General features: G+C 40.4%; 10 protein-coding genes and 4 long non-coding RNA genes across 43 annotated transcripts; 7 read left to right on the forward strand and 7 right to left on the reverse strand.

Annotated features, from left to right (window-relative positions):
- Window positions 1–39,248: 39,248 nt before the first annotated feature.
- Window positions 39,249–69,995, forward strand: FAM189A2 (family with sequence similarity 189 member A2). Its single transcript, XM_041121083.1, is given in 13 exon segments — window positions 39,249–39,626; window positions 39,730–39,900; window positions 42,479–42,535; window positions 52,568–52,678; window positions 53,749–53,874; window positions 54,636–54,743; window positions 54,863–54,975; window positions 60,830–60,959; window positions 61,588–61,660; window positions 66,146–66,292; window positions 68,116–68,414; window positions 69,534–69,655; window positions 69,657–69,995. Coding segments are annotated over 13 exon segments (1,917 nt in total). The 3' UTR covers window positions 69,739–69,995.
- Window positions 69,996–79,363: 9,368 nt separating this feature from the next.
- Window positions 79,364–179,260, reverse strand: APBA1 (amyloid beta precursor protein binding family A member 1). Of its 4 annotated transcripts, none has more exons than XM_030004045.2 (13): window positions 179,109–179,259; window positions 120,352–121,556; window positions 109,489–109,590; window positions 105,403–105,442; window positions 100,978–101,123; window positions 95,842–95,874; window positions 94,648–94,734; window positions 93,871–94,056; window positions 90,160–90,339; window positions 89,129–89,341; window positions 85,156–85,275; window positions 84,350–84,490; window positions 79,364–82,953 (listed from the first exon to the last, which is right to left on the reverse strand). In XM_030004045.2, the coding sequence occupies exons 2-13, from the start codon at window positions 121,501–121,503 to the stop codon at window positions 82,882–82,884; spliced, it is 2,472 nt and encodes an 823-aa protein (XP_029859905.1). In that variant the 5' UTR covers window positions 121,504–121,556; window positions 179,109–179,259; the 3' UTR covers window positions 79,364–82,881. The 4 variants fall into 4 exon arrangements, with proteins under 4 accessions (XP_029859905.1, XP_029859906.1, XP_029859909.1 ...); XM_030004046.2 differs by having other exon boundaries at window positions 179,135–179,248; XM_030004049.2 differs by lacking the exon at window positions 179,109–179,259 and adding an exon at window positions 178,357–178,381.
- A 25,657-nt stretch (window positions 179,261–204,917) lies between these two features.
- On the reverse strand, window positions 204,918–249,901 carry PTAR1 (protein prenyltransferase alpha subunit repeat containing 1). Of its 3 annotated transcripts, none has more exons than XM_030004795.1 (7): window positions 249,746–249,901; window positions 242,514–242,683; window positions 229,994–230,060; window positions 220,159–220,263; window positions 216,155–216,368; window positions 210,585–210,901; window positions 204,918–209,998 (listed from the first exon to the last, which is right to left on the reverse strand). In XM_030004795.1, exons 1-7 carry the CDS (start codon window positions 249,829–249,831, stop codon window positions 209,653–209,655), a joined length of 1,305 nt encoding a protein of 434 aa, XP_029860655.1. In that variant the 5' UTR covers window positions 249,832–249,901; the 3' UTR covers window positions 204,918–209,652. The 3 variants fall into 3 exon arrangements, with proteins under 3 accessions (XP_029860655.1, XP_029860654.1, XP_040976824.1); XM_030004794.1 differs by having other exon boundaries at window positions 204,918–210,001; XM_041120890.1 differs by lacking the exons at window positions 204,918–209,998; window positions 210,585–210,901 and adding an exon at window positions 212,413–212,731.
- A 153-nt stretch (window positions 249,902–250,054) lies between these two features.
- LOC115337301 lies at window positions 250,055–264,601 on the forward strand. Its single transcript, XR_005931617.1, has 3 exons — window positions 250,055–250,715; window positions 250,807–253,112; window positions 253,892–264,601. It is a non-coding gene; the product is annotated as an uncharacterized LOC115337301 (long non-coding RNA).
- Window positions 264,602–308,544: 43,943 nt separating this feature from the next.
- On the forward strand, window positions 308,545–372,586 carry MAMDC2 (MAM domain containing 2). Of its 2 annotated transcripts, XM_030005668.1 has the most exons (14): window positions 308,545–308,669; window positions 308,809–308,922; window positions 340,499–340,764; window positions 341,465–341,549; window positions 342,512–342,649; window positions 345,021–345,277; window positions 348,337–348,430; window positions 351,088–351,234; window positions 352,086–352,351; window positions 363,207–363,300; window positions 364,979–365,131; window positions 369,929–370,185; window positions 371,259–371,343; window positions 371,630–372,586. In XM_030005668.1, exons 1-14 carry the CDS (start codon window positions 308,639–308,641, stop codon window positions 371,689–371,691), a joined length of 2,049 nt encoding a protein of 682 aa, XP_029861528.1. In that variant the 5' UTR covers window positions 308,545–308,638; the 3' UTR covers window positions 371,692–372,586. The 2 variants fall into 2 exon arrangements, with proteins under 2 accessions (XP_029861528.1, XP_029861529.1); XM_030005669.2 differs by lacking the exons at window positions 371,259–371,343; window positions 371,630–372,586 and having other exon boundaries at window positions 308,579–308,669; window positions 364,979–365,127; window positions 369,929–370,153.
- Window positions 372,587–376,981: 4,395 nt separating this feature from the next.
- SMC5 (structural maintenance of chromosomes 5) lies at window positions 376,982–430,511 on the forward strand. 5 transcript variants are annotated; one of them, XM_030004459.2, is made up of 24 exons: window positions 376,982–377,163; window positions 378,826–378,967; window positions 380,127–380,179; window positions 382,508–382,670; window positions 388,778–388,912; window positions 390,020–390,160; window positions 394,539–394,700; window positions 399,219–399,290; window positions 400,215–400,470; window positions 401,652–401,806; window positions 403,518–403,631; window positions 404,732–404,826; window positions 405,030–405,162; window positions 407,176–407,349; window positions 407,486–407,655; window positions 412,006–412,129; window positions 415,142–415,264; window positions 421,078–421,203; window positions 421,884–421,979; window positions 422,377–422,481; window positions 422,694–422,813; window positions 426,880–427,059; window positions 427,152–427,247; window positions 430,108–430,511. In XM_030004459.2, exons 1-24 carry the CDS (start codon window positions 377,024–377,026, stop codon window positions 430,246–430,248), a joined length of 3,216 nt encoding a protein of 1,071 aa, XP_029860319.1. In that variant the 5' UTR covers window positions 376,982–377,023; the 3' UTR covers window positions 430,249–430,511. The 5 variants fall into 5 exon arrangements, with proteins under 5 accessions (XP_029860319.1, XP_029860320.1, XP_040976773.1 ...); XM_030004461.2 differs by having other exon boundaries at window positions 376,988–377,092; XM_030004460.2 differs by lacking the exon at window positions 403,518–403,631.
- Window positions 430,512–442,921: 12,410 nt separating this feature from the next.
- Window positions 442,922–458,680, reverse strand: KLF9 (Kruppel like factor 9). 2 transcript variants are annotated; one of them, XM_030004285.2, is made up of 3 exons: window positions 458,594–458,680; window positions 457,656–458,042; window positions 442,922–444,142 (listed from the first exon to the last, which is right to left on the reverse strand). In XM_030004285.2, exons 2-3 carry the CDS (start codon window positions 458,029–458,031, stop codon window positions 443,910–443,912), a joined length of 609 nt encoding a protein of 202 aa, XP_029860145.1. In that variant the 5' UTR covers window positions 458,032–458,042; window positions 458,594–458,680; the 3' UTR covers window positions 442,922–443,909. The 2 variants fall into 2 exon arrangements, with proteins under 2 accessions (XP_029860145.1, XP_029860144.1); XM_030004284.2 differs by lacking the exon at window positions 458,594–458,680 and having other exon boundaries at window positions 457,656–458,438.
- A 20,221-nt stretch (window positions 458,681–478,901) lies between these two features.
- On the forward strand, window positions 478,902–489,660 carry LOC115336967. The gene is made up of 3 exons (XR_003921999.1): window positions 478,902–478,943; window positions 487,456–487,514; window positions 488,459–489,660. It is a non-coding gene; the product is annotated as an uncharacterized LOC115336967 (long non-coding RNA).
- An 11,535-nt stretch (window positions 489,661–501,195) lies between these two features.
- On the reverse strand, window positions 501,196–969,583 carry TRPM3 (transient receptor potential cation channel subfamily M member 3). 13 transcript variants are annotated; one of them, XM_030003866.1, is made up of 27 exons: window positions 969,465–969,583; window positions 649,945–650,024; window positions 649,065–649,269; window positions 640,824–641,037; window positions 637,714–637,838; window positions 628,802–628,973; window positions 606,863–607,037; window positions 592,279–592,402; window positions 573,608–573,680; window positions 565,288–565,388; window positions 563,345–563,479; window positions 560,115–560,165; window positions 553,871–553,906; window positions 553,586–553,726; window positions 552,167–552,196; window positions 550,744–551,033; window positions 549,669–549,897; window positions 546,952–547,119; window positions 545,873–545,998; window positions 539,411–539,551; window positions 534,262–534,390; window positions 531,901–532,152; window positions 528,082–528,292; window positions 519,053–519,203; window positions 518,304–518,503; window positions 516,967–517,099; window positions 501,196–508,337 (listed from the first exon to the last, which is right to left on the reverse strand). In XM_030003866.1, the coding sequence occupies exons 1-27, from the start codon at window positions 969,486–969,488 to the stop codon at window positions 506,888–506,890; spliced, it is 5,166 nt and encodes a 1,721-aa protein (XP_029859726.1). In that variant the 5' UTR covers window positions 969,489–969,583; the 3' UTR covers window positions 501,196–506,887. The 13 variants fall into 13 exon arrangements, with proteins under 13 accessions (XP_029859726.1, XP_029859721.1, XP_029859724.1 ...); XM_030003861.1 differs by lacking the exon at window positions 969,465–969,583 and adding an exon at window positions 786,016–786,951; XM_030003864.1 differs by lacking the exon at window positions 969,465–969,583 and adding an exon at window positions 786,016–786,950 and having other exon boundaries at window positions 528,118–528,292.
- LOC115336597 lies at window positions 910,634–929,880 on the forward strand. The gene is made up of 3 exons (XR_003921837.2): window positions 910,634–910,644; window positions 913,055–913,061; window positions 929,643–929,880. It is a non-coding gene; the product is annotated as an uncharacterized LOC115336597 (long non-coding RNA).
- On the reverse strand, window positions 919,721–926,502 carry LOC121232667. Its single transcript, XR_005931554.1, has 3 exons — window positions 926,359–926,502; window positions 922,433–922,438; window positions 919,721–919,732 (listed from the first exon to the last, which is right to left on the reverse strand). It is a non-coding gene; the product is annotated as an uncharacterized LOC121232667 (long non-coding RNA).
- A 42,344-nt stretch (window positions 969,584–1,011,927) lies between the features above and the next one.
- Window positions 1,011,928–1,065,260, reverse strand: CEMIP2 (cell migration inducing hyaluronidase 2). Of its 5 annotated transcripts, none has more exons than XM_030004487.2 (24): window positions 1,065,175–1,065,260; window positions 1,051,711–1,052,047; window positions 1,045,832–1,045,972; window positions 1,044,766–1,045,327; window positions 1,041,345–1,041,514; window positions 1,039,871–1,040,059; window positions 1,036,772–1,036,941; window positions 1,034,012–1,034,221; window positions 1,033,421–1,033,626; window positions 1,032,777–1,032,846; window positions 1,029,912–1,030,040; window positions 1,028,154–1,028,242; window positions 1,026,121–1,026,252; window positions 1,025,582–1,025,617; window positions 1,024,717–1,024,872; window positions 1,022,438–1,022,615; window positions 1,021,742–1,021,957; window positions 1,020,823–1,021,031; window positions 1,020,118–1,020,303; window positions 1,017,842–1,018,061; window positions 1,017,136–1,017,234; window positions 1,015,807–1,015,955; window positions 1,014,949–1,015,055; window positions 1,011,928–1,014,189 (listed from the first exon to the last, which is right to left on the reverse strand). In XM_030004487.2, exons 2-24 carry the CDS (start codon window positions 1,052,033–1,052,035, stop codon window positions 1,013,993–1,013,995), a joined length of 4,146 nt encoding a protein of 1,381 aa, XP_029860347.1. In that variant the 5' UTR covers window positions 1,052,036–1,052,047; window positions 1,065,175–1,065,260; the 3' UTR covers window positions 1,011,928–1,013,992. The 5 variants fall into 5 exon arrangements, with proteins under 5 accessions (XP_029860347.1, XP_029860348.1, XP_029860346.1 ...); XM_030004488.2 differs by lacking the exon at window positions 1,065,175–1,065,260 and adding an exon at window positions 1,064,968–1,065,058; XM_030004486.2 differs by lacking the exon at window positions 1,065,175–1,065,260 and adding an exon at window positions 1,064,115–1,064,182.
- Window positions 1,065,261–1,083,781: 18,521 nt separating this feature from the next.
- ABHD17B (abhydrolase domain containing 17B, depalmitoylase) lies at window positions 1,083,782–1,108,203 on the reverse strand. Of its 3 annotated transcripts, none has more exons than XM_030004773.2 (4): window positions 1,107,878–1,108,203; window positions 1,101,003–1,101,477; window positions 1,090,825–1,091,004; window positions 1,083,782–1,089,908 (listed from the first exon to the last, which is right to left on the reverse strand). In XM_030004773.2, the coding sequence occupies exons 2-4, from the start codon at window positions 1,101,467–1,101,469 to the stop codon at window positions 1,089,689–1,089,691; spliced, it is 867 nt and encodes a 288-aa protein (XP_029860633.1). In that variant the 5' UTR covers window positions 1,101,470–1,101,477; window positions 1,107,878–1,108,203; the 3' UTR covers window positions 1,083,782–1,089,688. The 3 variants fall into 3 exon arrangements, with proteins under 3 accessions (XP_029860633.1, XP_029860634.1, XP_040976826.1); XM_030004774.2 differs by lacking the exon at window positions 1,107,878–1,108,203 and adding an exon at window positions 1,107,245–1,107,435; XM_041120892.1 differs by lacking the exon at window positions 1,107,878–1,108,203 and adding an exon at window positions 1,106,683–1,107,176.
- A 199-nt stretch (window positions 1,108,204–1,108,402) lies between these two features.
- CZH9orf85 (chromosome Z C9orf85 homolog) lies at window positions 1,108,403–1,122,267 on the forward strand. Its single transcript, XM_030004845.2, has 4 exons — window positions 1,108,403–1,108,567; window positions 1,117,274–1,117,380; window positions 1,120,319–1,120,432; window positions 1,121,192–1,122,267. The coding sequence occupies exons 1-4, from the start codon at window positions 1,108,466–1,108,468 to the stop codon at window positions 1,121,367–1,121,369; spliced, it is 501 nt and encodes a 166-aa protein (XP_029860705.1). The 5' UTR covers window positions 1,108,403–1,108,465; the 3' UTR covers window positions 1,121,370–1,122,267.
- Window positions 1,122,268–1,151,097: the final 28,830 nt, after the last annotated feature.

A 1,151,097-nucleotide genomic window follows, 5' to 3' on the forward strand; every position in this document is an offset into this window, starting at 1 on the left:
TTTAAACTTTGCTCCTTCAGCAGCATTTGTTGCTTTCTCTAACATTTGCCAGTCACCCCCAGAGAGGAATGTACACAAGCAATTGTGCTTCTGGTATTTGACATGAGTGACAGCCTTTACCTTTACAGTCAGATATTAATGCTTAAATGCCCCAACTTGAGTACTCCTATTGCCTGCAGAAGGTGTGGAATTAGATTTTCCTTTATATAAAAGAACAATCAACTTCTTTTGCATGTCAAGAAGTTCCCAGAATGGACAGATGTGCTGCAAAAGATTTTCCTACAGAAACCTGTGCAGGGTATTTCCAGTAATGTAACCAGAGAACAACAGCCTTGTGAAGCTGCCAGGAAAATCGCTTACAAAAAAGCAAAATGTTTATCCTTGGCCTTTGAACCAATGCTAAATGAAAACAGCAAATGACTGAGGTTAGCCATGGAAGGATCTTCCACTTGTCAGTTAAAACTTTACTCAGGATAGCATGACAAGTTATGTTGCGTAATGCTGCAGGAGAACTAATTAATTAATGACAAAGTTGCCTGCCTTCATGGGAAGATTGCCAGCCTGGAGGCTTCATCCCTCTGTTCTGGCCTATCATTGTTCCTTGTATCAGATCAAGTCTCAAATAAGGACAAATAAGTTCATGGCTTGTTGTTGAACTGCTTTGTTGTATTTCTTTCTGCCTCAATGTCTACCATGCTGTACTTGAGGATTCAGTTTGTAGCTCTTCTGGTCGCAAATGAAACATGTAAATATAAAAGTCACATGTGTATGATGTTGTGTGATTCTGAAGCAATTATGAAACCATGGATCAGAGAAAAGTGTAAACTAACCATATTCTAAAAATGGGGCAGTGACTCTGGAAAAAAACAATCTATTTTATTATTACCCTGTTCTGGATTTTTAAGGGCAAAAATGTATGACCTTTTCAGACCTATGGATCTGTTTTTATTATTATGTGTATGTTCTTTCTTGTTTCTGGTTGTTGTTTTTTTTTCCAAATTAAAACACCTTTTACTTAAAAATCCTATTCAGGCCAGGCTCTGACTCAACGTCATATTGATTCTCGCTTCTTTATCAGAATGAGTAACAACTTTGACATATATCCAGTTTGGTCTCTCCTATTCCTTTCTAGAAATTGAGAAACTGATCACACCATGCCGTTTCTTGAGCTAGGGTGTACAGAAGCTCTGAAGCTGCTGTAGTGCTCTGCCCATTCAATCTCTTCCAGCATTAAAAAAATTGGAAGTCCTTGGAAACCTTAGGTACAAAAATTGAAAGGATTTGTTATGGGGTGTCCTGGTTTCAGACAGGTGGAGACAGCAGCACCCTTCCAAAAGGTCACAGAGATCTCATTACTGCAAGGCGTAGGTGGTTTGGCCTGATGGCACTGTAACTGAATTTTTTTACACCTTCTTCTTTTGCAGATATGTCTGTGTAAAACACACAAAGTAGGTGACAAGAAAACACAGATAATCTAATTTAATGCAATTCTGAACTGGAAAAATTAAGTTCCCTGTTCAAAATCCTGCCCAGACTTCCTTTGCTAATCTCATTTTGGATGTAACTTAACTTAAATCAGTACCGTTTCCTCAACTATGAATTTTTCTGCACTCTGCTGGGGTATAGCATGGTCTGATATTTGCATTGTAAATTGTAGGATTGTTTGGGATTTTTTTTTCTGTGCAGTAAAATGTCTTACAGGACCTGATTCCAATTTCTTACCAGTGTGAATGTCAGCTGGTTACAATGCAATCAGTGAGTTATGTGCATGCGTCGCACAGGAATGGTGGCATGATTCATATTCCCTACTGCTACAGTATTTTCCTTCTTCACAGCAGATAGCACATTTGGTGCCATGCAAACTGTTGTAAAAAGGGAAAAAATGCAGTGTTTGAGCTCTGAGTGAGTAACAGCAACAGAGGACAACAAGGTTATTCACAAACTAGTGGTTCTCCTTTAATAAAAGAACAACTCAAATATTAGAGTTCACCAGCTTCTTTAGGGGGTCATATTTTACAAATTTAGAGATGCTAATCACTTCAAGTGGGAATGAAATGTAGTTTTGGCCATGGTGAAACAGCAGCTGTTTATGAACTCATAGCAAATATTACCAAGTAGTAGTGGACAGAAAAAAATTAACGATGCCAAAGGGTATTGAAAAAGATTAGATATATAAAGCACAATTGCCCATGAGGAATTTGGCACAGGGTCAGCACCACTGCATCCAGAAAAATGCAAAGGGACTTGTTAACAGGATCTCACTCTTCTCTTGAAAGACCAGCAGCACCCCCTGATACTATGCTACAGCACAGGCTAGGAACAGATTCACAGTGAAGGAAATCACCACCTCTTTCTGCAATAGCAGTTTCCTTTGAAGCCTCCTATCTGAATGCCAGTTCTTCTTGGCTGGGGAGATTTGTCAAGATTACAGACGGAGGTATTCTGCCTGCAGGCACTTTTGAGAGGGCGAGCACAAAAGAGTGAGTAGCAGGGAGAAAAGGAATAGCATAGTCACGTTTCTGTGTTTCTCTCTAAGTAAACTTTTATGCTTTCATGTTATCGGGTGCCTACAGCAGGATTTTTTTTAAGCTAGGACTGCCATGTTTGGCATCTGGGGAACCTCAGCTCTAACCCTGTTTAGCAGATTCTCTTAAAATGCTCTTCTGCTCCAGGGAGTACTGCACAGAGCGGGTATTAATCTTGTTTCACAGACTGAATCCTCTAAAACTCACATGTGCTCAGCACCACTGCAAATTTTCAAGAGTGGATACAGTCTCAGTTTGGAAAAACATAGCTTAAATCAGTAATTCAACAAATATAACAACACCTGCTTGCTTATTATTTTTCCTCAGCTATGTATCTCAAAGTGCTTTACAAGGCAGATGATAGCATTATTGTGCTTTTACAGATGGGAAAACTAATAATTTGCACATGTTTAATTAATGGGCCAGTGACTGGATCAGAACTGGAATCCAGGTCTCCCGAGTCCCACCCAGGGTGCCGCCAGTTGATAACTCTGCCAAGACAATGCAGCAAGTGTTGAACTGGTGAATATGAAATGCATGTTCTGTGAGGCTCTGTTTATTTGCCACACTCACACAGATGTTATTCTTTCAAAACGTTATTAGAAATTGTCTCATCTTACTAATATGGCCCAAGAAAACATGAAATTTTGGTTCTTTTTATCTTTTTTCTTTCAGCTTCTCCTTCTCTCCTCATGCAGAATAGACTTGCCACCCTTTTCCAGTGGTGCTGCAAGCTACCATTTGTGTTGACAGGAAAGTACATAAACAGAACTTTGACATAAACTCGGTCTGTGAGAAATAAAAATGTCAGCACAGCATTTTTCAGACTGTGACCTATAACATCAGAAAGATGTAATCTCAGGTTTTCTGGTATGTTTCGTTATTGTAGGAACTTCTAAACTGTGACTTTACTAATCCAATTTTGCAGAAACATAGAAGGCCCCACTGAGTTTGCTAAGGTTTTCCAAAATCTTGATATGGACTGCAGATTTAAAGGGAAGCACTGCTACTGTTTCATGGAGAGTTAAAATAGACTAATGTTCCTTCCTTTCCATTGCATCATACTTCCTCTTTAAAGGGTCACTTGTAAAAAATAAATATATTTGTAGTAAGAAGTGTGCAGGCACTTGAAAAAATCTAAATGCCACATAAATACAGAAAAATGAAAATTCCTTTACAAAATGTAAAGGAATCTAGCTATCAATGTCTGCGAATCAAACAACATGTAGCTGTTACCAACTGAAAATGAAAGTCCACTCTGACAGAAAGTAGAAGTTAATTGTTATAACATCCATGGAACACATGTATTCTGAAAGAAGAACCCCTAGAGATATCGAATACTGAGCTTGTATTTTTTGTGGCATAAAGCCAGCATTCAGTCCTTTACAAATTTTATGAGATTTTTTTACCTTTTCTGCTAGGATCAAAGGGTTATTCTTTCATTCATAAAGGAGCTTGAAATGTGTACTGCTGCTTTGTGGGTTTTACCCATCAGTTTCAAGAATGAATGTTGTTCCCCCTACCAACGAGAAACACTCACTCTTGTTTAGATTATGTGCACAATATGTTGTCATAGAATTGAGCCTTATATAGGTGAGGTAAGTGAATGACTGGATATATGAAGAGACACAATAGAGGTAAGAAAATAGTTCCTGACTACTGCAGGAGTGAACCAGAAGGATTAATACAATTCACCAGCTGCACTTCCGAAATAAACTTAGCTGCCATACTGTAGGTCGAAAAACTGTAGAAGCCAGCTTTCCATATGACTGTGGCTTTTATTTTCCTGGAAATTAAAGGTCTTCTAAAAATCCATTGTTAGCCAAAATGGCACACATTCTTACAAGAAAATACAGCCTAAATAGTAATGGCACATAGGAAATGAGGGCCACTCACAGCTAAATAGGTATCTGATATTCTTTGTTGTGTCCCCATATACACCCATGTTCTTAAGCCTCTTCAGATATTGTGTATATACATACACAAGCACACGTATGTAAAAGCAGAGACACAGCCTATCTGGCCACCTACTGCATTAAGCAGAACACAATTCAGATAAAGAGGACCAGAACTAAAGAACTAAAGCTCTCATTCTAGTTAATTCCATTGATTTCCACAGCCATTAAATGAGACTTTTCTGTGATTTGGATTTTTAGAATAGAAAAATCATCTAAGAAGCATAAAATCAGCTCTTCCATTTTGTCATAATTTTGAAATGAGAGGGTTTAGTTTTGTTCAAAACCATAGAAACTCAGTTGAGTTTGGCCTATATACATTCTGGAACAGGAAGGAGGCAGGATCACTGGGCACCTCTACATGCACACATTAGAATTTGTAGCATGCTTTGCCTTGCTCTAAATCATAGCGAAAACAATACTCGTTCCTTTGAGAGAGGCCCATTTACCTTCAACAGGTGATTCACACATAGCCTTCATTCCAATCAAAAAGAGGAAGAAAAAGTTTTCCGCACTATGAAGAACATCTCCACATCTGGTGTCAGAAATATTAATGGGACAAAGTAGACTTGAAAGTAAGTGGACCAAGAAGAACTGAAACAACATTCTTCTGGAATGGTCAACTACACGCACCTGTCCTGTCACACTACCTTTCTTATTTTAAACATATAGCTTTTAAGCACTTCTCTTAGCATTTTAGCTAATGTTTCTTTATGTGTGCCATTTCGTGTAGTAGAAACAATAGAAGTACTTACTATATTTTGTGAGGGTCATTCAAATAGTTTTAATGATGTCCAATAACCTACACATCTGGACATTCTTCAGCATTCTTAAAAATCCCCTATTGTTAAGCTCACAAAGATATATCTTTATGGCTTCAAATACCTTATTTTAAGTAAACATCTAAGTCTTAAAATTCAGAACTGATTTTAGCAAATCAGTAAGTACATCCTGACAGCTTTGTGAGTTTATTTAGCTGCCTGAAGTGTAATGTACCTTGTAGTTTACTGACTTATGAATTAATAATTAAAAAGTAATGTTATGGCAGTCCAAAACACATTTCATAGCAGAACTCTTATAATTAATTTTTAGATGTCAGAAAGTAGTTATTAACTAGATTTGTCACTTCCAATGCAATACTGTTCCTTTCTGACATGCTGTTCAATCAGGTATCAGGAGAGTAAGTGTTACTTTTGCCTTAGCGATAAGTAATTTCCAATACTTACTAGTATCCAGCTCTCTAACAAATATGTTTTAATCTGTGTTTAGTATTCATACATAAACAGTGGTACTTTCGTCTGTATATAGTAGATCTCTTTCAAAATGGCTCTCAAGGCTGAAATTTTCAGTTAGCACAAGGGCAATTTTATATTCCTCTCCTATAACCAAGAAATAGAGGTACCCACTGCTGTAAGTCTCATATGAAAGTCCTTCCTTCGATCTCCATTTGTTTTGAAGCGTTCATACCAAAAGCAGTGGATGAAACTGAACTGTGTGGTGGGAATTAAAAGCAGCAGAATGTCTGTAGCCCCCAGAATTATTCTTCTTAAGAGCTCAGTTTGCAAGTGGACGAACGTGAGGTCTGCACACTTTGCCCACACACACAGGAGCACAATGTAACCTACCAGAGTAGCGAAGCAAGGATGTTTTTGTTTCTGCATAATGGGATTTTCTAGTTACATAAACACTGATAAATGCCACTATTTTCCTTGTGGGTACGATAAACAGTACAAAGCAAAGAAAAACAACATGGAGATAAATCCTTTGGCCCTGTATCACTGTAAGTGTCACTGGCACTGTGAATGCCTTAGAATGACTCTGAGCTGCTCTAATTAGAACTCCTGTCTCATAAAACCAGATTCAGCACCCAAGAAAACAGATGCCTGTATATGGATTTATTATAATTTCTTTCAAACATGCCACATAGAATTTAATGCAATTTTTGGTCTTTTGCCTTGAAGACTGCACCTATTAAAGATTTTAGTTTGTTTAAAGCACTGACTCTTGGTAACCTGTCAGACGGTGCAGGAGTCTGAACAATGGACACCTGCTGTGATCTAGCTCAGGAAAATACATAAGAGAATTCACATGTTGCTCAGGGCTGGAGTCCTTGGGAGAGGAGGACATCCATCAAACTCAGAACAAAGGAAAACACTGTATGTTGGTTTGGGGCACTTACCACTCAGGCATCTCCCCAGCATTCACACACAGACAGAATCCTACTGACAGGGACTCGCAGGGACTCAGGAAACCCATGGAGGTTCCTGGCCAAGAAGCAACTGCAGAGCCCAGGCCCCCAGTAGGGCTGCTGATCCCAGGGTGAAGGTGTACCCATAGACTGAGTACGGGTCAACACAAACCCCTGGCCCCTTGCTCCTCCTGGGGTGACTGTCTGAGGTGCCCACAGCCCAGCTGCTCAGGACCTCACCAGCAGCCCAGGACAATCCCCATTTCTTCCTGATTCTTGTCTTGTCTTGGTTGCCACCTGTCTTGGACCTGGGACGCCTGTGTAAAAGGACGGCAGCCCAGCCAGCCCAGTGTTGGGCCTTGTCACCATGGATTTTTGGCTGGCAATAAGTGGGACAGAGGAGGGTGCAGAGGTGGGAAATCTTTGCCCTGTGGTGGACAGAGCAGCACTCCCATGGGCTGCCCTGAGCATTTGGCTCCTGCTGGGAGGGCTCAGCTGGCTCAGAGCCCCCAGTCGCTGGCCAGTCCCAGCTGCTCCACAGGTGCAGCACTGACCTCCCCCCCTCCCCAGTCGGCTACCCTCTTCTCCCATTTTCAGCTGTTTCTCTAATGAAGCAGTTGTCTTGCTATGCTTGATGCTGCTGAGGCCAGCAAGGCAGCTGGGGACAGCTGGGCTCCTGTGGTATATGCTTTAGGGCATCTGGGAAAGGTTGGATGGCTTTTTTGGTGTTGTTGCATTTACCTGTTGTCTGATTTCTATATGTCTCATGCAGCTGGAACAGAAAATTGTTGAGAAAGTGGCAAGAGACAAAAAAGCACTGATGAGCCTCCCTGTCCCTGCCCAACCCCCCAGGGCTTACCCCTTGCACCTGCTGCTGCAGGATCCCATTTCTGCCTCCGAGAGCCATCAGTCTCTGCCCCAGAGACGCTGCAGCAGGGCTGGTCTCCAGCTCTCCACAGCCCCACAGGGCAAAAGTTTATAAAGGCGAGATATGATAAGCCATACTGGGATATCGAACGGGTAGAGGAAAGCTATATTGACCTTACGGCAATCTGGTCTAGTGTGAGAGGTGGAAAGATGAGGTCAAGATTACACTGGTTACTCAGAAGTTGCCTGCGGATAGCAGTAGACAGGTTAAGAGACAAGCAAGGTAAAATCTCCAGCTGAGGAAGAAAACTTACCCAAAGCAATGTAACCTAGAATACCAGAAATAGTCAACTGCAAGCACAAAATAAGTACTTAGAAAGTAAATTACAACCCTGTATCATTGCCAAAGCTCTGCAGGGATGGCAACAACTGTATCAAACTGACAAAATAGGCCCAGTCAAGTTTACCACTGCTATGTATGGAATTTTTTGAGATAAATACATGGTGTGATCCAGACCTCAATCCCCCACCCTCTGAACAACCTGTGATACCCGAGCCCCCATCCCCTGAGCACCCCGTGATACACTCCTTGACTCAGAGGGTGACAAGGTTCAGGGATTAGCACCAAATAAATACAACAGAAGAGCCTGATGCACTGCCAGGACGGCAGCTACCCCTGCTACCATTACTGCCTGTGGTTTCACTTCTCAGGAATTAACCGATTTACGGACTCGATTTCCCATGAAATCTGGAGAAACCTATGTCCATGAGAAAAGTCTATTGAACAGTGCAGCAGGACGGGCTCGCACCTCACCCACTAGTGACAGAGGAGGTAAAGATGGATGGCTTTGGGAGAAGGCTAGCAAATTAGAGAAGGCAACGCTAAAGCGTGCCATCTTAGAAGTGCGAAGAAGAGGAATACGGGTCAGCGGTGGGCAAACGGCCCCCGGCAGCCCCAGACCCCAGGCCCCGAACGGCAGCCCCAAACCTCCGTCCCCGCCGGCCGCGGCCGCGGTGCGTGCCGACCGCCGGCGCCGGCCGCGCTGCCCTGGCAGGACGGTCCGAAAGCGCCACCTAAAGCCCGAGCAGCACCCACCCGGGAGAGGTCTGACACCAGCCCCAGCCCGCCGCCCCCGCAGGAAAGCCGTGGGCCAGCCAGGAGGAGCAAACAGCTTCTGACCGCCGTCAGCCGGGCGGCGAGACAGAAAGGCTGAGGTAAAGTTTCAAAGCGGCCGCAGGGTCTTTCCGCAGCTACCCTTAAACAATTAGCAGGAGAAAACGTGCCAGTGCCAAAAAATAGGCGGGAGCCCCAACCAGCAGCTGCCTCAGCCCTGCTCCCCCAGGTCCCCACCTGGATGTCAGGGACCAGGACTGGCCAGGCCCCGCCGCAGGGCTGGTGGCCATCCCAGCAGCCCACTGCTGTCCAGGCCCGGAAATGTTGGTCAGTGACAAGGTCTCCGCTGCCTTCCTAATAGGTGCTGGATCTCAAACCTCTACAATTCTTAAGGACACCTATGGAGGGAGAGCCCCCCTTAAACAAGCCGAAGACTCGGTAGCAGGCGCAAACGGCAAAACAGTCACGTAGCCTCCAGTTAAGACTAAATTATTTCTGCCAAATGACAGGACAGTGAAACCTCAGGTCCTGTTAGGTACCATGATCATCCTCGGGACGGACATCCTCAGAGGTCAGACACAGATAGACAGCTAGGGAAAATCAGAAACTGGGTCACCACCTGAGCATCTTAATAGGAACCAAAAGGAAGCTCACACCTGTTCGCTCCAACTTGTCCCACCTCTGTTTGAAAGTATGTATCCCACAATACAGGTTACCAGTAGTACTTGTCTTGTGTCTGAACTGATCCAACAACTAGAACGATGGGGAATAACAGAAAAGAGATATTCACCATACGATAGGCTGGTGCAACCAGTCAAGAAACCTGATGGTGGTGGCAATTGCCTACTGATTGCTGAGCAAGATCTTAACCATTAACAATTAGTACAACAGGGCACGGATGTAATTATCAAACACCTCTCAACTCTAGAGACGGAAGTCCCAGACAAAAAAAGGACAGGGTTCTAGTCAAGAAGTAGTGTTTCTGAGAACTAGGCATGTAGGAGAAAGAAGAATGTAATTCCTCAACCAGTTTTGAATGAGATTCAGGACCTGGCTCCACCTAACAGTAAAACAGAATTAGGAGCAGCTGTAGGTACTCTGGGTTTCTGGTGCTTTCATATTGCAGGATTTAGTATATTAGCCAGATCCTCACGTGTCTTTTAAAGGAAAATACCTTTTGACAGTGGCTTCCAAAACATCAGGAAGGCCTAAACATGTAAAAAGATGATCAGTCTCTAGGACCTATACACCCTTCCCCCCACCCCATTCTACTTGGGTGTTCAGAGCAAAGCTGTGCTGTGTTTCTCTAAGTGTTTGTTTAATTGTTTATTTATTTCTCAACACCAGAAGCTGTAATTAAAAGTTTCTTAATTGGCCATAAATTAAATTAAGTAAAAATCCTTGACTCAGAACTGCAGCACCAATCATTTCACAAAAATTACTACAGTCCAAAAAGCCTGTGAGGAGTGGTTAGGAAGGTGGCCGCAAAAATGGTTAGGACTTAAGGCATGTTCAAATCTGTTTTAACACACAGGCAAACAGGCATGGCCTATAACACACATGCTAGCTATACAAATAGTAAGTATACTCATGCCAATTTTGCCAAACTGTGGTTTGATGCATACCCCATGGCCAACAATATCCTAACCTGAGAAAAGGGAAAGTATTGCACAAACTTGGCAAATAGATTACACAAGCCCTTTGTGGAGAACTATCAAGGGATGGCAGCATATCCTGATGGGTAATTAGTGGCTTGGAATGTATACATCCAGCCCCAGGTGCCACAGCACCACCCCCAGTAATAGGATTAAATTAGCAGTTTGCTACACTTCCATTGTCTCAAGAAATACAACCTGATAATGGATTCCATTTAAAAAATAAAGAAATACATGAGTAGTATTTATCAAGATGTGTATGATAGACTCTCCACCTACCATATCAAGCACAGAATAAACGTTTGTAGAAAGACAGAATGACCTGTTAATTGAATAAAAAAATCACAATTGAAATCTCCCAAGTGGGGAGAATTCTTGTGGACAATTTCATGGCATTTGAACGATCACCAAACACCCTTAACTGAGCATTTGAATTGTCAATAAGCTACCCAACCCCATGACAACAATGCCAATCTACCTGGAGGTCAGGAGGTGAAATAGTAGATATCCACCCTGCACTAGGAACCCACTGGGTTACCTTATTGTGCAACCAGGGAGAGGGAGCATGGGAAGCTTTGAATAAATGTAAAGGGAAAGGATTAGTAAGAGCTGAGGTTTGGATAGACTCCAAGACTGAGATTTGTTTTCTGTCATTACAGGAGTCAATATGAAATGGCAGACACAGAAAAAAATCAAAACGGGAAGGGGAATGCCAATATTCCAGACTAGCAGACACCCTCACAACATACCCACCACCTCCTCCTCCTCCTCCTCCTCCTCAATTTGTTTTGAGTTTTCTAGAACTTCTTCATTTATTAATAGGGAAAGTCACATCTACACCTTAACCTGGTGTTCCACCTATTACTCAGACCCAAGACCAACAGGCGATTGGACCCCAACCTTATGCCCTGAATATACCCAACAGTAATATCAAGAGGTGACTTCTATACTCATAACCCAAATTCATCTGTGTCCTGGGTTCAGCTGGGATAGAGTTAATTTTTACAGGAACCTGGGAGGTGGGGGGGCATAGCCGGGGCAGCTGACCTGAACTAGCCAAGGAGCTATTCCATACCATGTGACATCGTGCCCAGTATATAAATGGGGAGCGGGCCGGGGGGAGGGGGCTCTCAGCCTTCGGTGGGGGAAGTGGCGGAGCGTCGGGTCCCGGGTGGTGAGCAGTTGCACTGTGCATCACTCCTTTTGTATACTCATTCATCAGTACCGTTGTTGTTGTTGTAACTTTTTTTTGTGTTGTCCCGGTAAACTGCCCTTATCTCAACCCTCGAGGTTCCAGGTTTTTCTTCCTTTTCTCTCCTCCGTCTCCTCCCTATCCCACCGGAGGGGGGTGGGAGGAGTGAGCGAGCAGCTGCGTGGTCCTTTGTTACCGGCTGGGCTGAAACCACGACAATCTGATAGAAAAATCAAGACAGTATCAGACATTCCTATGGTGTGTTCTGGTGCATCTGCATTAATAGAAGTGATTGGCCTGGAGCCTCTCCATGGGGAAAACAATAACACGGTAACCACGTACCTCAGGAAACATTGTCTTCTACTACCAAATCGCTGCCTGACTTGGAACCAGTTAGTGGCTAATTGTAGAAGATGAGAAATGTTACAGAATTTTTAACAAATCCATCCAAATCGTTTTCATCTGGGACATACATTCATAATATAAAGGAGGGACTACAAATAGCTTTCACTCTACTTTTACATGGTATAACTGGAAGCCCAGTTGTGGAACAGGCCACCTTACCCTATGCTATCTGGAATCTTCTGAGTGGTTTCTCTGAGGATCTTGATAAAATTGCCATTCTGATGTTAAGTCAAGGCCAGAGATTATGGTACAAAAATGGAAGACACTTGTACTTCTGGATTTCTGCAAATCCCACAGCTAGTAAAACCCCTCCTTCAGGAATGGGAAAACCATCCCCCAAATCTTTTGTACTCTTTCCCCAATTTAGAGTGATATGTAACCACTGTATGGGAAACAAACATGACTAAAGTATACCCATGGTGTAAATTCAATTTTAATGGCTTGGGAAAATTCAGTCTCATTGCTACCTTGAGGGCAGGTCAGGGAACTGCTGGAACTCTTTAGGGATCAGTATGAACAGTGGGAGCAACTCTGAATGCTACAGACTTTGAAGTTGTCTGGAATAAGTCAACCAGGCTATGACAATTCAGCAGCCAAGCCATATAAAGACAAGTGACCACTGAAGTTGCTTATCATGAAAACCATGTTGAAGGTCCCAAAGTAACTATCCAGCCTTAGCAGCAAATTAAAAATATCCCAGCAGCTGTAACAAACAGCACTGCCTCTGCCGCTGCATGCACTGTAATGCAATTTTTTTTTCTGTTTCACAATATGAGTGATCAGTATTATTGGTTAAAACTGGAAGCTCTGCAGTTCCATCAAACTCATATTCTGAATGGTGTCCTGAATGTGAACCCCTGTTTACAAAAATTATTTTTATATTACTTCTTGCCGTTGTGGGGACATCTGCACATGCTCTGTACCCCAAGATGCACCAGTATATCCTCTTTATGAGTGTGTATTGGTCCCCTGAGTCTTGAGAAACTGCTTTTGGTCTCCTCAGAATTTAGCTCATTGGCCAATCAAAGGACGTTTGTCCTGGATCATTGACAGTGCCAACAGTGGAGACAAAATTAATGGATAGGCCCCCAATGAAACATGTAGATTCCTGGCAGTTACACCCAGATGTTGCAGGCAAGTATATATGGAATACTGTTGTTGCTGGATGTATGTATGTAGCTGCCACCACAGGACCAAAATAGGGCTAGCCCAAAGTAACATCCCTGAAACGCTTCAAGTAGCACCAGGTCTCCAAGATCAGCTGTTTCTCTAGATCTGTTCCTGTTGGAGCACATTACTAGCTATTGTAGACATCAGAAAGGACCTTCATTTTCAGCTGATGTTACTGTGAATCAAGAAACCAAGGGCAAGATATCTCTTTCCACAATCCTCTAAATTAAATTTGCAACCAAGTCAACTAATTGCTTTTTAGAATTTTCTTTTGAAATCATCAGTTTCAAATCATCAGATCATAATCTCTCAATTGTCTTTGCAGAGAACAAGTTACTTTACTGCAATACATTTAACTTTACCTTGAAGTTTTATAAACAACCACAGTGTTTTCCAGGCAATTTCTAGACCAGCATCTATATAATCTAAGATGAGCTATATCTTGATCTCCTCAATTACTGCAACATATACTTCCTAAAAGAAAGTAAAATAATGTTTTTCATGTCTTGAGATGCAGCCTAAACATTATAGAATTATGTTTTACAGCAGCTATAATTCATCAGAGTACACGCCTGAAACTACTGCAAAACTCTTGGATGGGATAAAGTGCCATAGGTTTGTCTATTAGGAAATGAACCGATCTTTTACCAAAAGTAACAACCACATAGGGCAGAATTTAGCTCCAACTGACCAAGACTTTTCCTACCTTTTTATTGAACAGTTTTGTGGAACATGGGAATACTTTACACACTAAGGTTTCTAAAAAATAAATCAACACTACCTGATGTGATGTCTCTTAACTTGGCATGTGAACCTTCTAAGACAGCCTAAACATACCACTTGCATGATGAGTCCCTGAGCTCCAGCTGGTAATCAGAAGTTAAGTGTTTGCAGGTGGCTGTGGGGTTTTACCAGCTTTTTTAGTGTTCTAATGATGAGATGAGTGTTATACCAAACATGTCAAACTGAAATATGGCAATTTAGGTTTTGGGCTTTCCTGTAATAGTGTCATATCAGATGAACTACTAAATTTTCTTTTTAATATTAAAAATCTACACCCCTCTTTTTAAGTGATACACAAGAAGCTCAAGAAAATTTTAAAATTAAGTTTTGGGTTTGTCTGCAAAATAATATATCCAGTTACAAAAATAGAATCCAATTTAAAAAAAGCTTTCCGCTGTCTTGAAAAGTGGAGCTCTGCTTTTCCTTACGTGTTTTTATATCTTTGAGAGAGCAGAGGCCTCTGAAGTCCACTGCTATAGTGAGTTTAGATTATTTATCATTTGTTAATCTGTCTTGATACCCCAGGTAAATGAGTTGTGTGATAAGGAGCCCTAGAAAGACTTGGAATCTTAACCTGGCTGCTGCTAATGCCACAGTTTAAGGACACATCTTCCCTATGCTGCTCTCCCCACTGCCACCTCTGCTTTCTACTAGGTGCTTATTGCATATGATGTGAGAAAGCACGTGTGTGGGTCTGTAGAACAAAGCAGCATCTTGAATTTAAACTTCAGTATCCCTTTCATCCAGTGACAGCCAATGTAAGAGGAGGAGGAGGATCACACCCTGCCAGCATTCCTCCAAAATTATCTCAATCTCTAGTGGAGACGACACAGCTGGAGAACCATCTTTCAGATCAGAACAAGACTTTTCATAAAAAGAATGATTATTTTCTGAAGGCACAAAAAATCAAACCACAAACAAAATGGTGCTGAAACATGCCTGAAGTAAAGATGTGTGATTATAGACTTACAGCAAAAAAATCCTAACTTGATTGAGGAAAAATCCCTGCATCCACACAGTTTACATTTTTGCTTCTTCATGAGAATTATCTCAGGAGTCAACACAATCTTCTACAGGCAGTAGTTGCAGGTAAGCAATGCCAGAGTGCACAAATATGCAAATGTTATGTCACATAGAAAAGAGGACCATTTAAGAAAGTTAATGATCCAGCAATGCAATAACCTGATTAGTAGCAAGGTGGAGATAGATTGAAGCAGTATGGCAAAACAAAATCAAGTTCTCTGAAGTCATCGGTTTCATATCTTGAAGAATTTACTATGTTCCAGTTCATTGCCTGATCTTTCTCATCCCTTTAATTTTGTTAAACTTCTGATATTTTAGAGCAACTGGTGAGCTAAAAATGTCTATGAAAATGAGAAATCAATATACATACTCTAAAAGGGCTTTGATTTTCTAATTTAGTCTTTGGCTACAGGAAAGGATGGTAAGTATGAACAGCAATTAAATAGCTCTTGAAAGAATCTTGTACTCTGATGCCCATAATAGCATTTACCTGTCATGGTTTAACCCTAGTCAGCAACTAAGCACCACACAGCCACTTGCCCACTCCTCCACCCTCCCAGTGGGATGGGGGAGAGAATTGTAAAAAAAAGTAAAACCTGTGGGTGAGATAAGAATGGTTTAATAACTAGAGTAAAATAAAAGATAATAATAACAATAATAAAAAATATAATAATAATAACAACAACAATAGTAATGAAAGGAATATTAAAAAAAAAAAAAGAAAATAAAAGAGAAAAAAGAGAGAGGAACCCCCCCAAAAGACAAGTGACACAAAATTGCTCACCATCCGCTGACAGATGCCCAAGCAGTGATCCGCCCCTCCCAGCAAACTCTCCCCAGCTTATATACTGAGCATGACATTCTATGGTATGGAATATCCCTTTGCCTAGTTCGGGTTAGATCTCCTGGCCATGCCCCCTCTCAGCTTCTTGTGCACCTGCTCGCTGGCAGAGCATGGGAAACAGAAAAATCCTTAATTTAGGATGAGTGATACTTAGCAACAACTAAAACATCAGTGTGTTATAAGCATTATTCTCACATTAAATCCAAAACACACTGTACCAGCTACTAAGAAGAAAACTAACTCTATCCCAGCTGAAACCAGGACAATATCCACCCCTTATTCTATACCATTTATGTCATGCCCAGATCCCACACTTTCCGATATATTTTCAATTAATCACCACCACTTTTGCTATCTTTTGATACATATACACAGAGACATCATTCCTGCAGTCTATGGGCCATCTCTATAAAATGTTTGTTGAGTTCATTCAGCCCATGACTTTGGGCTCCATTTGTCATACCAGTCTGTCTGGGCAGGAGGGATGGTGCGAAGCCTGCTCAGTTGGCAGAGCAGGATCGGGCTTTGGTGGGGAGCAGCGGGCGGGTGAGATTGGACGCAGCAGGAGGATGGTGTGTAGTGTTGGCTTGCTGCATGCTGAAGTCAGTCCTGGTTCCATCACTACTGTGCTTCACTCGGTTTTATCAAAGTTCATTCTTCATTAATCTAAGTGACTCTTACTGTAATAACATCTATATAGCATATAACAATAATAATGATGACTTATAGTGGCAGGGTTATATAGCAATTAACATCATACAATTTAATCTATTGGCTACTCTCACGCAAAATAAACCCCCCTTGAGGCACACATTGGACTTCCCATCCTTCTGCATCACCCAACAAGCGCACCCATGTCCTAGAGCGAAAGCAATCCCACAAATGGATTTGCCTTTGCCCGAGACAGGACTAACCCATACTGTTTTCCCTAGCATGTTTTTTATGTGCACTATAGGAACTTTATCCCCTTCTGTAGTACGTGGAAGTTTTGATTGGGCAGGGCCAGCTCAAATGACAGATCTTTTAGTGTTGAGTAACCAGGTGGCTTTTTCTAAATGTGTATCCCGATGTTTGAAGGTCCCACCGCCCATTGCTCTCAGTGCAGTTTTTAGCAGTCCATTTTATTGTTTGATTTTCCCGGAGGCTGGTGCATCATCGGGGATGTGATATACCCACTCAATGCCATGCTCTTTGGCCCAGGTGTCTTTGAGGTTGTTTTTGGAAATGAGACCCGTTGATGTACTTAAGCCACCTTAAAAAGGCCACAAAGGTCTTGTGAAACAAGATACCCTTTGTATACAGAAGGCATGCCTTGCTAACGACTCTGCCCCTGAAGAAGAACTAAAAGACTGCTAAGAAGGGAGGATCCTACCCCAGGAGATGCTGAAAGTTGAATAATTGCAAATAAGCATGAAGTCAGCAAAGATCTTCGGTAACTGGGGGAAAGGTAAAGGCGGCAGGGGGAGATCATGACCACGGACTCAGTTCAAGACCAAAAAGACTTAACACACACACACACACACCCCCCCCCCCCGCCCCTCTCCCTGAGCATGGGCTGTAGAATAAAAGAACACTGTACCTTTAATTCCAAGCGGGGAAAACTTTAGCCCAATAGAAACTGTGATAGATAAGCAACTACCAATAATAGCTTTGGGGAAGAACTTTGGAAACTAAATATGTAAAACTAAACTGTATAAATTGCTTGCCTGTTTAGGTATGAGGTGTGCTAGCTTTGTGGATTACCACCTAGGCCCCATCTTTGCGCAAACATGAACTGGAATAAAACACCTCTGCTCTGTGTATATTGGTGTTTTGCACACCGGGTGAGCAACCCCACTTTTGTGACAACACCGTTGTCTGACTCAATTCTTTCTGGGGTACCATGTTGCTGTAAGACTTGTTTTTGAAGGCCCAGGATAGTGTTCCAGGCAGTGGTGAGGGCATGGGTGTCACAACGAAGGCTGGACAGACCAGGGAGTCCATTTAATTTGAAATTCCTTCGGGCTAAATTAAGGTGAAATGACACCAAATGATCAGTTAAAGATTTTATTCATGACAGAAGCAAACTGAACTGGGGAGGCATGATAATAGGTGTTGGGGGTTTCTCACAACAGGAATTGGCATAAGACTACTTCTGTAAACCATGTAACCCAGGGTAACTATACACATCAATTCAGGGAATAAGGAGATCCCTCCCATTGAGTCACAAGGTTCAGAGCAGACCCCCTTGCTTTCTAGACTCCTCCTCAGAGAAGGGCCCAGGGGCGGCTGGATCTACTTCTAGTCCCAGACTTGGTCAGCAGTTTTATGTCTTAAAGGGATGAGGTATAGGGATTGTGGAAAAGGAAAAGGAAAGAAAGAAGAAGACAGAGAGAGAAAAAGGAAAAGGGAAAGTTTTCACCAGTCCCGGATTCAGTGTTAGTTCAGTCAGCCAAGGGGTCCAGTCCGGTGGGCTTGCGCACCTGGGGCTTCACTTTGTGTCCTTTTTATCATCTTTGCACCTCCTTTGGGCAGGCACTCGAACTTATTAGGCTAATGAGCAGCTTGTGAGCCTTTGGGCTTGGGGGTCTTTTGCAGAGTAACTTCTCCTTGCCTGCAGATGTGGCCACTGTTTGATCTTTGTACCAGAACAGCTTATCAGAGCAGGGATCTGCGCACCCTCCAGCACACCCTCCCCCTCCTGTTGTTGATGTCTGAGCTGATGGGCTTTTCACTTTGGTTCCTTGCTGTGCAGGGTTTGTCTTTAAGCAGAACTTGCCCCTCCATAATGTTTGAGACATTAACGCTTTCAGTCTCTCACAATGGGAGATGTGTCCAGCTGTGGACACATATTTAGCTAACATCGGTTGCAAGAGCATTCCAGACGCCCTTAGAAGACCTTGAACAGAATAAACAAGAAGACAAAAAAAGAAAGATGCCAATTAGAAGAACACAGGTGCGCATTCCACGATAAAGGGAACTTGGCACAAAGAACCTCAATTCGGCAGTTTATCTTGACCAATTAGACTGAGACAGTTTCACATGTTTTAGTTGGTATAACCAATTATGTCCTATGTTTATGCGTGTGTACAGAGTTAGTATAACCAATTATATCTTATGTTTATGCGCGTGTACAGTGTTGATATAACCAATCATATTTTATGCTTGTGCACATGTACAGTGACTTTGCAGTATATGTGACTATAAGTATGTGTGTGTTTTAGCAATAAAGGGTCATCTGTTGTCTGCTCTCAAGATTACAGGTGTCTGTCTACTTCAATCTCCTCATCCTGCCATCTGATGGTTGCTTCCACCATTGTAAGCACATGGCGCTTGCTTTGGCAGGTTTGTGGGAGTGTGATATAGTCAATCTGCCAGGCTTCCCCATATTTATATTTCAGCCATCGCCCTCCATACCACAGGGGCTTTAACCACTTTGCTTGCTTAATTGCAGCACATTTCACATTCATGGATAACTTGTGCGATAGTGTCTATGGTGAAGTCCACTCTTCCTTGACCATGAGCCCACCTATGTGTTGCATCTCTTCCTTGATGGCCTGAGGTGTCACGGGCCCACCGAACTATAAATAATTCACCTTTATGTTGCCAGTCCAGATCCACCTGAGCCACTTCAATCTTGGCAGCCTGATACACCTGCTGGTTGTTTTGATGTTCTTCAGTGGCCTGACTCTTGGGTACGTGAGCATCTACGTGATATACTTTTACCACTAGCTTCTCTAGCTGGGCAGCAATATCTTGCCACAATGGGGCAGCCCAGATGGGTTTGCCTCTGCGCTGCCAGTTGCTCTGCTTCCATTGCTGTAACCACCCCCACAGGGCATTTGCCACCATCCATGAGTCAGTACAGAGACAGAGCACTGGCCACTTTTTGCTTTCAGCAATATCTAAAGCCAGCTGGAATGCTTTCACCTCTGCAAACTGACGTGATTCACCTTCTCCTTCAGCAGTTTCTGTCACTTGTTGTGTAGGACTCCATACAGCAGCCTTCCACCTCCAGTGCTTTCCCACAATGCAACAGGACCCATCAGTGAGCAGGGCATATTGCCTCTCATTTTCTGGCAGTTTATTATACAGTGGGGCCTCTTCAGCACACGTCACCTCCTCCTCTGGCAATATTCCAAAATCTTCACTTTCTGGCCAGTCTGTGATCGCTTCCAAAATTCCTGGTTGACTGGGGTTTCCTACGCAAGCTCATTGTGTGATCAGTGCAACCCACTTACTCCACATGGCATCAGTTGCATGATGTGTAGAGGAGACCCTCCCTTTGAACATCCAGCCCAGCACCACCAGTCGGGGTGCTAAGAGGAGCTGTGCTTCAGTACTGACCACATCTGAGGCAGCTCGAACTCCTTCATATGCTGCCAATATCTCTTTTTCAGTTGGATTATAATGAGCCTCGGATCCTCTGTACCCCTGACTCCAAAACCCCAGGGGTTGGCCTTGGGTCTCCCCAAGTGCTTTCTGCCAGAGGTTCCAGGTAGGGCCATTCTCCCCGGCTGTGGTATAGAGCACATTTTTAAAATTTTGTCCTGCTCGGACTGACCCAAGGGCTACTGCATGAACAATCTCCCGCTTAATTTGTTCAAAGGCTTGTCGTTGCTCAGGGCCCCATTTAAAATCATTCTTCTTCCAGGTCACTTGGTAAAGAGGGCTTACAATTTGACTGTAATTTGGAATATGCATCCTCCAAAAACCCACAACACCTAAGAAAACTTGTGTTTTCCTTTCGCTAATTGGTGGAGACATAGCTGTTCTTTTGTTGATCACATCCTTTGGGATCTGATAACGCCCGTCTTGCCATTTTATTCCTAAAAAATGGATCTCCTGTGCAGGTCCCTTGATCTTACTTTCTTTTATGGCAAAACCAGCTTTCAGATGGATTTGGATTGTTTTCTTCCCTTTCTCCAAGACAACTTCTGCTGTGTTGCCCCATATGATGAGGTCATCAAGGTATTACAGGTGTTCTGGAGCTTCACCCTGTTTCAGTGCAGACTGGATCAGTCCATGGCAAATGGTGGGGCTGTGTTTTCACCCCTGGGGCAGTCGATTCTAGGTGTACTGGACACCCCTCCAAGTGAAAGCAAACTGTGGCCGGCACTCCGCTGCCAAAGGAATGGAGAAAAACATGTTAACGATATCAACTGTGGCATACCACTTAGCTGCCTTTGACTCCCATTCGTACCAAAGTTCTAGCATGTCTGGCATGGCAGCACTCAGCAGCGTCATTCAGGCCACGATAGTCTACTGTTAGTCTCCACTCTCCATTAGATTTTCGCACTGGCCATGTGGGGCTGTTAAAAGGTGAGCGAGTTCTGCTGATCGCTCCTTGGCTATCCAGTTGACAAATCAACTTATGGGTGGGAATCAGGGAGTCTCAGCTGGTGCAATATCGCTGCTGGTGCACTGTTGTGGTAGGATTGGCACTTGTTGTTCTTTGACCCTCAGCAACCCCACAACAGAAGGGTCCTCAGAGAGGTCAGGCAGGATAGACAGCTGCTTGGTTTCCTCTGTCTCCAAGGCAGCTATACCAAAAGCCCACTGATACCCCTTTTTGTCCTTAAAATACCCTCTCCTGAGATAGCCTATGCCAAGGATGCACAGGGCCTCTGGGCCAGTCACAATGGGGTGTTTCTGCCACTCATTCCCAGTCAGACTCACTTCAGCCTCCAATACAGTTAGCTCTTGGGATCCCCCTGTCAACCCAGAAATACAGATGGGTTCTGCCCCTTTACAGCTCGATGGCATTAGGGTACACTGTGCACCCGTGTCCGCTGGAGCCTTATGCTCCTGTGGGTCTGATGTGCTGGGCCATCAGATCCACACAGTCCAGTAAACCCCGTTGTCCCTCTCCTCCACCTGGCTGGAGGCAGGGCCCCTCTAGTCTTTGTCATAGGAGTCTTCACTCACTTTTTATAAAAATTGATTAGAATTCCTTCTTATAGGATCAGGAGTAAGATCAGCCTTTCTGCTCTGTCTGGCACACCACTCACACTGCCCTCCGGAGACTGGAGCAGCAATTTTCCTGGAAGAACCTTCATTTGTGATTGTTTTTTCTTTGCAATTCATGTAACTGTGCATCTAGGGTTGAATTAGGTTTTCCATCTCACTTCCTCATGTCCTCTCCATGGCCATGCAGGTAAGACAGGTAAGAAGGTGTGTACCTTCTATCTCCTCTGTCTTGAGCAGAGGGACACCCACTCCTAATAGCTGAGGTATTGGTCTGTACAGGTGGAAGGCAGAACTTACCCTCAAATCTCTGGAACTCTTGGGACAGTTTCTTGGCTATTATGTCTGGCAGTTTCTCGACAGCCAAGACGAGGGAGGAAGAGAGATTTTCTTTGTATTGCCAGAGTCAGCCTGCCATTTCATCCACCATTGGTCCCCCTTCGTCTTTCTAGGTCAGTACAGCCGATAGGTTGGCATACAACAATGGTGTGCTCCCTACAAACCTCTGCCACATGAGTCGTGTGCATTGGACTTCATCTGGATCATTAAATTACTTCAAGCATGGCTAATTCCCTTAGCTACTGGATACCTCTCTCCATGGTCATCCACTTGCCTGGGTGATGTAACATCTTCCTTGAAGGGTACCTTTTCTTCACACTTGACAGGATTCTCCCCCAGAGGCTGAGGGCTTGTGTCTTTTTTGCAATTGCCTTGTCAACGCCCCCTTCCCTAGACATCGATCCCAGCTGCTTGGCTTCCCTACCCTCTAATTCCAAGCTACTGGCCCCATTATCCCAGCATTGGAGCAGCCAGTTAACAACGTGCTCACCTGGATGATGGCTGAAATCTTTTCACATATCTTGCAGCTCACTCAGGGATAGGTATCAGGTGATTATCTCTGGTTCTGCCTCTTCCTCCTGTTCTCGTGATGACCCTCGTTCACCTTCATCCTTCACTAAGCAAGCTGGGTTTTTTTGCATATTTCTTCTTCTGTATAGGGGTTACTGATAGTGGCACAGGTTGTTTCTCATTCAGCTGCAGTGCCTGTTGTGGGGGTTGGAGTAGCAATGCCTGTAATTTTGTTGTCAGATCCAGAGACCTTCTCTTCCCCTTGAGGGTACTCAATAGTGTTGAACAGGGCTCAATAGACAGGGGCCAGGCCACAGCACACTGCAGTGATTTGTGTCTCTCTGGAATTGTTGGGGTGACAGCATACTTTTCCAAATGTTCTACTAGTTTTTCAGGATTCCACACTTGTTCAAGGGTGAAGTTCCAAAACACCGCCCTAGGTGTTTGCCCACTTCCATACACCTTGCCACTCATAACTCTCCAGCTTAGGGGCAGATATCTAGGTGATACACTTAGGTTTTTAACCCTGAACGAGACCTGAACCACGTTCAGGAACATGCTAGTTGCTAGCAATAGGACCATGTTAGTTTCAACATTCCAAGGATATTCAAAGTTTTCAAAATTCTCAAACGTTATTGTCATTAGCCCGGAGGAGAAGGGAGAGAAGATGAAGGGAAGTGTCTTCCCCATAGCTTGGCTTTCCGAGAAAAGGTAAAGGGTGTAATTACTAACAGTTTCCGACAGATGGCTCCCGAAGTACGGAGATAACGGCGATGCTGCCTACAAACACCAGATCAGTCCCACGACCGGTAACTTTATCGTACCGCAAACCAGTGTTACATAGTACAGCAAAGCGAAGACCTTAATCCACCTCACTTTATGGGTGATAGGCAGCAGCACAGGGACTATATACGGCAAGCAAGGTGATACATCACTCTGAGAACGAGTGCCACAACTCTAAGAGCCAATAAATCAGCATTGTGACCAGCATAATGAATGCTTGTAATGAATTCGTTTTAACACGCTCTGGTCGGACCTGTCGTTATCTCAACCCTCGGAGCCCGACGTTGGGTGCCAAAGAGGACTGTCGTGGTTTAACCCCAGCCGGCAGCTAGGCACCACGCAGCCGCTTGCTCACTCCTCGCTCTCCCTCCCAGTGGGATGGGGAGGAGAATTGAAGAAAATAATTAAAACTTGTGGGTTGAGGTAAGAACGGTTTAATAATTAAAGTAAAATAAAATATATTAATAACAACAATAAAAATAAAATATAATAGTAACAACAACAACAGAAATATAATAATAATAGTAATAATAATTGTAATAAAAGGAATTTTTAAAAGAGAGAGAGAGACATAAAATGCAAGAAAAGACAAGTGATGCACAATGCAATTGCTTGCCACCTGCTGACAGATGCCCGAACAGCGATCCACCCCTCCCGGCCAACTCTCCCCAGTTTATATACTGAACATAACGTTCTATGGTATGGAATATCCCTTTGCCTAGTTCGGGTTAGATCTCCTGGCCATGCTCCCTCTCAGCTTCTTGTGCACCTGCTCACTGGCAGAGCATGGGAAACAGAAAAATCCTTAACTTAGGATGAGCGCCACTTAGCAACCACTAAAACATCAGTGTGTTACAAGCATTATTCTCACACTACATCCAAAACACACTGTACCAGCTACTTAGAAGAAAAACAACCCCAGCTGAAACCAGGACAATACCCACAATAGTTGTAAAGATGCTACTGCTTTTCCCGAGATGAGCACAATTGGGTTGATAGACCAAGAAGATCTTACTGGAAAGCTTCTGCACTAATCTCCATTCCCATAAATTAAACAAGGCTGAAATCTCTGGTAAAATTCCAGCCTGTGTATGTGTCCTGGAAAACTAATAAAGCAAATTTAATGCTGCTTAAGGACATGCAATTCCATTGTTTCTTTATGGCAACAGTGAACGTATGCATGTCAAACAGCACAAGAAAAATAAGATGGGGAGCTGCCCTAGGCTCATAGGGAAGAAACTTTGACTCCATTGAAGATAAATCACAAATGATAACTGTTAGCTAGTACAAAACCCAATAAAACAGGACAATAAAAGAGATCCATTTTTGTCCTCAGCCTTTTATGGAAAGCCACATGTAGGGGTCATTCCAAGACCAAAGTCTACTCTGTGTATGCTAGCAGAAATTTCCCTGGGGACTCAAAGATAGTCAGAGGAGGATATATTGGCATCATCGCATAAATTCTCCATACCCTTTAGGATACCAATGAAACAGAGCAGCATACCAAGGCCATGGCCTCTGCTCACCATGAACACAAGATGGTGGTCGTTACTTTGTGGGGACTTTTGCTTTTGAAAACACCATGTCCCAGTTTTGCAGTGGGAAATCTAGAAGGAAATCTGCCGCCCTGATGAACCATGAACTGAGAACTGAAGAGACAGGATGAAGCTAAGCAGGTCGCACAAAATCTCTTAGGGCACTAATCAAATAAGCTCCCTTAACAGTGTTGAAGTTACAGATGGATGTTATGCCTTCTTGTTTGCATCCTTTTTCCTTCTTTCTTTATCCTGCTTAAAAAGAGTAGTATTAAAAATAGGATGCAGTATCATTGTGGCACTGTAGAATCATTGTGGCAGGACCTGGACATTTGGATAAAGTTGCTACAAATTTCTCCTGGGTGATACTTTTGCAAAGCCATTGCGGCTCAAAAATAATGCTGGGGACCCTTCATGACCCCAGAATTGTGGATGAGCTTTTCTACTCCCTTTTGGCCCGTTTTGTTACCTGATTATGAGATTATGCTCACCCAGGCGCAGCCGATGAATCCACTGATGAATTCTTGCATCCTGTTTTATAAACGCAGCAGAAGCAGGAAGCGATGGAGTATGCCTGGTGTCTGTGTATTTGTTGGGGATATTTTGGCAACTGATACAGAAATGGCCCTATCAACTCGCTGCATAGCGTATATTATGCCTGCAATGTAGGGTATCTGTGTAGATGAGCAGCCGGCAGCTGTGATTAGCAGATCCCAGTGATAGTAACTTCAGTAAACCTGGAATACTGTGTACTGCAGAAACCAAAATTAGTTGAGATACACAGTTTGGAAAGAACAGTAGGAGTCTGAAGATGGACGTGAGATGGACATGAACTTGTGCTATTGATGGTAATTTCTTATGAATTATAGGAATTTGTTTTGATGATAAAACAGAGATAAGATAAGAAATGTTCAATTTGTGCACAGAAATTGTAACTATCCCATCTAAGGAAGAGACATTTATTTGCATTTATGGTCTATTATTATGTTTATTCTGGTTCATGAAAGGTTGATTTTGACATGCAGAATCTAACGGAGGAAGGACTACCAAAAAAATCAGATTTCATGAGAAACCATCAGTTAGGGGAATCAGAATTGATCCAGTAGCCCAAGAGAGGTGAGGCTGCAGCAGTTCCATGTCCCCAAGCCCAGCTGCTAGCGAGGCTGAGCATGTGTTCCCAGCAGACATGTGCACACAGAGCATGTGTATACAGCACACATATATGCATATTTACACATGGCCAGCTGCACTGATAACACAGACAAACACACAGAGCATTCACGTAAACACTAACAGTGCCAACAGCCTCATCCTGCTCCTCAGAACAAGAACAGTAATATGTTATTCATAATAGGGACAGTGGCAATGAGAGATGTTTAGTTGTTCCACGTGAGGAACTAGAAGAAATGGCCAAAAATACATAGTGAAAATTGTTACAGGGTGTCCCAACTTGGCCAAGTGTGACACATTTACGTAACGTGGAGGCCATGGTGGCCTGTAGAAGCAGATCATAGCCCTGCAGGCTGTGTCAGCATACGCTGCACGCAGAGCCATCCTGGCCCCAGCTCCCCAAAGCCTGCCATGGGAATCGAGCAAGGATATGGGGCTTTGTCAGTCATGTGTGGCTAACATTCATTACGTACCCAGGGGAAGAATGAGCCACTCAGCTGTGACCATCTCCAGGCTCTCAGGAGTGGACCCAGACTGGGTTTCCCTTGTATGGAGCGCAATGACTGGAGCGCCCATGACCTGTTTTCTCTTCAGGAGTGGTTTTTTGAGTCACCATCATCACTGTTGAGCTCTGTTAATGATTTGTGGATGTAATTTACTTTCTAAGTTTTACTATTTAGCTTGCGCTTCCAGTTGACTGTTTCTGGTTTTATAGGTTATACTGCTTTGGGTAAGGCTTCTTTTCTCACCTCCTAGCAAAGAGATTTTACCTTGTTCATCTCTTAACCTGTCTATCAAGTAACCAATGTAATCCTGACTTGCCCTTCCCTTTCTTCAATTTATTCTGATTTTTGCACCTTTTGAACCTGACCAAATTGCTATAGGGACAATTCAGTGTTCCTCTACATATTCAGTAACCCTAGCGTAGGTTATCATATCCCTCCTTTGGAAACTTTTGCCCTAAATCTTTCCATATACTACATACTCTGCATGTTTACCTCATGGCAATGATTCCAGTAATACTGGTGTTATTGCTTGCTAGTATTATTTCACCTCATGAACCATGCTAAACACTCTTGCTGGTGAGCTACAATGGTCTGCCAGAGGGATCCTACTGACTAATTTCATGTCATGGTTCTTTATAATTCTCCCATCAAGCATACATATTACAACACAATTCTGCTTAGGTAAATCAGGTATTTATTAAGTATCTAATTAGTAAATGAATGATAATAATAGTAATAATTATAATATAAAATGCTACTAGTAATATTAATAGTACTGATAGTACTAATAAAATAATATTAGTAAACTTAACAATCTTACACTATCTCATGTTATTTTACAGCCTTAACAAGTCACTCGCCACTCTCCAAGTATTCTCTATTCATCCCCAACACAATGTGGGCGGTCCTCTCCCACAGGGGAACCTGCATATAGGTCATCCAGCTGTGTGGGATATGAGTTCTCCGAATGCTTACTGATATGTTTGGGGTTCGTTTTTTTTTTTTTTTAAGGCTAGATGTGAGTGGCTCTGACCATACTATCTACCAGCTTCCTTTCTGTTCATGTCAACAGTACATGCATTTTTATGCTGACTTTTTCTTCTTCATCTGGCCTCCCCAAGAGTCCTTCCCCTTTTTTCAGGAGCACCAGGTCTCCTGTATCAATCTGCACCAGGCAGCTGGGGAACTGAGACTCCTCTGTCCCTGCTGAGCAGATGGCCACAGACTACAGGACAGCAGATGGCCACACCAAAGCCTGGAGCATCCAGGCTCTGTCTAGATAGAAAAACGGGAGTACAGAAGTTGAGCTGACTTGTGGATGTTCAAAAAAACTAGGAAAAATAACCCAGGCAGCTGGTTTCAAGTATCTCTTCTGAGTGGCTTGAAAATGCCGATATGCTGTATATAATGCAACTTTGTTTCTGCTTCTAGAGGAATACTGATTGAGGTTATGGTCTCTTTTAAGATGTCCTCAGTTTATTCCTGAGTTGAAGATAGACAGGACTTTGAAGAAAGTATTGAAATTTTCTACTACATGTGTACAAATATGTCACTGGAGAGATTGGTCTTGCTTTAGAAATATTTATTTTGTATGATTTTAATTGATATTGAAGGGAATTTAATTGTTGTCAATGGATTGTGTACAGTATTATTATTTAATCTTTTTTAAAAGTTCTCTTCTATCCAATTTTTCAGGCTAATCTTTCTCCTTTTTATGTCTCTGTGAAAAAGATTTCACAGATTGTCCAATTTCCCAAAGTTTCAAAGAGCCAAAACTGAGGTGACGTGATATAATAAAACCATCTCAAGTCTGTGTCACAAATACCTTTGACTTTACATGCATTGTTAGTTTTAGGTGCTATATCAAAAGCATGTGAATGACACCTTGTCATTGTAACCTTTTTTCCTGTGTACTCTGGCTACCAGTCATTTATAAGGGTCACTGCCATTTTCTGGATTGTATTGTAAACTCATTGGGACAGAATCCTATCTTTGCATTTCTGAAGTGCAAGATTTACTTAGGATGCTGACTAGATAAATAGTTAATACCATCCATCAAGTTTGACATCCAGTCAACCTCACGTCAGCAGGACAGCTCGAACTTCCTCACACAGGGGAAAAAATATTTTGATGCCAGGAAGCAAGATGGTTCCCTCTCTGTCCTTGGGCAAATAAGGGCAAGTTCTGTAATTCCTCTGATCAGTGTCAACACTTGTCGCCAAGTCCTCGATGGCTGTAAAGGAGTTTTAGATCTTATCCTCAGAGATTCCATAAATGTCTGTTTGGTTTGCTTCTTTGTTGACAGGGACTTTGCTAAATTTGTCATAGGTGTGCTGATTTGAGAGTCTCTAGTCTGGGTGGCTAATAAATAAGGTTTTATTTTGAAAGCATTACATTGCTTAGCTGTAACTGACTGCTGAGTTGCTTTGCTTCCTTCCCAAACCACTCAAAAAAAAGAGGGGTGGGAAGAGAGAAAGAGTTTCATGGGTTTTTTTGTAGAGGCATGAATTCCAGAAGGGTTTTCTGTGTCAAAATATGAGAAAAGTAAAATACACAAGGTGCCCTGTGACAATGGCTTCAAGAGATGTTTAAGACAGACAGCAAAGGCCAAGGTCCTGACAAAATCTGCAGAAAACTCTTAGCAACTAAAATCCTGTCTTGCAACCACGCGTGTTGCAAATGTCATTACTAGCATGCAGCTGACGCAGCATGAAAAGCAACTGCTAAGGTGTTCAAAAGGATGTTTTAGCGTTTAAAGACAAAGTCATACTCCTGATTTTGCTACTTGTTGGTTTTGAGTTTTCATATTTCCACAGTTCTGAAACTTTGGGTCTCTTGTCCTGAATGTGGTCCTGCAAAATAGGTAGTGCTCTGTCTTCATAGTTTTTTTTCTGAAACAGGATTCAGCTTTCCTGGTCTAATAATATAATACCTTTATGTTTACTGTCACTACTTGGCAATGCAATCCTCAGCAGAGACCCAGCGAAGCCACAATGATGAAAACAGGATCTAACACTAGTGATTTGAAAAGTTGCTAATTTGTTCCCCCATTAAAGTTTATGTAAAATATTTAAATATTTCAAACAGATTTGGAAGATCTTCAGAGCAGATTCTTGAAGGGTAGGCATGCAGAACTGTTTAAAATCTAACATAAGATCTTTATTTGTGGCTATTAACTTTCTTTTTGATACTTCAGTATGTCTATACAGGATAGCATCTCAGCTTTTGGTAATTGTTAAAGGGATTGCTTTTTAAGACTACCAGTCATATAAAATAATTGGTTATCTCTAAAATCACAGTTTCAGTGAACTGTGTTCTAATGTGGCACGCTCATGGATAGCTGGGTCCACGATAGGTTGTAAAAAAAAAGCTTACTGTTCTTTTTCTCCTTGTCTATTCAGACACTTAAAAGTATAAAATTGCATTAACTAAAAAGTATTTTGTAACTTTGTTTGACTGTGGTTATTTTTGAAAAATAAATGGGTTCTTAAAGCCAGCGCATTGAGTAAACAAAGAAGGAACAACTGTGGGGCACATTATGATTTTGTAAAGGTCAATATTATCTGTATATGAATAAAGTAGACAAATTCCTGCTCAGAGGCAGTGTTTAGAGAAAAAAACAAAAATAATCATAGAAAATTCTCTTACAGCTCTAAGATTTTTTTCCACAATAGCTTTTTATTTAATGAAATTCATAATTTTTAGATAGTATGAAGATGAAATCTTCACTGAATTTGAACATGTGTGTTTCCATATGTTTAAGGAGAAATAAACACCACTGTCATGGACTCTCACTGTTGAAAGTAGAAAAGCTGATTCAAAGTTTTATGCTAGACATACTTTCATATCCTAGGGTTAATGACACAAATAGCAGCAGCTGACAAGTGAGTCTATTGACTACGAATGCATAGAATTACTAACAGTGATTGCATTAGAAATACTACTTCCCTCTTAGAGTAAATCATCAATCTTTTAAAAACCTAAACCAGGATAAACCAGAGTAATGAATAACATTAAAGAGACAAGTTATGTCATGAACCAACAGAAATCTGTAGAGAGTGATAAAGTGTTAGAGAAGAACAGGTCAGTATAAATCTTAAATGACTTTGCCTTATGATAAAAGTGGGAATGAAAAAAGGATACTGCTTTCACCAACTAGAAATGCAGGACAAACAGGGGATCAGGCCCAGTCAGCATGGGTTCATGAAAGGCAGGTCCTTCTTGACCAACCTGATCTCCTTCTATGACTAGGTGACCTGCCTGGTGGATGAGGGGAAGGCTGCGGATGTTGTCTACTTGGACTTCAGCAAGGCCTTTGACACTGTCTCTCATGGCATACACCTTGAGAAGCCGGAGTCTCATGGCTTAGACAAGTGTACTCTTCGATGGGTGAAAAAACTGGCTGGATGGGCGAGCCCAGAGGATTGCGGTGAATGGAGTGAAATCCAGTTGGCAGCCAGTCACAAGTGGTGTTCCCCAGGGCTCACTATTGGGGCCAATTCTGTTTAATATCTTTATCAATGATCTGGACAAGGGGATTGAGTGCACCCTCATTAAGTTTGTGGATGACACCAAATTGGGAGGGAGTGTTGATCTGCTTGAGGGTAGGAAGGCTTTACAGAGGGATCTGGACAGGCTGGATTGATAGGCTGAGGCCAACTGTATCAGGTTCAACAAGGCCAAGTGTCCTTCACTTTGGTCACAACAACCCCATGCAGCGCTACAGGCTTGGGGAAGAGTGGCTGGAAAGCTGCCCAGCAGAAAAAGACCTGGTGGTATTGGTCGACAGACGGTTGAATAGGAGCCAGCAGTGTGCCCAGGTGACCAGGAAGGCCAATAGCACCCTGGCCTGTATCAGAAATAGTGTGGCCAGCAGGAGCATGGAGGTGATTGTTCTCCTGTACTCAGCACTGGTGAGGCCGCACCTTGAGTGCTGTGTTCAGTTTTGGGCCCCTCACTACAGGAAAGACATTGAGGTGCTGGAGCGTGTCCAGAGAAGGGCAACGAAGCTGATGAAGAGTCTAGAGCACAAGTCTGATGAGGAGCAGCTGAGGGAACTGGGGTTCTTTAGCCTGGAGAAAAGGAGGCTGAGGGGAGACCTTATTGCTCTCTACAACTACCTGAAGGGGGGTTGTAGTGAGGTGGGTGTTGGTCTCTTCTGTCAGGCGGCTGGAGATAGGACAAGACGAAATGGCCTCAAGTTGTGCCAGGGGAGGTTTAGGTTGGATATTAGGAAAAATGTCTTTACTGAAAGGGTTGTCAGATATTGGAACAGGCTGCCCAGGGACGTGGTTGAGTCACCATCCCTGGAGGTATTCAAAAAGGGTGTAGACAAGGCACTTCAGAACATGGTTTAGTGGGCATGGTTGATGGTTGGACTAGATGATCTTGAAGATCTTTTCCAACCTAAATGATTCTATGATTCTAAATCCCACCGGTTCACTTGGAGCAACTGTATGAGCAGCAACATCTTTTTTCCCATCAGGACAAATCAGTTTATTTCTTACAACTCTATTTTTTCTTAGGCGTATATATTTTCAAGCTAAGTATGAAATTTTCCCACCTCGCGTATGTTTTGTTTCCATTTATTTGCAACTGTCACAGCTGTTTATACATGAGTATGTACGTAATGAGTTGGATGTTAAATCTAATGCTCAAATATCTTGGATAATTTGGGGGGTGGGATGTACTTATATTTACACAGGAGATAATCATATGCAAAGTATTTTACAAACATTTCTGCTGGTTTCTAAGCAGATATATGACAGCATCTCCTTATTGACTTCAAGGAACCTAACGCTCTGTATGAGAGAGAAAAGTAACTACAATCACCATTGCACAGACTGGGAAGCTACCTAAGAAGGGTGCAGTTGCTTACACAAAAACCAGAAGGGAACTTGGAAGCTGATGAATCCCACCATTTTGTTGTTTCCTGTGATGCTGCTGTTGAGCAATACAATTCTCAGAATTGTATATCTGACAAGTTACAAGGAGTAAAAATATAACCTCTACAAGAAAGTGGACGAGTAGGCAGGCCTTTTAAATTTTCTTCAGAAATAGTAGGCCCCAAAAGTAGCTTTGTTAGAGGTGTCCTGGTAGAAAAGTTTCTTGCTTTAAACTAAATAAAAGAAACAATGTTAGCACATAAGGTCTAATATCTTTGGCCTTTCAGATATTTGTTCCTAGTTATAAGAAGTGCTACTGATATTTAATCACTAATGATAAGAGTTTAGGAGGTGCTAGAGCAGATCAGATCTGATGCCATGGAGTCTGCTTTTTATCAGCAAAGACTGTCAAATGCTTGTATGGGTGTATAAAAAACTTCATGGTGCATGGGTAAGGGATAGTTTGCTATCTTCCTCCTAATTGCTCCTAAATGTGCATAACTGGAAACAGGTTTAGACACTAAAGAATGAAATTTTCTCTCTTCCAAACTATTTAGCACAAATACTGATTAAAAGCTCACCTGCTTATATGGCTTGAAGGCTAAAATAGTAGACATGTTTAAATGGAAGGTAAGAATTTCAGTTTGGGAAACATGTAGGAAGTTCCTCCAGTGCTCTCCTACACGGTGAGAGCCTCACCAGGGAGGCAGAGATGGACAACCAATTGAAACCCCAGGTGCCAAGAATGCTGAGATTTCAGTCAATAAGCATCTTGAGGTAAAGTAAAGGTATAGAGAAGCCAAAGGGAAGGAAAACGGAATCTTTAACAGTTACAAAGTAGGCGAAGGAAATGCTTTTCCACACACTCAATCAGTTTCCATTGTCAGCCAGGTGGTATTTTAGCTTGTGTCAACACTAGGAATGATTCTACGTAGGTCCCATGTTGTGATTAGTTACATAGCTATACTCTCACTTCTTTGGCTGGTATTTTTTCCAGCATACACGTGAACGAGGTAACAAAATGGTAAACAGAAGCTGTTTAACTTCATGTATTTTTTTTTCCTATAAGTTGTTCAAAGCTAGAAGCAATAAGCCAGGGTATTCTAGATCTGGGTTATAAAGGTAGTCTCCATGCCAAGGGATGCACCTTCAGTTCAGTGCTCATGAGATCGTAGGACAGTTCAGGCTGGCAGGGACTCCAGGAGGTCTCCAGTTCAACCTCCTGCCCAGAACAGGGCCACCTCTGGGCTCAGACCAGGTTGCTCAGGGCTTTATCCAATCAGGGCTTGAAAATGTCCAAGGATGGAGGGGACACAGACTTTCTGGGCCCTAGTTCCACAGCTGGACTACCCCCACAGGGAAAGAGCTTCTCCTTATACCCTGTCTGCATCTCTCTGGTTTTAACTTATGCCTGTTGCCTCTCATGCTCCCACCACACACCACCATGAGGACCCTGGCTCTATCTTCTCAGTCCATTCCCTGTGCTTGCTGAGGGACTGCACATATAGGTCTCGGTAAACCTGTCTCTTCTCCACACAAGCCCCTCCTTGCAGATCCTGTGCTCCAGCCCACAACTATCATGATTCCTCTCTACTGAACTCACTCCAGTTTATCAGCATCTTTCCTGGACTGGGGGAGTGGTGGGGGTCAAACTAGATGCAGAATCTAGATGTTGTCTAACAAGTGCTAAGAAGAAGTGACAACAATGCTCTGCTCACACCACCCCAGGCACTGCTGGCCCTTGTTGCCACCCAGGCACACCGCTGGCCCCGGCTCAGCTTGCTGTCCACCAGCTCCAGAGCCATCCCTCAGAGCTGGTCCCCAGCCCCACCAGCCTCAGCCTCTTTCACTGCAGGGCTCTGCCTTTCCAGTGCAGGACTCCATATTTGCCCTTGCTGAATTTCTTCAGGTCCCTGTTGGTCCATTCTTCCCACCTGTTCAGGTACCTCTGAATGGCAGCCCTGCCTTCCACCATATCAACTGGTTGCTCCCAATTTGTTGTCATCTCCAAAATTGATGAAAGTGCCTTCCATCCACTCTTCTGAGATGTCGAACAGGACAGATCCCATGATAGACCACTGCAGAACCACTCTTGGTACAGACCTCCAGGTAGGGTATGGTCCACTGACCATGACCTTCTGAGCCAGACCATTTTTTCCACTGGTTTTCTACCCATGGAGCTGTCCTCCCATTCAGACTGTGAAGTCCTAACCTTGATACAAGAATACTGTGGGAGACAGTGTTAAAAGGCCTGTTGAAGTAGAGGTAAATGACATCCACTGCACTTCCCTCATCTACAAATCCTGTCATTTTACCATAGAAAATGATCAGGTTGGTCAGGCATGATTTATCTTTAATAAATCCATGCTGACTGTTTCCAGTCACTGCCTTCTCCATGTGCCCAGACAAAGAACGTGCCTGGCCCCATGATACTCTCAGGGACTGAAGTGATGCTATCTGGCCTGTAGTTCCTCAGGTTAGTTTTTACCCATTTCTGAAGATGGGTGTGACATTTGCCTTCCTCCAGTCATTGGGGGCCTATCCCAGTATCCACAGTCTCTCAGAGCTGAGGGATACTGGCTTTGTAAGGACACCAGCCATCTCCCTCAGCACCTCCAGGTGCAGCCTATCAGATCTCAGGGACTTGTGTGGATCAAGTATTTGAAATCAGTCCCTGCCTCGGTCTTCATCCTGTACTGGTAGCTCATGTCTCCTTGAGCCTCACCAACAGGTGCAGAGGCCTGACAGACCTTGCTGGCGATGACAAAGGCGGCAGTGAGTACCATTGCCTTATCTGTGTCCCCTGCCTCTATATCACCTGCCCCATTCAGAAACAGGCTCAAGTTGTCCTTCATCAGCTTTTTACAGCTAGAAGTAGTAGAAACTGTTCTTCTTTCCTGTAACATCTTCTGCAAACCTGAACTCCAGCTGAGCACTAGCCTCTTTGACACTACCCCTGCATGCCCAGGCAGTGTTTCTCAACACCTTCCATGTGGTCTGTCTCTGAATCCCTGTCTTGTAGGCAGTTCTTTTTGCCTGGGCATCTGCCTTCTTGTATGCCCCCTTGGTTTATTGAGTATTGGGATGGGCCATCTGTACTGCATGGAGGATGCCCTCCTTTAAAATCTGACCAGCTTTCCTGGGCTCCTTTGCCCTTCAGAGCTCACTCCCATGAAATCTCATTTGCCAGTTCCCTGAATAAGCCAAAGCCTGCTCTCCTAAAGCCCAGAGTCTGTGCTCTGCCACTTTCCTGCCACCCTCCCTTGTCTCAGGAACTTGGCCTATACTACATCAGAATCAGCCACTGATTACCCCAGCCCCCATCAGTTCTTCCTTGTCAGTGAACATCAGATCCAGCTGAGCATCACCTGCTGTGAATCAGCCCCAATTGGCCCATCCAGTACCTGTATAACAAGAAATTACCCTTGACATCTTCCAGAATATCTCCTGGATGGCTTGCATCCAGCCATGTTGCTCTTCCAGAAGATGTCTTGGATATCCCTCTCCTGAGTGAGAGTTTCTATGGCACTAAGACATCTCCTAATTTTTCAAAGATTTCATCCTTTTCCTCACCGTGATGAGTACTAACACATCCCCACCACAGTATCACAATTAGTGGTCTCTCCTCTGACCCTCATCTGCAAATTCTCACCTGTCCTGTAGAGGAATCTCATACAGCTGAGCCGTTCCTTCAGACGGAGGGCAGGCCCTGTTCTTGCCTCCTCTGCCTGTCTCTCCTGAAGGGCTTGTATCCATCTGTAACAGCACTTAGTCAGGCAAGCTGTCCCACCACAGCTCAGCAATAAACCCAGATATTCTTGGTTTGGTACAAATGCAGCTGCCATGCAAAAATGCCTCCATTTCAGTTCAATCCTCCTCTTCTATGGATATCATCTATCTGGACTTCTGTAAGGCCTTTGACATGATCCCCCACAACATCCTTCTCTTTGAATTGGAGAGATGGATTTGATGGATAGACTGTTTGGTGGATAAGGAATTGGCTGGATGGTCACATCCAGAGGGTTAGTGGTCAACAGCTCAATGTCCAGATGGAGATCAGTGATGAGTGGTGTCCCTTGGGGGTCCATATTGGGACCAGGAATGTTTAATATCTTCATCAATGACATAGTGGGATCAAGTGCACCCTCAGCAAGTTTGCAAATGACACCAAGCTGAGCGGTGCGGTTGACATGCCTGAGGGACAGGATGCCATCCAGAGGGACCTGGACAAGCTCGAGAAGTGGGCCCATGTGAACCTCATGAGGCCAAGTGCAAGGTCCTGCATCTGAGTCAGGGCAACCCCTGGTATCAATACAGGCTGCAGGATGAAGGAATTGAGAGCAGCCCTGTGGAGAAGGACTTGTGGGTACTGATGGATGAAAAGCTGGACATGAGCTGGCAAGGTGCACTCGCAGCCCAGAAAGCCAACCGCATCCTGGGCTGCTTCAAAAGAAGCGTGGCCAGCAGGTTGAGGGAGGTGATTCTGCCCCTCTACTCTGCTCTCATCGAGACCCCACCTGGAGTACTGTGTCCAGCTCTGGACTCCTCAGCACAAGAAAGACGTAGACCTGTTGGAGCAGGTCCAGAGGAGGGCCACAAAAATGATCAGAGGGCTGGAACACCTCTCCTACGACGAAAGGCTGAGAGAGTTGGCGTTGCTCAGCCTGGAGAAGAGAAGCCTCTGGGAAGACCTTATTGTGGCCTTTCAATACTTAAAGGGGCTTATAAGAAAGACGGGGACAGACTTTTTAGTAGGGCCTGTTACAATAGGACAAGGGGTCATGGTTTTAAACTAAAAGAGGGTAGATTTAGACTAGATATAAAGAAGAAATTTTTTACGATGATGGTGGTGGAACACTGGAACAGGTTGCCCAGAGAGGTGGTAGATGCCCCATCCCTGGAAGTGTTCAAGGCCAGGTTGGACAGGGCTCTGAGCAACCTGATCCGGTTGAAGATGTCCCTGCTCATTGCAGGGGGTTTGGACTAGATGACCTTTAAAGGTCCCAGTCATGATTCTATGACTCTTTGGAGTGTCAGGTACTTGGAGTGACATGGAGCATGTGATGAAAAAGGATCTAGATATTTTTTCTGTTTCCCAGATTAAGACAAGACAGTAAAAGGCTACAGAGAAAGCAATGTGCAGATGCAAAACACAGAGGACATTGAGCTTATGAGTTAGTACATTGTAGTTTGCATTTTTGAGACATGAAGTAACAACTTGTTGCTTTAGACTGAACATAACTTTTTGTTCTGATGTGCTTTTTTTCAGCTCATATTTTTGAAAGTTAAAAAGAAGAGTATGTTCAAAGAAATTGGAAATAAATGTCAAGATTTACAAGATCCCATTCACTAGATGAAGTGCAGATACCCTGTTTTTACTTGTTACAAGTAAGCTGGTAGGGCTGAAATCTGCCCTTTGGCGGAGAACCTTTTACCTTTGGCTGCGTTTTTGTGGATTTGGCAAGATCAGAGCATCTACTCTGAAGCCCTGAAATGTATGGACATAGTGTTTTCCAGTGGCTTGGTATTAGTAAGCTTTCAGCATATTTACAGTATCTGCAGTTCTATTTTCATTTAACAGAATAAAAGGCAAAATCATAGAAAGTGTCATGTAAGTTAGTATGTGTACGGTAGTCTTCAGTCTCACACATATGGTTAAAGTTACTTGTTTACTAATTAACGGCTGAGTTAATTATGTATGCCTGGGAAGGGCATACAGTGATGTACGAGGGCAGTAGCACTTGGGCAGCCCTCTTATGCAGTCTCAGCTGTTAAAATCTATTGCTCCAAACCCTGCTCCATAAACCCTGGCATAAAGATTGATTTGTGAGGGCTTGATTGCAAGATGGTGGTCCAGGGTGGCAGGTGATTTTTTTTCTTGGTAAGGCGTGCTTTAAATCCTGAATCTTCAGGTAGAAAATCAACAGAGATGCACAAGGGATATAACTCCAAAAGCACCATCTCTGATGATGAATCTTTTCCTTTCTTTGTATAAGACCTGATGTGCTATTGTAACACAGTTTCAAAATCCTTTCCCGAGTGCTGGCTCTACACCTTTCCCTGCAGAGGAGCGAGTGTTGTCATCTGTGCCAAAGACACCTTTAACACAGCTTACCTTCCTATAGTACTAAAAGCTCTATTTTTCATATCTGAGATTCTCTATTTTTTGAAGTCACATCCAGACAAGCCCAACAGGTGTAAAATTGCTTTGGCTGAGCTGGAAGGAGCAGCACGCATGGCTGAAGTAAGCTCCCGGGCCTCCTTCCTTGGAGCACGTCAAGTGGAAGAGAAGGACAGACCATGGTCACGGCGAGCTTTTCCCAGGGAAAATGTCAGGGAGGAAAAATGGTAACAAACGGAACTCCGCCAGGTAAAGAGATTTCTCTGCCCTTCTCTTTGCTCGGACAACACGGGATCGTGCGTGCGTGCTGGCACAGACGCACATCCACGCACAGGCATCGTCCTGTCTGCCCAACCACTTCCTCTTGTCAGGAAGGGAGCCAACCACGTGAAATGAAACCCAGTGTCTTCCCCCACCTTCCCCCCACGAAGAGTTATTTTAGAACTTCAAGCTTACTGCTCGGTAACGACGGTGGCCAAAGGAAAAGGGGCAAAGGAGTTGGGGTGGGGAGACGTTAGCACGGGCAGCGGAAAAACCCGCCGGGACTAGTACAAAACGGTCCCGTGTAGCAGCAGCAGGGACACCCACGCCGGAACGGAACGGAACGGGCCGGGGCGGGGCGGGGCGGGGCGGGGCGGGGCGGGGCCGGAGGGGTGGCTCTGCGGCCGGGGACTCCCTCTGCGGGGCGGGAGTCGGCGCTCAGGCCAGGTCAGGCACCTTGCGGCGGGCTCGATGCTGGCGGCGGAGGTAGCTCCGGCATCGCCTGGCAGGGTCGCGGGCGGGCAGGCCAGCATGTCTGCCGGACAAGAGGCGCGGCGGGGCGGCTGGCCGGCCGCTTGCCCCGAGGTGGAGCGGGAGGCTACGGCCAGGGACGGCGCGACGGCGGAGAGGGAAGGCGAGGCGAGGGCAGCGCCTCGGCGTTTCGGCGCCCGGGAGAGCTGGCACAGGGGCGGCGACGGGCCGTTCCCGCCGGCGCCCCGCCCGCCGAGAGCCGCCGCCCCTGCCGCCGCCGCCGCCGCCCCTGCCGCCGCCGCCACCGCCGCCGCCGCCCCCCCTTCCCCCTCCCACGTTCCCGCCGGCGGGTCACCCGGGCCCCCGCTGCCCCTCCATGTATCTCGCCCGGCTACCCCGGCCGGCGTCGGCGGGCTCGCCGCTGCCGCCCCTCCGCCTTCTCCCCTCTCCCCGCGACTGGCCGCAACGCCCCTGCCTGTGCCCCGACGTGGTGAACCTGGGCGCCGATCTGGTGCTGGTCCGGCGGCTGGTCTTGCTGGGGCTGTTGCAGGTCGTCCTGGGCGGCTGCCTGGTGGTGCTGAACTTCGGGGCGCTGTGGCTGACCAGCGCCTCGCAGGTGAAGAACGCCTGTTCCATCTGGGTCGGCTTCTGGGTAAGTCACTGCCGGCGACCCGCAACCCGGGCGCCGGCCGACCCCCGCCGCCCGTCCGGGCCGGCACGGAGCCTGTGCTGCGAAAGCCGCCGGCCGGGCGCGTTGGGCGCGGGGTACGCGGGACCTCCGAGGCAGAGCTGCGGTCTGCCGCCGGCAAACGTTTGCTGCCGCTTCTGTGGAAGCAGAGAGCGAGCTTTCTCTTGCTTGGGAATAATAAGCAGTTGCGCATTTGCTAACAGCTTTAGCCGGGTGACAGCATGGACCCCAACAGGGTAACAAACCTAGAGACAGCTAGATCGGGGGGTTGTTTCCTGGTGTGCGTTTTAGCCTGAAAAAAAAGGACTCAATTATCGTACGCAGTCAGGAACGGGATTTTCTACAAGTCGTGGTGCGCGTGGATGCTGTGCGTTGCTTTTGTGCGTTGCATGCCGTTACTCTAGTGAGAGAGAGAGAGAGAGAAAACGGCAACGTTCCTGGGGAAAAAAGTGGATGGGCTTATGACGGTTTTCTCAAGCGCAGCGAGAGAAGTTGTTCATCTCCTGTTGGGCCCTGCTTTAAACGGCACCTTTATAAATGCAGAATATGTGATAGTTTGTATTGCAGAAGCTAGGCAGCAGTAAGCAGAAGTTAATACGAGTAGGAGATAGTCGGATAGATTGTGCCCAGCTTGTGGGCCCTCGAGCAATGAGCGAGTCATGTTCTGTGGCTGGCATGCTCTCTCCCTGCCGCTGATGTGAACAGCGTCAGCCTATCCCAAATGTTTCACTGGAAACATTTAAATTATGTTTCCAGTGTTGTTCACAACCTGTGGAAATGTGCTCTGTGATCTGTGGTTTGGGGATCAAGTAGTTCCTATTCATGTATATAATGCAGTGCTCATCCCTGAACGTATAGCCAGCCTTGGGGGGGGGGGGGGGGGGGGGGAGGGGAACCCAGACCGTTCAAATGTGTATGTTTGGTATCTTGTGATCTTTCATCTTTTTTTTTTTTTTTTTTTTAATTACCCTAGATTAAAACAAGTTTAAATGTATGTAAGCTACAGACTTGCTTTGAACCCTACACACAGAACCATGCTTCTGCTTTTAAAATGTTCTAAAATTGCACATGTAAAATTGAAGTATTCCATCTCTTTAATAATGAAGAAGGTCGTTTATGGTTTTAATGCTACCTCTGAAATAATAATATATTCAGTTGGAGAAGTTACCAAAAATGCTTTTCAGGTACAACTGCATGAGTGAAAATTTTAGCCCCGAAGCAACCTGGAAAGGTAGAGGCAATTAAAAGCTGGAATTGCGGATGTGTCTGGTTTTTTTTCATTTCTAGGTGCAACATGCTAATTATGATGCACTGCTTAAGTGCAGATCAGGAAGACTCTGAGAAAGACTATTTTCATATATCTTAAAGCTCTAACAAACATAATGAAATAAGTCTTGTTGTCCTTAAGGCAAAACAGCGATACACCTAAGTATTGGTGTGCTTTGTTATAAAATTGTATGACTATTTTGCACTCAGAGAATTCAAAAAATAATTTGTTATGAAACTGCAGAGTTACGTATGTGGTTTTGCAACACCAGTGATGATATCAGTAGGTGTTTTGGCCAAGTCATATATGCACATTACGCTAGATCAGATTGGTCATGTCAGGTGAATGAAGTTACAAAAGGGATTTATTAAAAATGCTAGTGGGCAACTTCCTGTTTTCTAGTCTTCTTGTTTCTTTTTAGGGTAGGAGTTTGGTCTGAACTGGCTGAGTCACAAAGTCCCACAAATTAAAAGTATACCTGTTTATTTGCGGGACCTGCTAAAAAAACGATTCACCATTTTTGTAGGGTTCCCATCCTTACTGTGAGAGAGTATTTGGGTATGCTATTTGCTTCAGTTCTACAGCAATACTTTCTCCTTCCTGAATTGTTTTGCCCTCTAAGGTCAAGACTCATAGGGTTCAGTTCTGTGATTCAGCAAGTTTGGTCGAATGAGTACTTTTACTTTTTCTTCTTTCCTCGTGCTGATGCTGGCATTCAGGCGACTTAAATAGCAAGTTAGCTCAGGAAGGTAGTTTTGGTGCTCTTCAGTGTTTCTGGTAGGGTTCATGCTCTGGGAGTTAGTTCCCCGAAACGGTCAGAAGAGGGCCAGAGTCAGCACACGGGAAGAAGCAGGCACTTAATGAAGTGATGGGGCGGTGAAGAAACGTGGAGAAGAAATAGCCAGGTTTTAGATTTGCTTAGCCATGTTGCTAGAAAACTAGTACTCAGTTGGCTGAAAATAATTTTTTAGGCAGTTGTTGTGGTCGGAGTTGCTGGCATAACTTCTTGTCCCCATACACTTCTTCTGGGAGGAAAAAATAAGAAAACAGCAGATTAAAATTTGGTTGTGTTATTTCACAGGATGCTCTTAGGAGTGAATAACAACATCAGCACAGGCTCTTAGTCTCCACTTTAAAGTGCATCTTCCTATCTTCCCAGCATTGTTGTAGTGTTGCAAAGTACCTTTCACCAGAGCAGTGCTAAAAACCATGTAAATGGCATTTTGTGAACAGTTATTCACTTCTTGGTGATGCTATGGTTTTTTGATGTTTTAGGTAATCGTGTCTGGAATCCTAGGCTTACTGACATGGAAGAAGCCCATAGTGCTTTTGGTAAGTATGAATTAAAACTTGTTGTAAGGAAATTTTATAGAAAACGATCCTGATTTAATAGTCATTGGTAAAAAACAAACAAACAAACAAAAAAAAACCCCAAAACCCCACCCACAAAAACCAAACACTTTTCTTCTTGAAAAGATAGAATATATTGTTGAATCTTCTTTTTTAAACTGTAGAATCATAATTATTGAAAGAGGACTCAAAGCCTGTGAAAGGCTGTATTCTTTCCTGCGTGGATAGAGTCCTTATTAAGGGCAAGAGTGGACCATGTCTGGAGGAACAGTTGATGTTGTTTACAGAACACTTTCTGTGTTTGTGTAGGTATAAGAAAGTGCTGGTTTAGTATAAATAATTTAGCTCTCTGAGGCACTGCTGCTTAAGCTTAAACAGAGGAGTTGGTTTTAAAGCTTAGCTGGGTTGTCCTGTTTTAGTGTCTGATGGCAGGTTTGAGAGCTAACCTAAGTATTGCTGTCTTACCCTAAGTATTCAGTGCCACTGTTTCAAATACAGTTGACAGTACATTGCTCTGAGAGAAGTAAATTGATGTGTGGGGTGTGTAAGCTGTTTCTGTTTGTAAGTGAAATCTGAAGCTGTGTGGCTCGCAATGTCTCAGAGTTTGGATTTGCAAAAAGGTTTTGAAGTGGGTTTTTGTTTGGGTTGTTTGGGGTTTTTTTTGTTGGGTTTTTTTGCCTTACTGTCACTTCTGAAGACCTTTTCTGGGCCAAAGCAGTTGTTTTATTTTCATGCAGCACTTCTTTGGGATCCACATGGTCATCAGTGAGGAGTGATCAGATGTATGAGCTGGGGATGAATTGCTGTTTCTCAGTCATGCATTGGTTAGCACACGCAGAGCAAAGCAAGTTTTTTACCAGTTCTGTGGGTAGAAAGAGGAGCTTGGTGTCTAAGGCTCCCGATCTGGAATGACCCTATTTTCATGAAAATAAATGTAAATGCCATCTGTCTCAAAATGCCTGAGACTTGCGCAGTCCTCCCTGTTTCAATATTGCCTGTGTTCTGTGCTGTTTCTATAGCATGTTGTTGCTGTTGTTTCCTTTTGCCTGTTGTTGCTCTTTCACTCTTTCATATTGCCCTTTGCATAAACTTTATGGGCCCTTCCTAGTTTTATTTAAATAATAAAGCACCAAACTCTTCCTGATCTTCCTTCATTTATATCAAATTGTCTTTAGGACAGTCAAGTGCTGGAGCAGATTGCCCAGGGATGTTGTGCAGTGGAGGGGGAAGTTTTTGAGATAAGACCAATTAAAGCCCTGAGCAGCCTGCTATGATCTCATAGCTGACCCTGCTTTGAGCAGGAGGATACACTAGAGTCTTCCTGAGCTCTCTTGCAGCCACAGTTATTCTATGACTATGTGATTCTATGAACCTGTATTTTTTTTTCTTATTTGCATGTGTATTTTATAGAGATCTGATTTTTGAAAGCCAGATTAGATCAGACTTGACGTAGGGAAACATTTCTTTACTGAGAGGGTGGTCAAACACTGGAACAGACTTCCTAGAGAGGTGGTCGGTGCCCATGGCTGTCAGTGTTTAAGAGGCATTTGGACAATGCTTTTAATAATATACTTTAGCTTTTGGTCAGCCCTGAAGTGTTCAGGCAGTTGGACTAGATGGTCGTTGTAGGTCCCTTCCAACTGAAATATTCTATTCTGTTCTCTGTGCAAAAAAGGAAATTAGCATTAAACATTTTGTGAGGCTAAGGATATAGTGCATTGAACTAGCTATGGTCTGTCAAGGACAGATTGTTAGTTTCTGTGAGCATATTAATTTTGGACTATATTTCTAATATATTTACCCTCTAATAATATTTTCTCTTGGGAGTTATGAGGACTTGTATGAGTTGTAAAAGCAAGTTTCCTAAATACCTAAGCAATGAGACTCCTTAGACAGCCATGGCTTAAGAGTTATGACATTCCCAACTGAAACTATAAAATGCATGCGGAGCTAAAACATATCCCTTTTCCAGCTGTGACTGCCCTCCCCTTTTTACTCCTTATGCAAGACCCTTTGCACTTATTTCTTGTAAATACGTTTCTAATGGATTCCTCTCTACCGACTTTTGGACTGAATTCCTTTTCCCCTTGCCTGGCCAGAGCCACCTCCCTGCTGTGGAGGAAGCAGAGATGCACAGCTGTCTCCCTGACAGCCCTTAACTCAAGCAGGTGCTAGGTCTAGAAATGCCTTTATGCAGCAAGTGAGCTTTGTGGAAGGGATTGATTACACATGAAGGTGGCTTTCTAAGATTGCTATTGAACCCAGATAGTTAGCATGTCAGGTACCTGTGCTAGAGCCATGCCAGAAATCTGAGGAGTGATATCAATTACCATGTTTTATGTTGCAGCAACTTAGGTCAGCATTTAGTTACCTTTATGCAGAGACTTTGGACTGTGCTCAACAGTTAAAGTTTGTGGGATTAAGTGGTCGTTATTCTTTTTCATATATAGTTATGTCTCAATCTAGAAGTGCTGTCTTGTTCATAAGGAAGGGCCTCTTCTCATCTTTCTTTTTATGCAGAGCTCTTTTCAGTCACTCAGTTCAGTTTCATAATTTCTTCACATTGTGCAAATACCCCCAGAATTCTTTATATGCATCTAACCCCCCCAAATTGCTTTGTTTTCAGGCCAAGTTGGATAATTCTGTCTAGATTTTAATTTATCATGGTGTGTACTAAAAGCTCTCAGATGTAGTACCCTGTAGTTAAGGGTAGATGGTTGAGCTCCATCATTTAGCCCTCTCTCCTTCCCAGAGCTGGGTCTTGAACAGAATTACAGTGATGGGTGAGTGCCACAAAATTTGTCCATTTGTCCATGAGCAGGTGCTGGTCCTCAGAGGCGTTTGTGGTAGGGTTTATGCTTAAGGACATGGTAATGCTGTTTCTTGTGGGTTCCTGTATTATCTTATTCTTATTTTTGATTGTCAGTTTGTGGTACTTAAGGAATTTTATAATGCAATTCACATTTATTTTTGCCCCCTTTAAAACTACTAGTTCTTTCTAAAAGAAACCTGTTTGCTACTCTGATTCAGGATTTCAGGGTTCAGGATTTTCTCTCTGAAACTTGCCGCAGTATGCCTGTTTGCCTGCAGCTCCTTTGCGTGGCAGCATTCTAGCCCTTACAGTAAAAGGGTGGTATCTGGAGCCATAAAACTTTTCTTTCCATCTTCCCCCTTTAGGTGATGATTTCTCACTGCCTGGGTTCGTTTCTTCGAGAACGACCAGCCTGCCCTATGGCTGCCACTTCAATCCGAGGCCTGGGTCATGAGGAAAAACAACCCAACTGGTTTTTTTTCCCCCTGTGACAGCAAGGCTCTGGTGCTGCTGGCACTTGGAGAAAGCGCAGCGCTGCGATGTCGTGAGAAAAGAGCTGGGGACGGGCTGCAGTGCTGAAGGCAGAGAGGGCTGCTCATGTTTTTCCCCCAGAGGGGAGAAAGGAAGGGAAACCCATTAGTTACAGCTGTAGGGGACCTTTACTTGCACCACCTGTGAGAGGAAACCAGTCTTGAAGAGGGGTGGCTGTGAAAATTTTATTTGCTAACAGGTCTTGAGAGCCACATTTGTTGGTTTTTGCCACCCTGGCTGTTTTACAGCATGGGAAGATACTAGGTAAATAACAGGTCCCAGAGACAGGGTCTTGCAAGGCAAAATCAAATTATATCTTTTGAAGGACATTCTTGCAGGGGAGGCTTGGCCTTCATCAGTACAGCTGCTGAGAAGCCTTGGCTCAGGAATCAGGCTTTGAGATGTCTGAGACTTGTTCTGTTCAACAGGGTATCAGTTGTCAGTCAGCTTTGGAAGTCAGCTTGTAACACTTATGCTCAGAAGCTGATTTTTTTTCCAGAGGAGAAGCTCCTGTGCATGCCTCTCCGAATGTATTTAATGGGGAAAGGGAAACTCGCCCCTCCTGGCCCATATTGTTTGGGTATTGAGTCTCAACCATTCTGGGCTCAGTATTACTCTCTACTTGTATAGAAGCTGCTCCTAAACTCCTTCCTTTCATAGGGCTTTAAATCTTATTTTTAACTAAAGGAACCTAACTTTTTCAGAAGGTATATCAATTCTGCATTGTTCATTTGATTGCATGTGCACTGAATGCAATTCCCATCTTTGATAGGCCATGCTTGCTATATTAGCCTCTGTACTTACTGGTATACCAGTTTGGACTACCCTACACACTGTGAGTTTATGTTGTATTCGCAGGTGTTGCCTGGAGCCATACGTGCTTTGCTGAATGCAGAAGCATGCTGCCAGTGAAGCATCCTTTCCTTCCCAGTCATGCACAAGTTAGTTGCAATCCTGTAGAGTGTGCTTTTTAGGAGGCTTTCTGGTTGTGGGTTGGTTTTTTTTTTTTCCACCAATTGTAACAAAGACTTCAAGTTAAGCATATGTCTGGTGGCTGCTTAGTGCTTGGGTTCTGCTGCTAAAGAGAAGATTTAGCTGTGATCGCACGAAGTGTGACAGGAGTGCAAGCGTGCAGGAAGACCCCAGGCTGTTATGCTGGGTAAGAGTGTAACCGCGGCAAGTGCAAGTGCTGGGGAGCGGTTTGGTACATGCAGATGCATGGGATCAAGAAAATAACAGAGCAGATGCTGGCTGGGTGAATGCGATTCTGGCTTTATGGTTCCACTGTTAGCTAGCGTGCCAGCTTTTGTCTTCATACACGTCGTCAGTTTTCATGTAAAGGTTTGTGGGGTTTGACTCAGAAAAGTCCGAGTCACATGTTTAGCATGAGTCGATTCAGTCTGGATATTTCTCATGTTTTACAGTGTGGTGACATAAGGATTTGAAACTTTTGTTAGAAACATCTTTTTTTTTAATTCAGAAGTGTTAATATTTTGGGGTTTATGACAAAGATTTACAGATCTTCATTGGAAAACAGAAAAGGTTATGGAATTCAAGTATTTATTTAAAACCTTGAAAATTTTTGTAGAATAAATATGTAGTAAACCTTTTATTTATTGAAAAATTTTATCAGAGGAAAATATGTCCCAGCAGCTTTAAAATAAAGATTTTTAGGGCTAGCTACTGCCTTCTTGATATCTGCACCTCGACTAATTTGTATAGATTTAACCAAAATATAAAGTTTAGACCAAAATACTTAGTTCTGGTGCTAGTGAGGTGACATTCTTAAATTTTAGCCCTGCTAGTAGCAATATAAAGCACTGTGAAGAGAAGCTGCATATCATGACCCTACCCCCCCCCCCCACCCCAAAATCTCTTCCTATCCATGTGCTTCAAATTAAGCAAAGTAATTTGACTTTGATGAGAATTACTGTAGTACTGCCTGTTTGTCTGGATTTTAGAGGTAAAATAGCTGGATGTTAACATCTTGGCTCACATGGAGGTCTCCACCATTAAGTTAATAAATGGCATTTGTACAAAGGTTTTACAGTCAGTCTAAACAAATAAAAAGAAATATGCTTTTATTTGTAGGACTCTCAAAAGCCTTTAGAAAGGCTTTTAGCCTTTATTATCAGGTCAAAGTCAGGTCTCTTCTGATTTTTTTTTAATAACCTATTTTTATGCTGAAAAAGCTTTTCTCTCATTCATATGGGGTGTTTTAATGCTGCATTTGAAGCATGTGACTTTTTTATTTAATTAGTCTGTATTTTACTTCTCTGTGGCTTTTTTTGTTGACAGGTGTGTTGCAGGTCTCTATATGGTACAATAAATAGCTCTCACAACTGATAGAAAATTAGTAAGGTCCCATAATTATTTCTTAATTATTGCTATTGCTGCTGTGTATATGGAAAATTAATACATTGACTTGCCTTTTCCTAGAAGAATATTCATAAAGTATGTATGTAGGATGTAAACAGATGTAAGAGTTGATGATTGTGGTGCAAATGTTTTTCTTTCATTATTTTTTAAGTGCCTGCTTGGACATCAGTCCTGTGTGTGCATATTGAAGTGAAAGCAATTCCTCTCCGGCATTAGATGTTAGCTTCAATGGCAACAGCAGCAGGACAACAAGCAGTCTACCCATGCAGAATGAATGATAGGGTCAGAACCTTATCATGCAAGTTTATGCTGCTGTGGAGTCCTCAAAGTGCATGATGATTTTTTATCTGGAAGAGATCATCCATGCAAGACATTAGCAAATACTGTGTCTAACATTAGAATACACTTTGCTTTCCTATAGTTTAATTCATGTAAATGTTCAAGACTTTCTGCATCTGTTCACAGTCCATGTGTAGCTAATGCTTGGAAGATGAGGGCTGTGAGCCAAACTGAAGCCATAATTTGAGTTGTTTTCATTTTTGTCCCTGCAGTTGAGACTAGTTACCTCTGGTTTGGCTTTTAAAATAGCACGTATGCCTTTGCCTGTTTATTCTAAGTTGAGGAGTACTTTTCTCCTGGTTTACCTGTGGGTGGGATCTTCTTTCACTGGCATAAACTAGAACACCTGTTTTTACTTGTAGGTGAGTAGTGATGTAGAAGGTGTTTAAATTTGCATCTGCAGGAGAATATAGCTTATAAAATAAGCTGACAGAGTACATGTTAGATAGGTGGACTGTGAGGTGGATCGAAAACTGGCTGAACAACCAGGTCCAGAGGGTTGTGATCAGCGGCACAAAGCCCAGCCAGAGGCCAGCCAGCAGTGTTGTGGCCTGGGTGTGGATACTGGGGCCAATACTGCTTAATATCCTAATGAATGATCTGTACAACAGGACCGAGTGCACTCTCGACAAGTTCGCAGGTGATATAAAACTGGGAGGAATGGCCAATACACCAAATGTTGCTATTCGGAGGGACCTGGACAGGCTGGAGAAATGGCTGAGAGAAATGTCATGAAGTTCAACAAGGGGAAATGCAAAGTCCTGCCCGTGCAGGGAAATGACCCCAGGCATGAGTACACATTGGGAACAACTAGCTGGAAAGCAGCTCTGCAGAGAACCTGGGGATCCTGGTGAAGAGCAAGCTGATCATGAGACAGCAAAGTGCTCGTGTGGCAAAGAAGGCTGATGGTGTCCCTGGCTGCATTAGGCAGAGACTTGCGAGCAGGTGGAGGGAGGTGATCCTTCCCTTCTCCTTGCACTGGTGAGGCCAGACCTGGAGTGCTGGGTCCGGTTCTGGGCTCCCCAGTGCAAGAGAAATCTGGACACACTGGAGCAAGTCCAGTGAAGGGCCACAAAGATGATGAAAAGACTGGAACATCTCTCCTCTGTGGAGAGATTGAGAAAGCTGGGACTGTTCAGCCTGGAGAAGAGAAGACTCGGGGGGACCTTCTCCACCTCCATAAATAGCTGATGGGAGGCAATGAAGAAGAGGGAGCTAGACCTTTCTCAGTAGTGCCTGCTGACAGGACAAGAGGTTATGGGCACAACTGAAAAAATAGGAAATTCCATCTGAACACAAAAGACAACTTTTTTACTGTAAGGATGGTCAAAAACTGGTGTAGGTTACCCAGAGGAGTAGTGATCAAAACCAACTGGACATGGTCTTCAGCAGCCTGCTGTAGATGACCCTGCTTGAGCAGGGTATTGGACTAGGTGGTCTCAAGAGGTTCCTTCCAACCTCAGTGATGCTGTGAAAATGCTGAGCAGTGATGGAGCAGAAAGACAAAGCATTTTTTTCTCTCAACACTAAAGTACAATATATTCTCTTGTACACTATGGCATATGTAGTAGCAAATGTTGCGGTTATGTTTCAGATCATAGTAGTGTTTTAGATTGTATGTAGAAGAATTATTTTTATCTTTCACCTCTTCAGTGGGATTGGCTGAATGTTAGGTTATGCAGTCAAAAATAGACTATACGTATAATAAAAAACAAATCAAGATTACATTTTGTATGGTAGAATTTATTAGAACATAAATGTAGAAACTATCATCCTTATTTTGCATGTTTATAATAATTTTCCTTTTCTTCCTTTTTCTTCTTTGATTTCAACAGGTTTCTTTAGAAAAAATCTGTGTGATTTTTATTCAAGATTTTGTAGACCATTACATTAGGAGTCTGGATTTTATATATAACTGTTTATATAGCTGTATTAGCTGTTTACTGGATTGTTTCTATTGCAGGTTCTGTACCAAAAAAGAAAACTTATATGTGAATTTGTCGTCTGTCCGTGTCCCGTCCCCCCCCTTTTTTTTTTTAACTCTTTCTTGACTTATTACTTTGGCCAAGTAACTTCTTTGTTCAGGACCTCCATTTTTTCATCATTTGAAAAAGGACAAATGTACTTCTTGTTTTCCTCAATATCGTTTGTTGAGATTCGTACTATAAAGGTGTTTTATGTTGAAACAGCTTCTATTTCACTTACAAAACCGACTAATTTCTAGTTGACAGTGCCCTGTGTTGAACACAGATGAAAGCTTTCTTTGTACGAAATAACTGTGTCTACCAATTTTCTTTTTCTCAAAGTAGTTTTAATCAAAAGAGTATCTGACATAATCTAGATAAAAGCATAAGAAATGGTATTGGTTCATTTGAGTGCTGAGCAAGGAGTTAGTTTTAAAAAAATGGTTAAATTCTGTGTTTGTACAGAAAACCAACTGCACTCAAAGTGCTTAGTAACATTAAAGACCTCTTATCTGTGGTTTTATGATATTTATAAAGCTAGGAGAAAATACTGTTCCTCTTAATATTGATTGTTCTCAGTACATCGAACACAAAATAGTCCCAATCCTCTTCAGAGAAGTACTAATAGCTACTTTAATTAGTAGGTTTTTAAAACCTACCTTCTGTGATAATGTTACGGTCAAGCTTCTGTAAAGCCTACTGGTAATGAGATGTTGTAATTTAAGGAATGAGCTTGCCCAGTAGTACTCTTTGGCTCTTGTCCATTCAGGGGTGATTATTTTTTCCCTGAACCTCAGTAAACAGGATCATAATTTGTGCAACAGCTCTGGTTTAATTTTGGTCCAGCTTCCTAGTAGGTAGGTAGGTAACCATAGTATGTCAGCTAAATTGATTTGGAAAGCGATTGCTGTCTTTGTGCATGTTTAGGAAGTTCTTGATGCTGGATCTGCTGCAAAGCTATCTGGAAGATAACTGATCCTGTGTCCCTGATGATTTCCTTCTCTTCCTCAGGTTTTTGTTATCTCCTGCATTTTTAATTTAGGCCATTTTGATACAAAAGAATATGAGTGAGCAGATTGTTCTTAACAAGGACTCTTTTGGACATTAAAGACCTGATACTTGGTTTGTAGGATTGAGCACTTAAAATTTAAACATGTCAGGAGAGGAATCTGTTATTTGTCTCTGAAGTAGTAGTCTTACCCATAGTACTCTCTCCTGAAGTACAGAAAAATTTTGCATGTATGAATTGGGACAGGAAAAGTTCTTACACGTGTTTAAAATTCATATCCCAAGTCTCATGTAAGCACAGATTGCAGATTGTAAGGGCATATGTGAAAGTAGGACTTCATTTTATCCACTGCTTCTGCTTGTCGTTTTTGAAGTACTCTATTACTCCTGCTATTGCTGGTCTTACAGATGGTTTATAAAACTGAAGATATTGTCCAGTTTGTGAATGGAGGTGTTCTGTTTTTAGTAGCCAGGAGGAAATAAAATCATATAACCAAAGTCCCTTAAGTGTCTCTGTCCTCACTGTACTGGGACAAATATTTTTCATAAATAGCTTTGGAAATTCTATGCAGAATGAATGTAGTCTTAAGATGTTTCCTCTTCAGGTTTCTTACTGATCTAAATGTGTTGAGAGGTAAACTCTGTGGAAGGATATGACGTACAGTAGAAGTCGGACGCTTGCAAATCATACTTTGAGCTCCAGAAAAACCTTTAGCTGCCTGTACTTTTCAATAGTTGCATATATTTTATTACTGCACAACTAGTGCAGAATAAAGAGAGAGAGAAGATAAAGGTGTTTGGAGGAACCATCTACTGGGTTAAGATAAGACCCAGGGGCACTGAAGTCACAGGGAGTTTTAAAAATAAGGGGAGTGTCATTCCCAGCTTCAGTTTGGGAGTGGGATTTGCACTGCTATACGTTACTTGAGTCAGGTTCATGATCCTGTTCTCACTGCTGTTAACTTTGTTTTACTGTTCCAGGCGAACCTATTTAGTCTGCTGTCTGTCATCTCTGTTCTGCTGAACCTGACTGGATTTGTATTGAGCTGTCAAAGCATTCTGTTTGTGTCCAGTGTACCCGAATGCAATTTGGTGAGCAGACGTACTGATTTACATGTATTTCTTCATGGCGTGCCACGTAAGCTTGCTGGGCTGGGATCACAGAATGTGCTAATGTAGAGATGCAAGTAATGCACTAAACCTAAACTTGGTTCATTTGAGTTGGAGTCTTCATAAGGTGCTCAGTTCCTAAAGCTGAAGACCCCAAATGGATATGTTTTGAAAGGTGTTACTCTTCATTAGAAGAGCCTACTTAGTCCAGAAGTGGTTTTGGTTTACTACATTGAGAGCTGGCCTCTGTCTTCAGGGTCTGAAGACACAGTTGATTTGGTACAAGGCTTTCTAGACAATTTTGTGGGGCCATGTAGGAGGGAATCCCAAATATATCTTTAGAAAATCCCTCTTGCCAGCATTATACACTGATTTTAACATCATAGTCATTTAAGAACTAGCATAAAGGATTTTTATAGTAATGTGACAAAGATAAACTGTTGAAAAGGACCTCTGTGGGTACTCATGAGCTACCTACAAAAAGTTCAGTCAGTATAATCTGTGGGTGGGATTATTTTTCCTGGTTTGCCTCACTTGGTGAGGACAATTTGTGTTGATACCTCACATGAAGAACTGTGAGGAAAAAATTAAGGTAAATCAAGTCATACTAGCTTTTCATAACACTTCTACTTGAGGAAGAAGCAATCTGCACAAGAAAGGACAGAATGCAAAAGCTTTTTCTCAAATGCTGTCATAAGAAGTAGAAGAATATCTATTTATGAACTAGAAACTGTGGAATAATTGAAATTGAAGCATACAGGGTCACTTGGTGATAAAGATGATTGTGCGTAAAAGGCTTGAAGGAGTTTAAGGATTAATGTCTTGAGCTTATCAGTAATGCTTCCTTTCAAATAGGAAGTATGCATAATGTAGCTTTATAATGTATGAATCATTGGCATAGCAAACTGTACAAATTTCATTTTATGAGCCTGTATTTCCAGTCTGCTTTGTGGTCAGAGGTATAGTTTAACATATAGGCTCTATATTATGCATGTAAAAATGTTGCATAAAACAGCTAATAAATTAAAAAGTGGAGTTTTGTGCTTTTAAAGGTGGATATAGGTGAAAAGAGGGTTTGTTACTGCTGTGAAGATTTCAATGTCACTGAATGTATAGAAGAGAAGGTGCTGAAGCTATACCATGTGAGGCCGTGCAGTGCTGCTCACTTTTTTCTCAAGGTATGCTGTGCATGCTGCTTAACATGACTGCTTTGATAATGTCCACGCTTGTGCGACAGTGCAGTGCTGAGGTGACTGCTGTGTTTACTGTGAAAAATTCTGTTATTTTTCTGGTCTTCCACACTGGTCAGAAGCTCTTTATGGTTCTGTAACAGGTTTTTTTTATTACCTCTGGGTTTTGACCAGTGCATTGCTGATTCAATATGCAGTTCTTGTCCTTCCGGTGTTTTATGCAACCAAAACTACTGCTGAATTCCGACAAGATTGCATGGTGTAATATTGTGTAAATTTTAGCTAACGATCTGATGCCTTCATTGGTCTTTTGATCTTCTCAGCCTTTCTTGGCTTACAAACTGCTAAAATACAACCTCTAAACAGCATCATCTTCAAATATAAAAGTGCTTTAACATTCCTTTAATGGTGATTATCTTACATCTGGTTTTCCCACAGAAAAGTTAAGAGGAAGGTTATAATTCTTGGATGAATAGTTGATAGTGAAATGGACTATAAATCACATCTGAGCAGTATTAAATCCTTCTGGCTCTCTCTGTCAGGACACACAATAGGGCAAAATAATTACTCCAGTCTTGGAGATTACCTGTCCTGAAGACTTCATCACATATGTTTCTAAGAAGTAATTGTCATGGTCATCCTTGTGTTTTCTGTGTTTGTTTTTGTTTTAGTTTTTTATTATTATTATTCTGACATTTACAAATACCTTTATTTAATTTTTTTATTTCCATAATTTTCATGTTTTTCAGAAAGTTCTCTTTGGTCTTTGTGCCTTGAATGCTGTCACCACCACAGTATGCTTGATAGCAGCTGCCCTGTGTTACTTACTCATTTCTGCAACAGGAAGATCCTGCCCTGTAAGTGAGTGCAAGGCATTGCCTGCTATAAACAGTGGTACTAACAGTATTACTAAATTACACAGTTCAGCAATTTTTTATGTCTCAGAAGGTTTTTAACAGAAGTTTCATTTGATTAGGATGGATCTCAGGTTGAAGACCAAGGTCACGTTTTGCATCCTGATGCTCCGCCTGTGACACCTCCACTCTATTTTGCAACTTTTTATCCTTGTACTCCACGAATGACTTGCAGGTAAACCTCTACACTCTATTGCTTTCTTTTAGTGACTTTGGAAACAGTGCATAATCTCAATTTTTTTTTTTTAAGACCATTTTCTCTGTTATTAACTGAAAAAGATTGGTGACTTTAGGGGAAAAAAAAAAAGGAAAAAACCTGTTGAGTTAGGAGGCAGAGTAAATACAGTGTGGTTGAGGTGTATAATTTTGTGGTTTTCACTTTAGATTCTGCAGGAACTGTTTCTGGGTAAGAGAAATACCGCAACTTGACGTGGCTGAAAACTTGTACCATGCTGTCAGGAGCAGGTCAGGGCAGTGACAGAAAGCCAGGCGCAACCTCTTGGCAAGGCTTGTGTGAGAGACCCCCGAACGGTGGCCTGGCCCCCACCGCAGACCTTCCTGCTGGAGTGATCCCCTTCTCCCTCTTTGGCAATTAGTGCTGACTGAAGGGTATGTTTTGATTGTACTGCCAGGCCAGGTGATCACTACCCTTATCTCAGTGCTCGGGTGTGAGTGGTCAGGCAGGGTTTGCACCTGGTGTTATTGCTGGGCTTCTCTGCAGTGGCAGCTGCAGGATGGGGGAGTTGTGAGAGTGAAAGTGGGAGGATGAGCTCACATATCAGAAAGTAAAAGGAGGACAGTCACAAGTCACTGTAATCTCTTCCCCTTCCCCCCCTTTATTTTTAATTTATTTCTACAAGGATGAGGGAAGAAGGATCTGGAGGTGGATAAAATAATAGCTGTATGAATTTTCTTGTGAGTAAGAGGAAACGTCCAGAAAATCTTTGTGTTGCAGAAAGCTGCCTTCTTTGGTACAATTAGTATTTATGAAACATTAAAATGTAAATTTGGGGCAGGGAGTTATGTTGTTTTGAAGAATAGGGGAAAAAAATATCTGGCTTGTCCATTAAACATCAATTCTGTTATTTTGCTGTACTGGGATTTACTAGTATCTATATTTCTTGCAATTCAGTGGTGACTTGTGGGTTTTGTTATCCTTCATTCTACAGGTGGTTATACACACTTCACAGTAACTTGCAGGTTAGCTTTGTTTATTAGTGTCCTGGTTTCAGCTGGGATAGAGTTAACTGTCTTCCTAGTAGCTGGTACGGTGCTATGTTTTGAGTTCAGTATGAGAAGAATGTTGATAACACACTGATGTTTTCAGTTGTTGCTAGTAGTGTTTAGACTAATGTCAAGGATTTTTCAGCTTCTCATGCCCAGCCAGCGAGAAAGCTGGAGGGGCACAAGAAGTCGGCACAGGACACAGCCAGGGCACCTGACCCAAACTCGCCAACGGGGTATTCCATACCATGGGACGTCACATCCAGTATAGGAACTGGGGAGTGGGGGCAGGGAATCGCCGCTTGGGGACTGACTGGGTGTCGGTCGGCGGATGGTGAGCAATTGCACTGCACATCGTTTGTACGTTCCAATCCTTTCATTATTGCTGTTGTCATTTTATTAGTGTTATCATTATCATTATTAGTTTCTTCTTTTCTTGTTCTATTAAACTGTTCTTATGTCAACCCACGAGTTTTACTTCTTTTTTGCCGATTTTCTCCCCCATTCCACTGGGTGGGGGGGCGTGAGTGAGCGCCTGCGTGGTGCTTAGTTGCTGGCTGGGGTTTCCTATGCGAGCCCGTTGTGTGATCAGTGCAATCCACTTACTCCACGTGGCATCAGTCGCATGATGTGTAGAGGAGACCCTCCCTTTGAACATCCAGCCCAGCACTGGCAGTCGGGGTGCTAAGAGGAGCATGTAAACATTAACGACAATAGTTTATGACTCAGGAGGGGCTGCATTATTCTGCTGTGAACATATAACATTTAAACATAAAATATCATGATGCTTAGGCAGACTGTATCACTCTACTCTTGTTTATAACTCCTGCTTTTTGCAGTGTGCAGGACTGTTTAGTTTATTTCACTGTTTCATCAGGAATAGCATGCATGACTTTCAAGACTCTGTGGTCCTTGCAGAGGTAATTACAGATCCTGGGATTACCTAGAAAATGGTAACATGGCACAGGAATAGATTTTAGAATGAAAAAGTGATCTAAAACATCCAAGGACTGGGGCTGAATTCCAAACATTACTAAAATCCTCCTATGTGACTCTTGGCTCAAGCTAGTTATGAGAACAGAATGGTGTGCATAATGATCTCTTTGGAAGATGAGGTATTTATTGAACTACGCTTGTCACAGTTCCCCTGATTTAAAATGGGGCTGTCGTTCTTTGTCTGATGTGCTGTTCTAGATGGCTATCCCCAGAAGCAGTATTTCTCTTTGTCTATTTTCAGCACAGGGGGCTGTTCACGTAGGGGCCGCTGAACAATATTTAAGGCTTCTGCAGTCTAATACTAGGTAGCTACCTTGCCTGTGATTGCGTTAAAACTTGTTGATAACAACATTTAAGTGATGGTGACATCCTTTTGAAGTCAGACTACTTGTTTCAAGGTGGTCGGGGTAGTTATGCAGCAGTGCAGAAGTTAAAGCAACAAAGACTTGATTTCCATTCTTGGCAGATGAGGAAATATGACTCACCCCAGGCTGGATCCAGCGTGTCCAGCAGAGATGGGACCTGGCCTTTTCTCAGTCAGGCTCCTCACACTTCTCCCTCCCCTCCCTGCCTGGTCTGTACACTGAACGCCATGCTGTGTCCGTGACTTTGCCTTCTGTGCTGAGCTCCCACAGACCCAGCATCCAAAACCTTTGTGCGAAAGGTGGGGGTGACAGGAACTGCATCCAAGGCAGTGAGCCACCATCTGCAAGGTGCACCTGGGGCGACTCCAAAACAGATACATCCCTTTGAGAAAGGAAACGCTGTGGTGATCAAAACATGTGCCAAGGACATGTTTAGAATGGGTAGCCGTTCTCCTTCACATTTTAAATTGCAGAGCCAGAGGCACTGCTAGCAAAGCCAATTAATTGCTTTGTTCATTTGTTCATGGGAAACCTTTTATATTTGTCTTATTTAGTGGTAGACAAAACAAACTAGCACTACAAATATCTGGTCAACTCCTAACTCTGATCTTGGTATTTCAAAGATAAGGGAATAGCAGTTGAGTTATTTTTCAGGATTGGCACAACATTAACAATAACAGCTGAGTTCCCATGTGAAGAATAAAATATGTGAATTTAAGGGAGTAGGCGATCTATGTGGAGCAGCAAACCAATTGCCTGGGGTCTAGAAATCTACCCCAGTCCAGTTTAAAGTACCATCTGGGGACTAGAGGCATTTGCCGAAGTGCGAATCTGCTTATCCAAGTCATGTATTCTCAAATTCAGTATGTGTCTCAAACTGGACCCATATGCTGCTGACATTTGTTTCTTAACCACTGAACGTGTTCCTGCTATTGAACACTGAAGTTTCTGGGAGGCCAAAGCCCTGATGCTGTTATTCAGCTGAGGTATGAGTGCAGAAGGTGGGTGAGAGGTGGCCAAGGATGCACCTTCCCCCTTCAGTGTCGGGCTTACCAGCAGCGGTACAAAGCCTCCCCATGGTCTGGAGCGGTCTCTCGGCAGTGGGGTTCCCTGAAAAAGCTTTGAATCCTACTCCCTACCTTCCTGTATCATTGCTTCAAGAAGCTGCTGGCTTTTTGACTAACACAAGAATTTGCCTTGCTTACATAAAAAGCGAGAGTGGAAATTAAGAAATAAAGAACAGATTGACAAATGTGCACATCCTGGAAATGACTTTTATATTAAGGGACTTAAGGGAATGCTATTCTAGCTGCATGTTCTGTAGTAAGTTTTAACATGATATAATTCTTGGATGCAACATTAATTTTCAAGGTGTGACTGAGCTGGGTAGGCCAGATCAGGCATGTTTAAAACCAAAACTAAGGTTCAAGAATGTCGTGGTTTAACTCCAGCCAGCAACTAAGCACCACGCAGCTGCTTACTCACTTCCCTGCCCCCATCCGCCCCAGTGGGATGGGGGAGAGAATCAGGAAAAGAAGTAAAACTCGTCGGTTGAGATAAGAACGGTTTAATAGAACAAGAAAAGAAGAAAATAATAATGATAACAATAATAAAATGACAATAGTAATAATAAAAGGATTGGAATATACAAGTGATGCACAATGCAATTGCTCACCACCCACTGACCGATGCCCAGTTAGTTCCTGAGCGGCGATCCCCCCACCCACACTCCCCCCAGTTTATATACTAGACATGACATCACATGGTATGGAATACCCCTTTGGCCAGTTTGGGTCAGTTGCCCTGGCTGTGTCCCTTCCCAACTTCTTGTGTCCCTCCAGCTTTCTCGCTGGCTGGGCATGAGAAGCTGAAAAATCCTTGACATTAGTCTAAACACTACTTAGCAACAACTGAAAACATCAGTGTGTTATCAACATTATTCTCACACCTAACTCAAAAACATAGCACTATACCAGCTACTAGGAAGACAATTAACTCTATCCCAGCTGAAACCAGGACAAAGAAGTATATAATTTTGTGACCTACATTGAATGTCAGCTCAGCATGAATGTACTGGAAAAATGTGAAGAAGTAATGTCAACGGAGCATCAGTCTCCATCGTACTCCAAAATTATTCTGAAGCTTTTAGGGGCAGATGAAATAGGCTGAAATTAAAAACTATTTTAACATGTTGTATTTCCCCCATTTTTAAGATGAAAAAGCAATGACCAGTTATCAAAATCTTTTCTTTCTTTTCCTCAAATTTCTCCATGCATTACCTCCATTACCTTGACAGGAGCCTTTCACAAAAGTGCTCCCCAGTTCTCTTTTTGGAAGTTTTATTCTTTTCCTCTCTAAGCAGCCTTCCATAGGCATTTCCATTCACTCTGCCCTTTCCTTTCAGCTTGCAAGAAAATAATTGTCACAGTCATCTTTGTTCCCTCCAGCCAGTGTGCAGAGAAGCCCTAAACTCTGGGAGGAAGGACTTGCTCTTCTGTAACATTTCTTTGTAGATAAATTGCATCCACTAGTGATATCTCTAAGCCTGACGTGGGTCCAGGGAGCAAAACACATGGATTCCTGTGTATTGCTTGAGGTTCCTGCTCAGTACCAAATCAGCAATTTAAAATGTAATAAAAAGCAGAGAAAAATTGAGACACTTTGGGTCACAGACTTCTCTGAAGATTCTGTGGGGAAGGTCCCCTTGGCAGCGCTGCTGTCGACTAGTGCGCTTTGTTCCAGTGTTAATGGGGTAATGTAAACTTATGTTATAAAAATCAGCATTTGCCAAAAAGAGTTTCTCCAGGCACTGTTCTGATTTCTTCCTTCCTTCTACCTCCTAAGAGGAAGATGATACAGCAAAAGGTCTTTGGGATTTCTGCTGTCTTTAAGGTTTCAAAGACCTCTTTGAAAACTGAGAAGTAAGATTAACCACGAGGTATGTTTGTGAACTTATCAACTAAAATGTTCATAGTCAAGCATCATCACAAAAATCGCCTTCAGTTTGAGTCTGCCTTTTTCTGTGCAGCTGTATGTGAACATAAAACATGAGATCAGAAGTATCTTGAATTTCAGTTATAATTAAGAATTTAGTAGTTCACAAAAATTAGAGCTAGGCTGTCGCATTTTGAGTGACCACCTGTATTTGAATCTCTTGAAACAAAACTGAGTCTCTGTGAAGTAAAACTGAAATGGGTTCCTAGGCACAGTACGGCCCAAAGATGTTTGAAGCTCTGGTGAACACATTGGAGAGGCACCTCCTAAGGAGCAATTTGCTGCCGTCTTCTGGGATAATCTCTTGCAGCTCTTGGCGAGTTCATTAGCTGTGGTTGAGATCCAAAAATCTGAGCGGGCACGGGAAAGCCAGTGGAGTTTGGTAGAGGTGATGTTTTTCTGCATATGGAAAGCTGTACCGACAGAGTCGCTCAGTGTTGTTTGTTGCAGGATGCTTGCCTCTAATGTGATTCTGTTGCCCCATATTTACAGGTTGCAAATCAGGGGCACCAAGGAGTTCTGCCGTCAGGACTCACCTCCTCCTTATGAAGCTGTGCAGAGACAACACAGCTCTGAGCAGGTATGGCCCACAGGAGTTTAAAGTGTAACTTGTTTTTCCACTATAAAGTAAGGTTGCATTGAGGCATAGTAAATGTAAGTCAGGTATCTTTTCATTTCAGAATAGCAGGAGAATATGTTTGGTTACAAATGTGTCTTGCTGTAAACTTCACTGAAGATTTTAGCTAATCACTTACCTTTAGAGTTGAAAAGTTTTCCCCAGTTGGAAAACCCTGTCTAGGCATGGGAGAAGAAGAAAAATACACTGTGGAGCACCCCTGTTGAGGTTATTCCAGAGGACCCCTGTGCTGCTTCCTTGCTTTACCTCCCTTCCACACCTGTACTCCTCCTCCGTGGGACTAGGTCAGGGTTTTGCCATGCTCACTGATCCCTTTTCACTGGTGTTTTCAGAAGACAGGTGCTTTTTCCCAGAAAATATTCAGCAGGATAAAACTGGCTGACCTGGATGAAGAACATTAATTTTAGACATTCACTAGTCTTGGTTTTGCAGTGGAATTAAACACATATCACATATTCACTGTGCAGTTAAGCAAAAGTGTTCACTTTCCAAGGTGGATGTTGCAGTTCTTAGAAAATACCAGAAAAAAGATGGTGGCTTGTGATTTTTCAACTTTTCTATTTTATTCCAGGAAGGTGCGCTACGAGTAAGTGTCATGGAAGTTGTTGACTCGGGGGAAGTGAGTCACAGGCAAGCCTCTCAAGGTAAGAAGTACATTTTAAAATTTGTTCTAGAACCATTCTACCCAAACCAGATGACTTAATGTAGCAGTAGCATTATTATTTCTTTGAAAGACAGCCACCCTATTGCAAGCCAGACATACAGAATTGTGATTGTTTTGGGCAGTAGGAAAAGGGATTAATAATTAAAATATATAAAAAGTTGTTTGCTTTTAAGATACAAAAAGAAAGACATATTTCCTTCTAAGTAATTTACAAGTTAGTTGTTGACTCTGTGTCCATACATTTTAAGAAATGATGTCCAGCTCCAGTGCTTCCATTTGTTTTGTGTATGTGATGGTGCTTGTTGACATTTTATTGCTGATGAAGATAGGAAAGGGATAAAATAATACTGTACTGTGTTGAGCTAAATGTGGGAATTACTTTATTATTCAGCCTGCACTGGAAAAATTACTAAATAGTTTCTGCATACTGGTACAGGACATAACTAGACTACGTGTACCTTACACTCTGGCAGGCTACCTGAAACCTCTGAAAACAAGCACTTGGATGCTTCTGATATCTCATCAGTTGTGACAACCAGAAAGAAATTCAGAAGAGGTGCAGCAAAAAGTTTAGTTCTCAAGGACTTCTGTGGTGGGTTGACCTGGCTGGATGCCAGGTGCCCACCAAAGCCGTTCTATCACTACCCCCTGCCTCAGCTGGACAGGAGAGAGAAAATATAACAAAGGGCTTGTGGGTCTAGATAAGGACAGAAGAGATCACTCACCAATTACCATCACAGGCAAAACAGACTCACCTTGGGGAAAATTAACTTAATTTATTACCAGTCAAGCAGAGTAGGGTAATGAGAAATAAAACCAAATCTCAAAACACCTTCCCTCCACCCCTCCCTTCTTCCTGGGCACAGCTTCACTCCTGGATTCTCTACCTACCCCTGCCGGAGGCAGGGGTTGGGATCAGTTCATCACACGTTGTCTCTGCCGCTTCATCCTTCTGAGGGGCAGGACTCCTCACACTCTTCCCCTGCTCCAGCGTGGGGTCCCTCCCACAGGAGACAGTCCTCCACGAACTTCTCCAACGTGGGTCCTTCCCACGGGCTGCAGTTCTTCACAAACTGCTCCAGCATGGGTCCCTTCCATGGGGTGCAGTCCTTCAGGAACAGACTGCTCCAGCGTGGGTCCTCCACAGGGTCACAACCTTCTCCAGCGTGGGCTCCTCTCTCCACAGATCCACAGGTCCTGCCAGGAGCCTGCTCCAGTGCAGGCTTCCCACAGGGTCACAGCCCCCTTCGGGCATCCACCTGCTCCAGCATGGGGTCTTCCACGGGCTGCAGGTGGATATCTGCTCCACTGTGGACCTCTGTGGGCTGCAAGGGGACAGCCTGCCTCACCATGGTCTTCCCCACAGGCTGCAGGGGAATCTCTGCTCCCACGCCTGGAGCACCTCCTCCCCCTCCTTCTTCACTGACCTTGGTGTCTGCAGGGCTGTTTCTCTTGCATGTTCTCACTCCTCTCTCTGGCTGCAGTTTCTGTGTGCCCTGCAAGTTTTTCCCTTCTTAAATTTGTTATCACAGAGGTGCTACCACTATCGCTGTTGGGCTTGGGCTTGGCCTTGGCCAGCGGCGGGTCCATCTTAGAGCTGGCTGGTATTGGCTCTGTCAGACATGGGGGAAGCTTCCAGCAGCTTCTCACAGAAGCCACCCCTGTAACCCACCCTCCCCCCCAAAACCTTGCCACACAAACCCAGAAGAACTTCTTATTGATAAAACTGCTGTTGCTTTCTCTGAGCACTTTGAGCACAAATGAAAATAGGATATCAAACATAAGTCTGCATGATGACTACTTAAAGTTATGAGAATGGAAAACAGGAAAAGAATACTGTAGAAAATGCAACTGTTGTGAAGGAGTGTCAGGAAAGTGTTTGGTTTTTTTTTTTTAAAAAAGCTATGATGAAGCATTGTTTGAGGTACTGTTTGTATTTAAAAACTTCCTTTGCAAGCAGGCAGAGCCAAGCACATGGGATAAATTGTACCCTCCTCCCCATCTTTTTAACTGGTTTGTCCATCTTTTTTTTTCCTCTGTTTTTAGGGTTTGGGGGTTTTTTTTGTTTGTTTGTTTGTTTTTTTAAATAAAAAGGCCTGTAAAGAGACATTTAAATCTCAGCCTGGCTGTTAAACTCCGATAAAGAAGAAAGTGAGCATCTTAATAAAGAAAATTAATGCTGCTTCTTCTAGAAGCTAAGGCTTCCTAGGGGCAATGAATTTAAGAAAAGGAAATATGCTGAACAGTATCTCTTCCTTTGTTTTTTGGGGGGAGGTGTACTGGGTCTAGCAGGGATGGAGTTAATTTTCTTCATAGCAGCCCATATGGTGCTGTTTTGGATTTGTGACCAAAACAGTGTTCGTAACACACCAATGTTTTAGCTCTTGCTAAGCAGTGCTTGTGCAGCATTGAGGCTTGCTCCATCTCTTACTCTGCCCACTTCCACAGCATGTAGGCTGGGCATGGGCAAGAGGCTGGGAGGGGACGCAGCTGGGACAGCTGACCCGAACTGGACAAAGAGATATCCCATGCCATATAACATCATGCTCAACAATAAAGACTTGGGGGGAGTTTCCCAGGGTTGCATTGCTGGGCATCAGTCAGCTGGTGGTGAGCAACTGTTTTTGCATCACTTGTTTTTCTTTGGTTTGTTTTGTTGTTCTCCCTCGCCCCCTGCCTTTAAACACTCCCCATCCCCCTGGAGGGGAGTGAGTGAATGAGCAGCTGTGTGGGGCTGAGCTGCCTACTGGGCTTAAACCACAGCAGGAGGGTAATACAGAATGAAGGGATATGTTGGAATTGTGGCAGAGTAACTCCATGGGCTGTCTCAGCTGATGTAAAATAACAGTCTATAAAGAAAAGCTGAACTTTCAGTTTATGCTGGTAGTCTGTCGTGCCAGGGCATTTGTGTGTGATGCTGTGATTCCCTTGGCATCATTGGGACTGATCAATCAAGTGCGGCTCCTGACAGAAGTTAAAACTATGCACTACTCTGCCAGCAGAACCTGGGGGGGTCCTGGCTGCCAGCTGCAGGACGAACTGTAAGCTTCTCTGTGTCAGCTAAAATGGTTTTACTGACTTCGAAAGCACTCCTGTCAAGCAAAATGGGACTTTCCCTGCTGTTTGTGGTAGGAAGACATACAACCTTCTACTGATGGCTGGGGATGCTTGGCAGCTGGTCTATATCATCACGTAGTAGATATATGACTTTCCAGTACACACCAGCTTAAGCCAGTTATCCCTCTGACATCTGTAACATTAATATTATGAAGAATTATCAAAGATCATGAAATTGGTTCATTCATCTGTTTAGTAATTAAAAAAAAAACCAACTTCTCCAACTTACCAGCAGCACTGTACCTCAAGGACTGACTGCTAGCACAACTCCACTGGTATTAAAAAGTTTATATTGGTGATAGATTCTCTAATCCTCCCTCATTCTTGGTCCGCCATGGTTTGTTGCTGGGTCCTACCTCCTGACTTCCCAGGCTGGTATCTGCTTTATATAGGTTGTGTCACTGTTTCTTCCCTTTAGAGATTCCAGGTTGCATTTGTGTAGGAGATAAGGTGCTATGCTCAACAAGTACATACCATCCAAGCCTTAATTTTCTTGAATGCTCCAGTCACTGACACATTTCTGTTAGAGTGGCAGCACAAACATTTGCCATGTTCTGAATAAAAGACTGTTTACATTCATTTGCTTTTTTGCTCTTGCATGAGCAAGAACATTATTTTCTGTAATATGCCAGGTGCCATCAGATAGAGATACAGAACCAGGCTTGGTGAGAAACATGTAGAGTCATCCTGTTCTGTCCACTAAGAGGCAATTGTGGGAATCACAGAATATAGTTTCACCCTAAGGAAAAGGAGGAATGTTGATTAATTGGAAAGAATCAACATATCACAAGAATTCAGGAAAATCTTTATTTTTAATAAAGAACCTCACGAAAGAAGATTTTTAATTCCCTTATAGGAACTGGTGACTGATTTACAAGCTACCTGATTGCAAACAGTGACTGACCTCCATGACCATATGCTGTCATATCTTGGTACACCTGCTTATATGCAGGAGGATTTCAGGATCTGTGAAATTTAGTTTTCTCTCCAAGAAGGCCGTAGTACCTTTCCCTCTGATCAGGTAGTTTAAGGTGAGGTTTATACTAGGCAAATCTGGGGGGTTTTTTGGGTTGTTTTTTTGGTTTTTGTTTTTTGGTTTTTTTTGCTGTTCCAGTTGCATAAGGCTGAACAGGTTTCTGCAAATGTTTAAGCAGGCTTTAGACCAGTATTACTGGTGAGTGTGGGTATATGCACACATACATGCACCTCTAGGCTTTTGTGTCCAATCATTACAGATTTGTGGGGGCAGCACAAAAAAAAAAAAAAAGGTAAAAATCTCTAACAATGGCTTGTACAGATCTGCTTTATTCTGACTACTTCTTCACCTTTACTATTCCTGATTACTCAGGTGAAGAAATTCCTGAGTCTTCCAGCAGAGTGAGCCTTTCGCCTTCAAATGCAAGCCTGGTGCCTGCAGGAGTGAGCAGGAGAGCCTTCAATCAGTTGTGGAAATGGTCCGAAAGTGACTCAGAGCTATGCTACTGGTTTCTTCAAGGTGACTTGATTTTCTCTATCAGTGCTTATGTAATGAGTCCTTTAAAGAACATTTGTCAGAAGGTTAGTACCTCGAACCTAGTACCTGCAGAAATCAGCTACTGTCTACCAAAAGAGTACCTACCTACATTACAGCAGTTTTCTGCTTTGCCAAATCTTCTCCACCCAACACCTTAGTCTTGCTGCTCTTTAGGCTTTCACATTTAAGAACAGGGTCTGTAGCAGTCATTGCTAGTTTGGGGAGGAGGGGATGGATGGTGGAAGATGAGGAGGAGGGAGCACATATGATTTCTCAGTGTATTTGTACAATGGCATCTAAAAGCTTGCAAGGGCAGTTGTCAATGTGAGCAATTTAAAGCAAAGTTAGCTTGGGTATTTGGTATTAGCGTATAAATTTGCACCCCTTTTCTCACTTCTCTTAGCATCAAAAAACCCCCAAACTCAACACCATAAACCCACAGTGGACAGCTAATGAAGTCTGTCACAGCTGCTTTGGTGTCAGTGATCCAGTTCAGTTGCTGTGGGAAAAATGCTAGTGTGACTGCAGAGTCCTTGATTCTGGTGACTGTCTTAATCTACTAGTCAAGAGTCTTGCAGTTTTTATTAGAGGATATTGGAGTCCCCATAGTAGCTGCTGATACATATTAGCACTCACAAAATGTAAGCAGGGAGGGGGCATGTTAGTAACAACCATTTCTTTTGAATATTGGGAGTGTGCCTATCTAGATTACACTTAGTATTTTGTGGAATGATTTTATGTCTCTGCTATGTCATGCGTTTTGTTTTTCCTCCTATCAACTTCCACCACAGCACCCAAGAGAATCTGCTGCTGAAGCAATAGTTGCATGACACAGAGCCTGTTCATAGCTATGAAAGCAGAGCGGAGCATTTCTGCTGTAGAGAGACTCCATCAGTCCGAAGCATCTGGGTGCTTTAGGCTCGGTGTAACTGAGGTTAGGTCTGTTCAGCACTGGACCTGAGAGTTAAATACACGAGTGCTGCAGGAGGGGAACTCAGCTACAATAGAACAACTGAAGTTTCTTCAAGTTAGTTAGTGTTCTTCTTACTGGGAAGTTTTGCATCTCCTCCTGGTATTGTGTTTGGCGTAAAGCCAACATTAAAGTTCTTCTGGAACAACCTGTAGGTGCTTTTATTTATTTTTTTTTAACAGGGCCAAAAATTTGTTATTGTTATTTAGACCAAAGGCATTGGAATTGATTCCCTCTTGCCCCTTGCTTATTCCTTGCAAGGTAATTTTGAATGTTGAGGTTTTGGTTGTTTGTTTTTTTTTTCCCTTGTATTTCCACTTTGTAGTATCACTAGCTTCCAGCTTGACAAGCAATTATTTTCAGATATTTTGTAACTAGCCCTTTTGACTGGTAATAACTGAAAGTTACAAAGAGTGTAGGAGAGCTCATAGAAGCCTTCAAGCTTTGCTTAACCTTCTTTATATAACTGTATGTTAACATTAACACTCAATGCTCATTTCAGGTCTGTTCAGAAAAGAAGAAAAAGAGAAAGGAACCGATGTACACAAAATGGCAAACAGCTTTCCCAGAAATGTCCCTCCACACCCTTTGACATGTGATATGCACTAAAACATAGTCATGTATGACTCTATTTTATAGGCATTTTCTCTAGTGTAAATCCAACACAGAGTGAGCCTTGTGTGCCACCCTGACCATGCCAGACTGTTAAGTTTTACGTGGTTAAACTCTGCACTGCATCATCACTGAGTCAGGATTGAAATCTCAGGGGATACTTGTTGTACAACAGTACTGTGAACCAAGTGGATTGTTTGCTTTGTTTGATCTTTTTCTTCAGGGGCAGTGCTCAGCTGTGAAGCTGCAACGCAGGCTAAATTAAAGCTAGAACTCTGCACTGTCATCTTGCAGAAGAGTTTGAGACCAAGAGCTTTGGCTGTGACAGGCTTTGAAATCCAGTGTTTGACAGACAACAAGATTTACACATACATTAAACAGCTTGTGGCACAGAACCTAAAGCAGTCATCCGGCAGCATGAGCCTTGACATACGTGAATTGGTGGAAAATACCAAGTCTCTTTTAAAATCAGATGAGAAACATATGGCAGAAGCTATCACCAGTGCCACCTTCTTTGAGCAGGTAGTTTTATTACTTGTCTTTGTCAGGTGATGTGGAAACCCACTGGCCTTGGTTTGGGAGTATAGGTTTACATTTGCCACTCTGCTTTGTGTGTCGAAGTTTCTGAACCCATCTGGCTTCCTTTGGTACTTTAGTTTTATTTAGGGAGTGTGCAAGAGGCTGTGCAGCTATAATGTCTCTTTCTCTATCAGCCACACAGCCAGGAAGGTTTTCAGAAGACTGAATATGTGTGTATTTAAAAGCTGAAGGAGATGGTCTTCTGTGGTAGAATCACAAACTGTAAATAACATGACAGTGTTTATACTGATCATGGCAGGGGAGAGGGATGAGATGTTATAAAGTATTTAGTATTATAAACTGGAAGGAATGGAGGCTGACAAGGACATTTTTATGCAAACCCACTAGAAGCAACTTTTTTTGATTGGCTCCCAGGATAAAAATAAGGCCTAGTACTAAAGGAAAAAAAGCAGAAAGTAGAAAATATGTGCTTATATTAATGGAATGAATATTCAGAAGTTTCAGACATTACAGACTTCATCAAACAAATGTTTTGGTGGCTTACAGACCATTTGGATAGATGAGTTGATTCATGCACGGTACAAGTAATTTGCTGTGACAACTGGTTTTGGTTTGAGTTCTCATGCAAAACACATCAAAGATTGTAATTTAGGCTCTGCAGATAAAGTGAGATTTCCCACTGCAGCCTACAGGCAACAAAAGCCTCAACAAATTTGACAGAAACAGCTGGAAAAAAATTCTGTGTGAGAATCTAATTTATGACACTGGCCTGAAGGTTATTACAGTCCAGTGGCTTCTGCAGGAAGCAACATTTAAACTCTTATTAAGCAATACCTGACATGCCATGGTTTGGGGTGAGCTAATTTTTGTGCAGCTTTTTTTTTCTAAAAAAAAGACAACACTCACTCAATTTCCCAAATGGGTTTGCTTTTCCCATGCCTCCTTGATAAATAGCAATTTTAGTCTCAGCTTTTTTTATTATTCTTTAAAAATAACAGACAACACTACAACTAGCTTCTTCCTAATTGCGTAAGAAACTATTATAATGGAACAAAAGCATGAAAACAAATCTGATTTACATTTTTGTTTTTCCTTTTAAAGGTGATGGCATCTGCTGGGCAAGCCATGTCATTGTGTACCCGTGTGTTACCTTTCAGACAGCATCCTGGATTGCTGTATCTGGAGAGCTGTGGTGACCTGAATACTTTCACCACAGATGAAGATTAGCTAGCAGAGGAGGATCCAGACAGGAGAGCATGAACGGCTTCGAAGTCTTGCTGGCGTTGTCAGGGAAACTGTATTTTGAGCTGGTTTCTGTCTTTATGTCTTTGAGCTGGTTTCTGCTTATTCCTCAGTAGAGTACTTCTGTCATACATACATGCTGGACAGGAAAATAATCTCTGACAAGTGGGTGGAAGAGTGTGTTGACAATCCATTTTTTTTATACCTTCATGCTCAGACTCCTAAGGGGAAGCTGGTTCCACAAAGTCTATTAATGAGATTGCAAGCTGGCCTTTATTTGGCTTTCAGGTGCAACTAGGGTACTGTCCTCTTGCATCTCTGTAGTTTATCACCACTTGGAATGGATTTGCCTTTTTTACTCAGCTTACAAGAAAGATGGCAGAATAGCTCCATGCCTTGGTTTACTGGGGTGAGGCAAGGCACATCTGCACTTTATATTGCATTGGAGAACAGGGCCAGTGTCAATGCCTGTGTTCATCTGGTCTACGTTACTGTAGGTCCACTGATCTTTTATTATTTGTTTTTCTGGCATATAGCAGTCTGCTTCCTAGTAGATGTGCTTGCAATGTACCAGTTGCCATCTGTGCTGGAATCACCTGTGCAGCCTTCTCAAATCCTCTGCAGACACGCAGGTGACTACCCAGCATTGTTTTGGCAGTCTTAACCATTAGACCACAGTGACCCAGGAGCTGACACCCTCTGGCTAACAAACAAATGTATACACCAGTTGGCTCAAGCTGTTGACTGCAGATAGTTTGCTAAGCTGTGTTCTAGATGTATGCTGCTAACGCGGAATACCCTAAGTATTTCCAGAAGCTGGGATCATGTACACAAGTTTTATTTGCAAGGCTAGTTGTATCCTTCCGTGTCTCATCAGGATGGCTAAATATTCCTACTGCTATTTTAACAATAACGTTTCATTTAAAAATTACTAAATGGCTTTCCCGCTGAAAACCAAAAAGCTTCAAATGAGTTTAATTAAGCTTCTTCAGAAGTTGAAACTGTGCAGTATGGCTTGACTGACTAAAGATGATAACTTTAATAAAAGAAAATGCTTATCTCTGTACTGGAATGGATGTTTTATTTTTCCTGTCTAGTAGAGGAAATACATAGGGGTATTGAGTTTGCTGGAGCATTGGCATATTGGTACATTTTGCTCTCAGAAGTAAGAGAATAGCAAGTAAAAATTGAGGGGTTTTGTCTTGGAGAAGAAAACACCACAAGAACACACTGCTTCATTATGCTGGCTTTTATCTCAGCTATGTTACATATTTTGCAATTCTATCACGTTTAAAACTCCAAGTCTTCTTCTTACATGCATCATCGTAAGTGGGAGTTCTTTCAGATCTTCTGAGTTAGCTTCCTTTTCCCAGTTAACCATTGCCCTTCCAGAACTGTGGAAGAGGAAAATTATGCATATCCCATCATTGCAAACTGTACTTCCAGTAGCTCTTGACAGCTCTTACCTTGCTGTCACACTCTCTATATAAACTCCCTGCAACCCTACTAGAAGAAAAGCCTGCAAAGGTCCCTGGGCTCCAAGTCAGGATGCAACGTAAGCTTATGCTTTGGGAGACTTGATCACAATTCAGTTAATTGCTCATTATCCCAGTGGAACAGGACTAGCTGAGCTAAACTTATCAGCCATTGGACAGTGCTTCAGATAACAGGAGAGAAAAAAATCTGATCTCAGTAAATTATCTGCTTACCATAGCACTTAATTTCTAAGTGACCAGGTAATTACTCCAGGACGAGTGCCACAATTATTTATAAAACCTATGAATCAAGTTATTACCCAGCTAAGCTGTTTCCGTAGCGACCAGCACAAAACCAGATACGTTTTTTAGCAGGTCATGCTTTAACAGACACTAAGAGAAACAATGTGGCAACAGCCACTGTTCCACCAGAGGAAAAGATACAAAAAAATACATATTCAGTCATCAATTTTTCTGTATAATACTCACCTTTATGTTACCACAGGCTTCTCTGGGGACAAGGAACAGTTAGGGCAAGTGGCTGAGGCTATCTGGAATCTCTTAGTCAAGAATGGGCTAGACATTCCATCTTCTAAATGTCAAGGTCCAGGACAAGAAGTCAAATTCCTGAGGGCATGGTGGATAGCTGGAGCAGTTGTGGTACCTGACGATACTCTATCAGCTATTGAAAAGGGACAGACTCCAGGCAATAAAACCAAATTACAACAGCTGTTAGGTACTTTGGGCTACTGGAGAAAACATATGCCAGGGTTTTCAGTGATTGCCCACCCTCTCTATGACTTGCTCCAAAATAATAGGAAATGGGATTGGACTTTGCAACATATGGAAGCCCTTAACACTCTGAAAGATGAGCTTAAGGCTTATCAGAGACTAGCTCCATTGCACCCACAAGATCCATTAAGGGTGGAATGGGGATTTGCTGAACATGCCTCATACTGTGGTGTGTTTCAAAAGGGGCCACAGGGACCAGCTAGACCATTATTATTCTCTTCCACTGCATTCAAAGAGACTGAGCGACGATATTCAGGTTGGGAGAAGGGGATTCTTTCCCTCACTAGAGCAGTTAGAGGCTGAAAAGCTGTGTACCTCACAGGACGTTATAGTACAGGGTTCTTTCCCTCTCTTAAATTCAGTCCTCAGTGGGTCACCTTCTCCAGAGGAAGTAGACCAAAAGGCCACAGTTAGGAAGTGGTATGCATATCCAGAAGGGATAAGCCACTTGCTCCCACTAAAGGAGGGTTTGACTAAGGTTTTCGAACTACAGCAACCTGTAAACCCTGATCCAACCTTGCTGGGTCAACCGTATAAACCTTCTCCAATTGAGGAGGCACCCGAATTTGTGGCAGGCTCAGATGTGCAGGGAGTGTGGTTCACTGATGCACCTGCCCATTGAGTGGAATAAAAATGGCAATATAAAGTAGTAGAGTAGCATTGGAAATTGGTACTGGGAAGAAAGTCGAGGAAGAGGGCGGAGGTAGTGCACAAGTAGGAGAACTACGGGCTTTATTACTGGCCGTAGAGAATGGTGCTACCATTGTCTATACTGACTCTTACGCAACCTTTAAGGGTGCTACAGAGTGGGTATGTCAGTGGGAATCTAGTAAGTGGGAAGTAGGTCATGCAAAAGTGTGGAGGATAGAGGACTGGCAAAGTCTCCTGGCAATAGGGAGATCCTGGCCTTTAAGGGTGGGATGGGTGAAGGGAGATGCTTGGGATGGAACCCCAGCTGTAAAATGAAATCAGCAGGTGGACCACCTGGCCCAAATCAGGACAGTCACCAGTGAGCAGGAAGATTGGGATAGACTAGCACAATGGTTGCATATCAAATGAGGCCACTCAGGGAAAGCAGATCTCTATTATGAATGCCGATCTTGGGGTTGGCCAGTGTCAATGAAAACCTGTGAAGCAATTCTTATAGCTTACCCACAATGCTGAATAAGGCTTAAGCCTAATCACCCAAACCAAGCTCTGGCCCAGCATATCAGACAAGGCAAGGCTCTTTGCAGCACGTGGCAGGTTGATTACATTGGTCCTCTGAGACCATCTCATGGGAGTGGAAAGACTCACCACATCAGTGCCCGGTGGATAATCCTGGACTTCTAACCCTGTGACCCGGTTTTAAGATAGAGGCCTAGTTTGTGCTTTCTTTTAGGGCAATGCAGAAACAAGCCATTCCAGTGCTTCTACTGGCAGTGATGATGGTGGTAGGCATGGATGGTGAAGATCTGGATGATAATGTCGTGGCAAAAATGGCGGACATCAGTATCATGAGCCCTTGAGCTCACATGGGAGCAATGCAATGATTATAGCTGGAGTTTCAGATTATATGGGGGAGGAGGTTATACTCATGTTGTTTGTAGCTGGTCACCAGATGTGACTATACCCTCCAACTAGCTCATGAGATCACAGAGTGGAGTTGGAACAGTACTACAGCATGCCCTGAAATTCCATAGGGGTGACTATGTATGATACGCAAGAAAATACCAACAGAGCACTCTAGAACTGAGTTTACAGCTATCAACCTTAGCCAACACTACATCTAACAATTTGGGGACTCTCAAACAATTGGTTATAACATATTGGTAAAATGACTATCAAAAGTGGGCTGTATTGGATTAGATGCCAAAGAAAGAGAAGGGTATATGTAAAGTTTTGAACATATCAATGGACAACTGCTGTGTTCACTCCAAATGTGTCAATGTGGCTTCAAGACTAAATCAATGAGACAATATGGCAAGAGACTCGGAGGCAATTGCTTCTGCACCAGGGACCAACTGGTTGGGAAAACTTTTGATACGTTTGGATTTTGTTTCACGGGGTAGGCGACCAACCTTCTCTAATAATGTTTGTGGTTATGATTACTGTAAACTATACTGCAATAAGTTCTATCAAATGCTTGGTAGCGAAGCCTGTATTAATGATTAAGTATACGCCCTTAAAACCTGTCCATACACTGGATATTCCACTTTTTAATTCTAGACCAGAAGGGAATGATGGCCAACAATGAGCGTCAAATTCATCAGACTGCACCCCCTTTTAACTTTGGAGGCAAGAGGTGACTGTACCACCACTCCAACGAAACCAGTCGAATCATGACTGTGGTCACAGGGTGGATTGTCTGGCAGTACACTCCCCCCCGCCCCGCCATCCTGCCAGCAGGAAACAAAACTTCTCCAGGCAGGGAGAAGGGGAAGGAAAAAAAAACAAACAAAAACTGAACCCTGGAGGCCGCAGGTTGAAAATTGAACTGGCCAATTGAGAAGCACCAGGTACACTGAGGTGACCTTCCTGGACAATAGGGATTAAATGACCACCTGTCAGATTTGACAGGGGTATAAATAGGGTCCTGCCGGAGGACATGTTGGAATGACTGCAGTCGGGGACTCCCCCTCGGGTTGGGGCACCACCCGAGGTAACTCCTTGAGGGAGAGAGCCCTCGGCTTTTAGGTGAGTGATATGCACCTTTTGAGCCATCACTTTAAATCTTGGGGATTCTTAAGTTGGCTGTGTAGTATTAATTCTCTTTATATCATTGTGCCTGTGGTTTTATAAAATGTTATGGGACTTCTAACTAACTTTTACTGAAGACTAAATCTGAGTTTTAACACCTGTTGGATTTGGTTATGCGTGCATCCGTAACAAGATCTGTTCCCTGTCCCAGAGGAGTGTTTCAGAGAGCCGACAGCCAGGTCTATGCCAAGGGTGCGCTAGCGGTAACCAGTCTCACTTCATATGGAGAACGCACAAGCCAAGGCACTTTGTGTCGGGGTACAAGCCTATCTGTTCTCTGTGTACCTCATGTAACATGCTGTTGTGGTTTAAACCCAGCCAGCAACTAAGCACCACACAGCCGCTCGCTGGCTTCCCCCCACCCAGTGGGATGAGGGAGAGAATCGGAAAAAAAAAGGTAAAACTGGTGGGTTGAGATAAGGACAGTTTAATAGAGCAGAAAGGAAGAAACCAATAATGATAACAATAATAAAATGACAATACTAATAAAAGGATTGGCATATACAAAACTAGTGACGCACAATGCAATTGCTCACCATCCACCAACCGATGCCCAGTTAGTTCCCGAGCAGCGACCTGCCCCCCCGCCCCCAACTCCCCCCCAGTTTATATACTGGGCATGATGTCACATGCTATGGAATATTCCTTTGGCCAGTTTGGGTCAGCTGTCCTGGCTGTGTCCCCTCCCAACTTCTTGTGCCCCTCCAGCCTTCTTGCTGGCTGGGCACGAGAAGCTGAAAAATCCTTGACTGACTTAGTATAAATACTGCTTAGCAGCAACTGAAAACATCGGTGTGTTATCAACATTATTCTCATACTGAACCCAAAACATAACACTATACTAGCCACTAGGAAGAAAAATTAACTCTGTCCCAGCTGAAACCAGGACACATGCCTGCAAAGCCTGTAGCTGAATCAGTGCGTAAAAAATAATGGAATTCCCATATTTCTTGGAGACATATTTCTTGCTGTATTCTGCACCAGGGACTTGACAACCTTACTGGCTATGGACTGGACAGGCAGGTCCTTGCTAACTGCAAGGATTATATATCATTCAGGACTCTGTTTTGTCCACTAGCACCCAGCCTTTTCAGCCACTACAACCTAATACTGAACTTTCACTGCCATGAATTTACAGCCGGCCCCACACATCTCTCTGACTGGGGTACACTGATCCAGAAAAGATGAAATACTTTCTAGATAGGAAGCAAATTTGTTGCAAAATAATGCTCTCACACAATAGTCTTCCAAGATACAACTTAAGTTTTTCTATGGGCATTAGAACAGTAACATTGCAAGTTTCAAAAAAAATGAGTTACCCATATATCCAAACAGTGTAGCAAGTTTTAATTTAATTATCTTCAGGCACTGAGAGACACAGTACCATAGCCAGTTTTTCTTAGTCATAACTAGACTCTCAGCAAGAGATAATGTAAAGGACACACCACACAATGCTATTTCAATAAGTTTAAAGCATGCAAAGATTTCAAGAGCTACAAGGTGTGTAGTGGAACTGTTAATCACCACAGTTCCAGTGACAATGCAGCTGGTAGCAACAGAAGAATCATCTTCATTTACTAAAGTGTGTTTTTATCTGTCAAGAAAAAGATTATGCAAATCTCTTTCATCAGAACCACTCTCCCACCAGCAGCTTTTTTTTTTTTTTTTAAACTACCAGCTTTATAAGCTATCATACATTAAAAAGATAAACTTCTTATACCCTTTCCTATTTGCAAATGCAGTCTCATTTCCTGTCCAGGCATCCTTCAGAACTAATGAAAAAGTACCCCTTCATCAACAGTACTCTCTCAACCACAGATGCCTTCACCACTTCTGCAACTCTCACCCAATGGAAAAGCCACCAGTTAGAGCAAAGGGAATTTATTAGAGGGTGAGACCCTGCCCTCTTAGTCCCAGACCTTCTCATTCTAGAACCTGGGGCGGGGGGGGGCAGACAACACACAGCTTGGTGCACTCTGTCATACTGTTTCTCTTCCCTCTGCTGCCAGGGTACATCTCCTGAACTTTCATGGTCTTGCCTGAAGGTGCCTTTCTGGAGAAGGAGCAGGGTACACATCTCCTTACTCAGTGGGGAAATTCACAGAATCCATGGAAGAGGCTTCTGTGTCTGTGTATGGGGTGGAACAGGGAGGAAAGGCAGAGTGCACGCAGGCTGCGATGGGGTAAAGACAGTAGGAAGAAGCATCAGTGGTTAAGAAGTGGTTAGTGGATGCTTATCATAAGGATAAGCATGAAAGATGGACTTAAAGTGGAAAAAACTGTACCTCCTTTCAGCTTACTTCTCTGAAAGTCATTCTTACGTCTTTCCCATGTTCCCCCTACCCCTGTACACATGTGCATGCAGACTATGAGCAATGATGCAGTGGTGGGGGGAGAGGGCACAAACCTGTCAGCCAATTGCTTAGGATTCAGAGAGACATTTTTCTGCCATCTTAATTTGCTCATTGGTAAAATCATCCAGTGGGGAAAAATTCAGCACAAAATTGCTGCTGTGAAAGCATGAGAATTAGCATAAATTATAGCTATGTTGCCTGGCTGAGCTAGAATACAAACATTTAAAATAGACACTAGGTTTCAAGGGAGGAGAGACTTCTAGGAAAGCAGTCATGCCAGGTGGTCAGTGGCAGAGAAAATGAGGGTATCCAAAAACATTGTACTGGAAAAGGAAAAGAAAGTCCCTTCTAGAGCATTTTACAGAAATGGAAGTAGTTAGGATTGACATTTAAAGCAACAGTTAACCTCTTTAAGAATGGAGAACAGCTCCCTTCCCATACATGTTGCAGTTACTTATTTTGCACTAGGTCTGAGAAGCATCTCAGTTAACATGCTGTTAAAATTCTTTGGTTTCTCAAGAATTGCTGCTGTCCTCCCTCAAAAAAGTCAGCACACGGATTCATGGATAATGTCCTTCTATACATAATTCTGTTTGCTAAACATATATATACACCTTATTCCTGTACACCAAGTGCATCAATAGCTAATGATTTCCCTAATGAGCTATGACTATTATATACAACTTGCAACCTACAGTCACACTTCATTGTGGAGGCCAATGAAACCACTGTTCAGTGATTTGAGATATTACAAAATTTTCTTGGAAGAAAACAGCTCCATCACTTCTACTGTCAAACAAAAAGGATGTTTACATGAGAACTTACTGCTGCACTTGTAGACAAAAGCAAGGACACACAAGTGGTGTCGCCACCAATACCAAGTGGCGACTGTCTGCAGGCTCCTCTCTTTATCATCCACCAGCTGAATTTATGTTGTGGCTGAGGGATATCCCTGAAGGCCACACTGTACGTGCAGCTCAGAGCAGCACAGCACGGGCCTGGGCCTAGTCAAAAGTTAACTGACATGTGGATTGCCAACCCCTCCAGGTACAATGTTCTTCAGATCAGGATTGCTACTGTATGCTCCTGCACTGAATATTTATTTAAATCACAGGCACTGTCAGTCCCCAAGGAGTATCAGCACCATCTCCCCAGCCTGCGAGGCACTACGGGGTGCTGGAACCAGGGTGGGGTCTGCTCGTCCTTCCAGTGTGGGTGCCAACCATTAAAACACTGGAGGTGAGGGCAAGAAAAATGTCCCCTGTGAAGATGGCAAATCTGTGAGATTTGTATGTGTACTGCCACAGGAAAAGTCAGACTTAGGTTTATCCACTGAAATGCAGAAAAAGTTTGTGATATAGAAATCGGAATGTAAAGCTTCAACGAGAACGGTAATAAACTGGAGGATGGAAGGTGGCACGCAGGGAAACACAGAAAGCAAGCTCAGCCTGTCTGCTGCACTATTTACCAGAGACTTCACAATTTCTCCAATCTGTTATTTAAGCAAATAAGGTGAAATACTTAATTCTCACATGTTGGCATATTTGTACTTCATGTTAGGAATAGCTACCCAGTGGCTGAAGGCCCGCATTTAGTTTTGTTCTGAATCAGCTGTGACATTTGTTTTCATTTCTGTAGTTTCAAAGTACTCTTGACAACCTATGAAGCTCAGAAAATCCTATGAAACCTCACCTGAAGAAGTGCTCCTTTGTTGGCTTTTGCTGGTTGATTTTCAAACACCATCATGTTTTTCATAATTCACCTCTCATTATACAAATATTTTTTAACCTTAGCACAGGCAGTTCCAGGATTTATTCTAAGGACAGACATATTGCAATCCTACTTTTTATTTATTCAAATGGTATTAGGTCTTTAAGAATAAACCGTGCTGATGACCTTTGAAGAAAAACAGTGGTTTCAGAAATGATAGTAAGTGTAAAGAACTTTTAGCAAGGCCTTATTTATAAAAAAGCATATTTAAAGTTTTTCAGACAATGGAATAATACTTCTGTCACATAAAAGGCATCTTGAAATAACATATTTTTTGAAGATGCAAACATGGTGACATTTCACATCGTAAAAACTGAGATGCAACCTTAGATAAGGAATCAGCTTCGTTTAGGAGCACTAGTGTCATTTATTACCTGAAAATAACGCTGTTTTAAAAACAAAGTTAATAGCATTGGTTCACATCTGCAGAAACACATATAGTATTACTCCAGACTGTGTGGCAAAAGAGAAGTTCAGACACCTTCCAAGCATTCATGCATTCAGTATTGGCAAGCCAGCCCCTAGATCAGTATGAGCAAACTCTCAGTCTTGTATGAGGTATTTTTGTTTTGTATTTTATTGTTGCAAATCTTACAGACATTAGCGCTCTGTTAAATAAAGGAATGTAGCACAGTAAATACATCACAACAGAACAGCTGGCCAGAAACCCCCCACCCTGCCCCACCCAAACCAAAAAGCCCACTCCTCTCCCCCCCGGCCCCCCACCCAAATCAAACCACTGCAGCTTCATTACAGAGGTTAGAGACCTGTGGCAAAAAACATCAGAGGAATTACATTCAGTAGATGTGCAGTATCAACATTCCAGGCTCACATATATTTATATATATATTTATATTTATATATAGAGATCATTAAATGTTTACAAAGAACAATATTGTTACAAATACAATACTATACTTTTCCCAACGCTTTACAATTATTTCTATTCACCCTCTTTACAGAACAATAGTACAACTTCATAGTCTAGGTACTGCGCTAAATATGTACAAGAGATCTCATCCACATTGCTGTCTTCAGAAACACATTTCATTTAGAAAACAAGGAAAGCAAGCAAACCTGGAAATCCCAACTGAGTCTCAAATTCAAAAAAGATTCAAAACAAACGTGTGAAACTTGCCAATAAAAAGAATATAAGGGATGTTTCATCCTTAATGTAAACACTGAAGAGTTAATTAGACTGTATGAAGCAGCAAGGATGAAAAAGAATTCAGGCTTGTCACTGAAGAAGGAATGTAAACCAGCAGTTTGTTCCTTTGAATCTGTTAAAAAATCACATATCTAATCTAACTAACTGCTGCAACAGTCTAGAGAACTGCCAGCTTGCCCTTTCAAGCTCCTTTTTCTTGAAACTCCCTTTACAAAGTAAAATGGTATTGTTTACAAGACTGTTATCGGAAGTGTGCACATTCTATGGACCTCCCAGTTTGGAAATCTTACGCACACACTGTAATTGGAAAAACTGAGATTTTCTGCTAGACTCTGATCCTATGAGCATTCACTTGCTTAATGGTAAGCACATATTTACCATAAACTGTTCAAGCACTCAAGTGCCATAACTTCACAGAATCTTGGCTGCAAGATTTTCAAAGAAACAGTTGTTTCATCTCTAAATACATTTGCATGTTCAGGTCATCATCATTTCCCAGTGAAGTGAGTTAAAGACCCCACCACATGAGCCGGCCAGAACCACAGAAACAAGTGAAGCTGAAGATGTAAACATAGCAGGAACCAGAAGCATGATAACTGTGTCTTCAAGAGTTCACCAAGTTTCCTCAGGCAACTTATGGAAAGGCTGCACTGTATATAATCTTCTAAATTGTACATGGTTATATAGCATATTTACATATATTACTATATATATGGAAAGTTCTGGAAAAAAGTTCAAATTATCATAAACCAGATGTCTACAGTTAAACAATATACCCACAAGTCATTCACTATCTAGTTGCATCAGTCAGGTAGCAGAGGTAAGTACTAACCTGGAATACTAAAACCGCTCTCTTGTGCAATCTGCTATTGTGGAGATTTGGATTAAATTATATAACAACAAGTAAAATCAAGTCATCATACATTAATCTCAACACTAAAACATATTCACTTACTACAATAGTTTATGCACCACTTCATTATCTCCCTTATGTATTTACTGCCCACTGAAATACAAAGTTTATTCTCTACCTCTGATCAGCCCATGGATATCCATGATTTCTGAAAGCCAAAAATGGACCTCTGGTAAGAGAGCTGAATGGCTCTCAGCAGTGTTTGCACCAAGTGTGCATATGCATGTACACACACACACATCCACTTCCATGAATCTCCGTAGTAATGTCTAGGTATCATTATGGGACTGCAAACAACACTTACATTGCACAGTCCACCCCACAATAATTGAGAAACAAGTGACTATGACCAACAGCACATTTGCAAAGCAGAAGTAGTGAGTGGCTGTGTGTGGCCTGCTCTTGTTTTGATCTCACTGAGCCTTTCTATCACAGTAAAACACAGCAAAAACTGTTTCTTTAAAAGAAACCAATGTATTAGCCTGCACTAAATGCATGGTTCAATTTCAGCATAAACACCAGTATACAGTCCTGATAAAAAGTAACTACAGAGAATGGAGAATTTTCCTCTCACTAGGAAGAAAAACCACTGCTTCTCCCGCCCACCCCACCCCTTAAAAAAACCCCAACCAACCCAGCCCCTTTTTCCCCTTCTGTGTCTAGCATGCAAGTTAGAGGCCAATCAAATCCTAGATTTCATACATCCCTACAGTTTATCATCTTCATACAAGTGCATATAGTACACGCGTATCTCCTTTAAGTGCCATAGATATGGAAAAAAATCACAAGTTAAATTACATAACAAAATAAATAAGTTTATTCCCACCTCATCCCTCCCACTGTTATCTATATCATGAACTAAAGAGAAAATCAATAAAATTAGACAGGTCTTTGGACAAAAATATATGTTAAAACTGGCTCAGAGAACAAAATTACTTAGAATAGTCTGCAGATCTCTTATATTCAAACTTCATAAATAGCAAGCACAATTTTAAAAATGTCTATATACATCAGCACACATGGCTGTGTGCACCAAATTCAGAATAAAGAGCCTAGAAAAAGTGTAGCTATTCAGGAAAGCCCCTCGCTATTTCTCTTGTAGATATTTAAAGATCTTCCCCCCCTCCTTTAACCTCTAAAACAGGAAAGGGACTATAAAAGACATGTTGCATTTAAAAACAAAGTAGAAGAAAACAAAGAATTAGAAACCTGGGGCAGAGAGGGGGAGGCAGCTGTAAAAAATGCCTCCCGAATTACTTAGTGTAAGTAATGCAAGTGTAACATGTTTCAGCAACTCACAGAGTACCTTTTGGGGTCCTACTACCATGAAGAACTGATGACAGAGGGGAATTAAAAGGTGTGTATTTGGACAGACCATTTTACAACAGCAGCATTTACTGAGTTTTCATAAGCAGGTAATTCTTCCTGAGGGCAAAACTATCCTTTTGGTATTCTACTTTCCCTACAGACATAAACTTTTAATACTGAGCTCAGTGCCTGTGGGAAAATAGGGCAAGAAAAGCAAAGTCACATGCAGGATATCCAAGAGAACACTTTGCACCCTATAGTTTTATCTGTTTGGTAAAGACATCTTTCATTCAGCAACATTTAATTTACTCAGTTTGTCAAATTACAGCTACAAAAATAAAACTGGTTATGCAGCATGAAGCAGAGTCAATCTTCTCTGTCAGTCCTGCTGTGAATAAAGCTGCTGTTATTTTCCTGTTTTGCATGTGGAAGTGCATGACGTTTCACTTGTAAAAAGATGCAACTGAAATAGTCCCATAGATGTATTTTGCCCCTTCCCAAAATACAGGAAAATGGTAGGGAGAAGAGGAAAAAGGGAGGGAGGAGAGAAAGACAACATGTTTGTGTCTGTGAAGGAGAGAGAGAGAGAAAGAAATGTCTCTTCAGACACAGAAATGCAGCACTAGAGAGACAAGCACTGGTGAGGAAAAACATCCTCCATGCACATTGTGACGGTGAGGTGTCGGCTTTAGATGTAAACTGGTTGCTCTTGCGCAGTCAACAGCCTGTACATGGCAGCTGGCATAGTCTTCATATGAATCTAGAGGAAATATGGCAAGTTAATCAATGCTCCTAACATGCATACTACAACAAAGCATTGGCGAAGGAACTAGCTAAGGTCATATAGGACAGAAGGGAAAGGTAAAACCTGAGAGTTTTCATACCCTTATTAAAGTATTGCAGGTGGTGACTTTATGAAACAGTATGTTTAGTATCAATGAACCATCTAAAGTTGTGGACACTTCATATTTTCAGATTAGGGTTCTTCTAAAACATAGGAGAACTACGGGTAAATAATACAAGAAACGGTGTGCTGGCTTGCTCTCACTTCCACTTTTTAGAGTTGACTAGCAACAGGCTAATAGAAGCAGAATCACAGAATTATGGAACAGTTTGAGTTGGAAGGGACCTTTGAAGACCATCTAGTCCAAACCACCCTGCCAGAGGCAGGGACATCTTTCACTAGATCAGGTTGCTCAAAGTCCTGTCCAACCTGACTTCAAACACTTCCAGGGATGGAGCAACCACAACTTCTCTGGGCAACCTGTTCCAGTGTCTCACCACCCTCATCATAAAAAATTAGTTCCTTATGTCCAATCTAAATCTTCCCTCTCAGTTTAAAACCACTGTCCATTGTCCTGTCACTACAGGCCCTGGTAAAAAGTCTCTCTCCATCTTTCTTATAAGACCCCCTTATATATTGAAAGGCTGCAATAAGGTGTCCCTGGAACCTTCTCTTCTCCAGGCTGAACAACCCCAACTCTCTCAGTCTGTCCTCGTAGGAGAGGTGCTCCAGCCCTCTCTGATCATTTTCATGGCCCTCCTCTGGACTTGCTCCAACAGGTCCATGTCATTCTTGTGCTGAGGACCCAGAACTGGACACAGTACTCCAGGTGGGGTCTCACCAGAGCAGAGTAGAGGGGCAGAATCACCTCCCTCTACCTGCTGGCCGTGCTTCTTTTGATGCTGCCCAGGATGCGGTTGGCTTTCTGGGCTGTGAGTGCACATTGCTGGGTCATGACCAATTTTTCATCCACCAGTACCCCCAAGTCCTTCTCTGCAGGGCTGCTCTCAATCCCTTCAACCCCCAGTCTGTACTGATGTCGGAGATTGCCCTGACCCAGGTGCGGGACCTTGCACTCAGCCTTGTTCAACTTTATGAGGTTCACATGGGGCTACTCCTCAAGCCTGTCAAAGTCCCTCTAATGGCATCCCTTTCCTCAAGCTGATCAACTGTACCACTCAGCTTGGTGTCATCTGCAAACTTGCTGAAGGTGCACTCAATCCTACTGTCTATGTCATTGATGAAGATATTAAAAAGTATTGGTCCCAGTATGGTCCCTTGAGGGACACCACTTGTTACTGGTTTCCACGAGTTGTTACAGGTAACAGCGATGAACTATGTTATATTGCCTAGACACATTGTCTGCTCTTACCTCACCAACAGCATTTGAGAGAATGTGAACAATTTTCTCATGGGGAGTTGCTACAACACTCTGTCCATTGATTTCAATGATCCGATGGCCGACACGCACACCTCCTCGCTCTGCTATACCTCCTCTCATAAGGCTACAGATCTGGAAGGGAAAGGACAAATTTATCAGGGTCTGGATAAGGAACAGAGACTTTAGATTACCCATTTTTGCCTGTAACCTGTAAATCAGCATTTAAACACAGAGGCTTGCAACAAATTCTAAAATGTAATCAATCACCAATTCAAAGCAGAATTTGTTAGTGACAAATAACTACTGGATATTCTCTTCCAAGAGCAGAACAAACTGTCAGAAAGGGCTGTTTGTGTTGTACTTCACATGTGCTGTGGTTTGGACATTTAAGAGTGTATGAAGGACCACAGTTTAACAATGTTCAGGATGCAGATGCCTTACAACAAAAGAGGATCAAGGACAGTCTTTTACTTTTGAGATCATGCAATGGTTTGTTTAGAGACATGAATGATGCAGATTGAAAGCAGCCTTTGCTATAGATTTTTGTTTTTCTAACCTAACACAGCTTTTCTGTTCCTCTGGCTGACTCTGAAGTTGTGAAGTAAGTAGAGTCAAAGACAAAAAATAACTCTGATTAACTCAGCTTTCATATCTTAGACTTAACACATGTGCAAAATCCTGCTTGCTGTAAGGGAAAAAATGGCAGCTTCCCTCTTCCCACAATGAAACTTACCCACAAATGGATAAGAAGTTTCATGTATGCTAAAGCTTAACCAGAGAGTGTGGACGTTACTTACAATCCCATTCTGCACACTGAAGCCCAACTGATATCTGAGGTCCGGTCTCCTGATCAAGACTGTGGTTACTGGAGGACACCTAACTATGTTCAGTTTAACCCGGGCCTGGTTTTTCAAACCCTGTGAAAAGAAATCACCATGAAAAATGTTGCCAAAGACAGAGTGAAACATTTAATATAAGCACTGGCGGCGGGGGGGGAGCATTAAAATATTGACATGGGAACAGCTCTGAATAAACAGCTCTTTGTATGCATTGTAAGAGAATGTGATCACTGAATGCCAGACACAAGCATCAGAATATGCAGTGAAATGAGTGATAAAATACCAAAATATCAAATTTTTCTTGCCAAGAAGCTGACACAGTTGTTTTAAGAAACCTAGCTTCCTCTCAGCTATTTCTTCATTTGATAACACAAACCATGTATAAAAAGAATATTGAACAGGTCTATGCAGGTCAACAAAAAAGCCAATGACTGTGGATGGGAAATAAAATTTTAAATAAGTAGGTAAGATAGTTACAAATAAGTGGCTTCCCTAATGGGATATATTAAATTCTGCCAAGCAAACGGCAGGTCCTGCTCATACCATGCTTCTATAAGCAGTGCTCCTAATTCCCCTTCCTCCTCTCTTCTAAAAGAGTTATATCACATTCATCATTAACTCCTTGTTACCAGAAGAAAATTGAAGGAGGAAAATTTATTTTTACTGTCAGGGTGGTAAAACACTGGAACAGATTACCCAGAGAGGTTGTGCAGTGTGGATCCAACCTTGGAGTTATTTAAACCCTCGTGGTTACTGCCCTAAACAACCTGCTGTACTTTAAACCAAAGTGTTGGTGTGGACCAGCTTCTGCAGTGACTGCCAGCCTCTGAGACTCTGTGATTGTATGGCTCGACGAAAACTCAAATGTAAAAACGCAGATGACTGCAATCTGACCCCTTGTACAACTTCAAGTATTCAGCGCTCTTAGAGATTGTTAAGGTACTTTTCTGAAATGCTTCATTCACACAAAGGATTAGCCATAAATAAATACATAAATAAAATCCACATCAAGAAAGAAATGCTTTATAAAGAATACAGCAACTTTGACCTTACTTAATACAACACCTACCAATTCCAGTACCTACTTCAGAATTCTTTTTATATGTACAGTTGAAATCTGGATCCCACTGCAACTAACAGGTGTCTGACACTGACTTCAAAAGGTTAATTGTGAAAAATAATTCCTACTATAGCTAAGGTAATACACTGAAGTCTTTGTATCCAGTTTACTGCTGCTGATTCTGTTCAGCTAAACTCCAGCTTCAGCAGTGACTTGAATAACTAGACTGGCATCCTGCCAGGGTGAACTGCCTTAGAGTCTGTTTTCTTGTCAGTGCCTTAAACTGGATGCAATCATCACATGGGAAACAGCTGCCATCACTTCCACACAGTGCTGAGCTCAGCTTGGCTCATTATTCAAAGTGGGTCCAAGAGAAGGGGCACGTGAACACAAAATGACAAAGCACGTGGCTGTGGGAACTGCCTCTACTCCACTCTCAGCAGAAAGGTTTGAACTCTCTCTCTTGCATGACTATGGACTCCTGCACTCTGGAGGAGTTAGCAGCACACCATACATGCTCAAGGGCCATTCATCTTCTATACAAAGGTCTTCACAAAACACACATTGTAGAAGAGAGGGACTAATCAACCTGTACTAAGCTGTGGGTACGATACTTACTCAAAAGTCTGAGGAGCTTTTGCCTCAGCATTCTAAATCCAGCAGGGCAGGAGTCGTGCAGAGTACTGGAGATGCACAGTTCTATGAGGAATTTAGGTGTTTACCTTCAGTCATCTGAGTTCACTTGGGTTAAGTGCCCTCAACAGAGTTGATATCATTGTGCTTTTACTTCCCTGATGAATGTGCAAGTTATTTATATGTATTCCTTGAAAAAAAAAGTAATGTGTACACCAACAAATAATCTTCTAATTTGACAGAAAGCACATATATTTCAAAAGTGGCTAATTTCCAGTATTGTGCAGACTGGTAATATATGCTGATTGGCAACAAAACAATTGCATCATTTGACCAACTTATTTGCTTATCTAGTCCCTGAGTCTGCTTCTGATAGTAGCCAGCACCAGGTGCTTCTGAAAAATATACAAGTAGCATAATACAATTAGGGAATAACCACCACATATGGAAAGCTTCTGAACTTTGTCAGTTTCCGATTGGGTTATGGTCAATTAGTAGCAGAGATTACATCCATAATACTGAAATTATCTTATCTGAAGTGCTTGCAAGATATTCTTCTTATCTATACAATATTCTCATCTTTTCATATGAGTCTTTACAGCATGCTAAAGAAATCTGAAATCCTGAGATATTTGCCACATCTAAATGTATGCTTAGATCATGCAGTGGTATATATATGTGTTATCAGAAGCACTATATGAACAGCTCCAGATGTGTGGTTATGAAGACCTGCAAACATACAGACTATCTTCTCTTTAGAAAGACAAAATAAATGGCTAGCAGTTCCTATGGCAACAGCTGTATCAGTGAGGAAGAGAAAGGTCTGCAGAAGCTGGAAACAGCAAAGCTGGTTGTTTCTGTTTTGAGAAAGTACAGATAAGCACAACGGAACTCTACCTGAAAAGGCTCTGAATCACAGAACTGTAACACATCAGATTTAGAAATAAAACTGATGTGCGATAGGAAACAAGTGTAGCTAACACGAAAAGCCTAAACTTGCAGGGAGTTTTGTTCCACTGAAGCTGGCACAAAGATACTTAATATGATTTTTTTTTCCTTCCCCTTCCTTCACAAATCTAAGACTGTTTTTGCCATGTTTTTAGTATGCTACACTTCCAGGCTATCATTTCTACTCACTGAATCTGAAATGGCTGGTTCAGTGACGTATGCATCTATTACTCATCAGAATTCAGCATTAACATTTTTGGAAACCAGAATGGGAAGTCTTTATAGCAAACATCTTAGTTCAAGTATTAAGAAACTAATCCATGGACAAAAAATAAAAATTTACTTTGTAAATTTTTTAAATTTTCTATATTTACTTTGTGAATGCAAAATTTACTTTGCAATTTAAAAAAGTACAACATGCAAAAAACCATATTACATATACAACTTGTTACCAGAAAGTTGCCTAAACAAATAAGTAAGTTTAACAGGCATATTCCTAGAAATCAGAGAAGAATTTCTGTATAGTACACCACCAGCATTACACTACGTGTCTACATGTTATGATCTACAGGAGCTCCGTGGGGCTATTTCAATAAATAACGAAGTCCATATAGCTTCACCTCAAACATTCCCTAGTGATGCATCTTTCCAGCTCTTGAAACTTTCATGTTTAAATACCTACTTCCTTGTATGCTACAGCTACCCCAGTCACTGTTCAGTTCCAGTTGACCTGCATGCTTTTTGCAGTCACATACTTTTCTGACAACCAGAAGAAAGCTCTTCTAATTATAATATCCCATCTAGCCAAGTGAAGAGAAGCATCATACTTTCAAATAACTCGGGCAAAGTTTCTACAGAGGATTTTAATTCAAAGTTTAAATGTTTTAAAAATAGTTATAAACAACAACAACAAAAGCATCAGCTCTATTTCAGCCAGATACTAGGAGGCATTTAAACAGCTAATATGGCCTAGGACAATATGAGGTACCTGTGCCTCCATTTGTCACATAAAATTTTAAGTGTATATCTGGTAATATCTTCCTTCTGAACAAAATATTCTCTTGTGGAGTGAAGTTCTGCAGAGAGTCCTTGTCGATACAGGTAAATGGCACAGCTCGCTTTCTGGGAGTCAGAAAATTGGTGTAGCATAATTCCCACTGTAGTTTAAAGATGATGAATTGGAAAGTGCTATACAAACATTTGGTAAGAATTTACTTAAGAGTTCTACTTTCTGCTCACCTACTATGTAACATTTTTAAAATGTGTAACTTCCAGAAACATCCTCCGTACCTTTATAATGCTCTGACATGTTGAGAGTGGTAAACCAACCAAACTGGTCCCATTGATTGACATGATCTGGTCCCCTATGTTCAGTTTCCCAGACTTCTCTGCTGGTCCTCCATGCATCATGTTGGCTATGATAACTGTAGGCAAAATGGATCCCCAGCCAGACTCCACAATTACTACACCTAGGATTTCTCCCTTTTGCTTTTCAATGTAAACCTGTATCATAAGAAAAAGTTTCAAAAAAAAAAGCTTCTTCACACATATGGAACTAACACCACCACCCTCCCCCTGCCCCCTGCCAAAACATTCATATAACCAACAAACATATACGCCTCCTTATTTGCAACCTGCCTTCCTAATTCAAAGGCAAACCAAAGTAGAGTACACATTTTACTATGTTTCATTTGTATTCAAACATGAAATAATCAGCACTACATAATATAGATTTTGCTTAGTGTGAAATACTTCTCACAACGTATTTCTGCACATCAGCAGAGGAAACTGGAGTGGAAGAAACCCTGGTGCCATGGGCTTTGGCGGACAAAGGTAAACAGGAAGAGATTGCAAGAGTTTATGACTGAGGACTGGAAAACCACTATCTGTGTGTTCCAGTGGTGCACTGATTCATCTTATTAACCAAGCTGCAAATCCTTTCAGCAAATATAATTCTTTAAAGTCTGGAATCAGCCACTTTCACAAACACCTGTGCCTTTATAAATTTTATAGTGTTTACTGTAATCTGTTAAATTGTACTAATCTGTTAATCTGTTTTAAATTCATTTTCAAACATGTCTGAAAATTGTTTGGTGAAAAGAACACAAACAGATGGTAAATCACTTCACTGCTGATAAATTTGGGGTTCACTGTTTGCCTTTGAAACAGAACAGATGACAGGGTGTCCTACTTGGGAGAACATTCTAGACTCACTGAGGTCATTTATAGGAAGTATTAATGGTTTTCTGATTTCTGCTAGCATGGGCCTGCAACTGGTACAGAGCAGCTTAACGCTGTTATGGAAAAAAAATGAGACATACATCTTTGCAGTTTTCAGATTTGGAGAAGTGAATCAGATCATCATTGTACATGTCCTGGGTATTGAGCAAGTCACTATATTCCTTCTGGCTAAGGTCTTCTGGGTTGATTCCATTTGCCCTCAGAAATTCTTGGTAGGCCACACTAAATGCTTGACCTATGGACTGTGCAATCAGCTGTGCCTGTAGCAGTTCCCAGAGAAGACAAAAGAAAAAAGTGAAACATCCTGATGGTCTTGCCCACTGACACTTTCTCTGTTACAATCACACTGCAAAATGGATCATCAAGTTGATGAACCTACAAGTTACTGCAATCCAGTTTAAAAAATACTTGTGCATTGAAAATTAATTTAAAAGACCCACAAAATGTCAACACATTCACCTGTGCCATGAATCCACCTTGGTAAGCAATTATAAATGAGAAATACAAATAAAGCCATCCTTTCACAGGTAAGAACTGCTAATATAAATGTAAAGGTATACCCGCTGCAGTGACTGTAGCTCGCACCTACAACTGTTCCCACACGTGCAGCTCCTAGATGGCTCTCCCTCCTAGCAGAGGCAATGCCATTCTCTGACAAGCCAGCAGTGAAAATGAAAATGTCTACTAGAAAACACACAACCACATTTAAGAGACTACTTCCTCCTTTTCTCACCCTCCCTTAAAACCATCATGTCTATATTGGCTGCTCCTACCTCAGCCTCAGATGAAACAGGAAAAGGGTAGCAACTGGTGACCGGATCCAGGCCTTGAAGTGACTGGAAATGGTCACACCCATCTCCTTTTCCACCCTGCTACGTCCATCAACCTTTCTCCCCTACATTTCTTGTTTTGCTCCCTCCAACTTCCATGACTCTGCCAGTTCCCTGCCCCTTTCCTTCTCAGCCTGTCCTTTGTGTGTACCCTTTTGCACCTGCAGCTTCCCATAGCCTTCTCTACACCTAAAGCCACCAAATGTGCCACTCAATACCCTGCATTGCTCCCACCATAAGATGTTCTGCATCTGCAGCAATGGGGCAGAAACTGGGCGCAAGGCAGACACGGGGAAAGCTCTGCATCATGCAAGGTGGGGGATGCAGCTGGAAACAGACCAGAGGAATGCCTCCCTTTAAGGCAGTGATCATAGTTACTATAAGACAGGTCACGGACAGGAGAGGAAAGCAGCACAGCATGGTGCAGAGTAGTGCTGTACATAATTGCAGTGACACATGCAGTAAGCACTGTGTAGTGCACAGGAGTTGGCCATGATGTGTGCTGAAACAGTCCCTTGGAGCACAGTGCTGGCTGTGGAGAAGGGAGAGAAGAGGAGAGCTCCACAGCTGACAAGGTAGGCCTGGGGGAGTGCTGGAGGTGAATTAATACTGCTGAGGTGTATTTTTATACAGCCTACCAGCTGTACTTAAAGTCCAGTTTGGTCCCTAACAAAGGAAAGGTTCCCAACCCTGAAATAACAAGTTGATTGTACCTTAAAACAACTCAAGGTAGCACTAAAGCTCCTGACGAGAATAGCATGATTGCTGGTGCTGAAAAGGCCAATACCTCAACTGGCAGTATTTTACCAATGCTTGGATCAACCTGGTTTTGACAGCAAGAACAGGACAGCAAGAAAATGGGAAAACTGCACCTCCATACCTCAGTAACCTAAGTGAGGAGATAAATGCAGACTTTACATTCATACACATGTATCTTCTCTCCAGGTAGAGATCAACTCCCATTTAGACATACAGCATTTGGACACATCACTAGGGTTCAGCTCATTTGAAGATCCAGCTCTACAGTTGAAAATCTGGTGCTGTGCTCCTTAGGTAATGACTTTTCCAAGCAGAGACACATTCTGGCCAACCCCTGCTTGAGGGCTTACAGCTTCTGTGTCAGTTACTGAGTAAATTCTTCTAAATACCCAGCAGTCCCAGAAGAAGAAAAGGTGACAATGATACAGACATGAGTTTTATGATACAAACAGGCTGTACTACTCCACTGGATGTACAAGATCTTTGAAGCTGCCATCTCCTTGCTGCCAACAGGTGCTACACTGTTTGCATTCTCTTTCTTAGTCATTTGGGTATTTGAGATAAATTTTACAAGCTTTTTGTGAACTAACAACTATGACAAAGGAGAGCTGATATATAATCTCCTGCAATTTCTCAGCGTATTTTCACATCACTGAGCAATGCTTTTATTGGATCTACAAGCATGTACCTTCCAGGCCAATATCTAGTGACACAGGGAGGATCACATCTGCCACAAAGATGGCCTGATCCAAACAAACCACAGAAAGTAACGTCAGTGATCCCCAAAAGGAAGCATAGATTCCAGCTAGCCAAAGTATTAATAGCAGCCTGGGAAACAATCCAGGAAGTCTGGATCATAGTCAGACCACCACATGCTGAAGGAAAATAAGACCCAGCCTCTGGCATCTGACAGTTTGGTTTTTGCTTTTTCAACTGGCTAGTAAGAGAGCTAGCAGAGTCCAAACTTGTGACTAGAAATACAGAAGCAGCGGCATCAAAGTGGGCAGCGTATGAAGTGATATTAAGCCAAAAAACCATTTGCTACTCTTTTTATTTTCACACCAGTTTCTTTAAAGGGTTTGCAAAACTGGCTTACATGGGTTTTGGGGGAAAAAATATCCACAATTTTTTATGCTCTCTGTCAAAATTTTGGTAGTGGATTGCTTCTATCAGTGCTCTTGTCCTTACTTTTTAACCTCAGCAGTGGGTCATATATGTACATTCACCTGCAGCCAGATAATTTAACCAGACATGGGTTTAGAACAGATTCATCGTTACATAAAATCAGCTGCTTATTCAAGAAAACCTTCCCATCTCAAAGTCCTTCCTGATACACTGTGGAGTGGAAGACATATGAGTATTTTATAAGAAACTGATATTTTCACCTTACTTGTCTTAAGTGATACTCTGCTATTCAGAGGGCTTAGAACTGAGATTTTTTATTTTCCCAAATTATTAGGGCTAACTTGATTATGATCCTGACAACTACATATCTAGCCACTTCAGTCTGGTATGTTTGATTTTACCTTTCGGTTTACTGAGCTTTAAAAAGTGCATAAAATCAGTAAATTACGCACATTGATTGTGAACACAGGATATCAAGTCCTATATAAGGTAACTTAGTAACCTGTGCCATAGACTAAAATTTACTCAGCTGTGTCTCTATTCAACATACTTTGGGATTGCCAGAACTACCAACTTTCTTTGCTGGCTTTTTGACATGATGTCAGCAACTATTCCCCAACACAAGTCTCCTCCCCCCCCTTCTCCTCCTTAACCCCCCCCCCCCCCCCCCCCAAAAAAAAACCCCAACCACCTTTCTAGTATGTATCAATGATTGATCCTTGATGCAAGACTTGGGATTAGAATTTCCCCAGGAAAATAAGCATCTCTGATAGACTTTCACATTCACATGCAGAATCTGAACTGGTATTTGTAAGCCGTGGCAACTGGACTCTCTTCTCATTCTTACTGGAAGGCATTGAAGGAGCTTAAAAATGGGAAGAATTTCTATAAACACCAGTTTTGTGAGTAAAATGTCAGGTCCAAACATGCAAAAACAGAAGGCAAGTTCCTCTGCTTAGATGAAATATTTGGTTGCAGTTAAAGAACAAACAGGACCACTTGCAATGGACTTTAAGCCTACTAAAATGTGTTTACATTTCCACCCCTAGAAAATTACAAGACAGAATAATTCCTTACATCCTCAGACTCAAAGACATGGCAAATCATTTTGTACTGTCTCTTTCCATCTTGGGAAGGGTGAGATGCTTCTACATTATCCTGGGAGTTAGACCGTGGCATTCGTCTACGAGCCATCAAAACAACTATATTTCCTATATCTGCAATGTAAGAAATGGTCCGCAGGGGATGATCCATCATGGTTTCCTGGGGAATACAAAAAACAACATGAGCAGCTGTTTCAATGAAGTTCTTATTGCACACCTAGTATTATGAAAACAAACAAATGGCAATATAAGACTTCTGTTACATAAAGTCTGTAACACCTGTCATGCATGAGGGGAGATGCCAATAGAAAACAAGAGCTCCACTTTCCAAAAGTAAAGCAAAGAGCAAGTTTTACAAATTAAAACTGTGTTTTCAGTGGAAAAGCACATAAAGACCTCAGTATCAGAACCTGAATATGCTGGGCATGTATGTGTGAAGGACTATGAACTTCAAATTACCACAACCAAACATTTTGGGCTACTCTGGGCACAATCAATACTTGATGCATCATGGCTCATAAGAAATGAGCTGACTGCTATCAGTTTACCTGCAAATTCTAATCATTTCTAGTCAGACACACCAGAGTAATTGCATGAATGACACGGTTCTTGAGCATGGATTTCTTACAAGGAAATCCTGGAGGGAAATAAAAGAGCCAGCACTTTTTGAAGGACAAATTTTTGCAGGTAGGTGAAAGTGTATTTCAGTAGCCTACTACCACAATACTGACAAAGGCATCTTTGTCTATACCTGTGTGTCTGCATTCAGTACTTTTATTCTCTGTGTAGAAATGAAGAGGTCCACTTCAGTCATGGGTTGAGATTCACCTTCTGGAGCCTGCAAATAAATGGCTTAGAGTCAAACAAACAAATTAGGTAACATACTTACTAATAATGTTAGCTCACAAACAGGGGCGCACTAAGACACAGTCACCAGAACAGCAATGCAAGATAGAGTATTAGACTGCAGAAGGTAAAGATAAACACAAAGATATGGAAACTATATACATATATGTGAAAGTGAATTGGATATTCTCTGAAAAATTGTTAACCCAATAAAAGCTTCCCTGATATTCTTCCCGATTTAGTAAAATTATACCTGACTGCAACATGAACTATGTAAAGATTTCATGAAAATCAAAATGATTCTCCCATTTTCTCCACACTATGAATCCCACTTTAAAGAAAGTTTTTCACATAAGCCAAAGAAAGGCCTAACAGCATTTCTTGCCTGAGGAATTTCTATATGGCCTAACAGTGACTGCCAAGACCAATGGAAAAACCTGTACCACAGGTGGGTACAGCTTAAGCTATTCACAATGCAGTTCTGGTAAGAACATCTTCACAGTCAGACAACATACTATTCAAGCACTAACCCACTTTGGAAGTCCTATTTTGTTAACAGAAAGCTTGTAATTTTTTAAAAAATTAGATTTGTTAAAAAACACTTTAAAAGTCCATAAACAAAACTTATTATTAAGATGAGTCAATCTCAGCATATTACTGTATGTATATACATAAACTTATTTGTTTTTTGCATCCAGCAATTTGACACATATATGACTCAAACAAAGCACTTATATAGAAAGATAAAATAAAAAAATAAAAAAGACTTAATTTTAATCTATCATTTTACAGAGTTAAAACCTTTGCCACGTCAGTCCTGTTTCTTTAGTATGCATTTTGGGCACTGCCTGTAACCATTTGATAAATCCAATCTTTACTCTATTTCTAACATGAAATGGCTAATGATAAGCAACAAAAAATGGCCAATCCGGCAACGAATTTCTGAGAAATGTCAACTTGTATGGTGGCTGAGAAATAAATCTAAAAAAACCTTGCTGGATGCAGAAAATAAAAACACAAAATAAAAAGAAAGGCAAAAAACCCTCCCAGAAAACAAAAGAACAGGCATAACATCAAGCTGATGGAGTTTGTACTGCACCTTCTTCCTGCTTTTGGCTAATTTCTGGGCCATCTGCTTAGCATGGAACAAACAGAGACAGGAGAATAGTTAGAGAAGAACTTACAGAGACTCCAAGTCAAGCAGGAATCTGCATGCTAATGCCAGAGCTCACAGACTACTAGCTATTCTAAATTAGTCCCTGCTTAGATTAATTTCCTTCTTTTCTGTTTGGCTTAAAAAAAATGTTAAAATTTCATGTTTAGCACAATCACTTTAAAAAATGAAAAGAAACCGCAACAAAAGAGCCTGGAAGAACACCAAAGGATTTTTTTTTTCCATTCAAAACGTTACTTGCAACAAACAAGAGGGGGTTTTTGTGGGTTGATTTCTTGGGGTTTTCTTTTAAGGAAGAAAAACAGAGCATCCCCTCATTTACAGCAGTGTAAACCATGATGTTACTTCTTTTGAAGCAACACCAGTGTAAAAGGTGAGAGACTGCTTAAACAGTGTTCAAAAAATGACCTCCCCAAAACTATGGTACTTTTTCCTGGAAAAACAAAATGACAAACGATAACTTTCACCTACATTTTCTCCTCCTTCTGTGCAAACATACCCATACCAATGTTAGCATTGCATATCTGGACAACAGGTTTTCCTGTGACACCTGCACAAAGATATGTCTATACTACCACATTTTTTCAAGAAGGCAGTGGAGCATGTACTTCAGTTCCCCAAACACCTGAAAATAGGTCTCTTGTCACCAAGTAGTTAAATTGATTACATCTAGGCATATATCAACCCATTGCAACAAACTGATTCCTTATGTCCTACTACTGTGGCAACACTAACAACACAAATAAACACCATTCTTACAGTCTTGCAATCATTAATTCAAACCAAGGTGAACTGAACTTACAGACCTGCTTACTGAAGAAATGCAATACTCACCAGGCTGGCAGATATCCTTTTACTTCCAATAGTAACAGCCTCTTAGCTAACTACTTTTATGAAGAACAAACAGGAGGCTTGAATCACAAGACATATCAAATGTTTTATACTGATGCTCACAACCTAAATCTGTCAGGTTTCGTCTAAGCAAATCTAAAAGCAGCTACTGAAACTTTAGACCGTACTGCTTATTTAAAAATATAAACATTCTCACACTAACTTTTAGTCACCTTTTTCAAACTGAGCAATATTTGATAGCCTGATGATTGCAAACTATTGCAAAAGCAATTAAAACTGCCTCATGCTGCAGACTTTTCGTTACATTACTATTAATTTACATTGGTACTGAGAAATCTTGAATAACAGCTGCCTGCTATACACTGGGCAAGGGGGAGGCACTCATGAGATAAAGCATTTAAATTGCTTTCCAAAATCAAGCTCCCCTTCAGACAAATTCCCCCCCTCCCCAAACTTTACAGAATGATCAACCTCACAAAAGAAGAAAAGCACAGGCCAAAAAGAAGAAAAAGGGGGGAAAAACTCCCTTGAGCTAGAGGTTTACGATGCAGGATCAAAGATTAATCAAAATGCACTATCGTTCAATTTATTGAAAATTATGCTCTTGCAATGGAAGCATCTGGTCTTAATAGTATTTTAATTTTTTGATGAATGACTTTCAAATATTTCATAAAATTAAGGTAATGATATGGAACAACCAATTTTAATAAGTGATTTAACACTGCACAGAAATGTCATAGGAGAAAAAAAAACAAATTAGGATAATTCTATGCAAGACATTTTATCAGACAAATCCTCTTTATCACCACGTTATTTTGGTAATTTAGATGAAAAGATTCTTTCTATATTCTTAGAAAAAACAGAAACTACCTTATCTAAACAAAATATTATTTTTTAAAACATATACAGAGTCCAGGCTTTTCATTGAAGGTAAATGAAGTGTAACTATATATCTAGTAGCAATTTCCAAAATTACAAATTGTTAAAAACCAGCAAGCTTCCACTTTTGCTACAGAGATGCCTTAAATATACTCAACCTATTTAACCTCTACAAAAAATGTACTGCAACTCTGTGAACACCCAGATAACACTGAGTAAACAAAATGTGCAGAATATTAAACTATTTCCACATAAGGTTTCTATCTTAATTACATTCAGTAATTAAATCAGTTGTTATCTAAAAAAGTTCAAACCTGCCACACAGCTCAAATCTGCTGATGAAAAATAAAAATGGAAGTTAATTGTTAGTTCACATGTGAAACGTAACAGCACAGATCAGCTGTGAATTGTAATCATGAACATCAACTTTTTTACTGTTACAAGTATTATGGATCAATTCCAAGTAAAATGTGAAAAGATAGTTCTTTCTGTGTTATCTGAAGAAATGAGACTACAGTCTGAAAATGGTGAAACACATTTTCTATTACTAAAAGTACCTCCTAGTGAAAATATGAGAGAACTATGTTTGATGAATGCCTTCAAAGCAATGTATCTGTTTTAGCTTGGTTGGACTTCACAGAGATGAGAGCCCAAGCAAGAAATCCCCCAACTCTTGTACTTTTAACTGAAGAGATACTTGTTTAAAGAAGCAGCATGCAGAATTGTTTTCAAAATCTATTCATATTCTAAATTAATGAATATGTGGTCTGAAGGCTTTGCTAAAAGGAAGCATTATAGGGACTATTAAATTAGAAAGGAACACATTCATATGGGAGGTATGTGTACACAGTGGGGCTTAAACAAAACTCTTCCCCCCTTTTTAATGCTCTTCAAGTCTGCAAATTTTTAAAAACTTATTCTTGATTCATAACCTTTGTTTTAACTACAGAGAAATGTTTCATGTGCAACACATAACACAGTCTGTAAACAAACATGAGTAGGGCACAAGTATCATAGTCATTGTGCCAGCAATATTTTACACATTTGGGCTACTTATCTTATGCAGTGATGAATCTGGCAGCAGGAAGTCTATCTGTCATGATGAATTTCTCACTAAAAAATTTAGCTTTAATGGCAATCAGCAACAAACCCAGGCAAACCCAAGACTAATAAACCAAAGACCCTAAGGTGCAGGGAGGTATACTTACATTGCCTGAGATTCACCTAGAAGCAGAAAAGCAGTTAACTGTCAAAGCGTACAATGGTATTGTGTGCCATGCAGTAAGCCAACAATTTTCTGAAATACACTTATAGTTTCAGAAAATTATGCACACACCAGCTAGGGTTTTACCAGATCAACAATGTAACTACTTGGGCCTCCATCCTGAGACAAATTTACTACAGCCAGGACTATGCATGCCTGCTGATTTATACAGATACATAAACTATGGGGTTTATGAGTGAAATGAGCTAAAGAGATTTCTTCTGTTTTGAGGCACAGCAGGGCTGAGGCATAACAGAACCCTCAGAAAGACCTTTATTTTGTTACCTAATTTCTACAAAATACATTTAGTATCAGAGAAAGATTCTACACTCTTATACCTCACAGGCCTGCTTTGAATCAATTCTGTTCCAGTTTTCTGTAGCATGTCCCTTCAGTCTTTGTCTATTGTGTACTCCCACGCAAGCTTTACCTCCTAGTTACAAGCTTCCTGCCCAGCCCCAGGTTCAAGTTCAACTCCTGATACCAGTTTCCTATGACAGCTGATGTTAATCTTTCCTATCAACCTCCACTGATGGATCCCTCCTAGATCCACCCTCACTGAAGGCCTTATTTCTCTCCTTTCTCTATCTTACCTTTAGTTTCCTGTGCATTCAAATCAGACTACTTTTCTAACATGTGGTCAAGCATCAGGAAAGAACACACAGGGACTACTGAACAGAGAGGCACAGCCTTACTTGCACCCAGAGCACAAAAGAAGTAGACTGTAAAGGGAAAGTCCCCACTGTAGCTTTGGGAAGAACCCACCATGACCTGCCACGGTTGAGAACACTGAGTGAAAAATCTTTTTTAAAAGTGTCACTGAATTCAGAGTCTCCACTGAACACAGATAAATCATTCTTTTTCAATAGGTTCAGTAGTTGTTTAAGTTTGTGGAAACCTTTACAGAGATGGAAGAAGATGACTTATCTGTAACAGGAAGGCTACATCCCTGCCTCCTCTAAAATACTAGTGTGTTAGTGATTTTCGGAGACAAGGTTTTAAGAACTTAAGTATTTGAACATCAGCAAAATTACAATTTCTGGAAGTGTCTCAGTGGTTCTAGTTGGAGCTTCCCTGTGAAAGTTCATACACAGACCAAACTGACCACCTGGCACGCAAAACATTGGAAGGAATAATAATAGTAGGAAGCATCAGCCGACCTTAACAGACAGTGCTATAGGCCTTGCTAATAACATGCTGTCTCTCTTTCTCTCTCTTTTATACAATTGCACACAAAGTCTGAGTTGGAAGCCAAAATAAACTATACAAAAGAAGAACACACAAATATTAAACTAAGGAAAACTTTCAGATGAGATTGTGTTGGTTAGCTGAATTAGCAGAAGACGAAGCTGTGTGCCTTCCACCCAGTCATGTATGGGTAGCAGGAATATTGCAGCATCCTCTACAACCGTGCAATACTTCATCCGCACACCTTAATTTCAGTTGACAATGTCATCGTTGTAACTTACAATACAGCAGCATGTCCATTACTTGTCGTGGCCCGTACAGAAATTGGTAGGCATTTCTGTTTTCCAAACAAACAAAGTAAACATACTAGATTCTAGGACAAATTATTTTTTTCCATACATCTCTGTACTGTCACAGGCTTTTCTTTTTCTTTTTAAATCAGCTTATAGCTGTTATGTGGTGGAGAAAGTATTATCCACAGCAGGGTCAAAAATAACTGCAGACGTTACCACAGTACCAGTTCTACCAAGTGCCAAGCCAGAGGCAGCTGCAGTACTTACTAGTTATACCCTAAACCTGTTTTCCCTCAACACCCAGGTAATACACAACTTAGATCACCACTCACTTCAGATTCTGGCTTAGAGTACATGGCACAAGTATTACTATAGGGAATTAAAATGATCTGGTAAATTTTCCTTATCAGTCACGTTCCAAAAGCAGCATTAAACATGTGATTTATTTTGCAGAAAGAAAGAAGAGGCACTTAACCTTTCTGAAACCACAGATAACTCCACATGAAAAAACTTCTGCATACGTAAGAAGTTTATATCTGCAACCTTAAGGCACCCGTATGAGAAGCAGATGGAATTATTCCTCACCTTGATCCTGCTGACAGCTTCCTGAGCCTGCATCATTCTCACATTCTTGGAGGGAGTTTTGTCAGAAAGGAGTTGAGTCGAGCCAAGGTAATTGGCAGCAAAAATTATTCCATCGATTAAGTCTTCAGGATCACAAGGTCCAGGAACTGTAACACAGGAAAGCAATCACTGGAGAAAATAATGCTGAACCACAGAAAACCAGCAACAGTCTGACAACTTGAGCCTGCACCTGATGGCTGCAAATCCTCCTCTAAAATACTTCAGTTTAGCATGATGATATAGCAAACAGTACATTCAAAGGTACAAAACACCAAGCAAATGCTCTCAACATCTGTGGTGGGTTGACCCTGGCTGGACATCAGGTCCCCACCAAAGCTGCTGTATCACTCCCCTGCCTCAACTAGACAGGGGAGAGAAAATATAATGAAAGGCTTGTGGGTCAAGATAAGGACAGAGAGAGATATCACTCAACTAATTACCGTCATGGGCAAAACAGACTTGACTTGGGTAAATTTCTTTAATTTATTACCAATCAAATCAGAGTAGGGTAATAAGAAATAAAACCAAATCTTAAAAACACTTTCCCCCCACCCCTCCCTTCTTCCTGGGCTTAACTTCACTCCTGATTTTCTTTACCTCCCCCCACCAGCAAAGCAGGGGGACGGGGAATGGGGGTTGCGGTCAGTTCACCACATGTTGTCTCTGCTGCTCCTTCCTCCTCAGGGGGAGGACTCATCACTCTGCCCCTGCTCCAGTGTGTGGTCCCTCCCACGGGAGACAGTCCTCCATGAACTTCTTCAGTGTGGGTCCTTCCCACGGGCTGCAGTTTTTCATGAACTGCTCCAGCGTGGGTCCCTTCTGTGGGGTGCAGTCCTTCAGGCACACACTGCTCCAGCGTGTGTCCTTTCCACGTGCCCTTTGCATGGGGTGCAGTCCTCCAGGCACAGACAGCTCCAGTGTGGGTCCCCCACGGGGTCACAAGTCCTGACACGGGGTCACAACCTGCTCCAGTGTGGGCTCCTCTCTCCACGGTTCCACAGGTCCTGCCAGGAGCCTGCTCCAGTGCAGGCTGCCCATGGGGTCACAGCCTACTTCAGGCATCCACCTGCTCCAGCGTGGGGTCCTCCATGGGCTGCAGGTGGATATCTCCTCCACCGCGGACCTCCATGGGCTGCAGGGGGACAGCCTGCCTCACCATGGTCTTCCCCACGGGCTGCAGGGGAATCTCTGCTCTGGCGCCTGGAGCACCTCCTCCCCTCCTTCTTCACTGACCTTGGTGTCTGCAGAGTTGTTTCACTTGCATATTCTCACTCCACTCCTCTGGCTGCAGTTATGCAGCAGTTGTTTTTTCCCCTTCTTAAATTTGTTATCCCAGAGGTGCTACCACCGTCGCTGATGGGCTCGGCCTTGGCCACCGGCGAGTCTGTCTTGGAGCCGGCTGGCATTGGCTCTGTCGGACATGGGGGAAGCTTCTGGTATCTTCTCACAGAAGCCACCCCTGTAACCCCTCCCGCTACCAAAACCTTGCCACACAAACCCAATATAACATCTCTCCAGCAAAAGCTGTAATTGTTAATCTAGCTTGTCTCTCACAATAACTCATTCTTTTGTGAGCAGGGATCACCCTGGAGCAAAATAATCTCTGTGAGTGTTCACTGTTGTAAAGGGACAGACACAGTTACGCAGCTCGCCCCTCACCCACCAAAACCAGCCTTGCAATTCTAAGACCAACAGTCACAAACAGAAAGAGGAAGGGTGCAATTTAATAACAGCCGTCAGCCACTTGCTCACTTGTGTGTTAGCTGCAGTTAGTACAACAGGCAGAGGAACCTCCCTGGGAATGCTTTACAGGTACAACACGTCTCCCCTTACTAAGACGACTGATTGCCCAATTAAGCAAAGTACTTTTATGCCATAGACCTTTAAAAATCACTCTTAGTCTCAACAAGGATATTGAGGTAAAGGACAGAGTTAAATAAAAATGTTGTTAAAATACATAGAGCACAGGCTCTACTGATGGCAAAACAACTCTCTTAGTGCCATACATTCTTAATGATCTGATGCCCATCAAATTCTGGGGAAAGTTAGAAGGTGGTGAAGTGGTCGGTGCCTAACAATGCCAATCCTTACAAAGCAGCATTTATGATCTGTAGGTGTTTTGGTGTTTGGTGATTCCATCTAAAAATTGTGTATGTAAAAATGTTCTATTTTAACACCTTGCTACATGTTAAAATTGTCATGATCCAAAAGGGAGGCTGGTTAACCTAAGAAGCTTCTTGTTTTCTTACAAGTAGGGAAAAACAATTGATGTTCAAGACAAGTGAAAATGCAAATCATCTTGAAGAATGGTAATGGTAAAAATGTCCACATTTTATGACCAAAATAATAAACTGGTTTTAGGTTTGCCTTTTTTTCCTCTAATAATAAAGCAAAACCCCTACAATATCAGAATGGAGGTTTTATTATTTCAAGGGGTATCTTGAGATATAAGGTGATGTGGCCTAAAGTTTAACATTACTCAGAATACCAATTTTGTTCTAATTATAACAGAAGAGATTAACAACCCCTCAGAATGAGCATGAGTAACTTTGGCCCCAGAGAAATGCAAGTCATTATTAAGATTAAAACAACAAAAGACAGAGTTGGAGACAAATATCACACTGAAACTACACACACAGACAGAAGTAGATGTATAAATCTTACGAGCAAGCTTGTCTCCTTTATGGTTTCTTTAAACATGAAAATTTATGACTAGTAATTTTAAGATGCTCATCTCCAGTGTGCAGAACTTGTTCAGATACTATGTATCTGGAAAACTCTCAAAATTAACAAGTCACTTTCAAGTACATGACTCAAAGAGATGGAATTTTTTCCTTAGGGAAATTTATGCATCTGGAAGTACTACATATTTGCACACTCCTCCAGTCCTGAAACCATGCAGCATTTGAAGTGTTGCTATTTGTTACTCTACATGTCAAGGCCTTTTCACCACTTCCACCTCTTGACTATAAAGGGTGCAACCCCCTTTATAGTACAATTTCTGGTCAGAACACACAAAACATAAATATAGACTGACAAAGGTGTAGTTAAGACTCCCAGAGGGAAGCATATTAAAACCAAAAAAGTATGTGCTCTATTTTCATCAGAGCTGAACACACAGACAGCATTGCTTTTTATAAGACCCCCTCCATTTATTACCACTGACAATGAAATTCTTATCTGAGTGAAAGTGTACCATAGGTGCTAGCAAGTTTTCCTTGAACTGCTAGTGCATAAAATGGAAAATTTGTATTTTTAAGGAATTTTGCACTGGACCAAGATCTAAGAAAATTTTAGTTTACAATTATTTTTTTTTAAGGAAGGGAGGATTATTTAAGATAGTCCTTGATAGACAGGGCTACCACTAGGAGATGAATTTCAATTCTAAGAGAGACCCTTCATTGCTGCAAAATTCCAAAGCTCAGCTGGTTTCAAGACAATATATGAAATTTACATTAGTTGACATTCGGGCCACAGACTCCAAAATATGCAGCTCATATACTGAAGACTAAATCAATGATCAATTTGTAGTCTAAAGAGAATGACTACATAATTGTTTAAACACAGCACACTGTAAAGCAATCCAAGGAGTTCCAAGACAGTCCAAATGATGTATCACATCAACTGTATTTCTGCCATTTCAACAAGCATATGGTACAACTGTTGTCAGGGAAAAAAAGCAAATGAAACTTCAAATTTTCTGCTTCTGTCATGCTCTCGTAACAAAATAACTGTGTTTTACAGCATGCAGTCTTCCTGTATACACAGGATGCAGACTCATACAAAAAGTAACAGCAGTTCATGTAGCAGGTAACTTGCTTTTTCACATTGTTCTGAATAAATTCAGCACTGGCACAAGTGCAACCTTAACTCTATGACAGGAAGCACTATTTAATTAGAGGACAAGTAGCTGTAAAGCAGTGCAGATTTCCTCTGGCAGGCCTGCCAATTAATCCAATTAATTCAATTCTGCTAATTAATCCACCTGAGATTGGCTTGAGCCTGCCAATTGAAATCAGTGCTGGAGAGACCACTACAGTCTTCTTTCCTAGCCTATTTTCCTTGTTCACACACATTCACATGTGTAGTGTAAATATAATTAAAAAATTAGTAGTGTTTTAAGTGATACTGATAAAAAAACCAGCAGAACTGACACAGAAACTTTGAATGAGACACTAAAAAAATAAAAGTTCCATGTTTCTGAACTTCCGAAAGAGCATAGTAGGACTTAGCTCAGGTTCCAGTTTGGACACAATTTAATCTAAATCAGTATACCTAACCCTAGCAGCTTTTCCATTCAGCAAATAAAAATAAAACTTTTCTACATTATAAATACTGGCAATTTTGGATACGAAAAAACATTTAGAAATTGTAGAACTATCTTACCTTCAACATAGGTTGGAAATGAAGCCAAGCTTTTTCTGGACTGTAATTAAGACAAAAAGGATTTCAAACAAAACAGAGCATGCACAAATATGCATTAAAAATTTCTCCATGCCAAAAAAATAAAAAAGTAAATAATAGTCATTAGCAAAAGAAGATCATCACTTATTAAGATTTATTATTATATTTAGTATTTTCAAACTCTAAGCACCTACTAGAGTTAAATTCAATGTATTCCATTTGTGTGTTTATCTATCAGGCAATGTGCTAGGTCCAGTTTTCCGTTACCTGTTGGTGTTCAATAGCATATTAACTGTCTACCAATAGGTGTTCTACTTCTACTAATCAAGAAGTATGCAGGAAAATACATCATATCTCAAAGACACTGGATCTTCCAACTACAAAAAAAAAACCATGCAGGAGTATATAAAATTACGCTATACTATTATTATTCATGACAGAAACCATCAGCCCAGTCAGTTATTCATTAACAAAATTCTGTTATTTATTAACCAAATTCTGTTATTCATTAGTACTCTTCTTAGATGTATCCCTTATATTAATACAGCCTACAAAATGCTTTCTAAATTTTAACAGGTTAGGTAGCAACCTGTATTCTGTGGGGTAACTGAATTCACTAACACCTTAGCACCAACTACGTTTACACTGTATCAAGTACAAAACCACATCTGGTAGATTCAATTACGTAAAAGGTGAATAAATAAAAAAAATCCTGGCTTGCATATGTAAATACAATCTAAAGTAAGACCTAACTTCCAACTGCAATTTTATGTGAAGACACTGTGGCTAACACTTCAAACACCTGAAAGCTACAACTTTCAGCAAGTAAGACTCATCATTTTGTTATAATCAAGAACGTAAATGACATAGGAGAATTTACCAAAGAAAATTCTGTGTGGCAATATATAGATGGTAATAGGTATATTGAAATATCTCCTGCTGTCATATGTGTTGCAGATAAGAATTTTGGATAGTCCAAGGATTAAAAAATTTTAATGAATCTACAACTGATTGTATTAGCAGTAACTCCTCCAATGACTGCTTAATATAGTTTATTAAAAGAAAATCTATATATGATCAGAATAATGCATAATTTCTTAGACAATATTTCCAGAAAATATACATTGAAATATATTCCAAATTATTTTCCTTTATGACGGTCAACTTATTAGTTTCTGTGTATGAGTGGGAAAAATGAGATAAACTAGTGTCCTGGTTTCAGCTGGGACAGAGTTAACTGTCTTCCTAGTAGCTGGTACGGTGCTATGTTTTGAGTTCAGTATGGAAGAATGTTGATAACACACTGATGTTTTCAGTTGTTGCTAAGTAGTGTTTAGACTAAAGTCAAGGATATTTCAGCTTCTCAAGCCCAGCTAGCGAGAAAGCTGGAGGGGCACAAGAAGTTGGCACAGGACACAGCCAGGGCACCTGACCCAAACTGGCCAAAGGGGTATTCCATACCATGGGACGTCCCATCTAGTATAGGAACTGGGAAGTGGGGGCGGGGAATCGCCGCTCGGGGACTAGCTGGGTGTCGGTCGGGGGGTGGTGAGCAATTGCACTGCGCATCATTTGTACATTCCAATCCTTTCATTATTGCTGTTGTCATTTTATTAGTGTTATCATTATCATTATTAGTTTCTTCTTTTCTGTTCTATTAAACTGTTCTTATGTCAACCCACGAGTTTTACTTCTTTTTTGCTGATTTTCTCCCCCATTCCACTGGGTGGGGGGAGTGAGTGAGTGGCTGCGTGGTGCTTAGTTGCTGGCTGGGGTTAAACCACGACAACTAGGAAGGTCACAGTTATGTGACAGGTCAAGTGACTAACCCCAAGGAGTCTTTTCCATTGTAACAAATAGAAAATGGATGTAACAAGTAATATTCTTTAACCAATGATGCTCATCTTGCTGCAAAATAAAACTCATGAAACAAAAACAAAAGGTGCGTGACACAAACAGCAGAGCCTGCACAGCCTTTGAGTACTTGCTGTTCCCTATGAAAATTACTAAGCTGTACTGCAAAATCAAGAAAGCTCTCCATCAGAGATTGTACTAGCATACATAAAGCGTCAATAAAAAATGATCTCCCACTGCCAAAGCATTTGAACTGCTGTGAGGACACTGACATGCCTTTTCAGATCTGTGGCTCTTTCACCTCTTCAGCTGAATGTTTTTACTGGACCCCCTACCCATACAGACTTCAACAATTGTTTGTAATTGCTGCTGGTGTAGGGCTAAGAGGGAGATTCAACCACTGGACTCTAACAGGCCTAAACAACAAATTCCCTACACACCAGAGACAGGTCAGGCATATATATGCTCTGTCCAAAGTACTTTTTTTTTTTTTTTTAAAAAGACTGAACAAAGTCTGTAATTACAGATTTGGCAACTATTCAGCAATCTGACTAGCCGATGCAACTTCTTTTCAGGACAGAGTGGTGTAAACTGTCATATATGCTTTTATTGCAAAAATTCACACACAAAATTAAGGTTTTTTGTTCATTACTCAGGTTGAAAGACATTCTGCTGAGACCACAGGAATAGTAAAATAACAGGTAAAGTTACCAATAGGAGGAAACCTACACCTTTTCATTTTACTTATCCATGAATAATGAAATATCAAGGTCATTAATGTTTCATTACTCTTGTTAATCTTGTTGCCATCCAGTATTACAAAAATCTGTATTTTAAAAAAGGTTTTACTAAGACCTAAAAGTAATTCCAAAAAATTATGAGGCTGCTTTATCACTCTTGTTCTTGCACTGGAAGCACTAAATCAAGCATTATTGCTCATCTGAGGGAAACAAACAGCCTGACACATCCTACTGTGAAACCTGGTTTACCACCTCTGACACTATGTGTAAGCACATCCTAAAAACTGAAATAAGCAGCATCTTGTTTGGTTTCTTCCTTTGGGTAAGTTTATCAACATCTAAAACCTGCTAAAAGCTAGGATATATATGAACTGACAAAATCTGTACTGAAGAAAGCTAAAGGCTTTAACAAGCTAACAAAATAGCAGATGACAATTTAATGGCACAATCTATTGTTGATAGCTCTAGCACATGAGAAATTATGAGTTTCTTAAGTCTTTTTAAACCTTCCATTATTTTCTAAATGCAAATACAGACTGGCACAATACATAAAAGTTACAAGCTCTTTTATCCCTTGATAATAACAAAAGAAAAAAGAAAGAATGGATTACTAATTAGTATTTAATTTTAATCGGTATTTCCAGTTATAGTAGATCAGTGTTTTTCATTGTGGAAGATAACTCGTGCATTGCTATCAGTAACAATATGGTATCTTGTTAGACTACAGTTTCTAGATTTTTTTTAAGTTTAAAAAACAAAAAGCAAATAAACCAAATACTTGCAGATTTTTCTGTTTAGAGAGACAGCCATTTTATACTAATCCAAATATTTTTTATGCCAAATGATTTTCTTTTCACACTGCAAGAAGTTCTACTCACACTTCTCATTTTGTGTTGGTGGAACTACTGCAGTGTAAAAAGGTGCCAGCTGAGAAAAAAAAATGTGGGAAAAAAAAAAGTAAGTATTTAGCTTTATTTTGAGGAGCCTGGGGTCAGGAACTAAATTCTGACTGTGAATCACTGGCAGGTCAGTTTCTACAATGACAAAATATTAAGCAGCATAAATTACTACCTAATTAATTTCATTTTAGCAAGCTTTTTCATCTGGCTGAGAAACATCCTTTTCTTTGCAGGAAGACATTCTGCATGTAAAAAAGAAAAGGGCTTCTTCCTTTTGCTTCTAATACAGAAGTGATGTTGGCTGTTTGGTAATTCAATACCTCCCAGCCTGTTAAATAAATTTAGTGACAGCTGAACACAGAGTCAGAAATGCCATGATAAACAGTCTTAAGTATATTAGAAATTCAGTCAGACAGACAGGCAAGCATAAGGGAAAGGAGCTACAAACCAGCTTTTCAAGCGTGTTGCAATTTTGGAAGAAGAGAAGGGATTGCACAGGTACAAGAAGGCAAGGAAAATAAGAAGGCATAAGCAGCATGAACAAGACTGTGGCTTTTAAAAAGATTTCACTCTACCTCTTTATTAGTGGTGGCCTCTGCTGTACTGCAGACATCCTGGTGATGTTGCCTACTTGACGATTCAGCACCCCGAGGTGAAGAGGAATCTGGAGATGGAGACTAGACATGGCAAGAAAATTAAATAATAATCTGAGTGACCAATGTAGAAATTCTTCTTTTATATTTTCCTCTAATTTGGCAGTAGAAATAAACGATGAGAGGGGGAAAAAAAAAGGAAAAGCCAAGACGAACACATTTAAAATGTTGTAACTCTTGCTTTTTATCATAATAATCACATATCAATATCTCAGTGGACTTATTCTGAACAGCTAAATCTTTTAAAAAGCACTTGTGTTTATTTGTCAGAAATGTATGAAATTAAGCAGTTGGAAAAATAAAAAGCTGTACTCAGTGGCAAGCAATACTCAGCCAAAAAGTGTCAATAAAACTGTATTTTTGCAAGGTGAATGGAGGATTGTCTGATATTGGTATTGGGCCAACTACTTACACTTACTGTCAGCATTCAACTAAGCTGCAGTTACAGGAATTTCAGTTGCACAAGTACATGCCTATTGCATGCAGGCAAATGACTGTGAGCTTACTGAAGGCTGCAGGCAATGCAGACCGATGTCCTAAGCTCTGACATTCTAAGAAAGAAAAGATAAATCCACTGAGAAGTAAGCTGCAATGGGAGACAGGGGAATTGATCATGACCAGAACACAGGGATTCAGCTAAAGATTACTTCATTGTCAAATTGGGGAGAGTGAAGAAAAGACTGCCATTTCCCCATAAGCACACGTGCTCTCAGGTATAATTAACATGAAGTGCTAAACTAATCTAATCTGAGCAGAGGTAGGCTGCAGTGGTTGTCCATAAATGTTATTCCATCATCTTAGAAAACAACTTTTATAAATTGTACAGAGTAATACTAATGTATTCAAGGACTTACAAATATACTGAAGGACTATTCAATATCAGTGGAATCAAGGACTATGATTCCTCATCCTAGATACAGCACAAACTTGGAAAATATTTCACAGTTTATGCTATTATCTCAGTACTATAAATGCTCACTAGATCAAATTTCCTTATTCTTCTCCCCTCACCATAAAGAACTGAGTGAAGAAACTGTCTTTCCAATCATGTCCTAGTCATTCATGATCATCAAGAATTTAATAGCAGAAAAACAAAGGGAACCGCATAGAAAAGCAGTATGATGGAAAATCTAGATCTATATGATCTGTCAGCAAGTATCTTGGTAAAGGGAAAGAATGCATTGAGAAAGGATATCCTCATCATAGGCAATTTGTAATGAATGCTGATGACACTAAAAAGCTGTAGCTAAGTATCTAAAGTCCAGAGCAGGGGGGACTGGTATGGGGGTATAACACAAGAATACAGAGTGTGGAATTAATGAAGGTGACTAAAATGACAGACAGTACAAAGCTTCAACTCAGCAGGCATTTTTAAAGGCGGATCTTAAGGAGATACCTGCAAAACATGTCAGTGCGCATACCAAAATGTGATTCTTCAAAGGAAGGTTTAGCATTTAGCTATGCAAGCTGGGTGTTTAGCCCAGCAGCCCTGGCATTCTACACTCTCCGTTGACATAAGGAGTTCGGCCCTAGCTTTGCCAGCTCAACAGTTCATCACTGATAGCGAAACAGTCAAATACTATTCTTCTGGTTTTATAAATAATTACTTGACATGGTTTTTCTCTAAGCCAATGAGTCACACCAGAGAAGGGCTACACTTCCAGTGCTCTGAGCTGGCAGCAGCTGGAATCTAGGAATGCCCTCCTGCTATGCCTCCACTCCAGCTGAAACACTGAATTCTATGAAATAGTGTACAGAAAAATCTAAGTTTTGCAAGCTTAGCTTCACAGATATGGAACAAAACAAGAAAATAAAACTCCCTTCTCCTCTTTCTCTTTACCCTCATTCCTTTAAAAGGTCTATCTTGGATAATTACTAAATATTAGGATTATAGTTAACTAATAAAGGCTTCCGAAGAGTTAAGAAGCAACTCCTTATACAGATATCTCCTGGCAGTCATTGCATCTCCCTATATGTTGAATTACAGCTGAAGGTCAAAAGGAGATGCAGCTGTGAAATGGTCCCTAGCATGCTAGCATGTGCTTGCACCGACAGATTGAAGGATCACTCATTGCACTGCCAGTCTTCATGCAGGGGCTGTACGAGACATACAGGCTCCCCTGACTTGCTGTGCAACTACCAGAGTTACAGTGTCACCGTGATTCACTGCACAAATGGCAACTCCTCTTTACTTAAGGAAGCATCCTTACAGTGCTCACGTTCCCAATAGTTACATAGTATTTCTGTATTGGTATTAAATATAAAAGGCGCACAATACTATCAACCTAATAATGACAACGGGATATTGTAGGATTGAGCTTTAAATAGTAAACAAAGAAACAAAGTAAAGCATATCATATTTTAGCATCAAATGGTTCCACAAAAAAAAAAAAAAAAAGTTCTTTAAAATGCCCGAAAGCTCTCATATTCACACACTAAAGCTATAACAATAAATGATTCCATTTAAACCAGTTGGTCGCTGACATGAAATTTTGCACTATTTAAAATGTATTAAGTTACTCCAGTAGCTCTACAAATACCTTTACTCAGCTATTTTAATCTACAAAGCATCAGAATTAAGCAACCATCAAAATGATCACACGGCTTTCCATGTGCTCTCTTTGAATGTCTGCTCAAATTTTTCTGGGAAAAAAACCCCAACCCCAAAACTACCAAACATTCTACAAAGTTTGCTATATGACCTGACATGACAGCTGTCCCCAAAAACATTTGTATAAAAAAGTTCAGTCTTTGAAGAATAAACACTCACTTCTCTTCTACCTCAAAATGCATTTTTAGAGGTACCATACACAATGCACAAGGAAAGAATGCAGTCACAGCAATAACAAGAAATATTTTGATACATCATAGTGGACAGACAACTTGCATAGCTGCTCAAAACATTACAACTGAAGTCTAAAATAAATGCTTAGTGACTGCTTCGTTGCCTCTTAACAAAACAAGTTTTAGAAGCCTAACAAAAACGCTATCAGAACAAACATAGTAATTTCACGTGAAACATGCTGTTAATATGTAGAGAGGTCCATCAATGGAATTACAAAGTGTTTTCTTAAGTGCAGCAATAAAAAAGTACTAGTTACGCCATTTCTCCTCTTGAATATCTACTTACATTTTTCTTACGATACTCAACCTGGTACATCCAAAAATTCTCCATCTCAATTTTGGTGTTGTTTGACTCTCAGTAACATGCAACCCACTCCACCTGAGAAACCTTCCTTGCTACTGTGCAGAGGGATTTAGTAACAGAACTTGTAACAGGAGAGGATTGTGTTGCATCTAACCTATCCAGGTCAACCCAGCTGGCTAATGAGTAGCTCATGAAGACAAACATAACTGTCACTGAAACATCTTCAAATACAATCACCTGCTCTTGCTTTATAAAAGCGGTGTTGTTTTACCTGCTTTTAGCAGCAGCTTATCTGAAAAGAGTATAACCTAGTGGGCCACATCATCACATACAAGGCTAGGACAGAGGGGATGAAATCAATAAATACTTCAGCAATGCAAGATTCACTTAAACAAAAGGCAATTAATTACTTATATGACACTAATGTCCACCTACAGGCTTCTTGGCAGAGGAATGGCAAATATAGTCTTCTTGTACATCAGTGCGGAGGAGACAACTGGATAAAGCAAGGCTTTTCAATTCATTCGATTTTAGTGATAAAAAGTCTTCTGAGAGGTACCCATACACATTAGGTAAAGGTCAAAGCACTATGAAATATTCAGGTCCAACATGCAAGTATAGTCACAAGCACCACCCAGTACAGCACAACTATGGCAGTAAGTCTCTTAGGTTTTAGCATAACTATATTGTGGCAGAGTATCTACTGTGATTTGAACAGTTCAAATTCTATTCACTAAAACGTGGACTGAGACCATCAGCATATGTTCATAGCTTTTAGATGGCATAAAGTACCCATAAAGAACAGAGCTGAAAGCTAAATTTCCTTACAATATAACTAATCATCATTATTAGTCATTGTTGTTTAAATTTGCCTTAACTATAGTGTTAAAGATGGACAGTTTGAAAAAATAAAACAACTCAGAACTATTGTACACATATGAGCATACTGTGGCACAATCTATGCAATTTAATTTATAAATGTGACATAAGGAGGAAACTTAAGTTTGTACTGTAGTTGGGGTGTGATTGTAACTGTGGTGTAACTGCCTCTGCACATACTCAGTTTGCTGGGTGGTCCAGGACCTGCCCCCTGCCAACTGGTGCACAGACGATAAAACCAGTTGCCTTGAGACGAGGTAACTGACTGAACTGTTCACTTCAAAACAACACATTTGACTAATCGCTGTAGAACCTCTCCATACAGGAATTTCAGGCAGCCTCAGAGATTCCCCCAGCAGGCTCCTCCTGTGCATATGACAAGTGAGAGGCACAGTTCATCACTTCAGGGTGCTAACTACCATCCTGTGTAGGGTCTCTGGCTGACCCAACAGCTCCCCCGCGCAGTATCTGCTGCAAAAATGACCAAACAGTACATGGATAAGATACTTGCCAGTAGTCAACAGAAACTATTCCTGCAGATGCAGATAAGGTCATGGTCGACAGCCTTATGTACACAGTTAACGTAGGAAGTGTTTTGTGTGTAGCTTAAGGTAAACCATAGGAATGGATCGCACATGCAAGAGTGGTCATGTAGGATCACCGACCAGCTGTATGTAAGACCTGAGAATGCAATTGGGGGAGTCTTAGTTTGGTGAATCTTCCCTGATCTAGCTGATGATGCCCTGCAAGGACAGAGCCTCCGGCCACTTGCCACCATCTAGACAATGATTCACAATCCCACTTGAGAGATCTGACTGTCCACGCGTGTTACACTATGCAAAAGCTCTGAATAAACTAGCTTTTTTAAAACAAACACACTGTCCATGAGTGTCTGCACAACACTGACTTGTAATTCTTTAGTAAAATTCATTGAAGTTATAAAAATAGAGATTTTGACTGAAGCAGTAACTGTGTACCTCTGTCAAAGTCTTCGAAGAAAGACCCACACCTGTTACTGTTATATTACTACATCTCAAATACAAATTAAAAATATACCTAAGAATACATAGAGGTCTAGATCATACACAAAAGTCCAAGTGAGCAAACAATAAATGTAACTGAGCCTGTTAGGGCAAGATGGCGCTTTATTTTGCCCATTTCAAAGAGTCTGTTGGCCACATGAGTCAGTAACGGTAACCACGTAGTACCACAGTCACTCTTTGTGAGCTGGTAACTTCTCTTTGAATAAAATCTTAGGTTGTACGGACTCTGACTCCATCAGATCACACACACACGCTATGCGGGTAGGGTCTGTCCGGCAGCACACGTGCTAGATGGAAGGCTGCCAGCACAGCCAGGCTCCTGGAAACTGGTTCAGTGTTGGCTCTTTCTCAAGTATGGACTTCCTTAGCTGTACTTTCACTTGAACTTGTAGTTCGAATGCAGCTTCATGAGTCAGTCTGAAAAAACTAGTGTGGATCTGTGTTTTCAAAAGACTTTAACTGTAACAAGTGCTGTTCTAGTTTTCAACAGCACAGAGAAATTACTTAAAATGGCTTTCATCTTTCAATAATTAAAAAACATAATAAACCAAAACAAAATAATTCAAGGGGTTATGTATCCAGTGCTCACTGTAATTTAAAAGCCCATAACTCATTCGGAGAGTATTTGTCTTCAAGCAGACTAATTGATAAATTTAAGCTTTCTTCTGTGTGATTGATGAATCACCATCTAGATATTAAAATGCTTTTTGTTTGTTTGTTTTTAAATGATTTTTGGTTTGGGGCTTTTGGGGCATTTTTTTTCCGTATAATTTTAAGACTGTGGTCTCGCATGGATGATGGAAAGATGACCTGTATTCTGTGTGCTCAACCAACAGTTTTAAAAGGTCTGCTCAGAAAAAGAAAACAATATCCTCTCAATATAAACTCATCTTTATTTCATTTCTTTTCTTTCTCTTTTCCCCCCCCTTAGTTCATCTATGACTGAAACCTGCTTAATTATTGAAAACAGACTTCTCTATTGCCTTGTTAATATCACATTACTCCAGCTGTGGAAAAAGTGAAGCAAATTCATCTCCATGAAAACACTTCACTTCTGGAGTTACCAGAATTGAGAAAATCCTGCAACTGAGAACTCAAAGGATGAAATAAAATATACGTAACTAAAAAGAACAAAGAAGCAAAACAATGCAGCTCAGTTCTGTTCTACCTGAAAGGATTGTCTTCAGCTCTGAATTTCTACTTCACAAATCCAAACCACCCGTGTACCTGGTTTTACTTTATATTAGGGTTTATTCTAACATGGCACCACCTCAAGTGTCTGTAGAGGAACCGAGACTGTGAACACCGATGAGAGGACTTTGCAAAACCGAGTCTTGGCATGCAGCAACAAACCATGCCCTGCAGGTCAACAAAACTTGGCTTTCAGATCTATAACCCCACAGATAACTGAATGGATCTCAGAAAAAGATCAAGGTATTTACTTCTGAAATGGAGAATTTCTCCCTCCAAACCACTGTTTTCTCCTGATTATGGCTGAAGTGAAGTAGGCAGTCTGCTTCTCTTCTCTGGACATGAGAGGACAGAAATGGTCTTTAAATTGCAGCCAAAAAAAAAAAAAAATCTGCTCAAGCTTTTGTGCCTTTTAGTGCTTTTCTCAGCAGATCTCTGTACTTCCACAACTAAGCAAGCCACTATTCTCAAAGCTCAATGACATTTTAGAGGTACTGTTTTAGAACTTCCATACAGTTTATACATCAGAATATTTAATTATATTCTGAGATATCTACTACACAAAACTATTCCATTTTCCACTTGAACATGTGTTCATCCTTAAGTCCAGATCCATCCACTGCATATGTCTTCTATTTAGACCTTTAAACACCACTATTTCTGTGCTTAGCTAGGCACATTCACAGCAGGTTTCTGGTGGAGAATCTGACAGAGAAGAATGATGGGCAAGAGCTACTTAAATGGGATACGGGCCCTCCCTTCCAGTGAAATAACTGTGTGCATCTAGAAGAACACCTTTTTCTAAAGGGTATCCCCCACCACCACTAAGACAACTGCGTACCATAAGGTCCATGCTGGTCTCCAGCTATGAACATTATTTAGTATGATGTGAACAGATTCTCTCCCAATTCACACTCAGAAAACACAACCTAACTGCAGTTCCACAGTCTCTTCCATCATAGGTCAGTTTCCTGATGTCACATTTCTTGCAGTTGTGCAGCTCTAGCTGCTATTATATTTGAAAAAGATATCCTCATGAGGCCATATCCAAGTGATGGTTTGCTTTGATTTAAAAAGTTTTCTGATAAACAGATTTTGGAAATATATGTCAATTGTTCATACCTCATATGTGTGGCAAACTTAAAAAAAAATCTTACTGGATTTATTCAAAGGACTCTGAGAGAATTTTTCAGCTTTTATCAAATACAGAAGTACAACTACCTTCCCCACAAACTAGATGTCCAGATCATCTCTTATTCAAGTGAAAGCATGCATCACTAAACCAGGGTGCACAAGGCACATGATAGCAAATACTCTCCATTGTTAAATATTAAGCAGGTACTTCGGTATGCTATTTATTTATTCACAGAAGTCTGCTACCTGCCTCCTACATCACAGAACTACCAGAGTTTACTACAGTAGAATTGTCCATGGGCTGTGAGCAATTTTCTTTTTTCATCACCTACCAAACATTTCTTTTGAAGAGAAATAGATAGGAATGACTGAAACTCCTGGTAGATTAAACTGCGAATAAACCCGGAAACAGGGCATCCTAAAAACAGATACAGTGATCTGTAGCTTTCTTACCATCACGGTCATTGCATGTCCTTCCTAACAGTCCCGAACTATACCCAGCTGCAGGCTGCCTGAACGCTTCTGGATTGTTAGCTTCTCAAAATAGTCTCTGGACACTTCCAACTGGTATTCTACTCAACATTCTGCTGCGAATGTATCATCCAAATACTCAGCACTGAGGAGTAACAGTTGCTTTCTTGTGAAAAAAGGCAAAAGACGTTGTTGTATTTAATGAGTCTCAACTGCAAATCATTCTTCTGACTCCCTGGCTTCATTGGTGTCTCATGGAGAGCTCCTACCTAAATAAAAAGTGACTGCTATTTGGATCTAAAGAGGTCTTACTAGTTTCAATTATCATATGATTAACAACACAAAATGATTACAAATATTTTCAACTAAGTTCTATCTCTAAAAGCAAAGTTTTGTCAAAAAACAACGTGAGGACAATTTTCAAAGTAGATCTGCAAAATAACTGAAGGTAATAAAAGTATCCAATCTGCATCACTTATCTGCAACTCCTTGATACTTCTGGGGGAAGAAAAGGTGTCTGCCTGAAGGTAAAACACTCTCTTTATGTAATTCCTTCTTATTTCAAGGCCAAAGTTACAAGTCAAACTGAATAACATCTCTGGCATATACGAGTTACACTGAAAAGCTCCTGTCTGAGAACTTTTTTATTTCTCAAGAGAGACAGAAGAAAAATCTACATTTAGATTAATGGGCTTCAGCTATATTTTTATTACAATTGATCACTCATGGTCACTTAGTCAACACAACCTAATTTTGCCCAATTTAAGCAGACTGTTCATGGGTTGGCATCTGAATTAAAGAATCCAATAAACCAAATACATATCTCATCTTCAGTGAAAAACAAAATTCCTACCCAGTCACAAGTCCCTTTTTTCTATTCCCCTCTATCTGCTACAGATCTTCTAAACTATTTGCTTAATTTACTTCCTCTTTCCAAGAACACAGACTGTCTGTACATCACCACCATCATTTATCTTTGCACTGAGCTATACTAACTGTCATTATACATCACTGTTTTGATTACAGCCAGCACTGAAAATCTCAGTCAGGTTCTTATCTGACAGGCTATGGAAAATCTTGAATGAGAAATTAACTTTTGGTAGAAAACAGCAACACCTATGTACTTCAATACCTAATGTAAATACAGCCCAATGGAAACACCTGTTTTCTTTACTATATGAACATACCAGGCTGAGTCCTACCAGCATACCTTAGAAAAGTTAAATCCTGCAACGTGCAGCAAGATTTTGGAGAGCAGCTAGAGAACCTTCATGAAGGACTTAGTGGTCTCAGGATCCCCAGCCTAATGTCACTGAGACCATCATGTTACTACGTGTTACAATCAGACAATCAGGAGCAACAGGAAGTTCTCTGATCCTCCCAGACAATGCCAGTACACAGACACTATGGTGAACAAAATGTAGAGCAAAAGAGTAATGTGGTCTATTTGAAAAAGGGGAGAGAAATAATTACAGGTTTTGGAAATTTTTAAAGAAGTTAAGTTAAAAATAATTGTTTTCCTATGTAGATGGGCAGATTGCTTTAGCCCTCCACGTGACTGCTAATCAACTCTGTAATTTTTGCAATATAGATTTAAAAAAAAAAGTTTCAATGAAACTATGAAGAAACAAAAAACCCACCCAAACATACTCATCACTGTGTGTTTCCAACAGTTTTCAAGGGAAAATAAAATCTGGAAGCTACATGTCTCAATCAGCTTGCATGTTTTTTCAGCAACTCAAACACCATGCTCCAAAAATCTCTTCCCATTTGTAGAATACTAGCTTTCCTCGTTCTGAAGGCAGATAAAAAAACCAGAAGCCTGTCATAGATCTACACGGCATATGATCTTTTTTCACCATGTGAGTTCCCTTTGCAGAGTTTGAGGTGTTTTGGCTAGTTCTGATGCATTCCTAGAACATTACAGTAATTCAGCTTGAAACACCAGACAACACATAAAATGTTCTATTTTTTGTGTTCTTCAAAAAAAAAAAAGGTTACAAAAAAGATTCCACAGCAATAAAGAGGATGGAGCAGATGTTTGCAGTGCAGTTATCCTTGAAGTAATAGCATGGGTCCATATGATAAACTATTTTTGGCCAGTAAATTTAGCCTACCAGTTCTTTTTGTATCAGGCATAAATTTAATGCAGTTAACAGTTGTTTATGAGTTTATTTTATTAGAAATGCAGAAACCCCATAAAGCTTCACGTAAAGATTATCATACAAGCAGCTGGAACCACAAACTGGGAACTGATTCTGACCCAAGCTAAGCCTCATGCCAAAAGTACAGAATTTCAGAAATGCTGATGCTGTAAATCTGAATGATCGCCTTCAATACTTAGGTTGCTAGAGAGTGAATACACTTTACAGTCATAATGTAATATACTGAGGTTCGTAACACTTTTCTAGAGCCTGCAAGTGGACAAAAAACCTGCAACTTTTCTGGAATATGAATGTGATCTATGATACCATCATAAAGAAAATTAACAGATTTCTGATGGAACTGTTAGGATTGTTATGTGACAGAAAATGAAACTTAGAAACGCAGAATTAACAGAAACACACAAAAATAGATAATAGAAGACAAAGTGTTTGGTAGCTATTCTAAAATACCCCATGGCAGTAAAAAATATAACAGCACTTGTTTCAGAAAAAACAAGTGAAGAGCTTTATGTGACAAATTCTTGTACAGTATAACTGGGGTCAGCAGTGCTTCATAAAGAAAAATTTGGCCCACTGATAATGCACATGCTTACCTCTTACATGCTCTCTGGAGTACAAATTTAAAACACACACAGCACTACTTTACTGAAGGATGAGTCACAGAACAAGAACACAATGCACCCGCCTTCACTGCCACGTATGTCACAAAGGAACGAAACACATAACCTGAGAGCTGAAAGCTTTGTATACTCACATCTCCATCTAGTGGCCTCTGGTCGTCAGAGTCCCTGGTTGGACTGATGTCCTGCCTCATGACCCAGATAGGCTCCTTAGGTTCATCAGGGGTATAAGGAGAACGGATGGTCCTTGTCTTCACTTCCTCAATAGCCTCTTTAATATCCTTGATGGCCAGTGAAATTGCATCTCTCTTTTCCTTGCTGTACCTCTGTACAGATTCTCCTGAGCTGGATGTAACTCGAGAACCAGCTGGGAGCTGGCCATTACTTTCATGCCCACCACCGGCAAGAGCATGACCATGCTCCAAACTCTGCTCTGCCTCTGGCATGTCTTCAGCTGCCTTGTCTAAGCTCTGGGAGCTCATGCTCTGCTTCACCTCTGCTACAATCTGATCAATGTCCTCCTCTTGTTCGTAACTATCCATTCTTGGGTAGGGTGCAAACTCTGCCTCCTTCTCAGGGCTGTCAGACTCTCCATCAGACCGTTCATCATAATGGTGAAGGCGGGCACCAAGTGCCTCCTTGCGGTAATTGTCATCTTCCTCCCTTTCCCGCTCATACTGTTGGATCCCCTCCCTAACATCGAGGTCTGGTGTATCTCCTATCTCCTCATACACATGTTCCTGCAGTCCGTAGTCGGCATAAGGCTCAGCATACTGTTCATCTTCTCCTCGGTGGAAGAGCCGATGTGTGTAGACATAACCTGAGTAGGCTGCATTCATGGCTTCCTCGTGTTCAATGGAATGGAAATGTAAGTGATTGGGCAATGTTCGATTATGAATGGCCTCGCCATGCTCAGCCTCAGCATTCTCCGTGTACTCCTCAGACTCAGGCCTGTACTGCACCGCATATGCGCTCTCATCCTCATGTTCCTGAACTCTCTCTGTGTCATAACTGTCCTCCACTGTGGCTATCACATCCCCTTCTGCAGTATCCGTGTGATTGTGGAAACCACTCTCAGTGCTGGCTGACCGAGCTAACATGCCTTCCTCCTCCTGCCCAGACAGGCCCCCTTGGCTGCTGTTTGTATGCCTTGAGTAGCGAGTTGCATACCTCTGTTCCTCTTCCACCTCTGAGTGCTCCAGGTCAGCCTCCACTGACTCGTTCACTGCTCCTTTTGCTGGCTCTTCACTTACCTCCCCCTCAGGCGGTCCAACCAAATGGTTCATGGCAAGTTCTGGTGGGTAGGTCACTTATTCTATTGACATTTTGTCTATCACAGCTGGAAAGAAATAAAAAACACCTCTGACGTTACTCTTAAAAAAAAGTGGAGTCAATAAACAGAAGCAACAAAAGGCACCCTTCCCCAGCAGACAAACATTTGACTTCATCAGCTCTGAAGTTGGATGATAGCCAGCACAACAGTATGACCTCCCATGCAAATGATCTCCAACAGCAACAATCAACAATGATCCCTTTGCAGATTGCACTTCTCACTTCTATGGACAAATTCTTTGTGGAAGAATCATTTCCAAGCAACTCCTTGGAGATGCTTCTATGGACTGGTGTGGCATTTCAATGATGTTGGCAGGTGCATGTTAGAACAGGTAACTTTTGCCAGAGGCTCAACCATGGTAGAGATATGACAGAAATATTCCACCTTTGCTCCACCGCTCTCCCTACAGCTCACTAACTTGGTGCAAAGGAAGGATGCTGTAATGTAAAATGACAGATTCAGTCCCATCACAGGAGCCTGCAATTGCTCAGATACATGACAGCTATGCATACCACACTTCTTCAGTATGGTACTTCAAGCTGAGCTAGTCACCCTATGCCCTTAAAAAAAATCATTAGAAATAGAAATGCACTCTCAGGGTATCTGAAGCACCTGTTCCTTTTCCCCAGAGAAGCACATGACAGCTAGATACAACATAGTTACCTTCATGGTAAGGTAATACGTATCTATAATCACTTAAGATGGCTTCTGCACCAAACATCTTTCCTAAAACATGAAGATATTACTAATATTCATAACCATGACCACACTGAGACTAGTGATGCATCTTAGCCTTGCTGACTTTGAGTAAAAATCTCAAAAGATGATATAATTACTAGAGAGGTCTGCCAATAATAATAAATATGCAGGCCACAGAGACAGGTAAACTCCGTAAGAATACAGATTAGCTTCTACAAGTTTCATAGAGCAAACAGGCCTATCTAGCTCAGAAGGTTTCATTTTTTATGTAGCAGCTTCAGCTATTTTGAACCTTGTCGTATGTTTTAAAAATGTAGTGTCATAAAAAGGACACTTTATGTCCTTTTAGGTCCCTAAGTCAAACCATATATACATAAGTAAAATACAGCTCTAGCCTGTGACTTATTGGTAAGTACTATAAGAAAAGGTCCCTGCTGGAAGACTTCTAACTTGAAGGATCTATAAAAGCATGTGTCAATTACCAATTAAAAAAACTAACATGAATGTAAAATAGAACTTGAGCCAAATTGACTGAACTGAGGCAAGGAGGCTCAGGTGACACTTCGCTGACTAAATGAGCTCTGTGCAAAAGTGTAGTGGGAATAACTTTCTGTGGTGAGAAAGCAACAGTAATTTCAGTTGCCCTCTATGAGAAAAGCTGACAGTGAGGCAAGGCTAGGTGAGAGATACTTGTGCTATACTTCCATGGCAAATCTAGTGGGTGCAGCTTCCAGCTCACCAAACACTCCTTGTCTTTGTCACATGTAATGTTTTAGCCTTTAAAACTTAGGAGTCCTTAAAAAAAAAAGGAAACAAAATACATCTTGGCCCTTGTTCCAGACAGGTCTATTCATTTTCAGGAAAAGTTCATACATAGCTTTTACAAATCTAGCATGCTGTGTTTAAGCTCTAAGACTTGCCTTTCCCACCCTCATCACAAGGGAGAAAAATGTATATCATACAGTATATAAAAAATGCAGTTGTAAAATAATAGCTAATAAATCACACTAACTGAACAGATAAAGAAGTTCTACACAAACTACTCCTTTTTCAAAATAACTATGAAAAAAATCAGTTTGTTTTTCCAGCTAAAGAAGGTATGTTAGTAAGAAGCCTTCAGTGACAAGGTAAGGTCTTTTCCAGCTAAGACTTCCAAGACATCAGGAAAGAATGGTCAGAATACAGGTGTGTATGCAGGTGTGTGCCAGAACTAACAAACCAAACACTCTCCTCCCTGCAGCATGTGACGTATTATTGAAGTAAACAAGAACAACGATATTGGAGAGCTTTCCATTTTAAGCCCACAAAAAGAAGGGTGAAGATGCCAAGGCATAACAGCCCTTTGAAAAGTCCTTCCCAAGCAGGATTTCCTGCTTCCATTGAAATCAGTTATAAAATTTCCATTGCTTTACACATAGGCCGAATTAGGCTAAAAGAGAGGACTGTTTAAAAATTCTACCTTAAATCTGTTGCACTCAAAGTAGCCCCTGACTCACACCTAAGTGTCACTCGTCACCCACAGAAAAAGGGCAGTACAAGTTGAAAGAAATAGTTACACATAAACACAGGATGATGACCAGCTTTCTGAAATCTTTATCACATGTATCCTGCCACATCTTTAACTGAATTATGTTAAGTTAGAAAAGAAGGCAAAATTCAGCTGCATGAAGACTACCTTTACCTCAAGTCAAATAAGGTATCAAATGCCACTGTATTTACAACAAAAATTCTGATAATATCTGAATATATGTGATCGTCTTTTAGAAGTCTTAATACAGGCTCACAACATAATGCATACTACGGACAGACAGCATTGCTGACATGTCTAGCTGTGAGAAACAAATTACAGAGATTATAAACCATACAAAATATTGCTAAAAACCAGCTGAGACCCCCAACATTTTCCTTTTGCAAACTGAAAGTTTCCAAAGTTCCACTTGTAAAATTGCCCTTATTTGAAGAATGACCTCAGGTTAATTTCAAATATTGATATCCTGAAATTTTCAAGGTTGTGTGTTTTGAGGGGATGAGGAGGAAACTTTAAGCTTTACTTAAAGCTTTTTACTGAAAAAGTCCTCTTCTGTTTGCTTTTCCTCCAATAATTTCAATTTAATTTTACTTTTTAATTTTGCAAACAATAAAGTATTATTTTCAAATTTTAAAAAAAGGAGAAATTTTAATTGTTAGAAAAGAAGATAAGTTTACTTCATATAATTGTAGATCTGAATAAATACCCTTAGGTCACCTCAGCCTCAATGACCTTCAATGAAAAGTAAGCTTCTAAGTCAAGTACATTTATTTGACTGTTTAACAATCAGTCTTTAGGACAGTAATTTAAAGAACCACCTATTAAGGTTGGGGGCTAGAAGCACTAAATCCCTTTTCATACATGGTAGCTGGAAGACTACTAAAACCCACATTTTTTTATTCTTAGTAGCAATTCCCTCAAGCAAATATAAGGTCCACCTGATTTTTCTCACCAGGCCTTCAAGAAGCACTTTATTTCCAGCAAGCAAACAAAAATCAATAACCTACATAAAATGCCATAGACAGAAGAGAATATAAGCAAGAGAGGTCATCTGACCTTGGAAATAAAGGCACAGCACCCATCTGAAAGATATTATACTCTCACATTAATTACCCAGAACAGCAGCTGTGCTCCAGTAATCAAATATATGTGGGAAAGTGCTCTGTAAGCACTCTTAGCTTTGCACTCAGGACTTGATGGATGAATCTGTCTCCAAAACAGAGAAATCAGAGGTTGATTACTACTGCAACCAGGTCTTTGCTGAAGGTTAAACTACATTCCTGCCTGTAAAAAAATTAAACATCTCCACATATTTCTCAAGCAACATAAAGAAAAAGCTGGAAGTCTAAGGATTTTTCTCTGCTACTTTATATTAAAAAAAGAAGTATTAAAAACATCACCACAAGGCATACTATCATCTCAGAGCAAGACCACAACATCCACGCCCAGTGTTACTCAGGAAAAGACATGCAATAAGAAAAGGTGAAAACGTGAGTGTTCCGATTCCAATTTGGTTTGTTATTTGTTTCCCAAGTCCAGATGTATAATTGTTTGGTCTCTTGTGCATGCAGGCAGAAATGAAGCTCTTCATTTATTATTCCAAATATGCCTTTTAGAGTTTACTTTCTAAGAGCACTGTGAATTGTATTTCCACTGTCTAATCCTGACTTTTTGGAATAAAAGATCACACTCTCAATAAGCCTGTGTGCTATAGTTACTGTCTCAAAACAAAGCTGTGTGCCATGTGGAACCAAGACTACACCTACACACACACACACACACACATCCATACTGGTTTTTGTCACATATAGGATAACCGGATAACTCAGTTAGGAAGGGACCACAGGAGGTCACCACTCCAAGCCCTCCTCAGTACCTTATCCGGTTGGGACTTGATACCCTCCAAGGCTGCAGATGGCACAAGCTCTCTGGGCCCTGGCTCCACTGCTGGGCTGTCCTTGTAGGGAAAACATTTCTTCCTTATAGTCCGTCTGAATTTCCCCTGTTTCAGCATGTGCCAGCTGTCTCTAACCCACCCTCCCACTGTACACTACTGTGAAGAGCCCGGCTGCATCTCCTCCATCCCCTGGTCTGTTGTTGTATGACCATGAAGCCATCCCTCCTCACAGCTAAACAAGCCCCAGTCCTGCAGCCTCTCCTTGCAGGACAAGGGCTCCAGCCCCACTGTCTCGGTGGCTTCCCCTCACCTCCCACCAATTTATCAGTGTCATTCTTGTATCAGGCATCCAAAGGGGAGGCAGTACCCAGGTGGGTCAGGTCTGGCAGGTGCTGAGCAGAGAGGACAGTCCCTGCCTTCCCCTGGCTTTCAGGGCCGTGTCCTGCTCACACTGCCCCAGGTGCCACTGTCCCTTTTTTTGCTGCCTGGGACAGTGCCCCAGAGCTGCTCCTTAGCCCCATCAGCCCCAGCCTGTATCATTGCAAGGGGTATTTACATACGCATATTTTTTGAATTAACCTTTTCATTTATAAGAAGCATAACAGGTTTCTCGTTATTTTGCAGAACTTTTGCAAGAGGAAAGTTAGTATGCCACTTGAACGTGTAAGCAAAAACAGTTTTGTCTTCCCTAAAAAACTTTGGACATATTTACCCATGTCTCCCATAAAAAATAACTATTCTCTGAACATATTTACCCATAACTCCCAGTCACACTAGAAGCAGAGAGACCTCTGACTGAATTTGCAAAGGCATCCCAGCCCAAGCGCAAGTTGTCTTGGCACATTCGCTGAGAAATTTCACAAAGCACCTATGTTTTTCCAGACTCCAGCAATACACCAATGTTTCACTTGTACAGATACAGTTATCTCAACAAGACATATGAATACAAGCTACCTTCAAAAAACCAACAGTCTTTTAGCAAACATATGTCATTGAGGCACATCTTCAAAATCTTCTCTTTTTTTTTTAAGAGGCCCTATGGTATAAAATGGCTGAGAATTTAACAGCATATGCAATGCCCCCTTAGAGAGAATTCCCCACCTCTCCTGTGTTAGACAACTCTCTCTTTTCTGAACTGCAACCTGCTTGGGAAACCTGATTGCTTCTCCTGCCACGTGCTAGGTGAGCTCATCCAAAACAGCTTTAAACAAAAAAAGCTGAGAAAGGTATGTTTCTTGCAAGTCAGTGAAAGCAGCACCTGGAAAGTGACATTAACACCCCACCACATGCACAGACATACACACATTGGTTCATACTGATGAGGCTGAACAACTATGAACGCTCATAATATTGTAATCATAAAGCAGAAAAGCTGCATGCACAATATTGGTCTGCACACAAAATTTTCTACAAGTGCTTGTGGAATCTTGTATCATTGTAATATTTTAAACAAGTTAAACACATTAGTTTCAACACATAATTTGCCTTTAGTACTTTCTGCAAAGTCTTTTACTCCAATTTTGTTCATAATAACCCTGGAAGCTTCCATTTCTGAGTCCCAGGTCTGCTGCTGAACACAGCAGGAGCAAAGTTTAAAACACAAAAAAAAAGCCTTTGTTTTCTAGTAAGGTGTGTAAATTTCAAAAGGGGGTAGCTTCTGCCTGTATCAGTCTTTTCTGACCACAACTAGTCTAAAAGACTACACTGATTCCTAACAAAAAGTAAGGAAATACTGTTACTAAAATAAAAGAGAGCTGTACACCATGCTTACAACATCAGCTTGGCCATGGCACCCAAAAGAAGTCCTGAGCCTAACAAGAGAACTACAACTAGCCAAAGATTGAGCACTGTGGCACAAGATTCAGTGGCTTACCATTCAGGTTTCCCCACAACTGAAAGCACACAAGAAGTCAAATTTTGGGCACAACAGATGAAGAAAACACAAAACCATAAATTTATGACCAAAGACCCACTGAGCTACTAGAACAGGACCATCATGGGATTTAAGTCTGCAGCAGAAAAATAAACAAAACCTACAAATTCTTGGGAAGACATAATTACATCTATTGTTTAGATATGAGTAGTTATAAAGTTCCTCATATATAACACAATTAAACATTATGTTATTAACATCAGCAAACAATAATGGAACAGAGTACACAAGCCACACTGGAACGGAATTGAACTGGATTAAGCTGTAGTGTGCACCTGAGTAACTCAAAGACAAATCATACATCAGATTTCAGTTTCCCACTGTTTCTAAATCTTCTTTGGCTCTCACCAGGGTATAAAATTCTGTGGTGGAAAGGGTGAACATGTGTCAGCAGCAGACTTCCTAAAACACATCATCTCAGACTAACCCTGTGATTACAGGGAATTAATATGAATGTCTGCTTCCAATTCAAAAATTGTTTACATCATCTCCTAAATATCTCTTTAAATTGAATTGCCATCATAACTAAAGAAACCTGAACAAGTCACACAACTCTCTTGTGGAGTCTGGAAATGTCATTACTCCCCTGATAACAGAGTATTAGGACCATACCATGGTTTTGCTCAACAGCATTTTTAACTCTCCATTTTTTAATTCTATGTACCTACTTTTGTTTTTCAACTTGTTTTGACAACACAACCTCACCCTTGCTGCAAGTCTTCAAAAGCACATTCCCATTTCATCTACTGCAGCACATAAACTGGTGAAACTACAGATGACCAGTTTAAAAAAATGACAATTTATCTGATAAATGTCTTTACAACTTTTCATAAGATTTGAAAGGTACTTTAGGAATAAAAAGATAACTTATTGTATTCACAAATTTAACAGCTTATTGAAAACAGAAATTATTTACTGCCTATGCAAATCACCTCCACCTGTTTTTAATACAGGTTTAAAACAGGTAAGAAGCAGCATTTTGCAAGACTTCAATTAATGAGAATTTTTTTTTAAAAAGTAATAATTAGCTGTAGGTATCCTAATCATTAAACTGAACATCTGGAAAAAAAAAAAATTCAGTTTCCAGTTCCATTGAACCTGAGCACACTGAAGAGCTGATGACCAGTATGCAGCCAATGATGAAGCCAACCTAACAGACACAGGATAAAAAAAACCCCATCTCCTTCATTTCCTGCTCATGGGCCTCCTTCCTCCAGGCCCATGCCTGCCCCCATGATAAGAAAGGGGACCTGAGAGAACCCTGCATCTGACATAAAAGAACCCCAAACTTTTGTTAACAGTAAGCAGATCTAACAGTACCAGAGTTAATGAGCTCTCAAAAACCATTTTACTTTTCTCTCCTTCCAATTCCCATCTTATTCAAAACTAAAATTTAAACTTGAGCGAGAAACACCATTCAGTAATCTTCAATGCAGGCAGGCCAGATCTCATAATGCTTTAGGGCACTGGAGAGAGAGTGCTTCGATCAGAAAAGGAACAGAGCCTTCCCATCACCTTTTAACACTGAAGTCCTGCCTACCCAAGAAACAGAGGCAAGGGACTCTGGCAATATCTGAAGCCATCCATCTGCTGCCAGAGGAAGGTTAGCTGATATTATGGCCCAAACAGAAGAGATGAACCAAAAGCAGTAGAGAAAAATCTTGGCAAGGATCCACAGATGACCTCTACAGTAAAGTACAACAACTAGACACATTAGATCAAAGATGCTTAAAAAAAATAAATCACAAATCCCAGATTGTAATTGGTTGAGGGAATAAATATGACTGCTCCCACCAACCAGAGTGATTAAACTTCATATGTAAAAGTCCTATAACAGCTAAAATAAGGAAATTTGGGGTTCTCTTTCACTCTGCTGTGATTCTCCAACAGGTTACTGCTAGTTTTATTCCTGGGTGTACTATGGATTGCATCTTTAATTAGTGGTCAGATAATCTAAAATTTTGACCACTGGAATTGTTACTCTGGTATTTAATTAATTGTTACTAATAAAACCCATTTCCAAAGAAGAAAGAGAAATTTAAATAGTATATAAGCAATGTCAAAGCACAACAACATTTAAGGTCAGTATTACAATGTGAGACTAGCATCAATCTCTGTTATAGGTACAATTATAAAAAATGTATCTTTACTAAATCTGAACATATGGTTGTTTGTAATTTACTATTTTTTCTCTGTGTAAAAGGGCAGAACTGTCTCAGAGAGCACAGTGGGAAATGCTGACTCTCCAGTGATGAATTCTGAATGTAGTTGATGTTATCTTCACACTAGCGACCTTTTTATAGCAATGAAAACTATGTTTTTCTCTCTATTTAAACAAAGAGGGATTAGACCTATGCTACAAAAAAACCCCAACAAATCAAACCAAATTGACCGAGAAAGCCCAATACCCTTTCCATCTCCTTTCAGATGCCATTAATAGTGTAATACAGAGCAACTGTAGACAGAGCTAAAAGATATGACCGAGTAAGCTGCAGGGCATGGCTATCTTCAGGGCGAGTAAGAATGCCTCAAGCTTCACTCACAGAGAGAGTAAGAACTAGTATGTCAAAAAAGCCCTTGGGTTTTCCTCTTCTGCCTACACACAAAGATTTCACCCAACCTTTATTGTTGAGACAATCTTACTTAGCTGTATTCTTGGTCAGTGTGGCACAGTCTTGATGCAACACATCTTTGATATAAGCGAGACACAAGACCTATCAGCCAAGAATCAAGACTGAGAACACTCCGCATCTGTTGAAACTTTTGAGTCACTTAGTCCTCCTGATTTAATAACTTGAAACGATACCATGAAGGGAAAATCAAGCTTATCAATTTTGTTATAGAAAGCAAACTCTTCAAGTAGGTTAAACTCTAGATTTTTGAATTCTTTAATGCAATCAAGCCACAGGTTGTGTCACGCATACAGAAACATTTGGATAGTGTTGAGACCACTTCAAGAAAAGAAGGGTCTGCTACAATGTGAGAGAAGGCTCTTCAGCAAATATGCAGCTTTCAGGAAAACCAAGTTAAATGACAGTAAAGTTCAGCTAGTTAGTCTGTTTGTCTAATTAGCTTCCTTCAGCCGAGAGCAACAAGTTGCAGAATACTGTTTCCAGGAGAAATTGTTTCAAAGAAAAAAGGCTCAAGTAGCAGTATAGTACAAATATGAAGGGAAAAAGAGCCTCTAGGACACCTAAGCAATAACTTTTTTGCTTTCTAAATGCATCTGTAACAAATCTTGTAGTTAGCAAGAAAACTGAGCAACACATCTTGATCCAAAAATCTGTTTCCTATCTTCCCAAACCCAAATCCAAAAGTACATGATCAACTCACTGAAACAGTACAGAAATAGTACTGAAACGCCAGTAACTTCCTAGATTTTGTCATATGATCAGTAAAATGATTTGTTCTGAGGTGCTCGTTATTACCTGACAGCTTCAAGCTAAGGATACTCCCTCATGAAAAGCAATCATGGCTCAGACAGCACAGAAGTAAGAGACCTGATCCTCCTTTAATTTGTTTTATTTCAGAAGTTTCAGAGGAGCTATACCCAAGTCAAGCTGGAAAGGTGGGGTAGATGGCATACAGAACTTGCTTACCTTTCATAGTATAACATGTACTTAAAAATATACTACTGCCTGGCAACTGTAACACCTAGCTACTGAAAACACTAGATTTTACAATCCCTCCCCACCCCTGCTGCCTTCATCCTAGAAAAATAAAAGCCTCAAAACCGACAGCTCTTACTTCAATTGTTATTTCAATTAGACTTACACTTTACTACACATTTTTTGACAATTACTTTTTCTAGAAAGGCTTGAAAAAGGCAATATGTAAGATGTGGAGATGTTATTCAGACCAGGAAAGAATGAGGAAGATGGAAAGATGGAGTAACTAAAATTCCAAAGTATTTGATTATGGTGGGCATATCAGCTCTTTTCCATCCACTTCTCACCATTCAAAACAACTGCATTAACACTTTATAGATGCCATATCATAAGCTCCTTTTCAAGGACCTGATGTATGCCTGGATTACATTATTGAAAAGGTTTTAAGTATTAGTTAGTTTGTCTCTTCTTTCTGAGTGATGGCAAGACATCACAGCCCACATCTGCTAACATTCACAGAAATTAGGTAAGCAAGAGTATGTAAGTGCTGCAGGCTATCAAAACCTCGTGAAGAAACAGTGAAATCCCACTAACAAGAGATTTCATTTACAGGTATAGTCACAGCTGAAAACTTACAGTTACAAAAACAAAAACAAAAAAAGGAAAATTTTACTGGTTTCAAGCTGCAATATTCCTGGAATTAAATGCTACTTCAACAGATTTGAGCTTGTATCTGTATAACTTTAATTCTCAGGGGGAAAAAAAAAATCACAAGAAAAAAACACCTATGGAACAGAACAACAGACGCAAAGGAGGAGGGAGGAAGTAGGAATGCACAGACGTAGGTTACAGGAGGTTAAAATTAACTTTTTTCTCCCCCCTACGTGGACAGCTTTCTCTTCTACTGTAGTTTCTGTTGCCATTTTAGCCCACATAGTAAGCCCAATCTCATCTCCAACCACCAAGTTCTAATAACACCTGCAGATCCTTTTACTTCTTCTATTTCAAGGACAAGCTGCTGATTCAGTCCACATTAAAAAAAAAAACCAAAGCTGCACACATCAACTCATGAGTTTCCAAAGGCTTGAAGGAAAACTGATCTGCCACTTGCATTTTCTCACAGATCTGCAACAGTGTTACAGTGCTATGCTGTAAAGACAGCTCCACGCTCCCTCTCCAAAACCACATGGAAGGATGTCTTACATTTACTTCCCAAGCATTGACCTGAGTGATTACAGAAAAAATTGTCAAGCACATCTTCCACTGTTATGACCTTTCTGAAATGCTGTGGCCACTTGTCAGCACAGAGTAGATGCACCATTAGGCCCTACACACCAGATTTTCAGCTGCAAGAGGCCTTTGTGGCTAGATCAGCACCTACCTGCATTTGACTGGCCTCACCAGACCTGTCTGCCTGTTCCAGGCTCCCCAACAGCAAAGTTTTTTCTAGCCTGAAACATCAAGAATTTCTGCACCTTCAGTGACTTAGGGAGCAAGATACACCCTGTGCTTCTCCCCAGAGCTGATGAGGAAAGGGTTAGTTATTCAAACAGGGTCAACATCAACATCACTTTCTTTTCTCTGCACTGAGGAAGGTCTTGACTGAGACCTACTTTTCAGCACAAGCACATTTCTGTTAGTGGAACTGGCTGCTCAAAGGTGACTACACATGAAATCTGTTCCCCAGACATAATTAAACCCTAATGAAGGCTGGCATTTCTCCACATCTGCAGCTCAGAACAGAACTTGAAGAGTATTAGTAATTGCACTGTCCACAGCTCAGCGTCCTCAGATCTGTCTCTCAAACAGCAGCTTGCTCAGAAAGTACTCTGAGCAAGGGAGATGGGAGTGATGCCTGGCTACAGCCACAGGGGTCGCATCATGCTAAGAAAAAAATATATAAATCGGTTGGTGGTAATCAAGTTAACCAGATCACACACTGTTGGCAGATCACGAAAATCAAAACCAGATGCATTCTGTCAAAACCACAAAGCCTTCCATACACTTGCCAGTCTCTATCCACCAATAAAACAAACTTACCAGAACACAATTACACAGGATAGAGTTCAGAAGAAAACAAAGAAAATTGAGGGTAGTCACCCAAACACACTTTTCACGTCCCTATACAACCTTTACAGCTAGAACCTCCAAGCAAACCAGTCCAAGTCAAGTAATACATACATACAATGGGAAAAAAGGATATAGTGTAACAGCATTTAAAGATGCAGTCATAAGTGAAACAGAACATAAATAAAAGTTCTTTTAAACACATGTAGGGTGGCAGTTGTTTTCTTTTTTAAATTATTTGTTCCCCATGCCCCCACAGTGCTTTTGTCTCCCTTCCAAACAGAACTGACCTTAAAAAAACTTCAGATGGCTCACATTTCTGTAAAAGTAGGTTACTCCATCTTCTCTTTTTATATAGCAATACTAAGATTTTAGTAGAAGAGTATATTCCATTTAAAATATTTTATTATGCATTCTTAACCTTATCAAATCTTTTTATATTATTAACACATCCAATTAGTGGAATTATAGCAGAGAAAAGCAGCAACTAAAAAGGGCAGCTGTAAGGTAGAATACATTTCACATGAATAAAATTACAGGAAGAACAGTACTATCCTGATATGTTTCAATACTTGAAGTAATTGAAATATTTAGGTATTCATCTATTAACATTTTTCTCTTTTTGCTTGAAGACAGTCTGAGAGTCAATGGCTCCTTTCACTTCTCCTCAGAAGTTATTATTAAGGCAATGTATTTCAAAGACAGTCATGACCCTTTTTCTCCAAGAAATGGAAGCCCTAATTATTTTTCTTTATTATTTTTCACAAAGAGAAAATAAGATGCCTCTTAAGTGTTCCATAAAACCTAGACAAGAAGGATTCTATAATGCCAGGGAATGGTATATTTAAAGTTATTCTGCTTTATCTTTTTATTCCTTTTCAAGGAAGGATCACCCCTCCTACAATAGAATGTCTTTCTTTTCTGACATCCAAGCTTAAGTGTGGTATTTAAGGCTCAATTCTCTAGTGGTATTTAACTCAAATTAAAAGTCATGCTGGTCTGGTCTCTGCTATCCATCAAGCAAAGGAATGGTTTGGACCCTCTTCAAATACCTGACCTTTGTATAAGTGACCTTATAAGCATGCACATACAAATTTCCCATTTCTTTGCTATACTACAGCACATTTTGGTTTTAATTTCTTAAATTCAGGACAAAAAGTACTGAGGATGTGATCTCTCTCATGGCAACATGCTTTAAAATGAAGGTAGGAAGCCACTGAATTAACTTTAAATATGGAAGTGGATTTAAAAAGTGATGAAAATAATAAAGAATTATATATTTCTCACGGCTCTGCAGGTTGCTACAGGATTATGTTAAGATTACCACTTTATTACAGAATTCAACACTGTGTTTCAAATCAGTCAGGCAGATGGCTACTGTTGGTATGAATTTACATGGACTTCTCTGGACAAGTAAAGCTTTTAGCTCTATAAAAGTTGTGAAAACCCACAGTGATCAGTAAATCTGACCTCTTAAAAAGCACAAACCATTATGACCCCCTAAGCTTTTGCTTGCTTGAACTGCAGCATAAGCCATTTAGAAAGACCTGCAATTTTCCAAGTTTGTCAACCCACAACATCCATTCCATTATCTTACATAGGACTGATGTTAAACTGGCACGCTACAAGTACCCAGTCATTCTCTTTACCTTTTAAGATATTAGCACAACATAAACTTCCTTACAGTCTAGTGGGACTCTGGCATTGTTATAACAGCTATTGAAAACTAAAGAGTCCAAAAGGCTCTTCTGCCACACCCTTCTAAAGATGTTAAATCAGTTACCTGAATAGAACAATTTTTATGTACAAAAGCAACTGGTCAACAGTTGGAATTTAGAATGATCAAGTTTCAAGACTTTTGAAATGGCCAGTTTCTGCAGACAGTTACTCGTGCAGATCCTGAGCTCAAATTCACAACATCCAAGCTCTGGAACTAAAAGTGAGTCACTACAAACTGAAGTAATGTTTAAAAAATTTGATTAAAGCAAGCACACCATTAAAAAAATCAGTCAGTCCTGGGAAAACACTGTATGCTCTTTCAGACCTACGACTGGGGTTTTAGCTTTTCTGAAAGTCTCTGAACTTCTGACTCTTATCAATTATAGGGGAAAAAACTTTGGAAAAAAGGGAAGGGAGAAGAAAAGAAGGAGAAGGGAGGAGCACAAAACCCAATATCTGCAGCTTGCAAGAGTAAATAGATTGCCATCTACACTTGTCAGAGCCAGTTTCTCAGAGTGAGTCATCTACATTTGTGTTTTAGTTTGAATCCAAAGTACACTTTTGGAGGGCAACTTCTGATGGTCCCCACACACTGCACTTCAGGGCACACTGCAGAGCAGACTTGGAGATCACATAATGGATTTCTTTCAAACAATCAGTTGGCAGAAGAGGTCCAGGAGTGCACCTAATTTGTTCAATCTACTGGTGAGCATTCAGGCACAGGGCCAGTCCAGAGCTAACATGATAGTGAAACTCCTCAAATGTGCGTAAGGCTGTACATTAGGTCCTTGGTACCAAACATTTTGTCCTACAGATTCGCTCAGGCTGCAGCTAAGTCAGGGGCAGCTCCAGAGCAGTTCCACAGAAACATTTGTTTGATAATATCATTAATAATTTCTAACTTATGTTCACTCTTTTAATCACATGTGAATATTTTCTCTCTGATGCTTTTACACTAGTGGGACAGGGAAGATAAAGAAAAGGAAAGACAAAACCATTATGGACACAGATGAAATATTTGAGAAACCAGTATATTCTGGTACCAGCTTGCACACTCAGATGGTTCTTACAAACTCACAGAGTCAGAAGAATGTTGATTAGAAGTGACCACTGGAGATCATCCAGACCAACCAGCTCCTCAAAGTGGAACTAATGCCAATACCAGACCATGTTGGTCATGGCTTTGCCTGGCCAAACCTCAAAACCCTCTGCAGATGGGCTACTCCACCATCTCTCTGGGCAACCTGTTCCGGTTTTGCACTAGCCTTACAAGGAAGAATTTTTCCATTATGTTCAAGCTAGATATACATTACTATGATAACTTGGTGCAGCTGAAAGATCAGAATTGACCTTACCAACAAAATGCTCATTTGTTCATGTAATAAGAGCAAACGAGCTTGGGAAAAAACATCCAGAGGACCAGGAGACAGAAGAACTTAAGGCAAGAAGGGAGGGTGGAGAGGCAGCAGAAAAGAAGGGGAATACGAGACACAGTGTATATTAACAAGGCAAGACTTGCTTCACAATAGTGCCTTCTGCAATTATCTCTCATTCAAATAGTTGCAAGTAATCTAGCTGAAGATCTGGCATTCAGTTTTAAAACCTTGCCAGTGGTGTATTTTTTGATTGTTTAATTTAAATTCTTCTTTACTCTTCACATTAGTGTTTGGACTCCTTAGTCTTACAAAAATAAGACATAAGAGTCAATGACACTTGCTTATTATTAAACCCATGGCCATGTTTTGCTTTCACTTTCTTTGCAAGTGTCCTGGTATTTTTGCCTTTAAAAATATTTTTTTCAAATGCGTTAAGAATCATAACAAAACTACATAGGGTATAAAGAAAAATAAGAAGTCTTGGGGGGAAAAAAAGAGGGAAAATTGGCATCTAACCTCTTTAAAGGGTATTTAGAAACTCCATTTTTTACTCCTAAATATATTGCGAATTTCATATTATGGGACCATTAGACATTCGCTACGACTAATCTGTTGGCACTGAAAAATTTCCAAGAATCACATTAACATAATTCAGTTAAAAACAGACTTCTGAATGACTGTTATTTTAGACTGGAATTGTTAAGGGAAACTACACCTCCAGCATCTTTGCACCCATGCAATGTTTCCTAACCAAAAGAATGTAACTTCCATGTAACCACACTTGAAGATGATATTAACAGATTCTTCTTTTACTACCAGGGTGTGGTGGGTTGACCCTGGCTGGATGCCAGGTGCCCACCAAAGCCGCTTTATCACTCCCCCACCTCAGGTGGACAGGGGAGAGAAAATGTAACAAAAAGCTCTTGGGTCAAGATAAGGACAAGGAGATCACTCACCAACTACCATCAAGGGCAAAAAAGGCTCAGCTTGGGGAAAATTAATTTAATTTATTGCCAACCAAATCAGAGTAGGGTAATGAGAAATAAAACCAAATCTTAAAAACACCTTCCTCCCACCCCTCCCTTCTTCCTAGGCTCAACTTCACTCCCAAATTCTCTACCTCCTCCTCCCCGTGCAGCGCAGGGGGACGGGGAATGGGGGTTGCTGTCAGTTCATCACAGGTTGTCTCTGCCGCTCCTTCCTCCTCACACTCTTCCCTTGCTCCAGCGTGGGGTCGCTCCCACGGGAGACAGTCCTCCACAAACTTCTCCAACGTGTGTCTTTCCCACGGGCTACAGCTCTTCACGAACTGCTCCAGTGTGGGTCCCTTCCATGGGGTGCAGTGCTTCAGGCACAGACGGCTCCAGCGTGGGTCCCCCATGGGGTCACAAGTCCTGCCAGAAAACCTGCTCCAGCATGGGCTCCTCTCTCCACAGGTCCTCAGGTCCTGCCAGGAGCCTGCTCCAGTGCAGGCTGCCCATGGGGTCACAGCCTACTTCAGGCATTCACCTGCTCCAGCGTGGGGTCCTCCATGGGCTGCAGGTGGATATCTCCTCCACCGCGGACCTTCATGGGCTGCAGGAGGACAGCCTGCCTCACCATGGTCTTCACCACAGGCTGCAGGGGAATCTCTGCTCCGGCGCCTGGAGCACCTCCTCCCCTCCTTCCTCACTGACCTTGGTGTCTGCAGAGCTTTCTCTCACATATTCCCACTCTTCTCTGGCTGCTATTGTGCAGCAGTTGTTTTCTCCCTTTCTTAAATATGTTATCCCAGAGGCGCTACCACCGTCGCTAACGGGCTCGGCCTTGGCCAGCAGCGAGTCTGTCTTGGAGCCAGCTGGCATTGGCTCTGTCGGACATGGGGGAAGCTTCTGGTATCTTCTCACAAAAGCCAGCCCTGCAGCCTCCTGCTACTAAAAACTTGCCATGCAAACACACAGGGTACAAAAGTACAGTGCACCACTTGTACCAATATAACACTTTAGTTATGGTCAAGAAGGCACTTTTCACTACTTGAAGAACAAAACAGCTTTCTGAGTTAATACTCTTACGCTGTCATTTCTGAAAGGTAAGCATTAGTCTGAATGCATGCACACGGGTATTTTCTTAGGACCAAGTGTACCAGTAAACCATCTTGCCTGACCTTCTACATATTACAGCCCCCAAAAAATTCATCCTGTAATTCTAGAGCAACTCTGTCTACGTGTTGGTTTGTTTACAGGCTCCTAAGTGTACTCATACTAATCCCTAAGATGACTAATTCTGCTGGCAAGATGAGGCTGCAGCACAGTCTAATGACTCTTCCACTTGTACCAGCACAAAATTATGGCCTTCAGAGCAGCCTTGGGCAATTCTCAAAAAAACACCTACAAGCCTTAATAAGGCATTGTAATTTGCCAAAAGGGTCTGATCTAACAAATCTCAACACTGCACTTCTGTAAGTAAATTTACCTCTGAACCACTGAAAGAAACCTGCTTCAAGGAACCATAAAACTAAGGAAATGCAGTAATGTCCAACAGACAAAATTCACCTCTGAACCAACTGTACCAATTGCTCTGCGCGCGCGCGCGCACACACACACACACCCCCACACACACCCCTTCTCAAAACTCATTCTTCTTTTACCTGCCAGAGTTATTCTGGCTTAACAATCACTGATGGACACAAATGGATTTTGAAAAACATTTCATGTTCAAAAATGTTTTCCTGTCAGTTTCAACTTTTGCATCTCTTACTCTTACTGTGGGTACTTCTTGCATGAAGATGAGTCAGAAATTCCACTTCAGGTCCTACCAAAATAATCTAACAGGATATCAAAAAACAGCCTGCACCTTTGCAAAAGAAAAACATCCACCACTAGATGAATGCTTAAAAGTGAAATACTTTGCCACACAAGTTATGCCAAGTAGCTTTGCAAAAAGACCAAACATTTAAGAAAAAAACCCACAAACAAACAGAAGAGGTACAAGCAGAAAAGACTTGTCCATGAAGCAGATTAGGGCTAATGACAGTGTTTTGTTTCAATATTACTTAAGATTTGACAAAGATGCATGTCTTTTTTAATAGCACTTAACTTTTTTAAAGCAGTGTTCAAATGCTTTTTCTCTTCTGTGTGTGGTTTTGAAGTGAGAAATGCACACAGATAGCTGCTTTAAACTAAGCAGATCTCACTTTTTGTCAATCAAGATTACAGTAGTGTGTCATCTGGCAATATGAACAAGGTAACACTGTCCACAGGCCAAGCCCCCAGGTTATATGATCCTTGTGACAACATGGGGGTTTAGACTACATTATCTTTAAAGGCCCCTTCCAACCCCAAATTCTATGATTCTATAAAAAATAAGCTAAAACTATGCTCAATGATGAAGATGTAGCTTCTATATCTCTATCCCAGACAAAAGCCCTCTTTTCAAGCCTGCAGATTAGCTTTTCCATCCACTGGAAACATATTTTTTATAGCTAGCTGCATCACAAGAGAGATTGTTAAATGTGTAAACCTCTTTCAGGAATAAATAGAGCAATGTATGAATCTGTATTCAGACTAGGAACAGCCAACACAAGATTTGCCTATAATCTCTGCTAATAAGTAGGAATGACCCTTGCAAATACAGACATACCCGATGTAATTTGTTTGCAGAATTATATTTATCAAAATAAAAACTAAATTTCAAAACTTATGTGACCTATTCCCTTTTGAGTCATATTTTCAGAATTGTCTCCAGTAACAAAGAAAATAAGATGTTTCATATAAAATTAAATTTTTCACTCTTTGGCTTACTAACATTCAGCTGTTGTAAAGCTCAGTATGAAATTTGGTTCAAATATCCATATACCAACCACTTCACATACTGTAAGAGCTTATTAGCCTCAAAGTGGAGATAAGCAGTGGGTCCAATCTACAGTAATCAAAGCATACACGTGCAAACCTCAGATCAGGCTGGAAGGTAAATGTACAAACCAAAAGACAAGGGCATAACAGGTGTTTGGAAGGCACTGGTCAAACCATTTGACATCAGAAGCTTACTTTAATCCAATGAGATCGACATTCCAACACATACAGGAAAAGTTGCAGGACACTATGGATCAGAGAGTGGGAATGGAGTCAGGACATGACATCATTTGATCTTCGAAAGCAGTTCCACTGATGTGGAACAGACCGTTCAGATTTTCCTGCAAACTTTCCAACTAGGGATTTTACGGAGCAAAGATGCAACAGAGGGACAAACTCCATCATCACAAAACCTTTAACATTCACACAGAGAGGAATCTCACGATACCCTGCCATGCTGCTCTCTGGGCATGTCTTTGCAAACCCAGCATATTTAACTGTAAGCTATGCACAGCCACAAACATGAGAAATACTACAGAAATAAACACACCCCCACCAAGCTCTAAGGCAGAGGCAAGCATTCAAAACCTTCCTCTTAAAAGCAGATTACAAAAAACCAAAGGGTAAAAATAGCTTTTCCTCGCATACCTCAAACTGGACTGGAGAGTCTGGCAATAGGTTTTTGCACCCCCGGGTATGATGCCAGAGTATATAATACAAATACCAAGTATTTAAATTAGACAGTCTGGAAGCAAGCAGCAAACATTCTGCATCAGTTACACTGGTGTGCAAAGTCATTGAAAACACAAATTAGCACATATTAGGCTGGTTATTTTCTCAAGGGGACAGTGTGTAACCATAAATGGAAACACTGAAAGCTAGAAAAGTCAGCAATAGAAAACTGTGCAGATAAACTGTGACCTCAAATCTTTTATCAAGTATAGAAATGGACCTAAATAACAGCAGCAAAGCAAGATTCCCAACTCTGCATACGATTCCAAGCACATCAGAATGAACATGAGCATTGTGTTGCACTGCAAAGCAAGATACATCTTATGCAAATACCTGCTGTAGCAAAGTTGAGAGAATATACAAAATAGATAAACCTAGCCTAACAGACAAAAATCACTGTAGTGATAGAAAAACTGCTACATTATAAAAAAGAACACAGAAAGTCCCTTTCCTTCCTAAAGGTTCCAAAAAAACCTAATTAATTCTTTCTACTATGACATTTAATTCCACCTGGTTTTGGAACAACAATAACAATCATAATTCAGGTAACCAAGCATGTTGAGAAGTTGAAATACAGATTTATTTTTCAGCTTATAGGAGTGTCAGCATGCAAACAATCATTTTAAAGGGCTCATCCAGGAAATCTGAATATTACAAAAAATGAAAAAAAAAAAAAATCAGCAAACCCACCAGTCAAACTCAAGGCACAACAAAGCAGAGTCAACTACAGAGTCAACAAGCTCAAGATGATAACCCATACCTACTGCAAAGAACTAAACCACTGGAAAACATTAAAGGAAAATAAGCAAGAGGGTGTTGGTTGGGACCACACAGGGAACAACTGCATTAGCGTGACTACAAAACACAGCAGCCGAAGGCTGCTGAGCAGTGACAATACGATGCCTGCCTTGGCTCTCAGCCATGGCAAATGCAGCTAAAACCCATCCCCACACATTCTCTGTAGGTGTCAGAAGGGTCAGCTTTGCCAGTCTCAGGCTCTGTAGCATCACCACCCAGGTTTTCCTCACCTCAGACCCATTCCTGCATTTTCTAAAATGCAGCTGTGGCTCTAACCCTTTGCTGCCTGTTTTGCCCAGAGGAATCTGAACTCGTCAAAATAACAGTATTAAAGAGATGTGGAAACAAAGTATTTCTATACCTCCTCCCCCCCCCCCCCCCCCCCCCCCCCCCTAATTCTTTTGGTCATATGCCTGGTAATTCTTCCTATACGTGTACACATATGGGGAAAGATGGCTCCCTTCTGCGACAGCTTAGCCAGGCAGTGGGGACAGAAGAAATCCATGTCCGGACTGACACCTGCAGCACCAGCTGGCATAGGGGCATTGCCAACCACAAACCTAAGCACTCTGATGATGGCATCGAAGGACCATCTGCAAGCACATTAGCTTCCCCAGATTTCCTACCAAGGTGGGGGTTTTGTTGTATTTTTTTCAATAAATCACGCTTTCTACCCTTGCTGTCCCAAGGCCTGCATCTCTCCCGCCACCGCGCAAAAAGCCCCCGCCCGGCATCGCAGGCAGCTGCACTGCTCTCTCCTGGCAAACCCCAAAACCACCCACCCTGCGTCCCCTAAGCGAACCCGAGGCTACCCACAAGTCTTCATCTACGCACTGCCATAACTGCTTCTAGGCTCTAAGCTTCCCAGTACAAACACTTGCCACAATCTGAGTCATAACTTAAGAAGAAGAAACCACCTCACTTTCCCCCCGCTGAGGTAACTACTGCAGTTGCTCTGCACCAGCTGCAGCGCCCAGGCCCTGGCTGGCAGCGGGGCCTGCAGGGGCGGCCCCTGTGAGGGGAGGCCGGGGCTGCCCCGCGCCGGACACAGCCGGTTCCAGCCGGCTCCAACCAGCCCACGCACGGCAGGCTGAGAGGAGGCGGCGCCTCCGGGAAAGCGGGGGTAGGAAAGGGCAAAAAATGCCGGCCGGGCAGAGAGGAGCCAGGAAAAATGCGTGAGAGACAGCCCTGCAGGCGCCAGGGTCGGTGGAGAAGGAGGGGAGGGGGTGCTCCAGGCGCCAGAGCAGAGATTCCCCTGCGGCCCGTGGGGAGGAGCCCACGCAGGAGCGGAGTTGCTGGCAGGAGCTGCGGCCTGTGGGAGACCAACGTTGGAGCAGTCCGTTCCTGAAGGACTATGCTCCGTGGGAAGGACCCACGCTGGAGCAGTTCATGAAGGACTGCAGCCCGTGGGAGGGACCCCACACTGGAGCAGGGGAACAGCGTGAGGGGGAAGGAGCGCAGGAGAGGAGCCGCTGTGGACTGACCACGACCCCCATTCCGCATGCCCCTGCGCCACTCAGGGGGGGCAGCAGAAGAGTCAGAAATGAAGGAATGAAGCTGAGCCTGGGAAGAAGCGACAGGGGAGGGCAGGGAAAGTGTTTTTAGTTTTTGCCTTTGTTTCTCACCATGCAACTCTATTTCAACTGGCAATAAATTAATTTTCCCCAAGTCAAGTCTGTTTTGCCCATGACAGCAACTGGCAACTGATCTCTTTATCTCAACTTACAAGCTTCTCCATCTTATTTTCTCCCCACTGTCCTGTTGAGGAGGGGGAGTGAGAGTGAGGTTGGGTCGGGGGGGGTTGGTAGCCAGCCAAGGTCAACCCACCACATGCGCACTGAAAGAAAAAAATTAAGAAAAAAGTATTAACATGTATTCAACCCTCTTTAATTCAGTACAGATATGGGGAGAACCAACTTCACATGAGTAGGTAACCAGGCTCTTCTCTGCAGTGTTCTCAAGCCTTCACAACTCTTTGTTCAATGCAGAAGAAAACATATATCTAGATTAGAGACTGCTAACAGGTAAATGACTTAAAATTATGGGAAGGTGTTATGGTAGGGAAAATGTTAAAAAGATCTTTTTTCCCCTTAGATGTTCTTTCAGTACAACTAAACACAGGTGGTATTTGTAAAAATGATACAAAAATTTCAACAGAATTGAGATTTGAGAGGTGTGTTGTTGATTTTTTTCAATCCTCCAACTAGCTTGGCACTGAAGAGCCCATTTTACAGAATCCACTGTAAGGATAAATTTTTAAAAACCCTCTGAAATCACCTCACCTATCTTATTATACAACAGACACATCAGTGATTTACATCTTCAAAATCCTTATCTATACTCTGTTTTTCTGAGGGCTAAGTCTTGTCTTATAAATGGAATACGGTTTGCTTATACTTATGTATACTTTCAGCTCTGAAGACAGTTTCTGTCACAAGACTCAAAGTGTGACACCTTTCTACCCAATGGAGGACTATGAAAAGGTAAAGCTGTTGTGCCTTCTTACTATAATATATTCAAAAGCAGCAGAGATGAGCAGCCACGAACTCCTGTGGTTCTTGCAAGTTTCATGACCATTCTGTCTTCCAGGCCATTTTATCATAGGTGGGAGTACTTCCATGCAGAATTCCTTTGCGTTTTTTTTAATAGAAAGTTTCTCTAGATTTTTTAATCCAGCAAAACACAAATACCATGATCTTTAGTACTCTCAAAATCTTTTGGGGCTGCTCTGTTGTACTAGTGACCTTCAGCTGCCCCAGATGGCAACATATGGTATTACCTTAATACAATGACAAAAAGAAGTCAAAAGGTCAGAAAGAACTTTCAGAATTCAAAATTAAATAATTTTAAGCCCAGATTTATCCTTTCCTTTTATGAAAATTGCAATGCTTTACATCAGTTAAGTAAACTGCTAAACTGCAGGCATCATATACTGTGCTAAAAACAGACATCATCAGCAATTTAGACACTTACCAATTCCTTACTGATAGGATTTTTTAAAAATAGACTGCATTACTGAGAATACCAAAGATGTTATTTTTGTCCCAGGAAGTTAATACTGATAAAACTAACAGCTTACACTCAAGCTAAAGTTAACGTGCTGACTACTGAGTAAAAGTTTCTTGACATCCTCTGGAGCTAGGCATAGAATTCCACAGAAGTCCAAAATCCTAACTTTAGTTCAGCTTTTCTTGTAAGGAACATCAGATTATACAAAGTGCCAAGCTGATGTCCAAATCTGATGAACTATTCAAACAGCATCTCAATTAAACTAAATAATGTATTATATCTGACTTTTGTTGTAACAATAATTCCTTTTACAGACCAATTTGCAGTTTGTAAATGCCAACATGTTTATTAAGAATTATTTTCATGTAAGTTGTTACATTTTTAGTGTCTTTTCATTAACAGTGTAAAGAATCACTGGTGCAACTTGCAAATCATTGATATATTCATGCAACTGGACCAAACTAACAATCTGCTTGACTAAAACCCACATACTTGTCCTTATTCCAGTATGTGGTATCTGGTGCACTGAAGTTAAGTCAGTATACTAAATTTTCAGAAATAAATGTTACCCAGTATGCAAGTGGAAATCAGCTTCTCCTTCAAATCCATTCCTAAACAGTTCTATGTTTCTGCATTTCTTTAAACAACAAGAGGTAATTATTCTGTGACTACATATTATTTCAGCAAGAGGAAAAACAAACAACAAAACCAACCAACCAGCCAACCAACCAAGGCACTTCCAGAAAGCTTCAGTTAGTAAAATATGGTTTCTAGGACATCTCAGAGTAACATGCTAGTAACTCTTGCACCAAATAGATTGACAGACCCCTGCATGTTATTCAGTCTGCAAATACCTCATTGCAGAAAAGTGTCTCAGGTCTCTGCAATTCAAGCAGGTAGACAAAAAAAGAAACCGCAGCAACCACCCAAATAATCTGCAGAGCACAGACTGAGGACATTAAGGTAACAGAATTTCCTCTGCACTCATGCTCTGAAATACGGCTGGAGACCACAGACATATTCAGAAGCACCCATGTGAATGCTACTGCCTAAGGCTCATTTTCAAAAGAGATTTAGGAAGCTTAAATACTGCATGACTTTAAGAGAGTACAGGCTTCCAAACAAACCTGTAGCATTCTGTTCCATAATATTAAAAGACTATTAGCTTCAAAGAGTTTAATTACCTTTCTACTGTTGCCTTTGTGGACCCTCCTGCCCTATGCTACCTAGTCACCTGGTACTAATGACATTGCCAGATATGGCTATAACAGATCAGAAATATTTAGTTTCTAGGAGACTGCTGAAGTAGTCAGAAGACACAGGTGGCTCCCTCTTCAATCCCCTAGTCAGGTGTAAAGACCCAAGTAGGGGCAGGTGCATAATTGGAAATGAACACATGGCTGCACAAACAGCATCAACAGAATCATTTTAATTTTCTGGACTGAGAGAGCCTGTTTGGCAAATGAAGGATGGCCCAGAACTGCAAAGGTAGAGGACCTGTTCAGAATACTAGCTCAGCAACAGCAAAAAGGCATTATACTAGTTTTTGAGGGAACTAACGGGAAAAGCCCTTACAGATTAAGACAACAGTAATTTTGTCTTAGAACTAGACTCTAGGAAGCAGTTGGAAATTGCAATAGGATTGTGGAAGAAACAAAGACAGAATGTCAAAAGACAGTTCCCTAAACACCAATGATGTCCACACAAATGCCAAAAATACCAAACCATCTGAGAAGTTCTGCAGTATGTCCTACCTGGCACCATTAAACTCTGTAGGACAACTAAAACCAAGTGGAATAGTAACACAGAAGGTGACAGCTTGTTCATGAAGGACAACCATGGCAAGCAGAGAAGAGTAACAAGGTTCTCTATTGTACTTCAGGAATAGTGCATTTATTCTGAAATTCAAGAAAAGATAAGAGTGGACTGAAGTTAAGATGAAAGGCAGGGTAGAAAACAACAAAAGCAACATTATAGGTGAAACAGATTCTCAAATTTTGAAGCAAATACAGACATTTTTTCTTAGCTAGATATCTCAACTACCCAAGACAGCCTATGATGGTAAAATACAAGAATTTATTAACTCAGGCAGTGGGTGAGAACGCGATGCAACACAGTTACTAGAAGTATGCAAGGATCTTTGATGCTTAAGAAAGTTGAGAAGGTTACCAGGAAAGGGCATTTTATTCTGACTAAATATGGAGGAATTAGTGTTGAAAATTGAGATGTGATAGATAATTGTGTCGCAATCACAAAACAATGAAGCTTAGCATTGTAAGAACAGCAGGATTCTGAGTGTGACAGGATGAGGACAATAGACCTGGGAGAGGCACCAGAGAAGAACAAATAATTACAAGATGCTTAGAATACAAAGCCTCTGAGAAAAGGACTGAAGGAAACGAGTTTGTTTAGTCCCCTGGGAAAAAAAAAAAACAGCCAGCCTAAAAAGGCAACTAAAAATACTGAGATCAGATTTTAGGGAAGAAAAAAAACTACAACAAAAACAACCCCCAAAGCAAAAAAAGCAAACAAACAAAACAAACATACAATTGTAACTTTAAAGGATAATGAAGTTTTAAAACTGATTACTTTTGGAGGCTGTGGAAACTCTTGTCTCCTTATCTGGAGACCTAAGAAGAGATTAGAAAAATATCCAATCAAGGATGATTTAAGTGATTCATCCTACCTATATACAGAGAAATGAATTAAGATTCATGTCTGGAAAACCTCCTGGCCCTATACTTCCACTTACTGATATGCAGATTTCACAGCAGTAAGCTTTTCGTGCTTATTAAAACATTTATAGGCTTCTTTAAGGCGAGAAAATCAAGAGATTCAGCTCTGTGTCTTTCACCAAGGTACTCATTTATTTCCAAGTAAATTAAACAGAAAGGCTTCAGTAAGAAATGGATAGTGTGTAAAGGAAATTTTGAGTAAGAAGTCGAACTGGAGCACAAGGCCTCACAATAGCTAAGGCCCTAGTAAGGAACCATGACAGCCTACAGCAGAAATGTGAAAACCAAGTTACCCTGCTGCTCTGGCACGTGCTCCAGCACATACAGTAAGAACCTGATCATGATGAATTTGATCTAGGTAGAGATCTAGGGCTAAAACAGAATAGTAAGACCTAGTAATTGAAAAATGTTAACCAAATCCAAACACTCTAAGTTGGTAATAACAGGTGAATTCTGGGCTGCCAAGCCACTCACACTGAGGCAATCCTGTCGACGACACTACATAAGGCTTACATTGCCTGTATAACTATGAAATATGAAATCTGAGTATGGATGTAGCAAAATTGGGACCAATGTCAAAAAAGTAAAGTAACAAGAGGGCAGTTTACTTGGGAACAGCTTTGGCAGAGACATGGAGGTGCAAGGCTAATGAAGAACTGGGCCCAGACTTGGAAAAAAAAGGAGAATAAAATACCAAATAGAGAATAAAATGCCAAACTGAATTGAGGAAAAGGAAGGTAGGTCTTCCAATGGTAGGTGTGTGGACATCTACAGATAGTAGTAATGCTGACATGTGGATTCAAGTCCATGAGGAGGCTGGAGGAAATGCCCTTGGATGACATGCTGGACTCTCCTTCAGGTTTATCTTCTTAAGATTTGGGGGCAGGTGGGGGGTGGAAGCAGGAAATAGATTTACACCCCAGTAGTTAGAAAACTGTAATTTAGTGGTAATCACATACGTGATTCCTTAGACTCTGCATTCTGTATCATTATGAAATTGTAAATTGGTATATTTGATTGCATAGAGTATAGATTATTTTGCATAGACTATTGCTGCTCTACGTATTTCCTCTTAGAGTGTTCATTAATCAATAAACATCTTAACAGCTCATGTCAGCTAAGGAGTGCTCAAGTCTCCATTCTAACAGGGCGAGTGTCAAGCCGTAGCAGTAACAGAAATGTATCTACATAGCAATTATTTCTGACTTTCTTACAGGATGTATAAGTGAGATTATGTGATAAAATCTCCCCCACGAAGCAGCACAGAGAGACAACGGCAGGGGTGAAGCTCAAATAATACCCTGCCCCAGCTACCCCCAGGAGGCATCAGCCCATCAGAGGCCCATCTCCACAAGCCCAGAGGAGCACATGGGCACACAATTGCAGACAGGAACCCAAACTACAGACTCCTAAGGAAGGATCATCCTGTCTGGGCCCCCGCCAAACCTGACCCAGGACAGCCTCAGCCCCCATGTCCAGCTGTGAAACCCACCAAGATCATCATCAACCCATCAGGAGCAGCCCTCTGGATCACCTTTTGGACTAAGTGGGGCTGCCATCCGGGGCTGCGAGACACATTATGGGATGCAGGGGAAGAGCATTTGGGGATTGCACAGGACTCATTACCGGAAGTTTGGGGGAGGAACCAAAGACAGGAAAAGGGATGGATTTAGGTGATTTGATGAGGAATGAGTGTGGGAAGATAGAGGAGTAAGGGGATAAAAAGGGCTGGTTGCATGTGAACAGTGGCCTGCCAGGTATGCTTGTCTGGCCATGCCCTGTGCCTGACCAGCACAGTCTGCCCTATTTACTTGTCAAATGCCTTTCTAACTCGTTCCTGTGTGAGGGACTGTCTACTTGATGTTCATGTGTGTATGGGGGTCTGGGTGCAGCAACTAGAGCCAGACCACCAGCTGGAGGGCCCGTGTGTCCATGGCGCCAGCACTGCAGCGTGTGGAAGTGAGTGTGTGATTGCGAGCAAAGATGAAGCCAGACAAGCTGCTGAGCAGGAGAAGGGGCCTGGGAGCTGGGGGCAGAGGGGCCTCTAACAGCCAGCCCTGGGTGGGAGAGATCCTGTGCATCTCCAAGGGCAAGAGCACAGTGGGATGAGCTATGGGACCAGGGGAGTCTTAGTCAACTCTCTGTGTGTTTGTGTGTACAGGCGTGCAAGTGACATAGTCAGTACCAGCAACTGGAAGCAGGGCTGCGGCCTCCGGGGCTCGTACACCCTGATGCCAGCAACTGGGACCTAGGGGCAGCTACAGGGCAGACTGAGTGACTCCAGCTGCTGACAGGATCCACATTTTCCACATGTATATATATGGGTCTCACTAGGGGACCCAGTCCTTCCCTGCAAGAGAGAGGAGCAGGATGAGGCCCCTGGTGCTGTCTGTGCTTGTGTGAGTGCTCTGTGTGTCCATCTGATCAGGCTGTGTGTATATGTATACGTGTGGTGTTCATGTGCGCTGTGTGCATGTGTCCACCGGGAACACAGGCTCAGCCTTGCTACTGGATGGATGTGGGGCCACGGAGCAGCAGCAGCCTCACCTCCCTCAGGCTGCCAGAACCAGCATGAACAATTTTCCTCTAAGAGTGTAGTATTAAAGCAGATACAGACAAGACTGTACCCGCTCTATAAACCCGATATGCCAGCAATGCACTGTACTCCTACCAAGCTAAATCAAAATCAGTTTGACTTGTATTATTATAGGTTAAAAAATTATTAAATAAAAACAGTATTAACAAATGGAGTATTTCTACCAATCACCACTAGAAAAGTGTTTTTGAAGAAACATTGTAAGAGTCCAATTTTCTCCATTAAGAGTAACAAAGAAATAGGTAGCTGCAATGCTTAAGGAATTTCTATGATAAACTTTGTGCCACTGCTCCAAGTTTGTAATATTTTAATTATTTTTGTACTGAGACAGAAAGGGATGCTCCAAGAACATACTGATTTCTATCTAATCCCTTCCTGACAGTGGGCAAGTCACATAAAATCTCCCCTTTAGTTTCCCTATCTATAACAAGCAAATAGCATGACACAAAAATTTATCATGCTACTAGACTGCAGTGAAAATTAACCAGTGCTTATTTGTAGTGAATTCTGAAAGTGGAAAGGACAATTTGCATCAGCAAGGAGTCCTCAAATGACACAGCACTGGCAACATGAAATACAGTCAGGAAGAGGAAGAGAAACAATTCTTTTGAAATACAATTTCTATAAGCATAGGGAACAGTTACACCCTATTTCCTTCATCTATTTTATTTTTGTAGCAGGGACAAAAATAAAGCTTAAAACAAGGCCAGTCTACTTAAACACTCAGTTTATAAATACAGAAACGATGTCATCCTGAAACAAATCTCCTGCAGATAATCATCTGGGAGAATTTATGAGAAATGTGTACTTGGTACATAAGCGCATGCAACAACAGTAATTAAATCAAACATATCTCAAGCACATTAATTATATGTGATGTGAATTTTTCACTGCAAGTTAAATCAGGCATACTGCAGCTGACTGAGATTTAAATATCTATAAATAGGGACTGTGAATTTAACTAAAATTTATCACCAAATTCTCTGTGCACCCTGACAGAAATGCAGGAGGTTAGGAATAGGATTATTTCACTTTATTTCAATCAAACTGGATAGCACTTCAAATCAGATATGCTTATAAGACCGTGAAGAGGTGTCACAAATGGAGGGAGCCGAGTTACTCTTCATGATGCAAGATCATAAGGTCCTCTAAGTACTAAATAGCTGGTGGCAAGGTGAAGTGGTACAGCTTTTTGTTTTAAATTGATGCTAAATTTGTCACAAAAGTATAGACCTTCTGAGTTTATACGGTTTAGAACTGCTTGGGCAGTCAGTCCTATTTGCTGTAGCTTCGCTGAAGTGAATGGGCACCAGGAAGAGGTCAGATTCCTTGTAAACATGTCTACGTACTACGGGAAGCACTTCTAACGGCAGAGAGCAATTCAGCAGTTTCACAGCACGGCAGTTCCACTCCCACTGCAGGGCAGATCCAGATTATCCTCAGAAGGCTCACAGGCCAAGACACAGACTGATCCCCTTAATCCACGTATGCTGCCTATCTAATCTTGAAACTACTTTGCAAGGAAAACTGCCAGTGGCTTCAATGAGAGCTCTAGGAGTGGCCGGAGGCTTTGTCACCTGCTATAAAATATTTAAAATCCCAGTTCTTTTTCCTTTAAAAAAATTGCTTGAAAAAATGACATGAAAATGGCAAATCCTGCTTCTGGTAGAATTCAATAATGGCATTTTATTAATCCCACTCAACTCAGCAGAGTGGTGTGACAAAAAGAAAAGGCTAAAAAACCTTCCAAACATAAGTTTTGCATTAACAATATCACCTTACAACCCATCGAAAAAGACTACAGAGTTTTCAAGACATAGGATTTAAAAACCTATAATCTCACAGCCACCGGCCTCAAAATAATGGCCCAATTCAACTTTGTTGAATTTTATCAGGGATTAACGTCACCTGCTTTAAGCAATTTATTTTCTAATTCCATGGACAGTGCAGGAGGCAAGCTTAAGGGACTTTGTTCCTGGAAAAAAGGATCAGATCTTTCCTTCCAAATGGTAATCACAGATAACAGTCCCAGCTTCCAGCTAACTATGTAATCCCAAGTCACTGGACTTTGGTGGAACCATAGTGGGCAGCATACCACTTGGCTTCCTGAAACACAGACTATTTCACAAGGCAAACTTGTGCACTGTCCCCAGTGATGGCATACGACTATTCAAGGTACAAACAACAGGTTGTCATCCACATGTTTGCTTTCTCAGCAGACAGCCGCAGAGCTGAATGTGCATGGAGATATGGAAAACAACTTATATTTTAACTATCTAGGATCAAAAGTTGCAAGCGCACTAGCAGGCTGAATGAGTCCAGTGTAGAGACAACCATGCTGTATGGAAAAGCTCACCAGGTCAAGGCTATCCATGTTTCTCAAATGCAGCTGAGTGACAAAATAACCTCCATCTGCAAACTCCACCCCCAATGACATCAGTCATGCAAGTGGACCTCACAGCCCATGCTACAAACAAGCAAATCTCCATGTATGCACGGAAGGGTCTGTTCTTGTAGTCCTCCCTTTGATTCAAGAGTCCAACAAGGCATGAACCTTACGATGCAGAGTGTCTAGCTCTACACAAGGCAAATACAAACACATTGGCAAAAACAAATACTAATTTTTTTTCAGATTATTTTAAGTATGCCCCCACAACATACTTTTCAGATGTGTCCTGGGATGACTGAAAAGGTACTTTAATACCAGGAGTTTAGTCTGAAATACTTTTAATGTGAAGCAGCTTAAATACAGCATTGTGAAAAAAGCTGTCAAAGTTTCTTGCTTTCTTCTCCTAGGCTCTAATTTCAGCAATACATTGTGGACTGTTCTTCTGAATGCAAGTGTTATTCTGCCATTCTGTTCTATATTTTATGTACAAGTTCAGCATTGAACAAAAACCCCCAAAGTTCAAAGTTTAAATTTCAGATAAAGGTTACTAGACACAAAGAGGAGTATAGAATTTGCAAAAAAATTAATGAAATGTGAAAACCTGTAAGGACCTGTAAGGCCAGGATAATCAAGGTACAGATACAATTCAGAGGAATGAAATACCTAATTGCATTGATTTCATAATTTAGACTGCTTGTTTTTTGCATATTTTAACATGCTTCTAACGCCCTCTAGACTAATGCATCTTAAGATTTACTGCTTGAGAACTAGGCATCATTTTTAAATGCTGTAAACATACCTTCATGGGCCAAGAGGGCAGTAAATACATTCCCTCACGTATTAGCCAAAGGGAAATAGGTACATATATTCAATACAGAGGGCTCTCTCGGTCTGTGTAGTGCAGGACTGCTTCTGTTTGTAGTTCCCAGGATTCCAGATCAGAATTCAAGCAGCAAACCAAACAAACTCACAACCAAACCAAAAGACCTCATTCAGACCTCAGCTGGAATCTCAGAGTCAGAAACAACAAACAGGCACAGAGGCAATGCACAAGGATATGATTAGGAGAAGCTTTCTAGTTCCTTACAAGAAGAGTCTAGAAGAGCCAAACTTGATCTTAACAAAATAAAACTCTGAGAAGTTGGAAATAAAAAACCCCAACCTTTTTAAACTGAAGGATAATGTTGGCAAAAGGACAAATAGGCATAAATAAAATCTAGACAGGAAATAACAAGTTGGTTCTGCAGCACCTTTCAAATGGGAGCTCTAGTGGAAGCAACAAAAAACCTTGAACCCTAACTGTTCTTAAAACACCCAAATTTTATGTAAGATATGACCTGAGACATCAGAAACTGGTGAAAACACACGAAATTGTTGTAGCGTGGTAATTCTATGTAAGTTTCCCTCTCCTCTTGTTTTGGAAAGATAACTCTGTACTTCTGAATGAGGAAGTTCTTGAAATGCTGTGAGGTTGAGAAACCATCACAACACGCTCTCTCTGGTTTTACACTTTTTCCCAAGCATTCATGGCTAGAAACAGGACACTTGGATAATGGACTTTACTAACACAGTAGAACTATTCTTGTGGGCTTTTTTTTAATTAATGCAGTTTTGTGAGATTTTTGCAAAAATGCTGCAGTAATGCAGTGTAGCTGTATATAGCTTACACTTAACTGACCATCGTTTAACTGATCAACATTTTCACAGCATGCAACTAATAAAAGGCATATCACAAACTGGATTTTCAGCAGTTGCATCACACAACAGCTATGGCACTGTTGCAGGCAAAACAAGCTTACTCAGGGAATTTTACTTCATTTCACCTATTGCCAATTAACACAAACTTCTGATTACTGATTTGGGTGTTGAGAAAAAAACATAATTAAACACTTAGGGAAACACTCTTCCTCTCCCTTCTCCAGGCTCAACTTCAGTCCAACACCTCTTCCTACCCCTTCCCGGTCTCAACTTCTCTTGTTTTCATGTTACACTTAGTCCCTCCCAATTCCTACGGTCAAGCAAGAGGAAATGCATGAGGTTGGAGCCAGTGCTGTGTGGTTTCTTTCTGCTGCTCCTTGCTTCCTACTTGTCTTCCTCCACTGCTGCCTGCTTCTAACTCACTTTCTCCACACCAGCTTGAGTTCCTCCATGGGCTGCAGTCTGTCAGGGATGTCCCTGCCATGACGTGGGTCCTCCAAGACCTGTGATCTCTTGGGGCAACGTGCCCCAGCCTGGGTTACTTGGGAGCTGCAGACCCTTGGGAGTGACGTTGGTCCAGCGCGGGTCATCTCCTTCCAACAGTGCACCTCCAGCCACATATCTCCTCCGTTTCTCCTCCATTCCAGCAGCCACTCTCTTTAAGTAAGCCTAAGCACCAATGCCATGTGCTCCACTGACTGGCTGAGGTTTTGGCGCACAGCAGGTTGTTTTCATGAGTTTTAGACCTGTCTGGAAGTGGCTGTGACTGGCTGCATTGGGTTTACGTGGCAAGGTTTTGGTAGCAGGGGGGCTGCAGGGCTGGCCTCTGTGAGAAGAGGCCAGGGGCTGCCCTATGTCGTGTAACAGAGCAATTCATGAAGGACTGTATCACATGGGAGGGACCCTACACTGGACCAGGGGAACACTGTGAGGAGGAAGTAGCAGCAGAGAGGAGATGTTATGGACTGACCACAAATGCCACCATTCCCCATCCTCCTGCACTGTACAGGGTAGGGAAAAGGTAGAGGAGTCACGAATAAAGGAATGAAGCTGAGCCTAGCAAGAAGAGGGTAGGGGGAAAGCAGTTTAGTTTTGTCTTTGTTTCTCACCATCCCACTCCATTTTAAATTGGTAATAAATTAAATTCATTTTCCCCAAGTCAAGTCTGTTTTGCCCGTGACAGTAATTTGTAAGTGATTTTCCTATTCTTTACCTCAACCCACAAGCTTTTTCATCTTATTTTCCTCCCCTATCCTGTTGAGGAGGGGGAATGCAAGAGCAACTGGATGGGCAGTTGGCAGCCAGCTGAGGTCAAACGCACCACACTGGCACAGAGTAGTTCATGGTCTCTGCAGAGCTGCTCTCTGCCTCCTTTTGTCCAATCTTGTATCATTGCCAGGGGCTCTGCCACCCCTGGAGCAGGGCTCAGTCTTTGTCCTTTTAAAATTTCATCAGGTCCCTGTTGTTCAGTTCCTCTGAACAGCAGCCCTGCCCTCCAACATATCGACTGGTCCCCCCAGTATGGTGTCGTTTGCTAAAATTTCTAAGAGTGCCTTTTGTCCTCTCCTCTGGGTCACCAAGAGAGATGTTGAATGGAGCAGGTCCCAGGACACACCTCTCTGATACCCTTCTTGATATTGGCCTCTAGACAGCACATGACCCATTAACCATAACCTCTGAGCCCAGCCATCCAAACAGTTTTTTTCCCATCTGGTTGCCCTCCCTCCCAGACTGTAATGGCCCAGTTGGATACAAGAATATTGTAGGAGACAGGGTCAAAACCTTGCTATAGTCAAGGTAAGTAACATCCACTGCTCTCTCATTGTCTGCAAACCTGGTCATTTTATCACAGAAAACAATCAGTTGGGTCAGGCATGAGCTACCCTTTGTGAATCCATGCTGACTGCTCCTGACGACTGCCTCCTCCCTCACATGCCCAGAAATGTGTTCCAACAGGACTCGCTCCAACATTTTCCAGGGACAGAAGTGAGTCTAGTCAGACTGTAGTTTCCATGACTGATGTTTTCTTCTGAAGATGGGTGCAACATTTGCCTTCCTCAACTTGAGAGGAACTTTCCCAATCCACGTGACCTTTCAAAGACAACAGAACAGCTGTGCAAATCCTTCCTGATTAAAACTTGTTTTCTGGAACACAGATAGTATAAATGACTTCTGTGTAGTCACTAACCACCCAAAACTAAAAAAAGATGGAAAACATTGTATTTGAACCAGAATAATTCCTGATTGCTCATTTTTAGCACTCATTTACTTTATTTTGGATGACATATTGTTTTGCTTTTGTATGGTAAAAGAAACTTAATTTCAATTTGAAACACTTTCATAAATTTAACCATACCATTCCCTCTTAAAGCTCTATAAACTTTATACCACACCACACAGCAAGATGTGCCAAGGTACAATCTGGATTGAAATTCAACATGCAGAAATGCTGAGATAAACTAATTACATTACCCATTCATTTATACTGATGCCTTCTGTAATACTACAGAGAGAGGCATAGCACAAGAATCTGAGCAGAATGGATTTGTGGATTATATTTGCAAAACAGTACCCAACATATTGCAGTTCACTCTCCCTTCCTGCATAAGCAATTTCCATTTGTGTTCTCTCAGGCATACTGTTCTATTTGTGACATGAACTGAATTATATTGCTATTCTCAATTACTTTGAGATATGACAGTATTTTGCACCAAACCCATCTCCTTCAAATTTCTTCATTTCCTCTAGGAATTATCTTGGACATTTTCCCTAATGTAGAATCACTCAGGAAGCAAAAAGAGAGAGCAGAGCTGGGTTTAGAGAAAACACCCTGGAAAATTGAGCAACAGCAACATCATCCTGCAGAACTGATTACTCTAGGCTTCAGTTGTGGCTTTGACATTATTAATTTGCAAACATCTACTCTCCTTTCAAATTGCAACACAGAACTTGCATTCAAAGGAAACAGGGAGGAAACAAGCCATAACCACAGCTCACAAAGTAAATGCGTCCTAACCCAATCCATGCTCCACCATAAATTAAAGCTTCTTGTCAGACTACCAACCACACAGTACCATGTCAGGTGAAAATACTTCGCATGTACAGATGAGTGTAGAGGCTTCAGATTCTGATAGAGAGATGCTCAGCTGATCTGGGCCTTCTGGGCTTTCACATCTACTTAAAAAGCAAGAAAGCCTGACTCCTTTCACTCCACTTACAGATTACCCATATAAAGAGGATGCTCAGATGTGTTACAACTTCTAACTAACATGGGAGACAGCTAGCATTCAATATAGAATACAAATTAACAGGTTTAAAACACTAGTAAACAAGCAGCCATTACATTGGGTTTACAGACCTCACTTAAAATCATGAACTGTAAACAGACCCCCTTTTCAGATGCCTCCTGGGTCTATGTCGTAAGATTTCAGCTCAGCATCTAAATTATAAATTGGAAATCACTGGTTACAGTTTTGACAAAGCCATTGGTATTCTTTCAAACACATACATGGTTCTCTTATCTCGTCTGCTACAGATTACATATGAAATCTAAGCAGTACAAAGGAAAAAATAACAGACGGAGTCAAGAGCTATAAAGGTAGTCATAAAATGATACATGACTATTGTGATGTTCCTCCCATGAACGCTTGGGATTACTGCTTCATAAATTAAAACAGTTCTGTTGCTCAGACGACTCAAAAGAAGCTCAGATCCTTATTCTTTGTCTTCTAATCTACCTTCTATTATTATTATAACAAAGTTAATTCTAACACCTGAAGAAATCCTGATCAGACAAGAAATAGAACAATCTACAATGAGTCCAGAGCTACACAAGCAATGGTTGTCCAATACACATAACTGCCTAGTCAACTGGCAACTGCCAAATTTATATATAAATGAGTTCAGCTTGTCGTCTTCTCAGAGGAGAAAGTCAATACATTTTCCCATTATCTGACCATCAGTTTAATTAAAAATGAATGGCTTTATTTATTTTTTACATCTCTACTCTTCTTCCAAATTTGGCTGGAACTAACCAGCAAGGGTACTGCTGTGAGAAAAAAGGAAAATGGAGGCTTGTGCAAATTTCTCTACTTCTTTATAATACCAAGTTGGGGGGAAAAAAAAAAAAAGAGGGGGCATGTTTAAACCTCGTCCAGTGGATTGATTTTACCCATGTCTACAAAAACAATCAAACCACACAGTTATGTGACAGCATACCAAACTCTGCAATCACTGAGTCGTATCTTGAGATGCCGCCTGACACAATCATATCAATGTCCCTGTCCCTGAAGTTCAGCATCAGTGACACTGATGAAATTTCTTATATGTGTATTTACCCAATCTCAAAGGCCTTCAAGCATCCATGGTTACTTGGTCAGATTTGAGTGTTTCAATATTTTTCCTGTTGGTAAAGTTTTCCGAAGATCTCATCTGGGAACTCTTCACCATTTCGTTGGAAGCTGATCAGTTATACCCAGTCCTGCCAAACCAAGCACAGATTGCCCACCACCTCTTTACCGCAGCTATTTTCAGCGCTATGAGAGAGTATGGACCCTCTCCTCTTTGGCCTAAACAATCCCCACTTGACAGTGGGGATTCACTCTGCATGGTCTTGCCAGTCCACCTATAGACTTCCAGTACTCTCTCCAGCTCTTTCCAACACAGCGTGCCAAACAGGATACACCATCTGGGCCCTCACCAAGCATCCTTCTTGCCTCTCCTAAGGCTATATTCCTGATCTCTCAGTAGAGCAACTCCCTTTCAGTAACGTCACTGACAATCCATCTTATGCTGTCATTAGCTGTAACCCCTACAGAGGTTTCTGCAGACCTGCTACTTAGCCAGCTGCTCCCTCACCGCAGTACCATGCACCTTGCTCTGGTCTCTGCTGAAGAGCATCTCCCTCTCCCTTCCCTCTCTGAAGACTCATCGTGATTCTTTTTCTGTCCTCCCAACACCCTGCTGGGTCCCCCGAGATTGCCACCTCTCTACTCTAGTTTTCACACCTCTAAAGAAAAGGTTGAGTACTACTGACAAAATTCTGCAAAATCCACCTTGATGCAGGTTTCCATTTCAACAACGAGTTACTAGATTCCTCTCTGGGTCTTGCATAATACGTCTTATGGCCAAGATCAAAATGAATCTCAGAGGAGGCACCAAGTGGAATTCACCCAGCCTCTTCCCACTGCCACTGAAACAAATAAATAAATCTAGACCAGAAGCATATCAGGAAACCTTCTGCAAAGAGAAGAAAAATACTAAATATAAAATTTAAAAAAAAACAACACCCAAAAATTGTTGACTTGACTTGTAGGACAAGGATACCTTTGTACCTCACACTTACCAGAGGAAAAAAAAATTAAAACATTGCCAAAATAATCAATCATCAAAACAGTTGTAGTCTTTGAACAATTCTCCCTCAGGAATTGGAATTAAAAATGTAGAAGGCAACAGATTAATAAAATCAATATTTAAAATTCTTTTAAAAAGAGTAACTTACTATGGTTAGATTCTTTCTTGCATCTTTAACCTGGTTTTCAAAGTAAATCTCTTGATTCAGCATCGACAAAGAACACATACATCTCCTTAAGCTACTTAACCTTGTTCCACAGTTCACAACCTCTGAAAGCACCATGTCATACCAATGTAAGGCCCATGTAGTATTGCACAATGCTAAATGTGATAGAATGTGATGCATCCTGTTTTAAAACTCCTACAGACTGAATTGCTTTTTCACTGTAACAATACACAGAGATCCCATTATTTTAGTACATAGGCACTTCACAGAACAAACACTGATTTATAACTAGCAGCAGGCTAAAAATCCCTTCTTCTGCCACTAACCAACAAGTTTTCACCCATGAAAGATGTGAGAAAACAGGAACAAAATGCCTCTGTTCAGGTTCAGCCAGTAAATCCCGCCATAGCACACATAGCTGATTCTGCATTCCAGCAGTAAAAATGCCACTACTTAGAGAGGCACTCGTGTGTGATACCACCAAAGGACATTCCTGACTTCTGAGATGTAATGAAGTACCACCTCCTCCACGAACAATTCTGAACAGCATCCTCTGAAAGAGGCATCAAAGAAACCAGCAAGTCATTCTTCAAATCAAACAGAAATTGCAACACTAACACCAACAGAAGGTGGTATACTTTTGAAGGCAGATCATTATCTGTTCCTACAAAGATGGAGTGGGACTATTGTTTGGCACTCTTGTGTCTCCTGCTTAAGTGGAATTAATAGCACTTAACTTCTGAATGAAAATTTATTGTCTGGGAAAGAATAATGGGAAATTGAGTAGAACATCAAAGCACAGGCTAGAAAATTAAAGAAATTCAAATCTTCTGAGATCCAAACAAGCTGAGTATTCAACCTGAAGTTTAGCATTAAACTCCTACCCCCGCCCAAAGAGACACACCCAGTAATCATCATACTGGTGAGAATAAAAAATGTCCACTGTATTTTCATCTGTCAATTCAGATAATAATATCCAAGATAGAAAACAAAATACAAAAAAGAAGTCTAAATGCCACCCTTATCACTAAGCTATGCTAATACATTAATATTGATGCCTTAAATTCTGTTTCATGGCAGTGAAAAGGTTACACACAAAATCAGCCTACTGTCTAGCAAACCTACTTCTACCTAATGAGTTTTCCTCTTCATAACCCACTGTTTTTCACTGGACAGCAGTAGTGGCACAATTACTACTGATGGCAGGGATTCAAAATTATTTCGAATGTTTACTGAAAAATGTCAAAAGAAGATACTTTAAAAATGCAGAAGTCTGGTTATCACAAAGTTCTATATTTCTTCTAAAGTAACAGAAAATACTTTCCTGAAGAGCTCATTCATTTGTAAAAAATTGTTTGTGCAAATAAAAATATTACTATTAATTGCATGATCTTTTTATGAAGGATCACTGCAACTGCAAAATGACAAGTGCTGAAACTAAGAAAAGCCATATAAGGTTTCTAATAATCTACTTCAGTAATTGTTTATTCAATTAATCATAACTCAAGTGGCTATGAGAAAGAAAAAGGGAAGTAAAAAAGGAAAAAGAGGTAGTCGTGGTCTGGTACATAGTGTATTCAGAATTACAAAAGAAATGTTCTTTTTTAAAAGCAAAACATTTAAAATCTGTTTTTAGATACATGAATCCAAATTCTACACTTCATATAGCATCAACTCTTCAAAGACCCATACAGAACCCAAACAAACTAACACCAAGTGTTCACCAAAGCCACAACCAAGAAAGAAATTCTTACAAAATAAAACACAGATGAATGTAATTTTATCTACATGTGAGCAGTTTTGTAGAGAGGCTATCACATATATGAAGTACACATAATGTTTTCATACAAGTTGATATTACTCAAACAAAAATGCATAGGCAAAAATAAAAGCTTCATTAAAGAATTAATATATTATGTTGCAGATTTTCAATTACCGTTTACCAAAAAGAAAACAAAGAACCACACAAGCTTCTAAGATTTACAGCGTATGCATAATATCACACTGAAAAAAAAAAAACCCTATGATTAAACAGCCTGGAAGGTAGGCTCTTTTATTAGGCTGATAATCCACAAACAGTACTTTAAAGTGATTAAACAGTTCTTTATTTCTCATCCTTAACTTTTTAGCCACTGGCCAATTTTAAATTTATTTTCTAAGAGTCTTAAAGATAATGGACTTCCTTTAAGCTTCATGTGCAATCCCAGTTCATCCTCCCAGCAGGGAAAGGTGAGCAGAAGTCCGGTCAGTGGCTGGCAGACCGACCTGTGTGCATGACCGGGCCAGCAGTTCAGCAGGTCTTCAGCTTGACGGTATCCTCACCCTCTTCTGCTTCTTGACCAACTTCCTGGCTTTCCTGGGAGATGTGTAGTAAGGATATAGGGAGTAGGACAAGAACGCGACAGAGCAGTAAAAGAAAGGCAGACTTATGAAGTCCTTACCAGTCTTATGAAAATCAGGTTTCATGGGTCCTTGCGCTTGTGTAATTCCTTACAGGTTTTCTTCTCTGAAGTACCGAGGGAATCGCAGTCCTGTGGCTGTCTTTAGCACATCACACAGATCCCCAATGCTCTTCATTTAACCAGTCCTGGCTTCGGACCAGACCCTCCTCCCAGATCCTCTCATGGAAGCTCTTCCCCACAGCAGCACTTTCACGTCCATGCTTAAAACCTTGCACCCACCTGTCACTTATAGGGTGGCCCTGATGCCAGCCAGAAGACCTGCCCATCCGTTCCCCAGATTCTCCATGATGCTACACAATAAACCTACAGATTACAAAACACCCCAAAATCCCATGGGAAACGCCACGAGGAAGCCATATTCAAGAGCCACACAAGTGTTCTGTGTGGGACATGCACAGGACATAGAAAGGCCATTTGGTCTCTGGCAGGAGCAGGGGGAAGGGATTGTGCCCATTCCCTGAGAAAAGCTGTGCTAGCTCTTGTGAAAACTCTTGTGACAGGTTTCCTAAACTCGCTTGCAATCATCTCCAAACATAAACTAACTGTATTGTGAAGGCGAGTAGTCCAGACAGCCTGCTGCTTTGAATTCTACAAGAAACTGAAAAGGCTTTAAATTTTCAAACACCTGGAGCTGACACAGTTTTACACCAGTGTAGCAGGGATCAGAAGGTGTCCCACCTTCGCGTGGCAGGTGCTGACACCAGGGCAGTGGAGGAGGTATGCAATGCAGTTACAAGTCATACAAGGGAAGATACTCTGTCTCTCTGTTGTAACCTTATCCACTGTGGGTCTAAGATAAGAGTTTCTATAAAAACATCCAAACATCATACTACTCAAAAGTTTAGCCCCTTCCCAATGTACAGAATCCACCTACTCAGCAATCATTTCTTTGACAAATGGTGCTCCTGCTTGGCTTTACTCCAGGACTGATGACTTCTAAATTTTGCAACCTGCCTATTGAACTTCGCTGGGCTCTGACAAGACCATCAAATAAGGACAATGAGAAAAAAAAAAGCGTTAAACAGATTTTGTTTCCGAACAGTACAAAAAAAAAAAAAAAAGAAATGTGGAAATTTATGTAGCAAAATTGCTTCTAAATAGAATATAAGCATATCCTCCAGAGATGTTCACAACGCCTCAGTGCCACCTCAGCTCAGTTCCCAAGTAAGCCTTTGACAGTAACAATCTCATGGATTTAATACTAAGGATAGACCTCCAGTTTATTCTAAATAAATGTAACTCAACAAAATTGTATACAGCTTTGTGTCACTGCCAGGATTATAGCAGAGCTGCACAGATTTAAATCAGATGCCTCTGTACTGTTTTTTCTTCATTAAAAATATTGTTTCTTCTAAATTCCTGGAGCAAGTGAAAATCATTGGGACTTAGCTAGTTATGCTAGAAGCAGATCAGTGAGACCTGCTAAGTCAAAGGATCTTTGAGACTAATATTTTCTATTTCTTACTCCTGTACTTTTTCAAATTCCCAAGGATTTGCAATCCTGGGATCCCCAGGAAGAAAATCCCACTTAGGGAAGATATAGTTAAACTCAGAAATAATGCTGTTGATAATACCCTTCACTTTCACTAATTTCCACCTCAGAGATTTTGGATGTCACAGCTCAAAAGCATAGCCTCAGCTGCTGTCCAGGGCTTCCACAATGCCATGCTCTGCTAGCCTATTCATTGCTCAGAAAATGCCAGCGTGCTCATCTCTGTGCGGTACTTCTAGGAGCTATTCTAGAGCAAGCAGTTAGTGAAAACGTAAACAGAAGCACACAACATAATAACTACTATTAAAATAATCTAAGTGCTACTTTAAACAAAAAAGGTCATCTCCCACATGTAGAGAGGATTATCAGTTAATTACTTCTACCCTTACTCCCCTTACTACATCGAAGCAGAAATGTCACCTTAATTTTTTTTGGTTGCTCTACATAGAAAGAAACAAGTAGAAGGGCACTTGGAAATACTTTTCATTTCCAGGTATTTGTAGCACTTTTCACACGATACACATACAAGTTAAACCTTTGCACAAGCTTCAGCAAATTTAGCCAAAAGTCATGGAAGACTGTGAATTGCCTTAATAACAAGCCCCAGGAATCAGCCAGTAGTCTTTTAGTGACACGTTTTGTATTTATTGAAAAGATAATGTTATTCTAAACCTTAGTAGGTCCCTGGAAGTCACAAACTCTGCACCTGAGCTGCTCTACCATCCCACCACTCTCTCAATGACTTCTGATCTGGCTTACATACACAACAACAATAACAACATCACCAATTTATTACCAAACTTAGAAACAAAAAACCAAAACCAAATGTTGGCAGTTCCCCGACAGACTTTCTGGTGCGCCTTCAAACTCCTCAAAGCTACACTGTGTCTTCAAACTCCTCAAACTACTAACACAACACAGGAAAAGTGCAGCACAACTGACAGGCAGACCACCAGCACAGCAAGTAACTTCTCTGTTTCACTAACAGGCTTCCACATCAGAAACCATCGCTGCAGCGGTCTTCTGGGTCACCTCACTGGAGCGAGCCACCCACATGCAGCACATGGCTATGGGGACCACACTACCTTCTCCACCCTACTTCACCTTTGTTCCAGTTCTAAAGAGCTGTAAAGGTCTGGCAAATCAATGGATTTCAGAAAGCTTTCAAAAGCAGGAAAAAGATAAAATATATCAGTATCTGCTCTATACCTCTTATAGAAGCTGCTTTACTGGAGATTGTACAGTTTTTCAGCTCTGACTCAAAACTTAGCCTCTTCCTCAGCAAAAAAGTTGAGGGAGGAAGGGAAGGAGAAACAGTATGTAGAACCTGCTAGACCATTAAATACTTGCAAGCAAAACACATCCAAGGAATCAGCTAATTCAATGACTTGCTGTACAATAGTATTCTCAATTCTGAGTAGCACTGAAGCCACACCACCAGTCCTATACAATTGCAACTATACCATTTGCAATCCAAACCTCACCACTCAATGGAGTCAGGCTTGATGCCTAATTATTGTCTCTTGGTCCTGTGAGAGTACAGGTTGTGATTGCTCAACAGGCAGCACTGCCTGCTTTGCATGCTGAAGGTATTACAGTGATGGGTAAAATGTGTAAATGTGGGTATATGATAAAGAACATCATGATATTCAGGATGATTACAGAGACAGCAACAGTCTACAGAAATAATGTTAATCAGTCTTCAATTACTAACAAGCATTTGCCACAATGCCAGATTTTAAGAGCACGGGAAACAAGATTTGGAGAGAAACGACAATGAGAATCCTCAGGGCTACAGTGGTACTGCTTGAACCTCCTGCGCAGAAGCAAGGAGAGATATTCTCAAATAGCTCAAAGCATCTTACAATCGTAGCATCTACTTCATCCTTCCAGCAAAAAAAGTTTGTGTACAAACACCCTGCACCTTCTTTTGATAGCCAGCTGTGGCAGCCAAAGACACCTCAGCTAGAAATGATACTCTCCCTGGAAGGAAAATCTTACAATCAGGACCTAAAAAACTCTTTGTTGATCTATGTTAACTCCCAAACCCTATAAATCATTTCCAAAGATATTCCCTAGCAGTGTTTCAGTTAACCTAGCATTATCACAGTTTCTCCTAACACTTAGAATTATTTTTTCCAACATCTTTAACTCCCAAGCATTGTTCTGTTTTACCACTTTCAAAAAAATTAACTAACTCCCTTCCCACACTGGACATTATTTCATTGAGGGTGCTTTTACAGCCATTTTTCTCTTAATCTCTTTTTACCCAGCACCTGTACTGCGCTCCCTCTGCCACTGACTGTGCATCTATCTGATCCTTACAATTTAAGTTGATTTTTCTACAGATTTTACTTTCCCTGTATTTTTTAAGGAGGAAAGGCAAGTAGCGCAAGTTGTGGTAATGTCTGGAATTACATAAAAAATGGACCCATTGGTACAGGGCACACTTGTCAGAAGCATTCCACTCAATTGCAAAGGAATAAAAAAATTACTACAAAGCATGACCATATGCAATTATGCTATGATCACCTGTGAGACAGGTGAAACTGACTCACCAATAACTTGTGATCTTCTTTTGCAAGGATCAAACACACTGATGTTAATTTCTAACCTTTACTATATTTTAACAAAACTTGAAATATCAACCTAAAGCAGTTGACCACCTAAAGAGTCATGGAATGCTGCTTCAAGGGCAAAAGTAAAATGGAAAATGATTTACCACGTCACCATATGGTTGTTCTCCTGGAAAAAAACAATATCAGAAAACTACATCTGGCAACCAACAAACAAACAAAAGAAGAAAAGAAAATCTGCTTATATCAGTTTCAAGGATGAAGTCATCCCGGATTGTGGAAAGCAAAGCCGTGTCAAAATCCCTCAGAAAGAGGTTATACAAGTTGAGGATTGCTCCCTACAGTATAGAATCATAGAATCATTTAGGTTGGAAAAGACCTTTAAGATCATTGAGTCCAATTGTCAACCCAACACCACCATGACCGCTAAACCATGTCCTGAAGTGCCACATCTATGCACTTTTTGAACACCTCCAGGGATGGTCACTCCACCACTTCCCTGGGCAGCCTGTTCCAATGCCTGACAACCCTTTCAGTAAAGAAATTTTTTCTAATACCCAATCTAAACCTCTCCTGGTGCAACTTGAGGCCATTTCCTCTTGTCCTATCACTAGTTACTCGATAGAAGAGACCAGTATCCACCTCACTACAACCTCCTTTCAGGTAGTTGTAGAGAGTGATAAGGTCTCCCAAAGACCTTGTTGAAGCCCTTGCACCACTGAGTATTCACCTCTCCAAAAGTGTATCTTCCCTCAGTCCCTGTGAGACTACTTCACAGTCTAGTAGACCTTAGAGTTGAGATGTTTTTCCCAACACTTGGTTCTCCTTTCTGTATCTCACCCCATCATTCACAGTTAAGTCCTCCTTACCGTACACAGCTTTGCTTCCTGCTGCTTCTGCCAGGGCTTTTCAGTTAGGAGGTACGATTATTCCCCTTTATTAACAAAAGGGAGATAACGTTTCAGTCCTCTCCAATTATTAAGAATCACTCCTACCCTTTGAACATCCTTGTGTTATTTATTCCAAGACAAGCAACACACATTGTAAGAGACACACAACTAAGGCAGAGATCAAAAGTTTGTAAGTTCTTTCAAAGCAAAGAGCTTTAATGGCAAGTTAAGCTCCAACACTGGAAACTTGCTATTAAGATTCTAACATTACCCTTAACTCAGTCCCTGTATTCCTTGCTGTCTCTCTTCAATAGGTCAAAAATTGGCAGAGTGAAATCTTTTTCTCACGAGAGACATTAAAAACTACTAACTTTGGACTTCTGTCATGTCTCAATTCAAAGAGTTGAACAAAACAAAAATTTTTGTTTGTTTGGTTTATTATTTTGTTTTATTGCTGTAGAAACAAAATGTAATTTTCACAGGGTAGACTAATAAACCAATTCCTGCTCAAAATTACTGTAATTCTTTTCTTGACAGCATAAGGTTTACCAAGTAAAATGGAGAAAGTTTGCTTCTGCTATCCAGGAATACATTAGTCCCTAATTAATCAATAAAACCACACAAACCCTCATATAAAGCAGTGTATGATCACAGCAGCAACAACGGCTAACTTCCTTTGCTAACCGAACACTACAGAAGTGCCATGTACTTAATATGCAGATGACAACAAGAGAAACTGTCCATGCCTGTCACAAGGTCTTCTATCTTTGTAATTCACTGAGTATCTTTATTAGTGTGGTAGAAAAAAAATCAGAAGCAGTCTTATTCTTATATTCAGCATTAATAAAAACACAAATGTAAAATTGACAAAAATTTATTTCTTTGACTGTAAATTCACTCGGCCACAGAAAATGGAAAGACTTTCCCCGACTCTGGATTATCAGAGCTATGCAGAACGGTAACAACTCACTGCCAAGTCTTTAGCATGAAGAGACAAAGATTTATTTAGATGCTGTGGGCTGCTGGCTCCAAACTGTGGACTGTGAAGCTGTTTCTATCACAATGGTGAAGCATCTGCCAATTTTTAAGCTCTAAGGTTTTCCCATTAACTCAGTCCATGATTGCCCTATAATTCCCAAGAGATAAGTTATTTTTTTCTGAAACATATGTTTCTAGATTAAATGCACACCCAGACACAAACTCACTCAACTCTCTCCCCATGTGTCTTCCACAGGTTGATCAGAGCCCTTGCAAAGGCATTTTTTCTAACCTCGATCCCTTGTAGATAGAAATCCACTATTACATCATTGCGTTTTCTTGGGGATTATGTCACATGTCCTGGGAATTCATGAATGGGGCCACATTTAGAAGCAGAAGAATTAGCCTCCTCAGGACAAAGAAGAACAAGTGGAAAACATGATGATGTAACTTACAAGCCAGATAGAGATGGGAGGAAAGAGAAAAAAGAAGAGGATTAAATCCTCACCACATACAATCCAAAGGCATTTAAAATACAAAGTACCCACAGCAAAACTAGAACAGATACTCACCAGATGCAAAATAAAATGTGTACATGAGATTACCTTCCAGACCTTGTCACAACCGCTGTGCACACACAGATGGAGCCAACGGATGACAATGCTATGCCTTACAAGAAGGAATTCAATTTTCACATGCTACGCTTAGGGACAGGAAAAAGAAAATTATAACTAGCACACAGGAAGGTTTCCTCTGAGGTACCTGGGGCTGAGACTGAAGAATCTGAGATCATAAAGATAATTCTGGAAATAGAAATAAAAGCACTGCTAAGATCCTGAGTCCCCAGACAAAAACTGGCAACAATACCACCACCATCTCATAAAACACAAATTGACATTGGTATATTTTCACTCCATGTTTGCTTCTGACACTCAAATACCTCCTCACAGGTGAAAGTGTCAAAAATCTCATCAGTTCTCTGTGTCAGTACTTGGTAAGCTACAAACATTAGCAAGAACAGATCTGGGAGCAACTAAAAGAGAATTCAGAAACCACTGCCTGTGGGGAAAGAGTATCACAGCTGATGAGCAACAGAACAAAAGACTAAACTTCTAAGGCTTTGGTCTCTCCTCAGCAGCAAATGGCTTCCAGATTTGCACCCCTGAAGCTTAACATGTTGATCCATACATTTTCTCTTTAGACAGGACTGCAGCCAGAAGATTTGCTCTTTGGATAATAAAAACAGGCTTGAGATCTTCAGGAGGATTCCTTCCTCTTTGTAAAAAAATTTTGAATTTCATGAACATTCTTCTTAAACAGCTGTGGTCGTGGGATCTTAGGGTGTCTTCAAAAGATTCAGTTAATAAAGAAGCGCATGAGAATAAACAGCCTTCAGAAATTGTAACAGTCTGAATATATAATATTCAGGTACAACAGCAGGTGCTTTTTGTACTGTGTGCTAAGTCCTTGTTATGTATTTGGCATTGGCTTGGTTACAGCAAGTATGAGATAACTCACTAACATGCTGTGTCATCAAAACGTACCAGATGGATGTTCCAATTACACAAAGTCTCTTCCCTTCCTCACTCCTCTCCTCCAAACAGGATGTAACTTTTAAAGAGCAATGACAGGCGCCAACATGGAAAGTCCTCTGTGTAAGCACTGCTCCAATTACTGTAGTCAAAACTAATGGTAAAATTTGGTCTTGATCTTGAAACCATTCACAAAGCTGTACTGCCACAGTGCCTGCAAGGCTTCAGGAAGGGCTAGTTTGACCAGGGTGAACACAGAATGATATACAACTGAAAAGTCTCAGGCAAGTTTGATTTTTTCCTAAATAACCCACTCCTGCCACCGACCTCAGACAAGCTCCCCTGTCCCTGCCTTAACAGGTGACCGATACTTTTTTGCATTTTTAAAGTCCCAGTTTGTCTTCTTAGGGGAAAAAAAAAAATAATTAACTAGACTCCTCCCTTTCCCATATTCACCCCCTTACGCACACATGTCACCTGCAGACTGCTGCCACTGGACAGACCGACCACAAGAGTGGTGCAAGGCCTCTTCCTCATCAGCTGGCACCAGGGCAAAATGGGTGGGTTTCCAGTGAAGCCACGGCGACAGACCGCTGCCTCACATTGAACAATTCTCCTCTGCAAGCAGAGTCTTCCTTCCTAAAACCCAACGGCATTTCAGCCGGGTCTCCCATGCTGTTCAAACTAAGTATGAATAATTATAGGTGACTTCACAGCATGCCACTTCATACTTGAAAGATTTGATGACTTTGTATTTGCAAATGTGTCCTCTCTCCCTAGCATGAACCCCCACAGGTGCCAGGTGAAGACCAACAAAATCCACCCAAAGCCTTCATTGGATTCTCCTCAAAGGTATTAAAGCAGTGAGTTTTATCTGGATTATCAGGTATGCCCACTATTCAGCACCTCACTACATCTGAAAAGCCAAGACAAAAAAGATGCCACAAGGTTTGAACGCTACTATGCCATAATAACTGTGTGAGATATTGCAAAAGGCCAGGAAGCCGCAGGATTCCTGTCATACACTGGAGAGAGGGAAAGTCTTCAACAGGCAGAGTAAATAAAGTGACAGTAGATGTGCACCTAGTTGGAAGAGGTTAGTCTTCAAGGGGTGTGCATCTGATTTTTTAACACACTAAGCATTAATAACCATGACACAGAATATAATAAAAATGGAAGAATAACAGCTTTTTTGTGTACTGTCATTAAGACTTTCCAGTTCATATGATTACTAAACCTTCAGACTGAGTTAAAAAGTGTTTTAACTGACTGAAAAAATATCTTCCTCTTCCTCACATCACAAGAAGCCCTGAATTATTCAACCCCGCCCTCTGATTTCCTTCCCTGTAATTTCACCCTCTGGTTCCACGTGTAAGACACCTACAGAAGTACAGTACATATTCCTCAGTGTTTCCAATGTCCAATGGCCCTAAAGTCACTGTTGTACACACTCTGCCATTTGAAAACACAAGGCTTTTGTACAGGCAGCTGAAAAAGTCTTCCTTTCCCAAACAAACAAAGTACTGTTTCTTAATAAAAAAGGAACTCTTAACCTTATTGTTGTTTGTGCTGTTCTGTTATCCAGAGTGTATCTAGTGTATGTATATAAGCCTGCACCGCCGCGCCTGTGGATACCACTGCTTACACGACCATAACACAGAGTTTAACACTGCATATCAAAATTGAACTGTGAACTGCCCAGGTTTCAACACAGTTGTATACCGGAAAAAAAAAAAAAAAATATCTTTGGACCTCTACCTAAGAAGTCATTATCTTCATGGATAAATATGCCGAAGAAAAAGCACCTTCACTAAAATATGAATTTGCATACCAGAAATGTGACATATAGAAATTGCCTTTGCTCTATACAAAAAAGGCTGTTCATTGCAGTTTTAATTCCTAGAGACTCACCAAAAGGCAACCATTTTTGGAATAAGAACTTATTACTTTTTTGAAAAGTGACTATATGAATATTAAGTGTATAAAAGCTAGGATTGTGCTTTTAATATTTACTTTCCATGCAACTGTATTTCCACACTGCCATTCAGTTCAAAATGCTTCTATCGGCTATCAGGGGGTAATTTATTCTGAGGGAGTCTGACAGAGAACCAGATCTCCTGTAGGAAATATTTTGTTATTCCTGGTCAACAACAGCTAACTGGATCCCAGTGATACAGGCACCCTCCTAACCAGTGCGGCAGAAGACATCAGGTGATGCTCCATGTCACCTGTGATAACCAACGTAATGCGAAGAGTTACCTGATACACTACTGAGACTACTTTTTATCTAAAATAAGCAGTGATACATGCAGCTTATAGACATCCTAATCAATCTATTCTTCTCTTCTCCTTCCAGCTTACTTATTTGGCTTTCCTTGAGACAAAAATTTTGTTCAAGAAGCTGAGCAATCTTGGCTCCAAAACCAGAAATAATCAATTCAGTAGCTAACTAGAAATACCAGTTCTTTTTAACAAAGTAGTTAGATTTGAATCCAGAACATATTTCAATGTATTGTATATTGAAGCATTAAATTTGTGTAACTCCTAAAATATAGATGTGTTAATTACCTTTAAATTTGCATTCAAAAGCAGCTTGACCTAAGCTGAAACAAAGACATTCAGACTTTACAGTTTTCTTACGTAAAGAAATAAAAAGATATGTGAGAGTGTGTTAAGTCCCTAACTCGACTTTAACTGCAACTAAAACCGCTGATTCCAAAACCGGTGTGGCCCAAAGGGTACCGCACTCAAAATACAACCCATTAAAACTGCTGGATTTGGACAAGACTTTAAGCTAGGGCTAAGCAATCAGTCTAATAATCATAAGGCTGTAGTTCAAAGTCTGAAGCCTGGATGTTGAAGCTAATGCAGAGCCAATGTTATGAAGTATGGCGCTGTCCCCTTGGTCCAATGCCCAACTCCTTGCCAAGAAGGCATCGAGCTCAAACGTCTTTCCCACGCTCCTCGCATCCCTAGCATGGTCTTGCACGAAGAAGCTTTCAAGGACTTTGGGATTTTCTCATTGTTATGAAATAAAATTAAGCATGCCAAAATCTGAATGATGTCATGGCAATCTCATAAGTGGATTGCATTAATCATCTATCAGCAAAGGAAGATAATTCTTGCGTGAGAGCAGAACCCTGAGTTCATCCCTATTTATCACTCTGAGACAAAAGGTACAATAGCTGTGGATATCAGAAATACACGTAAAGTTCATGGAAAGGGTATGTAAAATATCCACTGAAACTGCAATGGAGTTACAAAGCTACAGACTGGTTTTACACTGACTCTTTTATTTAATACAAGTTTCTGTCAGCTCACCACAAAGTTACTGGGGCAGATTTTCTTCATTAGGTAAAAGGTAACTGCACAGCATATAGTTAGTAGGAATGCTGCTTAATAAATCTTTCATTTTAAAAAAAAACAGAACTCTAATTTTTAAACTGTTGCAACATAATTTAACACAAAAAATGTTTTTGAAACTTTTGGATATTACTTTTCTCCATTTCGATCGTCTTAAAAATCCAATTTTAAAAAAAAAAGAAAAAAATTATCAGGTCACTGGATAAGCTAATACAGCAAACCCCCCCATATTTCAGCCCTTTCCTGGGTGGAATGACTGTAGTAAGACAGACTTAAAAACCAACACCCATCAGGAGGTAATCACCGTTTCCCTCACACAGTAGACGCTCCTCACACCAACACTCCCGCTGCCCCAACGGCAGCGGCAGAGTGAGCAGCTCTCTCCATGGCGGTTCGGCCGGCGGAGGAGGAGGGCAGGTCGGAGGAAGGCTTGCCTCCAGCAGCCGTGCCCCATCCCGCCGGGGTGGTAAGCAAAACCTTCTGCACGCTCCTGTGTTTGAAACCCACGAGAGGTGCATCGCTTCGGCTTCAGAGCTTCACGCTTTCGTTAAGCCAAGAGGTACAAACATGGCATGTGCAGCTCTCGCCTTAGTCACCCAATCTGAGCAGAGCTAAGATCAGATGGTATTTAGGGATCTTCTCCAACTCAAGTTACTCTGTGATCATAAAAAAGCTCGTGTGAGAAAGCTGTTAAGAAAAGATAAGAAAAAAGTCCTCAGCTCCCCAAACACATCACACAGAATGTACCCATTTCCTCTTCCAACAGCGGAGGCAGTACCCACCCTCCCAAAATTCACCCAAGACATCCAACATAGAGAAAGCTACTGGGTTTGCCTGTTCTTTGCACTTGAGAGTGTCAGTTAAAGCATTCTGCTGACCTTAGCCTGGGGAAGACCTAGAGCAAGAGCTTTTACCCTTACCCACCTCCTCACCCTGCTCTGGCAGGAGCCTTTTTAGATATTACTCTCAGTTGTTCTTTTAAATATGTTTTTCTAATTTAAATTTATTTAGTCTAAAGAAGAGTTATATTTAAGATTTCCAAAGCACCAAGATTTCAAACACGATCAAAGTCCCACCAGAATAGACACTATATAAATACATGGTAACAGTAACACTGTTGGCAAGAATTGCAACTCATATATCAGAATAAATAACTAAATAAATAAACAAACAAACCCATGAATAAAACCTAAGTATATGTTAGGAATCAGACCAATATAGGGCACCAAACCTGTGTCTCCTAGTTATCGAACCTATACCTCAACCACACATATACAGAAAGGCAGTCCTTCCCCTGATACACGTCCCCAGCATGGAGAAAATAAAGCAACAGTGAGTTAATGTAGGATAGTTTCTCAGTCGATCTTGGTAGCAGATGACCAAGTTTTGTAGACTCCATAGCTCTGCTGTCCTGGTGTTTTCTTGATGTTCTCATCTTTTAGAGTTGAAAGCTTGAATATCAAATTCAGCAGGGATCCTCTTGATGCACAAAAAGGGTGCCAAGGAGGTTCAGAAGAGTTTAATTAGTTGAAAAAAGAAACTACCACTAAAAGGATTCAGCCCAAATTCCAAAGATGTGCTGCTCATCTGTAACACTCACCCACAGACTTCTAATGAAGTCTCTCGCTCCTTACGCTCACATTTTCCTGAGACGGGTGACAAGGCAGTCGTCTTCTTACGGAGAGTAATTTTTATGGAAGTGCTCGTTAAAAAGAAAGAAGGAAGTAATGCTTAATCACTGGCTTATGAGCAAGATTTGACAGACCAAACAGATAATCCAAGAACATCTTGGACAGCATGGCGGGAGGGTACATGTCTAAGAAAAAAAAAAATTTAAACACTCTAAATTTTTTAAACATTCTGAAATAATTGGTTAAACATCGCAGAACGTCTCCTCCTCCTTTCACTAGGCAATGGGAAAAACAGAGGCTCCTAGTGTGGTCTACCTCACCTAGACTACTTATTGTTTTAAATACTTCTAATCCATTTCCTTCACTACTTTCCTTGATGATGCACAAAACCCCACTGCTTATTGACAAACAGTTGATTATACAGGCTTATTGGATGATGGAAACTTCTGCCAGTAAGTATTTGCAATTAGACAGAACACAGCACGGCAAACACCTTGTAGAACATGATCCTGTAAGGACAACACAACAGACCAGGTGAGATGCCACTTTCCCAGCAGCATCTCCCTATTGGCTCCTTGGAAACAGATTTGCACTCCCATTCCCACTCCTCCTCCTATGTCAAGATGGACCCTCTCCAGCAGAAAGGGTCTAGTGGAAAAACACCATCCTACGGTCCTAGAGTATCCTCAGCTAAGTCCTCTGCCATCCACAGTTGCCATGTACCCATTATGCTGCTCCTGTACTTACTTCTTCAGAATTAGGACAGGTATTATCATAATTATTTGCCTGCATATGTGAAAGCAGCAAATAAAGATGTTTCCCTAGGCCCCTTCGGTAAAGCAACATACATGCAGCTTTTTTAGAAGAGCACAGCCTCATGGAGGGGAAACAGAAAAATACTATCACACTGCTCTCAGCAGCTGGCTTATCAAATCAATCAATACTATGAAGCAAAAACAATCAATCTGTTTTTCAGAAACCTTTCACCCCTATCCAACATGTATTACATGCAGTCTATTAGAAATAAATGAGCAGAGGGTTGTTTGCTAGATGTCTCATTAAGCAGGAATCTTCACCTTCTGTGAAACGAGAAAAACACATTTAAAAATGCATTACTGGAACATAAAGGCTTCACTTAAACCTACAGTAATAGGATCTTGTTCAAAGTTAAGCTTCAATTAATCAAGCTGCACTGCCTATGGACAACATGTATTAAACTATCTGAAGCACCTCTAATTTTTTTTTTTTAATTTTTTTTTTTTTTTGAGCATAAGGGGAAAGGTCTGATTCTTCTAATTCATAATCTCATATAAATCCGGAAAAGCTACAAACAATAGCAGACAATTCATGGGCTGAGGGAAAAAATGCTGAATCTGGTCTGAAGTATCTAGGCCATGAGATGCAAGTTAAAAGTTTTAGCTCTCTGTTTGATTTTTTTCCTTTGTTTTGTCTATTTGATGGCTCTGAAGTTTATTTCATAATTTTTTTTTTAATGTGATCATTAGTTTTGGATACTAACCCTGACATACTAACACCACAGAACCAATGTACTGTGTATTTTCCCAGCCACCTTTTCTGGATTTACTATTTGTTTTTCCTGATTTTGTTTGCCATAAACACTACTGCACACTAACACAACCTAAAGCCGAAAAACAACACCACCACAAATGACTACCCACGCTGGCCTGTTAAAAACACAAAATAAGCAGCTGAACAGGAGATTCAATTTCTTTGCACCCGCATGTCTTTCATGTCAGCTCTAAAGCTGGCTACGTTACCTACGTTTCAAAGATCCACATAATCCTCATATTTCAGGCTTTTTAAGTTTAAGAACGTAAGCATTGCATATGACTGTGGCTTAAAATGGTATCAAAGAAGTCGGAAGCCAGTTCCTGGTCCACTTAAAAACTATTCAAATCTCATATGCAAAGAATTCAGGTTTCTGGTTAGCGTTGCTTATTAGACAGACGGCACAAACTTTAGCCTCAAAATTAGTAGTCCCTGATTTCAAAGCATTATGGAGCTTTTTCATCCACATAGAGCAAACAAGATGTTCGGGCTTATCTCCCAAAATCCACACTCACTTTCCCTGCCCCGCAAGAATATGGGCACGATGGTCTACACCGAGATTTTCACCTCTGGCATCCACCATGGCACCACATTCAGCATCACAAATTTTCTTCCAACGCATTACTTCCTATGGTTTAAACACATGAAGACAGTTTTAACAAATAAAAAATTTGGAACGCATTTCCACTCTTCCCAACATGTAAGGAACTGAAGACTTATAAACAAACGATTGAGAATTAAATTATTAACTTAAGAAATTGTGAAAAGGATTTTATATTAAGGAAACGAAAAAGCTTTGGTGTCTCTCCCTCCTCTCCAACACACCAAACCTATCTTTTCTATCTACCTAGATGTACCAAATCACCTTCCCACCATTCTTACATTTTATAACCAAAGGGCTAATCTGTGAATACCTTTATTTTAATAGCCTTCCAAAAGGCTGGCCTTGCATCTGTTAGAATACAGCATACTAGCCAGAAAACTTTCTATTTTAAGCGAGGACAACGCATTAATGTAAGATAAAAGTATCGCTTCAAGCTACAGCTGGAAACGTCCAAGAAAACTTAGACCAACAAATTGTATGATTCATACTACACAGCCAACCTTGAACTGCCATTACTTTGTAGAAATCAGTTTGGCCTAAAAGCTCATAGATCTCTCAATCTCAGGTCACATCTTCCAAGGAAGGTAAGCTGTCTTTCACCCAGGTTTACATTTCACTCACTAGACATCCGCAACATCCGTCCCAAGGTGCATTAGAACGCTAAATTTTCTGCTTTTGCAGAGCTGCCTGTGGTCTTCCATGATTATTTGCTGGACACTTAATTTTTCAGTATAAATACACATGAATGCACAGAATTCAATGGTAACTGTTCTCCTTCACTCCCAAACAGTGTTTCTGGGCACTCTACACCCCACCCCACCCAAATAGAGCAAAAGGTAAACATGTACCTCACTTTTGGCTGTCTGCGTACCACTAAAACATAGCACCTAGAGAATAAGCACATTCTATGTCACCGTCAGTGTTTGGGAAAATCAGGTATCACGTGCTTGTTCCAGCCACGGGCTGCAAAGGCAGGTGCAGCCAGTCCAGATTTTAACAGCAATGCAGAGGAACCTGGAGTACTGTGACCGGAATATTTTCCAGGGCAAGTTGTTTGGGACCCCACGGGCCACAGTCACAGAGCAGATGCAAAACTGTAGCCACCTGGGTGTACTCTCATCAGCTGGTGTAAGATGACGCATGCCAAAAGACAAGAAAAATGCTACATGCCCGATCTGCCCTACACCCACATTAGCTCACTCTTAATATATGCAGAGTCAGGCAAACATCTCTGCCTTCTAGCTCCTCAGCAGCTATGAAAACAGCCAGATCTGCAACGCGCTCTCTAAAGCGAACTGCAATTCCACAGCCCAAAAAAGCTATGACAGGGGAAAGCAAAAGATGTGGTAGTTTTCCAGCCTAGGCCCACGTTCCCGTCTCTCTTAAAAGACGGATTTATTGATGATGGCAATAAAACAAGTCTTGGTAAATTGCTCCTGGTAACACTGATCTTTCCAGAAAGCAGATGCAGCACATACGGCTGCGCTGACCGCAACTGCGATTTAGGCAATTGTTGTATCAAACTGCTTTTCCAGGAAGAGAAGGTGAAGACGCCTTCCCTTTCCTGAAACCAGTACCTGATAGTAGCAGATGTCACCACCACCACCCCCCCCCCCCCAGTCCAGGGACGGAGAGCAGAACAGGCAACTCGCTGCACCCCACGGAGAGGATGGGAAGATCCAGGCCCCGCTGGGTTCCCTCCGGCAAACCGGGACGCGGCCAGAGAGCCCGGCAGCACCTCCTGCAGGAGAGGGCTTTGCTCCCCGTCCTGCTGCGACAGCGACCACTCGATCGGCGACTGCGGAATCTCCACATCCCCCCCATCTCTCCTTTCTCTTTTCAGCACAGAAAAGGTGCGGGGTGGGAAAAAAAAAAAAAAAAAAAAAATCAAAACCAGCAAACCAGTGCATTAGGGTATGCACAGCTCCACGCAGCGTTACACCCCACCGACATCAAATAAAATAATTAAACAGACAAAATAAGCTGAAAGCACGTCATCGCCCGCCGGAGCCTGGAACCGAGGCGTTCCTGGAGGTGCCGACGCCGCTCCCCGCTCCCCGCGGCAGGTGCGGAGCCGCGCCGCTGGCCCGGGGACGGGCGCCGCCGCCCGCCGCCCCCCGCCCGCCGCAGCCCGCCGCTGCCGGGAGGCGCCGCGAGGGCGGGAGCGGGCCGCCCGCCTCCCCCCGGGCCGGGGACCCACCCCGCGCCGCCCGCGGGCCCGCCGGCCTCCCCGCCACCCACACCGCGGGGGGGGGGGGATGTCGGGGATCGGGGAACGGACCCGGACGGACGCCCCCAACTCCCGCTCCCGGCCGCGGCCCCTCCGCACCTGGTGCGGGTCCGCGCCGCCGCCTCCTCCTCAGCAGGCAGGGCGGCTCCGGCGCGGGTGGCAGCGCAGCGCAGGGCGGAAAGCCCGGCAGCCAGCCGTTCCTCCCGCTGCCACCATCTTCCTCCTCCTCCTCCTCCTGCCGCCGCCGCCGCCGCCGCCAGCGCCGCCCGGCCCGGCCCCTCCTGCCGCGCCGCCCTCCCCGCGTCAGCGCGCGCCCGCCCGCCCCGCGCCGCTGCCTCCGCCGCCCCCCCGCCCTCCCCTCACCCCTGGCCGCGGGGAGCCGGGGCCGGGAGCGGCGGGCGGGGGGTAACGGGGCCGAGGCGGCCGGAGCCCCGAGCTGCCGCCGCGGTGCTGCGGGGCGGCTCGCCCCCGCCCCGCAGGGTGCCCGGCGGCGGGGAGCGCCGCTTTTCGGGCGGGGCGGAGGCGGCCCCTGACGAGGCGCTCGGCGCAGCTGCCAGGAGGACCCTGGTGCCGCACGCCTAACCGCAGCGTGCGAGCAGCCGGCGTGGAGGCTTATTTCCCCGCGGTAAAGTTCTTAGCGGTGCCTCTTTCCGGAAAGAGGGGCTCCTGGCTCCCGCCCTCGTTCGCACATGCGAACAAAGCGTTGGTCCTGGCGTTGCATCCGTAGCCCGGGCTACGACAGCTATTGCATCCCGTAACCGCTCCTCCGAGCCGCGGCCCCCCGTACTTCGCTGCCTCGGGCATTCCACACGCACGAACAAAATCCTAGATTCCTCGAGACAGTGTCTTGCACTTTATGGTACTTGAATCAATACGGCTGGACAGTCATAACCAAAATAATCTATCGGAAGAAATACACTTTTTTTTTTTTTTCCACAGCCAGATTGATTATCTAATCAGTTTTCCATTTAAAAAGGGGTAGGAGACTTTAAGATGCCTAGAAACAAATGCAAAATTGTAGTATTTGCAACCTAAATTGGTACATTTCGACAGTATTGCGAATTTGTCTCCTCAGAGAGTGTGAAAAACATCTGTGAAGTGTTTAAGCATACCCCACTGCAAACTGTCGTAAATAATCTGCACATATAAAGGCTTGTAATTAATTACTATCATAACATGGTGTTAGTTTGGAACATAATTCTGTTCTTCCCCTCCCAAAAACGTACCTGAAAGAGACTTTCTCCTTCTTGGTAATAGCTTAGCACCCGTTCCCCTATTATGATATGGTTCAGACACTCTGTAAGCACAGCTGTACTTTTATATCCTAGCAAAAATGCTGCAGTACTCTGCAGATGAAGACTCTGAAAATGAGAGTATGAAAAAAATATCGTTGAAAAAGAAGGAAGACATTAAGAAAATAGGAGTTACTTTTGTTGCTTAGACAACTGCTACCAAAATCCTTTCCTCTATTTTTAATACATTGCAACATGTCTGGGGTTTTTTTTTTTTTCCTCCTTTGCTAATAGTTTTTACTCATTGATGTTTCTCTTTCCTACCCTGGAGACATCTTCCAACCAGATAACTTTTGTAGCAAAAATAACAAAACCTGGAGGAGATCTCGGTTCCCTTCTTTTCTATGGCCTGGATACAGGGCTCTAGTATGGCCCCAGGCTACCACAATTCAGGGTGTACAGAATGCATGTGAGAGACTTCCAAAGCTATTGATTCTTGCATAGTTACATTAGGTAAAACACTTTACTTCTGACTAAATTCCTTTGTCCTGTCCTCCTTCTCAAAATAATGAAGCAGTTAGGCCTGACCATGATCTAAATTTGCCCTGCTTTAAGAGGGAGATTTGACCAGATGACCTCTAGAGGTCCCTCCCGACCTACCTTATTCTGTTACATTCTTAAAATTTCGAAAGACTAATAATAGCAGTCTTCATGACTGCTAAACTATATCCAAGAAAAGTTCCACATCCTAAATGCATTTTTCTTCCAGAGCTCCACTTTACCCCATTTGTTTCACAGCTCATCGTGACAGGTCTTCTAGGGCAAAGCTAGTTGTGTGTGAACCTGAAGAGATGCTACCACTAACGCAACAGTGTTAGTATGCTGCATTAGCACTGACCTTCAGGCTCTTACATGTTTTCAATCTGATCATCATTATTTAGTCAATTTTTTTGTCTTTCAAGTTTTGCAATTAAAATGCTGGAAATTGTGGCCTGTTTGTTTTCAAGGGAAAGCTTTCATTTATGTGACACAGTTTTGTTCTAGCTCCTTCTGAAAATGTAGAAACAATTTTGAGTTTTGTAAAACCACACTTATATGAAATTAACCCCCTGGACAAATGTAAACTGCCCTTTTAAAACTGACCAGTTCACATTTAAATACAGTAAATAAAACCTGACTGAAAAACTAGTGTCAAAAGCACCCAGACAAATCTGTAACATCTATAAAATGAAGTAATGCTGTGGATGAACCTATGCAATCTGCTGGACGTTAAATGATAGCCTTGAGAGGGTGACGGTTTTCCAAGTCATTGTGGCAATCTGTAACAAATGCAAATCAGCTAGCTTCTGGCATATTCAGACACTCTTGTGCTATGTAAATGGTGCTATTTACACTGAACCAATTTTTCACTGTATATAGACCACCACTGCCCCACCCCATATTTCAATTTAAAGACAAACATTTGCATCGTCCCATGTGTCAATGGCTTTTAGGGCTCAGAACCCCCCCAGTGACCAAGACATTCTTACTGTAGGGGAAAATGGGTGTAAACGGGCCTTTATTCCCAGAAGTCCTGCACCATCTGAGACCAGCTTCGCTGCCTCACAGATGGCTTGTGATTACACTTGCCGCTCAGCCCTGCTGTGAAGGTAGAAAGGCAGACAGAAATTGTCAGATTTTAGAGCCCTTGCTCCCCTTGGTTCCTGCGTACACACAGAGCTCCTCTGGGCTTCGTGGACAGAGTCATACGGGGTTTCTAATCTGCTGAAATCTGATCTGAATCTGCTCCACAACACCACAGTCTGCCTTTGTTCTTCTAATATTTTAGGGTCATTTGGCACAAGCTGCTGTGTGAGTATCAGCAAAGCATCTGTCTCACAGGGAAGAGCCTGGCCCAGGTTCCATATGGACATCTTGTTAGTTGGGCCTGGATACTTCAAAGGGGAAGAAGTTATGCTGAAGGTTTCTCTTTTCAGGGAAAAAAACCCTACGGTCTGTAAAGTACATTTATAGGATTCAGCATGTCCACATTCCACCTCTATTTATATACCCATTAGCCTAGATAAAAGCCTTGCCAGTAGCAGCTCAGACATTTTTTACTACATTAGTCTACTAATCTAGCCAGTTTGTATGTGTTTTCAGGAATTGGACATTGCAATGATATTAGGTTTGTGACTTGTTACCTTCAGCCTTGGGCCAAAGGCAAAACAGCTCTTGCAGGCTGAAAAGACCAGTGCAAGCTTGACATAGTTTTGAGGTCAGATAGCTCAAGATCCATGAGGGACAGAAATGAATGCTTTTTACTGTCTGAAAGCTTGGGATTACAGCTTTCATCTGTCAAAAAGCATTAATCTCTAACTCCAGTGGTGTGTGAATTACCTGTTGCTAGAAGAGTGTGGGCTGTCTCAGAGGAGCTTGTTGGTACTGAAGTAGGTGGCTTTCAGAAATGGAAATGTTTTCAAATTCTGATACTGCACCAATGAACTGAAGGAAGGCGGTCTAATGAATAATATCTCCTAGACTCAACCAGCTTACATTCTTGATTAGCTTGGTCTGGCGTAGCTAAGTCAGGAGTACGGTGTCAGATCTATCCTTTTCAAACCTAGAAGTCACTAGCATTGTCAACTATTCCCACTTCCCATGTAACATTATCTCTAAAATTTCACCGTGTGCATCTGGATCCCATCTGTAGCTCATTAGCAGCACAAAAACCACTTCAGTTCCACAGGCATTTTCCTTCATAAAGTGATTTCCCATGTCAGGGAATGAAACCTTAACATATCTTCAAGCACTCCTGCACACTAGACAAGTGCACAAGGAGGATGGGTGCCTTGCATTTGCTTTATCACTTGAATGGGTGTAGTCTTTAAGGTAGTATAGGAAGATCTCAAAGGCTTTATTCTGTAAATGCTTCTTCTCCCTTTTCTTTGATTATGTCTTACGACATGCCAGCAAGATGGCCTCTAATTGACAGGGATTCAACACCCTTTGATGTCTCCTAGTGCTGTTTCAAGCACTCATTGCTCCCAAAAAGTTCAGTGTAGATTTCTGCAGATCTTATTTTCTGATGACTCCCATCATCCCATTGGCCAAGCTTTGGAGCAGACATCTCTTATATTAGAATAGAAAGCTTCACTTCTTTTGGGTTGCAATTATTGTAGACTGCCCACCCATAGCTTATAAAAACAGGTTGTCCCTTTTCTCATGTTAAAACTATCTGAGGGGACAGTGTATTACTAGTTATGCTTTGAAGCATTTACTTTGCCTGAGGTCCCTGTGAGGGACTGAAAGAGTTCATGTCTCACACATTGTGGCTGGGCGAGCCCTGTGTAACAATGGGGGGATCCGCAGGTGAGAAGCTGGTCAGCAGCAACGGGACGGGATGGGAGGGCATGCAGAGGATGCGCAGTTCCGTGTGCGGGCACGCTGAGCGGGACAGCTCGCCATGCATGGCTGGAGGTCAAAGAACAGTTATACCTGCAGGGAGGAAGAAGTTAGTCCCAAATGACCCCAAGCCCCCTGTAATCCCTACACCTCATCCCTTCAAGACATCAACCGCTGACCAAGTCTGGGACTAGGAGTGGATCCAGCCCCCCCCGGGCTCCTCTCTGAGAAGGAGTGTAGTGAGCGAGGGGGGTCCACTCTGAACCTCCTGACTTAGCGGGAGGGATCTCCTTACTGTCTTCACTGAACTGATGCCCAAACAAGCAAGGCTTGTAGTATATGTTTGGTGACATATGGTTAGCACGTGTTATATGGTTTACTGATGTAGTTCCATGCCAATTCTTGTTGTGAGCAAATAAAAGTTGAGTTTTGTGAGTTAAAGGATCCCTGGTGTCGCTTCACCTTAATCCTGACCCGGGAATTGGCGAACCTGAGTCGTTGTCTTGAGAAATTGGGACGTGACGTTTTAATTGGTGTCATGGACAAGATTCCCTGAGTCAAGGAGGACCCGGTAGGAATACCAACAATCCACCCGATTTACGGGCAGAGAGAGTTGGGAAGTGACTTCTCCGCTATTGGCTGGGAGAAGTCCAAGCAGTGGCAAGCCATGGCTGCTCAGGAAATGCTGGACCTTGACTGCTTTACCCCTTCTGAAAAACTGGAAGAATATAAAGCAAGTCGTACCCTACAGGGGATGATATGGGCTCACAGTATTTGGCATGATCCTAAATCAGTGGCAGAAAGGATTATGGTATTAGCAAAAGAGCAAAAACAGAGACCGGGGAAAGGAAAGGCAATGGTATGTGACGTGTTGGGAGCTGCTCTAATGGCAGCTCAAAAACATAGGAGCATAAGCAAATCTGCTGAGGAAGAAAGCATAAAATCTCTCCAAGACTTAGTGAGGCAGCTGCAAAATCAGTTGGTGGAAGAAAGGGCTGGAACGGAAAGAGCAGAGGCCCTGTTAGGTATGGAACACAAGGCGAATCACCAACTTTGTACCGACCTGTGTGACTTACTAGACAGGGAGAAAATACTGTGTGAGGCGCTTAAGGACTGGAGCCGAGCTAGTGACTCCGATTCTGAAAGCAAGTCTGGTTTTCTGTCCCTAGCAAAGAGAGACAAACGAGAGTCCCAAAACCCCAAATCACTTTACCCTTTAAAAGGTTTGGAAGATTATAGGAAAATCTTATCTCTTAAGGAAGGTAAAGTGGTATTGCACCCTTTGATAAAATCTGAGATAACAGACGCTGGGGGGGAAGATGAAGAGACTGTGGTAAAACAGATACTGTACTCAGCCTTGGACTTGTCTAAGTTTCAGGAAAAGTTTAGTTGCTTGGCAAAGGAGACTGAGACTGAATAAATGTGGAGGGTGTTGCTGACAGGGAACAACGGAATCATGCTGTCAGAGGATGAAGCCCAAGTATATTGGGGGCTGGGGGTTTTTCTCACAGTAGATGACCCTAGAGAACTCTGGTCACTGACTGAAAGGATGGCTTATTGGGCAGGAGGTTTAGACCCTCTAGAAAGAGGAGATCCAATCAGTATTGATACCCCCAATACTGATCACTTAACTGAAAGCATCCAAAAAACCACCTGTATCCAACTTACGCATCATAGATGGTTAATCCGGAGGGAATCATCCCTGATGCTGTTGGTAGCCGATCCCAACTGAATGACCCCGCTTGTAAGGGGCTTGCCAGTCTCCCTAAAATTATATGCGATTCAGTTGCAAGACTGATTAAGGGATGCCCTGACTCCGCAAGCAGGAAATCCTGCCGGGCTGAGAACAGGCAGAGCCCTAACCTGGGGGAGGTCGCCCAGGAATTAATTAATGATGGAAGGAGAATGGGAGTAATTGGAGGAACTGGTGAACAACAGGCAGTGGTACAGAGAATAGAACCAAGAGAACAACCACCCCGCCTGAGAAATCAGGGAGTCAGGAGGAATTTATTATGGGCCGAAGGAATTGAGAGGGGAATTCCCCGAGATTTAATGGAGGGGATGCCCACCATGGCACTGGAGAAGCTTGTCCGCACATGGAAGGGAAAGCGGGGAATACCCTCAAAAGAAGGACCACCTACTCGAGATATTACTAGGGCAGAACCTAAAGCAAGCCTGCAGAAAAACACTCCCTCAGACCCAGAGGGAGATGTAATTGACCTGAAGTTGGGAAACGAGATGCGCTGTCCCCAGTAAGTGAGCTGGGGGATGGTGGGTGGGTCTATATAAGGAGGCTCACAGAAAACAACCAAGGGGATTTAATGGTTACTTTCCCTCTTGGTCCCCTTAAAACGCCCGTCACCTTCTTAGTAGGTACCGGGGCTCAAATGTCAGCACTTCGACAAGACGTTGCCGACCACAAAGGCATAGTTGCTGACAACGAACAGCTATGGGTAACTGATGTATTTGGAACCTCTCAGCCCCAGGCAACTGCTCGAGTTAAGTGCTGGTTGCCAGGAGATGAGACTGTGACAGAAACTATAATGATTTTGGGACCACTACCAACGAACATTTTGGGACTAGATTTGCTGCAAGGATGAGCCTGGATAGACTCGAGAGGAAGAGAGTGGGTGTTTGGTCTCCCCACCGTGTCTGTACAACTATTACAGCCTGCACCTGAACTACCCATTTCTAATATTGTTAATGATGTCAAACCTCACCTGCTCCCCTCAGGGGTGAGAGAAGGGATCACTTCAGTCACAGCTGAATTACGGGAGCAAGGGATAGTTGTCCCCACACACTCACCTTGTAATTCCCCAGTGTGGCCAGTCCACAAACCCAACGGAAAGTGGCGATTGACCATTGACTATTGGCGTCTGAATGCCAACACAGGCCCCTTGACAGCTGCGGTGCCTAACATAGCTGAGCTAATTGCGACCACACAAGAACAAGCCCACCAAATTTTAGCAGCTATCGATGTAAAAGATATGTTCTCTACGGTCCCTTTGCAGGAAGCAGACAGAGACTGCTTTGCTTTTACATGGGAAGGCATGCAATTCACTTTTACGTCTCCCCCAGGGATACCGGCACTCACCAACAATGGCTCATTATGCATTGGCTCAAGAGCTCACCAAACTCACTCCTGCAGAAGGGGTTAAGGTATACCAGTGTATTGATGATGTATTGATTGGTGGCCCTGATATCAAAGCAGTGGGACAGACCCAAGCAGAGATAATTACTCACCTAGAAGAATTAGGATTCCAAATTCCAGATGGAAAGATACAACTCCCATCTTGCAAAGCAAAGTTCCTGGGTATCTGGTGGAGGGGAGGAACAGTGTGCATTCCCCCTGAAACCTTAACTACCCTCAAACAGGTTAAAATGACTGGAAATAAGAGGGAACTACAACATGCCCTAGGTTTGCTAGTATTCTGGAGGAAACATATTCCCAATTTCTCTATCATAGCCCGGCCCCTCTATCACTTAACACGCAACAGAGCTGCTTGGGACTGGACCCCGGTTCACGAGGAAGCTCTGAAGCTGTTAATCTTTGAGGCTGGGGTATATCAGGCCTTAGGGCCAATACACCCGACAGATCCACTCCACATCGAGTGGGGTTTTGCAATTCACGGACTGTCCATACACATGTGGCAATGCAGACCAGAGGGTCCAACCCGACCTATCGGGTTTTACTCGTGCAGTTTCAAAGATGCAGAAAAATGGTATTCAGTTTGGGGAAAAAGGCCTCTTTTTTAGCTAGGCCTCTTCCTAGCTTTGCAGGAAGCTGAAATAATCATACAATGGAGAGGGACCCATGTTAGTCCTAACTATATTAATTGTTATTTGTGTTATCTGTTTTATTGTTATTTGTAATTTTTGTCTGTTATTATAGGGAAAGATGCTTTGGGGAGCCTTCTCCCTCATCCTTTCCACTGGAGGACAGGGAAGAGATTCTCCAGATTTAGCTTGGAATTTGATTCAAGGTTTTATGCACCTCTGGAATGACACCAGTCAAGGTGTTTGTATAGCATTACCGAAATCTGTGGACAAAGGAATTCAATTTGGCCTCATTAATCTAAACATCACCAGTCTCGTGAAAAGGAGTCTTGTCTCTGGCAATACTTTATGTAAACCAAATTGCTCCTGAAACAGTGCTTCCAGGGGATCTTTCATGGCTCTAAAAACTCCCTCTGACAATTCAAAGATTTATCTTCTTCCCCGAGGAGGAAACCTTGAATCTCGTGACTTACGGAAAAGCGAATGTTGGGAATGGCAAAATGGGTGAAACCCAAGTAGTGCTTGTAATTTTACTGGGGAAAAATGCTGTCGGGAATCTTGAGGCATATGGAATTTTTTAAGGGACACAGGCATAAATGAAGAATGGTCCCCCCAAGAAATATATGTTCAAAGGCGATAGCACCTAGCCATACCAAGTGTACTTGGGTCCCCTGATGGCCATCACCAACACAAATAAGAACCCCATTTGAACTTGATTACCACATAGAATCTAAACTTTCATGGTGTATTGAAATTCCCCCCAAAACCAACCTGGATCAGTGGGTCTGAGAATGGCAGTGGGACAAAGAAGATTTTGAAAGGATACCCAAAAAAGATACATCTCCTCTTTTTAAGTGTACAACCCAATTAAATTGTACCAGTGGTGCAGGTAATCCATTGGAAACTTGGTTTGTCCAGGAAGTAAGAACCCTCATGAGAGGTATGTGTGCCTGTTGGGGATATTCCACATCTGGTTTAGCCACCAGTCTGTATAACCCTAAAGATAAGGATGCATGTTAAAATCCCCAATACCCGGCCCCTTATGGCACCCTCTGGAGTTGTTCAGATGGCAAAATGTATTACCATCTAAATATCCAATGACATGCAGGTCTGAAATGTGGCACTGGTATTCCAACAATGTGTCCACACCAGGTGTTTAGTTACTTGACATCCCTACGGAGTCGAAAGTGCTGGGATGCTGATGGCCCCAAGGCGCAGTCTGAGTGCATGGTGCAAAGAGTCCAAGTACCCAATTATTATAGCTGGGGCATGACAACATCTCTGGTGATGGAAAATATATTTACCCCATATGTGAGCCTCAAAAGACACCAATTTGTCAGGGAAATGAATTTACAGATTCAACAGGTTTCAAAAATGAATTTACAAAACAGATTAGCATTGGATATGTTGTTGTTAAAAGAACATGGGGTATGTGGGATGTTGAATCTAACTGACGGGGAATGTTGTATCACCATCCATAATGCCTCCACTTCAGTTGAAGAAGCCTGAGCCAAGATGAGAGAAGTTACAGACAAGAGTGGAGAACTTTTCCAAGCGATGCAACCAAGAGACCGGTGTAATGGAGGATCGTTGCTGACCTCTTTCCTAATGTCCTTGGGACTCACAGAGGGGGAAAATGGCTTGTTAACATTGGACTCATGTTGTTATGTGGATTTTTGTTCTTAATGCTTGGTCTTGCAATTGTGCGATGTATGATTACCCGCTTGCTTTCCTCTATTTCTTCTCTTCCTCTCCTGTCAGATATGTGAAGATTACTACTGTAGAAGAAGAAGATCTCTACAATAACTCAGTCCAGTCAAATGTTTGATCAGGGGGTGGTGTGAGAGACTGAAAGAGTTAGTGTCTCAAATGTTGTGGTGGGGCAAGTTCTGCCTAATGACGAGGAACCACAGGTGAGAAGCCGGTCAGCAGCAATGTGACGGGATGGGAGGGCATGTGGAGGTTGTGCAGTTCCATGTGCGGACGCGCTGAGCAGGGCAGCTCGCCATGCATGGCCAAAGATGAAACAATGATCATGCCTGCAGGGAGGGAAAAGTTACTCCCCAAATGACCCCCAAGCCCACCGACCCATTTCCTGGAGGTTCTGAAAGCGCAAACTGTGCATGACACCTAATGAGCTTAATGAGTTCGAGTACCCGGCCAAAGGAGGGGCAAGGAGATGATAAAAGGACACAAACTGAAGCCCCAGGTGCACGCGCTCTCTGGAATTGGACCCCTCAGCTGGTGGGACCAAGGCTGGACCCAGGGCCGGTGAAATCTTTCTCTTTTCTCTCTCTGTCTCTCTCTCTGTCCCTCTTTTTTCCCCCATAATCCCCACACCTCATCCCTTTAAGACATAAAACAGCTGACCAAGCCTGGGAGTAAGAGTGGATCCAGCTGCCCCTGGGCTCCTCTCTGAGAAGGAGTCTAGAAAGCAAGGGGGTCCATTCTGAACCTCATGACTCAGCGGGAGGGATCTCCTTATTGTCTTCACTGAACTGATCCAAAAATAAGCAAGGCTTGTAGTACATGCTTGGTGACATTCAGTTAGCACGTGTTATAGGGTTTACTGATGTAGTTCCATGCCAATTCTTGTTGTGAGCGAATAAAAGTTGAGTTTTGTGAGTTAAAGGATCCCTGGTGTCGTTTCACCTTAATCCTGACCTGGGAATTGGTGGCTTGAGTCGTCATCCTGAGAAATTGGGACGTGACAGGGCCATATACTAAATATTTAATTCATTTAAATTATAAAGAATGCAGCCTCATCTATGAAGAGGCCTTAAATAGACAGCTGGCAAGGAGAAAGCTCTTCAGGGTATAATACAGTAAAACTGCTGTGCCCTCCAGAATACTCAGCAATAGACTTAATCACAAAATAAATGAAATCCCAAAGATACGCACAAATTCTGAAAGCTTGAGGTATAATAAAAGGGAACAAATAATCAGTCATGAATCAGCCATATGGATAATATCATGGTAAGTGGTAGTATTTGAGGAATTTAGCAACAACACATTGAAGTAGGCAATTTTGAAAGTTTGGAAATATGCTAAAGAAGTATATTCTACCTGAAGGTCACTCTCAATTTACTGTCCCGTTTTTTACGCACTGTAGATAATTTTGCTTCACTCTTCCCCTTCACTAGTGAACCAGTCACTTTTCGTGACATTTTTTTGAGACATAAGCAAGAGATAAGCAATAAGGCTGATAGTGGTTCTTTATATACGACTGTTGAATAAACCAAGACTGTATATTTTTCTGAAAAGCTGTAACAGTTTAAAGACAACTTGAGAAAACCTCCTTTGTATTATGGATTATAATATACATTCAGACTATGACATGAACACCCTAGGACTTTTAACAACCACAGCGATGGAAAATAAAATGTATTTTCCAGGTACAAGTCAGAAGGAGTGTTTGTGTACTAAGTATAAAGCACCTTACTTTACTTTAAAATTAGATTGAAGAATTTATCTATGTAAAATACCTGGCTTCATACTGCTTTGGCTTTTTCTTCTCAGAGCAGCCTTGAACAGAATGTGATATTTACTGAAGCCAATGAATTCAGAATGAGTATCTTGCACTCGTACACCCAACTGGGATTTTTCATGTTTTTCGTACAGGTGTACAGGGGACTCTCTAGCAAAACTTACACATCAGGAACTTCTCAGGAGGAATAAAAAGGATAAATGAAATATGCCAGCTGCACTTGTAGTTTTACCCTGATAGGCCTTTAGTAGGTTACAGGAGCCAGCACATGCAAACAGTGGGAAAAGGAGCACAGGGAGCCTGGAGGAGACTGAGTTGATTTACCTTACTTTGCACTCCTCCTCAGCTACCTCCATACATGGGATTTTGAGGGGCTGACCTGTTGGCAGCATCCAGATTGTTTGTAGCTGCTGGAACCAAGAGTGGAAGTTTGGGACTCCTGGTGACAACCACAGGCATTACCATTGTCTCTGTGTGGCTGTGGGGTACAAAGGCATTTTTCAGGCAAGAGATAAGAAATAAGGTCTTGTTGAAAATGACTTCCCTTTGCCCTCACCAAAACCTCCTGTAACACAAGCATTTTCTTTCTGAATATCTTTTGTGTTAACCTTATTAGCAAGGCCATTTCAGTGTCACTTTTATTTCTTTGACTTCCCATTTCCCAGGCCTTTCTTTTCAGACCTGAATTACTTCCCTCAGAATCTCTGCCAGCTCACTGCCAAAGTGCACCATATGGCTCCACTGCTGGTTTTATACATTAATTTACCTGCTTGTGAGATCTACACAGCGGATGGGACAATTCAACGCTACCTTGCTGCTCCCTATCTAAGACCTAGCAGCAGATGGAGATAGGACATTGTCAGTCCACCCAAATGAGCTTTGCTAACAGCAACTCTGCAGAGTCCCAACCTGCAGTTCAGATTAATCTATACAGGGGAGAAAAGTTAAAAGAGACATTCTGGACTGTGTGTCTTCTAGCAGTGCTGATAGCTTCACCTCCATTTTGTCTTTCCACTACAGCGCAGTTTCTGCGGTGTCTGAGGGAGAGGGACGTGAGCGAGTTTAAAGCCTAATTTGGAGAAGGCAGCAGTGGCATGTGGTTTGTGAGGTTGAAAGAAGCATAGGACTTGGCAGGGTCAGTGCCCGTTCCATCTGTTGGTGAGGTAGGCGAAGCCCCTTGCCAAAGACACTTGCAGGGAGCACGGACAGTAGGAATGCTTGCTCTACAGAATGTGGAAAAAACCTGAACCACTCTATCATTAATCAGGTGACTGTATTATTTTTTTTTTCTTGATGGAGATTTTTTTCACTTCAGCACCAAGCCAAATGGTGCCCTCACTGGTGGGCTGGCTCTTGGAGTCAAGTACTTCGAGCACTGCACGCGATGCCATAGAAGCCAGTTATGGCATCAGCCCAGCTGTCTGGCAAAACCAGGCGAGAGTTAGGCTCAGCTCCAATTTTTTAATCCATAGCCTCCTGCCTGCAATTTCAGTTTTTAAATTAATGACTTGACACCGGTATCCTTCATGATAGCTTTGCTTTTGAATTTCAGCAAGTGGGAAGAACCTCAGCTGAGGCACTTCCACTGGTAGCCCCAAGGAGTCCAAGAGAGAGCGAAAGGAGATACTCCCAGTGAAGAATCCCCAGAGGATCACAAACTCCCTCCTGCTAGTGATCTAAGGCATCCAGCAGATCACTTGCATGTGGGGGCTTTCAGAATGCACCACTAGTCTTATTTTTTCAAGGTGAAGCTCGTGACAGACATCAGGCATGATCTTTTACCGTTTCTTCTTTGAAGTGCATGAATGTCACAGTGGTAGCTATCCCATGCAAAAAGTATATCACACCGTAGCACACCTGCTGTTTGAGCACTTTGCAGCTATTTACATCTTAGGCCTCCCCACACTGCCTGGCAGGACTGGAAGTGCTCCTTTAAACACTGTTTGAAAGAGGAGTGCCAGTGAAACTGACTTTTTTCTTCTTCTTTTTTTCATTTTAAAGTGGCCACTAACCGTCTGTGATCCCTTTTCAAGTGTCAGTCTCGTGATAACTTGTGATACCCTTACCTTGCTGATCAGCGAAATGTAATGTAAGTCTGAAGGAGTCAGTGTCTTCTCCAAAGCTCAGTGAATACATAAAAACAAAACCAAAAACCCAAGCCAGCCTAACTTAATCCAAATCAGTGAGGAAATCATCCAGGTGGGGGCCTGCATTCAGACCACAGGAGCAAATATAAGAATAAAAAAGTCAACAGTTTTTACTGAAATATGAAGCAATTGAAATATACGAGTTAGCAGACCCAACACAAGAGAAGCTGTCATAGAAGAAGTCAGGGATATTTGTGGGGTTTAATGATGAGTAGAGTTGGATAATAAAGCCTTGTGGAAAATTGAAATAGTCTTCATGTTCTCTGAGAGACAGAATGAACAGACTAAATGAAAACCAATGGTCTGTCTAGACTTGTGTTTATGCTAATATTTGCATTCATTCAAATTATAAAAGCTATTAATGTATCTGAAGTCTGTTATAACACGTTTTTTAAGGTGATGGTGAAGTATAGAGATAAATCAATTTCTAAATGTTAAGTGTGTTACCCTGTATGCTGAAAATGGACCATCCTCCTTGTCAAACTAAATTAGCCCAGGATGAGGCCTGCTTGTTTAGATCAAGTTCAGATATGTCTATTATGTTCAATATAGAAAGGTGCTTTTATACCCTCCATTTGGAAAACCTTCACTTAATGGGGGAATATGCATAAACGCTAGTCACCAAACGGTAGATGGCAGCGACAAATGAGATGTAAAGTCCAATAGATTTGAAGGATGATGTATTTCATGCACAGTTTCTCTCCACTGACATTTTTCCCTCTTGCAAAGCAAGATTGCTGGGTCAGGTTTAAGGATGACTGTCATTTGGAGAGGTAAAAAGAGTGGGTGGTACAAGTGACTTAAAGGTGTCAGTGGATGGCTAGCTGAGAAATGTTCTGGCATTAGCATATGAACCAAGTTAATTTAAGGTGAAAGGCAGCCTTATGGCTTTTGCTAAAGAAATGGGATCTTTGATTACTTTGGTGAGGAAATTCCATCTGTGCTCGAAATATGTACATAGGTATACAGATGTATGTTCACATATCAACATTTTTTCACAAGGAAGATGGGAGGAAGAGAAGATCCTAGATCTACATTTTTGTGCCTCTTAGGAGAGTCACAGAAGACAGACGTGCTTTCAAACCAGTACAGACAAATTTAAAGTATTGACACCACAGTTCCTTTAGAAAAATTTTAGTCTTGCTGTAAAGGTGTAGCCAACTATTACGGTTATGTGTACTCTCTTCATTTTCCTTAGCTTAATTTTAGCTGAAGGTAGTCTGCTATTTCAGACCTCTCTTGTGATTTTTTTTGTTGTCATGTTTCACAATGTGTCACCATAATTTGAATAGTGAAGAAGGAAAGAAGCACTGTTTTTTAGATTGACGTCTATTAAAATGAAGCTTGTTTTTATTGATTTTTAGTATTATTTCTTTATATTGATCTACATTGAAAATAATAGGCTTCATAGATAATTAACACATAGCAAGCCTCTGGTATTTATAAACTGTTTGCATCTTAACTGTTACAATATAACTAATGACATGAAAAGGGAAATGGTGTTTGAAATCAGAACTTCTGGTGTCAAGAGACCTTCCTGAGTAAAGGCTGCTGTGAAAACAGTATGTGCAGAAATGAATTTCGCTAGCAGTTTCTGAAGCAAATTGGTAGGTAGGAGCTGAAACAGTTAACCTATTAAAAGTTTTTTCTATATGCAATATGATCACACAAAAAGTATCAATACTAAGACTGAATACTGTGGTTCATATGTAGTATTTCACAAAAATGCCATGGATTCTTTGCCGCAGTTACAACATTGGAGTCTTAGTAAAAATTATGCCTACTACTCACTAATCTAAGCACTTTCCATCTACTGTTTTTGTGGAATTTAGAAACTGAAATCACAAAAACTATATAGACATGTATATATGTTCTTATATTATTGGAAAACATAGGAATACAAAGATCACTCAAACTGGAATAAAAAATTTCCACACAGACTGAATTTATCTCCTTTGAGTGCATGACCAATGACCTGTGGAAGCTAAGAGCCAGACCAGAGAGCTGCGTCCCAGATGACTCCTCCACAGAATGCTTGTGCAACAGTGCGTTAGCCAATTTGCATTTTGTTAAATATATGCACACTGAGTATTCCTTGGGTTTTGCGTCCCTAGTAGGACCTGCGGTGTGCTGAGCAATGCAGAACACTGCCACTGAAAAGGAATTTTGTGCTGAATGTTAGCAGGGCTATGTAAAATGTGATGTATATCATTAAGTGCTCTGTATAAAAAGGCCTCATGTTTTTCAAGGCAGGATCAAAATTAATCGTTATTTTTCTCAGCTTCAGACTTTAGCTTCACTGTGTTAATAACCTATGTATACAGCATGAGCAGTATTGCTTTATTTCCTAGGAAAACTGAGAAAACTACAAAATAATGGAATTAAAGCACTAATAGCTAGGTTCTTTGTCCTGAAACAAAATATCAAATCCTATACATCAAATATCAATATCAAAATCCCATTCATTCCAATGTGAAATAAACAGACTGTAGACTCCCTGAGGATAGAGATGCCAGCCATGGCAATGTTGACTGTCAAAACACTATTAAGTGCTGGCACTCTGACAATCAACACCTGTAGGACCGAATAGCTTTGTTTCCTTTCTTTCCATTACCTTTGGTCATTAATAATCTGCTTTAGTATAACTAACAAGCTCTTTCACAACATGTGACATGACTTAAACTCTTCAGAATGAAAGTCACAGCAGCCAGGTGCTAAACACAAAAGCCCAGATGAAGTCCTGTCCTCCTACAGATTCATCAAAACGCAAACAACAACAATAACAAATCACTCCTGTTTTATGCCACAGCATACTGCTTAGCACATTTAACTACCACATACCACATTCAAACACAGTTACCTTCTTTGTCCAAGTGGGGACATGCTCCTTATTCCTCCTATTGAACCTTTGGCTCTACAGAAGAAACAGGCAAAAACCATATTCACTGGTCCAGAAAATAACAAAGGGAGAGAAAAAGAAGTATGACAGTATCTTGCAAATTAGTTACCATACAGGAAGGTGTAAGGAAGGCTCAACTTCACTGACCTAGCCAGACTCCCAGAAACACTCAGCGTAAAGTAGCTTTTATCCTTCACAAAAGGGACAGATCAGGCTTGAGATCTTCTGACAAGCAGGTCCCTTGGCCCATTCCCTGCAGTGGTAAAGCAGGTTTCTCATGCTGTGTGATTACTCTCCTTTGGGATAGTGAGTCCATCTTACATTCAGTGTGACATAAAGACGTAAATAATTCAGTAGGCTTCTCCTCATCCCCTCCTTTGCCCTCCAGGTTTAAGGAAAAATATGCTTTGTGTTTCTGCTTGCCTTATGGAAACCTCTGCTTAGAGACGGATGGAAATGCGTACCTTCCCTTCTCTCTCCTCAATGTCCAGTGTCATCAACACGTTGTTCACTGCTACTTTCTACTAGCTCCCCCAGGTAATCTGACAGTTTCACCCATGTGCTGGTAAATTCGCAGTGATTAGTACTGTTAGCAGTGAGAGCAAAGAACTGACATTTCCCCAGTTCATTTTCCAGTTCCTCAATATGACACCGTGCAGCCAGCTCTGCCCTGCTGTGTACCAATAAGCATTTTAAGTCTGCATTCCTGTTTTTCACAGGTGGTGGCATTCACTTCATTAATGCAAGCTTGTTCTCTTTCTCACACAAGATTTGGGCTGTTATAATTGAAGACCTACTGCTGACTGAGAAAACCCCAAGTCTTGTAAGACAGAAAGGGAATTGGTCTATTTATATCTCATGTTGTTGCCTTTCCACCTCCATTCTAGTTCCCTAAGAAACTACTTCGCACTTCGCCACCCACTCTTCTCTCCGATTCCTCAATTAGAGCAGTAGTTGCAGTTTTCCTTGTAAGATGGTGCAACCACAGATGCAGCAGCTGGAAGCATATTTTAATTTCTGCATGAATTCAAGTCAAGCACTGCTAAACTGAATAGGCTGTGTTTGCTGGGACTGTAAGAACCAATAAATCTATTCCTTTTTGAAAGCTTTTACATTTCCAGTGGAACTGAAAAGGCTTCAGAAAGTAAAGAATAAAGCTGTCATGGGATAGGATAAACTACACTGAAGCAAGGTTTTCAACTTCCCTGAAAAGAGGTAAACTTTTTTGTGCAAGGGTGTGTAGAAGGAGGGAGCCTCTGCACCGTTAAGGGTATCTGGGCAAGGACCTTTTCAATACTGAAGGGGATAATAAGTAAAGGGGGAAGCCATAAACAAGAACACACAGAGGCACAAACCCAACAGATGAACAAAGGCAAGAAACAGACCTCATCAGTCACACTGACTGCTGGGTTATTAAGAAACCACAGGCAAATTGGAAAGTTGCAACTGACAAGGATACAAACCTGAGGGTCCGGCATGCCCAAGGGGTTCGGTGGAGTTGTGCAGACTGAAGAAGGAAGGTGCAGGAGTGGGGACAGGGAGGAACAAAGCAGGGGTAGGCAGCAAGGGGTAAAAAAGGGGCCAGTCACCTGCAAAATGGGGCCAGACAGTACATTGTAAAGACAGCAGTTATGCAGAGAGAGGAAGGTTCCTATTTCCCTTTTCCTCAGAAAAAGCCATATTGCCCTTCAGTAGTGAAGCCACCCCAACAAGGAAAGAAATTAACGTCAACAGATTATCTGTGGCTACTGAATTTTCATGGCTCCACTGATTGTTTGCAGCTCTGATAAATCTCCCTGGCTAAAAACACAGTCATCTGCCATACAGCTAAACATGCATACACAGATACGCTAACCTGAAGTGACACTATACAACTGGGATGCCTTGAAGTTTTACTTTGCTTTTATGCCTGTACATGTTTAATTAAAGATATATGCTTTTAGCTGTAGGCTGGATAATGATAATAAATGGCTGGACTGATCTTTCTCTTCCTGCCTTCTATTTGACTCCACTTCGTAGTCACCGTTTGCCATGGAAACCACTAAGTGCACCTTCAATGAGGTCACTTTTTCCAATCATATGGAGATGCCAGGCAGATTAATAATTCTGTTTAAACAAGCAGGCTTATATGGAGAAAGAAAGCAAGACCTTTGAAATCCCACGGGTTCTGCAGCTAAAAACCTTTGTTATCCCACCTTGCCTTTTGAGCTGTAAGCCACCAGAAAATGTTACTTTGGCAAAAGAAATACTGATACTACAGGGTATGTCAGAGTTCAGAATATATGCAAGAAAAAGAAAAAAATCTGTCCCATAGTAAAATAGAAAACTTCCCTTGCAAGTGCTCCACTTCAAATATTGAAACACACTTGCCCTCAAAAGCCTGTCTTCTTCCCCTACACACTGCCTTCCTAGCTTGTCAACATGTCTGCACACCAGTTACATCTCATGTAGATAATGGCAAGACTGAATGAAAAAACGGCTTCTGTTGTGCTTTTTTTCACGCTGTGCTCCACCAGCTTACCCCTCTCTACTGAGATATTTCTTGACATAACATTTCCACTTCCTTTCTTTTTTTACTTCTTTACCAGATACTGCAGAAAGTTCTTAAAGGTGTTCCGTTACAAAGGAAGAGGTAAATCCATGGCTTGCTTTTCAAAGGTGTAGCAACCCCAAACAGACTGCAGCGCAACAGCCAGATGCTCCATACCTCTAAAAAACCAGACAATGCTACCACTGCCTTCTGGCATCCAGCAAAGGACTTCTAGAAGTCTTCATGTTCTTTTTAGTAGCTGGAGAACATTTATATTTATTGGAAATGGAAAACAGTGGAAGATTTGAAGCCCTATACCAGGTAACAAATCAATATTACAAAGTGCAAGCAGAAAAGAATGACCATGCAGACACATCATATTTTTCATTTCTTTTCATATGTGTTGTTAGCTCATTACTTTGCATGTGTATCTGATGAACACGATACCAGGATGACATGACAATCCAAGAAACATTTAAGTAAACTTGAGAATTATTGGACCTACAATTCCAGTCATGCCCTGTAAAAGATCTAAAATACACAACTAACTTTATTTGTAGAATTTTTATATATGCTGCTATACTGAAATATCCTAATGTAGCCATTGCTTAGATAAACAAGCCCAACCACACATTCTGTTAATAATTTAATATTCTTTTATATTAATATTTAATAATTTAATAAATTATTAATTTTTATTTAAATTGTATGAACCTCAGAATTATTTGGGTAACAGCCTGGAATGAAAGCTCTTGAGAGAGCTATTGACTGCCCTGACACACAAGGACTTGAAGCAAATTTCCTGCAACATTAACTCAAGTCTATGAAAGATACCTTAACATATAAGTCAGTTTTGATAAACGATGAACAATTTTTGATAAAAGAAACCACAAAACCATACATGAAGTAGAGTGCTATTTAAGGAGCTTAACTGCAGATCTAAAACCTCAACATTGTGGATCCAGGTGTTAATGCATACATATCTGCATAATTAGAAAGTTTACAAAAACAATACATCTTTTCATCCAGTTCAGATTAGGGGTCACCTGAGGATTCTTCTTCAGGTAGTCTCATAAAATTTATACAGCAAAATTTATGTTCTAAAGGCAATCAAGTGGGATCAAAGTACCATGCTTCTGTATCACATCTATCTTTAATATGAATCAAGCAAAGTATATTTTTTGAACGTAAGAGGGCAGTTACCTGCTTTTAAGATCCGTAAAATGTTTTCCCTTCAATTACAACAGCACAGAAATTGTATGAACCCTGGAAAGACTGGCATAAGCTATTCCAGTTGATTCCTGATTTTAAAAAAGGCAAGCATGCCACGGAACATCATGCTGAGACTTAAAGAAGTTACAGAAACATAAGCATCATTCAGCTGTCCAAGTTCTGCAACTCTAGACAGTACAGCAAGCTGTCCGTTGCCAGAATGAAATTTCTTATATGGAAGAGCTGCTGTTCATCTCCATCCTTTCATAAAATAAGCTTGAACAAAAGATGTAGGAATGCATTTGAAAAAGTCTTAACTGTTGATGTTTAAATAGACCAAAAATAATTTTGCTGCCATGACCTAAATTCACAAGAGAAGACACAGTTCCTGTTAAAAGAAGCTTATAATGGAAAAGAAATTAGCAATAATTAGGAAGAGTATCTGTTGGTAAACAATGAAACTGAAGTCCAGGGTAAATATGTTGTCACAGAAAACAAGAGTTTTTTAGGAGATGAAAAGTTTATTTAAAAACTGCCAACATTTAACAAAAACAATTTTACACTATTTTCCGTTTTCTACAGAAATACAATAACTTACAGCTGTGCTTAGTCCATTCTGTCACTAATACATATAAAAACAAGTCCGCTGATAAATAAGTGAAAAACAAAAATCCATTTACCAACCACCACCACTAAAATTGTACCTGTAAATTTTGGAAGACATCTGCATAGAATAGTTAGGACTGTAGGGGTGCCTTTTTTTTTTTTTTTTTTGTACTACTAGGATAGGTAAAAATTTAATTAACATGCAATACAAAATATTTAAGATAAACAAGGTAAAATTCAGTGTGTACAACTGGAAAGCAGTGCTAGGATGCCCTCCTATGTTTCTAACTAGACATCAGAAAACGGAACTTTTTATATGGCAGAATTTCAACTTCCCTTCACAGCAAAACTAGATTTATAACCATGAAAATCTATACTTGGCTAGGTTACACTGAAGATGGATTAAAGGTGTGGAGAAAATTACCTAGTACTAGATAACAACACATAAGTGTAGAACATCTCAAATCAAAATTAAGTAGATGCATTTTAAAAAGGAAATTAGCTGTTACCTAGTTATAAGCATTTGTGAGATGACAGGGTGACAAACGTGCAGTTTACTCTTGCACCATAAATGTATATAGCACGCCTGGAGAACTGCAACACTTAAGCCATTCACTATGTATTAAGACTTTCTCCCCTCAGTATTGCATCAATTATAACATGGCACTTAAAAGCTTGCCATCTGTCTCTAAATACCTTGCATAAAACTCAGGCATTGACCTATATGCTATTGATATGCAATACTTCCGAAACTAATATATTGTATGAAACTTTTTTTGACTAGAAAAGGGGATAAAACGTGGGGGGTGGGGATGTGGGGGTGGGGAAAGAAGGGAGAGGAAGAGGGGAAGGGGAAAGAGGGGGGGGAAGAGAGGAAAAAAGGAAGCTTTATTAGCTATTGATACCTCATAGTACCCACGTTTCTCTCTAGCTGCCCTTTTAAACCTATAATATTCTACAAACTTAACAGTTTCTCCTCAGTCACAGTGCTAATGAATAGACACTACCCTAACTCCTTTTTTCCTTGAAGCCATAAATATGACCATTTGCAAAAGACAAAGAAGTCACAATGCATCACACTAAATATGTCAAAGCTACCATGTAGTGGCTGATACCCTCTCCGCAGCATGGCCTGATCCTATGTCAGTGAAGTCAGTGGGAATTTTGTCACTCATTTCAACAGAGGTAAAAATCAAGCACTCGGATCGGAAACAAACTAACAACTAGATCTTGCAAATTATTTCTGTACAAGGACCCTGGAGGGTTTATTACTTGCTCATACTAAGCTTTCTGATTTAATGAACCCCCAAATGAAGTAAACCAAGATTGTACATATCTACTCAGGGCTTCCTTACATATTCTTTCTGCCTTCTGTCCTAGCAGCTAGTAAGAGAAAATGAAAAAAAAAACCAAACCTAAAAACCTGCATGAGCAGAACATGTCCTTGCTTTTTTAAGTTTTGCATTTAAGATGAACAATATTTTCAGTAATGTTGTGTGATTGCAGGTCCTCATTTTAGAACAGTTGGAATGAATCACATTGTCTAGGAGGAGAGAAAAAAGGTGCTAGCATTTTCCAATAAAACTGAGCCCTTTAAGGAGAGCTCTCAAATCCAATAATTCGAAATCAGAAGGCATTCAAAATGATGAGTAACTTTGAAAATATTTTTTAAATGTGATTCATTTTTATAAAAAGAACGTGAGAAAAATATTGAAAATAAAGTACCAAAAAGACTACTTGGTTTTTGTATTCAAATATCAATTTCAGTTGCTAGTTTCTGTCCAATGTACTTTCCCCAGTCTCCTGTGATGCTGAAGCACTTCATACAAAATATGCCTGTGCGTTCCTTCCTGGAAGACCCCTGAAAGGTATACCCCAGGTAGGACACTGGCTGAGCACTTCCTGGTTCTCCCAGCTTGCAAGACCTTACAAACTCTTTCACCGTCTCAAACACTCCCTACAAGCACCTGGAATAAACACCACCGCTAATAATTTGGTTTGTGTATGCACACATTTGCCCAAGTATCATGAAAGTAGGGCAGACTAAAGCAGAGAGGGGAAGCAAGAGATCTCACTGCTTTCAGCAAAAACCCTGACATTGGCAATGATCCTGCCAGATTCAGACTTAGGACAGGTCATCTTCCATGGAAGAGTTCTGTTCGCAGATCACCACTGGTATATAAAAATAGATGTATGTGGGAGATTTTTGCCTTTTTCACAGGACATTGCATACCTATAGTTCTGCCATCCATCCATCCATCCACCCATGTATACATGCACACTTATTATGGGAGCATAAATACAGATAATTTATTCACAGATAAGCTACTAATGAAAAAAAAAAGAAAACAATCCCCTTCTGAAAAGAATTCATCCTATGACAAAGTAAGACCAGTGAAAAACAAACTTAATGCTTTACACTGACTATCCTGTAGAACACTGGTCACTTATCAGATTGCTTTCCAGTGTCTTAATGTCCTATCATCATTTTATTATTTCTGCTACAAAATTTACCATTTATCTAATGTATCTGCATTGGAAATCTACATAAAATTTACAATGGTCACAACTGTGTATCTGAGAATTTTTCATAGAAAAAATATTGCAAAATATTATGTTTAAAACCGACTGTATTTCCCCCTAATAAGAAAGCTGTGAGAATTAAATATTTTTTCATGTATCATGGTAAAATAAACATTTTGCCCTACATAGAATAGTGCGTTAATCGACATGACTGTGTTACGAAATCAGTGTTTAATGGCTAACTTGAATACTGTAGTGGTGTCACTACATTGGATCTTAATGCTACTTAGAACCATTTAAGACAGATATTTCTATTACATGAAATTAAAGATGACATTTCCAAGCACGCTTTTCAAGATAACTACCCAGTTTTAAATGTAGCCACTTCAAAAAAGAAAAACTGGAACAAAAGGGAATGAACACAGTAGGTATAAATATATTTTGTCTTGTAAAAACAAGTTCTGGTACCTTGTATCATTTACGTGATTTTTCACTAACAGGCAATACTCTGTTAAAAAAACTCATTCATCTATTCATTCTATGCAGCCATCCAGGAAATCTTACCGTATTAGTAACATACCAATTTCATAACTTTATTTACAATGAACATACAGGAATACCTTATCCAAGAAAAGCTCTTTGTTTTACCATAATTATATTCTGTTCAGAAAGTGTCCTGTGAAGAAAATATGCACTTCACTGTGGGTTCTCCCCACCTCCATCTATACAGTAGGATTAACAGCAGGTTCCAGATGGTGCAGATAAAGATGCTTAATAAACTAGACTTCAGTTAAGAGTTCTGGACTTCAGAATAGTTGTATTGTACACAACCGCCTGCCAGCTATCAACGACTAAAAGCTTTTGCAATTCTAGTACTCAGACTCCTAACAAAAGTCTTTTAAAAAAATAAATCTAACATACACAGTGCATCAACACAGATACTGTAAAAAGCTTCCCCATCATTACAACTGTCCTGGTTTCAGCTGGAATGGAGTTAGTTCTCTTTCTAGTAGCTGGTATAGTGTTATGTTTTGGATTTAGTATGAGAATAATGTTGGTAACACACTTATGTTTTCAGTTGTTGCTAAGCAGTGTTTAGACTAAGTCAAGGATATTTCAGCTTCTCATGCCCAGCCAGCAAGAAGGCTGGAGGGGCACAAGAAGTCAGGAGGGGAAACAGCCAGGGCAGCTGACCCAAACTGGCCAAAGGGGTATTCCATACCATGGGATGTCATGCCCAGTATATAAACTGGGGGGAGTTGGCCAGTGGGCGCAGATCGCTGCTCGGGAACTAACTGGGCATTGGTCAGCAGGTGGTGAGCAATTGCATTATGCATCACTTGTTTTGTATATTCCAATCCTTTTATTAATATTGTCATTTTATTATTGTTATAATTATTAGTTTCTTCCTTTCTGTTCTATTAAACCATTCTTATCTCAACCCACGAGTTTTACTTTTTTTTCCGATTCTCTCCCCCATCCCACTGGGTGGCGGGGAACGAGTGAGCGGCTGTGTGGTGCTTAGTTAGCAGCTGGGGTTAAACCACAACAACATATGTCTTTGTGAGATACTACTGAATATCCTACTGAATAGGAACTATATTACCTATTAACTATAGGTACTATGGAACCCACAGAAGAAACCCAGAAACTGTCAGGAGCTTCCTGCAAGACTGCAACAGCAATTTAAGATACAGAATAACGATATGATGCAGATGACATGGTAAGGTCTAGTGTGAATCATTAGGAACAGCATTAGCTTGTGGGTAGATACAAAATGCTATGCTAGACAAAAAAAAATTAAAAGCCAGTTATTACATGTTTAGTATTTATGGGTTTTTCTTAAAATCAATAATTATAAACTGTAAAAATGTACCCTAATTCACTACAATAGACTATGCCCTGAGAAGTAACATTACACACTAAGTAAAAGCCACTAGAAAGTGTCAGGTCTATAATTCAAAAGCATAAACTGTCTACAAGGAATTTCTTGGAAGCACATATTTCCTCCATTTTTCAGCAATACATTGCTTCTTCAGAGGAAAAGACTAATGAAAGTTTATGCTAATTCTAGTTTTCCCAACTTTAACTACAAGATGGTTTTTTTTTCCTTTTCTCCTTTAAACTCTCCTGGGGAAACTAGATGGCTTCATAGATAAAGCTCTTGCATTTCACCTCTGAAAGAGGATGTAGGCCTAGCATGAGGTTCTGAAAAAATTGAGCCTGACGAACTCCACTTCAGGACATCAATCACAGCACTTTTTGGGAGGTAGTCAGAGTTACCTAAACATGAAAAGAGGCCACCTCACCAATGCTTTGCTACATTCTTCTTTGCTGGTTGGAAGAACAGAGAAGAGGTTGGGAAGGAAACACACCTCAGCACATAGGGAAAAAAAAAGAAGGAAAATTATCTTAGACAGGGACACTGAACTTCCTTTGAAACTAACTTGAATGTTAAGTGCATTTGAGAATAGGTGAATTACCCTCTTTCCTTTATATCTGACATTAATAAAACAGTAAGATCTAATTGTAAAGACCTCTCATCACCAAATGAGTACAGGACAAACATGCATTTAAAAGTCACATCTACACTTCACTGCTTTTTCCAAAATTGCTCTAGAAGATACAGCTCAGGAGTTGAGGGATTTTTTTCCCCATGCTGTAAGTGCAACATTTCACTTCTATTAAATTAAAAAAACTAAGGAACATTCTTTCCTCACAGAAGGCAAAACAAAACTAAGCAACCAACCTTGTCCAAAAATTCAATCATCAAGTCTCTGAAGACTCACCACTTAAATTATTCTCTGGTAGTCACATTTTGTGCATTCTATTATATGTTATTCTGAAAAAGTATGCTTGTTAAGTCCAGCTATGCAGACAAGCCTTTCCAAACCCCTTTGTTTCTGGTCATCAATATTATACAGTACTGTTTTAAAAATTCATTAATTATCTACTTCAGAAAAAACTCACTCTTGTTCATAAAGACTAGCTACACATTCTAATTAAGCAGCACTAACACAAAACTGGAAATGCCAGAAATTTTGATTGTAAGACTGAACCTAAGCTTTCTCACTATATTACCACTCTGCTTGTCTTAAAACAAGTTCTATATAAGGTAATTAATCAAACAGTATAAACTGACAATTTACTTTTCTCCCTATTTAAATGACACAAGGATTTGATTGTGTAAAGAATATGTAAGAAGTCAATAAAACACTTAATAAGCAGGCATGAGTAGATTAACGAATATTAATCAGAGCAGCTATAGCAATGCATTCCAATAACAACTTTATACAAGTTTTTTGTATATTGTAGCTGTCATTAATGCTGCATGTGTTGCTCCAGTGACTGTAACACACGATAAACCAAATGCCAATGAAATAACAGTTAATGTATTTAGCAGCAGAGAATTCAACCCCTTAAAAATGTGATTCCTTCTATTCTAATTTCTGTAGTTTCAAATTACTTTTGTTCCTCAAAACCCTTTGTTTCTAGCACAAAGAAATTTCTGCAAAGACTAATCCAGTGAACAAAAAGAATTTGTATAAATTCAGATGACACATACTATAGCAGAAGATAAAATCAGTAAAGATGCTGAACTTTATATGAAGACATTTACAAAGTTTGATCTTATATTTGAAGGAACTTCAGAGTGAGAGCCTTGTCTTCTGCAGCTTCTGTTGGACATTTTCTCTGCAAGAATGTTCACTGACCACATTATAATCCTCTGACACACGAAACAACTGAAATACACAACCTAAAGTAGCTGTACTTGGTAACCTTAATGCATGTTAAGTACCAATGGCCTGAAGCCACTTTACTTTTCTTCAAGCGGTGCCCACATGGGCCTCTGCAGTGATACTGAATGGTTAGACAGGTATGTTTCAAAGATCACAGTGCCAAAACATGACACAGTTGTAAGCTTAATGCAATTTGCTGGAAGCATCCCTTCAATTATTTCATGTAAGAGGCTTCAGGACACTGACAGCTTGAAGTAATTTAGTTATGTATTTTCTTCTTTCATGTAATTTATATTGTTACCATGAAAAAATTAAAGCTCCATTTAGACAGCTTATTGTTTGCATTTCTTTCAAAGCGGAAGATAAGACTTGTTTCAATTTCACTTTTATTGTGTAGGCTTTAAAAACCCACACTTAAGAGTCATACTACAGCCATCAGTGTTTTGTAAAAGTAATACAAATATCAGCATCATCTTTAATCAGAGCTCTCAGAACATTTTCCAAGTATGAAAATACAATGCAACTCTGTTCAGCTACATAGGACCAAATCTTGTCTTCCTACAAGCATGCATAACTCGTGCTGACATGAATAGGAACTGTACACCTGTATATGAGGGCAGCTGTTTGATCTTAAGTGCTCACGATGGAAAGATTGTCAAATTCAATAGCACAGTACTTCCACGATATAGCTCTAAGAAAGCCAACTAAGACTTCAGATTATAGTCTGGAAGAAATACATAACGGGTTTCAAGACAGGTTCTAATATAATTTTTTTCCTCTAAAAACCTCAGTCATTCTAGTGCAAGAAGAGAGCACGTCTTCCCTTCCACAGTTCAAGAAATACTTCTTATCATGCTCCCACTTGCAAGTCTGCTCCTGACGCTAATATTTTTCTCATGAACAGGTAATTTTTGCCAAGGTAAACAGAACACATAACTACATTACTAAGTAATCCAGGACCAAGAACATAATCCTTAATACATTGCCAGCTGACTTCATACTTTCCAGGTTCATACTACTCATTAGTGGGATACTGTTAATCAAGCTGACCCAGGCTTCTACACATGCTTTAATGTATCTTTCATAATCAAAAAGCATCAAGTCCTCTGGGATGGGTAAAAGTTCTTGCTTGAGTTAAGAACTTAAGTTCAGACTTTGGTTTGTACCTGAACCTACCCATTTGTCAGTGGTCAATAGAGACAGAATCTTATGACAAAATTATCCTCTCAAGCCATTCCCACACCTCCTTCACACATTGATTACGTTCTTCTGCAACTAAAACCATCAACCAAGAAAACATCCCTGAGTACCTCAAAACAAACAGGCATTTAAGTCGTCCCTAGCTATACAGAGGCAGGTATGGATGCCCACTGAGACAAAGGTTTGCCATGGAGATGCTAAAGCCTAAGTCAGTCTTATCTAGATACTGTAAACAGAAGAGTGTACATTTATAAATGACTCTGTTAGCTACTCTGTGCCTGAAATGAGTTCCGAACATACTCTCTAAGACTAGAGGTGGTCTATTTTCATTTTGAAATGCAAGACTAACCCCCATCCATCAAATTATTTAGAACTGTTGGAATTCTGCATGTTTCGAGTGCCTTTTTTCCTTCCAAATTATACCTTTGAGCAGGCTACCTGGTTTTTTTCTCCCTCATTGTTGCGCTCTCTGCCCAACAGAAACAGCAGCTTGAATCTTATCACAGTCAGGAGGCACTTTGGGCAGGAGAAACATAAAGCAATTTTGGCAAAGACTCTAGCTTGAAAATCTAATCCCCTCAGTGAATAGTCTGTTTGGAACAGAGGCGATGTTGCCATTGTACAAACTTCTACACTTGTACAATGTTTCTCCCCTGGCTCTTTGGACCAGCACAATTCCATTAGTGTAAAAAATCCCTTATATAGACAAGTTCTAAGGAAATGACAAAATAAACCATTCATGTTTAATTTCACTGGAGTAGAAATGTGTTTCAAATTCCCTTAAAATTTACAGTTAATGTAAACAGAGATGTATGGTTGGAGAAGTGCTTTTAAGGAAGAGTCAAAAAAACCCTCAAAGACTGAAGCTCTGCAAAAGAACAAAAGTGAAGAGATAGCTCCCTCCTGCTGTCTTTTTTTTGAATTGTATAGTCTCAGTGACCAGTCAGAAGAGTTTTTACTCCCATTATCTAGTGGACTTGTATGGTCTTGGTTAAGTACAAGTTACCAATGTGTGGTTTAGCAGGCTGAGATTCTGCAGTATACATAATACATTCAGAAATGTGTATCAAGTGCCATTAATTCTGGATTGTTGAGATAAAATAAATAAATACCAAGTAGGAAATGAAGGTAAAGCAGTCTGTTCTAAGAAAAGTATTTCCAAACATAGCATTGAATGTAAGTGTAAGCGTGAACGTGTGTTTGAACTATTTTGTGTCACATTTTCCTCTATCTGCTTTTCAGGATTTCAACTTCACAGACATTCCTATCAAATTCATGTGACAACTAATAAGCAAGCAAAAATCGAGTTACAATAGTAGAATAGTTATAATAGTAAAAGGTGTTGGAAAACAGTGTTGGAGCCTTGAGAAAGAAACACTGTAGTCTGGTGTTCTACCAAAGGTTGCTAATACAAAAGTAATAGCACTCACCAAATACAGTCTGAATCCAATAATGTATCAGCAAGATGCCACTATAGTAAAGAGGAGCAACCTGGAAACAGGTTTAGTTGATACTGACAGATCCTCCTATTCTTTTTCCAGACATGCTGTCTCAAAAGCATTTGAGACTTTTTTCCTTTTTTTTGTTGTTGCTTTTTTTTTTAAAGCCAAATGATTCAGAGTCCACCTTAATGCAGAAGTTAGAAAATAAGAAAATGGCACGGTAGGAAGCTGACAAAGTGATTTCTTAAAAAGATTAAAGAACAAACTGCATTTGCTTAATACAAAGGTACACCAGTTCTTTAATAAATAAAGTGAGAGACTTCTAATCTGAATATGAACTTTAGGACTGACCATTAAAAGAGTGAGAAACACATGGTTAGCTAACACTTGCAACCAAGACATGCATTTGTGTCTAAAAAGAGAATATTGCACTAAAAGAACCCTGAAGGCTTTAAACTCTTCCTTCACTGACCTAAAAAAGTAACTAACCATTTCCTATAAGCAGTAGCAAACCTGGCTTGGTCCGCATCCCTACAAGTTGATAATACTTTATCAATGAACTGGTATTCCACTTCTGGACCAAAAGAGTCCTGCATAGGAGCACGCTTCAGGCGTTTTGTTTCTTGGGTATAACCTTGTTTGCTGCTGGATTCATTCAAACCATCAACATCCATAGCTTGTGCCATGGGACTTGTTGCAGGACTGTGGTGGGAATTATTCAGAGTTTCATCACTGCTGTCCACAGAAGATACCACTGCACTCAGAAGAGGAATTTTGTTGCTTAGGTGGTGCTGAAGGTAGAACACACACCTTCTTCAGAGGAAAAGGAAGGAAGAAAAAAAAGAAAAGAAAAAAAAAAGTCATGCACTGAAAATAATCTGCTGTTGCTGCTGAACTGCTTCAGTTCATTTGCCATCCCACCAGATTCCCCCAGAAACAGACAGAAAATCTGCTGTCACTGCTCACACTCTACAAAAAAGGGCTCAGTGTTACTTTGGCAAATCTGCAGGCACATACACCCAGCTGGTATGTATGTACATACGTACGTATACACCAGAGGTTTTCTGCAGCTCACCCATCTTCTGCCTATCTTTTGCTCATCTTTTGCCCTTTAAACATTTTAAGTGTGAAGAGGCCGATTAACACTATCTTGTGTTTCTTGCACAAACTATAGGGACAAGTAGAGCTTACATCAACAAGATACTTAAGCCAAATCAAATATTCCTTTCAATAGCTCTGATTATGGTCTTGAATGTTTTCCAAAGGCTTACGACATGGTAGCTTAGAAATTTTTTATTGAGTGGTAACTCTTAAGATCAGAACAATTTCTCTGGAAACGTCAGGGAGAGAACAATCCACAAATAAGAAGGATGTTTTTTTGACCAAGTTCTCTTACCTATGACACCACAAGGTTTCATGCCCTGGGTAACTGTCAATCAGTTCAGTGCAGAGCTCCAATTCTTCCTCTAAATGGCGGGGGAGATCCACGCTCTGCTCCTCTGCACAGGCAGCTTCTGCCCCTGCACTCTCCTCCTCCTTTTGAAGGCTAGGGTTTTGCTCATTTATGATTTGATTTTGTACCAGTACATTACTGTCAGTCACAGTTCTGCCTATCAAGGACTTGAGTAAGAACTGGCGGTAATGAAATCCGCTATGGTCTGAGACATGCATGGATACCCAGTATTTAGTGGATGAAAGCTCATCGAGGAGAACCTGAAACAAAAAGCAGAAACAGTTATCAACCTGTATAAAGGAGGAATTTACCACCACTGTTTCTGTATTAAGGTAATCCTTTCCTCTGGGGATTTCAGCCACTGTGGTAATGGTTTAAGAACACACACCAAAAAATGAAATAATCACTGAGCCTTTTCCACTGTGTGCAGGCATCCCTGCACAAAAGAAATTATACTTCTTCCAAACTCTGAAAAGGTAGGTCTCTCAGAAACCTTCCCACAGGGTGAGGCGAAAAAAGCCCAAACCACTTATGATGAGAAATAAGCAGTGGTTTAAGAATCTCAAAATGGAGGCAGAAGTAGAGGGTACACCAAACTACATGGATATTCGTTAGATGTATTTTAATTTTTGCTTAGTGCATTATGGATGTCAGAGGGTGGGTGAGTTGCTTAAAAAAAAAAGAAAAAAGAGGATTTAAAGTAATTTACACTTTCATTTTCCAGGAAAGAGTGTCAACCACTAACATTATGTTCCAAGTCCTAGAGCCTGTGGAATACAAAACTATTTGTCCGTAGTTCAGTTGCTTGACTTGGTAATAGGTGAACTCCCAGAAAGGCTTTCACAATAACTGCGGTAAATACTTAACATTGATAACTGCAGCTGTATTTCTAACACTGCTGGCACTTACAAATTTTCTCTGAATTCTGAATGTTTTTAAACCTTCAAAATTTATTTCTGGGAAGATGGGTGAGTTTGGCTATTGGGCAAAGCTTCTTTTACTTTACTTTCTCTGTTAGAACTAATGGTTGTATTTTTTTAAAGGCTTTAAACCTCTTTCCTCACATTGCTCCTCCTCTGGAGTTTTAACTCTCCAAAGAGATCAAAACTACCTTTTTCGTTTACTTCTAAAGACTTTGAATATAACCTTACTGATATATTCTTCCTTTTAATCTCTTTTTCTAAGCTGCCTATGTTACTTAACAGGACCAGCTGATGCAAAGCAACTTCCATAAGCACAAGCCTTTCTTTCTTGCCCTGCAGCATAAGAGGCACAGCCTCCCACAAACAAAACTATGGAAATGTGCTAGTTATACACCTTTTTTGTGGTGTGTCTGTTCTAATAGATATTAGAGCAAATACAAACAACGTAAGCATTTGATGTAGATACCCAAGATACTCAACATGCTTTTTTAGATCTTGACAAGAGATACCAGCATCATCTTCCTTTTACATATCAGCAAACTGAAGGGCACTATTAAATAACAGCCCCCCGCCTCCCTGGATTCTTAAGGGGGCTAAAACTCCCCACCTCCAGTTCTGCACTTTAAACCACAAGATCAGCTTCTCTCTCCTCAGCACAATTGAGCTTACTATTTTAAATTTCTGAACATTAAAATTTAAAAGCCTACTAAAAAACAACACAAGGCTCAAGGGTGACATCATAAATATCAGACCAGTGTTTATTCAGCTGGAACTGATACTACACACATTATGTCCAACTTAGATCTCAGAATAATCCAATTAATTTACCTGACATGTTTATAAGCTACAATGTTACTGGGGAATGTTGTAATTATGCATTTTAACTCCCTGCAAAAAGCAAACAGAACGATTCCCAGCAACACTCCTTACCTGAACTAGAAAACCTCTTTCAGAAAAGCAAGACAGAAGATTGCCATTAAACCTCTTGAGATCTACAAAAAACAAAGCATCTCCCCTAGGAACCCCAGAGTAACTGTGGAAGATGCTTCAAACAACTGGAGGTAAAACAAAAGGCCAGGTAACATCTGAATGCCAACAGAGGTTCTTTCTTACCACGCCAGTTTTCTCCATTTCCACACTGAACAGCACAAGCCCTTTGCCATTCTTCTGTGAAGCAAAGACAAAATGATATGAAAACGCCTTCCTCCCCACTCTTGACAACCTCTCACAAAGGGTCCTCTTCTACCTTCAGTGGTGAGCTGAGTACCACGGAACCGGCATCCTGCTCCAGAATAGGACGTATGCGCTCGGTGACCTTTGCCTCGACTTCTGGGTCTGCACTCCCTCTTACTATCCTCCCTGACCCTGTGCTGGCTTTTTTAAAGTGCCTACCCACCATAAACTGCAGCCCAAAACTTCCTCCCTGGTCAGAGACACTGGGGAAATGAAAAGGAACTGTATCTGGGGAAAAAACTTCTAAGGATAACCAGATTAAATATGGCAATGTCCACTCACACAAAAGACAGGTACCTTTGGAGATCCAGTCATCTAAGAAAAAGCTAAGGCCTTACTGGGGATGTCTACAGGAAGAATTACTTTGTGTCTTATGAACATACTTCTGTCTTCTGGGCATCAAACAAGAGAGGTGTTGCCTCATGACAACCACCCCACCACTTGTTTCTTTGCTTGGTTTTTTATTGCAGGGCCTGATCAGTCACTCTCCATCCTGTAATTATGAAGTTGAGTATTCCTATCTAAAGCAAACAAAAAAGTTTGTCCATCCTTGCTGAACTACATCCTATTTTTGTACCAGCATGATTTCTCTGAAGCATCATGATGGGTATGAATTTTAACAGACTATACTGATACTACCCTCTTACTCTGGTTCTCTAACTAATTATGCACCCACTTATTAGTAGGTGTCTGGAGCCCATGTTTCTCCCCCATTATCTAATTGTACTGTCACATGAGAAAGCTGAAGTCAAGCTTTCTTGTCTTTTTCTGAGGCAAGTACTCCAATACCAGAAAGATTAGATTGGTTTGGAACAATCTCTTCTTTACAAATCCTTAGTTGACATTAATGAACACTATTCAAACACTATGTAAACTTGCTAATGTGGTTCAAATTCTGCAGGAAAAACAAATTGAAATTTCTATATTCAAACAAGATAACGTCTTTCACTGTCTCTTGTAAGAAAGAAGAAACATCTATATTCTGTGAGAAGATCTTCCTACACGGCCAAAACTTTTTCCTCTAGTATTTTGTATCTTTTTCCAAGATTTTGAACTGAGATTCAGTCTGCAGAAGCATTAGGATTACCAAAACAAAGGAAAAAACCCCAAACGCTACCAAACTATACCCTCAAATCCTCCAAAGCAGGCCAGTTTCATAAATGATAAACCTGTTTTGAGAAGTCTTATTTCAATGATAATACAACATACACATCATGTTTCTGGCCTCTCTTTCCTTGTACACCGTAATAAAAACTGCCTCAAACTACAAGCAAAGTTTGTACTATTGCAGAAATGTGGCCCTAAATGATACAGGGTACTCTAATTTGAGGCACCCTTGCAAGAACTAAATGGCTGGAAAATCACAGTGACTGCTTTATCTGCTAATTTTTGCAGCAAAGTTCCAGTCTTACATCTCAGTGAAATTGACCATTCTTTTCAGATAATCAAACACACAAATTGCTGAAGGTACAAAATGAGACATCCAGCAAGAAAACAACCTGTATATTTTTGTGAAAATCTCTAATGTCTGCTTTTTCCCTGTCCTTCTTTGTATTTGCTTTTTTCCTCATATGACACCTTGTGAATGATCACTTTCTAATTCTGCCTTTAAAGTCACCTAGACTCAGATTTTATGATTCCTGATATCTTTCATGTTCCACATGTTTTCCTAATTTTCCTGTATCCCAAACTGCTAGGCCATTTGAAGAGATGCATTGGTGGTGTCACGAAAAAAGCCTGGAGTCAACATGGAGATTTCCCAATGGATTAAACACACTGCTCAAGGAACAGCAGCACCAGTGAAATTTTGCCAGAGGTAACGAAAGACAGTTGGACGAAACAAGAGAAAACTATCACTTCCCTAGTAATCAGCCTAAAAAGAAGACCTGTAGGGGAACTGGCAAATGGACTTGGGAGTGAATGAACAAATTTAAAACACTTCCTTCACAGGCATGCTTGTGACTTGTCACACAAAGCATTGACAACTGCCAATGAACAAACCCATCAGAACAATTCCAGCTCTGAGAAGATATTTCTATCACAGTGCGATTCTTTGTTTCTTTAAATTAGTAAGGAATAGCAAGTGCAAACAGCACTCAGGGTGTTATCCTGATCTTCAAACTACTGTTAACTAAAGCATTAAAATAACTTGAGTTTTAATTAACAGTGCTAACTTTTTCCCCCTTTTTAATATAGCTATTAATGACTTACGTGAAAGTCCCTGTTTCCTATTAATATAGACCTCTGACACTAACTTCTAAACTCCCATCTATCCCAATCCTGTAATTCTTCTGAGTTTTCCATAACTATCTTTTCATACAAACTTGCTAGGCAGATGAGTCTGTCTCCCTCATTGAGTGTGGAGCATACTTGCTATTTATTACCAATCTGATACAGCTATTTTTAGAGTTTCTCAGGTGACAACAGGAAACATCAGTAAACAACATCCATTGCTAGCAGTAGCTGGCCCATAAGACATACAAATAATAGCTATGCTGACTCAACAACCTCCACTAAATTCCTCCCTCACTCCCCTATGTATTTACAGGATGGCAAAATGCAGCAGCTGCCATTAAAAGTGTGGGTGATGTGTCACTGTATCAGCCTAATATTCACAAGGAATTCACCTAATAGCTTAGAAACCACAGTATTAAAAACCTGCCTATATAATTTTAGACCATGTCACAATAATGAATTCAACTTGCTGCAGGTCTTGATGTTTTAGATACTACCATGTCATCTGAAATATTCGCCACTGCGTAAGATGTCCCTGTTGGAGCTGAAATAGCTTGATCAACCCACAGTTTAAATGCTGTCAAAAGATACTGTTGGAGCTGAAGAAACTAGTTACAAGCACTACTATGTTTTCTCTGAAATTCCTGCTGTCTTATATTCTGAAACCACAGATAAGCTGAATAAGGGTATCAAAACAAGACATCACATTACATTATCAAAATAGTATCTGTCATGTATTATCTTTTTCTCTATGAGGAATTTCCAGATTAGTGCTAGAAGAATTATATTCAGTTGCCCCTTCTTTATTTCAGCTCACACAGTCCCATCTATCCTCCTGCCACAATTTCATTAATACTAAGTACCAACAGACACACAGAACTTTGCATATGGGCAAGAAAATATCTGTTCTTTCTGCTGAGCAGAACCTGCCTACACTGGCAAGAAAAATGCATAACATACCCACTGCAATATTTTGCCTGTTTTTTTAAAGCATTCTTAGCTACCTGTGCTAACTTAATATGACACTTTCCATCCATGTCATAGGCTCTGCTTGGCAAACCAGTATTTTTTATTTTTTTTTAGACAAGGAAATTTAAGACTTTATTCACTATTGTGTTATACCTTGACAGTCAGCTTTCCCAAATGCTGTAAAACCCAGATGCGATGGGACCAGGCATTGTAGTTGCTTGGATATCTCCCAGCAGCTTCAGAGCAGACATTCATTTCCTCCTGCACTAGTCGGTGAATTCTCTCCACAGGTGCTGCTCCCAAGTTTCCTTTAGTCACAAGACTGGGCAAGGAGTTTTCCTGAATTAGTTGTTGCAGCACCCATCGTCTGGTTAAACGATGTACAGTGTTAATGTTGAGAGCGCAATTTTAAGAGAAAAAAAATGTTTCTTCATTTATATAGATCAATGAAACCTTTCTGTTACTTCAATTATCTGAACTACACTGTAACTAGATGATGAGTAAGTAGTAAACATAACCATTTGAACTCTTCCCATACTGAAAGCTACGACTTTATGATCACACTCCAAAATAATTTAAGTCTATTGTATTTGTTCGTTCACACAGTGTAAGTGGTCATGGCTACTTACAGCATACTAAAAGAAAACAGAAGGAAACAGCAAATTCATGAAAAAAAATGCAAGAACTGTCTGCATGAGATTTCTAATGAGCTCCTCTTTCAGACTTGTATAGCACTAAAATAAAGCATCCAAAATGAGACAGAAAAAAGTGATTCAGTAAAAAAAATTTAACTGTGCTTTGTGAGTATTTTTTACATTTGTCAGTACTGCACACAGCAAGCCAAACTAAGTTTCTGTACATCACCAGCAGAAATAAAGTGCAAAAGACTTACGGTTTCAAGGGCTATACATATAACCAAAACAAATGTTTTTACTGCGAGTTATATGTATTTGATGTGAAGTGACTGAGATAAGCACAGATTCCTACATGGCTCTTTAATTTTACCTTGGACTGACTTTTAGTAGTATTTTAGTAGTATTTTTAGATGAGTATTTTGAGAGGTGTCCTCAATGCTGCAGAAAATGTGCATCTGCAGACCCTACACAAAAGGGTCCTACAAAAAGGGATCACAGATGTGTAGACTTCCATGCAGCTGCATGTGTCAAGAGAACTGCAATGGGCCCATGTGGAATGCTCTGGAAAGCTGGACATCCTCCAGTCTGCAACACAGAAGTTCTTCTCTTTTGTACTGGCTCACATTAGCTCCAAAACCAATTAATCGCTACTTTTCAGGTGTCACTCATGGTTAAGAGAAATCAATAAAAATAAAATAATAATAAAAAAATCTTTAAAAAGAGAAATCTATTTTGCAATTCATATATAAAATTGCATATATACATATAAAAATAAAAAATAGATAAGCCAACCACTGTTAAAAAAAAATCTGGTAATCCATCTGCTTTTTCTCTCACTTGAAAACATTTAGAATATTCTTTTTCACTGCTATTTTTTATTTACACTGTGTCTTTTTCTCTTAGTTATTTTAAAAATAGATTTAAACTATTGGAAGACAATATGAAAGATCATTTATAAGAATGCAATTTTTAACCTGACTGCATTTCTCAGCAGAAATCATAAGCAGTGAATTGAAGCCAGCATTCATACACTGCCTTCCTATGTAACATTTGTTTTAACTAAAGATGTACAGCCAAACAAACCATGCTCTTTGACTGTTGTGTAACTTTATTTTATGAAAGGTAGTAATTTTGAAGACTTAATTTTTGCTTTTTAAAAATGTCTTTGATCCAAACATCACCATCTAGTACTTCTTCACTTCAATCAGCAGATTTGCAATAAACTGGAAATTCTAAAAATGTCTAGGCATGAAAGCTAAATGAGTAGAGAGTCATTCCTTTAACAAAAGATAAGTATTATTTCATTAACTTCTGAGTAAAACCATAAAAAGACAAATTATTTTGATCCTAAAATTATTTCAGTTTCTTAAAATGAGGATTTTTTATAAAATAATTAATTCAGATAAATTTTATATACAGGAGCTTATGAAAAAATACAGATTTTATAGTTTCTGTGGCTACAACAAAAGAAAAAAAATTATAAAATGAAATCTGAGCTACCTTCTAGACTTTTTGCATGGGAGGAAAGAAAGACAAGCACAGTCTCAGAAGATTTAAAATGTATTTTTGGCACCTGTTGAATATCATGGTATTATTTCAGAGGCTTTTAAGAGAACATTTTCTCCAATAAATTTGGAGAAAAGAAATTCAATTTCTTCTGTCACTGTATGTATGTTTCTATGAAACCCCCAAAACATATAGCAAAAGGCCATATGGCAAAGTGTATGACAGGTATTTTGATATCTTTAGTGAGTCTATCTGCCATGTGTAAGAAAAAAAATATTTGGATATTGTTCTACTGAATTTTATAATTGTAAATAATTATATTCTATTTTTTTGCACTTCTCTCTGAAATTTGGTATCATGGGGGAACAGAAAACACAAGATTAATCACTATGCTGACGCAGAAAGAAAATTTTTGCAGATCTTCTTTTCTAACATGTATCAATCACGGTCAGCACATCCAAATCCAAGCTAAACATTTGTACAATCATTCTCAAATACACTTTTCTGTTTTAGGCAAATACAAGAAAGAACAACAAATTATAACACTATTAAAATACTCCTAATTTAAGATTGCATAGACATTATAGAGAGAATTTTTTATTATTTCTAAGATGTAAATAAATATTAAGAACCTACCATCCTGACTAAGTTAATAAAAATGTATTGCTCATCATAATCATATGGATGGCACCAAGTTCAGCTCTAGTTACATGCAAAAAATCATAGTTTTCCAGTGTTAGCTACCATGTAGGAAAGGCTAAACCATGACAAACTGCAATATTTTTTCCCATTATTTCTACATACTCTTTTGCTTCAAACAAAACAATCAAGCAGCATGAGTGAGTAGCATGGAGATGATGAAAAGCAGTTGAAGAACAACAAAATTAAAAACCAACTTTGCAGAAATTCATCAGTGTTGTTGCTATATCAATGCTAGTAAGAAAGAAATTAACAGAAATTAATTAGCTGCTTATAAGTTAAGAAATGCCTAGGATTATTCCATGTATTACATTCTAGGTTAACTTTGAGAATTTTAAGGTCGTGCACTCACAAAGAAGAGTTTATCAACAACTCCTTCTTCCAAAAATTCATGTATTATCAGTACAACTGAAGCTTTACTTATGTTTTTGATAGTATGAGTCCCCTAATGGGGTATCAGCTTTACAGTTGTCCTAATGCTGGACACGTGAAAATGCAAGCATTGTGAACTGATTTCTAATGTGTTACATTCAAATCTCTTTAAGGCTGTCTATAAAAGGATGAGTTACCTGTGAAAAATACATAATGAAGAAAATCACACACATACCAAGTTTTGGTTTTTTTTTAACCAAAGTTAAGCAATGAATTTATACTTCACTTGGCTGTGCTACAGGCATTTTATGTACACTCAGTCGTGACTGAGATGGTTAGCTTTGTGCATTTGAGTAATTCTGGAGTTATCTTTTCCAAAAATGTGCTCTGTTATTTTAATATTTAGTAGTGGTGACTTAATGACATTGCTTAAGTTAAAAATTATACAAATAAATTCACAAAACCAAAAAGACCAATATTGGAATGGAAAAGAACCCAACTTTGGTTATAAAGATTAGCTTTTACAGATTCTTGCCTTTCTTAAATGCCTGTAGACAAGCAATATCATAGTAAGTTGGAGGAGGGAAAAAGGGAGAAACCCACAATGCTCAAATACTTACTATTGATGGAATCTGAATTCTCAGGCTGAGAATTTTAGGTGCTGCAAGACATGATAAACCTTTAGGAAAATTTATCCCACCTCCAAATTTTATTTAAAAATATGCAGAAAAAAAGGTGCATATGATTTTAGTTCTAAGTATAAAATATAGGCAGGTATCTTCAAAAGCCAAAGCACAGTATTTTACAATGATTGGCTCAAAGAATCTGCTGTATTTCTAGATGTCCTCCTTCATCTATGGCTCTCCTTAACCCAAGCACAGGAAAAAAAAACCCTAGGAAAAAAGTTTAAGTTTGGGGAGGCAACAGAAGGCAAGGGAAACAAACCTATGAATCCATGTTTCTGGACTCTTTGGAAACTTGGTTAATGCGAGTTTTCCAAGATGCAAATCTTTAAGTGGATTTAAAGTGCCAGACAGTATTAATTCTTTCCTACAAAAGATAAAATACAGTTGTATGAATAAAAGAAGTAACCCGAAAACAGAACACAAATCCCAATAACAAATAGCATGGCATTTTCTTTGTATCATAGTAGAACTTCACTGTCAGAGTACAAAAGTTTAAAAAGCCTTTCGTGGATTAACCCATTCTACTCTGCTATATGTATGTGCACCCTATTCAACCAGGCCCAATAAAATAAATGCAGATCAAAGAACTCTATCTTAATCTGAACACATACAACCCATCGGTTCCCAAACCTACCCAAAAATCACTGAGTCAACTATATTTGAGTGTGGCTCTCCATCACATTTTCTGTTACTAATCAGAAAGCCAAGGAGTTTTGGCTGTACGTAATGCCTGTTGAGAATAAAGTTGCTTTTATCTGCACACTCTTAAAAGCATCTTAATTAACACAAGCAGCATTTTTTTGTTGTTTTTTTTCTTTGATAGAAGGGCTGCCAATGGGCTTACACATATGACTAAACATTCCTTCTTGAAATTAAGCCCTTAGATAATTCCATACATCTGAAAATACAGTTACTCTCCCACACAGCCTTCCCCCCCCCTTTACTTTTAGTTTTTAAATATGGCTCAAGATACAGTATCAAGGATCCCTAAATTTAGAAGGAAGTGGGAAATACTCTGTGTGTGTAGAATGTTTCTCAAACAAGGTCTGAAATCGCTGAATTTACTTATGTGTAAAACAGCTTTTGGTTCAAAAAAATAAAAGAATTTGCCCTAACAAAATTTAATGTTCATCCACCATAACCCTTCCCAGAGTACCACCAACACAGACAGAGCAAAGTAAAAGTCCATATTTATCTTTTTTGCCTTTTTTGCAGAGAATTCCCTGCCCCACACCCTATTCTTCTTTCTAGCTTTATAACTCCCTGTCTGTCCTGAACGCGTTTGTAGACATCGCCCCATCACCAGTTACTCCCAGGACATTAGTCTCCACATCTTATTCTCCAATCTAGTAGACAGTGGCTTTGAAGTAAAGATACAGTAAGTTCCAAAGGTACCATTTGCAGACAGGAAACATGCATTTTCCAGAACCTCCAGAAGTCACATTTAAAAACTGAGAGTGCAAGAAGTAGATAGAGCCAATTTTGGCATGGGTTTGGTGTTTTGGTGTGGAGTTTTTGTTTTGAGTTGTGGGGATTCATTCAGTCAGCGGCAAGGCCAGCAGCAGCAACGGTAAGCCGGCGGCTAAGCGCTGGATGGAGGCGGACGGGGAGGCTCCCGAGGCCCGGGAGCGCCGGGAAGAGCGGAGGGACCCGGCCGGAGCCGGCGGCTCTCGCGACAGAGGCGGACGTGGCGTGGGCCTTGCGAGGGGCAACCGCAGGAGATTTGAACGGCCCTGAGGAGCGCCGGCCACCAGGAGCGCGGCGAACGGGGCGGGCAAACAGGGCGCGGCGCGGTAGTTTGCGCGGCAGTTCGCACAGGCAGGGCGCAGCCCCCGCCTCTTCCCAGCTGGAGAAGGCTACTCAAGTGGTGGGTGCCGGCCCAGAGGGAGACCCAGGTATGGTTGCCATTCGGGTGAAAGCCATTGTTAGGAAAAATATGGCGACGCAGACAGAGGTCCCATGTAAACATGCAGCTGTCCAGGTCTCTGGCGGCAGGGACTGCCTGAGTCTATCAGAAATGATGGAGGTCAGCAGGGACACCTCTTGTGTGAGGTGTGACCAGGTGAGTGATCTGCTCAGCCTGGTGGTAGAGCTGAAGGAGGAAGTGGAAAGGTTGAGGAGTATCAGGGAGTGTGAGAGGGAGATAGATTGGTGGGCCCACACCCTACCATCCCTGAGGCAGAGGCAGCGGATGGAGGCTCCGCAAGAAGCGGAGGTTCCCCTGCCCTCCTGCCACCAGGCAGGAGGGGACCTACGAGATGGAGGGGAATGGATACAGGTCCCTGCTCGGGGAGGCAGGCGAAACCCCTCCAAGTCTCCCTCACCTTCCCAGTTGCCCCTACTCAACAGGTATGGGGCTCTGGAACTTGAGGACCAGGCCAGTGAAGGTCAGGGTGTAGATGAAGCCCTATCTAGGGAGGTGCCTAGGCCCAGTCAGGCAGCCCCATGCATTCTCACATCCTCTGGAAAAAGAAAAAGGAGGGTAATTGTCGTAGGCGACTCCCTTCTGAGGGGGACAGAGGGACCAATATGCAGACCTGACCCATCCCACAGGGAAGTCTGCTGCCTCCCTGGGGCCCGGGTAAAAGACATTACCAGGAAACTCCCTGGTCTGGTTTGGACCTCTGATTATTACCTATTGCTGGTTGTGAAGGTTGGCAGTGATGAGATTGCAGAGAGGAATCCAAAGGCAATCAAAAGGGACTTCAGGGCACTGGGACGATTAGTAGAGAGATCGGGAGCACAGGTAGTGTTTTCCTCAATCCCTTCAGTGGCAGGGAAATACACTGAAAAGAACAGGAAAACACACCTGGTTAATACGTGGCTCAGAGGCTAGTGCCACAGGTGGAATTTTGGGTTTTTTGATCATGGGGAGGTTTACACAGCACCGGGCTTGCTAGCGACAGACGGTGTCCAGCTATCTCAAAGGGGTAAGAGAATCCTCACTCATGAGATGGCAGGGCTCATAGAAAGGGCTTTAAACTAGGTTTGAAGGGGGTAAGGGATAAAACTAGGTGCACCAGAGATGAGCCTGGGGGCAGCATGCCAATGTTAGGGGTGGATTCGATAACCCAGCTCAAATGCATCTATGCCAACGCATGCAGCATGGGCAATAAACAGGAGGAGCTGGAAGCCATTGTGCAGCAGGATAGATATGACTTAGTCGCCATCACGGAAACATGGTGGGACGACTCCCATGACTGGAGTGCTGCAATGGATGGCTACAAGCTCTTCAGAAGGGATAGGCAAAGTAGAAGAGGTGGTGGGGTGGCTCTCTATGTTAGGGAATGTTTTGACTGTACAGAGCTACACGATTCTGATGACAAGGTGGAGTGCTTATGGGTGAGGATGAGAGGGAAAGCCAATAAGACAGATATTGTGCTGGGAGTCTGTTATAGACCGCCCGACCAGGTTGAAGAGACAGATGAATCGTTCTACAAGCGGCTGGCAGTAGTCTCAGAATTGTGTGCCCTTGTCCTTGTGGGGGACTTTAACTTTCCAGACATCTGCTGGAAATACAACACAGCAGTGAGTAAACAGTCTAGGAGGTTCCTGGAGTGTGTGGAAAATAACTTCCTGACACAGCTGGTGGGTGAGCCAACCAGGGTAGGAGCCTTGCTAGATCTGTTGTTTACAAACAGGGAACGATTGGTGGGAGGTGTGATGGTTGGAGGCCGTCTTGGGCTTAGCGACCATGAAATGATAGAATTTTCAATTCTTGGTGAGGCAAAGAAGGTGGTCAGCAAAACCACCAGTATGGACTTCCGGAGGGCAAACTTTGGCCTCTTCAAAACACTGGTTGAGAGAGTCCCTTGGGAGACGGTCCTGAAGGGCAAAGGGGTCCAGGAGGGATGGACGTTCTTTAAGAAGGAAATCTTAATGGCTCAGGACCAGGCCATTCCCATGTGCCGCAAGTCGAACCGCCAAGGAAAACGACCAGCCTGGCTGAATGGGGAGCTTTTGCTAGGAGTCAAGAAAAAACAGGAGAGTTTATCATCTCTGGAGGAAAGGGCGGGCAAATTGGGAGGAGTACAGGGATCTTGTTAGATCATACAGAGAGCAAATTAGAAAGGCAAAAGCTCAGCTAGAACTAAATCTGGCCACTATTGTAAGGGACAACAAAAAATGTTTTTACAAATATGTTAACAGTAAAAAGAATCCCAAGGAGAATATCTTTCCTTTAATGGATACAGAAGGGAACGTAGCAACCAGTGATGAGGAAAAGGCCGAGGTACTTAATGCCTTCTTTGCCTCAGTCTTTAATAGTGAGTCCAGTCATCCTCAGGGTACTCCACCCCTTGAGCTGGAAGGTAAGGATGAAGAGCACAACATACCCGCTTAATCCAGGAGGAAGTTAGGGACCTACTATGCCATCTGGACACTCAAGAAATCTATGGGACCTGATGGGATCCATCCAAGAGTACTGAGGGAACTGGCAGAGGTCCTTGCCAAGACACTTTCTATCGTCTATCAGCAATCCTGGTCAACAGGGGAGGTCCCAGAGGACTGGAGGCTTGCCAGTGTGACTCCCATTTATAAGATGGGTCGGAGGGAGGATCCGGGGAACTACAGGCCTGTCAGCCTGACCTCAGTACCAGGGAAGATTATGGAACAGTTTGTCTTGAGAGCACTCACATGGCAAGTCCAAGATAAGAAGGGAATCAGGCCCAGTCAGCATGGGTTTACGAAAGGCAGGTCCTGCTTGACCAACCTGATCTCCTTCTATGACCATGTGACCCGCCTAGTGGATGAAGGAAAGGCTGTGGATGTTATTTTCCTTGACTTCAGCAAGGCCTTTGACACTGTCTCTCATGGCATACTCCTTGAGAAACTGGCGTCTCGTGGCCTGGATAAGTGCACCTTCACTGGGTGAAAAACTGGCTGGATGGACGAGCCCAGAGGGTAGTGGTGAATGGGGTGAAATCCAGTTGGCGGTGGGTCACAAGTGGTGTTCCCCAGGGCTCGGTGTTGGGCCCTGTTCTGTTTAATATCTTTATCAATGATTTGGATGAGGGGATCGAGTGCACCCTCAGCAAGTTCGCAGACGACACCAAGTTGGGGGGCAGGGTCGATCTGCTTGAGGGTAGGGAGACTCTACAAAGGGATCTGGACAGGCTGGATTGATGGGCTGAGGCCAATTGTATGAAGTTCAACAAGGCCAAGTGCCGGGTCCTGCACTTCGGTCACGGCAACCCCATGCAGCGCTACAGGCTTGGGGAAGAGCGGCTGGAAAGCTGCCCAGCAGAAAAAGACCTGCGGGGTGCTGGTTGACAGCCGGCTGAATAGGAGCCAGCAGTGTGCCCAGGTGGCCAAGAAGGCCAACGGCATCCTGGCCTGTATCAGAAATAGTGTGGCCAGCAGGAGCAGGGAAGTGATTGTTCCCCTGTACTTGGCAATGACGAGGCCACACCTCGAGTACTGTGTTCAGTTTTGGGCCCCTCACTACAAGAAAGACATTGAGGTGCTGGAGCGTGTTCAGAGAAGGGCAACGAAGCTGGTGAGGGGCCTGGAGCACAAGTCTGATGAGGAGCGGCTGAGGGAACTGGGGCTGTTCAGTCTAGAAAAGAGGAGGCTGAGGGGAGACCTTATCACTCTCTACAACTACCTGAAGGGGGGTTGTAGTGAGGTGGGTGCTGGTCTCTTCTGTCAGGTGGCTGGAGATAGGACAAGAGGAAATGGCCTCAAGTTGAGGCAAGGGAGATTTAGGTTAGATATTAGGAAAAATTTCTTTACTGAGAGGGTTGTCAAACATTGGAATGGGCTGCCCAGGGAAGTGGTTGAGTCACCATCCCTGGAGCTATTCAAAAAGCGAGTGGACAGGGTACTTCAGGACATGGTTTAGTGGGCATGGTTAATGGTTGGACTCGATGATCTTGAAGGTCTTTTCCAACCTAAATGATTCTATGATTTTTTTGTTTGGTTGGTTTTTGGGGGGTTGTGGGTTGGGTTTTTTTCATAATTTATGGTTCATCATAATGATATGCATGGCACCAGGTTCAACAAGAGGAGGACTAGTAGGTGAAGAGCAGATGATCAATTTTCTGACAAAAAAAAAGGGGGGGGGGGGGGGGCAGGGGGAAGGGGACAGGAAGGAAATACACTCTGAAAAAAGCTGCTATCCAGTAAGAAGGTGAAAATTCTCTGCAGTCTAACACAGAACACGTAATGTGGCTTTAAAGTTATGGCCCAACTCTCACAAAAAAATTGACATATTCCTTTAGTGTGAGCACTTACCGTCATTTTCTGTCTGTTTTGGAAGTTTTCAGTAGAAAACTGACTCCACCTGGTATATTGGCTTTGTGTTGCTTTAACTGAACTGTATACCCACAGTCAGAAGCTAATGGTGGCAACACTAACAGTGAGCAACATATTATTTCAAATTCAAGAAAAATGGTGAGATGTATACATCTAGGCACTAGCCTAGACCCTTCTTTTGCTACTGAACCAACAGTCGAATAAATCCTTAAGGAAATTTTGCTCCTGATACCATTTGCAGAGATCAGAAACTTAGCTACTAGGACATTTGCTTTTATCTGAATCAAGTTCCAGCATGTTTCAGATTGGATGCTTTTAGCAGGTGCTCAACAGGAAATCCAGGTATACCATCCAGGAGTGGCAGACTGAGCAGACTGTTTGGTGCCAGTGCATTGACTTTTGCAAAGCAGGCAAGAGAAAGATTCAGGGAATGTCAACACTAGAACAGGTGGAATAATTGCCCTATTACTGCAATGCAAAAGGTGACATTTTGGTAAAAATCACTTACCACATGGACAATGAAAAAGCAGCCTAGATCAGTCTAACACTCAGAACAAATACACGTACATATGTAACAAAGATTTAGACTACCAGGCCACCTACCTCCCAAAACCTAAACTCTTGGTGAAGAAATTGCTTTCTATATTCAAGCATTAACTGTAAAGTAAATTTACTCTTTTGCAAAGTTGAGAAACATTACAGACAAGATTCACTGCTGTGGTAGAAAAGCACTTTTTAGCTTCATAGATTTTTCAGATGACAGACCCTCCCATTCACAACTAAGGGACTTCAATCACAAGTATGACTAAAGTATCATATACTCCCAAATAAACCTCTTTCAAGCTCTTTCAGCAAACATCCAACTTGGATATATAATTTCTAGCTCACTTTTTTGTCATGTGGACCATAGATAACATTTTAGCCTTCAAAACTCTAGCTCCCATAAAAGATAGTATGAAGTGATTTTGACGTGCCTTATGTTTTTGCTGACACCTTTGAAGTCATTGATATCTGACAGGAAAACATTTGACTTTTCAGAGCGTCTTGTTATCTAATGTCTTTTCACTTTTGATCAATTGTACCTGCCAGCAAGTATATCAGCAAGAACAAAAACACCTATGACAATTCCTTTACAATCACTTACATAAAGATTTTGGTCATTTTAACTTGGAAGTTTTTTCAACTACTAAGAACACAGGATAACTGAAATTATGATTAACAACTGGGGATGTCCTGTTGTCCATTCAGTATAACAGGGATTTCCATCTGAGTTCTAAGAAGCGACATGTCTCCTATTCTTTAGCATGGCCTTCCTACACAACACAGTTCTCATGGTTTAGGTTATAGTCCCTGCCCTTCCGTAGCTTCCCAGTCACTTCTAATTAAAATAAATAAATAAAAGACAAACCTATGCAGGCATATTACAATTGTTTAGAATAGCTACAAAGTCAGGATAGATTACCTATCTCTTCTTAGCGGTTAACACATTTGAAGTTTTATGTTCTCCTGTGTTTCATTAACCAGATACAACCTTCTATGATTGTCAGCTGAGCTGAAATACTCATTAGCCTTCCACACCGCCACTCCAGTCTTCTTGCTCTGTCAAGTCCTGTCTCCTTTCCAAGGAAGAGATTTCCTTTTCCTACTCTCGAACAACTCTCTGTATCTCCAAATTCACTGCTATTGAGTCAACCACTATCTCTGAAGCTCTCAAGAGAGAATTCAACATAGGAAAAAGGGATTATCCCAGCCTAAAATGAAAGGGTCATTAAATTCTAAAGGAAACACTCTATGTGCAGGGCTGCTATTCAGCAAATAACTATTACACTTCTTATTTTCCAGGCTACTTAGAGCCTGTGATGCTCTTCCCCCTTAAAATAAAGCAGTGAATTTGTGTGTGGAGAAACTAAGATGAATCTGGCACAACAAACATCCTCTGAGCAAGATGATAACAATCATCCCACGGCAGATCCATCAAGTTCTGCAAGCCAAGTGCAAGTCCCACACAATTAGTTCCTAGCTTATACTAGCTCAGAAAAGGATTTACATTCATCATCTGTACAGAACAGTCTGTCCTCTACTCTGTGACTGTATATGCCATATGTCTGGCTAGCTTGACCTGTCATTTACTGAAGTAGGAATTTCACAGAATAAAAAAGAAACTGAAATGTTGGGCCAGTTAAGTTCCTACCCTTCAAAAGAGCAAACTCCCAGCAGCAGCCTAAAACAACCTAGGGTCAGATTCACCAATGCAGTCCCTTGGCTAGAGCAGGCTCAGCGGTAAACTCCACAGCTACTGACTGGCTGGTATAACGGCTTCTCTCTGAATGCTAAATGAAGCTTCAAAGACAGACTGCCAATCAGGTCACTGGCCAAGAATTTGGGGAGCAACGCCATCTTATGTAGTAATTTGTATACTTTGGTAAACCATATATGTCATAAAAGTGAAAACAATCCTCATCCATATTCCTGAACATTTTTAATTCCATTTACAACTTTGAACTACTCCTCTCATGTACGTAAGACCAAACTCTTTCAGCCGTCAGGCAGAAAAAAAGCTAGACTAATAAGAATGGATACATTTGCATTAAAAATATTCCACAAAACCTAAAACAAAAACCTGAAATCAGTTTTAAGTACCACAAGACTACATTACTGTAGTAGCTCTAGTACTTATACATGCTTCTAATTCCATTTTATCACTTGAAAGCTACTCAAGCCTTACATTTTCATGACAGTAAGCCCTTTGCTATCACTTTCATCCACCTTTCTTAGACCTGAGATGCTAGAAAGATACAGATCACAGCAGAATCCTTCAGAACTACACCAGCAGTGAAAGAAGAAAAAAAAAAAAAAAAAAAAAAAAGCTGAATTTGGCATATCTAGGGCTGACAGCTACCCGCAGCCATCATCTTTCCAGGAGATTTTGTTAATTTTTCCTACTGCAGTAATGCATCTTAACTGCAAAAGTCCTATTTTTAATGACAGCCCTCCTAGACCCTAACATGTAATTTTCTGTCAGCCCTCCAGCCCTTCTAAATCTATTCCTTTAAAACTGTCTCCAGTCTTACCTAGGCAGCAGAAAGAGAGTATTCCCCCACCTCTGAGATTTACACAAAAATTATCAGATTACAGGGTTCTAAAGAACTGTTGCTTGTGGGCTCCATTAAGAGCAAGGAGGTAAATTCCTGCTCCTCCTCCATCATGCCTCCTGGTCAGGTGCTGCAGCATGACCAATGGTGAAGACAGATAATCCCAACAGGTACAAGAAAGGAGCAGGGTCGGGGAGAATGCATCCGGAATAAAGGACGGCCACTTTCCTCCCCTTCTCTTGCAATGTATCTATTCAGCTTTGATGAGCTGCACCAGTAATGGCAGCAAATCGAACTGTTATCTCAAAAGGACTCACATATAATATTCAAAGAGGGGTAAAATGGAAAACAGTGAAGACAGCAGGCATCAGTTGGGTACTATGTGATTCAGCAAAAAGGATATGCCCATCTAAAGGTTACAAACGGCCTTCCTTAACTGACAGAAGGGAAAAGGAGTGACAGTTCAATGGGACTTCTATCCCCTCAAAATGCGAGCCAAACATGTGCCTTCACATGCAGCAGTGTAATCTTCAGCCTGCACTACCAATATAAAAAAAAAAAAAAAAAAAAAAAAAAAAAAGGCAGTCTGAAACTATCTGCAAGGCATACAGGATAGAAGAGATTTTTAACATTCCTTCAGCTGAAAAGCTGTTGCTGTGTCACTAATTACCACTTAAAACAAAGCTTACAGCTGACTCAAACATAAGGCTCAGGTCTTTCTGATGTCATTTGCTGAGTGCAACGTACCTCACGTTCCAAGCAGTGGTGAAGTCGGGGTTCAGCAGCAACAGGGTACATGTGATATCTATCAGCTCTAAAATGATTGAACAAGAGAAACAAAAATTAGTAATGATTCACACACAGCAGCGTTCTCTCTGCACTCCCTGTCCTTCCTCAAAGTCTCTCCTCCACAGGCTGCTGTACCTATGGGTGCCCCCACCTCTGTAAAACACTGCTCTGTCTCATTCCAGAAGAAATGCTAGCTTAATTTAAGAGGGAGCAAAATCTGCCATATCCTCCCTTTTCACTATTTAAAATAATGGACTTCTGTCTTGCTAACAACCTACATCTGAGAAGTTTGCAGCTGGAAGTTTCTGACCTCTATCTGTACTGCTATAAACAAACATACAGTATGCCCTCAGCGAGGGACAGCCATTACATAGAATCTGTGAGTATTTAGTGATTTAAATTTCAGACACACTATATATAGCATAAACAGAGAATTCTTCAAAGAAAATCCAACAATTTTTAAATAAGATAGTACCATTAAAAATATACCCTACTATTTCAGTAAAAGTCTGAGCTGCAGGTGGCTGCCATATACCATACCATTACAAAAAATACACATACTATAAAAAACCTGTAGCTAGGAATATGAAACACCATGACGATCAATCAGGATCACAAAATAACTGCTAACTGCACAGAAAACACTTTAAATATATTCTGAAGTGACAGCCTTCCTTCAGACTGAGGTTTTAAGACTAATTCACTAAAAAAAGAACAAACAGAACATTTGTTTGTATCCCTGCATTTAAGCACTGGACAGACTGTAGATTTATGTATTACACTTATTTTTAACAATGTTGTAAAATCAAGACTGAGGTATACAGTTGCTGAGAATGGAAGAGTAATTTCATTGTAACCTATCCCTTTGCAGTCCACTGCACCTTTTGAGCAGTTTTGAGTCCCACCAGGGTAACAGCAGGGATTCAAGAGGCATCTCCACTTAAGCTTGAGATACTAGGGACTATCACTATGTTGGCTCCCTTAAACTCTGCTCTCAGGAGACACAGCGTCAGATCAGTTAACCTGTGCCACAAACACAATTCTTAAATTTACATAGTAATTTTGCAATTGAGTAAGAAGAAGAAATTTGCTTCAAAACTGAAGTTGACTATCCAGGCTTTTACTGCCAAGAAAGTTGGGCTACATTCTCTCCTAATCACCCTGCATTTAACATACTAAACAGATTGTACTCCAGGTGATTTCCAGCAAATAAGAGGCACTTTATTACTTTTTAAGGAAAAAAAGGAAAAGGAAAAGGAAAAAGAGGGTATTCTCATGGAACTACATCTCTGGTCAGTGCAGTTAGTATGACTGTAAAATGAAATTTTAAAAAGTCACTGATGAAATGCAACAATAATGGAGCGTATTAATTCAAAATGCAAAGGAACATGGCTTCGTGTATCTTTGAACCAAGACTTTGAGAGAAGTTAATATTTAAGTGGGTCAAAAAAGTGGAGTACTTTTGTATATTACTGTATGACTGCTCGTTCACTTATGTCCAACAAAGTAATCTGGTGCTTCCCATGATGTTCCCGCTTATGGGAACATGTTATTCCATCATGTCATGCGGGGGGGAGGGAGGTGGGGCAGAGTTCTTCAGTGCACTAAGTTGTTACGGTGATATTTTTAAAATTATCTCAAGGCACTAACTTAACTTTCCATTTTCATGAGTTTTAGTTGAGATTTTTTTTCTCCTTTAATGAAAGATTTCCTTTTAAACCCCTCTTTATTGCCAGGGAATGAATATTTCTCATATGTGCAAAGCTTTCTAATTTGCTGCCTAAGCTTACAAAGCTTTTTCTTTGACTTATCCAATCCCTGAACCAGCAAAGTACCTCAACACCTATTTAATTTTAGACAGATGAATTGCCCAATTGAAATATCCAGGATTACTCACATATGTAAAATTAAACACCTACTAAGTGTTTTGCTGGCTAATGTTTCAATTTACATTCAAAAACTTCATTGGCAACATTTAACAAAATACCAGTTTTATAAGGATCTATAGTTAAAATTGTGAGCTGTCATTGTTTTGTTTAATTTTCCATTCTACCTTCTCAAAATATCAGTAGTTATTCTGTATTTTTAAAATCTCTCAATTTTACATATCACAAATATAAGTAATTAAGTGCTCTGATTATTCTGCTACTACTACCTTGTGTCATAAACAATACACAAAAATTGCCTTTCAAAATGCAATAGGCCATGAGCTAATAATAACTCCTCCAAGGTAACATATATCTTTTTTACATCAAATTCACAGTACCTACTACATGGCAACTGAGAGTTTCTTCAAAGAAAAAAAAAATAATATCAGGAATTGCAAGTTTTGTTGCTAACACAAAGCAAGGCTAAATACCTTTATTCGTTTAATTGCATTTTTACCCCATCCAGCCAACTTTCTCTCCAACTGGTGATTATTTACAAAAACAAACAAACAACAACCCCCTCTACCCCCAAACCCACAAAATCCAAAACACAAGAAACTTTAATACTAGTTTCTCCCCTAGACAAGCGAGTCACATATATTTTAAACTTGCTTTAAGTTATATTTAATCTGGACTGCCAGCAAATTGCTGGCTTAGTATAATTTTTGAAACATACTATGCAGAGTTCAGCACACCAAATCTAGGTTGATTGACACTTCCCATGGTGAACTTTATTTTCAGCTGCTTATCACTTTGCCAAGAGGTCAGTAGGCTGCATCTGAAGGCTCCAATGCTCAACCATGGTAAGTATCGATGCAACAGGACTGTGCAATAGAACAGATGTCTGCAGGACTTTTTCATTTGCTACAGGTGGGAAACTTGTTTGCTATAGGAGGGAAAGGTAAATGGAACTGTGCAGTGCAGAATAAAAGTAGAGACGCAGCAAAATGCGGCAACAAAAAACAGGATTAGAGGCAGTTCTGAACCAAGTCATAAAAAATTCTGAATTTGTGAGTGCTGGATTTTCTAAATAGAATAATGGTTTTAGTAATTATTAGGTACTACCACTGTATATGATATGGTTGACAAGACATGTTAAGCAAAAGCTTATTCCAGCCTAGTTCAGTCTTTTGAATACGTTTTAGAAACTGTTTTCATAGTCTACATGACTCCACTTAGAACAATATAGTTTGTTTATCCTACTAAGTCATGATTTCCAGTTAACATGACTATTTTAGTAACGCCAAAGGTCTGGAATAGCACCAAATCAAGCCCAATTTGAAGAGAAGGTTGTCTAACATTTTGTCTGTTTTCCCATTACAGAGGTTCACTGTATCCTGAACATTATCAAAGAAGCAGACAAAAGGAAAATCTCAGAGCAATACCCAGTTCTTTCATGTTGATGTTCTTTGATGCTTTGTGCAATACGTAACAGATGAAGATTTCATGAAGTGTGGATTCTGAGCCAGAGATGTCAAATGACACAATTTTAGTAACCTCTGAGCCACTTTTCAATAGAAAGTCTTACGACAGATCTGGCACACAATGACAGTAGTTGCCCGCTAGCTCCCTCTGTGTCAGTAACAAAAATCAATGTCTTTTATTTACAATTTAAAAGTACCTTCTGCTGGATACATTTTAAGCAAACTATAGCATCATAGGTGCTCACAACATACATGTCCTTTTGTACTTGAAAGTCTCCCCAGCTGCAAAAGGACAAATATGACAATGTTTTTAGTTCATTTTCTTTTTAAATATGGCTGTATCCAGATTTTTATTTTTATAAGTGTATTGCACTAAGATGTGCTTTTCAGAAGAGTGTTGTAAAAGTAGAAACACAGATTTATGGGAAATCAGGATATTCTGGGACTATGCACAACAATACTTTGCATAAAAAGAGAAGTTTGTAACAATTTCAGAAAACCATCTTGTGACAATACAAATAATATGCATTCATAAATTAAAAAAATACTGGAGAAAGGACAAAAACATATTGTAAAATTAGAATTTCTAAACTGGAACAATAGCAATAAGAGAAGTAGTCATGATTCTCGATTCCAAGTATCCAAAAGACACCATAACTGAATTAAACATCTGTCACAGTAAGCTATCAATGACTGAGTATAAAGCACTTCCTTCTTCCAGGATCCTGCTAGAAAAGTATCAGACACCACATCTAAAAACAGACACTTGAATCAGCATGCTGGTTTTCTTCTCTGTTCTATTTAAAATGGCTTACAGTAATTCAAACAACACAAAAGAGGTAACAAGACTACATTTGAAACTACTGTTTATTTTAAGGATCAATAGAATATGCAATTGAGTTTTTGTTGCAGTAATAAACAAATCTATACCTTCACTATACTCAGAAGAAAACAATTACCTTGCCAAAATCCAAGCATGCACTTTTGCCTACAAAAAGGAATTTGGAGGAAAAGCCTTGAAGATATTTCAAACATATAGAAAATGTAACATCTCTTGATAGATTATGCTTACTTATGCCACGTTAGACACAATTCTGTGAGTCCACCTGGGAAAGACTTCTGCCTTCATTCCCTCCACCACTGCAGTTTAGTTTCTGCTAAAATTTCGGGATGCCCCCGAAGATGGCCATGACTCCGTGGGAAAGCCCACACTGGAGCACTCTGTGCCTGAAGGACTGCAGCCCATGGAAGGGACCCTGTCCTGGTTTCAGCTGGGATAGAGTTAGCTGTCTTCCTAGTAGCTGGTACAGTGCTATGTTTTTGAGTTTCGTATGAGAAGATTGTTGATAACATTGATATTTTCAGTTGTTGCTAAGTAAAGTGAAGGATTTTTCAGCTTCTCATGCCCAGCCAGCAAGAAGGGGACACAGCCAGGGCAGCTGACCCAAAGTGGCCAAAGGGGTATTCCATACCATGTCACATCACATCTAGTATAGAAACTGGGGGGAGTGGGGCTGGGGGGGATCACCGCTTGGAGACTGACTGGGTGTCTGTCGGCGGGTGGTAAGCAATTGCATTGTGCATCACTTGCATATTCCAATCCTTTTATTACTACTATTGTCATTTTATTAGTGTTACTATTATCATTATTAGTTTCTTCTTTTCTGTTCTATTAAATTGTTCTTATCTCAACCCAAGTTTTACCTTTTTTTCCGACTCCCTCCCCTATCCCACTGGGTGGGGGGAAGTGAGTGAACAGCTGTGTCGTGCTTAGTTGCTGGCTGGGGCTAAACCACGACAGTCCGTTTGGCGCCCAACGTGGGGCATGAAGGGTTGAGACAATGACAAGCCTAACCAGAGCTTGTTAAAATGAATTTGTTACAAGCATTTATTACATTGGTCTAATAGTCACTGGTCACTGTGTTGATTTATGAGTTCTTAGAGTTGTGGCACTTGTTTTTAGAGTTCTGTTATGTATCACCTCACTTGCTGTGTGGAGTCCCTGTGCTGCTGCTTATCATCTGTGGGAGGTGGATTAAGGTTTTCGCTTTGATGTATTGTGTAATACTGGCTTATGGTATGATAAAATTACCGGTTGCGGAACTAATCCGGTGTTTGCATTCAGCATTGTCGTCACTTCTATACTTCGGGAGCCATCTGTGGGAAGCTATTAATAATTACACCATTCACCCTTCTTCCTCAGAGAGCCAATCTATGGGTGAGACACATTTCTTCCCCAGTCTCGTTACAATGGCGTTCGAGAATTTTGGAAAATTTGAATACCCTTGGGACATGGAGACCAGTATGGTCCTATTGCTAGGAACTAGCATATTCCTGAATGTGGTTCAGGCCTTGTTTAAGGTTAAACAACTATTGAAGAAGATCACCCAGAGGTCTGCCCTGAGGCTGCATAATTACAAGTGGCAGGGTGTAGGGGGTAGTATGGGCAAATGCCTAGGGTGGTGTTCCAAAACACCTCTGGTATTTTGGAACTTCACCCTTGAACAAGTGCAGAATCCTGAAAAACTAGCAGAACATTTGGAAAAAGTATGCTGTCATCACCCTGACAATTCCAGGGAGACACAACTCACTGCAATGTGCTGCGTCCTGGCCCATGCCCGTTGAACCCTGTTTAATACCACTCAGTATCCTCAAGGGGAAGAGAAGGACCTTGGATCTAACAACAAGGTGACAGGCACTGCGGCCACTCCAACCCCTGCATCAGTATCAGTTGCCCCCCGTACAGAAGAAGAAATATACAAAAAAACCCAGTTCACTTAGCGAAGGATGAAGGTGAACCAGGGTCATCACAGGAACAGGAGGAAGAGGCAGAACCAGAGGTAATCACCCGATCCCTATCCTTGAGTGAGCTGTGGGATACACGAAAAGATTTTGGCTGTTGTATAGGTGAGCACATTATCACCTGGGTGCTCCGATGCTGGGGTAGTGGGGCTAGTAGCCTGGAATTAGAAGGTAGGGAAGCCAAGCAGCTGGGATTGCTTGCCAGGGAAGGTGGCATTGACAAGGCAATTGGAAAAGGGCACCAGCCCTCAGCCTCTGGAGGCGACTCCTCTCAAGTGTGAGGGAATGGTACCCTTTTCAGGATGATATTGTATGAAGCAAATGGACCACCACGGAGAGAGGTATCCAATACCTGAGGGAATTAGCCGTGCTAGAGACGATTTATTGTGACTCAGATAACACACAATCACCTAAAGATGCAGACAAAGTCCAATGCACATGACCCATGTGGCGGAAGTTTGTACGGAGCGCACCATCGTCCTATGCCAACACACTGGCAGTAATGACCTGAAAGACAAAGAGGCACCGATGGTGGATGAAATCACTCAGCAACTCTGGCAATGCGAAGAAAATCTTAACTCCTCCGTACAAGTCTGCATTGTGGCTGTGGAGAAGCTGTCCCAGGATGTCCAGCAAATCAAAGAGGATATGTCCCACTCCTCATCTGTAAGGACCAATGCCTCAGCTATTAGGAGTGTGCGTTCCTCTGCCAGAGAGAATATAGAAGGAACACACCACGAGGTGCCCTGTGATTCTACCTATCTGACCACAGAGAGGACATGAGGAAATTGGATGGAAAACCTACCTCGATCCTAGATGCTCGGGTAGGTGAGTTGCGAGGAAAAAGCACCACAACACGGAATTTTCCCAAGAAAAATGCCGCTCCAGTTTCCAAAGAGAGTAGAAGGGCTGATCTTATTTCTGATCCTCTTGAAGGGGCTTTTGAGTCAACTTCACAAGAAGTTGGTAACGGACACTCTGACCAGATTTAGAGGGGCCCTGCCTCCAGCCAGGTGGAGGAGAGGGATAACCAGGTCTATTGGACTGTGTGGATTCGATGGCCTGGCACGTTAGACCCACAGAAGTACAAGGCTTTAGTAGACACCAGTGCACAGTGGTACTCTAATGCCATCAAGCTATAAAGTGGCAGAACCCATCTCTATTCCTGGGGTGACAGGGGGATCACAAGAGCTAACTACTGGAAGCTGAAGTAAGCCTAATTGGGAGTGAATGGCAGAAACACCGTATTGTGACTGGGCCAGAGGCCCCGTGCATCCTTGGCATAGACTATCTGAGGAGAGGGTATTTTAAGGATCCAAAGGGGTATTGATGGGCTTTTGGTATAGCTGCCTTGGAGATGGAGGGAATTAAGCAGCTGTCTACCTTGCCTGGTGTCTCTCAAGACCTTTTGATTGTGGGGTTGCTGAGGGTTGAAGAACAAGTGCCAACTGCTACCACAACAGTGCACCAGCGGCAATATCACATGAACTAAGACTCCCTGGTTCCTACCCACAAGTTGATTCGTCGACTGGAGAGCCAAGGGGTGATCAGCAACACTCGCTCACCCTTTAATAGTCCCATATGGCCAGTGCAAAAGTCTAATGGCGAGTGGAGACTAACAGTTGACTATCGTAGCCTGAATGAAGTTACGCTGCTGCTGAGTGCTGCCATGCCAGACGTGCTAGACCTCCAATATGAACTAGAATCAAAGGCAGCCAAGCGGTACACCACAACTGACATTGCTAATGCGTTTTTCTCAATCCTTCTGGCAGCAGAGTGCTGGCCACAATTTGCTTTCACTGGAGAGGCATCCAGTACACTTGGAATCAACTGCCCCAGGGGTGGAAACACAGCCCCACCATTTGCCATGGACTGATTCAGACTGCACTGGAAAAGGGTGAAGCTCCAGAACACCTGCAATGCATTGATGGCATCATCATATGGGGCAACACAGCAGAAGACTTCGAGAAAGGGAAGAAAATAAACCAAATCCTTCTGAAAGCTGGTTTTGCCACAAAACAAAGTAAGGTCAAGGGACCTGCACAGGAGACCCAGTTTTTAGGAATAAAATGGCAAGACAGGTGTCATCAGATCCCAATGGATGTGATCAACAAAAGAACAGCTATGTCCCCACCCACTAATAAAAAGGAAACACAGGCTTTCTTAGGTGTTGTGGGCTTTTGGAGGATGCATATTCCAAATTACAGTCAAATTGTAAGCCCTTTCTATCAAGTAACCTAGAAGACGAACGATTTAAATGGGGCCCTGAGCAACGACAAGCCTTTGAACAAATTAAGCAGGAGATTGTTCATGCAGTAGCCCTTGGGCCAGTCCGGGCAGGACAAAATGTTAAAAATGTGCTCTATACCACAGCCAGGGAGAATGGCCCTACCTGGAACCTCTGGCAGAAAGCACCTGGGGAGACCCAAGGCCAACCCCTGGGGTTTTGGAGTCAGGGGTACAGAGGATCCGAGGCTCATTATAATCCAACTGAAAAAGAGATATTGGCAGCATATGAAGGAGTTCGAGCTGCCTCAGATGTGGTTGGTAGTGAAGCACAGCTCCTCTTAGCACCCCGACTGCCAGTGCTGGGCTGGATGTTCAAAGGGAGGGTCTCCTCTACACATCACGCAACTGATGCCACATGGAGTAAGTGGGTCGTGCTGATCACACAATGAGCTCACATAGGAAACCCCAGTCGCCCAGGAATTTTGCAAGTGATCACAGACTGGCCAGAAGGCAAAAATTTTGGAATATCGCCAGAGGAGGAGGTGACGTATGCTGAAGAGGCCCCACTGTATAATAAACTGCCAGAAAATGAGAGGCAATATGCCCTGCTCACTGATGGGTCCTGTCACATTGTGGGAAAGCACTGGAGGTGGAAGGCTGCTGTATAGAGTCCTACACGACAAGTCGCAGAAACTGCTGAAGGAGGTGAATCGAGTCAGTTTGCAGAGGTGAAAGCCATCCGGTTAGCGTTAGACATCACTGAAAGAGAAAAGTGGCCAGTGCTCTGTCTCTATACTGACTCATGGATGGTGGCAAATGCCCTGTGGGGGTGGTTACAGCAATGGAAGCAGAGCAACTGGCAGTGCAGAGGCAAACCCATCTGGGCTGCTGCACGGTGGCAAGATATTGCTGCCCAGCTAAAGAAGCTAGTGGTAACAGTATGTCACGTAGATGCCCACGTACCCAAGAGTTGGGCCACTGAAGAACACCAAAAGAACTAACAGGTGGATCAGGCTTCCAAGATTGAAGTGGCTCAGGTGGACCTGGACTGGCAACATAAGAGCAAGCTATTTATGGCTCGATGGGCCCACAACACCTCAGGCCACCAGGGAAGAGATGCAACATATAGATGGGGTGGACTTGCCCATGGATACTATTGCACAAGTTATCTATGAATGTGAAACGTGCTGCAATTAAGCAAGCCAAGCGGCTGAAGCCCCCATGGTATGGAGGGTGATGGCTGAAATATAAATACGGGGAAGCCTGGAAGATTGACTATATCACACACCCACAAACTCAACAAGACAAGCGCCATGTGCTTAGAATGGTGGAAGCAACCACCAGGTGGCTGGAAACATACCCTGTGCCCCAAGCCACCACCCAGAACACTATCCCAGGCCTTGAAAAGCAAGCCTTGTGACGACACGGCACCCCAGAAAGAATTGGGTCAGACAATAGGACTCATTTCCAAAACAACCTTATACACACCTGGGCCAAAGAGCATGGCATTGAGTGGGTATATCACATCCCCTATCATGCACCAGCCTCCTGGAAAACTGAACAATACAATGGACTGTTAAAGACTACATTGAGAGCAATGGGGGCTGGGTCCTTCAAACATTGGGATACACATTTAGCGAAAGCCACTTGGTTAGTCAACACCAGAGGATCTGCCAATCAGGATGGCCCTGCCCAGTCAGAACTTTTACGTACTGTAGAAGGGGACAAAGCCCCTGTAGTGCACATTAAAAATACGTTAGGGAAGACAGTCTGGTTTAGTCCTGCCTCAGGCAGAGGTAACCCCATTCGTGGAATTGCTTTTGCTCAAGGACCTGGGTGCATTTGGTGGGTGATGCGAAAAGATGGGGAAGTCTGACGTGTGCCTCAAGGTTCTATTAAATTGTTCTTATCTCAACCCACGAGTTTTACCTTTTTTTCCGATTCCCTCCCCCATCCCACTGGGTAGGGGGGACGTGAGTGAGCGGCTGTGTGGTGCTCAGGTGCTGGCTGGGGTTAAACCATGACAGACCCACACTGGAGCAGTCTGTGAAGGACTGCAGCCCGTGGGAAGGACTCGCACTGGAGAAGTTCGTGGAGAACTGTCTCCATGGGAGGGACCCCACACTGGAGCAGGGGAAGAGTGAGGAGTTCTCCCCCTGAGGAGGAAGGAGCGGCAGAGACAACATGTGATGAACTGACCCCAACCCGTGTTCCCTGTCCCACTGCGCTGCTGGAGAGAGGAGGTAGAGAAAAACCGGGAGTGGAGTTGAGCTGGGAAGGAAGGAGGGGTGGGGAGAAGGTGTTTTTAAGATTTGGTTTTATTTCTTATTATCCTGTTTTGATTTGATTGGTAGTAAATTAAATTGATTTTGTTTTTTCCTCAAGTTGAGTCTGGGTTTTTTTGCCCATGACCATAATGAGTGAGTGATCCTTCCCTGTCCTTGTCTTGGCCCATAAGCTTTTCTTTATATCCTCTCCTCCTTATCCCACCAGGGAGCAGGAGGTAGGAGGGAGGAGTGAGTGAGCAGCTTCTGGTGCTTTGTTGCCTGCTGGGCTTAAACCATGACAACAACCCAATGAATAGTGGCTGTTGGGTGCATTCCAGGAGGGGAAGACAGTCCGAGACAGTCATTTTAAAGCACAATGGACACAGCCAGTGTTTTATGGATTAGGCTAGTTTCATGCAAACAGAAAAAAATTAAAATATGGTAACAGGCCCGAACTGAAACCCAGGTGCATGTGAGACACCAAAGGTCTAAACTCTGTGAATAGTCACGAGTTTTCCTTCAACAGAAAAGATATCCCTCTTTCTGGGACACAAAAATGTGGAAAATGCCGCAGCAGGTAGAAGATACTAGAAAGAAGCCTCAAAAAAAAAAAAAAAAAAAATAAACACCAGAAATAAGACACTGAGATAAGTCTACAGTAAGAATATTTTTTATGCTGACTGCTATTTAGAAGAGACCTGAAACCATGAACAAAAAAATTAGTTTCTTAAACTACAGTTATCCTTTTTCATTATTGCTCTGAACAGAATAGGACACTTTGTAAGCAGTCAAATATCTCCCATGTCACATCTGTTTGTAATTCCTTAACAATTCAAAATAGACAACATAGACTAAAATATGTACCCTCAGTAAGTTTGCAGACAACACCAAGTTGGCCAGGAATGTTGATCTGCTTGAGGGAAGGCAGGCTCTACAGAGGGATCTGGACAGGCTGGATCGATGGGCCGAGGCCAATTGTATCAGGTTCAACAAGGCCAAGTGCTGGGTCCTGCACTTGGGTCACAGCAACCCCATGCAGCGCTACAGGCTTGGGGAAGAGTGGCTGGAAAGCTGCCCAGCAGAAAAAGACCTGCGGGGGTTGGTCAACGCCTGGCTGAATAGGAGCCAGCAGTGTGCCCAGGTGGCCAAGACGGCCAACAGCATCCTGGCCTGTATCAGAAATAGCATGGCCAGCAGGAGCAGGGAAGTGATTGTTCCCCTGTACTCAGCACTGGTGAGGCCGCACCTCGAGTACTGTGTTCAGTTTTGGGCCCCTCACTACAGGAAAGACATTGAGGTGCTGGAGCGTGTCCAGAGAAGGGCAACCAAGTTGGTGAGGGGCCTGGAGCATAAATCTTATGAGGAGCGGCTGAGGGAACTGGGGTTCTTTAGTCTGCAGAAAAGGAGGCTGAGGGGAGACCTTATCGCTCTCTGCAACTGCCTGAAAGGGGGTTGTAGCGAGGTGGGTGTCGGTCTCTTCTCCCAAGTAACAAGCGATAGGATGAGAAGAAGCAGCCTCAAGTTGTGTGTGCCAGGGGAGGTTTAGATTGGATATTAGGAAAAATTTCTTCACCAAAAAGGTTGTCAAGCATTGGAACAGGCTGCCCAGGAAAGTGGTTGAGTGATCATCTCTGGAGATATTTTAAAAGACATGTAGATGTGATGCTAGGGATATGGTTTAGTGGTGGACTTGGCAGTGTTGAGTTTACAGTTGGACTCGATGATCTTAAAGGTTTTTTCCAACCTAAATGATTCTATGGTTCTATGATAAATACAAAATGTGCATCAAGAATCACAAAAGATACTATTCTCCAAATGGGTAACTTACCATCTTTGTTCAGCCATTGTCTTCTTTGTCTGTAGAGGACAAGTTTATTGTGGACATATGGCAAAAGAAACTTGACACACCAGCTTTCCACACCAAGCTTGTTTTCTACGAGGACGATAGGGCTCCGGTTATACCTGGCTTCAGGGCAGGGTATTAATCCAATTTCATCTCTTAAAAAAACAGAAAGAAATAATTAAACTTCTTTCCAGTAGATGCTAATTATTCTTCTCAATAGAGTAGACTGGCAATGCTTCCCACCCAGTTAGTCCATCACCTTTTTCCACGTTTTTACCAAAATCTGTACTCATTATCCTCAACTCACCTTCTTGATTCTTGCCGGACTGCAGGTAGGGTAAAATACATTTTCAGAAAGCCATCCTCTGCAAAACTTACGCAGTATATTAACTTGGCAAATGAATGATTCAAACATGTTTTAAGGCATGAATAAAGATTTAAGTTGAGCAAAAACAGTAAATGTATTTTACCTCTGCACAATTTATTTAGACATAATATAAAAGCCGGTTGTGGTTTTGAGTTAAGAGCCGCTACAAAATTTTGTATTAGCTTCCCAGTGCTGTAGTGACAGAAAACCAGAAATATTTTAAGACTTGCTGAAGACTATGGAAGTAATAGCCATGATTAGATGAGCCAGAATGAGTTCAAAAGGAAGATTCCTTTTGGTGATTCTGGCTCTTCTCAATCTTAACATAAAAGGAAAAGTTTTATTAGATTTTCCGAAAGATCCTAAATAAGGAAGGCCCCTTTATTTGTATTTTTAGATTATCACCTAAGCATTTTAACTCAGCTGCATTAACACAAGTACCCCTGGCTTTGTGCTGGAGATGCGATGGAGCTGTAACTGGTACTGCAAGTGAAACAAAACATGTTAACCAGCAGAGGCACCTGACTGACCCAAATGTACCCAAGTGCGCCCTGCAGCAGCATGACCAGGTGCTTTGAAACCAAAGATCAGGCAAAAGAAAGTCACATAGACAGCAACGTGTGTACCTCCACATGTACGTTTCCACATGTCCCATTTTCCCTTCTCCTATGCAAGGCAGTCTGCTGAACAGGGGGAAGATTTGAGACACAGATGCCAGTCTGATTAAACAGCAACTTTGTGTGAGAGGCTTTAATCAAGGCTTTAAAAAAAAAAAAAGCAGTGATGGCCACAAAGATTCATACCAGCAACCAAAGCAGAAGAGACTCAGCTGTTTAGCTTGAAAGGGCCATACCATATTTTACTTTTTCCTCAGCTTTCTCTAGTGTGTAGGGATGTTGGAAGTGCAGCTTTAACAGATTCTTAAAAACAAACACAGGTTGTCAAGCATTCACACTCATTTGGACAGAAAGCAACATTATTTTATATTTCCATTATGCATGATTTCTCCACCAACTCCTGTTTAGTGGAAAATTTTGTTGCTGAGGAGGGACATCCTTAGATCTTAGTCAGGAAAAAAAAAAATTGCTTGTGATCTCAGATAGAAAGCAAATTCTCCACCTTAAATTTTCTCAATACAAGGTCTACAGACACACTCCAAGTGTCAGCCCCACAACCCCAATTCAATTATCTTAACCTAATTTTCTTACTGGACAACCTAAGTGTACCGATTTAGTTCCATGTCCTCACTGGATTAATACGAAAGTAATCAAGAGTGACGCCAGGTCCTTGTTTAAGAATATATTTGCTTGTTCAGAAAGCAGATTTAATCTTCCATACATCACAAGCCACAAAGAGCACACGTAACTCGAGGTAAGATATTTACAAATCACTTGGCTCTGTCTCCAAACACACACCCAGGTCCCTTACAGATCCCTGGTCATCTGAGAGAGGAAAACGCCTACCCCATGAACTGCAAGCAATGGGTATCAAAGCAAGATCCTCATCTCTGCTGCTCCACTCAACACAAGTTAAGCTCTTCAAGAAGCTAGTCAGATTAGACCTAAAATGACATTCCAGTCTGCTTCTTTCAACATGGTACCTTATAGCCTGAAGTTTGTACTTACTGCTGGCTCCTTTCTTTTATGAATGTTAAACTCGGTCCTTGGCCAAACTTTGCCTGGCCTTGCATATAGGGACATACAGGTTCCCACTTGCAATGAAGATGCAGTCACCCACAGCTTTGCTAATTAACTCAGTGAATTACCACAAGAATTTACCAGCTGTTGCTTACAAATAGTATACCAAGGGTAAACAGCAAGGAGAGAAAGAAAAAAAAAACAAACCAAACCATCCATCCACACCTTCACTTCTTACCAAATACAAAAGTTGAGGTAAGGTGAGGTAAGTTTCACAACACTGCTTTAAATGTACCAAAATGACACACAGGTAGGTTTTTTTGCACGGAGCTGACAAGTCAGAACACAAAATTGGCAGAGGACTAGACCACTGCATAATGAAATTCACCACGATACAGTGCAACACAAAAAATGGTTTATCTGTTAACTACTCAGTTTTTACTAAGATGCAAACCAGGACTTGTCATTTGGTAGAAGTGTTGTCTCCAACACCTTGGTATTGTTTTTGATTATCCGTGTGGTTCAGAAATCACATGTGGCATTCAGCTCCTGAAAAGGAACAGAATTCACAATGCAAAATACCAGGAGGGCAGATTTATCTAAGATGGGGTGCCTACCTCACAGCCAAAACAATTCATTCAAACCACCATCTATTTCTGCTCCTGAAGGTCCCTCGATCTGCAGAAGGACTAAGTAACAGGGTAGGTGTGTCAGCCGAAGAGACACTGCCTCTGCTCTATCATGTACCCAAAGAAAGCTTCTGCAGCAAGACTCGTAAGCAGGTGCCACTGAATTAGTGCTTGTAAAATGAAGTGACTGAAGTACCCTTCATCTTGTGCAAACCGCCCCTGGCCACATGACAGAAGATGTGCCTGTTCATGACAGGATTGCCCAAACTCATTGCAGGATGGAGGATGCTTCCATTTAGGTCAAGTGACAGGTGCAAGTTGCTCACAATCCTGAAGGAGACGCCAATTGAGGGCTGCTGTTTGTCGATATTTTGTACAACCAGAAGCACCATCTACTATGAAAGTAAGATTTAATTTCTCTCCTTATCCCAGTTTTCTGATATTGTCTCTTGAACTTTAGGAGTTACTTGGTGCTTTTACTTTTATTTTCCTCAAAGCAAGCACCACCAAGTTCCAAAAACTGCATGAATTATCTCTGTATTTACAGGATACCACGCTAGTTCACATTCCTAAAATACACCGTGGAAGCAGCCAGAACTTAGTGGAAGATTTTTAGCTGGGTTGTCATGAAGTCTGCAGCTGTTACAGAGCTTCTTCAGCCCATGATGAGGCTGAAGAAGATGTGCAAGATGAGACCTGGGAGACTGCGGAGCTGCACAATCCAGACCTGGTCCACAGTGCAAACCTCAGCTGTGGCAGAACAGTATTGAGAAGCTGCTGCAGGACCTGCTTCAAGAGTCCCAGTCTGTTGACTCAGCCATTCAATGGCCCTCCCCAAATAAGCCCTAGCCAACCTACTTTAAACTTTTAAAACCATAATGATACAAAAAAGTTCCTTCTTTCACATAATCACAATACCACAGTACTGCTAGGGAAGGAGGCATTTCTTGTGATGCTACCGTGATGGGTCTTCAGCTTTGGGTAGCCCATGTGAAGATTCCTTCTCCCATTTTTTTCTGGAAGATCATCTTTAAAATAACCCAATCTCTCCCCACAGAATTAGACAGAGGATATTAAACAATGGCTGGGAGATCTGAACGAGGCACAATCAGTGGATACAATGCAACTATGATTCTCCTGACAATAAAGACTGGACCTATGTAGCTGAGTAAAGCTTTTAATACTGGAAGACAATCCAAAGCATGGACACTTGAAAAGTGTATATTTTTACATTAAAATAAGTCTCATGAAATGGCTACATGGCTAACAAATTTACAACATTTGAAAGGTAAGGAAGAGGGTGCCTAAAACCAAGAGTTGAAACTTTTTTTTCCTTATCGTGCAGTGTGTCATATACACACGATTCTCTTTTAGAATTTCAGATAATAAATGAATTTGCACATTATGATTACCCATTATCTTAGTGGTACAACTAAAATCTTTCATAAATGAAAGACCAGTAATATATTACTGAAATCCAAAGTACTTCTAGCCAATATTTGCTTCTAAAGAAGCTATAAATATGACACTTTCACTGTTTGCTCTCACATTAATCTCCACTTGATTGGAAACTGCTGCAGTAACAAAGTTCTGCACTGATGACCCCTCTCACTAACTATTACAAACAAATTATTTTTACTTACTAATGGTATATTTGGAAGTACCAATGCTGCACAAAGGTATTAAACAATCTAACAAAAAGAGTATTGGCAAGAAAAATTTCATACTCAGCTACAGTAAAGACTTAAGGAAATATGTTTCTTTCTAAATCCCCTGCAGAGAAATTTGCCATCGCACCAGGAAAAACTTTGATTCAGAGTTTCATATCTAACAAAATGAACTGTGGTGGTTTTCCTACATTAAGACTGTGATGAATTGAGACAAAAAATTATCTGAGCTACAGTGACATAAATGGTTCTTGGCAAACCATAAATGGTATCCTCAGATTTTGTACACAAATGCTAGGCTACCATCTGAGAGTTCATCCTTCCAATTACACCCATCAAATTCATGTACTTTTCTGACAAGTGAGTCTATTTCTGTTTGACTTCACATGCAAAATAACAGCAAAGTTCAGAAAGAAACTATACATTGATCTGCTCACTGTTGGTGATCCGTTCAGTTCCAGGGGGATAGCTCAAGTATATGACTTTATCATGACCTATGCTTATAAGACCGGGTAAAAATATTTTCCAGTAAATTTCATAGCCTTACAAAATTGAAAGCAAGCATGCTGACACAGTTATCTGGCTGAAGAAAGTGTAGCTATCAGGCAGACAAGGCAACAAGAATTTTGTGTTGTATAATTAGTTAAAAGTAAGTTCGTCTTAAAAGGATGAAGTCTTGCTGCAAATTTAATTTAAAGCAAAGAATGAGAAACAACAATCCAACATTCTACTTAGTCTAAAACTGTATTTTTACATGCTTTTTAGTGTTGACCAGAGACAACAACCCCTTTAAAACCTACGAAACTGTGAACCTACCAAAACAAAACACCCATTCTGACAGACGCAAAGGGGGAAAGTGAACAGTGAAAAACAAGGAACAACATATGCTGGAAGAGAGATGAGTAGGGGATAAAAGTATGAGATGTGAAAAGGAACATCACGCACGTGGCAGATCCCTTATTTTCAGTGGAGCCACGCAGATGCCATGTAAAAGAATTCAAACCTGGATCTGTGACACGAACAGGCTGCTCAATTCAAGAGGACAACATCTGTCAGGGACTGCAGCTGCTTATGACTGTCTTGACCACCAGCAGGAAGACAAGATGTCTCCGAGTTACATGAAAATGTCTGGCCAGCATGGCTGCAACCTGGTGCTCTAGAGGCAGAGAGGCATCGTAGCAAAGGGCCTACAGTCTACACTGGCCATGCACAGTCCCATTTCAAGTACTGCAGGTCAGAAATCTAGCAGACCGAATTGATGTTTTTTCTACTTTAGGGGGTAAACTAGCAGTAGCTTGTGCTTTCTCACTCAAAGCATGACATAGCGCATCAGTCTCAAAGCACACAACTCTTGTAGCCTACTTTCACCTCTGAGATTGCATCTATGATATAAAATGGCAACAGCAGCATATTCTTCAAAAACACAAGCTCATAGTTTGCTACCAATAAACAATTCCGGCGAAGGAGTAGGAACTAAGAAGAATCAGAACATTCATTCACAAATACTGGCTGTTTACAGCACATTATGCCTCACAACCTAAAAATGAAGCTTCGTGGCAAAATGCAGTTCTTTTTTAGACAGCATCCATATGCTGTATTTTAAAACCTGGCCACCCACCCAAGTTGCTTACTACATCTATAGAAACATGTGGGTATTCATTCTAACCGTCTCTTTTAAGCAAAGGGATACATTAAGTGCCTGTAAAATTTTCCTACGTAGTTGTTTAGCATACCATTTTCTGGAACAGATTAATAGGCCACCACCTCAGAGACTGCAGCGTTTCCGACCGACACAAATACACCGTTCTTATGTTATGAAGTTGTTATCCATTATGTGCTACCTCATTTGCCATAACCAACATGGAGTTTACATAAACAGATAGAAAGACGCTTCCTTAAACAGTCTGTGCCTTAAAACAACAAAGGACGGGGAAGGAAATAGAAATACAGGAGGTACCTAAACCAGCGTCTCAGAGCTGGCGAGCAGTGGAACTGAAAATAAAACACAGGCCACCTGACCCCCAGATTGTTAGATAAACCTGATTCTCGCACGACAGCAATAACTGCAGCTCATATTTGCAGAGTCGCTCCGTTTGTCTCCTTCAAAACAACACACAATGAGAAGCGCGGGCCTCTCTACGAACAGGTACGGACATGAAGGCGGCGTTCATCGAACCGCGCTGTTCATGCGAGGGTGCAATTCCGTGGGCTTCAGCCCCGAGCTCTGCTTCCACCAGCGCTGCAGCTCTGCCTCGGACACGGGCAGACCCGGCTGCCTTCAGCGGGGCTCGGCACGCCTGACCCACCCCGGCAAAGGTCAGTCCCACCTCGACTACGCTACCAGTTCAACGTTGTCAAACCTCAATTTCAAGTAGAGCTCGCTCAAGAACTTGTCTTAAAAAAAAAAAGATATTCATCGCTTCCAGGTTTCAGAGTCCTCGCCGATTCCCATAACCGAGTGCTTTTTACTGAGGGGGCTGGTTTTGCCCCCGGGCTGACGAAGCAGCCGCGGGCCCCCCGGGCCCCCCGGGCAGCAGGACACCCCTCGCCCCACGGGCGTCCCGGCGCAGGTACGCGGCGTTATCCAGAAGAAGCCGAGGCAGCCGGAGAGCACGGAAGACACGCGGCACCAGCGACCTGCCCCGGCGAAGCGGAGGTGCCAGGGCAGCCGGCAGGCTGGCGCGCCCCGCAGCCCCCGCGCCGGCTGGGGGGAGCCGGCGGGTCCCCGCGACCCCTCACGGCGTGACCTTGGGCCCGGCACCCGGCCCCGACGGGCACCGCCGCGCCCCCGCCCGCCCGGAGCCGAGGGAGCCGGGCCGCCGCCGCCGGCGCCGGCCGAGGAGCACGCACGGGGCTGAGGGCGGGCAGCGCTCCCGGCCCGGCCCCGGCCGCCACCGCCGTCCCCCGCCCCACTCACATGTGAGGGTTCCGCTGGAAGGCGTTGCGAATGTCCTTCACCACCCGCTGCACCAGCACCGCCACCTCCTCCGGCGACTCGGCCATCGCCCACCTCCGCAGCCGGACCCGCCGCGCCGGGCCGGGCCGCGCCGCGCCGGGCCGGGCGGGCAAAGCGCTTCCGGGTCAGCGGCCCGCGGGGAGCCGCGGGAAACGGGCGGGCGGCGGGGCGGGCGCGGGGCGGTCTCTGCCCTGGCGGTTTGTCGGTCCGTTATTTCAGTTTAGCGTTCGGCCCGGGCCGTCAGCCGCGTAGCCTTGAACGGTAGGCGTGCGCGTGTAGCTTCCCCTGACTCCTGAGGAGGGTCGGGTGCGGTTACCTGCAGGCCGAACGGGAAGGGCCGATTGTAATTCTGAACCGTCAGTGCTGTACTTGGCTGTCATCCGGAAATTTATTCCGAAACAAGCTGCTCTACAAAGCTTTAACTGTGCGTAATTTAGCTGCCTCTCATTTGGAAGCCTACAATGTCATCATCATCATCCGCTCCGTTGTTACCCTCACCACCACCGAGAAGGGCTGGTAGACCCGCTGTATGTTCTCCTTCAGAAAAAAAAAAAAAAAAAAAAAAAAAAAAAAAAAAAAAGGAGAAAGGGTCTGGAGAGAAGAGCGGCTCGGTCGGGGATACGTGTAAAAGAACGAATAGAAGGGTGGGTGTCCCTTAGAGAAACACTGAACGTGTTCTCACATGCTGAAGTTGCCAGTTTTTTGCTGAATTTGTAAGTAAACTAACCTTAAAGCAGAGATGTGTTTCATGTTGGTGCTTGCCTTTTTGGTAGTTAAATTTCATCGGATTTCTTTGGATGGATACGACAAATAAAAAAACACGGAGGTGATGCCTGTAAAGAATCCCAAGTGAAACAAGACATTAATGGAAGCTCAGTGGTAAAAGCTGAAGAGGATGTGTTGGAAACCTCTTCAGCCTGGCTGCCGAAAGGTAACTTCTTGCTTTTTTATGGTTTTTTTTCCCAATATATTCCCTGAAATAATATTTTTAGGTGTTTATGACTGTCTCTTTAGCCTTGCAGCTATTATTTTTCTACATGGATGCTTTATTTCTGTTTTCACTTACTCCGAATGCAAGTTTAGATTCATACTCCTCTGATTGGAGGTTATGTAGAGCACGTACCCTGGAACTAGAATCCAAGATTTCCTGCATTCCCAGTTCCTGTGACTTTCTTTTTTTCACCGTTATATTACCTTCTGGACGGTGGACTGGCTGCTTTGTTATAAGACTAATTTAGGTAGATAGCCTACGTGAGGATCTCTTGGTGCTGTCAGGTGGCAAGCCACCATAACTGCAGAATTCTGGACTGAATGCCTTTGCAAGCAAAAGATAGGCAGCATGCATTGCGTTAACAGCTCCACTTGGCTCTAGCACAGTGTACTTGCAAAAACTTTTTTAGGATTCTGAGAAAGTAATTTATAACAATAACTGTGTAGATGTTGAATTCATGTAGGTTTTTTTTTCTTTTCAGTAGTTCTTTTTACTCCAGTGCATGCCCAGAAAAAAGAGGATGTAATAGCATGCAGTAGGTCTAAAATACCATCTTGAAAGTACTGAAGAATTGGTCTACTCTGTTACATTTGTTGAGAAAATGAATGATGCTTTAATTCTGGTTTGGGCTTCAACTCAGTAAATTTTTTTATATAAATAAGGAGAAGACGAGAGCCCGTAAAGTCATATGCCTCTTGAAATGTGATTGTTACATTAGAAGATGGTAGTCTTTCACAAATCTGGGCCTCCACAGATTTATTTGAAGGTTCAGTGTGTTAAACTCCAAATTAGAAAACGAATTAGATACAGGAGGTTTTATGGGGCCTTCTTAATAACCCATATATTAAGTGGAAAAAATTAGGCTAAATAATGCTGGTTTCAGGTAACTGAGTTATATGTCTGTGCTTTCCCAGGTTTTCGTTCACCATATAGACTGTACGGACACTGTTTTATGATGTATGGTGTCTGAAATTATTGAAGGAAGCTGATGCATTCTGGATGTCAAATAAGTAAAAATACAGATATGAGGAAAGGTAGTACAACTCCAGGTAGGCACTGGGAGATATTTTTGGCTGACAAAGCCAAATTGTTTTTTCAAAATAGCTTTGATTGTTATGTTCAGCATAGCCTAGAATTTTTAATTTATGCCCGTTTGCCCTGCCCGAAAGGAATAAGCCAGCTTTATGTAGTTGACAGCTTAGCTTTTCAGGCTCACTGCCTTCTCGCTTTGTCCCTTGCCATTTGTTCATGTACAGGTTTGTTTCAAATTTGTTGAAAGCAGCAAATTTATCTTCAGTCAGGTGACACAGTGAATGAAATATTTCCAGCTATATATGAGGTTTGAATTCCGTAAAGAGGTTTTGGTCAATTAGACCTAAAAGAAACACCTTTAAAATGTTGTTAATCATGCCAAAATTACTCAATGGATTAAAAGTCTTAATTTTTGGTTTGGGGTTTTTTGGGGTTGTTTTAGTTTTAGTATTGGGTACAAGTGAAAATCAGTCATAACAATGCAAAGTTCTGTTCTGAAAGTACTGAAAATTGTTACCAAACTACTAATGTGCTTACAAGTTGCAAAAGTAGTTATTTAGAATAGTGAAATTAACTGACGATATGCCTGCCTTTTGAAGAGGACTGAATATTAAATTGTTATTCTCATTTAAATAGCATAATAAAATTTATTTAAATTGCATACCTTAGGTACTTACACACGTTGTCAAAGCTTGTAAGGCAGGTATTGGTATTAATATTGTACATGCTAGTGTACAGTAGCTTTTGGGAGTGATTATTGAGTTGTCAGCCAAGCATACTTGCTGTAATTTTGGGGTAGTTATAATAAGTTATTTCAGAAAATATTCTTTTGTTAAATTTCACACAGGGCATAAGAATAAACTGCAGAAAATACACCATAATTAAATAATCTAAGAATTATATATATCTGTTACCCACAGAAAAGAAATTTCCCTAGGTGGTCCATTCCTATTACTTTTGAGAATGCTTTCTCATTTTCTAAGGAAGGACGGAGGTCAATCTCAAGAGTATTTCCTTACCTGTAAGAGCATTGGGTTTATATATAATAGCATTAATTTTCATTTAGTATAAGGATGGCAGAGAATGGAATTCTGTGACCACTCGATTTCCTTTTGGTGTATATTTACATATTTTAACTCATGCTTCTTCACAGCAGTCTTGCGATACAAACAAGTAAGTGAATCAATCATGGCAGCTTGATTCCTGACTGATTTAAATCAAAAACCCTTATATCCTTCATGTGGAAACCAAAAGGATAAGGAACAAATTCCTTACTGATGTCATGTGTGTGTAATGGATGGCTAGGTAAGGATTGCAAAAGCAAAGTAAAAAAATTAACTCTTTACTGTGATCTAGTATGTAATTGAATGGATTTTCTTATTCATGAAATATTTTTCTCCCACTTCAACTTCATAATAGATATTGTAGAATATGCCACGTGGAATCTGGAAGATGGACTCTGGTACTTAAGGAAGAAGAAATGCACTATGTCTACATTGAAGACATAATGGAGAAAATATTTGAGCATTGTTTGGAGGCATAAAATGAGGTCATGGTGGAGCAGAATGCTTCAGGAATACAAAATAATTTATGCTACTTCATCCATTCCGCCATCTAACACCTCCAGATTTCTGCTTACCGTAATTACTAACGATAGTGCTTGGTTCTGTAGGAGGATATAGTTGTTTAACACTTACTCTCAGTGCAGGGAGAGGAGGAAGGAGGTGATAATCTGTATTAATGGAAACACTACAAATTGGAAAACCAGATGTTTTAATAAGCTTGCTAATATATTCTTAATTTTATATTTGTGTATAATATTTATATGTACACAGGCTATGTTACCATTCAATTTTGAGGACTATGTTTTTGAAAGTTCAAAACTATTTTATGATTAAAGTGATATGCACATTCTTTGTGTGATAAGTTATTTCTCTTATGTGTTGTAAATCAAAGGTATAATCTTGTGTATGTATTTTAAAAAATGCAACTAATGAAAAGATTTTTGCTGAGGTCCATTTATCTTAATATTTTAAAATTATGCTTTCAATTTCAAGTCGTCTTCATTTTCTTTTTTGTTCTAGGTTTCTGCAATGTACTCCGCTAATGTAACTCTACTATTATTATAAACTTCGGTACAAACACTATTACATGCAACAGGTTTGTTATTTGTTACCAGCTGAAGTAGATACCAATAGATCGGCAAATGCCCATGCCTTATAGGTCTGGTGTTGTGATAACTGTGCTGACCGGCTTGGAAGTGAGTATGTGTTTTGCTGAATTAAGTGCAGTCCACGGTAGCTCTGAAAGTATGTCTGTTGATGAGTTTTCAGACTGTTTCAGAAAATCTGCATAGATTTACATACATTTACAAATCATAAAAGTAAATTTAAAACCTTGTTAGGTAGTAGAAAAACTAAGTAAATTTTCATTTAGTAAAGGCTTAACCTTTTATCTTGGTCTAGTATAAAAAAATTTCTAAGATACTGTTTCTGTCTTTTACATTGAAAAAGGTGAACACGAAGGATGGGTTAGCCCTTCATATATTAGCATATATTAATATATAGCATATTAGCATATTTGTACAGTATTTAAGTATAAAGCTAGAAAAATAATACAAGGAATCCTGTAATTGCTTGTACAGAGACTGCATGTCTGCATCTTTTTTGCTGTATTGAGAATGGCAAAAGTTAGTATTGTCACTAAGGTTGCAGATTCTTCAGTTAGTTATACTCAGTTTAAGTTTCATTTTAATAAAAGGAGAACATAAACAATTTGGGGGAAAAAAGAAGTTAACAAAAGTTTGAAATGTATTGGTATGTAATCCCTTCTTTTCTCTATAAATGTTAACTGTTTTTTTACTAAAAGCTCAAGAATTAAGGAATATCAACATCCATTTGGGACTTGACTGTAATTGCAAAGAAGCGTGATTGGGCAGCTGAATTCAGCCATCCATAAAGGCTGATGGATGTGCTGAAACCACATGACAGCTTAAAACTGTCCCCTTGGCAGTTGTAAGTGGACCAAACTGTATATTAACATAGCTAAAACATGTCCATCTGTTTTTAAAACAGTATTCACTTCTGAAAAGTGAGCATTCAATAATAAATGGTAGCATTCTGCTCTAGAGATCTTATAATGGAGTGTTATTATAGCTTTAGCCCAGCAGTTTTAAGGGGAAGGTAAGTTTTTGCTACTTTTAATGCCAATTACGCCTGTGGGGCGGGGGGGGGGGGGGGGGGTAGCATGCTGAGAAGTGTATTCCAGGCGGGAGGCTCCCTGGGTCCCACCAGGGAGAGTCCCTCACTGTGCTTTACTTGTCAGATCCGGGGACTTAAGTTGACTTACTCAAATGTAACTGGTCTTGTACAAAAACTTGCTTTCTCTATAGGATGAAGTGAAGTACAGCTGTTTGCAGCTTTAGACCAGTGATTTTTTGTTGTTGTTTGGGGGTTGTTTGGGGTTGTTGGTTTGTTGTTGCTGTTTTTTCTTCCCCAAAGTCTGTGCTAGTCTCCCTCTTACTCTGCTGGATTTTCTTGACCCTCTTTTTCTTTAGCTCATTGCTTTGAAATGACTGCCAGACCTAAATCCACATATGGGCCTTCTTCTTAGCTCCAATTTTGCAACAGCCCTCCACACCACATTTAAATTTAGCTTCATGCCCTGTGCTCCCAAAGGTACTCCCACTGTAATAGCAGAATGGCAACACCTTCTGAATTCCTTTGCTGTTACCCCTCGCTTATGTTACAGCTGGAATTGAAAATAGCTAGTTCACAGGCTTCTTGTAGCACAGTCCATAACTCGGTTCTAATCTGAGTTTTCTCTGGGCCAATGTGACTACCCCTCATCATATAAACCCAAACAGTAGTTCTAGTCTTAGCCTTTAATTGCTGCCACTGATCTCAAGATGTGAGGCAAACTGACAGCAGCATTTGTAACATCCTGGTGACTCATGCTGGTTGCAAGTGTCAGTTTATCTCATCGCCTTTTTACCATTCCTTGTCTTCTTGTGATGATCATGTCTTAGCTGAACCACAAATTGTCATAACCCAGTGAATGATGGTAACAGCAACAATTAGTTTAACTGGTCTTCTCCTGAATTTGTGTGTTAACTATTTGTAGTCTGAATCCTTGCCTTACCCACAAAGCCTAATGCTAGCCTATCCCAGTGCCACTGAATGTGTTCTGTTAGTCCAAACTGGTACTGGCTGTCCACCTACCTACTTTCTCAATTTCTTCCTCACCCTACGCTGTTTTTTCCAGTCTCAGTCCTGCTTAATCGTAAACGGGTGGGAGGAAGTAAGCATTCAGAGAACTGGATAGATAAGGAGTCTCACTCTTATATTTCAAAGGAAACACCTTTTTTCTTCCATCTCCCAAGTAAGCATTCAGATACTTTGCCCTGCTTAATCTACCCCTTAAATATTATCTCTTAAATCTTTCTTGGCTCCTACTAGTACTTGTGGTTTCTTACAGTTCTTGTGTTGAGATAATTCTATATTCAAAACTTTATAGATAATAGGAATCATATTTAGCATCCACTGAAATTGTATGTCCATGGAGGTAAACAATGCTCCTTAGTTAGAGTGTAAGCAGTCTCATCTCACTTATTCTCATGTAGCACAGTTCAAAATGAAAATCCAAGGTTAAGTGTGTGCTACAAGTATGTAAGGTGTCATTCTGTCTTTGCTAGGGGACTAGCAGTGCTTGTAATGGTAGGCTCCAATAAAATGAAAGGATCTGAAATTTGCTGGCAAAGCTTCTGTAAATGTGTGCAAAAATGAACTGCCACTTCCAATATAAATCTTATAGTTTATTTTGCATGCATGTAAAACAAGGTAAGTGAATTTGAGGAGTTACATATGTAAAATGTACACTCTCTTGGTAGCTCTGCATATTTTGAAACTTTTCAACCTGTAGTTCCTCAAGCAATGAGCAAAATACTAAGAAAACAGACTTGTTTCCAATTCATTCACACCATATATAAAGTAATTTTAAAGTACTTGTTTAGCTGTTAGAATGGAGAATTACTAGCGCATAAATTTTTTTGTGCAAGTATAACAACCTTATTAGCTCATCACTCATTAAACAGATAAGAAATCAAGCCTGGTAGTCAAATTAAATAAAGAGTTCTAATTAAAAAATAATGTTGCTTGGGTTTTGGTTGGGGTTTTTTTCAGGTAGAAAGCATCTTGCTTCAAAACAAGTCTGTACTTCTTTTGCGTAGTGTTTAAAATAGTACTGTACTCTGAGTCCAAACTTTCAAGAAGTCACAGATACATATGATTCGTTTCTTTAATACACAGTTGAAATGTTGCCAGAAGCAAATACAAGTAAAAAACCCTGGCTAACTAAGGACACCTGTCATTTTTCATGTATACAAAAATTATACATTCACAGGACAGTGCAGGCTAGTGTATTATCCTTAAACATTATGGAGAAGTATTAAGTATACAGCATAGCTTTCATCTTTCTGTTTCTTAGCATTGTCTGGCATTGCATTCTGGCCTTGTATGCTTGTTTGAACAAGTGTTTCATGTCATAGGCAGTTACCCTGGCAGGGAAAAATATCTGTACTCTGACTGTATGTAAAATTCAGTTGTTACTGCTTTTTAATGACAATTTGGCCGAAGAGTATGTAGACAACTATTTTTATTAACTTACAATGTCAGGTTTCTCTACATGACCAGGAACCTTACTTGTTAAAACATTTCTGAAATACTAGGTACTACAAGTGAGAACTTCTTTGCCTTTCTGAACATAGTGCGCTGCTTTATTTTCTTCTAATGGTTTTCTATTCCTACCCTTATTTTAATGTCTCAATACTCTTAGAGTTACCTAGGGAGCCCTGCTGCTAAGAAGGTGGCAAGCTGTGTTTCTGGATTGAAATATCTCCTGTGGATGAGTTCTGCTCAATTAATAATGACAGAGACCAGAACAGTTTTCCAGAAGCCCTTGGTGATGCCCAAGGCCTGCAGATGTTGAAAGCAATGTTAAGCCTATTTTTTCTGGCTTTAGTAAAATGAAAATTCTGCGAGAATATTCTTAGTCATTGCATTCCAAATATAAAGAATAGAGATGTGGAAAGGCTGAGCAGTAACATGAAACTTAATGCAAACTCATGCTTTAGAGATCAAGATTGTGATTAATGACTAGACTTGTATATTAGGACACTTGGAATATACCTGTCAGTTTCTCTTCTCTTTTTCTTTTTTTTTTTTCTCCTGTTGTGCTTAAAAAAGAAAGAACACATGCTACAGCCCTGCCCCTGAAACATGACAAGGTGGTTGCATTGCTGTGTTGACCAAGGTCATGCTGCTGATTAAGCTGGGATTCTGCAGGTGATTAATGTCTCTGGAGTGTGTGCTGGGAAGCTGTGGTGCTATTTTTATCTTAGAAATACTGTTGATGAACCAGTACCCTCCTCTAGCAGTTAAAGTATAGCCATGATGAGATCAACTCTTCTCTGAAATTGTTTACCAATTTTACCTCTTCCATGGAGCTGGAGTTGTTAATATGAGTAGTGAGCACAAAGCTGAGTTACTTCAGTCTCCCCAAAGATGAGACAATCAGGTTTTTGCCTACATAGCTAAAAATCAGGACATAGGAGTAACTCTGCTGGTTCAGACCAAGAGACTGTCTGGCTCCACGAGTCTGTCACTGATCAGAGGCCACAGATGGATACCTAGGGAGGACTAAAAGGAGCTTGTGCCTGTGATACTCTCCTCTGTCTTCTTCCCCTGTTAGAGTACTCTCTTAGCCTCTGACTATTCCTCAGCTCCAGGGAAGTCAAAAGACTGTAGTCTGTTTTGTTAGTAACCCTCAGAAGATCTCATTAAGAAACCCTAGAGTCTTCCCTTGAACTCGTACAAATTCTTTGTCATCTCTAGCTGGATGTGGTGTAGTCTCTCATTTTTCTTTTCCAGGAGGTTTAGTAGTTCAGTATTGGATAGGAGGAACAACTAAGGCTATACCATTGAGCTGTGTCAGTTACTGGATTCTGCCAGTCTTCAGCTGCACATATTTTCTGAAATGTGCAGTTTTGCATCGTCCTCCAATCCTGGCTTTTCCTCCCCTTTTGCTACATCAGTGTGTATACCTATGCGTATAAATTTTGATGGGCAAACAAACAGTCCTTCTTTGCCCAAGGGATTAGGAAAGTTGTCTTGCATCCTTCACACTGTGAAAAGCTCTTGCAGTGTTTTGGGTTTTTTGTCAAAGCTGTTTAAAAAGAAAAAAAGGAATGGATCATTAATTAGCAGTTTGATAGTTTTACCTGTTTACCTGTCTAGGGGAGGAAGGAGTGACATCTAATTAATGTTATTGATATTTGCTAGATCAGTTGCAATGTCATAAAATGCACAGAATTAAAGATGAGGCTCCTCATGCAGCTGAGTTCCTCACTCCTACCTTTGTTAAATACACTTTTTTGAAAATACAAATAGCTGTGCTCTTATTTTCAAAAGAATGTTGTATAAGAGAATTTCGGGTTCACCTGCATACAGAGGAGATATGTGAATTAGATAAAATGTGAAGAATAAGTTGTTGTCTCTCACTGTGATTTTTGATGCTAGTGTTCAGGAGTTTCTGAATTACGTATGTCATTACACTAAAAGTAGCTGACTCATTGTGACATATCAGTCAGCAGTAGTTATGTAAGTTTGGAGAAGAGAGCATTTAAGATGAATATTTTAGAGCATGTGTGTTTTTAATACAAGTGACTGATGTGACTCCCCAAGGTTAAGTATCACAGATGATCTGGGCTACTGCTCTGCTATCAATAGAAAAGCTCTGCTCTTAACAGGTAGAAATCAGGTGACTGAAAAAAGTGAGTGGGGATTTTTATCTGGTCTTATTAGCGAGAGCTGACACAAGGCTTCTTTTCATGGCTCTTTTTTAACACTCCGTACTCAGAATAATAAAGACTTTTGGGACTCAGCCCTCTGCTTTTGCATTCTCTTTGTAGGTTTGGGCATATATTCAAGTGACAATGATACACACAGCCTCTGCTCACACATATGTGTTCTAGACCTTGACTACCTTGGTGACCTCCCCAGACTCTCCAGTATGTCAATATCTTTCTTGTTCTGGGGAGTGCAAAACTGGACACAGTGTACTCCAAATGTGGTCTTTAAAGTGTAGAATATTTCATTTGATTTGGCTTCTTGAACTGTTCTCATAAAATGTCCCAAATAATTCCAATCTTTAAGTCGAATTTGACCTCCACTGCAGTTACCAAACAGATTGAGAGTGTGTATGTGTACCATCTATCCTAATTAAAAGATCTTTTTTTTTAATATCAAGGCTTCAACTTGTGAATCTACAGCTCTCAGAAGTCAGATAATGCTGCAGCATGGAGGAAAACTATGTTGTATATAAAATAAATACTTGGGGATCAGGCTTATTCCAGGATTTTTTTTTAATCCTCCCTCATTCGCCCCTCCTGGGCTATGGTTACCCTCCAAACTTTTCAAAATATACTGACTTGATGGAAGTGAACAATTTTATTTAAAGGTGATGCATCCAAGCCTCAATTAGTTCAATCATGCTAGATAATGTAAAACCACCTGTAAGCAGAGGGCTACTGAGAATAACAGCTGTCACCTCTGAAGCCTTCAGATCCTGCAATACTCAGTCCTGGTACTTGTAACTTAAAATGCCACACTGCATTGTGCAGATAGTAACATGGATTGCTAGAAACAAGGAGATGATATCACGACTGAAGTTTACTTTGAATCAGGGACTTGTTTGTTCCTCCATACTGTAAGTGGTGAAATTGCATTTTTAATGAAGTTGATGGCAAAATACTTACAGACGCGTGGTGTGATGAATGGATGAAGTCTCACCTTTCTTTTAAAGGCTGGGAAGCAAATAGAGGGATTCTTGTCTGCCTGTTTGGTATCTGCAGTTGCTGTTTCAGTTTGCATCTTTTTCAGTTATGCTTTTGTAGTGCTGTTGATGACTCAAATTCCAAATACCTCTTATTAAGATAAAGTAGCTTTGAGGTGGTGAATAGGAGAGGGTAGTTGTTAATCTGGAGAATGTTTAAAGGATATTGCTAGGGAAGAACTCAGCTAGGTGCACGTTAATGTAGGTAAAGAGGAGTTACAATAGTTCTGGCAATAGGCTATAGCTGCGTATGTCTCAGTTTTGTTGCTGTTTAGTTCAGTGTTAGTTTAGTGATTAGGAAACAGATTTGACCTTACTTTAATGCACAAAATTCTGTTTGTCAGTAGGTGTTTTGTTTACTCTGAAAGGGAGACATAAATCTTATTTGTCATCTCTCAAGTGCAATGAAATGCAACTGCAAACATCATCTGAACTAAAGGTGGTAGCAGACAGATAGTAGGGCAATAGTGTTATAAATAAGATTAGTTTTTAACCTTGGTCCTCAATCTGTGGAATGGCTCGTTCTGGCTTTCCAAAAATGCAAGTTGTATTTTTTTTTTCCTTTCTCCTTGCCTTGCCTTGGCAGCAAGAGGCTGATCCCAAAGACTAGGATATAAATGAGATAGATAGATTCCTTTGGATTAAAGGAATTTATGCTGGCCTTATTTGATACAAGGAAATACAGGGGGGTAAGTAATTGGGCCTTCTCCTTTCCTATAGCTCAGAAATTTAAGTGCACATATCTGTGAGACCTGCTTGTAACTTTGATTAATGAAACATGCATCTTCATGGCCTTTAGGTTTGGTTTGTTCGGCAAACATAACATTTAAATGTGCACTTTCCATTGAGGTGGTTAGATGCAAATTCACTTCCATTAAACTAAGTGGCTTTTCCTCTTTATATAAAAGTCTAAAGATAGATTCAGTCTGTGAATAATCATGTGATGTGTACAGAAAACAAATAAGGTTTTTCAAATATAGCAGACATGGATGTACATTTTCTGGGTCAGATCTGCTGGCACGTAGGAATGCCATTAAGGCAAAATGAGGAATAAGTCTACATTGCTCTATGCTGGCTAAGCAGACCTCTCTATTCATATGACGTAGTATGGAGAGAAATAAAATGCTTTTATGCTAAACCATTAGTTGAACAAACGTATTTGTATAGGACTCCTCCAAGAAACTGTGGTTGGCTGTGCTGCAGTTTCCAAGACAACAACCCCCTGAGAGTATCTCCTGGGTTTTTTTTGTTCTGAGTTACTCTGTGATCTCCTAAACTGAGTGAATTAAGGGTCAAAAGCTGGTACAGTTCTATGAGACACATTTTTAATAATGAAACCAAACTACTTCAGCAGACCAAGTCTAAAGTAAAACATGTTTTGATTCTATATCAACAGTGCATTTTGCAGTTCTTGCTAAGCATCTTTAAATAAACTAGCTATCATTTTTATTGTTGCCTACAAAGGTATATTATGTGATGATGTTTTTATTTTTAGAAACATTCTTATAGCTGAAGTATGTTAACACAAGAAATGTCAGGCTTGGACAATTTCTGAAGCGTTTTCTACAAAAAAAAACCAAAACTGAAAAGCACTCTTTAGAATAGAATCAAGGAGAACAGGTTACAGTTTTACATCAGCTGTGTGGGGCATTTTAGAACCCTTTCTCCAACTTCTCTTCAGAAACCCAACTCCATTTACACTCACATGGATGCAAACTTGAATTCAGCTACATGTGAGAACAGGGCCTGACCTGTCTCTTATTTTGTAGTAGTATGACTTAGTATGTTTGAGTTTGTTTATGTTTATCTAAATGTTACAGCTGTGACATAGAACAGTAATATAGTAAATATGAAGAATATTGGTAAATCTGCAGTAGGTGCAAGAGCTTTCCAAAGTGTCAGTTTCTGTGTTGCACTGAACCTGTGTAACATGAACATAAAGCACAGCCACTGCTACTTGTTGTGAAAAGGTTTCACACTTCAAAAAAATGCTGTAAATGACTGCTTAAAATACTGGACAATATGAGCTTAAAACCACTCTCTACTGATCTAGCAGCACTGTCATTCTTTACTGAGGACAAGTGTTTAAACCATAACATCATGGAATTATGTTATTCTTATTTAAGATTATAAATTTGAAACATTTACTATCACTTGATTAAATTAATACAGTGGTGTTCTTCACGGCAGAACTTCTTATCAAACACCTTACTGCTCCTGAGTGCTAGGAAAATATGTTTGAATATATGAGTGGTGGTAAAATGCAATGGAGGAGTTCTTTCGTTTTGTTTCATCATTAACTGAGGTGGTAGCACAGTTGTTTTGACTTCACTTCTCGGGTAGGGCTGACAAAGTCCCATTTCATATTGAATCATCTGACTCGTGGAAAGCACATTTAATACTCATTGCAGAAGGCAGAGATTAAAAGTTTCTCAAGCCTAGGGCAAACAGAGGTAGCACATAAATTTCTGATGTTTGGCATTTCCTGCATTCCTTCTTTGTTAAATCCCGGTAATATGCTGCCATTTCTAAATGTGAAAAAGAAGAAACCATGTGCTATGTTCCGCTGGAACAGCAGCTCTTACTGGAATTGTAGAAAACTGATTTATATTAGCCCCTAACCTCATTTTTCAAACCTTTTTGGACTTGGACTTAACAGTACTATGCGGTTGTGGTTTTTGGAGTAACTCATCAGTGCTTATTTTCAGAAGCAGTCACTCAAGGCTTTGATCTTGCAGTGAAAGTACTAAATGCTATTTTAGTTCAGTCTGAAAAAAAAAGTGAAGAATGAAAAGGCTTTTATGGTAAAAAGCCCTTGCACTTCACCTATTTTATTTTAATATCCTGAGTTTGGCTGTGGCTGCTGGAAGATGATTTGATGTAAAGACAAGAACAATTACAAGATAATCACTTTTTAACATACAGAAGCCTGCCCTCAGACACTAGGGGGTGCAACAAAACCTTATTGCTGATGCCTTTAGAGATTTGACCTACCTTGGCTTGAAGCTGTAGTTGTAGATAGATGGATTTCCTCTATGTGCTGTGGGAAGAAAATGCTGTGGCTAGAATACACTCCTTTTAATGAGAATGCTCTCTAGAATACTACCCGTTGATTTACAATACGAGATGATGTTTCAATCCTAGTCTTAAAAACAGAGAGACAGAAAAATAAGCAGTATTTTGCATATTGCCCAGTGCCTCTCCTATATTGAAATAATTTATTGCCTATTTTTCTGCACTGAATAGCTTCGATTGTAGGCTTATTTACTGATGGATGAAGCGGTGATGAAGATGGTATTTGAAATACTGCTTTCCCTATATGTTTAGGAACTGTATGTTTGTTAGGGAATACTCATCAGTGCCTGAAACACAGGAGAGTTTTCAGTTAACAGTGATGAATGCCATACAGAGTAGGCCTGAGTCTGCCACTGTTCCCAGGTGCTCTTCACTTAAAGTAACAACTGAATTTGGTGTGTAATATTGAGCTGGGTCTTTGGGAAGGAGAAGCACTGTGGGTAAAAAGCCATGCGTAGTTGTGGAGGAGTGGCCCAGAACAGTGCACTCACAGCAGCCACACTAGTGTGAGAAGGTGAGAAGGGTGCAATGAATGACAAAGGGGTGGGCTATAGCATGCATTTTAGGGGCTGTTGTGGTACCGCTGCACATTCTAGAACCTTCCGCTGGAAAATTTAGTTCACACCATTGCAGAAAGTAGCATAGTCACCATCGTACTATGGCTAAAATGAACTCCCCATGCTTTCTTGACTACAGAAACTTTTATTTTTGAGCTCATGGCCTGACAGTTAGCTGCTTGCTGCTATTCACAGAATCACAGACTGGTTGAGGTTGGAAGGGACCTCTGGAGGTCAGCTGGTCCAACCCCCTGCTCAACCAGGGCCACCTACAGCCAGTTGCCCAGGACCATGTCCAGACAGCTTTTGAGTATCTCCAAGGAGGGAGACTCCACAACCTCCCTGGGCAACCTGTGCCAGTGCTCAGACACCCTCACAGTGAAAAGTGTTTCCTTGTGCTCAGAGGGAACCTCCTGTGTCTCAGTTTGTGCCCACTGCCTCTCGCCCTGTCAGCACGCACCACTGAAAAGAGCCTGGCTCTGCCCTCTTTGCACACTCCCTTCAGGTATTTATATAAATTGATGAGATCCCTCCCCAAGCCTGCTCTTCTCCAGACTTAATAGTCCCAGCTCTCTCGGCCTTTCCTCGCAGGAGAGATGTTCAAGTCCCTTCGTCATCTCTGTGGCCCATTCCTGGACTCTCTCCAGTGCGTCCATGTCTCACTTGCACTGGGGAGCCTAGAACTGGACCCAGCACTCCAGGTGTGGCCTCACCAGTGCTGAGGTGGAGGGAAGGCTCGCTGCTGGCAGCACTCCTCCTAATGCAGCCCAGGATGCTGTTGGTTTTTTTCTTGCCACAAGGGCGCGTTGCTGGCTGTAGTCAATTCAGTATCCATTGGGACCGCCCCCCCCCCCCCCGCCCCCCTCCCCGGTCCATTTCCGTGAAACTGCTTTCTAGCTGGGCAGTCTCCAGCATGTACTGGTGCATGGGGTTGTGCCTCCCCAGGTGCAGGACTGTGCACTTCTTGTTGAACTTCATGAGGTTCTTGTCAGCCCATTTCTCCAGCATTCTTTGTAAAGAAGCGTAGATGCTGTTTTTCAGGAAAGGTGATAAAATGACGAAGAATGGTTCTAGAGGTAAATAATACAGCATTTGCCATGAAAACTCCACCACATTTTGGATTGCTTCACCAGAATATAAGTGTGTGAGTTTTCTTCTGCTTTCTTGCAGACTTGGATCATCATATATCAAGCTTATCTTTCTCAGCCCTTTATCATTATGGAATATAAAGAAGTTATATTGAAGAGTTCCAGAAGTCCATGCTTAATGAAAGAAAACTTCCGATGTGGTATTTCTGACAGCATAATGAGCATTTATCTCTGTGTGCATTATAGAACTCTGAACTGGACCTCTGAAATTATGGTTTGTATCATGATGAACTGAAACAGCCCCTTCAATCCAAAGTTTGAAGGACTTCATGTTCAGAATTTTCCCCTTATCAATCCAGACCTTTAACCCCTGACTTAAAGCCATGCTGATGAAGGGGACCTGATGTGGATGAGAATGGTATATGGCCTGAAAATATGCATAGCCTTATATGATACAAATATGGTTAAAATTTAATCTGTGTGTTTTAAGGTAAAAGTTTTCTATATATATCAACTGGGAAGAGGGATTGTTGTAAAGCAAAGAAATATTTAAGTAATAAGTAGGCTAACACATGCTGAAGACAGTACTTCTTAATTTGTTTTGCTGATTTTTGTACCATTTTTAGCTGTGGCAGAAGGAGCAATATCTTGTGACAGATATACATTAAGTGTTCAGCAACAACCTTCCCTGAATGCAGGAAATAACATGCACCTGTCCTGTCCCAATTTCTCGGGACAATGACTCAGGTTTGCTGATTCCCAGGTCAGCATTAAGGTGAAACAACACCAGGGATCCTTTAACCCAGAAAACTCAACTTTTATTTGCTCACAACAAGAATTGGCATGCTCACCACAAAAATTGGCATGAAACTATGTCAGTAAACTGTGTAATATGTGCTAGCCCTACATCACCGAACATATACTACAGGTCTGGCTTATTTGGGGATCAGTTCAGTGAAGACAATAAGGAGATCCCTCCTGCTGAGTCATGAGGTTCAGAGCAGACCCCCTTGCTTTCTAGACTCCTTCTCAAAGAGGAGCCCAGGGGCAGCTGGATCCACTCTTACTCCCAGACTTGGTCAGCGGTTTTATGTCTAAAGGGATGAGGTGTGGGGATTACAGGAAAAAAAGAGAAAGAGAGAGAGAGTAAAGAGAAAGATTTCACCGGTCCTGGGTCCAGCGTTGGTTCAGTCAGCCAAGGGTCCGGTTCTGGTGGGCTTGCACATGTGGGGCTTCAGTTTGTGTCCTTTTATCATCCTTGCCCCTCCTTTGGGCGGGCATTAGGCTAATTAGGTGTCATGAGTTGTTTATGAGCCTTTGGGCTTGGGGGTCGTTTGGAGAGTAACTTCCCCTTTCCTTCACCATGACTTGCCCTGTTGAGCACACCAGAACAGGGAGCTGTGCACCCTCCGGCACAACCTCCCTGTCCTGCTGCTGATGGGTGCTGATCTGTGCTGATCGACTTTTCACCTGTGGCTCCTTACTATGCAGAGTTAGTCCTTAAACAGAACTTGCCCCACCACAATTTTTGAGACATTAACTCTTTCAGTGTCTCACACCACCCCATGGCTGAAACATTGTCTATATGATATTCTCTGTAGTCTTATCCCAGGCTGGTGATTTAGATGCAAAGAAAAGAGAGGCAGAGAAAAAGGAGATAACATATAAAATTTCACTTAACAGACAGAAGAGGGGGAGAAGAGAGAAGAGAGAGAAGGGATGGCAGGGGTAATCATACAGTGAACAATTTCACAGCCAAGCATTAAGAACAAAAAATCCACATAACATGTCCAATGCTAACAAGTCATTTTCCCCATGCCATGAGTCCCAAGGACATTAGGGGAGAGGTCAGCAATGATCCTCCATTAAGTCAATCTCTTGGTTGCATCGCTTAGGAAAGTTCTCCAGTCTTGCCTGTAACTTCTCTCATCTTCTTTCATGCTTCTTCTGATAGCGTATTTCCATACATTCTGTATGGTATGTCTAAATATTTTGATGATTTTAATATTTTGTACCAGCCTTGGAAACTGGTTTACTGCTAGGTGACTGTAAAAGTGAGATTTGGTAAATAATTATTAGAAATCTTATACTAACACTATGGTTGAAATGATAGACAAAAGTATAGCCAAGCAATGAACTAGTAGAGGTAGTTACTCGTAAGTTTTGCAGTTCTTTGCTCTTATGACTAGATGTTCCTGTACACTAGATGAGAACAATGTTGAAACTGACCACGTGATTGAAACTGCCTTAAGCTTCAAGATCAAAGAACAAGGACAAGAACAAAGACTTCAAGGACAGCCAACAGAATCTCAAATGCGTTGGTGGCCATAAAAGCAGCCCTTTGACTCAAATGAATTCTTCATTGTGCATGATCAGATGTAAGCAGTACTATGATAATCAGTTATAATCATTTTTATGTATATGTATACTAATCTGATTAATATGTAATTAGTTATTCTATATAACCTGTTTGTGCTAAAGCTGTGGTATGCATGCTAGGTAGAGTTATCACCTGTGCATCCAGTGCTGCAATAAAGAATGCCTGCTTTCTAAAACTCCAAAACGAGTCTTAGAGAGTTTCTTTGACTAGCTTTTCAGTATCACTTCTAAGGAGGTAGTTGCATTGTATATGGTGAGACAGCATTCTCTGTTGGTGAGATTTAACATCCGATATATCCCATGTTCTTTTAACACCACCACCACAAGATTCAAGGTTTCCTCCTCAGGGAAGATAAATCTTTGAATTGTCAGAGAGAGTTTTTTGTGGTTTGGGTTTTTTTTTGTTGGGGTTTGGTTTGGGGTTTTGTTGTTGTTGTTGTTGTTGTTGTTTTTTCCACAAGGTTGGTGATATATAGATTAGTGAGGCCTAATTTAATTCCTTTGTACAAACCCCTTGACTGGTGTCATTCTAGAGGTGCATAAAACCTTGAATCAAATTCTAAGCTAAATCTGGAGAATCTTTCCCCTGTCCTCCAGTGGAAAGGATGAGGAAGAAGGCTCCCCAAAGCATCTTTCTCTATAATAACAGACAAAAATTACAAATAACAATAAACTGATAACACAAATAACAGTTAATATATCAGGACTAACATGCATCCCTTGCCATCTTTCTCCTTGGTTCTACAAAGTGCAAATGTAAAGCATACATAGATTAAAACGAGGGTATTATCCATCACATGTGGATTTTGTGGTCATTTCCATGTGCATCGGTTGCTATTCACACATACAGATACTTCCCCTACAGTGGGTAAATCTACCAGAACAGGTTGTCCAGGATAGTGGAGTGGGTATATTGGATCTTTCTTATCTTATGTATGGACAGTCCGTGAATTGCAAAACCCCACTCGATGTGGAGTGGATCTGTCGGGTGTATTGGCCCTAAGGCCTGACAGCTTCAGAGCTTCCTCGTGAACCGGGGTCCAGTCCCAAGCAGCTCTGTTGCGTGTTAAGTCATAGAGGGGCCGGGCTATGATAGAGAAATTGGGAATATGTTTCCTCCAGAATACTAGCAAACCTAGGGCATGTTGTAGTTCCCTCTTATTTCCAGTCATTTTAACCTGTTTGAGGGTAGTTAAGGTTTCAGGGGGAATGCACACTGTTCCTCCCCTCCACCAGATACCCAGGAACTTTGCTTTGCAAGATGGGAGTTGTATCTTTTCATCTGGAATTTGGAATCCTAATTCTTCTAGGTGAGTAATTATCTCTGCTTGGGTCTGTCCCACTACTTTGATATCAGGGCCACCAATCAATACATCATCAATACACTGGTATACCTTAACCCCTTCTGCAGGAGTGAGTTTGGTGAGCTCTTGAGCCAATGCATAATGAGCCATTGTTGGTGAGTGCCGGTATCCCTGGGGGAGACGTAAAAGTGAATTGCATGCCTTCCCATGTAAAAGCAAAGCAGTCTCTGTCTGCTTCCTGCAAAGGGACCGTAGAGAACATATCTTTTACATCGATAGCTGCTAAAATTTGGTGGGCTTGTTCTTGTGTGGTCGCAATTAGCTCAGCTATGTTAGGCACCGCAGCTGTCAAGGGGCCTGTGTTGGCATTCAGACGCCAATAGTCAATGGTCAATCGCCACTTTCCGTTGGGTTTGTGGACTGGCCACACTGGGGAATTACAAGGTGAGTGTGTGGGGACAACTATCCCTTGCTCCCATAATTCAGCTGTGACTGAAGTGATCCCTTCTCTCACCCCTGAGGGGAGCAGGTGAGGTTTGACATCATTAACAATATTAGAAATGGGTAGTTCAGGTGCAGGCTGTAATAGTTGTACAGACACGGTGGGGAGACCAAACACCCACTCTCTTCCTCTCGAGTCTATCCAGGCTCATCCTTGCAGCAAATCTAGTCCCAATATCATTATAGTTTCTGCTGCAGTCTCATCTCCTGGCAACCAGCACTTAACTTGAGTAGCTGGTCCTTCTTTTGGGGGTATTTTCCCCTTTCCCTGCCACACATGGACAAGCTTCTCCAGTGCCATGGCAGGTATCCCCTCCATTAAATCTCAGGGAATTCCCCTCTCAATTCCTTTGGTGCATAATAAATTCCTCCTGACTCCCATTCTCCTTCCATAATTAATTAATTCCTGGGCGACCTCCCCCAGGTTAGGTTCTGCCCGTTCTCAGCCTGGCAGGATTTCCTGCTTGCGGAGTCAGGGTGTCCCCTAACCAGTCTTACAAGTGAATTGAATCAGCTACCAACAGCATCGGGGATGACTCCCTCCGGATTAATCATCTATGATGCATAAGTTGTATACAGGCATTTTTTTTGGATGCTTTCAGTTAAGTGGTCAATATTGGGGGTATCAATACTGATTGGATCTCCTCTTTCTAGAGGGTCTAAACCTCCCGCTCAATAAGCTGCCCTTTGGGTCAGTGACCAAGGTTGTCTTTCTTTGCTAGGGATGGAAAACCAGACTCACTTTCGGAATCGGAGTCGCTACCTCCACTCCAGTCCTTAAGTGCTTCACACAGTATTTTCTCCCTATCTTGTAAGTCAAACAGGTCAGTTTGAAGTTGGTGATTTACCTTGCGTTCCACATCTAACAGGGTCTCTGCTCTTATCCTTCTAGCCCTTTCTTCCACCAACTGATTTTGTAGCTCCCTCACCAAGTCTTGGAGAGATTTCATGCTTTCAGCAGATTTACTTACACTCCTATACCATTGGGCTGCCATTAGAATGGCTCCCAACACTCCACATGCTATTGCAGATTTGCTTACACTCCTGTATTGTTGGATTGCCATTAGAGTGGCTCCCAACACTCTCCATACTATTGCCTTTCCTTTTCCCAGTCTCTGTTCTTGCTCTTTTGCCAACACTGTAATGCTTTCTGCCACTGATTTAGGGTCATGCCAATTATTGTGAGCCCATGTCATCCCTGGTGGGGTGGGACACGACTTATATTCTTCCAGTTTTTCAGAAAGGGGAAGCAGTCAAGCTCCGGCATTTCCTGGGCAGCCATGGCTTGCCACTGCTTGGACCTCTCCCAGCCAATGGCTGAGAAGTCACTTCCCAACTCTCTCCTCCCGTAAATTGAGTGGATTGTCAGTATTCCCATCTGATCCTCCTTGACTCAGGGAATCCTGTTCGTAATCCCAGCTAAAATGTCACGTCCCAATTTCTCAGGACGATGACTCAGGTTCACCAATTCCCGGGTCAGGATTAAGGTGAAACGACACCAGGGATCCTTTAACTCACAAAACTCAACTTTTACTTGCTCACAACAAGAATTGGCATAGAACTACATCAGTAAACCATATAACACATGCTAACCATATGTCACCAAACATATACTACAACCTTTGCTTATTTGGGGATCAGTTCAGGGAAGACAATAAGGAGATCCCTCCCACTGAGTCGTGAGGTTCAGAGTGGTCCCCCTTGCTTTCTAGACTCCTTCTCAAAGAGGAGCCCAGGGGTGGCTGGATCTGCTCTTACTCCCAGACTTGGTCAGCGGTTGATGTCTAAAGGGATAAGATCTGGGGGTTATGGAAAAGGAAAGAGAAAGTGAGAACAAGACAGAGACAAAAAGGAAGAGAAAAGAGAAAGATTTCACCGGCCCTGGGTCCAGCGTTGGTCCCACCAGCCGAGGGGTCCCGTTCCGGAGAGCACGCACACTTGGGGCTTCAGTTTGTGTCTTTTTATCATCTCCTTGCCCCTCCTTCGGTGGCCACTAGAACTCATTAGGCTAATTAGGTAGCCTTTGGGAAATAGGTCCGTGGGCCTGGGGGTCGTTTGGGGAGTAGCTTCCCCTTCCCTGCAGACATGGTCTTTTGCCATGCACGGTGACACCCTGTTGAGCACGCCAGAACAGGGAGCTGTGCACCCTCCAGCACACCCTCCCCCTCCTGTTGGCGATCTGTGCTGATGGGCTTCTTTTCACCTGGGATTCCTTGCTAGGCAAGGCTTGTTGTTATGCGGAGTTCGTCGCTTAGCAGAACCTGCCCCACCACAATGTTTGAGGCATTAACTCTTTCAGTCCCTCACAATTACTAACTTTGACAGCTTTAGATAATTCTGCAGCTTTCTCTCTTGATTGTCATGACTGTAAAAATGGCAGAAATGGAGAGCCCCATGATCCTTGAGGGGCATTTGATCAACTGAACTTAAGGTATATTGCATTTTATATGATGTCTCCTCTAGAGTCTGTGAGACAACTGCATTCAGTTTTGAGCCCCTAACATAACAAAGAAAGATGTTGATTGTAATGAACGGGTTAACTTTGTTCATGAAATCGCATGTGGAGGTAGGGATATTCTTCGCTTACCTAAGACCATGAGTACCGATGATTAGCATATGTAGAGAGACGTTTACAGAGCATGAATGGGACTTGAGTCACCTAAAGAACAGCTGAGGAAGACTTCTGCCTTCATCCCAACAACCACCAGAAGGCAAATTACGACCACTTAACACCTGATGGCACAAGATACCAGCCAGCCAGATACCAGCCAGCCGTCATGTATCAGGGACTAAAAAGACTGTATAAATAAAGAGGCTCTTCCCCTGTTTGGGTGCGAGCTTGTGGTGGAGCACTGTCTCCCCGGCCGCCCAGCGCTGTTTTGCTCTTTTATCGCTTGCTAATAGATTTGATCTTTTATTTAATACAAATTGGCTCCTCCAATTTGTCACGAGCGTCTATAACATTGATGAACCTGAATACAGCAAGGGCCACCAAGATGGTCAGGGACTGGAGCACAGACTCTGGGAGGAGGGGATAAGGGAGATGGGTTTGTTCAGCTTGGAGAAGAGATGGCTTTTGGGGACAGAATGGCAGCCTTCCAATGCTGAGAAGGAGGTTACTGAGAAGACAAAGCCACGCTCTTTGCTGAGATGCACAGCAGGAGACAGTGATCATAAATTAAAACAGGGAAGTTTCTAACAGGATATAAGGAAAAAAAGTCACCATGAGGGATAATAAAGTAGTAGAACATGTTTCCCAGAGCAGTTGTGCTATCTTCCTCTCAGGAGGTTTTAAAAACCTAACTAAACAAAGTCTAGAGCATTCTGATCTGAATTCAGTATTGACCCTGCTTTTGAGCTGCAGGCTGGACTTCTGACATCCCTTCCAACCTGAGTGATTGTATGTTCTCCATGATGAGAGATTGATAAAGAGAACAAACTGCCTATTGCTTAATGATCTAGCTCGTCTTGATCATCTCTCTGTAACTTTACATACCAAGGACTGGTGTGTCAAGGATTAAGCCTGTCAGAGACTGGTACTTGTCAAGGACTGATATGTCAAACAAAGGTAGTGGTGAGCAAGAAGGAGCCATGAGCAATCACAAAACTTAATTAAATGTTTGAAGAATTTACGATCTTGTTAAGAAGGCACAAGCAGAGGCCTTGCTTGAATAGATAGCACAAGCAGAGGCCTTGCTTGAATAGATAGGGCCTGAAAAGATAAGAACTCCTGCCTTTGTTCTCGTCTTTGTAGATAATTTAGCTTAAACTAGCCATATGGTTTTACATCACTAATGAAAACTTAGATAATAAGAGCACTAACGAGCATTTTTTTAGGGACTAACGTGCATTCTTTAGGATAAGATGTATCAAAACATGTAAAGGACCATACTGCGCAGAATCACCTGAGGAGGGTCAAGTAGCGGACAAGTGAGGAAGACTATGGAAGACCACCAGAGGACTCCTGAAGACCACCAGAGACCTGCGTAAAGGACATTTGCATATGCTAATAGTTTCCCGGAAAACTAATGAATATGTATAACATTTCTCAGAAATCTAGTGAATATGTATGTAGAACATGTACTTAACCTGCACAATTAGGCCCGATGGTGTGCAGGATAGGTGGAGCGATCCCCTGTGCACCCAGCGCTGCCAATAAAGAATACCTACTTAATAGTTAATCAAACTATTGAGTTAGATTCTTTGAAACAAGACGAAAAATTTATACAGACAGAAATATTTCACTTTCTCATACTCTTCTCCCTGTGGGCAAAAACTGGAGTGGTCAAAGAAGGTGTTATGAAAGTTTTAAAAGACTTTAAAAGTTTGTTGCATAAGTCTATGTACTGGATTCCTCTGCATCTAATAAACTTCAAGTTTGACATTAAAGCTGCATGTGATTTATAAAGGAGGTGTCAGAAGGTTTAAGATTTGTCAGAAATTGTCTTGGATGCATGCTATAAATGGCATAGCCTTACTTTTTTACTTTTGCTAGTATTCTGTGTTTGCTTCCACTACAACTGTAGTAGAATTTAATTTTCAGCCCTTTTTGTAAATCTCCTTTCAGAATTTCAAGGGTAGTAGCTGAACTGAGGAGTTGAATCAATTCATATCACAGTTAAACACCAAATCAGTTCAAGATTCCTTTGACAATTATATTTAGACAACTGACATAAATTTGAGAGATGTATAGCTGGTGAGAGTATTGATGGCTATGTCTTAAAACTATTATGACATATTGATAGAGTGTTTTCAAATGCCATACAAGTAATTTCACTGAAGTCAACAAAGATACAAAGATTTATCTTAGCTAAGGATGTGCAGACATAAATAAAATTTGTTCTCATTTGGCTGCTGTAAAAATTTCATGTTCTTGTTAATTAGAAGGTAGTCAGTCTTGAATGTCCTGATCATTAGAACACTTTAGAAAAATGTAGAAAATGTTACAAAACCCATGAATGGTCACTATGTTTACCTAAATGGATACCCTTGAGTCTGGATTATGCATGGCCCCATCCATCTGTAAAAGCCAGCGAGAACGTGTCTTATTAGGTTTCTTCAGCTGCAGGCAGCCACAATTCCTGGCTTATTAGGAAAGAATTTTCAAAATGCATTTTTTTGAAACAATTTAGTCATCTTGCTTTTGCTTCTTTTAATCTCTCAGGGATTCGTTTGGTTTTTTTTATTATTTGGGTTGGTTTTTTTTATTTAGTGCTGTAATCACTATAACATCATAGAACCAGATTTGTAACCAAAGCCAGATAAGTTTCCTTTTTTTTCCTCCACTGTCTCATCTCAGAACCAAATGGAGATGCCTAACTATTGAGTCAAGGTGATAAACCATAAAATCTATCTTGTCTTGCACTCAGCAGATGATAGAATCTTTTCAGGACTTTTTAGGAAGGTATTTTCTCAGTGGTTTTAGTATTTTTAATATACAGATGGCTTAAGCTCAATTCTATAGAATTAAAATAACTATAGCTGCCATCCCAAACAGTGGCCACTCTGAGTTACAAATTGTACATTTTCTTTGGGGATTTTCATATAAACACTTTATTGTGCTGTTTGTTAGTTGGTTTCTTTCCCTACAATTGAAACCTGAAAGAAGAGAAATGATTCTGCCATTAATAACTGGAATAAGGTAGAACCTGAATTTTTTATATATCTGGAGATTTAAAAGCAGTTTGAATGTCCTCTTGTTCTTTTTCCATTGCAGTATTTTGTGTATGAAGCCACTGTGCAGCAATGCACTCGTGAAACCTAGAGAACTCTAAACGTGGTTATGTCAAATTACTGGAGCTCTTCCAAACATGGAAACTTAATTGGCTTAAGTTTCCACCAAAAAAGGGTAACATTTTACGTGGAATATTTTTAATCATTCCTGCTGCTGCGTATTGTCTGTCCAGTTACCATCAAAAATACCCTATGTATGAAATATTTCCTTCCATTGCTTATGAACCTAGCAAAAAAAACAGAGTAACATTTCATTTTCAACATCTTTTTAGTATTAATATGTTTGGGATTTCTTACAGTTAAATTAAACACAGTGTTAGTCATATCTGGTAAATTTGTGCATGCCATATGTCCTCCCCATGGTATTTACTGTGTTTTAGAACTAGCCTTGTTATTAAAAAAATTTGTTACTGGAAGAAAAAATAAAACAACAATGGAACAACGGAACACTTTTTACTTCATCCTTACTTATTTTCATATTTCTTTTGCAGTTTCTGGGGATAACCAAAACCGATAGTGTTTGAACTATCCATTATTTTTCATAGATCAATGAGAGGTTGTGATAAGATGTGTAAACAGCTTCTGTTGACAACTTCTTGGAGACTAAACAAAGCATTTACAAAAAACTTGCAAAAATTGCTCCACAACAGCTTGATGTAGAAGAAAAGTCTTGGTAAGTTAGCTTGGAGAGATACTGAACTGTTGTATACCTCCAGGTGCTTCTCAAGAAGAAATGACCATCTCAGGAAACCAAAGAGTCTTAACTGTCATGTATTTGCTACGGGCACACCTGGAAAATAAAGTCTTACCTACAGGATACTGTTATGTATTCCTTTTATCTTTTTATTTGGAGATGGATCTAGAAAGGGGAGAAAACAGGACGAAAAAAAATTCTGTGGGTCTTGGAAGCAAAGCTACATCTGGACTCAGATTTTAGGTTTCTCAGAGGCTGTTTTGGGGCCCTATGTAATAAGCCTTTCTTATTTTCATAGATGGTTCTTGTTGGGTTACAATTGCGTTAGATTCATGTCCTGACAAAGACTGTATCTGCAAGGCTTTATCCTCTTTTTCAGATAATTTTGTTAGGTTTTAAGCTGGTTAAAGTCTACTTTGCCAACAGTACAGAAAAAGAGAAAGTGTGTAAAGGTGAGTCTGCATAGTGCCTATCATGTATGTCAAGTACAAGGGACGGGAAAATCATTTGCATTTCTCATTTTCCTATCCCTCCTTTTCTTCCTTCACAAACACAGATGCGATGTCCTAATCCTGTTGGAGCATCCTAGTAACAGAACTACCATTCATAATTCATAGTGACAAATGAAACACACCAGGAGAGATAGCTGATGTTTCTGTTCTCGTAAAATATTCTCTCACAAAAAGATGAATGCCCACTTGAGAGACAGATCTTACATGCTGTTTGCTCAGTAGTGACGTAGAGCATCAGGAAGAAAGATCGTAACTAATCAGGTACACCTGCCTAACTCTTCTGTAGGCATTTGATTTCAATGGGAGTTAGGTACAAAAGGCCAAGGTATGTGAAGGTTTTTAGTACTGGCCTTGTTCTTCTTCCTTTAAAATCAATGGATCTCAAATAAAGGCTTCAACGGGATCAGTTGTAGGTCATGACAAGTGCTTCTGAAACTCTTAACTTAAATGTTAATTTCAGCAATTCATAGCTGAAGAGTGTCATAGCTGCAGAAAATAGTATATTTAAGAGAATGATTGCTCTTTTAATGATAGTCTTGGTTTAGCTGTGGTGATCTGAGGACAGACAGGAGACAAAGTATATATAGAAATCATGTGTCTAATTAGACCAGGTAATATAACAGAAAAAAATACACAAACTTTTAAGCATGTGAGCACTTTCTTGAGATAATTTTAATAATAGAAGATTTAGAAGGCTAGATGTTAACTGTTAGAGGATTACATAATATATTTAGGGGACAAAAGAAAGTTTTCAGACACATGAAGTCTAACAAGGAAGTAGCAAATTCCTGGCTAGAATAATTTAGAACAGCACTTGGGATGTGTTTTCATCATCTGTTTAAGCCTACTGATGACTGTGCTACTTCTGGGGCAGGTATTCCTTGTTTATGGGACTGTGGGTTTAGATAGTCTTTGTTTTGTCATGAAGATGGTGAAATTAAGTTACTAATTGCATTAATCAACTAGATAGATTTCAGTGAAAAAGGTTAAATCAAAAGAAAATTTCTGGAACATGGAGTGCAATGAGGGAGAGAACTGAAGACTGTTATCCCTCTTGGAGCAAGAGAAATTTATAATTAGCATCTGTGAAACAGGGAAGTCAGCAGAGGTTTGGGAAAGACTGTAAAAGATCGTAAAATAAACGTGTCTTAACTGAATGGTGTGTTTGGTTTCAGCAGAATTGTGAAATTTGTTTAACAGGTTCATCTTTTTTGTATGTTTTCCTTAAAAATGAGGTTGAGAGGTAAAAATAGAGTGCTACTTTTGAGAGAATATTGCATAGGATTAGGATATAATCATCTAAGTCTTCCTCTAGACTGCCAGTGAAGAGTCAGTTGCTAAAGGTACTGTAGTTGCAGATTTCCTACCATTGTTACTTCATAGGTTTAATTTCTCTTTCATGTATTTAGAGCTTAATCACATCAGAATATTCTTGCCAGAATTTCAATTTATTGATCTTTCAGTTACTGTTTTATTAAAGACAGACAATGAAATAATTGGTGGTACAAGCTGACATGATAAATGAGCATGTAATAAGTATAAAAATTAAGCAATGTTAAGGCTGATGAATTATAGTAACTATTATTTAAAGAGATTCGTTGTCATTGAATCTCCTGAAATATTTCACATTTTAATCTAGTGCAAACAGTAAATTATTTAGTTTCTTAACTCTGTTCTGGTCAACTATGCTGCTATAAGGGTCATTTACTATTGTCATGAGAAAAAAATTATTGATTGTAATCACAAACACTAAATGTTACTTGTGATCACTCTTGATTCAGTGAATTGGGTGTTTTCATTATACCAAGCACCTGGATAATCCATGTCTCACAGTTTCTTTAGTGTTTGATGACTACCTGCAGCAGCCTAGCCTAAAAGGGGCAGAGCTGAAGGTGGGCTGAAGAGCAGGGCTCAAGGGATTGTAGTGAATGGGGCTGCATCTGACTGGGGACCAGTCACCAGTGGTGTTCCTCAGGGTTCAGTTCTAGGGCCAGTTCTGTTCAATATATTTATCAACGATCTGGATGCAGGAGTTGAATGCACCATTAGCAAGCTTGCTGGTGATACCAAACTGGGAGGTGCTGTTGACTCTCTTGAGGGACAAGAGGCCTTGCAGAGGGATCTGGATGGATTGGAGCACTGGGCAATGATTAATGGGATGAAATTTAACAAGTCTAAATGCCAGATTCTGCACCTAGGATGGAGTAATGCCGGGCACAAGTATAAACTGGGAGAGGAGTGGCTGGAGAGCAGCCCTGCAGAAAGGGATCTGGGGCTGCTGGTGGACAGCAGGCTCGATGTGAGTCAGCAGTGTGCCCTGGCAGCCAGGAGGGCAAACCGCATCCCGGGGTGCATCAAACACAGCATGACCAGCTGGTCAAAGGAGGTGATTATCCCGCTGTATTTAGCGATGGTGCGGCCTCACCTTGAATGCTGTGTGTAGCTCTGGGCACCACAATTTAAGAAGGATGTGAAGGTCCTTGAGTGTGTCCAGAGGAGGGCAACAAAACCGGTGAAAGGGCTGGAAGGCATGTCCCATGAGGAGTGGCTGAGGACTCTGTGCTTGTCTAGTTTGGAGAAAAGGAGGCTGCAGGGTGATCTCATTGCTCTCTGCAGCTTCCTGAGGAAGGGACATGGAGAGGGAGGTGCTGATCTCCTCTCCTTGGGATCCAGTGACAGGACATGTGGGACTGGTTCAAAGCTGCGCCAGGGGAAGTTTAGACTGGACATTAGAAAGCATTTCTTTACCAAAAGGGTGGTCAGACACTGGAACAGGCTTCCTAGAGAGGTGGTCGAAGCCCCAAGCCTCTCAGTGTTTAAGAGGCATTTGGACAATGCCCTTAATAACATGCTTTAAATTTTGGTCAGCCCTGAAGCGGTCAGGCAGTTGGACTAGATGATTATTGTAGGTCCCTTCCAATGAAATATTCTATTCTGTTCTGTTCTTCTCTGTTCTATTCTTTTCTATTCTAAGACCATTCAGCTGTCACTCAGTTTACTAGTCACAAAATTATAAAAATTCTTAAGGTAATCAAGGCAAGTAATTTAGTGAATGCATTGTATTTCATAGTGCACTTCAGGACCTTGCTATCTGTCCAGGAAATCTGTGAGAGGGTCTTTAGCCCTGCAGCTACCTGAAATAAGGCCTATAGTATCTAAGGGTCTAATGAACTTAAGCAGACAAATGGAAAACGTTATCCTGCCCACGTTGGGTAATCTTGAAAGGTTTCTTTTGCTGGTTAGTGCAAAACTCAGCCGCCAGGCTACGTCATGTTTTGGGTTCCTACTGCTTAGCTGGGATTTTTGCTCCTCTCTCACCTACTCAGGACATTGTACATCCTAGCCTGTAGCCTGGGATCTCTCACTTCACCCTTTAAATGTTGCATTTCCTTCCTCAATGCATCTGTGATATCAGGCTTTTGTTGTTGCCCTTGCTTGTCTCTGAACACAAGGAGCTGCAAATGTCTGTGTCTGTTTCAGATGTGACATTTTAGGACTGAAGTGTGATGTTTTTCATGGACACAGTCTCTTCTGCCACCTCAACAACGTTTGAAACTGCTGTGCATAAGCTCACAGCAATTAAAAACAGTCCCAAGGAAAAAAACAATTGTACCAGTAAATTCCAAGGAATGGAACTTTGCCAGGACTGCAGGAAAATAATATCAGAATAATTTAAACTGTCTGTTCTAATCAGTATTCAAGTTAAATTGATCTTGTATTTGCTGGCGAAAGGCTTCTATTCTCGTTGCAGCTTCAGAGCTTTGGCTGTATTCATTGGCTAACTGGTGGAATAGAGTTAGCCCATAATGGTAGTATACTAACTCTCCACAACAAATACTAACAGAGTTTTAAGAAGAGTATGTAACTTTCAGTCCACCTGCCTTTAAAACTACATCTTGGTATATCTTTTTTCCAAGAAACAGCCTTGGGAGAATATGAATTTCCCTAACTTTAGGTTTAAATTGAACTTAATCCCGTTGCTACTTGACAATCACATTAAAGCAGCAGTCCAGCCTTCTATTAGTTAAGTTTTGCAACTTTTCCTTTTGTGAGTGATCTAATAGGAGCATCCTCCCTGCACCTACAAGGAAGTGATTTAAGAGATAGACCCAGGCTCTGCATGGTGGGAGGATAAGAGGCAGTGGGCACAAGTTGAAACAAAAAGGGCTGAGGCTGGATATAAGGAGAAACTTTTTCCCTCTGAGGATAGCTCAGCAGTGGAGCCAGGACACAGAGAGGCTGTGCCATCTCCATCATTGAAGGCTTTTGACCCCCAACAGGATAAAGCCCTGAGCAACCTGATCTGAGCAAGAAGAGGCGTTGCTTTTGGCAGGAGGTTGGACTAGAGACCTCCTGCGGCTCCTTCCAAACTAAATTTCCTATGATCTTGTGACTGCCATGAAATCCTGTGGTAGCAGAGCACCATTCCTGAGACACCTTAGGCTTCATTCAGTAGCAAAATCTTGGAGTGTTTGCATCAGGCCCTACCTGAACCTGTAGCTGTCTTTGTCCCTACTCCTAGGTAAGAAAATTTTACATTTTAGTCGGGAAGAGGGACAGAATAGGGTGGCAAAGAGGACAGAGCACTTACTAGTCTTCCCATCACTTCTCTTCAATTTCGTTGTGATTAGGGAATTCTAGCTGCAACATTTTCTCTTAAAACTTTGGGGTAGTTAACTCACTTGTGGCTACGTTGCCAGGAAGCCTTAAGCCAGTCTTTCTCCTCCTTCTTTCCTACGAAGAGCTGGCAAATAGATTTACTCAGTCCTGTGAATTCAGGGCTGGCTGAGAAGGAATCTTCTGGTCTACAGCATTTTGTCTTGGGGCTTTTTGTGTCTTTTTTTCCCTGTCCTGTAACGGGGATGAAGGCCCAACTTGATCTTTTAACTTTTCTGAAGCCAAAATGGGGCTTTGAAGATTTCTATGAGCTGTTCCCCCACTAGCTGGGTAGAAGAAGATAATGTAAATGTGGACTGGTGCTGGGGAATTGAGAATCAGAGGCCTTTTTGTCCTTTCCTCTTTTCCTAGGAAAAATTGTGGTCTTTGGCTCTTGCTCTCTGAACATTACCAAGTCTGATGTTATTTGCAATATCCACTACGTTTCACAGTTAATGCTTTGCTGCAGTTCCAGTTCCAGACAGCAATATGTGGCATTATAATTTATATTAAAGCTAGGAGAATGCTAACTGAAAGGCTGAAAAAGCACAAGTAGCTTGACTCTTTTGTCTGAACTGGAGTATTACAATCACATAACCATACTGGAAATATAATGCTGCATTTGAAATCCATTTAGGAGTGAAATGAGAGGGAAGGACACAGGATAACCTACTATCTGCCAGTGACACCCAATTCCTGCATCATGGTTCCTTGAAGATAAGTCCTGATGGATATTCTCATCTGCAAGAAAACTGCCAGGTCTTCTTGCTTTGAGAAGTTGTCTCCTAAAAAAGGGAAATCACGCTTCCATATTTTGCTTCTGTAGGTTAACTGTTATAGAAACACCTTTATGTAAACTCTTTTTATCCAGCAGATTTTAGAGTGTTTTTGTCTCAGGGCAAACTTTTTTTTTTTTTTCTGTAGTAGCGCGTCATTTCTCCAAGCCTCATCCAAGGGCATTAGAAGGTTGCCACATATTCTTAGCACTATATCCTTTGGGATCTGATGTTTTTGTGAATTATTTCAGTTCTCAAGAGCACATCTTTCTAGGCATTAATCATGTACAGGCCAGTCCTGTCCTCTGTAATTTGACCAACAAGGCACAAAATTATGATGATGATGATGATCTTAAAGTTCCTTTCCCACCTAAATGATTCTATGATTCTAAAATGGAAAGGCAACTGACAGCTGAAGTCACTTCCTGGAATCATACCTGTTGGGATATGCTTATGTTTAGCAACATAGTGGTGAAGAATGGAGAATGCAAAGCTGGTAACAGGATACTTACGAATGTGAGAGAGAACCATGTATGGATTGTTCAGGTTCAGATCCATGTCTTCTATTCTACTCTACCTGTCCAGAAGTCAAAGTCTGCCACTGGCATTGAAAATCTGTGCAAAAGTAGGAGAATTAGAATTAGTAGAATTCTGCGTCAGCCAGCAGATGCCATAAGAATTTGATGGATAAAACCAGGGACACAGCAGGCCGTTCTTAGATTGTGCCTCTTGCTTCACTGGAGGAGCATGAAAGCATGACCATATATTCATAAGGAATAGACAGTATTATTTTTTGCAGTTGTTCGTAGCAGCACAACTCAAATTTAGGGTTTCTTTGGTGTGTTGTGGTACATCCTGTTCTGTTCTATGTTGGGCATGTACAAACCCAAGCATCTGGTGATAGCCATGTTAAGCCTCACACAGTCTAAAAAAGAAAAAGCTATCTTTCAGGTTGTGATATGTATCTAGGTGGTTTGCTGTACCAAATAAATCAACATTTGCAGGGGTTGTCTCTGATATGCATTGGCACTGGTAAGGTCCTCACAGACCTTGAGGCATTTCATAGTAGATACACAAATAGGTACATAAATTGTTTCTTTCTCCAATACATTGCTTACCAATATACCTCAGAAAAGTGTGGTGTTGTTGACTTTGGCTTTTTCCATGAGACAATAATGATTGTGACTTGATTTTTCATTTTGTTGGTAGAGAAATTTCAAAAGAAAAATTAATTTCAACTATTATTTGGACACTTAATCTCTTTTTTTTTTCCACCTAGAACTTCAGTTTACCATTCTCACTATTTTAAATTTTCAGTACTTCTGCTGACCCCACTCACTCTTTTTACTTTTCTCCTTTTTCCCTATGAGAAAAAACTCGCAGAGTTTTAGGAGAAAGCTTACAGTTGTCAGTAAATTTTCAGTGGCTTCAGAATGAAATCAAACAATTTTTGTGTTTCAGCTCAGAAAAAGTCCAAAGAGAATAGCTATTCAAATTGGAGGAGTGTGAAAGGAGAATTTTTAAACAGGACCAAGAAAGTGCAAAAAGGAAGTGTATTGCTAAAATTATAAGCTTTCTTTTAACTAAAATTTAGCTCTGTCTCTTCCTATATACAAGTGATGACAATACTTTTAAGAAATTACTGTTTTATCCAAGCTATTTGCATATGGAGGACAAGTTCTACATTTGGATAAAGAAGCAGGGCCCATTCTCATTTTAGACCTATACGTTATATATTTTGCTATGACCTTTTTTAAAGTTAGAAGAGTGGAAAAAATGTTACTAGTAAATAGTTATCCTAGCTGTAGTTTTCACTAAAAATAAACACTGAAAATAAGACAGGTTCTTTATTTAAACTGTAGAAACAAGTACTCATAATCTGTTTTAACATTTATTTTGCTCTTTTATGCTAATGAACATGAGGATTTGGAAGAATTCCTATTAAACTGGGAAATAATAATAGCAGTTTAACCACTCAAAACATAGCTAAGAGGACACAAAACATGTTTCAAACTAGAACTGTTATTGTATCTCCTACTCTGTTCCTTACTCGTTGCAGCTAACAGAGAAGGACTTTTATCCCTGGACATCCCTGTGTCCTGGTTATGCTGACAGCCCATGCAGAACAGCTCTTCCAGAAGAGATGTAGGCAGAGAGAAGGTCTCAAAGCCACCTCTGTTTCCATTATCCCCACTCTGTTCTGTTCCACTGGACTCATCCTGTTTCATGTTTCATCAACAATTGAAATTAAAATATTTGTGGCAATGGCACACAAAACAGAGAACCCACACAGGTGTATGAGGTAGGTAGGCAGCAAAACACATTTTTTTCTTTGTAAACTGAGTTTGTCCAATCTGGGCATCTTGGGGATAGCAAATCCCAATCCTGTTAGTTACCTTTTACTCTAGAAAGAATTGTGCTTTGAAAACAAAACCTTTTCACTCAAAGGGATATGCTAGACTTCTTAAGCCACATTTTCGTTACACAGTGCAAAAGGTGCAGACCAAAACAAATCAATAGTGAAAGATTTACCCCCTTCTTTGTGTTTCCCCATTTCTTTTCCCCATAATTCAAGACGATTTGAAGGAAAGTGGTTGTTACTTCAGTAACCTATTTTTAAACAACTGAAGAATAGTTTTTAATTTGCTGGGGAAACTGTAACAAAGGAGAAAGCATTAAAAATGTTTCTTCATCTTGAAGTGTGGTATGTCTGTAAAAGCCTCTTCATTGTTCTCGTTTACTGGGTCATGCCTGACTTTTTCAAGGTCTTGCAGATACATCAGCTGGAGCTGCAAGTACAATTATAAACAAATAAACACTTACTAAATGTACGATTTATCTGCTAATAGGACTCATCTGAAGTTCCAGACCGCAGGAATGTGAACCGACACTTTTTATATGGGTCACCATAACCTCACAGCAGGCATCTTTGATACTACTAGCATCTGTGTTAATAATTACTTTGACATCTGGCAATAGTGACAAATAAAACATTCAAAATACTGATATCTGATAGTCTTAACAGCTGCATCAATTAGAGTGATAGGGCTGGAATATCTCTCCTGGTGATTATTGTGACTGCTGAGTCAGCAAGGCCCTGATGTTTCTCTTGGGGTGCTGACTGAGGAGACACACCTTTTCCTACTGCTCCATGCACAAAGAGCTCCATGGGCCCTTGTATGGGAGCCGGCTTGACTGCAGCGCACAGCATAAGCAGCATACTGCAGTTATACTGGGATTGTACCCTTCACGGCGTGTAAAATAGAGCAGAACTATTGAGTCTGCATCTGAGTAGGAAAGAAGAAGTGTTGAAGCCTGGCTACCTTTGTTTTGCCAGAGCAATTGTTTATGTGGGTGAGGTGTTCTTACAGCAAAGGATCATTCAGCATGGACCTGTTCTTTTGGTGTACATTGACAATTCAGGTTTTGTTCAGGAAATTCAGCAGAAGGGACTCCTCTGTCTGTTGGGCCATGGGCCTGCAGCACGTCCCCCTGCCCAGCTGAGGCTGGAGCCCTGGCAGCTCCACAATCCCAGGCACTCGATGGGCACATGGGGCTGTTTCCTAGAAAAGACTGTGTGGCTCCACCAAAGTGGTATTTTATGAAGCTGCATCTTCTGGGATGCTTCACTGGTTTGGACTGTAGGAGCCTGAATCCCCATTTGCTGCATAGAGAAACCTTCATGTATGAAAAAGCTAGGGTTTGCTCCCTCTTTCTTCTTTGGTTCATCTATGTGCTTCTTTTGTCTGATGTTTAAATGTTATCTTCAGATGTTTCAAAAGATTTTCACACAGATTGCCCTAATATTTTCAGAGGGTTTCTCATGACTTAGTAATAACTTTCTAATGACACATTTTGCCCACATTGTGGCCTACTATATGTAGGAAGAATTATTTCCAAGAAATCCTGTCTGCTAAACCTTCTCCTATTTCTTTTGCAAGAATTTCTTTTCTGTCTGGGACACAGGAATCTAAAATGTCTCATGCACTGGCCCAAGAGGCAGAGTAAACCATGAGAAGTGGCTGTTCTTTGTAGGAAATAAATCCATAATTGATCCTTATTATAGTATCCAACTGTGGAAGCCACCCAAGAAGAAAGACACATGGCTCTTAGCCCTGGAGATAACTGCCTGGTGGCCACGAACTCTAGGTTTTGAGTGGAGACTTGAGCATCAAGAAGAAAAAATACTATTGGGGGCCTAGTTACAGAGTGGACTGGTATGGGAGAAAAAAGAGCACCTGGATGAACTTCTTTGACATCATTTCCTCTACCATTGGAGAGTGTATGGGAGCAAATATTCTGACAGTTTATCATAATGCCTGCTTTGCTGCAAGGACCTTATCCTGTGGTTCATTGTTCAGGATGTACATGTGCTAGTTTGCTGTGAGTGCAAGGGAAACTTGGGCAGAGCTGGCAGGGTATTTCAATCCCAAGATCTTTACAAACAGGCAGAACAAATACACACTGCACCATCTGTGGCTTCTCTCACCACATGCAATCCCAGGAGGTCAGTGCATGCCTTTATGCCCTGTGCTAGGACAGGAGAAACACATCATTAGCGTGATGTTTCAGCAATACTGCAGTGGCAGGGTGTGCGCTATGCCTTTTGGTTTTCTGCATAGCTTGCCACCAAAAAATAGCAACTATGATCGGGATCACAAGGACAGTGCGGAGCAGGCTTAGGTTGACGGCCACGGGGTGTGGGCACAGCCATGCTGTTCCATAAGCTGCTGGCCCCGTGCAGGCTGGATAAAAGCCATTCCTCACCAGGCTGACCTCCAGGCTGTGGGTCTCTCCCTGAAGCAGGTGCCAGGGACTGCAGATGCAATCACTGCTGTGGCAGACGTCTTACTAAGTTTAGACGCAGGTCTTGTGTAGCTCTGCCTTGGTCTGACCCTAAGTAGGTGGATAGAGTAACATCCTTGATCAGTCTCTGGGCTGCCGGAGAGAACAACATCCCTATTTTTATACCATAATTATAGGAGACAGTCAGGTCTGTAGTTGAATCCTCCTTCTATTTGTTCTCTTCACTTTTTAGTTGGAGTAGAAAAATAAGCCTTTTGCTGTTATCTCCCAGGATATACTCTGTCACAGAAGGGTTCACCAGTTTCTCTTAATACTGCAACAGCTGTTTCAGTTACTGCCTGGACCCCTTTGCTCCTTTTCTTGTGCAGCTGTATTTAAATTACAGAGGAATAGATAATCCATATCCTCTGATACAAGGTTAATACTCCGCATCCGAAATATGATCAAAGACAGAGAACATGGGTTACCTGTGTTCTTAGTGGACAAAAAAAAAGGTTACTTAGTTAAAAAGGAGAAGTCTCTGGAACAGTGTGAGCTCTCCACCTATCTCCACTTGCCCTGTTGGTATGGCAGACAAAGCTGATGGTGCCCATCACCTACGCAATACAAGTAGACCAAGAGTTTGAATGGTTAACTGAAGAAATATTATGAGCTTTCTTAACTTGTTTGTTGATATTGCTGTTAAGGAAAAAGAAAATCACAAATCTGGATGCCCTTTCAGTTAATATTAACCATCTGTCTGATTTGGTCTACTTCTTTTCTGGCAGGACTTTTACTTTTGTGGTTCTTTTTCTTTTCTTTCTGATTATGAAGCAATCCCCAGTGGCATGTTAGAAATCACCACTATAAATGCTGACAATTGTTCTGGGGTTAGCTTCAAAGGCTTGTAAAACCCACAACGTTAAATCTACGTCTGAAGCTGGCGTAGTCGCTGACTCCAAATGACTAGTTTGTGTGCAAGTTGCCCTCAGCTGTGAACACCCTGCAAATTCTTTTAACACAGGAATGCTTGTCAAATGCAAATCAAAATTCAGCCTTTGGGACACCACTTCTGGGGGCAGGGAGTTTGCCAAGAACCCAGTTGAATACTGTGGGGTGGTTGGAGATCCACAGTTGCAGCTGGTGACGGTGGAGGAGGGCAGAGGCTCTTAGTACAATAAATGGTTGCCCTGAGGATAAGCAGTGGCAGAAATGGTAAATGGCTGTCACAGCTGTACACAAACTGATTGGAAGGCAAATTAAAAAACGTGTGAGGCTGTTTTGCGGATGGATTAGTGCTCCTGCCTAGAAGATCTGGCTTCTTTTGTATGTTATTCTGCCTGGCTTGATTTCATGGGGGTTTGCTATCTTTTATGTCTGATTGGATGAGACTAGAATTTGATCCACTGCCTCTTGTGTGCATCCTTCAGTCACAAAGAAAACTTAAACTGTGTGTATAGGAACAAGAACTGGATTTAAGTTTGCATCCCAGTGAAGGAGCAGCTGTTTTGCCTACAGCTGAAGTGATACTCAGAATGTGAATGTGAATCTATATACTGTTGAAAGAGAAAGGAGAATTTTTAATCTGGTGCTACAGGGGTTGTCAAGGTATACTAGAAAATTTGAATCTCAAACCTGTTTAGGAAAAAAATGCACACTGATGTAAAGAAAATAACCTATTCACACAATAATTCATTTAAGAAACACTGGATTGTTTCTGTTCTGAATCTAGAACTCTTCAACCTCTGCTGTCATGTTGAGAGTGAGCTGAGGTAAGATGTCTTTCATAAGCATTATGGATTCATTCCCTATTTGTCCTTTGCATCTTTCCTGGAGACAATTCCCAACCATGCTGCTCAGAGCATGCTTTTTAAGCACAGGTTATCTATGTTAGGACCTCTGTTTTTTGCTGCCTTTTCAGTATCACCTCCACCGGATGCCAGAGAAAAAAATTAATAAGCATCTTTATTACTGTGTTTGGATGTTCTAGTGGCTGACTGAAGCTTTTTGGTATTATTGAGACTACCTTTCTATTTCTAGTGACAAATAGCAGTGAACAAAGTAGAATAAAATATAATGTTCTCTCTGTTTCCCACATAGTCTTCAAGGATACACATCTTTTCAGTTTGCAGCATCTCTGGGTGACTGAAGTCCTTTGCCTGTTTCCTTTAGTATCAAGAGAAAGTCTGTTTCTTCCTTCAGTGGGAGCATAGCTGAGTCATTAAGTGCAGTTTTTTGAAACCAAAGTCTGATTATGTTTTGTTTTGTCTTTTTACTTTTTCCTGCTTATGTCTATTATAGAAATTAACTAGGTATTAACAGTGTATTATTCTCTGGCCTTTTACTATGTTAATTTTCTATTTACAACATTCAGTGTGTTGTTTTAGCACACTGGAACCATCAGTGGAAAGATTTAGTTATTAATATTCAGAGAATATTACAAACAAAACCAGGAAAATACATCACTATGAGACAGACTGAAGTAGGCTGACTACTTAATTCTGCCTGTGCCAACATTTTCAAAAGTATGTTTGTCGCAACACTGGTGTTTTTCTCATCTAGTTTCATCAAGAGGTTTTGAATCTTCATTGAACTGTACACAGAGAAACATGAATGGCTAATTCTGTTTTTAAAAGCAGGAGATGATTGCGTAAAATGTTATTATTGAACACAATGCGTGAACATAGCAAAGACAAACATGAGTAGTGCTTGACATGGTGTAATAGGGTTTGTGTTATTTATGCATGTCAAACTTTAGTTTTCAATTCTAACAAATTCATGTAGTTCTAGTTCTGCTTTAAATTAGCAAAAATCAAAGTTTTCCGTTTTACTCTCATTTGGTAGTAACACTGCAATTAAGGAATAAGACACCAGCCACAAACAAAGAAGCAGTTCCTGCCTTAATGAGTTTGTGGTTTGAATTCAACAGGCCTGATGGTCACCAGCTGGTTTACACCATTGTACTTGTATTTTCTTCTTAAATTGGACTTCTTTGTGAATGTAGTTCCACTGGCTTGGGGAGGCTTTCTCCTAGTTTTCACAAGTATCCTGGAGATCAGAATTAGGATCTATATGTGATTTATATTTACACAAATTTGTGAAGACTTGTTTACTATATGGCTGTCTTTAAAACCAGATGCTTTCACTTCTGCCCACAGAATTCTCCACTTCTGGTGGTTGTTTGGGAATTCCTCTATTTAAAGAAAACTAGCACAGGTAATTCTTGAGCACAAATTATTGTTCTTGAGCACAATGAAGAATTTTGTTATGTTTTGTACATAATGACTTTCATACAAAAATTATATTATTTTCTGATTGGTACCACGTTTCCCCAACATGTCTGCAGAAAGGAACAGCTGCTGCTTTCACACTCATGTTTTATGAGAAGCTGTCTGCAGTAATAATGAAAAGCTCCTGGCAGGACTGAATCTGAGGACTCCAAGCAGGAAGACTTTGTTGATTGTGGCATACCTTTTTGGCGTAGATTTGCATGTCTTTTCCATCGACTTTCTGGCTTCTTCAAAATGACATAGCTTGTCTCAATAGAAATACACTCACTTTGCATATGCACTGTAGCTTTTAATAACCATTTTACTTTATTGCTGCCACATCCATGCTAAGTACTAAACTGGCCATGATCTTTTCAGCTCAGCTCAGACTTGTCAGCATCTTTGCATGGCATTATACCTTTAAATACGGTTCACTTTTATTTTAACTCACTCCTTACTTTGGTATAATGGACATTTTATCTCTGATTCTACAGATTCTGCACTCATTATGACTCAAAGTCTGCAAGTGTTTATAGAGCCTACTACTATTGTGAATAACCACCACGGTGGATCCTTTAATATGTTTACACGTAACCTAGTAGAAAATCACAATGCATAGTCAGCTCATGACTAGAAAATGTCTCATTTGAGGGAAGGAAAATGCAGTGTCTTCAGAGCTTGATACAAAAACAGGCCCTGTGTCACGTTTTCTATCCCTGTATTATGTGGTGATTGCTAATTTCTTATGAGTCAGCTTCTGCGGTCCTTGCTCAGGTCCTGATTTTTGTCTTTCTATTTCACTTGGGTGACTGTTCAGCTGGCTGGTGTAAGCAAGAATAAATAAAGTCCTGGTGTGTATATTAAAGCAAAATGGCCAGTGGTTTGCCCCAAATCCACAGTGTTGTCTGCACATAAATTAGTATCCATGAAGAATTAGGCCCTCCTAAATTTGTAATGATCTTTGTTTTCATCAGTGCGAATGAAAATAGTTGCCTGTAAAGGTAAACTTAACTAAAAAAGTATTTATTTGAACCTAGTAAAGAATTCATTTAATTGTTTGAAAAGTAACTGTGAAATACAAAGAGGTTATTGATATAACCCTTTAAATGGATATGTAAAGTAGAAATAAGAGTATCACAAGTGTCACATCACTTTCTCTAGCAGTGGGTAACTTTACTGTCCTAGAGACGATAATGCAGAGATAACTGGATACAGAGGCACCAAGCCCCCTAAACAGTTTGAAAATAAATTACCTTTAGTTGCATACCAAAGTAACAAAGTGTTAAGTGTTTTCGGTTTCACAGATATGCCTGCAATAATAATCCGAATGCTATGCTTGCCTCTGAAACTACTTTGAGATAAGTGATATGTTTTCCAGATCACAAGAATTTAGTAACTCTATTAAAGGTACTCTATGTTTAAGGAATCTCCTATAAAAAATAGCCACAGTCTGCTCCTCTGATAGTGAGTTCAGTGCACTACTGAGCAGATGAAAATACTGTTTGCTGTGTGAGTTTTTACTAAAACTTTGCAGTGTTAACAAGGTTCAGGGGATTTTATTTTTTAACCACCACATTTGTGATCTGGAGACTGTTCAGATCTTAAAATCCCAGATGCAACTTATCAGTTCATGATAAACAAAGCCAAAGCCAATAGCAGTAGGAATCCCTGAAACGTGAAAGTGCCAAGTTTAGCCCTTGCACTAATGGCTATTCTAATGCCATAGCCCAAAGATGATCCAGAGAAAAGGAAAAAGTGCTGTAGCTGTGGTGGTCTATGGACACAGGCAGGACAATTAAAATTTAATCTTTTCAGCTATAACAGTTGGTCTAGTAAGAAGGAAAAATCTCTACTTGCCCATCTTGTTCTCACAGAACTGCTTATTATATAGACTTAAAAGTGTATCAGATGTTCATACCTAATGATTCTTCTGCACGGGATTTGCCCTCAGCTGTACATGTTAAAAATAGAGCAGGCAAATTAATTCTTTAGAAGCTAGCTTCCTTCCCAGCTTCTGTATTTGGGAGGTTTACTGAAGAGGAATTAACAAAATGTATTTTGTTTCATGGTGTATTTTGTGGTGTTTAACCTCATGAAGTTCAACAAGGAGAAGTACAAAATTCTGCACCTGGGGACACACAACGCCATGCACCCGTACATGCTGGGGGCTGTCCAGCTAGAAAGCAGCTTCACAGAAAAGGTCCTGGGCAACTGGCTGTAGGTGGCCCTGACTGAGCAGGGGGGTTGGACCAGCTGACCTCCAGAGGTCCCTTCCAACCTCAACCAGTCTGTGATTCTGTGGTTCTGTGTATACCTCCTTCTTAGGGTCTTCAGTGAAAGAGAGCTCTAATCACTCAGATTTTGTTTTATAAACTGATTTTTACATTATGGAGATGTCTGTAACTGCCATTTAGAAATCTGAAGTGGTATCATACTATATTATGAAATATATAAGACAAGTCTTCAAGTGATATGAAATCTAAAATTAGCAGAGTAGCAGAAAAGGGAACAATACAGCACAATAGCAAATATACTGAATTGGCCGGTGAGGTTGCTTGCAAAAGCTTGCGTGGATTAAGTGGCTGTAAACATGAAGTTATTGCATTACAGAAATAACCAAAGTCTGTTGATTTTTAAAACTTGGCATTGTTAAATAGCCTCTGTGGCTGTCTAAGATAGTTGAACTTCTGTTGGTTGTATGTAGGAAACATGCTGATCAGGATTATTCTCCATCTGCTTTTGTTCACAGTGGCTACTGTTGTGGCGCAAGTTTCTCTTGCAAGCTGCATCTTTTCCATCAGGGCAGAGCTATCTTAATTTTCATATTTGTTCAAAAGCCAGTCTGTTTCTTTGCAAACATTACAATATGCCGATTAATATAACAAGGGAAAATGAGGCTGCTACATATGATTCTACTTCATGAAAAATAGCTGCAGTACATGCTTGGATTTCTTTGCTCCTGCAGCCAGTCTCATCTTCCTCTTCTGTCCCCCATGCTGTCCTCTACCAGCAGACCTCCCTGCCCATCCTATTACTTCATATTCCTCGTTTTTTCTAACAGTTTTCCTTCAGTCTAGCTGTTCCTTGCAATCTTATGACATCATTGACCCATATATAAAATAAAACCACATAAGTGTTCAAAATGCCTCGTAAATATGCCTGGTGAACACAGATGTGTGCTGTTTCCTCCACCTCCCAAGAGCAGCGCAGCATATTCCTTTACCCACAGTGACTAGCTCTGCTCCACATGGGAGACAGTCTCACTCTCTGTGTCATGATCGTGTGTCATGCCTCTATGTCACCATCCCTTTGGGGCATCTCAGCTCACCATAGTGGGAATGGTTCTCGAGGCGCTGCAATGCTGCCTGGGCTCACGGCTGTCTCATGAGCAAGGGTGGAGTTTTCTTTCTGCCTACTTTTTCCAACTGTCACCAAAACAAAAGTCAGGCATGATGTATTCTTTTAAGATAACTTAAAACTGAAATGTAGTGATCTCCCCAAAAGGGGTTATTAGACAAGCTAGACAGAGCCCAGCTCTCAGTTTTCATACCACTAGGTCTGGACAAAGAAGTAAGTACCCCAGTGCTTGGAAAAAATGGAGCACTGATGAGCAGTAGATGGTTCAGAGTCAGTCTGGAGAAGTTGATGAAATTGTTGCTATGTCATGGGACAGCTGTCAAATCTGGGTGGGAACCCTGCTCTGGAGATCTGCAGAAGACCAACTCTCATTGACCCACCTGTAACTGAGTATCTCATCACTTACTCTCGTTTGTTCCCTAGCTGGCTACAGAAATTGGTAGATCATAACCATAAATCTGTCTGTGAGCTTTGGCCTTGGGGGTGATACTGGGGAAACAACACAAAGAGGCTGTTAAGGTACTACTGTGCCTGCCAGATGAGGCACACAGTTTAGTGAGTCTTACAGCATGTCTCAGAAGAAGATCAAGTAACAATCAATGTCTAGAAACTGATAGAAATGGGGGATCTGTCAGCTTGCTAGTTATTGAACTCATCTTGTCATGATGCTAGAACTAAAAATGGAATACTCCTAACCAGATGAGAACACAACTCAAAGAGAAATGCCCGTATTTTGTAAGCCAGTCATAGGACTCCATCCACAACAGCACATTGTTGTGGCAACCTCATACCCAGTGTCATTAATTATTAGTCATTTTCCCCCTTGGGCCTTGCCATCTACTGTAATGCCCACTCACTGCTTTTGTCTTTACATGGTTGCAAGGAAGTCACAGATCTGTCATTTTGTTGGCAGCTGAAACCTGTTTGTTTACCATGAAGTGCAATGTTTGGTGCAAAGACCACTGCTTGCACATCTGATCATTTTGGCCTGGTGTGAGATGCCCAGTGTGCATACACAAATTGTTTGCAGACATTGATCAAACCAGCTGACAGTGCAAACCACAACCACAAGAAGGGATGTAATTTTGGCTTTTCTTTTTTTGTCTAAGTGAAAAACTTTAGAAGAAATAGCCTCATCTGTTTGCTAGCTTTAAAAACAGGAAGAAGAACCTCTGAAATTTCTGGATTTACTCTTTTTTTTTGGCTTTCCTTTTTTGTTTAGAGATGATCAGTGTGACTCAGTCATTCTTCTGCCAAGCAGGGACAATTCATAATGTCCAACAGTTGCCCCTAATAATTCCTGGGGAACAAATATTTTAACCTGAGGAATACATTTTTCGTCTTTGCAGATTTTCAAATTGGTAAGGCTTTTGGGTGGAAAATGAATCAAGAATGACAAAGTGGTGCTGTCTGTTTCATGTAACTTGGCTTTTAAAGACCAGAATATACAGCGGTTTTTCTGTACCTCTGAGGTTTAAGGCATTTATGTCCATTATTTGGATCCTATACTCCCTTAACTTGGGCTACATAACATTTCAGGCTGGGAAGCCTCACTCTCCTCACACCAACTGCAGGGTAAATCAGGAAGAACTAGACTGAAGTGTAAAATTGGGATACAAAACCCCTTAAATGTTTAAACAACATTAAAAATATAAACATCTGTGTCCATTAGTATGCCTTCTTCTTGCTGAGGAATGAAATGGATGATTCCAAAAAATAAACAACCACCTCTTTCATCCCTCTCCTTTCTTCTTCCAACAATTTCCTTTCTCATACCATTGCAATAACTGCCACCTTAAAGACTTTCTACACTGCTTGAGTGCCACAAAATTCACAGATCAAAACTAATCAGTGTAACAGGAAAACAAAAGGCCAGTTATGCCTGTGAAACAAGGCGAATGTCAGGATCAAGTGCAGGAACACCGTGGAGCTGCCATTCAAGTTTTTCATCAGGTAAGTAACAAGTTATGACCTGTAATCAAAGTGAGTGATACATTACAGAAATCTTTCTTTGTTGTATGCAATCTGTTGAAATGCTGGCATTTAACGTGAACAGGCTAGGGGGGAACCCTGTGGCAATACCTGCCTGTACAGCTTTACAAATATATTTATCTTGTGGTCTGTATATTTACGGTATGTGTCAAACTGAAAAACGGGGAGCAGCTGGAGCTGCCTCATTTGGAAGGCTTCTAAAAGTGAAGCTCTACTTTTTGTTGTAATCGGCAATCTCCAGCATGAGCGAGTATCCCGATTTCCTTTGCAGTCAGGTAGAGTATTCTTCACTTTGATATGAATTTGTAAAACTTCAGTCATAGCCCCTTCAGGCAAAAGTGCCATACATATGTCAGCTTTCTTGGTTTTGGGGTGGTGGTGGTTTTTTTTTTTTTTTTTAATCTCATATGCTTACTATTTGATGTTGCAACTGGAACTGCTGTTGCTGTGAACATGTCTTTCCTTTTTATATATATATCCTTGCTCTATTCAGCATGTTTCAAAAGAAGAGATGGTGCCAATGCTGGCAAAGAGAAAGCTCTGACAAAGGCAGGAGAAGATACCCAGCTAAGAGATGGATTACTACATGACTTCAAGCCATACAAAATCCTAGCCCAGCAGCCTGGTGAGTGCAGTAACTTCCAGCTGTAGGACTCCAAAGCCCAAGGATACAATACTGACACGGTGTCTGCCAATTCTTTGCTCATTCAGGAGACAGAAAAGCTCCTGACACAGCTGAACTAGTCCTGGAGGCCTCCCTGAAAGAGAGCAACCCTCCTCTGCAGAGTTTCTGCACTGTTTTGGGCAGTTATTTTGCCCCTGCCAGGGAGGTTTATTACCCTAGTGCCAGTCTTAGGAAGCCATCCCTGGAAAGCTACTTTACAGCAATATAGGGCACATACAGATCCACTTCATGCAGTCCTACAAAATAGGGGCTAATAGTTTTAAACAGAACTGAACTAATCTTCCTTTTCTTCTGTCTCACTTCCTTTTTTTCCGTTTTCCATCTCTGCACATCTCCTCATATTTGGCTTTCTCTTCTGTTTTCTTCCGAGTTCTGCAAAAGTACTGTCATCTGAGGGAGAAACTGACCGCAGGGCATTTATTTGTACACAAATAATATTTTGCCATGGCAACCCTAATTTTTTTCATTATGCAGTCCTCTGGACAGTGAAGTTGCTTTTGAACAGCTGGGCATTCCCCTGCTTCTTCTGCAGCTGGTATCTCAAAGAAATCTTAAAAACAGATTGTTACAGGCACAGAACCAATAAGGAAAAGGGACATCATCCATAGAAAAGGTTTTCTGCAATTGTTGATGGCTTTTTTGTTTGTTCATGCCTACAAGTAAGAGTTATTTATAAATGAGCAGTGATGTTATTTTGCTGTTAATAGGCCTAATTATGTTTGCTTTTACACCTATAGTGTAGCATCTGGTACAAATTAGCAGAGAATACCGTCCACAGTGTTTTGTTCTTTCTGGATTGTTACAAATTTTTTTACAAAATTTTCTCTTGCCTGATTTATTCTGTAACAACCAAATATGATAATGGCATTTGAATATTGTTTAAGCAAAATAATACTTTTCTAAAAATGTATAAATGCTAAAATGTATAGCAGAATACAGGTAGCCTATACCGGAAAGAACAGTTTGTTTTTGTCAATTACACATTGCTCCAAGCATGATATGGTGGCACTCAGCTAACTAATCTAGACCCTACCTTTACAACCCAGCTTTCCTTGCAGGAGAGAAGACCAGTTCTTGATTCCAGATGTGCACTGAGCTACAGCCCTGTCCTGAGCCCAGCTGCCATCCCAGGTCTCTGGGCTGAGCAGGGTGTTGCTGGCCTTTCAGCTCCGAGGTCTTTGATTTCCCAGCCCTAAACTCAACGCTAACCCTCCCTTTCTGCAGAGTAGATGATAAACCTCCCCAGTTCAAAATGTATGATGACCTACCACTCAACCCTGAGCCCACCTCCATCTACCTCTCTGTGTAGAGCAGGATTTCAATGTTACTCCAACCCTGAGGATCCTTGCTTCCCGAACTCTAACCCTCATGCTATGCTTCACCAGTGTGGATATCAAACCCACCCAGTTGGAAATGGGTCATGAAACCGTCATTACCCTGAGCCAGACTTTGCTGGAATTTTGTCTTCATAGGAAAAATTGCCATTTACTAGTTAGAGTTACACTTTCAATCATTATATAAATGCCTGCTCCAGCACATCTTGTTTCAGTGTACTTTAAATCCCACTTTAAATGAAAAATGTACTTGTGTTGAAATTAATATTTAGACTATATTTTTGCAAGTAATTTGCAAGTAAATCCTATTCTAAATTTGTATACATTTAAACCCATATCTTCATGTACAGCAGCAGGGGTTGTTTTTTTTGTCTAGATATGACTAACATTCAGTAATTAAAGTACAGCTTTAATTGAAGTGTTTATTATTGTTCTCACCTGAGTAGCTGAAATACTCAGTATAATACCTGAACCTTAAAGTAATTCTGTGGTCTTGTCCAGGAACCAAAACCTCTTTGAATACTGAGCCCAAAAGACAAAAATATCAAATATTAATATTTCCTTCTTCTTCTCTCCAAGTTCATTTCATAACTACTTATCTTTCGCAGAGCACCTCGGGAGTTCCACCACAGAAGGCCTCTACTTTGCCTTGTGAAGCCAGGTCTTCTCTTGTGATGGCTTCTGTCTCTTGCTGGCAAAGCACAGGTGATGTAGCTTGGTTTTATGCGAGGAAACTCCTTTACATGTTGTCACTCAGAGTCAGCTTTACTGAGCTGTGACTTCATGCCCAGCTTCACCTTTTCTGAGATCGGCCGCCTGGTCTTTTCCCTACTATGAGCAATGTGCATATTGCAGAATTGTTAAAAAAATTTTTTTTAAAGATTGCTCAGTTCAGCCACTAACTAAACTTTTATCTGGAAGTACAGCAGTACTGATTTTACATACATACATACAGCAGATGCTGACTCCACATGTAAAACAGAGTAAACCCCTCCCGTCTGTTGTCATGGGTCTGTATGAGCACCATCAGTACTGGCTGATCTCACCAAGCTCAGCCGCAGCATGGTTCCCTTTCCTGAGTCCCAGCAGATGAATTGGCACTGGACCGACTGCAATTTCCATTAATAAATTCAGGTGCCTCTTAAGATCAGTCACCAACCCTCAGCAAACCAGAAATACCAGAGAGCTCCATGGTCTCCATATGAGGTTTTCAGGGTATCAATCACCAGAAGCAACTTCAGCGCATGGAAGAGTAAATATACTAAATCAAGTCACAGTATGCAGGGACAACATGCCAAACACATGTACTCTGTTAGTACTAAACCATACCAGGCTGTTCAGAGCAGAGCCTTCCAAAACGTTATACAGAACCAGTTCAACAGAACGTGAAAATATTTCCTCTCTAAGCCATCCTAAAAAGCACACAGATGTACCTGCTATGTTGACGTGCACATGTGGCTCATGCCAGAGATGGCAGCAGTAGGACCTTTCCCCACTGCTTAGGCTGGCAGTTGCAGTTTGCTACTAACAGTGCAATGTGATAGCAATCAGAAAAATCAAATAAAACTGTCAGGACCTTTTCCTGCTCATCCCATGGATGCATTTCTTCTCCCCTCCCTGAAATGGCACGTAAGCCATATGGGAGCAGAAATGGCCAGCACAGTCATGGGCTTCTAGTACTTTCTACCCAGCTTCTCTCTGGTTTTCTCTTACGAATCAAATCCCTCAGAAAACTTTGAAAAAAGACAGGAGTATGTATACTCCTTTTATTTACTCTCACTGTTACATGCCACCTCTTGGTTAGCAACACAAAAGGGGAGTCCTTATTCACTTTACTGCATTTTGTAGTGTAGTAGCTTCATAGAGAAGAAGAAAGAACTTTAAGCATTTTCTGCTTGATTTATGACAGAGTTTAGCCCATAGGGTCTAACCAGGACTAAGTCCCTGGGAACAACATTGTGTGTTGCATTGTGTGCAAGGGCTGCAATAAAGCCAGATACCAAAACTGAACCGAATATGACTACATTGCTCTGTTAAGGTCACTCTGTGATGTAATGTACTCATGTCCTCAGAAAGACAGTTCTGGACTCTTATGTGGACTTGTACATTGCTCTGTGAGAAGCCCAGTGAAAGCCAATGAAAGTATTCCTACAGCATGACATACTTCCAGAGAATGGAGAAGATGGCAGCTGCAGAAACTGTGTCATAAGCAAGAGCAGAATCAGTTGGTATTGTGAAGCACTGGAGACGATGGGCAAAGGACATAAGGACTATGGATATGCCAATGCAAAGTTAATCTGATTAGATGACCTCAGCTCAAATTATTGGTATTTTTCATATTGAAGATAAATATAAAATAAAACAGATGCCAGGATTTCTGCCTAATTAGCCTTGTAAAGTGCCACACATGATTATAGTACTATTAAAGCATGTAAGGCATAAAATAATAACATTAACACATGTATATGAGGAGACTGAAATATGAACTGTGCTACAAGACCTCATTTCCTTGTCCAGCCCTGATGTCCTTTTCCAGCTGAGAAGAGTACTGGTGTCCAATGTCTGAGAACAAGTGGAAAGTTTGGATGTGCCTGGGCATGCAATGAGATCTTTTTATAAAGTGTATTTTCCAGGATTTCAAAACAAACACTGGAGAGGAGAGTATCTGTAGCTAGGAGTGCAGAGAATTTGGAAAAGCTCAGACTTTAATCATTGCTCTTCTGCTTCTCTGGTGTTGCAGTTAATCTGCAAATATGAAAGGAGTCAAATTAATGTAAGGCAAATTGTGGGCTGTGGATCAACTTTGTCCTTAAAGCAAGTTCACTTAATAATAGGATTTAACAAGAGATGTAATTGGCCTTCTGCCTTATCCTGGACCTCTGCATTCCCTGTCTTAAAAGGCAACAAGCACAAATGTGACTTACTCATTTCCTGGCTGGTTAGGAACGAACTGGGGAAGTGCCTACAGAATTAAACTCCGCCATCTGTAGAAGGCTTTTGTACTCCTCAAAAACTCATATATAATGTTTAATGACATTTGTTTTCCCTTGTGAGGTAGCCTGGTTAACATATGTGTGATTACATTACTCCCTGACGTGAAGAGGACAGCGTAATTAATTTAGCAGCAGGAAAGGACAGGGTGAGATTTCAGGACATGTGAGTTAATAAGGTGCAAACCTTATTCTACAAATTCATTATTAAGGAAAATGTTCTGTTCTCTTCTACCTCTTCTACACATTTCTTGGAAGACAGTCTCCTGGGCCACTCTGAGGTTTTACATCAGTTTCAGGAATTTTTATGTCATTTTAATATTTACTGTCTCAAGACCCTTGCCTGGATTTTGACTCAGTTTGTCTGTCACAACTTGGCTTTCCTAGGCTTGCAGAAATTCCCTATCATCCTCCTCCAATTCCTCTAAATTAATCTGCAAATCTAAATTACACTTCAAAAAGCATCTGCCCTAACTATTGCTCTCATTATTTTAAATGTTTTCTCAAATGTCTCCACAAACTCTGCATCTATTGCATTTCCCTTTACCTTCCAAATATTAACCACTATTTACATTTCTGCTCACCTTTTCCCTTTGCCCTTCAGAACATCTGACACACACCTCTGCCATTACACACCTCTCTTTTTATTTCCCTGGCTCCTGACAGATTACAGCAACCTGGAATTGCCAGTTTAACAATGCGTTTAACACACAGAGCTGTAAACTTTGGTGGCTGAGGAGCCGCTGCATGTGCAGCTAAGCCATCCCTGCTAAGACCTGCAACATGTTGAAGACCAGTAAGGAAAACAACTGAGGACATTAGCCACTTCAGCTGTTCTTAGCGAGTGCTTATATTGGTGAGTCACCAGTATTAGCTGGCTATTTGGGCCATCAGCTCTTCAAAAGTGGTGTATACTGTATAATGCACTATATTCGATTCTGTATGTATATATTGTGTAAAAATGGGTATTTTTCAAAGCTGCTGGAGACATTTAGCTAATCAGCTGCCTTGGCATTGAAATTAATTAATGTCAGGTGCGCATATCTTGCTTCAGAAAGTTTGACTGAAAGACCTGCCAAGAGTTTGTCGCTCTTTGAAACAGGAATAAATCCATTTATTCTAAAAGATTGAGTAGAGATATTAGTCAGCCAGCTGTCAAAAATACTTCACAGCAGATATGTTCTGAAATGAGATCATTCAAGTCTCTGAGGATTTTAGCTGTGAGAGTTTGGACTGGAAGAGAAACCTAAATCATAAGTGTGTATGGCTTTGACTAGATAAATCCTAGGTAAAGTCTTCTTACTGAGGAGGCACCAGAATGCTCTTAAAATGAAAGTCCGTATTTTAAATGTTATTGTATGCCACAAGTCAGATCTGGCAAGTATGCTGTGTCTGCAGCCTGGACAGACAGATAACGCAGAATTTCAGAATTTGCAATGTAACAAATGAAGTGATCCTGATTTCATTGTTATTTCTTCTTGTTTGTGTTACCATAGCAATTAGGAACCAAAGTACCTCTATTAAACTAGGCCCTGTACAAAACCAGAAATAAAAGTAATCCTTGCCTCTCCCAAAAGTTTTCTGCCTATGAAAAGGGACAGTGGATAAAAAGAGCCAGCCAGACAGTAAATATAATGAAACAATCCTGCATAACTTAAGTTGGACACAGCACACCAGTTTCCATGTTGTTGTCTTTTACAGATCTCACAGGAAAAAAAACCCCAAACAACAAAACATGAAGAAACTACCTTTAAGGAGGAACCTGAAGCAGAATGAGGAAGACACTATGTGGATGATTATGGAGAGCTTCTTATATGTGAGAGGATCAAAGTGAGTAGAAGCTGATGTCGATGCTGAGGAAGAACCAGACAGGGAAACGGAGGTCGTGAAAGGCTTCGAAAGTGAAAGCAAGCAGCTTGTGTTTAATAGGATGGGAGAGGAGAGGTAACGGAGGGATGGGAAAAGAGGCGTGTGATGGTCAAAGCTAGGGAATGGATCTTCTCTGTAGCACTGGGAGTGGTTGTGGCTGAGCGAGATAGTCTTAACTGACCAATTAGAGGAAACTTGCAGCAACAGTATTGGAACAAAGGAAGAGAAATTAAAATAGTTTTAGGAGAAGGCAAGGTATTTCCTTTTGATTCTCTTACTTCAAGTCTGGAGTTTCTGTGTACATCACTCAAAGAGTTATTTTGAGTCTGTCACTGCATTATAATGAAACATAACGGCATGCAGTGTGTGAGGTTTTGTTTGTTTCTTCTTCAGCAATAGGAGTCTGCTTTGGTCATCTCAAGAGAAATATGATTGTTACACAACTGGCAGCCATAACAGAGAGTAAAAATCTGAGGAGACTAAAGCAACATGGTACTTCCATCAAAAAGAGAAAAAAACTTTAGCTGACAGTTTATTTTTTGGATTTGTCATATTTCTGAGCAAGCAACCATTTTACTGTAGTCCAACAGACTTGATTCTGAAGAAGATTCTGATGAGAAACTGCCTATTTTTGCTAGCCAGCTGGTAAAGGTTGTAGTGAGCTCCTTTTTTTTCTTTTTTTTTTTTTTAAATCTATAACCTCCTTGACTTTGACTTTGTGTATTTGTGTGGGCTTTGTTCACACTGCAACAGAGATGGGAAGGCGGGGCAGACAAAGGCACAGCTGCAAAAGTTGGGCAAAGATGTTACACAGGCACCATTTCAACTTTTGGGGAGGTAACTGCAAAAGCTGGCAGCTTCAGGCCTATCTCGATCTGGACTTCTTTTTCAGAAAAAGAATCTAATTCACAGAAGGCTGAAGACATGGCACCATAAGGAGTTTTTGCATCCTACCAGGATCTTTTGTCTAGAATATCAGGAATAAATTAAACTAAGGAGTAGAGATGGAACCAGGTAGAAGCCATAGGAAAGAGGGCATTCCCTGAAAACACGGACAAGTGTGCTTAATTGTACATGCATGAGAAACAGAACCCTGCAAGAAAAGGAAAGCTGACCTTATTTCTGAAGAAGCTGGTTCTGAAGCACTTAAAGTCTCTAACAAGCTGTGTTATTCTGCACTCCATAAAAAAAAAGAATTATGGGAATGCCATGTTTTTAAACAGAGAATGCAAAAGAAGATAAAAGACCCATAGAGTTTATGACTAGCTTATAGCTGAAGGGCCAGTTTTGCATTTTGGGTTTACTTAAATCCCTAAGAGGAGTCCAGCTCGTGACTGGAGTGTGATACAAAACACTCTGCAAGAAACTACCCAAGGAGTCTGTGATGTATAAAAACAAACCTGAAAATATAAAACTTGTAGTAAAAGCAGGGCATAAAGTGAGTTAAAAATTAGCCAAGTCTTGGATCTCACCAGGGCAGGACATTCCTTGGAGGAGAAGATGGAATGGGACACCCTGGCAGTAGAGGAAGATTTTGTCAAGGACATAATACAGCTTTCGACAGAGTTCAGAGCAGAGCTGAGGGAGCCCTCTCTTCTGGGATGTTTATACTCTTCAACTTTCCCTGGTGCAGAAACTCAAAGAGGGGCTGGCAGGCTCCCTGTTCTGGAGACCACAGGTGAAACTGAAAAAAAACCCCACCAAAATGAGGGTACCTGTGCTGGTCAAGACCACTAGTTTCACTAAAGACCTATATAAATTGAATGAGTTTCTAATAGGAGGAAGTTTTTTCACTACCTGAGAAGAAATGATCTGGAGGGAGTTTTTGCCACCTATTTTCTTTGCCTGATGTATCCAGAGAGGCCTGGCATGTGTCCTTAGGAAAAGCAGAGAATGTATTTGTGGACATTCAGAAACTGTTTCTGGACACACCATTTCCACAGGCTGCATGTGGGAAGTGATTCACTGGAAAAAATAGTAACTTCCTGATTTTATTATGGGTGCTAAGGTTTGCATACGTGCTGTTTTCATCCACCTGGGATGCTGGTAGAGGAGTACGATCGAAGGTTTAGAAAGCATTTGACACTGTCTTGCATGACATCCTTGTCTCTAAATTGGAGAGACACAGATTTGACGGATGGACCAATCGGTGGATAAGGAATTGGCTGGATGGTTGCACTCAAATTGTTGCAGTCAACGGCTTGTTGTCCAAGTGGAAAGTCGTGACAATTGGCGTTGCTCAGGGGTCAGTATTGGGACTGGCGCCGTTTTAACATCTTTGTCGGCAACATGGGCAGCGGGATTGAGTGCACCCTCAGCAAGTTTGCTGACGACACCAAGCTGTGTGGTGCGGTCGACACGCTGGAGGGAAGGGATGCCATCCAGAGGCACCTTGACAGGCTTGAGAGGTGGGCCTGTGTGAACCTCATGAAGTTCAACAAGGCCAAGTGCAAGGTCCTGCACACAGGTCAGGGCAATCCCAAGCATAAATACAGGCTGGGAGGAGAATGGGTTGAAAGCAGCCCTGAGGAGAAGGACTTCGGGGTGTTGGTTGACAAGAAGCTCACATGATGCAGCAATGTGCGCCTGCAGCCCAGAAAGCCAACTACATCCTGGGCTGCATCAAAAGAAGGGAGACCAGCAGGTTGAGGGAGGTGATTCTCCCCCTCTACTCTACTCTCATCAAGATCCCACCTGGAGTACTGCATTCAGCTCTGGGGCCCCCAAAATAAGAAGGTCATGGACCTGTTGGAACGAGTCCAGAGGAGGGCCATGAAGATGATCAGGGGTTTGGAGCACCTCTCCTATGAGGACAGGCTGAGAGAGTTGGTGTTGTTAAGCCTGGAGAAGAGAAGGCTCCAGGGAAACCTTATAGCAGGCAGCAGTCTTCCAGTAGGCCCTTCCTAAAGGGGGCCTACAAGAAAGCTGGAGGGGGACTTTTTACAAGGGCACGTAGTGATAGGACAAGGGGTGATGGCTTTAAACTGAAAGAGAGTAGGTTTAGATTAGATGCAAGGAAAAGTTCTTTACTGTGAGGGTGGTGAGGCACTGGCACAGGTTGCCCAGAGAGGCTGTGGATGCCCATCCCTGGAAGTGTTCAAGGCCAGGTTGGATGGGGCTTTGAGCAACCTGGTCTAGTGGAAGGTGTCCCTGCCTGTGCAGGGGCGTTGGAACTAGATGATCTTTAAGGTCCCTTCCAACCCAAACCATTCTATGATTCTGTAATTCTATGATTTTTGGCTCTGAGGCAAAAGCTAAACAAACAGCTGTAAATACTGTACTACAGAAGTGTTGTGAACACAACAAGTACAGGTGAATGACAGAGCAGGGTTCAGGGCACTGCCAGTATACTAGCTCCTACAGGAAAGGAAAGGGAATAAGGAGTTTTCGGAAAGTGAACTATGCAGCAAATTTTGTGTAATCTAACTATCTGAGCAAGAAACCTGGGAATGTCACTGTGCAAACACATGAATGAGGGATCCAAATATTAGTATGTTTTGGGGGAAACTGAAAGAATTGCAAATTAAAAATTAAATTGCCAATGGGTATCTCCAAGGTAGATGCCACTCTAGTCCTCCTACAATGGAGTGGCTGAAATTAAGGACCTGTCATTTATGCACAGGGAATAAAAGAAAAATATTGAATAACTTTATGCAGGTTACAGGACCTTCTATAAACCATTCACTGTTTTGTTCCCCAAAGCTAGCAAGCATGTCCTCCCCATAAGAATACAGAGTCTATTCTTCTAGGTACAAAACTAACACCTTCCAAATCAAACACATTTGGGAGTCATTATTGAAGATGCAGATCATGTACCTGGCTAATCGGATATTATAAACCTCCTCTCCCCCAAACACAATAAAGTCTGTCAGCCAAAAATCTTCACGGGCAAAATGTGAAATGGGTGAGGGCTGGAGCGATCACACAAGATATTGCCAGGGCTGTTAGCACAGTTGACTAGATGCAGTGCCTATGTCGATTTAAGGGGAAAACTTCTAGATGCTACATGGGATTCAGGAATGGTAATATGTAAAGTATCTTAAGAGGTTACATCACAGTTATTCAGGAATTTAAAAACTCAGTGACTGTAAGAGATCTTTTCCTGGCTTCAAGTGACTTTGCTTAGAAACCTGTTAAGGCTTTTGATGTATGCCAAAATTCGCTAACATTACGAAAAATAAAGGCCAAATAACTGAAACAGCCTGTGTGGGCTGCTGTGCAAACAACACATTTGCTTACAAAGGCTGAAGAAAAACCCTACGTAGCTGTTCCGCACTATTCTTAGTACTTTCCTGACATAGCCTTACCAAATGATGTATTATTGAAGCCAGTGATCGTACTTAGAATACCCATTTCCATGAGAAGCAAATCTTAATACAGACTCTGAGAAAATTAGGAAATATGACTACATGTTATAACTAAGAAGAGTTTAGTTGGCATGAATTAAAACATTTTTTTGTTGAAATCCAGGTCTCTATGGATTGATGCTCATTCCTGTTTCCCTGGAGCCTGTGGATTGGTAGAAAGTGGTATTGGAGTAGTCCACCAAAAAGGTTCTGACATCCTACATCCTCTTGTAATTTTGAAGGATGTCTTCAGGAAGTCAATTGTTCAAATTTCTCACTGTACCTGATTAGTTTATGTGATGATTCAAAAGCATGGCTGAAGTGAATTTACCTTGGGATAGACTGAGGAATCCTCTGGACAGCTAGGTTTTCCCAGACATTTCAATGGGAAACTGTGTTGCACAACAACTGCTGAAGCAAGCAAGACAAGATGAATGGAAAATCATTGAATAGGGAGGGTAGGGGGCTTTAGACTATGTTACATGGGCTTAGCCAGACCCAGAAGAGGGAACAAAGGGCACGCGTGTCAAGTTTCCAGATAATACCAGATGTGTGGACCAGTAGGTATGCTGTGGCAGGATTACCATTGAGGGCAACATGGACAGGGGCCAACATGGAACTCAGGATATTCAACAAGGGCAGATGTTGAGCCTAGCAGCTGGAAGGCAGGGCCCTGCAGAAGTGCAGGCTGGGGCTGGGGGTGCTGGGGTGCAGCTCTGGGGGACAGCCCTGGGCACTGGTGGGCAGTGAACTGAACCGGAGCCATCTGTGTGCCAACCATATGTCTGGGCAGCAATGAGGGCCAGCGGTGCCTGGGGTGGTGTGAGCAGGACAGGGCCCCAAGAGCCAGGGGAGGGCAGGGACTGTCCCCTGTCTGGGTGCTGCCTCCAGTTTGGGTCCCAAGTACAGGAATGACACTGACAAACTGGTGGGAGGTGAGGGGAGGCCATGGAGATGGTGGGGCTGGAGCTCTTGTCCTGCAAGGAGAGGCTGCAGGACCGGGGCTGGTTCAGCCGGGAAGAGGGGTGACTGGGGACATCCAACAGTGGCCGTGGTATGGACAGGAGGGGATGAAGGAGACGCAGCCGGGCTCTTCACAGGCATGCACAGCGGGAGGGTGAGAGGCAGCAGCACAGCTGAAACAGCAGAAATTCAGAGTGTCTCTAAGGAGGAAATGTTTTCCCCACAAGGACAGCCCAGCAGTGGAGCCGGGGCCCAGACAGCTTGTGCCATCTCCAGCCTTGGAAGTTACCAAGTCCCAACCGGATAAGGCCCTGAGCAGCCCAGTCTGAGCCCAGAGCTGGCTGTGTTTTGGGTGGGTCTTGGAGTGGAGACCTCCTGTGGTCCCCTCCCGAGTTATCTCGTAATCCTATGAACTACAGCCCTGGAGCACTCCAGCAGCTCCTGCACCTTTCTTACCTAAAAGAGTGACGGTACCCTGCCATGGCCCTCCGCTATGGCAGGTTTTGTGGCAGAGAAGGACGGCAGGGCAGGCCGCGTCGGGCCGGGAGCCGCTTCGTCTTCTGCAGATGTGTGTGAGTGGGCATCTTACCAATGTCTACGAATACCTGACGGGGGAGCACGTCAGAGGGAGCCTGGCTCTTCTAGCGGTACCCAGCGACGGGAGCGAGGCGCTGGGCACGAGCTGAAGCGCAGGAAAAGCCACTTAAACTTTAGAAAGCACGTTTCTACCGTGAGGGGGGGTGCGGCACTTCAGTGGGCTGCCCGCAGGGGCGGCGGCACCCCCACCCCCGAGGACGCTCCAGCCCCGGCCGTCCCGTCCGGGGCCGACCCCGCTCCGACTCGGGGCGTGGGACGGGCCGCCCACCGGGGGTGCCCGCGGGCCCTCCCCGCCCCTCCCCTGCCCTCCCGCGGCCGCGGCTCGCCTCCCTGCGCCCCGCCGGGGTGCCGAGGGGCCGCGCTCAGCCCCGCCGCCCCCGCCGCCGCCGCCCCGGGCTCGGCGCGGCCGCGCCCCCGCGCTCCTGGCCGCCGCGCCCGCCCGCCCCGCCGCCGCCAGCCCCGGCTCCCCCGGCGCGGAAGATGCTGCGGCTCTGCCTCCTCGCCGCGCACGGTAAGCGGCGGCGGCGGCGGCGGGGGACGCGCCGCGACGCCCCCCGCCCGCCCGGGGCGCGGGGTGGGCGCTGCTGCGGGGTCGGCCGCGGCCCCCGGGCCGGCGGGGCCGTGACCGGGGGCTGGCTTTCTCCTTGCAGCTCTGCGGCTCGCCGGGGCGGCCTTGCTCTCCCCCGGGTCGTGCGCCTTTGAGGACAGCGCCTGCGGCTACGAGTGGGACTACGCGCATCTGCCCTGGGCACTGCACGGGGAAGGTAAGAGCGCTGCCGTCCCCCGGGCGAGCTGCCGCCCCCCCCCGCCCCCCCGGGCGCTGCCGCTGCCCCCCGGGGCGCTGCCGCTGCCGCTGCCCGCCGGGCGCTGCCGCAGCCCGCGGCCGCGGTGGCGGCGTGCCGGGGTGTCGCGCCGCTCCGCTCTCCCGGGGAGACAGCCGCCGTCGGATCCCTCCCGTGCGCAGTTTCGGCCTCCGGGTGTCAGTCCCCTGACAGCCGATCGGTCTGCAGGGGCTGCGGGGAGGCGTCCGTTCCCCCTCCGCAGCCCCCAGGCAGGGGTCTCGCCGCAGGTTTCTGCAGGATGCCTCGGAAACCGCCTTCCTATTTCTTTCACTTTTTGCTGGGAAAAGGTGACTTTTATCAAACCTCCTGTAGGTAACTTGTCCTCTTTCTAGAAGAAACACACCTGTCAAATTCCTGTTAAGCTGCACTGTTGTTTTTTCTAAATATATTTTGGGCAGTACTCTAGGGGTGCATGCATTTGCAGGGCAGGAGACGATCTTTGTGAAGAGTATCCTTACAACATGTTCAGTGAAGACTTTTCTCCAGTTTGTGGTATCTATAGTTCAACAGGAAAAAAATAGGCTCTTAGTTTTTCATAAGTTGTATTAGACTTTACTGAGACTGACTGCCGTTGGAAGAGGGAACAAAATTCATTCACTGTACAGAGTTTCCATGCAACTGTAACTCTTACTTGGTAAGTTTTTAGTGTAGGCTCCCGTTTTTGACAGAATCAATATGAACAAAACAAAGACTAAACAAAAATAAATACAATATGGTTATAACTGGGTAATAAAATAATTTAGTTTTGGTTATGTTTGGCCACAACTTCATTCATAAAGTGAAAGTTGTGCTCACACAGTAAAAGGGACTATGAGTTTTCAAAGTTTTTAAGCTCTAAAAGAGGTGCCCAGTATAATGAAGAGGTGAGTACAGACAGAAATAGACACTCCTCACTACCCCTCATCAGTGCTCCATTCAAAGGTGGCTAGTCCAGTTTTCATTCATTGATAATGAAGCGCTTTTTTTTTTTCCTGATTGATACCCAGTTCTCACATATGCAAAGTAAGTCACCTGAATTGTTCATTTTTAGATTAATCATTAGGGTTTGAGAATGTATAAAGAATGCTAACTTAGAAAAGGCTGTGAGCATGTCATGATTAAAATAATTGCTTTTTCTCTTCTTCTTTTTTTACATTTAAAGATACATAGATTTTCCCGCATTTTTTGAAGATACTGGTGGAAATTTAGTAACCATCTCTGCTCTCCCAGCTATGCCTCTTAACATCATGCCCTCTTAAGCCACCTGTCTTGGAAGCAGCACTTCCTCCTTGTGATTAACGGGGAGCCACATGGTAGTGATATTGATTCAGGTCCAAGGGACTGTGAGAAGCTGGGAGTAATACCTGCAGAAATGGATGTGCATCACATTGTGTACATCCATGCTACGCTGCTTGAAGAAACTGGGAAATTTGATCAGAGATTTGGATCAGCAGCAGCCTACTTTTTTTTTTTGACCCACAGAACACTATTTTTGTTATAGTTTGATTTTTCTATGTGACTATAAGCATACCAGTGGCTACACAGCTTCTGTCATTGTAGATCTTGTTTTTCGGAGGTATATAACTAAACTTATACTCTGGGAGAATATGTGGTATACCAGCTCTCTTAATAGGCATAGTTCTGTCAGCATTTCCATTGTAAACCTTTTTTCTGCAGTCTGTAATTTAATCACTGTAAGTCTTTCCGTGCAAACATTTGGCACACAAGGTATTAGCCTCCTCAGAAATACATTCACAGAATCATAACTAAATCTATTTGAAAATAGTTCATCCAAATCTGTGTAGCAGGTGTGCAAAACCGGTCTTCCTTAGATGCTCTTTTAGTCTTTTGTCTAGTAAAACCATGTTCCTTTTCGCAGCGCTGGACCCTGGTATTTGCAGGTCAGTGTATGTACATGTGGTGATTTACTGGGACAGTGGAGGAAGTGAAGGATGGGAGTGGTGGCTTAGCTTTGAATTGTTCCACTTCTTGCATTGCTTCAAAATTGGTTTATTATTTTAAAATATGATTTGTAATATGGAGTTATATATAGCAAATCTCTTACAGGGATTATCTGACTTGCAGTGCAAGTTCTTTCATCTTATAAATCTCTCAGTAGTGTGGTGTTGTGCCAGACTGTCAAGGTGATTTAAATATAACTAAAATCCTGCCCAGAAATTTCCACTCCATACTTGAAAGTTTTTTGCCTGGTTGCTAAGGAAGCCAAAATCTTCTGAAGGGCCAGGCACAGAAAGGAAGTGTGAGGCTAAATTTTGCTTTTGTTTACAGCTATGCATTCCCACTTAAACCAATAGGTTTCTAAGGTCCAACTGCTTTTTTAAATGTCTCTGGCTTCTCTTGAGTATTCTGGTAGTTCTGGAATAAGAGGGTTTTTTTGTGTTCAAAATGTCAATAAAACTATTGTCAAGTGCAAAAGGAAGATCAAACCAGAATAGTCAATGCTGAAACAGATAGCTGTTTAACTCTTCACTGCTTTACTCAAGACTGGCAAATCAGGCCCTAATGAAGCAGGTGTTTGTAGGATATCAGCTACACAAGAAATAAATCATCGTTTTACGGTAATATCTGTGCAGTGGACCTGTGCTCCCATAAACTTCTGCTTCACTGAAACCCTTTGTAAGCCTCAAGCTCTCTCACATGGCTCTGAATTCAGGAATAGGACCTTCAAGTATAAACGTCAAGGTGCTCTTTTTAACTGTCAGCTTTTTGAGTCAGTCATCTGCTAACTCAGTCTTTGCATTTTAGAATTGCGATGATTTTTAGCAGACAAACACCGTGCAAAGAAAAATGTAAAATACAGAAACAGCTGAGGATGTAAATTTCTTGCAAGCTTACCTGTGGCTGAGAAGCACACCCAGCTGAGGTCATGGCCCAGGCTGGGTAAATACAGCATCATGCTTGAAGCAGCATGTTTCCTAATGTGCCAGTTCTGTTTTCAGTGTAAGCTGGGAAATCCCATGCAAATGTGATGTGCTTTATGAAGTGAGTGTTTGTAGGATACCAGCTACACAGGAAACACACCAATGTTGTTGCTCAGGAAAAGGCATCATCACGTAATCTTGGTTCTGAAATCGGATGAGCAACAGATGAATTTGTGTGTGATCAATGGACCAGTGATAAGATCTTCAAGCTTTAAGTGATTTGCTAGGGCACATAAACCAATTTGTCAATGGTCCATTTTAACTCAGAGGTGTAGGCATGCTCCCATAAATATTTTTGCATTCATGATGCCTCTGAACAGATAACTTATTTTAAAAAAATCCAGGTACAGAATATAAGACAAAGATCAAACTCCTTGGACCCAACTAATGGATGAGAAATTCGGAAAACAGATCTATATTCATCACTACTGTGGTATTTAGAGATAGTTGAGGAGCTTGAATACCATGTTGCTTACCACTAACACCAACAGGTACATTTAGCATGAGTTTATGCCCAGCTAAGTTGGGGCAGAAAGCTTCGCAGGTCTATAGTGGCCAGTTTCCACAAGAATTTACTTCTGTGTCAGCAGTGTATCTGTTGCAAGGGAAGGACCTGGTTAATTCTAATACATACTGTCAAACTTTGTGTGATAGGATTTCATCACATAATCTTGAGATTTTGTTTAACCAAATTGTGCATTTATTTCAGAGGACACATGCTTTGTAGGTGTAAAATAAAACAAAGGAAGATGCTGTATGTAATAGGCAGTAATCCTGAGTAGCATATCAAATAAAGCCATGTAGACCCACTTGAAATGGCAGTAGGAAACACAGCCTTACGTCAGTTGCAGCCATTCTGCAGGGTTGGATTTTGGCATTTTTAGCTTTCCTCCCAGCCCTGTCCAGCACACAGGCAGCCATAACGTGACTGTAAGAACATCCTGCTCATAGCATTATTATAGATACATTTCATTAGACACAATAACTATGGCACGTCTTTTCTGTGACTCTGGACAATTATCTGTACAGCATTTTGTGTGCCTGTGTCTGTGGGTATGTTTTGTTCTCAATCTCCCTTCATTTTTAACAAAGACCAGTTTAATAGAGCTACAAATAATGTGTATTTGGGCCGTCAGCTGAAATTTGCACTAATGGAGTTTGCTGTGCTGTATCTGCTTGCCTGGATTTAAGCATTAGATAAGAGATTTGTCTTACTATCCCTGCAAGCTACAGGGAAGAGAGGTCATTTATATTAGCAATGTGCTCCAAAAACCAACTGATCATTGTTAAATGTGCCCATGCACTGCCAGTTGCAGTGGACTGGAAGCTATTTTAGTAGTAGTGGCAAATGGGTTTTGTACACTTGTCTCCTTATCACCTTTGCTCTTCTGTGGAGTGTTGTCAAGCAACTTTCCATGTTGATCTTCTATAATGAGCTATGTGGCACTGAACTGCTAAAGCTGTAAGTGGTAGTTGATACAGCCATGTGCATCTGGCTCTCATATGATCACTGGCACCTTTAAATGGATATTTTCCTGTGTGTTGCTTTCCTTCTAAAATTCTGCAAGTGTGTATTACTTCAAAGCTCATGTCTACTGGGATATGTTTTAATAGTATGCATTTCAGAGTTCTTTAATAATGTTTTCTCTTTCTGCAGTATTCTGAGGGAGATTCATCCTTAAAAAGAAATAGATTTCATTCAGAAGAGTGATGTAATAAATTACAATATATCTAAAAATAGTCTTCTCCTTAAAACATGCCTACTTTTTGCTGCATTAGTCCCAGACACTGTTTCTGTGATACACTCAAGGTCAGGTAACAGGTTATGGTAAGGAGGTAAGCAAGCAATATCACTAACAACAGCGTCAGGAAACTGAAGTCAGTCTTTGGGGACATACGTATCATATAGCTACACTTTAAATGGTTTTAAGATGGAAGATAATTTCAAGAGACAGGACAGCCATCCCAGGCCATCAGATAAGTCAGGCATGAGAGCAACAGTGTAAGGAATCTCAAATCTAAACATGGCCTGCATACCATTTAAATAGATTGTATTTACAGCTGTGCCATATGACTTAAAACTGACCTCTTTTGACCTAAGCTCTCTCATCTTGAATGCCACATCATTTGGTTGTAATATGCAGAGTATGAAACAGGTAATCACTGGCGATCCTAAATTTTGTTGCACAGCAAGCGCAGTTCATATCTGACGTGTGCTGTGTTGTGCTCAGTTACAAACCTACTGGCAGATAGATCGGCACATCTGTAGTCTCAGGTTTTTTTCCATCTAACTGCAGTACTTCCTGTACATAGGAAAGTAAGCAATTTGAAAATGTAAAAAAGGTTTAACATTGCTGGCTGTGTACAACCCTAAGATGAGACAAGTGGTCTCACATGTTTGTGATAACTGTGTAATTGGGAGCAAAATAGAGGGTAATTCACAGAGACTTGCACTGGCTTGCACCTACCTGCAGCAGAACCAGGCCGGCGTACCACAATGTTCGCTTGCTGGCAAGGTTTTCAGCTGACAAATCCACCCTGCCATGACAGAGTATTGGTTTGGGTCTCCCAAACCTGTAGTCTGGACATCTCTGCACTGAATGCCAGTTGACGGAATGGAGAAGCCATTAAAACTGGCACATGGACTATTTTGCCTTGACCTGATCATTAAAATGTTTGTCTTCCTGGCCAAAATAATTGCATTTGGAGTGACTGCTGTCCTTCCTAATCACTCCCAGGGGGGAAAAAAAAAGGCTGACTCTCACATACTTCTGGTACACTTAGACTTTTGTGCTCTTCTTATTTCTCCTTCACCTCTGGTACCATTTCTCCTGTACACTCCACTTTGGCTACTGAGCCACTACTCTAGTGTTAGCAGCTCATTTATTCTTGCTATTTTCTTGTTCAGTCTGTCACCAGCAACTTAATAGTACCATGTGTGAGTAGCATTCAGCCTTGCTCCAGCCTCTCCCTTGTCTTGCTGATACGAGTAGGAAATCTGACATTTTTGCTTGCTCAGGTATAACTTCTGTCCTAGGCTTCTAGGCAATAGCATTTTTATTGAACTATGCCCAAATTACAGTTATTAGCATACTTTTTGCTCATCTGCAGAGGCAGGTCTTGTGCAAAGATGGCCAAGAGCACTTTATGTTCATGGAGGGCCTCAGCAGCAGCTGCCTGTGCGTGACACTTTTGATAAGTCTTGGCTTTCCATTTGCAGCAGGAGAACAAACGAATCCTAAATTGTTATCGGTGAGTCACTGCGTGAGAGATGAGTTTCAAAGCATTCCTCTCCTCCACAGGACAGTAACATTCTCAGAAGTGTATTTTCACATACAGCTGTTAGTGATTCAGTGCTTAGAGAGTCAACAAGCTATTTTAGTGTATTTTACACTGAGCCATGGAGGCTGGCCACAAGAGAGGGACGACGGCTGTTATGAAAATCATTTTTACCGAATATACCTGCAACTCCTGACAATAGACTGGACTTTGTTTTGCATGAAAGCAACTGAAAATAGATAATTTGCCACTAGAATTTGAAAGAAAATGTAAAAGCTAGGAGGGCAAAAGGGTGTTTGAGAGTGGTGATGGAGGCCAAATAACCTCAGTCAAACAAGTAACTTGCATGTAACCCAGAAAAAAGCTGATTCCCTCCAGGTAACAAGGTTTGTTACTCATTAGTAGGGTGAAGCAACTTGTATGATTCTCTACCACTGATACAGCACTGTAAACCACACTTAGTAAAAATTATATTGCAGCTTCACATTTCAAAATGCTGCATGTTTACATGAAAAGCTATCTGGGCATCTGTGTAGCAGCGACTCAATATGAGCCTTCAGCTTAATTGGGAAATAACCTGGGCTAGCTTTAATTTACGATGCAACTGCGCATGTTGGTTGCACAGCCTACCCAGAGAGACTATGGTCACACCACTGCAGCTTGCACATGTACGCAAGGTGACTATATTCCCAGAGTCTGCTGGAAAGGCTGCAGGGATCTGGGCATGTCTCAGTCAAAAGCTGGAGGGTGAGGTATGGCTTCCTGCCTGAAATCACAGCTGCTGTGGCTGGCTGTGGTGGAGATGGGTAGGGCCCAGGATTAGTAAATCAGTCTAGCTTTGTACTGTTATCTTCTCCATTAATAGGAGGTTAGATAATACGTTTTCAGCTTCTTTTATAAACAGGACGAATACTGACCTTGCAAATATTGTCAAAGTTTGCTAAAATACAAGTACAAACATGCAAAATCACTTGCTGAAAACAGCTAGAAATATTTTCAGTTTTCTGAAAAAATGAAAGACTTAAATGAATCGAATTAAAGTTTCTTTTTAGGAATTTCAGGGTGCATGCATGGTGTGAGTTTTTGTATAAGTAAAACTGCTGACAGGCAGTACTTTGTGGTCATTATGCTTATTACACTACAAGTACAAGCATCTTGAAAATGAAGGGGAGAGCCAATCATTTGCCAGTTCATTTTTTTGGAGGGAAAGAATGGTGTTTTCAGCACTGTCAATTTTCAGTATAAATTTCGGTGGAGATCTAACATGGGTCAAGACCTGTAGTGAGGAAAAATAAGCTTGTGCTTGTGCTGAATGGTGACCATGGACACTTCAGAAGCATTTCTACTAATAAAAAAGACTTGTTCACCTTGCATATTGTACAGACTGTTCAGAGTTGTAATAGAATCAGCCTGAAAATGCCCTAATAGTCTTATTATAAAGGATGCTATGAAGTGGAAATCTTTGAGAGCTTATTGAAAAAATAAGCCAAAACCAGTTACAATTAGTTGTCTTGTGTTCCCCCCCCCTTTTTTTTGTAGTTCTCCCATTATATTACCTTCTGAGATTTTTCATACCCAGCCAACATGTGCAAGAGCAGTACAGGCAACACTGCAATTAGTTGACTGATTAAACTTATCAAACGGGGTTAAACCTCCTAGTGTTACATCTGAAGAAAATATGCTTTAAAAAAAGGAGAGATTTTCCTTTAATCTTGCAGTTTTTACTGTCTTAATATTACTTTGTAGCAGTAATGTTATAGAAGGCCAGATAAAAAGCCAGCATAGGCATCCATGTAACTTCATACAATGCTTTTATTGCTTAGAAGCCTTTATATAATTTGAACATATTTTATTACCCCCATTTGAAAGAGTGAGCATCTTTTGGCCCGTCCTTCCCTGTGGTTCTAGGCAGCCAGAAATTCAAGTCTGATTATTATAGTCCTTCATACGATAATCAAGCCAAAGATTCCTACAATTTTACAGAACAGTATAGTGCCCGTCACTTTATAAATGCTCTTTGATTAACAGACTGTTTCTTACACACTATGTGGCTGTTCCTCCAACGCATTTTCTTTTGACAAACGTGGCTCGAGATCAGTATATTAGACAACTCTAGTAGTCTGAGTAATTGTGTTGGTGTACTTTGAAGGTTGTTTTAAAGAGATGTATTCTCTGATAAAGTATCAGCTACATGTTACTAACACTTTGCTCTGTTCTGAAAACCTTGCAAGTCCTAGTATGAAAATATCTATGATTCATGGTAATTAGATTTCCATTTGAAATATCAGCCAAAGTCTTTTAGGAAATAGAGTCTTCAGTTTTCAAGTAGCGAACCATTAAAATACTTAAAGAGGCTCTGTTGTGACTTAAAGAGTTTCTTCAGATTTGCTGGGCCACAAACTGTATTTCTTATTAAAAATGCAGGAAGAGCTACAGAAATGGAAGGGCAGATTATAGCTGTTCTATACAAAACCATAGTGAGATGCAAAGTTATCAAAGGAAGTAATTCTCCATTTTTCAGATTCTCTTTTTTTTGGTGTTACATCATAACAATCAATTAATTACTACTGTAAGACTGGTGCCTTGTCTAGCACTTTGAATAAAGGTCGAAGTAGGCTTCTGTGTGACAGTGGTGTCTAGGGAAATGCTATTGCATTCAGCTTTGGAGCAGACCCATTTGTGGCAAAAAGTCATACCTGGAGGGTAAGGAAGTCAGACAGTCCTACCTGCTCTCTGAATAAGTAGAAGATTTCCCTTTTTTCTGATAATAACATTAAAGATCATGTTTTCATGCACTGTATCTAAGAGCAAAGTTTAGATTAACTATGTAAACACTTTCCTTCAGTAAAGCTCTAAGTGCTCCACAAAGCACTTTTTACTTGCAGTAAAAATCCTCAGCTGATGTATAGATGGGTAAACTAAATTGTCCAATGTCACTCCGTGATTCATTTGTAGATCTTGCAATGAAAATATATCTCCTTTCATAGACCTGTTTTACGTTTGCTGAACCATGTTTCTGCCAGCCTGGAACACCGTTTTTTGCTTTTCAGTAACTATCATGAACATGACTTGTGAAGCTGCGTGAAGAGGGCTGGTGTCAGCAGGTGGGATAAGTACTGTGTCTGGAACTGTGAAATACAGAAAGGATGCAAACATCATTTGATTGGCTGTCTCTTCATTCCAGGGTTAGATAATGAGGTTGGTGCCTGGGTATGAGAATTCAGGCTAGCCTCATATACTATTAGGTAGCTGTAAGGCAAAGTCAGTTCTGAGTTAAAGAGTGTTGGGTGTTAAGGACTTCATCTAGAAAATCTGAATGGAGGGAAATACAATAGGAAAATCTGTTCTATTTTCCTTTAAAGAAAGGGGCATGTCCCCTCTCATAAAGGAGGTCAGAACTAATGAGCTTAACCAATGTGTTCTGTATTTAAAAATCTTTCTGAGGCAACAGTTAGTATTTATTATTATTATTATTATTATCATTATTATTGGTTTTATTACTATTGATATTTGCAAGACTATATTCTTTGAGGTGTAGTTGCTCTGGGAGGCAAGGCAACTCATGTTGCTCATGGGGAAGGCAACATGAGTTGCAGCCAAGGTGTGGGTGATACAGGAATAGAGCTGTCCTGTGGCATGGCTGCTTTCTGACTGCATGTGTGCTGCAGGTGGACAGTAGAAATGCCCAAAGGCGTACTTAAAAACTGTTTTGAAAGGGCAAGAAATTGATTTGTCTCTTGCCTCTTTAGTGCTTAAAGGCAACTTAGCTGAGATCAGTTTAGAAATACGAAGTCTAGGCTTCTCTTGCTGGAGAACTAACTGGAAACTTAGCTGCTGAGGCTGTAGCATTATAAGCAATAAGAAGCTGAAGAACAAGGAAAGAGGACTTCCAGTCTTAATTTGAAACATTTTCAATACTTTTAGCACCTATTTACATTTCACATACCTGGAAGTTCTGTTTGGGTTTTTTTGTTTGTTTGACTTTCTATACCTGTAAGATCCTTATAGAAAAGCTCATGAAGTATGGGCTGGATGAGCAGAGGTGAGGTGAGGATTGAAAACTGGCTGAATGGTTGGGCCCAGACCTGAGGGTGGTGATCGCTGTAGCAAAGTCTGGTTGGAGGCCAGTCACTAGTGGTGTACCCTAGGGGTCAATACTGGGTCTGATCCTGTTCAACATCCTTATTAATGACCTGGATGATGGGGTGGAGGATAGCCTCAGCAAGTTTAATGATGATACAAAACTGAGAGGGGTGACTGATGCATGGGAGGGTCATGCTGGTCTCCAGAGATATGTCAGCAGGCTGGAGAAATGAGCTGACAGGAACCTCATGAAGTTCAACAAGGGGAAGTGCAAAGTCCTGCACCTGGGGAAGAACAACCCTGTGCCAGAACGTACGCTGGGAGCTGCCTATTTAGAAAGCAGCTTGGCAGAAAAGGACCTGGGTATCCTGATGGATACCACGTTGAACATGAGCCAGCAATGTGCCCTTGTGGCGAAGGTGGCTAATGGTGTCCTGGGCTGCATTAGGAGGAGTGTTGCCAGCGGAGTCTCCATCCTTGGAGCTATTCAAAAGCCATCTGGACATGGTCCTGGGCAGCTGGCTCTAGGTGGCTCTGCTTGAGCAAAAGGGTTGGACCAGAAGACCTCCAGAGGTCCCTTCCAACCTCAATCATCCTGTTATTCTGTGGTATCTTCATGTTTTTGACTGAAAGCTAAGAAAAGCCCTACTGCAGTGGTCTTTCAGAGAGATCTCCACCCACAATGAAGAATGTGAGAATTTCTGATACTTTTTAAGGTAAGAATCAGAGTAGTCAGATGTATGTATACATGTCTGAGTCCATTTATGTGTATGTATAGATGAAATCTCTGCACCCTCATTCAAGAGAAGAAATGGGAGTTTGTTGTAGGTCCCCTATTAGATAAAGGATCTCTTAATTATTGTTAACAGCATATGGCGAACTTGTTCCTTACTGGTATTTTGGGGGCTTGATTATCATGTAGCTAAGGTTTTCTAATGCTTATGGCTGCAAGACTTCATGGGAAACAGATGAGCTAAGGCATAGCACACTGATGCATTTTGCAAAAGGGTCTGTTCCTCATAATTTCCTACTTTTTTAGTAGTTTCCATTTGAAGACTTACTGTCTTTGGTGTGTGCTGTGTTACACATGGTTGTTATCCTGAAGAAACTTTAGCAAGATAGTTCTGCTCCAGCTAATCACTCTTGGCAGATCATTCTGCAAATGAATGTCGTTGACTGAAAGTACCATCTCACAGCTGTTTAGCCAAAGTGAGTTGAGTTCATTTAAGGCCATACAACAGAGTTGACAGTAATTGGCATCATTGTTTAGTGGAGTCAGCAGGGAGGTGGACAAATGAATGGATATGGACTCTGAGTTGCACTCAGCTCATCAGAATAGGTTCAGGCAATTGATGAAACAGACCTAGATGTCTGTGCTGTCTGCCTTGCATCTGTTTGGGAGATAGAGGCCTTAATTCCCCCAAGCCATGTATCCCCAAGCTGACTTACAGTTCATTATCAGTATTTATTACTTTTGTCTGCTTTTAGGAAATCCCTTCTTCTCTCCTTCCCCCATATGCCGGGTGCCTAGTGTACAGAGAAGTGTATTTCCTGCCTTAAACATGTACACACTTGTGGCAAGCAGTCACAAAAACTTACAAGCTTTAAGCAGGGGCTGGAACCAGAAGACCAGAGACTTGGAGACACATTTCCATGTGTCACGCCGTGCTTCACAATCTTGCTGAGACCTTTTTTATCCTAGGAAAATCATGAGTACCCAAGCATCAGGTGATAGCCAATTTTGTCCTGTATGATTATGGCAGAACAACAGTGAGAATCTGTAGCAGAGCTGGGATAATGCTGTTGGGTTTATATCTTGCCTCTACTCTACAGTGAGTAATTTTCTGTTATAGAGCCCTACAGTTTGGTGCCATCCTTAAAAGCTCAGTAGAAAATTTACTCAATACAGGCAGCAAGAAAATGAGGAGCTTTTAGTATGGCTCAGGCTTTGAGCCATAGCTTAAGCAGCAGTATACTCCCATAGCTGTGAACAAATTCAGAGCCTTCCCAGTAATGAGAAGATCAATGTTTCCTAAGTGTAAACTCATTTGTGATTGTTTAAATTCCAAGTTCTCATAAAGGGAAGTAAAGGCTGCCTAGAGTGCTACAGTACATACACATACACAAATGAAAACTGCTAATACAAGCATCCTGATACCTGGATTTTAAAAGTATGTCCAATATAGCAACAATAAATATGTTTAAGAAAACCAGATTTACTTGATTTTTTTCCCTTAGAGATGTGCCTTGGAGACATGATAACATCCAGGGCACAAACAATGATAAAATCTGTCAGTATGCAGAATAAAGTCTGCTTACAAGTCTCTTGTCAGTACCCTGGTATGCTTAGCATCTGCATCTGCAGTTGCATATTCAGCTTCACAGTACTCACTGTCAGCAAACCAGTTATTAACATCTTCATATATATCCTTGAAAACTTACATGTAGCTGTATGAATTCTTCATTTTAAGCTGTTGCTTATAGCATTTCAAGTAGGGTGATCTGTAATATTTTAAATATGCGTACATATAGCTAGGCAATGCTAATCTACGCTGTTGCTTTGTACAAGATTAGTTGAAGTTTAGTAACAAACAGGAGGAGTTCAAACACATGAATCTTTACTAGTTCCTATACAGTCATTGCTTTGCATTTTAATTCTTAGAAGGCCTTTTGCAGAGGGATTTCTTTGTGGCCAAGAATATTCTTGTGTGCTTAAGTGGAAACATGAGAGGATTTATACCAATACCAGATTGTTCTCTAAATATAGCCACTTCCAGTGCTTATTTTAAACTAAGTGTCAAACTGGAGAGTTATTAGGGCAGTAACTGTAGTTTGTTTGAAAAAGAAGAGAGAACTTTGCACAGTTAAGTTGTCATATATGGAAATAAGATGAGTGGTATGTGTAGTTTAGACCACAACATACAGGTAAAAAGCAAAGAGCTGTAAGCAGTGTTTGTTTTTATATGAAAAAGTACTCATGAATTTGGAGTAGACTTCACAGCTGGTGGGTGTTGAAGCCAAAAATAGAGTTACGTGATCAATCACCCCTTACTAGCAGAGGACTCCAATAATTTTTTCCTGTGCTGGGTCAGCTAGATCTTTTTGTGTTAGTTAGCCTTTCCAGAGTTGCTTAGCTTTTGTGCTGTTTCTTTTTGATAGACCATTTTGTGTTTTCTGTTAGTTATGCATCTAGAAGGGAATTTCACTGCTATACCTTTAATCAACCTGCAAGTTAGTCCACTGTTCTTAAGAGAAATAAATAACTTAGCTGCTTACTGCAAGATTGCATGTGGCACCCACTTGTCGGCTTAGGTATCTCTGTTTGCTACTCGAGAGAGAGAAAGTGAGAGAGAAGGAGAAGCTCCAATTGAAGCCCGGAGCAGTAGAAGTTTCAATATTGGTCCATGGTTTGAAAATATTCAAATGATTCTGTGAAAAGAGAAAAAAATACTTAATCTTTGAAACTTGCTGGAAGATGGAATTGTTGCCTGCTGGACACCTGTACTAGCTAAACCTCCCTCTTGAGGCCTTTTCTAATTTGGTGATTGTACCATCCTGGTGTGTATGATCTGTATTGTACTGCAGGAAACTCCCTGAGAGGGAAGGGTGACAGTCTGAAGGGTCCTTATAATAATGCATTGCTCTAGCCTGATAGAAGAAGGCAGCCTGTAAGGTCATTTGGAGAGAGATGTTTGCAGGCTGTACCTGCACAGTGGGTCTGTACATTTTACTGGTGACTCTGCTGACATGTTGCCGAGGAGGATGCATGATGTGCAGGGAAAGTCTGCTGCAGGGTTTCTGTTAGTGCTCCTGTAGGCACTGTTAGCCACAGAACTACCTGAAGGCTACAAGAAATACAGCCCTACAAGGACATGGATGAGAGTCTAGAGTGACAGAGATTGTCTCAATTCATGAAGTCACTAGATGGTTAGACCACAGTAAATCTGTTGAGAGAGAGATGTTGAAGGAGTCCAGGTCAAATAGGAATTGATATGCACCATGGAATTTTTATCCTTAACCTGGAGTCGTGGCTCTGCTTTTCAACCTCTTTAGCTCTTCCAACATTTCATGGAGGTGAATTGTCAAACAACAAACCTTAAAATTTTCCCAGAAAGCTGACGGAATTATAAAAATTAGGAAATACTGAGCCCTCTATCCCAACTGCTTCTGCTGCCCATCATCTGTAGCTGATAATAACAGCTTCATGTCAGCAACATGTCTGCAAGCACCCATAACCAAAGAGCAATAAGCTGCGAGGAAGGATGGACCTGCTCTGTGACAACTTCAGTAAGCATCAGAAACGAGCATTAGATGGGTTGTTCAGCTTCAGACTGTTATTCTGGAGGTGAGGACATTAACTTATTCCGTAGTCAGATTTAAATCAAACTGATTACAAAGGTATTAGTCCAAATAATTGACTTTGCTGTTATCTTCACTGATGACATATTTTTAGTTTCAACTAACATTAATTAAATTAATTGATTTTGAAATACCAACTGTAATGAAGTACTCTGTACTAATTGCTTTATCCTCCTATCCCACCAACTTATTCCACAATTGCATTCATATTTAATATCATAGAATGGTAGAATGCTTTGGGTTGGAAAGAATCTTCAAAGATCATCTAGTTCCACCCCACCTGCCATGGGCAGGTACATCTTTCACTAGATTAGGTTGCTCAAAGCCCCATCCAACCTGACCTTGAACATTTCCAGGGATGGGGCATCCACAGCCTCTCTAGGCAACCTGTTCCAGTGTCTCACCACCCTCATTGTAAATAGTTTCTTCCTATGTCCAACCTAAATCTACCCTCTTTCAGTTTAAAACCACTGCTCCTTGTCCTGTCACTGGAGGCCCTGGTAAAAAGTCTCTCTCCATCTTTCTTGTAAGACCCCCTTATATATTGAAAGGCTGCAATAAGGTGTCCCTGGAACCTTCTCTTCTCCAGGCTGAACAACCCCAACTCTCTCATTCTGTCCTCATAGGAGAGGTGCTCCAGCCCTCTCTGATCATTTTCATGGCCCTCCTCTGGACTTGCTCCAACAGGTCCATCTCTTTCTTGTGCTGGGGACCCAGAACTGGACGCAGTACTCTAGGTGGGGTCTCACCAGAGAGGAGTAGAGGGGCAGAGTCAGCTCCCTCGACCTGCTGGCCGTGCTTCTTTTGATGCAGCCCAGGATACAGTTGGCTTTCTGGGCTGCGAGCGCACATTGCCGGCTCAGGTCCATCTTTTCATCCACCAGTACCCCCAAGTCCTTCTCTGCAGGGCTGCTCTCAATCCATTCATCCCCCGGTCTGTACTGATACCGGGGGTTGCCCTGACTCCAGTGCAGGACCTTGCACTTGGCCTTGTTGGACTTCATGAGGTTTGCACAGGCCCACCTCTCAAGCCTGTCAAGGTCCCTCTGGATGGCATCCCTTCCCTCAAGTGAATCAATGGCACCACTTACCCTGGTGTCATCCGCAAACTTGCTGAAGGTGCACTCAATCCCACTGTCTATGTCACTGACAAAGATATTAAATAGTACTGATCCCGGTACGGACCCTTGAGGGATACCACTTATTACTGGTTTCCATTTGGACATTGAGCTGTTGACTGTAACTCTTTGGATGTGGGCATCCGGCCAATTCCTTATCCATTGAGTCATCCATCTATCAAATCCATATCCCTCATATCAAAGATTGTTATCAATATCTGAGAATTTTCTGAGGTTAACAAATAGCTGGTAGTTTTGAATATCATAATTAATATTTGACTCATCTTGACCAGGCTCTGAATTTTATTGAACCTCATTTTTATATTCAGCTATGCTACCATGTTTCTTTCATAGCTGGCATAGAAATATACTACAACAGGTCTGTCTGGTGAGTACAGTTTGGTTGCAGTGGAATTTGCTTTCTGTTTGTTTACATACTTCATTATTAGGATTATGTCTGTTTGCATGATCTGTTGCCCAGGTTTCCATATGTGGTAATTCTATGGCAACACTTGTACTAAGACACAATATGACCATATACAAACTAAAAGCAAAGTTTCAGGTCTCCTGGGGCAGAAAGTATACTTTTCCTTTTCAATTAATGTTTATTAAAAGGCCCCCCAGAGGCTGAATTCTAGCACCTAACTCTGAGCTGTTGTGGAAGGGCATTCAAAAAGATGAGGTGTGATTTTATTTGACAATTCAAGCCATGGTGCTACAATGGGAATCTCCTTCATCATTGCTTCTGCAGAATAAATAATAATGTTAACCAGACACTGTCAAAGTGTGCCCAGTTTGGTTTATCTCACATTTGTTTTGATATAACCAGGAACTCCCACAAGAAGAGTAAGCATCTTGAAAAAGTGGCCCACAGTTGCTTTTCAATAAGAAAGACTTACTAAACTATTTCATTGTCCCATAAAATGTCTATGTACACGTCTTCCCTGAAAAGAAGGGATATAAACTGCAGAGGGAAAATGTGCCCAGAAGGAAATTTTGATGTTAGGGATTTTGGATGTCCTGGAGATTGAGCAAATGAGTAAAGCAGGTAATGAGCCTGACAAAAGACAGCGCATTTATGCAGTGTGTGGGTCACACCAGCAATAGCAAGCCTGTGCACGGTGTTCTGTAGGTGAGTGCTTGATGGGGAGTGTCTTCATCAGTTTTAACCACGAAAATTAGTCAGCAGGGAATGCACATGTCTGCCTCAGATCCTGCACCGGAGGACTCCTTTCCTGTCCCAGTGAGGTTGCCAGCTGCTTCTTGTGACACATTTCCTCCATGCCAAAGAACAAATGTTAGGTGCAGCAGGTTTTGGTAGTTGCAAGCCTTCTGCCTGTCACTGACCTGCCCATCTGCAGGCCTCTACCATATAGTTATTTCTCATCATCTGGCAGGCAGCCACAGCTTTTGCTTAGTATAAGAGATAATTTAGCTTGTGCTTGTAATTTCTATCCAATGGTCCGTTGGCAGTCCCTCAGGCCATGATTAAACAAACTTTTAGTTGATATCATTTTCTTTCCACTTTCATATCTGATGCAGAATTTAAGCCCTCATATACTACTGAATTACTTACGGAGGGAGATGCAAAGAAGTAACTCAGGTTTGTTCTCTCATGAAATAGCTGAGCAGAGGTTGAGCTACCCAGTTAGATCTGTTTTCAGTAAGGCTCTGTGGGTTTAATCTTCTGACTGGGCTGCACATGGCACAGAGATGTAGAGGAGGAAAGCAGGTTTAAAATTCGTTGTATGCTTCCACTGCTGGAATCAGTCTATATTCTCCTGAAACAGCTTGGTTCATGGGTCTGAGAACAGCTGGGAAACAGAGCCATTTTCCTCCCCAGAGGGTTGCAAGGACAACCACGGGCAGTTCTTGAGGCCAGTTTCCTGACCATTAATACTCCTATACTTTGCCTCAAGAGTCGGAAGCATAACAAAGAAACAATTCCTTTATTTGCAAAATGTAAAAGAAATTGCAGGCTTTGATTTCTTTTTTAAAGCAGATTTTTAAAAAGCCAGCATGGATAAAAAAACCCTGTGGAAAAGAAAATAAAATAGAGCACTTTTTTAAAAGCAAGGAAATAACCACATATATGAATATCCCTGTTTGGTTGCTTTCTTTGTGTTGCATGCTGTATCCCTTGCTCTCTAAAGCATTGTGTGCTTTTTTGCTTCTTAAAAATATACAGAAAATTTATTTACGTATTTGCATGATGTATTCTATTGATCCCTGCCTTCATTAGAATTTTTCTTTTTTAAATGAAAAAATAAAATCTATATGGCCAAGTTCTGGTTTGCAGTGATCTTGTGAAATTGCATTTTCCTAAATTTTGAATGTGAAGATTTTTGGCCTTAGATGGTTGTTGTATACCAGGTCGGCTTGGATCAGCTTCTTAGTAGCGTTAGAGACCAGACTTTTGAAGACTGGTGTGCGAGACCTTATGTTTTCCTCCCTCAGAGCACTGTAGTTATAGGAATACTGGCTCAAAACTTTGGGTTAATTCGGTATCATGCATTGAAAAGTTGTCTCTTTTTTTTCCAAGTTCCCAACAGTCATAAATATTTCCCTTGTTTTCCAAGATAAAACTTGGCAAGAAGCTACTCTTGTGGCCTAGTTTACTCTCAGCTTTTGAGGTGTGGAGGAGGAGCAGCAGCTCTGGGAGTTTCACCCTCTCTGTGCTGTGGAAATGGGTCTTTCTCCTGCTCCACAGTAAAGGGAGGGGCTGGGGACCATGTCAGAAATTTGCACTGATAACATGTTTCATGGCAAATATCTCTTGTGTGTGAGTTGTGGAGCAGCTGTCAATGCTATTTGAGTTTATAGCTCGGAGCAGAGGCTGGAAAAGACAATCCTACACCTTCACTTTTAAAAGATGGGCAGCATATGTGTGAAATTTGAACCCAAAATAAAGGTTGTGGAGGTAGTCTAATCACTTGTTAACATTTAATATGGAGTTAATTGCCTCTGTAATCCCAAAGATGCCCACTGATACTTCTTGGGCGAGTACAACTGCAAATTTCTTCCGTAAACAGCAAGCTTTCTCTGCAGGCAGCACAAGTTTCTGACTCTGCAGGGTAACAGGCAAAACTGGTGGGATCAGCTGCCGGGACAATTTGAGACTTGAAAAATCCATCTCTTGACACCAGAAACGAAGCGGTGAGTCACTGCCAGTGGCCAGCCAGGCACGCCAGGACTCCAGCCGGCGCTGCCGAGCGGGGAGGGCGGCGTGTGGGAGCGCTCCCGTGCGCTCGGCGCGAGCTCCTGGCTCCGATTTCCCCCCAAAGGCTGCATGTTTGCAGAAAATACTTTTCCGTTAGAGAATTCACTGTTCCTGGGGAAACTGTAAACACAGAGAAAATGTGTTGGGACCAGTGCTCAACGTGTTCGTTGACACTGTATGAACTTTGGTAACACCTTTGAGCGTTCCAGCATTTGCCGTGTCTCAAATAACTTCTGAACTGTACTTCGTGGCAAATAATACGGCACTAAAAGGCTTTCTCAGAAAAACTGGACAAGGATTGTTTTTAGAAAGACCACACAAAGCTTGGCAGATAGAGCAAAGTTATTTCTGCAGGGTTTATTTTCTGCATAGTTTCTTTTTATTTAGAATAAGTATGAGGCACATGCTGCTCAGTTGGGCTCATCTGTTGACACAGTTGATAACCACAACCAGCTCAGGCAGTCCTCTGCACTGAAAAATGGCAGTAGGGACTGGGAGGGCACAGGGGGGAGGATCTCAATGTGCTTGTTTACACTTAATTCTTCCGTGAGCGTCCATCTATAACCACTGTTGGGTACTAACAGTCAGCTGGGAGGACGCGGGGTTGGATCTGCTGGGGCCTTTGGGGGTCCTTTGATTACGTTCCGAGCAATAAATCAGGGCACATGCTTGCAAGGGAACCGTTCCCTGTGGGTTGTGTTAAGTGCCCGGTGAGATTTGGCAGCCCAAGTGCACTAAGGTAAGTTAATCTAAATGGTGTTTTACGGATTTACCTAAACTTCATTAACTTCCATGTGACCACCCTATGATATTTAGGATGTAAAGTAGGTAGAATGAGGCCTAACAGCCTTAATAATCCTTTAGGGAGGAAAAAAAGTAAATCTAATGAGTGCCCAAAAACTCTATTACTTTGGAAAGTTTTGACAAGCTTTTACTTACTTTGGCAGTAAAATGGGAGTCAGTGAGGATATCCTGAAGGAAACAGTGTCATGAACTGGCAGGGTCAGATTGACAGGTTTTTTCCAATGACCAGTTTATATCTCAAGCGCTGTTTCTGTCTTGATAAATGTGTCTTACAGCTCAACCAGGGCATGCTAAATGCCCTTGCAAGCAAGTGCCTGGGGATAATACGGGATATTCACTGGAATGATGTTGCAGTAAGTGCTAAAATTTGCCAGAACTTTCACTAGCTTTTGACTTCCAAAGTTATCTAGAAAAAAATTGAGACATTTGGGGCCTGTGTTAAGAATAAAGTCTGAACATCTGCAATGACAAGTGTCCCTGGGCAGCTGGGGAGCATGTGAAGGGGCAGCCTGAAGGAATTCGTTTGTTGACCATTGCCTAGCGAGGGGAAGCAGAGAGGCCACCACGGCGTGACAGACACATGAAGAGTGGATGGGGCCAGACAGATGGCAGAGCCCTGTGCATATTCTGGGTGACATCCAATGGCCTGAATGAATTCAGCTGTATGATGTGGTTCACTGACTTGGACTCAGTCCCGAAGAAGAATTTGACTGGCTGTTTTAATTAAAACACAAAGCCTGGGGAAGCTAAAATGTATCAAAACTCTGTTGATTACAGACAGCAATTAGGTACCTTATAGAAAGCAAAATACTGGTCCCTAAATCGCCTAAATGCCTAAACATTCATAACATTCATTGGCATCCATTTCTTCCTGTTTCCTTAGACTGGAGTTTGCACAAGGAGGTGTCTTTTTCTTTTGATAACAAGTGATCCTTACAAACGTAATTCTGGGTAGTCCAAATGTCTTGCTTGGAGCTGAAGCTCTGCAGCTGAATCTCCTTCCAGTGGTACTAGAGACTGCAACTACTGAGGCAGAGGGGAGGGAGCCACCGGGCATCAGCCCCTCCCCACAGAGGCCCACAGCATCCTGTAAAATACTTTGGGATCTTCTGAATTTTGAGACCAGTGGTAAATTTATCAACGTGCAATTTTCTATAATCCCTGTAAAAACTGGAAAGTCATTCTGGGGTTAATAAGTACATGCAAGTTTCTGGGAAAAAAACAGAACAAGCTTTCATTCCTGCCTTTTGATTTGTAGCATTTTGTATTTTTAAAATTATCCACTCAACAAAAAGAGATAGAGAGTAACAATTGAAGAAGAAAAAACAAAGCTCAGAGTAGTCTTGATAGGTTGAATTCCAGGCTTCCTGGGCTGTGAAATTAATCTCTTGTTTAATTTTGCCAGTTTAACAGTTTCTGTTTAAGGGTACTCAGCCAGAAGTCGATCACTGAACGTCTGTCAAAAGGAGCTCCCTTGCAGGAGTAGCGTTATGACCAGAGCCCCTGTGCTCAACTTCTGATGGATGCACTCTATCATATGTATAATTTGAAGTGTACTCTCTGCATAAAGGGAAGAGACAGGAAGCTGAATGCATTATACTTGAATGAAAAATCGTTTGGCAAATATCTCTGAACATAGGGCATTCAATACCTAATGAATGTGACAGTACAACAGGTTATACTTAAAGCTCAGGTGGCAAGTGTAGATTTCAGGATTAAATGTACAACTACTTTCCATTGCCCTAAAATGTGTGTGAGATGTTCTCGATATTACAGTTATCTAACTTGGGGCTATTTTGATAAACCCTTGAAAAACCGCATTCTCCAATTTTGTGGATTTTGGCTCAGTCTGTGTGTACACACTCATACACATCCTCAGTTGCTACCAGCCGCCTGCCAGGCAGGAATGATGTACAGGACTGCAAGCCTAGAAGCATCCCTAGTAAATTGAAGCTGCCAGTGTTGACCTTTGAAGTGGCTAACTGCCGGATGCAGTTTTGCAGAGCTCCAGGAAACATTAGCCATGGTCCTGGTGGTTGTGGTGTTCAACATCAATAGATGTGTTCCTTGGCTGCAGGTTTTGTGGTTGCAGATGCTGAATCTTCACCATTGCATGTTCCTGGTCCAGGATGAAGCTTGCTGGGGCAGAAGATGAGTCACTGCGGCTGCTTTCTTCCTTAGAGTGGATTACTTGAGAGCAGAGCGGCCATTGAGTAAACACAGCAGCAGCTAACGAGCTGCCACAGCAGCAGCGGGTAGTAAACTAGTTACTAGACAGTGACCTCCAGCAGCTTGTGGAAACTGATGGTGTGACTAGGCTGACTCCCTCAGGTGACCTTCTACCACGTTACTGCTAGCACCCATCAGGATCTGACTAGCTCACCTGTAAGCACTTTCTGTAGCCAGCTATTTCAGGACATAGATATAAATATGTACTTTGTCTGTTAGCAGCTCCGTTCGTATCTTGTGACGTGAGATCACTGACCAGCCCACCATGAGTCTGCCAGTCATCCTAGCAATCGTGGTATAAAAAAAGAGGATAAAACCACCAAGCTTACGGAAAGCAGTAAACTGAACTCACAGGAGTTCAATTTCTGAAGCCAGTGAAACCAAATAAATATTTCAAGTATTTTGTCAGTCTGTGTACCTGGACCTAGGGCCCTGGTGAGTATCAGAGTAAGTGTCGTTTATGTAGGCTAAGCACATTTATAACTTTCCTTAGAGGGACAAGGCTTGTGGGCAAAGGTTACATATTATTAGTTGATCTGATGTAGCTGGGAGAGACAGACAAGCGTTTAGGCAGATGTGCTGGTTTTCAGGGTAATGCAGTAGGCTAAGTGATTTGGCAGATGCAGAGAGAGCAGATCCATGCAGTAGAAAAGTTTTGCATTTATAATCTTTCACTGCGTGCATCCCTGTGGTTTGCAGATGCACTCCAGAAGGCTACCGGTTGAGATTTTTTTCTTTCCCCAAGGGCAGTGTTGCAGCCTGGCCCAGGACCCCCCTGCACACCATGACCCTGCTCCCTCGTGCACCTAAGCCAAGTCTTGCTGGGCAGACTTTTGTTCCTGCTTGCGCCGGCTCTGAGGCTCACTTGTCCTCTCCCTCCTGGGGCCACTGCTTGCTGTGAGCAGAGTCTTCCCACTTCCCTGGCTGAGTGCAGGTTTGCTTCAGAATTTTGGTTAGATGGTGAGCAACATGGGCTTTTAGTTTAACCCCTTTGGAGCATACCAAGGAAGTTTCTCAACCAAGAAGTCTTTGCTTTTGAAGCACAAAAGCGTGATCTTCCAGATTAATGGAAATCCTGACATGAGGCAACCAAATCAGAGGTTGCTCGGGTTGCAGTATCTCTTTCTTCTCAAACTCTTACTCCCCATGGTTGCGCTTGTCACTCTGATCCGAGGAGAAGCATGGCCCAGAAACCCCCCCCCTCTTAAAACATGAGAAGAGGTCCCCTGTCTTACGGTCTGGCTCACCAACTTCCATGTGTTGGTTTCCCTGTGGGGTGTGGGCCAACTGTTTGGATGGGGTTGCAAATCTGATGGATTTTTCTTCAAAAAAGTGCCAAAGCTGTGTAGACTGCGGATGGGTAGGTTTGCCTTGGGCCAGCTGAGACGTGCTCAGGACAAATACAAAGCAGGGCTCATAGTATGTTACAGGCATACTCCACCACATCACATCATGTTCATCTGCACAAGTAAATGGAAGGAGCAGTGAACAAAGTAGAGAACATAATGCAAGGGAATAGTCTGAGAGTGAAATTTCGTATTCTTTTGCTGAAGGAGGACAGCCCACTGTTGCACTCTGCCAGGACAAGCAGCTGTGCTGGAAGAGCTACCACAGTGCTTTTGCCTGTGTGCTTGATTCTGGTGGAAACATGATTTAGAAAAGGGATAAAGCTAGTGATGAAAGAGATGAGCACTGTGAACAAATGGATGCCTGATGATTTCTACTTTATCTGTTTTTTATCTTTAATATTCCCTGTGCATTGGGGACAATGGAAACTGATTTAGGGTGCCAAAGAATAAAGAAAAGGCTTTTCTGAATTATTTCCGATTCAGAAATTCACAACAGAGAATCTTGTGTCTTCAAATCTTACCTATGCCCTGCTCAAGTATAGCAGCTAATAGAAATCACAGAGATGGCTTTTTGAAAGAGCTATTGCAAGGAAAACCAGAGATAACAGAGAAGAACCTGGCAGCCTTTGTGTCAGCAGATAAAAAGTTGTCAAAATTATGTAATGAACAGTGTGAAAAGGAGAGCTGAGTAGTCTGAACAACATCTCACTGGGACTGATGGGTTGGTTGGAACAAGCAGAAAGAAAACTTGCAAAGTGTACAAAAATCTGTGAGGTCATTGTGAAAGAAAACAAACCCACATGCTTGTGTTTGGAACAAACAGAAGATCTGGGGTAATTGGTGCCTGATGTAAGGATCTTGGGACTTCAAGAGGGAGAGGAAGGAGAGGACCTGGTTGTTGCCAAAAAGCTCTTACAAGTTCAAGCGTCCCCAGTGCGGTGGAGCAACTCCTCTAAATCAGAAACAGAAAACAGCAGCGCAAGCTGGACCTTTGCAAGACTTCCACAGGCACGCAGACGGCTCGAGGCTGGAAGGCTTTGCCAGCGTGCTAGTAGCTGTGACCAGATGCCGCAGTCACAGGGTGTTTTGGGGCTAATTGTATGACTTTTATGGCTTTTGACAAGCTTGCTAGCAGCTGTATTTCTGAACTTTCTCGGGGAGCAAAGGACGGGGCACGAGGTGGAGCTGGTAGTTAATCCAAGCCCTCCGCTGGGAAAGGAGCCTTTGAAGATCCATCCCCTATGTTGGGAAACGTGAGCCCTCTGGCCCGGTCTGGTGGCCGCGGCAAACAAAGGGTCAAATGATAAATCTCAGTCCCTGGAGGGAGACTCTGTTTGTGAAGTAAGGTGAGCGTAAGAGAGAAAGCTGCTGGGGGAGCTCCTGTTGCCAGGGCTGTCCATCCAGCAGAGGGAAGGTGCCTGACTGCCTGGGTGAACTGCCTGTGTGTTCATCGCCTGAGGCTGTCCTTTTCTACAAAATGCTTTTGTTTTCAATAAATATTACTCAGCTTTGGGAAAGTTGCCTGGAAACGCCATTGTTCCCCCTGAAGAAGCTGAGTAGCCCAGGGGCAGATTTAGTGGGGTCCTCAGGTGCCCTCCATGCCTGGGCTGTGGGGGGGCTTTGGGCGGCTGGCAGCGGCCAGGCAGGACCACAGGCTTTTGCTGCAGAAGGGTGACAGCTTTAGGCTTGAGGTGCCCCTGTAGATATGCAAAAGGAGGACGAACCTTGACAGTAGCAGTGCATATCAGTCACTGCAGACAAGCACAGAGCACCTCCTGCTTCTCCATCCCTCTGCTATTTTCACAGAGCTGCTTTTAAGAAACCACAGAGGAGACAAGGAGGTTTGAAGACCAAAAAGTTTTTTTCCTATGATGACAATGCTAATTGGTCCTAGTGTGTACTGTGCAGTTCTTCTGGTGTGAATCTAACGGCTTACCAGAAATAGTCATCTGCAGCTTGATGGGAATGAAAACACCAGTTATGGCCTGTGGGCTCAAGTAGCTTTAATCATGGCACCACCCTGGATGTTTTCGGACCGAGCCTTTACCGTCAGTAACGTGGGCCAGGCTTTGTCGCTCAGCCCCGTGCGTGTTGTGCATGCATCTGTCCGTCCGGGGGAGAACCTGCTGCCCCAAGTCTCCCGGGGGCCAAGGGGAAGCGTTTAAACACCCGCTCTCACAAGGGTGGACCACTGTTGCTGCACTTCCCTGTCTGCCAGATCAGGCTGGTGAGGGGGGCATGGGGCAGACCCCGCAGGGGCCTGGGTGATGGACAGACCTCCTCCTCAAGGCCAGCAGTGGTGGCGAGAGGCGATGCTTTCTCCAGCTGCCTGGGATGTACTGCTGCTACTGAGAGACCTTGCTCGCACAAGAGGTCTCGGTGGCTCTTGATGGCTCTCGGTGCGCGTCAGGTTTGGTGACGTTGTGGCCAAGGCTGCCCAGAGGGGACCTGCCCTGTGGCAGGCAGGCGAGGGCAGCAAGGGGAAGGCTGCAGCCAGCTGGGAGCTGCACCACAGTATCTGGCACAGGGAGCTGGGGGGCTCAGGCTCGGTGCCCACTGCCATGATGCTGCCCAGCTTTTACGGCTACATGGAGCAAAACTTGCTGCAAAGACCTCCGGCTCCGATAACAGCACTCTGCTTGTAGGTCAAAAGATTACTTTAAGTATTCCAAACTGCATTTGTTTGACTTCTCATTAAAAATCGCCACTATAGTTGCAGTTCAAGCTGATTTTCTAATCCCAGCACAATATTGCAGGCCCAGCTGAAATATTTGTGCAGGCTTTTGTGTGTTTGATCGGTTTGGGGCTATCTTTTACTTTCTTCATGGAATTGTAGGGCAAAACTTTTCCCTCCAGTTCAAAAGTCACTTGCTTGTGCAATTTTTTTGCTCCCCCAAGACACTGCCTAAAAAAATTTGGAAAAAACCCACCTCACCCTCCAACTCTTCCTCATCCCTCCAAAAAGCCTTACCAAAATGCATGGTGACTGCTCCTGATTAGAAGAAGAATTTTCTTCAGAAAACCTCAACTTTTCATAGGTAGGACAAATTTAACGTTGATCCACACAGTTCTGATTTTCAAGACAAATTGTTAGCAGAAAATGTCCACTTTAGTTGAAAAGTTTGCTTTCTACTGAAAAGAAATTGAATGAAAAGTGGAGTGGTGAGTCTGAAGCTTTCCTATCCCATGCCACAAGCCTTCTCCTAGGTTCACCCAAAATCTCATATGAGGTAGCTGGTAGAGTTTCTGTGTTCTTAACGCAAACTCTGAACCTTCATCTAAACCTTGTCTGTACACAGGGATAGCCTCCATGTGCAAACTTCATTTGCAAAATGATGTCTCACTGGCTGTATCATTAATGTTTTTAACTAACTTTTCCTGGAGATGTAAGAAGGCTTAATATGTCCTAAAAAATGAACTGCTTGGCTGCCGCCTTTTTTTTGGCAGTACAATATTTCAAAAAAAACCCCCTAAAGCCATGGCCCGAAATGCAGACACTGAGATTCCAGACAAGGCATCAGTAGATCAATTTTTGTCCTAAGAAACCCTGGTAATATTCTTTCCTGTTTCTATATGGGAAGTACAGAGAAAATACAAATATAACTGGCAACTTTAAGACATTTCTCACAAATTTTCCATATAATTGAATGCCTAATCAAATGTAAATTCCCAAACTTTTTCTGCTTCATATTTCTTTAATACTGTTTCTCTTGGAGCTTACTGCTTATATGAAGTTTTTTTTGTAAAGCTGCACTGTTGCTGAACTAAGTGAACAGCTGTGTCTGATATAAACCCTACAAAGGGTCTAACATGTCTGTGGTTATCCTTTCAAATTTTTACAGAGGAAATATATCATTGAAAAGCTAACTGGTGATTTTAGTTATCCCAGTTGCTTTTTCTTCATTTTGTCAATGGAATTTGGTTTAATTTATTAGCTAGTGTCTGGCATTTTATCTTGTGTTATGTACAGAGAAAGCAATCAGTGTAGCTTCTGCACTCTTTTGGGGAAAAAGTAGTATTGCTGATCTCAACCCCCCTTCCCCTAAGCCATTGATACAATTACTGCTGACTGATGTATTCATGCCTATGTGGTAAGTGAATAAAAAAAATTAAATATAGATTTGGAAAATTTGGGTGAATGACTCATAGAGTCAATGTATCACCAACTGTAATTGAGAGAGGCTCTGTATGGAACTGCTTATTAGAGCAGCAAAATGAGAGACATGCACACAGATGGATTTTAAAGGTCTTGTTTTGTGAGTTTTACCGCCACAATGCATAGTTGCATTGAGGAGGGATAGGTTTGAAACACTGGGTCCTAATCCCCCCTGGGCTCAATATTTTACTTGGAAATGGAGGAATGTAAAACGAACACATGCTTGGTCCTGTACAGTTTGATTCAGCTGTCAAGATGACAGTGAAGTTACACAGTAGGTAAAAAGTCATTATAGGAACGTGGTTAAAAAGTTTATTACTTTCCAGCCTGAGTAGTAAGTCAGTGGTGAGGGAAAATACATCCGACAGTCCCCTTTCTCCCATCTCTTCTTCTGGCTGTAGGTGTTTGCCTTCACCAGGGAACTGCTACCTGTTAGTAATCAAAACTAGTTAGTGGTCCCTGGCTTTTGTTGTCTGTGAAGAAGCTTATATGGTGCCTTCTCCACAATGGCAAAAAAACATGCCATTCCCTAAAAGTGGAAAGCGAGTGCAGCATTCCTGTATTTGCACAGCCCCTTACACTGTTTGAGGCTGCATCTACCCCCTGAGCAAGTAATTGACAGAAATTGTATGCTTGTGTTTCTGTGTCATCAGGCTTTTCCTAGCATTTTGTGACTACCTCTCTTTTGCTTTCCTCTGATTCTGAGGAGTAGCCCTCTCTTGATAACTTCTGAGTGACTGCTATAAATTAAGTGCTATTGGCATTTGGAGGAGGAGGAGGATTTTGAGGAAAAAAAATGGTGTGGCACGCTGCGAAATGAAGCTTATGTTGTATTTTTAATGAGAGATTTCAGGCTACAGCACTGTGCATTCATCAAATTCTCCATAGACTGCTGAATATCCTTCTGTTTACTCCCACAAACAAGTGTGGAAAGTTGTCTGCTTCTTTACTCCAAGGAACCCTCTCTTCGCATTGATTTGCTCTCACAATTGCTCTGTGTCAGTCCTTGAGGTCTGCATTGTGAGACCTTCCTTTCTGCAGCAATAGCACATGTCGTTGCTATTACTGAAATACAGTTTAGTATAAAGGCCATTTAGTCAATGCCAGCATTCATTTGAAAGAAGTTTAACATTAGCATTTTCTGTGCTTGATACTGCAAAGTGCCAGGCGCCCTGATCCTGATTAGCAAAGCATTTAAACTTACACATAAAGCTCTCTGTCAGTGCTCCCATTGATTTTAGTGGAGCCAATCACACATTTAAATTTCCAGAACATGCTAAAATGACTAGCGGGTTTGGGGTGAGAACACTCTGTTTCTGGAGACTCAACAAATAGGTCAAATTATAAAAAAAGCAACCCCAAAAAAACCCAATTAAAAAGAGAGTTCATGGTCTTTGCTGTTACATCAGTGGGGAATCAGACCAAATGAGAGCAAGTGTACAGCAAACAGAGAACGCAGAGTCAAGTTTGTAGTAACATAATCATCCGAACTGGGACATCTAAGAGGTTTTCTTTTAAATCACTATTTTTGTAGAAGAACCTTAGTCTACTTGTAATTAAGTCTTAAAGCCAGGCGGTCATTTAAGCCTCATAGCTGGTAATTTGAGGTCTTCATGTGAATGTGTTTTCCTATGTTGACACTAATTTATTTCTGAAAAAAAAGAAACAAACCCAAAAAAACCCCCGAATATTATAAGAAGGCTCAGTTTCCTGTGAGGTTTCTCATGAAGGGCAGAGAGAAATAGGGCTGAAGTCTACACTGAAATTGCCAGGCATGGATTCTGAATTGTAGGTTTCTTTGTAAGCAAAATGATCCAAATTCAGACTAGCCTAAACCCACAGATTATTCACCTGAACTGGATATTGCCACTCACATCAATTAAAAACAAATGTGAGAAGCATTCAACTTGTGATAGAGCCTTGGTGATTTCCCTCTACCCTCCAAGCATGTGAAAAAACATGCATAACTTGGACTAGAACATGCCAGCAAAAAAAAGGCTGTGCCTGCTAACTCTTGTGAACTAACTTGATAACCTGTTTGCAAATGGATGTTTTATGCGCTCACATTTTACAAAGTGGCAGATTAAGTATTTGGCAGGCGCATTAGGTGCCTATTTTAAAATATTTATTCCTGTGTTTATTTTTCTTTCATATGCTGCTGCAGTAACAAGTTACTTGTACTTAACCAGTGATTTTTTATATTCCTCCGAGAGACTAAAACCAGACACAGTAGATATAAAGCGAAATTACGGTAAGAGGCAAAGAAAATTCCATTCCCTAAAAAGGGAAAGAAAATGCAGCTTTTCTGTCTTTACACAGCCCCTTACACTGCTTAGGGCTGCATCTACCCCCTTAGCAAGCAGCAACCATTTATCTTACATCTGTTAAACAAAAATGTACAGTACAAATGGCTTGCTGTGCACAGTGTCTTCAGGTGGGAGAGGGACCAGATGCAGTGGGATGCTGTAACATGCGCTGTCCAAGGAATCAGGTGTTGTCAGAGCTGCTGCCTGCTCCTGGCATCTTGCCGGAGGGGGGTATGGGAGAGGACTTGGGGAACCTCATAGACGAGATCTGTACCGGCTCTTTGCTTTGGGGAGCCAGTGACTGTCCATGCAGGCGATTTTGTTCACATTGGAGAGAATACTTGTGAAAGGGCAATAGGAGAGCTCCTAGGAAGCAGCCCCAGGGTGGCTTGGTAGAGTTGGAGGGTTCAGGCAGGATTTGGGAGGGGAGAGTGTATCAAGTTAAGCAAGTGCTTACATATGTGTAGAAACTTGAGAACAGGCCCTGCGGTCAAGTGAAACGAGGTTAAAGAAGAAAAAATATATGCTCTGGGGGGACTAAAGAGGATAGGTGTGATGTGCTGCTGGGTGAAGGACTGACTTGGCACAGTCCCTGATAGCTCTTCCAACTCTTGCTTGCAGCCTAGCTGCTGAGAATTAGTATCAGGAATGGGTTTTGTCTGATGTATATTGCCACTAGGTTAGGAAGATCATTTTCCAGATCATCTATGGAATGATATTTCAGACATGGATGCCCCAGCTTGTTTTGTTGTTCAGTTGTTTTGTTTTGGTTTGTTTTTTAAATTTTCTTTGTCTGTCTGTTTCACTTGTTTCTGTCATTGCATTCCAGGTTTCTGTGACTCCCGTATCTCCTGATCTTAGTTTTGATGTGTTAGTAAAGTCTCTAGGACCAGGCTTCTGTTTTGCTGTGATTTATTTATTGATGCCTCCTTTTTCTCCATATTGTTTCTTTGGCTTTTATTTTTTGCCTCCTTGTGCATTTTTAGCTTGTCATCACATCCTTTCTTTTGTTTTTATAGAGAAGGTTATGTTTTAGGCCCTGTTCCTAAAATATCCGTCCAGAGAGTAATTTTGAAATAATCCCATTGAGAGTGCCGGTGTGTTTAAATGTAGCTTTACATTTAGCACTTTTTTGAATCAGCAGATTTGTACATGTTAGTTTTACTACTTAGGAGTGTCTTTCTAGTCGTCATCTTTGAAACCAGAAATGCTTCAGAAGTTTTTGGGTGTGATGTGTTTTTTATGTATTGTTTTAAAATCTAAAGTGTAGAAATGACGTTAGAAAGTTCTGGTCTGTAAAACAACTAAATAGTCCTGCAGCATATTCCTGCCTGTGTAAATTATCTTGTCAATCAAATCGTCTGTCCACACCTATCAGTTCTGGAGGGCAAAACTTACTTAATAATCTGCTTTATACTGATATAACGTCTTTCTCTGAAGATTTAAAATAATTTTAAAATTGTCATTAAAAATGCCGCAAGACACGTGAAACGATGTTTGTGTGGGTATGGTGGGATATCAAGAGGTTAAATGACTTGCTTAACGAATGAGTGGCGGTCTGAATCTCCTGACCTAGCCCCAGAACAACTAGTCCTTTATAAATAAGTACTTTTATCCAGGAATGCAAAAGCAAAGCCTCTGACATTTATTATTCCGATGCGTGTCTGTTCCCAGGACATTACATTTCTGTGGATACATCTTATGAGGGTGAGAAAGCAGTGCTGTCGAGCCCTGAGCTGTACTCTGAGGAGTGGAGCTGTGTCAGACTGATTTATCAGATAGCAACGACTTCAGAGACTTCACCTGATCCCGCCAGGCTCAACCTGTACCTGAGGCAGGAGGGAGAGAGCTTTGATCGTTTGCTGTGGTCAGCCGAGGAGCCTTCAGACAGCTGGCTCATAGCTAGCTTAGATTTGACGAACAGCACAAAGAAATACAAGGTAAGCCCGCTTTTGGAAGATGCCACAGGCTTTCTGGTGCACGTGGACTGCTTTTCGGGCCCTATTCTTGCCTTTCGGCTCTAGGGCTGGCAGGGTGTGAGTCAGTCGACCCCTCTGTCCCTAAAATCAGTGAGCCGAGCTGTCCTGAGCCAGGCGGTCGGTGCTCTTCCCAGCGAACGTGAGGCACGGCCCACGGGAAGGGGCGGCCGGCTGAGCTGTGCGGTGAGGGTACCGCTCCTCACGGCAGCCCCGCGGGGCTGCTGGCATCCCGTAGCAGATACGGGACCTCCCAGATCCCGGGTCTGCAGCTGCCCTCCTTCCCCCCGTCCTCTGCGTCCTTCTGGGAGGAGTCGGAAGCTGGGTGCTTCTACCAAACCCCGCCACATCGCGTCCTTCATGATAACGTCCTGTGTAGCCACAGCTGAGGAATCTGGAGACCTGTACTCTTACGTGAAGTGTGGGATTTTTTGGCCTTGCCTCGTTGTCCTTCAGTGTGCCTCCTGTGCTCGAGGAAGGGCGCTGACTCCATCTTTAATGCATTCTGCCAAGCTCTTCCAGCAAAAGCACCTCTCCTGACTGTAAGGGTGATGAGCTCCCCACATGTATTTAATTTTTTCTCCTGTTTATCCTGTTTGAATGTCCAGGGTGATAACGGAAATACTGAAACCCTGAAATTCACAGTTTGGTTTATTTTCTGCAGATTGTACTGGAAGGTGAAATGAGACAAGATAAATCTGCCAGTGTAGCAGTTTTTGAAATTAAAATAACTCCTGGATATTGTATTGGTAAGTACTGTCTGCTCAGCTCTCATATTCTCTGCAGAGAAAAAAATGCCTTGTTGGCAGTTTTAAAACTGAATTAAAGGTCTGGGTTTAGAAGAACGACAATGGCTTTTTCCTCATTGAGAAGTAGGCTGCCATATTCGATACAGATATTTTTTAAGCTAAGGTTGCACACACTAATATGTGTTTTTATTCACCCATCTCTGTGATATAGGTAGCCATTTCACATACAATAATTCATTCTAAAGCTATTTATTGTTCAAGCAGGAACAAGTGTTATATTTTCACAAAACTAGATGGCTGCAAATATTAAAAGTAACAGCTGTGACATTATTTCTGCTGTCTGCCTGCTCATGTTTCCTTACAGTGACATCTTCCAGGCTCCAGAGTCAAAACTCTGTTGATATTTACACTTACAGCTATTTGCTCATGACATTTGCCAAAAACAGCTAATGAAGTTCAAAAATTTCAGTGGCTGGGAGGCTGGGAGACCTTTGCATTTCTAGGGAGTTCTGGCGGAGTCCAACCGAATTGTCACAATACTTTGACTCTGTGAAGGAAACACAGCAGTCTCATTACCACTATGAAACACTACTCCTGCTTCACTTCTAGCCATCCCTGATGTATAAGTGGAAGTTCTGCTCTGACTATTGAATACTACAAAGTAGTATATTTTACATTAATTTTATTTGACTCTAAATTACAGCAGCCCTATATTGCCAAATAATGAAAAGATAGAGTGGACCGAACAGGATGGAAAGGAAAATTTTATCAGAAATTGATCAAAAATTGTGGCTAAGTTTGCTTCCATTTATTATAAGCTGTTAATTGTTGCGTCCAGTTTTATAAATACAGGTGTTATCTGCACTGCCATATGTAAAACGATGCCAGTGTTTAGCAATAGCTTCTCTTCCAGTTTCTGTAATGAAATGTGTGCACTCAGCTGGTGATGTCTGCAATTGCAGAATGTGACTTTGAAGAAAATCATCTTTGTGGCTTTGTGAACCGCTGGAACCCCAATGTCAACTGGTTTGTTGGTGGAGGGAACATTCGCAATTCTCAGTCTATCCTGCCCAAAGACCACACACTTAACAGTGAACTGGGTAAGCAACAAATGTAGAACAGAACTATAGTGGAAAATTTGAGTCTGTGATCCACGTGTGACTCTTATACTGCAAATTATGATGTGAGTTGTTTCTTTTCTCCTGGCACTGGGTGGGGTAAGAATTACTTATGTGAAAAAAGGGATTAGAAAAAGATGGGGGGAATTTTCAGAAGTTCACACGAAGTTTCCTGTAAGCTTTATAATAAAGTTGTTATGCTAGGCTTCAAAATTACTCAAAATAAGGATAAAATTTTGGACAGAGAGGGGGAAAATTGATCTTTCTGTGGATTCTAAAAGTATGGGCCACAGTAAGCTTTAAAATCTTGTACTGCTGCTCTGTACATATGGCAGGGGTTTTCTTTCCAGTGGCTATTAGGAAAGTTGAGTAGGAAAGCTAAGGGATTGAAACATGTTTGGAGAATCTCAGGTTAAATTGCACATTGAGTAGGAAAGCTAAGGGATTGAAACATGTTTGGAGAATCTCAGGTTAAATTGCACAGTTTCGGAGTTTTGTTTGTTTCAGCCAAATGTGGTGCTGTTAATACAGTCCGTTGGAGGCAGAATGCTATAAAGACTTAAGAGGATTTTCAGCACCTTCCGTGTGTGAAATACTTGTCCTGGCTACCTTGTTGAGAGGAGAACGTTTTACATAGTCATAGAGAAGGGTTGGGGGATAGCTTAGCCTTTGATGGTAGTGTTGCATGAAGTACCACAGCAGGTGATGGTCAGGAGATCTGGCTGCTGCAGCACACTGTGCGTCTCAGACAATGTGACGCTTGTGATGGTGCAGGGAATTGTGTCATGAAAAGCAGAGTTGATCCTCTTTCCTTAACTCACACTGCTGTGTCTTTTTATTTATTTCACAATTGTGTGAGTTGAGTACAGAGTGTCAGTCCAGCCCTGCATCACCCCACGGCACCTAAATGCTGGTGAAATTTTGATGGAAGTTTAATTCACCACAACTTCAACAGCAGACAGTGGCTCTACCTATTAAATAAAGTACTGTATGTGATAGGAAACATCGCCATCTGGGAGGGTTCTGTTTTCTTGTAGCCACAGTGTTTCTTTTTCACACCAAACCCTCACTGTTGACCATTGACTGAGAAGACCCCAAGAAGCCAAAAGTCACAGAAGAGCCTTCTTTGTGCAAGAAGTGTGCTACGAAGGTGCATCAGCTAAGGAGATCATAATTAAGCAATGAAGTGTGGTAGAACTGCAAAGCAAAAATGAAGCCCAGAACTTCTCAGGCAAGTACCGCTGAAGAGTCACCAGTCCCCCGGCAGTGGGCAGGCTGGAGGAGACTACAGCCAAGCAAGCCCTTTCCCCTCCTTCCACTGGAGTGAAGCAAGAAGTGACATCTCCATGTTTGAGAACTCTATTGGCTAATTAACGTAGTGGTGTAGATAGATACAAACCTAATGGCACAGTTTGCAGTGTCTATGCTGAAGTAGTCTGTCAGTTTGACACTTCATTCTCCTCTAAGTTTTCTGCTTGTGAAGAACCATTTTTCCGTTCATCAACTGATACTGTTTGATGCTGTGTTTCTGGGAGTGTAGAAGAAGAAAAACTACGCATGCACAGCATATCCATGCAGGTGGATGTGTCCCATTTAAATCGAGATAGCTCTCCCAAAATCAAAGTCTGAGAAGCTGTACCCTTTGAAAATCCTGCAGGTCATACTGGCTGTTGAGGGGGAGGGAGTCTACTCATCTGTAATGCATTTTCCTGTTTATTAACATCTCCCAAAAGTCTTTTTTAAGGATTTTACAAAAAAACAGTCTATTCAGTAAAGATAAAACATTTAGAAACCAAATCCTAGATAGACCAAGCAGAATTATACAAGCAATGAAATGTGCAGAATAAAGGTTATTTGCCAATTCATTTGATATATTAAATGAACTGCTGAGTGTTCGTGTGAGGAAAATGTGAGGAAACACACGGCTTATTTAGTCTTGTTCATTTATTTGGGTTGCCTCAGTAAAAGTTGCACTTGGAAAAAGACTAAATACTATACTGAGCTGTTGGGAGGCAGGGTATTCACTCAGTTGTAACACATTTTTCCATTTATGAATGGCTCTCAAAATTCAGAGTGTTTTTACTTTCTTGAATATAAAGGTCTTGAGTAAAGACTTAAGAAAGAGCTGAGACTGACTGTTTTGCCAGTGGTATCTTAGCCAAACAACTTGGGTTGTACATAGGAGGAAAGGAGAAAAAAAAAATCTCTTAGAATTATTAAAATTTCCTAGGAATCAACCATTGTTGTCCAGGTTGTAGAGATACATGTCTAGTCCCTGCCCATCTCCTGATACTTCTTGTAAGTGGTGTTCATTAAAGAGTGTCCTTATACCAAGTTTCTTTTATACTTTTAGGTCACTACATGTATGTGGACTCTGTTTACGTCAAACATTTTCAGGAAGTGGCCCAGCTAATCTCACCGAAGACCACAGCCCCAATGTCTGGCTGCTTATCTTTTTATTATCAACTTAAGCAGGAGAGTAGCATTGTTTTTACCGTTTACTTGAGAGACACGAGTGGCTTTTATGAAGAGATCTGGAAAACAGACAGTGCACTGAGCGCGGACTGGGCGCTAGCAGAAGTTGACTTCAATGCGCCATACCCCATGGAGGTAAAGCAATCGTTCCTGTACAGTCCAGCTACGACTTCAGGTTGCATCAGACAGCACTGCTGACTCAGGCTAAGTCAGGAACATGGCAGTGGCTGTCCAGTATCTGAAAGATGGTTATAAAGATGCTGGTGGTCTGTTGTTTCCTTTGTCCACTGTATAAGCATCAAGGAGGTACCGCCTTCCATACTGGTGCTTGATTTCAGCAAAGATCAAGTCAGGTGGTGAAGTGCTTGATCAGAATACCTTGGGAGGTTGTAGAGTCCTACAGATGCGAGGTCTTTCAGTTCCTACTAAATAATGTCGATGCTCTCTCAGTCCCATATTTCTGTGACTCGATGATCCATTTTTGAGGATGCTGAGTACCATAAAATAATGCATGCCTCCCACTACAGCATAAAAATTAAAAAAATATTCGAGGTCTATTCTCTACCTTGTACAACGCTGCAATTCAGTCTTTCTGTGCTTTCACAAGATAAGAGTCCAAACTTGGGTCCTAGTAGCACAGTAGTCCTTAGGTGTGAAAATCAGCTCCTATGGTTACTATAATTGATTTCAAAAGTATCAGAAAGAAATTGAATGCTTTATTCCTTAGTGTTTACTGAAAAAAATGCCAAATCTTAGAATATACATTTTATATATATATGTATGTATTAAAAAAGATATATACACACACATACATATGTATAAAATTGTGTGTGTGTGTATGTATATATACATACACGCATATATACATTGTATCTTTATATATATGTAAAATCTATATTCTTATATATAATACATATATAAATATCAGAAGATTGAAATAAACAGTGTTTATAGATTGTATATACACATATATACTTACATGTATACAAATATATGATACATATTTTATACATATATATGTGATTTTTTATATATATATATACACACACACACACACTTTATACCTATATATATATACTTCTAATACTAGGATTACAAATAAATCGGCTTTCATTCTACTTGCTTTAACTCCACATAAGTTATTTTTTTTAATTCACTGTAAGCCTGCAGATTTTCAGGATTTATTAGGGGTAAAGCTAATTTTCATCAGATGTTACATAGTCCTTTTATACTCTGTAAAGTCATTGACCAAGTCATCCACTTGAATTGTCAGACTTCAAATGGTATGGGAAAGGAGATTAGGTCTGATAAGGTCTCATAATACTAAATGATAAGTGAATTACTTATTTAATAAAGTAACATGCAAGGGAAAAAACAGTCCTAGCACTATAGATGGAAATTAATTAATGAGCTTGGCATTACTGTGGTTAGTTTTGTGAAAATATCCTCTCAGTTCTTAGTGGCATTCATAAAACCATCCGGAATGTTGGAAACTATACTGGAATAAATAGCAAAACAGAGGATGTTGTACCACTGGATGAATGCACAGGGTAACCCTGTGTTCAGCAGAGTATGCAGCTCCAACCCTTTCAGTTAAAAAAGAATATCCTAGAACTACAAGAGGGAGATGGGGATAATCAAAAGTATGGAGAAGTTATGTTAATGAAATAACACTTTTCAGCCTGTAGAAAAAGTGACTGAAGTAGAATATGGTAGAGGTCCATAAAAATCGTGAATGACACAGAAAGGATTAACCGTTCCCTTTTTCTCATAGTTTATGTTGCTGTTCCAAATTCTTAATTACCAGGTATCTGTTTTAAAATAAAACAAAGGGACAATTTTTTCCTACATCACATAACTGTAGAACTCGCTTCCACAGCATACTATGGATACCATTATTTTCATCAGTTAAAAAACCTATTAGACAAATTAATGGGAAAGAAAGAATCCATCAGGAATGCAATGTGAGGGAGCAAGAACTGATAACTTGTCATTGTCTTCAGTTCTTTCTGCAGATACCATTATTCTCATCAGTTAAAAAACCTATTAGACAAATTAATGGGAAAGAAAGAATCCATCAGGAATGCAATGTGAGGGAGCAAGAACTGATAACTTGTCATTGTCTTCAGTTCTTTCTGCAGGTGGCCTCTGTTGGAAAGAGGACACTGGGCTAGATGGGCCTTTATTCTATTCCAGGAATTTTTATGTAATCCAACAGAGTCACTATTTTAGAGATCACTTTATAGAAATAAGATTAAACCTTGCATATAATTTCTTCTGTTGCTTCAAGAAGGTCTTCCTCTTTGTTTCATCTGGCTAAAGGAGATCGCTTGGGATTCTTTCACAGCAATCCTAGTTTGGCTCCCATCCCTAGGCGAGACATCACAGGCATTGCTTTCACTGAACAGGATCTTGCTCTGGAAGCATCTGTCCTTATATCCTTGTTTTGTCCCTGGGGTTGCCTTGTGATTCAGACCTTTTCTCAAAGTTTTCCTGTAACTCAGAGCTTTGTTACTTAAGAGAAATTTTAAGACACTTCCTCAAGAGTTATAGACTGTCCTCCACTTACTTGAGGAAGTGATGTCCACTGGGAATGGCTAAGTACAAACATTGTTTGATTTTTGTGGTAAATAAAACATAGCAATAGCTTTTTGGTTCTTATCTTAACTAATTTTTTTAAAGGATATCTTCCCTGCCAGCTGATGCCAAAGCACAGGTTTCAGTGTCTGAGGTTGTTTAGAGAAAACAGTAAAAATTAATATTGTAACAGCAGAGTAATCCATACAGTTTGGTTTTAGCTCTTGATCCAGCTAGATTCTAGATACAGTAATAATTAGGCAGCTTTGGAGTTCTAGTCAATACAGACTGATGACCCTGAATACTGGCTTTGTATGGTATCATGACAGTAGCCTTACTGCATCTTTAAAACTGATGCTTCATAAAGCAGCAGAAGAGCTATGTACCCCTTGATTTTCCCTTGACCTTGAGTGGACAAAGATCTGGTGCCAGGGTCAGGCTCTGATGTATATCCCCAATAAGTGATATAATTTAATTTGTCCTAACACCTGCAGTGCTATCTGAGATGCCCTGGAGTCTGTCTGGGACATCTGATCAGAATTCTGTAATATGAAGATGTGTACCAAAATTATTGTTGTGTATATGGTAGATGAATAACAAACAATTATAATTTCCAGGTAATATTTGAAGTTGCTTTCAATAGTGCCAAGGGAGGTTATGTTGCCCTTGATGACATTTCTTTCTCTCCGGTTTACTGCAGCAATCAGACAGGTATGAGTTCTTATTGCTATTTACCTTCCTTGTTTTCCCTCTTTGCTTTGCCCCTCTGAACCATCTGTCAGTACTTGCAATATTTGGTAGTGATGTGCAGATGCTACCTTCTCATTGGACCAGCACAATTGGGCTCCTCTTCCTCCTGGCAACAAAACAGCAGATAAACACTAATGCCATTTGTTTGATCCAGAAACCAGTCCTTAATGCTTTCTCTCCAAAGACCTTGCCCCAGGGATCTGCAATGGGAGCACTGGACTGAATGCTTTATTTACATCACCCCAGCTTTTGAACAAGTTACCACTTGCAGGCCTGTCATGGAAAGAGAGGGGGATTTCCCTGGGTGTAATGGTATGAGGAAGAAAATGTCCTGGGCTTTTCATTATTGCTAATGTAGGGAATATCTTCTTCCATGCCACATGCCCTGAGGTGTTCTTCAGAGCCAAAACAGGAGCCTTACCTTCCTGTCTTCACTCTTCCAGGAGGTATTATTCATCTCAGAGTGGCGTGTCTGTCAGGATTTTATTAGGTTTTCACAGCAGCAGAAGTCAGCTGAATCCATGTGACCTCTGCTGTAGAGGCACTTGGGACAAAGGACTTTATCATTTGTGAATGCAGCCTCTTAAATAGCTGTGTACTGGTTGCTTGGGTTTTACTGTAACACTAAGCAATAGGCAAAAGTAGATTAGTGGTTTCCCACTGAGTCCATCCATTCTTTTAGTCTCAAGTTTGAATTTTTGGCTAATGTTCTGAAGTGATCAAGGAGAAAGAGAGTTTTTGCCCCTTTGTATCTGCTTGGAGTCTCTGCTAGCTTTACCTGCACTGCTCAAGTATCAATACGAGGTAGATTGCAGATATGTTACTAATCCATGACTCTTGGCTCAGTAAATCTAGTAGTTTCATTAACTCCTCAATGCCTGTTTCTGGTTTTGCTTTGTTTTGCAACAAAAGTCCTGAGTTATGTTTGCAGTACGCCATGGAATGGAGCTGTGTGCTCATCTGTGTTCTCCATTTTAATTTTCAGATGGCTTATATGTGTTGAGGTATGGGATAAATTTTATAGTATTTTCTGCCCTAACCCTGATTTAGTCTTGCTATCATGGCCGATGTTCAGATCTACTTTGACTGGTAAATTTGATAGGTTCAGTTAGAGCTTTGCCTATTAACTGTGATTTTGAAGTTTCAGGGTGTTTTTTCTGTTTGAGAAATGAATGTCAATCATTTGCTTTATATTTTGTTGAACTACAACAAAGCTGTTTAATCATTCAGACTTAAGTCCTTTTTCCATCTTCAGTTGTTTTGTGTAGAGATGTTAAAAGGCAAGAGATCTTCATTCTTGTAGTCAGCCACAGCAGTGTATATAACAGCATTAAGTTTTTTCCTTATTTTTCTGGAAGTTTGTGTCAACAAAGGTCTCAATGTTAGCCAAACTGAGGGAAAAGGTACCAGAGTATTAAACTTTCTCACCAAAGGGTGAATCTTTAATGCTGCATGGACCTGGTATTGCTCCAACTGTGTTTGCTTTAGCTAGGAAAGCAGTGAAGGGAGGCCAGGGCTGCCTCCTTTTTCTCTGTAGGCAGAGAAAGAGACACGGGCAGTGCTTAGATCTGGCTTATTTGAGGCTGAAAAGCCCACAGGCATCTCTCCAATGCCAAGATTTTCCTTCTCCTGAAGCTGATCACCTGCGTCCCTGCACTTGCCAGGAAGCCCCTCTTAGCCTCCGTGCAGAAGGGTTGTGCATGCTGCCGTAGAGTGATGCTCACAGGGTCCTGACTCCTGACGTAGCCAAAAATTGCATGATGGCTTTGGGTTGTGCCCCTCCTTCCCCCAGCACCTGGTATGAGTGACTGATGAGGCTTTTGAAGAAGTAGAAATTTTTTACTTAAAAGCACCCATTCACCAGCAGGATTTTTTCAGACTAAGGCAAATCCTGACCCATGAATTCCACATCACAGGTCAAGAGGGAGCCATCAGCAGGGCTGGGGAGCTTAGCTTAGCTTTTAATCAACTTCACTATAAACAATTCAGCTTTCTTTGCTGCAGTGCTAAAATGAGTGAGGCATAGCTCCAGAGGTCAGCAGCCATGAGATGGTACATGAACCAAAAGCTATTTGACTTACACACTTATGGCATGCATATGCACACACGTTATACATGACTACAAAAGGGTTTTTTGAAAAATGTTCTTTAAAAGAATATTAAATGTTGCTGTTAGAAGGTTATCCCCTTGGAAACTGAAATGAAAATATCACACCCATGTGCACATACATGCACACTCATGCTCATTTTGTCCAAATATCTTTTGAATGAAGGAGGAGGGTGAAAACAAATCATGTGAATGTCTTTGTGCATTATGTCCTGAAGGAGGAATCTTCTCTTAATATCTGTAGCTTATTTATATTTTATAGGCACTGTGAAGGAGGTTTCCTCCCAGCTCTAGCAAAAATGTAAGAAAATAACACCCACTTGTGACAGAAAATTGATAGTTTGATATCATTGTGACTTTGCAGAATGTATGTGTAATATCTTTGCACACGCTTATCTTCTGTACTGCAAAGAAAGATGAAATAGAGTATTTTTTGGCATCCTTGTGCTTCAAATACCTATGCTTATTATACTGTGCTCTTCCTAACAGAACATATTCATCTGTCTTTTAGGACCGCCTTTCAATCCTGCTGAGGCAGGTTGCAATTTTGAGGAAGATCTGTGTAATTTTTACCAGGATCACAAAGATGGCCCAGGATGGAGCCGAGTGAAAGTGAAGCGTAACGTGTATAGAGCAGGAGATCACACTACGGGATTTGGTAAATCAAAATTCCTTTTCACTAGAAGAGTCAAACTGGATATAAAGGTTAACCTGTTGTATCCTTGTTCACTCTGTTAAATAATGTCATCAGCACACTGTTTAGATTGCCTCACTGCAACTCCCTGCCATTAAAAATCAGTGTACACTGTTCTGTCCTATCTGGGACTCTGGCTGTGCCTCCCCACATGTAAAGGGGGAAAGTCACCTATTGAATAGTCACTCAAGGCTGTAAATCAGAGTATCTTCACTATACTGATCTGTAGTCACTGAAGGGAAGATTCCACAAAAATATGCAAGCAAATACAATAGTAGCTTAACACATTGCTTTTAACATAGAGGAATGGTGGGCTCTTAGCTCTTCCAGGATTACGATAGTTGGTATTTTTAAGGGAAAAATGTGAAATGTTGTGTAGTGAAAGGCCTGATAATAAATTCTGAAACTCACACATCTCTGTGTAGAGTATTCATGGTTCTTAATCATAGGTGCAAAAGTCTCACCTCTTTACACTTGGTGCAGGCAATAATAGGCCTTGTGCCCCATCCTTCATTCTTTAGTCTTGGAGTGGTACCAGGTTTCCAGTGAGGCCAGCAGGCCAGAGAATTTTTGATTGTAAATTTGAAAAGTGCTTATTTCTGGTAACTTAGCCATGTGCCAGTTTAGCTTGAAGTAGCTGGGAAGCTTTTAGAAAAATTCTTGTTTCCTTTCAAACAAAGTGTGATAATCTGTTTCCTGCCAGTAGCAACTGTTTTTATAACTAAAGCCTGATGCAATAATGGAAGCTGCTTTAATAGCAAATCAGCTGTGCTAACTGTGTATTAGAAGTACTCAATAATTGCACTGTCTTGCAGGTTATTACTTGTTGGCGAACACAAAGTTTACATCACAGCCTGGGTACCTTGGACGTCTGTATGGCCCGACCCTGCCAGGAAACTTGCAGTTTTGTCTGCGTTTTTATTATGCCTTATATGGGTTTTTCAAAATGAGTGGCACTCTTGCTGTTTATATCTTTGAGGAGAATCATGTTGTTCAAGAGAAAATCTGGTCTGTCTTGGACTCTCCAAAGGGAGTTTGGACTCAAGCTGAAATCTCCTTCAAAAAGCCTATGCCTTGTAAGGTAAGAGCCAGCTCTTCAAATCTGCTGAATTCTGAATGGAGATTTTCCTTGCCTTTTCCTCTCCAAAGTTCTTTGTTATCTGTAATCCTAAGTGAGTTATACCTGCAAAGTGAAACAGAGTTCCCCAGGCAGTACAGTGGGGAGTGGAGTATTTCTTCAGAGCCTGGCTCCCATGGGAGCCCCGATAAAGGGGCTTCATACCAGAAATGGGGCAGTGTTGCTCTGGTGTCCTCAACTGTAGTCACACTATTTGTGGAGATTTCACCTGAGGAGCTCTAATGAGAGCTGGTTGTGTTTTGGTTTCTCAGCAGGCTCCACAGTCAGTCTTGTTTGTTTGTTTGTTTCCTATGTGATTCTCATCACTGTACTCAGTTACAGATTTTAATTAATCTAAAAAGTCAGTACTGGTAAGTTCTGGTCAAAATGGGGAGCTGATCCTATTTTCCTAAACTCAACCACTGGCTTAAAATACGAAACCAGAAGGCAGTGTAATTTAGAGGAATGGACTTGAACTATTTGCAATGTCTGTTTGGACAGGTCACTTCATTATCTCAGCAAGTTAATAAGAATAACAAATATTTCACATCACCTCTTGAGTAAGTCCTCAAGCTGCTGTTATTCCTCAGCTCCACTCTTTTTACAAAGACTGACTTTTACACAAATTTGTGTAGGTGCTACTTCTGCAGTTATCCTGATTGCTGTAATGGGTTTTCACTAACTGTGGGTCATCTAAGGAGGACCAGATGGATCGTTACCTGATGACACTGAGATAAATCCAGCTTTTTTTCAGTGCAGTAGTACTGTGAACATATGAACGAAAGCTTGTCTTGTAACTCAAGTATTTCTAAATTACAGACAAACATCTTAAGCATTTTCCCCACTATAAAGTAATTTTTCAAGTGGCAGTAGTTATTGAGCTTAACTTTTCTGGAAAAAAAAAAAAAAAAAGTGGTTTTCTTTGAAGTAAATACACTGTAAAAGAAAAAGTTGACCAGAAAAAAAGGTGCCTAAATGTGTTAAAAGGGAAATTTACGCTGAGAATTTCAGTCCTTATTGTTGGCTAGTGTTTTCTCTCAGAGATCTGATACCTTAAAAAATTAATGTGATTTTTATGTATGTTTTTTAATGCATTAAACATAATAGAATTTCTAATTCCCTTTCAACTGATATAGAAAAAATAATTTTATTACTGCCCAGCAAGTGCATGATAGAAAAGTCTCTCATATTATCATCCCAAAATACTTCCAGAAAAGTATTTTTCTCTTTTTTTTAAATCATGAAAAGGTATTGGTTAAAAAGGCAAGCTTATAACATACTTTTGCCATCTCCTGTTTACGTATTTCTTCATTAATTCCAAAAAGGTTCAATAGATTGTGTAACGTAATACACTGTATGAGTAGTGATGACAGCTGAGCATGACTGTTAAAAATGGTTTACAGCCTTGTAGGTGGCAAATTTTTTAGCATCTGACATTTACATGGAAAATCTTTTCCAATATGAATTTATGAGGAACTATTTTTATGTTTTCCTAGAAATTAGTCTATCTAAAACACTTGTGAAGAAGCTTGCCTGGGATGGAAATCTTTTCATGAATTGCAGCTTTCATGTCTGTAGTTACCAGTCTGTCTGTAGGCAGTAACAGATGGGGAAAGCAGCACAGAGGAAAATAAAGAAGTCAAGGGAATATCCTCACTGCTTCTGAGCCCGAAGGTCTGCAGCAGGGAAGAAACCCTGTGCTCTGCAGCAGGAGGGTTTGTTGGCCTCTGGCAATTCTCAAAAACCTTCAGTGGGTCCTTCAGGTCTTGTGATGGGAAAGCCTACTTTCCCATGGAAACAAGTTGCAAAATGATTCTGTTGAGGAGGCATTTCTCAAATATCACAAAAAGTGAGATTTATTGAGCTTTAGAGAACTTGGCATCTGTTCAGCATATCATAATTCAAACACCCCTTAGCCAAATAACTATGTATTTGGCAGTGAGGTGGGGTGTGAAGTTCTACCTTAGCCTTGTTTTAAACCTATTGTCTCACACTGTCTTTTTTCCTGGATTGGAAAATTAAATTGGGTTTAGAGTAGGGATTAAGTTGCAGTTTTGCATATGTAGTAGATGCCATTAGTACATAATAAATCATGTGCAAGCTATAATGTGCTGAACTTTGTATAACGTTTTTATGTTTTTCACGATGGCTGTGTATATACACCATCAGTTTATAAAGTTTTGCTTAGACAAATAGTAGATGGAAGACAATGGGTGAAGTCCTGAAGCATGTTATTATGGAAAAGTATATCAAGATATGTTTACAGTTGACAAGGTAGCATACGAAAGACAAATGATGCCAAAGTTTAAGAGTGTGTCTGCTTGCCATAAGGCAAGGGTGAAAAACTGGTGTAGTTACCAGATGTCTGCTTGTAATATTCACAGGCAGGCTTGAATGAAGTTGAACAGTGAACCCAATTCTGGCTTTTCCTTGCAATCTCATGCCCAACTCTTTAGCCTTAATAATTTAAAAGGTCCTTTCGTGCTTTATTTTATTTGTTTCTCCTTTTCCAAGCCAACAGAAGGAAATAAAGGAGCATTGTGTATAAAGCATTGTATAAACACTTGGGTTAGTTATCTGTAAAGATGTGTCTGCCTAGGACCTAGTGGAATAGCTGACAAGGAACACTCATTTCAGCAGCTGTCTTCATTGTAGGCCAGAGATAGAAGTGCATCAGAGCATGTTTCGCCTGACAGCAAGGAGTGGTGGGAACCAGCAAGTCAGGGATTACACTTCAGTCTCTGGAGGGAGAGGCAGTATAAAGAAACATGAGAGAAACAACCTCGCTGAAGCTTGACCTTTCTTGTCCTGTCTCCTCCAAGCTGTCCTTGTGTCTTTTGCCTCCTCACTGATGCATCTTTGTCTTATCTATCCTGCCCTGTAGGCAGCAATTCCGCACCCCCCCCCCCCTCCCCTGTCATCCCCCCCGCCCCATTCCCTATCTTACTCCTCAGCTGTGGACAGTCCAATTTTTTTCCTTCTAATCCTGTCCATGTCCCAGACTGTTTGCCCTGCTTGTCTGAGTTCTTACAAATTTTAGGTTTTCAAAAACTAATAACTTGACAGAAAGCACAGTTCTGGCACAAAGACCAAACCCTGACACTTTTCATGTTCCTACTCCAAAGCCTAGGAGTGCCCAAGCTTTTCAAAGAATTTTTTAAATAGGGGCAAAATAAAACCTTTTTTCCTAGCCTTGTTCTCGGAAATGATGGAACTGTTTTGGCTTAAATCTTCCAAAACAAGCCCGAAGCAAGGACCCAGCATGGAAAGTCTGAGCTGAAATCATTGTGTCTTGGCAGTGTTACAAGCAAGTGAAAAACAGTTTTTTAATGGAGTGAGGTGGTCTCAAAATAAGGTAGGGCTACCACCTTTCCTCTAATACAGATGTGGTGGCTGATGTGCCCATTGTATTGTCTTCTGAGATGCACTATGTCTAGACTTGGATGATAAGAAGCTGTAGGCATGCACAGTAGTTTGGTTGATCAACTTCTTGGTGACTCAGTGTACTTGTAGATAGGGTCAGCGCCTGTGGAAACAGTAAACAGTCTCCTGCCAGTTCCTTAATGGCTAGTGAAGTCAGTAAGGCAGGTGTAATGCTGCTTTGGCCAGGGAGTCCTGAAGGTCATAATGATTTTGCAGCCAGAAAACAATTGTTCTAAAATACCTGATTACCTATGTCCTTCATCTTTCTTCTACTATGAATCCTACTCCCAAGGCTTTGAAAACAATACAAAATCTGTCTGATGTGTTTTAATTTTGGTAACATATTTGTTTGCATCAGGACAATAAAAAGGCTCAGATTTTCATCTCTTGGTTTGTGTAATGGTTTTTGCAAGTTCTTTTTGAATTAGCTAACTGCAGTCTGGCATGGATCGTTGGCTTGAGTTCTATGAGCAGGAAACATGAAGCTGGCCAACAGGCTTTAATATGACACTTTGAAAATACCATGTTGAAAAGGTTAGGTGGGTATGATCCAGCTAAGCAAGTCATAAATGTTTATACATATATATATATATGTATATTTGTGTACATACTGCAAATACATATGCTATATAATGCTAGCAAGAAGGCAGGAAATTTAAAATCCTGATTTCTCAATTTGTACTTGAGGCACTCTCTCTTTTAGATAGTGTAAGTACCTATGATCCTATACACATACAGTATTGTTTTTATACTCTGTAGTGCCTGGGGAATAAATGTGGGAAGGTAGAAATAAAAAAAACACCTCCTAACATTTTTAAAAATAAATGAAACCCTTCATGCTTTGTTGTATAAGCCTCTTAAAGGGCAGCATAAAAATCTGAGTCTGAAATATGTGGATTCTTTTGATCTGATTGAAAGTACTGAAACTGATCTTGCAGGCCAATACATGGCAGAAAAATGTCAGAGCTAACTGAAAGAAAAATTCACATATGGCATATGTAACCTGGAGATGCTCACATGCACCGTGGAGCAAGTATCTGCACTTTGATACTCTGTGTGTGTTTGTGTGTATATGCTGCCATGGAAAGATATTTCTTCTATGCAACTTCACAGCAAAGTTCAAATGCCTAGATTAAAATGAAGGTTTGAGTGCAGTTGGGTCTACTTACAGCCATTCTGTTCATTTCTGCTAGATTTGCTTCACCATTCTGAAGCTCAGGTTTTCAAAAGCAAACATCTGATGTTTTTTATCCATTCATGCAAGTTTTTGCAATGTTACCTAGCACTGTAGTGCTTGAATACCTCCCCAGGGTTCAAAAACAAATCCTCGGAAAGGTAGCTGACATCATAACAGCCCACCCTACTTCCATCAGAGTCGTTGTGGCAGCATTTCTTGGGTTTTAATTCTTTCAATGTACTTTTCTTCCTCTCTGATTTTTTTTTTCCTCACTCTCCTTGAGTTCCTCTGTTTGTTTTCACCCATCCTCTGTAACTAATTTTAGTTGCAGTTGTGAGAAAGCAGAATCAAATGAGTGAGTGTTGCACTTCAATATTTACATGTTTTAAAACAAACAAAAGGGAGGACTTTCTTGGGAATGACTAAACACTGAAATCCTTTGCTGCAGGATGCTGTGGAAGCTAATAGTATACATACACATAAAAAGGGATTAGGCAAATTCATGGAAAACAGACCTCACAGTGACCATAAACACAGTGGTACAGGTGTGACCTCCAGTTCAGCAAGTTCTTCAACTCTCTGGGGGCTGAACATAATATAATGGCACAAATAGCTTTATGGTTGATTTGTTTCTTGTACTGCTGTCCCTAAACATCCATTATTACCCCTCTGCCTTCCTAGGGCTTGGGAGGAGTGTCTTTGGACCTTTGTTCTCACATCATCACTGTGATGATGCTCAATATTAAATTATTCTAGCATTTGTCTTTGCTGCTGAGAAATTTGTCTCCTGCTTGTCCACTGAAGTCGTAGGTAAATGACTAAAGCAATCTTGGATATATGATGAAGTCCTAGATCCCTGCGACCAAGTATAAAGGGGACAGTTCTCCACTCAGATACCAAGTGGAGGAGAGGAGACGTCCTAGTCCTCATCCCCTCCTCCTCCTCTGAGAAACCCTCACTTGTGTCAAATAAAGGAGCTTTTTGGTACTGTTCTGACATGACCTTGATCAGTCTTCCCACGATAAGGTATGCAACCTAAAGAGGTTGGAATGGGCTGCAGTTTTATAGTATGGCCCTTCTGTCCTTCCGTCTCTCAGCTCTAAAACAAGAAACTTCTTAAAGAACAGCCACTGGAAATGCCAATTTACAATAAGAAGGTTAGGGTCTGAAAATAGTAGGATTAGTGCTTGCAAAATGTGAACGCCACTGTATTGTGGTGGTTGATATACTGTTATGGAAACAACATACTGGAAACTAAAAATTGTTCAGGTTAGAAAGTGTGACTTAAGTGGCCTGCATCTTCACAGTAGCTAAGCAAGGAGATAACTTGCATGAAATATTACATACCTCATTTTGGTATCAGTGATATTTAACTGACACTTCCTTTTTTTGCTTAGTTTTTGTTCTGGGTACTTAATATTGTGATATTACAATGCCACATCATCTGACAAGTCTCCTAAGTCTAAAGGCAAGAACCTTTCCCTCTTATAAAAAGAGCCAAGGAAACTGTTTCACTGAAAAGAAGATCGAGCCATAATAGCAGATTTCTGGAAATCTAGGAGGGCCCTGGGGGACAGCTGAGGATATCGGTGTCCTGTATACATTTCTGTACAGGCAGTATTCTCTACTAGACCGTGCAATCTAGTGAGTACAGATGTAGCATTAACAGCCTGTGGCCCTAGGTTGTTCTGTTAGCTTTATGTTTCTCTTTCATTGTTTGTTTCTGCAACCCATTTACCCTTGGACAGGAAAGATTTTAAAAAATACTTGTTCAAATGTCACAAGCTTATTACCAATGTTATCCAATTATCTATGTAGAAGATTTCATAATCCGTTATTTTTCCTGCAGAAGCTCGTTGTATTTACATGGCAAGAAATTGAACTTGCCTGGCGAGTGCCATTTTAAATTAATTTATTTTAAATGACAGAAGCTTGCAGGCATTCTAATTTTGGCTTAATAGCTTACTTGCATTCTTGATAAATGAGTTTCTGACTGTTTAAGCCAAAGAAAACCAAGCCATTTAAAATCTACTTTAATTAAGCTAGATAAAAGTAATTTGGTCTACACTGATAACATTTGTATTGAATAGCCCTGGGACAGAGTGGTTCTCCCATTCCCTGTGCTGGTGATGAGTCACTGGCTTACCCGCTTATATGGCTGTGTACTAGTGTAACTGACTGAAAAGTCAGGCTCCCGGCTTTGTGAAAACATCTTGACTGCTTCTTTGTGTCATGTCACACTTTTGTTTCTGGTGCTGGAATTACCTTTGGATTTCATAATACTGAGTTTTGTGTCACTGTATGGAAGCTACAGCAGTTGCTTCTCACAAAAAACCCACCTCAAACTCCAGTATAACTGCCTTTCTCCTTTAAGACATTGAACCAAAATATGCGTGTGTAAGCAACAGACTGAGTTTTGTGTCTACACCAATATATAGTATGTAGTTTAAACCTAGGAATATTCACTAGGATGGAATTGGGTGAATTACTTTGCTGCAGAGGCATAGCTTGCTTTTAAGTCACCAGATCTGGCTGCTGTCACAGTTTTTCTTTTGTTTAGTTGGTCTGGCTCTCTAATTGAGCAAGAGCTATACTTTCTGGGATAAACAAGTAGAAAAGAAAATACACAGAATCCACAGGGATCTGGGGGCATCTTCTCTCCTTGTCTCCTGTTCTCAGTCCAGCTCCTACCAAACCTCCTTTTACAAGTTTCCCTATTAGTTCTTCCTTACACTGGAGGTACCCTACTGCATGTCCTACTCTTTTTTCTCCTCCAAAAGCAGGTAAACTTCATATGCATACATTTTAACTCATTTGTAGAGATGCAGAGCGCTAAGGATGAGAAGTCCCTTCTACCTCACTCAGTGTCTGCAGCACAGCCCAACAGTGTGTCCTGGGAGAAGTCAAACCCTGCTTGCTCTACCAGCTGTTCTCCTTTGGTGTTGCTCATTATTGATATCATCCAGGATACTTGCTAAGAACTGATTATTGATACTTTGAGGCTGCAGGAACATTGATTAAGCACTGGAAAAGAAACAAACCAGCTTCCAGAAATCAGGGCAATGGTTTGGAAGGAAACTAATGCCCTGGCTGTGTTCTGTTATTGGAACAAAAAGAGACGTGAGAGGAAAATATGTTTTATTTTGCAGTAACACAGGCAACAACTGCCTGCATTTGATAATGGTTTTAATTTAGCCTCCAAGATAGCATGCAAGTCCAGGAAGATTTGTTACCTAGTTGTCCTGGGTTCAGCTGGGATAGAGTTAATTTTTACAGGAACCTGGGAGGTGGGGGGGCATAGCCGGGGCAGCTGACCTGAACTAGCCAAGGAGCTATTCCATACCATGTGACATCATGCCCAGTATATAAATGGGGAGTGGGCCGGGCGGGAGGGCTCTCCTGCTCTCTCTCGACTTTCGGTGGGGGAAGTGGCGGAGCGTCGGGTCCCGGGTGGTGAGCAGTTGCACTGTGCATCACTCTTTTCTGTATACTCTTTCATTAGTACCGTCGTTGTTGTTGTAACTTTTTTTGTGTTGTCCCAGTAAACTGCCCTTATCCCAACCCTCGAGGTTCCAGTTTTTTTCTTTTCTCTCCTCCGTCTCCCCCCTATCCCACCGGAGGGGGCGGGAGGAGTGAGCGAGCGGCTGCGTGGTCCTTTGTTACCGGCTGGGCTGAAACCACGACACTAGTTTAAAACAATTAGTATGTTCTTCATGTTTTATGAAGAAAGTGTGAGCTGAGCAGAAAGATCGCCCTATTCTCTTCTCCAAGGCATGAGATAACTTCATAAAAATTTCTTTTGGAAGAATTGACCTAGGAAATACTTTAATTCAAAACAAGAACAAATGTAAAGCATCATGAGATTAGTCCTGTCGAGACTGTAGAAAGGATTCAGAGAGATGACATAGGGTGAAGATGAGTAGCTGAGTAAATCCAAATTGATACAATTTTGGTAGGTAAAGTTCAAATAGTCAAAGATCTCCCTTTATGACAAAAAAGGGACATTTAGGACAAAAAGAAGAGTGAATAAATTTGACCTGTGAATAAAAATATCTTCTACCCTGTTGCTTAAAACTAAATCAAGAATATAGCAACAAAATAAGCCAAGGGGACAATGAACTATTTCAGTACATTTGCTATAGCTAATACTGGAAACTCCAAATTCCCAAGCATGAGCTCCCCCACGCCCGTGCAATTATAAAGGCTGCTCATGGCAGCATGTCACTCAATGCCACAAAAAGCAAGTGGAGAATTAGTAATGCTAAAGCTACAGATGACAAAGCTGAACAAGTTTGCAAGTGTCACCAAAAGAGATCAATCCTTTGATTGTACAAAGGCGACTGGTTCAATGGTCTTTGAGAGACCAAGAGTTATTGTTGCGATGCTTTTGAAATAGAGGGCTTTCTGCAGGATCCAATGGGTAATTACATACCTTGTATGGAACAAATTATTGCAATTTAAGAATAAAGAACTTGATCCTGCTCCCAGTGATGTCAATAGGAAAACATCACTTACAACATGATTCCACAGTGTGGAAATGTTGTTTCACAGAACGAGGACTGACCTCACCCTTTCATGTGTGGTTTTCTGAAGATTCTTGGGTTTCGGACTATAATATGTCTTTAGTTTATTACAAATGTTCACCAGAATGCATTTATTAAAAGTCTGGTGAATGACGTCCACCCAACGTCAGTATTTATTGTATGCTTTATTCCAAGAGATGCTACCATTTTTTAATAGATTGCGCCTGTTTCTTGAGAATGAACTTACAAAGTAGGAAACAATTTTTGTCATGTTAAGCCTTAAGGCTAAGAGAGCAGCTCTACAGAAAAAAAAAAAAAAAAAAAAAAAAGGCGAGTTTTTGGCCATGATACACTGAGCAGTTGTGCACGCTGCGCAGGGGCACTCCTCAAGTCCATACCTGTAACAGTTTACAAGACAGATAATCACTATTACCAGGATTGGTAGCACTGAATGGAAAATGGTTTTGAAAATTGCTCCATCTTGAGCAGCATAACCCATACATTCCTCAAAGGTTTAAGTGTAGTTACATCTCAGGCTGTTTTATAAGCAGATGGGTAAAAAACTACTACAGAGCAAAGCAATCTAGCAAAATCCAGTATAATGACCATATTGAAGATGTTACCGAGCCTGTTAAAAGAGGACATATTAATAATGCATGCACGACTTTTAACAACCTTTTTGTATCCACATGAAACTGTCAGTCAGCATTTAACCTCAAATATGTAACTGAGGTGTTTACAGTTGTTCCAGAATATTAAACTGTTAGAAGTGGCACTCATCGTCTCTGGTCACTAGCTCAGACCTCATCACAAAGGAATTGTTTTGAAAAGCTCCTCCCAAATTTTGGTCATAACCCCAATGGTCAGACAGATAGTTTGCAGTAGTTAGGCAAAGAAGACTGCCAGCAGTATTTTCACAAAATAAACCTTACTGTGTCTTCTGTAATTCGAACATACCTCTGTCAGCCTTGGGAGAAAGGCAGCTGGGATTCTTACAGTTTCTTTACATTTTATTTTGTCATCTCATGAGTGACTTGTGTTTTCCATGGCAGAATTAATGTGTAGTCAAATAAAACATCTTGGAAGCTATTCTTATCTTCACAAACCGAGATGAACACTGTGAATGATGCTTAGCATTTCTAGCCTCCTGCTCTATGATATCATGGCCTTGTGTAATTTCTGAATAATTCCATTTTATGCAGTAGTTTCATCTCATCTCTATTGTTCTTCATTTTTTTTGCCACAGCCATTTCTCTTGGCCTTCACTCTGCATTACTCGTTCAAATTTATTTTTCCATGGATAAAACCTCCTGGTTGTAAGGATAAGATAGCTGAGGACATTTGAGCTGTTCATGTTGGTTTTGGGGGGGGGAAACCACAACCTCAGTGAGTCATGTTTTCTCATACACTAAAAAATACACACTCTCCTAATAAAATGGAAACTACATACTGAGATACATCATTTGCCTATAAAAGTGAGAAAACACTTGCTATTGAATGAAAACATACATCTAAACCCCACTGGATTTGAAATTTCAGTCACTGGCAGTGTTAGTATGTGCCAAAACAAAGTGGATTCATCACTTCTGTTCTATAGATGTCAAAATTATTAGCGCATGTGGAAAAATCTAAATTTCCATACACTTCACAGTGCTGGCTTTTGTTAGATACTTGAAACTTCCTTCATGTATTGCAGGTTGTCTTTGTCAGCTGGTGTAAAAGCTTCTGGGACTGTGGACTTGTAGCACTGGATGATGTATCATTCAGCCTGGGAAGCTGCCAGGCTGCTGGTAAGACCATGTATATTTGTCGTCCAACAGCTGCTACCCTTTTTAGTAAGAGTTCATCACATACCTTCATTTTCCAAGCCCATCCTACAGCTGCCTTCATCCCACCATGGTTTCTTTTCTTTTCTCTTTCCAATAAATATTGCATAAATTCTATCTTTGCAGTAGCATACATACAGCAAGGGCCAGTTTTTGTTCACAGCAGAACCAGCTAACTCCTAATTAACTCCACTGACTCCAGTGCAGTTGTATATAGATGAGCATTCCTTTTGAGGAACTACAATTTAAAAAAAACAAAACAGTCCAGCTGAGGGGAAAGTAGTTTTCAAATGGCTTTTAGGAAACCAGGAATGGACCCAAAAGCAATATTTTCAAAACACAGCATTATTCTTTTAAGTCCAGAAGTACAGTTGTGCAAGGCAACGACACAGTCCCTTATCAGAGTTGCAGTTCTGTGATGAAGACTAATGAGTCTAACTCTCCCTCCTGTAGTGAGAGGAACTGAATGTTTTTGACTGAGACTTTACCCTCTGACATGCACAGGCTAACCTCTCTGAACTCACCCAAACTCCCTCTTCTGGGGCTTTTTGAGGTTTGACAGTGCAATGATTGTATCCTAATTTAGAAACCATTCTTATGAGATGGGCACAATCTATAAACCCATTCTTCTTTGGAATAAAGCCATGCCTTTGAAATGGTGATGAGGCTGATCTACCGTACCATTTATATTTCCATGTAATAATAACTATTTAATGACCTCTTTTGATTGGATTTCATGCATTCAGGCAGCTAACCATTACAGAACAGAAAGAAGTCACATGTATAAAACAAGATGCCATTTTTCTAAAGTATTTCCAACAATTGTCTGTTTTGCCTTTCTGTAGTTCCTAAGTAATTTGAAAAGGAACCAAAGGTGCAGAACTGACACTTTGGTATATAGTCATACTGGGACTTGTCACTGATGGCAGCAAAAAAATGCTCGAAAAATGCCCCAGAGTATGTGAGGCAACAAGGCTTCCTCCTTTTCAAAAGGTGAAAGCAGCTCAGAGTGTCTGCTTCTGAACTACAGATTCAGATTATAGCAGAAGAGCTGACAGAAGCTTCCTGGCAAGCAGCTGAATTGTCAACTTTCTGTCTTCTGCATCATCTAATAGAATTGAAATAATGAAAATACTCTAGTGATTGCAGCTCTGTGGTCTGTTGTATGCAGTATTAGAATCTGGTGCCAAGGCAACATAGGAGAGCTAAATGTGGCGTTTGATTTCAGATTACAGAAATGCCAATCTTTGACAATACTCATTTAATATGCATGTTGTACATGCTGGAGCTCATTAAACTGCTTGAGGTGCCACAGTAGTGAAGAAAATTACACTGGCAGAGCCCATTGTGGACAGAGTAAGAGCTATGATGAGATAATAAACTGCACGAGATGCTTTAAAGAATATTAGTATATGTTAGTGAGCCAGACTAGGGCACAGATTTCCCCAAAGCTGTGAAGAAAATGAAATTAAATTTTGTACATCAGTTTGAAGCTAGCTTTTATAAGCTTATGACTACTGTAAGTATTGCTAGATAGCTATGTGGTTTCAGCAGGTGAGTGAATGCAATACATACCTTGTGTAATCTCTCCCTGTACCTGTCTAATATATTTGCAGTTTTAAACAGTGTCCTCTCCTTACAGATCTATTGCTGCCCAATCCTGGAGAGTGTACTTTTGAAAAAGATGAGTGTGTGTTTACCCAGAAGAAGAGAGGTCGTGGGAGTTGGCACAGAAGGAGGGGTCCAACTCCCACTTCTTACACCGGACCGAAAGGAGACCACACTACTGGGGTAGGTGAGTTAAGCTCCACATTGAACTTTCAGAACAGAGATCGATAGTTAATAAAAAATACTTTGAAATGATAACCTAGAACACAGACCAAGTTTTTACTTTTCTGTTCAGAACAGTTATTAATCAAACGAAGTAAACATGTTTCTTAGGGACCCACAGATGGTTTTGAGAATGTGATGTTTAATCTGAATTACCTGCAGACCAAGTGCGTAATTCGGTCTTTGTGTCCTAAAGTAGACCTTTCCTTTGGGAGAAAAAAGGACAGGATGACTGTGGTGGGTAAACTCTGGCTGTACGGCAGGTGCTCACCAAAGCCATTCTATCACTCCCCCTCCCCTCAGCTGGACAGGGGAGAGAAAATATAACAAAGAGCTTGTGGGTCGAGATAAGGACAGGAGAGATCACTCACCAATTACCACCATGGGCAAAACAGACTCAACTTGGGGAAAATTAACTCACTTTATTACAAATCAACCAGAGCAGGGTAATGAGAAATAAAACCAAATCTCAGAACACCTTCCCTCCACCCCTCCCTTCTTCCCGGGCACAGCTTCACTCCTGGATTCTCTACCAACCCCCCCAGCGGCACAGGGGGACGGTGAATGGGGTTTACGGTCAGTTCATCACACGTTATTTTCTGCCGCTTCATCCTCCTCAGGGGCAGGACTCATCACACTCTTCCTCTGCTCCAGCATGGGGTCCCGCCCACGGGAGACAGTCCTCCACAAACTTCTCCAACGTGGGTCCTTCCCACGGGCTGCAGTTCTTCATGAACTGCTCCAGCATGGGTCCTTTCCACGGTGTGCAGTCCTTCAGGAGCACACTGCTCCAGCGTGGGTCCCCCACGGGGTCACAAGTCCTGCCAGAAAACCTGCTCCGTGGGCTCCTCTCTCCACAGATCCGCAGGTCCTGCCAGGAGCCTGCTCCAGCGCGGGCTTCCCACGGGGTCACAGCCTCCTTCGGGAACCCATCTGCTCCGGCGTGGGGTCCTCCACGGGCTGCAGGTGGATATCTGCTCCACCGTGGACCTCCATGGACTGCAGGGGAACAGCCTGCCTCACCATGGTCTTCACCACGGGCTGCAGGGGAATCTCTGCTCCGGCGCCTGGAGCACCTCCTCCCCCTCCTTCTTCACTGACCTGGGGGTCTGCAGGGCTGTTTCTCTTACATGTTCTCACTCCTCTCTCCAGCTGCAGTTTCTGTGCCGCCACTTTTTTTTCCCTTCTTAAATATGTTATCCCAGAGGCACTACCACTATTGCTGATGGGCTCAGCCTTGGCTGGCGGCGGGTCCATCTTGGAGCCGGCTGGCCTTGGCTCTGTCAGACATGGGGAAGTTTCTGGTGTCTTCTCACAGAAGACACCCCTGTAACCCCCGCCGCTACCAAAATCTTGCCACACAAACCCAATACAGTGACTCTCCAGACCTCGTGGAAAAGCCTTCTTCCAAACCCCTAGGTTATGGGAATATTCTGTGAAACTAAAAGGTGAACAAGTGGTTGGGATCTCTTCTTGCATGAACACCTTCCTGTTCAAACTTAGAAGAAAACATGGATAATAAAAGAGGTCCAACAGACCTTTTATCTTGAAAATCTCCTCCATAACCTCATTGGTGTAATATAAAGTATTTAGGCAAGTGGGGCCCCCATTAGCATGAGCGAACGCAGAGAAAACTGCATCAGAATAGCCCCCACACCAGGGGCAGTACCTGTTGACTTTTGGAAATGACAAAGTGCATCACTGCGTTGGGTGCTCGTGTTCCTGCAGAAGACCTCAGTAACAACTCCACTGAGTTAGCATAATGGATGAAACTGCCCTAAGGCTTGTGAACTTTAAATGCTTACATAGGTCTAAGAAGGTTTTTGGGGCCTTTGGATTTGCCCTCCTTCACAGTGGTTAGCATTCATTCAACAAGTTATAAAGTCAGTGGCAGACAAGCTGGCTTATTCACAGTAGCCATCTATCCAGTCTGTTAAAAATTTTAACTGGATTACAAAAGCAGTTGGCCTCCTCAAAAGGCTCACCAAAAGCTATTATTATTCTGTCAGCTGTGATTGAGTGTAAACCACATTAAGCATCATCAAGCATAGTTATTTCAGCTGTGCATATGAAGTCTTGCTCTATGCAAACTTGAATTCAAGTGACTCTGGAAAACCCTTTTGTTTCTAGTTAACAAAATAACAAATGCTTCTAGTTAATAAAATAACAAATGTTTTGTCTTGTTTCTGATCTCTTTATCTAAAAAGATGGCTTTGTGCATGTTCAGCAAAATTTCCCTTCCCTATCTCTTAGTAAAATTTCTGTAATAGCTGCATCTTCAGCAAGGTATGGAAATTGACTAGAGACACGAAAATTCGTGGTGTGGGGGACTGTATGGCCAATATCCTACATGTGGAATTGAGAATGCAGATGGGAGTGTTTCTCTTTGGCTTGAAATTTCAGATCACCAAGAAATTATGTTCTTCCATTGTTAATTCTAAACAGTACTGATTCTGGGTAGAAACATGAATAGCCTTCAGAGATAAGTAAGTTTTAAAGCTTGAAACTTCTCTTATGTGTTATGAAATAAAACCTAGAAACATTACTTACAAATCTGACCATATTCTGACCAGATCTATTGGCTAAGTTATCTAACTGGAAAATGTAGGCTATCTACAAATCAAGAACATTTTCCCAATAATGATACATTTGTACTGTGGAATGACTTTCAAAGGGGAATATTGAAATTTTTGTCCCTTTTCAATTTAAAAATTAGATGACATTAGAGTGAATTAGATGACGTACTGTCTGTAAGTCTTTGTTACCCATGCTCTCCAGTTCTTCTGCATCAGCTAGACATGTGACCACCAGCTTTAAAATAAGTGAGAATTTTTCCTAACAGTTTTTAAAGTTCATTTGAGAATTTTTATTTTGAAATGCGGGTGAGACTCTTGGAGGAGCATCTGTACACCATCTCTGTATTGGCTGGCGGACCGTTCTTTTTCTACAAAATATAATCCAAAAGGACTACATCACATTAAAGTTGCTGGTTGTTTTGGTAGGTAACCAAACTCAATTCCATAAAAGGATTTAACATTCAGGTTGTTTTGATACCCCCCCCCCCCCCCCCCCCCCCCCTGGTTATTCCCTAGATAATATATTTTATTCTTCCTCTTTCAAATACTTTATATGTCCCAGCTCTTGTGTTTCCAAGGACAATAACCATCTCCTTATAGTAGAAGCAACACTTAAGAGTTTCTTACTCAAGAACAGGAATGGGCTGTTAGCACAATTTTCTTGATCTCTAAGGCAGAAACTGTCTTTAGACCTGTTTTCAGTTTATGTAGATCACTAAGATCTGAGGCTTCTGATTCTGAGATCTGAGGCTGATGGCTCAACTTTAGAACTGGTGAAGCAAGAGAATCTTTTAAGCCTGGCCTCTGACAACAGGGTTTATTCCTTATTTCACATATCTCTTTGCAGCAAGATGTGCTGAGAAATGCATAGATTTGAATTCACAAAACCAAGAGCTGATCTAGTCTTTCCAACAAGTTTATAATATGATTCAGGCCTTAGAACTAAAGGCAGGTTATTTTATTAAACTGTAGTATGAGCTGTAGGCTTTGATTTTTAACTCAAGGAACATTTAAGCATTGTGAACATCAAAATTCCCGCAATGGCTTGCACTAAGTTTCGTATAAGTAGCCCTGGGAATTCTCCAACACACTGTATGAAATTATCTTTTCTTTACAGACCTACAGCTGTACATAATTTTCCTTTTCACCTTTTCTCTCTACTGCTGCTCACCACCAAACTACAACCCAGGTCAGAAGGGATGTCTTCAGCACGGGTTTGTGTCGATAATAGGATTCTGGCTTTCATGAGGGACACCCTGAGCATCCACTGGCTGCTCTTTCCACTCTCAGCTTTTCTCCTGCCTCACTGATCATTAGGAATCCCCTCTCCCCCGAGGGCAATCTCAGTGCCAGGACTTGTGGTGGCAGAAGGGCAACTTGTTTTCTCCAACACCACAAAAAGGGAGCAGTGGGACTGCATGAAGAGCTGCTGCAAAATCTGAGTTTGCTGCCTGCTGGCAGAGTGTACATCTCAAGACACAGAACAGCTGCCACATGCAGCAGCAGATGGGATGAGGTGGGGATGCTCCTCAGTCTTCTGACACACCTCAGTTTCCTCCAACTGGAAATAACGGAATGATGGATTGGGGGTGGGGGGATGTGTAATTTGCCTGCCACCAATTAATGACTAATTTTTCCACAGATTAGAGTTCATGACAATCTTTCATTCATTCATGGATTCTAGAGAGTCTAGTTTTCCTCACTTGTGTCTTCACGTCTTGATCACAGAAAGAAAAATATTGTTGATGTCATATGTGATTTAAAAGAGGTATTTAAATTCATTTGCTTTGTTAATAGCGTCAGCTCCAAACATTGCATAAACTGTACCCTCAGATGTACGTGCAGCTGTCTCTGAATTCCAATTAATCGACCACTGTCAGAGTGCATTCCAGATTTAAGAACAGCTATGATTTTGTATTCCTTTCTGTTGCTATGTATTTCATCAGATATAAACAAGTTTTTAAGTGTTCTTATATTAGCATTCACAAATATTACCATTATTATACTACAAAATTATTACAATATCACAAATATTACAGTTCACAAATACGAGAGTCTACAGCATAAATATCTGTATCAAAATAGTTTCAATCATAGTTTTTTATATAATGAGCATGTTGACCATAATGAACATGCTGAGAGAATGTATTCTACTTTGTTAATATTTGCTTGTATATCTTTTTAAGGATACTACATGTATATAGAGGCATCCAACATGGTCTACGGACAGAGAGCATACCTAGTTTCAAGACCACTAAGAGGAACTGGAAAACAGTGCTTGACATTTTTCTATCACATGTATGGAGCTGGGACTGGATTATTAAGTGTTTATCTCAAAAAGGAAGGTGATGATGAAGAGATTCCTTTGTGGAGGAGGACAGGGGAACAAAGCATCTCATGGTTAAGGGGACTGATAGAATATGAAAGCGATAGAAACTACCAGGTAAGAAAAAACAAACAAAATCAGTCAAAATGGAATATTGAACTGAACTACGTGCTAGAATCCACGTTTTGGGTTGTATAAAAAAAAAAAAATTAAAATGTTAAAAGGTAGAGAGCATTTAATGGACACCTGAACAAGCTGAAGTAACATGTAATTTCTTACAAATGAAGGTAGGGAGGGAATTATTAAAGACATTAATAGGTTGCAAGTATGAAAATAGTTCATTACTTCAAAATTTTTAAAAAAGTATTTAAATGCTGTTTTCCCATCATTTCTTGTCAGTAGTGGTAATTTTTATTTAGATCACTTGTGCAATTTCTTTTCTTTCAGCTGTCTAAAGCCCTGTCTAGATTTGATGTAACCACTAAGCTGTGATAAAACAGCTGCTTCTTGCAGGATAGTCTTTCTGAGGTGGCACCAAAGGCAAGGAATGATGCAAAGCCAGAACTCTGCCTTTGGTTTCAACAGTGCCATCATTTCAGTATTGCCAGAGATAAAGCCTGCTTCAGTTTCTCTGTCAAAGAGGAAGCTGAAATTGCTATTGACTGAAACAGCACTGGGCACAAAACTGCACACATCACTAACGAAAGCTGTTGTGTGGGTTTTTTAAATAACTTTGCCTTAAGAGCCTGAAAATTAATTGGGGGGGGGGGGGGGGGTGGGAGGGAAACCTTTTACTGAAAAGCAAGTTTAGCTTCATCAGTAAGACCATAACATAATATTGTAATGCCTTTTTTCCCCCTCAAGTCTTGCTTGCATTTGGGCAACACACCACGACACGTTTGGGCTGAAAAACAAGATGGAAATGTCACATCACTAGAGAAAATTTATCAGTGGTCTATAACACACAGCAATTTCTTAACAAATTGTGAGAACAGATTTGCTTCCTTTGGCATAGCACATACCCAAATTCTCTGACCAGGGCAATCAGTCCACTGATGGAGCATAGAAGTTTCTTTCCAAGAAGCAGGCTTTCAGGACACACTAGATCCTTGAATAGACTGCATGGGTATTACATTTTTTTAGTCCTTCCTCCTGTGGGATTCATGAAAAGCTGTGTTTTACCTTTACAGATTATTTTTGAGGCAATCCGTGGTGTGTCAATGAGAAGTGACACTGCTATTGATGATATTCTGTTCCAGGCAGGACCCTGTTTAGGTAAGTTTAAGCCTAGCAATTCACAGTGCTTTTAGTAATGACGTAGGTGATAACTTCTTCCCTTGAATCCCCACTGAATGGATCTGAATTTAGTATCATGCTGCTTGGTTAGTGCAGAATTTTTGTGTTCTAATAAGATGCGAGACCATGCTCAGAATCTGGACTAGTAAAGATGCTGTGGTGGTCCCATTTAAATCCAGCATGGTAATTACATTCTGTCTTCTGCATTCTTTTGTATGATAAAAATACAAATAATTACAGTATTTCCCCCTTCTTTGTATTCTAGAAGTGGAAGAAATTCAATTCTCATCAGGCTATCCTGACAGCTTAAACGAAATTGAGTATTAAATACAGTCTGCTGAAAGGAATGAAGTGCGTAGAAGATTTGTGTGAGAAACTGCACAAACTGCCTATTTTAAAATATTTTTTAAGTAAATACTGGACTGGTTTGAATATGCACCGATATATAGGAAGAACTCAGAGCACTCATGTTCCTTGCCTTTGCAATGAAATTATCGACTCAGGGCTTCTTAGACTTTTTTTTCTCTTTTGCATGATATATCAGTTATTATATAAAGGCTTCCCATTTTGCACAGATCAGTCATTTTAATGCTTTCTTTTTTTTTTTTTTTTTTAACCTTTCTGGTATATAGTTAAAAAGAGGAAAGTAAGGGTGCACAATTAAAATCCAATATTGTGTTATCTTAAATCTGCATTCAGTGAATGTTTTGTGTTGGGTACAGAATGGATTTTTGTTAAGGAAATTATAAATATTTTGAAATAATAAAGAAAATAGTATTAGCTACTAGTAATAGCCTACAGGTTAAGTGCAATTATTCTTGACAAATCTCTCTGGGAAACTCTTAACACTCTGCTGGCAATTTTTTGTGGTTTTGTATTCATTTACTATAACAAATATATTTGTCATCCTTGCCAATAACAAACTCACTTTTAGAGTTCCAGTATAATTCAGTGTAAGCTGCTGACATTTTGGACTGTATTAAATGAAATGCTTCAAAGCCGTATGTTTTCTGGCTTACAAGTCTTGGGGATTTTTTTTAATCAATTTGTACACTCACAAGGAATGTACTTACACTTTACCCAACTACAGATGCCTTGCACCTATATTAATAGGAAACTGAATTCACACAACTTGTTAATTTTTAAGATTTTATGTGTTTGTGTGTAAGGTTTTGTTTTGAAATGATGGTAACTTCCTAATAAAATGTAACTTTGAAAATCATCTTATTGTTCTGCTCTAGACTTTATAGTTACTGGTGTAATGAGAAACAACTGAACCTAATATAGTACCCTGAATTCAGTATTTTGTATATGAAGAGAATGAAATCTGTGGGTCACATCACCTAAGATAGCTGACAAAAAGCAATCATCTGATCTGCTGCAAGAAGTTCCTGTATTGAGCCATAGAAATTATTCTTAACAGCCACCACATTCAAGATGTTGCTGCAAGATGTGAGCCCTGAAAAGGGGGAATAGCCTCTTCTCCTTTCAGAACAAGTACACATTTTTCCTAATGGCCTATAAGGATCAACAGCACCTGGGACAATCTAGCCGCTTGCATCTTTAGTAAGTTTTCATTTTGATGACACAAACAATTGAAGAGCTTGTTCAGTTAAATACATTCAGTACTAACGTGTTTGTTTGACCACACAGATGGAAGCAGTTTATTATTTCCTAGAGACTGAGGAAGTGCAAAAAGGAATTGACATCTTAACTGTCTATCCTAGCTACCTACAGTCCCCATTGGCAGCTGGTTCTGAACATATCACTCTTGCTGTTATTCTGAAAACGAAAGCAACCAGAAACAATGGACTGTTGCCTAAGAGTCACAATCTGTAAAGCGTATGCTTTGGTATCACCATTCAGATCAAATTATTAATAAGAACATAAGCAAAGTACTCTATTTCGCTCTCCATTGAGCATTCTCTAGGGACCTCACCAGTGCAATGATTTCGTCAGTTCACTGAGGGTGGTATTTATCCATAGGGCATGTAGCACTGTCCTGACTGCAAAAAAAGCCCTAGTTCTTCCTTCAGTAGGGAACAACAGCACCTTTACACCCATTTATTCCTGCAGGAATTAAAGAACAGAAGGAGAATTTCAAAGGAGGCTTTAAATTACTTTAGTGCCTGCTGAATATCGGTTTATAGAATAGGAAATTCACAGACTATTGAAAGAATGGCTGCAAAACATCTGAAAACTAGGGAAGGTGCATTAAGATTTCTCCACTGGCAAACTTCAGTTTTATGGTGAGATAAAAAACATTCCATCAGCTCTGTCCAGATAGGAAACTCCCTGTGCAACTAATTTCTGCCTTGGATCCATTTTTATTTACTATTTTTTCCTTTCTTACTGCTGCAGTAGCTGTACAGGGACCACAGCAGGGCAAAGCACAGTTCTGAGGCATGCTGTACTAGGCCTGTTTACTGTCTGAAAATTTCTTCAAAAGCTACTGGAGAACCTACAAGCAATTGCTTTGATCCCAGTTGTGGCACAGTCCATAAAATGGAAATTAAAAAGAAACCTTCAAAAGCAGCTATAACACCCCAAACACTAACAGGCTTGTATTTGATTGCTCTAAATATAGCTTTGTGCTGGAGTGGGACTGAACTTGTCCTGACATCAGAAGAAAAGCCCTTTTACTGCCCTCTTGTTTAATACTCTTTATTCTTTAAATATTTTCCATTAGTTGACATTTTGTCATTATGCTTATTAATTTCCGAAAAGAGGGCCAAATTCAGATCTCAGTTACACCAATGGAAAATCAGAATAACAACATAAAATATCATTGTTATTCTAGCTTTATGCTAATGGAAATGAAACTGTATTCTGGCTGACTGTTGTGTCACACCAAAATAAACCTAACAGAAATCCAACTTTACAGTCATGAAGCTTCACTAAGACAGCACAAGATGAGCACTAAAAGACCTGGCATTTTAACCACCTCGATCTGAACAGAGCTCACAAGTGTGACTGCTCACACTCAAGAGACCCACCGTTCTGAAAGGACCGCTGTATAAGGTAAAAGGCTGAAGAGAGCACACTTTTCCTGCAACACGACAGAGTCAAAAGGTTCTAACCCTCACATTTTGTCAAAGAGAAAACATCAGTCTCGTCCTACCTCAAACAAAACACTAGGTGTCAAATGTGAAATTTAATTTATTTTAACATTTACTTTGGAAAAACATTTCAGTTTGTGATTTCAACTTTCTCAGTTGCTCAAGTATGAATGAATAAACTTTCAATACTCCTTTACATAAGTTTGATCTGTATTAACCTTGCTGTTTTCTTCCCATCCCTCCTGTTGTTCTCCTGTCCACCTCCTGCACCTTTCTGTGCATATGGTTTTTCTGAATATCAGCATTTTGGTCTCTTTGCCAACTACATACCCTGCTATGTTCCTTTGCTCACTGCTATAGTACTATGTTACATCTTGCTGCTCTTATGTTCTGTATTAGCTTTTACAACCTCCCGCTCTTCTTTCAAGAACTTCTCCTGGTCCAAGCCCGGCCTACTTTGCAGCCTTCGCCATCTCCTTTTTTCCAGCTCTTATCAGCATCCATACTCACCAGATCCTGGAAAATGCTCCCTGACAAATTCTGGGAAAAATGGATCTCTTCAGCAGTCTGTAGTGGGAATATGTTGAAGTGGTTTCTTCATCTACCGCCTCCTTCTCTTTTAGTTGGTTACTTAATGAGTCTAACTCTACCCTTTTGGTCTGCAAGCTTGAGACATAACTGATTTCAGAGACTACAATTTTTATTGATTAAATAAAACATTACCAACTGATAAATCAAGTTAATATTCTAATTAACTAATAGACACACCAGTGTTACTAATTTACAATGATACAATTTCGCACTCTATTACGCAGCCATTACAAAGCTATTCTCACAAATCATATGAATGACATACTTTCAATTTCATTATCCTTTCCCTCCATACCACATAGTACTAGGGTTCATTTCTATGCTGCTTTATCATTCTGCACCAGATCTGGACCTGGACCTGGTGGAGAGTTCAGTGGGTTATCCAAAGCGGCTGTCTGATGTCCTGGTGGGCTTGGACATGCAGGTCACCTTCATTACTATCTGTGGGCATCTGCACTCAATACTGTTAAGAGCATAAGTCCCTTTCATTCTTTAATGGATCTTAATCTTTCTTTCCCCATTTTTTCCCTGTATCTGGAACAACCTTTTCACTGCCCTTGTACCTCTCTTTATCTACCTAAATTACCCTCAAAGAAGCAACCTGCCTTAAATTATTTTTTTCTTGTTGATCCCAATTCTACTACATCCCCACCCAAAGATACTGTTGTCTTTACCATGGCAGTCTCGGTCTTTGCAGGGTATTACAGATACAGCTGCTTAGGTACAAGTGGCCTTGCAAGCCTCCACATGCCAAGTATCTGGTTCATACTGGAAAAACTTGTAAACTTTCTAGGACAAATCACTCTAGTTACATGTCAGTTCCTTTACCTAGTTCCACTTAACCACAAGCAGTTTATGTCTGTCTTTCAGCAGTCTTAATCAGCCCCCTGGTCCCTCGTAAAAGCTTTGGCTAGTTATGAGGCCTTGTGCTCCAGCAGGAACTCTTGGTCTGAGAGAAAAGATAAAGCATGTGGGAAAAGTAAGGCACCTGCAACACCACTGGTGATGGCCCGGCAGTCAAGGTGCCAAAATCTCACATACACGCATTCCTCTAGGATCATTTCCGAAGGACACCTATCCTTCCTACAGACGTCCTGATCTCTGAAGTAACACATGTAAAAACCGTTTTTTTCTGTTGTTTTGCCAAAAATTAAGAAAAAGTAAACCCAGACAGCTGCTGGAATATGAAAGCAGAGCTCGCTCGCCCGGAACCCAAGCCCGTCCCCAGTACGGAAGGGGGACACCTCCGAAGCACTGGCCGCCCAACTGCTCGGCTGTGCTGCCACCTCGTGGGAAAGCCGCCACCACCACTCACCCGCGCCGCGTTACGCTGCCCCGCCGCCGGGGAAAGGCCGGTGGTTGGCGGTGACAGCCGAAGGGGCCGGGGCCCGCAGCCCCGAGGCCTGCCCAACCCCTTCCCACCCCGCTCCGGGCAGCGGCCTCCGGGAAGCACGCTAAAGACGATCCCCGGTGCCGGTCGCCCCTCTTCCGAGGGGTGAGCACGGGTGGGAGGCCGCCTGCGGGGGCGCGGCGCAGGCATCGGCACCTTCCCTCCACGCAGCGCCCGGCCCTTCACGGCCCGCGCCGCCCCACCGCGGGGCACGCCGGCCGGGAGTCGCCGCCCTCCCGCCGCAGCACCGACGGGGAGCTGCGGGCCCGCGAGGCGGGAAGGGATCTCTCCCCCCGGCCGGGAGGGGCCAAAGCTGCGCCTCAGGCCGCGCGGCTGCCTCAGCACTGGGGAGCACGGCCAGGGCCCGCCGCCTCCCGCCTCCTTGTCTGGAACCGAAAGCAACGCCACAAGCTTCCTTCCCGGACCCCCTCAGCACCCCGCTCTCCTCCGACCAATGGGCACCAGCACGACAGGCTGCAAGCCAATACAAAGCTTCATCGCGGTTTAGTCCCGCCCCACCTGCCAATGAACGCGCTCCTCACCTGCCCGCCGTTTCCCTCCCGCCAATGAGAGCGAGGCGCGGGCACGTCCGCGCTGCCGGGGGTTGAGGGGGGGGAAGATGGCGGCGGCGGGGAAATGGAGCCTGGGCGCCTGTCAGCTCGGCGGCGGCAGCGGCAGCCAGCGGGCGGTGAGGAGCTCTGCAGCGCGCCCCCAATTCATCGAGGGCTCCATCGTCAGGGTCTTAATGGAGAACTTTCTGTGAGTGAGCGGTGGGCGCTTTCTCCTCCCAGGTAGCGGCGGCCGAGCGGCGGCCATTGGCCGTGGACTCTCTGCCGCCTCAGAGGTCGGTGGCTCGCTTGGGCGGCTTCGGCTTCCTTCCCCCCCTCAGTCCCGTTTTAAAGTGGGTGCGGGGCTCGGGAGCTGGCGGTTAAGACAGGAAGGCCAGACCTGGGGCAGCGGGCTGGTGAGGCAGGGACGCGCTCGCCGCTGTCGTTCTCCGCCGTGGTGCACGGAGCGAGGAGTCACGCTCGGTTAACAGGGGGCCTTATTAAAGCCTTGGATACCGAGGCGAGTCGGGGCTGGAAGACGGAGTGCGTGAAACATTTTTTCCTTGGAAGGTGATGCCTTGCTCAGAGCGGGGAGGACCTACTTTGTGGATTACGAATCCTGTAGGTTCCTAGTGCAGTGTCGCTTCCGTGGGGCTCCGTTCCCCAGCGGTGGTCGTGTCGGCCCTTCATCCCCTAAGGTGGTGGTTCCTGTTGTCCATGTCAGCTTCTGCATGCATTTTTTTCTCCCAGTTAGGTGATTGTCAAGCAGTGGAGGAGGGGAGAGTGCGGGAGATGTTCATAGGGCAGCAAGAACTGGCCTTGGTGTTATCTTTTGTATGTGCTTTCTCCAGCCTCTCTGTATTGGGAATACTGTTCTGTCTGCAGTTGCTAGTAGAAGTTTTCAAGCCATTTTCTTGTGGCTGGTATGCTGATAGCTCCATGTCAGCCTTGAAAACAGTTCTGAGTAGCGTAGTTCACGGGTCACACTACAGATCTAAATGAAGCTTCAAACATAGTAGTTTAAGCCTCAGCATTAAGGGTTCAAATACCTTCTCTTCCAGAAGTACATGGATTATGTTATTACGTTACCATTAACTGCTTTCTGTTTCTTCCGTGGTGTTAGTGTCTCAGTTCCCCTCTGTGTGTTTGCTACAGTGCAGGAACAGAACATCAAATGGTGAAGTTCGTTACAAATTTGGGATCTTACTGATCACACCAACATTAGTTGTTTGTCTTGAATTTGCATGCTGGGGCTTGGTCTCTTTCTGTAGTTGCTATTGCACTAGGCATGCTGGATGCACATGATGAAAGATGTCTCATACAATTTAAAAAAAAGATCAGTGATAACAGGCTAACGTTTTAGGGTGTTGTAACTCAAGAAAGCTACTGCAGTGATGTACCGATACGGAGTTCCACAGAATTCTTGCAGAGCTTAAGACCCAAGTACATTGTACAGGTTAGATGAGTGCAATCTCCTTCTGTGACTGCGATGCAGCTGGAATTAAATGTAACAGGCTTGACTGAATTCAGTCAATTTTCTTTCTAATTTTTTTTTAAAAGATATAAAATAATACTATTTCCTAGTAAGGTCAATAAAAATTGTCATTATGTGGTTGGATTTCATTCTTTATAACCATTTGTTATGAAGAAAGTTGTTCTAAGTACTCTGGCTGGTAGGAATGTATTCCACAGTGTTCTACTGTAGTGTTAGTTTTCACTCTGATATTTTCTTACAAAACGGTATTGGAGGATTGAGTCTAGATTTGATAAAATTATCTGTCTCATTTAATATAATGAAGTGTTTTTAAGCAAGTAAATTTTTTTTAAGGTGACAGACTGTTTGTAAGGTTCAAAAAATTACTGTGATTTTCAGAACATATGACACATGTGAAGTACGTCCAGGACCCAACCTGAACATGATTGTAGGTGCTAATGGAACAGGAAAGTCAAGCATCGTTTGTGCCATCTGCCTGGGACTGGCTGGAAAACCTTCTTTCATAGGGCGAGCTGATAAGGTAACTATGAACTTTTGTATTTTTCATGTTTAATCTGAATTTCATTAAAAGCCCTGTTCAGCAGAGGAGGGGGAAAAAGACTGTCTTCCTTGATTTGCTTTATTTTTATAAAAAGCTGTCCAAATTGTAAAATAGCCTGGTCCAGAGACAAAGGCTTTTACCAAAGGGGTTTTGTCTTACTTAACTACTTGTCTTGGCTGAATTATGAAATGGAAGCACCTGAATTGTACTGGAACCTGAGCAGACTAGAGGTTATATTTGAAGATGTCTAAGCCTCCACAGTGGGGAAGGGAAATGCCACCTCATGCATAAATAACATTTGATTGGAAATACCAACTAAAGGAGAAATAAATAAAAAAAAAAAAGTCTAACTTAAATTTCCACGTATCCAGAACCTGTAGAAATAACATATAACCTTAGTGTGTCTGAGAATTTATCTAAAAGCATGGAGCCACTGATCTTTGATTTAAATGGAAGTTGGATTGTTTTGGGTTGTTCTACTATTTTTTTCATTTTTTTGATCCCAAGAGATCATGTGTTGACATTACAATAGGAAGTTTGTCAAATTTTTAAGTTTTGCCCTTGCTTTCTTGGATATTCTGGTTGGATGGGATATATTTCAGTAAACCTTTGGAGCACTGAATCTGGATACCTAAATGTTTGTACATATTCTCTGGTTGCAGCTCAGTCTTGAGCAAATATAAGTATGGAAATTGACTGCATGGCAGCACTGTGTGTTGGTATTTTTATTGGTTTTTCATGTTTATGTATTTTTATACTATTAGAATTTGCAGTTCTATTAGTACAGATATTTGGCAATGTCTTTGATTTGTATTGCCTTTGTTCCCTGAATTCATGAGAAATTCTTGTCTCTGTGGATCTGTTGGTTATAATTTGTTCAGTTTTGAAGGTTGAAATTGACCAGAAATTGTTAACTTGTGGAGGAAGTTCTAATGCTGCTAGTTGATGAGGAAGATAATAGTGTCTTCCTTTATTTTTAGTTAATACTTATCCAAAATAAATTTTAGTTTTTAATTGTGAGTTTTCAATAAAATATCCCATTACAGTAACTCTATTATACAAATAGATATTTTTGTAAGAGATTACATTTTAATACACTGTTATTCTGCAGTAATAACTTCTGTAATTAATTTTGTAGGTTGGTCTTTTCGTAAAGCAGGGGTGCTTGAAAGGTGTAGTAGAAGTTGAACTGTAAGTAATAAAATGTATTTCCTCATGCATTTTTAATTAGATTATTTCCCCACACAGTCATTCATAAAGTTGTGAAAAAAAATCTGGTGTGCAGAGGTCTGTCTTTAGGCTGGTGATTTAGTTTTTTCTTTTTTTTTACCCAGACTTCAAAATTTTAAGGTTAAATAATTACCATGCAAGAAATAAGCAGTGATGGCTGGTCTTTGTTTCACTTTCTGAAGCATTTTACCTTGTTTCGATGTACAGAGAATATATAGATAAAGATTGATGTATATGGTGTGTTTAGCACTTGATTACATTTAAGTTTTAGATGATTCTGATATAGTCAGTACAGCCATCATGATGTAGTGGTTGGAAATTATTTCTAAAGATAATAAAAAAAAAAAGTCTTAAATTTTAAAACCAAATGTTCTGCCTTCACTTTCTTATATTGATACTGCTGGTATGAGGGGGTCCTGTACATTCTTACTGAAAACATCACATACTGAAACAAAAGAAGAAAAAAAAAAAAAGTATATTTGACTAATGCCAGCTAATGCAGTCTTCTAGGTAAGCTTTTGCAAAACAGAGCAACTGAAAGTCATTTGGACTTGCTCTGTAAAATTCCATCAGTAACTTGTGGTTACAGGGCAATATTACATGCTTCCTATAAGTTTGGGGGGGGGGTTTGCCAACTAAAGAGAGACTGTCCTAGTAGAGTTCCTAAATGCGTGGGTTTTGTGGAGATCTTAACATGAAGCTGCAATAGCATAGGCGGTTTTGATAAGCCTTGACCTGATCGTTGTCCTGACCTAAATATAACATAGAACTAATCAACTGATTCAGAGCCTGAGTTAATTTGTATAACAGTTGGCCACCCTGACCAGGTTGTATAAAAAGATTGTGTTAAGGAAAAAAGATATACTGGAACAGGTCTTTGAAAAAATCTTATCCACTTTTTGTTCTTATGGGAGTGATCAAGTAAGACATTCTTTGGAGAGTGGCCAAGCAATGGGTCAGGAGGTAGGATGTCTTTCAGGTAGATGGTGTGATTGTTTCAACATAGATACATCCCGATGCTACTTGAAAGTCTGAAGAGAGACTTGCAGTATGTGAAGACTTAGCATTTTTACTGTAGTGGTTGCAATGTAATTCAGTCCTTTGTCTAATTGGTAGAAGATATTTAAATGCAACGTCTAGGGTGAGAGACCAATGATGCAGAAGATTGCTTTTTGACAGAAATTTTAAAATTTGAGTTCTATAAGCATGCACTCTCTTGATTGAATTTGGCTGTTGGATTGTAACTAAAATCAAGAGTTATAGTACTAAGAAGTCCTTAATTTGATAAAAGAAAGGAGCATGGCTTTGTAGGTCTTTTGAAGGAATTCTGGTATATTAAAATAAGGTAGTGGATACCTGTGGGGAAATAATCATACAGTCTTCAAGAAGTAGGCTCGTATCCCTGTGGCATTTATTGCAAACACTGGAAGCTATTGAATTACTCACTTCTACTTTGACCTCTATTCTTAAGTCTCCTAAGGTACATGGACTCCAAACTGTTATGAGCCCTTATCCTCCATGTTTAACAATATGCTGACTGAACAGACACTAGGCAATTTCTAAATCAAAATGGTGACCAAAATTTCAAGAGTTTATGACTATCTCATTGCTCATTTGTTATTGATGCATCTTAACCACACTAAATTTTTGAAGGTAAGTATTGAGCTAGAGAACTAAGTGGCCAACTGATGCATCTTTGCTGTTCTTTAAAAGCAGAAATTGAAAACAAATTAATATTTTTTATACTGTGCGATACTATTTTTAATCCCAAATGGAATGTATATATGTATATACACTATAGATGTAGTTCTGTACACTAATATTTTTTACTTTAAAGGCGTAGTGTTACTGTGCACCTCCTGCATACAGATTTTAAAACTTACTATAAATGTCATATAAAAAAGTACACTTTTATGTAAACTATTCTCATCTGTAACAACTTTTAAATGGTTCATATATAGAGCCATAGAATGGTTTGAGTTGGAAGGGACCTTAAAGATCATCTGGTTCCAGCCCCCACATTCAGCATGAGTATGTCATTTATATAAATAACTTTCTCTGAGTTAAGATTTGCAGATATCCTTGATGTTTTCTATGTGAGATTAATTCATCACTGAAGTACTGGACATTTTCTGAAGCATGAAATGTGAATGTGCTGCTACCGTGCAGTTAATTTAATATAAATATTTAGATATCTAAAAGTTTTAATACTGTAACTCTTAACATACTTTGGCACTTGGTAACCTTTGTATATTCTCAAAAGTGTAGACACATCTTTTTATTAATCAGGGCTAAGACACCTGACAACATCATTATCACACGTGAGATTCAAGTGGTGAACAACACATCAACATGGTTTATCAACAGAAAGCCAACAACCCTGAAAACAGTAGAAGAGCAGATTGCAGCCTTAAACATCCAGGTGGACAATTTGTGCCAGTTTCTTCCTCAGGTATGAAGGAATTTTGAAAGACAGTGGCTACAAATGGAGTGCTGTGTTTTGAGAGGGTTTTGTTGCTGCTTAGCTTTTGTAGCACTTCAGTGATTTAACAGGACAGCACAAAGAATGACAGGGATGAGGTAGCCATACTGGTGTGATGCTGAAAGAAAGGAGGCACTGTGTGACAGTTTTGTACGTGCTGTCAGCTGACGCTGAAAGGAAAGCTGCTGATGTTCCCCATGTTGGTGTTTGAGTAGCAGCACTAGCAGTGGTATCTCTCTGTCTTGTCTGTGCTGCTGTAGGGATGTTCTTAAACAAAAAATCTGCAGGGAAATTTTTATAAGATCTTGAGATCTTATAGAAGGGGAAGAGTTGTCTGGATTTCTTTATCCAAAAAGCAGTCCTACTAAATGACTCTACAGTTGCAGCAGAGATTGCTAGTCGAGCCTTTTCGGTAATGTCTGTGGCTCAACAGATTCTTGAGTGTAGTGTAGGAACTTAAGATCAAATTACATAAGAGTAAAATCATCCTGATGGAAAATACATCCTAAAGAGGAGAGAAGATTAACAAATACTACAAGCAGTTTCCATATCTGAATCCATGCTCAGCTATGTCGGGATTTCTGTGCAGATAACTAAGTTGCCTCACAATTGCACCTTAAAAAAAAGTTATGGTTGGTTCCTTACTAAGACCTTCCCAGTTCACGTGGATCACAAGGGGTGGCAGTAAAAGGAAACGTTATCTGAGCCTAGCCAACCATGGGTTTATTGTTCTATTCAAGGAGAAGTGCATTCAAGAAGACATGCTGAAAAACACTAGAATTTAGAAAGCTAATACTGAGGAAACAAATATTCCTGGATGTTTTTTTTTTTTCATTTACGTAATCACAATATTTGTTTAAAGTAGAACTTTCTGCATACTCTGCCAACATAACTTTTGTATTTAAAACAGCTTTTTTTTCTTTAGTACATAAATGTCAGTTCAGTGAATATTACTGTGTTGAAAGTTTTCATTTATTTGCTCTCTGCCACTGTAGCAATGGCAAGCATACCTTTCACTCCAGTCTTGGTTTTCACAGAATCATAGAATGGTTTGGGTTGGAAGGGACCTTAAAGATCATCTAGTTCCAACGCCCCTGCACAGGCAGGGACACCTTCCACTAGACCAGGTTGCTCAAAGCCCCATCCAACCTGGCCTTGAACACTTCCAGGGATGGGCATCCACAGCCTCTCTGGGCAACCTGTGCCAGTGCCTCACCACCCTCACAGTAAAGAACTTTTCCTTGCATCTAATCTAAACCTACTCTCTTTCAGTTTAAAGCCATCACCCCTTGTCCTATCACTACGTGCCCTTGTAAAAAGTCCCTCTCCAGCTTTCTTGTAGGCCCCCTTTAGGAAGGGCCTACTGGAAGACTGCTGCCTGCTATAAGGTTTCCCTGGAGCCTTCTCTTCTCCAGGCTTAACAACACCAACTCTCTCAGCCTGTCCTCATAGGAAAGGTGCTCCAAACCCCTGATCATCTTCATGGCCCTCCTCTGGACTCGTTCCAACAGGTCCATGACCTTCTTATTTTGGGGGCCCCAGAGCTGAATGCAGTACTCCAGGTGGGATCTTGATGAGAGTAGAGTAGAGGGGGAGAATCACCTCCCTCGACCTGCTGGTCACACTTCTTTTGATGCAGCCCAGGATGCAGTTGGCTTTCTGGGCTGCAGGCGCACATTGCTGCGTCATGTTGAACTTCTCGTCAACCAACGTCCCCAAGTCCTTCTCCTCAGGGCTGCTTTCAACCCATTCTCTGCCCAGCCTGTATTTATGCTTGGGATTGCCCTGACCCATGTGCAGGACCTTGCACTTGGCCTTGTTGAACTTCATGAGGTTCTTACGGGCCCACCTCTCAAGCCTGTCAGGGTCACTCTGTATGGCATCAGTTCCCTCCAGCATGTCGGCCGCACCACACAGCTTGGTGTCGTCAGCAAACTTGCTGAGGGTGCACTCAATCCCGCTGCCCATGTTGCCGACAAAGATGTTAAACAGTGCCAGTCCCAATACTGACCCCTGGGCAATGCCAGTCGTCACTACTCTCCACTTGGACGCCAAGCCGTTGACCGCAACTCTTTGAGTGCGATCATCCAGCCAATTCCTTATCCACCGATTGGTCCATCTGTCAAATCTGTGTCTCTCTAATTTAGAGTTAAGGATGTCATGTGGGACAGTGTCACATGCTTTGCACAAGTCCAGGTAGATGTCGTCAGTTGCTCTTTCCTTACCCACCAGTGCTGTAACCCCATGATAAAAGGACACCAGATTTGCCAGGCACGATTTGCCCTTAATGAAGCCATGGTGGCTGTCGCCAATCACCTCCTTATTTCCCATGTGACTTGGCATAGTTTTCAGGAGGATCTGCTCCATGATCTTGCTGGGCACAGAGGTGAGACTGCCTGGCCTGTAGTTCCCCAGGTCTTCCTTTTTTCCCTTTTTAAAATGGGGATTATTTTTCCCCTTTTCCAGTCAGTGGGAACTTCCCCCAACTGCCATGACTTCTCAAATATAATGGATAGTGGCTTAGCCACTTCATCCACCAGGATCCGTGGATGCATCTCATCAGGTCCCATGGACTTGTGCACTTTCAGGTTCCTCAGATGGTTTCAAACCCGATCTTCTCTTACAGTGGGCTGTTCTTCATTCTCCCAGTCCCTGCCTTTGCCTTCTGTGACTTGGACGGTGTGGCTGGAGCACTTGCCGGTGAAGACTGAGGCAAAAAAGTCAAAGAGTACCTCAGCCTTCTCCATTTCCTGGGTAACCAGGTCTCCCGTTTCCTTCCGGAGAGGGCCCACGTTTTCGCTAGTCTTCCTTTTATCACTTTTTATCATGCTTTTATCTACCTATAGAAGCTTTTCTTGTTGCCCTTAACATCCCTGGCCAGCTGTAATTCTGTCAGGGCTTTAGCTTTCCGAACCTGATCCCTGGCTGCTCAGACAATTTGTCTGTATTCCTCCCAGGCTACCTGTCCTTGCTTCCACCCTCTGTAGGCTTCCTTTTTGTGTTTGAGTTTGTCCAGGAGCTCCTTGTTCATCCATGCAGGCCTCCTGGTGCTTTTTGTGTGACTTCCTCTTCGTTGAGATGCATCACTCCTGAGCTTGCAGGAAGTGATCCTTGAATATTAACCACGTTTCTTGGGCCCCTCTTCCCTCCAGGGCTTTATCCCATGGTACTCTACCAGGCAGGTCCCTGAAGAGGCAAAAGTCTGGTCTCCTGAAGTCCAGAGTAGTAAGTTTGCTGCGTGCCCTCCTCGCTGCCCTAAGGATCTTGTACTCTCCCATTTCATGGTCACCGCAGCCAAGGCTGCCCTTCAGCTTCACATTTCCCTACCAGCCCCTCCTTGTTGGTGAGAACAAGGTCCAGTATAGCACCTCTCCTCATTGGCTCCTCCATCAATTGGACAATGAAGTTATCACCAACACATTCCAGGAACCTCCTGGATTGCTTATGTCCTGCTGTGTTGTCCCTCCAATGGATATTGGGGTGGTTGAGGTCTCCCATGAGGACCAGACCTTGTGAACGTGAGGCTGCTCCTGTGTGTCTATAGACAGCTTCATCTGCTTGGTCTTCCTGGTCGGGTGGCCTGTAGCAGACCCCCACCATGATGTCACCTGTCCCTGCCCTCCCTTTAGTCCTGACCCATAAGCTCTCTTTGGCTCCTTGTCCATCCCCAGGCAGAACTCCATGCACTCCAGCTGGTCATTGACAGAGAGTAACACCCCCTCCTTGTCTCCCCTGCCTGTCCTTCCTAAAGAGCCTGTATCCTTCCATTCCAACACTCCAGTCATAGGAGCCATCCCACCACGTCTCCATGATACCAGTAAGATTGTAGTCCTGCATGTGTGTGCATGCCTCTAACTCCTCTTGTTTATTCCCCATGCTATGTGCGTTTGCATAGAGGCATTTAAGTTGGGCCCCTGATGAAGCTGACTTACTGGCTGGAGTAGCTGGAATTTCTTTGTGCTGCTCCTCAGGTGCTCTCCTGCTGACCTGTGATCCCTCTCCAGGCTCTGGGCATCTACTGCTGGCACTGGTGTCAAACTGGTAGAAGTGGGATGGATGGAGTTCCCCTCCCCTGGCAACTTTAGTTTAAAGCCCTCCACCAGCTTGGCAAACCTATGGCTGAAAATGCTCTTCTCCTTCTCTGACAGATGGAGCCCCTCAGCCCCCAGTAGACCAGGTTTCTCAAAGCGAGTCTTATGGTCTAAGTAGCTGAACCCCTGGCTGTGGCACCAGTCCCATAAGCATTTGTTGATTCACTAGATTTGACTGGCCCTTTCAAACCCCTGCCCTTTGACTGGGAGGATAGAGGAAAAAGCTACCTGCGCTCCAGAGTCCCTTACGGCTGCTCCCAGGGCTCTCTAATCCTTGATACTCCTCAGATGGCTCCTAGCTGTATCACTGGTGCCCACGTGAAACAACAGCAGTGGATAATAGTCGGTGTACTGTAGGAGGCTTTGTAGTCTCTTGGTGACATCCCTGATAGGAGCCCCTGGTAAGCAGCACACCCCTCTAGAGAGTGTGTTGGGTTGACAGATGGGTGCCTCCGTACCTCTCAGAAGAGCGTCGCCTGCTACTATCACGCGCCACCGTTTCTTAGTTGTGCTGGTTGTTACACAGGGAGCAGATCGGGCTGCCTTACTCGGCTCCAACGTCTCTCCTGATGTGATGGGTCTTTCCTCTTCAGTCTGCAGAGCGATGAAGTGGTTCTGCAAGGGCACCTCAGGCTTTGGTAGAAGTCCCTTCCTCCTGCTGGTCTTTGCTGTTGCAAGCTTCCCATCCTGTGCATTATTGGCCCACCTCCCTTCTGCGTGTGTGCTGGTGGGGGAGTTTTTGGCTGTTTAGCCATGGGCTGTGGGTCCCCTGCAGACTGTGCTTGGAACCAGCTATCTAAGCCCTTCTGAGCCTTCTCACTGCCTACTGCAGCTCAGCCACCTGCTGCAGGAGGTCCTCCATGTGGGCACACCTTTTGCAGGCAAGTCTGCTGCCTGTCCCTGCCCCAGGAGAAAGGTCTAGGCACTTCCTGCAGTCTGAGGTCTGCACTGCAGCCTCTCCCTCCAGCAGCTCCATCTGGGTTGAGGCATCAGCCACCACTGGGGTAGATGGTGCAGACCCCCCAGCCAGAGCCGCAGCCTTTGCTCTCGGGTGAGTGCCCACCATTCCGCCTTGAGGGTCAGGTAGGATGGGTGCCTGTGGCCTACGCAGGTGGTCACAGGACGGTGCCTGGCTGCTGGGTTATGTGGACTTTAAGCCTCTCCACTCCTCTGGTGGAATGCCCTCCTTTGACGAGGCACCCTCCCGCGCCAGGTGCTGTGCCAGGCCCTGTTCGCCCACTCTGGTGGCAGGCTGCCCTTGGTGGGAGTTGGGGTTGATGGCCGTTAGTCCTGGCCCCCCCCCACGCCTCATCAGCAGCTCTCCCTCCTGAGAGCTGGTGGGTCTCCTCGCTCTCTGGGGGTTTCCCCTGCTCAGGACACCCCCTGTACGCCATGATCCCGTGCTCCGCTGCAGAACGTGCCTGCACTGGAGCTGATCGCCTTGGTGAGTTTTGAGCTCTTCCGCTGCCTTGGACAGCAGCAATCCTTCCTGATACCCTTGGCTGCCAGCCTTAATATTAATCTTCTACATTGCTTAATTTTGTAGTTTATCATAGTATTTATACTGGGAAGGTGTAGCCTCAGCAGCCTGAGAACCAATGTTAAGAATACAGTGGAATAAAAGCTTTAATTGTACTAAACTGTCTTGTTCAGAAGAATGATAGCCAATTCAAAAATAATGAACCAATCCATGTCCTCAACAGCTACCCTCAAAAGCTGCCAAGCAGCCAAGAACAGCTAAGGTTTAAGCTTGAATCATTCCAGAACAGCTCCAAGAAAACCATGTATCAAATCTTACAAATGTTTAGGAGGGTTTGGTTGCTATGAGATGATCATCCTATGCTTAACTTAACTATGCCAGAGCTATCTGGCATAGAACTGTAAGTCAGGTGATAGTCATGAGAAGTTGCAGTATTTAAATCCAGTATTACTGTATTGCACTGTTCTAACTAATACTGTATTTCTGTAACTTTTTTTATTTTGTAGGACAGAGTTGGAGAATTTGCAAAACTGAGTAAGATTGAGTTGCTTGAAGCCACTGAAAAATCTGTCGGTCCTCCAGAAATGTACCAATTTCACTGTGAACTGAAAAACTTTAGGGAAAAGGAAAGAGAACTGGAGGTAAACAAGCACATTAGAGAGAGAGAGCAGTGACTATAGGGAAATTCGCATAATAAAATTTAATGTGAGATCTTAGAGAATTAGGTGGTGATATTTATTTGCAAAGTCTGCAGTAAGTTGATTTTACCCTTCTCTCAGAATATATTCACTCTGACACCCACATGCTCATAAGCATGAAGACACATGAGCAAGCGGTCTGGACGCAGAGGACAAGGGATGCCTGTTGCCAAGTACTTGTCACTTCTTTGGGATTCTTGACTGGTGACAACTTTTCTGGACAGATCTTTTAGAAGTCATCAGCTGTTATAGAGTGGTCTTTTGCTTTAATCTTCCTGACTTCAACTTCCTTAAATTATGGACAAATTGTTGCCTGCTACCTGTTTTTCCTGGTTTGGAATATTAACAAAGAGGAAAAGGGATAGTGTATGCAATAAGCTGCAACCTTGTTGCCATTGTGGTTTTGGGGCAGGGTCTTTCCCTTACAGTTAGTTGTACTGTGATCTTACCAGAGCGCAGGCTTAGTAATCTTTGCAGAAATAATGTGTCCCTTGCTGGGAATAGTGTCTTGGGAACAGTGTTATGGGAACAGTGTCTGTCATTAGCCAAACAGGCCATTCTTTTACTCCTTTGTTCTGCTGTTTCTTCTTGTGCTTGTGCGCACGCATGCATTTCCACTCACACATACTACATTCAAATACCAACCTTAATGTTTCTGTTAGAGATCTCTACAAGATACTTCACAAGCATTTTTGCTCCTTGTATTTATCAAACCCAGTTATAGTGGTTTAGAAATGTCTAGATTAATAGAGGCTTGAGGTGTAGGCAATAACTTCCTGAGAAAATGTATTTTAAAAAATTAAAGTATTTTCTTCAGATTAAGATTTCCATTTAAATTAGATTTGTTTTCACAGAAACTATGTGATAAACGTACTTGAAAAAGCTGTACAACTATTCGTATTTGGGTTGTTCCCCTCTAATTACTACTGTACTAAAATGTCCTCCCTAGTGTTAAATTTCTGCTTAATGTACAGTTGAGGTGTGGACTATTTCTGAAAAGTGTTTTCACAAAGTAGATACTGTAAAACATGAAAATTTATATTCTTACAGAACTTGTTCAGAGACAAAACTAACTCTTTGGAGAAAATGAGACAGAGGGTTGAACGATACAAGCAAGATGTTGAGAGGTACCATGAGCGCAAGCGCCATCTAGACTTAATTGAGATGCTTGAGAGGAAAAGGCCCTGGGTGGTAAGTTTTTATTTTCTTTTCAGTTTTTTTCTTACCCAACCCATTTTTCCTAACACTGAAATATTAGAAATGCCAAAAGTTTCTTTAAAAGAAGTTTGACCAGAGTAACTTGAACCTCATTACAGTTGCTTAGTACAAACAGGCCAGGTCTTGAAATACTGTTCTTGGCCTAGCTTTGATCAGAGGTTTGCTTGCCTATGTAGCTCAGCTGAAGAAGTTGCTGAAGAAGTAACTTAGATACTGCCCATTTAGGAAGGCCAGCAATATGGGCCAAGAGCAGTACTCCTTTTATTCCTTGCTGACACAACTGGCTTAATTCAAGTGCCTAGCCAGTTCCAATTGCTTCTTCCAGCTGTAACTTTTTTCTTCTACAGAACAAGTTTGTTGTTGGTTTTTGTTTTTTTTTTTTTACAGGTTGCCTTCCCCCTTTGCTAATTTTATTTATTAATTGAGGTTTGGTGTGCATGACGTAAATCATGGTGAATATAGGTTGCCAATCTCAAAATTGTTGGCCTTTGGAGAGATGGCAGTTTTAAACAAATTTAGAAGAGTCTAGAGTCAAGGACAGGTCATTTATACAAAGCAAAACAGGACTTTCTGAACAGCACTTTGATGATTGTAGTTTAGTTTAATGTTGAATGGTCAATCAGATTAAATTAGTCTAAACAGTTTAAGCTGACGTGGATTTTACTATATTGAAGCAATACATTGTTTGCCTTGTTTGCAAGCACTACAGAATTCATGAAATACAGATACAGAACTTATGAAAACTTACATGTAATATTTGTGGAGGATGCAGAAAACTTTTGCAAGGTATTTTGTTGCAATTTTGCAGATAACAAAGCCTCATGCGGGTATACAAAGAACTTTATGCCCTTGTATCCTGAAGAGCAACTGGATTCAGGGCATGTACCTTCACTGCCTTCACACCTCTGTGCTAGCAGCACAGAGGGGTATAGGAGCAGTAATTGAAATAGATGGATGGTGGTAGGTGCGAAGGAGGTGGGCTGTATGCTCTGTGCCATTAGGATTGGACTTCTGCACTTGCTGAATGATGCAGGTTTTTCCTACTATATGTGCATTAGCCTGGTTTAATTAACAAGAAGAGAGAGTTACTTTATTAGGAGAGGTGTAGGTCTTGCGTAGTTAATGTAGACTGATACTGATTGTTCTCTACTATAAACTGTTTGCAGATACAGAACTCTGAAGGCTGGTCAGAAACTTGTGGGAGGGAAACTAAGTTAGGAATCTTACCTGCTGTCAGTTAAATTGCCTTCCATAAGTTTGAAAACGTTGCTGTTAGTTACACATTTCTTAAGCAAATTTAGACAGAGTTCTTCACACCATACTCTTTCACTGCTGTCTTCTAGGCAGTTTGCATTGCAGAGTGTATTAAATACTTTTGGTGGGTGCACTCAGTTGTGAGAAATTTAACTTTTTGGCTACTGAATCCATAGAAAAAACAGTGTGTTTTGACACCTGTGTGAAGTTCTGATTTGTAGTACAGAATCAGTAGTGTGTACCAGATTGTTTACCAGAAGTCAGTTGCCTGTGGATCATCTACAGTTGAAGTCAAGGGTCATCAACATAATTTTTTTACTAGGTAGAAGATATTTGATTTACAGGCTGCAACAAAATTTCACATTCCATTGTGATCTTCAGTGTGTAAGATCATTGCTATTTTGTGGTTTGTCAAATCCTTCGGATAGATCTTTTGGTATTCTCCTATATCGCAAATATCAAGCTCTCTCTAAAAGAAGAAACACCTTCTCTTACAAGGGCATATTTCTTTGTCGTCTGTTCTAGCACTGTTTAATCCTAAGAATAAACATTTTTGATGTCTTAAAATTGGGTTCACCAAAGTTGAGAGTAGTACTGGAGTTTACTCTTCCTTCTGTGCATCTTCCCCCTCCACAAGCTTCCCCAAAAGGTAGGTTTCTACTTGTAGACCAAACATACCTATCTCTTTAGAATTGCCTCTGTAACAAAACAGAATAGCTAGGTCAGCCTTCACATCAGCGAGGAGGCAGATGTATAAACACTGCAGTATGTTATGAAATGGAGAAGACAGGCAGCCTGAAAACAAGTCAACTGAAATGTGACACTAGATTATCTCTCGATCCTAGTGGCAAACAGGAAGTCTACTGCTGAACTTGTTTTACTATTTGACCACTGTAGAACTGCGTTTTTATTCTGAAGACTCCACTGCTTTTCACCTGAGGAACACTTCTCTAGTCAAGTGTTTTTTCTAGTCAGTGCCAGCTGCTTCTGTATGTGGAGAATTATACACCACTTTTATATATGTCTGTGTCTAATAAGCTTTTCAGCATCTGTTTTGAATTCCATAAAATGGATCCTAGGACTACAACGTTAAAGGTTTGGACTCAAGGATTTAAGGGACATTTTATGTTCTTGTGTGTACTTTAATGGGACTTCCATCAAATGATTGTGTCATTACAATCAGTGAGCAGAATTAAGGAGCTACAGTTTTTTTGACATAGATAGCCCTTCTTTTGTAGGGTCTTAAAGAAAAGGGGTTTATTACCCCTCCAAGCTTAAGCTTAAGGTAGTATGGTATACACTAAGGTATACTGTTTTAAGGTAGTATAGCAGCAGGAGATGCAGTTCCTCCTGCTGCAAATGTCCTGAAAACACATACTTCTGAAAATGTGTTTAGACCAAGCCGTGTCCATTCTTCTTTTCCTCCTCTTCCATTCACAACTGAGAAAAGATTTGTTATATAGTTCAGGCACAAATATCTCTTGGGAGGGCTGAAGTCCTTTGGAAGCTAAGTGCATAATTACAAGCATCAAGGTTATTTGCTTAAAGGTTACCAAAGTGTCTTGAAGTGTTAAAGGGATTTGCTGTGTAAAAACTGTTTCATGAGAATTTCTGGGGAAACTTGCCTGTACTTTGTGTCTGAAGAAATGAGGTGTAATTGTGTGTGCATTTGCTTCAACCTTGAAATATAATACCTTATTTAGAGCAGAGCTAAATTTTAAGCTTATTCTATCAGCTAAGTGGAAGTATAATTGCTTTGCTTCTGTAACTTTGTAATGGTGGCTACTGATTGTACTCCACATCATAGAATTACAGCAACTTTCTTAAATACTTTTTAGCTTTATGAAAAAGGTACTATGAAGAAAGAATTTGGATTTAATAGCCTAAGTTGATTTATTTGTGATTAATCATGTGTGGTTTACAAGCAGGGTAATTAACTAAGTAGGAAAAAGTGGTAGCAGATAAAGCAAAGTTAGCTTTTACAGATAGAGGTTGCAGGCTATCTTTATTTATTATTTTTTTAATGCTCCAAAGCTTGGAATAATCCAGGCATATGCTCTAAACCATGGGCTTTCTTTAATGCCTGCCAAATTCAACAGCTTTCTCTTCCTCTGCACCCCCACGTACATGTATCTATTTGTCCTCCTGGTCCTATCTTTTTTTCTCATGAACCCTTAACAATCGTAGAATGTCGTGTTCTTTTTTCTTTTTTTTCCATTTGTTTGGTTCAGGGGTTTTTTTTGTTTGGTTGGTTGGTTGGGGTTTTTTTTATTTGTTTGGGTTTTTTTTATTTGTTTGGGGTTTTTTTTTTTTTTTGTTTGGGGTTTTTTTTGGTTGGGTGTTTTTTGGTTGGGGGTTGGGGGGTGTGTGTCTTGTTTGTTTGTTTTTTCTCCAGAGAGCATAACACACAAAAGTTCACTAATAATCAGTCCTTCAGCCTACATTCTCCCCCACATTCCCACCTTCTTAAAGTGGAGGTTCTTGGTCACCACACTGCTTACCATCTCTTTCTTCTCAGGGATGCATCTCCAGTTCAGCTCCTTAGATAGTGGGTATTCATGGTGTATGTTGGGGTTTTTGTTTGCTTTCCAAAGTTCTGTTCCGCTCTGTCTCTCTCCTTGGTTTAATTCAGGGTTATGTCTGTTACTGGCTCTGATGATCTGTCCAGCTACTTCCTTTTCTTTCTCCTGAAGTTTTCTGTGGTGATTTGCTCCTTAGCTTGGGGTCTTCTGCCTAAGTAGTGCTCAAACTATGGACAGAAGGGGCTAAAGAATTACTTTTTCCGCACTGATCCCAGATGGATTTAGAGGCAAGGTAATTGCAGACAAATTGGTCATTTCTTCTGCTACTTGAATTGCATATTATTTAAGAACCATTAAATGTGTATTCTTGTTCACTGGGGACTGAATGATCCCTACATCTCCTAGTCACAGTGACTATTAACAGGAGGATTACTTAAGTAGTTGCTCTACTACTAGCTTCTGAATGATATTTTTCTCCTAAGACTGATGTACAATTAAATAAAATGTTAGAGCAGTATAAAATACTGGAATAGAAGATGAAAATCTTTCATTATTTTACTTTCAATTCCTCCAAGGAATATGAAAATGTTCGTCAGCAGCATGAGGAAGTGAAACAAAGCCGAGACCAAGCCAAGGAAGAACTGAAGAATCTGAAAGAAATGCAGTTCCCAGTGAAAAAAAAAATCCAAGAAACTGAAGATTATTTTAAGAATCTGGATATGAAAATCAGAGATAAGGTAGGTGTTTTAACTTCTCAGCTAACGTATGTAATATTTCAGGTGGTCTGTGTTCAGTTTTGTAAAGTGTAAAGCAATAATCTCTTCTAGTGTGCCATAATGATGGGTTTCAGAACAAGTTTTTCTGAAGTACTCGTGCCCTTGGTTCTCACTGCCTTCTCCATGTCTCTGTTCCATTAAAAGCAGTAAAACTCAAGGAATACGTTTCTTAGTAAACCTTCAGTAGCAACTCCAAAAGTCCACTGTCTTGGTATTATAAGAGCACACAAATTTTATATTCTCATCACAGAACCTTCAAAATCTTCAGGAATATAATGTTACAGTTAAATCCTTACGTTGAATTAGTTGCCTGTTTTCATCTGTTCTGTAGTTTGGGTTTGTGGATGCTCTGTTTATCTTCTTAAAATGTAGCCAGTTTGGGTGGTTAAGTTAAGTTAAATTACAACTTTTCTAGCCTGAAAGCATTCCTCTAATATTTAACCTAATTCCATAAGTAGGGTATAATTTTTTTATTAGATGGTAACCCTCCATCAGCTGTGAATACTTTTATGCATATGAGAATTTAATGGTAAACCTACCTATGCCTTACAGCTTACTAACTGTTTTTTTAATAGCTGCTCACTCTCTGGGGATATGGGAAATTACTATTTCTGTATGACAAATAGGAAAGTACTGTAATTCTCTGCAGGATTTTAACTATCATGGACTATTCAGGCTGTGTAAGTCATTGTATGCATAGGCTGCACAAATTTTTAATGGATAACCAAAGTTAAATGATAACATGAGAATGTTTGCTGCAGTGAGTTCTCTTTGAAGATGACTGATCAGATCAAAGGACTTGCTGTGGAGACACGTGTGACATCTGTAGAGGACTGCTGTCATGAAGTCTTGTCATGTCATGAAGCATCTTGTAGAATCAGGGTCTGAAACTTCAGTGGCATTTAGTGTGCTGTGAGCTAATACACTGTCCGTGTGCTTTCTTTAAACAAACAAAGACACCCCCCCCCCAAAAAAAAAAAAAACAAAACCAAAAACATAAACAAACCAGAAAGACCAGACAAACAAAAACCACAGACTGTTGTTCACACCACTTCTGTTTTTGTTGTGATATAAACTGTACCAGACAATACTACACCCAAGTACATTATTATTATTATTATTATTATTGAGAAAGACCTTTACTAATGTATCCTTTTAATTTTGTGCTCCACAGTACTGCAAGAGTTTATTATGCTGTGATTAAAAATACCTAAATGTTTAAAAATGTTGCAGTTCTATTGAAGTGGGCTTTTTTGGGTGTGGTTGGGTTTTTTTGTTGTTTAAGAGTAAGTGTACTTCCTTAGAGGAAAGTTAACAGCTGGAAGTTTGAAATTAATTTTCATAATGCAGTAAGTACCTTCATGCTTGTGAACTGCTAAGCTTCGTTTTCACTGCTTGGTATTATCTTGCTAGGTTTTACTCACATCTTTCATTTTTATTAATGTTATCCTAATATATTTTTTCAAACAGGAAAAAATTCTACTGAACCATTGCTACCACAAATCTTAGAAGTATTATGCTATATTCTGTAAAGGTTATCTTCTTTATATGAGTTATACTCTGTTTGTATGAGAAACCTAGGACAAAACAATGAGCATTTTAGTTTCAACTTGCAGGTTAACATGCTCAACATAGGCTATTTGCCACAGAACTGTGAAAGAAAAATTGGAGGAATGTACTAGCTGATCGACTCATAATCTCAAATCAACATGTTCTTCTGCTCAATCTAAACTTGTGGAGTAAGGCTTTCACACATTAAACGTTCACAAGGTTAGCTGTATGCTGAAGTGGTGTTTAATTTGGGCCCAGAGAGTGAATTATGTGCATTTTGTTCTACAATATTCCAGAAGCCAAAAAGATGGGAAGAAGGAAGGATGGTACATTTGAAATAAATAATTTATGTAAGACTTACTGAGAGATTCTAATTCTGCTTTCCAGTGATTATTTACCACTATTTTGATTGTAATGTGTAGCTGGTACTATGTTTTATATAATATTATAAGACATTTTCAAACCTGAGTTTTGGTTCTGATGCTAAATGATATGTCCAAGTCTAATCTGAATGATTAATATTCCGTCTTGAAGAAGCCCAGCCCCCATAGAGTCCAAAATCATGGAAAAAGGCTTAAGGGAATATGTTATATAGCTGGTTACGGCATGAATAATTTGTATGACATCAGACAAGTTAACAAGATGTTAGAAATGTATTGCTACTTTTTGAACTTTTGACAGTAGCTCTTTTTTGGGTACTGAAATCCATTTCCCTCCCACATACCTTCTTAGTTGGGCTGTGAAAATGAAGTTCTTTTGAGGGAGAATCAGTGCTGCTTGCACTGTCAGGAGGTAGTTTTGACCTAAGGCAAAACCTCAAGGCTTTTAAGTACCATACCTTAAAATTGCTTAAATTGCTCCTTCTTCATTAGTTCTTCACTTTTTTGTAGATACTGCTTGAATTTATTGTAACTTAGAATTTTATCTTCATAGATGCAAGCATTTGGTGAGCACTTCACACCATTATGCTGTAAGCCAGCAGGAGTTGATTAATTATAAAAACAGTATAACTCTATTTTTGGCCCAAAAGTTGTTTTTTTCAAGTCAAATTTCAATTTGGTAGTAAGGGAAGGCATTTTAAGTCCTCCCTATTTTGGACACAAAGACCTGTAGGGAACATAATTGTCTTCAGGCCCTTTGGTCCAGGCTTATATCCATTATCAAATAACTGTAATCCTGACTGCTTCTTGAGATCATGCTCTTGGCTTGAGGATATGTATGTGAGAACAGAGATAAACCACCTCTTCATTATGTCTTTGCATTTTGTTGGTAAAAAGCCAGGAATGGTGTTACAGATTTTGCCTGGAAGGAGCTGGACTGGAAGTAAAGGCAGAGCTAAATCTGGGAAGAAATTAATGTATGGAGACACTGCATAACTATTTCTCTTGTCTCTCTCTGTGTTTAAACCCTTTTAAGGATTTGGTTAGACTAAGAAATCCTAGTAAAGTTTTGTGCTTTGGGTGTGTAGGATGTGTAGATTCTGAAGAAAAGAAATTGGCCCATTTTGTAGGAAGAGGTTGATGAAATTGTGTGAGAGAAGCCTAGAATAGTTTCCGCTTTAGGCTCTTTAAAGGCATTTGAACAGTGGACTGTACAATGCAATTTTTTTAGCAATATTTGACAATATAAAGCAGTGTGTTGTAGTTGTACCTTGAAAACCATAAAGACAATTACAGTTGTTAATCTGTTCTGTATGGTAGGTATATATAAGTATAACAACTGAAAATGTAATGATAATTGAATTCCAGTTCCTTACTAGTGTCCTGATTTTGAGAGCCTTCAGAATGGTTTTGTGAATATTTACCATTAGCTTCCTGGGAGAGAGCTTCCGCTTCAGAGTGCCTGCCTGAGGTCTTTGGAGAGAGCATCACAGAATCACTACTGCATAGCAGTCAACTGTGAGACCAAGATGTATTGTTCCAAGTTGCCTTCATGCAAACAGCTGTAGAGTCAGGGTCTTAAGTTTTTGTACATCTGTCAGGTTGTGGGAGGGAAAAGATCCTGCGTAGTTTTATTTTCTCCATTCTTGATGCCTCTTAGTGTTTTCAGTGTAACTCAGTTCGTAGGAAGACATTTCTTCTAGCGAGAGTGCTGTGTTTGTTTCCATGTCTGCACTGTCCTTCCATCCTTCTGCAGTCTTCCAGTATTCTGCTTGCACTGTTTTCAGCCTTGAGGGTTCAGGAAAGGAGGAAGTAATTTTGTAGAGAAAGCATAGTATACTTCCACTGTGTTCAGGACTCACCTGTGCAAGTGCCTGGGCAACCTGACTTAGTGAGACCTGCTTTGAGCAAGGTATTGGACTGGGTGATGCCCAGAAGTCCCTTCTGACCTATATTATTCTATAACTCTATAGAAGCTGAGAAGGATAGAGAAAGAGTAGACATGGGTGCCTGCACATGAGCCGAAGAGTTGTCAAGCTCAGCTGTCTATAGCTTTAGCACAATGCACTTCAGAGGTAGGATGATTTTGACAAATCCTGTTTTGGCTGTCCTGTGCCTAGGAACTTATGCCTTTCTTGCTTTAAGTATAAGCTTTCCTTGGCAAAGTCAGTTTGGAAAAAGAGGTGAGAACATTTTATAAGTGCAAGGATCTGAATGTAACATTTTTATTGAAATCGGGGATGGAGTTATTCTAATTTTAGATTAGGTTAGGAGACTTCCTCTGTCTGTCGTGCCTGGATTTGCAGATCTATAGCTGAATGGTTGTGAACAGTTCATATGCCATCATTCAGTTCTTCACAAATTGCTGAAAATAAACATGTTACAGATACAAGTAAGAATAATAAGAAGCTGGTGAGTATGACTGTGTCAGTAATGTGGAATAAATGCTTAAGTTATGCATATTCAGAATGGTCTTTAAAATATGACTGCTTGTTACAAATATAAGTGAATTTATTACTATCTAATTGAAATATTTCATTGTATGCAGGCAGCTGAAATTAAAGACATTTCTCAGAAATGTAAACAGAAACAAGATGCTTTGGAGATGAAAGATAAACAAGTAAGAGTCTTGATATTTGTGACTTTTTTGGTGTTTCTTTGCTAATGTATTAATTCAGTACTAGCTATAGTATATGCTGCATTCAGGCAGAATGCTGCTACTTAAATTCTGCAGTAAAACACAGATATGGGGGATTTTTTTGTCTGCTTGTCATTTAGCAGAGAGGGAAATTTCTCTGAAGAGGCTGCAAGTGCCTACACACCTCACTCGTTGCAATACACAATGAATCTTTAAAATGCCTGTTAGTCAAACAGGTATTACTAAGGGACAAGTGTATGCTACATAAAATCAGTTACCTTGATGCAACAAACTTAGGAATAGACAATGTGTATATATACTATATATTACAGGCTTTCCTTGAAAAGGTACAGCCTCTGTATTACACTAATGGACTCAGCATTAAACATGCCCTCACATACTCTTGAGAGAGACTCTAGGGTTATTGCTTCTGTTAAGTGTATATGTCCAGCATTTTTAAAAAAGAAAATGCAGAGGTATGTTGTAAAACAGTTACAGAACTTCACCTAGGCACTCAGTAAAGAAGTGTATAAATTAAATATATAAGGGTGCAGAGTCAATGTTGCACATTGTGTTTGTGCTATAGGTTTTATGCAATCTTAGACTAACTTTTAAATGTGTTAAGGAAGCTCTTAAGCTTTAAGCTTCTGCTTTTGTAAAAATAAAGGAACTTCAAAATTTTATTTAAAGGCTTGATTGTATTTTTGCTTCAATGTTCCTAAATCTTAACAAAATCTTGCCAGTTCTTCAACTGTCATAGGGATATTGGAACTCTAACAGACTCTTACGGTTTTAGTCCATTGTTACATCAGCATTTAATAGCAGTTGCACAGATATCCTGGTTATTTGTCGCAGGTTTTTTTATACTAAACTCCTTTAATGTTGGAAATAACTCAAAATTCTTAGATTGAGGAAATTCATCAAGCTTTGAGAATGAAAAAAGATGAAGAAATGGACAGACAGGTGAAAATACACAACACTCAGAAGATGATAGAGGAGTGGAAGAATGAGCTCAGTACAATGGCAGCCTCTGCAGATCTTCAGCCACAAACTGATGCTGTTAATAATGAGCTGAAAAAATTACAAGAAGAAAGGGCAAATACTGATAGTGATATCAGTGATCTAACAGCAGAGAAAATGAACCAAAAGAGGGAAGAGAAAAGTAAGTTACTTTGTTGTTTTTTTTCTTTTGTTATGACTGTTTGTACAGAATCTGCTTGTTGTCCTGCTGTAGTGAAATAATTTGAGCTGTTTACCTCAAGCGTCACAGTAGTGAAATAATTTGAGACCTCAAATGTTTACCTCACATGTATCTTACATGTGTAGCAGTCCTTTTGTCTGTTATCAGTTTTATTAAAAGTAACAGAAACTGCTTTCAAAATAGAAAGAACAAGAAGATTCGAAAGTGGCAATTGACCTTAAAACTAGCCTTCCAAAAAATTAGTTTCCTCAGATCTCTGGGTAAGGAGACTGCTTTGCCAGTTTCATTTTTTTCTGTTATTAAATGAAGGTGTATACTGTTAGCAGGATACCAAAAAAAACCAAACCTGAAGCAAAAGCAGTTTGCTTTGAAGATGCAGTGTTTAAAATTATCTCTTTGGCAGTATATTAGCTACTGATGCTGCTTTTGTCTTTTCTAGATGAACTTGAGCTAACCTTAGTTATAGTAAATTTCTTTATACTAGCCTAGGATTTACAATTACTTCTTTCTAAGAAACAAAATTAAAAAATTAGCTTGATGGGTAAGGTTGTATATATTTCTTGATGAGTGTAGTACATTTGCATGTACCTATCTGTCTGGCACTTAACTTGTCATAAAATCCGAGAAGAAACTGAGGTATAGAGAGACCAAGTGACCTAGGGAAGGAGACACTATATTTACCTTGAGAAACACAGAAAGTATTCAAACTCTGTTTCTCCTGAATAGCAAATGCTTTTGCACACAATCTGTTGTCACACATTGTGTTATCTGCAAGCGTGAAATAACACTCAGACTTCATGTTGCTAGTCCCACTACCTCTTCCCTCTTGGGATGTTTTTTGTTTTAAATACAAAGGTAGTAGAAGTAGTGAAGAGAGGTATTTTAGGACTAAATTCCTGTGTTTTTACTGCACTACCACATTTTGTTATCCTTTGGGTAAGTCTTCATTTTATTTCAGATTTTAAGTTTTAATAGTTCTTAAGATTTCTTTTGAATAAGCAGTATCTTGATCGTGGGAAGAGAAACCCTTAATTCTTACAATCTAACAACCTTATTGCTGGAGTAGCATAGTCAATAAATAGTGGAAAATACTGGTGTGTACTTGCTATGGACTCTATTTACAAAACTGTCTTAAATTACAGGAATAACTGATCGCCTTGGACAACTTAATAATATAATGAATATGAAGGAAGAGAATCTTAAAGGGAAATTCCGAGACACACACTCTGCTCTTATGTGGCTAAGAAACAACAAAGACAAGTTTAAAAAAAAAGTTTGTGAACCCATGATGCTTGAAGTAAGAAAATTTACTTGCAAGTCACTCTAACCAGTTAATGTTTAGTTTATTTTTGCCTTGCAAGACTTAGGGAATGACTTTAAGACTTTCAAGACACATCTTGAAATGAGCTGCCAATTACACACAGGATACATTAGCATGGTGAACTATTTGTAATTTTAATTCTGTAGGCAATGTAGTAATAATCAACATTGAGTAAAATGGGGTGGTTCCTTCACCTTCCCTCCTCAAGGAGCAGTCCTTTATTAAGGTGCCCATTGCAGATTTCCTCTAAAGTACATCCAATTATTTAGACTTAAGTACTTCTTATTTGCTGCTTAAAAAAGCAGTGGTAGTTACAATTGAATACCTCCCCTTATAGCACAACCTGCTCAGCAACTGTTACATGTCACTGTGATCCGCAGATGTTTTTGTGGTTTGCTTTGCACAGCCAGCTACAGACATAGAAACACCTAATCTATCCCTAGTTTTGTTTTGTGTTTTGGTTTGACGGACACTGTACTAGCTAGGAATAGCAGGGCTAAATTTTCAAAGAGACTATTGGTTTTCTAGTGCATTCCTCCACCAGTATCCCAGCCTCTTGCAATATGTGCTCCGTGTAATGTGAAGAGGATGAAAAACTCCAGTGCACTCCTCTTTCTTTTCAGAATTGCAAGCTTATTTTAATAGTGTATTGCTACAATTTAAATTAGTTGAATGTTGAATATTTGTATACCAATTCTTACTTTTTGTGCTAGAACTGTTCAAAATTCCTTTTGTTTAATATAAATACCAAGTATATCTTGTTATTACCAGAACTTCCAATTCTTTCCAGAAGACCACATCAAGCCCATTTTACAAATGCCTTGATGGGATGCCTTTGCTTTTACTTTAAGGCCTCATTAACCTCTGTAACATCCACTAATGTCTGAATTTGTTTTCTTTGATATAATGTAAGTTAGTCTCATGTACTTATAAATTCTAGCTCTCAAATTGCTGGTAAGTGTACCCAGCCTTTGGCTAACTTGAGGTTATTAAATTGTGTAGGTATGTGTAGTTTTGCCTTTGTATGTCACATATGGTGACATAATGTCTCATTACTAGTGAAAGTTACTGAAGAATTCTGACATTAACATTTCATTCACATATGAAAAGCTTCATCCATCTTAAACATGGAATTTTTTTTAATTTTTTTTTTTAAGAATTCAAAGAGAATTCAATGAATCTGTGAATCTCTGTCTTTCTAGGGCTTCACAATTCTGTATTTGTATTCAGTGATACTCACTGTGTCCAAATCAAAGGGAACTGCATATGAATAATTTGTGGAGTGTGCCATTTTCTGGTTTTGATTCCTTAGGTCAATTGTTTATAAACAGTGAGATACCTTTAGTAGTACTGGAGCAGAACCATTAGACGTGAGATGGTGGTGGTTGCAATTGTAAGGTTAGGGTGGAGCAGAAGAGTAGGAGGTCGTATGGTAGAGACAGTGATAGCTCCAGGAATGCTGTGAAAGGATATGGATGGCTAAAAACTAAACACAATGACATGTGAGTTACTGTACGTTTCATGCCAAGATAATTGGTTGCAAAAAGGCAGGGAATATGGCTTTAAAGACATTTAAACATTGTTTTCATTAAATGGAGGATATCATCTGAATGCTTAAAATGTTTTTTTGGGGGGTGTGTTAAGCCCACTCGTATTAAGTCACTTTCTCACTACCTTTCTTTATCAGATCAATATGAAAGACAATAGACATGCTAAATATGTTGAAAATCACATTTCATCCAATGACATGAGGGCTTTTGTTTTTGAGAGTCAAGAAGATATGGAAAAGTTTCTTGTGGAGGCAAGTAGGCACCAATTTTAAAAATTGATTAAATACTGATGTAGGAGCCCTAAACTTTGGAGTCTACCAAGTAAGTCTGTATTTATTAAGTTCAGATTGGCAAGATCAGCACAATAGCTAATACAAAGTATTCAAAGGTTTTCTTCGGAGTAAGATTTTTTTAACGCCTAGACCAACTGAAGGGATGCAGGAATATTAAGAAAATATTTCTTTTTAGGAATAACTTTTGTCTTCATTGACAATCACTGAGAAGAAAATACTGTGTACAAGAACATGGCAAGAGCAGGAAGCTGCAAATTTAGTACTGAGCTTTTCCAATGCCTCCTGACTGAAGAGGCGAGAGGGCATCTTTTGTGAGAACACAGTAGTCCGAGCAGCAAATCAAGCTTATATTTTCTTAATACTGCTGTTCCCTGGAGGGATAAGGAGATTGTTCCCTTTGAGAGTTAGACAGATGTTGCAGGAGGAAAAAGCCACAAGGTGGCTTTTTCCATTAACTGTCATAATGCTTCCCAACTACTGTCCACAGAATAGTGTGATTAACGACAAACTCTCCTGCAGTTTTTGAATTGTATCTGCCCTTCACAGAAGCTAGTAAGTTTTATATAAGTGAACAGTAGTGGTGATATCTGAGGTTCTGGGAGCTTATCTTGCCTCTGTGGTTGTGGAACCCAGTGCAAGGCTGCTTTAACCAGCTAAACTGATCTTTAATTTGTATCCTCAATCTTTTCTGCCCTGTTAGGATCAGGCTTTTCAGAGTCTCTGTAGCCAGTCGTCTGCCATTATCTGTGCAAAATAGCCATACAGCCTGAAAGAGCGGGCTTTCTTGTTACATCCAGCTCCGCTATTTAGATGAGCACCTGGCTCTGGATTTCTTGCTTTGCTTTTATTTTCTCTAATGCATGGTGTTTTCATGGAGAGACATTACCTGAGCTTGGCTTTTAGAAAACTCAGTCATGCCTGAGCCAGAGTGGATTTTTGTGGGTTTCTCCAGAGGCTGTCAGTTTAAAATAATTCTAATTCTGTGAACGAAGAATAAATACTTGATTTTCATCCAGTGAATTTTTCTGCTCTTTTTTTACCAAATAATCTATATTTAGATGCGTGATAATCAGAAACTAAGAGTGAATGCTGTATGTGCACCTGCTGAATCATGTGCTGAAAGCCTCCCTTCAAGACCTATTGAAGAATTGCAGTATGTATCAGATTATATCAGTGGGGAATGGTTTTAAATACAATGTTTTGGTGTTGTTGCTATATATTAGAATTTTCTATGCAAATAAAATTTTCATCAGGTTTGTTCTGGGTTAGCAGGGTTTCTTTCTGACTGTTCAGTAACTTCAGCTTGCTTACCTGCCAAACTTTATTTCTGATGCATGGTTTTTTTCTCCTCTTCAGCCGATACGGATTTTTCTCATATTTACGAGAGTTATTTGATGCTCCTCATCCTGTGATGAGTTATCTTTGCTCCCAGTACCATGTTCATGATGTACCTGTGGGAACAGAGAAGACCAGAAACATGATTGAAAGGGTGAGATGTCCTAAATTGCACAAACACACCTGAGTTTTATTTCAGAAATTCTTTGGCAAGTTCATATGGAGAAAGCAAAAAATTGCTTTAGCCTTTTATTTGGCCTTTAGAAGTGAGAATCGTTCATTATACACAAACATATTACAAAACATTTTAACAAATCCAGTCAGTCTAGTGCAGTACTTCACAGAAAGTTAAATGTATCTTTCACCTGCATACTGTTCCAAGTCAGTTATATGAAGTTGTTTTATTATAATAACTTCTACTTTAAACACCCGAGATATTCTGGGCAAAATTTTAATCAAACAGTTAATAGTACATGACAATGCTGACCTGTCACGTTTAAAGCAACAATTAGAAGCTGCTTTTTTTTTTTAAATACGTTAAGATGTTCAGTTTCTGGCAAGTACAGCTGTATAGCTTCAGTCAGAATTGATGTGATAAATAGTATATAAACCTTTTGGATTCTTAGAAATAGGCTAAGAGCTTCCACTAGCAGTAACCTTCCTACCTTAATCTTTCATGTGTTTTTGCAAGCCTATCATTGCTGGATTATAATGGGTAACACACATGACAATTTTCAACTTAAATCCTTTTTCACTTTTCTGTCTATGCTGGACAGCTGTTGTCTATCTTGTACAGAGAGCGAACTCTTCTTTGAATTTGGAAGAGTACTTCGGGCGCTCTGAGAACTGTAAGAATTGCTTTTTGAGAAACTTGGGGAACAGGCTCTGTGAATTGAGAACAATTCCTGTTTTATTGGGATAGCTGTTGCTCCTTCCTATTTTCTATGTTTCTGAGGCTCTTAAGAATGAGGAAGAGGAAAGTAAAAGTGGAGGGAGTCCTAGATGAAAAGCTCTTCTCTTAATGTTTTTTCTAAGAATTTTTGTCTTTAAACTGCAATTCCTCCACCACTTTGTTATTGCCTGATGAAGCAGATTACCTATATAATAGGTCTTTGAGTTACATTTTTGTAAACCAGTCAGAATTACTCCTTAGGTACTCCCTCCTTTCCAGAGCTCTGTGGGCAGCAAGTGAAAAATCACTGGTCTAGGGGCAAAGATGAGCCACTATTCTGAATGTGTTGCACATGGCACTTTCTCAGTTCAGTTGTGTAAAGTTTTTTTCTTTGTTTTATTATTTTTCATTGAGAAATGCATTGTTTGCAACATTTTGTTTCACACATGCCAGAGAAATCTTTACTTTTAAAGGAGACCTGTTTCATAGAGCTGAGTATGTGGAAGGAGGACTAGGATGGAAATGTCATCAGCCACAGTCTGAGCTGTAAAGCGAAGTAAACATGGTTTTCAGTGTCCAGGAATGAAATCAACAATATTGCTGGTGCTGTGTATGTAAACTGAAAAAATCTTTAGTCAAATTTACGTTGTTCTGTGGAGGTTTTTTGCTGTTCCTCATTTACTGAACATTTTATATCCTTTTGAAGTACTATTCTACCTTGCTTTATGGTAAATCTTTGGTTATTTATAATATCCTTTTTGACATAAGTCGTTTAAAAATAGTAACTCTAGTATTTTTATGCCTCTTCTTTTTTTCCTACAGATACATTTGGTTCACTGAAGTTCATGCATTACAGCTCACCTTATGGTTTCATCTGTTAATTTCTTAAGCACTTTTGGTTCTTTGGTACACAGGCTGCATTTGCATGTTATGCATCTACAGCAAGTATAATCCTTGTTCATGATGCAGTACAAACGTTAACAGGCTTTTCCAGCATCTATCTGTAATATCAGAGTAATCAGAACTTGTTTAACTGGTGATGGTAACATACTCTGTTTGACAGTATTTTAACAGTTCTTTGCTGACCAGTCTGAATTATAAGTATAATGATGCATTAAACTTAGCATCATGTTTTTGCAAAGGCTTGTTAACAAGTCAGAGTCTTGTATAAGCTGAAGTTCTTTACTGTGGATTTTAGTTAGTTTATTCCTTGTTCTGAAAAACTTTGCCTTAAGTAATGCTTTTGTCAGATTAATATTTTTGTGTGGTTTTTAGGTCATACAAGAAACCAAACTTAGGCAAATATACACAGCAGAAGAAAAATACATTGTTAAAGTATCTGCTTATACAAACCTAACCTTCTCTACTAACACATCCCTGAGGGAAGCCCAGTTCCTCACTAGTTCAGTGGACACAGATGAAAGAAGGCAGTTGGAAAACGAGCAACGGGTAGGAATTTATTTCTGTGCTGCATATGATGTGAACTACTACCCATTTTATCGTGCAATAAGCATAGCCTACTTGCATGCATTAGTATAGTATGTTTGTAATAATAATGCTAGTGGTGTGTTTTCTTTTATTTCAGGACATTAATAACACACTAAAGTCACTGGATATGCATTTGACTACATTGTTTGAGAGACAGAAACATCTGGAACACAGAGACAATGAGCTCAGGCAACAGAAGAAGGCGCTTTTAGAGAGAGGGAACAGGAGGAGACAGTTGGAATCAAAAATTGGTGTGAAGTATGATAGGTAGGAAACAAGCCATATTATCTATAAAACTTGAACAATTTTAGTAACAAAGGTATTTCAGCTTCCTCTTACTGCAGTGTGCTTTTACACTTACAAAGCAACCAGTAGTTGAGCATAAGACACAGGTGATAATCAAGACAAAGAAGGTGTTTAGAAATGGAGATTAAGACAGTAATTGAGAAATGATGTAACAATATAAAAAATTCATAGAATTCCAGTGAGAGGTCATTACCATCGTCTTCTGTCTTGGTAGCTCTTATCTAGTTAATAACATAATGGACATAAGTGGTACTAAGTAAGCATGTCAGGGATTGAGTTGGACCCTGACTGTCCACAGTATTTGTCTTAATGTATTTTCTGGTTTTGTGGGCCTCTACAATTAGTTCTTCTGTTACTGCTTTGTCATAACAGAGAACCTGGGCATGTGTTGTAGTTTAACCCCAGCCAGCAACTAAGCACCATGCAGCTGCTCAGTCACTTCTGCATTACTTATGGTACATTAAGCTGAAAAGAGTGTTGAGAGGGGAAAAAAAAAAAAAGAAAAAATAGGGCTGCAAGGATGTTGGAGGGGCCAGAATCAACTGCTGTATAGTCTCAAGTGTCCAGGTTGCTTGAAAAGAAGCAGCTTTAAACAGTGTGGATGTGAGCTTAGCCCCAAAGCCAAGTATTGCTCTCAGGTTTCTCATTAGGGATACATGTATTGTCATAGTGTTTTACTAGAATACAGAATAGTTTGAAGGCAGGAGGTGGACCCTTTACCTAAACAAATACTGATTAAATCCTTCCCTTTGAAAAAATAATTACACTCTCTTAATTTTGAATAGGGGAAACAATCCTAACACAACTACAGACAAGGCTGTTATCCACATTATACAAAAAAATTAGTATCTTTCTGTAGAGATAGAAATTATATAAATAATCCTTGCAGTGACTATAACTATTTTCAAATATTCATGTTTCTAATTGATATGACTATCTGAATAAAGCTAGATATAATTTTGAAAGTAATACACAGTGACAGAATCACTTAGGCTGGAAGGGACTTCATGTAGTCTGTAGTCCAGCCATGTTCTCCGAGCAAGGTCAACACTGAATTCAGACCAGGTTTTCAGGGCTGTATCCCACTGCATCTTGAAAGTCTCCATGGAGATTGCACAACTTGTTTGGACATCCTGTTCCATGGTTGGACTGGGGAAAAGGTTTCTACTGACATCTAGTCTGGATTTTTCTTGTTTCAACTTATGTCCTCTGTCTGTCATCCTTCTACTATGCACCTCTTATAAGAGCCTGGTTTCATCCTGTAGGTGGCTTCCTTGTGGGAAGAATAGTGGGGGCTTGCTATTAGGTGTCCTGAAGCTGTCTCTTGTCTAGGGTGAGCAAGCTGAGCACCCTCATCCTGTCCTTGCAGGGCCTGTGCTGTAGCCCCTGACCATCTTGTTTGCTTTCCAAGTTTGTTCCAGTTTGTTGATGTTTGGTGCAGGAGACACAACTGGGTGCAGTGCTGAACAAAGAGGAAGAATCACTGTTTACCTGTAAGCCTGTGCTTCCATTCATACAGCCAAGGATGCTGGGGGACCTTGTTGCTGCCGGGGCGCGCTGATGGCTTATGCTCAGCTCATTGTCCACCAATACCTCAGGTCATTCGCCGCAGAGCTTCTCGGCAGGCAGTACCCTTCTCCCAAGCCTGTATCACTGCCAGGTCCACTTTCTTCCCAAGGGCAGAACTGAGCATATGTTACTGCTGAATCTCATGAGTCTTCTGTGGACCCCTTCCTCCAGCCTCAGCAGACCCCTCAGAACAGCAGGCCTGTTGCACCCTCCAGTTTAGTGTTGTCTGAAAACTTGAGAGTGCCCTCTGTCTGCTCCTCTGTGTCACTGGCGGGGTTGTTAAACAGGACAGGTCCCAGAACTTAATCCTGTGGGACCCCACTTGATACTGGCCTCCAGGCAGAATACAACAGACTAACCATGACCCTCTGAGCCTGACCATCCAACCACATGTTTTTTACCTGTGTAGTCTTCCATCCATCCAGACTGTAGTCTTCCAACTTGAGTACAACAATATTGTGGGAGACAGCACTGAGAAAGGTAGGGGAATGGGTGTGGATCCAGCAGCCTGAGAGGAAGGTGGGGCTGATGCAACTTAATGCTCCCAAGTGCAACCAGTAGTGAGGCTGAGCCTGTCTACCCAGTAGATGTGCTCTGTGTGAACATGTCTAAACAGCACGTATGTACATATTCACACACAGCACAGATGGACACACAGGGCAACTGGACAAACACAGCACCAGTGCCCTCATCATGTTTCTACTCTTCCTAGGGGATGGGGCTCCCTTAGTGAAACCTATGCATATATAGGGGCAGTGTGGATCCCATCAATAGCTGGGTCCAGACACTGAGTCTACACAGTAGCTGCTGCTGGACCTCAGCCTCCCCATTCGCTGGTACTTGGCTATGCAAACCGCCGAGGCTGCAGCCCTGCTCCTGTTGCCTGTACAGGCTGCCTCACTCACGCATGTGCTTGCACATGCAGAACTGGCTGGGAGTCCCTGGCTTCCCAGTAGTTAACTCTCTGGTCTTGCCTTCAGAGACACACAGGCATACAAATGTGCAGAGGTAGCCATGACTCCCCTAGACCCCCCTAGTAGCAGTACCCCTGTCATCTTACCCTTAAATACATACACATGCCAGCAGGTCTTACCCCTAGAGACAGCAGATCTCATGGTTTCTGGCAGCCAGGCTGGACTACCCTGGTCCCTCCAATAGCCATCTCTTCCTGTGGTCTCACCATTAGTGACACACATACCCCCTTGGCTCGCAGGCCACTTTACCTACTTGCCAGCTAGTCTGGCTTGGTCTTGGCTAGGGATCAAACACGTACCTGCACTTGTACCAGATGCTGGCACCATGGACACTTGGCCTCTGACCTGTGGTGCCACTCCAGTGGCTGTCACTTAAGTCTACTCACTCTGGTCTCCAGTTGCTGGCGCCACAGACTGGCAGGCCCTGACCTCTGACTTGTGATCTGACTGTAGCTGCTTGCACTCAGACTCCCATACACACACATGAATGCTGAATAGAGTCCCTCACCTAGGAAAAAAGTGAAAAATGGAATTAAGTAAGAAGAGAGTGTGCCAACTGGGCATGGCTGGACAACCGTATTGACCAGCCAGCTGTTTACATGTAATTGTCCCTTTTATCCCCATATCCCTCAATTTTCCCACACTTGTTCCTCTCCAAGTCATCTAGATCCCTCCCTTTCCCTGCATTTGTTTTCTCTCCTGAATATCCAATAGTAAGTCCTGCGCAGTCACAAAATGCTTTTCTGCTGCATCCCGTAATGTCTCCTATACCCCCAGGGAACAGCACTCCTCAGTCCAGAGGGAGCTGTGGTGGTGACTTACCTTGTTGGGTTTCACACCTGGACACTGATGCTGAGGCTGTCCTGGGACAGGGTGTCCCTTCCTCTGCGTGCTTAATTTGAGTTCCCGCCTGCTAGTGTGCCCCTGTGCCCCTCTGGGCTTGTGGAGATGGGCATTTCATGGGCTGATGGCTCCTGTGATGGGCCTGGGGGTGGCTGGGGTAGGGTATTATTTGGGCTTCCCCCACTTGCTATTGTCTCCCATTTTTGGGTGTGCAGGTGAGCTTGAGGTAAATGGCAACTACTTGATCTCCTGTCATCCAGTTGTTTTATGATTAGGTTCATCAGGGATGATGTACCCTTGGTAAATGTTTGCTAATTCTTCCTTATCACCTTTTCCCTTATGCCCCTAGAATTATTTTCTGAGGGGACTTGCTCCACAATTTTCCCAGGTATCAAAGTAAGAATTGTTGGTTTCTAGTCTCCTGGATCATCCTCTTGGCCTGTTAGGCTGTTTTTGAAGATCTCCAAATGCTTTGCAGCTCACTAAACATGATGATTATTTCATATGAAGGTTGAGGACACAAGTTGTTTTACTAGTACACATAAAAAGAGTTAAGCAAACCTGCTGAACTCTCTTATATTGTATTGTTGCATGGAACTAGCAGCAGAAGAAAAATGTCAATTCTTACACTGATTTTTTTTTTTTTTTTTTTTTTTTTTTTAAATCTGAAATGTACAGCAGTAAAGGAGTATGGTTGCTGAGTGGTGCTCTTAGTAGCCAAAATGAAAGTTTCTTTAATTATGAATTCTTTATCTTTTGAATTTCTTAGGTTTAAAGTGCATAGATTTGGAATGCCTCTAATGTTCGGAATGTTTAAGTATACAAATTCCTATTCTTGCTAACTGTTGGTTCATCACCAAGATTAAGAATTTTTGTACAATTTATTTCTAATCAAAATTAATCAAATACTGATTCCCCCCCATAGTTTAAGACAGCTGGAAGAAGATGCTATCAGCCTAGAGGATGAATATCAACAGGCAAATGTAAAGATCAAAGAAATAAATACCCAAAAAGCAAGGCTTGTTACTGAACTAATGCATCACATAAAGGTATGTATTTTTAACTTGTGTGGTTCCACTATTGTGAAAAGTCCAATTCTTGCAACTTAAGTAGGAGGTATGCAATATTTGGATGTGTTACTGTAAATGTTTACGAGCTAACTTGCTTCAGGGTAAACATCTTTTGAAGCTTTTATGAACTTGAACTTGTTCATCTGTCGTCGATTTGATTTGTAGATCATTTGCTTGTATTGATTTAGACTCTCAGTGACTGAAGTCTTACAACCCATGGTCTCATTCAGTAAATACAGGAATGAACTAGGAATGAACTCTGTAACCATTTCAGCCTGTACATTTTCAGAATAGCACATAATTCTGTGAACTGTTCCTTCCAGCCTAGTTCATATTCACCCTTTTTTGTTGTTGTTTTATTGGGGAAAAAAAAAAAAAAGTAGTCGTTAGTCATGTGAAAAATTGGCCTGAAACTGTAAGGATCCGTGTTTGTGGAAGAGGGCTAGGATAGGAGAGGTACTCAACTCTCAGGCTCCAGTGTCATGAGGTTTTCTTTAACTCAAAAAAGAAGAAAACAGTCTGGACTTAATTGTTGCTTTAGGTTAGCCTGTAAGCCCTAATAATGGGAGCTGCCACAAGGTGAATTTTCTTAGGGTTTTTTTTTTAATAACTAAGACACAAGAAACAGTTACTTTTAGTTCCAAGGGAATCTGCTTGTGCTTTTGCACTCATCAAGAAATGGTGTCGTTCTTGCAACCACTTTGAGCATGTATGTTGTTCCTTTGCCATGCCTTACTAACATTGAAATGTGTTCTTGCTTACCCCTGGGAAGAGTTGGGTACTACCTTTGAAGTGAGGCTGATTTCAGTACATTTCAGTTGCTGGTATTTATATAATAAGTAAAGAAAAAAACACTCCAAATGGGTGGGCTGTTTCTGTTTGTTGTTGATAGGCATGGACTGCAACAGTTGGAGTGTTTCAGACATCACCTTTTGGTCAATTAGCCAAAGCAATTTTGAAAATGCCAAAGAATGGCAGAAGACACCTGCAATCTTAAAAGGGTTGCTTAGGCTGTAGATTACTTTACAGAACTTGTGCAGGTAATAACAGTACTGAAAAGTAACTCTTCTCAAAACTTGTGCAAATGCTCTGTATTTAAAACAGGAATTTCTAGAATATGCTTTTGATTTTTGTATTTGATGCCCATTTCCCACTATGTAAATTGTCCAAGTGTGTTGCTGTTGCAAAGTGCAGCCGAAGTTGTTTACTGACTGCTGTATGACCTGCCTGAAGGAGTGTCTTAATCTCTTTTTCACCCAGCATGGGAAAACAGATTTGACACATACTGTCTGTTTCTCAGTATACCAGGGGTGTAGGGGAGGATGGATAGTATTTGCTTTAAATAGTTATTGATTACAAAAGGGATTTATTTCAGTTATGTATCTGCTTAATTTTCACACTTTGTGTGCTGTAGGAAATATATGCTGGTATATACTGAAGAAAGGAAGACAGTCAGATACAAGAAGGATGTTTCATTATATGTTTTATCAAAATTGTTGAAATCCATACATTTCTGGTCATCCCGAAACAAAACTTCATGCATGCTCCAAGTTCATGGCAGTCTATGTACTTTCTTCAATAGGTTTTGTGCTTATACTAGCTGTAGGCTATTAAAGTGATAAAAACTTAAGTAGTCATATGTTTCAGACATACTCACTTCTGCCACAAAAAGAAATTTAAAACATGTATAGAATTTGTATGTGTTTGCTTGGTGGCAATATGATCTACTTTTTTAAGAGTTCTGGGGCTTGTGTAGAACAATCAACTAGAGTGACAGGCTGCATGTATATTTACACAAATACACAAGGCAGAGCGTATCTGGCACATACCTAGTATACATCAATACTTTACAACCACTTGACAGAACCAGCTTTGTTCCACTGTTTCAGATTCTGGCACTGCTTTTGCACGTAGTTCTCTTTGTGCTGTTGTCTTTGAATAATCTTAACTCTTTCCATTTTTCATCTCCTTTCGTTATGACTTTTTTTTTTTTCAGTTTACTTCTCTAATAATTGTTTTAAAACTGTTTAAGTGGGTTGGAAACAAATAAACTTATTTGTATGTCCAAGTTGACACTGTAGAAACTTCAAGTTGAAATGACAATAGTAAAGATCTCAGACCTTGGCTCACTGTTACGATCTCAAAACTTCATCCTGTAGGTCCCCTAGGTCTACAGTTGGAACCTTGTCCTCCCTTTCATTAAGAGAGAGGATTCATTTGTATTTATATGACCATCACAAAAAAAAAAAAAGAAAAGGTAAACTGGTGTTCTGAGTGCCCCATAATTCAAGGTCTGAAGCTACACTTTGCATAGTCAAGAATATATTGCTGATTTTGAAGCCTCAAGACCATTCCTGAGGCTGACTCATTTAAAGAAACAACCACTTTAATGTCAAAGTTGTCAAACCAGGTTCTGGGGATCACTAAAGCCTGTTAAGAAACTTCCAAGATAGAGCCTCCTTCTGTTGTCATATGCTGTTCCAGTTAAGACACAAGACACCAGAGTCACTGTACATCCTGTCAGTCATCTTGCATTGTCAGTGAGAGAGGCATGTATCTTATGTGTTTATTTTTTGACCTTTTTCCATCTCTGTGTGTGACTTAAGAAGTCCACCAAAATCTACCTGTTTCATTCTGTTTCCAAGAAAGAATTCGGATGGCTTTGTCTTTTCTCACATTTCACACACGAGTATATGCTGTAGGGAAAGAGAATGTGCTTTTTTGGTGTAAAATGGTTTGGTTGCAAGTGATACGTATATGCTTGCAGATTAAAAAAGTACATGGGGACTATACATCTTGAAGAGTTTGGGTCACCAGTAAGTCACCTTTCTTTTTCATTTAGTTTGACAGACAGCAGTGTTGAAGAGCTGAACACAGTGTGAGATTGTGTGCTATGACTAAAAAATGGATAGTTTCTAAAGCCTGATAGTCATTATATCAGTTTTGAGTCTCTTGTGGAAAAAAATAACATTTTTCTGTTTTCCTATGTAGAATTGCATATCGCTGAACATCCTCAAAGCAGATTTGGTTCTTCAGAGCACTACAGTGGCTGCTGAGAAGAACAGACTAGAATCAGAGTGTAATGAAGGAAGTGTGCAGCTGAGAGCTGCAGAGGTAACCATTGCTATGAATACTGGGATATCTACTATGAAAACATCTTCTGTAGAAGCCTTTGTGTTGTAGAAAAGGATTCTTCTGTGTCTTGTTTAGAAATGGACGTTGGTACTACTAAATATTTAGCCTTGATTTCTGTAGTTTGACTTCAGCCTCTTCATTTAAAGCTGAATAGGAGCTTTGCCTTCCTCAATTAAGACAGCTAAGCTTCTGTGAAAATGTGCTGAACAGTCATCATGTTCTGGATCTTTTTATTATAATGCACAGTGTGTGTAAAAAGGCTAGCTGTTATTTGGAAGTATTGTTTTTCTTCTGAGTTTGTCACAGACAAATAGCCCCAACCCACATGGGAGATGCAAGCTCAAGATGAACCAGAAAGTACTGTGTCAGAGTAGAGCAGAGCTGTTTTACCTTTCTTTCATAGCTTATTTCCTCCTACTGTAATTAAATGCCTTTTGGGGGGGACAGAAAGGAGAATAAATGGTCCTTGTATTGATCATATTAGGAAGCTATGCTGTGTTCAGGTTAAAAGGCAGTCTTAGAGGGATTAGTTCCAAAGACAAGTACTCTTTTCAAAGAGCAGAGGATGCTGTGACCTCTCATGGACTGGCGCATAGAACTCAATTTTTGTATTTGTGTAGTAGTACAGTCTTTCGATGTACTAGGGAAAAAACTGTCAAAGTAGAGGATGGGAAGTTTTTTCCTTATCTTGCAAGAGTTAGGTTAACTATAACCTACTGCTAATTCAATCTGATCCACAAAAAAAAAAAAAAAAAAATGCTGTTAAATTGGAAAGCAGTTCAAAAGGTAGGTGATAGTTATTTTGGATGGATATGCGCTTCCAAAAAGAATGGGCTTGGCATGTACTCAGAAAACCACTTGAGGTTATAGGTGTCATCACTTGCAGAAAATTAGGAAGAGGAAAACCTCCTAAGAGGAGCAAAAAGTAACTTGAAGACAGAGGCAAGTCCAGCATGGTACTTGTGAGAGAACTGATGAAATAGTGATTTTCCATGATGCAGCTGTTATTCAGACTTTATCAAAATCCAGTGCAAATCGCTTCATTGCTGGAGCTCAGTAAGGAGTAAGAATGTATTACAAAGCTGTGAACCTCATGTGAATAGTATGTATCATCACTGGGAAATTTATTTAATGTTTTTAGTTCTCTCTGTCCCCATCTTCGTCATCATTTATAGAGTAGCTTGGGCTGGTGCATAGGTAGATGTCTGATCAGATCAGTAGAGAGGACTTGTAAGGTAAATGTTCTGATAATTCTTGGTTAAACAAAAATTGCTTCCTTCCGTAGTGAAGATGTGTTTGTGTCAGCTAAGGTCCTATTAGTCATTACTGAGGTACATTCAACCACATAAGTAGAGCGAATCATATCAGAGCTTATATTTTGGCTGGTTGGTTCTAGAAACATTAAAACATAAAAAAACTCAGTAATCCCAGTGGTTAGAATTTTGAGAAGTTTAACTGCTCCAGAGGAAAACTATTCTGAGTATTCAAGTGCATCTTAAGTTTTCACGTACATGGAAGTCCAAAGCTACACTTCCCCATATACTACTGCATGTTGAATCTTTGAATTAAGTCTTTAGCCTGTTTTTTTTAGAAGTCCTCTTTCCTGTATTGCCCTGTGAATGATGTATGTTGTACACTCAGTGTTACTTCTTATTTTCAGCCTTAAGAGATGCACTTTCATGGGGAAGACTCAGTATTTCTCAGCTTCATCTCTAAGTGTAATTTGAAATAGTATCTTTAAATTGGCCCTTCCCTCTAACTTCTTAGTGGCTTTGGCTGTGATAAATTTTTTTCTACAGCAGTACTGTGTTAAGGTAGTCTTGCTCCAAAGCTGCCTGTGAGGATGCCATTGCAACACTTCGAGGAAGTCTTGCAAACAGTTGCTGCATGTTTTTATAAAATAAATAAACCTGCAAAAAGGAGGAAGCCAAACAGGAATAGAAATAAGTATGTTGTACAAAAGCTGTGTCATGAACTAAATTGGAGCCTAAATGTTACAATTATGGGACCATTAATTCTCTATTTAATCATCAGACATTTTTGTGGGTCATGTGCTAGTTGTGATGCATTCGTTAAAATTGGAATGGTGGGTATCAGCCAAAGAAGCTGCAAAACTTTGTTAATACTTAGTGCTTACTCATGGTGTTTATTTGTCAAGCAAGCTTGAGTTTTTATAATACCTGAGTAAGTGCCTGATTAAGATTTGAAGCAAACACAAACCCCACTTAGTACATCTAAGAGAAGATCATATATGTTCATTTTGTGAGGTCTTGGCACTGGGATACTGTGGAGACAGCAGCATGTTTGTTGCTTTATGGTGTGGGGTTTTTTTAACCACTTAGGTGGAAAGGCCAAAAAAGTACATGTTTTCGAACAAGTCAAGCTAACAACAACAGATTTCTGGGATTTGTGTTTTGTCATTGCAGTTCAAGTGGGAACCTTAGTGTTATTTTGACAACTCCTTGTATTTTATTTAATGAGCATAAGAAGCAAATGTATTTGTGACCCATACTGAACATTAGGGAGGATTGTTAGCCCCATCTGCTCATTAGATAATTGGCACAGTTGCCTGCATGTTTATGATGGTTGTTTCAAAGAGTCTTGCCTAATTGTCTTGCTTTGATAGCTTGTTAATTTTCAGGTTCATTTGGTGTAAATTTGTTTAAATAATTGATATTAATACTCAGTATGTACACCATAGCATTTGCTCCTTAAGCTAAGTTTTAAGAAAATGCAGATTGTTTTTTTATGTATAAATTTCCAGACTTCAAATAATTAAATGCTGTCACCAAGCATGCATGCAAACACTAATTCATGAGAAAACATTGGCTACTGGTAACTGTATTTTCTTTAACCAGCTTCTTATTCTGCACAAAACCAGTTGCAATACTGATGAGCACAACAGAATACAAACTGCTTGTGCATATAGAATATAAATGGTTTCTGCTGTTTGGTAGATGCCTTTCAGGAAGCTGTAATTGCAGCCCCGCACTAGTATGGAGCTTTCCCAGATAAAGCTCTTTCCAAGTTGGTTCTTATGCTGTTGGCTGAAATGAATTTAAAGCTCTGTCTAGGCTATGATTTTTCATGGTAGCATCTGTGTTCAAAACAGTAATTTCCTTCTCCTTAGAGTTACTTTTTTGTCTAGATGGTTTTATTGAGGCATCTTCAGGAAATCAACAGGAACCTTAACATTGCCATGCACTTTTGAATATATAGGAGGGAGAAGGAGTCAAAACTTGTGTATTATCATATATTTATATTTATCTAACTTTTATTTAGCATGTGGCCATGACAATCAACTGGTAAAGCTGAATGAAAATTGAGACTTAACCTTGTTGTTGAACTGTCAGTGTATTTATTCTAGTATGTGCTTCATAACCACATCAAAAGTCTATTGCTTCCCAGTCTTCCTGCTGAATGCTGAGGTTTTCCTCTTCCCAAACATGTATTTTCCTTTTCACACCCTGAAGAATTTTACTTGCCTTAGGCTTGGGTCAGGCATATTCAACGTTGAATCTATTTCAGATTTTCAGTGCCTAGAGATCAGCTTAAAATCCTACTTCATGCAGCTCTGCAGGTTTTCAGGTGGGAGCTTTATGTACCATTGAGAGCTGAGATTCCCCACTTCAGATGATTCAGAATTGACTTTGGCTCTGGAAATGTTCAGACACATAAGTATAAAATTCATGTTTCTTGTGTAAAAAAGTACAGGTGTGTTGCCTTTTGCTGGATCTTTTGCCCTCATTATCACGAGGTCAAACATATTTCAGGTGAAGCCAGCTGGCTTTTAACTTTCTCGGATCCAAAATACAGTCCAGTTTTAATTTAGAACTTTCTAAAATGTTCCTAAAAAATTGTTTATTGACTGTATTACAGGGCATATGCAGATACGTAATGCAACATAAGCATTGTGGTGTACAGTTTTATTTGTGCTAATTCAGAATGACATAAGATCTTGGCTGTAACCAAAAGGAGGGCCATCCTCCACTTACTGCTGTTTTATCTGTATAGCTGTAATGCCAGTCCTTCTTGCCCCCATGTGACATTTCCCTCCTTCTCTACAATAGACTTTATGAAGTGGAGGGGGGGTGGAAATAAAATAAAGTCTAAAAAAGTCCTTTTTTTTTTTCCCCCTTCTGAAAACATCGACACTGTAGAAAAATATCTTTACAGTGTGTTTGTGAAGATTGGGAAATGCTTACCTCTAATGCAAAATCTATTTCCTAGTACTTGGTGGAGGGAAGGAAAAACAGGATTTTTGAGTTTATATATGCTGCAGAGAGTGGCAGCCCTAATCCTTGAGTGAGTGTGAGAACTCCACTGATGATCACTCATGACTGTATCTGTTAATACTGCTTCTGTGGTATTTAGTAAATAAAGATTAATTAAATTGCCAGAAAGTAACGCGAGTTGCTATCAGTGTCTGTGTCCTGTATTTTAAAAATGTAGAACAAACATTTATCTAACTGTATAATCTCCAAATGAACACTTCAAAATTTTTGTGCCACTGGAGGGCTCCCATATTTAACTGAAATACACAACAACAAAAATTGAGAAGATAAAGCTCTCCCAAATGTAGCAACATAATTAAACTTCCCAAACAGTCAGAAGAAAGTTCTGAAGCAAAATACTGTGCGTATGGATTTTGAGTTAGAATTTTGTGCCTCTAAAAGAAATGAAAACAGTGTATTCCCATGGCGTAACTGTCTGTTAGAACGATATATTGCATGTGTAATCACTGAGCAGATGTGTAGTAAAATAACTTGGATTAAAAGCTCCAGTATCTTGGTATGTACTCCTTTTCACTTCTAAGTGGTTGGCAGTTCCCAGCTATCTGCAGTTGGGTGCTTACCTGAGCCGGGAGACAGCAGCAAGCAGTTACTCCCAAGCACTGCGAGCTCAGCATTTGGAAGCAGCAGGCCTGTGGTAGGGACCATGGATATAGAGATAGGTGAGTGAGATTTCTGGGGGCAGAGGGGAGGAGATACTTAAGGCTTCCCAAGTTTTTTGCCTGAACAATGCTTATTTGAGATAATCTTTAGCTTAGTGCTTCATGAAGGTATCATGTTTTGTGTATTGTATTTTAACTACTGTTGTGGTAACATTGTATTGTGAAAGTCACAGGGCTGGGCTGGCCACTTACCTGTAGTAACTTCCAAAGAGTTTAGCCTTGAGACCACTGTTCAAAACCAGAAATGGTACCTGCTTTTCACTTATTTTTCAGCACTAGTTTAAAACTCATGTGTGTTTCCATTTTGTATTTTGCTGGCTATATTACAGAGGTAGGATATGAAACAGCAAAAGAAGTACTTTTGATAGTGTAATTATGTTTACTCTGTAAAATTTCAGCTAAAATACCATTTGGTGTACATCATGTCCACCATGTTCTCCTAAGCAGATAAATACAGTTAAATGGGAGCTAATAAAAAAGAAGGCTCACAGTAGTTGTGTTTTGGCTTATAGGGGATTTCCTGTAAAATAGTCTATTTTGAGGCATATATTGAATCTACGTGCACAGTCCTCTAGTTGAGAGAAAATAAATTTAGCTATATTACAAAAACAGGCTTTTGATCAGTTTACTTTGGCATCTGTTGACTCTGAGCAGAGAGGCAGAATGAGTTCTGTGTGTTGAAACAAAGATTTTTCGATCTTTAAGCAGTCTGATTTCACCTACATTCCCTGATTTGGATGTTGTTTGTTGCCAGTGTGCTAGTGTCACCTCTGGAAATTTATAATAAAGTTTAAAAAAAAAAAGTTTATTTTAATATCTTTAATAACTTTTCTCACAGCAACGATTTTGTGAACTGGATGAGAGGAAGCGACTTCTTACAGAGAACTGCAAGGAATTGCTGAAAAAAGCTCAACAGGTCTGCAAACTCAGTCCGGATCAACGTCTTCCAAAAGAATTTCAAACTGTATGTACAAAACCAAATCTCCACATATCTCTTAAATTTTGGATGATGTACACCATTCTAACTTCTCCAGCAAAGAATATTACATATTTTTTATTAGAAGGCTACCAGTAAAGGATCATGTGTACTTCTGTTACTGTTGACTCATATATTGTCACTTACCCTTTTAAAGCACCTTTAAATAGTGCTGGGATATCCTATATCACTTTGTTTTATGCCCAGAGGAGTGAAAATTTGATCTGAAATTTCAATTAAAATCCATAGTCTTTTGTTCATAGAAATAATTAGAGGCCATATTTTTCTAGCATCTTGCTCTGATGGAGCAATGCAAAAGAACTGAAATCTGGGCCAGCCTACTTACCTGGAGGTCTTCCCAGCCTCTAGAAGTATTTGCATGGCTTAACTAGCATAGCCCCTGGCTTATACCAAGTCTGTGAGCATCCGTACCTGCACAAGGTAGGCAACTAAGGAGCAATTAATTGTGAATCTTTGTTATGTAGTAGCACTTCCAGCCTTTTTTGTCCAGAATATTTTGTGAGGGAATCTTCCTGTGTTAAAATTTTGAATGTGTGACATCCTGATTAAAAGTAGTAGAATATTTTATGGCTTATTCAATTTCTTTTTAGCGAACTTGAGTCCTTCATTAGCATTGCTGTGTAACACGTGCATCCTTTCTCTTGTAGGCTTTTCAGGCTCTTCCTACCACGTTGGAGGAAATTGATGCTTTTCTGAATGAAGAGAAAACCAGGGCCTCCTGTTTCACAGGCCTGAATGCTTCGGTATGTTCACTGCTTTCCCTCCGCCCTCCGTTCCTCCCCCTCCACCCGTATTGTACTCGCTTCCCACTCTGTGCTAGATCTCTTGGTATAATAAGCTAGACAGCAGGAACAATGTGCTGTAAATGCCAGATTCTGCATCAGTTAGAATTTTAAGTAGGTTCTTCTGAAAGAACAGTGTGTTCTGTGCCTTTAAAAAAAAAAAAAAGTTGCAGTATCCTGAAATAAGCAATGCTATCCAGTTCTTTGCTTTACAGCTAGGAAGGTGTCTTGTGCAGTGTCCAGTGCAATAATCTATATAATTGTGTTTGAACAGAATCAGTGCAGTGTGGTATTTTTACAGTCAAGGTCAGAATTGGCAAACATTTTGTTGACTGCTTGGTTTTTTTTATTCTGGCAGGTTGTTGAAGAATACAATAAGCAGATAGAAGAAATACAGCAGTTGACGGAATATCTAGAGGAAAAGAAAAAGGAATTGGATAACTATAAGCAAAACATTTCACAGGTAATAGCTGAAATTATCACTTCTGTATCATATCAGGATGTCTTTATTAGAATAGAATGTATATACAGAAATAAAGAGTAACATTCCAAGTTGTCTTGAGTATAAACTGAGCTGTTAGCTTCTGTAATTATGATATTTTTTAATTTAAAAGCTATCTCTAAAGGAAAATTCAGTTATTAAAAATGGTTTTACATGGATATGTCTACTTCTAGGTCAAAGAAAGGTGGCTAAACCCCTTGAAAAAGCTGATTGAGCAAATTAATAGGAAGTTCAGTAATTTCTTTAGTTCTATGCAGTGTGTTGGTGAAGTTGATCTTCATGTGGAAAATGAGGTATGATTTATTTTTCATATGGAAGAATAACATTTTCGTGCATCATCTTTTGCTTGTATATTGCTAGAGAAAAAACTACAAGTTGCCATTTGGATTGTAGGAAAGATGTTCTTTTAAAAAAAAACCCAAACTTTTACTGATGAACACACTTTTTTTGTGCTAGAACTGACTTATCAGTCTGATTAAAGGAAAATGAGTCTTTGTCCAGATGCATAGGACTTCAACTCACTGACTTTTGGAAGCTTTTTCCAACTTACAGGGCTCAGTTAGAAGCGTTGTATTTACTTTAGCTGTAACTCAGATTTATTAAGTTAGTTATTTAATTCTCCATTTTTAGCTAATTTGTGCTATTCTATTATCATTTAGATGATAAATCTAAATCTACTATTATTGTGTTGCATTGAGTTGGTTCTACATGTAGTTGCTACTCAAGTCTGCTGGCATTTTGTCTGTTTTGGAAGTAGCAATCATTTGGCCCAGCCTGTTACGCCCTCAGTAACATTTATAGGCAGGTTTTACCTCTGATGAAGAGTTTAAAGCATCAGTAGTACCTTGGGGAGAAATACTCGTTGCAATGGGCTGAAGAGAAATTAGGTATTTTGTTTTAAATTGATCTCTGTAATGATGATTTTAAGACTCTCATGTGTAATGCATAGACTCCATAATAGTGGAAGTTGACACTTTAAACATTTTTTTGCTGTTGTAAATTACTCAAGCAGTTTTTCTTAAAGTATTTGAAGCGGTAGTTATTATCAGGGGCAGAATAGTGACTGACAAGGCTTTTTACATGAACTGCATTAAAATGTTTACATAGAAACTAGTATTATAAAACAGTAGGACATTAAAACATGGACTTTTCAGTTCTTTTGATAGCTCCCTGCAGAATCAGATCTATATTACACAAGTACTATCTTTTAGATAAAAGTAAGATGGGAGAGAGTACACAGAAAAACAGTAAAGCAATTTAAAAGCAAAGGGAGTCTGAACTGTCTTTCTGAATATGTTTTTTGGAAGGTCTTGCTTTTCTCTTGCAAAGATGTCACAAATAGTTTAAGAGATTAGCTAGTGGTACTGGGCCAATGACTAAAACTTTCTCGTCAAGCGATCAATGCCTGTAATAGAGAGGTGAATGATCTGTTCTAGAGCTTGGATTTCTTACCCTTCTTCTCTGCAGGAGACTATTTTGCCCTGACCTGCAACTATCAAAAGAGAGACACTTGAGGCAGAATTATCTTTGTTAGAAATATTCCTGTGACAGTGAAGTTCAAGCCTCTGTTAGCCTGCCCTGCAGGAACCTTGAGATCTGATGATGTCCTTGGTGATAGTACCTACTGTGTGAAACACTTCACTAGTTTCTTCCTTGACATCCTAGCAGAAACCTTGGTGAATGTTCTAACTTTCCTTGGTAGCACTTGGTAACCAGAATTCCGAGTGCTAGTAGTGATAACCCTCACCTTCCTTGATTCCCCACAGGGAGTTTTGAGCATCATTCTTGACAGGTCCTGGAATATCTGTCAGTTACATGAACTGGCATTCCCAGTAGCCTGGCAAAAAAGGCCTGACTTTCTGATGTCGTTGCGGCTGTGCTGGAGGGTGGGTCTTTTTTACTGGAGGTTTTGCCAGCCTGTAGCTTGTACACTTCTCCAAGCCTAGTTTTAGTCTGTGCCAGTGCATCTGAAAGTACAGTGGGCTTAGAGGCCTTAGGTCCTGTCTATTTCTCCTTACATGAAGTCTTTGTGTTCTTGATGTCCCACAGCTCTATCCCTTTCCAAAGAGTATAGTAAAAGCTCTGCAAGTATCTGTTAGAGAAGAAACAGGAACTAAATTGTGAACTTAAGGATATTTTTTCACTCCGCTATGCTAAGTGTTCCTGGTCATAACCAACCAGACTAGTGGGTCTGTTGAGATTGATCCTGACAATCAAGTACCAAATCCTACTAAAATGGAGAAAGTTCATCTAAGCTATGGTGCTGTTATCTTCACTGATTAGGATAATGTCTTATTAGCTCCCCTTAGCAAAATACCACTTCCAGAAAGGTCAGTGCAGCAACATTCATTTGTTTTGAAAGCATGCCCCATGATTTTCCTTCTTAGGTTCCTGATTGAGGCATGGCTATCAAACTACAATCTGCAAATCCAAGAAGCTAATTATTCTTCTGATAAGCTGCATTTAATGCCAAAGAAGAAATTTCTTCCATAGTGGGGGAGAATGAAATGGTAACCAAAATCAGCTTGCAAATAGTTTTAGTTGGATTAAGCATTGCTTTGTTCTGGTGTGTCTGTCATGGTCATATAACACTCCTTCTCAACGCAGGTCTTCAGTGTATCTTTGAAAGTGCCAACCTGTTGCCAGCAGGGAAAACATCGAGGGTGAGAATGGTGACCTGTCATCAAAAGTGGAAAAAGTTGGCACTTAGCAAATGTGAGTTTATAACTACGTCAGGTCACCTTCATTCTCTCCTAAAGTGTGTATGCATTTGCCTCAGCCTCAAGGATTCACAGTTCATGTTTCTATAATACTGGTACACCAGAAGCACCAGAGGTTTGTAGTACATGAAAGTAAATACCAGTGTAAGACCTTACACTTTCCAGTCCTGAGGATGTTTGTCTGCCTGCAGGTGTAGTAAAACACCAGGAACACGAAAGGATGGCTTGTTCTCCTGATTTAGCACATTAGCTGATTTGAGAGGATTTGATAGATCCTCTCCAATGTTAGATGCTATTTGGTATGTACATTACTCTTCCCAAAGCAAGACCTGAAGGTAGCAAAGAAGCTGACACTTATTCTACAGACTTGAAGTTCCTTAAGGCAGTTTTAAGACTTTAAGATGGTATGGCTTATTTACTTCATGGTAGCTTTTAGACCTTGTTCTTCATAAAAGCCAGCCCTCCAATGGGACTCTGCTCTGCCAGGTCACCCAGGTTCATATGCTTTTTGATGACTGTGGTATGTGGCAATCTGAACCAAACTGGCATGTGCCAGCTTCTATGGGATGGGCTTCTCATTGTCTCTTTGCCACAACTATCCTTTCTAAATCTAGAAGTATTCTGTGAGTAACCATCAGGAATCACCTCCACTCCTTTCTTTTACCCTAAGCATTACAATTGTGTTATCAGAAGAACATGAGTTGATGACCTCCAAGTACAGGATTTATGCTTCCACAGTGAATATGGATAGACCTCTTGGAACTCAGATTCCTTAAACTTTTGAGTCTTCTCATTAACTTGTTAGGCACATATGAAGATTGTGTTTTATGTAGACCGAACGGTAAGCAATCAGCATGGGCTTTCTGCACTGGGGATTGCATTCCCATCCCTGCACTGAGTTTACCTGAACTTCAGAAATACTAGCAAGTACTCCAAAGATTTCTTTTTTTCCGCGAATCATGAATGTATTTCTTTGCATGGGCCTTCTTTTGAACCACATCTGTTGTTCCCACACCTATACATCATTGACTCAGACTGCTGACAAGTGTCAGTTTTCTGTTAAAGAAAAGGCCAGGGTTGGAATCGTCATGTGTGGTTTTCCTGACTATGAAAGGCAAATTGTTGTCGTGGATTTTGTAGGGGTTTTGTATCTCAATCTGTTAGTGGAGGAAAAGTGAAGGATTTTATTAGACTGCTTGTGCTTTAAAGAGGTTCAGATGGGGTCTTAACCTACACACACGCACACCCTATCACACCACTGTTCAAGTTGATGGCATCCTGTACCATAATGCACTTTTTCCGATGAATGGAATTCATAGGGACACTGCTTCCTCCGTTTCCTAGCCAAGAACTTTTTTTCTTGTCAGTGTTCTTGATATGTATGAAGTCTTTCTTACCAGGGATTCAGAAATTAACAAGTCATTGTCATGGGGGGGGGAGTGGTATTGAAAATTCTCCCATCTAACAAGAATAGATCAGAGAGGAAAATATATGAAACTGAATTAATATCTTAAGTTGAACCTGAGTAGTTTGTAGACCCCTGTAGCACACTTGACATAATTTTCCTTTAATTTGCATGTCATTATCAAATAAGCTGTAGTACAGAGAAACTGAATTTAACAGGTACTGGCTTTTATAGGAGGAGTACGATAAGTACGGGATTCGCATTAGAGTCAAATTCCACCGCAGCACTGAACTTCGTGAATTGACTCCATATCATCAGAGTGGAGGTGAGAAAAGTGTTTCCACTATGTTGTACCTGATGGCTCTACAGGAACTCAACAGATGTCCTTTCAGGGTTGTAGATGAAATAAATCAGGTGAGGATCAATAGTGCAGTATATAACCTCTTACTATACAGATGCTTATGACATAGTGGAGAGAACATACTTTTTTTTCTTTTTTCTTTTAGGGAATGGATCCAATGAATGAGAGAAGAGTTTTTGAAATGGTTGTGAAAACTGCTTGTAAAGAAAGCACATCTCAGTACTTCTTTATTACACCAAAGGTATGTGGCATAAAATGAAAGTTTAATGTGTAGGAGAGTTGAGTTTTGTGTGATAATAATCCTGTATACACTGTACAACTTATCTCTGGTTTACCTAAGAACTTAAATAATTATACTTAATATTACTGTGAGAGGATTTGTCCATTTTAAGGACATTCCTGGCAGGAATTTAAACAACTTACACCAAGGCTCATCTTTTCCTAAACATACTCTGGAATTGTGGCCTCTGTGGAAGTATCACAAGTTAACTACCAGTGGATAGGGCTACCATGTAACAAACCTGTTAAATGCAACGCCTCTAGCTCACACAGAATTGGGATTGTAGCAGAGACCAACTTCCAAACAAGTCGGATAATGATACTGGAACAGGCTAGTGCTGCTGATGTCAAAAGAACTAGAGGAGTCCCATATTAATGGGGGAAAACTATTCAAGTAGTAATCTGAGACTTATAAGCTCAGGAAAGGTCAGTGCTACGCTCCATGGAGAATGTCTTGAAGAGGGCTTTTCAGTGAAGAATGACCAGTGCTTAATTGTGCTTTTCTGTTAAAATAAAAAAAATTATAACTGACTTACTAGGTGACACAGTGATGTGATGCTGTGGCTTGAAAGGACTAGTAAGTAGGGTGGCTGTTCACCTGCGCCTTTAACAGAGACTAATGTTATGTTCAACTTGATCCAAGACAGGTTGAACCAGGAAAGGTTACTTGTAGACCGAGAAGGCAAGCATTCAGTAACGGGCTGTATGCTTTTTATTAAGATACCAGTTCTCCTGCATCCTATACTTCACTGTATTTTAGAAAGTCTGGCTGGTGGGTGCTTCTCTTTTCTGCAAATAGCAGTTGAAGGACCTGAGAAAAGCCACCTACAGCGTTTACCTGACTGAAAATAGGAGGACAGTGATGCGTGTTGTTCCTTCTGATCTTGCAGTCTACTTACCTCCACACAGTTTGGTCACTTCCTGTCCACATTACTCTGTTTTTGTTCTGTGTGTTATCTGTCCCCTTTTGTCTTCTTGCAATTTCTCTCATTGGATCTGCTTTTCTGTGCTCTCTCCTACTTCAAGAAACAGGAGAGTGGTTTGGATGTTGAAAGGATAGAGATAGCTCTACTAACTATACTACTTCCCACATATGAGGAACTGTAGAAGATGATAGTCTAGGGTTCAGAGTCTGTTTTAGAAGTTGAGCTCATTGTCAAATACTAAGAATAGAGAAGGCAGAAAACTGAGCGTGCAGAGCTAACCAGAAAAATCAGAGTAAAAATGAGACAGCAGAAGTAAGACATTTCAGAGGCTTAAAAAAAACCCCCTCCATTTAACATTATGGTAAGAGGAAGATGAAGGAATGTGTTGCACCACTTTCAGCAGTGAGCGATGGCGTTACGAAGAGGTGGCTGAAGGTATTTCTTTCTTCTTCCCTCTCTCTCCCCTGCTCCCTGCTCAACTGCAAGTAGGTGGTCACCACAGTTGACATGGTGAAGTTGTAATGGCCTACCACAAAGAACATTATTGAGGTAGCACTTCATGTAAAGGTTTTAGCCAATGAGATAGTTTGAGTGGGCTGCATCAGAGGGTAATTAAAAGGCAGTACAGAGCAGGCTGAGGAGAGAGCCAGACTCTGCTGTGCCATCAGCTCACCTGCAGTTCCTGAGCCTAGGGTGTATGTCATCACTTACTAGAAAGCAACTATGTAATCACATACTAGACAGTATGACAAAGTGTCATACTAAGCTAAGTTCTGTGTATGTATCCAGTGGATACAGGAAAAACTGTTACCATGGGTTTTTTTCAGTATGTTGACACTTTTCCCAGCTGTATTTTTAAGCAAGCTACAGAGGGGAAGGGATATAGATTAATATGCAGTAGAGTTGATTAGGAAAATTGTATTCTGAATAGTTGTGATTCACTGTCAGAATGAGTAGATGAGTCTTGGGTTTGAAAAATCAGTATTTTCAATATTAATCTATGCTGAAACAGATTATATTTATTAAACATGCAAATAATCACCATGTTGGGAGTGAATGCTTCTTTGCTGTAAAGCAAGATTAGAATTCAAAACAATCTTAGATTAGGTAACTTTATTTGAAAACAGGATGCATTTCAGCACAGAACAAGCATAGGACTTGGTATTTAAGTGTGAAAAATCAACAGCAGCATCTGGTCAAAGGCATAAATGCCTAAATGACTGGGGAGAGAGAACTTACTGTGGTTGACAAGTTGAACGTCAGTTGCAAGTAAATTGCTAAAAGTCATCTTGAGCACTGCAGATAACCCTACAGCTTCCATGACATGTATCAGTCTGCTGGGCTTGCGCCTGACAAGATTTGGACTATGGTAAGTGTCCAGTTTTGGCTGTTACACTTTGGAAAAGTAGTACAGTGGCTGGAGTTACTCCAGAAGACAGCAGTGCAACTTTTAAGAAGTTTTGACAGTTTTGAGTTTCCGCTAATGGAAATTGCTTAGTTCAGAGGAGCACGAGGCTGAAGAGAGATGTAATAATTGTGCCCAAGTTAACTCCACCTCCTGCCCTGCCCTGGCAAAAAAAGAAAAACAGCCAATACTTTCTGCCCATTGTGGATATGGCAAAAGAGTAATGACCTCATTTGCAGCAAGAAGGTACAGATTAGATATGAACATTTTCTTGTAGAAGGAATAGTGAAGGATGGAAATTGCCTGAAGAATGAGGAGTCTCTTTGGGGAATTTCTAGGAATAAATATGCATCATCTGTCAGAAAGGTTATAATCCTGCTATATTGACCTTTTGAGATCTAAGGCTTTATGCAGACCTCCTTCACCTTTTTTAGATAATGGGGAACATGTCTTCTAGCTATTTTGACTTTGGTTTTTGTGTTTTTCACCAGCTCCTGCAGAATCTCACTTACAATGACAAGATGACGGTGTTGTTTGTCTACAATGGACCTTTTATGTTAGAGGCAAACAAATGGAACTTAAAGTCTTTCTGTAGGCGGCGGCGGCGACTTGGAAGGATGGATGAACAGTGATACATACATATATTTATATATATAAAAAATATATAATGTTTTTCTAGAACTTTTTGGAACATCTGGCTTTCAAGACTTCAGAAATTGTGAAAGATGAGAACCTGCAAAAAATTGATGGTTAAGAACTTTGATTCTTAAAAAGTATAAAAGTGTAACAGATTTGAAGCACATTATTTTGTTTCAGATGTTTCAAAGTGGCCTCTTTCACCAAAGAGCCTACTTTTTCTCAGTAGTAGTTCTAAATAAAATGGAATTTTCTTGTATTTTGCTGTTTTGTCAGTAATGTAGCATCAGAAGTACAGTTAATGCTTCTAGGTTATATTGGACTAATTCTGTGTTGGGGGGGGGGTTGGTTGGTTGGTTTGTGTTTGTTTTTCCAAAAATTGGAATTTGCTTTTGGTAAATAGTGTTCCCCTAACACAGTTACGCATGTTCTCCAAACTTTTCCTATTGAAATGGAAACTTTTAGAATGAATGAAGAAGGTGATGGGTAGGAAGGGAATGGTTTGTAAGTAGCTGTGCTTGGGTTTTTTGGGGTTTTTTGTGAAAATATACCTGAAGTTAATATAAAGAATATGTTATTGTTAGAGTAATATACTTTATTATTGTTATTTATTATTTTTGAGCTAATGTTCCATTCTGTATTCCTGGAAGGATAAGGTCTTTATTTTTCTAGCAAGTCTCTCTCAGCAAGGAGACTGACAAAGAGCCAGGTTTTTTTGAAACAGTGAGCTGGTTAGCTTGCAGAAGTAAAACTAAGCAATATATAACTTTCTGTTGTTTTTTTTTTCAAGTGAAACTTGATATGTTTTTTGGTGATAAACAGTCCTGCTGATTTCACATGTAAGTTAAAATCAGGAGGCTTTTGTGAGAGACTGAAAGAGTTAATGTCTCAAACATTGTGGTGGGGCAAGTTCTGCTTAATGAAGAACTCTGCACAGCAAGGAACCACAGGTGAAAAGAAGCCCGTCAGCACAGATCAGCACTGGACATCAGCAGCAGGAGGGGGAGGTCCTGCCGGAGGGTGCACAGCTCCCTGTTCTGACCTGCTGTTCTGATACGCTGGGCAGGGCAGCTCAGGTCTGCAGGGAAGGGGAAGTTACCCCCCCAATCGACCCCCAAGCCCAAAGGCTCACAAACCATGCATGACACCTAATTAGCCTAATGAGTTCTAGTGCCCACCAAAGGAGGGGCAAGGAGATGATAAAAAGACACAAACTGAAGACCCAAGTGCGCATGCTCTCCGGAATGGGACCCCTCGGCTGGTGGGACCAACGCTGGACCCAGGGCCGGTGAAATCTTTCTCTTTTCTCTTCCTTTTTGTCTCTGTCTTGTTCACCCTTTCTCTTTCCTTTTCCATAACCCCCAGACCTCATCCCTTTAAGACATAAAACAGCTGACCAAGCGTGGGAGTAGGAGTGGATCCAGCCGCCCCTGGGCTCCTCTCTGAGAAGGAGTCTAGAAAGCAAGGGGGTCCGCTCTGAACCTCATGACTCAGCGGGACGGATCTGCTTATTGTCTTCCCTGAACTGATGTGTATGGTTACTGGAGGTTACTGAGGCAGTTCCATGCCAATTCCTGTTGTGAGAAACCGGCACACCTACTGTTAAGGCCTCGCAAGTTCAGGTTGCTTCTGCCACGAATAAAACATTTAACTCATTGTTTGGTGTCGTTTCACCTTAATTTAGCCCGAGGGAATTCCAAATTTAACACGACTCCCTGGTCCGTCCAGCCCGGTCATGACAGCTTTTTACAAGGGTTCAGCTGCACTGGAATGATTGTCTATGCAATGGATTTTCACAGATAGCCATAAAATTGATTGGTGGGATTTTGGCCATAGCTGTTAAGCATTTGAAAGTAGTTGTTCTCAACAGAATGCTGAATACCTAAAATAAAGCGCCAGTTATTTAGTTAACTATAAAAAAAAATGAATACTGAATTTTGAAGAGTATGATTTGTAAAGAAATGGAAACTGATTGGTATGTAAAATGTATGTAAAAGTGATTGAGTCCCAGGACACCATCTGAAAATACGTAGTATCCTTGTTTTCACAGGAGGAGTAGCCTTCAATAGAATTTTACAGAAAATTTTGTGTCCAATTGATTTTGAGTGGGAGTTTTTCTTAGCAGCATCCTGTCAATGAACTTAGCCAATAGAATTGATAATGTCAGGCTTTTTATGTTAGAATGTTAGAAATAAAATAACCCACTGCAGAATTAAGCTAGGATCTGAAAGGTTTCGGGTATTAGAAGTTAAGTACTGTAATTCTTGTTTTGAATAGATGAACCTTTAAGGAAATAGAGAACTACACATTCTTATATTGCAGGCCGCTGTTGATCAATGGAGGTCTGTCTGACTGTGAAATGAGTTCCTGGAATAAGTTCTGTGAGGATTAGCATCCATACGCAAATATTTGGAAGAAGAACTAAAAGAGTGGAAACTTGGGCTGTAGTCCCAGGACTGAGTGGGCCAGGAGAGTATCCTCCACTATTTGAGGCTTGAGGCTTATCTGTCCACGCTATTGCAAGATCTGGGTTTTAAATGTGTTCTTTGATCTTCAAAATACTTGGATTCTTTATGCTTAATGTTTTTTTTAATTGAATGGAAACACATTCTGTTTAGTCTCTGAGGATCACTATATGAAAAGTGCAGTTTGTGTTCAGTGTGTAAATAAGTGAAACTACTTACATGAACATGTGTCAGGACTGAGTTTTTCTATGGCTAGACAACACTGACTATCTATTCTTAATGCTGTCATCTTAGAACATCATGGGATTTCTTCCTAGAGTTCAATTCCTTTCTCATGTTTCAGGCTGAGGTATGAAATGTAAGTCTGACTTATTGCAAGAGGATGGCACTTCAGATCCCATCTCAAAAATTATGTCTTCTGGATACGTGCCTGCCACAGTGCACAAGTGAAGAGAATGATGGCCTTGTGGGTGTTTGCTTTTTCCTTGGAGGTCTGTCAACTATTGACCAGAGGTCCTGATTTCGACCTCTCTGCCTACAATCTTAATATGACACTGTCATTCATATTAACTTACCCCAGACAGTGTAATGAGCTGCAAAACCATACCACTGTCATGTTTCTGATCTACAGAGCCTCACTATCCAGCAGCTCTGCTAGGTAAAGCCTTCAAAAAAGGAACCGTAAAACAAACTTGGTATATAAAAGCAGCCATTGCAATTTGCAGATGGGCTATGCAACATGACTGTGTGCCTCCCACACACGTTCCCATTAGTAACCTGCTAATTTGTGTGACAGGTGCATCCTGTCCACATACAGAGACCTTCTGGCTTAAAAGGAGGTCTTTTGAACTGGATAGTGTATTCAGTCATGAAAATCCACATGGAGTTGCTCAGTGTAGCTACAGTGTTATTTAGCATTCCTTACCCGCATATAGGCCCCTTCCGTGCTGCCAGCTTTCTTGCTGTTCCTCATGCTTTGCTACTTCTATTCACCTCCTCGGGGATTCTGGCTATAAAAACCCTTGGAATGAATTTCACTGTAACTTTGAGCAGGGGGGGATAAGGGGGAGTTTAGGTTAAATATACATGTAGTATCCAACTTTTCCTGCTGACTAGGCAGGACCTCTCAAAAATGTAGAAGTGGAAAGACCCTAAATAGTCCTGACAGCTGAAGTATAAATTGAGCTTTCTCCAAAAATAGGTACTTTTCCCTGTTGTTTAGACCAGCTGAAGACTATGGCAAAGATCCTCTTCCACTACCATCTGCAGTTCTGACAAACATCTGTGTCTGCTCATGTATCGAGACAGAGAGAAGCAGCATGGAAATTGTGACTTGCTGTGAGAAATAAAAAGACCTTGAGAAACCAAATACTGACAAGCACCTATAAATCGCCTTTAACTGTATTTTGTGACTGTAAATCGCGCTGGTGCATGTACATTATTGTTAAATAGGAATGATTGCTTAGCGGGATGAAGCGGCAAATTAGAATGAGGAGGGACCCTTGCACAGCCACAGTGCTTTCAACATGCTTACATGAAGCTTGGACTTCTATTAGAAATAAAATAAATGAGGCCTGTTAAGGCTGTTGCTGACTGGGAACATCTATTCTCCAGGCTTTGGAGTTAGTAAGAGTTAATGAAACACACAGAACTGGTCTGGGCTGCAGGATGCTTGCTGAAAAGTGTGGTAGGTGCTCTTTAGAGGCCAGGATAGGCACCTGCTCCAGGCCTGATGGCAAATTTTACTTAAACGCTACTGGAGGCTCTTGTGTATGGTTCATGCCAAGATGCCCTCTCTTGTTACTAAGCTCTCTGGCTGATGCTTCCTTTCTAGAAGCTTCTGGATGATATTCAAACACTGTTTCCTATGGATTGTGGAAACTGACTTGGGTTTCTTCCATGAGTCTGCAGTTACCTGCTTGTTCCCTTGCACTGCAAGGCTGCTTAATTTTCTGAACATCTCTTACTAATAGGCCTTAATTTTCATCCTCCTCGCCCAATTCCCATGCCATTCCATGGTGTCGTCTTGAAAGCAAAGTGTTAGAGCAGATATGTAAGATGTGAAATCTGTCATTCTATTTTACAAACACTTGAATAACATTAACATGTTGTCTGATACTGTCTATGCTGTCCATGCTTAGGCTTTGGATAGTGGGGTTTACCTGGGGGAGGGAAGGATGTGAGAAGGAGGTCCATAATTCAAGATGCTCAGTGTTCACCTAAGTTAGCGTTCAGCCAAGCTGAACAGGCTGTCCCCAGGGGTTGCCTAAGGGATGGTCCCACACAGTGCGTAATTCCTTCTCTTGTCACTGCACCCCACAACCTTCAGCACCACCTGTGCTGGGAAAGGAGCACCACACTGAGAAGGGCTATGTTGGCTCAGCAATACCTAGTAACTCTGCATCAAAATGTATTGTCATTTTATGGAAGGTGTTTTGATGCTGCATGCATCATTTCACTGTCCTCACTCTTGTCTTTATTTGGCCTGCTTCTTGAACGGTACGCTGTAGTTTCTTCTGATTTGATTGGCACAATATCTGATGGGAGGTGTCTGGCAGGAGAGCTACATCACGGGAAACGAGGGGGAACCTTGGCACTCTAGCTTCACTGTAAATAACTCTGAGCCAGAATTACTCTCTTCAGTTCTGACTCACTGAAACACAATGTCCAAAATAAATTTTCCTAGAACTTTTTGTTACAGAAGCACTTTTTTTTCCCCAGCACCTTGCTAATTAAGAATAAAACCAGGATTCAGTACATCATAATTTGGAGAGGAAGGAGATGGGAAAGGGAATTAAATCCACCTCCGCTCCAAGAAAAATCCTCCCCCTGTCCCAGCCTGAACGTCTGAAAATCACAGGAATGTTTCTCTGCTGTTGGACTCACAGACTAGGCTTGCCAAAAGCCACGCTTCTATAAGGCTCAATGATCCAGCTGTCCTTTGCATATTAGGACAGCCTGGATGAAAGGCAGTGTTTTGTATGCAGGGGGTGATTTAGTAGTTACTATTCTTCATTTTACTTCAGTGCTAACTTTAGCCATTGACAAGGCTGAACTGTTAAGCAGGGAGAGGAGAGGTGAGTGCAGGAACCAGATGTGTTTAGCCGTTGAAAGCTTTTCAGGCACCACTGTGGCAGTGTTGAAAGCCAGCAGGGAAAGCACAGAAAAATAGCGGCAAGTAGCAACAGCAGAGGCAGAAGGTGAAAGAGGTGATAACCAGCACTGTAGCAGCCTACCTGCTGACATCCTTTCCTGTGGCTCAGCTCTTTCCCAGTGGTGCAGTCCCCTGCCAGTCGTTCCATCTCTGTGCTTTCCACCAAATTCCACCAGCTTTTCTCTGCTATTCTTCTGCTCCCTAGTCACTCTCAAAGTAATTCCCCAGTCTTCCTCCAGTTGAACTATTACCCCCACTAAGCCAATGTTTTTTTGACAGTTGTACTGGTTTTGGCTGGGATAGAGTTAGTTTTCTTCATAGTAGTTTCTATGGGGCTATGTTTTGGGGTTGTGGCCAGAACACCATTGGTAACATACGAGATGCTTTAGCTATCGCTGAGCAGTGCCTGCACAGCATCAAGTCCTTTCCTGTTTCTCACACTGCCCACCAGCACAAGAAGTTTACCCGCTGGGAGGGGACACAGCTGACCCCAACTGACCAAAGGGGTATTCCATGTCATATGACATCATGCTCAGCAGTAAAAGGTGGGGGAGGAAGGAGGAAGGGGGGTACATTTGGAGTTATGTCTTCCCAAGTAACTGCTATGTGTGGTGGAGCCCTGCTTTTCTGGAGAAATGGCTGAACACCTGCTTGCTGGTGGGAAGTAGTGAACGAATTCCTTGTTTTGCCTTGCTTGTGCACATGGCTTTTGCTTTAGCTATTAAACTGTCTTTATCTCAACCCAGGAGTTTTCCCACTTTTACCCTTCTGATTCTCTGACCCATCCCACTGGAGGAGAGTGAGTGAGTGGCTGTCTGGGGCTGAGCTGCTGCCTGGGGTTAACCCACAACAGTGTATGTTAGTCTCAAAACATGACATTATGCATGCCATTAGCTAGAGTTTAGTATTGCTAATTATTTGTATCAACTATTGCACCTGGAGCTACATGAAATCTTGGCAAATAGGCCCAGTGTGTATTCATAGAAAAGCAAGGCATCTGCTCACAGACTGAAAACCTCTTTGGGAAGCATGGAGATGAGAACATGGCAAGTAAGCTGGAAAGGGATGACAAAATTCATGGGGATAGGGAGCCATGCACCATAGTGGGCAAAGCTCTTTTTGTTAGAAGCAAGGAGGAGGGAACAGATGATAACTGAGAAGATGGTGGCAGAAGGTATCAAGGAGCCTTGGAAAAGAACAGAGAGCAGAAGATGGCACAGGTAACATGCAATATGGATGGCTCAAAGTGAATACATGCTTTAAGGTAATTGGGATCATGTAATTTCAAGGGCAAAAGACTCCGATTCCCCCTTCTCCAGTTTGTAACCAAAGCTGTCAACATTACACAGCTTGATTTTGACTGCAATCCACGAACACTGGTTTACCTCAGTTTGGGTCATGTAATAGCTTTTTCATGGACAACAAAGGTTTTTTTGGTTGGTTGGGGTTTTTTTTTTTTGTTGGTTTCCCAAAGAATTACAAACACAGATTAAATCCAAAGCAGATGAATGGCACAAGGAGTGCAAAGGGACTTGCTCTCAGACACCACCAACAGTATCAGCACCACTCTGCGCTGCTGCAACGATACTGAAAGATCTGTTCATGTGAAAAGCCACTGATGTTGGAGTTTTCCATGGGTCCAGTGGCTGAGGAACCTGGATCCACTTTTTGTCTGCTTCTGAGCCCAATTTTGCTGTTCATGAAGGATTTTTTTGGTCAGAACTTTTGTAGTATTTAAAATACTCTTTGCTGTATAAAATATACTGGTTTGATGCCAGTATAATTAAAGTGGTACAGCCTTCAGCGTGTATGCAGTTCCTCAAGCACCAGTATGTCAGAAATCAGTATGCTCATGAAAAATTATTGGAGTGAGTTATATTGGGAGAATCTCCTTTATTTCAGTTTGAAGGAGTTTACAGTAAGGTTGTCTCCCTTGAAATGTTTCAGTTAAAAAATTACATCCCCCCAAAAAAGGGTTCATTGGACATAAGAGCTGAATGTAGCTCAGCCTCTAGGTAAGGGCTGGATTGTCTTTCTGTAATCCAGTAAAACAAAGGCAGTGATTTACCACCAGCATTGCACAGACTAATAACACAATTGTGGTTTTCCCTGGCCTTGTGTTTTTTGACAAAGCAGTTATGGATGGCTTTTCATAGGCTCTCAAAAGGCTTTTCTACTTGGAAACATTATTCAAGGCCACTGAAGCAATGGTTAACAGCAGAAGAGCCCAAACCACTATACGAGGTCTCTCCAGGGAGCTCTGATGTAACCTACACCTACATCTCCTGAAACGTCTGCTGCTGTCTTTCTGGCCTCTGCCTATTAGCCAGAAGAGGAAGAAAAGACCATTTGGAGAGCCCAAGACTTTCTTGTACACCTTTTTAGCACAATGTCAGGAGGGATCTGATATTGTCTGTGCTTTTTCGTTTCTTTCTCCATGCGTTCTGAATTCCCATAGGGCTTCCTTGGATCTTGGGTTGGTAAGCTGTCCTTATCTACTCAGTGATCCTTTCTCCTAGTCCTGTGGTTTACAAGCTCCACTTCTTTGTACCTTGTGTTCAGCTGTGCAGACATCCAGGTGTTGCTTTGATCAGCATTACATGGCCTAAGAGGCAACAGACAATACCGAAACCGAGACTGATGGCTTTTGCCATGAAAAGCAATAGGATGTCTATCAGTTTTCAACTGTGGGCCACAAGCCAGTAAAAAACAGTAACAGTTGTAGCAACTTCAAAAATACAAGCTGAAAGCAATAGGGACTCTGCTGTCTCTCATCCCAAAAGGCACACATGAACTCCATACAGAGATACATGAACTGGAAAAATACAGTGTGTAATAACAGAGAGACAAGCGTCTATTAAGGATTAGAACTGATGTCAGTCAAGACCTCCCCTTTTTAAAATGGGAAGATTTCCATAATACCCGTGGAAGTGTTTGAGGAGATATTTTAGGGGACAGGGAGCTTCTCAGTTGAGGAGAGCATGGCACTGAAAGCATGGTAGCTGCAAAATTCTTGCCATTGGGAAAGCTTCCCCCCTGCTTTAAGGCAGTCCCTTAAAGAGGACTTGGGTAAGTACATTGTTCGAAAATTGTGACTTTGTGTTAAGTTATTGTTGATGTAATTTGTCAGATGTGGCTGGGAGGTGTGAAGTGCTCAACCTGGAAAAGATTTTGTTTCCAAAGCAAAAGCCATTGAGAATGTAGCGGTTGTTATGGCGCTCTGATGCAAAAGGGAAACCTCACTCACTCCTTAGCCCTGAAGCGAGTGCTGAACAAGATTGTTCTAGACTCCCATGGAGGTGAAAGTCATTCTAGTCACCCTAGCAGGCTGGTTCAGAAAGCCACCTTTGCATGCAGCTTTCTGAACCATGCTGCAGGCATTTAACTGGACTTTTATGTCATTTTATGGCATGTTTCCTTTCTTCTGTCCTCAGCAGAGAGAAGAAATGAAAATTCACCTTGTAGAAATTGTGCTCTCTGAATCAGTTGGTCTGTTTTCAGGGCCACACCGCCCCATGTCACTGTTGAAGGCTGCCAGCATCCACTGAGATGCACCCAGTCTTCACATGTCATACCTATTCCAGCCAAAATTTACATCACTCTTGGCAAGACTATTCTGCAGAGTGTATTAGATCTCAATGGCTGGAAACATCCTCCTAAGGCTAAGGCTTTCTCTACACTAGGAAGATTTTGATAGCTGTTCCAATTAGAGCACTAAAGACAAATATTAAAGGGTTTAAGGTGAAGAATGATAAATTTATGGAAAGTCCTTTATGATGGGATCGCAGGGGAATGAGGCCAATGCCACAGCCCTGTGTCCCTTATTCCTAAAATCAATGACAAGCTAAAAAAAGAAAACCCTATGCTGAGTTTGTTGTATCTGTCCTTTGGCCATCCGACCAGAGGGCAGAAAACTCCAACTCAGCGTCAAATCTGGATGCTGCTTACAAGTTTTGTTCTTGATGCAGATGGCACACTTCTACCCCTCCATCTCTGCCTGCATTGCTAGAGGGTTACACATTCCTTTCGGTCCGGGGTCTTATCTTGCAGTCACACCCTAGCACCGTTCCCATGTACCAGGTTAAGTCAGCTTGTGTAAGTAGTTGCTTTCAGCAACCGTAATGTCAGGGATGGTAAATGTCAGTGAGCTTTTTGGCATGGGTTTCCTTGCCTTTCCCTCCTTCAGAGGCTGAGCGGACGTTTTTTTTCTCCTTACGCCAGCAATCCCTCCAAATCCATGGAAATCTCAAGGCAGCAGTGTGGCTGTGCAGGGTGAAGCATCACTAGCTTGAGGGACAGCATCAGTCTGAGCTCAAAAGCCACCGAGCAATGGGAAAGAGACTTCCTTGGAGCTGGAGCGTGCTGGTGAGGGGACACATTTACCCCACTGCAAGCTGTGTCTCTGTCTCCCTGCAGTAGTAGCAGAAGGAATACTTGTGAAAACACCTGGGAAAAGTAGAGAAACAAGACCCAGGCTAAATAATAACTAGCAACACCAAGACCTTTGAAGCTGGTTCATACACCACTCAACTCATGGATTTCATCGTGTGCAGCAGTATTTTCTTCATAATCATTCAGACTGGTTTACATGACCACTGCTTGACTCCCACCATTCAAAACAACTTTTTTTTTTTTTATTCCTTTTTTCTTTATTTGGACAATATATATACATATGTACAAAAACATCTACGCCTACTTTTTTTTTTTCCTTTTCTTTTTTTTACAATTTCATGTGATTTAAAAAACAGGACAGCAAAATAATTTATAAAGGATACGAATACTGTACAAAAATAAAACTGATTGAACTGTTGGAAGTTGGTACTTTACAGTGTTACAGATCACACTACTCTGTAAAACAGCATTTTGAAGTATGTGTCCAGTCTGGTGTATGCTGGGCTTAGTCCATCTGCAAACTGAAAAGGATCTGTAATACAGGTCATGAAAAACTGTTCAAAACCAAAATATGTTATATAGCTATACCTTTAAAGCCATGACTTCTCTATAGTAAAGGACTTTCTTAACCAAGGAGAGGAGCTGTCCTAACTGCAGCACTATTAAGTATTTCCAAAATAGTACAAGTACATACGGTATTAGAGAACCTGATATTCCTTTTCTTTTCCAACACTTGCATCACTCTTCAAAACTTACCTTCAAGATGCAAAGAACTAACCTGCAGTTTGTTTTATGCGTTAGAGCCATTGTTTGCTTTTACCAAAAGAAAAAAACCCCAAACCCCAAATGAACAAAACAATAAAACAAAATCTCCAAACCTGATTATTCCCAATGTATTCTGTTAGTGATCGCATTAATCCCATCTGTCCAGTGCTGAAATACAGCATATGTTACAGCAAATGGGTTACCATTTAGGAAGGGTTTTTTTTCAGAAACAGGATCTTGTCACATGCAATGATCACATGTGCCTGTACATCCCATTGTCCCATGGACCAAAGGACCCCCTGCCTATTCGTTCTTTCAGCCTTTGCAGGAATGACGACGTTTCTTTAAATGTGCATTCTACCCCAAATACACAAGATGGAAACCATAAATCTGGCCATTGACTTCCATGTATAGGTTAATCCTGGTAGCTAAGTGACCAAAACATCTATGTACTGATTTAGGAGCTGCTTATCAGCTGTGGCTTCCCATTGTGTTTGATAGGATGTGAGGGTGTCTTGTATTTCACAGGATCAGGCCCTAATTCTCCAAGTGCTGTGTTTGTCCTACAAAATGGCAACAATCCAGACTGCAGGACAGACTCAAAATTTTGCGTGATCTTCAAAGAGAAGAATGAAGATGAACGTGCATGTGCCTTTGAATTTCACCAGGCTACACGTGGCCCTGACCCTACTCAACAAGGCAGCATTAACAGTACTGGTAAGGAGAACACTTCCTGTATTTCTAGATCAAAAGAAACACCGAGGCTACCTATTTTTATTAGGAAGAACGTATGTCTCTACGACTCAATTTGGACACCAGAAATTAAAAGTTTGGTTTCTAAATAAATGTTTCAAAAAGCTGAAACAGAGGTAGAAAGTGTGTTTGGTTTCCTGATGTCTTCACTGAAGAAAACACATCCCTTTTTACTCCACAGACTGCTCAATATCCCCAATGCCTTAAAAGCAGTTCTCTTCACATAGACAGAATTTATCATGAACTACACAAGTAAAAACACTATATGCAAACTGATTTCTAATGCTGAAAGACTAATACAACTGTAGAAGAAAACACTCTAACTCTCTAATTTTTTTATTTTCATTTCTAGGAAGCAAGCTTTTTATCAGGTAAAACAGTAAGATATTGTAATTGCAGGTGTACTAACAAGATTTTTTATGTACAGAATTTTACAAGATGACCTAAATTCATCTGCAGTGGAAACACTTTGGGTTTCAGTGTGATTACTCGCGAGATGAATTTGGTCCTAAATCTCTATAGTAGGGCTGCACCTCCCATTCCTCTTCTGGAGGAAGGGGTGAAAAACAAATAGGAGAAGAATGTTTCTGGAAAAAATAACATGTAAACAGAATTCTCCCCGCTTTATGCAGCTGGGGAGGGGGAAAAAAAAAAAATCACCGATAACCTCTTACAGTTCATGCTTTTAACATAAAAAAAAAAAGAAATAGTCAGCTAATGACCACGACTTAAAGTTTTCCTTCAGTGATTGTTTTGCTCCTCTTAAAGAGCATAAAATATTTTAAAAATAAAAGTAATATTGCCTTTATCAGTGTTCGATGTGCCATGCATGATAGGGGTACAACACAAAGTACTAAGAGAAGCTTATGTCATAAGGACTATTGCGACACACCCTCCGTGCTGTATTTCCAATTAGCTCATGGTTTTCCCCCATACTCTACAGAAACAGCGATCAAGAGATACAGGAGCCCTTCCAAAGTGCTCCTTACAGTAACTTCAGCTGTTTCCATTAGCAGAGTGCTCTTAAGCAAAGGTCTACTCTCTCTGTAAGCACACACAACTCCCATAGGATGCCGCAGGAGTTAGGCAAGGGTATGAAAACAATAAATCTTTAAGGCAAGTGTAGGAAGAGAAAAAGCCTTTAAAAAAGCAGCAGTTTATAAAGATGGTAGCTGCTGTTATGCATCCATTCAAACAAAACACAGCAGAATAAAGCACTGTTAGTGGCATTTCTATAGTACAGTACTGTATTTATTGACAGATTAAAAGTATAGGATCAACTGAGAGACTTATGCTTCTGCTCCCACGCCCCCACCACATTATCTAGGCTGATTTGTATTTTTCCAGGTAAGTGAATAACAGAGCTAAATACACATATGGTCAGCAAATGACTGAGCTGTTGTGGGGTTTTTTTGCTTTAAGTATCTTCTTGAATTATAGATGTTTTTACTGGAAAAGTGCAGCTTATATTCAAAAGTATAGTTAATACAAAGAAAAGATAAAAAGACCCTTTTACTTAATGGGCCTTCTTGAGTATAAATTCACCTTATCTCAGTATATCAATCAGACGCTATTAGTAACATACGTAATGTTTCTCTTAACAGTCTTTTTAAATGCAGGATAGTTCCGAGACAGAAGTAAACCCACTTCTACAATGTGCTATGGAGTTTCTATCTGAGAGTTATTTATGCGACTTGGAAAGCGGTTTTACTTGACAAACTCTAAATACAAGCAGCATTACACTGTTCAACGAAACATGTTCATGACACGGCAATCACAAAGACCTTGGGGTCACGCTACTGTGGTGGCATAGGCCAGACCATGGCAGTCAGACATATGTACACCAGCATCAATGCTTTACATCAGAGGAGGTGACCACCTCCTCTGCTGGCCATCCCTTCCCTCCTCTCACCCCGCAGTCCACTTGCTCCAGACCGCTCTTCCCAGCGCAGGGTGGGGAGGTGGAGTACGGGGAGAGGGGCATGGAGTACTTTTTATTTTAATTTTTTTTTTTTTTTTTAATGTTGGCTATGTGTGCTTTCGGATGGTGAGGACAACCGGCACCACTGCCTGCGTCCTCGCCGCAGCTCGCCTCCCCCCCGCTCCCCTCCCCGGGCCAGCCCTGCCTTCACAAGGAGCTGCTGGAGCTGCACTTTTTGGATCGCTTGATCATGCTGGGGTGAAACTCGGTGTGGCGGCGGGCGTGCTTCGTCAGGTGGTCGCTCCGCATGAACCGCTTCTCGCAGAGGGGGCACCGAAACTGCTTCTCGCCGGTGTGGGTTCGGTAGTGCCGGGTGAGCTCGTCGGAGCGGGAGAACTTTTTAAGGCAGTCGGGCCATGTGCAGGGGAATGGTCGCTCGCCTGCGGGGAGGAAATGAAGAGAAGAGATTTAGGGGGGCAGGGGCGATGCAGGCCGGCACGTACCACCTTTGCCGAGGAGCCAGGGAACATGCTCCTGAGGGGAAAAAGCTGCTTTTGTTTCCTGCCGTGGTGCCAGCATCTGCGGAGTTGTTGATGACTCGCTTCATCAGGTTTCAGTCTCACCTCCAGCAGAAGCCAAAACCCCCTCCAACCACATGAAACTCGCACTCTGGTGCAGAACCTTGCATGACCCCGAAGACTGTCAAAACAACAGATGAGCTCTGCCTGTGCCTGTACATTTTTCATGTCGGGCTCACTACGGCGGTTTGGGAATGGAGTGCCAGTATTATTCCTCTGACACTTCCATTCTGCTGAATAAAATAATTTGTAACCGTTATAAAAGAAGCCAAAAAAAATCTCTCACCTAGGACAAGTCATTCCAGCCGGGGGAGAACTGAGTGGGGAGGGACTGGGGAGAGCGGTGCAGCCTTGGGGCTGCAAACACGTAGAGTAAAACCGCTGTGGCTGCAGGGAGAAGTCCCATGCCCCGCTCTCCTCTCTTCCCCTAGAAATCCAAGCCGCTCCACAGAGTATAGCTCTCCCCTCAGCTGCTTAGATGGCTGGTTTGAAGACAGGAAAACTACTTCATTATTCACAGCTCTATCAGTATAAATGTTTGCTACGATAGTGAAGAACCAAACCAGACATCTTCACCTAAACCACACTGCACCTTTGCTTTTAAAAACAAGGGTGTAAGGATTGAACAGCACTTACTGTAATCTTCCTGGCACCCCGCATCCCTGCAGCTCACCTCTGCGGGTTGCACAGGCTTTGCCTACAGGCACAGACCCAACACCTCCTGACCGGCAAGGCTGACCCTAGTCCACGGCACAGATGAAAATCAAAGGCATTTAAGTCCACGCAAAAGCTCTGAGTCACAGAAATCATGCACCGCTGCAGTTTGATGTCTCAATTCCCTTTCTTAAGTCTCCTGCAGGGAATATAAACGACAGCTATGTGACAGCTATTTATAGTCAACCATGAAACATAAAAACTATTCCAGGAGTTTTTCAGCTTGAAAGAGTTGGAAAGAAACTCAAGAACTCCAGTATTTCTTGGTACTGTGAAGATCAAGGCACAACAGGTGAGCTCGCTTTACATTTACGGACTGTAAAAAGAGGAGTCATTTACAAGAAAGTGTGCCCTGGAGTCCTCTCCAGACACAACAGCAGTAACAAAAGGCTAAATAAAGCCTTGAATAAACAGCCCAGACACCAGGAGGACAACCAGCAGTGGAAAGCGCGGCAGAGCTGTAGAGAGGAGAAAGGGCACTGGGTGGTGTGACTGGTGGCATCCAAAGATGTCATCCAAAAGACCAAGGAGGTTGAGGACAAACCAGGTACATCGAGATGTAGCTACACCACGGGCCCTGAAAGCCCTAGTGAGCCTCTTTTAAATAAGGCAGCCATTTTCGCAGTTTAGGCTGCTAACGATACGGTGCTCCCGGACAGGCGGCTGCTCCATCCCAGACTCATCAGCGCGCAGCAGAACTGCAGCCGGACTGCGCAGGTTACAGCAGCCTCTCGGGCAGCCACAGCACGGCTGCTTCCCCTGCACTTTCCCTCCTCACCTCGCAGCGATGCTGGTCCTCGGTGAGGGGAGAAGGATGCAGAGGGAGCCAGTCCAGCCTGGTGCCCGAGCTCGGTGGAGGCACAGCTGCCAGCCATCCTGACCCGGGTCTATTTTTTTTTATAAACAGGTTTCTTGGCTCCCTGCTGTATGCTTTTAGACATGGTTGGAAGTCCTCCGGAACAACCTCCGCCTGCTTAAAAGAAATTAATTAAAACAGTACGTAGGCTTACACGGGCATGAAGGCCACAACCGCAGCTACACAGCTGATCAGCACCATAAGCTGCGCAGAGCACTTGCATCAGTGCCCACCATCCTCCCCTGGCTTTGCCCTGCCCGGCGCCCACCCTCGGCATCTGAAGCAAGCATTTCACTTGCGCTGCTCTTTTGCTATCCATCTCACGGTTTCTGTCACAGCTCCCAGAAGCAGGCAGCAGTGGGATGTGCAGAACAGCCTTCTAGCTCACCCCCGGGAACGTGGGAGAAGTGCTATACATCTTGCATGCGTGGAGGCACCTACTATATGGCTCTATGTCAGGCACTTACACCCCGGAGCAGTGGGAACAGCTCAGGCATCCCGCCCCACCCCCAGAAGCCATATTTCCAAACCTCTACCTCAGGACAGCTCTTCAGCCCGCGTAAGTGCCTAACTGTACTACAGGGAGACCAGGTGCCTAGGCTGGAAAACAAGGATCACAGTCTTTGGGGTGCAGCACCTACATCCTAGGCGCAGTAGGATCCAGCCTGGCTGCCTAAAAGCAGCATCTTGAATCTGGCCCCAAGCAGCCCTCAAGAAACTGGGCTCCCCCCTGCCCCTGCTTCCCAGAATTGCGGACGGGAAGACAAAATAGAGTCTGGTTACTGGAATTCCCTCAGAAATGCGATGGGAGTCATGCGACCTCCACCATCGCTACCCCGCGCTCCCATTTCACGTGCCAGGGGAAAGTGCTTTTAGGTTATGCAGCGTAACCACAGAGCTTTGGGGAAAGGCAGGGTTCGGTCAGGACCCCTTGTGTACGTTCGGCACTGCGCTCCCCAGGGAACCAGCCCGGAGCTTGGCGCAGGGAGCATGCCGGAGGCCACGGGGAGCCTGGCATGGCAGAGGCATGCCCTGCTACTGGTGGGAAGAGCCGCCGTGTACCAGGATGGCAAATGCAGCAGAGACCGCTGCTGGAGATGAGCGGCTGCGCTCCCCCAGACGCACAAGAGCTACCAGCGGCACCTGCCGCCCACCGCCAAGCCCCCAGGTACAGTAGCAGAGAACAGCTTCACCGCCTCAGCAATACAAGCCCACGGAGGCTGTCACAGCCACTTTGGAAGCACGTATATGAAAGTAGGCCAGGCATAATCCCCAGCACCAGGGCACATGAAACTCCAGACTTCTCAGAGCAGAGAGACAAGGGAGGGGGGGAAGCTTTTCCAGGCCCTCAGGGGTTGTCTCCGAGCCCGAAGATCTGCTGCTCCCCTCGGTCACGAAGCTGTAACGGATGATGCCAGCCCAGAGGGACGGTGCTTCCGCAATAGACTTAGTAGGTGCAGAGGAGGGGTGCAGTGTGCATCCAGGAGGCTTCTAAGGCAAGGTACAGATGCTGGATGACATGTGGTGATTGTCCACTCAGCAAAGCTGGTCACTGGATTTGCTGGTTGCATTTGCCACACTATTTTTTAAAGCAGCAGAGGTATTTGTGGAAGAGTCCACTGAGCAAATAGGTCTGGCAACTCTATGCAGCCGGGCTGCAATGGCCCACTGAGCTGCAATCCAAGCTAGTGCTGCCTCCATCTGGAGAGAGTGGATTTCTGTATCACGTCTCACTCAAGAAACACTTTTTCCATATGATTTTTCCCCTTTAGTTTTGGGAGTAGTAATGTTAAAGCTTAAAACAAGCAGAATGAACCATCAAAACAGGGTACTATTATAGACTGTTTCCTTTGGTGTCAGTATGCTACTTACGTTTTAAGACATGCCTTAGATGGGATTTCCATCAAGAGATGAAGGAATGGCCAATGGTGTATCACAATACCTTAAAAATATGTGTGATAGGATCTGAACACAAGAGATACAAGATGTAAATAATTGTCTTTAAAAAGATATACATATATCCAGGGCAGCATACAGAAGTAACAAGTGAAACAGAAACTGATTTACAGGTTATAGGACTAGGTGCATCTGCAGAATTCCCATTCTTTGTCCTGTGTGCCACCAGGAATGTAGTGGGAGATACAGTTTGTGCTGAGCACAAGCTAATAGTGGCTCTTCACAGGTCTTCTCTGGAGTCTAAAGAACTCCTGCAGCCCTGGCTTGCTGTAAATCCCATATGGATATAAAGGCCATTGCGGATCCTTTCAATCTTTGCTCTCTTGCTTCACCTGACCTTTTCTCCCTGTTCCTTCTCCTCACCCTCTACCACAAATGGTTAGTTTCTTCTTTCTCTGTGAGTTTAAACTCAGTATCCAAGCTGCTTTGTGTGACCTGAGGCAGGTCCACTTTATTTTACTCCATTTCCATTTTATTCTGAATAGACAGTAAATTACTTAGCTTTTTTGCCCTATCCTGGGACATTCTGGATTTTCCCACATTGTAGTCTTGTGCAGCAAGGGTTTCTGAAAAAGAATATAGACTGGGCATTAGCAGACTCGTTAATGGTACAGGTAGCACTAGTATCCCAATTCATCATCTCTCTCCTCACTACAAATTGCTGCTTTAGATGCGGATGACCAAAGTTAGGAGCTGCAGTTCGTGGTGGCTTTAATAAAGATGAATTTGTTTGGATAAACAAGGGATAGAGAAGTTCTGAGTCACTTTTTGTTCTGGGCGGGGGAAGACTGTGTTTGAAAAAGCTGAAGACAAAGTTTATGATCACACACTTGGGCAATTTCTTGGTGTGTAACAGGACATGCACTAGGCCTGGAGCACACTGAACTTCTGTGGTGGAATGAACTTTCAGGTTAATTACTAAAATTCCTTGAGCACTGGCCTTACAGAAGATATTCAGAGGTTGCTGTTGGTGTGGACGAAAGTCTGGCCAAGATGAACGGTTTGCTAGGCTCACACTGTCTTCACAGAAGTGAGGTTGGATACAGCCATGAGTCCAGAGTCTGGCATCAGTACCAGCTAACACACAACAGTCTGCCATCAAATGATGCTAATGACGCTGCTTCACACATTAACTAGAAAGCCAAATGGACTATAGCTACAGCTGCGTGAATTGATACCTCTTAGACACCGTTGGCTGACCTATGTTATTAAAGATGAGACCACCAAGTGCATGGTAGGACTGTGCTGCCTAGTATTCATAGCAGCAACTATTTTGAGTATCAAAACTGAAAAACGGTTCAGCGTTTGTCTTCTGGGATGTGGTGTCTGCACGTAGCTCCCACACTCTGCCCAGCTAGCCAGTAACTCCTGCTCCAGGGACATCCACCCTGCCTGCGGCACCTACCCCGCAGCCCAGCCCGGCTGGACTGCAGCAAGGCTGACCCCTCCTGCCAGAAACCTGAAGCAGCTGACGGGAAAGAGGGAGAAGGGAAAGCACACAAATATGGAAAGCCTGAAGAGCAAAACCCCTTGCCACCAGGCGAGAGCAAAACTACTTAGTAAAACAGGATGGGCATAACCAGCTCTGCATAGTTCAGATGAGAGAATCTAATCCCCACCTTCATCTTCCAAGATCCTCCTGTACCTCTGTGGCTGCTGGAGCTTGAAATTTCCAGAGAAATCTTCGTACTCTAGGAATAACTGGTCCTGAACCACAATCCTGGACTTAGAGATGACACTGATAAGCATTTCTTTTTTTTTTTTTTCTGTGATCCCACTCAGCCACCACTCTTGAGTGTCTCATGAAGTACGACAGGTTCTACATGTGGATGTCAAGAACATAGTCCAGCTTATTGCAAGAGGCAAAAAAAAAAAAAAAAAAGCAGGCTATCTTCCTTGCTGCAGAATAGCTGCTATCTCAGAGGTCTCTCACTTTCCCGCCCCAGTGCGGTCCTTGCCCCACACACCCTGAATGAGCAATTTCCTGTGGGACACTGGATTTTGTCTTAGTGTCCACACGCAAGATACTCTGGTGAAGATGGATCTTACAGACATCTCTGCATCCACTTCAGGGCAGAGAGACCGGAGGCCTTTCAAACAGCCTTTTTCCTCTTCTGAGATATTCCAAAACCAGATCATTAAAACACGTGGCAACCACAAGGTACAGATGCCACTGAGAAACAGCACAGAGCGAGATCAGCGGTGAGGATGCTAGGTACCACGTGCCTAAACCAAGGGTTTCTGCAACACCTAAACTGTGGCCATCCGGTCTGGCAACAGATCAAACAGACACTGCCTACGGGATAGGCAACGGATGGATGGGTTGCAGCAAGGGGTTTATTCTGCCAGCACTGAGGACTAAAAACCAGAGGATGATTCAGGTGTTAAAATGCTGCTTTCAGCAAGTATTTAGACTGCTCTGACATCCTCAAAACCACCACTCAACAGCTGCTTGCACATGCAGGTGTTTCAGTCTCTTTCAAAAGACCAGATGCAAAACCACCTGCGAAAACCCACCACTGCTGAGCTGCTGGGAGCCTAAATCCCAGTGAGACCCAGTCTTGCTGTTACCCCCTGGCAACACAGCATCAGATGCAAGGGATATCCTTACAGCTTCTGTGCCAGATCACAGCATCACAACCCTCCCTGCCTGCCTTACAAATGGCTTTCTTTGGGGGACTGTGCCTCCTTTATATATATATATATATATATATATATACACACACATATATACCAGACAGGGAAGCTACCTGGGAGAGACCCCTCCAAACCTCACCAGAGAGTTAAATCTACACTTTCATAGCTGACAGGAGTGCCCTCAGCAGTACACTCTTGAGTACGTGGGACAAGTTCCTACCTCTTCTCCTTTCCTATCTTATCTCAATTTGAACTTCCTCCTTTTTGCAGTAATACTTAAATATTAACCAAGCAATGGAGAGAGACTGACTCCTAGCCTGAGGCTTAGGGCACTTACCTGGATGGAAGAGCACTGGGTTTAAACTCCTGCCCTGTCTGAATGACTAAATGCTCGCTAAGGGGAAACAGCTTTGACAGGGGAAGGACGAATGCAATTTTATGTGCATTCAGAAAGATAATACAACTTTTGTTATTTTACTACGAATTTATTACACAGCATTTCAGCAGACTCTTCCCTCAAGTTTAAGGTATTTATAGAGTGCTCTCAGGCTATTCACAGTCATTGTTACTTGAATATAGATGGTGAACTATGCTACCAAAAGTAAAGAGTATCTGAAGTGTGCTTTGCCATCACTACCTCAGACTCTGGCCGTTCCATCTTAACTTGGCCCCTCCCTGCTCTTCCAGCTGCAGGTCTGGGAGCTGTGCAAAGCCACAAGTGGCAGCCAGCTGCCCCACAGCACAGCAGCTGACGAAGGGGAACGATCATTCCTGCAGGGATCCTAACAGCTGGGGCTGCAAGACACAAAAGCTAGCAAGAGCAGGTGACACCCACCACACAGTCTTCAGTGCCACAGCACAACAGTGTGCAGGAACTTGGTAAAGCTGCATTTTCAATACATCCATCTGGAAGCAGGAGTCACATTCTTATGGGTGATGCCTGCTTACTGCTTCTGTCCTACATGTGCACTTCTTTACGTTGACTCAATTAACATACAAACCTTTCTGGAGTGCTTTCCCACTGTGACACATACACCTGCTTAAAGTTTTTATTTTTTAGGAGAAAAAAAAAAAGACAACAAGGAGTCAGGCAAAATTGAACTTAATCTGGAGGATTTTTGCCTACCTTACTCAGCTGGCAAGGCTTCCAGTCAGTATGATCGTGCTTCTCCCAGACCTGGAAACATGCTCATTAGAACTCCAGCAATTTGCACATTTGCATTAACCCTTGAGAATAGGTGTTCAGATGGAGGTCTGAATTTAGGAAAAAATGTCCTGCTGGCTCCATTTTCTGCTCTTCAGTCTTACTCTAAAGGATCTGGCAAAATAACATCGCATAAGCTGGATAAGAGGGGCTTAAAATGCTAAATTTCAGATTATACTCCCACAAAATACCCAAAAAAGCTCCCGGTGACCAGAGGCTTGTCAACATATCAACATCTGTACAGTCTGTTGAGCTAGTGATAATCTAGAACACAAAAAACAAAGCAGCACAGTCAAAACAAAACTGATGCAGGGGCTGGATCAACGCTGTGGTATCTAGATTGCAGCATTAGGCAGCTGCAGCACTTATCTTTCCTTTCTACGAGAAATGCTCCTCAGCTTCACTGTGCAGACCGCCAACCTACAGGTCCACGCCTCTGCCTACAGCCCTGCTACCAAACACCGGTGAGAGCCAAATGCCAGGAGAGCTCAAGGCTGCAGCAGCTGCCCGATGTAACAAAACTCCTGGTATTGTTTGGATCCGGTCTACACAAGGATGCAGTTGGCTGAAAAGCCTAGCTGAAGACGGAGAACTTCTCACCCATTTGGTTTTTGTGTGTCTGTATTAGGTTTGTGTGGCAAGGTTTTGGTAGTGGGTGGGCTACAGGGGTGGGTGGCTTCTGTGAGAAGGTGCCAGAGGCTTCCCCCATGTCTGACAGAGCCAAGGCCAGCTGGCTCCAAGACGGACCCACTGCTGGCCAAGGCCGAGCCCATCAGTGACAGTGGTAGTGCCTCTGGGAGAACAGATTTAAGAAGGAAAAAAAGTTGTGGCGGCACAGAAACTGCAGCCACAGAGAGGAATGATAACATGTTAAGAGAAACAACCCTGCAGACACCAAGGTCAGTGAAGAAGGAGGGGGAGGAGATGCTCCAGGCGCCGGAGCCGAGATTCCCCTGCAGCCTGTGGGGAAGACCATGGTGAGGCAGGCTGTCCCCCTGCAGCCCATAGAGGTCCACGGTGGAGCAGATATCCACCTGCAGCCCAGGGAGGACCCCACGCCGGAGCAGGGGAAGAGTGTGATGAGTCCTGCCCCTGAAGAGGATGAAGCAGCAGAGACAACATGTGATGAACCGACCACAACCCCCATTCCCTGTCCCCCTGTGCCACTGTGGGGGGTAGGTAGAGAATTCAGGAGTGAAGCTGTACCTGGGAAGAAGGGAGGGGTGGAGGGAAGGTGTTCTGAGATTTGGTTTTATTTCTCATTACCCTGCTCTGGCTGATTGGCAATAAATCAATTTTCCCTAAGTCGAGTCTGTTTTGCCCATGAGAGTAACTGGTTTAGTGATCTCTCCCTCGTCCTTATCTCGATCCATGAGCCTTTTGTTCTATCTTCTCTCCCCTGTCCAACTGAGGAGGGGAGTGATAGAGCAGCTTTGGTGGGCACCTGGCATCCAGCCAGGGTCAACCCATCACAGTGTCTAACCTCCTAATTCAGGGTACCTGATGCAGACATGGACTTCCCATTGATCCGCAGCACCACGTGTTGAGAAGCATCTGGGATTTGCCTCCCCAGGCAAGTAAACTCCTACAGGTCCTGTAGGAGGAGCCATCTCACAAACTAGCTTTACGGTACCTTCTCTGTCCCTCTTTCCTGACCGGGAGGATCTGCTCTCAGCAGCCACATGCCCTTTAATTGGCTTATATTCACACCATCATAGCAAGTGCACATTTCTTAAAGTTTGTTTCTCCCACCAGTTTCTCTCCTTCTCCCTGTCGGTATCTTGCCCTTTGATCCACGCTCCCGGCCCAGGCCTTCTGACTGAGATTGCTTGTTTACTCTCATATGCCTTTACTTTCCCTGGAAACCCCGCAGCCTGCACATCCCTCTCTGTTAAGCTGCTCCCCCCACCCCCCGGCATCTTTGAGGCTAGTAATAACCCTGCGCATTACCAGCCATAATCAAATCTCTAAAACTACCTATTTAGAGAAGTCTGTGCATTTTCAAAGTAACTCCCTGCATAGCTGCTGTTGCTTGTCACTTGCTTGGTCAGCTGAGTCCCTTGCCTTCTCCTGACCACTGCACTGCTTCCAGGGCTCCGGTCTCGTGTGTGCCTTGCCAATGTGTCTGGGCCGCCTTCTACGCTCTGTAGGGAAAGTGTTCAAGACTTGGTCATGCCATCTCAATGCTCAAGACTCCCAAGCAGACACACCACTCATAATCTCTCCTGCCACCGCCAAACTTCACCAGCACTTGTGTGTCCTATACTCCCACAATACCATCCCACAAGGGATGGCGAAACCTAAGTTGTGGTCATGTTGTACAGCTATCCCTCCGCCTGCCTTCCTGACAAACAGCTTTTGGCTTGTGAGCCTTCGGGGATAAAGCCGTCTTTTCTCTCCCACACCAAGTGCCACGCACCTCAGAGATGCTACTGGAAACAGCTCACGCAGAACAACCTTACCTGTAACGCTCTTCCTGCTCAAGACACCAGAACTTAAATAATAAATGCCAAGTTACTTTTGGATGGTAGCGAAGGGACAGGGGAGGCAATAGCTCAGTTTCAGTGATATGCTTCTCCTTGTATCCCTGGGCCTTTGCAAGTTAATATGTTTTCAATGTAGGTACACATACATGACAGAATGAAGAAGGGCCTGATCGTATCGCAGAAACACCAGGGGCCTGGCGAGGAATGAAAGGACTATCCCCCCAGGAAGGGGCAGAGTTCAGACTTCCTTGGCTTCCTCCTACAAATCCTGATATACTAAGTCAGGCTGAGTTCAGTGGGATTGGCAGCACAAGCAAGGGGGCTGTTTGCACAAGTAGGATGCGCAATGACACTCGCTGACCTTTTTCTGTTAAGATCATCGCAGAAGACAATTTCTGATGGATGGCTATTTTGGGTCTTCTGGAAACTGAACTAGAGCCATCATCAAAGGCCCAAACTTCAAGCAAACAGCTATACAGATATTTTTAGTCTCTGAAATACGGAATGCCTTTGAACTAACAAGTTTAAAGAATCATTAATAAGATACAGACCTCTAACCTCTGAGCATCAAGGTTCTGGTCTTCTACTCTTCTACCTTTAGTTGGTATTTCATTTCTGGCTTTGCATTAGCTTACCAAAGACGATCTGGTGAGTTTTTAGGTTCCCACCATTACACATCACACAGAGCAGTATCCAGAGCTTTCCAACTTGCTTGGTTAGTATCTGTGAGTAAAGAGAGCTGTGGCTACAAGCAAGCTCATGGGTGTGAGTGGAAATCCATTTTCCAAGATAGAGAGACTGGGATTTTATATTAAAAATTTAAGACCAGGAAGCTTCTACTGGTGGCTGCGTGCCTACTTCCACTAAAGGCTACCCAGCAGTAAGAAACCCAGTTGGTGGCCCGATGAAAAATGGCAGGTAGATGAAAGCAATTCAAGGGGCTCAGATACATGACAGAGAAATTACCTGGGAAAAAAAGAAAGGAAAGGAAATGGTACTAAGGAGGGAACATTAACGCTCTGCAATACGCAGTTATGAATAACTCCAGAGGTCCCACTGAATCCCACTGTTGCTAAGGAATTGTTCTGCCATCTATAAAAATAATTAACATCGGCAGTATCGTTTAGCATTTCACTTACCTACAATTAACTGTTCACATTAGGAAGCTCTGAAAGTTCATTACTGCTAGATGTCTGCAGTGGTTTTAATCACACAGAACTACCGTGACGGTACATCAGCACGTCTGAGTCAAACTTCTCATACTTGGAGCTAAGGCCACCCACTTGTGAGCAGCACATGCTAAACCTCACGCCACTTCAGGAGGTACTTATTATAACACTACTGCTTACAGCAAGCCGTGTGGGTTGTACAGTACATTAATTTACATGTCATCACCCAGAACGCTACCCCAGCCGATGTCTATTTTCGTTCCCATATCGGGGTGGATCTCTGAGCATGGGGTATTAAGTGGAAACGATGCTAATGCATTTTCTTTGTCACTTATCAGCCAACATTTTGCCAGGCATCAGTTACATTTAGCCTCCAAAAGAGCATCAGAGCTGCAGTCTTTGAGCCGGTAACACAACAATCCCTGGCACCGGTCCTGAGGTCAGTACAGGGTCACCACTGACCATCCTCTTTCCCGGCTCACAGAGACAGTCTTAACTGTCCAACGACAGAGCTCACAGCTGAGCCACATCCAGTAATCCTCCTCCTCCTCCTCCCCCTGACCTCTCGAGCTAAACGCCCAGCAGATCTGCCAGCAGGGCACAGGTAGGCAACCAGCGCCGGGTCTCCTCCCCTGCAGAGCATGTACACCTAGGCACACAAGCAAGCCAGAGCAACGGAAGCTTAGCTGGAGCTCAGGTGTGGCCGTGCCCTACCCGGGCTGCCTTAAACACTACAGCAATGCCTCGTGGTACGTTCCTCGGGTGATAAACTTGTTTTGTACTTCACCACTTACCGTCACTGCCAACAGACAAAATCCAGAAAAGAACTGCCATCAACAGATGCGAAGCACTTGAAATTAAGTGTTGGCAGCGTTCGTCTCCTTTGACCTGCTCCTTCCCGTGCTAGCGCACAACCCTTTAATTTAGAGCAATTTTTAAGCAGCCCCGCGTACTGCGCCATGACCCCAACTGCGACTCAGACACGCGCAGGCTTTTTTATTCAGCCGCTTGCACTAGGGGGCTTAAAAACACACCGACAAACAGAAAAGTCTGCCGTCGCTGTCCCCTTAGCGCTTACGCAGAGCCGGAGGAAATGCCAATTGCGGCAGCAGATATTTTTCATCCGTAGGTTTCCATGTTGCCCCACCCTCCGAAGCGCCCGGGCGAGGGCCGGGGCCGGGGCGCGGGCAGCCTGATGAATGAAGCCCCCGTGGGCCACGCCGAAGCTGGGTCGCGATAACCGATACGGCCAGGGACAGCTGGGCAGCGCAGGGGCCCGTCACCTGCGGAGGGCGCCCGCATCTCCCCCGGCCGGAGGAGCCGCGCCGGGGGCAGCGCCGGCACGGCTTGGAGCGTCAGCCGGCTCCCCGGCGGCGGTCTGCTCCACCGGCAGCCCCCGCCTGGGGCCGACGCCGGTTTTTTTTTTTTTTGCGGGGCATCGCAAGTTTGCCCCTCCGGCCCCGCGGGTCCCTCGGCTGCCGCGGGGCTGGGGCGGGGGGGCGTGCCAGCAAAACCCGGAGGTGCGGCTCGCCGCGCTGCGAGGCGGGCGCCTCCGCCCACCCCCGGCTCCGCCGCGCCCCGCCACCCCGGCCCCGGGCCGCCCGGCGCCCCCGCCACGCAGCAGAGCTCGGAGAAGGCTCCGCGAACGCCGGCGGCGCGGCGCGGGGAGCGGAACGCGGGTTCCGAGGGCAGGAGCAGCGGCGGGCGGGCGGGCTGCGTCCTGGCCCCGGCTCCGTCGGGGAATACGTGCCACGTCCTGCCCCGGTGCAAGGCGCTCGCCCGCCTACACCACGGGGCGGAAGACGCGATTCCCGGCGGTTTACCGCACCGACGCCCCGAGGGGGGCTCGGCGTCCCCCGGCCGGCCACGCCGAAGTTCACTCCGCTCCCCGGCGGCCGGCAGCTGCCGCCCGCCCCGCGCTGCCGGCGGGGGACGGGCGGGCTCCCGGCCGGGCGGGCGGCAGGCCGGGAGCGGCGGGAGGCGCTGCCGCAGCCCCGCCCGGGGCAGCTGCCCACTCCCGCCGGACCCGGGCCGCCAGTCCGGCACCGCGGCGGGGAGGGAAGGGAGAGGAAGAAAAGGGGGGAGGGAGGGAGGGAAAAAAACCCAAAAAACAAAAAAAAAACCCCAAAAACAAAAAAAGCGGGGAGGGGGGCGGGGGGGAGTGTTTAAGGAGAAAGCGAAAAAAAAAAAAAAAGAAAAAAAAAGAAAAAACCAACCCCAAAGCGGAAAGGCAGGGTGGCGGAGGCGCGCGGCGCCGCCGGGCGCGCCGCCGGCCGGGTTCACCCGAGGACAAGCGCTCGCTCCCTCCCGCCTCCCCCCGCCTCGCCTCCCGCCGCCTCCCGCCGCCGCTGACCTGTGTGCACACGGTAGTGCGCCTTGAGGTGGGATGACTTGCCGTAGACCTTGCCGCAGCCGCTGTAGGGGCACTTGTGCCGCTTCTCGGCCGCCAGCTTCCCCTTGGGGGCGGCCCCGGCGGCGCGCAGGCGGGGGGGCGGCCCCGGCGGCGGGCTGCGGGGCGGGCTGGAGCCCGGCTCGGTGGCCGCGTCGCTGTCGGAGGCCGCGTCCTCGTCGGGGCTCTCCACGCTGTCGCTGCAGACGGAGGGGGCGGGCAGCGGCCGGTACTTGTTCAGCTCCAGCAGGCTCTTGGCGATGGCCAGCAGAGCGCAGTAGTCCTTCCAGGCGTCGCGGGGGTCGCGCAGCTCCCGGGCCGCCTCCCCTTCGCCCGGCATCTTCAGCCGCGCTGCCTCGGGCACGGCGGAGCGGTTAGAGATGGAGACCAGGCACTGCGCCGCCACGAAGTCCACGTAGGCGACGGCCGACATGGTGCGGCCGCGCCCCGACGGCGGGGGCTCCGGGCACCCTCAGTGCGCGCCCGCCGGGCCGGCCGCGCCGCCGCCAGCCATGGCCCGCCCGTGGCGCGGGATCTCTGCGGCGCGGGGAAGAGCGGCGGCGGGGAGGAGAAGGGGGCGGGGGGGGGTGGTGGGGGGGGAGATAAATAGCGGGGCGCCGGGCAGGTCCCTCACCGCCGCCCCCCGGGGGCGGCGCGCAGCCGGCGGGGGGGAGCGCCGCCCGCCGCCCGCGCGGCCGGCCCGGGTCCGGCGCGGGGGCCGGGGGAGAGGAGACCGCCCGCCGCGCCGCTGCCGCCGCCGCCGCCGCCGCGCCCCCCGCGCCGCGCGCCGCCCGCGTGCTCCTGCCCTGGGGACGGCCGCGCCGAGTCCCATCACGTCAGTTTCGGACCCCCCTCCCGCCCCCCCGATTGGTCAACGGGCAGGGCCGGCCGGCTCTGTTTACCTTCTCCCCCCGCCACTCACAGCGCTGCTTTTCTAGGGGGGGTGTGTCCTCCGGGCGGCCGCCTCGCCAATCTCCGCGCTCCCTCCCCAGGCCGCGTGCTACTCCGGGCGCCCCGCCGCGCCCGCTTAAAAGGGCGCCGCCGGAGCGGGGCGGGGGCGGGCCGCCGCGCCTCCCCGCCCCGCCCCCGGGGGCGCGCCGCGCCGCCGGCCGCCTCCGCTCCTCGGCGGCCGCCGCCGCCGCGGGCCGGCGGGGCGGGGCCGGGCCGGGGCGGCGGGGCCGGGCCGGGGCGGCGGGGCTGCGCGGCGCCGAGCGGGTTAAGTGCCTCCCTGGAAGCCCTACGGTCCCAGCAACGGGCCGGCCAATGGAAAGTGAGCCGGCTGATGTCACTGGCGAGGCCCCCGCCAATCAGCGCGAGGTTCCGACGGGTGCGCAACACTTGCAAACGCGGCGGGCGCCCGCGACCCGCCCGGGCCCGCCCACCGCCCCGCGGGGAGCGGCGGGGCAGCGCGCGCCCCTGCCCCTGCCGGAGCCGGTGCCGGAGCCGGTGTGCCGGTGCCGGTGCCGGAGCCGGAGCCCGGCGGGTGGGGCGGCGCGGGAAGGCCCCTCCCGAGCGGGGTGTCGGTGGCCGAGGGAGGCGCGAACCGGAACCGGCTCCCCCCTCCGCCCCCCATGCCCGCGGCGCCCCCGCCCCGCGGGACGACGCTGCCCGCCCGGCCTCGGAACGGGGCTCCCCGGGCCCTGCGGGCAGACGGCGGGAGGACCGGCCCTGTGCGGGAAGGGGGAGCCCGGCCGCCCCGCGAAGCGCCCCCCCCCCCCCCCCCCCCCGCGGAGAAACCGGGTGCCGTTATACATTTCATCGTCGGAACGTCATCGCCGAGCCACGCAGTTCCCTCACGTTCAGTGAAAACGGGTGGGGGGGTGTGCAGAGGGAGACCCTCCAGCCCCCCCCCCCGCGGCCCCGCCGACGGGGCCGCCGTCCGGTGGGCAGCCGTGACCGGAGAGCCCGCCTGCCCCTGGGGCACCCGCCACCGGAGGAGCGTTGCGTTTCCTCAGAGAGAGGTCGTGCCGCTGCGCTGCCGGCGCGGGCCGGTTAGCGAGCAGAGAGGTATGGCGGGTTCGAGACGTTTCCCCACCGCCCAGCTCAAACGAACCCAGAAAACCCGCCATCTCGACCCAAATAATGTATCTCCTGCCGCCCCCCCCCCCCCCCCTTCTTGCCCCAGCGAAGGTACAGAGGTGTTGCGAAGGTTAGCTGACCTGCACGCTGTGGGAGGAGAGCAAAAACTTATTTTATTTTCTGGATGAAGCACCATTTAACAAAAGGGAAAGACGTTGCCGTCACCCATAAACCGGCAGCACTGAGACGCGCGGTATGTTAGTTTGCACGTTTTGCTGTTTTGCAAGCGTCAGGAGAGAGCGTGACGGGGAAGGACTCGGCCGCTGGAATAACGTACGTAGGCCTCTACCCAGCATTAGCCGAAGTAGAACTGGGGTGCCTCGGACACCGTCGTACAGCTGGGGAAGCACATTCCTGTGGGATGGAGGAGTTTCACTCTCCCTTCGTGAGCCGCAGCCCGACAACGCCGAGTCGCGGCAGCCCAGCATCCCTAACTGAACCTCGCTGTCCTCAGCGGCAGCCCATCCTTCCTTGCAAAACCAGACAGCGCCCAAACGGTAAAGAGCTTTATGGATTGCTATCAGTCTCTTTAACTGCATGTGGAAATGATGGGGAAGCGGCTGCAGAAATGAGGCCGTGTTGCTCTCTTCCTGCAGGAAATAAAGATGAGTAGCTGTCAGCCATTTTGTACGCTAGCACACTAAATCTCTAGGTATGACCTCGGGCAATGATAATCCTTCGCCATGGATAATTGGTATAAGGCTGAAACAATACTGCATATCATAGCTGGGGAAAACAACCCCACTCAACAACCCAAACGAACAAGTGGCTACGTCTGTAACTGGATCATCTGTAGGGTGATGAAGATCAAACAGAAAACACAAATAGAGCACAAATACCTAGCGAGGCAGCCATCAAGGGATGAAAGTAACTTTCTCCCTGTTCTCTGAGCATTTTTTCCCAGCTGACCATTGGGCTCCGGTGTTTACAAGCCATCAGGCAGAAAAGGAGGCCGTAATCTCCAGATCTGATGGGAAGGAGGAACAGAACGGGTTGTCGTTCCTGTACTGCTAACACTGTTGATAAATACAGCTTTTTCTCTTTAGTACCAGTGGCTGCAACTTTCTCATCCCTTCAGAGGGGCAATAGCATTTTCCATGGAAAGCTGCCACCCTGGTTCATTAATCTGGGTATGCGGGATGTAGCTTCGAGTTGCCCGTTGGTCAGCTTTTTGCACAGCACTTTCAGAACTTCTTTGGCTGGCACCATCCAAAGTTCCCGCTAGGAGATGTCATCATCCACCTTTCAGTGGCACAGAAGTTGCTTCTCAGAAGATGACTTGACTAATTCAAGGCTAATCATCACGTTAACAAATCCTCCATTACATACCTCTTAACATTAATTTGTACCGTTCAGAGAGGGAGGTGTTAACAACCAAGAAAAAAAAAATCCCAAACTTTTTTTTGTTTGCTAGTTTTTTTGATTTGAGATAACTCTTGGCAGATAGTTTAAAGGCTAGAAAATAATCTGTGGCCATCTCCATAATGAGGAAGCATACCGAGCTTTCAAAAGAATTCCTGTATGCCTCCAAGAATACATTGCCTATTAAAGACAAAATAACACCTTTCATTTTGATGTATGTAGCGGTCCAAAGCTCCAAGACTCCAAACTAATTAGGTCCAAACGACACTTATGAAGTGATGCCAGTGGAATTTTATACTTGGAGACAGTGTCAAAATGACCGCGGCTAGTTTCTGAACAACAGTACAAACATGTGCTGGGGAACAGGATTGTGTTTGCAAACTCCTTTGTCTCCAGATGATCCAGATGATAGGGGCCGTAACTTGGATTTGACTGTGATCATGATAACATTTCGATTTGGTTGCAGAGCAACCATTTAATCCATAGCTCAATTTTTAATTCACAGCAAAGCTAATTTTTTACAATACCTAGGCTAATCAAGGATGATTATCGTAGCTTGTAGAGATAATAGCTTAAAACCACTACAGCACTTTGATATAGTCCTGAGACCTTGGGCGCCTTCGTCACCAAATGGCACTCGCTTGCCAAAGCCTGCAGTCCAAATTCAACCCGCTGTTTACAGCTCCAAAGCAGCTCTTGGTGGGCAGATGTTTGCCCCCCCCTCCATAGTCCCCGGGTACAGGAACATAGCACATCTGGCCGCCCCTTCCCAGGGGCAGCTACTCCACCGGTGTTGGGGTGGAGGTACGTCAGTGGGTGTTTTTGAGGCATCTGCTTGTTCTCTGAGCCAGAGGAAAGATGCACAGACAGGAGCATTTACGGGGGGCGTAAGCAAGGAAGACAGTGACCTCCAGGCAAGTGAGAAAGGCACGGTGGGGGCTTAGGTCACAGCTGGGGGCTCACGCTTGAGGGGAGGGCAGGGAGACGTCGCCAGGGGAAGTAGCAAAGAGGGAAATGAGAGTGAGATTCAAGCGCTGCAGAGAAGGAGAGGGAGGACAAGTCTGTGTTTCTGTGCGTGTGAAGGAGAAGGCCATCCTTCCCGCGGCGCTTACGCTTTCCTTACCAGAGTGACGCGCACAGGTTCTCTGAGAGAAGGGAGGCTGTGGAGGAAGAATAGCTATTTACTATCTTTGAGGCTTTCAAAAATGTCTTCTGTTTTCAAAAGCATAAGTTTTCCATAGTAAAAACCAGGCCAGCTCTCCTGTTCTCCACACCTTGCAAATCTCCTGCACTCTAACCCTGTGCCTAAAACACTGGACCCTTTTTCTGGAGGATGAAAATGGCATGCAAGCGCCTGACAGGCGTGCTTGGAGAGACCCGCAGTCTGTGGGAGCCCTCAAGTTTTTGTGCTCCAAAAACCTCTCTGTGTAAATGACCTTTAGTGCCACTGTGACTGAAAAGACTTTCTTTTGAGGAGCAAGTGGGCGCATAAGTGCCAGCAGGAGTCGGTCGTTCTGCTTCAAACCTTGTTCAGTTGCCTTCCGTGGGCTCTTCTACAGAGTGCAGAAGTTTCTTTTCTGACGGTGTCTTCCTGCCAAGACAAAATAAAGAAATCCATCCTGCTTCTCTATTAATATTTGCTAGTATTTTGAAGGCCAGAGGCTCCAAGCGTTACTCCAGTTTATGCTTTGACTTTTTTCATTCTCCGGGGCCCTTGAAACTACGTGTGGCATAAGCTCCATATGATTTGACAAGATGCTGAGTACTGATCGATGGTTAGAAATGGCTGAAATTAAATGCCAAGATAAATGGCCTGTTTGCTGACCTGTGTTCTTAAAGCCTGTGACCATGCTGAAGATCCATTACGTGATTGATATTCTGGGAGCATTACAGAATGGTAATTCAGCAGTCACATAATTATGAACACTTTGTAAAGTATTTACACGTACGTGGTATCTTTTATACCTATGTGTTGCCCAGATTGTCCGCATATATCATCAGGGAAATACGGCAACCTCTTCCATCAGACAACAGCAACTATCCATTGCGAAGCCTGGTGCAGTAGGAAGGAAGTGTTTTAACCTTTTGAAGAAATCCGTCTCAGTCACTGAACACACAGAGCGGACAAACAGTTGCTTTATAAAGCCATCTGAAGTAACAGTAATTTGGCTTTTGTAGATCAGAAAGGGAAAACGGGAGTCAGCACAGCTGGTTGCCATATAGAGCCTTGCAAGATGCAGCAAGTATGCTGAAACTAGTTTTTACACTAGCAAACTGGCCTTCCATTTTAAAAGCAGCTAAGCAGTAGAAGGCTACCGACAGAAGACACTTCTGGCTTCAAAATCCAGGAGTATGAGGATTAGTGGTCTCAAATTCAACTTTCTTTACAAACAAGCGCTGTGGATACAGAACTGTATTGGGGAAGGCGTTCCCTTCCTGTTTTTTACTCAGTGTGGCAAACCATTTGCTACTTGGAGATCTAGTGCTTCTCCGTTCGTATCCTTTAGCTTCTTGTGGTCTAATTCTGTCCATATTCTGCACAGCGGGATTGATCGCGGGTCTTGGTCTTGAGCTCTTTCTAGCATCTCCTGAATTGCAGCTCACGTCCTTAACTGTGACAAATTCTGCTGATCCTGAACCTCAGAAAGAAGGACAACTCCTCCCTCCTGGGGTTTACCTCCACAGGTGGTAACTACCCAGAGGATGTCTATGCCTCAATGAAATTACAGCCCACGTGGGCACCAGGGCTCTGGATTTAAACTCGGTTTGGGTACTGGTAGCGGTGTAGCCATGGCAGCATTGAACTCAGCGTGGGCTAGCTGCTCGAGTATGCACCCAGGATCCCAGATGGATTTTACAGCCTGCATCAGACACCATCCTTCAGTGCGCGTATGGGTGTGTGACTCTCAAGTTCAAAAGTAGAAAGCTAGACTAAAGTTAATTTGGGAACGTCTACCTTCTCCTGCGGCGAAGACACCCAAGTGAAAACGAACTGGCAGCAGAGCCAGCACCTTAACACATATGGGGAATGTGGACTGGGGATCAGCTTCAGTTTATGGCTAGGTTTAAAGGACGGGATTCCACTTGACTCAATGGTTCACACTCTTTTCATAAACTGATCCAGAAAAACATTCCAGTGCCTGCATTCTCAGGACTTGTACCGCTATACCAGGTGAAAATCGGTTTTGTCATTTCCATCAGGGAGCGCAGGGTCATCAGGTGAGTTTGTTGAGCGCCTTGGTGTGCAAGGCCTTTGCAACTTCCTAATTAACACTGACGCGACAGCAAGAGCCAGTTCGTGGCAGGTCTGCCGTTCCACCGTGGAAGGCTGTCGCGGGGAAGGGGTGCCGTGATACAGGCAGGAAAAAAAAAAAAGAAGGAGAGGGATGGAAACGCAACGAGCTGAAGCGCAGTCCATGTGCTTTCAAGGAAGGCGTGAAGGTCTTCGAGGATGGAGATGGTGGGATGGAGATGGTCGGTCACAGACCTCAGCTCGACCCCTCCGACCGGAGCCGGAGACCCGGGACCTCGCCGAGGAGCCTACGGCTCGGCGAGGTCCCGGGTCTCCGGCTCCGGTCGGAGGGGTCGCCGGGCAGCGCTGCCCGCACCCCCCTTCTCCCCGAGCTGCCCGCAGCCCCGCTCCGCACTGCGGGCTGCAGGCGTACGTGCGGCGCTGGCAAGCGGTGGGTCCCACCTTTTGCTCGACATCGCCGCTTTAAGGCTCCGGTGCAGGCAGGGGAAAGCAGGCAGCCGGGTTCATCTGAGGACACAGCCCCAGTTCTCAGAAATCCCCGCGCTGCGGGAACATCGAGCTCCCGTTACCGCAGTTGAACAAACTGCCCTAGATCGGGGGTGCCGGGACCGCCCCCCCCCCCCCGGCCCCGCCCGCGACCGGCCCACGTGAGCCGCGTGGAAACAACCACCCCCCCACGCACCCCGCCGCCCCCCCCCCCGCCCCCGGCCTCCGCACCCGCTGCCGCGGTGACAACGCGCACCCGGGGCTTTGCGGCTGTTTTCTTCTCCGTGCATTTTATTTTATTGGGTTTTTGTTTGTTTGTTTGTTTGTGGGGGGTGGTTTGGTGTTGGTTTTTTTTTTCATTATGAGTATTCTTCTTTTTTTTTTTTTTTTTTTTTTTTTGCACCGCGGGGAGGCCCCTGCAAGCCCGCGGCGTCATCCTTCTCAACGCTCTCCGCGGCCACTGCCACCTATATATATATATATATAAAAATAAATTATATTATTTTATACATATATACAATTTAGATGTATGTATATGAAATAAAAAATAGTATATATGTAATATATAACATATAACACATGACGCATAATATATAATATTTATCTAAATATATACACATATCTTTCTATATTTTTATGTATTATATACATTAAGTATATACCTATTGTAGATACATTATTACATATATACACGTATGTCTATTACGTACACACATATAATAAATACAATACATATATATTTAAGTAAAAATATACAAGATATATGTTTAATTATTATTTTGTTTGTTTGTTTTGGGGGGGGGTGCTGGTGGCAGAAGCGTAGCATCAGACCGCAGGCGGGGAGCGGGGAGCCGGGGGCGCCGGGTTCGGCAGCCTGCGGGAGCACAATTTAGGGGTGGGGGGTGCGTAAAGGTTTTTGGGGGGGGAAAGGGGGGGGGGCGGGGAGCGGGTATTACAACCACCGGGCCGGGCTGCTGCGGTTTATTAATAGAGGCGTGGCCGCCCCTATGCGTGCGCGGCGGAGAGTCCCCAGCCACAGCATCATTCCCCAACCCCGGCCCCAACTCCAGCCACAGCCCATCCCCATCCCCATCCCCATCCCCATCCCCATCCCCATCCTCCTCCTCCTCCTCCTCCTCCTCCTCTTCCTCCCCGGGAAGGGGACGGACCACCCCGCCGCTGGCCCCGCCCCGCTTCACCTCGGATGCCCTCCGCCGCCGCGCCCGCCCGCCCGCCCGCCGCCTCCATCTTACGCCCGCCTGCCCGCCCCCTCCGTGCTGCAGCCAAGGCGGCCGCCTCCGCTAACATGTCCGCCTCCTCTCGGCCTGCCGGCCCGCCGGCCCCGGGGCCGGCGGTGCCCTGCCCACCCGCTAGCACCCCCCCCCCCCCTTTATCCCGCTTCCTAAAACCGGGAAGCTCCCGACCTCCGTACCTCTATGGGTTTGTGGCTTCCTTTGCTGGGCGCGGTGGATTTATTTTGGGAAAAGGCGGCATTTCTCTGCAGGGGCACCGGAATGGGTTTGGAGTTTCCGTTGCTCGAGCCGCCCGAACCCATCACTGAAGGGCCTTCAAACTGAGATGATGTCACGTCGACCCCTCACCAGAACTGAGACGATGTCTTAATAACCCATGGCCAAAACTGAGTTAATCACATTAACCCATCAGAAAAATTGAGGCCGTACCACATCAACCCACCACCAAAAGTGAGACGATACCAAGAGGTGAGGAGTCACCTTGCTGCTGCAGTAATGCAACAGCTGTCCTCTACCACCGCGTCAAGACCCCTCGCATTTCGCCACGGCTCCTGGACCCAGTGCATGCACGGTTCCTGAAAGCGTTCATTTTCTGCAAAGCTAATATAGCAGGTTATTCTCCTTTATCTTAATCATTCAAGATTTTCTGCATGACAACAGTTCCTGACAAGAAGGTTTTAGGGAGGGCTAGAAGCAGGAGAACAACTTGGGGAATGCTTGTGTTGTATATCCTGAAGGTCAAAGTTATTTTTCATATGTTTTCCAATACAGTATTTGGTTTCCAGTGACGTGCAGAAATTTATCTCCTTTCCCTCCTCTTTACTGGTGTTTTTCATCAGAAACGAGGTGTTGGAGGGGGACGGAGTGCCTGTTGTCTGACTTTACATTAGACTTTCCTAGCGTTCTAGCTGAAATTGAAGATGTCTCTGTTTTTCTCCCCAGACGATTCTCCTCAGGAAACAAGGATCTTTTGCAATCTCCCACCACTGTGTTGCTACTCCTGCAAATCCTCTAGCGGTGGGAGTCCTGAAGCATTAGCACAGGCTGGCTTTGTAGCTTTCTGAACTATAGTACTGGGAAGCCATGCTGGATGCTGTAACTCCAAGAGTACTGGCAACTAAATTTACAATGATGTTGTAATAGCCACTGCTGGTGGCATTACACAGTTCAGTTGTGAGAGTTTTCCTTGGGAAGTTTACTTCTTCATCAGCAAAAATTCTTTGCAGACAAAATAAGTATCTGGAAAGCAGCTTTGCAGTAAGAGGCTGGGGTTCCTGGTGGACACCAAGTCGAACACAAGCCAGCAGCGTGCCCTTGCAGCAAAGGTGGAGCATGGGCAGTGCTGGAGCAAGGTTGCATGGCATAGCCTGAGTTAGCCAGCTCTTCTCTCCTACTGAGTATGGAACCTCAAGTGCCCAACCCAGAGCTCTGACCCCCACACCTCCATGAAGAGCACACAGATGTTGTTGCATACATAGCATGAGACGTCTCACCGTTCCCTCAGTAATGGGCAAAGCAGATTCCTGTCAACGCAAAGGTTCAGGAATGAGAAAGCTGTCATGGCAGTTATATCACTATCTGCACCAGAGATATCTTTTTCTTTTTTTTTACCGCCCTTAGAGGTCCCAAATAATTTCCACCTAATCTTCCCAAATACTGGTGCCTGTAATAGTGGAGGATCTCTGCTGACACAAATGTAATGCAGGCTCCATGTTCAATTGTGTATTTTTTGTGTGTGGCTTTACCATGGTGGATCATCATGCATGTTGGCATTGCAGACTTGCATAATTCAGTATGTAGAGAAAAAACTGTAAAGAGAATGGGAAAAAGATTAACCAAGATGTCAGTTAGCTGAATTTAATTCTATGTCCAAGGACTTGGACAACCAGATGATCTAAAAGGTGCTTGATTTCTGAAGCGAGAAACTGGGGAAGGATGTGATTCTCTTATGAATGTGTGTTCCTTCTTTTTAATGCAGCTATTTATATATCTGTGCAGCTATTTATACATATTTCACTTGTTTGAAACCTAGTGACAACAGTAATTAGTACTCATAGCATTTAGGTGAGTGCTACTTTTTTTGTGTTATAAATATCAACACTGAATCAGACAAATGACACGTCTTGCTGCAGGTTCAGAGCTCAGTGAGGTCAGAGTGTTGGACTTCAAGATTAGCAACGCACTATTAGGCATTTCAGGTAAGTTTTGTCACTCAGACGAGTAGCCAGGCCAATGTTGGGTGGGTCTAGCTGACTCTAAACCAATTTGTGTACCTCTTCTTCAAGATACACAAAGAACAAATCTTAGAAAGGCTGTACCGGTGAAAACACCAAGTTCCTGGTGGCCTTAGACTATACAAATGATGGTGCTGACATTCGAAACCAAATAGTTTAACTTTGTGTAACAGCTGCAGAGGTTTAATTTTCAAGTGAAGCAACTTAACGAGACAGCTGCAAGAGAACTTTGCAGGATGAACCAGACAGTACTTCTAGCATCGCGGCTAGCTTTGTCTTCTAAACCAACTTTCTCTGTGAAAAGTTATTATTGTCTCACTAACACTGTTCAAGGAGCAACTATTGCTGCTGCAAATACAAAGCTAGTAAGAAATATCCTTTCTTATTCTTTGAAGGAGTTGCGGAGAGACAGAACAAGTCTATTATTTAGGCTTTCTTGATTTTGTCTACTGCATGAAGGTCCCTTCACCCGACTTGTCAGAATCTGGAAAACTCTGCTTTTTATGTTCCAGCTTTACTCTGGCTGAGAACCTCCCCTCACAAATGTACGTGAATCAGAAGTCCAGTTATATTTAGTATGTTCCTGGACAAGTCACACCAGCCAGAAGCAGTAACACAAACTGAAAATATCAACTGTTTTCTAATGACCTGTAATGCAAACATACATTTTGCCTGTCTAGTTTGGATTCCAGCATCCTAAAGCCCAAAGACATTTAAGTACGCTTCCACTGTTTGTAAGAATTATAATAAAATTAGCACTTGGCTGCTTCCAGCATTGCACATGAAATTCTTTATAAACATTAATCTAAATGACCTAGCTTGCTAATTAAGTAGTCATCTGCATACAGCAAGTGGTACTTCGTGGTACACAATGGTTGTTTAGCTCCACCCAGTAGTTACACGTACAAGGAACTTATTGCCCATGACGCTGAATCTGCCAAAAGCTTTGTTCAGACCCACAACTTGTCCTGCTTAGAATTCAATATAAGATCAAATACTGAAGGTCAACTTCAGTAAACATTTACCCATAGAAATAACATTAATAGACTATGCTGTTCCTCTTAGTAACCATCAAGCCATATTTTGTGTGAGACTCTGAACGGAAATTCAATTTACCTGTTGATGTTTACACCAGCAGCTGTTTTGAGAATTTCAGCATTCATTTCATCAAGCAAGTAAATATTTACTACTCTATTTCTCCTAAAGCAGCATTGGCTATTACATGATAACAAAAGAAGTCTTGGTATTTCTGCAGAAATAAGTACATCTTGATTTTTCCTCCCAGGAGTCACCCAACTATGAAAGGCAGGAAAAATGATTAAATGTGCATTTATGTAGACTTACATGTACATACAACTTTGGGAAGCCTACTCTCTGTGCATGTGAAGAATCACAGCTGTTGATTTCACTGCCTATGTTGCTCTACTGCAGCCACTATTTCCAAAGTGAGAAAAAAAAAAGGAGCAGGAACTCATAATTCCCATCTTTTTTACTGTACCTGTAAAAAAGACCAACACAAAGACTTTTCTTCCTTTTTTATGTATAAGCGTTTGCTGACTTTCAATCTGCTGTACCAGTGAAGATCCACAGAGAACAATATGCTCAGCAGGTGCCAATAAGGACACAATATGAGAGCTAATTTTATCTGTTTCTCAGGTTGCTGAAGGTACTTGTTGGAATTTCCCTAATTATCTTCTTCCCCTCTCAGCTTATAAAATAAATGCACTTGATGGAATAGGTATTGAGATTAGCGAGAATACAGAAAGAGTTCATTCTTTCCAGCAGATGTAAATTGCATTTTATCTTCACTAGTTGTTACAGATCCTGAGAGTTGCCATTGAGAAGATTGTGGTTAGAAGATTGTGTAGTATCTTTACTTCATATTACTTACTCTGTTGAGATACAAACCTTGGGCTTTTTGGGATTGCAATCCACTGTTCTCATAAAGATGATTTTAAAAAACACAAACTTTCAGTTATCATTATAACCTTTGTTCTCAGTTAGATAGTTTCAAAGTGTTTGCCACATTTATTATTTCATATTATTTCATTGTGGAGTAATCTGTCTTCCAAGAATGTAAAAGGTGTGGAAACAGTCTGACAAAGTATCATACCAGTTCAAGCCAATATTTCTCTTTGCATGAGTGGTGAATACTACCACAACTGCAAACACTACCTGCCTTATCTGGATTATGGTAGTGGAGATCTAAATTACACATACAGTGCCCTGCAGCTTCTTTCGGCATGCAGGAATGCACAGCCTCAGAGCAGTGGTTAATGTCCTCCCTTTGCGAACATCTCACTCAAGAATTCTCTTAAAAGCTGGCATATACATCCCTGAGCAGCTTTTCTGTAGTCACAATGTCTGTTGATAACTCGATATCTTTCCATGGATTTGAGTTGTTTGTCCTACTAAGTTCTGTGTGTGGCTGGTGTTTTCACTGCTGCCCAGAATGATTTGTAGCTTTGTAAAAACACAGGACAATACTTAGAATAGACTTAAGATGCCGAGTATCTCACGTTATCAGCCTTTTTTTCAGTATTGCATAACGGAAATGCAGTACAATTTATTTTTAGGTGATACAAACAAAAACCATCACTCTCGGGTTTGTTGTTGTTGTTGTTTTTCACAAACAGTGTATAGTGAAAAAATCTCCTATGACAAATGTAAAACAGGGCCTACTTCTCCAAATTAATCCCCTGAGGTATTCAGTTAGTCACTAGGGCATTCTGATTGGAATCAATAAGAAGATGAAGTCTTACACTTTTTGGAAGACGTTAGATAGGCACATAACAACCATAAATTAATGTACTTTTGAAACAAGATTTTGCTTCAGTGACTGGTGCTAACTGACCTATCAAAATAAGCAATTAATGGAACCTTAAAAACTAATACAGCTATTTAGTATCAGTTCTCTTTTTTCTTTTTGGAAAGGTACAGTGTCTTGGAGCGTCAGCAGACAGTGAACTTCTTCAATTTCTAACAAGTTACTTTTTTTCTGGTGATCTAGAGATGGTCTTTGAAAGTGAAGTAACCCTCCAGATGGACTCTGTTACATCCACGATACTGTTCCTGGTAAGTGGATTATTTATGGAATTATTAAAAGAGTCAGTCTTCTGCTGTTTCAAGCAGACATTTTTATTTTCTAACAAAACTCAGTAAAAGAAAGAACTATGAGAAAGCAGGAGGAATCTGCCTAGTGGCTAATAGGGTTTGAGTATGCACTGCCAACTTATTTTATATAGGTGGTGCCAAAAAATTTGTCAGTATGTGTTGTATCCCTGACCCAAAGCTATTCGCAATTTGCATTTGGAAAATAAAGATCTTTACAGTCCAGCATCCCCTGGGTCTCTGACAGGCAACCCAGGTAAACAGATACTTAAGACTGTGTAACTTCATCTTGGAGTGCCAAGAGAGTTAGCAGGTGATCATGATATTCATTCTGTATTGTGCCCGCCCAAGGAATCTCCAAATATTTGAAGAGCAAGGCATGGGAATCATCATTTCATCCTTTGCTGAAAGGAACTACTTCCTCACAGGAATGAAGAAAAGTCAATTCTCAAACAGCACAAAAATGTAGGGCAAGAACTGAGGAATGCTTTTCATGAAGCTGTAGAAATGTCCAGAGTGTAATTATTTATGCTGGAATTTGAACAGGAGATTTCAACTTCCAATCTTTCTTTCTGAAAAGTACAATGGCAACTTTTTAGCTACCTCATACGGACATGAGTTTCTCTGCAATGACAGCTGAACAGCATTTCTTAACTCCACAATTTCTAATTCCCACCAGTTTCATTCTGACCAATGTGGAACAGCGCTACCTTTTGACTTACTTATTTTTCTGAAGCATCTCCTTATTCTCTGGAACTCTTTTGTCTGTCTGCTGGTCAGACCCATCGTGACTCAGATGATGAGATCTGGTCAAACAGGTATTGCTAGGGAATGCTTTTTATTAAAAACATGTACGTGTTTTTAAAGTTGAAGTTGTTTTAACACTCCTCTTTTCTGACATCTGCGTAGGGCCTGTTGTGCAGCACTGCTGGTCTGCCTTTGGTAGGGGAGAGAGCTACTTTTTAACTCCCAAATTTCTGATGCTCCCCCCGCCATGTTTTCCATGCCTACAGCCTGGTGTGTGTACATCCATCCCACTTCATTCTACCACTCCTTTTTTAAGATAGCAGCCTAATAATGAAGCTTTTGATGAGACTGTGAAACCAGTCCCGAGGACGAGTCTTCATGGCTGCTGAAGAAGACGGGGGTGTTTGATATGCACGAAGCTTTGTGCCGACAGCAAGGTCTATAAACTGGCATTTGTTACTGTGAAACAAGTAAGTGTTACAACTGTTCGAAAGCGTTGCTCTTCTCTAGCAAAGTATTTATATTTGAAAAAGAAAATAAAAACTAATTAGCACTTTATCTTTGTTTCATCCACACTTCATGTGTGGATGTTGGCTGATGAACAGAAACCCTGTTCTCTATTGCTGCTTACTCAACAGGACTGGAAATGATAAACAATAGGATTTATTATATTATAAATAAGTGAGATAAAGTGGTTGTGACCTGAGACCTAAGCCACCAAATATTTTGGCTATTTGTGTATGGTTACTATGTTTGTAAAATACATAAACTTTTCACATAACTGTATGTCTGTAGAGTTTGTTTTTAATATGTGGCAGAGAGCCTAAAAATCTCACATACTCTTAACCCGTTTTGCTTTCAGTTGTGCAGGAAGTGCTGTGTTTGGCATATATGTTGCAGAAACCTAAGAGGAAAAAAAAAAAGCTTAATTACAAGGTACTCCTCTCACTACCATCTCCCAACCGAAATGACTGATCTCATGTTTTATTGGTAACAGCCTGGGTATCTGCAGGCAGTGTAGCTAGCAAGCTTCCTGTATGTCCAAACAGACCGAATCTAGTGTGCCTCATCAGAAGATTTAGAGCTGTTTCCTATATTCAAATAATTCTATTTCACTTCTCAATTAAATGATTTAATTTTTTTTCTTCTATATGACTAAATATCTTATTCCTTCAGTAAATCTTAATTTTGATGGATTTTGAACTTGTGCCTGACTTATGTCCATATGCACAACGCAGCTGTGGCATCTTATGGAGGAAAACCTTTTGACATGATGGCTGGGAAATATTGCAAGGTTATGGAATCTAGCCAGTTAGACAAATCCCAAGCAATTGGGCTTGTGTGTAAACTACAAAAGGAACTTGATTTGTGTGAATATTCCAGATGACTGTCTTCACAATACCTACTAAAAAAAAAGTAAAAAAAAAAAAAAAAGAAGAGTATACATACTATTTCTCTGCGTGCTTTATAATATACAGGAAGAAGACTGGTAATTGTCATTTTCTTTCTGTTGGGGCAGATGCAGCCCCAGTCTGTAGCAGGAAAGGTGAGGAAGTGGGAATGCCATGCATTTACATGGTTGGGACTGTATGTGATGAGGTGGTGCTAACAGGAGGGTTAAAAACAGCTTAGTATTTCTGACCTGCATGTGTACACAGATATACACATACAAGCACACATGTGTGTGTATGTGTGCATGCCTCCATACTCCACTATTCGTAAAGCTTTGACTGCAAACTGTTCTGGCACAGTCACTGCAAAACAGCAAGGGGAGTTTGTAGCTGCTGTGGCAGCATTCATGTGCTTACTTTTACTCCCGTGGCAGGCACATGCTAAGAATGAATCTCCCTAAACAAAGGAGAAGAAATCAAAGCTAACTCCTACCATGTTTTTAGCATGTGGCTGAACAAATTCCTACAGCTTTTAAGGATCGAGGCAATTGCTGAGCAAGAGTAGTGTCTAGGCCAGGGTATCTCCCTGTGCACAAAAATAAATAAACATAGACGAGAAGGCAAACTGAAATATGTCTCTGAGCATGCGTTGTACTCTACATCATATTCTTTTAGTGTAATTGGTCTTTTTATAATTTCTTACTAGGATATAAGAAGTGCAAGTTGCAGTGAATTTAATTTTATGTGGGTAGCTAAACTGTGGTCTATCATTCTCTCTTAATCTGAGCTGACACTAAGATGGACACTTTATTTCCCTGTGCCCTCATATTTAGACCTTTTACTCTATGGTGCTGGGAGAGAGAAGCCTGTTGACCCTTGTTCTGATTTAATACAAAAACGTGGATCACTTGGGGCTGTTCAGTCATTCACAGAGAAATCAAGACAGACTTTCTTCTACCACTCAGTGCCACCAAGGGCTGTGGATTTGCTGAGAGGTAGCAGGTTCACCCTGTAATAAGTCATTGCCCCTGACAATATCAGAGTGGATTAGTATTTGGATATGCTTACTGACCCCATTGTGGGAAGCTTGTCAGATATGTCCTTCCTGTCTGCAGTATGAACATTAAAGTAAAAAAAGATCATAATAACTTAACATCAATTGCTCAAGACTTATTCTTCAGCATTCGTATTCCAAGAGGAAGAGCCATAGTTGTTCTGAGAAAGCATTAGTTCATAATAGGGAAAAAAAAAAATAGTGGGTGACAAGGCAGATTTACTGATAGAGAAGGCTAAAGGATCTCAGCAAACTGCTTATTAATACCTTATTAGCTCAGCATGGATATCATGAGAGAAAGAATCAGCCAAGCTATGGTTTTAAGGGGACTTTAAACCTAACTCGACCCCCTTATTAGCACCAAGTAGTACAGAGCACGTTCTTGCGCTACCAAACAGTACCTGTGCATCTATACAGTCCTCCCCACCATTTAGACTGTGACTGATTTCCATCTTTAAAGGCTGTACCATTGCACAGCCTCCCCCTTCACCATTGTGGCTGCCCCTAGTCCCATTGGAAATGCAGATTGATAAAGGATATTCTTGTTTTGGAGTACCTGTTATAACCACATATATCTATGCTGGGGAGAACACCAGCTATATACTCTTTCCTTTGTTCTGCTCTTGGCACCAGGGGGTGTTCTGTAGCACTGTGACATGATAGATGTATGTGCTTCTTTTACTTTGTCTCTATAGTAACAGACTGCCAAGAGAAGAGATCTCGTGTCTGCGAGCTCAGTCATGTCATAGGGAAAATGGAGGATTACACCCCACCATCAGGAAAGGAAACTCTTCAAGAATAAACTGTTTAAACAAAGCGTTATGGATGGAAGACTGGAAATGACACAGATAAGTTAAGATGCTTGAGAAGAAGGTATTCTTCCTGTTCTCTTTTGCTGGATGAAAGGCAAGTTGAAATGTTTGGCCTCACCTCTTAGAGGAAAGGAATGGGCATTCTCCAATCTCAACATTTGCTTTTATTGCTAATGCTTTGACACAAGTCCTAATGTTGCTTTGTGGGCAACCACCACATTTTTCTCCTTTCTTGCCCCTTTTCTCCAGCCCTGGTCCATTCAACACATGATAGTGCAAGCATACTTCTGAACAATTCAGTTCGCTCTTGAGTTTCTCCACCAATCTGCTGTTTCAAGCCATAACAAGTTCAAACACCCTTGCCCACTTTCAGCATTCTCTGTGATTCAGCCTCTTACATTCCCTTTCATTTACTATGCTGTGCTATCATCGCCTTTCCCCTTTGTAATAGCATTGTTTAGCTACACATATATATTAGCACCTTGCAGTTTCTAGCCTGGCAAATTCTTTCAGCTGCATTTCAGGGTGAGTGCTAATTACGCAACAGCTTTGCCTGTGCCTTCAAAGATCAGCATTAGGATTTAAGGAAACAACAGTACAGCATGTAGCATATCAAATGTTTTGGGAACCATTGGAATTAAAAGCCAGAATTAGAAGATGAAACTGATGAAATGCAGAGTCTCACAAAATCCTCCCTGAGAGGTATAGGCTGCTTCCTGTTAAGTTTTAAATAGTGATACTTCTGGTTGAAAAAAGAATGTGGATAAAGAGACCTTGTTGATCTTCCATAGGCCATAAATTTGTTTTCTGTTTGCAGCACTGCAAAAGCTATTCTAGTCACCATGCATGTTCAAGGAAAATATGTGTCTGTGTGTGTGTGTTGTGTGCGCACACATATGTGATGTAGAAGGTTTGCTGTAGTATGGTAGGTATCAATCTCTAAATTTATCTTATGTGAAAGCAACAACTGAAAGCATTTTAAAAGTAGGTGCTTGTCTTTCGTGTTCACTGCATTTTTTTGCCAATACATAAATGTTTAGAAAACCCTCTTTGCATTTCACCACTGCCTGTAGAATTGGGGCAGCATATTAACTACGAAAAATAAAAGATACAGAAAAAAGCCTTGTGAAATCATTCCTTTGAAGCTGAAATAAAAACATAGTTACACCCAGAGATTAATTACAAATAATTGGATACTAATGCATTGGCAATATGCATAGAGACTTTAATCCATTCAGTTAAGGAGGGAAGCATGGATGAGTTGAGGAGGAATATTTTTCCATCTTAAAATGATCAAAGTCTTTTTGTATATTTGCAGAAATTGGTGGAGACAGATGACAGTCAGTGAGGGGGAAAAAGGGTGACAGTTTAAAATAAATGATGATGTCAGATGAAACATGGAACAAACATACAAAAAAATGGAAGGAACGTGTACTGGAGGTTATACAAAAATTCTGCACAGTTTTGTAGAAAGTAGTAAACTCTCAGTTTCCTTGCAATCTCCTATCTGACTCTGTGGGAATCCAGTTGTTTTCAGCTTCCAGCACTGCAGTTATAAAAACAGCACAATGTAAAAATAATGCACGTACAATAAAATGGTAACAATGGCCAAGGCCTGTTCACTCAACGAGAAAGCCAACATTTGAGCTATGCAGTTGGACTTTGTGTATTTTCTTTTGGCTGTAAATTTCATGATTCATTTCAAAGTTTCTCTCCACCCTTTCTGAAGCTTATGCACCAACGAGCCAGAAGTTGAGTCCTGGAGGAGAGGAATGAAGAAATAACGTGTTTGGGCCAGAGATGTATTTTTGTTAGAGAAGGAAATACTAGGAATGAGTAATGTTTGCTTTTTTTTTAACCTGCCAATGACTCTGGTAAGTCTAAGGTAAAGCTGGAGATAACTTTGTCTGCCAGCATGCTCCATTTACTAGCCAACAAGGAAGCTGCTTACATGCAGGCACTGTAAGATTGAAAACACAGTAAGTACCACAAACTTTTCAACACACACCTTGGAAAGTGTCCCTGTGCCCTGCAGCTGCCAGCCTGCAGCGTGGTACCGCACATTGCCTGAGCCTGCTTCTGTACAGGGATCCCCATGACACAGTGGCCTGGGCGGCGTCTCTGCAGACTCCCGATTCCTGCCTGCCTTCCCCTATCAGGCACCTTTAGCCTCCAATTATTATCTCCATTATTATAGACAAGCAGCATTCCTGCTTCATGGCCTTTCCTCCCTCTCAGCCTTCACTCTGGTGACCTTTGCTTTCATTTTGTTGACATTCCCTTACACTAGGAACCAACCGTCAGAAGAGAATAGTTGGGGTTTGTTAGTGTTGAGTTTTTTTTTTTTTGTAAGAACTCATACTTTTTTCGTACCCAGGCTTCATTACAGGTTATAATGCAAGAATAAGCCTCAGTGCTCTTATATATGTGGAAGGCTTGTGGCTTTTGCAGTTCTCTGCATTTCTTCAGAAACAGGAAAAAAAGCCAGATTAGATGAAGAGAATATAGTACAAGTCTCACTTTTCTATATTTAAAGCATAACAAGATCCAGTGACTGCTGAAGTAATGAATCACTGTAATTTACATATACAGGTCGGCAGAGGACATCCACACATAGCTGAAAACATCCCTTCAATCAATACCCTCCTTTACTACTCCCATGGCAGCCGCCTCTTGGCAAATCCAGCCCAAAATGTATACTTTCCCATTATTGATCCTTTTAAATAGCTAACGGGTTGCGAGATCAGCAGGCCACGCTTTGCATCGTGGGGAGGAGGCCTGACAACACACATGGGCCCTTGCCCCATGAAAGACATAGCAGGGCTTGGCTGGCTCCAGCGAAACCCGCAGCTCTGTGCAGGGGGGGTTGGGGGGTGCGAAGACAGTGATGGATCCAGGCTGCGGTCCCTGAGTTCAGCTGCTGGTGACACCCAAAACCACTTTCTCCAGTCCCTGGCCTGGAGGGAACGGGGAAGCGGGAAGGGCAGTATCGTTTCCTTCGAAATAACTTTTGCTATAATTAAACTCGGCTGGGGGGGTGGGGGTGGAGAAGGAAAGGACACCCCCCCACCCCCCCGTTTTAAAGTGAGGGGGGGGGGGAAGTCTCGGTGTTCACACCGTAGGTGGGGAAGAGGGAGGCTCGGCGGAGCTGGGGGACGCCTGTGCGCGGGACGCGGGACGCGGGAGCGGCCCCACGCCGGGCGCGCTGCGGGCAGCTCGGACGCTGCCGCCCTCCCCGCTCCCTGCCGCCGCTGCTACGATCACGTTGCTGAGGGTGTTTTACAGCCTCCCTGACTGCCGTGCCGAGTACAGTATGTTCCCCAGCCCGCCCCTGAACTGGGACTGAACTTCCCCAGCCCGGCTTGCTCCGGGGAGCGCGCAGATACAGCCCGGGGGGCGGGGAGAGAGACGGAGCGTAAGAAAAGCGGGAGGGGTGGAGGAAAGGAAGCTCCCAAAGGGTTCGCTTCATCGTAAGTGCTTAGGGTGGGGCGGGTTGGGTTGGGGTTGTTGGTTGGGTTTTGGGGGTTGAAAAAAAAGGGGGGGGCAAACAAAAAACTGCAAGGCGGTCAGCATCCCTAAACAAACATACTTTGAGAAAGATGGAGAAAAAGACACTGCAAACCTGCTTTACAGAAATAGATTTATGGCACTGTTGTTTCTTTGCCTGCCATTGTTAAACAAGTACTGTTCCTTTACTTTCCCCCCCACCCTGAACGTTACGCTTCAGTTCCTTTCCCAAAGGAAACTAAAAGTGCCGCTGACCCCACCTGAGAAAGAAAAGGCCAAAGGTTTGACGAACACCTCACCCCACCAGCTTTTTTTTTTTTTTTTTTTTTTAAGAGTATGTCTTCGAAGCTGGTGGCTCTCAGAAGTTTTGTGCCACTGTGCTGCAGTTCTCAGGCAAGGCATTGTGGGGCTGTCAGGACCAAAACACCCTGTGAAAGGCGTTGAGGAACAGATCAAGCAGTTTCAGCCTGCAGCAGGTAAACACGTCAGCAGGCTTGGGAACACAGGTGCCTTGGCATCACTGGCACATTCTTTGGCACTGCATTACTATGGGTTCTCTCTGTAAAAGCTTCGTTAAAAGAAGCGTCTGGATTAGCAGCACACTTAGGTGTTTTCCTTGTTCAGTGCAATCAGTTCTGTGCCAATCTTGGATCAAAATGGATCAGGAATCTGCAGATTTTGGTAGCTCTTTTGTATAATTTCCTATATTTCACGCAAACCTCACACGTTCACAGCTTTTGAAAGACTTCCTGCCTCTCTAATTTTGTTTCATTATGGAGATGATAGGGTTAACCCACTCCCTCAATGTCTTTGTATTCTTCACAGTAGCTAATCTCACCACCCAGTCCAGTTTAATTGACTTCTAATTTATTTCTCAGTGCTGACTGGATGCCATCTGCATGTATTTTTTAGGTAGCAAACTAGGATTTATATCACTATGATGTGTTATATCCTTGGTGTGTTCAGTCCATTAAGCACCTCATCAAATCCTTCAAGAATATGTTTTGCAGCCTGTTCAATAGCTAAATGTTGCACCCTCTTGTAGTCTGTGGTTCAACTCCAGTGAGCAAGAACCTTTTCTCCCTTGTTTTACTACTGTATTGTCCCGAATATAAGATAAGACTCTTGCTTCTCAAATGTGAAAATGTGCAGAAAACCTCCACCACTCTCACTCTGGAGTTCATTCCCTTCCATGAGGAAGGTTATACCATGCCCCCTTTAAAAACTGTGCAGGTTGCCTCCTGGCAGATGCATGCAGACAGTGCAAGAGCACTTTCCATGAGGAAGGTTATACCATGCCCCCTTTAAAAACTGTGCAGGTTGCCTCCTGGCAGATGCATGCAGACAGTGCAAGAGCAACCTCTCAGGTAGCACTTGCTCCAGGCCTTGGTCCAGAAGGGGGTGGACATGCAGCACCCTTTTGGTCTGATTTGTGCCCTTTGCCATCTGGTCCCCAGCAGTGCACTGGGAGCTGAAGTACCCCATGGATTGGGAGGAGGTTAGGCAGAGAGGAGGGACACCGGGGTGGGTTAAGACGCTGGGGGCTGTGTAGCCTTGTTACAGGCCACAGGGCTATGCATGGGTGGGGGTGCATGCTGGCCCTGCCTCACGTGTTCCTCGCCTGCTAGAGAAGGGGACTTCCAGTCCAGTCCCTTGTTGGGACACATCTGTTTTCCTTGTTCTCTTTCCACCACAAGATACCCCTTGTCCTTGTCCCATGTCCCATTGGTACTCTTCTCCCTCTGTTTTTTGTCCTTTATCTCGTAGCTGCCCAGCCTTTTGGCAGCTAGCACTGCACTGGCCCCTGCTTCTTAGCAGTTGATATGCCTGTTTCACAGCCTTGTGTGCTTTATCTTATCCACCGCCATTGAGAGCTACTTTCGTCCTCTTTCCACATGCTTTGCAAGGCTGCTGTGCCATAGCTATGTAAGACCCATCCAAAAGCAATCCAAAGTCGCTTCCTTTCTATGAAAAAGGAGTAAGCTACTTTTTGTAGGCTGTGGGCCAGGATTACGGACAGTTACCATACACTGAGCAGCAGAGCATGGTAATTTCATGGGGAGGCGGATAGGTCAAGTCTGCAGGTACTCCAGAAGTACAGTGCTCCAGGAAGTCGTTTGGGCTTTTTGTGCCAGTGGTCACTTGAACCTGAACTGCGTCCTGGACATTCCAAAAAAACAACAGCCTTGTTCTCCCTCCTCTGAATGTGCACCAACTCCTGCTCTAGCATCTGTGCAGCTGATTTGGACCAGGGAGTTGGCCTTTCTGAAAACTGGTCTTCTCTGGGTTGTTATTCTGCTGGATTGGGTCAGTAATCTGACTGAGCCCACAGACCACAGGGTGTGGGGTAGAGAGGAGCTAGAGGTATGGTGAACAGAGGTGGGACAGCCTTTTTTCCTATCTTATGCATGCATTCCTACTTGGAATGACTCTGTGGGCTGGATAAGGCTCTTTGATGAGACACAATGGCCTGCAGGCCATAAATTTGGGTTTCTAGTACTAAGCAGTGTTGAATCTAAGCCCTGGACAAAAAGGCATGGTTTAAGACACACCTGTCTTTTCAGTGTTTGCTAATTAATCTTACTTGCCTGGCTCCTAACACAGCTTCCTGGCTTTTATGAAAGCTTCCTCGTTCTCCATGCATTGCAGAGCAGGGCAGTGTGTGGTAACAGAGCTGCAGACTTGGCACAAAGACTTAAGAGTTTAGGGGGTTTTGCAGCTTTTTACACCACTATGTGAAACAAGCTGGGATTTCCATTCTAAAATTACGTGATGTGTGTCCGTCTAGATCATGACTGTAGTAATGTTGTGTTTGGAGCCACCGCTCTCCAGAAATTCAGCTTTTACTCTGACACAGAATTCTCTTTTTGTATCATTAGGAATGACATGTTTTTACTTCATGACTTGCCCTCTAGCTACATATATGTAACTCTATTTTGGGATTTATTTACATTTTTATTTATTTTGTGTGCTTCTTTGTTGTTTTTGAAAATAGGGTTATGCCCTTGCAAAACAGTTGTTTTATTAGGTTCATGGTATTCCTGCCATTTGCAATAAGCTTTTTTTTTTTTTTTTCATCAGAGAGATTGCTTTCACATCTGTGCGAGGAGATGGCACATTTCTTTACTCCTCTGCTCTGCCTTCATGTTCTTCTGTGCACATATAACTGTACAGGCTCAGTTTTACCAACACACTAATGCTTTCCCCTTAGAATCTCAATTTCCACAAACCCTGCAAAGATCTAATGTTCTTCAGAGAATCATTTGTCACAATAATTTTGCTTTGGCCTGACCACTGGCTACACCACAAACTAATTTAATCCCTAATTACTCCAACTGATACCTGTTCAAATTCAGAGGACTTAGTCTTATTTGTTAGGGTGATGTGGCACCTGGATCTTACAAAGAAAATGTTCCTTCTCCAAGTGAATTTTTTTCCATGGGCAGCAGAAGTCTCAAATTTTTTAGAATAATCCTTTCTAGCAGTTTGCCATTTTCTTTGTGCACCTATGGGAGTAGATTGTAGGTCTCCAATAGCTCTGGGCTTGCTGCATGCAGCAGTGTGGAAGATCTCATTCTGAATGATTTTCTTTCAGTACCACTTTATTGGGCAATAATGGGAAATGGTGTAACTATTTCCAGCAATTTTGTAAAGTTCCCTTCCACGCTGGAAGTTGCACACAACTTTATTTTCTCCATTTTCAGTTGTCTTTGGGACTGTGCATTACTAAGTTGGCACAAAAAGAGAATAGCCCCAGTGTCTACCATGGACTAAGGTTACTGTACGAGGCAGAGGGAGTTATCAGCTCAGTTGATAATGATGGCTTACAACAAGCTGTTTTTCCAGTGGCAGGGCCTCCAGCTGGGTGGGCTGAGCACCTCTTCAGTGGTTGCATTGCTCTCTGCCCTGTTGGAGGTAGAGCTCACAGGGTAGGCAATGACTTGCGAGTTAGTCATCTCATGATGACAACTGATGCTCTCCAGATCAGTGAGGGAGGGAGAGGGCGATGCTGCCTTCCATGTATTACAGCATTAATAAAAAATAACCAGACAGGAGTGAGATTTGCAGAAAAGGGTAGATGATCAATGCCTGATCTTGCCTCCTGTTTCTATCTGCAGGTCCACAGATGTAAAATAATGAAAAGGTCATAATTCTTTTCTGTTTCAGAAGTGAGGCTTTCATCTGAGTCTGGGGAGGAAGCAGCTGTATATTGTCAGCAGTCCCCAGACAGAGGCATTGTGGTCAGGGTGAACTCAGATGCTGGAAATGCTAGAGGAGTGCACAGTGCGGTCTCCTTTGATGCAACCTGAAGATGAGAGCGCTGTGTCCTTCCTCCCCCAGCATAGGTCTGGTCTGTGATCTCCTGCCTCCTTCCTGGTGGGGGTCCAGCACTTTCATCAATAATAGTGTTCTCCACCCCTTCTCCTGGCTTTTCCCTCCTTTGAAACCTTGTCTGCTGTAGGGACAAGTGAGGCATTGATAGCTATCTACAGCTCTTTCCCCTCCACCTTGAGTTTTGTGTGGAAGAACCAAAGAAACAAGTTCCCCGAAGACATGACAGTAAGAAATTTTATTTCTGTAACAGGGAATGTATGCATTGGAACCACAAAAAGTGTAGTAAGATGTTAAATATATATGCATATACACATACATATATGTGCACACACATATTCTATATATAGGTGTAGAAGAGCTGCATCTCTCTCTCTATGTGTTTTTTGAGAGGCTATAGTTGATGACTTTATGAAAGCTTCTGATGTAATTAGCCTGTCAGAATGGTTCACTAATCCTCATTACTGTTGCTTATTCAGAACTGTTCCAGCTTTTGCATCCATTCCCTACAGTCATCCCTAGGCCTTAGCTTTAGCATAAGATCTTTAGCCTTAATGACAGCATATAGGTCTGGCTGAAGTCTTCTCCTTTTTTTCCAGAAGACAGACAAACTTCTTTTGTGATCCGTCATTTGAATAAGTAGCACACTTGCATCAGGAGGCTGAGCAGCATTACAGCATTTCACTCCGAGCAAGCATGATGCACAAATGTACCCATGGCCAAGTTACAGTTGGAGAACAGAAACAAAAGTAGGGTTCAAGTTCTGATCCCCAAATACATTTGGAACTGGGTTTAGTGCCTCTGTTAGAAGCTAAAGGTTAGACCTTCCAGAGGGAACCTGGATTCTACTGCACTCCAAGCTTGTGGACTGGTTTTCTAAGATTTGAGATCGAAGGTTGTACTTGTGTTATTTGAACCTTTAAGCTCAAAATGCTGAAAGAATACCCACTTTTGTGGGATGTTGCTAGCTACTAACAGAAAATGCATGTCTGGTTTGGGATCCAGTTCAGAAATCTGTGAGGCTGGCTTTGAGTTTGGCAGTTTGATGAAATTTGATTTCTTCCTCTCTCTGGTTCAACAGCTTTCATTTACTTGGATGGAAGTGGTAGGAGCTCATTGAAAAGGGTAAATAAATTAAACAAAACATCTTTCTAGTCTGGAGTGGGAAGGCAACCAGATCCCATCTTAGGATGTATTACAACGGTGTGTTGTGGATGGGTTTTGCAGACCTGTGACTATATGTGGGAATGGCTATGGAAGTTTCTGGTAAGATGGGGAAGTCACTAGAGGCTGAGGACAGTCACCTCCTGACAGATCTGGTTGCCAAGAAAGAGTACTTTGATTTTTGCTTGTTTAAAAGGAGACGAGTTGGAGGTGGGCCTACTTTTGGGTAGCTTTTTCACATGCAGAAGATATGACTCATATTGGGAATGTAATCTGTGATTTGAGAATACATGAGTATTTTAGGGATACTTGTGTACTCAGTGATGAAGGTAGCAGAGTATGTATCAGAGCAAAGGCTGTTTTTCTGAACTTTTGTGTTGAATTTCTTGACTCATACATTTATTGATTTTCAAACTGTTATGTATGTTTACAGTGACAAATCAGTACTACTAAGCATCAGAGCTTGTAACCCCTGTTTTAGAATGGTTGTATTTGTATTTAAAAGTTACATTAGCATAGAATTTTGTGATGAAACATCTAAGTAGGCTTCTCTTGCTATCACTGATGGCCTGAAAAGTTCAAACTGTACTCTAAAACCCCCTATTAAGTAACATTTTCTTGGCAGATTTTCTGATACAAGTGTTTTCATCTGAATACATTTATCATTGTTTTTTTTGAACTCCTGGATATGACTATAGGGGCACTTCTAATCTCTGCCAGATTTGTTGAATATATAACGTATATTCTGTGAAATGTATGTGAAACCAGACTTAACAAGTCTGGCAAGGCAGAATTTTCTTGCAAGGAGTTCTTCATCCTGAGAAGAGGCTGCAGCAGAACCAGTAGGAGCTGCTAGTGGTGGTGGTGCAGCAGGTGTTGGAAATCAGGGAACTCGCTCAAATGTCTGAATGTGAATGTAGATGCCTGGTTTTGAAATCTCTGGCCATGAGTTAGTCAGCTTATGAATTTTTACAAGCACTGCCGTGTATCTGTAGCATTGTGTGAACTTTGAACTAGAGATGTTTGACTATGGGTGATTACAATCTGACTTATTTAGCAAAGTCATATATGTAAAAAATCATGTTCCAATCACCTGGAACTATATTTTTTTTTTAACAAAATCTCTTTTGGCTATAGATCACACAGGAGAAGTTTTAATATGTTTTAGAATTAGTTTGGCCAAGCCAGATGTTAAAGTAGTAATAGTTTACAAGTCTGGCTACTAGATTTGTATCATTCCCTTACAGTGAGACTAGGTGGAAGGTACCACCACGTTTTTTGAGGACATTTTTATGGCAGCCTCACAAAAGCTGTGAATGGAAGGCAGAAGACTAACTGGCCATTTTTTTTCTCTCTCCTGCTATGTAGTGCAGTCCAATAACTTTATAATCATTTGCAGTTGCAGATAAGAGGATGCTTGTCCCTCAAAATGAAACAAATTCTGTGTTTTTTTCCAACAACAAAGAAGAGTCATTAAGACCTCTGTAATAGTCATGCCCTACAATAGACAAAGCTCTTTTATGAACCAGATATACTCAGTAAACAGAGCAAGTGACAAAGTACGCTTGAAAAAGAACAGGATGCTTAATGGATTTATGCCTAACTTTGATACATTTGGGTATTCTTTTTTGTGTTGCTGCCAAAGCCGCTGTTTTAAACTCCCAGCTTTCTCCAGTACCGCTTGAACTGGATCGTTTGTACTAAACTCCTCTGAGAGCTGACAAACAGGGACAAGAGGAATCCCTGTCAATTTCAGATACCACACGAAGACAAAAATAAGATACCAGGTCATTTGCCCCAATTGTGGGTAATAAACACTGCATGGGCTTGCGCTGCCTGCAGAGTCCTCTTGGGGGAGAGACGCAGCTGCATCCCAGGCTCTTGCTGCTCACAGCCACCTCTCTGGGTGAAGCAGTGATGCTGTAGCTACTCTGTGCTTGTGTCAGCACAGAGGCGAGGAGCCCAAGGTAAGGAGAAGGACCTCACTGTGGCGGCTGCTGTGTGGGTACCGGCTAAGAAATGACTTGGATTTTACAAGCCTATGTTATAAGGGAGCGTAGGAAACAGGCAGACAAGAAGGAAGCAACTTGACAGCACCAGACCACCCCATCAGCAACCTGACCAGATGAGTTTTCTGCAGGCATTGAGCCTTGCACAGGACTTTAAAGGACTTCTGGTAGAGTAATGAGAACCCTTGGGAGTCATTCCCAGGCATGAAAAGCAGCATATGAGGGAGGCTGACTGGAGAAATAGCGAACAAATGCATTCCCTAGAGGAGAGGATGGCAGTCATGTCTGTGCAGTTATATCCACAACGTATGTTCCTCTCTTCTGATTGTTGGTCACGGCTGGGAGTCTGCATCAGCAGTGAGGCAAAGGTGACTCAGTCCAATGGGTTGTTGTCCACTGTGGCCATTTGGATTTTGGAGTTTGCTAGGTTATGCCTTGGTTAGAAGGTCTGGAGTTAAACTTTCTCCCTATCCACTGTGGTGCTTCCTACAGAAGTTTATAATTTTGTACAGCAGTAACCAGAGAAGAATGCAGCCCCCAGTTCTGCTGATGGATAAGACCAGATGCTTTCAGGATGGGCTATAATTTTAAAACCAGGTCATAAATGAAAGAGGTCACAATCAACTTGAAAGTCAGATTTTTATTTCTGACATAGTTTTCCATATTGCTGCAGATAAAAGACAAGGTTCTTTCAGCTGCAACAGCAGCTGCATTGCTTTGTTAACTTTTCTGTGTTAGGTGTAGCATCTAGATTAATTTCCCTTTGACTTTTCCCTCGGAGTAGTGTGTTGGCTTTTATGCGGGTCTTTCACAGCAGTGCAGCAGTGAGAGACACTCAGGAGCTACTGAAAGTCTTCGAAATTAATTCCTGTTGTTCAAAAACTAGACTTTGAGTTGTTGATCTCCTTTTAGAGTCTGTATATCACGCAAATTAAAACACTGGCCTAATTCTGGTCTCTTTTTATCTGAGGGTAAGCCAGGATTAGTACAGCTGAAGAGAAGTGAAACGTAACTGATGCAAACTTAAAGGTAAGAAAGAGACCTTTTAGGTATATTCCCTTTCATGTTTTTGGCAACATGGAGAGCCTTCACTTTCTAGCAACTGAAGCAAATTGCTTGAGACTTGGAAACAGAACTACTGCTCAGAGAACCATCTTGCAGCTGCCCGGACTTCCTTGATGTCCTCGAGGCAGGATGTAGGGACAAGGGTGAACGGTGTGGAGTGGAGGAGAGAGGTGGGGCTGGGAGCTGGGCAAGGGCAGCCATGGGGGGACTGGTGGTGGTGAGCTGGTGGCCTGTCTGTGGCTGCTTGTGAAAGGAGAAGGCCTGGCACCCCCTCCTTGAGGTGACACCAGTCACTCCTTTAATTCAAGCACAAAGCTGCAAAGCTGCAAGCTCCATCTCTGCTATGGTCCAGTATGATTACACAAGAGGAATATCTGGCAGGGGTGAGTGGGTGGCTTGTTTTCTTCCTTTAAGAAAAATGCAAATAATATAGGTGTCCCAAACTATTCGTATTAATCTTCCGAAGTTGCACATTCACAAGTTGAGAAAGGCTACACCCGGAGGTGCCCATATCACCTCAGTTAGACCCCTGAGGTCTGTGTGTTCAGCAGTCTTTAATTATATTTTTATATACCATCCACAGGATTTTGCCTTAGTCTGTGCACAGGGTGGTATTGCTTTGGGGGTGAGTAAGAGGTGTTGCAGCAAAGGAGGCTTTTGTCTGCAGGAGTCAAATTTCATTTCTTTCCAAAGTCAGAAAAAAGTTGCGTAGTATCTAACAAGCCCTCATGTGGGGAAAAATGCATTTGGGTTTTGGTGTGGATTTTTTAGAAAATTTTCTTTTCAAATGGGTATTAGTTTTTTTTTTTTTTTTTTTTTTTTTTTAAGAATAATTTAGTTATCAGGGAACAGAAATATAATTTTGGCTTCCTGGATGCCTGAGTTTAATTTTGACACTTTCCCCACAGGCACAAACTGATGATGACAAGGCCCTTCCAGCCCTGGTGCCATTAGGCAGGGGACTGTGAAGCCTCCCTTCCCCTGCCTGGCTCATGAGGAGGTGAAGAAGGCTGGAGGGGGCGGATCTCAGCCATGGCAGCTGAGCAGACAGATGTCAGCATGCTCAGACAGGGAGGAAAATTGTCTGGTTTTGGGTGGGCTGTTGAAGAAGGACTGGTTTTGCTTCTGTAGTTCTTCTATGTCCTAAAAAATATTTGATTTTTCTAAAAGGACATTTTCTGTCACAAAATACCTCCCTGTGGAAAACTTCCAGTCAGTGGTCATGAATGAGACAGGGGATTCCAGGAAAAGGAAAGAAAATCTGATGGAGAAGTCTTTCTCTGAAGGACTGGGATCTGTCCCTGTTTCTGCCGCAAAGCTCTGATGGTTTTGGTTAAGTCATTTCAATTAAAATTTTCAGTCACCAAATCTCCCTCTTTTTCCAGACACCTGACCTGAGGCCATTTGCAAAGGCAATATATGTTTACAGCTGTAGAAAAAGCCACCAAGAATACCTGAAATGGGTAACATTCAGTGTAAAATATGCTAGAAGTTTGGATGGCAAGTTTTTCAAATTGGGCTTCCACAATTACACACCCTTTTGTAAACTGAGATTATCATCACTTAATCATGTCAAAGTTGTTGTGGAAATAAATTAATTCATAAATATGCAAAACCACTTGATATTTTAACAATGACTATCACAGAAAAAGTTATAACGAAATTACAAGTTGATCTTCAAGAGCAGTCTGAGAAAGATGTGTCGGGACTGATAAGAAAACAGCATAGCTGCTTATTAATTTAAACCAATCCTATAGGTGGGTGGGGGGGAGAGGGAATAGTATTTGAATATGTAAATACATCTATTTTGTGCAGAAAGGGAATGCATAGATAACCTTTTGATTGTTAACTTTTTAGGGCTTTGCAACTTTAGTAATGCTTTTTAATGTAGAATACAGAGAAACTGAAGGTTGTAACTAGAGTTCCCTATACCTTCAAAATACAATGAAAGAAAGTCTAGTGTTCATTATACTGCTCACAGTTTTGAAAGACCTGAAGGCTGTGTAGGAACCATTGAACTGCTTGTATTAAAACAGGCTTATTGTGGTGATCCCATAGTGAGCTAGACAGATAGCTGAAGAATGTCAATAAATATCTGTTTACAGTTTGAGTAACTTACTGTGGCTGAGTCTGTGACCCTTTTGAATAACCTCAATAACTCAATTACAAAAAGACTATTTGGCTGAAGGAGGAAAGCTCAGCTTTTAGAGTATTTTCATGTTAAACTACCCATGAAGAATTAGGTGCTAAACAGCTTCAAATATCTGATCCTGAGTCACAGTCTAATTAAATAGAAGTAGAAATATTAACTTCTGATTTCCTAGACCTGAGTGGGGAGAAGACTGGCTTTTTCCTGCCACCTAAAAGCCTGTGTGTTTTGTTAGAAGTGGATTCTCCCTGAAGCCTTAATTGAAGCAGCAGTTTCAAGTGCTAGTTGCAGATTCTTTTACAAAACATGCTTCAAATTCATACGTGCAAGAATTAATTTCCCAGAAAAGGATTTGGATATACTCAAGTTTGTCAGAGAATCTAAAATGTCCTGTTCTTTTATTATCTGGTCAGAGAGAACGAGCTGCTTGCAAATAGTCAAAAACTAAGTAAGGATTTTGCAGATATTTGACAGATCATTCAAACAGAGAGTGATTCTGAAAAAAATAATACTAGTCCATGTACAGTTTGCTAACAGAGGTGAACTTCATAAAAATAAATTACTGTGTTAATAAAAAATATTGGCCAAAAATTACCTCAAAAGTTATAATCATGCAAAGCTTACCTGAGAATTTTTTGTTTACTTGTAGGACATTGCTCTTCCTGTGTTTTAGTTATTTGCCCATTTTCCATTGCTTTTTTAGAAAAATAAAGTCAAAGTTTTCAAGCTGTAGGATCAATTTTATCACACTATTTAAATTTTGGGTTTTTTTGGGAGGGGAGGGTGTGTACAAATGCAGGTAAGAAGCCCACGGAAATGCATGAACATGTCAATAGTTTTAGGGGAGAGGGAGGAGGTCCGGGTTGAGTGCACTGTAGAATGTTTTTCTAACATGAAAATGGAAAGTTGCAGAGAAGAATGGTGAGATCTGAGAGTGGTATGACCCTTTCAGCTGGTGTTCATAATCCACCATCTGTACAGAAAAAGGTACAAAGCTCAAAAAACTCACATGGCCATACCCATACCAGATACTGGTGCAGATGACAACAGTTATAACATTGTTAATGGCCTATGAAACACTCAACACAACTGTGCTCCTTCTGTGCACCAAAATCGAAGTAAATCTGTGCCAAGAAAGGCAATCGACAATCTGCTTACTGAGGCCCTGTGGTGGACCACAAGTGGTGGTTCATGTTAGTGGCTCTGGAACAAATGAATGTATCTTAATCAACAGCATGGTAAGAAACGAACTGCAAAGATTGCCTGTGACCCAAAGACAGGTAACTGAAGCAATGGGACTCTAATCACAGCTAAAAGCTCTAATCTCAGGGTATACCTACAAGTTTAGGGTGCTTATTAAAACATCCTCCTTAGCAAGTGCTTAGCCCTTCTGTGACAGATCTGCATTTCTGCCTCTGGGCCTTGGGTTTGGAAGCTGCTCTTTTTTTCTCAGAGGCACTTCCCCATGGAAAGAGAATGGTGGTTTATGTTATGCCCTCATTTAGGATGGCAGTGATCATACAGCTTATAGCAAATGGCCTGTGAACTCCTCAGAGACTCACCTGTTGAAGCCCCCCAGCTTGCTTAATTGCACCTGGTATGAGCAAAAGGCAGGGTGCAGATCCCTCAGGGACAAGGCACAATACTCAGCAAGTGAAAGCTTTGGCTTTAGGTAAAGCGTAGCGTTACAACAGTGGGAGCCCCGGGACACCGACACTGATCAAATGGGGACCCGACGCAGCGGAGACCTGCTCGGGAGTGAAGCTCAAGGGAAAGCACCGCAGGCGTGGATAATAAGACTTGCACTGCTTAACATATCGTGCATATACACTGTCCTGTTAACGTTCGTTAGCAAACTTGCTGATGTAATGGAGGTGCTGTTGTCCAAATTCTGGGATCTGCAGCTGGCCTTCACGTTGGTGCCCCTGCGGGGTATGTGCAGGTGAGGGGGAAGTGAACTGCCCCAGCTTACTGTAACAAGGAGATAAGACGTGCTTGGGACTCGACATACTCGGATGGGAGAGGTGAACTGTCCTGGGTTACTGTAACAAAAGTCTTCTTGTGCCCTACAGCACCTTAGTGTCTCTGTGCCATGCACTGCTCCCTGCATAGCCAGTGAGCCATTACTCTGGGATGACTGAACCTTTCCTTGCTGGGAGCGGGGTGGCTGGAACATGTCTTAAGTGGATAGTTATGGCTCTTAGCATTGCTATAATGAGCTGAAATTATTCTAGTGTTGTACGGTGCTTAGCTACAGCTGCAATTTCACCTAAAGGCTGCCTAATCAGACACCCTCCACCCCCTCATCTCCTGTGTCATCTTAAGCTGCCAGGAGAAAAGGTGGCAGCTGGCTAGCAGAGTTCACCCTGCACATCCATGTTGGCCTCATGAGTTGCTGTTTGGCTTATTGTACCATCTGTGTATGTGTGGCAGCAGTGGGCTGGCAGGTGTCAACAGGTAAATGTTCTAGTTCTTTTATTTCCAAGATTTGGCTGGGGAAATTACTTGAAAATGCTGACTGAAAGGGAGAGTGAAAGGGACTTTTACCCTTAACTTTTCATTGATTACAGCTCTGACTAATCATCAGCTATGAATCGCTATCATTCGTGGGCACAGGTGGGCCTTAGGAGACTGATGTTAGCTTTGGAAATGTGGCTATCAATAATAATGGCAGTAACAGAAATATATGCCTGTACTGTGCAGCTGTAACTGGAATAAAAGATAATTATAAATCCTTTTCTTTCAGCCCCATTACTGGGACTGTAGTGCTGGCAGCTGGGGCAATGTTTTGCCCTGATACTCTAACAATAGCTTTTACACGGAAGTTCAGGGCTGTTAAGTTGGCCTGCCTTATTGAAAGGAGTTAAAACCTTGTATGTAGCTACTGTCTGAATTCTGATGAATCATTGCAGCCCACACGGTTTATGAACCACCAGCATATATGAGAAGTGGGCTGAAATGAGTTTTTTGTAGAAGGCCATAAGAAAAGTAAGGTTGATACATCCTGTTAAGAAAAACTTGAGGCAGCTCTTACTCATGTGAGTTTAGATGCTCCTTTATTTGGAACAGAGAGCCAACATCACTGATCACACTGTGCACTGCTGGTCAGGTTGGTTTAATTTGTTGTGCTGAGTTTTGCTGCTAGTTACTTAAGTGCCCAATTTGAGTAACTTGGTTACTTCAATGGAGCAGACAGTTGACCAGTTTGAGCTTAACCAAGGTGAGACTTTGGTCTTCAAAGTATCTGTTTCTCCTTCCATTTCCATTTTTGATACTCTGTTCAGAAAGCGCAAATACTGTTGTTTCTTTTGCTATGTAAAGGCAATTGTATGTAAAGGCAATTGTTTGTGACAAGTTTATTTATGAAAGTTTTATTTAGGTAGTGATTGATTTTGATTAGATTGATTTTGATCTCTGTGTACCTGTCAGGTGGCCACTTTCAGTGAAATTTATTTGTTATTTGTATATCCATAGTGCTAAGTGACTCCTGGCGTGAATGCACATGTTCTGCTCCCATTTCCATTCAGCTGTGGCTGTTCTATTCACCACAGTGGGAACATGAACTTGTTCACGGCAGCACAACAGGTGTTGCTTGCTTAATGTTCCTGAACATTCATTTACTGCTATTTTTTAATATTTTGATTGCAAAAGGAGAAAGACATGAAAGAGTATTGAGTAGAAGAGCTTTGACAGTTGGTTCTCTGCTTTGACTAATTTATATTTGAGGAAGCCTCTAAATGTGAAGCAGAGGAGCTGATATCTTTTAGGCTATCCAACTCCCTGCTGTAAAATGGAGTGAGCTAGACTTAGGTCTGCCTATAAAGGTTTCAGAAGAATAGACTGGCAGCTAGGAATTGCCAGGATTTCTTTGCAGTCCTGGGTAGTCGTCTTTTTTTCTGGATGCAGAAGCAGATGTATTGCAGGTGGTCCTGTGCTGCTCAGAGCCATGAAAGAAACAAAATTGGGAGTCTTGTGATAGCTCAGCTGCTTGGGTGGATACAGTAGTCAAGTTTTCCTGTGGTTCAGCTTTTGCACTGCATTAAACAGATATGAATAGAAAGATAGTAGCAGAAGACCCCTCCCAAATTCCAGATTAATAGACTGGTTGAAGGTGTGGTATTGCCACAGTAGGGGATTAAAATCCTTAATACTAATCTTCACGATTTTCAGTCCTTTCTCCTGTGCAATGCTTCTGTTGCCAGACATGGAACTGAAGGATAGTGAGATTTAGCACTGGATTTTCAAAACAATGTACTATCATCACCATTTGAAACATCTATGCACAAAAGTTAGATTGATAAATCTGCCTAGCTGTTGCCTAATGCAGTAGGTGCCTAAAGTTCATAAATGCCTGTGTTTTCCCAAAGTCTCTTGGGGGAGACGTACTCAGTACCTTCTACGCACGATTTTCCCAAACAGCCAGGAGCTTGGCTGATATATGAAGTCCGTTAAGGAATCATTAAACAGGTTTTTCCCCCTCTGCCTTTTTCTTTTGCTTTCCAAGCCCAAGAGGCTTAAAATAGGCCAACTCAGAACATGTGTAATAAAACAGGGAGCAGGAGAAACAGCTGGTTATGTCATTGGTGTCCCCTTCTATTATACAGCATATGAAAAGCACTCTGAACTTTGAAAGATTTCCCACATTTTACAATCTCTTCTCTGTCTCAGACTCTTCAAACTGCACCAGGGGAATGCCTTAGCATAGCTTTGCTCTGGACTTTGGAGCGCTCTGGCTCAATGAACAGCTTCAGACAGTCTCCTGACTGAGACTGGTTTGCCCAAGAATACTCACAGATGGAAAAGTGATTAGTTGCTCTCTGGGGAGGTGGGAGAGAGGGATTTGACCTAGACAAATTTGACTTAGAGGAGGTGTTGTGGTTTAACCCCAGCCAGGAACTAAACACCACGCAGCCGCTCACTCACTCACCCCCCACCCAGTGGGATGGGGGAGAAAATCGGGAAAAGAAGCAAAACCCGTGGGTTGAGATAAGAACAGTTTAATAGAACAGAAAAGAAGAAACTAATAATGATAATGATAACACTAATAAAATGACAACAGCAATAATGAAAGGATTGGAATGTACAAATGATGCGCAGTGCAATTGCTCACCACCCGCCGACTGGCACCCAGCTAGTCCCCGAGCGGCGATTCCCTGCCCCCACTTCCCAGTTCCTATACTGGATGGGACGTCCCATGGTATGGAATACACCGTTGGGCACTTTGGGTCAGGTGCCCTGGCTGTGTCCTGTGCCAACTTCTTGTGCCCCTCCAGCTTTCTCGCTGGCTGGGCATGAGAAGCTGAAAAATCCTTGACTTTAGTCTAAACACTACTGAGCAACAACTGAAAACATCAGTGTTATCAACATTCTTCACATACTGACCTCAAAACATAGCACCGTACCAGCTACTAGGAAGACAGTTAACTCTGTCCCAGCTGAAACCAGAACAGGAGGGATTGTACCCATTTTTTCTATGTCCTGGATGAATATTGTAAAAAGAAGGGTTCTTGGTCCTGAAGGGTGAATATAGTATAAACACACTTTCTCCTATGGGAGCAGAAGGACAGGCAGAGAAATGCCTGTTGGGAGATTTAAGTCCTGATTAAGGGTCTGCTTTCTCAGGAGTTTTGGTATTTTCTCCCTGCAGAACCTCATGACGTCTTTGTAGTCCTCCTGAGTTGCTCAGAGAACAGCTCCCACTGAATTCCAGTGACCGCAAGTGCTCAGCCCTATAGCCCACAAAAGAGTGGTGCCAAAAAGTTAGAGAATGAGAAGGACACAATTATCATATCACCTTGTTGTTCTTCAAAAATGTTGTTTTCTATTTAACAAGCCCCAGGGACAGTGTGTGACTGTGCGCCACAGTGCAAGATAGACGTCAGTTGCCTAGTGCATGGTCAGTAAACATCTTCTGTGGCTCCCTGTCTCAACAAATGTCCCAAAGTCCCTTGATGGAAAAAGACTTTTCATACAGACAACCTTTTGCTTTTCAGGCTTTCTGTGCCCAGGCCCAGTTTAAAGCCAGGGCAGGCCTTTGCTGGTGAGGGTTTTGTGGCTCGACTGGTGTACAATTGTGTGAAATTTTTACATCTCACACTCCAGAGCAACAAATCAAGGTTGTAGGACCTACTCTTAGTCTAGTGCTTCCAAACTTTCAATGCTCAACTGCAGCCTGCAAGCAGGAAGATTCACCAGCAAGTTGGAAACCTGTGTATCTGCTATGCAGATTTCTGTTATGGGAGATAATTTAATAAAGGACAGGAGTGAGAAACCTCCTGTTTCTACTTTTGATAGGTGGTCCAAAAATGACCTACCATATACCAGTGCTGCCGGTGTAAATAAGTCCTCATCAGTTCTTTGTGTGTACCATGTGTGGACTCGATGATCCTTATGGCTCCCTTCCAACTCGAGATATTCTATGATTCTATGAAATCTCCATGGGTTTTAGCTGCTAAAATAAAGAAATTTCTGCTCATTTATGTTAGTGTATGCATGTAAAATTCAAATATGAGTATTATTATTATGATTTTAGCATGGACAATACTTTCATTTGTTTCCCTGGTTACACTTACCTCCAACCAGGAATCAGCCCAGAAAATTTCAGCCTTAAAGACTGCAATGTTCAGCAAAATTCTGAACAATTAAAACATGTTCAAGATTTCCTGATGTTTTCCTATGTAGAAAATAATATTACCATTCCCATATATAATTAAGTTTCAAATTAAAGGTGGTTTCCACATAAGTAGTTATGCTATTTATGCAATACCTTTCATCCTGGAGTTAGAAAAATTGTGATGATCATGGGTAATGCAAATAGATCAGGCACTCCACTTTTTCCGCCAAAGCCTCTTGCTTTACGTAGTGGTAGGTCTATCCACCTGAGAGTCTAAAGTCTATCTAGACTCCCAAGAATTTACTTCAGAGGGCTTCCCACCTCAGCCTGCTGGTATTCATGATCCTTAATTGCTAGTATATCTCAACCAAGATTCACTGTGGTTCAGTCATCAATCTTAGGGCTGCAGTGTCACCTCTGTTATAGCAGGGGGCCTGCCTGGTGCTCCTGTATCACCTGTTCTTTCAATAAGGGATGCTCCAAACAGCTGTCCCGGGGCAGGCTGGGTAGCTCTGGCTTTTTTTGTCCTTAAGGACCCCAGTTCCCTCATTTCGGGCCGGTGACGTGTGTCTGTGTGGCCGTCTCTCGGAGATGAAACAGTGACATCCAGCGGCCACTTTGACAAGAATGACATCATGTCATAAAACCGGCGTAATGATGTGCAAGGGAGAGAGCAAACGGTCCGGCGGGTGCAGGGCGCGGGCGGCGGCAGCTCAGGCTGGAGGCAGAGCTCCCCACGCCACGCAAGTGCACCCCGAGCATCGCCCGCCTGCGGGGGCTGAGCCTCACCCTCGCCGGGGGGAGGACAGGTGCCCAGGGGGAAAGGTTTGAAATCCTGGGTTTCCCTGCTGTGCAGAACACGTGTTTTCCAGTATCCGTCCTCCATTCAGCTTTCGAATGCCTCTGGCTTTCAGCATAAAGAACTTCAGGTATAGGTAGGGCTAAGTGACACCTCCCTTTCAAATCAGGAGGTCACCTAAATTCACAGATGGCAGTACTTAATGTCCGATGTTACCAAAAATGTAACTGGGATCCTAGGATCTGCTCAGTATGGTAGAGAGGTTCTGATTGCTTTGTACTAACCTGGCAGGTCAGCCAGCTCTGCCCTTAATGTCACATTGTGAGGCACAGAGATTGACTCTGAATGTATCTGGAAAGGAGGGGAGTCCCATAGACACAGGGGTGCGGGAACCAGAACTTGTACAGCACCACATAAGCCCAGCCTTCTCTGGGTTAAGTGTGTTGCTAGTTTCTGTACCTATCTATTTCAGCATCCAGTGCAAAGAGCAAGTGGTTTCCCTCAATTATCTTAGATTGTAACCTCTATTAAGACATTTTGATTGTAGGGTTAATTCCACCAGAATAGAAAAGAGCAGTTATTAAATGTCTCCCTTTTAGTGGAGGCAAGGTAAAGTTCTTGGTCCTTTCTTACACATGAAAGCATTATCAGAACAGTTTTAACAAATAATGCATACTGTGCATTATTTTGTATTGTATTGTAGTATACCTTTTGGAAAATGCTTATTTAAAAGAGAAATTCCAGTGCTAAGTTTCAACAGAACAGCAACTTATGTTAGTAGTCTTCTGTTAATATGTTTTTAATGTTTTAATGTATAATTATTTTGTGCAACTTCTTCTGAACTTAAAAACTTCATACCTAACTTCCTGGTGCACCCAGGACTAAGTTCTCAGCAAAACTGAACCTATAGTGTCTGCCTCACATTAAGCCTTGTTTGGATCCATAAATTAGCTCCTTATTTGCTTTGCCTTATCTGCAGGACATGAATGTGTGCACTTTCTTGGAGGCAAGGGGAAGAAATTATGGGTTTAAAGACAGCAGCTTCATGTGCTTGTCTTGCAGAGGGGAGATTCGGGGATCAGCTTTGTGCTCCAGTGATTACTTGAGATGAATACTCCAACATGCCGCTAAAATCTCTTGTGTATGTTGCTTAAGTATATAAGGATCTGCACTTTATTTTACTTATTTATATATTATTTTACTACAGGATTTGTAAGCCTAAAGCACTCAGGATTTTTTGCAGTCCTATCCTTGATCTGTATCTTGGACTGCAATGTATTGTTTGGACTTACCTAGGGTAGACCTATATGTTATAGCACATGTACTGACATAGTTCCACCACATCTCAGGAGGGAATGAACACAAGAGAATGCGGATATAGATAATTCTGTCCCCAACGTTACTGTCAAGCCTGTCTTGACTAAACTGGTGATAAACTGTCCACGTCCTTCCTTCCTCCCTCTATCGGCTGTGCCATTTTCTCCTGCCAACTCAATGGTGAAGTTAATAGACCTAGTGGACCTGTCCATCCCCCAAGAGGATGGCTTCACTCATCCCTGATGCCGGTGCGGGCAAATTGATGCGTGCCTTACACAGATCTAGAGTAAGGACAGCCCAACTTACCCTAGGGCTAGAGCCCCACTCTGAAACTGCAGAGGTGCTGCAAATTACCGTTTCCTCCATCATCTCAAACAAAATGGAGACGGTTGAAGTTTTTTATCATCATCAATGGTCAGTGAGTAGGATCAGCTACTGTTAAGGAGAACTTGTTTCTCCATAAATGTCCATAGTGCCTTATTGCCTGAAAATACCCAGACATTTTAGAAGAGATTGTGTTTGAACTAAGGTAGGCTTAGTTTACTTTCTAGACTTATTGAGAAAGCAAATAAGTATACAAAAGTTTCAGGTAAACTTTTAAAGGGCTGTGGTGGTAATGTAGGCCCTAGCTATGCCTCTGCACAGTGAGGAAAGGGAATGTCCCTGCATTGCTGTGTACTTCCCACAGTGGCTGCTGCTCCTCTCTGACATAGCTGAACTGGGGTGGAGGTGAAGGCAATCTGCTCAGATTTTACGGATGTTTCCAGAAGATTGATGTTTTGCTAAAGATGCAATTTTAGTTTAAAGATTTTCCTTAGTGCATAGTGACATGCTAGATTGGGAGTTGAATTTTGTGTCATCTTTCAAATAAAGGAAAAAACAAGATCATGTGTTAACATTTTCAATAATGTCCTGAGAGCCTTGATATATTATTTTTCCAAGCTTGTTAAAAAATTCTCATCTTGCTCACTGTGAACAAAAAACACTGGAATATTTTGTGAGGACAATTCTATCACCTCCACAGGCTGATTCAGTGGTGTGCATGTGACTTTAACATTCGGCTACACATTTATGTGAGGAAAGGTGTAGCAAAAAATTTAAGTTTTAGAAGGTGGTAGGAGCATTTCAGTCTCTCCGACTGTCTGTACAGCTGTCGAACTTCTTGTTTTGAAATCTAGACTAACAAAGGCAGTTCCTCTCATAGCTGTTCTTTTTCCACCCATAGTTCTCTACAACAGTAGCCTGTATCATCTGCAGTGGGATGACTGTAACTGTTCATGGGCTACTATTGTCATATCACATAAACACACTACAGTAACCTTCTCTCAGATAATGTTTGTCATTATTGCCCCCCAACAGTATAATCCAAATATACAATATTTATGCCTGCAATCAGTTATTTGAAAATTTCAAAACAATGAAATCCTGGGGTTTTATAAGTTTTATGTTGTTCCACAAATATAAACAGGGTGAAATTCGAGCTTGATAGGCAAAGACGGTGAGTATTGCCGTAACTGTAAGTTCTTGCTGTATTCAGCCATGGGATAATGAATCAGGGTTGGCTGCCATGGTCAACGTTAAATGAAGTTCTTTGCCATTATGCATTAATGAGATTAAAAGAGACTAAAAGAGACTAGACCACTGCCCTAAAGGCTACAAGATTGCAGCTCATGGGAATGAAAATCAAGGCTGGTGATGTTGCTTTTTTCCAGCACTTACTAACTGGCTGAGTTTAGGTGAAGTTTGTTACTGTGAAAAATCCCAGGGAGACCAGAAATACAGTGTTACCTGGAAAGAAGCATAATGACAACTGTCTGACACAGATTTTTTTTTTTTAATTCTTTTTTTAAAGCTTCAAAGCTCCCATAGTCTTCACTGAATGGCAGTCCCTAAGAACGGATTAGATAAAATCTGATTAAGGAATTTAACATTTTCTTCTCAGAAATCTGAAATAAAAAACACCTCTCTGAATCATTCCTCTCCTGAAGTGTGACTGATCTGTGCAGAACTGTTCTGAGTATCTGATATCTTTCTTATTCAATTGGATATTTTTTTTTCCTGTGTTTCTTTTGCATTTAGCTAAAAGATGTTATTATCTCAGCGAAGGCTGATTTGTGGAGGCAGCAGCTCCTGACCTTGGCTTATTTTGTGTCAGTGCCTTTTTTTCAGCATTTTTGTGAGGAAGTATCAGAGCTGGTTGTAGCTGCATGAATAGAGAGACAATGACTTCTTTCTTGAGGAAGGTGAGATACCAGTTCAGAGGAGGTCATAGGTACTAGAGGATTACTCGGTGCCCTTTGTTTTTAATGAACCTTCTTTAGCTACAGGAGTCAGCAATGCCACCGATCTGGGGACACTGCCATACAAAGGAGCATGCTTCTTCCAGTCTATGTGGAAGCAATTTAGAGAAGATCTGCAATCAATGCTTATGTTTCCCCCCTTGCTGAAATGGTAGCTACAAATAAAAGAAACTACTCCCTCCTTTTAAATTAACACACCAACAAGTATGTCTCTTGTGGTTCAAACTGGGATCTGATATTGGCAAGAATAAGGGACACCTGAATCACAGCTGATCTCGGAGGTGGTAATAATTTACAATATTCAAAATGTCTGTGCACAATAGTGTAAACCCTTTGGTTTTCTTTAAAGCTGTAAAGTTAGAACTAGAGCAGTGAGAGACCTTAGAGAAAAGCAGCTGCCATTGCATCATTGCTTTATTGCTTTGAAAGCAAATGACCGTAAATAAATGCTCCGGTAAGAACAGATGTTTTGAACTACATCTCTTTTTTTTATTGCAAAACAATTGTTACAGAAATTTCAGAAAGTTCTACTGTAGTAATTGCCAACTTCTGCTTTTTATTATGTATCTAAACACAGTCTAAAAGTGCATTGTGAATCCAGTAGACCTTTAGAAAGGACCGTTTTCCCTAGTGATATACATTTAGACAAATCATACTTGAAAAGCTTCATATTAGTAGGAATTTGTTTAAAATGACATTTTAATCATTTTTCTCCCTTTATAAATGATTGTTATACACTTACAAATGATAGCCCAAATAATAAACGACTAAATAGCTATTAGTATAGTATATTGCAAACACTGTTCCAGACAGCAGTAGCAGCATATAGACTCTCCTCATGTACAACAACTGCAGTGGTGGAAGAAGGATATAACTTTAATACAATTTACTCTTGTGCAGGCATAAAATTGTATTTCACAGCCAATTCCGACTTCTGTCCCTTCCCCCTCCCTACCAAATACTAAAATAAACAAGAGTTATCACTTCTCTGCAGCAGAAACAGCAGCAATTTCATAATCAAACATTTTTTCCTAATAGCTTTTTGAAATAAGTACTGTGTGGCTCTACAAGAGATCTGAAAGCATACAGCAAAAATTAAAAGGTCAGAGACTGTTTCACAACCAGTCTGGCTCAATGGCTCAGTCATTAGACTTCCCACTTGATGATGATTTAGGATAATGTGTGCCATGACTCAAAGTAATACAGAGTTAGAAATGCAGAATAAATCCATCCTCTGACAAAAGTCAGAGTACTCGACAAAAATCAGTGGATTTTCTGCAGATTTGCACCAGCATCAGTAAGACCATAATCGTAGTCAGTCTCAGAGAAGAGAAGCCTGTGTGACCTGTAGTGTTCACCCTGTGACTGGCTATGAAGCAGGATAACTCTCACTGGGGGGCAGAAACTCACTCCTTCCACATTCAACACTACTGCTTTTATGCCAATGTGTGGCAAGGCCAGTGAATGCCATCTAGAGGAATGAGGAGTTTCATTAGGTAAGCAGACACCCCCAACGCTTCACTTCTGCCCAGTTTGGACTGTGCTGTTACTTGAGGTGGATGAAGGAAAATTGATGCTAGGAAGCTTACTCATTTCTTTTGAAGAAGATGATGTATACCTGCTATCTTTTAACAGAACTGAAAATGTGGCCTCTGTTGAAACAATTGTGCATATTTGTGCAAAAATGCAAATATACTATTATTTTTAAGTAGGGGAGAGACATCACAACTACTTAAGTATTCCTAGGGAAATGCAGGAATGACCAGCTCACATTTTCCCTTCTGGTGATTATCAGATCCTCTTATGTATATAACCTGAGCAACATAACAAGACATTTATGCTTGTTTTGAAAATTTGCACCATGAGTTTACAGAGAATTTTGTTTCACTGGCTCACTCTAAGCTAATACCTTTGATAACTTCTGCTCTCAGGACAGATGCTCGTTTGCTCCGACTGCAGTCATTGGACTAAGGCTGTGTGCTGCTACCAGCACTTTTTTTAGCAGTTTTTTGTGTAGCTGCATTTTCCATGCACTGACAGTTTCTAAGAAACAAATCATTATCTTCTCATACAAAAAATATACCTAACTAAGATATTTATCCCCTGACAAAAGGCTATCCATTCCACAAAAGGTACAAATTAGTTTTTTTACCAAAAAATCTATAAATGGAAAATGAAAAAAAAGCAATCTATATCTGGAACCCAGAGGGATTTCCTTATGTGGATGAATGGATGTTTTGGTTTTTCATTGTATTTTCAAATTATCCCCTCACTGCCATTTGTTAACTGGCACTTGTGCTAAGAACAATAATGTAGCACCTTATCTCTTCCAAAAAAAGAGAGAGCCAAATGTCTGAGCACTGCTGTAGGTTCGCATTTTGTGTTGAATATTTCAATTTCATAAAATACAATTGTCATTTAAAAATAATAAAAAAATCACTTACTTTGCTAAAGATCAAACATAATGGAAATAATGTAAACATCCAAAAGCTTGAATTCATTCCTAACTGGATTCATCTTTACAGGCAGGCAATAGCAAAATGTTAAGTTTCATAGTAGTCCAAAGAAACTCATGGAACAATGCATGCATTTTCACTGACACAAAAAAAGACTGGACTGTAAGGAAGAGAAGCTACTTCAGTCATATCACACTGTTATTGTGAAAGAATAATGTGCTATAATCCAATACCTAGGACAAGTGTATACCCCAACTGTAGAATAGCGTCACTTAAACTGGAAACAACAGAACGGATTACTATAGGAAAATATTTATAAAATACTGTACACCGCTTCCTCAGTCGGCCAGCATATGTAAACAAACAGCTAAGTTCAGTTGAGTTTCAAAATATTATTAAAGTTCATTTATCTTATAATCTTTTGCATAACATGCCAGTTCATCTTTCACACTATCACAACTCACCTGTCACAGCCCACAGTGGCTCATTAGAGGTTTATACATCAGCTCATACAGACATTTATGTGGAGCTATACAGAGAAATGTGTGAAACATACCAAACTTACACACTGTGACCAGAAATGCATATTCCATATGTAAGCTAATAATCGGATAGTGGAACTTAATGCTTGATGCAACATGTGCTATTTTATTGAATGTTACAGATTTACAAACAAGACCTTATAATGTGATATTAAAACTGTCCTGTAACGTTCACTAATATTACCACATGTCACAACTATACTGGTTTATATATGGGAGATATGTATATATGTGTGTATATATATCTATTTCATAAGCTATCCTTTGATACAGAATATGTCATATGGCACATGCTATAGCTACATGATGATGGATGATAAAACTTCTACTCTCACTAAATGGTCATAATATCAGGAGTGGGAAATCTGGTCCCATTGCAAGGAATGGGTGTTTTACCATCAAATTCAAAAAGGAGCAGTTTGATGCAATGTGTAAAAAACAAGTGAAGATAAAATAATCTAACATCCATCATAATATATTCTATAGACACCACATTGTAGAATAAATGGGAAACATTCAGGAAAAGTAGTGTTCTGACATCTTGCAATCACACTTTTAACATCTGAATTTACATTTTATATATAATGGCAAATTTTAAGAGGTAAATAAAGTGTCCTGTTTCATTTTACCTGGAATGTGTGCTCCAGATCAATAAAGTGCTGTATTCTAAACATTTATACAGCTTCTGGGTTTGGCAAATTCCTTTACCCTGACAAACTAAGCAATGAAATCTACCCCAGAGGACAGCCCTATGCCTTAATTCACTAAGCGCTGTTGAGGAATTTCTAATGAATCTGAAGTTCCTCTAGAGTAGGCCAGTAATATGGTGAAGGTGGAAGAGTCCACGAACAGTTTTAGCAGACATTCTTAAAAGTAGCAAAGAAAACAAAGTGAGAATATCCCCCTCTACTCACCAAGGATAGATAGATTTGGAGAAGCCTTAGGAAAAGGCTGCTAACAAAAGTTGGCACATTTGAAGCAGATTGTTAAACACCAGTTCCTTCGCCCCTGGGCGTTTTGCTATTGTTCAACAATCAGCCTGTCACAAGCATGCTTCATAATGCACAGAAAGGTTTTTGACCTTTCTCGGTGTTGCCATGTGACCGTAACGCTGCACATGGACTGCAAGGCAATTGCATAAACACGGTGTCTTGGTGGAATTTAGCTCATTGAAAGCCTGATCAAATAGAAGAAAGCAAGGAACACGTTGGTCCAGGAAGTATGAAACACATTGTGCTTAAAGTCCCCATGCTGCATTTCTTTATTTCCTGAAATTTCCCACGTAGTGACTCAGTACCTAAATGTTTTCACCTTCTTTGCCTCTTTTCTTGAGGCTGATGATAATTTTTATGTCTGGGTTTGTTGCCTTTCAGACTTAGCTCTTGTACAGTGCTCAGAGTCTCCCAGGGTGAGATCCCAGTGAGAAAACGTCAGCCTGCATTTTCAAAGCTGCCTTAGAGATTTGGAAGATAATTCCCATTTAAATAATGGGAAGTAAGTACCCCACTCGCATGTGTTCATTTTTGATAACAAAAAGGAGCTGGTTCTACACAGGTGTTGGTCATTGTAGAGATGTTTTAATTTTTAATAGCACTAGCTTCAAATCTTTACAAGCTTTAAAGTTGTGCCTTCATAAAGGATGTGAAATTTTGATCCAGTTGCAGTTTACACTTCTCCACCCTTTTCCTATCTTCTGCATACCCTTCTACCTGTGACCACTGTGATATCTTCTCATGAGAAGTTTGAAACCCTGGTTGACATTGTGGACCCTTGGAACATGGGTGGGGTCAGTGGAGTTATGACTGTCTTCAATCAAAGCCTGTAACTGCACTACCGTTCAGATATACTTTCTCCTACTAAAATGCACATTGTGAGATATGCTGCTGAACGGTGAAAGCCTAGTCGCAACCGATGGCTTTTGCTGTTTACAGAAACCTGCAGTTTCACTTTGGTTAACTTACCTTGAAAGCACATGTACTTTTTAGTGTTTTCCAGTCCTCTGCCAAGAACACTTTCCCTTAAGCAACTTCAGTCTAAGTGCATTAATCTGGATTCAGACTGCTTGATAAATCTTGTATATTTTGAAATGTTCAAATATGGCCAAGTCCTCATGAAAAAAAAAAAAAACCAAAACGGTGTATATTTTTAGGTGAGGGAATGATGTGAAAAATCGGCAGCTGAAATGGAACAGCAAGAAGACCCTGGTAGCAGCCTGGTAGATAAATCTCCCCAATTTGTATACATAATGAAATGGAGCAGTGAGAACCTTACAATATTACTGTGCTCTCCTCTCATTACCCTGTTCTTACTGTTCCATCACATCCTTTGATTTAGTGAGACAACATATTGATGACAAATGTGGTAAAAAAATAAATATATACTATTCCGCTTAATTACATTCATCCTGAGCTTGCTCAGCTGTGCTAGAATCTAGAATGCCTGTTTTATACAGGAAATCACCTGATATTTTAACATAAATTCTTCCTCCATTTACTGTTTTGCAGTACAAAAGGCATTTCATTTCCCTTTCTGCTCTTGAAAATATAAACTTTTTGTGGCACTAGAAGCTGATACAAAAAAAGACAAGTGAACGTTACAGTTGTTATCTTGTTCATCTTTCTTCATTACCACAAGTGTGGGATGCAAGGGATTTGGGAGACTTTAGGTTTGTTTGCTGCCAATTCCTACAGAAATAACAAATGCTTTTCATCAGTTATCACAACAGTGAAACAGATGAAAAAGAAGTCGTGATTGAAGTTTAGAACATCTAATTTGTACGTCTCTTTTTGCCAGTTAATTCCTGCATCCTAAAAACTTGAATAATGATCAAAGATCTTAGGATGCCTTCTAATAAAAGGCAGATTTCTGAACCTACTCATTTTTTTCTTGTGACTTCATAAAGGGGGCTTGTTATTCCTGTTGTTTACTGAAGTCTTTGTAAAGCTTTCATCCCTCCCTTTTTCCTTAAGTGCAAATGTCAACTGGGTCAAGATGCAGTAACTCAGTGGGCCATGCTGAGACTGACAATGTTCTCCCTTGACCGGTGGCTAATGCCAACTGGAGTTGACAAGGGGTGATGTGAGTTTTTTTTTTAAATTCTGCTAAGAAAAATGGACTGGAGAGCAGATGACCCTTAGACTGCTGGTGAGCTTTGTCTAGGCCTAGCTGTGCTTGCTTTCAAAGCTGCGGAAGGCTCCCGTTCTTGACAGTCTCCTCATGGACAGGTTGTCCCCTCTGCTCTCTGGCCTTGAAGACTTACTCCTCTGGAAGGGGTTTCGCAGGCCTGTTGTGTTTCGCTGTCTGTCAAGTTTGTCACTGATAGAGTAGCTCTTCCGTGTGTGCTGCGCATACAACATGTTGGACTCCTCCGCAGAGTAGCTGTTGGCCCGCTCTATTTTTGGAATTGGGATGCTGTTGGCCAGAGTTCTTGTAGCATTGCCGTCTTGAGGAGGTAACAGGATCCCCTTCTTGTCTTTGGACTCAATATCCTCATGATCAGAGCTTGGGTGGCTTAGTTCAGCTTCTCTCTCTGGGTGGCAGCATCCCAAGTCCTCCACTTTTCCCCCAAGACTTCCAGGGAAACTGGCCCTCTCTGCGATGGCCTGGGGAGCGCTCACACACCTCGTGTCTATGCAGTCCGTAATACTTGTGTACTCTGCTGTTTTGACTGGGACACCAAGACTGCTGAAGTAACTTCGAGAGGGAGAGAACATAAAACTGTGAGATTTCACAATTGGCGTTTCCTCCAGAATAAATGGCGTTGTAGCCAGATAACGACTGCTTTTAGATCGCTCTAAAGTGTGATACAAGGGAGGGTCTGAATCCCAGGGGATTTGGCAATCTGTGATTTGTGAATAGTCTGAAGAAAATGCTCTTGTTTCTATTCCAGAGGTTTCCTCGTAATCAAGACTCCTGCCAGAAATTTTTTCACCAGGTGTACTGCTAACGTATGCACTGTTAGCTAAAATGGAAGAGGCTATGTGAGCCTGCAGAGCTGCATCTCCGGTACCAAGAATATTTATGGAGCTGTCGAGAGGCTCTGTGTCAGAATGCATCTCATCCATGGCAGAAACGTAGATGTCTATACAAGATGAAGGCCTTCTGGAGTCTGGGGCAATCGACAACGTGCTGGTAGGGGCTAAGGGAACCTTTCCTTCTTTTGCTATCGAGTGGGAACTAATAGCCCGATGCAGGCTTGGAGATCTTTCCTTAAAAATACTTTCAAACTTTTCCAACCCACACTTGTCCTTCATATTTGTTGCATAGAAAGAGTGGCTTCGCATGCGGGGTGTGATTGTAGGAGATGTTGGGGACATGGACTCCTCTCCTGTGGGATCTATGCTCTCTTGAAGCTTGTAAGTATTTCCTTCCTGACTATTGAAGCTACTCTGCCTCACAATGTAGGCTGCATCAGTACAGTCAGATGAAGTCCTGGATCGTATCTTGGTTGTCTCACCTCTCTCTATCCCGGTCAGTTTTTCTAAGGCGGTCACCATTCGTCCCATCATATCTTCCAGCTGAGCAAGCCTGATGTCAACGGTCTGCAAAGAGGCCTTCATGCAGTGCTCTCGCTCATTTACCTCTTCCAGTCTCATGGCCATGTTCTCTACCCTTAAAAAGGGAAGAATTAAACAGGTTAATTTCTACAAAGCAGTGGTGTTCAGCTAATAGGTCACCAAAACAAATGGGAACAAAAAGGCCTTAAAATTCAAAGCCAGTCTATACCACCTCATCTGCTTCAAAACCCTGCTAAAAGAGGTTTAGCAAACAAATACTACTCGCTTATGAAACTGCTCCAGTGGGTTAAACCAGGGGTGTCTGCTGCATAACATAGAGGGGGGTTTGGGTGTGCAAATGGTACTATGATTTGCTGCCTTTCTGCTGACAAAACTTCTAATTAGATTGTTATGAATGAATAACGCTTAGAGCAGACATCACATGACATTGTCCCCAGTTGTGCCACAGGCAGGACCACCACAGTTAACTGCAGAACTAAATGAAGTAATGAAAATGGTCAATATGCCATAGAAGGTGGGTAACATCCCATTTTTTTTTCTGGTGTTCGCCCCAGATTTACACCAGCTAGTGCTATGTGGACCTAAGGAGATAGTCTCTTTGTCCTCTGATTAATTTTTAGCTCACATATACAGAAAAAAAAATGTATCAGCTATTGTATTGATGTAGGTAATATCAAGTAAAGTATGCATAAAAACTGCAGGGAGGAGAACACTGATCAAACCAAATAACAGCCTACGATAGGGTACACACACTAAGATTGCTCCATTACTGTGACTGTGCTTTGGGTAGTCTGTGTAATAGTTTAGGGATTGAAATGATGGATTTTAAAGTTATTTATTAGCTACCTATCATAATATATAAATAAAAAGTTATATTAAGGTATTAATAGGTAACAATTGAAGGTGTGATCCTAATTTAAACTTCAGTATTTCTGTTCTACACTGTTGATCTGTCTCATTTTAAAATGTTTTTGACTTTAAGGTGAGTTGTGTACTAATTTATGCCTGTGGCTTTCAACCATTTCAGTTTTCTGGCTTCTACAACATCTCTACTGAAGGATTTACATGGAGTCCTCTAATTTTACACAATGAAATTGCCTTTAGCAGATATGAAATTTCTTATCATAATTTTTTTCTCTGGTTGTAGTCCCAAGGGTAGAGCAGGGACCTCCATTATCTGCCAAAGAAGTATTAAAAGCAACACATTTATATAGCTACATTTGTCTGATTTTTAAGGTTATAGTTCTGGTTTTCCCCATTCCTGTAGACACTGAAAAATGAACAGAGAAGTGACAAACACCAAATGGCAGGATTTCCACACTTTTCTCTTCACAAGTCTCTTGCTCTCTGCCTGTTAGTGCAATTCATACTCAGAAGCTAATAGGTGCCCTGTCAATCATAGCCAGGATTTCTGATGAGATAAATATCATCATCTAATACTGCTAATTGAATTTCCAACAGGACGAGTGAACTGGAACTGGCAACACCATAAACACTCCTACTTGCTGTCCTAGTTTCAGCTGGGATAGAGTTAACTGTCTTCCTAGTAGCTGGTACAGTGCTATGTTTTTGAGTTTCGTATGAGAAGATTGTTGATAACATTGATATTTTCAGTTGTTGCTCAGTAGTGTTTAGACTAAAGTCAAGGATTTTTCAGCTTCTCATGCCCAGCCAGCGAGAAAGCTGGAGGGGCACAAGAAGTTGGCACAGGACACAGCCAGGGCACCTGACCCAAAGTGCCCAACGGTGTATTCCATACCATGGGACGTCACATCCAGTATAGGAACTGGGAAGTGGGGGCGGAGAATTGCCGCTCGGGGGACTAGCTGGGTGCCGGTCGGTGGGTGGTGAGCAATTGCACTGCGCATCATTTGTACATTCCAATCCTTTCATTATTGCTGTTGTCATTTTATTAGTGTTATCATTATCATTATTAGTTTCTTCTTTTCTGTTCTATTAAACTGTTCTTATCTCAACCCGTGGGTTTTACTTCTTTTCCCAATTTTCTCCCCCATCCCCCTGGGGGGGGCGGGGAGTGAGTGAGCGGCTGCGTGGTGCTTAGTTGCTGGCTGGGGTTAAACCATGACACTTGCCCAGAAGGAAACCAGATTTTAGCAGTGAATGAGTATTGGGCAGCATTAATGCCTTGTTAATTAATGCACAGAACGTTAGCTGGTGAAACACTGAGGTCTGACTAGCTTGTGGTGATGAGCAACAGCAACCTGCCCGTACAAGAGAGGAGAGGGAGAAGTGTGACACCACTACCTACAGCAAGTCTCACATTCTTGTGAAATATGGGCTTTTTCTGTTGAAGATCATGAGTTTTTAGAGCACAAACACAGCAAATCAAATGTGAAGCAGTAACTGTATTGCTGTGATCAGATTTCAATAGATGAATGAACAAATAATCACTGCTAAGAAATGAACCAGCAGTTTCAAAGAATCTCATTCTACTCATCTTATTATCATTTAGGCACCAGTTTTACCAACTTCTCCAACAAAACAGATTAATATTATTGCAAGCACAGGATATAATTCCATAGTGAGTGAGAAGTTTATATGGGAAGCAGTTAAATTTTCCCTCATGTTATTAGTTATCTGAACTGCTATTTTATAAAAATAATTATACTTCTGAAATTTTTATCAGCTAATAATTGAGTGCCTCGTCACACATTCATATTCTGTAACAGCTGCTCCAAGATCATGAACAGATATAACATCATAATTTTAGGGCTGTCAGACATATGGAACAATTTGAGAAATCTCCTGGATTTTACTTGAGGATGCTTAGATTACAACCAACAAAAAAAATTCACCCCAGCAACAGTTACCCAAGAACTGGAATGAATTTAGAACATTCTGTGAAGCTAACTGGATAGTCTTGGATATTTTTTTTCTTTTTTTTTCTTGCTTTGAGAGATGTACACAAGTGAAATAATTTTTAATACAAACATAGCCAGTTGAATTATTGCACTTCGTTACATATTTGTATCTGGAATGTTAGCAGAACTGTCCATAGTGCATATCAGTTTTGCATCCTGCATTCATGTGAGGGCTAAGCAATGCACAACTAATGCATCCCAGAGGAACCTAGAGTCATACCTTCATGTATTTGTCCTGCCTTCCCTGAACATGATCTATTAGCTACTGCCAGAGGCACAGAATCTAACACTGGTGGTATTGCTGGCCAAGATAAAGAGACAATTTTGAGTTACATGGTTTGTTGGTTGCCATGGAAGTAATCACAGATGTGATTGCATTGATAGTAGTAGGAAATTTATATAGAAACTCAACAAGATAAGGATAGTGCAGTCTGGCTTCAGAAACCAGGGGTAACCACAGATGCGCATAGTTAACTGAGAAGTACATACATGTATTTACACTGGATGGGCCCTGGCTATATAATTTTATTCACAAAAAGAAAGCTTGAGTGATGATGATCTCCAAACCCAAAGCTATTAGCTGAATAGTCACCTTTTTTAATATATATTGCATATGGCCACTCCCAGATTTTTTAACAAATATTATTATTTTAATTAGTGATATTCTCTTATATTAATTTGATGTTCAGTTCTGCAATCATTCATCACACAGAACGGCACCATGCTCTGTGAGTAATCCTACTATAAACATGATAAAATCATATCAGCCAAACACTGTGGACAGAAGAAGATATGTTCTGGAGAAATACAGTCAAAATCTAGTCCTTAAAATGTTTTAAAAAGTGAAATTTTCTATTTTCCCATATTGTTGGATGATCTTGCACTCAGTGAATAGACAGCTAGACCTGTATTTCCTTCAGGAACAGTTTTGAATGTAAACACTATTTCAAGGTAAGAATGCCCAAGTTTTGCTTTGGATTTTTTTTCTATCTGCATTGGAGATACCTTTTGGCAAATATCGCAATATCCATGCACGATGCCTCCATTGCACCTGTGCTTTTCCTTACAGCAAGATTTATCCAGTGTATGAGAAGGTGCCAAGCCATCCTAGCAGATGGGAATGAGAACAGAAAAGGAGGCGGCTACGTGTAAAATGTGCATCAAGTGTGTTCAGCTGAATCTCAAAAATTTCTAACAGTGAAACAAACATTGACTATCTGAGGACAATATTCAGTAACCAGGAAAAAAATAAAAGGGCAGAACTGGGAACCTGGCAAAGATTTTATATTACCTGTGATAAGCCTTTTTAATTATGATTTGGGAGATGATGGCTTTTGCTGGCATTCATTTTGATTATATTTATTTTTAACCTTTGCATATCAGTTCATCAATAATTTAACTGAAGTAATGATTTAACGGGAGTAAGGCACTCTTTTCAGAAGTAGGCCTCTTAATTGAATGCTAGAATTAGGTTCACAACTCCTTTTGTGGACTTATGTCCTTTTTAAACGCATCATACTTCAAAATCCTTTTCAACTGCCAGAAAGACTATAGACACTGAAAGTCACTTAACAGGGGCATCGACCCTGCTTGTTATAGGCAACTGTGGAATGGTTTTATTTAAATAAAATGTAGCAGTTCCCAGGCCTGTAACAGGCTACTGGTACTTTGCCTGACATCTTTTGGTAAAGCATTGCTATGCAAGCGGCCAGCCAATTTTCCCAGGTGTGGTGGTTTCTGCAAGCTAAGGACGTTGGCTTGTCCTGGCTGTGTTCCCATCTGGAGCCTAAGACCACTTAACTCCTTGTGACCACAGATTTGCCACTGGATTCACAGACCTTTCCTAATGTCACTCTGCACGTGTGGCCGGATCTGGTAGGCTCAGTAGTGGCCCTTTTACTAACCTAAACCTATTTCTGTGCACTTCAGCCTGCCATCTGTGAAATCAAGATAATAACTATGTCTTCATTCACATGGATGCTGTTAGTGCAATTGCACTGCAGACTATAAAGCATTAAGGTGCTGTAGTAATGGACACCATATAGTACCAAGGATGACATAATAAGATCTACTCCAACCAGCTTATCTGCTCTTTAAATACTGCTAGGATGTGACCCTGCTCCCTTTGGAATCAATAAGAGGTTTTGCATGGGGTTTGAAAGAGTCGAGACCTGTCCAGGTGGAAAAAATACCTACTGAAGAGATTGCTTTAGTGGCTTCATGCCAGATCAAGAAAAGTAGTGCAGTCTTTTTTGATCATATTACGCATGTCTCTGTACTGGTCAAAATGTGCCGCTGAAAGTTTCATAGTGATTGGAAAGGAAGGCTCTCCAGGAAAAGTTGTGATTCAATGAAGTGAATTTGTCCAACTTTGCTTTCCTTACGGGTCTCCAGGAGATTCACCAAGATTTGCCTAGTAAATGCAGTTAAGGGAAACACCTTATAGCTTTGTACTGCTTTGTATTTTTCCGCTTAGTCAATCACTTCCTCTGATGTGTATCACTAACCTGCTGCTACTTCCATGTGCCTGTGTGAGATCGTAGCTAGTGAGCTGCTCCTCCAAGGTACTTAGTACCTGGGGTGAGGGAAGGACAAACATCAAGTGTCGTTTCATGCTTTTAATTTCTGAATGTGATAGGATCAGGTAAAGGAGCGATTTTGTGTGGTGACACCAGATCTGGACACCTCTGTGGTGTTCTTTGTTACAAGTGAGGTGATTGCTGAACCAAGACAGGCCCCACAGGATGTCAGGGTGGACTATTCCAAGGTGATAGTATAAACTGCGGCTTGTTGTAGGTGAGTCAGACAAGACGCTGTGGTCCTGACCCAGCACAGCCACTGACCGCTTAGCTGAAATCAGTCATTTATACCCAGGTCAATGCAGCAAGAAACAGGATTTCTTGTTCTTTTGTTTTCCTGAGCTCCTTTATCCACTTCTGGGACCCACCTAGGCTGAACCTCAAAGCAAGACTCTGTTCCCATCTCCGGTTTTCCTTCCAGTGCTAGCCCCCCACTCCCTCCTTCCAGGTGTACTGTGCTTTTCACCTATGGTGTGCAGCTGTTCTTCCTCCAAGCAGGACCTGGGGCACTCTGATAAATGCAGCTGCAAGTAGGAGCTGCTCAAGCAAGAGGTGAGCGTATCACAGATGCATGGAGGAGAGGGAAGGCAGTGAGCAGGCTTGTCCCAGCCCTTCCTTCTTGAGCCTTACAGCATTCTCAGCCTCCTGCAAATGGAATGTCTTCAGGGGGAACTTCACTGATATTTTCAGGGCTTTCTAGTTCAATTTTACACCATGTAAAGCTGAGTTAATTGGCTTAAGCTGATATCTCATGGCTATAATGTAGGTATTGTGCTTGGTCTACTACTACATGCTAACATGCTTGGTCTACTACTACACTGGAAGAGAAACTTCATAGTCCTGCATATTCTCTGTTTTCTTTGCTTTACATCTTGTTAATCATACAAAGACATCTGTATATAGAAACCATAAAGTGCAAATCTGGATTTTAAATATTTGAATGTTCCACAGGTTAGAAAAAAGAATTTTGCTGTTTAAGAACACTTCAAGGGATACTTCCCTGTCCATAACTGCAGGCAAAATGACAGACTTGGGCATCCAGTTTGTAAAACGTGTTATTTAAGATACCTATATAGCCCTGATTCCTCAAACATCTTTAAAGTATTTCTCAGATCTTTGAAGTATTTGCACTTGCCTTCTGTGGTAGAGCATTGCAGTTGGTTTGGCAAGGAGAGAAGAGCTATTACGAAATGAGAACTGCATTCACCTGTGACTTCCTTGCTACAAGTCCTAGTAGTGTGCTTGGGTCCAGCAGTGGCCTCTGTACCCCATAGGGTTGTACCTGGGTGTCCCTTACACAGCTGGTTTCCACATTACACTATTGGCTACAGTAAACGGATTTTTAAGAACTATTTCTCTGTGGGGCTCAGGTACTTGTCTTCATTTAGGATTCATAATCGTGAACTCTTCTGGAATGAGATGTTTAAGGCATTCATTTAAAATAGAGATAAGGGCTCTTTTCCTATAAAACAGGGCCAGCAAGGTGTGCAAAGGCAGACTGTTATAGATTCATTTTCAAGGACTTAGAGCATGAGTCTAATGTAGGGGAGGTGTCAGCTGGATTACTTCTTATTTACAGAGGCTTCAAACATACCTCTTCTTTCCTTGGCTACCAAAAGGAAAGCTATGTCCGAACAGAGATTTGAACCTGCATCTATGATTTTCGGGTTAGTTCTCTGACCACTGGACTATGAGAACACAAGAAAAAACAGTACTCAGCTGGACCACAGATCGAATTAGCCCACTAACTTAATTTGAAGCATATGTAATTCTTCCCCCCTTATATTCTCCAGTCTCTAAACATTTTCTGCTCGGGAAATTCATGGGCTCAATATGATCTCTATGTATTTAGCAGTCCTTTCCATAAGCTTGTCTAGTCTCTCTTTGAAACCATGTAGACTTTTAGCTGACATCATCAGCTTGTTTCATACCTCATCAGCTTTCAAGAATTTGCTCTGTTCCACTACTTACTGCATGAAAAATTCACCTATTTTTGTTTGTTTTGAACCTGGGCTCCTGCTAGATTAATCTGTTGCTCCCCTATATCTTGTTATGGGAGAAACAGCAAACAACTGATTTCTACTCACCCTTTTCTTGCACTCATAATTATACAGACCTCTACCATTTAATTCCCCATTTGTCTCTTCCAGACCAAGTAGAGCTAGATTACTCGGCCATTGTTTACGAGGAAGCCATTCCATGCCTTACCACGCCTCCCCTCTAATATCCTTTTCTAAAATACATGTTTTAGGAGTGCTGTTTTCAGTAATGCACATGAGTAAAGGGTATCATATCTGCTAATCCTGCTCTGGGATAGATTTGTTTCAAAGCCAAATTAAAAGTGTGTTTCCTTGCCTACAGAAAACATATTTTAGTCATAGCTGCATGAGGGGCAGTGCTAGAAGATTATGTATAAGGAGAAGAGTGTTGTAACTGTGTAATTGATTACAATGACAACTCACCTGACCTCTGTTACTCAAATTAAAGTGGAGTATTCAGGGAATGGAGTATTCAGTGATTCATAAGTTTTATGAATATCTGACAGGATATTGCCCTAAAATATTTATTGGTAACAGTGCTAAGAATCAAACAACAAACTCTGTCCTCAAAATTTAACTCTGTTGCTCAGCTGCTGTGTGTTGAAAGCATATAAGCACCACAGCAGATGAACAGATTTATGAATTTTTAGAACTGATGAATTTGAAGAGTGGCAACTTCCACTAAATTAATGTATTGCCTTTGTCCTCTGTGCATTTCATTGCTGTAGGTGAAATGACTAGTTCCTTTTAAATTAATGGCAAGATCCCTGCTGCTGTCAATGAAACTAGCTTACCTAGCAAGGCCATCCTGCAACAGGGCTTGCTCTTTATCTGAATGTCTAGAAGGTCAGGGCTAAAGCCATAATTTTCATTGAGGAGCTCTCATTTACTCTCCCATTGTGTTCTGACCACTTGTGCCCTAAAGTTCTGCTTTAAGAACCGAAAGGCAAGAATAATTTGTGTTTCTCACTACGTCAGTTGTGTTCTAATACAACTGGTTAAAAGATTCACATTTTCAAAACTTTGAGGAACATTTGCTATAGCAAAAAAGAAAAACAGAGAAAAGAAATTCACCACCTTTTATCACTCTACTTTTTAGTTAAGAATTATTAAAAAAATACCTCAAATGTTTCCCTTTTCAAGAAAAAGAAAGGAAGAGTGAGAACGGCAACAGAAACACATTTCCAGATCAACTTATGAGAGAACAAACAAAAAAAGTGCACCTTTCTGAAGTGACACGGATTCTTTCATCATTGGAGGAATTGAATCTGTCATCCTTTTCTCTAAAATATTCTTCTATGCACTGCTCTTCAAAATCATGGACTTTTTTCAATTCATCCTCAGTTATAAAAAGTTCTGTGGAAACAATGGAAAAATGTGAATTTGGCAAAGATTAACATGTGAAATTAATTACATTCTTCTTATTGTGGAATTCATGGGCTAAACTTTCAAAAGCAGGCTTCGAATTTACCTGGCACTTTGGTATGAAAGCAGATAGATGCAGCTAATTACCAAATTAGTGGCTTCAATTATATATGATTCTGGAGACAGAAACACTTAAGCGGGCAAATGCTGAGCAAACATGAATGTGTTTTGATTGCATGAGATCTAAACACAGCTGTTGGACAGGTCCTGGAGAGATGGTGGGAGCCAAAGCCCACCTGTGACCTAATACAAATACACTCAAATTAGCAGACTGCTAGGAAAAGAGTCTGAGAGTACAGAGGGTCTATCTGACATGGCAAGAGCTGATATCTGCAGGCAGCAGCAAAGGCTGTGGCAGACAGTGTGATGTGAGTGGGGGGTGAGCAGTCAGGTTGCACTTCCATCTCAGTGCCACCACATGGCTCCAGCTCCCTCCTCACAGAGAAGTGGGCTGTGGCATGGGCTAATGTTGGGGAGAGATGCACATCCTTTAGCTCCCCGCCTCTGGCATATACACTGGGGGAGGTGGAGATCTCCTACTTTGAAGAACTAGATAGAGAAGAGGAGAGAAAATGTTATCAAAATAATCTGGCAGGTTTTCCATCATGCTTATGGGAGTTTGTATTAAAAGCGTCTGGAGAAACTACTCCTCCAGTTTGAGTCAGTGTCAAGGAGAGAACATGTATCTACAAAATAATTACTTCTCACCATCTTTCAGCTTATCTAGGCAAAAAGTGTGTTGGGGGCAAGTGTATGCTGTTTGCTCAAAAAGTAGGAATGCTCATGTATTTTCAGAAATAAAACCGAGATCTGGAAGTGCGATGGACTGTAAGAAGAATTTCAGCAATAACGGACCTCTAGCAACAGCAAAACAAACCCCCTTGCTTTAAAGGAACAAAGGGGGGAACAACCCCCCAAAATCCCAGAAAAACATAGCCCCATTAATGCTCTGAGGAAAACTAAGGGTTGGGCAGTGCAGGTGAAACTAAATGATTCAGGTAAGATTTTTGCAGTTAAAAGTAGGTCTCTCTTGGAAATGTTACCAAGGTGCTGGACTTAGTCTTCATTCATGTCAAACACTAGATATTACCAAGGGCATTGGAAAGTCCCACTCTGTAAATTGTCTAAGGCTTACTTAATCCATAGTCTCTCTCATCTGGGTCGCTTTCATGCTTCCGCCATCTGCAGCAGAGGTGTTGGAATATCATAGTCATATGGCTGAAAATGATCAGAGGCGGTGGGAGAACAGGTCTTTCATGAAACGTCATGATCAGCTGATATCTTTGAAACTTCCATACTTGGTTGGATATGGATTTGACTTCAAAAAATGTATTGCTAGAAGGCAAGAAAAGGAAAATAACATCAGATTGAAATGGTTTTGGGTACTTTGCTGAAGATGATATGACAACACCTTAATTAGACACATTTCACTAAAAGTGGCAAATGTTTCCTTGTCACAAAAAAGAGGAAGAAGAACAAAAGAAATTAATAAGTTCGTGCTTCAGCAAAGCACAGTTGCAGTCAGCCATTTCAAAGTATCTTACTACTGTGTACATCTGCTCTGATTCTTACAACAACCCAACAAGACAGGAAAGTATTTTTATTCTTGTTTTCCATATCAGGAGTGAATGATGCCATAACTGAACTTTATATATTTTTGGCTTCTTTTCCCTGATTCCCATCGGGTGTCTGTCCTTGGAAATGAGACAATGTGAAGAACTTGGCATTTCCTTCATTCCCTGGAGACAAGCTAATGCCTCTTTTGCTCTCACCCTCACATCCTCTGAAAATGGGGCTCAGCCAAAGTCTTCAGCTTAGCAGCCTTCTTAGGCTGTGTATAACGTCCATCCCCACCAAGTCAATAATTTGCAATGTGTCACTCACTTGAAAACAGCAATGAGGAGGTTCACCAAAAGGATGTTTGCAACCAAGAGGTAACAGGCCATGATGGCAGGAACAATCCATGCTCCTGTCTTGCAGGGAGGTAGCTGGATTATTTTGCCATCTTCTCTGGTTTCATTTTGACCACAAGGAGCTGGGAACAAAAATGCAAACAAGGCAAAATGGGAATGAATCTTATTTTTTCATTGCTTTTTACATAAATATTTAAATATTTATAAAGGCCTGCCTGCCAAAACAATATCTTCCAAATAACAGTGGCATTGATGCTCCCCCCAAGAAATCTGCACTTGCTATCACAGATTTTACAAGCTGCAGTTCTTGTTATTGTGTGGTATTTGCCATGAATATCAAGATATTCCCCTCAGAAATTGCAGGAGACATGCCTGTTGTGAGTAAGCTGCCTGGTTGCATACAGCTAAAATATCATGCTATTCTGGTAGTAATTAGTGGCTGTGCAAATAAAACGATCGAAATGTTTAATCCTGGAAAAAAGCTTATGTATTATTTTTTTTTTAATGGTGAAAGCTTGGTCTGTTTTGATTGATGGAGAGGGATGTGATAAATAGCATAAGGAAAAAGAAGTAAATGAAAGTAAATTAAAGAGTAGACATTTATTGCTGTGCATTGCACTGCCCCAAGCCCCTCTACGACATACTCATAATGACCCTCTGCTATTAAGGACTTTTGACTGCATGCCTAGGAACAGTTGGGGAGATTATCAAGTCTTTACTGTACCAGGTAAAGAGACATGTAGGCAGCAGAGTTGCCACCTGCTTCTTCCCCAAATGCTTTGGAACAAAAACGTTCTCAGTATTAATGTTGTAGAACTGAAGCAAGGGGAGAGAAAACACTGTGAAATAGTTTTCCTTGCTTATTTTTTTACATGCCTTCATGTGCTGTGGTGGGTGATCTACATTTGCAAGCGTGGGTCAGTTTTTGTCTTTCTAGCCTCAATCCTAGTGGTCTTAAGTACCTCTGTAATGAGCTCTTCAGGAAAATAACTGAAGCAGCAGCTTACATATACAAACCATCTTAGTAAATTTTGTGCAGCACTACAGCTAGCTTCCCCTCGTCCCCAACAAAGAGAAGTTTGAGGAATTTTCAAAGTGCTCAGCACTGGCTCATTCCTGCTTGTATCAGTGAGTTTCCCACTGACTTCACAGAAAACAAAGTTTGCCAATGCTGTATGTTTTGTAAAATTTCACCCTGTGTCAACAAATCCATGATTTCCAATAAAAACTATTCTTCTCAAAAAGGCCCTTCTGAATTTGGTTCACAGAGCATGGGATTCAACTGTGGTTGTCTCTACTGGTAATTATATGGTATTATGTGTGATTTGGGTACTTGATTTTGGCCACTACATATAACTGTTAGGCTATTACATATAGAAATATCATAGCCATATGGGGCAGAAGTATACATGATATATCAACTTCAAAAAAGAACTCTCCCAAAATATTCAACTCACAGAAAAAGAAATGGCAAAGCCAAATACAAGCAATACTACTTTTACAAGCAGCTCTGTTGTGTCTGGACTCATGGTGTCACTAGTCCTTCCTACTTACAAAAATACATTTTATTAGTGGAACAGGCTGAGCGTATGCTATTCTTTATTTCTCAGAAAGCATCACCTTGCAGATCGTTTTAAGTTACTGTGGATTTCATGCTTCCCGCACTGCTCCAAGCAGTGATTTCATTTATACATTCAAAATGCCATCTGTGAGCTGCTGTGAGTACAGGGCTATGTGCACTCAACCTTCACCCAGCAGCAACTGGGACATTCAATACCTCTTGGTACCAGCACTCAATGTGAGACTTACATTTCTGTTTGTGTGGAAACACTAACTTGCTCACATGCTGATTCAGAGCTACAAAGTCCAACACAGCACAGTACTGAAACCCATCATGATTTCACCAGTAACAAAACAATCATGCTATCAGTTGATGAAAACTGTTGTCCTTTTGTGTGCTGAAGAACAGAAGAAATAATGTCTTTTGTAGCAATGAGAGAAATTGGTGAAAAGCATATTTTAAACCTCAGATCAATGAGATAAAAAACTCAGCTCAAAGTCTGGTTACAGTTTTATTATCGCATTTTCTCTGTTAAAAAAAAGATAATTTAATCTAAAAAAAGATCAGCTTTGGCAACTACCAAGACCAAAAATTATTTATCCAGCTTTATTTGCCTACAATAGAGTATTTAGAATACCATTAATGCACCCCTGTCGGTTTATGCCACACAGTGATGGCCAACTTAGACTTCCTAAAAAGACAAGTTTCCATAGGTCTATTCTATACGTGCATACATGTTCAGCTTGTCCTGAAGGTTTGCAAATGATTTTCTCTTTGCACATTCTGTTGCGCGAACAGTTTTTAAATAACAAGGGAATACTAAACTCATTCCTTACTTTACAGAGAACTAAGCCACCACTTAATCTTCCCATCTTCATCTGCATGAGAAAATGTATGATGTGTGTCCAAAATGCAGAAGCCTGTGTTCCACTGCACATCACTGAACATCTCCTTCATCTTTAAACTGTAACATTAATTTTAAGGGATTTTTTTTCCACTACTAAATAAACTGTTTGTTTAAAATAGTTACTCCCAGGAAACCAGAAACAGAAATTTCTCTATGTGAAAAAAGACAGAGGACTCTGGCAGGAGACTAAAACTAGCAATGGTATTATTTTTAGATAATGAAGTACTTGTTTACATTTAAGAAATCAGAATTCTGTTTGTAGGGTTTGAGAAGACTTTGTTATGGTAACCCGGGACAGTTCACCTCTCCCATCCGAGTATGTCGAGTCCCAAGCACGTCTTATCTCCTTGTTACAGTAAGCTGGGGCAGTTCACTTCCCCCTCACCTGCACATACCCCGCAGGGGCACCAACGTGAAGGCCAGCTGCAGATCCCAGAATTTGGACAACAGGACCTCCATTACATCAGCAAGTTTGCTAATGAACGTAACAGGACAGTGCATATGCACGATATGTTAAGCAGTGCAAGTCTTATTATCCACGCCTGCGGTGCTTTCCCTTGAGCTTCACTCCCGAGCAGGTCTCCGCTGCGTCGGGTCCCCATTTGATCAGTGTCGGTGTCCCGGGGCTCCCACTGTTGTAACGCTACGCTTTACCTAAAGCCAAAGCTTTCACTTGCTGAGTATTGTGCCTTGTCCCTGAGGGATCCGCACCTGCCTTTCATGTGTAACACGGTTTGACCATTTTAATTATGTTTGGAGAAATGCAGTAATTTTTGTAGTATGTGCAGTAACACACCGCGATAACAAAGTTTTTCAAAGCACAATTTTAACATGTATGAAAACATACTCATCTTTTTACATTACAGACTTGCTTTAACAAAGAACACAGAGAGTACTCAATTCTAGTGAAATGTTTTGCTGAAGCAAATTCTGTTAGTATAACTATATGCCTATTTCAGGTAACTGAAAAACCCAATCAGTCTGATACCTACAGGCCATTGGATAAAGGTCAGACATTATGTCCTGAACTCAGGCTTTAGAAAATAATAAATGGCTGGAGTTTTAATTTCAATTACATGCATTAACTTCACTCAGCTTTCAAATACTGCATTCTGACATCTGTGGATGTACATATTTTTTGCATATCTTTTTTCCTTTTTCACAATCTCCTCCTATGCTTATTTTTCCTTCCTGGCTCCCTTTTACAGTTTCCTGTATGCGCCTTTCCTGCTACATACCTAACCCTTCCTCTTTCCTGGCCAGTGAATAGCTGCAAAGCAAACAGCAGTAACCCATGCTTCTCTGTGTTCCAGGCCTAAAGCAGCAGCAGAACTCGGGAAGAATTTGTTTCCCTGCTGTAATTACTGTCATGACATGGGCACTGCTCATTTTTACTGTGTATTGGGTGGAGAGCTTGGGAAACAATGTTTGCAAATTTATGTGTCATGACTTTTCCCCCAGCTGCATCCTTCCAAAGTAGTTGTGGGAAACAGTGGAGAGAGGAAAGTGCATAGCTGAACAACTTTGTTACAAAATAGCTTTTGCCTTTGATGAAAACTTCTTATATAAAAATGGATACCACTTTCACAATACAAGTTGATTTGTTTGAAATCATAAGAAACTGTGGAATGGGTTCATATGATCACAATTCTAAAGAATAAGGAAACCAATAAGTGCATATTAATGAACAAACCAACCCATCTTTTTTTTAAATTCAAGTCTGGACATTTTAAATGCACTTTCATCACCCTGTTTATGAGCATATAGGTACCTTACAATTTTGATCTGCACTGAACCCAAAGGATGTGAAAGCTTTTTATAATTTTTTAATGAAATGTCTAAGCAACGTTACCAGCTTGCCAACCTGGTAAATATTGAAAAAAGGCTAAGTGAGCTGCCTTGGGCTGTCCACTTCTTCACTGACAGAGAAAATACTGAACTCTGGGAACTCTGAATCTCACACCACTGCTCTGTTCATCAGCAGAAACATCCAGGGAGCTGAACAGTGTTTCAGTACTTCAAAAAAGTTGCTTTAACTACAGCATCGTGACCTTACATGTTGCTTCTTGCCCTCAGCCACATAAATAATGACTTTGAAGTGTCTCTCCAATCTGCTGGTATTTTAATCATAATTCATAGTAAATCCCTGTATTTTTCTTGTTCTCCCTAGTTCTTTCTCTCTCCTCGCCCTGTCTCTGCCCCCATTAAAAGTATCCAACCAAACAGAACCCAAACTATAACCTCAGAGGAGTGCTAGGAAGGGGAACACTACTGCAACTCAGGCCAGAGAGACTTTCAAAATGGTGTTTAGGCTGTGCACAAATTTTATCCCCTGCCTTTGTCTAACAATGCTAAAAATATTGTCTGTGCTGCAGATCTGCAATATAGATTAAAAAAAAAAAAGGGCAAAAGAAAACACAGGTATGATTTATTCTGTTTTGTGCAAAGCTGCTCTGTTTGTTCAAATTCCGGAATGATCCATGCAAATGACAGCCCTTACAGGAAGCTCCTACAGAGACATGAAAAGCATGAAACCTTTAAGATTGTATAGAATTTAGTATAAAATTTTCATTTATACTAAGAAACTTTCAAGAACTTTAAAAAATAATCTAGCAGACTAAGAAATTTAAAGAATTTTTAAAAAGTCTTTTGTAGTAATTATATTTTCCTCTTAAGTTCATTGGATAGTTAAAACCTGTGTATAATCGTGTCTCATCTTCTGAAACCACTGCATTCTGGTTACTTGGCATTCCTCCAGTACGAGTGAAAGAGAAGGAGGCCCCATCTTTTTCTCTTAAACTATGTAGGTTTTTCCAATAAGGGAGTAGGCACACGGAACAAACACAACCCAGACTGATCTTCAGATTCCAAATGGCACTTGAAATACTGTCAGCTGGAAAGAAAATCCAGATGCAAATCTGACATGTGAGACACCAGGCAAATCTGAAAAACAGCCCAAACCAAAAAAACCCAAACCCGTGTTGGCTAACAGCACTCTCTGTTGCCTTGCTTTCTGAATATAGGAAAATGTGAGGTCTGCTGCTAATTTTTTACAGGTGATTGCCATTTCTCAAGTTGCCATTTATGTCATCTATCTACATTTTTTACCAAGCAAACTCACTCCCCGAATAATCCTTTCCTCTTCAGTATTTCTTATATACTTCTGTATCCATAGTATTCTGGAAGGACAGATAGCTTTGCATGTGACAACTGCGCTGTGAATTTTTTGGCTAAAATTGCCAGCAATAGTGCCAAAGTAAGTGAGGTGAACTGAGGGAGAGATTTTACAGCATTTGTAGGTTTCCTTCCGGACAGGCATTCACTAAAGCAGCTAAGTGGCTGGCTGCTGCCCCATGGATCCCATCGAGCAGCACAAGGCTCAGGTGGATTAGGAAAAGCAGCCTAAAAGTGAGACAGTTGCATACACCATCACTGCTTCCCTGACCCGGATCTCCCTTCCTCCCCCAGCTAACATGGCTGTGATGAACTGTCAGCCTGAGAGGAACTACTTTGAGACTGGTTTTGCTCTTTTTGTTGAATTTACCTGAAAATTTGAACACAGTTCTAAAAGATTTACTCTGCTTCCCCGCCCCCGCCCCCCCGCTTTACAATTGGTTGATAGTCAGTTATTTGTAGGATTGTAGTATTTATGTTCATCACTGATAATAAATGACACCACTGAATACTGTATTCATACTCCCAGAAGTGAGGATATAATTCTGTCCCCACTTTTGAGTTGAAGATGAGATCACATGCCAACAGGACACTAATGCACACTCCAGTTAACATATGTATTTTAAAAATGAAATGAATACAGAAATTATGGGTAAAAAATGTAAATGTATATGATATGCATTATTTTAGAGTGAGGCATTTAGCTAGTGTTTAAACAGTGCAGTGTGTTGAGATAAAAATCAGAGTAGATCCACTGGATGGACAGGCTGCCAGCTGATGAGATGGATCCAGACATTGTATCTGGTCAGCCTTAATGACATGCTTCACAAATCGACAGAAAATTGAAAAAAAAAAAAGAAAAGTAGGTTAGAAATTTTAGAGTAGCATACTATTTTGTACTTTTCTCAGACACTAGGTAAATCTCTAGGAGTGTGGATCAGATGTATATGTGCTTCCAAGATCAGCACTTTTGCTGAATCCTAAACTTGCAAATAACAGCAATATTAAACACCAAAAATAAAGAAAACCACAAAGAAACCCTTTTCATGTTCTAAAATAATACTAATAAAAAAATCTGCTCCAAGCAATAAAGTTCAACTGCAGTTTAGATGTAGCATAACAATTTTAGAACATGTTTATCTTATTTGAGAAAGTACAAAGACTGTAGTACTCTAACATGAATACAGCGGCTGATTTAGCTTAGAACAACTTGGAAAATATATATAACAACAAATTTCCAAATAGTGAAAAAATGTAAGTATATTAGTAAAACCTTTTGGGTGCCAATCAGGTAATTTTGATTGTATAACAACATCACTAAACATTTGCTCGTGCTCCCAGTCTATTCCAGAGGTAACATTTTTGAGACAACCAAGCTTCAGACAGGCGTGATGTATTGCACATATTTTGTGCTGAAAGAGTGGCAGATTCTAATTCCCTGCATCATCTGTCTCTCAGGAAGGAGGAACTAGGTGCTGCTTTTCATTTTGGCATCACCACTTTTGCTGCAACTCCTAGTTTCCTTGACCTAGACAGAACAACAACATGTCTACACTTACAGCTGGAGTTGAAACCATCAGGAATTTTGCTTTTCCTAAGCCTCAGAAGTAATTATGCTGCATCTTTTTGCAAGGTTTAAATGTTGTACATCTGAATAACACACAAGACTATGATCAAATCCTTATGCAAGGGTATGGAGCCTGCCACCCTCTTTTCACACTTAAAAACCATGCTTCATTCAAAGACATTTTAGTTTCTCAGGTTTCAGGGTTCTAAACTATAATCAGCACTTCATTTAAAAAAATACCAGGAACTTTTTGTTCAGCCAGTAGCCATGTTTGTTGCAGTATGGTAGTTACTTAGTACAATATCAATAAATGGCCACTGGTAGAGGGACAGACAGAATTCTGCTTGTGGAAGGAAGTCATAGTTTAATGGGATAAACCTTTATCCCTCTCTTATGCTTTTGGAGTAAGATGAAGTTTTATACCCCCAGCTATTATGCCTTTGGAATGAAATGAATTTTTAAAAAGAAAAGAAAAGGAAAAAGGATAAAAATGAGGGAATCAGGTAAAAAGCTAAACTCAGTGAGAAGCTTTGTGATTTTAGGTATTTCCTTATTTCCTTACATGCCATCCTGCCTCTGAAAACCAAGTGGAGAAGTAAACATAAAAAAGAGGTTTCATCTGCATCCACAGTAATGATTCTGTGCTAACCAGGAAGAAGAAATGAACATGGAACTGCTGAAATATCTGCCATGTGATACATATACTTCTGTCCATCTGAAACTCTGTTAAGTTGGGTGCATTTTTGGTGATATAGATACATTTATTCCTTAACCAGCTCAGGAAAAATCAACACCTTTTTTTCCATTCAAACTTGGTCAATACTGAAAAAGCAGAAGATAAATTATGAAAACACTGCCCTTTCCTAAGGTGGTACATAGGATAAAAAGGAATATCCTAAACAGAGCTTTAATGGAGGCCATCTGCCACTGGAAAAGATACTCACTTCTAAATGCTGCCAAGGCTTACACATATTTAAGTAGGAATGATGAAAATCAGTTGCATGTCAGTATTTGCTAAAGATACATTGTTTGTGATTCTTAGCTTGTTCATCTACCGCATCATTTCACATGATCACCCCTCTCCTTTGGCATAATACAACAGGTAGCACCAGGAGGTTTAATTTAAATAGAAGACTGGCATTTTCCTGATCACCAGCCAAATGAATCCTGAGGAGATAGTATATGAAATACTGGCTTTCATTCTGTTTGCACTGATGAGAGCACAGTCTTGCCTTACAATAAATAAATAAAGCAAAATTCTAATAATGGATCTACTGTCTCCAAAGAATTGCATCACATGGTTTAGCATAAAGGTGGTGGCAGTCAGTAGGTAACAGAGAAAAGAAAACACATTGGATTAGATCCTCATGAAGTGCAGGAGCTGAAGGTCTAACCCAGTATAATTGGACCTGATGCTCAGTATGAAGTTAGGTAAAAAGTATTTAGGTCTAAAATCAAACCAATGGATGAGAAAAAAAGAAGTGACTTTTCATGTCCCAGTTGTATCAGCAAACTCATGGTGGATACCTGGGAGGGTATCCTTGTCACCCAACTGGTAAAAGGGAACCATTTAAAATGTTCTTTATATGCAAGGTAATTTAACATTACAGATTTCTGGTTAAATAATTGTGAAGTGATGCCAGAAGCATGTTCTGAAACTGACACCCCAATATTAGCTGAAAAAATATTTTTGTGACGATTCTCTGTGATGAAGAAGTTCCTCTATCCTGAGCCATTTATTGAGCATACACACATGATCTAATAGGACATCATCTGATCAAAGTTGGATACCTGACTTTGTAGTATGAGAATCATAAACTTGCTTACGGTCTATCTGGTCTGCAAACACTTCCCCATAGATCATCCAATAAGGCATGTAAAAAATGTTTTTCGCCAGCTTCCACGAAGGCTCCTCATTGGGAAAGAGAATAGCCTGTCTTGCGACACCAAAGCTCATCAGAACCACCAACATGATGATGACAAAGTACATCATGTCTATCATCTGAATGTAATGACAGGAAAAGAGAAAGAGAGAGAAGGGACAAGAATTAGAGGAGTGTATTTGTCCATATTCCTACTATTATATGCTGCAAAAAAAGTTTGCAAAGCTTAGAAACAGAATTTTCAAAATCAAATTTTGAAAAGCCATTCTCAGTTTTATGCATAACAAATTTCATTTTCAAAGAAGTGAAGCAGTATTAATGTGTCCTTGGTTTTACCTAGTGTTGCTTTTAAGAACAATTTAAATGTTATGAATAGGCTTGAAAATACAAGATACCATCTGGTCACACCAGTTGCCTGAACAAGAATATAGGTTCACTGGAACGAGCAGCCTGGTCTGGGCAAGGGTCACGAGATGATGTATTGTTTATAGGCAGCTAGTGGCAACTGTACCAAAAAAAAAAGGCCTGACATGGATTATTTCATTCACTGGTAGTCATTGTCTTGGAGCAAAGGAAGGAGGCTGCATCTAACATAAGGAGTAACGTGTGGCAGAACAGCCTGTTACTGCAACATAAGGGACACCATGGTGGTAACCAGTGAGAAAGGAAAGCTGTGATACTGGCTGGACTAGAAATCAGCTTGGTGGGGGAGTATGACAAAGGACATATTTAAAAAAAAATAATGAACGTAACACAGGCACTCAGCTCGATTATTCTCCATTGTTGAAGGCCTAATTAGCATATGCACAAGTTTAATTAGTGCTTGCAAACAGTGCCTACCCATTTAAAATGTTCCTGGAAAAAGTGGGACAGCAATCCTAAGAGGTGCTGCAGAGAGGCTGAAGATTAGAAGAGGAGCTGTTCTAGAAAAGACCCTCCAGAGAGCAGAGCAATGGGCATCAAGCAGGTAGAGCAGATACACTTTATAACCCAAAATGAATGTGAAAAAACATGGGAGTCCTGTAAAGTCCCTGGTAAGATCCCTTTAAAACCTTTAGTTACAGGTTTACTTATAGGTCTTTAGTTATAAGGCTTGTTACAACAGAGCTGTTTTTCACAGCTTTGGATGTAACTTTTGTCTCTGGCCAAAACTCGACCCAAAACTCCTCTAAACCTGTGAGTTTTAATCCCTTCAGTCTCTGCATTTTCTGGCTCACCTGCATTCTGCCTTCCCTGCAAGGCAGGCATGCAACCAACCTGCACCTCACCTGGTTGCCTTATCACTCCATGGGGCACCTGCTGCAGCTCAAGAGCGGGGTTGCTCATGAGAAGAGCTGGTGGAAGAGGGGACTTATTTGCAGCAGATGGATCTGGCACTGCTGTGGGGGTTCTTCAGTTTTAAAGCACAAGGAGAGAGACCAGAGGTCAAAGTAACACTGGGGAAATATCTGACAGAGAAAAGAGAGGGATACAGAGGAACAAACAGAAAAGGATATTCTCATAATTACTGAGATAGGGGCTGTAGGTCGAAGACACCTGTAGGGCAGGGCTCTAGTAGGAGAGACTCAAGAAGCTGCAAAGAGGGAACTGGGGACAAGTGAAAAAAACCTAGGGGAAAAGAAAATCTCTTTATCTTGAGGTCGATAAAAAATGCGGGAAAGGAAAAAAAAAACACCTGGAGACATGAGAGAGGAAAATAAATGCCGAAAGAATTAAAAAACAGATAAGTAAATCACCAACATTCCTATGTTATTCCAAGCATTAATCTCTCAAGAAAACCTGATTGAAGAGGAATTCTAGATCATTGTACCTCAGACAGCATCCTGAAATGGAAAAGCTGCGTAATTACATTTAGTTCTTACTGCTTTTAGGGAAGGAATTTGGAGATGAAACCTGGTTCCTCCTTTCTTTTCTGATGAAACTTTGTTTCAGGTAGAAATATAGAACATGGTATCATGTAATATAACACCTGTTTTAAAATGTCATGCAAGCAAATAATGAATATTTGGTGGCAATTTAAGACAATTTCTTAAATGCTTCCAGTGTTTTTGATCAGGAATCACACAGGTTTGACGTCATGTTGCAAGAAATAAAATTTTCAGTTCTATTCTCTATTCAAGCTGCATATTAGCTTTTCCCTCCTTCACTTGGGTATCTTTCTAAAACCTCAGTAGCTTGTCTGAAATCCAGTGAAATACATGGGTGAGTTTCCACTGACTCTAATGGGCATTGTATCAGGGCCTTTGGCCTGTAGAATCAAATTACAATTGCTATTTTAATATGGCAATGGCCTTTTCAATCATTCTGAAAAACTCGTTAGTCACCTATTCAAAAAAGTGATAAAATGAGGAACTGTTGGTATAAACCTGCAGTTTTATAAACAAGCTGGCTCCATTTCCCCCTTTTTATTCGCAGAGAAGCTAAGAAAATGTAGACATTCCCACACAGTAAGGGAACTGATATACCTCTGACTCTCTTGACATGCCACAGTGATTTCATTTCATTCCCGAATAAAAGGGGAGTAAGTCTATCACTGTGCAGAGATCAGAAAAGCACATTATAATAAGCATATCCTGTTATTGAAATTAGTAGATAATAATAAACTTGGCCATTCAGCTTCCTTCTCCTATCTTCACCTTCGTTTTAGCCTATTGCTTTTAAACTACTCAAGCCCATTCCTGCCCCTTTCTTAATTTCACTTGCATATTTGTTCACCATGCCCAGAGGTAAAACATATTACAACTATTTTGTTGGATACAATGTAGAAGCAGGTGAAGAGAAAGTTCCTTAACATTGGAAAGGTGGAAAGAGTAATCTTTCTCCTCCTGAGTCTAAAACTTACTCACAATAGAAGCTCAGGATAAAAACTCAGGTATTAAATCTGGTCTGTTGAGGAACTCAATAGCTGTGATGGGCTTACTCTGGAGAAATATGTATAACAAGCTCGCTGTTTTCCATAGTACTGAACGGTACTTGCAAGACCATGAAATGAAAAAGACAGAGCCCAAGGAGGTAGATGGACATGTGATTTAAACTAAAATACACAAGGGAGCCCATTGCAGCCTGGAGCAAGCAGGTGCAACTCCTAGGGATGACTGTGCATGATATAGATGGTCTGGCCATGCATGCTTCCTGTATGCATTTACTAGTACATAAACTATTCATACTCCTGCCATGTTGTGTACATGTGATGTGGCCAGGGGACAGAGGCTGCAGTTATGCAAATGGATTTCTCATCTCACAAGGACACACCCAAACAGGAAAGATGGAAGAACATATCGATATGGAGCAAACTATAAAAGGTCACAGTCTTAATCATAACCATTATAGTTTTGAACATACCATGCCTATTACAACATACTTTCTTTGAGAGTCTCAAGGTACCAAACACATTTTTTTTACCATAACAAACTACCCTCCTTTACAACTAGTTGAGACATTTTCTGCAAATGGGGCAAAGATGTGTGGGATGAATGGCTTTGCTGCTGAAGAGAGATCTCAGAGAAAGACAAGCAATACATCATCTAACAGAACAGGGAGAGTCTAATCCTCAATTTTTGGGGTCTATGCTGAGGTTTTGATTCAATAAGGCACTGATTTCTAGCTTACATGAAAATGCTAATGTGTAAAAAAAATACAGATAAACCTGCAGTGATATCATTGGCTGAAGACATTGAGTGAAGAACATGCTGGTAAAACATAGAACAAGTACATCAACTTCTCTTACCATTTTCCCAATCATCATAACGTAAGGTCCCAAATACTTGTTTACTCCAAAGATGTCTAATAACCGTATATACCAGTAAATGATGTTAACACAGTATATCACTCGGCCATCGCTCCGGAGTGGCAGATCTTGCAGACGGAGCACCATCCCGACGGAGAACAGGAGGATAGCTATGAGATCAGTAACGTTCCAGTACTCCTGGAGCCAAACTTTTACTTTCTGTAACAGTTTCCCAGGCTCTGACATCAATATCTGAAGGACAGAGGACATGGAGAGGAAAGGAGCTGAGCTGTCTTAATGTAAGCTTGAAGAAATCTATAGTAAACAGATATACACCACACAGGCTGAAAGCAAAGCTGAAAGACTCCTATCATATAAATATCTCATGTACTCCTTGATTTTTTTGTGAAATCTTCTATTTCAGCCATTCTTAGCCTGTATCTATGTGTAAGATACTTTAAAGAAAAAGGACGAAAACCCCTCTTGCTCTAAAATCCCTATGAAATCAGAAGAAATATATGTTTACCTTTCTGTTTTCAAATTTATTGACTTAGAGTCTTGGAATAGAAGGAGAAATATAAAAGGATATTTCATCAGAAAATTCACATTTAAAGAAGCTGTAAATTTAAAGAAAATTATTCTAAAATGTGTATCAAACTGTCAATAAATGATTAATAAGCATAAAGATCTGGATTTAGCATTTAATCCACAGAGATACTAGCTACTACTTGGACCTGTTGTGGAAATTAAGTTCTACAGCTGAGGATATAATTCACAAAAATAATTAATCTTACCTTATGAATTTATCATCATTCTATTTGCAAGATAATTTGGGAGACTTGATTGTTTTCCTGAATTACTGTTGAAACTATTCCTCAAGTGATTTCTATGAATAATTCCTAGCTTTTAGTGAGTTAACAAGCTGTTTGTTTTAATTTTCTATATTTAGCCTCCGAACATTTGAGCAGACTCATACAGTTCCTTAAAAAGATGAACGCCATTCTTATAATTTCCTTATAATTCATTTTCAGAATGAATTTTAGGCTCATCTTCTGTGAACAATCTCCAACATCTGCTTAGAAACCCATTACGACAAATGTTCTTGATAAACTGTTGTGGAAAGGACAACTTGGGGTGAATGATTAGACAAAAATGGTGCACACGATTCCTGCCAACAGCTTCCCACCTACTGAGCCAGCGGTGCTTTGTCTCCATCAGTGTTGCAGAGTCCTCATGTGGCTACTGCCACTGTTCTTCTTTTTCTTTTGGTTATTGAACTACACTCATTATAGGCCACACAAGTAGTATCTTTTCCTCTGTTCTTTTTATTTATAATGTAGAGTTTACCATACAGTGTTTGAAATCTGCCTTTGAAGTCTAAGTGGCTGTTGCAAGACCATTTTTAGTCTAGTCCTCAAAAGCATGTGCTGCAGAAAATATAAATGTAGATGGTAACAAATTCAGCCCAGGGGTACAAATGTGCTGTTTCAGCTGAGGTCAATGGGACTCGCACCCACTCACATCAGGGCTGAATTTGGCCTCTGGTGTCATTGTGGAATAAATGTGCATTTGGCCAAGTGAAAAGGGCACAGCAGTAGCTGCAAGTGGGAGAGACCATGACAGGCAGGGGATGGCAGACCACTCTGCTTATAGACCGTGTGCCGCCTTAAATGCTCTGTCTTTGCTCTACGTGTCTGCTCTAGCATCTTTAGGGAGATGCATGCTATTGCTTGACATAATTAGCAAAAATTTTCAAGATTAAAAGGGGGAAATCCTGTTAGAATTGTGCTGCAGTATTCAACGTGGATCTAAATTTTCCCCCAGTTATGGCTGGTTTTATTTAAAGCCTTTGCATGAGATACTTGGACAGACAGAACAGCTGTAAATTTTGAATGAACTCTATTTGGGGTAGGGTGGGGATTCAAACATAGGCTTCTCGGTTGTCATGCTATCACCATGTCTCCGTGTCCATTCTGTTATAGTGTACGTCCTTTTCCTCTCCCTGAAAAATACTTCAGTTTCTGTGCCACATTTCAAGGAATATAGCCAAAATTTAAGATATGTCAGAAGACCGCCCCGTACTTGTGAATGCTATTAAACGTGCATCATAGAAGTCTGAACAAAGAAATTCCGTGGGAGAAAGAGAGAAAGAGATTTGTGACTTCAAAATGGAGGAAGAAAGATTTTTTTCATGCTGTGTTTCTAACAATCCATCTGCTTTTCTGCAAAGAACAAGCAATTTTATGATAAGCCCATTCATAAAAAATTGTCCTAAGACAAATAATAAAAACAGGTATTAAAATGAAAAAAACCACACTTATTTCTTTTTTATTCTGTCTTTCTTGGTTGGGGTGATTTTACCTCTCTCATCTTCTCTATTCCCAGAGTGAAAATGTATGAGATGACAATCCATTCCTGTGTAGATGGCCAGCGATCCATCTTCACTAACACTATATAATTGAAGAGCATCAAGTAGCCTATATATGCCAGCTGTAAAGAAACAAAATGAATATCAATAGTCACTATATTTATAGGACTGAGCCAGTTTCTTGGGTATGATTTGATATTCCTAATTTCACTGTAACCAGAATTAAACAGACAAAAGAACAAACAGACAGTGTTCTGGGTTGTCTGAAAAAGCTCATATTAAATCACATACAGTGTGGAATCTGCAAAATAAATGCACAGCCATCCTTTCCTCCAGCTATGTCTGCCTCCCCAACAAAATTGTGTTAATGCAGTCCCCCTGGATCATCCCACAGTGACAGGAGCTCTGATACCACTATGCCAATAACCAAACTAAGTTACCTGTGTGAAGATTTCTCCCTTATCTGCTTCTAACACCCTTTACTCCTCTAACATCCCTCCTCTGTGCTTTTTCTCCCTGTTCACCTAGCCTAGGCTGACTCTGGCATTCCAAATACTTTTTGCCCAATCCTTGCCTGGAGCCCAGAAGGTCCGAGGTGTTGCTAGAGGTCTTCCTACCAAGCGTAGTACTGACCTAACCTATCCTATGATTCCTCCCCAAAACACTGCTACTCCTACTCACATTGCGGCAGCAAGCAGCCAGGCATAGCCATGCATTCATTTGCCTTCTATTTTTTGCAAGTTTTTATGTATAACTGGTTGGCTTTTCCTTCTCTAATACATCTACCTTCTGGTCTAATTTTTGATACAGTGGAAAGTGTGGATTACATTTTTAGTTTCTTTTTCCTTTCTTTCTACATGCTGAATGTAATGAAATGGTCAGTCAAAAAAAGACATGACAGGCAATTGCATCATCAAGTTCATAAAACAGAGAATCCCGAGTGTCACACTGGAGCATGGGCTGTAGCAAGGGTGAATGGCTGTGGCTGGGGTCTGTGGTGTCCAGAATCCAGCTCCCTGTCTACTTTGCCTTTCAAGCAGCAGCCCTACAAGAAAATGCATGTTAAGCCAAATTTAAATCAGAGAAAAGATGATTCAGTTCTGTGCATGAACATTTTAGTCATTGTGGCAGAAAGCTTATTCCATACATCTGTATTTCAATACAGTTTTTCTGTCTCAACTCCATGTTACTCACAACTATTGTGTACTTGGTGTCAGACTTACGATGAAACAACCACAGAGGGGCTTGAGACTTTTGGGTAGGATTATTTCAGTGTTCAGCATCTCACAGAACAGGATTTATAGTCCTGTTGTATTTGTAAGAGAACATCACTTCTGCTCTGTGTAAAAGCCACAGGGTTTCTGGCTTTTCTTCCAATTGCTGGTTTGAAGGACACTCGAGAGAACTCTTTACATTGGCCATAACTATCAGTATGGAGAAGACAGCCAGTTGAACCACTGCTTCTTGTCTACATAAAACAGAGGAGGAAACGATCTCATTTATGCATGATGATGGATTGCAATGCTTAGGTCTAGAGACTAGTCTTCCCTTAATGCTTCTAAAGGAAACAGAGAGCAATATTGACTTAGGTCAGCATCTAGGATGTCAGCTGAGTCAGCAGAAACTCTGTCTGGGCAGGCAGAACTGGATGCACACCTCCCTAGCTGAAATAACACCTTCTACTATAGTGCAAAAAGACAGGTGATACTGTCACCTAACACATCTCCTCTTAGATCTTATTGATTATTAATTATCAGCAAATCTTATTAATTTAATCTGACTCAGCAGCCTTTGATGAGCATTTGCAGTTAGTATGGCAAAAGAATAGGGACATTAAGGTTACAAAGGTGACAGAAAGTGCAAGACCCTCAATGTAACTAGGGGTTTTTGCTTCTTCCTGGTTTTCTTTTGAAGTGTTGGGTTTTTTGGGTTTAGGTTTGTTTTGGATTTTTTTTGGCAATTTAAATTTACTGAAAATTGCTGAAAAGTTTTGCTTGGCAAAAAAAAAAAAAGAAAAAAAAGAAAAAAAGCCTCTTTCTTTAAGAATAAAATGATGCTGAAACTGCAACACTTTAACACAAGAAACAAGCCCTTCAGGTAGTGAGTGACACCCTCCTTCTCCCTCCCCAGACCTATAATTTGTTCCTGCCTTCCAGGAGGATGTCCTGATCCCATACTATGTTCAAACCTCAGTACAGCTGCCCATGCTGGTACTCAAGGTTCTTTGAAAATGCTACTACACAAGTAGCTGAACCCTCTTTTTCTCTCTTTGACATGGCTTGACAAAGAGCCGGGGCTGCCATTTTCACCCTTGAGGGCAGTACCTGGAGAAATGAAGGAGAGGAATACCTGCTAAGAAGTTTCTAGGGTGCGTTTCTCCCTGCCCTCCTATGGATGCTGTCCCATTCTGTAGAAAATAATCAAATGCTTATTACGGTATGGGACAAACCTGGAAATTGTACCAGCAGGAGAGTGCTTCAAGAGGGAGACTACCCTCCCCTTTCCTCACTCATTGCAATAATTAAATGATCATAAAGTGAAGTGGTCCCAAAATGCAAAACTTAGGGCAAAGCTATTTTGATGTTTAGAAGAAGATGACTCCTACTCAGGGTTCAATTCCCTCTGCAGCTGTTCCTTCTCAGAACAGGTAGAAATGTGGCCTCTTATATCCCGCTAGCATCTCAGCTTAAAGCTAGTAGTTAAAAGGGAGGGCCATCTTCTCCTCAAGCAATCTGTGAGATGAAAGCTTTGAGTCATGGTTTTCAATGCAACAGCCACAAAACAGAACAGGGTAGTTGACATTTGAAACTACTGCATGTCCAGAGAGAAAGGCTAAATTTTTTTTGGTTGAGAAAAAGCTGTTTATTTTGGCTTGTCTGCTGAGCCAAAATGTTACTTACTCTAACATCCCCATATTCAACCCACTCTTGTGTATTTTAAGAATGAAGGTGGATACAGCTATAGAGTAATAGCAGGTAGGTAGATACAGAATAATCAAAATTATTTTAAATGGCATACAATAGCCATAAGTATAGTAACTTTTCTTGCATTTTTGGAGTGTGGAATGTAAAATTTGGAGGATTTCTTTTGAAATCTATGATTAGTATTTCTGCCTATGTGCTTGTAAAAAGTGTGATAGGTTATTCAATTTTAACCCTCATCTGCAAGTTGTTTTGCTTTTAGTTTCCAGGAGTTTCTCAATATACCCAACTGGTCAAGCACTGCAGCCAGAAACCACCTTAATTTGCTCTTCAAGTTGAGTGTAGCCAAGATCCAGCTTTAATAAATGACCTTGATTGAGACCTGCCTCAGGACATAAAACTGTAGGAACAGGTCTAAATGGAAATGCAATATTGATCTTTTTCTCTCATTTCAGAATTGAACTAACAGGGAGAGCCAGGATGCTTCTTTCTGTTTACAGTGTAAAGACTTTTCTGGTTGTGCATAATACATACTGCAATTGATAATGAGACTAGGCTGCTGATGAGCAGCCTGATTAATGTTCAATCGCCACACAGTTCAGCAAGTAGTTACTTCAAGTTGCCAAGCTGGAGCTATTTGCCTGCATAAGCTGTCCACCACAGTCTAGTCTCTGCTCATGTGAGTTGCTCCTGGTGTCTGTAGACTTATTACCTGGATCTCAGCAAGGCATTTTTCTTATAAGAAGTCATCTACAGAAGGATGTGTTCTTTGTGATTTGCTGTGCATTCAGCAGAATGATGGAAAATATAACTGGGAGGGAACACCTGAAATAATCTGGCCAATTCCATGGGGCTGAGGCAAGATTAATTACAGTGTATCATAGTGGACATCTGTTTTGATAAGATAAGACTAATAATGGAAAATCTACCATCTCCTTACAGAGTTTATGACAGTACTTTTGAGAGCAGTTAGAAACTGTTTCCTAACATCTCACCTGGAACTGCATTGCTGCAATTTAAACCATTACTTCCTGTCCTATTCAGCAAGGATTTGGAGATCATTCCATTTTGTTCCTCTCTGCAGCTACTTACACCTATTTGAAGACTATTACATTCCTTCTGCAGACTTCTTTCTTCCAGAGAAAACAACCTCACTTCCTTAAACCCTTCCTGTTAAGTTATGTTTTACAGACCTCTTGAGACATTTTTCTTGTTCTTTTTTGTGTCCTTCAGGCGAGTCCATACTTGTCACATGATGCAGAAGCTGAACTGGGATAGAATATTCCAGCCAAGGAGACTGAAAGGATTACTTTCTGTGTTCGTTTTACTTTTTGATCTCATCCTTCTACGTTCTAGTGCAATTTGCAAATTTAATAACTAATCTCTCCTCCATCATCCCAGTTTTGAATGAAAATATCAGATAACACCTGATGTAGGAGAAACCCGAATGGAATCCTTTCTAATCTCTGCCACCAGCTTGATAGTGAATAATTAATATCTACTCTTGAGGACTAATTGCCAAAAAGCTTTGTATCCACATAGTAACTTTAATATAGCAGTTATTAATTTATCTGTGAGAATACCCTGTAAAGTTTTTGACACTGTCTTACTTAAGCAAAAATGTATGACGTAATGTTTTTTTCTGCTCCATCTGCAAGGTCTGTTTCTTTATAACACAAGAATATTATACTGATTTGGCATAATTCATCCCTGAAAAATGTTATCTTGTGGGTACTTACACAAACACTTTCTCTGAGAGACACTCTGCAGACTAGTCAGAACAAAGAAAAAATGTTCCAAGAAAAGATGTGCTCTATCTGCTTCTTTTTTTCATCAATTATTATACTATTCGATATCCTAATTCAGCCCAGCGTCCCATTGGGCTTACTATTGGGAGCTCTCCTATTGGGAATTCTCCTACAGTGAATTCCTTGGGAGCACTGACTGCAGCAAACTGCTGCTTATTGTTGTATTTGAAGAAAAACATACACAGTCATTCAAATTTTAACCATTAACTTCCTGAATCAAATAGTAGTCTTTAAAAGTCTTAGACTGGTTTGCAAGTGCTAGCTGACCTCCACAAAAGATTTTTATTAAACTATTTACAGGTAAGCCCTCCAATGCACACAGATGCAGACTTTCAATGAAACACACAAGATGACCTTAATCCAATCTCAATATTTGTCCAAACAGTAGTAATATAACAGGAAAGGTTTCTTACTGTGTAAAACCAAAATTTAACGATGGGAGCATTGTAGAACTCATAAATTTTTCTTCCAACAGGGATCAGTCTGTGCCTGCTCTGAACTTCCTCTTCCTCTTTCTTTCTTGAGGACTCTCCATTACCTCGTCCCAGCATTGCCTACAAGAAAGGACATTTTTGTGTTTCTTTCTTTGTGAAAGACAAATTAAGCTATTTTTTGAAATTTCAAAAGGAAACTATTCAAAACTCTGATTTCCTGATTTTTTAGACAAAGCCAGGTGACCATAGCTAGGTGTAAAATGTTTTGTTCTCAGATTACCTTTTTTTGCACGGAAGCTGCTGTTTAATTCTTTGTAAACCAAAAAAGCAATGCTTTGGCAGCAACTGTCAGCACCAGTGTGAAATCCTTGACTAGTGAATGAAAAATGAGATGTGGAGAACATTTCTCCTTTTTGCTGTATGGACAGCAAAATTTTTACCTGACAACAGCCTTTTGTGGTGTACTTCTATACAATAAACAGATGCAGACAGAAAACAGTTAAGTTTTGGTTTTAAACAAAGAGAAGTTCTTAAGGCAGAGACTGAGAGAGAACAACAAGGGGAAAGATGAGTTGGCAGTTGCTGGACTGGAAGCAAAGAAGCCAGTGACTCTTTTTATGTTGATCACCGGATCTGTCACAGGCGATGATCCCACAGTGAACTTCACATGGATGTAGAGGACTGACTAGTAGAGTTCACTGCAGCATTAAGGCCTTGGATTGAAAGATCCTTCTACATGACTGTAGCTTCTTCCATAATGAAGTTCCAGACTGCTCATGCACTACCTCTGTTAGGCATGGTCTCACTGTTACCATTGGAATTCAGACTCACTGAAGGGCGACACTGAGCTCCAGGAACACATACTTAAGAAGTTCTCAGCTATCAGTGCAAACCTAACAGGCAAAAGATAGTATTATTTTGTTTACTCTTAACTTCATGGTCAGTGGCAGAGAGGTGGAAGGAGTGACTAAACTATATATTCACTGAAGTTAATGCTTAAAAGAAGGTGTTCCTTTGTATTTAGAGTACAGTGCGATCTGTTAAATGTTCTTTCTGAAACAATTCTTTTGTGAATAGGAGACTAAGAATGGGTTTTAGGTCACTGTGCCCTGAGCAAGTTCTTGCTATTTAGTTTGTGGCAGCACCTATAGATTGTAGCACTCCTGCACATGAAAGCAATTGCAAGAATTGAGATACAACTGTCCTAGCTAAGTATGCAGGGATTGCACGATGATGCCTGTATTTAAATGCTTCTATGTTTTTCTGCAAGTAGGTCAAAGCGTTTTCGTACTTTTATGTTAACTGAAGCAAACTTTCACCAACCCTGAAGGTAACGTTGTTCTCATCTGCAACTTAAAAACATGGAAAACTAAGTCCCTAAATAGAACAATTAGATGCCAGACATACTGTCTTTCAATAAAGAGGTCCTTCATTTATCTACCTATGTGCTCTCTGATTCAACAGGTTGTTCAGCAAATACTTAACAAATCAGCTTCAGGTGAGCTATTTGATCTGGTTCTAGTGCCCTGCAGGAACAGGAGATGCACTTCTCATATATTTAAAAGTGAAAATCACAGTCGTTCCTTTTCTTCTTTTTTCTAGGCCTCATGCGGAGCTATTCATATAGGTCTTTGGTCCTGTAAAATAGTAATTTGTAATGATAAACTGATGACCAAATTTTTTTTTTCTTTCAGTCAGTATAGATATTTGTAACATTATTAGGACCGTGTATGGTCCTAGATGGCTCCTGTGTAATATTTCTCTTTCATTTCTTTTATGCAGCTAGTTTTTTCCTCCGGTATTATTACTTTCCACAGGTCCCTTATATTCTTGAATTTGACTATGCACAGATGTTGCCCTGCATGTTTTTAATAAAATAGAACAAAGATTTGGGACACAAGTATACTGCACTGAAATTAACCTGCTGAAATCCTCTTAAAACTGTAGGCTGCTTTGATGAAGTTACCTATTTCCTTTACCTTTTTATGCCTGCAGATTTCTAAGTTCACTGCCATAAATGTAGATGAAACGATGCATATTAAAAAATTAAATATACCTCCTGTTGATTCTCACAGACCACATAAAACCCCTTAAAATTCCATTAAAAAATTCATAAAAAAGGAAAAAGATGAAGCGGCTGTTAAGCAGAGAGAAGGGCTCTTATTAGATAAGCAGGTAGTCTGCAAGAACAGGAGATTTACTGAATATAGCTATAGTAGCAGCAATTACACAACCTCCACAGAATCCCAGGTATCATTACCTGAAGTCTACAAAAACCAAAGCGATTCCCTGATCTATATCAGGGGTTGTTTATTTGGGAAAGAAAGTGGAATATGATCTGAATGCTTTGGGAAAATTATAGCCAAGAAGGTACTAATTTCTTTGCTTCTCTCTACCTCCTGACACTGTTTTAGAGAAAGCTGCCATCTGGTGCTACAGAGTTTTCTGTAGCTTTTCCCAAGACTTTGTCTCTGCTGTCCTCTGGTGCTCAAGAACTGTGCAGCAGAGCAAAAATGAATGCTGGCAGCTTTAACAAATGAGCAGTGCCGTGCTTTAGTGAAAGGGATTATTTTACAGAGTTTAAAACCTTCACAATTTTATAAATTTGCTAATTCTGAGACACCCCTAGCTCTCACTGGAATCAGTGAGTTGTGGATGTTTTTAGGATAATGCTCTTTCAGTACCTGGATTTATGCTTTAGGTCATGGATGCTGACTTCCTGTTTGCTGTTGGCTTCTTGTTGATAATGATGCTGTAATTTTATCCTGTTATAATTATTTTTGAATTAATTGTATCATATAATACTAACCTCTCCCCTCCCCCATGCTACAGATGGGGAATTGCTCCGAGATGGCTGGGGATTAGATTTGACCTGATGTCCCTGACTGTTAATTATATCACAGTATTAACAAATTGAAAAGCCTCCCTATTAGAAACATACAGAAATAACCTAAGTGACTGTGTTGACAGAATAGCTGCAATGCTGAATGTGAACAAATGTGTTTTCACTTGGAGGGGGAAGCAATAGTGTGGGAATAACTCAAGACGCTGCTCTGCGTGGGCGGCATCTCTTTCTCTAATACACAATTTTGTCCATGATTCACCATGAGTCATGCAAGGTAAGCCCGACAGCAGCTCAACTACATTGTGAAGTACAGTACAACTGCATCATTTTAGCCTGAGGGGATTGATGTGCGCATAGTTTTTACATGGGAGGTTCTAATCAGGATTCTGTTGTTGTTTTTTTTTTTTTTTGGCCAGATTTTGTCTTATGTAATTGAGGACCATCCACTGATAGGGAACCAGGACAGTTTTGGGTTGTGCATTTTTGCATTAATATATGCTAATGATCCTGTAATATATTTATCTGTTTTATAATTAAATAACAGGAAATTCAATCCTGCTAGAATGACCACAGGCGCTTCAAATTTTATCCTTAGTGACATCTACATGCTACATATAGACTTACCCCCTATTCACACAGAACTGCTGTGGAAATGGTACATAGCTGGGTGGATGTACTATACCTCTCTCTGCATACCCCATTGCATCCTACACTATGTATAGAAATGCTACCTCCATGGTAGTTCTAGGGTTACCGTTCTCTGCATTGAAATACTGGTAGGAAAAAATGTTTAACGCCTTTGAGTTACAGGTGTGTAAAAATGGGTTTTGCATGTGCTCAGTGGTTCTTTAAGGTGAATACAGAGGAGCAGGCCTAAAGTACTGGGAGCTCAGCCATCCTGGCTGCTGAGTATAGCGAAGGACATGGAGAGTGCCAGGGCAGGTGTGTAGTGGCAGTAAGGGGGGTTTCCAAAACCCTTGGAGAAACAGAGGGAAAACCCTCCCCATGAAGAGGGCCAGCACTTCTGCCTTATGACCTCCCACAGTGTCTCCCACTGCTGTTTTCCAGATGAGCTGAAGAGGTGCCTTGCTGCTGGCATGTGAAATGCTGCGAGAACCGTCCCCTAGCAGGGTGGGTGAGATGGGCCAGGGGCATGAGGACACTAGTCTTCAACCTTTGCCATCTTAAGAACAGTATTTTTAGCGGTATACTATTTGGTTAGTTCTTGCCATGGAGAAAAGGCTATATGTACATATTACACATGAGATAATGTGAGCCCAGAGGCCAACACAGCTAGCTTTGCTGCTGATGAAAAGTCCTAACTCAGATTCTCAGTGATGCCCATGGAAGTCCAAACTTCCTGTTTGATGTGGAAAATTAGAACAAAATGAGCAAATCAACTGAAACATCTTCTCAAGGACTTAGAAGACCATTTACTGGGGAACTCTAATACCCAAACAATAAGGCAGTGGATAGGGATTAGGATGCTTCTATTTATGGCTTCCAGAATCAGTGTTATTTTGGGAGAAGGGTAGACTGCAGGGGTTTCTGACTGACCTAAAAGTCAGCAACTAATTAAGGCCCCGATCAGGACATTGTACAAATAAAAAAAATGTCCCTGGCCTTTAGACTTTAGTGCCCTTCTACTCCTCCTACTCCTCTATGCCTAATATTTAGGATTAATGACTGGCAGCTTCATGCATAAACTATGATAAATTCCTTGGTGCTGAGGGAGCAGTGATGAGAGCAGTATTCAGGCGTGTTTTTGTGAGTAGCTGCTACAAGGAAAGTCTGTTGCTTAGCATCTAGGTGTTAAAGAAATGTGTGCCCAGCACTCGCATATATCTGTTATGAAGTTAAAAGCAGGTGTGAGTAACAAGTAGTTTACAGTGAATAAACACTATATCTTTATAGCATATCTGAATGTTCAGCTACCCATCAGATCCTTTGAGAGGAACATAAACCAAATACATACTCGCATGCAGATGCACCCATGTGGAGACTTACTTCACTGCTGCTGTAGTCTGTGATCATATTATAATATGTGTAAAATAACACACAAAAAAATCACTGTGGCCCTGTACCTTATCTACTCTGCCCAAGGGCAGTCCAGAGGAAGAAACTGGCTCTTCTGGCCTATCATTAGTCACTTGGACTTAGCTGTGCAGGACACACAAGACTTCATAAGAAATCAATGAACAGACCTTGACTAGATGTGAGCTCTTTATCTTAGCAGTACTTTTATAAAAATGCATATGGGCATAATATTATAGCAATACAAAGACTTGAGAAGTATTCACTGGGAATGATTAGAAATAGAGTTAGGCAGATTGTTTGGATGATACATTGTTTGCCAGACATTGACTTTTGAGGTGACCAAATTTATTTTTACTTTGTCAATTTTGTTTGTTTAAGCTGTAAGCTGAACAAAGCTCAGAAACACAAACAATGGAAAAATTTTGAAAATATTTTAAACAATCATGTGCCAATTAAGTAAATGAATTAGAGAAAACTGTAGTAATCTATTCATTTGGCCTGAAAGGAAAAAATGTGGAGAAAAATATGCAGGTCATTCTGAATACAATAGTCGCAAGCTATGGTTAGGGTGAGTGACTGATCTATTGAGCCAGAGTTCAGCAATTGATTAAACATTTGTGATATCACATCACAATCGATTATTAATCTCAGTGAACTATGAATAATGTATCCTTAATATAAGTGTGACTAAAGGGAAACTTAACAAAGGCACTTCCCGAACAGTCTTGCAGGCATCCTCTCATCAGTGGAGAAGAGGCCTGGCCTAACTTATGCCACACCATTTGACTAAGGCTGGAAAGCATAAAACTTCAATCTAAAGTAATTTCCTATATTTAAAACACGTCAGGCAGGAGCACTCTCCCTGACATGGTGCCTGAAGGTGACTAAATATAACTGGCTGTGGCATCTAACCACAGAAATATAAGCAAAGGTGTCTTTGCTAGCAAATGATCTCTCCTCACCACTGAAGGGCACCTGAGTGAAGAAGCTGTGTTAGAAGTCCTAAAGCACAGTATACATTATATGCAGAAATATTAAGTCAGCAGTGGTGTACCAAAGTTATTGTTTCTAAACTTGCTGGACTTCACAGAAACAGTTCTTATTTGACAGAAAAGGCTGTAAGTGTCTGAAACTTCACTAGAATGATGCATCAAATTTGAAGGAGTTAAGGGCAGAGTCAATGACAGGTAAGAGCAATAGGACTGTCAGCACATGGAAGGGAGAAGGGAGGGAACATCTAAGACTCATCTGGAAAAGCAGATCCAGTTCACACATCACTTCCTTGTAGCAGGATTCAGAAGGTAAAAAGGAAACACAGTATTGTAGACAAGAAACCAGGAGCTGGGATAACTGCAGAGAGATGGAAATGACTTCCTCCCCAAATTTCTCCCCATTGCCCAGAAAAAGGCAGCTTGCAAAGTGCGTATTTGATTTGAATAGGCACTTCATAAGTGGATCAGAAGCCAGGGATAGTAAATTGCAATTCATAGCTAATGAGCAGAGAATGGCCCATTGCTGCTATTCTGGCTTCTGGTCCTTCCCAACGGCCAGGTTCTTGCCTGCAAACGGGTCCTGTAGGTGGGTCTTGTGGGCTGCTCCTTCGGCTTGCCTGCATATTGGGTCCTGTAAGCAGGTCCTTCTGCCTGCCTGCAGACGGGGTCCTGTGGGCAGCTCCTGCTGTTTGCCTGTGGGAAACAGTCTGGGTTTTTTTTTTTTTTTTTAAAATTTACCAGGAAAATCCCTTTTACTTCTATGCCTCTATCCTGACCTTGACCAACTGGGGTTGAGCTTTAAGCCTTTCAAAGACACCACAAACAAATCCAAACCAAAGCAAGCCAAATTAAGCTAAGGCAGGTCTGATAGCTCATATGATAATTTCCCAAACTAAAAAATGTCAGACAAGTCTGAGAACAAGAGACTGGAATTAAGTGACTTGTATAGTTTTCAGAGCTTTAGCTATTTGATTCTTTTTGTGGTGCAAATTATTTCTCTAAGGCTATGTTACTAATACAGACAAGTCCTTCTTTACACAATTCTGCTGAGCTGCAGAAGCTCTTAGCAAGGGCTGAGCTGTCTAGCTGCTTGCTAATGTCTTCAGTGGATTAAAAACTGCATGTGTGTATGTGTGAGAGGCAATGACCACAAATTCATAAATAATTTCGAAAAACATTTTTCATCATTTTTCTTGCCTGTTTGGACACTTACTTGCCCTTTAAATAGGTTAACCAAAAGAAAAAAAAATCTCTAGCTTCTATGAATCTTTGGGCATTTCCACTCAAAGGAAGACTTAGCGAGCTTCTTTTCTACCAGAGAGAGAGAGGCCCCCTCATCTATCACAGCTGAGTGCATTCAATTCTGAAATCTCATTAATTTATTTCAGACATCGTGGCATCAAATTGAATCAAAATATGAGGATATTACATCACAATGTGATGCTTCGGCATCACCAAGCACTGCTGCAACATCAAGACACAATGATGCCAACTTGTCTGGTCTGAGTCTCACTGAGGAGAGGGGAGTGTAAAGAGTGGTATCCTATCATCTGCTAAATTTAGCCATTAGACAGCCTGCAATGCCCACAGAGGTGGGAATAACAAATTGACAGCACTGAGGCTGGTGATTTATTGTCGGCACTTACAGTGAGTTCCATGTCTTCCTCTTCTTTTTCTTTCACTGGCTTCTCTGGTTCCTCTGGCTCCTTCTCTTGAAGATGGATCTCATTGGCCTGAGACATGTAAGGCATATCATCCTTGTTCTTGAACTCCAAGCTGAGGATTGAAGGAGGAAGTAGAATTCCTAGAATTACCTAAAGCAATAATAATGATAACAGTAATCATCACAGTAAACAGATTACAGTCATGATGGTTACTTATCATCAAATGGAACAACTCCCTCAGGACATTTAGGAAAAGAAAGATATGCATGCATGTGAGTTTCTATCACAATAGAGTATTTGTCACTTGGGGTAATGTTATCAGAGTTCTGTAGTGAAACAAAGCATGTAAATTCTACTAGCATTGCTGTGAGTGCCATGGCTAATTGCCTCTCTTGAATATTTCATCTGCTTGCTCACCAGATGGGTATTATTACCTACCAAAATATATTTACAAACTATTACATAAGGTCAATGGTAGGTGGGACCATGGGGGTGTTCAGACTTGCAAATTTCTGCATTTTACATAATAGACAATATCAGTGTAAGTGACAGAGAAGCAGTATTAATTTCTACAGACAGGGTTAATAGGTCTCACGCTCTCTGTGTCCATACTTAATGCACCCAGGTAGTCAAGGCATGAGTGTGTGGATCTGAGGAGATAAGGTAAAGACAGCAATAGCAAATGCTGATGTGCTCAGTTATGTGGTCCCCTTAGATTTTGGTTCAGTAACCTGGCAGCTGTGTAATGTTCACATTAATGCCAACTCTTTCTTTTCTGCCTTCCCTCTCTTCTGATGTGGGAGAGCAGAAACCATTAAAATTACCTTCTGTGGATATATGCAATGAATTATGCTTGGGGTTAAGTCAGTAGTATAACTGAAGAGATATCATAATAATACAAAAAGAAGTGGCCTGTCTGTATTCACAAGAACAGTAGCTTTTCCTAGTTTTGCTGTAATCTCATGGAAGATGATTTTATTATAAATCTCTCCCCAAATGACAATGAAACCAGATAGTTAGCTTGTTGGCAGGTCAGGGAGGGTGACTGCTTCTGCTCATATTGACAGCAGCATGTGTGCTGTTGAAACCATCTGAAGTACCGCAATCAGGAGCAGTTAGCATATATGAACACTGTGCCCAGCCTGAGAAGAGCTGAGCATCAGGCTGCCTGCACTGCTCCTGCACTCAGCTTGTTGCAAAAGGATGTGTCCAGGGAGAGGGGGTTACGGGCAGACCTGGCTTCCCAGAGAGGCTATTTTTAAGGACAGGCAGGATTAACAATTTCCTCTCCCCCTCGCATTGGTGCTATGCATCCCCGTCAAGACTCTAAAGAATTACATTCAGCCTTCTTGCCATTTGCCAGTTTCAATGGGACAAAATTGTTCATGGGAAATAATCCATGACTCATGCTTGCAAATTTATTTCTTTGCCATGCTGCCTCTTGCTCATGTAGCTTGTAGCCTGCTTTAGCTTTAAACAGGCCCTGCTAATGAGCTTCAGTGAAATAAAACACAAATGAGAAACTGAGTAAAGGATGCTTGTGAAGCCCTGATGTTACAAGAAGCTGAAGGGAAACAGAGTCTGTTACCTTCAGTTATTCGTTGTGAAAGAAAGGTCTATTTTATGGCTTAAGAGATACATGCCGCAAAGAAGAAAGCATGCAGTCGGAAATGAGTTGCTGCACTGATCCCAGTCTACTCAGGTTGACTATCTGCAAAGCCAAGCAGTGAACAAGGCAGGAGTCCCTCTGAAGGGCAATGGGCCTGTGAGTTGAGTCAGAAAAATAGGTAGTAAAGATGTCTCCAAATGCGAGAATGCTTTCTACCTGTAAGCTGAACAATATTTACACACAGCTCCTGCAGGAGGATGATGACAATGCTATCAGCCACTTATTCTCATTCATCACTGTCACTGGATGAGACCCAGTACGATACTGATACACATACTCATAAGCGTTCTCGCTCTTAGTGAACGTCTTTTCACACAGCAAAACAACTGAGCAGTTATGACTTTTCACGCACATGATTAATGCAGGAGAGAGAATCCCTTCACTGAAAATATTTCTCAGTCATCTGGAAAAGGCAGTTCCTGGTTATGTACTGACTGGTGAAGGTGAAAGATGCAAGCCCACGGACACACATTCACCTCCCAGAATTCACCTTGCTCTGTTAGCAGTTTCGCTAATTGTGGAAAATGGAATTGTCCTCTAGATCCTCTAAGGTGGTCCCCTCAGGTCAGTCATAAGGAATATTGGCAGGGGATTGCAAGAAAATTGGTACTGCTTGCTGTGACCAGTTCTGGGGAAGTTTGTCGGATCAGCACCTTTCACTAGCGGTTAATTCACTTACACATCCTTTTTCTTTATTTATCTTTAAAAACCTTGGCTAACTCCTCAAGTATCCAGGCAGGGTGACATACTAATCTCCTGGCTCAAATCTTATTCTGATAAGTCTCACTGATGCCAGAGGGGGCTTTGAGAAAGGTGGTGAAAAAACTAAGTAACGTCCTTTGAACTTGGGTTTGTGATAAGCTCCCTGCTGAAAAACTGAACACAGGAAGAATATACCCTGCTTAATGTCACTACAAATAAGCACCTGAAATATGGTTAATTGAGCTGGTTGTTACTGATTTATTGTAAGCCCCGTCACCATCTATTAGAACTTCTCTGACTGTTAATTTTATTTTAAAACAGTGCTGACCTTTAGGCCAGAATTTTTGCGCATCCGCAGACGACCCATCCACATGTCTGTGAGCAGCATTTGGCTGCAAGTGTGAGCAATGAAGTCTCTGTGCTTGGCTGCCACTGCAAGCTGCAGGCATGTGGCGTTGCTCCAGTTCTTCAGCTCGTAGGTCAGCAGTTTCATTGCCAGTTGCTCGTCCTGCTTGTATGACTGGTCCAACAGTTCCACCGCCAACTGTCCGAAGTCCCTGCAACAGAGGGATATTCGTTCATTCCCACTAGCCCAAGCAGCCTGCTGCAGAAAACACCCCTCTGCAACTGACATTCTCTGCAAGGGGGTGCATCACCTTCCATCATGCAAATCGTGATGTTGACTGTACACATGGAAACCCACATTTTCAAATGTGAGTGGCTAATGGTAGGCATATAAATAAGTGCCCTGACTTAGCAGTGATGAGCACCCACACCTACCAGCTGTCTGCTCCCACCTGCCTGCCCACCCCCCTGACATTTTCTAGCTGAAATCCTCTGGTTATCTGCAGCTTAGAGGATTGCTTCTGTGCTGTTTGCCCATGGCTTTGTGGTCAAGTCTCCTGGAAAAATGAATGTCCAATACCCTTTTTAAAATTCTGTGTCTCAGACTTTTAACATCAAGAAAGATTATTATGGAATTTAGTGTCTTGGCTTGCTCACCTAAGCATAAGTTCTTGCTAATTAATACTACAGCCTGAATATTATGTTTGTAAGGATTTCAACAATTGTTCTGCTTGGGATGAACAGAATGTCTTGAAAAAGCACAGAGAAAGGTTGCAGCCTGACTCTTGAGGCCTCAGGGGGAACACGTAGACAATATAGATATTCCATTGCCTTCTTGACACCTTCTCATTTCAGAAGTTATACTGCTAGCAACTCTGCTTCTCTGGCAGAAAGATTGTTTAAAAGTTATTTAGACTTTAAAGGGACTGCATTTTCCCAATAAGTTAGAAATGAAAGTGAGGTACAGACAAGTAAATTTCAGGGAGGTTCAGCAGCCTCTCTACATTTTTTTTTTTTTTTTTTTTAACCCAGGAAAGTGTACATGAAAGAAAATTCACCTGGAATTATGGTTCAGCTCTTGGGATATGTCATCCACCATGTCATTTTCTGATGCTTCGTGGGCCATGGCTTTGCAGAGTTTACAGGCCACCAGTGCTTTAGCCATAGCCTCTTCCCCATGCTGCCAAAAGAAGAGGGCCATCTTCTGACGCTTCATCAGCACAGCCCACACCATCAGCTCATGGAACGGGAAAGGGAAATGATTGATCTCAGGGTCATCCAAATCAATATCAACTTCCTCTTCTCTTTTTTTTGTTGTTTTCCTCCCTCGCCGCAAAGGGACATCATCCTATGAGAATTGTAGAGAAATTTTTTTCACCAGTGCAGGAATTGAATCAATTCACACAATGCATTGGAGTCAGTACCTGAGATATCAAACACATTCCCTGCAGGTCAGCCCCTTCATCTTTTTTGGACAAAATATTTAACATAGGAAAGTGATGAAAAAGGTATTGGTCCATGCACTGTAATTAAGAAGTCAGTAACCCCATACCTAAACACAGGGAAAAAGAACTTTGGACTATCATTCTGGACTATCATTCTGAACTGTTCTTTCTCCCTAAGAACACAGAGCACAATCACACAATATCCAGAATCATTTTGAAAAAGCCACCATTAATATAAAGCTAAGAGTTCACTCCAAATATAACATCTGTTGTAATGCATCTGCCTCATTCCACCTCCAGAAAGTACATATCCAGGGGCTGTTCTGGTCAGCTGAAGATTCCCTGTCTGCGTATTCTTGTGTTTTCTCCCTTCATCTTCTCACAAGAGTAGCAATATCCTTTCTTCACTCCCATTCTGCCTTAGTATCCCTTGTTTATCACTTCTTTCTCCATCTCTTTGTTGTTTCTATCACCTTTAGTTTCCTTCCCATTTTAGCCTACTGCTTTTATCACATGAGCTGACCTATTCTGTGCTGCATCTGTGGACAGCAAAATGAAAGTTGTTGTATAAAATAAACAAACAAGAAAATATACTATCTCCTTGAAGCATTGGGGTAGCCAAAAGTGTTAACAAAACTGATAGAAATTTGGCCTTTGTAAAGATTTCTGCATCATTCTCTGCAACTGCTTAATTTCTCTGACACATTTTAAAGTTATATAGTTATCTGACTGAAATTCTATTTGGTCTGACAGACTGAAACATTTTGTTCAATCTTCATGAAAAGAAAAATGATGCACAGAGAGGGCAGACCCTTCTTTTCTTTCTGCTGGAGTTTTATTAAGAAATGTTTCTTAATTTGGCCTTTGTGTAAACCAGTCATCTGGATGAAAAATACAATTTGTGTTGCACATTTCTCACAGAAAACTTGAAAACAACTATTGGTCCCTTCATTACAGTGATTTAAACATTATCTTGATAGAGCTTATATTTGTCAAAAAAAGGAAAAGACATTAAGATTTATCACAGGTCGCCTACCTCCATTCCCAACAGTTTCAGGGCTTTTGGCTGTACAAAAAAGTTAGAAAAATGTTATTTCTCCCAGAATGGTGATGAATAATCACAACTATATTTCTACACATACATACATGTGTAAGTATGTAACATGTGATGTATAACATATAATGTAGTGTATCTAACATAGAGTATATAATATAATATAGGTAATATAGATGTAATGCAATGTAATGTAATATAATATACATATATACATCAATCAAATAATTACACATTTATATTTAATTCAACCTTGAGTTTGACCCTATTTCACCAAAACATACAACAGAAGGCATATATTTGGATTCAGGTACAAATTGCAGCTGGTTTGGGGCTGTGTTAGTGGAAAAGACATAGGAATTACTGCTAAGGCATGAATGGATTTCTCTGGAGTACATCAGTGTTTTGGGCATTCCCCTGGCACACTTTTATTGACTGCTGTGGACCCGCTCTGTATGTTGGTTCAGCATCTGCGAAATAGCTACTCAAACGCTTTTCTTGATTGAGTGACTAAGAGAAGAAAGTGTCTTCCCAGCAGCTACAATTACTACCTTTCCTCTCAAAAGTGAAGAAAGGAAGTGTAGAGAAACAAACAAACCCATTTCAGGTGTTTGGCTGTAATCATTTCACAGAGCTGTTGCTCTTTATAGCCACTTAGAACAATATTCAATGGTGTGTATGGCTAAAATCTGAACTGAGACAGGAAATGAAAATGTGAGGTAAAAATAGGCAAAGAATGAACTACAAATCTTACTGGGAGCCATTGAGCTGATTTTTCTTCACACTGGATTGGGTTGGTGGCATTATGGATGTCAATAAATATCTTTTGTTTTGGGAAGGTAGTAAGCTTACTTTGGATTAATAGAATTGTAATCTATCAAACATGAAAACGACAACAATACTGAACGGTGGTTTTGCCATGAGCCCACTGACTCTGCTGGAGCCACACCCAGCCAATAAAGCCAATTTTGAGTTAAGGGTTTCTTTGCCCTGATACCTTCAGGCCACAATCAAGAAGATGAACCATGAGATAGGAAATGCATCTATCAAAACAAATTTTTTCAAGTCTAACTGAGGTGCCTTATGGTATTATTGGTACAGGTCAAGAGACTTGTCTAATTACAGATTTTAGAGCCAGAGGAGACTGTTTTATGTCCTGGTCTCACCAGGGCAGCAGAACCCAATAATTTTTTCATTAAATTGATAAAAATTGTAGCTTGTATCAGTGGCTGGCTTGTGGTGTGTTATGGTGAAATAGCTGCTGGGTACAGAATGGAAATGAATCTGTAGACTGAATAGCGTGTGCATGTGGATCCCCCCCAGTGTGGAACCATCTAAGAAGCTATGGCAAGCCCTGCCAGTGGGTGCAGTCATTCAGATGGCAAATAACTTGCTCCTTACCCTCTTGGGCCCAAATAAATTGTGGTACAGTGTTCTGAACCGCTTTCGGGTGTAATTGCAGCGATATGCTCCTCCCATCAGGTACTCTATGACCAATCCAATATCAATCAGACTTATCCGATAATCAGGAGGTAAGTTTCCCTGCAAAGAAAATAAGGAGGATGGTGGGGGAGGAAGAAATGCTTATTACTGGCATTGTTAAATACACTTTATAATGATGTTAGAATAAAACAAATTAAATAGTTAAAAACAGGAATGTATTATTATGCTGGTTAATTAATTCACCTTAAAATAGATCCAACCGAAACCTGGATATTCTCGCTTGGAAAGAAGACATAAGTTAAATAAGAAGGTGAAGAACTTGTTGGAAGTAACAGAAGATAACGTCAGTACACAGTACTCATATTCTTCAGCTGAGGAAACAAGGAACACGACTGCAGAACAAAAAGCACGAGGATCAGCACACTTGAAAGGTCAGGCACAGTTGCTGGACTCTAGTCCTGCAAGATAGCACCTTTTCTGCACTATCTGTCCCCCACAACTCTCGTCCTGGCATCTCACGTCTCTGCTGGCATCTCTTTGGACTACCTCATCTGCACTGCCAAGGCATGGTGAAGTGACATCATGCAATATCATTTGTTCACATGGAACCAGCTCCTGCATGTGATTTTCCCATCCTGCAGTGTTTCCTTCCCATGTTCCAGGAAAGGAAGGGCAGGGGGGAAAAGAGCTGTGTTGTCTACTCTAGAGCACTTAGGCAGTGCATGTGTTATTGTTATTGCTGGTTACTAGAGGCAAGGAGAGTCTGGTAGCATTTGTTCTTGGGGTTATGTACAAATAAACACATATCTTTGCTGAAATTCCACACCTAGTATGAGGAAAGCATCTGCATGTATGAAATTTTTAATAAACAAAATAACTGTGGCTAATTCTTTGGAGTTTTGTTCAAGAAGAAAAACTAGAGGCCTAGCAATTTTCCTAGATGGTCCCTCCTTGAAATCCCAACATATTTTACTGAAAGCCCCTCTAAGCACAGTAATCTTGCTACCTCATTGCCACCAGTGCCAGGGAGATCGTCTCCCAAGAGGTGAACTGTGCTTTTGGCAAGGGTCATTAGCAGTATCCTGGAAAAGACATCTACATTCTTGCTCTTCTGTTTCTTTTCCTTTCTTATCCTCTGTTAAATATAATGTATATACACAATGTCTTCAGCATGCACCTTTTATTTTGAAGGGAAAAAGAATGATAAATACATCCACATCTTACTGCCCTCGCTTTGTGAACTCCCTTGCACATATCTTTGTCGTCTTCACTGTCAAGCCTGAAAACGGCAACACTAAGGGTATAAGTTCTCCAATACTTATGGCTTGCAAAGCTATGAAGACAGATCTCAGTAACAGATTGTCTCTTACTGCGTATGAATCTGAGTCTGCCTTTGAGTTAACTGGGCATTTCTATTGTTCAGTAGCAGTAAGCCTGATGTGATACCTAGCAGGCTGGAAGAACTTCAGGGTGAGCTGGTCTCATGGATGTGCCGGTGAAATGTTCTTGGGGGTCTCTGGCGATGGAAGAACAAAACCCCAGCCTGGGCACATCTGCTCTTCTGTTCTTGTATTCCCCCTGGGGACTCCACAAGGAAAACTGATTCCTTTACAGGAGGAAAGGGCTAATGGGAAGGGAATGCCCCCAAATGAAAGTTTGCCTCCTTCTCTAAATCACTGCCTCCGAATTGTTCGGATAACAGTTTATGGTTCAGTGAGCAGTTCCCTACCAGAAAAGAAGGCATGACTCAGCAAATTGTGAAGAGGTCACCCAGATCTAGGGATCTCATTAAGAACCCTGCAGATTTACAGAACCATCTCTGTCCTGTATGTCATTGTGCAAGAGGTGGGACTACAAACTAAAGGTGGAAAGAGAGGTAAATAACCCTTCTGTGAACTGCAAGAAAAAGAGAAACTTACTCTAGTAAAAAATTAACTTGTATAGTCAACATTGCAGAAGGACCAGGAAATTGTAATTGTTAGCTTCAAATTTTTTCAGTGCACTGTAATAAAATAATCACATTTTCTATAATGATGTACAGCACAGATTACAGTCAGCCTGCAGCTCTTTTTATGTGGTCATCAAAAGAAGGTTAGTAATTCACATGGAGCAATTTTATGACTGCCATGTCTGGCTGGAAATAACTGCATGTCTGCAGATACCTGTCTGGCTTCTCTGCAGATATGCTTATTAGATTCAGAGCAGAGAAACACTAATGGAGAACAGAAGGCAACTGGTTCTGCAGAAGAGATGAAATGGATGCAAAGATCCTCCTTCCTCTTCTACTTCAGCCAGAAAATTTCCCTCCCTGCTCACCACAGTATAAACAGTGTGCTGAAAGGCTGAGGAAGGAGAGAGGGAGGTAGTGCTGTGGTGTACCATGCCTAGGAATGGGCTGGGATTCAAAGGGACAGAAGATGAAGAAAATTTAGTGGCAAAAGGTGAGCTGCCAATTGTCTTTCAGTAAAGTTCCTTAGCATATACTTTTGCACCCTTCCTGCTCTTAGCCAATCTGATGGGCGGGGGAATCACTATCGTTTGCAGGAATGCATATTAGCTTAGTTTATTTGAACCCAGTCATTTTTATTCTGAACTGTTTAAAGAAAAATAACGTAAATCTAAAAATTAAATCCTGCTAAGTTTTGTTTGTTTGTTTGCTTTTTCCCCCAAATGTTCTTCTCTCTCCAGAATGCTTAAGGCAATGACAGTTTTACTAGGACAAGGATGAAGGCACTGGCAGAAGTGGGAGTTGTAGCTCCAAGACAGAGTTGTATTTCTTCAACAGACTCCTGCTGTCTTAATGTAAGACACTAACACTGAATGCTTTGATATTATTAAGTGGCAAAAAATAATTGAGCAATTAAGAAAGCAGAACAGGCATCAGGGTGCTGCATGTGTCAGAAAGAGTGAGTTTCTTGATATAGTTCTGATTTCTAAAATCTCATGAAGGGATTTAGATAAAAAATTTCCAATAGAGTAGCTTTAATAAAAGATGCATCTAAACCTCCCAGATAATACTAAAACACTTTACTAAAGAAAAATCACAAATTCACAGCAGAAATACACATTTTATAGACATAAACATATGTATGGCTCCATGCTTAACACACAATTACTTTTCCAAAGTGATCAGCCCTAGTAAAGCCAAGTAGACCATCTTTGTGAGAGGAGCTACACACCTGCCAAAGCACTCGCTATATCAGCAGACACCTTGAACTACCCTGGCAGTGGTGAGTCTGCTTGTAAATGAAGCACAGTGGTGCAAGTGGGCTAGAACCACTCCAAGAACAGCAAAAATTTGGGTGGGCTAATTGTAGTACAACCAAGATGGTCAGGAATGACAGAGGAGAAGGTTTGACTTTCAGGTATGATAGGTAGCCCAGTTAATAATCAAATAACCTTCTAATGTTGGGACAAGTCTTCAGTACCAAGCCTCTGATTTTGCATGCTGAGGAAAAAATAATAGTTTCAAAATTCTGTATATTGCTTATTAGTTCTCTGGAAACGTAAACATACATTGGCAGTCCAAAATAAAGACCTTTGAAAACTTGTATCAGCCCAGAGTGGGATTAAGATATATTGATTATATACAATTTTTGGATTAAAGAAAAAATTAATCTGTTGATTTCCACTGATCTTCATTAGCTAGTTGAGCCAAGGAAGGACTTTTTTAAAAAACAACCTGTAGAGGGCAACCTCCACTTACAAACGGGATGTCAAGCTCGGCCACTGTTTCTTCCTGCTTAGACTGGATGCATCGGTTTGTACGGTTTAAGGAAGCAAGTCGACCCTGCATGTCAAATTCTGTGCCCTTGTCAGGAGATGTCAAAAAGGCCATCATGCAAATGATGAAGGCAGATTTGTCCCCGTATGTAGTTATGGAATGGAGAGGATCGAAAAGAGAGATGAGCATGGTTGTCTCTAAAGCAGAGAGTCATTAAGTGCTTTGTCTTGTTAATATATACAGAATTTAAGTGCACTCTGATTACTGTAAATTCTTTAAGACTGTGTCTCCAGGCCTTTACAATATTCTGCCCAGGCTAACAGTCTTCAGAGTGATATTTGGAAATTCAAAGAGAAAATAAATTGTTGTCTTCTATGTTTGTGTATGCGTGTGTGTGCACACATGTGTGTCCATAAGCTGCCACAAACAGGATGTGGTAATGGGACTTCTGTTGTTAAAATTCTTTCCTTTGTTAAGCAGGCAGGGTGGTCTTTCAAACAAAAAATGCCTCCCAGTGATTTATACAGCTATGTAATACAGTAGTAGTAAATTAAATAATGCTTCTACGATTTGTAAGCATCCATTTTCTATTTGAGAATTCACAATGATGCAGATGAAAATAACTTTTTATAGCATACACCCTTGTAAATAGCACAGGTTTTAAAACTGGGAGGTATGCATAAAAAGCACAGAGTATGCATATCCCTTAACTGTTGTCTTCAGGTGACATACTATGTTTTTTGTATTTATATTTTGTGATACTGTAATTAAATTTCAGAGGTTAGGTATCTGGCCTCAAAATACATATAAACTCAAAAACCTAGCATCAGCAGTGTGGTCTGGTTTTCATGCACAGTGGGCCACTTAACTGTCAAACAGTGTTGTCCATGAAGAAGTTATTTCCAAGGAGGTGTTTCCGTTTAAACTGTTGTCAGATCTGCTGACTGATTTACAGCTTGGTTGACTGGTAGGGGATCTGCTCATATTGCAGGGCTATGGTGAGCTGTCATTGTTCTCAGAGTGAAGCACGGTTGTTCCTCACCACTGACAAAATGAGAAATACAGCCCCAGAGGTGCAGTTTTCTGATTAAGGTGCTAGAGGACTGCACCAGGCTGTTTGTTTTTAAAGCCCTTAACTATATTCTAATAGGAGTACACATTGACTTCATGTAGTGGGAATTACTAGAGACTTTAGATATGGACAGAGGAAAGAAAGATGAATTTATGGAAAAATGACCACCTCATAACATTTAACAAATAATGTAATTAAATATAGTGTAAGTTGCTTACGCCAATGTCTATCAATATACACCTATGAGTACTGATCATCTTTGCCTATTTTGATGCCTTTTTGTCAAGAGCTCCTTTAAAAATACATCTTTTGTTAGGGACTCAGGAAAAGATATTTATATTATTTAGTCATTCAACATACAAACTGCTATGCCTTTGAAGGAGGGCTTGGAAAGGTGATACTGGGGAAGAGAAGGAGTTTGAAAAGGAATATATTTTAAAGTAAGAAGACAGATGATGCTTGTTTCAAACCCTTATAGGCACATAAATACATGCATATTTAGTAAAAAACATATTCTGGTAACTTGGGCTTCAAGAGAAGTAGCCAGTCTAAATGCATTCTAGCTTTACTCTGCTCCATCCAAGGGGATTTGTGCATAAGAACAGTTTCAGTTTCTTCTGTATGCATGTCACACTTTGCAATGGTCACTTAATGTACTATATATAATTGAACAATGATGATGCCACATAACACACTAACCAAAGAAAAGCACCAGCACCTCCCTAAACATAACTATTGGTTATTCTGTAGCATTATTTAACAGAAAGATGATATATCAAGCATTGCCACTGCTCTCCCCTAGTTGCCTTTAGTTCTGCTCAGCTGTCAGTGACAGAAGAAACCACCAAAAGCTGTGCTCATACAAAAAAATCTCCATTTCTTTTTCAGTTTTCTATCTACTTCCATGTACAGAAATCTCCTTTCTCAAGTATGCTACCCTTGAGGTCTGACTTACATAATGTGCAAGGTTGCAATCTGCACATGCTTTCGGAGAATATTCAAGCTGATGAGGTCAGTTGCAGACTCAATCTCCTTACTTGATCCATATATTTAGAGGATAAAGGATTTTCATTCATTGCTGCTGCTGTTAACACTTCTAATCCTGAACACATTCCTAAAGGCATTTGTTATCTCCTTCCTGTCACTATACCTTTCTGTGTTTCTGTCTTGCCCTCCTAATGGCTCTTTATACTCGAAATTAACTTCATAAGGGGGCAGGGGAAAGTTGCACTACTTCTTTTTGTATATTTCTGCTGAGGAAGATGGCGACAATATACCACACAACACAGAACGAGGAACTGTTTCACCAAATGAGGATCCAGCACAAGGATAAGGGCTATTTTACAGGCTCAGAAGTAAACTAACAACATGGAAATTAGCTTTGACAGTAGTTGCAGGTATGGAAAAATACAGATAACAGCATAAATCCACATGGTATGTAAGAGCCTACAATATGCTAGCAGAAGCACTATTACCCAGGCATCTAAAACCACAGAGAAAGCAAGCCAAATAACTTGCTACTTGTGCTTTGTATGCAAAAAGTTCATATTCGGTACATACAAACAGGACATTCTGTAATGGCAGGGGAAGGAGAAGGCTTTGACTGAAAGCTCATGCAAAACAGAGATTGTATCTAGGTCCAAAAAGCAATCATAGCATTATCTCCAACCTACCGTCTATTGGACTCTTACCTTTTTGACATCCCTGACTAGATGATACAGAGTGTTGGATGGTCCATGTCTCTGCAAAGGACAAATAAAGAAGAATAAAATAGTTTTGCATTGTTCAAAGACCTGCAAGATGTAAATGCTGAAATTGCTTTCTCACGTTAGTAGTTTAAAAATCAGGCAACTGACAGCACTTCAATTGTATAGCGTTATCAAAAAAAAAAAAAAAAAATCAATTACGAGAGCATTATTTCACCTGGCTTCTCTTTTGTACAAAACCCTTCAGTAGGAAAACCACAGGAACTGCCTACTGGGTGAAAACTAAGGTCCTATATACCAGATTAGGCTCCTGGCTTAGGCAAAGCAGGAGCCCAGCAGAATACGCACAGCCTCTGGGAGAGAGTGGAAGATAAAAGAGCTGCTTAAGTGTCACCCTTCCTGAACTCAGGATCTCCACTTCCTCTGCTGGTGGCTCAGAGAGGCCCTGAGCCTGACATTGCATCTAGGCTGAGTCACCTGAAAGCCACTAACAGCACGCAGTCTGTGATTTTGTCCAATCTTCTTTTGACTCCACCTGACAAGCTGTCCTGGTTTCAGCTGGGATAGAGTTAACTGTCTTCCTAGTAGCTGGTACAGTGCTATGTTTTGAGTTCAGTATGTGAAGAATGTTGATAACACACTGATGTTTTCAGTTGTTGCTAGTAGTGTTTAGACTAATGTCAAGGATTTTTCAGCTTCTCAAGCCCAGCCAGCGAGAAAGCTGGAGGGGCACAAGAAGTTGGCACAGGACACAGCCAGGGCAGCTGACCCAAACTCGCCAAAGGGGTATTCCATACCATGGGACGTCCCATCCAGTATAGGAACTGGGGAGTGGGGGCGGGGAGGATCGCCACTCAGGGACTAGCTGGGTGTCGGTCGGCGGGTGGTGAGCAATTGCACTGCGCATCATTTGTGCATTCCAATCCTTTTATTACTGCTGTTGTCATTTTATTAGTGTAATCAATATTATTATTAGTTTCTTCTTTTCTGTTCTATTAAATGCTCTTATCTCAACCCATGAGTTTTACTTCTTTTCCCGATTTTCTCCCCCATCCCACTGGGTGGGGGGGAGTGAGTGAGTGGCTGCGTGGTGCTTAGTTGCTGGCTGGGGTTAAACCATGACACACACAAAACATTCTGCAGCAGACTCCCACAAGTTCAATTATATGTTATGTGGAGAAGTACTTTCTTTTCTGTTGTGTTTTTGACTGTTGCTGATATTTTAAGAGACTTTTATGGGAGGTCTCCTTGGCTGTAACTGACAATAGATGAGACCACTGCATATGTGCAGAGTCAGTGTCTCCATATATACGTTGCTCTGCACTTGCTAACACTTAATTTTATGTAACCCCATCACTGAGCGTGATGAGACTTTCCTGTGATTCTTCATATGGTGCTTCATATTTGCCTACCCTGAGTGATTCTAAATCACCTGCAAACATTGTCCCTTCTGTAGTTACTATTTTTCAGGTCACCTCTAAACAGGCTGAACAGCAGTGGTCCCAGGACAGGGTCTTGGATGACCCTGGCCATAATGTCCTTTTGTGGTGAGAACAGACCATGTATTCCTACTCTCTGTTTTCTATCTTTCAAGTAGTTTTTAAACCACAAGTGCCCTTTATCTTCTATGTCATGACAGCTAAATTTCTTTAATAACCTTTGAGGTTTTCAAATATTGTCAAACAGGTTTTGCAAAAACAGGCAGACCAAGTGCAACATCCTTATTCTCCTGCCTGTTGAATTCAGAAACGGTAATAGATTTCTAAGGCTTAACATTTTCCTACAGAAGCTGCATAAACTCTTTCTTGACATAAAATTGATCCCCTTGTGTATTAATCCTATTCTTTATTGTACTTTTACAAATTTGCCATGGCAGAAGTCAGATTCACTGGTTTGTAGCTTCCTAGCTCACTCTCAGGGCTTATGTTGAAATTTGGTATTTTTTAACTGGCCTTGTATTTTTGTTGGTGCTAAGGCTATCATGGATACATTAGGTCATATATCATAATTGATAGTTTAGGCATTTCATAGTCTGGGTCTTTTGGAACTCTTGTATGAATAATTTACGGTGATTTTTATAGCATACAATAAATTTGTTCAAAAAGGCCTTCTTTTAGCTGTAGAACTGAAGACTTTCCCCCAACTTACTCCCTGTAAAAACTGGCTTTGGTACAAGAACTGCAATGCTTATCAAGAAAGCCTGTTCTTAATACATAGGTGCTAGTTGATAGGCAAAGTTTAAGCCGATCAAAGATCAGATGGGAATCTGTCTCAAGGGTGGCATGGATAGCTGTTTTGCACAAATTTAATTAATTCTTTTCATATTTGATATTTTTAAAGACTGAATTCTGGTCACCATCAGTGTGAAACATCTCTGGATAACAGCCCAGTGTGGCAGCTTATGATGGCAGGGCTTTGAAAAGTATTGGCAAAAAAAATCTTTTTTGAAAAAGGCTATGCACTATGTCACAACCTCTCTCCAACAGACAGAACTAGACAATGCTTTAAGATTTTTTCCATACCACTTAAGCAATTTGAACTTACTGGTTTCTCTCAGTAGGCAATAATGATGTGAATGTTTTGCAGTTGAGAACTTGGAAGCAATTTGAACCTGTGCAGTTTTGTGTTCATTTTAAAAGCAAAGATAGAGAATTTGCAAACAGGCTTTTAAAAGTCAAAACTATCATTTTTGGAACATTTGGTGAGAACATGGGGAAAGCGCTTCACTGTAATAGGCCTCCTGAAATCATCAGATTTCACCTTTAAATTCAGAATATTATCCCAAGAAGTTTGCTTCTATTTGTTTTCTAGTGGCTGAGCTTGATTAATAGTTGCAAGATTTTTCTGAAACTGTAAGGGCTTATACTGTCAGAAGTCATGTATCACGATCCTACAGGTCCTAACTTGCCAGATACTGTCTTCCAGACAGTGCCATCTGTCCAAATCTCAGGTCTATCATATTGGAATTACAATGACCAGAAATCAGCTGGCACTGTGTGGGGTTTAATCCATGTTTTACAAAATCTGTACAGCAGATTAGGTGGGCAAGACAGACTGTGTTCCATTACATAAGAGACAAAGCTAAGAGACAATGTGGGCTTCCAAATCTCCACAGCAGGTTTTGGCTGCCTTGTGCATCATCATGTCATTGTAATACGAGTGGAAGCTAGAACAATGAATATAGAGATAGAAAATTTGCCTTAGGTTGGCCCTACCGTATTGTACAATTCCTCTAGCCGGGAGATGGTGAGAAAACGATGCATGCTTACTCCATTTTCTATGAGTAATTTCACAAAATCCACTCTGTCCAACACCAGTGCATCCAGCATTGCTTGCTCAAGGGAGCCCACCTGCAAAACAAGTGATTAATTCAGGTCGTTCCTAGGCATCACAGGCTGTATCTGACTGGTCCGGACACCCTGGCACAAGCAGGTGAATCCTGACAAAATTCTGAGGGTTGCTCTTCTAAGCTTAGAATGGGATAATCACAGTTTTAGTCTATATCAGTTTCTCTGATTCAGGGCAGCATTTCAAAAATGAGTGTCAGAATGTTAACATACTCTAGGAAATCCAGATTAGGACCAAGGAACTGGAACCCAGGTAACTGGTGACCACACCTCCACACCATTCACCATTTCATTATTATCTTTATGTCTTGTTTTCCTGACAAACATTTTATTTATATGGGGTATATTTGTTATGTGTACACACACTCACTTTAACTCTGTATTTACTAGCTTTTTCCTCTGTTCATGGTGTGGAAACTAAGGGAAACTTTGACACCCAGGAAGCAGAAATAGCTTCACAATTAGCATTTTTTTCAAGGGCCAAATGCAAGAACTCTTCTTACACAAAATCTCTCCTTTTCTATCTCTTGCAGGCTGGGGAGAGTTAGAAGGATGAGAAATAATCTCATACTTCCAGCTTTTAGCTTGCAAAATGATTGCAGCTTGCAGCATTTATGCAAATTTTTGCTATAATGTGGTGATGGAGCAATAACTGTAAGGACAGCTTTGTGCCATTAAAAACCCTCCTATGTTTTGATGCATACTTATGCCCAGTATTGAAGACAAGATAAAGTATAGTCCTGTTCACTTCATAACTGAGAATTCAAGGATTTGTGAAACTAGCTTTACGGGGCAGCAAGCTCCAGAAACTACATTTAAAGCAAGCATATTTAAACAGAAGCTTTTCCTTTTGTTGTAATTTTTCCATGGGGAGTTGTAAATGCTCATGTAATGATAGCACATGAAATTATCATGACAGTGACAAATCAAGTGTCACAGTAATGAAAACTGTGATCCAATTAAACCTTCCAAATGAAGATATGGTGGGCTTTAAGGAGCTACAGGGACAGAGACCTTCTGTTTTTTTTCTGGGTGCCTTCCACCACTGTAAAAACTGCACCACAAGCTGGGAGCTGACTACTGCTCCTCTGCCTCACACAGCATTCAATAACTTCTCTATTTACAGCCCTCCCACCCCTGCAGGGAAGTTCTGCCCACGGTGCCCCACAGGGGAAGGGTGTTGGCCAGGGAGCCTGTCCCCACAGCTGGCAGCTGGAGCATAGGATGGGGCAGATGTGAAGCAGGCAGGTTGATGCAGAGCAGCACTGGGCAAGAAATTAACACCAGCCTAGGTCTGGAGCCACAGGACTTCTGTAGTAACATTGCTGATTGGCTCTTGTGGTCCACTTGATGACCTCCAACATTTGTGTAGCATGTTTTTGACGTCTGATCATCATCAAATTCAGTATTGTACATAAAAGCATATTTCTTGAAGAGCAAAAAGAAGTTTTGCCTTTCCTTTAATTTGTAGCCTAACATTGTAACATGGCTGTTAATAGCTACTTGTTTTTCTCAGCTTGCAGAATCATTGCTTGATAGCACAGAAGCGCTACTTCCCGTTTCTTTACAGGTGTGGTCTCTCAGTGTTAAAGCATCGCTAGATGTCACCATTTCCTTGAGCAAGCGAACATACTAACACCTCTGTAACCGTGCCTGCCTGCGGTAGCTGTGAATGGGAACTTTGCGTTTGGCTGGGAGCATGACTCAGTATATTTTAAATGCTGTTAAAACCACCACCGCGAACAGAACGGAGTTAATGTTGTGTAGGGTTTAAAGTGTTTTCAGTAGAAGATGCTGTATATATACTGTACCGGCCACTGTTGCCCGTAAATAAAGATCTGACTGCGGGCGATGTCTACTCTGTTCCAGGCTAATGCTAGGCTCAGCTGGTCGGGAGCAGATGCGTTAGCTCCTGTGTATACAGACAGGGGTGCAGGGACGAGAGGAGGAGGAAAAAGAAACAAGACATACTTTAGACTCAGTCAACAGACCACCATGGTAATTCCTCTTTGTCAAAAGTCTCACAGATGTCCACATGTCATTTCTGCCACTGATCTCATAATAAAACAAAACCAAACCTTCCATTGCCTCTGTAATAAAATACCGGTTCTCAAATCTGAATCCATCATTCTCAGATTGTCTTGTAAACACTTATCATTTCTTCACATCCACCTTGAAAAATACAGTAGGTACACATGGTATTGGCAGATTGGGGTGAACTGGTTTCCCTCCTCTTGTACAGGAAGCAGGAGCAGAAGCCAGGAGGGATACTGATCCAGCTGCAGGAATACACACACACGTATGCACACGAGCGTACACATACACACACGTACATCTAGCAATTACAAACAGGCTCAACTCACACAGACCCCACCGATTTCAATAGTCATGCATTTTATGCACATCTTCTATGCATTCCCACCTGATAAGGTGGGGATCCTGTACAAGAAAAGGAATTTCTCCTCTACCTATTTGTACTGAGGGGTCTTGGTGGGATGAATTTCCCTTCACACATGCAATATTCATGTAACAAAGCATGCTATAAAGCTGGTGTCAAGGTATAATATATTCAAATTGAATAAGAAACTATGCAGATGGTAAGATAGGTCTGCAGTTGTTTGTTTTTTGGAAAGGGGGCTATGTTTTTGCTTGTAGTTTTAATGGATGCAGAGGGACACTCCTGCCCTGCTGTGCCTTTTTAATATTTCACTAAGGATTTAATGGTTATTAGCTGATTTGTAATAATAAAACGGTATTTGTTCTTCAGTGTCACAGGGAGAATTGGCCCAAAAGAACTGATCAACCAAATAAATAAAGAGCCCTTCAACTTTCAACTACATAGCTGCTTGCAGTAATTAGGTGATTGTATGAAGGCTCATTTTTTAAAGGCCTTATACCTCCACTGTTTTCTGGTCTTTATTAATTCTTATACTGATATCATGGAGTGAGGACAAACAAGAGATTTTCATTACTTCAATGCATTTCTGTCTCCATTTCAGTACTATTCAAAATCACGCACCGTTCCAGTTGAAAGTGGACTCTGAAATTGGAGGCACAGAAAACATGAAGTGTAACAAACTGGCTGCTGCAATTCTCTGTGAAGGATCGGTTCAGCAGACCTTTGGGAAGCTTAGCCTACAGTTTAATTTTATAACTCTCAACTTTGCAGTCAGTTCACTGCCATGAAACTTTGCCAAATACTTGGCAATATCTACAACAATTATTTGGGAGATGGTGGACTGTAGATCATGCAGATTACTTTCATTTTATTGCAGAAATGAGCTCTGATAAAAAAGCTAGGTGATGCAGGAGCAGCATGATAGAAAGAAATGAAGAAAAGAAGAAAAAACAATGAAAACAGTAAAAGACCTTTCTGTGACTAAGGAGTACCAGGAACACCCCTTTGCGTAAGACACTGCTTCTCATTGCTATATACTACAACATGGACAACAGCTCTCACAAGACACCTCATGGGGGATGCCAATGACATCTGAACTTTTCTGACTTTCTTACACGACCAACATGCAACATTCAAGAACAGAAAATATTTACCTTTGGGAAGGGCAAAAATGCAGTTACAGTTTTATTTATAAAAACAGAACAAAAAATACCCGTGGTGGATATGATAGTGTAAATTAAGTACAGAGAGCAAATAATGTTCTCCCCCTTTCTGAAGCAAACAACAGATTCTCTCAAAATGTCATTGGATCTCCTCCTTCCCATCCATGTGCCTGCAGGAGAAGCGAGATCTTCGGCAGGTACTTGGGCAAGCCGCCTGGTGAGTGGAGGAGGAGGAGGTACATGGTTGAACTCCCAAACCCAGGGGCAGTGATGGCAATCCTGCAGCCTGGCACCATTTTGCACATGTGATGGGGGAGATCCACCACCCGATTTTCCTAAACTGACTGCAGCCTACAGTCTGGGTAGCCAGGGGTGCAGCTGGGATAGAAACCATTTTGCATCAAGACTGGATCAGATGGACTAGGGGAAGGAAGTGGGTTACTTAGACTGCCTCCCACTTCAGCCAAAACTCAAGCCAAATCATAGAGGCTCCAGGTTAACACCTTCTGACCCCTAGCAAGCAGTCTTCTCCAGTTTCTGTCAAGTGATCTAGCATTCCTGGGCCTTTTCATGTTTTGGAATGATCTGGCTGCTGGATGAACACAGGACCTTCTGGCGCATCTGATCATGTGAAAGAGCAACTGGCATGGGGCATGAGGTGGTGGCTGCATTTCCAGAAAAGCCCCCAAGCCCAGCAGTTCATCAGAATTGTCTTCTTTGCTCATGCTTATTGAGCATGCTCCAAATACTGAGCAAAGGGGAAAGCAAGCCATGGTCCAACCTCTGTCCTTCCCACCTCCCGCCATGGTGTTTAAGGCTGTCAGCAGTGGACAAGTTTTCCTGTGGGTCCATGTGCAGTCCTGGAGATGATACTCTTCTCAGTGCTTGTTACCGTAATGGTTCATTTCACTGTCTTGCAGAGCACTGCAGACAAGTGGCAGTTGAAGGAAATGTATGGTTTCTCAAGGGGTTTTTGTACTTCAGGTCCAAATGGGTGCAGCAGCTAGGGTGTAGACTGAGCACTACAAGTCTGCATGCTGAGACTCTGATGCACATGGCGGGATGGCTGCTCCCAGAGTGAGGTTTGTTGCTGGAAAGCCCTTGCACCCTTCTCCTCTTTCCTGTCTTCCCTATGTGGTTTTCAGGTGAATGTGGATTATGCTGGTGTTACACAAGAGGAGAAGGAAAAGAAAAGCTATAAAAGTTTGTACAGAGCAACATATGGACTGAGGATGCCGTTTAATCAGTTTTATTCCAGGATGGACTGAAGGCTTTTGACTCAAATGAAAAAGAAAGTATTCAGGCTATTTCAGGAGGTATTCTGTCCAGTTTTAAGAAGCAAAAATAATTCCACTAATATAAGAAAAACTCCCTAAAACAAATGTGAGGTGTGCTTTCTTAAGATACCATCTCCTTTCAACCATTTCCTTGATTGCATTTGGTACCACAGAGCATGGATTTGAGTCAGTAAGAAGAATCCAAAAAGTGATCTTTCTGAGGACTCATCTGACTTGTGAGCGTCACTGCAATGTACCCAAATCAAAGCCAAAGGATATTTGGGAAATCAAAAAACAAGGTAGAGTTAATAACCTACAGCTCTGATCAACTCAATACAGGGATCACACTGGAACCACTTCTTAGGCCCTTAACACTGTAAGTGGTGAGAAATTAGCATATCCTCTCCCTATATTTCTTTTTCACCCTGTCTCATGGACAGATTCGCTGCTTAGTTGTGTTGTATTATTTTAATTAATGTAGCATATTTACTGCTTTAGATAGTGTTTTAGGCAATATGACTAATGTCTATGTGATATTTACTTAGTATCCTGGTGTCTGGCTGAGTATGAGATATGTTCCTCAAAAGAATGTTTTAAGACAATATGACTAACGTCTGCAGTGGGACTATTCCTTTCTTTCATCTACTTCTAGAAGAAAAGTTGCATTTGGGATGCAATGCATTGATTTGGCAGTATTTTATTTCAGTATAGGTATTGCTGGGTATAGAAGACAATGCAAGGATGGTATGAAATTGAATGAACAAGAAGGAGATCTGGGACAGCTGTTAGTTCCTGCAGATGTTAACTTTATGCTCTTAGGCAGCCATCCAGGAGTGTTTGGATATCTTGCATAGATTCTTCTGGTAAAAAGTCAGATGGTCTATCCAATATCTTGGACCAAAAATGCAATACTCCTTGATGATAAAGCCTGGAACCATAAACTTGACTCTGTATCCTACGTGAGCCATGGTACACATCAGACAATGAGTGCTGTGCCCTTGCAGGATCCCAGATTACTGAAGAGATAGACTATGGGCTATTATATACTGGCTAAAGTTTACTGTGATCAATGTAAACCTCTAAAGGATTCTCTGGGATAGTCTATGATACTTAGTGCTCAGGCATCTGGAAAGCTGAAATGACACAAACCTGATCTATCTAGACAGAAATTGTTTTGGAGACTCATTTCCACAGCTCTTCTAAGCATGTCAGCATCCTATCTGAATCATCATTTAAACAAAAGAATTAGATTAGGGAAAATAGCAATCCAAAATAACTTCCTGCTCTGCATCTCAGCAGGTCCTATGTTGTCTTCTGTTTCAGCAGCTCTTTGGTGAAAAGGCTGTGTTTCCACTGCATTTGCTACAAGCATCTTCCTGGCATTTAGCAAATCACCTGACAATAACAAAGCTGATAGCAACAACTATAAGGGCAGTAACCAGATATACGGCCTAACTCTGAAATCCTTCTGTGTCAGTGATTTCATGGTTGGCAGACCATCACACTGGCTTCCAGGACCATCTGACACTACATGATGTCTGTTCAGTGAGCATGAATCATGACTTATTCACAGGCTGGAAAGTATGCAGAGACATCAGATCTGCATTAGCCTAACAAGGTTTATCTCAGAGGGTTACATGGCAGTAATATTACAATGTGCATATATCACACAGCACCTCTTTCCCAATGCTAACAATTGCACTGCGAAGGCTTCTGGAGCACCAGCTAAAACATGGCTGGTGGTGCTAGTATGCTCCAGACATTGCAACTGTTTTGTGAACTAGGATCTTTGACGCCACTTCAAAACAATTATATTTTAGAAAATCTCCATATGCTGTCTTTAACTTCCCTGTCATATGCCTTCTGCTCAATTAGCAGCTGCAAAAGGACAAAATCCATTACTGTTTGAGTTCCAACTGTTCAAGTTAAGAGAGCAGAAACAGTTAAACTGTATCAATAAATTTACTTGCTACAAATTCATGCAATTGGAAACTTACTTCTCACATTCGCATGTCTCTCAAAATTAAAAAAAAAAAGGAATTCACAAGCCATATGCTGTTGTGACATCCTTGCAGTGTAAATTGATAACCAGTTTGGATGCCATTCCCTAGTTTATTGGAGACCACTTCCAAGAAAGATAGGTCTGCTGACAAGATTAAACAAGTGACTCATGAAAACAAACAAGGAAATAATCTCTGATATTCAGTGCAGGGTTTGGGGCTTGTGGAATATCCCATCCAGGAGAGTTCCTGCATTGGCAGTGTGCCTGATGTATGTTTAAAAAGAGACTAGCTCATCGCAGATTTTACACAGCAAGCAGGAAATGATACTTCGTGTTTCTCAATCCTTGCCCTCCTCCTACTCCCTGAACAAATCACTCACACCAGGGTGGGATTGGTAATTGGCTGGTATGTGTCTTGAATACTGGAGAGCAAGACCTACAAAATCCTTGTCAGTAAGACTGAGAAAAAGTAACCAATAATCACTCACCAGTTTCATACTTTTCTCTGCTCCCTTTTCACACAGTGCTGAAGAGGTGAAAGAGATTAATTCCTGAATCTAAACTTAAGAATTTCAAGATAATTCAGACAGTCTTCAAATCTGCTTACTAGTAAATCAATAGGCAAGTGGTTCAGCATTGCTACCTTAGATTTCTTGATTTGATGAAAAACCCAAGTATCCATCAGTCTGATGGGGTGTATTTACAGAAAGGCAGTATTTCTTTCAGGGTGGGCCAGAACCTTTGTACAAAGACATGGTATGAATAAGGACAACTGACTTGCCTGAGACAAGAGATCTCATCTTTGCACACATTGATTAAAAAGTTATGTGGACTTTCATTCCCTGTGATCAGAGAGCTCAGATGAACAAGAGGCATCTGATAAATCTAATCTTCATTGAGCACCTTCACAATCAGAAACTGCTGAGGAGCAGGGAGGATGAGGTGTTAAGTTTTAGTTCCTTTGGCTCTTGAGCAAGACACAAGTGCTGCTGCCATCAGCAGATTACCAAATCAAGATTGTCAGGCAAGCATGAAACGAGATGTCAGAATCACTGACACAGATCCAGGCATCTTCTGAGCTAAGAGAAGTTCACTACAATGTCTTGCACTACTATTATGAAGAGGGAAGGTAATTTTATTTTACGAAGGAGATGACAGGACCAATTAGGCACTTGCAAAATGGATATTCCAGATCAGAGAAGACTATTTATATACCCAGACTGCAAACATTGTACAGTTGCTCATGTAAATACTGCAAAAGAACTTTTCAAACAGAAAACAATCCCTCCAAGGCCTATGATTTATTTTCTTCAGCTTCCAAGAGGCAGCTTTCAAGGTGGTAAAAGACTCCAGGGATCTATGTTAGGATTCAGACCTTGCAAAAATATACCTAGAAGAAGTTGAATCACAACTTTAAGGCAATATGTATCTTACTAATAGAAACCAAGAGCAGTAGTTTCAGTGATTGTCTTAAGAACAAATGTGAAGAGAATACACTTTACACTGAGGATAATGAAGGATCCAGTTATATTTAAGATAAAAATGAAATCTGCAATTAAAATATATCCTAAGGATAGAAAAGAGGAATTTGGTGATGGATGCAATTCTTGTTCCTTGCTTTGAATTAATTTCCTTTTCCTTTCTTCACCTTGATTTATATTGCTTCTCTGTGAAGATGTCCAAAATGCCTTGACATAATTATGCAGATGGCTAAACTTGTTACCTCAGGGTAGCAGCAAAATAGTCATGTTACCTGCAGGACAAACAACTGGTATCTTGATCGAACTGAGCAAAAGAAGTGGAGAAAGCAATACTACAGAAGCCTACAGAAACAAAAGCTACTGGAGCAAAATAATTCCGGCTTATTCCTTGGCTGGTAGCTATCAGCTTGCAATCATAGTTTTGAACTGGCTAGTGCTTGTTTACTCCTCCTGTTCAGACTTTTGTTTTAAATGTTTGATGTAACATTTTTGAAATGGGATTAATAATTGTGTAAAAGGTAAAATACTATTTTGCACTTTTGGTTAGGTGAAAGTTTCTCAGGCCGCTCTCTGTCTTCTTCATCCAGCTTTTTGAGCCTGCACAGGAAGAAACTGAGAAGAAAACTGAGCCCTGGAACAAGCAAGAATAATTCCCATTACCTTTTGAATACCCAGTAAATCTATTAATTTTTTTTGTTATGACTCAAATTCATGCCACATGGCATTAGGTACCCTCTTATTCAGATGTAGGGGTGACAATAGCATGATGACAACTGCTGAAGAGCCTCATGAAGCATAACTTTCCCCAGTCACCTTTGGAAGTCCATTCCCTAATGTTTCTCTGATTGCTGTTTAAAATAGTTTTGTATGTCTTATTCTCTGTTTTTAAAATCAGTATGGCCTGTACTAAATAGCACAAAACAGTCCAGACAGCAACAAGATGACCATCGTGATTGATATATGCAATTTGTGAAAATTCCATTTGAGGAAATACCATATAAATGGAGTGCTAGAACCTCCCAGCCCTTGCTTAGGTGAGTAATCCTTCACTGTGTAAGTACAAGTGCTTCAGAGCCTTTAAAGTCTCACCTGTTTCTGTATTTGCAAGCAGATATTAAATTACCTGATAATATCATATTTTGAAGGGAGACAAGATAAATGGTGTGTCTGCAAGATCAGGGTTTATAATGAACAGTAGCAACAGCAGATTTATTGTAAGACAATCTTTTAAGAGTGTAAGTGTAACATGTAATGGCTTAGAAAGATTTAGTGACCTGTGAAATTTAAGATTAAAACCCCTACCACCCCAATAGTTGAGTTCTTAGCTCTGTCAGTAGAGGCTGGAAGGAATCCCACGCAGTTACCAGACTTTCCTAGAATGACTACAGATAACATTTTACTTTGACAATAGTGCCAGTTTTATCTAAAGGGAGATAACCTCCTTCTGGATGTTCTACTAGCCACAAAGGCAATCTAAGTCTGAGAAGATATTTGGCTGTCTTCTTGTGAGTACTAATCTTCTCAAGTAACCAGTGGGGGGGCTCACCACTGATGTTTCTTGTGGTGCATTAGCGATTGTGGGTGGAGAATAAAAATTCAGAAAGGAAAAACAGTAGCTATTTAAACATTAAAGAAAGAGCTGGATTTGTATAAAGCAGTTAGAGCAAAAAGTATACTTCAATTTCATGGAATAAATTTACCATCTTGATATGGTAGATATTGTCAATAAATGCAGGTTTCAGCACAGCAGAGACACAGAGTTAATCTATTTGGATTGATACAGACTCACTGTGGAGTGAAACTCCATTACCTTTTAGTAATGCTGTCAGGATAGCTAAATCAATATCTTGGTGTCCTTCTGATCCCATGCGAAATACTGTGATCTGAAATGTTAAAAGACAATACCATTATTTAAAGCAGGATAAATTTTCTAAAGAGAAACTACATCAGGGCAGCATAATTTGGATCTCAAAACATCCTGATGGCTGCAAGATGATCTTACTTTATACATTTTATTTTAAGCTTATTAGATAGGATTAACACAAAGTATTTTTTGTGAGATAAAATTTGCTAAAGATAGAAATTGTTTTAATGAGCATATGGAAGTAAAGTCTTCAGTGATACTTACGGGGTGAGATTAGAGATGAAGGAATGTTCTTGTATTAGAGTAACATTAGATTTAGTGTTCCCAATACATTACTAGGAGGAATTAGGTGTGTTATACGCCATGAACCTAATTTATGGCATATGGCACTGAATAAATATTTTCAACCGAAATTAGCAACCTATTCAAACTCATGATTTTATATAGCAGAAAGTTAGATAAATAATCTAAGAATTAGGCTTCTAACAGGTCCAGAAACTTCTTTAGCTATGTGTTGTCAGTGACCTATCACTATAAGATATAAGCTTTGAGGCAGTGAGGTGAGATACAGAATTCATAACGAATAAGAATTAATTTAGTGGGGCTGTTCTTTCAAGCCAGTTTCACTCTTGGTTAAGACTGCACTGAAACGTATAGAAGTGTAAATCCCCTCGCTCTTTTTGTTGCCATGGAAATAGCTGCTCTTCGGCCTCTGCTTCTTGTGAAGCAACTGAGACTGCAGCTTTTTATTAGTGCCTTTCCTTTACTAATGAAACCTATGTCATCATTTTGATATGAATACCTGTTGTCTGTTTTTCTTTTTCCTTTTGCCAGTACAGCCTACCTTTTCTTTCTTTTTTTTTAATTAAGTGGTATCTTTAATTAGGAATTGTGTAAACATATTTTGCACTCATATTCAGCAGCATATGTTGTCCCCACATTCCTAGATTCGTACTCATACAACACCACTGAACTGCAACAGCATCTGGGATAGAGATCAGCAAACATCAGGGCAAAAGAACAGTGTACTGTGATGGGGAAGGGAGATATATAAAGTAGTCAAGACTAAGACAACACTTTGATGACAAGCTTCAGTTTGCCAGCTGAAATAGCCCTGCAGAGTGTAACCCAAGAAATCCAGTGTAGCCCTCCTGTAGCACCTATTCTACTTTCACTTGACCCTAGAGGTCTACGGGGTTTAAAGGGAGGTAAGAGACTTTGGTATCACTAACAGTAGTACAGCATGCTAGAGACTGAAAAGGCAGACTGGATGAAGTGATAGGAAACTGGCTTAGCTCAATTAGTCAATTGATTTAGATAATGCTTAAAACAACTAATGTGAGAAAGCATTTGTTAGGTGTCCTCCCCAGTTAAAGTAGACTGTTTTCAAATTAGACTTAGTTTGACCCTTCAAAGTGTTCCTCAGACAAAGCATAAATGCTGCAGAAGATATTTTAACAATCTATTTTCTCTCCCCCTGGCATCTACAGAAGTTTCTGGCAAACCAATTGATGTCTATCCCTATACCGCAAGTTTTAGAATAGAATAGAATAGAATAGACTAGAATAGAATAGAATAAAATAGAATAAAATAGAACAGAACAGAATACTTCCAGTTGTAAGGGACCTACAACGATCACCTATTCCAACTGCCTGACCACTTCAGGGCTGACCAAAAGTTAAAACATATTATTAAGGTCATTGTCAAATGCCTCTAAAACACTGACAAGCATGGGGCATCAATGACCTCTCTAGGAAGCCTGCCCCAGGGTTTGAACACCCTCTCGGTAAAGATGTTTTTCCTAATGTTTTTCTTATCTCTTCAATGACTGGCAAGGAAGCTTTCCCTGCAGTGCAGGCAATCTGCTCCTCTGACCTGTAGTGCACAGGTAATGTGGGTAGAAATACATATATTTCTATGTACATCTCACCTCAAAACAATAAAAATGTGAGCTGATGAGATCAGCCCCTCTACTGTACATGCTCATGATGTGCTTCCCGTGCCACAGATGACAAACTGTGCCACAGAGGTTAGCAGACAAGCAGGCAGATGAGAAGGCAGAAGGAAGAGAAAGCCTTCCTCCCTTACCCAGTGGGAAAGAGGGACATCTCCCTTCTCATGGGCAGCTCTGCAGGTGCTGACAATAAGTGGGTGAATACAGTATTGCCACGTAACTGTCTGATCATAACATCCTCACAACACTTTGCAATTTCCTATGCAATTTCTGCAGCAACAGGCATCTCCGTAGCACTGAAGGGAAGCGTGACAGCCTGGCAAGCAGATGTCTTCTTTGCATCACTGGGCTTGGTGACACCACCACCCAGCAAAATGCCTTTCTTCTTTAATGCCAAAGGTGAAGCAGTCTGCACATTGGGGACTGAAAATACTGAACAACGGTTCAGCAGAAGAACGAAGTACATCTCAAACTAAACACATGCCCAGTGAACTCCCAGCTTAATTAAAAGGCATCATATAAATTGCAAGCACTGAACAGCTTGTCACCACAGGAAAACTAAGGGAAGCACTTTGCATGTGTTGGGCCACAGATAACCCTAAATTTCCAACCTCTCTTTCATCCCTCTTCCCTGCATGCCTCAGAAAAATAAACCCACTTCAGCAGAACAAATTGCTGCTGTATTCAAAATAAAATACAACTATGTAATTTAGTTACATTAGAATTAAAAAAAGCTGTATTTCCACAGTAACTGTTACTTTATTATTATTTTTAAGAGGTCTAGAGTAATTCAAGTAGTAAACTAAAGAAAAAGAAGATAAATATTTAGGAAAGAAGATGGAAATGGAAAGAGTGCTCAGACTCATACCACAATTATTATCATTTTGGGCGTCATGCCTGAGACTGAACTAGAATTTTAGACAGAACCAAGGCAAAATATCATAATACTTCATTTCAAACTGCTGCAAGTTTAGTAGCTCAAAGACTTAGCTGATACTGTGGCCTTGTGCCTGTTCTGAATGCACATCATCTTTCAGGATGGTAAACAGATATGTTCAGCCTCTCCTTATGGTTTAGATTAACTGTAACTATCCATAGCTGCTTTCTCTCTGTGACAGATGCACTCCTCCTGTTTGAGCTAACTGAACTTTGGTCCAGGCAGATGTTCAGCAAGTAGGCCCAACTGAAGTTAATCCTATTGTGTGAGGCTATCACTGAGAACTTGGCACCAAACCACCAAAACCCAGTTTGGCTGGAGACTGGGCTGATAAGTGGCCAAAACTGCATTAACACAGCAGAAAATATGACTTTACACTATAAATATCTGCAGCCATCAGGGTCCGTTGAGCTCTCCCTCCACAGCAGCTGGCTGCGTGGCAGTGATCTCCCCTTGAGTAGGGACGCCTCTCAAGATTACCCCTCGAGACTGAGAGATCCCTTACCTGACACCAGGCATCGATGGGTTGGTAAGTGACATTTCTAGCATGCATGTAACGTTTAAGATATGTGTAGTAAGCTTATGCAATAATCTTTCTATCCCATACTAACTTGAAGTGTAGTAAATAGTAGAGTATTGACCGCCAATCCATCTGTCCTTACTAAATATTTTACATACCTAAATTTACTGCTTAGAACTCAATAAACTAACTACTAGATCAGATCTGTCTGAGTGATCTCTGACTCTCCTCCTGCGACACTCTCCTGTCACAGGTCCTGAAGATGATTTTGGATAACTTGCAGCACCTTACTACTCTTACTCATGCAGGTTTTTTAGAGAAACTTTTCACAGCTAGTGATCCTTTGAACTGTTGCCTCCCAACCTGGTGAAATAGCTTTTATCAATCTGGACCTCATAAGGCAGGTCTTTGCCCTGTCATGGTTTGCCATGGTTTTGGAAAGATTGTTTCTTTTTCCACTATTGCCCTAAACCTTGACCAATGTTTTTGTTCATTCACAAAGAGGAGGTTTTATAACAGGACTGCAGTGTAATTAGGTGAGAAGCCAACTTTGTCACATTGTTGATAAAATCTTTATCTCTGTTGCTAAAATCTTAGTCCTGATCTGTAGGATTCTTCAGGTATAACTTGTTCACCTTGTACCTTTGCCAGATGTGTTGGTTGATTTCACGATTGGGTGTCAGAGGTATTTGAGTATAATGACATTTTCTTTTAAATGGCTAAAGAAAAATATTTCAGCACACATGGCTCTGCAGAATGAATTTTGGAAGATGAGGCTTAAAGCTGCAGCATGTTGGCTGCTGAACCATTTGTATCATCATCACTTCTACTTTACCTGGCAAAGCCAGATTGTTATCAAACCACATAGCTGCAGCTTTTGTGCTCCTTCAGTAACCATTTATGATCCAGGGACAAGGCAGCGGGACTGGAGGAATACTGCTCCTATGTTTTGAGTCCCAGACTAGCAGCCTGTGAGAACCTGAGCACCTTGAGCAGACCTGTATTGCTTATCCAATACAGCTTTATGTTAGGCTGCTGATGTGCTTGAATGATTCTTTAATGAAGAGGGCTGCACATTCACCCTGCCTTTTTTCACAACTTCTGCTGGAAATGCATCCCCAAATGCTGCCCCTTTGTGTTTTTCTGTCACATTTAAATGTGGATAAAAAAAGAAAATAAACAAGCTTTGTAAAACACTGAGAGAGGCAGAAAAACATACAATTTGGTGTTGGATGAGATCCTAGTGCCTTGTGCTAAAGACTCCCTTGATCTTTCCAGAAAGAAAGCATGAATTTTGTTTCTGCATTTTATGAGTACAGTTATGAGGAGACAGCAATTGTTCCTAAACCGTGGATTTACTTCTTTACTTATGCAGTCTTTGTAGTTTTTCCAGCATCCTTTAATTTTTTTAGTCAGAGGCATGAGGAAATAGGGACACATCCTAAAGTATTTATGCAGACTTTACACTTCTAAATGTTCAATATCTCTAGGTCTCAAAAACCCTATCTGTCTGTCCTGCTGGAGACCTGTTCTTCTGGTGATTTCTTTCCCCCAATTAACAGGTGAGAATTTTATGTTTGCAATATACTTATATAGTTTCAAGAATCATTAATGTATCTGACATCTTGCTAGTTGCCATTTACAGGTACTCTGGTGGGTAAATCACTGCAGAGAACTGAGAAACAATGCATCAGTGCTGTTAAAATAGGACATTGACTAGAACCCTTTTAAAATAGGCTACAGATGCTAGTGCACTGATGTATATAGAACTGCTGTGCTAAAGGAAAATATCTGGGTCAGTAAACTCTATTCCCAGCTACCTCTTGCTGGAGGAATGTCTGCCACTGAGATACAAAAATAACAGTAAATTAAAGACTTAGAAACCCACTTAATAACTCATTACTAAGAAAAAAAGAGTCTTTCTTTAAATGAAGAGACAGTGCCTAAAAGCCATTCACCTTTTACAAGACCTACTGTAGTCATGTTTAACCCCATTGTTGAGTCTGAGCCTCCGTACAACTTCAATGAAAAAATAAAAGGAAAAAAACCTACCTAGTAAGGTATGCATATGACATCCAGGATATGTAATTATAAAAAAATAAACCCCAAGAAGTTGGGGTTAAAAAGTAATACATGCTTAAGACTTGCTTACCCTGTCAAAAGAAAACAAGGGGAAAGAGTTGCAGTGTTAGCCAGACTACCACTAGCCATTCTTTTGTGTTGCTGTGAAAAAGGGAAGATTAGTTTAAACTGAGAAATTTTCTTTATGCTGATCTGATTCAAACTGTATCTATAGAATGGTTTACTATTTTTCTGAGCATAATGAAATTCTATTAGAGAGAAAAACTACCATTTGCCCTACTCAGCTATTTCTTTTGAGCCAAAAACTGATCTACGTTCGAAGAAGAAAAAAATCAAAAAATCAAGTACTCTTTTTTTTCTCCCAGGGATTTGGGCCACATTATTACTTCTTTGTAGCTGGAAGTTTCAATTGTTGATGTGAAACTCAATTATTTTAAAAGAACAGTTTTTTCTGTTCCTCTGCCACCACCTTGGGTATTTTTACGTTGGTCTTTTTTCAATTTCCTCCTTTCTTTCCTCAGTGTTCACACTATTTATTGGCTTGAAATGACTTTTTCAGGTAATTGCCTGAGGCACCTCAGTAAAAAACTGTGACTTCCAACAGCAAGCTTTTTTTAAATATACTTTTCTTCTCTTCTTTACAAATATAACTGCATTACACTGCACTGGAGTGCGAGCTAAATCTTCAGATGAAAACACACCTGAAACAGACAAGCAAAAATGCCTCTGAGTCACCAGTAAATGTTGCACCAACTGCACAAACTGCAAAACTGGTGTTAACAGGCATCCAGATTCTTGCTAAATGTAACTCTAATGTCTGGATTTCTTTTGATATGCCCATAGTGCTCTACTTGCAAAATACAGTAGATAGCAACTACTTCCAATTCTGGGGGCAGCTGGGCAAGGACCACCAGCTCTGTTGGGCTCCTGTCAGGAGGAGGTGATTGGGACCCACCAGTCAAACCCTTGTGTCACAAAACTACCTCTCATTTGCCTCAACAAAACCTGCCTGAGTGAAATGCAGGAGGTTTGCCCTTAAAAGCAGGAAAAGACACTCCCGCCCTGGCCCCCCCAGACTGGAAGGGTCTTCCCTCTACATCATGGCAGATTTTACTGAAATAACCTAATGTGAACAGGATTAACTTCCAGGAAAAAAACCTAGCTGTGTCCTAATGCTTCCTAGGAAAATATGCTAGGAAATCACTGAGCCAAAACAGACCTTCTCTGCAAGCACAATGATTGCAGCACACTGTTACACTTGCCATCAATAATTACAGTCCAGCAGGGTAGAAACCTAGTTTTCAGGCAGGGCAAGTAGAAAGCAAATAAAAACCCAAAGAGATGGAGAAAAGAAAAAAAAGCAGCAGGATAGAAAGCAAGGCGGTGGGGAGCAGGGGGAAGAGATTATCTGACTGTAAGACGCTATCAAAAGCACTCATTTTAAAACAGCTCTGCTTTCTGTTTAGCACCAGCTCCATTCTTGTTTGACAGATTACTTTTTGTTTCCCTTTCTTTTTCCTCTACATAGTTTCTGGCTCAGCAGGGTCTGTTTAACCTAATATGATGCATTCTGTTGTTTTCCTGCCTTCACACTGATACTGCATTGCAATTCTATAGGCAAAGTCAGGTTATACTGTCTTACCTGAGAGCAGTGAATACCAAACAGACTTTCAGAAATTATTCACACACTGAGAGACACAGATATTACACGGCCACTTAGGATTTCCCAAGTTCTCTATGCATGTAAATGCTGGGTTACCTTAGAAATACAAATCACAGCTGTCCATATGCAGATGTGTACATGCAGTCTCCTTAATGGCAGCTGCCGAATCAGAGGACCAGCTAAGAAGAGGATATGTCAAATAGATGCTGAGGAGAAAAGATGTGGTCAAACAGAAAGCAAATGAAGTCATAGGTAAGACAACTCCTGAAGTGACAGGAGCACTGAGATACTTAGGAGGACAAGGGCAGGTTGTAAGGAGTTGTAATGGGTTCTAATCATAAAATTTCGGTATTCTTACAACTTGTTCCCTTGCCCAGTTCCTCAATAACTGTTCCTATTTCTGCCCCTTACTAATCTGGGTGAAGCAGACCTATTGTGTGTGGAGAAGGTAGGACTTGTGCAGAAGACAGACAGAAGCAGTTCTAGTCCCCTGATGAGGAGGTCACGTAGACCTGCAGGAAGTTCCTTGACATAAAAATTTGTTTGTTTTGCTTTATAAAGTCCTCTCTAAGCCAGCACAGCTGTGTCACAGTTTACCATATTCAGGCATAGCTGGATATATAAATGATAAATCTTCATCAGTATGAGCTACTATTGTAGCTGTGAACAGCCTTGTACCCTACATGGATGAAGTTGTTTCTACTGCTAGAATGAGAAGCAAGAGCAATAGGTAGGGCCAGCAGCCACAGCCATCATTAACTGCAAATTTGCCAGGTCATAGGATGGGTATTAATGTAAAAAACCTGCTCTGAAATAGTTTAAAACAGTGAAATTAATCAGGGGACATAATAATTCTTCCCAACTACCAGCATATTCAGTTCCTCTTTTAATGCTTTTTCTAACCAAAAAGTGAGTCCTTCCCTCCCACCACACAACTTTTTTTCTAGGACTTATTCTGAAAACTCCACAGAGATGGAAGAGCTTCTTCTGTTTAAGGTCAGTATAAGGGCCCAGGATTGAATTTGAATAGCTATGCAGCACCAGGCTGTACTTAATATTTCTAAATTATTCTATTACACGTGAACATTTCTTTTTTTACAGTAAGGTTAACCTCAACCACTTCAGACTATGAAGAGTGAGCTGAAATATATTCAGATTTTTTAGCTTGTATTTGTTTGGAGAGAGAGGAAACACCACCAAATCAGCAGGGAGAATGCAGTGCACACCTGCACAGAAAGGCGTTTTACCCTCTGTCATGAAGGAGATGAGAGATGAAGAAGAAGAATAATTCTCTGCACCTCAGATTGACAGTGCCTGCTGACTAGACCATGGATAGCTGAAGACAGAGGAAAAAACCAAGGTACCAGTGATGAGAGCAGAGAAAGCAGCCAGGAGTGCTCCCTTTACATACTGTATTCATAGCATCTTAAGAATGCTGCCAATTATTCATGCTTTTAGAGATGGAGTTGTTTCTCACCATCATTTCACTATGATGTCAGGAGAAAATATACGATGATTTAAAATTCATTCAAAATAATTTTTTTTCCTGCTATCTCCAGAAAATATTTTAATGTCTTTAAATCTCACCTCTGACAGACACACTAACTGTTTGTATGCATCTCAGTTACATATGTCAGAAAAAACATCTCCCTTTTCTACAAGAAAGCAGATGCAATTGTGAATACAACCTGAAGCTCTCCTAATTGAGAGCACATGTTGGTCCAGCAAAATAGGCAATTCCTTCCAGAGTACATGTTGATATTTATAATTTAGCTAGGCCTACCTGCATATTTCAGAGGAAAATTACCCTGAAAAGAAAAATGAGAGTTTGATAAAACAAAACATTAAAGGAGGTCAGTTATGCAAAGCCTCAAAATGGTTCTGATAAGAGGGAAAGCATTTCCTTTTTTCTTGCAATGAATAATCCTGATTAACTCAGGGGAAAAGCTGCTTGATGTACAGGCATAACAAAGATCAAAGTGAGCAGGTGAGTCAATGGATAATACTGCAGAAGAAAGGGGATGGCCAAATAAGAGGAAATTTGGGAATAGAAAGATTACACAGAATTATGTTTAGGGAAAACCTAAATTAGGTGGTCTGCTATTCTGAGGAGTAAGAAAGAGAATTCCAAATGAGGAAATAAGAGGGAGCAGATATGAAGGGAGAAGTCTGAATGTTGGTTGTAAAGTTTTTAAATTTTACATCTCCTTTTGTACTGTGGCAGCACCGCAACACTTCACATTTTTCTTTAATTCAATAATTTGCCATAGACTCATTGTCTGGTAAGAATCAGGGAACAAACAAAAAAATCAGTGCTTATAAGAAAGGCAGGAATTCTGCAATTGAGGAGCCATCTAGGTGCACAGAAAATAATTTGACAGAAATTACTGTAAATGTTTGGCTTCTGCTGTAATTGGTAGCTTTTGTTCCAGACTGAGGCAGCTGTGTCAATCCCTTAATGACTGAAAAGGCTACAGAAATCTCACAGCTCTGTCCCATGTAAAAAACCTTATATTTTATAATGTGCACATAATTTTTAAGCCTTACAGCACTGTCAACATTTTGGAATGGAATATGCATATTTTCCCATGGAATAAACAACCAAAAAGAAGTTTTGGCAGTAATAACGTTGAAAATAATCCTTTTCCCTTATAGAACAGGTTTCATGCTGTTGCTGCCATTTATGACTCTATTCAGGCAGTGAAATACCAGTCCCGATTTTAAAGTTGACGAAACATGAGTAAATATAAATTGTAAGTCACAAAGCATATAAGCAAGGGAATAGAATTTAGATGATGTCCTCCAAATCACTGAGCTGTGCACATCAACAGACTGTGATGATAAACATAAATGTGTTTCTATGAAGACTTGGAACTGGTTAAGAACAGCCACAAAGAGAGAAATGGTTTTGGGTGATGAGATAGGCATTTTCATTCAAACATTGCTGTAATCCGAGCTCTTCCATCAGTCTGATTCAGGAAAGAAATGTGGAGTAAATGTGATGTAGTTCACTTCCTCCATCTCTTCTACTGTAGAGGGGGTTCTTGGAAGTATTGACAAGACACTACCTGTATAGATTTTCTTCTGAAAACATAAGGTGACTTAAATAGGTAGAAAGGGACATGAGTAGTACAGTGAATGAAATAATGAAGTTTTATCACCTGGAAGGCTCTGACATCTGAATCCCAAGTAATAGGAGTTAAGACCAATTGAAACTTAATATACAGGAGTTTATTAACCCCACTGGTCCCAAAGCAGCTATTATCCACAAATATTGATCCACTGATGATATAAGAATCGTGTATGGGTTCCAGCACATACTGAGGAGAAGCCTGAATAAAATGCTTTTAAAGGAGATTTTAGGTGCCATGTAACCCCATCAGATGGGTATTTCTTCCAGAAAGCTCTCTTCTTATGACAGATGAGCAGGCACCTATACCATGGACTAGAGGGGTTAGAGTCAACTTCTATGTGTGTGTCTGACCTTCTGAGTAAGACCTGTGTGCATAACATTTGAGCTTTGTTTTATATTTAGAGTCTCAGTTATTTCTGGTCTTTATGTGAGTGGGTGTCCCCACACAAGCCCTGTTAGCTCATTCTGGGAAGCTAAGAACTGTCAGCAAATCACAGTCTTAGACAGTTTTACTCTTGAATAAATAGGCTCCTTTTGGCACCCAACCTTGGATCTGCAATGTCTCTGCTCTCCTGCTAAACTAACAGTCCTGGGTAGGACAATTTCTGTAAAAAAACAGCCAAGCAAGCTAATGTCATTCTGGGCTTCTAGTGAGATAATTTAACCTGTAACCCATTTCTTGCTCATGAATACTAAGCAATGTAAACCTGAATTTTTTTCAAGACAAAGTTTAATAGCAAAGCCAAGAGTGATGTAAAAACCTCATCACTGAGATGGATAGACCTAATATTCTGTTACTTTAAGAGAAGAACAATTCAGTTTGGTCATTCCCACTGCTGTATATACTGAAAAATTATGCCTTGCAAGTCATTGTCCTAAACAATGTTGTCTGCAGGACTTACATGCACACGTATGTCTTCTAATCCGAACTGAAAATGCTGACCTTAAAAGGAAGTATGGTGACTTGGTTGGGTGGCAACAGTATTGAAGTCGGAGACTCTTGCTCCATCTTGAACTTCAATTTCTAGTTTGGCTTTGCAACATATTTTCAAATAGTCTGACAGTACATGGATGCCAGGTTGCTTTGCTATAGACGATGCAGGCATATGCCTATTCTGTATTGAGGTTGACAACATCATGATAACAGACAGAAACCAAACAGCAAAAACAGCCACAAACCATTAGTGTCCTGGCTGGTTTGCCGTGAGACTGAGTAGGTAATACTTGGAAAAGGCAGCTCACTTAGCGTAAGGTATTCCTATAAGACTGTAAATTTGCAGTTACTGGTGTATCTACACAGAACCTGCATCTCATACAGTGAGCTCCTTGTCTATGACTAAGACATTATAGCAGTAATTAATAGGTCTCAATGCCCCATCTGAAGCCACAGAAAGAGTAATTATATTTTCTAAGAAAGGCAAAAGAAATTACAACTCCCAAGACACAAAAGAGCCAGGGACTAAGAAAGGGTTCTGAACAGTATTGTGGAGTTTATAAATGGCATTGCACCCTTCCAATTCCCTGGATTGCAAAAATTGGTCTATATTATCTAATGTGGAAGTTGCTGTATCACACAGGACTGTTTTGCCTTCACTTTCATTACTGGGACAATTGCAGAGCTGTATAATGATTCAGTGTGCATTTCCCAGAATTACTTGTTAATAGTGTAAATGGGGTAATGGATATTTTCACAAGTTTATATTTTTAGAGGGAAAAGAAACATTCTAAATTTAATATCTGTAGCTGCAATTTTAATCACAGAATATGTAGGAAGAGAAGAGATTTGCAGCAAATTGCATTAGTATCTACTAGGTGACTCCATTTGCGATAATTGTGCGGCAGTATGAACCAAATAAAACAGAAAATGTCTACTTACTGAATGTAAGCAACAAAAGGAATATTGGATGGACCAAATAACTGCCTAAATTGCACACTTTTGCTTCAATGGTAGGGCTGACATTCTTGTGCTTTCTGTTAGCAGAAGCCCTACCTCATCTGAGCAGTTGAAAAGCAGCTGGTAGGATCAAAAGCTTTTCAGGGCTTCAGTGTAATACAACAGCTGCCTTTGTCTTTTATTTTCTTTCTTTTTTTTTTTCTTTTTTTTTTTTTTTCCTTTATGTATATAGCTGCTTTGCTTGTGGAACTTGTTCTCTGAATTACTGAAATGAAAACCCCAGTTTTAGGATTAGATCTCATTCTCTGTGGAGTCAATGGCAAAGCCCAGCTAACTTCATCTGACTTCTTAGCAGCAGAAAAAAACAAATATGGTTTTATCTCTTCAGCAAAGGAAATCAAATGAAGTTTGCAGAATTTAAAACTACCCTGTAATCATCATCGTAATGCTTACTTACAAAGGTAGGGCCTACGTTCTAGACTAATCCTATTGATTTGCATTGACTGGGTAGGAGATTTAACATTCATGAAAAAATTAGGAGAGTTGCTACAGTCACTGCTCAAGAGGACTGGCACCTTCATTTGGACGCAGAGGACTAATTAGCATCTGTACACTTTATGCTGGAAATCTCACAGAGTGTTTCCAAGGGATAGACGAGTTGTTTCAGCAGCCAGCAGGCCAGTAGTTACACGATGCTTTCCTGCACCAGATCTCTACTGCCAAATTACAGGCTGTTCACAGCAACTATACTTCTGCAGGAACTACAGTTGAATTTTACTGCTTGAGAAGTCACCAAGCCCTCTTCTGCCTCCTCTATAAAAAAGATTCCATCAGCATTAAGGAATCTTACCTGAAATAATTTATTTGTTTTTGAAGCCAAATTTCTTTTAAAAAATGGATCTGAATGAACTTTACAATCTTTGGGAAGGGCCAAACAAATGAAGTGACAATATGCTGGTAAATTCTTAAAAGTCCATCTGATTTAGCTAATATTTAATTCAGAACATATCTATGTGTATGCTAATAAACTGTTGCAGATGGTGTTTAATTAGCATACAAATTCACTGATCCTGCACATCCAGCTGAAAAGCACTATGGTTTTTGCAGCCAGTATATGATCAAGACAAGCTCTTACCCGTATAAACTCTTCCAGAAACATGGACAGGTTTGCTCCAGCCCTTTCAGTCAGACAAAATTGAAACCATCGAGGAGGAATAAGTCTTACTCATAGTCCAAATAGAAAAGAAACTGCTAAATCACTCAACAGCTTCCCAGTACTTTGGATAAGTAACCAATAAGCTGAGTCAAAGCCCTGCATTAGTAAGATAATATTGATGTATGAATATTAGCCTTGCAACACAGCCTGCTCATGCACTGTGCTTTTCTAGACAATTGGGATCTGTCTGTTTGAAAGAAAAACACACAACGTAGAACACTATGCCCAAGCAGCCATTATGTTTGTCACAGTGACCATATAGGAATAACAAAGAAAAGGAGAGGCAAGTAAAAAATATCCATTACTCACTGACATGAGATAGAGATGGGATTTTATTGTTTCTCTTTTAGCAAGAAACTGATTAAATTGTATTTGTTGCCTCCATGTGGAAATGAGTTCCAGGAATTCATGGATGCACACAAACCTGTGCCCACCATCCATATGCTCTTCGTTCTGCAAACCCTTCTTGTAATGCAGCAGTAGGCAATGGCACTATCGGTTTGCTTATTGTAGTAACTGAACCTTCAAATATTCAAGGAAACAAATCTAGCAGAAAATGGTTATGGTAGTAATAAGAAAACAAACTTAACCAGCAGGCAGTACACAGTCTTTATTGTGGGTGTTAATGTGCCATTTTTTGATTACTAAGGTACTCAGACTGGACCTATCCTGATTCATGGCAAATGCCTTTTCTATTAAATGGATATAAGATTAGGCCTATTCACTCTCAAAGCACAATTTTGCAAGCATTAGTTTTATGACAAATGTATCTCACTGCAACAAGGTGTGGTTGTTTTCAGGGACATGGAACTTTCTGGCTTGCCAAAGTGGCCTTTCCCAGTGCCTGCCCAATGAAGCTCCACAGATGGATCCACACAGCTTGCTGGAAAAGGCATTCTGGCTTCTGAGAAATTCACATTCTGATTTGTGAACAAAGCACTCCTGCAACATGCCAGTCTAAGCTGTGAAACGATTAAGTACTCCTAAAAGAATGGAGCAGCCTGTATTTGTCAGAAAACTCAAACACCAGAATTACTGTCTTTAAGGGAAAATAATAAGGTTAATTTATTTACTGAGACAGAAATAAATACTCCTTCACACAGCTGGAAACAGACTTCTGAACCCAACACAACGTGTTTTCAGCGACTATCTGAAGTGAATTCTCCTAGCCTGCTATCTGAGGGATTCCCTTCCTTGCTGCCACTTGACTCTGGGGCCAAGCTGGGGCTCCAGTGGGAAATATCCCTGCCAGAATGAGTCCTCAGGCAGTGCCCTCACCTGCTCTTTTTATTCTGATATCAGCCAGGTAACCACAATAGAATGGAAGATCAAAAAACATCCTTGAAGACTGCCTCATTCTACTTACCTTTTTTTTCTTTTTTTCTTTTTTTCTTTTTCCATTTATGGAATTCCATCTTATTGTAGCTTTGGACTAATTGATATGGAATGCAAATGTCCTAAGCAAAAAATTCTTTCTTTTCTTAAATTCCCCCTCAATTTCTTCTTTTTTTTACTGGCAGGCAAGGTATAATCAAATGGGCTGTTTTAGCTTCTCAAGAGCTGCATGCAGGAGATGAGAACATGTACAAAAAATGTTCATGGTGCTTTTTGAAAAAAAGTGTGGACTGGACTTTACAATACTGCCTCCTGCCCACTTAGCTTTGGTGGGCCTTCATGGTCCTATTTTAGGAACTTCTTAGCATAAACTTTTTTAAAGAATTCTAGGTAAATGTGACAGTAGAGACTCACCATGAATTATATACAAAACACTCTCCTACCATTGTAATCTACAGTTATATATACAGACCTATATAGTCTACTTCATTTTAAATAGATTTTTATACATAGACCTCATTAAGCACCTTAGTCCAAATACATTTCTGAATATAAAGACTGATGCTTGCAGTATCAACACAGCTAAGCTTATGATTTAATAAAAACCACTCATTAAATTGAGAAGTGGAATTTGCTCTGTCTTGCAAACCTAACAGACTTAGATCTTTCCTCTGCTATGGTCTCACCTTATCATCCAGCTTGTATACTCAGATTTTATTCAACAAACGAACTTACACTTTATCAAATAAATGGAACATTGTACATCATAATAATGATGGTCCCTGGGCATACAATTCACAGACCATTCTTTAAGAGTGAAGTCCCAAATGTCAGAACTTGAAAAATCTGGTGTTCTGTGAGGGGAATAATCTTTGTTTAGATTATGCTTTTTCCCTGGCCACCACACTTATGTCAAATTTATAAAAGAAATGCCAGTCTTTTTACACATTCTAAGTAGGTAGACTAGGAAAAATTATTTAAAAGATAGCTTTTTATTCCTTTCAAGAGATTAACTTGCATTTTATTTTCTCTCTCTACATCTGTGATTCATCTGCATTTATGTACTTTACTAGAAGAGCATCTTCCTGCCTGTTTGCACTTAATTGTTTAGCAGCAGACTGTAATATGACAAGCCTCTCTTACACTGTCTACTTTGTTCCCTATGAATTCAGCAGCCACTAAGTCAGACAGTCAGGCACACTGAGCACGAACTTAGGGAAAACAGGCATGATAAATTTGGCTGCTGCTGATTTCTCTGAGACAATCTTTTGCATTTTCCTTCTATTTGTTTCTTTAGGGAGAGGAGAGATCAGACTAATGATGAAGTCAGTTCATCAGCTGTTTTGTCTTATACACAACTAGATCAGAAGGTCAAGCCTGAGGAAGGACAAGAGGTGGGACAGATATAGAAATATGGAACATCTGGCTTTGTAGAACCAGTGAAGTCACCACTCACTCCTGGGAATGCTTCACACCTCCAAGGTCATCCATCTCCTCTAGTAATGCTATCTTCATCATTATGAGTATCACCTTTCTTTTACATTCATGTACAAGGTTATGAGTCTTAAAGGACACCATTAGCCTAGCAACCACACCTCAGACATAAAATCTTTCTAGTATACCACTGTTAAAATTAACACTCTCAGTACAACTGAGGTACCAAAGAGAAATACTTGTTTTAATGTTTTCTCTTTATATATGGTTGGGTTAGTGGTACAAATTCAAATTCAGAACACCTAATTTTGGCAAACTATCTTCTGGCTAATAGCTCTTCACAAGATGTGCAGGTAAAGAATGTCAGTGGTGACAGAGGTTACATGTTTCCAAAGAAACTTGTAACAAATGCACAGTCTTGCTTGGAATAAAAATCTTGATGTGAATACTGCAGACAAAAACTTCACAGTTAACTTTGCAGTAGCAGAGTTTCTTCCAGTTCTGGATTTAGATGTCTGCAACAATCCAAAATTGCATTTTTCCAGTCTTGATAATTCAACATCTGTCTCTACTTTCTATTCTTTGTTCCTTCCTACCTTTCTGCCTTCCTGCCTCCCCCTTGCTCCCTCCCTTTTGGTCTCTCTCTCTTTCCCCTCTCTTCCTCATTCCTTTCTTCCATCTTCTATCATTAAGTATGTTTTTTATGTTTGCATGCAGAACACTGGTTCACAAGTAGGTCCTATACGTACATATTATTACTATTACTATTACTTTATTATTACATTAACAGAAATGGGCATAAAAGAATTAATGCTGTTTCCCTAAGGAGGTTCTCTCTGCTAATCATTGATAAGAAAAGTTACAGCAAAGTCAACATTAAGGTAGACTGAGGCACATATGTACTACACATGTAAAGCAAACTCAAGTGCTGTGGAGGTCATGGTACATCATGACAATCATAAATGGATATGAAAAGTATTTCTGTAGCATGGTATATTTCTCTGACAGTCTTTAACGCAAAGGAGATTTTGGAGGAAAAAAAAAAGAAAAAGAAAGAAAAAAGAACCATCTATCTTGATGTAGTTCACCTAGGGAAGGCATGACTAGTCTATACCTTACGGGCTGCACCGACCGCTTGTGAATAGCTAAGGGTGTCTAAAGTCTGTTAAACAGTTTGAATTCTGATTGTGGGAGGAAGAAGGCAGCAGGGACTGCTGTATGTCTAGTTCCATCAACAACCTACATTGCAATGGCATAGTGGATTGCTGCCATGTCTTCCCTGAAAAGTTGTCCTTGGGATCCTCTCCTCTCTGCCATTGACCAAGGTACATCCCAGGTGATTGTGGTACATGTAAATGATTAGTTATGCATGAGGAAGGCTGACCACTTTTTGATGGATGCATGAACTGCTGGTTACTGAAGAGAACACTGCACTTTTGACAAGTTAAACCATACAAAGAAATATCTTCTATTTTGCACAGCTCTGTCTAGAAGGGCAGCCTTTTTTTTAACACTTCCTAACCATTTTTCCCCATTCCCCTCCAGTGGTACTAATTACCGTATGCCATATTTTCAACTAAAATTAAAAGGCACTGCAGAGGACGAAGTCACATAAAACTCAAACAGTTTCAGAAAATGAAAATTCTGTAAAACAACTGAGTCAATCTTTCCTCTTGAGTGTTACCCTACACAAAGTGTTGCAGACTGCTATCAGCCTGGAATTCCAGGAAGCTGCGTGATGAACCGAAAACAAAGCTTAGAAGAAAGATTAAGTTACAAAATGGAAGCATGTCTATTCCGTCAGTTTTTAAGAAAAAAAAAATCCCTGGAATTGAATCCCAAGTTTTTTACAATGTGATTTTGCTTCAAAAATGCTTCTGCAAAAGCAGCCCCATGGAGCTCCAAGAAATTGTTGAACTATCTTGTGTTCTTCAATCAAGTATAAGTATCTATTAAAGGGACAGCATTGCCACTGCAGAATAGAAGCCTTGGGGACAAGCTGTTTTCTTTTCCTGTCACACATCTTCACAATAAAATAATAGTCCTAGTGATCCTTGTGCAACTCTACAGCATCTTTAAAATTCGATCCAAGTGACAGATAAACAATTACACTTCGTTCTGAGGTCTTCTGTAGTTGAATGAAGTGGAATTTTAATCATGATATGCCTGAGGATGACTGAAAAGTAGTAATATCCATACTCTACTAGCTGGATTTTGTCCTGTCAAAGGAAATGTAGAGGAATTTACAAAGGGAACAGATCTGTTGGATTAATCACTTTAAATGAGAAAATATAGATTAAAGCAAACAAAAGTCAGCATGATACAATATCTTTTTAGAGTCTGGTTCACAGTGATCAGATTTGTGAAATCATTCAACAGGGACCTGAAAGACTTGATCAGAACAACGCATTGAGCTCTTTCTTTGCCTCTAACGAAAGTGTGAACATACCAGCTCCTTCTTCTTCATGCACTCCATGAGGATAATGAAGAGGTGCTGTGCCTGGGTTCGGGTGTATGTGAAAGTCTTCTGTATGGTAACCAGCAACTGGTCCCTCAAAGACTCATTGATAAGTCTGAAATTCAAAAAGAAACAATAAAGTAGAAAAACAGACTTGAGGGAACATTACAACTTCAGCCAAGGGTCAAACAAATGAGCTAGACAACAAATCACCGCAGGTTGTTTTGGACAGGTTTGAAGGACATGAATTGCTGAAACCATCACAGACAAATTGGAAAACACTGTTCTAGAAAAACTCATTGATCATGTTGGGGTCCCTCATCTCCAAAGTTTTTATTTCAGTTCCCAAATACGGCATGACAGAAGGTCATTCAAACCATCAGCTCTGTGGGATTTCCTATCAAAAACAAGAACCGCATTGGCAGTCTGGATTTGAGGGAGACCCACACTTCTAGGTGAAATGAAGGCCTCTTCTTATCAGTAGAGTTAGCAGAATTCAACTCATGGTTCATTTTATGAAACTGGGAGCATTTGTGTTGTCAGTTTTTTTGATTTTAGCTAGAATATCCCAACAGTTTCAACTCACTTTATTGATGCTGCACAGGACCAGGCAAAAAAACAAATGAAAAAAATTCTCTAAGTCCACCTGAAGAAACCATTTTGTTCATACTGATCTTCCAGGAGTTTAAATAGTAACCATTTTTATATTCCTCCTCTGTGTTAATGTTAGTACTTGCAAAAAGTGCCCCAACAGCAGAAATAAATAGTAATATTAGATGGAATATTAGTACCTGAACCTTACCCCTTGATATCAAAAAGCCTATTCCTCAGGACTGTTCTGGATGAAATATTGCTGTTCTTAATGTCTTACAAAACAGTGGGCTTTAATTTAGAACATGTATCTTTTGATGTATGAAAGCTTCTACACTATAGCAGTTTTCTCACTTAAAAATTGTAACTGAGTGTTTTAAATTAGCTGAGTCAGAATGTTTTACAGGATAAGTCATTGTTTATCATCTGGGGAATGAAAATCAGAGAATCTTCATGACTCATATTTTATGACAGAAGATAAACAAGATTTAGCCCTGCAGCAACTGCAAAGAATTATCAGAAGCAGCACAGTATCTAAGTCATTGTTAGCTTATGGCAGCTGCTTTGGGAGAACAATGACCAAACCCCTGTTTATTTCACACTATTGTTAAAAGTTGCCTGTACTTCTCTGCAGTAAGGAAGCCCAAATGAGACTGCAGGATATTCATTACGCAACTGAATTTCAAATACAATGTAACTATCTAGTCTTTATACCTACAGCAAACGTGTCTTTAGAAGAGACAATGAATGGGAATGGGAAAGAAGTATAGAGGTGCATAGGAGAATACAGAAGGCCTGACATATGGAGTGCATATGTTCTCTACTCTCTAAATTTGACTTTGATTGTAAATATCCCTGTTGTGTAGGACTTCCACTTCACAAAGAATCTTGTAAGGCATATGTCAACGTGTTTGGATTAAAAGGAATTTACAGGGGGTTTTAGACCACACTGTGGATCTCTGTTCTTTCTATGCCTGGCTCCTCCTGTTGTCTTCTACTTTATTACAGACTCCTCTTGAATGGAGAGTCTACCTCTGCACTTCCTCTTTTCATCGAGGAGCAGTATGGCCCCAGATGTGCTTTTTCCTGGGATACTGGAGAGGTGATAACACTGCACTTACTGCTCACTCACTGTGTAAGCATTCCTTCCCTGCATTGTGACCTGCTTCCCTCACAAAAAGGCAACATACGATGAGCCCACCTGTTGGTGGGCAGCAATGAGAGCTGACAGCAGAGGATTATGAGAAAAATAACCTGATCTCCTGTATAGAAGCAAGGATGGTGCAAGCACATGGGAACGTGAAACAAAATGTCAGAGCACAGGTAGAAATGTAGATTCACTCCATGGTAAAGAGAATCAACTTGGAAAGGCTGACACCCTGAAGAGCACCAACATACTTTGAGTTGCAGATTAGTAGGTCATATATGATAGAAATTCTGGAGCCCGATTTTAGGGTCTTTAAAAAAACATCAGTTGGAAATTTGATTTAATCAAGAAGGCTGTTCTTAACAAAATGGTGTTATCAACGTAAATATAAGTGGTTCAGAACTATGCAATTTTCCATCCTTCAAACTAAGAATGAAAAAAGGGGTTAATCACTAATAATAAGTTTCCTAAAAACATCAGCTGGAGAATCTAAGATTTAAATAAAGCTCTAATTTCCTTTGGAAATGATACATGAAAGTGAAGTGCATGAAAAAGTATGAAAAGTATACAAAGTTTATGAAAAAATACATGGAATTGGAAGAATCTGAAATTACAGAACTTCAGAAAACATTTCCAAAGATCCTGGGATGAAAACCATCCTGTTTTCTCATCATAATTTAATTTTCCTTAAAAAAACTGTAGTATCCAAACCTGAAATTTCTTTTCAGAAATTGGCTCTCTCTCAGGCTAACACACACAGAAAACATGAGAAATTTGCTTTTGTAAGCAATGAGTGAAAGCAGAATTAAGTCCCGAGGCTTTGTAAGCAGCCATCACTTTCCTTTCCTGAATTAAAGCTATGAGAAACCATATCATATCATAAGTTCAAACAGCATGTAAAGCACACTCCATGTGAAAGATACGGAGGTTTTTATTTTTTTAAAAGTATCAAGAAGTGGTTCCCTAACTACAGGGGTACACATCTGTTGAAGCACCACTGCTCAGAAACTTCCTGTTGTCATCATTTGATTTATGCAGTTTTCTAGTCTAAGTACTTTTTTTTCCCCATCTCATTGGTCTGCAATTCTACAGCAAGCCTGTTCAATGTCTTTGTGAGATGAAAAACTTGAAGTGATTGTAATCGGAAATAAAACAGTAATAGCAAGCTCCCTCATAATGTAATGATAGCCGAGTTAAGCTTTGTGTGAACTGAAATCAGTCATATCAAGACATACCAGATTTACTCTTTAGGAATCTATAAATGTTAGAAGGTATCAGATCAAAGTTCCCAATTGTGTAACCCAGCTGGGACAAATACAGACTGTGCCAGGCAATTAAAGGCTAAATCTATGATGCATACACCAAATCCAATGCGTGTAAAACAAGTAACTTCACAGACTATTGTGAGCAAAATAACTGGGACTTGCAGGTGGAATGATGATTTATCCACTATGCAAATGCATTTGTTACACATACAAACTTTAGCACACATTTTTTGAAATCACAGATTCCTAATTTTAGATTTTGGGGAAAAGAGATGGCTCCTTGAGTCTTGTGATTAGAGTTGTAACCTAGAACACAGGAGATTCTCGGCCACTAACTTGGGAACAGTATATTCAGCAGCCTCTGTCATGAATCATGAACCTCATATGAATGAACCTCCATAGGTGTAAAACCGCCCACTTTACCAGACTGAAACTTTGTGATTATGACTTTCTGCAAAGTCAGCATACTCCCACCCTATGAAAACTGAATAGTGCCAGATGAAGGTAGTATTTTTATCATCTTTCTGCTAGGCTTCAGTTCAGAAAATATTTTGCAACATACCAATAAAGTCCTGTTTGGGGCATTTTGATGGCATGATTCCCTGACTTCCACTTAATTTGCCATGGAAGCAATACAGCAGGTAACTCACTCCTGCCTAAACGAAATGTCCTACAAAATGACAATTTAACAAAATGACAATTCCTCACATAGTTCAAATCTGTTCTTTCATTCCCTAAATACTTAAGATAAGCTCATTTTCCTACTAGTCCAGGTATCCAACTTTTTTTTCCTCCAGAGGAGCTAGATTGCTGGTGGAATTTAGATACCTACTGTCCAAAATCTGGCATCTAAAGTAGAACTATATACATCTACATTTAGTTTCAGAAAACAAATCTACTCATAATTGTTGCTAAGAGTAATCTTTTTTTTTTTTAAGAAGATGACAACATTAGTTTTGATGCATTAGATTATCAGAACTGACCTGTATGGCCTTACCATGGGAAAAAGGGAGAAAGATGTCTTGTATCCATCAGGAGAGGCCACTTAAAAACACTGAATTGACAAAGTAAATAAAGTGACATTCTATTTCTGTCCAAGATATGCTGGAAGATTAAACAGCAAAGCAGAACTCCCTTCATTGCTTTGGCCAATGCAGAAGAGAAAGATTACAGTGGTTTGGCATCCTTGCTCCTCAGAAAGAAATTTTTTTTGAAGTCATGCCTAATATTTGAGGAGATAATAGACATTCCACTTAATAACTTTACAGTCTTTCAAACTCATGGCCTATGATTTTGTAGTGAACATTGGAGAGTATTTGAAAGATCTGGCCCATAGCCAGTTCCCTAAATTATTTCATTTTTTTTTCTCCAGAGATTTTTAGTACTGGTGTTGTACGAAGTACTAGAGATTTACAAATATTTATGCTCTAACCCAATTTAAAAATGCAGATTCAATATAGATTTTTTTAAACATAAAAATGCTTTGAAATTCTCTAAATGAAACACTCCAATGAACTGCACATAATCTGTTTCTAACTTTTAATTTGTGAATTCTTTTTTTTTTTAATTATTCTTTTTATTCAGGATGAAGAAAATATAACCATAAAATATCAGTGTGATGTGAAAACTATTCCTTGCCCTCCTTTATGGGAAGCTTAGGGGATTTTATGTTTTAATTATGATTTGCACTTGAGACAATCACACCATATGTAAGAAACATGACCACAGGCTCTGCTGGTATTTTCTTCTGTTGGAATTACAAATAAGACACAGTTGTGCAACTCGGTGGGACTGACTGAATTTCTCGTACTTTTAAAATCCACACATTTTGCATAGAACTGCTATGAGAAAAGACAGAAAATAAATGTAATTATTCCTTTGTTCTATTCAAACAGGGGTGATTTCTGGGTGCTTTTATGAGAAAACAGCTTTACTTGCAGCTCTTCACTGGTGGTTGTTCTTCTACACCATTTTTCCCTGACTGTTTATTAAATGGTTGTCCCATCACCAAAAGAGATATGATTGTATTTCAACAAAGAAATGACCTTCTATCCAGCTTTTGATTTCCAAAGTACGTTGTTACAAGAGAAAAGTAATGATGTCAAAATATGCAATCTGAAAACAATCTTACAAAATAATTCAGATGTGATAGTACCCATGATCAAAAGACCCACAACATACCTACATTATGATCCCTTTTGCTCGAAGTAAAAAATACCTATACTTTCCCTATTAGAAAAAAAGCAATTTAAGTAGTATACTTCAGTTACGAAGCCTAAAATCTATGCCACAGTGGATGCAGAGACAGATCAATCCAAAGGCAATGATTCTCATATGAGGATGGTCATTTAAAGCACAAAGAATGTTTTATGTTTCCTTGTGAACGCTAGGCAAGAAGTAAATTTTTATGGCATTGAATTGAATTCCTTAAGGGTCTCATGTTTGCAGGAGTAGAACTGATGGAGTAGTTAATATGCTATAAAAAACTCAGCTTGGAGACTGCATTCAAATATTGCAAGTAATTTCCCATTCTGTAAGGAAATATTTGTCTAAAAAGTGACATAGTTTTAACCTAGTGTTTAATTTTTCTCATTTTAAATTCAGCATTTAATTAAAAAAAATCTCTGAGGATTAAAAACTACTGAATGATCCTATAAATAGTTGCACTTTACAGTTGTTTTACTTCCAGTTGGTGCTTTTATGCAAGACAATGAAATGAGAAGGCATCCTTGATTATACAGTCAAAAATACTTTGGCTTTATGTGGAGGGGAGTTATTAACAACTAGGATATTCACTTAGGGCTTAGTAGGGACTAGATTCAGGTGTTTATGGTGGATCTCATATTCTTACACCTTAATGCTGTTCAACACATTTTCAACTTTTGAAGTAAATGAGCAATTAAGTGTTTCAGAGCCTGGAGAACCTGACCTTTAAATTAGGGCCAACAGTGATGAGCAGCCAAATAATTCTTCCAGTTTACCACATGGGGAAGGTTATATTTAAACCACCTTCTCATTTAGGTTATCCTGTGTACATAGCCTGTTTGTCATTAAGACATAAAAGGTACCAGGAACTTACTCAGCTTACTACTGAGAATTTTATTTGCTTGTAGAGAAAGGTAGGCACCCTGTACATTCTTAACACTCTTCAAAATTTTTCAGACCAAAGTAATATGTAGTCCCTGATATTAAAGTTATGGCAAACTTAAAAAAAAAACTACCTGCATTAATCCTGCATATCTGATAGTCGTAATGCTGAAACCTCAGCTCAGTGGGAAGCTGCACATCTGCCTTGCCTTCCCCCTGGAACTTCAATGAGACAGATGAGATACTGAGGCCTCAAAAATGATTTACCTCCAATGACATCTTTACTTCAAGGTATGCTTCACCATTCCTTCTGACCTTCCCTATCCAACCTGGCCTTGAATACTTCCAGGGATGGGGCATCCACAACCTCTCCGGGCAGCCTGTCCCCGTGCCTCACCACCCTCATAGTGAATAACTTCTTCCTTACACCTAATATAAACCTACCCTCTTTCAGTTTAAAGCCATTACTCCTTGTCCTATCACTATGTGCCCTTGTAAGAAGTCCCTCTCCAGCTTTCTTGTAGGCCTCCTTTAGGTACTGGAAAGCTGCTATAAGGTCTCCTTGGTGTCTTCTCTTCTGCAGGCTGAATAACCCCAACTCTCTCAGCCTGTCCTCATAGGAGAGGTGCTCCAGTCCTCTGATCATCTTCATGACCCTCCTCTGGACTCGCTCGAACAGGTCCATGTCCTTCTTATGTTGGGGGCCCCAGAACTGAATGCAGTACTCCAGTGGGGTCTCAGAAGAGCAGAGTAGAGGGGCAGAATCACCTCTGTTGACATGCTGGCCATGCTTCTTTTGATGCAGCCCAGGGTACGGTTGGCCTTCTGGGCTGCAAGCGCACATTGCTAGATCATGTTGAGCTTCTCAACAACCAGAACCCCCAAGTCCTTCTCCTCAGGGCTGCTCTCAATCCATTCTCTGCCCAGTCTTTGTTTGTGCTTGGGATTGTGCTGACCCATGTGCAGGACCTTGTACTTGGCCTTGTTGAAATTCATGAGGTTCTCGTGGGCAAACCGCTCAAGCCTCAGGGTCCCTCTGGATGGCATCCCTTCTCTCCAGTGTGACAACCGCACCACACAGCTGGGTGTCGTTGGCAAACTTGCTGAGGGTATGCTCAATCCCACTGTCCGTGTCGCCGACAAAGATGTTAAACAGTGCTGGTCCCAATACTGGCCCCTGAGGAATGACACTTGTCACTGGTTTCCACTTGAACATTGAGCTGTTGAGCACAACTCTTTGAGTGTGGACCATCCAGCCAATTCCTTATCCACTGAGTGGTCCATCCATCAAATCCATGTCTCTCCAGTTTAGAGACAAGGATGTCGTGTGGGACAGTGTCAAATGCTTTGCACAAGTCCAGGTATGGACTTTCCTTTAATGAGGAAAGCCTATAATCAGGCCTTAAAATAAGGAAGATTCAAGCTTCTTGTCTCTTGTCTTTTCAAGGATGCACATACATTGACATTGCAAAGGGGTACTGCACCTTGACTAATATAAAAAATCATTCCTTTTTCTACTATGTGAAATCAATTAGGAAGAATAAATAATGAGGAGGGAAGGCAGGCACATCACAATTCTGTGAAACCCAATACAAAAGGACCTGTTGGGAAGATACGCAATTGTCCAACATTCTTAAGGATGTCTCTGAGAGGATGGATTGGCACCACACTGACCGAAACACAAGCAGAGAGCTATATTTTGTCCTCTTTCACCTCCAAATATAGTTCTTTTCCCCCTGGAAACAAACTTCCAAATAAACTTAAAAAATCACATCAGTGCTTAGTACACACATCCACACATTCTTCTATGTAGAAAATGAATCTATATCGGTCTGCAATGAGTGAGAATTTAAGACACCGAAAAAACAGCTTGATAATACCAACATGCAAGTGCTGAGTCTGTTGCTGCCATGAATGATGTGGTTTTTGAGTTATTTAGATCAGATATCCAGTGCATAGCAGTTGGAAGATATGCTGTGTCTTGGCGAAGACCCTGATTCACAGCCAGCAGCCAGAATTAAAATAGGTTTTTAACTTTATAGTCTGATTGCACAGTGGACTGCAGAATTAAATTCTGCATGCAATTTGGATGTGGTACATTGATTTAAAACCTAATAGACACAGTTTTGTATAACCTACTTAGATTCCATCCAAAAGAAAAAGCTAGTAGTTGAACTGTTAATGTGCTAATTGTTCAGTATTTTCCTCATATTGCTAAGTACTATTCAAAAGTAGTTTACAGAGGGTGAAAAGTACCCAATTTGTATCTGAAGTCTAATGTATTTGGCTAAAATATTTTTATGAATATAAATAATATTTTTGTTTCACTTCTGGTATTCTTAAAAATATCATTGCATTTTAGACTGATGTTTTCTGAAGCAGGGTGAACAAGCAGAAATTCCCACTAGCTAGCTTTACAAATTTCACAGTTTGTGCTTTCTATTTAGTGCAAGGTGAACAGGGAAAAAAAAAAAAAAACAGAAAAAAAATTATGCTATTTGATAATATTGCAGGCACCACCTGGAATGGCACCACCACAGAAAGAAGACCCATAGTAAGGGAGAGTAATAGATTTCACAAAGCCAGGCTTGAGAGTTGCAGGCAAGAAATGACTTGCTTCTGCCTCTAGTGATTCTATCACTTGCCTTTCTTACACGCAGGAGTTTGTGATGATGAAATAGAATCATGGAATCATAGAATGGTTTGGGTTGGAAAAGAGCTTTAAAGATCATCTAGTCCAACCCCTTGCCGTGGGCAGGGACATCTTTCACAAGGTCAGGTTGCTCAAAATCCCATCTAACTTGGCATTGAACACTTCCAGGGATGGGGCATCCACAGCTTCTCTGGACAACTTGTTCCAGTGTCTTACCACCCTTATCATGAAGAATTTCTTCCTTATGCCCAACTAAAGCTATCCTCTTTCAATTTAAAACCATTGCCCCTTGTCCTGTCACTACAGGCCCTTGTAAAAAGTCTCTCTTTATCTTTCTTATAAGACCCCTTTATATATTGAAATAAATTGCATTGATTCTCTTCTGCTGTATTCTTTTTCATTATGTCATCAGGACACAGACAAAATAGATGGAAACTGTATAGGTACATAGCAAACAAAGGGATAAACCATCTTTGAGTATGGTGATGTTAAATGTGTTAACAGTGAGATCACCAAAACCAGCGAAACAACTTCTCAAAGATTCAGATGAAACCTGGCACATTCAGATCTATCCTAGATGCAGCACTGGACTGTGTATGAACCTGAATATAAACTGGATTTAAGTATTTGTGGAAAACTATCTTACCCCCAGTAGGAGTTTTAGGTTGAGCAAGCTCATGATTACATTTATTTTTAAAAAATATAACAGTGCTTGTTCTAGAGCTCAGTGTTGATAGATTTATGTTTTATTATTTGCATAACTCTGTTGTAGGTGTGAATATGTATCTTCACATACTCTAACACACACAAAAAAGTCCCTTCCCAGTGAATCCTGATCGGAAGATTACTGCAGCTACTTAGACAAAAAGCTTGAAATAGCTCTTAGTGATAAGACTCTGAGGGGGTTTTGGTTCCACTTTTATGTTTTGTTCTCAAATTATTAAATCCTCCCTTATTTGTTATTTCTTACTCTGAGCAGCAGACTATGGGTTCTGCTTGGGAGCTTCTGGGGACAAGGTCCACGATCACTGAGAACACCTGGAAACCTTCTGAGGGTGCCTGAGGATGAGGTAAGGGCAGCCAGGTTATGGGCCTGAGAAAGCTCCAGCATTTTCTAATGAGCATGATGAACAGCCCTTGACCCAGGGTGCCTGTAACCTTATTTGCAACCGACCCCTTATTAGGGAGGGTCAAGCACCCATTAGCGGGTGCATGAGAGAGGCCTATACAAGAACCAGGCCAAAAGTACAGCCAACAGATGCAGCAGCTTGTGCAAGAGGGTGTAAAGAAGGTGGCCTCAGCTGAATTTTTTCCAGTGTAAAAAGTCTTGGGTATGGTGGTGACATGCCATAGGGTAATTTTTGTGGCAGGTGCTGGAGTAGCTGCTCCTGCTAGAGCAGAAGCTTGGATGCAGATGGAACTCTGGGTGGTGGATGCAGTTCTCCAAGTCCCAAGCCAAAGGGTTTATCTTTGATGCCAAGAGAGATGGCCTTCTTTCCTGTAGGTCTGCTGTCTTAGAGGAGCTATGCCACCAAACATAGGAGTTATGGAAGGAAGTGAGCGGGTTACACAGCATCAGAGAAGATGGAAAGGAGATAGACAGGATCTTCTCCGAGATGCAACAGCTTGAAGAACCCCAACTGCAACAGAGGTGCAGGCAGTGTACACACCTAGTATTTAGGTAAGTGTAACCTCTGGACAAGGCAAAGGACGAAAGCTGGTGACTGCTGACACCAAGAGTAAGGCTCCTGCCCCACCTAACAGCTTACAACTACAAAATAGGTTTACTGCTCTCAAAGTTGAAGAGGAGCCACATGTGCCTTCAAGGAAAGGATCTACATCACCTGACCCTAAGCCATGCAAGACCACCAGGAAGAAGCAGTGAGTGATTATAATGGGCAACCCCTTGCTGCAAGGGGCAGAAACATTCATCTCTTGACCTGACCTATCAACTAGAGAGGTTTGCTGCCTGCTGGGGCCCAGAACCAGGATGTTGTGGAGGGACTGCCAAAGCTTGTCTGACCATCTGACTACTACTGCCTGCTGTTCTTTCACATGGTTACCAATGATACTGTGAAGGGAAACCTGGAGAGTATCAAAAGTGACTACAGAGCTCTGGGAGCAGAAGTCATGGGCATGGGAGCCCAGGTGGTGTTTTTACCTCAATCTTGCTAGTCAGAGGAAATGGTGTGGGGAGAAGGACACTGATAATACAGGTCAGTAGCTGGCTGAAGAGCTGGTGTTGGTGACAGCGTTCTATGGATATGGGACCATGTTTGCAGATCACTGTCTGCTTGTGAGAGATGGGATCAACCTCGCTAAGCAGGGCAAAGTTACCTTTGCTGAAATGGCTGACCTGGTAAGAAAGCCTTTAAAATAGGAATGCTGGGGGAGCGAGAGTCACCAGCAGCCCTGTGAGAGCGTGATACACAGGGCTGATGAGCAAAGAGCCGGGAGTGACATGATGGGAAGGGATCACAAAATCAACAAAAAGGAGTTTAAGCGGGTTCACCTTCACCATTTTTATGTAAGCAAGAAAGTGCTTACAGGGCACCGTTATGGAGAAATCCCCAAAGCCCTTTCTGGGAAATCAGTATGGTGGGGTGCCTCTCTAAAGTGCCTGTACACTAATGTGCACAGTATGGGAAATGAACATAATGAGTTAGATCTGTGTGCAGTTGTAGGGCTACAATCTTGTTGGGATCACAGAAACATGGTGGGTGGCTCCCATGACTGGAGGTGTTGCAATAGTGGGATACAAGCTCTTAGGAAAGACAGGCTGGGAAGATGAGGAGTTGGAGTTGCCCTTTGTGTGAGAACAGCTGGAGTGCATGGAGCTCTGCCTGGGGATGGATGATGAGCCAACTGAGAGTTTATGAGTTAGGCTTAAAGAAAAGACAGGTAAGGGTGACATTGTACTAGGTGTCTGCTGTAGGCTGCATGACCAGGAAGAACAAGTGGATGAGGCCCTCTACAGACAGCTAGGAGCAGCCTCATGTTCGCAGGCCCTCATCCTTATGGAGAATCAACACCACTGATGTATATCTGCTGGAGGGACAACACAGCAGGGTATAAGCAATCCTGGAGGTTCCTGGAGTGCATTGACAAGAACTTCCTGACCCAAGTGACAGAGCAGCCAATGAGAGGTGCTCTGCTGGACCTCATATGCACCAACAAAGAGGGACTCAATGGGGATGTGAAGGTCAAAGGCAGCCTCAGCTGCAGTGACCATGAGATGGTGGATTTCAAGATTCTGAGAGGAGGGGGAAGGCAAAAAGCAAGATCACAGCCCTGAACTCCAGGAGAGCAGACTTTAGCTTCTTTGGGGATTTGCTTGGTGCTTGGATGAGGCCTACAGGGTAAGACCCAGAGGGAAGAGGGACCCAAGAAAGCTGGTTAATATTCAAGTATCACCTCCTACAGGCTCAATGAATGGGGCAGAGGACCTGGTGACATAGGACATGGAAAAGGCTAAAGAACTGAGTGCCTTCTTCAATTCCAGGCCCCAGAGACCAGGGGGGAAATTCTGGAGGAAGGAAGTCATACCCTTGGTGGAAGAGGATCAGGTCAAGGAATACTGAAACAAACCAGACATACATAAGTCCACAGGCCCTGATGGGATGGACTCACAAATGCTGAGGGAGCTGGGTGATATCATTGGCAGGCCACCCCATAATCTTTAAACAATCATGACAACTGGAAGAACTGCATGAGGACAAGAGAAAAACAGTGGTCACAGGATCTTCAAGAAGAGCAAGAAGGAGGACCCAAGGAACTGCAGACTGGTCAGCCTCCCCTTGATCCCTGGGGAGGTGATGGAGCAGCTAATCCAGGAAACCATATCCAGGCACATGAAGATGATCAGGAGTCATCATCGTGGATTCACCAAGGAAAAGTCGTCCTTGATAATCTGATCACTGTCTGTGATGAAATAACAAGTTTGGTAGATGAGGAGCAAGCAGTGGATATTTTCTAGGTAGACTTCAGTGAGGCCTTTGACACTGTCTCCCATAAGATCCTCACAGAAGGTGTTGAAGTATGGGCTGGAGGAGCAGACAGTGAGGTGAATTGAAAACTGGATGAATGGCTGGACCCAGAGGGTTGTGATTAGTGGTATGAAGTCTAGTTGGAGGCCAGCAACTAGCGGTGTATTCCAGGGACCAATCCTGGATCCAATCCTGCTCAACATCCTTATTAATGATCTGGAAGATGGGGCTGAGTGTACCCTCTGCAAGATTGCTGATGATATAAAACTGGGAGGAGTGGCTGATATGCCAGAGGGTTGTGCTGCCCTCTGGCAGATGGACCTTGGCAGATGGACCTTGACAGGCTGGAGAAATGGGCTGACAGGAACTTTGTGAAGTTCAACAAGGGAAAATGCAAAGTCCTGCACCTGGGGAGGAACAACCCCATGTATCAGTACATGCTAAGGGCATCCCAGCAGGAAAGATGCTTGGCAGAAAAGGACCTGGGGGTCCTGGTGGACACCAAGTTGAACATGAGCCAGCAATGTGCCACTGCAACAACAAAGACTAATGCTATCCTGGGCTGCATTAGGAAAAGCGCTGCCAGCAGGTTGAGGCAGGTGATCCTTCTCTCCTCTGCATTGGGGAGGTCACACCTGGAGTCCTGTGTCCAGTTTTGGGTTCCCCAGTACAAAAGAGACATGGACATACTGAAGAGCATTCAGCGATGGGCCACTAAGATGTTGAAGGGACTGGATCACCTCATGTATGAGGAAAGGCTGAGGGAGCTGGGACTGTTCAGCCTGGAGCAGAGAAGGCTCAGAGAGGTTCTCATCAATATATATAAATATCTGAAGGAAAGGTGTAAAGAAGATGGGGCCAGACTCTCTTCAGTGGTGTCCAATGGCAGGGCAAGTGGCAGTGGGCACAAGCTGAAACACAGGAGGTTCCCTCTGAACATCAGGAAATACTTTTTTACTGTGTAGGTAACTGAGCACTGGCAGAGTTTGCCCAGAGAGCTTGTAGAGTTTCCATTCTTGGAGATATTCAAAAGCCATCTGGACATGATCCTGGGCAACTGGCTGTAGGTGGCCCTGCTTGAGCAGGGGTGTTGGACCAGATGATTTCTAGAAGTCCCTTCCAACCTCAACTGTTCTGTGATTCTATGGTTGTTTACATATTTTTTGGGGGTAAAGAAGAACAAAGAACATTGAAGATTTGGGCATTCAGTAATAATAAGTGCTTTGGAACTTGCAAAGCATGCTTACAGCCTGAATCAACAAAAAACACACTTGAATGTTCTATAATAAAAGTTAAATACTATCCTTGTCTCACCTCGAGTCTGCAGAGAAAGGTGGGACAGTGCAAACAGATCAGTGCACCAGCAGTCATGTGTTAATATAGGTGTGCAGAATCATGCCCAATAGGCAAGGTGAATACAAACTAGCTTATATGAACATATAGGGCTAAATGAAACCTGAAGACAGCAGTACGCTATATTATAATGACATAGCATACCTAAGCCAGTGAAAATAATTCCCCATGCCCTTTGACTGAATCCCTTGACCTGCAACTGCAAGATACCATACATTGTACTTGTCAAGGTATTAACATGTCATGGCAAGTAACCATATGATACAGTTTCTACACCACTGTTCTATTCTGTAGACTTTCCTTAGTGTTGCTTTAATTCTCCCCTCTTTTGTGTTCTGGATGTCTTCAATATTTCACCTGTATCGATGATGGAAGCAGCCACGTGAGGAAGGTATTGCTTTTGCAGTGTATTGCTAATAATTTCCTAGTCTCTCTCTTACCACCAAATTGAACCTGTAGATGGAGAAAGAACACACACTAGGAAATGACTTACCCTCCTTCTTCAGAGTATTTGTGACCAAAGGCAAGGATGTCAGATGCCCGGCCACTGCCATCGCATATCACAACAGGAACAGGAGGAGTGTCTCGCAGGTACTCCAGAACGATGGAGATAACATTGGGACCTCCTTCCACAATGAGGGCCACCACTGGAACCCCTTGACCAATTCCTGGAGTAAAAGGAAGAAACAAACAAAAAAACCCAAACAAAAAAGAAAAGGAACAAAAAATTGCAAAGCCAGCAAAGGAAACAAAACATAACAGAAGACAGAAAAAAAAAAAATCAGACTGAAATTACTGCATTGTGACTGTACAGTGTTATGTTAGAGAAGATGGCATTTGGAAAATCATAGATTTTAAGGACAGAAGGGACACGTGTAGTCATCTTGTTGGTTCCACTGCATAAACCAGGATTTTCTAGAATTGTCTTCTGTTTTAAATACAATAATTATGGTTGAAACAGACCATGAATTTTTTAAAAGATAAAATCTTGGTTTGAAAGCATGGAGAAGCTACCACAATTCTTCCTAACATGTTCAGAGACATGACTTTGTAGCTTGCTTGTAATCTAGATTTTGCATGGTGTCAGTTTTCAGTCATTGGGTCTTCCAGTAGCTTTGCTTGCTGTTTTAAAATCCCCCCTTTGATATTTTTGTTGCTGTATTAGATGCATTTTAAGGTTGCCTCTGGATAGCCCTTTAACCTTCTCTTTGATAAACCAAACATATTCTCTTACGAGTCAATGCAATACTTGTTTTCCAATTCTAGTCAGTCTCACAGTTTTTCCCTGAATTATCTCCAAATTTTGCAGCATATTCCTTGATTTGCAGACCTCACACTGGGGACATTGCTCCAGAGCAAGCTGAACTAGTGCTGAACCAGAGGAGGGACATCTTCATTTTCAATACTTGTGGTATAAGTAGATGGGAGCCCTCTGCAAAAGTTTTAGCACAGACTTTGCCAGTAAAGTCTTATGGATTTAGAGAAAGGCAACCTGACACCAGGCTGGTGTTAACATGACTGAAAAAGCTTTTATGGTTGTTACTTCTTGACCAGTTGAGACTTGGACATTCAAAAGGACTCAGGCAGTAGAACTAGTTGAATATTTTCTATTAGCATTATTTTGTCAAAAGAAAAAAACCTTCCTTTTAAACTAGCTTTTCCTAAGAAAAACTATATGCATTCTGTACAAAATTTTGATGTTTCACTGAAAAATAAGAAGAGTGCCCCAAAGTGTTAATATCTAGGTTGGGAAAAGTTGCATGAGGCCAGGCAACAACAAGTTTTGACATGACTGCCTCAGGTTTCTATTCAGAGGGTGTTCAGTCCACAGAACCAAAGGTAAGCCTGTGAGACTGGAACATTAGATCTGGTTAGACCCTCTAGAAACATTCACAAATCAAATTAATTTTGATAGTCACAAAAATTTTTAAGGATTTGAATTACTGTCAAAAAATGAAGTGAACTGTTCTTTAAAAAAGAAAAAAACCCAGCTCTTATATACAACAGCAAAATACTGTAAGCACCTCCTGAACCACTTCACAAGCAAACATTGTATTTCCTGGAGAGACTTTCAGCATGCTTTGTTATGGCTGTATCTATTGTCAGTTTGTGGCTCTTTTAATACATAACTTAAGTAAAGTGCATGGTATTTATTTATGTTAAGAAAACTATAAGCTGAGTTATAAAATTCAGGCTAATGAAAGAGAGTAAGAAGGGTAGAATATGACAAGGTGATGAACAAGATGATTTTCACAGAGCTCACTCAATAAATTTTTTATTAATATTAAGGACTTTGCAGAATTGCTGCTCTACCTAATCATTAAGTTCTTTTGGTGGTTAAGTTCTTTTTCAAAGGCCTTAGTGGAAAAGCAGTTTTGGGGAACGGAGTTAAATGAGAAAGGAAAATTAAGAACTTTGCTTAGGAAGAGTGCATTATAAGTCTGATGGGTTAACCTGTCCCACATGTACTTCCATTAATTTTAAGGGATTTAAGGTAAAGATGAATTTTGTTTGGCAAATTTGCGTTGTTTACCTACATTCATTTTAATCATGCTTAAAATTGCATCCCTTAAAAGTCCATTCTAGATATTAGCAATAAAATCCCATTTTTTCTGAGAATCTTATAAATAATACGATTTTATTCCTATATCAATACATGTAATATGATACAACTGGTTGCAGTTGAGCATGCAGCAGAGAACCTCACGTCACAAGTCTGCCCAGGTTTTCCTTTGTGACTAGGTGACAAAAGAAATGTTGTTTATAGTTATGTCTAGTACAAGAATATTTTTTTTTTTGGTAAGACAATTGCTATCAGAAGATGAATAAAAATGAAATTCTTGGTGCAGAATATTTTTCTTTACGATACTTCCCAACATAATCACATGGTGGCTGAGACTCTCATCAGTTAAAATTTTAATGCAGAATTGGAAGGAGATATTTTATCACTTAGTTTCTATGATCTGGCTAATGTAATGTTATCAAGTTTTTTGAACCTTCTATCAGTACTTGCTTCTTGTGTAGCTTTTCTTTATACTACACTGTATAGCCAATACTTCTAGCATTTTTAGTTCTGCTGTGGTAGTTGAATAAAGATTTCCCTTCACCGTTTTTGTTTCAGTCCTCCTTGCTCAAAAGACTGATCACAGAGCAGATCTAACATGAACTCTGACTAGGAAGCCCACAGCTGGCCGAAATCTTATATCAGCATTCCTCTTTGGCAGTGTAGTATTTTCCTCGGGAAACTGACTGGTAGGGCCCATTTTAGTTCATTATGGACAACCCCCCCCCCCCCAGTGGTGTGTTTAAAAGCCTGATGGTCGATGGTGGTCTTTTGTAAAGTATTTGCTATAATGCCATATATGAAATTGTTAGCAAAGGTGAATATAAGTGCACAGATTTGAAAGTTTATAATTAACTAATGGGTAGAGTTGTATGCGGAACTGTAGTACTAATGGAGTTTCTTGAAGAACTTACCCTGATCCTATCATTATTATTAATGACTGCAAAACAAGAAGTAGAGCTGGTACTGACATCTGCTAATAAAATAATATTAAGAAGCGTTCTGAGTAATGAGTCAAATTGGTCTGGATGACATTAAGGATTGAGTAATAGAAACAGAGAAAGTTCACACTGCAAGATGCAAAATCATTTACTTGGTGATTAATAAATTCTGCTGTAAACTGGGAACTTATTAGGAGGAAATACTAGAAAAAAGAAAAGTGTGATCCAGCTGATCACAGGACAACTGGGTCTTTGGTGTAGAAAGGCTATGAAGAAGGCAGGTATGACCCTGGAATACACACAGCAAAGCATTTTCAGTAGGAAATATGGGCACATCTGTGCCATTGTGCAAGCCACTCATGAAATTCCATTGCTACTGTCTGCAGCTATGCTCACCCATGTTCAAAAAGAACAAACTGGAACAAATGGAGGAAAAAGCCAAAAGGAGTATATGGGGAATCAAGACCCCATCTTATGAGACAAGCTTTGATGAGTTTGGCTTATCTTTCTTAGCAAATGGAAGGGTGAAAGACAATATGTCTGAATATCCCCATGACATGCAGCACATTGGCCGTCAATAGCTTTAGATGGAGTTCAGAAGATTTCTGGCTATCAGAGGAGTGAAGTCTTCACAGCCTTCTAGTAAGACTAAAAGGGAAAAACTTTCTGAGTTTGGAGTGATGCTCAAAAATCATTATAGATGCAGCCACTTTATGTATGTCAAACTGTTCCTAAAGCAGGTTCCTTCAGTCTACTGGAAGTTTTTTCAGTCTCGGTGTATTCTGCTGGATATTGATGAGCTATGTAATTCCAATAATACAAATAATGATGGTTAGTCTATACAGCTGAACTATTTTTGCCTTTTTGGGCCAATGAATTGGCCATTTGAAAGCACTTCTAAAATGCCTCTTGCATTCTTTTCTTTTACTTTTTTTTTTTTTTTAATTTTTTTAAACTGCTATAGTCACACCAGTTGCATGGCATATAACAGTTCTCTGCAAGTGTTCCTGTTGCGTTTCACTGTTGTTAATCAGATGGCATTTTTTCTCTTCCCTGATCCTGTGGAAACACATCCAGCATGAAAACAATCCTCTAATTTGAGGCTAGTAAAACAAAACAACTTCTCTCCAAATCCACTCTTCAATGAAACTGTGTAGCCTTGAGTTTTAAAAAAAAAGCTCATGTGAACCTTAATTTATCATATATGATTAAGTTCCAGATTGAAATGCAACTCTTTCCATTATTCTGGTAGATTTTCTTGTGAAGCAGAAAAGATTTAAAACACAAACTTGATTTCTACATCTCATTTTCCTTTCGGAAATCCTCCCTGAGTTTCAGCAAATAGAATTTTTTTCTTTGTAATTTTCATTGTTCTCCATAAATAATTTTGGTTTGGAAAAATATATTGTTTCTTTAGTTTGGAGGGAAAATTAGAAAGTAGACTTCTAGAATTAGATATAATATTTTAAAATCAGTTAATAATACTTCTTCTTCAGGGTATAACCACTTCTGGCTTTAAGGACAGCTCTCTAGACTACCGTTATCCGAATCCCAATGTTATGAGCTTTTCCAGATTTGTGATTATTAATTTATGAGCAGTGATGGTATCCACAGTGTGTGAAAGGAAGCCCATAGTCATGGGGAAAAAAAAGTCATGTCTGCTTGAGTATGTTAAAATTTGAAAAAGAAGGTAAGTGGGAATTACCACATTCTCAGTTTTCTGTGATGTTCCCAATCACATTTAAATTATTTGTGACATTATATTTATTTCAGAATAAAAGCTTAGCTACTTATACCAAAGAAGTCTACATCTCAATAACTTTCAGGCAAAACACAGAGCAGATTTGAATTAAACTTTTACATGGTTTGATACAAAAAATCCTGGATGCATATTTGTCAGTAAATATTAGGAATTTGGAAATGAATGCAGAGGGTCTGTAGAAAAATTTCAGCAGATAGGAAGACACTGACTGACTATTCCTGATGAGATATTAACACTGCATTTGCTAACAATTTTCCATCTGTGAAACTGAGAACTGACCATGCCTCATTTTACTGTAACACCAGACCAATTTGAAAAATATTGGCATGTGATGCCAGTAAGACAGAACCTCTGACTTTGGGAAAAAGGTAGCTGATGGACTTCTCTTTACCCGGTAATCAAAATATTTTTCATTCTAGATCTCTGCATCTCCTTAGAAATGCAAGAGTCAGGAATTCTCTGCAAAAGCATTATTTCAGCTTGTGCATGCACATTATACAATAGTTTGCAAAGAAGGGGCTGGAAGTGCCTGATATACCCACAGGGAGCCTCTTGTTTCAGCCACTTCATTCAGAAGAATGTCAGGCTGGGAGGTGAGATGCTAAATCTGAAGGTAATACATTCCTTATAAGGCCAAGGTCATCACGTTTCTTGCTTGAGATTGTCAGAAAGGAGGCAATACAGAAATAAAACCATGCTGATGAAAAACTGGACTACGGTACCGGGGTTGCTCTCTCCTAGCACACATCCAGAAGCCGGGAACTTTGTGCCATGCATTAAAAGGGACAGTCCAATAAATAAACAAGGCAGAAGTTTTCCCTTCATGTTGTTTGTGGAATTTACCACAAAATTGCCCTAGTCTTGGCCAAACTAAGCAGAGCACTCATCTTGCAGGGCTATCTCCAACAACACTGCTGTTTTCACTAAGTACTCTAAAAGTATACAACCTTAGAAACTGTGCATTTCACATTTTATTAACTGGGAAGAGAGTAGCAGTAATACACTCCACTGAAATGTTGTCCATTCTGAAATTGCAGATAACCCTTCTCAGAACAGGACAATGCATTATTATTATTATTACTATCAGGAAAGTACTCAATCACTGGTGGTTTTTTTCAAACACAGAAAAAGACCAATTCATTCTCAAAGATCTAGCTACCTTTTCAGTTTCTTAGAAGGCAGAAAATGACATGTTACTCAGGTTTTTTTATATTCTTTGTAGAGAAAGACTCATCCCAAAATCTGAAAAATTATGGTGTTTTCCATCCATCTGATAGTTACATGGAGATTTTATTTTTAAATTTACTCTGTTTATTGTTTTTTCAGCATTTCTAGGATAAGGTTTGGTTTCAGCAGATCTCTTCCGTTTTCCTTTTGGAAGATGGAGAAACCTTATCTAGCAGTATATCTGTGGATTTGAGAATAGCTGGGAATGCTGACTATTGTGTTATCACTGTGAGGTTTGTCACTTGGTTAACTACACCTATGTTTCAAGATGGTAAAGGTCTGATCCCAAAATCAAAGGTCTTCATACTTAAGAATAGTCTCAGAATTTTTATTCTGTGTTACTGAAAATAGTTCATAAGCCAGAGATACTTTTTTTCTCAGATTTTCAAAGGAATTATTCAGCTTGTATTCAAGAGCAGGTATGTGTGAAACATCTCATATTAACTTGCATATTACTATTTCTCATTGAATGAGGTCTCCATCTCACATAGTGAAGTCAGCATTCCCACTATAAATGCGAAAAGACATGTAGTCTCTCCTGACTTAATTAATAGAATACAGACAAAACAGTGGTTTTATTTTCATTTTAAATATTGATTCATCCAAAAAGAAGAAGAAATAGTACCAAAGACCTCGGAGTTAAAATCAGTTCTCTGAGGCTCATCACTATCTTAATTTCTGAAACAATAACTTGTGTTTGGAGCATTTCAATAAGCATAGATTTTTGCAGGGTAGACTAGATTGCTCAGTGTTTCACAGTGTCAGCTATTGTGGATATTGTTGGTGCAATATTGTAAATTAGACTGCAATATTGTACAAAAGATTTATACAGTCAACCTAAAGCTTCATTACTGTGTTATTGCCTTTGTGGCCAGCAACAGAGCCTGTGAGAGACTTTCCGGCAATTGTGATTCCAGGAAGGTATGTACATACCAGAACATTTGTCCTGATGTGCACCAGTGGCAACTTGTAGGCTTTAATGTTATTATACAGAAAAGTAATCCCATTTTCCCCTTGACACAGCAGTACTGCATCAATACTTAAGTTAAAACAATAAAGTAGAAATGAATGAATTTGGAAATGGAAGCAATGAAAAACTGCATAAGGTCTGTGCTGAGTGAAAAGGGATTTTAAAAAATCTACCATGCTTTGTAGAAGCCCTACTTTGTTTTCCCAGTTCTTGGAAAAACATGAATATTTTATACTATGAGTATATTTATAAATAATCTATAACTGTCTTATAAATAATTACTAATTCTTTTTATGAAGAGCTAAACATGAGTTACGCTTTTTTTAATAGACCAAGTAAATAAAATGCCTTATTTACTATAAAATGTGTTTACTACTCATGTTTTTAAGTGTGCTTATAAAAGTAACCAGGACATATCAGTATGTTGCGTACTATTTCTAAGTTGACTCCTGAGATCAGTGCAAATAAAGCTGAGAGGCTCTTGTTCACTATCCCTGACAGAAATGTCTCTTAATTTCTGCATCTTAACACTGGGTGGTGGTAGGTGCATCTGAGCTGATTTCCTGCTGATGACCTTTGCTCCTTCATCAGGTCAGACATGTTGTTGTGGGTTTCCCTATATTAATTTTCCTTTTCTACCTGGAAATTTTTGCTCAGTAATTTGGTAATTATTTGGATTTGTTTGGGATGTTGGAGCCCATGGCTGTCCCACTAGAGGAGTTAGTACACAACAGTTGGCACAGAAGTGGCATACAGCTGGAAATCTATGTCGTGTCTCCCACACAAGGTGCAGCTGTAGAGCAAGTTCTCCAGAAGCTGGATGCAGTGGAAGAACTTAAGACTTACAGTGCACATAAGACAGAGTCACTGTGGACATAGCCAGTGAGTCCAAACTGTCCAAAGGGTGAGGAGGGTAAGCTGCTACAAACCTACACACAGTGCATGTGCAGTCAGCCTGACATCTCAAAGTCTTTTCTTAACGAGGCACACACTGTTCATGTGTGCAGTGTGGAAACAAGTGGGTATATTTGCATGATCAAGGGGCCTCTATAGTTTTGCACATCACCACCCTGCAGGTCTACAGGTTACTAAACTTTCCTGGACCTAGATGCAATGTGGATGGTGGGATACTTAAATTAGCAGGTTTCTCCACTGGTCATCACATCACTGGTTGTCACGTGCTTATCTGATATAATGGGATAATGGACTCTTAGCAGTAGAAAGTTGGTATAACAAGCTTTATATTTGTTTCAGGCCTCTAACTTGTGTATGTCCTGCAAAAGGTCTACCATTTTTGGGCAACAGCTACCTTTCTACCTGCAAAATTCTTTTAGGACAATGGCTTTTGTAAGGGGTAATCTCAGTGCTCTCTTAGTGGCTGACAAATACAGTCATAAAATAGATGTCTAAAAATATAAATTAACAGGTATATACAAGTTAGTGTGCCTGCAAGTGTTTGCAGCTGCACAGTGCACTCAAAGGCATGTATATAGACCATTTTGCACAGGTTCTTCAGCACAAATGCCCCATAGGTTTCCTGAAAGTGAAGCCTTTATATCCCTTCATGTGCAGAAGTAAAATTAATTTGCATGCAAAGCCAGATAATTTTAAACTTTTCCTGTCACATACAATTTACATAAAGAGGACCTCTGTTTCTTCCAGATTTTCCTGCCTTCCTAATCTGCTTTATGGAGAAAATTTTAGGGGTGGGTGTTGGTTTTTTTTTTTTTTTTCCATGTTGTTCCAGCTAATAGAAAACGCTCCTTTATTATAAGGAATGAATCACCAGTTTTTTCCAAAGATATTAAGAAAAAAATATCTCTGACCTTTTGTCTTTTAACTAAGTGCCTATTAATCTGGACCACAGCTTCCTTTGCACATACGACTTCAGGAACTTTGTGCTATCCGTACCTGTAGTGTTAGAAACTACCAGAGCTCCAGTGTTGTTTCACAAGCCCTGTGCTGGTCCCTCTCTCTTCCCTGACAGATTGCTGCTCTTGTAGCCAGCAAGTACTTGTGTTGCTCTGAGGTATGACCCAATCACACCCCTGGTTGCAGCCTAATCTATCATTTAAGGGCCCAGACTGTGGTGGATAGCTGGCTGAAGTGTTAGTTGACTGTAACGATAAATGTAAAGGCAAATGGCCAGCATGGTAAACCAAGTAAGAATAAGTTTTCTTTTAGCATACTGAACGTAATCATCCCTCCCCTTACAGACATGATATCCCTCATACACATTCAAACAGAACTATATGATATGATGATCAAAACAGGAAACTTTGTAAATATGAATTTTTAAAATGGCAAGAAAATTCATAAATACAAGTTTTTAGCACCTTGGTCTTGAAGTAAAACTTGGGTTCAGAGGTTTATTTAATCTTAACACAAAGGCACTCAACACATTTACTATAACTCTATTACCAACAGGTGTCTTCATACCCACTTTCATATGGTAAATTCTAACCAGTATATCTTGGTTTGGTTTTCTTTGATTGTTACAAATATTTTGGATATGAAACAATTGAAACAAAACTATGCTGCATTTGAATGAATGATGAATATTTACTAAATCAAAATGAAAAATGAATAAAAATGTCATGAAATTACAAATTTATACATGTAATTCTACTAACCAGGAATAGAAACACCAGAACTACCCTGCACATGTGGGCCTCTAATCCAAAAGCAAGTGCCCATGTATCAAATCCTTAACTGCATCAAACAGATGATGTGGTTACCAGGTAAAGGCTATTTATTCAACAGATGAGGTTACAGTTCAGGACTTTCTAATCCAAGGATTGTTTATCTGTGGCATTTAGTGGAAAATCCCATTTAACTGTCAATGGAAGACTGATAAAGTGTTGTGAAGCTCAACAAAAATGTTCATGTCCTTACAAGCTCTGACAGTTTTGAACTACATTTTGATCAAATCTGATCTTAGTTTTAACCTAAATAGGTGAGATGAACTATGATTTTTGAGCAGAAATCAACTAATAAGCATTAATCATTCATATTTGAAACAGGGCAAAATAGCATTTCTTTCTGAGTTTTTTGCAGAGTTTGAGGCTTATGGTGTCTTGAAACTCAAGTTGGAACTTGGGGATTCTGGGAACTTAAAGAAAACCAAAGAAAGTCCTTAGCTCAAGAAGTCTGTTTTAAAAGTCCAACTTCCAGGCCGTTGCTATATTTCATGAGGCTAACAGAGTATGCAGTAACATGTTGCATCAGCAAAGGCTGAAAGAAACACACCACATAAAACCTGTGGCTTTCAGAAGCATTTTGGTCCAAGTGTTTGCCTGGCACTTGGATATCCCAGTGAGAAGTACTTAGACAGAATGGATAAACAATTAAATATGCTCTGGAATTTTAATAAGTGAAAGTCCACCCACCATGAGCTTAAAAGTTTGAGGAAAGTAATTTTAAGTTTCTGAACTAATATTTGCCTTACAGTAATACAGAGTCAACAGATACTGATCTTTGGTTAATAGAGTGTGTCTAACCACAGGGTAAGTGCTACTTAAATAGATTTAAAATGGTATTGGATTTACAACAGTCTTTAAAAAGTTTGCCCACACAAATGTGTCTGCTTCACCTCTGGACATCTATGTAGTACTGCCTATGGTCCCAAGTCCCAACCAGCTCAGAAAGGCTAAGTCATAACAGAGAACATCTTGAAATAATCCAGATCCTTCCTATTAGGTTACACTGAAATAACATTACAGCTTGGTTTTTTTCAGGCTATTGTTTTCAGCCTTCAGGCCCTTTTAGAAACACTCCTGATGTGTATGAGACAATTTTGGCTAAAATATCAATATCAGTATCAAATAGATAAGATCACCTGCACACGCAATAGATTTGCTTCCCCCAGCTCTGCAAATCACAGCCACAGTATGCTTACCATCAGAACAATTCCATTATTAACTACTAAGTGAACATGACTGGAAAAAAGGGAATGTAGCTTGCCTTCACAGGATGATGGAGAGGGATGCTGGCTCTTATTACCCAGAGAGACAGGAACATCTCCCAGATGCCACCACTGGTTCAAACTTAATTCACATAGCTGCACTTCTTACAGTCAGCTCTCCCTTTTCCTCACCCCTTATCTCCAGCACCTTCCCCAGAGCAGAACCAGTTACTACTTATTCCAGATATAGCAAAGATGAGACAGATATTGTAATCCTTGAAAGGACTGTTCAGTAATATGACCAAATAAACTTACACATTAAAAAAAAAAAAAAAAAAAAAAAAAAAAGGAGCCCAAACTCATTCTATCCTCTTCTGAACAACTCTAACAGTTTTCTATTTTCATAAATTAAGTGGAACTTCCACTTGTTTGGAGGCTTATTACATGCCCTATGTCTAGAGAAATCAAAGTGACTTGGTAAGCCAATAAAACAAATTCTAAGAATATTTGCTGTCTTTCTCAAATTCACAGAACTAATGGATTATGTGTAAGAGAATGATACAGAGCCACTACTAATAAAGGAAAGCTTACAACCACTGGACTTGTTTTTGCTTTTCAATTTATTTTTTGACTTTTCTTCTGCCATAGGCTCATTGAATCTCATTTGCTATAATTCTTTTTTCTTCTTCATGCTTCCCAACCACATTTTAAAATTACTACTATAAATTTTATTTCGTTCAGCTTTATTGCTTCTTTTGTAGTTTGCATTCATTCTCTTTGTTCCCCTTGTTGTGGTCACTTCCATTCTGCATTCTCATCTTTCTAGTTTCCTTTTTGGTATCCCAATAACACTTTCACTTCCTCTCTGTCTCCTTGTGTCTAATCCATAAGCCTCTTTTATCTCCTCTATTTTTAATTCTCCTCTTTACTAAGAGTATGATTGCATTTCATTTGTCTCAGCCTCTTCTCCTTTCTCTTCTGCCTCATCTCAGTACTTTCATTCTCATTTTTATTTGTTCAGTGCTCCTTCCTTACCTGTCTAAATCTAGCTAGTGATGTATCTGCCATCCTAACAGATGTGGCATTGACAGACAATTCTGTGGACCTGACACATGGACCATATCTTCATTTAATATTGGACTGATCCTAAAAACTTCTCCAAAGGACATCAAGGATGGTAACAAGAAAAAAATGATGAAAAATTTGTGATACCTTCTTTTGCTTTTCATACCTGTCTTTGCAAAAGGACAAAGTTTAGAGAGTCCTCAGAACAGGCAAGACAGGGGAAGAGTCTATGTAAGACTAAAGCCTGGGATTTGTGAGCCTTACAAACCAGTAACAACCCACTTGGTTACTTTTTACAGGATGGCAATACATTGGTCAAGGCTGGCACTTCAAGTTCAAAGACATGCACACAAGAACCTTCATGGATTTCAGTCAAAACTTACCCTATCTGTCCTAGAAGTCAACTGTTTATTAGGCCAGTACTACAGGACCTAACTGGTTTCGCTCTTCTTGGAGCTCATCAGCTGTAGGTAACGGCCTAAAAGACTCAGAAGCAACTACAATTTCAGTAATTTTCATGTTCTGTCTAAATTTCCTTGGTACTTTCCCTGGTTCCCTTTGGATATGAGTGGTACCACATATTGTAGCCAGCAGTTTAGAAAGTTATCACAGTAACATAACCAACTTTTACACTGCCTCAAATTACATATTGAGGAGCTTTTCCTTGTCATATGTTGCATATTTGTCAACATATTGGACACTATATTATCTCAGAAAATCATACCTCCTTTCTCACCTGTTCTAGAAAACAACAACAGGTGAGATACAGAACAGCAGAAATTTTGCTAAAAAGGATTGACCCTAAAATGATCTCTGTTTCTTAGTTTTATGGCTTTGCTCTGATTTTTATAGTAAATTCAATAAACCTAAAATGTCCAAACATTATAGAGCTGAAATGACCTGTGTTTTTTTTCTTGTATATCAATCACATTAAAACACATATGTTTTCAATAAACTTATCTGTTGAAAGTCAAGTCCATGAGAGGAATTTATGGATCCGCTTGCATTCAATTGTGTATTTATCTGTGCTTCAAGAACAATTTTTAACCTGTATGTGCTTTCTCAGCCCTTTCTGAGATGATATTTTTGTCTCCAGTGTCTGATCCACCAATATCATGATGCTTTTGATGAAAAAGGCCCAAGTTTTGATCTCTTACAAAATCTGAAATGAGTCAAGCTTCAAACTGTTCTGAGTTTTACTTAGATTTCACAGGAGTCAAACCTGCAGCAGGCTTCCTCTCCTAGAAGGAAGTCTACATACATCTTCCCAGCTACGTAGTTATGAAAATGCATCTAGGGCTGCACAGAATATGAAGGAAAAATCTGAAACAAATGAGAATTCCAATGCATTTGATGATGGTGCAATGGTCAGAGAAGATGCCAGTGATGACAGTTGAACGTCCCTTTGCCTTCCCAGCCCCCTTCATATATTCTCAGGCATAGGATGACAAAGGGAAGTCCACGGGTCACATGAACAGATATTGTCGACATATTACCCTGTCCAAATTGCTTTCTCTACCCAATCAAATCACCCGACTTTATCTATCAATTCCTTACTCAAAGGTAACTTTTTCTCATAGGCCTACCAAAACTCAACTATATTCACCAACTCTATAAAGAAGAAAGATTAAATACAAGGACACAGGTACCAATGCCTGTGGTCTGTTTGTTTTCAAACAGCATACCATAGAGGTAGAGCAAACCTTCAGCACCAAACAGCATTTTAAAAATAAGAACAAGGGCAGATTGATAATGAATAGTAATATTCCATATGAAGCCCTATGTGGTCTAGGAGACAATTCTTCCAGTAACGTACTAATCAGAAGAAGAGTAAGAGTATCACAAGGTGGACCTACACAACCTAAGGATTTGGTGTGGTAATCTTTCTAAGATATACCAACATGCGTCAGTTTGTGGAACTGACTGAGCAGTGCAGAGTGGTTCTTCGGCAAAATACACAGAGGTTTGTTGGGTTTTTTTTCTCCTTTTTTGAGGGAAATAAAACCCAAAAGAATGAGATCTCTAGAGTTTCTAGGAAAGAGGACAAGGCGCCAGACCTCAATAAAACTGCAGTACAGAATATGTATTTATTTCTATTGTTTTCACATGGTGCGGAGAAGATGAAGCACAATGTAGATAACACTTAAGGTGTTAGTGTTGCAGCAGAGAGTGGGAGATGAAAAGTAGTGTTGAGGCTCACTATATACATCTGTTGTGGCAACTTTAACATAGATGGTCATTTAGCTTTAATATAAATGTACACCTTGTTCTTCAAAGCCTTGTGACACAGTCTGCCTGTTCCAGTAGGGTGGCCAGCTGCATGCAGGTGAATCCCTTCTGATCTGTAGCCCACATTTGGCTTTGAAGAAGAAATCATTTTGTCCATTTTCTGGATCTGTAAGCTTCAAAAAGGCTAAAAGAGTGTGTTTTTTAAAGAAGTTTATAAAAGATACAAAATAAACCAAACTACTCAAAACATTCAGATTTTTTGAAGGTGTCTACTTGCAATTAAACATGCATTGCCTGTATGTCATCTGGCTTAACATTCTGGTTTCAAGCATGTCTTTGGTTACATATCCTCATTTTTATCTTATTTTTGGGTCTTCTGGAAAAAGAATAGTTAAAAATCTCAAAAAGGGCTTTGTTTTTTTTGCATAACTATTCCTGAAGAAGAAGCTGGTAGCTAGTTTTATGAAGAATAAAGAGATTTCATAGTGAAAAATGTCTTCCCCCCATCAGCAAAGGCTGGACTCCTGCTGTCTAGGTGACATTATATATCCTTGTTATCTTCATTCCTCATGACAGTGAAGTCCTTTTGCCTCATCACTACTCTTTCCTTCTGAGGTTATGTCTCATCCTATAAAATGGCAGAAATCTAAGTAGTCCAAGCTGACAAGTAAATGAGCTTTTTTAAATCATTAGAGCAAACATCGGATGTTTTTACATTTTAATCCATCTGTTAACCCCAATTTGAATACCACTGCCTCGCTGGTTGGACTTCACCTATTTCCAAAGCAAATTTTGAGGATGTAAAATTTCTGTCAGATAGTTGCAGAGAACAGAAAATTCTGGCAGTATTCTGACCAAGACTTAAATCTTTTGGTAGGTGAAGCTTTCAATATAAGAAAGATGTCTGGATTTAAAAGAAAAATGCCATTAACACATGATGAATATGTTTTCAAGGCCATTTGTGAGATTTGCAGATATCACACAAAAGCTTATTCTGCCCTTCTAACTGCTACTGAAAGCACATTACTCCTTTCTAACACATGCCAAACACAAATTATATTACTGATATATATGTGCTGATGCATGCAAGACAAAGAAAATGATTGCATGTCTCCCAAAATAGCTATGCACACAGAAGAACATGCTGTAAGTGCATGCTATGCTACGCTATGCATCGCGTTATGTCGTGTGTGTCGCGTCCAGATTCTGATGCTGCTGACAGATAATTATACGTATTCTTCTGAAGAAAAACTTACAACATTGCTAATTAATTCACAACCTTTTAAATTCAAATTAAAAACTTTTATACAGGCTACATGCGATCATCTTATGTATGTAAATAATTTTTACCCTTGTCTTTCTCCACTGCTCCAGTAAGATCATTCATATGAAAGAACATAGGCATTTGTGATGGAAGTGCTTGGCAATGATGCTGTAAGCTCTTTAAGGATTTGAGAATATTTAAGTCAGTAGTAACAATTCAGTTAATAGCAACAACTATATGCCATGAACTGAAGGCCTTGATGCAAACAGGAGGAATGAACTGCATATTGTAAAAATGCAAACATGAGTGCTCAGCCAAAAGGGGGAAACTTTAGGTAGGATTTTTGAAGATTCTGTAAGTACTGGTAAAGGGTATTTTTATATAATATGAAGTAATTCTAGACCACACTTGTTAATGAGAAAGCATTGTTCCGGCTAATCACAAAATGGGTGAAACCCACAGCATGTCAATCTATTGAAGTGACTGCCTGAAACTGATTAACAGTCCTCAGATTAGACCTATCAGCTGAGTTACTACATTGGCAATTATTCTAATCTAACCGTCTGTGGAGCGGCAGGAATGAATATTTTACGACTTGTAACTTCCAACGCACGTTTTGTAGACAGATTTCTTTTGTGTTTCTGGTTGGAGGCAAGACTGTTGTATCTATTGTGTTACTCAGCAATGTTCTGCAGAAGTGGTAATGATGTACATCTTAGCAAATGACCAGGCCATTCCAGCACACTTCACAGAAATGCTTTGTTAGCATCTAGGAATGTCATAATTGGAGAATTTGCAATAGGTCATCTATAGTAATTAGATGCTTCATTTCTTTCCTTTCTCTGTTTATAGATTACGTAATCTGTTTGATGATAGATTAAGTTCTCTTTCTCTACCGGCCACTAATATTTTCCCAGGATGGGAAAAAAAAAGACTAGCTGCACTTTCATGTCTTGCGGGATCATAAAATTTCTAATTCAATGCCAATACCAGTTTTCTGGTGAAAATTGTTCTACCTCTTTTATTTTAAACAGTTTCTTATTAAACATTTCTTTGCATTATTGTGACTCATTGGAAAGAAGGTGTAAGTATACAATATTTGGGAAAAAGCAGCTGCAAAGGGGACAAAAAATCTACAATGTGAAGAAGACTTCCCAGGCATCAGGGGGAGGAGGAAATGTATTGTGTATGGGATTCTAGAAAAGAAAAGAAATTCTCAACATTTTAGAGGATATGTTGATCCCTATTCCTTCTGAATAAAATTGTGTGTAGAAATATAAGTCTTTAGAATGACTTTAATCAAGGAATACTGTAGATGAGAGGAGCTTGAGGGATGCACAAGAATTTTAGAAAAAGAATGATTAAATGCTAGGTCTACAATATCATGGCAGACTATCACTTGAAGTTGCATGCCTAATGACTTTTAGTTATCCTTATAAAGATAGTCAATTAGGCCACATTTTTTTTAAACAAAGTTATTTCAGGGCTCAAAGACAATAAGAAATTGTGTGATTTTTTTGAAAATGAAGTCCAAACATGAAAAATCCCACATAAATTGCAATTTTTCTGTGTTCATTCTTGGAAAAGGATTCCAACAAGGTAAATTACTTGACTGTTCAGAGTAAAACTTGTAGCTTTTGTTCTAATCAGGTAACTAGATCCTTATGTCATGGACCTGTTGATGTCAATCTGAATGTGATCCAACAGCATGCTCTCAGTGCACATAAGGCAAACCATGTCCTTGCACAAATAGCAGCTCCAGATCAGACACTGATGGTGGGAAAAGTTTCCAAACATTTTGCTGGAGCCCATAGAGATGGTTGAATATCCATTATTGGAGGTTTTCAGACCTGTCTAAACAAAAGCTATGGACAAGCTTAGCTAGCATTGACAATAGTCCACTTCGAGAGGAGACTCAGACTGGGAGCCTTCAGCAGTCTGTTCCAGCCCATATGAGACCTATCATTCTACAAATAGCTGTGAACCCTCTTGCGTTCAAGGCAGTGAGACAGAGTTTAGTATTATGAGCCCTTCCAGAAGCAGTGAATCAGAAATCAGTAAACTGGCAGCAGTGAATTATGTCAGCCTGACATGCTGTAGATCCCTGCATGACAAGAAACAGTATAAGTGCAGCATCATAGCTGGAAGCACAGCTGCAGTCCACTTACTGTATCTCTGAAAAATTGCACCTTTTGAGCTGGGACATTTTATTGCATTTAAAATCTCAGTACATTTGTCATGAAAACTTTCTGCTCATTAATGCAATATTTCTGGAATAGGATGAACTAAAATTGATTTAACTCCACATTTCAGTGTAAAAATTTTTACATGAGCTGTCAAATTATCCATGCAATGCTGTACAAATAAATCATACGGCAGAGATGGTCACAAAGATATTTTTCCTTCCTTCCAGAGCACATCTTAAGGTGATCTCCCTGCCTTTAAATTCCTGCAAAAGGTCTAGGACTCAAATGTTTGTGTGAATTGGAAACCAGAAACATTTCCAATCAGATCACTTTCAATATTTCCTTTTGATCTTGAAACAGCTTTAGAAAAGTTCACCTTACTGTCAATATTTCTTACCACAAAATGATACACTTTGTAACTTTACGAGTTTCAGACAACTTGTAGCTTACTGCAAGAGATGGTTGCTGGGCTGTGTTAAAATAGTCTTCATTTGTGAAAATAAGAAAGACCAGTCCTGAGCATTCAAGCATCAAATTGACCTCAAGCTAAATGCACAACTGAGTGACTCTGTCCTGAACCTGCAGCCTCAGACTGACCCACAAACACAGCTGTACCTCTGCTTGCCTGGAAAGCATTTTTTAATTCCTGAATATTTGCTGTGGACAAAATAAGACCTATGGAAGTGGTAAAAGCCAAAGAGGTAAAGTGGAAACAGCATATTCAATGAAATCTTTTCTCTAGTGTTCACAGGGGCTTAAGGCAAGCTTTTTATTATTATTATTTAATAAAACATTCATTCAGGAAATTAGATACTGTTGAATGACTGAGAGTGATGCTGTATTAGGAACAAAAACAGCCGAGTCTTTCAGAATTATCTGGTGTACTTAACAACCTGATTTAATCTTAAATTTTATAAAAGAGACTGCCACTGTCCTGATCTACTTGAAAGGAATACCATTTTCTGTGTCTTTAATAGGTGAGCGCAAGCTTGAAGTTTTCCTTTGTGAATCGTGTGTGATCCCAAACATCCAGGAGATCTATCACTGCACTGGAGAAAGATACAGTTTAAGCAAAGCAAAGTAAATAAGAAGAAATGACAAGCCAAGCATGTAAATGCCAGGTAGGCTTAAAAATAAGAATAAATCTGCTTTCAGCACTATTGTCCAGGGACAGGCTGTGAAATACGAAGTTACCAACTGTTTATTAGTTCCTAAATCTGTTCTGTTTTCTAGCCCTCTGCTCTTTTGTTTGGTGATTAACTCGAAATTGTACCTTTTCCTGACGCTACAGCAAACAAAAGTCTGGTGCTGTCTGTTTTTCCCCCCTCCACATGCTTACTACTGGAAAATGGTAAGTAAGGACACATATGCATGGCTGCACACACGCCTGTTTGGATGAAGATCCCTTTGCAGCAGTGTCCCTGCATGTACAGGGCCAAGGAACTCCAGTGTTATGCTAGGAATGAGGGTAAGGAAAGGCATCGGAAAGTGGCCATCTGTTTGGCTGACCCAACAAGGCAGGTGGTCCTTCTCTCATCCATATGGTCACCTTTCTATTAACTAGAGGCTGGGTAGGACTCAGTCACCTTCTTTTAAACAAAGGAAAACAAAATGTGGCAGTAACATTTGGGATGTCACTGGACCAAGATGTACAAATCTTACCAGCAACATCCTCCTTAACAGTTCTCTCACATTTCAGTTTTGAAGAAATGTTGTGAGACCCAAGTGCTTTTGTGTTTATAAGAGAGAGAGAGATTCGTGAGGGAGAGGTTAAATGATAGAGGTACTCTGTCACAGAGAAAAGGGAAAAGGAAGATACGTGCTCCTGGGCGGCAGGGCAGGGGCTGCAGAGAGAAACCAAAGAAGAGAAATCCTTCATTTTTTGTAGGTGTTTGAAGAGGTCAGGCAAGCATGTGACTTGAACTACCACAGTTTGGAGGTTCATCCATCAATCACTTTTCAACAGATAAACCTCTTGCCCAAACCTGAATTAAGTTAAATCTCTCTAAAGAGATTAAGTTTTTAACACAAAGACTTCCCCAACACAATGTTGTGCTGTAAACTGCAAAAGCTCACATTTTTCTTATAAAAGTCCTCAAAATAATTATTATTTATGGCACAGTTTTCTACAATTTGCTTACATCATATGTCATTTTCAAATGTGGATTTTTGTTGCTGGTCAACTGTTGTGGTTTAACACCAGGCAGCAACTAAGCACCACGCAGCCGCTCACTCACTTCCCCTGCCCCCCCCCCTCAGTGGGATGGGGGAGAGAATCAGGGGAGAGAATCAGGAAAAGAAGTAAAACTCATGGGTTAAGATAAGAACGGTTTAATAGAACAGAAAAGAAGAAACTAATAATGATAATGATAACATTAATAAAATGACAATAGTAATAATAAAAGGATTGGAATATACAAGTGATGCACAATGCAATTGCTCACCACCCGCTGATCGATGGCCAGTTAGTCTCCAAGCGGCGATCCCCCGACCCCCACTCCCCTCAGTTTATATACTAGATGTAACATCACATGGTACGGAATACCCCTTTGGCCAGTTTGGGTGAGCTGTCCTGGCTGTGTCCCCTCCCAGCTTTTTGTGCCCCTCCAGCCTTCTCGCTGGCTGGGCATGAGAAGCTGAAAAATCCTTGACTTTAGACTAAACACTACTTAGCAACAACTGAAAACATCAGTGTGTTATCAACATTCTTCTCATACCAAACTCAAAAACATAGCACTATACCAGCTATTAGGAAGACAACTAACTATCCCAGCTGAAACCAGCACATCAACCTAGGATTATATCGTACTATCTCCATCTGCTAAGGAAACACATAGGCATGCACACACTGCTTAGGATGCACACACATTTGTGCATACCTACACACTGGTCTCTGAGAAAAAGCAATATATACTCTGATATCGTAAAAACAATAAGCCTGTAGTACATGTAGTTCAAACATTGGTGTTGAAAAGTGTAAGTAGCACACCGCTTTAATTTCAGCTCATCATACACATCATACAGAAAGCTTTATCAAGCACGACCAACATGCTAGTTTATGTTCACCCTATCGGGCCTGCCTGTAATTCATTATCATCTGATGTCTGAGAGCTTAAATGTGTTTCCTAGTCTCATTCCAGTTTCAAGTGTCTATATCACAAAAACTGTCACTGTTCCTGGCCTCAAAATTGCATGTTTATAGACAGTTGTCAGCAGAAAGGCTGGGCATATGAGCACTTTTGAAAAATGAGTTCAGTTTTTATTCCTAAAGGTAGCTTATGCAGGTACAACACTGAGGTTTGTTTGTGAGACTAAAAGAATTCCTGCCTGGCTAATGTCCAAAGGAAGATTTCTTCCCTATATATGGGCTAGGTTCAATTTCTAGAGCTGATCCTTTTTTCTTTTGATAGCACCAAGTTTCTAAAAAATAAATGATTGTAAACAGAAGAAAAAAAAATCCAAAATATCTAGAAAGAAATTAACAGCCCATCTAAATTAAGCATCTGTACACTACAGAAACAGTAATACTGAGATATCATCTTTTATTTTATCCAGGCTTACTTAGGTGACTATTTGCTTTTCATTTTACATAGGAAAGTGGTACATGATTATAAAAGAAAAAAAAATTATAACTGTGAGAGAAAAACTGGGGCTTCAGTCTGATCATGATGTGGAATGTATCATCATGATTGTAAAAGATGAGGTGAAAGGACCATCTAACCTCATATTCTGCCTCTGTCTGTGGCTAATGACAGCTGCCTAGAAAAAACTAATAAACATAGTGCAAATATGTAGTAACACTTCTATGGGATACTCTCTCTGCCTCTAAATATCAATGGCTCTGGGACTGTTTGAGTTGTTCAGTCATCTTTCCTGCAACCATGCAGGATTTTATATACCTCTATACACCTCAGTCATCTCTCTTCCAACCTGCAAAGTCTTTATCATAAAAAGCTCTCCCTTACTTTTTGTCACCCTTTCCTCTACCTTTACTAATTCCACTGTATTCTTTACAAAACAAAGGGGACCAGAACTGTATACAGTTTTAAGGAGATGGGGGTACCAAAGACTTGAACCTGTAGAGCCTTGACAAATATTGTTTGAACCTTATCAGAAACAAATTCAGCTATTTGTCCCGTACCCTTACCCAAAATCAAATTTTATTATCTTTGTTCACCATTATTTGCTTTTATTAGCTAATGCTCACCATTTTAGACAGTAGAACTACTCCCCAAAATATACAGATCTTATTGCCTGTTTAAACTCATAGTGTCTTTGATATATTGCAATTATAAGAAAAACCAAGCAAAATGTTACTCACTTGTATTTATCTTCTGAAGTGAAATGTGCTTTTCCAGCTGTCTACGAAGTTTCACCTCTGCTCCATATTTACCAGTAGTGCCATTGTCAGCCAAAATAAAATGAGAATGCATACTGTTGAGCACTGTCAACTTACTCATGGGATTGGACATCGTCTGGTATGGTCGGACCACCTGCATTTTAGAGACAGAGGAAAAAAAAGTACTAAACAGAAAAGACCCTTTGAATCAGTTATAAGATACCAGCTGACAAGATGATACAAAAGAAAAAAAATCAAAACTGTTTGAAGTATTGCACTCAAGCACTGCTGTGTTCTATGTGTAAATTAGAAAATAATCTTAGCATTTAAACCACCTCTTGTGGCCACCTTTTGTAAACACCGACCTTTTAGACTCAGACACTGCTTAAAGGGTTTTCCATGGTAATCTGTTTCAGTAGCACCAATGGCCACTGTTTCAGTGTTAAGTCCATCTAACGGTCAGTCCTCCAAAGGTCTGTGTGACTACACACACACACACACACACACACACGATATTACACCACATTTACAGTTTCCTTGGAAAAAACTGTTGGCCCATTCTTAGCATAGTACAAAGGTAGTTGCTTGTGTTCACAACAGCTTTAGAAAGTTTCCATTCAATGGGGAGTTTGCTACACTTCAGTTGATTTGTTTTTGTCAGGAGAAACTCTTCTGCAGAGTAAATTGTTGCAGAGTTATCCCACTCATAGCCTCCAGACAGACCAAATAATAGCACTGGGCCACATTTGGCTGTCAGCTACTTCGGTGGGTCTCCAGTGACATATCTAAGACTGCACTGATGTGGCAAAATAATTTGTTCTGTGTCAAGGGATCCTGGCTGATCATTCGAAGACAATTCCTAGAAATATTGTTCACTGTATTGTTTACATATGTCTTGTCTTTTTGGAAAGACAAAACTCCTGAAAATTTGTAAAATGAAGTCCTAGCTGAAGAAATGCTGAAGTGACTTCTTACAAAACTCAGTTGGGCTATAGTTCATCTGTAAGGAATTTTCTTCACAACTCTGGCACTGTTCATTTTGGAAATCTAACAAGATCTTCTGCTTTTTAATGCACAAAAGTGTACACTCAAGTTTTGGCAAAAATACTTGCAGACAGAAATATATTAACTTATTAATTTCTTCCAGGGCTTCTCTCCCCTTTTTTTTATTCTAAAGAGCTCTGTAACCGAGATGTAATTCTTTATAAATAATATGTGTTAGTAATACTTTGGACAGAGATATCTCTCTCTATTATTTTCACTTGTGAATGCTTGCAGCACTTTGCTGAACCCTTGGATGGCAAGGGGAAACCTACAGACTTCTTTTGCTATTATAAACTGTCACACAGAGGGTACTCTGTAAGCTGTTCATCCTGCAAAAGGGAGGAACTAGGTCTGAGAAGACCAAGAGGGCAGCTGGCCAGCAGCAAGGCAGTGCACTCCACTGTGAGAACAGGTGATAGCTTTGGCTCAAGTTTCTCTTGTACTGTTTCTTTTGGTGCCCCATTCATAAAACATTTATTCTACCGGCACATACATCTTAACAAATAGCAATATACTGCTGGAACATGTTCATTAAGTAGCTTCTACAGACACAGAAGCCATGCGTCCCATGCCACAGTCAGAAAGAAAAAGAAGGTTCTTCCTCACATGCCTAAGAATCAAATAAAATCAAACTAAAACAGTTACAGGTATTTTAAACTGGTACCTGCCCCACCTCTTAATACATAGCAGGCACAGGCCAGCCAGATCTGATAGAAGAGTAATGACTTGAGTTGCCCTTTCATTGTATGACTACGAGCTGCTGCGCATGCAATTCTACTGACAGCTTGTGCTTTGTCCCCGAGAGCCACAGCTCAAAACTGTGTAATGGTGACAGCTTGATCTGCAGTTCTAATAAGCTGCAGCACCAAAGCCTCCACACATTGACTTAGTAATGCTGCTGCAGGGCAGATTAGAAGGCTACCCTTTCATTCTGTGTCTGCTGTTTAGCTACAAGGTGAATCTTATGTTTAATAAATTTTATAGATGTGAAAATGAGAATACAATTATTTTCAATTGAGCTGTTCACAGCATGCACAGTTCAACAGCTGAAATACTTTTTAAAAATAATAAATTGCACAAACCACACAGTCAGACTCTTTTCCTGATTAAAGGATAAGCAAAATCTTCAGGAAGGCAGGAAAATCCTAGGCTTTGAGGCTATTTCCTTGAGGTGAATTTATTTTACACAACGCTCAGCAGATTTTCAATTTCTCACTCTTACACTTCCCATTCCTCTGTTCTTTTCAATCCCTTACATTTTACAGGCAAGTTAAAAGGTTGGGGAAACTTTGACTGCAATGTTTTCTCATCCTCCTTCTGCATTGAGAAGAGGGAATAATGTCGCCTCGCATCTTCCTCTGCAGAGTTGAAAGGAAGCACTTATGCTCAAGACAACCCCTCTAAATATAGGTTGATGAATGTGACAGCAGCCATGCTGTGAAGCAGTACTAAGGCTGCACGGGCTGAGGGCATTCTGTCAATAGGCGAGGTGTTGGGCTAACCAGAGCAGTTAGTTGCCTTTGCATCCTGAGGTGGCAGCAAGCTTGAATTAAAAGCACTGTTACACTCTGTTTACACTCCCTGTGGGCACAGGACACTCAGCATAGGGACAGCACTAGAAAAATCGCTCAGGGTAACTCACCATGGACAATGAGCATGCATGTGCCATGTGATCCAACGCATGGACCTGAGCAGTCTAGGTGAAGGCTAGGTGAAAGGTGAAAGAACTTACAATAAACCTAGTGTGTTCAGAGTAGCGCAGGAGAAAGAGAGAGATGCGTGCTTTGCTTCTCAAAAAGCAGTAGCTGTTGTTCAAATTAAGCCTTCTCTGCAGCCTCACTGTTCTGGGGTACACCAGGGAATAGAGTAGTTGCTGGTTTAATTTAAAGGATCCTGGAAGCATCATGGTCCAAATTCTCCATATATGCTACAAATATGCCAGTCCCCAGCTTTGCCCCAGGCATGCTTCCCACCTTGTAGGTAGCAATAAGAGAGCTGAATCTCTTTTCCTTATGCCTTTCCTTAGAGTAATAATTATTTCCTGATGCAGCCTGCAAGGCAGGTCTGATACTTTGACATTGGATAAAAGTTACAGTGAAACAAACTTGTGAACTAACTATTTATGGTTATTTGTAATCTCCCCCCCCCCAGCAATTCAATTTATTCTCAAAGAATAACATACTTCTGGAAGGACAACTGCAAAGTATCTACTAAACCCAAGTCAAAATTGGTAACAACAAATCCAACGACAATAAAGTAATATACACTTACTAATTAGTTGCCTGAGATTTGTAACTTTTATCTTTTTTCTGAAACCTGCAGAAAATAATTAAATCAAAACATAATCTTTCTGACGCTGTCAAAACAAAGAAGTATGAGAGACAGAAGGAAGTAGTCTCATGCTATAAGCTAACATTTTTCAGATTACTATGAAAGAATGAAAAGGAAACATGTAGCCCGTCTTGACAGTCTGATGGACCTGTTGTCTGGTATACACACACAGAGCAGGTAATATGAATGCTGGTCTTTCTGACAATACTCACCAGAACATGTTTTAAAGACCGTGGTTTAAAGTGCTGAGTTCTGGCCACATACCTATCAAGCTTGACTGCTATATGATTTTTTTTCCATATACATGAATGGTAAGGAGACACTAATTCTAAGGCAATGCTAATTCTTGAATGCACACTTTCTCTGGTTTGGATAATCTTTGGCAATCTCAGGGAGGTAGGTGGTATTCTGAAAATGAAGGGGACTCTGTACTGACAGAGCGAAGTCCTTTATAACAAAGCATTTACTGATGGGATCAGGGAGAAGAGAGTGGGCAGGACTTGGTGTGTTGATGAAAATAAGCCTTTCTCAGTTAGTTCAGCTGTAATATATAGCAAACAATTCCAGTTCTTTAAGCTTTAAGCTTTCCTCATTGGTTATGTTTTCTGCACCTCCTGTTTGCTCTTCCTTGACTTGTCTTACAACTAGACATTGCCCTCATGTGTGTCCAGTGCCATAAAAATGAATGATTCCCAAGGTCGTATATCAGTCCTGGTACTAAATTTCAGAATAATACTCATCCTTCTGAAATAGCATTGAGTTACGATGTAATTGAATTGTTAAATATTAATGACTACCTGGTGACCCATTAAAACATGGAAGGTCCCCAACTTTCCTGAAGAAGTTGTCTTGTCTGTTATCGTCCAGGGATTTTGAGAAGTTCATGCTAGCACCTGCTCCACGACAGGCTGACTTCTAACCTCTCTGTTGTGACCCTGCCCTCCAAAGTGCATACAACCTTCCAGCTTTTAAATTTCCTCCCTATTCCACCATCCAAATCAATACTGAAAAAAGCTGAAGATATAACTGAGCAGGTAGAGCAAGACTGAAGATTTCTGCTGTGAGTACCGTTTGAGCATCCCAGAGAAAACTTTGTTGATGACATGTTGTTACCTTCAGTTATAGTTATAAAATTCAGCAACTGCACTAATATAAAAATTGGTTACTCTGAAACTGCAGTCTTTAACAGATCAGAAGCATTATCTAGAAACAGACTGAGAAAGCCAGGCATTATTTTTTAACAAAAGAAGTATCTAAGGATGTTTGTATTCAACTTATGTTTAGTACCATATAAATTTAGCTTTTATATAAAATGGGAAAATATTTGCTCCTTATTTTTATGATTTCAGCTGCATAGGAGAGTAGGTTTCAACTAGCAGTATATTCATTGCTTCAGTTTTATAAAATTTATTTTTTCTGAATATTCTGAGCAGTACAAAAGAACAGGTATCTGTTATTAGTGAAGTCCATAAAGAACATCTACAACTGCAATGATTGTGCTTTCAACATTTGAGTTCTAGGAAGTAAAAAATGTAATTTATTCTGGAACACAGAGTACATGAAAGGGGTATATATATATATATATAAACAAAAAAAAATATATAACATATATGATATATAAAAATATTATATTATATATTATAGTATATATAATGTTATCTACATTTGTATAATAAATATATTTTTATTATATAGATATAAATTTGCTGTGAGAAAGTAGTTTTCTTTCTGATAATATTTTTTGCTTTTATGTAGCACTTTTATCTGTTTATGCACAAGTCTACAAAGTTGGCTTATGTTTTGGGTTGTGCATTCTGCTGCATTAAATGATAAAAGCCGACCACCATTGCTTCTTTTTTACTGACTAAAGCCTTGTTAAAAAGAATGAGTATTTTACTTTTTCGAAAATTTCTGCTGAGCTTCAATTTTGCCATACTCTAGTTGTTGAGCGTAACTGAAAGATCAAAGAAGTAACGCAGGGAGAGAAACAGACTATAATCCATGGCTGTAACAGTACTCTAAGGGAGACAAATAACACCCAAGAAATTTGGAGAGAATTTAGGAATTTCTCCTTAAGTCAACCTGCTGGATCCACATATGGAAGGATTTTTTATAGCAGGCATGGAAGAGTGGGTGTCATGGGTTTTGTAGTGATTCAGCACAGCAGCACAGAAGCTCTATTTTAGTTTCAATCAGTTCAGTAAAAAAGTGTTTTGTTTTTTTTTTTCCCCTTATAACTTTCATTAGTAAAAAGAATTCTATTTAGGTTATTTGGTTATATACTACAGCATCTTGACTGATCAATGACGTATCACAGTATGCTGGAAATGTCCTTTTCACTGGGTCACCCAGTAAAAGCATATTTTGATTTAAGTCTCAAATACTAGCTTCTTTGGACTAAAAATGAAACTTATTTGAATGATTTCATTGAGCAAAAGGCAAGTACTAAAATCAGTATTCTCTTTGTAATCCAGGCACTATTCCTACTGAGGTGACTAAGAATTACACTCAATTGAGGACTGAACAGTCTCCAAATGGAAAGACGTGCATGCTCCAAAGACTCAGAAAGTGCACTCTTAAAAAGAAGAATGGCTCTGTATGTAGGAGAAACTTGTTTATAATCCAAGTTTTTTACAAGACTGAGTAAGCCACCTTACTTTCTCAGTCTTCTGTCAGAAAATTGGACATAAGGCAACTAACTACCCTTCCCTTGTACACTTTGTTTTTAAATTAGAATCTAAGTGTGTTAAGAGAGGCACTATTTTCTGCTATATTGCTTTTACAGTACTGCAGTGAGACAAGTCTCTTAGGGATCTTTAACCATCACAGTATAACCAATAGCAAACAACAGCAATAATTTTCTTAACTTGGCCAGTTCTCTTTATGTCTCTGAGGAAAGCCCTTTGGATTCCCAAGAGCTGAGTGATTTGGATGGACTGGTAAATGTAATAAGACACCTCGGCTATGACTTCAAGATCCATACAGGCCAGGCAAGGGCTGGAGCATTGGAAGATGCACAGCTCTGCTGAGCACGCCTGACTTGCCACAAGGCACAGGGAGGCAACATGCACTGGGGCATGTGCAATAACTCCCCTCTTCTCCTCCCCCTCCCCAAATGCCATGACTAAGACAATTTTCTGTATCCATTTGGTGCTGGAAGGGTATGTTTTGACAAATCCTTGGTTCTGATCATAATTTAACTAGACATAGTGCATATAGGCATAAAGCCACATTGATGCTGGAGTTCAACAGGCCTTTTACTATTGGTTGACTTCCCCCCCCGCCACATAATCCTTTGTGGCCTTTGTTTCTTGCTTAATGATGATGCATTTTACATGCTTATGGTACTATTTATATTTCCCCTTCTTGGTTCATTTCACAGCATTCACCTCTAATGAGCCAGTCAATACAAAGCTTTGATTTTCAAAAAGCTTCCTCACCAAATGATTCTAAAGAAACTGCACACATTGGGTAAGAGGGAAAGTCCTTTGAGGGATTAGTAACTGGGGAAAGCTGAGGGGAAGGGATTGAAAACAGTAAGAAGGAAAAGTTAATTTTTGCAAAGAGTGAGTGTTACTAAGTTGATTTAGTGATATAAGTGGCCTGCTACAGTTGTAAGGGATTTGGGGTTAATGAGAGTGTGAAAAGCTTACAGATATTTCAGTGGACTATGAAGAGTTAAAGAAAGTCTTCATAAAGCAGCCTCACTAGGCAATAAAATGGAATATGAAATTCAGTATCGGTGAGCATAAAGCAATATCATTACATGTGCATTAGAGATGGATAAAATCTAAGTGCTTCAGCATTGCATCATGCCATTGATCAATCATTTTATGAAAATATTAGGGACCAGGATGTTCGGAGGAAAAGTTTCAATTTTGTCTGTTACAGATACATTTTGGAACTATTTTGTCCTTAGTGATGACCCTGTAATTGTAATCTTACTGATATAACTGTGGCTGCATTAAAGGAAGACTTTACCCAAATTTGTTGTCTTTACTGTTTTTTAAACTTTTGTCACTTTCTGTCTTATGATCAGACTAAGTATTAACCTTTTTTGATATCCCAGCAAGCTTTTTTTTTTAAATTAATGTACAACTTCTTGGTTTCCTGTTAAATTTGAAGCATATTTAGAGGAAAAAGTCTCTTAAAGAAATAAGAAATCAGGGAGGGCTTTTCCAGTTAGCTGGAGCAGCTCAGAAACCAACTTTTTTCTTTAGCTCTTTCTGTGGAAGAAGGCTCCAGAGCCTCTTTAACAGGTGGTGACTAGCTGAGAACAGAGGTAGGTAAGTTTCCAACAGGTGGAAATAACTAATTCAGGAATAACAACGGCTCAAAATTCATGACTAATTTGATGTCCTTTCTTGCCTGCTTTCTTCTTAGAATGCTTCCAGAACTCCATGCACAGTCCATAAAGACTGCATATTTGAAATTGAAGTGTACATTACACTTCTTTAACAAGACGCACCTTGTCTTTGTGATTAGCTGTTTCTGCTAGTCACCTTATACAGTGCATCTCAGAAGAGTTCATTAGTGGCTCAGAATTACTGCTGCAGAGTCCCATCCTGCTTGTTTGTATGTATTGGTAACCCTATTATACAAGTGGTGGTGGTATTAGAGTACAAAACCCCATGCTAGTACAATTCCCCCTAATGGCTATACGTTAATAGTGAATTGCAATGAATTTCAGTTGGATCAATTTCTACATACTCATTGTAATTCCTTCTGACCTAACTGATAATTGAATCTTCTTCCCCTCCCCATCTTGCTAATGGACAAACATACAGAGAAGAACAGTTTAGAGTAATGTAGACAAGAAAAATGTTCATTAGGCAGAATGAAGACTCTATCTCTTCTCTACTCAAAGCTAGCTGATTCTCAGGCAGATTGCTTGGGTATGGACCAGAGGTGAGGTAAAAAAAGGGCTCACAAAAAACTTCAGGTAACACATAACCAGTGTAAGTAAACTATTCATGTATTTAAAATTGGGGGTTTAATCTTTCTGAGTGACAGTATAGGTTTAAAAGAGAAGAGTGATATTAAAGAGTACAAGAGACACCTACTCTGCCCTTCAGAAGGTGACTGAAGCAATGATTGTTTGAGGTCTGATCTCATGTCCAATACACTTATAAGACTCTTCACAGTTGCAGTAATAAAAATGTATAGGACGGAATGTATTATAAGGGGGACAGTCTGCAATTCTGAATTTAACCAATGCATCATAGTATTGTTTCAAAATAAACCAGACTTCAAGCTTTGCAATCAGTGTTTTCTTAGGCACTTTTCAGGGTTCATAGTGTTCTAAGGATGAAACTTTAAGATATTTTCAAGAATAGCATTTAATGAAATTTCTTTATCATTTATTTTTAAGGAATGTACAGTGCAGGAATTTATGTATTGATTTTTTGCTGCACACATTAGTTCTATGAGGAATTGTTAAGTGAGGGATGGAGAGGAAAGGAAAAATAATTGGAATATTTATATATATTGGAGTTGATCTATGTCCATATAGGGCTTACATCTTTGCCAATCAGGTCCTCTTGATTTTCCACAATCCCCCAGGGAGCTATACCGATGGTGCAGATCTTCCCTCGAGATTTTGAGGCGTGATCTTTCAGTGCATCTCCAACATGCCGAATGACTCCTGGGAAAGAAACAGCATAAAATAGAAATTCATAATTATGTCCTTTTTATTCATTATGGTATGGAGTTAGTATAGAATTCTTTTTTAGGGAACACCTATGTATATACCTACAATTAAGTACAGCTATGAATATATTCCTATTGATTATTATTACAGTAATACTGTAAGTCCATTTTACAAAATTTAAAAAATATTAAGTAGCAAGAAAAAAAACTATACAGCTCTAGAAATAAGAATAGAAATGTTGACAGCTGACTGTAACTTGTTTATCTGCACTTGTATTCACAAACATATATGCATGCAAGCATTTGTATCCTTCCCAAGCATAGAAAGAAGCACAGGAATTACTGCCCCACCAAGCCACCCAAAAAGTGTAGCTTGCACACAAATGTTCCCTTCTGTCTGAATAAAGGACAGCAATGTGAAAACATCATTACACTACTCTGTGGTGAGCTATTCTACCATTCTTTCTGAACAAATTCAGTCACCTGAGATAGCTTCCAGCAGAATATTAGAAAACCCACTGGGGATCAGTGAGAAAACAGAAATTAGTAGAGAGAGAATGACTGCTCCCCAGCTCTCTTCCACGTGCTTTCTGGTAACGCTCCTTGTATGCTTTAGGCCAGCTTTGTCCGTGTTTCTGTGGATCCCTGTGCACAGGACAAGTGCCATTCCTCCTTCCTTTTCATAAAATAGTTTCTTTACCTGTGTGTCAATAACTTTTTATGATGTGGCTGCACTGAAGCAGACCTGTGGATTTGCTGCGGTTGTTATCCGTTACTCAGTTTCTGTGTTTGCTTCTTGTTCAGAATCCACAATTTCAAGATGACTGGATTGGAATTGCAACAGTCACACAATAGATGTGATTTTAGCCATAGTTTTTCTGCACTGTAAACGAACCATGTAAGAAAACCCCCCACAACCTAACAAATCCTCTGAGTCTTGGAGTCTAATTTCCTTCCTATGGTGGAAAATGAAAAAAACCCCTGTACCTGCAATCAGCTATGAATTAAGCTGTGATCCAGCAACCCAAAGGATTCAAAGCAGTAAATCCATCCAGACTGCAAAAAATTCTGCTATGTAGAATAATCAACTTTCAGCATGAAATGAATATTCAGAACAACTTGTTTAAGTCATTTAACAGTCATGGTTATAGCCAGGTAGGCATCATCCTTGTCACATCACTGATTCTCAGTCCAACAGCGGTATTTCAGGATTTTTCAATTATACTTTTCCTTAAGAGAAGTCTGATTTAAAAATTCATCATCAACAGAACAGACTGTACTCAGAAATTCTCAATTTGTACAATTTCACATAGAGATAAGACACTTAATTTTCATCTACACAGTTTGAAAACCTAGCCCTGGAGCAATCAACTGCTTTGCTCCAGAAATCAAAACAGCAATGAGAGTTAAGTGATAATGCAGAACTGCTTCTGGATTATGTTTTTAAAATAATACACACCAACTTGAACTTCATTGTTTTGTCTAGGTAATTTTTCAATACAGGAAAAAAAATCCTTTTCAACAGTAATTATGTTGACTTTCCTGGTTCATTTGTATTGTTTTGGCATTTGTAACTATGATGATTTGAAAAATGGTATGAAGCAGCCATGCACTTACCAAATGCAAATATTATAGTCAGTCCTTCTTTACAAAATTTCTGTAGTTTGATTCCTACAGTTCCTGTGGTAATCCACTGCAACAAGTGTACAATATCTACAGTTTTCTAACGTGCTTTTAACTTAAAATTTATATCTGCCATCGTCACTACAAAAGTATCTGGCAAATAATGTAACTATTATCATCACAGTATACAGGTCAACATTTAACCTGATTTTTTTTCCTTGATCTGCAGAGATGTGGGGGATATTACATACATGTGAGTCTGTCTATTTATCTAACACTCCAGAAGCTATGCTTCTTTGCTATTTATATTGCTGCTGTGATAAAATTGAATATTGTTTTAAATTTGATGTGCTCTGGAAACTAAAAAGTCTAAGACTCCTATTAAGCATTCATATTCAAATATGTAGGAGTTGATCCACAATGCACTAAAATTAATGCATGATAGAGTGATTACAAAGTTCTCCATAGACAGTAAGAGGGCACACTCTGTGGGATTACTAGAGTAATAAATTATAGCTTTGTTACTGCAGCAAATGACAGTGATGTAAGAATTTACAAGTACACGTCCTAGGTCAAAACTTTTTGCATTTCTCTCTAGCAGAACTCTTTGACTTTCCCCTGACTGTCTCCTCCTTTCTGCCTCCTTCAGGAAGGGTAACTGGGAAGCCACTGCCCAACATTTTTTATCTGGAGAACTATGTTTTGCAGCTTATTCCCAAAACCTACATGCCATCTCCCAGCAGAGCTGGGCCAGCTGTTATCTTGGGTCATTAGGAAACCCATATGGTGTGTTCCAGATGCTCTGAACTTCAAATAGAAATGGCAATGTTATTGCTCTTGCTGCAGGGGTAATAGAAAAAAATTAGGCCAAGCTGTCTACAAGAAAGAAAAAAGTGACACTTATTCACGATAAAGTTTACGACCATGTCCACAAAACAGAAACTTTTTTCCTTTCATACTTCAGATCATCTTATAAGATAAAATAAAGGTCTTTTCTGGTTGAAAATGTCTTCCATTTTATGTAATAAGAGTTTGACTTCTTCGGTTTCTGGTTAGTAGTCCCTCCCTGTAGCTTAGTGTTGATCTTATAAAGTCTTCACTGGCAATATACTAATATAATTGCCTCACAGGAGGCTTTATTTTCAGCTCCCCAGTGTGCTTTTCATGCTTTAGCAAACCTTTTATTCCCTGGTAGCTGCCAGGCTGGTATGAACTTGGCATTTTCTTGTTTGCACATAGTACAGCCAACACTAATAAAATAAAACATGGAATGGCTTCTTAATCTCATCAGTCCTAACTTTTTTTCTGTGATGAAATCTCCTAGATGCCACTGTGCTTTCATTTCAATTGCTGTTACCTGTGTTTACTCCTCCAGTGAATATCCACGCTCCAGTTGTCATAGCAGCCTTAATGAGGCCTTTTCCAAAGACTTGCTTGAGTTTTGGCTGAAGTTCAAAATTCTGAAGGCCCCCGTGCACAGAGATGAGAAGTTTAGGGAGCTCAAGCTGCCACTCTTTGGTCATCAGATGCAGAAGAAGGTCAGGCTTTGTGTCAAAAGACACACGTACATACTGCAGAAATAAGAGCAGTAGTAAAGAAAAAAAGATTGGTTATACTCACTGGTTCCTAATACATACGATCTATGCCCAATAGATCACTGAAAAAAGGCAACCTTTATGACAAAAGCACTAACTAATTGCTAACTTGATGATTTTTCGAAAGTTAGAAAACTAGGAAACTAGGAATAATGGAACACTTGCAATTCACAGGCTGGGCAATTTTCCTTTATTTAGGACATTAAGTCATTAATTGTTTCAATATGCTTAGCAAGGCTTGAAAGATAAATGTCTTTAATCTATGGCTGCAAAAACTGGAGAAAAATTTAAGTGGTCTGCCAAAGATGACCTAGGTAGTCAGAGTCACAACTGTGCGCTCACTTGTATCTTATTTTCAAGTTAATAAAATCAAACTCTCAAAAGGTAGGACTAACAGAAACAAGCTCGGTTGTGCAAGCACACGTAAGTTTAAACTGAGCAAGGCTACTAAGCAGGTACTTTTCAGATGAACGAATGCTAACTTATGACTTACAGACTGATTTGTATAGATCCATGAATTTGCCTAACAGGGCACAAGACCCTATATAAGTGCTTTGAAACTCATTTACACACTTCAGCTCTTGGCTCTTCTGTGCTACGTCTGCAGCATTTTGCCCCAAGGGAGGTCATGCCCATCTGCGTGTGCTCAAAGATAACAACTGTCTTCAAAATTTCTACAGCACTACCATGTCATACACATACCTGTCCCTTCCTGACAAGCCTGGCTCTCTAGGCTGTTTCTCCCGCTCTTTCTGTTGCTGATGTATGAAGGGTTTCACAAAGCCCGTGACAGGGCACATGATACTTTTTTGAATTCTAGTTGCATAGCAGAAATGGGCTGTAAGAGGATAAAATTCTTTCTATAGCTGGTAAGATCTGGAAGGATCTTCTTAACTGAATAAAACAGGTTATAGAAAGCCACTTATCTATCAAACTTCTGATTGAACCAACGCATATAGTTACTTCAGCAGACTTTCCTTTGACAGGTTGTCAGCACAGCCATCAGGTATATAACACAGGCTCCCTTGCTTTCAGTCAGAGGAATGCCTAGTTCTAACTTATTTATTGTAACATACCAGGTAGTATAATATCCACATATACTATGTAATCATTTTGTCCCTTTTTAACATGTCTAATCAGTATTTCTTGCCAAAATGTTGATCTTTTTTAGTAAATCATATGACAGTAAAGTGGACTTCTTTCTAGTTGAGCAAGAAATAAGGACTTTTTCCAGAAGAAATTGCTAATAGACAGGTTTCTTTGCAAGAATGGGTTGTTGCACAGTGAACAACCATTCTTAACATTTCTGGAAGCAGAAGCCCATTTGGGCAAATAGTCACAGGAAAGCAAGGGGGCACAGCCAAACTGAAAGTTGAGCAAGTACGTTGGAATGCACATTCACTCCAGTGCATCAGTGATGTTCTCTGCAGCAGCCAGGCAAATTCATAACAGCTAATGGACAAAGAACATACAATATTCATGTCTGACAAGAGCATAATGTACCCTTGAGCTTATACATACATGAACTGCATTCTCAGTAGCTACCCATTCAATATTCTGTATCACTGCTGAGAAAATCTTGTATGGCACCTGATCCCACTGACCAGATGGTGAAGCTAATAATTTTGATTAGAATTCGAGGGCTGTCAAAGTTTTAAGACATCAGAGGGGTTGTAAGGAGATTGATCCTTATTCCCTTTGCTCTCCCCTCAGAGAGAGCTGAGGTTGCAAAGGGCAATGCCTTGTTAACACCGCAGGCATTAATAGATAGACAACATCCTTCAAGGGGCCTACATGAAACCTCTGCTGGTCAAACTATGGAGATTATGTTTTGGGATCACTGGTACCTTACTCTGGTTTTTGGTGAAGAAGGACTGGGAGTTTTAAGAAGATAATTAATTCATATTAGTAATGGCCATACAAACTTGTTGAAAACAGAGGCCACTGCATCATCCAGGATGATATTAAGATGAAGGCAGAAATGGCATCAGATATGTATTATCTAATTCAGCCAGTGACCATTTTTTTTATTCTTTAGCATTGTTTTATACCCCGGAATGTGTGACTTCACTACCTTCTTAAGCCTATGTATTAACTGGCAAAAATCTCTTTCATTTTCTTATCCACTAAGACCTCTGAATTTCAATAAATATAAATCTAAATAGTGAATCACAAAGGAGAAATATTTTCTTACATTTATTTGAAAAGTAGACAACTTTTATTACAAACAACTGCTTGTTCTTTATACTGCAGGCAAATCCCCTCTATATTTATGATAAGAATTCATTTTGCTTTATAAAGAGGAAATGTAAGCAAAAATAAATCTGAAAGTTTTTTTCACATAAATTAAACTGTAAATCATCATGGATAAGCTTTACTTCTTTAAAAGTTTTTTGAGAAGGGCAATGGCAACAAACATGATTTTTCTTCTGTGCATAGACCTTAATTTTTATGACTGTCTGATTCATTTTTGCTCTTACAGAGGCCATTTTCAGTTTGATATGCTTGGGATTACTCTTTTGCCATTACTTAACATGTTAACTAGTAAGTACAAGAGAATTCTTTTGTCATCACTTTCAAAGTATGCATTAAATTATGAATAAACACTTATAAGGCCATTTTTGTCCATATTAAAAATTCATTTCTTTCAATCTTGTAGCAGAATATTCAGCCCTTTCAGTTTTTGTTTAGAATCTTAATGAGTATTTCTGCTATTCCTGAATTCTTTCGCTATAGCCTCCAGAGGCAGATTTAAAATTTAAATGTAAATCTAAGCTAAACCACTGCTCTGTTACCCTGAAATTCTATGTCTGGTGTATCTGTCAGCTGTAGAAATGATCAGTTCTAATGGCAAATTATTTAATCCCTTCTTTATGGAGTGGTGTATGGATAGGATGCAAGACTTCAGTTGTTATCTGTCAGCAGAGCAGGGCAAGATAGGAAGCAAAAGTACAGTTTTGAACCAAAAAACCTACGGACTGACCTGACTGACATCAGCATAACACTGTGAAATGGTAAATCATCAGGTTCAAGCTGTCATGCCCACCTGATCCCTAAACTAGCACAGAAGTAGTCAGCAAGGGTGCCATTTGACACCAATAGTTGTTTCACCTTTTTATCATGTGGTTTCCTGAAAAATAACTGTGCCCATCATCAGTCAAACAACCAGATGCTTGCAAGTTGGACTCCAATCTCCTAGGGCAAAAGTCAAAGTTCCTAAGTGGTAAAATTACTACTCTGTTACTCAAGCAAAGCTGTCTCATTAAAGTATGTGGTGAATGACTGCAGATGAGAGTCTCAGTGAATAAAATAGAAAGATTCAGAATTTTGTTGTATGTCTTCAAATAAAATCTCTTCAGAGAACATTTTGTGATCTTCAGTCTAAAGTTGCTCCTTTATTTCTCTTTGATGCATGCAGGTACTGGGTGGCTATTTCACCTACCTTAAATAATATTCCGTCACTGCAGACACTTCTTCAAGCTAAAGACTGGTTCCCTCAAAGTGTGATTTTCACATACAAAATAGGCCTGATATAATTCTCACTAAATTCAACAGAAAAACTGTCACTTAGACTGAAACTGGACTGGTTCCTTATAAGTTATTATTCTTCTTAACATCTTAACGCATCATCCCAGTTCTGTTAAACAGTGGAAGGACACTCATTGATTTTAATGGGCTTTGAATAGATGTTGTTCTGTGTTATTTCCCCTTCTTCTCCATGTAGGACACCATCTTTTAAATTCTGTAAATGTTCTTTAAGTATTAATTTACTATAAAAAAAACAATGTTTGCTGCCTTTTTCATGGTTTATGCAAATTACAGGATTAAGTCTCTTTTCCCTCAAAAGCACTGATGGCTTTTAAGATCCTTTTTACATAGTTTTGATAAAACTCAATATATTTTAAAAGCAGAAAGATACCTTTTTATATGGCTGATTTACAAATATCCTCAATAAAGTATGATTTGAGGATCTGAATTTTAGAAAGTCTAAGAAACTGGTTGTGTACATTGGAATTCTACTGATGTTCTTTCGTGTTTCCACGCACCATAAGAAACGGTAAGCTTAAAACACTGAAGTAAACTTTATTTCATCTACAGCTGCAAACATGTTAGCTTTTTATTGTGCATATTAAATGTATCATTGGATGCATTCAATTAGGAGGAATGTATTTAATTCACTAAAGCTTTTCAAACAGCCATCTTCCACCTAAGCTTGAAAAACCATGATCAAAGCCATTTCAGTTCTGTGAAGAACTGTCTTTTAAAAAAGGTTGATATGGAATCCAGGCACACCAATTAATGAAAGAATGTTAAGGGCTTTTTTTAGTGTGCGGAAAGGCAGATAGTAAATTAAAAATATTGGTTTAGTTTGGTCATGAGTTCAGTGCAAAATGCATCACAGCAAGAGTGGCTTAATTGGTCCACTAATGACAAGAATCTATTTTGAAATTGTTCAGAATATTGCTCATAATTGGAATGGAATCCCTCACATTAGTTTCATAATTGCTCTTATAGTTAGGGTAATAAATTGCCAGTATATAGTTACATGAACTCATCCATGTTATTTCTTAAACTACTAAGAGCCAACTGATATAAACAGATCACATTTTATTAATTTTCCTACCTTTTTTAATCCACTGATTTATTGCAAAAGCTCTTAATAAAGTTTACGTATTTCTTTTTACAGTTGTCAAAATTGAAAAGCTGCCATAAAAACAATGTAAATGTGAACAGCAAAACTGTTAAATGTGTTTCTTAAACATTAATGAGATGAGCCGCTTGTAAAGAAAACATGATAGATAGAGATCTGAAAACCACAGTGGTGCAGGATCATCTGTGGTTACATGAAGACTGAAAAAAAGGCCTCTTTAGTAACTGATCTTGTTAACCTATCTGTTCTAATCTTGGCTATATGTTTCTATACAATCTGCTGCACCTTCAGCTATTCATATTATTGATTTAAGTAGTTTAGTGTAGACCCACTGAAGATACTTTAACAACTCAATGGTATTAGCAAATTCATGCTGTTAGAGAATTTTTATTCTATGTAGCTATGGAAATGAAATTAATGGCACAGTCAGTTCTATTGGCAATGCGTAAACCTACATAATCTTTTCTGTTTTTTTCCAAATCCACATGTTCTATTATAATTTCAGTGTAATTTTCATTTCCACAGCTAAAGATGCCACTGTTAATTGTCTGGTGGCAACTGATATAATATTATATCACTGCATTTGTAACTTGCAAATATACATGCAAAGTATACGTACATTTACTAGCAAATTTGTATATATATTATTAAAATCTAATTATGTTACTTCCAATGGAGGAAATAATTATCTGTCAGTCTTATATGCACTAATCTGTTCCATTAATTAACTACCAGTTTCCCCAATTATAAATCTAAGGTTATGGTTTCCATTAATAAACCCCATCTCATTCCTTGTAGCCTGATTCAGAAAAATTTACCCATTTTGCTGTTAGCACAGACCCAGATAATACTACTCCATTCTGTGTTTCCCCTGCTTAATAATATTCATGAGTGGGCATCCATTTCAATTTTATAAAGTAAGGAACAGGTGGTGAATTTTATGCCCAATTTTTCCACTGAGGCTTTCCTTGATGTTGGTCAGCTTGTTATATCTTGCTGCTTTATAGGGTTATTCTATTAGCCAATAGGCATGATATTAACCTACCATGACTGTCAGCAAAAATCAGCTTGTATGCTATAGTGATATTTCACATCCAGTAGCTATAAAATAACTAAGCAGCATATTTTTAGAAAAGAACAAACAACAAACAAACCATAAAAAAACATTTGGGGCTGGAAATATGACCATGAGGACACCTTCATACTGTTTTCAGTGAAAAACACACCATAGTATAACAAAGCTCTTAATTTTGTTTCCATTTAAAAAAATGCACAATTACTGGTTATGCAAACTTCCTTATTTGTGTTTTGGTCATATGAAAGATGTTTTTCTCATTGGTGGTAACAAAGCAGGACACCCATTAAAGAGATACTTAGTGAATTGTTTAATTTGAAGCACTTTTCCCACTAGTGGGATGATTGAATTTCTGGAGCTTTTATAGACTTATTTAATTCATGAAGAATTTGGTTGTTCCCATGTTTTGGGTGGGGTTTAATGACTACAAATAGATGGCAGATACAACTACCTTCCCGATTCTAGTACTGTCAAAACAAATCCAGAACTTTTCCAGCAATAAATGTTTTGTCTGTATTCATCCCTAATTTTTCACTTGTTATTTAGTTCTCTCAGATTTTTAACCCCTTTTTGTCTTCTTTTTTCTAAACCCTTCATGATTTCATTCCTGACTGCACTCTGTGACAGGATTTTTCTTTCCTTCATCTTGACTTCTAATTTTATCTCCACAGTTCCACTTCAAGTGCATTTCTTTGAGCACACAGCATATACCTTGGAGCATCTCCTGTTCTCTTATGGCACTGTGCCAACACACTAGAACACCAACAAATACCAGAACTCCTTTAAAGAAATTGGTATCAACAGCTTCCTTAAACCCTTCATCATTTCTTGGGCTGCCCAAGATTACCTCTTGTCTGGGCAGGGCCATTTATTGCTTTATAGGGATCTCCAAGAACATCAGTCAAAAAGCTGTAGTGATTACCCTTTCTCATAAAGACAGATTTAATGCAAAATATCCATATACGGTTAATAGCATGATGGTTACTATATCTCTTGAATCTTTCTCAATTTTGCTGAAAAGCATTCTGATTTGTTCCCACTCCTTGTGAAAATACCAACAGCATGGTTTGGTTCATTTCAGTGCTGAGGGAGGTGTCAATTTATTCACACCAAACAAATGTTATTTACTGAATCAGAGTCTCTCTCCAGCAATGGTCTTGCAGATTTTTAGGTGATTGGTTATCAACTGAACACAAGGCATCTGTGATACTCTCGGAGAAATGACCTAATTTTCTATCGGTTTCTTGGTGCAACAGCGTCTTCTGGGTTTTGCCAAAAGAAGACATCCATCTGGGTGAACGGAACCATCCTCTCAAGTAATCATACCATCTCCAGCACCTATGTATCCATCTGAGGAAAATATCTGGCTCTTGCTAGCATAGTACCTGAGCTCTTCATTGTCTCTAATCCATCTAGTATCATGACAGATCTGAGAAACCTGTTGGGAAGAATTCAGGCAAAGAAGATGGTACTGGGTTGCTGGGCAGGTTATTCTGCAGAGCACCCAGGAGTCCTCATTCTGCCCTCACTGCTGCCCAAAGCAGTGTCTTGGCTGCAATGTGCTAGGTACATACTCATCTTTCATTCCCAAAGTCCCAGGTTCTGCAGTTTAGATAGAGCCAGAGAGATTCTTCCTTTCATGTAATGCCACATAGAAGAAATATATGCATGGGTTAGTGTGCGTGCTGGAAACATCTCTCCAACTTAGTGGAGCAATGCCTTTGGATTAATATACTTTGGTATTGCTCCATAGCATTGTATTATGGTTAAGTGACTTGCTCAAGGAAATCTGTAGCAGAATAGGGATTTCCCAGTTCCTAGCTTAGACACCCACTCACTGGGCCTCTTGTTTCATTGAATGATGAACCAATAAGTCTAACTGGTCTATCCTCCGATATATGTCTGGAGGAATATTAAAAGAAAGTTGGTATATTTCAAATTTGTCAGCCCTGCACCCACACTCAGCAATTGGACACCATAGTTGAATTCTAAAGTTATTCAGAAAAAGAGGGACAGCTAGCCACTGGAAGAAAATTGAGATAGCAGCACTTTAGCATGTCTTCAGTCTTCATAAAGGTAGCCCCTCTTACACTGCACTCCAGCTTTTACAGTTAATTATGTTCACCAATTCTTTGGGACATGATACATAAAAACATATGTTACGGTCTTACACTAAATAATACTTTAAAATGAAGTTAAGAAAGAATGTTGTTCATTCTTTGTGAATGCCTTTTTTGAGCTAGCAGCATTATTTATCTAAGAGAAAAACATGGTTACCATAGCTTTATTGGAGTGGCCTCCTCCTTGGAACTCAATGGTTCCAAAAGCATCCGTCGGGCTGAGCTGCGTGTGCTTGCTGATGGACCACTTCTCCGACTGGATGTCATTGCGAGTGAGCCTGCTTTCATTTTTCTCATTCTGAATAACGGAGATGCTTGGAGTCAGTCCAACATGTTGTCCTATTAGACGTCCACAGCAACACCTATGACATTAAACAAATGGAAAACTTGAGTCATGTGCATACATAAACCAAACAGAGGAACAATCCTAAATGGCCTACAAATCTTCCAAAAAAAACCCTTTTCAACTCTGCTGACCAGTTTCCTGCTATCTGAAGCCTCTACTTGTGGAAGCAACACAGTACAGATATTACCTTTTCTTTCTATGATCTTGTTTACTTTGGACTCTCCTGTATTTTAAGAAAATCATGCTTTGTTCTAAATATGTACAAAATGAACTTAAAGAACATTTTCTACTGTCTTCAGTTGACATCAGGCTAAATAATCAGCTTTTGCATGGACTAGCACATATTTTAAATTGGTAGTTCACTGCAATTATTTTCTTTTGACAGTATTGTATATCATGCATCCAGTTTAGGTAAATATTCAAGGCACTGAATATTGAACTAAAGAGATAACGAACTTAAACATCGATGCTGATCCACTTTTGATTTATCTTTTTTTTTTGATGAAGTAAGTTTTTAATTGTAAACAAATAGTGCCTATAGGAATCCACCACTCCAGATATAATTCAACCACCTTCTGATCAAATAAGTCTTTACAAACTATTTATATCCATATACATATGTATGCACACATATATATAGACATTTTCTTGTAATTGACTTTCATTTTTCATACAAGTAGTATGCAATTACCTATGGGGGTCTTTGGTGCTGGGTATGATATGAACACATTCTCTCTTGTAAAATGCTCTTTCTATCCATGATTTCTGTGCCTAAAAAAGAGAAAGGAAATGCCATGAGCTCTGTTTGCTTATTAAACACAACTTACAGTACAACTGAAGAGAAACTTCAAACACAAAAGAAAACTTCACTGACTTTGCAGATACGCAGTGCACATTTTGCAAAGAGCAAACATTTTGCATTAGAACTATGGTTTCCTTCTACAGCTAAGCACCCAACACAAGCTCTTAAGATTACTTTCATATTCACTAGCCAGATGACTTTGATGCTGTCACCTGTATTCTCATAGCAGGAATCACCGGAGAAGAATTAATTCAAACTCTAAAGCTTTCTGCATAGAGAGAAAAAACACACCCATTCATTAAAAACACTTTAAAAAAATCTATTTCCATTTTAGTGATACAACTAAGTCAGCTCTAATTAAAGAAAAATAATCTCAGAAACTAGAAAAAATTCTCACCATAAAACTTATAACACCGTGATTCCAATGCAATTTTTAATATAAGTACTGAGAGTGCTGTTTAACATGGAGCCAGAAAATACAGTTTCATATGTGGGCATCTTACCGGAAAAAAAAAAAAAAAGGAAGATCTGTTTCTGAAACGAGACACAAAAAACTCTGATACATTAAGAGTCAGATCACTTGCTGATGTAACCTCTAAAACTGACTGAGTTCAATGAAGCTATGCCTGTTCATAACATTCAAGATCTTCCCCCACGTATTCACAGGAAAACAAGTAACTTCCATCAGCGTAGTCTTAATTTTCAGATACACAAGAGATCTTTTTTAAAAGAAAGATAGATGGGTAGCAAAGGAAAAAAACAACAAACGAGACTTTCAGAGCTCTGAAATTCTTTTAATTATCTACACAGTCCTTACTCCATATAATATGAATTCCAGGAACCTCACTAAAAGACTCCCCCAGAAAGAATTCAATTTTTTCATTTAATAAGACGAGTTGAAACTTTCCTTTAAAAATTCATTTCAAACAGAAAGATTTTATAAAATGTATTTAAATATTAAAATTACCTATGTAATTGCACAGCATAGACAGAACAATAAACTATGAACTATGACAAAGTTACCTGAGAGTTAAATAATGCAAAATGAGCTTTAGATAACTGAAAGGAAATCTGAGCATCTTACATCTATAAAAAGAGAAAATACGAAATTGCCTTTATAACATTACCTAACTGACTAAAGTTACCTCTTACTATGTGAGGTTAGATAGTAACCTATCTAAGTATTAACTTTACTAACTAATGTTACCTTACTAACTATCTAATGTTAGCTTTTCGTCAACTCAGTCTGCATCCTGTTTTTCATGTTTAATCCCAGAAAGCTGTGTTTCTGGGACTTTTGAAAATCATTGTGAACTGTGGAAATTTCTTGGAGTCAATGAATGTTACTAGCATAAAATACCATAATAAGAATTTCTAGCTACATTCATTACTTATCAGTCTCAGTACATAAAAAGTTATTATTTTGCCTTTTTCACAGAAGATAATAACTTATTGGATCTAGTGGTCACTCATGTTACAATATTTTATCTTTGCTCTACTTGCATTGTCATTTGAAAAATCTGCTAGACTTCATATTTTGTAGAAGTGGCAGACACCCTAACATGACTTTTACAGTCAGGAAAAAGAAAAGTCTATTAAAAGCATTATTACTTTTACTTACTGTAGTAAGTACTTACTGTACTGTACTTACTGTAGCAAACAGTTGATATATTACAGAATGTGGGTCAAGGTTTGTTTCATGTTTAAGCAAAGGACAGTTAAATACAAATTCTGAAAAATCTAAAAAAAAAGTTTTACTTTACATAGGATGGACTACCTTGAAGTTCTAATATATTATCAATTCTAAATGCTTACAAGCCTATGATACAGGCAATAATAATAATAATAATAATAATAATAATAATAATAATAACCATCATCATCACAACATTGTATATTATACAGTCAAATCAGCTTAGAAGTCTAGTGCATCATTGAATAATTTCTCAATTTAGTAGTCTTTTCAGGCAAAGAAAGGCTTTTTATAAACTAACTTTCTAGAACTGTCAAGGCATCCAGAGTGAACTTTACAAACTTCATTCAATCCTTTTACTGCAGTACTTTTGAAGCTATAGTAGGTAGGAAAATTAGGGTTTTTCTTTTTGTTGAGTTTTGTAGAGAAAGAAAGGAAGTTACCATTATTATTCATGTATTGCAATGCTAACATTTGAAATTACATTACGGACCTCACATGCTTGAAATTTCTCCCCTTCAACCTCCAATAGTGCACAAGCTTTCCATATTGCCTTAAGAAGACGCACACTGATACGAAGCTGCAGATTTATAAATCCCCTTTGTTGTATATACTTATAGTAAATTTTTGACAAAAAAGGAGCACTTATAGAATAATGCCAGTTTTATCTTCATGCTTGCTTGCTTTACCACTAAATACATGCCTGCAATACCCTTTATCTTCTCTAGAAAGCATGAAAAGATTTTATAAGCCAACTTTTCTTCCTGGCATCCAAAACCAGCTCCTATTCCAGAGCTTACATAGCATATGATTATCATTCATGTTGCCAAGACTCCCTAAAAATATCCATTACATTTCATAAATTTTGCATACTCTTCTGCAAACAATTTACCTTGGTGAATTCACTTACTACATAGACCTAATGTGTATTTTCTGAAGATGGCCACTAATTCAATTTCTCTAAACCTCAAGATCCAATAGAAAAAGGTGCCAGAACAAGTACTTCACTGAAAAATTTTTCCTTAGGTATACAAACAGGCTTTCAAAAACCAAGAAACTGACATTTAAAATTTGTTTTCCTACTCTTTTTCATACTGTCTTTGCAAGTAGAAAAGAAACCCAGCTGTGTTAAATATAAAAATTTGCATTTGAATTTTCATCATACTTCTTCAAATGTAATATTGCAAAAATAATAGTCTGATTTAAAAAGTTCTTTATTCACATCAGGAAAAAAGACTTCCCAGCTTTTAGATCTCAAACAATATACTATCCTACCCAGCAGAGTCATAATGTCACAATACACTATTTACTCATTTCATAATTCCTTGTCCTTCCAAAGTAAAAACATCTGTTTTCACTGCCCTGTGCCAGTTATCCTTCTGTGACAGAGATGATACAGGGTTCAGAGTTATAATAAATTATGTTACTTGCCATAGAGTCTTCATAACAAAATTAGAATAACTTGAGGAAATCAACACATTCATAACAAAACAGTCTGCATTAAACTCTTCTTTATAATGTGAATTAATAAAGTAGTAAAAAGTTTAGAAAAGTATAGCAAAGTATTTTCAGGAATAATAGAGCAAGAAGCTTATCTTCTCTTTCTCTTATTTCATAAATACTCCTTCAGTATTAATTCATAAGACAATGTGAAGTCCACAGTGAATTCCTAAAGTACATGCCATACTTATACTTGGATTTAATTTACTCATAGCTTAGATTTCCAGGTTAAGTCTCTCTCTTTATCAGGCTAGCTGCAAAATCCCACCAAGAACATTTTTTCTCCTTCTTCTTTACCTGAGCATCAAACTTGGCGTTTTAGTCTGTCCCGGAGCAAACTCTGCTGTCCATGTTTCCCTGCTGCTGGTCATCACTAATAACACGTTTGCGACCGCCCCCCGAACAAGGCACTCGGTCCATCCGCAGCGCAGAGATGTGAGAGTCAGCGAAGCCCTTGCACCCATTAGCTGCTTGGAATATGCTGCTGTGGGATTAGCCTCATTAAGGGTTCGGTGGACACTCACCCGCAGCCCCACAACACCGCTTGGTTTGAACATCTAATCTGACGCCAAAAGAAAAACAAATCCCCTGAGAGCGTGGATTTAACTGGCACAAGCCTTGACGAGCTTTTTTTTCCTCCCTCTTCTTTCCTCGTTAGAGAGAGAGCTTGTGAAAGTGTGATAGGGTGCTCTGAGTTCTTAAGTTCAACCCCGGAAAACAAATCCTTCAAAAGAAACAGTGTACTAAACTGGAATGAACCTGAGCACACAAGAGAGATTGTTAGTCTCCGAAGAATGAAACCAGTGTGTTTATTGGTTAACTGTGAGAAATCTATACACAGTTGAAATATATTGCAATTAATCAACAATGGCACTTTTCCAGAGAAGCTGGGGTTTTTCACTCTTTCTCACCACAGTTGCTGTACTGTAGTGAATGTAACTTTTCAGAAAGTCATAAACATAAACCTTTGTCTTTCACAGACAAGAAGCTGCATTGTTTTCAGCTTAATTAAAAGTTAGTAACATAAAACACAACTTGAATGTTTACAAATTTGGGGACTACTTCTTTACTGTACCCTCTTGATATCAACACTGAGGAACAACCTTTTGATGTGAACAACACAAGATTTTTTTAGTACATAGCAATTATATGTGTTCAATTACTTACTTCAAGCGTTTACCAAGTATAAAATACTTTTACTCTTCCTCCCCCCTGCCAAGTTTGGATGAATTTCTCTCTACTCCTACATATGCATGCATACCCTCCTTTACTTTTCAATAAGCCTGCATCTAATGCATGGAAAACATTCTGTCCACCCTTGGCACTGATGAATACACAAGCACTAAACTATTCTGCATGTAGATTAGCTTTGATGGGCCCAGGATGGGCAAGGCTGAGCATATGCATCAAGTTCTAAACTTCTTATACACATGTTGAGAAGCATCTGCTAGACTGGCTAATCCATGAGATATTTTTTTCTCTCTTAGTTCCCTGAGTTCTTTGTGTAAAATACATACATGTGTTTTGTATGTAAAGTATATATGAAGTATGTACATATGCACACTCTGTATGCATATATATACACACTCTGTTCCAGCAAAGCTACGACCTGTGAGATTTCTCTACCACACAGTTCAGAGCAACAGAGGCTATGTGCACATCTTGAGATCTCTTTAGCACAGGAACAGACCAAAGGTGGTCTGTGGTGAACAGCAAAGGTAGAGAAAGTTGCAGGGTCAAGAGAGCAGCTGGTAAACAGCTCAATGAGGTAAAGTATATGACTGGGGAGTCGGCAGGAAAAGTCTGCTGGCATTTTAACACAAGGGAATTTGGTTTGGTTGAGAGGGTGGAGAAAGAGCGAGGGGAGGAAAGGAAAGATTTCACATGATTGAGATAATTGAGTAAAAATCCAAATCTGACTTTGAAGTGAAACTTCAGTACTTGGCCTTGACAAGATTCTGGAGATTGCTCCTGCATTCAGGTTTCAGCTTGCAAAGTAACCTGGGGCAGAAGCCACACCTTTCATCTTAAGAAATCAACACAAGCAACAACAGTTATACTCATTCACATATGTTACCTGGTGGTAGAGTGAAGGATGTTTTATAGATAGAGACTTAGGTAGAGTTGGCATATACCACTGATGCTACAGGAATTTATAACTGTCTTTTCCATAGTTCATTTAAAGATGCGTTAATGTTATACGTCTCTGGCAATGAAATTACCAGTACCATAGACACTTCTGTATTTTGAGGAGTAATAAGAAACAGCAAATAAGCAGAGAGCTGTTTTTTTTCAACATTGTGCAACTGCAAAATAGCGCTTTCAGAGGTGAATGCTGCACATTTAATGTTACAAACATACACATTATTTAAATTTTCAACCCAGCTCACTGTTAATGAAACAAACTCTCAAACAGCAGTTAGCAGTACTGACTCCTAAAAGAGGACAGCAAATATAAGAAATTAATCAAGAACAGAATTTTTTCAGGAAGATAAAATCTGTAAAACTTTAACATGTTATATAGCTGGGATGCTTAACTGCTGACCTCTGAATAAACATTATTTTAAAAAGAGCACCAAGAGTGACAACTGTAGAAACCTGCAATTTCAGTGGCAGAGCAGGACTGAGGCAGTTCTAACCCTCTGCTTCCCAACTTTATTTATCTCCAACAAGTAACCAGGTTATAAGACAGGTTTCATTGGGCAAGAGAGGTGTTGTTAAAAAGCCTTTCTTACCTTGCAGTGGGGCAGAGAAGCTGGACAGGCAATGGAGTATTACTGAAGCAAATTACAGCTAGGATTTGCAGGAGCATCTGGTGACTGAACTGCATCAGTGCTATTGCAAGCTGATGCGATTAGTGTGCCTTAATCAAATGGGCACTTTTGCAAATCCCACTGTCTCTGAGTAAAGACCCTGTATCCGCAAACTTCTATAGCTAGATTAGTACAAAGGATGGCAATGCTTCAATATAACCTTAATTACTAGGTGTGCTCAAGCCAAATTTCTACCCTTCCTTTCACCATTGCCCAGTTATAAGCATTATAAGCACTTTTATGTCTTGCTTGAAGCATTAGGAATTGACCTCTCTGGACATTAAGGTAGGGATCATTAGACTATCCCAAAATGTTTCATTTTCTAACAGACGTTTATTACCAGTAGCATCTTAGAGACTGGCCATCAGGCCTTTACCCATTAGACCTGTACTTCTGTACATTTTGTTCTTTTCTAACTGATTTCCCAACCACTTTATCATCAGAGTTGTCCCAAGAACAATGTTGAATTGTCTTGAAAATCAAGCTGTATTCACTACAGAGTAGGAGGGCATAGAATGCAGTCATTTATTACTACAGTATGTTTCAGAATTTATCTGTTAGCATTGTTTACTAGATGTAAATTTTATACTGTACATAGAAGAAATAGAGTAATTTAAAAAAAATCAGGAACTTTTCACTCAATACTTTATGATTTTAAGCATTATATCTGACATTTTTCTTACTGCAAGGTAATGGAAATGAAAATTTTATGTCTCTGTTAACGCTGCTATGCAAATTTGTATTTATGCTTTATATATTTTCAGAACATTATATAGACCAAGCACATGTGACCAGTCATTATTATCCATGCTATTGATAAATTAACTGGAAAGATTAACAGACATTTCAAAAAGAACCAGGGAGAACAATTAGATCCAAGAATTGGTGTAGACATCCAGGCTCCTACAGACCCCCTCAAGATCAGTAGAAGTGAAGGGGAAAATTTTAAAGAAAAACTTATTAAACTGAAGGATATATTGTAAAGAACAATTTCAAAAAGTTCCCCTATTTCCTTCTTATGGGTACTGGCATATAAAGGAAAGAATTAAGCCTATTGACTTCATTCATGATGTTTCTTTAGAGAAATATTTATGATTTCACCAAATCTGCTGTGAGGTTAAAGTTGTTTGAATAAGTAAATAAACCTTTTTGAGCAAGAAAGCCCTACTTGACCAGATGATGGGTTCATCTAGCCCACTACCCTGTCTCTCTACAAGTGCCATAAATAGGTGCTAGAGAAAAGGGAAAACATGTCAAATGTATGTAACGCTTTTTCCTAATAGTTTCCCAGCTAGCAACTATTTTCTGCTCACGGACTTTCTGCATTGCTGTGATTTCTACATGTTCTGTAACCCTCCATGGGCTTTCCTCCACAAACTTGCCTGACGATTTCATGCAAACTTTCAGCATCCTTATCATCCTTCTCCCTGCTGGAGGGGGAATCAGTTCCTTCTGTTTCTTTTGAATGTGACTTCTCATACTTTCCCATGATATTTATTACTGAGAAGCAGTGAACAGTCAGTTCCTGTCCATCCTCTTCATACTAGTCATGGTTTTCAAGATACATTCTTAATATTTTTTTTTCCCAGATTAACCATTTACCAAGTATTTCCACACACAGAAACCATTTGTTACCTTTTATCATCCTTGCTGCCCTTCTCCAAACATTTCCAGTTAATTTTATCCTTCCTTCTGGGAAGAACCAGAACTGTGCGCCCAAGGTGAACTACAGATTGTTATTGTGACAAGCAGACGTTCACTGTTTTGGTATCTATTCCTTTCCTAATAATTCCTATAAAAAATCGATTTGGTTTTCTTGACCACCACAGCTGACCACTGTGGTAATGATTTCACAGAGGTATCTAGCATAACCCCAATATTTCACTCCAGCGTAGTAAAGAATTTATAATACTAATTGTAAAGAACTGCCATAAAAATCAAGCTGTTTTAATCAAAATCTGACAGAACAGCAGTACGCCTATATGAAGTTCTAATTTATGTCAAATGTAGCTTAGCCAATCATAATGAAACATGGTATTACAGAAGTCTATAGGTGCACATACATAACTAGAAAGTAGAATATACAGGAAATATTTTTCTGCCATTCAGCGCGGGCAGACTATTTATCTTTTAAACCAGTCAACTTGGTTTTGGCTTCTAAAAAAGTGTAAAATTATTCCTGACTCCTCAAATTAAGGAAAGAAAATAACCTTCACAATAAGACAGATCTCATTGCTCTCTAATAAAAAATTGTGAGGTTAAAATGCACATGTAGGAGTTTTGCACTGAATCTAGTTTTGGTCTGAACTACTTGATTTCTAAAGTGCTCACTCTACCCCACGAATGTATAACATTGTCTGATCTCTCATTAGAATGAGGTGGTTTTACTAGCCACTGTGTAGGTGCTGAGTTGATGAAGCAATGAAAATTAAAGTGTACATAATTGTATGAAAGGGCCTGAAGGAATGGGGATTGCAGATGTTCCCCAAGCCTAAACATTCAAATGGACCAATTATACGCCACTGTTCACATTTCATGTCATTTTCCAGCCCTGCAGTTATTCACAAGTCCCTCTTGAGCCCCCTGCGTAATGCAGCCCCACAGGCATCCTTTGCTAGAATGCCTTGGTTGAGGTCCTGGTTTTACCACCCTCTAGCCTTCCTCCAGACACTGTTTTGGAGAAATGGAACAAGAGAAGAGCCAGTTATAAGAGATGAGACAACACTGCTGATCAGCTCTTTTGTCTCCCTCTTCTGCTGAGCCAAACTCATCATTTTCTCAGACGCAAAAGAAGGGAAGCCTCCCATAGCTGAAGAAAGGAAAAATTCAGTCTGCCCACTGAAACACCCAGAAGGCAAAACACCAGAGGATGTTTCTTTTGGGCAGGGCAACATCCTTTTCCCTCTCTACACTCATCTGTGCTTCTTCACCGACTTGTCCCTTCTCTTCTCATGGAGACTCCTTGCATCTAAGTACCTCCTATGTGTCATCCCGTTTGAAACCACCTTCATTCACCAAACCAAGTGCAAGCACGATGCTGCCTCCTCCACATTGTCCTGTTGATAACTCCCCTCTTCTGTTTTGCTTGGCACAGCAAGAGGGAGTACCAGTTGGGCTCCTGGCAGAAGGAACAGCCACCCCAGCTCCCTGCACAAACACTGTCACCAAACAGACACAGGACAAAAGTCCAGGGGGAAGCATCTCTCACCCTGGCAGCACAGTCTGGTGTAGCTGTGATGCTTAGGTTTTCTGTGTCATAAGGGGAAATTCTTAATTCTGTTTTTTGTTGGCATTTTGGAACTATGTGATTTTGAATATATGAGCGCTTATTATTCAGACCTGATAAGGTCAGTTGTTTGATATGGAATAAACTAACAGCACTGCTGATAATCATAGTGCCCAAGTTGCATACATTGGCATGAAACATGTTATGATTTCTGATTATGTCACATCATTAAGCAGATAGGGTCAAGTGGAATTTGCATTATTAACTTAGAAAAAATTAAACCAGTTTCAAATCAGGTAGGAAGATTTAAGAAGGCAGTCTAAAACTTATTATCTCTTTGGACTAATAATTTTAAGTTGACTTCAGCTGCAACCAATAGAGACCTGGAAACGTATTCTTTCTGTCAAGTCTTCATGGCTGTAGTTTTTTACAGGCTCAGAGAAAATTCTAAATGTGCCTATTCTTTGTATGTAGCCCAATCTGATATACCAACATCTCATATGAAGGAGGGATAAAATATTATGGAAATATTTCAGGTTGATACTTACGTTTTTTAATTCTCCAGTGGAAATTTATTTATATGGCCTGCATTTTAAAGACAAAACAAAGCCAGGCCCATAAGTTTGCTATGAGATGTGCTGGACTAATGTGACATTTTTTGAGATATTTAAGCTGGTTAGACATAAACTGGGACTGCCTGTCCAAGTTTCTCATTTCTGTCTTAAAGTACAACTGTGTAGAGTACTAGATCTTCACTGCAGAAGTAGCAGGACAGAGATTTCTGCAAGGAAAGAAACTGCAAAAGATACATTTCAGAATACGTAAGGGCAGACCAAAATATTTAACACATTAAGAAGTAACTAGAAACTGGTGAGATACAAAATTACATTGGAATTCCAAGCATAAATTGAAAGAAACTTGCCTATAGTAGATGATTCCCCCAAATAGGCATATCTTTTCTCCCCCTTTTTTTCACTAATAATGCAAGTTTCATGCCTATTTTTCCAAATGTCTCTGTTAACAGCCTCATAAAGAGACCATTTTGTGAAGATTTTCTTAATTCATTATATAAAATTGCAAACTGCTGCCAAATCAAGTGATCACTATTGGGATGGAAGGGGACAGAAGAATGTGGGAGCAGTCATTATAGATGACTAGTTCACAAGACAGGGCATTGTAACAGTCCAAAGTTAGCACAGAGGACTTGCATCAATCTCTTTCACTAAGAAAGAAAAACTGGCCAAAATTTTCAAGAGTCACAACATTTATTAATATAGCTTCTTTTTATGGGAAATCTGGCATGATGAACCTGTCAACATGAAAGCAATTTTGTAGTTCCTTCACCTTTTATGTCCAGTTCTGGTTAAAAAAAAGAGAAAGTCTTTAGGTATATGAACAGACACCAGAGACAGGCGTGGGAAAGAGACAGAAAACACACTGCTTGAATCACATTAAGACTCCAAAGCTCTAGTGCACAGCAGACATCCCCAGAGGGCTGAAATGACTACAACACTCAGCACAGACTTTCTGAGAAACCATTATCATGGGACAGCAATCGTCAACAAACCGTGGTTTACTCTAATTCACTGAACTCTGGCACTAGCTTAATCCCGCTCTAGTCTGGAGAACAATATGGCAGAACCTATGGAATTTATGTTTACAGCACAGTTGCAAGGCATGTCCTCCACTGTGATGAGGTATTGCCAACAGAGGTTATTAACTTTTTAAAAGATTTTCCTGGATATCACACAAAGTCCTGTACAGAAAACAGATGATCACTGCACCCACCATACACGGAAATCCACAATTAGCACTGGTATTGGAAACCATTTAGAGCACTAACCACACCAAAACATGGGACTAAGACATGGGTTCCAGGCTGTAAACACACCATGCCAGATGGAGAACTTCGTCCCCAGATTTTGGTAAAATGTCAGCCATGATGTCTGAGCTATTCTTGTAACTACCTTTGTGTCAGATTCATCAGTGTGTGCAGACTGTGCTGGAAGGTAGGAGCGGTACCCTTGCAGACCACTTTTGTCAACTTTATTGAACAAAATATGGGTACTGAAGTGCACAGATCCTATATGTATGTAGCTATTTCATTTTCTGTCCGACAACCTGCATTTCTTACTTTTCCTTTACCAGTACTTTACGAACCAGATTTTACTGATTTCTGCCCTAGGAAACATCAAATAACAGAGAGATACATTTTAGGCATGTGTCAAGCCTCATGTATCATTTAGAGTCTGATAGCCAAATTGTGGCATTGTGCTTTCAGCATTAGCTTCTTTATATACAACTTGTGAAGAGATGGTGGACATATTCGGAATGAAGTTACAACAATATTGGTCTCTCTAATCTGCCATTCCAATGGCATTATAAAGAACAGTTCCAATATTTTTTTTTTGTTTTAGATGTCTGTTTTTATTACGTGATCTGTTGTGTGCTTTGATTTCAGTGATAATGTTGATCTGAAACCAAATGTACTACTTTAGGTAACTCTTATATAAAGTGAAGAGTTTAATAGATGATGCCAGTGACATACAACTTGAAACCAAACCGAATAAAATGCTAGCAAGCCTTGACACTGATGTCAAATAGAGCTAAGGAAAATACTTCTCAGCAGATTAGGTCAAAATGGATATTTTGACGTTGACTCACAGTTGCCTTTCACCAAACATGAAAGTGGATGGAGGAAGTAAAGACAGGGTTTTAGGCTTAAGAACTTACATCCGAGTCACAGCTATTACTCTGGCATTTGCACTAAGTGGGAATGGGAAAGCATTCAGACATATAATGCATTACAAAAGGTAAATGCTTTCTTTTCACTTTTGTTGCATGTACCTGCCCATGTCTGGTCAGAACAAAGCGAGAAGACGCACTTCCAGGAAGAAGCTGGAAGCACCACTGAGGTGGGCAGGGGAAGAAAGAGCAGCCCTCCAGCCTCCACAGTGACTCCTGCAGCCAGGAGCGTGGCAGCTCTTTCCTCCAAAACCCCAATTTGGAAGGTCTGGATCCTTCCATAACACTGCACAAACAGCTATTCCTCTCCTCCCAGTGCAGACCATTCTTCTCTGCCTTGTCTCTCACAATGCAATGGAAAATATCAGAGAAAGTCCTATGCTTCTTGATAGATCTTCTCCCATGCAACCCTTAGTGGCTTTTGTTGTTAGGGAGGGCAGGAGGCAGAAAAATCTTTTATTCATTAAAAACATCTTGTGGCCAGTTGCTTATCAAACACATAGCAAATCTGAAGTGTGGCTCATAAACCTGTTTCTGAGAATGGAAACTTGCTCCCTGCAGTAACAGTTAAATTTCTTTTAGAAACACTTCTACAAAGTTTGGCATTACAGTATTTTATTTCCTGGGGATTTTGGCATTATAATATTTTGGCATTAGTATAATCTAGGTTTAGCTGTATAGTTAGCTTTTTTTTTTTTCTGTTAAGTACCCAGAGATTGTTGACATTTGATTTTCCTGAAAAACAATATCCAAGTTTCAATTGTCCACCTAATGCAATGTTTCAGTTCAGGAATAAATGAATGAGAAAAACACAACTGAAGTATAACTTGATTAAATTCCTGAATTAATCAGGATTGTAGTAATACCTTATAGATAATTTTTCCTTATAAAAAGATGGTTTTATTGTAATGCCTACAACACATTTGCATAACTGTGAGTGAAGAAGTTGAAAACATCAGGGAATATGAGCATTTATGAAGCCATTGGAGTGAATGATCAATTTGAAACACTGTCAGATAAACCCTGATTCCAATATTGTGAACAGCACAAGAAACTGTTTTTATGCACTTTGCTTATGCTTTGAACATACAGCGCTGTCATGGAGGAAGCGTGTTAATTGTGTAATGATGCAAGCAGCATATTTAAAATGTCATAGTTCAGCAAATCTGAAATAGTTAGACAGTCCCTTGTAGAACTATAAAGATTTCGTACCTCTGTTCTTAGGTATATTTCTGCACCAAATGTTTATAGCACTATGTAATTCAATATTTAAAAAAAAAATGTTCAGATCACATATTATTTTGTGGCCTATATTGCTGCATCAATGCAAAAATCAGTCATGCAAAAACTAGCAGCGTATTTATAGTTTTCTGATCTTATTAAGCCCACAAGAATTCCATGTCATGCAAATATCTGTCAGGGTCAAGAGACAAGGCATTATTTTTTTTACACCAAGGAATTTTCATTACCTTTCTAGTATTTTTGACTCAGTTAGAATCATAACTACACTTGAAAACTTGAAGACCTTTGTCACACTGCAATATTTTTCATCCAGGTTGTATTCTCCAGTGTTGATCACTGCTCCTTTACTCCCGTTGGCAATAAAACATTATTTTTTTCCTTCATTCTGTCAACAGTCTATACTGATCCAACTTCAATTAAAATAAAGATCACTGTGACTAGTGCTAACTCTTCCTCCCTTTGAGATGAAAGCCATCAGACTATTTAATAGAAGACCCCTATAACATTCTGAAAAATTTCACACGGATGAAATGAAAAACTGCATAATTCTATCACTTAAATTTTGAGCCCAATAGTAGATAAGTGCATGATGCAAGATATTTTTGTCATATAGTTCCAGCTGTTCTGTGACCCCAGTATGACTGTAAAAGCACACACATTTTTCCAAGATGCGTGTACTAAAAGTATTAGCAGGCTTTTTTTTCTTTTCGCACACATGAATCCATTATTCTTGTTTTCTCCCTGATGTTTTGTCCTAACCATGTGGCTTAAACAGAAGTAAACACATAGTAATCACCAAATATGATGTTATAAAGTTTCATGACTTTTCTTCAGGGTCAAAGTAGAAGGAAAAGAATAGCTTTGAGACAGAATTTCTTATTAAATCACAGACCAAGAAAAGAAGAAAATCACAGGAAATATAAATTAAGTAGGTGCTTCTAGTGTTTCTTGTTCTGAACAGGGGGTCTTACTTTAAAAGGACTGTTGAAAAAAAAATCAGCTAGTACCTTAGTCTCAGGAAGTTTGAAACTTGGTTCAATCTGCTGAATTCCTCAAGCAAAGACATGATACAAAAACTCAAGCAGGATTTTAATTTTAAATTCTTATGTAATATATAACTTTAAGGGTGATCTATACCAGAATTTAATCATATTAAGCATGATGTGTATCAACACACAATTATGACCTACATTATATATAATAGCAAATATTTCACTGGATTTTCCATCCTATTTTAATTTATGGATTTAGCTTTGCTTGATATTTGAAAGTTTTACTGAAAGGCCTTCTTTCAGCTTATTCTGGCTTTGACTTAACAAGACTATTAAGCCAGTCCTACAGTTTCGTTTCTAATCCTTGAATTAATACTAGGATTACAATGTTATAGTTAAATTGGGTGGGCCTCATTAAATCTCAAATCCTGCAAATTCTTCTATGTGGGCAACTCACAGTGTCATGACTTTGGAAAATTTGAAGGACTGGAGCCTAGCAATGAGGAAAACAAGCCCCATGCTTTCATATTTCTACCATACTTCCTTGTGCTTTTAGCCACAACAGTTAGCTGATTCTGTGTACTAGTTTCATGTACCAGCTGCCAGAACTGGTCTCACCAAGAAAATGATACTTCCATTGCACGGTTCCTTACATGCAATTTTCTTGCAACTGTATATATACATGTGTGTGTATATATATATATGTCTATCTCCTGAAGCATAAAACACAATTGGGGTGGGGGAATCTCCCTTACACCAATCCAGAAATAAACAGCAAGCATGAATACACTAGGTGAAGCCTTGGAAAGAGACTGACTCATGGGCAAAATGTTGTAAACCTTCATCACCCAATAATCTCACCCTCTGGGATTGGGCCCCATATCTCTTTCTCCCCCCAGATTTGAAATGAATAGTTGCGATAAGGGCTGTTGGTGGATGATAGCCCCCTGCAGAGAATTAAGCTTACAACTTTTGCACTGTTACAGGAAACAGCCTGGCAAGCCACGGTGAAGGCATTTGAACACGAAGACAGCAAGAACAGAGCTGTCTCTACTTTTGGTAGATCTTATCCTCTGTTTTTTCCTCCAGTACCTAGTAAAATATTTTCATGTGAATAAACACATTTTGTGGAACAACTTTCTATGAAGTATTGAAATTTTTTACATAGGCTAGTCAATCCCTCTTCCTTCTCCCTCATAAAGACTAAATGACTTCCTTAAACCAATCTTGACCTCAGTTTCAAGCTATAGGCTCAAGGAAATAAGCGTTGCTATGACTTGTGCTATCAGCTGCTCAATCCGGGTCGTCACACATGGCTGTTTTTACTTGGAAAGGTATAGGAGAGAAAGTGGAGTTGTGATGTAAGACAGCTTAGACCATATAGTGTAAAACATTAACACCACTTGTATGGGAAATAAAATTTCCACCCTGTCACCCCACAAAGACTAAGGTGGAGTTCAGTGTTGCTGAGGGGTCAGACAAGACTGGCCAAACTAGGCAGCCTGTTCATCCACTGATCACAAAATTGGAACTGCAGTCCCTACACACAAGGTGATTGATGTGAATATTTCCAATAGGCACTTAAATTGTTTTTTGGGGTTTTGTTTTGTTAAGATGTTTTTCACTTTTGCCTGCTATGAGACTTGCACTAAGATCTGCAGTGACAGAAATCAGAACACAATCATGCCTGAAGACCCTTATTCCTTGTGCTGAAACTACTTTGGAAAGCAAGATGGTAGGGCCCTTTCATTACATTAATACAAATCAAATATTGTCTGTTAAAAGACAATACAGTGCTAATATTAATCATATTGAAATCTACAGTTGTTGTTCAGTTCTACATACACACAAATGTACATATGACTGAGGATAAAAATCACTGCTGCTCTCCACCGCTATATGTTGAGTGCAGCTTGCAATGTTCCAGAGGATTCTGGAAGCAATTAAACACACAAATTGCAGCTAATTAGAGCTTCTGAGTTTAGTGAATACTCATAGTACAGAGATGGAAAAAAACTAGTTGAGGAGCTTAGTCTTACTATTTGCAAAGTTGTATGATGGGGGTCATTCACAGAGAGGGCATGTAAGCAGCTTTATATTACTTTCTTGTTTTGACTTGTCTTTGAAATAAGGATTTTAATGTAATTTTTTTTAGAATATGAAGTTTTGAATATGCTGGATATTAAAATCTAGTGACAGGGGAAAAAAAAAACCCAAACACCTTTTACTTAAAAAAGGCTTGTGCAATTTTTCTTTTTTTGTTGGGTTTAAATCCCCTGGAATTTGATTACACAGCACATTCCAGCTATTTGCCCCAGCAGGCCCCTCTATCAGGACTTGCTGATTACTACTTATGCATTGTTTCAATGTGAGCCCTTGAAGGATTTCATTTAATACAGATTAGTACCTTTATTAAACTGTGGTTAATTGAAGCCTCTGAGCTCTGCTAAATATTGTTCAGTGAAGTGGATTAGTTGTTTTAATTTGTTGCTCTCTTACACAAAAAAACCCCCACTGAATGAAATAATTACCTTTTCCATTGGGCTACTGATAGTGACAATTGCTATAGAGCTTTTAGTTTTCATGTTTTAAACTGGCAGTTTTCTAACTTACAGAGTTGCTTATGGTTCAGCAAACATAGAAACTAAGTTGACCACACTAGCACTCCCTTGGATTGATTTAATTTTTAAAAAGAATAAATTAAGGCCACCACCAAGAATGTCTTACCAAATGTATGACTAAAATCTGGCACTGTTTTCTGTGAAAGAAAAAACAGAAAAAAATATGTGCTGGAACATCTTTAATTCTTATTTTAAATTTAATTGTTTTCCTAAGGGTTTCTGTAAATAGTTTTTTATCTGACTACTTTATTCTCAGTTGAACAGCAATATTAAGAAAGATTACAAAAATTTAAGGAATAATCTTGTACCCACCGCAGTCGGTGACTCATTGAGTGTCACTGACTCATTGAAGACTAATTTATTAAAGGATTATTTAGAAAATCTTAGATTCTAAATGAAGATGTCTGCCCCATTATTTTTCACTGTTGACTTCTTAGGGAATGATAATTTAGGTCTCAATTAAAAATAATAGGTCATGTGAATTTTAATATAATATAAATATATATATAATATAATACTGTGTGTTTTAGTCTGTGACCGATTTACACTGGAAATGCTTTGTTTAAAGATAAAAACTAATCCTTAGTAGGACTTGGAAAAGAGGATTAAGGAAAGAAAATAACTCACCAAAAGCAACGGTATCTAAAACACCTGGAAAAACACCTCTGCTTCTATGAGCGAGATGTGGTAAAAAAATGACTCCTGTTTTTGCCCAGCTGAAGAATTTCGCATAAACTAAAAGGCACAGTGAGGAAAGGCTCAGGTCAGAGTCACAGAGGGATACCTCTGATTGCTTTTTTAAAGCAGAGCTCTAGCTAGCTTTGCAAACTCATAAGAGTGGAATAAAGTTGCGGTGGTGGCTGCATACAACAGATATATAGTCTATACAACCATAGTGGCTGCAGCACAGTGGGATTCTGGTTAAGGTGAAAGCTGTTCATTACCAGCTTGGAGAGAAAATGAATAAGTACACTTAATTTATTACTATTGCTGCTGTTGTACTGTTATGTTTCCCATAGCCAAAATAATTCAAAATAAGTAACCTTGTTATGGCAAGGTAGGTTTACCAGCATAGAGGTTCATTATTTACTCTAAGAAGAGTTTAGTCTATATTCCATAAATGAGACACTTCACACCAAGTATAACTAAAAATAATAATAAAAAAGTTGTACTAGGAATTAATGACATTTTGCACTTTTTTTAGCCAGACAGTAGAGCAGGAAATAAACATTGTAGTAGAGATGAGTTAAGCAAATTTCAGAGGGGAACTTAGGAGTATCCAAATTTTAGTTTCATCTTTTGAAATAACATGAGGTGAGGACTGCATTTGGCCAAACTTTACTTTTAGTTTCTGACATGCAAAGCCACTGAAAACATATAGCATTAATGAAATGCAGAGATTAATTTGGCCCTGAACTTGTGTGATTTTATCTCAATGCTGGAAATGCTATTATGTATCAGGCTTCGGTTATTGAATTTAGTGCTCTCTAATGGGGCTTCCTTGGGTCTCTCCAGATAATACTCGTATGTAGTAAAGTGGAGTTAACAGCCCTAATATGTCTGCTACTTCATCTCCAGAAGAGGATCTGCTACAGCACATATTACAACTAAAAATGAGTGTAGTGGCTCATCTTATGCAACCTGCTGAAGACCACAGATTTACAGCATGAATGAAGCTCAAATCAGCCACATATGCTTGAAAAGAAGCAAGCACAAGCTCTGCTTATGACAAATGCTCATCTCTGGGTTATCCTCTTGTGAAGTCACTTCATCAAGACTCTGGAATTTTATGTGTGTCTTTTCACTAAATTGCATTTTTTAAGAGTCTGAAAGCTGCTGGACAGTTTGCTTATCCACATGAAGAGTATGTAAAATAGCAGCTATGATGCTTTGGAAGAATAGTTCAGAGTTTTCTTCATTTTAGCCTTTCTTTTCTACACAGATAGCTGGATTCTATGATATAAACTTGGATTTCTTAAGTTTATATCATACAAACTAAAAAGTTAAGATCTCCACAGCCATAGGACTTCAGTAAGTTTAAAACCGGGAAGCTACAGGCTCAGAGCAGAGCTGCTTTTTGCTCTAAAAGTCTAGCAATACTAACAGGATCACCTGGCTTGTTACATTACATTCTTATGCAGACAGCTAGCTAGATAAAAGATATGAAAACTACTTTTTACAGGGGAAAAAAATTGCAAAAGTTAAATAACCACGACACAGAATAAAAAAGGAAGGGATGTCACAGGATTTGAAAACTATCACAATATATCTGAAGTTTCTGAATATTTAATTCAAGGTGTTATTACTCTATTTCCCCTACAGCTTCCTCATTAGTGTCAGACTTCAACTGTAAAAGCCATTCAAATGTTGTGGGAATGTATAGAGAAACACAGAGGAAAAGAGGATATTTTACAAGGAGATACACGCAACAGACTTGTTATTCTGTAACGTAACATTTGCAATAAGAACAATTTGTTCTCAGTTTATCTTTTTGATGATGTCTTGAAGTTTTTACCACAAAGCACATATTGTAATATTAACATATTAGCTAACAGAGCTGAAGACACCAAAACAAGGGAAGGATCCAGTACTGGCATTTTTGGAGATCACCATCAAGCAGACTTTCCCTGTGACAGCAGCTTGAGAAAAGGTTAGTTCTGTTAGTACAGAATAGGTGCTACTTATGAGAGTTCTGGGCTAAACTGAATGGTGGCCCTATACACATATGTATGACTTAGAAAATGCCATTTCCAATACCTGAAAAAGAGACAGATCAGTAAATGTGCCAGAGGGATCTTCCATGGGAAAATCTTTTGGCTCAAAGCACAAAAGCAGAGCATCCCCCAGAATATCTTTCTGCTAAGGTGGGATGGACCTCATCTCTGGAAAGCAAAGCAAACAAATCCTGTTATTTTCTTTTAAACCTTTCCTCAGGAAATCCTGGGTCACCAGTTCCCATACACTCCATAGCTGCTGTTTCAGTGGGAATAATTCTGTGCTGCAGAGGACAGTGAACGTCACAACCCTGAAACTTACTTCCACCCTCTCTTTGGCAGCTGCCTTTGGAATTGATTCTCTTTCCTAAATGCCTCATTTCTTTCTCAGCTGCAACCAGAAAGTTACCTAATGCTGGCTACCTTTTGCCACTGTTATGAGCTTTCCAAACTGAGTCAGCGAAGATCTGGAAGCTCATTTATGTTTTTGTTAAGCATTTTCCCTGTGTCAGTATAGGAAAAAAATAAGATCAGCTATGAGTTTTTTAATAACAAACCATGTGTCCCATGGTATGCTTTAAAGCAAGCTTTATGCAGATTTATGTCTTATTATTACCCATAAATTCAACTTATCTCTCACCGCAACAATGGAGAAAGAACAATTCCCCCAGTAGTGTGATAGAGTTTTGTTTAATCTGAACCTTTTCAAAGGCAAGAAATGATTAAATGCCTATGCCCTCAGTCCATAATTATAAATCAACGCTGCTATCATTCATTTAAGATTTACCACTTCTAAGTTTTATCTGTAGTTACACTTTCCTTAAATTCAGTAACTTGCAGATTTTTAAATACTTAGGCTTTGTAACTTAACCCTTCTCTGTGTAGATACAAACCTACTAATGTTCAGTACAAGTCTCAGATACCAGGATGCCTGAGTCTTAAAATTAAGCATAGTCTACCTGATTCTCCTTAATGGAAATGAATGCAAAAAGCAAACCATGAAAGTACCAAGTATGACAGATTTGGAGAAGAATCTCCCTACCATACTTGTTTACCTTTGTCATTACTGAACGGGATTTTATTAGTAATTAGACACTTAGGGATTTATTCCCTCAGAAAAAAACCCACACATTATTTAAAAAAAAAAGAAAAAGAAAATATACACCCCACCCCCCATTTTAAAAACTGAAGAATCTTGATTCTGATGTAAAATTAAAAATTTTGACGAGCTGGGCTTGTTAATACAAAGTACATTGTTTCACGCTGAAATATTCTGTCAATATTCAGAAGGCACATTTTGCATACCTCTGTAAGGGCTGTTGATGTTTAAAAGAATTAGTTGATTCTGTTAGCAGGGAGAATATCTTGTTATTGACTTCAACAGGCTGAGAATCTGTGGTTATATTTTATATGGGGTGTTTGCAGCATAGAGAGGAGGAAGATCAAGGCTGTGATTACTATCTGCAGGTGTTGATACACAACTCTGCATTACAGAGTTTAGCTGCTGTCAGAAATTAAAGGTAGCTATCCATTCCCTAGCTATCTCAAGAATTTGCAGCCAATTTCGTAACTTTTTATTATTGTCCTTGGAGGAGCTCAACTGCTGTTACCAGTAAGTCAACATAAAAGTTCATTAATTTTATCTCTAAAAGGACTTAAGACTTAGACCAACATGACCTTCACTGAAGTCTCCACAACTTTTTCAAGACTATAACCCACAGCTTGAGAAGTACTATTTTAAGTAAATATCTATGGTCCTGTGGTTCTGAAGGACTGTAAAAGGCAACAGTACAGGTATGAGCGGCATGGAAGGTGATGAGATGAGTATATTTAGTATAAAGTCTTCAAGGCATGTAGCATCTCCAAACATAGAAAAATCTATCACTGACCTCATTCCCACCAACAAATGTTTAGTTAAAAGCCTGAGAAGGGCTTTCCTAGTAGGAAATCATTGCCAGAGCATTACCTATATGGCAGCACACGGTATGCTTGTGAACATCATGAAATATTTTGGATTTTGCATATTTATCGCATACATATTTAACCATAGATGATCCAACTTTGTATTCCCAAAACACTAATTGTCACAGATTTTAATGCACAAGGAAGGCAGGAGTCTACCATTTCTTCATTTCAGACATATTTCAGTTTCTTTAAGCTTGAAACTAAATATGAAATTTATATTTAGTAATTAGTCGTGACAGCTTCAGGCAATAGCCCCAACTATGTTAAACAGCTAATATTTTTCTGTTGTACTAGTTATCCATTTCACTGCATTTTAAAAACGTTTCATATAATGATTTGAATCTAAGCACAATATGAAAAGTTTAAAAAACGTTAGACATAAATTCACTGATAATTAGAAAACATGGAGAGGAAACTGCTAACTCCAGTTTCCAAAACAAGCACAGCTTTGTAATTAGCATCCATCAAAAGACTGAAAAGCTATCCTCAGTCTTCAATCACAGGTTTTCTTTTGTGAGTTAATGTATAAATGACTGGCATCTGGATCTAAACATAGTGAGTCAAATTCAGTTTCAATCTCTGTTGACTGAAGTGAGACGCGTGTGCTTACATCAAAGGTGAATTTGATCCAAAATGCACAAGAGACAACTGTTTGCCTAGACAGGCTTAATATCTTGCAAAATTAATTTTCTTTGTAACCAAATCTACAATGTTCTTCCTGCTGTATTAAATCTTCCAGGCCCTAGTTACAACATGAATGATTTATGCAGTCTTTATGTAATGCCTTTCAGGTAATTTGCTTGGCGGGAAAAAAAAAAAGAAAGAAAAGAAGAAAGAAAAAAAAGGCTGTATGCTTTTATTCTAACTGCAGTCAAAAATTAATGAAAACTCAAGGTTATTTTTAAACCTTTATTGCTTATTTAATGATGGCGTAAATGCCTTTTCCCCTTGGGACTCTACGTGTGTCAAGGCTGGTCCTGTGTTCCGTAATTGCTGGAATCTCACTTCCAGGGTGTGCAGTAAACACATTAGCACACTTTCAACACATTGCCACAAAGATCCAAAGGGAATAGGGGAAAACCCTGCAAGAGGGCAACTTGAACACCATGTGTCTGTAACCATTTCTGGAACTGAAATCAACTTTGTTGGTTTGGGATGATGAAAAATAAACATGAATCCTCTGCTGAACATGGTACAATATTTCAAGCAGCAAAATATTTGGGATGCTTTATCTCTGAAGTTTTAGTTCAGCTTTTTGTAAGTATATGTTTCTGCTACAATCAACAAATTCCAAATCCACTACTGAGTTTTCTGGAAATCACATCAGTATTCTTAAAATTAGCTTTGTTTCCCTTAACATTTTTAAAAGCAGCATATAAAAAGCAGCCAGCAACAACAAATAAAAAAAGTAAAAAAAAAAAAGTTGTCCAAAGACTTCCTTCTGTGCTGGTCCTTTAGAAAGCCAGACTTCACATAGAAAATTTGTGGAGAATCAGTATGTTGTAGTAGAGATTCTGCAGTTGATACAGGTAATTCAGCACACTGCTAGGGCTAAGGGAGAAGAAGGAAGAGTTATTTTCAAGTTGCGCAGCGTGGTTTCTGTCCTTTTTCCCACTTCTCGATTCCACACAACATGTAAGTGCATGGCAGACCGTTGTGCCCTGTTGTGCCATGCCCAACAGGGACCTGCTGGTCACAGGACCCAAGCTGAGGGTAGAGTACCTCACATATTGGAAAAGGAAGGTATCTGATGTCTTTGTGCAAATGGACTAATATAATCTGACCTCATACAGTCTACATTTGTTTAGCAAATTTGGTGAAACGATTATGCTTTGTCCATCCCTGATATTTCTGCTCAGCTATGCAAATTTAGATAAATGGGTTCAGTTGACTTATACTGTGCATTAAGATTAATATAATAGCACATAAGACTTTAATAGATACCAAGTCCTTTTTGCTTCCCCCTATTTCCCTCCACCAGTCTCCTCCATCCTATAGTAATTTACCAAATAAGCCCCAGGACACATCAATTTCTTTTACTACAAATGAACTGTACTGCAAATCATTTTCTGAAAACACTGACACTAATGCAATTGCAGTGACATGATCTGCTACTTCAGGATCTCATCTGAAATCATAACAAATGCATCTCTTACACGAAAAGTCTGGTTTAGTGATGTTTTTACAGAGTTATGTATAGAATAATTTCAGTAATGTATTGCAATTAACTTGTCTCCATTTTATCACCAGTGCCTCATGGACTCACTATAGGTTGTATAACACAGTCCTGCTATTTATCTTAACAGTCTTACTTACACACTGAAAAAAAATTGTGTGACTTTTAAGACTGCTCTGCTGATAGTTGAAATTTTCACCACAAAACTTAAAAACTTATTATAGGTGGGAGCACTGGCCTTTTGAGAAAAAGAAGGAAGTTAGAATTTAAGCTGAGAAATAATAATAGCAATTTTGTTTAAAATTCACTGGCAGCAGGATGCTTTATCTAATGTATATAGTCCCAACTTCAGGCCTGTGAAATAAATTGTCATGAGTGCAAAACTCATGTTTGCTGCTTTTCTAGCTTCAGTGGAGATCTGAGTTACAGTTTACCACTGACAAAATGACTAATACTATTGCCCAACAGGTGAACAGGAACCTCCACCTTGAACTACATCAGAAACAAGGACTAGGTAAGTTAGGCAAATAGTGGAGATTATGTTGTAAACACTTTTATCTTTTACACTCATGTTCCTCTCCCTATATCACAAGTTTATTTAAAATAAACTCTGCCATAAATGAAGCAAATTATAGTGAGACATTGTGATTGTGTTAAAGAAAAATTAAGAGGAAATAGGAAACAAATCAGCCAGCAATTGAAAAACTCTAATGAAGATAATAGATTTTCTTTTTAAAAGCTGCAAAATATAATAATTAATGGAGACTATGGAGTACACTTCTAGAAAGCCTAATTGGAGTATGATAGATAGATATTGATCAAACAGATGTATAACTAGCTTGGAAGTACAGAATTGGTCAGCCTTGCAAAGATAGTTTTGCTACTGTGCATGCAGATATAGGATGCCAGCAGCTTTTTTTTTAATCAATACTATGATAGCTAAAAAGGAACATGCAGAATTTCTGAATGTAGGGCTATTTTAAATGCTTAAGTGTCTTAGTGAACCAGGGATCTCTTTTTGCTAAATGATTGCCTTCAAAACAGCTAATAAGAGGAAAAGATCTTAAGCAGCAAAATGTAAACAGTCACTCCAGAAGGCTAATTTTAGACATCTAAGTAACAATCATTAAGCCAAACTGAAATCAAGACCTCTAGAAGTCAGTGATATTATTTTTGCTGCTGATCTCTTTTTCACCAACTGCAATTTTGCCTTTAACTTGGTTACAGTAAGCAGCATGTCAAAATTACTTGGTTTTGTATGTCTCAAATACATGTACACCCCTTAACCTTCTTACTCTCAACAACTTCACAGGTGTTTTCCTTGTGGAACACAGATATTAAAAAGCTTCACATAATATTATAGGGCTTTCTACAAAGCCACTCTAAAGGGAGAAGTGATGCCAACAATTGTGCAATCATGGGTTGCAAAATGTGAATGCCTCAATTGGTCTATTGGACCAGAAAGATGAGCCCATTTTTAGTAATGTCACTTCTAATACATTATGGCAGTAAAGAACAACTGAACAGCTTATTTCCCACAGATATTTTCAAAGCCTCAGAGACTGTCATTTGAACCATTCTTTAATTATCTCTGGCGCAGACTTCAGAAAGCTCTGTGCAGCTGCAAGTGAGAACATTAAGTGAATTTTGCTATAGTTCACTAGCAGTAATTATGAAGCTCATAAAATGTAAGAGTCAACTTTATGCAGCATGTCATATCGACGTAAACACTAAATAATACTGGAGATTAGTTGGAGGGTCACTGCTTTTGTTATGCTAGAGATCCTGCACTGGAAAATGCGAATGCTCTCCATTCCCACTGAAATACATGGGTGTTGTAGCCACTCCATGTCCTATGGAACTAGGATTTCAGCTCTGACTTCTCCCCATGTGACACAGCTAAGTCATCACACAAACACTGGGTTGGAGTCTCCCTGTTGAGACAAGCTTTCATCTCCAGTGAAAATGCAGAGGATATGTGGGGGGACTGCTATTCCATATGCCAGACATACAGATTGCTTTCTTGTCTCGTCTTTGGCAGAACACATGGGCTTGTAGTTTCTCCTTTAAGAGTAAAAAAAATTTCTGTTTCGTCAAAGACAGTTCTCACAGCCTGTTTCTTCGGCCTCGATTCGGCAGAGCATTTGTATACATACTGAAATTCGATAGTCATATTTTCTTAAATCTAAGCTTCAACAATACCATGAATTTTACCTAAATACTTTTCCAAATAGAGATGCCTTCCTGAATTAAGGCCTCAGTCTGCCAGAGTCATTAAACAATACTATAAATACAGTCTTGGATTTCATAAATCCTTTCAGCTTTTAAAATGCACTAATTAGTTTTAACAAGAGACAAATACATCATTTGAAAGGAGGGAAACAAGTACTTTTCCTAGACAGCAGGATAATTTAATGCCATAGGAAAACTATTATTTATACTGAACAATTAAACTGTAATAAAAAGTGAAAAGTAAGACACATAGGGAAACAAATAGGCATCCTTACTTGGAGTGATCTTTAGCTCTTCCAAAACAGATCTGTCAAAGCATTGCTACAAAATCTAAATCTGACCCTACACCAACTTGCCCAGCAACAAGCTTGAAAAATACCAATGCTTTGGTGATTCCCCACTGACCACATGGTTCTGCAGTTTAGAGAAACTGGAGTGGAATACTGCTTGATATACTTTATTATAAAGTAGCCTTCTCAAGTTAGCCTTCTCTTTAATGTATTTTTTATTAACATTTTTTCCCTCATCCTGGTTTTCATTCATTCCCCTCCCTGTAATAATAGATTGTGCTTCATCTTTACCTGGATAATTTTCAGTGTCTCTCTTGCTTTCCCTCTACTTGCTTTTATTAGGTTGCACTACCTACCTCCTCTTCTCGCTCTTCTCATTCTGCATCTGTTCCGCTCTTTTCTAACTTGCTCTGTCAACCTGTAAATTGGCACTCTAATCAGTTGATCGAGTTGAACACCAAATGGTCCAGCTTCTGTCCTCAAATGTATGACTAGCTCCCACGGGTATACCTGTGGGTGCTTTGTTTGAGTGGGTAATATGTATGCTTTGAAGGCTGAATTTAGTTCACTTGCATAATGCTGGATCACTCTAAGTCTTATTTGACTACTGAGCTTAGATCCTATTATTGTTCATTGTTAAAGATTGTAATTATGTTGACCAAAACAGAAGATTTTTTCTGAAGGGGATTAATCTAGCCGAACCGCTCCAACTCTACCTGAAACACCATCCCTGGTAAAAGCTGGAAGAATAACTGCATCACAGTAATTTTCCCATGGAAATACGCTGTTCAGTTTCTATCTCCACAATGGAACAGTCAAATACTGCAGATGGAAAGAGCTACCTTGCCAGCAAAAGCAGAGCAAACCTACGGTTTGTCAGACTGTAAGCCTGGCAGCAGTTAAAGACAAACTGTGATGGATAAGAAGTATTACACGATTGCATCAAATAAATCTGACTACCAAAATAGTTTTCAGCTCTTCCCCTTCCTAAATAAGCAGGGAGCCTGAAACAGCATCTCAGGGAAAATAATCAGAGCATCCAGCTTTATTAAAATGCTGACAAATTATGCTGAATAGCAAAGGATGAATGTAAATATCCAGTGCAAATATCTAATTTGCAATTCTGAACATTTTGGTTAGACACTGTAATGGAACAGACAGCACATTATGTCTGATTTATTTTAAATTTTATAGAACAGAAAAAGGAAAGAGACAGGACAAATGTTATGTAAAACTAATGGAAAAAATTAGCTGAATAGTACTAAACACAAATTTTCTTCAAGGGTGCTTTTAAAGATGTCCTTTCTCTGCTTAAAGATAAGAAAGAAAATAGTTTTCAGAATAACTGAAATTTTAGTAATAATGAGCACAGACATATTTTTCAGAAAATGATTTATCCAATTTGAAATGTCCTCACCTAGAAGGATTGTCCTTTCATGCAGGAGAACGAGATTGACCTAATGAGTCTTAAAAATTGTTCATGAATCTTGGCTTCCGACTGAAACACTGAGCACAAGCTCTTATGCACCAAGTTACTCCAGCCATGAATTTTAAACTTACTGGACGTACAACTCCTTCACCAACAGAATGTAAAAGAGAAACAACCAGAGCACAAGATGCATTCAGTCCTTTAGCTTTTTGCTGAGAAAAACAGACCCTTGGTTTGCTATCTATTTTCATGTGTGCAAAGTTAAAACCTGTAATGTGGCCAAAGGAGGCCAAGAAAGGCAGTTGGAAGACTGTTGGTTAAAGAAGCCCTAATAATGCAGCAAACTTATTCACCTTCTTTTACATGTTATAGGAGAAACACTGCACTTCCAAATGCTTCAAATAGTTGATTCTGTTCGCTGCCTAATCCAAAAATCCTCATTCATGTTTAACTACACAGTCACACAGTCACTGGTAAGAGTCTTGCCTGTGTCAGAACTCAAGGTTAAAGATACCAAGGTCTATATTTATCACCTTAGGAAATATCTACTGTTAAAAACTAGTAGTTACTAACATCACGCCATAACCGGTCTGCTTTAAGGAAGGTATGTTCTCCTCCACAAAAACCATACCACAAGGAGGGAGGTATGTTTGTAGGTAGGTACCTCGGTTTGCAGAGTAACACTCCATTACTGTCGTACATGAACACTGTTCTTTTTGCTGGTTTGGCTGTCCTGTCATTACATATCATCAGCGTTGGTCTGATGTTATTATGGAATTCCAACCCAGGCCTGCATAGCTGCGCTTGTATGTATGCTTGCTTTCCATGGTGTATGTTAGAAGCTGTTGATAGCTGAGGCAGCATCTCTGGCAGATGATATTCTTTATAGCCCTTCACATGTGACAGAATCACAGCATATTTAAATACCTCTGGCCTAATGATTTCAATGTGGAAGAGCAAAGAGGTTCTTATGAAAGTTGAGAATCCTGAAAGTTGAGAATCCTGAAAGGAAGCTTGGAAGACAAAAAATCCTTGTGCTTTAGGGACGATGTAGAGCTGGCTTGCTGCTCAAGTCATAGTCTTATTCAGCACTCATGGTGTACCACCATCCTCTGTGCCAGTCATTAGCTAAAGCTTTGGTTTCTGGCCTATTAGATATTCAGTGAAGCCTCCTAACTCACTGTCCTGGTTTTAGCTGGGATAGAGTTCATTTTCTTCTTAGTAGCTGATACAGTGCTGTGTTTGGGATTTAGTGTGAGAATAACGTTGCTAAGACACTGATGTTTTAGTTGTTGCTAAGTAGTGCTTGTCCTAAGTTCAGGATTTCTCAGTTTCCCATGCTCTGCCAGCGAGCAGGTGCACAAGAAGCTGGGAGGGAGCACAGCCAGGAGACCTGACCTGAACTAGCCAAAGGGATATTCTGTACCAGAGAATGTCATGCTCAATATATAAACTGGGAGGAGTTGGCTGGGAGGGGCGGATCACTGCTCTGGCATCTGTCAGTGGGTGGTGAGCAATTGCATTGTGCATCACTTGTCTTCTCTTGGGTCTAATTGATCTCTTTTTTGTTATATTCCTTTTCATTACAATTATTATTATTGTTATTATATTTGTATTATTATTATTGTTATTATTGTTGTTATTATAGTTTTGTTTAATTTAGTTATTAAAGTGTTCTTATCTCAACCCATGAGTATTACTTTCTTCCCTGATTCTCCTCCGCATCCCACTGTGGCGGGGCGGGGGGAGTGAGCGAGCGGCTGCATGATGCTTAGCTGCTGGCTGGGGTTAAACCACAACAATGGTGCAGATGCATTCAGAATCTTTATGCCTACCTAACATGACTGAGGAGGCAGACCTCATTTAGGCACAGGGCAGCGCTATATTTGTGACAGTTTCTATTGCACTGCAGGAGAGGAGTACTGCATTAATGAAGATGATCAATTACAAAAAAATCTTCAAATTCAAAAGGTAACTGTCACTTGTTTGTTAAGCAGATTTTCCATGGACAAGTAGTCCTTGATCTCTTAAGGGATATGCACAAAGATAGCTATTGGGTTTGATGCAACCCAGCAAATACACTATGTCAAATACATGTCATGAAGTGTATATACTGCATAAAAAGCAGATACACTTGTAAAGGCATCTTACTTTCAAAAGTATCTTGTAGAAGTCTTTACTTGAAGAAATAAGACTGTAATAAGATAGGGTAACTTAAAGTAGTTTGAAGACGTTTAGTAAACACAAATTGTGGCATCACCATCTGTACTATGTTGTGTTGAATTATTAGCATACTCTGATTATTAAACTACATCCATCACTCAAAATTTAGAATATCCTCCTCAGTTCCAGTCTATTTATAGTCTTAATACAATTAGGCTGCTAGCCTGCCATGCTTGAGGCAAGGTGGCTCCCTTTGGCAAAATTAATCATGAAAACAACCCCCAGATAGCTCCACTCCCACTGCTGCTCTTAGCTGGGAAACTAAACTGCCCTCCTCCTTGCATCTCATCTCATCTCATCTCATCTCATCTCATCTCATCTGAGCTGAGCTCAGCTCAGCTCATCTCAGCTCAGCATCAGCTCCCCCCCCCGCCCCGCTTGGGCTGGCACCTCAAAGCAACTGGTCTCTAGATAGTCATATGTTGAAGTTACTGCCTAGCTGTGGTGATACTGCTCAATTCAGGGTTAAACATGATGCACTGTCCTTTAAGAAGGACCATAACTCGATAGCTTCACTATGCAAGCCTGATTACTTTGTATAAACGATGCAGGCTTTGCTAACGACTATGCCCTTGAAGAGGGAACTAAGGAAACATCCTGCCCCAGAAGGCCCCGAAGGCCAGACGATTGCCAAAGCAGCATGAACAGGGGGAAAGGTAAAGGTGGCAGGGTGAGATCGCGACCTCCAACTCAATTCGAGGCTGGAAGAACTTGCCCCTCACCACCACCTGCAAGGAGGATGTGTGCTAATTTACATAGCAAGCCAGGCTAATTTAAATATAACTGGCCAATAGTAGATGAGAGGGTGACTACTAACCAAAGAATGTAAATTTAGGTGTCTTTTTACTAACCATGTAACAGAATAAATATGTTGTAGTTCTTTGGTGTGGGGTACTGGCTTTGTGGCATCACCACCTGGCACCTGTCTCTGCACAGACATGAAATAAATAAATATTTCGGCTCTGTGTGTATGATTGGCTCACTGCACAGCGGGTACTGAACCCCGTTTGTGGGACAACAGCTATGGCTGCTTACCTGCTTCCCGCAGGCAGGGACCATCTTGCCCTCAGTTCCAGACTTGGTCAATACTGGTCTGCCAGAACTGCAGTTCTAGAATTTTCACCAGGAGTTTCACCTGCAGCCAGGAGTCTCACCAGGAAAGGGTTTGGCCCACTCTTTAGACTGACTAAAGGATGTGTCTTCATTATCAGTTTATGCTTTGTAGTGTGTTCCTTATCCAAAGAATATAAAAGACACTGCATGCTCCTTTAACTGCAAAAGTAATTTCTTAGTTACTAGGAACCACCGAAGACACTTTTGTTCATCCTTAGCAAAGGCAAAAATCTGTGTTTCCAGCAGTCTGGACTACTGAAAGGGCTAGAGGTTTGAGTCTTCTGGAAGTTCAGCAGCTTGCTGCCACAGACTCTGTAATTCGTAACTCACTGTTAGCTTGAAACATAGGATTTAATGGCCGCAACAACAAAGACAAATACTAAATGGGGTTGTTTCCATCATTTCAATAAGTCCCACCCCACATGTATCTCTGTGGTTAACAGTAGTTTAGATATCTTTTCTTTACCATTACCTACTTTTTATCCTGAGGTAAATACATGTACAGCAAGAACTACAATATAAATGTCACTTTTTACAAAGAATAAGTATCAATTACTGTAAACTCTTTCTCCAACTTCAACTAATTCCTAGATGGTATCAAAATATATCTGGAGGACATATTTGACATAAGATGATGATAGTGGTTTAGTGGACCATCTTCAAACAAAAACTTTGCCTCTGGATTTATTTTGGCAAAGAGAAAGAAGACCCAGAACTGATGCTATTGAAAAAACACTCAAGATTTTTTTACAGGTTATATTAAAAAAACCACCACAAACAAAAAAACCAGTAGCTTTCTGGAAGAATTTCCTTGGCTGTTCAGTGACAATTTCACCATCTGTTTCCAGACCTTTTTATTCACAGGAAGTTTACTTTCTGGTAGTAGTGTATCATTGACACTTCTGCAAATCATTCATGATTTGACAGCTAACAAACATTGTCAGGTCTGCAAGCACTTTCACCCTTACAAATAACCTCTCTTACTTCATCACCAGCAAAGTGCCCTCCTGTCACACCATCATAAGTTGAAGAAAGTGGAAACTGAATGGCTTCTATCAGACAAAAGAGTGTAAAAGTAGAAGGAGCAACTGGAAACCAAGGAAAGATTTCCCCCACCCAGTCTTTAAGTTTGTGGTATCATTTTGGTACAGAAACTGGAATCTCCATCAAGACTAATCATTTTCTGAAAAAAAAAACCAAAAAACAAACAAAAAAACCCCAACCAAACAAATGATAAGAGCCATTATTTAAACTGCAGATGGGGAAAATATTATCAAGTTTTAAGCCGCAGTTGTTTTTATTAGATTTTCACAATCTGAAGTCATACTGTGTAGCACAAATGCATTCCCCATCTTTGCTCTATAAATCCTTTCTTATGGAAAAAATCACAAAATTGTTCCCTTGAAATATCTTTCGTTTCTTGAATTTGCTAAGTGAACAAAGTCTATCATTAGTTGCTATTGAAACACTGGCACTCTTATATTGAGTAAATCTGTAATTTCCTGCTTTAGTGTTGAAAATTATGAGTAATTGCTGCTTCAATAATTAGCAGCATTCTGAAGACCATGGCCACAGCACTGGAAAAAATTAAGATTCTGTCCATCTCATATATAAAATAGTACTGCCTTTGTTGCCTAATCAATATACTACTTTTTTTTTTTAAAAAAAAAAAGAACTGAAAACTGTATATGAGGATTTCATATATACCTGACTCTTACTCCTTCTCTCCTTCCCTGCCAGTGTGCTTAGTGAGCTGAGAATGCTTCACCTTCCCTTGTACTTTCAATTTGCAGATTCCATTTATATACACATCAGTAGATAACAGCAAAACATACATGCATCATAAATAACAGTTTAAGAAAGCATCTAATAAACCCTAGTGGCATGAAACTATTCAGTGCCTTCCTCACTTGGTCTCTACAATGATAAGAGCCAAACGAACATAACAGTTTGCAAATAGTATTTGGAATTTGGAGCAATAAAAATAAGGTGGTTAATAATAATACCTTGTATCATCTACAGTAATTTTCCTTTAGTTCTGAAACTGACACCCAAATATGAGAAATTGTGGAAGGAAAAAACTCGTAAGAGCTGTTTTATTTTGCTTTACCTGTGTACCTCATACTATCAATTTTCTCAGATTTAAAAAACTGCAAACTTAATTCTTTTCAAATCATACTTTAAAACAAGTAACACTCTAGTCATCATCATCACCTATAATATAGTCGTGAAAGCAGAAGATGGTCTATGACATTGGTTCAGTGATATTTGGTCCTACAGGTACTATTTTCCACCTGAAAGTAATGAATAATTTAAGAATCAACAAAGTAGAAGAGTAGAAAAAAAGGAGAAGAAACTTTTCTAGCTCTTTTTAGACTGTATCAAAATTAAAGCAGCCTTGTCAAGGAGGGAACATACAAGAAGCAGTACCTTCTGAAAAGCACATCTATGCCACTTGCCACTCACATAATAGTGCGGGGAACCAGTTTTGTTGACTGATTTCTTATGCTACACTGAGCAAACCAGCTTGTCTCCCTGCTTCCATTTGTTTCTCAGTAAGCTGGGGATACTATTACTTGAAAGCCTCATAGACAGGAAGCATAGTGTCTAAAGTGTATGAATTTAGTTATGCAATATTAATTGAATTATTAATAATTTATATTGCATTAAGTCATAGGACCACCATCTGAACTCAGAATCCAGTTGTTGCTGGCACTTCACATAGAAATACAGGAACTTAAAGCTCAGACTAGTCGAGACAGTGAGTAAGTGGAAACACAAGCAAAGGTGCAGTAGTGGGAAGACAAGGTTGCACTGGCAGCAGCAAAATTAATATTAGAACTCAGTTTCCACCTATTTCCACTGATGCTCTATTATAAAAATGTTATCTTGTAATCTGACTTCTTTGCTAACAGCCATAGCCTGATTTGAGCCACAAATCTGTCTCCCAAAGCCTCTCTCAGATATATCTCAGCTCTTTCAATTTCTTTTGATTGCACCTTGCTTTCTTCTTGCCAGTCTCTGTATGTCTGACAATTGTTGGTTGTTACAGACATTCACCCCCGTAAACACTCAGTCTCATCCATCCATGCAGTTTATTTCTAACGGGCCCTCATTTATCCCATGGTTTGGCCTTGGATTCCTAATTAGCTCAGCTCTTTTATACTATAAGAGATCTTAAGATGTCCAGAGGTCCCTTCCAACCTTTCCTATTCTGTGATTCCATAAAAAGCAAATGTTTTTCCTTAATTTCTGTTCACTGGTGTTTACTCTGCAAAGTGTCTCTCTTCCACCAGCCTGGCTCAGTTGCACAGGGTGTGTGGAACATTCAAGCTTTGGGGTGACTGTCACAGATTTGCATAGATATAACTGCTGATGTGATAAGGGTGTGATACAGTTTGCAGAGTGATAAGAGCTCTTCTATGCCATCAGAGGGAATGGTTACTCCAGTAAACAGAGCTTCTCATCTGTCGATGTGAAGAAAACTGTGTAGCACAGTAAGAACAGTTATAATTTAAAGAAGACTTCAGGACATGTAGTTATTTTTTTTTCTTTTCCTTTATCTTTCTTTTCTTTGAGCCCATGATTATTCTGGGGGACGTGCTGAGTATCCACAATGCACCTCACTGTATCCTTTTGCAGAGATCACTGATTGTATGCCACCACCTCTCTGGATAAAGCAAGAAATCATCCTGACATGATGCAGAAAACTCTGCAAGACCAAATGTCTTGGAATAAAGAGCAGCCTGTAGGCTTTGGCACTCATTACAGCCTCAGAAATATATCCATGGTGGATCTTTGCAAGGAAGAAACGTTCGCTGGTGGATTGTGGTGGAAGGAGCAATATAGGGCCAACGCTTTGACTGAGGTATGGGCAGTGGTTGTCAGGAGTGTAAGGGTACTCCACATGAATCATTTTAGGGGTATGGTGTTACCACAGCCAAATGCCTGACAGCAGGCAGAAGTACAAAGCAAGATTCAAGTTTGCAAACTCAGATATTAATAGTCACATAATCACTAAAACCAAAGTAAAGCGTGAGCTGCAAAACTGAGCCTGACAAAACACTCAAGCCCTAAGCTATGCTAACCTTTGTGCTGGTTTAACTTCAGCACTCATATTAGCAGATAGCTAGCTTGGATGCATCAGCATGAGTTGAATCAGCCTTTTTATTACAGCATGCAAATATGTAGAGTCAAGACATCTGAACTACAGGTCAGCAATTTTCATAAGCTTTCTCTTCCAATGCTTACTGGGAATAAAGGCCAGCTTTAAGCCTGGGGCATTAAAACAGAGAAATGTATATTATTACATAAGAAACCTCAAAACTGCCCATTTACTGTACTTTAATACCTTCTTTCAGTTTGCCCTTATAAAGCTGCTCCTTACTAGATGACTCCTTAGAGAGAATTTAAAAAAAAAAAAAAAAGTTTTTGCTGGAGATCCTTTAAAGGAAGCAAAATGTAAGTGTCAAGCTACATGTGAAAAGCTCTATGCCATTACTCCCTTGCATTCCCTATATAGAAACTCCTGACATTTCAAGTCTCTCTGTTAGTACTGGAGTTCTTGTTTCTAGGTCACTGAACCTGGACAATGTGGAGGACTTGGATATAGTCTGCAGTGTAGCAGAGATCTGCACTTGAAACAATTATCTGAGTTTTCTTTGTTGCTTAAATGAGATTCTACTCATCACCAGACTTTTTAAAATCTCAGCACATTATTATGGTAGAGAATGACTGACAAGTTTGGTTGTGGGGATTACAGCCTTTATATTTACGTGACAAATCAGCACCATCTAAAAAAAGGGGGGGGGAGGGGAGTGGAGAAGGGTATCCCAGAGCCTAAATGAGAGGTGGGTTCTGATCACTACTCTGCTCAGTGATAGTCTTTCCCTTTACTCTCAAATTACAGGATGTCATCTTACTTTCAGTTATTTAAAATAATGAGTCCTGAACTTTCACAAGACAGCCATGACTGGAACTGTTTGTATCCACTTTTCCAAAGTATAAGACAATTTAGAGACTACATCAGGCAAAAATAAAACCCCATCAAACATTCTGCAGAAAGCGTAAAGGAGTTCAGCTGTAGATTTTATGTTGCTAATAGTTATAACTTTTATCTCACTGCCAGAAAGATGTATGAGGAATTTGTAATACTCAGTTTTAAAGAATGCAAGTCATTAATAATTATATATTTTTTAGCAAAGAGGAAACAATTCTGCTAAAGCAGAATTTAAATTCTGAATTTCTGTTTATTTAACCAAGCACTTTCTACACCACTAAACAGCTGCATTACCTGCAGAGCGGTGGAGATCCACTATGCTAAGTACCACACATTTTCATGTAAGTTTACCCTGATGAATTTAAATATGGGTCAATTCGGAGTCATAGCATCCCTATTCTTCCTTTGTCTGAGTATTAAAAAAGCAGTATCTTCCAGGGCAGACAAGAGGCGAAATGCAATTTCTCCTTTACAATAGCTGTTTTCTACTTCCTCATTGAGACTGCAAAACATAGCCTTTTTCTGGAGATGAAAAGCAAAATACAAACATTAAATAACATGATTTCAGTACATTACCAATGGATGAATAACAATATTGGATCTCTGAGTTCATAAGCAAGAATATTAAGAGTATGACAGCTGGAAAAATAACTTTCCTCCCATACTGTTAGCATTTTCAACCGAGACAGCCTTTGTGGCCTCATGATGCCAATGGAAGAGTACCTTCATCAATTCATTTGAAATCCTACCAATGCCACATTTTATTTTAGCTTTCACTAAAAACCAGCAAGCCTCCAGCCTCTTTTAGTGTGGAAAATGGCTATAAAACACCATCTGATTATTAAATTTAAAAATAAATTGTTGATTTTTCTAGAAATCTGCATTATTCAAGGCTAGCTTTACAAACAAACCCCCAATCAAACATTCTCTTCTTCTCAAAAGTCACTAATCAAACACAAAAGACAGCAGAAGTTTCCTTATTTTGAGACATACACTGTGACAACATTAGCATTTAGACTGGTAGTGAGTTTCTGAAGTGAATCTCTATATTACTTCCCTCACTAGTTTGGCTCGTGAACAAGTTTCAGTGGGTATGAATTAGATTCCTTTTAGAAGAAACTAAATGGGAAGATCTTTTCTCTGTGGTTTCTGAATGCGTGCCAGCCTGAAGTGGGGACACAGGGCTGGTGAGTGGACTGTACCAGCATGAAGTCCCCCAGGACATAATACACAGTGGGTGTGCCAACAGACGGTCTTTAAACCGTCCACTGCCACAACAAACAGGTAGCAGTGCTTTGTGTATGTGTAACAAACCATACTGCACTGGTTATTTCATATTTCATATGATTATCTATACCATCTCAAGGCCCTTGTAAGGCCCGGGTCTCAGGAATGTACAAATATGGCAATTCTCCTGCTTTACGTGCCTAGTCTACCTTCTCTTGCCATCCCCACAACTCATCTATTGCCATCCTATTGTTTTTATTGATTTTTCTTTTCCTAATATTTTCGTGATGGCAATATCAGTCCCTTTGGCCTCCTAAAAGATACAGCTTGATGCAGTCTGTGGCCCCAAGGAAACAACAAAGTTCATAAACAGGTGTCAAAAGAAGGTCTCAGGCTTCTCTGATAGCAGGTAAGCTGGTGGCAATACCATGCAAGAAGAGGATAAATGATCAGGTAACCTAGTGGCAATACCAGGCAAGAAGAGGATAAATGACCAACAAAATTCAAGAAAAGGAAGATCACTGAACTGATGATCTGGGACAGTAGCCACACTCTGGAGATATGCCCCTGCTGTAGCTATCTTGAACAGACCTTTTGGTATAAGCACACCACAGATCCTGCTACCTGCCCAGGTGCCCATAGCTGCAGACTCAGGTTCATTACATGGGACAGTCTGGAGGAGGCTCGTCATGTGGGGTTTGCATTCCTTGACCCTTCATCATCTCTCTGTAGTGTGTCAGCCAGGAACACCTCTGTGGTGTGCTCCTGGCCACAGCTAATGCCAACAACCTCCTGTGCCAGTGATCACAGTTCCAGAATAAGTGTTTTATACACATTTTTGGAAGGGGGATAGTTGGTAGGAGAGCCTGTGGGTTTTCTGGTGGCACTTCAGCACCAGGGCTACACCACGGTTTGGGTATTCACTCACAAACCAAAGGCGCAGTGGGATCATGTAGTATTGCCATAACATAGGTGGGTAGCCACATTCTCCAGATGATCCTGCACAGAGAGGAGGTGTCAGCATCCTCTTTTAAAGCCAGCAAACACAGAAAGAACAACACAGTTGTTAAAGAACAACACAGGCATCATGAGTCCTTCCAGCACAGGCAGTAGAGATGTCCCTAGATTTTCCTTGGTGCTCTCCCAAGGCCTGCATAACAATAGCCATGTTCTTACCTTCAGACCACCCTGAACTTGCTAGCCATTGACTTGCACGGTCCAAGAGTGCCAAGGTTTCCCCACCAGTGTGATGGCAACCTTCTTGAACACAGACGGATATAGACAACCTCCCAAAATTTCATCAAGAGTAGCAAAGTCAAGGCACTGGCTCTTGGGAAAAGGTTTCAGCTACGCTGCTCTACATCTGAAAGCTTTGAACCCACTGTTGATTGTTCGATGTCCCAGGGCCAAAGCAGTACCTGCATGTCTAAAGCGTGGCTGAAGTGTCCAAAGTACACGTCACATTCATGCAGGATCTCAGCACCAATTGCAATAGTGTACCACATTACTTTCTAATGTAGATATAGCTCTAGTAGAGACATATTTCAGGAATATCTCCCTGCTCAGTAGTCCCATGATGATGCAACATTTTCTTTAGTTATTTTAAATTGCCTATTCAAACAGACAACAAACAGAAGCCAAATACAAAAATAATTTAAAAACTTTTGCCTTTTCCTACTCAGTGTCCCAGATTTAATTCTGTGTACAGTATTTTAATCAAAATGTGTAGAACAGTATGTATGCACATCTGTTTATGTTGTTTTCTTGACCATCTTAAAAAGTTTAAGTCAATTCTAGTTTTATTACTCTCTTAAATTAAATTATTTGTTGAACAGCTGATGATACAGCAACATTCAGTAAATTAATAAAATTTCATAATTAACAATGTATTTATTGTCACTCTATCACAGCTATTTTTATTCAGTTGGGATAGGTAGATCTCACTTGGCAACACATTTCGGATTTGAGATGCACAGCATATAAATTTTATTTTAGTTCCAGTAAAATTTCTTTACCTGGATCAAACACCTCCCCTTCACAACAGACATCTCAAGTTACCTATATTGCTACTGAAGACTAAATTATTTTCTGGAGGACAAGTACACAAGGTTCCTAGAGACATACAGCTGTGTGTGTCCATAAGAAATCACATGTTTTTAGAAGAAAATCAATCCAAATCCTTCTCTAAACACCCAAATAAACACAAGCATCTCAAACATGAAATGTATTTCAGAACATAATCAAGTATTTTGCTTCTGTTTATAATGGCCAGATGAAAATATTTGAGCCATCTTGTAAGCAAAATCATTAATTAACAAATATATTTCAAATCTCAGCTGTTTGATTTCCACAGCTAACAGTGCCAATAGTAATTTTTATGTTACATATTTTGATGCAAATACTTAGCAGCACTGTTCTTTCCTGAGCAAAATACCCATTCTTACAGACATCAGAAATGGCTGATTAAAAGAAGAAGAAAACAAAATGGAACTGATACAAGAAGTTCACAGGTCATAGCAAACTAAAATTTAAAACTTGAAAAGAAACTAAAACCCAAAATTGGAAAATACCTATGAAATTGAAATGAACAACCCTTGTTTCCCTTTATTTTGAAGTTATCCATACTCATGTCAGGACACAGAGGTCCCTTACTGACCATGTAGCACAACATGGATTTTAAAGTCACAAGCACAATGTGCCTGAAAAGTAAAGCCACATAAGGATGGCAACTGAAAAAAACACAGAAAGAACAACTCTGTATATGTCTTGCTTCTAGAAAGCAGTCACATCATTTACCAGTTATGAGCAAGCACTTTTCTCATTAAGAAAATGTCATAAAAAATTCTTCACCAGCTGAATGCTCAGAAAATGGACTTGGTAAGTTTACTAAGCAAAGTGTATGTATCTGCATACAAAGTAAGCAAGGATCAAACATTAGTAGTTAGCTAGAAAAGTTTCTAAATGTATTGTACCAAACCTGGTCATGACATCTTCATACAAATAAACATTTTGACCCATCAAGTATTACCACTCTCACCTAAGCCCTTTTCAACTGCTGTTAAAATTATGGTTCTTGAGTAGTAGGAGGGCATTTTGTAAACTTGGCCACCCTAATATTAGGGTCTGAAGCTAAAAAGGACTGTCTCTTCTCTGATGGAACCATTTTTTTCTTTATTAATTGGATGGTAATTTAATTAGATTAAATTGATTGTTTAATCAATTCCAGCTGAATGGGATATGTAGCACATCAAGTTTGGATTTTTGGACTGTTCCTTTTCCTTAGTTGTTTATTAAGTTGTTAGTGACCAAGTTACTAAGCTGGGCTTACCACTTTGCTTGAGAAGCCTGAGTTAGAAAAACTTTGGGAGTTTATATAAGGAGCCTATTGATGTGACACAGATTCTTTCCAACGATCCATTTTTATGGATCCCTGAGCAGCAAAATGAAATATTATTCCAATGCAAACAACTGAACAGCAGGCAAGCCATTTTAACCAGCACCACAAAAACACTAGGCTCTGAAAAAAATGACAGTGACCATCTGCTGACATAGCCATTAAAATTAGCCATGTCATTCTGGCAAAATATTTTGAGACAATGCTATAATGGTTCATGGATATATTTGGTAACTTTTGCTGGCAAAGTGTGAGAAGAAATCTCCAGCTTTGCAGGTAACAGTACAAAAAGGTGACCTGGAATCTGGCTGACCTGACGTGAATTCACCAAGGGATGGGTGAGAGGAAGGCCCACAGCTTTCTCTGCCTTCATTGCCTCCTGTCTCTCAAATCAGAGAGGGAAAGGACATGAACATGCATTGTTTACCACAGGAATCACAACCTTCATGACTAGGGTTGATGCAAGCATCTGTTTACTATGTTTATAGAAACAAAATGTATTTCTCCCAGTCCAAAACAGATTAAAACCAAGATCTGGAACTTGCAAACTACTATGAAATCAGAACATGATTCTCCAGTCAGACTGAGCCATAAAGGCACCTTTGACAAAGAGGCTGACTCTGTTTCACATGGAATGTGCCCTTCCATAAGGCATCAGCATGTATAAAAGGTACCCCAAGGGAACCATCTCCACTACAGTTATTGATCCACCTTTATAAATACTTTCTGTTGTTTGTGACTTTCTGCACCACTGTGCCTCTAGCCTTCATTCAGACCCTTAGAAGAGACTAGTATATTTTATCAACGATCTTGCTTGTTGCCCATATACTGAAGGAGAATTTCTACCTTCAAATGAGTATTATTATTACAGCAAAATAGATAGAACATTGTTTTCTGGCCCTAGAAGATACGTATTTGGCCATCAGACTTGTAACCTCTACTGTCATTTTGGATGCTTTTTATATTATATTGCTTTCTATACTAATGTTCTTGCTATGATTTATCCTCTGCTTTGACACTATTACATTTAATCAAAAAAGTTTACAGGTGTAAAAGTCTTGAAAACCTATTGGTTTAATTTCTGTTATCAGAGAGGCATAAAGATATTTTTCCCAGTAAAGTGAAACTTCTAGCCTTGTGTTCCTCGACAGTGACTTGCAGTGCCGTTTTCCTTACATGTGTATTTATTTGAACTGATACAGATGGAAACAAACCACTATGACTAACCGGAGATTAAGAGTGTCATATTATGAGTAGCAAAAGGACTGCCTTTTCATATCTCTTAAGACCGTCAGTTTCCCTCATTAGCATTTAAATATATCACCCAGCATTTTGTTATAAGCATATACTTCTCTCCACTCTGTTTCTCTGCAGCCATTGACAACATTATTCATCAACCTAAAGTCTACTTTCAGCACTTTTCTAGCCACTGATTAAGAAAAAGCTATGTTGTTGAAAAGAGTATCATGACATCAGGTGTCATGACAAGTGAGAACAATGCCAGGAATCCCTTTGCTAAAACAACTTTCGAAGCTCTGAGTAAATGAGACCCAAAGCTGCTCCCACAGGACCGAAGCTATCATTGTCTTTAAGTTTTGGGAATCCGCTAAAAATCATGCCTTAGAGACACCGTTAGAGCTATGCCACCCAAGATCCACTGGTAATGGTTTTTGCCACCTCCCTGACAAAGAGGCTATTCAAAGGGAGGACGGCAGCCCCTGCTCTGTCAGAAGGGCAGAGCCCATACCCAGACTTGCTCCACCATTCCTGATGGTGCATTGTGTGCTCTCATTTCAGGCTGTAGCTATATTGTTTGGAGGAGAGGTAGCTGAGGCCAGTTGCAAAGAAAAGGGTAGCAAGACCTGATTATGCAAAAACTGGATACAGACATTTTATTTGAGGTAGTGCTTTCATGTAGCATAGACAAAAAACCCCCACAACCAAACCAACCCAAGCAAGAAACCCACACTGGTGGTATTAGACAACAAAACCAGGGATCCAGACAACAAAAACAGAAACCACCCTTAATTTACATTGTTCATTTCCTTCTAAATCTGTGTTTGGGATCTCAGAGAACAATGAAGTTACAGAAAAACTTTTCTGGCTGATTAATATGAAATATTTTTAGTCTGTGTCTTAACTTTCCCGGCTTTGCTATATAAACACCACAGAAGTGACAACACTGCAGCAGAAATGGTTTTATGATTGACAAGCCTAATGAGATACAGTATAAGAAGAAAAATAAAAGTTAAGACAAAATGATAGTGATAATTGTAGACAAGGAGAGAAGTATGAGGGAAGTGAGAATTTGCCATCCAAGATAGAAAGAGGCATTTGGAAAACTCTACTCACATACCAGTGGGTCCTCACTACTTTTCAGCAGATGGCACTACAGTGCTAGTATTGGATTTTATAATAAAACTGTGTGCAAGTCACTTTGACTTCCAGAACAGGCCTGCCTCCCTGTTTATGCACGCAGCTTCATGAAGGGATTTCACACTTTCTAATTGTTTGAGAAACAATGCTCAAGGCTGCCAGGCAGGACTCCCCCTATGAATGCAGATTTTTCTTAAATTGTAGAAGTCAGTGGATGTTTACAGTCATAAACAAATTACCAAATATTTTCCAAAGGTAATCTGACTATGCTATATTTAAGAAATACATTGTGAAAACAGCAGTGTCAGATATCACTAGGCATTTACTAGAACACTATGAGCTGTCAAACACTAAAAAAATCACTAGAGAAAGAATAAAATGGTTTTTGGCATATATACCTAGCAAGACTAAAAAGCAGACACAAACTGCATAGATACCATCAGGATCTTACAAGTAAGACACACTTAAAAAATAACATAGTCTCACTGAGCAATGAGAAAATACAAAGAAGCATTTTTTCCTGCTGAGAACAATAGGAATTACAATGGAAGGAGAATCACCATTAGCTGGGGCAAGGACATACTACATCTTTGAACAGTGAGGACAGGAAAATTCAAGCAATTCCTTTTGATTGCATGAGGCAAGCTCTCCCAGCAAATCATAAATACATTTTCATTTAAAAAAAATAAAAATGCTTCTTGAGGTAAATAGAACAGTTTAAAGAAAATTAGTTCAGCTGATTAAGCACCCAGTCTTCAAAAACAACTCTAGGGGGTTCAGCACACCTGAAAGTAATAGTTCTGAATTCCACCTACCCAAGAACTTTTGATATTATAAAGAAAGGGTAATCTGTGATTCAGAGTAGATCTTTCTTCTCACTCCCAATTTAGTTCTTCAGCTACTTGGACTTGCACTGGATGCCTAAACTGCAATACATACTTTAGGTGCATCAAAATTGACACCTGGAAGGCACAAAATCCTTATTTGAGCTGGGTCCAAGAAAGTATGAATGTGAAAATTTAAAAAAACACAATTGTTTCGGTTTCTTTATATTTCACATGAATTCTAAACCAAATTTTTCACTTCCTTTTCCTCCTGAGACTTTCATGGGTTTTCTGCTTCTTTGGAGACCACAGACTCTCTAAAATGTTTCAGTATTGAAGCTTTTCTGGAATGCAAATTCCAAATTTTTCTCCAACTCCGGTGATGAGTTTAAGTAGAGAAATTTACCCTAGATGAGGAAAGGAAAATTGCTAGAGGAAAGTTAAAAAAAAAAGAAAAAAAAAAGAAAAAATAAAGTGGTACACTAAGGCAGCTTCCCAAATGCTGTAGATGATCAAAGAATATATTATGTCTGTATATGTCAGAATCCATTGAAAGTCCTAATAATAGCAGCATACAATATGCCGTACATCTAAGCCTACTATTGCAGACTCTGATAAAAGAAGCCTTAGTGTTTTAACATGACTGAAACATAGCAGATGTTTTCCAGAGATGTCTAATAATCAAGTTAGACTCAGAGCAATGGTGCTTCTGTTTATGCAGAAAGCAGGACAGGTTAACTTTTCTACTGCATTCATTTAATTTTTAAACAGTTTTACAGATTTTACCAAGCAGGTATTATGGTTGAACCATGAGATATTCAGCACCAGCACCACGTTAAGATACTTCCTTGTACTCCAAAACTGTTCTTTACCACATTTCATGGTCCAGCATCCTCTGTTATGTTATGTTAAAGCCAGCTTTGTTGCTAAAACTACTCTATCATCACAGCAGGATTTCTATGGTTAACTTCCCATGGAGAGACTACCCAGAACCCAGGCTAACTGCAGTTGGTTTTCTCTATGTACCAGACCGTCTGAACAGTAAAGGCAGGAATTAAAGCAATTCAAGTCAATGTGATTCTTTTTAGGACTTCAATAGACTTCACATAAAGCATGAGGAGAAGAACCAGTTCCAGTTTTCTAGAATATTTCTCAAAACATTTATTTTCCTTTGCTCAAGTGAACTCTTGCTCAGAGCACAGCAAATATATCCAGTAGTTCATATTTCTTCAGCTTCAGTTTGGACATTGTTTTTGCTTACTGAGGTAGCACAGCAGAAGATAAAGCCAGATAAAAGAATTCTCTTCTCTTTCATGCAGAACCATCTTACCTGGATTACTTTAAAATTGTATCTTGCTTCCTTTCAGTATGGCATCTTGTTTTGTCAGTTTTCCAACACACAGCTAGATCAATACAATTTTTATTAACTCAGTACTAGTTAAAGGAAAGCTCAGACCCTTTAATGCCATGATTTGCCTAGTGAGCTTTCATTCTGAAATATGCAATTCACATTATCTACTGTATTTACTTCCTATCCACTCTCATACAATTTTTTTCCCTATTTTTTAAGTTTAAGTGCTTTTTTGCCTGTTATCCTGGAGGTAACAGCATTTATTAATTTATGTCTGTTTATATCACAGCTCAGACAGGTATTTTTGTTACATGTGGCCTGAGAAAACACTGTTAGCTTTTTACTAATTGAATCACTACCTACATTATATAGCAAGCAATAAAAAGATTCAGACCTGTACAGCATTCAGGGCATTCAGCTCTCACCACAGTGACATACATGGAGTTGAAACTCAGTACCAAGCCCAGAAACTGTAGCTTTTTGATGGCTACTGCACATCAAAATACGTGCTTGTACACACTGATGACACTTAGTAGATTTTCTGTAGGAACCTTCTGATAAACATATTCCAGTTTTAGGCACTATTTGACCTAAAGCGAAATTCACCTCTACCTTAACAAAACACAGCTGTTGCAAAAAGTACTCTCAAACACCACTTTCAGATGCTAAAAACAGAAGGGGGACTTGCCACAAAATAGTATAAAAAGGGAAATGCTGGTTTAGAAATTTGTGAATTTTAAATAACTGTGCAACCTTTTGCCAACAGAAGAAAGTCTTTGAGTTACATAAGCTTGGCTGTGTCTGTTTTGTGAGGTACCTGGAGAATTACGTAATTTACTTTTTTTTTTCTTCTTTTTTTCTTTTTTATGTGCTGCATTTCTTCTGCATCCGCCTTGTTCCCACTACGTTCTCCTAAATAATCAAAAGACTGCTTCCAGTTAAATCAAACTGTCAGTACTGATTTCAATGGCAGCAGAGATGCCAGAACAAAACTTAATCTGGCCAAAACCTGAATAGCTTATTGGAGGGTGAGTGATCACTGATCAAGGTATTAACCTTCTAATACTTACCACTAAAATATCTGTAGGCCAGGTGGTACAACTGGAGTATAACACATGGTTATAGTTTTTCCAGCAAAAATACTTATTTGCCTTGCTTATTTTTTAAACTAGAAATATTTTTCTGCAGAGTAATGAGATACATAATTTACAAAGAAAATATATGGCAGAACAAGACACAGAAAACCACTGAAACTACATGACAGATTCAAAGGCATTCAAAGACTTGTTTTTATATTTATGATTGTACATTTGTGGTAGTAGTTTGGTAATTAAAGCAGTTAGTATACCAGAAAAATTTGAGATTTTAAACAGTGAAATAAAGCAACATACTTGATAAGTAGAAATGAGCTTGCTTCTTGCCAACAGTCACTTCTGGATAAGGACCTGTAGTTTGGCCATGCTACACAGGGCTATGGTGAAATGATGACACTGTTGGACTGCTTACTCTAATTCAAGGATAACCTGTAACTGATAGGGATTTCTGCATGCTCACAACAGAAAGACTTTAATTTGTTACCTAATCATACTCTGCTCTTGCCAGAATTTTTGAGAAGAAACAACAGCCATTCTGCAATTCTCTGCCCCCAAAAGAATAATATTCCAGCCAGCCACGTATGGGAGACACCCAAGAGCATTTGCCCAGTGCTTATTATTTTCTTGCACTCTCTCCCTTGATGCTTCATTGCAGACAACACACTGGATTTTTCTCAGAAAGCAACAAAACTGCTGTGCTCTGAAGGTAGGGTAGTAAGTCAAAAGACGATTTTATAGCATTGAGGGGTGTTGCATGATCCTGCTTATGGTAGCTGGACTAGACTCTTGCATCCTGAACTTACTGAAACATACTAAGCTTGTTTCTAAGACAGTTCTATGCTACAAGTTGGTGATTTTTTCAGTGATGCATCACTTTCAATCTATGTCCCTTGCTGTCTCAGATTTAACATCTTATATAGCTGGTCTATTCCTGGGGAAAACTCTTAGCATTTGAAGAGTGGTAGAGTATGACATCGTTTTTTTCTGGAAAGAAAAAATTCTGCATCTACCTCCTGAAAACTGATACAGCTCTTCCTTTTCTTTCAGTGTTCTCCCCTTGCAATCTAACCCACACAAAAGTTGCCTACTCTTTCTTCAAACCTTTCTATACAAACCACCACTTAGCTATCTATGATGTGTTTCTCTGTTGAAATGATGTATTTGCTGCCTTTAGTATTTTTCTACAGAACCAGATTTATAACTAATTTTCAAAATCTGCAAAGAAATATTACCGCACAAAAATTTTACAGGTTTTTCATGCTTACACATTAAGGCCTGATTTTGAGCTTTCCTATACTGACTATACACAGAGAAGTTCCAACTGCATCCAAGAAACTAGCTCCTACGGCAGCTGCAATACCAAAACTTAATATAAAAATTATCAATTCAAAATTTTCAATTTTACTGCCATACAAACAACAACCTATATCAGGTACAAACGTAAACTAAGCACCATGGTAGTGATCAATATTTGAATAATACTTGAGAAACTAAAAAATACATTTGGGAAAACAAAATAATTCAGCAATACTGTACTGGGTTTCTGTGGCAAGGCTTCTGTAGCGGCAGGGCTAATGGGGTGGCTTCTGTGAGAAGACACCAGAAGCTTCCCCCATGTCCAATAGAGCCAAGGCTGGCCGGCTCCAAGATGGACCTGCCACTGGTTAAGACCAAGCCCGTCAGTGACAGTGGTAGCACCTCTTGGATAACATATTTAAGAAGGGGAAGAAAGTTGCTGTGCAACAGAAACTGCAGCCGGAGAGAGAACATGTTAAGAGAAACAGCCCTGCAGACTCCAAGGTCAGTGAAGAAGGAGGGGGAGGAGGTGCTCCAGGCGTGGGAGCAGAGATTCCCCTGCAGCCCCTGGTGAAGACCATGGTGAGGCAGGCTGTCCCCCTGCAGCCCATGGAGGTCCACGGTGGAGCAGATATCCACCTGCAGCCCAGGGAGGACCCCACGCCGGAGCAGGTGGTTTTCCGAAGGAGGCTGTGACCCCGTGGGAAGCCTGTGCTGGAGCAGGCTCCTGGCAGGACCCATGACCCCGTGGAGAGAGGAGCCCACGCTGGAGAAGGTTTGCTGGCAGGACTTGTGACCCCGTGGGGGACCCACGCTGGAGTAGTCTGTGCCTGAATGACTGCACCCTGTGGAAAGGACATGTGGAAATGACACACGCTGGAGCAGTTCATGAAGGACTGCAGCCTGTGGGAAGGACTTATACTGGAGAAGTTCATGGACGACTGTCTCCAGTGGGAGGGACCCCACGCTGGAGCAGGGGAAGAGTGCGAGGAGGAAGGAGCAGCAGAGACAACGTGTGATGAACTGCCTGCAACCCCCATTCCCTGTCCCCCTGCGCTGCTCAGGGGGAGGAGGTAGACAATTTGGGAGTGAAGTTGAGCCTAGGAAGAAGGGAGTGGTAGGGGGAAGGTGTTTTAAGATCTGGTTTTATTTCTTGTTACCCTAATCTGATTTGATTGGTAATAAATTCAATTAATTTCCCTTAGTTGAGTCTGTTTTGCCTGTGATGGTAATCGCTGAGTGATATCTCCCCCTGTCCTTATCTTGACCCTTGAGCCTTTCATTGTATTGTTTCTCCCCCTGTCCAGCTGAGGAGGGGGAGTGATAGAGTGGTTTTGGTGGGCACCTGCTGTCCAGCCAAGGTCAACCCACCACAAGTACACTTGTAACACTAATGCAAATACATTTTTTTTTTAAATGAAAGGTATTTCAGAATTTACTTAACCTCTTATGGAATTATAATATGAAGATGTTAGGACAGGGATAAAAATCTTTGTAGGGAAACAGGAACAAAGATTTCTTATATCCAGGCAGAAACCCTTCTTTGCCAGAACGCAGTACTTGATCTGCACACACACTGACTGAGAGACAGGTGCCCACAGCACTCCATGCAGCCAACCAGTTAAGAATGAGACATGCTCTATCACACTAGTTCCAGGTGTGTGATTCCAAATTTTAAGGAGTTCAAGCTTTTCTACATTAGGAAAGTGAACCAGCAGTTTTGCCAGAATTAGGGGTAATGGAAGACACTTCCATTAAAACAGTAAGTAAAGCAGTTGTTCTTTGCACGCCCCATGTTACAGCTTCCACTGCACATAGCACAGATGCAGTTACACAGAAACAGAAAAGTGCATATGAAATTTCTCAGTCAGAAATGAGCATACATGTGAAACCTGTATTATGGAACTCCATCCATGTGAAAGTATAGTGCAGGAGAAATAAGTAGATCAATATTTCTGACAAAGAAGCATAGGCTGTTATAACAGTGATTTGTCAGAAAGTGTGTGGTGTGTGTGGAAACCTTGAAAAAATTGAAAGGAAATTTTTTTTTCTGGACAAACAAGATTACAGATATAAAATCATCTAAAGCATGCACTTTAGTAACTACATTTTCCAAATAATTTCAGGACAAGATTAACTTCTTCAATAAAGACTTCTACAAGACAAAGTGGGAACTCTCCTTACAAGACAGAATTACCCTATAAAGGAGCATTTTGTGAAAAAGGAGTTGCAAGTGAGTCAATATTACTTCACCAGCTGCTCTTGCAGTTTGCAGATACATGCAATTTATCACATCATTGTTATTGTGACTGGATGGCAGAGATGCAGAACTCAGAATCCAAACCCCTGCTATGCTGCTAATGAGTCTGAGGCAAGATTGCAAAACCAATTGCAGTAGACAGGTTCATAGACTCCTGTATAATACAGTTTAAAAACATTTATATTTAAAATAGAATATCTGAAGAATAATAAATTCAGTTTTGAATTTTCCTTTTTCTTTGTATTTTCATTGAAGTGAACTCTGAGTAAACAGAATATATTCTGGGATAAGACACTCAAATCTGCTTAGTCTTTTGGTGTAAGGGGGGATTACACCAAAGGAAACCTCACATAGCATTATTCTGACTGATCCACTAGTTATTTGTGATTTTCAGTGTTAGTTAACCAATAATTAATGACTTAGCTAATTCCCTGGCTAACTTAGGGCTACAATAATTTTGAATTAGTATATTATAAAATACTTCCGTAATTAAGAAAATTTTCAATACACTGTATATGTCCCTGTGGTGATTTTGTATATGTCTAGAAAAATAAATATTAACATACACTTAAAAACCCTGCTAAAATAAAAATAGACCATAAAATAATTAATATGATCAACACGTTCTTCATGGAATGAAGGGCTAGGATGCTTAAAAGAAAGCCTTCCCAAAAACAACAAAAAAGCAAGACGTGGTGGTAGATACAGAGAAAAACAGATACTGAAAAATTATTAATACTGTTCTGTAGCAAAAGTGATTTTTCAGCAACTTTTGAGCCTGATCATGATATTTACTCAAAAAGGGAATTGTAGGCTGCAGGTGAATTTGGTGAATTACATTTCCCACCTTCCAGAGAAGGACTGCTAACCACCAGCGTGTTTAGGAGCAGTGTTCTCCCATCCTTTCTGGCTGACAGGACTCCTCTCTGCATATGCAAACATTCGCTGATGTAGAGAATGGGAATCCAGTGCTGCTAATGCCTGGAGAGTACTTTCCCAGCAGTCCAGTATCTTTCCTCTTGCCCTTAGTATTTAGTACTTCGTTAGTCATGGATGCAAAGTGGGACTAAAATTTTGGAAAAAAGTTCTCGTTCCTCTATCCCTCAAATAAAATACACTGAATAGCAAATGCACCTATTTCACTGATATAAAATTTGACCTGCCAAAACAGATAATAATAACAAACAGAATGGCTTTCTGAAACATTGGACAGTTTTCAAGGGGGATAGTAATGGGACACCAGAGTTACACTTCTGACTCCAAGAAGCACTTAATTATTTAGACAAACTAAACCAATGTTGAATTCTGTTTCCCGTGTCCTGAATAAATAAGCTAACAACCAGACAGGCAAGAAGGGTGGTCCCAGCCTTTAACTTGCTTTGCCTTTCTATTGCGGGCAATAACATATGTCATCTCAAGTGCAATGGAATAATTTCCTTGATACAAAGTCAGTTTTTTTCTTTATTCTGCTCAGAAAAATAACAATAATAATAAATGATGTTCAATCTAAACATTTTTTTAGAATAATTTTTGATGAAATTGATGATGCTTTCATTTGAGCTAATTAAACCTCATCAACTTAATACAATGCAATATGCAAAGCAAATACAATGCAGTATGCTTTTACATATTGACTTTTTAACACTTGCTTATTCAGTACAAGATCTTACATTATGTAGTGTTTATCACGAAAAAAATTTAAACATGAAACTATTGAAGAGCCCTTAGACAAGTAACTGTATCTCTAAATCTTGGAGAAAACAGTAATTTTGGAGGGAAATGACCATTTTTGATTGTACTGATCTTTTTGATTTGCTTTTATTTTTCTCCATAGAATTTTTTGTTCACAACTTTCCTTTTTCCTTCTATAGAAAGCAGTCTATTTTGCTGAAATCATGCCACTTCCCCCAGCTTTTCTTAAAAGTACATTTATCACCAGGAAAGCTAAATCTTTAATGTTCACTTTTCATTAATATTGTACATACTATGTCCTTTGCATACTGTTTGTGGATGTGATAAAATGTGTTTAATTTCTACACACAAAAGACTTTATTTACAATTAAATATTAAATATACTTAATCACCAACAGCCTCAGATGCTCTAAATAAGTCTTTTGAATTAAGATTAGAGGCTTTCAGTAAAAGCACTAACAATTCCTCATCTTCAGTGAGGTATTGTCTCTTCCATTTGTTTCTAAGTGCATCCCACTTACATCTGTACTATATCAGTAAATGCCTGCGATAGCAGCTTTCTTTTTAAAGTCTGCTGCATTGATTTTTCCTGGGTATAGTGTCACCAGCATTGTTAAATATGTTCATGAATAATCCCCAAATTCTAAATGACTGATGTATACTAAATATTTCTTAATATTGACTTATCTGTCAGTTCTTTGGAGGTTTGATAATCTTTAACAATCTACAGTTCACACAGTGTTCAAACTTAATAATTGAAACTATTTTCTATATCACAGAATATAGTTTTCCAAAGTGCTTTTGTGCAGTAACTATCCTGGCAAATTTCTTTTAGAGTCCATACTTAGATCCATATCTATCAGTTTAATGTATTTGGGATAATTCCTTTCAGTAAAAAAATCAAAACTTCCTTACTTTTGATACCAGAATTGGTTAAGACAATATACTGCAGTTTTGTCTGCTGATTTCTCAGTAGTTTTAACAGCTGAAGTTAATGAAAAGTGAAGTGTAGATATGCTATTTTCTAGAAAATACAATTAGAAAGACAAAAGGATATATGCTGTATAATATGCTAACCTGAGCAGGTTGTGGGGTAAGGGGGAAAGACCCAAAGCTTGAAAACTATAGCAAAAAAGGGATCAGAGTGGTCTGTATATGGTATACATATGTCCATCTCTCACTGGGCCACAAGAAGGACCTGACTATTCAGAGTAATGGTGATGTCAAAATACTAGAAGCAGTGCAAACTCTGCTGAAGAACTGGAATACTATTTCCTGATCTCCACTCTCCTCAACCAACTTCCATGTTTGGCTTTGTCAGTACCTTCTATCTTCCTCTTTGAAACACCCTGAGGCTTTATGGATTCACTTTCATATACACAAACATCCAGAGTGATTATGTTAAATTGGATGAACACCACTGATTTTGTGCATGTTGTAAAAGGCTATATTCCAAACAGGGGTTCCTATTCCTTCATATTCTTTTACAATTTTTCAGCCTCCCTGCTCTCTTCATTTGCTGTCTTATGTCCCCTCTCAGATGGCACAGTAAGGAAAAGCCACAAAACCTTTGCTTGTTTATGTTAGTTGGCCCCACTAATTAGCATCCCAAAGGCTTAAACTAACAGGTTTGGCATCTTATCAAATCATCACGGAAAGGTTCATTACCCTGATGCATATTTGAGCTGCTACATTCATCTGGAATTCTAAATGACTCAGGAATGTAGAAGAAATTCAGAAAACAATTTTCAACATAACATTTAACAGGAATACAGAAATGTTACCAAGTACTCAAGAACAGAAACCAAAGTGATACATGAAGTCTGTATATTTTACATCAAAAATCTTGTGAGGCCCAAAAAAAGGCAAAGCGGGATTCTCTAAGTAAATGGTGTAAAAAGTCTGTAAAAGATTCTCCAGCATTTGATTCTTTATACTTGAAGGCTTCGTATCACTAGTTGCTTAAGGCTGGTAAGAAAAACAGCATTTGTAAAATATGGAAATTTGATGATTCTTGACAGAAATACTTTTGGGAGTTGTTAACAGATGTATGCTTCGTCTTGCACATAATGATTTCTCATCTTAAATAAGCAGTGGTGGCCTGATTTTTAGGAAGAACGTTCAATGCAGCAGCCAGAAGAGGGGGCAGGGGACTACTCGGCTCCCTCTGATAACCGGCTGCTCTCTGGAGCCTCTTGCCTCTGAATTCAGCTCTAACACGACCCAGAGATGTTCTGGCAACGCTTCCTTTCCCCTGTTAACAACGTGACCAGCCAGAAGAAAGCAGGAGCCACTGCAGGAGTTGCATCCTATTTAAGGATTTGCTTATATAACACTAGCCACAGCTAATTTCCTTTGGTTCCATGCCAGCTGCCTGTAGACACAAGAGCTCCCAAGCTCACCAAGGACAGTCTGTACGACGTGGCTCTCGTGCAGGCTGTGCACATATGTTTCCTCCTGTAGGCTTCCTGTAAATGCACGGAGATGCCAAGAACCAGCTGATTTTCAAAATATCCCCTCTCTAACTTTGCTGCCACCTCAAAACCCCGTGCAAACTCTACACGCAGATCTCCAGTGATGTCGCAGCTTCCAATAAGTTGGTCCTTGCTTCAGCAAGGCCAAAATGTCATCCAGGTGTTGCAAGCTCTCTGTGAGCACTACAGCTCGCCCTGGCATTTAGCCACAAGCCTGTACAATATGCAGTGGCTGGAATGGAGAAGATATGTCTGCTAATAGGCTGAGATACTAGAATATTTTCCCACACTTAGATTGCTTAAAAAAAAGCAAAAGGAAATTACCTTCCCTCATAACATTTTTCAACTCTACACATTGGTCTTTCATATGCTAACAGAACAGAACAAACATGTTAACAGAAGAACGTTTGGTTAAAAATAGAATCATTTGAACAAAGAAACAATTTGTCACAAATGAACTGCTAGAGGACTTGGTCAAAATTTACAATGTGATGAACTCTTCAAATTATATTTAATTGCAATTCTACTAGCTCAGTAATAGGTAGCACAATTGAAAAAGAAACTGCGTAAATCCCTTAGTTTCTTCCCTGTCAGGTTTTCAACAGTCACTAATTAATTATCAATATTGCCATAGAAATAAAGTGTAGAAGCAGAGTTTGAAACAGACTCGGATCAGATAATGCCTTTTGTGAAAATTCATTCAAACAAAATTAAATTTTTGGATATTAGATTCAACACAATAGAAGTCTGGCCTTCAAAATAATCTAAAAAGCAAACATGCCTCCTACTTCTGATACAAGAATTACTAGGAAGCAGTGGATCATTTTATTATATAAGACCAGAAAGTAGCCAATTGTGCAATATTTAAACAAAAAAAATCACTTAATCATCTGACAGGACACCAATGTACCAATTTCTTTCTTGAAACCTATTTTATTGGTGTGAACTGTCATCAAAGGGAATTTTTTTTTAATAATACTACAGTCTTAAAAGCTGTGTTCTGATTAGATATGCAAATCCGTATTTTATTTTTGGAAGAGTATGGCTGTGAGTGCAGGGAGAGAACAGCCAGTTTGAGATTATCCGTGTGATCTGTAATGGACTGCACTGGGAATGTGCGACTCATTGTTCTCTACAGATGTGTGAAATTCTGGGGTTTGTTTGTTTGTTTTGTTGTTGTGGTGGTTTTCTTTGTTTGTTTGTTTTTTCCCTCTGAAAAAGCAGTATTTTGTTGTATATGCCATCTCCTGTTTTAGAGTTCTCCCTAAGATGGCTGCCTGGCTTATACATTATTAGTGCATGTAAATTATTCAGCTGCTTTTAATGGCACATCAATCTACTTTCAGCAGTAAAACAGGGAAAACCAGTGAGACCTACCGCTAAAGTAAAGATGCTGCAAAAAAAGGATCTTTTGAATATTGTTCAAAAGTACTGTATCATTGGCCCCTAAATTGAGACTGCAGAAAGCAAAGTGCAAAATTGGGTGTGCTTTAGAAAGAGTATCACCTGAAGCCACTTCTCAGGGAACACGAGAAAGTGCCTGACATAGGCCTTTTGTGATTATGGGTAGATTTCAAATGAAAATGTTACGTTTATATTAGGAGGAACATGTATATCACATGAGGTCAATCAAAGGGCGAGATTTTGCAAAGGTATCTGATTAGGCTATTGGATGCTCACAGATTATTTAGATAAAATCACTGGAAAGATGTGTGAGGAAGTTTGACAGAGGATTTCTACTGACTATTTTAAGTCTTTTGTTTAAGGAAAGAGGAGTTAAGGGAAAGGAGAGGATCTGAAGGTGAATATAAGGCAATTTCTAGACACAAGCTCAGAAAAAGTCAGGTAAGCTGGCACCTGTTGAACTGGTCTTCAAAACATGTTTTGCTTAAGAAAAGAATGAAAAAATTACATATTAAGGAGTAAGGATAAGAGTAAGGAACAAGATTATCTACAGATCACAACTAGCAGGAGAAAAAGAAATTTCCATAAATAGCCAAAAAGTAATTTGTTTTTTTTTTCTGTATGTGAGATAGCATACATGCTTTAAAACATCCTAGCTAGACCTCATGAGATACAAGCACTCTTTCTTACCTCTCTGTTTTGATCACTTTCAATTTAATTTTAGACTCCACATAACTGATAACTTCTCTGAATTTATTCAAAGAATGAACTTTAGTGTATGCTTATGGTTAGGAATTTCTGTAAACAAATCTTTTAAAGACATACACTTGCTTATGCAATTCCATTAGGGATCTTTTCTGGTATTATAGACACCAGAACAATTTCCTCTTTGGTCAATGGTAAAGTGGAATAAAAGCAGAATGCACTGTAAAGAAAAAAAAAAGTTAAAATTTTTATTTCTAAAGTTATTTTTCATATTCACTACAGCAGATTTTTATCATGGCTAGATATTGGTACTATGTAAAGCTTACATAGCACCAGCAAAACACAAGGAGCCTTATGAATAAAGAAGAGATTTCCCGCTCTGAGAATGCAGTTTAAATAGCCCATGCACACATACAAGAAGCAGAGGAGGACAGGAATGGAAAAAAACAACAGGAGCAAGGCTAAACAGGATTGTGTAATATCTTAGTAATGTCACAGATTATTTAGATTTCTGACTGTCTAACCTGATGACATTTGCTAAATGAAGAATGGTGCAGGAAAAGCCTTAGAAGAGATGCAGCTATAAGAAAAAGATTTAAAATTTAAAAAGCCCAAAGAATACTCAGGTATGTTGTGAGAGACTTCATGGATCTCTTATTTTGGTGTAAATGCAAAAAATGGAGCACAAAGAGTGAATTAAAAGGTTAATGCTCAAAAGCAAAGACCCTTTTTCAAACCTATGCAAGTGTTGTGATTTTTTTTTTTTTTGTCCAGGGTGTTATAAAAAAAGAGAAGACACATGACTACAACACAAGATTTTTATAGGTATTCATGGAAAACAGACGACCATATTTTTACTATTTTCAGTCTAAATTTATGCATTTGGCAATGAGAAATACTTATACCTTAAAGGAGGAAAAAAAAAAAAAATTGTGATGAACTGAGTACACAGACATTGCAGCCAACAAGTGGAACTAAGCCAAGCCCCAAACCTTCAAGCCACACAAAGTCAGTAATTAGCAGGCTACTACTTGCCCTGTCAGCAGAGCCCATAGAGGGAGACATTCACTAAACCTGTTGATGGAGTATGTAAAATCTTCATGGCTGTAGATGCCTCAGTTTTTAAGACTAAAATTTGATTAAACAGACTGCCTTAGTTTGCACAGTTAAAATGGTGGCCTACCATGAAGATATACAACTGAACTGAAGTCAACTATAAAAGAAATTGATTTTAAGACCACACATCTGCAAGAGAAATTCCAAGCAGAATATCTGAAGCTCTTGAAAAAAAATGCAGAAATGAGTGGAGGCAGATGTGTGGTGGATGGAAGAAGAAGAATTAACACAAAATGAATGTAAAAGCATGTAACTGAGTAATAAGGACTCTTGACTACAGCATGGAGGGAGCTGCAGGCATTTGGTGTCATCTTCAATCCAATTAAACAAAATCGTTCCCAAGGGATTGCAGAGCACTGATCCAAAGTCATTCAGACAAAACTATTTAAGAATTCTGAATTCTTACTCTTGCTACACAAACTCATTGATCACAAAGTAAAAACAAATAAACAAAATTCCCTCCCCTCTAAAAAGGTCTAACTACAGCTACTCCAAAAACTAACACTTTTCTGACTACCTTGGGAAACAGTGATTTAGAAAACTGGTGGCTGGCTTTGCAGACCAGCTGGTGGCTGTAGAAGTCACAGCCTAATTAGTGGAGCCCCTTCAAAACTGCACATCTGGTTACATTTAATGCTTGGAAAAGCCTCAGCAGCCAGCTTTAAGCAAACTTGCCAGTATCATTTCCTGCATTTTTGAGAAGGGAATCCAAAAACCCATCTGATCCTTTTCTGGCCATTTGAGGATAAACCAGTGAATATCTCCAGTAACCCAGTGATGCATAAGTTTGCTGACACGACAGGGAACAGGACTCGGTGACTGAAGCATCCAGTTGTTCCTAGGCCCTGTATACCTATCACAAACATCATATCACATAATCCCCTTACTGTACAATGGGATGTGTCCTTAGACGAGCATGGTCTTTCACATCTACAATTCTCATTGTAAGGCTGTTTCAGAATATTGCTGCTGGTAAGGTCAGGGAACTTTTTTCCCCCTCCTAACATACATTTATTATTGGTCTGCTTTTTTACCATTTGTTTCCCTGTCAATAGCCATAACCATTGCTGGAATGAGTAGTTCATTATTCAACTACATTTACAGACACTTTCCCAAACATTTGTGTTTTAAGCTGAAGGAGCCACTCTCCTCTATCCTGTATTTCAAGCATCCTTTTCCTGAATGACTTCAAGTTTGGCAATTTCTGCTTGCTATATCACTTCATAAAAAGAAAAAAAAACCAAAAAACAAAACAACCAACTAAAAAAACCCAAACCAAGTAATCCTCCACCAACTATCAAAACTGTCCTTCCCTAGAGGTCACAATTCCGCTTTTTTTTATTATTATTAGCTGATGGGATTCAATCCTGGTATCTCTTACACTAACATAGGGGAGAAAAATTGTTTTGAGGTCAAAGTCAATAAGCAGCCCCAAATATCATCAGAGAGAAAAACCTCACACTCTGTTAACTAGAAATACATCTTTATCCTCAGTAAGTACAGGCTGGAATTTTGTCCCTCCCACCATGCCCCTCTATCCCTTTGAGTATTACATTCTTTATAAAGAAAAATGAAGTGTGTATTGATTAAAGGAATCGTCAGATGTTTAAGGAAGAAAAAAGAAAATTTTACCTGAAAAAGTTCAGTAAAAGATTGCTCATACTAATATCAGGTTTTTTTGCACTCTGGGACATTCTGATCTCTCACTTAATTGCACCTGACTCATCACCAGAAAAACAGATGCAACAAAAATCATTAACTTCTCTTTTATATGGTGTTCCCTCTGTTCCATCATTTCTTTGTTGATTTAGAAAGATCTCATGAAGACATGCTGCTCAGTAGGAGATTTACCTCCACATTTAAGCACAGAGGAAACTTGAGTGGTGGTTAGAGAGTAAAGGCTGCTGGGAACTTAAAATAGAACAAAAAAATACACATGATATAAAAGGATTGTGAGTGCTTCAAAACATGCGCTGTTTAAGTTCTAGAGCTAGTTCTACCCTCTCATCCAATGCTGGAAAAGCAAGATAGTCCATCACAGAGAAATTAGGGCATAACGTTTAAAGTTCATCAAGTACAATGTTTTCACTCCCTGGTTAGTGCTTCTTGGGACTTAAAATATGCAATATGCTAATGACACCAACAGCACACATGTGAGGGTCAATGAGTCTAGCAGGCCACGCATGCGCTGAGCATTCCAGAAACAGAAGCTTTTTTTACACATTTCCTCTAAAAGCACGTCTCACATCTGGTATACTTACAGTTACTACAGAAGCAGGATAGAAAAAAGCGTAATTACCAAATGTACACAAAGGCTAAAAATGTTTCAACAGCTTGTAAAGAAATAAAGCAAACAGATCTCAAACACAACCTTTGGTTTAGATCAAGAATTTGGTGCATCATAAAGTTAAGCAGACGGATGGAAAATTCAGAAAGCTCTGAGATAATCAGACTGCAACAGTGCCCAGAGCGCTATCTGCAGTGCTGTTCATGGAATTTTAAAAGAAGAGAGAAATATGTGTCCAGTCTTCCTGAGGAAGCAGATTACCATAGCTGAGATTTCAGCAAGTTAATTCAGTCCTTTCAATCTAGAAATTGGTAGTAGGGTGATGCTGGATTATCTCTCATATTCCCCAAAACAGCAGGAGGAGATGCCAACACAGGTGAAACAGTGCCTCAACCACAATCATATGTGGAAAAGGACAGCTAAAGAAACAGGCAGCAGCACACTCCAGCACTGAAAATACCCAAGCAGAGATTTGACAGTCTGGAATTGCCTGTTTACTGTCAGCTATAATTGCTCACTAATTTTTGCAGAAAAGTCAGTCATCAGCTATTCCTTATAAATATTTTTTTGTGGGCAGACCTACAGCCAAAAGTACATAAAGACAGACTTCATTTTATGGCATCACAGTTCTTTAGTAACAGGTACAGCTGTCCACATCAGTCCTTGAATATAAACACTTTTCCCTGATAGAGCCTGGAACTTACAGCCTGAACCTTTGATGATGATGATATTTTTCTTTGAATTCTGGGAGTGTGCTTTTCTTTTTCAAGATACCAGCCTGCCACAAATCAGTATTTAACATCACCATTTCTTGTTCAGAGCCAACAATATTCACATTCACAGTAATGCTACCTCTGTGAAAATGACACTGACTTATCTCAGGCAAGACAGCGGAAGAGGGCAGGCAGGAGAAACAGCAGGTTGAGTTCTACCGGAATTCAGGTGCCATGCAAAGGTCAAGTTTCAGTCTTATTTCACCATATCTTTACATTTGATACTTTAGTGGAAACCGAATTAGAATATGATAAATACAATATAATCTCAAAGAAAGGAACCAGAACAAAAGAGGACAGATTCAGAGGTGAAACATGAAGCAGCAAGCAGTTAAACCTAAGGTCTTATTTACACCTACAAGATCAGAGAAGTCCTAGTTATCCTTTTACAAACTGATGGAAGAAAACCCCACCTAAGCCTATCAAAATACACAACTCTAACACTTGCTTTCTGCAGCTTCCATCCCAGTGCAGCCTTCTCTTCTGCTTTGAAAAGGCCACCCTGTAAAGAGATAGTCTAGAAGGATGACGTCTGTGGCAGCCCAGAAGTATTTCCTAATAAATGAGCCAAGAAGAGCAGCACATGGAGGGAGTCAGTAGAGAGGCGGTCTGGTATTTGTTCTAGCCTTGCGAGTAATGGGATCACCTGTCATGATGAGTAAATCACAGACCTGGTCTAAACACCATGCAGTCCTCTGCTATGACTACGACTGCACATAACAGGAACCCCTGCAAAGCAGTTTACAATTGGTAGTAAACGGCTCTCCAGAACTGTGACAAGACACAGTGTATTACATAAATGCATGTTGCTTCAGTGAAACCTGCTTGTTAAATAGTCTGGAATTACTGCTGTCTTTCTGTAAAAGATTTCCTAAGTAATTATGACCAGATCCCTGAACTGACTGAGACACATGCCCCAAGCACATGTTTTTTAAATTAAAAATAAAAACCTTCTGCTACTAGAGCTGTCTGATTATTAAACAAATTGAGCACAACCACTGTGAGAGTTACAACCTGTCTTATAAAAAATGCTACAATATACATCAGAGCATAATTTAAAGAACATTTTATGCCTATGATTGTAACTCTTCAGGATAAAGCCTTCTGATATCATATTTTCCTATCATAAACTCCTTATACATTCCTGCATCACAGTGATTTTCTTTCCAAATCAGTTCCTAATATGGTTCCAGCACCTTCTGCATGTTTGGGTAGAGTATCAAATAATAAAACAGTCTACACTGCTGACAGTGACATGGAGGAGAAAAACAGTTATGTAGACTGCATGAAAACAAAAGGCCAGACATAAATGAACTATCTGTAATCTCAGAGTAAACATGTGACCTACCACCAGATGACTGGTGAGCAGACTGCCACTTAAAATAAGTACATCAAGACATACAAAAATACTGATGCAGAGCAGCGTATGCTCCCCCTCGAGAAAGCAACATCAGTTTTTTCTGAGAGAAACAGGAGTGGCAAAATACGTCATCTCACATATCATCCTGATGGTACAACACTGTGCAATAGTCTTTCACTGATGTGAAAGCTCAAATAAGCTCAAATCCATACTAAAATCACTTTCTGTTCTCTTGGGTATCTATATCAAATGTACCAAAATACAGAAATTAAGAGTAACCAGTTAACCACCTTTTTAATATGTACACCTAATAACATATTTTTGAGGGTTACTGTATTCTGCAAGAATATGTAAATACATTTGAAGTGCCATCTATGTGTTGCATATGGCAGAAAATTTAAAGCATGAAGGAGGGGGTGTTCCACTCACCACTGAGTCAGTATTCATGATACAGAGAGGCTGTGTTTTAGTCAGGTTTGCGTTATTCTTGATAGTCTCCATATGGACAAATAAAGAATAGGCACGGGGAAACAGCTATTTAAAGTGTATGGAGACATTCTGGGTGGAATGCAGAGACGTCACATGAGCATCCAGAGATGAGGTTAGGAAAGCCAAAACTCAGCTGTAACTGGGATGGGATGTTGTCCTGGTTTTGGCTGGGAGAGAGTTAATTGTCTTCTTAGTAGCTGGTATAGTGTTATGTTTTGGGTTCAGTATGAGAAGAATGTTGATAACACACTAATGTTTTCACTTGCTGCTAAGCAGTGGTTATACTACGTCAAGGATTTTTCAGTTTGTCGTGCCCAGCCAGCAAGAAGGCTGGAGGGGCACAAGAAGTTGGGAGGGTACACAGCCAGGGCAGCTGACCCAAACTGGCCAAAGGGGTATTCCATACCATGTGATGTCATGCCCAGTATCTAAACTGGGGGGAGTTGGCCTGGGAGGGATCGCTGCTCGGGAACTAACTGGGCATTGGTCAGTGAGTGGTGAGCAATTGCATTGTGTATCATCACTTGTATATTCCAATCCTATTATTATTATTATTATTATTATTATTATTATAATATTTTATTATTATTATCTTTATTATTTTATTCTTCTCTGTTCTATTAAACTGTTTTTATCTCAGCCCATGACTTCTTTTTTCTGATTCTCTCCCCCATCCCACTGGGTGAGGGGGACTGAGTGAGTGTCTGCGTGGTGCTTAGTTGCTGGCTGGGGTTAAACCATGACAGAAGTCAAAGGCAACAAGCAAGGATCCTATAAGTACATAGGTGACTTGGAAGGCTTGGGAAAATGTGGGCCCATTGCTGAATGAGGCAGGGGCGCTGGTGACACAGGACATGGAAAAGGCTAAGGTACTGAATACCTACTTCATCTCAGTCTTTACTAGCAAGACCGGACTTCAGGATTCCCAGGTCCAAGAGACAAGGGTGAAAATCTGGAGAAACGGAGAGATGCCTTTGGTGGAAGAAGATCAGGTCAGCGAATGAATGCTTAAGCAAAGTGGTCACACATAAGTCCATGGGCACTGATGGGATGCACTCACGAATGCTAAGGGAGCCGGCTGATGTCCTTGTTGAGGCCACTCTCAATAATCTTTGATCAATCATGGTCATTGGGAGAAGTACCTGAGAAAAGCAAATATCACTCCTATTTACAAGAAGGACAAGAAGGAGATCTGGCCGGGGAAGAATAGGCTGGTCAGCCTCATCTCAGTCCCTGAGGAGGTGATGGAGCAGCTAATCCTGGAAACCATTTCCAGGCACATTAAGGACATGAAGACGATCAGGAGTAGCCAACATGACTCACCAAGGGGAAGTCATGCTTGACCAACTTAATACACTTCTCTCATGAAATGACTGGCTTGGCAGATGCGGGAGAGCAGTGGATATTGCCTAGCTAGATTTCAGTAAGGCTTCCGAAGCTGTCTCCGGTAAGATCCTCATAGAGAAACTGATGAAGTACGGGCTGGAAGAGCAGAGGAGCAATCCAGTGAGGTGGATTGAAAATTGACTGAATGGCTGGGCCTAGCGTGTGGTGATCAGTGGCACGAAGTCTAGTTGTAGGTCAGTAACTAGTGGTGTACCCCACGATCAATACTGTGTCCAGTCCTGTTCAACATCCTCATTAATGATCTGGATGATGGGGCTGAGTATACCCTCAGCAAGTTCGATGATGACACAAAACTGGGAGGAGTGACTGATACACCAGGTGGTCATGCTGCTATACAGATGGACTCTGACAGGCTGGAGAAATGGGCTGACAGAAGCTTATGAAGTTCAGCAAAGAGAAGTACCAAGTCCTGCACACTACACCATGCACCAGTATATGCTGGGAAGGAGCTTTATAGAAAAGGCCCTGAGGGTGCTGGTGGAAACCAAGCTGACCATGAGCCTACAATGTGCTCTTGCTGCAAAGAAGACTAATGATACCTTGGGCTGCATTTGGAGTGTCTTGCCAGCAGGTCAAGAGAAGTGATCCCTCTTCTCTACTCAGCACTGGTGAGGACACACCTGGAGTCCTGTGTCCAGTTCTGGGCTCCTCAGTACAGTACAAGAGAGACAAGAACATACTGGAGAGAGTCCAGTGAGGGGCCACTAAGATAATGGGACCAAGTGCACCCCCAGAAAATTTGTAGACAATACAAAAATGGGAGGAGTGCTTGATACACCAGAGGGTTGTTCTGCCACCCAGAGTGACCTCAACAGGCTTGAGAAAGGAGCAGACAGGAACTTCATGCAGTTCAACAAAGGGAAGTGCCAAGTCCTGCACCTGGGGAAGAATAACCCCAGGCACCAGCACAGGCTGGGTGTTAACCAGCTGGAAAGTAGCTTTGCAGAAAATGTCCCAGGGTGTCCTGGGAGACATTGAGTTGAACATGAACTAGCAATGTGCCATTGCAGTAACATAAGCTAATGGTATCCTGGGCTGCATTAGGAGGAGTGTTGCCAGCAGGTCAAGGGAGGTGATCCTTCCCCTCTACTCAGCACTGGTGAGGTCACACCTGGAGTCCTGTGTCTGGTTCTGGTCTCCCTAGTACAAGAGAGACATGGACACACTGAAGAGAGTTCAGTGAAGGGCCACTAAGATGATGAAGGGACTGGAGCATCTCTCCTGTGAGGAAAGACTGAGAGAGCTGCGACTATTTAGCGTGGAGAAGAGAAGGCTCAGGGAGGATCTTATTAATGTATATAAAATACCTGAAGGGAGTATGTAAAGAAGATGGAGCCAGGTGGTGCCCAGTGACAACAGGCAATGGGAACAAACTGAAACACAGAAGCTTCCCTCCGAACACCAGGAAACACTTCTTTACTGTGAGGGTGACCGAGCACTATAACAGGATGTCCAGGGCAGTTGTGGAGTTGTCCTCTTTAGAGACACCCAAAAGCCAGCTGGATATGGCCCTCATTGAGCAGGGGCATTGCACCAGATGATCTCCAGAGGTCCCTTCCAACCTCAACCATTCTGTGATTCATGTGATACCACTGGGTTGAACTGGAGACTACATTATGTCTTGGCTGCTGTGCAACTTCAGTGCTTTGTGAGCTATCAGATTTTAATCTCAGGTATTTTTTCTCTCTGTACCATTTTTTCAAGAACATAAGAGCATGTATTATGTATAAATATATACCATTACATAAAATTGTGCCTTTTTTTTTAAGGATACATATATGCAGACATTCTACCAAAAAATAAAATAGGATTCACAAAGTTTCTTGTAAAAAGTGCTGGGCATGTTTATATAGACTCACTTTTGTATAAACATACCAGCAGAAAACAAGCATTGACTGATTAAGAAATATATCAAGAGACCCTCTCAAAACTTAAGAATTCTTCAAAATATATATTATATATTATGTTTTTTTAACAACATTTCTCTAATTGGACTTGTGTAGCAGATCTTCCTGGACAACTTGGATGCCAAAGCATCTGAAGAAGATGTCTTGAACTTCAAGTTGTTTGAGACATCTTTAGTTCTGCATTCATGTACAACCACAGACATATGTGCAGAACTTGAAAGCATCAAGCCTAGAGTTTAGAAAATATTTTTCAGAGGGCATCACTATCCCTTTACAAAGTGTGTTATACACCTTTACAAAGTTTCTAGGGGGTTGTATTATCTCAAATAGGTATTATTTTGGGTTGATATTGTTTCAAATTTGGATGGCCAAGAGCTCAAGACACCAGTGGTTGCCACATTTTGCAGTTGTCTGACAGGCCTATTACTATGGTTAGGAAAAACAGAGACCTTTCATGTAGTGAGTCCGTGTGAGTAATTACAGAAATTCACTGTCCCTGACTTACAAAGAGACATTTGATGGATTTTTCAAATTCATCAAAGTTCAAAAAATACATTTTTACAGCTTCATAGCGTAAAAAAAAAAATCACTGTTTCGGCTTGCACTGCAGTATTTATGAAAACAGAAGTCTTGAATTCAACATCTTTCCATTTCCTTTCTATGTGTGCTTGTAATAGAACACTGGGAAATTTTGGCTCTGCAATCTAATCCAGTAGATAAACCTCTTCTAACAGAATTGAAATCAAATCTCAAAGAGAAAGCAAGGAAAGTTAGCTTTCAGAATGAATACTGAACTTCTGATGTCCTTTCAGTTCATCAGTTAAAGAAAACTTTGGAGACTGCTTGCATCCTTCCTAGATTTCTATTTTTCCAAATTATACTTCCTGAAGAGTATTATAAAGATGTAAGCATGTAAAGAGGTCTTACTCTCATTCCTACCCACAGCATCCTTAAATAGAGAACCTCTTGTCATGCTGGCAAGGCAGGGCAGTTACGGGAGTCCTTTGGGGAGTGGATGACAACATGGCACAGAAGTGTGACACAGCACATCACACCGTGCTCCTTTCCCTCTAAGAAACTGCAATTTTTCTCCTTAGTTTGTCTAAAATAAATTGATAGTAATACAGTCACTTCCCACACATGAAGAGGAACACAAGACTTTTCTTCCAGTGTTAAGACAGAATGTCACAATGTTCCTGCCACCTACCAAACTTGGAAAAGTCATCCTACTAGTGAATCCCACCAGTGAAGACACTTCGAGCCTTCTCTTCCCTCTAGCCCACTGCAAAAGAGTTCATCAAAAGAAAATAAATGCTCTAGAGATGAGAAAGGTGAATTAACTTTTTTCTAGATTCTGAATTTAAATAGTACATGTTGAACGTGACTTCAGGGAATGGTCCTTGTCCAAAACAGACAACAAGTCCCTCTTCTCCTCCCCCTCCTGCCAGACCACCAGCATATCCTTTCAAAAACAAAGAGGGAATCCGTCAGTTGCCTAACATTTCATGTAGTTACTTTTGCAAATGGAAAGCTAGTACAACATACTGGTGATCTGATTTTGTAGTTTTTATTTCCACTTTTGTACTCAAATGAAGAGACGTGGATACAAGACAACAGCAAATAAAATTCCATGAGTATTGTCTCACAAGCACTGTTGCAAAAGACGGTAACAGAAAAGTCAGAGATAATGTCCAAAACTTGTATTTCTCTTTCTTGATGACTCTCCTATACGCAGTCTTAATCATAACGTTTCATTCCTCCCTCCTGTAAGTTTTATCCACTTAGCTAAATAGTATTCAGTTATTTTATATTGGTAGTTAAATAATATTTGTGAAGTTTCATATTTTATATTGGTAGGTAAATAATATTTGTGAAGTTTCATAATTTTTTCCTCAGGATACTTAAAACATCATGTGCAATCCTTCCTTATAGATTTTAAATACATATTTCTTCCCATTTCCCTGTCGTCCCAAAATGCTTTAAACCCATCCTTCCAACTGCAGAAAGAAACATTCAGACCAAGATTATATGATGGCTATTTCTTTTAAATCTATTCACTTAGATTCACAGAAATTTACAAATATTTCTGACATGTAAATCCACAGTGCAAATCTGGGAACAATTTTGGGATACATTAGGTAGATCAAAATGTTCATGTACAATAATGCCCAGTAATGCTTTTCTTAGAGGCTACATGTATACTAAAAATAAGCTACTTGCATTCAATTCTAAATTTCTAATATGTGCATTGGTATATACACTTCACAGAGAGTATGTAAACACTATCATCCATATGCATTTGTGTCTTACAAACTCACAAGTGGATACCTTAGAGAAACTGCCTGGCAAGGAAAAACAGAAAGATGGGCCAGTGCAGATGAATTGAGAACAGTTCATCCATCGTGACTAGTAGCCCTTATTGGAACTAAATACAAGCATCAACAGCCTTTCACTGAAAACAGAAAAAACCCAATAGTGTCAGTAGGGGAAATTTCTTTCTCAGACTTCAGAAGAAAGAAGGGAATTATTTTGAATTCTGATTCTGTCTTTTGCTACCCCTTTTTCATTCCTTGTTTTTTTTCCTTCAATGACAAGATGGGGAAGAAGAAAAAACCCAACAACAGTAAGACTATTTAATGTCTTCTTTTTGAATTAAAATGCAGTCATTATTTGCAAAAATATCCTTTTACAGCTTCCACTTTTAATCAGCTTTAATAGCTTATGTACTAAACTTATTTATTATGAATAATCATTATCCAGTCAGATTTTCTTTTATTTGTGTCTGTGAAACTCAGTGCATTTCAGTCAAGTCATTCTTAATTCACACTGTTGTCAGGGAAAGGAAACTGGGACTTATGAGCACAACCAAAGGTATGAATTAAACATAATATTTGCTTAAAACCCCTTCTTCTGTTGAAATGCTTTTTGCCTGGAGCTAAATGAATTAGTGTCTTGTAGTGACACTGTTCTTTCTATTCGAGTGCTTTGCTGTTGTTCATTTTTTCTAGAATTAAAAATACAAGCATAGAACACCAACTTTTCAAAGCAGGACTTTGCAAAAGTGTCTCTCTTCAGATGTTCTTTCAACCAAGTTGCAGACATCTGTGAAACTTCCAGTATGGGACTCAAGGGTTTTGTATGGCAAAGTGAAGACTTGTTGCCATTTCACTGAATTTGCAATATTGATCCTTTATTTAAGGCACATAATGAATCTTCTTAGTTCAGCTTCATAAAGAATTTTCTCAGTAGTAGAATTGGTCTGGCCCATCTTCAACCCCGAGCTCATTTTTATAAAAGAATTATAAGCCCCTCAAAAATAAAATTAATCCTGCAACAGGCAAATCTCTACAACATACTACATGCACTAGAATAATAAAAAAAAAATCTGGCTTCTGCTATTTCCTTAAGCATCCACCTACAGTTACAATTTCTGTAGAAATTAAATTTAAATGGGTTCACAAAAGTTGATTTGAAAGAAAGAGTTTTTCTGATGGCATGGTGTATGCAATGCTGTAATTAACAGCTACACTGCAGGCAGAACAGGCTTGGTTTCAGTTTAACCAACACTGTTTTTACACCATCAATTTTACCAGAAGCATTACTTCAGGGTACTAACACCGAATATTACAGAAGTTTCCAGGAAATTATCATCATTTAATAGTATACCCTGCTAACTAAATACAATGTAGCCCTTCACAAGATATTGTTCCTTGAAAATAATTCACCAGGTAATGTACACCGAATGAACAGTAAACGACTACAAAAGGAGTAGGGGAAAGTAAATGTCAGGTAGGTATTAACCCATTCCACCACTGAGTAAGTGAGAATTTTTCTTTTAGAGTACAGATAACCTGAAATTCTGTGCATGTAAGTACTGTAAGTAAAATGTTAATCTAATCAAGCAACAATTAAAGCCTCTTTTCATAAGTATGTAAACAGAACTGACAGATTCAATTTCATTCCTTCTGCAAGAGATTACTGGGCTGAGAATGTCTCAAGGGTGTTCCCAGAGGAATTGCTAGAGCAGTACATACAGTTTCTATTCTCATTATACTTGATTCAGCACAATGAACATCCAGCTGCTGTTCTGAAGGCAATGACTCTTGGGAGCATCCATGGAGTTAGCAAGAAAACTGGTAAATTTTGTTCCCTTGCTCTGTTTCATCAAAGTCTACATCGAGTCTTTATTTCAAATTGTAGAGAAGGAGATGACAGATGTAAAGCCACTCCACTTCTCTAAATGAACAACCCAACTTCAATTCCCTCCCCAGCCTAAGGAAATTTGAATTTAAATTTGTTATTTATTAGTCCTAGGGTACTATGGGATCAGGTACTCTAGGCTCCTGTTAACCTTGTATTCTCAGACACATAGGTGTTTGCTGCAGTCAGACACTCATCTTCTAGGTGGATTCACTGTAACCACTGAATTTGGTCTCTCTTGCTCACTTTTTGTTCGAATGCATACAAGAATACTTGCAAACAGGATAATTGCTGGCAGAGATACTAAAGGAAGCAAAGAGCACTCCTGAATGCCTTACTGCCACCTGAATAAGACATTAAGACCCAAGGTGGTAGGAAAACTTCATTCGCACCCATTGACAAAGAACAAATGGGATTCAGTGTCCTCCATCCTTCCATCCTGCAAACTCCAATTTCTCTGTTTCAGGATGCTGACAGATACCTTGACTGAGCTGCAAACTCCAATTTCTCTGTTTCAGGAGGCTGACAGATACCTTGATTGAGCACTTGGGTTTATTTTAAGAGAGTTTAGTTTTTCAGTTGCTAGGGTGTTGCCTGGACTTTAACCATTCACCCAAAACAACTATATTACTGATTCTCCTTTTCCACAGGCTTAGAACTGTGTCTTCATTTTCAATTTTATTTTTATATGTCCTCAAGGCATATATTTAGCTATGCATATATTTGTTTGAGGCAACAATTTCATTTGACTGTGTGGCTACCCTTTAGATCTAACTTTATCTCACAGGAACTCTCAGTCCCAGAATCTGTCATCGTAATGACTTTCCCTTCTCTTTATCTATTTTTTTGCCAAATCCTCAGATCCTGTTGACTCTGAAACTGGTTTCTAAGCTCAGCATAAGGTACAGGATTCAATATCATAACCTCAGTAAAATTCAGATACAGAGTACATGAAGTCAATAACCATTAATTTTACAATGGTCTCCAGTATGGACATGGAGCCAAAATAAATTTTGCCTAAACCTGGTCACCATCTCAGATGTAAGATGTTCTGCATTCCTGTGGGAAATCCAGTATTTCTCAGCATCTTTCTTGTCTCCAGGGCCTCAAATGCAAAAATATGATGAAATTCCTAATGGAAATGTGGCAGAAAGCATTTCAATAGACCTGCAACTGGTATGTGACTTACTGCTGAGTGGATTTTGTTAAAAACTCCTGAATTGTCTCATTACAAAATTTCCATTAGTTTCAGACCCAGGCCTGCCAGAGACTGGAAAGTAAAGCAAGTCAGGCAAGTGTTTTTCCTATTTTTAGCTTGGCTTCTAGACTTACATAGTCATTTTCTGTTCCCTACATCCACACGTTTTGACCCAGGTGACTGAGTTTATCCAAACTGGTCAGGATAAAAGGGGTCATAGAGAAGCAAGGTCCTAAAATAGCCTGTCGAGAAGAAAGAATTGACCCCATAGATGTTTGCAACAGTAGGAAAAATGCAGAAGCAGCATATATATTATGTGGCACAGTGGGGTCCATGTGGAAGAAGGAAAAAAGACAAAGAATGCTCCCAAAACAGGAAAAGTTTTAATTAAATTTTGCCTCATTTTAAACACCAAAATCAGTGACCAAAGAATGGCAAATCTGGGAAACTGGTTTTAATGCTTGCAGAAACACTTGTTTAAATGATGCTGTTCCAATAATGGAACGAATGTCCACAGGGAGAGAAAAATTAAAGAAACGAAATGGGGTTACCTCAAAATGCAGATATCCCTCTCTCAAAACAACTCAGAGTTATCTAACAACAATAAAGCATTAAAAAGCACTCCTTAGAGGCTTACAATTGCACAAAATGTAGACTATTCTGAAAGTGCTACAATTTTGTGCCAAAATAGTTTATACCTTCATTACATATACAATGTCTGTTTCCCCTCTATCAAACTGACAGCTCTTTTAACAGAATTACCCCATTTCCCTCCCTCAAGAAATGCACTGTGGTGGGAAGTGTTCCAGAGGGGATCCCAAAAGGCTTCCAAGTATTAGAGATTTGAAAATTAGTGATGGAGTGGCAAAATGATCCGTTTACTTTTTATCATCAGTAGCTATCTATCTTCACATTGTCATTGTCTTTTCAATCAGATGTCTCAAGGGCCAGAGTTAAGTGGATAATGCTAAAAATAGACTGAACACCATCTACTACAACAAAGAGTGGAAAAAGGGAGACAGAGCTTGAGTAAGTTTCTTTTTCATGGAAAAAAAAGGGCATGACAACTTTCAAGAGTGATCTCTAACCCCAGTTGTCAGAAGTGTAATACAGACAATGCAAGCATAAGCATCTACAGTGCCCTACTGGGGACTGGAGGGTGATTTATCAAATCTCTTGTCAGTCAGGTCTTGACTTGTGCCAGAACAGATGCAATATAAGATGATGGGGCAGGATTCTTGCCATCAGATGTACACTTAATACCTGATTTTCAGAAGTGGGATGCGCCCGTGCTTTCCATGGAAGGTGACTGCAGAGTGTACTGGGTTTCATCTTAAAAAAAAAGAAGGAAAATAAATTCTGCAATCATTAGAATATGGCAGAGGTACTAGTTTTATGCTTGCTGGGTCAAGACCTTCAGACTTTGATGACTTTCAATTATAGTTAGCTGGGCTGCATGTGCTGTATTGGCAGAGCTGAAAATGTTCCATTCCTCCTGCTAATCTCAATGTGTCCAGAAGCTTGCATTATTTTTATGCATGGACCAAAAGTTGAAAAAATCTGCATTCTGGAAGAATTTATGGACACTTCTGAATGAGCAAAATCAGAGGGAAGAACAGAGTAGAATCAACATTTCTTTAAAAAAGCTTTTGTGAGAAATGTTATTTGTTTTAGTATAAGTTTTATGATTTCTAGTGGTATTATGTTTGCTTAAGAAACAATATTAAGGATATTATTAATTTATATTAAGATAATTTCTTAATTTCTAAGTAACTTGCTTTAGTATGAGTCCTGAAATTTGTGCAGCTAGTAAAGTTAGGCAATGTCTACAATAGCAAGTATTAGCCCATAGGAGAAGATCAGTTGAGTGAAACGGTGCTGAGGGTCCACAACGTATGTTTTTAGGAGGGTTTAACTTTGAACTTGACCTAGTCTTCTCCCAGTGAGTGAATGGCCAGTAGAAGTTGAAGCATAACACGCATAGTCCTGTCATGCACTTTCCTGTTTAGTTTCATGTGAAAGAAATTGTTATGGTGTTCTCTGAGATCCTTCTAGGATGGGGTCAACCATGGAAAATGGGGATGATCGTGAGGTTCTCTCCAAAAGGTTCAGGTCTACTACTGGAGAGGCATCATTAGGGGTCATAAAGGAAATTCAGAACATTTCTACTTCCTTTCTGTTTTTCCTGAGAAATACGCAAAAAAGAGGTAACTGTAAAGCTATATTAAGTTTTTAGGAGCACTTCCCAGATGTTACCCCCCAGCTTTCAGCAGGAAGAAGCAACCACAAACATACAGAAAAGAACGTTTCCCTTAAATCTTGGAATCACCAGCCAGCAAATCACCTCTAAGCAATCCCTCTTTGTTTCCCCTCTTTTTGAAAAAGCCTCTTTATTTGGTTAATAACATCCACCTGACCTCCCAGAATAAGTCCTGGAGTACCACAGTAACCATCTCCAACTTTTCCCACAGTCAGAGCAGAAGAAAATAAGTGCTGAAAGTTATCTGAACAACTCCAACAGGTTGACCTGGTTACCTCCAAATCTCTCCTCTGTTTCAGAAAGGTGTTTATTAATAAAAGACTGGACATATCCAACCCACAATGACCTTCTCTGAGCTTGAATGTTCAGTTAAACCCTGCACCTATAGTCTATATTGAAAGCTTCAAAGCGTTTTTGGCACATACACAGATTTAAGAACAGCATTAGTAAAATGTCTTAGCTGTTTTGATTTCTTCTGTGAATAACATGATTTCTTTTCATGTGAAGATAGGGCTGGTAGGTTACATTCCCCTTGCTCTTCTCACATTCCTGTATTATTTTCAGAGTATTTTTGCACACATAGCTTGAAAAGTCTGATGCTACTTATTTTCTAAACATAAAACTATTACATTTCTTTCCTCAACATGGCAGCCATTTTGTTCGTTGTTTCCAGTCTGTCCAAGTAGAATATTGTCAATCCCGAATAGCAAACAAGTATGAAAAGTAAAGTGTAATCTAAAATGGCTCATCATTATTGAAGTACATATCTTTTTTTTTATCATGAAAGTCAAACAGTTAAGATTTTCATCATGAAAAAATTATATTGACATGACTGGTACCTGAAAAGCTAAAACGAGTGATAATCTGTCAGCATCACAGTTTGGAGTGAGTCAGAACACATGCAGATATGCCAACATACTGAAGCAAGCTCAAAATGCAGGGCTTTTTTTCAGGCTATTCATAACAAGATCAAACTTAGCAACAAAAAGCAAGATTTTCAGCGAACATCCTAAAAGCTGCACAGGGAAGCAGATGCAACAATGCTCACTAGAGACATTTAGCTCCACACTTGGGCAAACACTGCTCTGGGTATGATCCTGTATGGAGGGATGCACGGGACAGTAGTGGCTGGAAAAGATTTCTGTGGATCTAAGTTCTCTAGGTATCACAGAATTTGCATGGATTTTAATTATATTTATAAATACTAACATTTTGTAAGGCAACCTCTCTTTATCATATGTTTATAATTTTTCATTTGGAATAACCAGAGATTACAGGACATTAACTTTAGCACAGGCAGAGAAAAAGAGTTATTCTTCATATCTTCAACTTGATCTAGGGAAAGATGTCCCTGTTAATAGCAGGTGGGTTGGACTAGATGATCTTTGAAGGTCCTTTCCAACCCAAACCATTCTATGATTCTATGGACCCTATATAAGTAACACACAGCCTCCTTGCAACTTCTATTTGTTCAATATTAACATCTTCCAGGCAGTCTTGGAAACTAGTCACTCTGGAAAAAAGTGTTCTAGAAGACAACAGTTCAGTTTGTAAGATAACCAATCTACCTAAAAATTTGATCTGCAAAGGACCTTTATTCATCACTGCTGCTAGGCAGAAAAGTTATAAATATTGAAAGAAACCTGACTTTTCAATTTCTCAGTCCTACTCTGTGCCGATAGCACCACCAAAATCCGTCTCCTAAACTACAGGTCATAGAAGGCTAGCAAGCTCTACCTACAATGTGTGAAATTTGTTTGGAGGTGTCAGTTCAGTTGTCAGACATGTTTTATAGTGGAAGTAAGTGAGAATGATGCTAGAGTTTACTCCAAGTGGGCAAAAAATGAATCTTGCAAGAGAAGAGAATGGGTAAACCTAAACCTGCAAAGACGTCTAAAAGCATATGAGTACACTCAAAGCAGGACAAAAGACCTTCTGTGCTCTTTCAAGAAAACCCTTAGGTATGTAAAACTTAAGATTTAAAGTTTGAAATTCTACTCTACCATCTTTAAAAATGAACATGCCAGGTAGACACTCTTAGATTAAAATGGGAAGAGCAGTTAGCCAGAATTTCTGGCCGTTTTAAATATCCACAATAGCTACTTACTCCCTGAGCCTGCCTGTACATGGCATATAAAATAACATGAATCTCATCAGGTCAGTAACTGTCTCTACAGGACAGAACCATTTACTTTTGATTGAAACTTGACATTTATCATACTGTTTGGACAGATCCTGGCGACAATTTGGAAAGATGTTTGCTGGGCTTTCTGTCAGTATTTCATGTTAGCACAGCAGACCCCATTAACTCAGATCCAGAAAAAACATCCGTTGAATGCAAAAGAGAGACAAAATAAGTTCTTTTTAATTAACTCTGTCAATTTTTCAAAATGTTTCCAAATCAATCCATGGGACATGAAAATCTAAAGTAATGGTTTATATGTTGTTTACCAATGCTGACTTCAGGAGAAACTTGAACAAGCCAGCTCATTTTATGCAACAGCAGTTACAAGTCATTGCATACACTCCAGCAAAATATATATTTCCAAAAACTTTGATCTACTACTGGTTTCTTTGATTTTCAACTTCATTTCAACAACACGGAAGAACCATAAGTGAATTACAGTTAGCATAGGGCAATGCTTGTATAAATGGTCTTCACACAAGCAGAAAGCGTACTGTAAGAAAAGTCAGCAAAAGTACTGAGACTGGAAGAAAGAACAGAGAGCAAGATAGGCCTAAAAAAAATGTTTGGGGTTTTCCTCCACAGCCAAAGTATTTTGGATTAAAAATACTATGTTCACATGACTTTATATAATCTCTGAACATGACTCATGTTATCCAGAAAATTTCAAATTCCAGTATACATTATAACAGAATTCAAGATCTTAAATAATTTATTGTAAAGGTAATGCCTGCCTCACTTAATGTCACAGATATTTCAGTTCTAGCGAGCAAGAAGGTGATACTTAATATTCAGAGAAACCTCAGTATATTTAGTGGGCTCAAACAGAGATGCTGAGAAAGTAAGAAATATCTCATACTTTATGAAATTTTAGAGTGTAACTATTTTAATAAGATAAGTTCTTTTTTGGAGTTGGTAGTTTTCATTACTGAGGGAAAGATTTGCTGTGATAAAGTGTAAAAGTCTTCCATGCGACTGAAGGAGAGATCTTTCTACTTAGAAAGGAGTCAGAAGTGTTACATCAAATCTTTCAGCATGACAGTACTCTTGTTTCCTATTTACACTTTCATGTACATGTGTACATGAGTCATGTTATCTATGCAAATAAATCTCCTTTAGTTCAGTGAATATGCATTCACGTGAACAATTACCTATTTAGGTGTCATATTTTTGTAGAAGCTCAGTCACTATACTGGTACTATCAAGACATATACACTTACTGGTATTTTTTGCCTAATTGCACTTTTTCAGACCACCCACCATAAGACTTACCTTTTAAAACAACATTTAGCATTTTTTGATGGATAGATATCACAGTACTTGTTCACATCATTAGATTTTAATGGAACTTCTGATACAGGTGAAAGCTACAGCACTGAATTCTGACGGTATAGATCTATAAAGCTTTAAGCCCTTAGAAAATGTAAGGAAAAGAGGTTCTCTGGTTTACCCAGAAAGTATATCACCCATGCTGCATACTCTGTATCTTCTACAGAATATTCTTCCTATCTTTACCTGTGTGCAATTTGTTAAAAATAAATAAATAAATAAATAAATCCTACCTTTTTGTACTTTTGAAAAATCTGCTTTGATGATATGTTTAAGTTACATAGACTCTAAGGACATTGTTATCAGATTAATCTTTGGCTGTTTTTACTCTCTGTTAATTCCCAGAGAAATACTGTAGCATTGTCTCTCTGGCTTTACACAGGCCTTTATACCTGGCTCTCCACTCTTCCCCCACCAAGGAAGTAATCTAAAAAGTGCTTTCAAAGTATCCAAGGACAAATAAAGCGAAACAGCACTTACTGTTTTACAGGTCTACAAAGAACTAATCAGGTTTGGGCTATGATTCTTAATTTTCTTTAAATGTTCCACAGCTTTTAAATGTACTGTTTTTCAAAACACTTCCCTGTATAACAGATCTCACTTATACACAGCACATGGACTTCACAAACAGCAATTTTAGCATATTCTCTTCTGACAAGTATATGGAAAAGCATAAAGCAAAGAGAAGTCAGGTAAGATTTTCTGAGGCTGGTATATGGTTTCTAAAGTTTTAAGTGTTCTAAACTAAGGCGGTGAGTCCATATACCATATCAAAGCTCAAGATACAATTTACCTATTTACAGTTCAAAACATAATATTCTTTGGCAGCACAGTGATGGGAACAGCCAAGCTCTATGCCATCACAGGGACTTCTGGGAATCACTTCCTATTTTCTTTGGGTTTACCACCTTTCAATTAATTTGTTGATAACAGATTCAATGTCTCTGGCAGTAAAATGTATCTATTCTGTTATCACCAGACTGTTCAACAGCAAGGTCAGTTTATTATCAGTATTTTCTTAAACAAATGAGTTCAAAATAAAAGAGAATTATTAATGATGGAGAAATGTTCAGCAGTAGTGTCGCAGCTGCACTGAAACTTTGGCTTTGGATCTGAATTGTACTGAAACAGTCAACGAGCTTGTCTGTTACAGCTGGAGATCAAACAATAAAAACTCATATACTTTCACAATAAATTAAATACGATGGTTAAGTAAAATTATCCCCTATCAACAGAAAGAAATGTAAGTTAACTCCTATATATATAAGCTGTGTTCCATGCCAGACACTAAAGACAGAGAAAATTAACGAAATACGGTGATGACTGATTCTGTATCAAACCTGAATTTCAAAACTTTCATGCTAGGTCTGGAGAAAATTTAAACAAAATAATAATTGCCAAAAAAATTTAGACAAGTCCAAGTAAAAACATATGCTGATCAACAGCTTCCAATAAAATTTATTGTCATCAATAAAATTGATAGTATTTGGCACAGCTCTACATTTCTATATGCTTTTCTAAAAGCAAAGCTATATGAGATGTGGCATTACAGTTTGGGGTTTTTTTGGCATAACAACACAGATTATATCTCTGATTATTTAAATTGTTATTCACATACATATATTAAAGGGTGCATAAAACCATTCAAATACTACCTCTACATTCATAACATTAGGCAAGACGTGAGCCTTGACATGAGCCCCTGAAAATAATGTTAGAATGATCTGAATTTACCTCTGAAGTCTCTGTCTGTAAATAAATGGAGTTACTGGTTTCATATTTTGCAAAATTTATCATAAATCTTCCAGTACATATTACATGAAAGTATTTGGGCAGAAATCTGAAATTCACTTGTGTTCTGTAAAAGAATTAATTGTTCATATAAGTGATGGAAAAGTCAATCATTTCTGACACCAAAAGCAGTACAGGTGGATGCTATATAAGTTTATATAGGAAGGTTGCCAGGCCACATGAATTGCAATTTCTGATACCAATCTTAAGGTTTTCCTTTGGCAAACATTGCTAGAACTTCAGATTTATTTACTGCTCTTTGTTGGTTTTATGGCATAAATGGGTGTTGAAAGGGCACAGTCTTCCATCATCACATCCTCAGTCCTTGTAAGAAGTAAGCTAATTACTTAAATAACTAAAGCTGCACCGAGCACCTGCCTTGAATCACCTCTTGAAATGTCCTTGAAATACTATGAAACACTCAAACCTAGCAACTGACTTAAGATAATGGGAACACTCCCTAAATTGAAACACTCAAACCTAGCAACTGACTTAAGATAAAGGGAACACTCCCTAAATTCATTTTGTTCAATGGTCTGAACTAGAAACTCTCATCTTCTCAGATGAAACGTGAATGCACTAACACATTGTGTCACTATATGCTGTGCTCCTATTAAAATGTTATTTGCTAAAAGGTAAGGGGTTGTTATTATTTCCACCTAGAAAAATATCTTCAGTCTAGTTAACTAAATATGTTCTACTGGGAAAGATTGTACACGCTGTAGGATTGAAAGCATGAATTTTGCAATCTGGATGTTAATAAATTATTGTGAATGCCTAAGTGAATTTCCTGTATACAACTAGTCATTTGCATACTTCAAGGGAAAGTCGTGCCTCTCAATAGGCTAGAAGATCTGAGGACTCTTCTACTGAGCTGCAAATGTACAAGTTGATCAGAAGCAAAAGATCGAATGGCAACTCTCCACTGCTGGAAAGGGTTGCCCCGTACACAGCCTGCTATATTCTAGACATATGCTCAGTCTCCCAGCTCTATCTGACCTAATACAGATTAGATTCGTTACTGCGTGCATGTCCAAAGGGAGAGCCACACACCCACCCATCAGGCAGAGCACAAAATCCCCACTCCCCAGCTACAAAGAATCTCCCCATAGATGATTTGGCCTGACTGATCTTGTAAAGAGTGCTGAGCTAGGCTTGATACCTACTGTCAGATGTGACATTAAAGGCTTGAGCTGAGAACAGGATAAAACTGTATCAATTAGTCGTGTGATGCAACTGAGCCACCTCAAATAATTCTTGCACCAGTAAGGGAGAAAGGATAACTTTTGCTGAAGTGCGTTGACAGTTTTTATACCTGAAGTCCCCTGGAAGCAGTGTAAGCTCAGAGACCTCGGAGGCACTGACCCTTTATTCTTTTCTTTCAAATGAGAAGTGGAAATTGATCTGTCTCTATACTGACTGAAACTGCATTGGGATCATGTGAAGAGAGAGGTTGTTTTCTAGGACCCAGGGCTCAAAAACAGTTAGGGCTTTCTACATTTAAGCTCTATCATTAAAGCATTTAGAAGCCAGCACAGAAACGGAAGCACCACCATAGCACAGTGGCCCCATAAGCTGTAGCAGACAGTCCTACACATCTTGAATTTTGGATTCATGTAGCAACAGAGTAAACTATACTACAGTAGGTGATTCTTGAGAGTAAGAGTGCAAAGAAGCAAAGGAGTACTATATCTTAAATTGAGACAGATGTAAGAACAAGGTCTCTTAAAAATCATTATAAAAATGTAAAACAAGCTACTACAAGATAAACCTGAAATCAGAATGTTTATCAAGTATTGTCTGAAATAAAATTAACAGATAAATAGTTAGCTTCTATATTTATAAGAATTAAAGTTATTCTGGATTTTTGTAAAACACTATTTTCTATGTAGAAATCTATGCTGATTATGTAAGATGTCATAACAGGAGTTACTTCCAAAGAACAGGACAACCACTTAACAGCCCTCTCCTGTGATATGTACACTCCCTTTTGCCCTCTGTAAGTCTTCCTAAAGAAAAGCATTCTCCAGAATTAGTTGTCAGACATCAGGGAGACAACCCAAAATCCCCTGTTAGTCAAATTGAGAGGGGCCACAGTATAATTCCTAAGTGTTAACTGTAGCACGTTGCAAAGTTAATAATCCTTCTCTGAGAAAAGCCTGGGTCCTGATACTGAGAAGATTATAGATTTGACAAGCATTCTTCAGTCTTCTCCCCACAACCATATGGAATAAAATTTTCAAGTTTTACCTAAAATCAGGGATGATGCCTTCCACTTTCAGGACCTGGCTTTGTTCGTGCTAAAATTAATTGAAGCAGATGCAGCCACTCACTTTGTATATTTGCTACTAGTAAGTGCGAAATACACCCATGTAGACAAATGCCATGAAAACAAAATATTATTCATAGTTTTGAAGAAATGTATTTGAGAACTTTCCTAACTGCAAATAAAATCTGCAGTATCTATAGCTGAAAAGTTGGTTGTGCATTTACAGTAAGCATTTGACATGCTGTGGGTGTTATTATCAAACACCTAGAACTGCAAAGTTATTTAAGGAAGATTAACTGAATTTCTGCAAAGCCTTTGAACTTTGTTATGGTAATATTTAAAGATAATCCCACATAACATGCATGCTGCTGCTTCCTTCATTAACAAGTTGTATTCTAACCTTCTGGGAATGCTCTTATCTTTATGTTATCTCCTGTCTGTTCATGAGCCAAATGTTTCAATGCAAAATATTCCTGATACTAAAAAAACAGGGAACATTCTAATTTGAACTTGTTCTTCATGTTTTTTTTTTTTTTAATCTCAAACATCCATGTGTCAGATTGAGAAGCAGGTGCAGACTGTCAGTTGTTGGCTACTGTGGCATTTGGTGTAACAATAATTCATGAAACAGAACTGACAGCTAAGACAGCCAAAGGAGAGAAATCATCTAGCATTAGTTTACTGAAACAAACATCTCACACATACCATATCTGAAAGTATTTCTGAAATGGTATTAATTGGTACCTTCAGCCTCTCTGACCTAATGACCACTGAGTAAAATCCTGGCCCAGTGCAGTTGGCAAGGTTTTAACAACAGAAGGTTGCAAAATCACATCTGGAAATGATATGAAAAAGTCAGACTGGTGTGTTTGGGTTCTCTACCAAGGCAACTAGTAGAAACTATAATGATGAAATACAGAAAGCAAAAGCATAAAGAAACTGTATTGGAGAGAAGTCAATACAGCTTTGTAGATAAAAATGTCTCCAAAATATGGTAGAGTTCTGTGACAGATTCAATGAGCAGGTGGGTGAGCTTATAGTGTCTAGGAATATTGTGGGTAGTTGTAACAAGTCTGTTGCAAAGCCTCCTAAGGAAACAAAGATGTCGTGTGATGGAAGAGAGCCTCCACATTCAGCAGTGCTGAGCTATGAAGCAGACGTCACAATATGGGAAAGGTTACAGGCACTGTGAACAGTTTAGCATACTGGAAAATGACCTGAAAAGGGGATGCTTTACAACACAGAATTATTCAGGACACACAATTCCTAAAGGCAACTAGGAAATACAGACTTCCCGTAACACTGAATAAATTGGCAATAAAATGGTGAATGTAATACAGAAAGTACACAGTAACACCAAGGGGAAAAGCACAAGTATGGCTTCTGACTCAGCCATTCCCTTTAGGAAAAGATCTTGAAATTGTCATGGATAGTTCCTGGAAAATATCATTTCAGCACCAAGCGTCATCAGAAAGTCAAACAGAACCTTACAAATTATTGGGAAAGGATTTGAGAACAAAACACAATAAGTTATATAGCTCTAGTTAGTTGATTTTAAGAAGGATATAGGATAATTAAGAAAAAATAGAGAATGACAACAAAGATGATTACAGGTATGAAATACTTTTATAGTACTACATAGCGTAAGGGACAAGGCATTTCCACCTGAGACAAATAAAGGGGGGAATGGATGGAAAATAAGATAAAAAATGTATGGCCTCAAGTTGCGGCAAGGGAGATTTAGGTTAGACATTAGGAAAAATTTCTTTACTGAGAGGGTTGTCAGACATTGGAACAGGCTGCCCAGGGAAGTGGTTGAGTCACCATCCCTGGAGGTATTCAAAAAGCAAGTAGACAGGGTACGTCAGGACATGGTTTAGTGGGCATGGTTGATGGTTGGACTCGATGATCTTGAAGGTCTTTCCCAACCTAAATGATTCTATGATTCTATGATTCTAAAAAACTTATTATAAATACTGTTGAGAGGGCCAGGGAATGGTAATTCCCTATTTCTCATAAAAGCAGTTAGAAATTAAGAATTTTGCTGCAAGAGTAGAAACAAAAAATCTCTTTCAGCTAGAGTATTATTTAAACTGTGAAACACATTGATACAGTGCGCTAAAGGAATTAATTAAAGATGGATGAGTTAAAAGATGAATAAAATGATAATTTAATGAAAGAGACCATCAATGTCTCTAAGCAAAGTATCTAAAACACACTGCTCTGGAAGATGCTGGTGACTGACTCTTTAAACTGCTGTCTACCATAAGCTTGAGGGGTATATAAAAGAAAATAATTTTAGAGTTGCCCTACTTCTAATATATTTTCCTTTTGCATCTACTGCTGCTTATCATTCTCACACAGAACATCCTTTCTGCAGACATTCAAAGGTTTTATAGCTCTGCCAATTATCACACTGAAGCAGAAATCAAGAGATCTTGATGCCGGTTGTGTTTTTGCTCACAAGCCCTCTGCACAAAGGTCTCGTTTGCTTTTTCAACTTACTGGGATTCATGGACTGTGATGTGCAAACACAGTTTTTTAGCTCTAACTCAGTTTTGCATATCATCTTATTGCTTAGAGTTTCTTTGTCTATTTCATCCGGAGAAGTTGCTACAACACACTGTAAACTGCAGGACAGTGTCCAGTCCCTTAAGTGTGATGTCCTCATGTTGAAGTATCTATTGAAGTCCAAGACAGGCTTGGACTTGAACTACTCCTAAAAGCCTTTCCACCTGGTAATAATTAGTTCTGAGGTCCAAAATAGCTAAGAATAAGCTAAGAATAGCTAAGAAATAGCTAGAGGGTTTTTTTGAAGGAGGGTCACTGATTTCTAACAGATGCCCTCTTGAGTAAAAAAGGGGAGTTCAGAAAACTGAACAGAAAACAAGGGGCAGATGACAGAAGACAAATCACAGAGAGTGAATTACTGGTGAGGTGGGTGAATAGCCTCATGTTCTCATTTTTATTTGTTTCTGCAAGTGCAGCTTCCTGTCTAGCACTGTAGCTTTTCAAGAACACCTTAATTTGCCAACATGGTATTTGCTAAACAGACTGTGCTATTAGGATGATGATATCTCCAGACTGCATCACAAAATTGTTTCCAGAAAGATTAAGCTTCCTTCACACCTCAGAAAGTAATGAAAATGGTAACACACAGATTTCTAAAGATCCATCAATACACACACATTCAAAATGCTTCTGTAATCCAGAAATATTCTGGAAAGAAAGGAAAAAAAATACATAGAGAAGAGGGCTCTTCAGCTGAGATGTCTGCTGTTGGTTTCCATGCAGGCACGCTAACAATCACTGTAAGGACAACACTTTTTCTCACGCCAAAGTAACAATCCATTTATATACGTGCTACAGACATTTCAGGTAATGCATCCCATGTCACATAACAGAAGCTGTATCAGTACTTTTCTGACTCAACTAACAACTTTGTTCTTGGTTCGAAACTTGTTATCGGTTCAAAACTTCTCACTCATGTCATTCAACTCATCAGTGAGGTGGTTAAGGACAGCCAGCACTCTTGAAAGCATAAAATACAAATCCATTGCTTCTGTAAGAAATAACTTTGGAGCTTTTAGCAAAATAAAATATATGCACCAGAAATTTGGCACTATCAGTGGATTCTGATGCAGTAGGCGAACAACCCTACTACAAGAATTTATACATAAAATAGCCTGAAGAATCTGAAAACTCTGCCAAATAAAACATTTTAAATAGAGGGGAAACAGCTTCAACAACATCACTGACGTGCTTTGAATTCTGCTTCAATGCTACCAGAAGCTGTACCATTACAGGTGTGATCGTACGATGTGTTCGCCCTGGATCAGTGCTTGGATTTGGTACTAATTAGTCCCTCATTCAAATTATGAACAACTTTGACTGTCAATCACAGCACCCTCAAATCAAGCCTTCAGGGTCACAAAGCCAGGGCTGGCTCATTTCTTCCCCCAGTTTGAAAGCCAGGCAGGCTGGAAGTTGATCCTCAGTGCTGTTGCTGCCAGCTGGTGGTCACCCACGGACAGGGACGAGAACTTCCCTCCTCCAGCTGGGGCTGATCTTATGACTTATTTTAAGGCGATCAGTGTAAGAATCAAATATCTCACCGATATCTCACCTGCAATGTTGAAAAAGCCTCAAAAAGAGCTGGCCCATACTTCAGGTATTAGCACAAAAATAGCTTCCGTATGTAAACCCATACAGATCAAAAACTGAAAGCAATTTTTTCAAACAATTCTCACTAAAATAATGTATCTGCATAAACTGAGCAACAGTACTTTATTCATTACTAAAATGTTGGATTTCCTCAAACATCAAGCAAAGCATTTAAATAACTGATAAACTGAATGAAATGATGACAACAGAAAGCATAATTTTTAGTTAAACGTTATTATTCAGTTTCAAATGTTAGGAATGATTAATCTTCATGAGGGGACAAGTAAAATAAATGTTAATTAGTTAATTATCTAAATTACAAATGCTGAGGCATGTCCTGGTTTAAGTCTAGCCAAGCACCTAGGCACCATGCAGCCGCTCACTCACTCCTCCCCGCTCCCAGTGGGATGGGGAGGACAATTGAGAAAAAAAGTAAAACTTGTGGGTTGAGATAAGAACAATTTAATAACTAAATTAAAATAAAATGTAATACTAACAATAATAATAATAAAATATAATAAGAATAGTAATGAAAAGGATTATAATTTAAAAAAACCCCAACCAACCAAAACCAAAATGCAAGAGAAGACAAGTGATGCACAATGCAATTGCTCACCACCCGCTGACAGATGCCCAAGCAGTGATCCGCCCCTCCCAGCCAACTCCTCCCAGTTTATATACTGAGCATGACATTCTATGGTATGGAATATCCCTTTGGCTAGTTCGGGTCAGGTCTCCTGGCTGTGCTCCCTCCCAGCTTTTTGTGCACTTGCTTGTTGGCAGAGCATGGGAAACTGAAAAATCCTTAACTTAGGATGAGTGATCCCAAGCAACAACCAAAACATCAGTGTGTTGTCAACATTACTCTCATGCTAAATCCCAAACACAGCACTGTATCAGCTACTAAGAAGAAAATTAACTCTATCCCAGCCAAAACCAGGACAAGGCAGGAGAGGTGACAAGTCATATAAATACTTTCTGAGTTTTTCTTAAATGTATAAAGGAATATTCATATATATGTCTGTGCACACAGCTGTACATATTGTATGATACATGGAAAACAACAACAAACCAGTCTGTACTCGTCATAGGAATGCAATTTAAAAAAGTATCACATGCATACCCTGATTTGTATATGGATAAAAGTTGAAACTTTTTCTTGCTCACATTAATTTAGAATGTATTTATTACTCTTATTTTTATATTTCATAGAACAAATTTTGTTAAGGAATGTTCTGAATAAAATTAAAAGAAATTGGGACAAAGGAAATATGAAATAGTTCCCCCATTAAAACATGATCAATTTACCTGTAAGCTCAAGTGAAAATGTTTTAAAACTGTAACATTAAAATTTCCAACTTATTTTACACAAAAGTGCCTTACAGATATCTTCATAATTATTTTAAAAGAGAAAGGCAAAAAGTGGCTTTCATATACAATATGTGCTTCTCTGTGCCTGAACTGATCTATTTAACTTCATTGTGTATTCTTTACTTTTTCCTTTAGTATTGCATTTTTGCTCCTGCTTTAACAAGCATCTCAGTACTTATTTGCATCTAGCTTCAGTAGTTGCACATCTGTGCACTGATGGGTTACAAATATGGAAAAGATATCAAAGAGGCCTTGTGCTCACATGAAAGAATGAGATAAGCCTGACCACAACTGAGAGAAGGGTAAAACATTCGCCAGAAATGGTGTAATCATTCCATGGTGTGTTCTTGCTTTGATATTGTGATACCAGAGAGTTCATGAGGTTACAGGACCTTGGGAGACTGCCTACTGCTTGTGACAAAACTCTAAGATTGCCAGTGTAAAACTGATTCTGAGAAGAGTAAAGCAGGATCAGATCAACTTCAATAGAGTCACACTGATTTGTATTCACTGATGAGCTACCTATGTCCAGAGAAACCATGTTCTGTCCTAACGTCCAGTACTAGAGCTAAAATAAAACTGGTAAATAATAGGAGGCACAATAAGGTCAGCGTAGTATCACCAGAGCAAATAACATAGTGTTACTTCAGATGGAACTAAAATGATTAAACCAGAAGCAAGAGAGGTCATTTATTTTTCTGTACATGAAATGCAACACTTCAGACATCTGCAATATCACCAGACTAATCTTCTTTTCAGTACCAATCACATCTCTTAATTTTCAATTTGACTAAGCACTGCTTACCCTGTGATGTTACTCAGAGATTTACAGTAGAAATACTATTTAGGAAAGGAAATAATTTTACAACAGAACTGTTGGAAGTCTTTTGATAACTGTGATAAGACTTTCCTTGAAAATTGGTAATTTTTTTAAAAGGTGGCTGCACACTTACCACATTGAATAACTGATTATAGATGGAAGATGCTATTGTAGTGAGTTTTCTTTAATTCGTTGTAACCGATTACATCAAATTAATGAGTGGGACAAAACTATGCACTGTCTCTCGTTAGTTCTCTATGTCACAAGAACTACAATCTTTGACTATGCCTCTGCTCTGCCTTCATTGTTCATCTGTCTACATAAAATATGACTAACATATGCGTATTTGAGGGATAAGATAACTAAGAAACCTCAAAACCATACCTCTGATTTTCTGAAAGCTAATACTAACCCTTATTAACTATTTAAGAATGGAACTGTCTTTGTTTATTTAACAACTAATTATGCTCCTAAAATTTGATTCTCCTTTAATTGTATGGAGGAACTAATTAGCAAATACAGTGATTGGCTTTCTTTTCTCCAGTTATGTTAACATAAGCCCAGACTAAAAAAAATTAACTTCTGCTTGGGAGAAGAGTAGGCATCTATCCAAGGCTTTCAGCAACATAATACCAGGAATGTGTCAGGAATAGGTGCACTGTTTTTCTTCTTTGCTAGTGTGGTGGGTTGACCCTGGCTGGATGCCAGGTGCCCACCAAAGCCATCCTATCACTCCCCCCCTCAGCTGGACAGGGGAGAGAAATATAACAAAGAGCTCATGGGTCGAGATAAGGACAAGGAGATCACTCACCAATTACCATCATGGGCAAAAAAGCTTGGGGAAAATTAATTTAATTTATTGCCAATCAAATCAGAGTAGGGTAATGAGAAATAAAACCAAGTATTAAAAACACCTTCCCCCACCTCTCCCTCCTTCCCAGCTCATCTCCACTCCCGTTTCTCTCTACCTCCTCCCTCCAGCAGCACAGGGTGATGGGGAATGGGGGTTGGGGTCAGTTCATCACATGTTGTCTCTGCCTCTCCTTCCTCCTCAGGGGCAGGACTCATCACTCTTCTCCTGCTCCAGCGTGGGGTCCTTCCATGGGGTCACAAGTCCTGCCAGCAAACCTTCTCCAGCGTGGGCTCCTCTCTCCATGGGGTCATGGGTCCTGCCAGGACCCTGCTCCAGCATGGGCTTCCCATGGGGTCACAGCCTCCCTGAGGCACCCACTTGCTCCGGCGTGGGGTCCTCCCCGGGCTGCAGGTGGATATCTGCTCCACCGTGGACTTCCATGGGCTGGGGGGGGACAGCCTGCCTCACCATGGTCTTCCCCACGGGCTGCAGGGGAATCTCTGCTCTGGCGCCTGGAGCACCTCCTCCCCCTCCTTCTTCACTGACCTTGGAGTCTGCAGGGCTGTTTCTCTTACATGTTCTCACTCCTTTCTTTCAGCTGCTGTTCTGCAGCAGTTTTTCCCCTTCTTAAATCTGTTATCCCAGAGGCACTACCACTGTCACTGATAGGCTCGGCCTTGGCAGGCAGCGGGTCCATCTTAGAGCTGGGTGGCCTTGACTCTATCAGACATGGGGGAAGCTTCTGGCATCTTCTCACAGAAGCCACCCCTGTAACACCCCCACTACCAAAACGTTGCCACGCAAACCCGATACAGCTAGATTATAGCAATATTTCATTATGCTCCAAATAAATGGGTGATTATTTTATATCTCCTTGCTAAATTCCTATTGTAAGGTGCAATGCATCGAAGTATGATTGCATAGTGCAGAGTGCCAGTTGCCTCAAAGTCCCTTAAAGGATCTCACCCGGACAGTTCCTGTACATTATACAGGAGGCAGCTAGTTGTACAATGTAAGCTGACCCAACATGCAGTCACCCCTTTCCCCCTCCTCCACTTTCATATAAACTCATGACTTAGCTGATTTGAGCCTTAAGAAACCAGCATCTCTACACTAGTGAGAGCAGTTCCTCCCACAAACACAACCCAAACCACTTTCAGGCATATAATAAAAAAAAGGAAATAGCATATTATAGCTATCTCTGTTAAGCCACTGGAGTACGGTTTGGGAAGCAGAAGGGAGACTAGAATCTCACTGGAGAAGTAAAATTAACTGTAAAGTTAACCTTTACTAGAAATGTATTGGAGAAGACAGTTGCATGAGGACTCCAGGCAGGCAAGCATGGAACTAGTGAGGGAGTGAATAAGCTAATAGGGAGGGGGATGTTCTATCCTGCTGAGGCTTGAACAAAAAAGTGGACTGTTGAACCTACACAAGGACTTTCAGGAGCAGGAAGGGAAACACTGCATGTCCACACAGTTACACTTTGCCTTCTGTCCTTGATTCTGCGCATACCAAGTCAAGTGAGAGGTACCTTAAAATACAAGCTTTGCCTGGATTGCTGTCTGTGAAAGCAAGAACAACTTGTTCACCAAGGAGGTGTGTGCAATTATTTATGTGTGTTTCAGTTTGAATTTTTAAGCCTCTCTGATCAATGGTGAAAGATAATGTCAGCTCTGGAAAGGAAGGCTTTGAATATATCCCAGTGATTTTCAATACATGATATTCAGTCTGTGGAATGCTGAGTTCACATATATGAGTGTACATAATTCATTGCTTTACTTTCATTAATCATAGCAAGTTCTGCAGTCTCACCAGACAAAAAATTTTCACATGAAATCCTGTATCTACGCACCCCAAATATTAAAAATCTCTATTATATTTTTACTACAAAGGAGAATTTACTTAGCACTCCTAAGTCAAATATCACCACTTTCTTCCTCTCTTTGCAACCGCATTGCAACATGCCACTCAAGGTAACTTTCTGCCACCACCCTCAGCGACTAGGGCCTGCGTGTTTTGCCTAGTTTTGGTGAGTTGGCTTTTGATATGTGCTAGTAATGACAGATGATGTGTATCTTCCCCTTTCAGTGATGAATATAGCCTCAGTACATACCTAGTTTGTGAAATGCCCTGACATTTTGGGGGACAAAAGGTTCTCTTTGAACATAGAATATTGCATGCAACACTACATTTCTGTCATTGCAATTATTAGGCTTACATTATTACTACCTTACATGAAACATGACTATTTTGCTACAAAATGCAATGAGCAAAAAATTTTAGTCTTGAAGACTAGATTGGGCTTTGCAGCCAGAAATAATAATCAGTGCTTACTGTGTGATGTTTTTTAACTTTCTTTATGACAAAACCTGCAGACTAAAATTGTTTTTTGTACTTTCCTGAGGGCATTAGTCCCCTTCGAAAACAAGGCCACTGATTTTTCTAGGCATACATGTAAAAGGAAATAATTGCTAAAGCATGCCTAGAAAAATGGATCAAATGTTTTAATGCACCCATACATAAGGCAGCAATTTCTGTTATCACCATTGTGATCCAGCAGAAGACAGTAAAAAAATTAATAAACCAATAGGTATACAAATCTAAAATTCAAAATGCATTTACCCTAGCCAGTGCTTGCTTCTCTAAAAAGGCAACTCACCCAAAGTAGGAAAGGCAAATTACCCCTCCAGCTGTTCTGAAGATCAACAAAAATAAATTACTTTGAATTAAGTTGAAACAAATTCTTAAAATGTGCAACAACCAAGACCCCCCCCCCCCCAACTACAAGAAACAAAAATAAACTAAACAAATCCCTTAACTGCACCCTCTGAGTATGAATTTAGGTACGTTTAGTAACTTGGATATCCAAGCTTAGGCCTCTGCTTTTATGAAGAGTTTGACTTCACTACTACTGTAAAAATTAAATTTATTATCTTTATCTGCTAGTGTTACCTAGCAGAATGCCTTTCCATATACCTAATTGAAACAGTATGTTTTTAAATAATGTTTTAAATAGAGATACCTCTATCTTAATACAAATTGATAAGGCAATTCCATTAGAGGAGCTCTTTTCTAATAATAATAATAAAAAATTCAAAATAATTTTTCTACAAACAAAATACCTTATTACTTCAGTACCAATGCTTGGTTTTGGTTTTTTGTTCCTAAGAAAGAAGATTCTGGTTTGCAATTCATTGTGAGATAGAATATAACATTAAAGTACAGCTCAACAAAAGGCAGTGTGGGCTAAATAAACACACTCATGTCACCTCTCTGAAATGTAATTCCACTTCAGCCCAGGTACTTAATTGCTAAAATAAAATAGCCCATTTAAAGCATATGGCTCAGTTATCTTTTAGTCCAGCCCTGGTTCATTGACTGACCTCATGTTAATTGATTAGAAACTAAGTGAATTATTAACTTGCCCAATACTTTTTGTAACAGGAATACTTATCAGTTGAGTTTGTGGGGTCAGCCTGGTAACAGGCAATAATTTACACACTTATTAGCAACTGTGGGATAGAATAAAAAAGTGTGAAGTGTAACTCTCATATTTAGAATGAAAGAAAAAAGCACATAAAACTTCTTTTCAAATACACAGGTTGGTGATATTCCATTGGGAGAGTTAATGCCAGCTTTACTCTTGCTCTAAAAATACCAGAATTCCTATTTTTTACTTCTATAACACTTTCCTCTCTTACCATATACATTTTCAGTCATCAGTTTGCTCCCTAGAGATAAAAGATTACTATCAATGTGTAACACAGCATTTATCCTAAGTCCCGTCACCTTCCATGTAGTGTGTCCCCCCACACCTGCCTGATTTTAGCATTATTTGATGAACATGTTTTGCTATGTATGTGATCTGTGGAGATTTTCTCATTCTGATAAGGAAAAAACACTGAGATCTTAGGAGATACACATGCCAATGACTGGATCTGAGTAAAAGAAAGCAGAAGTATATAATGATATCTAGAGGAGTAAAATGCCTATCCGACAGAACTATATTTCTCTTCTTTCTTTGTGGCTGCCCGTTCTGTGAGGCATTCTTGAAAGGGATTAGACAGAATGCTTGCCCACAGCAAAGTGGATTTATTGACGTATGTGGTCACTTCTAGTCACATGTTTCAGTCTTCCCTAGGTGAATTTTTTGCTCCCAAAGTGTATAATAAAATGGAAAAAGTGAAGCATCAGAGACAAAGATCAGTAGGAGTACTGGAATATGCACAAAAAGACGCACAGACACACACTTACCCATCTCATTCTGCAAGCTTTCAGCAGATCTGAGACATCCAGTAAAAGGGTCTTAGTACTGTGAGGCTTGACCATCAATTTAAAAATACAATCTATAAATTATGATCAGCAGAGACAAAGCAATAATTGCAACCAAGGAATTTTAAAGAAGTCCTGATGACAAAATGGATTCATGGACCTAATCCATTGAATAATTTTTTGAGCTGTGCACATTTTTCAAAATCTGTCTTTCCACAGAAGATGCTCAGAAAAAAAAAAAGGAGGGGCTAAATTAATCTAGTTTATACTTAAATTACTGGTGCTTGGCCAGAGGAATGAAAATAGAGCCTTGGAAATAACATGGGTCTGACCACTGGATGTCACTCTTGACTTAAACCTGGTTACATTAACAGTGTGTTTCTGGCAACTGGAAATTTTGGGGGTTCCTATCACTGTATCCGAGATGCAGAATGGCTGGACCTTCAGAGAGATGACTGGAGGCTGAAACTGCTGCTCTGCCAGCAAATCCCTGAATAATCTCACTTAAGTTATTCCTGGATTTTGTCTCAGTTTCCCAACCTGCAAAACACCAGTAAAATGAAACCACTCTCTTTTTATCACTAGGAGGTGCCAAGAACTAATAAAACAGAAAATCAGGGGCTGAGAAGCACTGTGAAAATACTGTGACCAGTACATACATAATCAAGAAAATAAATATAATTTTTATAATAATATGGTATTATATTGTATTACATTATACCATACTATGTTATAAATAACATACAGTTTTGGACAGAAGAGATTCCCAGTTTTAAGAAGTGTAAATATTTACAGTTAGAAGTAAAATGTTTTATGGAATTATGCTAATTTTTTTAGATCTGATGGAAAAGAGTATTGAAAATCAAAATCGGTATCATATTCAATTTTCTCACTTTGACTTCATTTTATTTCAGTCACTTCACTGGATTGTGTTGAAAACCTAACAGTCACAATGCCAATATAGAATGTTTTGAGATTTACCTAGGTCTACTTATGAAATATTGGAGAACTTCTCTGAGAAATTTTCTAGAGTGATTTCCCATAGTAACATGAGGTGACATGAGGAAGGAGACCTCTGTTTCAGGAAAGCCAGGGATTGCTAATCAGCAGCAGGTGATCCCTAACCAGGAGCCAGCCCGCTTCTGCCTTCCAGTATCAGGAACTACATCTCTCTTTCCCCCTTGCTACTTCAAGCCCTAGTCCTCACAACATTTTTAGAGCACCTTGCATGCTAGTCATCCATTATTGATCCAGGTGTTGAATGGAATTGATTTTTTCTAAAGAATCCAGATTTCCTTTCTCCTTGTTGTTGGGCTATGCTATTAGAGGCTGGTCTCCACAAACCCAAAGAGGGCAAGGGAAGAGCAGGTGGAGATCCGTGGTCACCCCTCCAGGAGCCACTGTCTGGGCTCCCTGAGTGACAGCGGAAGAGCAGCCAGCACCAGTAGCGATCCTGGCTGGGGCCCACTGACCCTGCATCCTCACATAGACCACAGGGCCATGGCCAACAGAGCCATGGGGCTCAGTTTGCTGGGAAGAGCCTTCTGTGGTTGTACTAGACTTATTATGGGATGTTCAGGGGAAGAGCCAGGAGGGATCATGGTGGTTTGAGGAGGAATGAGCATGGAGGAGGCATAAGCACAGACAAAAAAGGGGATAAAAGGGACCTTTCATGTGCAAACAGGGCTGGTCAGTACACTCCTCTGATGTGTACTGTGCCTCACCAGTGCAGTGTGCCTTGTCTTCTCATTAAACCCCATTTCTAACTCTTCCCCTGGGTGAGGTGAGCCTATTCCATGTGTAAGGGTGTGTGTACGGCAGTGATCTACGTGCCAGCAACTGCTGTGGGAACAACTCATCATAGGGCCTGATCTGGCTCTGGAAAATGTGCATGAAGACAACCTTCTCTTCTGGCTTTCTCTCAGCCTTAGCTTTGGTATTGTAAAATGGAACAGATTTTTGAAGGTACTGCAGACATTTATGGACAAATTAACTTCAGCAGCAGTAGTCTGTTAGAATCACAGAGCTTCCTAGTTCCTGCTTCCTGCACGCAAGAAAAGCCTTATTATCAATAAGCAAAAAGGATGGACGTGAAGCCACAACTGCTTAATTGTTGTTCTTTATGTCGAAATCTCACAGGTCATTTAGGAGCATTAACAGATGTAGCAGCTATAAAGACAAAACTCTAATGCTGGTAGTACCTTCCCAAAGAGTCAACATTGTCCTTGGACAGTATCTTCTCTTACTTCCTGCTTATAGCAAACAGGTTGAACAACGTGCAGTTAACAGTAACAATGACCTAAAATATGACCAAGTCTTTCCTAGCAAATGGACTGCAAGTATCATTCAACTGTGACAATGGCTGGGTTAAACATCCCAGTGGATCAGTAACCTTGTGTAGGGTAAGTGACCAAACTCATTGCAACTACAACTGTGAAAACTTAACCTCTGGCAGGAAGACAGAGGTTAAGTGAAACAGGTGGAACTGACTATTCCTTTTGTGACTGACCCAATATACAAAAATACCAAACCCATACTATAACAGTGTGTTACCTTGTATTTCTCATTTCAAGAGAAAATTCTATTGAAATTTCTTTCCAAAATACTACCAGCCCTATTTTTCTGACAGCAATGTCTCAAAGCTGGACCTGAAATGAAAGCATTAATATATCCTATCCACACTGGTCTTACTCTGTGAATCAAAGGCTCAGTAATTTGAACTTCTCCATTTCCTCTTTACTCACTTCCTCTTCTCTCAAAGAACAGAAATCCTATTATGCATCTAAACTGACTGCTTATTGAGCATTTCCTATGCAACATTAGTAAGCAGTCTACTGGCTGACATTGCCTTACCTAGTACCTTCATTGCACTTGATACATGCAAATATCTTACTTATAAAAATATATGTACACAAAAGCACCAAGTGGTTGAATGGTCTGTTTATCACTAACAGTTTGAACAGCTTGTTTTTCCTAAAATCAGCCAAAGCACTGAACAGCAGATACTTCCTATAACGGCATGTTTCCATTGAGAACACATGTAAATTATGGCAGTGAGATTCAAACTCCTGGGCAATGAGGTTTGCTCACTAATTCAACACTGGAAACAACAATAACAGAAAAAGCAAACCAAAGAAGAATTCCTTATGATCTATAAAGGAAGAAACAGTAGGGGCTGCAGGGTACTGCCACAGATGGTGCGTTTACTGCCGCCTTCTGTGTTTCCTAGCTCCTACAGTATCCCAACAAGTGGAGAACTTGAAAAACATTGCCAAACAAGGCACAAACAAGAAGAGTCTTTGCAACATGATGACTAATACATACACAGAAGTAAACTGCCTCCATCTGACTGGTTTTTGAACAGAGAGGGAGCAAACCCACTTGGAGAACCGAAAGGGAAAAACAAACTAGCTGGAAAAATATTTGCCTTTTCTGATTGCCTGCTGAGGGACTGAGGCTGCTGACCAGCCTGATTTGTGACATGATGCTCAGGGCCCAGTCCTCAACCCTGAGATTAATTATTTGCCTCTAGTTCTAATTTCCAGAGCCACTGCCAACAGTCAAATCAAGCATCCCAAAGCACTCATCCCATTTCCCTTTCCTCGTAGATCTGCAGCACAAGGTACCTTGACACAGTTATACGTACAGAAACCATTAGGATTACTCCAAACTGGCTCCAAACCTTGTCGGTTTATGCCTGTGCTGCAGTGTCAAGCAGATTACTCAGACACAAGGACAGTTTAGAGACGCATCAACCCCAAACTTTCCGTGTGGCTTCTGCACTGGACACACCACAGCTTTCCATTAAACTTGTGTGTCAGTTCTGAAGACACCGTATCTGTTCCATATAAATACACTACTTTATTGAAATAAAAGGAATCTGAGTGCTAAATACTACTCATGTCCTTCTAACTGAAACCAAAGTTTGTGTCAGATAACTGTCTATCATAAATAAAAATATCTGCATATGTGCCATCTTCTATTTGCTAATGTTGTTCACTGTACCTCCCATCTCTTTCTGACTGAGCAGAAGCTGGAATTTGCCATATGTTGCACTTCAAAAATTTAATGGTTGTGGTTGGCACCATGAAATTTCATTTAAATAAATATTACACACCTACCCATCGAGGAAATAAAAAAGTCATAAACAGATCATCAGAAAGCTCCTCAGTGTGTTAAAATGCAAGCAATAAAATGACATGTGACATGAACAGAACTGCTAAGCTGGATTCAGAAATTACTGTAATGGCTATTGGAGGAGATTTAAAATACATTTGCTGGTTCTACACAAAAGTACACTTGTATTTAGCGAATTATATATTTTTCACTGCCAGCTTCTAAACAGGCTATATTGATTTTACGTTTGTGCTTATTTACTTGGTGCTAGTAGTAGGCATGAAAACAGAATTGGAAAAGAAGCAGGATCAGAGGATGTATAAAGACTTTGATTCACGAGTGTTGGCTTTCCAACCAAAACTATGTTAATTCAGCTCTTAAAATAAAATCTAATTAATTAAATAATACTGTTGCTTACAGCTGATTTTAATCCTATCAAGGATGTAATGAAGAATGGCTTCACATGAAGCAAAGTACTTTAAACTTACTTCAAGTAAACTGCACAATGTTTAAGCAAAGATATTTCTTATTTTAAAAGTCCCTTTTAGAAGATATTGTTGTTATTTCTGAAGGGTAATTTCTAGTATCTCTTATGTTCAGGAAGAAAAAGCCCATGTTGTTTTCTCTACACGGCATTAAATTTGTCTCTCTACTTTTCCTGTTTTCTTTTACCCTAAAGAACACCAATCATTTAAAAATATCAAATAAAAACCTGTCAAGAGCAACATTTTACTCAAAGGAAAAACCCATTATTACAATCATCTTCATCATAAGAAGCTACAAAAAGAATAAAAATGGAAACAAAGTACACATCATTAGCATATTAAGCACTCCCCCTTTCCCATGTGGAGAATGCCAGGATTCTGGCATGGTAATAAGGAGGCTGCATTTCCACTACTGAAACAGAAGATTTTACTTGTCCTGCAGGTGAACTCCTACATTACGTTTCAAAATCCAGTGGCCAACACGGGATCCATCAAGTTTCATGCATTCACAATAAGACTTATGCACATGGTTATCATCCCACTCAATACCAATCACTCACAGTGTTTGCACTACCACAGTGCTGCCTCTTTCACACTGGATGAAACTTAAACTCTCCCACCATCACGGCAGTATCACTGTGGCATGAGTCCTGGCTAGGAGAGGAAGATGAGAACCCAGAATAGTACTCACATATATGTAAAAAAATGTTTTCTTAGTCTTGGTGGGGTGGATATAACCCAGTCCGGCTTCCTGATACTCTTACTATTTCTGATTTGTTTTTAATCTGAAGTGGTAATCCAGGTCCCCCTCCACCACCCCATTCTCTCAGCACAAGCACTGGGAAGCTGCACTGGCAGCACCTTGCTATCATTTCGGAGAGGCTCTGCCCCAGCCCTGTCAGCCACTATTTGCTGCGGGTTTTCAGTCTCTTTTTGAAGCTACTTCTCTCACTCCTAACCCTTAGAGTCCCAGAAGTTTCAAGAGAGAAAGACATAGGACATTTTTACACCTTCAGCTGAGGATAACTTTCAATATATCAGTAGGAAAATGCAATGAGTAATTTTTCATCAAAAAAATTGTAATGGAATTTTAAAAATAATCCTCAGTAAATTCCAGTTACAGGAAAATTCAGTCTTTTAGCCCAGAGCTATTTTTGAGTTGTATGTACAAGAACTGTTTAGGAAAATCAGTAGATACCCATTTTCTCCTTTCTTGCATAAGACTATAAATGGAGAAACAGGCTATGCTAATGATTTTTTGCATCTATCTTTGCTGATGTCTGAGAGCTTCACAGATATTTTCACAAGACTTGTGAAATCAGCAGTTGCATTCCCTGTCTGCCAGAGACAGATTCATGCCAACATACATTCTAATTTCGGGCACGCAAATGAGCAAACACTATGGGTTTTTTTTAGAACACTTCACATCATGGAGACAGCTTTGCTATTTAAAACATTCCTTTCCCTTGAGTGCAGCTGCAAGGGCTCTGCACCTCTGCCTGACAGAGCCTAGATTTTCAAGGCAGGTAGAGAGTGAGCTGCTGTTTGCTGCGCACAGAGAATACAGCTCAAGCGAATGCAGCTCAAGAGAAGGCAGCTCACCTCTTATGTTCTCTTATGTTCGTATCCCAAACATCTGTATCCACAGGAAGCCTACAGGTAGTCCCCTTGACTTCAAATACTGAATATTGTTAGTCCCATGGAGTGCAGGGAAAGGGAAAGTAGTAGCAAGAAGGTACTGCTGAAATCTGTAACAGCAACAGCTCACATTCAATACAATTGCTGTTTCCAGTAGGGAATACCATTCCCTCTTCACGTACAAAGAATTATCTTGTGCTTTGAGTAAAGCAAGTAATTTCAAAGAATTAGTTCAGTCACTCATTGATCTGCTTGACACCAGATGAAATTACACTAACCACTTCTCATATTAAGTATGTTTTCATATAGCTTAGTAAATGGACTCTTGTCTCAGTGAGTATTTAGTCAAGACCTTTTCAACTGAGCCCAGAAACAATGAATAAATTATATTAATTACAAATTTGACTAAAAATACCAATTATCTACTGCTGGGGACTCTGGCATGTTTTGCCTACTCAACATCTGTGGTGTTAGATTAAAATGTTCTTCGAGGCACAGACTGCTTTTATGCCTTATGCAACATTGACTACATTGTTCATGCTTGGCAAATAAACAATATATGTTCTCCTGATTCATCACTGGAAAAATATCTATCATCTATTAGAGGAATTTTTCCCCTTCTCTGGTTTTAAACAGCATTATAGAAGGAAGTTCAGCTGTTAATGTTTACTAGGAGAACAACAACTTTCAGTACTTTATTGTGATAATTTTGGTTCTATTTAAGATCTTGTTTAGAACAGGGAAATGGTTCATTTTGAACTGCATTAAGTCTATTGAGCTAGATCAATTCAGCTGAAAAGCTAATAAAAAATCAACTTAGACACAGCTCAAGTCTTTATGCTCCATTTTTTTGCCATAAGAGCACCTTTTTTCAGAGTTAAAAAATAAGACAAATGTCATGTGGCCAGCCAATGTGAAAAAAATCCTCCTTTTTTCCTACCACTGTTTGCAAATACAAGAAGGAACAGCATCTCTGTTAGGCATAGACATTGAACTGAATTTCTGCTGTCACAAATTTTGAATAGGCAGCTAAGTCATCCCGGAGAACTGAGTCTAGTGGGAGAAACCTCCAAAATCCAAAAGCTTGGGTTTTTTTCTTTATGGGTGGAATAATGAATTCAACAGTTCCGGTTGGGACTGTGATTATGACCAATGTGATCAACAAATTTGTGTATGCACAAGCATGAGAGAGAGAGAGACTGACTGTAGCTTGGGGATGAAGGTATTTTATTCAATGCTACTTTAAGACAAATTAGACAAGCAGCCAAACAATGGTGCCTTGTGTTGGTACACCTAGCCCTAAGTGACTTCTCCGGCTTTCTGGGTCATGGGAGGTAAGGGAAAGATAAGGAAAGCAAGAAAATTGTGTTTGGTACTTTGCTATGTTCCATACCCAGCCACTAATGCAGTCTGCTTGTTGCAATGTTTTTTATATATATGTATATATACACATACACACACGCATACAGAAATACCATGTTTTATATGGCATAATACTTACACCCCCCCCCCCACATTCAAAGGCTATTAATTTTGTTTAAAACTGATTTATAAGTACAATGAGCGAGGAAATCAGATAGGAAGAAGCTGGGCAGAACTTGGCTGTTGGGGGAAGTAGGGGAAGTTCTGTAATGCTCCAAACTGAATTTAAGACAGAAGCTGCTGCTCCCGGTATTTTTCTTTTTGTTCTTCTCACTGCTATAAATTACAATCCAGCAATAAAATGCCTCACTGGTGGCTACCTTGTAAGAGTGTTTATAACCTGGGAAAATGATGAAATCCACAGAAACACCACTTTTCCTTCCATATGCTCTAGAAACTGAAAAAAAAGTTGAAAGCTCAGGATAGTACTTACATGTATATCATAAGGAGCAGCTGGCTGTTCTTGGCCTCATTTCCTTTGTCCAAATTCAAAGTCAATTAAATGAAGTTGGATGTAAGCTCTTTTGTAGATTTCTGTATGGTCCACTCAGTACGAGTGCCTTATTAATTACAGTTAACACACCTCCCTGAGTGACTGTATGCGTAGGCTACTCATAATTCAAAGGTGAGCTGGGTCATTGCCTTAGGCAGATTTGCCACCAGATCATTATGAAAACTGTAAAGAATACAGTAAATAGTAGTTGTACCAATAAACTGATCCAGAAGGCTCTGCCATTACTCCTGTGCTCAAGAGAAGAAGCCTTAGGGGATGTTGATCCACAGAAGCTGCTCAAGTCTTTTTTCTGTGCCAGACATTCAGCTGGATTCTGTGGGGATTTTAGGTGACACAAGTATCACAGGTAGAAAAAGACTGAATGGTATGGTGATAGACTATGAAGCTGGGCGGTCAGAGATGGCAACTACATATAGCCATAATGAAGAGGACACAAGCTGAAAACTGTAAGGAAAATGAAGAAAACAAAAGGGTCAGTTTTTTTCTTTTTAGAATCTGAATTATTACTGGTTATGTAAAGGATGTTTCCTTATGACAGTTTTACTTTTGCTAGCTAAAACAGTAGTAACAAGGGATTCACATTAATCTGCGTCACTGAGGTAATTTCAGTGTAAGGAAGAAGACAAAAAGCTCATTACAGGAGCATATGACATATGAAGAGCAGATAAGGGAATTGGTTTATTCAGGCTAGAGAAAGTTAAGGGTGGGAGATAATTGCTGAATTCCACTACATAAAGGGACTTGTAGAAAAGATAGTGTCCAAGTTTGCTCAGCGGCACAGTGAAGGGACAAGAGACAGTGGCTGCAAGTTGCAATAAGCACGATTCCAAATGCACATAGGTAAAAAGTCTTGTTGGGGTAGTCCATACTGGGATAGGCTGCCCAAGCAGGTTGCAGTATATCCATCTTTGAATATTTTCACAACTCAGCTGAGCAATCTGACCTAACTTTGAAATTTGTCTTGCTTATCAGAAGGCTGGACCAGATGACCTCCAGATGTCTACAACAGTGAAGAACATCTTTCTCATTATGTTCCAGATGTTAGGTAGAGATAACCTTCCTCACACACATGCATCCAGACAGATGAAAAGAAAACAGTCTGTGGCCTTGGAAGAAGGCAGCAATTCAAATATTGGTGGACTTTCCCCAAATAGCACTGGAAACAGATGAAGGGAAAAGACCTGCTACATGTCTGACATTCAGGGTGTTTATCACCAGACAGTTTGAAACCCATGCATGCGCAGTGCACAGAAGAAGCTTGAGGGAGGCAGAAATTTGCTCTCTGGCTCTTCCAGAACAGGAATGGGGACAACATGTCCCTCCCATGCACTAGGCACAAGCCAGCATGCCTACAGCAACAGCAGTAAGGTTGGGAGGGCATGCTTAGTGCTGCATGGGCCTGGCTCAGCCATCCAGATGGTTCTGGAGCAACACTAACCACAGGCAAGCCAAGTTTTTACTTCCTGGAAAAAAAAATAATCCTGAAAGGCAAAATCTGTAGAGAAGACTAATACAATTAGCTAGACCAGCACATATAAGTGAAAAAGTATGAGACTTTTGTGAAAACATACACTGGACTTTGAGGTGGTAACATTATTTCTGTTCAGTATTTTGCCCTGTTTTAAAGGTGAAAGTCTTGAAAGTTATCTGCCATACGATGATACACATATTAGAATAAACATAACCTATAATCACAAAAATAATTTGTTTCCTTATGCAAGATATGTTACAAATATCAATTTGGTTCAAATGGTTAACTGTACTCCCAATTGTACGTAATTGCATTTTTTAAGAGTCGTAACTGTATTTACCTGGTTGTTTGCTTGCTTTCACATGATTTCTAAAGACTAACAGTTACATTCCTTGTCTTGGTACCAGGACTAAGTTTTGTAAAGAAGCAAGAAGCAGCCAATAACACTATATAGTAGCCTGTTTAAAGGAGGAAGAGCATGCTTAAAGCAATCACAAGGGAAATGCAAGCTGAATCAGACACAGTTTCCAGATTTCCCATGACAGGAACATTCCACTGTATTTAAACACAAGCAAATACATTGTAGCTAAAAAAAAAAAAAAAGAGAGAGAGAGAAATGCCTAAGAGAATGGACAAAGAGTGATATTTTTTCTCCTCTGTGTCCTTAGTCAGTGGTAGGATTAAAGAATAATATCCAATCGACATCATCTTTTCCAATCCCTAGAGTACTATTTAAAATAATTCAGGTGCTGAAAATGTATAGAAATATTTCAGATAGATTACATGAACTGCTGCTTTGTTAATAAGGACAGAGAATCTGAATAATCTCTTAGGGTAATCATCAGCTTTGATTTTCTTTCTTCTTCTGCGTAATTCCATAGAGGTCATTGCCTCCTACCCCTTGCAGTGAAACACAGCAGTTTTGGAAGGGACTACAAAAGCAAATTTTAAAAGAAACCCAGATCCTCCAAATTCATTATCTCCATTTCTGCTGTCATAGAAACTAGTAATCCAGGGAGACACAGGATCTGCTCTCTCCTCTGGTCTAAAAACAGCTGTGGTGTACAGATGTGAAACAAGATGTTAAATATGTGCTTCATCTACATGTAAAAAGATACTACCACATGCAGCAAACAAAACATATACATAAACTATAGGCAAAACACTATTATTTTATTCATATCGTGAGCATAGTTGAACAACCCCCAAGGTATTAAAATATAATTGAGAAGTACTTAAATTTTGTAAGCTTTTGCAGTTATTTCAATTGCATATGGTTCTTCTTTCAGACACAAAACCCCTTTAATTTATTTCAGGGGAAAGAAGCAAATTAGTTCTTACTTTCCACTTAATGTTATCTATTACTAATTGCAATCATTCCTTCCAGTGCAAGAACATTAAAAAGATACAGGAGAACCACTTTCTAAAGCCTTTTTAATGCCACTTCCATTCTAGGCAGTATAATGACACTAAAGCTCTCTGATGTGCTGTGCAAATGGGCAGAGATGTACTGTGCTTACTCTGGCTACCCAGGGAGAGCGAAAGCAATACAATATTGATGAGGTGGGATCTGGCAATGAAGAAAATTCCCTTTCTCTGAAGCAGCCAACTGTTACAAACTAATTCGCAGAGCTAGCTCTCCTCTGACAAGTCCCTTCAATGTAGCTTCCACTGACACAGAAAGTGACAGGCTTAAGAGCTGTGTCTCCAGCACCGTCTCTGCTAATGTCCTCGTGGGCTACCCTGGCAGAAGATAAACAAAACAGAAACACTGACTGAGGGGGGCAGATGTTATTTGAACATCCAGCTCAAACAGCTACATCCACAATGTTCCACACACACAGTTGGATTTTCAAATTATTATTATTATTTATTTTTAAAAGTGTGGGGGAGACAGCGTTATGAAAAAATTGGGTCCTGACTAACAGCGTTGGCAAGACGTGCACTCAGGAGTCCCAGTGGAAGGGTGTCTCTCCTGGGAACAGAGGGCAGCTGTGCTGGCAGCTACTGCCTGCCTTTTGCTCTGGCAGCAGCGGGGGAGCCAGCAGTGGGGTCTCCAGGGCCCCCAGGGCCAGCTGGGGACAGGACAGAGACACGTGCCTATCTCCTCTGAGCAGCCCCTGCTGCCAGGGCTACACTCCCCGAGGAGGAGAAGGCTGTTGACTGCAAGATGAAATTGGAGTAGGAGCTGCTGGTAGGGAGCTCAGGGAAATCATGCAAATGCAATTGCCCTGGCAGGCAGAGAAGGGAGGGAAACACGTCTCTCCTGTGTTTCCAAGCCAGAAAGTACCTCCCCACTACTTCTGATGGTGGCCCACACTAGGGGAGAGAAAAGAAGGGTCCCCGTTTTACAAGTAAATACACAGAAACACTTTATGCATAACACATTTCACTCATCTAAGTGCATGTGCAGGAAGGAGCAATGACACTTCATAAGTGGTTTGGCTGCATTTTGCAACCCTGTTGCAAGAACTTTGTGGATCTGGCTCTAAAACCTCTTGTGCGGAAGAAACAGTGGTCACAGAGGTAACTTTCATAAGTAATACTTACTCAAAATCAATCTACTCACCTCAGTAAGGGGTAACTTGAGTCCTACCTTCAGCTAGACAGTAGAAGAATTACTGAACTGTATCTGGAGCAAATCTGCATCATAATCAAAGTACAGCACAGCTATAAATAAAAAAAAAAAGCCCCACCCCCCAAAAAAACCCAACTAGCTTTGTAAGAAATCCTAGTTACTCAGATGAACATGCATGAGAAGATTAGTTAATTCTATAAAGAAAAGTAGTTGTGTTGGCTGGATAGTGAGGGATGACTTTAAGGATGCAGTTTCCACACAGGTGGCTCACTGTTTCAGTTTCATTTAGGGTTCTCACTGTATGCTAAAATACCCAATTGTGGTATAGCTGATGAACTAAGCATGGAAAAGACATATTTTGTATATGAAAGACTGAACATTAGAACTATTTGTTTTGAAGAGGAGATTAAGATAAATGCTTCTGAAGATCATGAATTGTAAGTGAAAACCAGAAAAACACAGGGATATTCAGTGAAATTTAAATCCAGTAAAAGGAAACTAACTTGGGGAATAATCAACCAAAAGGATTTACTTCCACATAATACGGAAAAAAGGAACTAAATTAGGATTAGACATAATTCAAAATATTGCTACTGTTCACAGTTGCATTAGATGGGATTGCATGCCCACACTTATGCTTCTGCAAATATGCCAAACATTTACTGCTCAGGGTAAAGCTGAAACTTTTCCATAAATATCTTCTATAGGATACTTCAAGCATTTGTACTAAGGAGGAAGCATTAGTCACTGTCAGAGATAAGATGCTGTTTGGAACATGTTTTTGCTTTATGACACTTTAGACTACCTTAAGGTGTAACAAATTGCACCTCTCTTTCTCTTTTCAGACTCACAATACCTTTCAATATTTAGGAAAAATTTCACAAACACAAACTGTGCTCACAGGAAGAGAAACTATACATTAGCGTTACCAAACACATAGGATTAACATCATCAGGTTAAGATCTCAGAAACTTAAGCCTCTTTATGCCCAAGTCTGTTTAGGACATTTGTACTGTACTTTCACTCCCTGCTCCAAACTTTCAGCATGATACACTTTGCAAACAGCTGGGCCACATATTTTAGAAAAATGAAAGAAAGGAAAATGTAGGACATTTATGAACAACTCTCCAAGATATTTATACCCTAAACAGTCATTCCTGGAAATGTGTACAAGAATTGTCATTGATGAGTTGCTACCTGCAGCACTAGCAATCCTCTGGGTACTCTACGCTTCAGAGATATTGTAATCCAGTTGAGCCTGGCTCTCGCAGACGCATAAAAGGAGATGATATACACAGTTCTTTCACTCCCCTCAAATCCTGTACAAGGGGTATTCAGGCTGTGCTGCTGGCTGAATAAATACCATAAGTTATAACCAACAATTGCATCCTAGTGGATAAGGTACCAGTTTCCCCAAAAGTGAAAAAAAGGAGTTTAAAATAGGGCAATGTTCTCTCCCTCCCTGAGCAGCTAAGCAAAGCTGGTCTTCCAGAAGGCAGCACCCTTTCAGCAGCTGAGATGGAGATGTTACTCCAGTGCATGTGCATTTGGTGTGAGGGGAAGAATACTACTGGAGAGTCCCCCAAGGACACCAGGTAGCAATAAGCTATCAAGCCATCTCACGCACATATATATGCACAACCTGCAGCCTTCAAGCCACATTCTGGCCTGTAAGTCAATTAGTGCTTAGTATTGCATTTTTTTAATGGAAATTGATATTTCAAGCAATATTTCAAATGTCATAACACTTGTGAGAGCCTCTCTCTCTGAAGCGTTCTGTACACAAGATATATTCTTTTTGGAGTCCATGATGATAAACGAGACAGAAGATTTTGTCTGAAGAGAAAGATTTTTGGAGAGGGAGGAAAGGAATGAAGGTACGAAGTGTATTTTGTGAAGATGCACAGAATCTTTGTATGTGTTATTCAGAATGCCATGAAAGAATGAGAATGAAACATTGTAAAATATTTATACAACACAGCTTGTCTTACCCCCCTCAAAAAAAAAAAAAAATTTAAAAAAAAAAAAAAAAAAAAGCGAAGATATGGGTGAGATCAGCAGAAATGAGGTGGGCTGACTAAGGGATGTGTTCCAGGATTGCCAGCTGCTATACGCTTTGCATGCTATGAGAGATCATGAAAGATGCATACATTTACATGAAGTTCACTGTATGAATGCAGTGCATTGTTCATTTCTAATTCCATCTGCTTTTTATACATTGGCTCTGGATTTAATTTTCACTCATGAAACTAACATTTAAACTATCTTTCCTGTTTCTATGTGTCTTTGAAATATTTATTACCTTTTTTTTTTTTCCAATTGGGAACCAAATCACCAAGATTTCTGTGCATGTAATTTTTATAAAGTACCCTAACTTTCTCTAATATACATATTTATAACAGGCACTACCTTTATTAATTTCTGTGAGAAATGAAATCATCATTAGGTTTTGAGTGAAGGAAAGGGGGGCAGGAGGGGAAGCAAGAATTTCTATAATAGAGGACCAAGGAAGCTTCAAAAACCAGACCTTTAAAGGAATTTTTAGCCTAGCTTTCCTTGGAACTTCTTCTACAGCTGGAAAAGAGCTAATGGTCAATATGTTCTCCTCACAATACTGACTTACATGTTTACTTTTTCTTCCCTGTACCCATGACAGAGACAAAAGGCTGCTTAGGTCTTTCACTTGGATTCCAATGCCTTGCCTTTCCTGCAGTTTCCCCTCAACTCCTCCTTTTAAATATAATCCTTGACTTTTTTTTTCCTTATCACTTGCATGCTGTCTTCTTTTGATGGTCCCAGATTTCATACCTTCATTCTTTTTTTTTAACCCAAGACTTTTTCAGAACAGCAAAGGTACCTCCCATCTAAGTCAGAAAGAGATGTCAGGGTCTGTCTTTTGGCATCTTTACTTAAACACTGTTCCTGCCACCCTAACATACCAGAGCAAATGAATATTTGTACAAAGTGAAATAATTCCAATGACAAGTTTGATCATTTATGGTTTTAACAGCTGTAGTCTGGCTTTTGGCTCCACTGAAACCCTAGACCTCCTGGATTTAGTACAGCTGTTCACAGTACAGCACACTGTATCTGGTTGTGTTTGCAAAATCCTATCGTTCTTCACATCTTCGTGGAAGATGTGAACACACAATTGAGCAGAACAGGGGTGGAAAGACTCTGGATATTTCACAGATAAGGTTCTTAGAATGAGTAACACTGAGATAATGTTTTACAACTTTTTAATATTGTAAAAATATCATTATTCTGTCTGGTAGGCATTAGCTGGGATAATACTAAGCACTAAATTCTGAGGATTATTAATAGCTACTGCTGTATTAAATTCCACTGTAATTCTGCCTGAGTTTAATGAGCAGGCAGATTTATAATACAGGATACAAGTCAATTAAATAAAAATAGTTTCTTTTGATAGATGGAAACAGAAAGATTTGTGCATACAGAAGGAATAATTCATGGTATATAATGAGGGGAGTTTTCCTTTATTTTCCATTTAAATAGCTTCTTTCCTCAACAATCAGCATTCTTCACTACTACAGTGGCAGTGGTTCATATATAGGAAATAATGGATAGGCTAGGCAAGATGACCAATAGAGAAGAGGGGATTTTCAGTTTATGGAAAATTTCTATATAGTATAACTAGTAGATTGCACATGACTTTTCTGGAAGCTGCCTGCCTTCCTCTCTGCTACCATCTCAGCTCCTGACATATCCATAGATGGATATGGCAGTAAGTCACCTGTACAAGTAAGAGCTTTAAGTCCTGGTTCAATAATGATGACTTCTATGCAATGTGGAACAGATAAAGCAAGAATAATTGAGAGAGACCTTTGAATAATCATGAGACTAGCATTTGCTTTGGCCCGAAACACCCTCCTGTTCACAAAACCCCATGTGAAGTTTTTATTCAGCTATTTGGTAACTTATCAATGACTCTTTTTCCTTTATCTCTTTCTAGCACACAGTAATTTAAATAAATAAATAAATAAATAAAAATTGGAAGACTTGTGACCTATCCAAAAATTGCAGTTCTCTTGCAATAGAAAATGAGAAGCAATCCCTTTTATTCTGAAAACTAGTTATGCACTGTTGGTTTTGGTTTTTTTTTTAATAATTATTCTTCATTTCCACAAAAACAAAGGTGTTCTGGTAGAGAGTCAGTTTTCATGTTCATACACTTAAACTGAAATTTCTCTTTCAAACCAAATGTTGTATTTATAAAGTAGCTCAAAAGATAGCCATGTGCATGTTTTCCCTGACCACAAATAACCAGCGTCATCACTGAAGAAATAGAGCAATGTAGGTAATACAACCCTTCTTCTCAGGAAGTCCTTTTGCTCTGGCTTCAAGCCAAAGTATCACCAGAAAGACTGTCTAAAAAAATGCTAATAAAATAATAACTTCAATATTGCTGGAAACTGTGTGCTGCTCAAAATGCTAATTAAAGAGCATATATTAAAATACCACTTCATGGACCTGTAAGTATATGAACAGTAAAATACTTAGCTGACTCCTGGAATAAACTCATATCTGTAGGAAATTTGCCTCAAATTCTTGACATAGTGCTTGTGTTGTCAAAGAATTAATGCATTGTAATAGGTAAGCTGTAGGTGCCAAAAAGATGTCATAATATGCTACTTTTTAACAAGAGGAGTATATTTTTTATCCATTTCACGACTTTCAAAATTGAATGTAGCTCTGAGAAACCTTCATTTTATACCATGAAACTAGAAAGTAAGGACTTCCTTTATGATAAATTTACAGGTACTCTTAGATGACATCTCCCTAGAGAAAGTCGCAGTTCAGTTCTAAGACCACCAGTGTTAAAAAGGATGCCGCTTCACCAAACACACAAACAGAGCTCCTGATATGTGCAACAATGATAAAATCTCCACATATATAAGAATGATGTGGAATGGCAGTAAATAATAGTAGTAGAAAGGTGTCTAGATAACCCAGACTTTGCCACTCTGAGACTACAGTACTATGTTATGTTATTTAACTAGAGCAATGACAGTGGAGAGAGAAGCCTCAGAGGAAGGAAACTGCTCTGAGTTTGCTTTACCTTCTTTCTTGTATCTGGTGAAGCCAATAGCATTTCAATGGAGGAAAACAAAAATTTGCTTCCAGCCAACCCCGATGAATCTCTGCAGACTGTTGCAGATGTTCCCAGTGCTTTTAACTCACTGATAATGCTTTTTGGGGACAATGCTGATATTTTGAGGGGTTTGCTGCTTGCTATGTTTGAAGCTACAGCTGAAGCACAGCTGCTTGCTATGTTTGAATTTGACATGGGTAGATTATGACAGGTTTATGCTCCTTTATATTATTACTACATAGTACAGGTATGTGAAGGATAACCATTTCATCTCTGATTTGTTATAAACATACATGAGATCTGAGCAACTTGATAGATATAAATAAGTACTGTCAAATTTGGGGGGAGGGGAGAGATGATTTTTGCTTAAGGACTACTGGCTACAGTCTTTTTGCCATGCAGAAAGAGATAGATGACCTTTTAAATGAGATATCAGTTTATTACACTGGATATTTAGCATGGTTTTCATTATAGCTGAGATCTATGAAAACTATTCTAGCCTCCATTTGATCTCAAAGGAATAATTCTTGGAAATGGAGCCATTAACTACCTATTCAACCAAAAAATAATATCATAATTTGGGTACACTTCTTTCAGTATAATTCACCTAAGCTGTATTTTAAATCTGGTTCTACATATTCTGCACAAACAAAACAAAAGATCTTCAAATCTTGGTTTCTAGTTGTTTAATAAGCTGATATCCAAATATTCAAAATACTTGGGCTGTTCTCATTAGGTAACACAATGACACTCAGTGATAACACCTGTATAATCTAACACTGTATTTACTTTTCAAAGTCAGTGCTACAAATTCATAGAGACTTGAACATATTAAATAACAAATCAACATTTTTTTTCTTCTCAGAAAAGACACACAATAATTCTAGCGTCCAGTAGGTGAAACACACCACTATTTCGTTTACTTCCAGATTATATCCTCCCTGAGGCACAAGTCTTTCTTCTGCCATCTAGCACTTCTGTAACTTGCTCATCCACTTACAAGAAAGAGTAGCTACTTGTGAAAGATGGCAATAGAAAAGATCTTACACTTTCTTATCAAAAAAGACTATTCACATGAGACTGCCTAACATGAGATGTCAAACTCCCGTAAACATCAACATTAAAGGAAGGTTGACAGGATTCAAAGAAAAGAGCCTTCACCAGGAAAGATTGGAGAACAGAGACTCAACAAGTTCAAATACCAGACTGTTCTGAGAACATTTTTCTTTTTTCTTACTGTCTGTAGATACACCATAGTTACAAGAGAAGTTAGTTCAGCAGAAAAAAATCTATATTCTGAAAAGAAGACAAATAACTTGGCAGAGAGCCTAAAATTATTACTATCCTGTGGAAGAGGAAATCTCTCTGTAAGTAATAGGATAAATTGACTTCAAGACCATCAAGATCATGAACTTACAAAGAAGCTGTCCCTCACAGGATTTAAAATATAGAGAGACAGCATAACTGGACACAACAGATACTAAACAAAATATTTTAATAAATATTTTAATAACATGTAACAGCATAGTAACAGTAACAACTGTTAAAGCTGGACCAGTACTAATATACTGAGCATTAAAATACAGTTTAAGCATTGCATTATATTAAAATTAAGGTATAATGTCCTTATTTTGAGACAAACCCTTGCTATGGTACTGTCAAGTGAATCAGCTCTGCAGCTGGTTCCAAGTTTCATAGTAACCAAGTACAGCTCCCCCAGAGAGCCAGAAATCACCAACTCTTTAAACAAAGTAGGGGAAGCAGCAGGGTTTCGCTGTGCTGCTCTGTGACACAGCTTGTGGTATGGGTTATACAAACACCCAATTTCTGCATTGATCTCTCTGTTTCTTTCTTGATGCTTTCACTGCAATAATTTTAGCCTCAATCGTGTATTATATTTGTACAACGCCTGTCACAACAACATCCTGCTGAGTTGTAGTCTTCATGCAGTTTTACAATGTCAGTGTTTAAAAAAACACAGCTAGCATGCAGAACTGCATCTGAATGTCTGCCTGCAAAACCCAGCCTTCAAAACTTACAGAATTCCCACAGTATTCAGCTTTGTGGCATTCCTGGGTATGAACTGCAAGACTGTCCTTAATCACTCCCTCTCTTCCCCAGGACTTTGACTTTTTTCAGACAGAGATCTCTCCCCTCACTCCTCAAGGACAGAAATGGAGTAAGGAGGGCTCCAAATGCTCCTTTCCAGGGAAAAAAAGAAGCATTTGCCAGTGGCTAGCATCTTTCCTACCAAGAATTCAGGATTTACAGAATTCTCGTTTTGCTAGCACCACACAGAAAATTGTGCCTGCACACTTATACTTCCTTCTGACTAGGTAGCTCACTCATGGACACAGAGGAGTAATCTATCTCCTTGTCTGTACTTTCTAACACTGGGCTACACTGTAATTTCCCCACTCCTGTGAGAATATAGAAGAACACACTGATCACCTTCAGGTTTGTTTAGGGGCCTCAGGTCCTTAGGCTATACTTTTTCAAAAAGGGCACAGGAAAATAAAATGCCATGTATTGCAGCAGCACAGTGAAGGAATATTTACCAGTATTTGTAAATGGCTTGTGCAAATTCATATAGATTTAGTGAAGAGTGTCTTTGTTTTTTAAACAAGAAGATTTACTGAGTATAGAAGAGAAAGAAGGGAATAGTATCAAAGGTAAAAACTCCTATCTGAAAGAAAACAAAATTCACTGCAAACCATATGGAAATAAAGCCATTATTGTAGATACACCTGTCTTTCTACTTCTTTCTCTTTGAAACAATTATTTGTGTCCAAGACCTTTTAAGACAGTGATGTCTTAGTATTAACTGCTCTAACGAAATCATGGTAACATCTGCCATATGCTTACTTGTGTATACCAGCACTGCTGTTGATCCTTAAGATGATTTAAGGAGAGAGAGAAGCATCTGTTTTTCATTGCTTATCCAGTCTTAGTTTTCTTGGCAATAACATTTTCACTACTGATAAAACACATAGAGAATGAATTGCATTTACGTATTGAACTTGCATATAGGTAAACTGCACAGTATATATGTATCTGTATGCACCCACCTTTTGTACTCAAAATAAATAAAAACAGTTGAAGGAAGAAAGGTCAAAAGAAATCTTGTGCAAAAATTCACTGGTTTAAAATTCAGTTGATTAAATGTATTGATCATGAAGCTGCACTGTATACAAATACCAACACCAAGTGTTATTGACTTGCTAGCTGTGCAAGACTGATGTGAGACAGTGTACAATCTGGCCTATTAAGGTTTATGTTTTGAGAAGCATTTAAAAGTCAGGTCAAAACTTAAAAAAAACAGGGACTGATGAGTAGTACTGACACAATGAACAAATAAGGGCAACCATAGCAATGTGCCCACTGACCCCGTCAACATCACTTCTGACTGCTGCTGCTCAAGAAGAAAGCTAAGGAGTGAAAAAGCCCCAAATCAAAACGCACATTATTAGATTACAGAAATTTTCAGGCACGGATCATGAAATAGTTTCTTAGACAATTATGTATACAGTCAATGGAATATAACTTATTTAGATAATAAGACATGAAAAGAATAAATTTGGTTGGAAATTATTGCATGCTGCTGGTGGTAATCTAAGGCACGTCGCGCACAGCCAGAAGAACTTAAAGGCTCAAGAAATGCAATAATTCATTGGAAATGCATCATTCAGAGTATTTCAGTGCTAATATGAGTATAGTGGTAAGGAGGGAGGTGAAAGCAAGAATATACTGGGCTGGTTTGCCACTAAAGGGAAATGATCATATACAGGGTATCCAAAATGCTCATAATGCAGACTGAATTTGCATCCTTGGTAGAGAGAAAGAATGTGATTTTCACCGATGCCTGCAGAAACAGAAAAAAACCTGAAGTGCAAAGGATCATATGAAGGAAGGAAGGAGCTAGTATCAAGCACTCACTGTATTGAACAAATATGCTTTCAAAAGAAATCTGAATAGTCTGCCATGAAAAGACATCTGTTAAAGCTGTGGTTACTTTGCTACTTTATTCTAGCAAAAACCCAAAAAGGATGATCACACTTTTCTCTTGTCCCAAGTAGCTCACTCCCACTGCTTCCCCTTGTGCTGATAAAAGTGGCGATCTTTCTGAGCTGGATCTGTTGCTACCCTGCTCAAGATGTAGCCACACGAATGCTGATACTGGCAAAAGAGAGCTGGTGGGGAAAAAGCAGATGGCATTGAAGAAGCAGGAAGGGTCCTCCCCTTTCAACAGCCATCAGCTTTTCCCAGATTCAAATGAGCTGGCTTAAAGTCAGCTGTTATTATAAAAGAAAGCTGGAAAAGGGGAATGAGCTATATTATGTATTTTTTCAAACATAAATCACTGGGCTTTGAACCAACTCCTACCATTTTCCAAAATCTACTTCTGTCATTTTCCCTTTTATTCTTGCAAAAGACATCCTGTTGTTCCGTTGGAGAGACATACAAACAAAATGCATTGTCCTTTTTAAAGACCGAGAGAAGCTGCTGGCTCAGTGCTACAAAAGAAGGTGTCATGGGCATCTGGGAGACATTCTCAGACACCAGTTTCAAAACAGAAGAGCAGACAGGGCTAGATGTAGAGCACTTGTGAGGGGATTCAAGAAAAAAAAAAAAAAAAAAGAAATTAGATAGTCCCTAATTTAAAAAGTTTTTTCTCCATAGAGGCTGAAAATACAGATGTCTGATCTGAAAGAATCAACTAAATCCTCTCCCGGTGACATTGAATGTTTTGTTCCTTCACTCTTTGTTGAATAAGAAACAAATGCTGATCAAGATGAGAGTGGGCACAGAATTTGCGTGACAGAAAAAATAAGCAGCCTATGTCATGTACAAGGCTTGAGTAATATGCCTGCAAATTCCTGTGGCCTGGTCTCTCTGCTCTGCCTAAGCTGAACTGGGCCCTAAAGTACTGACTTATTATAATTTAGTAATTCTTAATTTGCATTTAATAAATGAAAATTTAATTTAGTTTTTGCAAATTGCTAAAGATCCCCTAAAAGGGAAGTAGTTCTGGAAATATAAATTCATCTCAAATTGAAAAAAAAAAAAAAAGAGGCATTCGAAGTATTTAATATTTTATGGTGCTTTTTTCCTAACTGATGGTGTCATGGTTTAATCCCAGCCGGCAGCCAAGCACCATGCAGCTGCTCACTCACGTCCCTCGCAGTGGGATGGAGAGAGAATCAGAGGGGTAAAAGTGAGAAAACTCACGGGTTGAGATAAAGACAGTTTAATAGGTAAAGCAAAAGCCCTGCATACAAGCAAAGCAAAACGATGAATTCATTCACCACTTCCCATCGGCAGTCAGGTGTTCAGCCGTCTCCAGGAAAGCAGGGCTCCATCACGTGTGATGGTTAGTTGGGAAGACAAACGCCACCACTCTGAACGTCCCCTCTTCCTTCTACTTCCCCCAGCTTTATATGCTGAGCATGATGTCATATGGTCTGGAATATCCCTTTGGTCAGCTGGGGTCAGCTGTCCCAGCTGTGTCCCCTCCCAACTTCTCGTGGCCCCCCAGCCTCCTCGCTGGTGGGGTGGGGGAGAAGCAGAAAAGGCCTGACTCTGTGTAATCACTGGTTGGCAATAATGAAAACATCCCTGTATTATCAACACTGTTTTCAGCACAAATCCAAAACATAGCCCGATACTAGCTACTATGATGAAAATTATCCCAGCCCAAACCAGCACAGATGTTTAAACTGCTCAGTGAATTATATAATTTTTAAATAAATAAATAAATAAAACAAATTCTTTTTAAATAAAAAGAAAATTTATCCTAAAAATTCATCATGTTTTAATTATAATGAAGAAAAAATTACTTAATTAAATAAAAGACAATTTACTAACACCCCACCTGGACAATCTGCAGGAATTTACCAGTAGTTACTTATTGGAATACACAATAAAAAAAGATGATATAATAATTTATTACTGACTAGACGACCTTTTGAACTGAGGTTTCCTATATGTCTCAGGAGTCACCAAGGGAAGGGGTAGCACTCTCAGGTTTTATTCTGGAGTAGGAAAGAATTTATGAAGTCTCAATGCTTCTGGCAGGATAAGGAAATTCTTTTCCGTTCAGGTCTACTGAGGACTGTAACAATAAAAAGCTACATGCTAGAAGAATATCAAAAGAAAAAAAAAAAAGTGCCAGAAAAGATAAACAGAACATACACTCCATGTGCAGAAGAAGCAGTCAAACATTTTATACTCAAATGCAGCTCATCATATCCAACATATGTCCACAAAACAACCTAATGCTTGTTAAGTAGTTGAATATTAATACTTGGAAATCAAAGCCAAAAGAATTAAGTCTCACAGACAAATGATGATCTGAACAAACAACTACATTTCTATTGCAAATAAAGTATGATGTCATGCCACGGACAAAAATCTCCCTTATGCTCTCATGTTACACAGCAGACAACCAGGAATGCCTGATTTACAGGCATTACAGGGAAAAAATGCAAACTGTGAATGTGCAACAAAGTGCATGTAACCTGAAAAGACAAGTCATCCAGATGGAAAAGATGCTCTATAAAAGTAAACCATTCCACACAAAAGCAAATGTCCTGTACAATAGAAATTTGTGGATTTGCAGAGATTTGCATTCTTATAACAAAGGCAGAAGTCAACTGTCAACGGATGTCATAAATCTTCACACTGTGGTGTTTTAGGCAAGACAATCAAACAAAAATGAGTTTCTTCAAGGGATGTCTCATGATGGTCCATAAGGTGTTAATAAAGAAGTCAACTGTATCTTCATATGCTATATGCAACCCAATGAGCTGGAATCATTGCCAGCCTCCAGAACAGTGTGCAATTAACACAGCTGGGGCTGCCAACTGATTTGAGAAGAAGCGCGTATCTTACAAATGAAGTGCATGAATAACCAAAGACCTACAAACCTTGCCAGTTGAGATCAGTAGCACTATATTTGGACTAGACTTATTCAAAAGAGAACCAAAAAAATACTGTATCACTCTCAGAAATTGAGTTTCACATCATGAAAGGCTCACGGAAGCCTTTTTGTCTTTGCTGCTTTCAACACCCAAGTAACAATCACAACTGAAGTGAATTCAATGCTGTATATACTTTAACGCACCGAACAGATAAGAATGTTGGAAATCCACTAAGGAAATATGATACACATTTCCTGTAAAATAATGCATAGCAGACTCATGAGAGAGACATTTTTCACTAGTAGCTCAAAGTGAAAGTTTTCAGTTGGTCATAAATTATTTGCATATAAGTACACAAGAATAGATCACATAAATTCTATAAAATAAGACACTACATCTTAGCAGAACTGCGTATAATCCAGGTATAGGGACTGAAAAATTAGTGCCATTTGAGTGTGGCCTTAGTGTAGTCTGTACAAGCACCTTCTCTGATCATGTCCACAGAATTTATGATTTTGATCTGGAATATTGCCAGATGCAGACATGTTTGAAGATACCATACAAATGCATCAGACTAACAATAGTATTCTGAATAAAGACAGCTTCCTTATCTCCACAGCAATGTATCACAAACAAGTGAAATTTATAGACTAATACACAAAGGAGAAAAAAAATGAACATCTTCACTATTTTTGTTGGTACATTATTACTTTATGAAAATTCAGACAACTGAATAAGTAACAAAAATACTGTACATACTTACACGAATGACCTACATCAAGCAAAAAAAATCAATCTCACAATAAGAAATGAAAGCTGAATCTACTTTGTAAAAATCCATCTTGCAGCTTGGGAAACACTTCCTATTCTGCCGCTGGAAAATCTGGGTATGATAGATTACCATATGAATAGAGTAAATTTGAATGTGCAGTGTAGATTTACTATATGAAGAACGTATGCCATGGTGTTTATAGAGGTATCATATTTAATTCAGCATCACCCTTCTAATCTTTTCTCTTGCAGGCTTACTATTTTACCTTAATTTTAGTCTGTAATCCTTATACTTCAGCTTCCTGAAGCAGACATCATCATTTACAGCAAATGACGGGGTATTCTTAATTTGGATAAAAATCTTCTGAAGTGCATGAATTAATTAAAAGAATTCAAATATGTGCCAAACTTAGGTACTACCAGGTGTTTTGGTTTGTTTAGTTTATTCTGTTGCTATCACTATCTGCTTTTTAAGAAATGCATTGTTGTTTTATATTTTTGAGTAAATACTATCATTTGTGATATGTATACAGGCACAAAGAAAAGCAATCAATATATAACTTGTTATGCATTGCATTATCTATTTTTTTTAAAAATTACGTACTTTGCTGTTAGCCCTGAAACCGTCCTTGGAGTTTATTTTCAAATCACCATTAATTTTTTTACAACTTAATTCATTTTATAGCTTCATATTCCAGCACCAGAGCAAAACGTTTGTTTCATATGTAGAGGTAACCCAGAGTCTTCAAGAGGATAGAGGCAGAATTCCGGGCTTAATTTCACCTAATTTCTGTTTTGCAATTACATGGATCCAGTCTGGAAAGCTGCAAGGACCATAAAATAGACAAAGATGACATGCTACCACTTGAGCCAAAACCAGCCAAGGTTGCAACTTAGAACAACATTATGTTCTCTGATACAACAAGTCTCCATGCTGTCTGTCTGTGTACCTCAGTGAAGTCCCTCAGGACATGGAGGTAAGAGATGAGTATTCAATATCCAGTTATTAATATGTTTATTGGGGTAGTGTAACCATTTCCTAACAAAAAGTCATTCTGAGTTACAAGGTTTTCTCCTAATTCTGTTTCCTTTAAGAGGTAATTGCTTGCAGCAGTTACAAGATTAGGACAAAATTAGAGTTTAAGTTAAGTTCATTTTGTTTAGACTGCTTTTTATTTGTTTGTTTATGCACAGATACTGGTTATGGAAAACACGGCATCTTATTTTATTCAGCTCAGTTACATGTGTCATTGTGCGATTGCTGCAAAGATGAAGAACAGGCAGATTATTATTATTATTATTATTATTATTATTATTATTATTATTATTATTATTATTGCTCTTACATTCCCATGACAATTTTAATTTAATAAAGGTTTCATTAGTATGTATCTAATTTTCACATCTAAAAAAAAAAATGTAAGGTAGCTAACTCAGAAACTCTTCATTTTCTTAGCTAGAGATTCATACCTCATAAATACTTTATTTATATCTTCCTTCTGCATGGCCTTGGAGACAGTTACTTACATTTACCATCTTTCACCATGAAGGTTAAAAAAAATAAATAAATTTTAAAAACGCTGAACAAAGAACAAATTATCTGTGCAAACCATGTGTTCTGTCACAAGAAAGCATTAGGTCTGGGCTGGAATACGCAGATGATTAGGTAAACTTTCTTACCAATGAAATACAGGTCATCCAAAGCTGACAAATACATGCCCACCCCAAATTATATAGGTAATATGCAAAAGAGTAAATTTGCCCAAGACATAACTGTGGGTACATGAACGAGTTGAAGCTTATTTTTTACATTCCATCAAAAAAAGCTATACAGTCCATCTAACACTATATTGAAGTATTGGTTCAGCTCACTGGCTCACAACCCATAGAATCACCTATTGAATCATTAATGCTACCTTCCTTCTTCCTTTGAGTTCTCTTTGAGGATTTCTTGGTCAATTAATCAGTCTTAAATATGTTGGCTCATATAATGTGAAAGCATCACAAACTGAGAAGGAACTGTTCTTGGGTCCTACTACTTTTCCTGAGTACAAATCCAAACATGGGTTTGTAAAATATTGAGAGGTGAATATGATGTTTCTTAGGCATCTAGTTGTCAATGGGAATAATGACTATAGAGCACATCATATTTAAACACACTGAATGATCCAAACAGTAACTTAAAAATCTAATAATTTTTTTTTACTTTAATTGTTCCAGAATTGCTATATTTTGTCATTCAACAGACCATATGTTTACTAAGAAAAACAATATTTCTCTAACTCTGTTTTCATGCAAATACGGAGGAGGAAACCATCCTTCTAATTCACTGCAATGAGTTTTTGTTTCCACCTCCTGTCAAGAAAATGTTTTTTTTTACAAAAAGAGATCCACTTTTAATATTTTTAAAGAATTCAAAGCTGTTTGGAAAAGAAATCATATGATCTGACCTTAAGTATATCATAGATCTCTATATTTAGCTGAATTAGTTCTAACTAAAACACTTCCAATCCTCACAAAACCCTTTTTCATATGCCAAAGGGAAGAAACAGCAGCGCTCAAAGTGTCATGGATGCCCAAGGCCCAGTGAATAACTGGTGAATAACTCACATGTCATCTGGCTGGATATAGCTGCATAACCTTAACAGGTGATTAATCTTCCATGCTTCAGAAGTGGAATTATCTGACTAGATCTTCTAGGTTTGGAAAGACATGCAGGTGTTGCTACTACAGTACTTCAGAAAGGATCCTCACGGATCCTTCAGAAGAACTGTCAGTTGATACTTCGCTTTCGGGTACAGTCACTAGCTCATCTTTCAAGGAGAGGAGAAGAAAGGAAAACAGCCTCTGACAATTCCTGGGAACACAGAAGGAGGAGGAAAGGGAGATAATTCTTCCAGAGCATCTGAAACCATCTTGAGTCAGAAGGTTTGAGTTTCAGTATCTCAATATAGAGCTATGAGCAGGGTGGAGACTTCTGAAGACTTCTTGTTCCCTCTGCTGTGCAAACATGCCTTTGGTGGATACAGATTTTATTTTCCTTATAAGACAAGACTAACAGCTATACTTTTGATCTCATACATGAAATAGCCTTCTTCAAATTGTACCCACAATCATTCTAAGGTGCAAAGTCATAGCTAGCACTATGACTATGAGGCCATGTATGAGCATATATATGAATACATCGAGCTCACCTAGAGTTGAGTGATTCCTCCACAAGCACTGGTTTATTAACATATAGTAGGCTTAAGAGAAAACTACTTCAGGCAATGGAATGTGTAACAATCAGAAAAAAAAGGCCTGCCCTACAAACAGCAACTAATGGGTATCAGCCCCAATACCAATACTGAAGGAACAATTCTTAAGATTTTCAGAAAGATATCATACACGTTTTCCTTTGAAAAAAGAACAGTGAGGTTGAGAGTGCAGGGAAAACCCTGAATCTGTATTTTCACTAAAGTAGAAAAACTTTTGCTTTTACTTTCCATATTAGTATCGATGCTTCAAATACAGCGCAGTTTCTTGAGAAAGCCATAGTCTAATGGCTGCTTAGTGGTTTACCCTGAAAATTTGGTCATATCACCATATTCTGCAAGTGGGAATATTTATTTATAAAAAGTATTCTACTATGTATTTATTCTAAGTGAAAATTCTTTGTAAAATACAATTCAGATTTTAAAAAGCTTTTTTTACCGAAACATGCTTCAACTGAGTATACATCTACAATAAACCTGTATAAATAATGGTGTTTAAGTTGCCTATCTAAAGAAAATGGGAAAGATAGCAGGGAATTAATGAAACATTCAGTTTACTAGATTGCTTTAAGTTCTTTTACAAAGCAAACACTCAGAATGACCCATTGATTCAAGTGGGACTGGAAAGTCTTCCACAGCCCCTCTCAGTGCTCTCTGTTCTTCCCACCGCCTTAAAAAAAAAAAAAAAAAAAAATTAATTTCGATCACTATTGCATCTCCATGCAAGTGTTTGTCCAAGGCCTTGAGCTCTGATTGCCCTGCCGAGTCTGCAACCATCTTTCCATGCAATACTCGTCTGTGACCTCTTTTCTCCAGCTTCTGGGGGTTTAGACAGACGCAGGTCACAGTCGTTCAAGCTTCTGTAACACCTCCTGCCCCCAAAGCAATCTCTGTCTGCAAATCCTCATGCACAGCCCTGGAGCAGTTCTCTGGAGACTGTGACTTTGTGTCCATGGCCATGGTTTACCATACAAATCATGAAGCTGTCTGTGGAAACTGAGTGTGGGGCAGTGAGCCCACTGCAGCCTAGGGCTGATTGAGGCCATTCCTGTTGAGATGACCTGGGCTAATCTGCCCCAGAGGCTGAGGCCTCTGTCAGACTTGGCTCCCACAATTTTGTGGCCTCTCAGTTTGCCCAGAAGGCCCCAGTTTCTACCCAGCCGTACCCCACGTCAATGACTGCCTCTGCTGTAGATAGCAAGATCATCCAAAGGGGACCCGTAACACAGGAGACCCCAGACACTTTGTCCTTCCTCATCCTGCACACCATTTTCCTATCATCCTTGTGGGCATGGTTGGAGCAGCACAACCTCATCGTTAACTGAAAATCAGGACCCTTGTGCATCTCTCTGGGAAGGAGATAGCCAGAGCCTGAAGACAAAACCCTGCTTCAGGATGTTTTGGGATGCTTCCTCCACCATAGCTGTCAGTGGTGCCTAGCCCTATTCATAAAGACTTATCAAAACAAGTCCTGCCAAAGAAATGACTGATAGCCCCACTGTGCATAACTGTGCATAAACAAGTAAATATTCAGTTTGAAATGAAGTAGGTCACAGATAACAAACAGCTTGACAGCATGTAGCTGATATAAATTGCTAGCTCATCCGCTAGCATACTAAGAGTCAGAGACACAATGGCTGTCTCAACTTTCTGAAAGCTGCCTGTTGCTGTAAATCAGTTTCTACAATTGTGATACAATCAGCCTTCCTAACAAATTTGTGAGACACTCAGCTGCAAAGCTGCTACAGCAAAACTAACTACAGAACATAATTGCAATGCAATGTGTACCTAGAAAGCACTGTTCCACTTCCACAGAATACATACAAAGTTTGTCAGCTTTCACCCTTGATATACTGCTGCCACCAAGCATTGAGAGTAACATCAGAAGACTCTTCTGACAACTCCTGAATTCAAGAAGCTCCTGTGATAACAGCCTAGCAGCTGCAGTACTGTTCTGCACAGCTTAAGAAAGTGTTTAAAAATATATCTCTGCTCACATTTAAAACAGAAGAGACACCTGCAAAACCAAGGACATTTGCTTTGAAGATTAACAGTCTTTGCTCCATTTTGCAAACTGTATCAAATCGGGTAAACACAATTCGCCAAACAGCTCCAGTTAGATCAGACTGCTCAGGCCCCATACAGCTCAATTTCAAGTATCTCCAAGGACAGAAACTCTACAGCCTCTCCAGACAACCTCTTTCAGTGCTTAAACACCCTTATGGTGACTTGTTTCCATCACCCTTGTCCTGACACCCTGCATCTCTGAAAAACCTCTGGCTTCATCTCCCCTGTACCCTGCTTTTAGGTATAGAAAGTCAGAAACAGGATTTTTCCTCCACCTTCCCTTCCTGTGGTTGAACAAACCCAGCACTCTCTTGCATGTCATGTGCAAGACTCCCTGACCAGTTTAGTGGCCTCCACCACACTCACTCCAACATGTCCATGTGCTTCTTGTTCTGTGGAGCCCAGAACTGGACACAGCACTGCACTCAGATGTGGTCTCACAAATAGAGGGGATGAATCACTTCTGTTGCTATCTTACTTCAATTTTTCATTTTTAAACAAATCATTTTTATGAATGGAATTTGAAAAAAATCTAGTATGAGCAGAGATCTACTAATATGTATGTAATCCAAACAAGTGGGATGTAATAATAATTGCTGCTTTAAGCATGATGTGTTTTAGCATTTATGTATTCACAGAGTATTCAGATCAGATATCAACTACCTGAATTAATTATGGGTATCTCATTCCTTACTGAATCTTTCTTTTTTGCACTGAAACAAGTGCATTATGTTATGCTGCCTGTGGCCTTCAGTGAAAAGTTGAAAGCACCCACAGCAGGAAGCAAGTGTTTTAATGACAGCTAATTTGAGTATCTGAGGAAGACCTCAACATGAAATTCAGTCATAGCCTATTGCATCACAGAAGCACAGAACAGAAAATCCACAAAAAGCTAAAATTGTAATGGAGCAGTTTTGATACAGACACATTGTAAGTCCTTCATCTTAGCAATTTTGAGTTCTCCAGCTTCAGGAAACAAGATAATGGGTTGTTCTGGTTGTATTGGGACAGTTATTTCCAGAGAATGTTCCCTCAGTGGTTTCTGAAAAATCAATCTAGAGTCAAGGGATATTAATTCTGAGTACACAAAAATAAGGCATTAAAAGCAGCTTTGAGGATGTTAATGCTAGTTTTGCTCTTTATGATACATAATAGATGCTTCCAAACTCAGATTTTTCATCTGCAAGAGACCTTTTTCTAGACTATACATATACATCCAGTGCATGCAATGGCCTTTTGACATGAGGAAGAAATTATATGGGAGAAGAGACACATGCTAGCTTAGTTCAGATGGTGTTGCAGTATTAACCTTGCTTTGGCTAAGGCCAAGGAAGAGAGTGTGTCCCAGAACTGGGGTCCAACTGCCACATGAGCCAAGCTTAAACCACCACTGCGGAGAAATGCTTTCTGACATGAAATGATCTCTGCCTTTCAAAATGAGCATTTACTAACAAGTGGTAAGAGTAGAATTAGGGTTGGGATGACTGTCACAAAGAATCCAGTTATCAAGGCTTGAAGCAATGTCATGTTAAGTGATCACACTGGTACTCAAATAAAGCATATTCCACAAGATGAGCTAAAGTGGAATACTTCACTATGCAATTCTAAAGCACTAGGAGAAAATACTCCACCATTAATGTGGTTTAAGTGTAATAAAATGTCATTTTGTGATCGCATCAATGCAAGTAAGGGCTAGAACTGCCATGGATAGTGAGCATATCCTCATTGCTCAAAAAAAATTAAAAAGCGTTTTTTTCCTATGCTTTGCTGCTAATCAATTTAATTAATAAATGTTCCACACACTTCTCTGCAGCTACTCATATTTATTTAATCATATTAAGTAGTTTACTTCAGCTTTTTGCCATCCTCATTTACTTTAAGGTGAGAGTAGACTTGGGATTTGATATTGTCCTAGTTTCAGCTGGGATAGAGTTAACTGTCTTCCTAGTAGCTGGTACGGTGCTATGTTTTGAGTTCAGTATGTGAAGAATGTTGATAACACACTGACGTTTTCAGTTGTTGCTAGTAGTGTTTAGACTAATGTCAAGGATTTTTCAGCTTCTCATGCCCAGCCAGCGAGAAAGCTGGAGGGGCACAAGAAGCTGGCACAGGACACAGCCAGGGCACCTGACCCAAACTGGCCAACAGGGTATTCCATACCATGGGACGTCACATCCAGTATAGGAACTGGGAAGTGGGGGCGGGGAATCGCCGCTCGGGGACTGACTGGGTGTCGGTCGGCGGGTGGTGAGCAATTGCACTGCGCATCATTTGTACATTCCAATCCTTTCATTATTGCTGTTGTCATTTTATTAGTGTTATCATTATCATTATTCGTTTCTTCTTTTCTGTTCTATTAAACTGTTCTTACCTCAACCCGTGGGTTTTGCTCCTTTTTCCTGATTTTCTCCCCCATCCCACTGGGTGGGGGGTGAGTGAGTGAGCAGCTGTGTGGTGCTTAGTTGCTGGCTGGGGTTAAACCACGACAGATATGGAAAAAATTTGCAGCATCAGTTATGCACACAACTATTTGCAGCAGAGATACCTGAACACGTGCCCAGTCTTGAATCAAAATAACATAATGTACATTATACATATCCTGGACTATTGCAGTGTTTCTGCTTGAAGCTTCAAGCTCTGTGATCTGGCAAATAAGGGTCACGCCCCCCTAAAAATCAGTGCAAGTGTCTCCATTGATTCAATTGGATTTCAGATGAGACCTAAATAAATTAATGAAAACTATCTGTGCTAACACATTTCATGGCACTGAGATGCTACATTTGTCAGATAATTTGATGCAAACAGTTTGCTCAGTTTCAGTACTTAAAGACCTCCTATTGTACTCACATCCCTGGCAGACTGCAATATTGGGTGAACAAATAGTTCTTCTCATTTGTTCTAACTCTACAGACATCCATTTCATCATGGGACATTTTAGTAACACTGGAGAATTTTTGAACATTAAATAAAACTGGAAATTTGCACAACTTAAGAAATAAAAGTAACCAAAAGAAAAAACCTCATCCTTGGATGTTAGTAATGAATGTTAGTAATAGCAGTCCGAAGCTTCTAAGGGGAAGCAATCCTCTGAAAAATTTACTATTCCCATTGTGAATAAGCTAAAGCTCCCACAGTTACCATTAATAAGAAACTGCACAGGATATTTTTGGCTTGATAGATCAGATCTTTATCTTTAAATTATTCTTTAAATAATCACATATATCAAGATAAAATAACCTGATCACATTTAATTTCTCACTAGGATATCTCTGAAAACCCTTCTTGTTCCCCCTCCCCCACCCTAAATTTGTGTTACAAGGATCAAAATCACCTTTTTATTCCAGAGAAATGCACAGAAACATTAAATTTCCTCATTTGTATGTAATAAAGGTAGCATATATGCTTGAAGATCAGTGTCTTAGTAAGTACTGTGCTGCTGACTGTCCCTCACATTAAGTTTTAAAATTTCTTTGCTAATGTGACCATTAAAAAAGCACTGGTTTTATTACTATGCAAAGAAATATAAACAATATTTTCACCATGCAAATAGAAAGTGGTTGTGCCCCCCCAAAGCTCTCCCCAAAGACTGATAGTTGTTAGTCACCTCACGTTCTTGTAAAGTCAGTTAAATCAGAAAGACTTTGTAGGCAATTTAAGAGAAATGTTATTTAGTCTCTTCAGGAGACAGAAATGAAGGAGGGTTGTGATACCTTCTGTTTCCTTATCAACCCTTCCCCAGTTTAGAGAGCTAGGATTAGCATGGAAGATTGAGTAGAAGTCCCTCATGTCCCTGCTGGCCTTTCCAGTAAGACACCTAAAGGCTAGAGAAAGAGAGAAAAAAAGCAAGCAGCAAGGGAATCTCAGTCTAACTTCTGTGGAGGAAACAGTGGAATAAATAATCTAATAATCCATGTTGGAAGATGACAAAGAGCCATATGTCATGAGCGGATCTATTAAACTTGCCAATTTCCAAACACAACACAAGAATTTTTAAGCACATCTGTCCCTTCTGCTCATAGTGGGCAAAACAAGAAATAATAGACTTTAAGTGCAGCCGGAAAGACCCAGGCAGACACCACAGAAAAATATTTCCAATGGCACAGATAAGGTCACTGTAAAAGAGTGCCTATGAGGGTTATGGCTTTAGGAACTTAGACAAACACCTGTAAGAAATTATGCATATTGAAGTAGTCCTGCTAGTGACAGGATAGAGTAAACAACTCTTGGGGGTCTCTTTTCACAATGTATCCCAATTTATCCTGTTCTCACAGGAGAAGGTAAGTGTAGGACCTCTAAAAAATCAATATATTCTTTTTTAAGACAAAGTTGAATTTGAACTCAATAATTTTAAAAAGTATTTTGCTTCCAAGCAGTATTACTTTGCAACCAGATATATCAAAGACAATACAAAAATTACAGCCATCACATCCAAACCCAAAGGGTTACCTTTACCTACTGCTGTGCTCTTCTTAATGAACATTTTGGGCAATCTTAATGCCTGATCTACCTGTCCTTCAGGCACAGGGAGTTGATCCCTTCCTTGGATGGCTCAGTCATTGGATTGCATGTAGCAAATTATTTGTTATCATTATTGCCATCGTAACCTGGCACCACTATTGCTTCTGTGAGTATAGGCTAAACAGCTAAATGTGAGAAAACTGCTTTGAGTGATGCAGTTCAGGAAAAGGGCCAGCCGGGAGGTGTGCAGAAATGTAGGAAAAAAACCTGAGAAAAGCAGTAGTATTATGCCTATGTTGTGCAGATCTTCACAGTTCTAATGTGATAACACAGAATTTGCAGCCAGAAACACTGTTCATCAAATACAGCCTCCTGCATAAGACACCACCTAGTAATTTGTGCTGAACCCAAAAGTTGAACAAGAATGTATTTGGAAAATGCCTTCTGCAATTCAGAAAACTTAGAAAATTCAACATACAATCATAGAAAAGTCAGTCTGGGAAGTCCTCAAGGTATCCTGTAATTAGTTTACCCAGTTGTAGTTTTGGTCTCTCTTTCTAGCTGTATGCAAAGATGCACATCGAGCCATCACACTGGGAAACTGAGGTGTGATACTGCATTACAACAGACCCGGCAGCAACATGCCATGCTGATTCAATAAACCACAAAGTTCAAAAAATGGCATCTGTCCATAACAATGTGATGCATCCTCCTTAAATTCTTAATTATGATGGCTCAGTAAGTTACTACATCTGCCCTCTGCATCTACTAACAACAGGTGAAGAAAAAGGCAACTGAAAGACAATGTTGAAGACAATGTTCACTCAATCACCTTCTCACTAATGTAAAATCAGCCTGACGATTGTTTTAATTACATTATAAGAATCCTGACATTTTCTCCAGTATCTTCCTTGACACTGCTAAAAGCGCTTTGTCAGACTGTTTCATGTCATCATATTATTTGGGGGATGAAAGATATTTTCGATGAAGTGATTTTATTTCATGCTTTATTACCGGCTTTGACAAAAATTTCCAGAGAGGCCCAAGGGCACTCCTTTTTACACTGTAGCATAGTCTTGTTAGCAATTCAGGTGGAATAAAACCACTCAGCTTCACTTTATGGTCTTGTGCTCTGAATTTTTCACATAGCACCCTTTCAAACATAAGGAACAGTATTGCAGAACAACATTAAAATTTTATGCTGTTAATACAGGATTCCACTAACACATTAAGCATCATTGTATTTATAGCCTCTTGCTTGGATGACTTCTGTACTTAGTAGCATTTTACAATTATTTTTAAAACAAGTGTCTGTTCAGAACCAGCCTTAATGTTTTTCTAGTCTATTAATATACATCAAAAATGCTTTTTTTTTAATTTTTATTTCTCTTGAAACAAGAGCATAAAGTATCTCTCATGCAGTCACAAATTAGGAAACTTGCATTTACTTTCTGATAGGTATTTCATATATTATCAATTCTTGCAAAGGCCAGTGGGAGTTGAAGCCACTTGCCACCTCCTGTAAGTATTCAAATCTGAAAAGACTGAGCCTTATGGGAAGCAGCGATCATTTATGAGCCAAGTCCTTCTGTGTGCAGGAAATGTGGACAAACCTGGATGACTTCTCTGATACCTCTCCTTCATCACTGTAGCCCTCTGGCCATGCGGCATAGAAGGCGGCAAAACCCCACTTTATTTTCTAAGATGAAGGTAAAGACATTAATGAAACAGCTGGATTTAGGAAAAACACTGCAAAATAAGAGGATAATGCAAGAGGATAAAAACCTATAGCCATTGCAGGATCCTTACTTTAAAACAACCAGGTACTTTTGTACCTTAGCTGCTGCATCAAGACTGAAAATTTAATATTACCTTTTCTATCACTTCTTTTTGAAAAGCACTCACATGGTGGTGACATACCTAGAATGAAAAGCCATTTTTTTTCTTAAATTCCCTGGTTTAAAAGAAGAAACTTTGCATTCACACAGCCTTTCCCAACCTGAAAGTCACAACCACTTTTCCCTCTACATGAAATTAGTAGCCTACAGCCTCCTCCTTCAAAATGGCACTGATGTGTCTAATCTCTTTTACATGTAGGCTATCACATGGAAACATGACTTCTACTGCTAGGCTTTTTGTTTTGATCTCTCCCTTTCTTTTTCTTAATTGGGATAATATTTCTTGTTGTGGAGACTGATTTGCTGCTACACCACTTCCAAGTCAGTGGTCACCAACCTGAGTCATATTCAAGGAAAAGATTCAGTCAATAAGGCAAACTGCTAACAAGCTCTGATTCACCTTAGATCACATTAAAAATGTACACTGCACCAAAGAATTAACCTCACAAAGTGACTGCTTCTGTATATAAAAAAGGAAAAATGGTTATTAGCTTCCCCATTTCCTTCACTTTCAGAAGAAATGAACTGACATAATCTGTCAGAAACTCCTTACACGTGAACACGCCCAGTTGCCATGTGAGAAGGATAAGCTCATCTCACCGTTGGTGAGAAGCATGACTTCAAGAAATAAGCAGCTTTTGGGAATTTGCAACTCCCAAAAGGCATATTAGCAGTTCTTCAACCCCAGCTGCAAAATGTCTTCACCACGCTGCCGTTACTTCGTTACAAAACGTAAAGTACTAGAGGCACAGCTAACAGTTGAGCAGCAGTAATGCAAGCATACCTGTGCAAAGGTGCCGTGAAGCTACATTGCAACACACGTTGCTACCCTGATTTGGGGTGTTAAATTACTTTCTTGATGATAAAGCAGGAGACTGCAAAGACACAGCAGTGCCCTAGCCAGGTCTCTTTCCTGCCATCCCTAAATAATGAAACTGATGGCACAGGAGCAGAACATGCAACAGAAAGCAGAATCTTTCTCTTCGCTGGTGACATGGCTTTTGGGCTGCTAAACAAATAATGCACCCAGAAAATCTGTGAATTCAAATCAAACCCATGCAACATCTATTACAACTGTAATAAATACAACTATGACCTCTCTGGCAGGAAAACAGAAGTTTGTTTATCAAATAATTTCTTTCTGAACAGAACTTATATGCACTCTTAAAACTCACCTGTTGTTCACACCATATACAGCATCCCACCATACCAACAGGTGTGACTACTTTCTCTATTAGCCTATTTACAAGAAAATAGTTACATTGACTGGTATTTTCTACATGACTGTGTTCTAAGCAGTCTTATCTTATGGGCTGAACTGTCATCACTTCCCAGAATGCATCAGACCCTCCTGAAGGAAGCATAGTGGTGGCTCATTCGTTACTACAATTTAAGTCAGTAAGCAGCTGAGTGCAGGCACAGGTAAATTACTACCCTCATTTTACTGTCGGTAATGTGCATATTACTTCCAGAAACATTTAGTGCGCCAGCTTACTAATGATAACAGTATGCATTAGGATTTGTTCCAAGTATCTCAGTTTTTCAATCCAGACTTAGTAAACCTGCCCTCTCATTTTATTGCAGTTTGAAAGGTGGATATGGTAAATCAACTAAAATAATAATCAGAATCAATTCCTAACTATTAAACAGTGAAAAACCAGAAGACCCCACTGCCAACTGGACATCAAAAGACTCGCTAAGAGAAAAAACTCTACACATTTTGACTGTCTTTGTGTCTAGATTTCTCCTCATTTTCTCACTGAAAGTGAACAAAATAGCATAAAAAGCTTACACTTCCATTTCTGAAGACCATAACACAGTCTAACATTACTATCTCGTGATTACGGCACACAAATCCACTTACAAGTAATTTTAAAAATTATTTATCGAAAGTATCTTCCCTGAGTTATAGGACTATTCTATCAGTCCAATAACCTTTTTTTCAAATCCAAGTGAGGAATAAAATCAGCTCCAAAAGATATAGCTTTCTTCTCTCTTACAGTCACTTTTTCTCACAGTAGAGGGTTCAGAAGCATAAATATTTACTGTTTTATAAAGAACATATTTCATTCTTCCACCATTCTGGAGAAGCAAATTTTTCATTTAGTTTACCAAATGAGATTTTTTAAAAGTATCCTGAAATAAAGTTGCATTTGGTAATCAAATAGCAATGAGATTTTAGCTGATTTAAGATGTTGAACAGTGCAGTATTTCACCACGTGCCTTAATGAAGCCTGCCATGTGTTTCCCAGTCTTTATCCCTGTAGACACCTTTTTTATGGACATAACCAGACTTGCTGTAGCAGGAGAAATATTGTCCACACTTTTATTTCACATATTTCAGCCCAGCCAGAATTTCATGTGTATATATTGTCACACTTAAAAGACTGTGTCTCATTCTAATGAACCATTTTTTAGCTTTTTAGTTTTCTCTTGGGTTACCTTTTGCATTCTTGGTAGGGCAATCAAATAAAAATAATTAACAAAAATAACATCTAGTTTCTTGTTCAGTAAGAAATTTAGTGTCTGATCTCTTTAAGTTTCTGGGAGTTCCTGGAGCTAGATTAGGATGTTGCCCAGGTTAGGTAAATGTTCTGTGTAATTTTTTGGTAGAGCTGAGCAGGCATTTTCACTCAGCTGTATGCTGGGAAAAATGAGCCAAAACATTTTCTCCAGCGTTTCTTCTGACTCACTCTGTTTCCCTTCCTCTGGCCCTTCCAAAGTTTCTGCCTTCCAAGTCTACTTACTGACATGCAATTCAAATTCATTACAAAAAAATTTTAGTAGTCTTATTAAGAAAAAACAGACTGGGTAATTTGTTGCTTTCCAAATGTTTAGTACAGTACTTCTACATATGCATGTCTCTAAATCTGTGGTGTCATGCTTATTGCACATTACAGACCTTTTATTTTTCAGTCCTCTGTCTACTCTCAGTTCAGTTGGTTTTTTTAGTATATTGCTCATTCCTTGGTCCCATGGCATGTATCATACCTGTCCCAAGCAGAAGTTCAACATCTGCAGTCACTCCTAGGGCACAGGGTCCTCTGAGTGAAGTGTTTAGTATGATGTCATTCATTAATTTTTTAAGACCACAGAACATTGTTCTAAAATGTCTGTTTTCTCTAAATCCTGCCATTTGGACTTGGCTTCCTTTTCTGGGAGGCAATCTCTTCTTCTGACATGTGGAGACTCAGAAACTCTCTTCCACCGCAAAACAAACAGAAATGCGTCTGAGAGAGCCTTCTGCAACTGGAACAATAGCTCTTACATACACAATGGCTCAAAGTGGATCAGAACTCCTTGCCACTAATATTAGCCCTTCCTTAAAAGAAATAAAAAAGTATCAAGGTAAGAAGACCTTGGCCAAACATACAAAGAAATGAGCTTCAGAACTCAGGTAGAGAAACAGAAGCTGGACAAGCCACTGCTGGAAACCCACTTCTGGAAACTAACCTGACTGTCTCAGGAGAATGACAGTTCCCCACTCTGCACAAAGCCACCCTCTCTGCACATGTGCTCAAGGCACTTCTTAATCCTCTTACTTCAGATGGGAAGGCATTAGACGGTGCGTTAGCGTGTGTTTAAGCATATTGAAACAACTACAAAAAGTACCAGCGTGGAACATACTACAGGAAATATTTATTAGGGGGGGAAAATGGGAGCAGTGAAGGATGAGCTGATGACACCAGTAATAAAAATGTTCTCCAATAATTTGTTTCAATCTGTACTTCAAATACAGCTCCTAGTACTCTATGTGCCTGTTAGAAAATGAAAAACTGAGAAAATAGGATTATAAAACCATACCTAAACATGAGGGTATTAGTGAAGTGAGTTAGAACAGGAACACACGCCTGGAAGAAAAGCAGAGGGAGCAAAGCTGCACAGTATCTGCAAATGATCCTAGTTTACTTAAAATGAGACCACTGTGGCCAAAGCCGTATCAAATGTCAGTTCAGGCAACTGACCGCTGCACACCATTTCAACAGAATGGAATAAGAGCATAGCCTACCTGTGGAGTAACACCTTTTATTATTTATTTATAACCAGTCATTTCAAGAGAATCCTGTAGATTTGTTAGTGAGTAATACAAAGTGAGAGGTCTCCATCGAAGTCCTAGATTCCAATGTTTATGTAGATCCACCAGTGTGAAAGCAGTGATGCTACACTTAAAAATATATCCACAGGATAAGAAGTTTAAACTTCTCATTGAGAAGATATGGAATTAATTAAAAAGTTCATTCTGTTTATTACCAAGGTCCAGGTCATGCCACAGTGATTTTTTTCATGTGTAAAACAGGAAATCTCTGCTATCTCTCATTCTTACAAGTTCAGGCAAAGGTGTATCCTTGAACTTAATGGTGTCATTTAGTTGTTTTGTTCTGGTAGATTAAAATAAAGCATGGAAATGACAAAGACGCAGCGATACTTTATATTCTCTTACTCTTAATAAAGCTACAGTGTACATTGAAATAGAGTTTGGCAACCATAGATAAAGCAGATAATAAAAATGTGCCATTACATATCAGCTGTTGCAAGGTTTATTCTGTTATTGAGGGCATTCTCTGCACAGAAAGGCTGTATAAAAAAGGGTCTACTGGATGTCTCCTGAGAAACAATATTGCATTAGCCCTTAAGACCATTTAATCCATTTGGAAACTGGGCAATTAAAAAATGAGCCTAGATTATGGCACTTGCCTGTCCAATGTTTGTGGATTTACAGGAGCACCCTTCATTTAGGGGAAAAAAAAAAAAAAAGGATTTCTTCTTTATTTTTTGGAGAAAGACACAAAAGATAAAAGAATACAGACACCCTTCTGATGTGTGAATTTGTATACATAAAAATTTTCAAATTCCCTGAGGAAAAACAGGAAAATATTTATACTGCTCATCTGGTAATTTAATGCTGCTGTTATCACACTCTTTCCTTAATAGCTCTTCATGACACAAGAATTCCTCCAGGTTGGCTATATTACCTTTTGGGGAATTAAGACAATGGGACCCTGCTCTTATGTGAATCACTTGCTTTGAACATGTTAAAAAATAAAAGACAAAGATAAGAAGTATATACTGGAAGGAAAATTTTAAGCTGATTGGGAGCCTTGAAGACGCTGATATATGCATTTCCTTCTCCCATCAACCAGCTCTGCTCATCAGCTCAGGAAAGTGCCAGAGACTCACCTCCTTTGCTGTGGTCTCTCCCACACCTCACACCCCCCTCACACACCCCTCCGTGCAGAGGTTGCTTATCTCTGGTTATTTGCCCTGCTCTTGTTAACTCTGCAGGGTTCGCTCCCTATCTGGCCCTAAAAGGTTACAGCTGTAGCTTCAGAAAATCATTGTTAGTCAGCTTTTTTAATAATTAATCGCAACGTTCACCCTTAAAATGTGCAGTGAAGAGAAGCCATACACAGGGGGCAACATTTGCCTGCCAAAAAAGAAATAATTGCAGACTTTTTTTTTTCCTGATACTGAGAGTGATATTAAAATTCCCCCCATCTGAGTTCGCACACCTCAGGAAACTTATGTTTTCCTAAATGTATCCGGCTTGTAGAATATGGATATTCTAATGTGTGCTTCTGGGGTGGTGGTAGGGAAGCCTTTGCGAAAGAATCAACACCACTTTCTGATTTGTTCTGTATTTAGTTGTATTTTGGTTTTTCAGCAATCTAAGTTTTATCTTTCTTCTGTTCTTTGGAGCGGCTCACAATGTACCTCCCAGAAGCCATACATCTGGTGTGGAAACAGAAACATTTTCCTAGGGTAGCCCCTTCCTGTCAGGATGTGACAAATACCTGTTATGATACACAGTATGATCACATGTGCATCACACATATAACTCTACATGCAATATATGTCTGCTAAGTGCACTATCATACACTACGCTACTGTTCAAGTATGTTGCATTAGTGAGGACTGACCTAATTTCAAAGCTACCCACACAAAATCAAACGGTTGTATCAAACATTACCTTCTAATACACTGTTAGGGTAGCCATGTTTTACCTCGCTGCCTATTAATTTCAAAGCCAAACTATCAAGTAGCAAGATGAACTGAGATGATTACTGTCATGAATCCAGCTCTGTGTAAAACGTATTACAGGTGCAGAAGCCTAAAGGGACCTGACTATACTGTTCAGATTTTCATTGTATAATCCGATCAAGAAGTTCCAAGAACAAAGAAGACTTTTAATGTGTAACCTTTTTTTGGTCAAAAAGTTGATTCAAGGTATTTTGTTTTCCAGTTACAGATGCCTCTAACCCGGCTTCAGTGGGAGACGCAGTAGTAGTGGTAATCTGCGTGCCGAGATTAAGAGCCCTCCACTGCCTATAATCCCAGGTAATTTTTTTCAAATAGTTAATAATTATCTCCTAGGGAAGGACATTTAAAAACACCTTCAAAAGCGTGCCACTCGGTTTAAACAAACAAGCAAACAAGAAATCGTCATCGTAAAGTTTCACTGATGCTGCCTGCACTGCCAGTCCTTTAAACTGACCCTGTTCCCATCGACAGCGTCCAACGACCCCAGCCAACCTTTGTCCGCTCACATACTGTTCCACTCGCCAGTTGGTCCGGTCCGAGTAGTACTGGACCTTCAGGTGTTTGTTTCCTGGGGACTAGGTAAGCCCAAAGAGCAGGGAGCAGAGGGCTGCTCACAAAGGAACGCACCGTGGAAACCGACGCCTTCTTCACCCCTAGAAGTTCACGGCTCGCTTTTTCCGAGAGAAGGCGAACAGAAGCACGGGTGACATCCACCACCCCTCCTCGCTCCCCTTCCACCCCCCTCGCAGACCCTTCTCGGCAGCTAAACGTGCCGAACCGGAGCGCAGACACGCGGCCTCGTGTCTCGCAAGGTGCTCGCAAGGGGCTCCCGCGGCAGCAGGGGAGCTAATCAATAGTAAAGCCGGGACTATTTCCGAATCAACTTTCCAGCAACAGCGCCTGCGGCGCGCCCGGGCAGGTGCCGAGCGGCAGGAGCCGAGCGGCAGGAGCCGAGCGGCAGGAGCCGAGCGGCAGGAGCCGAGCGGCAGGAGCCGAGCGGCAGGAGCCGAGCGGCAGGAGCCGAGCGGCAGGAGCCGCCGCCGCCGCCGCCGCTTCCCGCCGCCGCTTCCCGCCGCAGTCCTGCCACCGTACCTTCAGAAGCCGGACGGAGGGGAGGAAGGCGGCATGGCACAGCTTCCGGATGGTCCAGTTGAGTGGCCGGGGAGCATCGGTCTGATTCATGACCCTCCGCCAAATCCCACCGGGCGACCGGCCGCAGACCTGGCAGCGCCTACCGCTGACACCGCCCGCCGGGGCGCGGGCGCCCCACGCGCATCCCGCCCGCCGCGCCCGCCGTGCCGCAGGGCAGGGCTGGCCCGGCGCGGGCAGAGGGCTGGGCTGGGCGGGCGGCGCGGCTCCAGCCGCCGAGCCTCCTTAAGAAAGCGGCCCTCTGCGTGGGAACGGCAGTGCTCATGCATACCAAATGCGGCTGAAGGGAGGCGATCAGCCCGCTGCCGAGGGCAGGCTGCACTGGCTGCGCGGAAAGGGGCAGCCCGCATAAAAAAAGAGGCTGCAGTGGGAGCTGCTGCTGCTACTCCTGCTGCTGCTGCTGCTCCTGCTCCTGCCGCTGCCGCTGCTGCTCCTGCTCCGGCTCCTGCTCCTGCAGCTCCGGCTCTCTCCCTCCTGCCCCCCTCGGAGAACAGCCAGGTTAGCCTCGCCGGGGCAAGCGGAGCCATCCGCCCCGCTCCTCCGCTTCCCTGGGCGAAAACCAGGGCAGAAAGGAGACAAGTTAAATAAAACAAGCGGAGGGGTACTTGCACTTTCTTTCCCAAAGCATTGCGAGGAGAGGGGAGCCGGCATGAGGGGAGGGGCCAGCGCTCAGACAGCGAAGATTGAGAGGGGAAAAAATTAATTCACTCTTGATACAATGGACCTAGAAAGCATAGTTTCACTGATCTGGCACAGTTTGGGTGCGCTGGCGGCAAGAGACAGCGGTTAGACGCTGTGAGGTAGGAGTGTTAACATGCACATTCGGGGGGGACGGAACCCAAATCAAGTTCAGAATTCAGCTCATTTTGTTAGTATTAAGTCTATGTGCACAATAATGATTTTAAAGGCATGCAAACACATGAATTAGTAGTGCTGGGGCAATTCAAGTACAGCAAAGCGTGTTTCCATTGGGGGCAGTAACTGGCTTTCCCAGCCAATGAAGATACTCTTCATGCCAGCTCTCCAGCTAAAGCAGAAATACCTCCCCCTACCCCCCCGCTATTTTTTTGGAGGGGATGAAGATTATTACATGAGGGAAGAGTTAGTTAGAAAGTGCAAAAGCAAGCATTCTATAAAGTAATGGGAATTTTTCATTTTGCCAGCAATGACCAGTTTTTTACTGAGATTATGGAGGAAAACAGCCACTTCTCAGTAAAGTTCAAATCTCTCCTAACTCAGCTTAGAAGATTCACATTCAATTTACTTGGCTAGATTTCATTGATCTGCTATTTTCGTATTTCCTTTTATATCACCATAGTGCACATATTTTTCTCCTCTATTTATGATTTATTCTTATTATTGTGCCTACATTCATCAGCAAAGGCTGAAAAATTCTCCAAATGAGGGGAAAGAGATGAAGAATATTGATTCCATGAGGCTGTCCTAATCTGCCTGGTTTACATATTACTGTCTATAATGGTTTGCAGTAGGGTCGCAAATCTAAAACTCTCTAACATGAAACAATAATTCTGGTTTGCTTTTTAAAGTTTGTTTAATGACAGACAACCCTGGGGAGAATAGAGAAACTCAGTACCTCAGTCAGTACCATCAGATCCTCCAAGGTAAACAGAGGATCCTAAAAACACTGAAGTTAACCCAGTAGAGGAGGGTAAGGATTGGTGTTTACACCCCAGTGTGGTGGTGCATTTCCCCCTCTCTCTGGGCCGATCTACAAACTCGGGAAGTCTCGCTAGGCCTTAGCTTAAGTATAATGAGTTGGGCGGTTAAGCGTCCCTTGACCATACCAGGAACTGTTGCGTGGCTAACACAGGGAGCTGCACTGACTGTACCAAAGACTCCTGTTGCCTGGCAGAGGCTGGCTACGGGAGCAGGGATAATTAGTCATTTCCTGACAACCTTGGGACAGTTCTCAGTCCTCTCCTGACAGCCTTGGACCATCCCGTATCCGAGTCTTAAGTCATTCTCTGACAGCCTTGGAGCCTTCCTTATCTGAATCATGACGCATGTGAAATGGTACCTGTGCTACTGGAATCCCAGTAATTTGCTGATGACTTCAGCCAGTCATCTCCTGAACCCATAAACAGCGGTACTACGTGAGACCCTTTGAGCTCTCCTGGACCGCAGTGGGCTGCAACCAGTATCTCCCTCTGAGTGGGACGCCTCTCAGAGCTCACAAACTCTTCAGTTTGCGAATATCAGAGGTCTGCCGCCAAAAGCGAATGGGACCTGGGCTGATACTCTTTGCTCCTTGAGGCTCAACCCTTCGCCCATTGAGAAGGATGCGGAAGCATTTGACATGAATAGTTTCACTGAACTCGAGGGGAGTTTTTAACAGGTGTACCTCTTTTACTTGCTTATATGTATATCTCTTAGTGTCTTTGTGCATGTGTGTGTGTACTAACCTGAATATCTATAGCAAGTATATTAATCTATACATAAAGTCACTGTTGTGAATTTTATTCAACTGTGAATAAAGCTCAGGCTGCTATTATAATCCCTTTAGACATAAACTGTTGCCCAAGTCTGGGACTAGGAGTTGATCCAGCTGCACTTAAGCTCTGACAGGAGTTTAGAAAGCAAGGGGGTCTTCTCTGAACCTCGTGACTCAACAGGAGTGTCTCCCCTACCTTTTTAAATTCCTGATCTCTGTACAAATCACGAGAAATCAATTCTAACTCAATTTTCCTTTGTATGTTTCTCTTTTACGCTATTGCGACTGTGGTCTCTGTATACATGATCTTAGTTTGAGTCTAACTTAATTTTCCTGTGTACGTTTCATCCATGTATTAAGTAATAGAGTGAACCTTGCCATCGAATTCTGTGAAGTCGCACTCATATAAACTCCTATTAAATAATTTTTGCTAATACCGTTGAAGGTGATTCTTTAAGCAGTCCAAACTACTCCATTTCATGACACCCAGTCTTCTTGTCCAAAGGAAGTCTTGCCCTTGTACATAGATTTATATTCTCCAAAGCCTGTATCTTGGGGCCCATGTCAAAGGAGCCCATGTGCATTGAGGTGGAAGCCCAGTATCTTTATGCTTCTTTTGAACATATGCATACCAGCAGCTCCTCCTCACTGTACCCTCTCAAGAATTGTATAAGTGTTCTTATTCAACCTCAGTGTTGGAAAAAAAATTCTTCTGCCCAGAATATAATGTCCCAGAACATAGTACAATGCTGACTACGCACCAGAAGAGCTCTCTCACATGTTCTGCCCCACTGTACACAGCAAAATTATAAAACTTCAAAGGTGCAGAGACCAGACCACGGGTTGTCTGTGGAACAGAACAGGTAGAACACCAGAAGTCATTCCCTTGTGACAAAATTTGTGCAGATGAATTCTGGTTATGACTGGGCAGCTAGTTTAAATTATACATATTTAAATGCTTTCTTGCTTGAGCTATGAATGTATTTGTGTTATAAAAGGAGGAAAAAAACCCCTTGCTCTTGATAGTGAAATGGAACATAAATAAATAAGATTTTCTGAAACTACTTTTCTAAGACTCCATTAAAGAAGCAAGATTAAGTAGTTAGAGAAAAATAATTCTGACTTTAAATAGCATGCACCTTAAAACATGTGTGACATGATAACTTTGCTCTGTTACAAAGGCAATAATACACAATGATTAAGCTCTTGGGGTTCATAATAAAAAGAAAGTAAAAGATTAAAACAAATCAGAAACAAGGACTCCCAACACTCCCAAGACCATGCGTTTCCCCTGTCCCCCACCCCCCAAGCCATGCTGATAACTTTTCTTTACCCTTGAAGATCCGGAAAGAGTTTCTTGGGAAGGTACCAGACTCATCATTACCTTGACCCTTCACATCTGTTTTGTATTAAGCATCTGCCATAAACCAAAATGTTCACCCTACGTGCTAGGGACAAAGAAGACAGAGGAATCGTAGCATGCTGCCCTTCTTTTCAATGAGTGGAGTAACAAATCTCAGAGGAGGCTAGAGAGCTGAAGACAATAAGGAAACATAACAGACAGCTTTAATAAACTAAAAATAGTGAGCCCAATGTACTTCTAGCTTCCACAGAGCTTCCTGTCTTTGAGATGAGCTCTATCATTGCCTTCTTCTGCAAACAGGACCTTAGGGACAAGAGCTGTTATGTGCTGCAGGGTTGAATACACACCAACCTTCTTTCACAGGCCTGTTTTCCATGGCCTTGTGCCTTGCCTAGTCATTTGTATTTGCAGAAAGTGAGTGCAAGAATACTAACTTCTGTCAGTGGCAGCAAGGAAGCTCTGACAGATGGGACATTACCATGACATGGGAGCTTCACTTCCACCACAGAATGCTTGGGTGCCTTTGGATAGATCATTTAATCCCTGCTTGGCCTTCATTTTAATTCATTTTAACTTTAATGTATGTCTCTTACCCATAAGCAATACTGCAGTGATTTTGAGGCTTTTGTGCATAAATTTGAGAAAAGTCAAGCGAGGAGATTTCTTTGTCTTACCAATTTTTGGTAAGTGTAAATGGTGAAGGGTTAGGAAGCAAAGAAGCAAAATTCTGAAAAGATTTTTTTTTTAAGAGATGCTGACAACAATGGTTAAAAAATACAGTGAAAGATTAGTGAGATGTTTTTGGTTTGTTTTGTGGGGCTTTTTATCACTTCAGTGAAAAAGTCAGCATTTTAATCTCTTATTCTGTCCTGTTGGAAAAATCAAGCGCTCAGCTCAGCTCTTCTACAATCTGAGGCCTATTAGGAGATGCAAAGATGTAGCAATCCCACTAGGATTTAAGTTCCTGCTTTACTAGAGCTAAAAGACAGAGCTGCCACTTTCATATTAAAACACTTCGTCCCTGAAGCATACTCACTGCACCATCAGTATTCACATCTAGTTCTTTGTCTCTTGCCAAGGAGCACCTTTGATACCACAGGAAGGCATAGCAAATAGAAGAGAAATTCCATTGCTTCCTACAATACAGAGAGATTTCTATTCTTCTTAAACCTGTTGTTCATGGAAAGCATTTTTAAGAACACTTCTTTGTAGATTCCTGCCATCTAATGTGATAATAATCGTACACTTCGAAAGCTCTGATACAGTAAACTTTAACACCTCTGGGAATGCTACAGCATGAAAAATTGCTGAGAAGCCCATTAACATCCAGATGACTCTCAGCACACCAGTAATGTCCAACATTTTGAACCTGACAGCAAACATATAACAAAAAGGTATTATGGAATACAAACACAGCCACCACTCTCCGATCCTGCCCAGTTAACAATTCCTTTATGAAATAAGAGACACTGAGTAAATGAAAAGCAGAAAGGGCAGGACAAGGAAACCAGAAAGATGTATTGGTCAGCATTGTAGAAAGCAACCTCTTTTGTGCTGCCTAACTGGGGACAATCATCCCATGATAGCACACCTGTTTTTCCTGTATACATCAACAGATGTGAGAAGAAAGATACATCTTCTTCACAGTGCAGCTATAGGCCCACTTTGCCAAGGCTTCCTTGCTCTTGGGACACCTTTCCTCCTTCCCCAAGGGCTTGCACTGCCCAGTGGGGTAGCAAATACCAGAGAAAATAGAGCTACTTTTGTGCCCCTTTGCTTGCAGTGCTTATCATGGGATTACTACAGAGGCAGGCTGAAGCAGAGGTGGTAGCTCTCATAACACACTTTGGCCATCTCCTAGGTTTGTGAAGGAAATGGCAGGATGGCAATAGAAAAAAAAGTAATTCAGAAGCTCTTATTTAAAAGCAAGGGCTGACAAAGCATTTCACAGGTATAGTCAAGAAGTATCAGTCATCTTACTACCCAGTCACTTCACACGTCTGTAAGCTAAACAATATTGAAGAGTACATCAATGAACAGAAGCCTATATTTACAACAGCAATAGCATTTTTTTCAACGGATTCGTATTTCAATTAATTTACCTTCATTTTGTGTGATTTCTTGCAAAAATTCAGAGAACAGAAACATAAGTATATGTTACAAGTTTGGATAAACTATGCTTAATTTTATGCCTGCCATAACGTCTTAATGGACTCAGATTTTCTTGAAACTTAACTCAACTGATAATTAATTTATAAAATTTCTCTACTGGTCTCACATCTTTTCTATTCACAGCATGCCTGACGTAGCTTCTTCTGCTATTATCTGTGCTAAGGTATTTAACACGTCTTCTGCCACATGCTCATATCCATTACTCCCTCTCTCCCAGACACAGACACGCATATTAATGTAATGTCTATATGCTTATTAAATGTTAATTAAATAATTTGTCATAGATGCAGGCAATTCTGTAGACGGTTTCAAGCACATACATAAATGATATTGTATGTAGCCATAAGTTATGGCTTTTGGCAACTGACTGAAAAGCCAGAATAACGGGTATTCTTTCTGTTATCTTAAGTTTTATAGGTGTGTGATGAGTATCAAATATGATTAAAATATTTTATATGCCTAGTCACTACCACCCCGAGGTCACCTTCAACTGATCTGCGTCTGGCTTTTGCCTGGGAAAGCACCTAGCAGGGCTACCACAAGAGATCTCGGGGGTACTACAGCACACAGCCACTGCAGAGAACCAGGGGAAGTGGTTTTGTGAGACAGCAAGTGATCTGAGCAGTGCAGATACACCCAATGCTTCTTTGCCAGGTATTTGCCTAGAGACCCTGTTAGATTGTTCGCAGTTCCAAAATAACCAAGTGGAGGTGCAGGCTCAAAGTCAGACTATACATACAGAAAATGGAAGTTTGAGCAGGTATGTCACAAGCAGCCTTCACCATTTACTTGTGGTTTCACTTCTGCAGCTACTGGCAGAAAGTCCTGATAATGTGCACCATTTTACCTTCAGTTGCTCTCTGGGTACTTGTAAATCTGCCTGCCCTTAACTGTTGAAGCAGTATCTTTGAATGGTATATTTCTCCACACATTCCTCTTTAATCGCAGTTTGCAGCCTTTTAGGGTTTATCTTTGAACGGGATTAAAACACATAGGCATATAACACTTTTATTTTGGGACTAGAAATGTCCATGTTTTATTGTTACTTAGAAAAAAATACTGTATTTTAAATTAAAATCTATCTTAATTTAAATTGAATTTCAAGTGTAGGCAGGCTGTTAGTTCTGTAACCTCTACGGCATACAACAGAAATTAGGCTGCTCAAACATTCAGATTTCTGTTTATGCTAAAAGTTTCTCTCCATCTTAGCCATCATGTTCTTATCTGCACTCTTTAACTTTGTGATAATGCTTTCTCAGTTTTGACCTGTAACCTCATTTTCTCTATCGCTTGCAGCTCAGATATCAACTTAACTGAGTGTGCTGGTTTGGGCTGGGATAGAGATCATTTTCTTCATAGTAGCTAGTATCGGGCTATGTTTTGGATTTGTGCTGAAAACAGTGTTGATAATACCGGGATGTTTTCATTATTGCCAAGCAGTGATTACACAGAGTCAAGGTCTTTCCTGCTTCTCACCCCGCCCCACCAGCGAGGAGGCTGGGGGTGCACAAGGAGTTGGGAGGGGACACAGCTGGGACAGCTGACCCCAGCTGACCAAAGGGATATTCCAGACCATATGACATCATGCTCAGCATATAAAGCTGGGGGAAGTAGAAGGAAGGGGGGGATGTTCAGAGTGGTGGCGTTTGTCTTCCCAACTAACCATCACACGTGATGGAGCCCTGCTTTCCTGGAGACGGCTGAACACCTGACTGCCGATGGGAAGTGGTGAATGAATTCCTTGTTTTGTTTTGTTTGTGCGCACGGCTTTTGCTTTACCTATTAAACTGTCTTTATCTCAACCCATGAGTTTTCTCACTTTTACCCTTCTGATTCTCTCCCATGATGCTTTCCTGAGAATTCCCTTCCACCAGATTTTTATCATCTTCAGCACACATCAGTGCAGACAGCTAATCCTGCGCTGCTTTTAGTACTTTCCCCAGCTGCTCAGTCAGCTGTGTACCAGTATTTGTATCGGTTTAAGGAACTAATCTGGCCACCAAGTGCTTATGGTGAAGGGTGTCTGCTAGTGAATGGTTCACTCACCAAAACTGAAGAGAAAAAACCATACTAGGGCAGCCTCACACTTGCGAGGAAACACCCCAGTGACTGACGGCCCAGAACAGATAGACACAGCAGGCAGCACCACAGAAGCAGCTGCAGGAAGGTTGTCAAATCAATTTAACACAAACCAGTGTAGTGCTAGCAACTAACAGCAAAAAGTCCTTGCTAAAGAGCTAAAATTATGTTTGTTACATAGGTGCTACAAATTAACTAACTGTATACTTGAACTTTTATTAGGAAATCCTTCACAGAAGTTTCAGACTCAGTGGAAAATAAAGCTTGCACAAGAGTTGTATTTTTTCCTCCCACGTTTTGAGCAGCAATGTCTTCTACCAGTCAATGAGAAGATAACTGACAGAGCTGCTCATCCTCTGCATCCCCTGAGCAATATCTGGTTTTATTTTAAAGAATAACACAAGGAAATGTGTAAGATTGGGGTCTTCATGAAATGAAACAAAAGGGGAATGGCAAAAGCTGGACAAAGTTGTGCAACAAAAAGTATTATTTAAAACCACGCTTTTCAAATACATATAAATGACTCCTGTGGTCTACTTTAAAATACACTTGCAAAGTGACCACCTTAATCAAGTCTATTTTTAGCACTTTACAGGTTTTGTTTTGTTTTATTTTTAAAGTCACATACCAAGTCCACATACTTTCTTGTTATATCCTGAGCTCATGAACAGCTGCAATTTTACACCTACATTTTCACTGGGACAATTATAGGCACATCTGGACAGCGACAAAATCTGGATGGTTCAGTACAGGTGTTTTCCATAGTGTCTGTTGTATTTATTATGTATTTGCATTCAGTGGCACACTGGAGACAAAATAAAAGTTTGGAGCCTTTTAAACTGATCACTGATCAAAGCTGTAGGAAAAGTAGTTAATGCCCTCCAGAGGCAGTAATCTAGTTTCCTACCCAGACACAACAGATGGGTGACACGCAAAGTGCCAGATGAGGGCAACAGTAAAAAAAGCATCAATTGTATCAAACTGTAGTCTCAGTTTGCACTTGTTTAACCACTTCCTGGGGATGCTGCTCGAAGGCACCAAGGCAGATGCCTGTAGAAATTAGAGTAATGGTCTGCACTGACTTACTAAAAATGCTAGCTCTGACAGAAGACTCAAACCTACCAAGCACATATACCACCATTAAAAATGACCTCCTCTCATAGTGTCTTACACTATAGGCAATTTTTTACTGGACTCTGATATTGCATGTAAATTATATATTTCTGAAGTCCTGTGACTGTAGATATGTGGGAAATTACTGAAGAAAATTGCTCATCAGGAGGAAACATTTTCCAGTAATTTTTTTCTTGGAAAGATAGAAAAAACTCTGCTTGTCTTTTTAAAATCACTTCTGTTGTTGTTGTTATATGATTTAAACCCTTTTTCCTGCTCAGATGCAAAGCATAGTTTAGTTCGTTGCTCAAAAGGAAATTAGGAAATCAGAAACTAAATCCTCATAGTTATTTTTAAATTACATCACATCTGTTTCACAGTTTATAGATTAATTAAATCAGTCCATTTGAAAAGGCATCACTCATACTCCAAAAATGCCTGCCCAAACTGTATTATTTCGGGGGGGTATTAAATTTTAATATTTTAAAATATTTTAAAATATTTGTTTGTGAACTCTCATACTGAGGGAGTAGCAACAATACTCCCCTATTCATGCAGGTCTAAACACTTAAACCAGACAGCAGAGTGGAACTGGAATATAAAACTGCACTGCAGAAGAATCTATCTTTTTTGGTAGAGCACAACTGTACTACTACTCATGACAGACTAACTACTCATTTATTTAAGTAGACAAGCTGCCCATACTTTTCCACATGTCCAAAGAGAATACACGTAACTATTCAGACGTAGCAACAGCAGAATCTGCAGGAGCAGGAAGAGAGCAAAAGAAAAGGAAAGAGGATTATTTTTCTTAAAAGTGTCACCGAGTTATGCAATTGGTCTCTGCAATAGCTTTTAAGCATGCATTTTGTAACACTGCACTGTGGTCATGGCTCCCCTATCACTACTACGAAACTGTAACCACTCGTACCAACACTAAATGGACAGATCCCACTGGCAATATAGAGCTGCTGGAAGGCTTTTCTGGAGCAGCTTTTTTGGCATACCTAGCAAGTCTTTGTCAGGTTAATGTCCTCATTCTAGACTGTCTTGTAACACCCAACAGGCATAGCATAGTTATATTTAAAGCACTTTTATTTGACTCTCATGTTTTGTACAATTCTACTAATTCTACTCCTACTTATGAATCCTTATTAGTAAGATTTTCAAGTCACAAGCAAAGACAGTACATGTATATTGTATTTTAGGCCCTTTCTCTACCACTAGAACCTGAAAATAAATTTGGGAGACAGCAATTTCCTAATGTAGTAATCCCATGTTTTGTTTCATCAAACAATGGTAATGCTGGCAACCTTAACAAATGACAGATTCTCTCCAGGACTATGTGATTTCACCCTCTCTTTCATGTTTTTATCACTTTCTTAATATGCTAGGTCAGAAATTTTGGCTTTGTGATTTATGCCTTAGTCCCAGAAGGCAAGCAAACAGATTCTTCCCGGTTTGTTGGCACTAGACTTTATGCCTCTATTGTGTTACGTATAAAGTATCTGTTATATTTAGGACACAAGTCATGAATTATTTTTCAGACTCATAAAAAAGACTTTCTGATTCTTAATGGAACAGAGCATCTATAGATATGATTTATGTATCATTTTACTACAGCTGTTGAGCTAATTTAGAGGAGAAAAAACTGAAAACTGACTATTGAAGCTGCAAAAATATAAGCAAGTTAGAAATTTTGGATAGAAAAGTGTTCTGTAAAATAATGAACTTCAGTACAAGTATTTGCATCAACCCCTTTGATACCTGTTTTTCAAAATTATTTGCTGTTTGATACAAACTTCAAACAAGTCAGCTCTTGGGAGTATATTTTCATATATGGCATTTTTCATAAATTTTTAGTTAACATAATGTTTCCATGAAAAGAACTGCACAAATTCTAAATACAATCTGGTTTTCCACCACAGTTCATGCAACAAGCAGGAGATTAACATTTATGTACTCTTGGAGGAAATGTGATTTTCTAAATAATTGTTAATTTTTTGTGCTTATTCTATGGAAATCCTCCATTTATACTCTTTGAAGATTTGCTTTGTTTTATTTTGTTTTACTTTCTATCAAGACACATCCAGTTTGAGTGCTCTAAACTAGCATCTCCTCTGTTTGGTGTTCTATAAAAATCTACAGATCAAAAGTGTTAAAAGCATCATTTGTTTAGTATACTTTTATTTTATTAATGTGAACTATTCTCAGCAATCTATTTCCCTAATTTTTTTTTATCACAGGTTTATCAGTTTTTATCACAGGTTTCTACCTTTCAGTTTTATAATCACCACTAATAGAAAATCACATACTAGGGCATTGCCTTTTGCATTACTGATGTAGCAGAGGAGGGGGAGCAAAATAGAACATATGATACCAGAAGGTATCTACAGACTTGAAAGGTCCATGAATTATTTAGCTTATCCAGCTACATGTTATAATTACTGTATCCAGTTTAACTACTGGGAGAGAAAAATGCCAGCTGAAATATCTTCAGACCCGAAAGCACTGTTGGGCTGTGTGCTAGATAAAAAAAGCCTAACTTTCTAACTGGTGGTAAGCAATATACAAATTTCACTTCAGGCATACTTGGTACAAAGAAGGGTCAAACAGGTGAGAGAAAAGCCCAGGGCTCTCATCAGCCATTTTGGCATCCACATAAACCTCAATGTTTAAAAATATTTTGAGATGATGAACAGAAAGAAAAAGAAATCGTATTTAAGTGCAATCAGAGTAACCAATAATGACACTAGTTATATACTACATCTTTAAAAAAAAAAAAAAAATCTACTTTTATGTACTAAAAATAAACTGTCAGACTCATAACATATTTACAAAGAAAGCCTTCTCATGTGTGTATCCATGACAACCTAGATTTATATTTTGAGCTCCAGAAAGTTGTTACAGCACAGCTTACATAAATTGCTTTAAAGAATGTAACAAGATAAGATGGTTTGCTACCTGAGGCATTTTATTTGGCATAATATGTAATATTTCAACTATATTGAAGCATACAGGAAAACAAAAGCATTGTGCAGTGGTTTGAAACCAGTCTTGTCATAAAGTAAACATATTTTTAATACAAGGAAAATGTAGAAGCTCTTTGTGACAAAGCACACTGGAAATTAAAAAAATCCCTGAAGACTTAGTAATTGAATATTAGCATGCCATAGTTGGGAAAGCAAAGAAACATAACAGAAATGTGAAGCGTACATAGCCTGAAATAAATAAAACTCCTTCCATTTACACTAGTGTGCTGCCTACTGGGATTCCATCTGGACTGCTTTGGGCACAGGCAACCTATTTTTTTTTTCTCTCTTACCTAGGGAAAAGGGCCTGCTTCCACTATACTGAGCATTACTAAAATTGCATTTCTCTTACACATACTTCCTTTTGGCATTTGACTTGAGAGGCTTATTATATTATTTATATAATAGATTAACACAGTAGGCAATTTCCAAGTACAAAATGGAAACAGCGAGAAGATAGTTCATGAGGTTTTCCAAAATGAGTATCAGTGACTTCCCTAACATTTTGTTGTCAAACAAAAGTATTATCTACCTTGGAAAGAGACTTTGAGGGAAGAGAGATATACAAAAATTTCAATAACTGTTTAATATGCTGCTAAGAATTCAAGTGCTGTTAACAACACATACAGACTCTATGAAAATTGTTCTGAGAGCCCACTGCTTTAGACTGTGAGCCAGGAAAGCAAAAAAGCAGACCAGCTCATAACAGAGTCTTCCCTTGAACTCTCTATTGAGAGAAAAAGTTCTTGATATCAGTGATGCAATGCTTGGGTGATACACTGCCGGGCAGCCTGGCACTGCGCGGATTCATTATTTCTAGACCCCACTGGGGCTTTGGGGGTTCTGTTCATGGGGATCCCCAGTGGAGAGGTATCTAGCTGAGGGCTGCCCAACAAGATTGAAGTGAAATTCAACACCTACATCAAATGCAGCAACACAAAGTTCCTCTGTAAGCCCCATACACAGAATGCAAGGACTGTAACTCAGCCATGAGCCATGCTTTGCAAACTTCTCTTATGACCACAAAAAAATAACAGAGGTTAGGCTGATACTGGGATGGCATGAGCTTTTAGCCCATGCTCCTGAAGCAGAACCAGCAGGTGAGAGGGACATTTACCCTGCATGTGTCCCCAGCTGCTCAACTATGGCCTTTTGTGGCCTGTTGTCTCCTCCCTCATTTTCTGATGGGTGGGAAATATAACACTATGGCTCCCCCTTCTTATCTGGAACAATGGCCTCGATGTGCAACATAAAAACCAAGAGGTCTTGGTAGCCCCTTTGCTCTTCTATCTAGCTGCGTTAGGGCAACCTGAGGACTAATTTTCTGGATAAGTGAAACATAATTTTAGTCACCTGTGTAAATATTTGTGGTCACTGCTTTTTCCACTTCTCTAGGGATCCTGAACTCCATGATCTCATGGTCACTGCAGCCATGGTTGACCCCGACCTTCACATCCTTGACCAGTCTTTCCTTGTTTGTAAGTATGAGGTTCAGCAGAATGGAGCTCTTCGCAAAGAGGGGAGCTCTTCGCAAAGAGGGGAGCTCTTTGGCTCCTTGATTAATTCTGTCATCAAGTTGTCATCAAAGCACTACAGAAATCTCCTGGATCACTCGTGCTTGCTGTGCTGCCCCTCCAGCACATATCAGTGTGATCCAAGTCTCTCATGAGGTCCAAGGCCTGTGAACATGAGGCTTCTTCCCATTTTTGAAGGAGGCCCCAACTACTTCTTCCTGATCAGGAAGAGGTACATGCTCCAGTCTTGAAGAACAAATCTATTCCTATTTATGAAGCTGACAGTTTATTCAGAGAAGAGCTAAGTCTTTTCACACCCTCAGAGTCTGTGGATGAACATTTGGAGACAAACAAATACTCCTTGGCTCACAGCAATGATATCTGAGTCCTGGAGTAGTTTGCCTCTTGCCATTACAGGACCATAAGTTCTAAGATGAGATACAGTCAGGTATATTCACACCAGTGAAGCCCTGGTTGTTCTTGTTTTACAAACTAAACCCGTGTTTTGTAACTGGTAGACTTTACAAAGTCCATTTCTACTCATGAGGTAAGTGTTTTACATAAGAATATTTTTGCGTTTGGTTTGGCTTGACTTGGCTTGGCTTGGTTTGGTTTACAGCTGTCCTGGTTTCAGCTGGGATAGAGTTAATTTTCTTCCTAGTAGCTGGTATAGTGTTATGTTTTGGGTTCAGTATGAGAAGAATGTTGATAACACACTGATGTTTTCAGTTGTTGCCAAGTAGTGTTTAGACTAAAAGTCAAGGATTTTTCAGTTTCTCATGCCCAGCCAGCAAGAAGGCTGGAGGGGCACAAGAAGTGGGCACAAGACACAGCCAGGGCAGCTGACCCAAACTGGCCAAAGGGGTATTCCATACCACGTGATGTCACATCTAGTGTATAAACTGGGGGGAGTGTGGCTGGGAGGGATCGCTGCTTGGGAACTAACTGGGCATTGGTCAGCGAGTGGTGAGCAATTGCATTGTGCATCACTTGTTTTGTATATTCCAGTCTTCTTCTTCTTCTTCTTCTTATTATTATTATTATTATTATTGTTGTCATTTTAGTATTGTTATTATTATCATTATTAGTTACTTCCTTTCTGTTCTATTAAACTGTTCTTATCTCAACCCAAACTTTTTTCCAATTCTCTCCCCCATCCCACTGGGTGGGGGGAAGTGAGTGAGCGGCTGCGTGGTGCTTAGTTGCTGGCTGGGGTTAAACCATGACAACAGCAACTCTAGGTACTTAAACGGCCTCTTTAGGAAAAAAAGGATGGTAGAATTTTTAATTGACAGTGGCACTTTACTGACTGTAAATTTATGTTTATACAATGTTTTTCATCCTGAAAAATTACAAAATTTGGCAATGTCAATTTAAAATTTTTTTAAAGCCCTATTTCATCATCTCACATCCCCTTTCACTGAAAGGTAGACTTATCCATAGGATATGAATGACTGGTTAGCTTTGCACAGCAACTGTATGCAACAGATAAGGAAAGGAAATGAATCCAGTAAATAAATCCTTTTCCATAATGCATTATAACTGGGAGGTAAAAAGCATGCAAATACTTACCCAGGACAGGAATGGTGAAGGCAGCAACACTCTTAAGAGATTGCTGTGAAATGTATAAATAACCACACAGTAGAACTTCTGCTTAGGCCTTACTCACTAGGTCTACAAACCACTCTTCTGGCAGACCTGGATTAAAAAAGGATCAATGCAGCCACACTAAGACCTTTCAGAGTTTTTAATATCAGAGATCGCTATGGTTTATTAAATAGTGATCAGGTAATAAAGACCAGTGAGGATTATATGCATTTTGAATTTTCTGAGGAGAGGAATTAGGGTAAATAAGTCTCAGTGCGAGCCTATAAATTTAACATTACAATTAAGCACTAGTTCATTAAAAAAATATATAGTGAAAAATAATATTGATGATTTTATTCACTTCTGAGCCCTAACTGACTGATTATCATTGTGGAGCTTCTTTTGTTTGCTACTCTCAAATAGTCACTGAGGGTGTTTCATAAAAAGTGGGGGTTTGCCTTATATATGGTGTTTCATGTTTTCAAACAAGGAACAGCTGTTCATACTGAAATAGCTACCTAAGAACTAACAATTTTTGGAATGATTATCAGTTGGCTCTGCAGCTCCTTGGGAGTTACAGACCACTCCTGGTACATAAGCTGTACCTCCTCTCAGCAAAACTCATTCCTACACACCACTCGCTGTATTAGTATAGCCCATGTCTGGCGTAAGTACTAGAGCATGTCCTCTCAAGTGACTTTGCCTCTGTAATCCAGCTGTCTGCATTAGCAGTATGTGCCCACTCACAAGATGCCTTCACCTAGCTAGATTCACACCTCCATTTTACCTCTCAGTTGTATTTTACAGATAAGGACTTAACAGCTGAGAAATTCATGGATGTGAGGAGGGGTATGATTCTTACATTAACCAGAAGTGATCACCAGCAGCAACATGCAAGATCCTGTCCTAGTTTCAGCTGGGATAGAGTTAACTGTCTTCCTAGTAGCTGGTACGGTGCTATGTTTTGAGTTCAGTATGTGAAGAATGTTGATAACACCGATGTTTTCAGTTGCTGCTAGTAGTGTTTAGACTAAAGTCAAGGATTTTTCAGCTTCTCATGCCCAGCCAGCGAGAAAGCTGGAGGGGCACAAGAGGTTGGCACAGGACACAGCCAGGGCAGCTGACCCAAACTGGCCAACAGGGTATTCCATACCATGTGACGTCCCATCCAGTATAGGAACTGGGAAGTGGGGGCGGGGAATCGCCGCTCGGGGACTAGCTGGGTGCCGGTCGGTGGGTGGTGAGCAATTACACTGCGCATCATTTGTACATTCCAATCCTTTCATTATTGCTGTTGTCATTTTATTAGTGTTATCATTATCATTATTCGTTTCTTCTTTTCTGTTCTATTAAACTGTTCTTATCTCAACCCGTGGATTTGCTTCTTTTCCCGATTTTCTCCCCCATCCCACTGGGTGGGGGGAGTGAGTGAGCGGCTGCGTGGTGCTTAGTTGCTGGCTGGGGTTAAACCACGACAGATCCTTACGTGGTAAATTAGTGGCTATGGCTGAACTAGTTTTGCTGTATCGCTGTGCAGAAGAATGGGAACATGTGGAGCAAAGTCAGACTCCACTGTGAACGTGCTGTTCAGGAAAAAAGCACAGAACCAGCAGAATGAATGCTGTGGTCTGTCACCATTTCAATACAGTGACCTTTACAAGCATTTCTCTGTGTTTTTTACCCATAAGATAATTGACTGGCAGGTACATATGTTTCAGCATGTGAGCTATTAACCAATAAAATACTACTGAAGACATGTTTAAATAGTAATGTGTATTTAATGTTTCATAAATAGGAATACAAGAAATGTGCTAAAAGTAGATTTTTGAGCCTACTTAAATTTCCCAACTATGGCCTATTTTGGCTTAGTAGATCATTGATATCCAGATAGATGGAACCAATTATGTCCTGAAATTTAATTTTTTAGATTTAGATTTTAAATTATTGCAAGTGAGATAAATTGTGATGGCAACATTAATTCTATCTCTGTAAAATTAAGATAAGCAAAGTAACTTTTTGCATATACAATCTTATTATTGTCTTACCAAGATAGGAACAGTGACTGTGACTTGTTTAGGGAGATCAGTGTGTCTGGGAGGGCAAGAAACATGGTAACAACAGAAGACTGTGACTACCTCTAATTAGATTCAGTCCTTACAAAGAAAAATCCTAATGCTGAGGCAGAATTATAGAGGGAACCTGGGAGAGAAACAGCTGTCCTGAGTAGCACACAGGACATTATTCAAAATGTTTCTACTGAAAAGCTTTCCAAAGGTGTCAAAAGTACACTTTGATCGAGGAAAAAAAAGCCAACAACTTCATTATGGTCATGCTTTATAGAGGAAACTCTCTAAAAAGAAGCAATGAAGAACAAGTAAAAGAGAAAAATGTTTGAAGACAGCACAGAAAGTATTTATTAGCAACTTGGGTCAAATGCATAGCACCTGCCCAGAAAGATTTTAGGAAGACTGAAATAAAGTCTATATGGCACTACAGGATAAAAGACAATGTTAGAAATAAGAGGGCATCTTTAAAAAGTGAAAGTCATGTTTAAGGAATTGTAATAAAAAGGATTACAAGCTTTGGCAGGTTAAAAACACCAGGCACCAAAAAGAGAATTTGAGAAGCACTTTCAGAGGGTATAAACATACCCCCCCATATATATATATATATATATATATATATATGCATATTTAAGTACATTAAGGAGGAGGAAGTCTGCTGGCTTTACAAACTCCCTGGCAGACTTCCTTCTCCTTAATGTGCTTAAATATGCATATATGTGTGTATATATATATATGTTTATACCCTCTGCAAGTGCTTCTCAAATAGAGACTGACAGAACATAGAAGATCTCCCAGAGAAGGTAAGGTTATAACAGAAAGGAAACAAATTTTTCATAGCTGTGTTCACCATGGACAGCAGAAGGAGATTTCTCATGTTGGAATTCTTTCTGAGGAATTCCCTCTGCTTTAAAGTGAAGTCAAATGAAATAGAACATGCATTAACAAAATGAACAATAATATAACACTACAGACAGATTACATTCAACTTAAGTTCATCTGGCTTGAAACTGCATGACATCAGAAAAATTTGAAGGCATCAAGTCTGATGGTAAAAATTTTACAGGGTTCAGGAAAAGATTCAGGGAAGAAAAGGCCAGAAAGCCTCACACATTTGTGAGACAAACTACTTTAGAACAGAATAAGCGGAAACACAGATACAGTAAAACCATCACGACAGTTTTCTGAAGGAAGGACTTTCCTTGCAAACACAAGAGTTCTTCAAGATATTTGATATGCGCATGGACAAAGAAGGTGGGGTTGATACAGCTTATCTGAGTTTTCAAAAGGCACTTTAGAGAGGTTTTGTACTACAAACCCTTAAAGAAACTAAACCAGGAAAGCTTAAATGGAAAACTAGCAGCTAAACACTACTGGAAACAAAGAACTGAGTTGAAAGGCAAGTTTTTGCACTAAAGGTCAGCAAAGTTCCACAGTATGTTTTGGTCTCATGCTATTCATCAGATTTATGAATGCCCTATAAAAGTGAAAAATAGTGAGTGACAAAGTTTACTGATATGTGCTATTAGACAACAAAATTAAAGATGATGCCCTAACATGAAGAAAGGCATAAAAACCTTCCAAGACTGAATTACTGATAAAATGATGAACTTTCATACTGACAAAGTAATGCATGCAAATAAATGCCAATACTAATTTTATATACCTAATGATAGTCTCTGAGGTGGCTTTTACTACTTAAAAATGAGATTTCAGGACTATAATAGATAGTTCCCTAAGAATATAATCTCAGAGCTCAGCAGAGAGAAAAAAAGCAATTCAGATGCTAGGATTTATTAGGAAAGGAAAAAGCTTAACAGCACAGATATTTTCTACTATATAAATCCATAGCACATTTCACCTTCACCATTGCGTAGGGTTTGATTCTTCATCTTAAAACAGTATACAGACTGCAAAAGTTCTGAGGAAGGTGACATTGATAATCGTAAGTATAAATTCGAATGATTAAGCTGACAAGGAGTCATTGCCATGAGAAAGAGATAAGCAGAACAGGTATGATAGAAAGACATAAAATTGCAAATGGAATAGCAAAAGTGAACAGGAAACAATTGTTCAGTTTTTTGTTTTTTTGTTTTTTTTTCTACAAGAACTAAGAGACATTAAAGAAAACTAGCTGGTACAAAATAAACAAAAAACCTGCTCCTCTGCATAGCCTGTATTTAGTGTGGAATGCTTCGTCCCAGGACATCACAGATACATAGAAGTCACTAGGATATCAGAAGAAATTTATGGGGGAAGAAAAAGTCCATCTACGTCTGTTAAATACAGAGGGAATACCTCTAGGTCTGAATGGCTTTGTGCCAAAATGCTGGATGCTGGAGAGTGTCCTTAATAACTTTCACTGTATGGTTGTCCTGTTCTCAGTCTTCCCTAATGGCCAATGTCAGAGATGATAGACAAATGGTGTGGGTGGACCATGGGACTGACATAGAAGAGGCTGTTATTAGCCATGATATGATAACCCTTATAAACAAACATTTCAGGATGCATAACCTTGACTGTTGTACCAACTTGCCTTTAAAAGGTCTAGAATTTTCTAGCCATATCAATATTTAAGCAAAAAAACCACCAAGCAGTATGCTGATTTAAAAGAACAAAAATGAAGGAAACTTAAGAGCTTTTTGCTTACAGAGGGAATTAAATTTTCCAAGTCCTTCTCTCCCACTATTTGATGGAACTGTAGGTTACAATTACACTACAGACTACAAACAATGGGAAACTGTGGCACCTATACCAGCAGACTAAACAACACTGTGTAGTAGTAAAAACATCTCAAGTGTCAGTGTTACAGTAAAGTTCTAAGATTTGCAGTGGCCAGTGGCATTAAATTTTATTTGCAAGTTGCATTAACAGCAAGCTTGGGAAATTTCTGCCATGAGTGTGACAGCTACCACAGTCAGGCAACCTTAGCAAGATGGATACTTCTTAAAAAGTAGGTTTTTCCTTGCTGAATAGTAACGCACCTTTGTTACATCATTTATGTACTCTAACTTTTCCTTTAACTGCCTTCTTGCGATTAGCAACTTATTAAAATAAATGTAGAAGCAATTTCTCACTAAGAAAGTGTTATATCTAACAGACAACTGGTGGAGCTTTTTCTCTGAAGTGTTGTTCAATAACCAAGTTTTAGAGGAACTTACCTCAGTTTGAGAAAAATTTCTGATATCACCTTGATTGCCAAGTAAGATTTAAATCTATCAGACAGAAAAGAAGGTTGTACCATTTTAGGACTACTCTTGCCAGAGAAATTGATTTAGAGCAAGGATGATGTATTTACTGAGCAACTTTCTCAGCATTTTTGTACTCTTTGCACTGTTGCTGCTTGGTTTTCTCCCTTTTATTCTCTTCTTATCACAAGATTATTTGTGAATAACACAATGAAACAGATTTAAAAGAGAAGAATGCGCAACACATGAGATTGCTATGGAAGGAAAGTAAGTGGTGTCTGATTAGAAAAGCACTAAGAAAAATTAACTACAATACATGAATGTACTGGAATAACTCTTCCTATCTTTTACGAAAATCATACAATATCTGTAAAAATGTTTACTCACATTCTTTCCATTTGTACTCAGTACAAATTGTATGTCAGCACAGCCCTGTGTTAAAACTTTCAGATAACCCGATATAATTCAGAGAAATGTCACTCTTAGGCGTAATTTTTTTCTTCTTTCCTCAGTATTTCTGACATAACTTCTTTTTTCCATAACTCCACCCTGCTGTCACATATGAAAGACAAATTGTCTAATTAATTAATGTTGCAATATGTTCATTGATAGAAGCCATTTAAAGTATCAAAATAATATGACTATGCTAAATAATCAGCTTGATTATGCACTGTCTTCCTACTCCATATCTTGAGCAGGCATCTTTAAATAACACCAGTGTGAACATGCGCTCTACAAACTCTACAACACTCTGAGACTAGTGTGATACAGAGTGTGTCAAATTTAAAGGATGACAACTGAAAAGTGGGATTTTTTTACAAAACCAAAGATTGGCATTACAGATTGTGTGGAGATCACATTGATGTGTATACAGACATGAAGAACATCAGAACAGAAAGACGGTCGGACCAAAGTATCCAGTCTCCAACACTTGCTAAAGGCAGTGCCTATGGAAGAGTGTAAGAATAGGGCAAATGCACACATACAATAGTGAGGGGTGATGGTGTCCTAGCACCCATACATTTACAGCTTCCCGGATTTGATGTGGTTTGTAAGTCCTTAGCAAACCTGAAGGTAGCTTCTCTTCTGTGAGCATTGTCCAGTCTCCCACTGAACTCATCTAGCCTTTCTGTATCAGCAGCACCCTCCAGAATAGAGTCCTTAAAAATACTTATGCAATGCCAATGACTTGGCCAAGGGGTCGGTTGTTGTGGAGATACCTAAAAAGCCTTACTGTGAGGTTTAATAACTTTGAATGAATAACATGGAAAAGCCTGAACTCTGTAAAAAAGTGGGGAAAAACTGTAAGGAAAAAGATACATCTTTATAGTAAATGTCGTGCAGCACATGTATATTAACTTTCAGCGTCACAAACATTTGAAAAGGTTAATTTAAACTAAAAATGGAATCTAAATAAAACACTGCAAAAGCAGAGATAATTTGTTACTAATTATGAGATATCTAGTGAAAAGGAAGTTCTGCAGAAGAAACTATTTTCTTTTTTAAAATGCAATTAAGAAGAATTTACAGCATCTTACCCTACATCCCACAGCTGATTACATCATTTCAGAACACAACCAAAAAGAAGATAACCAAAGGCCAAACCTAAAGCTTATTGAAGCTGGGGGAGTAGTCCCTTTTATTTCAATAGGCATTAGAAAAGACTTAGAAGGAGCAACACAGTTCAGAGCATCTATAATTATATATCCCTCTATATTTGCAGTTTGGAAGGAAAGCACATTTTCAGTTTGCCCAGGTCTCCTTCAGCAGCTTGTGAAATCTGTCTTAATTTGATGAGTCAATATGGTAATAATCAAGCTTCTAACATTTGTGCGCTATACTCCATTTCTTTGGGGAGTTACAATTTATAGACGACATGTTGCACAACATAACACCATTTGTACATGTAAGGCCTTGCTCTCCTTGGTCCAACACCTAGACAATTATCATAGCACTGACTTGTTAAAAATAAACACTGTAAAACCTGTCATTATTAACAGAATATAAATTAGAACTAAAATAATTCTGAAAGAAGCACGCTAACATGTGAATATTTGCATCCAAACCTGCTAGTAAAATTGTGGCTTTTAAAAGACTCTTCAGATCAGAGGAGCCAATACAGACTGCATCTACTGAGGAGCTTAAAACAGTACAGAATATGGGAATATTTATTGCTGGCAGTATGTCTCTGAGAGACACCATACACCACCTTTGTTCTGTGATCTCCAGGAGTCTCCTACTGCTACCTGGGTGGGCTTTAAGACTGTGACCCACAAAACCTAAAATAGCTTTATACTTCACCACTTAAGAGAATGCTTCCTTCTCCATGCCATATTACCATAGCTACCATTTGCAGAAACCTTTGTATTTCTTTACCTCTTCATAAAGAGAGCTGCTGGCAGGATGTGCTACAGAAAGGAATCTTTGCCTTCATAACAGGAGCACATCACACCAAACCAGAAAGGACCTTTTGGGTTACTAAGTCTGATCCTCTGCTATCAGAGGTCTGTAACTCCTTTATTTGATGGAGTATTTTGCCTTCTGCAGTTTCTGAATCATTGGCCATCCAAACATACTGCAGTTGCAGACACTGTCAGATGTGTAAGGCAGCTGAAGATACCTTTTAAGCCTGTGTTACAGGACTTGAAAGCTTTTTAAGTCTCGAGACTAATGGCTACCTGACCTGCAGTAAGATGGAAGCACTGCTACTTTAGCAAGGCAAACCTTGTTAAGACTGCATGGTATCTTGTCTGATGTTAAAGTTATTTACATGCGCGCGCGTGTGTGTGTGTGTGCACAAACCGCATAGCTACACAGCAATAAGTATATCACACAGCACTGGGTGAATGGGATACCACAGGATGACCACAAACTGCTGCACTATCCTACAGCTTCTCCTCAGCTTCTTCCTTCTAGCTCGGCATTGACACAGTGAAGAGAAACAGAGACACAGAAGTTACTTGTGGGAAGTAACAAGCATGCCTGAACCAAGAAAAATGTTCCCTTCTCCCACATAATTCTGCACCTCACATTGGTATATTCATTGAATTATAGAATCATACAATATCTCAAGTTGGAAGGGACCCATAAGGATCATTGAGTCCAACTCCCTGGTCCTCACAGGACTACCTAAAACTAAATCATATGACTAAGGGTGCTGTCCAGACACTCCTTATTCGCTGTTTCTGTTAGACTGATAGTTATTACAGCAACACTGGAGTTGCACTAGTGCAAATATAGCTTTATTCGTATAAATATAGGCCTGTAAGCCTTCACAATGGAAGGAAGGAATTTATTGTGCATATGCTTTACAAGTTCCACAGAAGCAACAACTAGAAAGGTTCAGAGAGAGTTTGTTTTATATATATGGCCTGTGGCGAGATATATATATACTTTATATCCATTAAAACAAACTCGAAATACACCTAGGAAGTTTGATTTTTTGATACATGCATTCATGCCAAACATGTTTCACTAATTCATGCTGGTTAGTAGTATGGACAAGTGCAAGGACTGAAGAAAAACTTAACTGTTTTAAACATTTCAGTATCCAATTAATAGTATTTTCAACATTTTGTATACTCACATAAACGACTGAATTTTCTATCTGGCAAACGTTGCAAATTGTGTAGGCTGGGTTTTTCAAAGGTTGAAAAGCTGGTGTACAGATTCTCAGGTATTTAACAACTCTGTAAGAAGTGCACAGGCACTTTGTTCCTTTTAACTCTTGAAGGCATAGTTGCACATTGAATGTGTAAGCTTGCTAAATTGGATCTTTCCCATTAGAATCCTCCCCTCCCAAACTCACAAAGTGAGTGGCAGGATTTTCCAACCCATTGGAGATGTCAGGCTTCACTGGATATGACTTATAAAGTATTAATTAGCATTTGCATATGCAAGCATGAGAAAAGTGTCATTGGATTCATCTATTCATTTGCTTTTTTCTACAAAATTATTCTTGCTCTACAAATCAATGCCCAAGAAAGTGACTAATATAAATACAGTACAAGTAAAAGGGAAACTAAGCGGGTAATAGACTGACATCTGAAAGGTGTCTGACGTTGTGCAATGAAAATGTCTACAAAAGAAATCATATTTGAGAAAATTGGATCACTGGGAATCTACCACTTTGATTCTTCACTATTTTGAATCCATACTGTATCATTTCATATTTCAGCTCCAAAAGTGTAATTAACAAGCCATTTTCTCTCTCTTTTGGGCATTTATATCCTTGCTCTCGAGCAAGAGTTGTCAAAATAAGTGAATCAAAAGAAATTTTTAAAAAGGGAAAACAGCAAGTTGTATGTAAGCCTCACCACTCCATCATTTCCTTTGCATTGGCCGTCTGAAAGATATAACAGGAATGTTTTGTTATTCTTTGTTAAAAACCTAGCCTACTTCTGGCACATCGCACACAAATGAAGAACAAAGAAATGCTAGTAGGCTCAGCCCTTATTCTATTTTCATTTGTGCTTAGTAACAGAAAATGAATTTGCATCATAATTTAAGAGAATTCTATTTGGTGTCTGCTTTGTTTTTTCCTTTTTTTTTTTTTTTTGGTGCCTGAATAGAAGGGAATAAAATAATTTAGGAACACTAACATGAAACTGAAATCTGAGAGTACTTCTGTTGTCTTTCTCTCCTGATCTCTGGGGCTGAGGCAGCCCACAGAATATCTAATAACACTGCCAGAGAAATGGCGCACAAACAAAAAATTAGAAGGGAAGAACACTGCATTGATTGATTTTATGACCTCATTATTTACATTGATAAAGGAGCCTAAGAGGGCTTCAGAAGATAGCTTTAAACAGTTTTATTCTGCAACAATGATTCACTTCATTTGTTTAACTGTTGTCTTTGATAGACATCTATATAGACTTTTGTCTATATAGATTACCTGCAGCTATATAGAAATACAATTTTTTCTAGCAAGGTGTGAAGAAATCAACACTCTCCTTTGAAAATCCTTCATATAAGGAAAATTTTCTCTCTGTTTCTAGTTCAGCTAGCATTTTGTTTGAAGGCCATTTCTTATTTTGCCAGGTCTAGACTGCCTGCATTTCCTTTAAATTTTTTAAGAAGAATCTATCTGAAAGCATTTAATAATTGATATGTTTAACTTTTATTTCTTTGGAGATAGACTGCCATGGCTAAAAGGCTGACTTAAGCAGTGTCACCCTTGTGGCTCTTGAAACACCTGAGTTACTCTGAAAAACAGAAGTAAAAACTCATTGCAAATATCCATAAACAAGAACATTCAGATTTCAGGATATAGCAAGGTATTTACTTAGGGTCCTTCAGATGTGGAGCCCTGTGAAATGTGTATTTTATTTCACTGATTACAAAAACTGCTCACGAGCTTGATGGAATACATGGATGATTAAAAGCATGGACAGAAGATAGTATTTTGGCACAAAGTCTATTTTATAAAGGATTATTTCATTATCTTAAGAAAACATCCTCAATACAAACACTAATCATTGGTTAGTCCCTCAGTGAAATGGAGACACTGATAAAAAAACAGACTTCTGCTGGTGCCCTTCAGAGCAGATGCTAATTGATGAAGCCAAAGGACTCACAAAGGATTCTGGACTATCCCAAAGCCTGGATGACCGACTCCAAGGTAGGACTGGGGGAAACATCTCTTGTCCATTCTGGACTGCAGTTGTACAGACTATTTCTGACAAAACCCTACCTAGAGAACAAGGCTCTGTGCGCCTTTCTCCCAGTGAAGCATGCCATGGTAAATTTGCCTCTGCATCTTGAAAGAGTAGGGAGTGGCTACGGAATTTACTAGTACGGTAGTAAAAATGACCTCAGAGTCCCACTGGCATGACTTCTGGCATTTTCGCCCACAGAAGGATAGGACCTCATTAGGTTTATTGTTTAAATCAATTAACCTTGATTTAACCTTGCAAAATCAGTGTGAGGTAGCTTATTGCTACTTTTGTTCCTGGATAACATGTGGGAAGGAATGTTCCTGAAAGGAGTAAGAACTTTTGTTAGACATGAACAGGGTATATAAGAGAAACAAGGCTGAACCAGAGGTCATGATTTTTCTCTACAGCCTTTAAGAAGCTTAAATTTTCACTTTAATTAGTGACATCTTACTGATACTGGCTCAAACTAGAACCCAAATACTAACTTCTGAAGTCAGGGAACATTGCACTGCCCACACATTGTGTTGCTGGAGTCCACATAAAGGATAAAGAGATCTCTTTGCACAACAGAAGATTTACAAATTGACACGAGTGAACAGAAGGCAGTCACTGGATGATTTTAGAAGCTATCCTGGCATGACACTCCATGTTTCGCTGAGACTCTGTGCTTACCAATAAGAAAAGTACAAGCCACTGTTTCAGATTTTAACAGTACAGTGGGCAGACATTAGGGCTACCATAATTATTTAGGTGCAAGTCGCACGCGAGCACAGCACAAATGTAAACTCCACTGCAATTCCCGTACATTGGACACTGTTTTCATGGGAGTGGTGGGATAGAAATATGGCAGCAGCCTGTTCAGAAAGAAAGGCTGTGTCTGAGCGCTTTTCCTCAGGGCACCTTACAGCATTTTGCCAACTTCCAACTCGACAGCTCTCTGCCAGCCTCAGCAAGGCAGCTCCAATCCATCTCAAGCATTGTCCGCATTCCCTGGTAGATAGGGAAGAGTGCTGCAGCATGAGTTGGAAACCCAAACTGACACTGGGTAGACAAAGCAGCCTGGGAGAATGGTAACAGCATCCTAGAGAAATCCATGCTTCAGTGTTTAAGGCTGACACTCTTTAGCTGTTCATGTTTTTCCATTATGTCTTGTGAACATAACTTTTGCAATAAGCTGCTTATACTTGAACATTATATATGGATTTCCTTCTAACAACATGACAATCTTGTCATTTCTACAATAGATGCCATACTGATAATTAGATTTTTAAAGATACCTCCTTCTCTCTCTTGTATTGCTGTCATAAGTTGAACCTGAATTTGCAAGAGGGAAAAACTAAAAGATGAATAGATCCAATAGCACAAAACAAGTTTATTTCTGCAACTGTTAACACGTCTGTTTTATTCCAGCTAGAAATAACATTTTACTGTCTGTTCTGAAAAACTTTATATTGTGTCTCTCTGTGGTTTCCAAGCTCTGCTCAGTGAAAAATGTATGTACTACTTATAACTATCTACAGTATGACAAAGTAGTAAGAGGCACATACAGCTCTCTGATACCCATCTCAAGAGTTCTCTGTTGTTATATTTTCTGTTCTCTCTGCACTCTTATTTTGCTCTATTTTCCTTTTATGGAGCTATAGGACTTAATGCCCAAATTACTGTGGAATATCTTCTTATATGAAGACGGCTGTAAAGAAGGCTCTACTCTCTACTTGCCTCACTAAAAACAAAAGACAAAGCCTAATATTTCCCCACCACCATCAGATAAACAACAAAATCGATTAAACAGTCTGGTAATATAAAGGTAAGAAAAAGAATTAAGAGAGGAAGCAACATAGGTAGGCTCCACAGAATTATAATAAAATTCCAAAGTGAAAAGTTGTATTGTACAACAATACCAGGTACAGGGCTTCCTCCCAGCCAAAACTGGCCATGTTATACTGGTGGTAGGCAGTGAAGAATGCACTTGAGCAATATACTTATTTATATGGCCATCTAATAATCTCATAGGTCTAAATACTGAGTAAGCTAACCAGGATCCTACATAAGTTTCCTCAGGCATTTTTTTTATTTAAACTCCATGAAAACTGTTGTTTGCATGCATTATTTCAGCTATGTGGAAATAACTCCTTGTGTGGAAGAAAAACATATTTGAATGCTTTATATTTCATATTTGACATTATTCTTCTCAAAATTAAATTACTTGTATAAACATTTTGGAAAAAATTACACTCATGTCATAATAAATGCTTTACAATTTTAATAGATTTAGATGTAAAAGGAGAACAACAAACACCAACTCTTCTGTACATTTTGTACAGCCTTTTATAAGGCTTCTTACCATCCCAGTAAGAAGGTGAATTAATTTTTTCCCTCTGATCTTTGTATGAAGTCATGGGCTTACTCTGGGGTACCATGTACCACATTTGCTTGAAACACGGATGTACATACTTTTATGCTGACAGAATACATGGAAGAAATTCTAATAACACAAAAAGTCCCCCTAATGCTTTGCTGTAAATAAAACCTGATGCATTTATTCTTAAAGTATGAAGCCGAATAATGCAGGTGTTCTTTTCTGCAGGGGAAAAAATAGGTTTTAAAGCTAAATAAACATACTAGGTTAGAAAAAAAAAAATTATTGTGAGCAATGTAATATCAGCCTAACTGCAGTGATTTCATCTGCTGGAGCTAGAAGTAAATGCACTTCCACATTTTTTATATAGAGGGAGAACTATTACTGTCGGTCTCAGATGGCACTGAAATCTGTTCACAGCTGAAATTATTTAGAACGTTCAATCATCCATAATGAATCTCTATCCATACCATCTGATTTTCTTGCCTTCTCTAAGCCTCTTTTTGCTTCCCTGTTTTGCTTAGTCCCTAATTTAAATGCCTGAGGTTGTCCTACTCTTCTTTCTGTGGAGATAGATTGGAAACAGACATCAGGAAACATTCAGTGGCATTTCCATGGTTTGCAACATGCACAATACCTTGGGGATTATGCAAGATTTACCTAGGATAAACACAGGCTACTGTTATTATTCCCTAATGAAGTTTAACAGTGATATTTTGAAGAGCTAAAAATACATTTTGGCTTTGTTTGTGTTTCTGGAAGAATACCATAATCCCAATGAAATTTTCTTAGTTTATTTCTCCACACCGGCACTTCAGACATCTGCAAGAAACCCCTCCTGATCTGGAGAGAGCAAGCTGGAGTCCCTGCAGAGGGAAACACTTCAAATTCTGAGGCAAGAGATAAGCAGCTTTGCATATTATTTTTCAGAGTATAACCCATATGCTTTCTAGCATTCCCCAACTGTGTTAGAATTCAATATTGATTGAAATTATTGTTCTGACATCTTTTATTTATGAACAGAAGAGGATATTGGATTTGGAGATTTAAACATTAACTTCTACCTTTATTTTGGAGATTAGAGTATGCTTGTGATACTAAATATAGTTTATCAGATGTTTTCAGTTTTAACTGCATAGTTAGATATGTATCTATTATTATCCACAGTTACTAACAGCTCTAATGTAGTGGTATTTCTCTCTGAATGCTGAAATTAAGGAGGATTACTGCCAGTGCAACAATGGTGTTATCCACTCTCAGTAACTTCCCATGGCTAAGACTGTACCAGACAACCCGACTGCTTAGCTAAGAAATGGCCACTGAGAAGTAAAAGTGAGTATTCACCAGGGACACTATTGTTCATCAAACGACGAGCATCAAATGGATCAAATGTATCTCAGCTATTAAGTGACTACCTTTTACTTCTCAAATGTTTCTGTACAAGTAAAGGCTACACCTCTGAACCAACTGAAAATATTTCAGTACTAGAGTAGGCTTAAAATTGTGATATTCCTCAGCCACCTCCTCAGTAACACATTGAAATTGCCCTTCAGACAGAGATTTTTAATCAGAATGACTGTAAATCAAACATATAAACATTTTCTGACTTTGGTTCCTCTGGCCAAACTTCTGTTCACTTGTTTGTTGAAATCAGGTGAGTATAAGTAGGTATGTTTTAACATTAATTTTTGAAGCAGACATTCAACAAGAGATATCGTTTCATTGACTGACAATCAATGCAGACTGACAATCTGCACTACCCCCCTCCAACCCACCCCCAGAATATTGCCATTTTGTGTTTTGCTAAAAAAATCAGTTGTTCATGCTTGAATGCATGAATTCTGAATGTTATCAATAATTACCTCTAAACGAACTGTGTGTGTATTAGCTATAGATCAAAACACATTGACAAATGAAAAAACACAGACTAATGAAAAAACTAAGAAAGGATATAGGGAAAGGTGCTATCTTTTTCACTCAACTAACTGTACACTGTTTCAGAAAAATTAGATGATAAGTCTTCAAACTTAGAATCCTTTCATCTCATCAGGGAACTTTTCTCCTCCAAAGGAAAAAAAAAAGTTATCTAATTAAATCCATTGCTTTTCTCCTACAGAGCTTCATTTCTTAGACCATCATGACTACAGCATCTCTAGCACATGGAAAACTGAACAAAAATATTTTCCTCAGCATTTATAATATCAAGTAATTGCAAACACATTGTGTTCTTCTTTCCTTCCACATATATTTCAGCTTAAGCAATAATGCATATAAGATGAATGACTTTTTGATTTGCCTGTGTTTTTGAATTCTTTCCAGAGATTTATTCTGGCCGAGAACTGAATGAAGTCATAGAAAGGTATCTATTTCGATCTGCGACTACGTTAGGCTCATTATAGGTACTGTTAAATTGGATTACGCACAAAGCTGAATTTAGTGTCCTACATGACGAAACAAATTGCTACAAGTACACCATCAAGAGATTTATTTAAAGGAAGTGCTAGTAAGAATTAATGCCTTGCTGATGCTAAATGTTTCAAGAGGGTGTTACTGGGCAAGAGCACCCAACAACAAATATGTCAGGGAGTCCTATTTTGAATGATTAATATTCTAGAAAGGCTTACCCAAGATATTTAGAAAACAAATTATAAAATTAAATGTTATATCCAGAACAGATTGAAAAGATGAAGAACACGGAAAGACAATACAGAGACTTTTGGAAATATTAAAATATTTTCTTGATATTTTTAACAAATCACATTGTTTTCCAAAACATTTTTCTTATCTCGTGACTTCATTGGGTCAGTTTGACTTCTTTTTATTGTAACATAATTTGGACGACTGACACAATACAAATAAACACCAAGAAACCTCTGCAAATGAATTTTTTTCTTCTCTAATAAAATCTCTTTATTTCCTCAGGGTAAATCTTCACCAAATATCCAATCATAGCACAGCTTCCATAGGGCACCTTCTCTACTGTTGCCATTCTTTGTACTTAAAAGGAATTCCTTCCCTGTGGCCCTGCTTCTCAAATTCCTGCTGAGCAACATCTTATGACCCGGCACAACCAAAAGAGATTTACCCAATTTTCCCAACATTCTTCCTCATGTGCAAGCAGTTCTCTATCTTTCATACTGCCCCGCCATCAGTTCTTTCAGATATGACTGCAGAGTCATGTGTTTATGAGAAAGACAAGAGATAGGAAACAAAGAAAACAGATCATCCAAATGCTTAAATTCTTTCTTGCTCATTTTTTTCAAGAGTGACGTGCTTGGAGTACATTATCAGCTTTAGAACTTGGTAGAAGCTGAAACAGTAGACAAGAAGCACAAGGAAGCAGGGAAAAGCAACAAGCTGGATGGGGGTATTGAAACACAAGCAGGTTTACGGGGCAGGGGACAGACTCAGGGAGGTCACAACTTGACATCCAATCCTGTTGCTGATGTCTGTGGCTCTGTGCTGCAAGCCTCATCACACTAATTTTCTGAACTTTCTCTTCATACAGCATGCAAATACATCCCTGCTAGCTCCCCCCACCTCCTACATTTCTTTCTCTTCTTCACTGAAGAAAGGAAGATGAACATGAAGATAAAGATAAATTAAAACAACAGTTGTTCATTTCTAAGTGATCTGCTTTAAAAGCCACTCATTTTTGCACAGCCCTTCACAGCACACTTACAACATTCAAAAGCAGAATACCCTGCATTCAGCATTTAGCTTCTGGAATTGGCTGTGTGACACTCAAAGGGTTTACCATCTCTGTGGCTCTTCGATCCTTCCCAGGATCGAACTTCCCAGTGTGATGCCCTTCTGTACATAAAGGTTAATTAATCAGTACTTATAGTATAATTTGAAAGCTCATGCTGGAAAAAGGCTGCACAAACACCAGTATTATTCCATGGTGAAGGAGACATTTTAAGAATGCACATATGAGAGCATCAAGCAGTGGCGTTACACAGCTTAGCTTCATTAAAAAAATCCACCAAGAAACCATAAAATACAACCATGCCTAGCAAGAAGCATATTACTAAGCATGCTAAAGCATATGCTATATTGGCAACCTAAATTGTTTCTAAACAGTTTAGACAAAAAATGGCAGAAAGGGTACCCTACACATCAAGTTAGTAACTACTTCTTTTGTGAAGTATGAAACCTTTATACAAACCCCAGACTCTCATTGTACTGCTTAGAAAACCTTTCCCCTTTTTGTAGCATGCATTATAAACCAATCACATCATTTAAATAAAAAATCAACCTCAGAACTTTGTCTTCTGTTAAGCTGTTTTTTCTGTATTGCATTATTTATTAATGTTTTTTTCTGCAAAAAAATTTAAAAAGTGGAAATGCTACTTAGAATTCAACATCAGCAAAATTTTAAGGTATCCTTTCCCACTAAATGCTGTCATTAAATTGTTTTCATTTTTTAATATATCATGGTACATGAGCATTAAGGTCATCAATAAAGCAGTAATTCTGAGTTTTAATATGCCTTATGTAAAGTCAGAATATAATACCTGTCATAAAATGTGCTATTTTCACTGGTGTATTGTAAAACAAAAACAAAATAACCACAAATTAGAACAATTAAAAGAAAAATATAAAAAAATCATTAAAATGAAATCTTAAAACACACGATAAAGATTTCTAGAAGATTCAAAGTTTTACTATTTCTTTTTCAAAGAAAACTAAAGCAACCATTTTTTATTTTAATTTTGAGCAATAAATTACTATCTCAGACTTTCATATAGTTCAAGAATACTGAGTTTCTGTTACAATCAAACCATCCTGTCACTCCATGCAGAATCTCACACCATGAGAAGGATTTAGGCCTAAGTCTATGGTTTTAACCAAGAGGACTCACTGATCTATTTAATGAAATGCTTATTTGACAGTTTCTTGAGTATTGTAGGAGGATTACATTAGCTTAGCATGTCATATGGAAAGGATATGCAGAAATGTCCATGAATAATGAATTTTAGAGTATTGTTGAATTTTATACAGTTCAAAGATCATTTTTTTAATCACTGGATGAATGATTGATAAATGAACACTGAAGAGGGCATGAGAGGACTGTAAAAATAAAATTATAATAATACTTAGAATAATAATAAAAAATTTTATCTGCACTTATTGTTAAAGAAAACAAAACAGAAACAAACAAACCCTCAACATTTCTTCTGTGAGGAACAGTGAGTTGTCTACAGTATTCGTGTCTAGGCAGTAGAAATTAATTTTTAGCTGCACCCATTTCTCTTCAGCATTTAAAGGGAAGTGGAAGCACTCATTAAATTGAAACCATAGTGGTCTGAATGCCTAAGTATGCTGAGGGGCAGATAAAAGCCCCCATTCTGCAAATAGTTGTGCATGAGTAGTGCAAGGCATATGAGTAGTCCCACTAGGCTACGCAATGGGAGCATCTGCACATGTCAACTCACTGAAGCCTGTGCTGGTGAGGCTTGAACTGCAATGGCCCAAGTCCCTGACCATGTTGAATCAGCCTTCAAAATAAAATTATTCAGAAAGCTATGAAAAAGATTAACAAATTACACTACATCTACACAATACCATGACATAAGCTGTTTATGCTGATGGGTTTTCCCCTCATTTTAAAAGAGGTATTTTAGCAGGCAGTTAAAATACTCTTGCAAGAATTCTCTCACAAAATGTCCAGCCTGTTTTGCCAACACCATATCTGTTGCTTCAGCTGTATTCATTATTACTCTAAAAAAAATACTGAGGTAGCAAAATTTAAGTCATGTCTGAAGCACAGTATTGTCTCATCCTGTCTGTTTGTTTAGAAACAACAATGATAAATGATGCATCTGCAGCCCATGTTTCATGTGATATTGCTTAAAGCAGCACAAATCCCCAAGAGCATTTTTAATTACTGAGCTTCTTGGTCTATACAATAAACGCACTTTTTTCCATGCACATGACTCTACAATAAACAGTGACTGTGTTTAGCTTTCCTCTAACTTTCCAGGCAACAGAATTGCTACAATTTTTTGAAGATCTCCATCATCTGAGGCAAGGCTTTTAAATATAGCAAGGACAGTGTCCAAGGCGACAGTAATAGTTTTATCTCATGAAGTCATACTGCAACTGCCCAAGATAAAAAGCTCATTTCTCCCGTTTCTTGCAAGGGCTCTTTCAAAAAGTTTTGACAGGCAGCTAAAATAGCAAGCAAACATGAAAACACCATGACCCTCTTCCTTCCAGAGCAGCTATAAAAGCATTCACGACCAGAAGCACACCCCAGAGGAGCTGTCAGCAGCTGGGTGTAGTGTGTGATATAATTTGTTATACAATGCAAGTATTAATAAATGATATGTTACTCTAGGAACAGACAGGTGTCTATGTATACCTTGTTGCAAGACACTGAAAGTGAAAAAACAAAGGAGTAAGTCGCCAACAATATACACTTATTACCATCCTGCACACTGGAGGCATTTTACCACATCTGCCTTATGTCAAAGAGTCTTCCTCAGAACATGCCAGTTCAAGTTTTCCTCCTTTCCTCGTGCATTTTCATTCTACGTACCCAGTTTGGATTAACAACTTGTGCTGTGAAAGTTAAGGTGTGCACCTAAAAATGCAAGGACTCATGAGCAAGCACCCTTTAAGGAGGGGAATGAAGTTAGGTTTCTGGTGCACATTCTGTGCTGAATCCCTTTAAAGAGAGGAGTAGCGAGCCTAGACTTTCTTTGGCTTAGAGATTAATTTTTCATGGCTTTGCTGGTTAGATTGAAGGTTATTTGTAGCTGCTTCGACTGTTTGGCAATCACTTTTTGTATGCCACTTTGTTAGGCTCTTTAATGCTTTAACAGGAGGTGTGGAGACTCAGGGAATGTGAGGAAGGATCAGTACCAAGAAAATAGCTTCTAATGGAGAAAAGTTTATCAGCAAGCAGCTGTGCATGAATTCTTCTCCAAGGCAGAATAAAAGTCTGGAAGAAAAGCATAGTTCCTGATGGAGGAAAACAAATCTAGTAGAAAATCTATCATGTATAGCTAAGCCCACTATGAACACCATATACTGCGGCCTTAGGAGGAGTTAACAGCTGAATCTGATCCTAAGTAAAAATATTTGCACTTCCTTATGCTTTATATACTTCACGTATTTATTAGCTGCTTCTTCTGAGAGCAAGAGATAGTTGCCAATGAAGGCTAGAATATGCAGTTTCATTAAAATAACTTTGGTCATGTAATTTAGAGGGATCTAAGCTATGGCTGTTCATATACGCCATAAAATGTAATTACTTTCTACCAGAATTTAGTATTGCTGTATTGTAACAGAGCATCAGTCAGCAACAAAGTTACAGAAAATATTTTGAATTATACATAAAATTTCCATCTTTCATTAGAAACAATGCAATTTTAAGCCATTCTCAGCTTTCAGCACCATTTAGGGTTTTTTTAATTAAAAATTAAAACTGACACCTTCTTCCACTCACCTTTTACAACTGATTCTGACTTGCAAAATGCCAGAAAAACTGGAGAGTGAGAAAAATGTGAGTAACTGAGCATTGAATTTCATAAGTGCGCTCACTTTATATCTGCATGTAATAAGCTACAATCAACTGGGGATAGCAGTATTGAGATAAGAAGGCGGAAGAGAATGTATTTTTTTACTAGCACATCCAAAGTGTTCATAGATAAATCAGAAGGTTGGCCTGCTTCTAACAGCAACTTAAAAATCATTAACGCAATGACTGCACACTTCCTTCTGTGTAACATGAACACATCAAAACCCCTGGCTCCTTAGTGGGATAACTTAGGTAGCAAACTTAGGTTTACTGCAAGCAGCTATGTATCACTTAATATGTGGGATTTTTATAAAGACTTAGGTACTTATCACCAGCCTTCAGAACAGAGACTAGCAATATTGCAACCCTAGCAGAACTGTCGGCGCTAAGCTCCACTGCTGCCTTTGTCTTCAGTTTGCCTGACTCTCGTGGCCCAAACCAAGATGGAGCAAAGTGACAGTATAGTAGACATAACACATGTTCCTCTGAGTACAGTATAGCCACCTACCCTAAATGAATATCCTTTAGGAGATTTCTGAGACTAATGGCATGTCAAAAAGAATGCAGGTGAAGTCATGCGTCTACAAAATGTACCTAAAGGACTGACCATTTTTTCCCAACAGTGTTGCTGTTCTTGTAAGAGGGAGTTACCTCTCACAAGAGTTTTTGCCTTGAAAACTACAGACAGACAGACTTCTGCGGACAGGTACTTTGTCCTGAACCAGCATTTCGCCAGAGCACACATCTGCAGGGCTGCTCTTTAACTCTGCTGTTCAGTGTTTGTGTTGTGTTTCCCGGTGTGTTGGAGTCTTTTTCGGAAGATGAACAGTGAAAGCTAAGCTGGCAAACTTTGGAGAACGTCAAAAGGCCAATCACATGGCTAAAGGTGCAGTCACAATTCACACCAACATGATTCAGATCATGTATGCAGGTAGCAAAGGACAAGCAAATTATTTTTAGAGAATGTCAGAGAAAAGGCATTAACAGCACCATTTTACCAGGACACTAAAGCCTACTAAGGGTTGTCACGGTAAAAAAACAAATACATTTATCACAAATCAAAACACAGATTTGGAAAAGCCACCAAGTTTCCTTTTCTTGTAAACAACTTACAACCACTATGGCTCATTTAGGAGCAAAAAGTTTATGCCTGGTTAGGAAATTTAACTTATGTGGAATGAGTAGGAGGCTCCATCTTGGATCATGAAAAGCAGAGAATCAGCCCTGGCTTTCTGCAACTTACATGTTTTTCTCCTCTTCTTGACTCAACCTAGTCTAGCTGGCCACTGAAAAATCTGTAAGATAGTAGTTTCAGGGAAACATTCATTTCAGCAACAAGTTGAAGATCTGGTTAAAGCTGGTTATTGAAAATTCTCAGTTCCTCTGTCCACATTTCATTTCAGATACCGCAGATGCCTGTGAGTGTCTGGTTTTTCTAGATTTAGTTACACTTCCTATACTTTAAAAATATTTTTCTGTTACTTTTTGTTGTAAAAAAATTCAACAATCCAATAACAGGTAGGAAATGAATAATTCAGAGGATAAAGAAGTTAACAATGTCCTGTCAAGTAGAACTGTAAAAGTAAACAAAAGGCAATGGAGTTGTACCCCTTAAAGATCTTAACTAAGATGTAGAAGGATCCTTAATATTGGTTACATATACTGACAGGGAGAAATAACATCCCAGAATATCTTACATTACTCTGATACAGTAAACATGGCACTAAAGGAGTGTCTAATGAGAAACTACCACAAACATGACAATATTATTGTTCAACAAATACACATCTCTCTAACTTAGGTAGAGAATTAATCTGGGAGGGCTTGAAAATCTCACAGGTATCAGAAAATAAAGGTAGGGTGGGTTTTAAAGCTCCTTGCTACTGTTTTTCTAATAAATTTTATTAAAATGTATACGTTTTGTACACACTGGCATGGTGGCAGTGGCTAAAACCTCAAAGGGATTATAGCAAAGTGCAGACATTAAGAGCAATTTAGATTAAAACTACAGGATGAAGGAATGATACTGATATTATGTCAGAAATATATCACTAAAAATATTTCATTTTAAGCGTTCCCTCTACCAAGGTTGTACCACATAAATAAATAATGACTGCCAAACATTTTTCACTATTTGAAAATTCACCTCTAGAAAATATTTACAAAACAGATGATTACAGAATGCCCAGGCTAAAAAAAGAAAGGTTAAAAATAGGAAAAAACAAACTTAGTAGGCAAGACCACCTATTTATGAATGGCCACAGTAGTTCATATATTGTTCCATGTAATCCAGTATCTTCTTTCTGTTAGCAGCACAAGTAGCAGCAGTGGGAGTAACAACAGGGCAAAAGTATACTGTATTTCTCCCTAATGCTGTCCTAGACACTGTTTTCAGCTGAGCGATAGATAACAAAGCAACAAACCGGCAACTTTTACATAAAAATTAAGTTAAGAAAGTAAGTAAGAATGGGACATTAACAATAACATCAGCTGGGCACCACATCTCAGCTAGTCACCCTGGTTCTTTCTATGGTCAATGAGGAAAGAGAGGTGTGTTTTCTAGCACGGGAAAAATAGGTTTTTTGAGGATTTCCCCACACATAAATTAGATGCTTGCCACTACCTAACAGTAGGCAAGTCATGCAAACTCCTGCCCTATATAGTATTGATAATGCCTATGTACATTTTAAAATCCACAGCTCTCTGTATCTACCTATCATATTGTAATATAATGTTTGTGGAAGACAGTTCTTCTGGGTATAAAGATCACTAGAAACAAAAAAGACCTGAGACTGAAAGCTTTCAGACTGTGTTAAGATACATTACGTCTTTACAAGAAAATTTTAATAAATGCATTGGGGCTTTTTACCCAAAAGTATAATTCACCTGGATTATAGTTTACAGAGGAATTGCAAATTATACCTTAGAAAAAGATAGTTCATATGCTACAAAATTATATTATTAGTAATGACACACTTTTATAGGTAACAAAAATATTGCATTACGTAGGTACTGCTAGCTTTCAGTTTAGCACAAGCAGAACAGAAAAGCTGCAATAGTGTGTTCTAATTAATCATAAAAGCACCATGAAAATCTGTCTTCTAAATAATATACATTTCTAGTTCACATCACCTTTAGCCTGAACTTTTGAAGTGTAGAAATGCTAGCAATTTTTCAATGGCTCTCTCATCTGTTCCTGTGGCTACCCAGAGCATAGGCTTGATTAGTTTCCACAGATTTGTGTTCTGTGCAGCATTCATTGTTATTCAAAGGGTCAGAAGTCAGAGAGGAAAAAAGACCACATGAAATAAAGCAACTTTTATATACAATTCTGTGCCTTGTCATACTTTGCAAGGAAAGAATGTAATTTATCAGGAAAGAATGTAATTTAGTCTATGAGTACTTGGTTTATTGTCGTATGATATCTTCTGCTAACATTTCTCCCAATGGGCTTGTAAGTAAACCCTGATTCTGCATTTCTGAAGCTTGCTGGGATAAGAACCTGTAGGAAATGTGGCTATTTAAAGACAGCAAAAAGCAGGCACATTATGTAGGGGCAGATGGCAAATCGCAATGTTCGAGTGAAATGTACCAGGCAATTAACAAAGGGAAAATAATTCCATACAAAAGGCCTGTAAAGAGGATTTTTATATTTCCCTGTGTTCCTTCCTTCTGTGTAACTAACCCCAAAATATAACAGAAGTTGCTAATAACATTCAGATTAGCAGCTTGCCATCTATACATGCTTTATAGTCACTTTCTTCTAAACACTGGTCCATCCTTAAATAATAATAATGGGGAAAAAAATCCCTAAATAATACCTCATCATCTAATTTGGTATATTAACATACATTTTTTTATTTTAATCCCTTTTGGTAAAGTTCACCTAATGATGTTTTTTCCAATTCTCAAAACCCATGCATCAGGATTGCCTCCCACAGTCAGTTTTTCAGAGCAGCAGTCTCAGGTGGTGGTTGATTTTGGCACAAGTCTCCTTGCACAGTTCATAATTCAATGTTGTCTCTGGTCTCTTCCTAAACAAGAGAGATGGCAGAGATGTTGATAGTGCCTTTAACCATACTGTGCTCTTTCTATATGCTGTGCAGACCCTGCTGGTGTCACCAAATCCCAAAAGTGATATAATCCATTTAAGTTCTTGCATCTGTTTCCAAATGGGCTTGACTTGCCCAAAGGCCATGATTGACTCAGTCTGTCTGTTTTCATGTACTGGTATTGTGGTGTCCAACTGAGCTCTCATTCAGATTTTGGCTTGTAGCACTCTATAGTACATACAGTATCAAGCAGAGATGACCAGTCCGTGCTTTTAAACATGTCAAAGGACCTGCTTGGTAAAATGCTGTGGGTTGTTTTTTGGTTGGTTGGTTGGGTTTTTTTCTTAACAAAGGCCTCTCTCACTGGATGTTTTATCCCAGTCTGAACCAGAGTTAGTCTCTCACCAGACATTCAGCTTAGCCTTCAGAAATTTTTGACTGCCCTCTTAGACATAAGTACTTTGATCCACTCTGTCTCCATTTTTTAACCTCACTTATATTCAAAAGCTTATTGTTCAGATTGTTATACAAATACACTTTATTAGAGATAAATTCCTAAAGTATTTATAATGCCATTTCACTTACCCTTCTTAGTTTGAACTGAAAACCCGCCTAAGCACAATAGCATCAGAACCAGCTGTTGACTACTGCTACTAGGGCCATTTTCCTGCAGAGTAAAAGATCCCAGCACCCAATGCCGTGACATTTTGGGGAGACTTCCAAATTAGATGAAGGTTTTAAACTGTACCCATCTTTCACTCAGGGCATTTTTCCATTTCATTTTGGACTTGGCAGCATGTGTTATTCAGACCTTTGAAAACCAGCCAGGTGGGGCTCTAAATGCAACAAGTGGACCAGCAAGAAGGAAAAACATGGTACTATGCTACATAGGTGCTGAAGTAGCCCCAGTGCCTCCAAAAACGTCAGCCTTTTTTTTTCCATTCCACCTGAGTGCCAGGCACCTTTACTGAGATTTGTGGCTCCCACACAGAAGTCTTCTCTGTACTTCCTTATTCTATCCCTTTACTTCTTACCCTGGTATTCTCTGGCAGAGTAGAGGAAAGCATAGTTCCTAAATTCTCTTTGAAAACACCCTGGAAAACAGGGATGCAACCAATAAGCAGCCCTCATATCACATATCACTAAGCTCGTCTTCTTTTGATATGATTTAAAGTGTTTTCTATCTTCTAAAAATCATTATGCATACTGTTCCTACGACAACCGACCCAGATTCTTAATGAGCTTCCCTTGATACTACTACTACTACTACTACACGAATGAATAATAATTTCCTGTGGGTAGATTTCCTGTGTCTGTGCTCTAATTCAAAGCTTGACCTGTCTGTCCTGGATTACATGCAGCGTGTCAGGAGCCTCCAGTTTTATGGAGTTTTCTTCCGGCCGAACCATTTCTCCCTCACTGGTTTGGAAATGGATTGGCAGCTCAGAGATGCTGCAGCAGCATGGAAAGCAGCCAGATGACAGCCATGAGCAGGTGTCATTCAGGTTTGAAATGAAAATGAATTCTAGTCGTGTGATCAAACATTTATGGATCTTAAGGGAAAATCAATATCTCCATGAGTGAAAGTTCCTGCTGCCTGCATGATGACTGCTTTAAAGGTCTTGTGCACTACTGGGAAAGCTATGATTTCACTGTTTTATTTTGGTCTTGTATTTCACATAAGAACATGCAGTAACTTTGAAGAGTTTAGCTCCAATGTGATAACACAAATCCACACACTGTTCTATATAAAGTCCTTTAATCTCTCCTGATAAACTTGTTTAATCTCCCCTTATTCAATGATAACAGAATTGAAACTTCAATACTTATACTTGTCTGAGAAAGAGTATTTGGTTGCTGGGTTGTTTTCTTTTTTGGGGGGTGAAAGAGGCATAAAACATAAGCAAGACTTTTTTAGAAATAAATTCAAATTAACCAGGAGAAACGTGATGAAGTTTAAAAATGTAAAAACTCACTAATTATCAAGTGGACACTTGGACAGTGAATTACATCAAAATATGGGTAGTCTCACAAGGAAGTTAATAAAAACATGGTTAGCCTAGATGACCTAGTGTTGTACCTTTTCTCCTGCTTCTAAAGCCTGTGATGGTACGCTGAGCTTTTTTCCTATGAGACATTTATGAAACTTCATGAATCTCTTACAATGTCTCTCAAGTGTTTGCTGCAACAACACCACTGAGGTGGTTGGTCCCAAGAATGAGTTCTGTGCAGCCCTCAAAAAACTCCAGATATTTTCCACGTGCTTTCTTGGTTTGTTTTTGTGGTTTTTTTTTTTTTTTAAATAATTGGTTTTGTATGATACATGTATGAACATGCCTTTTTCCTTCTTTAGGGGCTTCATGGCGAATGCATGTGAGTTTTGGTGTTTGCTGCACAGTTAGCAAGTTCCACTTTCCTAATTTAATCAACTACTTTGCAGCAATCTATATTCATTCCTGAATCCTGAATTACTTCAGAGATTATAACATGTTAATTTATGACTGGCACACAAATCAAGGCACCCAATGAAAATTTAGAAGTGAAATCCCTAGAATTAATTCACTATTTTTTACATCTATATGGTCTTAAGCAGTGCCGTTACCTAAAACTAACCTATGCTTTTCTCAAAGCTTAGATTACACTTTTCTTAGGTCCCTCTAGAAATATTTTTGACATATGTTACTCTATAGTGCAACCTGGATTCCATATTTCAGTATATTTCACAACCTATGCAGTTTTCCCATCATCACTACTGTCATGGTCACAGTGCTTTGTGGACACAGTTACAGTATGAAAAGTTAATGAAAAAGTGCCATTGTTTCAAATATGTGTTCCTTTAAAGACTCTCATATTAAACCTTCTTGTTTGTAAATAAAAAGATGATTTTTCTGAAAACCTAGGCAGTTACTTAAAAAAAAAAAAAAAAACCAGGAACTTTTTTCTCTTATTTGGCCTCTCACAATCACAATTTTTTCCAAGTCTAGCTACCTTACAAATTGGTTGAGGGCTTTCTTCGATTACCACACCAACTCTACAGAACTAAAAGGTGCTGAGAATCATGTTGGTCAGGAAACAGATACACTGTCAGTAGTTATTTTATTAGAAACATATGTCAAGTTACAAACAGAAAGTTCAAAAGATCTACCAGATTGAAATACAACTCCAGCAAGAACTCAGAAAGGGAAACCTCTGAAAAATGGTGGTTTTGCCAATCCTTACGAAAGCAGCATATGACCCATCAATGTCACTGAAAACTAGGAGTGTCCAAATAACTGCAAAGCACTAACTGTGTGCTTGTAACTGCTTGATAAATCACAAACACATCATCTTGGAGTGCTAGTCATATTCCATTGCAATTTAGCATGAAATTAAATCAGTTTATTTAATACTAACAAGGAATATTTAAAGAATTTTTTACTGCCTCTCCTTCATTCTGTACTCTGCAAATCTGAAATAACTTCCTCTACTGTATAAACCAAAAAGGAATTGCCTTCTGGCTGCTGGCAGGGCTTTCCATTTGTGGAAGACCATCCAGTGCAAGCTAAACTCTGTTACGGTTTAGCTGGCAATGAACTCGTCTCTTGGGTTGTACTGGACGATTTTACCCTTTCCATCACTACTCTGGATCAAGGAAGTCTCAGTAGTTCTCTACCACTTCCATGACATTTGCATGCACTATTTCAAAAGCATGACACCAATTTCATTGCACACAAGATATATTCATGAACACCCATCAGTGATTCCAGTTCTTCAACAACTTTTATGCAAGTGTAAATTAAGCTAGCATCATCACAAAGAAATCTGATTTCAGCAGTAGCTTTTTAGTATGAGGCACCACAACATCCAGACTTCTCTAGGTGTGCGGTAGTTCCCCATGCTCTCCATTCACATCACCTTAACCTGAAAATCCATGTGTTTACTTGAAAGATTTTTCTTGTTGTTAAACTCTGAACAGTACCTTAATAATACTTCCATCCTAGTGCTGTGTTTGAGAAATCTAGGCAAAGAATACTTTAAAAGCCAAATTTTTTACAAGACCTCTGAATAATAGATTATTACTAGGTGAAGGAGAGATTATTTATCCTATATAGTCTAAGCCAACTCCAAAAAGGTTTTTACCTGAGATGCTCCAAGTGCTTAGGACTTGGTTCTTCATGCTTAAAGTAAGAGTGTCTTTTATGTGGAAATGAGTAGTTACTTTTTTTTATAACTATCTTCAAACCTTGTCTTAGCTGGGTCCTTATCAAACTGAGAATAATTCCTTCTGGGTGACAAGATGCTATTAAGACCAAGTATTTTGAAAACACTTGAATCTGACTGATGCTAGTATAGCCTCAGATCAGATGTGTTTTCCTGGAAAACAGGTAATAATATTAATTTAACATGTCCACTTAACCTGCACGCATCAGCTATATCCCCAAGCTTTGTTGTGTTAAGCTCAAAATGACATAAATATCATTTGCAATTACTGAAAGCTTCTGTCTGACTTCATGTCTACTAGAAGTGCATCCTTTTCCACAGTGCCCTGGTTCACTGTGAAACTAGTGACATGCTTAGTCTGAGCTGATAAAAAGAAACATCTTTCACACATCCCTAGCACTTGGGGGTTTGTTTTTGACACTTGAGAAAGACATTTGCTACTTATGCACAGTAGCCTTTTCTACTTCAGCTTGAGAAAAACATTACCTTCTGTCAATGTAAATGTAGCAAAAATAAGTACTTGAACAGGAGGCCTCGGGAAACACTGTTAATTAAAGCAGTATGTTAAAAAATTAGTAGCACAATATCAATGCCTGCTAAAACAGAAAACAAGAGTTTGTGAACACTATTTGACCTTTTGGTTCTGGAGTTCATTTACAGCCTGATTTTCAGCTGCAACCTCACATCCAGGCTCTAAAGCACTAGGAGCTGCAGCTGTATATTCAGCATATTTGAAAATAAGGCTGCAAGTAGCTTCCTTGTGCTCAGTTTATTTGCTCTGAAATCCAGGGCTGCTCCTGCTGCTGCTGCTCTTCTTACTTCTTTTGAACAAATGCAGTTTAAGGACAAACTTCTAGGAATACCTTAATTATATATTTATTTCTTGGATGAGTTTAGTAATTGAACTTAAGAGCAATTTTGACATTAAATTCTTGGAAAGGTCTCTCAAAATTCTAACCTGTGCATGCCTAACTGCTTTTTCCTGGTTTATGTTTTCAGTTTAGGCTGAAAAAAACAACAGAGTACAACCATTTCAAATCATGTTATTCAGAAAATATTACATAGTTAAAAAAAAAAAATCCTTAGGGCAAACCAATAGGCATCTTTTTTTTTTCCCCATCATTTATCAGTATTTGCTCTCAATATTTGGTTTTTGGCAAAATAAAATATAACCAGCTAAACTTCTGAAGCAGAAAGCATTACCTGGTTGTCACCTCCTCTAGGTGTGAGGTGGGATGGAGTGAGTATGAGTCATAGGAGCAGCCTGAATTAAAATTTCATGGGAGAGCAATAACAAAAGGAGGGAGAGATACATGCAAAACATTTTTTTTTCTCAAACCTAAGCATATCCTAGATTTTGCTTACTTCTCAAACACCTGCTGACTAGTTGTTTCTTGGTAGTGAAAATTGCTTACAAAAATTGATGCATTTTATTTTTCTATTATTTGAAAAAAGCAGGTTAGGAAAGTGGACATGTTAAAATGTTTTTGCATCTTAAGACACATTATTTCCACTTTTTTTTAATTCACACCTTTTACATGGAAGGATACAAAGGAAGGTGGATAGTGCACAGCATAAAATTAATTCAAAATTCTGTATTTATCCTTTAATCTCTTATTACTCGTTATCACACTATTTAAGAATCAACCTGTGAGCCACCGGACAAAGGATTTATTATTCAAAATACTGTAGCTATATAATAGGGTCACTGCAATCTATCCAATGAAATTGTACATCAACACTGAGACGGATTTTAAGGGGCTGAAAGTACCAGTAACAATCATTCACCATAAACGCATCGTTCAGTCAATGTGAAAACTGAGGGATATTTTACGTCTGTTAAAGTATCCCATTAAATATATCCATTAATACTGTATTTCAGTGGCTAGCTAAAATAAAAGTTGTACTATAGGCTATCAGGAGCCAGGCCAAAAAAAAAAAAAAATCCACTAAAATGAAACACAAAGAAAAGCCCATTTGGATTCCATATCAAGACAGGATCAAAACATTTTAGTATTTTCGTCAAAATTATTGAAAAGATATTTACTTCCGTCTTTCAGATACCAGCTGATTGTCCCTTTCCTATCTAGTTATTGTGATTTTCTTCTTCCCTTAACTCCTGTCATTATCTCCGTTTGGAGTGTTTCGTCTTTGGTTAATTGTGAAATATTCATCAAGCCAGTAAAAGGCTGATACTAGACTATCTTTATACTCTGTTGACCAGAACAGCAATCTGCAAAGCTGAAAATGCAATCTCAAGATCCTGCAGTAAATCAAGCAAAACAGAAACATCGGCTTGATCTCCTGCATCTACAGTGAACACTTCAGCCATTAGCTGACCATTGACAGCTCTGGGGTTTCAGATCTCTGCTTTTTCTTTGACTAAAGCAGCCATTTATGAAAAACGTTTTCTTGAACCTAGTGTAGTCAAACCAAAATTCAGTCTTGGTTTAAATTAACTGAAAATTTTCAGTCTGTCCAAAAGATATTTCATCAAAAAATTCCTAACCTACTTTATTGCTGTAGAGATATCTACTGAAATAATAATAATGATAGCAAGTAAACAGTTCTATGGTTTTCATTCTTGCTGGAATAAGTATCTGATTAGATGAGAAGGATTACCTTAAGTCTCAGACTTTAAACAGCAATTTGAATGTGTAAACACAGCTGTCTGATATGTCTCCCATGACTTATAATGGAAATGACAATACTCAGACGCTACTATATGTTTTTTAAACATTAAAAATAGGAAGCTCCAAAGGCTCTCCTAGGAGGACTGTAAATGCAGGGAAACTTTGTTATAATGCAAAGAATATTACTCAGGGATCAGAAAGGAGAAGGGAGACATAATAGTCAGAAATAACAGAAGACTAAAATACAGAGAGGTTTCATTAGCAAAGAAAAGCTTTTAGCGTACGAAATACTTGTCAAGACAGTAAAAACGTCTGCTGCTTCCTACATTATCCATAACCCACTAAGAGGGAGACCTGTTTGACTTGAATCTCTACCAGACAGGTAATTTACAAAATGCCTCCCTTATAATAGAGTCACTGGTAAAGCTACATCATGAGCAACTGAATTTAAAAGTTGAGCCTATTCTTACTGTATCCAGTATTTTAGCCTTACATAGTCCTTCATCAGAGTCGTTGTCCCTTTCCCTTTCTTAGAGAAAACATAGCTGAACACATATGAGAAAACCAAACCTAAAAATAAAGCAAACTGAGGAATTTCACATTTTATACTAATGAAGGGCAGGCATCCTTCATAACTACTGGCAGAGGGGTCTTACCTGAAGAAGTTCCTTGAATTAAAAAAATATTTCAGAACACTTCTACAACCAAGAATAACAAGTCCTAAGTGAACTGGCAATTTCAGACATTCAGCACCTTTATTCCTTGTTATTTTCTCCTTTTTTAACAGCTTTTCATTTCTTTACCACTTTTATTTGGAAAGTCTAACCAATTTGTAGGCTTTTCAGAGTCCTACTAGAAGAGCAAAAGGCAAATAACTTCAAGCATGTTATGGTATTGTTTCCTGTCTTCCTTGTCATTTCCACTACAGTGTCCTCTAACCTCTTCACCTCTCTATCATTACAGCTCACTTTCTCCCTCTCCTTTGGACCCCTCACTGTCTCAAAACTCTCAAGCACCTTCAGTCAAATTTTCTGATCATAGGAGTATAGGTGGCAGATTTTAAAACCCCAAACAAGGAATACAACATAAGTCTTTGCATAGAGCAGAAGAGACATGAGAAGGTTCGTAGCATCTTGAGGGAGCTTTCAAGAGCAGACAGCAATAATCTGTAAATGAAACATTGCATATATTCTTTAATAAAGGATAAAGAATTTGGGACTGGAAAGTCTCTAGCATACAACATTACAAGCAACCTTATGCAGCAGTGGGGCTGAGAGTTTCAGACTTCTGCTTCCCTAAACCTATACACCTCCCTAAAAATAGCCGTGCTGACTCACCCTATTTAGCCCAACATTCTTTTCTCATTGGGAGATTTGGAGACCCCGGGAAGAGTCAGCATTTACGGGCTTTTCCATAAGTATCTTTCCACGCTCTATTTGCTGTTGAGGTCAGCAGTCTTCTGAGCTGGAGATTATTTAACACGCCCTCTTTAAATATTTTATTCCACTATTCTCTCTCATCTCTCCTTGACTCTATGGAAATTTCTAGCCAACACATCCTTTGGCAAAGACACCACCACACCCACTGTCCATCACAAGTCAGTCTGGAACTTGAGAGCTTGAAGTTTGGCTTCCACAACTTCATTTACTTCAACTACCTCCAGCTCAAGACTAGCTTTGCCTTTCTCACACCAATAAGCCTTTCAGACCCTGGCACCCTCCCATCCCTTAGTAGTACCTTAAACACAGCATACATTGTTATGCTCATGACAGCACCAACTCTTCCACAGTGAGGGGGTTAACCACTTCCATCCATGCCCAAAAAGCTAAGGCTCAAAAGTCTAAATCTGCTCAGTTTTACTTCAGAATGATCTTTTTAGGAAGAAATATGTCTGCCAATATTTTACGTCTTACTAGCTTCTTTTTTTCTTTTTCTTTTTTTTACAGAGCCCACTAACTTGATCTGTTTAAAGTAATAATTTTTTCCTGATCTTTTACACTTAAGATACCATTTCTCAGCTCATATCACAACCTTTATGGGAGCTGAGATTTTATACAATATTGGGTAAAATCAAAAGAAATCTATACTATTTATTTACCTGTTAGCTGCACATGACCTGAAAAGTTAGACTATGAATGCAACACACATCCCTTTTTACAACCTATATATCAGCTTTGCACTCAGGAATAATAAAAGATTTTTATGTGACAGCAAAAATATAGTCTACATAATATACATTATTTTCAGTAGATATAGCAAAATATATTTAGTAAAAACAGGGTTCAATGTTACTATTAAACCCTTCAGAGAAACTCTCGGTTTTGATAAACAAGTAAAATGCCACAGAACTGTGTTTCTGAGTCTTAAAAGAAATTAAAGAGGAGGTATTAGTACTTTGAATGTCTAGTGGGAGGGTAGATTATCTCTACCATAGTGAACCCTTCTGCTTCTTGTGCGCTGGTCACTCACAGGCAATTAGTGCCTAATTCATAAACTTACCACACTTTGATCTGTTCATCTGCCTCAATCAAGACACTAGACTTCATTCCCCATTTAATAATTTTTTGGACAGTTTTTTTCTTCTATGCTGCCTTGCAAAAATGGATGCATCTTCTCCCTAACAACTCTAAAGCTTCTTTATTGCATTCTTGAAATAAATCCTTAGAGCTCTCCTCTTCCATGGTACCTGATCTAACTGTGGTTGTCCCATTAATACTTTAGGTTTCCCTTTTTCCAAGAAATAATTTTTTTTTCAACTTCATTATTTCACTCATTCACTTCATATTTTCACTCATTATTATAACTTCAATACATTTCACTTTAATTTCCGGGGTTTTGGGTGGGGCAGGGTGTGGCAGTGTGCTCTCCCCACCCCCCAAAAACCTGACCTGTATTTCCCATAATCCTGATCAAGCGATAACCACCAGTGGTGATTATAATAGATGCATTTGGTCATGATGGCTGCATCTGGCTCAAAGTGGATTCAGGGGAGACAGATAACAATAAAATAGCCAAGGGCCCATTTGAACAATGTGCCCACCTAACCATAGTGCTGGTCAATGCAAGACAAATTTGGAAGAAACTAAGAAAGTATATAAATACAACTGTAAGTTAATTATCTTACTCCATAAATAGTCAACAGCCCAGGGCCCATTGACCTCTCCTGCATGACAGCAGGCTGCACGCCAGGATCTCCCCTTGAGTAGGGACACCTCTCATGGTTACTCCTCAAGGTTGAGAGAATCTTTATTGCATCAGATACTTGGTAAGTGAATTGGAAATAAGCACGCTGAAACTTTGAAATCTTAGCTAAGTGATACAAGGATAGATTGTGCACATATAATCCTTTAGACATAAAAAGCTGACCAAGTCTGGAACTGAGTCTGGATCCAGGTGCACCTAGACTCCTCTCTGACAAGGGGGTCCATTCTGAACCTTGCAACTCAACCGGAGGGTATCCCTGACAGTTTTGTCTGACCCTGTCCTCTATGCAGTAAATTATCAAGTGTACCTTGCCATCAAATGTTGTTAAATCACTGTTGTATTTATTATCAAGCTTTGTTAAATTGCTGTTTTATATCAATAAACATACTGCTACTTTTTTCTTACAAGTGAAGTGCATCACTCCATCCATGACAGAAGGTAGAAATAACAACCTGTTGGAATGTATTTGACTGGCTAATATCAAGATCTATGAAGGATGATTTTAGGCATAACTTAATACAAACACAACAAACTAAGAGCAGGAAGGTAGGAAAGGTCATACTGAAATAAAGCTGCAAAAAAAAAGAAATAGAAAGAAAACCAAACAAGTGGGGAAGAAAGTCAAGAAATGCAAAAAGAAAGAAGCAAAACAAGGCATAACACTGAAGCCCCGTTCCCATATATTGTTAATTCTCCTATGAAGTCCGCTTGCCTGCCAGGAAGACTAAATCCTATTGTGGTCCAGAAGACAGGGCAGAATTAATCTTTACACTCTCAGAGCTCACTGCAGAGAGGAAAGCTCATAGTCCTGTTTTAGTTTTCTGTGTCAGCACTGCATTAAAGCCCATCCTTCCTGCCATACAGAATTGGTCACTGTAGCGGAGAAGAACAATTCATTAGAGATGGAAAGAGCCAGTTACGTACAATCCAAATAAGTTTGAGATCGCTAGCAAAATTGATTCATAATGAGTCACTAAACTTTGAAACTCAAATTCATATATAAACGAAAGTGGGGAAAAATTAATAGAGAAAAAGAGATTTTGTTTTCAGCATAAAGATCAATAACAAGATTTAGTACTGCTTCATTTAAGACAAGAGGATGGATAACAGCAGTTCTAATTGCAAAACTGCAGCTTTCAGTGCAGTATTTTCTTACTTACTTAAAACATTATACTGTAATCACTTGTGGTAGCAACCCATGGGTACGTGGATCAAAAGGATTACAAAAGTTCATCCTAAGTTTACAATAAGGACAATTATCCACGAAATGTACTCCTCCAAAAAAGGTAGCTTTCACTGATCTGAAGAGGGAATCTGCCACACCGTGATTTTTTGGATCTCTGAACACTCTCCAGAGTATCAAGAACAAATTTTCTAGGTCAAAGTATTATTGTACATCAGGAGAAAGACAGGTGAACAGTCTAATTGTATCCATCCAAATAACAGGGAGACAAGAATATTGTTCCAATTCTTGCTTAGGAGCTTCTCAGCTCTTCTCCACTATCATAGAATTTTTCTAGTAAGCTGCTTGTATTTATTTCACCTTTTATTTAATTTGCAAATAGAATGCAAAAGTGGCCTGAAATGTTCTGACTATCCTGGTAACAGTGATACTTGGGGAATACATACAGATGCTCACACCACATTCATCCCATGCTCAGCTTTTCCTTAGACAAAGCATCACTTTATTTTGAGACTACCAAGTTCCTTCACTCAATGGTCTGTCATTCAGAATTTATTTGTAGAGTGCCACAAACATCCTGCTGGCACAAAAGCAAACACCCACCAAGTGGAAACTCATGGCTGGCTGTGAATGAAATCTTTGTCTCCAGTAATTCTCTTAGAAACGTGAAGCAAATTATTTCCTAAGCTGATCTCAAAATGGGGTACATCTGTCATTCAGCTGAATGTATAATAAAGGAGTATGTATCTACCCACTAAGATCCTGACAGAGTTTCTTGATTCATGAGAGATACTCTGTAGAGCAAAGTTCAGAATGTACCATGTTTCTGTGAAAACTGTAGATGGGATACATCTCTGCATTGCGTCATTTCCCTTCTTCCACTGAAAAAGATGTACATCTCATATAGCACCATTAGGTCAGCAAAGTACCATTAAGTTAGAACCTTAATACCCCAAAATATGATCACTGGACAGGGTCACTGTATCACACTAGTCCTATGTTATTTTAGGAGTTGAGAGAGAAATGTGTTTAAGGACTCTACAGAAATCATGCTGGGGAAATCAGGCTTTACTGATGTGCTCTACCTAAAGTCTGAGATGAAATTAATTCTATTATAAAAAAGCTTCTATACAGTACTTCCTATATTTTCTCAATTTTCTCCTAGATAACTAATATTGCCCTAGTGTTCTAGCTGGAAAGAGAATAAAAATAATTTTATAATGACTAGCAGAACAATATGAAAAATGAATTTAATTTATGTGATGTAAAAGGGATGCTTCGGGTGTTTGTTTTTCTTTTTTAACTCCACAGCCTTTTTCTCACTCACACCGCCAGTACTTTAATCTCCAATAAAAGTTCAGAACAGCATGCCATCAGAGGGATCCAGAGAGTGCTAGAAAAGCATGAGTGTGATTTTTTTCACAGTAATTTATAAAACATTAATAGCCTACTCAGCATCATCTCATTCCCGCAATAGATGCAAGCATCAAATATATTACTGCAAAAAGAAAAACAGAAAGACAAATCACGATGCACTGTCAGACACAGTTATGAAGAATCTTAAAATACTTTGAGAGACGTTTCCCTGTTCACCTAGACCCTAGTAACATGCCCATTTTTTCCACACGTAAGCTACATGAAATTAATAAAAATTGTATGTTTCTTTAACAAAGTGCTTTATGATAGCCATAGAGCAGTTCAGGTTGGCAAGAAGTGTAGCAATAAGAAAGATAAGAAATTCAGTATTTTGTACAGGAGCTTGAATCCCAAAATCTTCCAAACCACTTCCACATTTCCGCTTTCCTGATTACCAGCAACAGAAAAATCCTGATATCATATTATACTTGGAATAAGCTTGACAATAATTTGCCATATGAGAACACTAACGATTTTCAAGTTGAGAACAATCAATATGTGTTAAACATACACACTATACAGAAACAGTATTCATTTAGCATTTCAGTCACCAATACCTTGCATCAGTAAATTCAATTCTAAGATCTCACAACGTATCAATTTCTTAGGGTTGAATTACATAACTGTTCTGAAAATAAAATCTTAGTGGCAACTGAAAAAGAATTAACACATTTCAGTAGCTAAAGGAAACATAAAACTTCTGACTAGAATACAGATGCTCATATAAATCCAGTTTATTGCAAGGTGTTGGAGGTATGCAAAGAGTTTGTGCTTTTAGAAAACTTAGGCAAATCCTCCTTAGTTCATCTTTTAGTAACCAGGAACTCAGTGCATTATGCACGAGGAGACAAATTTCCACATGCAAAATATTTGGGGAAGGGTGGAATATATGTTTTTTTCTTTTTTTTTGCGTTAATAAAAATAGTTTCCAGTATCTTTAGAGTGAAAAGTTGCAGTAAATATTCTTTAAAAAATGCAAAAGTAAAAGCATGAGCCAAAAGAGATAATGAGTTCATTAAACTAGCCTCATCCCTTAAGTATTTATGAAACTTGAGGAGAAGCATGAGTTTATTTTTCAAAAAAATGCTTTCCTGTAGTTTGGAATTGCTAATAGGATGATTCTGTCATTCTTGTGCATAAATAAATAATGCTGGTAGATTACTTTAGCCACTGAAAAGGGCCAGGAAAATGCAGTTTTCTCAGCAAATGCAGTAGCATATTTAACAACTAAGTTGAATAGTTTCATGCAACCTGGACACAACCATTACAATTTTACATTTCCCATAAGTTATCTGTTGTAGTTTTCTTCAGCCCTGATCTTCTCTAAGGTTCAGAAAATAAAAATGAAAATAAAATCAGAACCTTCCTGAAAATAAAATCGGAATCGCAAGTGTCTTTCTACCCTTAATTGCACATCAAAACATCCACTTAGAATCCCTTTACATATTGGCTCAACTCCCAAAATTTGACACCTGCAAGTCTGAACAATTTTGGATCTGTACTACAGCAAAAACTTGTCCATAAATATTTATGAACAACATGACAACCATGCACAAAATATGCATTATTAAAATAAATGCCCTGTACAATCTAATGATAGAGATCCAGAAAACTAATACAGAAGGGAATTTCTGAGTAGCTTAAAGATGTCTTACATTGCAATAGTATCCATTCAAACTCAAATTCTTACGCTATCCATATTGTTTCTTCTAAACAAATGGTGCTGAAATCACTGACGATTATCTTTTGCTTAGCTTAGAATTTGTCTCCATCCACATATTTTTAAAAAATGCATTCAGGCTGGGTTTCTAAAAAAGGAGTAGTTTTATTGCCTTGTAAAATTATATTTTCTATCCATGAAAGCATAAGACGTCTTGAGCAACAGTATCTGTGAAGGCAATTGTTCCAGCTAAAAGTGTGTCTACAGGTGCTTGACTGTTGCTCTACAAACTCTTTCACCACTTCTCTGCCCTGTGGGTTGATGCAGGTTTTCATGCAACACAAGACACCTGACTATCCTCCCAGTGTTGAATGTGAATGTGATACTCACAGCAGAAGTAGTGCTCAGCCTCTCTCAATACATAGCAGGGTCTGGTCCTACTGCATCATGGCTATGGTGGCTTTCCTCAACACAAACCTATTGCTTATGAACTCCATAAAAACATGAGAAGTAAACAAGTCATGCCAGTGAATAAACGTCTTGGCTAATAAAGTTGAATCCCATCTAGAGAGAAAAGTGGGCAATGATAGTCAGTTTAAGTGTCACTAAATGAAATCAACGAGCATTGCACAAATACCTTGCTGTGCAGATAGACTCATACTGGGTCTATAAATGTCAGAAAGGGTCATTCAATTCAATTTCCTGTGTGGACAAACAGCAGCACTTTCCTGAATGGATCAGCACTGCATGGAAATCCATACATGACAAAACCCATCTAATTCTGATTGAAAAACTGCCAGCAAACTGTAGCTTCTAGCAACTCTTATCTTTTGCAATGGACAGTGCTGTGGTTGTTGCAAGAATGTGCTTTTTTTTAGATTAAAACTTGCTGTCTTCCATCCATGACTCCTGGTATTCTTGCCTGTTAGAATATAATGTCATCTTACCAAGTGTGTGCTGACGCTGATCAAATCACCTCCTAGCTTTCCTCTTTGAGGAGTGGCTGGATTGAGCTTTCTGACATGACTGCATGGTATAGCACCTCTCTGGTCTTTAATGTCACTCTATATTCTAGCATGGGGTGGAAAAGTCCTCCACAAGAAACAATATCTATTTTTGACATGTTATTTTAGTTCTTAGTTGAGTTGGTACAGTGTTTGCATGCATATATCGCTCTTACAACATTAGTTCTTGCTCCTCTATTTTTAACTGCATTATAAATGCATAAAACCTGCACTGCAGTTAAATTAAGGAATCAGAAAGCTAAGTGCTCAATGGAAACAGACATTTCCCCAACCTCATGAGAGCAACTACTCAAAACAGTCTGTATGAAGTAAATTCTGTCACTGGTTTTGAAAGCATTTATCCACGAATCCTGACAGTTGCCAATACTGAAGCAAAGCTTCAGCACACATCCTTGAAGCATCATACAAATATCACCTTTTCAGTATTGCAACAAAATGTATTTATGTGGCAAAAAAAGTCTATACATGTCAGGAATGCATCAAATATATGAAATTCCTAAAAAGAAGGCAGCCAATGCTTGCAAAAGAATCCTGTAAAAAACCAACCAGCTCAAGGCACCTGTAAGGTTCACTGCAGAACTATAAGGTGCACTAAAGCCAGGCCTTACATATTAAAGCTAAAAGCTCTTTGGAAGAGGGATTGTGCTTTTCTGACCCTAAGCAGTGTCACACAAAGCCCTTCGATATGTGACAGTCATTACTATAAAGTAACAACGCTGACCCAGGCTGCTTAGCTTACATTTTTAGGCCCTGGTCCTAAAAACATAAATGCAGTCTGACAATGTATGCATCTCAGAAAGCCTTTTGATTTCAGAGAGGAAACACCTTTCTGCAAACAGGTACTCTCTTAATGGCCAGCAAGTTTAAGACTCCTGTAGCTTTACTTATGCAGATTTTGTGTTAAGATGCTTTCAGTGAATTTAAAACAGAATAAGTCATTAAACAGAGGAAGTCTACAAATGTAGTAAAAGAATTGCCTAGTAAGATACTCATCTGAGTATGTTTCAATGTCCTTCTCTTTAAAAAGACCTTCTGATATATGGAGTACAACCTAGTTGAATGAATAAACTGCAATCAGTTTCTCAGTGTGGCTTGTTTGGGTTTCTTTACCATCATGTTGTCACTTAATATTTAAGTCATAGTAGACATGAAAGACTAATGCAAATGATACACTTTCCTCTCTGCATATTTTATAGAGAAACTTAATTCCCTAGTTTCTCAATTATTAGTTAGCAGATAAAGATCATGGATTTTTTTCCTCTGAAAGGCAGTAGAAAACAATAAGTAATCATTCTCATATAACTTACATTACAGCAATAGTTGGATCTTTATATATCACAGATACTGTTAAAAATCTGGCAGAACTGTTTTTGTGTGTCCTATTTGTTTAGCAAAAGTATTTTTAGTTCTGTTTTAACATGACAGCACCTGTCAGTTACGACTGACACGAAGAAACACTTCAAGGTTATAACAGCAAACATGTTTGAACACGATAAAATCAAATTTGATGGAATACATTCATGGTGTCTTGTTATGAATTAGTGCTTGAGAACATGGCAGAACAGTAAAGGCTGCTTGAAAGCTCCCTACCTCCACTGCTTTCTAGAGTATAATTCAGTATGGCAACACACTGGGTTCATAAAGACACTGATTTGCTGCAGTCCTGTATGAGGGGCATCAAACTGCATAATAATAAATGAAAGCAGGGACTACACATAAAAAGTTACTGCAATAAAGCTATTTTTCTGACCTTTAAACATCACATCTTACACAATGGATTGAGCCATATTTCTTTTCTTTTTCCTTTTTTCATATGGAACTCTTAATTAACTTCTCTTAATGAAAACTGAAGTGTTCATTTTTATTTATAAACTTCCTATGATTCATCCTTTCCATTGTCAGATTGTATTAAAAATCCTTATGCTTCCTAATCCTGCAAAGAGGATGGGAATTCAGTTTACCTAAAGGTTTCCTGAAGGAGTAAGAGTATGCTTTACATCCTTAAAATTTCCTTAAAACTCTTAGAAAGCAGGAGAGTTCAGGAAGGCTAAGCCCATCTTTTAAAGCCCCAGATTTTAAATATAGTTGGTCTTTTCCCTCACATATGACTGCTGTATTTCTCTTTATGGCAAAATAGTAGATCAGTTGCAGAATAGCTGGGGGAAAAAAAAAGTGTATGTACACCAGGAAATGGACTTTCACAAACAATTCAAATATGGAGTAAGTTCAATTCACTGACTGAAAGCACTGTCTCAACAGAAGAGTTATTTTTCCATTGTGCTTAACAGTTTTTTTACTAGCTAGTAAAAATAAAGCAGGACAGGTAAAATTCTGGCCCCTTCTGAGTTTATTTGGAAAGTCAGCATTTCTTCCTGAAATCTTAATTCAATCTCCAAAAAAGAAACCTACCATCTAAAATTGTCAGTGAAACAAATATATACAATTTTATTGGGTACAAACAAGCATTTTAGAAATACGGGAAGGAACAGAAAAACCAGCAGGCTGAAATTACCTGTGCTGAAGAGTCATCAGCAGTAGAAAAAGAGTTTGTTACTGAGAGCTCATATGCTCTAAAGGCACCTTGGTAATGTCAAAGAAACAAACAGGAACACCTCGGACTTCAGAGCAAAGGCTCTTTGCTGTACACAGTACCTCCCACAATAGGAACAGTGTCCTCGGGCGCGACAGCAATGCGGCCAGGAGGAACAGGAGAACAAGAACTAGAAGATTCGGCAGGGTAATTCTTGGTGATTGCCCAGTGCAGCACTACTTGTGACTATTGCTGCAGAGAGGTCCGTGCACAGGGATAGAAGCCACAGCTGGCGCTGGAGGGGCAGCTAGTGGGCATGAAAAAATGGAACACAGAAAGAAAAGTTAAGGAGTCCTTCCCTCCACAGAGAAAATTGCCAGGTCATGGTACAAAATGCTTCACAATGAAGACAGCAAACAGCCTGAAATAAAGTAAATCACTTTAGATTTAATATGAGATTGGATTAGCAAACTCTTGTTCCGTTATTTGTAAACTGGAAGTGCTGTAGATACTACACTGTATAAGTTATTGGATTAAGTCACTGCAATTTTATCATATGACTATAATGATCAGTGACTGAACTGCTGATGCAGTCTGCTCGTTTAACCTTTCATTAATTAATGCACTCAATTTATTGAAACTTTTTTACTTGAAAATGTTCCACTGAGGCCTCATAATATTCCTCTGGTTTCCTCAGGTATTCCCAATTATGTTTGCTGTTCAAACATGAAGGGATGCACTTGACAGGTTCATACCTCTCCCATTAAGTATACTGATGTGTTCTTGTCAATAATTAAGGTGAACTGCATTCCTGTGCTTCTAGATGTAACAGGCAAATCATTGCAGAATAGGTTGCACTTTAACTCTTAGGCAAAGGAATTCAAGGTGGTGATTACTCTGTGGAAAAAATACCTGGTTTCCAGAACCAGGGGTGTGATCATGGGTTAAAGTATATCTTACTAAGTAGCCAAAAGGAGTTTGCTTTGTTTTGTTTTTTAAAGGGAGGTGATCAGCCACCAATGCCTTACACTAGACTTCCAGCCCACAAAGATAGGGTGGGGTTTTTTCCAGTTATTTTTGAATTCTGCAACCCTGGCTAGCTTAATGCACCACACATACAGGTGGACACGAAGACACTTGACACAACAATGTAGGCTAAAAAACATCAAGTGTTTTGGGCTTACTCAAGTATAAAAAAGCTAATGGAATACAGAACTGTGCCAATTTACAGCAGTCTGTAACCTTTATCCCTGCTTCTATTAATTCATTTTGTATGTAAGAAAGGTCTCCAAAAACAAAGTGCATATGACACTTTTTACACTGTTACTTAATTAGGACAAACACCCACCTTTAGTAGATATCAACATGAACTTCACAAGAAGATTAATTTCACACTGGAGATGAAATTTCTTAATATTATGGAGACATTTTAAAAGTACACTTAAAACAATGTATATGTGAAGGCAAGTGATAAGTTGAACTTCTTTTTTTGGAGGAAGAGGTCTTTGCACTCCCCTGCAGGTAAATGAAGTAAATACAGAGGTATAACCAATAGATTCCGTAACTTTTAATTTAAAATAGCTATACTGAATTTAGTACTGCAGCCCACGGGACTTGTTAAAATCTGTGTGAAGACCTAAGCACTATCTTCTCCTATCTCAATGGGCTTTAAAATTGCTCTGATGTAATATTAAACAACCAATAAAATGGTATTTTAACAAGAGTGTATTATAAAAATAGCTCTGCAAGCAGAGCTGAGCTTTGAGATAAAAGCAGTGCACACCCCTCTTGTACACCTTTGTTGGGAGTCACAGCCCATCAGCGTAATGGCCTGCGCTCATGGGTCTCCAAGAGGAGCCCCAATGGCCATCTGACTCCAATTTTGGGGAAGCAGAAGCATTTGTAAAGCTGCCCCTGCAGCGCAAGATGCCCAGGAAGGATCCCTTGTGCAATGTGGCAAATCTCCATCCAGCTATGCATAGGCTTAATTAACGGCCAAACACACAAGCTAGCAGCATAGATTAGCAGGGAAACCAGGGCAAGGGAGGAAGACGCCTTGCTGCCTCTCGAGGGAGGAAGGAGCTGGCATAGCCTCCCTCCCCACCCTTGGCACAGGCAGGCTTTGCTTGCAGATGCCAAGGATGCCAACCATCTCTCACTGCAGGTGACTCACATTTGGCACTGACGGCACACCCACCCACACAGATAGGCCAAAATGTCCCACCCAGAGCTGGAGGCGAGAGATCTCATCTCTCTGGGCAGCTGGGGCCGTGGGAGCAAGGCTTTGGAGTCTTGCTACCCTGGTCGGCTTGTTGGTGCCAGGCCAGAGGTGAGCTTGCAGGAGATCAGGGAAGTGAAGACAAGTGAAGGAAAAAAAATGAGAAGAGACCCACCCTGGAAAAACCCTAGATGCTTCAACAAAACCAAACTCTCAATGGTTTATGAAGCACTTGTGTTGCTAAAAGGTTATATAAGGTATAAGAGCCTAAGCCTTCTTACCTGTCCCAGTACTAAAAGAAGTTTTATTACACTTACTATGCTAGGTAAATGCCAAATAAGCAAGTATACAGATGCTTTTCGACATCATACTAAGCACAGTACACTGCATGCTCTTTTCAATAAACCTGAAATTTCTCTGATGAGGCTGAAAGAATTCTTCAGACCACAATGTCCCTAACCCTCACAGAAACTGCAGCACTCCTCAAGCAAGACTATTGTACAACTACTGAAATGTACATCTTCCCAGTTCTCTTTTGAGTAATATCTTTCCAGACTTCATTAAAGATCTAAAATTCAGACATCCATATAAATTTTTGTCTGCAAACAGAACATAGGCTTTTAGAGGCACTGTAGCATTAAATAAAGCATTGAAAATAATCTGCTTTGGGTAAATCAGTTTATTAAAAAGCCTTATACTTGAAAACGATTAAAAGATGCCATCCAGTGGCTGAATGCAGCACGGAGTTAATATAAAACTGGGCGTAGGATTCAACTACAATGACATCTAGTGGTGTAAGATATCAAATCGATAGAACAAGTTTCAAAAACAACTAAAAAATAATGTTTTAATAATGTTACTTTTAAATTTAACTCAAATACAAGTTAATCGACCGTATGACTTAAAATACATCTTGCTAATTCTGTTGTATCATTTCTTTTTTATTTAAAAACATGGTATAGCACATCATCCAGTATTATTAGTAATTCTGAATATCTATTACTTACAAAAAATATTTTAAAGCAAAAATAATAAAGAAATTATGAATACATTTCTGTTATCCCAATGGCTTTTAAATTAGTATTGCTTGTAAAGCTAAGTAAGTGTCATACAAGCCATTTAAAGGCAACTTACTTGGTTCGTGAATCGTATGGATTTTAAACCAAAAGCATTATTGTAGAATGCAAGTTACAGGAGGCTTTAGAATCCCTATTAAAAATACTCTATGGATTGGTATATTGGATAAATTACATTTCTGCAGAGTCATATTATTTTCCCATCCAACATAGCAATATAGCTGGACACTCATCACAATTTTGTTGTATTAATAAGAGTGAGTAGTCTCATAAATGAAGTTTGAAACAGCCATTTTACATCGCTTGCAATCGATTATATTAAAATATGAATTCAGTAACTGGGACAGCTTTTGCATATTATTTCTTGCATATTATTTCTTCTGTGGCATATCTTTGATTCTGGTTTCTGAAAAAAGCCTTGAAAGGGAAGAGATCAGGCTGAGTTGATGCAATGCAGGTATTGCAGATTCCAAGAATACCATGCTCAAAGAAAGCTCCCCAGATGTGAAGGGGGGAAAGGAGAAAAAAAACTTTTAAAAAGCTCTATCAGGAGACAGGACCTAGATCTCCATTACTTCATGTGACAAATATCAATATCAATTACATTGTATGCCAATACAAAAAAGACCTTGCAGATACTCATCCTAGAGAAACAAAGAATGAGGGCTCACATTTTGAAAAATCTTTAGTCAAGTACCAAGGTACTCTGAAAAGCATTATTCAGTTAAGATAAATATTAACTGAAGAAGAAAGTGCTAACTTCTGTGTTTGCTTTTAGTTTTTATATATTTTGTACAAATTATGTACATGTATCAACCACTACATCTCTGAACTGAACATCTGGTTTAACATCAGTAAGAATTATAGTGTTGGTTCAACACATTACGCGGCTGAAGTGCTGTGCAAATAAAGAAGTAAATTGTAATAAGGAAGGCTATGCTTTCTTGCTCAGAGATGTGGCATCACTGGCAGCAGTCCCCAATGACCCAGTGCTGAAAAGACCCAGACTTCAGCTCTGCAGGTGCAGTGAATCTCATTTTGAAATATGGGAGATGGAAAAAACAGCAGTTGATTTATGAACCAAGTCCTGGAGGAGTCATGCAGTTCCATCCTTAGGTGTAAGCTTGTAAAAGCATAGGAGTAAGAACATTACCTTGTTAAAAAATAAGATAAACAGACTGGAGAATAGCAGATAACCAATCAGTCATTGATGTTCACTCTGAAAGAATAGTACTCATACACATGCACAGATTTTTTCCATTTGAATTTAGTGTAGGACAAACTGAATATATAATAAATGCAGGAAATACAGAAAAAAACCCCGAACAACCAAAACCCAAAAAACGATGGAGAAAAAGATCAGAGTAAGAACAAAAGAGTAGCAGGGGTGGGGAGGATGAAAAAAGGGGGGGGGGGGGGGGGGGAATATAGTTTTTAACACAAACACGCATGTCATACAGTTAGGATATACTGTTTGGCCACCCCTAACTACCTGTGTCAAACAATGGCTCCATTATAGTAACAGGTTTTTGTTTAGTTAAACTTTAGCTAGCTTAAACACACAGAGTTCTATACAACTAGTATTATAGGAATTTTGAACCTGTATTATTCAAATAAATCAATCACTATTGTAGAATAACAGTCCTATAAAAATACGGTCCTTTTGTAAGGGGGTCATCTTTAATATAAATGCTTAATTACAGGACTTGAGAATCTGTGTATCTAGCTGGAAGTGCACCCTGCAGCATGATTTCACAGGTAAAAAATTCTTAGCTATATTAAATAGGTTAAATGCGTAAAATGATTGCTAAAGCAACTTGATGCCAGACCCCATCCATCAACTAAAAGCACTTGTGTGGGCCAGTCTTTGAGTGTGGAAGTTGCCCCAGTCTGTCAGAGCAATATTTATTAATAAAAGGTCAAACTATATGTAAATAAGATAGTTATCTGAACATCAGCTGTGCCATATGGTTTCCTGACTGTATTGAGAAACACTGTAAAGACAGCAGAGGTGACTGTTCTTTATATTGAACTATTTATCTTTTTATTTAAAGAGATGTTCAAGCCTGGGTGGTATTAATTTAAAGAAATTTTTCTTAGAATTTAAAGTCATAGTAGTGTGACAAATTAATGTTGTCACATTTGGGTTTGTCACTTTGTTTGGGTTTTTTACATCAAACCAAGTGTACTTTATTTTTTCCAAAGAACTATACAGATTAGTCTGTACTCTCAAGTCCATCCTCTAACTCAGCCCAGAGAGCGCACAGGGTAACTTTGAGTTAATTTACTGCAAACTATTCACTAAGAAAAACTCCCAATTTTCTATGAAAAAATACTTTATTTAAAAAATAGTTTTATATAAAAAATAGTTTCTAAACTTGTTACATTAAACTGTTAATCTGGGACATTTAAACATGTTAAACTGGGCATCATCAGGACTATTTTTCCAATACTTTCCGCTCCAAATGTTAATTTTACCAGAATGTGATGCATTGTTATTTTCAGGGGAAAATGTAAAAATGGCAAAATATTTCCAAAGTTGTTCTGACTAGCTCCACTCCTGAACTCCAGTTTGAGAGTCAAAGTACATTAAATGTATTTACCAGATGAAGAAGCTTAATTTCATTTCTGTAGTTGTGAATTTGGAAGTTAAAATACCAAGAAAATTGATATAGTAAGAATCATTTAGTACTACTGATAGTTCTAAATATAATCCCGTACAATAAATTGTAATACCTGTATAATTTTCCTTAAGTAAATATTAGGTGCCGCCTTAAAATCTTCCACTACTTAGTGTTGTTATCCAGCTATCCATAATTCATTACCAGGCAAAGATATTTTTGCCACAAAGTGCCACACACAGACAATGCATTAGAAAGGGCAGAGTATGTGAGGGGGTAAATATCCTAAAAATCTTGGGAAAAGTTTAGCAGAGAGTGGGTGTATTTTTTTCTTACCAAACTTAGAATAGGGAGATAAAATCTGGTTGTGAAGAATTTTGACAAAAAGCAAAATTCAATTTGCATGATAACAGAACAAATTGTTCTTTCTGCCTAACATGCAACACCCACCCAAGTCTCTCATATGCAAATTGAGTGTGCATATTACTTCAGTATGAATTAAGAAAAAGCTGACTTTGAATTTTCCTTATGCAAAAGCTGGAAAAGGTTATGCCCCAATTCCACTGTTTTTTTTTCATGCAGTATTACAGCTTTTTCTGCAAAACATTATTCACAGTAATCATTCATCTTGTGATTTCTTTGGGAAAAGTATCTTGGGTATTGAAAGTAATGGGTAATTATGTTGCTGAAATGTTTTAAAAGCAACAGCAGAATAAAAAACCTTTAAGACACACACATTAAAAATTCTCATGAGTGACTAACATAGGAAAGTAGCCTGAAGGATCTATCTTCTAATTACAACTTCAACTTTTTAAAAGAACAGAACTACATAGTGTCAAATGGTGCTTAAGTTTTATATGTGGACCAAAAATGAGGAAGAAATTATTTGCACTGTATAATACCTTTATGAAGATTAATGCTATTTCACCAGTGTATTAAGAGACAGTGTTACAAATGTTTAGGAATCAGAATAAAAGCATTTGCATTACATGGAAGGAAAGGATTTTGAAAAATCACATTTAACGTAGATCTGTTTTTCAAGATCCCCTAAAAGATTATTTTTATCATATGATCATAAGATCTTGAAGAGAGATACTAATTGAGTGAATATTTGAATGTTCAATTTTATGACTGTCATGGTTTAACCCCAGCTGGCAACTAAGCACCATGCAGCCACTTCTCCCCGTCCAACACAGGGATGGGGGAGAGAATAGGAAAAAAAAAAAAAAGGTAAAACTCATGGGTTGAGATAAAGACAGTTTAATAGGACAGGAAAGGAAGGAAATAATGATAATGATGATGATGATGATGATGATGATGATGATGATGATGATGATAATAATAATAAAAGGATTGGAATACACAAAACAAGTGATGCACAATGCAGTTGCTCACTACTCATCAACCGATGCCCAGGTAGCTCTCGAGCAGCGATCCCCCCAGGCCAACTCCCCCCAGTTTATATACTAGACATGAGGTCACATGGTATGGAATACCCCTTTTGGCCAGTTTGGGTCAGCTGCCCTGGCTGTGTCCCCTCCCAACTTCTTGTGCCCCTCCAGCCTTCTTACTAGCTGGGCATGAGAAGCTGGAAAATCCTTCACATAGTCTAAACACTACTGAGCAACAACTTAAAACATCAGTCTGTTATCAACATTATTCTTATGCTAAATCCAAAACATAACGCTATACCAGTTACTAGAAAGAAAATTAACTCTACCCCAGCCGAAACAAGGACAATGACTAAAATACCAGTGGATGTTTGACAAAATGTTATAGATTTCTATGCAATACAGTAATGTGCGTATGTTGCAGGCAATACAGTAATCCATGCAACAGCAACCAGTGAATTCACTTTTAGAGGAAGAATCACTATTTTGAATAGCCTTAGTCAAATTTTCTTCTACATTTCCTAAGCTATTGTGCGTTGTTGCTAAATAGCTGCTTCTCTGGTAATGTTGTTTTAGTTGCTGCTGAACTGATCCTTACACACTTTTAGTTTTACAGGAAATTGAATTGCTAACGTCAGTATCCTGAAATATCAAAAAAAAAAAAAAGTTGCTGCAGAAGTTAATAGAAGTTAACAGAACTAGCACTTACAAAAAGTTGCACTTACAAAAAAGCAGAGTCTAAAACCATACATCTTAATGCAATACTGGTTACTGAATCAAGACCATGTTGTGTTGAGTGAATCGTGATGGCATTAAAGATTCGGGTATTTTTCAGTATTTTCATTTTCCCTACTCTCACCACTATTCTGTCATAGTTGTTCAGAAAAATTAAAAAGTCTTCTATATGCACTTCCCTCATCTCAGTAAACCTATTTTCCTGAGCATGGCCTCTGCCAACTATAAAAACAGACTTAGCAGTTCTTAAACAGTCTAAGTTATCCTTCAACCTCAACCTTACGTGACACAAGCACATAAAAGAGATTAATACTTAGAAACATCACCTTAGAAGCTGCTGGTGCAACACAAAGTTGTATTGTATCCAGAGAAATATTATTTACAGAATAGTCATATGAGTCAGACATTCGGAGTTTTGTACATGCCAAATCTTGCAGGAAACCTAGGTGCATTTTCTGATGCTAATTCTTCAAGCTAAGAAATGGTTCAACTTCACTGTAAAAATTTAGGACAACAGAAATGAAATACATTATCTCTACATTTATACTGAATGAGACACAAAAAAGATTTTAAAAAATGGAAAAGCAGACAAGTGACACACTTTGCTAGTGGCATACAGGCTGTTTCCCAGCCAGAATAAAAAGAGAAATCCAGGGACCTGTTTTCAGCCCATGGCTTCTGTTGGGTGGGGGAACAGGAGAGAAAGAGGGAACGAGAGGCAAATACAATAAGGGTCTTGTGGAAAACAAACAAACAAACAAACAAACGACCCACACAATCTGTCTCTAATTTCCACTTCCCCAAAAGCCCACCACCAACCAATTAGAAATCCAGTATGGTCAGGCATCAAATATTTGTTGTTTGCTTGGTTTTACCATATGTCCTTCACAGGAACTTAGCTGCTTACTTATCAGCAGATGCTCAAGATCTAACAGGGGACATTGCACAAATGAAAGTATCTTTGTGGAAGGTAATAAGAAGTTGATAGAAGGAAAAAAGTTGTTGAAAGTTATTGAAATAGTGGGAATAATCCAGGGACAAAAAAAGATCAATGTTTATGGCAGAAGGGTTCATTTTCAAAAATTTGTACGATTCTTAGACATGCAGAAATATCCCTACAAATATAGTTAACTGAATTTAACACAGAATGGAATTAATTAATGTAATTCTAATAAATAAACTTCTTCATTTTTAACAGCATATAGTTTTGTGATTCAACTCCTGTTTGGATGGGTGTACTAGAAACAATAAATAATGCAGACTGCAAAAGGAAAAGAGTCACTTAGTAACATGGATATACTTTTTTCCCTTCAGGAAAAAGTATTGTTGCTCCTTGTATTTCCACTCCTAGGAAATTCTTCAAAAAGTTTCTCTGGCTATAAAGAAAGAAATCTGTATACAAGCAGTTAAGAACTCTTCCTTCTTTTAGTTTCTACTAATTGCTTATTCTGTATTTGGTAATATGTTTCTTAAGTAACATAAAAAGATTAGGAAGACACAGGGAAAACAATGCAAGCATTGTATGAGAAGACTGATTCACCAATGCCTTTTTTTAATCTTGAGTAGAGGAATACTATCATTTCTGAGTATGCTCAACAGTTAGATCTGTAATAGCAAACAAAGAAGATCTTTGACACAGCCATTCAGTAACACACACTTTGTTTTTAAGCACTGATTATATTTCTTGCTATTCATAGGTAAGAATTATTAATATCATTCAAAATAACCACTAAAAGCTAAGTGCTGATTATGCTTCTGAAGCATTTTCTAAACCTAATGAAGTTTTCTTCTTCTTCCGAAAAAGGAGGAGAGGAAGAAATGTTTCCAAGCCTTAGCTTATTCTTATATTGGACTGCACCTTAAGACAGGTTTGCCTCATATGGTTTGAGCTGGCGGTTGGACTGGAGGCGGAGGACTCCTGAAGTCACTGTCAATCTTAATTATCCTATGATCCTATCCTACAATCACATGTATTTGTTGGATGATTATCAGTAAATTCTCCATGCCTCTCTGTTCATATTTCTCTTACAAGAAGTGCTTAAAGAAATAAAAAAGAAAATTTAAAATAATGGCTTTGGGATCTTAAAACTTCATAATAAGGTGGCGGTTGTGTAATAATAAGGTGGTTGTTGTGCAACTTATTTTTAGCACTAGGCTAAAGTGTATTTTCAATTTCTCCATCTCTTGGCATAAGGATTTTTTCTTCAGTGATAAAATAAAATAAGTAGTGCTGTCCAGAAATAAAGATTATTCTCTGTAGCTAGCCTTCCTAGCGATAAAATATACTTTCCATGGGTGTTTGTGTCTCAACTATTACTGCCATTTTAAATGGATGAAAACAGTTGCTGCAGTTATGACCTGTGACTACCTCCTCCTAAGATTTAGCAAAGTAGGTAGGTAGGCAGAAAGATATTGGCATTCTTAGTAGAAGCATATGATCTTTTATTTTTATGACTGTTACCCTGCATTAAGCCTACATATTTTTTGTGCTTGACTATACTACATTCAACTACTATAAATTGCTCCATACAGTGCAATAAATAAAATACTTTCTGTTCATGATTTCAGTCGGATTATGTAGAGTGCAAAAAGATAAATTATCTTCACTTTCATAAAGTCAAAGACTATTAATTCTCTGACAGGAAAATTAATTAAATTTTTAAAATGAAAATTAATTAAAATATTTTTAAAATCAGAGTATCTCAAGGACTGCACTTAAAAAAAAATTCACTATAAGTACTGGTGACACAGTATTGTGTAATATATAGTCCAACATGTTTTTCCTTTTTAACATTATTCTTTTAAATTTTTGGCCAGCTGTATTACTGTTGTGTTCTGCTGTCAAAAGTTTAGGTTGCGTCTTTACTGCAAAGCTAAATATATTCTCTACAGTATTCAATTCACATTCTAGCTTTTAAATGTTCTGATACCTGAATTGTCCAATACTCTGCCACTTACTGTTAGTCTTACAGTGTAAGTAATTATATATGCACTTAAAATGAATTTAGGTTTACTTTGCATAATTTAGTGCAACTAAAATATATAGGTATGAAACATTAGATTTTGCTCATATGTTGAAACAGCTTGTTACAACTTCTTTAGATCCATGTATCTACTAACATTTATGAACAAAAGCAGCTTTCAATTTTACATATATTTATTCTAACCATTTATTCCACTCAGACACACACAAAAAAGCATTTCAGTGCTTTGTTTTATTTCAAGTGGGTCCTCCTTCCACCTTCTTTACACCCTGATTTCAGTGTAATAGGAAATAACAAAATTTGAAACCTTTTAATTTTTCATTTAACATTTTCTGCTAACAGAGGTGCCCAGGGAAAGTCTTTCACTCTTCCATCCGATTGGTTTTCTGTGTGGGCATAAATCTGAATTTTAAGCCTATTTCTGCTGAAGAAAATAATAAAAATGACTGTATCTAAGATGAAGATAGGCCTACAAATACATGTGCATTAAAAAATAGAAATAGCAATGTCATGCTGCGTATTGCTTTGATGGGGACTTGGTATCATTCTCAGCTGACATGGTAGAATGGTAGACTCGTCTACGTATGGGCACATTTGGGATGGTTCTCACTGCATTGCCTGCTCAACATCTCTAAAACCTCAACGACAAGTACCCAAAGCCTCTCTTGCAAAGAGATTGCTCCCATCCATTCCTTTGTTGACCCTCATGTAGGAAAGGCTCCTTCTCTTTTCTTTAAGTGGCATACCTGTATAAACTACTTTCTAAAAAAATTCTCCCTGAATGCCCTCATTGATTTGGGCCTTATGTGGAATTTTACATACTATTAATATACAAGTAACTGTGACGAACATACTGACACATAACCAGTGGAAATGATGCAGATAAAACAGATGAGATCAGTGTTAAACAGTCACTGTAAGAATGAGAACTGAGAACCAGCACCTTCAGTGTAGGACTGAGGGAGATTTTACCTTCTTTTTCTTAGCCACTGCTCTGAAAAGGTTTCAGAATGGGCTGAATGCTTCACAGTCAGTTTAGTGTCCTTAGTCACAGCACCATTGTGGGTGGGGGGAGTTTCCAAATTGGATAAGGAGGGGAGAAAGTAGTGGGAGAGACCAGCAGGAGAACAGCAAGTTTCCCTGCCTGCTGCTTCAATTGTCACAAAACTTTTCAGCAACTGGTTCATCAAAGTATCCTCAAAGCCATCGCTGCAAACACACTGGGAAGGTATCTCTTAACCTAAAGATGATGGCTGAGAAGCAATTCTCAAGATTTTGCAGCTCTCCAGGAGCTTCGAGGACTTTAGAGTTTGATTCTGCAGCTGGGAGAGGTCACAGGTCAAGAAAATGAAAATGATGGAGCCACCAACTCCAGAACATTCAATGAGATGTGATTATGTCAAGACTGTTGCTCAAATACTGCTATCCCCGAGTCAACCAGACACACATGCTGCAAAGCAGCTTTCTCTTGGAAAACAGATTATATTTCAATAGCAGCATATCAAAATCAATGTTTCCAAAAATGTTTCACTCAAGAAATCAGCAGGTTTTGACAGAACTTGGGTCAGAAAATTTCTGAACATTTCTCTTCTTTATACAATATACATGAAAAAAATGACACCACCACCCCCCCCAGCTTGCATGCCATTAAACTAGGCATAGTACTGATTTTTAAAAAGTATATGTGCTTCATAAAAGTTAGTGTTAACCATCCATTCAAAACCAATATAAATATGATCTACTTTAAATATGTTCTGAAGAAAAAGAAAAATTGCAACTTATTTTTGAAATATACTGCATATCAGCACAAGCAGTTCCTAAGCATTTGTACACAGTCCCTGAGACCAGCAGCAAACTACAGAAAAATCAGTTCTGATTACTCCTGGATAGTATTCTCTTCCCTAAAACTTAAAATAAACAACATGGACATCTAATGTCTGGAAATAGGTGGCATGATGGAACATGAAGTTCCAGAAAAAGTTTATCTGACATCATGTTGGATAAGGACACAACAGTGAAATTTCTTTATTTGTAGGTTTTGCATGGGCAGGTAATAATGAGGTTCTTGTGGTATGTCACAGAAATACTGAAACTATGCTAAATTGAAAGTTTGCTCTTAAAATGCAGAAACATTTTGAGCCATTTGGGGAAAGAAAAATTTAATTTCTGAAGAAGCCTTCCTAGGAGCTCTACCCCAAGTTCATTACCACATTGAATCTGCAAAGTCCGTGAGGGAAAGTATCATTTACACAGCTTAACACAGGAGGTCTCCTGCTGACTCGCAGATCCTCTCTCAAACATATTTTAGCATGTGACTTTATTAACTTTGAGCATAACTGCTTGTAAGTCCACTCTATTAGAAAAAAATATTAATACTGGTAGGACTTATGCACACTGTGAGACTAAAAGTTCAATTTCTTGACTAGCTGTGGGCCCACTAACAGAGCAGTGAAGAGTTAGTTGAGTATATAGCAACCACCTCCTCCAGAAAGTCCTCCTGGTTTTGTTTCCTTCTTTCCCTACTTCTTATTTGTATGTTTTCCTGAAAAGTCTCACTTCAACATTTTTCTTTCTTTTATGGCCTAGATTTACCAAGGTTGTCAGAGACCTGCAACTTAAATCTCCCTTTGTCATGTCTCTTATTCCTTTAGAAATTAATTTCTGGGAGCACTGACTTGAGTATCACCCCACCTCTGAGCTTCTACCAGGAAGGCTCAGCCACAGGAGCTCCCCAGTAGCAGCTATGATTGCATCCACTTAAGGGAATCCACCTGCTAAGGAAAGGAGTATCTCTGGTCATATCATCCTGCTTATGAATGATGAAAGACATTACAGTATTTAGTATGTACAACTGTGGTCTTCTGAACATACTAAGTTTAAAACTTTCTGAGCATTACATATCACTATGCAAAAAAGCTCCTCCTCCATTTTAGGATCATTTATTTCTCTTTGTAACTATGCTTATCTAAGAGGAAGGACACCCCAGCTTTAAAAGATTTCTTGGAAGATGAAAAATATCTGACTAAACCTTCCCTTTGAAAAAAAACCCAGAGATAGATAGGAATCATGCTGGGAAAAGCATATAAAAATGCTTTGCCAACTAAAAAAAAAAAAAAATCACATACGAAAGTTAATGTGACTTTTTCATTATGCACATACAATAAAACAGTTTATAAAGTAGGATGAGTTGGCAAAAATCTGCTGAAATCAGTAAAAGTATTACTGCACGTAAAGAACTGACACTATATACTGCGTAAGGTGCATGGCAAAACATCAATAAATAAAATAATGCACTGTGAGTTGTTTTGGCTTGAAAATCATTTGCAAATATACACAGTTTTCAGAAGATTCACCAGACAATTACTGACAGATGGTAAGGTATACTTCAAGAAAAACTATTTTTACTAGTGACGTCACTTAGAATGTAACCAGGCAGGAAGGTGAAGATCAGAAATGCACTTTGAAATATTAAGAACAAATTATGTGCCTGGGCAGCAGTGTCCCAAGTCCAACTACAATTCATGTTTTTAACATACATATATATATATATATATATATCTATCTCACAGGGCAGCTTTGTGTTTGTGTAGCATCCCTAGCAAAAAATGCTCTTACCTAATGATACTAACAAGAAGGTATTACAGTCTAGGCATTATTACTTTATAAAGAATGAAATTTTCTCTGTTTATTACCCATATATAGTCAGATGCACATTTTTTCAGAACCAATGTTCCCAGAAAAATTTTCAAAGATTAGTTGTAGAGACAATGAGTACACATGGTACCATGGCTTAAAAAGGTAATAATGACATAGCATAGAAATTTCTGCATCTTCCCAATTTACTTCAATAATTTTTCATGGAAAAATGTGAAGAAATATCTTCTTTCAGCATATAATTTTATGACAATGCAGGGCAGCATTGTCTCTTTGTAAGAGTAAATTCAAAGGAAAGAGAAGGTCTTTTCTGACATCTTTAGATGCTTATATTGTAATTGATTTTTTTCTTATTTTCATCTTTAGCATAACATCAAAGCATTTGTCTGCATAACTCTTCAAATATCATCTGACAAAGAGAAAAGCAAATTAGTTCGCCAGTTTTAAAAGCAAGCTAGGTGCATGAATGGTTGCATGCAACATTTAAATGCCTAATACCATCAGACCAATGCTCTTCCTAGTCATTCTGGTCAGAGATGCATACAGCTTCATACGCAAACTTGTGCCCACTCCTGAAACATATATCCACTTCTAATGCTTTTATTTATTGTAGAGTTACAAAGAATTTTATTTTTTTTAAAATGGGATGACTTAATTTTCAAAGCTGAGATCCTTTATACAACACCTGCAGCATTTCCAAAGCATTATGCTGGAGAAAGCAGAGAAAATTTAAAAAAGAAATAAGAAAAAAGAAGAGGAAAAATCAGGAAAATATTTCAATCTCTTTTTTTGGAAAATACTTTTTCTTTATGTATACATAATGATAATGATTGAAACGGATTCTACAAATGCCATCTAAGAAGAAAGTGAAAAATTCTTCAGTCACCAATTCATACTTTGGCGTTTCTTACTTGAAGAAAAATGGTAAAGTTTCATCAAATAAAACCACTGTCCTCTGGACAGCTCTTGTTTATTGTCAAATAAGAAGGGACCTGATAGTAATGAAAATTTCCATATGTCTTACACTTCTGGTTTAAGAACAGCTTACAAGTAACATCAGCAATATACCAAAGCTTCATCAAACGAAGAAAGATATATTTACTTACTGACTGGATTGTTGGCTTGTTTATGTTTGAAATGTTGTTCAGGTATTCTTTTTTTTTGGAGCATACACCTTTGACCTTACGACTACTGTTTTTGCTCCCATTTGCTAAATACTTGTCTCCAGTTTCATAGTCATTCACCACCTGTTCCCTTCACTACTGTGTCCTTTATACTATCGTCTCTTGTGACTTCCACCAATGCTTTCCCTTAAAGCACCAAAGAAGCACTCTCATACCCTACCCAGTGATGCTCTCACAGGATCCTGAAGCCTCCTGTATCGACCTGTAGGCTTTTTTCCCTACACTTACTTGTTGAGATTGTTCTACATGTAGAGAGTAAATTCTGGAGGCAAGAGTCACATTCGTGCTATAAAAATCACTAATGAAATACCAAAAAAGAAAACAGTTTAGCAAAAAAGGGTTAGTTCTGAACTTACAAAAATTTACAAATGCAGACACCTAGCTTTAAATGTCTAAGTAATCTTCAAGTTCAGCGGCACCACCTGTGCTTAGGCAAGCTCATGCACAACAATATTTTGAGAATCTAGGCCTAGAAGAAAGCTGAACAATTGTGATTTTCACTAAATAAAGTATTTTTAAGGTAAAAGTATTTGTGTTTATGTTTGGGGGGTATGCTATCCTCCTGGTTGCAGGGTTGCACAGGGCTGACAGGGCTAGGGTATAGACAGCAGATGGATCTCTGCTGGGCTGCTGATGGGTGCCCACCTCCTCCAGCACAAAGGACACACGTGGGAAGTCCCACCTGCCAACACAGGTACCATAACGCCTACAGGGAACCATACTGATTTACTAAATAAGATTTATCCAACCTACAGGATGTGCAAAATGGAACTATATTTACCAGAACTAGTCATTTATGAAAAAGAACAAATTGAAATATATGTGGAATTTGGAGCTCCAGTCTGAGCTGCACCACCACATCAGATGGCAAAAATTACATCATGGGGAACCTGTTTGGTGAATGGAAAACAGTCTTTTTCAATCTCTGAAGAAAGCTTTGACAGACTGGTTTTAAAACGTTCCCGGAATATTTTGCCATGACATTCAACCTTCCAGTGATGTTTCAGGCAAGCTGACTCTATTTCTACTAAATTAGTCAGTGAGATGTAAAGTAGCAGCAAAAATAATTTATAAACATAAAGCAGCTTTCACCTTTCCTGTATAATTAGTGTCTTTCCCTAATACAAGTCGTGCCAAAAAATTGCAACGCTGTTTGCATATTTATCTACATATGTAAAAAACTTCAAAGCAGAATTACAAGTTTAGAAGTTATTGACAGCAGACATCTGTTGCACCATCTGCACAAAAATTGAAGAAATAAACCCACCCTTTTGCAGCAGAACATTTTTTTCTTTTTGTTTTAAGCCTCGTAAATCACTTAAATCTTAGTGCTAATTATAGCTTACCATAGAAGAATATAATTTAAACCCAAATGTTAAAATTATATTTTAATGAAACCATGAAGAGGCAATTGGATCAGAGTATAGTAGTATTGATGTGAGAACATTCTCTGACAATAGATTCTATCAAAGATAAACCACAATGTAATAACTAGAAGCAGAAACAAAGCAAGGAATGAACAAGTGGATCAGTATAGTAGTATTGATGTGAGAACATTCTCTGACAATAGATTCTATCAAAGATAAACCACAATGTAATAACTAGAAGCAGAAACAAAGCAAGGAATGAACAAGTGGATTACAGCAGTATCCTTAGGGCCTGGATTTTCTTTCTGGATTTTCATCTGTAGCCTCCCTATAAAAATTTTTGAAGTCTCAGGAAAAAACTAGTCCTCAAACTCCAGAAAACAGCAATCCCAAAGTTGAATAAAATTAAAGAGCAAAAGCTGGAATTCAACTAAATGTTGTGCTGAAACAAAGAAGGTATTTTACAGAAAACACTGGAAACAAGAAGGCTCTGTAAGGTCAATGTCTTCACAAAGGTTTATATTGTCAGTTAAGGAAGGTTACTGAGAAGCTAATTGAAGGAAATACATCCAGTTCATCAATGAAGAGAAGGGTTGTCCAGACAAACTGATACATGGATACACCATGCCAAATGGCATATACCCAAAGACTTCTAGAAGGTTGAGAGAGGTATTAAAAACTTTCAATGTCTCACTAGTTATGAGCAACTATTCATTAGGGTTGCAAGACAGAAAATATTACTCTTCTAAGCACAGGGCAGCTTTCCAGGGAACTGAGACAGTCAAAATACAGAAGAGAATTCAGTAAATAGGCAACATTGCTAAGCTGATCATTAAAAAATAACAAACATCTGTAAGTCTGTATGGAATTTCTGCAGCTGATGATAGATGTGCAAGAAAACAGATAAAATTTTGGTTATCAGATTGAACACCAGAAGAACTCCTAATCATATGTGCCCAGCAGCTTCAATGTCCATTTTATAACTGGATTAGTATTAAACTCTTCAGCTACAAAACACAGCAGACAGCAACAGATCATTTAAAATGTGCAGACCGCTGTGTTGCCATAGTCACCATCAAATTTCAGATAATACCATGTTTTTTTCTCTTTAAAAAAAAAAAGTTTTATGCATTGTTGCCTACCTAGTGAAACAGTCATACTAAATCACATAAAGAAATGTGCCTGCTGAGGAAGCACCACCAAGCAGTATTTTTCATTCTTGGTGGTTTCTCTGGCTGGTTATAAAAGCAAACCTATTACTAGATCCAGCTTCAGCATCTGATCTTGTCAGCAGTCTTTATATCAGACCTGCTTTTGAGCTGAGAAGCCATAAGCTAGCAGCCACCAGTTCCTAAAAAAATGGCAAAACACTGTTGATAGTAATGAAGTCACAAGAATCTTCAGTAATACAGTAAGATTGCTAATGAAGGACTGGACTGATGCTGAACAGAGTTGGTTAAGCTTATGATTAATAAATTAATGTAAGCAGCAGGAAAATTACTATTTCTCTCTAGAATATTCCCTGTTAGTGGAAGGAAATCTCACAGTGGAAGGTTGTGAGGTAATGAACATTTGAACTGCAAAAGAAAAATTGTATCTCTTACATTTGGATTAGCATGTCCAAGTAGTAGATACAAGAAAATGAGCTGATAGTATCTCTAAATTCACAAAGGAGGCCTTAATTTTGGTGGGTTTTTTTCCCAAAAATTACAGAGTTCTAAGGAATTAAAGGGCAAGTAGTATTATCTTGGACCAAAAAAGTGGGAAAAGGACAATGAGCAGAGCAGGATTTAATTGGCCAGTTTTCATTCTAGCAAAACAAAGAATACTCTTTCCTCTCCATCAGGGAGAGCTGTCTCAGCACTTCATAGGAAGTTCAGTGTTCCTTGATTTTTTTTATACTAGTGTAAAACAGAGACAATTTCTGGATGACAGTTAGGGTTAACCAGAATCACAGAACTACAAGCCAGCACCCGAAGGCCGCGATTCACATTTCCTTGTTTGCAAAACTTGGACAAAGACCTATCTTTAATCTCACAGAGCAGCCCTTTGTGTGCTAAGATACTTTAGAAATGAAGCAGTAGTGCCAACAGGTACACGAAAAGGAAGCACTTATCTGGGCATTTTTAATAGTCAGAGCTGCCCTACAAATAAAGATGGATTTCATTGCCAAAATGTTCCCATCTGTCCTACCACACCCAGTGGCTTTCTAACTGCCACGTGGAGAGTTGGCTGAGGTGACAGCAACCTATTCCAGTGTTTAATTGTTTTCATGGCAAAGGTCTTTTACTAATATCCAAACATAATTTCCCCTTAAACAATTTGTGCTTGTTGCCTCCTGTCCAGCCACTGTCCAGATGAAGATAGTACATGCATCTTGTCTGCAACTATCTTACATACACAGAGACTTTGAAAGCACAGAAAACTACATTTTTGGTTAGTCAAACTCATGAAAATAATTTCTAAGTACTTATGACCCACAGTTGTCTATACTACAGGAATCACATTATTTCTCTTAAGAGTTGACATATATGGTAATGCGAAAGAGGAGCTGATCACTTTGCAAAATGACTGGGAGTACAGGTTTTCCTTGCAGCATTATGACTGGTAATGGCTGGATAAAGCAGAAGTTCCAAGCATTTCAGGAAATAAATGGCTTTATTCTAGCAGACAGATTACAAAACCTGTTTTACAGACATTCTCTCAGTCATGGGGAGAAAATGAAGATGTGTGCAGTGGGACTCTTATGATACAGTCTGCCCTGAAGTGGCCAGGAGAGGACCATGAACACGAGCACTGCTAAGGCAAAAGCAGGTTACACTGACTCGCAACATGAATGTGTGTACAGCTGACACATTTGGTAAGTTATTATTTTCTTCTGTGAAGTGATTTGTATTGTATCGCTGGAAATAAAATGAAGAAATTAACACGTGTGCCGTTTGAGACCTGAGGTAATGTCTGCACATCCAGTTATTTTCAAGGTAGGTCAAAAAAATCTGCAACTTTTCATTATTCCCTGCTATGGGGAGTATTAACTCCATCTCAGCCAGACCCAATACAGAATGGAATAAATTCATTCATTCACAACAAAAGTAAAAATTCTAGTTATTTTGTCAATGCTAATTTTGATATTATGGTATTTTGCATATGCCATTTGCAGTGCTATTTTGGTAATTGATAAGTGCAAGTTTCGGCTCTGTAGAATTACCCGTATTTTTTCATTTAAACCACTAGATGTCTCTAGCTCCATTCATGATAAAGGCAAATTAACAGCATACAAAATGCACTACATTCACCGATTAGAATCTGCTTGGAAACACTCGAGCCATAAACAGAATCCTACAAGTTTCTTGCTATGACTCCAATAGAAAGTCAATGTTCTACATGAAAGGTGCTCTCCTGTTGTTTTAAAACAGAAAAGGAAATTTAAAATATTCTGGCTGCAGTATAATTCTTAGCTGTCAGTAAGAGAGTTAGAACAAGTATGCGCTGCATGTCTTAAATTTTTAAGAAAGAACTTTTTTTCTTGGATAGACACCTTCTTGAGGAAGTAATTCAACCACAAAAGAAACTCGCAAAACTCTGTAGCCCATTTCCATAAAAAAGATGAAGAAACCGATTCCTCAATCAGTTTTATACAGCCTTTAAAAACAATTTTTACATTTTTAAAAAATCAAACATTTTCTTTATGAACTGTTGCTTTCCATGTTTTCACACTAATAAAAAAAAGCAGTTGTTATGCTTACATAAGAAAATGTGTCCAGAAATATCACTGAAAGAGTCTAAATCATTATATAAAGGAAAAAAAGAATGAGATTGCATAGTGCTAGTGCCAGGGTTTTGATTCAATGTACTGCATCCCAGACACAACATCATGCCATGAAAAAGTTACAACTGCACTGCAGCTTGGATTACTTAATCCTAAACTGTCTCTAGAGGTCAAATGATGTGAGTTTCATAGTAGGTACAGGAAGGAAGATCTCTTGAAGGGTGAAATAAATTTTGAGAGTTCAGAAAAGGACAGCTGAATATTACAGAAATAAGTTTTGCCTACTGTAAAGTGAAGGAAAAACCAATGGGGTGATTTACAAGGCTATTTTTAAGAAAACACTTCTGTCTCTTTGTGCTAGTGGTCAAAGTTGTAAGCTCTGGGGAGAGATTTACTAAATTGCAGGCATGGAAAGGAACTGACTGTTTTCAAATGCAGTTTCTGAGAGAGGCAGCAGAGGTGGGGACCCATGGTAGTAACATGGGGAGAAAAAGGTCATACAGACAAAATGCTTTGAGAGTCATCAGGTGAACGAAGATGGGTCAGAGCTCTGGAAAGCAAGCCAGGAGAGGCACAAGGCCTCCTGGGCTGAAGGTGCCTGACAGCCCAAGCAGACAAATTGCGCTGATTTTGAAGTTTGGTGATGAACATACCAATGCAGATGGGCCAGTTCTTAAGTACCAGAATAGACAGGGAAGTTTAGTATGGAGTCAGAGAAGAGAAACTCCAAGCAAGCAGTTACTAAAACATAGAGGGCACAGAAATGGCTGGAAAGGGAAAAGCATCAAGAACAAGCATTCTGAGGCAGATACAGAAAGCAGCATCATGGAAGCCTTCAGCAAATGCAGCTTCTCCTGCCCCCCTGCCCTGTATTCATTGCAAACGTTATTACAAGGATTGTTTTGCTAGCACATGCGGTGGAAATGTACATCTAATTCCCTAATTCAGAAGGAAAATGTGCAGTATCCAGTTATACTAAAGCATAACATAACCAAAAAAAAAAAAGAACAACTGTCAATCAAATGAAATGAAAATGACAGAATCATGTCTCAAACTTTGCCCATCCCAGTGGGCACTTTCCAGACATTATAAGGACATCAAAATACTGAATGTCCAAGCTTGCTGGAAACTCATTCCTCTCTGAAGCCCACTGAACATCTCATTTGTGATCAAAATTCTCTGAAGCGTCTTGGTTTATGAGTTGAATTTCTTCAGGGTACAAGAGTGTTCCACATAAAACATGTAAATTTATTCAAGAACACCACCACTTCAAACATAAAAATGAAAACAAGAGCCCAGAAGACACAATAGCTTTCAGGTTAATTCATCACTATTTTGGGGTACTTGGCAGCCAGTGTACATTCAAAGAGGCAGATCTTGCCTCACATACAGAGACCAGTTCCTTGCAGCTTAAGGTAGTAAAAACAGTCTCATGAATGCAGCAGGTCCTGGCATTTACTCCTTTCCCCTTCTGTCAAGAGAGGTTTTGAACATCTCAGCAAAGTAATGATGGATACATACCTACCAAAACATATTAGAAGAGACTAATACTAATTAAAGGAGTTCTTTCTTAAAAAATAATTTTTTAAAAAAGATAATACAGATTTAAACACCTACTTCAAAAAACTCCATTAAAAATGGAGGGATTTTATTGCCATTATGAAGTACAAGAATAACACAAACACAATCAAATTGCACATACAAGTGGAACTTTAAGTCTAGCAGAGATGCGTGTGGAAAACTCATATTTAACACTAAAATTCAGAAATATTCTATACAAATTCCCTAAATTATTATACATATAAAGAAATTCCTAAGCTGCAAACAATTGGAGTCTAGAGAGCACAATGAGGAATTGTCCTTATAGGCTTTATTTGTCCTTTTATTCTCTCCAAATATTCTCCAGCATAGATCAGTCTCTAATCGCACCTGATACAATTGTTCTGTCATAAAATAAAAATCTGATACATAGCAATCACAAAACATATTATTGCAGGTTTTCTCTCCTGGCCATAAAATTGCAACATAGTTACAGAACTTTAAAAAGAAACTGCAGATAAGCAGCAACTTTCATAGCTTATACAGCCTCTGTCCCTCATTGAGCATGAAATCCAATCATCCAAGTTTTACTATAAGACCACACTTAGACGAAACATTTATTTATTTGTGTTCATGTCATTATTCTCACACAATGCTATGTAGTATCTCAGGTTCCTCTAATACCACCATTTTAGAATTCATTTAATATGAGGATATTAATATTTTGCTTGAAAATGAAGCTGTTGAGCATAAACTCCACAGCCACGAGTAACTCGATCCAACTTTCAGAATTGGCCCAAATTTGAATGGGAGTTTGGACCGTATCATGCCCAAACTAAACCATTTTTTGGTTCCAAAATATATAAAACAAGAGCATCACCAGTTAGATTCTCATCAGCTGCCACAGTCACCCTCCTGTGTAAACAGTGAAGCATTAAGCTTTGGAGGAGCTGTTTATAATGACATTAAGTTACAAACTGCTCTACAGTCCCCATATATGGAATATTTATGCCAAACAGGGCATTCAACTTACTTGTTAGATATATGAAATAGCTATACACACAAAATTCCTTGTCATTACTCTGATTTTTTTGTTATTGTCAATTTCTTTTTGGAGAAAGCAAATGTCTTTTCCAAGTGCCATTTGTAAAAGTTCATGAGGACTTTCTCACGGAAAAAAAATATTTTTTAAGGACAACAGATAGAAGTCTTATTTAACTGCTACCATGAGAGAATTATAATTAAAACATAAGCTGAATAAAGGGATTCTGTATCAGTAAAGGAAATATGTGATAAAACCTTCATTTTAAAAGACTAAACCAGCCCCCCAAAAACAACAAAAAACCAACCAAACAAAACCAAACCCCAAATCTGACTCTCAAAACTGCCTTGTCCTTCCCTTAATTCACTCACCAGTTGGGGCAAGTTTCCCAAATAATTCTGGGAGGGAATCAGAAGTTAGAACAGCTATAAAACCTGTTCTTATGATGAAGAAAAATGCAGTTATTTTCTACTATTGTAATGTTTTCAGCTGAGTTTTTAAGAACAGAACTAGATAAAAACAGTGAAAAACTGTACTTCACCTTGGTCTTAAACCTGGTAACTTCAGATCATGTCAGTCCATGGTATAGCTTCTTATTTCAGATGTGCCTTAGCATACAACTCTGCCTATCACTTTACTTCAGAAAAGTGTTAAAAACAAAACCTAAATGAACAGAGTAGACGCTCAGAATTTTCTTCCTAACCACTTTAAAATGTTCCGCGTTCTACCCCAGGCTTTGAGCAGGACTTGTCTCATTTAATGGTGCTACTCTGTGACACAGCACGAGGAAAGAGAAAAGCATCGTCTTTTTCATCCTGGATCCTATAGTTTCGGGTTTGTCACACCACTAAGTATGACCAAAAATTTTTCCAGTTCCAAAACAATTTCACTGCTGAAGTGATTTTTAGATCTGTCAGTATATGCAAAGATAACAAATAAAATAAATAATTAAATTTTAGAAAACCAAAGAGGCAAGCAGGCACTGTACATTTTTGTCATCATTCCTGAAGAAGCAACACACAGTTATGTGCAATACTGTTTTGGGTCTGTGTGGCAGGGTCTTTGGCAGTGGGGGAGGGGGCCACAGGGGTGGCTCCTGTGAGAAGCTGCTAGAAGCTTCCCTGGCTCCAAGTCAGACCCACCTCTGGCCCAGGCCGAGCCCATCAGGGACAGTGGCAGCGCCTCTGGGAGAACAGATTTGAGAAGGGGAACTGCAGTGAGTAGGGGATCGGAATGTGAGAGGAACCCCTCTGCAGACACCGAGGTCAGTGCAGAAGGAGGGGAGGAGGAGCGCCGGAGGAGGGGATGCCTCTGCAGCCCGTGGTGAGACGGCAGGCTGTCCCCCCCCAGCCCGTGGAGGGGAGCGGGGGAGCAGATGCCCACCTGCAGCCCGGGGAGAGAGGAGCCCACGCTGGAGCAGGGGGATGCCATGAACTCCATGGGAAAGCCTGTGCTGGAGCAGTCTGTGCCTGAAGGACTGCAGCCCATGGGAAGGACCCACGTTGGAGAAGTTCGTGGAGGACTGTCTCCCATGGGAGGGACCCCACGCTGGAGCAGGGGAAGAGTGATGAGTCCTCCCCCTGAGGAGGAAGGAGCGGCAGAGACAACGTGTGATGAACTGACCCCAACCCCCATTCCCCATCCCCCTGCGCTGCTGCAGGGGAGGAGGTAGAGAAAACCGGGAGTGGAGTTGAGCCAGGAAGGAGGGAGGGGCAGGGGGAAGGTGTTCTATGGTTTTGTTTTACTTCTCATTATCCTTGCTTTGATTGGATTGGGAGTAAAATAAGTGGATTTTGTTTCTTCCCCAAGTTGAGCCTGTCTTTTGCCCATGACCATAAGTGGTGAGTGATCCCTCCCTGTCCTTGTCTCTACCCACGAGCTTTTCTTTATATTTTCTCCTCATCCCACCAGGGCCGGGGGGGAGGAGTGAGCGAGTGGCCTCATGGTGCTTTGTTACCATCTGGGCTTAAGCCACGACAAATACTAAAGTTATGCAATACACAGAAAAACAACACAAATTTTCAGATGCCTCTGGGAAACATTTTCATCTTTTCTTCAGTTAAATCCAGGTTTGTACTGGCTGGAAACAATAGCACATCACCAATGAACTGAATTTTACTATAATATAGTCAGACTTTATTTTGAGAACCAGATAATAAAGTGAGCTCGTGTATCTCTGGTAGGCAATAGTGTGCAGAAGAAAGTGGATTATTTCTTTTGGATTTGAAAGTTTTTTTCTAATAATAATTAGAAGAATATTTCTTAAATTAACTGGGATCACCACTTAATGCTAATGTCTGACTAGTTAATTCAAGGGAATTATTCCAGTGCACTAGTGGGTAATTCAGAGTATTAGCTTACTAACAGATGACCAGTACTTATCTATGCTCTTCATTTGTCCATCACTAATCATTATTACTGTTACTAGCACAATATTAAATGTTAAACTTTACAAATATAACAACAAAGATTTTAGCTAATTAGAGAAAAAGTAAAAGGAATCAAATTCTGTTCATGATTATCTTTATTTAAGACTGCATGACCCAAAACCAACCCAAAAGCCTTCACAACAGGAGCAGACTTTCCAATCTTAACCCTTTTGTTTAATTACAGCACTACCAAATGATCATGTCCAGAGAGCAATGTAAGATAAAATCTAGTGCATAACAAATAAGAACTTTTTAAAGCATATCAGTGTTGTTAAAAAAATAACACCCCATCCCACAAAAATATTTTCTTAAATAAAATTATTTGTTAAACACTTAGCTTAGGGATTATTAACCCCTCACAGGGATGACACAGCAGAACAAAGATAATGTCCTCAAAGGCAGTAAAATCACCACATACTTCACATACCATGTCCATTTAAAAGCAGCATTAAAAGTATAGCCTGCTCATAGGACACAGTGGGGCAAAGATCACTGTTAAAGAAACAAGAGTTTCACAGAACTAATGTATATTTATATGTACATTGCTTCTTGGAGAAAAAGCAGCAAAACCAGAAAAAAAAAATTTAATTGTCTAAAGGATTTAATAATATAAGGGGAGTTTTATAATGTCTGCTAGTAAAAGGAAAGTCAAGTCAGTTCTCATGTCTGAGAATCCCTTACACTTAGAACACAAACACTTAAAATATTTCTCTTGCTGCATTCTAAAACACAGCTTTTGCTGTGAAACTGTCAGAATAAGTCTTTCCCAGCAACTGTTAGAGTGACAGCATGCAAAGGGATCCCATTACTTGATGTATGTCTTCAAAGACAGCTATGAAGTCTGTGCTGATTCATCTTTGATATCTGTGGTGAATTTTTTCATCCATATAGGTAGAAGGCAAGCTAACATATCTTCACTTTTCACTGGAAATTATTGCATTATTGTTGAAATGTATATTGAAGTGTGTTATAAGATACGAAAATCCAAATTATTAGTAAGAAAATGTGATACTAACTCTTCTGAGCATCCTGCCCTAAGATTTTAAAACAAAGGGATTCTAACGGAGCATTTATATTCTTTTTATATCTGCCTGGCAAATGGTCACTTGCAAGTAAGAGTACAGAGAAATAAATCTCATGTGCATTAAGAGTAATAAGGGTTTCTACAGGTATGTTGGCCAGAAAAGGGAGACTAAAGAAAATGTTATCCCCCCTGATAAATAAGACAGAAAATCTGGTGACAACCGACATGGAGAAGGCTGAGGTACTCAACAATCTTCTTGCCTCAGTTTTAATTTGCAATCTCTCCCCACATCTCTCAAGTCCCTGTACCTCAAGGCAGGGACTGGGAGAATGAAGTCCCTCCCATCATAGGAGAAGATCAGGTTCAAGACCTGAAGAACCTGAATATACATAAGTCCATAGGACTTGATCAGATGCATCTCAGGGTCCTGAGTGAACTGGCAGATTTAGTTGCTAAGCCACTCTCCATCGTATTTGAAAAGTCACAGCAGTCAGAAAAAGTCCCAAGTGGCTGGAGAAAAAGGAGTATTGCACCTATTTTTAAAAAGAGTAAAAAGGAGGACCCTGGGAACTACTGACTAGTCAGACTCTCCTCAAGGCCTGGTAAGATCATGGAACAGATCCTGCTGTAAGATATGTTGAAACATATGGAAGATGGAGGTGATTAAAGAAAGTCAACATGGCTTCACCAAGGGCAAACTGTGCCTGACTAACCTAATTGCCTTCTACAATGGAGTGACTGCATCAGTGGACAAGGGAAGAGCAACTGCTATCATCTACCTGGACTTCTGTAGGGCCTCTAACGTGGTCCCACACAACATTCTTGCTGCTAAATTGGAGAGATATGGATATGATGGATGGACTATTAGTTGCGTAAGGAACTGGCTGGGTGGCAGCATGCAAAGAGTTACAGTCAATGGCTCAATGTGCAAATGGAAACCAGTAATGAGTGGCATCCCTCAATGGTTCATACTGGGACAAATACTTTTTAATATCTTCATCAGTTACATTGACAATGGGATTGAGTGCATCTTCAACAAGTTTGCGGATGACATCAAGCTGAGTGGTGCAGTTGATAAGCTTGAGGAAAGGGATGCCATTGGAGGGACTTTGACAGGCTTGAAAAGAGGGCCCATATGACCCTCACGAAGTTCAACAAGGCTAAGTGCAAGGTCCTGCACCTGGGTCAGAGTAGTCACCAGTATCCATACAGACTGGCGAATGAATGGATCAAGAGTAGCCCTGCAGAGAAGGACTTGGGGGTACTGGTAGATGAAAAATTAGATATGAGCCAGCAATGTGCATTTGCAGCCCAGAAAGCTAGCCATATCCTGGGCTGCACAAACAAAAACAAAAAACAAACAAACAAACAAAAAAACATGGCCAGCAGGTTGAGGGAAGTGATTCTCCCCCTCTACTCTGCCGTCGTGAGACCCCACCTGGAGTACTGCATCCAGCTCTGGAGTCCCTAGTGCAAGAAAGACATGGGTGTGCTAGAGCAGGTCCAGAGGAGGGCCATGAAAATGATCAGAGGGCTGGAACACCTCTCCTACGAGGACAGACTGAGAGAGTTGGGGTTGTTCAGCCTCAAGAAAAGAAAGCTCTGAGGAGACATACAGTGGCATATCAGTATATAAAGGTGGCTTAAAAGAAAGACAAAGACATTTACCGAGGCCTGTAGTGACAGGACAAGGGGAAACACCTTTAAACTGAGGGGTGGTAGATTTAGACTAGACATATGGAAGACTTTTTTTATGATGAGGGTGGTGAGACACTGGAACAGGTTGCCCAGAAAAGTTGTGGATGCCCCAGCCCTGGAAGTGTTCAAGGTCAGGCTGGACAGGGCTTTGAGCAACCCGACCTAGTGAAAGATGGATGTCCCTGCCCATGGCAGGGGGTTGGACTAGATAAGCTTTAAAGGTCCCTTCCAACCCAAACCATTCTATAATTCTATGATTCTAATTACCCCACAGCTCTTATGCAAATCAGCAACTCTTTGACTCCACACCTGGGGAAAAAAGGCAGCTACATGTCAGTGATTATGCAATATTCTACCATCCTTCCAGAAAACACTATTACCTTTAGATCTGTGATAGAGAAAACTGAAAACTCTTCTGTCCCTATCCTAATAAAAAGTTGTTCTAGTTAAGTAGAAACACCTGCTACAGTGAGGTGACATTTGTTGATAGATGTCTAAAACCTGAAACCACATATTCTGTTGAGAAAACCATACTGCATTTCCACACTCAAAATGCAAATAAACATGAAGAGCTTGATTAAGGTCAAGCACCCCATGCAATTTCTCTCCTGTTATTGTAAGTGTTCAGACCATTGGCTAGGTTTCACCTGAAATTTTAATAAGATAAAGTCTTTAAGATATCTTCTGGCATTGTTGCCTGGGAATACATAATTCAAAATGCTGGAATACTAACTGTCTAGTCATTTGTCATGCTTTTCTTATACTCTAGATATTTGCTGAGTAACACATAATTATGTTTTCATCAGAAAGGAAGCAGATGCACAGCAAGTGCCTGCACACAATATTCAAGGAAATAAAAACAGAACTGTAATAACATATCATCTAGATTCAATTGATAATGAAAATATTTACTAATGAGCAACAAGCTTCTAGCCAATAAGCACCTCTTACACATCATAACACAAATCTCACAGCACATTAGTAATCTGTCATGTCATTAAAACAAAATCCCTTATTTGATGGGTGAAGATTAAATACGTTTTGCACTACATATATTGTCTAATCTCAAGATTTCAGTAAAATTCCTCTTTATTTCAGCTAAGGCTTTAACTGAGGTTAGGTGTCACGCTCTAGCTTTGACTGCAAACTAATTTACTTCAGCAACCAAAGGAACAGAGTTCTTTCTTTGACACTAATGGTATTGCTGTGCTCTGCGAATGGAACTAACAAGTGACAAGTGAGGCACAAAAAGGGCCAAAAACAAAATAGCAAAGTTTCAATTTAAAATATCCGCTGAGATTAACCAGGAAGGGGCAATAAGGTTTCACATTGGGGTGAGATAATTGATTCCTTGGGATCTGAAGTCCAGTCAACTGTTTCTGTTTATCTTGAGATATCCTCAGGAAAGAGTTTTTCCTAATTTCCATTACAATGCGTCTTCAAGGAATGGGTGAAGATAAATTCTTTGCACTGAAATCTGTGGTTAAACTCCGTCTTACTTTGTCTGTGCCGTAAACACTGACCAAGCCACTCAGCAAAAAGTTAAAGTCAATCACGTACTGCTTATCTGCTCTAACGTACCAAAACCCACAGAACTTTGTCATTTTAAATAAGTAACTTTGAAAACTGTTATCTTACTAATTGCTAACTTCCAATAGAATTGCTTATGGATATATATATACACACACACAGGGTAAGGCTAAGGTTGGACACATTCATAATGCTTCGGTTATCCCTGACTACTGTTACAAGAGTTTTAGGGGAGGCATGCAGCATAAAGCAACTGCATGCTTTTCCCCCTTTTCTTCCTCGCAGTCCACACCAGTGCCTGCAGTGTCTTGACTTTACTTATGTTTTTTAGACTAGATGCTCTTGGACAAGTGGAAATTAAATTAAGAAGTGTGTCTGTTGTTATACTGTGCTGTTCTCTGACATGCATGAAGAAATAAACTGAAAAAAAAGTAGGGAAATAAACGTCTTTCAGTCATAGTGACAGTAATTGCTTATACAAGTAATAAATACAAAACTGTCAAAGGAAAATGCATCCATGTACCTTCAGGCAGCTGGCTAAGAAGTACATACATTAGATAACATGCTTTCTCCCTCACTTGATTGTAATATACATCATCACCATTTTTCACCCTTAGAGGACACAGTCCCATAGAAAATGGTACTACTTCACTCTGAGATTTTCCCAGACAACTAAAATTATCATTTATGACAAAATCAGTACATCTACACATTACGAATTTCATTTTGCCAAAGTATGCAAGCCTAAAGCATATCTGTAGATGGGGCCCATAAACAACAGATTTTGGACTGTTTCTGCTTTAATATCTGAAGATGTAGAAATTTAAGTTACATAGGTTACCAAATTTCCAAATCCAGGCAACAAAAGAAATGGTCAACACCCCGAACACCAATAGGCAGAATAATGTTTAAATCCTCGTGCATTCACCACTCACTAAGCCACCTGGTACCTGTGTGACCCACATAGCTATAAGAGTACAGTGCTGACTTGTCCCACTGTGTCATTACATTTGCCTGTAAAAAGCAGTAGAGACAGAAGTCTGAGTACCAGAGAGACTTGTTGGGACACAATGAAGGATACTCACATCCCGTCAACTTTTGGGGCCTAAATTACATGCCCAGGCGCCTTATGCCTGAATATGAAATGGAAAAGATTTTGCATTTTATTGCATAGACCTTCATGGACCACTGTGCCAAGCAACTGTTCTTAGCCTTCAAGATGGGCGGATGATAACAAGCCATTCCAGGAATTAAGCTAGTTTCAGTACAGGTGAAACGTTCTTTTGCTGTTTCCAACTAGTGCAGTTACTGAGGGGTTATATAGCCAATTGGGCTTTAAGGCAAACCAGCATCTGTCAGAAGTCTGTTGTTACATCAGTTGCAGAACACCTAAATAAAGCTGTAAGATGTCAGTAAATGTCATTTGTGATAACACAGATTTTGGATGCAATTTGCAGCACATACTTCTTTTCTGAGATAAAAATTCAGTTTAAAAATGCCAGCTTATCCACATATTCTAAACCGATGGTTTGCATTTTCCCACTTTTATTTATGTGCTGCTTTTACAATAATCTAGTATGGAAGGAAAAAGTAGGGTGTAGACAAAATAAGAATCATATTAATTAACTTATCAGTTGAAGACAGAACTATTATTACAGGCTTTGAACCAATTACAATATTCTTCCTAACCAAGGCGTCAATCTAGTATTTCCAGTGTAAGATGAGTCCATTAGTTGAGTTTGAAAAGCGTCAATTGTTCTTCCAAGAAATGCGCCCATTTACTGAAGCTGGTTTCTCTCCTAGGTAAGAGCCATCAGTGCCCATACTCTTGCTGAGTTTGACCATGGTGGTTCAGGGTAGAAAGAACCATATTACTGCAGATATCCAGGGTTCTGAACTCAAACCCATCTCAGTGAAGCCCATGCTAAAATGGGGTGTTCATCTGACATAGGTGGCAGGAAATGCCATCCTGTTTTAACAACCAGTAGACTCCAAGTTGATCACTTATGTCAATCCTTTATCTTCTCCATGTAAATTCATCCAGGCAACTCAATCCCACAATTGCTCTGCAGATATTTAGACTCAACTTTGCACAGTTTCAATTTATTTATGGTATTAACAGTGGAAACTATTCATTTCATTAAGACTCTATTGTGTTCATATATGGCTGTAACTGTGACAGAGAGTCTTAGCACCAGCCCACTGCTACGTAGTTTCAAAACCAGAAAGCAAAAACAGTGACACCACTGGCGTCACAGGAATACTAATTCAGATCATTTGCAAGTCTCAAATAACAAGAGGAGATGAAAATAGTATGGTATATATGTGCACAGGTCTCAGAGGAAAACACTTGAGAGCACTGTTAGGCACATTTAGACTGCTGTGCCTGCTGGTTGCTCTACACTGTGATTGCACATTCCCTGATATTGAAACATAACAAATCCTACTTTCTAGTTTACACTAGAAAATAGTGTGAGTGACAGATGAGTGACAGATGAGCTCAGGGAGTGACAGATGCTTCACCAAGTGGAATAGATGGTGCATGTGGCTGTGTAAATGTCTCAGGTTAATGCAAATAGCTGGGAGTCACACCAGAGGCTAGCACGCCATCAAGACAAAAACATAGTAAAGCAGCATCTTCAACTTACTCATTTGTATCTTGATGATTGGCAATTTTAACTAAAAAATTTAGCTCTTGGAGTTAAATATTACAACATCTCTATTTTCCCTTCAAATAATAAAAATTACATTATTGTTTGGTAAAATTACTCTTTCTTGTTTTGTTATCTCTCTTCATGCTACCTCAATCCAGACAGTACTATGCAATATGTAAGAAGAAATTCCTCCTCTCATAAAATTTAGCACTCATGTTCCCAAACAATGTCCCTCGGAGAATAAAAAATAAATAAATAAATAAATAAATAATTATCCACACAAGATTGCTGAAAATTTTGTTCATCATTCAAAATGTTTGTGGAGTGCTATTCTTGGAAGAGAAGCTGTGACACATCAGAAAGGCTTTTCTGTTTATATATAAGTTTCCACCTCTGACTGTACTTCTATTAATTAGTTCCTCATAATTTCTATTAATATATGAAATACAGCAGCTGTAGCTCTCAAGATGCAATTATAATTAAAATCCATCAAATGCAGCCATATTGTAAAACTGCCATATTGTGGTTAGTTCAAATTTATTAGCTTAAAACAATTAATTTGCTAAAAGATTACCTAAATCTATCTAAGTCTGCAAAAATCTTCAGAATGGATTACATTGTCAGCACTGCAGAATTCATCACAAACAAAAAAAAAAAAAAAAAAAAAGGAAAAGGGGAATGATGACAGAGATAAGTTCTAGGAATATGAACAGCTAATTTGTTTTGATCCACAGGCTTTGTACTTTTGCTTATATACAAAGAATGACTTTATTTGAAGACAGCAGGAACGAGCACAGTTCTCTAAACCTCTGATCTGGGCTGGAAGGGTTCTGGTACCTCTTCCAAAGTATGTTTGCATGCACTTGACTGTTCTGTCCAATAAATCCTTAATTCTTCCAACTCTGACATGTAGAGGTAGCAAATCGTATCTGCCTCCATGGTGACTATATAATAATCACTCAAAGACTTTCCTCTTTTTAATATTTAACAAGTTTAATTTGTTTGCTAAAAGATTCTCTCTAGCTGTAAAACTCCTAAATAATGCTATCTATGTTTCAAGAGCTAAATGAATGAGGTTACTGCTCTCAGAGTTATTCTGTTAGTGTGTCTGTAAGCTCACAAAGAGAATATTGGGTTAATTTATAATTAAAGCATGATTTTTTATGACTAGAAATACTGTAAGGTTTTTTGTGTTTGTTTCTAGATATCTATTTCATCCCTGTTAATTATTAGTCCATATGTAGCTAATGAATCCTCTGCCTCAAACAGGCCTTGGTTATTTATCTTGAGACAAAGGTTTATAGGTCTAGCTTTGGTGGTTCCAAATGAAAACTTAACTCGTGTGTATATCCCAACCTTACATGCTGGGTAATAACTCTTGCTATACTAATATATTTACAAGAATCTACCTTATATTCACAAGAATCTACCTTAAGGAAATAAAATTCTTCTGATTTTACAAATTATCTCCATGTTTTGTTTCCTTCAGCTATTCAATACTAGACAGAAATCAGCTCAAAAACTCACTTTTTTTCATTTTTCATGAAGGGTTTCTACAAACTGTGATGCTGCAGCATACATTTCAGGATGTTTAATTCTATTATGCATTGATAAAAGGGTTTGGATTTTCTCTTCATTTAGTACTCATGCAGTTTTAATATACCTGTAACTCCTCAGCTCCACTAGCTTCAGACTTTATGGATGATACTTAAACCAGCAAATCCCATCCAGGAACTAGAGTGAGCTCTTCGAAACAAGATTATTTTCTGCTCATTCAGTGTCTCTCCTGGCCTTGCACAATTTGTTTTCCCTAACCCCTCTTCAGGCTGTAATACCTAGTTGTCATCAATGTGGAACTTAATCTGACATCTCAAGAACCAAACCCAGCTAAAAGTTTTAAATTTGTTAGCTGAAAAGAGACAAGAGGGAAGGGCATTACACTCCTTAAAATCACAGCTGGATTTTCTCAGATCATCAACAGCAATTACTGACTGAGGAATAGATATGGATAAGCCTATGTTCTAGGAGAAACCACTTATAGCACATCAGAAGTATCAAATGCATAAAAGGTAATCATACCATATCAGCTAAATAATCCTATCTTAGGCTAGAAGTACAAGGTAAGATGAGTCTTTTCTTTTGTTTCTGATAAGAGTAAAGCTTACTGAAAAACAACACATTTCCTTAGTAAATCTATTTAGGAAACAAGTACATTTTACCTTACAAAACCAAAATTTGTATCACAGCCCATCTAAATTCCCTTTTCTGGTTTGGAAATCTTTTTAAGTTCTCAAAGATGTTGAGCAATTCTAAACAGAAATTATTTAAATCTCTCATTTCCATTCTGATATGTATGTGACCTCTCAAATGTTTATGATGCAGGACAAAGGGGGAGCAGATCTACATCAGCTGGATGCATTTTTGGTTTTAAATTACTAACTTTAACACAACAGTTATTTCATGGATTATTGCACACTCTGTGCAACTGGCAGCAGGGGAAGCATTGTGTGGCTAGTTCTGATTGACTCAGTAGAGATGAGCTACCTAACAAAGAGACAAGATTTCAACTGACTGAAAAATTTGACAGCCATGTGCCCTACAAATCCAGCTCCCTCAGTTACAACACAGTGGGGAACAGTTAAAAACCTGCCAGAGTCCCAAGTGCGTGATCTACAAACCTCCTCAATATGTCAGCATTGGAAAGAAACACCATAGGAAAAAGTGATTTTGAAGGGCATTTGTCATGGTCATAAAGTGGCATACAAATGAATACCAGCCTGGAGCTGGCCATGAGCTGCTCTGCTCTAAACCACAGTGGAGAGAAGTGCTCATCCCAGTGGAGCTGAAACTGTATTGCTATGTAACGGCACAAGGGGACAGGAAAATCAATGGGACCTGAACCTATGTCGGAAGCACCTTTTCTGTCTAGAAACCTCTAGAGTGGGGCACTGTGAAAACCCCACTGAAGCTGTTGTACCCTGCAAAGTAGCTGAGTGTCAATACAGGTGATGTGGCTCACAGGGAAATGCACATACTTGAATTTAAGTACCTCACTCAACGACTTCTTTTTAAGATAAAAGTGAAATATATTAGCACCAGTCTGTATTTTCTAAGTGGGTGCATTCCAGCACCAAGCCAAAGATACATTTTTCTTCCAATTTTCAGTCTATATAGCCTATCCATTTAAATATATAACACATTTTTTCCCTTAAGATGACATTATCATTAGCATTCAATCATTTAAGTTTTTACCACTTGTAGAAAAATACACTAGACACAGGTAAGTTGACTACAAAGATTTTAAAAAGGATTTTATTGCAAACATCTTGAAATCTAAATTTTTTTTTCCAAAGTCTTATAAACTGAATTACAGCACCAGAAAAAATTATGTTGACTAACTTCTTATTTTAAAGCAGTACACAACATGTAAAGAAGATAATAGGACTTATTCAAGAAAGCAAGATATTAGCACAAACAGATTTTCAGAAATCTAACGGATGATGAACCAGTGGGCCAAGACGCCTAACTGCACCCTGCATGATGGCTCAGCTCAGAGGAATAAATTAATTTCTATTAAAATTCTCCACCTGAAGGAAAGGCCCTTAAGATTGTGTCCCCAGTTGGAAATGTATAAATAAATATATAATTTAACAGTTGCATTTTACAGTAAAATGGCATGGCATAGGTAAAACAAATTAAAGTAAAAAAAAAAAAAAAAAAGAAGTCTAAACAAAGCGAGGGCTGCATTAAAATGGATCTCTGAGATGCTCAGCATGAAAAAAGACCAAATAAAAATCTTTTTCAAGATTTCAAGAAAAGGGCACATATGTGCTCATTACATAATCTTGAAGGATTACACATTGAAACAAGGTGTGGGAAGGAGATACAATACAGTCACTGCAACAGTAAAAGCAAGAACAGTGTCCACAAGCACACCAAGAACAGATGTATATGGAGGTTACTAGATCCTGAAGCACAAGATGTAATGCTCCACAGCAGCATAAGGAATGGCTAGGACTTAAGGGGGTTGCTCTAGTATTTAACATGCTCATCAAGCCCCTGAAGTACTTAAAATTTGCACCATTAATCAGCCAAAAGAAAAAAATTCCCAAAGCATAAATAATTTTCATATATCAAGATTTACAAAAGACTGTATACAAATCGCTGGAGTTAAGAAAGTTGTACCTCTTTTTGAAAAGGAAAAGTTAGTTATATGCTCCTGACACTTTGCAATAGTTAACCTCTGAGCTCTCCAACAACTTTTGCAACAAGAATTTGCCACAGTACCTAATGATAGCAATAATCACTGTGCAATTTATGAGACTGACCTCTCCTTGTCACCATGTGAGACATCAGGTGGCCAGAGAGAAGCTGTCCAAAATGAGATTTCCCATCCTTTCCTAGGTACATCTACCAAGTGTCCGTTTTTTCCCAGTTTCCAGAGGAATGTAACAGCCTAGTTCCTTCATATTTTATTTTCTTCCAAAGAAAAAGGGCCACTCAAATGCTGCCTTTCCTCTTATACCTGACCAGTTTAAAGTCGGAAAGAAGACAGAGAATCTGGGAGCTCAAAAATACATTCTGTGGAAAGACAGGTCTGGCTCCTGTGTGTGTAAACACAAACCATCTCTGTGTAAGTCACCAGGGCATGAAAGCGTTTCATTTTTTCCCTAGATACATTTGACAGTATATGTATAATTTCATGTATAATTTAGTTAAGGTCATCATAGGTCCATGATAGAAGACATATGTAAACAGTAGTCTCTAGTCTGAGTATGCATTTGTAGGGGCACTTAGTATTAAGATGACAGAACACCCCTGGACTCAATCCATTTTGCTCAGGATTACAAACTAGATGCAACAAAAGAAAGTTCTGACATCAGCAATAGATATAATGTGGTGGCACTTCATCCAACCTTTACTGAGTTTCAGTGTGTAGAACTATTTTGTGAGGATTGCATATATAGAAAATTAACCAGAATAAAACATTCTGTAAAAAAGAGAAGCATTAGCACAATCTCTTTTTTGACTATTTCCTATAAAAATTGTTGTGGGGATGGGACAGTATAGTTTAGAATTACAGTCGCTTTAGGTGACAACTTGTAGTGGTATAATGTGAAGACTCAGGAAAGGCCAGCATCTTTAACCCAGCTATTTTTATCCACAGGATGACAGCATTTGGCTACAACACACCCTGGTGCACCTTCACATGGTGATACATTTTCTACTATTTAAATCTTTGGTATTCAACTTCAGTATAAACTCTCAGGTTAATAACATAGTAATATTACGATCAACTAAAGTAAGCAGAGATGTCAGGCCAAATACATGCTGTTGTTTCCACTGTCAACAATTAAGGGTGCGCGTATACACATCTCTGCACATCAGAAGTTCATGCATCAAGTTTGATCAAACATGATCTAGAATGATACTAGAAACCAGTAAAACACAATCCCAAAATGCTGAGTCATATTTACACCCACTAAGCTTCTAACTAAATGACAATTAGAAGATTAGATAATTGCACTTACAGTGCAAAATGATCTCAGTAATTTGGATTTCATTACAATGTGGATTATGTATATAAAACCATGTCTTTAGTAGTACATCTTACACAGGAAAATAAATTGAGTCAGCCTATGAATGGATAGTCTGGCTATCAGGAAAAGTTGTTCTGGGGGGTAGCAGGGTTGTTTGGTTTTTATTTATGGACTGTAAGAGTCTACACCCCTAAGGGCAGATAGCCACAGAATATATGTACATTGTCAAAGCATTCTGCAAGAGATTATCTAAGGAATACATTACCAGAATGATTAAGAGGGGAAATCTTCTATCTAAAAGATGCTTTGTAGGGAAAATATTGCATCTACAGGAACTACTGCTTGAAGTTTTCAGCTAAAAGTACTAAAAAACATTACTGTAAAAAGTACACTCTCGAGTACTGGTAATTTGTGATTCAAAGCCTAATTATTCAGTACATTATAAGGATGTCAATCCACAACAATGGCAATGAATGTAATGAAGGCACACATCAGTTATACTAATAGAAATTAAAATTCTCCAAATGAAAATTTTATGGCAATTTACCAAAAAGACACACACATTTGCACTTTTCACAATGTAATCTCTAGTTTCAAATTTGTATCAAAGAATTACTCAAATACAAGAAATTTACACTTTAGGTTATACTCCTTTAGAGCAGGGATTTCACTTTCTTTTGAATGATATGAATTATGCAATCTGGAGTCAAGGGAGAATTTAAAATCATAAAATACTTAGAAAATCAATCTCCTTCTCTTTTGAAAACATTGAATTCCACAAAACAACCACAAGAGCAAACAGTAAGGAAGAAAAAATTTGAAGCCAACTCAAAACACAGTAAAAGTTTGGTATCTGGATAAATATTACATTAAATAAGAACTTCTAACAAATTAATGGCTTCTCACGTTCAAGATTTTCTATATTGCAGAAAAATCCATTTCAAACATATCATTCAAAACTTTACTTTCATTTTTCTTGATGTATAGAATTAATATTGATATTGTTGCCCTTTTGTCTGACTTGAGCACTTCAATCTGATCATTGTGTCATCTCTTTGCTGAAGTGTGAGGAAAAATCAAAACCAGAAGCTGGAAGGTATGTGGACTATTACTCTAGGTAGGACAGAAAAACTGTACTCAAAACACATGAAATACATATATAGGGAAAACCTGTAAATATTTATTTTAAGCTCTAGAACCTATCCCACCAACACTATTCTCTCTTTGGGACTGGCTCACAAGTTATAGTAAAATAGAGGTAAAACAAGGTTTGCAAGGACAGCAGTCCCCTCTCCAGTCTGTGAATGAGAGTCCAACAATACATTGGATCTTGATAATGTAATTTCTCAAATCCTACTCTATTCGCAGCCCTAAGCGTTGCATCAAGTGCAGTAAGGGTCCCCTTCTTTCCAGCTGTAAGACAGAGCATGTAGTGTGCAATGGCACCATAGCCTAGCGGCACTTACCTCACTCTACCAGTCTTGCAGAATACAGCAATGTAGTGGGATCTGCCCCAGACCTAACTTTAAGTGCAGCTAGAAAGAACATTAACAGCATTATCAGCATATTTACCACAAAACAGAAGTTTTCTAAAGTTTGTAAGACCCTAATCACACTGGCATTTGTTTACCAGATGACAAATGCACCATCTGTAGCACAACACCAAGCATTTATGTATGAGATTAAAAAGGTAATTGTCCAGCTGCTTTTAGCTTGCAGATATTTGCATACAAAATTTACATGGATGATAAAGAAATGAGGTTTCTCAAGAAAGACTAATTTGCTTATTTACAAAGACTGGAGACTTAAATTATAGCAAATTATCACCCTGGAGTTAATGTTCCTTCATGATTGTTTATGTGCTGTAATTCAGTATTAACTACCATCAGGAAGTGTTTTGTTTGAATGTTATGCAGCTATATGGACTTTACAAGAAATTCACTTTTTAAATAAACTTAAAGACCTCAGTGGCTCTAGGGTAGCAAAGTGCAATCTGGTGTGCTTCCAATGAAGTTGAAGACTCATTTTATTGAAATAGTTCTCAGGCTCCTTGATTTAGTCTCCACCGCTAGACATCATCCCTTCAGCAGCCACAGGCTGTGAACAATACGAATTCACTGTAAATACAGCACACTGATTTTTAACTCAGACAGTTAATTAGGTCTTTTGCATTTTTTTAAAAACAACTGAAATAGTCAGGTTTTGTGTGTTTTAGAATGCTTATCATCACAGCAATGAATATCCTAAAGGTTTACCTCTATGCTATGGGCATATACTATGTGGGCACATTAATTTTCACAGCTCTTCAGCTCACTTTTGAATTACTAGTCTTCAGTATTCTGCACTCTGCAGCACTTCACAGGTGTGAAAAGCATCCATTTTTAACATTTCCTGCTTCATAACCCATTACTGTAATATTAATTGATTTCAGGATGTTCCACTACATGCTCTTCATACAGTTGTAATTAACCCTGTATCTCAAAACACAGATTCTGGAGAAAGAATTCAAAACACTGCTTAGGTGAGCATATATCTCTTCCTTAACTGACTTCCCACAAGGTATTAATTCTGTTATCCGTTATTGACTTCAGATGAAGACAAATTCTACATTTTCCTCAGACTTAACTTGCACATCATGGGACTACATTATTTCTTTTAAAAATGAAAAGAAGGAAGTGAATTCAGCAGGAAGTGAGTAAAGTCATGTAAGTATGGATAGATAGTAGATAATAGATGGATAGATAATAGTCACATTCATGACTGCTTTGGACAAAGTATGAGACAAAATATGTTGAAGGTAACAGATTTCACAGGTCTGTCATTGACCCCTGAATTGCCTGAGAGTTGAGTGGGGAAGTACAAACAGTATGCCTTCCATTTACCAGAAATCCTTTATTTAACCCAAAATGAAAAATTTTCCTTCATTTGGGGGGTTATGTGATATTTTTTTAAAAGCCATATGAAAACACAGAATGTTTAAAGGCTGTCAGAATTAAGTGTTTCTATAATTTAAGATTATGAATGATAAATTTAATTTGAACTGAACTTTCAATTCAGTTCAGTGGGGGGAGGATTTCTGCATATGTGTCTGATTCTACATCAGAAAATCTAGCACAAAACATTTACAATATCACTACCAGCTGCTATAGAAACAGCTGTCATCCAGAAAACAAAACATTTTGGACTTCAAAGGAATCATTACACTACACAACCAAGAAGACTGAGAAGAAAACCCCAGACACATTTTTCTTCCAGCACAGACAAGTGTTTCTTTCACTGCACAAAAGAAACTTTTTGTCTGGTTAGCAGCATGTAACCCATAATCTTAGCTAATAAGGCAACACCTTACTGTAAAGTTGCTCTTTTAAAGATGAATCTGCTAGACCGCCCTGGAATAAGCCAATACAATAAGATTTTACTGTCGACAGATAGGTCTCATCCTTCATAAGACCTCACTGCCTCTTTTGCAGACATACAATTCTGCTGTAAAAAAGCATGTTAACTTGGTTTGTCTTTCTCCTACAGGCATCACTGTCTACACTGAACTACAGCAGGACTTCAATAAACTCCAGCAGGAGTTGGAAGTGTCTTCCATGTGTAGGCCTTCATTTTCCAGGCAGTCTATATGAAATTGGTGTGCTAGCGCTTTGCTTTGAAATTTTAACAGATTTCATAAAAACATTTTCAAAATTATGTCTTCTAATTCAGTAGAGAAAAATGAGTAGAAGATAGAGGCACAATATATTCAAGTACTGGGGCATGACATATATGCATATACATTCCACATTTCAAATGCACTCACTTGTTTTCAAAATAGCATTAAATGATAAAGAATTTCCAACATCCCAAGATATTTCGGTAGGCATCTGTGGAAGATTTTTTTTTTGAAACATTGTGGGAACTTGGTTATTTATCTGCATAGATGTACTGTGGAACTGATGAATCAGACCTATGCTTTTTATTATTCTGTTTAGATGTGTTTAAAGGGAATAACAAGCACATCTGAACAGAATATTAAGTATATCCACTACACGTTGAGACACATCCCTAGCTGCCTAAGAAGGAGAGAGGGAAGAGGAGGAAAAACAGCATAAGGAAAAAAAAAGCAAGATGACTAAATGTTTGCACTTACACACTTGTGGAGGTTGCTTCTCAGACAACAGTAGGGAAGTGGGTGGGTACAAATGTCGATCAAAGGCCCAGGATAAAGTATAGAACAGCATAATCAACAGACAGCAAGGGTATTAGGAGCCTTTGACTTATAGCAGGAAGAGGGAGAGAAACAAAAGGTGAGTATTTAATCACGCTCATTAAAACTGGGTAGTTCAACAGACCTGTGGGTGAGCCACAAGCAAGTGCATCTGGTGAGCTTCTTGTACACCTACCTGACAGCTGCCAAGCCTGAAAGACTGGCAGAATGGGCAGGACAGAGACATCATAAAGCTGGACAAGGAGAGTAGGTAGTAGTAAGGGGCAGGGCTTTAAATGTTAATTACTCTGAAAGGTCCTGACTCCAAGAGCCATTGGCTGTGCACAGGAGTGGGTGGGAAGAAGGTCAGAAAGAGGTAAACGACAGGAATGTAAAGAAAAAGACAACAAAATGAAAATGAGACCTGAGAAGAACAAGGTGCTTTTTGATATAGAACAGAAAGTAAATTACTCTAAATCCCGTACACAAAGCCTCTCCCCAAAATTCTGCAAGAATTTAGGATAAGATCTATATCCCTTTGTCTTGTTCTAGGATGGGAAGATGTGGATACTTCAAAGGTTCACACAGGGCATCCCTGTATCCCTTTCCCTTCCTCCTAATACATTGAACCCTTCCACCCGTATATCACCTCTTCCCTCCACTGCAGAGCATGAGAAGCATCTTGAGACACAGGATAAAGAAATTGGTAGTGGTAATTTCTTGCAAACATGCAAATAGTTTTTGTGATATCAAAAAAATATTTATCCATCAAATCTTACTGTTTGGGGGTTTTCATAATAATTCAGCACTGCCACATAACTACTCTATTTGTTCCACGGCCAACAGGCCTTCATCAAGGGAGAGCTCCTGTCCAGAGACAGCAGAATAGCAGCTTGACTCTGGAGTGTATAAATCTCTATTTATAAAAGCCTTGGACACTTGTTTTTCACTCACTTGCTGATTTGCACCATTGAAAGCAATTGAACTTCATCTTCAGATCTGAATGAGTTTATATCAATCTTTTTTGCTTTTTACATGATAATTTATAATACACACAACAAGAGATTATACAGTTTACACACACACACACACTCTGAACTTCCTGTAAATTAGCTGATTTTAAAACAAATCATCATTACAGCCTCTTTTTGCATTTAATGTGCAATTAAGCACCCAAGTTCAGTAAGTTTGAACCTCAAACTAAAGAGTTAGAATAGAAAGTTTCATGATCCCATATATCCCAGCATTTGTCTATAAAACACAAGCTTCAACAAGATGCCAAGACAACCACCTTTCTGACAAAATAAAGACTCAGACAATATTAAGATGAATTTGGTTGGTTAAACTGGCTGGCTGGCTTGTTGGTTGGTTAAGACCAATTCCTATCCTACAGGACTTATAGCTCCTATGCAGCTGGATACTTTACATGGGACCTGTCTGCTGGAAGTTCACACTGGTCAATTGAACTTGCTGTTGTGCTCAGCAGTTGAGTCCATACTACAAAACAGTACAAGGGAAGCACATAAAATTGTGCTAGAAGTGACAAGTTGTAGTTATGATACTCTAGAGCTAACAATAGACCAGTGAGGTACCAGCACGGGGAGTTCAGGACTTCTGACATGGAACAGGAGGAGGAGGTCAAGTCAAGGAGGTCCATTGGTCTCCTTACCTGAGTGAAGTCTAGAGCACAGACAGGCCTTCAAACATCTCTTTTCCTGTAGACATATCCCCTGACCTTCAGCCATTCTCTTGCCTACTCCACCTAACGTTGTAGACATACCTACCTACAGATAAACTTCATCTCAAAAAAAAAAAAAAAAAGCAGAACCTAGAAATAGAACTGATAGAAATAGTTACTACATGACTATCCTACATCTTCAGAATACTACGACAAGAAAGCAAGGCATGTATTGAACAAATAATCAGCTGTACCCAGAGGGAAAAAACCCTATTTTATCCCAGAAAGATAATGTGAAAATTTAGCTACAGCAATTGCTGCTAATAGAATAAGTTCATGGCAAGTGTATTTAGAGTCCAAAACCATCCAAATTCAATTTTTCAGATGATATTACATTGTATCTATCTGTCTATTTGACTAGACAAACTTCCAGAACAGTCAGTCTCTAGGTAGGATATTGATACTTAGATTAATAGATCACAGTTTAAATAATTAACAGAATGTGATAGACCAAATACATCTCTAAATGTTTTAACATTTAATACTGATCAAGCACTTAATTATAAATTTACAAAGAGTTAACAGTCTAGCTCTCATTTAGTCCAAACTAATGATATTTTTATAAGCCAAACTCTATTAGAGAGAGCTATCAAAGTATTAACACTTACTTACATAAACAATGACTGCTCTAAGTCACTGTAACACAGGCAAATATTAGCAGCAGGCGTTTCCTCTCTCTCAGCAAGCCACAAGATAATATAATCAAAACTAGCATGATACAGTATCAGTAATTTACTTTTGTCTTACATACATATAATACAAGAGCATACTGAAAGTAACTCTAGAGCTAGAAATTGAACACACACACACACACACACACACGCACATGCACACATGGACACATACACTTGCCAGCTTGTTTTGTATATGAGCTTCTCCAGCTGTGGGCTTTTACAAAATTCCTTTGCAACTTTATATTAGATGACTGGATTTCACCACCTTCGTCTGGTGAATTCAGACACAAATGCTAAAGTGCTGTTAAGATCCAAGTTCTTGCTTTTTCTTGTATGCAGAACACAATTTTGCACAGTCTGACCTCTTTCAAATTACTTAGTTATATGGCTTATGGAATGATATAACCCATATTTCATTTAGGTTTGAAGACACTGACCACCCAGTCCAACCTCCCGCTCAAAGCAAGGCTAGCTTTAAGGCTAGATCAGGTTGCCTGGGGACTTGCATAGTCAAGTTTCTTCTACCTAGATATCCACAAAATTACTGAGGAAGAATTAAACCCTGTGTTTTTAATTCCTTACATCACAGCCATGACAAAGGACGGGAAAGGTATGTAAGCATGAGAGCTGCAATGAAACAGCCAACACTTGTTTAAAAACTTAAGGGGCATTCCTAAGACAAATACAGATGGTCTTGGGAGAGACAGGGGTGCTTCTTGCCAAGCACTGCTAGCTGCAGGCAGTGTCAGGCCATGGCACCTTTCAGAAGAACTGAGTGACAATCAGAAGACACCACCGCCGTAACTATGACCACCACTTTCATGCTTGTTTCCTGCAGTTTTATGTTTTCTTTGGGAAGCCACACTTCCCCCTTTCCTGCACAGGCCTTTAATTCCCCTGGCTTGCCATGATTGTTTCCTGTTCATGCTGGTTCTTTACGACACATGCCAAGAAACAGACATGAAGTCCCAGGGCAGCATATCCTGTATCACCCTTCCCACTCTATCAGCTGCACTAAGAAAACCAACAGGCAATTCAAGATACTCAAGTCACTAAAAGTCTCAAACAATTACTACTTCATTACAAAAACTTACTTTTAGCATCACTAAACATGTGCCACCTCACAGGTCTATTAGTCTCAATACATTTACAGGTCTATTAGTCTCAATAAATTTATATACGCTTACAGGGGTTAAACAGTTCCTTCCAGTAAGTTGAATGCTTTAGAATAAAGCTCAACTCCTTCTTATAAGGAGTGTGCGAGTGACGAAATACAGATTTCTTAGTCCACCCATTTGTGGCACAAGGCATCTCCCAGAAAAATCTAAGTTTGGAGTTGTTTTGTTTTGTTTTTTTAAATCTCTGATAAGAAAATAATACAGTGATTAAAACATTACCAAAATTCCTTCTGAGCTCTTGTTTTCATCAAAATTCTTAAAAAGAAAAAACCCTATATACTAGAACAGTATTTTCAGGATGCAAAATGTAGGGAAATACTGCCACTCTGTCTTCACAATCCATCACCAATAGTTTTGCTGTCTTAATTTGTATCCTAAATTGGCTATTTTTGCTCATTTTTCTTTTCAATATGCTTTTTTTCTCTAAAATTCAATCACTATCCCCTCTTACTGTGATAAGCCCCCAGCACGTTCTGCATAGTATAAAATAGGTGTAGACCACTCAATTAAAAGATTTTTCACAGTTGTGAATCATTTTAAGCTTCGTATTTAAAAACAGTATTTATCTGTTCAAAAAATGCCTCATGCTTGACTTGCAGAAAGATCACAGTATCAGTGAGTGGTGTCATATTTCATTTGAGAAATCTTTTGGAGAAAAAAATCCAGCAGTGTAGAACACAATTAAATGTTGGAAAAAACCAATGATTTTGAAGTTTAAATGTTACTGAAACCCAGAGTGCATTTCACATAAACCTAATATAATTCCATAATAACATATATTGTACTATGAGAGTATTTCTAGAAATCAGACTATAGAAATGCAAGTTTATCTCCTTCTTCACTAAAAATGTACTTCCATCAATTCTACTTGCAATGTAGAAAAATCAAAGATAATTCTAGGCCCTTTTAAATCCCATTTTAGTATGCTGTACACAATAGCTTTTAGTATACAACTGTATTCAATCGTGGGGTCAGTGCCCTAAAATCAGCCCTCACCTTCTGGAGCTCCATCATGCTCATAAAGAAACAGATGAAGACATTCAGAGACCAAGCAAAGAGCATTTTGCTTTTTTTGTAAAACAAGATATTAAAGTACAGATATTACAGGCACTGAATGACAAGAGTTCAGTAAAGTTAGAGATTTCTCCCACTCTCCTGAGTAAACACATGAACTGGTCTGCTAGCTGAGCCATGCTTTTACTGAGACAACTGAAATAGCAGGTCATTGTGTAGTTTTCATTTTCATTTCTTCTGGGCAATATTGGGCCTGATGAAATAGAACATTTTTTTTCCATGGAGATACACATCCCTCATTGAGCTAATAATTTCACTCTTCTTTCAGGGGCTTTTTAAAAAAAAATATAGAAGCACATGTCCCACAAAAAGAAGGAATGTTTATTATCCAGTCTCAGGTGGAGGTGGTACCAACCTTTGATAGTGGTTCTTAGTAAAAATATTGTTAATGACCTTCAGCTGGTCAAAACAGCTGACCAGAACAGAAATGAAACATTATTTTTGTCACTAAAAACCCACACTTTGCTCTTATCTTGAGTACTGCATGCAATTCCAGTCTTTGAATCTCAAGAAGAGTGATAGCAGAGTCAGAAAAGGTCCAGAAAAAAGCAACTGATCAAGGGGACAGAATTGCTGCCCTATTAGGAGACATGGAAGAGGGTCAGACCGCTCTGTTTAGAAAGGAGAAAGCTGAGGAGAGCACACCTGGGGCTTACAAAATCGTGACAGCTATGGATGCAAAAGATGCACTTGATGACACTGGAGAGTATGGCTATGCTTGTGGTTTCTCTCTAACCAGCTATTTCTACTGCCACTGACAGAAACAGTCTACTGAGACAGAGGGACCACTGCTCTGACATATCAAACTATTTCTTATAGAAAAGATCTGAGCCACAAAAGAACCCAAATATTACGAGATTTCGTTTTTACAATACATCTTTTAGATGTCTGTGTAATTGTGCATTTGTTTGTTCATGCAAAAACAAATAAAATGGAGATACACAAATAAGGAAGACATCTGCTAACGGATGATTTTTGTGGGGGGAAAAAAAAAGCTTGTGATTAGCTGTATATCAGGAATAACTTACTCAATAACTATGAGTGAGTATAGAAAACACCAGAGAGAGCCAAAGACATTCTCAGGATGCCAAATACAGCCCATTTTACCTATCTTTTGTTACATAAAACCCCATTACATGGGAAGGAGGAAAAATATATGTATTAGTTCTCAGTGTTTAGGCTCTACTTGTACCCAAGACTGTCATGGTCAGAAGTTTTCAAATAGTTATTTATACTCACCAAAGAAACAAGGGGAAGAAAGGGAGAAGTGAATTAAATTCCTGTGAATTCAAAATCCAGCTTCATTGATACAGCTCCCTTTGCTGTTCCCCCCCTTGACCAAAACAGTGCATCCAGCTTTTTTTGCTGGTAGTAACAAAATTAAATTTTTATTATGTCAGCTTCAAAGTTTAGATTAGCACGTAAAATCTCTTCCCTCAAAAAGTCTAACTTCAGCACTGTCGGTTTACGTCTTAACAGTAATGTCACCTACTTTTGACAAGTTTTGCACAAAAAGAGAAAAATGTCAGCTGTTTGCCACTACCAAGTGAAGCTGGAGACTGGGGACAGATTACAGGAGGAAGTACACAGAAGTCTGAAGCAGTCAGGAAGCTCCACAGCCATCCGGCTCAGTTAAGCAAGGAATGACATAGCCCATCCGTGTTACACATATCTGAAGCAGCGAACACCCACCAAGTTTCAGATACTGGAAAGTCACTGCTGAGCAGAGCACTGTCTCCACAAACTTCTACTGTCCTGCAAGCGTGTGTCGTATAGGAGAGGAAAAAACCAGATCAACTGCATAGGTTATCTCAGTCTACAAAGGTCAGCACTTTCTTTCAGAAGGCCTTCACAACAGTTTTTAATAGAGCTAATTAAGAGCATGCTAGCCTAATCTGCAGCCTAGCACGTCCTTTGTTTACATAATTCCTCGTTTTTGTTCCCTTCTGCCTGTGATGCAAGACTATTTTAAGAATTCACTAAGTCAAATGTACTGGTACATCAAAAGCAACGTATTTGAGAAGTAACAGCAATCAAAAGGATAACTATCTTCAATTTTTAAAAGTTATAGAGATTTTTATGTAACTAAGACTAGACATAGCAGAAATATAGCAAAGAGATGGCAGGAACACAAGTAATTTTTTAGAAGTAGGGAAAGTAGGGATAGCAGATTCTAAGTAGATGCTTGTAATTGCAATTAAAATTATGGTATCACCTGAGAAGTAAACAAATAACAAAACTGAGTTGTTACTTAAAGATTGATTAAAAACTTGGACATGCAGAAGACACAATATCTGTAGGACAGTTTTGTAACATGCATTTAGTCAACAGTCACAATTTTTCCTTTTAAATAGTCTTAATTAATCAGGACTTTGAATATGCTGCTCCAATCCACTACACCTTCATAACACTTCAGCCAGAGGAAAAAAGGGTTCTTAAACATACATGAAAGGTTAAACCTTCCAATAACTTTGGGATGATACTCATACACTGGTAAACCAGCGTGGACTCTCATAATTGTCTCGAATGACCTCCTGCGTAAGTGGTTGTTCAGTGAAGGTTCCCCTCTGCTGTGCCCGAGCTGTGCTAGATGGGTGAGAACAGGAAAAGTGCTTCTTTATGGTAACAGAGGCTTCTTGGAGATTCACAAAATTTAGCTAAAATCTGCATTAACAGGGGACGGGTGCTTGCTCTCATCTATTAGAAAGAAAAAACTTTCTAAAAAAAAAAAAACTTAAAAAGTTTTTTTAACTTTGGAAATACTTAGTGAGAATTCAAGTGGCAGAAGAGTTAAGTTTCTCCATTATTTCTTGCAGCAGAATGTTATATGACTCACCAATTAATGTTAATTATTGCTCCTAGAGCTAAGAACAGACACTGCTCCTGCCTTTAAGGAGAGGAAGCAACAAGACCATCAGCCAAGCAGTGACATTTAAACAGTAGGTTAAATACCCATCAATGCCTAAGGGAGCACTTCCTAGCATATTTCCTATGCTAGACATGAGAAGAAAGTTCATAGAAATGATCTTTCACTCCTATCTTCATCTTACAATTAGCTCCACATTAGCTTTCAAAAAGCTCATGACTTACTGAACACTCTTTTAATCTAAGAATATGCACATCACCGGAATGTATTTATTAAAGTCACCACTGATTTTAACAAATGTGTTGATAAGCAGTACAAAACCCAACACGTTTCTTGATTGCAACTTATCTGTTCATATTTTAGGGCTAAAAGATCAAAACCAAAACTGTTATTTTTCCCCTGCTGGAAGATGCTACTTGTTTTTACCTTAACTACTGAACAGTATTCAGTCCTGTTCTAGTAATTAGATGGCCCATTCTCAACTATATCCTACCTTTGCAAAAACATCACTGAAAACAGGTGCTTCCCTTTCACTGGCTTAATCACTTAAACATGCACCACACAGATGTCTGTATTAAAATTATCTTTTTTTTTCCCTGTGCATCAGGTTTTTTCTCCCACATTTGTTCTACTGAGTTTTGGGGTTTTTTTCTGATTATTATTACACACGGGGACTATTGGAGCATAAATGACCAAAATCTAACAAAAGAGCATCAGGAAGTTCTCTTTCTGCTAACTTTCATTGAGATGTGGCAACTTGTGTTATATAGGAATGAAAACTACTGTTGACTTTCAAGATATTTAATAGATATTTTTGCTCCAACTGTTTTCGAGTTGTGAATATTTGCTGTGTCAATAATTCCAATTGAAATGACATATGCCACAAGAATGAAGATTCATCATGGAATTCAGATACTCTGCTCCTGCTAAAAAGCAAAGGACATTAAAAGAAAAAGATAAATTTGAAATATGAAATGATATTGTGTAATCTTTGAGAATTAATTTTTAAACAGTCCAGAGTGTGGCCTTTGAAATACTACATTTCCCTGTCTGTTCATAAAGTCCACTTCATCTTAGCTTTTCTAAGCTTGGCCCACCATCTGCAGTAGTTGACAACATACTGCATGAACCTAGGCCAACCCAAGACAGCATCTGCATTTTCTCTTGGTCTTGAATCCTGTTGACCATATCTATTTTTCTATTTTTCTCAGACCTAAATACCTTCCCCAAAGTAGGAACTAATCTAGAAATCAATAAAATATTCTACATGTAGCATTCATATTAGAATATCTACTCCTACATGCCCAAAATACAATTTGAAAGTGAAATCAGGCAAGCTAAAAAAAAAAAAAAATATTCATCCATTTCAGCTTTTTTGATTCAACTGTGATCTCTGTTAGACAGCTATAACAACTCCACGGATTACTCTCATAGTTTTAATGGATGTACTCACGATTTTCAACCAGAATTTTATGACAAGAAACTGTCTCTGTAAAAGTATGACTTTAAACACACGTCTGTTGCAACACTTGTTTGAGGGCAGCATTGCTAACTTAGTGATTGTCAGTATTATATCCTGACTGTATTACTTCCATTTTTATGTGCCTCATGTCCCTGCATACTTTAGTGCAAAATAAAAAATTGATTTAATCAAACTGTAGGTGCTCGGCGCCAGATTTCTCTCATATGTGCGGGCACTGCCAAGCACATATTTATTTTTAAAAATCCAGAGTACCAAATATTGTACAAATACTAGAGGGCTAATTTGTCCTTCCCCACAGAACATATGCTCAGAGAAAAATCTGAGAAATGGTAGAATAAAAGAAAGAGCCACGTTAACTAAATCAATAAAAGTAGGCATTGATCTGTCTATGTATTTAAAAGGATCCAGATGGAGAAAAGACTACAGTTAAGTCTGAAAGCTTAAAGACTATCCTGCTAAACTAACTTAGGAAGAACGTTTAACATATTGTTGTCATAGACAGAGGCAGGGAAACATTTGTGGGGAAAACAGAAACAGCTTGTTAAATCCTCATTAATGATGTAAAGAGGCCAGAGCAAGGATGATAGAAAGTAACCAAGTGAGACAGTAAATTAGAAAAACTTGTGCATGACGTTGAAGGTGCTTAATTTAATTAAAAAGGAGTAGTGACAAATATTATCAAACAAAACTCTTTAAGCAGTTAAACTACATTTGAACAGAAAAACAGGAATGATCTGCAATCTGAGCAAGTCAGAAGGTGTGAGGGTAACGAAAGACAGAAGATGAACTGCTGAAAGCAACAAATAGGCAAAAAATTTGGCAGTATTTCTGAGGAAAAGACCAGGATTAGCATGTGCAATAAGTAAACTTCTCATGTTACAGACCTGAGAAACAAACTGATGACATGATGCACGAAGCCTCCCCAGAATGTCAGATTGCCACAATAAAGGATTAACCTGTTATTTTAACCTAAGCAGACTGCACTGGGACAAATAAATAGAATAAACAGTTTTTACTGATGAGCGGTAGGAACAATTTCCCAGTTGCAAGTATTCTTAAATAAAACACCAAATGCTGCTGAGAATTAAACACTGTAATTACTACATTTATAATTAAACTGAATATATATTTTCAGAAGAATGTGACATTTTTCTCTGAAGATGCAAATAAAAAGAAAAAACTAGCTTAAGCAATTTAAATATGCAGGAAAGTGTGTGCTTTTAATAAATATATATTGTGTGTATGTATATTTTTATATAATTGTACTGTATTACACAAGCACTATTTACCAGAAAAATACTTCAGTATATTCTGACTATAGAATTAATGATGTCTTTTAATGGAAAATTTTCAGAGAGCAATTAGAACAACTTCCTGGCATGGCTGCACAGAGGAGACACTCCTCTATGCATATATACTTATCAACAGACAACGAAGCAACTTGGACTTGTCATCTGACATGAAAGTATTTTGCATACAGAGGATTTGTAGCAGCTGGCAAAGCAATCATTAAGCAAAGTAATTTTTCATATTTTCCTCATACACTGTTGAGCTTTCAGTAGCTTTGAATTATACTATAGTCATTTAATCATATATGATTATATTTCTGATTATACCATAATCTCACACAAATTAGTTTACAGAGTCATTACTATCTGAGCACACGATAACATTACAGTCAATGAGCACTTTGGGGTCCCATCCCTCCCTCAAAAAACAAAGGAAAGAAACGGTCTTTTCACCTCTCCTTCATATTGCCAAAAGGATATGCTGTTTTCAACCACCTCAATATTATTTATATTATCTTCAACCACCTGTAGCATTAAACATTAAAGTTCAATCCAGTTTTATAAAATCTACCCACTGGAGGTTGAACATGCTCAGCACTTCTTAGGAGGGTATTTCTTCCACATTCCTCAGCCTGTATGTGTTTAATGTCACCTATAAATGGCTTTCCATATGGGCTTCACACTGCAAAAATGATATATATGTATATATGTACACGTATACACAACATCATCTCTTACTGAAGCTGATCCTAAGCAAACATCAGGAGGTACTCAGCACTTTACAAGACTGAGACATTTTTCTGTGCTAATGATATGTTTCTTCTGCAAATTGATAGAATTTATGTTTTAAAAGTGACCTCAGCCATCCTGGTGTTCTCTTGAGAATATTAAATTATAACTGAGGGTTGGTTGGGATTTTTTAATTACTAGTTTCACCGAATTTTGCTCAACCATAGATGACATCTGAACTTTTCTCCTCTGTATTCAACATACCAGTAATAACTTTAATTTTCTACTTCTCCGTGTTTCACATTAGAAGAGCAATTTTTTTCCCCATGTATTTAAACTGGAAGTGTTTTTATCCAATGCCGTACTTAATTTCTACATCATTGAGTAATACAATCTTTCAGGAATAACAGTGACACCTGAAGAAAAAATACCTTTTGAGAAAGTGACAAATAAATAAAACATGGTTTTAAATTAAATAATATTAGGTGCATTTAACTTTCATTCAGCACCTTACAGCTGAATCAGCCTACATTACGGGAGATGATACAGTGTCACCAAGCTGTGTGTAGTTGAGCTGTATTACTGGGACTCTTATGCTTTTATTAACAATGAACATGGGGGTTTTCAGCTATACTGCTCTATGCAACCGTTAACATATGCTGAGAAGACCAGATTAAGGACAGGGTACCCACACAGTATTCTAGGGGGAAAAAAGATATGCCACTGTGCTTAGAAAGGTGATTAGCAACAACTATCTTCACATTACCAGTCAGATACTAGCGTATTACAAAAATAAAAGAGTAATTGTAGGATCCCTGCTGTAACTCGTGTAAGAAATTCTGGCCCATATTTAAATAGCTTTCTAGTAACCAACACAACACAGCAGTATCCTACCACAGCAACACTGAAGGGAAGACAGCAAGCAGACAATTGATTTTCTCTGCTACATATTAATTGGAAATAGAAAAAAAAAAAAAACAAACAAACAAACCCAAACCCACACAAGCATCTAGAAGGCTAACGCTCTCTAGAAAAAAACACATGCGTCCATCTATTATTTTACTCCGGTATTAACCATTGGGTGCATTTCTGTGCAGCACTTGCACATAAACAAAAATAAACATTCTCTGCTAGTTACCATGTTTTGAAGTTGCGTTGTCCCCTGTCACTCTGTACCTCCTCTAAAAGCCAAGCACAGTAGCTTCCCCATCAAGACCCTAAGGTCTGCCTCTCAAAACCACTGTGAGAAGTGAAGATAGGATGATTAAATTGTAAGAAAGTAGTAACTTTGAAAAATTAGGCTTAATTAAACAGTGAAGCCTGAAATAAGACTAGAAAATTACTAGTCTTCCACTCTGATTGCAAAAAAACCCAAGATTTAGAGCCACATTCTCTACAGTCTTTTTCTGTTGTTTTGTGGTGTTTGTTTTGCTTTGTTTTCTAAACCCTTTTATGCAAGTAGCAGGCCTGAATTACAGAAGTTACATGACCCTGTTACAAAAGGTTCACAACTGTACTGTGCAGACAAGCTCCCTCTCAGCTGTCAAAGAAGTGACGGAATGAAAGAAAGATTAATAAACTGCAGCATTTAAATATGGATCAGGACGTGGTTTTTTTAAAGGAAAATGTGGCATCATTTCACTTGAACAAATTTGCTGACTGAGGATACAGTCGAGCAAATGCGCAGCTGTCCAACAGCAGCAAAAGCAGAACTTGCCAGGAACAACAACACCTGCCGGTGATCTCGCAGAGCAGAAGGGGTCCTGGTCCCTATGGCTTTTCACGCACACACTTCTACACACCAACAGCTCTACGGCTAGGCTGCTCCCGGAAAAACTAGCCTAGGCCTCTGCTCTGGCACCACAGCACTGATACATGCACAAAGGAAAAATTAAGAACCCCAGGCATTCAGTGTAAAATGTTAGATAACTTACACCAGATCGTTTTGTGTGAAAAAGAGATGAACACTTCTAGCTATCTTGAGTCAGGGCTGCCAAAAAATGGAAAACCAGCAGTGGAAAAGCACCCTAAATGTCCCAGATAGAGCAAGTGCTACTGAGCTGCACAATGTCTTCTCTCCACGCTTTGTAGCTAATACGTTTTTTGTTTGAAACGTCCTGAACTGCACTGAAAAACCCCACGTTTTTCAGTCTAGAATCCTAGGTGCTCTGAATCATCACTGCCATCTCCAGAAGATGGCACCAGCCACCTTTATTGTATTAAGGAAGAACACATTTGCCACTTTTTACTTTCTCCACTTCATTAACGCACAGAAAACCTGTCCATCATCTTCACTGACCCATTTGCTTAATTTTGAGAGGAAATTTGGTAGGCTGCAAATGGTTCTCTCAATTTACATCCACTTTGCAATGATTTACATGTTCTGCAGCATTAGGCTTATTTCATTAAAATGTATAACATCTTCACTGACATTGTAATTTTGTCTTGCAATAATGTCTTTATAAAAGCAGAATAAAACAGGTACCTCCTAAAGGTAAGTGTATCTGGTTTACAGGGTATTAAAAAGTTATCTTAAACATCATAATACAACTGTAACACTACTAGAAAAATATTTGCTTTTACCTTTATGAAAAATATGCTGGATAAAACAGCAATGGATTTGAAAGTTATTCTCTCCCCCCCCGCCTCCCCACAGATTCCAGTGAATTGCTTGTAATTCTGAGTACTGCTTCTAGAGCCAGAGATGTAATTTCATGACTAACTTCATGACAATAATGTTCTTTGGGGGATTATAATACAAATATCTTGACCCTTTTGCTAGATAGAAAGGGCACTGCAATGATTATTTTGGAATTACATTTGCAATTCTAACTTATCTCAAGTCAGGATCATACATGTCCATATCTCAGATCTTCCACTAAAAAAATCTTTGCAACAATGACATCTGTATATTGCCAGAGGGGAAAAAAAAAAAAAAAAAAAAAGAAAGATTCTACAACTGTAATTTTTAAACTTGAGAAACTTTCCTTCACCCACTAAGTGGTTACCTGCAACTCCATACAGCCACAATTTTATTTTTCCTAATTCCTCCTCTCTCCCTTACAGCGCAGGCATACAGCTGGGCTACAAGCTCCTGCCTATTACAGTATCTAACCTTCACCCTGCTTGCACTGCTGTATTTCTCCTTCCTTTGTTCCAACACTCACAGCTGGAAGCTTTTGCCATTTTTACCCTGTGTACTGAAGAGCTATCAACAAAGTCAAACAACAATACTTAAATATGTCCTAAATACGGGGCTAAATATTTGAAGTCACAAGTTACCAATACCTGCTGATAAACAGAAAGCTTCAAGAAATACTTGTACATTTTGTTTGGGCTCATTAAGACATTTTGTTTATTTTTTCATTCCCCAGATTTCTCAGGAGTTGCATAGCGACGCTCCCTATGAAGTTGAGACGTTTCCTCAAAGATGTCTGAAGAGCAGGAGAACACAGGGAAGGGGTGAAGGTTGCGGTGCTCCCTTGGGAGTCCCCCTTGGAGGGGGGTGCTGCTATCCAGCAGTAGAGTTATGCTGGCCTTCAGCTAGATTGCAACTCCAGTAGCAGCCTTCACCGCAGACTGGCTGCAGCACGCAGCGATGGCCAGAGACCAGACGGGCCTGCTTTGTTGGAAAGCTAACATCAGTTCTGCAATAGTGGTTATATGTAAAATCCTACTTCATTTTATAGTGAATTTGCAAAGTGTCTGTAATTAAAATGCCATGCCGTGCAGGCAGGCAAACACTGATCATAAAACTAGCTGGAGGTTTTCAGGCATTTTCGTTTAGCTTTGAAAGAATCCTGCAATCAAAGATCAACACAACAAAAAGGTAATTTGAATAGCAGGATTTACTTTAAAATTACCTAGACTAATTTCACATACACATTGCAAAATAATGCTATTCAACCCGGTATATTATTTTCTCTTCCTCACCAGGAATTAGAATCACCAAGTGTTAGAATCTCACTTGATTTTCAAAGAATGAAAACTCATAATACAATAGCTCTCATCTTGAACAGAAAGGAAGGATGTAACCTAAAGACTTCCTGAAGCACATCCCAAGCATTTCCAATAGCATTTCACTGCAAGTTATTTGAATTGGTTTAGAATTGCTAATTTGAAATGAAGAGGTGCAGACTTCGACTCCTAAGAAGAAACAGAAATAAAGGCCACTAAGAAACATTTTATTAAAAACCTCTCAAACTGAATTCCAACATACCCTTCTAGTGTAAACTACTGCAAGATATGTTTACTCATTTTTCCTCATTTCCTCTTGCATGAGCAATATAAAAAAAACAGAATATCCACTGTGCAAAACCACATATTTGAATACATTTAAAGATGTACCACAAGCAAATGTTCCCTCCCTTTTTTATTTCATTTTATTGTGTATCTTACAGATGATTAAGGGTTGTTCCACTGTTTACTTAAAAAAAAGTATTCAAATCACATTCATATCAAATGTTTTCATTCCATGTAATTGTGAATGAAGACCTGTTTCAAGGAAAATAAAGTCTAGCTATTTCATACAGCCTGATACATTTTAACAAGCAAGCAAACCCCAGAAAGAAGGCAACACACTGGCATGCTACTGACCACAGAGGTCAGACTTCCTTCCTAACCTGTAACCTATAGTCTCTGAGAGCTCAGTTATGAGGCAGATCTGATATCAGGCAGATCTGATCAGATAATCAGTCTCCTGGATCCTCCAAATACCATTAGCAATTTCAGATGTTAATTGACCATTTCAATTATATATTCAAAGACTTCTTAGCTGACAGTGGAAGGAGGATTTGTCCTTCTCAGCATGGAATGCAATAGCATCCAACAGCCAGAGCTGAAGATATTGACAAAATCAATTCGCAGAATCAGATTAGGAACGTCATAAATAGAAAAGTTTTGAAGCATTTTGAAAAAGGAAATAAAGTCATCTTCATACAGTAATTTCCAGCAAGACAAATACATTTTTCTGCACAGACCTGTTTGTCATTAGATTTGCAGATGACACAAACATGGGAGCAGCAGCTGACAGACCAAATGGGTGTGCTGCCATTCAGAGGGACCTTGACAAGCTGGAGAAATGGGTTGACAGGAACCTCATTTAGTTCAACAAAGGCAAATGCCAAGTCCCGTCCCTGGGGAGGAACAACTCCAGGCTCCAGCACAGGCTGGGGTCTGACCAATGCAAATGTGTCTTGTCAGAAAAGGCCCGGGGGTCATGGTGGACAACAAAGCTGACCAACCGCCAGCAACACGCTGTTGCAGCAAAGACCAAGGGCATCCTGAGAGCATTAGGAAGACCATTACCAGCAAGTGGAGGGAGGTGATCCTTTGCCTCTACTCAGCACCGGTGAGGCCACATCTGCAGTGCTGTGTCCAGTTCTGGGCTCCCCCCTACAGGAAAGACATGGAGCCACTGGAGAGAGTCCAGCGAAGGGCCATGAAGATGGTGAAGGGCTTAGAGCATCTGTCATATGAGGAAATGCTGAGAAGGCTGGGTCTGAAGGAGAGAAAGCTCAGGGGGATCTTATCCATGTATAGAATATAAATACCTGATGGGGAAAGAAAAGAATATGGAGCAAGGCTCTTCTCAGAGGTTCTCAGTGACAGGGCAAGAGGCAATGGGCATACATTGAAATACAGGAAATCCCACTTAAAAAGAAGGAAAAATCTTTTCAGTTGTGGTGGTGGTTATGCACTGGCACAACTTGCCCAGAGAAGTATTGTGGTGTGTCTGTCCCTGGAGATATTCAGAAGTAAATGGGCATGGTTCTAAGCAACCTGCTGCAGCTGACCCTGCTCTGAGCCAAGGGTTGGACTGAGCAATCCCCAGAGCTGCCTGCCAGTTTCAACACCGCTGTGGCTGTGGGATCTCTCACAATGACTTTGTTGCCATTTCATCATTACTTTTTGATGAAAAGGAACCAAAATTGTTTCCTTAGCCATTTCACTGAATCAGCTTCCACAAACTAAGTCAGGGGCTGTATTTGGTCAAAGAGTTCTACAATAAGATGAAACTTTGGCCCAGGGAAATGATGACTTCTTATGAGAGCAAGCTGGCCCCATAGTATTCAATAAGAATACTAAAATTAAAGAGCTACAATAAGCACAAGATGGTACCCAGCCACTGTTTCTTGTCAGCTCCAATTTTATACTTTATATAAAGGTAGAAAGAGATTCCTCCATTTTACACCTATGTACATTGTAAGAAAGGCTAACTTGGTATAAATTGATGTAGTGTTTCTAGATAAATCTTTTGAGGGTCCTTCTGCAAACTCTTGATTACGGAGCATATTGGAAAGAGAAGGTCAATATTCTGAAAGCTTAGGTCACAGTGAAGTTGACTGGGGCCTCAAGAGCAGCCCAATTTATTCAAGGAGTTTATCTAGCTCCCCACAAGATGAAAAATTCTGGCTTTAAAATGACACAATTTCTCATACCAAGTCTAGGGAATGCTCTCAAAATCCTATTTCCATTATGTAGAAGCTATAAAAAACAGTCAATGAACAGAGATCTTCTTCTTCAGGCAAGAAAACAGCTCTAGTCTAGTTGTATTAGCCTAAAACAACGCCTGTCTTCCCCACCCTTATTCAGAGTCCTGTGGTTTAAGATGTGACACAGCAGAAAAGACTAGGAACAGAATCTCATTATGCCATAAGCAGAACAAGTTCATCAAAAATGCTCAAAGGGGCCTGTTATCTCCATTAATACCTTCCGAGATTCCTAAGCTGTCAGCAGCGGAAGCCCATGCTTAAGCACAGGTCACTGTGGCACATCTCAGAGTAACCCTCCAACAAATTCTTCATGTGGAAAACAGCACATCCATTTATGAAGAAGGGTTTGGCTTCTGGAGAGCCAGCTTGCAGAACGAAGTGCAGAAACTTTTTCAGGGGCCCAATCTGTTCACATACAGTACAAATGACAGATAGGACTGTCTAAACACATCTGTGATTGTGAGCTATAGTGCTGAAAATCATGCCGTCCTTTCCCTCTTGCCATGTGCTGAGTGGAGGACTAACGGTCCCAAGGACTCTGGCTGATCTGATCCGGCTGAAGAAATCACAAGGAAGATTGCATGATGCAGAAAATGCAAATAACTAAGCCTCTTCCCCTTGGCTTTGATATGGTTAAGTAATCCATATCATATATGCAAACTATGAATATATTGCTAAAATGCTTTTTTTGGAATGAGTGGATACGGGTGAGCATTATTGATATCCCTTTATGGATATAAAGATTAAGCCCTGGAAAAAAACAAACCCACAGACCTGTAAGATGTATGTCAAATCACCACTACTGCCAAACTGTATAAGGTTTAAAAACATCAAACAATGAAGTCTACAGTTTTGTAGGAAAAAATTAATCAAGGCATCTGCTCCATGTCAGGATTCTCATCTTTTCCTGGAAGGGTGTCAGCCTTTTAAATCTTTTGAATTTTTGCCCACTCTGTTACATAAATAACGCATACTCTCATACTCCAGAAAGCAAAAGTTGGTATTTAATAATTGGGGGTGAGACAAGAAAACACCACAAAACCCCACCTCCTTTCCCATATTCTTCAAAATAGCTGCAATATTACCTCAACATTGTTACAACAACAGCACTTCGCTCCTTGGAGAAACTGCCCACGCAAGGTGGCCTAGTCTATACTTCTTTCTATACCATAGCTTTAACTGTCAGCTATGTTTCTTCATTGTTTTGGTTTGTTGGTTTTTTTCTGTAAATACACAGGTGCAACTAGTTTTCAGAAGTTATTTTCAAATGATTGTGTAGTAGGAGTAACTGGATCATTTTTAAAAAACAATACTTGAATTGCCTTTGATATTTTCCAGTGTTGGAACATCAACTTTATTTTGTGACAGGATTGGAAGAATGTTTTCCCAGACTTTGCTCTTCATTCCTTATCTAGAGGATTATTTTGCCTTCCTACTATCTGATTACTTTAAACTTTGCATCTTGGCAGCTGAGCTTCCTGAAATCAACTGTAAAGTCAGATAAACATTACTTCTAATGCCAAGGTAATACAGATGGTTAAATTAAACCACATAATGCACTGATGAGCTTTCTCCTTGTGATTAGTCCTCAGCAGGGATCTTCTGCTCTGGAGAACAGTGCTACCGTATTGTTTATAAGCAGTTCAGCAACACTGCTTCTAAACACTCTTGCACAAAACACTGTGCAACAGATTTACTTTCTAGCACAAACATTAAAGCTAAGTATGCAACAATACTTAATTATATAGTAATTTCTTACTGACTACATTTTATGACTGTAAGTAGGTGCAGAAAGGAAGCTTAGGCAACATTGGGAGTGCCCTAACCTTTGAAATCTTTACTCCAAATTATACAGTAGCTTGATGTGTATAACAAAACACAATGCACATGCATCACAATTACAATTGTAATATAAATTTTTAAAAAGCTCCTGTACAGTAAGTAGGCCTTTAGTAAGTATAGAATCTTTTGAAACAAGAATCTTAGTCTTTTCTCAGCTTGATTAGATTACACTTTCATGCACTACTTCATACTGTTTCAGCCCTTTGCTCATTCCATCCATTAAATCAGTTCAATTCTATTTACTGTTTCATTAAAAGTATGAAATGCCCTTTGGAAGAGCAGATTGCTAGGCTAAGGAAAAGATATAAGAGGGAGAAAGGTTGTAAGATAAATAGTTTTGGTTAGATATTTTTCTGAAAGAATTTTGCTCACCAATCTTCCACAAATGATACAGTGGTAACAATGCAGCGAAAAAGTCAGACAGAGAGAATAACCTCTGACAACAAGCTTTTCTGTTAAAGCCTGCTTAGTTTAAAAATCCTCATGTAGAAGTTTTGTAGAAGTGTTTCTACACAGTGGTCAAAATCATTACTGTACTCTTGGTTAGAAAAGAGAACTTGAGCCCTAATGAGGAAATTTATGACAGCAGCATAGGGGCAAACATCTTCAAGAAACAGGGAAAATAATGCAATCGTACAAACTGTAGTTTTTATCTGTGATTGTTATCAGTATGGCTGAGGTGACCACGAGGAAGCAAAGATCTAGACTATATTCCACTTAGGGAATAGAACCTGGAAAAAATTTTCACTTCAGCAAGCGCTCAACTAGGCAATTTCCTGAAATGGAAGGTCCTACCACCAGCTGCAAGAGCTGCACAGGTATGTGCAACGTCCTGCCCAGTCAACAGCAGTGAAGTCGTTCCTTTGCTTTCTCCCCTCTGGCAATACAAGGTAGTTTTAATGAGGGCAAAACCTGTAAATTATACTGTTTGCCACGTGTATATAGAGTACAAACAGACTAATTGATTTTTATACTTGTCATTTGGACATTCCTTGCCTTTTTATGGAGACTTTGAAGCATTGCATAAAAATAAAATATAAGATACCTTCAAATGGTTATCACTCTTCAGTAAGGAAGAGGAACTATGGCTAAAACAGATTGCATCTGGCTACACAATTCTGATGTGCCCAACCTTCTTATCAGGACACAGAGCAAAAAAAAAATTACACACCTCTGGTAAGTCTAGGGCTCCTGGTTAGCACTAAAACTTTAAAAAAAATTACTGTCAGCTGTGAGTGACTGGTCTGCGGAAATGGCTTTAGGGAAACACAGTGGTCCCTCAAAAGTATCACACAGTGTCCTCTGCAGCATCTAAATCACATCACACAATTCATTTCAAGGTGGGTCCATGTTGTTCCAGATCAACATATCAAGGCCTTGGCCACATACTTACATTTGATGTTATTCATGCATTGTCATAATCCTCTTGCAAGACTCCTCTGTTTACCTCGTGCACATAGACCTCTTTTGCCACACGAAAGGTTCCGCTCTTCCAATTTGGGGTCTTTCATCTTCTCCCATTACAAACTCCTTTCTCTGTCTCCCTGACCAGAATGACACTGGTATCTTTCCAGGAGCCCTCACATACGCAGAGAGGAGAACAGAAAGCAAGATCTCCCCAGAAGACAAATTCTGCTAGCAGAATTTACTTGTCAAATATATTCAGTACTTATTGCCTTTGTTTCAGTACGAAGATTCAACTAAGTTGCCAAACTTGTATCACAAATGACAGTGTCTGCCTTTACAAAAAGTCTGGCATTTTATGTAATGGCACTGTTTATTCAAGCCAAATATATGTCAGGTTTCAAGACTACTTTTTAATTATAACTTGTTTCAGTGGAAGCAGAAGACTTAAGAGAAAAGATACACGTATGTGGGAGTCTGTAGACACTTTAATGCAAATGGCAATCAAAAGGCTGCTTGAAGAACATAAATGCCATACTTCATTCTTGTTTTGGTCTCCCTGGTTCTTTTCTTTAATAAAGTTACACTTCTCATCCTCTTAAGTGCAGGATTAAACTCCATCAGCAGTGCTGTTAGCTGTTAGTGTATTAGTCCACATATTTGCTCCCCTGGGCCTCCCAAACCCTCCTCCCCAAAACCAAGAAAAAAAAAAAAAAAACAACAAAAAACCTCCCTGCCTTTTCTATACAGTTGCACAGGTTGTTTCCATTACGTTTAGGACCAAAAATTTGAGGAAATTTGGCAAAAACAAAGCATGTCAGATGGACCAAACAGCCTCCTTAGATAAAAAGAGCCAGATTTCTGAACGAAGGGGAAGTGTAGTAAATTTTATCTCTTTTGACTGTAATAAAACATTTGATATGCTGCCACATAGCAAGAGATTAGATAAGCTACAGGAGAATGAAATTGTTAAAGAAAGTCAAAACAACCACATGAAAGGGTGGTTAAGAATAAAAATGCATCAGACAAGAGGGAGGTTAGCAGCATATTTCCTCTGCTATCATTCTGGAGGCCAGTCTTATTCCACAGCTTCATTATTTGCCTTAACGTAAAAAACTGTTCCAGCAACAGCAGTCACACTTGTCAATGACAGAATTTTTGGAAAGCACCACCAGACACACACACAAATACCTGGATGACTTATCCACGTAAGCCAACAGAAGCAAGATCATTTCATAGTACAAAAGGCAAGATCATACACTCAACAGTTGTTAAATGACAAGGGGGATTACATGGTAAGACTATATGCGACCAAGTCCTAGGATGTATCAGGAAATACACTTCCAGGAAATAAAGTAATTTTGGAATTCTGTAGCAGTAACCTGTAGTCTTTAACCATTTAAGTTTAACAAAAAAGGAAAAAAGAGTTGCTTCTTGTAGAGTAAGCACAGAGAAGGGCTGCTGAGGGAGAAAGATGTTTGAAGCGGAGAGCTAGATTAACTTCCAGCTGTCACTTACTGATAACACCAACAGGATAAACCTTATCTCATCTAAAGGCTGACATCAAAACAAGAATAGGTCAACAAGGCCATGAATAAATTTAGACTAGAACTGAGGATAATAATTGCTAACCACTTCAAGCAAAATACTGAGCTGCTTTTAAAGTGATTATCAATACACTTAAGGAAGGGTCATAATGTAGTACTTAAAATAAGGAGGAAGTAGATAGAGCAATGCAGAAGACACCTTCCATGCTTTCAATGAATGCTGGTCCCCTGTTGGTTTCAAGGCAGACCACTGGGCCAACAAGCGTAAGGGCATAAACAGCCTTCAGAATGAAAGCTGGTCCCCTTTGATTTCATATTTGAACTGTGGAACTTAAGTTTTGACAAGGAAAGAGGCGATGCCAGTCTCAAATGTTAAAAACAGGGAAAAAACCATATTGCTTAAAATTTTTGTTTTCACAGGAACTGAAATCAAGTCAGCAATATTTCTGTTAACACCTTCATAAAACTATAGCTTTTTCTTATACAATTCACACTGGAATTAGTTGAGGTTTTGTCCACATTAAACAAGCTCTCAGTAGCTGATCTCCTCTAGCGGGCTTCTGAAGGACATCTCTAATCGTAACAGGCATTCAGTTAAGCTTCCAAACAGGCCGAAACATGCTTGTGCAAGTGAGCTTTTGAGCCTAAGCTGAATCACAGGGTAGCTGTTAAAAGGACAAACAGCTACAAATTTGTGAAAGCTTGATTGCACAGTTATATGTGAACTGGGGAATGATAAGAAATTTTCTAAGTCACCTCTAGATTGTTACTGGATGCACCCAAGACCAAGTGAGAAGTCTAGACTGCATTTCTCTCACACTCCTGTGCATCAGCCTTTGTTCTCTTGGGATATCTAGAACAGCTCCAGGCATTCAAGGATACACATGCCTAACACGATGCCAGGATTAGTATATATGACAAAGGGAAGTTTTATACAATGTAGACTGTACAGTCACATAGTATAACTATTTTAGAAAATAAAGTATAACCAAATCCAGAAGTGGCAAGTAATTTTTGGATTTCTGTCTTCTGAGTGTTTAGGTCATATTATGAATTGCCTGGTCACCAACATACCAGTCTTACACTTCACTTCCATATACCATCCTGGTTGAGCAAAAGCAAGCAACTAACTTGTAGTATCACACTAAGTATGCAACTAAAGAAGAATCAGAAGTCTTCAAGTGCCATGGCAGGAAGACTTTGTGGAGATGACAGCACACAAACAATAGCCCGTCCTATTCACATTAAATCAAAAGTTGCCATGGCCACACACAGAACTTCAAGAAATCAGTCATTATTATCTGAGAAAACAACCTCCAGCCTAGTAGAAAACATAATGAAGCTCTATGGAACTCCAGCACCTGTCAAGTACTCTTAAGAGCAAACCATTCAGAAAAAATGATAGGCAAAAGGCTTTGAAATCATATTCTGCACATGGGGTCCCTTGAAACCCAGCCTAATACTTGTTCCACCATGCAGATTAGCCAGACCATCTTCAGCTTCTGTCCTCTTTCTGAGGGCTCTGTTCAAGACTTACTTGCAGGCAGAATGTTTTCTCCAACAAGGCTGAAACAAAATGATTTATTACTACAGGCTTGTCCTGGTTTCAGCTGCGATGGAGTTAATTTTCTTCCTAGTAGCGGTATAATGTTATGTTTTGGGTTCAGTATGAGTATATGTTGCTAACACACTGATGTTTTCAGCTGTTGCTAAGCAGTGTTTAGACTAAGTCAAGGATATTTCAGCTTCTCGTGCCCAGCCAGCAAGAAGGCTGGAGGGGCACAAGAAGTTGGGAGGGGACACAGCCAGGGCAGCTGACCCAAACTGGCCAAAGGGGTATTCGATACCATGGGACGTCATGCCCAGTATATAAACTGGGGGGAGTTGGTGGGAGGGCGCGGCAGATCACTGCTTGGGAACTAAGAGGGCGTTGGTCAGTGGGTGATGAGCAATTGCATTGTGCATCACTTGTTTTGCATATTCCAATCCTTTTATTATTATTATTGTCATTTTATTATTGTTATTACCATCATTATTAGTTTCTTCCTTTCTGTTCTATTAAACTGCTCTTATCTCAACCCACGAGTTTTACTTTTTTTCCGATTCTCTCCCCCATCCCGCTGGGTGGAGGGGGGGGAGTGAGCAGCTGCGTGGTGCTTAGTTGCTGGCTGGGGTTAAACCATGACAAGGCTGTAACCTAACCTTGTATGTCTATGCTTGTTAATCAGTTCTCATGTGATACTGTCAAATGGAATTACACTTGAATGGAAATTTCTATGTGATATGCAAAAGCAATCAGATTTACACTTTTGCACTGCACACACTTAAGTAAGATTCATTCTAAAATAAAGAACTCTGATTCAGAATTGAAGAGTCTAAATATTTGACTTAATGCATTGAGTCCTTTTTTTATTATAAAATTTTTGTTTCTAAGTCCACTTGCTGCAATAGGTAGACTGTAGGCTGTACACATTTATACATGTCTAAACTGTGTGTTTCTCTACAACAGTAATGAAACTTTTCAATATTTTATTGCTAATGTTCTCCAGACACATCCCACAATATGTCAAGCCTAAGCATGAAGATGTTAAACAAAAATTTCAGTCCTCTTTGTTCAGAGAAAAAAGAATGGTGATGAGACATGCCCTTCAAAAAGATTAATTTTTTATGTTTCTTTTCTCTCCCAAAAGCTATAGTACTTTTTTTTAAAGGGCAGACCTAACTGTATGTTCAGAACAGATTTATTGGATTTTTTTTTCCTTCTGTTGTTGGCATTCACTGACAGCTTCCAGGCATTTGCTGATGGAGGATTCTGTAATAAATACTTCTAAGGCTACAAATGAAATACTAACAACAGTATATATCAAGAGATACTTTTTATTTAAGCAGTTCTTTTTAATGGAGTCCTATATACTTCTGTACCATTGTCCTGGTTTCAGCTGGAATAGAGTTAATTGTCTTCCTAGTAGCTGCTATAGTGTTATGTTTTGGATTTAGTATGAGAATAATATTGATAACACTGATGTTTTCAGTTGTTGCTAAGTAGTGTTTATACTAAGTCAAGGATTTTTCAGCTTCTCATGCCCAGCCAGCAAGAAGGCTGGAGGGGCACAAGAAGTTGGGAGGAGACACAGCCAGGACAGCTGACCCAAACTGGCCAAAGGGGTATTCCATACCATGTGACATCATGCCCAGTATATAAACTGGGGGGAGCTGGCCGGGAGGGGCAGATTGCTGCTCAGTGGGCACAGACCACTGGGTGGTCAGCAAGTAGTGAGCAATTGCATCACGCATCACTTGTTTTGTATATTCTAATTCTTTTATTATTATTGTTGTATTGCTATTACTATCATCATCATCATTATTATTATTTTCTTTATTTCTCTCCTGTTAAACTGTATTTATCTCAACCTACAACTTTTACTTTTTTTTTTACTTTCTCCCCCATCCCACTGGGTGGGGGGAAGTGAGTGAGCAGCTGCGTGGTGCTTAGTTGCCAGCTGGGGTTAAACCACAACAAACATCGATACACTTCAAATGTACTGACTGTTTAAGAACTCCACAAAAATCCTCTTTGGATTTTTATGTTTTAAAATATACTCCGATGATTATTCCCTTTCCCAGTTTCATCTTACTACTGTGGAGGTAACAATTTAGGAATTCAATTCTGACTTCTCTTGCACTGATACAAGGCAAATGATTAGGCCAGAACTTCGGACCTCTCACATTCCTGGTACCATGCTGAAGCAGACAAAGAAAAAGCAAATGGTTATCTGCACAAAAACATTCTAAAAGCAACTTGAAAACAGTGAATGGTGCTTGTCTTGATCTTTAAACTAACTGAAATTATGACTATAACCCTTATCTCTCAGAGCAAGTCTTAAGAAATCAAAAGAACAGGCTCAGGTTGCCTACATCACTGCAACAGGGCTTAAAAAACCTTTGTTTTTTGGAAGAGACTTCTAAAATGTCCTATTTCTTCCATATCACCATCAGCCCTCCAGGAGTCTGAGAGTAAACAATAGGATGTATTTCTTAATATACCAAGTCACTTCTTAAAATTCAGTTTGGGAAAGAACAAAAGGTTCCTTCTTCAGTGAGAACTATATCTTTCCAGACTTCAGCACTGTTGATTCTTAAACATAATCAGTCATAACAGAGGTTTCTTAGTGGCATAATTCTGATATAAACAAAGAAGATGTTCAGTTTTGAAAGACTTTGTGTGATGAAAGAATTTCTTACTACCAGGACATAATCTGACCTCCATATATTCCTTAATTATTTGCAAATCACTGTTATGCGAGGTTACTTAGCATATTGTCTTAAAACAGTTTCAAACACATACCTTTGTGACATTACCATTTATCTGTATTTCAGGTATTTTGAGTATTTCTCCAATATCCTGGGAAGTATGTGCACTTGGTTCTCTCTATTTAAGAAGATGGACAACATCAGTGTCTAAAAGTATGCTGATAACTGCACAAAGATTTTATTTAAATGTGAAAAGCAATTGTATCCATCAGAGCTGAAAATGTCAAAAACAAAACACAGTAATTTTTTCAACAAAGTTTAGATTTTTCTTCCTTTTTCCTTTGAATTCCACATAAATATACTATTATCTTGTCCAAGTACACTTAGAAATTCACTAGGTCCCATACTGCACCTGTGAAAACATTTTACTTCATTGCTTGCATGTAAGAGAAAGTCATAGTAGCACTTTTTTCAACTGTGCAATACTCATATTTTATGAAATGCAGAGGTCTTATACAGTTATCTAAAATAAAATTTAAAAAAAGAATTGTATTTGTACACAACAAGCTCATCTCAAAATGAAGCCTTGTTCTTTTACCTCTACGGCTTCCTTTTGAAAAAAATTCCACCCAAACTGACAACTAATTCTGGATAATCTATAAAGATCATATTCCATTTCTTAAAGTAGTAAGGCTTTGCCAATGCCACACCATGATAGAAGAGTCTGCTTTAAAACCACAGTAATATGGGGGACTGTGTTTAGGACAAACTCTTCTATGTAGAAATCTGGGAATCCTCTAGGTGGATTAGTTCCTTAGTTAATTCATTAATTCAGCTACAGCTTTTGTGACAAAGTCCTGTCCTGGACTGTGAATTTTTCAGAAGAAAACAGTTGATGCATTATATACCGCATGTGTGCAAGCCCAGAGCAGTCCAAGTGCATCAGAAGCCAGACGTACCACACATGCACAAGCCAGCTTTGCAAACTCTTGTTTTCTAGACATATCAGATCTACTGTGTATGTGCTAGATTTCTCACCTGCACATGTACACCAGACATACCTGGATTTCTGAACACTCAACAGTGCATTTGGAAATACAGCTGTGGGATATCTAGAAAATACCAGAAAAATCAACAAAGCCCACTGAACGAGGGCAGATGGAGGCAAGTGGAGGACTTATTTACAGTGCCCAGATAAGTGTTAGCTACACTTTCCATATCCACTTCATTAGGCACTGAATCAGCTGTGTATCTATTGCCAGCCCTTTAACACCAATGTTAAGAGTGTTGTGTGCATGAATACACATGTATCACGCTAGCAGTACAACAGTTGATTCCAGCAGAATCAACATTTTAACAGCTGATTTTCCTCATAAAATTTGAGACTTATCACCTCCTTCCCTATCTGACAGCAAAACAGTGACTTCTAGTTAAGGGGAACATCAAAATCCAGAGGCCTGGCAATTACAGCAGCTGAAGCTCTGGCATTAATAAACTGAATTAAGAAAATGCTTATGGATTTTCACACAATGAATCTGAGACCCTATTCCCAGTGTACTAGATCTGATTATAAAGGTATTGGCATCTCATCTAGTCAGATTACTGGAAAAGTGAAATAACCTCAACTTTCTTAATTTGACTTGAAGCATTCCTTCCATCAGGACACATTCTGCAATGAGATATGCAGCTGTTAGTGGAACACACCCCCCAACCGCTACCAATAAACTGTGATCTCCCCAGCTGCCTATGATGACAACATCATACTCAGCAAGGTCATTAGCACAGGAGCCACAATTAGCTATAGTTTTCTAGTGCCATATTATTAAGTGAAGAAAAACACTCTTATAAGACGGCATGATTTCATTGTTTTTAGAGTCACTGCCTCCAGGAAATTAAAAATATTTTAACCTTTATGCAAATGGCATATACCTGATATTTGCAGCATGAGACTAAAGATTACCCTCAAAATCATAACATTAAATAAAATGAGTTATGAGACTAATTCTATCAAAGACTATCTCAGTCTCTGTCCAGGTATCAGAAAATGGTCTAGGAAATGTCCTTACACAAATTTGCCATGATATTCTTTTAACTTTTCCCAGAAGTTTAAAGAAAAAGCCAAACAGACACCCGTATTTGGACAGGCACCTTTGTTAAGCCTTGCCTCTAGTTTCAACATTAAGTGCTTTGTTTTAGGTCACAAGACCCCTGACTATCTACAGGAGTACCAGATATTTTTACTAGCCATTTCAACTGTAGCAGGCTGGGTCTGAGACAACTCTTAAGCTCCAGCCCATGCTCCAACTCGCCTGACTCAGAAAGAGTCAGGTAACAGTCTGGGCATCATAATATTAACTACACTGATGTTTCTTAGAAGACAAAACACAGGAGGAAAGGCTGTGGGAACCAAAAGAAAAATAGTGGGTAGGAGATATGGAATCAACCGTGGTGCAGAATCATCACTTCAAGCATCCTGTACTTGTCTGTAGATCTAAAACCCAATGAAAAGGTGGGATGAGCCCATCAATGCTTTTCAGTATAATAATACTTCTGCTCATTCTCCAAAAATAGCGCAATATAAACACATCCCTATGACTCAACGTTCAAAAAGACTTTACATACACACACACACACACACACATATATATATATATATATATATATAAAAATTGGAGTGGGAAGAGAAAAATATGCACAGAGATGGTAGTCTCAGTGTTGCAGAAAGTCTCTGAGGGAAAGAACAGAACAGTTAACACACGCAAAAAGGACAGTCCAGGGAAGACACACACACAGATAAACCACTGACTTCCAAGAAAAATCTGACATCTTTAGATACAATTAACTCCTAAAAAGGGAGACTGGACTGGGGGAGGTTCAGACAGTCCCACACCTGATGAAACAGGAAAAGTGGGACAAAGAGGTGCTTATGATAGGCAAAGAGAAGCATAAGGATATTTTGGTGAGTGCAAAGAGCAATCTACAGAACCTGGGTAAACTGCATTTTTTCTTAAGCCAAATTAAGTCACAGCACATAGGGATCTTTAAAGGGTTCTAAGTTTCTCTTCAAATGAGAAACCCCTCCAACAGTACGTACCAGTGAGGATGCTGCTTGTTACCCTTTTCCCCTTTTAAAAAACAGAAGAAGTAACTAAGGCAAATTTCTGCTTTAACAGACATTTTTGTACAGTTGCCACTTTGCCATGGCTTTCCCATTGAGGTACGGCAACCAGACTGCAATGCAGAAGTCATTAGATTACAGAGACGCAAGTAGAGACTTATGCTTAGTTTATACCTCACAGCCATTGTTTATTTGGTCTGCAGTGATGAACTTGCATCTGTACTGAAACAAAATCCAAACCAGCATCTCTGTAGCCTAGAAGCATCTTGTTCATAACAATGAGAAAACCACTTGATAACCAAAATCATAAGTGTGTTTCTTTACTGACTCAAAATTAATCCCTTATTTGAGAAACTATTAATAGTAACAGAAGGACATTCATTGATTAAATTTTGAGTAATATCCTTCTGTGAGTAATTTCAGTATTTTGCTGTTTGTACCCTCTGTTAACTACTGCAGAAAAATCATGTGATCAACAGCACTGTGTCTCAGTTAATGAAACCACTGCTTTCTACTGCACCATCATTTAAGAATGTTGTACATTATGATCCACATATTGTATTCTGCATTTACTTAGTTACTCAGCTTAGATTTTCACCAACTCATTATGCAGGCTGAGTACTGCCACCCTATTTGGAACATGAACTGGCATCTATACAGTCACACTCCAGCACTGACATAGGGACAAATCATTACTGCTCTACTTGCATCATAATTCAATTGATGCAACAGTACGAAATAGGACATCTTTGAAGCCCTCTCAGTACCTCAGAGAAATAACCATCAGGGAGTTTTAGTAAGGTTGTCAAATCTACTGACAGAGAACAATCATAACTAAGGGGCTTGCCTTCTTAATGACTTGTATGAATTAATTTTAAGACTGTGACCTTTTAAAAGCTTTCTAGTATCCCTAGACTTCTACATTCTTGTATTTAAAGGTTTTATATGCTCAGCATGAGGGCATGTTCCACCAACTTCAAATGCATTGTGTCAGGAATGAATTCGAGCCTTTGTAGTCCTGGTCCACACAGGCTGAAAGCTTGATTTCTGATTAAATTGTGTTTTCATGCAACACAATATCTGTGTTCTTCCATTGTCAGTGTAAATGATTGACAACTGTCTTTTAATATTAGCTTTTTTAGATATTAAAATAACTCCAATACCTAAACAAAAGGGAAATATTTTCTTCAAACCAAGATGCACATCTAAAATCCAAAGGTCATAATCTCCAGAACAGTTACATTGAATCAAATCCAGCCCTGTCACAATTTTGATAATTGAGTGGGAGAACAAATATGCTCACCTTTGAGAGGTGGAGCTCACTGCATCTACCTTCACTGTTGAGCTCATTAAAACCTTTCTCTCATGCCTGCCTTGTGGCCTCATAGCTTTCTGCTTGTCTCCAAGCTTCATTCACAACTTCTGATATTACTACAGACTTACTCATTGACTATGACAACTTTTTGACAATGTTTGAGACCCAACGCTTCCCACTAGATCCTTTGGAAATTCTAAGTGATCCAGTCATGCACAGTGGCCACATTTCCTTTTGTGTTTCATTCCTTTTTTTTGTATCCCCTTCTCTTGACGAACCACTAATACAATTCCCTAGAGCACACCTAACCATGAAGAACTTCTGGTGCCCAGGAATCCTTTAACAACAAAGGTTGGCTTACGTTGAAGAAGTAGTTACTGCAGATTTGGGTCCTCCATAATAACTGTCTTCAAAACAAAAAGAAAAAATGAGAGCAAATACTGAAACCTATTACAGCCTGCTTCAGCTTTTCCAACAAGAAAGTAATTTCAACATTCCAGGCTAGATTCTGCTTAGTTCTACTCTTAAAATAGAGAGAAGATCTTATTAGCATCTTCAGCACACCACCTAGTCCAGTGAAGAAGGCATCAGAGTGGGTACAAGGACCTGTCTTCACCTTCCCAAATGACCTTATTCACTCAAAAGAATAACAGCCCAACATGAACCTAAGAGCCCTGTGCCAGAATATTCTGTAGGTCAGCATAAGGACACATCCTGGAGGAGCATGGAATACTAATGGACGTCTGTGCTTGGAGTCAGAGAATGGCAATACTAGGCTATTAGGTCCACAGAATTATTACAGTCACCTCTGCTTGTTCATAAAGAAGGTCCACCTTTAGCCTTTAGTTTTCATAGTTTTGAAAGCAACCCCCCCCAAAAGAGCATGAAGTTCACAGACTTTATTTCCATAGCTGAATTTTCAGAGCATGTACATGGATGTGTAAGACCTGTCAGTCAATGCAAACTGGGTCTTTAATTTTTTAAAATGTGCAGATGATGATAACTACAAAGAAGGAGCTTGTGCAATTCAACTCTTAGTTAACACTGCTAACGCCCCTTCTATGGATAGAACAATATTTCAACATTAATGTCATGAGTGACTTGAAATAGGGTACCATTTGTAAAGCCTAACACAGGCATCTGCTCCCAGGAACTTCCTCTGCCCTTCTTGGTTTTAGATTTGGAAATCATTTTCCGGTAAGTTGAGAAACATATATACATATAAATATATACATACATATTTCTCCATTCATTTATTCTTGATCTTAAATGTATAATAGGATTGAGCATAAATACTCTGACATCACTGAAGCTTCACCTGTCTTTGTAAGATCTAAATTTTTCCTGACCTGGTCTATAAACCAACTCAGCTCAGCCACTAAATATAAAAACTATCATCTGATGTGTGTTCATAACAAGATAATTAAATATATGAGTAAAATGCTGAAAAAATAGTGACAGTAAGTATCATGTTATTACCATTCAGGGGGAATAATGAGAACTAAAGACAGAATAAATAGCTGTGATAAATTAGCACATTACCATCAGATACTTTTTCTCATTGCACTTTATTTCCAGAGAGCAAGCACTGAAAGTCTGGCAATAAGTACAGAGAGTTTTAATTTGCTTGTTTACTTAGAAATGATATTTTATTTTTTTCTCCTTACACCTCAGCAGTCACTGTGATTCACAGGGTTTTCTAACAAGACAGTTTCTCTGCAATTCACTGCAAACTTCAAAAAGTTGCAACAGGACATCGCCTACTTGGTGTATTCTTTACACAACACTTCCATTATGTCATTAAAGCAAATACGTTATCTAAAAGCCAAAAGAACATAAGAACAGAAAAAAACTACTTGTACTCAAAAAGAACAAGACTTTTTTCAATATTTTCATTTTGAAATGTGACAGGATTGCTGAAGTGAAGTAGTTGCTTCCTATGGTGAAAAAAAAAATATTAAAAAAAAATACCACACAGATCAAAAAAACAAAAGATCTCACCTGCAAAAGACACAGTGGAAGGTAAAAGTGCCTCCTAATGTAAATACAAGTTTTCGTGCTCCTAGTCAGAGGTCTAGGGATTTCTTATCTCCCCACATCACTTGGTTTCCTTTTCCTTACTCCTAAATTATTGTTTGTTATTTAAAACCTTTTTGTCTTTTTAATGAAATCCAGTATTTTCAGGCAAGACCTGAGCAAGTTTGCAGAATGGACAATAGATAAAAGGTCCTATAGGAAAGCAAGGCTTCAGGGGCCTGTTTTGGCTTTTTGCAGGATGGTCACGGACAACAGTATCTCTACATCACCCACTCACAGACTACCACTTTATCCACAGCATACAATTAGAACTGCTCAAGATTTTAAAAGATTTCTGTTGATTCTGGATATTCAGTTTGAAATCAATCTTTTATTAAAAAGGAAGGCCAGCCACCACTTAAAAATTATCAGGCCCCAAAGAAGCAAATGAGATAAAGTCAGAAATCCCCAATTAATAACAATTTTTAAATTCTGCCCATTGTTTGACACTATCATTCTAATTAAACTTGCACCTCCTTTTGAAATACATGTACTTTGATTTCAGATACAGAATAGGCTGTACATTAATAAATAATTATTATTATCTCCACAAGAAAGAAAGAAAAACAGCAAGGTAACTTCAGTCCTTGGTATTTTCTTAGACACAATGTCTTCAATATAATAACCCCTCATGCCTTTTCAGGGGGGACAAGCAGATGAGAATTGTGGAAATGGAACTATTGTTCTATTTTATCATTTTAATGAGAATTCGTTTCCCTCTTTGTTTGGGTTTAGGGTTTTTTTCCTGTTTTTCTCATCTTCTGTGCTAAAAATCACATCCTAGCTCTGCAGTGACTTGCATCACATATGACTGCAGTCAGTTACACCAAACTCTGCTCTACCAGGTACAGAGTACTACTCTCAAAAGCTACACTCATAGAATAATTTACATGGAGGGGACTTCTGAGGATTGCCTAATATAAGCATCTTCCAGAATTATTTAAATCCAAAGTCTGAAACTTTCCCTTCAGCACAAAATTTAGCAATTTCAATGTCACTTCATACTAATAATGGAGGATTATGGATGTTTCTCAAGTATCATACAGAACTCAGGCCACACAACAGAGAACTCCTTCGTAAGAATGGTTACAGGCAGGCAAAAACATTTTTCTCGGGACAATTATGATAAAAACATGATCCCTAAAATAATATTGAATTATTAACTTTTAAAAATCCAGCTGTCACACTACTTAACAGACTAATCCACACATGCACCAAAGAAGTAATGCACAGAATATAATTTTTTTTTTTTTTTTTGCACTGGTAAAAGAGCAAACTCAAGATGGCTGTCCAGAGAAGTATATAGGACTGGTCTATTATAAGAAGTTTCTTGACAGGTTTCCTCACTGGAAGCCGACCACAGGGAGACATGAGGCAATACATTCAGGACAGATTCTTACCAAAGCAACCTCACATTTTGGTGCAGGAAACTGCATTTAATCTGAAGTATAAATATGCATCGTTCTTGGCTTTGTTATTAATCTATCCAAATAAGCAGTCAGAAAAAGTGTTGTTCATCCACAGAAACAAACTAAAAAAACCAAAACACTCCACTTTATAATAGTTTAAAAACCCATTTTATAGATGCCAAAATGAAGAAAAAAGAGCAGTTAAATAAAAGCTAGACAAAATGTCTGATTTGTCATACATGACAAAGTATTTGTGCAGAGAATTAGTTATGCACTCTTCAACTACTAAGAACTTTAAAAAATTCATGACAAAAACAAATATTTTCTTCAAAGATGGTAAAAACAGATCGGAAGTAAAATTCATTACAACTCGTCTGATAATGTGAGTCCTACAGCAGCACAACATCTGACCTGCAACTTGCGCAAGTGTGAAGGGTTGACCCTGGCTGGTTGCCAAGTGCCCACCAAAGCCATTCTATCACTCCCCCTCCTCAGCTGGACAGGGGAGAGAAAATATAACAAAGAGCTTGTGGGTCGAGATAAGGACAGGAGAGAGATCACTCACCAATTACCGTCACGGGCAAAACAGACTCAACTTGGGGAAAATTAACTCACTTTATTACAAATCAACCAGAGCAGGGTAATAAGAAATAAAACCAAATCTCAGAACACCTTCCCTCCACCCCTCCCTTCTTCCCGGGCACAACTTCACTCCCAGATTCTCTACCAACCCCCCCAGCGGCACACGGGGACGGGGAATGGGGTTTACGGTCAGTTCGTCACACGTTATTTTCTGCCGCTTCATCCTCCTCAGGGGCAGGACTCATCACACTCTTCCCTGCTCCAACGTGGGGTCCCACCCACGGGAGACAGTCCTCCACGAACTTCTCCAACATGGGTCCTTCCCACGGGCTGCAGTTCTTCATGAACTGCTCCAGCATGGGTCCTTTCCACAGTGTGCGGTCCTTCAGGAGCACACTGCTCCAGTGTGGGTCCCCCACGGGGTCACAAGTCCTGCCAGAAAACCTGCTCCGTGGGCTCCTCTCTCCACAGATCCGCAGGTCCTGCCAGGAGCCTGCTCCAGCGCGGGCCTCCCACAGGGTCACAGCCTCCTTCGGGAACCCACCTGCTCCGGCGTGGGGTCCTCCACGGGCTGCAGGTGGATATCTGCTCCACCGTGGACCTCCATGGGCTGGGGGGGGACAGCCTGCCTCACCATGGTCTTCCCCACGGGCTGCAGGGGAATCTCTGCTCCGGCGCCTGGAGCACCTCCTCCTCCTCCTTCTTCACTGACCTTGGTGTCTGCAGGGTTGTTTCTCTTACATGTTCTCACTCCTCTCTCCGGCCGCCGTTTTTTTGTCTGTCTCAACTTTTTTTACTTCTTAAAAATGTTATCACAGAGGCGTTACCACTATCGCTGATTGGCTCGGCCTTGGCCGGTGGCAGGTCCGTCTTAGAGCCGGCTGGTATTGGCTCTCTCGAACACAGGGGAAGCTTCTAGCAACTTCTTACAGAAGCCACCCCTGTAACACCCCCCCGCTACCAAAACCCTGCCACACAAAGCCAACACAGCAAGTACCTCTCATAGGCTTCATCCACCCAAGCCCTCGCCTCAGCTGCCAGTCACCCTGCTGACAGAGATTTCTGGTTTCCATTTTTACTGGATCTTTTATTGCTACACTTTCTGGACAATGAAATCATCAGAAAAGTATTACATTCAAATGTAACAGATACCTGCCTTTAGCTAGCTCCTGTGAGCTAACTGCTCTAGCCAGAGGAGGCAGCAAGGAGCTGGGGCTGGGCAGGGGGTCTGCAGGGGAGAGGGGTGCACCCTCCCTGCAGGAGGGAGAATGGCCAGGCAAAGTGTTACTTTCCATTTCACAATATTATCAGATTATTTTACCAGTCCCTGCCCCGGGCTAGAACTACTATTTTTGTTTTTCTTAAGAAGTGTGTTTTTGCTTCTGATAACCACTGTTGGTAGACTTCAAAGTTTTCAAGATGTTATTAAGATTATAGACAAGAGTTACTAGATGTGCTATTGTGCATCTTGTAAATCAATTCTCAAAGAACTTTTTAATGTTGATTTACACAATCCCAGGGTAACTCAGGCTGGCAAGGATCTAGGGAGGTCTCCAGTCCCAGCCCCTGTCAGGAGCCGGCTGAGCTGGGGGGTCAGACCAGGCTGCTCAGGCCTTCATCCAGTCAGGGCATGAAACCCCCGAGGATGGAGACAGTGCACCTCCCCAGGTCCCGGCTCCACCGCTGGGCTGTCCTCCTGGGGAGAAGGCTTCTTATCTCCAGCCTGAGCTTCCCGTGTTTCACCTGTGCTGCTGCCTCTCACTCTCCCACCACACACCACTGTGAAGACCCCGGCTCCATCTCCTCCATGCCCTCCCATCAGTGCCAGGGATGCTGTTGGGTGCCCCCAAAGCCATTGCTTCTTCCAGCTGAACCAGCGCTGGTCCTGCAGCCTCTCCTCACAGGGCAAGGGCTCCAGCCCCACCGTCTCGGTGGCCTCCCCTCACCTCCCACCAGCTTGTCAGTGTCGTTTGTGTGTTGGGGACCCAAACTGGAGGCGGTACCTAGACAGGGTGTGACAAGGACCAAGCAGAGGGCACAGTCCCTGCCCTTCCCTGGCTCTCAGGCCATGTCCTGCTCACACCACCACAGGCACTGCTGGCCCTCATTGCTGCCCGGGCACACGGGTGGCCCCAGCTCAGCTCACTGCCCACCAGCGCCCAGGGCCATGCCCCAGAGCTGCCCCTCCCCAGGGCTGCACTTGTCCTCCATCCCCTCCTCTGGGTCACTGGTGGAGATGCAGAACAGACCCTGAGGGACCCTGCTTGACACCGGCCTCTAGGCAGCACCCGACCCAAAACACCACTCTGTGAGCCCATCACCCAACTGGGTCCTCACCCATCAATGTGTCCTCCCTCCCAGACCATAATGTCACAGCCCAGGTACAAGAATATTGGGGGAGACAGTGCCGAAAGCCTGGCTAGAGCGGAGGTAAGTGGCATCCGCTGCTCTCCTCTTGTCCCCATGATTTTGTTGCAGAAGGCAGTCAGGTGCATCAGGCACAATTTACCCTTGGTAAATCCTTGCTGACTGCTTCTCGTTGCTGTCTTCTCCCTGCTGTGCCCAGACGTGGGCTTCAGGAGGTCTCACTCCTTGCTTCTACCCGGGACTGACTGGAGGCCAGCTGGCCTGTGGTTCCTCAGCGTGGCTTTTCCCTTTTTTGAAGGCAGGTGTGACATTTGCCTTTCTCCAGTTGTTGGGGACCTCCCGATCTCCATGAGCTGATGGAGAGCTGCTGCACAAGGACATCAGCTGCCTTCCTCAGCACCTTGGGGTGCCCCCTGACAGGTCCCAGGGACATGTGTGAGTTGAGTGCTCCTACATGATCCCTGAGTACACCCTGGCCTGTGTTCTGCTGCAATGCACATATGACTTGGCCTTCAGGCTGTGCTGTGCTGCACAAATTCCTTGGCCACAGGACAAACTCGGGCAACTAATTTTAAGACAGGACCCTGTGGGCAGCTCCCACTTGTCACCAGCAATCACACCACCTGCACTGCCTTGCCTTCATCTAAAAGTGCAGGAAGAAGTTCTCATGAGAACATTGTTTCTGCTTGCCAGCTGTCCTGGGTTCAGCTGGAATAGAGTTAATTTTCAGAAGAAGCTGGGAGCAAGCACAGCCAGCATAGCTAACCCTAACTAGCCAAGGGGATACTCCATACCATGTCATGCTCAGTATATAAACTGAGGAAGCTGGCCAAGGGGGAGGAGGGATCATGGCATGGGAACAGGTTGGGCATCGGGTTCCAGGTGGTGAGCAATTGCATTGTACATCACTCGCTTCTTATATCCTTTTATTAGTATTACTGTTATTATTATTCCTTCTCTCCTTGTGTTGTCCTATTAAACTATCCTTATCTCAACTCATGAGTTTTCTCATTTTGACCCTTCCAATTATCTCCCTCATTCCACCGTGGGAGGAGTGAGAGAGCGGCCACATGTTGCTTAGTTGCCAGCTGGGGTTAAACCACGACAGTCCTTTTTGGCACCCAACGTGGGGCCTGAAGGGTTGAGATAAAGACAGATCTGACCAGAGTCTGTTAAAACAAATTTGTTATAAGCATTTCTTATACTAGTTAAATAGTCGCTGGTCACAATGTTGGCTTATTTGTTCACAGGGTGGCATTATGTAAATCCTTATATATGCACTATGTATTCCCTGCAGCAATATTTATCAGCTCTGGGAGAGGGATCAGGACTATCATTTTGCTGTACTGGGTAATATCAACTTATGGTATGATTACATCACTGGTCATAAGGTTAAGGTGGTATTTGTATGCAGCACTGTTGTCATGCCTGTACCTCGGGCGGCTGCTCTCAGAATTTATTAGTAATTGCACCCAGTCTATGGGGAAGACAACAGGGGATACCTTCTCCTGCTCTTTCAGCTTCCTTTTCTTCTTCAAGCTAATTAGGACAGCTTTTGTGAATTTTTAATATCCTTGGGATGTTCAAGCCAGCATGCTATTATTGCTCTGTCTCCTGAATGTGTTTCAGGTCTTGTTTAGGGTTACAAATTTTTTTTTTAAGAATACCACCCAGAGATCTGCCCCAAGGCTGGATAGTCATGGGTGGCATGGCATGTGGGCGAATATGGGCAGGTATCTAGAGAACTTTTCACCTCCAACAGTTTGGAGCTTCACTCCTGAACAACAACAGGACCCTGATAAAGTGATGGAATATTTGAAAGGAAAATGCTGTGGCTATTCCAAAGAGGCACAACTTACTGCACTGTGCTGGGCCCTGGCCAGTATCTACCAAACACTGCTCGATATTATGCAGCACCCTCAGGGGGAAGAGAGGGAAAACAGACCGACAAGCACAGCAGCTACTCTAATCCCCATGACAGGCACTGCAGCTGAACCAGAGAATCAACCTGTCCTGGTATCAGTCACCCCTATACAGAAGAAGAAACACATGGAGAAATCAGTTCGCTTAGAGAGGAATGAAGATGAACCAGGGTGATCACGAGAACAGGAGGAAGAGGCAGAACCAGAGATAATCAACCGATCCCTATCCCTGGGTGAGCTGTGGGATATGTGAAAGGATTCCAGCTGCCACCCAGGCGAGCACATTGTTACCTGGCTGCTCCGACGCTGGGATAACAGGGCCAGTAGCTTGGAATTAGAGGGTAGGGAAGCCAAGCAGCTGGGATTCCTGTCTAGGGAAGGGGGCATTGACAAGGCGATTGGAAAAAGGACACAAGCCCTCAGCCTCTGGAGGCAACTTCTGTCAGGCATGAAGGAAAGGTACCCCTTCAAGGAAGGTGTTACATGTCATCCAGGCAAGTGGACCACCACAGAGAGAGGTATCCAGTACCTGAGGGAATTAGCCATGCTAATTTATAATGATCCAGATAACGAGCAGTTACCCACAGATCCTGATGAAGTCCAATGCACACAACCCATGTGGAGGAAGTTTCTACAAAATGCATCACTGTCATATGCCAACTCATTGGCAGTAATGTCCCGGAAAGGCGGCAAGGGACAGACAGTGCGTGAAGTGGCTGTCCAACTCTGGCAATATGAAGGAAGTCTCTCTTCCTCCCTACAGGCCTGTGTCTTGGCTGTGGAAAAACTGCCAGACATGCTAGCCAAGGAACCATCCCGAGAGTTCCTGATCGAAGGATAAGTTGTGCCCCCCACCTGTGTGGGCCTGTATCTCAGCTATTAGCAGTAAGCATTCCTCTCCTCAAGAGAGAAGATAGAAGGTACACACAACAGGGTACCCTGTGGTTTTACCTCTGTGACCACAGGGAGGACATGAGGGAGTGAGATGGAAAACGCACCTCGACCCTAGAGACATGGGTATGTGAGTTGGAAGGAAAAACAATCACAAAAGGGGATTCCTCCAGGAAAAATGCTGCTCCAGTTTCCAGCAGGCCGTTCCCCAGACAGCGTAGAAGGGCTGATCTCACTTCTGATCCTCTAGAAGGGACTTCTGATTCCTGCTTACAAAAAGTGAGTAATGAATACTATGGCCAGGATTAGAGGTGCCCTGCCTCCAGCCAGGTGGAGGAGAGGGACAACCAGGTTTACTGGACTGTGTGGATCTGATGGCCTGGCACATCAGACCCACAGGAGGAGTATAAGGCTCTAGTGCCAACTGGTGCACAAGGTACCCTAATGCCATTGAGTTGTAAAGGGGCAGAACCCATCTCTATTTCTGGAGTGACAGGGAGATCCGAACAGCTAACTGTACTGGAAGCTGAAGTCTTAACTGGGAATGAGTGGCAGAAACACCCGACTGTGACTGGCCTAGAGGCCCCATGCATACTTGGCACAGACTATCTCAGGAGAGGGTATTTCAAGGACCCAAAAGGGTACCGGTGGGCCTTCGAGATGGAGGAAATTGAACAGCTATCCACCTTGCCCAGTCTCTCTGAGGACCCTTCTGTTGTGGGGTTGCTGAGCGTTGAAGAACAACAGATGCCAATTGCTACCACCACAACAGTGCACCTGCAGCAATATTGCACCAATCGAGACTCCCTGATTCCCACCCATAAGTTGATTCATCGACTGGAGAGCCAAGGGATGATGAGCAAAACTCGCTCACCCTTTAATAGTCCCATATGGCCAGTGCAAAAATCTAATGGAGAGTGGAGACTAACAGTAGATTATCGTGGCCTGAATGAAGTCATGCCGCTGCTCAGTGCTGCTGTGCCGGACGTGCTAGAACTTCGATATGAACGGGAGTCAAAGGCAGCCAAGTGGTACACCACAACTGATATTGTTAATGCATTTTTCTCAATCCCTTTGGCAGCAGAGTGCCGGCCACGGTTTGCTTTCACTTGGAGGGGTGTCCAGTACACCTGGAATCGACTGCCCCAGGGGTGGAAACACAGCCCCACCATTTGCCATGGACTGATCCAGGCTGCACTGGAACAGGGTGAAGCTCCAGAGCACCTGCAATACCTTGACGACCTCATCATATGGGGCAACACAGCAGAAGTTGTTTTTGAGAAAGGGAAGAAAACAATCCAAACCCATCTGAAAGCTGGTTTTGCCATAAAAGAAAGTAAGGTCAAGGGACCTGCACAGGAGATCCAGTTTTTAGGAATAAAATGGTAAGACAGGCATCATCAGATCCCAAAGGTTGTGATCAACAAAACAGCAGCTATGTCTCCACCGACTAGCAAAAGTGAAACACAGGCTTTCTTAGGCATTGTGGGTTTTTAGAGAATGCATATTCCAAATTACAGTCCAATTGTAAGCCCTTTCTATCAAGTGACTCAGAAGAAGAACAATTTTAAATGGTAGGCCCTGAGCAACGACAAGCCTTGGAACAAATTAAATGGGAGGTTGTTCATGCAGTAGCCCTTGGGTCAGTCCGGGCAGGACAAAATGTTAAAAATGTGCTCTACACCGCAGCCGGGGAGAATGGCCCTACCGGGAGCCTCTGGCAGAAAGCACTGCGGGAGACCTGAGGCCAAGCCCTGGGGTTTTGGAGTCAGGGATACAGAGGATCCGAGGCTCACTATACCCCAACTGAAAAAGAGATATTGGCAGCATATGAAGGAGTTCGAGCTGCCTCAGATGTGGTCAGTACTGAAGCACAGCTCCTCTTAGCACCCAGACTGCCAGTGCTGGGCTGGATGTTCAAAGGGAAGGTCTCCTCTACACATCACGCAACTGATGCCACATGAAGTAAGTGGGTCGCACTGATCACACAATGAGCTCACATAGGAAACCTCATTTGACCAGGAATTTTGGAATTGATCACGGACTGGCCAGAAGGCAAAAATTTTGGAATATCGCCAGAGGAGGAGGTGACGTATGCTGAAGAGGCCCCACTGTATAATAAACTGCCAGAAAATGAGAGGCAATATGCCCTGCTCACTGATGGGTCCTGTCACATTGTGGGAAAGCACTGGAGGTGGAAGGCTGCTGTATGGAGTCCTACACAACAAGTCGCAGAAACTGCTGAAGGAAAAGGTGAAGTGAGTCAGTTTGCAGAGGTGAAAGCCATCCAGTTAGCATTAGACATCACTGAAAGAGAAAAGTGGCCAGTGCTCTGTCTCTATACTGACTCATGGATGGTGGCAAATGCCCTGTGGGGGTGGTTACAGCAATGGAAGCAGAGCAACTGGCAGCGCAGAGGCAAACCCATCTGGGCTGCCGCACTGTGGCAAGATATTGCTGTTCGGATAGAGAAGCTAGTGGTAAAAGTACATCATGTAGAAGCTCACGTACCCAAGAGTCAGGCCACTGAAGAACATCAAAACAACCAGCAGGTGGATCAGGCTGCCAAGATTGAAGTGGCTCAGGTGGATCTGGACTGGAAACGTAAGGGTGAATTATTTATAGTTCGGTGGGCCCATGACACCTCAGGCCATCAAGGAAGAGATGCAACATATAGATGGGCTCATGATCAAGGGTTGGACTTGACCGTGGATTCTGTCACACAGGTTATCCATGAATGTGAAACATGTGCTGGAATTAAGCAAGCCAAGCAGTTAAAGACCCTGTGGTATGGAGCATGATGGCTGAAATATAAATATGGGGAGGCCTAGCAGATTGACTGTATCACACTCCCACAAACCTGCCAAGGCAAGCACCATGTGCTTACAATGGTGGAAGCAACCACCAGATGGCTGGACACATATCCCATGCCCCACGCCACCACCCGGAACACTGTCCTGGGCCTTGAAAAACAAGTCTTACAGCGACATAGTACCCCAGAAAGAATTGTGTCAGACAAAGGGACTCATTTCTGAAACAACCTCAGACACCTGAGCTAAAGAGCATGGCATTGATTGGGTATATCACATCCCCTATCATGCACCAGGCTCTGGGAAAATTGAACGATACAATGGACTGTTAAAGACTACACTGAGAGCAATGCGGGGTGGGACCTTCAAACATTGGGATACACATTTAGCAAAAGCCAGGCAGTTAGTCAACACTAGAGGATCTGTCAATCAAGCTGGCCCTGCCCAATTAAAGCTTCCACATACTGTAGAAGGGGATGAAGTCCCCGTAGTGCACATGAAGAATATGTTAGGGAAGAAAGACAGTCTGGGTTAGTCCTGCCTCAGGCAAAGACAAACCCATCCGCAGGACTGCTTTTGCTCAAGGACCTGGGTGTACTTGGCTTGTGATGCAGAAGGATGGCGAAGTCTGTTGTGTACCTCAAGGGGATTTGATTTTGGGTGACAATAGCCAGTGAATTATATTGTATGATGTTAATTACTAAATAACCCTGCCACTGTATGGCATCACTACTACAGTTGCGATATGCCATATCAATGGTATTACAGTAAGAATCACCCAAATCAATGAAGGATGGACTTTCATGAAACCAAGCAAAGTGCAGCAGTGATGGAACTTGAACTGGCTTCAGCAGCTGGCACCCAGCAACTTCCTCAAGACTGACAACTTCAACCCAGACCATGGGCATGGGCTGCACCAAACACAACAGCTGCAAGCTCTGGATGCAGCATGCAACAATCCAACACCACACACCATCTCGCCTGCCCTGAAAGACTGTTATGACAGATGGAGCCCCAAAGTCATGGATTAAATGAACTTAATGGACACGTTAGAGAGATGGCTCATAGACTGCAGGAATGATATCTCTGTGTGTGTGTGTGTGTGTGTCTGTATATATATATATGTATATAAAAGACAGGAAAACTGGTGGTGATTAATTGGGAAGTGTAGGATCTGGGCATGACATAGATGGTATAGAATAAGGGGCAGATTATGTCCTGGGTTCAGCTGGAATAGAGTTAATTTTCACAAGGATCTGGGAGGGGGCACAGCTAGGAGATGTGACCCAAACTAGCCAAGGGGATATTCGATACCCTATGATGTCATGCTTAGCATATAAACAAGGGGAGCTGCCCATGGGGAGGAGGGATTGTGGGATAGGAACAGGCTGGACATCAGATTCTGAGTGGTGAGCAACTGCATTGTGCATCACTCACTTTGTATATTCTTTTATTAGCAGTATTGTTATTCCTTCTCTCATTGTGTTGTCCTATTAAATTGTCCCAATCTCAACCCATGAGTTTTTACCTTTTTCTTCCAATTCTCTCCATCCCACTGTGGCAGGGAGGAGTGAGCAAGCGGCCACGTGATGCTTAGTTGACTGCTGGGCCTAAACCACGACACCAGCAGAAAAGACAAATAGAGTTGTCTCCTTGGAAGGAAATCCTGTAATAGCTTGAATGAGAAAAATGGGTCAGCCTTTCTACGGTCAGAGTCTGCACTGTGTGCTGTACGAGGACTGGAGAACCATTCGATAACAAGAAGTTATCCTTGACACCCTCCTGGATGGCTACTGTCCTGACACATTAAAGTTCCCATTGAGGATGAGGGTCTGTGACACAAAGACTTCTTCAGATTTTTCAGAGAAAGCTTCATCTACTTCCTTACCTTGGTCAGTTGTCTGTAACACATCCTACCACAGTGTCACGCTTAGCAACCTCTCCTCTGACCCTGACCCACAAGCTGTTAGCCAGACCTGAGCCCCCACACATCTGAGCTGCTCCTTCACATGAAGGGCAGCCCCCTTCCTCCTCTGGTCTGCCTGTCTCTGCTGAAGGGCTTGTCTCCATCCATCACAGCACTCCAGCCACATGAGCTGTGCCACGTCACTGGTATCCCAGCGATGCTGCAGCTCTATGACCACATGCTGAGCTCTCGTTCCTCCTGCTCAACTCCCAGGCAGTGCACAGATGTGCACACACCCTGCAGGTGGGTGTCCTTTTGTCTTGTTTTAACATGCCAGAGCTCTGCCTTGTTCCCCCTACCCTGCACTTTTGCTTTCTGCCCTTGCCCCACCATTTTCTCATGTAACTCTCAGCTGTAATCTCTCCCATGTCACTCCCAGTTTCAGTCTCCTCACCAGGCTGGCCAGCCTCTTGGCAAAGATGCTTTTCCCACAATAAGTGACAAAGAGAAAATGGCAGCTGATTTCTTAAATTCACAAATGTGGAACTCAGAGGGCAAGCTAGGTTTTGTTCAAGGCCCCCTAATCTGCTCCACAAGTCACTCTGAAATCCAGCTCTTCACTCACTGGGTGACAGCTACTGTACTTATACTGTTCCGCAACCACGTACACGTGTAACTATAGCTCAGGTCTGCCATAAGGTAGCTGATTTCTCCCTGCCAATCTTTTGTATTCAGTCCATTTGTACTCAGTCCATCTGATTTTCAGTCTCCAGGACAGGACCAACGACCTGGTTCACAGTTGTAATTTCACTGATGCCACAGCAAAATAAAAGAGAAAAGTTATATTTCATGTGTTTGTACATTTCTCACTTGTGATTGTTTTTCTGAGCTACTGTAAATATCCTGTGGGAAAATTCAGCTCACAAGCAATAAGAAAAACCTATTATCTTTGAACAATAAAGAAAAAGAGCTGCTGTAATCAGAAACTGTACAGCAGAATAGCCATTTAGCTCCTTTTTTACTGAACTGGAACACTATACTGTGCAGCCCCTGGTTAAAACGGGTTGAAAAACTCACATAATTCAGAGGCCATAAGTACAAATGACACTCAAGATCTTGGTAGAAAGAAGCAAGACGTTCCTCTTTATGGGCAGAAATTTAACATGATCCAAAATATGACTTCTTGTTTTGAATGGCAAAACTTCCATCAACTTGAGCAGGGGGGTTCCACTCAGCTTTCTGCTACCAGAGTTACACAAGCATATGATGGAGAGAGGAAAACAGCAGAAAAAGCTTCATTTCCAAAGCAACAGCTGTACTTTAGTTCCTCAATATGTAACCCCCTTACTCAAAATGTAACTGGGGTCAGTACACCATAAAAAAAGATAACAGCTTTGAAGTTAGAGATTGTTTAGAGGCAGCCACATGTGTGATCTAGCCCATGTTAGCTCTTGCAACCCTTTTCTATCTCAAAGATCCTTCTCTTCCTCAGCTCCTGCCAACAAAACAACTCCCTTCCTATCACTCAAGGACTAATATCAAAACAAGCTAAATAAAATAAAAAAACTGTTTTGGTGAAGAAATAAGACTACAAATTATTCTTTGGGAATTAACAAAGAAATAAAACAAAAGTCACCTTTTAGGATTATTACTTGTTAATTTTTCATTGAATAACGGTGGAGCATTAGGATCAGCAATTTCTACAATCATGAAGAAAAGGAAGGTTGGAAAATTCAGATATTGGTAGACAGTACCTGATGAGAAGGATGCAGAGAAATAACATAGCTATTCTCACTACTAACCACAATGTGCAATTACTAATTTAAAACTTCTGCATTTGACATAAAATCTAAAGCAAGCCTTAATAGGGAGGAAATTAGTTCCTCAAAATGCAGAATTCTCCTTTTCTTGCACAACAAGGACACCTACCTAAATGGCTTTGCAAGAAACTCAGATGAGACCCTTTATGCAAAACAAACACACACACACACACACCACCCAGGTTACTCTGCATTTTCTTTTGAATAAATCTCAGTTTTAAAGAGTTAAGTTTGTCACAGAGGTTAAACCCCAGAGACTGCTCTAAAGAAGTGATATTCTAAGTTTTCAAGAAGGTGGTGAAGGATTACCCACACCACCTTTCACCTATCCAAAACTGCCTGCACACAGTAGCGGCCTCTCCTGTAAGGCACATTACAAAAGGCTGTTACGCTAGCCTGCTTAAGGAGCGAAAGAAAGCAAGTCCATGTATCCTGGCTAGTTTCCAGATGATTAACAACACTGACCAAAACTAGCCTTTCTTAGTTAAAAAGGCACAGAAATGATCTGAGACCACATACCTTCATACCTCTTACTGGTATTAAGACAAGATTAGGGAAGAACCAAAAGCAAAAAAATACCTGTGCACAGTGTCACTTGCGCCAGCCTCCTACTTCAGCACTGACCCCCCAAAAGTCCTCCTCAGACCAGTGACAACCTTTAAAAAGTAAACTGTGGCAGGCAAATAGAAGTTACTACAAGAAAAACACAATCAGGGAGGCCAGGCTGGTGGGGAGACTATAATGCTAATACTAAAAGGGTTTAAATCTTACACTTTTTTTCAGGGATTGTTTGGGGGCAAGGGAGAAGGAGAAGAAAGGTGGTGGTGTGAAATGTCTTAAGGATTAGTATGTTCTAGTGTTGCTTTGGAAAATGATCCCAAGTGAATTATCCTTAGCGAAATGTGATTTCAGAAATCCGATGGTCTCTTACAAAAAAAGAGAAGTGTGTAAATGAAGAGAACAAAACCTAATAGCTACCCAGTTACAAAAAAGTGTTTTATAAAAAAACTAACACAAACTAAAACAAACAAACAAAAACATTGAGAATCAACCATTCCCGTCTGTCCTGCAATTCATGGAATTTAGTAGTTTAAGCGTAATGCAAATCCACAAGTATAAATGCACCACTTTAGTACTGCTTTAGAGAAGAAAACAGGAAGAAGTTGCTCATCCATTCAGAAAGATTCTGGAAATGTAAAGAAAAAATCAAAGACTAATACAGACTTTCAATTCTGGCCAAACACTTGCAACCTGAATCTCATTCTGGCTTCTGCCTAGAGTAAGAATTCATTTCTGCTGTAAGGCACAAGAACCACTTTGTTTAGAACAACAGAAACTCAACAAGCCCTACAAAAAAACCCCAATGCTCAACTGCATCATGCATTCTTCTGATGAGTTCTGGTGATAGAACCCTTACCTGGGAATTAAATTTAAGGCACCTACTGCAAAGAGAAGCTAGTGATTTCTGAAAAAACCCAAACCCTCAATTATAGTATCTTAATCTACAGTGTGGTACGGATGAATGCAATGCTCTTCCCCCTCCATAAGAGAATATTGTTACTTTCTCTGATGCTTTCTTGTTGCCATGGCACCCTTTCTACCGTAAGTCTCTTCACCCTTATGTTATTTCCCCAATTGGCATTCAACCTGTGGGCATCTTCCCCCTGGCTCAAAAGCTTATAAATTTATGCTTCTTTTTGAAACAATACATTTGATCTGTTGAAGAAGGCGTATCACCCCAGACCTCAGTGAGTCAGCTTTCGGTAAGAACACACAACATCATTGTTTCTAAGCACACGAGGACTGAGGTTGTACTTGGACAGTGAGCAGTTCATCCAAAATCTTTGTTTGTACATGTTTGTTCGGCACCTTGCACTAGGGTTCTGATCCCAAGGAAAAAGGCCGTCAAGCACTCTAATAAATGTCACTCACTTCTTCTACTTGAATACTCAGTTTGATCCCTCAGTTTCCGTGTATACCTTGCCAAGATGCTCGTTTTCCTGACATGCCACCTACGCTGTGGTGCGCATCTTCACCAAGATGTCCGTCCATCCACCTCAAAGACTGACACATCCCACCTAGCTGGCTGAAGGCAGACACACCGCCAAGCAAGACACCTTCCCAAGAAGAAAACCTCTGGTTCCCATGCGCGTCTTTTCAGTCCACCTGCCTTCGAATCTTGGGCTTTCCATACCTCCCACCTCCCTCTCAGCTGCACAACGCAAGCACAGGGCTCACGTCGCGACTTCGCTGCGGCCACAGCCGGCTCCGGCAGCCGCGCCGCTGCTCTCCCCGCCGCCGCCCGCAGCGTCGCCGCGAAACACACACGGGCGCACACGCACACAGACCGACGGCGAAACCGGAGACGTGCACCTGCTGCAGCTGCAAAGTCAGACGCAGCGCAAAGGAAGGGGGATTCTTCCTCCCGGAGTGCAACAGGTTTCTTAACACCACCCCCACCCGGCACCCGGATCCACCCGGTGCCCGGACGGAGGAGCCCCGGTCCCGGTCCCGGTCCCGGTCGCAGTCGCGGTCCCGGTCGCGGTGCCGGTCGCGGGCACTCACCGGCGGCGCGGGCGCGGAGGGTCCGCCGCGCTTGGCGGAGCCGCGCCGGGAGCTCAGCCGCCGCCAGGACTCCGCCAGCCGCCCGCGGCCGCCGCCCGCCGCCCCCTCGGCGCCACAGCCCCGCTCCGCCGCCCCGGGGCTCCGCCGCCTCTGCCCCATGGCCCGCGGCGCCGCCGGGCCCCGCTGCTCGCCCCGCGCCTCTCCGCGCCGCCCCTAGTTTTAACGATGCTGCCGAGACACCGCGGGCGGGGGGGGGGGGGGGAGGCAGGGGAGGCGGGGTGGGGCGGGGCGGGGACTGCCCGGGGGGAGCCCCCGTGACGGCGGGGGGGGGGGGGGGGGGGAGCGGCGCGTGTTCCGCGGGGGCGGTGTGCGGGGTGGGGAGGGGAGGAGGGAGGGGCGGCCGGTTGCGGGAGGGGTGGTGGGGGACACCCGCCCGGGGTGGGGGTGACGGGGCAAGCGTGGTGTGCGTGGTGGCAATTAAAGCTCGTCATGTCCCACAGCAAAATTAGGGTTTTAATCTCGGGCGCGAGCCGAAGAAGGTGCCGGGCGTGGGCTGGGGAACCGGCGCGGTGAGTGAAAAGGGCAGGTAGCTGTGCTGTGCTCAAAGGTGGCAGGTCACAATACCTGTTCACTTCGGTGTCTAGATCTTGCCAAAATCTTGCCAGGAGGCTTCTTCTCGTTAGGCTACATCAGTAGTTCTACGGAACTAAATTAGTAGTTTCCCCATAATAAAACATGGTCCTTCTTAAAGTCCAACCACGCTTACAGGTGCGCAGCTTCCACATTAAGTCCGGCATTTTTCCCTCCCGTTTACACTTAGGAGGAGGGAAACACCAAGTCAGAAGCAAAAGGTGGCATGGTACCTGTTGGTAGGGGACACCTTTGGGGGGCCTGCTTGTCTTTCTTAAATTCAACGAGCAGCATCTCTGGAATTAACAGTCTCCCTGCTACTACTGGAAGGGTCTGCTGTGGCCCTGGTCACGATCCGGGATTCAATATGCCCTACCAGGCACTTTAGGAACAGGCACATCAGGTTCATCAGCTCTGCGTGCTGAGCACAGGGCACCGCTGCGGTGCCACAGAGGAAAGCTGCCTCTCCTCTGCCCTCTGAGCTCACTGCTGATTTTTCTTAACGAGGTGAGAGGATGCTGAAGTCCCCACGGCTGAACTAACAAGACGACTAGTCAGCGTGTTGGTGTACAAGCTCAGGCAACAGCATTACAAGGTAAACATTTCATCTTGTTCTACAGAGCCATGTAAAAAAAAAAAAAAAAAAAAAAAAAAAACCACAAAAAACTAGATAGACACTTTTTCAGGGATCATTAAAAATACAGTGAGTGTTTTGCAGGCATTAAACCATTGACTTGTACTTATGATTTAACCCTTCTCATAAAGATTTCTTAGAAGGCAGTTTTACTGAAAAAGTCAAATGTATACTGCTCTCTCGAGTAGTTGAACTTTCTATTTTAAAAAGATGATATGACATTGTAATGAATAACATTATTCTAGTTATAGCCACAGTACTTAAAATGATTTGTGAAAGGATATGTTTCCTCACAGTGTACCTAATGCCGTAATAATAAGCAAGAAAGATGGGTCAGACTTTCCAAAGAACATGTTAAATTCTCTATTAAATATAGATTGGAAGCTAATGTCTAAGGATTTTGTTATGGCATTAGGTAGTCTAATGCCCTCCACACCCCTAATCAGACTCCAGGCTGATTGAGTACCTTCCATTCAGTGGAGACAGACATTATCTGCAGGGTCTTTTCCTTTCAACACCTGTAACTATAGCAAGTTACTTTATTTGGGTGAACTATTCTCATGACTGCTTTTAGCTTCAATTATTCCCCACTGAGGCACATCAGCATTTGGTCAGCTTTGGTGATTAAGTCAATTAGCTGTACCATTTTTAATGACTTCTATAGATCAACTCCTTTGATGTCTCCTCTATCTGCTAGTCATAACTATCAAATTTCCCAACACCAGTGTTTAATTACCCATTAGAGGAATCTAATGATTTTCAAATCCCACAAAAACTTGTAAGCAAGTTAGTTTTTAAAAACTCAGATTACATAAAACCCAGAAGACGTGCTCTTAAGGAGTCTTTTTGGGAGGGTGGGGAATAAGAATCTCTAAAGGAATTCACGGACGGGATACAAAAGTATTTGTGCTACTGATTTGTCAGTAGTCTTACTGATTTGTCAGTAGTCTTCATATTCCAGCTTTGGCAGCTGGAATATGAAGTTTGCTGCCTTCACCACTTTAGTTACACAGACAGTTACACAGACTACTTATTCAGCCCACAGTACCTTGTAAGATACAACAGAAAAGCAAGGAAATGTTCTTAAACTAAACTAAATGCTCTTAAACTTCAAACTAAAATAGAACAAAATCATAGCCAAGAGCAATTTAAGCTTCAGTAAGTCTAATACACAACACAGTCATTTGAGTAACATCAGGTCAAATTTTGTGAAAAGCAATTCACATGTCAATAGATGTGAAAATATTGTTTCTTTTCAGATGTTAAGGCTGAAAGTTTCAGCACAGAAAACAGCTGCTTTCTTCTTATTTCAGTCCATAATTCACCTGAACCTGACGATCTAAGTGCCAGTCACCATCATAACAGTAAGTTTCAATTTGTTACATGGTCTGACAGGATTTAATGCAACATGTATGTTTAATAACCACCTACACAGGATTGGTTTCTAATATTTATATTGTACACACCATATGTTTATTCCTTGTACGCTTGTAAACATTGCTGTTACAGCTTTAATCAGGCATACTCTGCCTGGCAAGAAAGTATTTTCATCTTGAGCAGAGAAGGACATGACCACATGTTATGTATACAGTAGCCTGATATCCTTATTTCAGCCTTTCTCATTCCACCTACATGTTTGTTCTTCACAGTCGTTTATAAGTACGTTCAAGTATTTATCAAGAATTACAAGAAGGCATGTCAGTAGGTGGTGACAGGGCTCCATTTGCTTGGTTTAAATCTTCTAGCCTAACAGAGTCCAAGACCCACTGAACTGTTTGGGACAAGTTTGAACTACTCAGAGGTGTGGAAGCAGTCATTCAGGGCCTATGACATGTTTTCATTTCACTTTTTGCATTAGCAAGACAGAAGCTATGGAGTAACTTATGTTGTTAGGGGCCACTGGAAGTCACCTGGTCCAACCCTCTGCTTAAAGGAGGTCCACTTAGATCAGCTTGCTCCGGGCTTTGTCCAGTCAGATCTTGAAAAAACCCAGAACTGAAGATTTCATAGCTTCTCTGGGCAACGTTTCAGTGCTTAAGCATGGTCTCAGTGAAAAAGCTTTTCCTTAAAGCTGATTGGAATTTCTCATGTTCCCACTTGTGTTTGTTTCCACTTCTCGCTTCACCATACACCTTCAAGGACAGACTGGCTCCATCTTCTCTACACCTTCCCATTCAGCAGTTGGAGGCAACAATTAAGACTCCTTGTAGGCTCTGTCCTTAAGTCTGAACAAACCTATTATTCTCCCAGTCTCTTCTCATCAGTCGTGTGGCTGAGGCCTTCTACAGACATCTAGATGTAGCCTCACATGTGCAGGCCCTGGTCCTCACAGGGGAGCTTCAACCACCCCAGTTATCTGCTGGAGGAACACCACAGCCAGGCATAAGCAGACTTTGACCTCTCCATGGATATACTTGAAAGAGTCCCATAGGATAAGGACCTTAAGCAAAGAGGGGTCCAAGAGAGATGGCTATATTCAAGGATCACCTCCTCTAAGCTCAAGAGCGGTCCATCCCAATGAGCAAGGAAGTCAGGCAAAAAGACCAGGAGGCCTACGTGGATGAACAAGGAGATCCAGGCAAAACTTAAATGTAAAAGTATACAGAAGGTGAAAGCTAGGACAGGTAGTCTGGGAAGAATACAGAGTTATTGTCCTAGCACACAGGGATGACATTAAGAAAGCCAGTGCCCAACTGGCGTTGAATCTGGAAAGGATGTCATAGAATCATAGAATGGTTTGGGTTGGAAGCAACCTTAAAAAGCATCTAGTTCCAACCCCCCTGCCATGGGCAGGGCAGGGACACCTTCCACTAGACCAGGTTGCTCAAAGCCACATCCAACCTGACCTTGAATACTTCCAGGGATGGGACATCCACAACCTCTCTGGTCAACCTGTTCCAGTGTCTCACCACCCTCACAGTAAAGAACTTCTTCCTTACGTCTAATCTAAACCTACCCTCTTTCAGTTTAAAGCCATCACTCCTTGTCCTATCACTACATGCCCTTGTAAAAAGTCCCTCTCTGGCTTTCTTGTAGGCCCCGCTTTAGGTACTGGAAGGCTGCTATAACGTCTTCCTGGAGCCTTCTCCAGGCTGAACAACCCCAACTCTCTCAGTCTGTCCTCATAGGAAAGGTGCTCCAGCCCTCTGATCATCTTCATGGCCCTCCTCTGGACTCGTTCCAACAGGTCTTTGTCCTTCTTATGTTGGGGGCCCCAGAGCTGAATGCAGTACTCCAGGTGGGGTCTCACGAGAGTGGAGAAGAGGAGGAGAATCACCTCCCTCGACCTGCTGGTCACGCTTCATTTGATGCAGCCCAGGATACGGTTGGCTTTCTGGGCTGCAAGAGCACACTGGGGGATCATGTTGAGCTTCTTGTCAACCAATACCCCCAAGTCCTTCTCCTCAGGGCTGCTCTCAATCCACTCATCACCCAGCCTGTATTTGTGCTTGGGATTGCCCCGACCCATGTGCAGGACCTTGCACTTGGCCTTGTTGAACTTCATGGCCCACAGGCCCACAGGCTCACAGGCCCACCTCTCAAGCCTCAAGGTCCCTCTGGACGGCATCCCTTCCCTCCAGTGTGTCAACCACACCACAGAGCTTGGTGTTGTCAGCAGACTTGCTGAGGGTGCACTCAATCCCACTGTCCATGTTGCTGACAAGGATGTTAAACAGCACTGGTCCCAATACCAACCCCTGAGGAATGCCACTTGTCACTGGTTTCCACTGGAATATCAAGCCATTGACTGCAACTCTTTGGGCACGACCATCCAGCCAGTTCCTTATCCACCAATTGGTCCATCTGTCAAATCCAGGTCTCTCCAATTTAGAGACAAGGATGTCTTGTGGGACAGTGTCAAATGCTTTGCACAAGTCCAGGTAGGTGATGTCAGTTGCTCTTATCCACCAGTGCTGTAACTCCATTGTAGAAGGCCACCAAATCTGTCAGGCGTGATTTGCTCTTAGTGAAGCCATGTTGGCTGTCACCAATCATCTACTTATTTTCCATGTGCCTTAGCATAGTTTCCAGGAGGATCCGCTCCATGATCTTGCCAGGCACAGGGTGAGACTGACTCTGGCCTGTAGTTCCTCAGGTCTTCCTTTTTTCCCTTTTTAAAAATGGGGGTTATGCTTCCCCTTTTCCAGTCAGTGGGAACTTTCCCCAACTGCCATGACTTCTCAAATATAATGGATAGTGGCTTAGCCACTTCATCCACCAGGATCCGTGGATGCATCTCATCAGGTCCCATGGACTTGTGCACTTTCAGGTTCCTCAGATGGTTTCACACCTGATCTTCTCTTACAGTGGGCCGTTCTTCATTCTCCCAGTCCCTGCCTTTGCCTTCTGTGACTTGGACGGTGTGGCTGGAGCACTTGCCGGTGAAGACTGAGGCAAAAAAGTCAAAGAGTACCTCAGCCTCCTCCATTTCCTTGGTAACCAGGTCTCCCATTTCCTTGCGGAGAGGGCCCACATTTTCCCTAGTCTTCCTTTTGTCACTTTTTATCATCCTTTTATCTACCTGTAGAAGCTTTTCTTGTTGCCCTTGATGTTCCTGGCCAGCTGTAATTCTATCAGGGCTTTAGCTTTCCGAACTTGATCCCTGGCTGCTCAGGCAATTTCTCTGTATTCCTCCCAGGCTACCTGTCCTTGCTTCCACCCTCTGTAGGCATGGATCCCTCTGTCATGATCAAAGGCCTGAGAATGAAGGCCCTGTGTATATTTCACAGTTGTGATGTACTTGGGATGTAAGAAGTAAAAAAGAAAAGCAATCATAAACAGTGTGTAAATATGTACTATTCCTTGCTGTGTTTCTGAGAACAGTTTTTGATGTCCCCTTCCTTTTAGTGAAGAATGGATTTGTGTTTGTTTATATATACGTATCTGCTTTAGGCAGAGTGAGATTGCTATCACAGCAGCATGGCGTTGCCAGGGGTATTGAGAGTCCTCCTTGGCACTGTCATCTTTGCAGGTCTAGCATTGCTATGATGTTGTAGGGCACAGGCAACTGACTTTTGGGACAGGGGCTTGAAATTAGTTCTGCTTTTCCCTCAGACTCATGAGAGAAAAGATCATGCTGTTGCTTCTGGTGAGTGCTTATGAGTCTGCTGGAGGGCAGAGGAATGCAATTTGCCTGGATGTTATCCTGGGAGCTACAGGTGTGGGAGTTTCTCAGTTGATCGTGCCTGCCATGAGGCAGTCTTGCCTACCTCCTGGAAGCAGCTGAGGAGCAAGAGGCCCTAAAGAGCAGGCTCTCACCTCCATGTTCTTCTCTGATGGAAAATGAAGCCAAGAGGCAGCAGTGAGCAGCACCGAGATGACATGAGTGTAACGTAGAAGCAGGCTATGGTGCCACTGCTGAAATTGCATCCTAGGTCCATGGAGAGGGAAGTAGAAACTGGAAAGAGACTAAGACTGGGAGAGAGGAGAGGTGGGCTTTTCCCAGTGAATGGCAAATGCTTCATCAGGTCTTTGATGTTAACGGAAAAAAAGTCTGGGATGAGTTTGGTCCCTTCATTTATTCTCAGAATCTGTACACATAGAAAACACTTGTAACTAATTATTCTATATATGTGTATGAATTATGAAAGCAACTGTGAAAAGACACTCACTTTTGAAGATATGAGAGGATTTTAATCTTTCAGTGGAGCAATATTCCAAAACACAGCATTTGTATACTTTGTTACCTCTTAAAACTAACTCTTTATGGCATACAGTCATTGGAAATAATTTGGGTATTGATTGTGCTTACCCCAGGATGTAATGTCTATTTTTCAGCTGCTTCAGCAGCTTCACAAATAAGCTTGGAATTTTCTGCTAGTCATCATCAGACATAATAGGCCTATTACCTGGGGTCTGGTATACAACGTGTTGTGTACTACAACCAAGCAAGCAGAAACTTGAGCAGATCAAAGGTTAGCACAGACCTAAACTACCACAAACAAATCCAAAAAGAGTGGAAAAATAAAGTCCATACGGAAAATAGTGCTGGGCAGTTTGGGGCAGAAGTCTATAGAATGTTTAATTTTGTTCTTATGATATTAGGAAAGAACAAAGAGGAGCAAATTTGTTATTATCTATTAAGTTGCTCTATGTTCAGGTGAAGTGACAAACCTATTATTAGCTACTCTAATCTGTGGCAGGCTCCTTGTGCAATGAACATGTTTCGACTTACCTGTGGCTAGGTGAACACGGATAGCTTGTCAGCACCCAGCTGGCCAGTGTAAAATCTCTGATTTCTTACTGCTTATTTGTATCTCTCTACTTAATACAAGCACAATTTTTTGTTTGTTTTGTAAGGTTTATGGGAATTTAACTAACTATCAGTCAGACTTTTGCCATTTTTTTTTTTCCAATTGGGTAAAACTGGTCAATAGGTTCAAAAGCTGGGTGGTGAAACCAGAGGAGGACAGACGGCCTGTTTTCTTTGGCTACCTTCCTTAAAATGAAGGAAGGATGCCAGTTAAAGTGTCTAGTTCTACTTCGTAGTAATTTTCTTAGTTGTGCTTTCCCTCTAAAACCTGACTATAAACAAGGTTAATATTATAAATATTTAAATTAAAAGTTATTGTCAGAAAGATTTGAGAAATAATTTAGCTGAAATAGCTTTGTTGAACTAAAAATGCACTAGGGATTAATAATTAAGAATGTGTGGTGACATTGATACACCATTATTTGTTCTTGTTTTCTGTCTTTCACTGCAGAAATACAGAAGTTAAGATGCACGTATAGCAGAGTCTGTAAGAGTGAGGTACTGCCCACAGTAAAGGCATGCTTAATCCACTGGACACACACCAGTCCATGGGACTTCATGGGGTGCCTCCAAGGGTGCTGGGAGAGCTGGCTGAGGTCAATATGTGAGGCCACTCAATCACCTTTGAAGCGTCATGGCAATCAGAGGAGGCTTCTGATGACTGGGGAAAAAAAGTCAAACATCATACCCATATTCAGGAGACGCGAAGAAGACCTGGGGTACTGCAGACTAGTGAATCTAACCTCAATCCCCGGGAAAGTATGGAGCAAATACTCCTGAAAGCCATTTCCAGGATCACGAAGAACAAGGTAATGATTAGGAATGGCTAGCATACTTCTACCACAGAGGAATCAAGCCTCACTGACCTGATTGCCTTTTGTGATGAGAGAACTTACTCTGGGGACAGGGGAAGAGCAGTGGATGTTGCATAGCTTGACTACAGGAAACCCTTTTATATGGTTTCCCATAGCACCCTTCTAGCAAAACTGCTAAGATATGGACTGTATTAGTGGATAATAAGATGGACAACAAACTGCTGAATGATTAGGCTCAAAGTGTTATGATCAGCATAAAGTACAGTACAAAGTCCAACTGGTGGCTGGTTACTAGTAGCATCCTTCCAGGATCAATACTATCAATACTGTTTAATCTTTTTAATGACAGAGATGGAGTCTGGTCTCAGCAAGTTCATAAAAGATACCACATTGGGGGAAAGCAGTAGATACCTGAGGGGAAGGCAGTGCTGCTATTCATAGGGATCTGGACAGGTTGGAGAAATAAGCTGGTAGAACGTCATGAAGTTAGGCAAAGGAAAATCCTGTTTTATTTTACAGTACAAACATTTTGTAAGATCTTACATCACAAGTAGATCACAAGTATGAAATATCTGCAGGGCTTTCATTCCCAGGCCTTTCATGACTACCTCAAGCTCCACAAAATTATGCAACTATTTCATAAACTCTGCCAACTCCATGAAAAGACATAAACAAAGTTTATATGTTTTCTTTGATTAGCTTTTCATGGAAGTAATTACTTCAAGGATATTACAAAATTGCAGAGGGGCAGAAAGGTTGTCTGTGAATTCTCCTTTTCAAAGTGTGGGTCATAACATAAAAATACAGGTTTTCAAAGGCAAAGTTCTCTGCCAAACTTTTTTTTTTTTTTTTAGAAAAAAGCAATTCCTTACAAAGTTTCCTCCTTCTTCAGAAAAAGAAAAAATAATAATCCAAGAGCTGATGTAAATTATTAACTTCTCTTAAAATGGGAACAATATTATAGTTTCTTTCATGTGTCTGCTGCTAGGAGTGGGTCATACATGTCTGCTTTTTATCACCTGCATTATGGAAGACTTTTTCCATTCTCCAGTTTATAGAGCTTTGATTAGGAAAGTTAAATACACCAGAATCAAAGTCTGCAGGAGTCTTTTTCAGAAATTCTGTACTACAGTTGCTGCTTATTGTTTGTATTGCCTAACACAGTTTTTTTTTTTTTTCTTTTTTTATACCTTCCAATTTTGTAGAGACAGATAAATCAAAGCCAATACCAATATTCTTTGGTGGGTACTTACAAATGCTTGTTTAGTTCAGCCATAACACCCTCTGAGAGAGGTAGGACTCCAACACAACACAGCTTTGATTTTGAAAGAAAAAGTGACCAGTCTTAACTGCTTGCACAATGAATGAAGATGATCATTCGCTTTTCCAGTAGGTCAGGCAACAAAACCAGACCTGAAACTCGCTTAGAATTCATACTCTGACTGGGCCACCAAAATGTCTGAAATATTAGATTTTAGGTAATAAAGATATCTCTGTTGAAATTCTTGGTAATTACCACAGTAAAATTTATTTTCTAAAGCACAAAGCTACAGCAGTCTCTGTGTTTTGAAGGTTATAGATGAAATCTTTTACCTTAAATACTGCTTGTGTCATTGACAGAAAAAAACCCCAACCTGTAACCTAAGTAAGAACAGGCTTCTTATTTCAAAACAAACTAAACATTGGTTTAAAACAGTTTTATTTTTTTCTTCCACACAATGTGAAAGATGTGAAGGTAGAGCTTTGTTACACTGGATCATTAGAAAATGAACTTTATATCCTTATGTTTACCTGAGTCATCATCGTAGCATAGTGGACTAAAGAGAAAAGAACTGTTGGCAATTTATGTCTGGAAAACAGAGTTAAAGTCACGTCCTGTTTGTCACGCCAACTTTAAAACTGAACGAGGTGATGTTAACTTGTATCCTCTTAATTCTGTCTAATGCCCTAGCCACCTGATCATTCTCGCCTTGGAGTGTTTAGACAGGCGGACACTACAAACAGATAATTTGTTTTTTGGCTCACTACTGGAAGAAGCAGTATAGAAAAATACTGGTGATTATAATGATATCTCTTTCTAAAACATGCCTGGACACCTCATTAAAGTATGACAGGACAAACAAAGGCACAATTCTTATGGTTTCTTAGAAGCCCTTAGTGTAGTGTTTATTCAAGCTGAACTTCCACTACAGAGGGAAGTCATTTTGAGCACAGACTGGAAGATCAAACTTTCAACATTTAAGTTTTAATTATGTTCAGTTTTTCTTTCTCCCGTCTGTTCACTTCAAAAGGTCACAGTCTCCAAGACAACATTGTCAGAAACATTTGTAATACCTTAGAGGGCAGACTGCAAGAACAAATACTGTACAGTATTTTTGCTAAGACTGTTGTTTATCTTATGCAAAACACAGGCAGCAAATTCAGAACAAAACAAAGAATTGCTCAACTTGGAATTTAGCCTATTTTTTACAGAAATGTTAAACTGAATATTCATTTCAAGAGACATTTAGCACTTGGTAATACAGCATAAAGAGAACATTTGACGACACAACATATTTGTGCCTAGACCGTGAAACTTGCCTGTAACGTGAGAAGTGAACAATGTTTTGTAAAGTTACTCTACAGAGAAAGCACAGATGCTCATTCTGCCTTCAGGAGAGGGGCCCTAACAGTTCAAGATATATAAAGGTTTGGAAGCAATGTTCCTCTTAGGACCCATGGTGTCAAAATATCAAGTGCTTAAGAAACACCATGTCATTCTCACAATATTTATGCTTTTGTTAAAAATATGCAACTGTCAATTAATGGAGACAATAAAGAAATCAATATAGCAAGTGATGAAACAAAGAAGACACTGATAAAAGCATTCCATTAGCAGTTATAAAGACCTGGTTACAAATATCTGCTAAGTACCCTGGTGTGCATCACGGATCGGGCTATATTGTTGGATACAGCTATCAGTGACTTTTCTTAACCCATGTAAAACTTGAAGAGAATAAGGGGAGTTACAGTTTCAAAAACTGCACTTACTTTGAGAACTACAATTTATCTTTACGCAGTCATTTTATTAAATCACATTTTGACAATCCAGCATGAATGACAATGCTAGCCTTAAACAACAATTTGGTGCTAATACAAGTCCACAGTATTTAGGCCTTCAGTCACCAAGTAAGGCACAACAGTATAGTTAGAATAATCTCGGTACTGTTACATGGCTTTAAAAACTTAGGTCAGGATTTAAAAATGGAGTGTTTTTCCTCAGCATATATTTTAATGGCTCCTTATTGTTCACTAAAAACCAGGTATACTAGTTTAGCATATGCCCAACATGAAAGATGGAAAAAAAATAGCTTCTGCATCTGTCAGGAGTAGTTTTCATCCTACTGCTACATGCAATCTTTCAATTAATTCCTCTCAATTAAAAAATTATAGCAAACTAAGACATTCCTGTGCAAGTTTATCTCTTTTGCTTTTACACCCCACTATAGTAATTACATATTAGTAAATGTATGCAAATTTTGGGACACATATTAGCCTTAAACAAGTGACAACACTGGACTCCATCCTGTGACAATTTTGGATTCCTGAAGTATTTGTGCCTTAAATTGTGAGTAAAGGAGCTTCATTGACTATATGGTTGGCTGTCAGGGATAAAACACTGAAACACTGAGGGGAATAGAAGGGGTGTCAAGATAAATCCATTCAGATCAGAAAAAAATGAGTCCTTGCTCTGATTTTCAATCTCCATTTCCCTGTTAGACTATTAATGCCCCAAATCATAACTAATTCACTGATCTGTTCTCTCTAAAGAAATCTGTCATACAAACGCTTGAATAGCAGGGGATGACCCCCCCCCCCCCCCCGAAAACAATTTGCAAGTAAAGAAGAAAAGCTTGCAGGGAAAGAGAAAGGGACAATATTTTTTAATTAATTTATCAGATTTTCCTGTACAGTGGACAGCAGCTCTGTGGCCTCTGAAATGCCCTTTTTATTTATTTAAGGAAAGAGTATAGGCATTCAGTGCAAAAGTTCTGGAAAGCTTGGTAAACCTGTAAGATTTTTTTCCTCACTTTTCTTTATTTCTAAAAGATAATTCCTTGTGAGAGCCACCATGCTGCCCTTTTTCACAGAAAACCTCCTAACACTGATGGGTCTGCAGCTTGAATGACATCTATGTTTATCTGATAGATAGAACTGGTCTGTCTCACCCACAAAAGTTAGTAATTCCCCTTTCTAGATAAAATCTTCATAATCTTTATCCATCACTGTAGGTTTGCCTTAATTCTTCTAGCCCCTCTGCCAGACTTAAGGCCAAGATGGAATGGCAGTGACCCCAGAACTGCTTCATCTTGCTACCGTGCATCAGTCCTTACAGAAGAGAAGCTGTGAAGTGGATCAATATTGAAATGGTCCAGCTAGCATTAGCCATTAAATTTATATAAGAGGAATTTAGTGATCTTTTAATCTAATTTTTACTTCTGACACCTGGCAATTGGGAGCTTAATAATTTATGTATTATTCACATACATAAAGCCTATGACTTTTATTGAGTTGAACATCATAATACTTTCTTCCAAATAAAATTAAGATCTTAATGCAGCAAAGCACTTGGACCCATATTGAACTTCAAAGTCAGTAGAACTGCCAGTGATTTTCGTTGAAGCTATATGTTTGCTTCAGGAAGTGCTGCTGAATACATAAGTACTGCCACAGGAAGTATGTAAGTGCCAGCTATTAAAGGTTTGATTTTCACATCACCAACATTTTAGATGAGCAAGCTAGTCCTATACAGTGCATTCTGTAATAGTGTTATTAGATACAGTCCCAGAATACAAAAATTATTTGCTGGGCATGAATGAGTTTACCTCTGGAGTATATACATGTGTAAACTATATAAACTATATTCATGTGTATAAACTATATACATGTGTAAACAGATAAACTTGAACCCTTACAAACTTTTGCAAAATAGAACCACTAACATTATTGTATTAATTCCTCTGCTTATAGCACTTTGAGGGAATTTAACTAATGAGTAGAAGAAAAGAGTATTTTATGCACACTTCAAAGTGGGTAAAGGACCTACGGGGCTGTTTCCAATTAATGTTCTATATGTAGGCCTTAAACTATGAAGCATTAACACTGCAGTCAAAAGCTTTTAGTCTTTCAACACAGTTACAAGTAAAAAGATTTTTCTTAGTCTTAACCAAGTAGATAGAAGATTTTCTTAGGACTGGGATGAAAAATAAAACAATGGACTTCTTATGCTTTATCTCATTAGCCTATACAAGATATTTTCCATAACTAGTGATAGACATCTTTTTAACTCCAACTGTAACTTGTGAATTCTGGAAATATTACCAGTTACCATGGTACCCCAAGTTCTTTTAGCAGATTAATTCTTTCCCAGATTTGGTATTGCTATGTCATTTAATGGGATACTCAAAATGACTGATGATTTATATCAACAAAAGAATGATTGTTATCACCTTCTTCTTCTCTACTGAAGTGGCTTTGATTTTACAGCAGACATATTTGTTATACTGAAATGCAGATGTATGATTTTTTACCTATTTTTAAGACATAGACTATACAAAAGAAAGACAGTTAAGCAAAGTATTCCAGACTTTTTTTTCCAAATACTTCACCTTTTGATGCTGTAGAGGTTTTTAACAGAAATATTAAAGTTGGTGTATGAATGCAGTAGGTATGAATGGAAACATCTGCATGTTCACTTGGACACATATATCTTGGTGCTTGCGAGTATGTGCATGTGTGAGTGAACGAGCGAGTGCATGAAGACCATGAAAGAACAAGTGTGAATGCATAAAACCAACTTGCTTAAAGATTTTATAAACAAGTATCACATTTTCCTTCCAAAGGCTTTCACGCTGAGTTATATTGCACTACTTTTCCTGCAACATGTATGCATAAATCTTAAAGATTGGTTGACAATGAGAAAGTATTGCTCAGAGTCCAAAAGTCCCTGGAGCCAGCTGGAGGTTTGGATTAGAAGCAACAAGACAGAGGACACAGAATCTGTGCCACAGTCCTTCACTTTAGAGACTAAAAAAAGAGTCGTCTTTCTTTATGCTGTAACTTTTACCTCACTCAGCCAAGGAATTTCAGTGTTTAAAATGAGCAGTCCATACCAGTGTAAGGATCTGGTTCAATGTACATACAACGAAGCTGGAGAAAGAGCTTCTGGTAGAGGGTGGAACAATGGGAGCATGGCCACACTTCATAGCAACTCTGCTTTTACAGGTATAGAGCTATAAACATACAGTGTGAGGGTTTTCTTCCAGAGACTATCAGAGTAAAAAATATAGCAAATAAAATTCATTACCTAGGTTATTCTTTTTCAAAAAAGACACCAGAACCAGTAACATCTCAGGAGAAGTTATTATAAACATTCAGATGTTATAAACAGGTGCTGATCATTTAAAGGGATTACAGTGAGGCTGAGTTCTTTTAGGTCTGATCTTGTATTAAGTCTACTGTAACAAGAAGGGCTGTGTGTGTGTGGTGGGGTGGGGGTGGTGTGACAAAATTCAGGAAGACAATGCTATTTTAGCTTAGTTTTTTGAGAAAATAGTGAGCTTGTGGGGATGAGGGAAAAGACGAGGAGATAAAAGAAAGAAAGGAAGATAAACCAAAAGAAAAAAGAAGACAAGCCAAAAGGATCTTACATGAGACAAGGAGAAAAAAGGTATGCCAGAGAAGAGCTGTCATAAAGACATGGTGGGTAGGGATGAGGAAAATGATCTTTTTTAGACTTTAAGGAGTCTTGTATTCCCCAGAATTCCCATCATAAAAGAAGGGAAGGGAAATGGATATTTGTTCTGAAAGGGATATTAGAGGTTTCTGAAATTGTTCATGACCAAAAAGATTGTGTACATATGCATCAATAGATACAAGTGAAAATTAATTAGAGGTATTGCTGATTAATACTGTGTTGCTGGTAGTTTAGTAGCCCTACACATCCAGTGCATGGCCAGTATACCAGTCCATTGTAATGATAGAGGTTGTGGGAATATACAGGGCATAATTCCTGCAATTTCTTGCCAAAATAAGGAGGAGAGGCTGTGGTCAGGCCATGCTGACATGCACTGATGCTGGAATACATATAGCAGATGTTATTTTTGAAAAATCCCTTGTTCCAGGGTCATAAGCCTGATTTTAATTTTACTGAATGATCCTTCTAAGTACAAATAAAAATTTACCAATAAAAAGTATGCATTAATTTGACACCAGGCCAAAAAAAAAAAAAAAAAAAATTAACAGATTCTTAATACTGCATTGATTTGCATAGCTCCCTAACACCTTCTACAGTATCTTTTTAATTAGCCACCTGCTTTTGTTATGCATAACATCTATTTATGATCCTGCAGATGAGCAATTCCAGGAAGTAATGGTAGCATGAAAAGCAAATAGCTTAGTTTGACCTCTTCTGATCCCCAGCACTCCCCATATAACAAATTATGATGATGATCTGAGAGCCTGCTGAAGGCCTCAAAAGGTTAAAAAAAAAAACAAAACAAAACAAAACAAGAACACAAAACCCCAGGTTATTTTCTGTGAAAACATTTGTTCTATATACTTAAGCAAAACAAAGTCATTCAAACACATTATTTTTCTGGTTGTGCTGCTGCAGCCGACTCAGTATCCAGAAATGCTAAGCTATTTAAAGAGTATGCATAAAATAGGTTTTGGTTATAACTTTCAGAAAAAATAATTTAAAAATCTAATTCAGACATATTACAGTAATAAATCAAAACCTTTTGACATGCTTCTAGACTAGAGTTCAGGAGATATTTTCCTAGACACATTGGAAAACCTACTTCCTAAATTCTCTGTCAATGTGTCAAGCACTACATAATTCATTTAATGTAAAACCCCCAGTCTAGCAATATTTTCTTAACTTAATGGCTCCCACTACATTTTGGAAGTTAAAGAAAAAAAAAAATCTAAATTGCTTACACCAAAATTGTCATTTATCTTGAACATGAATATGTTCCATTTTTATTTTGAAGAAGGAAGGAGTTTTGAAGCGGTTTCCATAAACTTTTCCAAACCAAGAAACCTCTGAAGAGTTATACTGGAAAAAGAAAGGGGGGGAGTGTGTAGAAAATTAAAAAAAGAGAGTAGTACATTCTGCATTCCTAGATGTTTTAAACAGAAAGGAACAAGTGAACTGAAGTAGGGACAGAGTCACTGTGCCCCAGTGGGGGGCAGGAAGAGGTTTGCACCGAGAACATTTGAACATCATCGCTCACAAGAATAACTTTACCAGGAGTCAAGGCCTAACCACAGGAGCAAAAAATGTTTTTTCACTCCAGTGAAAGAAGGTGCCTTACATCAGAGAAGCCTGGGATCTCAGGTAAAACAACAGTAAAATAAAAGTACTGAGAACAAGACTGCCATTTCACAAAAAGCAACATGAATGATGTCGATAAGCTGGACATGCAGAAGACACTCTATTCATGCAGATTGCAATGATTCCTTGTGTCATCCTTAAGTATGCTAAAGGAGTAATGCACAAAACTCTGTACTCTACATATTTATTGGTATCAGTTGAGGGTGGCTTACTAATATGAGGCATTTTTTAAAAGTACGTAAACCTGGTTGGAATTGCAAGACATGCAAAAAACAGAAGAAATTTAAGACTTTTATGACTAAGTGTTATGGGAGGTTTCTGTGTCATTGAACGTACTGGAGATCTTGATATAAACCAAAGTATATCTGAGACAATGTTTGTTGTGCAGGCAAAGATATTCCAAGATTGACAAATCTCCAGATGTCTTCTACAGCTGTTCAATGTGCAGAAGGTATGTAGGGATGAAGTACCAGCTGCTCTCAGGAGTGTTAAGATTGGATTTATGAGCTTTTTTAATCATTTCAAGACTGTTGCGTTCCTCCTTGTTCTGCAACAAATACAATCTTTTCATTTTTATTAGTTAATTCAGTAGAAAATTAACTTTACCAATATAGTGTGAAGACAGTTTACTGACTTCAGTCCAAAAGGAAAGAAAAAAAGTAGGAAGATACACACACAAAAGGAAAATACAGGATGACAGAGTATTCAAGAAGTTCTGTGTAATATAACCACCCATGCAAAGACTTACACCAGTATTCTTCACAACTAATAAATTTCATATGGAATAAAGAGACCAGAAGACATGTATTTTCCCTTTGTGTTTGCACAGATTGATTCCTATTAGAGTCCTGCCTTCTTATTTTTACTGTTTCTAACTGAGATTGTCCTTCCCACGGCTACAGAAAGGGAAAAAAAATGAATGATCAAAAGAGCTAACCTAAACAGAAATTGCATACGTATTGGCATCTTTAGGCTCACAGCTGAAAAACAAGTGGTGAAAAAAATCCAGCCCTGATGACTTGTGCTATGTTTCTTCTGCAGAGCCTGTTTACTGGTGCAAAATGAAGCAGTGTGGCTGCTAAGATTAACTCGCTCTGGTAAAAGTGAAAATTTCCCACAACTTTCCCAAAGCCACTTTAGAGGTCAAATGCCACAGCAAGAGGCACCATATTGTGTCTTCTAGTCAGACTAACTTCTGGCTTCTCTTTTCAGCAAGTTTAATATAAAGGATATAATTCCTGCAATCCCTTGCTGGAGCAAAGAGAGGTTGTGGCTAGGACAACCCCCACACGAATTTGCTTGTCTGGAAAGCAGGTCATTTACATAGAAGTATTTTGTTGCTTAAACTCTCTGGGACCTATTCTGAAATGACATAGAACAAGCTGCCCACAAGAACAAATTATGAGATTTTTATGGCCCAGATCTCTTCTAGTCTCACATTTCTGTGACTACAGGAAGTTTCTCCAGCGCAGGGCCTTCATTTCTACATCAGGGGCTGGTTGAAGTTAAGCCTCTAGTGGGAGTGCAGGGTGTGACTGACATCGGCAAGGGGCATTCTCTAAGGGGGTAAGAATGGGCCTCAAACGTACAACTTTTCAGGCCAGGCTTAAATTGTACTCAACATGGGAAGTGTCTTGCAATGACTGAGCTATTCTAATTTAAGACATGGGTACTTAATCCTTCTCATTTGGAAGCCTTCAGCACAGCTCCAGTCAATACTTTTTTAGATACATAGAACACAAAATCTCAATTTCCTATTTAAATCCCCCAAAATTTTGCATACGTAATGCTTTGCTCTTGTAAGATGTCTGCATTCATTTGCAAGGACTTCAACAGGAAAGGGGGTGAAATAAATCTTGTCTTGATTTAAAGCAGAAAGTAACATTTATGTCATTGGTGCCCTCCGTACCTATGATCCAGGGTTAGGAGCTGGAGGACAGAAATCCTTCCTGAAAAGAACTAAGATCTTTTACCCACCGAGAAACACAGAGGCAAGGGGGAATCTTAGTATGACTAAGATTACCTAAGAAACTCCCTTAGCATCTTCAGGAAAATACAGTACGACAATGCCAGCTGCCACAGAGATGAACACCACATTTAAGGAAAAAATCCACTGTGTCTGCTTTGATATTTCCTGGTTGAGAGAAAAGTTTCTCACAGGGTTACATTGAGTGTTGCTGCCTTCCTTGGGCCACCTTCTGTAAGGGACATTTACACCTGGATCAGCCTTCAGGGGAATGAAGCTGTTTCAGGCTGGTCTCTCTTCAAACCGGTTGCTTTTAAAGATTATCTTTCCATGTTGCAAATCTTGAAAATTTAATGACCTTCTGATGAACTGTTTTCCTCATGGTGGTGCATAAGACATGAAAAGCTACATCCCATCTCTCTTGCCAGTGAGTACCTTTCAGCAAAAAAAAAGGCTGAAAAAGATGTGTTGTGGAAACTGAGCAGCAGCTGTACTGAGTTTACTGAGACAGTTCTCCCTTCATTGGCATGAAAACAAGGATGTTGAAAAATGTAGGTAAGATATATTCACTAGCATTAAATGTATATATTGACTTGTCCCACAACATTAAAATTGATTTAGAATATAAAAAATCCAGATAATTCAAATAGCTGAGCAAATCCTAACCTGAAGAATCCCTTCATCCAAAAAGACAAACTCTGGAAAAAATGACAGTTTTTACAAACCCTTCCCCCAACTTTTCATTAGTAAGAGCTTTACCATAGCAACTACATACAATTATATTTTCTAGACCTCCAGCACAGATTATTCTCATGCATACAGTCAGACAGGCCCAATGTTATAACTGTTGAAAGACTAAAAAGAAAATAATGTGGCTGATAGCATAACCTTGCATGCAAGTTAAATGTGGATATTACAGTAATTAGGGCAGGAGCAAAAGAATGAAGCAAGGGGTCTAAAAAGGTTGTATTGTAACAGGGTAAACTTGCAGTTTCAGGTGAAGAGAACCATATGTAATACCTAGCTTAAAAGAGTATTCAGAAGACACGAGAATTAAATAATAGCAAAGATAACTGTCTTGTACATCGTGACATACACCCAGTGCAGAACTGTGATTTCTTTGCACTCAGAACACAGAGGGGAAGGATACAGTCAACTGGCAAATTAACAGTGATATACTACATAGAAAAGGGGAATCACAGCTAGTGCCTTTGGACAAAAAGGCCAAATGGGTATTTTAGTATCCCTTCAATAAAACGTTGGTTAGTGCGCTGCTGCACAGTTTGAATAGAAGTGAACAATGGTTTAATGTTAGATTTACACAAGGGACCCCAGAGCTCCAGAACTTAAAAGAGATACTGGCTACTTCACTGAACAACAAAAATGTTATTTGTAAGGCCATTCAGGTAAGAGAGTAGAAGGATGCAATATGCCAATGTCTTTACATGGGAAAAGTTCCCTGCTTTTTTTAAGCAAGATTCTAGTAATTCCATATCTTTTAAAACCACAGCAGCAGAAAACAGAATTCACTGTGGAAGGAAATCAAGAAACTAAGTCCCAATTTACCTCCTTGGGGCACGTTCTTAGGCTGAATTTCAGCATGTGATCTGTTTGCTGTAGTTAATGAAGCTGGCTTCTAGTAAGTGCCTGTATGCCCAGCTACAGGGTATGGTAAATATAAGGCAATTTGATTCAGCTTTAACCTCTCTTACCATGGGCCAGGCTAAGCCCACAAAGAGACTAGGACACATCAGATTGCCTGTAAGCACACACCGGCTGACAGCAACCACAACTCAAATGCCTGACAGCAGCTATGGAGGCACAAATGCCAGGATCAACTCTTTGATGTGAAGCACTGAGGGTCATGATGTATGGCACACGTAGACAGGTACTTTGAGCTTCAGTGCTGTGTTACAGGGACAGCCAGGACAGGTTTTTCTAGAGGGCCACCCCAGCATTTCTGGGCTCAGTCAGGCCATTGATGTTATAGCAGTGATTTTCTTTGTCTCTGTGATTCCTAAACTACGTGACAGTAAATGGAAACCTGTCAACCACAGATCTGCCGGCCTGTCACAGAGGCAAGATGTTCTTCCTTTTCATGCCAGAGGACGCCTCTTCCCCCTCTCCTCACCTCTCCTGGGAAAAGGAGAGGGAACTCTGGTTATTCACTGTTTTGATGAGCAGATTGAACTCTGTGCTAAGTGAGAAGTTAACAAAAATACTGGATCTAAGAAAGACTAGAGCACATAACACCCACAAGGTTTCTTCCTAAGCAAGGGTGTGTGGAAAGTAAACAATGAATTGGGTCATTAAATGAGAAATAGAACTATTGCTAACAAAGAGAATAATGATCCAGGAAATATGTGTCAGTGGAAAATGCAAGTCTTTCTCCCCATTATCTCCAATCAGCAGCAAATGGACACCTCTCAGAAGAAGGGAATAGAAGCAGGAGAGGAGCTACATTAATGGCATACCATCCCAACAAGTCCGGGAGCAGGGAGTCTATGTTCTGTAAGTATCTATGGTACAAATGAGTGACACGATATGTATTTGGCAAAAGGGTCTTCAGCTACTGGACACTTTTTTTTTTTTTTTTTTTTTTACCTTTTAAGAATACGTGTAGTTTGATTCTGGGCAGAAAATCACCAATGGGCCAAACCCTTTCCTGTGCTAGAACTTTGCCTACTTGAACCTCTGATTATAATGAACTCATTTTATATATATTTTTCTTTAGTGAGATGTCCCTGGACAGTACACAGGGTAAGAATTTACTAAAAGCACCTGACAACTATTTCATCAACTTTTTGCTGTTCCCCACTTCTTTCCTTACTTCATCCTTTTGTACCAAGATTGGGCTCTAAAGAGCAAAGAAGCGAGTTGAGGGTAGGGGTGCAGGGGGACAGGCAGACCCTCCACAGCCTTTTTCCTTCTAAATTCCAATTCTCAGTGTATGAAATTGCAGCATGGCAGAGCCAAGCTGCACCCACTTGTAGGTGTCCCAAAGCTTCATCTCCCCCAGGGAGAAAGGGATAAAGTCAGCTATACTATCTGAAAGTCCTGTTTTCTGTTACACCTTCTCTGCTAAACCCTGTTGCCTGCTTTCTACCAAGGTAAAGGGTGACCAGGTGATGCCCTGCTACCGCAGCGCTCCTAGGTGGTGGATGAGGCAGCTGTCCCTCAGGGTGGGGAATGGGCACTTCCAGCCTGAAAAAAGCTCCCAATAACAGCACACAGCTCTGTTAGGAAAGTACATTTCGACTTCATTTCTATCTCTGCCTCAATGCTAGCATTAGTATAGAGTCATCTAGAAAATAAAAATAAATGTATCATTTTGTCTGTTTCTGTAAGGCAACTGCATGAAGCTTAGTGCTATGAGAAGAAGTGACCTGAGAGACTCTACACAGGAAAGCAAGGACAGAAGTTGTGTTGACTGATCAATGCTGTGTGAGACTGCTGGAGGATGAGGAGCTGGTGAAAGGCTCCAGACATAGCTTTCCTTTCCACATTGGCAGAATAACTTTATAACAAAGTAGGAGAAAACTGAGAAAAAAGTCATCCTATCTATTAGGGAAAACGATATTTTTGTGGTATCTTCTTCCTGGATTTTGCATGTATGTGGTATTCATATTCTAGGTGGTATACTTAACAGTTGATACAGATGATATATAGTGATTTAACACTCCTTTTGTCATTTCAAAATAAGCTGTAGCCATGTAATATTAAATTGGTACTGATTATCACAATGGTTAATGAAACAGATGCCTCTGAATAAACCCTTACCTGCATTAAGATCTGTAGATGGATACACCTGTAGATGGATCTACTGGTGCTCTGAAGTCCCTCCCATCCCTGGACAATTGTTGTTTCCATGACACCCACATCCTCTCCACTCCTAGGAATCGCTCAGGGAGTCAGCCACATTAATGCATTAAGCCTGACCCAGTAACTCATGTGAAACACCACATGCTTTTGGGGTTGTGGCTGCGGGTAGGAGAGAAGACCTTTCCCCTTAACATCTGTTTCTACCATTTCAAATCACAAAATCAAGGCAAACCTTTCCACCTTTTTTTCTTCATTTCTGATGTGAAAGAGTCACTTGCAGTTCCCTTCTGCCAGCAGGATGTCAGAAAGAGGAAAATTTGACTGCTAGAGCATGCTGCAAGATTGTTGATTTCATCTGGGCTCTGCAAAAGCAGCAGTAACATTGCTCTATTAACCCCCACTGACGAGCTTACTGCTGCTTGTTGGGAGCTGAAAAGGAGAAAAAGGGAGGAAAAAAACCCACCCACACCCACAAGTTCCAGACAAGTTTAACAGATAACAGTAAGGTATGTAAATATTTTCCAAAGCCATGTTTGTTTTAAAGCAAAAATAAATTGCACAACTACATTCTCTTTGTTATTCATCAGCAGGAGGGCAGAAAACCTGCAATATAAATTACATGCCCAGTGTCAATTTACAAGACAGTTCTTTATCCCAAAATGCTCAGTTTTGAGAATGTCTAAATTTCTGATTTGGAAAAAAAAGCCATACCAGAAGAGATGCAAGTACTTTTTGGTGCATTATGCAACATAAATTGAGCTTAGATCCAAACTCTCTTAACCAAACTTCTTTTGGTAATACAACTTGGAAAGCAATCTGCCTGCAAGAGGGTTGTTCAGTAGGAAGATGGAGCAACTTTGACTAAAATTCTAAAAACCTTGTCCAAATGCTACAGCAAATTGTATGAAGGACCAAAGTCTGTCCCTCTTAAACTTAAATCACAGAGTTAAATAAGCCCTCTTGCTATTCTTTACAATTGCACTCACTGTAGAAGTTATGAAAGAAAATCCCAATACCTACAGGAAAAAGTTTCTTTTAACAGCATTTCCCTGTATTTTATCGTGCTTTACTTACCTACAAGCAGTTGAATGCTTACAGTTTAAATCACAGAGCTCGTTGCCATAGAGATTGGGAAATTTAATATGGCTAGGTTTATTATTATTATGATGTAGGTTTATGGCACCACAGCTGAAACTTTCCAGTTTGAATAGTTAGCTCTAATTAAAGCATAGAGTAGCGGATAATACGTTGCCTAGCCATACACTTATTTTTTGTCTTCTGTTTTGATTACTAGATTTTGGTCCATTCCAAAGGGGATTTACGTGTTATTGTCATTCTACATACTTTGTAGACACACAAACAGCTATGCTCGCATCATAACACATTAATACTACATCACAATTCGATGTAGTTCACAGAATCCTTAACATTAACAAAGAGAATTAATTGTCTCTTCCCCAAATTCACAAACTCAAAAGTGTATGATTTTTAGATCTTTATTTTGCCTGAAGAGGAAATAGCTTAGATTTGTTGAAAGTTGCTCTATTGCATCTGGGATTTGTCTAACAGGTTAATGAGTTACAAAAGGCTTAATGCTCTAAAATCCACTTAGGTGTCTAATTCAGAAAGTATGCCAGAGCCTCTGTGGCAAGGATTTTATGAAGCTAATAGCAGTATTGCGCCTGCTAGGTTTTTTAGGTTATTACAAGTAAGATGAAGACAGTGCATAGCACATGCATTTGAAAGAGCCAGCTTTGTTTTATTGAACACATTCTGCTTGAAGACAGAGTTGGTTCCCTGATCATAAAACAGTTTGTACCAGGATATTAAAGAGAAAATATGCAAAAAAATTGTGCACCTCTATATGGAGGCAGAGAACTGTGGAACTGTGGATAAAACATCATCCAGGAAAGCACAGAGATCCCTAAGATAAGGCACTCAGGTAGGAGGGAAAACCCACCTGAGGACATCCTGCACCCTATGAACCCAGTCCTTCCCCCTGCACAGGGGCACAACTGTAAAGAAGGGGCAGGGCTTGTCCCTGCTCAAACCAACCTCCAGATCATTGAGTGGGGCTCTCCCAGGGGTCACAGTTGGTGCTCAAGCCACGAGCCACATCAGCCTGGGCAGAGCAAACACTCCAGCCATGACTGGTGGTGCTGAGCAGAGCAACCCCTTCTTAGTCATCACATCTCATAAGAAAATTTGCTCAAGAACAATATATTTTGGGAAGGCTTTAATCATACAAGTCTGCGTGAGAACTACTATGAGGACTAACTGAATGAGACCTGTCTGGTCCTTGGGCATCTGGAACACAGGTCTTGGCCAGTTTTGGCAGGAAAGTGGGCTTGGGGAGAGCCAGGTCTCCACAGGCCCAGGAGTAATTTGGCTATGTAGCCAAACCAGTCAGACGTGCAGGTTCAGACACCCCTAGAGCTAGTTATCCACTCCTTGGTGGAGTATTCCTCAGTTACAATTTTGTCCCTACTCCCAAGTCACCAAAAATAAAAATTTAGGCTGTTCTACTGCTCTTTGGTTTCAAACTGAAAGGATTGGTTTTAAGGGCATGATATTGACATTAAAAGAAAAATTCCCAAAGTACAAAATATGAAGAGTTTACAGTACTTAAGTAAGCTAGTGTGACTAACTGAGTTCTGTGTCAGCCTTTCCTGTTTAGGACATTTCCTGTTTCGGAACTGTAAATAATCTTCTCAGTATTATCATCCATGCAGTCTTATGTTGGACTGAAGCCATCTCAAACTGAAATATGGCTAAACTATTGTAATCAACAGGCTTATATCAGGCCAAAGTCTTTTCCAGGTTGCTCATGTGACCATTCTGAATGAGTAAAATCTTTGATTAGCAGAAGTATCCTGAAGTTAAAGGTTCAGAGTTGTCCAGAACACTGGTAATACTTCATAGACTAGATTTTTTTTATACCCTACATTAGAGGTAGGATATAAATGGGTAAGCTGCACAAAATAAGAGTCGTATCAGGACAAAAAGATTTACATGTGTTATGATATCTAAGAAGCCTGACAACACTTTAAATCAGATTCTCGGAGACGGATTTAGTGATTAGATTGCCATTACGCGCGACATAAATGCCAACCCATAATCTAATTACAATTGTTTGTGATTAAACAGCTGAGCCATAAGAAGCTTCTCAAATCTTCAGCAAGTGTGTTTCAATAGCAAGGAACTGTCACGATATTTCTTCTTAATTTGGATACTTTGGAAAAATACGCTGGATGTTGATTTAAACTATAATATGGAAATGGTCAGTAAGCTTAAGTGACTCTACTACGGAATTTATTATTCCTGCCTATTTTGTACAGCAACCAGCATAAGTGGGAAGAAGTAGAGGGCTAAAGAAAAAGGCAAGGGATTTTACAGCCAGACAGAAGGTGCAGGCATTTGCAGCAGAAGGGAGAGAATGAAACTTGGCCTTCCAACCCAAATCACAATTACCTAAGCATTTGCAGAAGCTGTTGGTACCCAAACAGTGCAGAAGGCTGCCTTGTGTCTCTTTGCCTGGGTCTTGCAGGTCTCACTGTCAGTCTCAATTTTCTTTCTTCCCCACCTTCTTGCCCACATCTACTCAAATGCCTGTCAAAGCCATTTTTCTTACTACAATTTTCACATTTTAATTCTTGAATCCCTCCAACAGCTCAGGCATCAAAATGTGAACATCTTATTACCAATTAAAATCTTTATTCCATCTTTTCTTATTTTCTACTCCTTCCATTTTGTCTCATTTACCCATTTGTCAGCTTTTTCACAAGTATTTCTACGTGGTTTTAGATGCTGCACACTAGACATGGAAAGTCTTTCGTGTCAATACTCACAAAGCTCTCTACTGTTAATACAGGTTTTAAAGACACCTACTGAGAAAACTGAAGTGCTATCAAAGAGTAATTAGAAACAGCTATTTTTTTATTTTAAAGTGAATTGCATAAACAGTAGCTAACAAAGCTAGTGCTCCATGTAGTATAGAATATGTGATATTCCTACCACCTAACTTTAGAAATCCAGAGTTAGTGTCTGCTTTGCAAGCCTAGATTCATGCAGTTATTGATCATCTTCATACTCCTTTATCCTTTGAAGGAGAAAAATACCCATATAAAAACATAAAAGTTTAAGGAAGATAAAAAGAAAAAGAATGAGAAGTGCATTGCTTATTCATCTTCAACAACTGGGAAAAGCATGTTTTTAAAATGAGTAGCATTTAGAATTTAATTGACAGAAAAAAATAGAGGCTATGTTTTGAATGGACTATTTAAAGAAGTCAGTCACCCTTTTGTGCAGTTTTTAAATTTAATAAACCTGAAAATTTTAACATTTTGAAGTGTGCAAACAATTTTTGCCAAAAATATAGATGATAACTGATATAGCAGCTCTGATAATATGCATTATTTCTCTAGTAATGGTTTATTTCAGGGCAATACAGGCATGGTTTTGTTAAGAAAAAAACCTATTTACTAAAATGGAATGACAAAAATTTGAACGTTGGAATCAGAACCAATTTTAATGTGGATCCTTTACACTGGGATAGAAGAGAAGTAATTTTTTCATTTGTTTCTAAAGAGGAAACCAGCAAAATTGAAGTGGAGAACAAGAAAGATCTTATTTGACTTAAAAATATTCACAAATGTGTATATTTCGGTTTTTCAATTATTCCTTCTCCTACCATGGGTACAAAATATCTCTAGGACCCTGCTACAATGGAATGGACAGCATCATGTTGGGTACCCAGAAACTTGTCATCACTGGTGTAAAAACAACAAGCAGCTGATCTGTGTGAGGGGAATGCTTTCCAGAGCATTTTGGCTTTTGGCTTTTTATTCGTGCTTTGACGTCTTTCACAGGACAACATTTTCTGATTGTAGGGGTGCTTGGAGCAGTTTCAGGTGATGTGATACCAACAGACTAACAAAACTGTACTGTCCATTTCCACAGAGCACAGTGCTTTACAAGACTTAAATAATTAAAGTCAGGATCCAGAACACAAGAGAGAAAACAAGTGCTTGCAAGAAGGGAGGTTTATGGAGCATGTGGTCATATGGATAGTAGGAAAGATTATTTTATTGCTCTTTTCTTTGAAAGATATATGTAATGACTACCCAAACTGAGAGATCAGTTAGACATGTTACAGGATATGACAAATACGATGTCCAAGCATGACAAGACTAAGACCCATCATCTGCCTCCTATACCCAGGCTATTTCAGAAAGTGATGTAAAATTGTCCTATTGGGATACCTGGTGAAATACATACTCTCATGCCATGCCTCAGACTTTATTTAGTCATTTATCAGTAGCTGTTTCCCTGTGTGATCTTTCCACAACGAATTATTGAACAGATTAGCCCTAAATTTGCATATCCACTGTAAGGACATTGATTTTCATTTAACTAGCAGCTTTCTGCTTGTGAATGCTAAAACAAGTAAAAAGGCAGGATCTGATTTGCCTTTTTATATGACTTAATATAACAATGACTATTCTGAACTTTTTTCCTCCAAACGAAAAGATCTTTTATTAAGGAGAAAAAGACCCCATATTTTCTCTGAAAAACATTCATCTCTTTGCTCACTCATTTAAAGTAGCATGAAAAGCAGCAAAAACATCAAATAAAGCTACATCTAGACATTCAAATTGTGCACATTTTTTTGATATTACCTGTGAAGGCCATTCTTCCTAAAATGCAACACACCATTCTTTATTCTAGTTGCTGCTTGGCACCTGATTTACATCTCAAGCATATTCTCAGATGAGCATTTCTCTCCCTTAAAGGCTAATAAATAGCTGCTAGTTACTTTTTCAAGCGGAGAAGCAGAGGTTTTATTCCCACACATGTAACACTGCCAGCACATAAACTGCCCAGGTGGTAAAAATCAAGCAATTGCCTCCCCTCAAAATGCTTCTGCCTGTTAAATGAAAGGCCAGCCACACTTTATGAAAGTCCCTTAGTGTTACTGGCAGCTTTCTGAAGGCCTGTGAGAGGATGCCTCTGATAAAGTTCCCAGTTCCCAAAAGTTCTCCCTATTACTGAGATACAGGAGAGTCTCCTTGGAGTATGTCCTCGTAACCAGGTAAGGAACTAAGCTTTAATAAACCAGTGGGGGTTTTTTTCAGTTGTAAGCATTGGTCATGTCCAAGCATTGCTCAGAGCAGCGAGGAACCACATGTTAGCAAAACTCCTCCTTGTTAGGCTTGCCTGGATGGAGGTGCACTGAACCTTCCTGTCTCAAACTCTTCCTCGGCATCCTCCTTGGCCTCTGCAGTCTTGTCGTCTGCAAGACCTTCTCTTCTTTTAATCCTGACTATTACATCCATCACACAAGCCTGCCACTTCCTCAGATCTTTTCAGCCTCTGAAGCCTTTTCCTCTCTCAAGCCCAGGGAATTTTTCGAGAGGGGACCACCAGAGGGCAAAGCCAGATCATGAACATCTGAGCTAGCTGTGACTGTGTCCTGCAGCACAGAGTTCGGTGGCGGTTCAGGGCAAGCCTGGCAGCTCAGCTCCCTGGATGCTCACAGTTCACACGGTACATGTCACGATTGTAACTATTTGCAAGCACCAGTCAAAAAAAGCCCTGTCATCAGGAAAGCCTCAGCATCACTGGCATCAGGAATCAAAGCCTGGCAGTGTAATTAGACAACAGCCTCATTAACCTTATAACGTCTTTCAATGCTTGTGGGAATCTTAAACATTTTGCTGTAAGAAATTAAGGAGAACAACATGAGAAAAATGAAAGGAATGATTTGCATGTTAGACACTTCAGTTCTTCATTTTGAACTCATTAAGAGATACTGCACTGTAGAAATCTCATTTATTTAGAGAGGTAAAAGCTTTGCAACTTCATCTCTAGAACTGTTTGCTCTAACTGGCTCTAACTCCTCAAACTTGGATGCAGTCTCCAGTTCAGCAGGACACCATCACCGTGTTCATGTAGCACACCTGAAATCATGGTAGAGTAACCACCTGTCACAAGAGAACCCATCCTATTTAAAATGATAGCTAGAAGATGTTTTTTACTTGAAGTTTATCAGAAAAACTTAGCAAATATGCATTTCTTCCGTAGAAAGTATCCAGTCCCCAAAATATATTTCAAGCCTTCCATGCACATGATCTTTTAAGAGAAGGTCTCATTTAAGGCAAACCAAAATTCACCTGCATCTGCCTTAGCTTCAGACAAAACACCTGGCCCTGGCCCTCCATGAAGGCTGCTTCCCTTCTTTCTTTCAGACCAGTGTCTTCCAAAGTGTTTATGTTCTCCCCTGTGACTCTGTGTGCTATTCATACTGAAGATAATTAATGATCATACGAAAGCAAATTCATGATCAGCACTATCAATGTAACTCTCGAACTAATTCTGTGAGCACAGTTTTTCTCAAGCAGCAATGCCATCAGCAACCAGCCATTCATAGCAAAATTGAGGAGAAGCTATTGCATGCCATGAAGACTTCACACCTGCTTTTCAAGACAACTAACAACCCCCACACCACACACACATACCCATCACCACAGCTGGTTTTCAGTTATAATAAACTTCTGCTGACCCAGACACCAGCATATTACATCTCCAGCCTAGGCAGTGAGTCAGCCTGTTGGTAGAGCATTTATTTCCCAGTGAGATATGACATGGTATGCACTGAAGATCCATGCAGCAGACCTCATCAGCAACAGCACCAGCCTCTGGAGCACTCTGAAAGCAGGGAGGCAATCCTTTGGCCAGCAGAGCTCAGTGTCAGAAAATGGAGCAGATTGATACCCAGATGGATAGAAAATGGCAGTGTTAACAATCACTGCAAGCAAGTGGGCTGCTATGCCCACAGTCTGGAAAATGATCCATCTGGTACTGATTCAGGAAGGCACCCATCCGTTTGAAATCTGTGAATGGAAAGTGTTGTGATGTCTAATTCACACGTGCTTTTTGGCCTGACTGTTCTGAAAATGTGCTTCTTCAGGTACCATGCTGGGTGCTGTCCTGAAGCAGGACCTTCACCCGCTGATGTGAGCTGGTGAGCCTGGGACAGGGATGGAGATGGAGGACACCAACAGAATCAGACTCTAAGAGGCCAAAGCTCTTCATTCAGTCAATGGAAAGCTACTTCAAAGACGCATGATGCTGAAAACCCTATGCTTCTTTGCTCTTTTTTGCTGGTCACAGGAATGCTTTTCCAGAGCCACCTAGGGAAACTTTGTCCTCCCTGGCCAACCTTGACATTTCAGCTTCTTGGAGAAGAGATGTCATGCAACAACAGTCTTTAATTGGTATTCTCAGCCAATATTGTTACAATACCATCAGGGGAGCTTTTTCCAAGACATACACTTTAAACAACAACAATAGTTTTCAATATGTTTCAGTGTGTATGCATGAATATTGGGATGCTAATGTTCAGACTAATGTTGTACTGTACTACTGATCTTCAAAAATATAGTAGTACAAGTAGTGACTACCTGATCTGCTCTTTTTGCAATAAAAAAACAACATGGGGAGCATGCCATTGCACAGCTGAACTATCATTTTCAATGTCTAGAAGCAAAACGTGCAAACAATTAGTCCTTTAATCTTTATGATATATGAAATCTTCTAAATTACATTCCTAGTCATTTTAAAATGTACTGATGCCTTTCGGAAAGGAATCTCACCCTTCAGAAGAATTCCTGCTATCGGACAACATTGTTTTTTAATTTTCTCCTCCTTTTTTAGTATTATTTTGTTCTCAAGTGAACTTATGTTTATTGTTTTAGTGATACTCTCCTGTTGATTATTGCCCCCTTCACCATTTGTGACATAACAGTTAGTATTGCTGTGGAGAACAATACGGTACTGAGATCAGCAGGAAGAGGACCTTAAAAATCTCCAGATACCTTGGGTTTGTGCAACTCTTTGCATTAAAAGAGGAAAGTACAAAAATATACAAAAAGCATATCAGAAGATCTCCACAAGACAACAGTATGAAAAGCCAGCAACCTTCAAAGGGTATTTGTATGTTTATAATTGCATGGAGGGAGTAAGATTAGAAAAATAGTTCTCTTCTATCATTGAACTATAAAAAATAAGATGCTTAAAATACATTTTATATATAATTTTAAGCTACTACAGAAGTATGTTTGGGATCCAGAGACTACAAACCATTTCATGGTCCAGTCCTGAGTTCCCCCCAAGTCTTTCTCCCCATATACTTTTCAAAGAGACTTACAGCAGTATAGCGAACAACATAAACAACACGTATTTTTAAGAATCCTTCAGAAGCAGTAACTAAGCTCTCATGCTTTTCACTTGCTGGAGAAATACTCCTGGATGTCTTCAGCTCCCTTGGTATGCTTTATAATGTGAGAGACTCTACATCTCTGCCTCTGACACTGCACACAATCAAGACAGACCTGGTACTCCCTCCACTTGCTTCTCAAAACATTTGTGCTCTAAAACCTGATATAGAAGTGGAAAAGACCCAGAAAATCTATTTTACATTTCATCTGTCCCTTCTCCCAATAATGAGAATGTTATAATATCCAGCCATCTATAGACAGGTCTTAATGGTGTCAATAAAACAACCTGAATGTCTACAGCGAGCCACAAACCTAAAATGCAGGTCCTCGCCCTCCTGCGCCAGAGGACTGTGACAGCAGTTCCATATAATATTTTTTTTTCCCCTTGACCAGCCCCTACTCTGTCCAAAGACGGCTCCTTCTGCCCCCACCTGTAATGCCACTGTCAGGCCACAGCTCTCAGCACTTACCTCACTCAGCAGTGCCTCTAAACCAAGAGTTCTGTTAAAGTCATAGTATGGAAAGCACAGGAAACAAGACAAACCAAATTGCAGTCTATCTTTTAAGAAGTACTAAGATCACTTACCTTAGTTGGAAACCCTTTCCAAATTAGCCTTCTGTGGGAAAATTCCTTTTATTTGTATAGTTTTAGTCATACACAAATATGTTTACATTCAAAATACATTTCACAGAGCAAGAAAATGTCTATGATTTTATCACCTAAATTACATAAAAATAATTATTTCACATAAAACAAATTAGTGTCTTTAGACTATTAAACTGTGAGGTCCAAAGCAGTAACAAAGCAAAACTGCAAATGAAAACATCTCACTCATATCCAAAAACAATATCACTTGTTCAAAGTTCTCAACAGAGTTAAGTATCAGCCCTCAAAAGGCATTTGAATATTGCTTACAGAACAGGGTGCAGAAGCAAGCTGTCATTTTGTCTAGTGGATACTTCCTATACCATACAACAAACATTACTGAAAAAGTAGAAAAATTCTACACGTAACAAAGACCAAAACGGCGCGCACTCTGTGTATACACTCTATGTACATGAATTAAACATTCAACAGTCAGGATAGAGAAGGCAAGACACTAATGTTCTTTCATAGCTTAAAAAAATGTAACTTTTGTTTATTTTGTATTTATTATTTAAGCATTATGAATTAATTAACAAAGTTATATTACATTAAACTGTGTGGTAGTTTCGAACTTCATCTTTTTCCTTCCATGGACAGTGTCAACTTATTTAAGAGATTTGAAACCTTTCTGCATTCATCATTTTGTTTGCCTTTCCTGGAACAACAAATCTGGAAACAGCTTATCACTGTAAGATACAACATCTCCGGTACCCTGATGCTGCATCAGCCAGGAAGATTGATATTTTCAGGCAGTTGTGGCTTTGCAGTCATTCTACTCCACAGTGCACCTGATCTCAAAGTAAGCTATTAAAGTAAATTTCCTTTCCAGAATTTCCCAGCCATGACAGCCTCCACAAACTTAGGAAAGAGCAATCCCAATATCTGAAATTAACTTTTTTAAAAAATCACCACCAACAAAAGTCTTACTTCATTTCAACACATTTAAATAGAATGGGAAACTCACCAAATTCGCCTGTTTATTCTTCATTTGGGCAGCCAACTCTCTGCAGATGAACTGCTATGAATCCAGCTGCCTTTCCCTCATTCTGGGAGATGTAGGAGATGCGACAGGTTCAAGTCTATCAGCAGAGTGCAACACTGGTGCATTTCTACAGCAGGGAGGCGGAAAAAGCAGGGGTGGAGGGAGAAGAGTCAGCCCTCACAGCAGTTTAAGAGTTCTTGCATGTTGTTATTGCCGCAGGTTCCTGTGACTGGCTTTAGCTGATCTCCTCTCCTCTGACATTGCTGCCTGTTGAGCTGGGGAGCACAAAGGAAGACTAATCACTGTACACCTCATGCTGTCTCCTGCAGTAAGCCCTGGTGTTTTTTCAACTGCGGAGGCAATCGATACCTGGGGAGGAAAGAAGTTTTGCCACCTGTCACCTGAGATAAAATGATCAATTTCCTAATTCTAGTACTAATGCTGGATTCAAAGCGAAGTGATAATTATCCCAGCTGGTTCTTAAAACAATCTATGAATGACACTGATCGTGATTACTAAAGCTGGTGTGAAAGGCATTGTGGCACATGGGTTCATTGGGTCTATTTATAGATTATTTTTCTGCTGTTTATGGAGTCATGTTGAATTCAGGAAGGGATAGGAGTTTTCCCTTGTGAGAAAGGCTTCCCCTTTTCCTAGTAGGTATCATTACTTGCTAGATGCATAAATTGGCAAACCTTTCACACTAATGGCAAACTACAATAAAACAGTTGGTGGTTACTTAACAATTCACTTTATTTATTTATGGCTGAATAAATAAAGGCTGTAGTGAATCAGCTTTGCCAGTGTCACATGGGGACTGAGAAGATGCTGTTTCCTAACATCTTGAGGGTCACAGGCTACCAGACAAAGCACCCCTACAGCCTGACCTCTGCTTTCAAGTATTGCTTATTGCCCTCAAAAGCAGCAAGCTCATCAGATTGTTTCACCTCTTTGTAAGCAGGCGAAGGAGCTTTAAGAAACTTCAAGTCACTATTAGCAGAAGAAGAACAGAGTTGTATTGTGTTACTAAAGCTTGCCTCAGTGTGACTTTGGACAAGTCTCAGAATATTGAACAACTTACTGGTGAAGTAAAAAATAATACTCCGAGCAGAAACAATAATAAGGATGAGAATTTTTACCATAAATTATATGTGACTTTTTAAAATTTTAGCTTATCAAATATGATGAAGTTCAGTGACTCAGTAAACTCAGACCTGTGATTCTTTTCTCTGCAACTCTCTAAAACTTGGCAAAGTTCCTTAAATGACTCCATTTTTATTTTAGCCTTAAAGCCTTCTAGATACTAGGAAGCTACAAGAACCTCAGGTACAGGTTTCATACATAGGCCTGACTGTGATATTCAGCCAGAAGCATTCCTGCCTTAGCTTCCTTAGCAATGCTCTCTGTTAGGCAAGCTATACCTCAGACTGTATATAAATACCTTTTAGCAAGACCTCTGTCTGTTCAGAACAAGCTGACAAACCTGCTTACATTTAAAGTGGTCACCAAGGGCTGGCGAGGAGGAAAACAGATCCATCAATTAGCAGGGTCACCTGTTACATGACAAAGCCAAATTTGGTTCCTTCTTCTGCTCCAGAGGATCTAAAACTTCACTCACAGCAGTCACCCCAACTGTGTCATTGCGATGCATGAGTCAAGATTCATGTGGGACTGAGAGAAACCAAGGATGGTACACCAGTGCAGCAGGGAGCTCAAGTGTCCTGGAGGGTGTACAGGTTCTGATCCCCACATAAAGGCCTGTTATATATGCTATAACATGCATTTGTTGTCCAATGGCTACTTAATGACAAAAAATGTTAGGAATCTCAGAAATGGGGAGCAGACTTCCTTCCTTGCAGGAGACAGTCTTGTTGCCTGCGTAAGGCCTGTTCTTGCAGACTATCCCTGGTCCCAGCAGACTTTGGACATTTCCTGCGGCTATTCCCAGTGGGATGTAAGGCTCTCAGCTCCTGTTGCCTGTCCCTGGGTTCCTACAGGCGCCTACCACCGGTCTGCCCACCCCAGCAGGCAGCATCCATTCATACACAGGTGGATTTCCATGTGTGGATCTCCACAGCAAAGAAAGGAGCTGAACCAGTGCCCTCTGGTTTTAAGGAAATTCTAGACACTATTACATACATCAAGACCCAAGCACTACTTTCTGCATCTTTAAGTTAGTCTTATTTTTTTGCCTTGAAAAAACAGGATACCAGGACCAGGTCCATTCAAGAATTTATTCTGGAGCATGTGTAGACAACTCTCTGCAGCCTTGAGTGTAACATCTGGAAGCTCTAATGGAAGTCCTTGTTTTTGTTGGTATTTTCTTACTGACTAGCTTTATGCAGTGCTGTTTTGGGGTAGTTTGCTGTTCAATGTGTAGAGGGCTTTGAACTGAGGCCTGACATGTACCATATAGAGAGAGTTTTCATGCCAAACTCTATGCCAGGTATGAAAAAAAATTTATTCCAGATACCAAACATCCAGACCTTTTCTGCATTTCAACTACATTGCCATCTTTTTTTTTTTTTTTTTTTTTTGGTCAAATGTTAAGAAAGTCAAATCCTTCATTTTTTCTCTATTTGCAGACACTTTTATTTTTTTACAGTAAAAAGTAAAAAATTTCTAAATCACATTATTATTGAGCAAAAAAGAAAGGAAGGAAAGACATTATCTTGGAAAGATACAAGGGCCTTTATCCTCTTCAACTCACTCATATTATTTGCTTCCAATGAAGGTTTTGACAGCTAAGATAACATGTGGATAAAACAGCAGGTGTGAGTCAGACCTTTCTCCAGATTTCATCCTGGAGAGAAGAACAACTACAATCTAGTTTATTTTAAAACAAAAGATAGGAGGATTGGTAAGAAAAACTAAATAATGAAGATTTTTTCATTAAATGTAAAGCTACAGTACAAGCTTAGAAACTTACAATGCAAAAACATAGATTACCTCTACCACCCTAAATATGTCTCAAATCAATGAATGCTAATAATTTAGTTGTCCTGTCAAAATGCTTGCTCTTTACAACTTAAAGTCTTCTAAGTTGTGGCAATGGAGGAAAATGAATTGTGTTATTTATGATGTTCTTCTCCTTCAGTTATGCAGCAATGTCTGGGTTTCAAACATTTTGTGAACATGTTACTATTTAAGAAATAGTTTTCTCTTCTATGTATGTAGTGCAGTGAAAAATTTTAAAACATTTTAGGGTTTTTAGAAGGTTGGTTTTACACTTCAATTTTTTGGTGGGATGAGTTTTAAATTGTTTGGTTTGGAGTATAAAACACAAAATAATAATGAGAATGGCCAAACTGTATTGTAGCCACTGAAATTTAATGTGAAAGAAAGTGACACGGTAAACTCCAGAAACAAAGCATAGACTGCCATTAGGTCTTCTCTAGATTTAAATTATAACAACATAATGCCATAAATAGTTGCTTTTGTGTAGAAATCAAAATTATTTTGCTTTTAATGAGGGTGGCTCTTTCCTTGCAAGCAGCAGGGTAACTCCACCAGAACTTCATAAACCTTGCTAAAAGAGTTCACTACAGCTGTCTTAAGAGTGACAGGCAGTGGCAGCATAACACAACAGAGGTAACATATGACAAGGAGATGGCATGTAACGTACCTCCCTCCATATGTTTTTTTAATTATTTACAACCCTTTTCAAGCAGCCATAGACATACACAGTATTTCTCTGTGGACTTTGCTCCTATTCTCAAGCTTGCCAGGATGATGATTGACTCCTTGGGCATGTAGGAGTAAGTTACAAGCTTCTTTACGCTACCATTTTTACAAACCTATGCTGTTCTTGTGTTGTACAATACTGTTCTCTTAAAACTATGCTTGGTATGTAAATGTGCATACATACATTCAAGTCTACTACAACATTTTCTTTTGAGACCTTCGCCAGCTAAAAAGCCTTGGAGCCACCACTGCCATGAGTGCAAAAGCTTGAAATAATCTTATTAGATACTCAACTACAGTCAGAAGCATTTGATTTACAATAAGCGCATTAAGAAAGATTTTTCCAAAATCACATATTAGACTTGGATCTACAAACACATGGTTTTGCTTAATCCTCATGTGCTCAAAGAATCATTCATCATAATCACATAACTAAATATCCGTAAGATTAGGCTGAGTAGCTGACTCGGAATGAAAAAAAAACAAGCTGAATTCTTAAACCTGAGTCGTCTTTGTCATAGCTTGTACAATGATTGCCAATGAAAAGTAGCTTTGAAAAGGTTTGCTAGAATTTGTTTGATTTTTGAACACTGAAAATGGAAGTGAAACATCTCACCTGAAGTAAGAATTTGAAAGTAAAAGATGCTAATTATTTTTTTATTGTTTATTGATATATTTATCTTGTGGTTTGTTACCAGGTGCCCAATGACTTTATTGATTCTCTAATTCTGAACTTTTTTTTTTTTTAGGAGCAAAACTGGCAATAAGGTCAAGTGGAAAAGATTAATACATCCAGCTGAAAACCTTTTATACAGTATTGAATGCTTTTGCTGAAACAATAGATCTGAGAGACATCTGAGACCAGTTGCTATAGTAATATAGTTTGAGAGAGCCCCGTGTTGATGCTGTGCATATGGGGTAGAAAGGCAGAGAGGAAATGAGCCAGTTTGTTTTTCCATGCACAGCAGGGCCAGCCTGCACAACTGTAACAAATGAGCAAAAAATGTCACAGATTGGTAGCCAGTTGGAGGTGGGTGGAGGGGGAGGTGAGTGGAGAAGAAACAGGTCAGATCTGAACCGCAAAGTTGGGGAAAGGTGTAAGTAAAGGCTATATATAGTCTAATTATCTCGTCGGCTAACAAGGAAGATACCAGGAAGAGAAGGGCATTATTAAAATGTGTTTCAGCTCTCTAATTGGACCAACGCCTCTTGCTTGCTCCTCTCACCTCCCAAACCAGCTCTGGCAGCCACCTGACAACACAGTTCAAAGCCTTCGCAGCCAAACTTCACAAACTTCAGAGGTTTTTTGCTTGAGACTCAAAGCTGGCAAGCAGGCCAAGTTTTCTTGGTTAGTGTGAGCGGTTGTCTCCCTTCTCTCCATTTCCCCCACCTGAAAGTATTAATACTTTAAAAGGTATTTGGTGCCCTTACTGGCCAACAAATGGTGCCGCTGTCATCTTTCTGATTGTGAAAGAGAATGAAAGAAGTGTGCAGTGGCATTAAGGGTCTCATACTGGACTGCTGAGAACTTCTGTTTGATGCAGTAGGTCCTTAAGTTTGTTTCGGTCAAAACGCAAAGTTCTCACCTTTAACTTCTCCCATGCAAGGGCATTCACACAAGCTGTGACTATGCAGATTCACGCTTTTGAAAGGCTCCCACTGAGGTGAATCTCACGAAAACGGGACAGGTAGACCCTGAAGAAAAAGTGGTGTCCAAAATAATGATTTTTTTTTTTTTTTTAAGTTAGGCAAAGCTTGAGGTACTAAAATCAGTCTTATAAGCTAGGAAGTGATAATGAATTGAGGAAGAAAGGTGCTTACCCAGTACAGAGCTCTTTTTTAATTGCGTGACTGATTGCAGAAAGAAAATTACTGGGAAGTGGAGGAGGCAAAGAGAGAAACTAAGACTCTGCACTGTCACGAAGAAACACCTTGTAGGACTGGGGATCCTGGAGATCCTGGACTCCATAGGGGACTCTAACCTATCTCCAAGAGTGGTGGAGAAACTCAGATAAGCACAATGTTTGTAGGGACATATGCAGTTTTGCCAAATATTTGAGTTTGTTATCAGCTGCTAAGCATGTTTACTGTCTATGTTTCAGTCTAATCACAGTCTATGCACCTTCATGTGCCTGAAGAATTAACTATAAACCAACAGCATTTGCAAGCTTTGGGCTTACAAAAGCAGTGCTAGATATAGGGAGTTCCTATGGGATCAGAAATGGCCCTATGGCTGGAGTTTATACTACGATGGATTAAGGCATAAGCAGTGAAACTAGTGCTGGTTTGCCTTTATATGCTGTGCTGTGAACTTCAGAGGATCAGGAGCAACTTCTCAAACAGTTAGGTCTTCCCAGGTAGAGGTTGGAGGGTTATTAACCTTGTCAGCCTTTCCAATCTAACCTGCTGATGTCTGAGCCAAGAGGCACTGAAATCCTTCCTGTCCCAGCTGCGGGGACAGCCTAGAGCATGTTTAGCTGGGAGAAGTAGACCGTGGCCATGACAGGCACAAGGGGAGGGTGCGGTGCCAGAAGATCATATGCTGACAGCTGGGGCGATCGCAGCAGGGGCTCCTGATTAAAACGGATGGATGAGGATCTGATTTTAGATTTAGCCATCTTGGTCTGTGAGGTGTATCAGAAGTAAACCCCTGGACTGTGAGGAAGGCGACAGTTAGTTATCCTGCTCTGGTTTCCAGCCATGGCTAGGAGATCGCCGCTGTGTTTTACTCAGCTAGTCAGCTCTGAGCTGCCCGCTGGCCAGGACCATTTACCTCTCTCTTTTCTTCTCCTGTACCACACTTTTTAGCAACACTTGGCTGCCTAAGTGATGTTAGTCTGGACTCTTCTGTCATGGGGCCACTTTTGTGCTCACTTATTAGAAAAGAGGCTGACAAGACATCTAAGCATCTGTGACCTTGCTTCGTCAGTTCGGAGGCATCAGTGTGAAATGTCGTAAGAGGCAGCTCTGAAGCAGGCTGCAGTATTCAGGGTGTATAAGTAGAGAAGATCAAACAAGTAAAACAGCTTCACGGATTATCTCTTATAAAACTTACAAAGCGATTGCTTCTTTTTACCCCTAGTTTGACTTGCTTGTTCCAGTTCCATCACAGTTTAACAGATGTGTCTTGAATGAGCTTCCTGCTACAAACTGCACAGCTAGACAAGTCACTGAGAAGATGGAAATCAATTGTGCAAATCAGTGTTCAGGGCTAAAGCCGCAACGTATAAGTGACATGAGCTGCTTGCACTACTCTCACCTGTGAGTGCAATGTCATTTTAGCAATAGAAATAATTCTAAATGAGAATTATTTTAAGCCAGTTTTACAATCTGGTACTTAGTTCAATGCTACTAAGCTCAATCTGTTTTCATCAGATAATGTCAGTGATAAGTTAAGGAACACAAAGAACATGAAGAATTAATTGCCAACACTTCCCAGAGTCAGTTTCGTAAAGTTACCAAGTGATAATGAAATGCAGGTAAACGCACCTTTTTATGTAAAATTATGGACAGTCACTTCTTTGGCAAAGAAACATTCAAGAGAGGATCAGGTACAAACCGCACTTATTCAGGCTCCTATTCAGAGGAGCAGATCCAGAGCCCAATGCAGGCTACCCTTAGTGAAGATGTTGAGTAAATGAGTCTAGCTGCATTTGGTGTCTCACAGACACCAGGCTGATTATAAAAGTTATTTTTATTTCTGCACACTCAAGTAACTTTGGAATGATTTAAAGAAAAGATAACATTCTAGAGGAAGTTGTGAGCTTGATACATATAAAATAAACAAAAAATGAGTGGATTTATCTAAACAAATTTTTTTGACTGTTTAAGGTTTCTCTGGTACTGTGGAATCATGGAATCACAGAACAGTCCAGGTTGGAAGGGACCTTGAAAGATCATCTGATCCAACCTTTTGTGGGAAATGGAGCCTAGATGAGATCATCGACCACCCTGTCCAATTGCATCTTGAAAACCTCCAGTGATGGGGACTCTACCATGTCCCTGGGGAGCTTGTCCCAGGGATTGACTGTTCTCACTGTGAAAAATGTCTTTCTTATGTCAAGATGAAACTTCTCCCAGTGCCACTTGTACCAGTTGCCCCTTGCCTTCTCCACGTGGCTCCTTGTGAACAGAGAGCCTCCATTTTCTTTGTATTCACCCTTTAAGTACTGGAATACTGTGATGTGGTCCCCGAAGCCTTCTCTTCTCCCTGGAGAAGAGAACTAACTCCCTCAATCTTTCCTCAAAGGGCAGGTTCTCCAGTGCTCTGATCATCTTCACAGGTCTCCTTTGACCTTCTCCAGTCTTTCCTGAATAGTGGGGATGAGAACTGGACCCAGTACTCCAGGTGCAGCCTGACAAGTGCTGAGTAGAGTGGGATGATCATGTCTCTGTCCCTGCTAGTAATGCCCCTGAGGATGCAGCCCAGGATTTGATTTGCCTTGCCTGCTGCAGTGGCACACTGCTAACTCCTGTCAGCCAGCTTCAAGGCACAAATAGGGCAAGATTTGAAGCTAATACTGACTGTAGAATAACCCATATATCCCAGTGGCTCTGGTTAGATACAAAAACAAATAATCACACTTCTACTCACATAATGTGTGCACATTAGTGATCAGTTGTAATACAGGAGAAGATAGTTTAGCATTCCAAATCCCACTAGTAAGTAGCTCATCTAACTCCATATTTTGACTCTCCAGGGAAAAAAGAGGCATCAGAAGAGAAGGACCAATGAAATTTATTTGTCCTTGAAAGGAAGTTCTTTCTAGCAGAAAGACATATTTTTCCCCCCCTCAATTGAATAAAAATGTATGCTACTAAGTATTATACGCAGGCAGGAAATTATCTTCCTGTCTGTTGTGAACTTCCAAGCCTTTCAAAAGAGTCTATTCCAAATTCAGGCAAGACTTTGGTTTCTGGTTGTTAATGGAATGGCTAAACTATTGCCCTGAATGTTTTGTCTAGATTTCAGCTTGTTTTATATAATTAGTTGATATTTTCAAGATGAAAAATTCTCTCAGTTCTTGCCAGTCGGGTTATGCTGGTTTCAGAACTCTTTTTCTAAGGATTCTTTCAAAGCCAAGGAATTTCTTTAAGCTGACTTATTCAGAAATATTTTAGCTTTGATATTTCCCCACAAACTCTTGATAAACTTTCATACATCTCCAAATCACAGCCCGAAGAACACAAACTGTGAATTTTACTTGTAAGCATTCCAAGGATATAAGGGTATGAAATAAACATTGAAAATCAGATCAAGAAAACCTTTGAATATTTCACAGCATTATTGATTCACTAGGACAATGTAGGAGGTCTGGATTGTTGTCACATTTTTAAGAGGTATCAGTACTGCTAACTGATCCAATTTCTCTTTCTGTAGATAAGGAAATATGTAGCACAAGAAGATCTGTAATAACAATAAAATTATTTTGTTGACAGCTGTTCCTGTGGCACTTTGCCCCTTTTAAATTATTTTATTGGTTTAATTGTTTGGCTTAGCTAAAAGAAAAAAAATTATCTTCCCTCAGGTTTCTCTGCTTGCCTGAAAGAACATAGCATCTTAACCAGTTCCCTGCTCCTCTTCCTTCTTTATTTACACAAAATAAAAACAGAAACAGTTTTATGATGTTGGAAGGATACATGGCCCCTGTGACTCACTCATTGTTGGCCAGGTTTCCTTTTGTTCAACTTAGTCTGGGGTTTGCATCTTTGAATATGGACTAGAGGTCTTCTGATGGTAGTGAAGCTTAATTTGGTATCATACCTCTTGTCTCTAAAGCACTTTGCAGTCTGTCTGTCTCATTTCTTGTGCCCACACAAACACACAGAGCGTCAGCCATCTCTAGTGGGAGGGTGACAGCCACACAAGCCAACTGGTAGCCAGCCAATGCACTGCATGGCAGTGGGAAAATGGAATATTGGCCAAGGATGCCACATCAAACCCTCCTCTCCAGAGTGTGCCATGGGATTTTCAATATCCACAAGGAGCAGATGTCTTTAATTTCTGATCATTAAAGAAGAGGACCATGCCAAGGACGCGGGTTAGTGGAAGGAGGGGCAATGCCAGCTTGTCAATGGTCTGGACTAGCAGTCTTCCAAAAGACAGACAAGGCAAATAATCAGAGCATAAAAGCGTTCACTTTTGTCCTTGATGAACAAGCTAAGAGGACCAAAGATATGAGGAAGCCATCACCATAATGTGCAATGGGAGACAGGCAGCTTTGCAGCCTATCTCGGGGTGCTCAAGCAGCAGGCTCCATAAGCCCCAGAATTCAAAAGCTACCTCAAAAAACTAACTTTGACACAGCCACAGAAGGGACAGTTACATGCAACCAGCGCTAATGTGCCTCAGGATTGGATTTCATGCTTCTGCACGACTGACATTAAGCAGCTGGCCTATACTGTACACTAGCATGCTGTGAGTGTTCCCAGCAGAGGGTCCGATCCTCCATGGTAACACTCTTCAGGGAGCTCTGGAAATGCTTTAATTATTAAAATGAATAATTCCTACCAACACATTTAATTGGAAAATATTACATGTTTAAATGTGCACTAATGGAAGAGCTCTGAAAATCTAACAATATAATAGAGTATGCTGTTTGAAGTGAATTTTAGCAATATATTTTCAGCCAATAACACCATGCATTATTTATCCTATCTCTTTTTAATCCCATCTGATAGTTCATATGAAGAAGGAATCACTGGAACCTCAGAGATAAAATGCAAATCTGTGAATTGCCCCCTGCGAGCTTAACCTGCCACCACTACCTCATCCACCTTCCTTGCTTCCTGCCCCCTAGTTTCCAAGGAAATAGCTCAATGAATTTATTGCTGCAGTATAAACTAACCCCTCTGTTTCTTTCTCAGCACTGGGAGGACCATGCAGACTGATGAATTACAGGAATGCCTTTTACCTGGATTTGTTACCACAGCCTGACAGAGACTGGGCACATCCAAAGGCAAGAGAAGGCCAATGTGAGTGCAGACTAGTGGAAGTCAGAGGGGAGAGGACAGAAAATAAAGTTTCAGGACGTAAACGTCACCCAGCCACAGGAAGCAAGGACAGGTGAGAACAGGGATAACCAAAGGGGTCAGAAAATGTTACCCGTGAAGAAGCAGAGGTGCTAAACACATGATAAAGATGTGAAGCAGCAGCACAGAAGGATCCTACCAGAAGCTGCTGAGCCCTTTTCAGATTAAGTGGCAAATATACAGTTTCACAGTTGGAGATGTCTAAACTGGAGAAATTGCATACTATCTTGGGGAGGGGCATTCAGAGAAGGATTTGTGCCTCCAGATTAAGTTCTGCCAAGCCCAGAGTCCATACTGAGCATTTTCAAAGGGAAGGACTCACTGGATGTATTACAGCCTTGTAAAGTGATTGTACTGACAGACTTTGTCTACTCTAATCTAAAAAGATTATGCTAATAGCAGTCTTCATATTTCTTCACATATTTTTTTTTCCTCCCCAGAGGGAAAACGTGTTACCTTCTGGATATATGGATGGTGGAAAAATCAAGAAGCCACTTTCATCTGAAAGTTACACTCTCTCCCTCAAAGTCTAGTAGGAACATAAAGATGTGCAGGAAAGGAGCATTCAAGACAGTTTTTGTAAGAAACAAGGTCAACAGAAGAGGAAAATTCAGAGTATATTTTGAAAAAAAATATTTTTGCATTGAAAATGACATCTATTATTTTAACTGAAGCTGAGCAGGACCCATAGGTAATAGTGTAAACCCACTTTGTTCTGGCTGGTTTCTGAAATAATCCTTTTTGGGCTCTTTCTCCTCATCTCAAACTGGACTCTTAGTTTGCCACATTTTTCTGCTCATGGTGACACTAAAACAAAATTGTGAAGATTTTCTTATTTACTGCAAATAAAACACTTGCCAGGTCTGCCTCTTTTCTGTCTTTTTTTTCCTTCCTCTCTATGCATATTCATTAGCTGCAGGAGTGCCTTGAGAGTAACAAGTTTTCCTGTGTAGCTGCTGAAGATTTCACACTCCTGGATTCTAAAAAGAGAGGTTTTGTAGCTATCTTCTCTGCCCAAAAGATCAAACACAGCATAGCATAACAACCTTGGGAGGGGAGCTGGCAACCCTTTATGTACCACTGACATGTTGGGCCTGTTTGAGATTACAGTATTCATCAGTATAACAATATTGGCAGTAATTACTGAACAGCCCCACTGCAGTGCACAGATGAAATGCAAGCATACCCAAAACTCTGGGATTAGCACAAGCCCACCTGTTCCCTCGGATTTGATTCTGCTGTAATACTGTATCTTGTCTGCAGTTTGGCTATTCTTATTAACAGTTCCCATTTGATTGTGCATTTTCTGCCTAACTTCTTTGTTTAACATTTAACATGCTGTGTTTCCTTCAGTAAACTGCTTGCACTTTGGAATCTCTTGTGACCGTTTCTGCTCAGTTGGACATCAAAAGTCAGCTCCCCGTAAGAAGTCTCTGATATTTACGCAAAGCTGTATTTAACACTTCCAACCCATAGGTGTGATTTGCAGCTCTGCTTAATTTATGAATTATAACCAATCAGATCAACTCTCAACACATTTGAAAACAAAAACAAAACAGAAAAAAAAAGGCAAAGATCATTTCCAGCTAAGAAATATAAAAGATGGGAAAAAATGGCTCCTGTACGAAAAGAGCCAAGTGACTGCAGCCACTTCAGTGTTTGCAGACTGCTGGGCTATAGTAGAGCAGGAGCTGGAAACACAGTTATAGTCACAAGGAGAATTTCTGCAGGACCCTTATGCTTGCTGGAAGACACCATGTGGGTAAAGAGAGGCAAGTGAAGCTGTTGCACCCTGTTTGTCCACATCACGGTTTCTTGCCCCCATGGTGAACTGTCTTGATGATTCTGGAATGCCAGTTTTTCCTTCAGGCCTCCAGAGATAAAAAAGACAAGGGCTTTTGGCTTTGCCTGTTACTCTTGGGAAGTTTTAATATATAAATTTCACTTTCTCCACCATACAGCCAAGTTCTGAAGTTCATCAGAGGTAGTGCGTGACTGAAAGTTATACACTGCAACTCTGTTATGATTGAATTAGGTCAAAACTACTTTCTCTGGCAAGCCTAAAATTCAGCAGTACTTTCCACATGGCAGACGCTGTTCTAGGAACATTCATAAATCTTAAAAAAGACACAAGAAACATAAGATTAACCTAATGCAGGTAAAAGTCATTTGATGCTGTATAAAGTATGATTGCATACAGAAAGATGTTTTTATGAGTTAAATGTTACAGGGATAGCTGGCAATTTCAACTATTAGTGAAAATAACAAAGAAAAATTTTAATGTTACAGGTTAAACAGAATAAATACCTTTCATTTAAGATAGCTTTAAGATGTGACGTAGGCTCCTCTATGGAGCCAAAAAGCTGAAACACAAACAGTTTCTGTCCAGAAACATCTACTTTCATATCAAATCTCTCTTTCTAACAGACACACCTAGCTGAGACTTTGCAAATGGCATGTAGCTCATATCTACAATAAAAAAAAAAGCAAAACCCCTGTCACAGGAGAGCACAAGATTTAAATTACCCATCAGCAAAGCAGAAATTAATTTAGATGTGATGAATATCCTCTTCTCTTCTTTTATCTTTGCTGCTCTAAAAGCAGATAAGTCTTGAAGGCAAGGCCTGGACAGCCTCTGAGCCAAAAGATGCTATCTTTTGACATCTAAAGCTTGACAAAAAAGGTAACTATAAAATAATCAAGCTGAAATTAATTTTATTTCCAAAGTTAAAAATATTACATTTTTTCCAGCTTCCTGCTCAAGGTAACTACACAGAGAAAAATGGGGTTGAGTGTTCAGATGAGGTAGCATAGTTGCACATTGAAGAAGTGGCAAAAACTGAAACTTCCCTAGTTTAAAAGAAAGGAAAGTGCCAGCTGGACAGGCTTTTATGGAGAAAAGGCTGAGCAGAGAAGTGAGACTTAGAATTGTAACTAAGTTTTGGAGAGGTTCAAAATTAAACAGGAGATATCCTCACATTTAATCTTGAATGAATACAAGCAATGATTTTGTTGGGGGGTTTTTTGTTTGTTTGGTTGGTTTTTTTACAGTAACACAATTTTATAAAAGGTATAACCCACCAGTCTTCCTGGGGGTTGCAAATGTGTTGGTGATGTTGTTGACAGAAAAGTGAGAAGGATTTGGGTTTTTTTTTTACACTTAGATTGCATCCCAGCTTGACAATTTAATATCTCAAGTTCAGAGAAAATCATATCAATATTCACATATGCCTTACCCCATCCCTGTGTCTTTGGCTTGAGGTTGTCAAGCCACTTCAGCATGCCATCTCACAATCTCTGTCTAGTGTTCATTCTTCACCAGGAGGGAGAAAGCTCTCTATCCTACACTGAACACTTTGAGATGACACAGAAAATGCATAACAGATGTACTGAAAGATCAAGGCTTTATTATGGTTTTAATAACCAGCACTGCATTATTAACACTTGGTTGTTTTACCTGCCCTGCTGGCTGACAGCTGGGGAATGCTGATAATTTTGGATCATCTTTAAGCTTTGCCAATTTCCTTAGCTATCTAAACAACAAAACCTTTGTATTGTTCTAGCCTGCAAGTTCTCCTTATTAAAAAAATACAGAAGTATGGCAAAGAAAAATGCATTTTTGAGTCTTTTTTCTGACCTCCATGGAAGAAACAGATAGATTGATTAAATGCAGAGTGCTTCTTCCGCACATGGCCTTAAACTGCCTTTCCCTCAACACGTGCTTGCACCTGTGTTAATTTCAGTGAAAACTTCAGGCTGCCACCCTGTCCCTTCCTTTCTTTAAGGTTAGTAAAAATATTCCAGCTGAGATTTACTTTAAAGGTGTGTCCCTTTTCATAAAAAGTTGCAGCAATCTTAGGCAAACAGAAGAACAGCAGGCAGGAGGAATTCTTTAGCTAGCCAATGTTCCATATTTTATTTTCCAACAGAGAATCTTAACGATCACCCATCGTGTTGGAAAGCCACATGATGATAATATAAATTTACTGATGCAAGTCAAAGAGCTACAAACCTTTCTAAATCAACATAAACATATCCCCAAATCCGTGTGTAGACCAGCCGATACGCATTCCCTCTGTTTTCCTAGGAGGCTTGCCCAAGGCTGGTTGCGCTCAGAGCCACGGGTGAGTGTGAAAGATCAGAGAAGAGCTGGGGTTCACTGCTGCAAGGCACCAACCACCCTCCGCAGCCAGAGGGCCTGGCTTCTTTCATAGCTAATGTCAGCTGAACTGTTTCTCCAACCATCATTCGTACTGCCATATGGGAAGGCAATGCCATCTGTGCACGTTGCGTGACCTGCAGGGCTTATGGTAGACATTTCAGAAACTGCTAGTCCTGTCCTCAGAACAGTATTCTGGTCTATGAGTTTCGATTATTGCAGAAGAACTTGTCTGGACACACGGGACAGCGTGTGCTGCTGAAGAGCAGCCCAGGGTCTGGGATTCAGAAGTCCCATCTTCAGTCCGCAACAAACCGAAGTTTGTGTTTTATGGAGAAAATCATTACACACTTTCTTCTTTGCTTCCAGTTCTCCATCAGTTAAGTGAAGGGGAATAATAATTACACATGTAGAAAGGGTGGATTAAGAGTTAGTTATTTGGGTACAGAACTGTAAATAAGATATGTAATTTTTAAGTCCTAAAGATTGTTATGTTTGGTACATTTGTAAACATGCAGAACAGAGTACCCATATTGTAGAAACTAAACCAACATACTTCGACTGCATTTCATGTACTTAAGTATTAAAGGGCACTTATTGCACAACCTGTTCCCCATAGAAATAAGAGCGCTGAACCAATTATTTATATAACATGCAGAGCAATCACTTGCACTCTGTATCCCAACATCATATATAAACTCTCCTTCCCTATCACCAAGGGTTGTCTGAACAATAGTTGATTTTGATATTATCAGAGTATGTCCTGGGTTCAGCTGGGATAGAGTTAATTTTTACAGGAACCTGGGAGGTGGGGGGGCATAGCCGGGGCAGCTGACCTGAACTAGCCAAGGAGCTATTCCATACCATGTGACATCATGCTCAGTATATACATGGGGAGTGGGCCGGGGGGAGGTCTCTCCTGCTCTCGACTTTCGGTGGGGGAAGTGGCGGAGCGTCGGGTCCCGGGTGGTGAGCAGTTGCACTGTGCATCACTCTTTTCTGTATACTCTTTCATTAGTACCGTCGTTGTTGTTGTAACTTTTTTTGCGTTGTCCCAGTAAACTGCCCTTATCCCAACCCTCGAGGTTCCAGTTTTTTTTCTTTTCTCTCCTCCGTCTCCCCCCTATCCCACCGGAGGGGGCGGGAGGAGTGAGCGAGCGGCTGCGTGGTCCTTTGTTACCGGCTGGGCTGAAACCACGACAGTCCTTTTTGGCGCCCAACGTGGGGCACGAAGGGTTGAGATAACGACAGATCTGGCCAGAGCGTGTTGAAACAAATTTGTCATACGCATTCCTTATATTAGATAAATAGATGTTAGTCACAATGTTGATTAATTTGTTTACATGGTGGCGTTTTGTAGGTCCTTATATGCTCTATGTATTGCCTGTAGTTACGTTTCTCACCTCTGGGAGAGTGATTGGGATTATCATTTTGCTGTACTGGGCAATGTCGACTTGTGAAATGATTACATCACTGGTCATGAGGTTAAGCTGGTATCTGTATGAGGCAGTGATATCATTTCCATACTTTGGGCACCTTCTATCGGATTTTATTGGTAATTACAGCCAATCCATGGGGGAGTTAGGGGGGGATACTTCCCCCCGTCCGTTCGCCTCCCTTTTCTCCTTCCGACTAATTACAACAGCTTTTGAGAACTTTGAATATCCTTGGGATGCACAAGCCACTGTGCTGTTAGTGCTATGCCTCCTGAATATGTTTCAGGTCTTGTTTAGGGCTACAAAAAGGCTCTTTAAGAGTACCACCCAGAGATCTGCCCCAAAGCTGGATATTCATGGGTGGCACGGCATGTGGGAGGATATGGGCAGGTATCTAGAGAACTTCTCACCCCCAGTGGTTTGGAAGTTCACTCCTGAACAACTACAGAACCCTCATGAAGTGGTAGAATATTTGAAAGAAAAATGCTGTGGCTATTCCAAAGACGTACAACTCGCTGCACTGTGCTGGGCCCTGGCCAGTATCTACCAAACACTGCTTGATATTATGCAGCACCCTCAGGGAGAAAAGGGGGAAAAGATGGAAAACAGGGCAGCAGGCACCGTGGCTACCCCTACCCCGGCAACAGGCACCGTGGCTACCCCAACCCCGGCAACAGGCACCGTGGCTACCCCAACCCCGGCAACAGGCACCGTGGCTACCCCTACCCCGGCAACAGGCACCGTGGCTACCCCTACCCCGGCAACAGGCAGCGCGGCTACCCCAACCCCGGTGACAGATACTGCAGCTAAACCAGAGAACCAACCTGTGCCGGTATCAGTCGCCCCTGTACAGAAAAAGAAACACACAAAGAAATCAGTTCGCTCAGTGAGAGATGAAGATGAACCAGGGTCATCACGAGAACAGGAGGAAGAGGCAGAACCTGAAATAATCACCCGATCTCTATCCCTGAGTGAGTTGCGTGACATGCGAAAAGATTTTAGCCGCCACCCAGGTGAGCACATTGTTACCTGGCTGCTCCGATGCTGGGATAATGGGGCTAGTAGTGTGGAATTAGAGGGTAAGGAAGCCAAGCAGTTGGGATCTCTGTCTAGGGAAGGGGGCATCGACAAGGCGATTGGGAGAAAAACACAAGTCCTCAGCCTCTGGAGGCGACTTCTGTTAGGTGTAAAGGAAAGATACCCCTTCAAGGATGAAGTTACATGTCACCAAGGCAAGTGGACCACCATGGAGAGAGGTATCCAGTACCTGAGGGAATTAGCCGTGCTGGAGGTGATTTATAATGATCCAGAAAATGCGCAGTCACCCATAGACCCAGATGATGTCCAATGCACACAACCCATGTGGCGGAAGTTTCTACGAAGTGCACCACCAACCTATGCCAACTCATTGGCAGTAATGTCCTGGAAAGAAGGCCATGGACAAACGGTGGATGAATTGGCAGTCCAACTCCGGCAATACGAAGGAAGTCTCTCTTCCTCCCTACGGGCCTGTGTCTCGGCTGTAGAGGAATTGTCCCGAGAGTTCCAGCAATTCAAAGTGGATATGTCTTCCTCCCCACCTGTACAGGCCCGCATCGCAGCTATTGGGAGTAAGCATTCCTCTGCCCAAGAGAGAGGAGAGAGAAAGTACACACGACGGGCTAACCTGTGGTTTTACCTGCGTGACCATGGAGAGGACATGAGGAAGTGGGATGGAAAACCTACCTCAGTCCTGGATGCACGGGTACGGGAGTTGCGAGAAAAAGCAACCAGGAAAGAGGATTCTTCTTGGAAAACTGCTGCTCCAGTTTCCTGTGAGGAGTCCCCCAGATGCAGTAGATGGGCTGATCACATTTCTGATCCTCTTGAAGGGACTTCTGATTCACGGGTGCGAAAAGTGAGTAACGAATATTCTAACCAGGATTAGAGGGGCCCTGCCTCCAGCCAGGTGGAGGAGAGGGACAACCGAGTCTACTGGACAGTGTGGATTCGATGGCCTGGCACATCAGACCCACAGGAATATAAGGCTCTAGTAGACACTGGTGCACAATGCACCCTAATGCCATCAAGTTATAAAGGGGCAGAACCCATCTGTATCTCTGGTGTGACAGGGGGATCCCAAGAGCTAACCGTATTAGAAGCTGAAATGAGTCTAACCGGGAATGAGTGGCATAATCACCCCATTGCAACTGGCCCAGAGGCCCCGTGCATCCTTGGTATAGATTATCTCAGGAGGGGATATTTCAAGGACCCAAAAGGGTACCGTTGGGCTTTTGGTATAGCTGCATTGGAGACGGAGGAGATTGAACAGCTGTCTACCCTGCCTGGTCTCTCTCAAGACCCTTCGGTTGTGGGGTTGCTGAAGGTTGAAGAACAACAGGTGCCAATTGCTACCACGACGGTGCACCGGCGGCAATATCGCACCAACCGAGATTCCCTGATCCCCATCCATAAGCTGATTTGCCAATTGGAGAGTCAAGGAGTGATCAGCAAGACTCACTCACCCTTTAATAGTCCCATATGGCCCGTGCGGAAATCTAATGGGGAATGGAGACTAACAGTAGACTATCGTGGGCTGAATGAAGTCACGCCACCGCTGAGCGCTGCTGTGCCAGATATGTTAGAGCTTCAATATGAACTGGAATCAAAGGCAGCTAAGTGGTATGCCACAATTGACATTGCTAATGCATTTTTTTCCATCCCTTTGGCAGCGGAGTGCAGGCCACAGTTTGCCTTTACTTGGAGGGGTGTCCAGTACACCTGGAATCGACTGCCCCAGGGGTGGAAACACAGCCCCACTATTTGCCATGGACTGATCCAGGCTGCACTGGAAAAAGGTGAAGCTCCAGAGCACCTGCAATACATTGATGACATCATCGTATGGGGCAACACGGCAGAAGAAGTTTTTGAGAAAGGGAAGAAAATAATCCAAATCCTTTTGATGGCTGGTTTTGCCATAAAAGAAAGTAAGGTCAAGGGACCTGCACAGGAGATCCAGTTCTTAGGAGTAAAATGGCAAGACGGGCGTCGTCAGATCCCTATGGATGTGATCAACAAAATAGCAGCTATGTCCCCACCAACTAATGAAAAGGAAACACAAGCTTTCTTAGGTGTTGTGGGCTTTTGGAGAATGCATATTCCAAATTACAGTCAAATTGTAAGTCCTCTCTACCAAGTTACCCGGAAGAAGAATGATTTTAAATGGGGGCCTGAGCAACGACAAGCTTTTGAACAAATTAAGCGGGAGATTGTTCATGCAGTAGCTCTTGGGCCAGTCCGGGCAGGACAAGATGTTATAAATGTGCTCTACACTGCAGCTGGGGAGAATGGCCCTACCTGGACCCTCTGGCAGAAAGCACCTGGGGAGACCCGAGGTCGACCCCTGGGGTTTTGGAGTCGGGGATACAGAGGATCCGAGGCTCGCTATACTCCAACTGAAAAAGAGATATTGGCAGCATATGAAGGAGTTCAAGCCGCCTCAGAAGTGGTTGGTACTGAAACACAGCTCCTCTTAGCACCCCTACTGCCAGTGCTGGGCTGGATGTTCAAAGGGAAGGTCTCCTCTACACATCATGCAACTGATGCCACGTGGAGTAAGTGGGCCGCACTGATCACACAACGGGCTCGCATAGGAAACCCCAGTCGCCCAGGAATTGTGGAAGTGATCATGGACTGGCCAGAAGGCAAAAATTTTGGAATGTCGCCAGAGGAGGAGGTGACACGGGCTGAAGAGGCCCCGCTGTATAATAAACTGCCAGAAAATGAGAGGCAATATGCTCTGTTCACTGATGGGTCCTGTCGCATTGTGGGAAAACATCGGAGGTGGAAGGCTGCTGTATGGAGTCCTACACGACTAGTCGCAGAAACTGCTGAAGGAGAAGGTGAATCGAGTCAGTTTGCAGAGGTGAAAGCCATCCAGCTAGCGTTAGACATTGCTGAAAGAGAAAAGTGGCCAGTGCTCTATCTCTATACCGACTCATGGATGGTGGCAAATGCCCTATGGGGGTGGCTACAGCAATGGAAGAAGAGCAATTGGCAGCGCAGAGGTAAACTCATCTGGGCTGCCGCACTGTGGCAAGATATTGCTGTTCGGATAGAGAAGCTAGTGGTAAAAGTACGCCACGTAGATGCTCATGTACCCAAGAGTCGGGCCACTGAAGAACATCAAAACAACCAGCAGGCAGATCAAGCCGCCAAGATTGAAGTGTCTCAGGTGGACCTGGACTGGCAACGTAGGGGTGAGCTATTTATGGCTCACTGGGCCCATGATACCTCGGGCCATCAGGGAAGAGATGCAACATATAGATGGGCTCGCGATCGAGGGGTGGACTTAACCATGGACACTATCGCACAGGTTATCCATGAATGTGAAACATGTGCTGCAATTAAGCAAGCCAAGCGACTGAAACCCCTGTCGTATGGAGGGCGATGGCTGAAATATAAACAGTGGGAGGCCTGGCAGATTGACTATATCACACTCCCACGAACCCGCCTAGGCAAGTGCCATGTGCTTACAATGGTGGAAGCAACCACTGGATGGCTGGAAACATATCCTGTGTCCCACGCCACTGCCCAGAACACTATCCTGGGCCTTGAAGAGAAAGTCTTATGGCAACACGGTACCCCAGAAAGAATCGAGTCAGACAACGGGACTCACTTCCGAAACAACCTCATAGACACCTGGGCCAAAGAACATGGCATTGAGTGGGTATATCACATCCCTTATCACGCACCAGCCTCCGGAAAAATCGAACGATACAATGGACTGCTGAAAACTACATTGAGAGCAATGGGGGGTGGAACTTTCAAACATTGGGATACACATTTAACAAAAGCCACCTGGTTAGTTAATACTAGAGGATCCACCAATCGGGCGGGCCCCGCCCAACCAAGACTTCCACATACTGTAGAAGGAGATAAAGTTCCTGTAGTGCACATGAGGAGTATGTTAGGAAAGACAGTCTGGGTTAGTCCTCCCTCACGCAGAGACAAACCCATCCAAGGGGTGGTTTTTGCTCAGGGACCTGGGTACACCTGGTGGGTGATGCAGAAGGATGGGGAAGTTCGATGTGTACCTCAGGGAGATTTGATTTTGGGAGAGAATAGCCAGTGAACTAGGCTGTATGATATTTAACTGCTAAATAACCTGCCAATGTATGTCATTGTATCTATAGTGTCTATATGCCATATCAAGGGTATTACTGTAAGAATTACCCAAATGACTGAAGAATGGACTTTGAAACTGAGCCAAGAACAACAGTGATAGAACTTGAACTGGCGCCCAGCAATTCCCTCAAGATCAACATCTTCGACCTGCAGACCAAGGGTGTGGGTTGCATCAAATGTACCAGCCAGAAGTTCCAGAGACAGCATACAACAACCCAACACCTCACACCATCTCTCTTATCCTGAAGAAGTGTTACAACAGATGGAGCCTCAAAGTCATGGACTAAATAAAATTGATGGACACATTGGAGGGATAACCCATTGACTAAGGGAATACTATTTGTATGTGTGTGTGTGTGTGTGGGGGGGTGTCCATATACATATATATCTATATATAAGACAAGGAAAGTGGTAGCGGTTGATTGGAAAATGTAGGATCTGGGCATGATGTAAATGGTATAGAATAAGGGGTGGATAATGTCCTGGGTTCAGCTGGGATAGAGTTAATTTTTACAGGAACCTGGGAGGTGGGGGGGCATAGCCGGGGCAGCTGACCCGAACTAGCCAAGGAGCTATTCCATACCATGTGACATCATGCCCAGTATATACATGGGGAGTGGGCCGGCGGGAGGGCTCTCCTGCTCTCGACTTTCGGTGGGGGAAGTGGCGGAGCGTCGGGTCCCGGGTGGTGAGCAGTTGCACTGTGCATCACTCTTTTCTGTATACCCTTTCATTAGTACCGTCGTTGTTGTTGTAACTTTTTTGCGTTGTCCCAGTAAACTGCCCTTATCCCAACCCTCGAGGTTCCAGTTTTTTTTCTTTTCTCTCCTCCGTCTCCCCCCTATCCCACCGGAGGGGGCGGGAGGAGTGAGCGAGCGGCTGCGTGGTCCTTTGTTACCGGCTGGGCTGAAACCACGACAGAGTATTATCAAACAAAATAATCAAAGTAATAAATTAGGTAATAAAAATTATCAACCTTGTAGTCTTGTGGATGATTCACCACACAAAACACTTTCAAAAAGAGACTGAAAATGGTTGGTGTCTTGAGCTGTTTGGCAGGTGAGAAAAAATGGGTGCTTCACTTTGTACTGGGAATTTTACCTTGTATAAAGGGAACTAGGGGATAATACTTTTTAAAATAATTTTTTAAAAATATGGAATTGCTTAAGGCAGTTCTGAATTTCACTTAAGCTAATATTTTTCTTAAAAACAGGACTTCTTTAAGTTGTCAGTGCTTTCAACTGGAGAAGAGATGCACAAGACCTGGCTACACTAAGGACTCTACTACTGATGCATTTTGTGACTACAGGAATGATTTTTGTTCCCAGCACTAGCATGGGAGTAGTGTTTCTTTATAAAGTAATTTTAAATTCTTCAAACAAAATGTGCATATTAAAAGATTAAAAACATAATAGCTAGTGTTGGCCAAGAAAACCTACCTGGGGTGCTCTCTCCTTTTACCCTGGAAAGGTAACTGCTGTTGTCACTTCTGAACAGATCCAGACCTTTGTATGGCTCACATATTTCATTTTGCCAACGATGTAACTGGCAGGAAATACAATCCCTTAGATAGGCAACACGAGTCACTCACAACCTTTCACTTTTTTCCATTCTTTTAAAATGAGAAATTCATTTGCAAAGCACTTCTTATCTTGTTTTGATAACACATTTAAAATTTATCCTTCAACCAGAGATGAGTCTGGACTGAGATTTAAGGAGCCAGCTAGATGGCATGTTATTTTTCAATGGCACTTACATACAGGCTCCTGCATCCAGACCTACAGAAAGATATCACAGCATTTTCAAACTCTACAGGCTGCTGTTCAGTGGCAGAAGGAGGATACGATCCATGGCTAAGACAAGCAGAGCAGCTGTCCTAACCCACCACCAGTGTGCAGGATGGCGAAAGCTTCCAGAAGGGCTGGCATTAGGGGGGGGGCATCGCTTAAGAAATCCCACAACGCAGATGTCTTATTGCTCACCTGTTCTTAGGGCAATGTTTCTCAATCCTAGAAATGAGAGGACACTTACAGCCAAAATATTAATGCAGTTTTTTTCATTTAAGCTTCAAATTAATATTTGGAGATAGAAGGAACGACCTAGTTGATAATGGATTCATTAACAAATTAAGCTGCTACTCAGTCTGTCTAAGCAAGCATTTAACAAGAAGGGAATGAGTCCTTCATAACTACTTAATAACATCTTGAACATAATTCTGTACACTAATTATGGGTACCTACCAGTTTCTGTACCGCGTCAATCAGTTTTGTATGTTTTTAAGAACCTTCCCTCCCACTGCAGAAATATTTTATGGCTGTAGAGGACTTGGAAAAGACAGTTTGTGATTGAGCAGAAGGTATCCGGTTCACTCTGCATATATGCTAATAAAGATTATGAAGATCACTGTCATTTATTTAACAGCATGTCAGAATCTGTGGCCTCTGAGAGCTCCATGCTGTATTTCTCTCATGTTTGTACCCTCTAGTAGTGAAAATCTGAGAATAAACTAGCACAATGAGAGATCAGCTGTTTCATGACCATGTTATGCATAGAAACATTTACACCATTTCTTCTACATTTGGGGGTTCTTCTGATTAAATGATTAAAGAGGAGTGAGGTCTAATTACAGTTTGGAAGCAGTTCAGCCTTCTCCAGAGTCTAGTCACAGGCTAGAGGATGTTTCTGGCACTATAATACAAAATAAAGCCACAAAAGAGAAAACTAAATGATGCTGGTGAAAACAGAGGTGTTTTGCATCAAAAATCAGCTGACAGAAGAGGACAAACAGTTGGAGCTGCAATAAGGATGTGCCACAGAATATTCTGTGTAAAAATACTGTAAATCCAGAAATGTTTTAATGCATAGAGAAGTATATCAGACATTTCTCTTAGGATGTTTCTATTTTATACTGAATTTATTTTCAAACTGCCACTTCTTTTTTTCCCGCAGGACTCATAGATCCTTTCTCCTGCCACCCACAAAATTACTTAAGATGGCTAATGTAACATCAAAGCAGAGCTAAAAAGTTGAAGTAAGAAAACTCACTAAACGTGCCAGGTGGAAAGGCCAGACTAGGAAGCCAGACCAAACCTCTGGAGCCATGCAGAAAGCAAACCATCATTAGAGGGTGCAAGCAAAGTGATGGGAGGGAGGTGGTGCAGTGTGAAGAGGTGCAGACTGCGCTGCAGGACCTCCCATCCCCTCCAGAGGAGACACGCCGAGGGCCTGGGGCCATGGTCCCAGACAGGTGCAGGAACAGGGTCCAGCTCAGCGGCGATGAGACATGGACTGGGATGACGGGTTAGGGGGGCCATGGAGGGCTGCTGCCATAGACAGGAGAAGGACTGCAGGAGCTGGACCAATCAGAGCAATGGGAAAATAAGGAATCAGGTGGGGACAGAGAGATGAGCAGCTAGGAAAGCCCCCACAAAGGCGCTGAGTAGGCAAGGCTACCTGCTTCAGACCTAAAATGAGTTGACTCATACCTTGAGACAAAAGGAAAGCACCATGGTTAACATTAAAGGTAAAATTAAACTACGTTCAATTAAAAATAAATTAAATGAAACTAAAAAATAAAATAAAACAAAATAAAATAAAATAAAATAAAATAAAACCAGAAAAGAACATTCTATTTAAAATCCTTGTAGCCTAGACAGAATTTACCAGGTAGTAAAACACAGGGGACACTGTTTCTTAAAGAAATACAAATGAAACGACATGCTTTCCTATTCAAAGAGTACCTCTGGAGGAAGAGAACTTTCATTCTCCAGGTAACCAAAGCTTTCCTGAAAGACAGCAAACACCTCTTTGTTCTCCACAAGCTTTGCCTCACTCACATATCTAGACTACTGTGGATGTACCATTTCCACTATTTACTTTCTTACAGTTGATATCTTCAGGAAACCAAAACTTTTTTGTGCATATGATGTAACTGTGATTATCAGCATATTACAGTAAAAAAAACCCAAGACAGTGGATGCTAATGGTGAAATAGTGCATGCAGCTTTCCAGATGGTGTTAAATTTCTTTCAAAGAGAGAGAAAAATAAACCAAACCAAATAAAGAAAGTTTATCCATAGAGGAATTAGACTGCTAATATAACTCTGATTTCATATTTATACTTCAACCTTATACCACATAGCCAAGGCTTGGGTCCACATAAGAGTTAATAATACCTACAAATCTCATCTGATCACTTCATTCGGTGAAATGTTCTAAAAGTCACGTGCAAGGTAGCAATTCTTGCTATTTAAAAACTATTAGAAAAAATAATTTGTAAAATTTTGACTTATACTTCCATCCTTGAATACATGGTCCTACTGTTTTTGCTGAGGTAAAGTTTTAAGTCTAGTTTAAGATTAGGCCAAATGGAGACTATCATGCATATGCTACTCTGCTGTCTTCACACAAGGTCTCAAATTATATTACAGCTTCTAAAATAGGTATAAGACTGAGCCAGAAGACTGTGTTGAGCTGTATAGTTTAAATATTCTGCAATATAGACATGTTCAGATTATCTAGAATGATAGTTCAATAATTTCAGCACAAGATGCCAAGTTTTCAAAGGGTTTCCATAGCTGCACCTGCAATACTTTTAAGGCATATGTTTGGACTTGAGGGAAGAAGACTGAACAGTCAGACATATATGTGTGTGTGTGTGTGCCCTGTGTGTCTGTGTGTGTGTATTTTTTCATTTATATAAAACAAGGCTGTTATACTCCAACCAAGAAAAATTAAGATGAGCCTTCCAAAATTCAAACCAGAATTACCATTTTTATTATTGAATAGCAAAGAGTTTCACTAGTACAAATAAAAGCACTGCGTGTTTTCCATCCTGGGAGATATCTAACTGGTATTGAGATTAATTGCTCCAGTACAGGCCAAGCACATACTGGGCAGCATTAGCAGGAATGCAGGCATCAGGTTGAGGGAAGGGAGCCTGGGGCTTCCTGGCATCAGGGAGATGTCCATAAATGAGCAGTGGAGGTCACTGATGTGGTTACAGGGCAGGAGCACCTGGCATACAAGGAGGGGTGGAGGGAAGAGTGTTGGTTCAGCATGGTAAAAAGAAGAGGAAGCAGAGGGCTGATATAATTACAGGATAGAAGTTGGAAGGCTGGAGGGACCCCAGGAGATCTCTAGTCCAAATCTCTGCTCAGTCAGGGCTGGCTTGAGCCGCTTGCTCAAGGCTTATCACATCTGTAATAGCTACAAGGGTGGAGATACCATGAACTGTCCACACAACTTGACGCCAGACCACCCTTACAGAAAAGATTTTTCCTAATATCTAAAGGGAATTTCTCCAACTGGGCCATTAAGTGGTTGTAGACAGCACTAAGATGTTTCTTGACCCTTCTCTTCTTAAAGCCAAGAAGACTTCAGTGAGAATTAATGGCATATACAACGACTGGAGGTCCCTTTTAGCCTAAACTTGTCTGCCTTTCTAACATGTCTACATATCTTGGAGCGAGCAAAAAAGCCCTAAAGTCAAGCATGAACTTCAACTGTGAAAACAGTGAAACTTCTGTATCAGTTGGCAAATGTGGTAGGTGCTGCATCACAACTACATGTGCAAATTTTTTCAGTGGGCCCATGTGAGCATGACCTTCATCAATCAAAACATTTCACTTTTGCACAGGTCTTCACAAACTGACAGAGTCATGAAAGAACCATATCTTCACCAGTATTTTTGCATTTGACATCAAATGTTTTTCTTATAAGACTCTGGCATGCACCATTACAGAACATCCTGAAGTTCATTAGTTTGTATTTTCTTAAGGCTGATTTATGAATGTGTGATATGCCAACTCACAGGAAAACGATTATGCCAAAACAGGCTTCACACTGGAGCAAAAGGCTTACAGGGAGCACAGTTTTCTTGCTTGCATGTAGTCAGTGAGGAGAGGGAAGAGCAGATAATGATCAGAGAAAAATATTTTGGAATCTTTAGTGGAAGGCATAAAGGAAAATCTCTATTTTTCAGTCAGGCCGTTAATGGAATGTTGAATAATCTCTTTGCTCCTTCATCACTGAAGCACTCTGAGAGGTAGACAGGAACAGGAAGGAGTGGATAAGATAGCTGTACCTGTGGTCCCTGATAGGACAGAGAGCAGAAGCTTTAACACAAGGCTATCCTGTCAAATCTAGCCATTGGTGGCAGCAGCCCAGCATGTCATTTAGGTAATGAGTTTGAATATGACAGCTTTCTGATGCATGTGGCTTATTTTGTTTCAAAACCCTTTATTTCTTTTCCAGGCTCAGGACTGCTAAGCATGCCATACAAAAAAAAAATATGTATATATATTTGTATAAATATATACATATATAAACTCTTACAAAGTTTAAGTAAGGCCTCTCACAAAAATGCTCTTCACAGCAGTGGGAGAAAGTTGTACAAAATGTGTTGGGACAGATTCCCAGGCACAAAGATGTATGGGCGGGGTCTGTAGCTGGTGACATTCATCAACTCTAATAGTCAAAAGTTACTTACAGAGAAAAATTACACAATTTGTAAAGGGGGGGGGGGGAGAGAAGAAGTTGATGGGGTGTCCTCAGAGGAACATCCTCCCAGGTGTAGGTGTCCTTTTTCATGCAGCAGATGATATACCTCAAAACACTTTCCCGTATTAACACTACAGGTTTTCATCAGTACCTGCTTGAAGTCCCTGCTGGCTGTTGGTGCTGATGTTGCTGTTACCGCTGGCAGGAGCATACTCTGGTGTGGGCCGGTGCTTCATGCCTGGCTGGCTGCTGAGCTTTGTGCAGGTGCATTGCTGTGTCTCCAAATGAAAACCAGAGCTGCAGCTGCAGGGTAGGGAAAGGGGGGAATGAATCTTATGCCATCGGCAACCACATCCCATGAGAACCGGCCACAACAACCGCACAGGAGTGGGCATGTGCAAGGCCGACGGCGTATCAACAGCAGCGTGGGAACACTGTGGGAAAAATACTGCACCAGTGGCTCTGGGAAACAATGTCCCCGCAGCCTGGGTGAAAGGGTACAGATCTGTGAGCAGAAAGCAGCTGTGGGGTTGCAGACAAGAAAGCCCCAGGTACGGAGCAGCAAAGCAGCACCAGTGTCAGAGGGAAAAGGGGGCAGTTATGGGGCCACTGCCATTAAAACCCACAGGGCTGTCTGCCTCTGGCATCCATGGAAATCAGTGAGGAACAAAGGGTGCTCAGCCGATAAACTGCTTCTGGCTTGAGCCTCATCTCCCTTTTCTTATTCAAGTATCAAAGCAGGGGCTTCCATCAGTTCTGTGGCTGAATAGGTTAGATTAGCTGATTAGCAGAAGTTGATTAGCTAGTCCAGGAGGGCTACTGATGCCACTCCTTCACAATACTTATCTATTGCAAATACCTGCACAATTTCAATCCAGCACTTTTGCCTGTAGGTCAGCTTTTAGGCATAGAACGCACTCTTCTGTACAAGTCTGTTTTGTGTCTAGGTCACTTTTGCAAAACAAGGAGAAAGGAACAACAACAAAAATAAAAGATAAATACTACAGAGACAAGAATCAAAACAAAGAAGGAAAAAAGGAAAAATTATTTGCTCCGTAAATTCCCCAGAACTAAATCATGATAAGAAAAATCCAATTACTTAGGAAGTCCAACATAAACAGGGGAAGTTGAATTGTGACATGCATGGTTAACTTGAATACCTTGAAGCCATTTGATGAAAAAATAAATCTTGCTTCAAAACATTTTTTCCCCAAAATCTCCATTTGAGATTCATTTACTTGACACAGAGCTATGTGACAGAAAAGTTTATTTTTGGGAAAGGAAGTTTCCTCGTCAATATGATATGTGATAAATGAGGATTGAGCTGAACAGATAAAAGCTTTCTGCACCAACAAGGGGAAGAAATCAGAGTTTGGATACAAAACCTTTCATGTAATTATCTCCCATGTAAGGGAGATTAATTTCATGAATTTGATGATACTTCAACTTGAGCAAATGAGGGTCCCAAAGAGCAGCTGTAGTGCATGCTGCATGTGAGCACTGAGAGCCAAAGTCACCGCCAGGATCTCACAAGTATTTGTATCATTAAAGATCTATCCATTTGCACCCATTTTTACTCTGTCTTGTGGACAGTATCTCAGTATCTGAACAGTATCTCTTGCCTGCAGAAAATAACATGTTTAAAAATATTTGTATTGTAATAACTACGTCTCTAAGAGTTCTCACCTGGTAAAAGCAACCATCAAAACTCTTGCTGCAATATAAAACCAGCAATTGCAAAGCAAGAACGCCTAACTGAGAAATAGAGTTGTTACAAAGCAGCACATGCCAAAATGGATGCCTTTCCCACAGAAAGGCTTTTTCAAAATGCCATCACTTCATCAGATCCTGGTAGTACTAAACAGGGTCACTGGAACGGTCTCCCCAGGGAAGTGGTCACGGCACCAAGCCTGTCAGTGTTCAAGGAGCATCTGGACAACAGTCTTAGTCATATGGTTTAGTTTTAGGTAGTCCTGTGAGGAGCAGGGAGTTGGGCTTGATCCTTATGGTCCTTTCCGACTTGAGATGTTCTGTGATTCTGTGTGAATATGCCTGGAGACCTTCATGCCATCAGCATTGCAGCGTAACAAAGCTAGGTCTTGAGGTAAACACAGTCTGCTGCTCTTGGCTCTAAACTGTGTTTGAGAGCGTTTATAATACAGTGTTGCCTGCTGGGTTAAACATGTGCTTAGAGTGTAAACTAGTGGGTTTGAAGGACATACTTTTGTAAGCAGCTGCTGTTGGGCTGACTCAAGACTTTACTCTTCTTACCATGCCACTCTTCAGGTCAAAGTTTCCAAGCCTCAGCACAGAGAAGAGGCTTCTCTTTAACCAGTGCTCCTATTCAACAAATTTGCATAAAGCCTTGATTGCCTTGTACCCTGCTTAGACTATGAGAAGCAAACCTCGGCTTGGAGGATTAAGTCACATTAAATCACAACATCCAGGGCCTGGAAACATTTGCTAGCACCTCAGCATTCAGAAAACAGGTATGCAATTTTCAGCTAGCTCCCTTTATATTACAACATGAAATGTATGTGTTGTCATCCAGAGAGTTTCTAATAGCTAGACTCTGTGTGTGTACACAGCAGCGGATGTTACAAAAATCTGTTACAAGAAATACTGCTGAGTGAGCTAATAAAAAATCTGCAGAACTGTATTAGAGATTGGGAGAAGGGGGAGACCGGAAAGAAATCAGCAAGAATTGCTGAATTTGTGCACAAATTGTAATGAGATACCACAGCCAATGTTAAGTGTGAGGGGAATCACTTTCACCACTATCAGATCTAAATTAGGCAAAAGTAATTACAAAATAAATAATCACAATCTAATAACACCCTTGCATTACTTTTAAATCAAAACCTAGCCATGATCACAGAGTCTGCAATATTTGTAAAGGGAAGAACATTAAGCCCTGAAGGAGCCATTTAAACCTTTTGCAAGGAAAGAATCAAATAGGATTGATGGTTTAAATTAATTAGTATATTCAGAGTCATCAGCATAATTCGTGTAATTGATATGGACACTGGGAGAGATGCTGCCTTTGCAGGAGGAGTATGTAAGGAAATGAAGAGAGGTGGCAGAGGAGCTGATGAGGAGCAAATCATGAACCAGACCATCTTTCCCTTTCCTGACATCCCCACTGTAGTCTTCTCGCCCTCTCTTCTGTCCCGTAGGAGCTCACCACTCCTTTGCTGGCCAATGGCCACAGCAGAAGTGTGCAACAAGCGTGCAGCTGAGGGGAGGTCTCACGGGTATCTGGTCGGACACAGGGTGCTCCTGCCTCAGGGGCACCTGGACCCCCTGCTCTGGCCCTGGGAGAGCCAGCTCCACCACCAGCTCCAGTTGCCCATGGCCACTGTGAGCAATGCTGTGTTTCCCCCAGCTCCTGCTTGTGGCCTCCTGACCAATCCTGCAGCCGGTGGGGCCACCCAACCTCGTGCACGTGTTTCCCATGTCTCCAGCACCTGCTCTGCACCACAGCTGCTCATCTTCACTCTTGTTCTCCTCTCAGACCACTTCTTCCTCTCAGACACACCTCCATGAAATGCCATTATGCCAAAATCAGTTTTTTTCTGCAACTGCTGAAGCTTGACAGGGCATGGCTGTGCTTTCATGGGTGCAATTTGCAATTGAACCTACAAGAAATGCAAGGTGATGATCGCACATGACCGAAATGCTCTTTGCACTGGCAGACTGGAGTTCTAACTTGTTTCTGTTGCAATGGATTTGCTACAAATTATTAGAACTCAACTGAAATTTTTTTTTTTTTGAGAAATCCATAGATAAAAATGACAACTTGGCTATGTATATTCCATCTTGACGTGAAGGGAAGGGTTTATGCCAGTCATGCCATGGTTTGTTCTCATCACTGTTGTCATCACCTGTTCCTTTTCAAGCCAGTACAGGTGCACAGTGTTTCTTTTTTCCTCTTTCTTCTCACCATAACGTTAAATCATTTAAAACTTCATTAAAGAGTTAAACGTCTAATCTTATTTTCCATGCCTCCCATTTTATACAGGCCTGGGGGTGGCAAGTAAAAGGCAGTGTGGTAGGTAGTATTTCTTTGTATATTTCACAAGACAAAAAACAATTGAAAGAGTAAGTGGCAGTTATATTGTAAGTGTTCAGGGTACAGAGGGAAGACTGCTTTCTTAGGAACCAGCACTACCTACAGACTCGCGAGACACAGCAGAAAGGCTTTTGGATGTGATGGGAATTGCATCATTTAGAATCACGAACCAATGCTGGGGTCAGTATAGTTTTGAAGTTGCTTGATTTTGCCATCCTGTCCAGAGTGGCCACAGAGGTTGTTGTGGGGGGGAGGGGCAGCAGGGGACTGTACCAGGCAAATGGAGCTACGCAGTGAAACCCATCAATCTTCTGAAAGCAGCAGAAGTGGTAACATGTCAAATGAAAAACAGAAGTAAAAACCAAGAAATTGTTTTCACATTGTCACAGAGCATCTCTATTAGCTTCAGCTGTCAAGTTTACCCAAAAATCAAAGACATAGAAAAGGTCAGAGAAATTGAACTGCTGCAACTCTTCCTGTGGGTGCAGTGGGCGGAACAGGAACAATAATTAGCTAGAGGTCACTGTTGTGTGGCATATGGCTTTTATGTGCAGGTAGATCTGTTATTTAATGCATTGTGAAGAAATAGTTGTCTCATTAGAGGGATCCTGCTGACAGCATCCAGTAGGACAGCTTGTCAACAAGGTGGTGGGCAATTTTGCCTCGAACTTTTGGCTACAGATGATGCATAACTATTGTGCTTGTCGAGTATGTTGCATGCCCATGGGGCTCAAAATAACTCTCAGGACATTTTGACTCCAGCACAGCAGCACTCTACCATGTTGCCCACAGGAAAATCCCCTTTTTGTGTTACCTGTTTCCAGCAATGGCATTAGATGTCTGTAAACCACAAGGAGCCTCACGTTCCCAGAGGTCTTTTGGTACAAGCAGTGTATAAATGGATCACAACCAACACCAGCTGGTCAACTATACGGAGCAGGTCACAGGTCACAGAAGATAATAGGTGTCTAGCATCACAGCACCCCTTAGTACCCAGGATTATAATCCTGCAATCTAAAGCACAAGTCAGTGGTACTCATATTTCTGCTTTGCAAAACCAGCATGTTTAATCCCAGAGAGGGAAGGAAAGAAGTGGGTCATTCTTAGAAAACAAATTGTTTTTCCTCAGACATATGCTACCATCAAAACCAAACGGAGATATCTTAAATAAGCTTTCCTGGCTGGGGAGCTCAAAGCAACCATCGCATCTCCTGCCAAGTTATGTACGATCTATGAGGAATACAAATACCACCTTTGGATAAAATAGCAGCTGAAAGTTTTGGATAGAATCCACTCAATGCAGAAAATTTAAAGGGTGGGTTTACTAGCCTATATTAGTCTCTTCTCTTTATCCTGACTTCATCTTTTCATTGTTAATAGCTACAAATACACACACCCACCCCTGAAAGAATGACTGATTTATCTTTTAGGGCATTTTATCAGTTATCTAAACTGCCTCACATGAAAGATCTCTTTCTATTACTACCCTTTTACTGGCATTTTCTGTGCAGCAGCTGAATAAATCGCATCAGTAAAAGTGCAACTGGCAGCAACACCTTTGCTTCCTATTCACAGAGTCACGAAATGCTCCACAGCAGAGCAAGCCGGCCTTAACGCTGGACGCCCCAGCCTGGTGGGGAGGCAGGAGGCAGAGACCCTCTTCCTCCTTCTCCTTTCCTCACTTCTTCCTCATTTCAGTGAATTCCTGGTGCCTACCTACTCAGAGGTTGAGATTCAAAACAAGCCTCAGAAGCCAATGTGCTGGTGCCAAAATGCAAGAGCTGAGCCCAAAAGGAAGCCAGTGGCTGGCTGAGGCTCACAGCAAGGCTCAGCTCCCAGAGGAAAGCAGGGATGTCAGTCTTACAGTCTGCCCCGGCCTCCCCCAGGTTTAATTGCAGTGGAGGTGGGTTTCATGCTTTTGCCCTTTGTGGGTGGTAATGCACAGAACAGCAGGTTGTGCTTCAGTGACTTGTACACATCAGTGAGGCCTGGGAGTTTTGAGGGGATTTTTTTGTTATCCTCTGGTATAGCAGCTGCTGTAAAGTCTTTGTTAAAATGCCTACAACTGGGGCTGTAGGGTGGGAAACTGTGTCACCCTAGAGGAAAAAAGTCCAAGCCTTTATTCAGCTAATTGTCCCCTATAGAAAAGTAAGGAGAGGGTTTTTTTAAAATATATTAATTCCATGAAGTGGTTTTTCTTATTTACTTCCAGTCTTTCAGCCACAATCATGAGGCAGTGACTAAAATGGAGAATAAGTAAATCCTGCATGTATAATTCTGTGATTTAAGGACTGATGCTGAGGAAAAATGGTATAATTTTTTTCCATGCTCAAGTGGCCCAATTAACAGATTGAGTTCTGAGTAAGGTCACAGTGCCCTCTGCTGAAATATAAAGCCCTAAATGAAAAAATAAACAAAAAAACCAAACCAAAAAACTGGCATAAGAATAACATAATTCCTATTCAACATATAAATGATAAAAACAGTTTTGAAATGCTATTTGGGACCTTAGGCTTTCCCTTCACAGTAATGTAGCTGGGAACCATTTTGATTCCAGCTTTGTTGCTCCACTAGGTAAACTGTGCAGCATGGCTCAAGACAAAAAACTCAGAAAGCATTGCTGACATTACTGATGCAGAGATAAATGCTAGTGGAAATGTCTTTCCCTTACATAGATGTAGGAAGGAAATGGTAAACTGGTGGCAGTCTTTCAAAATAGGCAGTAGAAAGTCCAAAAACTTGATTTTTATCAATGTTCTCTAGATTGTATCTATACTGAGTTAGCGTTTAAACTCGCCCTTCCATTGGAAGAGGAAGGGTTAATAAAAAATGTCATTTTGCTGACTGCCTTTTTTCTTAATGGGTGTGGAAAACCACGATGACTAAGAACAGGAGAGAGAAGAACATCTAATGGATGTTTAAGGCTGAACTAATGTTGACTAATGAGCTTTAGACATTTGACATCTGGAGAAAAACTGATCGGGGAGGAAGAACTCTGGAACAGGCAAGGAAGAAAGGACTCAGATGACAGAGGTGGAAATGGCCCCTTCTGATATGCTGTGCCAGGAAATACATGGGGTCTGAGCCCCTGCACAGTGTTTAAAGAAGATATGTAGGCACTGAGTTAGGAATAAACAACTCTGCAGGGTCTGCTACAGCATTTTTGGAGCAGGCTGCTATTGCAATTATCGGCTGGCACCAAATACCCCAATGCAGTTGCCATCCTCTGTCTCCATCTGTACCTTTAAGTCTGATATTGAAAGACTAAAGGTATCTTTATTGCCATGCAGATCTGCTCTTTAGAGTCCACAGACTAATAGCTGTTACTTTGATGGAAGCATAGGTTTAAAAGAAAAAAAATCTAGTTAAGAAAACCAGACTCCTACCTCCCAACTGAGTTCAATTTCTCCTAGTCTCCAATGCACTGTTGCAGTATTTTATTCGAGGTAACAGCTTCTGAGGTTTTGTCGTTGTGTTTTTAATTACAATGTAAAATGGCAAAAGAGCTATGGCAGAGCTATCCGAGAATGTTTGCTGGTTGATTAAACCACGATCCTCAGTCATGCTGAGAGACAGCCTCACATTTTACTCAACAGCCTACTCACAGGTTTTTGTTTGAAGATGGACATCTGTTGGAGATTTTCAGTGGGGAACATCTGGAATTTAATGGTTAAGATGGAGTGGGAGCTAAGAGGCAAGAAAAATCCCTTCTTCAGTAATTTGTGTTGTCTCTTTTAATCCTTCCTTTATTTCCCCAGTGCTCCCACCCAAGATACTCTTTCATCTGTGCTCACAACAGCCCACGCTTTATGTTTCTTAATGCGAAGCGCGGCAGATAGCTCCAACTAAGTTCACCCAGAGGTTATTCTAATTCTCTCCATCAAGATTTCAATTTAGAGGCTCACATTAACCCATTAATTAAAGTGACCCCCTTTTTATTATTCACCTTAATCAGTTAATGTGATGGCAAGCCTTTCTTTGTTGCTTTGCCTGGCAGGGAGATCTTGTTAAGAGGATGCAATATCTGCTGGACAGGTGCCAGGTAGTAAAGCAATACAAGATCCCTGCCATTTGGCACTGCCTCTTCTGGGCCCAAGCACACTGGAGCTGCAAACACCCCAGCAAGTGACTGCTTCTCCTGGCCCGGCTCCTATCAGCTCACGGCTACAGGCTGTAGCTGAGACACACCAAAAACACCTTTTGCAAATAAGCATAAGCCTCCCAGGGTCTGACACACCCCGTAGTAGTTAATGCTCCTGAAAGGCTCAAGAAAAGTTGTGCTTCAAGAAGCCTCACTCCAAAATGTTTCAAATATTTGGCTACAGATTCTCTTTTATTTCTAAGCTGCTCAGCCACATCCTTTCTCACACTGGCTGCTGGCTCTGGCCAGGCAGGTGTGACAGCTCTGCTTCTCTTGTGGGAGCTTACGTATGTTTACTCTGAGTGTGAGACCACAATATGCATGGAAGGGCTTTTTCTGCATCTGTTGGCAGTGCTTGTAAAATCATAGCACTTCTTGCTTCATGAGCATTAGCTAACTGGAGGTACAAAAATGTAACGTCCTTCAGCTGAAGCACTGTAAAGCCTCCTGCTCATGTTTTCTTGAACAATTTCCTTTATAGGAGAACTTCCCTTTTTCTGGCAATATCTCAGGGAAATTTATTCTGATAGCAAATATATTCAGCCGCCTGCATTTGTTTTTCCATAGCTAGTACCTTTTGATCTAAGTATCTCTTAGGATGAGAGCATGCATTACTCTATCTGAATCAGAGGTGACAACTGCGTTGAAAGCTGGAGTAATTGCTTCTCTACAGCTCTGCAATGAATTATGCTGTGGCATGACAGAGGAAGGAAATCAGTAGCTGCTGTACTTGTTTTGTTTGCTCTGCCACTGCCTTGGCCTAATACACTCTGTTCCCTGTCCACTTTTACAGAAGAGCCGTTTCCTGCACAGGAACCCATTTCTGTTTGTGACAAACTTTATCTGAAAAAGAAAAATCGTACCAGCATGTACAGATGTTTCTTTCCTAAACTAGTCCTCTTGCATGATGAATCAGCTCTCTTTCTGGGTGATGTGTGATCCCTCCACATTTTCTCTGGGACAGCCTCTACACACCCAATGAAAGAAGCTTTCTGGATGAGCTTTGGCTACTTGGCTGGAAATTAAACTGTTTATATATATAATTACTGCCTTGGATTTCAAAACCAGCCCTGGAGATCTGTGTACCCCATTGCTAATGCATTACACATGTACATATGGACTGCATTTTCTTGATACCAGTATAATTGGCTTCCCATCTTCCAAAAAAAGAGGTACAATTGTATCCATGCACCTTATCTGTCTCATGAAAAATAAGCCATGCTGCTGCAAAGGTATCAATGCTAGGGAAGATGCAGACAAATCTGCAAAAGAGTCGGTGAACACACAAAAAACTGACACTCCTCCCTACCCACTGTTACATTGGGAAAGAGTTTTGTTGGGTTTTTTTGTCTCAAAAATCTCACTGATGGCTCCCCTGCATGTAGTTGGGTTCATTAATTGTGTAAGGAGGAGCTTTACAGATCCAATATACGAACTTAGTTTGCAAGAAGTAGAAACTAAAGCAAGAGTTAACAGACTACAAAATGAAAAGCAGAATTAAACCTCTCTTTAGGCAGAAATTGCCACATTACTTCTGCAACAATCCTCATGAACAAAAAAACACACTTACATTCAAACACTTGTTCCTATGACCTTAAGCTCATGTAGCTGATTATTCACAGGTTAACCATTTATGGGATGATAACTTCAAAAAACTACAAAGATGTCAATGGTAATGACTATCTTTAGATATCAAGGATTTGCCTGCATCTATATTGTTGTGTCTCTGCTTAATAAGAAATGTCAACTTCCTTTGTACTTTCACATCACTGGTATATTCTAACAAATGGCATGTCTCTGTTCAACTTTATTACTTTTGTGTAACATTTCTGAGAATTCTTAATGTTTACAAGCAAGACACAGAGTCTTTGAGTCTTTTAAGCGCTGTATCAGAATTTGATTAACTATAGATATGGGTTCACATATTGGTTTTAGTGTATGTATAGCCACCTGTGAGAGGGAAAATGTGACTTTGACTCAAACTTACAACACACTGTGCTCCTAACAGAGCATTTGCTTCCCTATTAAGCTCTGTGTTGAGACTTTGTGTCCTGGGGCCCTCCAGCAACAACCTTCCTTAACAACTTCAGTATAGATCCCTGGCAATTTGCAATGTTATTTACTCTTTCATAGATCCTGAACACCAGACTTTCACAGGCAAAGAGGGGAACTGTTCACACACAAAAATATTTTTGTAATTTTAGGATATACTTTGGGAAATATATTAATACAGTTATTTACACACTCATATCTTAAACACATATAAATCTAAAAACAGCAGTTCACTTAAGACTGATTTACATCTTGTATAATCAGTAACTGCTAGGCATATGCTTATTAGTGTGAACTTAATTTATTAGCTTCATTTTAGAAACTGGCTTGTATGTCACTATTAACAATGATGTCATGGAGTTTGTGTAGGACTGCCTGGGGCGGGGGGGGAAGGGGGAGGGAAGAGTGCACAATGACTTAAGTGTGAAAGTAATGAAACTGAAGTATCATATGAAAAAAACCAGCCAATTATTCCTATAAAGAGTGGATATCAACATTTCTAAGTTTCACATTGGTACTCATTCTAATCTATACTCTGGAGCATAAAGCATTTAATCTGGCTCATTCAACAAGACAGCTATGGAAGAATTCAAACCCACCCTGACTCCCAGATTACAAAGGGCCTGTTTAATGCTCAGCAAGAAACACTGCACACAAAAATAGGCAGTGGAGATCAACACTTTCACACAAGTTCTGTACTGCTAATCCCTTCAGTTTGACACAGGCAGTGTCCTCACATCTGATGCTTATTTGCAAAAGGTATTTCCATGCATCTATCTGATCTTGAACATGTTGCTACAATGTGAGTCACGGGACAAGAGGATTTAACAGAAGTAGTGTATTTTGGCTAATGGCTTTGTTAAAACAGATTACATTTTGAAACTCAAGTCAGCCTGGGTAAACTAAAAGGGTGGGTCCAACCCACTCCCTGAAATGCTCTGGAAATAGAGTTAATGGAGAAGAAGGTTGGACAATTACTCAGAAAAATCCACAGGCAGCAAAACATTGGGAATATCAGAAATGGAAAATTCTATGGCAACAAAATACTTAACCAGAGCAACATCACAGCCCTTACAGACTGAAAGGGAAGTGGTAAGGAGAACCCTGTCCCTACAAAGCAAAAAGAGAAAGGTGTATATGGCTTATAGGGAAAAGAGACAGCTAACAAATTTTTCTTGAACCTTCATTTGTTTTCTTCCATGTCCAACTATTAAAGCCTGACATGAACTCTTATTTCACATTTGTCTGCTAGCTAGCAGAAGGAACCCAATGGCAAATGTGCATGCTGCTATGATTCATGTGAGTATACATACTCATATCTTCTAATACTTTGCATTTCATTGTTGTGAAGGACAGAAAAATCTGTTATCAATACAGGAATATTAAAAAGAAAAAATTAACCCAGAACATGCTGCCATAAAACTATTAAAAAGCAGGACTGTGCAATATATGCTACTGAGTGATGCTCATCATAGAATCATTTCTCAGAAACAGAAATGAGACCACAGATAATTGTGGTGTTGTCTGTTATTACTGAGAACATGTGCCAGTCATTTGCACCAGAGATGGAAGAAAACCATTAGATCATAGTTCACACCCTGCAGATGGAGTAAACCATCTTCTGCTGAAGAACCTCATAGATACTAAAAAGACACGTCATCATCTGAGATCCATCCCTAAAAGCTACCAATTACACAAAACATACCCTGAACTGATCCTTGTGTATCCGCTGAAAATGTCACTGGAAATGCTCCACAGGAAAGATGGTTGTGTTTATAATTGTCTATAGCAGTTCTAGTACAGCATTACTACTTATAAACTTGCACACACTAAAATAATCTTAAAATACCACTTTATGTTCCGTTTAGAATAAATTATATATTAAAACAGGCCATTGCATATTCTAAGAACATTTCCTCAGAAAAAAAATTAAAAATCAGGATATTCAGCTGTCCCCCATTCAACTTGGACAAAGATGTAACAAAGAATTTGCCTCCCAGGCACAGCAATTAAGTCAGCTTTGTATTTTTAAATACAATAGAAATCAGAAAAGTGAAAAAGTTGGCCTTTAAGAACAACGTTTATAGAGACTGATTACTTTGAAATTTCTCTGTGATCTAACCAAGACAATTTCTCATGACTACACCAAACACAAAAACCACAAACCTTTCAAGAAAAGCACAAATCTCTCTGAATTTATTCAGTATGGGTTAAGGGAAGGACACAAGAGCAGGCACAAGATGACATATCAGAAAAGGCTAGGCTGATCTCAGGAGATCCCCAGAATGCTCTCTCCCAAAATTGCTCCTATTGTATCCAAAATCTCTTTATTTTTCAGTTTCATCACACGAAAAAGGAGCGGTGGACTTCTATGACTTGCCAATCCCATCATTCCCAGTCATCCAAGTCAATGGCCAGACAAGTCTTTTTCTTTTTAGCATGTTACAATTGTTAATACAATTTAATATGCAAAATCTTAGTACTCCGAGGCCATATCATTAAAAAGCTCATAAATTCCCTCAAGCCAAAGGTGGCCTTATATACTTCAAAACTGAGTATTATTTTAGAATTTTAACTAGCACGAGACACGGGAAAAAAAAGAAGGCATTAGAAAAAAATATGCTTGTGAACTCTAGGAAGGACAGAACCTTCCCATAAGGGCTAGTGTGGAAAAGTAATTGGTGGGAAAAGCTCACATAAATGCAATTTCAAAGTTCAGAAGTTACTGCTTTTCTTTGCACTTCATAGATGTTTGGACACTAGGATGACACCAGGATCCTCTTAAACAAATATAGCTGTGACGTACCCTTTTGACCTTCATTGACCACTGCACCATATGATACAGCTGTCATCAAACCTGGTGGACTGGGCTTTTCAATCAGAGCTTAGTGACTATCGGCAGATGTACATCCTTCCTATATAATGTTAAAAGGAGTTGAGGGAAAGCAGAGGAAATCACAGCACTTGCCCTGAACTGTAAAACTTAGTTTAATGTCCTGGGTCAGAAGTTATCCAGGGCCTCAGCTGTCACTGCAGTCTGACAATATGCAGAATTAAGTCTATCTTTTCCTAAAGCATGTCTTTGCCATCATCCCAGCTCTTTAGAGATGGGTCTCCAGCCCCTCATATACTGGATTTTCAGTAGTGCCTTTGGCCAGAGAGAGTGCCTTATTCATAGTACACTTAATCTGATCCCTGCTCCAAGTACTTGATTTATTCTTCTGTTGTTTCTTTGTTGTTGTTTTTAAAACATTGTAACAATTAAAGAATAAAATGCAAAAACAACCTGTGGAGTAAGAACATGAGCCCAGATGTGCCTTAAAAAGCTCTAACACATTACATTAAAGCTTTAAACTTGCCTTCCTTTCTCTAGCCTGGTGAGTTTTAAAATTTTTTACTGCAGAATGGTACCATTTGAGCAAGGAATGGAAATCAATCTATCTGTACACAAAGCTGACCATGAAGACGCAATTACAATACCTTTTGGACTAGGTTTGTGGCAGAGATGCCTCAATTTTAAGATCTCACTGCGTTTCAGGCATGAGGTAAAAAGTGCATGGCTCAGATGTTGCAGGCTGCAGCAGCTGGAGTGCTTGGAAAAGAGAGGCTAGATACTTTGGTAATTTTAACTGCACACAACCACAGTGGCACCCAGGCTGGCAGCCACCTCTGGAGACGGCCCCAGGACATGATGTGTCTCAAAACAGGGTCAGCTACAGATGCTCCTCCACAGAAGACTCCGCAGCCTCTCCGGTAATCAGTTCCAGTGCTTGACCTAAGTTTTTCTTCTGTTTATGTGGAATTGCCTGCATTTCAATGTGTGCCCACTGCCTCTTGCCCTGTGCCACTGGGCACTATTGAGAATAGCCTGCCTCTATCTTCTTTACTCCCCCACCAAGTAGTTACAGACATGGGTAAGATGCCCCTGAGTAAGTAACACCACTGCACTGGCCCCCACCAAGCTGAAATGACTCTACACTCAGCAGCTCAGACAGACTTTAAGATGACAGACGTTGGAGACAGGCTCATAACTTCAGTCACCATTAGTGGCTCCTTTCCTTTCCTAGCCTGTCTCTGAATGGAGGGTAGGATATGCTCCATGAACTTCACAAGTCTATTGGTGTTTGAAATAAAATAGTTTCTAGTATTCACATAACACACATTACAAAATTACTCGATACAAGAACAGAAGAGACCCAAGATTTTATTGCCTTGTCAGATGTAAAAATTTATTTATGCTATTTATCAAGTGTTTAAATTTACACAAAAGACAACACTTCAACTTCACATCCAATTGTCCATCAGTAAGCCCCACATCAGAATACCCTTTACACTTCCAAGTACAATTTTTACAAGATGGCTTAGAACAGCAGAAGCTCATAAATAATGGCCAACTTCACAACCCTGTAGGTCACTACCTCATCGGTATTTCTCTGCTGAGCATGACCCACAGAACAGAGGAAGTCTTAAAACCATTTTAATCCCCAAACACTATCACTACTGCACTCAGAGCATTTAAATCACATTGCCCTGCATTAGTAACACCAAACATCATAGCTAGTCTTAAAGATTTACCACATCTCCCCCTAACAAAATGCCTTTTTTTTTTTAACATTATAAGAGAACTGTGCATCAAAACAACTGCAAAACACACAATCATCCATTTGGCTTGGTTTTACAATAAAAATAACATCAGTTATCTATTTGTTAACTTCATCTCTTGTGTTGTGCTCCTTTCCCCTCCCACTTAGGAAACTACACTAGACCAGGCAGTTTAATTGTAGCACTGAGGTAGCATATTTATTTGAACAGAATAATAGGTCTGCTACTGTGCCGCCTCTCCTTTAAAGCACAAAAAAAAATCCCCACAGTTTTTCAACTTCTTTGGAGAAGACAGGCATATAGTTAATTTCCAACAGCCACTCCATTTTGAATTCAAAGCACAACGCATCTCTGAATGATAGACATATTATACCACCTAGAATGAATGAGAACATATACAAGAAGAAGGAACTATGTCAGTTTTATTAGAACTATGGTTACATTTTAGCTCTATGGCACCTATTGTTCCCTACTATGAAATGCATCTTTACAGTCTCTGAAATTTAATTTCAAAGACTAGGATCCTGAAAAAGGGCTGGTGTGCCTCAGTTCTTCTAAATTATTTTCACACTATCTGCAGAAAGTGTGCAAAAAATACTTACAACAAAACCAAAAGAAATCAAACAGGCCCAACATAAAATCAATAGGAACTAGCAACATGAGTATATTAAAAGAATCAAAGTTAAGGCAAAAGATATAACATGCCTGAATGAACTGACAGCACTTTCCATTCACTTAAAGCTGGGATAGCCTTAAGAAAAAAAAAAAAAAACAACCCAAAAAACCACTGCAACAGTAGAAGCCTAGTTTCATTACAGATTGAAAATAACTATCTCAGCTTTGCCTTTCTGGCTAAAAGCTTTAAAAGAAAAAGCTGAAATCAAGCTGTACACAAGACTGCAGCCTCAACACCCAGACTGTTAACTGAAGTAACTCTTACGGACACCTGTATATTTAGGGGTGAATAGTAAACAGTGACGCCAAAGAATGGTGGTAATTTTCTGCTCTGTATGCCATGCTGGTACACGTAGCCTTGTTAAACTCTGTTAGATGGTACACAATCCTTACCCAGCCCCGGGCTGGTTCTTTGAATCCCCTCTCTCCACCTTTCATACAGCAAAGCAAAAATTTTACTGCAGTTAAAACCGCTTGAGTCTGCTGCATGTGTAGGGAAACTGGTTTTTAACACATTAGAAAGCAGATTGAGAATGTAACTGAGCTGACTGCTAAATAAACCCTCAGGAAAACACCTAACAGCTGAGGGAAAATGCATAAGTTATGACCAATTCAAGCTGTTTATGGAGACTTTAATGTTAATCTTTCAAGTAATCCAAGATGCACTCCAACACCTGTTACCAAAAATTTAAGGCTTTTATGAACACCCTCTTACATACAAAAGGAGTATTAAACAGAAGGAACTTGTTTACAGTAAATACCAACATCTGAAAAATCTCTGAAACCTGTTTATACAAATACTAATAAATTCTTTAATATTTTGTACAACTAGAAGGTGCACAGATTGGCATTCAAGCAGTCAATGCTGGCAAACATCTGTCAGACAATAACATGATTTACTTGGATAACAATATAGTTTAAAATGCCATAAATTAAAAAATAAGTTAGTTCACATTTTTTTTGCCCCAGCTTTTATGTACATCTTAGTCTTTAATGAGATTGTGTAGCCTTCTTCAGAAGCTCGAGGTCTTTCCGTCGGCTTTTGATTGCTCTGGCACAGCCATACTCTTCCAGTTGTAAAGGGATATACTTTTCTATCTGAACAAGCCCATGCCCAGCAGGACCAGTAAACAGCTTAATCCAGGATGGCTTAAAGTTTCCTCTGAAGCCCAGAAAGGCCAGGCTTCCTGTGACAAAAACAGCTCAGTGTTACCGAACCAGCCAAGCCCCATCCAAGCACAACACAGGACTGGTTGGGAAGGGAATGGCACGCCTCTCTGAAATTCTCCCCCCAGATTATTCAGGACATTAATCCACTCTCAGCTTCACACGCACCTCGCAAGGAAATACTGATTTGCAACTTCTTTTTTCAATATTCGGTATTAAATACTCTAAAATCTTAATTTGAGAACGCAGCTATTGGGACAGTTACAAAACCTGCTTTCTCAGACAGAACTCGTGCCAAAGCCCTGAACAGACTACAGCTACCCCACGTGGACTATAAAGTGATCATCCCTCAAAATAGTGACAGCTTCTCATCTCTACCTTCAAATTTGGTTAGAACAAGAAATAGTAGCCTTACACAGGACATTGTTTAAAAATAGATTCACTGGGTAAGGCACAAAATACAGGCTTTGGGAAAAAAGCCTGGGGCTCTTTTTCTGTAATCCACAAGCACAAAGAACTGCTAGTCACTTCTCTGCTTGCAACAAGCTTCACACAGCGCCCTTTGGGGCAACAGGAAGGGTTTTCTGCCCCATCTGCTGAAGGGCTGCCTACCCCCCCTTTCAGCAAGGGCTGAAATGCAGCAGCTCACACCAGTGCAAACTGGCAACCATCCTCCACCAGCTGCATCCTTTTCACACACCCCGTGAGAAACCCATCATGCTAACATAAACACACAGACCAAGGCAGTGTCAAAGAAATGTGGAATTTTTTGCACCAACCGTTGCTCTGAAGATAAGGTGGTTTGGCTGTCCCCAGGGACATTAAGGCTTCTGATAAATTATTAGGAATTGCTACATCACCTCTTGTGCTCAGTAGAACAATAGACCTGCAGCAGAAATGGTGCAGAGACAGCAGCTGTTATAAACACAAAGTTTTCTTAATATTCTGCTACATGCTTTTTCAGCTAGTTGGCCTCACAGTCCACTTGCTTAAGAGTACTCTTGCCATGTCATTTCATGACATGGAAGCAGTTAACCCTCTCTGAAAGCAGTACCTGGAAAAGCATCCACCTAGAATTTTTCTTTTAAATTTTTTTAATTTTAACTTCAAAATCATTGGAAAGTGTTATTTAAATATAGTTTATTATTTTGTATCAAAAAATCAAGTTTAGATATTGATCCAAAATTATAATATTAGAATGCTGATTTTTCTAACAGTAACTTTTAATCTTTCATTAATGATAAGCAATTTTCTCCCTAGATAGGGGGAAGAACAGTATGGTACCTTGTCACATAGTTCTCGTCAGTGTCCTTAAGTGACCATATTAAACAAAAAGTTATTCTTGTTTTAAGCAAAGAAGTGTTATTACATGAAGTTTAGTTAAAAAAAAGTATCTTTTTGAGGTGAAAGACAGGCAACAGTGGAAAATTTTAAGTGTTCAAAATTTGAGTTGCTTTGTTTTCTCAAATAAGGCTAAATTGTCTGTTAAAATGCTCCTATGTTTCTCCTTTCCCCTCAACTTAGATATATGTTTTGCTCAGTTTCAGTGCTGATGTATAGGTACCGTTTAAATCCTTGTTAGAGAGCAGAGCTACAGCTCACACGACATACTGGAAATAAATGGTCATTACACGTACCTTTGTGGAATTCCAGATGTTAAATACCCATCTACATGCTTAATGTCTACTCCAGAAAATGATCTGCTTCCCGACACTGTGCCGATGCAGGCATCAACTACAACAATAAGTATACCATTATCCTTGAAGGAAAACGTAGTGCCATTGACCTACATGGGAGCAGAAAAAGAGAAAAGAACTTTTTCTTTCTTTCTTAAAGTTAGTATGGATCCAACAGCGATTCTACTCCACTCGGTGTTAATCTTCACCTAGTTTAGACACAGTGGTGTACTAATTTCCTTACAAATACTTGCTTCTCCCTAGCATCTTTTTATTTTCTGCCTTAAGGGGAGGCATTCAGTGGGACTTCTGAAATTGCATGGGAGCCTCCAGTCCCTGGCTTCTACAGGGAGATCATACATTTCAGGTGACTTACTACCTCATTGCTCCTGCTTTGGGAAGCTAAAACACAGATACTGAACCACCTGCACTTTTTGGCAATAGTACAGTTATTCTGTCTCTGCAGCAGCCCAGTTCCAGTCCAGTTTCTTCCTGCAGAGCACTCTTACTGCTTTTGATAAGGCACACACATTCCCATAGAAGTCTGCAGCTGCTAGGTTACACTGCTCTTGTACCATTTGTTCAAATAACTCAACAGTTTTATTATTTCAACCAAGCTAACGCACTGACGTTGCTGAATGTAAGCCACATGCAGACTTTAAGCTTTGTGGTATGAGGTTGTCTGCAAATGCTATTTCAGCAGCATGTGCAAGTCTCCTTCAGCATCCGAACAGAAAAGTTGAAGTAAACTACTTTTTATACAGTATCACATCACTAGGCTTATCAGGCCTGCATCAGAACAAATACAGAAATCTCTATGGATTCTTAAGTAATTGCTATTTTAAAGGAGTTTAGCAAAGCTTAATGGCTTGAATAACTCACCCCATTAACTCACCAATCTGTTAGCATAAAACCAGTTTTAACAACATGGATTTAACTAACAGGTTGTTTGATTGGGGTTTTTCTTGGTTTTTTGCCTTTTTTTTTTTTTTTTCCTCCAAAAGCAGCCATCAGTAAATGTATATTCATCCAGATCTGAAGATTTCACACTCTCCCTTACTAGTACAATTTTCTCTCCAGAAGGGAGGGATTTGAAAACAAAATGGAGCTTTGAAGCCTCATTTTCTGTGGTTAAAACATCAGCTTTTTGACTGTTTGGTTTTTAAACTATAAACCAACACTTTTCATTCAAGTAAAGAAAAGTGAGGTCAGCATTGTATAAAGTTGTATAACTGGTGTAATACAAACTGCTAAAGAGAAAGATAGAAGAAAACCCTAAAGAATACTTACAGAAATAAATGCTTGCTGACCTCTGCTTAACTCTTTTTCACCAGTTGAATTAATCTGCACAAGGAGGTAGTTTTTGTGAGGATCGCTGGTGAATACCATCTGGATATCAAATGAAACATGTTAAATACACATATCCATGCATCTTAAACAGTTTATCATGCAGTCAATTTACAAGAGATCGCCCGTGCTCCAAAGCAAATGCATCCATTTGTCAGTGGCATTATTTATGGTACTAGCAATGCCAATAAATATCATGAAATATATTCCTTTTATTTTCTTCCTTGCTTTCAGAATTTTTCTCAGCTTGTATAGCTAAAATGGATAATGCAATTTCAAGTTCATGCTAATAAGCAAAGACCCAAAAAAGAAGAGAGAAGTTTGGACAATAGCATATAGATCTCTGCAGCAAAGTGATCCTACATGGAGTACAGATAATACTGTAGCAGAAGACATCAGATCTAGCTATGTCCCTTTTCTGTAGCACTCACGAGTGAGAGGTGAAGCAGTATTTTTCAAAGAACAAAAACTGAAACCTTTGTGCTACAAGGTACTCCCTGCCTTCTAGCGTACAGGAGATGAACAATGTGACCGTCACAAACTGGTAGGTGCAGCATTCTGGACAGAAAGACTGAAATTCTGCCTTAAAGCTAGGAGACAGCAACCCCGAGTATACAGTTCATGAAAGTTTTTGCTTATTTTATTTTACCTGAGTTGTGCCGCATTTTGTACATGGTACAGTAGTTTTTACTGGCATCTGCTTTATGACGGTTGGTCCTTGGTAGTACTTTGGGTAAGCTTTTGCCATGCAGTTACTGATGCCTTTTGCTGAATCTTTGGTCACAATCTTGATCCTTTCACATCCCTGAGATGAGCAGTAACTGTGACCATCCCTATTATATTTGGCTTGAAGAAATAAAAACAGTAATCTACACAAAAGGGGGGGAAAAGAATCTAGATCAATTGCTGGAAAGATAGATATTTATGTTAAACCTTAAAAACAGCTGTATTTCATGATTTTCAGAAGCAGAGAAACTACAGTATTCACTTCTGCACCATTGTTCAAACTTTTTCAAAATATTTAGTTTACTAGAGTTAGGAAGTATCTACTAGCATATCTGAAATTCCCAACAATTAAAGGGGACATCATTATGAATGCATATGCTTTGAAAAGAAGAGCCACTCCTCAAATCAGCGGCTTGCAGGAAACAAAAACCAAACTGCAGAGCATAAATGTTTTCTTTGATCACAGATCTTTGCAGATACCCAGCAGTAACTGATATTCAGCTTCAGCCACCAGCACGGGGCACTGCAATTGCACTGTTGCAAATGCCTGGAAATGCAGTTTAGGGGGTAGTGGTCATTAATGTTCACAGCACACAGAGATTAGTAACTCTTCTGTTATATATTTGACTGTTATCACTGTAGCTCTTAGACAAAAGAAACATAAATGTCTTTTCAAAAGCTACATTCACCTGCAGACATTATTACAGACAAAGTAGCTGTTAAGGGAACAATATAAGTAAGAGAAAAAACTATAAATTAAAGATCAACAGTTGCAGTACACACAAGTGATGTATGTAGGACTTGTTTTACTCAAAGTTGACCGCATCTTAAACCTCTCAGAACTATCTCAGTGGCCTCTGTCAGAAGTACTTTTGAAAGAAAGAAAGACTAGGTCTTTTAAGTACTTTCAAGAAGGCTGAAAACAGATTAGGATTTTCAGAAATACATTCTTAAAATGTTCTTGGAACAGACAACTTCTTGGAAATTTCTAGGATTTTCAGTTTAACATTTCAGTTAAATTTCAGTTTAAATTTTATTTGAGGACTTAGAGGTTACTTCCTGCAAGCTTGCGGATGACACCAAGTTGGGAGGGAGGGTTGATCTGCTCAAGGGTAGGAAGGCCTTACAGAGGGATCTGGACAGGCTGGATCGATGGGCCGAGGCCAATTGTATGAGGTTCAACACAGTCAAGTGTCCTGCACTTGGGTCACAACAACCCCATGCAACGCTACAGGCTTGGGGAAGAGTGGCTGGAAAGCTGCCTGGCAGAAAAAGACATGGTGGTATTTGTCAACAGCTGGCTGAACATGAGCCACCAGAGTGCCCAGGTGGCCAAGAAGGCCAATAGCATCCTGGCCTGTATCAGAAACAGTGTGGCCAGCAGGAGCAGGGCAGTGATCGTCACCCTGTACTCGGCACTGGTGAGGCCGCACCTCGAGTGCTGTGTTCAGTTTTGGGCCCCTCACTACAGGAAAGACATTGAGGTGCTGGAGCGTGTTCAGAGAAGGGCAACCGAGCTGGTGAGGGGCCTGGAGCACAAGTCTGATGAGGAGCGGCTGAGGGAACTGGGGCTGTTCAGTCTGGAAAAGAGGAGGCTGAGGGGAGACCTTATTGCTCTCTACAGCTACCTGAAAGGAGGTTGTAGTAACATGGGTACTGGTCTCTTCTATCAAGTAACTAGTGATAGGATGAGAGGAAATGGCCTCAGGTTGTGCCAGGGGGGTTTAGATTGGATATTGGGAAAAATTTCTTTACTGAGAGGGTTGTCAGGCATTGGAACAGGCTGTCCAGGGAAGTGGTGGTGTCACCATCCCTGGAAGTGTTCAAAAAACACATAGACAAGGCACTTCTGGACATGGTTTAGTGGGCATGGTGGTGTTGGGTTGATGGTTGGACTTGATGATCTTAAAGGCTTTTTCCAACCTAAACAATTCTATGATTCTGTACCACATTTTCCCCAGGCATGGGGTAGGAAATATCTGTTGCAACTGTGATGCTCTTGGAAAAGTATTTCAATGACAACCACTGTATTTTGGAGATTCAAAGTCACACAAAGTATTCTTTCAAATAGGCTTTGGGCTCCTTCACAACAGATTTCCTCTTATGTAGGTGTCTCAATCAGTTGCTTTTAACACTATCGAACTGGACATTTTAAGATTAAACAACATATTCCAATAGGGTCAAGTTACAAGGAGTTACCCGGTACTGTTGTCGAAGTAGAACTTCTTGTCTGATCGATTCTTTTCGAGCTCCATCATTGAAGATACAGGCACGTAGCGCTCTACCTTGCTGGACAGAGCAGATGACCGCCTTTGAAAGGTTTCCAGTACTATAGCAAAATCTGTATTCGGTTGATAACAAAGACCAACACGAATCCAGTCATTCCTGAAAAAAAACATAAAGTGTATGATTTGCTGTAGGAACAGTTTAGATGACAATACACAGCAAACAGATCACTCAAAAAACAACAGGAACACAAAAAGCTCCCAAACCCTCAACCAGAAGATCTTTCTTCCCTTCACAGAGTGTTTCATTAAATGTTACAGTAACTTTGATACTCTCAGGATATGTTTGATTTTATACTTTAGACATTTACTAAGTTTATCCAACAACAAAATCAAGTACGCTGAACTACTCAACTCCAATTCTGCTCAACTTCACTACTTGCAAATTTTCTTCTCTGAAGGATTTTCCTTAAAGACGCTACTGGACACAAGCTTACTTTAGGTGCAGGTCTATTGCTTAATCTCTTGTTTTTCCTACTTTATTATTTGTAATTATGAAAAAAAACCAACCCAAGATCTCATCTTACTGATGGCTGCAAACTCTCATGCATGCTAATTCTGCAGGACATTACTTCAGTATTGCCTTATGGATCAATGACATCAAAGAAAGTAAACATACTTGTTGAAGTTAATGAGATAAAGGTAGGTGACATTTGGAGCTTTTCCATTCCAATGTATTGTGTAGCCCTTTTGGAGCATCACTACCGGCTGGTATTGTTGAAAGACAGCTCTCTGATTAATACCTCGAAGAACCATGGCATTGGCTGGGTACTCATCTCGTACAATAGTCATGGAAAGATTCTGTCCATTCCAGGTTTGGACATAAACCTATATGATATTAAGGAGGACGAAAAGGAAGAAGAAAGATTTGGACAATGTACAAAAGGAAATGAAATAGTGAAGAATAATCACTACATTATTAGCGAAAACACTGCAACTTCATGTTCTGAGTTAAGCAATACACAAGTATCTCCTGAAGAGGAGCCCTATTTGAGAAACTTATTGTAGATTTTGCCCATTTTACAGACAAAAAAAGGGGAGGGAGGGGAAAAAAAAATATATATAGAATCAGCTATGGTACTTGGCCAAACTCATTTTGAACAGGAACCAGAATGGGAATCAGACCTGTATGAGACTTGTATTCAGGAGTTGGTATTTAACATCTCCACTGAAAAAAAACCAAAGCGCCTCTTAAAACCCACTCTGTGAAAAAAAGACAGAGAGCACTCCAGAGGAAGAAAACATCTCCAACACAAAAATGTTCTAGCAGGTAGGGCTGCAACATGGAACTCCTGGCATGCATACACATTTGGTTTTACCCTGCAGCACCTAATACTGTACTCCCAGTGTGTGTGCTGAAGGGAACACAATATACACAACTGGCTGAAAAGTGGAATATGCATAGAACTATTTTTTAAAATGTCAAAGAATTTTTAAATCCAAAGATAGGTAACTTTGTAGTTCTTACACTCCCCCTGCCCTCATAAATTGTTCATATTATAGATTTGCCCCAAACAGAAAGCTACAAGAGTACTAGCCTGCGCATAGGTCCCACTGCAAACCACTCCACTCCATTCTGTAACATTAATGCATTTGGGGTGTTGAATCAAGTAATTATCCATTCTGCCCACGTAGGTATCCTTGTAGTCAGTTACTGAACCATCCAGATCATGGAATATTGAGTTCTTGTCACCATCCAGATCCCCTTCATCAAACCAGGGACCAGGTTTTCCAAAGAAGGCCTTCAAAGAAACCTGGCAACAACAATTAAAATATTTATTTTTTTTCCCCAGGCAAAGCACAGACTAACACTTGCACACCTGCAGAAACACAGGAATTTAACAAAGTTGATTAAAAAACTTATGGCAAGGATTGTGAAATCTTGCAAAAGAGACATTGTGATTTTTAGTAATCGGCTGAGGCCAGCTCTTGCTTCTGAACAGCAACTGAAAATTCATTACTAAAGATATACTGAACCTTATAAAAATCTCCTTTCAGCTTTACCATTAGCCATGAAATAGATCATTATTGCAATATATCCTACATCTCCTTTGGTATTTTTTTTTGCTTGGGAGACAAAGGATAGACCTTGGGTGACTTCCAACCAAGACAGAAACTCTGAAATAGGGATGTGTGGAAAAGATGACCTAGGGCTCTTGGATGTTTATTTTAAATACAGCAAGAAGAAAATAAAGGCATTTGCAAGAATAACAGAAAACTTGTAATAAACTTACATTTGGACCAAACTTCACAAGAGAAATGTTGTTTTTTGGTGTCATCTGCCATGGATTTTTCATCAAGAATCCAACTGCACTGGTAAATCTGTCTGGAGTTGGCACAAAGTTTTTGAAGGTGCACTTGGTAAGGTGAATTGGTCCATCATAAATTTGAAAGCCTCTGATTGGAAATGTCCTGTTAATGCAAGCAAATATTTGTAGCATCCTGTAACAAAACCCATGATAAGCCTGAATCTGTGTCATAAATACATCTTCTCTCAGAGGAATCACGAAAGCAACATTAAGAGAATGACTTGCACGTTAGATCCTAGTAAAGGAAATCTTGTTTCTGCACTTATCGAATAAGTCAAAAAATCCCTCACTCTTCTGAGTTTTCCTGTTAGAACTTTCCTATTTCACTGTTCATTTGCAAATGTGCCCCGTTCCCAATATGAGAAATACAACAGGAGAATAATACCACTTGCTCTTTGATTGATCATGGCAACTGGAAGAAATGCCTGTAGACTGGAGGAAAGCAAATGTCACTTCAAGAAGGAACCTCAAGCCTCAGATTGATCTCCTGGAAGGTGATGGAGCAGCTAATCCTGAAAATCATTTCAAGGCACATGAAGAACAAGAAAGTCATCAGGAGTAATCAGCATGGATTCACCAAGGAGCAGTCAAGTTTGACCAACTTGATAAACTTCTGTGATGAAACAACTGGCCTGGTAGCTGAGGGAACAGTGAACATGGTCTCTCTAAACTTCAGTAAGGCTTTTGACACTGTCCCCCGTAGGATCCTCATGAAGTATGGGTTGGATAAAAGGACAGTGAGGTGGACTGAAAAGTAGCTGAATGGCTGGGCCCAGTCTTGTTCAACATCCTTATTAGTGAGCTGGACGATGGGTCTGAGTATACTCTCATCAAGTTTGCAGAGGGCATAAAACTGCAAGGAATAGCTGATATACCAAAGGGTCATGCTGCCATCCAGATAGACGTCAACAGGCTGGAGAAATGGGCAGATGGGAACCTCATGAAGTTCAACATGGGGGACTGCAAAGTCACGCACCTAGGGAGGAACAACCCTAAGTGCCAGTGAAAAGGACATATGGGTCCTGGTGGAAACCAAGTTGACCATAAGCCAACAATGTGCCCTTGCCGCAGAGAGGCAAATGGTATCGTGGGCTGCACTGGGAGAAGTGATGCCAACAGATCGAGGTGTATTCATCCCATGTATTCAGCACCCGTGAAGCCACACCTAGAGTGCTTGTCCCCAGTACAAGACAGACATGAAGCTACTGGATAGAGTCCAATGAAGGGCCACAGAGATGACTGAGTGACTGGACCACCTCCCATAGGAGGAAACATTGGGAGACCTCAGACTGTTCAGCCTAGAGCAGAGAAGGCTCAGGCAGGAATCTCATCAATGTACAGGGATCTCTGAAGGGAGGGTGCAAAGATGGAGCCAGGCGGTTTCCAGCTGTGCGCAATGACAGGACCAGAGGCGGTGGGCACAAGTTGAAAAAGAGGAGGTTCCTCCTGAACGTAAGGAGAAACCTTTTCACTGTGAAGGTGACTGAGCACTGGGACAGGTTACCCAGGGACGTTGTGGAGTCTCCATCCTTGGAGATATTCTAAAGCTGTCTGAACATAGTCCTGCACAACCAGCTTTAGGTGGCCCTGCTTGAGCAGGGGAGTTGGACAAGATGACCTCCAGAGGTCCCTTCCAACTTCAACTGTTCTGTGATTCTGCTCAACTAGACTGAATACCTCATATATCACTGCCACATTAACTTTTTCCCTCTAAATGGCTAAGCAGCAAAAAACCAGGGTGGCTTAGACCTACCTCACCCTTCTTTCCTATTCTGTGGCAAGACTAGGACTTGGCACTATGTTAAACTAGCATCACAGCAAGCCAGAGAGAAAAGAAAAGGATCATGGTCATAGATTGGGATTTGTCACAGACTCTAGTCTCTAGTCCTAAACTGACCCCTCAAATCCTTCACCTGAAAGCTTTTTCTTTTTCCTTCAGGCCCAAATGTTGTTTAAGACTAAGGTTTCATTAAAGTAGGATAACTTAAACCTCTACAGAAAAGTGGCCTGTGGTAGCATCAGATGAAAACTGATGCACCAAAAGGTGAGTGACACAGCTTCACACACAGTGTTAAAAAGAAAAAGGGTATCACCTTCAATAGAGTCCTAATCTCTCACAGCTCAAGCAAGAAGAGCGTTTACATCTGATACAGAGAACGTTTTTCTTGTATCATTTCTACTTGCTTCACTCACAACATACTTACCGATTTCTAGGCAGAGTACGCGCCTTGCTGTCTATTCCTCCAGTTCCCGCATATTTATTTTGGCCACCTGGAAACCCATAATTCTTGCTCTCACCTATGAACAGCGACTCAGATACTTCCTGGCTGGCACCTTCATCATTTGGGAAGCTCCCATCACTATCAAAGCAATGTCAGAGATAAGCTTTTAGCCAAGACTCTCCAGCAGATGAACACACCGAGGCATAGTCCTACTTTTACTTCTGTAACAGTCCTCCTAAAGCAGAGCAGTCTATACTTCATTTACAATACACAGAACAATAAGTTCAACCATTAACAGTATTATAGGCTGTTCAAAATGCCAGCAAAGAGCTAAGCATTAAATTTTCTCCCTCTCTTTGTAGCGCAGCACTCTTTTACAGCCCACTTTTGCAATCCTAGAACCAGTTTGTCGTAACATGAATGGCAGCAATTTTGGCTTACTACTTAAGTTACTTGATTCTTTCTTAGTAGAAAGAGACTCTGCCCCCTCTAAATGTTCATACCCTTTCTTTTCCATTACTTACTTTCAGCTGTTCAGGTAGAAAATCGAAACTGCCTAAGGAATCATACAATGCCAAAAATATCTGGATAAACATAACACTTCTGCTGAAAAGGCAGCAAATTGTGGTGTAAACCAAGCACAGGTTGAATTAAAGTGCAAGGTTTGGCAGCTGTGTCAGTCTAGAGCCTTTATAACATCATCCGCACCACTGGAAATAGAAAGGGGCCCAAAAATGAAACTAAAACCTTATGAAAGTATACCTATTAATTTTAATAGGTGGATATGTATTTTCTAAGCTGCTAGGCAAGGAGAAAAACCCAGAAGTGATTAACATAAAGTACTCACCTAGCAAATGTCAAACCTATTCCATTGTCTGCAAACCTAAAAGAAAGTTCAAAGCTTCAGACATGTTTTCTGGATTATCCTACAATAAGCTACTGTAAGGGCACATCCTGCTATGCACTGAAGAAAGCCTGAATTTTTCTATTAATGGAATTTAGAACCACCACACACTTAACTCTTATTAAAATGTTGCTGTTAAAAAAAAAAAAAATCAAGTAATTTTCTATGTATTTTAAGCAGGAACATGAGAACTTCAGGGAAACCATAGATACCTCAGTATAAATTTACTGTCTCTACCAACTTTTAGACTTCTTTTTATTACATAGTTTCTTTTTGCTATTTAAGGCAGGTTCTCATCTAATCACATATAAACTTGTTTCATTTAAAGTAGTAGGATGGTGTGAAAACAGTTCAAGCAATTGAGAAGTTCCCCGAGTTAGGCAACAATCTTCTCTTATAACCCTGTTGTAATGCACTTTCATAAACAAAGCTTCATGGGAAAATTCTTAACAACATGCAGCTGTTTGCTTCTGGATACCTACCCAGAGTTTTGAATGAGGATATCCCCTCCCCTGACCCAGGCCCCATGATCATTGTTTTTGAAAGAGATTAATCTGTCAATCAGGGCAGCAACTCGGGCCTTTTCAGGGTCTGCATCTTGATGAGGTCGAAACCTGGGACATATAAAAACCCAAACACTCAATATAAGAATACTGTTTGTTTTACATGTATCATATATGTTGGCCTGAGAGAGGCTGAAAGATAAATGCTCATGGTCAAACCTGATGGGCAAAATCCACTCTGCTTCATGTTTGGAATGACAGAAGCCAAAACCAGGCGCATCTCTGGCTCTCCATTTCTAGAAAACTATTTTCAGGGTATGATGAAGCAGGAACATTAAACTTCTCTTTTCCAGTAACTCTCACAAGCTTTTTGCTCAATCTCCCCGAGTTTCTTTAGCTGCATCTCACCTCCTTTTATCCCCTTGCTTTTTCTTTTTGCCCTCCCCAAAGTATTCCCTCCCTCCTTGTACTGCAGCATTAATGTGAAAGTTTGATGGAGGGAATTAAAGCTCCTTTGAAGGATACACAGGGTGGATGTGCACTATACAAAAAAGGCTGGAGGTTTGTCTATCTGCTCCTTCAAATCTTTCAAACTCTTCTGATGTTGCAGGGTGCTCCTTCTTTGAGCACACCCAAGATATTTTTCTATTCCAACCCAGACATTCTGCATTGCTACCAAGATGGTCTCGTATGGTAAGTTATGGCTGGAATCTATTTTAGACAGCCTAATTAAAGACTAGTGGAAGCTTTCACTTGGTCGCAAATTAAAAATAGTCAATTAAAAAAATATTACAAAAATGCATTTTGAGCAGGTGAAGATATATATGCCCCTTAAACTGATGACCTTGTACTCTAATTTGGATCTGTCCTATCTACCCCAGGGGAGGAAGGGGAGAATGGGTGAATGTTTGTTTTTGACAGTCTCAGGCTCCTCAATTAACATTTAAACCCCTCCAGTTTGGTTCCATGTAGTTACAGAGTGCCTTGTTACTTCTTTGGCTGCTGTGAAACAGGAACACCGTCTCATGCACTGAGTTTCTCGCATCCTGTGTTGATGCCCTGTCAACACACTACAGGTTCTCCCAAGGGCATTTTGTCCCTCAAATGTTCCTCTTGACTACTTCTTATCACTGAGGTAATCCACAAGGGTTATATGGGCTTTCTGTCAAACTAGCAAGTTCATTTCCAAATCATGAAGCATCAAGTATCACCAAAACTGGGAACTTCCCTCTCTGCATCTGCAACTATCACTTAACTATCCTCATCCTAAACACAGGTCAATCATAAATAAAGATAATATTACAAACTATATTTTCTGTCTTAATAATTATTTGTCACAATAAAATGTTGACGGATACAGTTATCCAATATTGACATTTGACCACTATCTCAGGCTATTTTATTTGAAGTTCAGGACAAGACTAACCAGGCACAGTATAACCTGGAATTCTCCTACACTCTGTTATTTTCTCTCACTTTGTAAACTAAAGAAAATGTGTTTGATTGTACCATCTCTGCAAATAGCCTTCAGTACAACTGTACCACTGAGCTATGATCTCCCAGTCTAGAAGGTACAGCAGGAAGCACTCAGCAGTAAGAAAGGCAAGTGGAAGTATTACTTAGCTCTATTAAAAGCCTTTTTCTAACAACTATTTAAAACCAAGTCATAAATCAGAAGAGCAGATTTTAAAGTAAGACTTTACTTTTAGCAGCAACTCCAGAAAATGCTTCAAGCATGACAGTAGAGCATGTTTAAAATGATGTCTTCTAAAAGGCTGAAAACTACCCTAAGCAAGGGCTCAGAAGAAACAGCCAACTCCTTTAAGGCACACCATGCTCTGTTTTTCCTAAAACGGATGAACAAATGCGGGAAAAGAATATACATGTACTTATTGTTTGGTTATTATTTATAAATAATTACATTGTTTTAAAAATGTTTTTCCTCACGTGAATGTAAGAGCTATCTCAAAACTTTGACATTTTTCACTCACTTGAAAGACAATATCCTTTACCTTGCATTGTTGTCCAAACAAAGATATTCTCTGGGATCATCAACGCTAGCATTAGTTGTTTTAACACCCTTATCAATGAACAAACCAGCCTGAAACAAGCAAGGAAAGAAAATTCATACTATCCAAACCTAAAGATAGAGTAAACATTAAATTTCTAAAAGTTAAACTTTACACTGCATTCAACACATGTATTAGAAACTGTAAGAACTTCCAGTTTGGCCTTAATTGACATATTGTCTAAGGGAAAAATAGCATCTGTCTACGATAATTTGGGCAGAGGAAAAGAATTGCCTGGGATTAAAAAAAAAAAGTAATGGAAAATCATTAAAGTGCATTTCAGATTTCTTTCACAACATCTAACTATTTGAGGTTTTATACTTATTTCCAGATGCTGTTCTGGAAAATCTGCAAGCCAATCTTGTGCTGAATTCAAAATATTCTCACAAATGGAAAAAAAATTAAAAGAAATAAATACCACTGTGAAAAATGCTGTGTATTTCACTTTAAAACTAAATGACCTTCACCATTGAAGCTGATTCTTGCCCAAGCAATTATCAATTTGCAACTCAATAATGCAGTATGAAATAATTTACGTGAGAAAATAGAAGCAGAAGGAAGCATTTGTGTTTAGTCTGAATTACATACACAAATACCTGCAGCTACTTTCACCTCTGATCCAAATTATGATTATAATTAGAGTGCTCCTACATGAGCAGATCCTCAGACCTGCTACTGGAATTTGCTCCTTTAACACGGAATTTTAGCGCACAAACTGCTACCCTTGTTTAAAGATAATACAAGCCATCCAGCTGAAACACTTTTTTCTTTACAATGTTCTTTTGTATTCAGTATGTTTTAATTCCAATCTGAACAAATGCCCTGGAGTTCCAAACACACCACTAACACAATTTCTATAAAACAGTGCATCATTTCTTGGTACCCCAGACACCCAACTGTCAAGTAAAATCAGTTTCACATGGTAAAAAAATGCAATAGTGATCCTGAACTTTATTAGGTAATAACTATTAAGTGGCTTTGTAAATGTCATTGTATTTTATATATACACACACACACATATATATACACATACACATGCATACAGAGAGACACAAAGCAGCTAGATTTCAAATGAAATCATTAATTTAAGGACTTAATTTCACTTAGCTGAATGTGGAAAAGATAAAGTCACATTAATATAACAATACTGAATGCCTGCATCTAGGTGAGAAGCCTCTAACAAAAAAAACCTGCTGCCAATGGCTGGGTTCCTGAAGGCAACCTGGAAGCTTAATCTCTAGCAGAGACTGTGCCACCATGTGCAAACACCTGAGTTACTGTACCTTAGAGACTCAGGAAAACAAGTCACAGCTATTCGAGGAAGCTATTACATGAATCACAACTGTAATAAACTTGATGCTTCAAGGCTCAGCTTTCTTCAGAGTATAAAACAATGCCAGCAGTAAAAGAGTAGCATGTGAAATGCTACTTCTGAGAAACTGTATTTCATTAGAAGTATTAATTAACTTTAGTTGTTTATGCCTTACGAGGATATTGAACACAGTGAATACTCAAAATGTAGCAAGAAACTATACACACGCTGATTATAGACCATTCTACAATACCTAGATAGAATCACGCAGTTCAAACACAGCATGAATCGATCACCTAACCTAACCAGCTTAAAATGTAAACAAGTCCTAAAATAGAATAGTTACAAATAAAGAACTTCAGGGTTTTTTTACTCAGATAATACCTTACCTTAAAATTAGAATGAACCCTGTTATTATAGAAGATTCCTAGGGGTGTAAGCTCTGACTTGGTTTCAATGGCTAAACTATGAGAATCTCCTGTAGCAACCCTGTGGAACAAATACCATATTCCAGCATCCTGCAAGTAAGGAGAGAATAACATTACTTATAAGTGAGTCTGATACTACCATCAGTGCTGATGTATCTAATCACAAAGTAAGTGTATGCTAAGTTGAACTTGGATATTTTAAGAAAGAAAGTGAGTAAGAACACAGCCCAAACCAACCGTGCACAATGGAATACATTTTTCAAAATAAAGTCTCCAAATTAACTGCCCAGTGAGAAAGAAGTTTGCAAATAAGGCTATATTCTAGTTAATAATATACACTAAAAAGTGTTTTCCTTCTCAGTGAAGCCATGTAACACCACACATTTAAGATCCTCTAATATTTCAAACCAGAAAAGTGTCAGAGTTAATATAATTTTTGCATTTCAGTTATATTTCACCACACACACTGGATTTTCCTTTGTTTACTAGTAAATCATGTCATTTACAGTAAAATACTCAAAACCCTTCCTCTCCTCCTTACTCTTACAGTCTGACTAAGGTTTGTTCATCTCTGCTCACATCAGAATTTAATGACACAGCCAAAAAACCCACAAGAGCTTTCAGAAGGGAAAAAAGCACACCAAGAAGTCTGGCCAGTTCAGAGCACTGTGCACTGTGCCAATAATATGCAGTAATAATTTCAGCATCTGTTCATTTTCTCCACTTCTTCAACATCCCTCCTCTTAAAGAAGCTGGATTTATCTGCTAAATGAGACCCCCAAAAGTTCCCCTTTCAACCACATCTGGGTTCACAAGAGGTGGCACTGTGAAAGCACCTGCATAGCAGATACCTACAAATGTGAAAAATTTTGCCTGACCACACACTCTGTGGGTTTGTAAAATAAAAAAAAAATAAAAAAAATCATTGCATAAGGCACATTAAAGGGTTAAACAGTAGCTAAAGAAACACTGCATACTGAATGTTCTATCTCATGAAAAATAGTCATCATCCTCCTGTTCAAGAAATGTGGATAAAGCCAGTTCACTCTGGCTTAAAAGATTTCATGCATTTCATTCTGAGAACATACTCATTTTCCAAACAGTCCTGGAAATTCTGCTTCTCAGTAACATATTCCCATCCGTAATGATGACACACTTTGACATTTCTGATGATTAACAATTCCAAAGCAAATGTGGATGTTCCATTAATAAAAATACCAAAATCTTACTTCACATATAATTAAATACAGCTCTCTGCTTGGCAGACTCAAGTAATTTTTAGCCAAAACACATCCTGATGCATGGAAAAAAGTTTAATAAACTTAAAAGTTCCTTAAGCACTTGCAAGCATTCAGAAAAATGAAAAAGGTTTTTTTCCCCCCTTCTCATATATAGCTCAAACAAAAGAAACATCTATTGTTTGATACACCCTTACAAAAGGCTTCATTGTGTAATGAAGGAGCTGGGGGCGGGGGGCAATGGAATTATTTTATTTGCTTATGAATTGTTATAGTTTATACCAGCAAAAGCTCTACAGTGCAGAGTTTGTTTCAACACAGTTGAAGTATTCTTCTGAAACATAGTAAGCTGTAGTCCCTTTATACTGATGTGTTTACATGCATGCAAGGGAGGTATATCAGAGTGGCAAAACTTCGTAACATGCACAAATGCTTGCTCTGACCATGCACATTCCAGTAACAGAATGAAGTGTCATTTACTGGGATACGCTACAGAGGCAGAAAGAGACCTTGCAGGTTTTAAACACCAGATCAAGGAATCTGTTTCCTTTAACTTAGCCTGCAATGCTAAAACAAGGTAAAGGAGTATTATATAAAGCAGGCAAAATGGAAAGACATTGCATTGGGAAGAGAAGAATTGGTCTGATAACTGTGTCCAGACCCTTCCTAGCAGTAGACAGTCAGCTAGAAAACTTTGTCAAAAAAAAAAAAAAGTCAGACCACACAAAAGGCAGAACAAAATTTTCTAAATTTGTTTTATACTCTAGATATTTCAACCCATTTAAGTATTTTGAATCCTGTTCTATTAATAACAGTTTATTATGTGCCTAAGAATACACTGACACACACTCATATTCTACTTCCAGCACTGGAGCCTTTGAAACAACAACAAAAATCTTTCCTGTTTCCCATTCCCACTGATCTCTTCAGAAAAATCCACTCAAAACCATGCACATCTCAGCCTCTCATCCAATGTAGAACAGACTCCAGCCCCCTCCTCCACAACACGTACTGAGTAGTTCAGCTTTACTTCACAAGCAGCTGTTTGACAAGAAATTTGCACTAATACAAGGTTCACATCAAGTAAAAAAAATATCAGCAGTAACTGATAGGAAGCAAATGACTAACTACTGACAATAAAAGTGTTTTAGTTGTTTCTTATACAATGAACATTTTTTTGTAGTAATTTTTCATTCCTATGACTACAGCTACGAAGACAAATTTTGCAAAGCAGTACACAGTAAACTCATGACAACCTACAGAAAATACAAAAACTTTAATATGAAATGCACTAGTTCTTTGGAAATAAAAGGATTTATTTCTACATACACACACTGACACTGTTGTCAGGTCTATTAACTATAAAGAGGAAGAGATCTCCTCTGTTCCAGCCAGAACAAAGATTTTTGGCATCTCTTAAATGCACACCTAGACAAACCCTGCACTTGTAATGCCAACATGCTGCCAAAAGAACATATTCATATATAACAAAGAAAAAAGTATGTATTTTTGGCAGTGTAACTGTTACAGATTTTACAAATACCAGTGGCATGAATGGTTTGTGTTGAATTACATCCATACACCTCACCTGTGAACCTGCTGCTGCATTATTTATAAGATGATTGTTGGGATGAGAAATCCAGAATGTCGAAACTGCCCTGAAACATTATTCAGAAAGAAGTTATTATGGAAAAGCTCTAGCACCTACAGAAATATCTCCCCTTCATAACAAGCACATGAGAAAAAGCTAAATTGATGTCTGAAGTCACTACTTCACATATGAAATAAAAATCATAACCCTCTCCACATTTAGAAGTCAAAAATGCTTCTTTTTTTAGGTCAATGCATAGTATTTTATTTAATGTTGTTCAGATACTCCATGCAATGATAAACTGTTTTAATAAGCTTCTACAAAAGATTAGTAGTATGCAGAAAAACTAGCAGTGACAATTTGAGAATGCGCATGCCTTTACAGAGAAGTAAAGATGCGGCCTTAAAAAAAGTACCACAAGAAACAATAATCTTCCCACAAAACAACTTATTTTTTCTCTTTAGTAAAAGACTAAACACTAACTCTTTTTTTTTTTTTTTTTAATACCACTACTATGTGAACTACATTTAAGGTGTCTGCATTTATTAAATTATACATAAAAATGTTCCCATCTGTGTATTGTCAAGAGAACATCAGCAGTTTAACTGCTGCAGCTGGTTTGGTTTTACTTTTTCACTCACATGCAGTCTGTTGCTGGCACTGGGACATAACTTCCATACACTTTATCCCTAATACCAATACACATGCTGCTGTTTCTATCTGTAGGAAGAAGAGTGCCTGGTTTCGTAACTAGCCCAAGGTTGTGGAACAAAGTATTCCTCTGCTCGATGCCATCTTCTGTGAAGAAACAGTGACCTAGTGTGTCATAGCCAATGGTGTCCTTTATCTGCAGAAATACAAGTTCATTATGTCAGTAGCAATAGCATTTACTGAGATTTATTTGACAAGTACCATCTAGTTTTACTGTCTTGGCACAGCTGCAGAGTGAAGCTTCAGTATCAGCAGTTTAGTTGATTCAAGCATACAGTTTTATTTATCCCTTACAAACACACTACTATGTCTGAAGAGCTTAGCTGCCTGGAAGATTCTGCAAAAACAGAATGGTGAGATCTGTTAAAAATAAGTTACTGTTTGCACTTGTTCATTTATTTCTTGCAATGAAAAAACACTGCTGAGCATTAAACTTGAAGAAGGGAGGAGACTATTTTTGCTCTAAATGCTCTTTATAACATTTATTTCAACACGGTATGTTTTAGTCTCCTTGCACCTACCAGCAAGCCATTAGTTGCATGAACAGTCACACATCTGGAAAAACAGTGATGAATGGAAAGCCCTTCCAGGTAAGTCTTAAAACTATAACCTCCTTTTTCATCCACATCCCCACAAAGGTGAAAGTGAACAGGGTAACTTCCAATCTGCTGCTGGCCCATTTGCTTCAATTCCACATAGGAGAGATGAACAGATGTAAAATTCTTCAAAATCTAAAAAATATTATGAGAAGTTCAGAATGAATAATGAACTATTTGTTTTTTAACCAATGGAAATCTAAGTTAATACATCATCTATACCAGAGGTACAGAAGTTAGATGTACAGTTACCATAGGCCAACACAGTAAAAGTTAGAACAATTGTTAATGTTTTGCTCTATATCCTGCCTTATAAAACAGTATCCATAAGTAAGTGTAAAAGCGAAATCTCCATGTGGCTAAACCAAAGCAATTTTCACCAGACATGTTCCCACACTTTACTGTTTGGTCTTTACCAGCTGGCACGTTAAATATTCTTTACATATAACCATGTACTGTCCAAATAAACAGAAGTCATCTATGTCACGGCCCGTCTATACTGAAGATGTACCAGTGCAGCCCACCTGGGACAGGCTTAGTTGAATAAAAAAAATCACAGAATAATACAGATTCAAAGTAACCTGTTGAGATAACTGGTCCAATTGCCAGCTCAGCACAGGGTCAGCTTAAAGACAGCTGCTCAGCACGTTGCCCAGGGAATATCTCCAGCCACAGAGATGCTCATGTAATGTCCACTGGTTCTTCCCTTTCATTTTCCTGGCATCTAAGCAGAATTTGCCTTGTTGAAGCTTGGTCCCATTGCCTCTTGTCCTATCACCATGCACATCCAAGAATTGCTCTGGCTTCTCTGAACCCTCCCCAGTGCCTGAAGACAGCAACAAAATCTTGCCTCTTCACCTTCCCCACACCAAACAAGCCTTCTTCTCTCAGCTCCTCCTCACTCATCATCACATACACCTACACACCACCTCCACTGGGCACACCCCAGTGCATCTACATCTTTGCAATGGGAATCCAAAACAGGACACAGCACTCCAGAGGAACTTATTTAGGAAGATATGAAAACTGCCTTCAGAATCATGTAACTTCACAGTAACACTACTTAATACAAAGTAAAAACATCATGGGGCTGTACCAGTATCACACAAAAGCAGAAGCATTTTCTTCCACCTAACCTGCTATGAAAACTGAAAGCAAGTGCAACACCTAAACTGTAAGGAGCTAAGCTGAGAAAAAACCTTTTTTGTTATTTTATTAACTTACCTGTACTGTGTATTTATCAAAAATAACCATTTTCATTATGTACTTTGTCCTCTAGGGTAATTAGTAATATGAACTTTTTTTCCCCCTCCTCTAATTGCACTCCTAAGATTTGTATGCCTAAAATACAGAGGGATGGTCAAAACCGGGCTTCCCTAAGATCTCCAACTCTTAACATCTGAAAGCACTAATGCAGTCATAAAAATACAAACTAACACCTCTCCTCACTGCCACTAAGCCTCCTTTATGCTACTGTCCCAGTGACCAGTAGAAAATCCAGGATGATCAAAACCCCTGAGGCCATTAACATTTGCTAGTGCCTAGGCTCCCTCTGCTTCAGCACGCAAGATTAACATAAGCTGAAAATGGTTTTAGTGCTGAAGTCTAGGTTTGGCAGCAGACACAGCTACTCTGAACAGTCTCCTGGGAACCGTTTAACAACTTTGATGACTCAAAATGTTTGTTTTCTGTTATATCTTCCAGACATCTGAGGGGTCTGCTGTATTTGCGCTATTGTGGCAATCAAGGTCACGTTTTGCAAGATTCACAGCTTGTCATTATCTTCTTTCATTACATTATCTTAAACACAAAAGAGTATCTTGAGCCCACCTACTTCTCTTTCACAACACAAAAGCTGCCACACAGTAGGGAAAGGGCATATTTTCTTTCCCACCATTATGTTCACTACTGTAAAATTAAAATCTGCATCCAAATATACTAGAAAGAGAGACTTAAACTGTGACCAGCACATAATGAGCAAAAACACATTTGCATTTAAAATACAAGGCCTCAAACTTCTGCAGCATCAGTGAAGAGCTGATACACTGCTGTTCAATCCTTTCATGTAAAAATGTAAGTGAATACGGGTTTAAATATTAGTTTGTATAATATTACTTTCCCTCAGCTTTCTTTATATTTATGGTAATACAAGAAATTAGAAGCAGTTCCCTCTACATCACCTTAGTGCTTTCAAATTTTAAAAAAATATAAATAAAAAACCACCATGGTCCAACTCAGTTTCTTTCCTCTCCATGCCTCTCTAGTGCCCAATTTCAGATGAGGCAGATCTCTAGGATTCAATACTTATCACTTGGGAAGGGAGAAAGGCAGTGAAAGGAGGGAAGACAGAGAAAAGGGAGATCAAACTTCATTCTGTAATATTACAGGACGCACATACACAGACGTCACTTGTAAGGTTTAATCTCTGCCATACAACATTGCAATGTGTGCTGGATACTTCTATAACATTTCAGGCATTGATATCCCTTCCTCCAATTCTGCAGACTAAGTCTTGATGAGTTAAATCTAATTGCGGGAAGGACAAGAACAAAGTCATTTCTACACAAAGCAACTGTATGAATTGACATTCTTTAAGTTTTCAAATCCCTCCAAGTTTAGCATTAATCTTTTTGTCCTCAATATGCCTCTACATGACAGAAAGCTACTTTAAAATGTTTTTCAGACCTTGATATGTCCACCAAATGTATCATAATTGAAGAACTGACACTCCTTTTCACGATAGCAGGTATTTTCTGTCTCCCCCTTGATTAAGATGTTCCTCGTAAGAACTCCAACTTCTGCCCTCATGTCCACTCCATCAATAACTTCTCCTACATGAGGAAACTGAGGATTTTCTGTCCAGTTTTGAAGGGGAGGAGGAAAAAAAAAAGTTTTTATCGATTAAAAACAAACTCAACTTATTTTATAGAAGCAAACTAATTGTAGCAACAAAACCCATGCATTCTGATACCTTAACATGCTGTAAGCTCTTAGCTTTTCTTATGCCAAGGCACACAAAAAGCAGGCAATTGTTAGATAATAAACATTAATCCAGCTAACACCAAGAAAATTCCCCCCTTCCAGACTGCGGTTGACTCAAGTGATAGTTAAGCATCCTGCAGGATGATGAGTCAAGCATGCTACTCCACGTTTCCTTCTAAAACAAAGTGCTGTCTACATATTTATCATTTTTGTAAGACAACTAGTCCTAAACAAATCCCAACATTTTATTTGCAAGTGCATCTTATTTCAGTCCAATAGTCTGTGAACAGAATAGATAAAGAAAAAAGAAAAGTTTAAATTAATCCAATGTATGTAGAAAACTTTTAATGAAACATAGATGCAAATTTGCTTTAAAAGCAAAAAGACGCTGGCTGCTTGATCTGTTCTGAAGAAAAATTAGAACTGAAAATGAGGCCAAAACACCTTTAGAAAATACTGTATTCATCCCCCTCTGAAAGAAAAAAGGATTTCCTTTCCTAACTAAATTTGCTGTTTCCCAGATAGCTATTCTGAAGATGCATAAACTAAAATTAGGGAAAACAAGATACTCTGTTTTTACACAGTTCTTCCAAAGAAACAATCAATTTCTTATTTGTCTGTACAAACTGAGAAAATTATCTGGTGCTGTAAACCTTAAAAAAATGTATTTATGCATTTATTTTTTAAAAATATTTTCCCCCCTCTTCTCCCCCCCCAATTTATTGATTCCCTGAATACAGACTGTGACTGTCCCTTCAAAGCTTACAAAAGGATACAAGCCTAAACTGGTCATTACCACAATATGAAGCAGAATCAAGATTGGTATTAACTCTGTACCTGCTGTTGAGGATTTAAAAAGACAACAGATATCTGTAAATGGGACTGGGCTCCTCTGCTTGAAGGCTTACTTATAGTTTTTCCCTATATTTGATTCGCATGCATAGATCAAGTGAAGAGCAGCAACTAGGCCTCCTATGAAACAATACTTTTTAGTTTTCCTACTACAAGGGGCCAAAATAGCTAAAAACCTAGCAAAAAAATACAAGAAATAATTTTAAAAGATGGTGAGTTCTTCAGCATGTCAAGTTCGCCATTCCACAGAAAATTCATTCTTTGTGGAACAAATATATAGGGTGGTTTGGGGATTTTTTTAAACAGTATCTGTTACTATGACAAAGGAAACTTCATACTGGGGGTGGAAAACAACAACAAAATGGGCCAGTTGATCTCCTTCAACATCTTTAGAAGATATATATCTATATAGGTCAGATGGCATTTATTTTCAAAAAAAAAAAAAAAAAAGCCAAGATTTTGTATTCTATGCCATATTGTAAATAAAGAATTTTTTTTTTTTAAATCCTTTAAAAAGAGCTGCTTTTTCACAGCACATGATTTCTGAGATGAAACAGAGTTTGCACATACACTATTCAGTGGTGACAAAAACCTTCTTAAACTTCATACTGCAGCCTTCACATTAAGCTTGCTCTTTGAAATACTGTGCTCAGTAACATACATAACGTGAGACATTTAAGAACAAAGCACAGGAACTGTCGTGCTCAAAGGCACTAAGTCATCTCTGCAGCTTCACCCACCTTGGTATTCTCTGATGTATAATAAGGTGAACTTAGATACACTTTTTCCATAACTGGGACTTCACAATGCAGTAAAACATATCCGACCCATGCTAATGAATGCTGTGGGATGCAAACTGCACTGCAAAGTGGACATACAAACTGGCAGTCAAGACACGGGGGAACAGGAAAGTTCAAGGGCGTTCACAGAAAACTTCTGAGAACGGAGAAAGAGAAGAGTGGTTTGAAGAAGAGGAAGTCGCATACATAGTACAGAGGTGAATGGCACAAAACCAGATTCTCAAGAGCACCAATCAGCTGCTGCAAACACTGCAAAATAACACTAGTTAGGTTGTGCTACAAACAGACACTGCAGCCCACCAGAAGGGAGTGAGAGGGAAGCTCAAGGTCTGAGGCTGGTGGACCACCAGGCAGGAGGGTGCTGGCACAGAGCGGCAGAAAGAAAACACAGACGCCAGCAGAACCAGGGAGCCGGTCCCACAGGAGGCTCTTGTGAAGTTGAGCAGAATGACTCAGATAATAAAAAAAGGAAACGGACAACAACATGCATGACCATTTTGCGCACATCACGCCCAAAGGAGAAACAGATTGCAGCTACTCAGGGATATCCTGTGTGAGCAGATGCTTGAAAGTGCCACTTATTTCATAACCATTTTGCTAGTCGGGGGTGGAGGGGGAACTGAGGAAAAGGAAAAAAACAAAAAAAAAAAAAAAGAAGAGACAGGTTCAAAGATTGCCATTTTCTTTTTTCATCTCGCTTTTTTTTTTTCCTTTCCCCTTTTTTTAATAACAACAGAAAAAGTTATAATGATATAACACTTCAAAAGATGGAAAGGGCACTAAAGGAAAAGGAAATGGTAATGACCACAACAGCCATTCAAGCACATATAAAGAGAACTAGTGAAAAGACAAAAAGGAGCCAAGAAAGGAGAACAAGCATAATCCTTTTGGAAAAAAACAAAAGCGTTCAATAAGCCTGGGAAGAAAGGAGAAAGGAAAGTCAGGATGGTAAGCTGTGAGGCAGACCTGACATTACACAGAGCAATTTTATAGCAAAGATAAGCACACATTCCTGCATACGGCAACAAAGCAATACAGAGATGGACGAACAGGCTGTTCTTTACTGCTCCCACTGAAAGGGACTGTCCAGGGTGTACTACCGTGTATACATATTTCACACAAATTCTTCAAGTGTTGACTGCTCTCATACCTCTGACTTTGACCTGATGCTTGGTACACTCTGGGCAGGGAAGTAGGGTGAATTCCTCTGTCTGATACATTGAATAGTCTGTGCTTGCGACCACAATCCGGTCTCCAGGCTCCCAACTACTAACATCGTCCAGAAGATTCAGTATGACTCCACCTACTGCTTCTACCTGGAAGCCTGAAATTGGGACACCTAATTTAAACAAAAAAAAAAGTAAACACAGTATAAGATTATATTCACCTTTATATGAAACTATCTCCAAGAAGATAAAAATAAGAAATGTATGAGATCTCACAAGCTCCAAAGCCCTCTAAAGTACAATTCTGCTCTGAAACTTGCCAGTGTGAGATACCATTACGGCTGCTTATTTGGTGGATCTCAAATAAAACAAATGGAAAAGATGAAACTAACAGTGACAGGGAAAAAAAAAAAAAAAATTATGCTTTTTTTTTTTAAAAAAACTAATATCATATGGCAACAATTTGTAGGTCCAGCTACCTCTACTTGTTTCAAGTGACATTTTTCCACCATTTAAAACTCTACAGATGAAATCAAGGACCTGGCAAAACAAAGCAGGGGGACTTTCCTTTTTATTCACAACTAAAAAAACAATTTGGCAGGCTAAATTACACACGCATGCTATTTCACTGCCGGGTGATGGATTTGCACAAGTTCAGTAACTCTTGCTTACTCTTGACCCTAACTCCACAGTACCAGCAAGTAAAAGATGATTTTGGTGGAATTTTTTTTTTTTTTTTTTTAAAAAGTCTATACACTTTCATGGGCTGTCATGAACAGTAAAGGAGTAGTATCAAATAGCTCAATTAATAAATAAATATCCAGCTACCTTAATAAAATTCTTCTGAGGCAAATACAATATTGCTTAGTAATTCTACGAACAGAAAAAGTTGACTGGGCATAAAAAGCAAAACTCAGATCAAAGATACCTTAAATATAAAAACAAATAAAGGATAAAAGCAAACAAGTGGTAGGTCTTCCAGGCTCTTTATACCACAGATTCAACTTGGTATGAGAAAAGCTGCCTAAAGTTTGGCATCAAACAGCAACAGAAGATTGTAACAAGAATAAGACATTTCTCTCAGCTTCTACCAAGCTTTCTTTTTAGGATCATAATCACCATCTTGGATGCTTAGATTTAAAATACACATGACTGACAAATTACTAACAGAAAAGGAAAAAGTCTGTTTCAGCCTTTTGTAAGACCCCTTATCTCTATCTAAATATACTAAAAATGAAGATTCTCAGGGTTATGCTGTTCACATACTGTATACAAACAGACTGAGAAAAAAGGCTGTATTAGAGAACTGTGTCCTCATACTTCATCCATAGAAAAAACAAAAAACTTGGAGCAGCACTCAGAAATCTAAATTGCAACCAACAGTTCTAGTGAAAAAAAAGCATATACAGTATCTTTTACTTCTTTCCCAACTGCACGTTTCACAAAATGCTTCCCTACCATCATTCCATTCACTGTAAGCTCTCACAACAAACTTCTGACCATCCAATGTGAAAAACTCTTTCTGAGCAAGAGCTTTCCCACCAGTGCTGTGATTTTCATAGTTTCTCACTGATTCGTTACAGGAACAATTTCCACCACCTATGACACCAACGAAAGCCCAGGCTTGCCTGTGAAAAACAAAAGTAAACGTTTAAATATAATGGTCCTTAACGAATTCTTCACAAACAGGTAAAAGGACAAGACAAGGAGCACAGAAGTCATAAATAATTCTTTTGCCTGCTCTTCCAAATTAATTTTAAAATGCAGCTTCAAAATGCAGAAGAAAAATGGGCATACCTCATTGAAAAGAAACATAGTTTAAAATTATTGGATGTCCTATACACAAACTGGCAAATACAAGACCTCTTAATAGAGAAGACTTTCAGATACATTTTTGGTGCAACATCCAACAAGATACACTTTTTCCAAAAGCAAATCGCAAGAGATGAGCGACAGAAGCGATACAGGATCCTACTTCCAAGCAGCTCTACCGGGGCACAGGACAACTAGGAGCCAGTGCCGGCATTCCTGCCGCAGCCCGCTGCCGTCACAGCACCGCGGCAAGCAGCGTCCCGGAGCGGTGGTCAGGAGTCCCAGGAGACCGCGCGTGCATCGGGACGGGAGGGATGGATACAGCCGTGTCGTGGTTTAACCCCAGCCAGCAACTAAGCACCACGCAGCCGCTCACTCACTCCCCCCCCCCACCCAGTGGGATGGGGGAGAAAATCGGGAAAAAGAAGCAAAACCCACGGGTTGAGATAAGAACAGTTTAATAGAACAGAAAAGAAGAAACGGATAATGATAATGATAACACTAATAAAATGACAACAGCAATAATGAAAGGATTGGAATGTACAAATGATGCGCAGTGCAATTGCTCACCACCCGCCGACCGGCACCCAGCTAGTCCCCCGAGCGGCGATTCCCCGCCCCCACTTCCCAGTTCCTATACTAGATGGGACGTCATATGGTATGGAATACCCTGTTGGCCAGTTTGGGTCAGCTGCCCTGGCTGTGTCCTGTGCCAACTTCTTGTGCCCCTCCAGCTTTCTCGCTGGCTGGGCATGAGAAGCTGAAAAATCCTTGACATTAGTCTAAACACTACTAGCAGCAACTGAAAACATCAGTGTTATCAACATTCTTCTCATACTGAACTCAAAACATAGCACCGTACCAGCTACTAGGAAGACAGTTAACTCTATCCCAGCTGAAACTAGGACAAGCCGGCAGCAGCCGCTGGTGATCACTGTACTGGACGGGCACTACCTTTTGAATCTTTCAAGATGCTCAGGCCCAAAAAAGGAATGGCATACTGCTACACAACCTTTGCACGAGGGATCACCAATGTTTTTGAAGGCTGAGACCAAGGATTTTTGCTTTTTCCCCTTGCTAGTGCCGTCCCTCAGCTGGACACCTACTTGGCTGAGCACCGGAGTAGAGCAGGGAACTGTCCTGGATGTACTTCCCCCTTCCTACAGTTCTGCTCAATGCATCCAAGTTTTTGGAAATGAAAAACAAACCACATGCCACAGAAAGCTGCCACCAAGTTCAGAAAACAAGACTATTTTGCTGTCCTGTACTGCTCTGTAATGCCATAATTACGTGTGCAAAGGAAGCAGTCGAGATCATCTATTAAAAAGCCGAACAACTTTGCATCATTACAGTTGAATCATTCACACCAAATGAAAACAGTGTCAGCTAGCTGGACTGTAGTCTGTTGCTAATGATTGGTTCAAAGGCAGATATTATAACCACCTTCAATCCAGTTGCCTTTATTTCAGTCCCCTCATGATGTTCTAACTGATTGGGATTGAAAGGCCAAATGAAACTGTCTAGTGTTGGTCTGTCCATAATAATAGTACACAGTGGGCCAGCTTTTCAGCAGCAGCAGCAAACAAGCTGAATGTTTCACAGACTAACATTTAAAATAAGTATCAAGGTGCTTTAATGCATGCTGTTTTGCAGAAAGAGGCAGACGGGGAGAGGGATGTAACGGAGTTATTCACCTCCATGCTGAAGTCTCCTTCACTAGCTTTACAGGTTTAACAAAACAGCCCTGCTTCTCCTCAGTGAGCCCTCAGGGAGAGCTTCTTGCCTGCCTTCCACAGTAGAACAAGGCAATTTTATGTGCTTACAGAGCCTCTACCGACTACTGAAAACAGACAAGAATCAGTTCAGCAGAGAAGGAAGAAAGGCTGCTTCTTCCCAGCCGCAAGCTGAAGAAGTTCTTCATTTCAGACAAACCGGCATGGAGGTCATGGGCAGAGACAAACACGAGAAATCCACACCTCCAGGCCAGGCCAATGACCTGAACAACCACCACACAGGCTTCCCTGCTTTCAGGAGGTGGTACCTATTACAGCATGTCCAGTTCTCAGCACTCCTGACCAAACTGCTTCAGAGGGAGTGCTGCAAGCACTTGCCATCCCATGACCACATGCTTACACAGCCTCTGACACCAACGTGCTCCTGACGGGAACTGAGGTCAGAACATGCCATCCTGACTGACGCCCCAGCCCGCCCCTGCCAAAGCAGAGGGAGGAAACTAACTGCAATCCAGATGCTGGGGGGATAGCGAGGGGTAAGAATAGAATGGAAAAACTAAACGACCCATTTCTTGGAAAACAGAGACAGGTTAGGAGACTTGGTATCCCTTTCACTTGTATTGCTAACCCTGTGCAACACAAAGCCAAGTTCAGAACATGCACTGCAAAGAGTCATTTGCCACTACTAAATGCATGGCTCAGCAGTTTAAGTTTCCTGCTTTAGTAATTCCTATTATACCTCTTCTACTGTCCACCATCCAAACTCTGACCAACTGAAAAGAATGGTCAAAAGATACAGAAACACCTTACAAGTGTACTTCAGTAACAAAATATTTTTACAGGTCAGTTCCCTTGCAAAATCAGTGGAGGGGAAATGTATTTTCATCTCAACAATGCACAGATATGAATAAGACACTGCTTGATATACAGGATTAGCATCCCTTCCCTGTACTTAAGTTTCTAGCTTGGCATTCCTTGCTTCTCCAGACAAAGTCATATGCATTAAAAGCCTCACCTAGCAACTGCTTTCTATCTGTGTGTTTGAACGAGAAAAAAAAATTCCTCACTGCACCCAGTTTTAACTTCTGTAAAGAACAGTGAAAGAGGGCAATTACAAGTACGTAATAGTCTACCACACTGATACCTGTAACTATCAGTCTCTGCACTATCAAAATACTGCACACTGAATACTACTACTGCAGTACTATGTACAACACCGAGAATCCTCTGAAGACTTTAAGAACAGACACTGTCAAAGTTTAACAAATTCCCCAAAGGCAGCAGAATCTGTATATAATCTTTACTCAGCACAAAACGGAAAATAAATTATTTACCTGTAACTCAATCCTCTGACAAACTTACTTCCCAGAAGATTTTGAATAGTCACTCTGGTTTCCTCCAGTAGATTTTTAGCAGCTGAATCTCCTACAGCAATAGCAACAATGCGACCAGGACTTCCATTTTTCAGTAAGTTCTGGAGCTTCAAGCTTTCTTCTGAAAATTCATGTGTATCAAACTTCAGCACTTCCAAAATCTCTGCTGTGTCCTGATCGATCACTCTCACATTTAGTCCTCGGGAAAAATTCTTTTTAAATGTATAATGACCATAGGCCAGCCCTGAGAAATACATAGTCTTTGACAGAAGAGTCCATGATAACTTCTGGTGCCCATGCAACTCCAGCGTTCCTTCAGGGCCCACGCCAATAAATTTTTTGCCAAATTCTGGCATATCAGCACCTTCGTTTGACTTTCCATACAAAATAATAGTTGCTTTGGATTTATAGCGGCATTTCTCTGCTCCAACATGAAGCATTCCACCATCCTTTATCAGGATAAATCGAGTTCTCAAGGTAATATTTTTAGAACCTTCTTTATCATCACCAAAAACAAGTAACCCTAAAGGAAAAAATATATTTCTGTACATCAAAGCAGAATTCAGATAGACTCAAAGACTCAAGTTCTTAAATAAGAACAACAGATGAATTATGGATTTATTTTCCACACGCATTAATTAAGCTGTTACGCCGTTATATATGTTTAAGAATATTCGGGAAAGTAACTCCTACCAATTGTGATTTCTCTTTCTAAGACTAGTCGGTTTATTCCTAATTTTTTCTGCCATTATCAGAAGACAATCAGATCTTGTACAAGGAAGGCTACTACACAAGTCTTGTTTTACTATATCCTATAGAAAACCACATTAATGCTCCACTGAAAAGACTCTGCAGTGTTCATTCATCTTTTTAATTATATTCCTGGCCTGGTAGCAGGCTGAAAAGCAAAATCAGGGGAACTGGTCAATAAGCTGCAACATAAAATTCCAACACATTTTTCATGCAATCACAGAAGTAAAAACTATGCAGTAAACTGAAGCATGATGTTCATCTTGCCATTTCATACCTCCATCCTGTATAACTATAGAGTGTACTGTAGCGTCTGAGTTCAGACGAAACAAATCCCCTTTTTTGATAAAAACTCTCTTTTCAGGATCTTTTCCAGGGCTCCAGTTTTTAAGACGAGGATTCTGATCGGGACAATTCTCTGCAATACAATGTGAAATTCAGCTTTTAAAAAACCAAGCGTCATCAATCAAGGCAGCATTAGGATGAACACGAGCAAGGCAGAGTCAGTCACCCACAAAGGATACCCACCTTCATCAGTAATTACAATACTGCAGCCACTGATTCTACTGTTTGTATTCATTCAAGCAGCCAAAAAGATACCTGAAAGGTGGCTAAACTCTCAAGGGCAGGAAGGCATTCTTATACTGAATTAAACTACTGATGACCACAGACTGAACTGTCAACTTACACTGTTGACAATACATACTTTCAAACCACATCTGATTTTTTTGAGATTTTCTGTATCAACTGCAGTAGATGAGGAAAGGTAAGTGGGAAGCACTCGGATCCATAGCAGTCACACCGAGCACTGGATGTCCTAGGCCAGCTACCTAGGCCAACTAACATGGTTATAAAGCATCTAAATATCTCACCACCCTCAAGGTCTCTCCCTGGGTGAGAAAGGCTGATCCTTTCTTGCTTTTAAGCATTCAAATCACTTCTTTCAGTGTAGGTTTGCAGGTAGGGAATAAAGAGGGACAAGACATCCTTAGTATATTTAGTATAAAGCCTTACTGGTTAGAGCAGTTTCCTGGGAGACAAGACATCTGGGTCTAAACTCACAGTGTACTCCTTAGGAGGTCAGCTTATGTATCAGGCTACAAACCACACAAGAGCAGAGACAGATGCAATCCTTGCTGAAACCCTGCTGAAGGTTGGGCTCTACACAGGCAATAACACCATACTACGAGGCCAGAAAAGGAGAAACACCAGCAAACAGTGACAGGGTTGTGTGATTTCAGATGAAGTTACAGCTATGTAGTATTTACAACACACACATCTTCAGCACATCAAGCAGCTGAGTAATGCAGCAGCATAGACATGCTACAAAAACAGAAAAGGGAAGTATATTCCTTGGATTTTCTTACCAAAAGAAAAGTCAGACTGAAAATATTTTTCTTAAGCAAAAGACAACCCGAAAGATGCCAAAATCAACAGGTTAGCAGCCTAACTGAGAGTAACAGTCCAAATAGCCTTTTCACATCTTATCTTCTGGAGAAAAACACCCACACATCTGCAATGCAACTTTGGGGCTAAAAAGCTATTAGCAATAACCCATTCTTGCAAAACCTAAAGAAAGTGAAACCTATCCAGAAGTTTAACACAAGCCAGCCTTGGTTTTGCTGACAGAAATGTTTTTCCTTTGGTGTTATTCTCCACAATTCAAATCCTTTCCAACTCAGGAAACCCACATAAACCAAGATTTGACTACCAGTGGGAAAAAAATAGCAGAACTGCATAAGGGCAAAAGGCATCCAAGTAGTAATATAAAAATGAAAACAAAAGAAAATATTTTGGAGGGATCCTAAGAAGAGAGCATTTAGAAAATGAAATTCAACACCTGAGGGAAAGCCAAAAAGCAAGAAGCATTGCGATCAGCAAGACTGCTGAGCACTCACCAGATAAATGCAAGCCTATTGCCTGACTCATGCAGAGTCACTAAACCCCTTCCTGCAGACACCACACACACACAAGCACTGTGTGAAGAAACACATATTTCCTGGCTGGTAGCAAAGGCCAATGTGAGGAAATCATGAGTCAGCAACCTGATGATTTCTGCTTAGCGTGATTCACGGAAGAGAAGATCTAATAACTGTAAGCTTTAATGTTGAGTCAGAAAGAAGAGGGATAGCACAATAACTCAAAAAAAAAGTTAAATCTATTGTACACTACAATCCAGCAAGGAAGCCATCAGCATCAGAAGCAGACACTCCTGTATTGCAATCATGCTTCTGAAGCACAGTGAATCAACTTTTTGGCAAGCAAGTCAGATGTGCCCAGCAAAAGTATTTTGAAATTCTCCCTTAGCAATTGCGGTGGGGTGCAGGGAAACATCAAATATTTAGTACTTCACCATATGTTACCTCCAAAATCACCGATTAGATTTTACAGACCAGTCATTGCCTCTACAGTTAAGGTTAAATGAAAACAGAAGCATAGACCAGAAAACGTTAGGTAGTTATGGCCTTGCCAAATTTAACCACTCATGTTGAAAATTTTTCAAGTCAAGCTTCTGCTTCAGAGCGTTTTTATAAAAATGGGTCAGCTCTCCTTCAGGTTTAGTTGCTTCTAATTGAGAAGGGGGGAGGAAGTGATGTTTTAGCAAATGGTGGTGTGTGGGGGGAACCACCTCACAAAAAAGCACCCTGCCAAAAAAAAAAAAAAAAAATTCTAGAATCTTCCATGTGCTGGAGCAAGGATATGAAATTTGGCAGGAGAAAAGGCAGGAAACAGTTCTCAATATGTCATTAAATACTTGCTTTCTACCTGCTTAGCCACCAAGTCCAGAGTTTTTTAAGGCCTCTGGGAAAAAGTTACAGTGTTATATCATGCTCAGCAGAAGTTTATCACAGTTTGGCAGCTAAATTTTCTGAGGATCCTGTTCACCCTGGGCAAGCTCCAGCCACGAGCTGCAAAGGCCAAGCAGAACTTTTCCCTGAAAACCTCCCCAGCTTGTCATCCTGTCCCTGCAGCACAAGCCCCTGGAAATGGGGAAGGAAATCACATTTCCAGTGCTCTCCCTGCTCTCCAGTGTTCAGGACTCCTTAGAAAAAAAGATGATGACAGGAAGATAAAAGCAAGGAGGAAAAAAGAAACCAGCTGACAGGCAGGAACAGAAATGCAGACAAGTATCATTTTCCCTTTGGGGAAGGTATGCTGGAGGTTTAGGATTTACACACAATTACTACTAAGTCTCACATTCCCTTCACTGCCTTTTAAACAGCCATTACAAGTACTGACAATATGGGTTTCTAATTAGCCCTTAAGAAGAACACACCTAGCTGGAACTGGTGTCCTTGGCCGCAGTACCGCATGTGCGAGGTTGGAGCTGAGCATATTAACCTTTCAGCCTGTCAGGAAACTTTTGGGGAGTTGCTGCAACAATACTGCAAGATTAAAATTTCGGCCAGACTTTCCTTGGTGCCCGTAGGAGTTTCTCTTGTGTCAGGGTGTATTGGGTTTGTGTGGTGAGGTTTTGGTAGTGGGGGAGGGGGCTGCAGGGGTGGCTCCTGTGAGAAGCTGCTGGAAGCTTCCCCGGCTCCAAGTCCGACCCACCTCTGGCCCAGGCCGAGCCCATCAGGGACAGTGGCAGCACCTCTGGGAGAACAGATTTAAGAAGGGGAACTGCAGTGAGCAGGGGATCGGAATGTGAGAGGAACCCCTCTGCAGACACCGAGGTCAGTGCAGAAGGAGGGGAGGAGGAGCGGGGGAGGAGGGGATGCCCCTGCAGCCCGTGGTGAGACGGCAGGCTGTCCCCCCCCAGCCCGTGGAGGGGAGCGGGGGAGCAGATGCCCACCTGCAGCTCGGGGAGGAGCCCATGCCGGAGCGGGGGAGGCCCCCCAAGACAGCCGTGACTCCGTGGGAAAGCCTGAGCTGGAGCAGTCTGTGACTGAAGGACTGCAGCCCATGGAAAGGACTCAATGTTGGAGAAGTTTGTGAAGGACTGTCTCCTATGGGAAAGGACCCACGCTGGAGCAGGGGAAGAGCGATGAGTCCTCCCCCTGAGGAGGAAGGAGCAGCAGAGACAACGTGTGATGAACTGACCCCAACCCCCATTCCCCGTCCCCCTGCGCTGCTGGGGGGGGAGGAGGTAGAGAAAACAGGGAGTGAAGCTGAGCCGAGAAGGAAGGAGAGGTGGGGGAAGGTGTTTTAAGATTTGGTTTTACTTCTCATTACCCTTCTTTTGATTTGATTGGTAGTAAGTTAAATTGATTTTGTTTTTTCCCCAAGTTGAGCCTGTCTTTTGCCTGTGACCATAAGTGGTGAGTGATCCCTCCCTGTCCTTGTGCCAACTCACGAGCTTTTCTTTATATTTTCTCCTTCCCAACCTATCACAGGGGAGGAGGGAGTGAGCAAGCGGCCTCGTGGTGTTTTGTTGCCAGCTGGGCTTAAACCACCACAGAGGGTTTCCAAAGGATTCTATTGGTGCATGTTGGTTTTTTTAAAGGATAATGGAAGGGAACTTCAGAAAGACACAATGCAACAATTAGTACTGAAAACTGGCCTGGACTTCCATCGAGAAGTAGTGGGATGTTGAAGGAAAGCAGCCACGACCTTAGGTTACTCCTTAGCCCTTATGTAAGTCATTACTGTAGACAAAAAAAAAGCCTGTCTACTAAATCACAGCAACTCTTCCTGCAACATCCTCAGTATCCCCGGTGATCCATCAACCACGTGCTGACCATGCATTCAGTGCAATAAATCTGCACAACTCAATGCCTCTGGAATGAGCTATGGCAGATGAAGCAAAACCATTCCAAAACCACTTAACATTTTTAAAAAAGGCAAGCCATCTCCTTCACATTACTGGCTTTTAAAGCATAAAGGGACTATTATTTTATGTATCCCACAGCACACAGTAACACCATACTTCTACTAAAACCATCATCAAAATCTACAACTTTTAGTTAATTAAAAGTTAAAATCTTGGTATCAAAGCAGAAAGGTTTTTCCCCCCTGCAAAGTACTTCTCAGAGTCAACTGCCTAAGTCACCTTTCAGCCTTCTCTTGAACTTGGCTGTAACCAAAGTACTTACTGCAGATATGTACCCATTTACCAGTGATCTGGATCACAACAGAGCAGTAACTTTCCATTTACTACTCCCTCAGTTTTTTTTCTTTGTTTGTTTTCCTTCATTATTATTAGGAAAACTCAGTGACATCACGGAAGAAGAGATCTCAGCAAGCCACCTCCAAGAGTGCTCCAGTCAGATGTGTGCATTCATTTTGCACTGTCGTCTGAAATCTTCAGTTGATTATCTAGTTTATTTAGCCTGTGTTGCATTGACTTTGGAAACTGAATCTTTTGAGTTACTGCCAAAAGCCACTGAGGAGTCCAAGTCTGCTGTGTTACAGTAGCCAACAGTTTCAATTCAAAACCCTGTTTAGCTTTTAGAAACCTGACTTCTGCCTCAAAAAAAAACCCAAACCAAAACAAAAAACCAACCCATGCTCCAAACTATACTAACAACCTTTAGCAACTGCACCTCACAGCAACTCCTAGCAGTATTTGGCCAGAGGGATGTATACTTAGCAATCAGCAGTTAATCACATCACCTGTTCATGCTTTATAACCACAGATACATTTGAGACATTTTCCAAATTCCATGAAAGTTGCCCAGTTTTCCAAGATAAGCTAAAAAAAAAAAATCAGCGCTAACAGATCGAAAAGGTCCCTGCCCAATTTGTGTATAAACAAAGCAAACACATACTGTCGGTATAAGTTCTTGCAAATTTTAAAATTATTTTACTTGAACATTCTTCTACTACCTTCCTTAGTTACTGCTTAAACAGACAGGATTTAATTTTGTCTGCAATTTGTGAACATACCAGACAGCTTCTTCTGCAGACAAAAATAATTACACTTATACAACATTCATGCTTCTTTCCCCCTCACCAGTAGTCTTTATTTACTGCTATGCCTTTTTGCTTCATGTAAGTAAATCAAATCATTCACAGTAAAAACATAAAAATGACACTGATAACAGAAAAAAGAGCCGATCTTAGTGCCCACACACTGCTTCCCTCCATGTTAAAACTGCAGTAAGCGTTCTATTTTTGCATTTAACTTTTAACACTAATCCTGATGCTGAATTATTCAATTGGGTTCCCAGGGACCGTAACTTCTAGGATGATCTTGTTTGCAAAAGAACTTACCATCTGGAGCATATTTTGAGGCTATTCCCAAAAAAATCCCCAGTGCAACAAAAAGTGAAAGGCTAGAAATGGCAAAGCAAATGAGAGTATTTTTGTGCCTGTTGGCTTCTGCCTGGCGGCGGTGCTGATCCACTGGTAAGGATGGGAGTCTTGTCCGGGCTTCTTGTCTCGCAGAGGTAAATTCAGCTGCAGCATGGCTCTGCGAAGGTGGCGGGGGACGGAGAGGGGCAATTCTCCCCGGGATGTACCCAGAAGACCTGTGACTGCTCCCGTTCTGAGGCCGGAGGAAAGCAGGGGAGCTCCCCCTGGCATCAGTGTCTTGCATGTTATAAAGTCACTGGAACACGCACACAGACAGGAAAAAAATAACAGGCTTTCAGAATACAGAGTACAATACATAAAAGAAAAAAAAGAAACAAACAAACGAAAATGCAATTTTAAGCCACATGCCTTCTTAAGAAGGACAGCCACTGAAACTGTGGCTATGTACAAAGTATCAGTCACTCAGTTGCTACTGGTCATTTGCCATGGTGCAACAGCTTGAAACAATACTGTATATATGTCTTCAACAAAATTAAACTCAAAAGCATCTGGTATGGGAACACAGTACAGCACAGACTATTTCTTTGTAGTTCCACTAGGTATTTTTCACAGAGTGTTTTCACAGTTAACTTCTATTATGTGATTAAGAAACGAGCTTAACAATGAGAAAGCTAGCAACCCCTTCTTCCCCACAGTTATGCAAAGAATGCCTAAATGTATTTCTTCTGCACTGCAGAGGCTGAACAAACTCCTCATTGTTTTCCTATATGGAAAAGAAGCTGAAAGAGACAAGCCTTCCTCCCACACTGGAAGCAGTAAAAAGCATTTAAACTTAATATGTAAACTACCAAACACTACTTTATTTACATTCATGCTGATGCAACTTAGTCAACACTTTTAATTAGCTGAGGCATATAGAACCCACAAACTCTTTTACTCACAGCAAGATTTGGTTGCTAGTAAAGATGCATCAGGAATGGTCCTGTAAAAAAGTCATCTGTATCTTGTTCAGCGAACCTCATGTTTTTCTTGTTGCTGAGATGCCTGGGTTTGGACACAAAGCCTGGAAGCAACATGACTAGCTCCAGATCTCTGCACCTATCACCCAGAAGCGAGTGCTACTTTTATTTCAGTTATTAGTATTGTTTCCACCTTTTTCTGAAGCAACCAATGAGGAAAGCTTACCAAAAACATTACTGCCTGGCCTGTCCTCACCAACAGTTCTAACCCACCATGCTTTTCTGGTTTCCTTTAAGAGACCCAAAACTGCATTTGACCATTTTCTCAGGCTTTCTGGTCAACTGTGTTGTATCGTATGGAGTATTCACCAAGCTGGCATGATTTTATTTTTTTTTATTAAAATTTCTTTGGGATGGATTTTTTGAGAAGGCTGCTCAAGTTTCAGTTAACTGAAACCTAACTTTCTAAACTAAATCCTGAAGGGGATTTAGGCAGAAGTCATGTGTATTAAATAGCAAAATGAATTATGAAAATAAAAAACTACCAATAACAGAAGAGCATAAAGATCCTCTTTCTCTTCCATTAACAAAGGGAAGTCTGAGCTATACTCTGAAGTGCCAGGCACACTGGTGCAGGAGAAACGTGACAACTGTAATCTCATTCTGAGAAGTAGCAAAGGAGCCTTTTGTCCTGCACGCCACAAAATCTGATACTCCACTGTTTCAAGGCAAAAGAGTTGCTATTATTGAACAGGCTGGATTACCCTTTCATGGGAGACAATGCATCTCCAGATGTATGCACAATGACGATAAAGGCACTGAAATATTAACTGGAGTGGCCATCCCAGAGTGCAAGAATTATGCCAAGTCCTCCAGCAGTGTTTCTCGCACCTGTTCGTTGTAGCAAACTGATTTTCACCATTCTGCTTTCTGTTCTTGGAAAAACTATTTCCCAAATCTAATCCTCTGCTCTCAGACTTAACTGCCCAATGCGTTACGAGCACTGTGCAACAGCTTGCTTTCACCACATGTGCTTTTACACTCAACTAGTCATCTTTCAGCAGTGAAAACTCAATAATTTCTATGTTTAGAAGTGGTGTTAAAAGCTGAGTAGAGAAGCTTTTCAACTAATTCAAAGGCAGTATTTATGTCTAGCTGAAACAAATACTTCAGTATCTTTTTGACTGAAAATTCAAAGAAATCTGATCCAGCATTGACTTTTTTTATGGTTTGGACCCCCAACTCCTTAAACTTGGTTAAAAAGTTTTTAGATACGGCATTTATCTATCACACTGACAAAATGACTACAGAGTGTTCATTATAATGTGATATGAAGAGTTAGTAAGTTCGTTAATTGCTCAGCTACATCAACTAAATCCACAATGGTTAAGCAAAAGTTAACTTACTTTTACAAAATAATTCTACCACAATTTTGCCTACTAAGGCCTCTTAAAGTACTGTTAGACCTTTAAAGAAAAAAGTCATTCATTACAACAGACATCGAAAACACTTGTGTCATATTTCAAGCATATTTTGTTTTGTACAAAGCATTGTTTGCAAGCCTCATTTTGCAAACTGTAGAAGTTTTCCAACTGTCCCACTCAAGCACAAACACAGGTCACCCCAAGGACAGGTGGAAAAGAGACTGCAGAATCACTGTCTTACCCATTACAAAATACAAATAATGAAACAAAGCCATAAGGAGATACTTAGCACACTCAAAAGATTTACTATATAGTTTTCCATTACAACAGGAGTAACAATTTCAATACTTCCTTCCCTCTTCTGTGTTATTTGAAATTCTCTGGCTGAAAGAAGGATCTTTTCTATCCTGTAGAGCAACTACTGGCTTTTCTTTAAAATTAAGACACATTGCTAATCTGATTGAAATTATTGACTTGTTTATTTCCACTCTGTGTAAATCTTCAGATAGCACCATGCAAAAGCAAGTGTAGTAATTGGCTATATGGCCAGTTATGCCCTAGAGAGTGCGGTTATTTGGTTGCACAAATATAGTTTGAGTAATATGTGGGAGGTGGTGGTGGTGGAAATCTGTTTAACTATTTAAATACCACATTTCCTTCTAAGTTCCCATGCACCTGAATTTTTCCATGTAATGCTTCTTCTTTCTCCACCCAAGGTTTGCCATTTCCCTTTGACCTGTGCCTATGCTGTGTTCCTTTAAAAAGGCAAAAAAGCTGAGATCAAAGGCCCCAAGAGAACATTTGCAGTTAGAACACCAGAGAAGACTGGCTCCAGTCACCAGGATCTCCTACACCCACAGAAGTATGAGGTCTCCTAAAAGAGCTCATGATCTGGGCATCTCCTCCTGATGGTGCAGTGCTAGACAAGAACACCACCACTTTTACAATTGTACTTTACTTTGCAGATTTCTTCAGAGTGATTTCAGTAAAAGTCAAGTTCTTGCACAATATACAACCAACTACCTTACCTAACAGAGTCATACAGCATTCAATCTGTACAAATCTGTTATTTACCATGTCATTCAGGCAGGCTGCTATGTGAGTATTCCCTAATTTCTCGCCCTTCAGCCTTCAACAGGATATTATGCAGTATTTTCAAATCCATTATTCACCACAGCTTTTAGTCAGGGCCACATGTAAGTATGTGCTTCCAGCCCACCAGTACCAGGGATGCTTCCAACATACGGATTCAGCTAGAGCACCTCAGATGCTTCAGCCCACTATGTACTTGTTACCACCTGCCTGCTGGAAGGCTACACTATTCGCATCTTACTCTTTTGCAAGAGCAGGGCTACTCCACACAATTCAGATTTCTGCTTATGCACCCCTTCCTGCAACATAAGCAAGCAAGTACTTCTCATACTCATCACATCAGCCAACTCAGCTTAAACCACCTTAAAAAAACAAAGTTTATTTTGCACAGCATCTAAGTAAAAACAGTGATTACCTGCAAGTCTGCCTCTGCCAACAGAGCATCTGAGCTGTGTGGACAGCAAACCCCAGCAGGCAGACAGCAATGAGCCACTAACAAGCTGCAACATCTCCAGTCTCCTCACGTACTCCTTCATCACTTTTAACTTGTGCCACTACTACCCACTCATACAAGCCCACATTGTTCCACACTGGCAGAAACTAAAAACACATATGCACTGTACAACCAAGGGATAACATCTGAACCTCCTGAGATGCAAGCGTGTGCTCATAAGCAAGCGGCATGCTTATCTGTTACTCAGTTTGGGGCTGGTTTCCTGGAAAGGAATCGGATTCTTTCATGAGGCAATTCAAAACATCACCTGACACCACCCAAAACATGAGAAATATACCAAGATCTTTCACATTTTTCCCCGTCAAATGCTTAGTATAACAAAACATGTCAAATGCACCAGAAAACTCCTGCACCCTTGCACCTTCTCAAAACTTTGTAAACAAAGCATGCTTACTTCCATACAGTGCAAAGAAATTAATGCTTCCCTTAAAGCATATTTTAAGGATGCATAGTTCAGAGGTCTTAAAAATAAAACAAGACATACTAGAAGAAACCCTACTTCTGTTGCTCTGGGTTATCAAACACCACCAGCTGTAGTGCTGACCTATTACCACACCATTTAATCTCAGAGTACATAATTGCCAGTAAGGAAAAGACTGAGGAAGGGTGGGGGAAAACCACACACATCAAGAAAAATATTTCACCATGCAATACAGCACCACATTGGCTACTGCTGCTTTCCTGGCACAGGCACTTGTCTGGTACGAGATCAAAGGGCAGTGTGAAACCCAAAAGAGAAGGGAAAGGGACAAGAAGTCAGTATTAAAAAGCTCCTAAGTAGCTACAGTTACTGAGCAGAAAGTAGTGTAAAGCAAACTCCTTAAGTATGACATGCACACCTTCACAAGCCTCCAAGCTGCTCAACTACAGTGGAGATACTAACTTCAGGACAATGTTTAAAGTGCCTTAGAAGTGCCCAGTTCAACAAATCTTAACCTCACCATTAAGAAAATTAATGGTTCCCAGTGGACACATGGGGTGCCCACATGCTTTCCTGTCTGGTTCTACATTTTCTTCCACTGCCTTGTTTTGAAATTATACCTGTTCTCTATGATAAGAGACAGCATGTTTGTAGGAACCTACTTTTCCACCCGCCTGTGCAAAAGTTGGAAAGAATATGTGCACAGTAAAACACATTAACACAGTTGAATAACTGTTGGAAATCACAACAATGTTTTTAACAGCCTAAAAAATCCCAGCTGACTTAAAAAAAGTGTAAAAACTCTAGACATCTTCCATCACACATGCTGTTTGGTGCATGCCAACACCTTGCCCAGCAGTTTCAGAAGAAAATCAGAGGACAAACAGCAACAGTCAGTGAGAGAGATACAAACACAGTGAGAATTATAAAACTTTGTCCAAAATAAGTTATATTGCACCAGATTTTCTGAATTTCCTGTGTAGCAACTATTAATTTTTACTGAATTTTTTGGCACACAGAAAACACATGAAATTGCATGATACACAACAAGTGGAAACTACTTGAACTGAGAACCACATTTCCTAAAACAAGTCTTTGCAAAGTACCACAGATCAAGAGACAGAAGTGCAAGCATGCATAATATTTACAGTATAAAACAAGGTCTGTAGATAGAAGTAATCTTCATCAGCTGGTCTAATGAAATCTTTTGAGCACACAAGTCTCTCTCCAGGTCAGTAGCAAATTTCAAACCCATATAAAAGTAGGGGAAGTTTAATTACATATGTTTAGGCGATATATGAAACAATATAGTTATTATCTATGGATTAGAAAGGACACTGGGGTGGGAGGGGAGAGGATGGTGAGAAGATTGCTTCCCAAGAGAAGGAGATGGGTAATTTGTAGTCTGTGTAATGTAAGTTTGGCTGTGGGAACAAGTACGAAATAACAGCACGTCAAGCAAACCCACTCTCGGGTTCATGGCTTACAGCGTACTGGAGAGCCATGAATTTAGTTCCTAGCCTCTTCTGAAGGCATTTGGTAGATCTCCATTAAGGATGAGGCTGAAAGATCACAGGCAAAGTGGGATTTTGTACAAGGAACATGTTTCCCCTCTCCAATGACAACTGGGCTTTTGTCCTTCACCGACAGTTTGTGTGAATGAGCTCTGCAGTGGTCCCTTGGTTTCACTTACATAATTGTCAGGAAAGCATTTGATGCAGTAGATGAAAAAAATCCAACTTTTCAGAAAGTTCATGTACAAAATTTAGGTATTTTCATAGATCTTCTGCAGAGATGCGGCTTACTGCAGAAACTGCAGGGACATGTTGGTCTTTTCCAGTTCCTGGACACCAAACATTATCCTGCAAGCATTCAAGTGTTCTGAACTGACCTCAAGACACTGCTATTTTCAGTCTGCTCTAATATGTTTGTAACATCTTTGGATCTTGCCCATTGAAACAAAGAAACATAAGCCAGAAGCCACAGCATCCAACTGTTGTCTGTGTATCTACAATGATGCCTGACACTTCCCATGACTTCAAATTTTTTCCCCGTTGTTTCTTTTTGACACAGTTATTCTTTATAAGTCACTTAAGAAATTGGGGAACTCTGTTCTGGTTTTCATTCATTGTTAAAACAATAGCATGTTCTGCTTGAGGAAATTATTCAGACACCATTTGTTTCTTTGCATACAAGTGAATTGACCAATGACTTAAGTACAGAGGATCCAAGAGAGCACACCAGGAAATGCAGCACGTGTGCTGAAACAGGCAACACAAATGGAATAATTTTTACTGTTTCTCTCATTTTCAGAAACGAAAGATTTAATAACTTGCATAAGAGATCGAGAGTGGAAACTTGCATTTTCATCACGCATCTGCCATTAGTTTGCTGCATGAGTCACAGCTTGTTTGGGCCCCAAGCCTGTAACATGAGAAAAAAAACGGTCACTAGCCTCACAGGGACATTGTGAGGGTTAGTTTACAGAACACTTTGGTCTCCCTCAGCTCAGTGGTGCATCTGAGTACAAGCCTACTTTTAAGCAAATAAATAGCTCTGTTTAAGTCAACAGCTTCCACGTGAAAATAACGGATTTGCAGCATTCATCTTAGAGAAGCTGAAGAAGATGGTAGGGGAAAAAAAACCTAAAAACAAGAAAAAAATATTTTTAAACTACTTCTCATATTGATGATAAGAAGAAGTGGTACCTACAGATGCAGTCCCTAGAAAAACACAAATCCCATCCAAAACAGCTACAGCTTAGGACTCACTGAAGAAAAATTTTCTATGTAATGGTAACACACTTCGGAGAAGTGAAGTTCAGTTCTGGCACTACCTTGAATCACTGATGAAACAGAGATCTGGCCTGCAATCCATTCAAGAGGAGGAAGGTGAGATTAGATACCTCTTTTCTTCTTACTAAATTAGAAGAGATCTCATAGATCATAAGCATATATGACAGTACAGAATGTAACAGACAGTGGGCAAGAGTCAGATCCCATATTTAGCTTTAGTCAACAGGCATAAGCATAAATACTCCAAGAAACTCCTGAGTGTATTGATAGAATCCCATAATAATCAGTAGTTTGTCATATTTAAATTATATTTAAAGCACAAATCAGTAGCATAACATACTCTCTTCCATAACAGTATATGCATTTCTTTCTTCTTCATCCTGGTTCTTTTTACCTATCCTGGTTTTCCTCTCAGGTAAAGCCCTCAAATCCTTATAACTTTTTTCAGTCCGACTCAAATTTCAGTAAATAATACACCACCCCTTACTCTGCTTACTTGAAGGATTGTCTCTACAGTTTTTAGCTGTCAATCAGCCACGAAGAAAGCAATGCTGCCTGAGAAGCTAAGTTGCTAGCTGCACACCCACATTCTTTTAGAGTTGTCTTTCATTTGCATGAGCCAAGTTAAATGAGTTTGCATTAAAAGATAATTAAGCTAAGGGCTCCAAATCACATCCACTGAGCAAACAGCTGTGACATCAGCAACTCTTAGGTGTCTGAACCCCTAAAGGATTCTTCATCCTGGATAAGGATGACTAAGAGAGAGGATATATGACACGGGTCCATACAGTCAGAAGTAGCGCTGAGAATGCAAATGACTGTTCATGTCTCTTCCAAGGGAAAAAAAAAAAAGCAGACATAAAGAGGTTTCTGAACCTGACTCAGTGCTGGATGCTATGCACTTCAAGAATTTATGTAGGTTCAAACAGCAAAAAGGTCACAGAACAGAAGTCAGTAGAGGATTGTTGCATAAATAATACTGCCTCAAGCTTAGGAAGTCCTTGAACTGTAGGCTGTTGGAGGCTGGAAGCAGAAGTATCATTATGTAGTATCTTTACCAGACATCTATTACTCATCACTGTCAGACACTGGGTAATTGTCTGGATGGACACTTTGTCTGATAGAATGTGGCCATTCTTCTACTGTGCTTTAAGATCTCTTTTAGCTGTTGTCTTCTGCTGCCACTTTTCCAAAAATCACCGCCTCCTTTAAGGACCAAATCCCCCCTCAGCTCAGCCACTGCAATTATCTGTTGACATCATCAGCACAAAATACACCTTTACCTGATGGCCTAAATTAACATGCTGGACCAACATGCAGTAGCTGAAACATAGGAGTAGTTTTCATTTTGCTGTAGGATCGGTAGCCTCCAGCAGAACGGCAGGGTACATACCAGCAAAAACAGTGAGAGCAGAAAGCCTTAAAAGTAAGAGTCTTGTGAAAAGTTTCTACAGCTAAGCTAACGCAGGATAACTTGACTGTATGAATGCCAACATCCCCAATGGCTCTAAGGTATCACAGGGATCACAGAACTATGTGAGTCGAAAGCCTGGTGAATAACATACAGTGATTTAACTTACACGGCATAAAACTCTTGCACAATTTTAGAAAAGAAAAAAACATCTTCCATCATTTCCCTTTTATAAAAATCACAAACAGCATATTTGGGATATCTCAAAAGAGAAGCAAGTCTTCAAAGAGCAAAACAAAACCTTCTAATCCACCATTAAGTAATGCATTCTGCTGAGCTAGTGGCTCCATTCATATTTTGGATTACTGTGGTAAATTCCTTTCTAGGAAACTCCAAGAACTTTGCACCCAACAGCCAAGCCCTGCAATATCCTGCCAGGTATAGCTAGTCATTTTGCATGACTGCACTACTCTTTTATGTTGTTAGGTGTTTTTTTTTCCTTCTCCTTAATCCCATGCACCAAAAAGATAGAAAAGCTACTAGTATATTCTCTTTTGTTAACCTACTTCACAACAAAGGAATAAAATCAGTTACAAGTTCTAAAGTGTGCACTCTTCAATGTCTTCAGTATTTCCTTTCCATATTGGCAAATACATCACTTCTCTCCCTCACATCTTTCTTCAAGGTATGTAGTTTTCTACTCCCTTACCACTTCCTTTCTCAGTATTACTATTCCAAGAAAATATTTCTGTACGTTTCTACACCCACATCTACAAACAATTCACTCCCATTTGTCTTGCCAAAAACATCTCCGTTAAATCAGTAGTTAAATATTTTTTAGTTAAAATAAGCTGAGAATGGATCAAGTCTAATCATGATTGGATTCCAAACAAGAAAGTGTAATTCACAATACAGATTTTAATCACGATTTGATGTATACTTTAGGTGATTTTATAGAACTGTCTTGACTTCAGACTATGCTCCTACAGAAAGTGAGATTTACTAGACTATATTTTCGCCACTAATTTCCATCAGCAGTGTTTAAATCACTGGTGCAAGCACGCAGAAGGTGAAGAACAGAGTCACCGCAAGCACTGTGGAACAAGCTTCCTTGCAGAGATGCATGGTGTGGCCCATCAGCTGAGGAGCACCTTTAGCTGTGGGTAGGGGTAACAGGGGTGTTCCTCTACAGCTGTGGAGGCTGTAGTGTAGCATCAGGCATCAGCAAACACTGGGGAACAGGTTCCCCCTCCTCCCCAGCTCCTGTGCAAGGCAGAACAAAGAAGATGTGGAGCTCTGACTCTTGCATAGAGGCAGGTCAGTGCCTTCCCGGGGGGAAGAAGCAAAGGGCTACCTCATACTCAACAGGTAACATGAACATAGATGAGTCACTGAGTAACATCCTTGACATTTCCAATACCCATTTTTCTTTCCTCACATGGAGGAAAAATAACGACCTGCAGAACACTGCTCATTTTCTGCAAACAAGACTTCCACAGCAAGAAGCTGAACTGGCTTACTTGAAAATGCACAAAAATAGTATGCTAAAATTGTTTATTAAAGATTTTTCTGCAATGTGCTGGACACATGATAAAGGAAGTTAATGACTGTGCTTGCTTAAAAGCAAATTAATAAGTTATCTGTAATTAACAATGTTTCTAGTCCAGATTGTCCGAGGTATGTAGGCATCTATTTGGCAATAAGAATGTTGTTTTCAAGTACTTAAATCAGACTGAAAAGCACCTGTCCCACTGCACCCTATCATTACTCAAGGAAATAAAACCCCCTAACCTCCCTTCAAGTCCAAGTTAATCAAATATGTATCAACTGAGAATTAAAAAAATTTTTTAAAAAATCAATCTGTAAAATAACCGAGGAAGTCCCACAGTTTGTTCTTCAAGCTTCTAGGACTAGTAGATATCCTTGTCCTGTACCTATCTTTATATTCACGCCTTAGAGGAAAAACAACCTTTTTGTTCCCCTGCCCCACCCCCTCATTTGTCAACTGGGAAGAAATGTGAACTGTGCCACCAAATGATAACTCTTCCAGTCATGAGATCAGTTACAGCTGGGAAACCTTTAGTGGATTTTACAGGGCGTGCTGAAAACAACAGTTTTTCCACACAGGGGTCACCATCCTCTACTGCTTAGTGTCTCCACCAATTAAGCAGGAAGTCTGATGAACAGGTTAAAAGCTTCCAGCCAAAACTCACGACCACTTTCCCCACAAAATACTGTGGGGCTAAAGTGTTAACGTTCATACTTAAAAAAACCCTACAGTTCGGCACTGAAAAAACGTATCTATCCACATCTCAAAACAGCACACACCACACCTACCGTTCAGATCAGATGCTAAACTTCAGAGGTCACTTCTGCAATCTCACTTTACCAAGGACCTCACAGCAGTCCTCTCGTCTCCCCCCCCCACACCTTTTTCTTCTTTTTCATCCTGAATTCTTTTGTAGCTGCAGGCATTACTTGTGCTTTAGATAAAACTGTTATTCTTCTGGACACTTTGCCCAGCTCCAGCCCTGGCATACACTCCGCTGGATGCTGTATTAGTAGGGAGAGAGCAAGAGGAGCAGGCCCAACAAACTTGATCTGGCAGAAGATTTCACATTTGTGCAGGCAGTGCGCAGGATCCACGTAGACAAAGCACCTCCGAGAGCTACTGACTCCTAAGAACAAAGATGAACCTCCCCTCCTCCCTGCTGCTACCCATGGGCCATTTCATATCAGTAATGTAGATAAGCTGTTACAAATATTGTTCTGTGATTCATCAAAACTTGACTGATGCCACTCAAAAAATGTGAAGTACCGCTTCATCTTCTTTATTGCACCGTCTTTGTGGAGCCCCAGGCACTATTTCATTTTTATAGCTGCTCGGGAATACAAAAATCTCTTCCCCTTTAAAGAATCCGTGCCGCTAATTCACTTTTAAAATACAAACAAGGGCAGTATCTTCAGCGCACACACCCCTCATCCAAGCTGCAATGTAGCACAAAGGTAGCGCATTCTTCACCACACACCCTCTTTTATTAGAAGGGTCGAGATACGCAGCTCCCACTCTGTTTTTTCCGTGCCTCTGGGCAAGTTAAGTAGGCTGCTGGTTATCAGGCACAGGAAAGGCAATCCCTAATAACCCAGGCACCCGGGGGCGCCTACCAGGACAGGTCCGGACTAGCGGAGTCACTGCCGGGGCAACGGTCTGAGCCTAGCCTCGCTCCCCAGCGTGATTCCGGGCGCATCTGGCCAGGAGCGCTCACAAAAGCGACGAAACCCGGCCAGCACGACCCCGCCGCGGCACCTGCCACCGGACCCCGCGGAGGGGCGCGGAGCCCGCACCTGCCGGCCAGGCGGGAGGCGCCGGGGACGGGCACACGCCGGGGACCCGCGCCGCCTCCGCGCCCAGCCCCCCGGACGCGCTCGCACGGCCCCGGGCGGAGCAGGCGGCTCCTCCGGGCAGCCGCGGCTGCGCCCGCCGCCGGCCCGGCCCTCCTCGCCCCGCCGCCGGCGGCGGCCGCCGCCGCCGCCCCCGCTCCCTCCTCTCCTCTCCTCTCCTCCTCCCCTCTCCCTGCGCTCCCCTCCCCTCCCTCCGGCCCCGGGAACAAAAGAGACCGGTGCCGCAGCGGCCGGCCGGGCAGCCGCGGCAGGCCGGCCCGCTCCCCGGCGGCTCGCCCGCGCCGGCAGCCCCGTCCCGTCCCGCCGCCGTCCCCGTCGCCGTCCCCGGCCGGGCGCGCACTCACCTGGGCCCGGCGCGGCGCGGCGGCGCGCTCAGGGCGGCGGCATGGCGCTCCCCGCCCCGGACACGGCGGGAGGCCGCCCGGCTTCTCGCCACCTCCCGCCGCTCCCCGCCCCGGCTGCCGCCCTTACGCAATTGGCAGCGGCCGCAGCCCACCCCCCCCGGGGCGACGATCCCCGGCCCCGAAAGGAGGCGGCTGCGCCCCGCCGCCGCAGCCCCGCCTCCCGCCGCCGCGGCCCCGCCTCCCGCGCTGGGGGAGGAGCGGGACCGCCCGCCCCGCCCCGCCCCCAGCCGGGACCGCCCCACCCCGCCCCGCTCCCTGCTCCGGCTGGCGCCGCGCTGCCCGGCCCGGACGTGGAGCTGCATGGCCCGGCCCGGCCCGGCCCGGCCCGGCGGGACGGCAGCAGCCCCGGCCCTCCCGCCCGCAGGGAAGGGACGGGGCGCCGCCTCCTGCAGCACCCAGGGCTGGGGGAGGGAGGAGGCGTGGGGGCACTTCGCACCCCGGCCCTGACCCACGGCTCTCCTCCGGGCGCGGTGGAAAAAAGCTGAATTACCGCTGAAATACCAAAGACAGCGTTAGATGCCCGTGTCCCATTAAAAAATAAAAAATAAAAAATCCACAACAGAAGCGCACGGGTGCTGCCAGGGGAGGTACAAGAGGTCCGCGTGTACGTGGGGGAGCAGGTAACGGAGCCCCCGCGGAGACGGACACAACGTGCGGTCTCCGTAACGGCAGCGGGGACGGACAGGCGAACTGCGTCAGAGGCGACACGAGTAAAAAGCAGAAAGGTACGAGGCGGTTATCATTACATCGAGGCTCACTGGGCTGAAAGGGAATAGAGAATACGGTTACTTACAAGAGTCGTAGCCCGGGCAGCCTCTGAGCTGGGAGGAAATTCTGATTCCGCTTTCTGGGATTTTTTTTAAAGTCTGATTTGCAGTAAAATCAAACTAAACCCAGAAATATTCTGAATTTTAAGGAGCCAGACCCTGCAGCTGTTCCACAGCAAAGTACGTCGATCTGGTTTAGAAACTCAGCGGGACTGTGAAGTTCCAGGACTTACCTTTGCTGGGGACCCACAGCTCCAGGGCACCTCAGCCTCCCAGGCTGTCAGCTTTGATGTAGATCTGACAACGGGCTTCTCTTAAGTTTGGGACCTCCCACCGTTTCCAATGCATCGAGGTTGGGCCAAACTCACTGCCAAAAAAAAAAAAAAAAAAAAAAAAAAGGCGCCCTTATCAGATTGGAGATGCTTTCAATGAAATGGTTCGGGAAATACAGCCAGCGTTTTCCAACATAATTATTTCTTTGGGAAAATTCCAGACAGCTGGAAACGAAGTGATAACTCATTTATATTCCTATAAACACTGCCCCACGTAACTTTAGTTCTAGCGGTTTTTTCTTTGTTTACCGGTAAGCGTAGACTCTGTTTGCTTACAGCACATGGAGACATCTAGTGACTAAATAATAAACTGCAAATCAAGTTCGATTAGTCTGAAATCTTGGAGATTACACTAGGACCCTTCGCTTGCAATATTTCAGTAGTACTGCAGTGTTCAGGGTGGTACAACTGCAAACCACCGCACTGCAAAATAGCAGTTTCCGTATGCAGGGACCATGATGGAATGAGCAGCTGCGCTAACTCAAGCAGCGACTGTGACTGCAGCTCCACTGCACAACTTGAGCTTCAGGCCATAGTTTTCAGGACTGAGATTTAGAATAATACTTAAGACAGAGATTTGTCTGTATAGACACAAAAGGGGTTGAGACAGTTCCTAACTTGCCCTTCTCACTAAACCACAGTGAAGGAAGCCCTTAGGTGTATGAATAAGGCTGTTTCATCTTCACTTTGATCACGTCTCTGTGTTTCTATTCCTTCTTTAGCTTAATTTTTTTTGAATGCCCAGGAGCACAATCCTTCTAACACGTGTGATTGTAAATCTTTGCCTCATTTCGACAAATGCACATGCAAACTGAATATTTACATTTGCCAATGACTTTGGCTGAAATCAAATTGAAGGTAGTTTACCTTTGTTTAATGTGAAATTCAAACTTTTCAGCTGAAAAAAATGCCCAGTTTAAAAAAAAAGAAAAAAAATCAGCATGGCACTGGACATCCATTTTACACAAGTAATATTATGTTTGTCCATGAAACACGCATGTCCAATTATTAGTTCAGTTGTCTCTTTGGATGGGCAAATTGTATTCATGTACAGTGAAACTGTAGCAGATAAGTAGTAGGTGTACTGTTTTTACTGTATGCACTGTTTTTAGTATGCGTCTGACCTTCTGAAAGTTGTTTTTTTAACATCAAAACACTCTTTCAATGATCCTACATCATATAATCCTGTATAAAAAATAATGCTGAATTATTCCTCAGGAATGCCAATTGTAACAAAACGTTCATGCAATTTAATTTGTGGAAATCCCTGTACTCCATAAATTATTCAGGGTTAAGCCTTTCCTCTCCTTTGAGAAATTATTTTCACTTAATGCAGCACTTCCACAAGAAATATCTGTAAAGGTGATTTTGCCAGATGGATATGTTTTCTGTTCTCATTAAGTAATAGAACTAAACTCTTCAAATGTGTTACTCTTGAAATGCTTTTGTTTTTCATTAACACAAAGCACTGCTTACCCTCTGGAAAGATAGGAGTCCAGGCAAAGAAAGTATTTTATTTTTATATACTTGTATACAGAATGAAGAAACACAGGCTGCTGATCAACATTCCCAGTCGCAAGCCTGCAAAAAGCTCATTTCAGTGATACCTGGCTAGATGTTTGCTGGTACTACTGTATGGGGGCATAAACTAGAAACACTTCTACATACTTTAAGTAGTCTGAAGCTAAATATATTGTATTATATATGTATGCATATGTGTGTGTGTGCGTGTGTGTGTATTTTAGACAACACACACAATGCACATTTGTCAGTCTTAGGCAAATCACAAGTACCTGGCAGCTGTATAAACACTAGATCTCTTATAGAATGGAATTATCACCCAACAGCTATAATTTTTTAAAGCGATGGATACATTTGAATAAAACAATCCCTAAACCCAGTAAGTATGAGAAAGATTGGACTTTAAGATTACCCGAGTATTTGAAATCTCTGTATCAAACCCAAATGGTGCACTAAAGCATTACATCTCCATCTGGTATGACTTCTTTTGTCATACTGCTTCAGGTTTAAGCAGACAAAACCTTGGCCGAATATATAACCCAAAATTTAAAAATAGCAAAAGATAGGTTTGAAAGAGGTCATTGATGCAGTCACTATGGTCTGATGGTTATTTCAAATAAGTGAGAAGGAAGCCAACTTTTGTCCTTCTTAACAAAAAGAGGTACTAGGAGACAGGGGGGACAGTGGTAAGTATATCATTATGTCCTATTCTCTGAATTCCCATCCAGATCCTTGCGATTTAGAAAATCTTACTGTTGCTCTATTGAGATAAGAGAGCAAACATACGTATTTCTTTCCTTATTTAAGCCTTTCTGGCATAAGTCCCAGGTAGTCTGTGGTAATACCTTTTCCATATAGTAGCTGTGTTTTAAATTATCATACTAAACACATGGATTTTTAATTACCTCTCTGGGAGTCTAACACACCGAGTGGCAAAAAAAAGTTAAATTCCTGAAATAATGCAAAGGCTGCCTAGGCTGAGGGGAGATTTGCTCTTGGTAAAAGCCTGTTCCTACTTTGACATACTGTGCTTCAACCAAAGTTAACAGCAGTTAACAAAATATAACAACAGTTTAAGGCAGAAGACAAGAGTTTGAAATGCATACGGGGGAAATGTGGAGAGAATTTGTAACCAGGTTTTAGTAGGGAACAGTTTCAGTGCACTGTCTTCCCTTGCCCATTAAAGGATCATGCCTTTTTCTTTATGCGTGTCAAAACAAAACCATATACAACTCATTTGCTTTTTGTGAGTCTATGAAAAAGTGTGAAAAAAAGTTGTTAGAGAATTAATTTATTATTACTGAAGTTAAAAACATTAAAAGCAAACAAAAACCTGCGTTATGTGGCAAATGCATTCACTCAGGAGTTCCGAAGTCTGGGTTCAGTCCTTACCTATCTTACACAAAAAGTCTTTTAAATCAGTGATGCTGACAGGAGACATGTGGCCTCAAGACTGCTTTGGGTGCTTCAAGGATTTCACCAACTTCCCTAAAGCTTTCTCTAATGACCCGTTACTGAGTTCTGCGTAAGGTCTACCTTTCATTCTCCCCCCTCACTTTGGCTGTTACCAAAAATTTTACAGCAGAGAAACATGTGAGAATTTCAGGATTCTGGTCATATAAAGATGAGAAATTGCTGAAACCCAACACCAAAAACTGATAAATTTTTAGTGCCTTTTAGATTTTCTCCTCTGTAATTAGTCACTGACAGTCAATCAGCAAAATAATTTCAAAATTCCTGTTAATAAAGGGAGTATAGGCTGCACTGAAGGTTGAAAGGAGGACTCATAAATTGGGTTTCTAAAAGAATAGTTTAATATAAATACAATGAGCAAATGAGAATGGGGTAGCTGTGAGGAACCAGATATACATAGATGGAAAGCATGAAGGGGAGCAAATAACTGAGACAAAAGGAAAAAGAAAAAAAAGAACACCCTCCCACCCCCCCCCTGCAAATATAGGCACAAGGAAGCTGTGTTTTGCCTTTTATACTTCTCCTAAAGTGCAGTTTGATGAAAGACAAAATGCAACAAATTCATATTGCATTAATTTTTAATATCATCGGAATAAAAGTCACAATTCCCTACCAAACCAATCCATCCACTCACATTAAGAAACACAGATATTTCCTCATTGTGTTTACATTTTAGTTCAATATTATTAAAAACATGTGATTGTGATTGTCCTCTGTATTTAAATACTTTTTCCTTGGGAAGGCTTCCCTTGAGTGGTGTCCACCTTCCAAGTCACTTCAACATTTATTTTAATATGAATTGGATTGACATTTATGCCAATTTTACTAGCAAACTGTAATAGTAAATTTGGCTTGCATTTAATGGAAATATTGATGGAAACTGCTAAATGAGTTACCAGAAGCATAACCATAAGGACTATTGGTCGTATTTGCTTGTTTGGTTAAGAAACATAAACAATATGTATCCACATAAACTATTAGGCTAGTCAATCCCATGAGAGTTGAGTTTGGAGTGCTGTGCTTGTAAGTCAAAAGCCACAGTCTACAGACCTTTACACATCTGTCAGAAATTTTTGATATACAACAGATTGTGAGACATTTCACAATCCATAAGGCAGACTAAAAATTGTTAAAGACATAATTTCCTACAAATTGCTTGCCAGACTTTAGTTGAGACTACTTGAAATAGCTATGATCATTTGTGTTTCATCTCATGTGCTTGGTGCAATTGCTTTAAAATTATGCACATAATAGTTCTATGCAACAAATTTATGTCCTGAATTTTTTGCTCTTTATTTTTATCTTAACAGAGCAGGATTTTGGTTAAGACTGTATGAAATTTACAAGAAGAGCAGAGCTTAAACCACAGATTTCTGATCTGTATTCACATTAGCAGATATATACAAGTAAGCCAGATACATGACAAAATTGTGTTGTTTTAATCTTGGAGAAAGACAGGGAATCTGACTTCCACTGTAGAGAAATGCATTTTAAGTGCTTTGCTTTTATGGTTATTTATTACATATCTGATTGAAGAGACAATATAAATATTTTCACAAGTAGAAATGTTCAGGAATATTACATAATTAAAAAGCATTAATAAATACCTCTGGAAAAAGAACAAAGCTATAACGCTTCTAGATTGTTGCCAAAAACAGATGTGAAAAGTGCTGAAAACCTGTATTTGCTGGTAACTCACTTCTTCCAAGAACATACACAGGTAGGAATACTTTTTATGTCTTTGAAAATGTAACAGGTAAATTACAACCTTAGGACTCCACGGTAACGTTTATACGTTAAACTGGCATTAAATCCAAGTTTGAAACAGAACTTTCCATCAAACACTGCAAGACACATTTCTTACACAAGATGATTTGCTAATGCAAATCTTTGTACAAAACTTTGGGCTCTCAGCTCTGAGACACATTCAGACCATTGTCCTCAAAATTATACTCTTTTAAAAACTTCTCTAAAATTCAGTGAAAACACATATGACACACTTTTAAGTAATATTGTAGAATAAGGCAGTTATGTTGCTTACCTTGTTTTGTACCAAAGCAATCATATGCATATGTTAAACTGAAGGGTGTTGTTTCCAGTAAATTTTCAGTTCTCTGTCAACACAGTGTGTCACCAAATGGCTGACTGAACCTTCTTCCTTTTGGGAAAGAACAAATACAAAGGCTAATCACTGTTACAGGAAAAGTTATCTGTTGGGTTCCCTGCGTAGGATATCATCCTGACCTTTTGTTTTTTACAAAAAACAGGAATTGAAGTGTCTCATATGAATGACAGCCAAATGTAAAAACAAGAAGTATTTGTTTGCCCATCAGAAATGAATCCTTCGATTCTCAGAGGTGCATTTGCAGTGCTGCAGAACATGTATCACCTTAAACAACTGGAAGTTCAGGTTGAGATACTTAATAATCCTAAAAATCATGTCACTTTTTCAAAGTGAGTCCCTAAAACAAGAGCTTGAGGTGAAAGCACAGTGCCCATTACTGGCTTTGCAGATCTGTTTCTTTAAAAAAACATAAAGTGGTATTAAAATAGGAATCCTTATACCAGCGCAGACATTCATCTAGCAAAGTAGCCTGTTTCCAACAGTAGCTGATGACAAGAGATGACATGAGTATAAAAAAAATGTTAAGTAAACATACATCAACACTTGGTGGACTACTTCCCCATCTTCCAACGATTTGCAGCTCTGTGTCACCATTGATATAATTCTTTTTACCAGCTTCTGTTAAAATAATCTGTTGCTTTCTGAACGAACATAAGTTTCTAGCATCCATGGCATCCTGTGACAAGGAGTTTTGCAGCATAACTGCTTCTTGTAAGAAGAAGTACCTCTTTCTATTGGGTTTGGAGCTTCCACTTACTCATTTCATACAATACCCCTAGTTCTTATGTTGAAAGAAACAGTCATTCCTTATTCACCTCCTCCATGCCACTCCATCACATTCTTCCATACTCTTCTCTTTTCCAATCTAAACATATTAACAAAATATATTTCTTTGTCCCTTACATGGAAGCTGTTTCATATCTCGCCATCTTTATTGTTCTTTTGCCAATTTTGCTGCACCATTTTTTAAAGATGACAGAACCAGAATTGCAGTAGGCTCCAGAATATGGGCACCTTGGATTAAAAAATCTCTTCTCTTCTCTTCTCTTCTCTTCTCTTCTCTTCTCTTCTCTTCTCTTCTCTTCTCTTCTCTTCTCTTCTCTTCTCTTCTCTTCTCTTCCCAAACCATCTCTAAAGCCTTCTTGCTTTGTTGGCCACCACTGAATATTGAGCCAATATTTGCTTAGTAGTATTAATTGTAATGCCAAGACCTTATTTCTGAACAGTAACTGTTCAGAGCCCATAATTGTGTTCATAAACTTTACTTAAGATTTCCCAACAACTTGTAAGTGCAATATGCTACCGCAGTCAGATCAAGAAGTTTTTAAGGAGGAACTGCCCTTCAGATTAATTGCATGCTCCTGTTCTGTGTCAGTTACAAAATATGAACAATACAAAAATTATAACCTTTGAAACACGACAGCCCTTTTAAGAAAATAGAACATCACTTCCCTGTTGTCTTTTCAAACACTGTCATTTAATTTTAGATAAACAATGAGGGGGGGAAAAAAACAGGAAAAATACCTAATACAGTATATAACATGCTCAAGGCAAGACAGTGTTCTCAGTGTAAGCTTGCCATTCTTTATAAGCTCAAGGCTTGTGATGGGTTGACCCTGGCTGGTTGCCAGGTGCCCACCAAAGCCATTCTATCACTCCCCCTCCTCAGCTGGACAGGGGAGAGAAAATATAACAAAGAGCTTGTGGGTCGAGATAAGGACAGGAGAGATATCACTCATCACTTACCGTCACGGGCAAAACAGACTCAACTTGGGGAAAATTAACTCACTTTATTACAAATCAACCAGAGTAGGGTAATGAGAAATAAAACCAAATCTCAGAACACCTTCCCTCCACCCCTCCCTTCTTCCCGGGCACAACTTCACTCCCGGCTTCTCTACCAACCCCCCCCAGCGGCACAGGGGGACGGGGAATGGGGTTTACGGTCAGTTCATCACACGTTGTTTTCTGCCGCTTCATCCTCCTCAGGGGGAGGACTCATCACACTCTTCCCCTGCTCCAGCGTGGGGTCCCACCCACGGGAGACAGTCCTCCACAAACTTCTCCAACGTGGGCCCTTCCCACGGGCTGCAGTTCTTCACGAACTGCTCCAGCATGGGTCCTTTCCACGGTGTGCAGTCCTTCAGGAGCACACTGCTCCAGCGTGGGTCCCCCACGGGGTCACAAGTCCTGCCAGAAAACCTGCTCCGTGGGCTCCTCTCTCCACAGATCCGCAGGTCCTGCCAGGAGCCTGCTCCAGCGCGGGCTTCCCACAGGGTCACAGCCTCCTTCGGGAACCCACCTGCTCCGGCGTGGGGTCCTCCCTGGGCTGCAGGTGGATATCTGCTCCACCGTGGACCTCCATGGGCTGGGGGGGGACAGCCTGCCTCACCATGGTCTTCCCCACGGGCTGCAGGGGAATCTCTGCTCCGGCGCCTGGAGCACCTCCTCCCCCTCCTCCTTCACTGACCTTGGTGTCCGCAGAGTTGTTTCTCTTACATGTTCTCACTCCTCTCTCCGGCTGCCGAATCTGCCTGTCCCAACTTTTTTTCTTCTTAAAAATGTTATCACAGAGGCGTTACCACTATCGCTGATTGGCTCGGCCTTGGCCGGCGGCGGGTCCGTCTTAGAGCCGGCTGGTATTGGCTCTCTCGAACACAGGGGAAGCTTCCAGCAACTTCTTACAGAAGCCACCCCTGTAACACCCCCCGCTACCAAAACCTTGCCAACAAAACCAATACAAGGCTAGATACCACTAGCTCAGGAAAGTTTTCTGCTGACCCCTTAATTTTCCTTCAAGTTCTCTTGCTACCAAACTATTGTTTCTCTCTTGCTTTTTGGTTCCACTCCCTTCCCTTATTGCCTATTTTATTGCAGTAGAAGCACATTTACTAAGCAAGCCAGATGTACGTGTTGGACTGACACCAACATTTTATTGTTAAGTCCTACCTCCACAAAATTCCATGGAGCAAGCTGCATGGAGCAAGAGGAAAAAAAAAAAAAAAAAAAAAAAGACTACTACAGCGAGGAATGTACTTCATGTTTGTATGTAATATGTCCAAAACTCAGACAGCAAAGTTTTCTTAGACAATGAATTCTCAGCTGAAACGTCAAGCTGAGCATACAGATAGCATAATATCTATCAAAGTAATTTTCTCCATGTCTGAATTAGACAGGGCACAGACTTTATGGAGATGAAAAACTTAGCTGTAATTTAAACCAAGCCCTGGGAAAAACAATGCTACGGTTGGGGGTCTACAAAAACCCCGACACAACCAAGCTTTTAGAGAATCAGAGGTAATGACTGCACAGGAACAGACGTTGAACAGAAAGGGTCCTGCTGGGTTTACCTAGCACACAGCCTGTCTACAAGACTCGTTTGGCCAACATTTTCCATGAAGCATGGTGTTTCCTACCATATATTTACATTGTTTACAAGCATAAGGAATCACCAATGGTGCTGAGCTAATACAATGATTAAACCTTTCCATGGGTTCAGAGTAAAACTCAGGCAAGGCCTAAGCAATGCAGCAACTTCCCATTGGCCTCTGCTGCAGGGATGAGCTTCATGCAGACTTTGGACTAAACCTCCACCTGTACATGAATAAGATTCACGCTCTAATCCTAAGGAATTAAGAACAAAGGAGTCAAGAGTTGAACTTGGTAAACAAATAGTTAAATGCATATGATGAGAGCTACTTACAGTTTCAGAAAAGGAGGTGTTCTTGAGCAGGAGTAGTCAGAACAAGAAGCTGTCTGAGATTGGGAAAATTTGTGTTCTCTCCTTCAAGTGTTCAGCAATTGGAACAAAAACCCTTAGACATTCACAGTCCTGCTAACCAAAAAGGCAAGGAGTGGGATAGTGTTGTTTCCCAAAGCTACAGATGCTTTTAGATCCAATCTTTTGCTATGCACAAATAATTGTTTATTACACAGTTATAGAGATTATTTTACTTAATTTCAGTTATCCAACATCTAACACTTTTGACATTACTGTTTCAACTCGTACACCTTTCACGAGATATAAAACAAATCCTATGTGTAAATTATTGTATTGGGTTTGTGTGGCAAGGGGTTTTTTGGGGGGGTGGGGGCTGCATGTGTGGCTTCTGTGAGAAGCTGCCAGAAGCTTCCCCCATGTCCGACAGAGCCAATGCCAGCCGGCTCCAAGTTGTAACCGCTGCTGGCCAAGGCCGAGCCCATCAGTGACAGTGGTAGTGCCTCTGGGAGAACAGATTTAAGAAGGAAAAAAAGTTGTGGCAGCACAGAAACTGCAGCCGCAGAGAGGAATGATAATATGTTAAGAGAAACAGCCCTGCAGACCCCCAGGTCAGTGAAGAAGGAGGGGGAGGAGGTGCTCCAGGTGCCGGAGCAGAGATTCCCCTGCAGCCCGTGGGGAAGACCATGGTGAGGCAGGCTGTCCTCCTGCAGCCCATGGAGGTCCACGGTGGAGGAGATATCCACCTGCAGCCTGTGGAGGACCCCATGATGGAGCAGGTGGATGCCCGGAGGAGGCTGTGACTCTGTGGGAAGCCTGTGCTGGAGCAGGATCCTGGCAGGACCTTTGGACCCGTGGAGAGAGGAGCCCACGCTGGAGCAGGTTTTCTGTTTTTTTGTGGACCCGTGGAGAGAGGAGCCCACGCTGGAGCAGGTTTTCTGTTTTTTTGTGACCCCCGGGGAAGACCCATGCTGGAGCAGTGTGTGCCTGAAGGACTGCAGCCCACAGAAGGGACCCATGCTGGAGCAGTTTGTGAAGAACTGCAGCCCATGGGAAGGACTCATGTTGGAGAAGTTCGTGGAGAACTGTCTCCCATGGGAGGGACCCCACACTGGAGCAGGGGAAGAGTGTGAGGAGGAAGGAGCAGCAAAAACAACATGTGATGAACTGACCACAACCCCCGTTCCCTGTCCCCCTGCACTGCTAGGGAGGAGGAGGTAGAGAATTCGGGAGTGAAGTTGAGCCTGGAAAGAAGGGATTGGTGAGGGAAAGGTGTTTTTAAGATTTGGTTTTATTTCTCAATATCCTACTCTGATTTCATTGGCAATAAATCAAATTTGTTTCCCCAAGCTGAGTCTGTTTTGCCAGTGATGGTTAATTGCTGGGTGATCTCCCTGTCCTTTTCTTGACCCACGAGCCTTTCATCATATTTTTTCTCTTCCATCCTGTTAAGGAGGGGGAGTGAGAGAGTGGCTGGGTGGGCACCTGCTGGCCAGCCAAGATCAATCCACCACAATTATATAGTAGCTTCATCTTTGTGGTGTGTCATTTGAATTCAAAGAATTTTAAAAAGGCTTTTCCCTGTTTATTTTGCACTTTTGATAACAGCTTACCTCTAGTCGGCTTCACTATTTGTATTATCTGTCACAAGTAACCAGGGAAAGAGAACACTTTTTCAGAATCACAGAAATGTGACAATAAATCATAAATTGTCTGAAAGCCAGACAGTACAGAAATCACTTTTAAAACATGCTCCTCAATGCAAAACATTGACTTGATGTAGAGATAATGAATTAAAATGAGATAATGGACACAAATGACTTCGCATACTGTTATTTCAGATCTTTTCTCATAGAATATCATTAAATTTGAAGCAATACTACCTGATCCATCTATCCTGTATAGCAAATACTCAGTGACAAGTTACTAGATACAAGTCTAAAGGATTATTCACTAGTAATGACTAGCGAATGACTAGTAGTGATGTTATTTTATTTGATGAATTTACAATTCAGTGTCTTTGAGTTTCTTGTGAGATACTATACAAATATATTGAGGCAATCTTAATATCTGCCTTGGAAATCCTGCAGCTCTACAATTAAGTTTCAAAATACGGACTGCGTATGATCTTAATGACAGAGATTGCTTATTGGTACAACAAAAGGTATGAGATGTGAATGGCTCCCATATGTCTCATGGGTGCTAATCCTGAAGCTCAGTAATCACATTTTAAAGGGAAATATTAGTAATTACTATACTTGGGATTGGAAAAAAAAGGTTAGTATGGGTGATAACTCTCCATCACTGTTGGTTAGTGCCATATTCCAGTTTAAACCTGGAGTGGAACAGATAGTTGCTATCTGAAATTGCTTTCCTGGAGAACGAAGTTTCTTCCTCCCTTTAAAAGAATTTTACTTCCATCCTGTTATACATGATGTCCCTTTCACTAGCCAAATTTTCAAATGTTCCCTCAATGAGGAAGGCAGACAGCTACAAGCTTTCTCTTTCTTACTTTGTCAGTAAAATGCTGACTTTTTCATATGCAGTTGACAACACCTGAAACTTCACAGGAGGCCTGTTCCTTTCTTTGGACTACTCTTAAGCTAGAACTTAGCGAAGTATTTAACATCTGAACAGAACTGTCAGGTGAAGGCCATTTTTGTTTGCCTTGGACTTGAACATGGCCAAGGAATAAGACAGCCTTGGAAAAGATGATGATTCCTAGACTTTGCACAGGAACTGGAAGGAACAGAAGCTTAGGACGAAGTTCCTCAAGGCTTAAGGCTCTTTTAAACATTCAGGTAATACTAGAAATGGAAAAGCTGCATCTTACTATGGACCAGGCAAATCTGAAGCATGAGACCACTACATTGGATGTCTGGCTGACACTTAGCAACACATTTGGTCTTCCAGTGGCAGCACTGAAATCCCCTCTGGATTACAAATGGCCTTAACTTGGAGAAGTCGTAGAACTACAGAGGCCAAAGCTGTGATCTCCCCTGTCACACATCCCAAGGTGCCCATCAGTTACAACCTCAGGCACCTGTCCTTGACCCCTCAAGGCCCAGCATGCAGAATCTCAGAATTGGTCCTGCAAGTAGCAGCACATAAAGTGCAAACAAGCACTTTTGGTGTTGTCAGCTCCCATGCCTCTTTCATTAGCTTGAAGTTTAATTGAATGTTTGCCTTTCAGTCTCTAGACTCTCTATTCTCTCTAGAATGCTATGGTTACATCAGAATCTAAGCTTTCTTTTAAAAATGAAGCATTTTTAGCTTCTGTTTTGAAGCTAGAGCTTGGCAATATCTCTTGTGTGCCCTTTGCAGGTTCAAAACGCAGGAGGTAAATCAAAAGGACCAGGCTTGGGTTAGTTTGTCTTGAGGGAGAGGGATGAACTCAGGACATTTTGTGGTCCAACATATGTTTTTAATATACCGGATTGGGCTGGGCTTGAGTTCACTAGTTCTTCCTTGTTGAAAAGACTCATAAACATCCTCAGGGAAACAGATCTCTTATAAAACTTTACAGAATGCATTCTATTTGGAACTAAATCCCAGACACACTATCTACACACAGCTCTATAGAAATTTTTTTTTTAAATTATCTTATTGATAATATCATTGCTATTTCACAATGCAGTATTGTCTTCCTATCATTCTGCCAGTATTGTCTCACAAACAGTACAGTCATTAAATAGTACTTAAAGGGGAGCAGACAGCTAACAGGATACAGACCCTTTTATCTCTGAGTCAACTTCAACCCGTACCCCAGCAGATGAAAATAATGATGGATTTGTGTTTATAAAGTGAGTTAAAAACAAAGCTCAGAGGAATTGCCTGATGCCATTGTGGGGAAGCATGCTGAAGACAAGCAATCTTCTCAATCCATTTCTATGCAAACTGATGTCTGTTTTGTAACAATTACTGTCTTATTCAATATTCTAAGCAGAAAGGTCAAGCCCAGAAAGATTAAACGCATCTTTTGGGGATCTACCCATTCTGGTCCTTAAGTCATTAACAAGGAAAGTCAATAGTATTGATGGACTCTTTCAAGAAAACATGTAAAATGACAAGGAAGTCAGAAAAAAAACACTATACTGCAAGTACATATTTGAAACATAAGTATAAATTCATCTAAAGAGGGTAATCATTTGCCAATTTTCTTGCTGGCATAAATTCCTACATTCTTACAGCACTCAAACAGAGAGTCTTTCCATTGAGCTGAAGACTGTATCAGCTAATCTGCCTGTAACAAAGATTCTTCAGCCTAGCATGTTAAATATATTAACATCTGGTAATTCAGGTATATGTCAGCAGAGGGCATAAAGAAAGGCAGAAGACTTTCAGTTGTAATCTAATCTAAAAATACTTTCAAATAATCCATTGTTGTAGCATGCTTTTGTTTCACTATCAACATTTGCCTTTTGTTACTGCTTGAAATTGCTGTTTCTAGGCCTACGAAAATGAATTTTATAAACATTAAATGTATATGTTGTTAAACAGAAATAAAGAAATATTATTTAAATACAAGTCTCTGCTTATCTTCTTACAGCTGTTACCTTCCCATAACCTTTGTTACATGAATTTCCACAGGAAAGCACATGGGAAGATGACAAAACGAAGGCAGGTGTTTGCAGACTTACCCTTCTCAAGAATGCCCAGTATGATTTATTACTGAAGTTTTGAATGTCACATTAATGTGGTACATTAAATATATTCGAAAATTAAAGAGTTAATACATGTAAATAAAGTTACCCCTGATGCAGTTAGTCTAATCTTATCTGTGCAACTGAAAGCATGATTGCAGGTCTAAGTCAAAGGACTTACACAACTCACTTTAATTTACTGATCCTACTTTGAGAAGAAGCTTAGGGGAAAAAAAAAGACTTTGAAGAGAATAAAATTCTCAATGTCTTTAGCAAACACTTTTAGTTCTAATTTGGTTACAGCAGGACAAGAAACTTCTAAAGACATGGCCACTGCCTTCAGTAAGATGTACATTTTTTTTTAAAACTGTAATTTTCATCCTTGTAGCTGGTAAAAATAAGATGACAAGAACCTAGAAAATTCAACTGTGGCGAGACTGAATGACCATCTATTTGATTTTTACTGTACTAACTAGCTATATCAGGACTTGTTCCTGTGCAGTACTGGAAACACTTAGATTCCACTGCTACAAAGAGCCAAGACAGCTCTGCACCTTGTGATATCACCAAGGCCATCAGAAATGTCAGCAATAGTTTTGGAGAGAGCTCATGACGAAGCTTTAGACATTGCACCGGGGTCTAACCCAGTGTGTGTTTGGGGGGGGGGGGGGGGGGTACTACACCGCAGGGTGTGTGTAAGACAATCCACTGGGGTGCAGGAATATGTTTTCTACCATTAATAAATAAAATATTTTTTAAATAGTGTTTGTTTCATCTTTATCTCATCCTTTTTTAAAATTCTATTTTTGTATATGTTTTATAATGTACATAATATATTAGTACAATAGTATATGTATATAATTTATAAATAAATAAATATAAATCTATTAGGGGTGTGTGCTCAAAAATGTTTTACTGATAGAGGTGTGTGATCAAAAAACATTTGGAAACCCCTGGCCTAGCCCACTGGTACAGTAAATGGTATCAATGAATAAAAGTAGAGGATGTGCCATCATTACTCTTAAAATTCTTTTATCAGAAAAAACTGATTCTCCAAGGACATACGGCAAAACACAGGAATTGGAAAAAAGAAGTAAATTTGTAGGGTGTTTCCCCCCCCTTTCCACTTCCTTTTATTTTTCCATTTTTCTTCTTCCCCTCTGTTTTTCATTATATTTGGCACTTCTCCATCTATTAAGTTCTCCACTCCCATCTGGATTAGTTACATTTTTGTTTCAAAATGTTTTATGTTATAAAGCCAAAAGCTCTTAGCTCCTTTTATCTTTTTCTTCTCATTTTCCCTTTTTCTCATTTTGCTTAGTTCTGTCATCATCTCTCCATTCTCCCAGCATATCCCCTTTTTCTGTATCATTCTAGTTTTTTTGCCCTCCTCTTCGTAACCACAAGCCCCTTTTATCTGATTTGCAGACCCACCTTTGGGCCTTCCCATTGCCTATTTCCTTCCCCCCCACCCCCAACCTTAATCTTTTTTCTTTTTACCCAGTGGGACTTTGTATTTTCTACATCCTCTCTTTCCTGTTATTTTCTTTTCCCGTAACAAGACGGAAGAGAAATACTTGGGAGTAAAGACATGCCTTTGTAGTGTTCTGCTTCCTCTAGCCTTCCGGCTACCCTTTCCCTTGGCAACAAACCTTCCCTTACGAAAGCAGGAATAGCTGACCATTTGCTGCAGCAAGTCCCTTCCTGTCATGCATTCTGAAATGCAGAATACGGCATGCAGTCAGTGGAGCCTCATCCGCTTCTGGCAGCCGGCTGGAAGATTTCTGGCAGGATGTACTGGCTTGTGAAGCACCGAGACTAGCGCAGGGACAGCTAGACAGCGTGCTACGGTGAAAAAAGGGAGCAGGTAAGAATCTGCAGCGAGAAATGGGCGTGTGTGCAGCCGAGAGCCATAGCTAAAGAACAAGACAATCTAAACTCAAGGAAAGACTTCCTCTACTCGCAGGTGGCATTTACACACCAGAGCGCATTACTTCAATTCCAGTATTGTTAACAGCAGCAATCATTACAATACAAAGCCTGGCAACGTGCGACTTTCTGTTCAAAAGCCTTTGAACTCTGAGACTATTTATTTAGTTGTTTCCCTGCTGCTACAATTTTCAGAAAGTAATTACCCTACATGTTTCAACATACACAATGGCATAAGAAATTATCAGTTACAGTGAAGCGTAAGCCAAAAAATATTAATGTATATACTAAGGCACTTAATGTTTTATTTTTCTTAGAAAAATTCGTAGAATTAAAAGAAAGGGTCACTACAGGAATTATCAATGTATTTGCACACCTTTGGTCAAAAATATCACATGAAAGTATTACAGTACATATCAGATACCTTAACTAACAAGTTAAAGATTAATATTTAAATTAGTCCTCAAAATATATGCTGATACATGGTTCTACTGCTTTAACTGTGTTAAAAAAATCTAGGTGCTTTGGAGAGAATGTTTTCCTTTTTTGACATACTTCCTTCCAACAATGTTTTTTCTGAATGATTCTATTGCAGAACCGTATCAGCACCCACATTCCATAAATGTCATCTCCTTTTCTAATGGTCTCAAAAGTAAATAAAAATATGTCTATAGAAGTATTGATCCATAATGTATAACGTGCTAAGTTGTGTATTTATACACTTCGGGTCTTCCTTCTTTATCAGATTATTTGAAAGCATGTGCACATGGTTTCAGTAATGCAGTTCCTTTGTGCACTCTTACTAGTGCTTCTCGAACAGGACATAGCAGAGGACAACTAATATGATTAAGGAGAGGGAGCACCTGCTTTACAAAGAAAAATGGAGTGAAATCTGCCAGGGGCAAGATGGGTAAGACACATAAGATGATGGCAGAACTGTTCACCAAGTCCTGCAAACACAAAATGGAGGACACTCATTTAGGAGTGAAATTTTTAGGAGATGGATTTAAAACAGGAAAAAGAAAATACTTCTTTTAGCGTGAGTAATTAAATTCTTGGATTTGTAGCCATGGAACAACAGTATCAAGAAGTTCAAAAGGGATAAACAAATTTGCATACAAAAGATAAACAGGTATTACAGGGCATAGGTTTAAATGTACCCTTTAACATTTCTAGTTCTGTAATTTAGGATGCCAGTGGAATATGAGAAGATCTGACAACTGAGAGTACCCAGGTCTGCAAGCTCTTCCTAAATAGCATCTCCAGCTACCACTGTTGCAGACAGAATAGTGGGACAGATGGACAACTTATCTGACACACTTGGGCACTTTTTAAGAGAATTTACTGCAAGGAAAGCATTTACTGTGCATTAGTTGCTAATTTGTTTGCATGTTCTGACCCATGTGTAAGTGAGATACAATTCAAGGAAAGAAGCATGAGTAATCCTGCATTTATTGTAAGGTCACAGGGTTATTGCAGAAAAACTGACATATAAGAAACTCATACGTTTGCTTCAGTAAAAACTTTATTGTGCACCCATATGCTGTTGCTCTACATGCAGTCTACATAGTGCAGAAAGCCGCAATAATATAAAATTTAGATGTGGAAACAGACATCTGTATGTTTCATGGAAACCTAACGGAGTGGATCAGCTCCCATCATCATAACCAAATTGCTTCTTTAATTAGACCTATGTAACAGGAAAACAACCCTATGAACTATAAAGAGGAAGCACAGAAAAGCACTGCAGCCAGTTAAATCATTCACTATGAATAAGAATCAAATCCTTGGCTACCATAAATGATCACACAATTAATTCCAAAGAAACTATACAATTATACAACAGCTATATATCTAACAGAGTCTTCTGTGCACTGACAGTGATATATGAAAATGTGTATATTTACAAATATTAATCAAATACTTAAACACACACCTATACCTTAATGATTCCTGGTTATTTATAAAATCCAATTGTTCACTGAAGTCACACAGTACTAATTACAATTCAGAACAAGTGATAAATTTTAAATAAAAGAACAACAAAATTACAGGTAAACACATACATTCTCATGGGTGGCCAAGTCCTCACATACCACACAGAAAGGGAGAGACAAATTGACTCAGAACAGCTGTTGAACACTGATGAAAAAATAATCAGAAATGAATCACAATACTTTGTTCACATATGAACACTCTTGTTCATATATGATTGGTTTTTTTTAGAGTAACTATTCCCCAAACATCCATATAAACAAATCTGTTCATGAAAATTTCTGTAGATAGCAAGCATAAATGTCACAGATCAGAGTGTCATGGACAAATACAATGTGCTTTTGTTATTCATGAACAATGCCTTATGTAAAATGCATCTCCTTACTGTTACTAAGTGAAAACCTAGCATAACAATAATGCATTGTAACAGCACGATCTGAAATTATTATGGCTTAGATTTAACATTTACCTTATCTGCATTATTCTGGAGATGCCTTCAGGACTGCACATTCAGATTTGCCAGTCCTCATGCTTTTATCACGCCTTATGATATTTCATGTCTCTGAAGAGCTTTACCTACTGACAAGTGAATCTCAACTTTCACTTAAAACAGAACCCACTAGCCTTTGTGACTACAGAGAAACACATAAAATACAGCCTACATATCCTCCTAACTTTTAGAATGACTTCAATTCCTTTTGTTTAGGAATCATAAATGACAGGTTATCTGTTACACACATGCTATGATGGGCAAACTGAGAGTGCTGGGTTCTACCACTACAGCAGAACAGGAATTCATACAATTTTTCAAGACTGTATTCTTTGTCTATCTTCCTGTTCTGGCTACAAGCATATGGTCTGTGTTACACCGGAGTGGCCACAAAACCTCTGACAAGTAGCAGCTTTTATTCAAACTTGTTGCTAACTATAACTGATATTACAATGCAAATGGAATTCTGGTAAGTAAACCATGCAATACTTTGCCCATCTTTGTACAGCATGCTACAAAAGAGTTGGCCAAATACTAAATAAAGTAGTAAACTATATATTTAGCACCATCACATGTCATCTTGGGTAGCAGAAAGGTCTGAAAACCACAATGCCTCTTGTCAGCACTTAGGTTTTATTACCCAAATCTTTTGTCAGTATGCTTCTAATGAATTAAAACGTCGCCATTAACATAACAAAATAGCACCATCCTGGGAAGACATTTCAAACCAGTGACCAGCACAGTTCTGTTCCAAGTACTGTGCAGTATCTAGCAAATGGACCTAGCAAACTTATTTTAATGAAGATCTGGGGCAAAATCACAGTGCAACATATGTAACTCCAAATCAGTAATGCTCTAACAAAGCTGCTGGTGATTTTGAGTCCACAATCTCCTTGCTCTCCTTAGGATGGCTTACAACTCTTTTACATTTAAAGTGTATTTAGACTGTGATCTTTAAAAGGAGGTGACTTGCCCAACCAAGGACCTTTGCAATGCTTAATGTGCTTGAGAAAGACTTGCAGTGCCGTCACATGTCTTTGAGGTACTAGATGAGTTACTGATCAGATTACTTAAAATGCTGTTCTAGCTTCAGTCTTATTTGGATACCTGGTGTAATTCTGTTTTAGAACAACACAGTAAATCCACTATTTACCTGACTCCAGAAGAAAACTTCGGGCAAAAACGTTTGTGGCTTTGTGGTTTTGAAAGAAAAAAAATGTCCCAGTATGAAAGCCTGACGCCATTCATACGGGTATACCCTATGCTCTAGGAGGAGACAAGGCACAGCTACCTACTTGAGATGTGCATAGCTTCTAGCATAATAGGAAGGTAAATTGACTATTTCATCTTCAGTAATATCTCTTCCATGTCTTCTCTTCAGTGCTGAAGGTTAGAAAACTATTTGCCCTCTGTAAGCAAAAAAAATTTGAAATGAAACATTAAAGTTACAACCATTTGTTTAATGCCTCATTTACCAACCACAAAACCTCTTCTAGGCAACAAAACCCTTTTGAGGTTTTCTATTTATTTTGAAATAGATTATCAGACTAAGATACCTTACTAATACCTCTAGGGAAAAGTTGATGCTGAGATACTTTTTTTAAGGTTGTCCCCTTCCTCGGTGGCAGAATAATCAGTTTTTAAGAACATTTCTTTTACACTATCCTCTTAATCCTCAAGCATTTTCCTTGCCATTTTATCAGAAATACACCAGAATTTTACTTCCTTTCACAGAAAGAGCGAGCAAGAGGTCTTACATGAAAAAAAAAAAAAAAAATTAAGGAAGAAAGTATACTATAGTATTTATTATCATCATACAATGGAATTTCTTCACAGGGAAACATTGTTTCTTTCTATGGCTGTTTTACAATTAGTATTCTCTCAACATAAATTGGTTAAGAAGTTCCATATGTTAGCATTCTAAGACTATTTCATGCTGAAATTTCAATCTGGTGCTACTTAAGCTCAATGGGTTTTCACACTAACTTTTAACAATTGGAAACAGTCAAATATTATGTGAACTGTTTAAGTGAAGGGGAGCAAGCCTGATGCACAGTTAGTAGCTCATGAACCCCCCTGCCCAATGACAATACAAACAACTTTTCATTTTTGTTTTACAAACACTATTCAAGTGAAGTAGAACAAGCTTTATTAACTAATTTTATTAAAACAACCCAAACTAACCCTATCTCCATTCAGTCTCCTCTGCTGCTTGCCAAGCACATAGGATAATAGTTGTGAATGCAACATTCCCACTTTTGAGAATGTTTAAGACATCTTTCAAGTATTTTTCCTCTTTTCAGGAGAACATACCTATACTTTACATCTAGCTTTTCAATCTTCCTTTTGTAGTAGGGTAGCAATATGTTCTCTGATGACACTGCCTGAGGTATAAATTTTGGTATTGCAGTCAGTCTCAGCAACAGCACATCAAACAGTGATGGTCTCAGGATTAAGAGATAAAGACCTTTTTCCATAGCAGACTTTTTGTTGCTTTCTGTTGCTGAAAAATAACCCATCAAAAGTAGGGAGCACTAAATTAAGATAATTCTTGTAACTCAATAGTCTCCGCTTCTGAGCTGGTGTACAGTGATGGCACAAAAATATGTGTAGTGGTAACCATCTAAAGGATTTGCGTGCCATAATTCACAAAACCACAGAATGGCTGAGGTTGAAAGGGACCCCTTGAGATCATCTAGTCCAACTCTTGTACTCAGAGCAGGGTCAGCTACAGCAGGTTCCTCAGGGCTGTGCTCAGCTGGGTTCTGAATATCTGTAAAGATGGCACCTCCACGGTTGGTTCCAGTGTTTGACCACCCTCACAATAAAAAAAAAAGTTGTCTTCTGGTATTCAGATCAGATTTCCTGTCTTTCAGTGTGTGCTCATTGCCTCTTGTCCTCTCAGTGGGCACTACTGGGGAAAGTCTAGCTCCCTCCACTCCCTCCTTCCATCAGATATTCACACACATGGTGAAAGATCCTCCAAACCTTTTCTTCTCCAGGCTGAACAGCCCCAGCTCTCTCAATCTCTCTTCCTATGACGGATGCTCCAGTCCTTCAGTCGTAGCAGTGGCCCTGCACTGGACTTGCTCCAGTACATCCGTATCTTCCTTACACTGGAGAGCCCAGAACTGGACTCAGCACTCCAGATGTGTCTCCGCTCACAGTGGTGAGTGGAGGGGAACGACCACCTCCCTTGACCTGCTGGCAAGTCTCTGCCTAATGCAGCCCAGGACACTGTTGGTTGTCTTTGCTCTAAGGTTGCATTGCTGGCTCATGGTTGGCTTTTTGTCCAGCAGGGTGCCCAACTCTTTTTCTGCAAAGCTGCTTTCAAGTGATCAGACCCCTACTTACACAGGATGCTTTTTCCGCTGGTTCAGAAATGCTATTTTTGTCATTTTTTTCTTTAATACATTAACAATGCCTACTGTATAGTGAGAAGAATTTGTATCTGTAGGACCTAGAATATTCCATAGTAAGAGGTACCAAGTAGCTGGTCCTGCTGCACAATGTCATCCAATTAAAAGAGCCCAAGAGTAAACATGCAAATTCTTTTTCACTAAAAAAAAGCTTGAAAAAGAAAAGCAAGTTTGAAATCAGTCAATAAGAGTAGGTAATTGAACATACACTAGAATTCTTTGCTGCCACAAGCAGACAGTAGAGAGGAGGGAGGTGTGGGGTTTTTTTTTAATGTACACATTAATGTGTGTAGGAATGTAAGACAGCAAAACATGTTCCAAAAGACCCCACCTTCAGAAGGTGATCTCATATTTTACATAAATGAAGTTCGTTTTAAAAGTTGATTTGCCAAGGTTTCCAGAACTGAAAAAGACATTTACTATCAAATATTTGTCTCAAAGAAAAAAAAAGAAGGAATCAGACCACGTGGTTCATAAAATGCTCTTTTCTTTTTCCCTAAAATACAGACATTGTCTTGTTAATGAATGCTGAATCAACTCTTATTTATCATGAGACAATTGCATTTATAACATAAAACAACAGCCCATTGTCAAATTCACCAAAATGATGATTTAAGGACAAGACAACCACCACATCAAATGTTTTCCTCCCAGCTGCAATAGTTCAGAGTTACTTTATGTCGGTAACAAGTTTGTTGCTATAATACGATTCTTAACACAAGCTAGGCTGTGCCTAAAACCAATTTTAATTCCTTCAACAAACAACTCATCTGAAAAATCTAGGTGTAAAATACAAATCAGAACAAACTGGCAATAATTAACCATGCATAAGTGGTCCCAAAGAGATCAGAACCCTTACTCACCAGTGTAATCCAGCACAGCTGCATCTGCTGAAGACAAAACTCTGTTAGTCAGGCCTTTTGTTCTGCTTCAACAAAACACAAACAAAAGCAGCAAAACCGCTATGCCACCTTTTCTGTCTTTTCAACTACAGGGTGCCATAATATTCCCTAGCACAATCTGATAGTTCTTGTGATGACAGTTGATCATTTGCCTGCCATGTGCAGTACTATCAGCCAGCCTGTATCACTTACCACTGCAATTCTGCATTCTTTATTTGTGAATTTCTCAAGAGGACACTCAAAACAGACTTCATTCATCACAAAGAAAGCACTTAAATACGTAATGGTAACAATTTCCATCTAAATCAGAGATAGTGGCTGGAAGGTAGTAAGAAGATTAAATCAAACTGTGTATACAGTATGATGTAATAAAGCTGAGTTACGTATCTATTTAAGCACACTTCCAATTGCAGAATCTTGGATTAGGATGAAAATCTTTAAGTCTAATATTATTGTGCCTGAATACTACTCTGAAGTTCAGAACACACTGAAGCATGCTTGATCACAAAGACAAACAAGAACCCAATTGCTGGAGAACAGATTCAAATTTCTTTCTATTCATTTACCAAACCAAAGAGCACAAGGCAAGAAGTCACTGATGATTTCAAAGAAAGCTAAATTTGAATTCATTACAAAAGAATGTTTATAAGTAGCTCTGCAGCAGAAAACCTGTATGCTGAACAGCAGAAAGAAGTAAGATAAGGCATGGGGATGGAAGGGTGATCAGAACAGTAGCTTAGCTGCTGATAAAGAAATGTGCCAACAATTCGTAACAATGGGTTACTGCTTTAGTTCTCAGATTTCATAGAGTAAATGGGGAGTTGCTTATTTTTTGATATCACAAGCAACTGTTGCTATTTCTTTTAAAAAAACAAAGGAAGAACAGCAAGTTTATGCAATATTGTTTACTGTTAATCAATACATCTTAATCAAAGTTTTCACAATACTTGAAACTACATTTAAGTATACAATAGTCTCAATCACAAAAAACAAGCAGAACAATTAAACTACATAAGGCCTTTAAATTAGAAGCACAGTGTGTATTGTTGGAATATTACTTTGTTTACAAATAGGCTACATATAATTAAGTTTATTTTTCATAGTTTTATTCACGCAAAATGCATTTAAGGGAAAGGCAACTTACAAAGTTTATTTTACTATGAGTTAATAGAAATATGTCAACATTCTTTTCTTGCCCCTCCCCCCACCCCATCCAGGCGTGAGTAATAAAATTTCCATACAATACTCAAAAAACCAACAAGCTTTTATACTAAACATCCAAAAGTAGAGCCTGATCAGATAACTGCAAACTTGCAAATTGTTTATTACATAGTTGGATGAACTTTCAGGTTCTGTTGATGAAATATTGCATCTCTACACAATCAATGCTTATAACTACGTTGTCCACAAAGCCTTCTAGGTTCTAAAAGTCTTACCGATTTCAAAGAAGTACTTAGTGGCCTAAGTAGTAATCATGTGAGTGATGTTTACGTTACAACAATGATAACTTGTGGCATTATTTTGGCAAGATTAGGACTGCTGAGAAGACGAGTGGGTAAATTTGTTTAACCTGAAAGGTAAGGGGCAACACAAGAACAAAAGAACTAAAGTAAACTAAGCACAAAAGATATGAAAAATATGGAAAAACAGATCTATTTTGACTCCATCCCCCTATAACAGGGCATGGGTCATTTCCAGTGACTGTCTATTCTTATTACATACATTAGTATTTGCTCAAATTTCATGGCTATTACATTTTTACAGAACAACTGCTTAGAAGTCTGGTTTTTAATTTACACCTGTGCAACAGAGTAAGTCACAGTACATTTTGAGATGTTTAAAAAATATTTATAAACTTGTTTTTGATATGCTAAAGCATTTGGCAACTTTTACAGCATTTGATTTTATATAATTAAAATTTCATACAGTACTCCTTGTGATTTTTTTTGTACATCTAAGAAAAGAAAAACCTCACACAAAGTAATATGAACTTCCAAGCTTGACTGCATGATCATGTAATTCCAGTTTATAATACTGGCATTAAAACCTTCATTAATTATGTTGACAAATCATTACCTGTACATTTAATGAAGGCAACCAGGATGATTTGAAAACACAACTTTCAGGTTTTATGTTATGTATTTATCAAGGTGCGCAGTTCTGCAGTGAAATGCAAAAGCATGTAAATATACAAAGAAAATTACAAGTTCACCAGTTCCTGTGACACAAACTGTTTTAACCTTTCAAGGTACTGTCCATAGAGTTCCACATCATTATGGCCCGCTCCTTCTACCCACAGTGGTTCTACAGGTCTCTGGCAACGCTCAAATAATGCTAGGCCATGTGAAAAGTCAATTACTTCATCTTCAGTCCCATGGATTATTAACACAGGAGATGTTATTTTAGAAATTTTGTCAATGCTGTAAGAAAAAGATTGTATCTATGAACACAGTGAGCTTTATTAAATCTTTTTGAAGGACCAGACTGTTAATTTCACTTTTTAATTACACATTGTAGTTTTAACAATTTAACTCTGAAGTTGTTTAAATCATTAGAAAATTAGATCTTATCAACACCCTGGAAGCCATTACAGTAGTGCATGTAGAGCCACACAGAAAGGAAAAAAAACTACTGGAAACTATTAGGATTGGATAACAGAGCAATCCATCTAAAAGTGGTATTCATTACCACATTCACTTAAAAAAAAAAAAATCAAAGTCACTGGACTGATGAAAATATTACCTCAGTTTTTCAGTAAAAAAAGTGCTTGTCAGAAGTGAAAGAATTTTAGCATTTAAAGTTTGACCATCTTTGAGGAAAAAAAGTCTTTGAAGTTAGATGCTCAAAATAGAATTCTTTGAGACAAGTGTACCAGTTTGTAAGGGCCAACTAGTGGCACAGTTCTGAAATACATGACAGAAATTTTCTTCAGTTAAGGTCTACTTAGTTTTCCAGCCTTTGCTACTTACAGAAATACGCAAAAGACTTTGTTCAGTTACCCAGATTAACAATTCACTGGACTAGAACTGCTTGTTAGAATTAGTGGAATTAGGGGTTACATATAGGAAAACTAATCACTTCTTTAATAGATTTCACATTAACATTCCAGACCCACTGAAATGATCAGAGATGTGAAAAACCTAGATTTACAAAGTTCTGTAAACTCCTTCAGATAAAATGTTCCTCCTTGTTATTATTCACTCTGATTTTTCTCCAACTGTTTTTTTAAACCTTTGAAAGAAATTTTAGAGAATTTGCCGTATTACTTGTTGCCCTTGTCTAAAACTTCTGTAATAGAGAAAAATGTATGTAGAATAAAAAAATCCTACAACTTACTTTGGGAATGCATCAAAGCAATAGGTCTTCTTCGTATCAGGAAAAGCTACTCGCATTCCTGAGGTCAGTGGAGAATGAAGAATTACAGCAGCACTTTCATACCTAGCAGCAAGATCCACAGATGGTACTGTTCCTATACTCTGGCCATATATAATCACATTTTCAGGGCGGATTCCGTACCTAGAAAATTAAAAATGTTAACAAAACTGGTATATAAAGAGAAACAGACAAAACTGCAACTACACAGCAAGGCAAAAAAAGGCATTTCTGAAGACAAAAATTTCCTGAAGAGTATAAACTATGAAACAGGAGCTGGTAGAAGAACAAGCAAGTATATTCTATAACACACCTGACTTAAAGGGACAATTATTTACTCTGTATTTGCAGTAATTTTTTTGCCTTAAGCCTGAATGATACTGAAGTATGTTTGGTTTTTTTTAAATATGGATTTGCGAATGCAGTTGTGACTTGTATACTAGCTGAAAGCCTTTACTGGTAGCTCTAGTGGACCTACAACAGAAAACTGATTAGAGCCTTCCTAGCTCTACGGTTATCAAGTAGAGCATAGTCAAATCTGCAAAAATTTGGTTGGCTTCACTCTTCTGATACCTGATAAAAACTGCAAGCTGGTAACATTGCTCAGCAATTTAGTGGGACCTAAAGCATGCCCACACAGACAGTGGTCTGAAGAGTATGCTATGCACTCTATGTAGTAGCTGAGATTCTTCTTTCTTATCATGGTTGGTTTGACATGCAAGCTAGCAAGGGGAATACCCAGCCTAACCCACAGCCCAACAAGCACTACAAAATTAAGTCAAAGTCTCCCTCCTAGTAAGCTGAAAACACTCATTTTTTTTTTCCTGTAATTAACTGAGGTAAACAAGAGAGTCATGAAACATCTAGTTAACACTTACACAAGTCAGATCTAACATATGTTTTTGCATTACTGTGGATACAATGAGCAGCTGGCTCCCAAGTAACAGTGGAAAAGCCTCTAAACAGAATGTTATGCTGGCAAGAACTATGCCCATGGCAGAAGTGAGCTGCTGATACACTGATCTATACCAACAAAGTACTCTTAGTACAGGTTCAGACTGGAAATTATATTTATCTGAGTACCTTTGTTTAACTTATGTGGGAAAGGAAGTACCTTAAATAGGAAGAGATACTGCATTGCATTACAAAAAAACAAACAAACAAAAAAATCAAACATTGTTCTTGTGTATTATCAGAAACTTGTTCAGCTTTCCAAGTTAGAGCAGACTCGCCTAACACCAATATGGAACAGCATGAGGCAAGTGTAATGTTTGCCAACTGACTATGACTATAATCCTAAAAGGACTGACAATCAACTATCTATAGTTGAAGTGAAGTGCAACCATTACCTCTTCAACAATAAATGAATGCACCTTTCCTGTCAAAGCTAGGTAACAACACCCATACCTACAAAGGAGTTACCAAATCAGTACATTTTGCATACCTCCAGTAAAGCCAGTGAAACAGAGGTAATGAAAAATTGTCCAGTACCTTATAAATATGGCTAAACAACTGTATAGGTCACTATATACTAAAATCAGTAAAGTCCAAAAGCCTCAAAATCAGGAACATTAGGAAAAAAGATGTTTCACATGTACCAAGACATTTAAATTACCAACCAACAAAACCCAAAAACTCACAAGTACTTTTCAATAAGCCAGAAAACATGTCCTGTGTGTAACATCCGTACATAATAAACAGTTAATTTAAAAAAAAAAAAATTAGGAAGATGGCAAGAAAAACAAAATCACATTTAAGTATTACTGAAATGTAAGTATCACTAGCAGACCTCATTAGACACCCCAATAAGCTTTCTAAATTGGGGCTAAAGTCCACTATACACAGCTAACATTGTCTATTTAACTATCCATCTATTTAAATTGTGTTCTGCTAGAGTGAAACATAAAAGCAGTAAAAGTATTAGCACAGATACATTCATAGAATCTATCTGTATCATCACTACTTAATTACTATCAGCATTTCCTAGAAAGAGTTTCTAGGATCATAATCAAATTAAGAGTTCTAAAACACTAAGACTCAATCATCAGCCTTGAACTACAGGCAAGCCCTCCACCTCACAACGGTTCTCGGAGAACAAAAAAATTCAAACATTCTGATTAACAAAGATTTTCTCAAAATTCCAACACACAAAAATACTATGAATTAAAGCTTTGAAACGGAAACAATTGTAAGGTCTTCATTATTTCTGTATCTCTTCTGAAACACCTGACAGCAGCCCAGCACCTATCCTTTTACAACTAATCTCCCAATTCAGAGTAAGTCAAATCCCATTTGTCCATTCTGAAAGTACAGTATGGCCTTCTATCCCTTTCATATAATTTGAACAAAGTTTAAATTAATACCTGACACTTTGCATCATTAGTATGGCATGGAGTTTGCAGAGCAAATTATGACATAACATAGTTTTCAAATAAAAAACCTAGCAAATTATCACATTCACATTTCCTCAGGTATTGAGTTTTACAAGATGCAGGCCATTGCACAGAAATTTAAAGCAAAACTTAGAAGTACATTTTGGAGCATATATTCTCCTCTTTCTCATTATTCTTCCCGCTATTTTTTAATCCAAATCCTTCAGCCTAAAGATAGCTAAAGATTGGCTACAAAAAGTAATCCAAGAAAAGCATTTACTATATTTGGATTAAAGTAATCCTTTCTCCACCACAGCCAAACAGATTGCCTTCACAGCACTCACCAGAAACTATTTGTTTTGCAGTATGGAAGCTGAAATAGTGAGGCCAATCACCAGAAGTGGTGATTCAAAGCAGACTTTGAATATTCTGGCTTGGACAAACAAACAAACAAAAAAAGGCAAAAAACAAAACCCCAAAACAAGAAGCTTGCAAACCAAAGAACAGCATCTGCTGTGTCTGTCTCCAGTCTCCCCTCTCCTCTTTATCAGGCTTCTGAGAAGTTTCGGAAAAAGGAAGAGCCCAACTGTCCTTCAGTGCCTCTCTCCCAGAAGTATCACCTCCCAATCTATAACGGAAGAATTCTTGAAAAGATAACTGTTGGTAAGTTCCATAGTCATAAAATTTGTCTACTCCTCCTTTTGACAGTCCTGTAAACTCCAGGTAAAAGCCAAGAAGTTTGGTAGAAAATCATTAGTTGACTACACACCTGGTCTCCCAAATGAGGAAGTGTCAGATCGAGAAAAAGTGGCAGTAATATTGTTCTCTTAATTAGTCCCTTAAAATTACAGGCCATCCTGAGGAAAGGGAATGTGACAGTTAGAGCCATGTGCGGTAAGTAGCTGTTCTGGTGACAAGAGCTCAAAGACATGCTGTAAAAACTGTTGATAGCTTTGAAAGCTCATTATGTTGATTATAGGAGTAATGTAAACACTACTGTCTACACAAGTGATCTTAGATAACTTGTATCAGAATACACAGGCCTTCAGTTTGTTGGTCCTGGTAATGGGGGAGGTTTATGTGTTTTGGTTTTGTTTTAAGCCATAATCACCAGAAGGGACCTTGGCACAAAATCTTAAAAGTAGCTGTGCATAGATGTACCTTCTCAGAGAAAGCACTCTTCCTCAGGGACAAGTTATTCTGGACTGAATCTGGCATGAAATTTAGATAGATACTTTCCGCAGTTCAAAGGCTGCCCACAACGTTTTTCACCTTCCCACAGTAACTGAGATTTCAATTCTTTTAACACCCGATTCATCCTTTATGTTCATGCACCTAAGGGCTACATGCCTGGAAAGCACATGGAACTTGAAGAGCAGTTTTTACTTAGAACTAAACATATGTCTGTTGATGTGGAAGCATCCACACAGAGTGGCTGAGCACTCACGAACTTCTGCCCTATCACCACGCTAAAGGTACAGGTTAATGTCACTACAAAGCTAAGCTATTACAGAACAGGAGAGAACCACTTTCCTGTTTGCATCTTCAGTGACATGTTGCCCTTCATTGGGCTTCACCAACTAGTTTAGGAAACTAAACTAATCTCTTCTGGGAGAAGGGGAGCAACTACTTTTCTGCTCCTTTGTGCTGGCTGTCTTCAGGGCCAGGCAAGAAATGACATGCCACTGGTGGGTTAAAGGAAGGAGCAAGCCAATAAATTGTTGTAACTGTAGCATCAGCCCACTCCCTAGAATCAGGGCCCAAGCTAACACAGGGTGATTAGCAAAGCCAGTATGCTCTTCTGTGAGCCTACATATGCTCATCAGATGATAGCTGGTCTCTTGTCAGAGACGCAACCCTGAACACTCCTGCCTGATCTTTTCAGCTTCTGGCAGGAAAAGATGAACTGCTAAACAGCAATGAAATATTTTTTTCCCTTTGTGACAAACTTTTACAATGTGCTGTAGCACAAACTCTTTCACTGTTTCCTTTATATTTCTGTCTCTGTAACAAGACCTTTACTAAACACTTATCTTAGTGGCAGTCCACCTCTTTTCCGCCCCTCCCTCCTTTTTTTTCTTGTTATAGAATCATAGAACAGTCTGGGTTGGAAGATGATCTAGTCCAGCCCCCTGCCACAGGCAGGGACCTCTTTCACTCACCAGGTTGCTCAGAGCCCTGTCTGACCTTACCTTGAACACTTTAATTGGATGTACATCACTTACATTGGATATTCATCATATTATATACTTTCATTGGATATACATCACATTACCATGACATGCAATATGCAAACTACAAAATGCATGTCTGGCTGTAACGAGTGGGTTTTGGTTTGGGTTTTTTTTTTAAGCTTCAGTTCCCTTTAACAATAAAATACCAGCTGAAATTACCATACTATACTTCCAGGCTCTTACGAGTACCTGCCATTTTGCCCTTGATATACCTAAGGGAGAGAGAAAGCAATTTATCTTTTTAGTTCTGAACTACTGCTTTTAATCTAGAAGACTTGCTCACTTTACAATAATAAAATAAAGTATCAGTAACATAAACCTTATAAGGGTACATTTTCAATAGTATCTCTCAGGCTCACACTAAGGAAGAGGTGCAATAGATGCTCTAGTGAGGCTGCTGTTTGTGAAGCTGTTGTAACACATGCATTTAACTAACTGACAGCAGTGCTTGAGGCACATGGAACAAGGGGGAACATCCTGAGGGAATTTTCAATGCACATTTCAGAACCTTTTGTCACCATGCACATAACACATGAAATTACAGCTGCAAATTGCAGAACATGAAGGGCATGAACATCCTCCACACCTTTAACTATCAACATTCCAGGCCATGAATAAAATTCATAAGCGTACAGCTCTTCCTCAACTCAGATGCACACTCCCCTTCTTGTGTATACAACATGTCTCATTGCTAGATGTATTGGCTTTGTGTGGCAAGGTTTTGGGGGGGTGGGAGGGGTGGGTTACAGGGGTGGCTTCTGTGAGAAGCTGCCAGAAGCTTCCCCTGTGTCCGACAGAGCCAATGCCAGCCGGCTCTAAGACGGACCTGCCGCCGGCCAAGGCCGAGCCCATCAGCGATAGTGGTAGCACCTCTGTGATAACATATCTAAGAAGGAAAAAAACTTGCAGGGCACACAGAAACTGCAGCTGGAGAGAGGAGTGAGAAGATGTGAGAGAAACAGCCCTGCAGACCCCCAGGTCAGTGAAGAAGGAGGGGGAGGAGGTGCTCCAGGTGCTGGAGCAGAGATTCCCCTGCAGCCCGTGGGGAAGACCATGGTGAGGCAGGCTGTCCCCCTGCAGCCCATGGAGGTCCACGGTGGAGCAGATATCCACCTGCAGCCCGGGGAGGACCCCACGCCAGAGCAGGTGGGTTCCCGAAGGAGGCTGTGACCCTGTGGGAAGCCCGTGCTGGAGCAGGCTCATGGCAGGACCTGTGGATCTGTGGAGAGAGGAGCCCACGCTTGAGCAGGGGAAGAGTGTGATGAGTCCTGCCTCTGAGGAGGATGTAACAGCAGAGATAATGTGTGATGAACTGAGCGTAACCCCCATTCCCTGTCCCCATGCGCCACTGCGGGGGTTAGGTAGAGAATCCAGGAGTGAAGCTGCGCCCGGGAAGAAGGGAGGGGTGGAGTGAAGGTGTTCTGAGATTTGGTTTTATTTCTCATTACCCTACTCTGGTTGATTGGCAATAAATTGAGTTAATTTTCCAAAGCTGAGTCTGTTTTGCCCATGACAGTGACTGGTGAGTGATCTCTCCTGTCCTTATCTCAACCCACAAGCCCTTTGTTATATTTTCTCTCCTCTGTCCAGCTGAGGAGGGGGGAGTGAAAGAACAGCTTTGATGGGCACCTGGCGTCCAGCCAGGGTCAACCCGCCACGCTAGAATAAAAGGGAACTATGTTTTATGAGAGACAAGCCCATTGACCACAAATGTCGTAATCAACGAACTGCACCTCCTCTGCCTCTCATGATGGTTTAGCATTTTCTAAACCTTACAATGCTACTGGTACATTTGTTTTATTGGCAAGATTTCTCTTCATGATAAATTGAGCTACTTTTCCCCACCAATTTAAGTAAAAGCTCAATTTCTCTCCAAATATTCAAAGTTAAGGCACCTCATCTTCTAGCACCACCCCCCCAACTTTTGAATGAAAACACCCCCCTAATTTGTGAATTCTCAAAAGAACACTTTCAGCCAATATCCAAACAGATTTGATATTATTCCTATATTTGGCTGTTCAAATTATGGACATGCAGTCCACTTTGACATACCAGGCTGATGGTGAGATCTACCCTTCAATTTTTCAATTATTATACAGTCCATGATAAGCAACAGTGAAAAGGCTCTTTGGCTTCTTAAAGGTGAATCTAGTCATGAGGCAACTCCAACAAGTCTTCAGGTTTCTGAATGAGCACCACTTGCCCTGCATTTGCCTGGGGCTGGTTAAACCTTTCCACCCTTGCTAGGGTGTCATCAAAGTCCTTCAAAGACCAGCCCAGCAGAAAATAGGCGTATCCCAAAATGACTACTGGCATTTCAACACTTTGTAGCTATGACAGACAGAAAAAAGAATGTCCTCACTTGCAGCTTTTATGTAGTCCCATGCACATGAATATGCAATAATGTGCAACTTTCCCAAACATGATGGCAGCGCATCACCTTGCCTTCTTCCACAGTCAGCATCCACATGGACAGCTACTGCTTCCTGTTAAAATACTCAAAGCAGGTAAAGAATAGGGACATAATTCAGAATCTGCATCTGCTGTTTACCTCTTCTCATCTGCTGCCAAATCAGCTTTCTGTATTCATTTACATGAATGGTAACATTCACACATCCTTACAACAACCACTTTGAAGAAAGTGGTGTTGGACCAACCTCACCATCACCCTCAGTACCAGTTCCAGACTGCTTCACCCTAGGTGTCCAGTCCCCACTGGACAGTTGTGCCAATTTGCAGATGACCATCTGGATTGTCGTTCCAAGATATAAAACTTAACACACTAACACATCTCTACCACAAGCAGCTGTGTTGACTGTAGAATGAAGTCCACATAGGCATTTCAATTACCCCAGAAACACCTTTTAATGCTGGGTTCTGTGATACTGTTTCTCAGAACAAGGAATGCAGGGAGCTGTGGGTGGCTGTGATCAACCTCCAACACAGGTAATTTCTCCATTCTTCTTTGTCCCATCACAAACTGTGAGGCACAGTTTAAAAGTCTAGGATCCCTTTCTTCTCTCCTTCCATCAACATGCATTTCAAAGGAGTTAGAGCTATACTTACATCTATCCTGCAAACAATCCACTGAATGAATTTGTTTTTGCAGAACACTTACACTATAAAATGTTAATGATGGTGCCGGTGTAACAGACGGAACAGGCTATGCTAGAAAAGTGAATCAATGCTGCAGCAACTGCTCAAAGGCTCCATTTTGGTCCAGATATTCATCAAGTATTTAAACACAGCTTAACACTGTCTCAGAGCTCAAGAGAATACCATGGACTGGTAACCAAAGTATGTGAGCCAGTATATCCAGAGTCACGTACTCAACTTCTCCCTGCTACATTCAACATTCTGATACAAGGGCAAGACCAGGTCTGCCAATTGGAAAGCTGCTGAAAGTACCACAGTGGAAACTAGTAATACCAACCACTTTTTAAGCAACGGAAAAAATTCAGTTCACGTTTGTGAAATCCACAATTCGGGCAGACCAATCCAAGCTCTACAGAATTATGTATTTCTAAAGGAGCTTTTGACACAAAAAAATAAATGCAGACAGCAAATGGAACTGAGCTGAGGTCATTCCTGAATGGAAGAGGGAAAAGCAGATAGATGTAGTATGTATTTAGAGTTCCCCCCAACAATGTCTGTTCAGCAAAGGGCATGTTCAGATATGATATTATAATGAACAATCCTATTTGACTAGGGAAGATAAACTATGCATTGTTCAAGAATGGAGGTGAGAATTCAAGTTGCGGTCACATTTTCTTTTAAGTTTTCAATCAGAAATTCATCAGGGGGAGGAAGAGACAATAATTACAAATTAGTTCATAAAACTGAGATAAACAAATGATTAAGTTTCACCATCTAGTTCTCTTCCATTTTCTGGTACATTTAAAGAACTCAGGCTGTCTTCCACATTGTTCACAAACCATGTTATGTTTTTGGTCAATGTTACTGGGTATTTCACCAAATGGCTAACTTCCAGATCACCAATCAACTACAAACCACAGTCACCAGTGCACCTGTTGCAGCTCTTGGCTTACAGAACGGATGTCTAGTTATATCTCAGCTTTCCACTGTAATCAGAAGAAATGCCAAAACCTAATCTAACAACATGGTACACATGGTTTTGGATATGTGAGGCTGAATACCTGTCCCCTGCAGTTGTATGAGGTTTATGATAATAAGCATTCCCCCTATTTTAGTATGAATAAAGTATGCTTCTTTAAAAAGAAGTATCACACCTTTGTTATAACGTAAAAAAATTGCAAGACAATGTGTATTTAAAACACTGAAAAAATGATAATCCACTCCAAAGAAATAGGAAAATAGTTAATATTACATGGATCAAGTTCTAAATTCACTGCAACAACTACCAGGCTCCAGGAGTTAAAGAGTCTTTACACATGGCCTTACACTAAGTCACATCCCTGATATTATATCATTAAACAGTATGCTCAAGTTGCAATGATCAAACCATAACATGCTGCTCTATATTAAATTCAGTTTTTCACAGATTTTTGGTGCAAAATACACAATGTGATGGGAGTTTTTTTGGTGAACATCTATTCTTATGATCACAAAGTATTTCAAAAAATAATCCTTTTGTAGTTTGGGTACTTGTAACACAAGAATATTGCTCTAAATGGAACGAACCACAGCGAAAAATGCTTCCAAATTTAACAAACGGGTATTCAATACTGTGTTTACTTGGTGCCTAGGATTCTTACCTGTATCAGAGAATGCCTCCAGAGTCTTTCATCTTACTATTTTATCTCCCTAAAACCAGAGGCTTAGAACACAGAAATTGTTGAAACAACATCCTTCCAATTTGTTTTTTTTAATCTTGTCCAGTTTTAATCTATTTGAGATAACACCACCGGTTCAAATTCCTAGTTTTTGTTCCCATCATAATGTATTTACACAGATCAATTACAACCTTTCCCACACATCATATTTTGCAAAGATAAAAACATCTTCTTGTTTTATATAGAAAGCTATCTTTGGAAATGCTGTAGCTGCTGGTCTGAATTCTGAAACAAAGGTGGTCTGAACACCACACAGAAGTCCAAACAGTCTCACCATGTTCTCTTATAGCAGCTTTTCCATTGTCCCTCCCTACAAAAAAAGTAGTTGATGAAATTATCTGAAAAAACAACCTGCATTTTCTCACCCACATCACACCAGTGGCTCAGTTACTGGGGAATCAATTATTATAGGTTCTTCCTATCTTCTGAGATATCCAGCTGAGAAGATTCCAAAATCTGACAATAAGGATTATCTTCTAATCATTCAAGACTGAAACATACCTTATTAAATTTCACCCCATTTCAAATTTTCTAGTATATCAGGACTAGATACTGATCTTGCTCAATACTGACAATGCCTTCAGCATAATGCACCACCAATCAGCTTGGATATGAATCAATTAATCCTAAAATACAGCATTTCTGTTTAAACTACCAATGCAGATTAAGTACAACCATTTGAAAAGCACGCTGTAAAAGAAAATTGGCAACTAATGTCTTACCTTGTCCTAAGAGCCACCCAAGCAGCATCAATGTCAGCATACAGATTCTTCTCTGTTGGCTTCCCAGAACTTGCACCATATCCAGAATAATCATATGAGAATATGTTGCAATTAATCCGTGAACCCAGTCCTATGTAAAAGCTACTCATCTGACCCAGGTCAACAGCATTTCCATGTGAGAAGAGCAAAGTATACTTGGCGTTAGGTGAGCAACGCACAAACATACAGGCAATCCTGTTACCTTTACTTGTTCTAGTCATGAAGCACTCAATGGCATCTTTTTCTCTAGAAGAATATTGCCAGTCTGCTCTCTCTGAGAGATGTAAAGTCCAGCGACTACCACTCTCATCGCACATCAGTGTGTACGTGGGATCAGGAGGTAGGAATGCCAGTTTGGAGGCAATTTTCCCTGGGCATGGTGGACAACAGAACAGGCAACACAGTTCACTAAAGGAAAGATTATTCATCTTCTAGTCTGAAACAGGAAGAGAGAATGGTATCAGTTTCTAGTTACAATCTTACACAAAAAATCAAAAAGAAACTCATGGAAAACACAAACATAACCTCTCCAGAAAATAATACATAATTTTAGTGGAAACATTTAACAAATGTAGATTTAAATATATACATGTGAATTTCTATATAATAGCTTATTTGATATTATTAGCTACTTTAGAATGAGCATATTATTAAAAAAAAGCGATGACTCTAAAGCTCTGCCAGATATTAAAACTAAAATATGATTACCCAGGAGAGAACAAGTATGAGTTTGAGTTTCTTCGGAGGAAATGAAGTCCCTCATCTTAAGCCACTAAAAGAAGTGTACATGTTAAAAAGAACGATTAAAATATGTTGCAGCATTTGCAGGATACCAAGGCTATGCAAACCTCTGCAGCCAAAAATCACTACAGCGTTTCCGAAATATGGAGAATATGTATTGCAGTCATGAGTTATGCGCTCCTGCAAGCGGTTTCAGCAGTATGAAAGGTGCATGAGGGTCAAAACTTAGAAGGCAAACCAAGATGCTTCTGCTGGCTTAGCAAACACTGTAGACCATCTGTACGCTAAAATCCAGCCACAAATTCTTCCTTGCTCCACATACTGGCTGAGCACATAAATCCACATAAATGTTTTGAAACCCTTCAAAGAAATTATTAGCTAAGGTTTCCTGTATTGCACATAGGAATTGGGATTATATTCGTGATATGACTATTTTTATTCTGTGCTTTAACAAAACCATCCCAAACCAAATGCTCCATCACAGATATTTGGCAAATCAATATAATCTATACTACCAATTCAAAGCATTGGTTAACAGAGTGGGGGAGAAAAAAAAAAGTAAACACACATACACCTAAAGCAAGCTAGGTAAAGATATAGTTGCCCTGAAAAGCAGGCATTGTGTCATCTTAATTTACAGCAGCAAGAAGGAAGGGGGAAAAAAAATCCTTTGCTGTGACAATACTTTTTCTCAGAGGTAGGAAGAGTGATGAAATCTACCACGAGCCCTGCTAGAAACCAGCACACCTAAGATAAGCATGTATACTACTTCCCTTGTGTTGAGGCATCTCACATTTCACCTCAACTTAAACAACTTCTCCATCCCAAATCTACCTACAGGTCTCAAGCTCAGTTCCTGCCAGGTCACTGCGAACAGTAACACTCTTACAGTTTCATGTACCAGCTTTGACTGCTAGATCCAAGTTTACAAATGGGAACAAAACAAGCTGGTTTCTGATGTCCACAGTCCCATGTTATTTCAGAAATACTTGGGTAATCCAACAATAAAATCTTACTGCTAACTATAATACCTGGTGATATTTAGATCATATTTCAAAGTTTGTCCTCTAACTTGTAACAAGCATAGTTTTCATGCCTGTATAACTCTCTCTTCAAAAAAGCTTCAAGGACACTGCTGTAAGAACTGTTGAATATACATCACAGAACAGCTATCTGTATTTTGGATGCGTGAATGGTCTCTTCCCTGTGGTAGAGTATGAATGCATACTGAATATAATGTTACACAGAGTATACTTGCAGAGTAGCAAACACAAGCACAGCAAGACAGTCCGATAAACAGCATGAGCATTCTTGGAATAATACTCCTTTTTATAGGGCGCAAAACCCCATTTTTTTTGCCAAGGCTGCTACAGCCAAGTGCTTTCACCCTGAGACTCTGGTTTTCTTCAGAATAGAGAGAAATCACAGGCTCTTAGATATGGGTGACCAACACTACCAATTTAGAGGAGATGGCAGGAAGGGTGTACTGGTCACTTCCCATAAAAAGGTAGATTGTCTCTTAAATGAAGATCCACAATAAATGACCATATTTCTGCCAGCGAAGGTAGATTGTCTCTTAAATGAAGATCCACAATAAATGACCATATTTCTGCCAGCGAACGAAACAACAACCTCATGTATTTATGTAATCAGCACAAGTAGTCACTCCAATATGGAGTAGCTCATCTGCTCCCTGTCAGGTGAGGTTATTTGGCCATTAATTTTAATTTTAACCTGCAAGTAGGACAAGAAGTGGAAGACCTCTATGGAAGAGGTCTTAGCGATGGGCAAAAGGCTTGGGCTGCTTTATGCACAGGGAAAACTCAATACTTTTTTTCCCTTCTTTAATTCTTTTACAGCTTGCTTTGTTCACATTCACAGCCCAGAGAAACTGCTGTGATGTCTCAACAGGCTTTTTTTGCAAGAAGTGCTTATGACCCAGCATTCAACCACACTTCTGTCAGACACTATTAAACCTATCTTTTCTGAGTCAGTTTTCCCACCTTTTCAGTAAAGCTGAAGGCCAAAGCTAGATGCCACAACTTATTCGGGGGAAAGGGGGAATATTATTTTATGTGGAAAAATTTAGAAGAATACATACCTCCAAAAGTGAGGTATAAATAGCCTGTTCTGCCCAGGAACAGCAGATTGCACTCTATTCCAGCTTATGACAATAACTACAGAATTTCTTACTTGCTTCTCACTCCACTTATCAGAAAGAATTAAAACAAGAGTTTACATTATTTATAACTATAAACAGCCCAGCAACACTACAAATATGATCTCACTCAGAAAATATTTGCTATTTGTCAAAGTCATTTCAGAAGACTGGAAGCTGGCCTGTGGAATTCACACACAGGGCAGTACTGGAGTAACCACAGTTAATCAGCTGAGGTGGTAGTGTGCCTCAAGATAGCTTAAATGTGCTAAAAATGGGCTGTTGCCACATATGGCAAATAACTTATGCTGAAGACCATGGCTAAAGTATTATTTCTCCCCTATACTAGACTGTAATTAGACTTCATATAATGCTCATTTAATCCAATGGAAACTGTCTACTGAAACTAAAGATTCTGATTCCACAGTTGTTCTCCATCTAAATCACAGCTAGCAACAACTCCTTCCTTTAAAACGAATACTTTCTTCACTCAGAAGACCCAAGCAAAACAGCAGCTCCCTAGCATCACTAACTGAACAAATCTGACAAAACACCTACTGAACTCCCTCAGGAGGATACCTTTAACTAAATGCAAACAATGTTTCCATTATACTGGAACTGGTTTGTCATTCATTGTATTCACATGAGTGTGTTCTTAAGCTCCGGATCTGGAATGGAACCAGGATGTGAGAGTGTCCCCAGGGTGTACAGAGTAATTCTGATATCACTGTTTAAAAGTTCAACTGAATTGGCATTTCAGCCTAGTAGTTATCCACCAGATGTCATAATTTAACTTCAACTAAACAGGCATTCTCTCTCCTCAAAAGGTATACTGCTCAGATACTTCAATGAGGGATTAAACTTAATGCTACCCCCCATTAGTGTTTTTTTTAGTGTCCTTAATGTTAGAAAACATGTAACATGATTTTCTAATGATTCATCCAGCCAGAAATTATTATGGTAAAAATGAAAAGAAAAGTCACAAAACCCCCTTCATTTAGCATCACCCACCCTTGGTAAAAGATTCAGAGATAAACAGCCTGAAGAGACCAATTATTTTATTAAGTCTAAAATATAATTTATGGAAAGTGAACAAGGTATCGCAAGTGAAGTTGCATTTAAAATAGTCACTCTAATAACAAATGGGCTTGATGTATGCTTTTTCTGGACTCTTACTGAAACTGGGGCAAAACCAACACTGACCACAAATTACCTTAAGCATACAGTTCCACAAGTACAGATGAATAACTTTAATGGGACTCATTTGCCTAAGATATGTTGTGAATACCTGAGTTATAGTCTAACACCTTCTGAGCATGTATGATGTAAATCTCTGTGCTCATTACAGTAGCATCATCAGACACAGAGATCAACACATCCCAACAACATGACTATTTCACCTTCTATTTGTCATTTCAGTACTGCTAAAAGAAGCCAGTGCTGTTCTGCAAACACAGCTCCTAATGCTGGTAAAATTACTAGCAAGAGAAAGAACATAATAAGAGAAATATTTGTCTCCTTTAAAATTATACTGCATTTTTCATATAAATTAAGTAGGAAAATTCTGTGGAAGAAACTGTGGAAAAAGTGCTAAACCTACTATTGCACCAAGAAAGGCTAAAAAATAAACCAGACCCAAGTGGCATCACCCACTCCTTCTGGGATAGCTTTTAAAAGGAAGGCCAGATCATTTTATCATATTTATCTCTTTAACTCTCTTATGAATAAAAAAGTAACATAGAAAGTGACAAATGTAAAACTGCCCACAGGCAGTAATTTCAATCCAGCCTTTGGCAATTACCCTTTTCATTAAGGCTGACAGAAGAGGGGGGGAAAGTCTATCTAGTCTGAAAGAACACCTCAAATATTTATCTTGCAATTCCTAGGATAACACAAATGTAGTTCTTCCGTGTAAGCAATTATTCCCGTCCTCCTCCCTCTGCAAATCATAACAACAGAGTGGCTCCTTTTATTCACATCTTTGAGCATTTCACTATGTATTAGCCTCAAAAGCCCAACACTTACAAACACTTATCTAGAAATCTTATATTTACATTAAATATAAATTATTCTAATTGTGTATTTAAATCAAATTACCTATTTCATAGGAACTAATCACAAGAACAAAGTCAAACTCGTAAATACAGCTGCTGGTTTGTAAATTTTAGTGGTGCTCTAACTGTAACAGGCAAGATATTCAAATTGTTGGGGTTTTTTTGGTGCGGTTGGTTAGGTGTTGTTTTTTTGTTTTGTTTTAAATCATTATTTTTCATTATATACTGCTGAAATAAGAACCTCTAAAGTAGTTTCCCTCACCTTTTTTCATTGAGCACAACGCAATGAAAACTCGAGTTCAAGCCACTACTGAAGCACTTGTCTTTATTTCAACATCTGCATTGTATTAAAAATGGAAGAGAAGGGTATGAACATCCTCCAACTACTTCAACAGTTAAAGCAACAAAATGTTTAGTGGGGGAAAAAAAAAATCATCAGTGTCTGATTAAGTATTATATAAAAGGTTTTAAACTAACAGAATTATTATGAAAGAATAAACAGTAGGTCCGGAAAAGAACACGGAGGAAGTCTGTTCAATAATGAAAAAGCCACACCAAGAAATACCGTGAAGGAACTCTTTAGGGTAGTTTTCAAAGAGCAAAGAAACCTACATAAAAACAGAGAAGCCCAGCGGGACCAAAACTTCATTTTGGTTAGTGCGATTTTTAAAGAAATAAACAGCTTTACCCGTGTCACGAGTTCTAGCAGTCTTATAAAGCTTAACTTGCAGATAGTGACCCGCTGCTGCTGGTTACTTTGTATACCTCAAAACCCAACGGTACGGCTGAAAAGAGAAAGGGAACACAGGGAACGCCAAGCGAAACATCTCGCCCTCCCTCCTCGGCCGAAGATCAAACCGACCCGCGAAAGGTCCCAGGCAGACAACTGCGGGATTAAGCCGGATTACACCATGTTTTGCACGCTCCCAGCAAGACTCGGCTCCACGGAGCTGCCCCGCTGAAGCCGCCTGCGCCCGGCCCGGCGCTGGAGACCCCTTGTCCCGCTTCGCGGCCGCGCCAGCCCGGTGCTTCACTGCACCGCTCAGCCGAGCTCTGACAGGCGGCGACGCTCTTGAAGCCGGCCTGCGTTCCGGTGGCACCGCCTGGGCTTCTGCAGTCCTCTGGTTTTTTTTCCTCGCTGCCTTCTGGGCAAATACTTTAAGCTTTTAAATTAGTAATATCCGAGAGCGATTTTAAGGCCGGCGCCACTCCCACCCCCCCGTCGCCAACAGCAGAAGCTGAAGAGGTACCTCAAATCAGGCTCGCGAGAATTAAGTGAGCTCTTCAGGTGTCCCCACCTGAAGAGGACTTCGCAGAAGTCCGTCAGCAACACCGGCGCGGAGGCGCCGTTTAGACCCGCTACGAGCCGGAGCTTCACACGCGTTTCCACAGCCGGAGCGCCAGCTTTTCCCGAACAAAGGCGTCCGCGGCCCGCCCGCAGCACCCCGGGCGGCGGGGCAGAGGCCCCCGAGCCCGCAGACGGGAGGCAGGCGGGCGGGGGGGGCCGCCGCCAACCCCCCCCCCCCCCCCGCCCTTGCCCGGTTCGGGTCGGAGAGCCGAACTGCCGCCTCCCTCGCCGAGGGAAAGCCGGTGCCTGCCGCGGCCCTCCCTCCCGCCCCACGCCGCAGCCCCGGAGCGGGGGGAGAAGGGCGGCGGGGGGGGCAGGTGCAGAGAAAACGGCCAGGCCTGCCGAGGGGTCAGCTCGCCGCCACAGCCGGCGGGGCGGATCCTCGACCCGCCACCCCGCCGCCGGCGCCCAGCCGGGGCCGCCCCGGCTGCTTCCCCACCACCCCCCCCCATCACCGCAACTCGCCCGCCCCGGCCCCGCCGCTGCCGCGGGGGGGGGGGGGGGGGGGGGGGGGGGAAGGGAGGGGAGCCCCTACCTGCACCGGGCGCTCCGCGCGGCGGCGGCGGCGGCGCGCGCGGCCCCGCGCTTCCCCAACTGCCGCCGCTCGAACGCCGGGCCGGCGGGGGAGGGGTGCCGGTTGTGCTGAGTAACGGCGCGGCGGCGGCGGGCGGCTGTCAGCGCCCCGGCCCCCGGTCGGCGCCCGCAGCTCCGCAGCCGCCCTCCGCGGCAGAGAACGCGCGGCCCCTGGAGAGCTGCTCTCCGCGCGGCCTACGGGAGGAGAAGCGGCGGCGGCCTCGCCTCGCCGAGCGACTGCATCGGATCGAGCGGCTGCCGGAGCGGCCGAAGGAACGGCGGGGCGGGGCGGGGCGGGACCGGCCGCAGGCCGCAGCGCACCAATGGGGGCGCAGTCCGCAGCGCCGCTCCGGCCACTGAGGCTCCGCCTGAACGCGGGTGGGCGGAGAGCAGGGAAGAGGCAGCGAACCGCCGTGGGCGGAGGGCGGATGCGGACGTCGGCTCCGGGCCAATGGCGAGGCGGCGTCGCCGGGGCAGGGGCGGGGGGGAGGAGACGGGCCGCGGAGCGGTTCCGGGGCAGGTGTCGCCGGCAGCGGCGGTTGCCCGGGGGATGAGCTCGGAGAAGGGGAACGTGTCGCGCACGCGGCCCCAGCGCTACCAGAACGCGCGCGCCTTCAGGAACGACAAGTACGACACCAGCGCCCGCCGCAAGGTGAGCGGCGGGGCGGACCCCGGCGGCGGGGCGGACCTTCCCCTCCCGGCAGAGAGCCGGGCCGGGCCGGGCCGGGCCGCGCAGGGCATGGTCGCTGCCCGGTGGCCGCGGGTGCGTCGCCGGCGGGCGGGGAGACGCGGCGGCGGAGGGGCTTTGGCGGCGTTTGGGGCCGAAAGCGTGAAGAGGAGGCCGTGCGGCCTGCTGGGCGCACGGACGCCTGGGAAGGGACGGCCTGTCCCTGGGCGGTCTTCTGCCGGGCGGTCTTGGAGAGCTGCGGGATCGCAAAGCCCTGCGGCAGTGGGAGCCGAGAAACCTCCTCGTTTTTAGACCGCTCTGGACAGCGCGGGTCTGTCCAAAAGGTTCCCGGCCGTGTCAAGGGAGCAATCCGTAACGAGCCGCTTCAGTCAGCTGTCACCCGGCCCGTCTTAGGTGGCTGCGTAAGCAAACACGCTGTGTGACACCCGAGTCGTATTTATGACACGAAGGGCCCTCGTTAAGCCAAAGAATTATTAAGAGGAAGACTGAAATAAAGCATTTACTTTTGTGCAGTAAGTAAACCTTCCCCGCACTGTTTTCCGTGTGCCTTCTTGAAAGGTGTTTGGTCTCCTCAAAGTTTGTGACTATGACTTCCTTCAGACATCTTCACGTTTTGAGAATTAATTTTGAACAACTCCCCCCGTCAGCCATATAAATACCAAGTTTTACTTTGCATACTTTTTAGACGACTTAAAAAAGACTCGTGTTTGCTTTAAGGCTTTAAAAAAAAAATCTTAGAGGGCCCTTCCGAGTAGTTACATGGAAAGGTGTCTTCAGCTGTTTTATCAATGCTTTTGCTACACACGTTATCATGGTTTGATATTTTCACACTTGTTACAAAAGACCATTGTTGTCCCTTTTTGTTTCTAAGCAAGGAAAAGGTAATGGTTTACCATATATTCTTGGAACGTGCTCTATACTTGTAGTTGTGGTAACATAATAGCAGTGCTGGAGAGCATGAAGACCAAGCAGCTTACCTGAGCAGTATCAACACAAAAGTGGGATGTTTTCTCTTACAAGCTAAAATGGAAGAGTTGAGTAAAACAAAACACAAGATGACCATTCTAGAAGAGGCTTATCTGGTGCTGTTGCTGTTAAGTCAATATCTCTTTAGCTGAACCTTAGTGGATTGTCAAAAAGAACTGAGAGGAGGAGAAGAAAGTAGTAAGTTAAAGAATGGCACCAAAGAGGAAGGTTTGGGGTTTTTTTGTGGGGGTTTTTGAGTTTGGTGGGTTTTTTGGGTTTTTTTTAAGATATTGTGGGACTGGTTCTGCAAGTTGAACAGGCTGCTTTCCTGGGGCTCTAGGCAGCGCTACTGTTATTTATTGTGTGAGTCACTGCATGATCCCTGATAGGAGAGTATTTTCCTGTCTGGCCTCTACACGTACAGACACACAAAAATATCCTAGAGAGTTGGTCTACCAGAAAAGTCTTCAAAGAGAAACTGACTTCAGTTTTGTAACTGTAACGTAGTCACTTTAATACTCATGTGGCTGTTTTTCTTCCCTTTTTAAATATTTTATATCATATAGAGCTGGCTACACAGTACCATGCACTCAAATAAATAATTTTTTTTTAAAAGCTTTTGAATGTAGCCAAGATTCACTGTGGGCATAAACTGTGATATGGGACCGTGTCTTTCTCCTTTCTGTTTCAAGCTAATGGTTTCTTTTCTCTCTGTGCCTGCCAGTTCATGGAGGTGGTTGAACACAGGAACAAGCTTGAAGAAGGTGCTTCCTATTACACGGTTAGATAATGCGCGGTAAAGGGAAAGGATGCATTTTTCTTTTGGCATATCGTCATGTACAAATTCTAGTGCTAAGGGATACACAGGTGTCTTTATAATGATGACTAGGCCTGATTCTGCTATTTGAGAAATTTGAAAAGAAGTTAGACTAACAAAGATTAAGTAGTGATTAACGTCATAGTTCAGATACAGACTATGCTCAGTGATGACAGTTTTGCATCTGTTCTGTGTAGTCCTGAATGATCAGATGTGCTACAGACGTTCAAGGTGTGATGGGGGGACTGAAGAAACAGCAGCAATTTGATCACAGGGACTGATACAGGAGTGGGGTATTCTTCCTTTCCACCTCTCAGGCTCAGGAGATCAGAAGACTGCACAGCACTGCTGAAAGAGGGTGGATCTCCTGTAAATCACTGCTAATTTTTTTTAGGTATTTGGCCTATCTTTGACTACTGTTACACACTGTCCAATGCAATATTATCTTGAAAGGCTGCAGAATGCTTTTTAGCTTAAAGTTTTTATCCTGCTGCCTTTGCACACTGCATTAGCAATGTTGAGTATTAACTACTGTAGCTTCGGGTTGTACTGCGGGTGGAGTTGAGGTGTTACTTGCAGTGTTATTGTTGCTTCTCAGTGAAGCAGCATCTGCAGAAGAAATTGATCTAATAGTCTTTTGACTTTTCCAATTGTTCTGTGTTTTTTTGAAAGGTTTTGTGCTCTCTGTCTGACAGGGACCTTAACATCCATTTTCCAATCTTAAAGACCATAGATCTGATTACTTGCAGAACATGCTGAAAGATCCATCTGTCTTTCCTCTAATGATCGGTCTTTACTAGAGCATTACTCTGGGATAGGCTAGTTGCGGCAAAATACACTGCCTCTTTACTGTATTTGGGTAACTGCCTACAACAGTGCTGGGAAAGCTTGCATCCTGGGATGAACTGAAGAAGGAAGAGCCGGACAGGGTAAGATGCACTGTGCTGTTAGTTATTGAATCTTGGAATTTGTTTATGGGTGCTTGCTTTACATAGTATATTCCAGAACAGCTGTTTGCGGCACTGAGCTGAGGAATATACATTATGTTATATGAATATATATTTTATGTAAAGTATATTACATAAGTCAACATGGAAACTGGAGTAGTTCTAGAGATGAAAGTAAATAACATTCAATGAGAACATTTAGGACTCCATTGTAATAAGACGGTAAACCACAAAGTGATTCATATTTACACCCAAATGACTGATCTGTTTCTCCATTTCTTTCCTCTCATTAGGTACGCCCCAGATGATAATCCACATTTCCCTAAATTTCAGAGGTTATTAACTCTGAACCTCAGCTTTACCATAGTGTTTATGTCAGCTGCTTCTTCAGCTGTCTGTATGGATGAATAACTTGTTTTGGTGGAGACACTGGTCAAGACTGTGCGAAGGCAGTAGGAACAGAACAGGTGAATACAGAGCTTAAATGCTGAGTCACGTGATTGTGACTTCAAGCTCAGGGGGGAGATGCAGATAAACCAGTAGCCAACTGGAATTGTCAGGTAACAGTATTGGAGTTTGGTTAGTTTCTGTTCTTGCTGCAACATAGAGTAGCTTGGTAGGCTAAAGTCTACTCTCTAGCCACCCCTGTTATTCTGGATTCAGAACTGCATTCAGGCCTGGGTTATAACCTTTCACATAGGGAGAAGAGGAGCAAGCATAACATCTGTTACGGACTCTAACCTAACCCCGGTGGAGGGGAGAGAGCGAACGTGTGTGTTCAGTTCTTTGTGGGGAAGAGGATGGGAGCTGACTGTCAGTTCTTCCAAGCGTGTACATTCTCTTGCCGGTTACTTGCATGTTTTCAAATCTACGGTCACTCATCTGAAAGAAGCTATACATCTTGATCTCCAGGAGGGCCATTTGGAATTGGGCTTAGAGAAAGTTTGTGATTTCATGTGTTTTAAAGTCCATAGCAATAAAACATGGCAGGGCCTTAAATGCTAGCTTAGGTAGCCATCCATACGTAACGAGAATGGATGTAAGGAATACTTCAAGGCTTTGGTTAAAATGTTAAATGTGCTTCTCTTTAGAAAGAGATGAGAAAATATCTGTGTAGAAAATGGAATTTGAAGTAATACTGATACAATATGTGAGCAAGTGAAGCTCTTTGGTGGACTTGATTTCAGGCTGTGAAATGTGTATTAGAACCCTGAAAAGCTGGTGTCTTGTATCACAGTTTCATGTTTGTTAGTCTGCACTGACCTACTCTTAACTGCTTTGTAGTCATGTGCTGGAGATCCTGTGGAATTTTGTTTTTCTGACAAGTGTAGTCATTCAGAAATGCTTCATTCAGCCTTGTTGATTGGAGGCAGTATCACCTGTGCTCCTGACAAGGAAGATTATGCATGGCATTGACATTGCATTAATTTACAGCAGAGTAGACCACTGATGTGTGCTTGGTAGTAGGAGTCTGCTTTCAGTAGAGTAAATCAAAATACCCATAGGTTCACACATAATTAGAAACTTCCAAACAGACAGTGAGGCTTCTTTGAAACCCCATCATTACATCTTACTTTTGAGTGCTTTAATGCTAGCTTAAGCTAGGGATTATTTTGTGTGCCAAGTTAGTAGGTGTAGGTGCATGTGTTTACTTTAATACATTCTGAACTGCTTTTGGCGGGTTGTTAAATGATTTAATATTGGGTTACGTGAGCGTACAGAGGATGCTGTTTCGTTAATGCAGTTGACCTGACTGTGTATATAATATGCACATGGAATATTTTGTGACTGTATACTTTAAGACTGTTTATGTATGTCTGTATTGCATAACTGTAATTTCTTTGGAGAATATATAGAGATACTGTAAGCACTGGATGAGTTGCACTTGTCCTTGGAGGGAAGAATGGCAAAAGAAAAGAGGAAAGAGCTATTGAATAAAACAGGGAAATGAGCATTAAAAAAAAAAATAGAGAGAGAAGCTGCTGTGACAGAAACAGAAACTAACCTGTCAGAATAGTTCTCACACCAAGAAATCAATTTCAGACCATAAGCAGTACCACCTTTTTGTGTATGAGAGCTAACTACCTGCATAAAAGCTGGGTAGAGAAGTTGGAAGGGAATAATGAAGTTGACAAGCCTTGTTCAGGTCTTTGTGTGGGTGGTTGGTTTTTTTGTACCCTTAAAGGAAAGCAAGCTATTAAGTGGGCAAAAGGAAGAAAATACAAATATGTGAAAGTTTAAACAATGTACAAAATATATTAAAAAATTAATATTAATAGGAGAAGTAAGCAGCAGAGGGATTTCTTTGATTTAACTAATAACTTGCCCATTCTGACTAGGAACTGAAATACCAGGAAAGTTTCTCTTCCAGTTTGTTAGCAGAACTTACTTTCACATGTTCTTTGGTGATTTCAAAAATCTGAAAAAAATGGCTTATCCAAATCTTTAATTAGGGGCAGCTTTCTTTGCTTCTTGAAGTCAGTGTTGCCTTTGAAAGTGATACGATACTCTTTTTTGGTCAAAGGAAATGTTGAATTTAGTGTATAGAATGACAGTAAATGATCAACCTGTTTTAGTGATAGTAACATTTAAATATTGGTCATTTTTTCTGAGCAAAATAAACTTAGAAGGCAAACACAAGTCAAGGTTAAACTCTGTAAATCTCCCTGCTTGCTTGCTTTACATCAATCCATCATTCTCTATTGACTTTCTAAATCAACAGCCTGGTAGGATTGTAGAGTCATAGTCTCTCTCATATTCACATGTGCTGAGCCAATGATTAACTGCACCACCCCATACTTGAAGTGCCAACATTGAGTAAAAAATACCGGAAATTGCTGAAGGGGAGGGAGAGACTGTGCTGTATGTGTGCCTGTTAGAAGGAGGAAATTAGAACTTAAAAGCTGTCATCTTTCTTCCAATTGTTACCTTCTGAGCAGATACCAGGTGGTTTCTTTGAGTTGCTGTATTAAGATTTATGGTCCTACAGGTGACTAGGTTGAAAAGTCCAGGCATCTTTATGCCTCGATCAGAATCTTAAGTTCCACATAAATGTGATCTCCATAGCTACAATCTAATTTGGTGTCAGAAGACTCTTAGGCAGCATTTTGGCCGATGTTCTTTATCTTTGCACTGGATATTTGAAGTGTCGCTGATCACACCAAGAAGATGAAGAGTTCAAAGGTGACTGTGTAGAAGTAATCTTAATACACAGACCAGCTCCGATAGAGATTCATTGCCTTTATGCGGGTAATGTGATTGTTGCCGTGCAATTGAATTACATCGACTTTATTTTACTTTACTTTAGAGCTTCTTGTGTGTTACTTATTTTCTAAATACCTTTTTCAGTGGTGAAACAATGTGTTAATATAGAGGGAGGACTAATCTTTGGGATGAGGACATCAGATAAGATGCAGGGCTTTGTTGTTCGAAGCAAAGGTGAAGAAGGCTGAGTAATATAGTCTTTATGCCACATGACTAGTCTCTTGGCCTTGCTATGAAGTGGTATTTTCATGCAAAGATCTATACTGTGAGTAACATGAAAAGGCATCTTTGGAATTTGGGATGGTCTGCGTTTTCGTTGGTCTGATAAAAAAAACAAAAAAAAGAAATTCATCACCGCATGATTGTTGTGTATTATGGAGCCAGATGATAAGCATATTGGGAGGGGGAAGAGCTTTATAAAGCTCCATTAATAATAATTATGCATATTTCCTTGTTCCATAGCAAACGTTTAGCAGAATCTGTAATAGGCTGCATGTTTGACAAACTTTGGATTTCCTTCAGATGAGAGGTGAAAGTAGTTCCTGTTTTGTTCTGCACTGTTTATGCCACATGCAGTCCTGAGCATGGCCTTTTGCATTCCAAGTATGTTATGCATTGCTGAGCCTGTCCCTGCATCACTTAGTAACAGGGCTTCTGTCCCCAGCCGTGATGTCAGGACATATTATTGGAAACGAGATAGTTTTCAGCGAGGAAGCTAACTCCCTTTGGAAAGACAAGCAGCTGTGTTCAGCTTAAACTATTGCAATCTTTTGATGTTTATTGGGTTGTCCCTTAGCAATACTAAAAATAGTTGATCACAATAAAGGACAACTGGGAATACAAATTTCAGCATTTTTGTCTTTCTCCCGCCCTGCATTACTAATTAATGCAAATCAGGAGAGTAAGATGGGGAACTGGGAAGTTCAGGCTAATTTGCAGGTTATTAGAAGTTTATTCAGGCTATACTAGTTGGAGCCTTACTTTGTGCTAGTCAAGCACTGAACAGAAGGCTTATCTTCAAATTGCATGAATTTTGAAAGAATGAACACGGTCAGTGCTGACAGCAGTTTGAATTGCCAGCCCTTTTACAGATATCTGCTGAGAATTTACCAATGATTTTCTCTCAGGAAGTCTTCACATTAGCCAAATGTTTGTGTTGGAAAATTTAACTCATAATGCATAGCTGACATGAGAACCACCACTTTCTGTATTCAATATCCAAGCATTGTGCAAAACATTGGTTGTTTGTTTGTTTCAACATGCCAAGTCTGTATTCTTTCATTTAAAAAAAAAATTACTGTCTTTTAACTGAACCAGTCTAAAAGCACCACACCTTCAGTAAACCGCACCATGGGAAAACTCATACTGAATGGTTGAAGTTTAGTGAAAATGGAAACAACGGAAGACAAGTCCCATAGTATAGTCTTACTCGTAAATAGCATTTCCTCTGCCACATATATTTTTTGGAGTAAAATACTGTATTTTTAAAGGTAGGCTTGTTCTTTTGTCTAGTGTATTGAAGTAGAACTTTGTGGAGTAGTAAGAATCTCTTGTGGCTCATAAAAACAGGAGATTACTTCAGAAGCTACTGTATGCATAGAATAACTTCAGTTTATTTATAAAAGTATAACATAAGCTCTAATCCCAATTACTGCAGAATCTGTTCCAATGAACTTTTAGGTATTGTGAGAAACAGATGTGTTTTAGACCATGTCAATCATGTAATTTTGGTATGGTAGCCATTTTTAAGCTGCCTGAAAAAAGGCACAGTAGAATTTTTTTTGGCTATGCATTTTTTTTTATTGTGAAATTTCTATTTTTAAAGCTCTGAATGAATATGCACAACCATATGATAGATAAAGTTACTGCTGGCATTTTTAGGTAGAGAAGAAATAAAAGTAGGTTGAATGTACAAGTGTATGTTGCTTGTTATTTGAGGTAACTGTGGTTTGCTACAACTTCCCATCTCAGAATAACTTCTCTTGTGCAAATAGTACTGGCCAGTTGACGTTTCGTATTCCTAAGCAAGCTAAACACAAAATGTTGTTGAAGATCTTAAGGTAAACTTTGCATTGTCTTGAAAATACGCCATAGTTAAAATGACCATTTTGAGGATTTTATCTTAGATACTTGGGAGCAAAAATGTATTACTTTTTCATAAAGGAAATTTACGATGAAAGAGACTTTGAATGGTTTGACTGCAAATAATGTGTGGATTCTACTTTACTGTGATCTGAGGAAAAATCCGGAGACTACTTAAAGTGTGTAGTATAATGGTAGCTTGAACAGTAAGAAATTAAATGTGAAGTCTTGCAAGTTGTCTTTTTTGGACAAAACCTGTGTATTTCAGGGCTCATTTCTACTTATCTGTTTTGTAAAATGTCTAGAGATAAAATAATAAAATATAATAAATAAGTACTAGTACTAACAATATTAAAATTATTATAATAAGAATGAAGACTACCTCGAAGTAAAAGACTACCTCAGCACTCTTTCCACTGAAGAAAATTACTAGCAATAGATGTATATGAAATGCTTATGTTAATATCAAACAAATATCTTTCTAAATACTGTATTAATCACATGATGGGTGGAAATGCTTTCTAAGCAGATTATACTCATAAAAGTAGCAAATCTTCAGTGTATACTTATTTTAATTTTTATTTATTTATCCAGAAAATAAATGCTAAGCTTCATGATGGAGTGTGTCAGCATTGCAAAGGTATCTTGGAGTGGCGGGTAAAATTCAGCAAGTACAAACTACTATCAAAACCTAAAAAATGGTGAGTAAGTACTGTGTGTTAATCATTGATAATGTAGTTTGTGAACTTTTTGGAAAATATTCTAGTTTTGGAAACTCACAAATAGTAGCTGCTGCTATATGACATCCTTCAAATGTGGAGTCTGCAACGGCAATATATATGCAATGTTAGTTTTCTAATTCATTAGTCTTTTATCTTAAACTTTTGAAAAGAAAACACAATGGTAAAGCAACTGCTTCTCTTTTCGCTGTTAAAATGTTTGAGTTGTGGACCTGTAAGTTTACAAAACTGTCAGTGTGTCCTCCTGAACAAAATGTCAAACGTGAACCAGTTGTAACGTGATTTTCTGCTATGAAAACCCATTGTTAGAGAAATGAGGAGAGGAAGGCTTTAATTTTGTGTCACATCAAAACTTATCAGCAACACTGCTGTCAGCATTACTGAGGCCTCAGTTCCTACAAAATGTTTGCAATACATGCATTTCCTTACCTCTTAGCATGTTCTCTCTTTTTGTATATTAAATGTTTAGCATTGTTTGCATACAGCTCTGTACTAGGTGGTTTTGGATAAGTACATAACAAAGGTGATAAATATCTTAAAAAATATTTATAGGTTTGTGATACGTTAATTTTCGGATGTGGATACTCTCTGCTTCCTTCTTACTTGCTCAAGCTGCAGAGGTCCTTACCTCTATGGCTGCAGACACAGCCAGTGTTTCAACAGTGAAATGTTGAATTCAGAGAACTACAGCTGGGCTGTGGTGTATGATATAGCCACCTTTGTCAGAGTAGTTTGTTCTGCATCTCTGGGTTGTTCTCAGTTACATACTTCTGAAATACTTATGAACTGCTTGAAGAGGTTATGTAAATGTATGTGTGCAGTTCCCTGAATGACGGTGTATTTTATTTTGGTTTTCAGTAGGTTGAAAGGGAAGGAATGTTTGTTCATACTATATCCCCCACTTGTGAGAAGTTTTACTTTCTAATATGAAACCATATGCAACAAATATTTTGGTTTTAGTAAACAATTTAACCCTTTCATGTAAAAAAAAATAAATTTGATTAGGTAGAAGTCTTACTGGTTCTCAAAGTAAACATTCTGGGTTCTGTTCACCACAGGTGAAGTTGGGATTTGTCTTTTTTTAACTCTTTCTCAAATGACTGTGTGCATCCTGTTTAAAAGTAATGAGCTGTAACAAATCATGTGGTGGTGGATCTGGTTCTTTTGCTTCTTCTCTGCCTGCCCACAAAGGAAAAAAAGCAGGCAAAAAAGCTTGTAAATCAGAGGAGCACTGGAAATAGAAAAAGTGGCAGTGTGGGGCAGCTGCTTATGACAGAATATGTGATCTTTTTCATCATATTTTTGAACAAGTAAATTGGGCTGCAGACCGTTCTAACTCTACAGGTGGTGGTTTCTAGCCCAGCCTACAGCAGTAAAACAGCTGAGTGGGCTGCTGTTCTGAAGGGACATGACTATGAAGATTTTTAATGGGTGAAGCTTCCAGGCAAAGTAAACACATTATAGACATTAAAAATGTGACTATATGGAAAAAAAAGGAATTCTTCACGTCACAGACAATGGGAGTGGAGGACTTCTCTGTACCTGAACTTATTTCTAGTTTTTTAACATCTTCAAAATTATGATTGTTGGTACAACTACAAGTTATCCCTACTTAACTTTTATTTCAAGTACTTAATTATTACAAATTAAACTATTTAAAGAAAAAAAAAATCTCTCAACCTTGCATTGATAGTACCCCTGTTTGATGTGACATGGGTGGGAAGAGCTGTAGACTTTTTTTTAATACTAATGCAACTGAACATAGAAGAAAAAAAAAAAAAAACCACCAAAACTAAGTAGGTATTTCCAGTGACATCTAACTGTAGATTTTTCCTGGGGGAGAGGGAAGACCAGGAACACTAGACAGTTTAGACTTTGCTTTTGTCAAATGTGTCCTACAGGAATTTTTGTGATATTACAGCTTCTTAAGGAATTGGCTACGCATATCCTAATAATGAAAGCTCAGTGGAGCCTAGATGAAGAGAGTAGGGAGAAGGTGATAACGCTTCAGAATGGGATTTGAGAAAGCAAGTAAAGATTCTGTTTCGCTAGATGCTAGTTAGTGCATCTCTCCTTACAAGGCATGCAAAAACACCTGGTATTTTTCTTCAGCCTGTTTTAGCCAAGTCTGCAAATCCACTGTTCAGAACTGTATGTTAAATCTTTCCTGACAGACTTTTGAGTGCCTGAGGAACCAAGAAGGAATGACTTTTAGGACAGCTGCATTACGTGGGATATATAGTTCCGGTTCTGTTCTCCAGAAGTACAAGGCTTTAGAAATACCAGCCAAATGTTGAGCCATAGCATTTTATAAATGAATTAATCTACAGAGTTTTATCATATCTTGAAAAAGAATAGCCAGGAACCTCTACATAGTTAGGTTGGGTTTGTTCAGAATACAGTTCCATGCAGGTTTGAGTTCATAGAAAGCAAAGTCCAGCACTGGCTTTGTTTGTACTCTTGAGAAGTTCAAGAGGAAGACATTGTAGTGTTTGAATTGACAGGTTTTTATTTGTAAAGTGCATACACCTTTTTATACCATATTCTTATTTGCTTTTATCGTTAAACCAGAAGAAGAACTTACGTAGCTTTTAAAGTAAAACTATCTACTGAAATGAATGGAAAAGTTTCTTTTGTCACTTTAAATATAAAAATCCGTGAGTTTAAGTTTCTTCTTCGCTTCTTGTTTTAATAATTCTTCCTAAAAAACTTAAAGGAGAGGGAAGACAGGCAATGATTTTGATAGTGCTGCTTGTTAAAACACCAGTTGTTTCATATGAAACTGGCCTATAACATGTTGTTCCTCTTTTGAAGAGTATGTCTATATTGTCTTTGAACACAGAATGTTTAATAAGTGTCCACAAATATTTTTTTAATCATGTTTTCTTTCTCTTCACAGTGTGAAGTGTCTCCAGAAGACTGTAAAAGATCCTTACCATATTATTTGTCGACCATGTGCTGGTAAACTAGAAGTTTGTGCTAAATGTGGAAAAGAAGAAGAAATAGTAATTCCGTAAGTAGCTCGTAGGTTACATAGTTTCAGTACTGCACTGTTTCTTTCCCCTTTAATAGAGCTTGTTTGGAAACTGCCAAGAAGCTGTACTTTATGCCATATTCTGAATAATCCTGACAGAAATCAGTAGGAGTTATTACCCTTTCTTCTGCTGAAACTAGGGGTAAAATGCCTGGTGGTGTTAGTGGGGCTGGGCCAAAAAAAGTCTTACTTGGATAAGACGTTTTAATACTGAAGGATAAATTGCATATCTTCCTTACGAACAAAGCAGTTCAAAATGGATTTTGGTATAGAGCACCAATAAAATATGCATAAGTCAATTTACTGTTTGAATTTTGTCTGTCATTTGATGATTCAGTTACTAGTGAACAGAAAAACTAAACAAGGGCTGATATTGAGCAAAGTTACTGCAATATATTTAGCAGGCTTTTAGGTCTTTTACTCTTTTACTAGAGTTCTTTCTTTATCGAGCATCCTGCATTAATTTACTAGTTTGTGACAACTGGCCAGCAGTTGCTTAGTTGGTCAAACTGTTCTTTTTTTTTTTTTTTCTTCACAGACCCTTTTTCCTGTACTATGTTTTATATCTTTCCTATTCAACATGAAATTAACTTCAGGTTATTGTCCCTCTCCTCCTCCTCCCCACCTCCTACCCCCTTCCATCCCTGGTAGAATACTCTATCTTCCATTGCATTCTTGTTTAAAAAGCAAAATAAATTCCAAAAGTGGGTGGTGATAACATCCTCTTTCCTTCTGCAGGATTGATAAAGGACAAGACAGAACTGAGGGTGTGACTACTAAAAACGGCCAAGAGAGCAGTGGATTGGAGGATGAGCTGGATTTTGATACAAATGTCAGTAGTACAGGCAGTGGTGAAGATTCTGATGTGCTTGAAGAACGATTTAAAAGTATGAATTTTGAAAGGACAGCGATCTAAAAGGTTGAGTTTATATGAGAGACTACACGTATTTAAAAGTGGTGAACCAATGTTTGCCTTAAAATGCTCTGAAAACGTGTTTTGACACCTAAGGTCCTTGCATATAAATGTTGGCACTGTGTATTATGAAGCTTTTGTGGGGTTTTGTATAAATAAATATTTTTTTGTATTAAGAGCAGAATTTCTTGTGGAAAGATTCAGAAATTGAATCTTTAAGCATAGTTACTTCTTGCATACATGTAACAACTTCCTGTTTCTCTGGAGTAAAGCCCCTTTTTCTAATTGTTCCAAATTCAATGTTATGCGACTGTTGTATTGCCACTTGGAAAGCTACATGAAAGTCTAGAATGAATACAGAGTCTTGTCATAAAAAGGAAGAGCTAAACCAACAGTTTGCTGAAGGAAGAACTTGCAACTTCTGTCAGTGAGTTTACAAACAGGGTCGAAATACCAAATGTTAATTACCCTTATGCCTGTTATTTCTTTTCTGTGCGAAAAAAGAGGGCCTAAATGCCATCACCAGTACAGTTCATGAGCAGTTAATGCTTATTTACCATATAGAAGTACGCATTACAAATTTGTGACTTTGTTATTCCCAATGTTTTGAAAAGAAAAAAACTGAAGACTTTTTAGGTTCTCATAACAGGTGTCACTTTCTTTTCCTTTGACTGCAGACCTAGTGTAGTTTGCTCAGATGTGAAAACACTTGTGTAGTGTAGTGATGCTTATATAGTTACTCTCTTCCTACTTTCAGTTCTTTCTGGGGGTTATTTCAATGTAGATTTAAGCTCTGGGAAGAACTTAACTGAATTTGCAGTTAACTATCTTTTGTGGGGCTCAGGATGGTTTGATTTCTTCTGTACTGTATGCTACCTCTATAAATAAAGCTGAAGAAGTACTTCCTAGTAATTAAATGGTTTAACCTATGACAATATACTATGCTGTTTTTACTAACTGCATAACAGCTACACATCTGCTTTAGTGTTCTGCCTGATTTGCAGTAGTGGGCATTGAAAAATTTGATTCCCAAACTACCTTCTTCAAATGAATTGTGAGGGACTTCAGCTCTGGGATTATTACATACAGACACACCCCTACCCCCAGTGGGGGAAATACTGAAACTTTATCCTTTGGGTAGAGATAGCTACCCTGGGGCTGCTGTAGTTGACCTTAACTTTAAAGAAAATCTAGTTACCAGGATGCAGAGTACTAAGACATTCAGCTCTCAATAGCCTAGAAACTTCTGATTTAAAGGACAGCTTTAGTATCGACAGTAACAGGCAACAGCAAAATTCTTGTAATCAGTCATGGAACAGTGAGCTCTTACTGTTTTTTCTTAACTGTGTAGGTGCTTGTCACTACACATAAGGCCTTAAGAATGAGCTTTTTCTTTTACTATCATTTATTTAGATATGTCTTTCACTTTTGTATTGTACATTATAACACCCTTTCAACTTTTCTAAACTATTTCTAAGTTTGTATCTTAATATCTAAAACATGCTTTTGTAATGGTCTTTAAAGAACTAGTAATCTGCTTGTTGGTTTTTTTTTCTTTTTGTTTTTCCTTTTCTGTGCTGCCCTTGTGTTGTTGAATAATTTGATTCCCTAAGGTTATTTTAATTTTTCTGTCCCATCTACATCTTTTGCATAGGTAGATTTTTGCTAAGTATTTTGTGATAACCACTAGCAGTAAACTATTGAAAAACACTCTACTGGTCTTCTCTGTTCCCGTGATGCATTGTGACTTTTGTGGCTTTTCAGTGAGACAAAGTCTAAAGTTTACTGAGTGTTTGGGTGATATTCTTATTACATAGTTGTTTGCAGTCATAAAGGACTAGGACTGATGACCCAAACAACCCATCTTCTTTCTCCACCCACTCTATAAATACGTTGTTTGTAAGCTAAACCACTAGTCTTGTGATTAAACATACTGGTTTTTTCACTTAACTGCAACTAATACAAAAGAAGAAATTCAGAAGTTTAAAATTGTAGAAGGGAAATGGTTTGTCTTGGAAAAGTCAGTGAAGCTGCAAAGCACCAAGAGGTGCTTAGTGACAGAAAAGGAGGTTGTCTGCTGTGTTTAGAAGTGACTGGAAATTGGTCTGAAGGTCATGTTGGTGTTGACAGATAAGTCCTCCCAACAGAACAGCAGCGATATCTGACTTAGTGTGACATTGCCTGTTGTCCTGCCAGCTAGCGTTGATAAAGACAGAGTGAACAAGGAATATCCCCCCTACACACTGCAGAACACTGTGTCGGCGGGGTAGAGAGAGTTAATAAGTAATCTGGAGTTAGCTTCAGGAAGGGTCTCTGAAGGGGAAACCATGAGTGTCATCAAAAGTGAACTTGGCTTTTGAAAATTACATACGTATGGGAAATGTTCTTCCACTTGGAAAAATTAGGTAATGGCCTAGCCCTTTGCCCAAAGGTGAGAGGAAATCCTGAAATGATAGGAAAACATGTCATGGAACTGGCAGGAGCTGTATAATGAGAAAATCAGGGGAAGGGCTCTCTTCTCAAAAGTGGTGACACAAGCTGTCAGTGGTGGGCAAGAGCAGTGCCACACAGATGAGCAACGTGTAGCAACAAAACACAAATGTTAGTGAAAGTTCTCTGAAGTTAGCATCTTCATGTCACACAACTAATGCTCTGTTTGGAGTTCAGGTGGGCAGTTGATACTACAGTTGATGAAACTGCTGTGAGCGAGCACAGCTGCAGTGGTGGCTGGCTGGTGTTAGTCCAACCTCTCTGAAGACAGCTTTTGGTTCTGGCAAGCGTTCTGTCCTTTAGTCATAACTGCAGTTAAAACATACACTTCTGAAATGATTGCTGCAACTAAAACCATGTACGATGGTGGTTGTGAGTCAGCTTGCACAATTGCTAATTTGGAGTCTGGGCACATTTGCTATTACAGGAAAAAGGAATTTGTATTTTACTGAAGACACCTCTAACAGTAATAAAAGGAACAATTTTAGTTTTGTTTAATTTTGACTGAAGTTAGAACATATTTGGAATTACAGTAAGATACTATTTTTCTAAGACAGTTAAGTAATAGTTCTGAATTGTAAGGTGGGGTTTTTTTGTGAAGAACTTGTTGAACAGAGGATTATGCAGGGGCAGGACCCCTTTAATCATAGAATCATAGAATCATTTAGGTTGGAAAAGACCTTCAAGATCATCGAATCCAACCATCAACCATGCCCACTAAACCATGTCCTGAAGTACCCCATCCACTCACTTTTTGAATACCTCCAGGGATGGTGACTCAACCACTTCCCTGGGCAGCCCATTCCTCTGGGCAATGTTTGACAACCCTCTCAGTAAAAAAATTTTTCCTAATATCTAACCTAAATCTCCCTTGCCTCAACTTGAGGCCATTTCGTCTTGTCCTATCTCCAGCCACCTGACAGAAGAGACCAACACCCACCTCACTACAACCCCCCTTCAGGCAGTTGTAGAGAGCGATAAGGTCTCCCCTCAGCCTCCTCTTTTCTAGACTGAACAGCCCCAGTTCCCTCAGCCACTCCTCATCAGACTTGTGCTCCAGGCCCCTCACCAACTTGGTTGCCCTTCTCTGAACACGCTCCAGCACCTCAATGTCTTTCTTGTAGTGAGGGGCCCAAAACTGAACACAGTACTCGAGGTAAAACCCTCAAGTTTAAACCCTGCTCCTCAGTAAGTTCATACATAGATGAGAAAATAAAAAAGGAAGGAGATCAAAAGTCATCAAAGAGATTTCTGAGAAAATCTTTAGGGTAGTTGCATAAGAGGAACAATCTTCAGAGTTTTTAAAGAATAATGAATTTGTGTTTCTAAATTTCACAAGAGGGGAAATAATAGTACCACCATGCCTGCAGGGTATTGAGATGGAGTTTAAATGATCTACCTAGGATGACTGATCGGGGGTTTCAGGAATTTAACTGAACCTTGTGGGTACTTAATGAATACATTACTGAAGAAGAGAATGGTAGATGTTAATAATTAGTCATCCGAAGGATAAAGGTGTTGCAGTGATGCTGCTGACACAGTTGGATTCCTGTTAACTGATTGTCCTTAGGAGTGTTACCAATTCTCATTTAGTGTGACTCAACACTGACAGTAATTAATTAGATAATGGACTGTTGGTATGTGTAAGGCAGGCATGCAAGATGATTCTTACTTCACAAGGGGAAATGTTTATCATAGGCTTGAGCTGTCAGAACTTGTCATTGTTGACTTGTACAGGTTTCCAGAAAACTGAATTCCTATATATAAGGATTTCTTAGGACAATCTGGATTCATTGCAGTATGAGGAGAGTCCGGTATGGACACAGAGCTGCCTTCTAGCATAATTCCATAATGATCTTCTCTGTCAAAGTTTGCAGGCATCTGTGAGACATCCTATCATCAAATGTTTTGAAGTATCAGGCGGTACAAAAAACATTGCCCAATGATTTACTTATAGTTTTGCATGGGCTGGGCTCTTCCATTCTTGACTTAGCTACTGATTAATATGTATTCCTCTAAACTACTAAAATAATACCAGCCTCTGAAGGTTTACAGGACTACTGGTTAATTAGGAAAAGGGTGGCTTGTTTTCTCCCTATAATGGGCATGTAATTGGATGCTGAGATGCAAATCATAGCATTAGCAAGGAAAATAGAGGAAAATATAGCAGGTAATCAAATGTGAGCCACCTTGTAACCCTCTAGCCCTACAATTATATGTGTTTTCTTTGTTCAGGAGTTCTCACAAGTAAACAGATGCTGGTAGAAAATGCAGAACTACCCCTGCTTATAGGAAACATCAGGCTGACTTACAGAGTAAATGTAGAAGGGTTTGTAAGTAGCATGGAGAGACCTGCACACTGTCAGCATCTGATTTACTTTATTCTTCTGCCTACCTTTTATCTGAAAGCTATTAAAAAACAGAGCTGTATATGAAAAAGAAAGTATGTGCTCTGCATACATACATGCTCTCATCACATACAGTGCATGTATAAAGTAGGGTTCCTAAACCTCAAAACAGTTGAAAATACACTGGTATTTGAAGTGAGGTAGCTCTGTCTAGGGATTGCTAACACATTCTCAGACAAATCACCTGTAACAAACTAGAAATATTTGGCGTATTTCAGGTAGCAGACTTTCCAGTTGGAGCCTCTAAAATAGTTAAGGTGAAATCACATGGGAGTTATCTTTTTTTCTGCTGAAGTCGGTGAGAAAACAACTATTTGTAATAATAGGGATAGGACTCATAATTCAGTCATCAATAAGAAGCCTAAATTTGAGGATCTGAAAACAGAGGCTGAAGACCACATCCAACACATTAAGATTTGACCTGAATTTCAGGTATGTGTAGCATTTGTACTTGCATTTGCCTTTGATATAGCTTTAGAAACCCAAATTAAAAGGGTCTGGTGTAGTCTCCTAACTAAAAGTGCTTTGAAAGCAGTACCAAATATTTTAATATTTTTCTTAAAACTGCAACGTAGGAGACCATGTTTTTGTACAAAAAAAAATATGTGGATTATGCATGTTCCTGAATGGCAGCACTCAGTTGAAATCTCTCTTTTTAGGACAGCTTGCATTTCTGAGTCTGAAGTTTGTCACAGCTATGGTCCTTGCACTTGGCATGCTGTTTCCTAAATCCTGTGTGAGCAAGGGTGACATAATGTGTAAAAAAATTCTGTAAAGAGTATCCATAGTTTACATATTAGTATATGTAGCAGCAGTGAAACTTGTAGCATTTATTAAATCACTAATTGCAAGCTACATGTGTAACAGTTTGATTTTTTTTTTTTTTTTTTTCTCATAGACCTTACTCAGTCTCCTGACTATTTTATTCCTTTTAGGGTTATTTTCTATCTTTGTCCCACAGTGTGGTTCTGCATGATAGAAGTTGCTAGCTTGAATGAGAGCTGATACAGCCTCTGACTGACAGCAATAGTAGATCACTCTGGGTTATTCCCAGCAGCAGCAACCCAGTAGCAGTTCCCAGTTCTGACACCAGAACCATAAAACAAACTGCTTGCTTCAAAGTGGTGATGTTTGTGAGATGTATGTAAAATGAAATGAAGCTGCAGGTATTGAGGAAAAGGATAAAAGGGCCCTAGGGTATTTTTTATTATAGTAGAGAAATGCGGAATAACCCCAAACCTTCCATTTCCAAGGAAAAAGAAAACCCATAAAATCAGACTACATCTATTCCTTTAGGAACAGCAGATTTACTACTGCTTACATGACAGAGATTTTAAAAGTATTTCTCTGGGAATGGCTAATATCTCATGCTCAAATGATAATAACTCTTCAGTAGTGGCTCAGTCTTTCTTGTAATAAGTTAGTGATGGAACTTACCAGAACGGAACAAGCCTGTACCTGCATTATTTGGAGAAAAGACATCATATATTCTTTATGTTGTAAAATTGTAATCCTATGCTCTGAAAAGACCATGAGGAATTTGGCATAAATGTCTAGAAAGACTGATCCTGTTATGCCAAAATCTTCCTATTTTAGGAGAGTGTTACATGAAGGATTAAGCCATCTCAAAACTATGCATTGACTGGAACTTCAGAGCTATTGTTTTTACTGTGTTTCAGCAGAAAGTTTTCTACTCTTTCCAGTTTTTGTATTAGCTTGGGTCGCATTTGGGTGTAAGTAGTCCTGACATTATGATCTCTCTGCATCAAGAAAGAAGTTTTGGATCACCACATTCAACTAGTTCCTCCTTTCACATCCTCATGACTGAACTTCTCTCTAAGGTCTGTGGACATCAAATGAAGACGATGGCTGTCTGTGTTACTTCAGAAAATCACATTAGCGGCTGACTGGCTGCAACAAAAAAGGTACAATAGCACTCACCCAGCACACTGCAGAAATGCGTCCCCTTGGGCATTCTTGTCACCTGCCACTCCGTGCATGTGGCAGTCCAGACCCCTCTCTACTATAGAGGCTGGAATTGAAAGTGTGCATTGTTCATGCACATTGTTCCTGCTTGCCATTAATGAGAACAGAGTGTGCGGCTCAAAAGGGAGGGTAGTGTATATGCCTCTGGTCTTTAAATGGAGAGAAGGGTCTCTGCCAAATATCTGAAGGTGTCAGGCAGGGTGCCCAAGCCAGGTCTGTCCAAAATGCCATTTGGGGGGAGAAGAAAAAGCTTCTAACCAAAATAAACACGGCACTGAGCTTGTGAGTATGGAAATACAGAGGTTCACACAGCCTGCAACTGCCTCTCTTCGTCTTCACAGTCTCCAGCTGTCACTGTAATGTGCATGGAAATTAATCCCAATAGTAAAGCTACAACTTTACAATAATTAGCCTGACAACAAGTTAGTGTCTATTGCCCCCTTGTAATTTAAATGAAACTTGGTAATGGACAGTAACTATTCAGTAATGTACTTGTTCTCCTGGGGCCTAAACGGAAATTACCTAAAACGAATAATTTAGATTAAGAATCCTGTTCCTGGAACTGAAGCTAGACCTTCAGTGACAAAATACAGACTTATCACCACTTTACCTCTGTAATTTGATGGTCTTTTTGATGAGGGGTTTTTTTTCATATTAAAGCTATGTTTACCATTAGTTACATTATTGCGCATAGCTCTGTTCCACACAAAGCTACTGCTTTAACAAGACCGCCAAGTCGTGTTATTCTGCAACTGGGAATGCTGTACTTTTTCGTAAAGGTAAGTAGTGTTAAAGGAAACTTCATTTACTGATCTTGAGTAAACTATATCAGTGGCTAAATACCTCTTCCCTAACAGATGCAACATCAAGAGAGTCCACTGGACTTCATGTTTGACTTATTTTGACTGAGGGTTGGAGATTTTTTGTGTGTTTTGATTCATAGCAGTGCTTTGCTACTCCATTATAGAGAAGGGCCCCAGATCAGTGTAGCAGTTGCTGTTCCAGAGCATACTGCATAAATCAATTAGGGTAGATGCATGAGGTCACAGGAGCTAGAAGGTCAGCAAGAGACTAGCAGCAGAACCCAAAACTCTTATATCCTAGTCCAGTGCCTTACCCATCTGATTTTGCTGCCCACCATCTGACTTCTACACACAATGTACAAGTGAGAGATACAACCTCATATAGACTAAGAATCAAAAAAAAAAAAAAAAAGGACTCTAGTTCTTTTTTTCACTTAAAGAATGTGGAACAAAGAAAACAGTGTTGAAAAAAAACCTTGTGTCCAAAAATCGGCACATTTGCTTGCCAGTGACTTACGGCAAACGGCTGAGCAAAGATGCCAGCCTTTCTCGTGCTGCTTTGACTGACGTCCTCACGTTTCTCTCTCGAAAGAGCTCCCTTAGGACAGACACCAGGTGTCACTGTAACAAAGTGAAAAAGTTGGCTTGGACGTTGGCTTCATACTGCGTGGTGATGATGGCTTTAAAACCCACCAGCGATCTCAGGCCTCCAGGCTGGGTATCTCGAAGGTGTTCTGCTTTCACACCCCGGAGCTGGCTGGGCAGATTTTGTCTCACAGGGATGCTGCTCTCTCTGATCTGTCCAGCGAGCTGCGACCTGGTGATCTACACGTCCAGCAAGCTGCTCCGGAGAGGAGGCTGGGCTCAAGGGCGGACACCTGAGCTGGGAATTCTGCTTTTAACCTGGAGTCTGCTTTTAGGGAAAGCTTAAAAGGCTGTCCTTCCCAGCCTGGCCTCCACACCTGCAGCTGCAATACCAGAAGTAGGCAAATACTGAATTTTCAAAAGTCAGTGCTAACATGCTCATTCAGTACTCTGCCCCCCCGTCATGCAAATTAAAAAAACGCAACACTGCACAAACCAGGTATCAATCACACCAAAGAAATGATTACACATTGATACATTAAGCTCAGTTTGTGAATTTCCTCAGAAGTCTTGGAAAACTGGTGTAGAGTGGCTGAGAGAGAAAGAAGCCTGAAAATGAAAAATGTTGCCATCAAATGACGTTTCACCCAGAACACTTTTTTCAGCAGCAGCTTCTCAGGAGCACCTCTGAGCTGCTAGTTGACAGGGCCTCAAAGTAGGTGTGTGTCAGGGCCAACAAAATTTTTACTCTTCTCTTCAGTTAGCCGAGAACACGAGTGGATGAAAAAGAGTTAGTTTGGCTTCCTGTGTTGAATTCCACCTCAACAGGCACCCACTCATTTACCGTGGTGGGCCAGCCTTGGCTAACAGCCCACAGCCACTATCTTGCTCCCCTGCTCAGCAGCATGGGAGAAGGCAGAAGGAAGGCAAGGAGACTTGTGGATTGAGATAATGACAGCTTAACAGAGACAGTAAAATCTGCACACGCAAGCAAAGCAAAAAGAGGAAATCACTCACCACTTCCCATGGGCAGGCAGATGTTTAGCTGCTCCTTGGAGAGCAGGGCTTTGTCATGCGTGACAGTTACTTGAGAAGACAAATGCCATCAAACGTCGACACCATATGGTATGGGGTATCCCTTTGGACAATTTGGGTCGGCTGTCCTGGCTGTGTCCCCTCCCAGCCTTCTGCCCACCCCTGGCTTACTTCTTGATGGGGGGCAGAGTGTGAAAGAGAAAGAGCGTGTACTCTGTGTGAGCACACTGTCCAGCAACAGCCAAAACACGGGTGTGCTGTCAACACTATTTTGGTCACAAATGAAAAGCTCAGCACTGTATGGGCTGCTGTGGAGAAAGTCAACCCCGTCCCAGCCAGACCCAGTACATTTATATACTGAGTTTGCCTTCTGAATTGTCTCAGTGTTACAGCAGTCCCAGGTCTGAGTGCCAAAAACTTAAATTATTGTAAAATTGTCAATACAGACCTTTTTAGGCACAGACTGAACAAATTTGTAAGAAAATTTATGAGCATACACATTGAGATCCATATGCATCACTGATGAAATGTTAGCCTTTCACTAGAAGTTAGGTGCCGTATTCACTAAAGGGTAAAATGTATGATAAGCAACTCTTTTCTTGAAAGAAAGATCTTAACCTGTATTTAAAAAAAATCAATGTCTTCTTCATTAGTCAGGTATTTGAAGACTCTGGAAAAAAGTACCTATAAGGTGCTGGATGTTTAGGATTTGGATATTTGGAATAAAAGAGTGACATCTGAGTTTGTGGAGAGCAGGTGGTTTGTCTTTTCCTCTTTTGGAGGTTCCTGGATCACTTCACGTATGTGTGTGTTCTGGAGAAGTTCAAATATGAAGGTGGTCATGAGCAGGACAATTAGAATCATAAGTACTTGGGAATAGAAATCTGGAAACTACTTATTGGCCACTGCTGAAAACAGGGCTCCTTTTTTATTCCTTTCACAATTCATTTCTTACTCTGAGCGGTGGGCTCTGGCACTTAGCCACGTGCATAAGAGCATTCAAATCCACACCAGCATATTGTTTTAGTTAGTATTAAAGGTCTGCATAGTACTTCACAGAGCAGCAGTGCATAAGATTTTTGTTCTGGAAGTACTGAAGGGTTTTCTGAGAATTATGGAATTGTTTGTTTATCTTGGGTCAAACCCAGACTGTATAAAAATCAATAGGAGTTTTGCTACTAAATCCAGCGGTCTCTGGAGCTGGCATTTTTAAATTTCTATTGTCTAATGGTGATTTTGACTATGAAGCCTTATGCAGTTGTAGATACTTAGAACAAAACTTGCTTCTGCTGAGAAGACCTCATGGGCAGGTGGAGTCTCACTATAATGTGATGATTCACAAGGGTATTTGCTCACAAATGGTAACAACCTTGTTTATCCAAACTGGTCACACAGAAACTACTTTGAAAAGCTGTTATATCTGTATATATTTCTGATGTGAAGTTTTCTCGGTGGAAAGGGTATTGCTCTAGAGGAGGTCTCAACTCTCAAATGAGGTAGATTTTGAGGTAAAACTCTTCCCAACCCAACAAACTAATGTAATTCCTGTTCATCCCTGAAGCAAATTCTCTGACCCAAATGTCAGGGAAGTTGAGCTGAAGGACCCATCTTCCAATGGTGTAAGACTTGTGGATGAGGTGGCTACCAGCCATGCTTCTGTTTTTCTAGCCCTTTCCAGCTATGCTTTTGCTTTTCTAGCCCTTTCTTGGGGAGCGGCAGCACCAAAGATTTCCAACAGTGTGGACATCCCTCCTGTTGCTGACCAGACTTCCCTACACCCCTGTGTGCTATCCAAAGGCCACAGTCTACACAACTTTACATTGTCATGACAATCCCTAGGTCCCCTGTTAGGACACTCTCTATGGACAGAGGCTTGACTTTTTTTTTGCTTCTGAAGGTATTTTGTGCACTGAGAGCAAAATAGATGAAATTTAACAGCATCAGTTAAATCTTCCCTACATTCACCGATAATCTTTTGTTGTGATCTTAAACAATTTCTATGGTAACAGCAGAACAGTATTTCTATATTTATAACATCACAGTGGGGGTGGGCATCAGTGCTCTTCTCTATTGAAAGGTATTTACAGTTGAACTATTATAGGTAAAGTCTAAGACTTGCTTAAAACAAATGTTACGTTTTTTTATTGTTTGACTTTGTAGGGGAGATATAGCAGGCAAAAAGTTCATTTTTGTTCACAATTTAGCTCATGAATCACTTGCCTTGACTGCAGTAAATGTGGTGACTGCATTAGTTACACAGCAATGCTCAGCTGTCAAGAACTCTTCCTTTACTTAATGGAAATCATAAAAGTGTCAAAATCAGATGTCCAGTCCCAATCATAACTGATGATGTCATCATGTTAGTACCATGAATTATGATGCAAGCATTTATAATTAAAGACCAAATCAAAAGCATGAAATGAAAATTCACATGAAAGCTACAGCTTTCACAATGCAGTTCTGATTTAGTGCTAGTATTAATATCAAATGTACTAACAAAATTATTAATAATGAAATGATGTAAAAATAATATTGGTTATCACAGAATAAATCTAATAGTGTCCTATCAGATATTCTAAGTAGGCATATTCCTAGTGCTTTTTAAAATGGATAAGGCAGTGGCAAGGTCTCTATTAAATGTTGAAAGCAGATTTTTTTCAAGGAATATTTGAAATTGATCCACAGTGTTTCTTGTGTTGCAAATGGCACTGCAGTAAAGGGCACAGGCCATCACATAAGTAAACTGTATATGGAACAAAATGTTGTTACCTTAAGTGCATGAAGATAGAGCAAGTTGTGTTTTGTAAAGAGATGTAATATGAATTGAACGTAACATAGGAAAATCATTTCTCTCTGCAAGCTCTTGCTGGTTTACATAAAGTAACATGTAACAGGAGGACTTTGAATCATATAACAGACAGTTGTATTGGTCATTTGATGAATTTTAATAAAAATTTCTAATAAAAGATAATATGTCTCTCTACAGACCTGGACTTACATTTTTAGCCTTGTGTCATTTTGTGCAGCCAGACCCTGCCTATTGCCAACACAGTCTCGCATTAAATTGCTTGTCTAACATAGTTGATCAGACAGGAAATAGTAAAAGAAAACTGTGTTCCCCTGTCTAGATCGTTTCTTAGTTAAGTAAGAAAATACATAGCAAGGTAACAACGTTGTTTAGTAATAAGTGCGTGCCACATTTATAATGGCAAGGTACCCAAACGGCACATACATAGGCTGATGGTGTAACTACAATATGGAGTTACTGCTGCTTGCATGAGTTGGCTGAAACTTTCAGTGAAGATTTAATTTTTAGATAGGCATTTCCCAGTTAATTAAGCAGCTGTTGAAGAATTGGAGTTGAAGAATTTCCTAAGTTCAAGCAGAATAAAGGTGGAAGAAAAATCCTCTCCCAGAACTACCAGCTCTTTTCCTTCCTAATTAGGAGTGAGTTGATGAGAATTTAAGCAAGTGGGCAAGAAGACAGAAGGAAAGTCCTTCTTTTGGCTAGTAGATAAAAATTAACAAACAACAGAACTGTTTTCATTAACATTATCTTAATTTTAATTTTCAGATACTAACTTCCTTACTAGCAATTTTTTTTCTGATACGGAAGACAGCTACTAGAACATCACGTCAATACAGAAGGCCTAGAAAACATTCCATGCACCACAAACAACTTGATTTGAAAGTGTAAATAGTCATCTTGGCCTTGTGCAGACAATCAACTGGAATCTAACTTCACCTTCTGAAAAAAATCTATTTTTGTGCCAACTTAAAAAAAAAAAAAAGCCTTCACTTGGTCAGTTCATTTTCATTTGCTCCTGCTATCAGTTACTCTCTTTTAGGACTAGTGTTTGCAACATGCAGGAACACGCTAATTAATGCCGGTGGTGTTTCACATCTAATGCAGGCCCATTCCTTTGAACAGTTTTACTGAAGTGGGGCCAACCTGGAATGCAATAGAGTTTCAGTGGGGCAGGCCAGTTTCAAGAAATAAATTATGTATTCCCTCCCTGTTTCTGTCATAGAAGAAAGTAACCATGGTGACTGCAAAAGTTTAATTTCTGCACAGACTCTGAAATTGTCATCTCTCATAGCTTTACTCCCTCCCTCACCCTGCAAAAAGAATTACCTTGCCAAAATAACTCCACTGCTCCATAATGTGATGCTAATAGCAAAGCTTCTTATAATTCATCTTCACTTCAAACTTCAGTCATTGTATCATGCAGCAGATTATTTCTAATCTCATATCTACATGGCAATTCTGATGGCAAACTGGAAAAAAGCTGACCGAACAAGTCCAAAGGATGTTCTCTGCATGCAAGATGAGACTTTCAAAAGCACGCATATGACTGGGGAGCCCAGGGTGTGCTGGCTCCTCAACACATGAAGCTCACTGGTGCGCCCATTCAAGCTGTCCAGCTCACTTCTGAAACACGGGGTCGGCCGGTGCTCAGCAGGTTTGTACCTGACCCAAGAAGTGTTTCCAGGATCACCAGTGTTCTGGGAAGTTCAGCTTGGGAAGGCCAGGAGAGAGGTGATGCCCAGAGCGAGGCAGGACGCGGACAGTCGGTCCCTCACAGCCCAGCCTGATCGAGGCACAGCTCTGCTACCACCAACAACCACCCCCAGCAGCCTCTCCCCAGCAAGGGGAACCATCTCGCTTCATTTGGAGGTGCATACTGGGTTTGCTTGTCCAGTGAGGAATCATGCCTAACACTGACAATTAATCCCCTAAAAGTACTTTTTTTGTACTTCTGAGGTTTACAGTGTGCACATCAGTGTGGACTGTGCATGTTCACTCCACAAAAGATCACAGACTGATCTCCACATCTTTTGCCCCATTACAAACGTATAAAGACTGCTATATCTCATGTGTAGATGACCTTGATTACCTTTAATATATATGTCCATAAATGGTCCTTACAATAAAGGGACATCTGCTAGTGAAAAGCTCTGTCTACAGGAAGTGCACTCAGATACATCACTTCACGTGGCACTGTCTAACGAAATTAAAGCAGCAACCGTTCTACCTGGTTAGCTGGTCTACGATCATTATGACAGCTGAGATCAGCCTGTGGGAAAGTATCTTCCTTTTTTTTTCCTTGCTTCTATGAATTGCATACCTCTTGGAAGTGTAAAGAAGGACTTTTGCATAAAATTGCTTTTATACTCAACACCAAACATACTCCTATTTTTTCAGTTGCAATTGGCTGATCTGAAAATCTCTCTTATCTCAGAAAGCCTTGTCAGAAAGAAGAAACTGAATTATCAAGATTGTCATGACACCATTTTCCAAAATCATTTTGCAAAGAAGCCTCCTGGTCTTTAACAGCCTTTGCTATACAATTATTCTGAAAGATAAGGAAAAAACCTTGAGAACAAGGTTAGAACAGAGGTCCTATAGTGATTTTGTTGTATATCTGTACAACACATTTCGTCAAGCAGTTTCTGTACAGCCTTTTTTAAAAAGGACAAAAATTCACTCAACTATACTTCATTGAACAAAGTCTCAGCCAAGGAGGGAGCTTGCATTTTAAATATCTGCTGGACTGTGACTGCAAAATGGAAGTTGAGGCTGCCTGTTGCTGTAATCCAGATTTTATTTTAAAACTGGAATGGTTTGTCTCCCTAGGGCTGTGACTGGATTAACACCAGAGGTGGACAGAGTGCCATATTACTGCATTTTGGTGGAGGATGAGAAACAGAAGAAGGGTGCTGCTAGCTACAAGATCTTTTCCTGAAGGAGTGGTAGACCCCACACAATGCTTGCAGAAATACAGAGATTACCTGGACTGTTGATAAAAATTGTATTTTGTTGTTCTAAGTAACAGGAACACAATAAATTATCCTTCCTTCATTGTTGGCCAATGTAAACTGAATTTTGTAGCAGTGGAAGAAAGGACGGTGGGGAGGTCAGTGTGGTTTTGGAGGCCAGTTAGGATAAAGAAGGAGAAGAGTTCTTCTTGCTTCCCCATGATTGTTGCAAACACAGTGCTGGTTTTGGTGGGCAGGCAGCAAAAGCGGGTGAGGCTAGGTGACCACCTGCCCTTGCCTATGCCCAAGACTGGTGTGGAGTAAAACTGGAGATGCACGAACTGGGATAAAAATAAAGAATATAAACTGAGCTCATTCTTTTGGGAGTATGACAAACCCTACCAGCCCCAAGCTGAGGATAATCTCTTCAAACACTTGCTGCTGCCTGATGGTTCGCTGCTTGACTTTGACTAAGCTTTCCCCTGAAGCACTCATCACTGAGCTTTAACAGAATTTAAGTCACCAGGTGAGAGAGGCCATTTGTCTGAAAAGTAATTTCCTTGTTTTGGTTTATAATGTATATTGCTTTGGACGCGACGATGTTGTTTTATTCCTTGCAATTCACAAATACATTGTAATAAATGACATACATACTATTTATCATTTCCGTTGTATGTTACCTGTCAAAAGACATCTAAACAAATTCCTATAATTTAAAAAAATGTTAAAGTGCTTAACATTTTAAGTCCTCTAGCCTGTTCCAGTCCTTTTGTGTGGAAACCAAATATGAGTTTGACTGAAGTCTTGCTGTTCCATTTGAACAAAGCTGAAGTAATTTTTGAGAAGTATAATAATACCTTTTTCTAAGAAGTGGAAACTTTATTTTTTTACCACACTCCTTGAGCTACAAAGAAAAAATTTGTGTTAAAAAAAAAATAAAAAAATTACACTAGTCTTTGAATTAATGAGAGTATTTTTTTCTCTACTAAACATGCATGGCTGGTTAATGAGAATATACTTAAAGGGATGAGTCAGAGAAAAAAGATGTGAACACAGAAAACATGTGCTAGATTCTAGTTGCACACTCTTCATGTTTCCATTCTACCTAATGTTTCACCAAATTCTTCTGAATCTAGGGTGTGGGAGATTTCGGGGGGGGACGTTTTTGGTGGGACAGAGGGCTTTTATTCTTTCCCTTTCTGTGGAACCTCTTGACCATCAAATAAGCTCCAAATTAGACAAAGCTGTATTTTTTCTGAGGTTGGATCTGGACTTGTTTGAAATTCTTTTAAGTCACAGCCTTACTGCAGCCGAAAACTATGCATGGCTTAACATGCTTTATTAATGAAATGGAAACACTAGCCTCTCTTACAGCACCAAGACCTGTTAGTGACTTTGTTCTGTTTGCCTTGCAGCCACGCATGTCAAAAGACTGACTGATGCAGAGCAAGAAGTTATAGTTTTTGTAAGGTTTGTTTGCTTGGTATAGTTGCTTAGAAACAGGAGAACTAAGGCAATGACATCCAGTCTGCAACTATCAGAAGGAACCAGGTAACGGCCACCTAATGGGTAACACCCTTCTGGCAAACCAATAAGACCTGTCTGGAAGGGCCACAATGGACTGGGTTTAATCTACAAATGAGGAAATAATTCTTTGGCCAAACCAGTCAACTTTGTTTCTCTTTTCTTTCATCAAAGAGATCTTGAGCCTGGCCATCCTGGCCTCAGAGACCTAAAGCCAACCAAGACTGTGAACATCAGAGCCAGAAAAGGAGCATCAGACATCTGGTATGGTATACGTGAGGCCTGACTAATACATTTGATTAATGAATGATTTTTAGCTGCTAACAGATTGCCTAGTCGTTGAACATAAATAAAAACATGTTGGAAGTTTTGAGGTTTGCCTGCTCCCATCACAGCCATCCACAGACACCTAATAATAACAGTTGCAACACCACCAAAATACAAATTACACAACAGGTGGTTAACCGCTATATCAGCCCGTTGTTTATGTCCTTACAATGGTCTTTATGCTTTAATACACCAGGGACCCAAGATAAATATTACCACAGGGAATATCTGAGGAACAAACGTCCCTCCCACAAATATTGTTTTTTGCAGCTTGCTTTAGCTGCCCTTACATGTTTATTTTCCAGTGTTATGCATGCTAGTATTCAAATCCTTCACAGAACTAACAGACTATTAAACACTATCATGATTACAATGGTTACATTGTTATTACAATTTAACCTTGCAGATGACACTAAAAATGCTGGTATCAGAAGTGCTGGTAATCAGTCCAATTGGTCTAACTGTAGCTTTTTCTGAATAATAAGACTGTACTTACAGCTTGGTCTTGTACAGCAAACCTTCTGATTTATTAGGACTAACCTTTTCTGACAGTGCTTCCGAAAACTGAAGAAGGTCAAAAGTTACTTTATGACTGGCTGGAGGCTGCTGATGTGTGGTGGCTCGTCACTCTGGCCCCTGTCAGGGACATCACCACAGACCCCATCACCACCGACCCCATCACCACCATCACAGCACAGCCTTCAGCAAAGACCCCAGGCTCTGCTGCGCCCCTGCTGCAACCAGCAGCCTGTCCCTTTGTGATGCCTCAGTTCTCTGTGCCCTGGGAGCTGGTGCAGCATTATGCTTAAAATTTTGTTTATGGGAGAGAGGAATCATATGTTATTTACAAGTAAAGCCAGAAAAAAAGGATCTAATTACAGATAATGAAAGAATAATATGGCAGTTGAATTACTTCTGTATGAAAAGTCTCAGTAATAATAAAATTAAAGTTGAAACACACACATTCTGTAGTTCCTATCCCCTTTTTCCTGGTGTTATGCTTACCTTCCCATTGTTCCCCTGCATCTTAAAGTCAGTGGCTTTGGACTCCTAGAAAGGACAATACCAGAAGTTGTCGGCCTCCTGGGTGTTTTGGGAGGAAAATCATGTTGATGCTGCAGGTTGCTCGTTTCTTCTTTCTCTCCCCAGCACCCACTTGAGGCCATTTGTATACATTTGCTAACATGATTTTTTTTTTCACATCTTCCTCTTCAGTGGTCTGTAGCATCACGCTACATCCAAATTTACTATATATGGTGCCCACTGCATATGTTAGTTGCCATTTATTTGTTCTCTTTGTTACCTCTAAAACCAGTTCTGGCCAGCTCTGGGTCTGCATTTCTTTAACTCATCACAGGAGAGTTGTTTATAGCTGCAGGGTCTCTCTCCAGTGCCAAGCCTGTGCCCAACCTCTCATCACCCCATGCCTGTACTCCTCTGTGCCGTATCGTGCATCTCTGCTTCTTCAGACCTCTGCTGCTGCACCAGACTTGGTCTTCTCTGTGTTACATCACTATGTCAGAGGTGTAAATATCTCATTCTGCATAGAATAACTGCTTGTTAGTGCTATCTATCTAAGAACATGGTTGTACTACACACAAGTAAAACAGATTGATCATCAGCACCCGGTCAGTTAGAGAAATTGCTTTCACAGCTAAGCCAAGTAAAACAAAGCTGCAGGTCAAAACTAGTTTAGACAGCACAAGCCCGACGAGGCTCAGCCCTGAGGCCTTGCAAATTCAGTGCAAAGCATAAGGCCTGTAACTAGCAATGGCAATACTGTGTTGCAGGGCTACACGGTGTGACAACTCTGCGACCTTGTTAGCTGCTCTGAGCCACTGTGGAAAGACCCCATTTCTGCCATTTCTACCCTAAACAAGCCAAATGCCAATTGCTGTAAGAGCATTCCTATTCCTAAAACTCTGGACAGGGGAGAGGTGCCACTTCTCAAAGGTATTTCCTAGAATCTGAAAAAAAAGACTTTTTGCGTGATCTCCAAGCGGCAGGAGTAGTATACAGATATCTGGACACATGAGCTCTGGATCAAGGAAGAGAAACAGAATCTGACATGATGGTATGGATGGATCTTTGACATGTATGGCTTTATGATGGCAAGTGTAAAACATGCATTGTGAATGGCCACACAGCACTGTCCCTTTAAAAAAAAACCCACAACCAAACAAAACCAAAAACCAAAATCCAAAATGTATATTATTTGAATTCTCAGCCTTGCCCTGTGCAAAATTTTCAGTGTCATTCCAAATTAAGTTTATATAAAGCTTATGAATTAAGAGATTTTGCCTGTTTTACCTCAAGTCATGCTCAGTAAAGAAACGTTCTAGGAAAAATAGCCCTTTTCAGATGACTGTCTTTTTCAACTCCTGTACGTCTAGTGAACTCCATGTGATGGGGCAACTCCTGTCCTGTGCATATAGATAAACAAATAAAAATACCAAGTGGTTCAATGATTATATTCACGTTTGTATGTTCAGCAATAAAGTAGAAAATGCAACCCTCTTTTGTGTTAAAATAAAATGAGGGAGAATAATGTCAGAAATGTCACGCTGACAAATTACCTGTATTCAATGGTCTTACTCAGTTCTGGGAAATTAGTACTACCTAACCAATTGCTATATCACTTCAAACACTGCAGAAAGCGTGAAGCACGCATTTATTTCCTAGACAAACTTAGCTGAGACAGTAGGAATTTAGTTGATTGTTTGTTTCACAGAAAGTTCTTGGTGGAGGACAAATGCATGCACATATATTTTCCAGTTTGAGTTTACGTAGTGATAATGTTTAATGTTCTGCATAGCTGTTCCCCTTCCTCATGCTTTTAATTGAAAATTGGTGTGGTTTTACAGGAAAAATGAACAAACAAAAAATAATTCTTTAGAAACAGATTGTGTTCTTCTTTCCTTCCAGGAACAGAAAACTGCATGGCTAAGTGTTTTGGAGATTACATTCTTTTGGAGTTACAATCACTGGTCCAGCCTTTAAAAAGGGCTCAAGCATGTCTAAAATGAATAGCACATTTTTTCCATATAAGGGAAGGTGATCATCAGCTCAGAGACCCTGGACTTGAAGCACAAAAACTTTGCCTTAATCAGAGGACTTGTAGGTGGGATCTCATAGGAGGCAGCTCTGAAGGTGAAAGGACCCCAGCAAAGCTGGTTGGCTTTTAGGGATAGCATTGTCCAAGTGCAAGAATGGTCCATCCTCAGGAAAACAAGGAGACATATCTGGAGGCCAGCTTGGCAAAGCAAGAAAGTTATGGCACAGCTCCAACACGAAAAGGCAGTGTACAGGAGGGCAGAAGGACTGGATACAAAGGAGGAATCAAGAAACACTGCCCAGGCATGTAGAGACAGTGTCATGGAAGCCAAAATGGAGCTGAGATTTACAAGGAATGTGAAGGGCAGCAAGAACTTCTACTGCTACATTATTCACAAAAGGCTGGCCAAGGAAAATGTGGGCACATTGCAGGATGGGGTGGGTGATTTTTGGAACAGGCTGCCCAGAGAAGTGGTTGAGTCACCATCCCTGGAGGTATTCAAAAAGCGCGTAGACAAGGCACTTCAGAACATGGTTTAGTGGGCATGGTTGATGGTTGGACTCGATGATCTTGAAGGTCTTTTCCAACCTAAATGATTCTATGATTCTATGGTTTAGTGACAGCAGACACAGATAAGACCGGTCATCACCACCTTCTTTGTCATCAGCAGCAACGTCTGCCAGGCCTCTGCACTTAGTGATGGGGCTCAAGGAGAGGAGCTACCAGCTAGGGATGATGGCTGAGTCAAGGATCACGCAGGAGCACTCAACCCATGCATGTTCCTAGGACCTGTGAGGATGCACCCCAGGGTGCTGAGGGAGGTAGCTGATGCCCTTGTGCAGCTGCTCTCCATCAGGTCTCAAAGGTTGTGGAGATCAGGCAGGTCCCAGTGAGAGACTAAAAGAATTAATGTCTCAAACATTATGGCACGGTGAGCCCTGCATAACAATGGGGGGATCCGCAGGTGAGAAGCCGGTCAGCAGCAACAGGACGGGAGGAGGGCATGCCGTGCCAGAGGATGCACGGTGCCGGGTGTGGGCGCGCTGAGCAGGGCAGCTCACCATGTATGGCCGGAGGTCAGAGAACATTTATTTGAGGAAGGGGCTCAGGGCCACCTGAGGGACCCTTTGCGACCATGACCCCCCAGTGGTGCCTGTGCAGAAAATTAAGAGTTACATAAGTCCTTAGGGGCAGTGCACAGAAAACCAAGAGGGCCGTGATTGACGTGAGAAAAAGTGGGAACTGGGCTATAAAACATGCCAACAGGAGGAGCCCTGCTTGCATCTGTCACATCCCAATTTCTCAGGATGATGACTCAGGTTCGCCAATTCCTAGGTCAGGATTAAGGTGAAACGACACCAGGGATCCTTTAACTCACAAAACTCAACTTTTATTCGCTCACAACAAGAATTGGCATGAAACTACATCAATAACCTGTGTAACACATGCTAACCATATGTCACCAAACATATATTACAAGCCTTGCTTATTTGGGGATCAGTTGGGGATCAATTGCCATTGAGTCACGAGGTTCAGAGCAGACCCCCTTGCTTTCTAGACTCCTTCTCAAAGAGGAGCCCAGGGCAGCTGGATCCACTCCTAGTCCCAGACTTGGTCAGCAGTTGATGTCTGAAGGGATGAGGTGTAGGGATTATGGGAAAAATGAATGACAGAGAGAAAAGAGAAAGATTTCACCAGTCCTGGGTCCAGCGTTGGTCCTGCCAGCCGAGGGGTCTGGTTCCAGAGGGTGCGCACAGGTGAGGCTTCAGTTTGTGTCCTTTTATCATCTCCTTGCCTTTCCTTCAGGGAGGCACTTGAACTCATTAGGCTAATTAGGTGTCATGTGCTGTTTGTGCTTTCAGAACCTCCAGGAAATGGGTCAGTGGGCTCGGGGGTTGTTTGGGGAGTAACTTCTCCCTCCCTGCAGGCATGATCATTGTTTGATCTTTGGCCATGGTGGGCTGCTCCACTCAGCATATCAGAACAGGGAACTGCGCACCCTCCACAACCTCCGTGCCTTGTTCCTGACCGACCTCTCACCTGAGGTTCGGTTCCTTGCTATGCAGGGTTTGTTGTTATGCAGAGTTTGCCATTATGCAGAACTTGCCCCACCGCAATGTTTGAGACACTAACTCTTTCACTCTCTCACACCACCCCGTGGCTCAAACATTTGACTGGTCTGAGTTGTAGAGATCTTCCTCCTCCACGGTAGTAATCTTCATGTATCAGACAGAAGGAGAGAAAGAGAAGGAGTAGAGGAAAGCAAGTGCATAGTCATACATCTCACAATTGCAAGGCCAAGCATTAAGCATTAAGAACAAAAATCTGCATAACAACATGAGTCCAATGTTAACAAGCTATTTTCCCCACCCCGTGAGTCCCATGGACATTAGGAAAGAGGTCAGCAATGATCCTCTGTTACACCAGTCTCTTGGTTGCATTGCTTGGAAAAGTTCTCCAGTCTTGTCTGTAATCTTTCTCATCTTGGCTCAGGCTTCTTCAGTTGAAGTGGAGGCATTATGGATGGTGATACAACATTCCCCCTCAGTTAGATTCAACATCCCACATAACCCATGTTCTTTTAACAACAATGTATCCAATGCTAATCTGCTTCGAAGGATCATTTTCGACACTTGTTGAACTTGGGTGTTAAGTTCTCCAAATGCATAATGTGTCCAGTTGGATAAAACATGCATTTGCCACATTATATTTTCCAGGACAAATTGGTGTCTCCTAAGAAAAAAAAAAATCCATATGCTTCGAGATTCCCAATAATGTTTTTCCCCAGTAAAATTACAAGCACTACTTGGGTTTCACCCATTTTTCCATTCCCAACATTCACTTTTCCATAAATCATGAGATTCAAGGTTTCTTCGTCAGTGTAGAAGACAAATCTTTGAATTGTCAGAGGGCAGTTTGGTTTACATAAAGTATTACCAGAGACAAGACTCCTTTTCACAAGATTGGTGATGTTTAGATTAATGAGGCCAAACTGAATTCCTTCGTCGACAGATTTGGTAATGCTATACAAACACCTTGATTGGTGTCATTCCAGAGGTGCATAAAACCTTGAATCAAATTCCAAGCTAAATCTGGCAAATCTTTTCCCTATAATAACAGACAAAAATTGCAAATAACAATAAACTGATACAACAAATAACAATTAATATAGTCAGGACTAACGTGGGTCCCTCGCAGTCTTTCTCTGTTTCTCTTTGGTTCTACAAAGTACAAATATAAAGCAGTTCACAGATTAAAACGAGGGTATTATCCATCACCTGTGGATTCGGTGGTCTTTACCATGTGCATCGGTTGCTATCCATGCATACAAGTTCAAAGGGGTTTTCAGTGTCATAGCTACTTTCCCTACAGTAGGTAGATCTACCAGATCAGGTTGTCTGGGTTAGTGGAAACTGAGGGAGTAAAACCCGATAGGTCGGGTTGGACCCTCTGGTCTGCATTGCCACATATGTATGGACAGTCCATGAAATGCAAAACCCCACTTGATGTGGAGTGGATCTGTCAGGTGTATTGGCCCTAAGACCGCACAGATTAACAGCTTCAGAGCTTCCTCGTGAATGGGGGTCCTGTCCCAAGCAGCTCTTTTGCGTGTTAAGTCATAGAGGGGGTGGGCTATGATAGAGAAATTGGGAATATATTTCCTCCAGAATACTAGCAAACCTATGGCATGTTGTAGTTCCCTCTTATTTCCAGGCTTTTTAACCCATTCGAGGGTAGTTAAGGTTTCGGGGGGAATGCACACTGTTCCTCCCCTCCACCAGATACCCAGGAACTTTGCTTCGCAAGGTGGGAGTTGTATCTTTTCACCTGGAATTTGGAGTCCTAATTCTTCTAGGTGAGTAATTATCTCTGCTTGGGTCTGTCCCACTGCTTTGATATCAGGGCCACCAATCAATACATCATCAATACACTGGTATACCTTAACCCCTTCTGCAGGAGTGAGTTTGGTGAGCTCTTGAGCCAATGCATAATGAGCCATTGTTGGTGAGTGCCGGTATCCCTGGGGGAGACATGTAAAAGTGAATTGCACGCCTTCCCATGTAAAAGCAAAGCAGTCTCAGTCTGCTTCCTGCAAAGGAACCATAGAGAACATATCTTTTACATCGATAGCTGCTAAAACTTAATGGGCTTGTTCTTGTGTGGTCGCAATTAGCTCAGCTATGTTAGGCACCACAGCTGTCAAGGGGCCTGTGTTGGCATTCAGACGCCAACAGTCAATGGTCAATCGCCACTTTCCGTTGGGTTTGTGGACTGGCCACACTGGGGAATTACAAGGTGAGTGTGTGGGGACAACTATCCCTTGCTCCCATAATTCAGCTGTCACTGAAGTGATCCCTTCTCTCGCCCCTGAGGGGAGCAGGTGAGGTTTGACATCATTAACAATATTAGAAAGGGGTAGTTCAGGTGCAGGCTGTAATAGTTGTACAGACACGGTGGGGAGACCAAACACCCACTCTCTTCCTCTCGAGTCTATCCAGGCTCATCCTTGCAGCAAATCTAGTTCCAAAATGTTAGTTGGTAGTGGTCCCAAAATCATTATAGTTTCTGTCGCAGTCTCATCTCCTGGCAACCAGCACTTAACTCGAGCAGTTGCCTGGGGCTGAGAGGTTCCAAATACATCAGTTACCTGTATCTGTTCGTTGTCAGCAACTATGCCTTTGTGGTCGGCAACATCTTGTCGAAGTGCTGACATTTGAGCCCTGGTACCTACTAAGAAGGTGACGGGGGTTTTAAGGGGACCAAGGGGGAAAGTAACCATTAAATCCCCTTGGTTGTTTTCTGTGAGCCTCCTTATATAGACCCACCCACCATCCCCCAGCTCACTTACTGGGGACAGCGCATCTCGTTTCCCAACTTCAGGTCAATTACATCTCCCTCTGGGTCTGAGGGAGTGTTTTTCTGCAGGCTTGCTTTAGGTTCTGCCCTAGTAATATCTCGAGTAGGTGGTCCTTCTTTTGCGGGTATTTCCCACTTTCCCTTCCATGCACGGACAAGCTTCTCCAGTGCCATGGTGGGCATCCCCTCCATTAAATCTCAGGGAATTCCCCTCTCAATTCTTTCAGCCCATAATAAATTCCTCCTGACTCCCCGATTTCTCAGGCAGGGTGGTTGTTCTCTTGGTTCTATTCTCTGTACCACTGTCCGTTGTTCACCAGTTCCTCCAATTACTCCCATTCTCCTTCCATCATTAATTAATTCCTGGGCGACCTCCCCCAGGTTAGGGCTCTGCCTGTTCTCAGCCTGGCAGGATTTCCTGCTTGCGGAATCAGGGCGTCCCTTAATCAGTCTTGCAACTGAATCGCATATAATTTTAGGGAGACTGGCAAGCCCCTTACAAGCGGGGTCATTCAGTTGGGATCGGCTACCAACAGCATCAGGGATGATTCCCTCTGGATTAATCATCTATGATGCATAAGTTGGGTACAGGTGGTTTTTTGGATGCTTTCAGTTAAGTGATCAATATTGGGGGTATCAATACTGATCGGATCTCCTCTTTCTAGACGGTTTAAACCTCCTGCCCAATAAGTTGCCCTTTGGATCAGTGACCAGGGTTCTCTAGGGTCATCTACTGTGAGAAAAACCCCCGGCTCCCAATATCCTTAGGCTTTGTCCTCCAATAGCATGATTCGGCCACCCCTGTCAGCGACATCCTCCAGACGTATTCAGTCTCATTCTCCTTCGCTAAGAGGCTAAACTTTTCCTGGAACTTAGACAAGTCCACGGCTGAGTACGGTATCTGTTTTACCACAGTCTCTTCATCTTCCTCTCCAGCATCTGTTATCTCAGTTTTTATCAAAGGGCATAATACTGCTTTACCTTCCTTAAGAGGTAAGGTTTTCCAACACTCTTCCAAACCTTTTAAAGGGTAAAGTTGTTTGGGGTTTTGGGACTTTTGTTCATCTCTCTTTGCTAGGGACAGAAAACCAGACTCGCTTTTGGAATCAGAGTCGCTAGCTCGGCTCCAGTCCTTAAGCGCCTCACACAGAATTTTCTCCCTATCTAGTAAGTCACACAGGTCGGTACAAAGTTCGTGATTCGCCTTGTGTTCCACATCTAACAGGGTCTCTGCTCTTTCCCTTCCAGCCATTTCTGCCACCAATTGATTTTGCAGCTCCATCACCAAGTCTTGGAGAGATTTTATGCTTTCTTTCTCAGCAGATTTGCTTACACTCCTATGTTTTTGAGCTGCCCTTAGAGCGGCTCCCAACACTCCACATACCATTGCCTTTCCTTTTCCCAGTCTCCGTTTTTGCTCTTTTGCTAATACCATAATGCTTTCTGCCACTGATTTAGGATCATGCCAAATATTGTGAGCCCATATCATCCCCAGTGGGGTTGGACACACTTTATATTCATCCAGTTTTTCAGAAAGGGGAAAGCAGTCAAGGTCTGGCATTTCCCAGGCAGCCATGGCTTGCCAGTGCTTGGACTTCTCCCAGCCAATAGCAAAGTCACTTCCCAACTCTCCCTGCCCGTAAATCAGATGGATCATCAGTATTCCCGTTAGATCCTCCTTGACTCAGGGAATCCTGTCCATGACGCCAGTTAAAATGTCACATCCCAATTTCTCAGGACAAAAACTCAGATTTGCCAGTTCCTAGGTCAGGATTAAGGTGAAACGACACCAGGGATCCTTTAACTCACAAAACTCAACTTTTATTCACTCACAACAAGAATTGGCATGAAACTACATCAATAACCTGTGTAACATATGCTAATCATATGTCACCACACATATACTACAAGCCTTGCTTATTTGGGGATCAGTTCAGGGAAGACAATAAGGAGATCCCTCCTGCTGAGTCATGAGGTCCAGAGCAGACCCCCTTGCTTTCTAGACTCCTTCTCAAAGAGGAGCCCAGGGCAGCTGGATCCACTCCTAGTCCCAGACTTGGTCAGCAGTTGATGTCTGAAGGGATGAGGTGTAGGGATTATGGGAAAAATGAATGACAGAGAGAAAAGAGAAAGATTTCACCAGTCCTGGGTCCAGCGTTGGTCCTGCCAGCCGAGGGGTCTGGTTCCAGAGGGTGCGCACAGGTGAGGCTTCAGTTTGTGTCCTTTTATCATCTCCTTGCCTTTCCTTCAGGGGGGCACTTGAACTCATTAGGCTAATTAGGTGTCATGTGCTGTTTGTGCTTTCAGAACCTCCAGGAAATGGGTCAGTGGGCTCGGGGGTTGTTTGGGGAGTAACTTCTCCCTCCCTGCAGGTAAGACCGTTCTTTGACCTTTGGCCACGCACAGTGAGCTGCCCTGCTCAGCCTGTCAGAAGAGGGAACTGCGCACCCTCCAGCACTGCATGGCCTCCCTTTGGTTCCTTGTTATGCAGGGTTTGTTGTTATGCAGAGTTTGCCATTATGCAGAACTTGCCCCACCGCAATGTTTGAGACATTAACTTTTTCAGTCTCTCACAGTGCCCATCACCCATCACTGGAGGATTACCAGGACTGTCAGAGTCATTGACTGTTAACTTTATTGCGGGATTCAATGGTGGTGATATCTCTCTCTTTCCTTGTTTTCCTCTCTTTTTTCTTCTCTTGCTCATCCGTACCTTTGTAGACGTTTCAATAGAAACCACGCTGCCTACTATTATGCCTTCCAGTTTTAGGTTGCTCCTGCCATAAACAAAATATTTAACTGATTGTTTGGTGTCGCTGCACCTTAATTTAGCCCAAGGCAATTCTGAATTTACCACGACCCCTCCCTGGTGTGTCCAGTATGGGTTGTGACATTTTTGGCACAGTCGGCAGGATTCCTTCAGTGTCACTGAAGTGATCATGGGGACCGGGACTTTACTGTGGCCCCTCTCTGGGAGGAGTCATACACAAAGGGAGATAGTCCTCAGAGAACTAATAAAGGGATCTGATCCCTGTAATTATGTGTTCATTATAGCCCCCTTGGGAGGTCTGACCATAGATTGTACACCTCTCCTGGAGATATTAGAGGGCTACAATGCCCAGCCCTCTCCCCCTAGTATGAGCTGGGCCCATAAAAATTAGCATGATGTGCAAGCTGTAGCGGACAGAATTCTCATTTTGGCTAAAGAATGAAGGTTGAAGCAGGGAAAAGGGAAGGCATTGGTTTGTGTGGTTTTAGGAGCCGCTGTGGTGGCACTGTAGTCAAGTGTTTGAGTTAATGCCTAACTAACTGTGGTGGTACTGCTTAATTTAGGGTTAAACAGGATGCACTGTCCTTAAAGGAAGACCATTACTCAACAGTTTCACTATCTAGGCCTGGTTACTTTGTATAAATGATGCAGGCTTTACCAGAGATTAGACCCTTGAAGAAGGAACTAAAGGCTGATAAAAAGGAAACATCCTGCCCCAAAAGGCACCAAAGGCTGGATGGCTGCCAAAGAAGTATGAATTGGGGGAAAGGTAAAGAGGGCAGGGGGAGATCGTGACGTCCGACTCAATTTAAGACCTAAAAGTCTTACCCACACACATACTCCTTTAGCATGCGCTGTAGAATACAAGAACATTGTGCTTCAAATTCAGAGCAGAGAAAACCTTAGCCCAATAGAGATGGTGGCAGATAAGCAACTACCAGAGATGGTGGCAGATAAGCAACTACCAATAATGATTTTGGGGAAGGACTTTGGAAACTAGGTGGGTGAATCTAAAAGTGTATAAATTGCTTGCTTGTTTAACTGTAGGGTGTGCTAGCTTTGTGGAATTACCACCTAGCACCCTCCTTTGCACAAATATGAAGTAAATAATGTCTCTCCTGTGTGAGTGACTATTTGCCCGTTGCACACCAGGTGGCGAATCCATTTTTCGGACAACAGCAGCACAATGGGACAAAGGTGTAGCCCAACAAGGAGAAGGGGAGATGATAAAATCCCTTCAAGATTAAGTGAAGGCTTTGGAGGAGCAGTTGGAATATGAGACAAGGAGCCTCTCTGATCAGTTCGCCACCGAGCAAGTGACTAACGAGAGACTACATACTGCCTTGACAGAGGCTTTGGAGCTGGAAGGGCTATTAAGGGAGCAATGAAACCCGCTCCCTGATTGGTGTAGAAAATGTGGATGCAGACTGATGCAGGAAAGGAATCAAAATCATACACTTTTGAAGACCTAGGACATATAAGGGAAGTATTTTCTCTTGGGAGGGGGGAACCCATGGTGCAACCTTTGATTAAGACTGAGACTGTGTATGGTGGTCAAGGAGGAGCCCAACAAGTTACCACCCATATTGTCCACTATTCCCCCACTGATTTGGCTAAAATTCAGCAAAAATATTCCTGGGGGCCCTGAGAAATAGAAACTGAGTATGTGTGGAGAGTATCCCTTACTGGGGGCAACTGCATCCTGCTAAGCATGGACAAGGCAAGAGCATATTGGAGATCAGGGGTTTTTCTAACTATGAATGATGATAGAGAGCCCTGGTCCCTGACCCAAAGAGCAGCATATTGGGTGTGTGGACTGGATCCTATGGAAAGGGGAGACCCTTTCTCAATTAAAGTACCTACGGCAGGTCACATTTTAGAGAGCGTACAAAAAGCCGCATGTCTCCAGTTGATGCATGATCAATTCCTGGTTCTGCAACAGCCCTCCCCCATGCAATATGTGGCAGACTCCAAAAGGCTGCATCCTCTTATAAGGGGACTGCTCAATGCCTTGAAATTTTACGGGGTGCAGTTACAAGATCGCTTAAGAGCACCCAACCCTGAAGAAGGGGAGGCCCCTCCGGAGATGACATGGGGAGAAGTAGCACAGGAGTTGATTAGTTATGAGAGA

The sequence above is a fragment of the Aquila chrysaetos genome, chromosome Z (assembly GCF_900496995.4).
Source record: "Aquila chrysaetos chrysaetos chromosome Z, bAquChr1.4, whole genome shotgun sequence".
NCBI classification, from domain to species: Eukaryota; Metazoa; Chordata; class Aves; order Accipitriformes; family Accipitridae; genus Aquila; species Aquila chrysaetos.

What these genes read in the sequence shown, in the direction of transcription:
- KLF9 (XM_030004284.2), bottom strand. Translation starts at nt 458,124, where the DNA reads ATGTCGGCCGTCGCCTACGTGGACTTCGTGGCGGCGCAGTGCCTGGTC. An exon ending in GCACTACCGTGTGCACACAG is followed by an intron (nt 444,143 to 457,655) that starts GTCAGCGGCGGC and finishes TCCTCCCCGCAG; the next exon opens with GCGAGCGACCATTCCCCTGC.
- CZH9orf85 (XM_030004845.2), top strand. Translation starts at nt 1,108,466, where the DNA reads ATGAGCTCGGAGAAGGGGAACGTGTCGCGCACGCGGCCCCAGCGCTAC. An exon ending in ACACCAGCGCCCGCCGCAAG is followed by an intron (nt 1,108,568 to 1,117,273) that starts GTGAGCGGCGGG and finishes TTATTTATCCAG; the next exon opens with AAAATAAATGCTAAGCTTCA. An exon ending in GAAGAAGAAATAGTAATTCC is followed by an intron (nt 1,120,433 to 1,121,191) that starts GTAAGTAGCTCG and finishes TTCCTTCTGCAG; the next exon opens with GATTGATAAAGGACAAGACA.
- CEMIP2 (XM_030004487.2), bottom strand. Translation starts at nt 1,052,035, where the DNA reads ATGCAAGACACTGATGCCAGGGGGAGCTCCCCTGCTTTCCTCCGGCCT. An exon ending in GGGTTCATTCTAATTTTAAG is followed by an intron (nt 1,028,243 to 1,029,911) that starts GTAAGGTATTAT and finishes TGCTTGTTTCAG; the next exon opens with GCTGGTTTGTTCATTGATAA. An exon ending in GCAGTGGGACCTATGCGCAG is followed by an intron (nt 1,021,032 to 1,021,741) that starts GCTAGTACTCTT and finishes AATATCATATAG; the next exon opens with GTTTATGTCCAAACCTGGAA.
- PTAR1 (XM_030004794.1), bottom strand. Translation starts at nt 249,831, where the DNA reads ATGGCCGAGTCGCCGGAGGAGGTGGCGGTGCTGGTGCAGCGGGTGGTG. An exon ending in ACAATGGCTGAACAAAGATG is followed by an intron (nt 230,061 to 242,513) that starts GTAAGTTACCCA and finishes CAATCATTTTAG; the next exon opens with AGCTGATAGATATCACATGT. An exon ending in CCAGAAACATGGATTCATAG is followed by an intron (nt 216,369 to 220,158) that starts GTTTGTTTCCCT and finishes TCGTTTAACCAG; the next exon opens with ACGATGGGTGCTGCAACAAC.
- MAMDC2 (XM_030005668.1), top strand. Translation starts at nt 308,639, where the DNA reads ATGCTGCGGCTCTGCCTCCTCGCCGCGCACG. An exon ending in ATGCGCCATACCCCATGGAG is followed by an intron (nt 345,278 to 348,336) that starts GTAAAGCAATCG and finishes TATAATTTCCAG; the next exon opens with GTAATATTTGAAGTTGCTTT. An exon ending in AAAAGCCTATGCCTTGTAAG is followed by an intron (nt 352,352 to 363,206) that starts GTAAGAGCCAGC and finishes CATGTATTGCAG; the next exon opens with GTTGTCTTTGTCAGCTGGTG.
- ABHD17B (XM_030004773.2), bottom strand. Translation starts at nt 1,101,469, where the DNA reads ATGAATAATCTTTCCTTTAGTGAACTGTGTTGCCTGTTCTGTTGTCCA. An exon ending in TGGGTGGCTCTTAGGACAAG is followed by an intron (nt 1,091,005 to 1,101,002) that starts GTAAGACATTAG and finishes TTAATTTTCTAG; the next exon opens with GTACGGAATCCGCCCTGAAA. An exon ending in TGCTTTGATGCATTCCCAAA is followed by an intron (nt 1,089,909 to 1,090,824) that starts GTAAGTTGTAGG and finishes TTTTTCTTACAG; the next exon opens with CATTGACAAAATTTCTAAAA.
- TRPM3 (XM_030003861.1), bottom strand. Translation starts at nt 786,105, where the DNA reads ATGAATCAGACCGATGCTCCCCGGCCACTCAACTGGACCATCCGGAAG. An exon ending in AAATACTCTGAAGAAGGAGG is followed by an intron (nt 592,403 to 606,862) that starts GTAAGTCATTTC and finishes TTTGAATTTCAG; the next exon opens with ACTTATCAATGAGTCTTTGA. An exon ending in GCATGAAGAAGAAGGAGCTG is followed by an intron (nt 573,681 to 592,278) that starts GTATGTTCACAC and finishes TTAACATTTCAG; the next exon opens with ATCACAGTATTTCGCATGGG.
- SMC5 (XM_030004459.2), top strand. Translation starts at nt 377,024, where the DNA reads ATGGCGGCGGCGGGGAAATGGAGCCTGGGCGCCTGTCAGCTCGGCGGC. An exon ending in GTGAACCCATGATGCTTGAA is followed by an intron (nt 401,807 to 403,517) that starts GTAAGAAAATTT and finishes TTTCTTTATCAG; the next exon opens with ATCAATATGAAAGACAATAG. An exon ending in CCAGAAACATGATTGAAAGG is followed by an intron (nt 405,163 to 407,175) that starts GTGAGATGTCCT and finishes TGTGGTTTTTAG; the next exon opens with GTCATACAAGAAACCAAACT.
- APBA1 (XM_030004045.2), bottom strand. Translation starts at nt 121,503, where the DNA reads ATGAACCATTTGGTTGGACCGCCTGAGGGGGAGGTAAGTGAAGAGCCA. An exon ending in AGAGGCCACTAGATGGAGAT is followed by an intron (nt 109,591 to 120,351) that starts GTGAGTATACAA and finishes TGCCATGTCTAG; the next exon opens with TCTCCATCTCCAGATTCCTC. An exon ending in AGGCCACCACTAATAAAGAG is followed by an intron (nt 105,443 to 109,488) that starts GTAGAGTGAAAT and finishes TCTTAATTACAG; the next exon opens with TCCAGAAAAAGCTTGGCTTC.